Here is a 1,064,113-nt window from a genome sequence, read left to right on the forward strand (position 1 = left end):
GGTTTTTGCAGTGAGTATGAGGGCTTCACACAGGCAAGCAGTGCTCTACCACTGAGCTACATCACTATCTTGGGAGACTAAAGTTTTTTAAGAAAACCCAAATGACAAAGAACTTGATAATATTTTTTTTTGCTTTTTGGGTCACACCCAGCGATGCTCAGGGGTCACTCCTGGCTCTGAACTCAGGAATTACCACTGGCCATGCTCGGGGGACCATATGGGATGCTGGGAATCGAACCCGGGTCGGCCACATGCAAGGCAAACTCCCTACCCGCTGTGCTATCACTCCAGCCCCAGAACTTGATAATATTTAACATTTTAGAGTACTTAGAAATGTGTATCTACATATTGATGGTATGAACTCATACAATGAAGTCCTAGAGAACAAGTTCTCTGTATATTTGAAGTATAGAGACAAGATTCTTGAAACTTCATAAGAAACCAGTAAGAACCCAATACTTAATGTATGAAAGGTTCCTAAAGCCCAGGATAATGTTTCTTGAGAGAACAAAACAATCAATCTTCTTATCTAATTCTCATTTTTAAATTTCACATGAATGATTGTGGCTGCAGGTACAGACACATGAATATCAATATTGTGTTTCTCTAGATAGACCCTCTTAGGCAGGAAACCGACCTACTGTTGCTTAAAAGCATCTTGCAAAACTCAGCATTTTGCATACACATGTCATTCAGATCCTGAATGAAAACTCTCAGAAGGAACACTTGTTATTTTTCAGAGATTTTGTTTAGTTATGATCTAACCAGACTTTCTCACACTCTGCTATGGAAGGGCATTTGTTTCTCACATCTATGAGTAAGGTGGCTACAGAATTAATAAAACAGGGTAGTTGAACCATTTTTAATAAAAAGAAAGAGAAGAAAAAGTCATTTCAGTTCACTAATTATAGGTCGTTTTGCTTAATTCAGCTACAGCTACAGGGAAATCCTAATTCATGAAAAAATAATTCTGTCTTCACAATTCCATAATCCAGGGGTGGGTGTGGTAACTTGAGCTCTCCTTTTTTGAAAGGAGAAAATCAGCACTCAAATCTTACTAAGTACATTCCTCTCGGTATTACTGAAATGTACATTAGTAACCACATTTGATTGCAATGTAATCCAGCTCAGCCCCCCCTGCTGTGCTCTTACAGACCATTGTTAATGCGGACCCCTTCAGGGGCTGTAATTTGGTATTCAATTTGCCATAAAATTGTCCTAAGTGTCACCTTAGTAATCGGAGATCATGTGACCCATGAAATATATTGAACTAAAAGATGGCACCTCTTAGAAATTAATGTCAAATTGCCCCAAATAGTAAAAAGGCTTTAGTCATTGTATTTGAAGTAAATTTTTCTGTGTCTCAGAGACAGTGTGGTGCTCAGAGGGGTGCTCCACACCTACTCCTGGAGCTGAACCTACAGGAACTCAGAGCACAGACTTCTCCATAAATAAGCAGAGACTCCAACAAAGATGGTCAAGCATCCCTCTGAGGGTTGATCTGATGGCACCTTCTATTTAACTGAAATTCCATATAGGCTAGAGCAAAGGGTTTGGAGGGGTAGGGGTGGAAAGGGGCACCACACCTAAAGGTGTTTCTTCAGGGCCTATTCCTGGCTCTGTGTTCAGGAGTGACCTTTGGTGGTGTCTATGGGACAGTAGTGGTGCCAAAGAGGATTCAATCAGGATCTGGATAGGACAGATAACTCAATATATATTCAGTGGGTAAATGGGTTCAATCATCATATAATAGAGAATCTGAAAGGGGCTTCAGCACTTCTATATATACAAATGTTTAGATGTCATTTGGCTAAACAAAAAAGCAGTTTAACTAATCATTAGGATGAAGCAAATTAAGACCAAATGAGACATTGCTTTGCCAACATTAGGACTGTTATAAAAACAAGCAAAAAATAGCTACACAAACAAAACAAAACAAAAACTAAAATATGTGGGAAAGAATATAGACAATATGGAACTCTTGTGCATCGCAGGTTGGATAAAATAGTGCAGCTCCTATGACAGTCTTTCCAAAAGTAAGCACAGAACCCATATGATCCATCAATTCTACCTCTGGATATAAACACATGCTCATAGCAACATAACTCACAACCTTGGAGTAACAAAGCTAAGTGAAATAAATCAGTTACAAAAAGACAAATATTGGGACTGGAGTAATATATATATATACTATATATATTACTATATATAGTATATATATTACTATATATATTACCATATATATTACCATATATATAGTAATATTCTACATGCAATACGTAGAATAGTCAAATTCATGGTCAGACAGAAAAAAAAATGTTCCATGTGTGGCTAGTAGAGGGAGAATTTGGGAGTTGTTTTAAATTTTCATTTATTTATTTATTTTTATTTTAGGCCCACATTCAGCAGTGCTCAGAGGTTATTCTTGGCTCTATTCTCAGGAATTACTCCTGAGACCCCCCTCTTTCTCTCCTCTCCACCCCTTTCAATTCCCAGCACTATATAGCCCCATTCTCAGTATTACTGAATTTTGTCTTAGAGACCTCTGAACCCCCAAACCCCAATCTTCAGGGTGACCTGGTGTTCTCCAGCACTTCAGGGCTGGACAGTTCTGCTCCTCAGCCCTCACATTACATTGCCAGCCCAGTTGGCCACGTATCATTACGAGTGGTTCTAGCCATTCCCAACACTGGGAGGCTTCCTCACTCCTCCAAACTAAGTGTCCTAAGGATTCTATCACCACATTTGTTTATTCCATGGTCTTTATGAGAAAGTTCAGCCAAATCAGTCACTTTCTAGCATTATTCTACAGTAGGTGTTTTTGCTGTCCTTGTAATGGTGACTTTTGTTCTGAATTTAGTCAACCTAAGCGAGAGGGTCTGTACAGGGGTCTTCAGTCTGTTGCCTCCAATATTTTTTTATGTCTTTCCTTTTTATATTTTATTTTAATTTTATTTCTTCTTTCTTTTTTAAAAAATTTATTAGTGCATCACCGTGGGGGTACCATTACAGACTTACAGACTTGAGTGCTTGCGATTTAGTCATAATCTCCATAGAATTAGGTGATGGAAATGAAGATGTGATTTCCGAGTGCCAGGAAAAGGGAAAATAACTGCCACGTTGAGCGGCCATCAGCTTCAAAATAGGTCACACCCACTACCGCATGTGGGTGGGGTGCCAGGTGAGGGGGCAGAAACCTGGGAGAGGGAGAAAACCGGTAGCAAAGCTGGAGGGTGGCTCAGGGGTGGATGGGATGGTGCTCGGGGAGGTGGGGTGGCTCAGGGTCTGAGGAGACACCTGAGACGTGGGTGTGGGGAGAAGTGGAGTCCTGGGTTCAATTACTGACCTGGGAAAGGGAGAAAAGCAGGAGCAGCACTGGAGGGTGGCTCAGGGGCAGATGGGATGGTGCTAGGGGCTTCTTTCTTTTGTTTCATTTCTTTATTTTCACTTTTTTTTTTGGTCGTTGGGCCACACCCAGCTATGGTAAGGACTCACTCCTGGTTCCATGCTCAGGAATCACTCATGGTGGTGCTTGAGGGACCATATGTGGTGCTATGGATGAACCCAGTCAACTGCACAAAAGACAAGTACCCTACCTGTTAAACTATTTCTCAGCACACATCCCTGTTTTAATGAACAGATAGCAGCATTCCTTTCATTGTTCTATAGTTGAGATCAGAACCAATATGACTCTTGTAATGAAACTCACAAGTCACTAGTACACAGAAACACTTAGATTATTTTTCCTAAAATAGCGTTCCTATGACATATCTGGTGACTTGGTAGTAACTGGTACAGAATGATCCTGACACCATGGAGAATGTGTGTGTAATCCCGGATAAATTGGGTTTTTAAAAAATTGTTTTAATTGAATCACTGTGAGATACATAGTTACAAACATAGTTACATGATTGGATTTTAGTTATATAATGTTCCAACATCCATCCCTTTACCAGTGTACATTTCCCACACCATTGTCCCCAGTTTCCTTCCCACCACTCCTAATCTGTCTCTGTGGCAGAAACTTTTCTTCTCTATGTCTCTGTCTCTCTCTGTATCTATACCTATCTCTCCCTCCCTTTTTCTCTCTTTTCTTTTGGGCATAAATTGTTTTGCAATAAAGCAAAATGTTCCTGACAAGTCAAAACCAAGTCACCATTCCTTAGCATTTTAGTGAAGACATATTGGACTGATAACATTGAATCACCTCTATTTCAAAAGAGAGCACTTTTGACAACTTCATGGAGCTTCAGGAGAAAAATACAAATTTAGATTTCAACAATGGGTGTGTGATTATAACCCTCTAACTTAGGGATTGGGATAAATTCCTGTTAACTAAAACTCCATTATGAGTCATCTCAGTTTTTGAAGATGATCCATAAAAAATATATACATACACATATACACATATATACATACACATATACATACATATATATATATGCACATGCATACACACAGATATATCCCCTCTAGAGGATAACTTTTTCTTATATCTTAATTATTTATATTGCTTTGAATATATAATTCTCAATGCCAAATATTAAAAATTACAATTACAAAATGATGAGACAAAATGAAGAAAAGTATTTTTAAAAATATTTTTAATGAATGACTGTGAGATACAGGTACAGACTTACAAACTTTTGTGATTACGTTTCAGTAATACAATGATTGAGTACCCATCCCTGCACCAGTGCCCATTCTCTACCACCAATGTTCCCAGCATCCTTCCTGCCACCCCTACCCCATCCCCCACCTGCCGCTGTGGCAGGAACATTCCATCTTATTCTCTCTCTCAATGAGCGTGGTCACCATGTGGATATGGTCTATCATGCTGAATCCTTTTCAGAAGCCGGCTTGCTCACATGGTTGTCCTTTGTCTAGTGTTCTGCCAATCCTATTCAGGATGACTCGAGTAAATAACTTGTAGACGACAGACAACAGGCAGATTGGACAATAGTTGCCAATGTCATGCATGTATCCTTTCAAAGTTCAAGGGTCAGTTTTATCTTATCCCAGTAAGGACAAATTTCTTTCCTTTTTATAATGAAAAAGTATCCAATATACAATTTAATATCCATAGTGTTAGTAGATCTCACTAGAACTGACAGACTTTGGAGGTCTGCGGTTAGTAAATTGGGCATTCTGTAGCCACAGTAACCAGGTCATCTTTGGTGAGAAGAATTTCATGTTATTAAACCCATAAATATGGCCCTGCCTACCCCATAGCAATTCATACATAAGTTTTTTTAAAATAACATTTTCCCTGAGGTACTTTCAATACTGTTAATTATACTTTTCATGGATACATCATTCCAACATCACACCCACCACCAGAGAGCCCATTTCCCTCTACTCTCACTCACAAAGGACCCTCTCATTCACACCTCTCCGTGTAAGCCCAGTTCTATAAACAAAATTTTCAGTTCTTATGACCTTGATAACTGTTTACCTTTCTCTGTTTTTTCAATCTCATATTTGGAATAAATCTCTCCTTTTTTAAAAATTGTGGAGGTGGTGAAGTGAGGCAATCTGAAATTCTACAAAACTATAAATCAGCGATAGATTAATAAATTAAATTTTTTCTAAAACTATATTTTTATATAATACATAATTTTACAAACTAATATCATGAATAATTCTATGCCAACACATTTTAAGAGATATGTGAAATAGATAAATTCTGTATCACTGTATCACTGTCATCCTGTTGCTCATTGATTTGCTCGAGCGGGCACCAGTAATGTCTCCATGTAAGACTTGCTGTTACTGTTTTTGGTATATCGAACATGCCACAGGTAGCTTGCCAGGTTCTGCCATGCGGACAAGATACTCTCGGTAGCTTGCCAGGCTCTCGGAGAGGGGCGGGGGAATCGATCCCAGGTTGGCTGCATGCAAGGCAAATGCTCTACTCACTGTGCTATCACTCCAGCCAAGATAAATTCTACAAATATAAAATTTATTAGCACTGAGGAGAATTTTAAAAATTTCAAGGAGGGGGGCTGGAAAGATAGAATAGTGGGTAAGGTGCTTGCCTTGAATGTTGTTGACCTGGGTTCAATCCTTGGAACCCCATAGGGTGGCCCAAGTCCACCAGAAATGATACCTAAATTCAGAGCCCTGAGCACAGGTAGTTAGGGCCCAAAATCAAAGAAAAAGAAATTAAGGAGAGTTTTTGTATAGACCCACAAAAGTACAAAAATGTGATTTATTCTAAGAAAGGGAATATTAGCTTTTTGTTAGAAAATATTACATTACAGATATTGCTTAAGTTTCTGCATTAATATGGGAAGAATTTTAATAAAAATATTTATGATATAAAAAGCCTGATCAGATATATAATATTCAATATAAAAAAGAATGTTAATTTATTATTGCAAATGTATAAAATCCTTTAGCAGGACAAGAGTAAACAACAAACATTTTTTAATCTAGTAGAGAATAATCATAAGAGCCATGAGTAAGTTCTAGAATCTGTGCCAACTGCTGAAGAGAAGAAATGAACAGAAACTTCCTCAAAGAAAAAATGCAAATGGCCAAAATGCACATGAAAAAATGTTCTACATCACTAATCATTGGGGAGATGCAAATCAAAACAACAATGAGATATCATCTCACACCACAGAGACTGGCACACATCCACGAGAAAAAGAACAACCAGTGCTGGCACAGGTAAGGGGAGAAAGGGACTCTCAATCACTGCTAGTGGGAATGCCGACTGGTCCAGTCCTTTTAGAAAAGAATATGAGTATTCCTCAGAAAAACTAGAAATTGAGCTTCCATATGACTCAGTAATACCACTTCTGGGAATATATGTAGGGACCCAAAAATAAATTGCAGAAAAGCCATATGCACTTCTATGTTCATTGCAGCACTATTCACAATAACCAGAATCTGGAAACAACCTGAGTGTGACTGAGAACAACTGAATGGTTAAAGAAACTATGGCACATCTACACAACAGAATACTACACAGTCACAAGAAAATATGGAGTCATGAAGTTTGCTTATAAAGGCATGGAAATTGAGAGTATCGTGCTGAGTGAAATGAGTCAGAAGAAGAGGGACAGATATAGAATTATTGCACTCATTTGTGGGATGTAAAAAATAAACACAGTAGGAGACTAATGCCCAAGGAGAGTAAAAACAAAGGCCAAGGGACTGGCCTATGGTGGAAGCTTGCTACAAGTGGTGGATGAGGGAAGGGCAGTTAGGATAGAGAAGTCCACTATGACAGTGATAGCTAGAAATGATCTCTCAGGACAGGAATTGAGTACTGAAAGTAGGTAAAGGAGTAAACACTATAACCTTTCAGTAACTGTGTTGCAAACCATAATACCCCAAAGGAAAGAGAATGAAAGAGCCAGAGCCAGAGTGTGTGTATGTGTGTGTGTGTGTGTGTGTGTATGTATGTGTGTGTGTTAGAGAGAGAAAGAGAGAGAGAGAGAGAGAGAGAGAGAGAGAGATAGAAAGAGAGGAAGAAATGTGCCTACCATAGAGCTGGAGGCTGGAGAGGAGGAGGGTGGGAGGGAAACTGGGGACATTAGTGGTGGGAAATGTACACTGGTGAAAGAGTGTTGGAACATTGTATACTGAATTGTATGACTGAAACAACTTTGTAACTATGTATCTCACAGTGTCCTCTTTCCAAACAGAGGAACCCAGGTATGCAGGACCAGTGGCTGAGATCTCCAAGCCTGCTCGGGTTAGGACTGGGCCTCCTCCACCCAGGTCCCTCGTTTTCCACTATCTTGGCAGTCGCATCCACAAACTCACCCCAGCGCCATGTAATATCATCAATGGTCAGGATCCAGAAACTATAAAACAAAGCTCCCGGAAGAGAGCGATACAGAATCTTCTGCCCCCGCATCAGGCTGTCTTCACTGGGGCCCCCTCGGAAAGAGGCGGCTTGAGTTTCCCTCCCTGACCCAAGCAGAGGTCGGCAACTGAAAACCTCCAAAACCCAACCATACCCATGCTCAAGGCCACTTTCCACACACTCGGATGAGCCTCACCAAAGAGAGCCATGAAATTTTTTCTGGAACACATGGTTTCATTTGTGGCCATGCCATCTCTTTATTTTTATTTTTTTACTTAAAAATTTTTTTTTCCCTGCACTGCAGAGCTTGGCAAGCTACCGTGAGGTATTTGATATGCTCAAAGCAGTAACAACAACATGCTCTTCGTGTTCCTGGAGCGAGCAGATGCCATTGGGCCACACTAGCATGTGACAAGGACAAATAAAGATGTTACTGGCACCCACTCAAGCAAATGGATGAACAATGGGATGACAGTGATACAGTGATCTCACAGTGATTCAATAAATACATAAATAAATAAATAAATAATGAATGAAGCTCCTTTAATGTTTCTTCCAAAACTTTTTTCAAGGCTAGGAATTCCTTTGTTACCTGTCCCTGAAGCTCTCTATCTTCAAATCTGAATGATTATTTAGCTGGATAGAATTGTCTTGGTGATATGTAATTTTCATTGAGTTATGGCATAATATTCTTTCATTCTCTTTTGGGCCAGTAGAGTATCATTGATGGATCTGTTGTGAATCTTTTGGGCTTTCCTTTGTGTGTAAGTTCCTTTTTGGTGATCTTTCTGCTGTCAATATTCTCTTGAGATTTTTGTCATTTTGAGTATAATGTTTCTTGGAATTTTCCTGTTTGAGTCCATTTTCACCAGTCTCTTTGGGCCCCTTAGATCTTGGTGCTTCTATTCTTCAATTCTGGGAAGTTTTAACTATGATTTTTAAAAACTATTATTTCTTCCTTGAACATTTCTTCCTGTTCATCACTTCCTGTTCTTCAGGGACTCCTGTGATTCTTATATTGTTCCTCTTGAACTCATTCTATAGTTCTCTGATATGCTGTTTATTTTTTTTTCATATTTTCCACCCCACTTTCAGTTGTTTTCTAGTGGTTTCCTCTACCTCATCTTGGAGTTCCACTATTTTTTCCTCAACTGCTGTCATTCTTCTGCTTAGAGCTTCTATTGAGGTTTTTCTTTAATATAACTTACCATCACTGTATCACTATATCACTGTCATCTTCTTGCTCGTTGATTTGCTTAAGCGGGTGCCAGTAACATCTCTATTTGTCCCTGTTGCGTTCAGGGTCAGGGGAATGAGGCCCATTATTGTTACTGTTTTTGGCATATTCAATACACCACGGGTAGCTTGCCAGGCTCTGTCTTGCGAGATTCAGCATCACTCTCTTTGGGAGCTTTGTTTTATAGTCTCTGGATCTTGGCTGTTAATGAGATTACATGGCATGGGGGCAGTTTGTGGGTGTGACTGCTAAGCTTCTGCAAAATGGGGGATCTGGTACCACCTCACATCACAGAGGCTAGCACACATCCAAAAGAACAAAAGCAACCACTGTTGGAGAGGATGAGGGGAGAAAGGGACCCTTCTACACTGCTGGTGGTAATGTCGGCTAGTTCAGCCCTTTTGGAAAACAATATGGACGATTCTCAAAAAACTAGAGGTTGAGCTCCCATTTGACCCAGCAATACCACTGCTGGGAATATATCCCAGAAAAGCCAAAAAGTATAGTCGAAATGACATCTGCACTTATATGTTCATCGCAACACTGTTTACAATAGCCAGAATCTGGAAAAAACCCGAGTGCCCTAGAACAGATGACTGGTTGAAGAAACTCTGGTACATCTATACAATAGAATACTATGAAGCTGTTAGAAAGAATGAGGTCATGACGTTTGCATATAAGTGGATCAGCATGGAAAGTATTATGCTAAGTGAAATGAGTCAGAAAGAGAGAGACAGACATAGAAAGATTGCACTCATCTGTGGAATATAGAATAATAGACTATAAGACTAACACCCAAGAATAGTAGAAATAAGTACCAGGAGGTTGTCTCCATGGCTTGGAGGCTGGTCTCTCATTCTGGGCAACTCAGAGAAGGGAACACCAAGTAAAATGTGGTTGGAGGTCATGTGGGGGAAAGATGTTGCGGGCCGAATATAGACTAGAGACTGAACACAATGGCCACTCAACACCTTTATTGCAAACCACAACACCTAATCAGAAAGAGAGAACAAAAGGGAATACCCTGCCATAGTGGCAGTGTGGGGTGGGGGGAGATGGGACTGGGGAGCGGGGGAGGGATGTTGGGTTTACTGGTGGTGGAGAATGGGCACTGGTGAAGGGATGGGTTATCAAACTTTGTAAGGGAGAAACATGAGCACAAAAATGTATAAATCTGTAACTGTACCCTCACGTTGACTCACTAATTAAAAATAAACTATTAATTTAAAAAAATGGGGGATCTGGGTGGAGGAGGCCCAGTCCCGATCCAAGCAGGCTTGGAGATCTCAGCCATGGGTCCTGCATACCTGGGTTCCTCTGTCGGTACCTTCATGCGTGAGGCTCGTTCAAATGTGTGGAGAGGGGCCTTGAGCATGGCTGAGCTGGATTCTGGAGGTTTTCTGCTGTCAGGGCTCTGCTTGTGTGGGGAGGGAAACTCAACCCATCCCCCTCCGAGGGGGCCCGGTGAATACAGCCTAGTGCAGAGGCAGGAGAGGCAAACTGGGGGTTGGGGTGGGAGTGAAAGGAGGGAAACTGGGGGCATTAGTAGTGGGAAATATACATTTGTGAAGGGATGGGTGTTGGGACATTTTATTACCAAAACCCAATCACAATCAACTTTGAAACTGTGTACCTCATGATGATTTGATAAAAATAAATAAATAAACAAACAAACATGTAAATAAGTCATTGTAAGGATTACTGAGCTGGTTGGTGCTGATTGAGGTTTCTGTGTTATTGTTTTGTCTCATTTATCTTCTATGTGTCTTCCCTATAGTGACTGCTAAATTTATTGAATATATGCCAGGATGAGTGATAAAAGTTATGGTATTTATTTATGGTATTTGTTCTCAAGTAAATAATTTTGCCACCTGATTATTGAGAACCAGCTTTGTAATATATGTCTTTTTCACAGCATTCTCATATAGAACATCTATCTCTATATTCCTTCCATTTCTAGAGGTAGATTTAGGGTTTGGATATAGCCTAGCAGTATATAAATACATATATCTTCCCTATTATTCTGTATGACTGTAAAAAATTCACAAGGGTGGTGCACGCGCGGGAGGGGGAGATGATATGATGTGTTACAGTGTCGTTCTGTTGTCCACGGGCACTCGGGGCAGTTCTCTCTTGCTCGCGTTTCCTGTTCTCGAGCCTCTGTGTATGGACCGGACCAGGACGGCTCCTCCTTGTGCTCTGCTGCTGTGTGTGCCATTGTGCTCTCTTCTCTCTGTCTCTCTGTCTCTGTCTCTGTAGTCTCTTCTCTGGTCTCTTCCAACCTCTCTCTGTCTCTGCTTCTGTGTCTTCTTCTGTCTGTGTTGTCTCCTTCGCTTCTGTGTCTTCCCGTGTGTCTTCTTCTCTGTCTCTTCTGTCTTCTTCTTTTGTCTCCTCTCAGTGCCCCCTTCTTCTCCTTCAGTCTCAGTTTATATAGGAAATTACAGAGGGTGGTGACACAAAGGTGGGTTGAACATTAAATCAACAAAGAAGGGTAAGACCATTTCTTGAGATTAACAAAATCTCACTAAGGAGATTACTAGGAGATCCACTCAAGGGTGGGATCCAAACAGGGGTGTGTCAGGGTGTGAGCTAGTAATCTGCTTAGATAGTTATAGTAAATTTACTTCTAATATTTCTAGCAATGTCATTTTGTATGAGCACAATACGAGATATAAGCTTGAAGTTTGGTTCTTCCTGAGGACATTCACTATATATTCCAGACCACAGTCCTCAGGCCAGGCTAGTCTTCCTAACCCCAGCAGGGTCCTAGTCTCGTCTTTACTTTTAGATCATGACAGCATTTGTCTATGACCATGCTCTCAACTTATAGTTGAGTATTGGCCTGGCCCATTTTGATGCCAGGGTAGCTCACAGCTTGCCCTGGGTTCATTCTGTCCCTCGTCGGGATCCTGCTTTTGGGGTGCTAGGAACTAAGGGCAACTGAGTTGAGAAAGCAGATGCCCGGGAGTAAATATTATTGGAGTCAATCAGCTCCCAAGTTACAAAGCATATTATTAACTGTCTTCCTGTGTCCATACAGAAAGGACATTGCTTTAAAGTAAACTAAGTTCCCTGCGGCAAGGCTGAAAGAACAAACCCCATGTTATCCTACATATGACTAATAAAATAATTTAATATTTCTTATCTAGCACCTTAATATTATCCATTTCCATGTGTAAATGCAGACATGTATTTGAAGATATGTACTTTTATCTGAGTGAAACTGAAAAAATATTTTTAGTTCATGTATAATTAATGCAGTTCTAACCATTGGGAGAGGATTTACTTCTATTGTCTTTTACTTACACTCTCACTGCTATAAAACTATGTTAGTGTCCTTCTAAGGCTAGCATATTATGAACAATCTCTAAATCAGGCCCATTTTTTCTTCATCTGTCAACTGACTGTAAAGTATCTCTGTATACTTGGTTCAAAATGATGACCTAAAGGGCAGGAGCCACAGCACAGCAGGTAGGGCATTTGCCTTGCACGGGGCCAACCCAGGTTCAATTCCCGGCATCCCATATAGTTCCCCGATCACTGCCAGGAGTAATTCCTGTGTGCAGAGCCAGAAGTGACCCCTGAGCATCGCTGGCTATCACCCCAAAAGCAAAAAAAAAATAAATGACCTAAGACAATCCTCAAACCCACCTTCTTCTATGCACTCAAAGAATCTATAGCTACATATGGAATGATTTTCTATGAAAAAAGGATGAAACTAGTGAAGCAACTCACACCTTTGCTTCACAAAGCAAATGAGGAAAAACCACATCTAAGGAGGTAGGACTAATAGACAATTTCCTCATAACCCAGCTCCTGTTATGACTCATCATCAGGGTCAGAAGAAAGCTTCAAACTCAGAGCTTCTCTTGAAGGAGCATATCAGGAACCCTATACAGTCCCCAAGAGTCACTTTTGAGTACAGAGCCAGGAAATAGTCCCTGAGCACTGCTTGGTATGCCTGTCTCAAATACAAAAAGTTAAAGGTAAAGATGTTCACTGAAGTTGGAAGAATAATAGATGAACAGAGCAAGAACTACAACATAAATAGATCACATAGATAGAAAACATAATATTCTAAATGTAAGTCACAGAATTGGAAAGTTAACAACTGAATTGTCAAATACACTAAAAGACTTCAAAAATAGGGTCGATGAAACAGAACAAAGTATCAGTAAGCAGGGGCTGGAGCAATAGCACAGCGGATAGGGCGTTTGCCTTGCACGCGGCCGACCCGGGTTCTAATCCCGCCGACCCGGGTTCTAATCCCAGCATCCCATATGGTCCCCTGAGCACCGCCAGGAGTAATTCCTGAGTGAAGAGTCAGGAGAAACCCCTGTGCATTTCTGGGTGTGACCCAAAACCAAAAGCAAAGCAAACAAAGTATCAGTAAGCTTGAAGTTAGGATAGTGAACTTCACCCAATCAGAGCAACAATGAGAAAAGATAAATATACATTTAAGAATTACCTTAAGGGACAAAATTAAATTGACTGATATTTGTATTGTGAAGGAGGAGAAATAAGAAAAAAGGGGCATAAATTTCATTTGAAAAAATAATGTTTGAAAACTTCTCCTAACTTTAGGAAAAAAATAGATCTCCAGATACAGAAAACCTAGAATGCCCCCAAAAGTTGAATCCAAAGAGTACCATCCAAAGCACATTATAATGAAAATAGCAAAATTTTAAGATAAGGAGATTATCTTAGAAGAGAAAAGGCACTGTTAAAACCCTTGGGTTTCTACTGCCACCTGTGCACATCAGTGACTTCACATTTTGCTTATCTTATGATCACAGGTTTTGATGCCTTACACCCATAAGCCACGTGCTCTACTGTTAATTCCAGAAATAAATAAATATTTAAGTAAAATTATTGAGATATCATGGTTAACAATAATACTATTATTTAATGCTTGCAATGCTATTGTAGCGTGTCCACAACCAAAGTACAAATATTCTTCCACCATTGTCTCCAAGTCCCTTCCTCCTCCTTCCTCCCTTAGCTGCCCTTGTTCTTGGTTCTGTGGGCAGTTTCTTAGGGTTTGTTTCCAATGACTACTGGCCATTGTCTATTCTCTTCCTGTATTTCTTTATATTCTACATACAAACTAGATTGTCTGGTGTTTTGTCTTTCTTCTTCTAACACTTCACTTACTCTCCAATCCAATGCAAGTTGAAGCAGAATGCAAGATTCCATCTTTTCTCATATGAGTGGCAATCCATGGGGTATTAATTCCATGTACCCTGATTTTCCAGCTTTGTTGGGCACTCGAGTTTTTTTTATCTTGGCTACTATAAGTAGTACTCCAGTGAATGTAGGCAATCATTTATTGTTATAGATAGATGCTTTTGTATTCTTTGGATAAATAGAAGTGATTGATATATCATCTGGATTTATTTTTAATTTTTTTTGTGTGAAATCTCCCTACTGTTCTCTATAAGGTTCAACCATATGACAATTCTACCAAAAATGATGAAACCTTCCTTGTTTTTCACCCTTTACATTCCAATACTTTTGGATATAAGTTATTCTCACTGGTGTGAAATGATCCATGAGCACTTTTTAATATTGGGAGTACTGGGAGAAAGCAGGGAAAAGGAATTTGTACTAAGTACATTTTTTTGTTGTTTTTGAAGTGCCTGAGATTAAATCCAGGGCCTCACATATGTAAAGTAAGTGCTCTACTGCTGAGCTACATCCTTGAACCATAAAATGAAACTCTCATACAACTGTAAGTAGAATTTTCAGCATAAACCTTGAGGGCAAAAAGGAAATGGTATAATTATTTAAATCACAGAAAGAAAATAATTTCTAGCCAAGCATACTCAACAGAGTTTTCATTCAGAATTGAAGAAAGATAAAGTTTCCCAGAGAAGCAAAACCTAAGTTCATCACTGCTAAACTAACATTACAAGAAATGGTAAAGAAACTTCTTTAAACTTAAATCAAAGGTTACTAATTTGCAGCAAAAAGTATATAAAAGTATAAATACCTACTGGTTAAGATAAAATATTTGCACTGTAGCACTGCACTGTCATCGATCACTGTTCATCGATTTGCTGGAGCAAGCACCAGTAACATCTCCATTATGAGACTTATTACTGTTTTTGGCATATTGGATACGCCACGGGTAGTTTGCCAGGCTCTGCCTTGGAGATAAAATATTTACCAACAGTAAAGATGACTAACTTAAACAACTAGCATAATGATAAAAAGAGCACAGTAGTGTAACAGTAACAGTAACAATAGCTTAAGTAAAGGATAGTAGCACTGTAGCACTATGGTCTTGTTGTTCATCAATTTGCTCGAGTGGGCACCAGTAATGTCTCCATTGTGAGACTTGTTGTTACTGTTTTGGGCATATCGAATATGTCACGGGTAGCTTGCCAGGCTCTGTTGTGTGAGCAGGAAACTCTTGGTAGCTTGCCGGGCTCTCTGAGAGGGACAGAGGAATTGAACCCGGGTAAGCCGTGTGCAAGGTAAAAGCCCTACCTGCAGTGCTATCGCTCTAGTCCAAGTAAAATATACACAATATAAAAAGATGCAAAATGGAATATTAAAAATATAAAATGTGGTTACCCTTAAACTCTAACACAGAATTTCAACTACCACTGTGGGGGAGGGGGCTGGAGCGATAGCACAGCAGTTGGGCGTTCGCCTTTCACTCGGCAGACACGTGTTCAATTCTTCCACCCCTCTCGGAGAGCTCAGCAAGCTACTGAGAGTATGGAGCCCCACAGCAGAGCCTGGCAAGCTACCCGTGCGTATTGGTTGGATATGTCAAAAACAGTAACAATAAGTCTCTCAATGGAGACATTACTGGTGCCCGCTCGAGCAAATCAATGAGCAACAGGATGACAGTGACAGTGACTGTGGGGGAGAAAAATGGCTGAGAGAGTGAAGGGAATTCATCATCGTAGAGATACTGGCACTTTGGTGGTGGAAATGCGGTAGTGATATTGCACCTCTAACATAATGTTAATTTTCAGGGGTAGGTTCAACACTCAGAGGTGCTGTGTAAGCATTTGAGTTTGACCTTCAGCATCTCATGGTCCCCTGAGACTGCTGAATATATCCCTGGGGTCCTCCAAGCACCATCGCAGTGGCCCTGTAACCCTACACACCACTGAGCCTGAGTACCTTGCTGGACCACATTGACTCATATAGCGCGCATCCCCATAGCTCTTCCTGCAGCCCCTACACCAAAAATGTTTAGTCTTAAAATGACAGTATCTCAATAAGATGTCAATAAATGAGGTATAGGCACCTCCATCTTCACTGCATTATTGTTTCAATAACCAACAAATAGAAATAGTCCAATTATTGACCAATGATGCAGAATATATAAGTATTAATTAATATTCATATATGTTTGATATGTTAAGGTGCAAGTGGGTAGGGCATTTGCCTTGCATGCAGTCGGCTCTGGTTCGATTCCTCTATCCTTCTCAGAGAGCCTGGAAAGCTACCAAGAGTATTTGCCCACACGGCAGAGCTTGGCAAGCTACCTGTGGTGTATTCGATATGCCAAAAACAGTAACAAGGTTCACAATGAAGATGTTACTGGTGCCTGCTCAAGCAAATTGATGAGTAAGGGGATGACAGTGCCACAGTTAAGGCAAAAAAAATAAGATGTTACTATTTTCAATACCATAGATTAATCTTGAGATATTTATACTAAATGAATTAAGTCAGACAGAGCAAGGCAAACACCAAACAATCCCACTTACATGTGGAATCTATAAAACATACCACCATAAAAGTATTGAATACAGAGAGCAGAAAGGTGATTGTCAGAGGCAGTGGATAGGAGTGAGTAGGGAAAGTGGGTGAAATAGGACAAAAGGTATAAATTTCAAATTATAAAATAAATAAGTCACATGGCTGTAGTGTATCACAGGGTGACTGTATTGCATTCTGTAAGTTGCTAAAACAGTAAATCTTTAAAGATAAATACAGGGCAAAATATAGTATTATGTTGATAGATTTTAAACTACACTGTGATACTTTGAAAATATATAGATATTGAATCATGTTATACATTTTTTTTATTTTATTGAATCACCATGTGGAAAGTTACAAAGTTCTCAGGCTTATGTCTCAGTTATACAATACTCAAACATCCATCCCTTCACCCGTGCCCCTATTCCACCACCAAAGACACCAGTATACCTCCCAACCCCCGCCCCCTCCATCCCCGCCTGCTTAATTGATAAATTTCACTTCATTTTCTCTTTACCTTGATTACATTCCATATTTCAAGACAAAATTCACTATTGTTGGAGTTTTCCCCCAAGAAAGACAGCCCTACTGCCAATGAAGCATTTGATAATTAGTTTTCCATTGCTGAGACTGAAGAGATATGAAGCCTCGCTGTTTCAAGTACATAGAATTTTTTTCTCTCCTTCCCATGCCACCAAGTTCATGCCTGCTTTATAAATAGTTCTCATTTATTTGAACTATAAATAAATAGTATGTCTGTCATGGGAACATGAACTGTCTATTCACAAAATTTTCCTAGGCTTTTGTGAGTTACTTGAACCTGACATCTGCAAATACTATTTTCACCTGGTGACGAATTGAATCATTTAAACCAATCCTGACATCTAGAAGAATCGGGTAAAATCCAGTTCATGTCTAACTTGTTCTATTGCAAGCCAGATACTAATTAGTAAAAGAAGAATAAGTAGCTTGCTCCTAAATCTGAAGCTCTTTATGGCAATTTCCCTGCTAGTAAATGCCAAAACTTCATGAAATATGTTTAATTTTTACTGACATGGAAAATACCCAGGTGATAGAGTAGTTTAAACTGCATATTGGGTCTGCTTCACTTTAAAATGACAGTACTGGGACCAGTACTTCACTTGCCTTGCATGCTGCCAACCTGGGCTTAATCCCTGGCACCCCCTTTGGTTCCCAGAGCCACACTGGGACTGATCCCTGATCCTGGAGGCAGGAGTAAATTCAATCTACGTTATTTGGTTGATGGATCAAAGTAAAAGAGTCAAATGTTGACCACCTAAACAATCTCAAATCAATAAAGTTCTGCACCACTCTGTTAGTAGGGTTACATAAAATGCAATGACTCAAGTCTCACTTTGAAGGGGATAATCCAAAACATTCTACATTATTACAATTCAGAAACTCCACTTTTGTGCTGAATTCCTAAATGTTTATGGGACTTACTTCTCACTCTCTGTCATGGCAGCAAAGATACTTTGAACTGAACCAAAGTGATTGTCTGTGATGTCAAAATGACGAAGGTCTGTAAGGACTATATTTTGGCATGAAATTGTCATAGTCCTGACCAAAAATAAAGGTGAGTGTCTACTAATCACTGCACCAGGAGAAAGAAAACTTATCTGGTGGTCCTTGAAAACCAGTATGGGAAAAATTACTTGCTGAAGTTAGAACATTCTGATTGCTACATAATTCTGGTAACTTAACTCATTATAGCTATAGCTCTCACCTCATCTCCGAAGGTTATGTTTTTCCACTCTAGGATATCATTATTCTCGATGAAACCAGAGATCCCATTTCACTGTTGTTATCATGATGCTTGTGTCTTTTGAAGCAACTTTTCATGGATGTTTATGATCCTTATTTTATTTATTTATTTATTTATTTATTTATTTATTTATTTATTTATTTATTTTTTGCTTTTTTGGGTCACACCTGGCGATGTACAGGAATTACCCCTGGCGGTGCTCAGGGGACCATATGGGATGCTGGGATTTGAACCCGGGTCAGCCGCGTGCAAGGCAAACGCCCTACCCGCTGTGCTATCTCTCCAGCCCTGTTTATGATCCTTATGCCCTGATCCTTATGAAGGGCATATCTCAGAGATATAGATCCTGGATTGTATCTATATGAAATAACTAAAAACTCCCAACATTTTTATTTTATAATTTTATGATAGTTTCTTTTCATCAAATCATTGAAATTTTGACATTACAAACATATCAGATGAGACCATTTGAATCTAGCCTTCAGTAAACTAACCAAGAAAATTTTTACAGTCACTTTCAGCTCCCATAGACCATTTAAATCTAGGTTTCAGTAAACTAACCAAGAAAATTTTTACAGCCACTTTCAGCTCCCATATTAACACATTGAATCCCCATCTCTGCTTTGTGCGTTCATATCAGTAAAATCAGCTTCATTCAGCATTACATTCCACTTTCCTTATTCTAAAGTCTTAATATGATATAATATAACATAACATAATATAATGTAATATAATATAATATAATATAATATAATATAATATAATATAATATAATATAATATAATAATATATAGCCATAGTTTGCAGCATAGATAAGCTATTTCTTCTTACCTGAGAGCTCCAATGGAAGGTAGAGCCCCTTCGCAGCAGCCTCCACACCCAACCTGTGTCATATCAAGGGCCCACACCACAGCTCCTTCCTTACCTTCGGCTTTTGCTCCATCATCCCAAGTTAGGCTTGCCTCTGGCTGATATCACTGGGCCTGTTCTGAATGAGAGGCAGAGCTCCAATAGGAAGCCAACCCACCCCGTCCATACTTGACAATGTTCATTCTTCCAATAAACAGACATGGAATATTTTTCTTAAGGTCCTATTTTCCTAAGTTCCTTTCTTTTTGTTTCTTCAGTGATTTGTAGTTCTCCAGGTAAAGGTTGTTTACCTCTTGTTAAGTTGATACCTAGATACGTGATACTATTTTGAATGAGGTATATTTCTTTGGATTCTTTCTCTTCTAATTCATCATTTGCATGTAGAAATGCAATAGATTTTGGAATATTGATTTTGTATGGAGTGATAGCACAGGGCATTTGCCTTGCATGCGGCCGACCTGGGTTTGATTCTTCAGTCCCTCTCAAAGAGCCTAGCAAGCTATCGAGAGTATCCCACCCACACGGCAAAACCTGGCAAGCTACCCGTGGTGTATTTATTCAATATGCCAAAAACAGTAACAACAAGTCTCACAATGGAGATGTTACTGGTGCCTGCTTGAGCAAATTGATGAACAACAGGACGACAGTGCTACAGTGCTACAGATTTTGTATACTGCTGCTTTACTGTGCTGATTTATTGTTTTGAAAAGTGTTTTAATGGAATTCTTAAGGTCCTCTATGTATATAATCATGTCTTATGCAAATAGTGATGATTTGACCTCTTCTCTAAATTTGATCCCTTTGATTTCTTTTTCTTGCCGAATTGTCAGAGCTAGGATTTCCAGTAGTATACTGATTAATAGTGAAGAAAATGTACACCGTAACCTTGTGCCTTATCCCAAAGGAAAGGATTTCAGTTTTTTGACACTAAATATAATGCTGGCTATGGGTTTGTTATAAATGGCTGCTACTATCTTGAAGAAGTTTCTTTCTATCCCCATTTTCCTGAGAGGTTTTATTAGAGATGTGTGTTGTATATTTTTTCCTTTTCTTTATATGGTATATTACATTAATTGGCTTGCATATGTTGAACCATCCTTGCATGCCTGATATGAATACCACTTGATTGTGGTATATGTTTTTTTGCAATGTAGTTAGATTCAATTTGCTAAAATATTTTAAAGGATTTTTGCACTGATGTTCATCTGTCTAAGCTGATTTTTAAAAGGTCACTCCATTTTAATCCATTCACTTTATCCTTATTGCTGAAAGATACATTTTTCCAGGTAAATTCTAAAGTTGCAAGCATTTTTCTTTCTTCAAATGAGATCACCATCCTATAACTTACGACTTATAGTGATGCTGATGAGAAATCACCTGTGACTCTCACATCCTTTTTCAGGTAATTGCTTTTTCACTCTGATGGCTTTTAAGAGTTTCTCTTTTCTTTCAGTTTCCTAAAATTCACAATGATGTATCTGCTGTGGTTATCTTTTATTCATTATGCTTCAGATTCATTGGAACTTTATGTAGATTAGTGTCTTTAACAATTTTGAAATTTTTCAAGCATTTTGTGTTCAAATCTGGTCAGCATATTCTCAATCCTTTTAGATCTTAGTATAATAGACATTATCAGTAAAGTAGGCATTATATTTGTGTAATAGACATTATAGTACAATAGATATCATCACTGTTTCTTTTCCATCTATTAACTTATTTACTGTATTTTCCATTTTTTGTCTATGTGCTTTTTATGGATAGTTTTTGAGCTATATATTTCAAACTAATTTTTTCATATTTTTTCTTAAGTGCTTTTTAATAAATTTCTTTTGATTTTAAATTTTTTAATTTCTTCTGACCTATAAAACATAGGTCATGCTTGAAACTAATTTTCTCTTCTGCTATGAACAATATGCTACCAAATATATCCCCTGCCATCTTTTCACTTTAATATTGTTTTCATTTCTAAATTCATGTAATTCTTTTCAAGTAATGGCATAAGTATTTTGGTTTGGCAGCCATACCTGGCAATGATCAGGGCTTACTCCTGGCTCTGTGCTCATGTATCACTTCTGTGGGGCTCAGGACGTCATGTGGGCTTCCAGGGATCAGTCCCGGGTGACTGTGTGCAAGGCAGATGCCTGCCCACAATCCGATCTTTGAGGCCTCTTGAATAGGGCATTTTTATGACTGTTAATTCTCCTTAGTTAAAAAGCATATAATTTATTTAAATAAAATTACTTATTTTAATTTATATTTATCAATTATGCATATACATCCATATATATGTATGTATATACATATGTGTTATATACATATGTATATATAATGTATAGTATTTCTCGTATTTAGATTTGAGTAAATTTTTGGTGCTATGTTTTTATGATAATCAACTAAGAAAGCTTTTATTCTTTAATTTCTAGTTACTGTCAATCCATTTATGTTGAAAAAGTAACATGGGTGCTATCACAGAGATCTAGAGTAAAAGTTTTTTCTCTGGTAGTTTTTTTTTTTTTTTTTTTTTTTTGCTTTTTGGGTCACACCTGGCGATGCACAGTGGTTACTCCTGGCTCTGCACTCAGGAATTACCCCTGGCCGTGCTCAGGGGACCATATGGGATGCTGGGATTTGAACCCGGGTCGGCCGCGTGCAAGGCAAACGCCCTACCCGCTGTGCTATCTCTCCAGCCCCTTCTCTGGTAGTTTTACATTGGTTTCTACCAGAGATTTGGGGGAACTGCAAGTTGATAACTATCTTGTCAGTTTATGACATGAAATACCTTGGTCAATCTGGCTTCACCTATTTGAATTGTAAATCTAGATAAGGTTTGGCTTTTACACATTACTGCAATAGGACCTTATATTTGCCTTGTCTTTCCTTTAATTTCTTTTCTGCTTTTTATTATTATCAAGTCCATCCTTAAGCCTATTTATTTTTATCACTTGTATCACTTGTCATCTTGTTGATCTTCGATTTGCTGGACTGGGCGCCAGTAATGTCTCCATTCGTCCCTGTCACATGCTAGTGTAGACCAAAGGAATCTGCTTGCTCCAGGAACACGAAGAGCCTCAAACTGTTCATTCGTTCAGGGTTTTGACGAAGAAGTCTGACCACCTCGTAGGTGGGTGGCCACTCAGTCTTTTGACATCCTGTGGAATCTGGTCAGTAACAGCTCTAGTCCAGTGGCCGTCTCTAAATTGCATTATGTGTCTTGCCCATCTGATTTTAGATGCCGTGGCAAACAAGACAGCGTCCCTGATTCTTGATTGTTGACAGAGGTCAGAACTCCAGATTCCTTCTCTCACTTGAGTGAAATGTGATATTCCAAACATAGCTCTTTCGATTCCTCTTTGGGAGACCCGAATAGCATTCTCATCCTGTTTTAGTAGGGCCCAGGTCTCTGAGGCGTATGTTAGTCGGCCAGCATTTGTGCCACTTGGCTAATGTTTGGTGTTATTAGAAGGATGTCATCAGCAAAGCAGAGGTGGTGTAGTTGCCAACCGTCTTCCCAGTTCTTCCCATTCCAGTCATCACATGATGTTCTCGAGGGTGGCACTAAAGAGTTTCGGTGAAATGGTGTCACCCTGCTGTACCCTTCTCTTTACATAGATGATGAGTTCCTTGTAGAATGGTGAGATCCTGGTGGTAAGTCCGTAAAACAGCTCAAGAAGGATCCTGATGTACTGAGTTTGAATGCCCTGTTTGGCTAGGGCTTCAGTCTCAACAGACTCAAAGGTCTTCTTTAAATTGATGAATGTTAGACAGAGCAGCATCTTGAACTCTCACAAAACGTCAATGAGCTTGGTCACTGTGTGGATATGGTCTATCACGCTGAATCCTTTTCGGAACCTGGCTTGCTCACATGGTTGTCCTTCGTCTAGAGTTCTGCCTATTCTATTCAGGATGACTTGAGTGAACAACTTGTAGACAATGGACAACAGGTAGATTGGGTGATAGTTGCCGATGTTGTGAATGTCTCCCTTTTTGTACAACAAAACGGTCCTGCTGGTTTTCCATTGGCACAGAACCTTGCATACAGACAGGTAGCGTGTGAAGAGCCGAGCCAGTGTATTGATGAGTATTGGCAGCAGATTCTTCAGGTGCTCGGGTCTGACCTTGGCTGGACTGGGTGCTCTACATGTCATTACTGGTGTGTTGGATTTTGGAAGGGAGAAGAACATTGGGAACAACATATCCATCCTGAGGAATTTGGTATTGTAGACAGGTGGACGTTGCTATTGAAGAGATCCGAGTAGAAGTCATGAGTAACCCTCTCCATTGCCCTTCTGGAAGATGTGACAGACCTGTCAGGACATCAGAGAGCAGTCATCTTGGTCTTGTAGTTGGCGAAGGACAGGTGAGCATTACGAATACATTTCCCGGCCTCTGCTGCACTGGCCAACACTGCTGCTCTTCTCTCTTTGAGGTCTTCCTCGCTTCTCTGCACAGCTTTGCGAGCTCGAACATTAGCTTGTGATTGCCTGAGGCTCATGCCAAACCAAGGTGGTGAATGAGCTCGACAGTTTCCGAAGACAGGCATCTGTTTGTGGCTTTCCCACTCTCGGCATTCCTCGAACAGTTATGGAGGTGCTGAACCAGTTAATTGTATTCTTTGTCAATGTTGTCAACGACGGAATCTTCCCATGACACAATAGTGCCAAAGAGATCCCAGTTGGTGGTCATTCTGGGAGTTCTCTTCTTAAACTTAAACTTTGCTGTCCTTTATCCTGGTTCTTTATCTTTATAATAACTATTTATCTCTTATAAAGTTATTATCTTTATAATAACCATTTATCCTTTTGAGGTCCAAATCTAATTTGGACAGAATTTGTGGGTGTTTGCTTTTGGGCCACACCCAGTAATGCTCATGGGTTACTCTTGTCTCTGTACTTAGGAATTATTCTCGTAAGTGCTTTAGGAACACTATAGAGTGCTGGGGATCAAACCCTGGTTTGACAGTATATAAGGCAAGTGCACTATTAGCTGCATTATCTATACAGCCCTGGACAGAATTTCTTTTAAAGCCACTGCCTTAGAAACTGAATGGAAAGAAAGAGACAGACATAGAAAGATCGCACTCATATGTGGAATATAAAGTAGCTGAGAGGTACAAGCTTACAATGTTGCGATTCCTGGCAGACATTTCTCTGGACTTAATTACTAGATACTAAAATACAGAAATCCAAAACTAAAAAAAAAAAAAGAAACTGAATGAGTCTAAGCCCTTTTGCATTTTTCCCTATGAAAACTTTTAAGTTCAAGTATGTGGCACTGATAAAAGTATCTAGTGGACAATGCAGTTTTGGTTCTGCTATCTAGTAGTTCGTAAAACTTCCTGTTGCAGACTTTTAACCAACAGTTGTACTGAAAGTTCATGTGTTCGTAATGTTTTTAAAACCTATTCTTGGATTTATTTATAAATCAACTTCAATATTTTTTAAATATAAATTTAAACTACATAAATATATTATTTCTTACACATCAACTTAGCAAAAAAGTTGAAGGGATGTCTCAGCTGGGGGTGATGCTATAGGTCCTTCTCAACCATCTTGATCTCTCACAAATCTCGCACCAAAAGACAGCTTCAGTATTTTCCTGAAGCTTCTGCCAATGATTGTTTGTCATAGGATTTTATGACGCTCCACAGACAATGCCAGTCTTCGCCCCGTGCAATCCCAGCAAATGTAACATCACTCCGCTGTGAGCCAGAAGAGAATTTTCAAGACATAACTCAGGGGAGGGTTCAAATGTGAGGAATTTCTCTTCCATTCCTGCAGTGAAGCTTGACCAGCGGGCCTCTGTGGTTTGAGGCTGTCTGGCTTCATCAAGGTCCATGTCTACCCTCTGCCTGCCCCTCCAGCTTGTCTACAGGAAGCCTGTCCTGAGATCCTAGAAGGAGCAGGCTTTCAGGGCAGTCTTCCTCCCCCACACTCTTGGCATTCATATGGCATGGCTATAAATTATGCCCAGCATGTTCATTTTCAGTTTAAATGTGTTCTCATCCCAGAGGAGCAACTAATGGCGTCAAGTTACTGATGTGAAAAAAAGCCTGCCGCTACAATGACTATGGATTAATGAAATCGCAGTCATGGAGGCTGGGGCAGCAATAAATCGTTAGCCACCAATGACATGGATTTTAAATTATGTTCTCCGTTTCTTTTTCCCTGCTCCAAACTTACTTTACCATAAAGTTGTTTGGTAAACATTGATGGTTGCTTAAATGTTTGCTTTCTATTAAAAGTTGATGCAGGAAGGGCCCTTGCTCTTAAGGGTTCTTTCCTCAGAAAATGAGAAAGACAGCTGAAAGGGATTTAAAAGTCTATCATGCTTTTCTCTAGGAGGCATGAAGGTAAATCTCTTAATCCAGGATCATCACTGACTGATAAATTTCATTCAGAAAATTGGCAAACAGGGTTCTATCTGTGAGTTCTGCTCATTTGGCATGTAAGCGTCTACTCTCAACTTCTGTTATAGATTTTCTCCCCCACCCACCTAATGAATTAAAAATGAGGAACCAATACCATTCACACCAGTGCTTTTGAAAGGTAGCAAGTATACTTTCCTTTAGATGAAGGACCCAGGGAATCCATTGACCATGGGAAGTTCAAGAATCACTAGTCATGAAAGTCAACTGTTCATATCTAGGGTTTAGTTTTTTTTCCCTAGAAAGAAGATCTATGGACATCATAAGATTCACTAAGTATAACACTAAAAATAGCTAAGGGACTGCTATGGTGGATTGCATAAATGGCTACAAATTTCTTTCCCTCCAATATATCCATGTCCTTGGAGTTAAATCTCATAGTTCTATTGATTGAGAGGAGCACTTATCCACCCTAAATTCTTGCTGGCCTTGTATTTGACTTTAGCCGGTGGGATATGAGTTCATTTGAAAAGAGTATGGACACTGGGGCTTACCAACTTACTGTTGCTGCACCTCTGCCACCACGCGAAGAAGGGTGGAGTGACCAGTGAGCTTCATGTCTTAACATCCTCTTTCCCAGCTGACCCACTAGCAACTGCAGGCAATGAGTGTGCCCAGGCCAGAAAAGCCAAGCTTGGGTCAACTAGGAATTGTCCAGCCCAAACTGCTGGTTTGGTTTGGACAAACCATGAAAATAAAATAAATGCTATTTTGATAGGCACTAAAAACTGAAATAAGCTCAAGGCAATGTTTATTTGGAGCATCAGGCATTTGTCTTATGTAGTCTTTGTATTTTGTTTGCCTGAAATCACAGTTACCATTTAATATCTACTTGTTGAATAGCATAGTACTGTTCTCCCAAGCCTGAGACTCAGCTGCTTTCTCAAGTAAATAAAGGGATAGTCCCAGATCATTCGATTTCAAGCCTAGGTTTTCTTATAAAATGGGCTTCAAAAATACCTATCCGTGCTATCGTGCCTCTGAGAGATACTGTTTGCTATAAATAGGTGCTTGATCCATAAGCAGAAACAACTACAGAAAAGGTGGCAGAACTCATTAGCATACAGGTGATGATGCAGGTTTCAATGATCAAAGTGATCACCAGATTGGTTCAGCAAGTAGACTCCAATTTCCAAGTCATCAATTTTCTCAACTGCAAATGAGGTTGGTTATTTGGGCTGGCTGAGATGTCCAAGGATCATTTTGGCAGTGTCCAATGCCACTGGAGACCTTGCCACTTGCAGGAGTCAGGCAGGCTCCTGAATAGGAACTGAGGGCACATGAGTTGCTGCTCTGGATGCTGCCATCACCCCTATATTTCATTTCTTGCTTGTGAAATAAGGTGTGGGTGCGGGGAGGGTCTTTGAGAATCCTTTCAGCTGCAGGGATCCAGGGGCTTTACGGACTACTAGAGTCTTGTCTAAGCATCAGGGACTAAACTGCTCTCAGGATTATTGAGCCATAAAAGATTTTAAGTTTTGTGGGGGGCTGAGGGAGGAGAAGGGAGGGTGAAGGAAAAGAAAAGTTTTTCTGAATTTGGCTAAAGGATAAAGCTGGAAAAGTAGGTCAGAGAATTGAGGAGTAATAGGAAAAAGAAAAGACAGCATGCCTGATTTGAGCGGAATGTTAGAACCCTGCTTCCTCCGAGAAGTAGCTTCATTCTCTGCACATGGCTCATTCAAACCACCCAGGGAATTGTAGGGAAAAGCAAGACTGACACAAAGGGTCATGCAATACTCGGAGGGAGAGTTACACAGAGAGCAGAGAGTTCTGGGAGAAATAGTCTGCATTAAGATTTCCAATCCTTTTCTACTAGACCTGAAGGGACTTCTTTCTAGGACTCTGGATAGAACTCAGTGGATTGCAAATGTAATTGGAAGTGAATATTGGACACATGTATTATTCACCACAAACAGTAAAGACAGCATTTGAAAATTCAGCATTCCCTGCCCCCCAAATGAACACAAGGTTTTTCTCAGAAAGAAAATATGAAAGTAGATATGATTTTTATTCAGCTATCCCTATGTTTATGTTTATTCAAGGACAGAGTTATAACTTAATCTGTCATGCTTTAAATAGGATTTTCTATCCTTAGCATTGACATCTCAAATATTAAACCTATCAAAGAATAAGCAAACACAACAGTTTCTAGGTGGCATTTTCAACCTTTTTTGTATTTATTACAATCATGCTTCTCTACAGCTAATTATTCCTCTGGCTTGCAACCATATGTCTGCCCTTATTTACCTACATAAACACAGAATAGCATTTCCACCAGGGGAGGTTCCCATAGCAAACAGCATAGCGTGTGGCCTCAGTAAGGCATCCAATAAAGGGATGAGCCATCCCTCTGACTGAGTTCTCTCAAGTTGCTCTTATGTTGGCATCACATTCTTCTAAGAGTAGAATTAAGTCTTCAATCAGGCTGTGCTCTCTTCCGTGTGTCACTCTCATAATATCAAAAGCCTAAATGGAAAAGAAGATAGATTAGATTCCAGGTCTACACTGTGCGGTTCCCCCACAGAGACTATAAAGTGATAAAGATGATTTTCACTGTGGCACTTGGACAGGCAGCTTACTCCTCTGGTAATGCAGGGGCCTGCTGTCCAATCATTGGGAGGGGTTGTTTGTGCATGCATTTAGAGGATAGAGACAGAAGTTTAAGGAAAGGTACAAAAATGATTTAGCAATGTTGAGGGTGAAATATTATGCTGAGATCACTTTAAAATCAACCTTCATTTTTGTGTCCTAAGTTCAGTTCTCAGCCATATGCACTGCGATTATTACATATATTTTTGTATTCTCTTTATGTCATGACATTAAAGCAAGGGTATTTTTATAATCTCTTCCATTTTAAAATTTCAGTCTATCACAAAATCTTACCAATCCTACCTCCAAAATATTTCTGAAATCTGGATGAGTTGGTGACTATTTCAATAATAGAGATTAAAGGAAGTGGTGCCGGTGACTTCCAAGGCAAGATTAGAATGGCCAAACCAGACTGTCCTTTCATGAGGCTGTTTGCTAGAGGGGCCCAGGGACTGCCATTTGCAAGTAGAGAGTCTGAGAGTCTAAGCTGAACCCACCTTTCAAGCCAGTCTGCCTACACACCAGAAATTTACCTTAATATGCTTCTAGATGTTTCCAGTCACCAGTCAGGAAGATTCCAATCTGCCCAATGAAAATCCCAGATATTGTGGAATGTGGGCAAGTCATTCCTATTGTTATCAATTTGAATTCCTGACCCAAAGCATTTGTCAGTATAATCACAAGGTGGCTACTTTACCCCAAATTTTGAAATGGTTCTTTATTAAGAAACACATAAATATATTGTCCAACAGGGCCTGAGAAATAGTACAGAGAGTAGGGCCTTGAATGTGGCCTTGAATGTGGGTTTGATCCCAGCATGGCATATGGCCCTCCAAGCCCAACAGGAAGTGATTCCTGAGTGGAGAGCCAAGAGTAACCCCTGAGCACTGCTGGGCAAGACTCCCAAAACAAAACAAATACACACACACACACACACACAAATCCCAAATAACTGTAATGGTCTCAAAAGTATTTTTGTAATAGATAAACATAAAAATAGAAATAAAAGTATCTGTATTGTCTAAATGGGTGGCTTGGGGGTGTGGGTGATGTAATAAGGGTGCATACCACACTACACCCCTTGCATTCCATGTGAATGTGCCATCAGGAGATTGGAAAAGCATTGGTAGCAGAACCTTAGCCTTGGCTGTATAAGAATATCCACCAAAAGCACCAAGGCTGAGACCCCACACAGGATTAACTGAAACTTGCCCTCTGTGGGTGAGCCATAAGCTCTGGATATTCTAACAAGCCCTCCGGGGTGAGAATTTATATAGTGATTTTTCACAAATGACAGCCACTATTTATTATTCCATTTTAATTTATAGCCAGCATAATTACCATTTTAATGGTCCTGTACAATTAATTCCATCATGTTTACAGACTATAACTCACTAAGCTACTCTTGGAAATTGAGACTACTTGCAAATTGTTTTTGTTATGATATGTAGACCGTCCAATACTTGACCTTTTTTTCCTTGGTGTCTAGGTCGTAACAGGCTATACCCTGCAGTACTCCGTGGCAACTCCTGGCTTGGTGTTGTTCCCAGTCATGCTCAGGGCACTGGAACTGAATCAGGGCAAGCAAAGCCTGTGCTCCAACCCTTTGAGCCTTCTCCCTGAGGGGCACTTTGCTGAATGTTTAGCCAACACTGCACTTTGTGTTAAGTCACATTTAAGTGTGACCCACCAGTGGTGCATGCAGGCTTCAACGTGTTAAGTAAAATTCTTAGAAAGTAGAGGCACTTTTCTACATCACTAATCGTCAGAGAGATGCAGATCAAAACAACCATGAGATACCACCTCACACCACAGAGATTAGCACACATCCAAAAGAACAAAAGCAACCGCTGTTGGAGAGGATGTGGGGAGAAAGGGACCCTTCTACACTGCTGGTGGGAATGCCGGCTAGCTCAGCCCTTTTGGAAAACAGTATGGACGATTCTCAAAAAACTAGAGGTTGAGCTCCCATTTGACCCAGCAATACCACTGCTGGGAATATATCCCAGAAAAGCCAAAAAGTATAGTCGAAGTGACATATGCACTTATATGTTCACCGCAGCACTGTTTACAATAGCCAGAATCTGGAAAAAACCCGAGTGCCCTAGAACAGATGACTGGTTGAAGAAACTCTGGTACATCTATACAATGGAATACTATGCAGCTGTTATAAAAAATGAGGTCATGACGTTTGCATATAAGTGGATCAGCATGGAAAGTATCATGCTAAGTGAAATGAGTCAGAAAGAGAGAGACAGACATAGAAAGATTGCACTCATCTGTGGAATATAGAATAATAGACTATAAGACTAATGCCCAAGAATAGTAGAAATAAGTACCAGGAGGTTGTCTCCATGGCTTGGAGGCTGGTCTCTCATTCTGGGTAACTCAGGGAAGGGACCACCAAGTAAAATGTGGTTGGAGGTCATGTGGGGGAAGGGTGATGCGGGCCGAATACAGACTAGAGACTGAACACAATGGCCACTCAACACCTTTATTGCAAACCACAACACCTAATCAGAGAGAGAACAAAAGGGAATTCCCTGCCATAGTGGCAGGGTGGGGTGGGGGGAGACGGGACTGGGGATGGGGGGAGGGATGTTGGGTTTACTGGTGGTGGAAAATGGGCACTGGTGAAGGGATGGGTTATTGAACTTTGTATGGGGGAAACATGAGCACAAAGATGTATGGATCTGTAACTGTACCCTCACGATGACTCTCTAATTAAAAATAAACTAATAAAAAAAAAAAAAGAAAAACACGGAAGAGAAAAAAAAAAGAAAGTAGAGGCACTTTGGGGAACAAATTTTCAGGTACCCACATATTTAAGAGGAGGGAGCCATAAGTAAGAATTCAGGCCTATGATTCTGACATTTTTTTTCTTTAAAAAATAGTGCTTTGGGGCTGGTATAGCGAGAGAAAGATACCCCACTCCCAACTTTTTCTCTCCACCTGGAAGTGTGCCCAGCTCACACAGTTGTAATCTCCCGAGATTCTTTCTGAGCTAAGAGAGTTCTTGATTTTCACTAGAGTTATCTGCCATGTTGCGGTCTGCAGCAAAATCCCAGGGCTGAGAGAAGGGGTACCGGGGAGGGGAGGAGCGAGAAGCAGTCCTCCACCATGCAGGTCTCCAAGCTCTGAACAGATCAAATGCAAATGGTGGATGACTGACATTTGGGGAACCAAGGTTCATGCTTTAGTGCCCTGCTCCTCACCCCGTCCTCCAGTCTTGCTCTTGGTCCTCCATCATTCTACATCAGGTCCAAGCAAACTATGGAATGAGAGCATGATTTTAAAAGGGTTTTAAAGCAAAGATATGCTTCAGGTCCTTGCTGGGAAATTCTCTCAGTTAAAAGCAGTCTTCGATGTTTTCTTCCCTTCTATTCAACAAAGGGCTAGGTAGACCGTGATCTAGCAAAGAATTCGAATGTCTGAAAGAGGAAACACCCCTCTACTGAGCCCATTTGTAGTAGTCTCGGAAAAGGCCAGGCCTGGCCTACCAGGGCTCACATCCCTCCCTACATTTATGATGCACCCTGCCCAGTGAGGGCCCAGCAGCTTCTCAGGTGCAGACTTACACCAGTTTCTCACCCTTTTGGGTATATATTTTACCACTTCCTCACACAGAGTATCATCTGTGTGCCTCTGTTTAGACTTTCAGACTAAATGACCAGATCAGGTTGACCCACGTGTTTTCACATTCATTAGAGGCTCCAATCTCCCTCCGCTCTTATATTTCCCTTTCTCCCCACTCCCAGCTCTCAGAATAAGCACTACCCGTCCAGAACGAAAGTGAATGGGGCTGATCCTGTTCACCAGAGGGGCAGATCTGCTGGTCCCATTAGAAGCAATTGCCTGAGCACCAGCAGGAGGCATCCAGCCCTACAGCCAATCTGGTATTGTAGAGCCCACCCAGGAAGGGCAAGGTGGCTGGCCTTCCTCTGGTCCCCTTCTCCACCTCCCAGCCTGTTTCTTCATGGAAGGGTCACGAGCATAAGCTAGTCCAATTAACCCGTGTTTATCCTATTAGGCCTGAGATGAAGTCCCAAGATGAGCATATGGCTGTCAGGATTCAACCTACCATTTATTCCATGTCTGCAAAAATAAACCTGGGGACAGTCTGCAGGGACTGAGGAGAAGAATTGGAGGGTGCCACAGCCATATTTTCTGAGGCTTATTGAGAGGTCACAAAGTCCCCCAGGTAGCTAGTGATGTCTAGTGTTTCCTTACTTGGTGATAAATGCAATATGGGAAGGAGGGGCGTGGCCAGCTCCTGAACACAGATGCATGTGCAAGATTTAGATACTGAATCTTACTCACAGGGCTGGTTAGAATCAGCAAAGAGTTGGGTTTAGCAGAGTTCAGAAGATCAACCTGAAAGCTACTGAAAGAGGCTAGAATCATTTAGGGAGAAGAAACTAAATACAGATAAGATGAAACAGTCAACAACCAGTTTTCTCAAAGAAGGAAGCAGGAAGAATGTGAAAAAAAACTTTCGGGCTATCTTCTGCATGTGCATGAGTGGTCTGCCATGCTTGGGTGGACAGGAAGCTGAGGCTCAGACCACAAGTGCCTTGTACTGGACATCACTGGGGACTGACAGAGAGATAAGCAGGAGCAACAGGTCTCAGTAACATGACAAGAGGGCCCAAGGGGTCTTAGGCCCCAGCTGTTTTCTGTGACTGTCTCAGTCTACTGGGAAGATGAGGTTGTCCCCAACCGCAGTAAAGACAAACCAACAACATGAAGTTATGTTAAATCTTTGACAATCCAGACCAATTGTTTCCTGTAACTGTCTCCCTTCTCTCAGCTCCTCCTAACTTCACCACATGTTCACGTCAGCCAGACCAATCTTATTTTAATTTCCTGCTGCAGTATATAAAACAGATTAAGGAAATATAAAATTGTTGCTGGCTTGTGCTGGGAAAAGCTTATCTCTTTCCATTAAATTTTATTTTTTTAATGGTAGCATTTAAAAAGAGCCTGCACATAATCTTCCACAGAGGACTCATTTGAAACCTCCAAGGGGGTTACCGCACCCGTGTACTGACGCTAAATGTCATACGAGAAATGGCAGCACAAATTGTCTGCCATGTGACAGGCTTGGTTCCCTCAGGAACAAAGATGGGGTCCCCAGAACTGATTTCAATCTCATTACATCTTATTATTTTTTTTAGTAATTTTAGAATTGAGGTTATATATTAACTAAAATGAATTCAATCAAATTACAATTTAAAGTTGCAAACAATATAGCTTTCTTATTAATTTTTAATATAAATATATTAAGCTTATCAAAGATCTCATATACTCTCTACCATGAGCCTGAGGGAATCCAATAAATGACTTCTCCAAGCATGATTTAAATATGGATATAAAAATTGGAGATAAAAGAAAGGTATGCATGATAAGAACCTCTGAATCAATCACAACAGGGGAAGAAGTCAAGTTTTTTCCTTCTGCCTGTCTGGGGATGAAAGTATAACGGGGAGGGGAGAGGAACCACAGAAGAGGGATGGGGAATTCAGAGTTGGAAAGGTAAGAAGCAAGAGTTCCACTCATTAAATAGCTCCAGAGCTGAAGAAAAATTCAAAGCTTTTGTGACCTGTCTGTGCTCCTGCTGACTTTTTTATACTCTGAGTAACTAAATGGAGCTGCTAGAAGGATCTGTCCTCCTGGGAGACAAAATTTTCTTACGGAAAACAGCTATTCACCCTGTCACTAAATATTTTCTAGGCAGTTGCAATGAACATTGCTTGCTCTGAGGAAAGGAAAGTGGGAATCCAGCCCTGGTAGTCAGAGAAACAATTCTAGCAGGGCAAGGAGTTATAGGGGGAGATAAAAAGGCAATGAGGTGCTCAGAGGAGGGAAGAACCAGCATGACCAGAGAGACCCAGCAGGGGTTACAGGCAGAGAGAAATAGGGTAGTGCCTCTCAGTGATAGTAGCTACTCCATAAAGGGAGTCAATATTGTGTTTATATCTTTCAGTCAGTGACTATCAAGCAGCTGAGAATCAGAAAAATCATGTTCCTAAATGAGCCTGTTTCTTTAACTGAATGGAACTGGACTAGATCAATTACAGAAACCAACCTGTTGTTTACTGCATACAAGTAGGATTGCTATGTCCTCTTGGTAAATAAAACTATTTAAAAAGTTATTATGTAAGGTCCCTTTGCATCTCTAGTAAAATTTCTTTGTTCTGAATTCAACTTTAATAATAGAGTCACCCCGATTTCTATCCATTAATCATGTTTTCATGGTATATTATCCATTCTTTTACTTTCAGTCTGCCTTATATACTTATATTTAATGTGGGTTTTGTACAGAAATCTTTAAAGTACATTTTAAAACCATGAAGGATAAGTATGAATATATGAATTTTCTGAAACTTTTCTTCATTTTCAAGAGTATTTTGATTCTTGAGGTCCCTTGGTGTTTAATCTAAATTTTAAGATAGGGTTTTAATTTCTGGAAAAAAACAACAACCTAGGGAATATGAAGGATTTCTTATGTAGTAATAATATTTTAATAATATTAAAATCAAAAGAAGTTGAGAGCTGGATTCAGTATTAAAACTGTAAACCTAGTCTGAGCAGGAATGGCTGAAAATGTTGACAATGTCCCTTTTACCTTGTCCTAAAGAGTAAAAGAACAATAACCATAATCAAAAATCTTTGCAGTTACACGAGGGAATTTATTGATTCACCCTGGGCTCTCATCAACCTACCCTTCCTGCAAATGCATTTCCTCATTCTCTTTTTCTATAAAAATTGCTTCCTGTGACCATGCAGAAATGTTTTTGGGCGACATGAGTCTGCTGTTTTCTCAAGGCCACTGACCCTGAATAAACATGTTTTTCTAGCATCAACTCTTATCTTTCGAAAATTGACATTCAAAAGTCGAACATTTGAACTTGAGCTCAGTAACAATATTAAGACTTTCAATCACAGACACTGGGGCAATAAAATAGCAGGTAGGGCACTTGCCTTGCACGTGATCCCTGGTACTTCAGATGCTCTCCTGAGTCTGCCATGAGTGATCCCAGAGTGCAGAGCCAGGAGTAAAACGTGAAGACAGCCAATGCTCAAAACAACAACAAAAGTCTTCTGCCTTAATTATTATCTCAAGTTTACGCTTAATTTCTAAGTATTTTTTTTGTTACATGCTACTGTAAATGAAACTGTTCTCTTAAATTCTTTTTTGAATGCTTCAATGTCAGTGTTTGGAAGTGCAACAGACTTTATATTAACCTTATCTGATTTGTATATAATTTATATACTTACATGTAATGTATGCATTTATATATGGTATATAATTCATAGGATCGATAGCATAGTGGGTAGGGCATTTGCCTTGCATGCAGCCGACCCGGGTTCAATTCCTCTGTCCCTCTTGAGAGCCCGGCAAGCTATCGAGAGCATCCTGCCTGCACGGCGGAGCCTGGCAAACTACCTGTGGCATATTCGATATGCCAAAAACAGTTACACCAAGTCTCACAATGGAGATGTTACTGGTGCCCACTCGAGCACATCAATGAACAACGAGATGACAGTGCTACAGTGCTATATAATTCATAGAAATTTATTAACTTTATATCCTGCTACTTAACATTTTATTTACTATCATTATTTTTGAGGTCTATCTGATATAATATTAGTTTTAGGTGTTCAGAAACTTTGGGGTCAGAGAGATAGTACAGTGAGTAAAGTGTTTCCCTTACATACTTGGGTTTGATTCATGGCACCCCATCTGGTCACCTAATCTTGTCACCCCATCTGCTAACCAGAGTTTGCCAGAAGTGATCTCTAAACATAGAATCAGCAGTAAGCCCTCAGGACCACTAGGTATGGTTCACTATCCTCACCAAATATGCTAAATGTTGAGTGTATATACATGTTTCTCTGGTGTTTCAGTAGTTCTCATCATGTTCCTAAATAGGTAAAAGACAGAGGCTGGAGACACCGTACAGGAGTTATGATGCTGTAAGGTGCTTGCCTTGCCTGCAGCCAGGCTTGGGTAGGTCCCAGGCACCACACGATTATCTGAGAACTGCTAGGGAAGATCCCTAAGCGCAGAGCCAGTAGTAGACCAGAGGATCAGGGGGTTTGACCTCCTATTCCCTCCCCCAAAAGAAAATGACCAAAGTTAAGAATCACTGCAGTCTTAACTTTGTAAGATTTTATCACTATAATTAATGGGAATAATCGCATTGCATAACCTCAATTCGTCACTTTTGGGGTTCTAAATGCCAGGCAGACAGAGAGAGTTGGGAGTGCTGCCCTGGAAGTGAGAGGAGCAAAGTCTGCATGTGAGGCTGTGTTCCTCACACAGGCACGGCAAAGGAGAAGCTACAAAGAGCCTCCAAACTCAACTGTTTCAAGGAAAAAACAGGAGAGGTTTACAGTGAATTCAGTGTAAGGTGTACATTTAATTTACATTTAAATAAAGAATGGGGATGCAGGCTGGTGGAGAGGCTATTTTTTGGGGGGGCTTTTTGGTTTTGGTTTTTGTTTTCATAGCCTGACCTTAGGGAAAAAAAAGAAGTCACTAGCCATGCACTGGCCAGGGTACTGTGTAGAGTTTAGAGAGAGAAGAGGCTCACTGTTAAAACAGTCCAGATGAAGATGGTTGCCATTGAGGTCCAAGATGTCAAATTTGTGACTAGCACAATCTTTATAAGAAATAAATGGAGGGGCTGGAACGATAGTACAGTGGGTAGGGTGTTTGTCTTATTCATGGGTGACCCGGGTTCAGTTCCAACATCCCATATGGTCCCCCGAGCACCGCCAGGAGTATTCCCTGAGTGCATGAGCCAGGAGTAACCTCTGAGCATCGCCAGGTGTGACCCAAAAAGAAAAAAAAAACAAAAAAAACAGCAAAAGAAATAAATGGAATAGAATGAAAGTGTCTTAGACAGGAAAATGCAGGAGGAAAGCCCTAAGAAGGGGTCCCCATTTGCGAAGACCTTGCTGTCGGGTGGGGTGGCCACAGTGCATGTGTTTCAGCTATATCCAGTGGAGACCAAAGGTTAAACCAAATCAGTGCTGAGCTAAGTGGATTCTTTTCCTGAGGAGGTGAATACCTAACTGAATCTGTAACAAGTTTCTGCTTATGAATCCTTTCTAATTTCTCTTCCAAACTCAGCCTTTGAAACCTTCATTGAAGATATTTTATCCTATTATTTACAAAGTCTCAAAGACAAGATAGAATACTGAGATCAGAGGTGTTCAAACTAATTAGGCCAACTTCCCCCCTTTCATAAAGAAAAGGAAAAAAACCCCACAAAACTGCTTGGAAAACCCCTTGCAAATCTTCCTTCTTTAAGTTAATAAAGAGAAAGTGCCCCACAACACCCTAACACCCCACCCCCATGTGCTGGGGTGGTAACACCCACTTTGGGGAACACTGACTTAGAATTAAAATCTATAGGAACATTCATTTCAAAGGCAAATTGTGCCTTTCCAGTCCTTTTCCAGGTTATACAAGCCCAGAGAAGGTTCTGGAAAAGAGTCTCTGCAGGATAAAATTGACCACATAAACATGTGAAGAGAAGGACAAGTTTGGGTTGTTCCTCTGTTAGCAAATGGTCAGCAATGGTTGAGAAGATCAGATCTATCAGTCAATGCAAGATAAAGGACAGGGTCAGACAGGGTCTTTAAACCCTGCTTGTTTCAAACTTAACTGCACACAGGAATCACCTAAACAGGCTCAAAATATTGACACCTGATTTTACCCTCAGACATGATTCTCATGTCACTGTTAGGATTGTGGACTGCCCCTCAACTTTGTTTGCAGGGATATAAGGAAGATCTCAAAGCTCTGCAGGTGATTAAGATAAGGAAAGCTTTAAAAACTGCTTGTCATTAAAAACATCCATTCATTCAAATATTTGACAGAACTTACTGTGTTTAAGCATGTGTGACTATGTTAGGTGACACAAAGAGCCACAGAAAGTACATAAAAAAGAGTCTCTTGAGAATGTCTCTTTTCCTTTGAGGAAGAGAACAGAGGGGCTTATAAAATCATTCAACAGTGGACCCACCATCTAACCTCAACTACAAATACCAGTGTTGAGGGAACTGGGCGAACAATCAGAATAAGGGACTCCTATAACAAAATAATCCTCCATAGTCTTGAAATACCCAGTACTTGGCAAAACATACTCTCAAATATTATATTTTTTACTTTCTTAACACTCCAGGAAAATAATATCCAGAAGGATTAGGAAACTTGCCTCATTCTGCAAAACCAGTGATTGTGGGACTTGAACCAGAACCTACTGAATCTACATGAGTGCTTACTCTATTGGTAACCAGCTTTGCCTGTGGTGTACATTTGAATTTTGATCATTAATCAGAACTCAGCAAGAGATGACTTGACTTTCTTCGAGTCAAATAGGAAGTCTGCAGTAAGGCTATGACAAACGTTGCATGATAAACATTCTGTTGCTTTTCTAAGACTCTTTCATTCTGCAGCTACCTGGGTCTATGCTTGGTACCTTGAGAAAAAAGATTCTAAAACAGTGACCAACAGAAGTTTCTGGAGGAAGTAGGGTAGCATCCCATGAGAACATAAATAAGACAGAATGGAACTGGGCATGAGAGGTATAAATAGGCAATAAGAATGCAGTTAGAGCTGGTGATGGTGAGTACATGTAACACAGTCCATGCCATTCCACAAATTCTAATCTGTACATCAGTCTGCATTTGTTCAAACTTGTCTTTCTAGCCAAGGATGTTAGTTCTGTGTGCAGTGGCAACAGTATATCCTCACGTAAAGAACAGAAGAAATCCAAATCTCTGCTTTCCTCTCCACTTTCTCCTCTGAGTTCCATAAGGGACTCAGTGGATCCAAAGGAGTTTCTACACACTGAGATTTCCTAGAGAGCCTTATATATTTAATTGGGCCAGTCTTGAGGTAAAGAACAGAACCTTGAATTGCAGCCTGGATTTAATGGCTTGTTCATGTCTGTGTCTTCCACTGAATTATAAGGACAACACTAGCTCCTACTCAGAATAGAAGCATTTAACCAAAAAACATTGAATTAAACTGAATAAACTAGATCTAACTCCATCTGTGTTTGCCTATGGCATAGCTGTTGCATATCTCTAAACTTTAGCTCCTTCAACTTTCAAGCAAGAATGAAAAACCTGTTCACCTCATGTGGTAATTGTCTATAACAAGGACCCTGTATATCTGTGCAGTATCAATATCTTTAGTCATTTAGAAACATAAAGAATTAACTTAATCCTTATAAAACAGTTATATGCAGGCAAATTTATGGGAATTTGCCCATAAATACTTGAGCAAATTCCTCTATTGTATTTTTCTATCGAAAACCTCATAGGGTAGATCTTCTTTTTTTTTTTTCTGCATCATTTGAGTGCCTGAAAACTCTTAGCAAGACCAGAAAGCAAAGCTTTCCCTGTGACCACTAGACATTCTTACATCAGTCTGGGCAAGAATGCTAGGTCAGCTAAAAACAGGAATTTTGTGTCTTCAGGAAGCACAAAAATTCTTGTTGGCCATTGGATGATTTCAGTTAGAGGAGAAAAAAGGGAGCATGGTCAGCACACAAGAAAAAAGAATATAGGGGTTCCCAAATTTCCTATTTTCTCATGTTGAGGGAAATAACTGCATTTCTGCCTGGGAGGAGGAGTGGTGCTAGTGATATTAATCTTCACCTACAACCTCTCAAAAGGATGCTCCAGCGCCTTGCAAGAGAAAATGGCTTCTCACTAGATACTTGCTAAGCACATTTACTTATTTAACAAATGGACGCTCCCGGAATTCCCCACCTAGATACATCATCTTGTTGGGAGCACCCTGGCTATGCTCTGGGAATACTCCCAGCATGGAGTTGCTGAGCCCTGGTCGCCTCTTGAGAGAGCCCAGTCCAGATGTGAATCTCTTCACTGAGGCTTCTCTGCAGACACGGATACATGGTGCCAGCAGTATCGGGTACAGTCCCTCACATGCAGCTTTACACAACCGCTGGTGCCAGGGATGGCACAGGAATTTTCCTTTCAGAAGTCATTGCATGGATGAGAGGGGTCTCTGCTGGAAAACCAGGAAAGCAGAGCATACTGGGATTCTAGGACCAGAGAAGACTCACTGAGGGGAGGAAGGAAGCAGGTCTCTTCAACAGTGTGTCCCAACCAGGACCTGGCTCTCCCATTATTGCTAGCATCATACTAACATCCCTCTTTTGTCCTACCTCCCCCTATTAATGCTTCAAAAGTTCCATGTTGCTTGGATGGTGCTGCATGACTACAATGATAACCACAAAGAATTGTGATCTTCTGGTATGGGAGAAGGGTATCATATCTTCCTCCTACTGACAAGTGCATTATTAGTAAGAGGGCAGGGAACTGTAGATTGACAGGGGCCAGAGTGATAGTACTAGGTAATAAGGTACTTGCCTTGCACATGGCTGGGTTCAACCTTCAGCACTCTGTGTGCATTGACAAGAGTGATCCATGAGCCTATGCTAGGAGTAAACCCTGAGCACCATTTGGTGTGGCCCAAACACCAAACCAACAAACAAAAGAGGAATTGTAGGAATATTTGAGTTGGGCCTTAAAGGATCCATAGTTCTGCCTAGCCCAGGAGAAGGTGGGGAGAGGCCTTTAAATTAGAGGCAACTGTTTCAAGTAGACCTAAGTGTGAACAAAGTGTGTACCGGGCAACTGTGAGTGGTGCACTATACCCTGATTGTGGGGAGAGGGCAGGAGGGCTGGAAGGGGGTGGGCTGCAGACATGGTCAAAGAGCTGGAACATGTGTTGCTTCCTCTGGGCAATGTATGGGAGGCCTAGGGAAAGGTTCAGTCTGAGATAGGCACAGATGGGATGGTAGTGTTCTAAGGTTGGCCTGCCCAGTATGTGAGGTCAGATTGTTTTAATTTTCATGATTTGGTGAATTATTTGATTACACATTGGTAATAAGCAAACCCTGGTGGGCATGTTTATACATGGGCTGCTCATACACAGAGCTAAGCTAACTAGTCCAATCAGACTTTCTCAGAGCTGGCTGGTAAATATCTATGGGCAAGTAGGTGCGTGCATATGTGTGTGTGTGTGTGTGTGTGTGTGTGTGTGTGTGTGTGTGATGCATGTGGGTTCTGAGTTGATAAGAATCACAAGACAAAGCCAACTAAAAGCCAGAAAAAGGATTCTTGGCAGAACTGTTTGAGGTCTTGACACACTCACCAATTTCAGATTCTTCATCGCTTGGGGAAACATGCCTTGATGTAACTGCAGTTTGCCAACTTTCATTACTTGCACACCTCTGACAGGATGGCTGCCTGGGAAAAAGATCCTGGAAGAAACCAAATGGCAAGCAGTGTCAGTAGTGCCCACACACAGGCAATGAGCATTTTATCAGGAGATGAAAAACTTCGAAGCAACACTAGCAGTGAGTGTTCTGTTAGTGTTAAGAGCTACAGAGAAGAAGCTGGCTCTGCAATCCAGGAGGACTAAATACTTGGAGGGAGGCGAGCAGCAAGCATATTTTCAGTCTTCTGTTCCCAAGAATGCTTTTTGCATTAAGAAAGAACAAAAAAACAAAACAAAACAGAAACAAAACGGGACTGGAATGCTTCTGGAATAAGCATTAGACACAGCTTTGTATCTCTGCATTTCTGTTTGGGAGGAGGAGTGGGAATACAGGTGTTAATCTTCCCCTACAACCTCTCAATAAAAAGCTCCAGCACCTTAGAAGAGAAAGTGGCCTCTCATTAGATACTTGATAAGTAAGTGAACGGATGCTCTCAGAATACCCCTCCCAGATACATCCTCTTGTTGGGAGCACATGGGGCTACACTTAGGGATACTCCCAGCATGGTGCATGTGGAATCATGCAGTGAGGAGAATCAAACCCAGAGTCTCATCTATACAAAGCTCGTGTTCTACCACTGGGCCACATCCCCTCCATCCTCTCCTTTAACTCTAAACCTCTCTGAATCTCGTCCCTCACAGTCTTCCTGTCTCACAGGACCATTGTCATTTATTTCACCAGCTCGCTGGATGAGAGTGCTCTTTATTCAGGAGCCTGGCCAGCTGAGGAATGTGATACAGATGTGATCTTTTTCACACATAACAGGATAGAACAGGGGGCTGCAAAAATAAACCAAGGTATGAAAACTCTGGGCTGTTTCAGACTCCATGTTATTTCAATTTCAATCAACAACTTATATTTGATTTTTAAAAAGGTATATAGTTTTATGCACAATTTTATGCACAATTCTCCCCCCCCCCCACACACACACCCTACCCCCTCTCCTGTCAATATTTCTTTATTCTTAAGTCTGTGGAGCTGCTGTTATATGCTAGAGCCATCCCTGGAGTTAGGGAAAATAGTACCATGTATGTACACAAGCTTTTCCCTCAAGGCCCAATAATACCATTAGACACAAAATGTTCATACAACAGTCAGACACCTACTACATGACAGGGAAGTGTTTAGTGGTCAGATGAGGAGACGTCTATTTAAGTAATGCTCAGTTCAAGACTGTTGACTTGAACTGAGAAAATGATAACTGGGTTATGACTGAGAGTTAAACATGGAATGATGTCCTGGAGAAGACAAATAGGTCAACTTAAACTGTCTTTCAAAGGTTGGGGAGAGAGAGGGAGACTTAGCTACGCGAGGCAAAGTAAAGCACATCCTGTTAGGACAAGCAAGTACACATTCCCCATGGTGCTTGTCCAGTGATCAGAACTACCTGTTATAAAACCAGTAAGATCATTCTAAGAGTCAGGTCTTATAGGGCTTGCCATGTGTCACAGTCCTAATTTCACTGCATTTGTAAACTCGTGGGACCTGTGGTCACTGCTACTGTGTCACAGAGATGATGCTGGAGAATCAATCCTATGTTCTCTGATCTGCGAACACATACCTGCTAGCCAGTCACCTTTCCTGCACCTCACTGCTACCCGGGAAATGTGATATAGGCTCCCCCCTCCAATTCATGTTCTTAAAAAAAAGTGTAAAGCAGTACCAAAGAGGGAGGTATTTAAATCTACAGAATGCTAACCATGATTCTTGCAAAGAATGAAAGAAGGAGGAGGGGAAACAAAGGACACACCTGGGTCCTGGATATTTCTTCACTCTGAAGTACAACAAGAGATCAGTCACCCTACCTCTCACTCTGTACAAAATGAACATCATTATCTACTTGTGTGGAAAAGATGTTAAGACACCAGACAAAAGGCTTAAGTCCAGGCCACCATTCTCAGAAGGTAATTGCTCTGGACATTTTCCTTGAATAGCACACCTGGATTTGGGATTTGATTTTTATTGCTCTGAATGTGGCATTATTAAATTTAAAGGCTCCAAAGTAATTTTATACTAATAATCATCCCACTAAGTGGATATCTGTCATGTCATTCAGGAGGAGGAAAGTAAAGCTTTGGTTCTCTGATGGCAGAGAAAGTGGTACCTAATTAAGCTGTGATGGGTACCTGTTCTGGTCACTTGAAGACACTGAAAAACAAGTTGGGGTTGCAAAGGGGAGGGTAAGGAGGACGTGTCTAAGAGGACGGCTTGCACATAAAAATTGGCCAAGGCTCTCGCCATACATCAAAAGTATCCTGATAGGGACCAGTGCTGGCATGGATGGGTATAGAAGGAACTCTCAACCACTACTGATGAGAATTTTGACCAGTTCAGTCCTTTCAAAACCAATATGGACACTTTACGAAGAACTATGAACTGAGCTTCCATATAACCCAGAAATTCTGATTCTTGGTATCTTTCCCAAAATCCCAAAAACTATTTTTATTTTATTGAATCACTGTGAGATAGTTACAAGCCTTCATGTTTGGGTTACAATCACACAATGATCAAACACCCATCCCTCCACCAGTGCACATTCCTCACCACCAATATCCCCGGTAAACACCCCCGTCCTCCTTAACCACACCCCCCAGCCCCCATGGCAGACAATATTCCCCATACTCTCTCTCCACTTTTGGGCATTATGGCTTGCAACACAGACACTGAGAGGTCATCATGCTTGGTCCATTATCTACTTTTGGCATGCATCTCCCATCCTGACTGATTCCTCCAGCCATCATTTTCTTAGTGATCCCTTCTCTATTCCATCTGCCTTCTCCCCTTTGCTCATGAAGCAGTCTTCCAGCTATGGGGCAATCCTCCTGGCCCTTGTATCTACTGTCCTTAAGTGTCAGCCTCATGTGATGTTATTCTATATGCCACAAATGAGTGTAGTCTTTCTATGTCTGTCCTTCTCTGTCTGACTCATTTCACTTAGCATGATACTATCGTGTCTATCCATTTATAAGCAAATTTCATGACTTCATCTCTCCTAACAGCTGCATAGTATTCCATTGTGTAGATGTACAAAAGTTTCTTTAACCAGCCATCTGTTCTAGAGCACTTGGGTTGTATCTAGATTTTGGCTATTGTGAACAGTGCTGCAATGAACAAATAGGTACAGATATCATTTATACTGTGCTTTTTTTGCATCCTCAGGATATATTCCCAGAAGTAGTATTGCAGGGTCATATGGAAGCTCAATGTCTAGTGTTTGAAGGACTGTTCATATTGTTTTCCAGAAAGGCTGGACCAGTCAGCATTCCCACCAGCAGTGAAAGAGTGTCTCCTTTTCCCCACATCCATGCCAGCACTGGTTGCTTTTGTTCTTTTGAATGTGTGCCAGTCTCTGTGGTGTGAGATAATATCATTGTTGTCTTGATTTGCATCTCCCTGATGACTATCGATATGGAGCATTTTTCCATGTGCCTTTTGGCCATTTGTATTTCTTTTTTGAAAAAGCTACTGTTCATTTTTTTCTCCCCATTTTTTGATGGGGTTAGAGGTCTTTTTCTTGTGCAATTCTACTAATGTCTTGTATATCCTGGATATTCATCCCTTATCAGATGGATATTGGGTAAATATTCTTTCCCATTCTGTGGGCTCTTTCTGTATTTTGGTCACTGCTTCTTTTGAAGTGCAGAAGTGTCTTAGTTTGATGTAGTCCCATTTGTTTATGTTTGCTTCCACTTGCATGGTCAGTGCTGTTTCATCCTTAAAGATGCTTTTAGCTTCAATGTCATGGAGAGTTCTGCCTACATTTTCCTCCATGTATCTTATGGTTTCTTGTCTGATACTGAGATCTTTAATCCAGTTTGATCTGACTTTTGTGCCTGGTGTTAGAGAGAGGTCAGAGTTCATTTTTTTTGCAGGTAGCTGTCCAGTTTCCCCTGCACCACTTGTTGAAGAGGCTTTCCCTGTTCCATTTACATTTCTTGCTCCTTTATCAAAGATTAAGTGATCGTATATTTAAGAGTCTGTGACAGAATATTCAACTATGTTCCATTGGTCTGCGGGTCTGTTTCTAGCCCAATACCATGATGTTTTAATTACTACTGCTTTTTAGTACAGTTTGAAGTTGGGTAAGGTGATGCCACCCACTTTCTTTTCCCCAAGGATTGCTTTAGCTATTCGTGGGGGTTTATTGTTCCATATGAAATTCAGCAGTGTTTTGTCTATGTATTTGAAAAATGTCCTGGGTATCCTGATAGGGACCACATTAAATCTGTATAGTGCTTTGGAGAGTATTGCCATTTTGATAATGTTAATTCTCCCTATCCTTGAGCAGGGCATGTGTCTCCATTTCCTAGTGTCTTCTTAAAAGAAGACACTTTCTTGAAGTAGTGTTTTATAATTTTCCTTGTATAGGTCCTTTACCTCTTTAGTTAAGCTGATTCCAAGGTACTTGATTTTCTGAGGTACTACTGTGAATGGGATTGATTTTTTAATATTTCTTCTCTTTCATTATTTGTATATAAGAAAGTCCTGGACTTTTGGGTGTTGGTTTTGTAGCCTGCTACTTTACTATATCGACCTATTGTTTCTAGGAGCTTTTCGGTAGAGTCTTTAGGGTTTTCTAAGTATGGTATCATATCATCTGCAAATAGTGATAACTTAAACTCTTTCTTTCCTATCTATATGCCCTTGAAATCTTTTTCTTGTATAACTGCCATGGCCAAGACTTCCAGTACTATAGTGAATAGGAGTGGCAAAAGCGGGCAACCTTGTCTTGTGCCCAATCTTAAGAGAAGGCTTTTAGTTTTTCCCCATTGAGAATACTTGCCATGGACTTGTGATAGATGGCTTTGACTATACTAAGGAAAGTTCCTTAGATGCCCATTTTGCTGAGAATTTTCATCATAAATGGGTGCTGGATCTTGTCAAATGCTTTTTCTGCATCTATTGATATGATCATATGGTTTTTATTATTTCTTTTATTGATATGATGAATTATGTTGATTGACTTGTGAATGTTAAGCCATCCTTGCATCCCTGGGATGAATCCTACTTGGTCATGGTGTATAATCTTTTTTTTAAAATTTATTTATTTTTAATTAGTGAATCACCGTGAGGGCACATTTACAGATTTATACACTTTTGTGCTTATGCTTCCCTCATACAAAGTTCGGGAACCCATCCCTTCACCAGTGCCCATTCTCCACCACCAGTAAACCCAGCATCCCTCCCACCCTCCCCAATCCCATCTCCCCCCACCCCACCCTGCCACTGTGGCAGGGCATTCCCTTCTGTTCTCTCTCTCTAATTAGCTGTTATGGTTTGCAATAAAGGTGTTGAGTGTCCACTGTGCTCAGTCTCTAGCCCTCATTCAGCCCGCAACTCCCTTCCCCCACATGGCCTTCGACTACATTATAGTTGGTGATCCCTTCTCTGAGTTGCCCTTTCCCCAGAATGTGAGGCCAGCCTCCAAGCCATGGAGTCAACCTCCTAGTACTTATTTCTACAATTCTTGGGTGTTAGTCTCCCACTCTGTTATTCTATATACCCTAGATGAGTGCAATCTTTCTATGTCTGTCTCTCTCTTTCTGACTCATTTCACTCAGCATGAAACTTTTCATGCCGATCCACTTAAATACAAAATTCATGACCTCCTTTTTTTCTGACAGCTGCATAGTATTCCATTGTATAGATGTACCAAAGTTTCCTCAACCAGTCATCCGTTCTAGGGCATTCGGGTTTTTTCCAGATTCTGGCTATTGTAAACAGTGCTGCGATGAACATAGATGTGCAGATGTTGTTTCGATTATACTTTTTTGCCTCTCTGGGATATATTCCCAGCAGTGGTATTGCTGGGTCAAATGGGAGCTCCACCTCTAATTTTTTGAGAATCGTCCATATTGTTTTCCAGAAGGGCTGAACCAATCGGCATTCCCACCAGCAGTGTAGAAGGGTCCCTTTCTCCCCACATCCTCTCCAACAGCGGTTGCTTTTGTTCTTTTGGATGTGTGCTAGTCTCTGTGGTGTGAGGTGGTATCTCGTGGTTGTTTTGATCTGCATCTCTCTGATGATTAGTGATGTAGAGCACTTTTTCATGTGCCTTTTGGCCATTCGTATTTCTTCCTTGGTAAAGTTTCTGTTCATTTATTCGCCCCATTTTTTGATGGGGTTGGATGTTTTCTTCTTGTAGAGTTCAACCAGTGCTTTATATACCATTGATATCAACCCCTTATCTGATGGGTATAATCTTTTTGATGAGTTGTTGGATTCTAGTTGCTAATATTTTGTTGAGGATCTTTGTGTCTGTGTTCATCAGGGATATTGGTCTGTAATTCTCTTTCTTTGTGGTATCTCTGTATGAAAAGCCCAAAATCTTTAGAAAAGACATCCATCTGCATTGCTCTATTTATTGCAGCACTATTTGTGAAAGCCAAAATCTGGAACCACCAGGAGTTCAATAACAGATGACTGGATAAAGAAATCATGGTGTGTATACACACACAATGGAATACCACTGGGCAATAAGAAAAGATAAAAATCAAGCAATCTGCTGTCACATGGATGGAACTGGAGAGTGTCATGCCAAATGAAGTCAGCCAGAAAGAGAAGGACAGATACAGAACGATCTCTCTCATCTGAGGGATATAAAGAGACATGGGAGAAATAAGAAATAGCCAGAGGCCAAACGGAACCTGAGAACTCATTCTACAGAACTGAGTTTGGGGAACAGGGGATAGAATGAGGAGAGGGAAATGTATACTCTGATGGGGGGGTGTTGGATCATTGTACCCATAAAACCCTGCCAATAGAAATACTGTAAGACACTTAAAATTAAAAAAACAACCAACCAACCAAACCCAAAAAATCCATTTACAGAGCAGTCTGAGAGCTTGTGCAGGGGACAATGCCAGAATCTCAATCTCTGCTGGAGGACACAGAGGTGGCACATGGAAAAAGGACCAAGATTACTTGCTGGAAGAGCACCCCAAGGAAAGTAGTTGAAGCTCATCTGTGCATAAAATTTCTCCACCCTGCATACCAGTTCCCATCCACTTGCAGATGGGGCTGAAATGAGGCAAGGAGAGCCTGTAAGTAGCTTTCACTCACAGGACCAGCCAACCTCAAGGCCAGGCTGAGGGCCTAAACCAGAGAAGCATCAGATACCTGAAGACTCAATAGGACCTTTGTGAGAAGTTGGGGAAAATGGGTACCTGCAAGAAACCATCTCTGAGCTGACAGTTGTAAAACAGGACTTGTGCAGCTTTTCTATTCACAGTCTCTTTAGCCTGAGACATACAATCCAGAGAAGCATTGCCAGAAAGTCTCTTGGATTTCATGCATGTGGTTGCTTTTGAATTAATTTCTGGTTATCGTGCATTCAAGCAAGCTTCCCCTATTGCCAATACATTTTTTTTGGCAAGCCCCATATTCAAGTTATGAGGTTCCCTAGGGGTCCCCACTCACACTTTCAGAAGCTAAAAGGGAGGTGGAGTTCATGCTGAGTTCTGGTGGTGAACATTCAGCACAGGAGCAGAAAGGAGGCCTGTGAAATCAGGACACAAGGAGGCATGTGAACGCTGCCACGCTCTGGTCCTGAGGCTAGTCCGAAGAGTGATGAAAGCAAGATGGGGAGGTTTCCTGGTGGCAAGCTGGAGTGGGCTAAAACTCGGGTCCTGGACTATGAAGGCGGTATTTAAGCATCTGCACAGATGCAGCAACTCAAAGCCAGGCAGTCTGAACCTGTGGCTGTACGCAGCTGAAGGGAGGATGAGAGAACCTTGTCTAAATCAGAAAGAAAGAAAATTGGGAAAGAGAATTTCGAGATGCTCAAGGAAGGATAATAGTAATGAAAACCTAAAGGAAAGATAGATTTAGTTCTTGACACACACACACACACACACACACACACACATACACACACATACACACACAAATGCACCATGCACGACCAACGCTATGAGGTGAACTAACAGGACCTGGGGACTTGCTAGGGCACAGGGGACTGTGTGCTGACCCCAAGACACAGAAATAAAACCATCAGCATATAAAACACCAGCACAAAGTCATTCAACAAGGCATGCTCCTGGTTTGGGAGTTAGAAATGTTCTCTTCTCTGGTACAAAGGGAGCAGTCATGTGCTTCATGATGCTGGGCCTAGAATGGAAACACTGCCTTTGGGATTTCTGTGGTGAATAAATTTGTAGTAAGGAATGAGTTCCAGCAAGCAGAATGCACACACATGAGCTTTCACTCAGACCATAAGCACCAAAACAGTGCTCTACAGTTTGCAAGGAGGCTTAACGTAGGGAGCTAGTCGGATGTGTCATATTAAAGGACAGAGAGAAGATACCCTCTGTTACTCGTCTTGCTCAGACTTACTACAGAGCACAATGGCCAGTTCCCCTGTCACATCAGAGACAGTGCTTCTGGCATTTACAAGGCAGGAAAACTATTCATTGTTCAGGACAATTTATTTTAGAATAGATATAAAGCACATTACTGAATTTAAGAGGTGAGTTTAATTTGCCTATATAAATTGTATTTCAGAGTAGTAGCCAAACAGCTCTGGTATATAAATTTTACTTGATAAATGTAAAATGGTGATGGAGTTAGAAAAGTCATCATTTTTCAAGTACTGAAGAAAAAAACTGTCTCTCTGAAGAACAAAATAATCATCTACTTGTTGAAACGAGTAGATGGAAGAATTACAGAGAGTTTTATAATGGATGGATTGGGTTGTTTTCATCCGAATCCTCTGATCAATCTTAGTAGGCACTTAGCTGTGATGCCATTGGAATAATTTTTGCACTACCCACAAAGCATTCCTGAGCTCTTCAACAAAAAAAGAAGAAATGGAATAAATCAAGCTCAAATGATAAAATCCATTTTATAGGAAAACCAAATAATAGTGTAACAAATAAAACAACTGGTTAAATCTGAGAGCAAGGGAATCCTACAGAACCATGATGAAGGATCTCTAACAGGCTAATGACATGAAAGGGAAAAAATGGCAGAGGCAGAAAACACTAAAAATGAACAGAAACTCTGGAGACACAACTGGCCAGAGATGAAGCTTAAGTGGTAGAGCAATTTTCTTGCATGTCTGAGGCTTTGGGTTCAATCCAGCACCATACACACACACACACACACACACAAATTTAAAAGACAAAAATAGACACAACAACTCAAGGTGATGTATAGACCTTATGCACTCAAAAGAAAACAATACAATACAAAATATTATGTTTGAGCTTTGAATTGGTGAGGTTTGGGCACATCTGGTGATGCTCAGGGATGACTTCTGGCTCTGTGCTCAGGGACGACTTCTGGTGTTGCTTAGAGGATCACATGCCGTGTGCCGGGATCACCTGGGGTTGAGTATGTGCAAGGCAAGAGCTTTACTCCTATACTACTCTCTAGCTCTCAAAAGATATTTAAAAAAAAATGAGGGCTGGAGTGATAGCACAGCGGGTAAGGCGTTTGCCTTGCACGCAGCCAACCCGGGTTCGATTCCCAGCATCCCATATGGTCCCCTGAGCAACGTCAGGAGTAATTCCTGAGTGCATGAGCCAGGAAAAACCCCTGTGCATCGCTGGGTGTGACCAAACAAACAAACAAACAAAACAAATGAACATAAAGTGCATTATAGTTATGCAAGAAATTGCCCACATATTTCAGAGAAACAAAATGAAATATACATGAAAAAGTTATATGATATCTGAAATTTTATTGTATTTCTGCTGAAGAATGTATCCTCCAAGCAATGGCCGAGGAGCATGTTTCAGCCCAGACCCTTGCTAAGGACATTTTGATCAATCTGAGGTATTACAGAGGCTTGGAGGCAGTGGAGTCTTGATGAGTCAACACTGCACGAAAAATACTGCTCAGGAAGGTGATCCTTATATTCACTATTACTTTTCCCTTTTCTAATTTGAAAGTAGAAACAAAGATTAAAACAGCAGAGCATGACTTTGACATAGTTTCTTAGACACAAAATTGGAGTTCAAGGATAAATAAGAATGAAAAAAAGTTCTAGTGTATATATATGCATATATATAAAAAGTTCTAGTATATATATATAATATAATATATATATATACCCCTGGATTTCATTTGTAATCCCAAAGTGAAAGAGAACAAGTACTGCATCTGGCCTCTAGAAGGGCCCTTGTATCACTCAGAGAATGGTATTACTCAGAGAGTGGTAAAGCAAATACCACTCAATATCCGCAAACTCTTTAGGGAAACTAATCAGGTCCCTACACCTATTAAGACAGAGCATTGCTAGCCCAGGTGCTTCTATAGCAGCTCATGTTACCATGTTATCTGCTGTTCCTTAGTTTCTATAAAGCAGACAGTATGGAAATAATACAGAACTTTGTGGTGGAGTGGCTTGATAGACTTTTTCTTTTTCGGGCAGGGGGCCAAACCCAGTGCTTTGCATTCAGGAATTATTCCTGATGGTGCTCAAGGGACCATATTGAATGCTGGGAATCAAACCTGGGTCAACTGCGTGCTAAACAAGTGCCCTACCATCTGCGCTATCTCTCAGACCCCTTTGATAGACTTTTGTTGATGGTCCTTTAGTAGAAATTTTGTGTTTTGTTATTGAGGGCCATATCTAGTGGTGCTTGGGGACTGCTCCTGGCTCTGTGTTCATGAGGACTGCTCCTGCTTGCTCTATGTGGCAAGGAGGCTCTTGGGAGATGAGAAGCATGTGGTACTGGGAATCAAACCCAGGTTCCCCACATGTAAAGTATATGCTCTGCCTGTTGACTTCTCTCTTTGAGCATCAATAGTTTTAAAAGAAAAGATGCTAACATCAGGAAACATAATGAATGAAAGTTAAGACAGACCATATGTACTGTCCAAGAAACCACTTCAGAGCAAGAGGAAGTGTTTCCCCACCCCCATGATCTCAATTCATACAGTTAATCTGGAAAGTTGCAAGTCCCCAAGAAAAAGGGTGAAGCTTTAGTTCTCCATTATCTCTTGGCTTGCCTTTGTTGGTGACAGATAGAACAAAGTAATGAATTCTCGTTTGTTTCCTAAAGATACAGATCCATTGATTCCAACCTAAATTGAAGTCTTAATTCTTGTATCATCCAAAAAATGGGCTACTGGCCTCACATTATTGAAAAGATGTACCCCTTTTTCATCTCTTAATATCTAAGTATGATAAAGTAAAGGTCACAGTGCCTTAGAATTTCACTTCTAAATCTTAGAAGGTTACAAGATTTATTTTATTCTTTAAAATATGTAACCAAAGATTACCTCTTTACAAAGATATTATCTTTCTGGTTATACGCTTAATTTCTAGCAAAAAGGTTCTTCACTCAAAAGGCAGGGCTTTCGCACTTTTGGAAGTGGGAAAATTATTTGTACATTATCCAAAGACTCTCAAATCAGGTAAAGAACAAAGGAGAGAATGGGCAAATTTCCAGGGCCAGTGAACATATGGTAATTAGTTGCAATGCAATGTTGTTGAGGTACACCATGGGAAAAAATCACCAAAGTGTTTGTTTTTCTTAAATGTATACAACAGCATCAAGATAGTTCTTTTCCAACAGCCAGAACACCCACTTGGATCATTTGTTCTTTTCCAAGTGCAAGCTGAATGCACAGCAACCCAAGAGAATCCTGGGACTGGATTAGCTGAGTAGATACTGGATGAGTGGCCAGGAACTGCCTAGTTAGGAAAGACTTGAGTTGCAGATGGTATAAATATTCAGTTTTGAAACAAACAAACAAAACATGGGGTATCATCTTTCTCTTTAAAAATAAATCGAGGAACCATCGCCCACATCGCATTTGTAACTTTCAGATTTCAGGTGTTTAATGATTTCATTAAATGTTTGACTTTGTGCCCCAGTTTCCTTGCCCCTTTGCCAGCCAGATTTCATAAACTGGTAATTCAGCAGCAGCAGGAAACCAACCACGGGCCTGCCTTGGCAGCTGGCCCACACACAGCGCAGTACTAAGAACTGTCGGACTCTTCCAGGCATGCAGAACATTCCATTACATCAAATCATTTTTCTTTTAAATGCCCAAGAATGGTGACAGTGCTGTCCTATATCTGGCTTGTCCTATTTCATTCTTAGGACATGGTTTATAGGGTGAGAAAGACCACATAATATTTTGAAATATTTCAAAATGGCTGTCATTGTTTCTCAATTATAGTATAATTGTAACTTAGTTATTAAATCCTTCAAAAAAAACAATATATTTCTTACTAGGAAAGTTGCACAATTCCTGTTTAAAATTTATCTTTGCAAATGGGTAAAAGAAGACACCATTGAAGTTCTTTATGTATACTCTAAAGTTAATAAATTTCTGAATACATAGATGGTCATACCATTCTAAGATAACTTATCAAGCAGTAACATGTGAATGGAATTTTATAAGTTATATTCATAAGTGGTTTTTCTTATTATAACCTGTAAATTGTATGTGAAATTTTTCCTTATAATGTAGCAGGATTGGTAAATGTACTGATTCTTTCACTTAACATAAGTGAAGTGCTAGATCAATTACTTTTATAGTAATAAAATTCTGATGAAATAGAAAACTTCAGATCAAAATCTGAGTGAAAGAAGATTCCTTATCAAGTAGAATCAATATGCTGATGTGTTGCAGACTTTGACAGTCTGATATTTGGAGTTTGGGGGACAAAATAGGGTTCAATATCTACCCATTATTGCAAAGATTAATAGGGAGTCCTCCCTCTATACAATTATAATAAACATCATAATCAAAAGAGTCACAGGAAAGCTAACAGTAGAATCTGGAATCAATAGAATATATCTTCAAGGAACTTAGGAAACTAAATTCCTACTCTACAATGACATATCCCCACTAAAAATTCCTTCCTCCCTCCCTCCCTCCCTCCCTCCCTCCCTCCCTCCCTCCCTCCCTTCCTCCCTCCCTCCCTTCCTTCCTTCCTTCCTTCCTTCCTTCCTTCCTTCCTTCCTTCCTTCCTTCCTTCCTTCCTTCCTTCCTTCCTTCCTTCCTTCCTTCCTTCCTTCCTTCCTTCCTTCCTTCCCTCTCCTTCCTTCCCTCCTTCCTCCCTCCTTCTTCCCTCCCTCCCTTCCTCCTTCTTTCTCTCCCTCCCTTCCTTCCTTGTCTGGGGGTGGAATCTGGGTCAGCAGTGAGCAAGGCAAGCACCTTGTCTGTTGTATTATCTCTCTGGGCACCCCCAAAAAGAAAGAAAAACAACTACCAATTTTTAAGACTGAAGATGAACATCTGAACGTTTGGAGTTACTTTTTCAGAGGATGAAGATATTCTAAAATTTACTCTGGCATTGGCTGAACACATCTTTGAATAGTACAGCAACTAAATGATATCCACTAAATAAGTATATATATTACATGTGATATAAATCATTGCTGAAAGGATGCAAAATGATATAGCTATGGTGGAAAATGTTTGGATGGTTTCTTAGTAAAAACACTAAAGAAACTATACCAGGTCATTTCCCTTTTTATTTATTCAAAAAAGTTTGAAATTTTACATCCATAGGAAAACCTACACAGATATTTATATCATAGCACTTTTAGTCATATTGTCAAAACTCAGAAGCAAGCAACATGACTTTTAGTAGGTGAATGGGAAAATAAATTGTGGTACATTCAATTAAAATTCTTTTAGTGCTTAAAAAATTTATCTATCAAGCCACTGAAACACATAAAGTAAATCTGAATACTACTAAGTTAAAGAAGCTAATAAAAAAAAAAGGTTACATTCCAGGGCAGCGAGATAGTACAGTGGTAGGACTCTTGCCTTGCATGCAACCAACTGGGGCTTGATCCCTAGCATCCCAAATAAGCACCTGAGCATGACAGAAGTGATCCCTGAGTGCAGAGTCAGGAGTAACTCCTGAGAACCACCAGGTTTGTCCCCCACACAAACAGAAGGCTATATTCTAACTATATTACATTATGAAAAATGAAAATTTATGGAGATGATAAACAGATTCTGAGTTTTTAGGATTTAGGGTTGAAAGTTAGTGCATAAGTAGAACTCGAGATTTTTTAGGATAGTGAAAACACATTATATGATACTATAATAACAGATATATAATTATATTTTTAAAATATCTACAGAATATACAAAAGTGAGTATGAACTATAACAATGTAAACGTGGATTTTGGATGATTATGACCTGTCAGTGTAGGTCAATTTATCGATTATAACAAATCTACCAATGTGATAGGGACTGTTGATAAGAGGGGAGACAAATTGTGGGTAGGTAATATATGGAAAATCTCTGCACCTGCCACTTAATTTTGCTGTAAATCTACCATAAAAAGTGCTTTTATTGTATTTTTTTGTTTCTTGTCAGAATAAAAAAATATTTTATTGATTGAGGCACAGTGCTTTACTATATTGTTAATAATGATTTTATGTGCACATAATTCTATCACTATACCTGTCACTGGTGTACCCATCTCTCTCTCCCCTAAGGTCCCCAATGCCCTCCCTTCCAGCCCTGCAACTCAGTTCTATGGATCAATTTCCAACTGTGTTGCCTTTGGCCCTTTGATACTTTCTTACTGTGTATGTTTAAGTCCCTCATATGAGAGAGATCATTCTGAACCTATTCCTTTTCTTCTGACTTTACTCAGTATGATATCCTCTAGTTCCACCCATGTTGAAGCAAACCGCATGATTTTGTTCCTTTTTTAAAAGTTGCCAGTGAGAATGACATACAAAACATCTTAAAAGTAATTATAATAAAAACAGTAAAAGATACTTCTGGACAAAAAAAATATTAGAGTTTATCATCAGCAGATCTCAAGAAAAGTAATCTCTAAAGGATGCATTTCTGGTAAAATGAAAGCTATTCATCATCATGGGTCTAAGGCACAAGAAGGAATAACAAAGTAAACAGGCAAATCTAATATGGAAAAATCTATGAATACCAACAAATAAAATAACAATTTTTATGGTAAAAATAAAGTCAAAATTAAAATATAAATTAGTCACATAATATATATACACACACATATTTATATCAGTAGCAAATAGGACTCAAGTGCTTTAATGTGATTTTTGGGAAGAACAATAAAGTGATATAATGTTACTTACTTAATAATTTATTAATTTATGATTTACATGCTCTCTAAAATGCATGATATATTTAATAATAATTTTTTAAAAACTGACTTAATTTTTTGTTTAATTTAAAGGTTATAAAGGCAGTATGTAAAAGACACATAAACATAAGATTTAACAGTATCTAAGGACTTAAATCACTGAGAATAATTCACTGCGATTTTAAAAATGCACAACCATCTCCATTATTTAGGATAAACTGAGGTAGATAAAAATTTAAATAAAAAGATGCATAAAATAAAAATATGCATAATCTAGTTTTAAATAGAAGGTAAAATATAGTTTACCATCAATAAGATTACCAAGTTAATGCGTCTTCATCTACAATAGAGTACGTCTGTATCTAATGACACTAGTGCATTATTGCTGGCATATATTCTGGAAGTAACTATTATTTTAATTGAAATCAACTGATACAGATGCCAAGTACTCAAATGCTCATTTTCACACAGGTGTTGGGAGGTGCTGGAATGTGGTGCTGAGAAGCTCAAAGTGTTTCTTTGGTGATTTTCACTCAAAGAGCACGTTGGGAAAAGCAGTGGACAGTTTTTGGATGTAGAATCATGAGAAAACAAATCTGGAGTTGGAAAAATATAGCATAAGGCCAAATCCCACCTGCAGTGTGTTTGCATAAACAATATTTTATTGGCATATTGCCACACCTACTGTCTATGCTGCTTTCCTGTTATAACAGCAGAATTTAGTAGTTACTCTATAACTTGCATGATACCGTATGGCTTGCAAGATACAATATGTTTACTATCTGGGCCTTAACAGGAAAAGTTTGCTTACTTTGTCTCTAATAAAACTACAGGGTGAGGGTGATGCTCACAGGTCAGGAGTGTACGCTTTGTATCCTCAGGGACCCATGTTTGATGCTTAGCACTGAACAGCCTCCTGAGCACCACTGGGGGTTCCCTGGTTGCCCTTAAGCAAATAGGGGGTCAAGTGCTGCACTGCCAAGTCAGAGCTCTGACCCAGCTGCCTTGGTCTGCCAAGTGTTATATGAAAAGTTCCAACCTGAAACACATTTTCTTTGTGTTTCCTTTTTTTGGTTATTGAGTCAGACCCAGTGGTGTTCAGGGCTTACTCCTGACTCTGCATTCAGGGATCACTCCTGGCAGGCAGCAGGGAATATGTGGTGCCAGGTATCAAATCAAATTGGCTGCATACAAGGTTAGCACCCTACCTACTGTACTATTACTTTGGCTCTGAATACACATTCCCATATATGTTTTTATACCACATGTATAATATACCCTGAATATATACACATATGCCTATCAAGAGATTAGCAAATGGCTAATAAGCACACAAAGAAAAGCTCCTACCAGTAATCATTAGGTCAAAACAAAGCATAAACACAATGAATTTATACTTCAAACAATTGATTGTAATGAATAAGACAGATAACAGAAAATGTTGGTGATGATGTGGAGAAAGTGAAAGTCTTGCCCATTGTTGGCTGAAATATAAAAGAATGTAGTCAGTTTGGAAAATACTTTGGTAGATGTCATATATTATGTGATTCCATTTACTGAAATTTACAAAATTGGGAAATACACAAAGACAAAAAGATTAACAAATTTCAGAATAATGGGAGGGGGGAAATGGAAGAATTAGGGGTGACAGATAAAGAGTTTCTTTCTGGAGATAAGTTTCTGAAATTTGAGAGTGGGGAGACTACTAGAATGTTGGGAATATATGAACGCTGAGTTAAACACTTTGGGCACATATGGTATTTGACTTATATCTCAAGTGTCACATAGAAGGTAAAAACTATGCCATATGTCTTTGATCTGTGTCTTCGTTTACTCCTTATATTAATATAATGAAATTCTAGAATTTCTGGCCTTTCGAAGGAGCTTAGAATTAATGAGAGTAGAACTTCAATGAACAGGAGTAGCGTTTTTACAGAAACACTTTCCTAATGTAAAGACACAATGAAACTATATTCATATATCATATTATACACAAAAGTTAACTAAAGATTTAAAAAAATTTTATTGACTCGCTGTGAGATAGTTACAAGCTTTCATGTTTGGGTTACAATCTCACAGTGATCAAACACCCATCTCTCCACCAGTGCACATTCCCCACCACTGATATCCAGGGTATACACCCCCTTTCCCACCCTCCGCCTGCCTCCATGGCAGACAATGTTCCCCATACTCTCTATTTTTGGGCATTATGATTTGCAACACAGACACTGAGAGGCCATCATGTTTGGTCCATTATCTACGTTCAGCACACATATCCCATCCCAATTGATTCCTCCAGCCATCATTTTCTTAGTGATCCCTTCTCTTTTCCAGCTGCTTTCTCCCCTTAGCTCATGAAGCAGTCTTCTAGCTATGGGACAATCCTCCTGGCCCTTGTCTCTATTGTCCTTGGGTGTCAGCCTCATGTGATGTTATTCTATACTCTACAAATGGGTGCAGTCCTTCTATGTCTGTCCCTCTCTTTCTGACTCATTTCACTTAGCATGATACTCTCCATGTCTATCCATTTATAAGCAAATTTCATGACTTCATCTCTCCTAACAGCTGCATAGTATTCCATCGTGTAGATGTACCAATGTTTCTTTAACCAGTCTCTGTTTTAGGGCACTCAGGTTGAATTAACTAAAGATTACAGCAGAATTAAGATTGGAACAATAATAGAGTGGATAAAGAGATTGACTTGAATATGGCTGGTCCAGGTTCAATTTCCAGCACTGCATATGGTCCCCAAGCCTGACAGGAGTGATCCCTAAGCACAGAGCTAGGAGTAAGCCTTGAGTACCACTGGATGTGCCCCCACCCCCCACACAAATAAGATTACAATAGAATCCATGAACACACTGAGGAAAATATAAGACCTCTTCTAAATATGAGCTTTACAGGTATCTTCAGTGATTTGAATCTATTGTCAAAGATAGGTAAAATGAAAGTAAATGAACAGTTTTACATTGAATTCTAAGGACTTTGCATGGCAAGAGAGAATTAAATTAAAATAAAGGTACCCCACTGAATTTGAAAAAATACTTGCACACCATACAAAAAACAAGGGCTAACATCCAAGATATATAAAGCACTCAGAGGTTCAATAACAACCAAAAGAAAAAAAAACAATAACTTATCAAAAAATGAAGAAAAGAGATGAACACACCTCCTTGATGAGGACATATGGATGGCCAGTGGGCTTATGAAACAGTGTTCATCATAGCTTATTATCAGGGAAATTCAAAGTAAAACAACAAATTACCTGACACTAATGAGAATAGCAGATACCATAAAGATCCAAAACCACCAGTGTTGAAGAGAAACCCTCATTCACTTTTGGTGGGACTGTTATTTGGTTCAGCCTCCAAAGAAAACAGTAAGAAAACAGTAAGAAACTTATCCAAAAATTAAGAATAGAGCTTTCATAAACTATTGATTTCATTTCTTTGTATTTATCCCAAAACGCAAACACACACACACACACAAATACATATTTGTGTTCATTACAGTGGTAAGTACAATATTCCAGAATATGGAAACAACCCAAATATACCATGACTGGTATGTAAAGAAATTATATATGCATATATGTGTGTATATATGTATCTTTGTGTGTATATATACATATGTATATATATATATACATATATATCCTTGGGTTGCAAAACTGAGATTAGCATAGGGGCAGAGGGGAGAGGTGAAGGGGTGACAGGAATATAAGGAAGAGGTAGACCAGAAGCAACTTGAAGACAATGGTAAAGGATCTTGGGTACTTTACAAATGGTGAAAATCCAGTAAATTTGTACATCAAATCCATAACCAGTAACACTACTATACCATGCTATCCAAAATATAATAAAAATAAAAGCTTTTTAAAATATAAATGAATTGTGGAGCTGATAAAGAATGGTAGAAATTTCTGAAATTAAACTGCAACACATAAAAAGATTGTTACAGTATGTAAAACTGATTTTCAATAAAGTTATAAAAATAGCTATTTTATCAGGCACATAAAATAATTAATATTACACTAACATAGAAACTGGGCACAGGTATTAAGAAGTTGCTAAAAAGTTAGAAAGCTGTTTAACTGATCCAATACAAATATTTATAGTTATTAAGCACAAGTCAAACCCAGTATCATTTGCTCATCAAGAAAATACAGTGTTGGTCACAAAGAGAAAGTTCTGCCTCCTCCCCTCAGACAGGTATTTTATAATATGAAAAAATGTATCCCAGATAACCTTTACACCTGACCCTAGGCCAGAATCCCTTGTATCATTATCTCTAATTTAGACAACAACTTGCAGCTTGTAAATTTAAAAACTGGGGCAGAAAAATAAGCTTAAATAATTTAAAATTACAAAGCAAGTATATAATTTGGGTGGAATCAAAACCAGTGGCTGACTTCAAAACCTTTGTATGATATCCCAATTTCAATTTCTCTCTCTCTCTCTCTCTCTCTCTCTCTCTCTCTCTCTCTCTCTGTCTGTCTCTCTCTCTGTGTTTCTCTCTTTCTTTGTTCAGGTATTCCAAATTTTGGCTCAGCCTTGGGAGGTTACAAGTAGGAATCAGGAATTTATCCATTTCTTCAAGTTTCCCTCGTTTCGTGGCATAAAGATTCTCAAAGTAATCCCTGGTGATCCTTTTAATTTCTGTGGTTTCTGTCCCCTCTTTTATTTCTGATTAAGTTTATTTGGGTTCTCTCTCTCCTTCCTTGTGAGTCTTGCTAGTTGTTTATCATTCTTGCTTATTTTTTCAAAGAACCAACTTTTGGTTTTATTGATCATTTGGATTTTTTTAATTACAGCTCATTAATTTCTGTAATAAAGATTTTTTAAAGCATGTTATTTCCTTATAGGATAACAAAAACTTCCTTTTCTATAAATTAGATGACCAACAAAATAAAATTGTTTACATGCATTTTAATGGATTGCCTAAATGTTGCCATGTAAAAGAGGAAATACTTCTCTTTGATACCCAAGTTTGTGAGCTTTCTTTGCTAACAGAGCTTCCTTTCACACTGACATTCTCTTCTATTGCCTCTGACTCAAATATATAGCTCTCTCCTTCTAGGTAATGGGAATACATATGCATTTTCTACACCTATTTATATAATTAAATCTACTTAGAAGTCATATTGTGCTAGCTTCTTTCATCTTATTTTCATGAAAGTTACCCACATCCATGACTAATCTTTTTTCAAGCTTATCAATTTGCATGATTTTGACAGTTTTCAGTAATGCAGACATTATACACAGACATAAAAACTTCACACGCAGCATTATTTTTTTCCAATGGAAGAAGAAATGCAAAGATGATTAGGGAAAAGTATATGTTAACAAAAACAAGGGTTCCCTCTTCTTTAGAGACCAATTTACTTGGTCATTTTCAAAGGGGAAGTCAATCAAAACTTCAAACACAATATAGAAGTAGGGACATTTGGATTTAACTTGATGGCCTCAAGAAGCCTCTAGCAATGTTTTTTTCTGAGAGAATAATTAACAGTCTGTTTGCTATTCTGTTCATTTAAAGTAGGTAATGGGTGACAAAATCAGTATTAGGTCAGTATATTCATAGTTAAAATGGCATCTCATATGTTACTTCTGATACCACAATCCCCATTTATTATAAAGATACCTACTTAACATAAAAGTGAAAGTTAAATATTAACACTACAGTGAAAAACATAGACTAATAATCAATCTAATGTCAGACCTTCTTAGTCACAACTTTGCTGAGTGCAATGTATAGTGAACCATTATTTGGGTAAACTTGTCCTTGTTGAGTGCAATGCATAGTGGACCATTATCTGAGTAAACGTGTCCTCTTGAAAGTAATGGGAAAGAGTCTTCCTACTGTCTGTATCATGGACCTTAAGTGTAAACTTGTGCATTTCAGGAACCTGTACAATTATCTATGTATTGTGTGACCAGTTTCTGCAGTTATTCCATCGCTCTGTCTCCTCAAACAATTTAGATCTTAAGTGTGTAGATAGACTGAAATTCCTGGGGGAAAAAAAGCAGGATAGAGAACAAAACTTAGTAGGTGAAACACCAAATAGTGACAAAAGAAAAAATGTACCCTAAATCAGCATTCTTCAATCTTTTTACACCTGTGAGCTAGCACTGATCTATGGGTTTGTGGTTAAAGGGTACTGCCCTAAATAAAATGTTGAAATGGAGACTGAAACATGAGCAGCTTTGATAGTGGGGTAACTGGTGCACTGTGTGGTAACTGTTTCTCAATTAACTTTATCTATTTTCTATCTCAGAGATCCAGGATAAGTGAAAACGGTATTTTAATCCAAGTTTTCAACTGATGGTAATCCACTAGATTTTGAGAATTGGCTGAAGCCAAGCACATCAATCTAGTGCCCAGTTATTTATAAGATGAGGAGATTCAAAGAGCACTTGATCAAGGGCACTTTATAATACATGCTCTGTCCACTGGCAAATACTAACAGTGACTGCTTCTCACCAAAATTGGGAGAAAGGGAAATGTGTCCTGTGTGGTTTTCTTATTCAATACAGTATTGTAAAATACTAGGCAGTGCATTAAGGAAAGAAAAGACAAAAGAAAATCATACAAATTTCAAAGGAAGAAATAGACTGTCCTATTTCCAGATCACATAATTACCTATGTATGTAGAAGATACTACAAAATTTACAAAATCACTTTTAGAATTAATAAATAAATTTATTCTAGTCTAAGGACACAAATTCAACTCACAAAAATTAAAATCACATATCTAAACCCTAACTTTGAACATATGAAAATCAAAAATAAAGCTATAATACCAACTAAAATCAATACGAAAAATGGAACACTCAAACATTAACCTAAAAATACCTAAATATACATCTATATAAATATATGTATAATATATATGTGCTTAAAAATTTGTAACACTAATAAACAAAAAATATGAATAAATGTAGAGACACAGTATGATTTTGAATTTAAAACAACTTTTGTTGTTTTAAATGTTATAAGATTAATTGTAAGATTAATTGTAAAATTAAACAGAATAAGTTTAAAAAAATCACAGCAAAGAACAATTTCAGGATATACAAAATCATTGTAAAATCTATATGAAACATTAATGGAACTGGAATAGCTAACACAATTTTGCAAAAGAATAATAAAAAAGGTAAGAACTTGTACTATCTAATTTAAGGTAATTCTAAATAAGTGTAATAATCGAGATCCAAGGTAGCAAACTGAGTTCTCTTCAGAGCTCTTGCCACAGTCATTTACTATATTAACTTGTTTTCCCCCTGGTGTCCACTATGCTGTGGAAATAATAGAGGAACAGCATGTTAAATAACCAAAAATGGCAAATGTTGTTCCAAAATATGTTTCTTTGTATAAAACAACAACCATTTTCTTATGAATGCTTCTTTTCTGCATTAGAAATTAAGAAAGGGGAGGTGTGAGGCCGCCAGCAGGGTGAGTGCATCAACAGCCTGATGGTGCTTTCAGGCTTCCTGATATCCCAAAATTACTGCTATGCCTCTGGCTGGACCCCAACAATTTGAGAACAAGTCTCCTGAGAAATTAAATACCAAAGTTAGGTATGTGGGAAACCATGCCCACAAATACCTCTGGTTCAGCTATACAAGCTCATTTGTCAGCCTTCCTTCAGAGACCTATAAATAAATCTCGAAAGAGATCAAAAACCTCAGTTAATCTCAGACCTGCACATGACTGAACAGAGCAGGGTAAATCAGAGGGTGATGGGTCAGCCTGGTGCCTGCCCAAGCAGAGCTCCTGGCAATTGCTTGCTTCCACAATTCAAAATCAACACCATCCCTGCCACTCCCCCTCTGGACTCCACGGTTTCAGGACGGATATATAATCTACTGAGATATAATCTACTGAAAATTCAGGTATGTAGTTTTGTGACTGAAATCTACAGGCTTTCTTGGTTTCGGGATAGGCTATCTCCATTCAACTCTGTGTACTTCCAGAAACCTCAGCAGTCATGTCCACACCCCAAAGCTGCCACCCAGTTAGAAAGGCTACACCAGACTGACCTTCCCAATAAAAATATTGAATTCCCTGAACAAACACGATGATGACCTCTTAGTACCTGCACTGAAAACCATAATACACAAAAAGAGAGAGAGAGTAAGAAGAAAAGTGCCTGCCATAGAGATAGGCTTGGGGGAGAGGGGGGCTGGGGGATGGTGGGAAGGAAATGGGGTACATTGGTGATGGGAAATGTACACTGGTGGAGGGATGGGTGTTGGGTCATTGTATGACTGAAACCCAATCATGAACAGCTTTGTAATAGTCTATATCACAGATATTCAATTAAAAATTAAACAAAAAAGAAATTAAGAAAGAGTGCATTGTAGACATCTCTTTTCTATAATATGTGGGACCTTAACTGGAATGACTTGGACAGCAGAGGTGTTTCAGAATTGCTGGAGGCTGGTATAACTGGGACTGAAATGCTGCCTGATGGTACCAAGACACTAAGACGTTATCTCAATTTTTTATTCTGGAGTTGAGTTGGGCTAACTGAAGAATTAATCCAAGCAGAGACAGAACTTGTGTGATCTCTTCATGTAGTATCTCAGCACATACATATCTGCCAGGTTGTAAAGAGAATCCCAAGCACAAGCATCTAGAGGAGCATTCCAAGGAATCAAGGCCCATCCTATACTTACAGAGAATAAAACTCTGTAAGAATAAACATTGTGTTGAGATTGGAGGCAGTGATAGGGTCAATGGTGGCAAGAGGGAATAGAGTCTATTAAAAAGGCTATGAAACAGAGAAAGACACCAAAGCAATAAAGATTATACTAACAAGTGCTTATACACAGCAAAACAATCTTGTATTCATCATTTCACTAATTATATTTGTGATGACTAATTATAACTGCAGCTTATTACCTTGATGATCTCTATAATATATATGGATATTGAGGATATTTAATTTGAAGAAAGCAGAACTCAGCATTTGCTTCCTTAATCTAGCCTCTTTCTAGAATTTTTTTAGCTCAGGGTTTACTGAACTTAACCAATCTAATAACTTTGCCTTTGATGATTTCTGGGCACTAAATTATTGCTAATTTCTTTTATTTGTTTTTGTTGATGGGCCACCCCCAGTGGGACACAGGGCTTGTTTCTGGCTCTCTCAGGAGACCATATAATGTGCTGGGGATCGAACCCGAGTGAAGCATGTGCAAGGAAAACTATCACTCTGACCTGCAACTTCTTAACTTCTTATAGTGCAAGTAAACTATTATAATAAATGCCAGTATCTCCTTATATACAACTGTGATTTTATTGACAATAGACAATGACTCTCACCACAGGAACCTATAGACGGAAACAGATTCTTCACTTAGTGGGAAAAAAAGTGCTAAAAAATGTGAAACCAATAAATGTACCAATGTGGTTGTTTTACATACACAACCTGGAATCCAGCATTTAAATAAATAACAGAATACTGCGTCTGCCAGCTATGTTCCACTTAACGTGCCATTTGTGAAAAATATCTTACATTTCCCTGTGCAAAATCAAATTCAATGTAGAAACACAGAATTATACTGTCTTCAAAAATCCCATCATCAAATAACTTAGTTCTCATATGGTATTCTCTGAAGACCTTACTGATGTTCTACCAAGTTGAGTAAGTAATATAATTTACTAGCAGAAAAAAAGGGGGGGAGAAAGCAAATAGAATTATGTTCATTACAGCAGTATATTTATAATGTCTTATTCCATTTTCATTACTTTTCAAGATCACGCACTATACAAATACTTTCACCCTGCCACATCCTAGATATTCTAGTATTTTTACTGTTGGAAATAGATGGTAAACACTTGTGCAAATTTCAGCTATTGTTGGAAAAGGCTCCTTTACGTCATCGGAGGAAAGAACAAACCAAAGTTCCATGTTGCCTTGGCTTGTGTACATCTGCCATTCCTTTTTGATTATTAAGTTCCTTTGGAGACAATGTCTTCCCCCAATCAGTTCAGTTAGCCCAGTCCTCGTGGTTGGCTGGACAATAAAGTTTTGGAATGAGTACGCTTTCTCTTAACTCTTCATCTCTCTAATTTTCTAGCAACTTTTTCTTTCTTCTAGGCAAAAGAAATCACTTATGTCTTCTGGATAAGTGCATCAAAAATGTTGTCTTCCCCCCAAATAGCTCTTTACCCACTCAAATATCCCTATCTTTCATTACAAAAGTTATGCTGAGGGTCAAAGAGATGGATCAAAGTCCCCAGGTTTAATTCTAGTACCACATGATTGCCCCAGCACTGCTGAGAGCATCCCCAAGCACTAAGCAGGAAGTAGTCTTCCCTCCCCAGCTACCACTGGTGTGACTCCCCAAAACCCAAACCAAAAACAAAGATAAAAATCTGTTTTAATCAAGGTGTTAAAGTAATATTACTAGATTAATCACAGTTGCTAGTGACTAATAATTTAACAGAGGCATTTGCATTTTCAAAGAGAAACTCTTATTAGTTCAAAAGGATATTAATGAAGAAAATTCGAAATAATGTAACTAAAGTGATGACTTTTCATTAGTGAGGTGAAAATATGGTTAGGGGCATAGCACTTTCATGAATTTTTACAAAAATGAAATAAAAAATAATGAACTGTGAAAAGTTAAAGTCCATAGGAGTAGTAGATGATAATCAAGCATAGCAGTCGATTTCCAAGGTAGAGCAAGCAAAGTCCTCAATGTTGCTATTGAAATGACCATTAAATGACTTAATTCTATGGGGCTGGTGCAAAAAACAAGGGAGGGTTTAAAAATAATGCATCAGAAACCACCATCGTGAGTAGGAGGAAGGGAAGAGTACCTGGGAGAAGTTGGGATATTTCTTCAACTTTTTAAAGTTTTAGTACTTGGAAAACATCACACTCTGAGCTTTGTTATCAGCACAGCTCTCTATTCTAATCAATCTACTTCATTGAGATGATCAGATAATATTTTTGGTACATGTCTAGAGTAAAGAGAAGGAAAGGACTTTGTTTACAAAAGTTAAAATAAATAATGAATTATTTAGGACCAGAAGGATATAAAGATTCTTTAGCCCCTCAATGTAAAGATGAAATGATAGCCTAGAAAAGTTGCTCTAGGTCCACTAACTTATTCTAACTCATGGAACAATGTCTCAGCTCCTTGAACACACTCTTCCCATAGATATCTCAAAGTTCTACATACACACACACACACACACACACACACACACACAAAGTGTTTACTAAACTAATGGTTGGAGTCCTGATATTCTGACTCCTGGTTTTTTCTCTATTTTCACTATAACATTGCCTTTCCCAACTCCTACGCCAAATATACATACACATGTACTTCTTACTTTTACTCTCTAGTGGGAATAAGCCACAGCTAGGTCTGGCTCCAAAGAAACAATGAAAATAATTAAGAGAATTTCATGGATATTCATTTTACTTATGTTCACCCCTTCCAACTCCACTCAAGAGTGATAGCTCTTCATTGTTCTCAGGACATTGCTGACACAAGAATTTTCTATGGGTCAACAAATTCCTATGCTCTGGGGATGGAGAGATAGTATGGTGGGTAGGGCACTTGCCTTGTATGTAGCCTACCTGAGTTTGATCCCTGGCATCCATATGGTCCCTCAAGCACCACCAGGAGTAATTCCTGAATGCAGATCCAGGAGTAACCCTTGAGCATCGCTGGGTTGATCCCCAAACCAAAACCAAACAAAACCAAAAAACAACAAAAAAATTCCTTGCTCAGGACTTTGGACTTTCTAGTTGGAAAGCATAACTTTTTAGATAGTCTGAATCAAAGGAAAATAGCCTCCATTTTGGTGTGGCAAAAACCTTTTGGAGTGAAGCACCAGGAGAACTCACTAATTTTTTCACTAGTTCATTAATTAATTCATTCATTCATTCATTTATCCATCCGTTCATTTATCCATGCCTTCATTCAGTGACATAAATATTCAACACTTACTGAGCACCCATTATGTGCCAGGTTTAAGAGATCTAGTGGGAAATAAATCAGACAAAACTTCTGTCTTCAAGAAGCTCAAGCCCCCGTGGAAGAGTCAGCTGTTGAAGAGTACTGACAAGTCAGATGATTAAGCATCTGCAAATCTATAGCAGGAGGTCAGTAGGTAGGTCAACTACTGAAACTTGTAGGTCAGGAAAAACTCCCCAGAAGAAGAAACCTTTTAGCTGTCTGAAAACACATGAATTCCAATTAGATTGACAAGAAGAACAATCCGGGAAGAAGGAATAGAATTGTTTTTCTCTCTGAGCATAATAACGACACAAGGACATGGTCACAACACTAAGAATTCAAGGCACTGATAATGAGTGGAGAGTCCCGAGTATGGAATAAGGCTCCATAGATAGTTTTACTCTGCAGAGAGAAAAGGCCAAGTCTGCCAGATTAGTTGAACTAACCCTGATGATAGGTGGAACAACTGAAGGCAGAGTCTCCCCTATGGGCTTATCAGGTGCAAGCAAGGAGGAACTGTCAGAGTGGGGGTCAGAAAACTCAAACAGCAGAGGCCTACTAGTTGAAGGAGGCTGTATTCCCCCCCTTTCCCTTCCCTCTCTTCCCTTCCTCCTCCTCCCCTCCCTTCCATTCCTTTCCCTTCATTGTGTCACACCTGGCTTAAAGGCTACTTCTGGCCCTGTGCTCAGTAGTGACCCCTAGTGGTGCTCAGAGGGCCATATTGGTGCCAGATGGAACCAGGGCTGGCTGCATTGCAAAGTAAGTACTTTAAACTCTGTCCAATCTCCCAAGATCCCGAGGCTGTACCTTTTATATCCACCTGCAAACCAGGATGGCTCATAATAAATGTGAATACTTTCAAACCAGAGAGACACATACACTTAATGGAAGGAAGTCCCTTTGGAAAAGCAGTAAAGTTTTGAAGCAGGAACTCACAGACAAGCCCCACTGGAAGTTTTGAAGGCACTAAATAAGTCTTTGGCACATTCACCTGACTCCTGTGCAAGAAGGCTGGGAACCCTTACGGAGCAACCACAAACCGAAACTTAGTCACAAGGCTGAACTTGAACCAAAGGCTCCAGATTGCACTCTATTCTACCAGGACCCGGAGTTCCAATGGGGAATAAATCATAAACTGGTTCATTTGCTCTAGGTTCTTGACTAAACTCTAATTTTCAATTGAAGAAGTATCACATCTACCTCAAAATTCCAGGGGGAAATAGAGGCTGGCATTACTAAGGACCCTTTTCTGTAATTATGGGTGTGGGTTTGGTCTTGGTTAAAAGAGATGAAGTTAGGGGGATGGGAAGAAAGCAAGGGGTCTGTCAGGGAGCTCATCAACCAGGCTCTTTCTGTAGAAAAATGTGCCTTTAAAAAGCAACACCCCCCCAGAGAAGCAATTTCTCCCCCGGCAAGGTAAAATTCGGCCATTTACTCAAACGGGCCACTTTCTTCCTCCTCCACAAGGAATGCCTTTACAAAACTGCTTCCAGGCACGTCATGGAGAATGAAATTGGTTGGGAAAAAGAGAAACTGTGATTTTACCTAGTCAAAGAGGTCTGGCAAGCACAATAAGAGTCTTTCCAAGTCCCTCTCAGGTCCCAAAGCACTGCTCAAAAATACTTATTAATGCAGTAGATTGGCTGATGCGGCTCAGCCTGTGATGCTGTGAAATGGCATATGGAAGCAGCAGGAGTCCCAAACTCAGGGCATCGTGACACTGGGTCTCTGTCGGCAGCCAAGGTTTATGTACTTTGCTGTCTGTGTTTTTCTTGAGTAACGCTGTGAAGCAGGGCTCCGCCAGACAGATGATCATTTTTCTATGGTTAACGAGTTTATCCATCTCTTAAAGAAAAAATGGGAAGAGGAAAAGGTTGAGAGGAGGGGAAGAGTCACAAAGTGCGACCACTGGGTACTGAGGGAGATTTGTTTTTGCAGAGATTCCATTTGTTAAACAGAAATTCTGATCTTTTTGTCTTCAGCAATATTGCCCAGTGTTCACATGCGTGCGAAAATCAAAGCAGCTCCCCAAGGGCACTTTCTGAAGAACAGCCCGCCTTGTCCCTTTCGCAGTAACCCTCCCCTGCATCCTCTGTTCCTCACTCCTAACTCCATGACCATGTGCTTCTCTTGTTTCCCTCTACTTGAGTCCTTCCATGCTCCCATCATCAGACCTTCATTTGGATGACGTTTTATTGACAGGCCCTACAACACAGAACTCCATTCAATCAACAAAACGAGAGAGAGAGAGAGAGAGAGAGAGAGAGAGAGAGAGAGAGAGAGAGAGAGCAAGGGAGGGAGAGGGAGAGGGGAGAGAGAGGGAAAGAGAGGAGGAGAGAGAAGAGAGAGAAGAGAAAGAGGAGGAGAGAGAGAGAGAGGGAGAGGGAGGAGGAGAGAGGGAGAGAGAGGCAGGTATACACACACATATAGACAGATACATTGTGTGTATATTAGTGGCATGAGTACATTCCTCTTAAAAAGTTATTTTATCTCTTGGTTTATACTCACATCTGAATGAGAGATTACTATGGACATTGCCATGACTTGTTTGCTTATGAATGGGGATGAGAGTGAGGGATGTGTTTTTTGATGGGGGGGGGCCTGGGGGGAGAGGTTTCCTGAGGCAGCGGCAGAGGGAAGCAGACACTCTGGTGCAGTATTGGAATGTTGTAGTCATGAAACCCAATCATGAGAAATACTGTACATTACAGTGCCTAAAATTTTTTAAAAGTAGATAAATAATGATAACAAGAAATAGACCTGCAAATAGCCCCACACTATTTTCAGTCAATTGAAGTGTGGGGAACATATTTCTCCATTAGTGTTGCTTCAGTTAGAACTTAACAACTATGTGGAGTAAACATGATTATTCCCATTTCACAGATAAGAATACTGCTGCTTACAGAGATTAAATAGCACTGTCATCCCGCTGTTCATTGATTTGCTCGAGAGGACACCAGTAACGTCTCCATTGTGAGACTTGTTGTTACTGTTTTTGGCATATCAAATATGCCACGGGTGGCTTGCCAGGCTCTGCCATGCGGGATACTCTCGGTAGCTTGCTGGGCTCTCCAAGAGGGACAGAGGAATCAGAGGAATCGAACCCAGGTCAGCCGCGTGCAAGGCAAATGCCCTACCCAGTGTGCTATCGCTCCAGTCTACAGAGATTAAATAACTAGTTTAAATTACCTACTAAGTACCATGCAATATATTTGGCTGAAACTCATGATCTTTTCCTTTTCATTTGCTTTTTGGGTCACACCCGGCAATGCTCAGGGGTTACTCCTGGCTCTGTGCTCAGGAATTACTCCTGGCGGTACTCAGGGAACCACTCATGATCTTTTCATGACATCATAAACTACTAGAAAACAGGAAAAATCTTTGTGATCAGATGTAAATTAGCACAACTAATTCTTTTGCGTCCCAGTACACCAACCCCCACCCTCACCAATTAAATTGTTAATGATGACAACCAACAGGCAAGACCCTAATCTCTTTGGGAATAAGTTGAGAGGATGGATTTCTTTCTCCCATTACTTCTCAGTAAACATGAAATTCTGATATTCCATGTGTTCTTCCTTTGAGGAGCAGCAAGGTGAATGGGGAGCACAGTTTATCAAAATGATCTGAAGACCAAGACTTTGTTAGTATCTAAAAACCCGTCTATAGTTTCTACACGCTTTACAAACAGGGATCCAGATAAGAGTTCAGGGTGCAGGGGCAATCTGCAGAGTTACTGGAGTAATGGCAGGGAAGGTCACAGAGGAGAGGGGATGGGGAAGGGCCAGAGGTCAGAATTCAAAACAATAAAATTGCATCAGGTGCCCATGCAGCTCAGCTCATTCACCTCAGTGGCTGCTGGAAACCTGAACCCTAATGATGACAAAACACACTCCCTGTATTTATACAACAATCTGTTAAAAGGCAACATTCTCCGATAAAGGCTTGAGTTTCAGCAGTGCTGACTCCTGTCCTTGGCTGTGTTTCTAGTTGGACGCCTCCTTCACCCAAGTCTCCTGATTCATCTTCCAGGTGTGGGTGCCGGATTCAGCTGGCAACACTTTCAGAACAAACTCATGCCTACCCTTCTCTCTTCCAATCATACAGAATTCCACCCGTACCTATGCTACTTTGCCCAAAACTCTTAATTAATAATGATATTGTTATCTTAGCTTCCTTCTGGTTACTGTTGTCTTGATAGAGCTGTTTCCATCTTATTATTTATAACCATTTGGCAGTGTTTTCTCCTTCAGCAACATGTAAGTGGGACTTAAAACAAACAAATAAAGCACATAGTAAAACCAGGGTGGGAGAGCTAGTACTTGCCTTGGACACAGCTGCCCCTGTTTGCATCCCTGGAACTGCATATGGTCATTCAAGCACTGCCAGAAGTGAACCCTAAGCATAAAGCCAGGAGTAAGCCCTGAGCACTATGAGGTGTGGCCAATAAAAGAGAAAAAAAAGAAAAAAGAAATTTAGAGCCAGAGAGATAGTATGAGGGTTAAAGCCCCTGTCTTGCGTATGTCTGGCCCCAGTTTAATTCAGGCATCATATATGGTCCTTATGCACTGCCAGGAAGCACCCCTGACACAGAGCCAGTAGTAATCCTTGAGTACTTCCAGATTAGGCCTATAATCCCTTCCTGTCCCCCCAAAATAACCAAAAACCAAATTTTATAATTATGCAATCTAGTCTATATGTTTAGTTTTAATTCATTTATGCTTATAGTAACATATGTGAATTTATACCCTCATTCTTTTATGTAATTTAATTTCACCCTATGATTTAGGATTAGTTTTCTTATAGAAATATAGATTATTTAACAGTTCTTTTTAGCAAAAGTCTTTGCAAAACATTTAGTTTATTTCTACTCTTCTTTTCTTTTTAATTTTATTGAATCACTGTGAAATAGTTACAAGCTTTCATGTTTGGGTTACAATCACACTATGATGAAACACCCATCCCTCCACCAGTGCACAGTCCTCACCACCAATATCCCCGGTATACCCCCCCTTTCCCACCCTCCCCTTGCCTCCATGGCAGACAATGTTCCCCATAGTCTCTCTCTATTTTTGGGCATTATGGCTTGCAACATATACACTGAGAGGTCCATTATCTACTTTCGGCACACATATCCCATCCAGACTAATTCCTCCAGCCATCATTTTCTTAGTGATCCCTTCTCTAGTCCATCTGCCTTCTCCCCTCTGCTCATGAAGCAGGCTTCCAGCTATGGGGCAATCCTCCTGGCCCTTGTATCTACTGTTCTTGGGTGTCAGCCTCATGTGATGTTATTCTATACTCCACAAATGAGTGCAGTCCTTCCATGTCTGTCTCTTCCTTCTGAATCATTTCACTTAGCATCATACTTTCCATGTCTATCCACTTATAAACAAATTTCATGACTTTATCTGTCCTAACAGCTGCATAGGATAGCTACCTGCAAAAAAATGAACTCTGACCTCTGTCTAATACCAGGCACAAAAGTCAGATCAAAGTGGATTAAAGATCTCAATATTATAGACATGAATCTATAAGGTACATGGAGGAAAATGTAGGCAGAACTCTCCATGACATTGAAGCTAAAAGCATTTTTAAGGATGAAATAGCACTGACCATGCAAGTGAAAGCAAACATAAACAAATGGGACTACATCAAACTAAGAAGTTTCTGCACTTCAAAAGAAAACAGTGACCAAAATACAGAAAGTGCCCACAGAATGGGAAAGAATATTTACTCAATACCCATCTGATAAGGGATTAATATCCAGTATATACAAGACACTAGTAGAATTGTACAAGAAAAAAACTTCCAACCCCATCAAAAATTGGGGAGAAGAAATAAACAGAAGTTTCCTAAAAAAAGAAATACAAATAGCCAAAAGGCACATGAAAAAATGCTCCACATCGCCAGTCATCAGGGAGATGCAAATCAAAACAACAGTGAGATATCATCTCACACCACAGAGACTGGCACACATTCAAAAGAACAAAAGCAACCAGTGCTGGCGTGGATGTGGGGAAAAAGGGATGCTCTTTCACTGTTGGTGGGAATGCCGACTGGTCCAGCCTTTCTGGAAAACAATACAGTCAGTCCTTCAAAACCTAGACATTGAGCTTCCTTATGTCCCCGCAAGACCACTTCTGGGAATATATCTGGAGGATGCAAAAAAAGCACAGTAGAAATGACATCTGTACCTGTTTGTTGCAGCACTGTTCACAATAGCCAAAATTTGGAAAACCTGAGTGCCTTAGAACAGATGACTGGTTCAAAAAACTTTGGTACATCTACACAATAGAATTTTTTCTACTCAGAGATTGTTTAGCTGCTAACATAAATTCTTCCTGGAAAATTATTTTTCAGCACACTGAACAATCAGAGAAATTCAATGTGTTGCGGCTTCAGTGACTGTTGATGAACGATGTTCTGTCAACCTAAGAGAGATCAGACTTTCAGCTCCTTTGTCTTTGATGATTTGAATTTTCACTACAGTGTGTCCAACTTTGGATTTCTTTTATTGATCTCAGTATTTCAGAAGATGCATTAAATTTGAGGATTCATTTCCTCTAAAAATATAATATAATACAAAGAGAATAAAAGAAGGAGAGCAATATCTTGGAATATAAACTCTTAGGATTTACTTTTAACAGATTTCTTGCATATATTATTGCACATACCACAGTGTTAACTATTGTCTTTATGCTTACATTATATCCCTTCTAATCATTTATTTTATAACTCTAAGTTTGTACCTATTAACTATCTTCCTATATTTACCTTCCCCAACTTCTGATAACTATAAATTTTATATTTCTGTCTATGTATTTTTTGGGGGGTTGGTATGTTTAGTTCAGTACTAAATATTTTTAGTTCAATACTGGGCTATATCAATAGCACAGCGGGTAGGGCGTTTGCTTTGCACGTGGCCAACTCGGGTTCGATTCCTCTGTCCCTCTTAGAGAGCCTGGCAAGCTACCTAGAGTATCCCGACCACATGGCAGAGCCTGGCAAGCTACCCAGGGCATATTTTTTTTTGAGGTTTTTATTATTTATTTCCTGTCAAGATATTTATTACAATATACTGGTTAAGAAACTCATGTTCCTGGTCTGTGACAATTGATAGGAATATCTTCTGCCTAAGAAGCTATGTTTTCTGGACAATGTGAAGTTTTCTGGTGAAAAATACACATTTTTCACAATGAATTATCATGAGGAAATTAGAATTCAAAAAAAAATTTCCTTGAACATCTGATTTCATTTTAGTATTCCAATAGCTTGTTAATCAATTCATGATGACTTTATTCACATACTGTGACTAATCAGAAAAGCATATTTATCTTTTTTGTTTTTTTTTATTTTTATTTTTTTTTATAATTTATTTATTTTTAATTAGAGAATCACCGTGAGGGTACAGTTACAGATTTATACACTTTTGCGCTTATACTTCCCTCATACAAAGTTCGGGAACCCATCCCTTCACCAGTGCCCATTCTCCACCACCCGTAAACCCGGCGTCCCTCCCACCCTCCCCAATCCCATCTCCCCCCCACCCCACCCTGCCACTGTGGCAGGGCATTCCCTTCTGTTCTCTCTCTCTAATTAGCTGTTGTGGTTTGAAATAAAGGTGTTCAGTGGCCGCTGTGCTCAGTCTCTAGCCCTCATTCAGCCCGCAACTCCCTTCCCCCACATGGCCTTCGACTACAATGTAGTTGGTGATCGCTTCTCTGAGTTGACCTTTCCCCGGAACGTGAGGCCAGCCGCGAAGCCATGGGGTCAACCTCCTGGTACTTATTTCTACAGTTCTTGGGTATTAGTCTCCCACTCTGATATTCTATATACCATAGATGAGTGCAGTCTTTCTATGTCTCTCTCTCTCTTTCTGACTCATTTCACTCAGCATGAAACTTTTCATGCCCATCCACTTAACTACAAAATTCTTGACCTCCTTTTTTCTAACAGCTGCATAGTATTCCATTGTATAGATGTACCAAAGTTTCCTCAACCAGTCATCCGTTTTGGGGCATTCGGGTTTTTTCCAGATTCTGGCTATTGTAAACAGTGCTGCGATGAACATACATGTGCAGATGTTGTTTCGATTGTACTTTTTTGCCTCTCTACCCAGGGCATATTTGATATGCCAAAAACAGTAACAACAAGCCTTCCAATGGAGACGTTACTGGTACCCGCTGGAACAAATAGATGAGCAACAGGATGGCAGTGACACCATGAGTTTTAGTTCAATAGATGAGCTTCTACAATATCTAATGACTTGATTCACTTACCATAATGTGTCTTCAAGGTCCAACCACATTGCCGTGAATAGTAGGGTTTTCTTGTTTATGTTTTAAGTGAGTAATATTCCTGTGCACGTGTGTCTGTGTGTGTTTCTAAGTTTGTGTGTATAACCTCTTACTCTATTCATATACTAACAGTTCTTAATTTTGCTATTGTAATAATGAGCCATTGAATATGGGGCGTTGATATCGTTTCATTTTTTTGATATCTTTATTTCCAAGAAATGGAATAGCTGAATCATGCTTTATTTATTTGTTTACTTTTTGGGTCACACCGGGCGATGCACAGGGGTCACTCCTGGCTCTGCACTCAGGAATTATCCCTGGCGGTGCTCAAGGGACCATATGGGATGCTGGGATTCGAACCCGGGTTGGCCGCGTGCATGGCAGACGCCCTACCCGCTGTGCTATCACTCCAGCCCCTCATGCTTTATTTTTCTCTTATTACTTTACAACTTTTCAAGAGTCCTCTATTCTATTTTGCATGATGGTGGTGCCAACTTTAAATCTTATGATGGGGCATAAGGGTTTCCTTTTATCCATATCCTTGCCAGATTTTGTTACCCTCTGTTTTTTGGGTGGTGGGCATCCTAATAGTCAGGAGGTGCTATTTCATTGTGATTTGAATTTGCACATTTGTAATAGTTGTTGATGTTGAGTATCTTTTCATGAACCTAATGAGCCTTTTGTACATCTTTCTTGAAAACAATTTTCAATGGTCATTTAGTCATTTGTGTTTTTGGTGTTTTGTTTTTGTTGCGGTAGGGATGCATACTCAACAGTACTCTGAGGTTACAGGTGCTTTGATGGGCCAAATCTGGGACCTTGCCCGTACAGCCATGAGCTACACAATAAAAGTCACATCCCTGACTTGACTTGGTGGTTTTTTTCTTATTGTTGTTGAGTCTCTTCACTTTTGAAATGCAACAGCTCTTAATATAGTTTTGGATAGCAACTCTATCAGATAATGATTTGAAAATACTTCCCCCCATTCTATAGATTATCTTTTCTCTTTGTTAATTATGTCTTTTGTTTCAGAGAGATGAACCTGGCCTCCTCAGCCAGAGATGGTCAGCCAGGAGTTAGCTCAGCACTGCTCAACAGCAAACAAAAAAATTGCTTAGTCAATGTCTTCAAGTTCAATGTTGTGTATTTATTTATTTTGGTGCTTTAAATGTCATACTTAAAATATCATTACCAACACCATGTCAAGGAATTTTATCCCTAAGTTTTTTTCCCTACAAATTTCATAGTCTCACATCTTATATTTATATGTCTTTTTAATATGTCCCAAGGTAATTTTAGTGAGTGGAATAAGACAGGGATTCAGTTTCATTCTTTTACCTGTAAAAATACCAATATATCTTGATTTTTCATTTCAGTGACTACAGTTTTATTTCCTATGATTTCAAAGTAGCTCTGATCTTACTCTTTTATTCCTCTTGCATTAAGGGTTTTCCTTCACCACAGCAGATATTATATGTCTATTGAAGTTCAAAAATTATACATATTTTATAATTATCTTTCCACATAGAATGAAGTTCTGACTGTGGGTTAAAAAATTTTCATTTGCTTGAGAATTTTCATTTCATTTGAAAACCTACTATAAGATAAACAGATATGTTACAGGTAAAGAGTCAGATATTTCATCAGGTTTCTTTAGAAAGCATTTGAGGAGGTGATACTAGTTTACCTGAGTGTAAAGGTTTATGTTTTAGGGATACACAGTGCTCACACCACATCTATCCAATATCCTTCCACTGTACTGCACAGAACAATGGTTCTCATTCTTGATTTTCAATGTGTTTGACAGTTTTCATTTCTGTTTTTGGTAGTGGGGAAACTGAACCCCAGGACCTCATGCCTGCAAAGCACACATGCTAAAACTGAATTATATATTTAGTCCCTGATGTTTAGGAATTTTGATGTGAAAATTCATTTTCAGTGGAACATTCTCTCTCATGTTGTTTCTATCTTTATTTGTACTCCTCTTCACCACTTCCTGGTTTCCTGTCCTAAAAAGCATTTTAAATGATAGTTTAGGGATCATCTCCTAAGGCCACAAAGAGACGGCAAGTCCAGTCATGGACTCAGAAGGTGTCAGTATTGGCCCTGGTCAGGATCCTATCTGGGATCTTCACTTCCACAAACACACAGGTTTTACAGAAGTCATCAGTCCAGATACTGGCCAGCATCACTCTTGTAAGTCTGTGGTCATTGGTGCCTTCTCTCACTTATAATGAGTTTTGGTTCCAAGCAATGCATCTCACTCCACTTCCTGTTTTGGCGAATTACCAGCATTCGGCCTGCTTTATTCAGACTGGGACAGTTAGTGACTTGAACTATGTTGCTACTTTGCATTTCTTTTTTAGTTTTCTGACACACAAAGATGTACATCTTGCTTTAAGCCTGGTGGTCTTTTAGTTTCCTTTGTTGCAGATGCAGACACACTCCAGGAGAGGAATACCTGAGCCTGAAATATTGGTATTCCTCTTTTGCCACAATCAGCTTTGATGATTCACATTGAATATATCTGCTGAGATATCCCTTATTGACCATTCTATACTAGCAGCCAACCGTCCCCCCAGCCCCAAGTATTTTTTATGATAGACAGTGAGTTTTCTTCAGCACAAAGTTGCAAACAGCAATGAAAGCATCAAGGAATCAATAGGTACACTTGACTTTTGTATGCCAAACTTACCTACACAGCATATACTGAAAGTGTGCTCTCTACAAATTTAAATGCCAGGAGTATAAATAGAAATGCCCTCATTTGGTGAAGGAAGCAAATTTTAGAGCTGTGAAGTCTGATTTTTTTTCAAAACTTGGATGATAGAATAATTTGTAAGTTGGTATTATGTCTAATTAGCAAAAAGTCTTCAGTTTCAATAGTTTATCACAAAGAAAAATGCAGTAAAACTTTGTTAGGACTAATTGGTATAGTAAAACATCTTATTTAATGGAAGTATAAAAATCTGGATTCTTTTAGTAAAATAGAAATTTATTTTTATTAGCCTGTAAAATAAGAGAACATAATGACTTTATAGAGACTGCCAAATAGGCTCTACTGAGACTTACTCTAACAAACAGTGAAAAATTATCTATGATCAACTGTGTTTATTTGAGCTAGGTTACTGTAAAAAGAAGCATGAACGGGTTACATACTCGCCCTATAATTTCCCAAATAGTCATCATTTGCTTAGGAAATTGTTTTTATTTCCTTCCAAGGATTCTGGAAATCAGCCCAAGCCCTCTATAAACTACCACATATGAAAAGTCAGTGAGGCCAGATAGATAGAATTTGCTATACACAAACTTTTGGCCATTTTGATTTGAATCAAAAGGAAACTAAATATAGCTCCAATCCAATCCCCAGCCATAGTCTCTTCACATGCAGAAGCTCTGACTGTGACTCTGTCATTACCCCATTCTATCTGCTCCAAACATGCAGCAAAAAAATCTAGTCAAGTGAGTTGTCTGCTTCTCACTCTGTCTACAGAAGCTCTCATTCTTCTGATGAATTCACCAGAAATGAAAAGCCATGATTTAAAGTTAAAAGTCCATAAGGAATGATGACAATTCCAAAAGGAAAAGGATATGTATGTATCTGTACCAGCTAGTGTGTTCAGGAATCAGATGGTAGAGAAAATTGGGGCACGGGGGGAGTATTTGTTTTTGTAATATGAGTGAAGGTTTTTAAAACAGTTACTATAGGGAATTTTCTACCCAAGAGCCACATTACAGGATCCAGAATTTGAGTTCATTTGGCACAGGTCTTCCTTTGAACAGGCTTTAAGGCAAATGGTTGCTGGCATCCCTAGAATTGACCGATGCTAGAGATTCCAAATTCAATGCAAACCCCCTCTACTGGCAGGTTTTCAAAACTCAGCCAACATTTGTCCCTTCAATTCCTTCTAGGCTGCAAAAGAGATCTAGAGAAAGAGATTGTCAAGGTTCATTTCCCAGGGTCTGTTGACTGTGTGTTTTAGGAAATTCCATTCTCAAAAGATGTAAGGTTTTTCCTGATATGGGTTCAAAGAGGTATAGTATCTATGTTTAGTATCTAGGGGCACAGAAACCAGATTTTAAAATCCTTTTTTGTTTCATTAGGCAGAAATGCCAATGCTTTCCAAGGGAGATGAATCAAAAAGCTAGAGTAGAAACATTCCTATTATATACCGACACACACACACACACACACACACACACACGCACATACACACACACTTTGACTATTAAATTCCAGAAAACCAGAAAGCATTCTTACATCACGTTGCTGCAGATGAGTATTATAAACCCCAGTTCCCTATCTTCCCTATCCTTAGATCCTTTTTCCCCAAATTCAGATCACACACACACACACACACACACACACCATTTTTCACACTTAAAATCCACTCAATTTCTGGGTTAGCCCACTCCAAAGCACTGTAGCACTGTCGTCCCGTTGTTCATCAGTTTGCTCGGGCGGGCACCAGTAACGTCTCCATTGTGAAACTTGCTGTTACTGTTTTTGGCATATTGACTATGCCATGCGTAGCTTGCCAGGCTCTGCCTTGTGGGCGGGATACTCTCGGTAGCTTGCCGGGCTCTCCGAAAGGGATGGAGGAATCGAACCTGGGTCAGCTGTGTGCAAGGCAAATGTCCTACCCACTCTGCCATTGCTCTAGTTATTTCTTCAGGCAGGGCTTATGCCGTAGGGGCTGACCCAGAGCAAGTACTTGCCCATACACTCCCGTGGCTGGATTTCCCCACATCTCAGAATCCTCAAAGCTCCATTCCTGACTCAGTGTTTAAATCTCACTGGGTGACCAATTCTGCCTTTATTGTCTAGCTCCTTCCCTTTTTGAATACTCTCTATTCACCCCAAGAGTACAGATAGCTCTTAGTACAACTGTTCTATCACAAATCTTAAACACTCTGTGTCCTTGTGTCCCACCACTCTGTTTCAGGCTTCCCTCACTATGTCTAATGATGTTTTTCTGATGATGTTCTTCTTGCTTTCCCCTCTGGTTTCTCATAGTTATCGGTGACATGGAGTACTAGCAAGGTCTAAGAGGTACAGCCCAATGACTGACAAATACAACAAACTATTTTCCAAAATAACCTTAAAAAAATCTATCAGCTTATATCCTGAACCAAAAAAAAAAAAAGAAGTCTGTTTCTCCCATCTGATGAGAAATTTTAGAACCTACTCTCTTAGAAGGTTTTAATTACATAAAACAATGTTAACTATAGTTATTATATTGTATGTTTCAATCTCCCGTACTTATCTTATTACTGGATGTCTGGACATGTTGACCACCTGCATCTAATTCCCCCAGTCAATGCCTCTGATAAACACCCACCACATATCAGATATATTTTTTCTACAAGATATATATATACATATATATATATTCCACACATAAGGTTGTATTATATTTGTCTTTCTCTGACTTAGTTCACTTGGACCAATTCCCTCCATGCTGTATCAATGGCAGAATCTCCTTCTTGAATGGTATTTTGTTATAGATGGACATCCCACATATTCTTGATCTGTTAATGGATACTTAGACTGCTTCCCTGGTTAGTTACTGCTACTTTTTCGCAACACAACTGTCCATTATTCGACGTGCATCTTTTCCTCTTCCATCTCTTCTGGCATCTTCCTTACTCTTTATAGAACAGTTCCCAGCTCTTTCCATAATGGGAGAAGTTACTCAACTAAGAAATAGCAAGCAGTACTAGGGGCCATGGGACACTAGGGCTGTCTGTAAAAGCTTCCCACTCAGGTCCAGGATACAGTGTCCAACAGGAGTATTGAACAGCTAGCAGTCTGAGTTCAGCAAGGAGGCCAGTAACACTGAGATGGAGGGACCATGATGAAGGGGAAGAACTACGAGGGCTGAGCAGAATGATCTGCAGTGTCCCGATATATCTCAAGATTCTTTTCTGTCAGTTCTGACTCCTGCACTCAGACCCACCCTCACCTCTTTAGGATCACTGAAACAAGTGTCTTGTCTATGAAGAAGTTACTAATTGTAGGCAGCAGCCACCATTTTCTGCACTAAAAGCCTCCCTCTCTTTTCCTTTCCGGCTAAATAAAAAGAACTTTAGAGATTCAGCTCGGCATATAATCAAGAAGTTGATTTATTTGCCTTAAACTATGTCAGTGAGTTTATGCAAGTGAGCATTTGCAGTCCGCAGAGCATAAATAATGGCAGTACCGGGAGCGAACTGTGCGAGTGTCACTGTTTTTGCCATTTCTGGCTGTGGTGCTGACAGAGGAGGCATCTGTGCAGGTCGGGATTAAGTTCTCTGTGATGTCTGTTAATGAATCAGTGAGCCAGAGAGGATTCCTGTGGCACCTCCCACCCCACACTGCACCTGCCCACCTGCCCACCTTGTGCTGTAGTGCCGGAATTCACGGTGTCCCTGAAAGCAGTTGGCAGCAGTTCTCAGGAACCCCAAGGTGGTGTCTGACTTAACAATGAAAACCTTGAGAAGCATAGCATGGAGCATTGGCCCAAGGCTCATGCCCCCACTCTCTGCTTTCAGCCTTATCTGAGCCAGGCCCAGACCCAGGGTCTCTCCCCTACTCCCTATTGTCCACTTCTGAATATGCAAATCTCATCCCTGCTGAGGGCTGTGAGAGTTGCTTCTGGCCTTACCCAGCCCTGCTGCTAAGTCAATATACTTGTCAAAAGGAAATCCCTTCCTACCCATTTTCCTTCCTACACCTGGACCCTGGCAAGCCCTTCCATCCTACATTCTCATAAAATAGTGTGACTTTCTTTCATAACGATGAACACAGTCCACAATTGATTTTACATTTTGGATGTGGTGGCTCCTCCCAAGCCGTTTTCAGGGATCCAGGAAATACTCAGCAAAATTGATTGGATAGTTCAATGCTGGAGACTGAAAAGGTGAAGGGCTGGAGTGATAGTACAGTGGGTAGGGTGTTTGCCTTGCATGAAGCCAACCCGAGTTCAATCCCCGGCACCCCATATGGTCCCCCAAGCATTGCCAGGAGTTATTCCTGAGTGCAGAGGCAGGAGTAACCACTGATCATTGCCGGGTGTGACCCAAAAAAGAAAAGAAAAGGAAAAAAGAAAAGGTTGAGCTGCTCGGGCCCTATAGCACTGGAGATCACCAGGGTGACACAGAAGGACTCAGGGAGTCACGTGGGGGTGGGCAGCAAACCATGGTGCTGTACTTACAAAGAATGCATGCATGCATGCATGGATACATGCATCTCTTGGCCCCTCTAGGCTCTATTTTTGTCATTATATCTTTACTGCCTGTCCCTCATGCTTCAGTGCGAGCAGTCTGGTGACAGGGTTCATTATGCTCAGGTACTTTTCCAATTCAAGTCTGCATATGATTCTGCGTAGTTAAATACCTTTTGATTTCATAGTGCTAGGCACATAGGAGAGACTCACTATGTAAGTTCTAGAAAGGCTAATGGATGAATAGTGTAAGAATACAGCTACAGTGATCTCTGGGGAGATGGACAGCACTTCCATTTGGGTGGATGCACCTGTGTAAATTAAGAAGGAGCTTTTAGAGAACACACTGGCTTCGAACACAGAATCTATTGATATCAAAGGATGAAAACTTTGTTCTTAAAGACCATATTTTGCACAAAGACTAGAATTTTTGTTGATGTTGTCCTAAATTAGTAATAAGGGCCCTAAAATAACCCAGCCCCACTCTGAGAAGAATGAGTCAGTTCAGGGATGCGAGAAGGATTCAGGTTGGCTGATCATAAAGGTTCTTTTCTTCAACAAAATGTCTACAGATTAGTATTACCTTCTCCCCAGAAGAGAAGAAATAGACACTAATATAGCAGGGCATATTGTGGTTAACTTAATATAATGGTGCAGAATAAGTTTTATACAGTCCTCCTTAGAGAACATGGGTTTTAGTGATTCTCCACCAATTCTTTGTTTATCACATAAAATCCTGAGTTGAAGAAGCCCTGTAGGTATTATTATGTAAAGATGCCAGAACTCCCTGGGTCCGATTTGGCTTTGAAAGTTTCTGGCATGCAAACCAAATAAACAGCCCCACTTAGAGAATTTGATCTTAGAGAAGTTTATTTTTGTCTGGGTGTGCTACATATTATAACAGAACCAATTACAAATGTTTAAAATAGCTAAACTTTAAAAAATGTGTTTGGTGCTTTTATATGTAAAAGCATTTTCAAAAACAATAATAATGTCAATAAACAGAGTATCGGATTTGACAAGGTGGCTTACTAAGTGGTTGAAAAACTATTCCCAAAGGATGCTGATTAACCGGCCTGGAGGGTCCTGGAAGTGGGCCATACTTGGTCTGGATTTATACAATAGTTTTAGCTAAGATCTGGATGAAGATATTTGAGACGTGTTTATCAAACCTGCAGCTGCTATGAAGCTGAGAGGAAGAGATAATTACCCCATAATCTTAGCCATGTTATTGAATCCCCTGGACTGTCCATCTCCTCCCTGTAAAATGAAGGTAGCTATTGCTATCTCAGAGGCATATGAGAAAGAACAAGCAATGGTATGTGAAATAAAGTCAGTAAAGTTAGATCATTTTTATTCACAGAGTGATGGAATAAGAAATAAGAAATGGTCTGGACTTGAAAAATAGTGAACTGAAAGGAACACTTGGGTCTAGAACAATAAAAGGAGAATCCTGCACTTAGTTAAAGCAGTGTCTGGGGCCTAGGGAGTTAGTTTAACGGGGTGGAGCACATGCTTTGCATGCTGACAGCCTGGGTTTGTGTGATCCCCAATACTGCAAGGTCCCCAAGCACTGCAAAGAGTGAATTCCTGGGCACATTGCTGGTGTTTGCACCCAAGTTCTACTTGGTAGGCCCAATCTATTGCCCTCTCCCCGAAAATCCCCAAGAAGACTCTAACAGAAAACATATACAGGGGCTGGAGCAATAGCACAGCGGGTAGGTGGTAGGGTGTTCGCCTTGCACACGGCCGATCCAAATTCGATTCCCAGCATCCCATATGGTCCCCTGAGCACCGCCAGGAGTGATTCCTGAGTGCAGATCCAGGAGTAACCCCTGTGCATCACCAGATGTGACCCAAAAAAGAAAAAAAAACATACAGAAACAAACAATACCTGAAGAAAACAAATGAGGCAAAGAAACAAACCAATCATAGACAAATTTAGACTGTTACCAAATCATATTCTTCTAAAATATAACAAAATCAGTTATACTTAATTCAAGTTTTGCTCAGTCTTCATTAAAGCTTTGCTTTACTACTCAATGGGAACTGGTTAAAGGTAGGGTTTATGTTTATGTTTATGTTTCATAACTCTGGTGGACAGATGTCAAGAAAGCTACAAATATATTTCACTGTTTGATTTTATTATCCTCTCCATTTAAAAAGTAATTTGAGTTACATTAAGTATGACACAAAATTTACCCAGAATTTATAGATTTGGAGAGATAGGTTTTGATGATATTTCTCAGGTGGAGTTCTAGATGCTTCACTGGAAACAGCTCAGTGGGTTCAAACTGATACAATGGGCATTGCAGGCCTAAGCCAGCATCAGCCAAATATTAATTCCCCGATTCACCCCAACCCAATTCACCCCAAACATGATACTCTTTCTCTTACTCTTAGTTACAAAAATAGTTACTTGATGTGAACATTAAAAACTGATTTCATTTTTACTTTATCTCTTGCAAAATGATTAGCTGCTGTTTTAAAGATCTTGTCTGGTTTGGTTTCAACTTCTCGTTTTTCTACCCCAGCAGGATTGCTACATTATGGAAGGAATTCAAATTATCCTTCAGCTGTGCCTGTTGTTTGCTTCAGCCTGTGGAATAAGGCCTAGTTCTGGACTTGGAGGATTCTGCCATTTAAAGTGGTTTCAGGGGCTGGAGAGATAGCACAGCGGGGAGGGCGTTTGCCTTGCACTCGGCCAACCAGGGTTCGATTCCCAACACCAATATGGTTCCCTGAGCACCGCCAAGAGTAATTCCTGAGTGCAGAGCCAGGAGTAACCCCTGTGCACTGCCGGGTGTGACCTTAAAAATAAATAATTAGATAAAGTGGTTTCAGTTTCCATGTTTCCCTCACATGTTCTGTATCTTTTTAAACTCCAAAAGTTATGAAGTAGTATGGAAGAAGCCTTACTCTCACTCAGGAGGGGCCACATTGCTCTCGGAAATGATAGAATAAGAGGAAGAAGACAGGACTGGGAGACAGAAGCCATTAGTTCTGTCCTATGCTGACCAATCTCTTCCCTCCCTCCCCTCCCTCCCTCCCTCCCTCCCTCCCTCCCTCCCTTCCTCCCTCCCTCCCTCCCTTCCTTCCTTCCTTCCTTCCTTCCTTCCTCTCTTCCTTTCTCCCTCCCTCTCTCCCCCCTCCCCTCTTTCACAGGCGGTGATACTCAGCAGCTATCCCCAGGTGACTCAGGGGTCACTCCTGATGGTATTTGTGGCTTATGGAGTGAGTGCTAGGGATCAGAACACAGGATGCCAGCATACAAGTATATGCCTCTGTTCTCCTTGGCACCTGGGAAATTTTATTGAGTTTTTGTCCTTAAACCTTGATATTTTCTTCTGTAAAGGGAGAGGCTACCACTAGATCATCTTTCAAACCCTCTCTAACTGTGAAATTCTATAATCTATTAACTGCCCTGACATAATGTTTACGTGCCTTTATGGACACTCTCCTTTCCCCTAAGCCCTCCACCAACAGTGACATCCTTGAGTTTAAAAGCGCGAACATCTAAGGTTCACAGGGATGGCAGAGTAGGACTATGGCTACTAAAACAGTTTTCTCTATTTCTTCATTATATGACTCACAGAACCTAATTTAATGGTGAGATTCCTGAATGGTGTGCCAAGACCTCCAACTGTGACATGAAAGATGGTCATCTCGGGCGTGGGGTTCAGTTATGAATGACTTGCCATATGCTCCTGCTCTCTGTCATTTGCTTCCAGCTGTTTATGCACCACAAGAAGGCACAGGAGAGGGACTAGTAACAAACTAACAACAGCAAAATTTGCACAAGATTTTTCAGGCATACTTGCTGCTGATGCTGCAAAACATCTATCACTCCAAACCTGATGTTTCTGGTTGCACTGTATGAATTTGCCAATTTCACAGAGAAAGAAGATGGTTGACTACTAATGCAGCCGCATACACACTAAGATCCCTGGTAGTCAGGGAATATCAAATTCTAATGGTCTTCCTCAGAGTGTAGTAATAATAAATAAAAGAGATGACAACCTAAATGCAAATCTTGGACTGGGTGGTTAAAAGATTCCTGTTAACGGAAGGACACCCTCTGGCGATAGCAGAGTTAGACAAGGATTCTTAGAAGAAAGAACATATGCATCATATCTAGATTTAAAATTAATTGAAAAAATTACAAAGTCACACAAGCCTATCACTCAAAAAATCTCTTAAGAAACAAATCTGGGAGATAGCACCAAGTGCTAGGGTACATAGATACAGTCCCAAGTTGATCCCCTGCAGAGATGGTCCCTGAGCACTGCTTGATGGCCCAGCACCAGATGGTCTGAGTGGCAGCACATTACTTGAATGGAACATCCAATCATCAGGTGGAAAAAAATAGGCTGTATATCACATGGAAGGGCTTCAGGTCCCTGAGCAAGCAAGTGAGGTCCCCTCCATAAAAAAAGAAAAGTTAAAAGAGTTTTTGATGTCTCTTATTATGAAAGCAACATCAGAGGAAACAAAATAGAAATGAAGACACTATCTAACTGCATCCTTTTGAGTCCTGAATCCAGCCATGCCTGAAACTATAAGCTCCTCAACTTTGCAGTTATAGAAGCAAACATGTTTTTTCCTATTAAAAAAATAATCGCATGTACCCACACAATGACAATTATGTCATTCTATCTTTTGTTATATTTATGTTTATACATAAAAGGTTGTGATACTAAATGTATTGCCTAAATGTATTAAACTAATGAATGATATGTAATACCATTTCATATAAAAATTCAAAATGCTTAGACTTCTAGTATAATTCACAAACTGAAGGGGTAAAGCTGACAACCTATATAAATAAACTGCTAATTTAAGATACTGGGTCGAAGAAAGAAATACACGTTTTTGTCAAAATGGGAGAAACTTTTCCCTGCGTACAGATTTAGCCAGTATGTTAGTTCTTAATGCAGAACAAAGGAGTGAAGAATCAGGCTATTTCAAATTCAAATCTTCAGAACATAAGATGGAAACAAGCATTTTATGTTCTCTCAAAAAGGTTGTCAAGCTGAAGATTAAGTGAATTGTGCGCAACTGCACAGGCCAGGAGCTAACACTGGATTTAAAATGTCAAATTGTTATTAGTATAAAATGATTGGGGTATTTACACATTATTCCAATGATAAAAAAATTATACTAGTCCTCACTGTTGCAAATCAGTTTTGTTTCTGTTACATGAGCTGCTTCAACCTTTGCAGATGTGCACACACAATACATAAAGTGGAAGCCATCTGCTCATTTTCAGCCCAACTCTACTTGTCTACTCTCTGTTCTCATCATTTATCCATTTCAAGCAAATCAAGATTGATTTTTTTTTTGCTTTTTGGGTCATACTTGGCAATGCACAGGGGTTACTCCTGGCTCTGCACTCAGGAATCACTCCTGGGGTGCTCAGGGAACCACATGGGATGCTGGGAATTGAACCCGGTCGGCCGTGTGCAAGGCAAACGCCCTATCCACTGTGCTATCGCTCCAGCCCCTCAAGATTGATTTTTAACTTACAGCTCAAATCATGGCATGGACAAAGGATAAGTGGAACCAAAACACATTTTGCTAGTCACCATTCACAAATTAATACTCAGCATTCACCTCATCTGCAGCTCCAAAGCAAAACTGTGAACTGTTCCCAATTCAGACCATGATGCATCTTGCCATTATCCTGTGAGATAGTTTGAGATTTAGTAGCTGCTCTCTCACCTGACAAATGTGCCTTCAGAATCCAGTCTTGGGCACATTACTTGAGAATCTGCATCTAGGACTTTACCATAATTTACACTTCTGAATTCCTCACTATGGCTTCTCAGTATGCAGAAGAGAGAGAAGGATAAAGAAGTGATAAGCGTTCTCTTCTTCCCCATTCCATAATCTAGCAGGTTTGGGGCATTCCATTCTTTCCATCCCTGTAACATTCTATATGTAGTGAGTGCCTACTATATGCCCTGGATGGAACAACTTCGCTTCTGGGAAAACAATAATGAATCAGAATCTTCCAAGTGGTTCAGCTTCTTGCTAGTTACAGGGATGATCAAAAGAAGAGAAACAGAAGAATTTTAGTCTGCAATGGTATGAAGAACTATTCATTCTCAAATTATTCTGAAGTCAGGATGTAGAATTAAAATCTACCAAAAGGAGGGGGTCAGAGAGATAGTAAGGGGTTAAAGCACGTCCCATGCATGTGACCGACTTGGCAAGGTCTTTAAAAATGATGCCGGGATGGAGGGGGGTGGGGGTGTCACTCTGTGTATAGAACCAGGAATAACCACTGAGAATTGTTAGGTATGACCCCAAAGCAAAAATAAATTAATTTAATTAAAAATAAAATCTACCAAAAAGAATGTTGATGCTCTGACCCACAGGTCAACTATTAGTTCTAATATTCCTTGTGGGTTTCCTTTGTGTCATGCATTTTTCTGTTTGTTGAGTCCTTATTTCAACCCTATGAGGCTGGTAAGGCTAATAAACTGACATGAGAGATGGGGGAAAAACAAAGGCTCTGGGACATTAAATCCCTCACCTGTAACAGAAGTCTCAAAGAAACTGAGGTGCAGCACAGAACTTTTTGACTCTCCACACTCACTGATAGAACATTCACTGTTCTATCATACTGGACAGACTTACCTTTATAGTTATACCCTGATAATTTTGGAAGATGTGATATTTCAAGGATAAATGCTCCAAAGAGGAAAAAAATAGAAGTGAACACTAACTTGACATTGAGAAGGCAGAATGAAGCTGAACTGTGGCTAGGTCTGAAGGTGTGGTGGTGGGTAAGCTGCTGCCCCCCACTCACATCCCCGTTCCCTCCCCCAGTACCTCTGCCTGACACAGAAAGGCTGGAAGAGGCAGGGCTCTAGCAGAAGTAGGAAATCCTTGCCTCTGCTTCTGGGCTAGCTGGGCAGGGTTGTACTCCTCAGCGGAGAGACCCAGGAGCTACTGACTGGGCTCTGTGGGGCTTTACTGGCCTGAGATCAAAAGTCAAGGAATTAAAAAGTCAAGAAATGACTTGTTGGGGGCTGGAGTGATAGCACAGGGGTAGGGCATTTGCCTTGCATGTGGCCAAACTGGGTTCGATTCCCAGCATCCCATATGGTGCCCTGAGCATCGTCAGGAGTAATTCCTGAGTGCAGAACCAGGAGTAACCCCTGCGCATCGCCGGGTGTGACTCAAAAGGCAATAAATAAATAAATAAATAAATAAATAAATAAATAAATAAATAAATAAAAACTTGAATGTGAAAAAAAAAGAAATGACTTGTTTCTTATTATAACTGTCACTGTCACTGTCATCATGCTGCTCATTGATTTGCTCATGCAGACACCAGTAACATCTCTATTGTGAGACTTATTGTTACTGTTTTTGGCATATTGAATTCGCCACAGGTAGCTTGCCAGGCTCTGCCGTGCGGGTGAGATACTCTAGGTAGCTTGCCAGGCTCTCCGAGAGGGGCGGAGGAATTGAAACCATTTCAGCCACATGCAAGGCAAACGCCCTATCCGCTGTGCTATCACTCCAGCTCTTATTATAACTCTGCATTGAAAAGACATTTTTATCAACAATATTTTAAAGAGGTAGAGTAATGGAAAGAGAGGAAGAGAGAAAGGGAAAGAGCAGAGAGAGTGAGAGAGAGAGAGAAGAGGAGAGAAGGAGGAAGAGAGGAAGCAAGAAGGAATGAAAAGGAGAGAGAGCAAGGGAGAGAGAGAGGCAAAGAGAAAATTTTGGCCAGGCCTAGAAAGAGTGAACCAATTAAGGCTCCAAACTTTTGGCTGAGCGGTAGAGCCATGCTCACTGGTGATCACCAGAATATTCCCCGAATTGCACAGAGCTACTTGAGGAGAGCAAGTCTGGCAATAGAGACAGAATTACTGGCACGTTAGGCAAGAGTCTCACTAGCCAACTCCAAATGGCCTTTCATTCATCGTCTCGTAGCTATTTTTCTTGCCTCCAAGAAACCAACTAAAATTTAAATTCACCATTAGTAACAAAACAATACTCGACTGCCCCTTTTCCCATTTAGAAACCCATCAGTGACAGCATCTGATCAGAACTGAATTATTAAATATTAAATATCTATAGACTAATCCCGTAAATTGCAAGGGCCAGGAATTTGTAATTTTCCTGGAAAAAAAAATAAAGTCGTAATCTACACTGTGAAAAATTTAATTGTACTTTAATTACCAGTTAAGCTGAATAGCAGGAGATATGGGTGCTTCAATTTTTTAATAGTCGTTATGAGTCTAAGAGAATTTTGAAGGGAAATAATTGAATCTATTGGGAGTATTCTTCTGCCACTGCCAAAATCAAAATGAGAAGAGAAAAAAATGAAAAGGGTGATTCAAATTCTTCCAGATCATAACCCAGGACAGCCCCCAGCAGTAATAAACTGGCCATTCACAGGCAGCTGCACTGCACATTTTCATGATATGCTAATATGGAAACGGGTTTCCCGCAGTTGAGTTCTGGTACATTAAACAGATAAAGGCTTTTGGCTGGGGAGTTTCTTTTCTTTTTTAAAATCATATCCTAAATTCCATATTCATTCCTTTGCGTCTTAGAGTTAGGCACCCTATAAGCATGCATTCCTTCCCCCCCACTCCAGCCCTGCCCCAACCCCCCACACTACCTGTTTTCCACAAGGTCTTAAAAACTTTGTTTTGAAAGAAAAAAAGGAGGGGGCAGAGGAGGTGATTCAAAGGCTGAGTCCAAGGGGTTTGGTCTCAGTTCATTCAAGCCCCATACGGCAAGTGGCTCTTTGAAAAGAGAGAGAGAGAGAGAGAGAGAGAGAGAGAGAGAGAGAGAGAGAGAGAGAGAGAGAGAGAGAGAGAGAGAGAAACAAATATGTGCGTATATTGTGTACATACGTATATGTATATACATAAGACATGTATATATTTTTAAAGGAAAAAGAGAAGAAGAGAACTTAATCAAAGCCATGCGTGTTTCCATCAAAAAAAAAAAAAACCAACTCTTTGTTATCTCGGTGACAAAGTAGGGAGCAAGGTGAGCCCTCAAACGCTTTCCTTTCCTCAGAGATCCAATGGACTCAGGAAAGAGCAGTCTCCCCAGAGCTGGGACAGAAGAGTGGGAATGGATGAAGGGGAAATGGAAGGATTCTCTTCCTTCCTCTAGCACACATCGGGTATTGCATGTGAGTGAGGGTGTGTTCATGTATTTGCCATATGAGTGTACATGAGCGTGTGTATCAGTGTTCAAGACTGCCATGTGCTTTAGCTAATTCTTGGAGATGCTGTCTCACCACAAAGACTTATTATATGGAAATAAATTAGACAGTGCTTTTTAAAAGCCAAGTGGGACCAAAGTAAGATTTTTCATGAGATTTCTAAACAACTTAGAGTTCTGTGTAGCCACTGGAGGCAGCTGCTCATTACCTTGAGTGTGGACCTGGAATCAGTGATGACTTGGTAACTATATTACAATTTCACCTGCCAGGTAAATAAGAGAAGGAAAATAGCCCAACAACAACTGTGCAGAACCATCTGCCACTTCCCTGCAATTGTGTTCCTAGCTTTTATTTCCAACCCTTCGTATCAAATTTGTCCTAAACATACGGTAGTATTGGGCTTTGGTGGTAGTGCTGGGTAAGGAGTTGCATGGGCTTTTGTCAGGTAGCCAATAGCTGGGTTGAGCTGCTTTCATTCCAGGCACCTGGGACCCAATCTACAAAGGAAGCATCACAGGTGCCTTTTTAGAACCTAAGTGCTCAAAAAGAGGAAGGAGGGCAGGGGAGACAGCTCAGAAGGCTGGAGGATAGGCTTTGCCTCCAAGAAGCCTGTGTTTGATTTCTAGCACTGTATCCCCTGCCTCCTCACCCATACCAGAGGTGAGCATTCTAGAGGCATGGCCATCAAACAAAGCAGAACAAAACCAACCAAAGGAAGAAGCTGAATTCTAACTGTGCCTATCAGTCCTGCTCTTGACTTGCTTAGGGCTGGCTATAAGAGTCACAAACACACACACACACACACAAAAGAGTACTTGAGAGCACAGAGAACAAGAGCAGAAACATTAGGAAGTGATTCTTCAGAGTGTCAAGTAAATACAGAATAGCAGATAGGGACGCAAAAATAAGTCCGGGCATTCCATTGATGGGACAACTGGGGTGTTGAGAAGAACAGTTAAATGAATGACAGCAACACTTTTAAGCCAGCACTGTCTTTCTTGCTGGTTACCAAAATGAGATCTCTCACCTGACAGGCCAGGAGATGCTTTGACTTGGGTCCAAAGACAAGAGTCAGAATCTAGAACTGATTCTGGAGTCCCTCAAGAGTGGGTCATGCTCATTGCACAGCTACTTGTCCTGATGAACCCTCATGTGGGGAAATCACAGCTATGACCGTGGAGCATACAACTCAGTCTCCCTCAAACCTCCCAGAAGTAGAAAGGTAAAACTACAGGCAAGATGGGGACTGACATGACTACGCCCTGTGCCTGGAGGTCAACTTCTACTGAAGCTGTGGTCTTCACTTCAGTCTGTCCTTCCGGAGTGCCTGGGCTGACTCTTGCCCTCTGAGCTGTGCTTCTGACTGCTGATTCTTTCCAGGAGACTTGACATGTTGATGGATTTGAGCAAGCAGCTAGAGGGTTGTTTGAGAAGATCAGAAAAGGAAAGACCATTCAAGATGTGTGTCTAGCCTGTACCAGTCCTGAGACTAGCGTCAAAATGCTGACACCGCAATGACTGAACTGATCAGAGAAACGTGGAGAAACAGTTTCTAGAGTGGTTCTCAAAGGAAAACGGAACTACAGTGGCAGCAAAGCCAGGTGTCTTGGGAGTCGGGAAATGTAGGTCCCATGGTGAGAAAGATGGTGGAAAAACAAAACAAACTGGGGCAGATTTTCTGGTGAATCTGTCCCAAAGGCTCGTTATTTCCTCACCTCCCTTAGTGCTCACTGGTGCATCTTCTAATTGAACAGGCCCTCTTATTTCTGCAAAGAGAATTCTCAGGGAATTGGCAAATGTGAAGGCTGAGCTTCAGCTGTCACATCCGGGCATGTCACTGATGCACACTCCTCTGGTCTTCCCAGTTTCCTGGTGTGATGCAAATGAACACTGAGGCAGGTAAACAGAGCGCTAAAGTGCAAAGTACAACTCTTATTTATAGATCAAACACCTGCCATCAATTTAAACAGTAGTTAGCTAACTTGAAAGTTGAGCAAGAGACTGAATGCCCCCTTGAAGCAAGTAATTTTGCAGCAGCAGTTCACGTATACAGATGTGTTTAAAGCCTACTTCAGGATGCTATAATTATCATCAAAAAGGCAGATTCCATTAAATATCTGTTATGCTTTTAGTATCTTACTCCCAGACAGATTTGATATGTTGAAAGTCTTGGGTTTCTTAACACTATACTTTTAACATTATTGCTTTAAAAGCCTGGCTTAGGATCTTCAGAATTTGGAAAAACATCTGATCTGGGGTTTTGGGAACAGCTAATAATACAATTTGGCTATTCCTGTCATTTTACCTTTTCAACCACACTTGTACTCTCGCCCTGTGCACCATCAGATATGTAACAAACATGGTATTGGGAGAAAGTTATCTTTGTAAATACAAATCAGTGAAGAGTGAACGCATCTTTAATCACAAGTGACAAATAACTGTCACTTTCTGAATCTTAAAAATGAGGGGATGTGAAGCAGAATCAGTGCTCATTTGATATTTTTCCACTAGTACATCTTATGCACCCTCAAAGGTAGGTAGCCTCTTCATTTTACAAAGTATGAGAAGAGAGGAATTATTAGAGACTAAGGACACTGCCTGAGATCACCTCAAGTTAAAGGGCAGAGTGTGAACAAGAACGTTTGCCTTGGGGCTGGAGCGATAGCACAGCGGGTAGGGTGTTTGCCTTGCATGCAGCTGACCCGGGTTCGATTCCCAGCATCCGATATAGTCCCAGAGCACTGCGAGGGGTGATTCCTGAGAGCAGAGCCAAGAGTAACCCTTGTGCATCGCCAGATGTGACCCAAAAAGAAAAAAAAAAGAACATTTGCCTGGTTCTAAAGCCCCATTCTACCTACATACCACATATTCTACCTATATATTTTGCTATCTATATGCCATACTTGCTTTGAAAATGTCCTCTCTTTCTTGCATATGCTGGATCAACACATAGTTCGCATTTACTATGCGGAAGGTTGTTTTGGAAGCAGACAACGACTTTTTTCCAGTGGCTTGAGAATGGCTTCATCACTAGGACATGAGTCAGCTAGGGACAGGGCTTGGCTGCAGGTGACATCTGCCAGTCATGTGGAGATACCATCTGCCACCATGGGTCTTTCGTCTCCCCTCCCCAAATCCTGAGAATGCAGTAGAGAACATTGCTCTGTTCCTTTTCATTTGAAAAATCCAAACAGGAGTCCCTGCCTGCTTCACTCCCCACAGCAAGGGGGACAGCCTTGTATTCAGAGGAGCCTGTTCCCTAATTAACCTGCAGGAGCATGCGGTGAGGATGGCGAGGGTGGCCTTCCTTCCCAGGGCCTCAGATTCTGTTTGAGGAATGGCTGAGGAGATTCGAGAACAGGCGTGCACACACACTGCGCGCTCTGTGACAGGATATGCTGAGTCATCCCTGTCCTCTAGGTTCACTTCTCGGTGAGCAACGTAACAACTGCATGTTCCCAACAGCCCTGCTTGTGGGAGAGGCACTTTCTGGGCAAACACGCTGGGGGCAGGTTGAGAGATGCTGCTCCATGTTGAAGCAATCCTGGAACATTCCTGGGCATTTCACGTCAAGGAGACATTGACCCAGAAGCAGAAACAACTAAAAGAAAGAGTGCTCACTAGAAAGGTGTGGTGAGGAAGAAACTCTTGCTCATTATATAATATAAGCAATTTTTAATGCTGTCCTTATAATAATAAAAAGAATATAATAAAGTCCTTTTTATTTAAATATTATTATTATTATTATTTGGTAAACACTACTCTGAGTGAACCTTATCCCGCAGGTATAACAGGAGCATTTCATTACAGAAGAATGGAGATGCAGGAAAGCTGCTGGAAAATGAAGGTTGCAGAGGAGGGGCAGTGAAGACGGCTACTTTCATCTGAAAAGGTTCTCTGAGAAAATCTACATGAGCTCACTCCTGACCTGAAGTGCAAAACTCCCTCCCTCCCCACCAGGGGCAAGCTCAGCTGCTGGTAGGTGTCAAGATACAAGTAAAAGGAATCCAACCTCTTGGATGGGGGAAGTTGTCCAGGCAGAAGAATCATGCTTTATTGAAGACAAGAAGGAAAGCCATTCCTAACTGAAGGACATGTGTACCTGTAAGGACAAGTACAGGGATAGCAATGATCTCAAAAGAGAAAATCATCTAGGATTTAGAAGGGCAAGCCCCAGTCCAACAAATCTACTTGACTTTTACAGCAAACTTGTTGACTTTTGTGGCCCTGTCAGAGAATTTTACTGAGGTTTCTAGAAGCTCTACAGAATCTCCTAAGATCTGGAAGTAGGGGGAGACTCTGGAAGCCAGAATAAACTGGGACTAGTGGAGATAACCTCACTTAGAGTTCAGAAATCACCAGAGTATTAAGCACCTCAATTACTCCTTCATTTGAATTACTTCATAGAGCTTGTCTCTATGTATTTGACTTGTGGGCTATGAACCAAAATATTACTTATAGTTGCTTTCTGGTAATGGAATTGTTTGTGGATTTAAAAAAATAATTGCTTCACCTTTCGAACTCCCTAGCACTGCTCAGAACACCCTCGTGGTCTTTAGAAGCATCAAACCATCAGGCAGAGCACAGAACTGTCTGCTGGCATGGGTAGGCCGGGTACTATCAAGAATGGCCTCCAGATGCCCCTGAGCACTGCTTGGGAACCCTCTCACCCCACCCCACTCGAAAGGAACATAAGTCAACACCAACACAATTACTGTTTAGCAAAGTAGTGCAAGCAGACAAGGGAACGGATTCTTAAATTTGGTTGAGCTGCAGTCTGAGGAAGAACACTCCCAATGCTGGTATCCTTCTTGTTTTAAGCTGAAACAATTTAATAATATCCTATACAGCGATGTCCAATTATCCAAGCCATTGTCTCCACAGAAACAGCAGAAAGGAGAAAAAAAATGTGTGATGCAGCAGCAAGTCTATAGTTCTTTCCTGGTCTTTGCATTTAATTGGGGGCTGTTTCACCTCATCCTTGTTTTAAAGTCTTGTCCTAGCCCAGGGGAGCTGTGAAGCAGAAGGTGCGGCAGGATTTTATTTAGTCTGCGTGTCTGATCTGTGCTGTGGGACTGGCACGGCTGAGGAACTGCTCTTTCTGAAGAATCCCCTGGCACCAGCTCTGCTGGCTCTGCCAGGGGCTGCACTGAGGCAGAGGCTGCCGGATCTTCCTGATAGGATGCTGCACTTCCTGGCAGGGCTGCCTTCCCCAGCTTCCAGATCTCCAGGAATAACCTTACACTCTTATACTGTAGGTTCTACCTGCCTGCCATCCCATTACAACTCTTTTCTGTCTCCTAAGAGTCTATTGACCACCACCCCATAAGGCGTCAGGTAAGGGAAGAGCGAATGAAGCTCACAGATGAGGGGAGGTCAGAGCAGGACCAGCTTTGATTCTCCAAGACAAATAAGTATCGGGGAAGCCACGCAGTTCTGCTACCAACAGAGGGATCTGCAGTGTAAGGAAGGATGCTCTGACCTCTCTGACCGCATGGAGAATGGGGCCAGACAAGTGAAAAAAAAATCAGAAGTAGTTAAAGGAAGGACATGAAGAAGGCCTAGGTCATTCCTTCTTTTTGTCCCATCTTTCAGACAACTTTAAAACCCCAACTGCATTTCTTTGTCTCTCTCTTTCCCACTTTGTCCCTTCCTAAGCTTTTATATGTGCCCCCCACCTCTCTCTCTCTCTCTCTCTCTCACACACACACACACACATACACACACACACACACACACACACACACACACACACACACACACACACACCCCTTTTTCTAAGTCTCGGGTATCTGTGCTAAGAGAAATACACTTTAGAAAACAATGGAGTTAGGGAAAATAAGCACTGGTACCTTCAAAACTTTGAGAGCAATTTCCCGGGCCAGCTGCTTTGTCCAGGCAAAGCTCCCACTCACGTCAAACAGAGCCAGCAGATCCAATTCGGCCATATGGACAGTTTTCTGTGATGCCCATTCAAGGAGCTCTCAGTGCTCCCACTCGCACCTTCCTGATTCATCTTTCCCCCAACTCAGTCATTCACTTCTTGGGGCAGTGCCTCCGAGAAGCCTGGAAGAAGGATTTCTGCTCTCATGCCAAAAAGAGAGGACATACAAGGTAGCAAGAATGCCAAAGAGAAAAGTGGAAAACACTCCTCCATTCAGCATCCAGCTTGCCAAATCAGGATAAAATGGACTTTTCCCAGAGATTCTGATGGGGTACCAGAGACCACGAGGCAACAAGGTTCCCAGATCTGCTTCTCCTGGCTGATAGCAGAGGGAGAACACGCTGCCAGGGAAGCCAAGAACGGCTTCAACTCTTCAAATCCAGGGACCCAAAGGCATGGGATCATGTAATTTTTCCCATATGAGCTTCCTCTCCTGTTTATAAATATTCTCCTTTGTCACATTAATTTGTGGGCAGTATCAGGAGAAGCCAGCGCCCCAGACACTTCACAGTGCTCCCTGAGGTGGGTGCAGAGGAACACAGCTGCCTCGCTCAGGCCCAGCAGTAAGGCGTTTCCTCAGTCAGGGTGTTTCCTCCCAGTCCCAACCGCACTTCCCAGAGGTAGCGGCTGACCCAGATCTCAGTGAGCATTCAGACGACTGGAATGAGAAGTGCTGCACAGCAGAGAATCTTTTCCACACGGGCACCCACCACAGGTTTGCTGTACAAATGATTGTGCAGAAGAACAGGTGAAAGGACCAATTCTCTCTCGAGCGTGAGTGTTCATTTGCGTGAATATGGACAGCAAAGACTCACTGGATCTACAAGGTCAGCAGGGCCCTGGATAGCTCATCCTTTGAGGAGACCCCTGAAAAGCTATCCAGATACCTGAGGATAACAAGAATTTCATTTTGCCTTACGACCAGACAGACACTAAAGGAAGAAATTCTGTCCCCGCTCCCAAGTCTTCTGAGCCAGGACCTGTTAGCAACACTGCCCTTAAGAAGCTTTTCTGTTTCCCAGCTTTCTCCTGGCTATGTGCTCAGGGATCACTCCAAGCAGTATTCAGGGGACCATATGTGGTGCCAGGGATCAAACCAGGTCAATCTCAACAAGTGTTCTAACCCCCAGCTCTAAGTGTCTCACCAGCCCTTCCTCAGGTCTCCCAATGCCTGCTTCATCTAACCGCTTCCACAGAAGCTCCTCCTTTAATTCGTTCCACCGAGAGAAAAGCTTTACTCTATGACAGCCACCACTGCCATCTGCTGAGCACTGACAGTGTGGTATCCTTCTCACAGTCCTCACAGCTCCCGTGAAGAGCACGTGACCTGCGGGGCAGAAAGTGAAGGCCAAGGGAGATGGAAAACACATCAAGGTGAGGCAGCTTCAAAGGACAGCAATCTAGGTCTCGGATGTCCTTCCAGATCCTTCTCACTTGACCTTCCACTACTCACCATTAGTCTTTTACTTCCTCCCCCTGGGTTAATACCAAACAGGGGCATGGAGGACCAAGAACATGAGGTGATAGTGTTAGAGCGCGGAGTCCACCACCCCTCAAGTACAGAGAACAGAGCCAATAATGCAAATCACATAGCGAGGCTTATTGTTCCAGCTACCTGGGGTCCAAGTATCCGCCCGATGCAGGGGTCTTCAACAAGGACCCCGAGCACTAGGTTCAGTAAGTTCTTATACTTTCATTTTGGCAAGTCAGCATTATTCAGCAAATTTCTATTACCTACAGAGTACACATACATTTTTGTTGTTGTTGTTTTGGCCCGCAACATCCAGCCCACCTCCCTGACAGTTACATTCCGGAGACCTAATCTTATTCCGGATATGTAATTGTTGATAAAAGTGTCTGGTTTTTCTGCTTTTCTTGTTCTTGGAAGAAGCCTAGATCGCTCAGAAGGCCACAAAGCTTGTCATGGCGGTTCTCTGGCTAAGTGGGTCCTAAATGCAAGGGAAACACACTGCTGGGTCACTGCACAGAAGGGGTAGCGCCTAAACTCATGGCTCTGGGCTCCGGAAATTCCCCCGCAGGCAATTTCCATCTGAGCAAACAGTGTCTGTAACTCCAAAGCCCATCCTCTCCTTGAAGTCCAGATCCAGACTTGCCTAAATGAGTGAAGTATTCCCACTCTTTGCTTCTCCTTCGCTGCATGGCTGAATTCAGTGGGGGGCACATACTGAATGCTGGTGTTAAATCTTACAGGAAGGGATGAGTGCTTCTTTTCCCACCACACCACCTAACACAGTGGGAGATGGCACTGGCATCTGACAAGTCTTTTTTGACTAGATGCACCCCCCTTCGCCCCCATGGGAATATATAATTTAAGTGCTGGATAGTCCTGTATGAGGTATGTGGCTTAGCAATCACATTTTCCAGGTGACGAGCTGGGACCCACAATGATAAAAGTGACTTGTCTGGTTAGAGTCAAGAATGCTTGGTTCTCCATGTCAGTCTCGCCCCCTACTTTGTCCTCTCTCACTGGCCCAGCTACTGGGCTCCAGCAACCCGTGGTTCTTTAGAACTTTACTTCATCTGAAGTGTCCTCATTCATGCCTTTGGTGGGCAGACACAAAGACAGAGAGGGCAAATCCCACACTCAGTTATTTTGAGGGAATATAAAAGGACTTTAAAAAATGTAGGGGAGGGGGGAGATGAAAGGGAGACTGAACAGAAAGCAATGAATAAAGAATTGTGCCAATTCCCAGTTGTTATGCAGATATTAAAGGACTGAAGGACAAGACGGCATCCCTTGGTCCTTTTCCTTTCATTCCCTCCCATCCCAACATTACTTGCTCTCAAGCAAGGCCAGGGAGAAGGCAATACTCCCCAGGGTAAAGTGTGAAAAGCTAGAGAGCAGCATTAACATTTTATGACCTCAAAATTCTTTAATAAATTAACTTTATTAAAGGATCGCTGGTTCTTTAGTACCTCAAATATAAAATTACACATTCTAAAAATCTACATTCACTTCATCTGCATTGTTATAACTATCCACATTCTTTTCCATGACAAAGAAAGTCACACCTCTATATTTATTAATATAATGTGCTGTATTTCTGTAACACACTGTGGCTTACAAAATACCCAATATGTTTTTTTTAATTTTTAAAATTTATTTTAATGTAGAAGTACTGCTATTTACTCAGCCATTGATTAAGCTGATTGAATACCCAATATGTTTTGAAATAACTACCATTATGAGAATCCCAGTGTGGTATGTAATAATTGGGAGATTAATAATTCAATCAATAAATAATTATTGAGAGTTACTTTGTGCTGGGCACTATCCAGGTCTGAGGTATAGAAGACTGAACAAAGTACAACCAATTATTTTTCTCCTGGAGTTTATATTCCAGTGAGTTACCCTGTCATGAATATGAAAACTGAGCCTTAGGGAGAGGTTTAGAGATTTGACCAAGGCTTCCTGTTTAGTGAGTAAGAGTGCCAAAGCTTGAACCAGGCTTAAAATGCTAGTGCTTCAGGCTCAGCATACTCTGCTTTACGTGAAGTATTATTTGCTCTGAAGTCAACTTTAAGTTGCCCTGACTCTTATCTGTTTACTTGGGATGTAACCAGCAGAGTAGCTGGTCCCTAATACAATACAGAGTAATCACCTAGAAAGAATCTTTTTATTTTTCCTCTTAAGAGATTTCTCTTATAAGAACCAGATAGTGACATAGTTGGACCTCAGCCTCTTCTCATATAAAAAGAATTGAAATGTAAAAATTTATGCTTCAGGTCGGACCGATAGCACAGCGGTAGGGCGTTTGTCTTGCATGTGGCCGACCTGGGTTCGATTCCTCCGTCCCTCTTGGAGAGCCTGGCAACCTACCATGAGTATCCTGCCCGTGTGGCAGAGCCTGGCAAGCTACCCGTGGCCAAAAACAGTAACAACAGTAAAAACAGTCTCACAATGGAGACGTTACTGGTGCCCCTCGAGCAAATCGATAAACAACGAGATGACAGTGCTACAGTATGCTTCAGGCGGAGCGATAGCAGTGAATGGGGCATTTGCCTTGCATGCGGGCGACCTGGGTTCGATCCCTGGCATCCCATATGGTTCCCTGAGCACCGCCAGGAGTAATTCCTGAGCACAGAGCCAGGAGTAAACCCTGAGCATCGCTAGGTATGACCCCAAAAACAAAATAAATAAATAAATAAATAAATAAATAAAATGTATGCTTCAAGAACAAGTGAAAAGATAACCCCTAGACTGGGAGAAAATATCTGCTAAGCACATCCATGTTGGAGGAGCTATCTCTAGACCTTATAAAGAGCTATTCAATAATGTAAGATCAGCCCTGGTGAAATATGGATAATGTATCTGAATACATGACTCTCTAAAGAAGAATACACATGTCCAAGAAGGAATATAAAAGCCACAGTGATATACCATTATACACACACTGGGCTGGCTAGAAACAAAAGACAGATAACAGCAAGCTGTGGTGAGGAGATGAAGAAACACTCAGAGTACTGGTGGGAATGTAAAGTCATATACCCACTTTTTAAAATGTTTAACAGCTCCCATATTGTGTATAAATGTCACCATGTGTACAAATGTTCACAGAAGTATTATTTTCAGCAGCCCAAGCATGGAAAGTACCCAAATATCTATTAACTAATGTATGGACAAATGAACACGATATGGGGCCAGAGAGATAGAAGCGGGGTGAGAGGTGCAAACTTTGTATGTATTCGACCTAGGTTTGATTACTGGCACTGCCTTTTCTCTGGAGCAATACTTGGGTCACTCTAGAGATTCTTGGCACTGAAGGTGAGCCATAAGAAGTGGTTCTTAAACCCCTGAACACTGCTTACAACCCTCCCCCCCCCCGCAGTGTAATATCTCCTAAATTTGAAATATTATTGTTGGTGAAAAGAAAAAAGCCACTAATATATGCTATAACAATGATAAATCATAGAAATAAACCCAGTAAAGCAAGTAAAGATACCAATCACAACAGATATGAGTAATGAAAATGTTCTAAAACACGTACATTTAAAAATGGAGAGACAATTATATAGATATGCTAAAGGTCAAAGAGCTGTAGGCTATAAATGGGTGAATCATTAAGGTTTATGAGTTAATCTCAACAAAACTGTCTCAACTTTAAATATAAAAATGAAATTAGACAATGAAAACAAAAATGGCTTTCAAAATGAGATTATACACAAATTACTATAAAGATAAGTTGAGGCAGTGACTTCATAACTATGTGTGAAGAGAGCAGAAAATTGGCCTGGATAGGACTTGATTTTATCTTCATCAAACCTATATAGAATATTTGTCTGGGGTTCTTTCAAGACCAAAATTTTGGTGAAGTTTTGGAAGGAAGTAATAGGCAAATGTTGACTTGACTACCAAAGAAAATAGAAGGTTCAGAGATGACTGATATTTCCTGGCATCAACCAGTCCCTGAGAAGATTTATAATTCACCAGAGTGGCACAGGCTATATGCAGATGCCCTAATCTCACATTTGAGATAGAAAATGCTTTATTTTTTCTTTTTCTTTTTTTGTCTTTGGGCCCTGTGCTAAGGCCTCCTCCTGGCTTCGTGTTCAGGGATCACTTCTGGAAATCCTCGGGGGACCACACCTCTAGCCGAGGAAGGAACCCAAGTCAGCTGCGTACAAAGCAAGTGCACTACCCACTCTACTATCTCTTCAGCCCCAAGAAAGGCACACTTTAAACCATAAGAAAGAGATGTTTCTTTACTTCTCCAAATGTCATCCCATAGTTCCACAAAGCCTGTAGTGAATTCCAGATTTAGTATTTAGTGTAAGATGTAGATTCTTAGTGGAGGGACTCTTAGCACATGCTCCTGCCCCATGTCCAACACTGCATCACAGGTAGTTCCCTGGTTTCTCTCACTTAAAAGATCAACAGCCTCATCCAAATTCTATACTCCTCTTAACCAAATTTGAGTTATCCCAAGGAAACAGTACCTGAACTTAAAAATCTAGGTCCAGTCCTTGTATATGTAAATGATCCTCTTCTCAATATTTGAGTAAGAACTGACTGTTTTCCTCCTAGCATGATAGGTCTCTCCCTTATGGAAAGAACATGAAATGATTTTCCTTCTCAAGAGGCCTGTATACACAGAAACTCCAATGATGAGCTGGCTAAAATGTAGCTGCTCTCAGACGCAGCCCATGACTATTTGGAGGTAACATACATGTCAGTAACTTCCTCTCTCATTTGCTGGCTCACAGCAGGGGCCATCTGTGCCCTTACAGCCTGATCCCAGAAGACCTATTAACAACTTGGAGTTTCCATCAGCTTGAGACACACCTGTCATGCAGCCCGCTTTCTCGCATCACTCACACAAAGGTTGCCAACGTCTGGACGGAGTACGATAAAGTATTTTTCATTTAGTTTAAGTTGTTTTCCGTGTTTTCTTGTTTCCCAGTGATTCGAGGTCAAGTTTGGGTCAGGAGATTGTATTAATAAAGGCCCGATGAAGGAAGTTGCTTAGATGACACTTTAACCCATCACTGACCAGAGAGCAGAAAACACTGCCAAGCAAAAAGGCTTTATTGACAAGCAACCTCCTATTCCTCCTTGATGATAAAATGAAGCTGATTTTGGAAATGGTTAAGGTGTGTGTGTGTGTGTGTGTGTGTGTGTGTGTGTGTGTGTGCCTGCGTGAGCACACACGCATGTGTTTAGGAGGATGGCTGTGCTTACAATTTTTCAGGAAAACTTAGTCATGAACCAAGTCAGTGTTAAAGGAGTGAGTCTCAATGATGGGTGTAAGTTTCCTATAATAAGAAACTGCCTTACTTGGTACACAAAAGCAAGGCCTTGCCAACTTGCATACCTCCATGCTTTCTAGTGTTACTCTCTAACGAATGCGCAGGTATGGGCATCCTTATCACATTCAACAAATAGGAAAAAGATCTATATGTCTCAGCTAACCTAACACCTGGCTAAATAATCATTCAAGAAATAGCGTCTCATTCTTAAGGGCTCATTTCTGTGAAGAATATATCTGGGCTGGAAATTGCTCAATGAAATATGTCTGTATAGCACACTCATTCCAAACTTACTAGCTAAGTTCTTGCAACCTTCAGGCTGAAAATTGATTCTAAATATATGGCCAGACAGTAAAGGATAGAGAGAACTTCTACCCAAGTGTGTTTCACAGAACCCCAGGGTTCCACAGGTAAGTTTGAAAAACGTTCAATCCCTACCTTATTCTAGGATTCTAAGATCACATCAGTTGTGAAATCCTCATTTAATAACATTTTTGGGGAGATGGGGAGCAACACTGATTTTGCATATACAATTTTGTTTATAAATTATAAAAGTCTACAATTACAGTACTTAAAAATTTCTTCCTCATTATCTGTTACAGTTAATATATAATCATTTCTGCCTTCATACTCTAAATATTTTCTGTCACTTTTTACTTTTATAAATTATGTTAAATATTATAGTTGCCTTTTAAAAACTTTTCATAATATTGGTCTATTTTAATTTTTAGGATTAACAACAGTATGATGAGTGCTATCAAGGAATATTTGAACTTGACTTGCCTTTTCTTTTTGACAAGTTTATAATTTACCTCTTCATTATTTAAATAACACATCACAGGATGGTCCAAAAAGTACTAAAAAGTTTGTGATAGATGCTTGGATACAGGGTGAAAGATCTTCATAATAAAGAATCATCTTTATACATAATGTTGAATCCAATCAAAAAATATCCATTATTTAAAAAAACAATTGCACCATCCTCTCTCTAAGTGTCCACAATTCATTCCCAGAAATGTGGCGACATCTATCAACCCTAACTGTATTGCCTGGATTTGGCAGTAAATTAATTTTTTCCATGGCTGCTGTGCCATAATCTTTTAAAAAAAAGTCTTGAGATAATCCTAGTTTTATAGAAAGTCTTCAAAAATATTACAGAGAAGTTCCTTAAGCTCCCTAGTTTCTCCTATTGTTAAGGTCACCATTACTGGGGCTGGAGAGACAGAACCAGGTCAGGAGCTTGCCTTGCACAAGTTCAGTCCCCAGCACCATGTATCAGCCCTCAGTCCCCAGGCCACTAGGAGTGATCCCTGAGCACAGAGCCAGGAACAGGCCAGGAGTCCAGTCAGATGTTCACACCAACCCCCCCAAACAAAACAAAAACAAACAAAAACATGAAAGATTCCCAAGGAACATTTGTCAAAACTAAGAAAAAAATCTGCATCTTACTCTTACTAAGATTTTATTTGGCTTCGACCAGTTTCCACTAATATGTGCTCTTTCTGTTCTAGAATCCAATTTAGGGAAAACAATGCATTAAGTTCTCAGGTTTCCCCAGTCTCTCTCTGCTGGGTGATAGCAGTTTCTCAATCTTTCCTTGAAAGTCCTAACAGGCACTGACCACAAACTGTGCATGACATATTCTGAACTGTACTTTCCTTTGGTATTTTTCCATAACTAATGAAGTGGAAGTTATAATAACTTGTAAAACATATCAGAGGGGATATGACAGACCCATGACATCATCAAGGAAGGAAGCCTGACTCCTTGTTTCAGGAGGTATTTTCCAGTTTTTTCCCGTGCAGTAGACATTTATTTTAAAACATAACCATCGTTGCCAAGATATCAAAGAAGCTATGAGAAGATGTAAGTTAAAATTTAACCTTAGTAGGATCTCTATCTTAAGAACTCACCTCCAGGGCCATAAAATGAATAGGCATCCATGAAGATGACTAAGGTCCCTTTGTCCTGAGCAGAATGGAATGATTAGGTGCACCCTGACCAGGACTGGGGGAAGGTAAGGTAAGGGAGACTGCAGACACTCTTTCAAGGTCATATTTGGATGACTGGAGGAGTGAACTTCTCCCTAAATCCTCCATCCTTCTCCTGCATCACTTCAACAGCATGCCACTACCAACACCGATCAACGACCAATTCCAATGTCAGAAATGGTAGAATTCAATCCTTAGTCCAGTGGAAGTGTGCTGTGAAGGTGTTGTGACTTCTCATGGTGCCTTCTATAGTTCACTATTTCTCAAATTAATTTGATAGCAGAGCTTTTTCTTCTTCCCTCTCCCTGAACTAATATTACTTTTTGGGGAAACAAAGACAGAGGGAAAGGCAGTAAACTAGAACCAGCCATTCAGGTTCTGGACCTGAATCAGTTGCTAGTCCCAGCTGCCCCAAAACAGTCAAGTTTACTCATAGAGAAATGCTCTTCCAAGCACCTGACATTCTCAGCCATGATTCTGATGCATTTAAATGGATTTCCTTGACCTTTCACCTGCCACATGGCAGGGAAGGCTGGGCTTGCATTTCTGTAAGCTGTGGATGGATGTGCTGACAGTCCTCAGGGAGGGGCTGACCCCTGCCACTGCATCTGGGAGTAAAAGTGGTCCCAGTGGGCAGCCAAGCACGCCAACTATGACTCCACTGGAATCAGAACTGCTCATCACACCACAGTGAAAACACATGCCAGCCACATTCCTGTGCCCCAGCCCCTTCTAAGCCTCCTGCCCTTTAACTGCCAAGAATCATACAGGGCGTTAATGGAATGAACTTCACTTCTCTGACACAGGAACCATAATGTCCTCCAAAGAATACTGTGCTGGCAGACTGAGAATTTAGGAAGCAAATTAGGAAAGACATCCTTGCCAACCTCATTTCCCAGTTTCGAGTGCTCCCCATGGAGAAATATTTCACTGCGAAAGATGGCGGCCACATAGCAAGTAATGACCATTTCAAACCATAAGCAGGAGACCAAAACGGGAGAGCCTGATGGTATGGAGAGCCAGGCTCTGTCTTGGCTACCGAGAAAGTCTTTTAGAACACTAGATTATATGTTTTTCTCAGTTATGGTGGTGGGTAGCCTGCATACACAGGTGGAGAGGGGCCATCTATCAAATGCAAGACACCGGATGAGTCTCTGGGGGACAATCCCATGTTATGGGAATGAGAGTATTTTTAACCATATGAGAAGGTGAGCTTCAAGATCAATGAGGGCACATATTAATTTTATTAAATCTGTCATCTTTTAAGAAAGCTCATATGAGGGAGAAGGAACAGTGGGATAGTGGTGGAGGATTATTGACTCTTATGATGGGGCTAGTGAAATAGCCTGGAAAGTATAAAAGAAGAGTCTGGAAACTGTTGTAAACATCATCTCAGTATAAACGGGAAGCAGGGATAGATCTCTACTGTTAGAATTTATATTCTAAAACTAAAAAAAGTACAAATTCTTTTTGTTAGCATATGTAAATGTTGATTTATAGTATGCATAAGTGAAACTTCTGTAGTATTGTAATGTGAGTGCAACAAAATATTAAAAATAATTTAAATCCATCTAATTTTTATTATTGACTTACTTATTTAAAAGGCAGAAAATCACTGTCGATCCCAGGATCACTGCACCCAGGATCTGGCTAAGCTCCAGGTTTCTAAGTTAGGACCCTGAAAGGCAACAGCTAAAAGATAGGGGTGTGGGGAGAGGGGACTAGAGAGTGTACCAGACACAGGGTGCACTGAGAGAAGTGACAGGGACTGAAGACATCAAAGCAATGGCCAAATTTCTTCATCTGATTTGTGTTTCACTATAGCATTAATTTCAAAAGCACCCTTCCAACTTTATCCCTGGGAAGCCACAAAATAACTCTTAACAAACTCCAAAAATACATGATAGGGCAGTCTGAAAAGCTGATCCAAATGATAATTAAGTGCAAAGTCAAAGCCTGATTTGAATTTCAGGCCAGAAATAGATTAAGGCGACAAAATTTATAAGCAAGCTTCACTTAAAAAAAAAAAGGAACATTTTACCGACATCAATAATTACATTGTTGGGGACTGGAGAGTAAATACAGGGTTAAGGAGTATGTCTTGCTTATGGTCAGTCCAAATTTCATCCCTGGTAATAACTCTGGTTCAGAAGATACCCTCCCCCTCCAGCACAGAGCCAGAAATAGCCCCTGTGTAGCCCAAAGACCACCCCTTCTCCTCCAAAATAATATACTGTGGTTATCATGTATCACTAACATGTGGAGATCAGGTAAAGGATATATGAAACATTTCTTATATTTTCCCCTCCATTTTGAAATTAAAAGATGCTTAAATTAAAAATAACTCTCTAGGAAGTATACAGTTAAAGTTATTTTCCCTTTATCAAAATTATCATATGGTAATACTACCTCCCACCCATTTCTGGAAAAATGGCATTACCAGTGAGTTCTGCTTTCCATCACCAAACCCTTTTGTACTCATCTGTACTCCAAATTTCCTTAGTAGTAAATATTACCACTTTTAAATTACCAATATTAAATATTACCAATTAATAGTACAAATACAAGCAACACATTTGTAAATAAAAACACAAGTTGTAACAGGACAGGACACTTCAAAGGGCTGGTGAGCAAGCCTTTTATACTGACAGACTGATAACATTGGGGGCAAGGGGAGGGCAAGAACCAAGGGATGGATGTGCCAGCCTCCCATCCATTCATCCATTGACCGATGTCTGAGTGTACTTAGATCAATACCAGCTCACGTTTTGGAGCAGTTTCTTAGCTAATCAGAGAAGCTGGACGTTGCTTTTACTGTATCAACTGTTTTGTTGTTTTGGATATCTTTTAAAAGTTGGGGGGCAGGGAAGAAGGGGTTTTTAATAGTCTTTAGGATGCAGAGCTAAAATTTCCTCCTTTACACTCTCAAGATAATCTGCTTTTCAGGGCCAGAGCAATAGCACAGTGGGGAAGGCACTTGCCTTGCACGTGGTCGTCCTGGATTCTGTCCCTGGCACCCCATATGTAGCGCATCCCTGAGCCCAGTAGTAGTGATCACTATATAGAGCAGGAGTATGCCCTGAACACAGTTGGATGTAGCCCAGAAAACAGAAAGATAATCTACATTTCCTTTATGTTTAAAGAAAGCTGTTCAAAACTATTTTTCATAGTATTCATTCTGAGGTAGAGTCTCTTGCCCCCACGCCATGCTGTCTTCACTGGGGCCCTTGGAGGGGGTGGGTTGAGTTTCTCTCCCCGCTCCAAGCAGAGCCCCAGCAGCCAAAGACCTCTGGAACCCAGCCACAGGCATGCTCAAGGCCCCTCTCCACACATTTGGACGAGCCTCACGCATGGAGGAACCGGCAGAGGAACCCAGGTGTGTGGGACCCGGGGCTGAGATCTCCAAGTCTGCTCGGATCGCAGCCACAAAATATCTTATAGTCCAGTTCTCCCTCTTGGAGAACCTGGCAAGCCATAGAGAGTTTACTGTCCTCATGGGAGAGCCTGGCATGCTCCCCGTGGCGTGTTCATATGCCAAAACCAGTAACAATGATGGGTCTCATTTCCCTGACCCTGAAAGAGCCTCCAATGCAGCACCATTGAGAAGGACGAGTAAAGAGAGGCTTCTAAAATCTCAGGGCTAGGACAAACGGAGATGTTACTGAGACTGCTCAAGAAAATCGACAATCAACGGGATGATGATGATTATGATGATGACGATGATTTATTTATTTAAATTTGGGGACCACACACAGGGGTGCTTAGGATTACTTTTGGTTCTGTAGGAAGTGATCACTCCTAGCAGTGTTCAGGGGACTGATCATATGTGGTGCTGGGGACCGAGTCCAGGTTGGCCACATGTAAGGTAATTGCCTGAGCAACTATTATCTATTATTAAAAGAAGAGTCACAGGGTAGAAAATGCATACAGCTCAGACTGGATAGTCCACAGAGTTCAATATTAAGAGAGGAAAACAAATTATTTTACTTCTTTGAGCTTCAGGGTTTTTTTACACGTAAGGAGAGGATCATAAAATGTATTCATAAGAATACTTTAAGAATCAAGTGAGATTATCTGTCTAAAGCTTTTTACCCAGTGCCTGGCACAAAGAAGATGACTAATGGATGTGCAAATACTTTTCTCTAAAAACTTTCTATAAATTGTTAATTGCTTCATGACTAATTTGATAAGTTTGGTACCTTAATTCTTCAGTATTGGAAAAGCCTAATGAACAGTTGAGAGAGGCAGGGGTCATTAAAAGTAGCCAGTGGATTATATGGCATCATCAAGAAAAAACACGGAGTACTGGAGCAATCCAGACATCTCACATCGAAGGCAATGGAGTCTTACTGTGTCCTTTGATGTGATCAGAGAGATCTTTATCTTTCTTTCTCTTACACTCTTTCTGCTCACATGGCTTGTCGATGAAGAGGAATCATGGATAGGAATCAAAAAGGCAGCTATAATTTGCTTTGCCATTGTAGTCATTTCCATGAGAAAGTTTGAGAGGCAAGAGAGGTGAAAACCCAGTTGGTTTTAATAATATGTAGGAAGATTAACATGCAGACCCAAGATGGTTCTACATATCAGGGCTTTGGTTGGGGCCTAAGAACCAAACTTTGTTTTTTAGAACTCTACTAATTTTTATCTCAGGGTATTGATTCCTGTTGAAATATATTGGCCCTAGACCAGGGAGATGTCCCAGACAAGGGCTTTGATTCCTGTTAATGTCTAGATGCCTCAGACCAACCCTGACACCACATGGTGTGTCCCACTTCCTAACACTAGTATCGCTGGGTAGAGCCCTAGAGGCCCCTGAGAACCACCTGGCTGGCACCACAGAGACTGGGCACAGCTCCTCTTCCTTGGACTCTAGCAAGCAATGAATCTTCCTGCATGGTTGGCCAAATATTGCCAAAAATTGCACTTGAGGGCACCCTGGGACTAAGAAGGAGAAGGGAAAAAAAACAAATAGAAGTTTCTAGGAAATCCACATTACAGCTGCTTGCCAGTTAAGCAAGAAACTCAGTTGGTAAGAAGGATCTGAGAATGGGTTTATAGAGTTATGTGAAGATAAGAGTGAGGCCTTGAACCCCCAAGGAAAGTCAAGAGTCACCACTGGCAGGAGTAGGAAAGGGTTCAAAAGAAAGAGCACCCTATTAAATTGAGGAGGCCACAGACCAAGTTTGTTCCAGGTTCACCCAGCACCAGAATCAAGGAAACAGACTCATAAACAGCCTTTAGGGGATGTGACTGAAAACAATTCTATTCCATTCTTCATGGTCTTTGATCATATGTTCTGGGTGAGTTTGTAATAGGCATCCATAACACTCTATTTTCAATGGTTTGAATCTACCACAGTTCATCCAAAAGATTCTTTTTTAGGTTCCCCTGCTCCTGCTGAACACCAGCCTCTTCCCTACACCCCAGGGCCTGGCTCTCAATGGAGTCTGGGAAACCACTAAGAAAAGATCTTTGGTAAAAACAAATTCTGGCCAGTTCTGTTCATTTGAAATACTGCTGTTGCCAGGAGACAAAGATGACACTGTTTGGATTAGACATAAACAAAGTGGGAGATTTGAGGATGAGATGGAATGAAGCCCAAAGTAGGATTCAGTTCATTATTGCCTGGATTAAGCTAGCCCAGAGAGAAAGCGAGGAAGGGAGGGGCCCAGGGAGGCTGGATCTGTATATGCTGTGTTTCCGCCTTCAGCCACTCCACTTTCACCCTTTGCACAAACTAGCCCTGGCGAAGCACACATACAGGCATTTGAAATTAGCCATGATGAACGCTCTTGTAGTACCTCTTAAAATGGCCTGTGTTTATGAAGGTTAATTCTAGCCTCATCTAGAGGACATCTGAGACTCAGTGCTCCAAACGAGTTGGGTTTTACATGTTCCATCTGATGCTGACCCCTTTGCTGTGTGTGCATTTCCAGCTAGTGGACATGCTAAATATTTTAAGCTGTTGACAGATGAAAGCTGGCCTCACTTGTGTCATACATTCTTGGGTTCACACACATGCTCTTATAAGGAAATAGAATTTTGAGTGCACACACTTGCTCACTCACAGCCAGGGGGATAGTACTATGTTTTCAAGGACACCCTGACTTTGACTCAATGATGGCTCCAGTGCCTCACTATCTTTACTAAAGATGAGTCCTAGGTCACTCAGAGCCAAAAGCAAACAGGCTTGAGAGAAGCTCTGAGAATTCAACATTTTTAAAAGAGAAATGAGATAGATATCAGGGATATACCCAATATTGCTCAGAGTTTACTCTTGTTTCTCTATTCAGGGGCCACTTCTGGAAATGCTTGGTGGACCCTATGAGGTGTCAGGGATTGAAGAAGGGTTGGCCACGTACAAGGCAAGCACCTTAACTCCTGTACTCCCTCTAGCCCAAGAACTCACTCTTTTAAATAAAGTTTTGCTTCTAATTTGGCAGGAAACAAAGGCATTACAGAAGCCCATTTTGCAGTTCATTTTGATATTCACAAGTGATAAGACTTGGTTTTTCAAAATAAGAATTAACCAGAAATGATGCTTAGTCTCCATACAAAGAAAGCAGGGCTTCAGATATTTCCCAGGGTGCATCCACCTTCCTTGGTGCCTATAGTGTGGGAGAGTTTCAGGAGAACAGCTTGAGGCAGTAACTTGGGCAGTAGCTATTAACCAACAAGGAGAGGGAAAGTGTCCTAAACCTTCAGCAAACAGTAGTCAGCTCCAGGGCAGGTCATCCTCATTGCTGTTGGTTGTTTTCAACAAGTACCTCACCGGAATGTGAGGACTTGAGCATGGAGGGGAGAAATCACAGAAACATAGAAACAAGCGCAGAAGAAAAGATGCCGGTGTCACCCATACTTTACGGAATAAAAAGAAGAATTAATAATAGCAAAAGTTTCCCCCAAGTCTCAAGTTCCATATCCCCCTGGCGGTTGGCACAATGTCACAGGCTCTGAAACAAAATGTGGGGAGATCTCTGGTCTACTTTAGAGAATGGTTCAATCCTCCAGTCTGAGACCCTCTCCTCCAGGCACCGCCAGCTCAAATTTCTACTCCAAACACATACACTTGTGTCTGGGGAAAGGCAAGCATGAAATACATTTCATTGAAAAGTTGAAAAGCATGGAGGGTGAGTTAATTTTCAAAGAAGAAAGTCAGCAGCACAACACAATGGAATGCATGATTCACCTCCGCAGCGTAGACAGTGATTTTCCCACCTGGGAGAATCACCAAATTAGTTGACAGTTAAAAATATGATCTTAGACTTTTTTTCTTCATTCCCCTTAGATCTTACATTTTATTTTAAGACCATGAAACAATATAAGATTAAAAGTCTCATTCGGAAACAGACGTGGCAAGTAGGATTCAGTACTTCTCTTTGTTTGAGAAAATACTTTCAGAGATATATCATAGCAAAAGTTTTAATGTGTGTGTGTGGAGGGGAGTGTGGGGAAAGTGGCTTTCCTTGCTTGGTCTGCGTTGAGCAGAGAAATACCATGTGAGTCTAGAGGGAAACAGAAACTCAGTGCTGGCTGAAGGATGGCTTCAGAAAACCCCAAAACACTGTTTTTCATAACTGGATGCAAATGAAACAGATAAATGGAAAAACAAGTGATATGTGTACATGATGGAATACTGCTCAGTTTAGGGGGGAAATATGAAAATTTCCATCTTTCCCCCCATAATCTTGAGGAGATTATACTAAGTGAAGTAAACCAGAAAAAACTCATGTATGGAAGACAGAAAAATACAGCAAGTGAACAAACAAAACCAAAGTGACTCAGATTGACAACAGAATAGTGGTTTACAAAGGGGAAGAGAGTGGTGTAGGTAAAATGGATAAAGGGGTTAATTGCATGGTGGTGAGTGGAAAATGGAAATTTGGTGGTGGTGATAATAATGTAGCATATACAGATATCAAAGAATGTGCTATATGCTTGAAATATATATTTGTGTGTATTTCTACATCTATATCTATATATCTATCTATAAAATGTTATAACCGCATGTTACCAAGAGAAAAACCCAAGATACTGGAGACAAGATTTTGATATCTGATATCAAGACTTTCAGAATGAGTAACAGAGAAAATAATCAAAGTTTAAAAAGAAGGGAAAAAAATAAAAGTTTTCCTAGCCATTTAAGTACACAATAGCCATGACCCAGACTCACAAATAAATTTTGGAAGAGAACAACATGCTGCAGCAATGCCTTCGAACCCCCAAATCACCATCCAGTTAAAAAAACTTAACTACAGTTCTAGCACCCTATAAAAAGATTTTAGACTTCCAAGAGTGCTCAGCCATGAAAATAGCCATGTCACATCTCATACAATTATGCCACTAATATATCAAGAGTAGCACACCACATATGATGGAGTGTAAGGTAGAAGATAACTAATATTGATTAAAAATATATATATACATACATATATATTAACTCACAAGACTCAAACTCTAATAGCATATTAAAACAATCTTTAATACAGGGGCTCAATGGCTCCAAGATGAGACAAAACAATTTTCACACATTTTCCGCTAAGGAAAACTTTTTGGATCGTTTTTAGTCAATTATTTATAACAAGCAATACAAAATAAATTATTCATCGTCTGCCTTTGGGGAAGGCTTGGGTGGTGGTGGTAAAATTCAAAATAATGGTGGTGGGAAGGTGTTATGGTGGTGGGATTGGTGTTGAAATATTGAATGTAATCAATTACTGTGAACACACTTTTTGAAAATAGAATTTAATTTTTTTAAAAAAAATTTGAATGGGTATGCCTGGGTTCCTCTGCCGGTATCTTCATGCGTGAGGCTTGTCTGAATGTGTGGAGAGGGGCCTTGACCATGGCTGTGGCTAAGGCTCCAGAGGTCTTTGGCCTCAGGAGCTCTACTCGGGGTGGGGAGGGAAGCTGGAGCCCATCCCCTCCTAGGGGCCCAAGGGAAGACAGCCAGGCACTTGGGCCAGACACTCTCTGTGTCGCTCTCTTCCAGGATCTTGCTTTTAAGTCTCTGGATGTTGGCCATTGATGGGATTACAGGGTACCAGGGGGTAGTCCCTGGGTGTGACCGCCTAGCTACTGGAAAATGGGAAATCTGGGTGGAAGAGGCCCAGTCCGGATCCAAGCAGGCTTGGAGGTCACCCTGGGTCCCACACACCTGTGTTCCTCAACCATGCTCAAGGACCCTCACCACACGTTTGGACAAGCCTCACGCATGAAGGTACCGGAAGAGGAACCCAGGTGTGTGGGACCTGGGGCTGAGACCTCCAAGCCTGCTCAAATCTGGACTGGGCCTCTTCTGCCCAGATTTCCCACTTCCCAGTAGCTAGGCGGTCACACCCAGGGACTGCCCCCAGCACCCTGTAATCCCATCAAGGGCCAACATCCAGAGACTTAAAAGCAAGCTCCCGGAAGCATAACTCCCTCTGGGAGAACCAGCAAGCTACCAAGAGTTTCCTACCCTCATGGGAGAGCCTTGCAAACTCCCCGTGGCATATTCATATGCCAAAACCAGTAACAACGCTGGGCCTCATTCCCCTGACCCTGAAAGAGCCTCCAATGCAGCATCGTTGGAAAGGACAAGTAAGGAGAAGCTTCTAAAATCTCAGGGCTAGGACGAATGGAGACGTTAATGAGACCGCTAGAGAAATTCGACGACCAATGGGATGATGATGATGATGATGAATGGGTATAGTACAAAGGAAAAAAGACCTCTGCCTAGACACATCACTGTGAATTTTAAGAATGTTAAAGGGAAAAGACCAAAAACTTAAAGGTAAAATGGATGATGTACAAAAGAATCCAAATTGAGCTAACAGAAAAAACAGCTCTTAGAATAGTATAATATCTTTCAAAAATTTCATTGAAAATTATTTTGAATTGAGAATGTTATATTCAAATTCTCCATCAAGAATGAAAGTACTAAATTTCCATATAATAAATAGAATCAAAATACACTCCCTTTGATGCCAAAATCTGGCAGAACAAGAAACAGGAACTTCAATATATTGCTTGCCGTGTCACAGTAAACCTTTATAGGATTAATTAATACATTTAAATTATGATTATTATCAGTTTCGGTAAAATAGCTACAATACTGTTAACATTATGATTTTCATGTAAACAGTTATTGCACCTCACCACCATCAATGTGTCCAATATCCTCTACCACTATCCTTTTGTTAGTTATATTCTACCTCCTCATTACCTCCCAGTCCCCTTCTCTACTGCTTAGTAATCTCAGTTTTGTAGTTTTAAGGCCAATGGTTTGTCATTGTTCCATATTGTCTATCCCCCTATCTTCTATATAACACGAATAAGTGAGATAGTTGTCCTTCTGATACTTGTACATCTGATATTTGTCCTTCCTCTGATTTATTCTGCTTAACACAATATCCTCCAGTTCCATCAGAGTTTCAGCAAACTGTCAGGTTTCTAACAATTGCATAGACATATACATTTCACTATGTATACACACCAAGTAAATCTACCATTGCGTGTTTGGGTTGTGCCATATCCTGGCTATTGTATTTATTGATGCAATGTCCATAGATTTTATATATTGTTTCAAATTAATGTTTTTGTGTTTGGATGACGATGCCAAGAAGTGGATCTACTGGGTCATATGGAAGTTCAATTCTTGCTTTTTTGAAGAAAAAGTGAATTTTTGACAGACCGAAGGAGACTTTAACCATTTCATAATCCAATTTTGTGAGCTCTTTCCAAAACTCTCTGAAAACTTTGCATTTTGGTTCTTGAAGAAGATCAGAGGAGCTGCATGTATTAGTGTCAAGTATCAGAAAACCAGAGCCTAGATTTAGAGCTCTAAAAGCTGTGGCTCTGAGAGTTGAGTGCCTTGTCCAAGGTCACACTGCCCGTTAGAGACAACTAACTGGCTTTTCAACTTCAGTAACTTCTGCTAATTGTCTTCTTTCCCATGGCTAATGTCAGAGGTGTGTTGAAGTCTTCATACTATTTTTCATATAAACTGAACCAAACTACATTCCCATTAACAGTGAATAAGGATTCTATTTTCAACACATCCCCACCAACACTGGCTATTTCCAGTATTTTAGATACATGATACCATTCTCATTGGTGCAAGAGTGTGTGAAATGTCTTGTTCTAAAAGTCTCATTTGGAGATTTGAAACCAACAATATTTTACTAAACATGCTTAGAGAGATCCTGCATTGAAGAAACGAGTTTAACTTCACTTGAAAATGCAGGTCAACTCACTGAAGGATTAATCTGATGAATTATTTGATGATTTTAATCAACTTATCAACTTTTTTTCAGGATTAACTGTTTATAATAAAATATTTTACAAAGATTTCACAAGAATATGCCAAGTGGCAAATAATAGTAAAAAGTTAGCAGCCGTGCAACATCTTATAGCCTAGTCCTCCCTTTAGGAGAACCTGGCAAGCTACAGAGTTTCCTGCCTGCATGGGAGAGCCTGGCAAACTCCCCGTGGCATATTCATATGCCAAAACCAGTAACAATGCTGGGTCTCATTCCCCTGATCCTGAAAGAGCCTCCAATGTGGCACCATTGGGAAGGACAAGTAACGAGAGGTTTCTAAAATCTCAGGGCTAGGACAATGGAGACATTACTGAGACCTCTTGAGAAAATCGATGATCAAAGGCATGATGATGATGATGATGATGATGATGATTCTTTTACAAAGTATTTTTGATAATTCTTTTAGTCATTTTTCTTGTAACAAGCAATATAGAACATATTATTGTGTGTTTGCCAAATGAGACCTGCTTGGGGGGTAATTGGGAAAATGGGAGCAATGGTGGAGGGAAGGTGGTGGAATTGGTGTTGGAACATCAAAAGCCCATAACAACTGTATTATGCACAACTTTGTAAATGGTGATGTTTAAATAAAGAAAAAAATTCAAAGAAAAAAGGATGAAGAACAGTAAATTTGTGATTGACTGAGGTCACCTGTATCTCTATCAACTAAATGTTCAAATCAAATGTAAATTTGGAAGTATTACAAAGATTTCAATATTTTAAATTAATTTAAATCTAATTTAAATTCTAAATTGATAGAAATGCACAGTTAAGGCCAATAGGTGTTTAGAACTTGGTAAAAAAAAGAACATAATTGAATTTTACAATTCCTCTTATATTTTTTAAAAATGACATTTCAAAGGCATAAAAAGAAATCAAGTATCATTGAAAAATTTGCATGTCTATGAAATGCCAAATCTTCAGAAAAAAAAACTATTTCAGGGGCCTGGAAAATAGTAGAGAAGATGGGGCATTTGCCTTGTACGTGGCCAACTTCAGTTTGATCCCTGGAACCCCATATGGTCCCCTGAGCACCACCAGGAGTGATCCCTGAGCTCAGAGCCAGAAGTAAGCCCTAAGTACTGCTTGGGCGTAGCCCAAAAACAAAAAATTTTAAATGAAGAAAGAAAGACCAAAAAAAAAAACCAAACATATTTGAAATAGGAACTGTTTATATAACAATTATGTTTCACCAGTCCTATCAGGAATTTTTAAGATTCTGTTAAATCATATCTCAGGAAGCATCTCATTATCAAGTTAATTAATATGCAGAAAAGTATCTTAAGTTTTATTAATCCATGTCTGAACATTTCTGGAAAAGTTGCTAAACTGTCATTGGGAAATTTGGTGTATTTTACAAGCAGGTCTTTAATGTATTTGGTTTCTGGTGAACTGGATTTTGATGAATTGGCTAATAGCAATTGATTTTCAGCAAACTGACCTGAAGCCATTTGTACCTAATCTAGCTTCTCCTGAACTCATTTGACCAGGATCCTTTTTCATATCTCATCCATGGAACAATTTCCTCAGGGGACATAATTTGGAAAACAGTATCTAACTGGAGATACCCTGGAGAAAATGAGACCCAGATCAGATTAATCAGAAACTGGTAGCAAGGGGATTGATGAGAAAAGCTACCTAGCTTTCATCTGAAGGTGTTACTTTGGAAAATCTGACTCTGTTACAATGAGTAACTCTATACTTATATCTATCTTTAAAAATTGAAACATTAGATTTTCATAGAGAATTCAGGAGTAAAACTGAATTGTTTCCTTTCTTCCTCTCCTTTTCTGCTCTTTGGGTTTGAGAAGCAGAATGCCTCCACAGAGTAATCCTCTCTCCTCACTACCCCTCAACAGTGTTAAAGGGTAACTGCCAGCAAAGTGTCAGTAGGGAAAGAACAACACTGTTAAGGGACACTGCTGAGTTTAGGAGGTTTGGTAGAGTGTGGAGACCCTGACAAATGGACCACAAACTCTAGTTTTAAAAGGCTACTGCTCCCTAGTCTGAACATTGATACCTCAGGAATGTGGACCCATAAGCACCAAGACTTCTAATTTCCCAAGCCGAGCTAGAAATCTGGACTCTTTTAAAGTATAAATATTTCCTACTCTCTGGAAATGAATGATTGTTTTTTTATTTAAGAAAAACAATGCAAATAATTAGCAATGTATTCTTTCCAAATACATGGATGAATATGTGTGTATTTATATACAATATTGCTGTGATATTGCTCATACATATCTTATTTTATTATAATACCTACTAAGTTTAGAGAAAATTGCATCCTACCAAATCTGTTCTTAGTTACTAAAATATTCTCTTTAAGTTAGGCAGAGGAAGGAAAGGTGTATAGCATCCATAATCAAATTATAACAAGTAAAAATAGTTAGACGAGTTTATTTTTTGAGTCTTATTTGTAAGATCAAATAAATTTAGCATGATTGTGGAAGCTCAGAATCTCAGTGATTAACTGTACATTCATCTGAGTGTTTATCTCTTGGCTCTCAATTGTACTCTATGGGTCTGATTTTATTTCGATACCATGCAATTTTGATTACTTTAGCTTTGTAGCATATTTTAAAGTTTGAGAATGTAATGCTTCCCATCTCCTTTCTCGGCATTGCTATGATTATTTTGGTAGTTCCAAATATATATATGTACATATATATAATAAGTGTTTGTTCTACATTTTTAAAGAATTCTGTAAGAATTTAGATGGGGATTGCAATGAATCTGTAAAGTGCTTTGCATAGAATGGTCATTTAAATGACATTTCTTCTTTCAATCCATTAATCGGAACATCTTGGTATGAAACAGGCTTCATCTAATTCCATACTATATTCCTATTTCTTTTCCTATAGTAATGAGTAAAAGACTACTCCTTTCCTACAATACAACCTTTAAAGACATGAAAACTTATAACCAGTTTTCTTTTCCATCTCTACTTCTTTTTAGCCATTTCTCATACAATAGCTATATATTCCCATACTGATCACTCACATAAATTAGACAGTGTAATATAGACATGCACTGCAATAACAGTGTCACTGGTGCTATTATTATACTTGTAATAATGGAGCATCATGCTATATTAGCTTGCTTGGGTACTGCTTTACACCAGTCTGTCCTGGCTCACCTCCATAGAGATCAGTTAGAATGATGTCCTGGTGGTGCTGATGCTGGAGACTGAACTCAGTCCTCTACACAGACAAGGTATGTGCTCTACCAAAGAGCCACACCGCTGCCCCTGATTAGGAATATTTATCTTGTACGAATCAAGAAATCCCATTTAAACTGATTTACAAAAAATAAAATTTATCAACCTAATTTATCAACCTTGTGTAATGTGACAGTGCAGGGATAAGTTTGGTTTCTGGCAAAGCTTGTATAATGTGACCATTAAGGAGTTTTCTCTCTATTTTTCATCTTTGCCTCCTGGTTTTGGTCTCCATTCTCTCTCTCTCTCTCTCTCTCTCTCTCTCTCTCTCTCTCTCTCTCTCTTAGTGTGTGTGTGTGTGTGTGTGTGTGTGTGTGTGTAGTTCCAAGGGATTAAAGAACCTATATCTCTTACTGCCACATGTCTCCTTAATCATGAATAATAGGATAATAGGAAAAGACAGTCTGGTTTTTAATATGTCAAATAAAATCCCAGAATGGAGCATAATTAGCTTTAACTATTCTGACTTGTTATAGGTAGCCAGAGAAATGTGATTCTCTAGCTTAAGCTAATCATGGGCCACGCTGCGGACAATCACATACAAACCACAGGGAAAAATTATTGGAGTACTATTTAGAAACAGAATGTAAAAATCATTGTTACTAGAATAATAAAAAATAGTGCTAAAATTTTTCTTAAAAAATTCATGACTATATTGTTGAACTTTTAGTAACATAGGAAGACTTTCCTGTTGCTCTTAAATATTATTTTTCCCTTTTCTTTCCTTTAAAATGATTTAGAGAGCATAACATGAGGCTCTCATAGCCATGCCACCAGACTGCGTGCCCGGCTGCTTCACTCAGGGTGCCCCAGAGGGGAGTGAGTGGGTGAGAGCCCTCCCCATCCCAAAAGACCCAGCCCTGGCAGCCAACCTCCACAACTCAACTGCTGCCATGATCAGAGCTGCTCCCCACAATGCTCGGGCCGAGCCTCACATATGAGTGAACATATTCCCAGACCGCACAGCTGTGACACATCATAAGACACTCCCTATCCATTCTCCATAATTACCACACCATAACTGTTGGGATTCAGACATTAGGCAACAAATCATAGAGGGAAATATATATATATGTATATATATATATATTTTCAGATATATATACCAAAGTTCACATCACTCAAGCTTTAACAACATGTAAGTAATATCCTATAGAATGTCTTAATGGCTCCTGCCAAAATAGAACAATCTTCACAGTGTTCACACCTATATGAACAATTTTTTGTAAGCATGTCGAGAAGTTCTTCATAACAAACAATACAAAAATATATTCTTTCTGTTTTGTTTTGGAACAGGGCTTGGGGCTTGGGATGGAAACATCCTGAGTTTGGTGGTGGTATTGGTATTTGAATATTAAATGTAATCAAATATTGTGAACTAACTTATAAAATAAAATATTTTAAAAAATAAATAAAATGATTTACAATGGTGTTGGTGGTAGAATTTTAAGCATACAGTGTTCTAACTCCCATCTACCACCACTATCTGTATCCCTCCATTAGTGCCAAGGTTCCATCCTACCCCCTAACCCGACTCCTTGACAGACACATTTTAAAGTTTAATTATACTTGCAATATTGCTGGCTCAAGTCATTTAGATATACCCTGACACACAGCCTCAACACCACAGATGAGCCCAAGGCCCCTAACCCTTTACCCTATGTTACTATCTGACTGCCTCCTCCTTCTCTCCCTCTCCAGCTCTCTGCTTCCCCAGAATTGCTGTAATTTAGAGCCAATTGTTTATCCACCTTAAATACCACCCATCCCCTATACATATTATTCTATATGCGACAGATGAGGAAGAACATCCAGTATTTGTCTTTGTCTTAACCAAATATTTTTAATTAAGGAGATATTAAAAATTTTGGTTTAATTTCCTAAGTACTATTTTTCTCAACTCACAGTCCTTTATAAATATATGTATATATTTAAAACACACATGTATATATATCTAATTTTCATCGTGTGGATATGGTCAATCGTGCTGAATCCTTTTCGGAACCCGGCTTGCTCACATGGTTGTCCTTGCCTATTCTAATCAGGATGACACAAGTGAACAACTTGTAGATGACAGACAGCAGGCAGATTGGGCGATAGTTGCCGATGTTGTGGATGTCTGCCTTCTTGTACAACAGAACGGTCCTGCTCGTTTTCCACTGGGATGGAACCTTGCATTCACACCGGTAGCGTGTGAAGAGTCGAGCCAGTGTATTGAGGAGTACTGGCGGCAGATTCTTCAGGTGTTCAGGTCTGACCTTATCCGGACCAGGTGCTATACGGGTGTTTTTACCGACAAAATGGCATGTTGGATTTCGGAAGGAAGGACATTGGGAATGACATATCCATCCTGTGGAATTTGGTATGTGGGCAGGTGGACATGGCTGTCAAAGAGATCTGAGTAGAAGTCGTGAATAATTCTCTCCATTGACTTTCTGGAAGATGTGATAGATCCATTAGGATGTTGGAGGGCAGTCATCTTGGTCTTGTAGTTGGCGAAGAACAGGCAAGCATTGCGAATACTTTTCCTGGCTTCTGCCGCATGGGCCAACACTGCTGCTCTTCTCTCTTTGAAGTCTTCCTTTATAGCTTCTCTGCACAGCTTTGCGAGCTCAGACGTTAGCTTGTGGTTGCCTGAAACTCGCACCAAACTACGTTGACAAATAAGCTCGAGTTTCCAAAGACAGGCATCTGTTTGTGACTTTCTCACTCTCGGCATTCTTTGCACAGTCATGGATGTGCTGAACCAGTGGATTGTATTTCTTGTCGATGTTGTCAAGAACGGCATCTTCCCATGTTGCTGCAATAGTGCCAAAGAGCTCCCAGTTGGTGCTCATTCTGGGAGTTACCTTCTTAAACTTAACTTTTCAGACCTTTCTCCCTGCTCTGTGAAGTAGAATTTTGCACAAAGGAGACGGTGGTCCGATCCCATTTGGAACTTTGGGACAACAGTGACATCGGTCAGGCAAAACCTTCGATTGAATATAATGTGGTCAATTTCATTGTGGAGCTGTCCACCGGGAGACTCCCATGTCCAGCATTTAGATTTGGCCTTCTGGAACTGTGAGTTACCATGGATGGTCTTGGTCGACATGATGAACTCAGATAGTCTCTCACCCTGATCATTCCATTCTAGGCCATGGGTCCCAATGGGGAGTTCTTTGGGCGACCTTCTCGGTCCTATCTTGGCATTAAAATCACCAACAATGATCTTGTAAAAGATGTGGTCTTATTTATAGAACCTCTCCATTTCCATGTAGAACTTCTCAATTTCTTCTTCATCGTAGTTGGATGTTGGTGCGTAGACGACGAAGATAAAAACTACTGGCAGTGAGCCATATCTATTCAAGCATAATCATCTAATTCGGGTTGTTAGGCATTCGAATGAATCAATACTCATGGCCAAGTTCGTGTTGACAAGGACACCAACGCCACCGATGCCTCTGTTGTTGCATGTTCCAAGAAACAATTCTTCTCCAGTGTCAAAAATGGTGTGATGTGATTGATGTCTTCTTGTTTTGGTCAGACCGATGACGTCATACTTGATCTTCTCCGCTTGCACCATCAAGTCCTCAATAGATGCTTCCGATACCAGTATACGTGCGTTGAAAGTACAGACAGTCATTTTAGTCTTTCTTCATTTTGGCAGTCTAGTTTGTCTCTGAGATTTTTTTTTACCGACTGGATCCCATGGGACGTCAAAAGACTGCATGGCCACCTACCAACGAGATGGTCAGACTTCTTCGTCAAAACCCTGAATGAATGGTTTGAAGCACTTCCTGTCTCTGGAGCGAGCAGATATCATTGGGTTACACTAGCACATGACAGGGACAAATGGAGATGTTACTGTCACCCACTCAAGCAAATCGAAGATCAACGGGAAGATAAGTGACAATGCTATCTAATTATCAAGCTTATATATGTATACATATGCATAATGTCTGTGTAACTATATATGTATTAGATCTTTAAAAAAATCTTGACTTTGCACAAAAAAAATTTTAAAGGGGGTAGGGTGAAGCTTTGAGGTATACTATCATACAGCTACCCAAAGGGATCTAAACAATCTCTGAAATAGCTATTTAAAACATGTATGTAAGCCTCATTAGGTCATATTTCCCATCTATAGAAAAGGTATGAGGAAACATTGCTAAATACCTTCTGAAATCAAGATGCACTTTTTCTGTTGGATAGCCACAGTCAGAAACAGGTTGTGGATGCTGGGTCTGCAAAACCCTCCGAGAGTGTGTCACACTGGGCCATCAGGTACAGCAACAACTTACACAATTTTTCTGCCTCAGGTGAGGTTCACCTAACTTCCTGATCCATCTTTTCCTCTTAAAGTTAGCACTTTTTTTTTTTTTTTTGCCTTTTGGGTCACACCCGGCGATACACAGGGGTTACTCCAGGCTCTACACTCAGGAATTACCCCTGGCGGTGCTCAGGGGACCATATGGGATGCTGGGAATCAAACCCATGTCGACCCTGTGCAAGGCAAATGCCCTACCCACTGTGCTATCACTCCAGCCCCTAAAGTTAGCACTTCTACACAAGCGGTTTGTTTCTATTCTTCTGGTCCGAGTGGGTTTAGATAAGTTGCTTTCAACAGCTCTGGGACTTGCTCTTGCAAAGAGCCTACTGTCACCACAACTCAAAACTCCAAGGGTGCCTAGCTGCTACCCTGCTGTGCTACCTCCTTCTAATATACCACCAAAAATCATTTGCTGTGGACAGACCTTCGGATTTTCTTGTCCACCTTTGAATATATTTCTTTCTTCAACGTCTACCAAATGATTTTTGAGTTTAAAAAAGACCATGGGTTGGGGAGGTGGGGTGGCGGTCAAGGCAGGGGCTGGAGCAATGGTTCTGCAAACAGGGGTCTTGCCTGGAAAGCAGCCACCCCAGGTTTGATCCCTGGCATCACCATATGTTCCCCTGAGTCCACCGGGAGTGATCCCCAAAGTGCAGAACTAAGACAAAGCCCTGTGCACCAGTGGGTGTGATGTAGGCAGGCAGGCAGATAGGGAAGGCCCCCTCCCAAGGCAATGGTTGCAAAACTCCTGGGAAATAATAATGTCTGATAGTCCTGAAGTTGCAAAAGCCAACTGAGGCTTCACCTGGCTTACCTGGCACCCAGTAACAGACCCAGAGAAGGCCGGACTCCTACAGGGTTGGCAGACTTCAGTGGAGACAAGAACTACAATCCAAAGACTAGAAGGATTCACCAGAAATGTCAAAGTTGTCCCTTTGTGAGGATATCCGATCAAACCCTCTCCAGCAGAAAACTCCAGACCAAGGCAACACCGAGAATATGCATATAAAAACCGTCCTTCAAGGCCATTCAAAGCTTCTCAGTCTTTGGGTAAACCCACACTCTCCCTTGAGTGCTCTCTCTCTCCCCCTTTCTCTCTCTCTCTGCTCTCCTCTCTCTGTCTCTGTCTCTCTCTTTCTCTCTGTCTCTCTCTCTCCTCCCTTTCAAAACCTCCAAATAAAATGTTTTACTTCACTGCTTATCTACTCCTGAAATTCTTTTCTGCAAGGCGAGATAAGAATCCTGAAAACCTTGGGTAAGGCCTGGGGCTGGCCTTCCTTTCCTGCAAAGAGCAAATTCTCACTCCAACCTGAGTCCGTGGCTCCCCAAGAAATTGGCTGGTGGGGATCAGCTCCCGTGCCTACAAGACCAAGCGCATTTCAGGTGTGGCTGACGGCCACCTGGTGGGGCTGGCAGGGCTCAGGCCCATGCAGAGCAGGGGATCATCGCAGACTTTACCAGCCCTAGTGTTCCCAATGGGAGCCAGGTGGTGGAGGCGGATGGGGAGAAAGTGACCGTCTTTCTCCTCCCTGCTTCACATAAGTCATGAGTGGGACCCACCGACATCAGGTGTGCCCTGATCCCCCAAATATATATATATATGTATATACATATATATACATATATATATAGTGAGAGAGAGAGAGAGAGAGAGAGAGAGAGAGAGAGAGAGAGAGAGAAAGAGAGAGCGCACTGGCATCTCATTGTTTATCGATTTGCTCGAAGGGACACCAGTTAGACTTGTTACTGTTTTGGCATACTGGATACACCACGGGCAGCTTGCCAGGTTCTGCCATGCGGGTGGGATACTCTCAGTAGTTTTTTGGGCTCTCCTAGAGAGATGGAGGAATTGAACCCAGGTCAACCACATGCAAGGCAAATGCCCTACCCGCTGTGCTATTGCTCCAGCCTATATATATATATATATATATATATATATATATATATATATATATATATATATATACTCCCTGGGTTTCTAGTCTCTAGTCTTGTGTGTTCACCATTGCCCCATCCTCCAAGGTTTGAATAACTTCATCCTGGTCCAATCCCAAGGACTTGTCATGTGGCAAGCATGTCATCAATGTTACCATCTCTGGTTGTTCAGGCAGCAGGCAGACAGGAGACTGTAGAGACCAACAAAGCTCATCCAAAAGACATTTTAAAGCATGGCCTAAAGGCAACAGAACTTCTTTTGTGGTAGAGTTAGAAGAATGCAGGCTAGGGACTGCCAAAAGGGAGGACTAATTGGAGAAGAATAATCTGGACAAAGCAGAAGAATGAATGCAGCAAGAGAAAGGGGGGCAGGGAAAAATGGCAAAATGAGAATTTTTATGGTTGGGTGTTTTATTTTGTGTGTGCGTGCATGCATGTATGTGCATGTGCGTGTGTGTGTGGTGTGTATGTGTGTGGTGGTTTTTGTTTCTTTTTTTGCCTTTTTATTTTTATTTTTTGGTGCTCAGGCAGTGTTAGGTTCTGTCACTTGAAATGAAAAAGGATCCTAATGGATTCACATAGCAGGAAGGGAGAGTGGTAGCGATGGATGAGGCACTCAGTCCTCCGAAGCTTCTTAACAGCCCAGATATTTATAGCAAGAAAAATTAGGTGCAAGCCATTCAAATGCATTTTGTTTTTGGTAAAATCTCACTCAAATTAAATATATGATGCGAAGGCCAGAGTTTGAATCCTAGCTCTGCTGCAGCTCAGGCAAATCCCACAAGTCTTATGATGCACAGCCCCCTCGAATGAACGGCAGAACGGGCTAACTTCATTACAACAGACCCAGAAAGATGAGCAAGTTACTTGCTCCATTCTGGGCTCTTAATTAATAATAGCAATTACTTTTCCATTGAAGACAGTTGAAAGGTAGAGGAGAGTTCATAAAGTCCTTTCACCTAGTCCTCTGCAGGGATGACGCTAACAGATAGCTGGCAGATGCATTTACGATTGTGGATCCCAATTTATCTTACTTTGGGAGGATATTACCGTGATATTTCCCATTATAAGTGAGAGCAGATTTGTTCCTCTTTCATTCTGAAGGGCAGTAGGATGGTGTGATGGGTGTCCTTTGTGCAGGAAAAGCCATTATTATCACCTCTTGGCTCCTCGGAGTGTGGCCACTGTCTCTACTGCCCTTCACTTCCCCCAGGTCCCCTACCCTCTGCCCTATTTGGAAGCCACAGGCCAAGGCTCTCTTGCTCCTCCATTTACTATCAGGCTGGCCCACATCCCTTCAACAGACCCAAGAGTAAGAACACTACATGTCCCCTACCCACCATGTCCCCATGTCTCCACAGCCAGCACTTTCTTGTGAGCTCAAGAGCTTTGCATTATTCAACCCAAAGAATACTTTTTTTGTGTGTGCACAAAATAACTTTGGCTCTCTTAGAAAACTGGGCACTATCATTTAGGGAACCATTTAATCTCCATCTTTCATTTCTTTCAAGGACCTCTTACTGTTCTTTACAAACACTATCACTATTCTCTGTAAGTGATCAAATTTATGAGGTTTGACAAATCAGTTTTATTTGTGCAATTTAATTGAACATTCATTCATCTATCCTTGGAGAATTTCTGAAAGCTCAGTATGGACCTCACATATGCAGAGAAATAGCATGCGAGTATGCCAATTACATCTTTTAAAACTCACAAAACATGTACTTCATATAACATTGTTTTAATAAATTCTTCTTCAGACTTTCAAAGCTATATCTATCACTTATCATTTCTCTGTTGGTCCCTATTGGGGAAAATGGATTTCTTTCTTATTTTCTTTTCCAAGAACTAAAAAACAGGAAAAAGAGATAGCAGCTATGTCGTTGCAGGGGCAGCCAAGCAAGAGATTGATTCAACAGGAGAGATGCAATGCATCCCAAAAGATTCCCTAGGATTTGATATCCTGCTGCTTAGGGTACTATTTGTTGTAATAAGAAACTGAAGATTTTCTGCCTTGAAGGTCAACGTGTGCAGTGATGGCTCATGAAAGTCAAAGGAAAAAAAAAAGAAAAGAAAAAGTGAGCCACAATAAAAAATGCTTTTATCCTAGAAATTTTTTTCATAATTGAGAAGATTAAAAATTATTTCTCAGATTTTCTATGTTCTCCGTACCTACTGGTAAACACAGAAGACAAAATGTTTTCCTCTGCAGGTGACCTAGCTCCAGTGATGAAATGTGACTTTCATTGAGCTCCACAGGGAGGAGAATCTAATGCGAATCAGACAAATGCAGCAAAGCGGGAGGAAAAAACAAATTTCTTATGTCCTGTCCTGGAGCTGCAAGAGTCCAGGTAGATGCAGGTGTGGAAACATCTGTGATTGGTTCATAGCTGGGAGACCTGGAGGTAAAGGAGAATTCATTCTTGCCCCATGTCAGGATGGGAATCAAGGCTAGCCTTGGGAAGAATGTGCTGAGCCAGAATGAAAGATGTCTTCGGGAGGACAGGCACAGACAGGAAAGTGACGGGATCTGAAAAGACGGAACCTGGAGGCTGGATGAAGCGTCAGAGTGAGCAAAAGGAGTCTTGGAGCAACAGCAGACTGGGAGAAAGTCATAGCAGGGAACTTTAGATCTCCCAGAACATTGCCACAGAGGGAGGGATAGGATGTTTTTTTTCCCCCCTTCAGATTTTCTTAAAGATATAAGTGAGGGAGTTACCTAAGCTGGGAAGCAGTTTTGAGAGATGCTTTTCCAGGCCTGAATTTTTCCTGAAGCCAATGTGACAGAATGAGTGTCCCAAACTCTTAGCCTAAGGGCTGCTGAGGGGATTTGGAGGTTGACAAGGAGCAGGATTTGGTGATAGATAAAAGAAGAAAAGCAAACTTAGATAAATATTCTACACATTAATGTAGAATGAAGGTTGAGGACAATCAATTACCCTTGGAGGGGTGCAGATGTCAGTAATATGTTCAGATCAGAGGCTAAATCAAATATCAGGGGCCACTCAGGTAATTACCCCACAACACTTTGCTGATAAAGAAACTTCTTTTCTTCTTTTTGGTTCTGGGGTTAGAGCCAGCAATGCACAGGGTTTACTCTGGGCTCAGTGTTTAGGGGGCACTCGTGGCATTCCTTGAAGTACCATATTGTGGTGCAGGAACTGAACCAGGGTGAGGTACATGCAAAGCAAGCACCCTACCCACTGTACTATCTCTCTGGCTCCAAGATAAGGGACTTCTTACTGAAATTTGGACTTCTACTTACCCACATACTTCCTACTAATGTGTGCACATAAATCTGGGATAGCTTTAACCATGCTGTCAAAACAAACAAACAAAAACCAAGGACGTATCCAAAACAGCAGCTGGGGGCTAAGCAGTCCATGGAAGTGGAACATAGTTTTTTGTCCAATGAACTGAATGGAAGTGGCACATGCAGGGATGCCATTTAAAGATGCCATCACTTCAAGGAAAGGCCATTTATGGGCAACATATGGAGGTCTGGTCCAGTTCTTATTTTAGGTTCAAGTTCAGTGGAAGGTGGCAACAATGTAGGATTTGTCTTGATTTGACAGAGAAAAGGTATGTGTTCCCTGGGTCCTGACCTGGGGGCTGAAAGAGCTGAGAAGGCTGTGGAATGGCTGACACTGAGCCATGATTATGGGATTTGGGGGCAACGAGGAGCAGGTATCCTTGCCAGAGGTGAAAATGAATCTGAAATTAAAGTGAAATGATGTCCCAGTTACTTCACATCACAGGCTTTATTAGCACCTCCTGACCCCACAGAAATATCACTTCATGTAAGACTGACTATTGTTTTGATTTTTGGGTCATGACCGACAGTGGTCAGGGGCCACTCTGGACTCAGCCCTCGGGAGTCACTCCCAGTGGTCATCTGGATCAAATATAAGAGTCTTGCCTACAGAGTGTGTGCTCCAGCCCTTTCAACTATCTCCATGGCCCTAAATGTGACATTTTATTCTAAACTAGTCCACTGGGTCAGTGTAGGTGGTTCTGGAGAAAACGAAAGAATTCTAGGCAGATTATCTCACAAGGAAGAAACCACTGTTCTGTACATTATTTTATAACAAAAGTAACTGAAACTTAAATACTTTATTTAATCCTGTAATCAAAAGTTTCCCCCCTAAAATGCAAAACATCACATTCCCCAATCGTTATCCTCTGGAATATGGTTTCTGGAAAGCTATTCTTTAGTGACCAACTAGTACCTACTAGTACTAATAACTAGCATGATCCTGGTTCTAATGAGAGTTTTCCTAATCAACCCCAATTAACCCTAATCAAACCTTAATCAATCTGAGCATGTTAGCATTTGGCTGGTTAGCATCTTAGATGTCCCAACCTCAAGTAGAAGGGCTGAAAACAAGGAGTCAATTAACTTCTGAAAGTTTCAAATTTATGCAAAACAAGCACTGTAGCACTGTTGTCCCGTTGTTCATCAATTTGCTTGAGTGGACACCAGTAATTTCTCCATTGTGAGACTTGTTACTGTTTTTTGGCATATTGAATACGCCATGGGTAGCTTACCAGGCTCTGCTGTGTAGGCTAGATATTCTGGGTAGCTTGCTGGGCTCTCCAAGAGGGATGGAGGAATCTAACCCGGGTCTGCAAGGAAAATAAACCCCTGGACCAATACTTTAGAGGAATCGAGAAGAAGGAGATATGGTTGGGCTCGATAAATCTAGCATTAGATGCTACAGCATCCTACCAAATCCACATGTTCAAGTCTTGCTACTATGGCATCATTAATAGATCCATTTCTGGATAAGATAGGAGTGTTACAGATCTCTGGTTTCCTAATGGTTCCTACTGGTGTGAGATGGTATCTCATTGTAATTTAGATTTTCTCTAATGATAAGTGATGCTGAGCATTTTTTTTTATGTTCTTACTGGTCATCAACCTGTCTTCCTCTAAGAAGTACCTTCATGTTCTACAGATTAATAGATGCTGAAGATCACACACACACACACACACACACACACACACACACACACACATGCGTCACACAATACACTGGAATACTACAAAGCTGAAAAGAAAATTGAAATCATACAATTTGGTGCAACCTGGTTGGAACTAGAAAATGTCATGTTCTGTGACAGAAGAAGAAAGACAAACATAAGATGATCTCACTTATCTGTGATATATAGAATAACTGGATAAAGAAATGTAATGTAGTAAAGGGGGAGAATTCCTAGATAACCCCTGACCCTAGAATTTAGGGAGAAGAACAGAGAAGAAAAGAAATCAAAGGGGGAAGGAAGAAGAAGAAAAAGGGAAGTAATGGTGAACGGGAGTGGAGGCTTCAGTTATACTGGTGATGTGGGAGAGTGATTAACCAAGCTTTGGAAGCTAACTGAATCCTTGTTCTCAGTTCTTCTACTTGAGGTTGGGAGATCTAAGGTGCTAATAGGCCAAATGCTAACATGTTCAAGTCTCTGGGATTGATTAGGATAAATCCCAATACTCTCATTAGAACCAGGAGCGCACCAGTTATTAGTACTAGTGGGTACTAATTGGTCGCTAAAGGATAACTTTTTCTAGAAGCCATATTCCAGAGGATAATGATTAGGAAATGTGATAACTGTATATCCAAACAGACTCAATAACACTGAAAACATGAGACCTATCTGTAATGACTAGAACTTTGTAATGTACCTGTCAAGGTGACGGGGTGAGAGGGGGTGTGTGGGAGTGGGAAGGGAGCATGGAAACATTGGTGGAGGGAAGTTGACACTGGTGGTAGGATTAGTGATGAAATATTGTATGCCTAAACTCAACTATCAATAACTTTACAATCACAGTTCTCTAATTAAATAAATAAATATTTTAAAAATCAAAGGTCTTATACATGTCCTGTCACATGCAGATGCTGGGGGTGAGTCTCCATCCCCAACAAGGCCTGTACATTTCTCAGCAGTGTCCAATCATTCTGTGTCTCTCTAAAGTTAGAAGAGAAATATCCAAACTGAACCTGCTTGTTGAATTTTGTCCATGAAGTTACCAGCCTATCTGCTGGTACCCTGAGCTCTGTGAGATTTTGGAGCATTGGTTCAAATGCCAGGAGCCTAAGAAGCAACAAAGGACAAAAGATTGTAAAGATACATATCTACCTGTGTCTTCTTTCTCTGAGAGTCAGTGTTGTGCCAGTACTATATAGACATTCTTTGATTTTTCTTCTGGAACTGTGACCACAAAACTGGGTCTCTCTTATGCAACAAGTGAATTGAAGCTAGCACCACCCAGCGCATCAACAAACAAGCAAACATATAGGCAGCTACCTTATAGCAAGGCATCTAGGGGCAAGGAAGTCAGCACCCTTTAAGAGAAATGGATTAATGAAAGAGGCGTATTTCATTTCTCTGCCTTCTCAAAGTGCAGTGAGAGTAATTGATCATAATGCTCTTTCCTGGTCCCTTCCAAAGCCTCCAGATTATCCAAAACCACAAGTAATTAGGTTTGAACTGAAGTCAAAATTTTGATGAGGAAGTAAGCATTTGAACCATAATTACTATAATTTTATCCTCTCCTCCTTCTTCATCCCCCTCCCCTTCTCCTTCTACTTCCATTTTTCTCTTTCACCTTCAGTATTTTATTTTGTTGAATTTCTAGATTCTCAATGGAGAACCCTGTAGAATGAAAGTAAAAGAACTGTCATCAAGAAGGTTATATTTGGGGCTGGAGCGATAGATAGAACAGCGGGTAGGGCATTCGCCTTGCACATGGCTGACCTGGGTTCGATTCCCAGCATCCCATATGGTCACCCTGAGCACCACCAGGAGTGATTCCTGAGTGCAAAACCAGGAGTAACCCCTGTGCATTGCCGGGTGTGACCCCAAAAAAAGCAAAAAAAAGAAGGTTATATTAAAAGTGAGTGGTCATCTGTGGAATATAGAATAATAGACTATAAGACGAACACCCAAGAATAGTAGAAATAAGTACCAGGAGGTTGTCACCATGGCTTGGAGGCTGTTCTCTCATTCTGGGCAACTCAGAGAAGGGAACAGCAAGTAAAATGTGGTTGTTGGTCATGTGGGGGAAAGATGATGCGGGCCAAATATAGACTAGAGACTGAACACAATGGCCACTCAACACCTTTATTGCAAACCACAACACCTAATCAGAGAGAGAGAACAAAAGGGAATACCCTGCCATAGTGGCAGTGTGGGGTGGGGGGAGACGGGACTGGGATGGGGGGGTGGGATGTTGGGTTTACTGGTGGTGGAGAATGGGCACTGGTGAAGGGATGGGTTATCAAACTTTGTAAGGGAGAAACATGAGCACAAAAATGTATAAATCTGTAACTGTACCCTCACGTTGACTCACTAATTAAAAATAAACTATAAAAATAAAAAAAAATAAAATAAAAGTGAGTGGAACTTTTCAATCTCATGGTGATTCAATAAAATTTTTTAAAAAATAAATTAAAAAAAATGAGTGGAACTTGATGGACTCTTTATTCCCTTCCCATGCATGCAACTCGGCTCCAGTATTAGGGGAAGTGGCGGGCTACTGCTAAGAAATCAATTGTAGAGAATTATCAACAAAGAAAAAGAGGCTCTGGTAAGATGGATCAGATAAGTCAATATTTTACACAAACACACACGAAGCTCAAAAATCATGTATAGGTGTTTGGCGACCAAAGACACTTTAATTGAAATTTACAGGGTGGAAAAAAACTATTAAGTGGCTAAGGATTACTCTCCATCTCAGTAAGCAGAGAATAAAACATTTGTTTATTCACTGGGTGAAATAATCCTGTAAAGCCTCATCATAGAAGATAGATGACAAACAAGGCAAATCAGCGGAACACTGGATGAAGGACAGAAACATCATCACCTACCCCCTTCCGGAGCACCCCAGTGGGGACAGAGAACTGACTCTGATTTATTCTCTAGATCCTTACTTTTTTATTCTGAGTGTGGCCCAGGAAGGTGCTACATGTGATGCAATACCAGAGCCTCCAGGAGTGAGCATCAGTGACAGGTGGACTCATACCTTCATGGAGAACGATCCAACAACATCTGTGCAAAGCAGAGCGAATGACTGCTCAGGTAAGTGTGGGTGACTGCTCATTATGCTCCAAGATATCCCCGTGGTGATATGTACCCCAAGCTCTGCTTGCTCTGGGATTAGAATAGTCTCATGATTGACGGCAGTTACCCACAAAGAGCAATTGTATGTCTTCAAAAGCAGAGCCAGCTTGAAAACAGTACTGGAAGGGACAGCTGGGAGGAAAACTAACATTTTACCAACTTACCTGCCAACACTTCTGAGAAAAATGTTAAAAAAATTACTGGCAAATGAAAATAGCTGTGCCTGCTATGTAATTACTGGCAAGCTCTGAGTTAAAAACACCTGGGTGTAAACATGTCATGTACACAAACTACAGCTGCATTTTACCTGCACTCTTTCTACCACTTTATACTGACATCAAAGCTTGGAAACCTATCTGGGCTGATAACTCTTTCCCACTTTCCTCTCTGAACATGGCATCTCAGATCTTTTCACTCTGATTGAGCATGGCCCCATCATATCTGCCCTTGTGCTTGTTCAAGCCTTCTTCATTCTTACCCTTCTGTTGCTCTCCCAGGTAACTCACAAAGAAGACTTTCCCAGCGTCCCCCAAAAGATTTGCTTCCACTGGACAACAGAATTAATGCAAGCAAATCTCACTCTGTAAGAGCAGACATTGATCATAAAAATTAGAACAGATTTTTTATATTTCAGAACAAGTTGAGATCAGGTAACATAAAAACATATCATCTGGTCTCAACTGCTTTGAGTTAAAAAGAGTGACATTTTGATGGACATGATTTGGTGACAGTTATTCACACTTAAAATAAATGTCACCTTTGATACAGCAAGTTGGCATATAAAAATCTGTCATATAGATTTACCCTGTAGTTTGACTCACATCAGGACACCAGGACATGTGTACATGTATGTTAATGTTTAGTACACTAAAACTAAATGGGGAAAGTGGGGGACAGGGGTCAACAAATAATGGTATATTTACAAGATTAAAATATTATGCATTTGTTAAAAAGAAAGAGGTAAATATGCAGGAGCTTATGTGCACAGAGTCTATACTTTGTTAAAAGGCAGAGAAAGCCAGTTACAGTATAGAGACACAGTATAGAAAGTGATATATATTTTTTCTCTTAGTCTGCTACTGGGAATTCTTGGTTTTTCCATTTTTGCTCTTTCGCAGTCCACTTACAACCTTACTAGGCACATTGAACAAATCAAGACTGGGACTAAGTATCTTCAAGAAAAGGAAGAGAGAGAGAGTGGGAGGAGGGATGGAGAAGAGAAAAAGAAAAAACTTGTATGAAGTTTGAAGAGGAAAAGAGTCGAGACTAAAGTAAACATACTTGAGGATGGCAGAATAGCTGAAAAATATTAAAAGGGAAGCTTAAAAATATGGTAGACATGTGCAGCTCCGGGAGAGGTAGGGTCGCTGTCCCTTGGCCTTTTCCCCCCTGGATAGCATGGTGACCGCCACCATTCAGAACCAATTGGGCAGAGAGGGAGGAGTTTGCAGTGATGGGACGGGATGCATGGGGAATCTTGCGATGGGGGAGGCAGATGGCCCTGCCTCCTGCCCAAATGAAACCCCGAGCAGTCGCCCATGTACAGCTCCTCCGCTCCTGAACAGCCACGATCCCAGCGCCACAGAAACCAACCTCGGAATGCAGCGGCTGCTGGCAGAAATACCTCTGGATTTAATACCAGAATTCCAAATCTGGGTGGCCACTTTCGCGACCGTGCAACATCATATGATCTTTGTTACCAACAATAGAAAACATACAATCTAAAAAAAAATATGGTAGATAATTGAAACCCCTTTCAAAAGTACCCCCCTTGAAAGCCAAAAAGACAGGCAGGTGTGGCATCAGGGGATGGCTTTAGAACCAGGAGGACCATTCTCCTCGACAGGTTCCAGTGAATCCTACCCATGAAGAGCACAATAGCTCCACTTTGCTCCACAGGGATGCGTTTTTTCACCTTGCCATAACTCACCATAAACATACAAAGACATCCTAACATAGGTTTCTAATCACACAAAAAACACATAAAAAACAACCAAACTACAAAGGTCTTAGTGGTAAAGCAACATAGAAACCCACCAGGCTTAGTGAGTGAAGACACTATCCCAGTTGACCCAGACAGTAAAAATGAGCTGTATAACCTCTCTGGTAAGGAATTTAGAATGGAACTTTTAAGGATGCAAAAGGAACTCAAAACAGCAACAACAATGAAAGCAATGGAATACACTGCCAATAAAATACAAGAGAAAATGAGAGTAGACATGAGGGAAATACAAGCAGAAATGACAGATCTGAAAAACATGGTAGGTGAAATGAAAAACTCACTGGTAGGCCTCATCAGCAGAGTAACAGCTGCTGAGAATAGAATCAGTGAGCTCCAACATGAGGTACATAAAATCACCCTCCAGACAACAGCAGAAGATGCAAAAGAGCCTCAAAATAAACCAACAGATATCAAAAGAACATCAAGATGAAGAGGAACAACATAAAAATAATTGGGGAGGGACAGGAAGAAAACCCTGATGAAGAAGCAGCTGTCAAAGCCATAATTGCTGAGAAGTTCCCAGAGCTGAAGAGTGCCTGCTCCCAGATTCAGGAGGCCTAAAGGGTACCAGCCAAAATAAATCAAAATAAAAGTACCACAAGACACATCCTACTCAGACTGAGTAAAATCATAGATAGAGATAGAATACTGAAAGTAAGAACAAAGAAGGAAATTGCTTATAAAGGAGCATCCTTAAGATTCATGGCAGACTTATCATATGAAACTCTCTGGGACTAAAGAGAGTGGGGGGATATAGTAGAAAAAAATCACTGAAATGAACACATCACCAAGAATACATTACCCAGCCAGACTCTCATTCATATTTGAAGGAACAATACACTGTTTCACAGATAAACACTCAGGAACTTCATAGACTCAAAACTAGGGTTACAAGAAGAACTAAATGGGCTACTTTAATATAAGACAAGTCGTACAATGATACCAAATTCCTACAGAAAGATAGCACAAAAACACATCACAATAATCTCTCTCAATGTCAGTGGATTAAATGAACCAATCAAGAGGCAGGATGCATTAGGAAATTGAATCCAAAACTCTACTGCCTTCAAGAAACACATTTGAACAGTCAAAGCAAACATGGACACAAAGTCAAAGGCTGGAAAATGATTCTTCAAGAAAACAACCCCCTCAAAAAAGCAGGGATGGCCATATTAGTATCAGACAACATAGACTGAAGGCTGAAGAAGGTTGTAAGAGACAAGTGAATATTATTAATGATCAAGGATCTGTACATGAGGAAGAACTCACACATCTAAATGTATATGTACTAAATGAGGAACCAGGAAAATACTTAAAACAGATGCTAATATACTTGAAGAAAGACATTGATAGCAAGAAAACAGTTGGAAAATTCAACACTGCTTTGTCACCTCTCAGTAGATCAACTAGACTAAAACTCAGCAAGGAAATACTTATTTAAGAAAATAAATGGGTTACCTAGGGGACATCACCACACTTTGCAATATTCTCTTCAATATGAAAATGTTTTCTTGCGGCTGCAGAGAATTCCATTTTGTATATATACCGCATTTTCATAAACTATTCATCTATCATTGGACAACTAGGTATTTCCATATTTTAGCTATTATACTGAGTGCAACAATGAATAATGGTTTACAACGTCCTTTTGAGAGAGTGTTTTTATGTCCTGGAGGTAGATGGGAACTAGAAGATATTATGTTGAGTGAAATAACCCAGAAGAAGAAAGACAAACACAGGATGATTTCACTTATCTGTGGTATATAGAATACTGGATGAGAAAATGTACTGTAGTAAAAGGGTGATGCCTCAATCAACCCTAACCCCAGTATTTAGAGAGGAGAAAGAGAAGGAAAGAAATCTTGGAGGGAAGAAAAGAATGGGATGCAGTGGAGGGAACAAAAGAATGGGATTCTGCCATGAATCCTTGATGAAAAGTCATCAAGGATTCATTTATACTGGTGACATAGGTGAGTGGCATCGCCATATATCCCAAAACAGAGTCAACAAAAACTGAGATCTAAGCTGAAATCATTGACACTTGGTAATGCGCCTGTCAAGTTGACAGGCAGGGATAGGGCGGGTGGTGGGGTGGGGAGGGAATATGGGAACATTGGTGAAGGGAAGTTGACAATGATGGTGGGATTGGTATTGAAATATTATATGCCTAAAACTCAACTATCAATAACTTTGTAAATCACAGTTCTTTAATTAAAAATAGAAAAATAGCAAAATTCTTTCTAAGTTCTAAACTATCACATGGCATACTTACTAGTTTTTGGAGCCTGATTCATCATACAGTTAAGATTTGCCTAAATTTGTTTTGGTTTTGTTTTGGGGTTATACTGGGCAGTGCTCAGGACTTACTCCTGGCTCTGTGCTCAGGAGTCACTACTGGTGATGTTTGGAGGCCATAATTGGTGCCCGGATGAAATCTGGATCAGCCACATGCCCTGACACCCTGTACTACCTCTCTGGCCCAAAATTAAAATTTTGAATAAACTTTAAAAAATATATTTCTATTACTTTCATTCTGTGTAGTGTTTATTATGCTAAGCGACAGATGCCAATACATATATAATTTCTGATACACAGACCCTCATAGAGACATGACCAGATGCTAAAGATTATATATTTTCTTGTACATGAAATAATTCAACCTGTTTGATGAAACAGAAATCACTTGACATTATGTTGTGTCACAGAAAGAATTTTCATTGAGTATAAAAAAGAATTTTCATTGAGTATATGACCGTGGAGCAACAAGGGAATTTAGGCAAATGTAATGATTTGGATGAAAATGGAATATGGACATTTTATTCTGTGGGGTCAGCAGGTAAAATTAAGCCAAGGTCAGAAATGACAAAATCATGACTGGAAAGTTGGCCTACATCTAGTTACTACAAATGTTGTTAAACTGCCATAGCAGATGGCTGGGTAAGTCATCTCCCAGAATGTCATGCCCAGCCACCTAACTTCCAGTGTCCTTGGTGAAATGAGAGCAAAAATCCCACTCAGAGCATTTGCAGAGATGAATAGATGGGACAGTTCAGACAGCTAGGTTACAGTGTGAGTTGAAAACCTGAGTACACTGAAGAAGAGAAAATCACCGCCACCTCCTCACTGTAGAAGAGAAAACCACCTCCACTTCCACTTAGGTTCCTGCTCCCTCCAAACTCACTTATTCCATATTTTCATTTTTGACTGAGTGAAAGGGTATTTTTGTTTGCGTGTGTGTGTGTGTGTGTCTTTTTGACAAAGTTTGCCAACACCCAATCTCTTTTTGTTTCTTTGTTTGTTTGGGGGGTCGGTCACACCTGCAGGGCCAGGGGGACCTAGCTATGGGACGCTGAGGATCAAACCTAGATCAGCCATATGCACAGAAAATACCCTACCAGCATCCATTCCTCGTTTGTCTGAATTTTGTGGGGTTTGGGTTATTTAAAGAGCTTCCCTCTACTACCCCTTTGAAAGTCAAAGGTTTGGAGTTCATTTAATGGCTTGCTGCAGATGGAGTTTCTTGAATATATGAATTGCACAGGCAGAGAAACCAAAGGAGTCTTGGATTTTGTCACCCAGAACAAAAACAGAATGTACATTTATGAGAGACTGTGTCCTGCCAACCACCAGCAAAGTAAAACCCAGTGCACTCCAAACAATGTGATGGACTAGGTATCGCAGGCAACAAAGGCCTCATTGTTGATCTCAAGTTTAAGTCAATGAGACTGAAGTTAATTGTATGGTAAGAACATGTGTCTTTTTTAGAGAGGTTTTGGGAAATAATGAGGTATAGGGGTAAGGCTCAAACATACATGCAGAATAAGCACACCAAGATTGTGTGGTCTTCATGATGAAGTGGAGAAACCAAGCAAAATCTCTGGGCACAGAATGGCCAAGAGGGCCACCTGAATACCAACAGGAAAGGGAGGACCAGGCAGGAGGGGTCAGTGCCTGGCCAGGGGCAATGAGCAGCCTGGGGTCCTGGGGAAGAACAGTTTCAGTCTGCATCTCCCCGCTGGCTTCTTTTCATTTATCCAAAAGTCTGTGGGCTGCCTTCCCGAGCCCAGGAATCCAGAGGGGTTACACCAATCATCCCTGAACTGCCTTGCATTGCGCCACGGGATTCTCAAGAGAATGAAGCTTTATCTCTTTGTATTCCATTCATATTTTCTGAGAACCCACAAGACTTATCATATCGAACAGACACTTCATGCTCTGGGAAAGTCTAGCGTCTCAGCCCTCAAGGCAATCTCTCCTAAGTTTGATTAAAGCTGACTCACAGTCTGGACTGCAAAGCTGTTCAACCACAAGACAGTGGAAGAATCAAGTACCGAAGTTCTGCAAACGTCCTCTGGGTCACTCTGGTGCCATGGTTGGCAGATGGGCCTCAGCCATCCCTGGGCCGAGGCGATGCCTATTCCTCTCTGCCTGTACCACTCTCCTGGGTGTTGGCCTCTCTTCCTGACACAGGGTTAACTCAGGCACCTGAACTGATCCTTGATCCCAGACCTGTTGACTTGCTTCTGCTTCACCATGTTGATCCTAGGACTTGGTTCTCTCGTCTCTTTGAGGCTTTCACCGAGAGTACAGGTGGGGGACAGGTTAGTAGCCTCAGCTCTGCTTCCCTCTGCTCCCTGGCACAGAACCACTCCCTTGCCTCTTGTCCCGTGTGGTACAGGTCTAGACTTGGATTCCTCCTCTGCCTAGCTGCAGGGGTTTAGGGGGAGAAGGAAGCTAGATCAGGTTTACAAAATTTTCCGAGCTAGAAAACTTAGTTTCTGCCCAGAATAGTGCTCTGATCTTTTAGGGGCCTTCCTTGGGGGAACCTTCCCAGTAGTGAAAGACCTTGCTCCACACTGGAGACAGATCTTTCAACCTCAAATGACAGAGAGTGCCTTGGACCCAAGTGTGTCAACTCCCATAGTTCTTAGCTCACTGCACCAAACTCCCAGCCCGACTTCAACGCTGTCCTCCTTCGCAAAGCTCCTCTGAGGTTATATGAATATCTGGGGGGTAAAACGTCCTGTGGTCTCAGGTTGCTCCAGTCACAAAAGAAATAATTACCAATAATTCCTTGGCCTAACTCCACAGCATGTCGAAGCAGGTCTGTTATCTCTGAGTGCCTGCCTGGGTCACTTGGAGGTTCTGAGGGCACATTATTCAAGTAAAGGTACCTTGCAATGCTAAAGCCCTCATTCCCTCCTGCCAGACTGTGTCCCACAGCCTCCTCACCAAAATCAGAAATGGGTTCAATGCCTCAGTTTCCCTTTTTGGCACGAGCCTGTCCCTCCTCCTCCTCTCCTGCCCCCCGCAGGACTCTACACTGGCCTCAAGAAAGGCAGCACTGTTCTCACTGGCCAGGTGGGCAGGGAGGCATTTGCAGACTCTACAAATGATGACGGACATTTACAAATGACAGCTGAATGCAAAAACGAAGGAGGCAAGGCATAAGTCAAACAAGGTTGGGTGTGATACACCGATTAAGAAGCACTATTGGGGGCTGGAGTGACAGTACAGTGGGTAGGGCGTTTGTCTTACACGCGGCTGACCCGGGTTCGATTCCCCTGAGCACCACCAGGAGTAATTCCTGAGTGAAAAGCCAGGAGTAACCCCATGTGCATCGCCTGGTGTGAACCAAAAGGCAAAAAACAAACAAACAAACAAACAAACAAACAAAAAAACCAACTCTAATGTTCAATATAAAGCAGGATTCAGGTTCCATTTCCAGGCCAAGGAAAAGCCAGCCTTCCTTTTGGGCCCTCTGCAGGACTCACCTGTATGGCTCCATAGTTCGAACACCATAGGACAGGGCCTCTTCCAGCATGCCCAGGTTGATGCATGCATCCATGGCACAGTCGAGCACCTTCAGCTGGTAGATGTTGGTATCAGGAAGCCTCTCCGAGTTGCTGCTTATGATCTCCTGGCACATCGCCAGAACTTGGTCCCACTCTGTTATTAACCTTAGTTAAGGACTCATTGTTTTCATCAAGAAAAAACAAAAGTAAAATGAGATTCTTTAAAAGGCTGGAGAGTTCCCCAAGCACAGGAGGGAAGGAGGCGCCTATTATTTTGCACAGATGAGCTGCCTGAAAACACACTTGAGAAACAAAAACATGTAAGTGGTATCACGCAGTGAATTCTGTTTCCATCAACAAGGCTGTGTTTTGAGGATTAAGATATCCGGAGAGCCATTCTTTTTCTTCGCACTCCTCTCTGCACTCTTTCAGTCTAGTCTCAGAGTGAATGTGGCTGCTTCTTCACCGAAATCTTAGCTAGGCTTGGTTTCATGTTATTTACTCTGCTAACTTCTGTCTTAGATATGATCTGATCTGAAATTAAGCTGCAGACAGATTTCTTTTTGAAAAGGAGGTCCCCAGTCCTGCTTCTGGGTCATGCTCTTAGGCATGTAGGATGGAATTCACAGGCAGATATAAAGAAAATAAATCCATTTCCACAAGACCTCAAACTTCAGTGTTGTTTTCAATACAAATTATTATAAAGCAAAAGTTATTCAAGCTTACACTAAGCCAAATAAAATTATTTATTATGCCAAGTAAAATAAATTTTATTTAACTCTTCCTTCCAATAGAATATTAAGAGTACATTTTATGCCATAAGCTGCAGGTTGGGGGAAATGATATTTTGGAAAGAAGCCGGGAGATACCCCAGATCCCCTTTGGGTGGTATTGACTTTCTGATGAACTGGACCCACTATCTATTTTCATGACGTTTTGTGCCACTGAGGTTTGTGTGTGTGCTTGTTCTGCTTTGTTTTGGAGGCACATCCAGCAGTGCTCAAGGTTTACTCCTGGCTCTGTAGTCAGAGATCACTCTTGGCGGGGCTCAGGGAAAATTATATGTGATAATATGGTATCAAGGATTGAACCCAGGTCAGCCGCGTGCAAAGCAAGTGCTCTACCAGCTGTACTACTGCTCCAGCCCCATGTCACTGAGTCTCTTAACTGCCATACCCGGTGAGAAGACTAAGCACTAGATGTGTGGAGTTTGGAATATGCCTGGAACTCCTATGACAAGAATTACCTGGAAGCACCAGCTGAAGGTGAGTGTACAGACGCCAGGGGTCTTGAGCCCCTCACTCCTTCCACTTCCACCCTGTGATGCTGATGAGGAGGTAGAGGCCAAGAAGAATGCTGGTCCCTGTGTTAGCACTCCCACCTGTAATTCAGTCAGAGCAGCGTCATGTTCATCTGCTTTCAAATGGGGATGGGGGACTTTGGATACAGCAGACACTGGCACTGCCTTTGACTATGGGATTGGATTTAAACGAATTCTATCATTTGTCAGATATTTGAAGTCTGAGGCAGTCCTCTGAGCACTTTAAGGTCAACAGGTTGGGCGGGTGGGTGTGGAGGGGGTAGGGGAGACTTAAAGTCACTGCAAGAATTAAATGATAATGAATGTAAAACTTCAAAAATTCTTCATTTAGGGCTGGAGAGATAGTACAGTGGGCAGGGCACCCACCTTGCATGCTGATAACCTGGTTTAGTGCCAGGCACCACATAGGTTCCTCTGAACACCTCCGGCAACGATCCCTGAACGCTGCAGGGTGTGATATGGGGGAAAAAAACAAAAACAAAAACAAAAAGTTCTTTATGTGTTCCTTCATAAGCCTTAAAGAGTTCTGAATGTCAGGGACACCATGGGAAATGTAGTGCATTCTCAAACCACACGTTATACTAATATCAGTGCTCTCCTTCCCCAACCTGCCCTGCCCTCTGGGTATGACTAGGCTTAAGACAAATGAGTGGGTTGAGTCTGATGAAGCTTGTTCCCCTCCACCTACATTTCCTCACACTCTCCCACAGTCTGGAGCTCCCAGCTCCTTCGCCCTGTGCCTTCAAACCCCACACAAAGCCCTCCTTATCGGTCCTAAGAGCACGCCCTGCCCTAAACAGTGAGTCCTCCATGCATTCCTTTGCTCCTTTAGCCTTGCCTCATCCCTCCATCCACACAGCTGACCTCCTCTAGCCTCCATAACTCTCAGGGCACTGCTTTCCAAAACATTACGAAACACAGATATGAAACCAATCAAACTATTTGTGAGTAGGGACTAATACCGTTACTAAGCTTCATGGGACATTTTTTTACTTTTCATGGTAATAATGCCTTATCCCAAAGTCATGGCTTCCTTGTTTAGAATTTTAAGCCCTGTAAGGCAGAGCTGAAGGCCTTTCTGAACATTTCCTGTCCACCACACTCTGTAATTTTAGGATGAGCCCTGTCTCAGAGGAAGTGACTCTGATCCTACGTTTATTGAAAGAAAGTGAGTTGGTGTTTTCTTTTGTATTCATCTGACATGGACGTTTAAAGTTTGCTGCATGTATCCCCCTGAGGTTGGGGGAAGCAGTATCTGTGGCAATGCACTGATTTTCTAGCAGATTGCTAGGCTAGCCTCTGTGACTTTTCATTCCTGGATTAGATATTTGATGAACTGTCAAGAGGAATGACTGTCTTTTACACAGTGCAATACAGTGCAGTGGCAAGCTTTTGCACCTCATTTTAACATCATGTTGCCTGGCCTCTTTATTTATTTGCCTCTTTATTTCTATAGGCTCCACCTCATTGGAAAGAGGTTTGAGGTGACAGGCCTTAAAAATAAAAACCAAATGTGCTACTCTGCAGGCAAGGAAAGGAATACAGCTACTTTTTCCGCCAGCAAGCTGGAAAGGAACTGCGTGCCAACTTTCCTTTGCAACACTGGCAACCAACTCCTGGCAAACAAGGCAAACCTTTTCTGTAAAACATCCCAGTGAGAAAAGAAAAAAGTGAAATAATTTTAACTGGGAGGCTTTCCCCACAGCTAATGAGGATATGTATTTGCTCACAATTTTAGTTGCTGGCATTTGCTCTGTGTTTATGAAAGTCATTTTGTTCCAATGGAGGCATTGCACTCTAGGGCAAAGTAGGAAAAGAGCCCACCCAAAGAGAAAAGGAGTTGATGGACTGAACAGACACCTTACCCTGAGGACTTAGTATTTAAAATCAATATATAATATTGTGTCATAATGTAATGCTATATATATTTATTTATAATGTAATAAAATACTAATCTAAAAAGAGCTAGGGAGAAAGAGAAGAGAAGCCAGGAAATCTACTTGAGAACTAATCAACTTGCAACTCAAGGATGTAGGGACCACAGGGCATTTCTCAACTAACCATATTACTCTACTGTTTCAGTTCATTCATACAATGTCTAACCCCCAGGCATGGCATTTAGGGTATTGCTAGGTCCCTTCCTCTCCTGATTGACAACTGGGAATGACCAACAGTGTGCTGCTCTCAGCTTGGGCTCCCCGCTTTATGGTGTAAATTCCTAGTGAACTCATCCAAACCCTCCCCTACAGGACACAGTTGTCAGCTCCTTGTGAAGCTTTTACACTTCCCATGTTGGTTGACATCATGCACCTCCAAAAACCTATCTTACCAAGAGAGTTATCACATATGCTGCCCATGCCCACTGTGTCTGAGAGTTATAAACACAGGATTATATATGAAATATTCCATTGTGGGGGCCAGCAAATGACACAGTGGTTAGGGCACATGTCTAGAATGTGCCTGACCTGGGTTTGATTCCTGGCATCACATAATCACTGGGTGCAGCCCTGGAGGGCCCTAGCACTGCTGGGTGTGAGCCAAGAACCCCCAGCATCACATCCTTGGGCCCTTGCAATTGAACCACCAATCAAATTGGCCAGAAGTTACCAGTGGGGTTCCCCAGGCATCCTGAGCATCAAAAAAAAAAACAAAAAAAAAACCAAAAAACACTTTGACTCTGTTTCCACGCCTTCAATCTGTTTAAATGTTTCTACATCCCTTTTAATAGGTTTTGCTCTCCAACCTGGATGTTAAAATTCAGATAGGATCATACAAATTCCATCACCTTTCTTGTGTTATGTTTTCTTTTTATTCACGCAGCCTCAGATCAGGTTGAGTCATAGTTCTCCTGGGAAGGTGGGTGAGTCTGTACATCCCAGGGACTGGACTGAGCTGGGTGTAGAGTACTCAGAGGGACAGCACGAGCATCACTGGGCACTGCTTTCTCAGGAAAATTGATCCAGAGCTGTGGGCACCTGGCATATAGCTCTGGCCCCTGTATGAAATCCCCTTATGAACCTTGAAAAAGCACTTTGCCCAACAGGGCCATGATTCTGCATTCTTATGTTCTAAGTAAACATCGCGATGAGAGCAGGTTTCTTTTCACTCCTTTGGTTATCAATTCTAGAGTCTTTACCAAACTACCTAAAAATTTAAAAAAAAAAGCAGAGAAAATAAAATCCTCGCTGGGCAACAGATTTCAGAAATGGAAGTTCATCTTTGAAAACAGGAGCATTTGGTGGCTTGCTGCTCCGCCCCCACTCTGACCCCGCCCTGATGGCCACAGGTCAACCTGGCCAGGCTGCGCATAACCAGGAACAGAATCAGGGTCTCTCACACCATGCGAGGTGAACCCTATTTAAAAAAAGAAAGAAAAATGAACACTGGGGGTGTAGATAATTGAATACGGACAACCTATATTCAGTTCTTCCCAATCAGATCTACACCAAAATATGGATTAATCTACATAGAAATCAACCTAAAACCTTGGGTCACAGAGCTCTCACAGCAAGGGACAATTACAACACCCCAAAAGACAGAAAATAGAACATGGCTTTGCCAAGAAAGAACCCCACCAAGGGGCAAGAAGATGCAATCCAAAAAGCATGTCTGAGGGACAGAACTGCACTCCTGTGGCCACTGCAGCACTGTACACAATAGCCCAGAATCTGGAAACAACCCAAGTGCTTGAGAACAGATGAGTGTATAATGAAACTATGGGACATCTATACAATGGAACACTAAAAGTGAAGCCATGAAATATGCTTACACATGCATGGACATGGAGAATATCTTGCCGAGTAAAATCAGTTGAGGGAGAGCAAGAAACAGAATGTAGCACTCATTTGCATGATATTAAAAAAAAGATACGTGACTAGTACATAAAAAGAGTAGAAACAAGAACCAAGAAGACTTGTCCATGGTAAGAAGCTTGCTACAAAATAGGAGGAGGACAGTTAGGACAGAAAAGGGACCACTATGACAATGATAGTTGGAAATAATCATTCTGGACAAAACCTGAGTGCTAAAAGGAGGTAAAGTATCATGAGATGCATGATACCTTTTCAGTAAAACTATCACAAACCACAGTGCCTAAAAGGAAAATTAAAGAGAGAGAAAAAGAGTACTGTCATAGAGGCAGACTTTGGAGAAGTGGGGGCTGGGGTAAGGGTGGGGGAGTGGACTGGAGGGAAACTGAGGACACTGGTGGTGGGAAATGTGCACTGGTGAAGGGATGGGTATGGAAAGATTGTTTGACTGAAACTCAACCATTAACAACTTTGTAAATGTCTATCTCATGATGATTCAGTTAAAATAAAACAAAGAAATTAAAAAATTAAAGAAAAAAATTTACCTATGGGGACTTTACTAGGGACAGTGCTCAAGGTTTCATGCATGGCTTGAGTGTTTCTGAAGTCACCTAACAATCTTCCATGCATTTTCTCACTAGGTCTCCGGATCAGCAGAGTCGGAGACGTCAGGATCACTTCAGTGCCTGAGGGAGGCACCAGGGTTTGCACCTGCAGCCTTGTGCTTGCCAGGCAGGTACTTGAAGTCCAAACATCTTTGCACCCCTCGAAGCACCCTAATCTTACAACCCTGTGCTGATTTATAAAACTGGAACTGGAAGCAAGGGACTGGAGGTAGAGCTTCTGGCAGGCAGCATGTTGATGACCTCTCAGAGCTGTTCTGATAAGAGAGGGCACAAGGACCTATCTAGTTCTCCATGGTATTTAAATCACCTGAGGGCAAGTCCCTGAGGAGTGCTTCTCTCCCCCTAGCAAATAGCAGGGCTTGCTAGGAGAGGCATCTACCAAGGCTGCCTTCTCCTGGGAGACAAATAAGTCTAATCCTTGACTGATAGCAAGCACTCAAGCCACAGATTTTCAGGCAACAAACAAATGGACTGTTCTAAAGCACAACAAAGAGGCCTACCCTACCACCTGCTGTGCTTTCTTGTTGGCCCACAGCTGGCCAGACTCTGCCCCATGCTGGCCCCGGGCGTGTGTTCTGCCAACATCTGGGGCTGAGGGTCCAATTGCCTTTCAGACCTGAGCCGGTATGGGTTCCGCAGGGGCTGACCTCCTGACTCAGCACCAAAACAGGGGCCAACCACTGTGGAGACCATGAACCCCCATTTTACTGGCCCCTCAAATCCTCTTGGACTGAGAATCACTATTTGTCCTAGTCACTCGTGACCACATCCCCTAGTCACTGCCTATGCTTTCATTTGGCTCCAGGCTGGTACAAGGCACTTGACATCTCAGTCTTTTTGGATGTCACCCAGGGACCCACTGGGACTATGTAGAGACTAAGGAGTTTTGTTCCTGCATATTCCCATGCAAAAGTCTAATAGATCTTAGTTGCTGGTCAAGGCACTCTGGGTCATGAAAAGCCCACCTGGAGCACCAGACCAAGGCTAAATTAGAAGGAAACAAAAGGCCTAAGTAGACCAATTCCTAGGAAGGAAATGACAACTAATCAAGAGTCTCTGAGAAACAAAAGTCAGGACCACGTGATTTCATTAGTGACTTCTACCAAACTTTCAAAGATGTCCTATTACTCTCTTACGTACCCTTAAACTCTTGGTTTGTTTTTGTTTTGGGTCACAACTGGCAGTACTCAGGGTTCACTCCTGGCTCTATGCTCTCTATGCTCAGGGATCACACCTGCAGTGCTCAAGGGACCATGTGAGGTGCATGGATTGAACCTGAGTCAGCTGTGTGCAACACAAAAGCCCAATCTGCTGTAGTATATCTCTGAACCTATCCTTAAACTCTTACAAAAAGTTGAAAAGAACTCTTTCAAATACATTTTATAAGGCCAACAACACTCTGATACCAAAAGCAGAAATACTACAAAATAAGAAAAATATAGACCCAAATCCCTACAGATTGAATATAGATGCAAAGATACTCAACAAAATCTAAGCAAACCAAATAAAAAATACATTTAAATAAGCATTCATCAAGACCAAGAGGAGTTCTTTCCATGGATGCAAGGATGATCCATAATATGTATACACCACATCAACAATAGGAAAGATAAAAAGATAAAATGATAAAATCATGATTATATCAACAGATACCATCATTTGGCAAGATTCAAAAACCATTTATAATAAAAAGTCTCAGCAGTATGAGGATATAAAAAACATACCCCACCATAACAAAGGCCATATATAATAAATCCCCAGAGAAGATCATACTCAATAGTGAAAAAAGGGAAGTTTTTCCTGTACACAAGACAAGAACATTCATTCTTACCAGCGTTATTCAACATAGTGTTGAAATTCTTAGTCAAATAAATTAAACTAGGAGAGGAAATTAAAAAGGGTTCTAAGACAAAGTGAAACTATCACTGTTTGTAGATGACATGAAAAATACTCATTAAAAACTCTAAAGAATCTTCTAAAATCATTAAAAACAATAAACATAATAAAGGACACGTTACCAAATGATTATACAGAAATATGTTGCAGCAATAAACTAGAAGAGAAAAAAACATTTATTTCATCACGATTAATAATACTGTTAATGATAAAAAGTTTCAAGCACACAATATTCTAGCACCACACTCTCCACCGATGTTTTAAGGAAGCAAGAGTTTTTAAATCCCATTTAAAGTGTCCAGGAATAAATTTTTTAAAAAGACTTGTACACTAAATATTGAAAGTCACTGGTTAAACTAATAGAAGAGGATATAAGGAAATGCAAAGATATTAGGAGTTGGAAAACAATACTGCTTCAATGACCACTATAACCCAAGGCTGTATACAGTCTCTTTAATGTACAGACTACATTAATGCAGTCTCTTTAAAAGTACCAATGGCACTCTTCAAAAAACAGAACAAATATTCTAAAATTCATATGGAGCCAGAAAAGACCGCAAAGAGCCAAGGCAATCTTGAGACAGGAGAAGTGTGGAGGTATCATACTCCCTTACTTCAATTTATAACTACAGGTTATAAAAATCAAGACCATGTGGTATTGGAATAAAAAGACATACAGCAAATGGACCAACCTGATAGCCCAGAAATATATCCTCATCTATCCAGACAGTTAATGTACACCAAAGGGGCTATGAGCATAAAATGAAGAAATGAAAGTCTCTTCAATAAATTATGTGAGGGGAAACTGGACAGATAGTGATCTGAATGCAAAAGAATAAAACTGGATCACTATCTCACACTTAGGAAGAAAAGTTAACTCAAAATGGACTGAGGACTTGGATATCAGAACCATACATATAAAATACATTGAAGTAAAGGTAGGAAAATCACTCCCAGACACTGACTTCACTGATGTCCTTGGGAATACACCTCCAACGGCGAAAAAAACTAAAGCCAAAATGAGCAAGTGGAATTATATACAACAAAATCATCTGAATAGTGAAAAACAATGTGAGTTAAATTAAAAAAAATCCTACTGAATTAAAGAAAATATTTGGACATCCTAAATCTGACAAGGGGCTAATTTTGAGGTATATAAAGCACTCACAAATTTAAAATAAGAAAATAACCCATCCCTAAATGGGGAGGAGGGCTGCCAAAAACCTCTGGAACTCAATAGCCACCATGCTCAAGGCCACTTTCTACAGGATGAAACTCATCCATGAGTGAATCTGCAGAAAAACCCAGGTATACAGGACATGTGACTGAAATCTCCAGGTTCACACAGAGTGAGAATAAGCAACCTCCCCCACCATTTCCTTAGTTTACCAGTAGCTTGGCAGTCATGCCCACAAAACGTCCCTGGTGCCATGATTAATGGCATGATGGCCATTAATGGCCATGATCCAGAGACTCACAAATAGAGCTCCCAGAAGAGAGTAGCACAGCACACTTGCTGGGGTTTAAAGTAGGAGGCCATACAACAATCTACACAAAATTGATTATTTCAGTTCTGCCTTTGGGGCACAGCTTGGGATTTGGGGTGAAAACATCCAAAATATGGTGGTGGAAAGGTTCAATGGTGATGAGATTGATGTTTAAATATTAAATATAATGAATTATTGTGAACAACTTTATACAAACAAAATATTTAAAAATTATACACGTAAGTACATAATGCAAACCTTTGTAACAATGGACATGTCTTGATGTATTGCCTTATCCCTATCAAGATTAAAACAATCATTATTACAAATACAAAAAAAAAATAATGGTGAGAAGAGCTGAACAGAACAGACAATTCACCAAAGAACACATACCAATGTCCAGAAGAAACAACAAAAAAATCCACAAAAACACACAAAAAAACGAACCCTCTAGTTATCACTGATTATCAGAAAAATGAAAATAAAAATAATCATAACAAGATATAATCTCACACCTTTAAGTGTGGCCAATATCATAAAGGTCAGAAACAACAAGTGCTGGAGGGATATGAAGAAAAAAAGAACTCTCATGTACCGGGAATGTACTTGGGAATGTAAATTAGTTCAGCCTCAGAATGTAAATTGCTTCATTTTCATGGTGTGGAGATTTCTCAGAATATTAAAAATAGATATATTGTATGATACAGAAATCTATTCCCAGGTAGCTACCTGAAGAATACAAAAACACTAATTCAAGAAGACATATGCACATCGATGTTTGTTCACTGTAGTGTCATTTACAATAACCAAGATATGGAAATAACCATGTGCCAAATGACAGATGAGTGGATTTAAAAAAGTATGTAATTTATATACACAATGAAAAACTACTTAGCTATAAGAAAATATGAGGGCTTGAGGATGTGGCTCAGAAGTACAATGCTTGTCTTTTATTCATGGGCTCTGGCTTCTATCCTTGGCACCATACATACATACATACATACACAAAAGATGGAAAAAGACCAATAGGGGCCACTGTTAGCAATGCTTGGGAAACTGGGGCTTGCTCCTTGCAAAGTTTAGGCCCAATGGTACAGTAAGAGCAGCCTAGGCTATACCTGATGTGTTCTGAGTGTCATTCTGACCCTAGTTTGTTCACTGGCAACACACATGGTCTCCTTGGCCTGCAAGAAGTGATCTCTGAGCACAAAACCAGGAGTAAGCACTGAGCCCTGCCAATGTGGTCCAACAACAAAACAGAAAAATCTTAACCTTGCTTCATTAATCCCGGACTCTAGTGAAGAAGGAAGCAATCTCACCAGCATCACCAGGTCAAAGGATACGGCAATGTGTCTTTAGTTCTTCAATTTTTTTCAAGGAATCTTGAACTTCTTCCCATACTTTCTCATTACCAGTTAGCATTTCAGCATCCTGCATAAGCCAAATTAAAAGAACATAAAGTAAAACAAATTATTTAATTAAAAAATCGGAAAATGATCTGAACAGACATTTCTTCAAAGAAGATAAACAACTGGTCAATAAGTATACAAGAAAGATTTTTAATGTGACTGGTCATCAAAGAAATATAAATGAAAACTACAACTACAACCAGAAATCATTTACTATTCAGTATGGAATATGAAATATCTCATATTATCTTATTACTGCAATATGGCTATAATAACAAAGCAGAAATAAGTGTTAGTGAAGATGTAGAGAAACTGGACTGTCATACATTATCACTGTTGGGAATGTAAAATGGCTTAGTCTCCTTGGAAAATACTGGCAGTTTCTCAAAAGGTTAAACATAGAGCTACCACATTATCTAATCATTTTATTCCTTAGATATAAATCATTCCTTATGTATCCTTCAGATATATTCCTTAAATATAAAAATGAGAAATATATTCATAGAAGAATCAAGTGTTGGGGGTGGGGAGATAATACAGCAGGCAGGCTACATGCTTTGCATGTGGCTGACCTGGGTTCAATTCCTGGCACCCTACAAGGTCCTCTGAGTATTCTAGGAGTGATCTCTGAGTGCAGAAAAGTAATCCCTGAGCACTGCCAAGTGTGACCCCAAAACAACAACAACAAAAATGTAATTAAAAAATATTTTTAAAAAGAATGTATGCATGCTTATAGCAGTATTATTCATTCTTTTTTTTTTCTTTTTTGGGTCACACCTGGCAATGTACAGGGGTTACTCCTGGCTCTGCACTCAGGAATTACTCCTGGCGGTGCTCAGGGGACCATATGGGATGCTGGGATTTGAACCTGGGTTGGCTGCATGCAAGGCAAACGCCCTACCCACTGTGCTATCGCTCCAGCCCCTATAGCAGTATTATTCATCATGTAAAATAAATGAAATAAATCTACTGTAGACTGCCTACAATCTACTATAGAGAGTAGCTGTAGATCAATTCACTCTCTCACTCATGTCTTTTGACTCTCCCTACTCTATACTGTGGTTTCTCCTGTAACTGTCACTATAGTGGGGGGTCTAGGCTTTCTCTCCCTTACAGGAAAAGAACATTCAGCTCTATGTGTGTGTATGTGTATATATGTACATATTTATATATGTATTTATACACATGTATGCATGCATGTATACTGTATATTTATATATACATATAAATATTCAGTTGTTTGTATGTATGTACATATGTATACATATATGTGTACATGTACTCGTGTCCCCGTGTCCCATATGCTATACATCTTTGGTCAAGCTTTTCTTTTCTTGGCCCTCAGTTTCTTCATCTGTAAAATGCAGTTAGTCTAGACAACTATGGATATTCTTTCCACTTTGCCATTTTAGAAGTCGACGTGGCACAAAAACAGATTAGTCCAATCCTTATGTGAGCATGCACACAAACACACACTCACACACACACACACACACACCACCACCACCACCACCACCACCACCACCACCACCACCACCATGTCCTATTGCAGACTTCCCAAAGATTGAGTCATTTCTCTAAATTCCTGGCAACTTTTCATTCAATTCTACTTTTTCTTTTCAGAGGCCTAGCCTGAATCTGACCCATACTGTTGCTCTACATATTCTTTAGTAGGAACCCTCTTACATTTGAATTCTAAGAGGACTTGGATCTCCATTTCCTGCTCTTGCCTCAGGTTACTACTGCTATTCATTTCTTCAACTTTCTCGCCTTTAACACTCAGACCCCAATATACCCAAATATCAGGAAACTTCTAATTCTGACTCTTGAGTTAACATAGGCCTGTTGAGCTTCCATCACTGCTCCATGTAAATCTCTCTTAGCACCAACTTTAAATTCTCTTTTTTGGGTGTTTGAGGCCCAGCAGTGCTAAGGGCCACTGGGACTACACCTGACAGTGCTTGGGGATAAGAAAGATTATGTGGCGAAATGAATTCAAATCTTTCCCAGACTACGCATGTGCTGTTCCTCTTAGAGTCATATCTCCAGCCACTATTTTTCATTTTTCCCTTCCCTTCCCTTTGTTGTCACTGTGATGACCTTAGGCGATATACACGCTTGGTTGTGCACGTGTGCACTTGGCTGTGGTGAACCAGAAATTGTACACTTTGTTGTGTTGCCAAGGGTTCCACATAGCACAGCTGCTGGAACCCTGCTCAGCACATACTGGATTCACCAGAAATTAAATTTACAGCCTAATGCATGCAAGGCAGGCACTTTTGCCCCTGAGTCATTATAAGTCCCCCTGAACAAATCTCTTTTGAGGTTTCTTATACACTGCCTAGCTTACCATCTTGCCTCACAACTCTGATGGACTATGACCAAATATTATCTCTACTTCCAATGCCAGCATAATAAGTTATTCAGTAAATATCGGTGACAGAGTGAATTAATGAGAAGATTGATCTGTAATCCAGTGGTAACAATATTCTAAGACTGTATCAGTGTAATCCCGTTGCTCATCAATTTGCTCGAGCGGGCACCAGTGACATCTCTATTGTGAGACTTGTTACTGTTTTTGGCATATCAAATATGCCACAGGTAGCTTGCCAGGCTCTGCGAGAGGGGAGGAGGAATCAAACCCTGGTCGGCAGCATGAAAGGCAGACGGCCTACCCGCTGTGCTATCACTCCAGCCCTATTCTAAGACTAAATTACCTTTAATTTTAACAATAAGGAGAATTTCAACCACATAAATATAAGGCTGCTTCCTCACACCATACTTCTATTTTGATGTTTCTACTATTACTACATCAGAATTATGTTGAAAAGGTATATTTATATTGCAGCTACTGTTTTCCTTCAAAGGTCAAGAAAAGAGTCTAGAACCTAAATATGACCTCATCTTGTGGCCCCAGCATAAGAAATAGCACACTAGCTTAGGATCAGTGCTCTCCGGAGACAGAATCAATCAAATTTGAATGTGGTTCCACTGACTCTCCTTATTCTTTCCCACAATCAAGTTGCTGACTTGGCACAGAACTCCATCTCTGCCAACTCGTGGATGGATCAATGAGGATATCTAGTTTCCTCATCTCATTCACTTAACTCTAGAACAGAGTTGCCAGGTGATGTGGGGGAATCTTACCATTACATAAAAGCAGTACAATCACCTACAATTGGCCCAAGAGCCCCTTTGAGTCTCAGAGTAAGAAGCATATGATTCAGATGCCATGATTATTATGCCTCAGAGGGCAAAAAATATATAATCAATAGGCCAGGACTGGAATTTCACCAGCTTGTTGAAGCATACCCTTGGGAAAGTGACCACTGGCTCTATCAGACTCAAACATCAGATGCAGCCAGATCCACTGAGCATCTGGAACATTCAAGTAAACAGATGTGTTCATTTGACTCAAATATGTTTGATGTTGAAAATCCTGCGCTGGGCTAATTTCAGATGGCTCACATTAAAAGAAAAATGAGTTAGGCAATTTTCTTACCAGGACTTCCTGTTATCCAGTCCTCATGCAAACTTTAGATTGGGTTGGGGAGACATGAGTATAGAATGGGAAATAAAAATTGCTGAACATTTGGAAACTTTTCCAGTAATTCAATGATTCTCATGTCTTAAAAGAAGGAAAGGTGTGTGTCTTTGAGTTTTTAAGTTCTTTTGTTTGGAGGCAAGAATAAAGTTCAAACAGTGTGCACTCAGGAACAGGATTGAGAAGTTTGAGTTTCCTCAAAATCATGAATGAAATAAATTTTAATTTACAGTGCTTCTCACTAAGGTCCTTTGGTTCATGGATAATATACTGGGACTAATAGATTAATACGCAGCATCATTCAAGACCTTTATGATTCACAGGAAATATCTTTGCTGGAACCAATTTGCATGTTTTTTGGCAGAAACAACTGAAAGCAGTTCAGATTTAACTTGAGGTTGAAAAGTGGTCTTAAATAAAGTGGAAAAATAGTGGTTAAAATGGACTACTTCCTATCAACCTCACACCAGTCAACAGGCTTTATGGGCTAGGGAAGAAGGAAAAAGAAAATGTTCTCAACTTGAAGATGTTCAAATGGTAGACTGTTGTAATTAGCAATTAAGGAGCAGTGTATACAGTAATTAGAATGCACGTGAAAAGAACAATGGATTTAGAATTATAAAATATGAACTTGAATCCCTCCTTCATACTTGTGTGGACTTGGAAAGGTATTTAACCTCAATGAAGTTAAGTTTCTTTGGTGGTATTTATTCTAGGAGCAGGTGAACATTTTCTTTCCTTTGCATTATCTATAATCCTCATGTCACAAAAGGCACAGAGAGCAGTTTTAAGTGCCCCACTATATCCCAGAGAGGACAGAGAGCCAAAAAAGGGCTGACTAGACCCTGTTCTTCTTAGGAAAGAAAAAATTGGGTTTGTCCTAATGAAGGAGGGAGCAAAAAGGTACCTATGCCAGACCCTCACATCTCTGAATATCCCTTCCTCTCTCTTTAGAAGGCTCCTCTTTCTTAGCTCAAATCTTTCAAATAAATCCTTTCATCTACCAACAATGATCTGAAATGCCTTTGACTTCCATAGGCCCATCCATGATGCTTAGAGCAGCAGTATAACTGATGGAGATGTAAAGGATATCATCCAGGTCATCAACTCACAAATTAAATAAAATTTTCCTGCAAATATGACTTTTGTTTGACTTTTTGGGCCACAGCCAGATGTTTTCAGGGTTTACTCCCATCTGTGTACTCAGGGATCATTCCCAGAGGTGCTCGGAGGACCATATGCATTGCTGAAGATCAAAGCAGGATCAGTCATATACAAGGCAAGTTCCTTGCCTGAGGAACTAGCTTTCTGGCCTCAAAGATGATTTTTCAATCTACTTGATGATAATGATGATGGTGCTGCTGCTGCTGCTGCTGCTGCTGCTGATGATGATGATGATGATGTTATGATGACAACGACAATGATTTTGGTTTGGGGTCCACACCTAATTGGGCTCAGGGATCACTGCTGGGAGTGCTGGAGGACCTGGGAACAGTAACCAGGATTAAGCCAGAGTCAGTGGCTTGCAAAGCATGTGCCTAACCTCCTGTATTCACTGTCTGGCTATCTACTTAATAAAATGGAGGGATCACTAAGCCCACAAGTGGGATACCTGAAGACACTGAACTTTGTGACCTGTCACATGCCCAGCATCACTTCCATTTCCCTCTCTCTTGATCTTGAGTTGGGAAATGTCAGAACTGATGTCCTTTTCTCAGGTTGAAAAGTTCTGCCTAGCCAAGAGGACTTAGGTCCCACTGCGGAGCATTTTGGCAATGAGGAGCACAAAAGCCCAGAACAAACACATTGCTGATGTGAATGAGGACTCAGGAAGCCACTGGAACCTCTTGTAGCACTGTTATGTGTGATGACATGTTCCAACCACAGCTGGGAGCATTTACCAATGTCCACTAAACTTCCTTTATAAGAGAGAAAAAGGACTCGACTACATGTGCATATTTTGCCAAGGCTATACACAATGGAAGCAAATGCAGGTTTACTATTAATTTTCCAAGTGTACAGAATTTCCAGAAGGAAAAGCAATGTTCTCTGTTCATAGCATGTAGGACACAAACACCAGCCTCGAGTGTGTGCAGATAGATTCTCTAGAACTACCCAATGTTTTTTCCCATCTACAACCACCAATATTTTCCCCTCTTCGGGCTATGTAATCTTGTCTCATTGACTGAAACTACTTTTCAGGGGAATAAGCTTGTTTGCTTAGAGAAAATCAGGTAAGTCAAGAGGGAATAAAAATACTTTGTCATTCACAGATACTCAGCATAGAAGGAGAGCTGACCCACATCAGAGCTGTTTGCTGAAGCTAACAGAAATGTCACATTTTGTGGAAAAATAACATGAATGGTTGACATAAACAATACATGAAGATTTTTAAGAAAGAGACTCTTCAGGACAAGAGAGATAGTACAGCAGGTAAAGTGGTTGGCTTGCACCCAAGGATGGCCCAGGTTCGATCTTCAGCACCACATATGGTGCCCTGAGTGCCACTAAGAGAGATCTCAGAGCTCAGAGTCAGGAGTAAGTGTTCATGCATGTAGGACACAAACACAGTTGAGTGTGGCCCAACTGAGCACAGTTGGATGTGGCCCAAAAAACAAAGACAGAGAGAGACATAGAGAGATAGAGATAGACAGAGATAGACACACACACAAACAGAGATTGAGATTGATTCTTCTTGCACCTTCATCCCACACAGAGAAAACATGTTCATAAGAACACGCAATGGGGATCAGATAAAGTAGAAGGCTACTGGCACCACTAGCAGAAGTGCCTTCACATAAGTCTTCAAGTCTTGTCTCATTTTTACATAGACTATCAAATGAATAGTATTTATGGCTGTGAATGTGTATTCATCACTCCCGAAGAGTTCTGGCAATCTCCTTGCATAAACAACACAAAGTGGGAAAGTTTGAGATTGGAAAAAGATTGTTACAAGAAAATTGTTCTAATGGCAACAGTTATTAAAATCAAGTATACCATCCAAACTGCAAGGCTGATCTTTTGTTTCTCATGGACACCTAAATGATTAGTCTCCTCCAATCTGTCACCGTCCTTGTATATATGCTTTAGAAACAGCTAATTTTAAACAGCAGCAGGATGGATTCAAATCAGGTATATGGAGCAGTGTTCTGAGAGAATAGACTATGATAACCTAGACATGGTTTCTCAAGAACCTCTGAAAAGAGCGAGAAAACCAGGATGATTTGGATTCTGTGCTCCTGGCATATGGGCAGGAATACACATGTGAAAATGTGTATACATGTGTCAGGCAGGAGTACACATGTGGAAATCTGGAGGCTGAACCCCCAATCATAATTCTGCTGGCCAGCTGTGAGGCCCAGAGGCTAACAGTGCCTCCTGGCTTCACTTCCTCAGGTAAGAACTTGACTCAGGTTACCATGGAAATGGAAACTAATCATTCCACTCCATTAGCCACCTATGTATACAGTGTCTGTTGTGCATGAAGAGAGACCTGAAATTGTGATTGGAGAGAACTTGGAATCTGTGCTTGAGCAACAAATTGCAAACCAAACCTCTTATTCTATTTTTATCCCGTCATTTTACTTTAAGCTGAGTTTTCTCACATTGCAAATACCACTGAAAATGAGGACAGAGGCAGATGAAGAGGCCAGATAAACACTGCACCAAAATCAGTACTACAGTCTGCAAACAAGGAATTGAATAATGATGATTGAGTTCACACTAATATCCTCTCACCCTCTGATGACTGTAGCACTGCACTTGTAGCACTGTTGTCCCATTGTTCATCGATTTGCTCGAGCAGACACTAGTAACGTCTCCATTGTGAGACTTGTTGTTATTGTTTTTGACATATCAAATGTACCACAGGTATCTTGCCAGGCTCTGCTGTGGGGGCGGGATACTTTAGGTAGCTTTCTGGGCTCTCCTAGAGGGAAGGTGGAATTGAGCCCGGGTTGGCCGCATGCAAGGCAAACACCATACCCGCTCCAGTCCACCCTAATGACTACAGTGGGAAAAATTCTAAAATTAGAGAAGAAAGGGGCATATTTACTTTTTGGCTAAAGCAAGCATACATGATTATTTAATCTGTGGTCCCAAACCAAGGAAATAGCTCTGGAGGGGTCCACATTTACAATTTTTTAAGAAAGTATTGGTGGTGGAACATTGTACGCCTGAAACTCAATCACAAATATCTTTGTAACTTCCTAATGCATGGTGATACAATGATAAAAAAAAAAAGAGGAAGAAGAAGAAGAAGAAGAAAAAGAAAGAAAATGAGTAGTGGGATGGAAGCCTAAACAGGCTTATTTTTAGGAAGTAATCATAACAGCAACCACAGTAAATTGTTCAATATGATTTTAGAACCTGTCCCTTAATACTGGCTGATGCAGCTTCTAAAAACATTCCTCTGTGCTACCTTTTCAGAGGTGAACTGCAGAAGTTTACCATTCTCACTAGCACCTTTAAGGCAGCACTAAAATCCTGACTCTGGGTCAAATGGGCAAAAAAAAAAAAAAAAAAATTCAAAAGGAGTATGTCCTTGTCTGAGGGGGAGGGATTATCTTTAATATCTCAGACATTTTTAAAAAAAGAAAGTGCTCAGAATTGCATTTTTGTCTCTCAGTGGAAAATTGCCAGCCTGTCTCCAATTATTCAAAAACAATACTATAGTCAGTGAACACTCCAGAAGGAGCCTGGTTCCTGGAAACTGGGGGGTGGGGCAGTCTAGAAGGCCACCATTCAAGGGCACAGGTTCTGGCAGGAGCTCTAATAAAGGAGAAAAGGGGGGGTGCTAAACGTCTGTAGCAGTGCTTTTGGGGACCCCACCTCATTTCCCTGAGGCACACGGCACAAAAATCCCCAAGACTCATGCTCTTTCAGACCGCTCTGCATCCTGTGTAGGGCAGGCTGCAGACACCCCACCCCCAGCGCCCCACCTCCAGAAAGCACGTCTGCACTTCATATTCCAGTAAACTCCAACCTGGCTCTCTGCCAGGGGCCCTCTCTCTAATGCCAAAGATAAAAGCACAGGCCATGTTTGGCACCCTGCCCCCACCTCCATTCTCGTGGAACCATCTCATAAACCAGGCGCGCATTATTGTTTGCAGAACTAGTCAGACCAAGGTCTGCTGGAGCTTCCTAAACATTACCAGATGATGATCAGAGGTGTCCCCACATCACAGGAAGAAAGAGATCATGTCTGGGGGGGAGCAGGGGGAGCAAGGGCTTTCGTTGGGGACATGCTGGAAACCAGGAGGAGAACTGGAATGAGCCTTCCATTATCCATGACCCTTAAGAGCTACCCCTGAACCAACTGCATCCTGGCTTCTCCGTGAGGCCTCCATGCTGGCAACGTGCAACCTCAACTCTGCCCTGATGGTACAGGCATAGATAGGATCTGTGCTCTGCTGTCTGATAAAGTTCTTATCACCCTGAGGATGTCCCAAAAGGCCTCGTGGGTGTACAAGATGGTATTATTCTTTCCCACACCCCTGGGGAATGCATGATGCCAACCACATGAAATCATTCCCTCTTGACAAGTTTTTATTTTCTTTTTGAGTCTACACATCATGTAGCTTAAAAATACATAGCTCTAAAAGTTTTCTTCTAACATTTCTTTTTTTTTTTTGCTTTTTTTGGGTCACACCCGGCAATGCTCCGGGGTTACTCCTGGCTCTGCACTCAGGAATTACTCCTGGCGGTGCTCGGGGGACCATATGGGATGCTGGGAATCGAATCCGGGTCGGCCACATGCAAGGCAAACGCCCTACCCGATGTGCTATCTCTCCAGCCCCTCTTCTAACATTTCTGCCTTACTCTCTTTTTAACTTTAGCGATTAGTGGGAAGAAATATTCTAATATTATAAATGTTCATCATCAACTAGAAAAAATGGAAGTTGTTTTTCCCCTGGAATTAAGCAAATCTGTAATATACTTCTTGATCTCCGCAACAACTAGAATATAAGAAATTTTTTTTGGAGTGATGGAGGATGTTTGGGTCATACCCAGTGATGCTCAGGAGCTATTTTTGGTTCTGGAGTGGTCAGGAGTGACCCTTGGTGGTGCAGGGGGACCATATGCAGTGCTGAGGACAGAATCTGGGTCAACCACAGCAAGGCAATGCCTTACATCTTGCTCTAACTCTCTGGCCCCAAGAAATAAGATTTCAATTAGAGGGTTGAAAATATAAGAAAACCTCAATTTTTCATCACTCACATGAGCTCGACAGCAGAGGCTTTTATTCATTTTAGGAGGCTGCAGAATAATGAATTTTCTCCTACTTTCTCAATAATGCATAAACCTATAGCTTCCCCAGACAAGCCCACCCACACACATGCAAGAAATGTAGTTTAGGGGATACACCAGAGGCCTCTAGCTTTTTTTTTTTTCAAATTCAGATCTATTGTTCTCCTAGTTTCTCTGCTGTCAAGGTCTAATGCTGTAGACCTAATTTACTAAGAATTACCTGGTGGGCTTTAAGAAAACAGACCCAAGTCACATCTCGACAAATAGAATCTCTCCAGGACAAAAAGCACATTTGTATTTCTATTAGCTCCCTAGATGATTCTAATGAGCAGTCAGGAACAAGGACCACCAGTTTGTCTTTGCTGCCTCAGTCATCATTTTTAGTCCCTGCGATCATACTGTCACTTTTGTGCCAATGCCATTAAGGTTTGTTTGCAAGAGCTTAATGGTTTATGCTTTATTTTTTCTTGTCTACTTAATCTACAATCACATTTCTGATGTTTTCTGCTTCTATATAAACGGGTTTATTTGTATAGAGATAAAAAGTGACCAAGGCCAAGGTACTATGAGTAATGTAATGTGGTACTCTTCAGAATGCCTTTAATTCAAATTTGTTAACATCTCCCAAAGGAACACAAGGGCCAGGCAATGGAACTGCAAAGACAAATGTGAGACATGGTGTGAGTTTTAAGAGGCTGATGTGTGCTTGGAACAGTTGTTGGGTGGGAGAGAGAAACAAAAGAAATAGAGGGGAGAAAGAGAGAGAGAAAGACAAGGAGAGAGAGAAGGAGAGAGAGAGAAGGAGAGAGGGGGGAGGGAGGGAGGCTTGATTATTAAAGCTATAAAGCAAGAGGCAGGGTCATGATATTTAGAGAAAGTGTCCTAGAGAAGATAAAGCCTAAATTCAATCTTGAAGGCTATGAAAGTCTTTGCCAAGAGTAGAAAAGAAGGAGAAAACAGAGGCCAGAGTGACAGTACAATGGTAGAGTGCTTGCCTTGCATGCTGCTGACCCAGGATTGATCCTCAGTGTTTCATATGGTCCCTCGAGCTCTCTCCTGAGCTCAAAGACAGAAATAACCTCTGAGCATCAACGGGTATGCCCATGCCCTCATTTAAAAAATGGAGAAAAAACATGAAAAAATAGAGAAACAGGACAGCACATAGGAATGGAAGGAGATCAAGTTATTGGGTACTCAGAGTTCATGTGGACAGTAGGAGTGGAGATGGGGAAAGAGAGTAGCAATAGTGACCCTCACGTCCTATTGCCTGGTAGCAACTTGCTGCTCAGAGATGATTCCTCATACTTAGAGACGGGGTGGGGACACCATCTAACCTAGGAAACTATTTCATGACATGTCCAGATGCAGAAATTTTCAGGCTGGATTAAATTATTAATGGAGAGAAAGGGAAGGAAGTAAAGTTTAAAGGGTAAAGAGTAGGGCAGTGCCAGATATGATAAATCTGATCCTACACCTACAGCACAGAGAATTTAAGCAAATCACCACATTGTTCAAACATGGAAGAACTGAATACAGGAAGGCAAGTGAGGTGATGAAATGGCATAACCCCACCTAAGACAGGACCACACATGCAATGGGGGAGAAGAGGGGGCGGGGAGAGAGAGAGAGAGAGAGAGAGAGAGAGAGAGAGAGAGAGAGAGAGGGAGGGAGGGAGAGGGAGAGAGAGAGAACAACTTAGAGAATTTAAGGTGATGACTTGGCAGTGAATGGATGGTGGAGGACACCAGAATAACTGCGAAGCCCCTGGCTATGTGACTGATTGCATGACGGAGTCAGTCAGGTATGATCAGAAATGCAAAGAGGTGTTTGGGAAAAACAAGATCACTTTTGGACATCTGGAATATGAGACGCTGGCAGAGAATCACTCCATTGTGAGTTGGAAATATGAAAACAATTGCCCCGAAGACAAAGAAAGGTGAGAGGATAGATTTGGAAACCATTGTCCTAGCGTGGGAACCTGAAGATATGGATGCAAGTCCAGTTCAGGAAAATCCCAACATTTTAGGAGCAATGAGGAAGAAATGGAGGAGAGTATGAAATGTCAGAGAAAAATATTTCTAGAAGGATGAAAGGGAAAGACCAGTAGTGTGGGATGTATCACAGTAGTCAACTGGAAGAGACTTAAAGTAAGGCACCAGATTTGAATCAGGGGTTCACTAAGGGAGAGGGGGAGAGAGGAGGTAGAAGCACACATAAAGAATGGGAGAGAGGAGGAAAAAAGGAGGGGGCTAGGGTGAGAGAGAGAGAGAGAGAGAGAGAGAGAATCAAGGGTGCCAATGCTGAAAATCCCTGGGTAAGAGTTAAGAGGAGAAAATAATGAATAATGAAACAGGATTAAGTGTAGAGATGACTCCTTCAAGATGTCTTACAAAAATTGAAGAGAAGACAAACGGTGGTTAGAGGCAAACGTCAAGTAGAAGAAAGAGGCTTTTTTGTTTTGGTTTGTTTTAAATAATGGGAAAGTCTCAAGCAAAGCTTGTTTATGCCACAGGGAAGAGTCAGAGGAAAGGGAGAGGCAACCACAAGAGAAGAGGAGTGGCTGGAAGAGCCAGACTCAGAAGGGGCGGGGTGAGGTCAGGAGCTCAGGTAGTGATCCTGTCTGTAGCACTGAATGTGGTAATGATTTCATGAGTGCATTCTTGTCTCCAACTGCATCAAGCTGTATGCTTTAAATAAACACCGATTTTTAATACAATTCATACCTTAATTAAAAAAAAACAAGAATGAACTCTACTACGGACAAAAATGCAAGTTGAGATTCCTAGTTACTTAATCAACCATATTTTAATGTTCAATGATACCAACACTGAAGCATTCCCACTCCGTAGTAGGACACATTTCCCTTACATACAGATGAGCCTAAATTTTAGAGTTGAAACTGCAGATCAAGACACAGTAAAAACAGCAATGACAACATTATTTACTGAGGGTTCATTGTACTCTTTCTGTGCTTCAGATCATTTAATCATCTCATTAAGGTCAAACTACCTCAGTCTCTTCATTTTTCATAAGTAGACTGCAGCTGAAAAAGATAAAGTAACTTTTCCACATTCAAATGGCTGGAAAGCAATCAGGATGAGATTGAGCTCTGATCAGTAAACAGAAAGTTCTGGTGCTCATCTGTCTCAATAATCAAGTTCTTGAAGACTGGTAAGTGGGATAAAGAATCTATTTACTTTCCATGGTGGAACGAAGATACTGGTGTTGGTGAAAGAGGCTGTTGTTCAGCTTATGGGATAAGTCACTTTACTATCACAGTTGTCAGGATCCACTCACGGAGGCTGCTGAGAGAGCTCTAAGGGTGTCTGCATGGAGCTGGGCCAGACAATGCACCAGCCAGGGCTATAGTAGTAGAACTTGCAGCCATGGTGGTTGCATCTTCTAAGGTCCCTCTCTATCCTGGGCTTCTCGCCCCTATGAAATGACCCTCTCACACTTTAGGATTGTCAACTATACACAGATCTCAGAAAGGATAGTAGATATAATATTTCTGTTCTGGATCAGATGATAAAATTCACATATCTCACTCGACTGCCAGCTCCATATTAATAAAATGTGGTTTCATGAGTGCTGGAAATAGGTGCTTTCTTAAAGGAGCGAAGAATGCCAGTCTGATGGAGTGCTACTTAAATATAAAGCACTAATAGCAATGATATTGTAAACTGTGACAACTCAATAAAAATAAGTGATAAATACAGACTCCCAATTTTAAAAGCCTGTAAAGGGACATTTCTCTCTCTCTCTCTCTGTCTCTGTCTCTCTGTCTCTGTCTCTCTGTCTCTGTCTCTCTCACTCTCTCTTTGGACCACACCAAAAAATAAGTACTCAGGGCCTACTCCTCTCTCTGTGCTTAAGGATAAATCCTGGCAGGACTTGGGAGACCATATATGGTGCTAGGGATGGAACCCCGGTCAGCCCCGTGTAAGGCAAGCACCCTACCAGCTGCACTATCACTCAGGCATGAGAATGGTCATTTCTTAATGATCAAGGAAACCAATGAATCAAGACGAACTCACAGTCTCGAACATACATGCACCTACTGGTGGACCAAAATCTTTGAAGCAACTGCTAACAGACCTGAAGGCAGATTTGAAAAGAGCACAATAATAATACGGGACTTGAATATTCCTCTATCTCCACTGGATAGATCAACTAGGCAAAACTCAAGAAGAAAGAAAGTTCTGGCCTTAAAGGAAGATATGGAAGAAATGGACCTAGCAGACATAGATAGGGTCCTTCACCACCCAAAAGTTGAGGACACACTCTTTTCCTGTGCACACAGGACATTCTTCAAGAGAGATCACATGTTGGGTGACAAAACATACTTACATTAATTCAAGAAAACAGAAATCAAATTAAACTATCATGTGAAAATAGAAATTAATTACAAACAATAATTAGTGGGAAACCACAAATACTTGGAACTTAAAAAAATAATATGAAAGAGCAAAATAAAGAAAGAAGAAAAGTTCCTGCTTTAGGCAGGCAGAGTGGTGCAGGGTCAGGGGTGTTGGCAGGAGGAAAATTTGGGACACTGGTGGTGGAAAATGTACACTGGTAAAGAGATGGGTGTTGAAATATTGTATGACTGATACCCAGTCATCAATAACTTTGTAATTGTGTATCTCACAGTGATTCAACAAAATAGCAGTAATAATAATGAATAAAAATTGAAGAATAATAATATCGGGGCCATAAATTGTATGAAAAGGAATCTTCCAAGGTTTCCATCTAGAACCTTAACCTCTGACTGAGTGCAGAGCTAGGAGTAACCCCTGAGCATCACCTGTGTGGCCCTCTGCACACCCTACCCCACCCCCCCAAAAAAAAGAATTGTGTTATAATGGGTACAAAGAAGGCAAAGAAAACCAAAGAGAGAGACAGAGAGACAGAGAGACAGAGAGAGACCTGGTTTTAATTGGGCAGTCAAGAAAAGTCTCTGATGAGGTAGATGCTAAGAATTTTAAAAAGGGTAAAAAGAGGGAGGCTAAAGGCAAAGGCCCTGGCACAGTGAAGAGCTGAGCATAATTCCAGTCTAGAGATTGAGCTAAAATAGGAAGGGTGAGTAGAAAGCAGGCACCCTGCGGCCATTTTCTGGATCTCCCCTTACAACATGTAAGAACTGTGTTTCAGCTCCAGAGTGATGGTACAGCAGGTAGGGCATTCGCCCTGCATGTGGCCCACTTGGGTTTAATCTCTGGCATCCCATATGGTCCCCTGAGCACTGTCAGGAGTGATTCCTGAGTGTAGAGCCAGGAGTAACCTCTGAGCCCAAGTGAGTGGGAAGTAACCAAAGAGGTACCCATTGAAAATATCCCTATGGTTGCTGAGTAAAATCCAAATTCACTCATACCAAGGAGTGCCCAGGTACAGTTAAACCAGTTAGGACACCTGTGAGAAAGGAGAGAAGAGAGCTAAGGAAAAACTCGGGGAATTATAGTTGTTACTGAAATGGGAGAAAGGTGTCAGTCAGGAGATGGGAACCTCATTCTGTCATGCTGGTTGGCAAATATGCAGCTTTGGCTTATAAATCCAGGTCTCTGTTTCCCCAAAGAACTAAATCTTCTGCAGGTCTTCAACACAAAATTCCTGGTTTATCTTATGTATTCTCAATTCTTTCCATCAACAAACCTGTCTTTCATCTGAAAGCATTAAAGAGTTAAAGTTATGACAATAAACTGAAACTGAATTTGTATCTTTGAGTGATGGTTCTTAACCTATTTTAATCGTGGGTGGAGGAAAAGGCTATGTGGAGATGACAAGAGAACAAAGTTTGGAAAACTTGCAATGAGGTGTCTGTGTCAACAGTTTAATGACTTAAAAGAAATAAATATGTGAACTAAAGTACCCTTGGGTCCTAGTTCTTATTCAGTCACACATCTGTTTTGCAAAGAATGAGGCAGTTAATTACTTTTCTATGACATGTATGTATTTTGTGAGACACCACATTGCACCAGTTAATAATGATCTACCTTCTGTTGACACAAAATGTTTAAATTAATAAAAAATCAAAATGATACATCTCATAACAAAGCATATTAAATTGAAAGGCTGGATGGCAGGAGTAGCAATTTTCCTGGGTAACAATTACTGAGATAAGTTTATGGTAGCTCAATCAATATAGAACTTACATTGGCAAGCATTTTTCAAGAGTACATGCTTTCTAGAAAGGGTAAATTGTGCTTCTCCAATCCCTAATATAGCAATATTGGATGGTTAAAGAAAGAAATGGAAAGATGTACTAATTGCCCACAACCGACAATAATAGTAATTTTTACATTTTAGATGTAAAAAAATTTAAATTTGTCTGCCTATTCTATCTTGAGTGGCTGATGTAACACATCTATAAGAAATTCTTTAATCCTTGCTACTAATATTAAAAGTTCATATGCTTATAAGTGAATATACCTTGGTAAGCAAATTTTAAGTCAATCATACTATGAAAACCAGTATATTTTTTCCAAACTGTAGAGTGCTATTTGATTACCCTGGGGGTGGGAACCCCAAATGTCTAGATAGCTAACACTAACACCAAGGGAAACACAGTAAATGAAGTTGACAGGAGTGTCTTCTTAATGCTCAGAAACCCTACAAAGAAAAGCCTGAAACCCAAGGAACTCTAGGATGATTTTATTTTCTACTTATCTGGGGACAATGTATAAAATGGTCTACTACTTTTCTTTCATGTTTTGTGCTTCTCTCAAAATGATTTTCTTTGTTGATATGCCTTACTTTAAAACACTAAAACAAAAATAAATTTGGTGTGGGATAGTACAGTGAGTAGGGCACTTGCCATGCATGAGGCCGAACTGGCTTCGATCCAGGGAACTCTCATATGGTCCCTCAGGACTGCCAAGAGTGATTCCTGAGTGCAGAGTCAGAAGTAACCCCTGAGCACTTCCAGGGGTGGTCCTTATACCCCCCAATAAAATAAAACAAACAAAATAGAACAGAATATAGAAAAGTTACAAACCATAAAAACAAACATTGAGGCTGAAAACAGGAAGTAAATTATATTTCTTATGTTATAATTTGGCTATTTTGGAGGGTACAAAGGACATGGAGAGTATTACTTCCATGTGATTGGTCAATACTTATGGTCTTAACAGTTATTCACCATTAAAGCAGTCTTTGTGCATAGACATCAATAGAATAAATATCACTATGTGTGTCTGGCTCCATAACTTGGACTAAACTTGAGCTGTTTCTAATTTTTGCCCTTTGGGGGGCTTGTTTACGTCAAGGTTCTTTACTTAACAGGGTCTTCTTTGGGCATTTTGAAGATGTGATTAGTACCCAGAAGTATTTGCTATCTAGGGCCCGATGGATGGTACAGTGGTGGACAGCTGACTAATGTTCAATCTTTGACATCCCATATGGTTCCCTGAGCACCACTGGGAATAACTCCTGAGTGCACAGCCAGGAGAAATTGCTGAACATTGCCTGGTGTGGCCCAAAAAACAAAAACAGAAAACCTTGCTGCTGCTGGGAGCTGGAGCGATAGCACAGTGGGTAGGGCGTTTGCCTTGCACGCGGCCGACCCGAGTTCTAATCCCAGCATCCCATATGGTCCCCTGAGCACCGCCAGGGGTAATTCCTGAATTCAGAGCCAGGAGTAACCCCTGTGCATCGCAACCCCCCCCCAAAAAAAAGAAAACCTTGCTGCTTCAGGAATCAGTATAAAACTGTGACATTGGTCAAGCCCAGAGTGAATGATTTGAAAAAATGTGTGTGTATATCTATATATATAGATATATAAATATATACAAATATATACATATATATGGTTTTCATGTTTATAGGCAGAAAGTCTGATATTTTTATAAATTTATTTTATAAATTTATTTTATAAATCTCTCCAAATCTAGCTTATCCTTCAGAAAGGATTTCTGAATGTGAAAACTGGGAAGTTCGATCCACAGATCAAATACCACCAAATCTTTGAAAAGAAGGTCTGGAAAGTCAGTATCTGTAATCCAAAAGCAATTTGATGTCTTTCCTCAAGCCTATGGAAGAAGAAAGTTGAATCCCCTGCCTGGACACCAGGCATTCTCCTTGCCTGCAGGCTTGGGACTCTCTGTTCACTTTATCTTTCCTTGGGAGCCTTACTTTCCTAAGGTACTTCTTTGAGTCCATAAGAGTTTTCCTTACCCCTTTAAAAGTTATTGGACCATTGGCTGCTTTAAAAGAGAAAACAAAAACAAATCTCAAGGAGAACTTGGCTCTGGGTCTTTTGATGAGCTGCAAAAAAGGATATGCAGTTAAGAAGACTGGCCTTAACAATTTTTACAATGACTCAAGTTGACCTTATGCATAACACAAAGCCATGGTTAAAAGTAAATATTCATTAATATGATATCAAATTCAGGCAAATTTACTCATTTTTGGAGGCTTGCTAGCTTGATTGAGGAACTCTCCCATGTCAAATGCGGTCTAATTGTTTAGAAATAATTAACATGTTTTTATTTCAGTTGTTGGAAACATAATTTATTAAGTGACTGTGATTTTATGTGTTCGGTTTTAAGAGGCACATTAAATAAAGAAATTAGCATAAGAAGGCATTGAAAAAATGCCAAGATTGACTAAATTCTGAGAAAAACAAGATGCTTCCAAATGAAAGAGGAGTAAATTTATCACAGAGAGAGTTTTTATGACAAATGTGGAGACAACTGTTTTTATGGGTTTTTGGCTGCAGATCTCAAATTTTAATTTTATAGACAGAAAAGCATTATCAATGCCTTAATAATCCCAGATTCCAATTTACATAATCAAATGAAAGAGAATGGGAGAGAAAGCTCACATCATGCTCTAATTAGTAGAGTGATCAGGGCCTAAAAGTGACTTGGTTGAAAGAATCAAGGTGGAAAGAAAGGAAAGCAGAATACACGTTGATGTCTGCATGGGAAGAAAAACAATATTCTAATTATCAAGACATGCAGTTGGTTTGGAGCACACACCCTCTCCTCGGCAGTGACTACTCAGTATAACTAGTAAACATCCTGATCTTTTACTGAAGCACCCAGAAACAGCCTGTAAGCAGATGAGTATTTGAAACAAACCATTTACCATACCCCTGAGTATTAACTGGATCCAATAACATCTCATTCTTAGGGGTGGGATGGAAGATGCCAACCTAGACAGGCAAAAGCAGCTTTCATAAAACCCTTCTGCGTGTAATGGTGTGAAGATCATGCCCAAAATAATTTTTAAAAACCTGTAATACTAAAGTTTTCATTTTCCTTGCCAGTAAACAATAGTTTTGGCCTGTTTCTAAGAAGGTTAAAGTAGGGGGTTACACCCGACAGTGCTCAGGGGGCTTGTGCCAGGGATCAAACCAGGAGCTCCTTAATATGAAGCTCACAGCCCAGTCCTTTGAGCCATCTTCCTGAACCGAAGTTTCTGTCTCTACACCATTTGTTACATTTTAATGGCTGATCAAAGGCCAATGCTCAACTCTTTAGTAGCATTTCATCACTCCACCATCCAATTCGGCCCCGGGATTAGGAGACCTGGATTTTCTGGTCCTGACTCAGAAGCGAGAAGTGAGTGGCTCTAGTCACTTCCCTGTAAAATGAAGATTTTAAATCAGATGTGAATGTGTTGCCTAATGCCTCATTTATGTGTGTTCGGGTGGGGGTCGGGGGGTATTACTATAGGTTTACAATACTATGCTTCTAGGACAAACTCCAGCTTCATACCTTAATGCACATATACACCACCAAAAGCTGGGCTACCAGTCAATACTATACAGCTGATCCCTCTGCCAGTTCCTCTCCATCTATGTTCTCTGACCTCTGGTAACCATTCATTTGTTGACAGAGTCTAAACGTCTGATTTTATTTTGCTTTGTTTTGTCTTCCATATATGTGCTCAGTATGGCCCACCCCCCCACCCCAGCCCAAAATAATAAATGATGTTGCAATTAATAGAATTGTGTATATTTTTTTCAAATGAATGATTTCTTTTGGTGGTGGGTGGGTCACACTCGGCTGTGCTCAGGGCTTATTTCTATGCTCAGGGATCATTCCTGGTGAGGCTCAGGGAACAATACATGGTGCTGGGGATCTAACCTGGGTCAGCCACATGCTAAGGTAGGTGACCTACCCACTGTACTACCTCTCTGGTCTGCAAATAAATATTTTCATCTTTTTCAGATCTATACCAAGATGTGGAGTTAATGAATCATATGATACTTCTGGACTGGAGTGATAGCACAGCAAATAGGGCATTTGCCTTGCACATGGCCAACCCTGGTTTGATTCTTCCATCCCTCTCGGAGAGCCTGGCAAGTTATCGAGATTATCTTGCCCGCAAGGCAGAGCCTGGCAAGCTACCTGTGGCATATCCAATATGCCAAAAACAGTAACAACAAGTCTCACAATGGAGACATTACTGGTGCTTGCTTGAGCAAATTGATGAACAACGAGATGACCGTGCTACAGTGCTACACGATACTTCTAGTCTAATTTCTTGAGAAACCTACCAAAGCTTCTGTAACTTTTCCTCTTCCCCTCCCCTCCCTGAATAGACTGAGGCCTGGCATTTGAAGGATGCAACAATCTCTGTCTAAGAGAAGCCACCTTATTACATTATTTTGGCTCTGATCTGGGCCAAGACAGAACTTCAAGCGATAGCACAGCGGGTACGGCGTTTGCCTTGCACGCGGCCGACCCGGGTTCGATCCCCGGCATCCCATATGGTCCCCCAAGCACCGCCAGGAGTAATTCCTGAGTGCAGAGCCAGGAGTAACCCCTGAGCATCGCTGGGTGTGACCCAAAAAGAAAAAAAAAAAAGAACACTTTTGCACTCATAAGAATCTCAGGCCCCTGACCAGACGGTACCAGTTTTTGAGTTAGCATTAAAAAGGATGAGACCTTGTTTTCAACTATAACATATATTGAACTTAAAGGGTGTATGTCAAGTGAAGTAAGTCTGGAGAAAGACAAATACTTGATGATTTTATTCATAGGTGAGTATAAATAAACAACACAAATGACTAAACATTGTGCACTGTAAACAAACAGACTCAGACAACAGAACTGAGATTGCCAAATGAGGATGTGCCAAATTTACACCTAAGGCATAAACACTTACACTATGATAAGCATACTGCCTCAATAAAATCAAAATTAGGGCATTTTTACTTATTGCAATTTGGGTTCTTTATTTGGTGTACAAACCTTTATTTATTTAAGTATTTGGGGCTGTACCCAGTGGTGCTTAGGTGCATTGTTTTCTTTTACATATCACTTTTTGATGCCATATCTAAGAAATCTTTGTCTAATCCTAGTGAATGAAGATTTTTCTCTTTTGTTATCTCATAGAAGTTTTATAGTTTATGTTTTACAGTTAAGGTTTTGGATACATCTTAAGGAAATGTCTGTATATGGTGTGAGGTTTTTTTTTCTTTTTGCGTAAGTATATCCACTAATTCGGTCCCATTTGTTGAATCAATATTTGAAATCAGGAAGTAGGATGTTATAGAAAGAGTGCATAATTAGAGGGAAGTTGGACTCTAATCTTGGAGCATCTACTTGTAATTGGGGCACAAGCCAGAGGATCAAGTCTGAGTGATGGAAAATACAGTGGCTGATATGTGGAAAGAACATATTCTCTGTAGTCAAATAGGACTGGGTTCTGCTACTTACTAAGCACTTAATATTGGCAAGTTTCCCTATTTCCTTCTCAGTTTTCTCCTGATAATGAAAATAATCCATACCTGGCAAAGCTGCTTTGTGAATTCAATTAGATAATGTGTGTGTAGCGTGTGGCAATGATGTAGCCTTTATTGTTATCAAGCAATCTGGGGAAGTTGTCTGTTTGGAAAGTTTCCGGAATCAAAGCATTCTCAGCTGCCATCACTTGCTACTAAGTGTTCCTGAATTGCTTCCACAATGTTCTTCATAGCTTTCATGTCCTTCATTGAGTTGATTGCAAGGTACTAGATTTTGGGGGACACTAATGTAAATGAGATCAATTTTTTTCTTTCTCTTCTAATTTATTGTTTGCATATAAAGGTGCAACAGTTTTTTGTATATTGATGTTTGTAGCCTACCATTTTACTGAAATAGGTTTATTATTTCTAAAGGTTTTTTTTTTTTAAAAAAAAACACTCTTTAGGAATTTATATGTATATTAACATGTTAGGTGCAAATAATAATATTTACCTCTTTTTCAATTTGAATCCCTTTATTTTTCTTGCCCAACTTCTGTATTTAGAACTTTCAACACTATATTGATTGATAATTGGAAATGTTCACTCTGGACAACAACTGTGCACTGAAAGAAGGTAAAGTGATATACATGCTAACCTTTCCAGTAACAGTATTGCAGACCACAGTGTCTAAAAGGAGAGAGAGAGAAAGAGAGAGAGAGAGAGAGAGAGAGAGAGAGAGAGAGAGAGAGAGAGAGAGAGAGAAGAAAAGTGTGTAGTATCTGCCATAAAGGCAGGCTGGTGGGGGGGGTAGGTTTGCTGGCAGAAGAAAAATTGGTAGCAGGGAATATACACTGGTGAAGGGACTGGTGCTGGAACATTGTACGATTGAAACACAATTGTGAACAACTTTGTAATCATGTATCTCATGATTATTCAATTAAAAATATTATGTTGATTAATAGTTGTAAACTAGATTTTCTTGGTAAACTAGATCTTAGAGAAAATGTTTTCATTCTTTGGCTGCTAAGTATGATGTTACTTAATTGTTGGCTATATGTGGCCTTTATATGAGGATAGGTCAGGATTCATTTTGTTGGGTTTTATTTATCATAAATAAATTTTATTTATTATTACACTGAAGCTCATGATCATAATATTTTTTTATTTTATTTTTTTTTTATTTTATTAGTTCACCATGTGGAAAGTTACAAAGCTTTCAGGTTTAAGTCTCAGTTATACAATGCTCAAACACCCGTCCCTTCACCAGTGCACATATTCCACCACCAAGAATCATAATATACCTCCCCCCTTCCCCCCACCTCCCCAGCCCCCCACCCCGCATGTGTAACTGGTAAATTTCACTTTACTTTCACTTTACTTTGATTACATTCAATATTTCAATAAAAAAATTTCACTATTATTGATTTGGAGTTTCTCCCCCCTAAAGTCGATCTGCTGAAAAGAAATCATAATATTTTTACCTTTGCTTTTGTTGAGGTGGTGCTTTACATTAGTAATTTGCGTTTATAGAATCAACTTTAGACTCCTGGAATAAATCCTATCTGGTTATGTATACTATCTTTTGTGATGGGTGGAATTGTCAAATTAATTTTGCTAAATTTGACAATGTATTGTCAGATTTATTCTCAGCCACTTGGCCAACAGATCAATAAGTGGGCTCAAGGATGCAATACTGCCTGGGCCCTGTGATGCTGAGGATTATCCGATCCCACCCCCAATCCCTTCATGGTGCTTGAGGCCTCCAGGGCCACACCCTGCAATGCTCAGGGAAACCCAGATCAATGTCCTACAATGCTTAGAGGACTACTGGTGACCATGCAGTGCTTCGGATCAAACCAGGGTGGACCATATGCCAGGCTTATGCCTTAACCCTTGTACTGTCATTCTGATCCTCTATATTCTTTATCCCTTAAAAAATACAAAAACAAAAAACAGTATTTAGCTTCTTTGCTCTTTTCTATCTTTAATTTTCCATATTATTTATTTCAAATCAATTTTTTTTATTGTTTCTTTCCTTCTAGCTACTTTGAGTTTAATTTAGTATTCTTTTCCTAGGTCCTTATGAAGTGAGGTCAAGTTAGTTGTCTGAATCTTTTTGTGTTTTCTGGTGTAATTTTGCATCGCTTTGAATTTCCTTCTCACTATTTCTTTTCCTCTGCCCTGTTCTCATAGCTCATAATTTAATTCTCATTTGTTTCAAGGAATGTTTTATTTCTCTATAACTTCCTCCTTGACACAATGGTTAAGCAACAGCATATTCTTTTGGTTTCCAAATGCTGTAATATTCCCCAGGTCTCTTTATGCATCAGTATGTTTTTAAGTCTCCAAATTCTGGAATTTTCACCAGATTTCTTTCTAATTAGTTCCTATCTTTAGAGCAATTTTATCTGAAATTAACAGATATTACTTCTATCTTCATAACTCTGTGAATACTTGCTTTGTCTTTCATCATGTCTATCCTGAAGAATGCTCCATGTGCATAAGAAAAGAATACATAATCAGTTCTGGTGATGGTGGTGGGGCAGGCAGGGAGGGATGGGTGGGCACAGAGTTCAGTAATTGTCTTTTAAGCCTGCTCGGTGAAACTTTTCACTTAAAATCTGTCATAATTACCTTATGCTTTTCTGTCTGGTTGATCTGTCCACTGGTGAGAGTGTAATGTTAAAGTCTCTTACTACTATTGTTTTGCTATTGGTATTCTCTCAGGGTCATTAGTAACTGCTTCAAGAAATTTTCTGCCTCTTCATTTGGCGCATATATTTGATAAGAGTTAAATTTTCTTGATGCAGTTTTCTTGATCAGTCTGTAATGTCTATTATTTTTTAAGTTTGTACTTCATTTTGTCTGATACACTATGACTACTGTATTTTTTCCTAACCTTTTACTTGGAGTCATTGTTACCATGAAAGTTTAAATGTGTCTCCCAGAAGCAGCAGAAGGTTGTATTACCTCTCCTGATCCACCCACTCACTTTGTGCCTTTTGATTGGGTAGTCAAATCCATTGACATTTAGAGAAATTACTGACATAAAGGAATTTGTTGAAATTGTTCTGCATGGATTTTGGTTGTTTTGCCATTTGTCTTTACTTATTTGGCCTTCCTTTATTTCCTCTACTTGTACTTTGATATTGCCTTTTATGTAATTATTAGCTTCCATTTGCTTCTTATTTTTTTCTTCTAAGAATTTTTGTTTTGAGGTTACAATTTAGTTTATATTTGAAGTTTTAAGCTAATTATCCCTTTAAATTTAAAGCAAGTGAGTCGAGTTCATTTCTGAGATATTCTGTCAATATTTTCCCTTCTTTCCTCTATTTTATGTTTTTCATATGTCTTCCAAATGGGCTTCCCTGTCTTTTACAGAAGTTATTTAGTATTTCCATGGAACTGATTTAGAGGTAATGAATGTCTTTAGATGCAAACATCTAATCTTAAAGATAAGCAAAAATGTAAACAAATATATCTCCATGTAAGATAAATAGCTGGTAAATAAGGATGCAGAAAAACATTTCATTTAATTGAGAAAATGCAAATTCAAATCAAATGTGTTGTCACTACATAGCTATTGTAATGACAGAAAACAGAAGTAAACTTGTCAAAATCAGGTGTTGTTAAGAATGTGGAGCAGCAAAAAAAAAAAAAAAAGAATGTGGAGTAGCTACTCATTTACTGTAAGTAGGAATTCAAAATGTACAAAAGCTACTTGAAAAAGGTTATCAGCTTCTTATCTTTTTAAATATATACGCACCATATACTATAGCAATGCCACTTACAAGATTCACAGAAGTTAAGTGAAAATTTGTATTTACACAAGAATCTGTGAGTGAATGTTATAGTGGCTTTATTGATAACCACCTAAAACTGAAAAAGAACCCAAACACAAAAACAAACTTTGTGATAGCCTAGTAATAGAAATACTATTCAATGATAAAAAAAAAAAAGAACCAAATACTGAGTCTAAATCTTTATATGTGTATACAAAAATACAAGAAACAAATATTGAGTACACGATGCTAAGTTAAGGAAGACTGAATCCAGGGGCCAGAACATATACAGCTTAGTGGTTAAGCTCATGCCCTGCATATATGAGGCTCTGAGTTTAAATCACTGTTATTGTGAAAACAAAACAATAAACAATAAAGAAGATAGAATTAAACCGCTATTGGGATCAATTTGTAACATTCAGGAAAAGGTAAAGTTATCCTTACTGAAAGTGTATCAGAAGTTAGAAGGCCAAAAAGTGGGGTGTAGGGATAAACTTCAAAGAGGTATGCTGGCACTGAGGGTAGTAGTGATAGGATTGTTATCTATGATGGTAGTGATGATTTCACAAAACTAATAGAATTGTACACTAGAAAAAGTAAATCTTACAAAATTCAAATTGTACTTCAATATTCAAAAAGTAAGAAAAAGTTTGTCATTCATAATGTTACAGTCAGTAGGGATGAATTGGTTAAGAGTATGTACCCCTCACCACCCGTTGAGCAAAGGAATAGTACAGTGGGTAGCCCACCAGGAATTATTTCTGAATGTAGAGCCAGCAGTAAGCCCTGAATGTGCTCCCAAAACAAAATAAAACAAAACAATACAAAATTAGCATGGCCCTCAAAGTTAAAAGCCCTAGCTATTTCATCTACAAAAATATGGGATCAGGAGCAAGCGCCACTTTCACAAACTGTGATCAAACAAGATGCATTGTTCAAAGCACCCCACTGAGTTCCTAGGACAATGAAAATGCCCCACAACTTTAGCAGGCATTCGAAAAGATAATTATTATCAGAGGAACATCAGGAAAATGAGATTCATCCTACAACATATTTCTGTGCCAACTCAATACCATCATTGGATCTGTTCCCTGACCTGGAGCTTCTTTTCTTTTATTGACTGATTGTATTTTAGGTAATGTGGTTACAGTAGTGATAACGTTAATGGAAGCTGGAGCTTCTTGAGGTACAAAAGACACCAAGAACTTCCATATAAGAATTGGAAAAGTTATGAGGTACAGTTCACATCATCATGCGTTTTATGACTTTCTTAATTGAGAGTAGACTTTGGGGCAAGCAGGAGAATATGAAGCAGCCTGGAGAGCAGAACTGCCTGTTTTCCAGATTGAAGCACCAAGTCCTGTGAGAAGTGAACAAGTTGCCAGGCAGACACAATAGCTACGTTGTTTATTTCCCTGTGCTCTTCAAAGCCCATTGTGCCAAGCAAAGAAGCCTCTCCCAGAATTTCATGGCAACACTGCAGATAGGATTATGTGGTTATGAAGTCAATAAACTTTCCTCACTTAACATTAATGACAGCACTGTATTCATTCCAGGAAAACCCATTCCTCTGGTTGTTTGGCATAGGTGACACCTGTATTAGGTTTGTGCCACTTAAAATTCATCTTAACGTAAACACACACAGACACATACATACAAACTCATCCCAGTATAAAAACACATACATATCACACACACACACACACACACACACACACACACACACACACGGTTTCAACTCCCTGTCAAAGCATCCTAATCTTCAAGAAGATATTGTAATTCCATTATGATGAAACCTTCAGAAACAGGAAGCACATTCTGTTGAGATTGCTAAAAGTTGAAATACAAAAATAATTTGGAATGGTACATCACCCAATGTTAATAATCATTTGTCAATTAATGATTAATCACCACACATTAGTTGTAAGTGGTTTTTGCTTACAATTAATTTATCAAACTGGAGTTTGGCAGCAGAAAAGAAAATATACCAATGACCTTTACATAATTTTTTAACACTAATATTCCAGGATCTTTTCTGTAATGGTGGTTACTCCCTCTGGTGCATCCCTGCCTCCCTCTCCCTGGTTCTTCCCATTCTGTGATAATGTCCACCTGAGGTGCAATACATTTGTGGGATGCAGCACTAAATCACAACTGCAGAAAGGACCAAAGAAAGTAATTCCAAATTATAGAAAATTTCTGCAAAGAAGAAAAACTAATCATCAATTAGTTTTCTTACCAAAACGTAACATTGTTTATTTCTATCAAAGAAAATGAGAGGAAATGGATTCTGCTCTGTAATATCAAGGAATGAAAAGTTTTTAGGGCATTTCCTCCTCCAAATCCACTTATGAAACTGCCTTCAGGATAAACAGATTTTCAAAATGACTCTACTTAACTCTGTTCATAGAAGGCCCTGCCATAAAAGAGAATAAATAGAACCTGTTCTAAAGATTGCTGAATGGAGTTCAGTAGAGGAACCATGTAGGAAATGATGATAGAATAAAAAGACATTCCACAGGCTGGGAGAGAATATTTGCTTACCTCTTATCTGATAAGGGGCTGGAGTGATAGCACAGTGGGTAGGGTATATGCCTTGTACGTGACTGACCAGGGTTCGATTCTTCACCCCTCTTGGAGAGCCCGGCAAGCTACCGAGAGTATGGAGCCCGCAGGGCAGAGCCTGGCAAGTTAGAGCTTGGCAAGTTATCCATGGCGTATTCAATATGCCAAATACAGTAACAACAAGTCTCACAATGGAGACGTTACTGGTGCCCACTTGAGCAAATCAATGAGCAACGGGATAACAGTGATACAGTGATATCTGATAAAGTACTGATATCTAAGATATATAAAGCACTGCTAGAACTTTACAGAAAAAAAAGACAAATGACCAAAAGGTATATGAAAAATGCTCTCCACCACTTATCATCAGGGAAATGCAAATCAAAACAACAATAAAATATCTCTCACCAGTGAGACTGGCATATATATCACAAAGAATAAGAACAACCAATGTTGGGCTGGAGCGATAGCACAGTGGGTTGGGTATTTGCCTTGCACGTGGCCAAGCTGGGTTCGATTCCCAGCATCCCATATGGTTCCCTGAGCACCGCCAGGAGTAATTCCAGAGTGTATGAGCCAGCAGTAACCCCTGTGCAATGCCAGGTGTGACCCAAAAAGAGAATAAAAAAACAACCAATGTTGATATGGATGTGAGTGACAAGAGACCTGCTGAGAGAATGTTGACTGGTGCAGCCTTTTTGGAAAACAACATGTAGACTTCTAAAAGAAAACTAGGAATTGAGTTCCCATGAAATCCAGCAACTCCACTTCTTGGCATCTATTCCAAGAACCCAAAGATGAAATTCAGAAGACATTTGCACTCCTATGTTCATTGCTGCACTATTCATAATAGCCAAAATCTCGAAGCAGCCTAATTCTTCACAGACAGATGCCTGGATACAGAAACTAAACTACATATGAAATACTATTTAGCTATAAGAAATGATGAAATCACACAATTTACTGCTATGCTGATGGATCTGAAGAGTATGATGTGAGTGAAGTTAGAAGGAGGTAAACAGACATGGAATAATCTTTCACATGTGGGGCAAAAAGAAACTTAGTAAGGTAGTAATAAATTCCCAAAGGCAACAGAAACTGAGAACTGTTCTTCAGTAGGAAGTTTGGGTGATGGGGAAAGTGGGGAGAGATGACAACACTGGGTGGAGGGAATTGAACACTGGTGGAGGGTGTGGTGCTGGGATTTTTTTTTAATGCACAAGACCATACTAGTAACAGTTTTACAAACCATAGTTGCTAAAATGGCCTGGAGCGATAGCACAGTGGGCAGGGCATTTGCCTTGCACACGGACGACCTGGGTTCAATTCCTCAGTCTGTCTTGGAAAGCCCAGCAAGCTACCAAGAGCACCCCGCCCACACGGCAGAGCCTGGCAAGCTACCCGTGGCATATTTGATATGCCAAAAACAGTAACAACAAGTCTCACAAAGGAGATGTTACTGGTGCCTGCTCGAGCAAATCAATGAACAATGGGACCACAGTGCTACAGTTCCTAAAATAAAAATTAATATTAATAATTTTTAGCCAGAACAATAGTACAGAACACAGGATTCTTGCTTCGCACACCTCTGACCATGTAGATTGCCAACATTTTTTTATTGTTCCTGCAGCATCACCACATGTGAACCCTGAGTGCAGTCAGGTGTAAGCTTGCTGGATGTGGCCCACCCCTTAGATAATAATTTTTAATACACCTTCTGTAGAGGGAGAAATGTAATGTAATGTGAACAAAATGATCATTTGTGTTATGGTTTATACAGAACAGAACAGTTTCTATGGGGGGAAGATGTGGAAAATGCTAATGTTTAAGTGAATTCTTATTTAAGTCTTTGTCTGCGATGCTTATTAAAGAATTTCCAAAACAAAACCAAGATTTATCAATTAAAGAAAATAAGAAGGAGGAGGAGGAGGAGGAGAGCAGGAGGAGAATAATATGGGGACACATAATTGGATCTTTTTGGGTCATACCTGGCGATGCACTGGGGTTACTCCTGGCTCTTCACTCAGGAATTACTCTTGGTGGTGCTCAGGGGACCATGTGGGATGCTGGGATTCGAACTCAGGTTGGCTACATGCAAGGCAAACGCCCTCCACGCTGTGCTATCGCTCCAGCTCCTGAGAGATCATTTTTAGTGAAAATGACCCATATCTGATCCTCTCTTGGGAGGGTGGGGGCCTAGGCCCATATGGGCAGATTTTTTAAAAAGGGAAATTTATTTACATGCCTAACATGACCTACAGCTTCACCCCAACAGTGCACAGGACTGGGAACTATGGAACCATTTACATCACTTCTGTCAGTCAAAGAAGAAACCCACCTGAGAACCTCACCCCTGTTCAATATCTTTGCACATGGTCCGAGGAGCACTGCCAAGTGATCCCTGAGCACAGTCAGGAGTAAATCCTGAGCCAAAGGCCACCAAAAAAAAAAAAAACCAAAAAAATAAGCTTTATACTCTAAATGGTTACCAGAAGAAAAAATGGGGTGGATAAACTGCGTCAAAGTAAAATATTGCCAATTCTACGGGTGGAAACTGGAGTTTTGGTGGTAAACAGATATTGATTTATAAGGCTATATCATTGAAATCAATATAATTCAATGTTATTTCAATTAAAAATTGTGCTAAAAAGAGAAAGGAGGGCCAGAGCAACAGTACAGTGGAGGAGGAAGTTTGCCTTACACCTGTTGGCCCCGGTTCTAGCCCTGCCATCCCCTACGGTCCTCTGAGCACTACCAGGAGGGATTCCTGAATGCAGAACGGCAGTAAGTCCTGAGTACTGCCAGGTAGGCCCCCCACCTCACAAAAACATTGAGAAAGGGAGAGAAAGGAATACAAAGTTATGAAAAGAATTGGTGGAAATAAACCCAAGGATATAGGGGAGGAAGAAAGTAAATTTGAAATCTTGAAAAAAGTCATTAAAACTACCCAAGAGCAAAAGAGATGCTCTAAGACTTGTCTTAAAGCAGCTTTAGCTTTAAGAAACATGGCATGAAAAATATGCCAGAAGTTGAAAGGGTTTATCTCTGGTAAGCAGGACTCGGGCATGGGCAGGAGATGAAAAGCACAGTAATGTTTCAACTGCAACTCTATTCTGACTGTTCAAACAACATACAAACATCACTTACAAATTTAAGTTAAAAATTTAAATAGTTTTTGTAATAAATAAGTTTAGTGAAGGAATGTATAAGGCCCCAAGTTTAATCTGTCATTGTTCACCCCCCAAAACATTAATGATTTCCTAAAGCATATGCAGTCTTGCTTTTCTCCATGTAGTCTACATATTATTCTCATAATGAGGCAAATCATTAGTCATTTACCCACATATTTTCATCCACTCATGACTTTTATTTTGTTATAATGTGAAACTATGTCAATCAATCCTACAGAAGACTATCATAAAAATCAGCTATTTCCCACATGGATTTCCTTTTGGCTTTATCCCCCAGTGTGTATTCTAAGGCATGACTCTTTTTTCTTTCCCAGTCTTTAAAATTTGTTATTTTCCATCTCTTTTACAAATTATCCTCCATGCCTTATTTTTTTCCCCCCTTATATTTATTTTCTGAGGGAAAAAGAAAAAGCGAAGCCACAGGCCTGGAATCTCTGACGGGTTGGAATGTGTGAAGTCTGTCTCCTTAGGGTAGTTCCATTTGTTCCTCTATCCTTGGTATTTCCTGCATATTGGCAGCCAGGTCCACAGACAGTTTGGCAAAGCCCTAGATATTGTATTCTTCAATCAAGAGACAGATGTTTAGTTTCTACTTCTTCTGGTTGTAAGGAGTCCCTAATTCAGTGCCTGGATCTATTATTTCATCAGCAACTTACAAACCAGTTATTTCAACATCACCGTGGCAGTCCAGTAACAATGCTGGCTCTTCAATCTCACTGAAGAGGACCTTAGGCCTCTGCTACAAGTACATTTTGGTGAAGGAACATGGCGTGTTCAACCTTACAGTTTCTGGATGATTAAAATTAATCTTTAAGTTTTAGCTACTGAGAAATTTAAAACCAATCTGTGACTTACTTGTCATTATGTAGGATCGTGTGGAGTATTTTTTGAGTACTAGCTTGTTCTCAACTCATTTGTTTTCATTTTTATCTCCCAAATAAAACCTGGGGCTATTGTTTTATATATGCATGAATAAAATTATACATATTTGTGCCTATCTGTGTGCTTCTGAGACACTTCAGAATCTTTTGGGAAGAGAAAAGGATATAACTAGAGAAAAACAAGCTGACAAACAGGAGAAGACGAAAAAGGAAAAGTGGGATGTGGGGCATGGAGAACAAAGAAAGAAACAAGAAGGGCTTGATCTAGCTATGAATTTGAAGTTTATCCTAAAGACTAAAGATAATGCTATACAATTTTTAAAATTCTGAAATAAAGCAGGACTGGATAGATCATAAAGCTCGTAGAGCTCTTGCCTTGCATAAGGCCAACCTGGGTTCAATCCCCCAGCACCCCATATAGTACCCTGAGATCTGGACATACCCAGGAGTAAGCCCACAGCATCACTAGGTGTGGCCCAAAAACAAAACATCCCAAAACAAAACTTTGAAGCAAAGCAATGGCATGCTGGTATTTAAGAAAAGCTACTCTAAAACAGATTATAAGTTCTCAAGGGGAAGAAATTGAGGGGCCAGAGAAACAGTACAAAGGATAAAGTGCTTTGCTTGTATTCAGGGGACATGGGTTGGATCCCCACATTCCAGATGGTTCCCTGAGCACTGCCAAGAGTGATCCCTGAGCACAGAGCCAGGAGTAAATCTTGAGCACTGCTGCGTATGGGCTAAAAACAAACAAGATAAGTTAATATGTTATTTTTTTTAAAAAAGGGAAGAAATATTGATCAATTGGCTAGGTGATCAATTAGAAACTCAAGAATCAAAAAGTAAAGCAATAGGGTTGGAAATTAATAGACATTCTAGTTTTAAAAGAAGTCTCAAATGTAGACATCTTTAAGAAAGTAAAAATAGCATGACAAATAAACATTTTTTTAACAAAGCATACACCCCACAGACTTATGGAAACAATCAATTCCATTTGGTCTATCTGCTTCTCTTGCCTTGAATTTTGACCTGGAAAAACACAGGGGAAGCTAAATCATTCCATAAACTCCTTTAAAAGGTAAGTGTTATTTATTCCAGTAATTAAGCTGCTGCTGATTACAAAGGACAACTAGCTGCACACATACAAAGTATGTCCATCATTAAAAACTCTTTTCCCTTCCTGAAACATGAAGCCATGAAAGTCTAAGAAGATGCAGGGACACACACTAGTAAATATTGCTTGATGCAGAAACCTGTCAAGATGAATTTTCTAGAAACTGAGAAAAGCAGAAAAGTAAGCTTGAAAACTTCATATCTTAGAAATGAAGTACATTTAATTTGGACTCAAGTAATTTTGAATTTATGGTCCTTGGGAATGCACTAAACTGAATCTAGCTCTGTATTTTTTTTTTCAAAGAAAATTCAGAGTATAGAGATTTCAGAAGGGATGTATTTATATTACTAAAGAGAAAAGAAAAGTCCCAGTTAAAGGGGCAGTTGGAAATACAATGAACTCATGCAAATATGGCTTTTATTTTCATCTAAATACCTATCCCACTCACTTTCACTCAGAAATGCTTCAGAGAAACATGGATAGTTGAGCGGGTAGGGGTCTTAGGATCTCCTAGCCTGGGTAAGAGAGATAACACTGTGGTTAAGGCACTTGGCTTGCACACAACTGACCCCAATCCAATCCCTGGTGTTACACATGGTCCCCTGAGCATTGCCAAAAAATAATCTCTGAGCACAAATCCAGGAGTAAGCCCTGAGCCCTGCCAGGTATGGTGTGGCCCCAAAACAAAACAAAAATATATTCTAGTTTAAATTCCTAGTACAAATCAGTGAGATTGAAAGAATTCCTCCAAACTGTTGAGTCTGTCAGATGAGTACCCGAATTATTTTTTTGATTTTATCATGTGGTTTATCTGTAGCACAGTGTTTATAATAGTTAATATTATGTGTCAACTTGACTAGTCCACAAGATGCCCAGATACTTGGACAAATATAATTCTGAATATTTTTTTTGTGAGGGTGTTGTTTTGGACTGTGCAAGCATAATGCAATTATCAACATTGGTGGGTCATCACCCAATCAGTTGAAGATGTGACTATACTTAAAAGATTGGCCCTCCCAGAAGTAAGAGGATTTCTGCTTTTAAGTGGGACTTTGATGTTGGTTTTCTTTTTTCCTGTCTTCAGACTTAAATGAAAGCACTGGTTCTTTGAGGTCTCAAGGTGCCAGCTTTAGGAACACATCTAGTACTATCAGCTCTCCTAGGTCCCCACTTGCCGACTATGTAATCACACAAGCCAAATTCTTATAATAGATCTCTAGACACATGCACGCACACACACACACACACACACACACACACATATCCTACAGGTCTTCTTTCTCAGAAGAGTCTTACTACATTGTTGAGTAAAATTTTCACTCAGAAAAGGAAAAAGAACTGTTTTAATCAATGTGTGTAGTTCCTGTGGCTTGACTAACACAAAGTCATTCATAGTGCCTTCTCCCTTACCATTCTCTGGGGTAAAAATCTAAAATGCCAAAATGATGATTTTTATGATATTTCTCTTTTACAACTAAAAGCGATCACGTGACATAGTTCTGACAAATACGGTATAAGTAGACATCCTGGTGGAGAGATGGGTGTTGGATCATTGTATGACTAAAACCCGGTCATGAACAGCTTCGTAACTACATATCTCATGGTGACTCAATTTAAAAAATTAAATAAAAACTAAAAAAAAACTTTTAGAAAAAAGTAGATTGAGAGGCAAAGTGGATCTAATAGCTACTAATAGCCCACCAGGTCCAATACATTTCAGTGTAAGCCTTTTGTCATTCACAAGCACACCAGGCATCTACTTTGGATATCTCTCAGACTGCAGACTGAATCTGGAATGACAGGCAATGAGCTAGCCTTCCACCTGGATTGGGAATGCTTTGGGAAAGCATCTCTGCTTGTCATCTCAATAGCAGACCCCCAAAGTTGGGTTTTTTTTTTTTTGCTTTTTGGGTCACACCCAGTGATGCACAGGGATTACTCCTGGCTCATGCACTCAGGAATTACTCCTGGTGGTGCTCGGGGGACCATATGGGATGTTGGGAATCAAACTTTTTTTTTTTTTAATTTTTATTAAATCACCATGTGGAAAGTTACAAAGTTCTCAGGTTTATATGTCAGTTATACAATATTCAAACACCCATCCCTTCACCAGTGCCCATATTCCACCACCAGAAACCCCAGTATACCCCCCGCACCCACCCCCTACCCCCTACTGTTTAACTAATGAATTTCACTTCATTTTTTCTTTACCTTGATTACATTCCATAATTCAACACAAAACTCACTATAGTTGTTGGAGTTTCCAACAAGAGAGACAGACCTACTACATTTGATAATTAGTTTTTCATTGCTGGAAATGAAGAGATATGTAGCCCCATTGCTACAAGTACATAACTCTCTCTCTCTCTTTTTTTTCCTTTTTCCTTTTCCCTTTTTTTTTTTTTCTTTTTCCCCCTCATCCCCCTTCCTGCTCCTCATAGTATGGTGTACGCCACGCAGCATCGGCCAGCGTGGGGCTTTTGCTTAGTTCACAGTCCAGAGGTGGCTGCTACATTAAAAACCTTCAATATTTCAACAAAAACTTACTGTTATTATTTGGAGTTTCCCCCCCAAGTCAGACCTGTTCAAATGGAACCGTTTCACATTGCTGACAATTACAAATGTTAAGTCGCGTCCGCACGGTTTTGGATTTCTGTATAAAGTCCAGGGAAAATTCTGCCAGAAATTACATAGCCCAGCTCACAGTCCCAGTGCATTGCTGTAAGAAGTCTCTGAATTCAAAGTCCTTAGGCGCAGAGGGTCCGATTCGCGCTCAGCGGCTCCGGATTTATCTGGGCCGAGGGCGTGCCGGTTACGCCCCCTTCCCATGAGTTCCTGGGAGCCCCAAAAGTAAAAACCGAATACCTGTGGGTTTGCAGTCACAGAAGATGGCGCCTGCCACATGGGTGCCGCCAGCCCGCCGCTTTCCGTGCAGGAAGACAGGGTGGGGAGGAAAAAAAATCCACCCCCGGCAGCACAGAGTTGTAGCCCAGTTCGGTGTCCCAGTGCATCGCTATCGGATGCTGCGCTGGATGCCCGAATGTGTTACATCTTTGGAATCAAAGTATTTAGGCCGGGGAATCAAACTTGGGTCGGCCTCCTGAAAGGCAAATGCCCTACCCACTGTGCTATCACTCCAGCCCCTGGTTTTTTTTTTTTTCAAAGAAAAAATTCTCAGGCACCTATATTATGAGAACACAATGAAAGTCAATGACCTTTCTTCACCAGTGTTCGTACCAGAAGTCAAAGTGATGATGGAGAAGAACTAGGTACAGTCTAAAGATCTGGTTCTTGGGGCTGCAGCAAAAGCACAGTGGTTAGGGTGCTTGCCTTGCATGCAGCTGATTTGGGTTCAATTCCTGGTGTCCCACACAGTCCACCAAGTCCTGCCAGGTGTAAGTAAGCCTTGAGAACTACTGGGCATGTTTCCCCAAACAAAACAAAACATTCTGGTTCTGCCGCTTTTTCCTTAATCCTCTCCTAGAGGTTTATAGCCCAACCATTCTGAATTCTGCTTCTTAATTTATTATTATTGAGTTCAAGTAAGATAAAGATTATAAAAAAGCATTCCACCAAATGTAAAACACTTCATAAAAGCAAGATTTCGCCAGATACTTCAATAATGTATACACTAAGAATAGAGAAGTTCCCTGTGAGGAAACTAGATTATGAAGATAGTCCATTCATTATCTTTACGGCATTTATTCTTTCTTTCTCAGAGTAATAGATGCTAGATAAGTGATCTCCATTGATTAAGTTTTATGGTGGTAAGCATTATAAACCAAATTTTTTATAAGTAAGAAATGCTTAATATAATTTGATATGTTCTTTACTGACTAATAGCTGTTATCAATCATAATATAACTTAAATTTCCTGTTATATGCTCTAATAACATTCTGGTCTTCAATATCCTTTTAATTACATGTTTATGCCTCCATTCCCTCTAGGCCTTAGGCTTCATGAATCCCACTGCTTGGTGGGTGACAAGTTCTAGGAAACAAAATACAAGCACAACAACACATGAATTATTACCTGCTACTGACGATGCACTGAAGGGCATTATCATTTAGATAAATGAGACAGAAGCAAGTCTTCTGAAAGAGCCTTGAGACTCAGCTCTCAAGACTGGTGGCCTACAACATACCTTGTCCTTGGTTTGGCAACGGAAACAGTCACAATCAAAGCAGTATTGGTCCCTCAGCTGCTTCCGGCGCTCCTCACTGGTCATCAGCATGTCCAGGTAGCAGATGGTGAGCTGGAGAGGCCAGAAAGAGGCAAGATCATGTTTTCTTTTATGACATGGTTGTCACAGACATTCCTTTTTAAAATAAATATTGTAATATTGCTAATTACACACATATTATATATATACATATATATATATACATATATATATATATATATATATATATATATATATATGTTTTGGGGACGCACACCCAATGGTACTCAGGGATTCTCCTGACTCTGTGCTCAGGGATCATTCCTGGTGGGGCACAGGGAGACCATATGTGGTGCTGGGGATAGAACCTGAGTCAGCTACAAGCAAACCAAGTAACTTTACTGGTTGTACTGTCTCTCTAGTTCCATTAATGCTAGTTATTAAAGTGACATATGTTTCTACTGAACACCAAAAAAAGTGTGAAGACACTACTTACAGTATGCAACAATAAAATGTAAATTTTGGTTTTTTTTTTTTTTTTGGGCTACACCCAGGGCTTACTCCTGGCTCTGTGCTAAGTAATCACTTCCTGGTGGGTCTTGGGAGAACTCATGGGGTACTGGGGATCACACCTGAGTCCGCTGCATGCAACACATCTTAACCTTTGTACTATGTCTCCAGTTCCTTGAATGTACAATTTTTAATGTTTATCTTTTAGTCTTTGTAATATGGTGAATATATGTATATCATATATTCATTTTAAAGAACTGGAATCTTACCTTTTATTTATTAAATATTAAAATATCAAGAGGTGTTATATGTTTAGTATAGTTTGGTAATAAACCATAGGCAATCAGCCATAGACTATCAGAGAAGCCAAATTAATCCTGGCAATCAAATGAGTGGCAGATGATGTAGCCAGATTGCCTTTAAACCCTAATCAATTTCATAGCTGCCTCATGGAATTTAGGGTCAACCAGAATTAGTATTGCAGAAATCAGGAGACAGTTCTTTTACTTGCAATTAAAATTTTTAAGGTGGACTCATTTCCGAATAGGGTGATTTTAATGCCAGAATGCAACCATTGACAGAGGTTCTTAAAGTGACTTCCTTGAATCTTTTTAAATATAGTAACTATGGACTTCCTTGGATGGTCGTAGGTCATACGTGGGAGAACACAACTCACAGATTCCGCACTTTTCTCTCTAATCCTCAGATTCCACTTCAAGACATAGGTCTCCAAGTAACTGTATGATATGTGTTTATTTCTCATTTAACTGAATCTCTGTCTCTGTCTCTCCAGCTGTGCTTACTCTTGGCTCTATGCTTAGGGATCACTCCTGGCAGTGCTCAGGGGATCATATATAGCACTGTGGATTAAAATAAAGGTCAGCTGAGTGCAAGGCAGCCACCTTAACCTGGATACTATCTGAAGTTACTGAAAATCACTTTAAAACATATGGCCTGGACTACCTGATCCCTCCATTTTAATCTGCTCCATCTCAGGAAGAATTTTACCAATCATAGCTGACAGCACTTTGCCTTTTGTGCTGTCCAAAGTAAAACTTCAAAGTGATCTTTGAGTTCTTTTTTCTTTTATTTCTCCAACTAATACACCCAGACATCCTATAGGGCCAATGTTAAAAACATACATACCCAGAACTAGCTTCTTTCCACCTTTTCTGTGACTCTCAACCTAGTCTGCACCAGCACCTCCTACCTATCTAAAGCAAGTCTAGCAAAAACCGATCTCCTGATTCCTGCCTGGGACCCCTACACTCTGTGCTCTGGAATCACTCATAAGTGCTAGGAAATGAAAACAGGGTTGACTATGTGAAGACAAATTCCTCACCCACTGTCCTATTTCTCCAGCCCAAAATGTTTCCAAAGAGTTTTTTTTTGGGGGGTGTACAGTAGGTAGTATTCAGGGTTTACTTCTGGCTCTATACTCAGTGATTGCTCTTGTCAGGGATCTCTCTTGGCAGTGCTCAGTGAACAATATGTGGAGCCGGGGAATAAACTAGGGTCAGCAGCATGCAAAGAAAGTTCCTTAAGACTAGTACTATCTCTCTAACTTACAACTACAACTCCTGACTAAAGCCTGAGGAGTGATAGAACAGCTGTACGACGTTTGCCTTGCACATGGCTGACCCGAATTTGATTCCTTCACCCCTCTAGGAGAGCCTGGCAAGCTACCTAAAGTATCTTGCCCGCAAGGAAGAGCCTGGCAAGCTACCTGTGGCATGTTCAATATGCCAAAAACAGGAACAACAGGTCTCACAATGGAGACGTTATAGGTGCCCACTCGAGCAAATCGATGAGGAATGGGATGAGAGTGACAGTGACAGTGATTCTTTCTATAATTATAAAACTGTTTCTGAGTCCCTTAGGAAAGATCCTCTTCAGGGATTGTTGCAACACCATCAAAATGGAAGTACTCAGGCTCATGCTAGGCAATATTTTACGACAACTGGGCTCCTTCCAGTGAGACCAGAATCAGTTTTAAATGTTATAAATCTTTTGCCTCATGACCTTGAAGCTGCACTGCTGCAGAGGTATGATGGGTTATCAAACCAGGCAAGAGCATTTCCAAATTCCAAATAACTAATTGCAAAACAACTTTTAAACATGTGCTGGGAAGATACATAAGCTCAGAGGGCTAATGTACATGCAGAACAAATAAGAGTCTTAGGTCCCCAGGGTCTCCGAAGTACCTAGCCAGGAATAGCCCCTAAGTATTATAGGTGTGACCCACAAATCAATCAACCAATCAATCAATAAAAACAGCCTCTTCATAAATTTGGGGAGAAAATACGCATTCATCTTATATAGACTCCTGGGGTCCCAGTTTTCATAGATGAGGTAAAATTTGAGGTTGACTCTAGGACCCTAATTTTCTTTTTTTATTATTTTTTTAAAAAATTATTGATTCACCATGAGATATAGTTACAAGCTTTTCTGTTTGAATTACAATCACACAATGAGCAAACACCCATCCCTCCACCAGTGCACATTCCCCACCACCAATATCCCCAGCATATCCCCACTTTTCCCACCCTCCCACTGCCTCCATGGCAGACAATATTCCCCATATTCTCTCTCTACTATTGGGCATTATGGTTTGCAATGCAAATACTGAGAGAATATCATGTTTGGTAGGACCCTAATTTTCAATCCAATACCCAATGGCTTTTGGTCATTCACTCAAGCTATCAGATCAGATCAATACGCAGTAGTTAGTAGTCACTGCTAGGTGATCATGATGTGCCCATGAGAAGCCAATGAATCCAGAACTAACTGAGAAACAAGCTTAACTCATCCAAGACTTGATTACAAGGGGCCAAAACTCATGAGTAATCATGCCAGACAGTGAATGGGCAACAGGAGACTAGTTGTTTCATTTAACCCCAATAAATGGATTCTTATTGCCTCTCTCAGAATCCTGTAACTGCCTGGAACCATTACCTGGACTAAGCAATGGCTTTCTAACTAGCCTCCCTGCTGTCTTCAGCTACCTTTCATGTTCTAAACTACTTTTAGGGAAATCTTCTTCAGACACATAGCTGATGGTGTCATTTTTCTATATGAAAGTTTCTACTGATAGTTTCTCACTACCTAAGGGATAAAGAAACAAAGGCAGGGGGAGAGAGTGAGGGATGGAGTGGGGGAGACAGAGAGAAAGAGAGAGAAAAAAAGAGAGAGAGGGAGGGAGGAAGAGAGAGAGAAAGAGTGTTAAGGCACTTCCCTTGCATGCAATCAACACCAGGTCCATTCCAACACTGCATGGTTCCCCAAACACCACTGAAAGTGACCCCCCACCCCAGTTTGAGTTGAGAGTTTGGAGCAGCCCCTGATACTGTCTGTTGTGGATAAAAACAAGTAAATAGGGGGCTGGAGCGATAGCACAGCGGGTAGGGCGTTTGCCTTGCACGCAGCCGACCCGGGTTCGAATCCCAGCATCCCATATGGTCCCCTGAGCACCACCAGGAGTGATTCCTGAGTGTAGAACCAGGAGTAACCCCAGTGCATCGCCGGGTGTGACCCAAAAAGCAAAAAAAAAAAAAAAAAAAAAAAAAACAAGTAAATAAAACTCCTCAAACAGATCTGTTAAGGCCAGGGATGTGGTGAAGCAGTGTAGCATGTACCTTGCATGTGTGAAGCCCTATATTTGATCCCTAGTATTGCACAAACAAAAGAAATAAGCAAAGTAAAAAAACCACTAATTTTTCTACCTGTGTGTTTAGCCTCAATTTCTCCCCCTGCATCCTTCAGTATGTAACAGTGATCAACACTGGTGATCCTCAAAAACTATGCAGCCCTGCAGATGTACAAAGCATGGTGCATTCACTAGCCAACATGCTATTGTCACACTAGCTTACACAAACTCACATCCTTTAAGTATGGCTCAACGATGCTTCTTCCTATGAAGACTATCCTCATCCCCTTTGAGAGTCTTTCATGCTTTTGAAGATTGCAAAGTACAAGATTTCAAGGGCAAAAACATTTTACTCATAGTTTTAGAGAAAAAGGCATAGCCAGATTACGACTTGGAAACAATATCCAAATCATTATAAAAGTCAAAGATTTTAAAAAAACCTTTATTAAAGACTCACTGATTCACTAGTTTTAATGCAGACTGTGTTCACTAAATGTAAGGCTCATTTAGTGGGAAAATATATATGTAATGTGGCCATTGATCAGTAGATGGTTTAATGGCATAAAACAAAACTGTATTAAAATATTAATGCCACTGACCAATGTCTTGCTATTTTAGTGAGGCACTTACAGGAAAAATAACCAATCATTTCCAACATTAATTTCACGTAAGAAATTTGCTGGGTATAGATAATACAGCCTACTTGAAATTTTCAAGGCGAAATGAACCCCTTTTCCCATCAAGCACATCTTTTCATTATGTACAAATGAGCAGATAAATTAGAGTTCTTTGCATCTCTGGGATTACAGGATCTGACTTTTATTTCATTTTCTACTAAAACTGGTTGTGAACCTTACAAAGTTGGAAAGATCCTGCTTTCTTTTTTGGGGGAAACCTACCAAGTAGTGCTCAAGGGGGAAGTGGAGATCACTCTAGATTCTCTTCCAAGTGGGCCAGGGGTTAAGTGTGAAGGCTCAAGACTGCATGGCTGCTTGGTCATGTCCTTCAGTGTTGGATGTTTACCACAGTGGTGCCATGCTTTGGGGACCAGGTGGAGCTGGGAATCAAACCATAATTGCCACATACAAGGCTTGAACCTGAACCCCAATAATGTCTCTCCAGCCAAATATCTCACTTCTCTATCAAAAGTATATCTGTTTCTCTCTGCCAAAATCTCATTGCCAGTTTTCAAATTCTGCTAATTTTGGTTTCAAAATATTATATATTATATTCCAAAATTTCCATCACAATCCATCACCTCAATTCTCCCTGACTTTAGATTGTCATTGTTACCTCTTCCATGGACTATTACATCATACTGATTCTATTTTTCCCAAACATGCTTGCATATGCACAACAATCTTATACAGATCCTTTAACTGAGAATGATGCTCATTATTCCCTCCTGCTCCCAAGTTTTCACTGTTTTCTGTAAACAAGCCATGGTTATAGGCCCTTTAAATGAACTGAGTTCCGGAGGGCACTAGCGATAGGCATTGTTCTAGACTCTAAGTGGGACTTCATTGGCTGCTTACATCTCAATTCTTCAACCTATTGCAGTGAACTGTTTCTGCTTCTTGAACAGTCTCTGCCCCTTCTCCTATCTTAACCAGTTTTAACCTATGGGTTATTTAAAGTCTTTGGAAACTATAATAGATCCCCCATCCCTGATCCTTACTGCCACATGTGTGTCCATGCTCTGAATATTTGAGGGGTGGGGGCTGGAAATCTGGACCATACCAGGAATCATGCCATAGTCAGGAATCATTCCTGGTGGTGCTCAAGGGACCATATGCAGTAGTGGAGATTGAATGAGGGTTGGCTGCATGCAAGCAAAGAACCCTACCCAACCACACTATCTCTCAGACCCAGTGCTTTGAACTTCTATAAATGGTGCTGGTGAAGAGTGGCCAGGGTTGGCTCTGTGAGAGAGTAACAAAGGTAAGAAGTTTCCAGGGTGGGGCAGAGGCTATCTTTCTATAACTTCCTTCCTGGGACCTATGGAACAAACCTGAAGATTGGTGTTAATTTCAAAATTGCTTGAAGATTATATTCTTTCACTGGTTTAGTCTCTAGCAAGTCTCACTCAATCACTCAACAAACAGATTAAGGATCTTCTGTGATTACTAGAACTTGCAATCTGCATTCGGAGGGTTCATATCTCAAGCAAGCAAGCCAAAACTGTGTCTTATAAATGCCCTCTGGACAATCCAAGCCGAAGGACAAAGCTGATGTTATGAAGTTACCAATTTCTAAATTTACTTCCCTATCAGGACTGGAGCGATGGCACAGGGACCCGCACAGCAGAGCGTGGCAAGCTGCCTATGACGTATTTGATATGCCAAAAACAATGACAAGTCTCACAATGAAGACATTACTGGTGCCCGCTCAAGCAAATTGATGAACAATGGGATTGACAGTGCTACAGACAGTGCTATTTCCCTATCCAGATTAACTAAAACAACTCTTTTCACAACAAACAGTAATTATACTTCTTGACCTCAAAATGTCTTTTCTCTTGGTTTTCCCTCTTCCTTATTTCTGCTTCCAAAGAGCAGGTTTTAAAGGAGCAGGGTAACTTTTAGGAGTGGGTTTTTCAGAGCCACTGACTGAGCAGGGACTCAAGCAGTCTTCTTCAGTGATGCAACACTCTTACACAATGGACAACTGTTTTATCCAACTGTTAATAGTGTTCCCTGGTTAGAACCCCATGCTGGTCTTTTATAACACATTCAACTTAAAAAAAAAAGAATTAACATCCAAATGCAGAGCAAGGTCCTAGACACAAAAGAAGATATAAAAATCAGACAAAATTACCTGTCCTCATGAAGCTTGCAGCTAACCAGAGCAATCAACAAATCAGTCTGAATAAATACTACAAATACTATAGAAACATTAATACCCACTGTAAGGGAGATCTCTGAGAAAACAATTTTTTAATTTTGGAAATAAGAAAAAGCTTCATAGAAGAAATACTATATTTGAGAGGTAACGTGAGATGGGCAGAAATGGTAGATCAAGGGTGTGGCTCAATGGTAGAGCCTTTTATGTAATGTTATGGGTTCTATTCCAAGAATGATAAAAAATAGAAGAAAAAGAAAAATGGTTGTCAGATAGAGGATAACAGCAGTGACAATGTCCTGCAACAAGACAATTACATGGTTATTATTTTCCAAACAAGACGGCATGAGGAGTAAATCTTCTTTTGTTGAGAATCTACTCTGATAAGCACCATAAGAGAATATATCTGAGTCTGCAGGGCTTGATGCTGAGCATAACTATTTTGTACAAGGCACTGGAAGAACATCCTTATTGTTACAGAGGTGGGAAAAGAAGGAAGTAATAGAGTAAAGAAAGTAAAACCACCATGAGGGAGATGTTGTTTTCCTCCCTCAAATAAATGAAAACCAACCAAAAATAGTAACTGGCTGCCAAGTCTAGAAAACAGGTACAAGAAAATTACTTTTATGTTTCTAAAAAATCCCAAGCATTTCTTAATAGCTTCAGTAGTTGCTTATCATATTTATCCTGGTTTATAATGTTTTGTAAAACATCATGATTTTGATCGTCAGTAGCACACCATCATCATCAACAACAACAACAACAACAACCGTCATTTCTCAGTTCCCAAGTATTGTTCAAAACAAACATGGGTTTCCTTCCTTACCAGCCTTGAAGTCATATAGGACCCCAGAAAAAAAAAAAATCTAAATTCTTATATTTTGAGCTATATCCTAGTGTACTTAGGACAATGGTCCTAAGAACTGGAAATTTAATAAATGGCTACATAAGAGACAGTTTATTCAGTTGAAAACCAGTTTGGAGCAAGTTTTATCAAAGCCAAATCCCTGTCTATATAAAATATGGTACCTTCGAGTTTAGCTTGTTATTGGCTGAGTGCTGCATAAATGTTATAAAAGCTTATGATACTCTGTTTTCCTTGCAATAAATATCCACTTTAGCAAATTGGAAAGCAGAAGAAACTGAGTTCTTAAAAGCATAAATATCTATAACCCAGAACTCAGCAAGGATATAACTGTAAAACCTTGCCCAGGTTGAAGTTTTGCAGCCTTGGAGTGTCCCATCAAAAGCTGCTCAGCTTTCTGAGAAGGTTTCCAATGAAGAAGCTGGCTTGGAAGTCTGAAATACTGAAAGGGTCAAAGCCAGTTCACCATTGAAGGTTGCATCCCTTGTCCTCTATTCCCTAAGCATTTCTTGCTTGAACAGTCATCCAGAAATGTTGATAGGTTTGTAAAGGCTCAGTGCTGGCCTGTTTGCTGTCTTACAACCAGAAAATAAAAGTCACCTTCAAAACGTGATGAGCTGCCAGAAGAGTGAGCCAACCCCAGGGACTTCACTCACCAGCTGGGCTGCCTGCCCTGAGCAAGGAAGGACACGCGTCGTGATAGGTGAAGGCTACTGAGCTATCAAGTGCACATGGCCCATGCCCTGTGTCCTCTCTCCCATAGATATTACGGGGACTTGCCATCATTCAGGGAAAGAGTGGTTTTAAAAAGAAATCAGCCTTTCTGTGTATTGGGGGGTTGCTCACCTTCAAGTGGTACCCAGAGGCCTGCAGAACAACTAGGCCACACATTTGGGTGGTTGGGCCAGTGATGCGGTGTTTTTTCTTCCAGAAGTGGACCTTTTTTGGAGGTCCATGGGATATTGTGGTTCCAACTTGGGGTATCACAGGATTTGGGGGCTTCAACTTGGGTCTTGGCACATGCTAGGCATACACCTCAGACTGCTGAGTTAACTTGCCAGTCCCCAGCCCATTTTTAATTTGGGAGAAAGAATGACAGGTGAGTTGAGAAAAAGGCATTCGGGATCCTTTTCCTTAGTAGAAAGACAATGATGAGCTATTCCTCAGGCACAGCTGGTTTTAGGGAAGGGCCATGTGGGAAGGTCAGACAGACAGAGGGAAACACAGGTCTCTTACCTCCTCTCCGGCCTGGATATCGCGGACTGCACGCAGTAAGAGGTGGGGTCCATTGAACACAATTGAACAGTTGGGGTCACAGCTGTGATTGAGCAAAGACATACTAGAGGGAAAAAAGAACGGGGGGAGATTAGCATGACTCAGTAGTCAAACCTATATAGTTAATAAGTGCGGTGGGCAAAAGACACTTTAATTTGGGGGAGGGGGACAGGTAAGTTGGCAGAGCTCCGGAGGCTGTCACAGCATTGTCAAGAGCTCATTTCATATAAAGCCAAATACTCCCCAGTGGCAGCTAAGAACAGCAGTCTGTTAATAAGAGCATTTTCTAAGTCTTACTTGTGGGGGTTGGGAGGTGGTGGGGGGAGACAGCAGCCCATGAGGCCGGCCAAAAACTGCCTCACAGTTGGCTTTTTTTTTTTTTTTAAATAATCTCTTACACAAAAGGATGCAGCAGTAATCACTGCAGCCAAGATCCTTCTGACCTTTCCCACACAGGATCTCATTTGTTGAGCTCCTTTGCAGGAATTGCCACCTTTGTTAGAACATGTTACAGCTACAAGAAGAATAATTAGGTGTACTTCCTCTAAAAGAGAAAGCTGAGGTTATCTTGCTAACTAGGTCCTGACGCATTCTGGGCCAAGGCCCAATCATTTCATTTCCTTGGAAGCACTTAAAAAAAAATAACCATCTGTGGAAGGGAAAGAATTTAAGCTGCCACCATATTTGTAATAATAAATACAAACACTGCAAGCATTTATATGTATTTAAAGCACTGTCTTAGCACTTGAACATGCTTATCCAATTTAATCACCATGTTAATTTTATGACAAACATTTAGAGATGAAAACGCTGATACATGAAGTGAAGTTACTTGCCCATTGACACGCAAGTAAGTAGTAAGTGAATTTGACTCAGAAAGTCTGAAGTCAGCACTCCTTAATCTGAACTATTCTACGTGACTACTTATTTTCTTTATGAAGGACCTCCCTAGCGGTGGTCAGGGGCTACTGGCGTATAGCCACAGTGCTCAGGGGTGTCATGCAATGCTGCAGACCAAACTCAGGACCTTGAGCATATAAAGCATGCACTATATGGCTTCTCTTAGTTATATCTCCCCAGTGATATAATTCTTTTAGTTATATTTCCCCAGTGCCTATGCTACCATTTTTTCAGAACCAATACCAATAGCTCTGGGTTTATAACATATGCTTTAATAACACAAGGTGAGTCCTTAGAGTCACAATATAAAAATGGATATTTGCATTTGGACCCTAAAAGAGCAAAAACAAAATGAGACTAGGAGCATCTCCGGGGTTCAGGTGAACTAAAGTTCAGTGATAAAGGTCACATCAGTGATCATCAGAGAGAGCACTTCAGAGGGCTAAACCTCCACAGTTTCTTGCTTCCCAAAGAAACTGGGTTTTAAACACACTAAGTCACAGACAAAATGAGCCCATTGGTTCAGTGCTGTGAGTCTGGTGAAATAATCATGTGATTTGGCTTTGGAGGTTGGAAAATCAGATCAACGAAGAGGTGGGGGAATAATCAAATCTCAGTCTGATGATTTACTTAAACCCACAATCCTCAACTTCTTCCCCAAAGTTCCTGTGAACAAGAATTTAGGTCTGAGGTCTGCCCCTTTGCTAATATCATGATATATAATGTGGGGTTGTAAAATCACTTTCTTTAAACTTAACATTTTCCATTTTCTTTAATCTAACTTTGTGTTTCAATCTTGGTGCTTGAATCAACTGTTGCAGTAGATTTTCTAACTAATTCCAAAAGTTGAAGGATCTAGGTGGGAAATAATGTTGTTTCTTCCAGTAAATGAAACACTGTCCATTGTACCTCGGATACAGGCCAACCCCGACTTCCTGCATCTCTGCATTACAGATGGAGAAAGAATTGCAGATCACCTGTAAAAACAAGGAGAGAAAACAGGGATCACCAGAGTCACCTAAGAAACTGCATAAGCAAAAGAACACACATGTTCCAAATCAAATCCAGAAGTCTTTTAGCAGTTCCTGTAAAAAAGACATAGGTGAAACACGGATACATTTTCATTTGCCAAAAAACATATCTGGGACACATTTTTCTTAATGTTAAATAGTTAAGTGCAGAAATACATATAATGTGTTACACACTCATACAAAAACATAATACAGAAACACCTAGGTCTTATAAGTTCATTCAATTCTCTCCCCCAAAGTTACAGTTGGGTGAAATGTCATTTCTTTTAAGATACAGGAAATTTATGTTGATAACTAGATTATAATTCATCATATACTATGATGTTCTGATACTGCGAGAGTGGAAGGGTGGAGTGTCAGGTGAATTAGTTTGTTGGTCACTTAAATCTTGGAGGCTGGAGTGATAGCATAGTAGGTAGGGCATTTCACCGGAACTCGGTCAAACCTGGTTCGATTCCCAGCATCTCATATGGTCCCCCGAACACTGCTAGGAGTAATTCCTGAGTGCAGAGCCAGGAGTAACCCCTGAGCATTGCTGGGTGTGGCCCAAAAAAGAAGAATAAATCTTGCCCAAGGGAAAGGTATCTAATCAAAATAGATATTGGGGAAGCTAAGGGTTGGATATAGCAGATAAAAGAAAATCCCTAACCAATCTCTCTGTCTGTCCCTCCCTCCCTCCCTCCCTCCCTCCCTCCCTCCCTCCCTCTCCTTTTCCCTCTCTCCTCCCCTTACCTATGCCCAGACAGACAACAGCACCAGGGCCATGTAGGACTCCTACACTCAGATGGTAAGACAGCAAGATATCAACCATGCTCACATGGCCATGGTGGAGACAGGAAAGCCAAGGGGACAGGAAGCCACTGGTCCTAGAGAGACCCAGTGATGCTACAGAGAAGCAAACCCCTCCACCAAAGGGACAGAGATAACAGGTTTTAGACGTAGCTGCAGATTTCAGACTAGGAAAGTGTACACTGAATAGAGAACAGTATAAGGACAACAGTATTCTACACCAAAGATGAGCAGACCGTGAGGGAGAGGAATGAGGATGCCATATATGAAACTGAACATCAAGAAACAGGATGAGTGATATCAGACGCTGGTAAAAGAGAGGCCTGGGCATTAGGGAGGGACCTGGACCCATTCACTTGAACTGTACAATAAACTAACTTCTTAAGTTCCTGAGTTTTGTATGCCAATCTTTCATGTAATTTTCAAGAACCCTGATATTGTAACAATTTCATAACAATAATACTGTAATAGAACAGATCGTATCAGTAATATACTATATATCAGTGATATACTATGATAGACTAGAACTTATCAGCATTTTTTATGCAAGCTGCCTGTAATTTCCAGTACTTCAGTGTAGGGTAGTACACCATCAGCAGCTTGTCTTTTATTCCTAGGAACAGTGAAATTGATTCAAGCTGGTGAAAACCACAGGACTCAAGAACAGAACCTCTAAGTCTTGGCCACATATCAGTACCTCCAGCAGGTAGTGGGATAGAGCAGCTAAGGAAAAACAAAACAAAACATGTTTCTTCCTTCATGGAGCTTAAGTTATGGTGGAGAAAGACAGAAAATAACTCGGAAAAAGTCACACATGTATAAATACAAAGAAAGAAATAAGATAAAGGAATAGAGGAAAAAATGCTTAGAAAGCTTTAGGACAAGGAGCAAGAGGAGAAAATGGAGAAGGAGGAGAAGAAGAAGAGGAAGAGGAAGGGAAGGGGAAGAGGAAGCAGGAAAAAAGGAAGAGGAAGGGAAAGGGAAGAGGAAGACGAAGCAGGAAGAAAAGGAAAAGGAAGAGGAAGGAGGAGGAAGAGAAGAAGAAGAAAAGAAAAAAGGAAAAAAGAATTATGACCATCATCAGGTGTGCAAGTGCCCATGTACATTTCCAAATGATGGGATTTTACTTCATGATTCAATGTGTAAAAACCCTGGGTTAGGAATGTTCTTGGGTATAAATAACAGAAAAAGGTTGGTATGGTAAAAAAGTCAACAGAAGAAGAGGGGTATGATATGAGATCAGAGAAGTATTTAGATCACATAGGGGCTTAAAATCAAGATCAGATACTACTGTTCATGTTAAAGAATGTCACTGGCTAGATTCTGTGCCAACGAGTGAATGGATGTGATTGCTGTTTTGAAAGATTTACTCTGGCTGATCTGGAAAGAGTGGGGTAAAGAGAGGCAACAGTGGAAGTATAGGAAACATTAGGAGGCCAATACCATAGACTAAGGGAGCAGGATAGTGGTTTAGATGTTGGTAATGGAAGTGGAGAGAAATAGGTGGCTAAGCCAACAGGATTTACTCATGAACTGCTTTGGGCAATAAAAAGAGTCAAGGGTAACACTTGAATTCTTTGCCTGGACAAGCAGATGATAGTTGCTATTTGTGAGTATGAAAGGAATACGCTTGGTTGCAAGGAGCTGGTAGGAGTTCAGTGGTTCTGTTTAGGTTCTTTCATGTTTGAAATGGCCTATTGAATGAGCAACTGAAATTCTGAGGAGCAGTTAGGGGGGACAAAAACGAACAAAGTCAAGGAAGAAAACAGAAGAGGCTACTACAGACTTGAGATGAGCCTCTTTCAACAAATGGATGCTGACTTGCTCTTACAGTTTTTGTAAAGGAAAAAGCAGCAACAATGAATTTCTCTAAATCAGGTTTATATGAAAGAACGTCAAGTATGAAAAAGCATTCAGTCCTTGGAGACACTTCCACTGCTGCAAACAGCTCTTCTATGAAATCTAGTACAACCTATCATGATTTGGCTTTTTCTTTTTTCCTCTAAAAGTCTGACAAAACCTGTTTCAAATGAGAAAGTAAATTGATGTAGTTATATTTTAAACACACACTGGTTAAATTGCTTTAAGGATACATGTTTCATATTAAGCTGCAACAGCCTCTACATATTTATGTGTAGAATGGATGGTAAAAAGACAGGACAAAGATCCTGTGTTTTCTTTTTGAAACTTAAAACATTATAAAATTATTTGAGAGTTGTAGGATAACATAGTCTCAGGTAGTTTAGGTTTATTGGGTTACTCCCATTACAGTGCTCCCATTCCTCTTTTCCTCTTTGTTTATTTGTTGCTTCTTTCTTAGTGTTCTGTTGACTTGTAAATACTGTTTTTCTCTTCTCCTTGAGTCCTTTGCATAGTTTATTCAGAGCAATGTCCTCTTTGTATGGACACAGGAAGACTTAGCAAATGCTTTTATAACCTGGGAGTCATTTTTGACTCTACATGATATTTTCCTCCTGGGCATCTGTTCTCTCGACCTAAGCCTCAGCTGCCCTTGCTTCCTGGCACCCCCAGGGACAGGGTCCCGACGAGGGACGACATGGGCCCAGGGCAAGTGGTGAGTTGTGTGCTAGCCTGGCATCGAAATGGGCCTGGCCAAAGTGCCTAATGCTTAACTGTAAGTTGAGAGCTTGATCATGGACAAATGTTGTCATGAACCAAACAGTGATAACTAGATTTGGACCCTGCTGGGGTAAGGAATGATTGATCTGGCCTGAGTGCTGTGGTCTGAGTCTGTGGCAAGATGTTGCCAGGAGAGCTGCCTTGCAAGCCTCAATGTATCTCTTTCTATGTCCATACAAAAATAACTAGTATTAAGATGTTAAGTGTTTGGACTAAGGAAAGGAAAAAAAAAACTTAAGAGTCAGGAAGGGCTTTGGAATGCCCTGCCCTCAGGAAGGGCTTTCTTATGTTGATTTTGCTATCTGGCTGGGTGTAGCCTCCAGGGCAAGGTGGGAGAGAGAAGAGGAGGAGAGAATAGAGAAGGAGAGAGGCTGGAGTTGATGCAGAGAGAGGCCAGACCAGGGAGTGCGGCAGATGAGAAAGATGGAAGACTGAATAAATGGTAACTAATCAGCAACCAGCTTGGTCCTCGTTCTTCCTTTGCCTGTCCTTGGCCAACGGCTGTCCCGATCCAGCCCATACATAGCGGTTCCAGAGCACTGAACGTGGAAGGTGAGACACAGCCGCCCGGAGAGCCTGCAGTGCACACGCCCGTTGGTGTGCTTTAGTTTTTTACAGCGAATGAAAGACATTTCACACATTAAAAAAATTGCACATCAAGGGGATAGCCATGGGGTAAGGTGCTTGTTTTGCATGCAGTCAACTCCAGTTTGATCCCTGATACCATAGATGGTCCGCCAAGCACCACCAGGTGTGAACCCGGAGCACAGACACTTGTTGCCCCAATTAAAACAAAAACAAACAAACCTCCCCAGATAACCAAAGAAATCCTGAGAAAAAAAGATAGAAGGTATTGTATTCCCTGACTTTAAACTATGCCACAAAGCTATGTAGTAAGCAAAACATTGTGGGACTTTATAAAAGCAGACACTCAAACCAATGGAATAGAGTTGCAAGCCCAGAAGCAAATATTTTTACATATAAAAAATTATTTAACAACAAAAGAGCTAGATGCAATAAGTGGGGAAAGGGAAGGAAATTCTCTTTAACAGATGTTTTTGAAAAAACAGCCACATGCAAAAAAAGCTGTAACTTCTACTATATAAATAATTAACCAAAATGGATTAAAGACTTTATTTTAGACCCAAATCTATAAAATGCAAGGAAAACATATATAGAACTATTATCTCCACTTCAAAGATTCAACTTAATTGGCAAATAAAAGCAAATATAAATAAATACAACTACATCGAACAAAAAGTTTCTGCACTATTAAATAAACTATAGTGAAAATAAAAAGATATACCACAGTTAGGAAAGAAAATTTTCACATCATACTTCTGCATAGAGCTAATAGTCAGATATATTAAGCGTCACAAAATTCAACAACTAGAAACAATCTTATCACAAAGTAGAAATAGCGTGGGGACAAAGTGGTGCACAGGATAGAGTGGTGGGCAGGGTATTTGCGTTGCATGCAGCTGACCTGGTTCACTCCTTGGCATTCCATATGATCTCTGGAGCCCATGAGGCATGATCCCTGAGTGTCAAAGCCAGGAATAAGTCCTGAGCTTAGGCAGGTGTGATCACCAAAAGAAAATGAAAGAAATAACAGCTGAACAAATACTTCCTGAAGACATACAGATGGCCACCAGGCATATGAAAAAAAGTGCTCCTTATTACTGATTATCAGGAAAATGAACATCAGAATGACACTGTGGTGTTATTTTACACCAGTAAGAATAGGCTATATTAAGAAGCCTGGAAACAATCAGTGATGGCAAGAAAGTGAAAAAGGAACCTCTAATCACTGTTGGTGGGAATAAAATCTAGTTCAGTCTGCATGGAAAAAAGTGAGATTTCTCAAATAGATGGAAATATATAGAACTACCTTATAATACAGTAATTCCACTCCTAGCATCTATCCCAAGAATATAGAATCACTAATTTGAAAACATATTTGAACTTCAATGTTCCTTTGAAAGCTATTTAAGATAGTCAATATCTGGAAACAGCCCAAGTTCTCAACAAAAGATAAATGGATAAATTATGGTATATGAACACAATGGAATATTACTCAGCTATAACACAAGACAAAACCTTGTCTTTTGCTGTGGCTTAGATGGAGCTAGAAGACATCATCACTGTAGCACTGTAGTCCCATTGTTCATTGATTTGCTCGAGTGGCACCAGTAACATCTCCATTGTGAGACTTGCTGTTACTGTTTTTGGCATATCAAAGAAGACATCATAAGCAAAAAAAGCCAGAAGGAGAAAACCAAATATCAGGTAATCACATTCAAATGTGTAACACAGAGAACAAAACAAGGGAATACACAATGGCCCATTATGAAACAAGCCCTGGGGCCAGAGCACTAGGACAATGGGTAGAGCACTTGCCTTGCACACAGTTGACCTAGATTTGATCCCTGGCATGTCATATGTCCACCTGAATGAGTCAGGAATGATCCCTGAGCACCTCCAGGAGTGGCCAAAAAACAAAACATAAAAACAAACAAACAAACAACAACAACAACAACAAAAGCAGCCAAACCCTAAGGCACTACCTAGGTAATTGAGTTTACCCAAGATTGGGAAGGCAGGTTGAGGGTGATCTGGCTGCAACACTTGTCACCCCACTGATCGCCAAGGTTGATTCGGCTGATCTGGCTGGTTAGGTGGGTGTTCTCTTCCTTTCTCACTGTCCCATGTGCATTTCTCCCGAAGCTGCGGGCTCTGTTCCTGTTGGTCTTTCTTTCCAGAACAGAGAGAGACCACTATGAGCAGCTGGGTGCCTGGCTAGAACCTCCAAATAAGTTCTCAAGAATTGGGAAGTCAGAGAGGGTGTTATGGGCAAGAAAAAATCTAGGGAAAGTGGCCGAGAGGATAATGGCATTGTGGTGGCAGGTGAAATGCAATTCAAAACACAAATATTAATACTACTGTCAGCCTTGATAACCGCAATTAAAAAAAAAAACAGGAGTGAGATCCCTAACATAAACACGTCCAAACAAGTAACGTTAAAGAAATGTGCATTCCCTGGGAACACCATGGCTGAGTGAGGGAGAGCTCCAACTGCAAGCTGAGCTGAGGGCCACACCCACAACCCTGGGGTCACTGCAACAACAGGAGCAACAAATCACAGGGAAGGAAGAGCAGGAGGAAGGCAGAAGGCTTTTCTCCGGAGCATATTCTTCCTCTTTCACATAAACTGATGTTTCATTAAACTTTTTTTCATAATTTGCTTACCTCCTGGGGCCCTCCTATATACTTAGTTGATATTTTTCCATGTATGTGATGGGCTGGAGCAATAGCACAGTGGGTAGGGCATTTGCCTTACACACGGCCAACCCAGGTTCGATTCTTCCACCCCTCTCGGAGAGCCCGGCAAGTTACCGAAAGTATCTCGCCCATATGACAGAGCCTGGCAAGCTGCCCATGGAGTATTTGATATGCCAAAACAGTAACAACAAATCTCACAATGGAGATGTTACTGGTGCCCGCTCAAACAAACAGATGAGCAATGGGATGACAGTGGTGGAGTGATATGTGATGGACTAGAGCGATAGCACAGCAAGTAGGGCGTTTGCCTTGCACGAAGCCAATCGGGGTTCGATTCCTCCACCCCACTCAGAAAGCCTGGCAAGCCACCGAGACTATCTCGCCCGCAAGGCGGAGGCTGGCAAGCTCCCCATGGTGTATTTGATATGCCAGGAACAGTAACAAGTCTCACAATGGAGATGTTACTGGTGCCCGCTAGAGCAAATTGATGAGCAATGTGATGACAGTGATATGTGATGAGTCAACTTGTCTTTCTTGATATTTTGTCCCCTCCATTGATCCTTTCTTTACTTTTTTCTGCTTTTGCTTTTTGTTAGTCCAGAAGAATGGCAAACCAGAACAATGGGAGCAGACTTGGAGGGAGGATTAATTTACAAGTGAAGAGGCAGAGTTTCTTAAATGACAAAAGCACAAACCCTGGGAGAACCACAAACCCTGGGCTTCAGGAGTGTTTGAGAAGGTTTACAATAGTAAAGATGGTTATGGCATCTGCTTTCATTTCATTTTTTAAACAATAAATGAAAGAGTTACTACCATCTATTTTTCCTTCATCAGGTAGCAGCTGCAGAGCTGTTTGACCAGTGAGCAGCCTTGAGGGTGGAAGAAAGGATTCTGCTCATGATTGGGACAACAAGAGGTCTCATTGCTCCATGGCTGGTCCTGTGGCCTTCTGAGAATAATTTTCCACTATTTCTCTCTCATGTCATACTCTTAGCAAAGCTAGTGGGCCACCAGTAGCAAATATGTTGGGAGACAAGTGAAGAAGGAACATAAAAATGATAACTGTATCAATTTGACCTAAGTGCCTCCATGTAATAACTTTTATGTGGTTGAAATTCTTATAAAGCACCTCAAGATGTCTCTAGTATTTAAAAAATGGCAGCAAGCGAACATATAATGAATATATAATCTCCCTTTTAGCAGATGGCATGAAGACTATTAAAGTCTCTAGCGTGTTATTTGAAAGGTACTTGCACCCAGCCACCTAAAACATTCTCTCTTATCTCGTCATTTAGAAACAGAATGCTAAAAATTTAAAATCTAATCTAGTTGGTTTCTTAATGCTAAGCATCAAGTCATGAAAGCATAATATAAAGCCCAAGTCAAAAATATTCATTTAGGAGCTGGAGAGATAGTATAGCTAGTAAGGCATTTGCTTTGAACATGCCCAAACCGGGTTCAATTTCTGGCACCCTATATGGGTCCCCCAAGCACCACCAGGAATAATTCTTGAGTGAAGAGCCCGTAGTAATCCCTAAGCATTGCCAAGTGTTACATATATACGTATTTATTAATACATATATAATAATACATATATATGTGCTAATATTGAAGAAACCCTATTGGATGGGAGAAAATATTCACACACCACACATGTGACACACACTGCTGTCCACTCCTAGCAACTCATGCCACAAAAGAAAAAGAAGATAAAAAACAACCAGTACTGAGAAAGATATTGAAAAAAAAAAAACTCATTCACTGATGGTGGGAATACCATCTGGTTCCACCTCAATAGAAAATAGTATGGTGATAGGTTATTTCTTTTAAAAGATGAAGATAAAATTTCCATATGACCCAGCTATTCCACTCCTTGATATCTAATCCCAGGAAAACAAAACTATTAAGTTAATAATGTTTTATGTATATGTGTCAATAATATATAACACAGCTATGTTTATTGTGGTTCTACTTATTACTGCCAAAGATTTGGAAATAACACAAGCACACAACAACAGATGAGTGGATATGTGGCATATAATACATATTCAGATGTAAAATATATAAATATATGACTCAACTATGAGAAAAGATGAAGTCTTGCCTTTGAGATTACTTGCGTGGAACTAGAAAGTATCTGGTTAAGAGAGTCACAAATTAGATAACATGCTTACTTGTAGATGGACGTGAAGCAAGGGATAGAACAGACAAAGATGCAGAACAAAGAAATAGAATAGATAATTTCCAGTGCAAACAGACCCTGATATTCTTCCAGCAGAACTGAGTCTGCCAAGCCAGAGAGGTGAGGTGGAGAGCAAAGGAACTAAGGACACTGGTGGAGGGAGATGGTATTCTAGGGAGTGGGTGTGTGCAGTGTGCCTAAAATATTAATATTGTACTATTGTAAAGTATGGTAACTCATTTTACAAACATTTACAAATATAGTGATGCACATTCATTTTGTATGACTAAGAACATATTAAGCCATGCACACCACTGTTAAATGGAAAAAATAAAATTTATCTGTAAAATAGTAAAAATATTAAAGATTTTATAAAGGCATTTTATAAGCCAAGTAAAATAAAAACTAATTTTACTTGGCAAAATTTCTTCACCTCATCCACTACAATCATATACATGAAAATGTATCTTTCCAGACCCTGGAAAATTCAAAATGTCCTACTTCCACAGCTATTCTGGTGTCACATTATTTCTGTGGTTTCAAGTGGTGCATGTTAGACATACAAAATAGTAATGACTTACTAAGGCTAAATCATTATTCAGGCCAGTATCATAAGTATGAAAGCCGCAATAATAAAACTTTACTTCCTATTTTATATCTCCTCCAAGGTCAAATTAGCACAGTTAACAAATGAAAATTCACAGAATGAGGTTCTTTATGATGATGTGTTTACTTTCTTAAATCCAACCACATTTTAATTTTTCTAAGGGTCCTACTCATAGAAGTTGTTACACCTTAAACAATTGTCCTTGGTAATAAAAATCATGCACGAATGTGTTCATAGTTCTTTCTGCAAGGATGCCACCTGGCATTTTACCTACTTAAAAATCATCAGAAGAAAGAGCACTTACTATGGATGTCTGTCAAATACATATAAAAGTATAAAACTCTATAACATGATTTCCATTGTTTAATTTTCCTCCCACATCCTGCAGCTCAGAACTACTATGATGGTCTTAAATAATTTATTACAGAATAGAGTTGGTTTCCATAGTGCTGCTATGAGCTTTTCAGTTTTTTTCCACTTAAGGATTTCATTTAGCCATGCTCCTATCCAAAAAGTTTGTATCACAATGAGTTCAACTTTCTCTCGTAGATTACACACACTTAGGGATTCTTTTGTTCAACATGAATTTCCATAAATGTTCTCTTACATGATCATCTAGTTTCATTATTCTCTTTCCATGCAATTGAAACAAAAATCCACCCCAGGCAATGCCAGTGTTCTGCACTATAATTTGTCTTAGTTCCAGCACTAAATTCCTAAGTGAAGTATGCTAGGTGCTACGTATCACCTGACTGAGGCTGAATTGGATATAGCAGAGTGTGGCTCAAATCATCTGTGTTTTTCCATCAAGCTAATGGAGAAAAGAAAACTACAGAAAAACATGCATATGAAAGACAAAACTGAACACTAACCAACTGCCTCACGTAATCCCCAAATGAAAGATAAATTCAAGTGTGAGCAGAGGCTGCTCTATGTAGAAATTAAGGTAACTATTCTCTCCAGGAGAAATTAAGGCAGCTAAGGGTATGTCATACTGATTGTACTTGACATCTCGGGGAACAAAACCCCAGAAGCATATATTTTCGCAATCTAGCCCATGAGGTGTGCGTGACTCATCCATAAGCTGCATGGGCCTGCAGAAGGGTGTCAGCGGGACAAAGCTTCTGGCAGGCAGTGGCAAAAAGTGAAGAAGCATGTCAAGGGTCAGGGGTCAGCCCTTTGGCACTTCTCGTGTGTCCCAGGTCCCGAGACACTACATGATGAGCCAGGTGGGCAGGAGTTCAAGAGGAAAGGACACCACAGACAAGAGAGCGGATACTTGAATTATTCAATCCAGTCTGCACGAGTTGGTTCCAGGTTCACACTCAAATTGAGCTCTGCTGCATTCAGAAATTTCAAAAGAAGTGAAGGATAAAAAGGATTCACAGCTTCACCACTTCTTCCCTTGATACCCCACTTATTTTCTAGAGGCAGCTCATAAAAAAAAGTTCTTTCTCCTTTCCTCTAATCACTGTTACAGAGCCAGAAACACAAAAGAGACTGGAAGGATTTCATAGCAATGACATGATTTGATCATTTGTCTTTACTTCTGGTGCCATTTGACATTTAAGAATCACAGGGAGGACATACCACGGTCCATGGCCACTGCTCTGTAAGCTCATCTACAGCCTTGATCTGGAGATTCATAAATAAATCTTGAAAGAGGTCAACCAGCCACAAAAAATTCTCAGATACCAGTCCCTATCTGAAACGTCAGGGCGAGCTTGGGATGGGGGTGGGCCAGATCCTGTCCTACCAAATCCAAGACAGCTGCTCCCACACCCCAAAGCTGCCATGCCTCCAGCCAGACTGCCTAGTAAACTATTCTGGATTTTCTGGAGTGACATAACCAACACTGACATCCCAGTAGTAACACACCAGATTGGATGAGATGTACAGTAGAAAACAGTCAATCTCCACACACACAAAATAAAATAATGCAGAAGGTTTAACTTGCAACAGTTTAGCAAAACCTCAGACAAGGACAGTGTATCACTTGTATCACTTGTCATCCCATTGATCTTCGATTTGCTTGAGTGGGCACCAGTAACGTCTCCATATGTCCCTGTCGCGTGCTAGTGTAGCCCAATGATATCTGCTCACTCCAGGGACAGGAAGAGCCTCAAATCATTCATTCAGGGTTTTGACAAAGTAGTCTGACCATTTCATTGGTGGGTGGCCACTCGGTCTTTTGATGTCCCATGGAATGCAGTCGGTAACAGCTCTAGTTCAGCGGTCATCTCTGAATCGCATTACATGTCCGGCCCATCTGATTTTTGATGTCTTGGCAAATGAGACAGCGTCTCTGATTCTTGACCATCGACGGAGGTCGGAACTCCGGATTCTTTCTCTCACCTGAGTGAGACGTGATACTCCTAGCATAGCTCTTTCAATTCCTCTTTGGGATACCCAAATAGCGTTCTCATCCTGTTTGCGTAGAGCCCAGGTCTCTGAGGTCATTAGGGCAGGAAGAATCGTGGAATTGAAAAGATGTGCCTGGAGTCGGAGGTTCTTTGTCCTCTTAACCACTTCTTCGATGCTCTTGAAGGTATTCCACACTGCTCTCTTCCTCCAGCGCAGTCTTGGCGCCAAGTCGTTCCTCATATTGAATTCTTGACCCAAGTACACACAGTTCCTGCATTCGGAGATGTTTGTTCCATTGAGAGCAAATGGAACGTCAGGGGCTAGTTTGTTTTTCATGAGCATCGTCTTGTTGAGGTTCAGCTGCAGTCTGACCTTTCCACACTCGCGGTTGAAGTCGGCCAGCATTTGTGCCGCTTGGCTAATGTTTGGCGTTATGAGAACAATGTCATCAGCGAAGTGGAGGTGGTGTAGTTCCCATGGTGAGGTTCCACAATTTTCCCCCAAAAAAATTTTTGGCTTTTTGGGCTACATCCAGTGATGCTCAGGGGTAACTCCTAGCTCTGCACTCAGGAATTACTGCTGGTGGTGCTGAGGGGGCCATATGGGATGCTGGGGATCAAACCTGGGTCTGCTGTGTACAAGGCAAATGCCCTACCTGCTGTACTATCGCTCCGGGCCTTCACAAATATTTTTTCTACAGAAATATATATTTTTAATATTCCATTCACCATTTACTGGTAACTTGGCTACCTCTATTAGTGGTAATAAGGAATATAAAATAAATTATTGTGGGCCTGCTAATGGGCGCAGGCTTAAGGGGTGGTTGGTAAAATAATGACAATGGTGGAGGGAAGGTGACAGTGGTGGTGGGATTGGTGTTGGAATACTGAATGTAACCAATCATCATGAACAACTTTGAAAATTGCATGGTGTTTAAATAAATGGAGGAAAACAAACAAAAGAGATCATAAGTAATACAGAGGGGTGACCCAGGGTGGGGGGTGTGGGTGATCTGGTGATGGGAGGTAAGGTGACTGTGAGTAGCAAGACCATAAATGTCAACACCATTGTAATCACATTATCTTAACTAGAAGAAATTTAAAAAAATTAAATAGAAAAAAGAACCACTGCATAAACAAATCAATGGTATTAATACTAGTCTCTGTCCTGACAGTTTTCTTGAACTGGGAACCGATATTTAGTATCTGCACCACTCAATGGGTACTTAGTATAAAGTCTAAACTTCTTTCATTTACAGAAAAGATAGTGGCTTGCTCTTCTAGCCCATGTTCTCCTTTGAATACCTTTGAATATGTATCTCACTGTCTCTGCTTCTTTACTTGCTTATTTCTACTCTGGAGAACCCTGTGCTCTCTTTGAACACATTTACCCTCTTTGTCTCCTCACATCTTTCTAAGCAAGTTTTGTTTAATAAAATCGACCTTGCTTGGGGGGTATGGTACTGCCAGCAGATCAACCTGTACCTCTGGGTAAGTGCTTCAGTAGCCTGATGGTACCTTTAGGCTTCCTGAAGCCCCAAAATTGCTTCTGTGCTTCTGGCCAGACCCCAACAACTTGGGACCAAATTTCCCAAAATATTAAATGTCCAAAGTTAGGTATGTGGGAGCCACACCCACAAATCACCTCTGGCTCAGCTATATAAGCTCATTTATCAGTCTTGCTCCAGAGACCCATAAATAAATCTCAAAAAAAGATCAAAAGCCACAGTCAATCTTGGACCCATGCAAGGCAAAAGAGACCAGGGTAAACCGAAGGGGGGTGGGTCAGCCTGGTGCCCACCCAAGCAGAGTCCTTTGCAGGTGCTTTCTTCCACAATCCAAAAGCACCGCCATGCCTCTGGTGGAGCGCCAATGTCTCAGGATGGACCTCACTAAGATGTAATCTACTGAAAATTCAGGTATGGGGTTTTGTGACTGAAATTTCCAGGATTTCTCAGGGTTGGGATGGGCTACCTTCCCCCTTCTCCCTGTACTTCTGGAAGCCTTGGCGGCCATGTCTATAACCTTAAGCTGCTTCCCAGTTTAAAAAGCTACTCCAGCCTTACCTTCCCAATAAAAATACAGAACACCCTGAACAAACATGATGACCTCTTAGTACCTGTATTGAAAACTATAATGCACAAAAAGAAAGAGAGAAAGAAGAAAAGTGCCTACCATTTCACAGAGAGAATGTAGATTTAAAAAAAAATTTTTTTTTTAATTGAATCACTGTGAGATACACAGTTACAAAGTTGTTCATGACTGGGTTTCAGTCATACAATGTTCCAACACCTATCCATTCACCAGTTTATAATTCCCACCACCAACGTTCCCCGTTTTCCTCCTGCCACTCCCAACCCCCTATCCTGGCCTACTTTGATGTCAGGCACTTTCTTTTTTCTCTCTCTTGTTCTCTTTCTCTCCAAAGAATAGATTTTTCTTCCCTTTCTCCTTCCTCCCCAGCTCAGACTGGTCTGATGGACTAAGTGTGCTCAAAAATGTTTGCCAAATTAATAAATATGACTTGAGTTCATTGAATAAGGAACATGACTTTGCTAAATTTTGTGACTTCTGTGTAGAATCATTGATAAAGCAAAGCTATCACTATTTTGCAAAAAAATTAAGTTTTCTATAGGCTCCTTCCTTTGTCCTTCTCCCCTGCTCCATCCCTTTCACAATAAACAGTCAGCAACCTGCACAGGTTCTGTTACGAAGTTATAAGAAGGTATAAGGAAATAACTCAGCCATGTATGACTCTTAGAAGTAAAGGAAAGCCAGAAAACCTTCCAATAAGTCATAAATAAAGCCATCACCACAGGTGAAGACGCAGCTGAAGAGAGCATGCCAAAGAAGCTATTTGGGACCTGGAAGCGTGAGTATAACTCAAACTCCTTATTCTTTATGTGCTCAGAGTGAGGAAATATCAACTTTGTTAGGTATTCTAAAAATCCTATCTTTAGATTGAATAAAAATAGCATTCACATCATGCCTTTATGAAGCACTCTGATCTCCCAAAGTCGAGGGAGGCAACATCTGATAATGCCTGACATAAAAGGAAACACTGAGATGAAAAGGAATAAGTACTTAGGGGTTTGCCACAGTAAGTGGCACAAAATACCCAAAATACCCACCTCATTTCTTTAGTCCAAAAAATACTTAGTAACCCTCTAGAATGTAGCCTATTCTCATTCCTGTCACTGAAAGTGGAGAGGAGAAAAAAAAAAGCAAAGCAATATTAAAGGTGGTACTGCCTAAAGTGCCACGACTTAACTATTGTTTCTGAAGCAACAGGAAGATATAAGAAAGGTGGAATAAAGTAAATCTAAAGAGGATAAGTGTCCCTCCAGAAGGGATGGTTTTGGGTGCGCTGTAAACCCACATGCAAACTGTGTGTTTGAAAGAATTGAAAATTGCATGCCCAAGCCCAGTCTTTTCCAACACAGCCAAGGTATCACCCAAAGCCAAAGTCTTGCGTGACATCTGACATCTCTAGGGTGCTACACTTTTAAGGAATCTATATTCATTATATCTTGTTCTCCAGCCGCTCCTAAGGGAGCAAATCATACAGCATTGCCATTTGAAATATGAGGAATGGCTACACTATTCCAGCTCTGTGTATTCCCCTGCTCTTTCAACAGCAAAATTCAGTTTTCCAATAGAATTTCAGCATAAACTCAAGAACAGAAGAATTCTACAGAAGGCAGATTAGTGCAGAGGGTGAAAATCAAAGACTCAGTGTTGTGTCTTGGGGCTCATAGGAATAGAGATCAGGGACCACAGAGATAGTTCTAGGCTTAAAGCCTTGCAGAAGGTGAATCTGGGTTCTATACCCGGCACAACATATGGTCCCCCAGGCACCGCCAGTTGTGATTCTTGAGCACACAGGCAGGAATAGTCTTGAGCACTGCCAGGAAGGGAGGAAAGAAGAGAGGGAGGAACGAAAGGAGGGAGGAAGGAAAGGAGGGAGGGAGGGAGGGAGGGAGGGAGGGAGGGAGGGAGAAAGGAAGGAAGGAAGGAAGGAAAGGAGGAAGGAAGGAAGGAAGGAAGGAAGGAAGGAAGGAAGGAAGGAAGGAAGGAAGGAAGGAAGGAAGGAAAGAAGGAAGGAAGGAGAAAGGAAGGAAGGAAGAAAGGAAGGAAGGAAGGAAGGAAGGAAGGAAGGAAGGAAGGAAGGAAGGAAGGAAGGAAGGAAGGAAGGAAGGAAGGAAGGAGAAAGGAAGGAAGGAAGGAAGGAAGGAAAAAGGAAGGAAGGAAGGAAGGAAAGAAGGAAGGAAGGAAGGAAGGAAGGAAGGAAGGAAGGAAGGAAGGAAGGAAGGAAGGAAGGAAGGAAGGAAGGAAGGAAGGGAGAAGCTGTCCACCCATTTATTAAAAATTATTCATGGTGCTAGGTACTATGGAGGAAGGCAAAATAATGACCTGCTTTTCACTATTGAACTGGTTACCATTTGCACTGAGTGATCCAAGGAAATATCAATGTAAAAATGTCATGTTATTCTCTAATTCTGACAAATTTCAGCCTTTCTCAGTCAAAGATTATTTTCCTGACTATTGACCATATTTCTTGGTAAGTCACTCTGTCAAAGTACAAGTTGCAATAATGCAGGGCAGCACTCTAATCTGTCAGATCAATTTAGAAACGCATGATTCTGCTGCTCCTCCACACCCTGGGAGACGTGCTGGCCTCTCTCCACTCTGATCAGCCACACGAAGGATTGCTGAGGATTACTGGAGACCACCTGGGAGACAAAAAGTAGTATGGATGGCCTTTGAATTTTCCATTCTCCCACTGTCTAAATGCAGCCAGTCACCACTACCAAATTAGTACCACACAAAAGGAATTTTCTCTCTTGAATGGCGGCTGGAAAGATAAATCAGCTAGAAAAGAGCAGGGGCTAAAGGAAGAAAGAGAATGCCTTGGTACTTTGTCATGTGAATGTCACAATATTTGCAGTCATTCATACATGGAAAGATCAGAGATAGATTGTAAAGACACCTCCCCTCCCATATCCACCAACCCCAAATAAACCTGATTGTCTCCTTTCATTTCCTTGGTTCCTTGTTTCTTCCCAACTGATTATATTTTTTAAAATAATGTGTAAATAGCATTTGTATTGGGGAAATGTGTTAAATTATGCATGTGCCTGCATTTCTGCACTGTTGACCAATTTGTTTTAATTAGGGAGAGCTCAGAAAATAAATCTATAAGCCAAAGGAGTTGTGAGGATTAAGTGAGATAATATGTAGAGGTCTAGCTATAAAACCAAGCTCCCGGAAGCATGTGGTCGTGATGTGGCTGTGCTATATTTAATAGCCTAGTTCTCCCTCTTGGAGAACCTGAGAAGCTACTGAGAATCTATTACCTGCTTGGGAGAGCCTGGAAAGCTCCCTGTGGCATATTCATATCCTAAATACAGTAGCAGATATATACATACCTCTTGGAGAGCCTGGCAAGCTACCCGTGGCATATTCGATATGCCAAAAACAGTAACGATAGCTCTCATTCTCCTGACCCTGAAAGAGCCTCCAATCATTGGGAAAGACGAGTAAGGAGAGGCTGCTAAAATCTCAGAGCTGAGTGTAATAGAGACATTACTGGTGCACGCTCGAGTATATAGATGAACAACGGGATGACAGTGATACAGTGATACAGTGAATATGTATAGGTATCAAAATGACTCCTAGCACATTGGAAGCTTAGGTGGTGGATAATTAACATGATCTCAGGACACAATAATGGTAAGATGCACCATTAGATAATGTACCACTAGCAAAATATATTAAGGAATAAACTATGCCAGATTATCAGTTAAAAAACAGATTCCAATTTCAGATATACAAATATGTGAAAATATATGCATCTTGGAATTAACAAAATACGTGTCCCCCAGGTTCTTGAAAGAATATTGGTCAAGATCCATATAACTGATATCTGTGTAGAACACCTTACTGCATTATAGTTATCTTTGGGCCCTGGGTTTCTTACCAACTCTCTGTCACTGCACAGATCTGATTGTTCCCCTTGAGTCACAGCATCTCCCAAAGGTAGGCAGTTCTTTGTTTTCTCTATCCTCTGGTCAGTTTTCAGTTAACAGACTAACATATGTCACTCAAAATCTAAAATACGACCTTGCTATAAAGTTACGCTGCTTGTACTCTGAAGGCAACAAAATACAGATGTTCTCAACATAGTCTTTCAACACTGAGTTAAGTAAGAGAATTTCTTTTGGAACAGAATTTAAATTAGTTTACTTTAAAACCCAAGTTCTTATTTTCCCTCACCTACCACAGAGCCTCTCAAAGTAAAAGCACTTATGAGGCTCGTCTGGGCAGAGAAGTTGAAGGTAGATGTCAAAATCATTCCTCTTTTACCTGACAAGTCATACTTGATTTTTCTAACTATGTGTCGAACTTTATGGACTCTCGGTTGGCAGTGGACCTTAAAACAACCTATTAGGAAACTGAAGAAAGATACACAGGGACATATCCTAGAAATTAAGTAGGAGCTGAGGAAAAATCAGGACCCACTGTTAATGCATATCACCAATGCAGAACCAGCCAGACTCTTTGGTGGCCAAGAGCTCACTAATTTCCTTGGTTATACAAAGATCCGAGTGAATTTTGCACTCTCAGGTGATTTTGCCATGATACTCATATACCTGTCAGAAATCTTTATACAAATATTTTTCATAACTAGATAATTCCTAATATTAAAAATCAGGTTATGCTGTTTGATTAAAATTAGATTTGATGAAAACCAAATTGTGCTGCTTTGATTATGTGGTCTGTTCCCCCATCTACTTTTCCCCACAATGCTGTTTTTCTTCTGCATTCACTGTCACTGTATCACTGTCATCCCATTGCTCATTGATTTGCTCGAGCGGGCACCAGTAACATCTCCATTGTGACACTCGTTACTGTTTTTGGCATATCAAATACGCCACGAGTAGCTTTCCAGGTTCTGCCCTTCGGGTGAGATACTCTCCAAGAGGAGCGGGGGGGAATCTAACTCGAGTCAGCCATGTGCAAGGCAAATGCCCTACCCACTGTGCTATCGCTCCAGCCCCATCGTTTTTAATCACCATTGTTCCTGTATCACTGCCACAAAGAAGAAACATCTGATTGTCCTAACTTGTAGGACTCCATAGTCACTCTACAGCCGAAGATCACAAATGTATAAGGCAAGTTCTTCTTTTCTTGGGTTACATACATGTATAATGTGCTATTTTCAGAAAAGTAAAATTCAACATGATTTTTCCCCTGCCCCTCTACTCTTATTTTACAAATACTCTGTTCTCCTTTCCCCCCTCAGCATCTAAATACAAATCAGAACACATTCACTAAAGGAATCAGAATTTGATAACCACAGCAAGCATAAATGAATATGCATATGTGAAGTTTCTAATGTTAAATTCAGAGAAAATGAATAACAACAATCCAAATGAAAATTTACTGAAGGGGAGAAATCAATGAAAGCATTACCAATGAAAGCTAATTCTAAACAACTGAAATGCAAGGATCACTTTGGGAAATGGAGCGAAAACAAAAGAGAAGGACATGGGGCATGAAAAGAAGAGAATTAGAAAATGGAATTGAGGACCAAAAAAGTTTTACAGATGCAAAGGAAGAAGTATTAGAATTGCAATCACATATTGCTTTGTCATAAAGAAAAATAACAGGTTGACAATAGAGAAAAATTCACAATGAATTTACATGGCTGTTGGTGTAGTTCAGTTTGATAAATCAGACTTGATCTTCAGAAGCAATTGAATGAATTGGCAACTTATACATAAGCCTGAGTATAGGTGACAGGCACCATTGTTACCTTTGTTCTGAGCAAAGTGAGAAAAGTGTGAGGCTAGCTCCTCAGATATTCCTGTTGATGAGTAATGAAAGGAAACCCGCTGCTATGTCTTGTTGACCTTCATGCTCTCCTCGCGCCCCCCCACCACCAAAAATATGAAAGTCAACATGGATGGACAATGTGCTCTTACAGTTCAGTGGTTAGAGACCAGGTTTTCACGCAGTTATTGACAAACATAGCACTGGCTACCCACCATGATGGAGAATGTAAAACTTTTCATAAAATGATGAGTCTGGACTCCCTTATATACAGCATCCCATTTCAACAAAAGCACCTGAACAGATTCAAATGCTTCTTATTATGCCATGGTGGGTACATACCTTGATGCTGTATCAAGATAAAGACTAAGTATCTTGAACTTCAGAAGGTGCTAGATTCCTAACAGAAAGGTAGTTATCAGTGTAGGTAGCAATTAGAGGCTGTGCAGGAGGCTGCAAAAACTGAAACAAAGGAACAGTAGGCATGTAATCATGAAATCCCCCAAACACCTCTGAAAGTGAAAAAAATAAACACCTTTGAGTAAAGTGCTACTTCCCCAAAGAGGAATTCCAGATAGGCTTCTTCAGTCATAAACTGTGATCAGAGTCTCAGGAGAAAGAAACAAGGTTAGCGGGAACATTTTTTTCCTTCTAGATTTAAAGTTAGTACACTGGGAACTTTGCCGACACATTCATATACAGAACTCCAAAATCCTTATATTAACCAAAAGTATTTTCATGATACTACTCTGAAGAAAGTCAAGTAAGTAAATCTCAAAAAATATAGCCTATAAGGTAGGCTTGGTTTAAACAAAAGCTCTGTTCATGCTTTCCAAAAATTCTGTCTTGCGATCATTTAAACACACTACTATGAGGTCAAGAATTTCCACACCTTGTAAGATTAAAATGTGTTTGGTAAACTGTATCTACTAAAGCACAACAGAACTCAGAAAGGTGTTTAAGAATAATGGAAAATCTTTTATTTCAGCATTTATTTTTTAACTTTTTGTGTCATACCTGGCAGTGCTCAGGTGTTACTCCCAGGTCTACACTCAGGAATTATTCCTGGAGATGCTTGGGGAACCAAATGGGATGCTGTGGATCGAACCTGAGTCAGCCGTGTGCAAGGCAAACATCCTACCCACTGTACCATCACTCCAGCCCCCTCGTTTCAGCATTTAAAATAAAAACTAAACAAAACATTCCCACCCCCTACCCACAGTTGTCACTCTCCATCTATCTTTTCTATAATCCATTCATTAAACTCCCGTTACATACATTCATTTTCAGAACAATGTGATTTTGTAGGAAGAAAAATATGGAGTCAAGGAGATGGCTCAAAGGGCCGCAGCACATGCATGAGGGAACCTGGGTTTGGTATGCTAGACTGACTGCATGGTGCCAGAGTGCTTTTGGAAGTGGACTCCAGAGAGTGGGGAGAAGACTCCAGGTAATGGGATGGAAGGAGGAAGGGAGGGAGGGAGGGAGGAAGGAAGGAAGGAAGGAAGGAAGGAAGGAAGGAAGGAAGGAAGGAAGGAAGGAAGGAAGGAAGGAAGGAAGGAAGGAAGGAAGGAAGGAAGGAAGGGTGTCTAGTTTAAGAGATTTCAAAATAAATTTTTCTTCATATAGACTCAGGAGGTCTGGGTGTGACTCATAGTGATTCTCTGCCAACTATGCCTGTGGGTCACTGCTAGGGCCCAGTGCTTGCAGTGTTGTTTGTACCCTGCAATGCCAGGGACCACCTGGACCACCCCAGGGGAGTTTAGAGGTCTTGAGGGCTATACTCAGTGGTACTTGGAAGGCCATGTGATGCCAGGAACTAGAACTGGGTTGAGTGCATGTAAGGGATGTGTGCTGACCTTTGTACTATCTCCCCAGGCCAAGATATTCTTCAGCATGATATTCAGCTAGCCATAAATTGTCCTCACCCTACTTTTCCACTGTACCCAATACACTGTTTTAGCAATGCTAGCTTCTTTGTCCTTCCTCAGTCATGTAGCTTTATACTGCTGTTCATAGGGTTTCTTCTTTTAAAAGATACCTTAATTGCTATGTTGTTCGTAATTTCATTCATCTTTCAAAACCCAGGAAGAAGCTTTCTTATGTCCTATTAGTTTTATTTCCCTTTAATCTTGTAGCATTTTATTCATTTATTAACTACAGCATTTACAACAGTTCACTTTCAATTGAAGCTAATTATGCTAAGTCCATCTCTACAACTAGATTCTTTTTTTTTTAACCTTGCTGTTCTATAAATTCACAAATTTTATTCCACAGAGATTATATCTTTCTCACCAAGATTTCTTTTTTACATTTTTTTAATAATTTATTTATTTTTAATTAGAGAATCACCGTGAGGGTACAGTTACAGATTTATACACTTTTGTGCTTATACTTCCCTCATACAAAGTTCGGAAACCCATTCCTTCACCAGTGCCCATTCTCCACCACCCGTAAACCCAGCGTCCCTCCCACCCTCCCCAATCCCATCTCCCCCCCAACCCACCCTGCCACTGTGGCAGGGCATTCCCTTCTGTTCTCTCTCTCTAATTAGCTGTTGTGGTTTGCAATAAAGGTGTTGAGTGGCCGCTGTGCTCAGTCTCTAGCCCTCATTCAGCCCGCAACTCCCTTCCCCCACATGGCCTTGACTACAATGTAGTTGGTGATCGCTTCTCTGAGTTGCCCTTTCCCCGGAACGTGAGGCCAGCCTCGAAGCCATGGGGTCAACCTCCTGGTACTTATTTCTACAGTTCTTGGGTATTAGTCTCCCACTCTGATATTCTATATACCATAGATGAGTGCAGTCTTTCTATGTCTGTCTCTCTCTTTCTGACTCATTTCACTCAGCATGAAACTTTTCATGCCCATCCACTTAATGGTATATAAAGCACTGGTTGAACTCTACAAGAAGAAAACATCCAACCCCATCAAAAAATGGGGCGAAGAAATGAACAGAAACTTTACCAAGGAAGAAATACGAATGGCCAAAAGGCACATGAAAAAGTGCTCTGCATCACTAATCATCAGAGAGATGCAGATCAAAACAACCATGAGATACCACCTCACACCACAGAGATTAGCACACATCCAAAAGAACAAAAGCAACTGCTGTTGGAGAGGATGTGGGGAGAAAGGGACCCTTCTTCACTGCTGGTGGGAATGCCGACTGGTTCAGCCCTTCTGGAAAACAATTTGGACGATTCTCAAAAAATTAGATATTGAATTCCCATTTGACCCAGCAATACCACTGCTGGGAATATATCCCAGAGAGGCAAAAAAGTACAATCGAAACAACATCTGCACATGTATTTTCATTGCAGCACTGTTTACAATAGCCAGAATCTGGAAAAAACCCGAATGCCCCAAAACGGATGACTGGTTGAGGAAACTTTGGTACATCTATACAATGGAATACTATGCAGCTGTTAGAAAAAAGGAAGTCAAGAATTTTCTACAACTAGATTCTAAGCAACTGAATTATGATTTATAACCCTATCTCTTTTAAAAATTATTTTAAGAGATTAAAATATATCTTAATATAAGTACAACAATGTAAGTGCTATAAATGAATATATAGATGTGCAGATTACATTTATAATGAATTCTAGATTTTATTTATCTTGGAACTCACCCAGAGAAACTGCCATACCTTGAATATTGATAAAACAAAGTAATATCCTCTGTGCTCCTTCCCATTTACTTTCTCCTATCCTAGAAGTAATCACTATTTTAATTTTGTGATTCTTATTCCTTTGTTTTATAATAATCTTATCCCATATGCACACATGCCTGAACAACATATTGTTTAGTTTTGCATGCTCCTAGTTTCTTACAGATGAAGTTATACTGTTTGTTATTTTTTAACTTGCTTGGTTTTGTTTTCTCAACATTATGCTTCTAAGATTCACATATGTTGATAGTAATAGCAATAACTCACTCATTTTCACTACCTAAGAGAACCTCTTGCAAATGAGCTCTGAAAGATTCATACTAGTCTCTCTCATAACAGGCGCTCCAATAAATATAATTTTGAATAGATAAGATATGTGAACTTGAAGGGAAAAAGGTATCTGGTTCATCATGACTTTTCCCTCCAAGTCCAGGTTTTTATGATGCTCAATAAATATCTCAGACAATCATCCATAAAACCAAGTTAGTCAAGGCTGGAGCAATAGCACAGCGGGTACGGCGTTTGCCTTGCACGTGGTCGGCCCAGGTTCGATTCCCAGCATCCCATACGGTCCTCTAAGCACCATCAAGGGTAATTCCTGAGTGCAGAGCTGGTAGTAATCCCTGTGCATTACCGAGTGTGACCCAAAAAGCAAAAAAAAAAAAAAAAAAAAGGTCCTTCTGGCTAGCTATGGACAAATAATCAAATCATCTTAGTTGTGACAAGTATTGAAAAAATAGGAACTATGGGATGAGAGTGCCTACCATAGGGCAGGCAGAGGATAATTATTATTAAGGCTCGGTGTGGGCAGTTGGGGGTGCACTCAGCAGTGTTCAGTTGGAGCATGAGGTGTCAGGGATGAAACCTGGGTCAGTTGCATGGAAAGTTAATCTCTTAACCTCTGTATTTTCTATTTCATTTCACTTTATATTTATCATAAAAAATGATTGGGAACTGCAATTTACAGTACTGGTAATGATAGGGTTTCATGTGTTCAATGTTCCAACACCACACTCTCCACAAGAGGACCTTCACTGTCTCAGAGTCTCCTCCCACCTACTTCCCCCCACTCCCACTCTTGGTAAATTTAGCTCTGTAAACCAGTTTTCAGGTTCTGTTGTCTTTGACTATTTTTTATTCCCATACTGTATTTCTTTATATCCCACATATGAGAGGGGTCTTCAGTCAGCATGATGCACTCCAGTTCCACCCTTTCAATGGCAAACTGCATGACTTTGCTTATTCTTTTTTTTTATTCATTTTTTTTAATTGAATCACCATGTGGAAAATTACAATGCTTTCAGGCTTAAGTCTCAGTTATACAATGCTGGAACAACCATCCCTTCACCAGCGCACATATTCCACCACCAAGAATCACAATGTACCTCCCATCCCCCCACCCACCCACCCCCACCTGTGTAACTGATAAATTTCACTTTAGCTTCTCTTTACTTTGGTTACATTCAATATTTCAACAAAAAACTTACTATTATTGTTAGGAGTTCCCCACTAGAGTCAGACTTGTTGTGAAGAGATATGAGATGCGGCCGTGCAGTTTTGGATTTCTGTATTTTAGCAACTAAGTCCAGGGAAATTTCTTCCAGAAATTGGATCATTGCAAGCTTGTAACTCTCATTAGTGGTCCTCATAATATGGCGGTCGCCACGCCCTTCCCCCCTCCCCCACCACAAGGAAAAGGTGAGAGAGAAAAACCTTTCCCCTCCCTTCCTGCCTTGGCAGGCATGGTACCGCAGCTTAGTTCTCAGTCTAGAGACATTTCTGCAAGGAGCTGCTGATACCAAAAGTAGTTTAGCCGGCCTCTGGAATCATGCTTGTGCAGCTGCGGTGAGGCCACACGCGTGCGGCCGCCAGGATCACATCTCGGCAGAGAGTGGGGCAGTACTGCCCACCTTCCCGAGAGCCGACTTTGCTTATTCTTATAGCCAAGTAATATTCAATTGTATATACATATATGCATATACATATACATATATACAAACATGCACATAAAAGAATAAAGAAACATATGTATATACACATATATATATAAACACATATGTGTATATACATATATGTTTCTTTACTCAGTCATCTGTTCTTGGACACTTGGGTTGTTTCCAGATCTCGGTTATTGTGAATAATGCTATAACCCCTGTACTCTTTACCTCATTTCTCTGGACCAGGGTGTTATTTTTTTTTGAGGGTGCTGCTACTTCAACCTGCTTGCTATGGAGTCCCTACAGAGCACTGGTCCAAGCATTCCTTTTCTTTCCCGAAACCCTGTCCCTTCTGCTTCCTACTTTTCTTCTTTGTAACTCCTCTACCCTGGATATTTGTCTGCTTGGGAACACCTGGGAAGGTTTTAGGGAAGGTGGCAAAAACTGACACTTTGATTTCCGTTCTCTCCATCTCAAGCTTAAGTTAATCCAGTGATAATTACATTCTGTTGGGCAATGATTTGTCTCTCACTATGTCACCATTTGAAGACTTTAAGGCAGCTTGAGTTATATTGCTTATTACCTTTTAAACATATTTGATGTCAGTTCTTCAGCAGAAATAACCCCCTGGAAAAACGATCGCCATCATGGCATGCTATTAGTCTATTTCCCATTTTACTGAAATATAAACTAATCCTCAAGATAACACTGCCTGTGAAGATGCAGGGAAGACAAATTAGAGTAAACTAAATGAGTATGCATTTATCTGAAACAGCAGTCAATTGCTTTCAAGAGAATGATAGAGAAAATAACAAAAATGAGTTAAACCCAAAGGTAAAGAGTAGACTGTCAACTACAGACAATTTTTCCCATATCATTGAGTATTATTTAGAGAAGTGCATCTAACTTGACTTCATCAGTAACCATGGTCAAAAAGGCAGCTGAGATAGAGAAGGGACCACTATGACAAAGATAGTTGGAAATAATCACTCTGGATAAGAACTGCGTGCTCAAAGTAGGTGAAGGAACAAATAGAACAAATATGATAAGCTTTCAGTATATTTATTGCAAACCATAATGTCCAAGGAGGGAGAGAGAGAGAGAGAGAGAGAGAGAGAGAGAGAGAGAGAGAGAGAGAGAGAGAAGGAAAGTGCCAAGTGCCTGCCAAAGAGACTGGGGGTGGAGAGCTTGGGGTTGGCAGCAGGAGGGAAAAGGTAACATTGGTGGTGGGAAGTGTGCACTGGTGTACTGGTGGAGGGATGGGTGTTTGAACATTGTATGAGTGAAACCTGATCGTACACAGCCTTGTAACTGTGTATCTCATGGTGATTCAATGAAAAACAAAACAAAAACAAAAACAACAAAAACCCCTAGAAGGGAAAAAGAAATGACAGAAAAGGGAAGGAAGGATAAGAGCATCCATTATTTTGACATAACAAATACACGTAAAAACTACATATTAAATGCCCTAATTTTTATGCGTCCTTATTTGCTTTTCTCTTCAACTAGATCTATTTCTGTTTCCCATTTCTCCTCTCACTCTTGGTGAATATCCTCGGAAATAACTAAAAAGTAGTTAGTTCTCACTTTTCTACTTTTCTTTTAACACACCTTGTCCTTTCTAATTTGGGCTACGATTTCACTGCAAAATAATTCAACTATTCCCTTTACATTCAGTATCATTCCTAAGTTTGTTCTGTATTCCTTACATGTGCTTTAGTGAAAGCAAAGCCTCTATTCCAGATATATTGCTTCTCTATTTGAGTAGACTCAAAATCCTTCATCAAACAAAATATATCTGTCATATCAATACTGACTCCCCAGAATACAATCAAATGTAATAGCTTCTCTGACATTTTTGTTTATTTATTTATCTACAAAGTGTCTTCATCCCCTAACTCTCCTAGCCCTGAGAAAAAGCAGGTTATCTGAAAAAGTCCTAACTTAGCTTCCAAATGGCCATCTCAAACTTCAGGAAGTAATGAGGTAATTAATTTCAGAACAAAATGTAGAATTTTGAGACTAGCTACAAATGACTGGACCCTTGCATGAAAATGCCAGTCTAATGTTAGCATTTACAACAAATAAGGAGAGGTTACAGGTGTAATTACTATAGAGATTTTAGGAAAATAAGGGAAATTGCATTTGTAAAATTAAGCTACAGGAGCCAGAACTCTAGAAATTACTATTATACATTTAAAAAAAAATTCTGCAAGATGGGAGGTGGTACTAGCCCAACTCATTTTACAAATGAGGCAAGAAAGGTGCCCAAAGGCCTCACAGTAGTATGAGGATTGAATCTAGGTTCTCTGGTCCTCATGTTGATGAGAAGGGTAAGAATAATGGAGGCCATAGACAGCATTTTGAATATTCAGCCATACATGAGGCAGACTGCTTATCCACAGGGCATTTCACAATCTGGTTCGCTCATCCTTTCCTTTATATTTTAATGGATTTTGGGTCACACCTGATAGTAGTAAGGGCTGACTTGGCTGTGCACTCAGGGGCCACTCCAATAGGGCTCAGGTGGAGCCAGGGATCAAACCCCAGTCAGCTGCATGTAGGGCAAATGGCCCAGCCTGATGAAGTATGTCTCCAGCCCCTCATTTTTTCCTAACCCTGCTTCCTTTACAAGCCATCCATGCCCCTTCCTGGTCATGCAGAACATATTATTCTTTACCTTTCCACTGGCTCTTTGCTTTGTTCTAAATGCCTTCCCCAACCCCTTGTTTCATTGATCTGTTCCCTATTGTAGAGTTCAACTGGAGCGCATGCTAGGTAAACAGGAGGACTGCAGGGCCCCTCAAAGACCACCAAGTGTGGGTCAAAAGACAAAAACAAAAGGAAACATAGAATGGTTACAAAGCAAAAACAAACTGAAAATAAAACAACAACAACAAAAAGGCTAGAGAGAGCAAAATAGACTGGAGTACAGGTTTGTATGGAATCAATCCCCCACAGTACCTGGGCCCCCAAACCCTGCCAGGAATGAACACAGACACAGGTGTAGCACCAGATCTACCTACTGCTGGACATGAAAATCCCCACCACAGCCCCGAAAAGGGAAAAAAGTTTAATTTTATTTACCTTAAAAAAAATTAGTTTTGGACCATACCTGGTGATGCTCAGGGCTTATTCTAGCTCTGTGCTCTGGGATCACTTCTGGTGAGGCTCATGGGGCCAACAAAGTTCTATTAAAATCCTTATCCCTCTGACCTGTGATTGTTCATTTACTTGTCTTTTCCTCTACTATACTACATCCAATTTCACTTTGTATCTCTACAAAGTGGAAAGGAGAACCAACATCCAATTTCACTTTCTATCTCTGGAATATAGCATATAGACAGATACATCACAGGATCTTAAGAGTGCCAAAGAAGAGAACTGGAAAAAATGGGCAGAAATAATAGGGAGTGCCATAGAAAAAGTCTTAAAAACTAAGTGTTCTAGCTCATAAACCAGGCCCCATCATAATTTATCAGACGTGATGAAGAAGTTCTAGGGGACTGGTGCTAAGTGAGCTAAAACATTCATTACGGCTCTGAAGTTTTATAGTCCTGACCAGTCCTGACCACTTTTCTGTGCAAGCTGAGCCAACATCTCCAAAGTTTGTGGGATGCAATAACAAACGAAAGCATTGACAGAGGGGTCAGAAAACCTGGGCTCTATTCCTGACTCTGCTGTGTGAATTTGGGGAAATAAATCATTTCATCTAAATTTCCCCATTTATAGATTAAGAAGTGAAAGAACAGTTGGTTAAAGGTGACCAAATAGATGTCCAACTACTAAGAAAGGATTTCTGTTTGTTTTTCCATCATTTGCTGTGTTCTTGTCACATAACAATGCATAAAGAGGCCTCTGCCAGTCTACCTCCTACCAATTCTACCTTTGCTTTCTCATGGCTCCTTTCTCTAAATAAAATACAACATGCATAGAAAAAATGAGTCATAATTAGAATTAAGAGCATAGCTCAAATGGTATAGCATATGCTTAGTATGTGCAATCTAAGTTCAATACCGACACTGCACGGCCCCACTTCCCAGCCCTACTGGGTGACCCCCAAGTACCAGGTGTAGCCCCAGTGTCTGCGCACTGTCATGTGTGGCCCTTACAATAGCACTGTAGCACTGTCGTCCTGTTGTTTATCAATTTGCTTGAGCGGGCACCAGCAATGTCTTCATTGTGAGACTTTGTTGTTACTGTTTTTGGCATATCGAATACTCCACGGGGAGCTTGCCAGGCTCTGCCATGCGGGCAGGATACTCTTGGTAGCTTGCCAGGCTCAACAAGAGGGACAGAGGAATCGAACCCAGATTTGCCCTTACAATAATAATTAAAAGGCGCAAACATCCACGTTGTTTCATTAGCAATATATAAATTCTACATATTCCCAATTAATTAACAGTTAATTGGTTAGAAGAACTTTTGGCGAGGGGTGGGGGTTGATAAAACAAAAATAATGCAGGAGAAATCCAAGTTCAAAGGAAAAATTAGTACTGGTTTACAAAATGTAATCAGCCTCACTAGACAGGACACCACATTCATAAATTTAACACTTGCATGTTTGGACTATTCTTATTGCTGAGGGTCATGACATGGAACCATTTGTAATTTTATTGAGAAATATATTTGAATCTTCTTTGTTGTAAGGATAATGCCCACAGGGGAAAAAAACTGTTCACTAATGACAATGATTCATGGGATCTCTCTACTTAGCTCTTTGTTATGATAGCAGAAGCTTGGTAAAGTGGCAAAAGTCATTTTTCTACCTGAAATGAACCTGATGTGAAAACCAGTTGACAGTGTTGGTGACAGAAGTGAATGAGCCAAAAGAAGAGCTCAAATACTTTTATGCATTATTCTTGGCGCACTATTGTAATCCTGAATTCAAAAAACAAGTGCATACTTGGACCATTTAATGTTTTCAAAATTTCCTATTTTTAGGAGAAATGGAGAATTATGTTATATGACATTTTATACTTAGAAATTAATCACTGTCACTGTCATCCCGTTGCTCATCGATTTGCTCGAGCGGGCACCAGTAATGTCTCCATTGTGAGACTTGTTGTTACTGTTTTTGGCATATCGAATACGCCACCTCCTTATAGTTTTTATCATTTTATCTCCTTAAAGAGGCAATATTACATATGTATGTAAAACACCTTTATATATATGTACATATGTATACATATATATAAACCCTGTCCCCAAATAAACTCATTCTGTTGAAATTCTGTCAGCTACTTTTAAAATCACTGAAGGAAGGTAGGATTAAGTAATATTTAAGCATTTGTTGCTATCTGAAAGTAATTTAAGCTAAATTTTTTAAAATAGGAATCATTATCTATTCCTCTTAATTCCCTCTTAGAGAATACAACAAAATTGTTTATCTTGTTTTCCATCATCCTTCTTAGAAACCTGATATAAACTGAATCAAGCTTGATTTTTCATTCATAATTATCAACCAAATCACTTTCTGGAACTTTCCACTGGATTCACATCAGTTTGCTAAGAAAAGATAACTGGGATAAAATACAATTTCTCCGAGGAAGTGAGTTTTCAGAGAATCCATTTTGTTTTGTCAACAGTAAGGATCAACTTTCCTTCTCGCCCTTTGGTTCTAAAGGATCAGCCTGCAAAAAGTGCAAAGGAAGACATGGCTACAAATATTCAAGATGACTGTGGCCAGAAAATCAGAAAGTCACTAAAAAGTTCTCCAAAATGGATGTCCAAACACAGAAATCTCCTCCACCTCTACTTGATATTTCTGGACGAGTTTATGTCAGTAACAAACATTTTAAACTTCTCATAAAACTGCAACTTTCCCTGTCTCTAGCTCTGAAGGATAGCCTGGGTGTTAAGATGTATGGACCACTGCAGGGGTTTTCGTGCTATGGTCACAGGAATCCTTGAAGCCATGGAGGATAAGAGGGTCACAGTGTAAGCATAACCATATCTCTGACATGCCTTTCAGTATAATTAACAATGATTATGAGGATTTAAACACCGTAGGAGCAAGTATTTCTGCCAGTTTTGTTCACTGAAATTACTTTATGCTTAAAATAGGGAATGACTGTGGTGGGTGCTCTATACAACACTTTTATTTATTTTTATTTTTTTATTTCTTTTGTGTCACACCTGGTGATGCTCAGGGGTCACTCCTGGCTCTGCACTCAGGAATTAGTCCTGGCGGTGCTCAGGGCACTATATGGGATGCTGGGATTCGAACCCGGGCTGGCTGTGTGCAAGGCAAATGCCCTACCCACTGTGCTATCGTTCCAGCCCCTATATACATGACTTTTAAATGAGCAATTAAAAGAAGAGATAAAGGATGTTTACTGTGGATGAAAACTCTGAGTTGATCATCAAAGCAACCCTTGCGAGCAAAGTACAATTGTTACCCTCACTTTACAGGTGAGAAAACTATATTTCAGGGTACCCAGGCAGCCAGACTTCAGAGTCTTCCCTCTAAATTTTCTACCATACTACACAGCTTCTCACAAGACCCAATGGCTTTTAATTCAATTTATGTGTAATGTTTCCCAACATTGAACTGAAGAAAGAGTTAGTGTTTGAAGGACAGAAAGTATTTGAAACTACAGACTTCATGGTATATTCCAAAGGCTGTAAGTAACAAACTTCAGTTGCTGCTTTGTGGAACCATTATGCTTATTATATTCAGTAAGTGTCATGATTTCTTAGAGCTTCAAGTTCCTTCAGTTATCTTGCAAGTTTTCCTCTCCGTAAAATAATGTGCGGACCTTGATATTGCCAGAAATACAATTATGCTAATGTTGATTCCAGGACTGTGATACAAGGGACAGGCTAGCTAAGCATTATACACGTAGAGTTCAATGGAAGACCTTGTACAGGGCTGTCCACATGGTTATTTTAGTTCTGAAAATCCGTTGCAACTGAACAAGCCATATGGTGTTCCATTCAGTTGCCAGGCAGCCTGGCCAAATTCCTATCAATGTGTCAGCCAGATGAGGTGGAAGGGAAGGAGAAACAGAACCTTCCACGCTGCTCATGTGAGCACTTAAAAAAAAAAAAAAGCAGGGCCACAGAATCATGTACCAAGGCTTGACCTCAACAGCTGCAAAACCAATCATGTCTGCATTTCACTATGCTTCTAGAAACATCCATGGAGGAAAACTAACAGTAGCACAGAACAGATAATAAGGCCTCTCTTGGGTTTACTCCTAGCATATTTTAATACAAAACAGAAAACAAAAGTCTATGACATGAAGTCCCTCTTTATAAATTCATATAAAACCAGAAACCACTGGATTTCCATGCAATTTCTGATGCTGGCTTTATGTTCAGGAAAATGAAAATGCTCACAACCCTGCACTACAAATAGGATGAGACTTCTGGTTTCTAGTCAAGCATGGGAGGAACTTAGAAATCACCACTCCATTCTAGAATAAAATAAAAAACTGAACAAATTTTTTAAAAAATAGATTCTTTTAAAATCTTCCGTTGGACAGTCTGATGCCCAAACTGAAGACTCACAATTTAGAGGACTAGGAACCCAAGAGCAGAAGCTTCTCTAAGGAGCAGTGCCAGGGAGAGGAACCCTAAACTATTATTACTGAATTAGTGGAGATTCAGTGGAGCAATTGGAGAGATTGAAACTTTTAGGGGTTGAGCTGGAGGCTCCTTACTTTTGTGACTTTTATCTCCTAGAACTCTACCCAGCCCCACAGTGAATAGTGGAGAACACGTTCTTCATATTTCTAATAATGAAAGGCGGAAAGGAACCTTTCTGAAGAAGAGAGAATTATATTCTACTTAACAAGGTCTTCTCTCTGAAGAAACCACTCTACTACAACTTAACCCGAGGGGAGGGATGTGCCCACCTCCCTCCCACTCTTGTCATCTGGTTGAACATAAAGAGAAAGAGACAGACATAGAAAAATTGCACTGATCTGTGGAATATAAAGTAGCAGAATGGGAGACTAACAATTAAGAGTAGTAGAGATAAGAACCAGTAAATCTGCCCCACAGTTTAGAAACTGGCCTCACATGCTGGGAGAGGGGGGGAAGAAGCAGCTGAGATAGAAAAGGGAACACCTAGTAGAGAATGTTGGGAGGACCCACTCGGGTTGAAAGCTGCGTGCTGAAAGTAGACTATAGACCGAACATGATGGCCACTCAATACCTCTATTGCAAACTACAACATCCAAGATGAGAGAGAACAAAAGGGAATGCCCTGCTGCAGAGGCAGGGTGGGGTGGTGGGGGTTGGGGTGGGGGTGGGGGGAGGGATACTGGGAACATTGGGGAGGACAATGGGCACTGGTGTAGGGATGTAAACGAAATGCAAACATGAAAGTGCATAAGTTTGTAACTGTACTTCACAGTGGTTCACTAATAAAAATTAAAAAAAAAAGAGCAGGATAACTGGGAAAGTTCCCAGTGCAGGGACACAGGCTGGCAGCAGACTAGACTGACCCACTTCAGGAGAGAGCCCTGCCCTGTTCAACCTCATTCCTTTATATCACTAAAGACCCAGTTACCAAAGTTCCTTCTATTTACTACACATGGTGTTCACCTTTCAATAAAATAAAAAGCAAAATAAAGTTTGAAGTGACTGAACAAACACCAGAAACAGAGTCAGAGATGGCAGGAATGTCTGAACGACCAAGCCAGGAATTTTCAAATACTCATTAGTATGCTAAGGGCCTTTAATGGCAAAAGTTCACAAGGAAGAACAGAAAAAGTATCAGGAGAAATGGAATCCCTAAAACAAAATTAAAAAGACATGCTAGCAATGACAAACAATGCAACAAAAAATGAAGAATGCCTTTGACAAAACAACCCAAGTGCCCATCAACAGATGACAGAATAAGGAAATTTTGTTATAAATACTCAGATACAACAAAAGACAAAATTTTGCATTTTGCTACAACTTGCACACAAGAAACTATGAGGGTTTCAGGTTAAGCAAGGTAAGTGAAAAAGAGGACAAATACCACATGATCTCTCTCATATGTGGAGTACAAAGAAATAAAACAAGGGAATAGAATAATAAAAATAAATAGACAATTGAAACAAACCCTGCAATACTGGCAAAAGAGAAAGGACCTGGGAACAAAGATGGAAGGATATTGACACTTAAAAGGTGGGTATGTAACACTGTTTGGCTAAAACATTAATATTGATAGTATTATAAATAATGATACTTAGATAATAAAAATCATAAAAATTTTAATGTTTAATAGTAACTCTAAATAAACTGCTTTTCTCTTTTTTTATTTTTAATTTTTTATTGTGGAAAGTTACAAAGTTACAAAGTTTTCAGGTTTAAATCTCAGTTATACAATGCTCAAATACCCATCCCTTCACCAGTGCTCATATTCCACCACCAAGAATCCCAGTATAGCTCCACCCCGCCCCCTCACCCCCCCATCCCCCCACGCCCCTAGCCCCCCCACCCTAAGCCCCCCCCCGCCTGTGTAACTAATAAATTTCACTTTACTTTCACTTTGATTGCATACAATATTTCAACAAAACTCACTATTATTGTTTGGAGAGTCTCTCCCCTAAAGTCAGACCTGCTGAAAAGGAAGCATTAGATAATTTGTTTTCCATTGCTGAGGATGAAGAAGTATGAGGTCGAGTGACCACACTTAGCGGCCTCTCAGTTTTGGGTTTCTGTAATTTAGTATTTTAGTAACTAAGTCCAGAGAGATATCTGCCAGAAGTTGCATCGTTGCCAACTTGTACTTCTCAGTTACATTATATTCCACATATGAGTGCAATCTTTCTATGTCTGTCTCTTTCTTTCTGACTCATTTCACTCAACATGATACTTTCCATGTTGATCCACTTGTATGCAAATTTCATAACTTCATGTTTCCTGACAGCTACATAGTATTCCATTGTGTAAATATACCAGAGTTTCTTTAGCCAATCATCTGTTTTCGGGCACTCTGGTTTTTTCCATATTGTGGCTATTGTGAACAGAGCGGCAATGAACATGGAAATGCAGATGTCATCTCTACTATACCTTTTTGCCTCTCCGGGATATATTCCCAGGAGTGGTATTGCTGGGTCAAATGGGAGCTCAATTTCTAACTTTTTGAGAATCGTCCATATTGTTTTCCAAAAGGGCTGAACCAGTCGGCATTCCCACCAGCAGTGAAGGAGAGTCCCTTTCTCCCCACATCCACGCCAACACCGGTTGCTTTTGTTTTTGGGGATGTGGGCCAGTCTCTGTGGTGTGAGATGATATCTCATTGTTGTTTTGATCTGCATCTCCCTGATGATTAGTGATGTTGAACATTTTCTCATGTGCCTCTTAGCCATTCGGATTTCTTCTTTGGAAAAGTTTCTGTTCATTTCATCAGCCCATTTTTTGATCGGGTTGGCAGTTTTCTTCTTGTGGAGTTCAACCAGTGCATTGTATATCCTTGTTATCAACCCTTTATCGGATGGGTACTGCATAAATATCCTTTCCCATTCTGTAGACTGTCTTTGTATTTTGGTCACTGTTTCTTTTGAGTTGCAGAAGCTTCTTAGTTTGAGATAGTCCCATTTATTTATCTTTGTTTTCACTAGCTTAGCCAGTGGCGTGTCAGCTTTGAAGATACCTTTGGCTTCAATGTCGTGGAGGGTTTTGCCGACCTTATCTTCAATGTACCTTAGGGATTCTGATCTGATGTTGAGGTCTTTAATCCAGTTTGATCTGATTTTTGTACATGGTGATAGATGGAGGTCTAAGCCCATTTTTTTGCACGTATCCGTCCAGTTTTGCCAGCACAATTTGTTAAACGTGCTTTCCTTGCTCCACTTCACATTTCTTGCTCCCTTATCAAAGATTAGATGATCATATATTTGGGGGTGTATGTCAGAGTATTCAACCCTGTTCCATTGGTCTGCTGCTCTGCCTTTGTTCCAGTACCATGCTGTTTTAATGACTACCGCTTTGTAGTAGAGTTGGAAGTTGGGGAGGTTGATTCCTCCCATTTTCTTTTTCCCAAGGATTGCTTTAGCTATTCGTGGGGGCTTATTGTTCCATATGAATTTCAGGAGCGCTTGCTCCATTTCTTTGAAGAATGTCAAGGGTATCCCTATAGGGATCGCATTGAATTTGTACAATGCTTTGGGGAGAATTGCCATTTTGACAATATTAATTCTTCCAATCCATGAGCAGGGGATGTCTTTCCATTTCCTCGTGTCCTCTTTTATTTCCTGAAGTAGTGTTTTATAGTTTTCATTATACAAGTCCTTTACCTCCTTTGTTAAGCTGATTCCGAGGTATTTGATTTTTTGAGGCGCAATTGTGAATGGGATTGCTTTTCTCAGGTCACTTTCTTCTCTCTCATTATTTGCATATAGGAAAGCCATGGACTTTTGGGTATTGATTCTATAGCCTGCAACTTTACTGTACGAGTCTATTGTTTCTAGGAGTTTCTTGGTAGAGGTTTTAGGGTTCTCTAAGTATAGTATCATATCATCTGCGAATAGTGAGAGCTTGATTTCTTCCTTTCCTACCTGAATGCCCTTACTGTCTTTTTCTTGCCTAATCGCTATTGCAAGTACTTCCAGTACTATATTGAACAGAAGTGGAGAGAGTGGGCATCCTTGTCTCGTCCCTGTTCTCAGAGGGAAGGCTCTTAGTTTTTCCCCATTGAGGACAATGCTTGCCATAGGCTTGTGATAAATGGCTTTGACTATATTGAGGAAGGTCCCTTCTATACCCATTTTGGCTAGTGTTTTCATCATAAACAGATGCTGGATCTTGTCAAATGCTTTCTCTGCATCTATTGATATGATTATATGATTTTTATCTTTTCTTTTGTTGATATGGTGGATTATGTTGATTGATTTCCGGATGTTAAACCATCCTTGCATCCCCGGGATGAATCCCACTTGGTCGTGGTGTATGATCTTTTTGATGAGTTGTTGAATTCTATTTGCTAATATTTTGTTGAGAACTTTTGCATCTGTGTTCATCAGGGATATTGGCCTGTAGTTTTCTTTTTTTGTGGTGTCTTTGTTTGCTTTTGGTATTAGGGAGATATGAGCCTCATAGAAACTGTTAGGGAGGGTTTCTGTTTCTTCAATTTCCTGGAAGAGCTTGAGAAGGACTGGCAAAAGGTCCTCTTTAAATGTTTGGAAGAACTCACTAGTGAATCCGTCTGGACCTGGGCTTTTGTTTTTGGGGAGACTTTTGATTACCATTTCAATTTCCTTGATGTTAATTGGACTATTCAGGTACTCCAGGTCTTCTTGGTTCAGCCTTGGGAGATTATAGGAGTCGAGGAATTTATCCATTTCTTCTAGGCTCTCTTGTTTCGTGGCATAGAGATTTTCAAAGTAGTCTCTGATGATCTTTTGAATTTCATTGGTTTCTGTTGTGATGTCCCCCTTTTCATTTCTGATTCGGCTTATAAGGGTTCTCTCTCTCTCTTTCTTTGTGAGTCTTGCTAGTGGTTTATCAATCTTGTTTATTTTCTCGAAGAACCAGCTCTTGGTTTCATTGATCTTCCGGATTGTCTTTTGGGTTTCCATGTCATTAATTTCTGCTCTAAGTTTTATTATCTCTTTCCTTCTGCCTGGTTTTGGCTCCTTTTGTTGGTCCTTTTCTAAGGTCTTGAGCTGTGAAGTCAAGTTATTTATGTGGGCCCTTTCTTCCTTCCTGAGATATGCTTGCAGAGCTATAAATTTTCCCCTTAAAATGGCTTTAGCTGCGTCCCACAGGTTCTGGTAGCTCGTGTCTTCATTCTCATTTGTTTCTAGGTACCTTTTGATTTCTTCCTTGATTTCCTTCCTGATCCACTCATTGTTCAATATCGAGCTATTTAATTTCCAGGTGTTTGATTTGGTTTTCTGCATCTGTCCACAGTTAAGTTTTATCTTCAGTGCATCATGGTCTGAAAAGATAGCTGGTACAATGTCTATCTTGTTGATTCTGTTGAGGTATGTTGTGTGGCCCAGCGCATGGTCTATTCTGGAAAATGTTCCATGTGCACTGGAAAAGAATGTGTATTCCTTTTTTTGGGGATATAAAGCCCTGTATAGATCTATTAGCCCTCTCTCTTCTATTTCTTCCTTCAAAGCCAGTATTTCATTGGTGAGTTTTAATCTTCTAGATCTGTCCAGAGGAGACAGTGCGGTGTTGAAGTCTCCAACTACTATTGTGTTGCTCGAGATGTCCTTCTCGAGGTCTCTTAGCAGCTGTTGTAGGTATTTAGCTGGTCCCTCATTGGGTGCGTAGACATTTAGGAGTGTGATTTCTTCCTGATGTACACATCCCTTGATTAATAAAAAGTGGCCTTCACTATCCCTTCTAATCTTTTTCAACCTGAAGTCTATGTTGTCCGATACTAGTAAAGCCACCCCGGCTTTCTTGAGGGAGTTGTTTGCTTGCAGGATTGTTTTCCATCCTTTGACTTTGAGTCTGTGTTTGTTCTGGCTATTCAGATGTGTTTCTTGCAGGCAACAGAATGTTGGGTTGAGTCTCTGAATCCATTTTGCCAGTCTGTGTCTCTTAATTGGTGAATTCAGACCATTGACATTAAGGGAGATTATTGTTATGGGATTTTGTGCCATCTTTGTGCAAGGGTTTGTTGTGCTTGTAGGGGTTGTTCTTGTCTTACAATAGCCCCTTTAGTGCTTCTTTTAGGTTTGGTTTTGAGTCTATGAAGTTCCTGAGCTGTTGTTTATCCCCAAAGTAGTGTATGATTCCTTCTAGTTTGAATTAGAGTTTAGCCGGATAAAGTATTCTTGGTGAAGCGTTGATTTCATTGAGTTTTTTCACTATATCCCACCATTGCCTTCGAGCTTGGAGGGTTTCCTCTGATAGATCTGCTGTGAGCCTAAGGGGTGCTCCTTTGTATGCGATTTCCTTCTTGGACCTTGCTGCTTGGAGTATTGTGTCTCTCTGGAAGATGTCCATCATTGTAACTATGATATGTCTTGGGGTTTTTCTGTTAGGATCTCTTTTAGCTGGCACTCTTCGGGCGCCTTGAATCTGGATGCCCGCATTGTCCAGCTGTGGGAAGTTTTCCGCAATGATTTGTTTGACTGTGTCTTTTTCGTTGGGGTTGGTTCCCTGTGGTTCTGGTAGTCCAATGATTCTAATGTTGTTCCTCTTGAATTCATCCCCTAGGACTCTGATTCTGGCTAGAGCTATTTTGAGGTCTCTTGCCATGGTTTGATGTTGCCTGTAGGCCTCTTGCAGCTCATCTTCAAGCATACTGATTCTGTCTTCGGCTGCAGTCATCCTATTGTTGAGGGAAGCCAGAGAGTTTTTGATTTCATGTACGGAATCCTTCATTTCTTTTTGAAGGTTTTTTATTTCTGCTCTCATTTCTTCCCGTATTTTGTCGGCTGTCTGTTGTATTGTTTCCGCCAGGTCTTCCTTGAAGTTGTCCATCTTTGCATTGAGTTGATTGAACATGTTGAGGATTTCAAGTCTGAATTCTTTCTCAGAGAGGTCAAGTTTGTAGGAAGCGCCCATTGAGGTTTCCGGACTCCTTTGATCGTCCTCTGGTTGCAATGGGGATTTTCGCTGTTTCTTCATGTTGTTTGTGGTGATATGAAAGAGGGCCCTTGATGATGAGTGTCCCTGTTTCCTTTTGTTGCGAAAAAGGATTGTGGATAGGCTCAGTTAATAGTGGTTGGCTTTTTACTTGCTGGTTGTAGAACCTGGTCTCCTACTGAGATGTTTCCTTCAGTTCTTATGTGAAGTCTTGTGTTTTATTGTCCTACTGCTTGCGAATAGCTAGGATGTTAGTCTTGGATAGGATGTTGAGGAAAGTACTTGCCGCTGCGTGAGCTTTGGCTGCCGGCAATGAGGCCACGCCCACTTTTCTTAGGCCACGCCCCTGGTGGTTAGGCCACGCCCCTTTCCCACAACCCGACAGCGGTCAACGTGCTGGGGGTGGCGTGCTGGCCACTCGGCCGGCAGTCCGGAGGGGAGGGAAGCCCGGGGTGCTCAGGGCCGCGGAGCAGGCTGGGTCCGGAAGGGCGGGTCGAGGGAGCGTCACAGACCTTTGCCGGAAGACAGGACTGCGGCGGCGCTTGGGGTCGGCGTGCCGGCCACTCGGCCGGCAGTCCGGAGGGGAGGGAAGCCCGGGGTGCTCTGCTTTTCTTTTTTAATTTAACTTTTTAATTGAATCACCATGATCAGGTTTCAGTCATACAATGTTCCAACACCTATCCCTCCACCAGTGAACATGTCCTACCACCAAACCTGTAACCCTGTATCCCTCTTGCCTCCCCAACCCACCACCCACCCCCAACTCTGAATCTATGCCAGTTACTTTTCTTCTTTGTTTCCCCCTTCCTATCTCTCCTCCCCCATTTTGGGCATTATGGTTTGCAATACAGATACTGAGAGGCCAGTATGTTTGGTCCTTTATCCACTGTAAATACACATCTTGCATCTAGAGTGATCCCTTACAACCATCATTGTAATAATGGTCACTTCTATATCCCAACTGCTCTCTCCCCCAGCTCTTGAGGCAGGCTTCCATCCATGGACCATTCATCCTGGCTCTTGTTTCTATTGTCCTTGAGTGTTAGTCTCATAATATTTTTTTTTAATTTTATATCTCACAAATGACTGTAGTCATTCTATGTCTGTCCTTCTCCTTCTGACTTATTTCACTCAGCATGATACTCTCCATACCCATCCATTTATAAGCAAATTTTATGACTTCATTTTTTTCTAACAGCTTATAGTATTCCATTGTGTAGATTTTCAAAACTGTTTTTCTATCAGGAAAAATGAAGAGTATATTTGATAGGTTCACGAGTTGCCTAGTTAAAGCTGAGATCCAGGATAGACAATAGAAATTACCAAAACAGAAAAGAGGCAAACAGCAAAAAACAACAGAATGTCTAAGAATGATCGGACAACTAAAAGAGGTATAACATGCAATCATAACACACACTCATACACACAAATAGGAACAGATGAAATAATGGACACAATGATGATTCTGAATTTCCCCCTAATTAATGTGAGACACCAAATCACAAATAGAAAAAACTCAAAAAACATCAGCCAGGGTAAATGTCAGAAAAACTACACCTAGAAACTTCAGGAGTGGCTGCGTTAAATGAAACCAAAGAGGGAAGTGCATATGGAGGGAGAATAAGAATTACATCCAACTTTTCAGAAAACATGCAAGCAAAAATAGTCTGCTGTAAAATTTCCGAAGTGTTCTGAGAAAAAGAATCACCAACCTGGAACTCTATACAGTGTGAAACTATCTTCCAAAGTGAAATAGAAATAGACCTTTTTAGAGAAATAATCAAAGAGAGAACTTTATAGACCTATTTTCCAAAAAATATTAAAATAAGTCCTTCAGAGAAAATGAAAGTTAAATAGCTCAGAAACTTGCATGTGCATAAAAGAACATCAGAGAGACTGTAGAGCTAGTGCAGAGGGTAAGACATTCGCCTTGCACTTGGCAAACCTAGACTTAATCCTTGGTACTCCATATTGTCCCCTGAGCACCACCAGGTGTAGAGGAGGAGAATAAGGAGGAGGAGACAGACAGAAGGAAGAGTATAGCAAGGAAGGAAGGCAGGAAGGAAGGCAGGAAGGAAGGCAGGAAGGAAGGAAGGCAGGCAGGCAGGAAGGAAGGAAGGAAGGAAGGAAGGCAGGCAGGCAGGCAGGAACGAAGGAAGGAAGGAAGGAAGGAAGGAAGGAAGGAAGGAAGGAAGGAAGGAAGGAAGGAAGGAAGGAAGGAAGGAAGGAAGGAAGGAAGGAAGGGAGGGAGGAGGGAGGAAGGGAGGAAGGGAGGGGGGAAGTTAAACTTTATAGATTATGCCTGGCATTCATAAGTAAACTTAATATTGGTATATCTGTGTTTTGCATGGTGGAGAGATGAATGATTTTTGAGAGGAGAGGGGAGAGGCTGAGAAGATTTTTCTGTGACTTGATTTTTTCTTTATTTGCTTTGGTGACACACCCAGCAGCATTCAGGGCTTGCTCCTGGCTTTGTGTTAGGAACCAGTCCTGGCAGTGCTGAGGGACCATATGTGGGATCAAACTGGGGTTGACCACATTCAAGACAAGTTCCTTAACCCCTTAAGTTTCTCTTTAACCCCCTTCCCATATAAATCTTGTTCTTACATGGTGTTCTAGTTCTTTAATAATAATAATAAAGCTAACATTATATTTACTATCATAATTTTTATATGTCTAGTAGGAATTAAACTGATTCAAACATGGTTATATGAACATCTCTGGATTTCCCTATGTCCCATTTTTCTTTGCTTTAAATAACTAAATGTTTTTATGAACGACTAAATACAACTAAACTGGAAACATTAATTTCATATGTGGCATTTTCTCCAGCAACACCTAAGATGATTCCAAGAACAATTAGTGACCACTACTTGTTGAGTGATTAGGAATAAGCCAGCTGGAAATGTTAGTAGCCAAAGGACATTTATGGAAGCCTGGGGTTGTCCCTGAAAGTGAGTTGTTTGTGAGAATCTTTTTTAGAATGGAAAGCAAGAAAGACTGATATATGACCGCTTCTGTACCTAGTGGGGTATGTGTTGGATCTTTTAAAAATGAAGCATACTTTGTTCATTTGGAGAACTTAAAACTGGAGGGTTTCTGTGTGACAAGACTTTCTGGGGCCCTTAGATCAAGGGCATAACTAAAAAATTTCTTCTTAATTCAAGCAACATAGATCAAAGATCTAAATAGAGAGCATCAGCAGAGCATTAAATGCAAAAAAAAAGTGTATCATTTGCAGAATAATTCCATTTGTGACACAAATAGCCATATGAAAAATCAGGTTTCAATATAATGGTTGAAATAAGGCACCAGAGACAAGAGATGGGCAGGAATTAATGTTTTCTTAGCTCACTATTTCCAGGGAATATTTTATTTTGGAGCATACCATCTCTGAGTTTATACCTTGGTTGACGGTGTTCCTTAACTTCCCCCAATCTTGCATTTTGGATCAGTATAGTTCAGTGTTTGCTCAAAGCTTTGGGAATATCTGTGAAAAAGTTAATAGATTCTAAACCAAATAAAGAAAAATCCAAATTTCTCAATCCCTCAAACAACTTATATAGAAAAATGCTACTCATGCCGCAGTTTATCTTCATGCTAATTGTCAGAAAAACTTTAGAACACAGCTCTAGATGCTTTAATCATCCCTTCATAAATGATCTTCTCTGCTTACCACTTCCAGATCTCAATTTTCACAGTCTTGTCTTGACATAACTCTCAACCTATTGTTGATTTGTTTTGAGGAGGCCAAACCTGGTGGTGCTCAGGGCTACTCCTGGCTCTATTCTCTGGGATCACTCCTGGTGATGCTCAAGGGACCATATGCAGTGTTATAGACTAAATCCAGGCCAGTCAATGTGCAAGGCAAGCACTTTGTCACTTGTACTATATCTCTGGCTTAATCCTTACCTACTGATACACTAATATTTCACCAGATTGAATTTCTGGGTTCATTATGCCCTAAATTTTAGTTTGCTTGGAGGCCACACCTGGCAGTATTCAGGGTTTACTCCTAGGTATGCACTCAGGAATTAACCTATGTTTACCACAAGCAAGGCAAGTGCCTCACGACTGTACTCTCTGTCTTGTCCCATCATGCCCTGATAAACAGTATCTTTCTCACCTCTGAGCCTCTGCCTGAAGTGGGTCTTCCTTCTGAAATGCCCTCTGTCAATTCATTCTTAAAGGCCCAGACTCCCTTTTTAAGGAAGGAAAAGATAGAACTTATGTCTTAAGAAAACGACTCAGAATTTTTACTACATTAAAAAAGGACACTACCCAAAGTAGAGGGTAAATTAAATCCAAGGGCAAAATAATTTTGTTAGCAATGCAAGCAATATATCCCACTGTGAGGCAAAGCAGAGAAGAAGGACTTTGAAATCATTCACATGTGGATTTATGTCCTAGCTCTGAGACCTTTCAGTCTTGTGACCTTATTCAAGTATTTTACTTTTCTGAAACTTAGTTTTCTCCCCTGTAAAATGCACATAATAATATTGACATCTCACGTGCAACTGGCAGTTATGAAATACACATGTGCCATATTTCATTGATAAAATTTGAGCTGCTTGTGTCATTGGTATCTTATAATGTCGACCTCTTATCTGTCTCTTTTTTTCCTGCTATTCACCAATGAACACTTAATTTCAAATGTTGGCAGAGGATGAACCGAGAGCCGCAGCACGAGAAGCAGAGCCTCCCGCCTACTGACTGTGATCCTGAGGTCTCCTAACCCATTTTGGCACCAGAGCGGATGCTTGAGCCATGCATTTTGACTGTGAACTGAGCTACAACCTCGTGCAGCCTGGGGAGGGATTTTTTTCCCTCTCCACCCCATCTTTCTGAGCGAAAATGGCGGCAGCGGCAGCAGCCACGCGGTGAGAGCCACCCTCTAAGACCCCTCCACCAGGAGGTAGGACTTTCTTTAGTGACGTAGCCTGTAGGTGGTCCTGGGAGGGGGGGCGTACCCGGCGCGCCTTCCGCCCAGAGATGAACCGAGAGCCGCGGCAGGAGAAGCAGAGCCTCCGCGGCTATTGACTGTGATCCTGAGGTCTCCTAACCCATTTTGGCACCAGAGTGGATTCTTGCAGCCATCCATTTTGACTGTGAACTGAGCTAAAATATTAGAAACCCAAAACCGCGCGGCCGCAATAGCCGGACTCAAAGTGTTCACTCTTACCAATGAAGAGAAATTATTAGATGATGCCTATTCAGCAGGCCTGATTGTTGGGGAAAATTTCCAATCAATAATAGTGAGTTCTGTATGGAAATATGAAATGTACTCAATATATATAGAGAATAATGGGAATATCATTAGCTACTTAGATGGGGGGTGGGGTGGGAGGGGGGTGTATTGGGGTTCTTGGTGGTGGAACGGGTGCACTGGTGAAGGGATGGTGGTTTAATCAGTATTTGACTGTGACTTAAACCTGAAAGCTTTGTATTTTTTTTCTTGTTTTCACGGTGGTTCAATAAAATATTTCTTAAAAAAAAATGTTGGCAGAAAACATTTTCAAGTTTTTCAACATTTTGCAGATAACTATTTTGTCCATGCATGAGCATATTGGGAAAGCTGATTAAATTCTGCATCCTGGGCTGGAGAGGTAGTGCAGCAGGTAGAGCGTTTGCCTTGCATGTGGCCAACATGGGTTTGTTGGCATCCCATATGGTTCTGCGAGTACCACCAGGAATAATTCCTGAGTCCAGAGCCAGGAGTACACCCTGAACATTGCTGAGTGTGGCCCAAAAACAAAAATAAAAAATAAATTCTGCATCCAAAACTGTTTAAATTTTCAAACTTCAGGGACTATTATGATGTCCTATAAGAATATTTTGTCTAAAGTGACTCATTCTGACATTTCCCAGCTATTAATGTGCTGTTCTCATTACTACTATTTAAACTGGTCTTCCTATTTTCTCAAAAGTAGGTATTTGTGAATTCTTTTTTATTAACTCAGAAGGAGAAGCAAAATAAAATTAAAATTGCTACATTTCTTAAACTAAGAAATTAAGTGCACCCTATGAATTGAAATTAGCATAAAGTCATTGTGAGAATAACTGACAATAATTAATAACTTGTGAATGGCAACAAAGCATTGGTAAAACAAATGCAGATTAATACAATCATAATTTTCAATATAACAACTCCAACACTTCTTTCCACAATAATATTGCAGACAGACTTTGGAGCTTGCAGTAAGTACTCTCCATTATAGGCGAGAAAACCTCCATGCAGATCTTGTATGAATCTGCTGAGCCTCACAGCCAGGGTATTTGTCTGACCTTGTTTTCCACAATGACTTTGCCATCCCCTTGTAAATCAATCAGCAGGAATCCAGAAAGATACTCTGTTCATTTACTTAAAAGCACACAACCCTTCAAAGGGCAAAGGGGGTTGAGGAAATCCAAACTAACTGAGGGAAAAAGGCCAGAAGCAAGGATTCCTCTGCTGGAGATAAATGGGAGCTATCAGATGTGCACACAAATCCCAGGACACATACCTGCAGCTATCCTGCATGTTTGAGAATTCAGATCACTGTAAGAGTAAAGTGACTTACTTTTTGTCACACTACCAAGTCTTCACACTCTGTCAGAATGCTATTAGCATTAATAGGGAATTTTTATGACCTCTCAAAGCATGTATAAAAGCCAAGTGCCTCTAAAAAGCATTATTTTGTTGACATTTATCATCAGACTATTAAAACCAGGTATAAAAGTGTCAATGTTATTTGAATACCTAGTTGCACCCAAACTGGCTATTGTGCAATTTTAGCTTATACAACCTCATAACAGAACACACACTCTGGTCTGATCAGGCTGCATTATCCTTTCTATAGGAAAACCTGATGCTTTGTGGGAGGTCTGTTGGCCCCACAATCACTGGTACTTAAAATAATTCCCTAAAAAGACATATTTGAGCAGAGAATATGTACTCACCTCTCATCTGACAAAGGATTAACATCCAAGATATATAAAGCACTGATAAAATTTCACAAGAAAAAAATAATAACTTCAATTAAAATGGGAGAAAAATATGAGTAGAAACTTCCCCCAGAGAAGTCACACAGATGGCCAAAAATCATCATCATCATCATCATCATCATCATCATCATCATCATCATCATAATCATCATCATCCTGTTGATCATCGATTTTCTCGAGCGGTCTCAGTAACATATCCATTCGTCCTAGCCCTGAGATTTTAGAAGCCTCTCATTACTTGTCCTTCCCAACAGTGCCGCATTGGAGACTCTTTCAAGGTCAGGGAAGTGAGACCCATCATTGTTACTGTTTTTGGCAAATGAATACGTCATGGGGAGCTTGCCAGGCTCCCATGTGGGCGGGAAACTCTCGGTAGCTTGCCAGGTCCTCCTAGAGGGAGAATTAGGCTATAAGATGTCCAGGAGCTTGGTTTTATAGTCTCTGGATGTTGGCTGTTGATGGGATTATATGGCGGGACCAGGGGCAGTTTCTGAGTGTGACCACCTAGCTACTGGAAAATGGGGGATCTGGGTGGAAGAGGCCCAGTCCTGATCTGAACAGGCTTGGAGATCTCAGCCCCGGGTCCTGAAAAAAAGTGTAAGAAACAGAAAATCTTCCTTCCTTCCTTCCTTCCTTCCTTCCTTCCTTCCTTCCTTCCTTCCTTCCTTCCTTCCTTCCTTCCTTCCTTCCTTCCTTCCTTCCTTCCTTCCTTTCCTTCCTTCCTTCCTTCCTTCCTTCCTTCCTTCCTTCCTTCCTTCCTTCCTTCCTTCCTTCCCTCTTCCTTCCTTTCTTCCTTTCTTTTTCTTTTTTTTTCTTTTTGAGTCACTTCTAGCAGTGCACAGGAGTTACTCCTGGCTCTGCACTCAGGATTTACTCCTGACAGTGCTCAGGGGACCATATGGGATGCTGGGAATCGGACCTTGGTTGGCCGTGTGCAATGCAAATGACCTACCTGCTGTGCTATTGCTCCAGTCCCCAAATCATCGTTTTATGGCCAAAAATATATATTAAAATGCAGTTTCACTTATCATCAGGGAAGTTTAATCAAAACAATGAGATATCACCCCACACCAGTGAGACCAGTACATCTTACAAACAACAAAAACATCCAGTGTTGAGGAAGTGGAGGAAAAGAAGCTTTATCCCCCTCATCCACTCAGGAATATCCAATCAGGAATGTAAACTGGTTCAACCTTTCTGACAACAATATGGACACTTCTTTAAAAACTAGAAAATAGGGGCTAGAGAGAGATGATACAGCTGGCAAGGCACTTGCATTGTATGCAGTCAAATCGGGTTCTATCCCTGGCATCCGATATGGTCACCGAAGCTCTACCAGAAGTGATCCCTGAGCACAAAGCCAAGAATAATCTCTGAGCACTAGCAGGTGTGCCTCCTGGCTCCCCTCCCCCCAAAAACACAATAAAACAACTAGGAATGTGTTATCATAATGATCTAATAATTCCAATTCTTGGCATTTACCCCAAGGGTCAAAAACTTCTACTCAGAAGAGACATTTTCACTTTATGTTCATGGCAGCACCATTGACAATAGCCAGAATCTGGAAACAACCCAAATGTCCAAGGACAGATGACTGGATAAACTCTGGTACATATATACTATGGAATACCACTTGGTTTTAAAGAAGGACAAAAATTCTGTAATTTGCTGCTACTTGGGATGCATCTGGAGAGTATCGCACTGAATACAATTAGTCAGAAATAAAGGGGCAGGTACAGAATGATTTCTTTTATAAATAGAATATAAAAAAAAAGCACTGTAGCACTGTCGTCCCATTGTTCATCAATTTACTTGAGTGGGCACCAGTAATGTCTCCATTGTGAGACTTGTTGTTACTGTTTTTGACATATTGAATATCCTATGGGTAGCTGGCCAGGCTCTGCCATGCGGGTGGGATACTCTCGGTGGCTTGCAGGGTTCTCTGAGAGGGACGGAGGAATCAAACCCGGGCCGGCCGCATGCAAAGCAAATACCCTATCCTCTGTGCTATCACTCCAGTCCATAAAAAAAAAAAAGAATAGAAAGGAAAAAAAATACCCAAAGGCAACAGAAACTAAAAACTGGTCTTTTGTAAGAAGCATATCATAGTCCTGTAAGAGGGATGGAGTGGGGGTTAAGATGGCTGTGTGGGAGGTGGGTTGGAGAGAAGCTGAAATTCTGCTGGAGGGTGTGGTAATGGAATATTTTATGCGCAAAACCTTGTCATTATCAAAAATATAAATCAGAGTGCCTAAAATAGAATTTCTAAAGAAAATGCTGTAAAATAGATTAAGTAGCCCCACTTTACAGACGGGAAATTTCAAGCTTAGGAAGATGAGCAAATCTGTCCCAGGCTACACAGCTGACAATAACAAAGAAGATTCAAACTTCGGGTGGGGATGTCGTCTGGAGCTACACGGCTGAGTTGGGCAAAGCGGGTTTCCAGGCCCAGATCTCCGAGGGATGGGAAGCCAGGTGGGCCGCATCACTAGCAGTCAACTTTCACGGACTCGCTTAATCTCCCCCTATCCAGGTACAGGCCTGGTGGGAGCGGCCTCTAGAGCCGTAGCCACATTCTCCCCCTCTATATCCCATAGGAACCATAAATTATCCTCTTTGGTAGAACCTTCACTAGGGCAGCCTGATTACGAAAAACACATTAGGCCAATAATTTATTAGACCCACCTCAATTAACATTACACCAAAAACATAACAGTAACAGTGTGCATGAAACTCTGAACCGCACGGTCATAATGGTAAAGCAATGCAGAAGCCCACCAAGCTTAGTTAGTGAAGAAACTAGATGAGATGACCCAACCAGTAATTAAGCTAGACAACCTCTCTGACAAGGAATTTAGAAGGGAACTACTGAGGATGCATAGGGAGCTAAAAGAAACAATGGAACGAAACGCACCACCAATAAAATACAAGAGGATTTGAGAACAGAAATGTGGAAAATGCAAATAAAATTACAAACAGAAATCACAGATCTGAAAACCTTGTTGGTGAATTGAAAAACTCAATAGCAGGCCTCAGCAGTGGAGTAGCAGCTACTGAGTACAGTATCAGTGAGCTCCAAGATAAAGTGCAGAGAATCTCCAGACAACAGCAGAAAATGGAAAAGAGCCTCAAAATGAACCAACAGATGTCAAGAGAAAATCAAGATGACACCAAGAGGAATAAAATAAGAATCACTGGACTCCCAAAGGGACAGGAAGAAAACCTTGATGAAGAAGAAACTGTCAAAGACATTCTTGAGGAATGTCTTTGACAGTTTTGCTGAGGAGAACATGCAACCATATTCAGGAGGCCCGAAGGGTACCAGCTCGAAGAATCTAAATGAAAATACTCCAAGATACATCCTGATCAGAATGATGAAAACCATAGACAGATACAAAATTCTGAAAGCAGCAAGGCCAAGAAAGAAACTGCCTATAAAGGAGCATCCTTAAGATTAACAGCTGATTTATCTGAGGAAACTCTTAGAGCCTGAAGACATTGGTGGGATATAGTGAAAAAACTCACTGAAATAAATGCCTCACCAAAAATACTTTACCCATATAGACTCCCATTCATATCAGAAGGAACAACACACAGTTTCACAGACCAACAAGTCAGGAACTTCATAGACTAAAAACCATGGTTACAAGAACAACTAAACTGGATACTTTAAGACAAGACAAGCCCCTCAAATACACCAAACTTTGGCAGAAAGATGGAACAAAACCCCATAACAACAATCTCTCTCAATGTCAATGGGCTAATGCACCAATTAAAAGACAGAGTGGCAGGATGGATCAGAAAATTGAACCCTACAGTCTGCTGCCTGCAAGAAACACAGAGCAAACACAGACTCAAAGTCAAAGGCTGGAAAAAATTCTATAGGAAAACGACTCCCTCAAAAAATCTGGGGTGGCCATTATGGTATCAGATCACATTTTTTATTTCAGACTGAAGAAGGTCACAAGAGACAGTGAAGTTCATTTCTTATTGATCAAGGGATCTGTGCATCAGGAAGAACTTACACTCCTAAATGTATATGCATCTAATGAGGGAGCAGCAAAATACTTAAAAAAACTACTCATAGAATTGAAGAAAGACATCGATAGCAACACAACACTAGTGAGAGATTTCAACACTGCTTTATCACCTCTCGATAGATCAACCAGACTCAAGCTTAGCAAGGACATACTTTATCTGAGAAATGAAAGAAAGGGGCTTAGTAGGTATATAAAGAACATTTCATTCTCAAAAAGCTGAATACACATTCAGCTTTTTGAGTGTGCATGGGACATTCTCAAAGATAGACCACATGCTGGGTCACAAAACAAGCCTCCATATAATTAAGAAGATTGTTGATACATGCATTTAAAATAGAAGTGAATCACACGCAAAAACAGAAAATTAAATCAAACACCTAGAAATTAAACAGCTCACTACTGAAAAAAATGAGTGGCTTAGAAAGGAAATCAAAGAGGAGATCAAAAGATTCATGGAGATGAATGAAAATGAAGGCATGAATTACCAGAACTTATGGGACATAGCAAAAGCTGTGTTAAGAGGAAAATTTATAGCTCTACAAGCATTCCTCAGGAAGGAAGAGTGAGCCCACATAAGTAACCTAACCTCACAGCTTAAAAACTTACAGAATGACCAACAAAAGGAGCCCAACCCAGGCAGGAGGAAGCAAATAATAAACCTTAGTGCAGAAATTCACAAGATGGAAGCCGAAAAAATAATCCAAAAAATCAATGAAACCAAGAGCTGGTTCTTTGAGAAAATAAAGCAGATCTATAAACCTCTAACAAGACTCACAAAGAAAGGGAGAGAAGAAACCCTAATAAGCCAAATCAGAAACAAAGAGGGGGATATCACAACAGAAACTACATAAATTCAAAGGATCTTCAGAGATTACTCTGAGAAACTTTATGCCACGAAACAAGAAAGCCTTTAGGAAATGGATAAATTTCTGCACTTCTATAGCCTCCCAAGACTGACCCAAGAAAAACTGGAGTACCTGAACAGACCTATTACTATCAAGGAAATTGAAATGATAATAAAAATTCTCTCCAAACACAAAAGTCCTGGCCCAGATGGATTCACTAGTGTATTCTTCCAAATCTTTAAAGAGGACTTACTCCCAATCCTTTTTAAGTTTTTCCAGGAAATTGATGAATTAGAAACACTTCCAAAGAGTTTCTATGAAGCAAGTATCACCCTGATACCAAAAACAGACAAAGATACCACAAAGAAAGAGAATTACAGGCCGACATCCCTGATGAACACAGATGCAAAGATCCTCAAAAAAATCCTAGCAAACAGAATCCAACAACTCATCAAAAAGATCATACACCATGACCAAGTTGGACTCATTCCAGGGATGGAAGGATGGTTTAACATTTACAAGTCAATCAACATAATCCATCACATTTATAAAAGAAAATATAAAAACCGTATGATCATATCAATAGATGCAAAGAAAGCATTCGACAAGATCCAGCACCCATTTATGATGAAAACTCTCAGCAAAATGGGCACTGAAGGAACTTTCCTCAATATAGTCAAATCCATCTACCATAAACCCACAACAAGCATCATTATCAATGGGAAGAAAATAAAAGCTTTCCCTCTAAGATTGGGGACAAGACAAGGTTGCCCGCTCTGCCACTCCTATTCAATATAGTACTGCAAGTTCTGGCCATAGCAGTTAGGCAAGAAAAAGATATCAAGGAAAAGCATATAGGAAAGGAAGAGGTCAAGCTATCACAATTTACAAATGGTACAATACTATACTTAGAAAATCCTAAAGACGTTACAAAAAAGCTCCTAGAAAAACAATAGGTTTGTAGAGTAAGGTGACAACCTACAAAATCAACACCCAAAAGTTCATAGCTTTCCTATATACAAATAATGAAAGAGAATAAAGAGATATTAAAAAGAACAATCCTATTCACAATAGTACCTCAGAAAATCAAGTACCTCAGAATTAGCTTGACTAAAGAGGTGAAGGACCTATACAAAGAAAATTACAAAACACTACTTCAAGAAATAAAAGCATATACTAGGAAATGGAGACATCCCCTGCTTATGGATAAGGAAGATTATCCATTATCGATGGATAACATTATCACTATGGTAATACTCCCCAAAGCACTATACAGATTTAATGTGCTCCCTATCAGGATATGCAGGACATTTTTCAAAGAAATAGACAAAACTCTCCTGAAATTCATATGGAACAATAAACCCCCACAAATAGCTAAAGCAATCCTTGGGAAAAAGAAGATGGGTGGCATCACCTTTCCAAACTTCAAACGGTACTATAAAGCAGTAGTCAATAAAACAGCATAATATTATATTAGAAACAGACCTGCAGACTAATGGAACAGAGTTGAGTATTCTTTCACAAACTCTCAAATATACACTCACTAAATCTTTGATAAAGGAGCAAGAAATGTGATTTGGAGCAAAGAAAGCCTCTTCAACCAGTGGTGCTGGGAAAACTGGACAGCTGCCTGCAAAAAAAGTGAATCTCTGACCTCTGTCTAACACCAGGCACAAAACTCAGATCAAAGAAGATTAAAGATCTCAATACCAGACCTGAATCCATAAGGTACATGGAGGAAAATATAGGCAGAATCCTTCATGACATTGAAGCTAAAAACATCTTTAAGGATGAAACACCACTGACCAAGAAAGTGGAAACAAACATAAACAAATGGGACTACATTAAACTAAGAAGCTTCTGCACTTCAAAAGAAACAGTGCCCAAAATATAGAAAGAGCTCACAGAATGGGAAAGAATATTCACCCAATATCTATCTTATAAGGGGTTAATATCCAGGATATACAAGACACGAGTATAATTGTACAAGAAAAAAATCTCCAGCCCCATCAAAAAATTGGGAGAAGAAAGGAACAGAAGTTTCCTCAAAAAGAAATATAAGTGGCCAAAGGCACATGAAAAAATGTTCCACATTGCTAATCATCAGGGAGATGCAAATCAAAACCAAACAAGATATCATCTCATACCACAGAGACTGGCACACATCAAAAAAGAAAACGAAGAGCCAGTGCTAGTGCAGATGTGGGGAGAAAGGAACGCTCCTTCACATTTGGTGGGAATGCCAACCATTCCAGCCTTTTTGGAAAACAACATGGAAATTCCTTCAAAAATTAGAAATTGGGCTTCCACAGGACCCCAAAATACCACTTCTGGGAATATATCCCGAGGGTGCAAAAAAACCACAGTAGAAATGACATCTGCACCAGCATGTTCATTACAGCATGGTTCACAACAGTCAGAATCTGGAAACAACCGGAGATCCTGAGAACAGACGACTGGTTAAAGAAACTTCAGTACATCTACACAATAGAATACTATGCAGCTGTTAGGAAAGATGAAGTCATGAAATTTGCTTTTAAGTGGATAGTCATGGAGAGTATCATGCTAAGTGAAATGAGTCAGAAAGAGAGGGACGAATACAGAATTACTGCACTTATTTGTGGAATATAAAATAACTTAATGTAAGACTGACACCCAAGGACAGTACAGACAAAGGTCAGGAATACTGCTCCATAGTTGGAAGCCTGTCTCATGAGCTGTCTGCGAAGGCAGCTGGAATGGAAAATGGATCACTAAGTCAATGATGGTTGGAGGAATTTTTCGCAATGAGAGATGTGTGTTGAAAGTAGATAAAGGACCAAAACGTGATAGCCTCTCAGTATCTATATTGCAAACCATAAGCCCCCAAAGTAGAGAGAGAGTATGGGGGAAATTATCTGCCATAGGGGAAGGGGGAGGGTTAAGAGGGGGGCAAGATACTGGGACATTGGTGATGGAAAATGTGCACTGGTAGAAGAAGGGTTTTCGATCATTGTATGACTGAAACTCAAACATGAAAGCTTTGTAACTGTATCTCAAGGTGATTCAATAAAAAAAAAAAGATTCAAACTTCAAAGCCGGTGAGAGGAAGTTTGAAGCAAAAGCTGTGCCAGTCCTGCAGTGGTGACCTGGAAATGCCTCAGGGTACCACTGACCCTCACTTTAATTGTACGAAGTGGCCAAAAGACACAGCATGAATCACTTCTGACCCTAGGTCATATCCTTTAAAGTTTTAGAAAGCACCTATACCAAACTGATGGCTGGGCCTCACCTTCATCTCCTGGAAGCAGGAAAGAAGTCTGATTCAGCTTTAATAGGGTTGCACTACGGTCCCTTCCAACACTAGGTCATAACACTCAGCTTAGTCAAGGAAGTTCAGTGGCTGGAGGCATGCTTCTGAAGCATACACAGAGTTCCACTGGAAACTCCAAAAGGTTCTATGACAATGACAAAAAAACAGTAACAGTAACATAGTAGTGAAAAAGAGAACCAATTTTGGAGTCAAACACAAGGTTGAATATATGTCCTCTCACTTATAATCCTTTGGGGAAAGCAGCAGACCCAGGCAAATCAGGCAATCTAAGGCAAATCAAGGTACATAGCTTCTCAAAGTAGGAGTCAGAGTGATAGTCTAGAGATTGGAGCTCTTCTCTATCAAAGCAACTGGATTTGATCCCTAGGCACCACATATGTTCCCTGAGCCACAACAGGTGTAATCCCTGAGCGAGGAGTCAGGAGTAAATGATGAGCAGAGCTAGAGCTTCTGCCCTCCCCCAATTAAAAGGAAATCAAAGTTTAACCTTCTTCCCTGCAGAATGCACAGAACAGTGTCTACAAGATGGAATGGGGATGAATTGGAGGTTGCTCTTTGTTCACTGAAATCCATCTTCCTGCTTCCATGGATCAGGAGTGAACTACATCTGCAGATACTTCCCCTTCTTCTGGATCAGACATTAACTCACATTAAATTCCCTCTGAAGGACCGTACATGAAAGCCATGAAGCTGTTGGCTAGTCCCTCATGTTCTCCATGTGCTTCTCATCAATGGAGCCGATGTTGACGAGATGGATGGTGGAGGTGGAGAAATTCCACTGGAACAACCTTGGGCCCTGAATAAATGTCTTAAGCAGAGTCATATGTCTACCCAAAACCCTCACATTAGACTATGAGTGAGAAAGACACAGCTATCCTGGATCTATTTGTTTCTTCTCATCTACTATTCCAAACTCCTAGCTACTGCATTATCACCTAGCTCCTATAATGGCCTTTTGCTCAGTGTATATTCTTGACCATTTTCTACATAGTATCAGTGCTATCTTTAAAAAAATATAGGAATTAGGAGCCAGAGAACTAGTATAGCAAGTAGGATGTTTGCTTTGCAAACGGCTGACCCAGGCTTGATTCCTGGCACTCTGTATACCCCTCTGAACCCATCAGGAGTGATCCCTGTGTGCAGAGCGGGAGTAAGTCCTGACCACCACTGCGTGTGGCATGAAACCAAAAATTAAATTAAAAAAAAACATGAATTAGATTCATCCACGTTTCTAGTTTCAATCCTCCTGCCACTTCCCACTGCTTTGGAATAAAATCTCAACTTCCTTAAATGGCCTGAGTTTGCTTGGTTCAATCACTGTCTGCTACCCAACACTCATCCCTCTCTTCCTTTCCTTCTCTGGATCCTCTCCCGCACTACACCTGAAAGAGTGCATTCTAGAGCCCCCCTTCTGGCCACAAAATCTGGAAAAAATAATTCTTTTCTCCACTGAAAGATCATCTTTTTCTTCATTTACCCAATGAACGTACCAAAACTTGTAATGATTTCTTTATAGATTTGTTGACTTATTAATAATATCTGTGATAAGTTCCAGAAGGCAGGGGTAATAAAACTTTCATATAATGATTCCCCCCACTTCTCTCTTCCTTACTCTCTCCCACATATACACTCAGGTACTTTATCAAGCAAAACCTTGTAGGTCATTTGAGAAGATCTTGGATGAAAGAGAAAGAAGGCTTTAAGGTCTCTGAAATCTAAAAATAAGTGAAGAAATAAAATCTCTCTGATTTTTCTATCTCAGTATTTGGTTGGTTAGACAGGAATGAGTGCATGAGCTTAATAAACAATGTCTCAGCTGATCAAATGCTAAGTCTGAACACACCTTCCTTTCTATGTTGCATAACCTACTTCTATTACAATCTCTTATATAGGTTGGTATATATTTTCACTTCCTTACCTAATTTATAAGCTTTTCACAAAAAAGAATTTTGTTTTACTCATCTTCATGTCTTTTGTAATATCCAACATGATGCTAGATACTCAAAAAAGTTTGCCTATGGTGTGAAGGCATTTAGAATTTCATAAATTACCAGAATTACAATAAACTAAAATTCACCTATGTGTTCCCTAAAATAATAAGTTCAAAAATACTTATTTATCCTTTCAGTCACTGACAGAGTTCATTTGATCCTAGTAATATTCTCTGTATTTCCACAATTAAGAAGCCAGTTCATGGAATGGGGTTGCTTACTCCTTAAGCGGGTAAAGAATCATCTTTGCTGGAAAGAAAAAAATGTAAAGAGAAAAGCGTGAGCTATTTGAAGGCTTTTCTATCCTAACCAAAGTGGATAGACCATGTCCAGCCCAGCACATCAGAGCACGCTTATTTCACTTTTTAAAAAAAAAATTAAAAAATTTTATTGAATCACCGTGAGATAGTTACAAGCTTTCATGTTTGGGTTACAATCTCACAATGATCACTTTGTAGGAAAGTCAGGATGACTTGCTCTCTTGAGACTCTTGCTTTTTTTTTTTTTTTTTCAAATCAGCACTGCCCCATGCGCCATCCCTCTGCATGGCTTCCTAGCTTCCTCTCCCATTGTTTCCTTTCTGGCATCTCCAACTGTAGCTAAAACAAATTATGGTCCTCAGTCCTTTTCACTATATTAACAAATAATTTCTTTCTAGAGAAATTCTCAGGAAATGGACTAACATTTCAGGGCAGTATAACCTAATCTGAAGTATCATCCTTTACAAGTTTGTGGCAACTCTAATAAACTAGAAAGCCCTTTTATAGAATGTGGTTTTCTGCTCTATGAGTGTATATAAATCATCTTTAGTGAAAAAAAATAAACTCTGTTTCTTATTGAAGGAAATCTAGGTGACTAGAGATATGTCATTCAAACTTATTCTTTCACCACTACCATCTTTGAAATATTCTGAAGGCAGGAGCAATCGACTCAAATACCCTAAGAGTCCAGCAGGAACAGAGATTTGTTCTACAGCAAAGTAATGGGATTGAGCATGACAGTGAAGAAGGAAATTCTATCCTATATATTAAAGGTATCCATTGTGGGTTGAATTAATGTTCTTCTAAAGAAAATGCTAACCCCCAATGTAGCAAAATGTGATTTCATCTGTCTGTCGATACAGATCATTAGTAAAGAGGAGATGAAGGTGGGATAGCGTTGGCCCCTGATCCAATATTCCTGGCAGTTTTTATGAAAGGGAGTTGCAACCACGGGGGTGGGCCAGGTATCCTGAGCACTGCAGGGTCCCGGCACCATCCATTCTCAGGCTCTTACACGGATCCAGTGTGGACCTAGTGGACGAGAATCACCAGTGGGAGCCCCAGACCTCTGAAACACCCTTGTGCCCCACCCCCAAGGAGGATATATTTGCCAAAAGACACAAGGAAAATGTTGTAAAGCTGGAGGCAGAGGTTAGGGTGACTTCTCTACACCAAAGTTTGCCAGCTGTTTCACGAGCAAGAGCAGGGCATGGAACAGACCCTTAGACCTCTCAGAAGCAGCGTGAGCTGCTGATTCCCGGCTTCTAGTCTCCAAAACTGTAGACAAGAGAATTGATTTCTGTTGATTTGAGACACAGAGAGTGTCACTGAATGGCAAACTAATACAATATCCAAATTCAGATTTCTTAAAAGCATAAAACCAAAATTCCTGGATTAGTCACAAAATGTGTGTGGGAGTTGCCTCTAATTTCAGCGCTCACACTACAGAGGGCAATGATATAATTTTTGAAAAGCAAGTATGCTGTGGCATTTATTTGTGTGTTCTTTTTTTCAGGGGAAATGGAGTAAGAGCACAATCTCCTGGCTAGTCCACAGCAGCATACATACTTAGGACGCGCAGAGTTTCTTCCTGATCCCGAGATGAAAAGTGCAGATGCTTCCCCCAGACTACCTACTTCATGAGTCTGCCAAATATAGGCTGTGAGGTTTACACACTCCCTGCCTCGGCTTCCAGAATTGAGAATGATAATATAATCTGCCTTATAGGTGAACACATGTGGCACACCGGCAGGCCTTGTGCCTTACACAAATACTGGAGAACCCAGAAATCCTCTCAGGTTCTCTCACCTGTTTGTATTTTATCAAGCAGTTTTCTGTTTGCTTTATCGGGAAGGCATCATTGACTCTTGGTAATACTCCTTTCCTTCCTTGCAAATGTGTGATGGGAACGCAAACACAGCTGGAAGAGGCAAGCAAGGATTCACTTCATCTCTTGGACTCCAGTGACTGACAACTCCCCAGGAACAAAACCTGAGTCCTGCATTCCTCACAACCAGGAGGTCAGCTACCAACCTCTGAGAAGGGCAAATGCAAGTCTTTTCTGCCAGAGGGATGTCTGTGGAGGTGCTCCTCTACATTACCAAGCTGGAATGGAAAAACAGGAAATAAATGCTTCATTCTTGGTTCAGGGTTTGAACATGGGTTCACCCATTTTCTTTCTGCTTATCACATGCACATGACATGTAGAAAGAATCAGAGTGCAACTTCTTTACTGAGGAGTCTGGGAAAATCTATTAAACCCAGGGCAGAGAAAACAATTCCAAGGACATGACAAATGCAGCAGTCAGTAATTTTGCAATCAGTAGCAAGTGCTGAGAAATGCACTTCTCTATGGCTGCCTGATGCTGACTCGAGAGATGCCTTATGGTCTGGGTAACAAAACCCTGGTCTGGGCTGTATGATATAGATGCCACCCCACGAGATTGTTCACAGTCTTTGGTCCAAGTATGGACAAACTAAAACTATCTATTTTCTAAATAAGGTTTTATTGACACACTCCCTCCCCATCCCCCCACTATCCCCCTGCCATCCATTCACTTACATATTGGTCTATTGTTGTTTTTCTGTGGCAGGACAGAAAAACAGTTTTTTCTTAGTTTTTGTTTTGGGGCCACACCTGGTTGTGCACAAGGCTTTCTCCTGGCCCTGTGTTCAGGGATTATCCCTGGCAGAACTTGGGGGAGTATATGGGATGCCTGGAATCAAACCCAGGTCAGCTGCATACAAGGCAAGTGAGGCAAGTGCGCTGCCTGCTGTACTATCTGTCTGGCCCTATAAGAACATAGTTTTACACAAAGATTCAGAAAGCCCAGAAAATCTGGAATGTGTATTGTCCTTTTCATAATTATAGCAACATCAGCCAAACCCAAATACCACTGTGAATATACAAGAAAAAAACTAAGATCTTAGAGGAAAGAAAACTTATCTCTCTAGTTCAGATCAACATCGCTGATGTCTAGATGAGCACATGGTGTACAGCAGGTGCTCAGTATAAACTTTTGATAGCATGGACACAAGACCAAATATAAGGTGAGGCTATGACAGGAAGTATCCAGCACACAAATTTCTAGCGAGATGCCAGTGAGCCAGGCCAGTATCTAGAATCTCTGTTTATTGCCTCCCAGCTTGCAGAGGACAAAATATATGTCTTGATGCTAATGCCATTGGCTGTCCCTTGCCTTACCAACTACCTGTGAACTGTCTGTGAGCACCAGGCTGGACAAACAAGCAGGATGTAATAATTACAAAAATTCAATAATGCTGAACTGTCAGGCTAGATCAAACCGAACTAAGAAGAAGCTTTCAAAATCCTTTTACTATATATATACATTTACATTAGAAATGTTTTAAGGGAATAAACACTTGCTACGCAGTTCGAATTTAAGGATTCCCTTATACAGTTGAACCAGAAACAGCTGTCAAAAGCTAAACATTTCTAAACACAAATGCCCAAGGTACTGAGGGGTGGGAGGAGTGGGGGACAGTTTAAAGAGCTGAAAGAAAAAGTCCAATCGACCCTGCCATAACAAAAGCAAAGGAAGAAACAGAAAGTCAGACCTTTCTGAGAAAGAGCCTTTAGTGTTAATATTAAAAGCACGTGCTGGTCCTGGCTTCAATAACATTGTTTAGGGTTAGATTTAAAACCAGAAAGGATCTCTCTTGGAAAATGATCACATAAAAGTTGTTGTATAGAAGAAAATGTTCGGTACTATTTTTCTCTTTTATTTCTTCCTCTCAGTCTCAGAACCACTGCTTCACAGACGCCTTCAGTCTGGTCTGAGTCCCAGCCATGGTCACTGGGATTCTCACTGCCAATGTGTCACCTCTTGGGGAGGTTTGAGAAGCTCAGACTATATAATCCAGGTGTATTTCCCATTAATTTTTTTTGAATACTAAATTTCCCTCCTTAAAAACTGTATGACTTTTAATTATGCCTTTATGATAAGATTGGACTCTGCACCAGGCTGTTTTCACCCAAGGCACCGCAGAGGGGAGCAGTTGAGAACCCTCCCTGCCCCAAGGGACCGAGCCCTGGCAGTCGACCTCCACTACCCAACTTCTGCCATGCTCCAGGCCACTGGCCGCGCGATACATCCTACCCATTTTCCATAATGAACACCATATTTGATGGAGTTCAGACAGTAGGCAGCAAATCATCGAGAGTATCCCGCCCGCATGGGCAGAGCCTGGCCAGCTACCCATGGCATATTTGATATGCCAAAAACATTTACAATAATAGGTCTCACTCCCCTGTCCTTGGGAAAGATGAAGAAGGAGAGGCTGCTAAAATCTCAGGACTGGGAGAAATAGAGACATTACTGGTGTCTGCTCAAGTACATTGATGAACAATGGGATGACAGTGATACAGTGATACAGTGATGATAAAATTACATTTAATTTTAATTAAATGCCACGTGTTGCCTCCATTTCTGATGAAACAATCAGTCTATAGATAGACCTATGTAATAGTAATTTGTAAAATAAAAACTGTGTCAAATAAATCTCATTAGAACAAAGTTGGGTTTTTTGCTTTGGGACCTCACCAGAGGTGCTCAGGGCTTATCCAGGTTCTGTGCTTCTGGCTTACTCCTGGCCAGGTTTGAGAAATGCTATTGGCTTCTGGGATTCAAATTAGGCGAGGCAAGCACCTTACTATCTCTCCAGCCCAAAACACAGCTTTGGGGAGTGGTGGAACAGTTAAGCAATTCTTGGGGATCCACAGCTGCTGGGGGACCATGGGGTGTTGGGGATTAACTCAAGTCTGCACATGCAAGGCCTTGGAATTTTTGAGTTACCTCTCGGCCCAACAAAGGTTTTTTTCCACTGAAGTAATTTCATCCTAACCCCACTTCATTCACAGCTCTCATAACAAAATCTAAGTGCTAAAGAAAAATGAACAGAATCCATAGCAAATTTTTATAGTATTAAGAAAATGTACTGATTCAACATAATGAATAATAAAAAAAAGACAGATGAGGTCAGATCCATTAGATTTGCTAAGAGTGTTAAATTATATTTAGAAGTTGAATTTCCCTCTTTCTTCTGTAGTAACACTATGAGAGACATGACCACGCTTCTCTTATGAGAATCTTTAAAATGCAGGGTCTCTCCATCTTAGACTTGTCCTCCATGACCTTGCACGCTGCTGAACAGAAAGAACAGCTGATACTGAACGGATGCCAGTTCCCCTCTTTCCTTGCCTTATTTTGCTGCTGACTTCAAGACACTGCTTTCAGTTATAACTTTTCAGACTCTTATATCATTACAGGGTTGTGTGCATATAATGAACTAATATAAATGCATTTCATCAAAAGGGAAAATAGGAAAAAAGAAAATTAATGACTAATTACAGTAGGTTTATTATTTCTGCATATCAACCATCCATGCCAAAATACTAAGTGCTGCCTCTTTGCCAAAGTCCTTCACAATACTGAAATCATAAGAAGAAGTGACAGCCACCTTTTCCTCATGACACATCTGAGGGGATCGTAAGTCTAGTACGACCAGCGTAGATTTTTTAATCATTTGACTTTTCTTCTTAAAACGTACACTTCTGTTTTTGTTATTCATTTCACACCTTCTGTGTGGGAGTTTTAATAAAAAATCTAATAGCTAAAGAGCTTTCATACTGGTACAAAGGATCCTTGATGAAAGTTTCTTCTTTAGTCCTGAATGATGTGATCCTGGCATTTCCTGAAATTATCTAACGATTAAGACAAATATTTAAATGTCTGAATAAAATCACAGAAAACTCCAAACACTGGTAAACAAGAGAAAAGAGAGGGTAGGAGAAGTAGAATAAATGTTGGTTTTTGGTGAGAAAAGGCCAGGAGAAAGAACGTAATGTGAGAGAACAAAGGACATATTTCAGCTTAAAACTAGTTGTATTTGGGGGCTGGGTAAATAGCTCAAAGGGCTAAAGAACCTGTGTTGCATGTGGGAGTCCTGGGTTTAATCTCTAGCCCTGCTTCGTCCCATGAGTATTATGCCAGGAACAGCAGGCCCTTGAGTACTGCCGGGTATCTAAAGGTGATGAGGGAGACACAGGGAAGATGAAACCAAAACAAAGCCAATAGCCAATCCTATTCGAGGTCAACTACAAGGCAACAATTTCAAAACTTAAATGTACATCACATGTGATTGCGCTCTATTAACCATAAACATCCCAGAATCATCCAGTAAACAAAACGGCTTCCTATTTCTAGTAGAAAAACCATGCAATCAGAAAGAACCCCCATTAACTGCACACCCATCCACCCAGAATCTATTTGCAACTGTAGCCTGCAGTGACTCTCCTCCAGGGCAAGGCATATGTGCCCATTCTGGTACCCACCTCCTTTGCCCCTTAGATAAGCTCTCAAATTCCTCATGCATCTAAATAATCTGGTGGACTCGCTAAAAACAAGCTGCTGGGGCCCACACTCAGATTTTCTGATTCACTGCAGCTAAGATGGTTGACAGTTTACTTTTCAATCTAACAAACTTCCGGATGATTTTAAACTACGTGTCGCAGAGGACACTTTGATGATTCTAGGGTTGCTCCCCTCACTGCCTCCTCTGAGTATTTCCCACTATAGTGTTTCCTTCCCTTTCCCTAAGCATATGATATGCTCTAATTTCTATTATCTTAAAATAAAGACAAATCTCCCCTAAGCCCACCAGGAATGGGTGCAGTATACTTCTCTCTCCTTCCTTACACATCCAAATTCTTATGAGAATGTTCTCTACACTTGGTTTTTAACTTCCCACTCAGTCCCCATTGCTCTGCAATCTGACATCAGTCCTCCCAATTATGTGCCTGTTGTCTACACGAGCTTGCTTCCCAGCCTTCATTTCTGTTTTTCTCTTTTTCGTTTTATGTGGCCAGTTCACCTGCCTCAAATGACACTTTTCTTCCCTAGGTATTTGTAACCTCTCTATCCTGGTCCTCAACCCACCTATATCATTGTCCGTTTTTAGTCTCTGCATTATCTCCTTAAGTTTCGAGAACAATTTGAGTACTATTATTGGGACTTTTCTCATTTTACACATTTCATTCTCATCTAGGCCTATCTTTCTGGTATTATCAATGTTCTGATGACTCTCTAGTCTAAACTTCTCTTCTAAACTTCAAATATAGATTGGTAGAAATGCATACAACTCACAAACTAAACAATTCTATTTATCCAACAGACACTTCCAAGACTTCAATGCATTAAAATGCATCAGTTACCAGCTACCTCATTTCTGTTGCTCTTCCTCTAATCTACTAACAAATGGCTTACCAAATACTCAGTCATGCAGAACTTAATTCTCTTTAAAAATCTGCTCTTATCTCTTCAATTTAATCATATCCCAAGTCTATTCGAGCTCTCTGCGAAGACTCCTTAAAACCTGTACCTCTGTTCACATATCCACGAGTTCTGGCCTCAGATCATCATCCTCTCACTGGACTGAAAAGTTTCCAGTTCTTTTGCTTTAAGTTCAGAGCTTTAAATATTTCAATATTTGGCTCTTCCCTATCTTACTTATCTCCTCATATCATCATCCTCAGCTGGTATTTTTGCTTTGCTTGTGAAACATGCCTGGTCATGCTCAGGGCTTTCACCTGGGTTGTGCTCAGGGGTCACTCCTGGTGGCACTTGAGTGGCCATATGAGGTGCTGGAGATTAGTCCTGGGTTGGCTGCATATGACTAAATACCTTATCTAGGCTCTAGTAACACCTAACTACTTAAATTTTTGAATATATATATAATGTTCACTCACATCCAAAAACCTAGCAATGTATCTTAATATCTCTGCACAAATATTGTCTTTTTCCAAACCTTTCCCCAGTCCTGGCTTTAGTTTCCTTTTCTGCTTCCATTCTACTTGGAACCAGTCTCATTAAAGAAAGTAGCTCTTCTCAAGCCCAACACTATACTAGACTGTAAGGTTCACAAAAATCACTGTATCTCTGTATCACTGTCATCCCATTGATCATTGATTTGCTCAAGTGGGCTCCAGTAACGTCTCCATTCATACTAGCCCTGAGATTTTAACAGCCTCTCTTTACTAGTTCTTCCCAGCGGTGCTGCATTAAAGGCTCTTTCAGGGTAAGAGGAATGGGACCTATCATTGTTACTGTATTTGGCATATCGAGTATGCCACGGAGAGCTTGCCAGGCTTTACCATGGGAGGAGGATGCTCTCGGTACCTTGCCAGGTTCTCCCAGGAAGAACTAAGCTATAAGAGGTTGTGTGGCCGCATTTGCGGCTGTGTGCTTCTGGGAACTTTGTTTTATAGTCTCTGAATCTTGGCCGCTGATGGGATTACATGGCATGGGATGGGGGCAGTTTGTGGCTGCCACGCTAGTGGAAAATGGGGGATCTGGGTGGAGGAGGCCCATCCCTGATCCTAGGAGGTTTGGCGCAGCCCCGGGTCCCGCACACCTGGGTTCCTCTGCCTGTTCCTTTATGCCTGAGGTTGTCCAAATGTGTGGAGAGGGGCCTTGAACATGGGTTCTGGATGTCTTCGGCTGCAAAGGCTCTGCTCAAGGTGGGGAGGGAAACTTAACCTGCCCCCCTCCGAGGGGCCCTGGTGAAGACAGCCAGGCTTGGGGGCAAGAGACTCTGGCATATTCTCTCACAGAAATAAGTCCTTGAATCTCTAATATTGAGAATATCTGGCCCATAGTATGAGTCCTACTAAAGATGACTTTTAAATAATATCTTAGTGACCTTGAACAACTGAACACACTCCTCTGGCATCAAATATACTAAACTTTATTTATTGAGTTTTGGGCTCACATCTGAAAGCACTTGGGGATGGGTTCCAAGGGTGCTTGGGGGACCAGTAAGGATTGAATCAGGGTCAACTACATGCAAGGCAAGGGCTTTCAGCTCACTACTATTTCTCCAGCTCTAAACTGTAAATAGTCAATGCCATATGTTTAATTCAATATGAAATTGACTATCTCTTCTTCTTCACTTCCTTCCTATAAGGAATAGTGGAAAGAGATATTAAATCTGGATGATGGAATGAATAAAAATCTGCAAAAGAACTTTTTCAAAGGGATTTCCTTTTTTCATAGTTTTCTTCTCTAGTTAATAAAATAAGGAGTATTGAGAGAAGCTGATATTTGGATTTTTCCCCCATTTTCTGTAAGTACTGGATGTTGCTTTTGTTTTATCTAAGTATCTCTTTGTTTCTGACGTTTTACCAACTATAGTCAACTGAAAATACACTTCTGCCCCATGAAATTATGCTATTGTTCCATGGCTGGGCCAACTTTTGTAGACTACCTATTCATAGTCCCTTACTGGGCCCAACTGCTTTTATTAAATTATAAGACTGTAGCAATGTCGTCTTGTTGCTCATCGATTTGCTTGAGCGGGCACCGATAACATCTCCATTGTGAGACTTGTTGTTACTGTTTTTGGCATATTGAATACACCACAGGTAACTTGCTAGGCTCTGCTGTGCAGGTGGGATACTCTCGATAGACTGCCGGGCTCTCTGAGAGGGACGGAAGAATCAAATTATAAGACTATAAACAAAATATTTAAAAACATAAGATCAGCAGTAAATGGATCAATTAAATAATGAAGGAGTAGCTTTGGACATTTTTATTTTCAATGAAAGTTTTACTGCCCCTGAACATGCTACCTACCCTCTATGCCATCAAAGAAAAATAGAAAGTCTGTATCTTTATATCCTTGGTTCTTCCTATCAAGACCCAATGACACTACCAATAAGACTGGCACTCAAGCATCTGCACTAAAGAGAACATGCTCAGGGCTTTGCAACATGCTGTATGCTGCCTTCACCCATCAAGCCACGTAGGTCTTACCTTACAGTCAGTTTACATTCAGATGGACCCAGCAAAGAAACAAGTATCTGGGGATCCAGAAACAAAAATAAGTCAAACTAAAGAAATACACGGGCATTTTATGCAACTGTCCACATACATGTTTCGAGGCAAGTTGACTCTGCTGGAGAATACACCTCACTTCAAATTAGTCACCACCTGAAGCTGAATAGAAGGCTGGCAGATCTATACTAGATTAAACTGATCACAGCAATCTTGGAAACAACCCACTTTTGTGATGAAACCAACTCGCATATTCATGCCTCTAAACATAGCTTAGGCCAGAAACTAAGTTGAAGAAAGTCCAAAACATCTTGAAGAATCCAGATGTTCTTGTAATCATCCACTGATAAGTTTCCCAAGAGAAAAGAACTTAACTAAGGATGGGAAATTCCAAGATGTTTATTATGCAGAGAATAGTTGCATGCAGAGAAACCTCACACTCAGACCACAGGAAGTTGCAGTCTTTTTGCTGATGTGATTTGCCATGGAGTGTTCTGTGCTATCTTTCCTTACCCCAAAACCACCCTTTTACAAAGTAGAAAGAAATCACACTTTCATAGGAAAAAAAAAAGTACATGAAAAGTTAGAGATGAAAGACAAGGGTCTAGGAAAACATTACCAAAAAGAGTTGAAGGCACCAGAAAAGTTTAACCATTTATTAATAGTCAGTAATATCCACTGAACCTTTTCCTGGCCAGTCATCATGCTAAGAACTTCATGTTTTCTTAACTTATTCCTCACAATAACTTAAAAAATATAGAGTATTGTATTATTTACATTATTATAATGTAATATTAGTAAAATTATTATTCCCACTTTATAAATGCAAAAAATAGCAATATTTAGAAATTTGTCCAACAGAGAGAGTAAGAGGGATTGTGCCTGCCACAGAGGCAAGGGGTGGGAAGGGCTGGGGGCTAGGGGGGGACACTGGGAACATTGTGTGTGGGGAATGGGCACTGGTGGAGGGATGGGAACCTGAACATTGTTTGAAACACAATCATAAAAGTCTGTAAGTCTGTAAATGTATTTCACGATGATTCGTTACAATAAATTTTTTTAAAAAAATTGTCCAATGAATACGACTTTGAATAATGGAAAAGAGATATGAATTCATGCTCTATTGATTTGGAAGTGCCAGTTCTTAAGACTCCATAAGAATCTGAAGAAACAAATGACAAAGGGAGATGTAAGATCAACTTAAATATTTGAACACTAGAAATGCGGAATAGATTGGTTGTATTCTAAAGAAGGGATTCCTAAGCTCTTTGATGTTAGAGAGTCATCTCTTGAACTCTGAAAAAGAAATGGCTTCCAAGTCTTACTAACAGATTCAGATTCAGATGAGCTGGCATATTATAATCAGGAAATTGTACTTTCACAAAGCTCTCCCAGAGGACTCAAATGTTCTGATGTGTCTCAGAACCACTGCTCCACACCTCAGAACTACAAAGACTGCAAAAGAATTACCAGGAGATGGGTTTGGCTTTATATTACTAAGTGAATCAAACAAATGCCCTTCCATGCTCACATTCACACCAGCCCTACAATAGAGTTCTTCAAATATGGCAGCTACCTTCTGAGCTTAGGGCACCATAACAAACAAACAGAGGTTTAGGCTGGAGAGATAGTACAGAGGTTAAGGTACAGAGGTTAAGGCAGACATGCACATGGCAGACATCAGTTCTATCTTTGGCATCACATATGGTCCTCTGAGCACTGCTAACTGAGCAAAGAGGCAGAAGCAAGAACTGAGAACTTCCAGGTGCAGCCCAAACCAACCCTCCTATTGACCCCCAAAACACATACACACATATGTATATATAGTGAGTGTATATAAAATGAAATAAAGTCTGCTGGTTTCACTTCTGATTTAGTCATTATTTTAATTGTCTTTTTTTTTTTTGCTTTTTGGGTCACACCCGGTGATACACAGGGGTTACTCCTGGCTCTACACTCAGGAATTACTCCTGGCGGTGCTCAGGGACCATATGGGATGCTGGGAATCAAATTCGGGTTGGCCTTGTGCAAGGCAAATGCCCTACCTGCTATGCTATCACTCCAGCCCCAATTGTCTATTTTTTAAGCAGAAGAAAAAAACTACTAGGAATTAACTGATACTAAAAACCAAGAATTTACAAATTTATGTGAGACTATTAGGGAAAATTTCAAGCAGGAGCTCTGTCATAGCTTAGACTCTAATAGGTCACACCTGGCTGTGTTTAGGGATCATTCCTGGTGGTGGTTGGGAACAATATGTAGTGTGGGGACCACGGGTAAGCTTAAACCAAAGTTGACTGAATGCAAGCAAGCACTTTAACCCCTGTACTATCTCTCTGGTTCCTGAACCCTACATACTTTTTGAGATTTTTTTCTGTCTTAAAGTTCCCTTTATTTTACCACTTAATTTGGTTTGCAGTTGTCCCACTACTAAGGCTGAAAACATTCTAACTTATCCAGAATTTCCTTCACAGTAGTATTACTACTGAGATTATTTCTAACTTGATAATCCCAAGACTTCATAGAATATTTACATATCTAGCACCTGCCTGCCTTCAAATTCATAATATTTAAAAATTAGGATTAAAAAATTAAAGCTGTTTTCTCCAATCTTAGAGAAGAGGAATCCTCCTCTTCTTTAACATGGCCACCTTTTAGGAATCAACTTGAACGCTACCATGTTGCTGGACTTCTTGAGAGGAACCAGTTTATCAATATCTCTCTGCAGTCCCACAAGTACTTCACTGTTTCTCTTGCATCCCTGCTTTTCACTGTGAATGTTTCTCATGCCTACTTCTTTCTAAATGTAGGTTGTGAGCACCTTGAGGACATCTTCTTCACCCCAAGGCATTATTTGCTTACAGGCAAACTGTGAAGCAAATAGCACAAATCTAGATTATTGTGCATGTCCAATGCCTAATATGGGGCCAGACATGCAGCAGGCATGCAATAAACTTCTCCTGATTCATTAAATGCAAGATGACTAGTTAGCTGGATACACAGGAGGCAAATAACACATCAAAGGTTTCTGCCTTCATCTCCTAGATGTCTTACCTTGTGCCTAGAAGGAATCAAAGAACAATACATTCTCCCTCTTGCACCACTGGTTACCAATTAAAAGTGCTGTGTGTTCCCCTCCCCCAGAAGTTTAGAGGGAAATTCAGGTATGATGGGGTTGTGCTTATAGAAGTGACGATGGTACTGTCCAACCTTTTTAAACTTACTCCAAGTTTAACACATAAAGATAGAAAACTCAAGTATTATGAACACCCTGTTATAAAAAAATAGGAAAATATTATGCATGTCAAATAAAACATATCCACCAAAGACAAGTATAAGGAAATCATCACACCTGTGTCAAACATCACACCTCAAAACTGTAAAATCTTCGTACATGACCTATGTTGAGAGGTAAGTAATTCTTTTACATCTCACCATTTTTGTATATAGTTTGTGTGCAGTGTTCCCTTTTTTATTCTTGTCTGTTTGATTTTTTGTGGGGTGGTATGGGGGTTGTGGATGTTGGGCCACACTTGGTGGTGCTTAGAATTGACTTACTCCTTGCTTTGTGCTCAGATATCATTCCTTGTGGTGCTCAGGGGACAGTATATGGTGCCAGAGATTAAAACTTGGTCAGCTTCATGCAAGGTAAGCACCTCACTCCCTTTGCTATTTCTTTGGCTCCTATTTTTGTTTTTAATATGAGAGAAATGGCAGTGTGCATTCTTCCCTTGCCCTAATTGCATTTGGTCATCCAGTCACCTGGATAATAAAGGAAATTTATGGCTCTTAGATGGTTTAAAATGATGCAATGGGGGGAGGGGCACCAACGTTCAGCAGGTAGAGTGCTTGCCTTGCATGCAGCCAAATTGGATTCTATCTCCAGCACCACATATAGTCCCCTGAGCACTGACAAGAGTGATACCTGAGCACAGGGTAAGAAGTAAGCCCTGAGCACTTCCAGGTATGTCTCAACTGGCCCCCACTGGCCCCCCACCATGGCTGAAATTAAGACAGAAATATCAATATAAATTGGGAGTAGATCTGTCATTCCCATTCCATGACACATTATTACCTCCTAAGTAACAAGGATATTTCTAACAACTCAAACTCCCTGAAGAATGAAACCGAAAGTCTTTCTTCTAAACCTAATTTACTTTTTTCCCTGCTTTTTGGGTCACACCCAGCGATGCTCAGGGGTTACTCCTGGCTTTGCACTCAGGAATTGCTCCTGGCAGTGCTCGGGGAACCACATGGGATGCCTGGGATCGAACCCAGGTCGGCCACGTGCAAGGCAAACACCCTACCCAATGTGCTATCACTCCGGCCCCTAATTTACTTATTTTTATTGTAGTTTAGATAATCTGGTCACAGTACTGTTAATGTTTATGGCTTTGGTGCACTACGTCTTTGTACCCTCACCACCACTAAAGAGTCCCAATCCTTCCACCACTGTCCTCATGCCACTTCTAGTCCACCTCTTACCCTGTTCCCATGCCCCACTGTTCCGTAACCTGAGTTTTATTTATTTTTATTTTTTTATTGTAAAACATTTTATTGGATAATCTCAATACAGTGAGGTTTGTGATGAAATAATAGGTTTATAGTGAAAGTTCAAAAGTTTGTAGTTCAATCACTCAATACTTGTTTTTTCTCTTATTCTGTCTATACCACAGATGAATGAGATCACTATTTAACTTTATTTTGCTTAACCCGATGCTTTCCAGTTCCATCCAAGTTGCAGCAAACTGCAAGATTTCTTCTGATACCTGCATAACATTCTGTTGTGTATATATACCGCAACTTCTTTATCCAGTCATCTGTCGTTGGACATTTGGGTTCATTCCATATCTTAGCTATTGTACTTAGTGTTGCAATGAGCATAGGTGTTAATGTTTTTGTGTTCTTGGGATAGGTGCCAAGAAGCAATGTTGTTGGCCAAAAGTCTCTAGAAGCCAGAAAAGAAAAGCAAGCATATTTTACTTGAGAGTCTCCAGAAAGGAATGCAGTTCTGCCAGAAAACTTGATTTTTAACCCAATGTTAGAGTGAAACCCCAAAATATTTTGTGGGATTTTTTGCTTGTTTGTTTGTTTGCTTCCGTCTTTGTGCCATACCCTCCAGTGCTCAGGGATTACTCTGGTCTCTGTGTTTAGAGATCACTTTTGGTGAGGTTTGGGGTACCCAAGTTTGGACACCAAACCTGACTTGGCCACATACATGGTAAATACTATCTCTCTGGCTCCTATTTTATGATTTTTTAAAATTCACTGATTTTTGTGGTAATTTATTATGAAAGTAGAAAAACATGCTGATATTCACATACTGGAAATAATAATTGTAGATACATATCAGAATCCCTTTTCAAATTATGTGGGGCAACTAAGAGAAAGTGTTAAGTGTATCACACATAAAACATGACAAGGCATGATCATAAGTCAAGTTGGGATAAAGAAAATACTACTAACACTTAGAAAAAAAATGGAGAAAAATATAGAGTCAGATATGAGATTCAAACACTCGGACCAGGATCTGAATAAGTAGTTACTTTAATTTCCATGATGTCTTTTCTTTATATAGGTAGAAGGTCTTTATTCAATAATTCAACATACAGTGCACAGAGCCCCTTCTGTGGGTTAGATGCTGTTAAAAATCCTGAGAACACCCAATTTTCCAGACTTTTTACAAGCTACATGAGCAAAGGTAGTCACAGATATAAATGTTTTGCTCTTTAGTTCATCAAAGTTGAAAGAGAAAATAGGAGCAGAATCATTGCTAGAAAGTTACATCATTATTGCCAGATGTGTTGATTAAGAGCTAAGCCATATCCATTGTTTGGCTGCCACACATTAAGGTAGCAGCTTAAAGCACCAAACATTATTTCACATAGTTTTGAGGCACAGAAATCTGGAAACAGATGCATGATTCTGGCTCAGGATATCTCATAAGGCTTTAGTCAAGTTATCAGCAGTTGACTATCAATTCAAAAACTAAGACTGGGTGATCCATTCCCGAACTCTCTCATGTGGTAGCTGGGCCACGTCCTTCCCTAACTTTCAGAAGCTTCAGCTCATGCCACGTAGACGTCTCCAGACACTGCTACAAGGCATGTGGTGACTGCCAGGGTGAGTGACTCCCGAAAGAGAACAACAAAAAGAGATGCCGTTAGCTTCTAACACCAATCTACCCTCAAATGTGGTAATCTGTGGTAATCCAACCTCACACATGGCATACCTTCATTTTGTTATGTTGGTCACACAATGGTCACAAGGACTCAAGCTGGTTCAATAAAAGAGGCAACTCTAAAGGGATGTGAAAATCAGAATTTACAGTGAGGGGAGGCGTGTAGGAGCTGCAATAATAGCATGTCATTCCAAAGAATTTCAACAAATTTCAACAAGGGCAGATGGAGGATCAAATGAACATATACCCATAGAAAGAATAGAAATAGTTAAAGTAAATAAACAGTACTAGCTATAGTGAAAAATTTTAAAGAAACTGCACTTAACAGTGTAGTTCAAGTATAATTCAATTCCACTTAAATAAAAGACATAAAGTATATATTAGTCAAACTGACAAAGGCAGAAAGATGGTTGTCAGGGATTGGCAGATGAGAGGGCAGTGGAGAGAGGAGAAGTTATTGGTTAATAGCTACACAGCGTCAATATGGGAAGACAAAAAGATTGCTGAGAGGGTGGTGCTGAAAAGGTTGCAGAAATAGTAGGATGGTTATATAACTTTGAGATTATACAAACTTGCACAAAACCGTATGCTTGAAAAATGTTATTTTTTACCTTATGTACACGCACAAACACACACACACACACACACACACACACACACACACACACACACACACCAGAATCTGATGTTTTCTCCCGAGTCCTTCAAAATGAAAATTCTCAGATTTAACTGCTTTAGATGTTTAGAAAAGACTTTTGTCAAAAGCATAGAAAGGAACCCAAAAGGATAGATTTGATTTATCATCTATCTCTCAAGCTTCTGATGTGCTTTCTCTTACTCCCCCACCACACACAAAAAAAAGTTTAAGCATAGTTTCCTTCATGTTTATATCTCCCAAGTCACATAAGTAGCAATTTTAAAGTGGAAATTGCAGTCCAGTCCTTAACCCAGGGAAAATCTGCCTGCACTGCTAAGTGCTTCAGAGCCTATACTTTAGGAACTACTCTGTGATTATCATTATTTACACCATTCCCCAGATGGCTCCTGCATGTTTCAAAAGTCACAGATTGGCCCAACAAATTGATAGCAGCCGAGTCAGCGGTGAGGGAGTGGGGGCCTGGGGGCAAAGGTGCACAACAACGATGGTGCAGCTGCCAGTAGGGGAGCTCAGGAAAGGACTATTGTGGATGTGTTAACTGATTAGGGGGGAGAGAGGAAGGGGCCCCCTTCTCAAGGTCAGCCTTTGGGTTAATGTTCCCATCCCTCCGCATGCTCTGGAATATACACTTTCTCCCAGTGCACCTTGGCTCATAGTTCAGGCCTTCAGCTACTTCCTTATCCTAATGATTCTTCTCCATATTTGGGTTCAGCATAACACGAGGCTCTGCGCCCTCAGTTTTAAACACACTTCCTGCCTCCATTTACTATCCCCATCTCTAGACACGTCACCACCCTAGTGGTGTGGAGTGAGAGAAAATGAAAGATGTGGAAACCATTTAAAAAATGCAAATAAATAACGAATAACCATATACCTGGATGTTTCTAACACCCACTTACTAAGCTGTCATGCAGGGTGCAACGGCTCCAGAAGCCTCTGAACAATCTCAGTGGAACTAGGAGGCAGAAGCACAGTACAAAGGCATGAAACAAGGGCTGACTCTGCACCCACCAGCATTCATGCAGTGCCTGTATCAGTTCCACCCCTATGCCACGTATTCAACCCAAGCCGGTTCATGCATCTGAAAAATGAAAACTGTAGCAAACTCTTAATTGCTATGAGGATAAAATAATTCATAAAAAATGCCTACATGTTTGGTAAATATTTTTTTTTGGGTGGAGGTTTGGGACCACAGCCAGCAGTGGTCAGGGCTTACTCCTAGCTCTGTGCTCAGAGATCACTCCCAGCAGTGCTCAAGACTATATGCCGTGTTGGGGATTAAACGCAGGGAAGCAAGGCAAGTGCCTAACTCACTGATCTAGCTCTCTGACCCCATGTTTGGTAAATCTTTACAGATTATGTAACTGTGGGCTGCTGGATGGCCAGCGGAGACACTAGTCTACACCTCCTCTGGGTGCTGCCTCTCCCTGCCCCCACACCCCCTCATGTAGAACAAGGCTCAGTGACTTGGGGAGACAGAGCTGGAGGGAGAACAGTGAGTGAAGTCTGGGGTGCTGAAGAACAGGAGTCTGAGCCCCGATTCCTGTAGGAATCCCGTAGCTTTGACGGCTTAACTTTCCCAGTAGGGAAAAAAGGGCATAAACTGAGCCACACACAACTTCCCAGAACCTCCTGAATTATCTGGGTGGTCAGGAAGTAGATGAGAGGGATCGGAGAAACCCAATCCCCCCACAGTGGGGGCCTGGAGATCAGCCCTGAGTCCCGAGAGGGAGGGCAGGTTCTTCTTCACACCAGCAAAAGGTGAATCAGTTAGAAATAGAACCATTTTATGGAAAAGATTTTCAATGCTATTTCTTACATATTTCGTTTGGAACTGAGATTCACATCCACTACAACGTCTAATTTTCTAACACCTAATATCTTTCTGACAGTTACCAGTGGCCAGTATATGTAATACATGTTTAATACATTTTCCTATTTTAACTGTATAAACGTGTACGCATTCACCCTCTGAAAAGAACACACACCTTGTGCTTCTTCTAATGAAGGGAGCACTGGCAGGACATAAATTGCAAAGTGACATTCTATATGCTGTGAGGCACACAGGGAACTCAGAGAACACCTGTTGATTGGTGCCAACCTGGTGACAGCAGGACCAACTTCCCAGCCTCTTACAACCAAAGGCTCGCAGCTGCCACCAGTTGGCGGAGGTCAGGGCTAGTGTGTCATGATGAATGAATTTTTTTCCCTCATACAATGCTAACAGGTTTATAGAGGATTGAATTCATGAAATGGACATGATTTAGACACTGTGATCTAAGTATCAGAGAATGAGCTACACAAGAGATCTACACAACAGACATCATCTGTCTAGGATAGCATTCTCAGAGCCCAGGAAGGGTCAGGCACAGCCTTAGGAGAAATTCAAAAAATTGCTGACAAATGTTGCCAGTCGGAGACCCAGCCCTTCACTTCCGAGTTCACAGAGGAGTAACTTCAGCATGCAGAGAATCGAAGAGCACAACCAAATCAGGAGCAGCATGTAGACAGGCGCTAGCTGAATCCCCGCTGTCCCCATCCAAACTGGGGACATCTCCAGAGACACAAGAGCTCCAAGCCTGTGGAGGGGACCGGCTGGGGACGTGGGGACTGAGCTGTTTATCCAGCTCAGGTCTGAGACGCAGGTCACGCCTTCCTATCGTCTATCAAGTAGCCCTTGTGCTCTGAGCAAAGGAATCTGCTCAAGATTCGGAACTTCTACACAATCCACACCCTGAGTGGCTGTGATCTCTGACCTGGCACGGAAACAGCATCAGCTGGTGTGGAATGGTACAGCGTCTGTTTCTGGGGCAGTGCATATGGCGTGTTTTTCCACGGCTTCATCACAGTCTGGCGCTCACGGGGCTCTGAAGTCGGCTCAAAGCATGGACTTCCATTAGAGAAACGGCACGCTGGCCCGGAGCCAGGAGACACGTAACGAATGTCTCTAACTGTGCTGGATGCAGACAGAACTCTTGAAATGGAGACGCTAAAGACACAGAACAGCTAAGAAAAACTGGTTTCTTCAAAGACAGCTAAGAGGATCTGAGTCAAAGGCACAACAAGGGGATGTCCATTTGGCGGGTGGACCCCTGAGAACCTACTTCACTGTGAAATCAAGAGCATGAGGATCTCCCCTCACCCTGTCCCCCTACAACCGCTGAAATCCAGAACACTCCCTTTTTAAAAGAAGCTTTTATCAGTACGATACTAGTATCCAAGGCCAGCGAAAACGGGCCAGGAGGACTCATCAATGGTGTGGGAGATAGGCAGTAGTTAAGATAGAGGAGGGTCCATTATGTCAACACTGGTTGGAAATGATCACTCTGGACAAGAACTAAGTCTTGAAAGCAGGTAAAAGGATACATATGCTAACCTTTCAGCAACCGTATCGCAAACCATAATGCCTAAAATGAGAGACAGAAAGGAAGAAAGAGAGAGAAAGACAGAGACAGAGACAGACAGACAGAGACAGACAGAGAGACAGAGAGACAGAGAGAAGAGAGGTGCCTGTCCCAGAGGCAGGCTGGGGTGGAGGGTGGCTTGCAAGGGTGGGAGGGAAACTGGGGACACTGGTGCTGGGAAATTACACTGGTGGAGAAATGGGTGTTGGAACATTGTGTGACTGAAATGCAATCATGAACAATTTTGTAATACTCTACCTCATGGTGATTCAATTAAAAAAAACTTGAGAAAGGAATATAAAATAAAAAAATGAAACATCTATTACTAAAAAGAAGCTATTAGTAGAGAGCAACTAGCATTCTAGTAAGCCACGCACTTTTGCCTTGTGACCCCATTCCACTTTTGCTTTAAGTCAGTCTCCCTAGAGATGATTTCCCTGAGAAAACAATCCAGATGTGGGAGAGGGGCAGAGCAATCAGTGTGTGGGGACTTTCTTTAGGCCACTTAACCAGGCAAACAGCACATTGAGAGAGCAAGGGCTGCAGCCCCAGGCAAGGTTCCCAGCCTCACCCCAGAACCACAGCACCAGGGACTCGAGAATCAAACCCCAGGCAGAGGGAGTATGTGAGGACTCAGGAGGAAGGAAGCGTAGGGGTGCGGGCTGAGGACAGACCTTCCTGTCAGGAGTGAGCCAGCCCTGCAGGGACAGGGCAGCCCCTCCCAGGTGGCTCTCCCAGCCCCAAACTGCCCTGAAGAGATGCCAGCGTTTCCCTGGCAGGCTTCACAGACAAGAGGTCATGTGTAGGCACTCTTTTTGGCAATGCCCAGGCAAACCAACCTCTCTCTGATCCTAGCTGAAAGGTTCGACAATAACACAGTCTGCAGACAAGGAAATCCAGAGCGTGGCATTCCTCCAGGGAAAATGTTGTGCTGGGCAGGGGCCAGGACTGACAACACCTGTGTGAGCGAGCGAGCTCGGAGACGCAGTCTCGGGTCTGCAGCTGGGCTAGTGCTAGGCTCACAGCGCTTAGCTCAAGAGAAAGGAGGATGAGGGGTAGCTTCGCTCACAGCCCCTCAGAGAGCCTCCCTCATGTCTCTTCCCTGCCTTTTGCAATGGTGTGGGCACCATTCACCAGAGCTAAAAATATATGTGGCGCTTCATTCTCAGAGCTCTGAGGAGATGACCTGCGATCTCTTTGACAGTGGACAAGATCATCTGTAACCTCTTTCAGGGGTTCTGAAAGCAGAGAGGACCAAGACACAATTCTTGCTGACTTAAAAATTCTATGTCACAACCAAACTAGGGATTCCCGTGGAAAGTAGAGTTTGAGGTGTTCAAGTTTGATTAACTAAATAAATGTGCCTCATTTTACTGAGTAGCTGTATTTCTTGTGAAGGATTATCCTATATTAGTCTTTTAAATAAACAAATCATATCATACACAGCCTAATGTGATTACAAAAAAAAAGAAAAATAACAAATGCTGACAAGGATGTGGAAAAACCTGAACCTTGGCACACTGTTGATACTAGGAACAAAAAAAATTGTAGCTGCTGTGGAAAGCAATTTGGCAGTTCCTCGAGAAGTAAACGTTGGCCAGGAAGATGACTCAAAGTACATCCTTTGCGTGTGGGAGTCCCAAGTTCCATCAGCAACACCTCATGGTCCCCCAGTAACACTGGGAGTGACCCCCAAATACAAGGCAAAAGTAACTCCTAAGTAGTACAGGTGTGGTCCCTGAACAATGAAAAAAATACTTAAACATAAAATTACCATGTAGCACTGTTTCACTGTCACTCAGTTGTTCATCGATTTGCTCGAACGGGCACCAGTAAGGTCTCCATTGTGAGACTTTTTACTGTTTTGGTATAGCGAATATACCATGAGTAGCTTGCCAGGTTCTGTCATGGGGGCAGGATACTCTCAGTAGCTTGCCGGGCTTTCCAAGAGGGACGAAGAAATCGAACCCGGGTCGGCTGCTTGCAAAGCAAACGCCCTACCCACTGTGCTACCGATCATCAATTCGACTTCTAGTTACATAGCTAACGGAATTTTTAAAAATTAAAAACAGTTATTACAACAGGTGCTTCTATGCCAACTTTTCAGGACTAATGGCCAATAAACAGAAATAACCCAGATGTCCACAGACATCATTCCTAGATGAGCAAATAAAGAAAACATGATATACTCAGCCAAAAAAGAGATAACAAGTTCTCATGTATGTTACAATATACACAAACCTTGAAGATTATGCTGTAGTCACACACAAAAAAATAAATAGCATATGGTTTTACTTTTTTTTTTTTTTTTTTTTTTTTTTTTTTATTATAGTTTATTTTTAATTAGTGAGTCAACGTGAGGGTACAGTTACAGATTTATACATTTTTGTGCTCATGTTTCTCCCTTACAAAGTTTGATAACCCATCCCTTCACCAGTGCCCATTCTCCACCACCAGTAAACCCAACATCCCACCCCCCCTTCCCAGTCCCGTCTCCCCCCACCCCACACTGCCACTATGGCAGGGTATTCCCTTTTGTTCTTTCTCTCTGATTAGGTGTTGTGGTTTGCAATAAAGGTGTTGAGTGGCCATTGCGTTCAGTCTCTAGTCTATATTTGGCCCGCATCATCTTTCCCCCACATGACCAACAACCACATTTTACTTGCTGTTCCCTTCTCTGAGTTGCCCAGGATGAGAGATCAGCCTCCAAGTTGAAGAAACTCTGGTACATATATACAATGGAATACTATGCAGCTGTTAGAAAAAATGAGGTCATGACGTTTGCATATAAGTGGATCTACATGGAAAGTATCATGCTAAGTGAAATGAGTCAGAAAGAGAGAGACAGACATAGAAAGATTGCACTCATCTGTGGAATATAGAATAATAGACTATAAGACGAACACCCAAGAATAGTAGAAATAAGTACCATATGGTTTTACTTATGTGAGGTATGTAAATATCAGATTATTGGTGTAGAATGTAGATTATGTTAGCCGGGAGTGAGAGGAGAAGGAATGGGGCAATTTTGCTTAAGGAGGTATAGGTTCTGTTTCAGGTGATGAAGTTTGAAAATAATTAGTGGGAATGGTTGTACAATGTTCGAATGTCATTAACACTAGAGAACTGTACATTTTAAAATGGCAAAATTGGTAAATCTTTTTTTTTTTTTTGCTTTTTTTGGGTCACACTCAGCGATGCTCAGGGGTTACTCCTGGCTCATGCACTCAGGAATCACTCCTGGCGGTGCTCAGGAAAACATATGGAATGCTGGGAATCAACCCGGGTCTGCCTCCTGCAAGGCAAATGCCCCACCTGATGTGCTATTGCTCCAGCCCCCAAAATTGGTAAATCTTGTGACATATGTTTTACCACAATTAAAATGGGGTGGAAAGATAGTACAGGAGATAAAGCACTTGCCCTTGCATGTAGCTGAGCCAGGTGAATCTTCAACACCTCAAATAATCCTCCAAACACCCTTAGGAGTGATCCCTGAGCACACATGGGAGTAAACCCCGGGCATAGCTGAGTACGGCACCCTACCCACCCCCCAAACCTGAAGGTAACAAAACATAAAACCAAACTTTAAGAGAACAAAAGTGTGGAAATTTCAAAACTAATGAAATAAGCAGCTTTCTCTAGAAATTTTTGAAGACTTAGATTTTGTTTAAAAAAGAGACATGAATTTTTTGTTCTCATAAACTCTATTTCCAATGGTAGTACTGTAGCACTGTCATCCCATTGTTCATCAATTTGCTCAAGCGGGCACCAGTAACATCTCCATTGTGAGACTTATTGTTGTTATTGTTTTTTGGCATATCGAATATGCCACAGGTAGCTTGCCAGGCTCTGTCATGCGGGAAGGATACTCTCGGTAGCTTGCCGGGCTCTCCAAGAGGGACAGAGGAATCAAACCTGGGTTGGCCACGTGCAAGTCAAATGCTCTACCCACTGTGCTATTACTCCAGTCCATTTCCAATGGTAGGAAAAAGATACAGAAATAAATTAAATCAGTTACATTAGGTAAATTTGCATAATATTTAGCCTGCACCAGGAATTATTTTAAGTGATTTTCATAACTTGCCTCATATAATCCTCACAAAATAACATCTTTGTAAAGGTTCCATTATCATTCTGGTTTTAAAGCTAATGATTCAGACACACTAATAAGCTAAATAACTTGCACAAGGTCACCTAGCTAGTAAGTGGTGTAGCATGGTTTTAAATGTTGGAACTCTGAGCACAGAATCTACATTTCCTTTCAATAACTAAGCCACTTGTAAATTTATAAGATGTAAGGGTGAGTCCACAGCAAAGGGATGTGAAGAATAAGAATCCATCAATAATTATAGACTAAAGTAAGAGACAGATAAAAGCTAGCAAGGTAGACACCTTTTTCACTTTTCCCAATCTAGTATCAGTTGTTGGATAAACAGCATGGGCAGGGGGGCACCTCTGACCGTTGAAAGTCACCTGAGCCCTTCCAGGAAGATGAACAAGAGCAGAAATGAGCTGGCTTTGAGTTCATCACTCAACGTGGTTATGGCGCCTGGCTCCTCCGTTACTTTACATACTAATTCATTTAGCAAGCACTTTTTGGATTATTTGCTAGGCACCCGGTACTGTATGGGTTAGTTTACTTCTGTTTTGAATGCCAGTCCCTCAGCTATAATGGAAATAATTATACCTGCCTCACAAGGTTCTTAAATGAGCTAAGTTGAGACTGTTCCTGACTCCCAAGTACACCCTATAAAGATGGATTGAAGACATTTTCTCTTGCATAATTCTTTAGAATCAAGATTCTTGATAACAATCAGATATATAAATCTCGGTGCATGTTTTTTCAATGAAGGCTTTGAGCCTGCTGGGCTGGAGACCAAGCTACACAAACAGCTCCCTTGTTCCTTCTGCCCCTCCCTGTTTCCTTCCCTCCAGCCAGCCAGCTGGTGACACGGGGCAGGACACGGAAAGCATCAGTTCTCTCCTCTTCTTCCCAGGAGAGGTGGCGAGATGGGAGGAAAGAATGGAGAAAGTAGGAGAGAAGAAGAGAAGAACACAGAAAAAGAAGAGGATGTGAAGAGAGACATGATTAGGGTTTTCCCTCCCTTCCTTCCTTCCTTCCTTCCTTCCTTCCTTCCTTCCTTCCTTCCTTCCTTCCTTCCTTCCTTCCTTCCTTCCTTCCTTCCTTCCTCTCTCTCTCTCTCTCTCTCTCTCTCTCTCTCTCTCTCTCATGATTGGGAGATGGAACCTCCACCTCCAGCATGAAAACTCTATACTTCAGCCCTCTCAGGCCTCCATCAGCCCAAAGATTTTATTTCTTGGTCTTCCCTTCCTGGAAACAGTATCCTTAGAGTATCTCCTAGGATCAAACACTCCCATAAACTGAAGATGAAGAAAACTTCTCCAGATCCTCAAGGGACTCCTCCCTCCCCATCTCCTGGTCACCACAACCATCTCCACCTCAACCTCCCCTCTCCAAAGCACATATTGATAATAATAATCTAGTTTGCTACAAGTCCTAAACAGCCATTAGGAAACCTCAATTCTAGAGTACTCACTAATCAAGAGAACAGAGAACTCAGGGCTTTCCACTGATTAACTGTGCACTAAATTCATCTTCTGGGGTAAGCTATAGGATTTTAGACAGGAGAAAACATGAAACTGTAACCTCAGCAAGTATTTGTTAGGTTCACATACACTGTTGGAAAAAAATTGCATTGAAAAAGTTCAACAAAGACGAAATGTCTCAATAACTTAGAGACTGAACTGATTTCATCAGAGTCAGATTTTACTTAATGTTTGAGTCCCATGGAGGCAAGAGAAGGCCCGCCAAGAAACACCATATCTAGGTGACTTCACCAGTATGTTGTGAAATGGAGCTGCTATTCTGCATCTCGGTCAGGAAGGAGCAAGGTTAATGGAATGTCACTCTTGAGGTTAGCCGACTGAACCGTATTTTGAATCATATTAGGCCAGTTCCAACACTGCCTTCCAACCTATTCACCTGAGCCTCGTTGCAATTTGTTAGTGTGAATTAAATGGTATCTTGGAAAGTGATGCTTCTCACTGGCAAGTTTTGCTTCAAGAGAAGATAAATTGCATCAAAGAGAAAAATATGCCGGGCCAGTCCAAACATCTCTGCCCACCTTCAAGTTCGATTCCCAGAGCCCCTCCTTTTCTTGCCAACCCATCTTCGACCTTATCGCGTGTAGATATTTTGAAAGTTTCCTCTTGCTGTAGGTACAAGGAAGAAACCCGTATCTAGCTTTCGTCTAGATACCAAAGGAATTCATCATGTTTGGACATTAGCCACCTTTGCCAATAGCTAAGAAGCATGGCTGTTCCTCATCATGTGATCCCTGGCTTTGCAAACTTGTGGTTTCAAGAAGGAAACGATAACCACTGCCATTCATTCTCAATGACAAGCACCTTATGGGGAAGACTGACAATATCTCAGATGCTTTTCCTGATCCTGTTTTGAACAAGAGAAGACAGGAGAGGTCAGTTCTCTGAACAGGTCATCCTCAAAGCTGAAAACCTTCCCTCAAATAACCTGAACCACAGATGGTTCTTTTCTTTGCATGGAGGGAGCAGGAAGCAACTTGAGAATAGAGCACTGCAGTGGCTGGGACGTGACCTGGGAGTCTCTTGGTCTGCCTTTCCTCACTTCACAATGAGGGACTTATACAGAAGCTCTGTCATCTCCCTTTCAGCTCTGGTTTCTGGATGATGTCCATGAAGGACAAAATACTAAACACACTCCCACATTCTATATCGTGCCTTGTCTTTTCATGAGTGTAATTGTGAAAACCAAATCCCCCACTTTTGAGAAAGAAACAAATCAGTGGTGGGGTAAAACCTCCACCTGAGCATCTGAGAAAAGCATGTAAACTTGAGGAAAGCCTCCCCTGAAAAGGTAAGCTGGTCATCTCTTACCCCCAACCTTCACCTCTTCAGAGCTGATTCCATACCGTGGCCTGGCTCATGGAGAAACACCTCAGTTTAATACGACACAATGTGTGTTGCATACTCATAAAAAATAAAAGAGTTGTGTAGAGTTAGGGAGGAAAGAGTGAAAGTTATAGGTGAAGAAAATCGGAAGACAGACCTCAGATGAGCTGGAATAGAGATAAAAAAAATTAAGGGGGTGAAAAAAAAAACCAAGTGAAGATGTGGTGATACAGTAGAAGAATGGAAAACAGTTCAGAAATGTAAAAGAAAAAGAAAAAGAGGTTATACTGTAGGGTTTTTACTGATATTCTGTGAAGCTTTGAGCATCCCATAGAACATAAACTTACCTGGTTCTTAAACCCAGTGGGGGGCATCAGGCATATCTGTGCTACCACAGCGCCATCTAGTGGGGTGGCGAGATTTGTAATGCCCTCAACCATAACTGTCTAGTCCATATTGAAAATATTCCAGGCAATAAATACAAATGACAAGATGTATTATTAAGTAATATATACAACCTAAGGTCACTAAGTTTATGTATATTCTTTCAAATAATGTGGAGAATAATTTTACTTTCCACATTCTGAAGATCAACCCCCATGACCATTTAAAAAATCTTTTGAGCTATTAATAAAAATTTAAATAAGAAACATTTTAAGTCAAGTTACTTTTCTAGTAACATAGAATTCCATCATCTATTTGTTTATTTGTTGGGTCACACCTAGAAGTTCTCAGAGCTTACTCCTGGCTCTGCTCAGGGATTGCTCCTGGGCCTCAAGAGACCATATGGGGTGGTGGGGAATGAACCCAGGTTGGTTGCTTGCAACTGTCCTAGCTGCTACACCATCACTCTGGCCCATACCACCTATTTTTGAAGCAGGAAGTCAGCTCAATGGGTTTGCATGCAGGAGACCCAGGTTTGATGTCCAATATCACATGGTCCACCAAGAGTGGGATGTATCACCTCGATGCACTGCCAGGAGCGACTGTGCATGGCTCCTCTTAAAATTATATATATGTTAAGAATCACGTCTACTATATATAATGTCTATCTCACATATAAAGTCATTTCATGAGAACATAATTAACTTTTGTTGCTTTCATTTCTTCACTATTCTCCCATAAGATTTCTTTGAGAACAGTTACAATGGCGACAGTTTCACTGATTTGCTATGTAACTATACAAGGGATATAAGGACCCAGGTCATGGAGCTCCAGTGGGACTGATTTTGCTGTGGGCTTTTTTGTGATTTTTCTGTAGATAACTTCTAAGACACAACACAATGGGGACAAGCAGATGCTTTGTTTCTGGTTTCAGGCCAGACTCACTGTGTAACCTTGGACTTGCTCTTTCAATTGTCTCGGGCCTGTGTCACTCATAACTATACAATGGGGACATGAGTAGCGACTTTGGAGGACTATCGGGAGGAGTTCATGTAAGGTGGTATGGCAAAAGGCGACCCCAGAGCTGACATTCAGTAAATGCTAGATGTATATCCTTTTTCTGCTTTCCCTTCCTAAAAAGATTCGACAGGGAAGTCGCGCTGCTAGTCTATCCATTCTAAACAGTCTTCTTGTCTCTGATTTGTTTGGTAAAAGTGCAAAGAACAGAGAAAAGCAAAAGCCATCCAAGATTCTGACATCCTCCACACCACCCCAGTCTTCAGTTGAAAGTCAACCAATTAATGAGCACTGGGGTGCAGATGGAGTTGTGCCAGCCACAGTACCTGGGAGAGTTCATAACACACTTGACTTTAATTCATGTGTACTATAATCCTGCGGGTTAAAGGACTGTAAATGTTGTTCTGGTTTTTCTTATACTTCAAAGGAAGCAATTTAATGGCTATGAATTACAGTCTCCCGATTACACTATAACTATGAAACACAACTCTTCTGGTATGATGTCCAGTCTGGCTCCTCCACCAAAGGAACTTCAAGGAAAGAATTTAAACAAAAATCACCTTTCTAGGCTTTCATCCAGCTTTCTCATGCAAGAGACTTTATCCTCTCAGGAGCCCAAGAATCCACATGCACGCAAGGGGTCTTGTGGGGTTTGGGACTAGAAACGGGTAGACCCAAAGTTGAACTGGGGTGGAGACAACCCATAAAAAGGGAACAAGCAAATACTGTTCCCTGGATAGAATGACATAATGAGACATTATCAGAAACAAATCTTTGGGATAATAATGAAAACAGTTTCATGAGACAGGGCGGGCTGCACTTGAGTGGCACCACATCCTCACCCCTGCATTGAACCAATGGCTGAGTTGGCCAAGAATCACTGGTGGGGGCCCCTGGACTTGCTGAGCACTGCTACTTTGGGGGGAGTCCCCTCAAAAGAGTATGAAAAGAGGAAAAGGAAGAGACCGCATAAATATGGACTGTTCTCATCTTTTTATCTTATCTTAATTAGCCTTATAGGACTGGAGCCATAGCACAGTGGATAGAGCGTTTGCCTTGCACGCAGCTGATCTGGGTTCGATTCCTCCACCCCTCTTGGAGAGCCTGGCAAGCTACCGAGAGTATCTCGCCCGCAAGGAAGAGCCTGGCAAGCTACCTGTGGTGTATTTGATATGCCAAAAACAGTAACAACAAGTCTCACAATGGAGACGTAACTAGTGCCTGCTCGAGAAACTCGATGAGCAATGAGATGATAGTGATAACAGTGATACAGTAATACAGGGTAGACCTAGAATGTCCCTGTTACCCTGGGACTTGGGATACAGAATATAATTCTTGTCCCAGTAGCAAAGCAAATTCCCCTAGCTGGAGGTCAGTCATATAAAGAGTGGAGAACACTACCTGAGGAACTGGACCTAAATTTTGGTCTTTCAACTGACCGGCTATTTGTAACTTTGGTCAACTTCCCTCAAGACTCTGTTGCTCTCCTCAGTGGGATGAGCTCCTATTTCAGTGAGTGGCTGCTGTGGAGCTAAAATAAGAGGATGTGAGATCAAGGATGGGTGTGATTCCTTGTCTCCCCTGGAAGGAGGCTGATGCCAAAGGTCCAGTTTTCTATAACTAATTCAAAAGATACCTTTAAACTAGCATTTTAAAACTCAGACATAAGTATCTGTTTACTCTGGATGCTCTCACGAATGGAATTCTTACGAAAACTTTGAAGCAAGGAGGGAAGGGACAGGTGAAGTCCTTCAGACCTCCAGTCATCATTCCTGATGTCCTCACTGACTTTGTGTCAGTCAGAACCAGCAGGAAGATGCAGCCATCTTAGAGGCTGGCGTGTGCATCTCAGGTTATTGGAAGCATCACTTCAGCTTGCCTTTATTCCAAGCTGGCCTCCATACACAGAGCATTGGAGAACCTCACAGCTCCCGGGTTCTGTGAATAAAGTTCATGAACTCTAAAGAATAGGTGATAATTTGACTGTGTGGGAAAGGAAGATGGGAGATCTGACTTACCTTTATGAATTACTTTTTAAGTACTGGTTTTCAAATGTGCTTTAGATGTTTGTTGTTGAAGGTTGTTGAAATAAGACATATTTTACAGGAAGCGCAAACCCTGACATCTCTACTTTACAAGTGATGACAAAGCAGAAGGGACGGTGGGGAGAGAATAGAGTGTTGGTGTGAGTGTTGGGTTGGGCAGTGTCTTGGCAAGGTTGGAGAAGAAAAGGGAGATTGCCAAGTGTACACAGGGACAGTTCGGAAATGTTCAGGCTCGATCCACCTATGGCCCCTTCTTTGTAAGGCAGCAGAAGCCTGCTCCCCGCCCTCTCCATGGAACTCTCTGCTGATGAGGTGAGAAGATCTTGCCTCATCTATGCCTTTCCCCAAACTTGTAGAAAATGCCTGTAGGGAAGCTGAGATGTGATAAAATCAATGCTGACTTAGTCTGAGAGGATTTCCTAGGAGTAGAGAAAAAAAATGAAGGGGATGAGAACTCGTGTTTCTGTTGTTTTCGGGGTTTACACAAGTTTGATCATTGTCCAAAGTACATTATTGATTATTGATGAAGTCTGCTTTTTAAGTTGTTTTGTTATTTAAAACACACACACAAACACACATATACACACACCTCCCGGTAAACTAAATTAGCTGTAGCTTTCCCAGATCAATAGACTCTTTAAAAACAGGTGCCAAACACTAATCTGCTTCCCACCACAAACTGCCCCTCTCAGGGCTGGAGGGAAAGCCCAGTGGGTAAGGCTTGCACGCGGCCAATCCGGGTTCGATTCCTAGCCCTATATGGTGCCCTGAGCGCTGCCAGGAGTGATTTCTGAGTGCAGAGCCAGGAGTAACTTCTCTGCATCGCTGGGTGTGACCCAAAAAGAAAAAAAAATTAACGACCCCTCTTCTGCCACCCACCCAGAACACAAGGGCTGACACAGCAGACTGAGGCGCGTGTTACGGTGAAGCCTTCTCCCCACACTGTAGAACTGCATCCCCATCCAAAGCAAGAGGGACACACAATGTCTGGCTACGACTTGACAATCAACAAGGAGTTTGGAATCTCTGGAACATAAAAGCAATAAACACCGTGAAATGAAAAAAGAGAAACTTCCAGAACTCCAGGGAAGGGAAATGTTACTCCTTCTGGATCCAGAACACATAACTATGCCTTTCCGAGAGGGGCTGGCACAGGACCATTTGAGCGGAGGGCTCAAAGTTCAGAAGAGAGCACTTAACTCCCCTCAATCTGGAGAGACTGTGGGAGAAGCTGCCGGCAATGCCGCTGGACATTCTCCCAGGGTCACGGAGCAGATCTCTGCTATCCACCTGTCCTTCCCAGCCTAGGCAAGGAAACAGCACAGCACAGGCTACATTTCTGTGGACTAGTGCAAAATTTGTCCACGGGACAGGGAATGGAGAGGGCAGGGTAAAGGGCAGAGGGAACTCTATTTTGCAGAAGTGACTGATCTGCGGAGCTAATATCTTGGTGTCAGCTCCTCGCTCTCATGTTTACTCAGGCAACCAGTTTTTGTCTTTTGTCTTTTTTGTCTTTTGGTTTGGGTTCAGTTAATGGTGCCAGGGAGCACACTGAGGCCCTCAGACCTTTAGCTTTTTGATAGAGAAAGAGATGGAAGACTTTGGGAAAGGAAATAATCAAAGAATGACAGATGATATGTCAGAGTGAGTATTTTTCAAAAAACAGCCCTGATATCAGGATCTTGAAGAAATATTAGCACTCCTGCAATCACTGTGGTACTATCGCAATCGCCAAGGTGCCAATGTTTGCCCACTGGAGGATGAATACCTTATCATCTTGTTATAATGGGATATGATTCAGTCTTTCAAGAAAAGGAAATTGAACATGAATGCAAGAGCATGCAGAAGCATAAGAACATTATCATCAGTAAAATAAGGCAGTCACAAAAAGACCAACCTATACAAGGCCTCTATGGAAGGTATCTAAAATAGTTAAATTCAAAGAAGCAGCTAAATGCTGAGAAAATGCCAGGGATCAGTGGGAAGGGGAGAAGGGCAGTGACCAACTAATAAAGACAAAATTTCAGTTAAGCAAGATGGAAAAAAATATTCTAGAACATTGTGGCTGTAGCTAAGTTCAAATTCCACTAAGAGGGTCTGAGAAGAAAGCTCAAGAGGCTGGGGTGAGTGTTTTACATGCTGAAGCCCTGGGTTTGATCCCCAATACCAAATGGCCTGCCAAACAAAGCCTGGAGTAGGCACAGGGAACTGCCAAGGACAACTCCCAAAATAAATAAAGAAAAATCCATTTTGAGGCCATGGTAAGTGTTCTTTCCACAATTAAAAAAAAAAGGCAAAGGATAAGAAAAGGAACATATTGCAGGGCAACTTACACTCAGAAGTGAGAGACAGGATAGAATTCATTAGATAAAAATAAAAATAATGTCTGTCCACATTTAAGCAGGGGTCTGTCTGTGGGCACTGCCTAAAGAAGCGTCCCCGAAAGACCGCTGCTCTCGACTCTTCACAGCAGCAGAGACCGTCCCTTCTCTTGGCCTTTCCTGGCTTAAATGGGGCAAGAGAGGAAGGTGGAGTTAGGAGTTTTCCACAACCTGAAGGTAATGAAGAACCAGGTTCTGCTTGTCCTGGGTAGCCCTAGAGGAACTGGAAATCATGATGTGACATTTAAGGGCTCTGCATGCTTTCTATCACTTGTCATCCTGTTGCTCATTGATTTGCTCGAGCAGGCACCAGTAGCGTCTCTGTCATGTGCTAGTGTAGCCCAATGGCATCTGCTCTCTCCAGGAACACGAAGAGAACACAATTCATAGAACACAATTTCTATAATTTAGAAATAGAGGGGCTAGGATAATAACACAGCGGCAGGCAGTTTGCCTTGCATGTGGCTGAGCCAGGTTCGATCCCCAGCATTCCATATGGTCTCCTGAGCTCCCCCCTCTGCCCCCCCCCCAGGAGCCATTCCTGTGCGAAGAGCCAAGAGTGAGTCCTGAGCACAGTTGGGTACGGCCCAAAAAGAGAAGAAGAAAAAGTAATAGAGGGGGCCTCAGTGAAAGTCAATGATTCTCTGAACTGAGGGTTCTGGGGACTTGCTGACCGTTCTCCACCCCCAGTCCCTATTTCACTATTTGGACATCTACCAGGGTGTACGGCTGTCTAAATGCACCCACTATGTTTAAAATTTTGAAAAGTAAATATGAAAAACTGGAAAAATCTAGCAACAATAGTGCTTCAGGAGGAGCAGGGCCTTCTTTTTTTAAAATTTATTTTTATTTTATTGAACTACCATGACATATAGTTATAAGCTTTCATGTTTGAGTTACAGTCACACAATGATCAAACTCCATCAGTGCACATTCCCCACCACCAATATCCCTGGTATAACCCCCTTTCTCACCCTCCCCCGCCTGCATGGCAGACAATATTCCCCATACTCTTTACTTTTGGGCATTATGGTTTGAAATGCAGATACTGAGAGGTCATCATACTTGCTCCTTTATCTACTTTCGACACGCATCTCCCATTCTGACTGATTCCTCCAACCATCATTTTCTTAGTGATCCCTTCTCTATTCCAGCTTAGTTTCTTTTTCTATTTTTTCTTTGTCTTTTTTTTTTCTTTTTGGGTCACACCTGGCAATGCACAGGGGTTACTCCTGGCTCTGCACTCAGGAATTACTCCTGGCAGTGAAGCAGGGCCTTCTTAAGTTTTTCTTGCTTTTTTGCAGCAACACTCAGAAAGAACTATGATGAGGAGCCACATTTCCTTAAGGTGCCAGTATGCACACAGAAAACAAGGTGCTGGCACCCCTCTAGGTTCTGTTTGGTTCCTACAATCATTTGTTTGGAAAATAAGAGCCTCTGCTTTGCTCGCAGCATCCCCGTGAAGAAATGAAAGCATGGAACTGACTGTGTTCAGGTCTGTTCCTTGGGACGAGCTATAACCTTGGTCCCTTCCCCACAGAGACAGCAGCTTCTCAAAAGTTCAGGCACTGTGGTCAGAGAGTCAATTCAATCTCCTGAGCAGCCGGCTGTAAGGGAGCAAGTCGGTAAATCTCCATTTCCTCCATTAGCGAAAAACCAGTGAAAACAAGACGGCTGAGAGATGTCCAGTCCCACACAGTCACCACTCAACAGCTGTTAACTGTACAAAACTAACGAAAAATTGACAAGAACGTGTACCCTTGGCGGCATTGGGCTATTCCACGCCAGAACTCTTAACATGCACTGTCACATGTTTACAAGGCTTCGGACTTTAGAACCAAGTTGAACGTCCTCTGGATCCCTGAATTGGAGTAAACCACCTCCTAGAGGAGTTTAGGTCAACTGTGCACTTTGTTTCTCTCTGCTTTGTTTATGCAGAACAGTCTGATGCTAGAAGAATGAATAAACTTGCGCCTAAGTGTCCTTTCCATTTCTGGGAAGATATCACAATCACATGAATGCATTCTCATCTAAACTAGAAGTTTTCATAGTTTTTGAGATGACAAAATATGAATGAACACTTATTTTCAATTGAAGCCTTGGTGTATGTAATAACACAAAACACAAAGTTTTATTAACTTTTCTCTTTGGGGACTGGAGCAATAATATACAGATAGGTGCTTGCCTAGCACGTAGCATACCGGGGTTTGATCTCACAAAGTCTCCTGAATCCCGCCAGAAGTCATCCTTGAAGAACAAAATTTTCTATTTGGAGCAGTGATTTGCTGCAGTAAAAGGAGAAGAAAATGGGTAAAACAGAAACTTAAAATTGACCTTGGGAGCCTCAAGATAGTATGGAAGATAAAGCACTGACCTCACATGTGGCCAAGTCTGCTTTGTTTGACCCCCAGCACAGCACATGATTCCTGGAGCACCACCAGGAGTTATCCCTGAGTGCAGAGCCAGGAGTAAGGCCTGAGTCCCTGTGTGTGACAACAGAACAAAACATTTAAAAAAAGGTACCTCTACCTTTGTTTCTTCCTCACCTTCACTGATTTGCCACCAGACTTCAGACCATTAAGGAAGTTTCTTCATACAGGAAAGCAAGGACTCACATCTCCCAGCTAAACAATTCACCAATAAGATGTACCTAGTGTTTGCCCCTGGAGAAAAATGTCTACTAAAGCAAACAACAGATCAACATGCATGCAGAGACTAAACACAAGGCTACAGACTCCCTCTCTCTTCATCTCCTACTCTTTTGTCTACTTAAAAATGAATTCTGGGGCAAGAGAGATAGTACAGTAGGTAGGGTATTTGCCTTGCACATGATGACCCTCAATTGCTGGTATCCCATATGTCCCCTGAGCACCATCAGAAATGATCTATGAGCACAGAGCCAGGAATAAGTAAGTACAAAGTACTGCTGAGTGACCCAACCCTTCCCCCTCCACAAAAATAAGTTCTGGGGGCTGGAGATGTAGTTCAGGGGTAAAACCCATGCTTTGCTTGCATAAGTCCTGGCTTTGATCCCTAACATCACAAAACAAACACATAACATACTAAGCTTCAACTCCTTCCTCCCCTCAGCCCCTGGGAAATTATGAACAAGAATGACAGTTCTTGCTGGAGAAATCTGAATGACCTGGCAAGCAGTTAACAGTTATCTTTGCCTATTCATATAATAAATAGTTATGATGGAAAAAATCCAAATAGGAAAGAGAACAGGAGGTGGGAAAATTAAATTTCCTCATCTTTAAATATTTCATCAAAAATGCCTTTTTAGATTAAAAAAATCATATAAGGACTGGAGAGATAATACAGCGGGTAAGGCATGCATCTGACTCAAGTTCAGACCTGTGCTCAGGGCACCACATAAGGTCCCCCAAGCACTGCGCGGGGGAGTGATCCCTGAGAACAGAGCCAGCAGTATGTCCTGAGCACAGCAAGGTTTGGCCAAAACTTTCTGACAACAACAAAACCTTATTCATGCCAAAGGTTTGGAGATCAACAACAACAGTTTTAAAACATAGTTCTTTGAAGGCATCAGACGGTAATTATGGCATGTTATCTATTGAAACAAAATTCTGAGACATTTATTTGGAAATCAGATGCTGAAGATCAAAACCACAAAGCTTAAAAATACAAATGGAAGATGATATTCTCCCAAAGGCAAGTTATACTTCTCCTAGTTTATCTGTGAGTGCAGGAAGGAAACTTTGGAGAATTACTATTTTAGAGAGATTATAACTTGCTTGTTGAATCACAGTCCAGAGAGGTCTGGAGACGTCACCTTGTCACTAGGTGATCCAGAAGGAGGAAAGTCTAGCAGATTTTAAACAAGAAATTTGTATTTAATAGGATTGTAAATTTTGAGACCTAAAAGCATATTAATAAGATAAAGTCCAAATACATTCACATAATTATAGGTAGAATTTTCTGAACTTGATCTGATCTGACTACCTTTCTCATTCTATAGATTATTAACAGTGATAAAGAAGAGAAATTCCTATTTAGTTTGGCCACAGATAGTCTAGGGGGTAAGATACTTGCCTTGCACATGGCCTATCCAGGTTTTATCCTCAGTATCTCCAGGAGTGATTTCTTTTCTTTTTTTCTTTCTTTTTTTTTCTTTTTCTTTTTGGGTCACACCCAGCAATGCTCAGGGGTTACTCCTGGCTCTGCACTCAGGAATCATTCCTGGCAGTGCTCAGGACACCATATGGGATGCTGGAAATCAAACTCAGGTCGGCTGTGTGCAAGGCAAATGCCCTACCCACTGTGCTATCACTCCACCCCCCAGGAGTGATTTCTGAGCACAGTGCCAGGAGTAGTCTGTGAGCACTACCAGGTGAGGCCCAAATCCCGTACTTCCACAAAAACAAAAACAAATTCCTCTTTTGTTTTGTTCATAGGAAGACACATTAAAAAAATGGAGACCCAGATAAGATCCGGAGCTGCTGCTCGAGAAACAGACCCTCTGCTCCTAAAGACTATGATCCAAAAGGTCTTCTAACCCATTTTGGTACCCAGAGTGGCTTCTTAAAGCAATGCATCTAGACTGTGAACTGAACTAAAATATCAGAAATCCAAAATTCAAAAAAGAAAAAAAAATCTTCATTCTCAGCAATGAAAAGAAATTCTTAAATGATGCCTTTTCAGGAGGCCTGATTGTTGGGGGAAAATCCAAACAATAATTGTGAGTTCCCTATTGAAATATTGAATGTATTCAAAGTATAGAGAATAAAATGAAGATCATTAGCTACTTGATCTTGTGGGAGGGCGATATATGGAGGTCCTTGGTGGTGGAACATGTGCACAGGTGAAGGGATGGGGTTTCAATCATTATATGACTGAGACTTATACCTGAAAACTTTGTATTTTTTTTCACAGTGATTCAACATAATAAAATGAAATAAAAATAAAAAATGGAGAACCTCCCTCCCCCTCACACCAGGTGCCCTCTGTGTAAGCAAGTGTTGAAAATCACACACATTGTACACAAGGGCCTAATGGGTATTTCCCATTGAAATGCTCAACCTCTCTCCAGTGGAAACTCATGCGTGACATCCACTTCAGAACATATTACATATATGGAGCTGGAGTTTCCCCATGAGGAGAGAAGTAAGAAGTTTGCCAAGTATTTACTCGGAAAATTGTTGCCCTGGATTTGGGCAACAGAAAGGGGAGCTATTCTCTGGGCTAAACAACAGGTGGCACTGCCATTTCTACATTTTTCCTGGCAAGAAACCTTTGCAGTTTGTGGTGCCACCTTCCAGGAGACTTTGACAGTTTGGGTAATCACCTCTACCAATAACATGCACATATGGTTCCATGTGGCAAACGCAAACATGTGTAGGAAAACACTGGATTGGTGTAAATGCATGTTTACCAATTGCCACCCCTGTCACTCTCAGAAGTCTCCCCCCACACACACACACACTCATCTATACCAAACGTTTTCTTCAGGAAAACACCACTGCAGAGAAAACAGCAAAAGGGACATCAATTCTGTCATCTTCTTCTGTTCTTTCATGACTCTATCACCACTCACCCAGCCCCAGGTACCCAGAGAATGGCGACTTCACAAGGTTCTGGGTGCATGAGAGACAAATGAATGAAAACTACAGGAGCTGTGAATTCTGCTATTGTTTAAATTCACATCAAGAAAAACCAGTCAACCATCATTTTTCACAAATACTGTCTTTTCCATACCAAAAGAACTTGCATGATATTTGGAAAGAATGAATAAGTATAGAAATTGCAATTCTACAAGGAAAACAGAGAATCCAAGGCTTCCAAAAGGTGCCAAGAAGACAGATTATAGTTCACAGGCATTTTGTGTGTGTTTTAAATATGAGAAAATTGCTATGTCAAGAATCTCTCATTCAACATAACCAGCTTATTTTTTATTCACGTTGCATAATTTCACTACACAGCAATGCTTTCACATGCTTGTTAGACTATAATATAACAGTTATTGGCTTGATCTATTAAGTTTATTTAATTTTGTATTTGTTGGGTTGAATTTTTTTATTAAGACAATTTATCAATGAAAATCTTGCCAAAGCATCAAGGCTCGGATCGAAAAAATGACTGATGAAGAAGTCACAAGCCTACAGAGATGTGTTAGGTATGAGACAGTTTAGCTATAGAAGTATTCAAAAATATATGTGTAAAAGTGAGTGAGTGGGTATAGAGAAAATTACACTGAAAACACATACGTAAGTCACAGAACAGAGAGATGATGTGCTTTTATTGTATCTGGCCTATTATATAGCATCAAACTTGTATACTCTTGGTTTCTGAAAAAAGAAGTCTGAAAAATTCTACCAAAATGGGATTTTTGATAGAAAGTTTGTACTCTACTACTAATATTACTTTATAAATGAAACACAGAGAGAAGAAAAGAAGAGGGTAAAAAAAATGCATTCACCTCCCATCCAGACTGATTCCTCTAGTCATCATTTTTTACCAGGGATATTGGTGGTGAGGAATGTGCACTGGTGGAGGGATGGGTGTTTAATCATTGTGTGATTGTAACCCAAACATGAAAGCTTGTAACTATCTCACAGTGATTCAAATAAAATTGAAAAAAACAAAAAAGCTAGGAGAAACCCTGAGCATCACCAGGAGTGACCCAAAAAGCAAGATAAATATATAAATAAATTTTAAAAACTAAGAAATTTTAAAATAAAAAAATACATTCACTTAGAATATAAAGCATTGAGTAAATTGGTTTTAGTTAACAGAACCATCTTCAAGAAAATCTACAAGTCCTAAGTAACAGATTGTAAACATAGCTTATATGATACCCTGGCAATCAAATAACATTACATTCATACTTTCTGGAGAAATTGTGGTTTCGTGAGACTGTATGAATTTTGAAACAAGAGTTTTCAAACAAGAATTTGAAACATGGGTTTCATCTTGACTCCACCACCTACCAGCTGGTTAGTCATATTATGCACCTCTTTGACCCTCACAATTCTAACATGGTAAATCAGGATGCCTTGAACATTTTTTTTTGGCTTTTAGGATCTTTGGATCACCCCCGGAGATGCATAGAGGTTACTCCTGGCTCATGCACTCAGGAATTACTGCTGGTGGTGCTTAGGGGACCACATGGGATGCTGGGAATAGAACTGGGTCAGCTGCGTGCAAGGCAAACACCCTACCCGCTGTGCTATCGATCCAACCCCTGCGTTTAACTGTCACCATTTGCAACTCTTACCCCTTTTAGTCTAAGAAATGCAACATGGGCAAAAGCTGCCAGAAACAGCTCAGATTCATTGTTTGAATTAATCCGTTCCACATTCAGAACTCTTTTGCTGTTGCCAAATTTTGTACAATCCCACATTCATTTATACAACTCTATAGGGTTTAAGAAGCCAGAGGTTAAATGATAATATATTTGTAAAACTATTGTAATTTCTTTAAAGGCTTATTTGTAGTAGAGATTTAAGTTCGTCATTTTCAATAGATATCTTTACATTTCCCATTAAACATTAATAAATATGTACAGAATACAGCTATTGCACTATTAAAGGTACAAGATGATTCCATAGTGTGGGCCTGGAAAGAAAGAACAGTGGGTGCAAGTATGCCGCTTGCTTTGCAAGCCGTTAGCCTGAATTCAAGCATATATAATTCCCTAAGTGATCCCTCAGTGTAGAGCTAGGAGTAGGACCTGACCACAGTCCAGTGATCCCAAACCAAATAACAACAAAAGATGATCCCATATTGAACAGTTTCAAGTTTCCTGTAAGTGCAGCAGTGATGAATGAGAGTTTTAGCTCTAACAAGACTAGCATTCTGAGATCCAAGACCCAGAAGTCCAAGAATCAACTATACTAATATGAAAGTGGGTATCCGAGTGCCCATGGCCAGGCACACTGCATCCAGGCATAGTACATGGGAAAGGGAACATGAGGCTGAAGTCACAGATCAACGTTATATTTGAAAATGCTTTCAAGCAAGAAACAAAAGAAATTTTGTTGCTGAAAGGGGAGAGCTTCGGTGGAAGGACAGCCTGAGAGTGAGATGGAGGTAAAAGAGGGGAGAGAAGAGGGCTGGAGAGGAGAGAAAAGGAGGATAGTGAAGGTGGATCGGAGGAGGAGGAGGAGAAGGAAGGAAGGGAGGGAGGGAGGGGAATAGAAAGGAAGGAAGGAGGGAGGTGCAAAGAGTGGTGGGAGGAGTGCAATCTTCTAATGATATTTCTGGACATGGTACAGAAACCACTATATAGAGTTTATTTCTTAATATGTTTTCCACTGGAATGTAGCGACAGCATAGTGGATGGGTTCGATTCTTCTGTCCCTCTCAGAGAGCCCAGCAAACTACCCAGAGTATCCCACCCTCAAGGCAGAGCCTAGCAAGCTACCCATGGTATATTCGATATGCCAAAAACAGTAACAAGTCTCACAATGGAGAAGTTACTGGTGGAACAAGGAGGACAGTGCTACAGTGCTACTTTAACACTGTATCTTTCCAAGGTTTTCCCCCTTCCCTTACTTAGAATTGAATACCAAATGTCAGTCAAGATAGGAACACTGTTAAGGCTGTTGATACATATTGTTAATCTTCTCTCCATTGGCCAATCCCCACTAATTCCCATTATTAATTTGTGTTTAAAGAATCTCAAATTTAGAGGGAAGCTGTAAGAACAGTATAATTTGGCTGTTCTCTAAACCATTTGTTAGCTGACTCATCACTTCCATACCATAACAGAATCACAAAAACTACGAAGTTAACACATTACTGTCCTCAAAATAAACTTGAGACTCTACTTAAGGCTTGCCATTCATTACATGAAGAATTTTAAGGCTAAAATATCTAGTTCAGTTTGTGTTTTCCTTAATTTTCATGACTTTTGAAGATTGGAGGTTAATAAAAATTAGATTATTGCTTCAAAAAAATTATAGTCGGGGCCGGAGCAATAGCACAGCGGGTGAGGCATTTGCCTTGCACTCGGCCGACCCGGGTTCGCCAACCCGGGTTCGATCCCCGGCATCCCATATGGTCCCCCAAGCATCACCAGGAGTCATTCCTGAGTGCAAAGTCAGGAGTAACCCCTGAGCATCGCTGGGTGTGACCCAAAAAAGCAAAAAAAAAAAAAAATTATAGTCAAGGTAATGCGTTGACAATGGTTTTGACATATCTAGTTTTGGTAAACACAGCTACCTCATCTCATAACCACTGAGGTCACTTATTTTGTACTCATCTCATAATCACTGAGGTCACTTATTTTGTATATATCCCCTTAATTTCTTGACTCTTCTTCACCATTACGCTCAGATTATACATCTTTGACAGGAATATCACAGTAGTGAAGCTGTGGTATTCTTATGATACCTTATCATTTGGTACGTAATTTCAATCAGTCTTATTAAACATTCTATTTAGTTGATTACGTCTTAGAGGTGCCTGGCAGGTTTTTCCTAGCAGCATGAAATTACTCATTTTCATTCTGTAATTAATGAACATTTAGGAATGGGGGGTTACTTTAAGATGATGCAAATATCCCATTATTCATCAAACTTTGATTCTTAACATTTATTTACAAAGATAAATATGGAAGCATAAATTCCTATTTTGTTCAGTGGGGCATAATAATAATGCACTACTCACTATTTTGATACTCAAATCACCCCAGATGTCTTTAAGCCAGCTTCTTAGCACTTTTTCTTTTTCAAACTTACTTATTTTAGTATTGAAAGCTACAGTGCCTAAAAAGGAAAAAAGGAGAGTGAGGGGAGGGAGGGGGGCGGCAGGAAACTGGGCCCATTTGTGGTGGGAAATGTACACCAGTGAAGGGTAGGTACTGGAACATTGCATGACTGAAATCTAATCATGAACAACTTTGTAACTGTGAATCTCATGGTAATTCAATAAAAAAAAAATAAGTTCACACACAAATTTACAGAACAAGATTAGATGCTCATCTCCCACATTCCTGCCCAACCCTAGAATCAGCCTTTTCTCCAAGGAGCACTTTTAGATGGAAATAGGATAGGAAAAATCATGGTCTAGAACTAGGCATAGAGTGCGTATTTTTGTCTCCAGGATTTATTGCAAATACTAGCCAGTGAACCTTTTACAACCCAAAGTCACTGTAAAAATAAAGTTGTCATTATTATTTCAAAAACAATTTAACCGTAGTCTTCATATAAAAGACACTTATACCATAAAGTCTTGAATCTGTTTGTTGCCAAGAATTCCTGTCTAGATAGTAGGGTACATATTCTCTGTCTAAATACCCGCAATAAAAAGTTAATTAATATTTTATTTTTAAAAATCTTATAATAACAGGCACCATAGGCCTTAATATTAAAAATATAAATAAATATATTTTTCAACTTGAAAAATAGAATCATTGATTTCTAGGATTCAGGTCTTCAGAAAAACATCTTTGTAGAAAAATAACATGAAAATGCATAACAAATCAATTATACCTCAGTAAAGCTAGGGAGAAAAAGAAATTCAATAAAATATATTTAAAGGGAGATTTAATTTTTTTTCTCTCCATACACGTAGCATGTATCTTCTTGCTTACAGAATTATTACTGACCTGTCAGAATAGTTTACTATCATTTCACAAGTATTCAATTTCACAATCCAAGGGATTTCACTGGCTCCTGTACCCAATCAGGGCAATGCCTTTGTGCTAGATCCATCTGAACATAATCCTAGCCTACTGACAGATTTGACAACTACTTTCTACAACCACTGCACATGAATATAGCAGAGGGCTGAATCCAATAAGACTTATCTGAAGGCTAACAGCCAAACAAAAATCTATACTGGTTCACCTTCCTCAGGAAAAAAAAAAAGCCTTTTAAAAATGTAACTAAGGGAAACAGTCTTCTGAGAAACTGAAAAACAAATTCAGGAGACTTCTTATTATCTCAATTTTTTTATGAGTCTGTGAAGTTAGAAAATAAAGAGATAACTACTCTTGACTTACTTAGATTTTAAAAGCTACAAATTCTGCAAGTTCTGTTTCCTTTTCTATTAGCCCTAAATTTAGCTTTTTTGCTCAAATTTTTAACTACTCTAACTACTCTATTTTAAATACTTTAGTATCTTTCCTAACTTGTAATGAGAACAGGCTATTAGACTGACAAAATAATATATTCAATGACATAATATCAAAATAATAACAATCATAGTAATAGGTAACATTTCTTGAACAAAGCTTACTACGATCACAATTGTATTCTAAATGAACATGTATGACAATTTACAGAGTAGACTATAATTATCCGTCCCATTTATAACAGGCTATCATTTAGCTATTATTATTTATAGATAAGGAAACCGAAGCCCAGTGGGGGTTAAATAACTTTTTCTAGGTCAGAACCAGCATTTGAATCAGGAAGTTTGATGATAAAATTCATAGGTGTAACCATGATTCTGCCTCTCTGATTTCCACCCTCCTCAACGCATTGAGGTTTCTCTTTCAGGTTCATTAGTTATATCTAAAAGAACTGTCAATTTTGGTAGGGGTAGGGAAAGGCTGGGAATTTTATACAGGGTTTCATACATGTGAGATATTATGCTCTGACTTATGTGTCCTCCAGACCCTGTGTTACCTTTTAAATATAAAAAATACTTCCTTGGGGGCTGGAGCAATAGCACAGCGGGTAGGGCGTTTGCCTTGCATGCGGCAGACCCGGATTAGATTCCCAGCATCCCATATGGTCCCCCGAGCACCGCCAGGAGCAATTCCTGAATGCATGAGCCAGAAGTGACCCCTGTGCATCGCCGAGTGTGACCCAAAAACCAAAGTAAATAAATAAATAAATAAATAAATTCCTCCCTGTTAAAAAAAATACTTCCTTCAAATTTTATATTTGGTTGCATCTGACTATCCATACTGCACAAAGCCCATAGTTCACAAGGCCTAGCAACATGAAGATGTGACCTACACACGTGTATATAATGTGAAAGTACATATGTTGATAGGTTTATCTTGGTCAATGGAAGAGATGAATACAAAAATGACAGCGAAAGAGAACATCTGCTTTGTTCAGAGGGTGGGCTACTATTTTTAATGTCAATCATATAGACATGTGACTATTGTAAAGTGGTCACCAAATTAGCACAGAGGAAAAAAAATAAAAAACAGATGATTATCTCTCCAATCTCAAACACAAGGTCCTGTCCACTTTTGTCACTCTGAGTAAAGCACAGAAAGACACTTCTGCTACCTGAGCAGTGGAGGGAAAATAGAAGCTGTGAACTGTCATGGCAGAGACACAACACTCCACTCTACTATTACAAAGTGTAAGTTTACCACCGTGAGAAACAATTTTCCGAGGCAGGGATTTCTGGGAGTGTGACCTAGGTGTGGATTCCCACAAACACAAAAACATATGCCTGGCCAACTAGCCATCTCATGGCATATAAGTATCTGCCAAGTGGATATGGGGACAGAAAGAGGGTTAGGAGATTCTATTTGGGCAGCAAGAAATTCATTTATTGATCATTATATTATCGTTATATTATTTGTTTGGTATAAAACAAAAACCAAAACTTTTTGTTTTGGTTTTGGGGTCACACCTGGTAGTGCTCACAGTCACTCCTGGGGAGACCCAGGGGATTATATGGGTCTGCCATGTGCAAGGCAAGTGCTCTACTCATGGTAATATTTCTCTAGACCTCTTTTCACACTCTTTGAAGTAGTAATTAAGCACTCTATTAAGGAAAAAAGCACCATACATTTACAATTCTGTTGCCTTCTCAGCAATACAGGCAAAAATTTCACAGATGAAGTGTTTCATTTGGATATTTTTTTTTCAGTTTTTAGCAAATCAAAACTCACTCAAATGGAAAATGAAAAGATGAAACTGAATGTTTCAGTGTAATATTGAGATAAGACATCAGCACCTCACTTGTAAGGAACACATTACTTCAATGTAGTCTACCCTCCTTGAAGGTTAGACTTCTGAGGAGTACTCCAAATTATTACATAATTAGAGTTTCCTCCCCTAAGCATTGAATGACATTTATTGCTGAAAACCTGGATTCTAGTATCAATTGACTCCAACCAAAGAGGCAGGTTGTATTAAATAGTAGTCAAATGAAATGATAAAAATCATTTTAATTTGTTATTATTATCAAGATGCTATACTACTATGTACATAGCACCAGTCCCTCTGAGGCAGTCTATAATCTTTGCATAAGTCAATATAGGCTGAAATTATTTATAAAATATAGGTAGAGTCTCTTGCCCCCATGCCTCGATGTCTTCAAGGGGGCCCCTCAGAGGGGGTGAGTTGAGTTTCCGTCCCTGCCCTGAGCAGAGCCCCGGCAGCCAAAGACCTCCAGACCTCAGCCACAGCCATGCTCAAGGCCCCTCTCCACACCTTTGGATGAGCCTCACGTATGAAGAAACCAGCAGAGGAACCCAGGGGTGCGGGACCCTGAGCTGAGATCTCCAAGCCTGCTCAGATCGGGACTGGGCCTCTTCTGCCCAGATTCCCCATTTTCCAGTAGCTAGGCAGTCACACCCAGAAACTGCCTCCTGTGCCATGTAATCCCATCAATGGCCAACATCTAGAGACTATAAAACCAAGCTCCGGTATGCAATCTAGGCAACATCTTATAGCCTAGTTGTCCCTCTTGGAGAACCTGGCAAGCTACTGAAAGGTTCCTGTCCGCATGGGAGAGCCTAGCAAGCTCCCCGTGGTGTGCTCATATCCAAAACCAATAACAATGATGGGTTTCATTCCCCTGACCCTGAAAAAGCCTCCAATGCGGCACCGTTGGGAAAGATGAGTAAAGCGAGGCTTCTAAAATCTCAGGGCTAGGACGAATGGAGACGTTACTGAGACCGCTCGAGAAAATCAATGATCAATGGGATGATGATGATGATAATGAGGCTGGCTCCTTGGGTTTGATTTCTGGCACCACTAAGCATTACCAGGAGTTTCTCCTAAGCTCCAAGTTAGAAACTATCCAGTACATAGTTCCAGGTGTACCTTTCTACCCCCAAAGGGAAAACAATAAAAATAGTTTGACTCTTAAATATAACAAGGTACATTTTCAGCAGCATATTTGTACAAAAATGATTATTATAGAAATACATAATATGGGAAAACCTGGGGACAGTGTCTGATATTAGGAAATTAGTTACATTAATGGCAGTTCAGACATGAGTTCTGGTACCAGTAGCCTTGGTTTAAGTCCTGGTTTTGTCACATAATTGCTTAGTGACCCTGAGCAAGCTAGTTAATCTCTCTGAATGTTGATTTCCCCAGTTGTATATAAAGGGCTTAGTACAATGTCTAACAGAAGAGCTTAGTATATGCTACCAATTATTATGACACTTTACAATTAGGTTATGCCATTTTACAAGTAGGTAATGTATCTGACCAGTAAGAAATGCTGAGCAACATATGTGTCTACTAACATGAAAAGATCACTATGAGTTATTGTTGAGTATACATCACATACATGGCAGCAATGTTAAGTACATTGCTGAGTACACATTGAATGATGGGAGTCATAGTTGAATACACATGCTGAACACATATTACAAGCTGTCAATGGGTGGATGCCACATAACTATGCATAAATCCATACCTGTATGTGTGTCTGTGTACGCACGTGAAAAATGATACATAAAGAAACACTAAATCAGTCTAGGGGTTTCCTTGGAAAATGAGGTTGACCGTGGACAGGCGGCTTTCATTTTTATACTCTGCATGATACCATTGCTGTTCCCACATTACAGTCATAAATAGCAATGGTAACACTTTTAACTATAATTTTTTTCTGTTCTGGGGTCGCCCCTGGAATTGCTTGGGTCCTACTCCCAGCTCAATGCTTGGGGGACCATGCAGTGCCAAAGACTGAGCCCCTAGCTCCCGCATGCTTAGCAAGAGTTCCAGCTGGTTGAGTCAACTCCCTGGCCCCAACAGCTGGACTCTTAATTTTTCTCATCTAAATTTTAATTCCATAAAGAATATTTTTGTTTCCCTTTTTCATATCAAGATAGAAGACACAATTGCATAAGAGCAACAACTGAGTATCCCACTCAGCTTCACTACCAACCAATCTTGCAAATGTTTCAACCAGGTTGCCTCTCCATGAAAGGGATACAAAAGCTTTTTGTTCCTCTCAAACTCACTGAATAATTGTCCCAAACTGAGCAACCATATGAATGAAAACAGTTAAGAGGCACAAGTGCTCGGAATTAAAGCATCTACTTAGAGAGCAAACTCTTGCTAATCAGTGAGAAGAATCTCAAAGAAATGATATGCAATGACAGAAAACTTTGTGAAAAATGTGTCTCTGCACAAATGTGTTCCTTTGAAATTAGCAATTAGAAAACAGAAGATTAGATAATACAGCAAGAACTAGCTGATGAATCAAATGTGTCTTGTTACTAGATTAAGAAATTTAAAGATATGACAGAGAAAATTGAGTGTTTGGAAATGACGCAGTGAGCTGCTTGAATCGTTTAATTTCCTTTTTTTCCCTAGGTTTTCTTTCAAACGGGTCATTCTTTGTCATTTTCCAAAGTTATTACTATTTTAGGATTGTCAAGAAGAAAAAAGATACAGGTCTTGCACTTTTTTTCAGCATAGGCTAAAACTCAGTACAAAACACTCTGCTTCAGGTCCTAGTATTGTTTGCAAAATGAAGCTGTAGCTTTCAACACTGAGACAAAGCGGCAGATAACATAAAAGAAAAAAGAGAAGACACCCAGGAGCTAAAAATGCATCAGTTCAAATTATGCCTCTCCTCTTTTTTATCTATATATGTCCGTCAAGTTATTTAACCTCTCTGCCACTAAATTTGTCATCAGTTAATTGAGGAGACTACTAGAATTCTCTTCAAAGGACCATTCTAAGGATCATGTGAATTAAAACATTTCAGTTCTTAAAACGATGACTTTTAAAAATACATCATTAAGTTATTAGCTATTGTTTCAGAGAGATACATTTGTGGAGGGTAAATACTACCTGCTTAGTGAAAATAGAGAATAACACTAAATGAACTCCTCCAATTGTTATATGACTACCAGTACAGGACAGGAATGAATAAAATTGTAACTATAGTGATCATTAAATGTATAGACTGTCAAATCTCATGCCAGGTCATTGAGAGTGAATTTGAAATTTAAATCAAACCTCAAATCACTTTCCAGTAATGTTTCACCCATACTGCATCAGATTTTGCTTTCTGCAACAAGATATGGAAGAGATAAACACAGGAATTGAGGAATAGCACACATACACACACAATATCATGTATGCTTCATCTTCCAGAAAGAAACCTCAGTAATCTTTCTGAAAGATTGAAGGTGAAAGACTATATTGGTGGACAATATCAAGAAGAAAAGTCATAATATATCTGGTCCTGGAGAATAACAAAAATTGAAGTAAACAGATTGTCCTGAACATAAGTATATATGCATCTGTCCTCTCTATTCCAACTAGGTACCGAACACACAAAGCTGCATAATGTCCGTTTAAACACAAAACAAAGGAGTGAGTGACAGAGATCAGTTCTTTGGTATTAACAGGTTAACTCATGTAAAGAATAATGATTCTTTATTTTTTAAAGAATAATGTTTAAATGCTTATAACAAGAAAAAATGCTTTAGAGGTCTTAACATTGTCTTGCCAGACCATAAAGAAGACACAGACTAAGATGCAAAGTATTCAAAAAATGAGGAAACTGGGCATTAGCTATGTCAGGCCATCATGATAAAGACAGTGAGCATAATGTCATCTGAGTTGTGATTAAATTAGAGAAGTGGAAGAGGTGAGCTGGGGGATGGGGAGTAAGAAAGACAATAGGTGGAGAGAGAGAGGAGAGGGAGGAAAATAGACATGGAGATATTACTTCAGGGAGCAATACAATTTTCAATGACCTAAGGAGTTGAATGCTAAAATCCATTTTGTTCTAGAAGGAGCCCTATAGCATGAAAAAGGTTACCTTTTCTTTAAAAAACAGAACAAAACAAGAAAAAAAAATTACATCCTTCTAATCTTGTCTAAGCCCTGAAAAGAGATTGAGAGTAATTTTTTGAGGAACTAGGAATATGGTCAGTGGTAAAATACATGCTTTGCATGTGTGAAGCCAGTGTCCTATCCTATCCCCAGTCTCTCTCTCTCTCTCTCTCTCTCTCTCTCTCTCTCTCTCTCTCTCTGTCTCTCTCTCTCTCTCACACACACACACAAACACACACACACACACACACATACAAAAGCACAAACTAACACCCCTAGGACCAAACACTCATATTTAAACCAGTACCTTATAAGTAGGGATGGAATGATAGCACAGCAGTAGGGCATTCACCTTTCATGTGGCCGACCCGTGTTCGATTCCTCTGACCCTCTTGGAGAGCCAGGCAAGCTACCGAGAGTATCGTGCCGCATGGCAGAGCCTAGCAAGCTACCCATGGCGTATTGGATATGCCAAAAACAGTAACAAGTCATCTCACAATGAGAGATGTTACTGGTGCCCGCTCGAACAAATCGATGAGCAATGGGATGACAGTGACAGTGACTTTATAAGTAATTACTTGTTCATTTGTAGTATGAACAATTTGATCACATAACCCTGAAGCACTGTTGCTGTGAAATTATACTTTCTCTGACTGATTCTGGGGGCAGGTGAATTTTTTAAAGTACACCTACATCACTTATATAAATAAAATTCTTATAGAACATGAAACACGAAGCAGATACTTATAACTCTCTACATGAGTGTTCTTCAATCTTTTTATACCTGTGGACTGACACCCATCCTGCATACCAGCCCATGAACTGGCAGTTAGAATCAAAGCTGTAGACTGATGTAGACTGATGGTTTTTCATCTTTCTTCACTTGTACATCAGTATTGATCCATCAACTGGTGGTTAAGGATCACTCCTCTACCTTGCATTCTAGTTAAGCAATACCTTAAACAGTCTACAAGAAATACTTCCCCATATTGATTGCGGCATTGTTCACAATAGCTAAGATATAGTATCAACCTAAGTGTCCACAGAATAAACAAAAGGTGGTAGGTGTGTGTGTGTATATATATATATATATATATATACATATACATATATATGTACCTATGTATATATGTGACATATAAAATATATAAGATATAGTATGTATACACAGTGGAATGTTGTTCTGTCCTAAAAAATGAATAAAAAGTAAATAAACAGGCCAGGAAGATGGCTGGCATGCACAGTGTTTGATCCCCAGCATCACATGGGCTCCTGAGCACCAATGGGTAAGCCCTACTGGTCCCAGCACTGCCAGGGAGGTGTGACCTCCAAAATGAATGAAATTTTGTCAGTTGTGACAAAATTAATTGTCCTTAGGGGAATTATGCAAAGTGAAATAAGTCAGACAGAGATAAAATACCATTTATGTGCAAAAATCTTTTATAACAACATCATCAGGCTCATTGATAATCACAATACATTGGTGGCTGCCAGAAGCAGAGTGGAGGCAAGAAAATGGGATGATGGAAATCAAAAGGTACAATTTTTCAGTTATATAATAAATAAAAATGTCTTGGTAGTGAAATATACAGCATGGTAACTATAATTAATAATACTGTATTGCAGAGTTGAAAGTTGCTTAGGGAGTAAATAATTTTTATTGGCGAGGGGTGGTAGGGCCACATCTGACTGTGTGCAGGGTTCACTTCTCTGTGCTCTAAGATCATTCCTGGCTTAGAATCAAACCTGTAGCATGCAAGGCAAGCGTCTGTGCTATATCCCCATGTTTCAAAGTTCTTATCTCAGGGTGAAAAAAAATGAAGATTTGTATGGTGACTGATGTCAACTACAAGTAGAGTGGTGATTGTCTCACAAATTTATATAAATATTGAATCATTATTTTGTATACCTAAATAAATATGCTACATGTAAATTATAACTGAAATTGAATTTTTAAAAATTTTATAAAATAATTTTTTTTCTCAATTTCACTGCAGCCAAACTTTCCACATAGAAGATCATAAATACATATCAGCAAACACATAATTATAGATCCCTAAGAAGACATTAAAAAAATCTTGACTATATTTTCCCAAGTTTTCTGGAGTGTAGCCTTAACAACAACAAACATACAGAATATCCAAACAACAGTCATGTGCTATGATGAAAGAAGCATGTGTTTTTAGACAGCTGCAGAAGCACGTGTTCATGGAGAAAAGACGGGAGTACACCCCAGAACAGTGAAGAACACTGATGTAATATAACCTTTCCATTCCCCAAACTAAATAGGGAATCAGTTGCCATCAGGAATTTCCTGGTGGTAGCTCAAAAGGCTTGAGCTACCATTTCTTTCCTCTATGTTTCTAATATTAATACTTTAAGACTACATTCTTTAGGGTCCTAACAGGAAATCATGCGAACAAAGAAAAAAAATCACTGACATGTTAGTCATTACAAAAGATGATACTAAACAAACCTGGTAGCAAATTATATGTCAAGGAAAGGAATAAGTGCTTAATCATACCAATTCTGGAATCATACTAGTGTATTTATTGCATATTAAATATTGAGATCAGAAACCACATGAGGTATTAACTGGAAAAACCCATTATTATGATAAAAATCACACTGACCTCTAAAAATAAAAATTATTTCACATTAAAAAGATGTTAAGTTGAAGAAGCTTATCTCAAAAAGCTTTACTGCTATAAACATAAATTAGGTAGTTTTCATCCTAGCTTCATTGTCATCTGCAGGGACAAAACCAAAATCAGCCATTTTAATTTAGATGCAATATTTAGGCTGCAGGAAACAGTGATAACCACCCTGCCTTTGTTTAAAATCTCTGTAACAGAAGGGATATTTCTTATAACAGAATAAATTACACAGGCTTTAAAGTTATATGGGAAAAAGCCTTTCATTTTTGCAGCAATGTGCAATTTTCTGGCTGCAATTTTCTCAAACTGCTTAATAAAACCTTCTTTATACATCAGAAAAAAATAAGCAAGAAACCAATATCCCTATAAGACATCCAGGTAACATCACTCTACTTACTGGGTATAAAGTATTAATAATTAACTGTTGGTCAGGCACACTGAGTGAACATTCTTCTCCCAAAATACAGTTTCTTGTCAAGATGTCACCCAGGAAAAAACCCCATTGGATTACAGAAAGAGGCTGCAATTCCCATGGTGCATCTAATAACCATAAATACTAACAGAGTTTCAGTACTTGCCATGATCATATCATCAAATACCTGGGGATTATCTTACCCTCTTCCTCTCCTACCCTCTATATTATAAACACAAAAAACAACTGATGGTTTCTGACTTTCCTGGGCTAGCCACTCCCCAGCTATCTGCATCAATGATGAAGGCTATCCAAGTTGGAGATGATGGCGACCAGAGAGATGGAAATCTTACAATCATCCAAGTCCTGGCTATGACCTTAATTTTCTGAGCTAACATTTCAAGTTCTTAAACCTCTCAGCAAAAATGGGATCAAAATACTTTCAACACTTTTAAAGAAATTCTAGGACTGATAATTTTATTATGAACTCTGGTGCCATTTATACTGATATTTATTTTCATCTCCTTGAAATAAAAAGATATTTAATTATGACCATGAAATAATCTCCCCAATTTTAGTAATTCAAGACTGAATAACTCCATCATAAACACTGGTACTTGTAAAAGGCAATGCACTGTTAGTCACTGGAAAAGATATAAGATTTGGAGGGTCAGACTGAGTTCAGCTTGAATCTTTACTTGTTAGGGGCTATGTAATCTTGGAACAGTCATCTAACTACTCTGAGCTTTGGGTTTTCTCCCTGTAAAAACTAATAATAAAGATAACACATTCTTTAGAGGATTACTGTGAGTTGAATGCTAAACATACGGTGTCTATGTTTATACAACATAGCAATTGCACTCCTCGATATTTATCTTGAAGAAGCTTTCATGGCATTGTATATAGAGGTATCTTCAATGTTCAGTGATTCGATGCAACTGGCTAAGCAAACAGGTGAAATAAACAAACAAACAAACAAAATCAAACTACATCAAATTAAGAGCTTTCTGCCCTAGGGAAAAAAAACAAAAAGATGAATGGAACAAAAAGAAACTGAACAACGGGGAGAAAATAGCAGCCCATGATTCATAAGACAAAAGTTTATTATCCAATATCTATAAAGCATTAGTAATACTTAACAAGAAAAATATAAAAAATCTCATTAAAAAATGGGGAGAAGAGATAAACAGAAACTTCCTCAGAGAAGACACAAACATGAAAAAAACAATGTTTTGTGTCACTAAGCAGCAGATAAATGCAAATCAAAACAACAATGAGTTATAATGTCACAACAGTGAGAGTGACACACATCACAAAAAACAATAACAACCAGTGTTGATGTGATGCGGAGAAAGAGGAACCTGCTGGTGGTAACGTTGAATGGTTCAACCAGTTTGCAAAACAATATGGACACTCATCAAATATTAAAAAACTGAGTTTCCATGTGACCCAGCAATTCCATTATTTGGCATTTATACTAGGGGTCCCAAAACTACTTAGAAAAGACATTTGAGCTCCTATGTTCATTGCAACACTATTCACAAAAGCAAAATCTTTATTCCAAGAGTCCAAGAACAGATGACTGGATAAGGAAATTATTACACACTCACACACACCACACACACATACGTACACACAAACCACACAAACACACACACAATGGAATACTACTCGGCTACAAGAAAAGATGAAATCATAAAATTTACCACTGTATAGATGGAACAAGAAGGTATCATACATACTAAGTGAAATCATCCAAAAGAAGAGCGACATTTACAGAATGAGTTCTCTCATATTGGGATATAAAGAAGTATAATAGCGGAATAATAGATGTCCAAAGGCAGCAGAACCTGAAAGCTGGCTTACAGAATTGAGCTTACCATGGAAGAGAGATAGAGGAGATGGTTTGAAGGGTTAAGGGGGACACTGAGAAAATGGCGAAGGTGAAACCCTATCATTAACAGTATTGCAGATCATAATGATTAAAATTTAAAAAACAAAAAACTAAGGTCCTATGAAACCTCACATGTATATACATAGAAACTTTTTAATAATCCCACATTGGAATTAACTCAGATGTAGTTCAATAAGTGAAGGTTGAACTAAAACTACTTAGTATTAATTAAGGAGTAAGAAAAGTAACTAATAAGCAAAACAACTTGGATAAATTGAAATAAGTGGGGGGAAAGAGTCAATTAAGAGTTTACAATAGGCTATGTTTCTGTTTGTACAACAGTATTGAAATGAAAAATTATATAAATAATCAGTGGCCATCTGTGTTAAAGAGAGATAGGATTAAAAGTAAGTAAATGTATCTACAAAAGACCAACATAGGAATTCTTGTGGTAATGGAAATGCTGTTTCTTGATGTGTTAATATCAATACTGTTTTTCAAAGATGCTGCTGTTGGAGAAAATAGGAAAAAGGATAGAGATTTCACAATAATATCCATAATATCCAAAACTTCATAGGAATCTATGGTTACCTCAAAATAAAAGAAGTGATTAAAATATATAGTGAATTATTTTTTAATAGTACTGTTAAGGATTAAATGTTAAATTGTTGTCAATTTAATTTCTTCAACTAATTTCTAAACAATATACAGAAATCATCTAACACAATCCTTCATAATAACAGAGATCTCTAAATACTCATTTGTCTCACCAGGAAATTTCAGGTAAATAAAATATGTTCTGGTCAATTTTTGTTTGTGAATCAAATGAGAATGCATCTCCATGAGTAGGGTCTTATTATAACATAAAGCATTACTGGCCCACTTAGGGGTTTTTTTCCCCATAACTCCACACTTTGGAAGATATTTGTGTTATTCCATACTAAACAGCACCAAACCAGTTCCCATGGTAAAGCTGCAATTCAGATACCACCAATTTCCGCTACAATGATGTAAGTAGTGAATATAACTGGATTGAGCTCAAATTTTGTTGGACAAGAGCCATAGCCCAAAGAGAAAAACCATGGCCAAAAAATAATTAGTATGCTTTGTTATGGCCACTAAAGAAAAAAATGCAACAAATATAACCTGATTTTATGTCCTCAAGCATTCACACCTAGTTACAAAATGAAAGTCTCATTTAGAAAGAGTCAGAGAACAAGCACACTTGTGCAAAACAGATCATCATTGCAGAAATCTGCAATGGGAGAGAAGAGCACTGGCTAGTGGGGACAAATGACTGGGGCTGAGGGCTGGTGAGGGACATGTAGAAACAGGACGCTTACTCCACATAGTACCACCTCTGTTGCAGTTTGCATGACCTTCTGAAAGAAGGCAGCAATCCGTTGTACTAACAGATTGCTGCCGTTAGTTGTACTAATGGAATTATTGTACTAACGGAATAATTTAAAGTAATTCCATCATTCCGAGAGACCTCTTTCTGCATATATGTCTGTATGAAACTCCTATTTATAGTACTTAGCAAAGAAAAAAAATAGACACACACACAAATAAAGAAATACATGCACAGAGGACAAAGCATCACAGTGTTCTGGCCTCAAAAATGAAATACAGGGCAAAAACTTTGGCAGCATAAATAACACAACCGCCTTTCTTCCAGGTTACTGCCTTGGGATACATAAAAACCAGGGACCCTTGTTGAAACTTTTTGACTCCAAATTAGGTCCTGAGTGGTCTGCATGCTTCTCAAATACTTTCCATGACAAAATTAAGATGATGAATGTATCTTTATTTTAGTAATTAAAATCTGGAAATTCGCTATGTTAAGCCCCTTCTCATAGTCATGTATTCAAGATGCAAAGGCTTTCAGAAGGGCATTTATTAGTATAAAAGACGCCTTGTTACAAACCTTCCAGCTAGGGGAGTTTCCTGTAAGCTGCTATTCCTGGGTTGAGGTAAATAGAAGGAAATGAGGGTCACATCCCATACCAAAGTTCCTGGGATGATTTCTGTGTCACTCACAAAAATGAGCCTTTGAATGAGTCTAGTATCAGGACAGTATTGTCATTTCATGAAGCTCTGGCAAGGCAGATGTATGGGAATCATGTTAATTGGAACCTCTTGTCACAGGATAGCAGCATTTCAATTTCTCTGTGGATGCTTGTGTGCTACACATGGTTTCTGGCAGGTGTAAGAATCTCATCTCTGATTGCCTATATTCCCAATCTACTTTCTTTGCTTATTTTCATATTGCAGGGCAATTATGGTTGAAAATCATTCTGCAACATGCGCTCATCCATATTCAGTTCTTTCCATTTTGGGCAAATATTTCTCAGAAAAAATGAAAGGGGAGATAGTTGAGAAATCCAGATTTGTTCCTATATTTTGATTCTGTTTGTCCAAATGTTTACTTGATGATGATCCACAATTTGTTTCATATCAAAATAAGTATTAAAAAGACAGTTCCAAATAACTCAACTTCTATGTCTGTGTATGTATGCATGCATATATGTATGTAGAGGAAGGATGACACAGATACAGAAGAAATTCAATAAATCAGACTAACAGATGGGAGCTGGCAGAATTAGCTGAAAATCTAAATAATAGGGATAATTAAAAATATATACATGTTTCAAACAAACAGCTTCTGGTTTCACTTAATCTTTGGGATTGTATTCTTGATTTCTATATCATTGACTTGTGCATTTATTGATTTATTTATTTGGCCAGGCTAGCAGGACTCAAAGCATACTGCCAACTTTGTACTCAGGGATCACTCCTATGGATCAGCTACATGGAAGTCAAGTGCCTTAACTACTCTCCTACCTCTTCGGCCTCATCATTTTTTTTTTAATTTCCTTCTACTTACATTGGGTTTTCATTTATTGATATTTTTTAAAAGTTTCTCAACATGTGAGGTTAGGTTATTTCTTTTAACTTTTATTTCTTCCTGATGTAAACCTATTTTGCAAAAAGCTTTCCTCTTATTACTGCTCTTACTGTATTTTGTGGCTTCTGATAGTTTGTACCTAATTCATTTCTCTTTTATTTTGAAGAATCTTTAAATTTTTTTAAAAATTTCTTCTTTGACTTAGTGCTCCTGAACAGTAAATTGCATTGTTGAAAAATTAGCTAGATTCATGAGTTGAAAATAATAAAAAACACTAATTGATCAGATTAGAAATAAAAGTACAGATGTTTCATAACATAAAATTACAAAATATCCGAAGTAGTTACTTAGGACAACTTTATGCCCAAAGCTGTAGAACTTAGATAAAATGGACAAAGGTTTGAAATATTAAAACCTGCCAAGACTTAATTAGGAAGTAGTAGAAAATAAAGTCAAACCAACTGGAGTGAGCCCTGGCAGGAGCGATCCCTGAGCACAACGGTAGGAGTAAGCCTTGAGCACCACCGGGGTGACCCCATAACAAAAGCAAACAAAAATAGCATGGAAATTAAACAATAATTTAAAAATATTCTCCCAAAACAAAATATTAGGTCCATGGGTTTTCTACTGAGTTTGACCAAATTTTCAAGACAAATGTGTGCCTATCATTCTCAAGTTCTTCTGCTTAGCTGAAGAAACAGGAAATCTTCCTAACAGTTTCCATGAAGCCAGCATTATCTTAATGCCATAATGAGACAGAGATATTACTATAAAAGAAATTTACAGATAAACATAGTTGTCAAGATCTTCAACAAAAATTTAGCAGAACAAATTCAACAACAAATCAAAAGGATTATTTCGATTCCACTTTAGTCATTGGAACTGATTCCAGGAAAACAAGGATGGTTTAATAAATGTAACAATTAGAGTGATATACTATATAAACAAAAGGAAAGCTAAGAATCTTATGATCAGATCAATAGACAGTCTTTTATGACATGATTCTATACCAATTCAAGATAAAAATTCTCAACAAAATAGGAACAGGAAGAACTTAGCATAATATAATAATGGCAATCTAAAACAAATCCACCGTTGACATCACACTTAATAGTAAAAAAAAAAAAAATTAAAAGCTCTCCTTCAAAGATTAGACACAAGGCAAGGATGTCCACTTCCAGTACTATTCAACATAGAACTAGATGTCCTGACTATGGAAAATATTCATGACAAAAAAATCAAAAGCATTCTAGCTGGGAAAATAACATTACATATATATATGTGTATGTATATGTATATGTATATACACACATATATATATATGTGTGTGTATATACATATACATACACATATATATATATTGAACACCCTGAAGACCCTTACAAAAATCTTTAGAAACAACAAATAAGTACAGGGAAGTATCAGGCTACAAAATAAATATTAAAGAAAGTCTGCTGCATTTCTATATAACAGCCAACTAGAATTTATTTTAAAAAATAATTGCACTTAAAATTGTGTTAAAAATAATTAAGAATCTAGGAAGCAATTTTACAAAAGAAGGTGAAAGACTTATACACTAAAAACTCTAAGTCATTAGTAAATAAAAGAGGATGCAAAGGATTGGAAAACTATCCCATGTTCATTGTTAAAATGACCATACTAAAGTAACACAAAATAAATTATTTAGGGCCTGCCATTGGGGCAGGCTTGAGTGGTAGTTGGGAAAATTCAAAATAAAGGTGGTGGGAAGGTGTAATGGTAGTGGTGTTGGTGTTAGAATACTGAACGCAATAAATCATTATGAACAACTTTATAAAAATGAAATAAAATAAAATAATTTTTTAAATGACCATACTATCCAAAACATTATTCAAATACACTGAAATTCTTATAAAAATTCCAGTGGCATTTTCGAGGACATAGAGTAATATTACTATAATTTATATGAAATCATAAAACTCCCTGAATAGCCAAAGCAATTCTGAGAAGAAAAGAAAAAAGTTGGGCTGCATCACATTCTGTGCTTTCAAACTATAATATAAAGCCATATCAATCAAATGTCATGCTGGAATAAAAGTAGTTTCTCAAACCAATGAATAGTATTGAGAGCTCCTTATTTAACCTATATAAAGAGTTAATTACAAACAAGCTGTATATATTAAATGGAGACAAGAAAGCCTCTACACACACATACACACACACACACACAGAGAGAAAGAGAGAGAGAGAGAGAGAGAGCAGAATTGAACAGCCACATGCAAAAAGTAAATAAATAAACTGGATACCTACCTCACTGTACACAAAAGTTAATTCAAAATGAATTAAAGACCTCAGTATTAATACAGATAACAAATACGTAAGCATAGTAGCAATGTCATCCAGTTGTTCATGAATTTGCTTGAGCAGGCACCAGTAACGTCTCCATTGTGAGACTTGTTGTTACTGTTTTTGGCATATTGAATGTGCCACGGGTAGTTGCCAGGCTCTGCCATGTGGGCGGGATACAATCGGTAGCTTGCTGGACTTTCCGAGAGGGATGGAGGAATCGAACCTGGGTTGGCCACGTGCAAGGCAAACGCCCTACCTGCTATCATTCTAGTCACTTAAGCATAAACTCTCCATAATGCTGACTTTAGAGTTATCACCAATGATTCAATTCCATTGGCAGAGGAAATAAAAGTGAAAATGAACAAGACACTTTGGCTCATATAATATGAATCTGTACTTAATGGGAAATTTTCTCTTCATGCCATGCATCTTACAAATGGCTAATACTTGGGATAGCCAGGGATGTGGCTCAGTTGTAAACTATATACCTTGTATACAGAAAACCTGGGTTCCATTCCTGGCATCACAAAAAAATGAAACAGCAATAACAACAAGACAGATTACACAGAGTACACATATATTACATGATAATATGTGTAGTGTTGAATAGTAATCCTAAGTATTTTAGGTTTCATCAGTGAATTCTACTTTTTCTCCCCACAGAGAAGCTTACAGTACTCTTGCTTACAGTTCAAACACCCCAACACACACACACCCCAGTTTATCTTTAACCTTTCCTTTTTATTTTACCTCTCATTGTCACAATAGCCAAAGTTAGTCTTGGTTACTTATGCGCCAAAACTTCTGGTGATCCTGGACTTTGTTTTGAAGTGTATTACTTGCTTTTTTTATTTCCCCTATCTTATTGACTTTTTGTATTTTACCATAATGCTCTTTGCTTAAACACAGAAAGACCATTAATACTATACTCCTAATATCTGTGAGTCAACTGATTCTGAAATATATCTATTCAGGCTTCAGTTGTCATGGTTCCTAACACCCCACAAAGGGAGATCCCGCCATAGGACTGGGATGGACATGGGGTAAGCAATGAAGCTACCCCAGCATTGAAATAGGAGAGTTTAGAAAGCATAAAATCAGTCTTGAGGCAAACCATTATGACGTAAAAGATAGGACTCCCGTGAGGAGGGACAAACTAAACTGGCCTGAGGACTTAGTCTGGGATTTCCAGTAAAAGCCTTGCTTGCCCTCGGAGCCCAGAGAACTAAGTTTTGGAATCTTTATCTCTTACTGTGCTTATCCAAATAACTGCAAGTATCTAAAAAGTAAACTTAGGGGCTGGAGAGATAGCACAGTGGGTAGGGTGTTTGCCTTGCACGCGGCCGACCCGGGTTCAAATCCCAGCATCCCATATGGTCCCCTGAGCACGGCCAGGGGTAATTCCTGAGTGCAGAGCCAGGAGTAACCCCTGTGCATCGCCAGGTGTGACCCAAAAAGCAAAAAATAAATAAATAAAAAGTAAACTGAATTGATTAATATGTACAACTAAAGGGAAAGTGAAAGGCAATATAGATGTCCCTGGGGGATAGAGTATTTTCTTGAGTTAATCCCCATAAGAGAACTGCTTCCAGTGAAATGCTTTACATTTCAGTGATCAATCTGCTTTTATTTAGTATAGGCAACACACTAATATGAACCACAATTTTTTTTTCTTTTTGGGTCACACCTGGCGATGCACAGGGGTTACTCCTAGCTCATGCACTTAGGAATTACTCCTTGCGGTGCTCGGTGGGCCATATGGGATACTGCAAATCGAACCCGGGTCGGCCGTGTACAAAGCAAACGCCCTCCCTGCTGTGCTATCGCTCCAGGCCCTATGAACCATAATTTTAAAGGGTCAAATAGATGGAAAAGTTTCCCTGTTCCCCAACTGCTATCTCAGAGACAACCAACTTTGTTTTACAAGTTTTCTATTTTCTATTTCTACAGAAAAAATGTTACATATTTTTCTTCCTATTTATGTAAACAGAACTAAACTATATACACACCCTATTTCTATTTTTCTCTGACTATACAACAGAGTCAGCTTCATGAGGGCATAATTTTTTTTTGCTATTTTTTATTATTTCATAATATTCCACTGAATGGCTACATACAAATAATGCTTATAATCAATTCTCTAGAGGCAGGAGAGATAGTGCAATGGACAGGATGCTTGCTTGGGCACTACTAAGTGCGGCCACCAAAAAAATTGCCAATCCTCCTCTATCAATGGACACCTAGGTTAGTTCCATTCATTTCATCACTGTATAGTATCACAGTCATCCCATTGCTCATCGATATGCTCGAGCGGGTACCAGTAACATCTCCATTGTGAGACTTGTTATTACTGTTTTTGGTATATTGAATATGCCACGGGTAGCTTGCCAGGCTCTGCCATGTGGGCGGGATACTCTTGGTAGCTTGCCAGGCTCTCTGAGAGGGGCAGAGGAATCAAACCTGGGTTGGCCGCGTGCATATATATATTTATGTATATATGTATATATATACATATGTATTTATATAATGTACTTACCTTGTACATGCAAACCTTGGTTTGATTCCTGGAATCACACATGGCACCCCAAGTACTGCCAGGAGTGATACCTGAGCATAGAAGTGGGAGGAAGCCCAGAGTACAGCCAGTGTGGTCTCTCTCCTCAAAAGAAAAATCTATAAAGTGCAATTCTTTAGAGGCCAGAGAGATAGGGCAGCTTATAAGATGCTTACCTTGTACATGGGTTCAAACCCCAGCACGCTAAGTGATCCTCTGACCGCCCCCCACCCCCGCCGGAAAGATCCCTGAGTGCAGGCCAGGAGTAAACCCTGAGCACTTACAGATATGTTTCCATTCCACCCAAATATGAAGATAACATATTCTTTAACATAAAATTCTATACTTGGTGAAGAGGACTGGAAATCAGATCACTTGATGCACGTTTCTCTGAAGCGATAGTACAACAGGTAGGCCGTTTGCCTTGCACGCGGCCGATGTGGGTTCGATTTCTCGGTCCCTCTCAGAGAGCCCAACAAGCTACCAAGAGTATCCTGCCTGCATTGCGAAGCATGGCAAACTACCGTAGTGTATTTGATTAGCCAAAAACAGTAACAAGTCTCACAATGGAGACGTTACTGGTGCCCACTCAAGCAAATATACATATATATATATATATACATACATATATATATGCGCTGTACAAGCCTAATTCTCTACTCCCATGCTATTTAAATGTCCTTCTCTTTGTCAATCTGGTTGTTAAAAGGTGACATTTCAGTATAGTTTTCATTTACATTGCTCCTATTTAAAAATGAGTGTTTTTCCATCTGTGTCCAAGGAAGCTGATCCCTGAGGACAGTAGTACTTGGGCTCCCTCACATCAAGCTAGGTCAGTAACTGGGAGGCATTATCAGGAGATTAACAGGAGGGAGGAGAGAGGCATCACTATATTTTCTGTTTCTTCTTTCAATGTTATATTTCTCACTGTCCTCCCTTCCGAAATCTGACACACCATTTCGTCGGTAAAGACGCGTACAGCACACAGTCCAGACAAGGTCAGACCTGAACACCTGAAGAATCTGCTGCCAGTACTCATTAATACACTGGCTCAGTTCTTCACATGCTACCTGTCTGAATGCAAGGTTCTGTCTCACTGGAAAACCAGTAGGACCGTTCTGTTGTACAGAAGGGAGACATCCACAACATCAGCAACTATCGCCCAATCTGACCTTCTGTCTGTCATCTACAAGTTGTTCACTCGAGTCTTGAATAGAATAGGCAGGACACTAGATGCTGGACAACCATGTGAGCTAGCTTGGTTCTGAAAAGTATTCAGCACAATCGACCAAATCCACACAGTGACTAAACTCATTGAAGTTTCTCGAGAGTCAAGATACCGCTCTGTCATTGATTTAAAGAAGGCCTTTGATTCTGTTGAGACTGAAGCAGTCATCGAAGCCCTAGCCAAACAGGGCGTTCAAACTCAATACAACAAGATCCTCCTCGAGCTGTATTATGGATTCACCACCAGGATCTCACCATTCTACAAGGAAGTGATCATTGACGTAAAGAGAGGGATTCGGCAGGGCGATACCATTTCACCGAAAGTCTTCAGTGCCACACTCATGACTGGAATGGGAAGGAATGGGAGTGAAGATAGATGGTTGGCAACCACATCACCTCCGCTTCGCTAATGACATTGTTCTCATAATGCCAAACATTAGCCAAGCGGCACAAATGCTGGCCGACTTCGACCGTGAGTGTGGAAAGGTCGGACTGCAGCTGAACCTCAACAAGATGATGTTCATGAAAAATGAACCAGTCCCTGACGTTCCATTTGCTCTTAATGGAACGAATATCTCCAAATGCAGCAGCTATGTGTACCTGGGTTGAGAACTCAACATGAGGAATGACTTGGCACCAGAACTGCACAAGAGGAAGAGAGCAGTGTGGGACGCCTTCAAGAGCATCGAAGAAATGGTTAAGAGGATGAAGAATCTCCGGCTCTGGGCACATCTTTTTGATTCCACCATTCTTCCTGCACTAACATACACCTCAGAGACCTGGGCCCTCTGCAAACAGGATGAGAACGCTATTCAGGTATCCCAAAGAGGAATCAAAAGAGCTGTGCTACGAGTATCACGTCTTTCTCAAGTGAGAGAAGGAATTCGGAGTTCCAACCTCTATCGACGGTCAAGAATCAGGGATGCTGTCTCGTTTGTCAAGACATTAAAAATCAGATGGGCCGGACACGTAATGCGATTCAGAGATGACCGCTGGACTAGAGCTGTACCGACTGGATTCCACAGGACATCAAAAGACCGCATGGCCGCCCACCAACGAGATGGTCAGACTTCTTCATAAAAACCCTGAATGGATGGTTTGAGGCACTTCCTGTCCCTTGAATGAGCAGATATCATTGGGCTACACTAGCACGCAACAGGGACAAATGGAGACGTTACTGGTGCCCGGTTGAGAAAATTGAAGATCAACGGGAAGACAAGTGACAAGTGAGTTCTCATTGTGCCTACATCCTGCCATGATTACAACTCCCTTTGGACAATCTCTCTTCCCCACTTTAATAACACTATTTTTTTCTCTGTGCTCTAGTCTTGGAGTAATGACTGGAATTACAATGACTTCTAGTTCTTGCTGGTCTCTGAATGTCTTATCATCCCTGGTCCATCCCTTTAATTCTGCCCTTTGTTTATATCTCTTCACTTGAACCATTTGGGAAAATTCTGTTTGCTCTTGTTTTACTTCGTTCTCATAGAGACCCTTTGCTTACTTAGGTTGTTTTCTTACACTGATTTGTAGTTTAGTGACTCATTATTCATTTGAAGAAGAGTTGACAAACTTCTTCTGCAAAGGACCAAAGTGTAACTATTTCCAGCTCTGTGGCACATATGGTTTTTGTTGTAACTATCAACTCTCTCACCATAAGCTGACAGCAGCCACAAACAAGATGCAAACAAATGAGTGTGGCTGTATCCTAATAAAAGTTGATTTTCAAAAAAAAAAAAATGGCATTAGGACAGCTTTGGTCCCAGAGCTAGATTGGGGAAAGGATATCTTTTCTGTGATGTGGATGGGCTGCAAATTGTTTTCTCTCAGTTTGGCTTTCTTTTCTTTTGTTGGTTCTTACCACACAAAATTTAAATAAAAAAAAAATTCTAGAGGCCAGAGTCATAGTACACTGCGTATGGCACTTGCTTTGCACATGGCAAAACTGGGTTCGAGTTGATATCCAGCAACACAAAAACCACCAAATGCTGACTGGAGTGATCCCTGGGAGTGGAGCCAGGAATAAACCTAATCACTGCCTGGTGTGGACCAAAAGCAAAACAAAACAAAATTAACATAGTGGAATTCATTTGCTCTTGATGGCTATAGGCGGTTGCATTGCTCTTAGAATGCTCAGCAAAAACAAAAGAGCAAAAGGCAAAAGAGAATGTACCTAAAGCACAAGTGCCTTCCACCAGGAGAATTTAATTCATGAGATCATTACTCAGCCTTCTCAGACCAGTGGTTTTCAAAAATGTCTTAATTAAATGAACTTATTTTTAAATAAATTCTTCCAATAGAAGGGTGCAACATAACAGAGCAAGAATCCTGGCTGACACTTAAACTCAAATGTCTCCAAGTTCACTGGATTCTAGACGTTAAGTCATTTTTACTAAGGATTCTGGAAATCAAAAGACTCTGCTATATCATAAATACAAAGTAAAAATTCCAAGAATTTTCTATTCTTTGAGTGCAGGGTCAGGCTGATTTGCCCTCCCTGGCATCTGCATCCACCCCACCCCACATGTGCTTCAGCTCTAATCATTGAGGCTTTCTCAGTCTCTGCTGCCAATTTAGGCTTTCTCTTCTAGATACTTCTATTCCAGGATATAAAAGATTTCAGCCTTAGTTTGTAGCGAATTTTCTTTCTGCCTTTCATAAATTAAGAAACAAGTATCTTTAGGGAAATATTGTAAGGAGAAACAGAGGAAAAGCAAAACATTGCCAATTTAAAAACTGTTATTTGCATAAACTAGGCTGCATTTTTCTCTTAGCAAAAAACATTGGACATTTAAGTCACTACTGGGAGTTAATATTTTAAAGCTAAAATCCGTTCTGTTTCCTTTATCCTGCCAGATAGAAGCAAACACACTCATAGGTGAAAGAACAAAGCAAAGATCATGAAAATTTGGATCTTTCAACATGGATCTGCATCTTAAATAATATTTGCAATGAGTAATAGCAATTTGAAATGTCTAAGATGAGTTACCGAATTAATCTTTGAAATTGTAATTTATTGCTCTGTTTACGGCAGAAAAAACATATTCCTACTTAGATATCTTTTCCTACATAGATACATATACACATGAATATTTTATGCATGTGTTCACCCAGATGTAAACATAGATTCATGCAAATATTACAAAATCCATCCCATTTCATTATATTCTTCATAAAATATATATTAGAAAATGTTTATTTATGAAGGCCAACATATGAAACCAAAGCAAGTAAAGAATATAGACTTTGGGGAGCATGAAAGACAGAGCTCAATATGCGTATAATACCTATGATGATCTGAGGCAGCTGCTTTGAAATGTAACTGCAATATTGCTATATTCCTCAATGGAATGGCGGATAGAAACTGGTTGGAAACCTTATTTACTAATTGACTCAATAAATTTTACTAAATGCCTACCATGTAAGAATAGTATGTGGAATTTAAAGATCAGGAGTAATTGGTGACAGTTGAGTCACAAGACGACAAATATCAGATAGGTATTTGAGAAATCGATAGATGAAGAAAAAAGTTGCATATGGGAGTTTCCACAATTGATCCGGTCATGTTGGCAGCAAGGGCACAAGGTCAGTACTCTCATTACCTTTTATTGTGTTTCAAAGACACAGACCAGGCGTGAGGGTTCTCAACATCCCAGCACAAAATCAAGAGAGTTTAGGGAAGGAAACAAAAGGCTGAGCCCAGATTCATTCCAAACAAGTACCAGAAAAGTAAATTGCATTTATTCATGGTGGATCAGTACCATTGTCTTACTCTAAATGAGGGAATTATATTTAATGTCTAATGTAATCGGTGGCTATGTAAATCAAGTAAGACATTTCTCCTGAGTATTGTTAAACTGAATTTATTCAACCAACCTTAAAAGGTCCTATAATGAAACAGAAAAATCATTTACCATTCAAATGAGTATATTTAATGTTCTGGTTTACAATTACTGTATGGCTGTTTGGGATAGCATCATATATACAGTGTGAATATTAGTAGCATGCAGATATGAAAATGAAGAGGATTAATTTAGTTATAAGATGAGAAGTTAAAGAAATAGTAAAACCACCAGGATTAAAATTCTTGGCATTGACACCGACCGTCGGGTTATTCATAGGTCACACGTGCTTCTTATCAGAGTTAAGAAACGCTATTGCATTTCTTTTCTCTTACATAAATATGAACTTGAGATTGGAATGGCTTTGGTATTATGTGCTTCTTGCTGGTGAAATATTCCAATAAAACTGATGCTGCCTCTGAACATTATTCCTGAACTGACAGGAATTTGCATAATTCAAAATGCAGAAGGTAAAGGTAGAATGACCTGAGTTTAGCTCTTCTATGACAAACCCCTCTGAGTGTCAAAGGTCTCAGCTGGAAGCTTATATAATACCAGGAAGTACCAAATTCTGTGTCCCAGAACTTCCCAGGATTTTAAATACTAAGTGGGAGGCAATTAAAGAACAGCCCCCAGTTCGTGAGGCTTCCATTCCCTTATGGTTCAGGGGGCTCGTCTAACCTCTTTTATTTGAAAATCACTGTCACTGTCATCCATTGCTCATTGATTTGCTCAAGCGGGCACCAATAACATGAGACTTGTTACTGTTTTTGGCATATCGAATACATCATGGGTAGTTTGCCAGGCTCTGCCATGTGGGCGAGATACTCTTAGTAGCTTGCAAGCCTCTCCAAGAGGGGCGGAGGAATCAAACCCAGGTCAGCCGAGTGCAAGGCAAATGCCCTATCCGCTGTGCTATTGCTCCAGCCCCATTTGAAAATAGGATCTAAAATATTTTGGCAACTTTTATACTATCTGATTCCTAAACTCCTACAATGCTCTAACATTTTGTAGTCTATACCCTTCACTGATTCTACTGCATCTTAATATTTGCTGCTTAGAATTTGCTTAAAATTATGCTATAGCAAAAGTGGCAAATTAATGGAAGACAGATGGTGGTGCTTTTTCCATCTTTGACATATAACTGTGAAGCACTACATGCTCTGAACTACCTCCTAATTAAGATATGCTTCGCATCCTGAGAATGGAAAGAAAACCTTTCTTTAGTTCCCAAGCAGGGGCAGAAAAAATAAAAAAAGCACCCAGCTGTTCTTCATGTTCTCCCTGCAACATGAATTTCAAAATAAAAACAATGCTAAACATCAGATGGCAATGGCATGGGCTAAAATTAACAACGTCTTTTTAGCATAGCTATTAAGAAATTTCTGTTTAACATATTCAGAGTTCAACTTTTTTTTTTCTGTAAAGGAAAGTATATACAAGTGTGTGTGCCAGCACATAAAACCAGATGTTGCTGGGGGGTCTAAGCATATTAGAACACATTGGAAATCTCCCTAATGGGAGCAATGACTCTAGAGGAAAGCAATCAGAAAGGCAAAGAGAGCAAAACATTCATAGTTTAAACCACTGGGTTTTATATACTGGGAACATTAGAAAAATTGTAATTTCTGCTTCTGAAAGACAATCAGAGGGATGATAACCTCTATCTCAGAGGATCCAGATACAGTCATACCTAATCAATCTAGATGGTGAGAAATCTGGATTTGAAAAGTAAAGGTATAGCAAAATACATATACTTTAATAATAATTTGAATTCCTAGATGAAACTATCAATAAGACTAGCTACTTATTTTGAGGTCAAAGGATATACTTGTAATAATTTCTCTGATAAAATTCCCATGTTAATTTTAGTATGCAATCACTTCTTGATTGAGGAAATCGAATATCAAAAAGATTAAGGAATTTGTCTTAGGTTAAATGATAGATAAGCACTATTTTGCAGATGTGAGCCTTCCTAATTCCAGTACCTATAGTAGATAATTCCAACTACAGTAGGCTGCTAAGATAAATTATCATCATGTTCTGATATCTGAATAGAGTTTAAAATGATCTTGAAGGGGCCGGAGCGATAGCACAGTGGGTAGGGCGTTTGCCTTGCACACGGCCGACCCGGGTTCGATCCCCGGCATCCCATATGGTCCCCCAAGCACTGCCAGGAGTAATTCCTGAGTGCAAAGCCAGGAGTAACCCCTGAGCATCGCTGGGTGTGACCCAAAAAGCAAAAAAAAAATAATAATCTTGAATAGCCAACTATTCCCCTCGAATTCTTTTTTAATATAGACCATACTTTGAATTTCTGTTATTATTTAATGCTAATTAATACTTTAGGATGTTCCTCTGGATTCACAGATGTACATATTATAGAGTAGAACAATTAAGATCAGTGGACTGCAGTGATAGCACAGTGGGTAAGGCGTTTGTCCTGCAAATCTGGGTTCAATTCCCAGCATCCCATTTGGCCCCCAAGCACTGCCAGGAGTAATTCCTGAGTGCAGAGCCAGGAGTAAACCTGTGCATCGCCAGATGTGATCAAAAAAGCAAAATAAAAAAAATTGAGAAACAATATGATAAGAAAAACTGGGTGGGAGTGTAAGGAAATTCATGGGGAATCAAGAGGAACATAATCATAATTAAAAAACCAAATATCAAATAAAATATTAGACTGCCTATAAGATCCTAATTGCAAACTAAGCAATAAGGAGCAAAACAGCTTCAAGTAATGCACATTACAAACTACTGAACACTTGATGATAACTATTTGGTTCCTTTTAGCATTACTCAATTATCTACCCAAACAAAAGGATTTCACATTATTGAAAACCAATTCTAAAACAGGCACATAGTTACTGTCTTAAGTTCACAACTTTCTTCTCTATTTTGTAAGATGAAATTAAAGCCGTATTTATCATTCATCTGCTATTTCCTTTGCATAGAGCCCAATACTTCATGGCATTTTTTCCTTTCTCAATCTTTTAAATTCATTTGTAGACTCCTAAAACCGAGACACACCATTTAAAAGTCTTTCTGAAGTTCATTCTACTTAGGAAGACTTGTCTTGTTCCCAAATTCAGGAAATCTTTATAAACATTAATTAAAATCTTGACCACATATTTCTCTTCCATGTCTTCTACTAGCTTATGCCCTTTAAAGCTCCAGGGTGCTATAAAGTGCCTACTCTTAGCAGAAGCTTCATACTGTATCCTAAGGCTACATGAAAAATAATATGGCCTGAATGACTAGAAACAATTTCCAGAACACAGTGGGGAACTTTTTAATTGCCATTATCACTACTTATCCTCAGTTTTACCAATGTGTTAATATATAAATGCCACATATGGTCATAAATACACACAGACACATACCGCCTTCTCCTCATCTATTGAGTCTTTTCCATGGACCAACATTTTCTCACTCACTATTGTTCGTAGTAAAGGAACAATAGGAAATAAAGGAATAAAATAAAATAAAATAAATAAAAGGAAATAAAGAAATCTAATTATTTTTGATAATACATTAAAATAGTGTATTCAAAATTGCACATTCAATTAAACAAATATTCCTTGAACACATGCTACCAAACAAATTACTAAAGGCAGATCACCTAAGGCATTTATCCTGAGTGGTACAGCTATATGTCAAAAGCACAGATTCAACAACACAGAAAAAATGAGATCTAAACTGCATCCACTGAACTTTGAAATGTATTTGTCAATGCAGCATGGGAACACTGGGGACGGAAAGCTGACACTGCTGGTAGGCTTAGTGTTGGAATATTGTATGCCTAAGACTCAACTACCAATAATTTTGCAAATCAAGGTACTTTATTAAATTGTTTAAAATTTTAAGAAGACATATATTCTGAACATAAAATTCTCAAACATCATCACAGACATTCTAGAGAGACTCAGAAAAGCAAAATTAATTGCTATACACAATAAAAAATATATATTGGATACAACTAACATTATCAAAACAAGACATCTGAATATAGGCCATGGCCTTGAAACACAGAGACTAATTCAATGGGATGTGGGTGTGACTCTCAGTTTTCCAACGATAATAGGACCAAAATGAAACCATATGTTCTCCTGCAGGGCATAGGTTTGTGGTAAAGTATCAGTGCTACACAGAGTGGGAGAGTGGATGATAATTTGATCAACGTAAAGTGTTTACCTTTAAAATGTGATTAAATAGCATTTATAATGAACATGCTTAAAAATGATGAATAATGTATCATATGTGCAGTGAAGGATAATATAAAATAATTGTCTGAGGGGATAGTTTTTCCTTGGCAGCACTCCAAAGCTATTAGAGTGTATTTTTCTCTTTCTGAGAAACACTGGGAGTTAGAGCTCTGCCAGAGGCAAAAATTCTGAACACAGAGACTGAATAATGATTCTTAACCAATCGTTTCTGGGATCTTCAGGTAGAGGAGAACCTGTTAGAACACTAGATTTTGAAATATTCCAGGTTAATTGTTACTGCTTCCATGTCCTTTAAGTGGTTTCTAGTGAGAAAAAGTGGACTCAGTGTGTTTATTTTCTCTTAGATCTTGACAGTCTTTTTGTAGCCTCTCTCATCCCAGACTTGTACTTTAAAAATGGGAAAAAATCATTCCACAAAATAATATATACTCCAATTTTCTTCTAATTCAATAGTTTCATAAATAATTAAACACAGATCTAACTTGAACTGATTCACAGTATATTTTTCTAAATTAGGGGGAGTTCATTGTGCAATAAAAATTCATTACTTGGGTTCAGTTCTTAGGGCAGATTATAATGATTCATGGTTCAATTTATAGGAAATAGCTAAATAAATCTGTGTCCACACACACCAAAATAACATGTTCTGGATGAACACATAGATATCCTTACTACAGTAAAAATTAGAGCTATGTAAATCAAAGACATTACATCATGTTCATTTTACCTTCAGGGGAACGTGCATAAACCCGTTAATGATTATGACAGCATAAAGAATCTCATAAAAAATGGATAGTTTAGGGGTAAACTGTTTAGGGACATAAAAATATAACTAATTTACAGATGATGCAGGCTCTGTCTCATGTTAGCCAGAAACAGAGGTCTCGGGACACTGAGAAACATGCACTGTAGCATTGCAGCACTATCGTAGCACTGTTGTCCCATTGTTCATCGATTTGCACAAGTGGGCACCAGTAACGTCTCCATTGTGAGACTTGCTATTACTGTTTTTGGTATATAGAATACACTATGGGTGGCTTGCCAGGAGTTGCTGTGCGAGCGGGATACTCTTGGTAACGTACTGGGCTCTCCAAGAGGGATGGGGGAATCGAACCCCGGGTTGGCGAGTACAAGGCAAACGCCCTACCAGCTGTGCTATCACTTCAGAGAAATGTACATCAAGTAAGCTGATTTCCAGTCCTCTTCACCAAGCATAGAATTTTATGATAAAAAATACATTTTCTTGGGGCCGGAGCGATAGGCACAGTGGGTAGGGCATTTGCCTTGCACGAGGCCAACCCAGGTTCGATACCCGGCATCCCATATGGTCCCCCAAGCACTGCCAGGAGTAATTCCTGAGTGCAAAGCCAGGAGTAACCCCTGTGCATCGCTGGGTGTGACCCAAAAAGCAAAAAAAAAAAAAAAAAAAAAGAAAGAAAGGAGCCAAACAAATCAATGATCTAAATAAAACAAAAGCAAATTTTAAAAAAAATACATTTTCTACATTTTTGGGTGGAATGGAAACATATCTTTAAGTGCTCAGGGTTTACTCCTGGCCTGCACTCAGGGATCTTTATTCGGAGGGTCGGAGAATCATTTAGGGTGCTGGGGCTTGAACCCATGTACAAGGTAAGCATCCTATAAACTGCCCTATCTCTCTGGCCCCTGAAGAATGCTTTTCATAAATAATATCACAGAATAGGAGATGTGGGGCCCTTAGGGACAACAGTAAACATATAACAAATTAGGTCAGTATCTATGATCAAAATACTTAAACAGAAAAGATAACAAATATGATCAGGATAGCCACAAAATTAATAAACGATACTAAATGGTGAAATGATTGTTTTTATTAAAGTGAGACACTTGAGAGTGATAACTGTCAATTAACATTTTAAAATACTGTCCTGAAAGTTTGGCTGATGCAAGAAGACTATGTATAAAGTGGTAAATAGTCTATTTGTTGATAATAAAATTTCATTCACTGAGAAACCAATTCTAACTAAAAAAAGAAAATTTTTTTTAAAAAATTAACTTTTTCGGGGCTGGAGTGATAGTACAGCGGGTAGGGCATTTGCCTTGCACGCGGCCAACCCAGGTTCAATTCCCAGCATCCCATATGGTCCCCTGAGCACCAGCTTGAGTAATTCCTGAGTGCAAAGCCAGGAGTGACCCCTGTGCATCGCTAGGTGTGACCCCAAGCCCCCCCCCAATTAACTTTTGCTATACATAATAAAGGACTGGATATTTAATTTCAAGTATTCTGGGGTCAGAGAGATAGTACAGGAGTAATGTACTTGCCTTGTACATGCAAATCTTGGTTTGATTCCTGGAATTGCACATGGTACCTCAAGTACTGCCAGGAGTGATACCTGAGCATAGAAGTGGGAGGAAGCGCAGAGTACAGCCAGTGTGGTCTCTCTCCTCAAAATAAAAATCTATGAAGTGCAGTAAAATATACCCTATATGCGTAGGATATAAAGAACACAAACTAATGTTACACAGCAAGTAGTGACTATCGTAATACAACCATTGGAAAGCCGTTCACAAAATGCCTGGAGATTTAGAGTCATAAAATGTAAACCAACATTCTTTTCACTTCAAAAGGAAGTATCAGAGATTTTCCAATTTCCTTCATTTCATGAGACCTATATTCATGTCTAGAACTTTTATCTTTCTCGAATTAAGAGGATCCTTATGGGGGCTGGAGAGATAGCACAGCGGGTAGGGCGTTTGCCTTGCACTCGGCCAACCCGGGTTCAAATCCCAGCATCCCATATGGTCCCCTGAGCATGGCCAGGAGTAATTCCTGAGTGCAGAGCCAGGAGTAACCCCTGTGCATCATCAGGTGTGACCCAAAAAGCAAAAAAAAAAAATAATAAAATAGAGGATCTTTATAAAGCTCTAACTCTGAGATTCCAAAACATGTTCGGTCTCTTGCACACCACCTTTTCAGAAACAAAATTAGTTAGTGCCACCTCCTGGAAGTCTAGTTTCCTTAAGTGAATAAAAAGAAAGCACCCCTAATTGTACCCGAGGCTACTTTTGTCCCAACTCTTTCCAGAACACCCCCCCCGCCCGCCAGCGGTATTGTCCACTTTGGTTAACACAGTCCTAGCTCTATGACTCTAGTGACAATGTAGAATATATCTGCTGAGAGAGATACAATATCAGATAAGGGCTTTGTGCACAAGAGACCAGCAAAAGAGGACAATCTCAAGTTCAGACAGGATTTGACATACTATCCATCTAGAATAATTAAAAGTAATTTACTGAGAGAAACAATCTCAGTCACTGTTAAGGAAAGGAGGAAAGCATAAAATGAAGAAGTTCTGAGTATCAGGTTTATTGTACAAGAAGAGTTCACAAAAAATTTCCAGGAAGATCAGGAGTGGGTGGATAGAGGAAAAGGAAGTTGGCTTTGGTACCTGACTGATGCACCTAGTGTGGGTAATTAGTTTTGAAGAACTGAGAAATTGTACGCCTAAAACACATATGACCTTGCCAACTGATTTATTTAAGTCAAATAGAAAAATAAATTGGATTTTTCTGTAAGAAGTTTAGAATTAAATTTGTAAAAACTGAGTGGTTATTGGAGGCTGCTTTTAAATTTCCCCATTTGCACAGCATATCTACATAGTAATGCAGGTCTACATATAACAAAATTGGGAGAGATTTAAAAATTCAGATTTTTTTGGCTTTAAGGAGGTGGGCAAGTTCAATGTTCCAACTGCATATTAGTGCTCAAGTGTTATTTTATGAATTTTTATTTATGAGGAGGTAAGAATGTATTTGAATGTTGTCCCTTACTGATTAACAATTCAGGATTGCTTGTTAAACTGATTGAATAAATTATCCAAGTGGGAAAGCTGTAAATGTCACCAGGATCATGTGATCACACTATTAAAAAACAAAAGATGAGCAAAATTAAAGTTGCAAACATATCCTGAGTCAGGAAATAGAACATTATCAGGAATGATGAGATGGCTCAAGGGATGAATGGAGGACATGCTTTGCATGTAGGAGACTCATATTCAATCCCTGGTGCTTCCTGAGCCCCAGGCACTCCTGAGAGCAAGAGCAAACAAAAGCACTATTTGCTTAACATATGCAAATATAAGTATACAGAATTTTTGGTCCACCTCAAGTAAAAGCCTAAATTATATCATATATAACATCTATATATAATCTTATCCTCAAGAGTAATTCCTGAGCACTGCCAGTGTATCCCCAAATAAACAAACAAAACTTCAGAAAATATACTGAAAATATAAGTGTGTCAAGAAGACAACCCAATTACAATTAATTGGAAAGATGAGGCCTTAGTTAAACAGAGCTTAATATTATTTTTTAATATGACAAATGAGGAAATCATATAGAAATTATTCATTATATTAAAACTAATGAATGTAGAAATCAAAATATTCTCAAATCTTTATATAAAATTAAGCAAGTAAGACTAGCATGAGCCACTTTTCCTTTTCAAATCAAGTTCTAGCTTAAATACTTATCCCTGACTCTGGAAAACTTTAACAACTGAATTGAACGCCATAGAACTAATTTCTTCTACAATATGAAACCACAGCAAGCAAAATGTAATTTCATTTCTCTTTGACCTATTTATTTCAGTTTTCTTATTTCCCATATGTGCCACAATAATCAAATGATGTACATGTAGGCCTCTAAGAAGACTATGCTGTATTTCAAAATGGCACTCTCTCTGAAGTAACAAAGTTCTCTTATTAATCATTCTGAAAACTGTATTCTCACAACAAATGAGTAAACTGGAAGCACAAAGTTTCTAAAAATAAATAACCAAACTAAATTGGAGAGGCAGAATAAAATTTTTATTCAATCAGGCACTGCTGGCACAATCACAAAATTGAAAAGACCCAGATGATTCTGTATAAATCGAACTCATCATCTTTTTTATAAAAAGTCCAGCTCTAATGAAGTCCATAATGACCTGGATTTAAAAAAAAATAATTAGATTATAAACTACAACATAAAACAGCTGCACACTGCCTTTCAACATTTTCCTCTCTGAAGATCAGAGGATTGTAAGGGGTTATAAAACAGCCCATTCATTTTTCTTGTTTTTTAAGAGCAGGAAGGAAGACCCATTAGGCGCTACTAAAGTTCCAGACAACTTGTAACAAGTGAAATGCAAGTTTGCCATGTTTTAAGACATCATGTGAGGGTAGGAAGTGGTGTCAAGTAACCAATATATCAGTGGGATAGCATGCAACCAGACAACTTCAGAGTTCTAATGACTTTCAATGACATACGGAGAGTACAAGATGTATTTTCTGCTCACTAGTGTCTAGATGAGAAAGATAAGAGAGACAAAAATTCAAACTAATTACAATGCATTTCAGAGATAATCCTGACATGACTTAAATAACAAGCAAGACCACAAAGAGTATGAGACAATGGATTAAAGACCTACCTATCCTGCCATGAACATATCCGTCCACTCAAGTCATTTATTTATTTTTGGTTGGGGAAAATAAGAGATGGGGAAAAGGAATGCTAGAATTATAAAGAATTAATTTAACTTAACTATCTGTAGTCTCCAGACTTAGTGTCTTGACTATTAATGACCAAAAACAGACCCTGAAGTCACAGACATCTTCTGAATCCCAGCTCCAATACACGTTAGCTCTATGATTCTGCACATATGACTTAACATTTCTTAGTTTTAAGTTGCCCTGCTGAACATGATGAGAACAATGCATGCTTTATAGGGGAATTATGGAAAATTAAATGTAAAACACTTTGGGTTTTGCCTGGCCTGGAGTAGGTGTTCAGTAAATTAAATCACAATTTAAGGGTAATAAGAGTAATGTAAACTAAAGACCACTAAGTAAACAAATAGTGATGTCATTTTCATAAAGTGAAGAATTCAATAGTAAGATGTTAAATCTTACCTCAAGAAATCTGTATTCAGTTTGATTTTCACCAAAATATAGGCTTAAAAAGATCTAACAAGCTACTTCTGAATATACCTGATTTAAGACGTATTGAAAACCCCACTAATCAAAACAGCATGGAATTGTAAAAAGGATAGATAGAATAGAAAACACAAACACACACACACACCCTACCACCACCACCACCAAATTCCAGCAAAGAACACAAGATAATTAAATGGGGAAGGAAAATCTCTTCAACAAATGGCTATATGAAAAGTGAACATCATTCTATGTCTGACTTTATATGTAAAAAACTACAAATGGATTATAAATCTAAATTTAAAAAATTCTAGAAGAAAATCTTTGTTATTTTCCATAAGTCAAGATGTCCTAAATATTTTACACACAAAAGCAAAAGAAAAAATTATAAACTGAAGCTTTATAAATTAAAAAAAAATCTACAAAAAATATCATTAAGAAAAAGAAAAGGTTGGGGCTGGAGAGACAGTACAGCAGGTTAGGCATTTGCTTTTCATGAGGCTGATCCAGATTCAATCCCTGGTACCACATACCATCCTCTGACTCCCACCAGGAGTGATCCCTGAGCATAGAGCCAAAAACAATCTCTGAGTACCACCAGGGATAGCTGAACCACACCCCTTTAACAGCTTCAAAAAAGGCAAACAAAAAATTGCAGTACATATCTGACAAAGGATTTTTATCCTTTTCAACTTTGTTGGGGGGGACAAAAGGGGGGACAAGAGAGGACTCCCTAGTGGTGTTCAGGAAACCCAAGGGCCATTTCCAGTGATGTTCAGCAAAATTGACCAGCAGTTCAAAGCCAGCCTCCTAAGATGCTACAGTGCTTGAGCTCTCTGGTGCTGGGGATCACCAAGGCCACTCTGCCTGGCTCCGGGACCTCCTGAGCCATTCTCAGGAAGAGAGTTCGGGGCCTCCAGGACTGCATGTGATGAGGCTTAGAGGACTGTGATATGGGGGTTGAACACATAAGGGTCGGCCTCATGAAAAGCATGTGCCCTAAGCTCTGAACTAGCTTTCCAGCTCTTATATTCTTAAGCCCGAGAAATACATATGACAGTAGGAGGCTGAGAAAGCAGGAAAGGGAGCCATTTCTGAGGCACCAAAACAAAGAACACAAGAAAACGGAATGAAACACAAAATCCCACGTGGATTCCAGCTGAGAATATCCACTGGAGAACTCAACCACCCGACAGCCAGGAGAATTACTGCTGTGGAACCAGGCTCTGGGACGACTTGAAAGCTATGGCACACAACCCAAGGGAGAAGGGAGGCGCGTCACAGAAACAGTGAAGGCACAAATGTGGGTTTGACTCCCAACATTAGCCCTGAAAAACCGGCTGTGTGAGGTGCCAAACAGCAAGCTCAGACCTAAAGCTCCACTTCTACAAAACTAGACTCAGAGGCAAGATATTTAGGGTCATCTTGCAATTTCCTGAGTGCTGAGTCCCTTCAGAGTACTAAATAAGCCAAGGGCAAATTCTGCCACTTCAAGGTGATGGTGAAGCAGCTGTGGGTGGAGTGATAACCACCTTCATTAAGCCAGAAGGACTGACTGGCAATTGCAGGCAATGGAATGGAAGAACAAAGTCAAATGCAGACTTTCTGCATAATAGACTAAAGAAAGCTGGTAATGAACCTGTCTTTTTCTGCTGGGTGCTGATTCACATTATATTTGAAGAAATTAATATTTGTTTGGAACCCAGGCCTGCCTGGTAAAACTTAGAGTAGAACTATAGGGCCTAGGTAAAGATTGCCGGGCACCTGCAAACACAAATGCTCTAATCAATACTAAGGCTGTGTGGAGTTGTAGGTGCCACTGAGCACGAGTCAGCAAGTTTTGCCACTGTGAGGCGCAAGCATCCGTGAGTTCTGTGATACAGCACTGGTTGGCCCAGTCTTAGGGAGAAACCTGAAGTGGTAATTTTATGATGGCAATTCCCAGCAGTCACTATAGCTGCTAAAGGTCACCTGTAATCACAAATCCCCAGCAGGCATTTAGGACCATACAATCACACAGTCATTAATGCAATGTGGCATGATTGTTGCCCAGGTCGGCTGGTGCTCCAATCTCCACTCCTAACTCTCATGCAGTATCAGGCTTAATAAAAGAATACAAGGAAGTCTGCCAGAATGATGAAGGCAAAAGTCTGGGAAGATCTCCACCCCACCACCTCAGAAGATTTCAAGCAACAATCAATCCTATTGATGTTCAATAAGCTGTAGATATCAGTGAAAGAGGCCATCAGTAAGCTCTGAAAAAGTAGGGAAAAGCTCTAAATGTAAATGAAAAGCTAAATAGTACAGTAGCTGAGCTAAACACACTAACAGAGAGGATGAAAGTGAAATTTAAATCACTGACTTTCAAGACAAAGTAGATTACCGCATCAATTAAAAAAAAAGAAGTTAAAACAAGAAAACATAAATTTATGGCACAGTATCACAAGAAACAACACCTATATCATAGAAGATTCAGAAAGAGAGAAAAGGAGAGTAAATGATTGACAATGGAAGAAATAACAGTCAAGAATTTCTCTTAGGGGTTAGAGTGATAGCACAGCTGGTAGGGCGTTTGCCTTGCATACAGTCAACTCAGGTTCAATTCCCAGCATCCCATATGGTCCCCCGAGCACCGCCAGGAGTGATTCCTGAGTGCAGAGCCAGGAGTAACCCCTGAGCATCGAAGGGTGTGACCCAAAAAGAAAAAAAAAGAAAAAAAAAGAATTTATTCTAGGGCTGGTAAGATAGTTCAGCAAGCTTGTTTCATAAGCAGAAAACATGGGTTTGATTCCCAGCATTACAAATGGTTCCCTGAGCACCACCAGGAGTGGCCTCTGAGCACCAGGCTAAGAATAGACCCTGAGCACTGCCAAGTGTGGCTCAAAAAACAAGTTTCCCTCAGTCTGAGGAGGGAAACATACTCTCTGACCCAGGAAGTTCCAAACAATTGGACACCAAATTCCAAACAAAAAAGCACCCAGATAGATAGTAATCAGAAAGACAATTCTAAAAACAGAGAAAAGCAAAAATTCACGTAGGAACAAACTTACATAAGATGTCAGACAGATTTCTCAAATGAAATTCTATTGATCAGAAGGGAATAGTATATCTATAGTATTGAATGAAAAGAACTTCTCACCAACATTTCTTCAACCTTCCATGTTATTATCACTCAGATTTGAACGGGTTATGAAGACACTTTCAAATAAAAAAGAGGTCCCCTTTGGATCCGGCTGCGGAGCGAGCATGATGGAAGAGCCCAAGGGAGTGCCCTTGGACTCCAGGCAGCCCACTGAACTAATTCCGGCATGGGACCAGAGACCCCACAGTGCGCTGAAACAGTGAGACCCGGGCATCCCCCAATTCTTTTAACCTGTCTCTCTCTCTCAACTCCTCCCTCCTGAGCACAGCGCAGGATCCGCGGTTTTCCTGAGCGCAAAATGGAGCCGGCGATCCAGCCGAAACAGGATGCTTTCGCGCGCTTGCGGGAGACCCCAGGGGGCGGGGGCGGCGACCCCCGCCCACAGCAGATAGATATTTAAACCCACCTCCCCCACGTGTGCTTCCCTTTGGATCCGGCTGCGGAGCGAGCATGATGGAAGAGCCCAAGGGAGCGCCCTTGGACTCCAGGCAGCCCACTGAACTAATTCCGGCATGGGACCAGAGACCCCACGGTGCGCTGAAACAGTGGGACCCGGGCATCCCCCAATTCTTTTAACCTGTCTCTCTCTCTCAACTCCTCCCTCCTGAACACAGCGCAGGACTTCTCCATCTTATGAGCACCATAAAAGGGTAAAAGTTTGTAGTGATGTTATTTCTGGTTGTACTTTCCCTGGACTTTATACAGAAACCCAAAACCTAATGTCATCTTAGCATCAGCAATATGTGATGGTTCGCTTTTAATGGGTCGGACTTTTGTGGGAGATCCTAACAAGAATAGTAAGTCTGTTGCTGAAATATTGAAGGCAATCAAAACGGTAGCCATCTCTCTAGACTAAACTAAGCTATATCCCCACGCCAGCTGAGAAGAAATTTTCTTCTTTCTCGGGAAGAAACGCGGCGTGTCGTCAACTACAGTGTGATGTCCATTAAGCAAACAGACCTGGTGGCGTGGGAATGGGATATAAGGGGAAAAATTATGTACATGGAACAGTGGGACGCTGGTGGAGTCTCGAGCCGGAGCCGATACCAGCGCAAGACCTTCGGTTCCAGAAACTGCTTCCAGACACTCTACTAGTCTATCAACTAAGCCAGAGCCCCACGTCTGCTGATGACGGGAAATAACCATCCTTTTCGTTTTTCTTTTTTCCCTTGTCAGGCAGCGTGGCGATTACTAAACAGGCATGAACTCGGTGGCGCGGGGCAAGGGGGAAAAAGAAAAGTTATGTAACAAACAGCGGGACTTAATATCTCTATATTCTTAGCAGTGGAGAACTATCAAATGCCTCCTTGGCAATAGGACTGCTTTTCTTTTTTTGGGGAAACCCCAACAACGGTAGTGAGTTGTGTGTTGAAACATGGAATGTAATCGAGATAAGGCATAAAGGAAGTGAAACTTATCAAGTACAAGGGTGGGGACTGGGGAGGTGGGAGGGGGCGGCAGGTATACTGGGGGGGTTGGTGATGGAGGATGGGCACTGGTGAAGGGAAGGGTGTTTGAGAATTGTATAACCGACATAATCCTGAGAACTATGTAACCCTCCACATGGTGATTCAATAAAATTAAAAAAAATTAAAAAAAAACAAATAAAAAAGAGGTAGAGGCATCTAAACCAGACCTCTAAACCAGCTCTGTAAGAAGTACTAAACGGACTACAAAAGGCAAGGAAATCTTATTCAGACTTAGAAAAACATAGAAATAGAAAATAGAAAATCATTAGAGAATGAACTTGAGATTCACCCTAAATTTGTTAATCAAGTTATTTATTTAATGGGAGCTTGGTGGACCATGCCTAGATGTGCAGAGGGGACCATATATGATTGTTGGTGATTCAAACTGGAATCAGTGTGATAAAAGGTGATAGCCTTAACCATTGTACTATCTCTCCTTACTTGCCTTAAGGGAAAATAAGCTTAGAACTGCATATGTAAACTACATGGTCACATCAAAGCAAAACTATTTAGAAGAAACAGACAAGAAGGGGCAAATGGAAGCTAACCACTATGCAAAAGGATGATATCAAAATGTAAGCAGAAAAAATAAGGGAAAGACAGCCAAATGGCAAAACCACTCAAAATCCTTATAGAAAAGTGGAAATAAATTCTTCCATATCAGTAATTATGTTGATATATTTAAGCCTGCAATCAAAAGGTACCAAGCAGCTGGATAGATGAGGAAACAAAACAATATGAAAATACTACTATGACCATGTTATCTTAGTAACAATAAAACACCTTTAAAAAAAAACAAAAACAGGTCACCCAGAGAGAGCAGGGACAGCCATAGTTATATCAGCAAAAGAGTTCCAAAGTTGGAACTGCAAATTAACTTAATGGGCTGAGGACATGCTCTGCTATGGAAGGCAGAGTTCGAGCTCCAACACTTCACGATCACTCAAGCATCACCAGAAGCAAAGAAAAAAGTGGTACACAATGAATACTTCCAGAATAATGGAAATGTTTTGTATTTTGAGTGTGACTGTGGTTTCATGAATTATTAAAATGCCAGACTCCATCCATTTAAATTGATTTATTTATTGTGGGAAATTATTGTATAATAAAATGGATAAGGAAAAAAAGACAGCAACAAATGAATAAGAATATAATCTACACCTTTCTTCCCTGCCTTTTCCTATTTCATCCTGCTATGTCTACTAGTAATCCACACCTGCAACCCACCCTAAGAAGCAGGAGGAAAGGGAAAAAAAAAAGAGGAGAAAATTAATTCACTCAACAAATACTTTGGGAGAATCAATTTCATCTGTTACTCCAATAGCACTGAATGTTTCAGGTTTGGAAATGGGAATATTAAAACTTGGCACACAGTAAAGTAACTTTTCTAGGTCACACTGAGCGGAGACCGTCAGATTTAATTTGCACACAGACTGTCATTACAAGCTTTGTAGATGTGTACTGAAAATTTTTCTGTGATCTAAAAAGGCCAACCCGCATGGGTAAAAAGATACATGGTAGCATCCTTCATAGGATGGGATTAAGATGTGAAGTCATGGGAGCTGGAGAGACCGTATATATCGGGTAAAGTGCTTGTTTTGTAGAAGGCTGAACCGGGTTCCATTACGACACCCCATAAGGTTCCCTGAGCTCTGCCAAGAGTAATTTCTGAGCAGAAAGCAAGAAACAAGGTCTGAACACTGTGTAGTGCATGCCCCCACCCCTAAATTCAGAATATACCTCTCAGGCCCACCAAAAACCAAAAAAAGATGTGAAGTCACGGCAATTTCTGTAGTATACATACTGTATGGGAAAAGATAGTTCCTTCTATTCATATTTAAGGACCATTTTTAAAGAGTTCAAAACCTATGTTGTTGGCAATTTCTCCTTATTAGGTCAAGAGATGAGCATAGAGGGGTAAAAACATGAGGTCCAATGTCTTATTTCCCAAATCTCAACTATGGTTACTGACCTGAATGGGATCTCTTCAAACCTCAATCTCCTCAACTGCAAGAAGGAGAATAAATTAATATCTACTTCAAAGGGAGCTCATGATTGTTAAAGAAAATAGTAGGCATAATGTATTTAACATATTACTTCATTTATATTCTGGAGTTGGAGCGAGTACAGAGGTTAAAGTGCCTGCCTTGCCCACAGTCAACCCTGGTTTAATCCTTGGATATGCAAATGGTCTCCCCAAAACTCCCAGGAAATGATCACTGAGCATATCGTCAGGAGCAAGCCCGAAGCACCACTGGAGTGACCCAAAGTTCTTCCCCCAAACAGCATAGCTAGGAGTAACCCCTGAGCACCGCCAAGTGTGGCCTCAAAACACCCCCTCCAAAAAAAGAAATGTGGATTTGAGTAGGTGACTGAGTATTTCTGTCAATTCTAAGGAGTATTATCTGTATTGTTATATCTGTAACATAATATTATTTGTATTTACTGCAAGCACATTTTTATACTATATGATTTTGAAAATTTCCAACAATTGTTATGGTCTCCTCAATACAAAAAATCGTTTTACTTTGGTGAGTTACTACAATTTAAGTTCTATAGAAAAGCAAAATGTTTTTATATTGCCCTTCAGACTGCCAGCTGTTATACTTGGCTATAAAAAGATTTCCTAAAGCTCCCTCAGACTGGTTTTCCAAAAAGTAATCTTCCAAGTTTTGGAGAGTGTGCATTTTTATTTCCCTAGAAAGAGAAAGGCGGGAGAAACATCCAATTCCGCCAAAGAGAAATGAATCATTCATTTTCTCATAAGATAACATGCTACTTTATGTTACTGACTGGGGCTTGCTACTATCTTTCATATTTCCCTTCTATCATTCAAATGCACCATTCTTCTAAAAAGTTCTTACTTAAGAAGCGACTTTTACTTATTTATTTTTGCATAGAATTTTATTCTTTTTTCTACCTGGCTATTATGGGCTGGAGCGATAGCACAGTGGTTGGGCTTTCGCTTTTCATGGGGCCGACCCATGTTCGATTCCTCCGCCCCTCTCAGAGAGCCCGGCAAGCTACTGAGCGTATCGAGCCCGCACAGCAGAGCCTGGCAAGCTACCCGTTCGTATTGGATATGCCAAAAACAGTAACAATAAGTCTCTCAATGAGAGACGTCACTGGTGCCCGCTCGAACAAATCGATGAGCAACGGGATGACAGTGACAGTGACCTGGCTATTATAATTGAAGTGTAGGGGAAGAAGGCTATATGTATATTCAGATGTTAGTATGTATCATAACTGAATTCTTTTTTTTTTTTTCAGGGAAAGCAGGGATCACACTCAGTAGTTTTCAGGGACTATCTATGGTTGTGCTCACTCATTGGTGGTACTGAGAGAACCATATGAAGAGCCAGAGATTAAACTGAGGTTAGGGGCCTGCAAGGCAAAACAAGTGCTTTACACAATGCACCATCTCTCTGGCCCACATTATAGAATCTTCAACTTAGAAGTAGCTACATTCTGCTTCATGAGAGAAGGAGAGAAGGCAGATGGAATAGAACAGGGATCACTAAGAAAATGATGGCTGGAGGAATCAGTCGGGATGGGAGATGTGTGCCAAAAGTAGATAATGGACCAAACATGATGACCTCTAAGTGTCTGTGAATCTTCAACTTAGAAGTAGCTACATTCTGCTTCATGAGAGAAGGAGAGAAGGCAGATGGAATAGAGAAGGGATCACTAAGAAAATGACGGCTGGAGGAATCAGTCGGGATGGGAGATGTGTGCCAAAAGTAGATAATGGACCAAACATGATAACCTTTAAGTGTCTGTGCTGCAAGCCATAATGCCCAAAAGTAGAGAGAGAGTATGGGGAATATTGTCTGCCATGGAGGCAGGGAGAGGGTGGGAAAGGGGTGTATACTGGGGATATTGGTCGTGGGGAATGTGCAATGGTGGAGAGATGGATGTTGATCATTGTGTGATTGTAACCCAAACATGAAATCTAGTAACTATCTCACGGTGATTCAATAAAATTAAAAAAAATGTAGCTACATTCATTGTTCTTAAAATTGGACAGATTTTAATCAAAATTAATCAGCAGAAACTGTTCCACTGCAGTTACATCACTGATATTATGATCCCTCTACTCATACCTGAGTAGCAGGTGTGTTGAGTTTAACTCTGTCAAATCAGAAGGATGTCAACTTGAGAACCACAAGTATAAGCACTTGGAAGTGGTGAGAAGCCATTTTAGACTGCAGCATCGAGTAGATGAACTTAAGAAAATTGTTCCTGTCCTTTTTAAAGGACTTTAAAAATCCCTAAACTTTTATAAGACTCTGGAAAAAAAGAAAATAGGACAATTACTCTGTGGCATAATAATATTTCATTTTCTGAAACTCAATGAGGAGAACTAATGAAGAAGAAATGTGTTTCTTGCTTGAAAAGCCTGCTTAAACTGGTAAGAGCCTAATTACTAACAATATTTGTTAAGCAAAATCCATTTATGTTGGAACAGAAGGCACTTATGGATTAACACTAAAGGGAAAATAGACAAATAAGAAATACTTAAGTTATAATTTCAAATTTGGCAGGGTTAATGAGGTTACTCTAAAGATTATTAAATATATTGATATTTTAAGGTTTTTCGAGTACCAAAGATCTGGAAATGATGACCAAATATAAAATTTGAACAGAAGATGAAATAAATATCTAATTTTAACAGAAGATTTAGGAATTCACATATCATCACATTCTACTCTAGTCTAATCATATCTGAACTCCATACATTTTAATTTAATGAGACATGACAGGAGAGTGGGGAAAGGTGATTCAAGTGGCTGAACACACATCAAGTTTGATCTTGGGTACCACCCTCCGACTCAGAACTGCTAAGTGTGACTTCTATAAAACAAAGAAAGAAAATGGCATGTCTTTCCCAAAGAAGCATAGTACCTTGATTTCTGAATATAAACAAAAATATTTAAAAATTTTAAATAGTAAAAGCAGGGGCTAGAGAGATAGTACAGCAGGTAGGGTGCTGGTTGATTATAAGTAAGGCATGCCTTACTTATAATCAACCCAGTATCTATTCCCCAAACCCCATATGGTCCTTGGAACCCCACAAGGCATAAGTCCTGAGCACTGCTGGGTGTAACCCTCCCCCGAAGAAATAAAAGAAAAAGCAGAAAAGAACTGTTCTTTTTTTCAGTTTTATGAATTTTTTGTGGTTTGTCAGTCATTTCTAGGTCTACGCACATGAAAATTTCTCCTTCAGGCATCATCTCTATGGATGAAACTGAGACTGTTGTTTCCATGTGCACTATAAGTCCTAGATCTGATTCCTAAATAAGCACTCACTCAATTCTACATCTCAAGCCCACCCGTTGCAATCTCTTAGATCCACCACCCTCTGTCTCCTGACCATGGCCTAACAGAGCCTCTTCTCGTGTGCCCAAGGTATCTGTCTCTTTCTCAACACACTCTTCCCTCTGAACTCTCCCTGGCATACTGAATTATTACATATGACTCAGCAGACATCATGGTCCCTTGGGTTTTGCTATTGGCCACTTCCGAGCACAGAGCCATGATGTGTCCCCTAAAAGCACACCAAACCCCTAGAAAAAAGAAATCTAGTTTTCAACTGAAGTTCTTTATGGAACAAGGGAGACTACAAATAAATATGCATATAGTGCCAGAGATATAAAAGCATGATGTTATTCTTCTCTAAAGAAGGTGAACTCTCAATATTTCTCATAATTAGTTCTTGGCTGAATCCAAAGGATCATAAACATAGATTACAAAGTGAAATATTTTTCCTTCTGGTCAGTCCTTTGACTCATCTTCATGCATTTAAGTCACTATCAATGACACTGTTGTCCAACTGCTTCCCGTGGGCGCCAGTAACATCTTCATTCGTCCCTGTCACGTTCAAGGTCAGGGAAATGAGGCCCTTTATTGTTACTGTTTTTGGTATATCGAATACACCATGGATAGCTTGCAAGGCTCTGCATGCAAGATTCTGCATCGCTCTCTTCCAGAGCTTTGTTTTATAGTCTCTGGATGTTGGCCGTTGATGAGATTACATGGCGCCGGGGCAGTTTGTGGGTGTTTGACTGGAAAACTGGAGATCTCAGGCACGAGTCCTGCACACCTGGGTTGCTCTGTTGGTTCCTTCGTGTGTGAGGTTCAGCCGAGCATGTGGAGAATGGCTGTGGCTGGGTTCTAGAGATTTCGGCTGCTGGTGCTTTGCTTGGGCCGGGGAGAAAAACTCAACCCGTCCCCCTCTGAGGGGGGCCGGGTGAAGACAGCCTGGCGCAGGGGCAGGAGATTCTGCCTTTAAGTCACCTACTTACAGTGACAGTAATAAAATACAAAACAAAACAAAAAACAAAGGATGTGGGGGGTTCTGGGAGAGCTCGAAGGGCTGGGCAGACTCCTGTCATGCCCAGAGCCTTGGAATTTTTCTTCAGCATTTCTTAGCCTCTCAAGCATGCTAGGTATAGCTCTGGTGGACCTCAGCAGGAGAATCTTGTATCACTTGTATCACTTGTTATCCCTTTAATCTTCGATTTGCTGGAGCCAGCGCCAGTAAAGTTTATATTTGTCCCCGTTGCATGCTATGTAGCCCAATGATATCTGCTAGCTCCAAGAACAGGAAGAACCTCAAAACATTCATTCAGTGTTTTGATGAAGAAGTCTGACCATTTCGTATGTGGGCGGCCACATGGTCTTTTGACGTCATGTGGAATCCAGTTGGTAACAGCTCTAGTCCAGTGGTCATCTCTGAATTGCATTAAGTGTCTGGCCCATCTTATTTTCGATGCCTTGGCAAATGAGACAGTGTCCCTGATTCTTGATTGTTGACGGAGGTTTAAACTCCGGATTCCTTCTCTCACTTGAGTGAAATATGATACTCCAAGCATAACTTTTCCAATTCCTCTTTGGGATACCCGAATAATAGGTTCTCATCCTGTTTTCGTAGAGCCCAGGTCTCTGAAGCATATGTTGGTGCAAGAAGAATGGTGGAGTCGAAAAGATGTCCCCGGAGCTGAAGGTTCTTCATCCTCTTAACCACTTCTTCGATGCTCTTGAAGGCATTCCACACTGCTCTCTTCCTCCTGCGCAGTTCTGGTGCCAAGTCATTCCTCATGTTGAGTTCCTGACCCAGGTACACATAGCTGCTGCATTTGGAGTTGTTCGTTCTGTTGAGAGCAAACGGAACATTTTCATGAACATTGTTTTGGTGAGATTCAGCTGCAGTCCGACCTTTCCACACTTGCAGTCCAAGTCGGCCATCATTTGTGCCACTTGGCTAATGTTTGGTGTTAATAGAACGATGTCATGTCATCAGCAAAGTGGAGGTGGTGTAGTTGCTGACCGTCTATCTTCACTCCCATTCCTTCCCATTTCAGTTGTTGCATGACATTCTCAAGGGTGGCACTGAAGAGTTTCAGTGAAATGGTATTAACCTGCCGAATCCCTCTCTTTACATCAATGATCATTTCCTTGTAGAATGGTGAGATCCTGGTGGTGATCCCTAATACAGCTCGAGGAGGATCTTAATGTACTGAGTTTAAATGCCCTGTTTGGCTAGGGCTTCGATGACTGCTTCAGTTGCAACAGAATCAGAGGCCTTCTTTAAATCGATAAACATTAGACAGAGTGGCAATTTGAACTCTGAAAACTTTGATAAGCTTGGTCACTGTGTGGATATGGTTGATCTCAGTGAATTCTTTTCGGAACCTGGCTTGCTCGCATGGTTGTCCTTTGTCTAGTGTTCTGCCTGTTCTATTCAGGATGACTCGAGTGAACCACTTGTAGATGACGGACAAGAGGCAGATTGGGCGATAGTTGCTGATGTCGTGGATGTCTCCCTTCTTGTACAACAGAACAGTCCTGCTGGTTTTCCATTGGGACAGAACCTTGCATTCAGACAGGTAGTGTTTGAAGAGCTGAGCCAGTGTATTGAGGAATACTGGCGGCAGATTCTTCAGGTGTTCGGGTCTGACCTTGTCTGGACCGGGTGCTCTACGTTTCTTTACCGATAAATTGGCATGTCAGATTTTGGAAGGGAGGACGTTGGGAATAATATATCCATACTGCGGAATTTGGTATGTGGGCAGGTAGACAGGGCTGTCACAGAGATCCGAGTAGAAGTCATGAATAATCCTCTCCATTGCCCTTCTGGTAGATGTGATAGATCCATCAGGACGTCAGAGGGCAGTTATCTTGGTCTTGTAGTTGGCGAAGGACAGGCGAGCGTTGCGAATACTTTTTCAGGCTTCTGCCACATCAGCCAGCACTGCTGCTCTTCTCACTTTGAGGTCTTCCTTTATCACTTCTCTTCATAGCTTTGTGAGCTCGGACGTTAGCTTGTGGTTGCCTGAGGCTTGTGCCAAACCACATTGTCGAATGAGCTCAAGAGTTTCCTGAGTTTCAGCTAAGGAGTCTGTTTGTGGCTTTCCCACTCTTGGCTTAAAAAAATTTTTTTTAACCCCATAAATTATAAAAAAAACAACAACAATCAAAACACATTTTCCTTATAGTTTTTAGAAACAAAGTTCAAATAAGTGAGTTCAAATGTATGTTTTATTCAATGTGCTACTTGCTAAAAAGCTATGTGTAAAATGTGTTGGTAAACAGAATCAGAATTAACTTTCCTTGGGATACATTTTACAAGAAGGTTTAAACAAATCAAAGAAGTAATTTTGGAATGAAGAGAATAGTCCAAAATTTTAACTACTTTGTAACCCCAGATTTATATACTGATGCTATGTAGTGATAGCACAGCGGGTAGGGCATTTGCCTTGCACGCAGCTGATTCAGGTTCGGTTCCTCTTTCCCTTTCCCTCTAAGACTGCCCGGCAAGCTACCAAGAGTATCCCGCCCACACAGCAGAGCCTGGCAAGCTATCCATGGCATATTCGATATGCCAAAAACAGTAACAATTCTCACAATGGAGACATTACTGGTGCCCGCTTGAGCAAATCGATGAACAACGGGCGACAGTGCTACAGTGCTATGTAAAGGCATAGTCTTATCAAATTCTATTTGAATTTTGTTATGTACGAACACAAAATTTTCTTCATTTGTTTCCTCGATAACTGCAACTCAAGTTCAAAACCAGCAAGAGATGTCAAACACTGTTATTACCAAATTCATACCAGAAATTATTAGCACCTCATATGTGAGTGTGTTCTCAAAGCCCTGTTAATTTCCAGTCCCCTCCTTTTAACAAGCATTCCTTGATGGCATTCTAAGTAAAACACTGTGCTAGGTGTCCAACAAGAATCAATGTAATTAAGGGAAATTCCCTTAAGAAATTTACTGCCTACTTATTGAGTAAACTTATTCTTTTCCTTTCCCCATTTTTTTTCATTTGTATAAGAGCATTACTGACATCAAACATTTCCCTCAGAGTTTTACACTTTTTTTCCCTTTGTGTTTGCTTTTGTTTTATAAACTCTCAGGCAGGAGATAATTTTTATTAATTTACTTTATAAAATTCCTAACAAATAACTACAAAGAGGAGAGAGGGAGGACAGTACATCTGGAGTCGGAAAACAGCCCTGAAGAGAATTCAAAGCTTGTCAACATATAAATGTCTAAATTTAATGCTAATTCTTACTACTGAATTACTGGATGAAAACTCTGAATTAATTAGAGATTTGAATTTTTAAAGCAATTCAATTTATCTTAAGGACAAAGACAGTTCAAACTGGGCTAATCAACTGTAGTTTCGTGGACTAGTTTTATTTTTATTAATAAAACAAGCAGTTTTAATTTTAAAGGCATAATAGACTTTAAATTTATTTCTTAACAATTTGGATATAAACAAGACATTTTAGAAATATCGGAAAACTACTTTATTTAAATAGGTTAAGAATCTTCATGGTAATCTGTTTATAGATGGATGGACACGGAGAGTATCATGGTGAGTGAAATGAGTCAGAGGGAGAGGGACAGACAGGATGATCTCATTTGCAGGATATTAAAAAAAAAAAACCACCCAAACTATAGTGTAAGAATAATAACCAAAGACAGTATAAATGAGGGCCAGGAGCACTGGTCCATGGTAGAAACCACAGTTGGGGGTGGGGGTTGGGGGAGTTCAGTCAGGACAAAGAAGTTATAACAATGCTAGTTGGATATGATCACTCTGGACAAGAACTGGGTGGGGAAAGGAGGTAAAACGATATGTATAATAACCCTTCAGTGGACTGCCCTCATTTGTGGAGTGTAGAATAACATCACACGAGGCTGACCCCAAGGACAGTAGATACAAGGGCCAGGGGGATTACCCCATAGCTGGAAGCCTGCCTGCTTCATGAACGGAGGAGAGAAAGTAGATGAATAGAGAAGGGATCACTAAGAAAATGATGGCTGGAGGAACCGGTTGGGATGGGAGATACATGCCAAAAGTAGATAATGGACCAAACATGATGACCTCTCAGTGTCTGTGTTGCAAGGCGTAATGCCCAAAAGCAGAGAGAGAGTATGGGGTATATTGTCTGCCATAGAGGCAAGGGGAGGGTGGGAAAGGGTGTGTATACCTGGGATATTGGTGGTGGAGAATGTGCACTGGTGGAAGGATGGGTGTTTGATCATTGTGAGATTGTAACCCAAACATGAAAGCTTGTAACTATCTCCCGGTGATTCAATAAAATTTAAAAAATAATAGTTAAAAAAATAAATTAAAAATATAATAATAACCCTTCAGTAACACTATTACAATGCCTCAAAGAAAAAAGGAGAGGAGAGGAGAGGAGAGGAGAGGAGAGGAGAGGAGAGGAGAGGAGAGGAGAGGAGAGGAGAGGAGAGGAGAGGGGAGGGGAGGGGAGGGGAGGGGAGGGGAGGAGAGGGGAGGGGAGCAGAGGGGAGGGGAGGGGAGGGGAGGAGAGGGGAGGGGAGCAGAAGGGAGGGGAGGGGAGGGGAGAAGGAGAGGAGGGAGTAGACATTCTTCTAATGTCTCTTTTTTCTTCATTTTTTTTAACAATCAGCAGGCAAATTTTAGCTACTTTATGTCTAGTATTCACAACTCCTTAACAACAAAAGGGAAAAGAAGAATATTGCCATTTGAGCTATTCTGTAAAACTGGAGCCTGACTCTAAATTTACAAGCAAATATTTCCTAGAATATCTAGCAGATCAAAGTTTTAAAGTCCTTGTTAATTGTTTCTAGTTTTCCCTCATTTGTTAGCTGCCACATCTTGTGTACTTAACCTACTCACAGGCATTTATGCTAATTCATTAGCTCCTCCTGGGTGGGAAGGGCAGACTTTATCTTCTCCACACTGATGGAGGGCTCCCTGGGTCAGGTAGAAAGAAATTTTTTTGTATAATTGCATGTTGTTTTATGTGCTGCTGTCTCCCTGCTGGGGAAAAAAAACATTAAAATATTTAAGGTTTACTATCTGTGTAATAGTGGTTTTATAATTAAATCTGGGGTGGGAGGAGAGAATGAAAGAATTTATTACTTTGTATTTCATAGGAATAATCTTCCTTTGAAGTAGTAAAACTTCTGGGGAGAAAAAATCAATAAAAATTAGAGTTGTGGTGAATAAGAGCTGGTAGACTGAGCTTCTGAAGTCACTAAAACAGACAGTTGGAGGCACTATAGTTCGATTAAGATAGTTAGAAGAACAGGGATGCCTATGAAGGTCAAAAAGATCATTACCATGATCATAGACAAATTAAGCTAAACCTTATCATCACAGTGTCCCGTCCTATAATACAGTAGGTGCTAATACAATAACAAATTTTACCAATCTTCGTATCAGTCTATAGATTAAACAGACATTGGGGAAAATTCATTTTGCTATTTTGTGAAACAAGATAGCTTTTATTGAACAAAATTTTCTGAGAAAGATGTGAGGACAGACAAGGAAGGGAATACATACATTTCCAAGAAAGAACAAGAGCTTGAAAGAGTAAGCAAGCAAGAGTAAGCAAGCAGAACCATACATGTTCAAGAGAGGACACGGGTTGAAAGAGCAAGGCGGGGGAGGGCAGGAACGCTTTTTCTTAACTAGCACACACTCTTTTCAGTCGAACTATCTGAGTAAGAAAGTGACGTATTTCCTCATCACCCCTCATACTCCCTCTAGCATTCTTCCCTGGATGAAGAGAGAAAAATTCAGTCAGTGGGAAGAGTTAGGGTGTAGAGGTGTGGGAGGGTGAGAACATCTGGGTTCTATCACTCCGTTTGTCAGGATGTGCAAAGTTTTTTTCAAATTCTAAATCTTCATTTTTCTCCGCAGACTTGCATTTCCTGGTACAAATAGATATGCCTCCACTCAGGAACGCCCTCCCTTGGCCCACAGCCTGGGCTCTCCAAGGAATGGGGAGCTCAATTTTATAACTAAGGACAATTTTCTTTGGCACATGAATCTAGCAAATGACATTTTCATTACATACATAATTATGTTAAGAAAAAAAAACCCTTGATTTAAATGTACTCTGTTATTTTGTCTGAAGGAAAAGTATATGCTGAACAACAGCCTGGAAGAGAAATGACCTTTCGATGTAAGGCATGCTGCTGTTCCAGCACCAGATGCGGGAGAGGTTGGGCTCCATCAGTATCCTGTAGAAGGGAAACTGCAAATATTTCTAAAGTCTGCATACTCCAGTAACTCCTGATTGGAAGAGACCCACTTTGGAATGACAGGGAGGGAGGGAGGGACAAAGGGAGGAATGCCAAGAGACTGTGGTGATTCTATGAAAATGAATTTATGGTTCTCAACTAGTTAATTCTCTCAACAGTGGACTTAAACATGGGCAAATATTTAGAAAAGTCACTGAAGACAGCCCAAACTTTCTTGATTCATTAAGCGATTTCCATCTGGAGGTGTGGTTGGGGAAGGAGCCTCCTGGAACTCGAATCAGTAAGTGTTAAGTATGAAAAAATCAGTTCCAGATGACTTTGTTTTTATGTTTTGTATTTAAATCCAGACTATTAAGTCTAGACACTGGAAATTAAACTATGGGTCAGCAAAAAGAGAGAGAGAGAGAAAGAGAAAGAGAGGGAGAGAGAGAAGAGATAGGAAAAGAGAGAGAGAGAGGGAGAGAGAGAGGGGATAAAGGAGAAAAAGAGAGAGAAAAAACACCCCTAATGGTAAAAACCTATCATATCTTTATTAAAGGGGCACAATGTACAAATTTATGTCTTTTAAATCCCCTTTTTGGAGTAAAATCTCTTTTGACATTACAACAAGTAGATAAAAAGGGATAGAATGATGAAGTACAGAGGCAGCAAAAAAAAAAAAAAAAAAAAACCCTGCCATAAGAATCACAAAGGCCATGCGGCCAAATCGGGTTCGAATCCCAACATCCCACATGGTCCCTTGAGCACTGCCAGGAGTAATTCCTGAGTGCAAAGCCAGGAATAACCCGTGTGCATTGCCGGGTGGGCCCAAAAAGCAAGAATCACAAAGGCTGGAGAGAGTCCAGGGGCCACTGACTTGCATGCAGTTAACCCTGGTTCAGTCCCTGAGCACAGTCAAGAAAAAGCCCTGAGTATACCTGTGCATGGCTCAAAAATGAAACAGAGAATGAGGGAAAGAGGGAAGGCAGGCGGGTAAGGGGCTAGCTCATAAGATTCAAGAAAGAAAGGCATGCTATCTCAAGCCAGGCAATTATGAAGTGCCCAATTTTCTGATAAGGAGGAGTCTTTAAAAATACAATTCCACCAGATACTGGAGCATAGGAAGAGAAGAGAACCGTGATCTTAATTTCACACTTCCCCTTATGAAGTCCAAAATACATATAAAGTCACATGCCACTTAGCTCCACAATGCGATATCAATGATAGATGGGATGTAACTTGAACACCACCCTAATCGGGCTACTCATGATGAGACCCTTTTGCATTTATGTTTCCTTAATTATCTCACAAGTTAAAAACCCTTCCCCAAAGACAGAGTATTCACTTGACCTTGATTGCGTTCACCTGCATGTGCTGCATGTGTATTATCTCCCATCAGTAAATCCTTCTCCTTTTATCTGCATTCTGTCTTGTCCTTGAATTCTTTCTCCACCACAATTCTGAAGATACACGAACCTGGCATTCAGGAGGGGAGCCACTCTTAAATCTCCAAACTGTTCAATTTCTTCCTCATTGAAGACTTGGGATGGCGGGGGCTAACCCCCAGGTCTAGCAAATCAGGCAGAGTCATGACCCCATGGCCACTTTGTGGGACTGTAAGGAAATTAATGAGGCCAAATAGGAACTCATCATATCCACCTTATACCTGTGGCCTCTCCATACCAGAAATACTAAACAACAGTCAATGCTTCACTTAATATGTTTTTGCTGATCTTGGTAATGCTTGTGTAGAAGACACAATTGGGAAGAAAGCTGAAAGAATGTGGAAGAACAGGAGCAGAAGAGACAGAATCTTTTGTCAATAACATGATACCTGAGGTGCTTTTAGCCAGTCAAATCCCAAACCAGAGTTTCCTCATCTCTATTGAAATTAAACACACACACACACACACACACACACACACACACATATACACATATACATATATTGTCACTGTCACTGTATCACTGTCATCCCGTTGATCGTCGATTTGCTCAAGTGGGCCCAGTAATGTCTCCATTCGTCCTAGCCCTGAAATTTTAGCAGCCTCTCTTTACTTGTCCTTCCCAATGGTGGTGCATTAGAGGCTCTTCAGGATCAGGGGAATGAGACCCATCATTGTTACTGTTTTTAGCATATGAATATGCCACAGGGAGCTTGCCAGGCTCTCCTGTGCGGGTGGTAAACTCTTGGTAGTTTGCCAGGTTCTCCGAGAGGGAGAACTAGGCTATAAATGGTCTCACGACTGCATTTGCTTCCAGGAGCTTGGTTTTATAGTCTCCGGATGTTGGCCATTGATGAGATTACACAGCGCAGAGGGCAGTTTCTGGGTGTGACTGCCTAGCTACTAGAAAATGGAGGATCTGAGTGGAAGAGGCCCAGTCCCTATCCAAGCAGGCTTGAAGATCTCAGCCCTGGCTCCTGCACACCTGGGTTCCTCTGCCGATTCCTTCATACGTGAAGCTCATCTGAGTGTGTGGAGAGGGGCCTTGAGCATGGCTGTTTCTGAGTTCTGGAGCTATTCGGCTGCCAGGGCTCTGTTTGGGGAGGGGAGCGAAACTCAACCCGTCCCCTTTGAGGGGCCCTGGTGAAAACAGCCAGGCATGGGGGTAGGAGTCTCTTACCCCCGGGCAGAGTCTCAGATTATCAGCAATAGGACCCCAAAATAGAAATTCTCAAAAAGGAGCAAATAAGGCAAAAGCTTCTCCCAAAAATTAGGTACAACAATAAAATAGTAAACTATGGCTTAAGAAGTAACACAAGGGGCTGGAGCGATAGTACAGTGGGGCGGGTGTTTGCCTTGCATGCATCCTATCCGGGTTCAATTTCCAGCATCCCATATGGTTCCCTGACCACCACAAGGAATAATTCCTGAATGCAAAGCCAGGAGTAATCCCTGTGCATCTCTGGATGTGACCCAAAAAGCAAAAAAAAAAAAAAAAAAAAAAAAAAAAAAAAAAAAAGAAAAAAAAAGAAGTTACACAACTGGGGTGCTGGAGCAATAGCACACCTGGTGTAGGATAACATAGCCTCAGGTAGTTTAGGTTTATTGGGTTATTCCCATTACAGTGCTCCCATCCCTCTGTGTTTATTTGCAACTTCTTTCTTTCTGTTCTGTTGACTTGTAACTATTGTTTTTCTCTTCTCCTTGAGTCCTTTGCATAGTTTATTCAGAGCCATGTCCTTTTGTATGGACACAGGAAGACTGTAGTAAATGCTATACTTTTGTAACCTGGGAGTCATTTGACTCAACAGGACTACATTTTCCTCCTGGGCATCTCAATTGCCCTTACTTCCTAGCACCCCCAAAAGCAGGGTCCCAATGGGACCCAGGGAAGCAGTGAGTTGTGTGCTACCCTGGCAGAGAGATGGGTCTGGCCAAAGCGCCTAATGCTTAACTATAAGTTAAGAGCTTGGTCATGGACAAATGCTGTCATGATCCAAAAAGTAATAACTAGATTCGGATCCTGCTAGGGTTAGGAATGATTAATCTGGCCTGGGTGCTGTAGTCTGAGTCTGTGGCAAGATGTTGCCAGGAGAGCTGCCTTGCAAGCCTCAATGTATCTCTTGCTATGTCCATACAAAAATAACTAGTATTAAGATGTGAATAAGTTCTTGAACTGGGGAAAGGAGAAAAACCTAAAGAAGTATTTTGCCTGCTGGCAGTCAGGAAGAGCTTTGGAATGCCCGGCCCTCAGAAAGGGCTTTCTTATGTTGATTTTGCTAGTGAACTGTGTGTAGCCTAGAGGGCAAGTTGGGGAAGAGAAGTACTGGGGAGAGACTAGTGAAGGAGGATCCAGGGATAGATCCAGAGAGGACAGATCTAGGAGTGCGGGAGATGAGAAAGATGAAAGATTGAATAAATGGTAACTAACCAGCAACCAGCTTGGTCCTTGTTCTTCCTACACCTGTCCTTGGCTAATAGCCATCCCGATCCAGCCCATACACAGCGGTTTCAGAGCACCAAACATGGGCTGTGAGACAAGAGCTGCCTGGAGAGCCCTCCAGTGCACATGCCCTTTGACGCGCATAGTATTTTACAACGGGTAGGGCATTTGCCTTGCAGGTGGTACATATATATATATATATATATATATATATAGAATATATATATATTCAAGAGTAGCAAACTACAAAGGTCATGGCCACTGTTAAACTAATAAAGGCCAAAATAATGTCTAACAGTCTGAACAGTACCCAAAAATACTCCTTCATCTGGAATCAGAGTTGTGATAGTGGGATATTTTTTCCAACTGTACAAAGGCAAAATCAGCTATCCAGAATTGCCATAAACAACGACTGCAGGGAAGAGGAAAATGTCTGACATGCAGGGATGTACCCACAGTCTCTGCCTGAAAAGAAAAGAAAAAATGATGATCTTCCTCATAAAAATAAATCCAACACAGAAGATCACTGATGAGGATCCATCTGAACAGGAAACAAGGAAACTCCCAGAACAAAATGCTGCTGCCAGCTACTCACAGCCCCATTTAAGTTATAATTCTGGTATTTCAGGTACCACAAGGGATGCACAGGTATCAGTCTGTCCAAAGTTACAGTCAGGCTCAGTCTGGCTCTGGAACTATAAAGAATTGATTCTCAGTCAGGAAAGATAGTACAGCAGGTAACGCATTCTGCCAAACCTGGTCTGATGTCCAGACTGCATAGAGTCCCCTAAGCACTGCCAGCAGTGATCCCTGAGCACAGATCCAGGAGTAAGCCTGGTACCCCCTGTTCCACCCCAAAAACTGCATTCTCAATTATAACCTTATGGTTACTTGATCTTGTTCTTTAGGACAAGAAAAACAGAAATTCAAAACAGAAAATTCTAAATGAAAACTGTTTAAATTTGTAATAAAAGAAGATAGAATTTGTAAAAGGTGTGGAAAATTCCATCTGTATGGAAAGCTTCACGCCAGATACCCTCAGCTCAACATTGATATCCAGCACCTTTCACATAAAACAAACTGACATGGTAATTATGTTCTTCAATTATATCCAAACCTTGAAAATAGATCTATCTGCAGGATTTAGTGCTAACCTAGGACAATTCTCTATATTTGTGTTTTATTTCTTTGCAAATAAACCGTGTAAGGTGTTATAAAGACAAATGTATTGCTAGAAACTACACATGAGCTCTTAAGTATGTGTACTTTTTATATGATGTTTGAATGTCAATGCACCAAATAGAAAACACAATCTCAAATTAAAAAACCATACCAACATAGGAGAGAAGGGGCATCTTCTTAATCCCAAAATGATATCTCCTCAAATTTCCATCATGATATTTTCAAGCATCTCTGTACAGTAACAAAAAATATAAGGAGCTCCTTTATTGCCTCTTCTGAACAGTGTCCACAGGTCAGTTCCAGAGGCCAAGGTGCTTGCTTCTATCTCACCAAGTCAGTCATGGTGATACCCATGCCCACCCCCACCCAACCCCACTGGCCCTCCTATGCAGTCAACCAGCACAGGGCAGGGCTCCCCAGGGAAGTTTAGACAGACAGAGGGCGGTGGAGCTTCTCCCAATATCAACCTCCCTCTACATCCTCACAGTCTGAAGCCTCCATGGTAAGAAGCGAATCCCATTCCCCAGCTGTCCTCTCCCTCCATGAAATATATATATATATATATATATATATATATATATATATACACTTAAGATGCAGTGAAGCCCGCGGATACAGCAGCTACTTCTCAGGCTCGAATCTGTGTCAGGGGGGCCAACTCATGAGCTGAGGGATGGTCACTCTCCCCTTCCCAATCTCTCTTTAAGGTTGCAAGGCAATGGGGTTATAGAGTCACTTGAAGATAATAACAAAAGAGGCACAGACCACTTGCAAGGTAGGAAGGAGTGATTCCTACATCCATGGTAACAGCTCTTCTCCCAGCCAGGCTCTACCCCAGGGGCTACACTCATATACCCACCTCACATCTTCCTGCAGGATGAGAAATGATGCCAGTAGCGTTTTAAAAGGAGAGAAATATATATTGACCCCATCAGTATCAGTTAGTATTGAGCCAGAAACAAATCTGAGCGTTTCTGCAGTAATCTGAAACACTTAGAAAAAGACTTTAGAAATTAAAAAAAAACTTTTTCAATTATTAATTTAAAACAATTAAAATTTTTTTTCAGTTATTAATTTGAATGAACCTTTATTCATTCCCATCCTATCTTTGGAAAGTGACACCAAAATGACAAAATGTTTCAGGCTACTACAGCAGTGAAGAGAACGCCCCCCAACTCCCTGTACCCTCCCTGCATCAGCAACAGAGGGAGCACTCCTCACCAAAAGATAAAATCCTCTTCTGCAGAGCCCTTAGAACCCCAATCAAGAAGCAAAAGAACCAAATAGAGTGGTGGAATAAAGTGGGAATAATCATTGTGTTAAAATTCACAGAAGCAGAATTCTAATTAGTGATAAATCTGACTGTGGAATTATTTTAAAGGTATGCACCTTTTATTGCTTTCAAATGCACAGAAATAAAGCAGAACAAGCTATTACTTTGTTAGAAAATAGATAAAAATTTATGTGTAATTGGTAAATTCTAACTAGTGTTTAAAAGCTATTTATTTCTTAGTTAGGAAAAATATTATCTCAAGTCATTAAGTGGGAACCATAAATTTTAATTCTATTCTTGGCCTAATTATTACAAATTTCAAGTAAATAGGCTCTAAAACTATAAGGCTTTATGAGATGAATTAAGAATACAAGTGAAGGGCTTCCTAAGGAGCTTATAAGAAGATAAATGAACTCTATCTCTAGGAATAGTGAAGTACAGAATATCAATGGAGTTGATCTGCATGTAGTAAACAGAAAGACAGCAAAGACATTAGCAAGTGAAAATATGGATGTTCATTAACATACATAGAATATGATGCAACTTATCATAGCAAAAAAAAAAGATTAGCAATTGTCCGAGAGAGCGCGCGTGCGCGCGCGTGTGTGTGTGTGTGTGCGTGTGTGTGTGTGTGTGTGTGTGTGTGTGTACAAGCAACACATGTATGTGATGCTGGGGGTCACATGCTGAAATCCAGGCAGTGATTTTCTCTAGGATCATGAGTCGGAAAGATAAGAGAAAAGGAAATAGGGACTAAGGCCACGTCAAAGGTGATATTAACTTTGTGGAGCTTTTTTTCCCAGAAAGTGATTGAGGTAATGTATTATTTTTGTAATTAATATTAATTTATGGGCTAGAGAGACATTACAGGATATGGCAATTTCTTTGAATGCAGCCAGACTAGGTTTGATCCCCAGAAATGCATAAGGTCCCAGAGTAACACCAGGAGTGACTCCTGAGCAAAGGGCCAGGAGTACGCCATGAGCACCACCAGATGTGGCCCAACCTTCCCCCACATATTTCTTAATGTCATATTGGTATAACTGACTGTAATAACCTAATAACAACTTGCGATTTGCTAAGAATTGTAGAGGCCTATTACCAAGGGATGCTAAGCTAGATCCAGTTGAAGTTCTTAAAATGTATGATCCCATTTGTGCTCAGTTTTAGGAGACCCAAGTCTCAGGCACAATATCCACCCAAAAAGAAATCAACTGCAATGACCAGTGAATTAGTCATGGCCTTGGTCATTAATAGCCGATATCCAGATAGCATCTCCCACTAAAAGTGGCCTAAAGCATTTACCTTGATATTTTTGAGACATGCTAATTCTGTAAAAAAACACTTTTAAATAAAAGAGAAAGAGAAAAATAGTCTTCCATTATCACTAGCTTGCCAAAGAGACTATAAATATTTATGGTACTTGATTTGCACATGGCCCACCTGGGTTCAATGCCCAGCACTATATATTCCTCTGAGCCCCACCAGAAGTGATCTCTGAGCACAAAGCCAGAGCACTAATAGCTTCCAGATAAAAAAATTAAGTTATACTCTATAAATAATAGTTGTTATAAGTTATAACAAGACTACTAGTAAAGTAATTCTTATCATCAGAACCTCCCATAACCAATATTTTTGAACTACTAAATAAAAACAATCATCTGAAGGACCTCAAGAGTGATGGTAAATAAGCAGAAACTGGAAAACAGATAACACTTGAAATAAATGAACAATATGAATGTCTTGTTTTTAAGACATCTTGGCTAAAGGAAAGTTTGTGCTAACTAAAACAACTAAAACAAAACAGAATCTTACATTTTTCTGGCTTAAAGATACAAAAGAAAGTGAGAATAACAGGTCAGAAAGGGACCACCCTAAATTTGACAGCATCAGCTCAACCTGAATCTGATTCCTAAAATTCATATAAATATCAGTTGTGGATGACAAGCAGTCCAGCTCAGTATAAAATAACTAAACAACAATTTTGGTTGCTACTCTTCACAGGACAACAAAGATTGGAGCATATATTGACCAAATTAACAGCTTGCTGAAACAAATACGATTCAATGCACTTCAGAAAAATTGAACAGAATCCAGAATCCTTAGTGTATTTAATATACCTTAAATGAAAACCAAAATTATTAGCTATGGGAAGAAAAATGAAAAGGTGATCTAATCGCAAGAAAAATACAGGGTCTAGAGAAAGAGTATAGGGGTTATGGCTCGTGCCTTCATGCAGCTGACCCCAGTAGAATTCTAGGTACCATCATCCCCCAAGGATGACTTGGATAACCTCCCAGAACTGCAGCACGGCATCTTCAGGCCTTTAGATCAAACCGTTGGGCCAATTAGCCAAGAAATGCCAGGAGAACCCTCCAGGGCCCTTGAGCACTACTTGGAAGTGCCATGCCCTTCCCTGCAAAAGAAAAAATATACACTCAATAAAGACCAATCTGAGATGATCCAGATGTAGTGATAATCAGAAAACGATGTGTTCAGTCAGCTTTCACAATTACGCTTAAGGAAAGAAAGGAAACTATGCTTTCAGTGAATTGATCTACTGTTTAGGGAATACTTCAAGAAGTATTTCTAAAAATCAAACAGGAATCTGACATTGCTTGGTCCTGACAATAAGAATAGGAGTAAAAAAAAAAGCCAGAAAGCTTTCAAAGGTGAAGAAGCACGAAAATAGATTCTAGCTAGAAAGTCCAGAAGTAACATAATTCTTTGAGCACCTGGATTGCAAACTTCTAGGCTCAATTTTGGACTTTTGACTTTCAGAATTTTAAGATTTAAAAAAGTGTATTGTTTTACACCACTAAATTTGCAGTAGTTTGAGACTGCAGCACTAGAAATCCAAAATGTTGCCAAAGGGGAGTTTAAAAAAAAAGAAAAAAGGAATCTTTTAGCCTCAAATTCTACAGTCAGCAAAAATATTTTTTGAGAATGAAAGCAAAATAGAGCAAAACAAAATGAGTTCTTTTAGACTTAGCTGGCTTGCCTGATGTTTAGCTCTTGCTTGTGATTGATTTCAGGGATCAGGCCTTCATAGTCAAAGTATGAACACAATAAGAAGTGCTAAAGGACATTCTTCAGGCTGAAGGAAAATGTGACCGGGTGGAAACTTAGAATTTGAGAAAATAACGAGAAACACTGGAAATGATAAACGTGTGCATAAACATAAAGATTCTTAAATTTCCCCTGAATTGCTTCAAAGTAAATGGCTGTTTAAGCAAGAAAATTATATCCTGAGGCTTTTAAAATATACAAATGTTATACATATGACATCTATAAAGATGGTATATAGGGACATTCTATATTTTACATTAAATGGTAAAATATTAACTGTAAGAAAACTGTGACAATGTAAGAATGTATTTTGCAATCCTAGAGAAACCACTATAAAAGAATATAAAATGTTGAACCCCAGAACCGAAAGATAAAATACAATAACTTTCTTTTCAATTAACCAAAAGAAGGCAAGAAAGAAAAAGTGGGTAACAAAAACCAGATGTGACAAAGAGAAAATAGAAAAAAATGTATAAGTTATAATAATCATAGTAAAATAAAGCACCATTTCCCCAAATACATTGCTATGTACTAAATGCTTCCATCTCTGAAACATTCTCTCTCTTCAACAGTGCCAGTCTCCAAAGCAATGCTATCTGGAGTGCTGTGTTCAAGAATTCATTAGGTCATGTGGATGGGTGGAGCCTTTCTACAAGACCTGAGGAAAATGAGCTATTTTTCTATCACCAAAACATAGCAAGAAGATAGGTATACACAATCCAGGTCATCACCAGACACTGAATTTATCAGCACCTAGATTTTATATGTGTGTGTGTGCTTAATTTTTTTTTCACTTGACGTACAGTGATTTATAATACTGCTAGTGATGGTTTCATGTGTAGATAATTTCAACACATCTATCAATGGAATACTCACCTCCCTCCCATGGGGTCCCCAAGGTAGATTCTCAAAAGATTAGAAACTGAGTTCCCATTTGACTGAGCAACACCACTTCTGGGTATATATCCAGGAGATGCAAAAAAGTATAGTAGAAATGACATCTGCATTTGTATGTTCATTGCAGCACTGTTTACAATAGCCAGAATCTGGAAAAAAACCAACTGCATGAGAACAAATGACTGGCTAAAGAAACTCTGGTACATCTACACAATGGACTACTATGCAGCTGTTAGGAGAGATGAAGTCATGAAATTTGCTTAAATAAATGGATAGACATGGAGAGTATCATGCTAAGTGAAATGAATCAGAAAGAGAGGGACAGACATAGAAGGACTGCACTCATTTGTGGAATATAAATAACAGAATGGGAGACTAACACCCAAGATTATTAAAGTTAAGTACTTGGAGAATTGCTCCACAGCTTAGAAGCCGGCCTCATGCAGTAGGGGAAAGGCAGATAAGTTAGAGAAGGGATCACCAACTAAATGGTGCTAGGATCCACTCGGGATGGGAGACGCACCCTGCAAGCAGACTATAGACTGAACCTTATGACCACTTAGTACCTCTATTGCAAACCACAACACCCAAAAGGAGAGAGAGAGCAAAAGGGAATGCCACAGAGGTGGAGTGGGTGGATGGGGCAATGGTGTAGGGATGGTGAGAAGCATGGTGGGACCATTGGTGGAATGTGGGTACTGGTGGAGGGATGGATACTTGACCATTGTATGACTGAAATGCAAGCACGAGAGTTTGTAAGCTGAGAGCAACGAGGTCCAATGCTCACTGGAACCTAAGACGTGTTACGGAGGGCCAAGGGACCATAGATGACTTCACTATATATTCACTCTAATATTTTTGCCATGTAAATATCACATCAACTCATACCATGATAGCTTTCAATTGCTATGGCAACCCCTGGAATGATCAAATTTGGGGATAATCTGAGAAAAAACTTGATTCAGAAAAGTCACCACCCAAAACACTTCCTGAATATTTTGCCCCTTATTTATCTCATTGTAATATCTATATAGCTAGGAATAAGTATAGAAATGGCCCCATGCTTTCTGATGCCTGCACACCGATGTTCTGAGTGTGTACTGTAGGATAACATGGGGTTTGTCTTTGTAGCCTTGCCTTAGGGAACATAGTTTACCTTAAAGCAATGTCCTTTCTGTATGGACACAGGAAGACAATATTGTGCTTGTAATTTGGGAGTTGATTGACTCCAATAATATTTACTCCTGGGCATCTGCTTTCTTAACTCAGTTGCCCTCAGTTCCTAGCACCCCAAAAGCAGAATCCCGACAAGGGACAGGACGGATCCAGTGCAAGCGGTGAGTTATGTGCTACCCTGGCATCGAGATAGGCCATGTCAAAGCGCCACAATACTCAACTATAAGTTGAGGGCATGATCATGGACAATGCTATCATGATCCAAAGGTAACGACGAGACTAGGAACCCTGCTGGGGTTAGGAAGATTAACCTAGCCTGAGAACTGTATAGTGAGATGTCCTCAGGAAGAACCAAACTTTATATCTCTTACTGTGCTCATACAGAATGACATTGCGAGAAATATTAGAAATATCAGAAGTAGATTTACTGTAACTATTTAAGCAGCCTACTAGCTCACACCTTGACACACCCTTGTTTGGAATCACGCCCTTGAGCGGATCTCCTTAGATGAGATTTCTTTAGATGAGATTTTGTTAATCTCCTCAAGAAATGGTCTTACCCTTCTTTGTTGATTTGTTGATGTTAAACCCACCTTTGTGCTACCGCCCTATGTAATTTGCTATATAAACTAAGACTGTGGGGCAGAGAGGGGAACAGAAGAAGAAGAGAGGGGAGAGAGAAGGAGATAGAAGAAGATCCAGAGAAATCCCAGGCTCAGAAGAAGCAGAGAGAGAGAACGAAATAAACTGATCGAGTAATCAGTTTGGCCTTCTTCCTTCCATCGCCTGCCCTTGACCGACAGCACACACAGCGGTTCCGGAGCACCAAACTCGGGAGGTGAGACAGCCACCCAGAGAGCCCGCGAGTACACATGCTCCTCGGCGTGCCTTAGTTTTTTACATGTACTACTACTTTCAGTGAACTTGAAAGAATGCTACTTATACTTTGAATATACAGCTCTCTGCTTTCTTTCCTTCTTTCCTTCCTTCCTCCCTCCCTCCTTCCCTCCTTCCTCCCCTTCCTCCCTCCCTTCTTCCTTCCTCCCTCCCTTCCTTCCTTCCTTCCTTCCTTCCTTCCTTCCTTCCTTCCTTCCTTCCTTCCTTCCTTCCTTCCTTCCTTCCTCCCTCCCTCCCTCCCTCCCTCCCTTCCTTCCTTCCTTCCTTCCTTCTTTCCTTCCTTTCTTCCTTCCTGCTTTTTGGGTAACACTCACGATACTCAGGGGTTACTCCTGGCTCTGCACTCAGGAATTACTCCTGGTGGTGAATGGAAGACCATATGGACTGCTGCTGATCAAGCCAGAGTCAGCCAAGTGCAAGGCATGTGCCCTATCCACTGCACTATCACTCTGGCCCCAGCATTCTGCTTCTTAAGAGTATACTACTACAACAAAACTTCTACCTGTTCTTTATTCTCTGACTTGTGAATAAATTCTTTCCTATGTGGGTCAAACAAGCCTATTCCCTATATTGGAGCTTAATAAGTTTAACCATGACTTGGTTCTTCTTACAGAACTTTCATATGGAATGGAGGTTTCAAATGTTTTAAAGGAGATACTTTCAGCCTATTTTCCTATACAATGATCTGAGTTCTACTTACAGGTCCAATCAAATTAATAACAACAGCAGCATAGAAAACATAAAAATTTGGTATCTAAAAATCATGTAAATCAATATAGATTAAAGCCAAAAAAACAAAAGTCTTTTTAGAAAATATATGAAAAACTTGGAAGTCAAGAGGATAATTTTTATGACCTTTAAATGTACTTAAAGTACTATTACTTTACTTATATTACTATTTAACATTATCCCTCTGCCCCCCGCCCGCCCAAAAGAAATTAGTTAACAATTAAGCAAAGTGTGCTGTATTTATTTGTTTTTGGTTTTGGTTTTTTTTGCTTTTTGGGTCACACCTGGCGATGCACAGGGGTTACTCCTGGCTCATGCACTCAGGAATCACTCCTGGCAGTGCTCAGGGGACCATATGGGATGCTGGGATTCGAACCCGGGTTGGCCGTGTGCAAGGCAAACGCCCTACCCTCTGTGCTATCGCTCCAGCCCCAAAGTGTGCTGTATTTAACTTACTATTACTATTGGAGAGGCAGAAAAAGTCTTCCCTCCCTTTTGGTTCTTCACCTGGACTAACAGTTAAAACGGCATAAAACAGATTAACAAGAAAAAAACAAATTTCATTATGCACATAAGACCCAGAAGATATGAGTCCCATAGAGGTGATCAAAGCCAGTATTTTTAATACCTTTTAAACAACAAACCAATAAATTTGTGAAAAATTGACAAGACAAAGACATTTGGGTTTAAAGTAACCTATTAGTAAGGAAGATACAGTCTTGCTCATACAGCTTTTAAAGTTTCAAATTCACTATCTCCAGTAATAAGGATGTCCCTCTTCCTCCTAGCGCAGAGAGAGTACCTTTCACATGATTTATTTCCTGCTTTCAGGGGGACAAAGAAGGGGCATATTGTCCCTCTTGCATTGGCTGTTTCTTAAGTGACTTTAATTCAAAAATCAATCAATATGCCAGTGTGGCCTATTGTAGGGCAGCCCATTTTGCTCTACTTCATTATTATCTGTCAGGGTCCAGATTATTAAGTTTCTTAGTGATTTGTAGATTTCTGTCCATGCAGATGCAAATGATTTTTGTGACAGAAAGATTACAGTTTTCTTATCCTTTAAGATAATAATCAATTCACTAATCACAAAACTTTATTCCAGTGTTGTATAATTATGCATATATTTATACACACATATATATGTATATATGTATATATATGTATGTACACAAACATATATATTTGGAGGATGTGGAGGGAACAATCAGCTTTACTATACTGTTAATCTCCACACACATGTTAAATAAAAGCTTCACTTGGATTAGTTTTATATTTCTATGAGTAATTATATATATTTAAAAATATAGTTTGATATCTGAAAGCTTTTGAATCTCTTCTAAGATGTCTATGTAATATAAGAGAGGTAAACTGTTCTATCACTGGCAACAAAAAAATGGAAATTGATTATATTATACATTATTCAGTGGTCTGATTATTGATCCTACAGTTCTACTATTGAATTATTTACTTTTAAAACCCTACTAAACAATCATAATTTATCAGTCTGGTACATATTCTTAAGGCACAATATTTTGCCCCTCAAGATTCTCATTAACATTTTATTGTTAGAGTAACTGGAAAATTCATAAAAGCACAAATTTTAACTAAATGCTGCATCTATGTATGTTGATCTCTCATTGCAGCTTTTCTACCTTTACTAAATATTGCCTTTTTTCTTAAAAATTACTGGATTTTATCCTCTAGCAAAGACTCACACACACACAGTATGATGATCTTCAACACAGAATTATTACAATGCGAGGTACACATTTTACTTTTTCAATATAAATCCTAATGGCAGAATTAATATCCAAGTACCCCAATGAGAATTAATTACAGAATTTAATTTTTTGACATGCTCCAATCCTCTGTCACAAAATCAAAAATAAGCACAAAAATATCTCAAATACTTTACTTCTCATCAAACTTAAAGAATTTATTAATTTGTATTAAGGATGATAGAAAAGTTTTTCATAACTGGAACAATAGGTTAATGTAATCACTGTCACTGTCATCACTATCATCCCGTTGCTCATTGATTTGCTCAAGCGGGCACCAGTAACATCTCCATTGTGGAACTTGTTACTGTTTTTTTTGCATATTGAAAACGCCTTGGGTAGCCTGCCAGGCTCTGCCGTGTGGGCATGATGCTCTCCGAAGCTTGCTGGGCTCTCTGAGAGGGACAGAGCAATCGAACCCGGGTCGGCCACGTGCAAGGCAAATGCCCTACCCGCTGTGCTATCGCTCCAGCCCATATCTGCATATATAAATATATAATTAATGTACGTAGGCAGGTGAAAATAGTATGAAAGTACCTTTGCTTACATAAACAAGGTATAAGAATCCAGCATGCCCAATGACTAGGATAACCATAGATTCCAATTTGTCTAATACAGCCCCAGTTTATGCCACTTGACCCAGAACAACAAAAAGTACTCCTTCATTCGCAAAAGTATTTTGGTTTAGACAATAAATTATACAGACATCTACAAAATCCTTCTTAAGGACCTCTTTTGTTTAAAGGTATAATGGATACTATGGATTTTTGTCAGCCAGCTGTAATCAAGTAAGTTGAATTCTAAAGCTAAGATACTGTCACACCTGCTCCCAGTAAATGGTTTGCTATGAGATGTTTATTGAATATCAGAGTAAATAATAAGGCTCCAGTTGGTTATTCATTTTTTTACAATGTTGAGGATCAAACCCAGGGCACTATGCATATAAGGCAAGTGCTCTACCATTGGTAACTAGTTGTGTAATAGGTTTTGAGCTTGTGTGATTAAAAAAAAGGTTTGATTTTATACATGATTCAGCCTAAGACTTTCTTATTATTACATACTGCCTGGAATTACTCTTGTGGGTGAGAAAACATTCGATTCTCACTTACCTCTACTTAATGCAAGTTATAGATATATTTCCAAATAATCAGTAAGAAAACAAATTAGGTCTGTTTGTAACAGATGCACACCTTGAGGGCATCATAAAGTGTGTCACTATGTCCATACACACAAAGAATGAGGGACTGCATGAATAATTATGGAATGAGCAGAAGAGCAAAGATAGCAAGAAGAGGGGACTGCAGATTTAATAAGCCTAGTGAGAAAGGCAGTGAGATGCTTCAGCATCAAGACAACAAAATTCTAAGAACAGAGTGATGAATTGGTAACGTGCTTGCCTTGGCATGTGGCCAAACTGGGTTCACTCAATCCCTGGCACAGCATATAGTACCTGAGCAATGCCAAGGGTAATTCCTAAGCACAGAGACAGGAATAAGCCCTGAGCACCACCAGATGTAGCCTCCAAACAAAAATACTCCCATTATCCGAAGAATAAACAAAATGAATAAAATATCTTAAAATTTCCAGCTCTGGGAGTCCAATTGAACTTTCAGCTTGAAATCTTGTTATGAGCTCGATAATAGAAACCCAAGTTAGCACAAATGGAATACAGCAGAATTACCAAGAATGTTTTAAAAGCTCTTTAAACTAAATGTGATTTCCCCATGACCCCCAAGGGCACTGAGCAAGATTTTCTCCCTTTCCATTTTTCATGACTGAAAATAATGACAATAAAAGGGTCTCCGGCACCATTTGCTCACCTTTTCTTTCTGTTGTTATATATTAATATGAGGTAGTATGCATGGTTGTTTTGTATTTTTAATTTTGAAGCACCATGATTTACAATACTACTAATGATAGAGTTTCATGTATACTACGTTTCAACACTACATCCTCCATGTATGGTATGTTAACAAAGCAAAGGTAATTATGTCTTTGTGTATGTTTGAAGTAATACATAGAGAAGCAAGATACAACCAATAATTCCTCAATTTCAACAACCTGTAATCATATTTGCTATGGCAACCATATTTTGTCTTGAAGTAAAGTCTAACTTTCCATTAATTGATGTACATGTATATTTGTACAAAATCAAGGTCAGGAAAGCTAGTGCAGCAGTCAGGTTGCTTGCTTTGCAAATGGCTGAGCCAGGTTCAGTCCTCAGCATCCCATATGCTCCCCTGAGCACTGCTTCGACTGAACCCAAAACAGATTCAGGAGTAAATCATGAGAACCACCAATGTGGCCCCTTCCAAAAAACTCAGTAAGAATGCTGTAAAATGTAAAGGGATAAATAATATTAATGTAACTTACCATGTATATTAATATATATACATATGTATCAGGTATGTAGCTCAATGATAAAGCACATGAATAAGACCTGGGCACTGTAAAAGAAAAAAACCTATAGAACTTGACTAAGGGCCAATATCACTGGTTTTTTTAAATAAATATCAAACTTCAAACAAATATAACTTAGAATTCATCTTAATAGGCTGATCTCTAGAGTTGAACTTTGCTTTAGCTTATGATTGGCTGAGTTAACAGTAACAGGTTTTACAAGCTTTGACAAATTTTTCTGCTCAAGAACCTCAAAGCAAATTTCTTCAGTAGTTTGCAAGTCCTGTCCGTCCATCTGGGATCAGCAAGCCTGGCACTGAGGTTCTGTGCATCCAGACAAAATAAACCAATTGGAATAAAGCCTAAAGGTCAACGGGGTTAGGGCATGTTTAAGACCTTCAATGACAAAACATTTCCTATGAATTTTCATATTTTAAAGTCGAACATTTCAAATCACTTAGGAACACTTACTCAGCACAGAATAGCACAACTTAATCTAACATAGCTCACGGTAGAATGTGAAAAGAACCAAGAAGTCTACAATACATTAGAGGAGGAAAGAGATCATGAAAAATGAGGCAAAGAAGGAAAAATTGATTGAGCAAGTATTCTTAAGCATCGTTTAAATATTTTCTTCTTTATTCTCCTTTCAAATTATTATCTAACACTCTCAAATATTATTTCCAGCTCCCAAGGAAAGAATCATCAGTCAATATCCAAACAAATGGCCATATTTTCCAGAATGAAATATAATGATGGACTGAAAATAGAGGCAGCCTCACCCTCAGCCACTCTTATATGACTAAGAGCAAGCACTTCTCAGATTACCTGTCTTGTCCCAGATCACTAGTTAAATTATAGAAAAAACACATCACTGACAAGCTCATGCGCCACACTTATGAAAACCCTTCAGCTACCTGAACATTTTGCTTTGAAATTCTGCCCTCTATGACTATCCCAAGTCCAGGCAGTCTCCAGTTTAAATTCCCTAGTAAGCTTGCAATTCCCACTAGATGACTGTTATTACCATATCTCAAAGTAAACAGGGTTTCTGGCCAGAAGTGAACACATACTCCTGTCTTCCAATATAGAAATGCACCTGAACTCAATTGCCGCCATGCTCGCAGATGCTCTGCACATGCTCAGGCCAAGCCCACAAGTGAATCCCCAGAAAACCCAGGTATGCAAGACTTTGTGACTGAGAACTCTGGGTTCAACGGAACCGCGAACAGAGATCCTCTGTTTCCTCTGTATCCCCCTGTCTCCGAAACTCAGCAGTCACACCCATAAGCCATCTCTGGCTGGTACCAAATAATCTCGTCATCAGCCACCATCCAGATTGCATGTCCTCTCCCGGAAGGGAGTATAACATGACCCTTGCATGACCATGCCACTGGACCCCACGCCAGGTTGTTTCACTCGAGGTGCCCTGCAGGGGGACAGGTGAGAACCCTCCCCATCCCAAGGGACCAAGCCCAGGCAGCTGAAAGCCTCCAGAACACCACCACCACCATGCTCACAGCTGCTCTCCACAGTGCTAGGGTGAGCCTCACCCAAGAGTGAACCCATTTCTGCACTGCACGGCTGCATTTGCAGCCATGCGACACTTCATATCCCACACCTACCCATACTCCAAGAGTACTGCACCACATTTGATGGAGTTCAAAGTAGGAGACAACCAATCTTAGAGGGAAATGTGTATATATATATATATATATATATATATATATATATATACACAAGGCTAAACATTTAACAACATGTTAGTGATCTCTTATAGAAGGTCTTAATGGCCCCTGGGTGAAATACAATAATTTTTACCGTCTTTCCTCTAAGGATACTTTTTGTACCATTTTCAGCAGTTTTTCCTAACAAACAATACAAAATATATTACTTTGGTTCTACTTTGGGGCAGGGATTGGGGTTTAGGATGGAAACATCCAAAATATGGTGGTGGGAAGGTGCTATGGTGGTGGGATTGGTGTTTTAATATTAAATGTCATCAAATATTGTGAACTGCTTTATAAAATTTAAAAAATCCATCCTTCCACTCTTGTTACAAAAAAAAATATGACTTTTGGGTTCCTTTAGTAGTAGTCCAAAATCTTCCTCTCAATGCTAAACTCCAGAAGTCAGGAACATTATCTTTCTTAATCATCATTATATCCTTGGGTTCAAACACACTAGTCATATACTAATCAATAAGTGTTTGTTGAATTCTTAAACAAAAAAGATTTCTTGTTTTTTTTGGGACTCCAAATAGCTTCCTTTTCCTTTATCAAACAGCGAGGAAAGTAAGGGAATGAAAAAAATCTGAGGAGTAAAAGCTCTGATTATTCAAAAGCTGCAGGAGAAGATGCAGTTATTTTAAATAGTTTTTTCCATAATACCCATTACTACTTTTCTTTACATAATAATGTTTTCTATTTGAAATGAACATGGCAACTATATGACAAATATGGAGTAACTGCAAGAGCATGTAATCCTGGATTTTAACATGTCAATAAAAATCTCTACCTGTATTTGGAAAATTGTAATTCCAACAGTGCTGTAGTTACATTAGAAAAAGGTACCAGAGGGGGCCAGTGCAAAATGAACTGAGTACATGCTCTTCGTACAAGAGGATTTAATCCCCAGTGTTGTTCGGTTCTCCCATCAGGAGTGACATTTTAAGTACAAAACCAGCAGTAGTTCTTGGCCTCTGGACCAAGTGATCCTTCCCTCCAAAAAATTAAATATTTAAAAGAAATAAAGAAAAAGTACCAATGATAAGATTCAAACAGGGTTCAATATTTTTAGCTACAAAAGTTTTGAATTCTTTGACTGTCATGAAGGTCATCAATTGACCCCATTATCTGCAATTTTAGAGCGTAAAAATTACATTACCTAGTACATTATTTCTTCAACAACTAAACAATAGACATTGTAATCAAATTCTGTGTCCATAAATATTCAATTTATACTACTTTTCTTAATACATACTTCAGTTATAAGTTTGGAATCCAGATAATTATTTTGTTTAGAAAGACTGTATATAACTAGCCTCTATATTTCTAGCTAGAACCACTTAAACTGTCTGAATCCACTTAAACCTTGCCATGGAGATCACCAGGAAAGAACACTTCACATTTTCACAAAAATTTCACAAGTGCTTATTAAATTTTCATCTTCTAAAAACATTTCATTAGTTCACCAAATCACGATTTTCATCTAAATTATCTTTGACACACCCATGAAAACAGAGTACATCAAATAAATTCTTTGTAGAAAGCTGCCCCTTTACTTTAGAGTGGTGTGTAAACATTTATTCCTATTCCAAATGCAAGGCACCCATCTACATACCATTATATTCCACTGTCCTAGCCTCAAAACTTCCTGGTTTCATGATTTGGAATTAGCACTTTATTGGGAGATATTGAGGAAAATATGGACAGGGAGAGCTCAAAAAGCTGTGCAGAGAAGCGATAAAGGAAGACCTCAAAGAGAGAGAAGAGCAGCAGTGTTTGGCTGATGCAGCAGAAGCCGGGAAAAGTATTCGCAATGCTCGCCTTTCCTTCGCCAACTACAAGACCAAGATCACTGCCCTCCGACGTCCTGATAGATCTATCACATCTTCCAGAAGGGCAATGGAGAGGATTATTCACGACTTCTACTCAGATCTCTTCGACAGCCATGTCTACCTGCCCACATACCAAATTCCGCAGGACAGATATGTCTTTCCCAACATCCTCCCTTCCGAAATCCAACACAACATTTCGTCGGTAAACAGGTACGCATAAAGTACCTGTTTCAGACAAGGTCAGACCTGAACACCTGAAGAATCTGCCACCAGTACTCATCAATACACTGGCTCGGCTCTCCACACACTACCTGTCCATATGCAAGGTTCCGTCCCGATGAAAAACTAGCAGGACCATAATATTGTACAAGAAGGGAGACATCCACACATCGGCAACTATCGCCCAAACTGCCTGTTGTCCATTGCCTACCAGTTGTTCACTCGAGTCATCCTGAATAGAATAGGCAGAACACTAGACAAGGAGAACCATACAAGCAAGCCGGGTTCCGAAAAGGATTCAGCACAATCGACCATATCCACACAGTGACCAAGCTCATTGAAGTTTCTCGAGAGCTCAAGTTGCCACTCTGTCTAACGTTCATCTATTTAAAGAAGGCCTTTGATTCTGTTGAGACTGAAGCAGTCATCAAAGCCCTAGCCAAACAGGGTGTTCAAACTCAGTACATCACGATCCTCCTCGAGCTGTATTATGGATTCACCACCAGGATCTCACCATTCTACAAGGAAGTGATCACTGACATAAAGAGAGGGGATTGGCAGGGCGATGCACCCTCGAGAATGTCATGCGATGACTGGAATGGGAAGAAATGGGAGTGAAGACAGACGGTCAGCAAGTGCACCACCTCTGCTAAGCTGATGACACCGTTCTCATAACACCAAACATTAGCCAAGCAGCACAAATGCTGGCCGACTTCAACTACAAGTGTGGAAAGGTCGGACTGCAGCTGAATCTCACCAAAACAATGTTCATGAAAAATGAACTAGTCCCTGATGTTCCATTTGCTCTCAACAGAACGAACATCTCCAAATGCAGCAGCTATGTGTACCTGGGTCGAGAACTCAACATGAGGAACGATTTGGAGCCAGAACAGCACAAAAGGAAGAGAGCAGCATGAAACACTGTCAAGAGCGTGGAAGAAGTGGTTAAGAGGATGAAAAACTTCCAGCTCCGGGCACATCTTTTCGACTCCACCGTTCTTCCTGCACTAACATATGCCTCAGAGACCTGGGCCCTACGAAAATAGGATGAGAATGCTATTCAGGTATCTCAAAGAGGAATCGAAAGAGCTATGCTTGGAGTATCACATCTCACTCAAGTGAGAGAAGGAATCTGAAGTTCAGACCTCCATCAACGATCAAGAATCAGGGATGCTATCTCGTTTGCTAAGTTATCAAAAATCAGATGAGCCGGACATGTAATGCGATTTAGAGAGGACTGCTGGACTAGAGCTATTAGAGACTGGATTCCACAGTACGTCAAAAGACCTCATGGTCGCCCACCTACAAGATGGTCAGACTTCTTCGTCAAAACCCTGAATGAACGGTTTGAGGCTCTTCATGTTCCTGGAGCTAGCAGATACCATTGGGCTACACTAGCCCGAGACAGTGATGAATGGAGACGTTACTGGCACCTGCTCACGTAAATCGAAGATCAATGGAATGACAAATGATACAAGTGATGGACAGGAAGAAAATTTCTTTCTAATGCCCTGTGGCTACAACTAAGAAAATCTAGTTTTTTCCCCTTGCTCTTGCTCTGCCTCAGTTCTATAGGAGATACTCTCACAGAGAACGTTTTTCATTCTACTATCATTAGGTAAGAGATCATCTTTTCCATCAAAGAATTAGGTAAAACTGCTTCAAATCTTGGTGAAAATAACAGACTGACAGTTTAAAAAATCAATGTAAAAAATATGGCAAAAGACACAAAGACGTCCATGAAAGGCAAAAGTGACCAACATACATACATAAGCATGAATATTTAATATGTTCTAAAATGGAGAGAAACTTGTTCTGGGCGGGGGTGGGGGAATGGGGAACATTCCTATATCACATGTAAAAGCTCCTCTCATCCACCTCCTCGTTGACAGTTAAATGCTGATTATTAAATGGGCATTGAGGGGAAAAAAGGATAAGCATTTTCTTTCTGAATAAAACCGTAATGCTAGCCAAGACCTGAAATCAATTCTGGACTCAAAAGGGGAATGTGTTTTAAATATAGCTGTGGTTGCTCTCCAATGGTCAAGGAGAATATGTTATTGATTTGTGCTCTAGCATTTCCAGTGCACACTGACAGGCAGATCTTTTCAAGTACATACTGGAATTGTTCAGACCAAATCCTATGTATGAGCGTACCTTCACTAGAAATACTAATGATTCTTGGGAAAGTATATGCTCATTGAGCTAAATAGTGTCAATGAACATGAATAATTAGCTGGGTTCTAAGTTGGCATCTAGAATACCAATTCTGTTTCAAATGCCACTTTTATCTTTTATCTCAAAGAATATTAATATAGGCATTAATCTTCATAAGGCCTATGCCCATTTGCTTGGGCACAAACAGCGAAAGAAACAAGAAAACAAAAAAACTTAGTGGATTATCTGCTGCCTGCATCACCTCTCTCTCTCCCTCTCTTTCTCTCACACACTTTCTCTCTACTTATAGTTTTTGAAAACAAACTATTTTACTTCTATAACATCAATAACAAAAAGTCTTAGCCAAGTTAACATTAGTCATCACTAGCACTGTTGGTATATCACAAAAATAGAGAAATATGGGCCCTTTCTCAAATCACTTAACTTTTTTTTCTTTGAAGTATATGTGGAGCTGCAGACATAATACAGGCGTTACAATGCATACCTCGTACACAGCTGATCCTGGTTCTATCCCAAGCACCATGTGGAGCTCCGAGCATCACTAGTGCACCTCTGGAAGCTACTGAAAATAGCCAGGTGTGGCTCCAGAATCCCTGAGTACCGTACAAATGGCATGGGTGGTCCCCAGTACCACAGGGCCTAAGCAACGCATCCTTAGTCACTCAAATTGAATTGCAGGCACAGTTAGCCAAGAATCACTAGAAGGGGCCTGCAGGCTTTCTGAGCACCCATTGGGAGACCACAAATAAAATAAAAACATATGTAGCTCTTATTTATTTATATAAGATTCTGTTTTAACTATGCATGTTATGTACTTAAATGTTACTTCATGCTTAAAAAGTCAATTTAAAGATGACATGTTGCCTTTACTTATGGTATAATAGTTTATTTTGATAAAATAAGATTATTTAAAATGCATAACTATAGAATTAACCTGACTTTGGGGGGGTTGAAGTCATTTGAAGTGTTTATATTTTCCAAAAGAGAAAATGCTGAAAAGTTTTCAAAATTCTTATATGGAGCATTAAATACTTAAATTATAGTTTAAAATTACCCAAGGCATATCAGATAAGAGGAAACCACTGGAGAATCCTGAATAATATATTTCCATTTCTTGAAAAACAATCTTATTCATTAAAAACTTGAGGTTTCCAATACCAGGAAATAGTATCTTGAACACTAATTTTCAAGTACCCTTAAAAGTCCAACAGAAATCATATTCTCATGATCACATAATTCTAAAATAGTATCAAAAGACCCCAAGTTTATTTGAATATATTTAACATGCAATAACTTTCTATGTACTGAAACTCCCCCCTCTGTAGGTTAACATTGTCATAGGTAGCTTAGGTTTACTTGGGTTACTCCTATCACAGTGCTCCCATTCCTCTGTGTTTATTTATTTGTAACTTCTTTCTTTGTGCTCTGTTGACTTGTAAATATTGTTTTCCTCTTCTTCTTGAGTCCTTTGCATAGTTTATTCAGAGCAACATTCTTTTTGTATGGGCATAGGTAGACAGTAGTAAATGCTATGCTTTTGTAACCTGGGAGTCATTTGACTCTAAATGATATTTTCCTTCTGGGCATCTGTTCTCTCAACCTAAGCCTCAGCTGCCCTTACTTCCTAGCATTCCTAAGGCAGGGTCCCGATGAGGGATGAGATGGACCCAGGGCAAGCAGTGATGTGCTATCCTGGCATCGAGATGGGCCTGGCCAAATTGCCTAACACTTAACTATAAATTAAGTCGTGGACAAATGCTGTCATGATCTAAAAGTAATAACTATATTCGGACCCTGCTAGGGTGAGGAATGATTAATCTGGCCTGAGCACTGTAGTCTAAACCTGGCAAGATGTTCCCAGGAGAGCTGCCCCACAATGTGCTTCAATGTATCTCTTACAATGCCCATACAAAAATAACTAGTACTAAGATGTAGATTGAGTCATTGGATTAAGGAAAAGAGAAAAAACCTTAAGAGGAATTTTGCCCATGGCAGTCAATAAGGGCTTTGGAACACCTCTAGGTAGAGTTTCCTCCCTTGAACCTGGTGGCCCCCAGGGAAGGGCTTTCTTATGTTGATTTTGCTACCAGATGGGGTGTAGTGTGGGACCAGAGGGCTAGATGGAGCTCAGAGAGATGAGTGGGAGAGACAGGAGGAGACGGGAATGAGGGGCAGTGTGGGACTAGAATGAGGAGCTCAGAGAGATTAGAACAGGTGCGTGGAGAGAATGAAATAAAGAGCAACTGATCAATCAACCGGCTTGGCCATCGTTTCCTCTTCTGTCTGCCCCATGGCCTGGGCCGCCCTGGCTGGGCGAGCAGGACCACCCCCGAAACCAGGCACTGACGGGAAAAGCTGCCGGGGCTTTCCCCCCCACGCCCACCGCCCTGGGAGGTTTTTTAACACCCCTCTTTGCCCCAGAAAAGCAATTTAAAGAAGAAACAGAAATTTTTATCAATTTATGGATGATTTGAAGTTGCTGCAGTGTATTATCTACTGTCCCACACACATCCCCCACCAGCATGCAGGCAGGACTGCATCAAAAAGTCAAAACCCATCTGACCACCAGGGGAGGGGGCCGGCAGCACATAAGAGGCAAGAGCTATTCTCTCCGTGTAGACACTTCTCCAGACCTCCAGCCCCTCTCACCAGGGTGACTGCCTGGAAGGGACCCCTAAAGTTACGCACTGTTTACCAGTCTGTTATTTCCAGCCACAAGAAATACTAGCATGAGTCTGGTGATAATTTCTTATCGCAACCGAAAGAGAAAGGAACCTGGCGAGTCAGGACCTGACCCAGCAAGGATTTTTAGAATCCTGAATCTTTCACCCATCCCAGTTCTAATCTGTCCAAAATAATCTTCAGGGGGTTAAGTAACTTTCCTAGACTCAACACTAAGAAATGACACAGTGGGGAATAGAACACAGGTCTGTCCTTGGGATTCTGCCCATTCTACTCCAACACTAATATATATTCTTCATAATTATGATTTAGAACGTGTCTAGGCACTTGGGACTTCCCCAGAGGGGAAGTTTTCCTCCCTCCTACAGTCTGTAACTTTTTATGCTTTCAATGGTATTTGGGTTTTATGAGTTCAAAAAGCATCATCCCCCTTTAAGGCCCAGACAGATATAAAAGTACAGAATAATTTTTTTTGTTCATTTTTCAAAGTAGTACTTTAAAGGCTATTTTTGACTATCTCAAGGTCTTAAAGTCATACATCGCATGAGTCAGTTCAAGTTGCCCTCCAAAAATATCAGAAATTTGTATCATAACAAACAACACATAATGATTTCCATTTTCCTATCTAATCAGCGCAGAAAAAATATCTGCTGCTTATGTCTTAGACTCTTCAGTCAGCCGCTCCCTAACACCGTCATTACCTTTGCCTTGCTAGATCTTCCTCTTTGATCTGGGCCACATGGAGGAAGTGCCATTCTGGTATCTCCATTAAACTCTCCAGTCTTCCCATCAATGGCTTCTCCATACTATATCAATGATTCTCTTCCATTTAGGCACCATATCTTGCAATTAGCTCCTTCTGATTCCTCTGCCTGGACTAAGCACTTATTCTAAAATCTACTGCACACATTTGCCCATCACTAATGCCTCGTATTCTACTTTGTTCTTTGTCTTTCTTTATATTATAGACTTTATTTAACAGCAAGAAATAAACTGAAATCATGTTTAGGGTATGAATGGAGAAAGAAAGGAAGGGGAAGGTCTCTATAGTCACTTAGTAGCTCAGTCTTTCTTAAGCTGTAGCTATTTAACAGTTCAGTTAACAAATCCTAAATTTACAATATTTGCTAGATAGGCAATTAGCACTAGAACAGATATGATTATGATAATGGCATCCAGTATGTTAGAAGAATCTGATTGAAAATGTAATTATAAAATGATGATGTTAGCACTGTTTCTTTAAGAATAAAGACTGGAAATAAAAATCTGCCTATAGACGTGGAGAATACTGCACAAAAGTTCAGGTGCCTGAGCTAGCAATTGTCCTGTTATAAAGAATTTAACAGTAAGAGTCAAAAGTGAAGGGTAGCCCAAGTCACCAAATTCAACACTGAAATCAATCATATCAATAACAGAGCCAGATAACCCAGATCTGGAAAAGATACTATCTGAAATATCAACTTAAATCCCACTATTATTCTCATGTCAGTGCCATTATTAAATGTCCTTTTAAATCAGCTACTATCAAGATATTTTTTATCAGACCATGATTATAGCAATACCTTCTCAGTACATTTTATTGTATAAAATATTTGTCAATATGATTAAGTATAAGACAATTCCTTGAGGAAGAAGAAAAACTTACAATAATAGAGAAGTCGAAATATTTTATATAAATGATAAGTAGAAACATCTCTTGTTTAACAAACAAAAAAATGTTAAGAAAGAATGTAAAATAGTTTGTTACTGAGTACATACAGGCACACACACGTGCACATATATACACAGACACACCAATGCTTATTCCTATTAGCTTGGCTATCTAGAAATGTGATTTTCAGGTCTACAGAGTAGATACTTCACAGGTGTTAAATGGTTGCAAATTATTGGTCTACCAAACTATTTTTAACTGCAGATCTAAAATGGTAGGTAATTAGAGTTGGAGAGAGAGTATAGTGGGTAGAGTATTTTCCTTGCAAATGGTTAACCCTGATTCAACCCAAAACACCCCATATGAATTATCCCCTGAGTTTCCCAAGAGTAATCCTGAGCACAGAGCTGGGAGTAACCTGGAGCATCACTGGGTGTGACCCCCCCCACCTCACCCCCCCGCAACCTAAAAAAATAAATTAGTTAAAAGATAAATAATCACTAGTCTGGGTCTCAATATCTTTGATGAACTAACTCAGAGCAAATAGACTGGACAATTTGAAATGCTAAATTCTTAACTCACCTTGTCAGAAGCCAGCGTGGGCTTAACTGAAGTTCTAGGTACAGTCCCTTACATTCACTGTCTAGGCCTCTTTGCTGGCAACAAAACGAAAAAGTAAAACCAAATAAACAGAAACAAGATCTACAATACCTCGGGAGTCAAAACATTATGACAGTGGGAAGAACAAATATTTAATATCTATATCCTTTTAATTTTTAAAAAATTGGATATCATGTTTATCATACTATTAATAGTAGGAGTTTGTATATAACATATTCCAGCATCCTTCCCCAGAGTGTCAACTTCCTTCCACCACTGTCTCAGTGTTGTCACATCCCCACCCCCACCCACATAGAAAGCTTCCTACTAAAGACCGGTTCTCAGTTTCTGTTGCCTTTAGGCATATGGAATTTATCATTCCCATACAATGATTCTTTATATACCACATATGAGAGTGATCATTCTGTGTCTCTTCCTCTTCTGATTACTAACTTCACTCAGCATGATACTCTCCAGATCCATCCATATAGCAGCAAATTACGTGATTTCATCTTTTTTTGTAGCCTATGTCCTTTAAACAGCATTAATCTTTGCTCCCCATAAGAAATCCACATAAGGAATACAATAAACTAAGTCTACTGCATTTACGGGTCTTATTCTTAGATGTTCTGATTAGTGAGAGTCCTCTTACACAGGGCCACAAAGACTCAAAAAAGAATATGTGCAAGCGTAAGCTAGTTTTCCAATGTGTTAGTAATACTGATCTAAAAAGAAATGTACATGAAAGATACCAGGATAGTTTTTGTTGAACAAAACGATTCATAGACCTTGTTTATCATCTTAACTCAACTTCAAATTATATGACAACATATACAGTTTATGAAAAGAGACACTTATAACTGCCAAATGATCTGCCCATCTTAACAAAGGCAAGAAAATGTACTCTGTGAGTGCATGAACATTTTTATTCAAGTATTTGATTTATATGTGTTTGATCCATTTTCTCATATATTATTCAGGAATCTAATGAGTTTCATAAGTTTTACACATAGATATCCAATTTAAAGTTGCCCCACAGGGCCTGTTAAATGTTCTTCCATTACAAAATATTTATTTCATGTGTTCTTAAATATTTGGGAAAAGCATGAAACATATGAAAAAGAATTTTCTTTCGAAAAACCATCAGACTGTTTTTTCTCTAGGAAGAGAATTTGCTTCAAGCCTTAATCCATTTAAATTTATTGTTTTCCAAATTTGTGTAAAGCAACGAGCAGAGAAGTAGGGAGGGAAACATAAATTTTGTTCAAAGTACAGAGAGTAACATAAATTCTGGTGATTCCCTATTGTACAGCTCATTCTGGGTTATCTTAATTCTTAAAAAAAAAAAAAAAAGGCAAATCAGATCAAACAGTAGAGTACACAGAAAGCACCAGAATGCCTATACCTCTCTCCAAGCCCCCATACTCAGCCCCAGTAGGAAGAGTTTTTTCAGGAGAGATAGCACAGAGGGTAGGGCATTCACCTTGCACTCGGCTGACCTGGGTTCGGTTCCTCCGCCCCTCTTGGAGAGCCCAGCAAGTTACTGAGAGTATCTCGCCCGCAAGGTAGAACCTGGCAAGCTGCCTGTGGCATATTCGATATGCCAAAAACAGTAACAACAAGTCTCACAATGGAGACATTACTGGTGCCCGCTCGAGAAAATCGATGAGCAATGGGATGACAGTGATACAGTGATAGTGATCCCACCCTAGGGTTCTTGCTACATAATAATGGCCCATCCTAATTGTCAGCATATTTGTGCAAACTCTATGGACCTAATTAGAATCTCCAAAGTTCTCAAATAGCTACATTCCAAAATCCATATTTCTTTGTTCCAACTTGTAATTTTAATTCCCTACAAAGACATCTACTCCATCCCAGTTCCCCACTAGCACTTCTCACTGGGAGGGCTGTACCATTCCCTGGGAAGTGCTCTGTAGTTCCTAATTCATGCCTAACCATATTCATTGATAAGAAGAAAGAGTTGGTATCTTAGACTAGGTTATTTGACCCATTGAAGCACTGACATTCCAAATAATGAAACTAAGTCTACTTAGTTTCCTTCAAGAACTTATTTCTCTTTCAAATATGCCTGTGCAATTATAGAGTCAGAAGTTCAGTTTCTGATTACACTTTATAGTGAGCATTAATTAAATATTGACTTTGTCTAATGTTTCTTTTTGCCTGAAATTCTGCTTCACTTTCCTGTGCCTACTTCTATAAAATTGCCATTGAACTGCCATTGTTTTAACATTTTATTTAAATTAAAAATATGGACAAACAAAGATACATACTCTCAAAAATAATAATAAACTGGGGGAAAACACACAACTAAGCAGAAATTATAATGTAGAACAAAGGTATAAATCAATTAACAGAACAGAGACGGGGCTTCAGTTTCAGTACCCAGCATCACAAGTCCTGTGAGTGTGGCATAAATTAGACAAACAAAAGGAGTCCAGTATAATTCTTGTATATGTAGCCATCCAGTTTCCCAATACTATTTTCTGAAAAGTCTTTTACATTCCTTTCTCCACTTAAATGGAGAAAGGTCTGAAATCATAAAATTCTTCCAGACACTTTTAAAACATTAAAAAGTAAATATTTCAAAACACATTTGAGCCTAGCACAACCCTGTATTAAAATCAGATGACATCTGATGGTAGACCAATTTTTGGTCTACAACCATTTTTTATAGAGGACAATGAATTGTAAACCAAATATATCTGATAACATTGAAACAATTCTCAAAATAATATTGGCAAATTGAGTTCAACAATATATTAAAATGATCAGAGACTATGACCAAGTGAAATTTATTCCAGAGACAAAAGAAAGTTCAAAAATTCAAATATATTAATGTAGAACTTTACAGCAACAAGAATCAGGGAAGACAAAAATCATATGACCATTCCAATAACTGCTTAGAAGGCAGAAAATCTCAAGATAATAAAATCATATATAACAAACCCAAAGTAACAACATGCTTGGTTGTGAAAAGCTTAAAAATTTTTCTTTAAGATCAGAAACAAGGAAATATTGTCCCATTTCACAATTTTTTATTTTATTTAGCACTAGAAGTTTTAGCTAAAACACTTGGACAACAACAAAAAATATATATAACTCAGACAGAGAAAAGGAAATGAATCTATCATTATTCATAGATGCTATGATAAAATATATAGAAAACCACAAAGAATCCACTAAAAATCTATTAGAAGCATTAAGTATGTAAAGTATACATAGTAAAGTATACATACATATTAAGTATGTAGAGTAAAGTATACATAGTAAAGCAGAGAGTCTCTTGCCCCCAAGCCTGGCTGTCTTCACCGGACCCCTCAGAGGGGGTGGGTTTCAGTTTCCCTCCCCGAACCAAGCAGAGCCCCTGCAGCCGAAGACCTCTGGAACCCAGCCACAGCCATGCTCAAGGCCTCTTTCCACTGTTCAGACAAGCTTCATGCATAAAGGAACCGGCAGAGGAACCCAGGGCTGAGATCTCCAAGCCTGCTTGGATGGAGACTCGGCCTCTTCGGCCCAGATCTCCCATTTTCCAGTAGCTAGGCAGTCACACCCAGGGACTGCTCCCCGGCGCCATGTAATCCCACCAATGGCCAACATTCCAGAGACTATAAAACCAGGCTCTCTGAAGCGCCACATCTTATAGCCTAGTTCTCCCTCTAGAAGAATCTGCAAGGTACCGAGAGTTTCCTGGTCACATGGGAGAGCCTCGCAAACTCCCCGTGGCATATTCATATGCCAAAACCAGTAACAATGATGGGTCTCATTCCCCTGACCCTGAAAGAGCCTCCAATGCAGCACCATTGGAAAGGATGAGTAGAGAGGCTTCTAAAATCTCAGAGCTAGAATGAATGAAGACGTTACTGAGACTGCTCGAGAAATTCAACGATCAATGGGATGATTGATGATGATGATGATGATGATGATGAGTAAAGTATTGGGTAACAAAAGAAATATACAATAATCTCTTGCATTCCCCTAAGCAAAGAAAAGGACAGAAAATTAAGAGCAATCTTATTTGCAATAGCATAAAATGATTAAATACCTAAATTTAACAAAGAATGAAGAAAATCTGTACAAAGAGAACTCTATAACACCGATAAAACACAAACAGCAAGTCTTAAAGTGATAAAAATATTTAATATTCATAAATGGAAAAGTTTCATAAATTCAAAATGCCCACCTTATTAAAAGCAATACAAAGATTCAGTAATCCCTATCATATGTCAATGAAATGTTTTCTTTAATTTCTTTTTGTTTTGAACCACACCCCATAGTGCTCAGGGACTGTTCCCAGAATAGTGCTTTGGGGTCACTCCCAGAAGTGCCGGGGGCACTCTACAGAGCAAAGAATTGAACTTGAGGCTTCTATATGAAAATATGTGCTCTAGTCCATTAAGCCATCTCCAGTGATTTTTTTTAATGGGGAAAAATACCAAAATTTAAATGAAACTACAATGAATCTTGTGGGGGAGGAAGTAATGAGAAACAAGAAACAAGTAATCTCATTTTAAATGCTATTACAAAGTGACAGTAGTTAAAACAATCTGCCATTGGAATGAAAAGACACATAAATAAGTGAATAGAAGAGCCCAAAAATAAACACACACACATACTGACACTCAATCTATGACAAACGAACCAAATGTAAAAACTTTTAGTGCCAGGAATGCAGCTCAGTGATACAGTAAAAAACACTTATGCATAAAGGCCTAGGTTCTGTGCCTGAGACCACAAGAGACAAATAACAAGACACATTCACTACCCATTTCTTCCTCTACACAACTCTGGCAATAAAAACAGCAACAGCAATAATAATGCTTCTGCGCAAAAAAGATACTTTCAACTACAACCAAAATAAGTTTAATGAATGTGAAAAGCTACATGCACATCACACACTCTATCAGGAACTAATATCTAAGAGATATAAAGAACTCATACAACTTGATAACAAAAAGTCAACAGCCCAGTCAAACATTGAGTGATAGGCATAGTATTAAAATTATGTACATAGGAAACCACCAATAACATTATTGTAAATCACAGAATCGCAATTTTTTAAACGAGCAGAAGATCTGAATGAACATCCAAGTGGTCTACTGACACATTAAAAAAAAAACAACATTGTTAAAATACCCATACTACATACTAATAACAGTGGTAAGCTGGAAAAACAATTCTGATATTTTTTATATGATTGCAAAAGCAAGGCAATAAACCAAAAATAAAGAAGACTAAGAGCTACATCAAACTGAAAAGTTTTTTTAAAGGAACTTACAGGAAGGAAGGAAGGAAGGAAGGAAGGAAGGAAGGAAGGAAGGAAGGAAGGAAGGAAGGAAGGAAGGAAGGAAGGAAGGAGAGGAAGGAGGGAGGCAGGAGTTAACTTACAAAATGGAAGGAAATTATGCATCTAACTAAGGGTCAGTTTTCAAAATACAAGAATTCATACTACTGCACAATATAAGATCTGATTAAAGTGTTCACAGAAGATGTATGTCAATATTTTTCCAAAAAGTAAAAAATGTCCAACAGGTACATTTCATTGAGGAAATTAAAACCCAGATCACAGTGAGGTATCATTTCACACCTAGTAGAACGACTAATATTTTTATTTATTTATTTATTTATTTGTTTATTTTGGGGTCACACCCGGCGATGCTCATGGGTTACTCCTGGCTTTTCACTCAAGAATTATTCCAGGCAGTGCTCGGGGGACCATATAGGATGCTGGGAATCGAACCCGGGTTAGCCGCATGCAAGGCAAACGCCCTACCCACTGTGCTATTGCTCCAGCCCCATGATTAATATTTTTAAAAGACAAGAAATAACAAGTGAAGAAAGGGATGTGGTAAAAGGAAATCCTTGAGCAATACTAAAGAAGATGCAAATTGCTTTGTCCATCATAAAAGGTAATACAGGATTCCTCAGAAATTAAAACTAAAAACTAAATTCAGCAATTCCACTTCTGGTATTTATCAGAAGAAAATAAAGTCCTACTGAAATATATGCATGCATCCCATATTCATTGCAGCATTATTTGCAATACCCAAAACATAGAAAATAACAATCTTATTATTGAACAGACAATGAACATGTAACATATAAACTTATGAATATACAATAGACAAGTATATAGAAAAACAAAAGAAGAAAATTTTGCCTTTTGTGACAGCATTGATGTCCTTGAGGACATTATGATTAAGTGATACAAGTCTAAGAAAAACATCATATGATCTCTCTTATATGTGGAAACTAGGAAACAAAAAGTCAGCTCACAGATATAGAAAAAAAATTAGTGGTTGCCAGAGTCGGAAGGTGGGGATGAGAAAAAAATGAGAGAAAAGGGTAAAAGTATATGAATATATAAACTTAATAGATAAACACATATTACCATATTGGAAAAAACTAAATAAGAATTCAGTCTGGAATGCATGCCTATGGAAATTCTGATAAGATACTTTTCTAACTCTATGCTGACTTGAAAAACAGTCCTCATTTACTATTCATCAGCTGGGAAAGTGTCCTGGAAAAAAACTGACAAAGCCCTAAACATCAATCTAAATCCAAAAAGGTATTTGACTTCCCACACATATTTGTCTTCATAATTAATATCCTTCACTTAGTAAACAAGATATTTTCTTCGACTATTCCATTTGACATTTATTTGGACACAAACAATTCCTTTGTCCTCTGGCATGCTATGAAATAAACAACTTTCCTTAAATCATTAGTATAGGAACAGAAAAATTCAACCATGTCTCCCACCCACTTGCTTCTCTAGCAACAAAATGACTTACCAACATTCACCACATAATTGTAGCCAATGCATAAACACCACACCAGGTTTTAAAGTAATACCAGGATGATTTCTAAAAATCTCACTTAATGGTTACTCCCCACTTTTTTGCATAAAATAAATCCGCATAAAATCTATGACAATTCTGTGGCGAAATGGTCTATGTGTAACACAGGATTTCAGCAATGCTGCCTGTTGAGAAGAAACAGAATATGCTATTTTCCAGAGGAGATGAAAAAATGCTGTTGCACCTTCCATGCAGAGACCAGAGTAATCTCTGACACCACATGATCCCCTGAGCACTACTGGATACAGCCCCAGCAGCCCCCCATAACACCTCAAGCATTGCTGGACCTGTACACTTTAGACCCGCACTGCTGTACCAAGCATCACTGACTCCCTGAGTGTTACTGAGACAAAGGGGCTAAAAATCACCACTAATAACCAAAAAAACACAGTTCTAACCCTTAAAAGATAAAAAGAAGTCTAAAATGGATTCATGATTCAGCTCCAGTCAAGCTAAGAAAAACTGTCTATTAAACATGGATTCAATGACAATTGGAGGGAAAAACATAAATTCCAACAGTTATGATGTTAATAACAATTTTATCTGTAGCAGCCTTTGGAAAGTTGATTAGATGATCCTAATGGGTGATTTAAAGTGAAAGAAAAAAACACCCTTAGCATAATTTAATAAGATCTTCAGAACGAAGCATATTCAAGGGTTTCAGAAAAGACCTTCTCATGGCCTTTTAATAGCTCTTTCCAATTCCAATTAACTTGTTAAATGCCAATTCTCATTACTTCATCAGAAATCTAACACCAGCCATTCTGATTAAATCATTAAATAACCGTTAACAGTACAAAGCCTAGTAACTTTTTATGGGTAGTCCAGCACAGATAGGCAGCTTGCAACAGAAGAGAAAACTGAAGTAAGCAATTAAAAATAATAATAAATCCAATTCAACTTTGGGGTGCATTAGGTTACATTTACCTAACACATCACCCTCCCTAATTATTTAACTGGGGTTAATATTTAGATTAGCATAACCTTTTTGTAGACCCTCAATAGACAGTGCAGAAATGTTGATTAAGAGAGAGTTCATTTACATAAAAATGCCAGGATGGTACTGAAGAAATCGGAAACACATGTCAACTATAAGTTGCCCCTGTCTCCCAGTGTGATGAATTAAACCACCCTACTCAGAGCAACATTTGCTTCTATTAATTCCATACTAACACTCACTGTCTCCGCAGGTCTACCTGCAATTTCAGATTCCTCGCCCACCAGACCTCTGGGTGCCTCTGAGCCCTAGGATAGGACAATTTTGACTCAGAGACCAACAAGCACTGCCAGGGATCAGATTCAAAGTTCAAGGTTATTTGCATCTTTCCAGGACAAAGGCTGTCCACTACTGAGCCAGTTTTGCCATGTCCTCTTTCTTTGGACTTTTATTTACTTCCACCATCCTCTTTTCTCTGGTGATGGTGTGACTTCAATGACTAGGATGGACGCACACACACACACACACACACACACACACACACATTGGACTATGACACATTTAGTGGTGCTATTCAATGTGGATGAGGTTTTGGTACTTTTCCACATGGCCACAGTGCTCCCCGGGCTGCACACCCGTAGCTGCAGTGCTTATGCACATCCTGGTTGCAATGCTCATCATGTGTCACACACACACTTCGGTTGTGGTGCTCACGCATGTACTCACAGGCATATTGCATTCCCGACCAGGGTGCTCACACATTGTTTCACTGCAGGGTTCACTGAGTTCATGCCTTTTGGCAGTGGTGCACACACCAGACGCTAGAAATTGTTTGCTGGTCTAGATATCACAAACAACAGAACCACAAGGTCGATTAGCAGAGAGCCATGATGGCACTTGGTGCATGTGGAAAGCACTGGGCTTGAACTCAGGGCCACAGGCTTGCAAGGCAAGTACTTTAGTCACCGAGCATCTTCTGTATCCATGCACTTCTATTTCTTGCACTCACGTATGTTCTTGGATTAGGAACCTCTGGGAAAGTGAATGTGAATCCTCAATTGAACATCCACCACATAATCCACATGTATAATTTCCTTTCCTTAGATTGTTAGATTAATATTCCCATGAATACTTCTACTCTGTATACATTTTTTAGAAATGCAGTCTTCCATTATAGTCACAGAAACAAGGGGCAAACAGGCATTGAATACAGGAAAAGAAATAAAAAGGTCAACAGAAACACCCTAAGTCATGGTGCTAGCACCAAAGAACTAAGATTCATGCTCTCCAAAAAATCAGATATAAATTCATTATAAATATTAAATTCATTTCATTAACTATTTTTAAAGTAATATGCTGATATTTTTATAGGAATGATAACATGTGATCTTCTCAACCATTCTTCTGAGACATGAGGAATGATTGTTTAGAATTCTCGCCGAGGGCAACCAAGTATAATATTTAACTGGGAGATAAAAAATAATTGCAGGGATGTGACTCAAGTGACAGACCACATGCCTCAAATGTGGGAAGCCCTTAGCTTAATCCTCAGCACATTGTGGCCCTGGAATATTATTACCAGTGAGATTCTGTGGTCCCTGAGCACCAACACAACAACAAAATTGCAGTGCTGATACAATAGCTTCCAATTTAGAACTGGATGCAGTAAATGGAACAACATCACTTTCATGCCAGTGGTTTAGAGAAAATAGGGAATTATCTTTAGGAACACATCCAGAGGAACAAACCCAAAGCCTCTTGACCAGTGTCATTCCTCACTGCTTGAACCATAAAGAGATGACTTCATTGGCTGGGCTCCTGTGTGTCTGCCACAGAAACAAATCCCGGAATCTCTAACAATATGCAGAAAATGGAAAAATTACTACCATATTGGGTCTGAAGCAATAGGACATCAGGTAGAGCATTTGCCTTACTCAATGCCAACCCAGGTTCGAGCCCCAGCATCCCATATGGTCCACCAAGCACAGCCAAAAGTAATTCCTGAGCACAGTGGCAGGAGTAAGCCCTGAGCATGCAAAGTGTGACCCAAAAACAAAGTAACAAAATTTACTACCACATCAGTCACCCAAATCTCTAGTTCCTGGGACACGGTGAAAGTGGTATGTCTCCTCTCTTCTAAAACAAAGACTAGAAGAGGAAAGTATTTGGGTGGGTAATTCTTCAAGCATAATGACTCTCGCTTTGAACATTATTGACTTGAAACGTTGGCTTGTTCTTGAATTTTAGTCTGATAACTCTTCAATTCATTAGTCTTCGGAAAGATCTGCATGTTGGGATGAAGATACACACTGTACCTTTTGGGGTATCTCTGAGTCCACAGAGTGGTTTAAAACAGATGGAAATATTTTGTGTTTTACCTGCCTGAAATCTTACAAGCTGCTTGAAATAACTTTTCCTGGGGCTAAGAAAGAGGGTGCTAGTCAGCAGTGTTGATGTTCCAAAGGTCACTCCCAACATTATTTGATTTAACTGGGGATTTGAAGACCATGCCTAGCCCTGCTCAAAGCCCACTCTGGCTCTGTGCTCAGGGAACACTCCTGGTGGAGCTTAGGAGGACACATGTGGTGCCACCAGGCATTGAACCAGAGTCACCCGCATGCAAGCATCTAAGCCCCTGATGGTTTTTGGTGCTCTGTCTGGGCTCAGTAATGAGGTGGTGCTGTAAGGGCCCAGTGAAGCTGAGGCCGGGGGCCACCCTGCTGGTGGGGATGGAGCAAGAGGCAGGAGGAGGCAAGGTTCACAGAGTCAGGAATCAAACTCAGGCCCTGTGCCCAGTCCTTTGAACGCTCTCCAGCCTCAGGGTTTTTTTTTTTAATTTTAAATTATGTCTATGATAAAACAATTTGGCCAAACTGAAAATGGATACTGAAAACTGAATAAGAGGCTCCCCTGCCCACAAACACAGTTTACTCCTCTAAGCTAAATTAACTTAAATATGATTTATAAATGATGTTTATTTCCTTTATAAAATTCACTTGGAAAAGAAAAACTTTCCACTTCCTAAACCAGAAATACAACTCTAGAGACAATCAAATTACCTTTACTACCTCAAAGTTTCACATTTCAGGTTCTATCTGATCTGGGCTATCTCTCTTTGAAATACATGTTTCAAGGAGAAACTTGAAAGAAAAAATAGGGGGGGGGGGCAAAAAAGATTTTTGCTTTTAAAAGCAGTGGTTATAGACATTGATGCCCAGGCAAGCATTGTGACTCTTAAGAATGCCAGAGGCCATTTTCTTATGTTTGGTGTAAATGAACCTAAGTTGGCAGGAAGCTCCTTTACTTAGACAGTGGCACACTGTCTCCCAGGGATTGTTTATTTGAAGCATCCAGGAGCTATAAGGTCTCTATTCATAGCTATATGTCATACATGTCTATGATACTTGTACCTCTGTATAGTATTACCAAAATATATAAAAGTGACTATAAAAATGGTTTTAAAACTAAAAAAAATAGCAACGAATTCAAATGTTTAAAGTAACGTGATCTAGGATCATTTTTGGTACAATAAAAAGCTGGCTTAAATTTTATGGTTTATTTTAAAATAGACATGTCCAGAATTATCAGCATTAAGTATACATATATAAGTATACTATATAAATATATATGTATATCACTGTCATCCCGTTGTTCATCAATTTGCTCGAGCGGGCACTAGTAACATCTCCATTCATCCTAGCCCTGAGATTTTAGCAGCCACTCTTTACTAGTCCTTCCCAACGGTGCTGCATTGGAGACTCTTTCAGGGTCAGGAGAATGAGATCCTTAACTGTTACTGTTTTTGGCATATCGAATATGCCACGGGGAGCTTGCCAGTCTCTGCTGTGCAGGCAGGATACTCTCTGTAACTTGCCGGGTTCTCCGAGAGGGAGAACTAGACAATAAGAGGTCTTCCGGGAGCTTTGTTTTATAGTCTCTGGATCTTGGCTGTTGACGGGATTACACAGCTGCCAGGGACAGTTTGTGGGTGTGACCGCCTAGCTACTGGAAAATGGGGGATCAGGGCGGAGGCCTAGTCTCAATCCGAGCAGATCGTGGAGATCTCAGTCCCAGGTCCCACACACCTACCTTCCTCTGCCGGTTCCTTCATGCGTGAGGCTTGTTTGAGCATGTGGAGAGTGGCCTTGATCATGGTTGTGGCTGGGTCCGGAGGTCTTCGGCTGCGGGGCTCTGCTCAGGGATGGGAGGGAAACTCAACCCGCCCCCCTCCGAGGGGTCCTGGTGAAGACAGCCAGGCACGGGTGCAGGATAGAATATAAGTCTATCTGTTTCTTAAAGTACTTTCATGTTCTCTAACAAGAAAAGTAACTTACAATAAATGCAAATATTATCTCATAAAGTTTCAACTAGCATATAGACAACAGGTTTAGGACACATCACCACTTCACCAAAAGAGATTCAATTTAATTGCAGCTCACAGTGGAAATGTTACTGGTGCCCACTTGAGCAAATTGATGAGCAATGGGATGACTGTGATATTATACTGTGATACTATACTTCCTTCTTGGGACATAATTTAATTGCATTCAATTTAATTGCCTCTTACTCCCTTCTTTCTATGTATAGGAAACAAAATAGTTTGTTTAGAGAAATAAGGGAAACACAGGAGAGACAGAAGGAAAAATATATGTGTTCAAGAAAAAAAAAAGGGGGGTATTTTTTGAGAGGAGAACAATCTGAGAGCACACTTCTCGGGTCAAGAAGTGGGCAAATCTCCAAGATGGATATAACCTAGAAACAATCTTAATCTGTCAGCCTGGAGTTTCCCAGCCAAATAAACCTGATGAACAACAATTATAATAGGTGTCTTACCCCAAACACATTGTACTGGGTAAAGTATTTACAGGTTAACACTCTAGTAATACCAAGTTTGAACTATTTTTTGTTTTGTGAAGTTTAAATAACTAAAATTTGCTGAATATTTAAATCATTTATAAACAAGAAATTCTGAAATACTGGTTACCAAATAGGTTTCTTTTGTTTCTTATTACAAAGAGTGGCAAGTTACTTGGATTGGATGATAAACAATAAGTGGAGAATTACTTGGATGGCTTTTGCAACTGAGAAATTATATGATGAAGAAGCATGTTTCTAGGATTTATGAAATGTATGTAGAAATTTTACAGTTTAAAAAATGTTATTGTGAAAGGAAGCTCATGCACTTTTATATCATGATTTTTCTTAAAAAGTGAGGGTTTTTCCCCCAAACAATTTTATTAAAAGGATGGAAAACTTGAATGGATGCTTCTGGCCAGTCAGCATATGAAAAAGTGGTCACCATTAGTGATGATCAGAGAATTGTATATGAAAACAAGGAGATATCACCTCATATCCACTCAAATGGCCTTTTTATAAAAGGATTAAACAACCAGTGCCAGCAACGATGTGAAGAAAAGGAAACTTCATATTCACTGTTGGTAAGAAAGGAAACTATTTAACTCCAGTGGAAATGAGTACAGAGATTTCTCGAGGTAAAAAGAGAACTACCATATCAACCAGCAAGTCTACTCCTAAGTATTTAAGCCTATGATTAAATAACATTTACTTGGGGCTGGAGTGAAAGCACTGTGGGCAGGGCGTTTGCCTTGCACGCAGCTGACCCAGGTTCGATTTCCAGCATCCCATATGGTCCCCCGAGCACCACCAGGAGTAATTCCTGAGTGCAGAGTCAGGAGTAACCCCATGCATCACTAGGTGTGACCCAACAAACAAAAACAAACAAACAAATAAATAAAATAACATTAACTCAAAAGATAAGAGATATGTGCACATATATGTTCACTGCAAATATTCAAAGTCCTTTTCAGTTGGCAATGCCCTACCAAAGGACTTTAAAGCATGTAGGAAGCTATGAAGCTGGAACAATTTGAGGAAAAGACAAAAAAAACAATATTGCAAAAATAGGCTGGTCACACTCCATTTCGGGGGGTAGTTATATGAGATGCACAATTCATTTCATTTACATCTCAGACTCCCCTCTTTTCTCTCTTATATTTCCTAAATAAAAGTACTTTGTCTTCTCCTAAAATTCTCTTCTGCAAAAATAGGCAATGAACCTGGGAGACCTGGGACATAGTCAGGACTGACTTCTCTTTCTGTAAAGAGCAAAACCTCTCTCCAATTGGAGAATCAAAGCTTCCCTGAACAGTCTGGCAGTAGGGACCAGTTCCCATAACAGACACATCAAGTGGGTTTCAGATCTTTGCCTTCGTGGGGCTGGTAAAACTTCAGTGTTCAAAGCATGCAGGAACTTGCGCAGACTTGGACCAATCCTGACTTCTCCAGAAAGGATAGCGTGGGCCAAGCAAGGGGACAGTTGGCACTTTCTTTTTTTTTTTTTTTAAATCTTTATTTGTTTATTTTTATTGGATCATCATGATATAGAGCATTACAAAGCTGTACATGATTATGTTTCAGTCATACAATGTTTCCAACACCCATCCCTCCACCAGTGTAATTTCCCAGCACCAATGTCCCCAGTTTCCCTCTCACCTACCAATCCCCCTTCAGCCTACGTCTATGGTGGTCATCTCTCTTCTCTCTCTCTCTCTCTCTCTCTCTCTGTTTTGAAGTGTCTTTTTGTTTATGTGTGAATTAGTAGCACTGTGGCTCTGTCGTTGCCTTGTTTATTGATTTGTTCAAGCGGGCACCAGTAACATGTCCATTGTGAGACTTGTTACTGTTTTTGGCATATTGAATATGCCACGGGCAGCTTGCCAGGCTCTGCTGTACAGGAGGGATACTCTCGGTAGCTTGCCGGGCTCTCTGAGAGGGATGCAGGAATCAAACGTGGGTCGGCTGCATGCAAGGCAAACACCCTACCTGCTGTGCTATTGCTCCAGTCCATGTGTGAATTAAAATAGTTTTATTCAAGGAATATATTAATTCTAAGGTTATTGTCCTACTAGTTCCACAACTCTGTGGCTTTCGCCTAGTTCCAACCAGCAACGTCTATTGTTACGATTTCTGTAGCATTTTGTTTCCCCAGTATTTAATACTTGGTAAGCACACAAAATATTGGTTCATTCTTCAAAGAAAATGAAAACTCACTGAACAAGACTATGGATTACATATCTTTGATTACTCACTGCCAAAATAAAGTATAAGTGAAACAAGCGCTCAAAAATTAGTGTTGAATTTAGTTGTCTTATTGCACAAGTCCTCAAAGGCAGCAACAATACCTAATTCACCTCTGTATTTTTAGGAGTTCTTAGAACACATACAAAATAGAGACAAATTTGTGGAATAAAAGAACAAGCCATTTTGGAGAAAACCACATAGAATATATAAATGAGCTCATGTGAACTATTTTGAAAAATAAATGCTTCAGAAAGGTATATGTGGCATAGAAACACTACAGCAGGGCTATTCAGAGTATGTCGCTGATGAGGAACACAGGAGTCTACTTAGAGAAAGAACTAAAATAAAGAATGATGTCTCTCATATGTCACTTAAAGGGACACAGCAAGGTAGCAACAAAGGGTCAAGGGCATCACAATGGGAGAACTAATCTACACAACAGAGTTAGGAAGTGTTGGGAGGAAGGTGTGTTAAGGTCCTTGGAAGAAGAAAGAGTTACACTGGTGATGGGTGTGGTGTTGGAATTATGTGCAGGAAAAAACATTATTAATATCATGGCAAACAACAGAATCTCAATTAAAATATTTTTTAAATTAAAAGAATGTGCCATCTGTGGACATACCACCCTGAAGCATCCCATATTTTCAAAAATAAAGAGGGACTTTCTAAAATTTTATAGGAACATGTCACAGATGAGACCACCAAATGTACCAGAAACAGGCCTGTCTCAATAAAAAGACTACTTTGGGTCTGGAACTTATGTGCTAAGTTGCACATGGGCAAGAGCTACAACCTAGTCACACTCAGTTGGTTTTGTATTGCTCCATTAAGATGGGAAATGGGAAGGAAAGAATAATATATTGCATTAGAGACAGGAACTAGGGAATACAACCAACTCCTGTGTAGTACAATGAAACTCTTCATCTTGACCTTCCATATTTGCTTGAGATCTTTTTCCCCTGATGGTATAAAACATTACAGATACAGTTATAGCTGCCTCTATGTCCTTCTCCAATATTTGTGTTCTCCTTCCCTCTCTAAAGACAACTTCAAATATAACATTTTAAAAAGGTTTGTATTAGTGTGAAATATTCAGGCTGAGGTTAATCGTGATACTTTCTTTTACCAAAATACACTAAAACTTAAGTGATAAATGCATTTCAAAGATTCCTATCTAGTATGTATTATATTTAAACCACCTATCTGTGATCTTTCAGCCTAGGCAGACAACCCTGAACTCCAGGTAAAGAAATATCTTCTACCTCAATCTTTCAAGAGTGAAAGACCTGAAAATGCCAACAACTTGAAAAGAAAGATTAAAGAACATGCTTCAAGGCTGTAGAAAAAAAAAAGATTACTTCTGATCTCCAGGAATAAAATAGGCCTTCTAAAAAGGCTAGAGTTAACTATAAAAAGATGTTAATTTCAATGTTAGAGGTTAGCTTGGAGAAGATACAAGAGAGGTAAGAAATGTGTGGAATGACAGGTGGGGAAATAACCAGCTTCCCACGGTAAATCTAATAGGCTTTGCACTGCCAATATGCCCCTGAAATCCAAACCTTCTATTTTTGCATTACTGCCAACTCATTTCCAAAACATCCACTGCTAATAAAACTTATTTGGCTGCCTTCTTATCAAAACTTTACAAAACTTTAATTTCAGCCTCATGAGCCCTGCAGCTGTAAATTAATTGAATAAAATTTACAAGCATTATGCAGTGAGAAAAAGCACTCTCAAAATCTTTTCCCTATTCAGTTGACTTAGCTGCCTGGCATGCCAGTTTTGCTTGACATGAGTTCAGAGCCCCTGGAAAGCTTCCTAATCCTACTCTCTAGGCCTCGTGCCTATTCATGGGACCATGTTCACCCATATCTGGAAAATTAATAAATCTCAGATGGGTTTAAGCACTTAAATACTCTAATACTTCTTGCCATTCATTATATTTAGACATCCTCTGCAATAGGAGAACCCTTCTCAAAAGACCACAGGAGCAGCAGACAAAATCCCCGAGGTTATTAGCATGTGAAAAAAATCACATTTACAATTTCTGTGGTCTAAAGCAGAACCTCGGAATAAAAAATTTACTGAAGGTAAAATCACTTATGCTTTGGTTTTTTCCAAAATTACCATTGATTTTTCAAAACCTAATTTCTGTACTTGTATATTTCACAATGACAGTGCACAAAATTAGCACAACTTTGTTTGCTTTTGTTCAGAGGCAACCCCCAGCAGGGCTCAGGAGACTATGTGGTACCAAAGATCAAGCGAGGGATCTCAAACACGAAGCTTCAATTCCACACTTTCCGGCCATCTCTCCACCATAAAATCTCAACATGGAGATGCTAAATGCATTTATGATTTCCATGGTTACCAAGAAAGGATTAAAATAGCCCCCTCTGATTTTTCAATGGGGCTGCATAATAGAATGTGGGAATTACAAAATATACAGCAACAGCAAAATGTTTCTGAATACTCACTGGTCAAAAATTAATTCATGATCAACTATAATGAACCCAAAGTGATGCTGGTGTTGTTTGCCCATGCTGCATTTCTCAGGCAAAGAAGGGTCAAGTAGACAGTGTTTAAGAATCCTGATCCATTTACTCCAGAGCTACCAGGCAGACACTTCTGATATGTCTTTGGCCTTTGAAACCACCACTAGTAATACCTGCTAGGGCAATCTGGTAAATTTTTTTTTTAACATTGTGAGCAAGGATTTAGAAGAAAATCCCCACCCTCTACTCTGGCCTATCCTCTAGGTTCTAATGAACCTAGATAACAAATTAACATCAGGTCAATAGGAGAGAAAAGACCCAGTGAGATAATGTACCTATGAAGAGTTTACCTGGGTACACATTCTATAGTAAATGAGGCAGAATCAAGCAAAAGGGGTTTTCTTAGGGTAAGAAGGGGATGACCTCCTATGACAAATCTTACCTCTAGATGTTTGCCCTTTGCATAGCTAAATTTCTTTTATGCAAAGGTTGTTTCTGGAGAAAAAGCCCTAAATTTAACCAATCATCATCTTCTCAGTAGTAACAGTTTCTCCCAAGGCCTGTAGGGCTTAATTGGCTTTGATTCCGTATACTATACAAAAGTGAAAGGCATTGGGAAAGGTCTAATCTAGACACCTCAGAAATAGGCCATCTGAAACCTGTTTCGGGAAACTGATCCTATATTTTTTGAAGACTCCTATCTAGTCTGTATTATATTTAAAAATATCCTACCTGTAATCTTTCAGCCAATCATACAATCCTACAAGATCTGGGCACGGAGTAGCTTCTGAATGCAAACATGAGATATAAATATAGGTGACTTATGAACAACAAGGGTTTGAAATACACAGGTCCAGTTCTAATTATATTGTTGTCACTTTTTCCTCAATGTGAACACAAAGGCAATAAAGATGAAAACCTCTATGAGGACAGATTTATGATTAAACTAATAAAATGTTCTTTCCCATAGATTTTATCATTAGAATAGAGTATGTAGTGTATGAATTAATCCTCCATTTATGTTATGTAAAGTAAAGTAAAAACTTTACAGGTAAAGTTTTTGGGTCCAACAAACTGTTACATTTGGGAAGAGTCAAAAGTTATACAAGGGGATTGGCATATAGCTCAGTGAGTTAGAGCAGTTGCCTTTCAAGTGCAAAGTTAGGCGTTCAATCCTCAGTGCCATCACATGTGGTGAGAATAATGCAGAGAGCTCTGCTATTTGTGATCCCTAGCACCAGTTTTGTGTGTGTATGTGCATCACTGCTAAAGGGTACTCTATCTGGTGAGCATCACAATAAAAATAAGTATAACATCAAAAATGCCCTAGAGTATGAACCCCAAGTGAGCACATGTGTGGATACCATATTCCTGAGCATTACAACCAGAATATATGCAAGCAACAGAAGAAAGGAGTTGCATCTGGCCCCCTAACTAGGAGCATGTGTATAAGCTGCAAGTAAAGGAATGAGCACTAGCAAATACCACATCCAGGTATGTGAGCACCACAACCAAAAAATGTGTAAGCACCATAGCCAGGTATATGTGTGAGGTCTCCAGTCATCACAACAACAACAAAAAGAAGAGGGAAATATAACACATAAAATTTGATTTTTTTAAATATTTGAAAGTTATACATGGAATTTTAATTATGCATGTTTATAGTTGGCATCCTTAAACCTACACTGTTCAAACATTCACACACACAATATACACACACAGATATACACGTATATATCCCTTTCTTTAGAAAATAAACAAAAAGTGGTGGTGCAAGAAGATGGAGTGCATGCTTTGAATGAAGACCATGTTTAAACTCCAGTACCACAGGACTCCCAAGAACCAGCAGGTAGATCCCCAAAGTCCCTCCCCAAAAGAGAACTAACATATCTTGATGCGAACTATTGGTTTAAATGTATGGTCTTATACCAGAAGCAAGCAAGTTCATAGATTCTCATAATTTAATCACAGAAAAGACAAGACTAGTGGGCATTTAAAAGGCTCTAACAATTATCTTTTCCACACTGACGCCACTTTAGAGTCTTGCCAAGTAAGGAACTCATAGAGTGAGTCTTTGCAATAAGTCTGCAATAATAAACAAAGCCCATTAAATAACTAAACTTCCACCCTTGTCTTTTTAGACAAAAATCAAGTGGAAATTATACAAAAGATTGCTAATGCCTTGATCAACTAATAATTTTTCTAAATGCCATTTATGAAAGAACTCACAAGACCTGTAGCTCTGACGACGCCATGGGAACCTCCACTACAATGATTAAGTGATTAAGCGTATTTAACTCAAGATCAGCACATTAACCAGATAGTTTTTAAAAAAACTCTCCCAAATAAATAAATTAGGAAAGGAATTTCTGTGTATTTCACAGAACCACAGGTTCAAATTTCCAAGATTAAAGGGAAAAATATATGTGTACATGTTTATATATCCATTTCATCATGCAATCTGTAAACATTAAGAACTTTAATGAGTTCTCACTAAAGAAACAGTAAATCTAAGTTTCTGGAAAACAGAAGCCCAGAGAAACTTGTGAGTACAATTAAATGATAACCTACTTTAGAGCTAGAAAAGCCTGCTTCCAGGGCACAGGAAGAATTCGGAAAAGCAATTCTTCTTTAGACAGCGAACATACTCCGACAAACATCCATTATTTACTAAATACCGAGTAATACCAAAAACCATAGGATAACAAACACCTACAATGTGGACCTTGTCCCTGACAGTTTATAATTCAATAAAGCAACTAACTATTACAATATAAAAGCATAGGAACTACACATGAAAAGGACAAGGTAAGCGCAGAGCAACAGGTACACCGTGAAAAATCTTAGTTACTAACTTAATGCTCAAAACATTTGCCCTCCAATGATTAATGCATAAACCATCACTAGTCTCTGTAATTTACCCTCCAAAATCCTTGTGTCAGTCCTGACAGGGGAGGGATATTGGTACTCTAAATGAGGGTGTAATGCAGTAACACTGCATGCCTGAAATACCATTACAAATAATACTTCTATTAAATAAATAAATAATGTTATAAAATTCTTGCTTGATTGAGTTTCATTCCTACCTATAATATATGATCCCCCAAAATTCTGATATCACAGTCATTGCTTAACACTCACTGTAAACTTTGTATAAAAAAATGTGCCCACATGCATCATTATTTTCTACTTATCTACCAAAATATTTTTTACATAATCTCTGATTTTACGACTTTTCTTAAAAACCCTGATAGAGGGGCTGGAGGGATAGCACAGCGGGTAGGGCGTTTGCCTTGCACGCGGCCGACCCGGGTTCTAATCCCAGCATCCCATATGGTCCCCTGAGCACCGCCAGGGGTAATTCCTGAGTGAAGAGCCAGGAGTAACCCCTGTGCATCGCCGGGTGTGACCCAAAAACCAAAAAAAAAAAAAAAAAAAAAAAAAAAAAACCCTGATAGAACAACAGATAGTATGGCAGGTAAGATGCTTGTCTTGCATGTGGCTGACCCAGGTTTATCACTAGCCATGAATGTAGCCTCTAACAATCCCAGGAGTGACCCAGGAGCACAGATCCAGGAGTAAGCCACAGGTTCAAATTCCCAAGATTAAAGGGAAAAACATACATGTGCCAGGTGTTTTGTTTGTTCCTCCCAAACAAAACAAGCAATAAAACGAAAATATTTTGACGATTCCTCTTGGGGAACAGATGAAATTCAAACTACTCAGGACAGCTCAGTTTAAATAGCAAAGCAAAAACTAGCTTTATTTCTCCTCGAAGCAAGCTAAGACAAAAACTGAAACATTCTAAGCTCTCTCTCAAATCCTCACCGATTTCTGTACGCTATTCCCTCTCCTAACAAGGCCTCACTTGGGTCAATTTTCTCTTTCCTTTAATGTATTATCTTCTGAGTAGTATTCTTTGGATCCAGACAGATTTACATCTGGGCCCTGTGCAGTTATAACACTCTGCCATAAATCTATACTCAGTATATTGGTATATTATCATTTGTCTTTTCTAGTCAAGAAAAATATCTTAATCATTTCCCAGAGCCTAACATAATGTGTGACACAAAAAATATGTTTGACAAAAATCTTATGAATTAACTAGGAAAGTAACTAATACATCCTAAATAAAAACATAATAAAGAAAAGCACTTCTATTTAGTTAATACTGCAGTAGGTTACAAAGGTAATATTATTTTGAGCTTAATAAAGAAATACTGTTACAGTTCTGGAAACAGACTGAAAAGAAGTATTTTTAAAACGGATTTCTTTCCATTCAAACATTGCAGGCTACTAAGCTGGAAGAAGCCTAATGGCAGTGACTTTACTGTCAAGAGTTAATAGAAGATTCATCCGTGAGCTCAAGGGAATGAAAAACTGGTATTGGTCATACTTTTAAGCTTAATGTGAAACTTTACTAGAAAAGGGAATAAAAGGGGTGGGGGCAGAGAAATAGCACATCAGGCAGGGCATTTGCCTTGCTTGCAGCTAACCTGAGTTCTATCCCCAGCATCCCATCTGGTTCCCAGAGTAAAATCAGGAGTGATTTCTGAGTGCAGTCAGGAGTAAACCCTGAACATTGCAGGAAGGAAGGAAGGAAAGAAGGAAGGAAGGAAGGAAGGAAGGAAGGAAGGAAGGAAGGAAGGAAGGAAGGAAGGAAGGAAGGAAGGAAGGAAGGAAGGAAGGAAGGGAGGGAGGGAGGGAGGGAGGAAGACCAGTTATGGATCTGTCATTCTTATTTATTCTTTTAAAAAGCCAGCACCTGATTTTATTAAACTTCTTTATTATTTTCTTGATTTGTGCCCAAATTTTATTTTCTTCCTTCTACTTCATTGAGGATTCCTTCATTGTTCCTTTAATAGTTTATCAAGCTGTGATGTTAAGTTGTTTGTTCTAGCTGTTTCTTGCTTCCTGAGGTAAGCCTGTACTGCTGTACATTTCCTCACAGCTACTTTTGCTATGTTTCATTGGTTCTGATAGTTTGTGTCATCATTCTCACTCATTTTAAGAAATTTTTTTGTTTCTTGGTTGATTTCCTTTTTGTCTTGGTGTTTTGTTTTTTATGAACAAAATGCTGCATGATTTTCAAATTTCAGGGTTTTCCCTAAGTTTCCTTTTGGATGAACTTCTATCTTTATGGTTTTGTGATATGATAAAGTACTTCATATTACTTCCACTTTTGTGACTTTATGGGCACTCAAATTGTGCCCCAGAATGTGTTCAATACTAGAGAATGCTCTATATGCACTAGAAAAATACATATTTAGAGTTTGAGGAATGCAATGTTCCTATATATTTCTATTAATTCCAAATATCCCAATTTCTCACTTATGACACTTGTTTCTGAATTGATGTTCCATCTGGTTGACCCATCCAATGAGCAGAGTGGAATATTGCATCACTCTTAGGTCTACTTAATTACTGTCCTCTTATTTTGTTTTTGCCTTCACATTTTCCTTCCATATTTCTTTGCGCAACACTGTGTGCCTTCCATAGAAGCTCCTCTACACCAGGTCTGTCACTACCATTTTTATACAATTCATGACCAATTTTTAAAATCTTTTCTTCCAGGCTCCTCTTGACAGTGTGCTGAACCTGCACCATCAACAGTGAAAATTCACATCTCTAATATTCTCTTTATTTACACAAAACAACAATTAGAGGCATTTATCTCTAGTATACCAGTAACAGTACTTTTACCATGTTAGTTTACAACCTACAGCAAGAACAGTATAGTTAGCAATAATAGGTCTTCTTATTTTATGAATATTATAGACCCTGCTCATGCTAGAACTTCTAGTGTTATTGCCAGTTAATGTATACCGAGTCCAGAAAAATAGCTTTGGAGGAATATTACTTGTGTTGCTCTATAGAAAGAAATTTCCTGTATTCAGTTGAGATCTGTCAACTCCTTCTAATGTTTAAATTGCTAAATGCTAAATGATTGCAGAGTTAGAATATACATATAACATTTATAAACATCCCCAAATAAGTAAGATAAAATTCAAGGAGGAAGAGGAATCAATCCCTACTCTTTTACTGTTGCAAACTTTTGAGCTGTTTTTACTAGGATTTCTATCAGCCTTTGTGAAAATTCAGTATTTATTAATTCAGAAGAAACTTCAAACTAGCCAAGTATCCTCATAAATCTATGTTAAAATCTTGGTTCTATCACACTTAAATCATTTGATTTCCACACTCCCTCCCCCACCCCATTTTACAAAAGAGGCAACAGGCACTAAAGGGAGTGGCAAGTGTGCTAAGCTTTCAACTCACCAAACTGGGGCTTCATACCGAACTTAAATGCATTTCCAGTTTCTCTTTGGCATAATTTTTAACCAGGAAATCTGAAATAACCAGGTTTTTACTAGTAAGGATGTTTCATAGGAAGATCTTGCTTCAATCTTTTTCTTTGCCTTATCCCATACCCCTTACGCCTAAAAAAACAAAAACAAATTTTCATTTTGTATAGCTCTTTGGAACTCCTCTGTTTTGTTTTGTTTTGGGACCACATCTAGCCGAGCTTACGCAGGGATCACTCTTGGTGAGTTCCATGGACCATATGGAATGAGAGGTCTGTCACTTGCAAGGGGGGCGCCCTAACCTCTGCACTATCCTGCCAGCCCTGGAGCTCCTTTCAACTTGCTAGGTAAGAAGCTGATTGATTTCTCAATTAAAAAAGTCAATTAGATTATTTTAATTTAGTCTAATTTTGTGGCTCTTATCTAATACCCTCAAACCAATTTTTTACTAGGCCCTCCTAAATCAGACTACTAATTAGGGTTAATTATTTGACTTAATAATTCTCTTCTTTAAGGAAAAAAAAGCATGTCATAGAGGCAGGTTGGTAGATGGGAAGTAAAGCCGTGGACACTGGTGGAGAGAAACAAACATGTGAAGGGATGGGTATTGGGACAATGTGTGCCTGAAACCCAATCATGAATAACATTGTAATCCACAGTGACTAAATATAATTGTTTTAAAAGAGAAGGCAATGATCATGCACATAAATTGCTACCAAAAAACGGGAACAGAGCTATATGGATCCAACTCTTATTCTCTCACATAAAATAAAATTCACTGTATCACTGTCAGCCTATTGTTCATGGATTTATTCAAGCAGGCACCAGTAATGTCTCCATTCGTCCCAGTCCCGAGATTTTAGCAGCCTCTCCTTACTCATCTTTCCCAACAATTGGAGGCTCTTTCAGGGTCAGGGAATGAGACCTGTTATTGTTACTGTTTTGGGCATATCAGATATGCCATGGGGAGCTTGCTAGGCTCTGGCCGTGCAGGTGGGATACTCATGATAGCTTGGCGAGAGAGTAGCCTGTCATGGTTAATAGACATCAGCAACAGGGGTAGGAGATCGGGCTAACCAGGTGGGAGCTTCACATGCAGGAGGCTGGGGTCTGAGGACCAGCTGAGCAGGGTGGGGTGTGCACAATAAGATAAAATTATTGAAAAAAATATATTGTAATTTTTTAATCATTCCATTAGCCATTTAAGCAGTATGAAAAAAATTATGGGTCTGACACAGGGGCAGGCTTAAGGGGTGGTTGGAAAACTGGAGACAATGGTGAAGGGAGGGAAGGTGACCGAGGTGGAGGTATTGGTGTTGGAATATTGAAAACTTGGAACAAATCATCCTGAACAACTTTGTAAACCGTGGTGTTTAAATTAAGTCTGTGGGGGGAGGAGGGAATTATATTGTGAAATATATTCTTTGAAACACAGATTTTGAGAAATAACATGTTTGTTTGTTTTGGTAATCAAAGCCAAAACAAAGAAAATGTATATAACTAGAGAACTTTTTCAAATACACCTGATGGGGTTACTATTTGATTTAATTCTATCTTACAGAACAGTAGTACTTCACTGATACACTCTTACAGAAATGTTTCTGTTTCCTAAGCATAGGTAAAAAATAGCAATGAAAACCAAACATATTCACAATTATTTTGTGAAAAGCAGAACAAATTTAAGAGAGACAAGACCCTAGAATTTTCTACTAGAATTGGTGCCAAAGAGCAATACAAGTATTAAGGCTTCAAATTACTCTTCAAACAAAATAAAACCAATCATCATTTTAAAAAATTATAGATAAACAGTAAGGTATATCTATGCCTCCACAGATGTGGTAAGTTAACAAAAAGTGTCACTTGGAGACAAAGTCTGTCCCAGTAACAAGAGATATTAAAAACACTCTTGTTCTTTGATAGTTTGTTGATAGGTAAAATTTTATTCACCAAGAAATCTGAGGTACAGAAAAGTGTCAGAACAGCATTGTTCTGCTTTTGTTAAATGATGGTACAAAATGCTATAGAGAATAACTGGCTCCTCAAAATCTTCAAAAAGAAACGTCTCCCTTGTCGAGTTGGATTCTAATTTTCTATTTGTGTATTTGTTTCTCTCACAGACACTGAGGTCATGGGCAGATTCACTGTTGCTCGTTCATTCTGTCACAGCCATAACTTGTCTGGTCATGATTTGTACAGAAATTCTGAAAGTATGACAATTTACAATTTCCTACGCAAACCTTTTAAAAAGAGGACATGGGAAATATAAACAGATTTGCTTAGAAAAAATAATCCCGCTTATTCTGCTCTTCTTCGGTCTGTCTGCTCTGCATTGAGTCATTAGCAAGAGGCACAGATGAGATTCCAAGGGGATGCTTTGCAGATTTGCATGGCGTGGCCCACAACTAAAGCTGACACCACCAGCAGAACGGTAGTAACAGAAGGAAGAAAAAGCTGTAAGTTCAAATAGGCTCTGACAGGGGACAGTCCAAGTAATTTAGAGTAAATTTAGCTCTCAGTCAAGATGGGATAATAGGACTTGGACTTACCCAATCACATAGAACTCTAAAAAAAAAAATCCTGGAAAAACTGTATTTAAACATTAATATTTCATGACACTGAACAACAAAGAAGTGAAATAACTGAGAGATGAGAAATGAACAAAAAGCTTGTCCCATGTTACTGTTTAAGAGTTTCCAAATCATGGCGGAAGAGCAGAACTTTGGGTGAATACTGATGGATGCCCTGGGTTGAGGAAACGAAGAGGCTACTGTGAGACTTACAGTTCACATGTACGAATACAGAGAGAATCTACTAACGGTCACTACTAAGTAGTCAACAGAATACAATCACACACGCACACAGGACACTGCTAACTCAGCAACAGAGCCAATGAGAGGATTAGAGCTAACAAAGCTAGATTCTTAGAAAAGGTCAAGAATACTATGCATGAGAAACCATTATCAATAGCATTATAAACCACAGAATTTCAGTTAAAATAGTTTTAAATAATAGTGTCTGTTCCCACCCGTGAGCATAGAAAACCTCAATTCATAAAGCATGGACTCCAAGGTTTGCAGTCGTCATGTGTGTCTCAGATTCCACTCAACAAATCTTAAGAGCAAGACTGTTCTTCAGATCCAAATCAACCTGCTTCCAAATAACTTAACAGCATTCCAGAAAAAAAAGCTCAAGAATAATTTTAAGAAGTACATAAGCACCCAGCACTCTCTATAGTAAAACAACAATGTACTTCATTTAGTTAACAACTATTAGACATTCATAGAAATAGGAAAATACAATCCATAATAAACAGAAAAATCAATCTGAATGAACAGAGGGGACAGGGGATAGAGCTTAGGAGTGGAGTATATAATTGAGCCGTGGGCTCAATTTCTAGCAGCACCAAAACAGCAAAATTGACTCAAAGTTGATATGGATACTATAGTGAACATATAAGGTATTAGCCATTGTAATTGCATGCCACATGTTCAGAAAGTTCATTAATGACATGGAATAACCAATAAAACTTTTAGAGATGAATGTCTGAGATAAGAAATGTCTTGGATGGATTAAATGTGATGAGTGGTAAGTATACTGGCTCTGAAGAATAAGAAAAAAATAATAATAAACTTCAGGCATAATAAGTGGGAAATATCCAACATAAAACTCAACTAGGTATTTTTGAGTAATTACAATTATTGTTTTAATTATAATAATTCAATTAATTATTTTAATTATTTTAAGATAATTTTTAAAGAAAAAGAACATCAGTGAGTTAAAAGAACACAGGTGAACTGTATGCTATAAGAATGTGGCTGGTCGCTATTGTAGCCACACGACCTCATATCTCTTCATTCTCAGCAATGGACAACAAATTATCAAATGCTTCCTTTCCAGCAGGTCTGACTTTGCGGGGGGCGCTCCAAACAATAATAGTGAGTTTTTGTTGAAATATTGAATGTAATCAAAGTAAAGAGAAAGTAAAGTGAAATTTATCAGTTACACAGGTGGGGTGGGGGCTGGGGAAAATAGGGGGTTGGGGAGAGGGTTACTGTGGTTCTTGGTGGTGGAATATGGGCACTGGTGAAGGGATGGGTGTTTGAGCATTGTGTAGCTGAAACTTAAGCCTGAAAGCTTTGAAACTTTCCACATGGTGGTTCAATAAAAAATTTTAAAAATTAAAAAAAAAAAGAATGTGGCTGGAGGAATCAGTCGGGATGGGAGATGCATGCCGAAAGTAGATAATGGACCAAACAAGATGACCTCTCAGTGTCTGTGTTGCAAGCCATAATGCCCAAAAGTAGAGAGAGAGTATGAGAAATATTGTCTGCCATGGAGGCAGGGGGAGGGTGGGAACGAGGGAGTATACCGGGGATATTGGTGCTGGGGAATGTGCACTGGTGGAGGGTGGGTGTTTGATCATTGTGTGACTGTAATCCAAACATGAAAACTTGTAACTATCTCATGGTGATTCAATAAAATTTTTTAAAAATGTGGTTACACTTTCAGTAATAATATTGTAAACCACATGGCCTAAAAGGAAAGAGAGAGAGAGAGAAAGAGAGAGATAGAGAGAGAGATGGAGAGAGAGAGCAACTACCTGGTAGGGGTAGGGTGTATAGTATGGGGAGCAAGACAGAAACTCTGGACAATGATTGCAGGAGAGATTTGTAAGAAAATGTGTGTTGGAACATTGTATGACTGAAATCCAATGATGAACAATTTTGTGATCACAACTTTTAGGGATAAATGTGAGTAAAAATGATTCTGATTCAATTTGAAAAAAAAAGAATGTGGTTATATGTGCTGGAGTAATAGTACAACAAATAGATGAGCACTTGCCTTGCATGAGGAGGACCTGAGTTCAATCCTGGCACCAAATACAGTCCCTGAGCCCACGAGGAGTGATCCTGAATGCAGTCAGGAGTAAGTAAGGCCAGGAGTAAGGCCAGAAAGCTAAAAAGCCACAGTCAGGTGAGGCCCAAACACACACACACACACACACACACACACACACACACAGACACGTGCGCACGCATGCATGCACACATGCATGCATGCATGCACGCACGTGGTGATAAATGACAGTAAAACTATGCATGTCTTGAGGAGATTATATCCATTATATGGTACAAGTAGCACATACAAAATAACACCAACCACAAAGAGAGAGCATAGAATGACTAAGAACAAGAGGAAATGAACTAGATGATTCATTAAGCACTTTCTGTAAGAAGAAACTATAATAAACTATAATCTGTGTTGTAAAGAATCAAAAGATTATAACAAATACAATCCACTAAAACACAAGGCCATATTAGAAACACACATAGCGTAAACATAACCTTAGTAAATTCTCAGTCTGTAAATCACAGTGAGATAGTTTATTTCACTGGCTGCCTTATATAAAAGGCTATAACAAAAAAATCAATAGGTTAAATTCAACACAATATGAAAGTACATAATGGACTTAGAAGAGAACTATAACTTTATCTTCATTGGTTCCACTACAAAAAAAATACCATATAACTTTATAATTCCTATTTTTTACTTATAAATTAGTGGTGACAAAGGTGGAGGGGTGGGGAATCCAAATTAACTGTTAAGAACTAAAGGTTGCTTTTCATTTCATACAACAAATATCTTGAAATATCACATCCAATCATGTTTTTCTCTCTGGCCTTCAGAGTGATACACTTAGCTATGCTGTGTTACCATTCTTAATAATAAAGAAAAAAATGTATGATATTAATGAGAACCAGAAAGACTTCATAGAGAAAAAAACTAGTGAGCTTCATCAACATGATTTAAAAGATCCTTTATGGCAAAATAGTATTGCTTTAATTAATTAACACATTTTCAAAAGTCAAGGATGTGAAAATAATCATCTGGCTTTATACTTCATTCTCCTCAAAAATTAGGTTGGAAAATTACACAATAAACATTTTTTTTAAATAGGACATTAAAAAATTAGATCACTAACTGACTCCAAAACCAAAATTCAGTCAAAACACATTAGGTTCCTTTTGTTTTGGTAAGAAATAAAATGATTTTCCTTAGAAACTCTAACTCCAATGAGTAAACATATTAGAAGAAACCACAAAAACTCATCAGAGCATCTGCTTTTCTATAAACATCAGGGTATCTTGTGGAAAATAAGCTCCCTCAAAAACAACAGCATTAAGTAATCCACTTATGTTTGTTTGCTAGATTTTAAAACAATAAAACCCACAAATAATATCCATATAACAACAACTGTACAACCAAGCTAAAACTAAAAAGCAGACCTCTAAGCCATTTTCTTTTTACCTTTCCTAATAATTTTTAGTTTTAAATAAGTAAAATATATTGTATTTTCACTTCAATTTTTGTCTCCTTTAAGTATATTTATATTACACAACCACTTCTATTAGAGGAAAGCAAATCAGGACACTGTTTTTCTAATTGGATTCTCTGCTGCCACCTTCTGCTTACACTGGACATGGGAAGCAAGTTTTCTCAATGGTAAAAATACCTGGAAAACAGGTTAACAAGAACTCTAAACGCAGACTGCCACAGATGCTTGATTATATCATGTTAAAAAAATAATTTTCTCATTTTGCAATAGGAATAATTTTATATGCATCCTAAAATCTACCCCCAAAGTCAGTCTATACAAACCCATTGGTCACACGGCAAGACTCTCCCTCAAACACTTATTTGGCTAAGTAGGAAGCAGCTTTGGAATACATTGTATCATGTATGCTGCTAGCAACTTCATATTTACAGTGAAAATATCACTACTTTCAACTCTAGGCTTCTTTATTTCTGAATAAAACAATGGAATGATTTCTCACCATGGATCAAATGATCATATCTCTCTGACATTCTTTCTGACTTGAAGGAATTTATAGCTAATAACTATAATCTTGATTACTGATATATCTATCTCATGATCATAAAAATATAGCACAAACAGTAATATGTTCTCAGAAACAACAATAATTAATTTTGGTTACGGTTTGGGGGCTACACTCAGGCCTGGTGGTTGGGGGTGATTACTGTCAGTGATCTGGGATTATTGGTACTGTGCATTGAACCTGGCTTCCCTGTGTGAAAGCATGTGCTCCAGCCAATTAAGCTTTCTCTCTGTCTCTGCTAATAAGCTTTCTGGGAGTGAGGGGAGCCGGGGCCATACCCAGTGGTGTCAATGGTTACAACTGACTCTGTGCAGAGGGATCACAGCAGGTGATTCTCAGGGAACTCTATGGTGCCAGAACATCAAACCAGGGCCAACATATGCAAGTCAAATGCCTTCTGAGTGCAGGGTGTGGCAGGGAAACCTTGGATTATCTCTTTGACTCTCTGAAAATGAAAATGAAATTTTAAAGGAAAGTGATTACAAAAACAATAAGTGGTTCTAACATACTTGTAGATTATACCTGACTATTATAGTAGTCAACTCTATCAACCAAAAGCACTATAACGTTTTACAGGCAATTACTTTAAGTATGCAATAGAGTAGAGATTAATGGGAAAATGTTTGAACTCAACTCTGTCTTCTGTTTCTTCAAAATTCAAGTGTTAATTTATTGAAAGAAGAGAGACATGGCACTAAAGAGACAAAACAGGGTTTGAATCTTTCCTTGCAGCTGATGCCAGTTGGGTCCCCAGTCCCACACAGGGCCCCTGATTATTTCCAGGAGAGATCCCTGAATTATGAGCTAGGAGAAGGCCCTGAGCAGCCTCAAGTGTAGCCTAACCTCCTCTCTGCAACCCCAAAAATAGGAGAGAGGGGGATGTGGAGAGAGAAAGAGAAAGCAAGAGCAAGAGATCGAAAAGATAGAAGCATAAGACAGCATGAATGTACCCTTGAAGGACATTTAAAGGACATTATCTCCCCTTTTTGGCGGAGGGTAGGGGATGTCAAGCAATGTTCAGGGCATGTAAGAGTGAGGCTTATGGCTAATCAGACCTACAGTTCAATGTAAAACCCCCAAATCCCCGCGGCACCCCACCAGTGCTTAGAGGCCTCCAGTGTGATACCCAGTGATGCTCAGGGAATCCTGGTTAGAAGGGTCAACTGCCTGTAAAGTATACACCTTAACCCCTATGCTATCTATCTGATAACCCTTCACACAAATATTTTTAAAACAAGTGAAGAATTTTTTTTCAAGTGGAGGGTCAACAAAAAAGTACAATCATGGGAGACATGTGGAGTAACTCATATCAACTAAAACTCTGTAAGTCAAGTGCCCTGGAGATGCAGAGCCCAAAAATGGCCTCCATTGACATCATACCCACAGCTGACAGGAACCCTAACACTCCTAATCATCGTTTCTCACGGAGAATACTCAGGATTTTTTTTTAATGTGTGCTTTTTTTAATGTGAGGGAAATAGTTGTAAAATTATTATTAAACTTCAGGGGGGTTGCGCCCTCTTCAACATTTCTCTCTTGACTTCTCAACATGGCGGTAACCATGCCAACAACAGCCAGCGCAAACCTTGCCAAGCTTTCCAGATGCAAGGCAGGTGTGGCACTGCCAAATTCTGCCTACCCAGACCTCTAAGGATGCTTGAAAGCTGCCAGCCCAGCCTCGGATGCCTTTAAAGGAAAATAGGAATTTCTCTACAGTGAAGTTCTGGTCTCTGTTTCTTGTACCAAATACCATTCTTCACTAACACACTCACTTAGCATGGTTTTCCATCATCCATCACATGCCCCAAATGCTGCCTTTCCAGCTCCCACTCCTGCCAGCTGCTGTACCGTTTCCCTGAGCATGCTACCCCTACAAGCCCGGATTTTCACAGATCACATTCCTCAGCCTCCAAGTAGGATCCAAATGCCAGCCCTTCCCTGTGCTCTGCCCACACAATTAACTGTCTAAATTCCAAGCCTCCCACTATAAACTCAAGGGCCTTGCCTCTGTTTTTCTGATTCTCGTCCCCAAACCAGGTGAGACTCAGAGACTCGAAGACACTCCTGTTAAATCTCTACTTCCACCACCACCATCCCAGTCACAGAACTGCTTGTTAATCATGTGGAAGTATTTGTGTGTGTATGTGTGTTCTATTCCTGAGAGAAAGGACTATGACATGTTTATCTCCACCTCCTTAACATCTGTCATAGTACCTGGCTCATGGACCGAACTGGATGGCCAACACTTTGATCTATAAATAATAGGGCAGAGATGAAACAAGCTTGAATGTGACTTTTTCTGTGAAGTTATTATCCTCCAACCCAACCTCTCCCATCTCTGTGTGTCCAGAACATTCTGTACATCCAAATGAATACACTGCAGGGTGAACTATTTACACAGTCTCTCCTGCTGTGCTGAGACCCAGAAGGGCAGGGCCCATGTATTATACAAGGTGATGCCCCAACACTGAGCACTGAGTCTGATTTATAATCCCTGCTCAGTAAATATTTATTCAGTGTTGACAAAAATATGACTAAAGGAAGAATGGCTTTCGTTAATCTCACATGCATCGAACAGAGCTGCAGTGAGGCTACAAAGTGACTAAGATCTAGAGTCTTCTCTTTGAAAAGGCCACCACTAATAATAATTAGAAAACAGGAGTATAGCTTTGAAGACAGATCATGCTGTGTGTGTAATCTCTATCCTGTATTATGGATTAGTCTTTAAATACTTTGTAATACTAAAGGCAGAAAAGTGATCTTGTACTAAGAGGCAATTTAATACATGATATCTCTTGTACTGGCTTTAGAAAAAAAATTCTCCTTGTTTAATTTTATTCAGCTATTTAGTCACTCATTTTTGGCTTGTAGGCCAAACCCACTGGTGCTGGGGGAATCGAAATCGGGACTCCAGCATGCATTCTAGTCCTTTGAGCCACCCACCAAGTTGCTCATAAGTTTAAAGGTGTGAAAACACCATGACACAGCCTACCACTGTTCCTCATCAGATCTGCTTCTTTTGTTTATTTGTTTTCCTTGTTGGTGACCCTGAAATGCAGGATGCTCAGGATGGAATCCTTATGCACAAGGCACCAGAGTGTGAACTCATCTGAACTTGCTTTAAATCACTGAGCCACCCAACTTCTGGGCTCTTTCTTACAGGGGATCATGGAATGAGATTGTTGAGATTTGTGACACTGGCACATAGGATGGCACTGGAGTCAGAACCCACACCTTGCACCTGCCAGGCAAGGACTTTAAACCATGCAGCCGCCTTCCATACCCATGTGTGTTTGCATTACTTTACTTTCCAGTAACTACGAACTTCAAAGTCCCTCTTATGTCAACAACAAAACTGTTCTCCTAATTATTATTGATTTCAATGGCAAACTTTAAAAAAAAATAAAAATCACAGAATGCATGTATGTACTGTAAAGTATATGGAGGATAGCTTGAGATACAAGGTGGTTTTGGTCAAGATATTTTATTTTCAGTGTATCCCCAAGAAATAGTATTATTGATTATATATTTATATTATATATTATTTCATGTCCTAAAATTGACAGTAGCTAATACAGATAAATATTCATTGGCCAGGGGCTGGAAAATGTTGTAGAAAATAGGAAGAACTTATTCTGAAATGAATGAAAATGAGCAGCTAATTATGTCATTTTGGGATAAAGAATGCACGCTGCACTGACGGCATAGTACAGGGGTTATGGGGTTTGCCTCAAAATGAGCAATACTGGTTTTATTGCTGGGCACTACATGGTTCCTTGAGCAATGCTCAGAGCAACGAACAGAGCTGGAAGTAGACATTCAGCACTCCCCAAACCCCCGTCCAAAAATAAAAATAAAAAATGCAGGATTAGTCATGACATCTGAGGGTATTACCCCTGACAGGAGCATCACAGCACAGCAAAAGTATCCATTAGAAAATCCCTAATAAGGGTTAGGAAATGAGCACAGGAGATAAGGCACTTTCCTTGCATGTTGCAAATCTCAGTGAAATCACCAGCACCATATATGGTGCTACAAGTACTGCCAAGGTGACTCTTGAGCACAGAGCCAGGAAGAGTCCCTGAGCACTGTTGGATGATTCACAACACTTCCCTCCCAATATCACAAGCTAATTAAAAATTTCCTGTTGAGAATAAAGCTCCAGTTAATAACACACTATCTATATATCTTACTTTATAGAAATATATACTACCTCTAGTGAGTTGGAGAAGTATTCAAAATAATTTTTATTTTCAATAGAAAATTTGTTCTTTTCTCTATTAAAATAGGTTGATGCCATAGAGAACAAAAATTAATAATTTCAATATTTTATGAAATCGACTTAAAACTATAATATCAAGATTATATATGCATATTTTCATTTAAACCACACACATTTAATATATCCTTATGAATGTGTGTCATCTATCATGATACTGAGAATTCTAAAAACTACTCCTTGTTGCCAAATGATAACTTGCTATGGCTCCAAACATCTGTCATGTATTTCAAAAATAATTCACAAAATATTAATCCTATTACATGTTAATGAAATATCCCCAGTTGTCAAGAAATTTTCAAAAATTTGCCACTCATTTAAAATAAATTCACATACTTGACTAAAGGATATGTTTCATTTAACTCTTACCTGGACCTATCACTGAATTCTAGGAACATTTGAATTCACTGAATTCTGGTAAGATCAAGTTTTTGATAGAGTGGAGCTCAATAACCAAATAATGATATGTTAGAATATGAGGTGACCCAGGCAAACTCAACTGATGTCTTAACTAAGGAAACCAAGCAAATAAGCACCTCACTTTGATCTAGGCTGTACTGAAACACAGAGAGGATATAGTCGTTTTTCATTTCAGAACAAATCCTATGAATCCCAAAGGAGACAATTATCTTTCTCTGGATCCTGGAATTTATTTTGAAGGAGTTCTGTCAAGAGATAAGAGGCTTTTGAGTTTTTTTTTAACACCATCTGAATACTCAGTGAAATACAGTTAAAGAGAAAGACTAAAAGAGAGATGAAACTATCTTTTATTCTGAATTCTTCTCTTTCCTTACTCCATTTTCTCACCAAAAATGAAATAACTCCAGTGAAAGAGGTAGTACAAAATAACAATCTTCATATACTTTCCTCTAAGGAAAAATTTTTGGATCATTTTTAGCAGATTACTCTTAACAAGCAATTAGGATCTGTCTTTGGAGCAGGCTTGGGTGGGGTGGGAAAATTCAAAATAACGGTGGTGGTAAGGTGCAATGGTGGTGCGTTTGGTGTTAGGATCACTGTATCTCTATCATCCCGTTACTCATTGATTTGCTCGAGCAAGCATCAGTAATATCTTCACTGTGAGATTTGTTGTTACTGTTTTTGGCATATTGAATATGCCACGGGTAGCTTGCCTGGCTCTGCCATGAGGGCGAGATACTCTAGGTAGCTTGTCGGAGAGGGGTTAAGGAATCAAACCCAGGTCAGTCACGTGCAAGCGAACGCCCTACCTGCTGCACTTTTATTGCACTATTATTTTATTAACAAATGAAATAATAGTTAATAATTAATTAATTAAAAATAAATTCACCATTTTGAAGTTATAGTGCACCTCTCAGATGATAATTGGAGCTGATGTGTTCAAAGAAAAATTAAATAGAAAACCAGGATGTAGAAATATAAGGCTTTGAAGAGTCATCTGATGATATCTCCTAAATCATTTGATGATTTAGAATTATACCTTTTGCTGGCAAAACTGGACAGCTATATGCAAAACAATGGCCTAGACCTCTATCTAATACCATTCAAAAAGGTCGGTAAAAATGGAATAAAGACCTCAACATCAGACCAGAATCCATAAGGGACAATGAAGAAAAGGTCAGCAAAACTCTCCACGAAATTAAAGCTAAAGGTATCTTCAAAGATAAAATGCCACTGACCAAGCAAGCAGAAGCAAAGATAAACAAATGGGACTATCTTAAACTAAGAAGGTTCTGCACCTCAAAAGAAGCAGTGAGGGGGCTGGAGCGATAGCACAGTGGGTAGGTCGTTTGCCTTGCACGCAGCCGACCCGGGTTCGATTCCCAGCATCCCATATGGTCCCCTGAGCACCGCCAGGGATAATTCGTGAGTGCAGAGCCAGGAGTAACCCTTGTGCATTGCCGGGTGTGACGCAAAAAAAAAAAAAAAAAAAAAAAAAAAGAAGCAGTGACCAGAATACAAATACAGCCTACAGAATGAGAAAGAATATTTACCCAACACCCTTCTGATAAGAGGTTAGCATCAAAGATATACAAGGCTCTGGTTGAACTCTACAAGAAAAAATATCCAATCCCATCAGAAAATGGGGCAATGAAATAAACAGAAACTTTCTCAAAAAAGAAATTCAAATGGCCAACAGACACATGAAAAAATGCTCTTCTTCACTAATCATCAGAGAGATGCAAATTAAAACAATAATGAGATATCATCTCATATACCACAGAGACTGGCCCACATCCAAAACTACAAGAGCATCTAGTACTGACATGGATGTGAGGAGAAAGGGACTCTCCTTCATTGTTGGTGAGAATGCTGACTATTCCAGTCTTTTTGGAAAACAATATGTATGTTTCTCAAAAAACTAGAAATTGAGCTCCCATTTGACCCATCAATACCACTCCTGGGAATAAACCCTCGGGGTCTAAAAACAAACAGCAGAAACACCATCTGCCCCTCTGTGTTTATTGCAGCACTATTCACCATAGCCAGAATTTAGAAACAACCTGAGTGCCCAAGAACAGACAAAAGAATAAAAAAAAAAAAAAACTATGATGTATCTACACAATGGAATACTATGCAGCTGTTAGGAAAAATGAAATCATGAAATTTACCTATAAATGGATGGACATGGAGAGTATCATGCTGAGTGAAACGAGTCAAAGGAGAGGGACAGATATACAATGACTGCATTAATTTATGGTATATAAAAATAATATATGGTAGAAAACTAAGATCCATGACCAGGGAAAAACCAGGGTTAGGAGGGCTGGTCAATGGTTGGAACTCATCACAAGTGTGGGGGGGTGCTGAGGATAGATAAGATAGAGAAGAGACCAGTATGACAATAGCAGAAAATGATCACACCAGACAAGACCTGAGTGTTAAAAGTAGGTAAAGGGATATTCTTTGATAACCTTTCAGTGTCAATATTGCAAACCACAATGCCCAAAAGGGGGAGGGGAGAAGAGAGAGGAGAAAGGAGAGAGGAGAGAGAAAGAGAGAGAGAGAGAGAGAGAGAGAGAGAGAGAGAGAGAGAGGAGGAAGAGGAGGAGGAGAAGAAGGAAGACAAACCCCCATAAAGGCAGGCAGGGGGTGACGGGTGTGAGGTGAAGGAGGGAACCTGGGGACATTACATTGGTGCTGAGAAATGTACACTGGTGGAGGGATGGGTGTTAGAATATTGTGTGACTGAAATCTAATCATGAACGGCTTTGTAAGGGTCTATCTCACAGTGATTCCATAAAAAAGTAAAATAAATAAATAAATAAATAAATAAATAAATAAATAAATAAGATTATACCTTTCTTATTGGAGGCATTCCTTGGTTTGCATCTTTATATATTGCTTCCTAATGAAACTGAAACTGAAACTATTCAAGTTGTGCTAACTGCTTATATTATCTTACAAAGGCCCAAAAGATCTAATTAAATCATCACATTGATATGCGTGCTCTAAAACTGTCCTTTTTTTTTAAAGATATATCCTAAGAAAATGTGTGACTTTTAAAAGAACTATTGCAACAGCAACAGTCCTGACAGGAGATCTGGGAATCAGCTCTCCCTCTGCTTTGTCACCATTTTTCTTTTCCATGCCTTTCTTTAAACAATTATTGAATCGCCTTGAACCATTAGGTTATTGATGATTAAGTTCCAGGCGTACAATGTTCCAACACCAACCCCTTCACCAGTATCTACTTCCCTTTACCACTGTTCCCGGTATTCCTCACCACAGCCTGACTCTAGGGCAGCATTTTTTTCTTCTTTTTTTCTTTTAGGCACTATTTTGCAATACTGTTATCCTAATGACAGGGCAGTAATGTTACCCTTTCTCTTATTGATGCTTCCTAGGTGGTCTTGGCCATTCTGTCACTGTTATGTTACTCTGCCTATCTATAACATACATCCATAAACTTAACTGGCTTTCTGCACCCTTCTCAGGAAAAAAAAAAGTCATTCAGTATCCTCCCCCAATGCCACAATGGCCTTCTTTAGGCAAACAGAAAGGGTCCCAACTGCACCTGAGGTTACACCATTGCCTTCCTGGGATCGTTCCACCATCCTCCTGGGGATAGTATAACCCACTTTGGACAAGGCTTGGTGATGACTATTTATTTTACATTAGTTTTTTAAAAAAATTCTCCATTTTTAGAATAAAATACATATTTTTCTTTATGCATACTTTGCCTCTAATGGCTAATGCTTTACATAGGGCATAACAAATAGTATTATATGGCTATTGAATTAATAATGACTCACCAAATATCACTGCAAACCTTTTTCTAAAGAAAACTAGGAAAGACTTTTATTTTCCTTAAAAAACTTTGGAGAAGACCCAAAAGATAGTACAGCAGGTAAGGAGCTTGCCTTGTACATGCACAACCCAGGTTGAATCCCTAGCATCACATATGGTCCCCTGAACATTTCTAGGAGTAATCTCTGAGGACAGAGCTAGGAGTAAGCCCTGAGTGCTGCCAGGTATGCCTCCAAAACAAAAAGAAAAAAAAGAGAAAACTTTTTTTTTTACAGTTAGTTGTCAGGGTTAAAGCAATAACCACAGCCAGTGGTGCTTTGGAGGCACCAGAAATCTACGAGAAAGTTCTGGGGATCAAACTTAAGGCTTCACACATGCATGGACTGCGTACTACTACTCGAGTCACATCCCTCATCCTCTTTAAATGTTTAAATTTTACTTTATAGCTTCATGCCTCTCCGTCTCTCAATGTTCCAGTGTTATTCCACCAGTACTCAGTTATTCAAAATAAGTACACAGAAATACATAACACTATCCCTAGAGATTTCACTCTAATGAGGAAATAAGAGACATGAAGGACTGTAATATATATCAGATGATATAAACACAGAGAGAGGGAGGTGAGTGGAGGAAGGAGAGAGGGAGGGGGGACATATTTTTGCATAATTTAAAAAAAAAGAATAGAACCAGAGAAAGCTCAGATTCAAACCCCTGAGAACTGCTGAAATTACACGTACCACTGCAAGTTTTCCCTCCCAACACACACACACACACACACACACACACACACACACACACACACACCCCACTGGAAGTCAAAGAGAAACAAGATATGATATTTCAGGCTCAATTCTGTCTTTGGTGTGACATAGAGAACTGGACAGGTCTCACTCCAAGCCATGCACAATAACGGCAATGGAACAGTGATCTACTTAAAACAAAACTTATTATATTTCCTTTACAGGCTTCTGAAGTGTCAACACTATGGATTTTTACTCTAACTGGTAAAGATGTTGATAGCAACATTATTAAAACATTCATAGCTTTCCCTCCCAACTACTCCACATATCTAAGTAAAATCTATATTCAATGCCTCCCCCTCCCAATTCTCCTAATGACTAAAAGCTGTCACTAAAAAATAAACTTTCATTATTTAATTCTTATCCTGATTATTTTCTCACTCAATATTGTCTCTCATATCAAATGAAAGACCAGGTCTCACTGTTTATATGAAGTAAATGCAATAACAGACAATATATACTAAGTTTCTGTGACAAAGACAATAGTGTTTTCCTGATTTTAGTTGTTCAGCCACCTCTTGTCTCTGGTACTGACAGGCCAAAGGAATATTTAAAAACACTCTGTGTGTGAATTAATATTAAAGAAGGGGTCACTGAAACTAAGACTTAAAAGGGACTGTCCATCTTCTTCTGGAAAATAAAGAAGGTCATCAAATTCATCAGTTCCATTATTAATAAAATTTTTGCTCATTGGGGTTCTCTACAAAACAATCAAGATGGAAAATAATATCTTGGTGTAGTTCAATTTTTTACCACTCAATTCTGGGTTCATGAAAATTTTAATAGAGAATTATTGACTTAACACCTTTAAAACAAAGAAAATACTTGCACCTGAACACTCTGTAAGACAAAAGGAAATTATTATTCATCCAATGCAGTAAAATGAAAACCTAGACTAGAGTAGAATAACAGTTGATCTCAACTTCCAAGATACCAATTTATGTTTTCTCATTTGGTCAAAACTATCTTCGAGGGAGTAACCTTTTGACATTCAGTGCTATTTCCTTTCGACTCACACCATCTTCTGCTGCATGTTCACTATTCAAACTAGACCAAAGGGAACAATGACAGTCTGCAGCTATTATTTTGCCATTTAATCAAACCTGAATAAAGTGCTTGTGCACATAAGGAAAGGAAAATGTGTCAAGGGACTCTCTCGAGGTTTCCAAAGAGGCTGCGGGAAAGGGACTCATCTGTTCACAAAAGATGAGTAATTTCTCCATCAGGGTTGACGACGTTCTAAACACATCTCTCTCTCTCTCTCTCTCTCTCTCTACTCTCTCTCTCTCACTCACTTTCTCTCTCTCTCTCTCTACTCTCTCTCTCTCACTCACTTTCTCTCTCTCTCTCTCTCCCATCTCTCTGTTTCTCTTAAGACCAGAAATGAAAATTAAAATTTCACAGCACTTGTAAGTTGATAAGGTAGAGACCATACTAACAAAATTCTGGACATTTACTCATAAACCCATAGCAGAAAATATTTCATAAGCATATTTTTATGAATTATTTACTGAATTATTTCAAGTACTTTTTAAACTTAATTTTGTAGTAAGTGAAATATACAACTATGACCAGGAATATTATTGTTTACAGGTAGAGAAAACAGAAAACTAGAGCATTTGGTAATGCTTTAATTTCAACATGAGTTGAAAGTGCAAAAAATACAGAGAGATGGATCGTCAGGAAAGTCTTTCCAGAGCAGCTGAGTACAGCAAGCTGACCACAACAGAAAGGTGTGACGCTTTCTAGCATCAGAGGTGGGGAAACCAGTAATAAATAAGCAATTCTCCTCACTTGGGCAGCTGCAATTTAGGATCAAAGCCTTAGCACTTAATGGATGGATAAAACTATTACCAAAAGCACTTCAGAACTAGTCTGACCTTTTATATCTACATTCTCTCTCTACAAGATAACTACCAGAACTAGATATTTTCAGTATTATCAAGAGAGGTCTAATGTTCTTTAATTGCAATCCTGTTCTCCGAGCACTATTTTGCCACTTGAAAGCCCAAATTTTTAAAATATAAAACAAATCATTTTGAGCGATTGATTACCTCTTATTGGAAGATAATTTAGGCAAAAGTGCTGATTCTTAGGGAGTGAATGCCCTTTAAAAATTCAAAACTGCATCATTCACTGAAAATTACAACCTATATTTTTTTTAATTTAAAAAGAGGCTAGTAAACTTAACTGGAAACAGTGCATTTTTTTCATCAAAAATCCAATTTTTACTCTCCATATAATAGAATTTTAATCTCTAATCACAAGAAAAATAGGCTGTTTGGATAAAAGCAGCAGAAAATGTGTCACTCACTATACTGCAGATGGTACTGACCTTTTTGAAAGAGACCAATTTTTCATTTCCATTTCTCCTGTCTGAGCTACTGCAAAGACTGATAGCTGGATTCCTCTGTAGTCCTTTGACTTTTTAATACTCTTTGTTACTATTACCAGAATTATCTTTCTAAATCATCATAATTATGTTATTCCCCTGCTTAGAAGCTTTCAAAAACTCCCGTTTACAATAGAATAAATCCAAACTTTATTCCGGAAGTTCAAGAAGTCCCATAAGCAAGGAATATAAACTGGTACAGTCAATACGGAAAATGGTATTATTTTTTCAGATATCCCTTTAAAAACTAATGATAGAAATATCAAATGCTCCATCTAAACTACTTCTGGATATCCATCTTGAAGAATAGGAAAACACTGATTCAGAAAACTAAGTACAACATTATATTCATTACAGCATGAGCCACAGGAGCAAGAGGGTGAATAATCTAAGTGTTCATCAATAGTAAGTTGTATGGAAGTAATGGGGTATATACTGAAAACAAAACACTATTATGATATTTAAAAATGAGAGAGACTGGAACGACAGTACAGTGAATAATGTTGTTTGCTTTGCACCTGACCAGTTCGGATTCCATCCCCAGCACCCCATATGGTCCCCCAAGCCTGGCAGGAGTGATTTCTGATTGCACAGCCAGGAGTTACCCCTGAGCACCATTCAATGTGGCCCCAAAAAACAAAACAAATAAATAAAACCACCCCCAAAAAGAACCACTGAGTCTTAAATAAAATACAAAAGTTGAACTCTATCATTTGAAATAGTAGTTCAGACTAGCAAGTATTAGTGAAATAAGTCAGATGAAGAAATATACTTTGATTTTCCTCCTGTGTAGTAGATAAAAAAAACAAACTTATAGTTTTTCAAAGCTATAAAAAACAAAATAGTGGTTACCAAGATGAAGAGGATTGGACATAAATCAGATGAGTTAATTATGTGGTGATAGATGGAGACAAAAATTCTGATAGTGAACAATGTAGTATATGCAGATGCTGACTGATAAGGTCACACATCTGCAGCCTACAGAATGTCAGAATCAATGTTTTTAAAACATTTTTCAAAAATAGAAAGAAAATATAAATACAGACTGAGAACATTCAAATGGGAAAATTACATACTAAGTAAATGTTACTATTATTTTTAAAACAAAAGGAAAAAGGAAAAATAAAATCCAAAATCAGACCTCATTATCTCATCTCTTCAGTCCCCTATGACACAACAAATTCCAACATATTCCGGAATTGAAGGACCGAGGTGCATTCAGTCAAGTTCTTCCATGAGTTCCATCCAGTCCATTTCCCTCAAGTAGCTTTTCAGTAATTCCACCTTATTACCACTAAAACTGAAAATCAACTGCATTCCACACTTGCTAATAAATTATTATTATCATTCTATTTCTTCCCTTTTTTGTTTTTACTTTTGGTCCACACTGTGTTGTGTTCGGGGCTTACTTCTGGCTCTGTGCTCAGGGATTACTCCTGGTATCCTTGGGCAAACTGTAAGTCACACTGGGTCAAATCAGAGTCAGTCACATGCAAGGCAAGTGCAGTAACCCCTGTACTACCCTCCAGTTCCACATCCTTTATTATTATTACTATTTTTTTTTTGCTTTTTGGGTCACACCTGGCGATGCACAGGGGTTACTCCTGGCTCTGCACTCAGGAATTACTCCTGGCGGTGCTCAGGGGACCATATGGGATACTGGGAATTGAACCCGGGTCGGCCGTGTGCAAGGCAAATGCCCTACCCGCTGTGCTATTGCTCCAGCCCCCACATCCTTTATTTTTCCATGAAGATCTTCCTAATTCCCTTATTCATGATTACTTGTTCTTTTCTTTTCACCCCTGCCATATCCCACACAGTTTTTTACTACAATGATGCTTATTTCATCATAGTTCATCTTATAAGTAGTTGCATGAAATGCCCTCTTTTCCACTACTATATTAGACTAATTATTTTTTCTTATTTAATTTGAGATTACTAGAAGTAAGCACAGTACTGGGAAAAATGGACAGCAAATACAAAACAAAAAACCCTCAAGAACAATGATTACTAATACCATACACAAAATTAAACTCAACAAAGATACATTATATATAATTAGATATCATACTTACACCATAGAGAAAATATAAGTGATAAACTACAGGACAATGTCCTCATATATGTTCAAAGATTTAACTCTAATGGCAAGGGGAACAAAGGCAAAAACAAATAAAACATCATCAAATGCAAAAGGCGTCTATAAAGTTGGGGGGCCAGAGTGATAAAGTATAGCAGGTTGAGTGGTTGCCTTGGATGTGCTCAACCCAAGTTTGATCCCCTGGCACCACATGTAATGCTCTGAATACCACCAGTAATGATTCATGAGTACAGAGTCAGGAATAAGCTCTGAATGCTGTCTCCTGTCGCTAAAAACAAAACAAAACAAAGCAAAAAATAACTTACACAGTCCAACTACTACAAACACAAAACAAAAAGGCAACCTCAAAAGGAAGAGAAGGACATCATACATGTGACAAGGGCTAACATCCAAAAGGATATCCACATACATAAGTTTGTAACAGCATTATTTACAATAGCCAAAATAAGAACTAAGACATATGCCCAACAGCAGATTACTGGATAAAGAAGCTGTGATTACATATACTCAATGGAATATTACCCTGCCATTGAAAAAATGGGAGAAAATGAGCAGAATAGGAGGTGATGATGCTAAGTGAAAAAGGTAAAGAAGTGAAATATGATTATTAGATGGTCTTCTTCATAAGTGAAATATGAATTACTAAAGACAACGGGCTAGAAGGAAAAACTCCTAAACTTAATCAAAACTACAGCGTTAACCAGAGAGAAAGGGAGAAGACAATGGGAGGAAGGAGTAGATGGGTCTTCGTGGGGGTGAGACTGATGTGCTTTGGTGGAGTGAAGACTACTACAGAGCTTTGAAAAAGAAAAAAAATAATTAGATCGTAAATAGTTTAATTTTTGATTTATTTTTGTTTTGTCAGTATTCTTTTCCCCCAAATTTTTACATAGGCACTGTGACTTACAATACTATTAGTTAAAGACGTTCAGGCATATCACGTGTCAACTCCAAACTAAGCATCAGTATCAGGGTCTCTCCACCAATGCCCCAAGGTCCCCTCCTAGCTCCCACCATTTATTTTTTTTAAATTCTATTTGGGTCACATGCTTATAATAGTGTTGATGCTTATGGTTTACCATTTTAATAACAGTCAGAGTCTAAGTTAGCAACTGACACTTCAGTGGTGTGACTATTACTAAGTTACACCTTAAATTAATTTCCAATTTTTCCTTCATAATTAATCACTTTCCAGTTATGAGTTAAAACTACCTGAAAGGGTAATATATTATTATTATGATCAACTATTTAAAAATGCATGATATTTGGAGCAGAAGAACCCATTTCCATACATAGGTAAAGACAGCCTGAGGAAATGACTTGTGAACCTTCAGATAGAATGACATTTCAATTTTCCTTTACAAACCACATCCCCTACCCAGCTTCAAAAGCATGTCAGCTCACTTTGTCACTTGCTATATTACATTAAAAATGTTTTTATTTCCTTCCCTTCCCTTACAGAAGTGGCATATGACTGACATTTTCAGAGGAATAACTTAACTTGGAAACATTTTCTTTTAAAAATAATGCACGAAAAGTACATTCCAACCTGAACTCTATTACAACATTTAAATTGGGGCTTTTCATATAAAGCATGAGATAACCATATGTGTTTAGGGCAGCTCAATCATCTATATATTTTTAATAATTTAGAAAATGTTACGGGCAAAAATTTTAAATATATTATTAACATAATTTTAAAAAGACAACAAAAAGTTATTGATATGCTCCAAACAAATCCAATAATGTGATTCTGAACTTAAGAACACTTGAAATTATATGCAAATTTTATATGTCCATGAGTTTAGTTTTTAACAGTAGCTTGAAATAATCCATGAACAAACAAGCCAAAAAAAAAGTTAACAACTACTAGTTTGGGACAGAGAAATAACAAAACAAGCAAACATGTGCTTTGCATGCATAATATCCACATGTGCTCCTCCAAACACAATCTGGAGTGAGCCCCAATAGCAAAGCCAGAAGTAGCCCCTGAACAGCACCAGGTGTTAACCCAAAACTTCAACAAACACAACTACTGGTTTATTCCAAAGTGGCCATTATAAGATTTAATTCTAAGTGTAGCATCTCTGAAATGGAGATATAACCACCTCTGACTTCTAGAAAGATTTAGTAACCACAGAGAAGTTTCCATTTACTTCTAGACCTATATGCAATCAAAATAGGTTTACAAAATTTTCCTTTCACCCCCCTCTTAATGACTAAATTTCCAGTCAAGCATTACAAAGGATGGATTGTTTACATATTAAGTCAAGCAAAAAATTACATTCTAGAAACTGTTCAGAGTTAAACCACAAAGAAAATTGGGCACATATGCTGGAGGAGCTACTGGCCAGTCCTTTGGTTAGTGTTAAAGAGGGCAGTATAAGAGTCACAAAAGCTTTTCTCACTTAAAACTATAACATGCAAGTGAATAAATTACTATTCCTCTAGATTTTTTTAAAGTTTGCTTTTTGTTTTCTTTTTTTTTTACTCATTCATTCTTCTGTACTTAGTGTTAGATACAGTACCTGTAAATACACGGCAATTCAAAAAGATTTTTTTATTAATACCATATGGTATAATGAAATTCCATATACTTTATTTGAACTTTAGAAGTTATTCCAATTTGGAGCTTAAGCTTCCTCTAAAATGATGATAGGTCATAAACGAAATAAGCTGATGTGTCAAATTCCTCCACAGAAATATCACTTGCAGCAATTTCCCTCGAATCACTTCATGACATATCCATGCTAATAAGCAGAAATAACTGGGGGAGGGGGGAGAATACATACTTATTTAAAATCTAAAACCACAGACACAATAAATGATTCGAATGTCAATCACTCTAAATCTTAATTCAAATCAATATGGCATTGCTACCAAATAAGAGAAATAGAATACAAGCACACAGTTCAAATTCTTTTCATAGTTAAGTCAAAAATAAAATTGTTTTGTTTGGTTTTAAGGGCCACACTCAGTGGTATTCAGGCTTACTCTTGAATCTGCACTCAAGGAACCATATCTGGTTCTGGAGATTGAACCTCAGTTAGCCACAATCAAAGCAAGAGCCTTACTCACATACAATTGATCTGGCCCCATATATTTTAAATAAAATAAAAATATTAGCAATCATACAAATGAAGAAAGTACTAGGAGTTACTTAGTCCAAACACAAATCTGGACATTTAATATTCTAAGTAAGATATTTTTTTAAAAAATTTTTTATTGAGTCACCATGTGGAAAGTTACAAAGTTTTTAGGTTTAAGTCTCAGTTATACAATGCTCGAACACCCATCCCTTCACCAGTGCACATATTCCACCACCAAGAATCACAGTATAGCTCCATCCCGTCCCCCCACACCCCTAGCCCCCCCCACACCTAGACCCCACCACCACCCCTACCCCCCCTTGCCTGTGTAACTGATAAATTTCACTTTACTTTCACTTTGATTGCATTCAATATTTCAACAAAACTCACTATTATTGTTTGGAGAGTCTCCCCCCTAAAGTCAGACCTGCTGAAAAGGAAGCATTTGACAATTTGTTTTCCATTGCTGAGAATGAAGAGGTATGAGGTCGAGTGACTGCACCTAGTGGCCTCACGGTTTTGGGTTTCTGTATTTTAGTATTTTAGTAACTAAATATTCTAAGTAAGATCTTGTCCTCTTTTTAAAAAGATGTTAAAACTACTTGATGATTAACTGCAAAGCCTCCCCCAAGCTATCTTTTTTCTTTTATGCAAACAGAAACAGAATTGGTTAGAAAAGGAAACACTCAAATCTGAGTTTCCATTGGCAATAGCAATGGGGACTGTTACCTAAGAGTAACTTGTTTCTCTATCATTCATGTCCTGAAATCCTCTCAAATATATTAGCAGTTATTATATGGTCCCAAATTAGCATCCCAGCATAGTCCGAATAGATGAGAGTTAATCACATATAGTATACTAAAGTAAAAGCTTAGTCCAATTCTAATAAACATACTGAAAGAAGGCTGAAAGAAAGAAGAGTACATGGGCTGGAGAGATAGCACAGCGGGTAGGGTGTTTGCCTTGCACGCAGCAAACCCGGATTCGATTCCCAGAATCCCATATAGTCCCCTGAGCACCACCAGGAGTAGTTCCTAGTGTATGAGCCAGGAGTAACCCCTGTGCATTGCCTGGTGTGACCCAAAAAAGAAAAAAAAAAGTAGAGTACAGGGTCTGTGATTAGACAGAATAAATATACCAACCCACAGGACAATTTAAGACAATGCATAGTTTATTGGATGAATGAGTAAGTAAATGAATGAATGACCCAACAAAGAAACCAGTAAACAAAGAAAAGTAGTGAGTAAGTGGGCGTATTAAATGAGGTTGGAACGAAAACACAGATATTTCTGTTGCAAGTGACTTATGTGATGGGGAGAAAGAAGAATCTACCACTTCCCTTTCTACCTACCTGGACCACCCAGGAAGTAGCTGAGGAAATCTAGGACAGATAAAAGCCTGTGATGAGTCTCTGCATGGTACACACCTCATGTCTCTCCATCTCACAAGGCAGCTGTCAAGCTGCACCTGAAGTCCACTTGTCCTGCATAGAGTGGGAGATATTTCTGCCACCTGATTTCTCAGGGAGCCATAGATTCAGGCTGGACATAGGAATTCCTCTGTGCAAGAAAGGAAAGTCAGTCCTATTGGCACTGGCACTGTCACTGTCATCTCGTTCATCGATTTGTGTGAGCGGGCACCAGTAACGTCTCCATTGTGAGACTTGTTACTGTTTTTTTGGCATATCAAATATGCCACAGGTAGCTTGTCAGGCTCTGCCGTGCGGGTGAGATTCTCTTGATAGCTTTCAGAGCTCTCTGAGAGGGATGGAGGAATCAAACCCGGGTCGACTGCGTGCAAGGCAAACACTCTAACCGCTGTGCTATTGCTCCAGTCCTAAATCTTACCCAGACTATTTGAGTGCACAGCCGCCGTTCCCTCACAGAAAAGAATTTCAGAAGAAGACAAATAGTGAAGTAAAAACAGAGAGAGAAAGAGAGAGAGAGAGAGAGAGAGAGAGAGAGAGAGAAAACATATCACATATCTCAGGGAGAGTTGCAGGCCAGTCCCCAGAATAGAGAAGACACTACTTGCCTTTGCAAACTTAGTTTTTACAGGTTTTCTCCCAAGTTGTCCCTGCAATGGGCTTTCTACCTAGCTAAGATTGCTTAGCATAGACAGCTATGGCATTGTGAAGAAGAGCCTGAAACTTTTGTGCTCCCTTTTCATGTCCTTATCACAACCCCTTGTGCCTGCTGGAACTGGAGGGGACCAACCTTTTCTGGTCCCGTGCGGGTGCCAGTTAGAGATTCATCAGAACTCAGTTCTTGTGTCCACTAAGTGGGTTCGGCAATTATGCTTTTAGTTCCTATCTGGCTAGTGACAGAGATTTACAGAGATTCTTTAAATCACATATTGGTTTTATTACAACCCAAGAACTCATTGCCAGAGAGCCCTCCCTATCTACCTGCCTCCTTCATTTCTAAATACCAAGCAATGTGTTTGAACATATGCTAAGTGACAGGAGAAAGACCACCCTTAGGACGGTGCATCTATGCAGGCTGCCCAACTGTATGAGAAAGTTTGCCTAAAACATTGAGAGCTCTTTGAAAGTTTTTATTACTTACTCAGAAGTATGCGATTAAGGGAGATTAATCAAGTTAAGTAAAAAATAAAATTAGAGACAGATACAAGTACAAACCCAAGAGCAAAGCAACTGTTTTTGAAAACACATGATAGCTAGAATATTTAAATTAATTAACTTATTTAAAAGTTGACATATGACAAATAATTACCTCCCATAAAATGCAAGTTTTGATAATATATAATTAAGTGGGTTTTCACAAGTGTGTAGGCATCAGTATGATTTAATATCAGAATATTTTTATTACTTTGAAAAGAAACCCTATATCTATTAGCAGACACTTCCCATTCACCCTCCAGCCCATGAAATTAAGATACTTTACTCAATAATTATCTTCTTTTAAAAATATACTCTCAACATGCATGAATGGAAATTTGTGTACTGCAGTCTCACTAGAAGAAAACAGTGAATATAAGAGTAGGAAACGTTTACTACCAGAATTCAGTAAGTCTAAGAAGACAATTTATTTTCTACCTACCTGATGAAGCATTTTTATTTTCACTTGGTAAGCAGCAATTTTCAAGGTTCATTAGGTTTTTTAAAAGTATCACTAGGTTTCCAAATTGCAAAAGTTTGAGTATTTTTTTCTTTACCTTGGATATCATAACAGTTTCAATATAGTGGCCCGATCAAAAGACAGTTAAAGTAGGTGATGCACAACTAATCATGTCCTTCAGCAACCACAGCCTTAGATCATGATTGGTTTTTCTTCCAAGCAACAAAAGTAAACTTAAATTCTGTCAAATAACAACAGGCACTTCTTGATAAATCCTGAATTATACATTTAGTTGATTTTGTTCTTTTCTATTTAAAGATCAACTAAGAATATACCTCCATTAAATTCTTGTATAAAATTCCACCATTGGGTTTTGGGGTTTTTCTTTTACATTTGGCAACATATTTGAAAATAAGCAAATCTTACTTTAGTTCCAAGAATTATTATTACCCTGAGTTTTTTTTTTAATCCCATTTGGCTTTATATACCCTATCCCCCCCCCACCCCTGCCATATGTAAACATTTGTTTTCCCTCTGTATACATGAAAAAAACTGTAAACTACATTTATTTTTGAAAAAAACATTCTTGAGAATCCTGCTTAGGAGGTCCCATATCATCCCATGTGAAGATTCCTGCCTTTCCCCTCTTCTTTCTATTATTCTCTTAAATAAAATTCTGTCTTAACGCATAGTGAAAAAAATTCTTCAAGTTAACAAAATATGGCTGAATAAAAATAACATTATTTTTATTTTACCCATTACATAGCTGCAGTCCAAGAGATGGAATTTATAACGAGGGCAGATGTTGTATCCAGTTCTCATCTGCCCCATCCCTTCTCTGACCCCACATGCTGTACTCCGGACACTATTTCATATTAGCCTACAATTGTCGGAGGCATTGTCAAAAGTACAAACAATTGCTTTAATAATATTCACCTTTGGGGGCTAAAAATAAATACCACATTAAAGAATATAAAAATATGTGGGTAAGTTCATCTTTTCCTTTCAAGAATTTAATGTTTAAATCTCCTTTCTTTTTGAAGTGTTTAAACACTTTACACAATGCCTAAATCCCTTTCAACTGCCACCTGCAGACAAGTACAGATGAAAAATCATTTCTAAAGTATTCGGGTGGCTCAGTGTGTTGGGAAATATCAAGTGCCTATTGCATCTTCTCCCAGCAACCCAGGACTCTGCAGGGCTGCCAGGAGAGTCAAGACAACAGGGACCAGAGGAAGTGGCCTTTGGAGCACAGCAGCCACCAAGCCCCTGGCCAGATCCACTCCGAGGAAAAGGTTTTCTCTTCTCTCTTCATAATGCCTGAATACCCTGAGGAGATTTTTCATCAATAATTCATGAGCAGCAAAAAAGATCACACTCTAATCAATAAGGAGTAATGGCCAAGCACACAGCAGGTTCAAAAGGACTGATTGGATGTTATATTGATATCTGATTAAACTTTCTGGGAAAATTTAATTTTTCACAGACCAAAGACCTGAAATTAACCTTTTAACTTTATATTTATAAAGGATTTTCCCCAAGGGAATGAAAAATATTTAATATATATATTTAATGAAAGTAAAAAACGAAAATGAGTATTTCAATAAACTAGAAGATCAAGATTGTATTAAAGAAAGAATTAGAAATTAATTTACTTCACACTTACCTAAAACAGGTGAAATTAGATTATTTTTGTACCCTTACTGATTATTTTCAACTGTGTATTATGAAAGCTTAAACACACTCTCATTTTTCAATTCTATACACTCACAAAGAGAAATATATTGAACTCCACACCTTATCCCTACTTTTCAAGTAATAGTCTCTCATCCATTAGAAGCAAAACAAATCTCAAGTCATAAGAACATGAATAGTTAAATTTGAACGTTTTTAAACAAAAATAATAAATTCTGATTTTGTCACTACTTATATATGCATTAAAATTCAAAATTCTTGTTATATAAAATATTGTGCAGAAAATCCAAAATGGTTAACAATGGTCGATTAGGAGAGACCTTTGGCTAATCTTCAGTTTTGTTCCCTTTAAGTGGATATTCAAAAGGATTTAAAGGAGACTGATCTAGGATCTTGCTGGAAAGTAAAGGGTATCAAGCTTTATGCTTTTAAAAAGGCCATGGGTGGTCTCCACAAAATTATGCAAGAATATACAACGTTCATTACTCAGCAAAGGAGCTGTCCCTTCCATGGAGCCCTAATATTTACTGTTTATTGGCTGATCATAGATAAGCAACCTGTAAGATCTGAATGGTAAAACCAAGGCTGGAGAGATAGGTCAATGGGCTGAGTACATGCTCTGCAATGAATGTGTGAGTTCAATTCCTGGCACATGGTCTTCTGACCACCTAAAAATAGCTCCCAAGCACTACTCGGTATGAAAGACCCCCCTACATCCAAGAAAAAGAAGAACAGATGAATCGCTCTTCAATTATATAAGAATGATATCTAAAACCAAGCTCTCTACTAAAGTGGTTGAATGGGGCAGGAACTGCTGGATGTAGTACCAAATCAAAAATGGACAAGTAAAATGGATTAATAAATAATAATGGAGATACGAACACTTATTAATGAGGGCCAAATGCCAAAACCTTTCAAAGCCAAAGTTTACTATGGCTTTAGTGAGGTGGAGTGGGGGGGTGGGAGTAGTGGCATGAGGGAGGGGGTATCGTGAGAAAGTGGTGGAGGGAAAGGACACTCAGTGAGGTGGGGGGATATTGGAATGCTATATTTATGAAACCCTATCATTGATAGTACTGTAAAATTGTAAATCATGGTGGCTAAAATAAGAACATTTTAAAAGGAATCTCATTTAAATATACTGAATGATCCATTTTTGTGACTCAATGTCAAATCATTCAACATTTACATTTATACTTAGTAAACATATCTATTAGATTCAAAAAACAAGATACTAGAACTAGCATTTGTTTAAATGCTTAAATTCTAGATTTGATGGAGGCATTATTTAGATGGAAGCAGTAAAGCTATTATTGATTAATAAAGCAATTAAACTATTTCTCTGGTAGAGACATATATATTTTACGTATAAGTAAACAGGTAAAGCAGAACTTTGTGACCTTGGACTCCAGGCTCGACGAGACCCGGAAACAAGATTCTCTGTCTGCCTCCTCCAAAATCCAGCGCCCCAGGGATCAAACCCATATGACCCACCCTACCTGAACCAGATAAATGCCTCATTGGCTGCACCTACCTGCACCAGATAAATACCTCATCCACTACCACCACTACCCAGCCACCATCACACTCGAGGTCGTTTTCCAACAACCATAAGACACTTAATACCCATTTTCCATAATTTCTGCACCATATTTGATGGGGTTCAAATATGGTGTGAACCATGGGAACACCTGTAAGGGCAATTGGAGGCTGCCCTAAAAGCCTCCATTCCTCAGAGAGCCAGGCAAGCTGCCAAGAGTAGCCCACCCGCAGGGCAGAGCCTGGCCAGCTACCCATGGTGTATTTGATATGCCAAAAACAGTAACAACAATGGGCCTCATTTGCCTGACACTGAAAGAGCCCCCAATAAGGCAGTGTTAAGAAGGAAGAGCAAAGAGAGGCTGATAAAATCTCAGGGACAAACTAGACTGCCAAAACGAAGGACTAAAATGACTGTACTTTCAAAGCACATACGCTAGCATCAGAAGCATCCTTCGAGGACCTGATGATGCAAGTACAGAAGATCAAGTATGACATCGGCAACTATTTCCCAATCTGCCTGTTGTCCATTATCTACAAGTGATTTACTCAAGTCATCATGAATAGAATGGGCAGAACACTAGATGAAGGACAACCATGTGAGCAATCCAGGTTCCAAAAAGGATTCAGCACAATCAACCATATCCACAGTGACCAAGCCCATTGAAGTTTCGAGAGAGTTCAAGATGCCACTATGTCTAATGTTCATCAATTTAAAGAAGGCCTTTGATTCTGTTAAGACTGAAGTGGTCATCAAAGCCCTAGCCAAACAGGGCATTCAAACTCAATACATCAAGATCCACCTCGAGGTGTATTACGGATTCACCACCAGGATCTCACCATTCTACAAGAAAGTGATCATTGACGTAAAGAGACGGGTTTGGCAGGATAATACCATTTTACAGAAACTCTTCAGTGCCACCCTCAAGAACATCATGCAATGACTGGAATAGGAAGGAATGTGAGTAAAGATAGACAGTCAGCAACTACACTATCTCTGCTTCGCTGATGACATCTTTCTCATGACACCAAACATTAGCCAAGCGGCAAAAATGCTGGCCGACTTGAACTTCAAGTGTGGAAAGATCGGACTGCAGCTGAATCTCAGCAAAACAATTGAGCTTCCATATGACCTCACAATATCACTTCTGGGAATATATCCTGAGGATGCAAAAGAGCACAGAAGAAATGACATCTGTACCTATATATTCATTGCAGCACTGTTCACAATATCCAAAATATGGAAACAACCTAAGTGCCCTAAAACAGATGACAGATTAAAGAAACTTTGGTACATCTACACAATGGAATACTATGCAGCTGTTAGGAGAGATGAAGTCATGAAATTTGCTTATAAGTGGATAAACATAGAGAGTATGATGCTAAGTGAAATGAGTCAGAAAGAGAGGGACAGACATAGAGGGACTGCACTTATTTGTGGAGTGTAGGGTGGCATCACGTGAGGCTGACACCCAAGGACGATAGATAAAAGGATTGTCCCATAGCTGGAAGACTGCTTCATGAGCAGAGGGGAGGAGGCAGATGGAATAGAGAAGGGAGCACTAAGAAAATAATGGCTGGAGGAACCAGTTGGGATGGGAGATGCATGCTGAAAGTAGATAATGGACCAAACATGATGACCTCTCAGTGTCTGTGTTGCAAACTATAATGCCCAAAAGTAGAGAGAGAGTATGGGGAATATTGTCTGCCATAGAGGCAGGGGGAAGGTGGGAAAGGGGAGTTATACCCCGGGTATTGGTGGTGGGGAATGTATACTGGTGGAGGGATGGGTGTTTGATCATTGTGAGATTGTAAGCCAAACATGAAAGCTTGTAACTATCTCATGGTGATTCAACAAGATTTTAAAAATTCATGAATCATGAATCCCGTTGATCATCGATTTCTCGAGTGGGCTCAGTAACCTCTCCATTTGTCTTATCCCTGAGATTCTAGAAGCCTCTCTCCACTCGGCCTTCCCAACGATGCCGCATTGGAGGTGCTTTCAGGGTCAAGGCAATGAGATCCAACTTGTTACTGGCTTTAGCACATGAATAAACCATGGGAAGCTCGCAAGACTGTCCATGTGGGCAGGAAACTCAGTAGCTTGCTAGTTTCTCCAGAGGGAGAAGTGGGCTATAAGATATCTGGGAGCTTGCTTTTAAGTCTCTGGATGTTGGCCGTTGATGGGATTACATACACCTGGGTTCCTCTGCCGGTACCTTAATGTGTCCAAACGTGTGGAGAGGGGCCTTGAGCATGGCTGTGGCTAGGTTATGGTGGTCTTTGGCCGCCGGGAGCTCTGCTCGGGGCGGGGAGCGAAGCTGGAGCCCATCCTCTCTGACGGGCCCCGGAGAAGACAGCCAGGCATGTGGGCAAGAGACTCTGCCTAATTTTTAAAAATTTAATTTAAAAAATTTTTTAAAAAAAGAAAAAAAAACAAACTAATCCCTGATGTTCCATTTGCTCTCAACAGAACAAACATCTTCGAATGCAGCAGCTATGTGTACCTGGGTCGAGAAGTCGACATGAAGAACAACTTGGCGCCAGACAGCACAGGAAGAGGAGAGCAGCGTGGAACGCCTTCAAGAGCACAGAAGAAGTGGTTAAGAGGACGAAGAACCTCAGGCTCTGGGCACATCTTTTTTGACTACACCATTCTTCCTACACTAACATACGCCTCAGAGACCTGGGTCCTATGAAAACAGGATGAGAACGCTATTTGGGTATCCCTAAGAGGAATCAAAAGAGCTATGCTTGGAGTATCTGGTTTCACTCAAATGAGAGAAGGAATCTGGAATTCTGACCTCCTTTAACAATCAAGAATCAGGAACGTGTGTGATTGTAACCCAAAGATAAAAGCTTGTAACTACCTCACAGTAATTCAATAAAATTTTTAAAAATTAAAAAAAAAATCAGGGATGCTGTCTCATTTGCCAAAGTGTCAAAAATGAGATGGGCTGGACACATAATGCGATTTAGAGACAACCGCTGGACTAGAGCTGTTACCGACTGGATTCCATGGGACGTCAATAGACCGAGTGGCTGCACACCTATGAGATGGTCAGACTTCTTCGACAAAACCCTGAACGAATGGTTTGAGGTTCGAGGTTCTTCGTGTTCCTAGAGCATGCAGATACCATTGGGCTACACTAGCATGTTACTGGCGCCAACTCGAGCAGATCGAAGATCAATGGGATGACTAGTGATACAAGTGATACAAGTATAAATATATTTTTTTCATGTTACTTTTTTCATGTTACTTTCTTCTCTCTTATTATTTGCATATAGGAAAGCCAAGGACTTTTACATATTGATTTTATAGCCTGCAACTTTGCTATATAAGTCTATTGTTTATAGGAGTTTCTTGGTAGAGGCATTAGGGTTCTCTAAATATAATATTATATCATCTGCGAATAGTGAGAGCTTTATTATTTCTTCCTTTCCAACCTGAATGCTCTTAATATCTTTTCCTTGCCTAATTGTTACTGCAAGTACTTCCAATACTATGTTGAACAGAAGAGGTGAGAGTAGGCATCCTTGTTATGTCCCTGATCTTAGTGGGAAGGCTCTTAGTTTTTCCCCATTGAGGATGAAGCTTGTCATAGGCTTGTGGTAGATGGCTTTGACTATGTTGAGGAAAGTTTCTTTGATACCCATTTTGGCGAGAGTTTTCAACATAAATGGATGCTGAATCTTGTCAAATGCTTTCTCTGCATCTACTGATATAATTATATGGTTTTGATCTTTTCTTTTATTGATATGATGGATTATGTTGATTAATTTCTGGATGTTAAACCATCCTTGCATCCCCGGGATGAATCCCACTTGGTCGCCATGTGTGATCTTTTTGAGGAGTTATTGAATTCTATTTGCTAATATTTTGTTGAGAATCTTTGCATCTGTGTTCATCAGGAATATCAGCCTGGAGTTTTCTTTTTTTGTGGGGTCTTTTTTTGGTTTTGGTATTAGGGAGATATGAGCCTCATAGAAACTGTTTGGCAGAGTTTCCTTTTCTTTCAATTTCCTGAAAAAGCTTGAGTATCGCTGGCAATAGGTCCTCTTTAAATGTTTGAAAAAATTCGCTAGTGAATTCATCTGGTCCCGGGATTTTATTTTTGAGAAGACTTTTGATCACAGTTTAAATTTCCTTGATATTAATGGATCTATTCAGATATTTCAGAACTTCTTGATTCAGTCTTGGGAGATTACAGAAATCCAGGAATTTATCCATTTCTTTTAGGTTCTCTTGATTTGTGGCATATAGACTTTCAAAGTAGTCTCTGATGATGTTTTGAATTTCTTTGGTTTCTGTTGTGATGTCCCTCTTTTCACTTCTGATTCTGTTTATTGGGGTTCTCTCTCTTTCTTTGTGAGTCTTGCTCGTGGTTTACCAATCTTGTTTATTTTATCAAAGAACTAGCTCTTGGTTTCATTGATTCTTCAAAGAAGTGGATCAAACACTCCTGAAATTCATATGGAACAACAAACCCCCACAAATAGTGAAAGCAATTCTGGGAACAAAGAAGATAGGAGGCATAACCTTCCCCAACCTCAAACCCTACTACAAATCTGTAGTAACTAAAACAGCATGGTACTGGAACAAAGACAGACCCAAAGACAATTGGAACAGGGTTGAATATCCTATACACACCCTCAAATATATGATAGACTAATCTTTGATGAGAGAGCAAGAAACATGAAGTGGAGCAAGTAAAGCCTCTTTAAACAAATGGTGCTGGCAAAACTGGACAGCTACTTGCAAAAAAATGGGCTCAGATCTCTACCTAACACCATGTACGAAAATCAGATCAAAATGGATTAAAGACCTCAACATCAGACCAGAATCCATAAAATACACTGAAGACAAGGTTGGTAAAACCCTCCAAAACATTGAAGCTAAAGGTATTTTCAAAGATGACACGCCATTGGCCAAGCAAGTGAAAATAGAGATTAACAAATGGGACTATCTTAAACTAAGAAGCTTCTGCACCTCAAAAGAAACAGTGACCAAAATACAAAGACAGTCAACAGAATGGGAAAGGATATTTACCCAATACCAATCGGATAAGGGGTTGATAGCAAGGATTCACAAGGCACTAGTTGAACTTACAGATCAAAACAATGAGACACCATCTTACACCACAAAGACTGGCCCACATCCAAAAGAACAAAAGCAACTGGTGTTGGTGAGGATGTGAGGAGAAAGGGACTCTCCTTCACTGCTGGTGGGGATGCTGACTGGTTCAGCCCTTTTGGAAAACAGTATGGGTTATTCTCAAAAAATTAGAAATTGAGCTCCCATTTGACCCAGCTATGCCACTTTTGGGAATATATCCTGGAGAGGCAAGAGTATAATATAAATCACATCTGCACTTCTTTGTTCATTGCTGCACTGTTTATAACAGCCCAAATCTGGAAAACACCCGAGTGCCCAAGGACATATGACTGGTTAAAGAAACTTTGGTACATCTACACAATGAAATACTATGCAGCTGTTAGAAAATATGAAGTAATGAAATTTGCACATAAATAGATCAACATGGAAAGTATCATGTTAAGTGAAATGAGTCAGAAAGAGAGGGAGAGACATAGAAAGATTGCACTAACCTGTGGAATATAAAGTAATAGAATGGGAGACTAATACCCAAGAATAGTAGAGATAAGACCAGGAGGTTTACTCCAAGGCTTGGAAGCTGGCTGGAGGAAAGGGTAGCTCAGATAGAGAAGGGAATACAAAATAAAGCGTATTTGGAGGACCAGCTCAAATTGGTAGATGCAAACCAAATGTAGACTATAGATCGAACACAATGGCCACTCAATGCCTCTAGTGCAAACTACAACACACAAAAGGAAAGAGAGAACAGAGGTGGGGTGGGTAGGGTGCTGGGAGAGATACTGGGACCATTGGTGGTGGAAAATGGGCACTGGTGGAGGGATGTGTACTTGATCATTGTATGACTGAAACGCAAGCATGAAAGTTTGTAAATCTGTAATGGTATCTCATGGTGATTCACTAATAGAAGAGAAGAGAAGAGAAGAGAAGAGAAGAGAAGAGAAGAGAAGAGAAGAGAAGAGAAGAGAAGAGAAGAGAAGAGAAGAGAAGAGAAGAGAAGAGAAGAGAAGAGAAGAGACAGGGGAGGGGAGGGGAGGAGAGGAGGGGAGGGGAGGGGAGGGGAGGGGAGGGGAAAGGAGAGGAGGGGAAAGGAGAGGAGGGGAGGGGAGGGGAAAGGAGAGGAGGGGAAAGGAGAGGAGGGGAGGGGAGGGGAGGGGAGAGGAGGGGAGGGGAGGGGAGAGGAGAGGAGGGGAGGGGAGGGGAGGGGAGAGGAGAGGAGGGGAGGGGAGGGGAGAGGAGAGGAGAGGAGAGGAGAGGAGAGGAGAGGAGAGGAGAGGAGAGGAGAGGAGAGGAGAGGAGAGGAGAGGAGAGGAGAGGAGAGGAGAGGAGAGGAGAGGAGAGGAGAGGAGAGGAGAGGAGAGGAATAACTATCATCCTCAAAACGCTGCTAAAGTTTGCTAATGTGTGTCAGACAACAAAAAGCCTGGATTAAGTATACTTTCTATGGGAAACACAGTTGTAGTACATAAAACACATACATATCCTTAAATTTGAGTAAAAGTATAGAATGACTCAGAACCTGCTGAAAGAACTATTTATAAGTCATGTATTATAGCAAAAACTACTTCTTTCCAAAAATAATTGTCTTTCTTAGTGGGTCTGCATGGCTTCCTTGTAGTCTTGGGACTTTGGCAGTACTCCAAGCAATATCCTTTTATAATTTTGATTTTTTTAAAGAAAAAAGGGCAATGCAGCCCTCTGGGAATCAACATATATGTCAAATCAGTAGTCTGGGGTGTCAAATTTTTCTATTTTTATTAGGGCCCTTTAAGAACTTCCCCTAACTATTATGTTACTCAAAAAAAGTTGACTTGATCCCTTCATCTGAGGAGACATCTACCTACATCAGTTAGCCACGTGTCTGTCTAGACAAAGAACCCCTGAGCAAAGCACTGGATCAAGATATTGAAATGGTTATTTAATATAAAAAAGCTAACTTTCCAAAGCTTTGTACCCTCTGGTCAGGCTTTTTCTGTACAAAATAGCAGCACAACTAACAAACTATTTCCAGAAGCTCCTATAAGAATTAATAACTTGAGTTGAGAGAAAAGTGGGATATTTTCCTTTCCATTCCCAGACTTTGCTTCTAAGCTGCTTACTGCATCAAGACTCTTCCTGCTGGGATTGACAGCCCCTCTGTCCAGCTGAAAGGGGAGATGATATTAGTGAAGATGGGGCACGCATATGTCCTGGGCATGCTTTCCTGAGAGTCTATGACCTATCATGCTTCTCTCCAGATGCAGCAAACTTTCGCAAAAGAATTGGCAATAAAACTTTAACCGCACCCCTTCTCAATTCAATTTTTTCTTTGGGCAACATTGGAGAAGCAATATGTTTTTAGTATTTGAGGCTCGTTTTTATGTTTCCAACAGTGTCAGCTTGACTGACCCATTATTATTAAACTACAGTTCTTAATGAAACTCCATTGCAGCATAACATCTGAAATACTGCAGTTGAAATTGATTAATTATACCCTAAAAGAAAGTAATAACAGACTTTCTCATTTCAAATACATAATGGGAAGCTGTTTTATTCTTCTAATTATATAAGAATGGACAGAGTAATATATCCGCCCTCTTAACAAATGTGAAGAATCTGCTTTTATCTTTCTCTTTCTTTCAGAGTTGTTAATGACAAAAGTATACCATAATTTATTTAGCTGACACTGACTGGCAATCTCTCCACTTGTTTTTAATTGGAACTATCTCATAGAACTATCCATAATGACAGACTTTGCATAACTAATATCCCTCAAAGATAAAACCTTACAATAATTTATCGAAAGATAGAAACTATTTGGACACATCACTACTTTCCCACTTCACTGAACAATGGGACACAACTTTTTCCTAGAAGGTACCTAGAAGGTTTCAGGTATTCTCAATGCCTGAAACAGGTGTTTAGGGGTTGGTGAGATAATACAGAGAGTAAGTCTTGTACACAGCAGACCCCAGTTTGATTCCCAGATCAGCATATGGTTAACTGAGCCCCACTAGGGGTGATGCCTGAGCAAAGAGTCCAGACCAAGTCTAAAGCACAGCTGCATGTGCTGGGAGTAGGGGAGGAAGAAGGGAGGGAAGGCAGGCGGGCAGGCGTATATTAAGGGTGTAAAGGAAAGGAGTACCCTAAGCAACATAAAACTTCCCCCCAAATTTACTTGCCCACCACTTCACATAACCAGCACTGAATAATAACTAATGACTCAGAGGTGCTTCTGTGAGGTGCTGTGGAAAGTATTTCAGAAGGCTGAACCTTTCACCAACTTGTCAAGTCCAATGAAAGAGAAAGTCACAATTTCTCAGTAACATGACTGGAAAAGGGGTTATAGCCATGTGTCATTTCACAGTGGGGAGCTAAAATATTACTTAATCTGCCTGTAAATAGTTTGGAGTTATTCTCTCAGCACAACTATTATTTAGGAAAGCATGTTGTATAGATTCCTGCAAATTGAACAAGGATACTCTTTAAAGAAACAAAACCTTTGTTTTTGAAAAACAACACACTTTTAGGTGAGCTCACTTCTTTGATAAAAGGGCAGGCTCCTTGGAAGTAGAGGTTTTACATAGAAATATGAAAAAGTCATTTAAGATATGAGTTCACTTTCAATTCACAACTTTATCAGTGCAAAGCTTTTATGGAAGTGAAGCAAGTCAAACTGTGGGTATCCTGAACAAATGATGCTTTTTAGTTGGCTGATCATTTTCCCCTCAACCCCTCCATTTGTTGCTGTTGTTGCAGTGACCAGGAGTTGCACACACTTGATTGAAGTGCTCAGTGGGGTTATTGTGCTGTTCACACATGCTTGCAGAGGGATGTACTCCTGCATATAGAGTTGCATATCCTTTCATTTGTTTGGGGGCCACACCCAGAGGTGCTCAGGGCTTCCTCCTGGCTCTGCCCCAGGGATCACTCCCGGTGGTGCTCAGGGACCATGTGCAGTGTCAGAGGTTGAACTGGGTTGGCCATATGCAAATCAAGTACCTTTTCCCCTACCCTATCTCTTTGCCCCCTGACATATCTTTAGTTATTGTTTCTGATGGGGCTCCAACACTTGAGCAGTGGTGCTCTCACACACTTGGATATGAACAGGAGTCCACACAGATCACACACACTGCTTCAGCACTGAGGATCTCAGACAGCAGAGTGGCAGGAACCACACCAAGCACCTGCAAACTCACGGGAGACACAGGGTCAAAATCCAGGGCTCACACTTACAAGGCAGGTGCCTTTAGCCATTAAGCATGCCTGGGGCCCCAGCGCCTTCCTTTGGCTTTAGACCCAATATTGTGGTAGTGTCATTGAGAAAGCAGCACATGCTAACAACTGGTATCTCTGGTCTTAGGCCTATTTTTGTTACTTGTGGATGGTAGAGAAAATGGTCACTGTCCATTAGTTTCTCCAAACTGTGGAATTTCATTTGTAAAATGAAGGCATAGTTATAACACCTAATTTGTGAGGTGGTCATGAAAATCATTTGTAAGTGTGTAAAATGCTTTGCAGTGAGTAGTTACTCAATAAACATCAACTCTAATTCTCACAGTGATTATACATTAATTTTTAGTTAATAATACTGGGTTGTTGGGATCAAATTAAATAATTTTGTTTAAGTGCTCAGATAATTAAAAAGCACTGCAGGCATCTCAGCTGCATTGAATTGAAACAACTATTTAAATGCAGCTTCTGTCTTCCATCTGATTTGATGATCATATATACTGAATAACCGCTATCTTCACACCAATGTTCCTCCTTCAAGGAACCTGCAAACTGACAAGCACAAGTTCTTGAATCAAATGGCTATGGGCAAACATCATGTGAGTCCATTTCTTAGTTGTGTAATCTTGAGCTTCTTTTTTGTTTTGTTTTGATGCTCAGAAGTTACTTTTAGTTCTGGGTTCAAACCTGGGTTGGCCACATGCAAGGCTAGCACGCTACTGCTATACAGTCTTTGAACTTCTCATCTAGGAAAGGAAGTTGTGAGTACCCAACTCACATAAAAGTTAAATAAAATAATCAAAAGTTAATGAAACAATCTATGTAATAACCAAAAGAGTAAATAAATAATTCATGTGACCTTCTTAGCAAACTGTCTGCAAAAATTATTTGCTCAGTAAGCATATGTTAGTCATATTAGACATGTAATATACACTCAGGTAAGGAAAGGCTAGCTGTCATTACATGCTTAGTGATTATACATTATCATATTTCCACAAATGAAAAACTGACATTTAGAAAGGTTAAAGATTCTTTCTGCTACTAAGGAGTAGAGGTAGAAATTTTTTCACACATCAGTCTAACTTCAAAATTCATATTCAACTCATGCAATAAAATTACAGATAATCTTCAATTTATAATGGTTCAGTTTTATGATGTATGCAAGTTAAAAGCTGTCACTATTTGAAACTACTTTAACCTTTTATTTGTTTATGTGTCACACCATGAAGTGTTCAGGGCTTATTCCTGGCTCTAAGCTCAAGGAGCACTCCCCATGGGGCTCAGAGAACATATGTAGTAACAGGGATTGAACCTGGTCAGCCATATTCAAGGCAAATGTCTTGCTTGCTGTACTATCACTTTAGCCCCTATTTTGACTTTATAATTCATGTACTTAGTTTTTCATTACAGTACATGGATAGATTACATAAAATATCCAACTATTGTAAACCAGGTCTTGCATTAGATGATTTGTAGGTGAATGAAAATATAATGACTTTCAGATAGGCTTCAGATTTGCTAGGTTAAATGATGATTGTGGAAGGTTAGGTGTACGGAAGACATCCTCTCCTTGTTATGGCAGAATGCTGGTATAAATGTGGGAAACTTACTTAGAAGGGGAAGGAACCAGAAAACTTTGCCTCTCGTGGGCAAATATTTCCTTGTAAAGACATTGCAAAATTCGACAATTACAATATTTCTTAATTCCCTCCAGAAAATACCTTTGTCCTTATCCAAGGATTAGTAATTATCATACACAGTTCTTTAACGTGTCAATATCACACGTCCTCCCACCTTCAATTAATCCTCATTTTCATCTATAGCTCTCTTACATAAGCATATGCAGTGCTTGGGAAATTAATGTTTTTGCCAAAGGAACGATATGTGATAGATACAGAACACCTCCAAAGATAAGAGGAATGAGGTCTGAGACTCATTTGAATCTAAGACCCATCAGAGTTGAAAAATCCAACAGGGAACACTAAGTGACTATAGGTGACTTTCAGCTTCATTATGCATGCATGAAAAATCAATTGCACATAAATGCAAATCACACTGTAGAAATCATACTCACCCATCCTATGACAGTTTACAATTGCCATGGTGACCTCAGGAAGTGGCCACATATGGTTATCAACTGGGTATCCCTTCTATGACCAGAAATCACTCCCCCAAATTTTACCTTCTTCTCTAAAATATTATGAGCACTCTGCCCCTTTTTACTGTTTACTCCATTTCCATACCTGTATAAATGGTGTGGAAAAGCTCTACTCTATGGTGAATACCTGCCCTCTGACTATGAAGCGTGCATTACTGCTATTAGCAAACTGTCTTGAAGCAATGATACTTTCTCTTCAACTGTGCTGCACTCAGATTCTCAAGTCTATACTGTTCCTTACTAAACCTCTTCTATACTAAATATCTGTGCCTTATACTTGTATTCTTTCCTGTCTAGGTCAAATGACCTGGTCTCTGGATGAGGCCCTAGCCTAACCAGACATTTTCTATAACATTGTAATATTTTTAACTGAGGTAGATTTATGGTGATGCAAGCCCACCATTAGATGGGAAATATCTAAGCTCTTAAACCAGGCTCAATCATTAATCAATGAGGATTTGTGTTTATTTACAATATGTTAATCAAAGTGCTACTTGCTTGGGATATAACAAAGAAGGGAGAGGGTGTTCTTCTCAGGGAGCTTCACATATCTGGGTGATGCAGAGAAGAAACAGCATGCTACAAGATACAAACCTTAGGCATGTCCAGGGAAAATACAGTCAGCAAACGTAACATTTCCAAAGACAAGGATAACAAAATTGCTTACACCATCTCAAACTTGGACCTCTGCAAACAAACACAATTTCCAGAGAGATTCAGCAGTTCAAGACATTTTAGAATCACAGACATGAGCACTAAGAGTGTAAATGCACTAAGAAGAAGGAAGTGGATTTGAGGTGTTTTCAACATCAAGGGATTGAGAAATAAGGCTCCATATTCCCCATTAAGTGCCAATCCTTTTAAACCATTTCCTTCAACATCTAAGAAAGAGACTTGAAACCCAAATGGTTTTTTCTGGTGGCAGCTCATAGATCTAATGTACAGAAAGTTGCAAGTGGCTGGCAGGATACCTTTTCCAAGAGTGAGTTTGAGGACAGAATGAAAGGAAGTGGGCAGAAAGCTTGGGTATAAAGAACTGGACTGGAAAGCAGAAGGAAAACTGCTGAGATTTCTAAATCATGGAACAGACATACAGACCCCCTACTGTTCATCCACATATAATGAACCTAGAATTAGCAAGACTGAAAAATTTATGGAGAGAAGAGAGGAGTTGAGAATAGGAGAAAAGACGGAATGCAGCAACTTAATATTTCAAGCATTCCTCCCACCCCCTAAATTATTCCTAATCTAGTGCAAGTTGAAATGATGTCCATATTCTCACCAGAGCAAACTGACAAAGAGCCCCAGACAGTGCTCTATGGATTTTGAGTTAGACTCAAGCCAAATTTCTTGTTAATCTGAACACAAGCATGATAGTGTAGGCAGAGGACAATCTGTTCAAGAATAATTAGATTCCCCCTCATTTCTTGCTTTAGTGACAGAAACACCTAATGTATTTACAATATCTCATTTTGATTCCATCTACATCCATATGTTCACCAATCAGGTTAAAGCTGGGGCTGTCTGGCACATTTTTCACTATAAACAAACTTTGCCTTTGTAAACCCTAAGGGAAAGGAGGGTATCTTGCTCACTTAATTTCCCAGGCCAGGAAAGGCTCGCCTTCAGGAACAGCAGCAGCATCCATGATTTATTGCTGAGGAAAGGCCATACCTCAGAGGATTCTTGTCGGGAGCTGCAGGTACAGCCAGGGGAGCGGCCCTCATTTACTGTGAGACAGCAGAGAAAAGGTGGGCAACAGCCCCAATGAAAAATATGCCTATATTACATGCCGAAAGCAATGTACATCAGAACGTGCTCTGTGCTTATAATTCTATGCTAGGAGTCTGAGGCCAAGACTAGAGGGGAGAGGAAAGATGGAAGGAGGATGGTAAAGAAATATCTTTTGGGAGCAGAGGCTCTGGTCTTCAGGAAGTCTGGCACCAGGCACTTTCTGGTCATCTCAAAGAAAAGGTTACTTAGTAACAGCTAAAATTAAAACACCAATAAGTCACATGGATCAGCACTCTACTTGTGTCATAGGCTGAGTGATCACATGTCTGTCACCCCTCTCTCATCAGGATGAAGGGATGGCAGAATTCCTCCAACAATGAACCAGTCAAGGGCAAGTGATAGCTTCCTGAAGGGAGCTGGGAAACTCCATATCTCAGGGCAAGTCATGAGATAAGTGTAGTGGGCTTTAGAGTCAATCGGGTTACCTTGATAGGAAGTCTGAGCAGAATGGTAGGGATGAGCAGGTAAAGGAGTGAGTATGAGAAACAATGGGGAGTTAAGAAACGGAAGCAGGGAGTGAAGCTACTCCTTAAGAAGTATTTCTATAAAGGAAATTAGAGAAATGGGCAGGAGCTGGACAGAAACTGTATAGAAACTTTGCTTTTAGTGTATAATATATCTTCTGTTGGATTTATATTCCATCAAAAAAAAACAGAAAAAATATCTGATCTGATCTAAATTCTAAATCAAAGTTTTTATTTCCCATAAGAAATAATGATTCACAGGTTAGGAGACTTGTGAAAATACAGAGCAGAAAGAAGTCAGTGCTCAGGGATCCCATCACCATTTACTGGGCGGGGCTGACAACCATCAGGCCAGGCCAGGCTACCAGGCCAGGCCACGCCCACCGAGTCAGGCCACACCCACCAGGTCAGCTCACGCCCATCATACAAATGGCCACTGATAAGAGGACAGAATTTTAATTTTTCCCCAGGACGTTTCAAAGGAACTTTGAGAGGAAATATATGTAGTTTTTTTTCCCTTTCAGAAGGTAAATTCTAACAGCCTTCATCACCAAAGGGATTAAGTCAGCTCGGTGACAGAACTGCATTAAAAATAATGAGGCAGATAAAGAAAAGCTTTTATTATTTTAATGAATTCGAATGTTTGAAGCTTGATTGAGATGAGTAATGTGCTCATTGCCTAATCTAATGTAATCACGTTTAAAAATTTATTCTATTTAGAAATTTTTCTCCCACATCAGACAAAATCCAAAATATGCCAAGTAGACAGAATATTAAAACTAACTTCAAATCCTCAGAGCCTTCAAAATGGAGGTCAATATTTTAAAGACCGTTTTTGAAAGTAGCACTTTCCTAATATGCAGAGATGACTGACCTTGTCTATAATTTAACCCAAAGATGAATCTGTCATCTAACCCATAACCTAAGAAATGTAAGATTCTATTAATTTTTTAAACAAATCATTTACTTTTGAATTCATAGCTATCAAGAAAGAAATTTTATTTCTGACTCATTTTACTCAAGTTTTCCTTCTCTTTCTTTGTTTTGTCAGTGCCAATAGTCGATCGGGTTCTTTCTAAAGAAGAAAACGCTTTACTAATTTCAAGCTCGATCACAAATTTGCTGTAGAAAAGGCCTCAGTCTTTTTTAGTGCGGGGCGGAGGGAAGGAAAGAAAATGAGGAAAAGTAAGGATGATGACCCAAGGGGTGCTCATTTGGGCAAAGGGCTCCGCCTGGTAATTCTTGGTCTCATGTCTCACAGTGTTAGCCAAACAGGCTGGTGAGTCACTGCAAAGATCCAAGGATGTCACTTTGCTTGGGTGACTCCAGAGATGATTGGGAGCCTTGAGGGCCATATCTGGAGGTGCTAGAAGTTTCCAGGCTGCACTGAGAGGCCATTTGCTGCCAGGATTGGAACCCAAGTCAGATGCATTCGAGGCAAGGCAAGCACCTTAACTTTTCTACGTTCCTCTCTGTCCCCTGCTTTAATCTTTTGAGTTTTAAAAAAGTATCCTTTTTTTTTCATTCCCAAACTTGAATTTCTCCCAAAACAAATCCCCCCAAAAGAAGCAAAACATATGAAGCAATTATGTTCCCATCTATCTAATTAATCTAGACACAGCAATCACAAATATGCAGGTAGCTGGATAGGCAAATGTTACTTTGATGAAGTGAAGTTAACCGCATTTCACTTGTAATGAGATTTAGTTGCTGCTAGGTTTTTTATTTAAAAAAATATGTCTCACTGGACACATTTTTCAACAAAAAAGTAAGCTACCGCACCAATCTCGTATTTGACTTTAATTTCAGTAAGAAAACAGTAGTAGTTATAATCAAACTTGGAAGAAGAGTTCAGTTCATGTTCCTACAGATTTGTAATTAAAGCTATTCATTCAAATTCTTGCCCCAGCTATCATAAAATGACAATGCCATATTCAACAACCCCCAGAACCTCACTAAAACTTTGGCATGGAATATAAAATATCAATCAGGAAAATCACTATGCCCAAAAGTTTTAACAGAATAAGACATAAATTTCTAATTTAATGTGAATATTATGTAAAATGAATGGTAGTTGTCCCTTTTGTAACTAGGAATTGACGAGCTGGTTCATCAATTCTAAGATCCTTCCAGATCACCCTACTGCCTACAGTCTGCTATAAAACAATTTTTTCTGAATTCTGAATAGAGGAAACAGAGTAATAAGTTTTTTTTTTAAGTTTTCACTCACTTTACTTAAATACTATGGTTGACAAAAGTTGTTCATGATGACTTGTTCTGGGTATTCAATATTTCAACCCCGATCCCACCACCACTGTCACCTTTCCTCTGCCACTGTCCCCATTTTTCCAGCCATTCCTCAAGTCTGCCCCTGTAACAGGCCCACAGTAATTTATTTTATATTGCATGTTATCACTAAATGATTAATGGAATTATCAAAAAATGCTTCAGCAAAAGAAAATTTGTGAAAATTGTTATATCTATCCATGGTGACATTAAGTTCTTATCTGAGGGTTGACTAAGATCTTGTTGCTAGTTAATTCTTCTGTGTTAATATTTTTGGGGTTTTTTTTTGTTGTTGTTGTTATTTTTGTTTTGGGGGCTGGAGCAATAGCTCAGAAGATAGGGCATTTGCCTTGCACGTGGCCAACCTGGGTTTGATTCCTCCGTCCCTCTCAAAGAGCCTGGCAAGCTACCGTGAGTATCCTGCCTGCATGGCAGAGCCTGGCAAGCTCCCCGTGGCATATTCGATATGCCAAAAAACAGTAACAAGTCTCACAATGGAAACGTTACTGGTGCCCACTCTAGCAAATCCATGAACAACGGGAAGACAGTGCTACAATGCAGTGCTAATATTTTTGTTGGTCGAGCTTAGTTGGCTTCTACATTACATTCACATCCAATCTGGTACATTCCTACTGGGATGTTAGTTCTGCAAAGTTTGGAGATATTGTGGAGCAATATATACAGCCAATTACTACCAAAAAAAAAGAAAAAATCCACCAGAATATTTAACTGGGCAATGGGCTTACATGGTGGCAGTGGTGGAATATAGGTGTGGCTGCTGGGGCATCCAGAGGCACTGGAGGTGGGAAGATGTTACCCCGAGAAGACCTGGAGTTTTCAGGAAAAAAAAAAAAAACCTGCTGTGCCTGAAATTTTCAGCAGGTTGGCATCTCTGTGGAGCTCAGTCATGTGGTAGTGGAGTCCAGCCTGAGACACAGCAGCTGCTGGGATGTGAACGTGGCTGCTAGGGCTTTGGTACAGCGGGAGCTTGGCTTGCCCCTCCTGAGTTTGCCCTGAGGTCTCAGCCAGGACTGGTGCATCTGAGAAGTTTTTGCGGCTAGCTGATCTCTTTGACAATTTAATTGTGGATCTTAAGAACAGGGCTGATAGATGAGCTTAGCTGGTGGCAAGTGGGTGTGGCTGCCCAGACTTCCAGAAGTACAGCAACCCCATCTCTTAAATCAACATGATCATAAGGCCTGATGAATTCTTTGAGGGGTTAAAATAGGCCATAATGTCTCTCTTTTCACATGCCATTGTGTCCTTTTAAATGTGGGATTCATGTCAAGTTTCTACTATTTAGTGACTCTTCCTGATATTACAAGAAAAGTAAGGAGTGTGAAGCAAGCAGCTTCAAATCCTGGGATATTAACTTTTGGACTTCCATTTTTCAATTTGTGAAATGGAGATGATAAACCTTGAAAAACTATAGGAGACACAAAAAAATAAGACTTAGAAATAATCTCACCAAAGGTCTAGAATTGAACAGACACAATAAATAATTATTCATCTTTTCCTGATAATCATCAATCAAGCAGAGTAGCTCAAATATCAATATCAATAAAATATATAGAGAAAGAATTAGCCAGCTCAAAAAATGAGCTTAAGGTGCTTTCAGTCCTGAAGTATATTCAGTATTCTATGCAAGTATTATAACAGCCTATTATATGCATACACCCCAAAATAAACCTCAGAACAGAGCTATAGCTAAGCATATTTGACATTCTATAGGATTATGCTCTGATGACCTTCCTATACAATGATCTTCCTATAAAAGTGTTTCATAGCTTTCCACCAAGAGCCAGTGAAAAACTAAGCAGCACTTTTTGAAAAGTGGGAGAGCACTGTTTACTCCACTGGCAGACCCAGCTCGACTCATGTTCGAGAACTGGGCTCGGAACAAAGGCGAGAGCACCTATTATAGAGTTTTGGGTGGGGGTTGATCACTGCAGGCAGAGGGTAGGAGAGTACAGAAGCAGAATTTTCCAAGCACGTTATTCCCTGGACCACCTCAAGGGACTCGAGCTCATTCTGAGGTCACAGGCAAGAGGATTATCTTAAGGACACTGAAGCTCATCTCAGACTCCAGGTGCAGCAGGCTATCTTTGGCAGCTCTGATTTCCCTGCTCTTCCACTGCTCGTGATAGGGACAGAAAAACAGGGGTCCATTTCCCTCATCACTGGGACTACAGTGATGAGGGAAACCACTTTACATGAGGAGTTAAGAATCAATTAAAGGAAGTAATCATCTTAAGGGCACTAATACTTACAAAATTGGTCAAGTTTTTGGTAAACAATTGGGAAATTTCAAAGAGACCACCCTGATCATCAGATCTATAATCAATATCCTGGGTGGGAGTGGGGAAAGGAACAAAAAATTAAATTTAAAAACTGCTTCACAAAAATCACTGTTTCTGGAAACGTAGAAAAATACTACCTCCTTTCTAAGAAGACAATGTAGTTCACTTAAAGTTCAGTCTACTGTCTGTCTGATCAGGAAAAAGAATTAGTAGAGAGATGGGGCTATCGAGGGGGTGGGGTGGGAGAAGGGAGGCTCTCAGAAGGCACCTACATCTTGAACAGAGAAAAAGCAGCTAGGAATACTGTGCATCTGGGTGATGATGAGGATGCTGATGATGCTGATGATGATGCTAGGGAAGTAGAAGGAAGAGAGTGTGAGCATATTCTCAAGTCACTGGTGAGACTGCATTAGGGGACACATAAGAACTTTCAGAACTGATGGGGGGAGTAGTGTCAATGTCAATGCATGGGGAATACCATTTGTTCCTCTTTCCATCCTAAATTAGTGTAAATGTGGTAAAGCAGGAGCTAAGTGTCTTTATTCTTGACCAAAGATGGCTAAACTTATTTGGTCCCTTTTTTTTTTGGTGGGGGGAACCGTCTAGTAATAAAAACACCCCACAACCTTAAAAGCAAATAAACAGACAACCTCCTCCTCAAATGTGTCTGAAGCTATTACAGCTCCCCCTGATTCCTTCCAGTCATATTGCCCACTCTGGAAAATAATGCTTCAGACTAATGTCATCTCAGACCAGATGCTTATTAAAAGGGAAGAGAAACCCAGGTATGTGGATTTTTACGACCCCAGTCAAAAAAAAAAAAAAGCACAAGGACCCATCTCCTTGTGCTTCCGGGTCCCTGACAGTCATGCCCATGAACTGCCTCTGGGCACCATATTAGTTCATTAACAGCCATGATCCAGAGACACACAAATAAATCTCGGAAGAAAGCAACACGCCGCAGAGATGCCTGTGGACCCTAAAATCAACATCTAGCTAAAAATCCAGCTCTAGCACCATATTTAAAATTTTAGAATTCCCGGAGCATGCAGTCATAACATCTCATATTTTATGCCACTGATATACCAAGAGTAGCACACCGTACTTGAGGTAGAAGGCGAAGGTAGAAGGCAACCAATCTTGAATATATATATATATATATGTATATAATCAATACAGCACACAATGCTCAACCTGTAATAACATGTTAGTAATCTCTTACACAGGGGTGTAATGGCTCCAAGGTGAAATATAATAATTTTCACACACTTTCCTCTAAGGAAAGATTTTGGATCATTTTTAGTCTATTATTCATAACAAGTAATACAAAATAAATTATTTAGCATTTGCCTTAGGGGTAGGCTTGGGTTGTGGTGAGAAAACTCAAATAATGGTGGTGGGAAGGTGCAATGGTGGTGGGATTGGTGTCAAAATATTGAATGTAATAAATTATGGTGAACAGCTTTATAAAAATAAAATTTGGGCATAAAAATTTTTTAAATAAAAGAAAAGAGTAAGGTAAATGATACTTTCTAGACACTATGTTTTAGGTTGCGAATGGGGCTTTTTCTCCCATTAAGTTCAACATGATTTATTCAAAAGAACAGATAACATTTTATTTCATTAGATAAATTCCTCAATAAAGAATTTTCAATGAAAGCACTTAATTCTGATGAACACAATATATTGAGTGGATAACCAAAGAAATATATTATCCTAAAATTCGCATCAAGTATTTTTATTGATTATTTGAGAAAAGATCACTATTATTTATATCAGCAGTTCTCGAAGCAGTTCTCAAAGACCCTTTTGAGAATTTGAGGTCAAAACAATTTTCATGCTAATGTTATGATTTTTCACCTTACTAACGCTCATCAATTTATGAGTAGACAGAGAAGTTGCCCAGAGGTCATATATCATGAGATATCACAAGAAACTTAATGCATAATTATATTAAGAACTAAGATGTTGGGCTGCAGAGAAAGTTCAAAGGTATAGTGCACTGGGAGGCATGGGTTTGATCCCCAGCACCATATTTTCTCCTGACAACTGTGAGGAATGATGATTCCCAAGCAATGATCCAGGAAGAGCAGCCCCCCAAAAACTGCAAAAAATTACTCCCTCTCCACCAAGAAGTAATGCAGTTGGCTGGTCTAGAAAAATAACACAGTGGTTTAGAGCATCTGTCTTGCAAACATATGGTCATGAGTTCAAATCCTTAATGTCTCACATGCACTTGTCACAATCCTAGCATCTGCACCACACTCGGTCTATATAAGCCCCATGAAAAGGAGTTAAAGCCTTGAAGAACATCATAACTAAAGAGATGTACATGTGCCAAGACTAGAAAGTGTGATGCCAGGCAAGCACCTGTGTGAACACTGAAAGAAGTCCCCTGGCACAAAGTACAACCTCAACTAAGAGAGGGACCCGAAGCAAGCACATGTGCAAACACCTCAACTATACTAGTGCAAATCTCACTGTGCAGGGGTATAGTGTTCCAGCTCAACAGTCTGAGGTGTGATCCCTGAAGAAAAGCAGAGTCAGGCATGCATACTATGTGCTGTCATCACATCAACAAACATCAACAAACTAACATCAACAATTAGGGGAAGGGTGAGGGAACAGGGAGTAGAAAAAGAAAAATTTACAGGAGAGAGAGAGAGGGGGAAAGAGAGAGAACTCAGATGTTGTGTATTACGCCTGAGCAAAAGGTTTGCTAACTGAAAACAATGCTGCTTTTCTCATCAATTTTGTTTGTGAAAGTTATTTTCATTCAAGTATTCACATGAGCACTTAATAGACACAATTTTCAATCAATTTCTAAATGTCTTAAAAGTCCTCAGCATTATTTTTGGCCTTGTTAGGTACCCCAGCGCATAGCACCGTCAGGATCAGCAACATGCACTGGGAATTCAGCCCTTGGCTACACTCTTGCCCTGGGCAATTCCTAAGTCACTCAGCCTCTTCTGGACTCTCGAATACCTGCCTTAATTTCTAACATCTTAAAAAGTAAACTGGCAGATACAACCCATGTCAAATTATATCATGGGGTACTCAATAATTTTGAAGAGTAGAAGTGCTTCTGAGATCCATACACCTGAGAATCACCAGAATGCAACTGATTTTGTTTCTGTTCTCCCAGTCCTAGCTACAGGATAGCAAAAACGGTGTCACCCAACCTCAATATTTGCTGACCTTGCTCATGGTGATTTGAAAATGAATTTTCAACTAAATCAAGAAACACATACCTTCTCTTCTTTTGCTTTTTCAGCCAAAAGACTTTTCAGAGCTACCTAGAAAGCTTATCTTTTATATTAACAAGTCACTAAATTGAGGGAGCACATAATTTTATTATTAATTTCTGTGGTGAAGCTATTAATGATTCTAATTTTTTCTTTTTAAAATTTTCACTCTTTTCGGCCACACCTGGTAGTACTCAGGGGCACCCCTAGGGCATCACTTGGGAGTCACTTGTTCAGATTTTCACTGGGTATAATGCGCAAACAATTTTTATAGTGCTTGTAAGCTCATATAAAAGAACTAATAAATGCTTAAATGCTCCTTATTCAAACTTCTCTTGTACCATAGATGCAACAATCCCTTGAAGCTTGCTGAGAACACTAATGAAACTAGTTTTAGAGTTTTCTTCTGTTTCTTCAATTGCTTTGAAGTGAATCCTTGACTCTGAAGACTGCCAAGTTTCTTCCTAGGTAGAGTGATTATTTTTTAAAAAATAATTTGGCCCTGATTCTTTCGTGTTGATATGTCCTCACAACTCACATGAGTCACTGATCTATTGTTGTAGCCTAAACCCTGTATAGAACAGGTGGATGAAGAAGTCAATGTATTCTACCCTGGAGGCTCTAAAACCAAAATGTTCTTAATAAACTCATCACACAGTTCTCTGTGCAATAGACCACATGAAGCAGTGTTATTGATTCCAGTTTGTATTCCCAACAGAATGGTGTACATGCCAGTACATCTCTTCACTAATACTTATATTTGCTGTTCCTTGTCCTTTGACTGAATGCAACTGAAAATATCTATGCATTAGGAGCTTCTTCTATAGATAATAAAGCATGTACTGATACACTAGCTAGAAATAATATCTCAAAGAACACTTATTCTGTTTTTTTTTAAAAAAAAGAGAAACAAACTTCCAGATGTGTAATTTGGATTAAAAACTGTATCTGACCTTCAGCCTCACAGTGAAGTTCCTCCTATTTTATAATAATCTTTTCACTCTTTGAATATTCTGTTCTCCAAAGAAAACGCTAATCATTGCCCCCACCCCACTACTACTCCCTTTCCTACTCACCAGGACCCCAAATAGTGTCATGCCAACCTCTCTATTATTAGCACAATCAACTTTTATGCTTTTGATATTTGCATCTCATCTGCTCTACTCAGCACAATCCATCACAAACTAGACAATTATGCCTTTTTTTTTCCCTCTGCAGTGACCCAGGAAAGCACAAGTCACTTCTGCCATCACTTGGACACATGAACAGTTAGTTGGTAGAGTATTCAACCTTTCAGTCACATTTCTAAAATGGGTGGTAAATGATAGAAACAAACAGTATTGTTGTAAGGATGGAGTGAGTTGCTACATGTAAGGCACAGGACACAAAATTAGCATTCAATATTTTTTACTTGATATAACACTAGGTGCTGAGCTCCAAGGGAAAACTTATGGAACTTTGTATACTCAAAATGAACCACACATATTATGAGGAGTTTGAAAGAAAGAGAAATAACTTAGAAATTAATTTGGAATGAATTAAAAAAATGTTTGAACACTGTATTTTTTTTTTACAAAAAAATACTATTCTTGGGGGCTGGAGCCATAGCACAGTGGGTAGGGTGTTTGCCTTGAACATGAATGACCCGGGTTCGATTCCCAGTGTCCCATATGGTCCCCTGAGCACCGCCAGGGGTAATTCCTGGGTGCAGAGCCAGGAACCCCTGTGACCCCCCCAAAAATACTATTCATTGAGGACACAAAATAGAAAGCAAATTATTCTCATCCCCTTCTCCACATCACTTTATATTTAAAACAACAAACTAGGGGCCAGAGAGAGAATACACTGGGCAGGGAGATTTCCTTGCATGTAGTTGGTTCAGGCTCGAAGGCCAGCACCTGATACAACCCAGGAGTGATCCCTGAATGCAGAGCCAAGAGGAAGCCCTGAGCACCACTGGGTGTAGCTCAAAGACAAAAAAAAAAAAAAAAGAACCTAGAAGGAATAGTCCAGATTATTTCTTTTTTTGATCAAATAAAAATATAAAATTCTGAGTCCATGAATCAACTCTTCTCTATTGTAAATAAATCTGTTGTTAGGAAGAAAATTTGAAAAATAGAGAAGATCAATGATAAGCAAGGGAAAATGAAACAGTAACAAAGGTCTCCCTTAAAAAAAAAAAAGCTCAAAAGTGGAGCCGGAGCAATAGCACAGCGGGTAGGGCGTTCGCCTTGCACTAGGCCAAGATGGTCTTGATCCCGGCATCCCATATGGTTTCCTGACCCCACAAGGAGTGATCCCTGAGCACATAGCCGGGAGTAAGACCTGAGCACTGCCAGGTTTGCCCCTCACCCAGGATGGGGATAAAGCCCAAGATGAGAAAATTTACTCGACAGTTCCACAAAACCTTCAAAGATGATGTAATATAAAATCTATCCTCCTCAAACTCCTTTCAAATAATTGAAAAAGAAGCTGCTTTCAAAGGAGATTTTAGGAAGTCACACTACTCTGGTACTAAATATAAACAGAGATCACCCCCAAAATTTCTCTTTCTTAATCATACCAAGTGAGCAATAAAAGAAACATACCTAAATATATTTTCTTAAAGGCTTCTTGAGACAAACTCCAATCATTATACTCAAAGGCAACAGACTGAAATCTTTTCCTTTAAGATCAAGTACAGGGAAGTTGTGGACATATATTGCAGTTAGGCAAGAAAATTACATAGCAGTTAGCCTATATCAAGGGCATACATATAGGAAAGGAAGAGGTCAAGCTATCATGATTTGCAGATGACATGACACTATACTTAGAAAATCCTAAAGATGCTACATAAAAGATCCTAGACACAATAGGTTTGTTTAATAAAGTGGCAGGCTGCAAAATCAACACCCAAAAGTCTATGACTTTCCTATGTAGAAATAATGAAAGAGAAAAAAGAGACATTCAAAAAATAATTCCGTTCACAATAGTACCTCAGAAAATCAAGTACCTTGGAATCAGCTTAACTAAAGAAGTGAAGGACCTATACAAGGAAAATTATAAAACACTACTTCAAGAAATAAAAGAAGACACTAGGAAATGGAAACACATCCCCAGCTCATGGATACAGAGGATTAACATTATCAAAATGGCAATATTGCTCAATGCACTATACAGATTTAATATGGTTCCTATCAGAATGCCCAGGACATTTTTCAAATACATAGACAAAATACTGCTGAAATTCATAGGGAACAATAAACCCCCACAAATAGCGAAAGCAATCCTTGGGAAAAAGAAGACGGGTGGCAACACCTTCCCCAACTTCAAACTGTACTACAAAGCAGTAGTAATTAAAACATCATAGTATTGGGCTAGAAACAGACCCGCAGGCCAATGGAACATAGTTGAATATTCTGTCACAGGCTCTCAAATATATGATCACTTAATCTTTGATAAAGGAGCAAGAAATGTAAATGGAACAGGGAAAGCCTCTTCAACAAGTGATGCTGGGAAAACTGGAGAGCCAACTGCAAAAAATGAACTCTGACCTCTGTCTAACACCACACAAAAGTCAGATCAAACTGGATTAAAGACTTCAATATCAGACAGGAATCCATAAGGTACATGGAGGAAAATGTAGCTATGACATTGAAGCTAAAAGCATCTTTAAGGATGAAACACCATTGACCAAGCAAGTGAAAACAAACATCAAACTAAGAAGTTTCTGCACCTTAAAAGAAACAGTGACCAAAATACAGAGAGAGCCCACAGAATGAGAAAGAATATCCAGTACCCATCTGATAAGGGATGAATATGCAGGATATACAAGACACTAGTAGAATTGTACAAGAAAAAGACCTCCAACTCCATCAAAAAATGGGGAGAAAAAATGAACAGAAGCTTCCTAAAAAAAGAAATGCAATTGGCCAAAAGGTACATGAAAAAATGTTCAACATCGCTAATCATCAGAGAGATGCAAATCAAAACAATGAGATATCATTTCACATCAGAGACTGGCACATATCCAAAAGAACAAAAGCAACCAATGCTGGTGTGTATGTGGGGGAAAAGGGATGCTCTTTCACTGTTGGGAATGCCAACTGGTCCAGCCTTTTTGGAAAACAATATGGACATTCCTCAAAAAACTAAAAATTGAGCTTCCATATGACCCCGTAAAACCACTTCTGGGAATATATTCCAAGGATGCAAAAAAGCACAGTAGAAATGACATCTGCACCTATATGTTCATTGCAGCACTGTTCATAATATATCCAAATATATGAAGTACTCACAAAATTCAATAACAAAAAAAAAACAAGCAACACCATCAAAAAATTAGAAAAAAGACTGAACAGATACTTTCCCAAAGAAAACATACAGATGGCTAATGGGGCACAGGTAAAATCACTCATCACCACTGGTTATAAGGCAGGTGTCAAATGAAAACTATAGTGAGAGTGAGATAATCACCTCATACAATAATGAGTTATCACTGACACTGATATCATAGCCAAGATAAGGAAACATCTGAAATTCCCAACTACATATTAACGGGTCAAGAAGTCATGGTACATGCTGCCAGACCCCATGCTAGTCTGTTTCACTCAACGGATCCTGGAGGGGGACAGGTAAGACACCCTCCCCGTCCTAAGGGACCCAGCCCCAGCAGCCAAAAACCTCCAGAACTCAACCACCACCATGCTCTGGCTGCTCTCCAAACACTTGGGCTGAGCCTCACTCACAAGTGAACTCTTTCCTGGACCACGTGGCTGCATTTGCAGATGTGCAGCACTTCATACCACACACCCGACCCATACTTCAAGAGTACCACACTGCATTTGATGGAGTTCAAAATAGGAGGCAACCAATCTTAGAGGGAATTTTTTTTTTTTGCAGATGTGTGTGTGTGTGTGTGTGTGTGTGTGTGTGTGTGTGCCTGTGGCTGATATCTCCAAGGCTGCTCAGATCGGGACTGGGCCTCTTCCACCCAGATCCCCATTTTTCCAGTAGTTTGGCAGTTATACCCACAAACTGCCCCTGACGCCATGTAATCTCATCAACGGCCAAGATCCAGAGACTATAAAACAAAGCTCCCAGAAGAGAGCGATGCAGAATCTCACACGACAGAGCCTGGCAGCCTGGCAAGCTACTCGTGGCATATTCGATATGCCAAAAACAGTATGGGTGTCATTCCCCTGGCCCTGAATGTGACAGGGACAAATGGAGACGTTACTGGCACCCACTCGAGCAAATTGATGAGCAATGGGATGACAGTGATACAATGATACAGTGTGTGTCTATCATACACATCTAATAACATGTTAGTCATCTCTTATAGTAGGGTTTACTGGCCCTTGGGAGAAATACAGCAATCTTCATCCTCCTTCCTCTAAGGATACTTTTTTTGCAGCATTTTCAGCGGATTTTCATAACAAACAATACAAAATACATTATTTCAGTTCTGCTTTGGGACAAGGATTGGAGTTTCAGATGGAAACATCTGAAATATGTTGGTGTGAAGATGTAATGGTTGTGAAATAGTTGTTTAAATATTAAATGCAATAAAATACTGTGAACTACTTTATAAAATAAAAAAATATTTTAAAAAAAGAAGTCTATTTACATCGCTGTATCACTGTCATCCCATTATTCATCGATTTGCTCGAGCAGGCGCCAGTAATGTCTCCATTCATCCTAGTCCTGAGATTTTAGCAGCCTCTCTTTACTCGTCCTTCACAATGGTGCTGCAATAGAGATTATTTCAGGGTCAGGGGAATGAGACCCATCATTGTTACTGTTTTTGGCATGTTGAATATGACACCGGGAGCTTGCCAAGCTCTGCCGTGCAGGCAGGATACTCTCGGTAGCTTGCCAGGTTCTCCAAGAGGGAGAACTAGACAATAAGAGGTTGTGCAACCACAAATGAGGCCGCGAGCTTCTGGAAGCTTTGTTTTACATGTATATACATATATAAAATATATATACATATAATATATGTAATTTATATATACATAAAATATTCTAGCAGTTGTATGAAAGGACAAAAATCATACAATCTAATGCAACATGGATGGAACTAGAATATATCATGCTGAATAAAGTGAGACAGAAGGAAAGGGACAGACAGAGAATAATCTCTCATATGTGGGATTTAAAGATAAACAGAAAGAGAGGGGCTGGAACGACAGCACAGTGGGTAGGGCATTTGCCTTGCACGTGGCTGACCTGAGTTCTATTCCTAGCATCCCATATGGTCCCCTGAGCACTGCCAGGAGTAATTCCTGAGTTCAGAGCCAGAAGTAACCCCTGTGAGTCTTCAGGTGTGACTCAAAAAGCAAAAAAAAATAAAAACAAACAAACAAACAAACAAACAAAACCAGAAAGAGGGCAACAAATGGTCAAAGGTCAGCAGAACTGGAAAGTAGGGCGATAGAACTGAACTTATTGTGGGGTCAGGGGGTGGTGGGTTCCAGTGGAAAGGGTTTGGGGGGCCTTGGTGGAGGGAAATGGGTATTCTGGTGGTGGCAGGAGTGGTGTTGGAATTATGTACACCTGAAAGTTTAAACAGTATTGTAAGTCGCAGTACCTCAATAAAGATGTTATCTTTAAAATGACCCATAACAACTAACCAGAAACACAGTACAGCAGGGATACAGAGAAAAAAAAGCCTTCACTTATTGTTAGTGGGATTTGCTTTCTATAGAAAACAGTCTAGAAACATTTCACAACTTGAATAGAGAACTATCATAATTGTCCTGTAATTTCATTCCTTGTCATCTATTCCACAAACACAAGAGTATTATTTCAAAAAGAGGTATGCACATCTATGTTTCCAGCAGCATGTACAATAGCTACAATCTAAAATATTCTAAATCCCAACAACAGATGAATGGATGAAGAAATTGTGGTATATATACACAATGGAATTCTACAGAGCTATAAGCAAAAGATGAAATTTTGCCATTTGCTACAACATCGATGAAACTACAGGGTGTGGGGCTGGAATGTTAGTAGAGCGAATAGGGCATTTATCTTGCACGCGGCCAACTTGGGTTCAATCCCTGGCATTCTGTATGGTCCCCCAAGCACTGCCAAGAGTAATTCCTGAGTGCAGAGCCAGGAGTAAACCCTCAGCATCTCTGGATATGACCCAAAAAGACAAGAATTTTTTTTTTAAAAAAAATAAACTACAGTGTGTTATGTACTATAAAATAAATGAGATGGAGAAAGACAATAGTGGATGATCTCACTGATATTTGGTGCATCAACAAAGAATGATTGGACTAGGCAATGTCTAAGGAAACAAGTCCTTAGACTCTGAGAATAGAACTGAAATTACCAAGGGAAAGAAGAACTGAAATGCGGAGGGAGAAATAGAGCAAGAAGAGATCCAGGGAGAATGGTGGGGGAATGTTGACACTCTGGTGGTGGGTGTGGTACAACAGTGCTATATGCCTGAAGCATAAATATTAACATCACTGCTAGCCATGCTACCTAAATAAAACTAAAAATAATAAATGGGGTCAGTCAAATAACTGTGAAAGAGTCATAGAAGGCTTCCTCTTAAGAAATTATGTTTGAGTCGAATTTAAAGGTTGACTAGGAATTAGCCACACTAAAAGAGGTAGAGGGTTAAAAGGCAAAGCAAAGCAGACTTGTTGACTGATTGGATGATGAAGGTGAATAGCACAAAGACTTCTAGAATGACTCACGTGTCTGCTTTGAGCAGTTAATTCAATGTAGGTACCACTCATGAAGAAAGGAATCATGGAAGTGATGAGGGCAAAGATGAAAAGTTCACATACACACCATGCAAAACTGAAACCTGTGTTTGGAAGAGCACAGGGCTTCTATTTAGGGCTTAGATTAACAAATATGAGGAGTCAGTGGTATGAGATAAAAGGTGAGAGCTCTCCAGGTACCGCTGCTGAAAAGTGCACAGATTGCCTGTTTGACTCTTCACCCTTGCAACAGGGTCCTTTTTTTCCGCTATTCTCCCTCTGTTTTTATATTCTGGCTTATATTTTGGCTTTGTCAGCAAAGCGTGCTCTCCAGAAACTCTGGCTACTTACTGAGCAAGATGAGGAAGCTGAGAGAGAAAAGTTAGTAAATAACTTTCCCAACAGCAGACAATATTCCATTGCCTCGTTGAGTCCAGGGTCTGTGCTCTTTAACACGTATTGCCTGATTAAGAAACAACAGTAATTTCTTTTTTTTCAGACCAGAGATCTTTCTGTTTTATTTAAAAGTCTTCCCTTTGCTTCTGCTGCTGCTGCTGCTGCTGTATATGCGAGTGTCATATACTTGCTCACAGCACTTTCACACACTTTGCTTGGTGCCCCGAAGACACATGGTGTGTTGCCAGGGATTACAATGGCACACTGGATAATGAATGACAGGCAGAGCCATTCTGCCTTGGCTTCACACAGTAAGGCGGGCACTGAGGCACAACTGTAGCTCAAGAACAATTTACCTAATGCTTTCTGCAGACTGACTCTCAATCATTAAGACATCAAGTGTTGGGCTGGAGTGAGTGAAGGTGCTTGGCTCTCACATAACCAATCCCAAATTGATCCCCGGCATCCTCTCATCCCCAAGCACCACCAGGAGTGATGCTTGAGCACAGAGCCAAGAGTATGCCTTGAGCAGGATAGGTGGAGCCCCAAAACAAAACAATCAAACCAAAAAAGACATCATGTATAGTAAAAGGAAACAGATGTTAAAAGGCAATACAAGTTGCTTCTTTTAATCACATTCTATGTTACATGGAAGAGGCCTACAATTAAAATAAGCTATTATTGATTTTGCAGTACCTTTTCTGGAGGACAGTTTCACACCTCAATATACATATATGCAGCACCCCACCTTGCACCAAAGTTCTAATTCTATTCCCACTAGTAAATTTATACTTTCTACCCTTTCTTCCTTCCTCCTTTCCCCTTGAATAACTATTTTTTAAAAATAAATTATTATTTATTTGGTTGTGTCTTGTTAGTCTATTTGCAAAACATCTATTTTAACATGAGGAATTTTCTTAGCTATTATAGGATGGGCTGAGCATACCTCCATCCTAAAGATATTAGTATGTTCAAGTCCTTTTCCCCCATATATTTTGCTTTATTTTCTTCTCTTTTCCCTCCTTCCTTTTCATTCTTCCTTCTTCCAGCCCTCCCTTCCTTCTATTACAATTAGTTGTAGAGGTTAATTATGCAAGAAACTAGTACAATTATATCCAACCTTTGTAGAATCTGTAAAGCAGGTCATATACTATGGGGTTTCTTAGTTTTCAAGTGTCAGAAAACCATATTTCTGAGAACAGCATTAAGTATCCAGATCTCTAGTTCAGATGGAAGATGAGTTTTAGAAAAGAGATATATTGCTTGTGAGATGTCAATAGGTTAAAGATTGCAGGAAGCTGAGATAATATTGTAAGTTATTCTATTTAATGGGCTTACTTGCCAATTGTTATGTATAGCAGATTGAATGACAAGCTTCAGGTGCAAACTGAGAAGTAAATATACCTCTAAATAAAAAAGATGCAGGGAGCACTAGCCAGGGAAGTAGAGATTTCAAAATGAATTACTAAATCCTGCACTGGTCTGCGTTGAGCTTATAACCAATTTTAAGTGAAGACATCTTATCCTGAATGCTGCAACAGTAAGGCAAAAATAGATTCATTATTCCCGTGATTCTTCCTCTATCAATGGTGAAAATGAAATAGCTCTGTTGGTCTGTAATTGATGTGTCTGAGACCAAAATTTCATTCTATGTACTGCCATCCTTTGAAATGCACAGTAAGGGAAGAAGATTGTCTTGACATACAAAATAGCACATTTTGACATGATGCCACTGAGATCTATGTGAAAGAGCTTTTTCCATTGGAACAGAATTCAGTTCTATTTGAAAATTTACCACACATTTCAAACTTAATTTAAGCAAACACTTTAGCATAAACAAATATACAATGGTTTAAAAAGGGGAGTTTACTTTCTCTCTATCTGAGTGTGTGAATAAGATAGATTTTATTAAAACTTGCTTAGAAAGATGTGAGGGGAGAGAGAGACAAGAAGTATATATATATATTTTTTATTTTATTGAATCAATGTGAGATAGTTACAAGCTTTCATGTTTGGGTTACAATCACACAATGATCAAACACCCATCCCTACACCAGTGCACATTCCTTACCACCAATATCCCTTTCACATGATGACCTCTCAGTGTCTGTGTTGCAAGCCATAATGCCCAAAAGTAGAGAGAGAGTATGGGGAATATTGTCTGCCATGGAGCAGAAGTATATATTTAAAAGAGAACATGAGCTTCTCCAGAGTGGAAAAAACAAGCAAAGAAATAAACAAGCAAGATTACATGTTTATGGGAGAATAAGGGCCTGAAGAGCAAGCCTACTTTACTTTCTCTTTTAAAAGATATCCAGTAAACAAGGTATAGATTTTGTATATATTTATATTTAATAAGTATTTTTTTAAAAACTCGACATTTTCCGTCTACGGCCATACCACCCTGAACACGCCCGATCTCGTCTGATCTCAGAAGCTAAGCAGGGTCGGGCCTGGTTAGTACTTGGATGGAAGACCACCTGGGAATAAATACCGGGTGCTGCAGACCTTTATTCTGGAGCAATAGCACAGCTGTTGGGCGTTCGCCTTTCACGCAGCCGACCTGAGTTTGATTCCTCTGCCCCTCTCGGAGAGCCTGGCAAGCTACCGAGAGTATCAATCCCATGAGGCAGATCCTGGCAAGCATACCCATATTGGATATGCCAGAAACAGTAACAATAAGTCTCTCAATGAGAGACGTTACTGGTGTCTACTTGAACAAATCGATGAGCAATGGGATGACAGTGATACAGTGATATTTTATATTAGACAGTTATGCTTGCAGATAAATCAATGGACAGGAAATACACTAGGTTCTTATTCTAATGTTGCTGATATGTAAATGAATAAACAAGATCACTTCAGATAATGCTAATGATAGGATGACCATGAACCTGGGAATAACAGGAGTAAGGAAGAAAGAGCTGCTTTAGATGGGATGACCAGGGAAGACCTCTTTATGGCGGTCATTTTCAGCTGAATCCTGAATGATAGGCAGAACCTGCCACACAAATCATTTTAAACATAAAAAGTGCTGAGAGAAGAACAATGATGAGAGTAAAAAGCAGCTGCCTACTGTGGAAACCCAAATACTATGGCTGACTCAAACATTAGAGCAGTCAGGATGGTCAGGTGTGGGCAGATGGGAAGTTTCTTGGAATCAGAGGGGATCCCACAAGGACTGCTGGGAATGCAGACAGTGAGGGAAAATGCAAGAAACGAAGCACCTTGAGGAGCTGGATGAAGTCTAACAATGTCCAAGCTCAAAAAACTCCCTGCCTCAACTGCCCCACCCAGAGAACAGAGGAAGGCCAGCATCGATTCTAGTTCTATTAATCTCACCAACGGTGCAGTTTGACCTGTAGACCACAGTGCTTCTCCTCAGAGTTTCCTGACGCAGACAGGAGTTAGGAGTTCCCAAGTCGGAGGTTGGGGCTAGGAACACCAAAGAGGAAGAACAAGGAAGACATGTTCAAACAAAAGCCCGAGGTATGGGACTGGCATGATCCCATCAGGGACAGCCTATGCCGGCAAGATGGAGTGATTTTCTCTCCAAGGCACATGTAAGGCCCCTGGAAGATTCTCAAGAAGGACTAAAACTTAGACATGGTTTAAAGAACTTACCCTGTCACTAGCCCCAAAGTAGCTGCCTACACCCCCTTCTCGCCCCCAAAACAAAAGAATCATTAAGGCTGGACAACTTTTATGAACACAGGACTGAGGAGAACTGGTCCTACTGCAGGCCTAAGAAGACTGGACACTCTCAGGAAAGAAGCTTCAGCATGAACGCAAGGCTGTTAAAAGGACAAGAAAGGAGACCATTAAAAATCCCAGCATTCTTCCTCTGCGACACGCTCTATTTAACTCTTATGTGAACAGAAAACTCCAGGTGAAGGGAATTTGGAGACTATGCACATATAACTGTATCCCAAAAGCTACTCAGGGCTCTCTCCCTTCTGGAGAAGTCTGCATCTTTTCCATTTCTCTTTTTCTCTGTCTCTGTCTAACTTTTTCTCTGTCTTTCTCTGCATGTCAGTCTCGCCATAACCACTAAATTAAACCACTTTACTTCTCTATTCATCTTCTGAGAGAGAGGACACGATGGATCTAGCAACCTGGGTAGAGACCTGGACTTATTTCACTTCTCCTGCAAAGAGCAATTTCCATGAGTCCCCTGGGACTCAATTGGTGGAGACCAGTGTCCACATTGTGCAAATTAAGTGGACGCCCAGTGCTTTCTGACTGCTACATGTGGTGCAGAGGCTCCTGGCAATAGTCAGCAGTTTAACTCCCACTACCCAAACCCAAAGTCAAGGTATCTCCGAGGAAGACCAACCAAGAGGCTGAATAGAAAATGGGTGGCAACACTATTTCCACCAGGTAATAAAGGCTATTTATTACCTCCCTTGCTCCCCACTTCTCTTACTAACATCACTTCCACCTTTTTCTGAATGTCTCTACAGCATACCATTTCTTTCCTTTCTCAATAAAATTTCTGTCCCTATCCTACTGGTGCATTTCTTGAATTCCCAGTTGGGGAACAAGAACTGAGAATCAAGACATTGATGGATAATGCCTTCACCTTCCCATGGTAATGCTGTGGGTTTCCTGCAACACTGAGAAAAGATTTTTACTTCCCATAGATCCACAAAGCCATTGGAGGCTCATCTATCACTCCTGGTGTGATGCTTCCTTCTCCCCCTGCCCCCATTTCCATCCAATGGGTCATTCCACCACGGAAGGGCTGCAAGTCAGCATTTTGGTGAAGATGAATGGGAAGGGCACAAGGCCAAAGGAGCTGAGTTCCTTCACATCAGAAAATAGAACTTTTTGAGAAGCCTTGCCACAACATCACGGCCAGGTATTCCACAACTACTTAAAACAGCTCAGAGAGTTACATGCTTTTTGCCAGCATGGGTCAGCTCCAACACCGGAAGCCTGCTTTTAGGAAGAAAGCAAAAATGAGCATCTATAAGAATGCATAACTATTGACAAGAGGTGTCTGCTAAAGCACTCCAGGCTGAGTCAGCTGCAAGCAGAAAGTCTAACTATGAAAAGAGGTTGGATGGTGGTAAGAACAGAAGAGAGCAGTGACAGTACAGCAGACAGGGCATTTGCCTAGCATGTAGCCAACGCAGGTGCACTCTCCAGCACTGCATATGCTCCCCGATACCCACCAGGAGTGATCTGTGAGGACAGAGACAGGGGTAAGCCCACAGCACCACTGGGTGTGGTAAAAAAAAACAAAAAATAAGATAAAATAAATATCAGAAAAGAAGCATGTATGAGAGAGAGATGCAAAGCCTGGAAATAGTGAAATGAGAACCAAGGGCATGTACATTTTTTACTATATATGTATAAATGTATCTATAATGAATTACCGTGAGATATAGTTACAAAGCTTTCATGATTGAGTTTCAGTCATACAATGACCAAACGCCCATTCCTCCACCAGCATATATTTTCCACTACCAATATCCCCAGTATTCCTCCCACCACCCCTACCCCACCCCATCCTCACCTCTATGGCAGAAAATTTCTTTCTTACTCTCTCCCTACTTATATGTAGTATGGTTTGCAATACAGACATTGAGAGGCCATCATGTCTGGTCCTTTATCTACTTTCAGCACACATCTCCCATCTGGAGAGATCCTTCCAACCATCATTTACCTAGTGATCTAAGGACATGTATGGATGATGCCCATGGTCCTCAATAAAGGGTGCTTAAATAGAGTTTTACATACATGACCTCATAGAAATCTTGGTGGGTGTCATCTTTACTTAAACAAACCAGGAAGCAAACTCTAAGGCATTTACCAAGTTAGGAAGGAGGTAACACAAGGATAACCAAGTTACATCTGACTCGCAAATTCCAGCTCCTGCCCACTGTCCCTCTACTATTTCCCTTCCTAGCTTTCACAATATACCTCCAAATACTGAGCTGGCAGAATTATTCTTTCAGACCCATGCTGGAATAGGACAATAGACCTATTGTTCAATTCATTCACATGTATGAAAGGGCTTCATTATTGTTTCTGTTGTTTTCACTGACTTGGGAGTTCCAGATAGAGGGATTCCCTATAATCCTTTATCTTTCTCATGCATCTGGGAAGGGCTAAAACAATCTTCAAATTGAAGCTGACTGTATCTCCTGCTGACAGGGAAATCTGGGAGTGTGAAACCCCTATTTGTTGAAAAATATATTGTGAGACTGTTCCTTTTCACTCCAAAATACCAGGGGAGAGAGTCAAGAAAAGAGGGAAATTGCAAAGCTCTTGCCAGTTCCTCAGTGCTGTGAAAAATTAATGAGACTCTAGATTTGCAAAGGCGAGCCCTGAGTCTAAGGATGTTTGAGAGTTAAATTGCTCGGCATAATGAAGTAAAGGTAATTGAGTTTTCGAGGAATCACAGGCTGCCAAGGGCTAGAAAAAGGGGAAAAGCAGGGAGCTCTGGAGTTGCTGTTTCTTTCCTTTTCTTTCTTAATGTTCGATTTCATTAAAGCACTGTGGTGTACAAAAGAGTTGAGTTTAAGGCATACAATGGTCCAGCACCAATCCCACCACCAGTGTCAACTTCCCTCCACCACTGTCCAATGTCACATCAGACTCACTGGATTCCGGTTTGTTTCAAGTGTCGCCTATAGGATAATCCCCGTGACCAGGGCATAGGGAAATACCCCCACATCCCCTCCCCAGAACAAGCCAATGTTTACCTGGGGAGATTCGGAGGATGGGGAAGGAGAAAGAGGCCCAAGAAGCCTGGGCTCCACTGATGCTCTCCAGGGCGGAGGCTGGGGGGAATCTGAGGCTTATCCACTTCCTCCTTTCGCCCTGATCTTAAGTGCCGAGAACACAAGGCAAAAGTGGGAGAGCAGCTCCAAGGTCTAGCAGTTGCTGCTGGTGAGCCTCGTTCCTCCCTGTGCTCCTCCTGGGGGCCTCCACGCTCTCCCCCCACCCCCCAAGCAGAGTCATCATAGGCAAATGCAAATGCAGCTGGCAAGGCACACCTGGTGCAGTTCAACTGCAAGCTGCCAAGCATGACAGATTGTTTTCACGGTCATTAAAAAGGTCTGTTTTCCTCAGGAGGCCTCTTCTCCAGGGTCCAGCCTGCATTTCAGTGGAAACTTCAAAGTCATTTAGGTGTGTGCTAAAGTGTTTCTGAGTGGCCCAGCCTATACTCCAGAATTACCATCTGCCACCCCCAGCATGCCCCCTGAGTGTCAATGAGATGAAGCTTCCAGTTTCTTCTCTGTATCTCTCCATTCTCCCTGTCTCTGCCCATGTTCTCTCCACTTCACCGTCCGCTCTTCCAGGCTGCATCTGCTTTCATAAATCTATCTTCTGTGAGGCCTTTGAAAACGAATCCATGTAGCCTCGCCTCCTGAAAGCCTCCCCCAGTTTCCCATCAGATTCATTTGGAGCCCTCGCTGTGGTCCCATCACCCTGCAAATACACCAGGCAGGTACCGCATGCTCGACTACACTCATTGATTTTCTTCATGATTTCCCCAATAGATTCACCCGCAGAACTTAGCACTCTGCCTACAAAACAGTGGTTGTTCAATCAGTCTTGACAATTTAGGCTGTAACCTAAATTTTCTCCTTCAAAAATCTGAGAGGATAATCAAATACAGATTTACCCCAGAAGAGAATATTTCAAACAACTGTCAGGCAGAAGTACATTTTTTCAGTTCCGATTTTTCCTTCATCTCATTGTGACAACTGGGCTGGCCACTCTCCAGGCCCTCATATTACTCTTCCCTCATTAACAACAGCCTTCAAATATAAAATATGAACGTCCATTGGGAAAAGCTCATATTCCTTCATTCCATAAACACACACCATGGGCCCCGCACACGAGGCGTGGTGCAGTAGTGCAGAATACAGTAACCCTGGTGGAATCCAACTAACAGAATGAACATATAAAAATACTACAATTGTGATAAGTATTTTGCTATGTAAAATCATAGAGTATCATGAATGAGTAATAGTCTGCGGGGGGGCGGGGAACTAGTCTTCGAGGAGGCATAGATTTGTCACTGTCAGTGTCTGTAGATAGCGGCAGTGTACCTTTCAAAGTAGACGCTTGTCAGCTATAAGTTGTGCACACGAGTATGCATGCAATTGTGTATTCTGCTAAGGTGTGTGTGGATATTTGGGGGAAAGGGAAGGAGAGGAGGGCTGGGAAGTAGAGGGGAGAAGAGGGAAGAGGAGGGAGAAAAGGGGAGAGGTGGAGAGAAGAAGAGGGGAGCATGGGATTATGAGCTCCTATTACAAGCTAGGAGATCCCAATGCCCAATGGCTGCAGGGAGGGTTGACCAGAAAAAAAAAAACAGAATTTGTTCGCCAGTTCTGCCCCTCTCATACCTCTGGGTACTTTTTATCTTCAGAGCTGCAGATTTTCAATGGCATTTTGTCTCTCTTTCCTCGGTTCCCTGTTTTTTGCTTTTGTAATTTTTTTTCTATATGTGGGACCCATGGCTGAGATCTCCAAGGCTGCTCAGATCGAGACTGGGCCTACTCTACCCAGATCCCCAGTTTTCCAGTAGCTTGGCAGTCACACCCACAAACTGCCCTGGCACCATGTAATCTCATCAATGGCCACGATCCAGAGACTATAAAACAACACTCCCAGAAGAGAGCGATGCAGAATCTCACACAGCAGAACCTGGCGAGCTACCCGTGGCATATTCGATTGCCAAAAACAGTAACAATAATGGACCTCATTCTCCTGACCTTGAACACAACAGGGATGAATGGAGACATTACTGGCACCCGCTCAAGCAAATCTATGAGCAACAAGAGGACAGTGGTACAATAGAAGCTAGCAAATGAGTTTCAACAAAGCTGAAGTGTATCTGGTTGGACAAATGAGTAAATCAGTTTCTTCCTTCTTGAATCTCTCAGAAGAGAAATAACCACTTGAGTTACATCTGTTATAAATGTAACTCTCACATTTCAGAAATGTGAGAGACATTTCTGAAAAGAAAAATGCTTTATAATGACATAATATCAGATAGAGGGGAAATGACCACCAAGTAGAGAAAGATTCTCCAAAGGGTAACTGAAAGGGAGAATCTTGTCTCAGTTACTACAAAAGAACATCTGGGACTATAAGCATATGACAGTGTGCAGCTAGAAAAAGCAGTGGCCAGAGCCTGGCATAAAGACGGCTGGACTCTGCTTTAGAGACACCTGAGATGAGGTCATAAAACCATGAATGATTCATTTATTTTTTAATTATTATTTTAAGTGTCATGCTTGTAATACAGTTACTAGCAGAGCTGGAAGTGGCTACAACCTTCCAGCATCACACCCTCCACCACTTTCCTCCTCTGCCATGGCTCCAATTCCATCCCCTCATCCAACCTCACCAATACCTCCCAGCTCTGCTCTGCACAGTTCTGATTCTGTTGCCTTTGGGAATTTATTATTTTCTTACTAGTTCTCCTGGCATTCTACAATGAAAGACATTGTTCTGTGTCTGTCCCTGTCCTTCTTAGTCATGAATGTTTGAGTGTCTAAGCAAACGAGTTGAACATTGTCAGTGTAAAGAAAGCCCAGGGTGAGTGACAGTGCCTAGTGTGTGTTATCAAGTGCCTCATGGAACTTGTATGTTATCAGTGAGTACTGGGGGCTTCTGGACAGGCTTGAGCTCCTGATACCCAGTGAATAGGTCAGAGGAGCATCTATGGGAGAACAGTTTGAAGGAATCATGTAGGGTGGGACCACTATATCTCCCACAGGGCTGAGTTATCAGGCACCAGAGCAGAAACTAATGGAGATGTTCAAACTGTAGTCATCCCCTTCAGCTCCCTCACCCTTCATCCCTGTTCCATCTAAGCTTATAAGGACAAGGCAACAAACCGAGATCCACATCACAGTCTGGAGTCAGACCCGAACCTAGACCCAGAACCACGCAGTTATAAAATTCCATTTCAGGAAACATCTTAGGAAACTATAGTTGCTACACTCGAAGTCCAGGTTCCCCCATTCCAGTGCTCCTTCTTGCCGTGGAGAAACGAACTGGCTTTTGTGCACTCTTGCCATGTCTCATGATTCTTCTCCTGCTGACAGATAGGAGTCCATGAGCAGTCGGGAATTCCCAGTCACGAGTCCACTGCCTCTGAAGGCTCATTCATTCTTGCTAAACAAATAGATGTGTCCGCTACGAGGTTATTTTAAAATTCTTATCTCCTATCTCTAAGGAAATGGAATTTGTGCTTGTATTACCCTTGAGTCTAAACTCACAAAACACTGAGGAAGCCCATGATTTTCATGCATCATCACAAAATAAGTAACAGTTGGTGGCAGCAAAATAAAAAAAAAACCTTAAGATTAGATTTCTCAGTTATGATGCCTTAATAAAAATCACTTCAAACTCTCAAGCATGACAAAGTCTGAGGGTCATTTCAGAGTACAGATAATACTGGTGTGTCTGGAACTCCATAAAAGTATATGAACTGTTCAATCTACCCACATAATTAAGAACACAGACATAATATTCAAGTTATCAATATAAAGTATATAAAAGATTTTATGTGACTAGATGCTTGCTTTATGCATGGAAACTTATTTCAGTTGAAATGGTATGGTACAAGCAGCTAACTTAATATCTTCTAAGTGACTGAGGGGCTAAATACCTAATTCCCAAGGCTATTTGCCTGAGCTACAGTTATCTTATTGTACTTTCCTTTTACATAGTTAATCAAGTTCATTTGTATTGTTAACCTGATGCTTTAAATATTCATAGTCCCAGAACACATCAATTATATTTTGCCATTTTCTCATTTGAAAAAAAAATCCTGAAACATTAATGGATACCATTTTCCTACTGTTACAAATTATTATGACTTTTATACTCAATGATGGGTTTTACCTAGGAAACTCAAAACCACAACTATATGTGACAATAAAATGACAATGAAAACAAGGTTTCACTCAATCCTAGTAGAATGCTTGACATTTTACAGCTTGCTTTGATTTTATCAAAAGAAATGACCTTGAAAATAATTATGCAGATCAAGTGGTAAGGCTGCAACCCACTGAAATATGACAATATGTTCATGTCTTTATTATGCCACTAAAAATTCATGAAATAGACATTTTCTTTCTCTTTAACCATTTTGGGCTTCTATTTTCTAGATTAGGCATATTTACTACAAGGCCATTCTAATCTTTGTTTACCTATATCCTTGTGAATTGGAAAATAAAGACAATTGGGGGTCAGACTAGAATATATCAGATTTTGCAAGAGGCAGAAGTGGTTGGTTTTTTTCTCAGCCTGTGTTTTAATTAAAGTGTTCTCAGTAAGAGACAAATTGAGATCCTCTTTCTTGGTGCACTGTTTATTAACGGAAACGCTCTTTAGAAGGGAACATGTAAGCATCTTGATAAATTTAACTGCTGCCACTTCACTTAAAAAAAAACTTAAAAAAAGAAAAACACTATATGATTACAAGAAAATGATTGTGAGACCTGGATCCTTGTGTTCCATGGCACTGGTGTGCCCTCCCGGCAGTGCTGCAGAGAGATCAGGGATGTCAAAGTCTCACACCCAGAACCTCAGGTAAGAAGAGCAGAGAGGAGAGGAAAACCCTCATCTTCATGAACTAAAGAAAAAATAATCTGAGGTCTAAAACAGAAATCTTCCGACTACTAAAAATGCCAAGGAAAAAAGGGATGGTTAGAGTCTAGTTCTGGCTGAGTTTTCATCCACTTTCATCCTAGCAGAGTTAATTTATATCATAAATACACAGCGCTGAACTGGTTTCTCCCAATGGGCATCTCAAAAAAGGACATGAAAGAGAACTTTAAAATATAGTACAGTGGTGCTTGCCTTACATGTAGCCAACTTGGTTTGATCCCCGGCGTCCAATATGGTTCCCTGAGCCTGCCAGGAGTGATCCTTGAGCACATAGCCAGAAGTAAGCTCTGGGCACCATCAGGTATTCTCCCAGCCCCCTCCACCAAAAAAAAAAAAAAATCTGCCGATGGGGCCAGAAAGATAGATAGTACACAAGTTAAGGCACTTAGTTGCCTTGTATGTGGCTGGCCTTGGTTCCATCATTGGCACTATGTGGTCCACCGGTACAAACAGGTGTGACCCTGGAGACCCCTGAGCATGCTGGTGACATTGGCAAAGACTCGATGGAAGGGGCCCTGAGTTCCTGAACACTGTGTGGGAGCGCCCCCCCATACCCGTCAAAGGCTGCTGAGGTAAAAGAATTACCTCAGAGCTCTAACATTTACAAATTCCACCCAATCCAATGGCAATAAATCTAAACAATGCACCCAAAGTTTATATTTTTCATCTTCTTTGCCAAAAATGACAGCAGAGGAGAAAGGAAAGGATGAGAAGAGGGAGGAAAAGAGGATAGGAGGGAAGGCAGGAAGGAGGGAGAGAGGGAATGAAGACTTCTTAGAAGTGTTTCTAGTTCTGCATCTAACATAGTCAGGTACAGTTCTGGTGGGGCTAGAGAGAAAATTAGTTCAACCACCACGGATTCTAGTCATATCAGAGCCACTTCCATGAGAGGTGCACACAGATGAGAGGGAAAGTCAAGGAAACCAGGCACCTACACAGGAGCTTTGATCTCATCCACAGAGAAAGCACGAGGATCCTCTCCAGACACCCGTGGGTTCATCTGCTTAGATGGAACGAGAATCTGTTGGGCACAGTCACTGTTCTAGCAGAGAACACATCTAACAGCATCCCTACTCACAAGAGGTTTATGCTCTTTATAGGGTGAATAAGAACACTAACAATATTAGTAAAACGTCTCTGGGAATGGGTGAGGTGCTATGAGGACACATCAATCTCCCGGTCCATTCATGCACTCACAAAAAACCATCTGCTCTGCACCCGTTTCTCAGCTTGCTACCGGCATATATAGTTGTAATTAAAACACATGTGTTTTAACACATCTGTATGCTAAAATGTGGGCACATAGGTCACTGTCACTGTCATCCCGTTGCTCATCGATTTGTTTGAGCGGGCACTAGTAACGTCTCTCATTGAGAAACTTATTGTTACTGTTTTTGGCATATCCAATACACACGGGTAGCTTGCCAGGCTCTGCCGTGTGGGCTCGATACTCTCGGTAGCTTGCCGGGCTCTCCAAGAGGGGCGGAGGAATAAAACTCGGGTCGGCCGAGTGAAAGGCAAAAGCCTAACCACAATGCTATCGCTAGTGAAAAAATATACAGGAACCAATGAAGTTATTCAGAGAAATGCAGAGCAAAGGAAGAAAGGAAAGAGGCCCATAAATAGGATGGTATGACTTAGGGATACCTTACTTTCCCACACCGACACTGCAGAGGGGAAGGGGGGAAGGGTGTCACTAAAGTTAGGGAAAGTGTTTCAAGAAGGGAGTCCTTCAAGAATACAATACCATGAAATTAAATGCAAAAAAGGTCCACAGGATTTGGCAACAACTTCAATGGCATCCTGGACCTGAGCGTAAGGGCAGGGGGCAGTGAGTCACTGAGCACAGCTTTGATCGTGAAGAAATAGACCGATTCAAAGGTAAGAAGAGGTGGGCCAGAGGAGTTTTTCAGTTCCCTCACGACCCCCTTTCCTTCCCACCTCTCCTCCTCCCTTCCTAAGATAGAGGAAACTTAACCACATTTAAAGTCCAAAAAGATTCAAGAATAGAGAAACCAAGCGGTGGAATAAAGTCCTGGAAAGAATGGTTAAGAGTGGGATCTAGGGGCTGGAGCGATAGCACAGCGGGTAGAGCATTTGCCTTCCACACGGCTGACCCGGGTTCGATTCCCAGCATCCCATATGGTCCCCTGAGCACCGCAAGGAGTAATTCCTGAGTGCAGAGCCAGGAGTAACTCCTGTGCATTGCCAGGTGTGACCCAAAGAGCAAAAAAAAAAAAGAGTGGGATCTAGAGACCAGGGATAGCGTGGGGATAAGGGTGAATGCTATGCAGACCCTCAGTGTGAGTCTCACCACCACACGACTGGCCCCCCACCCTTCCCTAAGCATTGAAGAGAGTAGCCTTGGGGACTCCCAGCACCACAGGGCCCAAGCAGCAAACGTAACCTCAGATCTTTGTATTGAATTGTTGGCCCTTTGGGCTAAGTATTGCAAGAGTGGCCCATGGACACCCTGAGCACCACCTGGGGGCACCCCATTCCAAAAATATGGAATTTAGAAAGCAAGAGATGATATCCTTTCCACTGGGTACTGAGACAGAGAGAGAGAAAACATGATGATTAGGGTAGTGGAAAGGTGAGAAGTGCAAGGTTTGAAAGATCTTCTACATAAAAGGCCTCAGGCCAGGTAAATTCCCAGGCAAGATTCTGCGCTAATTGAAGAGTGCCCAGAAAGAGAAACACACACACACACACAGAGAGAGAGAGAGAGAGAGAGAGAGAGAGAGAGAGAGAGAGAGAGAGAGAGAGAGAGAGAGAGATTAGTTAAAAACTGGTAAAAGGGAGGTTAGGGACAGAAGTGCCTTAAAAGCAATGGCTACGTTTACTTAAAAAGGGGGATATATCAAATTTGTCCAACAAAGTAATAAATACTTGGGTTATACCACAAATCTCATTTTTAAATGAACTTTTATTAACTTTATTTGGAGTAATAAATTAATGACCTAAAATCTGGTGGAAAAGCTGGAAAACATAGAGACAGCTGAATTAAGAAGAAATCCAGTCATCTGCAGGTACTCTTTATAAGTAAATGTACTATCTATTAGCATCTGGATTGTAGAGGTAAGGAATTGAGGATCCATCTCTCTCTCCCACACCCAATTACACGGTCTCACTTCACTGTGCCCTGACTTCCATTTAAAAAAGCAGAGCACTATTTCTTTGCTTTGAACTTTTCAGATATATTGTAGAAATGAAGGCAATGTATAGTGAAAGCTTTTTTGCTACTTAGAAAAGAACCTAAGAACATCAAAAGCCCACAGTGAACTAGAAATCTGGGCCAAACTGCACAGGACCACACACTGGTATGTTCCCTTCTCACTCACAAAGTAAAAAAAAGGTTCAGGTTTGCATAGGGTTCGCTCTTTCACCAGCATGTCACTCACCTGAGTCATCCGTCCCAGTATGCATGACTGAGACCTACCCTAATTAGAAGAAACATAACGTCTCGCTGCCTGGACATGTGTGCAAGTCTGGTAACTCCCTTCGTACTACTCACCATGTGAAAAGACGTTTTATCGCCTTGCAACTCCAAATGCAGGCCTTTCATTTACTGGCTGTCTGCTCTATCAACACAGAGCCTTCCTATTTTGTCTAGTCCTGTTAATTCTTAGACATGGCAGGTTCCGAGATTCTGGAACTCAACACAATGTTTACTGAAGATGGTGCCTGCCTAATGCATTGTCTGCCACTGAACCACAAGTATGTGCCCCCTAAAAGCTGCTACCGAAACAATAACTAGAAGGCTGGGAGGATATTTTAGTCACCTTTTTTGTGGGGTGGGGGAGAGCGCACCTATCTGTGCCCAGGGCTTTCTCTTCATTCTGTGCTCAAGGTTCACTCCTGGCTGTGCTCAGAGGACCATATGTATTGCCTGGCATTGGACCCCAGGTGGTGGTGTGCAAGGCAAGCACCCTAACCACTGTACTATCTCTCCAGCACCATCTTTTTTTTTTTTGAGAGGAAATCCAAATAAGAAAAAAAATTAACCATTCAAAAATGAATAATTTGCAACATGTATTTACAATGTGTGTTTCCACTACCTGTATGTAATTCTAAAACATTTTTCTTATCCTAGAAGGAAAATCCTGTGTCCATTAAGCAAGTTTCTCATCCCACGTCTCACAACCTCTGCATCACCAATCTGCATTCTCTGTGGAATTTTCCATTATGAAAAATACATCTAAAATTGATCCACACAATATGATTATATAGTATTATGTTTCTGATTTATTTCCTTTGGCTTGTTTTTGATGGCCATCCATGGGGTGACATGTATAACACTTCATTCCTTCATGATGAGCATCTCTCTTCAAGGGTTTGTTGAACACTTGTATATCCTCTACAAGAAATTTCTATCCATCTCTCTTGCCCATTTCCCCTCTTGCTTCAATTATTCTTTTAGCAAGTCATTCATCTTTAAGAGAGCCTACCACACCTCTATAAATCGTGTTGCAAGGAGACAAAAGGCAAAGGACCACATTAGCAGTGGAATTGTTCTGAAAGAAGACTGCCTGTATTCCAGCTGCACCTCACTAGTGTATGATCTTGACAAAGTTATCTTTCTAAGCTGAAAGATTCTCACCTAAAAATGGTGAAATTAAGAGCACACATAAATAATAATAAAGTGTTAAGCAATAAGTATTAAGCAATGTATTAATACAACGTGCTTGTTAAAATGTATGCTACAATGCAGAAGCTATACAATAATTCAAAAATCAGAAACTGGAGTTATGACTCAAAGTCTGGAACAGTCTGGCCTGGAATTCAGTCCAAGGCCTGGAATTCAATCCTCAGAACTGTATGGTCCTCCAAAAACTGCCAGGGTGGCAGCAGTGGCCCCCAGTTCTGCTAAGCTCTGAGTACCACAATGCTTGGCCTGAATAATGAAGTGTCAGGCCATGGTACTACGCCAAGTATCACTGGTAGTGGCCCCAAGGTCCCTAGGACACTGATGGATAAGGTCTCTATAAAAATATATAAGGGGGGGCAAGAGAGAGACGTAGGTGTTTATAAGAGAGAGAGGTAGGTGTTCAGTTCTCAGCACTCCATATGGTCCCCCAAGGCTGCAGTAAGGCCTTAGCACTGACCTGTGTGGTTCAAAACCAAAATACATACAAATATATGTATGCATATATACATATATATACACACATATATACATATATATTTGGGGGCAAAGAAATAGTTCAGAGGGCTAAGCTTATGCAGGGCATATTTTGCATGTGGGGGGCCAAGGTTTACTCCCTGACACTGCATGGTGCCCTACATCAATGAGAGCAACCCTAGAGCAATGCCAGGTATATGATAAATCACAATAAAATATGTATTTTTAAAATTTTTCAAAAATCAATAATATTTGCATAGAAAGTCATAGGGAAGTCTTATTTTGTCTCTGTAATAACTGAATAATGGTCTCAAAAGAATAGATAATATGACATAAAATATTGTTCTTTACACCTTTTTTAGCAACACAGAGAAAATACCCTATAATACCCTATAATAACATACCCTATATGTTATTATAACATAATAAAATAATAACCCTATAACATAATAAAATACCCTATAATAACACAGAAGGCAAAATGCCATATGCGAAGAAACTTTGGTGATAAACAGGGATGAAATTAAAGATCACACACTCCTGAGAATGAAAATGTATGGAGAAAGTTTGCAAGTTCCAATCTTTCATAATTGTGATCTCTGGGATGCCTTTCTATTGCTATAAGGACAATAAACGACAGTGTCTGACTGATAAGTATGAAGAGTCCTTTCTGTATACCAAAATTTTCATTGCACCCAGAGGAAACATGTCAAGCAATTCACTGTTCAGGGTCTAAAAGTCATACAGATCATTCTGCCAAGTTGTATTCTGCTGCCATAATACCTCACACAATCTGGAGACAAGAGTGTTCAGTATAACCTATGACACCAATCCAAAGGCAAAGTACAAAGAACTCTGTGCACCAATTCTATCTTAAACTTGATAGAAAATGGCTTTCCCAAGGAAGGGGTTCCATATCACATCCTACATAATCTGATCCAATAAAAATTTTGGTTTGTAATATGCAATTTCATACCTGTAATTCTTTCTGTCGTTTTGCATTACTCTAATAAGAAATGAACTCTTCTCTGCTTGCAGTCCTTAGGGAACTAGAAATTTATATGTCCTTTCTAGCATCCCTCCACCCACCAAATACAGACCTTGACATGCAAATTAGCTTGGCTAGCAATCTCTGATATCTAAACAAACAAACAAACAAACGAACAAAGAACTGGGCTCATATTGTCATGTGTGGGTAAGTTCATGCTTATTCTCAATAGTGGAACAAATGGATCAGATAGAAAATATGGTCAAAAATTATGACATCAAAAGGAAAAATGTCAATATTAATTCACCAAGCACTGTAGCACTGTAGCACTGTCATCCCGTTATTCATCGATTTGCTCGAGTGGGCAACAGTAGAATCCCCATTGTAAGACTTGTTACTGTTTTTGGCATATCGAATACACCACAGGTAGCTTGCCAGGCTCTGCCATGCGGGCGAGATACTCTCGGTAGCTTGCCAGGCTCTCCGAGAGGAACGGAGGATTCTAACCCGGATGGGCCACGCGCAAGGCAAATACCCTACCCGCTGTGCTAGTAATTCACCAAATAGAAGGGAAAAAGTGAAAGTTTTGTTAACGAGCAAAAACCATTCTTTCTCTGAAAAATCCTCTAATATTATATACAAAATGGGCATGATTTTTATAAATAAAGGTAAGTTGTGAATTACTCATCAGAGTGCTTGTGCTTTTCCAGAGCATAGTTAAACAATTAAGAAGCAGATGTAGCACAGTGAGTAAAGCACTTTCCTTGCACGTATGGACAGACCCAGGTTCAGTCCTTGACACCACATATGGTCCAAAGAGCAATGACACAGTGATCTCTGAAGACACAACCAAGAATATCCCCTGAGCACCACTAGGTATGCCTCCTTCCAATGAAAGCTAAGTTTCAAGATGATTTTTAATGTTATAGTTGCAATTTCTTACTGATATGAAATAAAATAAAACTTGTCCCTGAGAAAAGTTTAGCAACAAGGTAAGTAATCATTTTGCTCTTTGAGATTTAGAATAACAACTGCCATACATTAAACAAACAAAATTTGAGTTTTTCTCGAAGGATCCCTTTCTATAAAAGTATCCTAAACTTTAAAATTCCTTCACTACTTAGGGATTAAAACTGTTAAAATTTCATATATATTATTTAAATTGAACCACTTCCCATCAAAGATCTAAATGTGCTTTTAGAAACAGGCAACAAGAGAGACATTCCAAGGAGAGCGTTCACTCTCTCTTGTAGAAATAAATTTGTAGAAATAAAGGATCCTTAGTTTCTTAGAATTTTGCTGAATAACATTTGTTCAGTGAACTTTAAAACATTTATTGGAATACTACTGGAAAATAGATGGCAATTTACTGGCTTGTGTGATTGTCAAGTGGGAGAATATGTCAATCACCTAATTACCAACTATTCATTCAGAAGGGCTCTTAAATACATTGTAAATGAAACATGTGTAAATTAGTCATGAATTCCAAGTATATTATATGACACAGAATGCAGAATAAATATCTTTTTTCTAAATGTTATTTATTCAGAGGGATTTCCTATCTTAAATACATTATCCATGAAAAGCAATTTATATTTACCCACGTTGCCACACCTTCCACAATCCTTTCCAAATAGATATTTATTGAAAAAGAACAAGATAATTGGTTACTCAGTTTCTAATCTAAGCTAACGTGACAAAAATTCACTAAGAAAATGATTTTTTATAATATCATTCCAATGGCCTCTTATGCCTTTCATTGCCTTCTCTGGGACCTAACAGAATCCTCCTCACTAATGATCACAAATCATCCAAATTCTTTCATGTGACATTTTGTCTCAGAGACCAAGAGTAAGTTGCAACACTGGAGATTAGTAAATAAAAGAAGCCTCATTAGTGAGACTGCTGAGGACTCTACACAAAGGTCAATTTGACTTCTTCCCATTGCTGTTTAGATCCAACAATATTTCAAAGCAATGAGAAAAATACTTTCAAACAATGATGAGAAATGCCGGTTTTCACCTTGGTGGTGAGAAGCTAACCATACTTGAGCTAAAATAATACAGGCAAATACACTGACGGGCTCTCTAAGCTATACACCTTCACCTAAAATAAAGAAAATATATTTCTATTTAAGTATAAAGTGGAACTGGGTAAACAGCTCTGACACCCCATATTCCCTGAAAATAGCACTGCAGAAAGTATCCCTGGAGTCTGCCAGCACCAGTGGGGAATCACAGACTCAAAATCAAGAGACCACAGAGAAGTAGAGCATTTCCATGGCAGAAGAGCCTTAAATGGGCAGGGAAGATCATAAACTTATTGAAATGCAGGATTTTAAAAGGTGCAGGAAGTGGTTCCAGCAGCAGGTGTAGTGCTGGAATAATATGTGCATGAAACCATTTGTGAACAGTCCTGTGACCTACAGTATCTAAATAAAGACTGAAAAATAAAATAAACAAAAAAGTAAAAACTAATAATAAAAAATGGGTTGTAGAATTGCTTTCCCAGTAAAGTTTAGTTCACAAAACATCAAGTGACCAGAGTGGTGTCCTTTCTACTTGAAATATGAAAGAAAAGACATGAAAAATATAGGAATCCAGAGAGATAGTACAGTGGGAAGGATATTAGTCTTGTATGCCATCAGGCATGATCCCTGAGCACTGCCAGGAGTTCCCCCCCAAAAAAAAGTACGGATACAGGAAAAAGCAAATGATGACAAATACATTTAATTGAAGCTATTTCTGGGCCAGAGAGATAGAACAAGGCCTAAGGCACTTGTCTTGCATGTGACTAACCCATTTCCATCCCCAGATTCATATATAATTAATTCCCCAAACTCTGCTATAAGTGAACTCTGAGTGCAGAGCCAGGTGTAAGCTTTGAGTACCACTGAGCATGGCCCCCAACAAAACAAAACAAGATGCTATTTCTAAGGATTTAGGATAACAGGAGTACAATTCAAAAATCATCATCTCCACAAAAAAAGTATAGTAGAAATGACATCTGCACTTATATGTTTATTGCAGCACTGTTTACAATAGCCAGAATCTGGAAAAAACCCAAATGCCTGAGAACAGATGACTGGTTAAATAATAATATTTTTTTCAAATCGTCATCTCCAATAACATCAGTGGCATCTGATGTTATTGAATTTCTAAACTTTCAACTAAGCAACTCTTCCAAACCATCTTTATTCCAGGCGTCAGAGAGGAAGCGCTCTCTTGCTTGCTGCTTTCAAATGGGGTGCTATCTCCACTTAGTGATGTTTATAAAAATGGCAGCCGTTTCCTATTTGAATGTTAATTACTGTTATGACACACAAGATAATTTAACTTGCTTCAGTAATTTATTCTTCCTTGTAATTAGATGTAGTAATTGGAAAATCTTGCAGAGTGTAACAACAGTTCCGAAGGTGAAATGGCAGGTGGGGGGAGCATTCCCATAGGATCTCAACTATAAATTTGGAGCTGAAGTTCATTTGGCAGCCACTAGGTTGAACCATGCTGAGGATCAGGAAAGGTCCTTCTGGAATCAAGTAGGTGTGGCGCCTACGACTTTTAAGAGCTGGATGAGTCAAGAGGAAGTCAAAGCCCCAGTAGCTGGTTAGTGCTAAGCTGAGGAGAATATTAAAGACTAACCTTCAATGAATCAGAAATAAGAACATACGGTGACATTTTAAACTCCCCAGCCTGAAAACTGGTCACATGCAGTTTGGAGACTCTAAAAATGGAACAGAAGGTCAAAAACAGCAGACAAATGATGGGTACCACTACAGTGTTACTTGATTTACGGAAAGTGCTTGCCACACTATGTGTATTCAATAAATATTTAATGGGAAGAAAATCAAATGAATATTCTCATACGTAAATAAATGTATGATAGCACAGCGGGTAGGGCATATGCCTTGCACATGGCCGACCCAGGTTCGATTCCTCTGCCCCTCTTGGAGAGCCTGGCAAGCTACCCATGGTGTATTCAATATGCCAAAAAATAGTAACAAGTTCTCACATGGAGATGTTACTGGTACCCGCTCGAGCAAATTGATGGGCAACGGGATGACAGTATCACTGTATCACTGTCATCCCGTTGCCCATCAATTTGCTACAGTGATACAGTGATGGAAATACCTATAGCTAAGATATATTCAAAAGATAGGCTCTACCTTTTGGAAAACAGTATGGACAATTCTCAAAAAACTTGAGGTTGAGCTCCCATTTGACCCAGCAATACCACTGCTGGGAATATATCCCAGAAAAGCCAAAAAGTATAGTCGAAGTGACATATGCACTTATATGTTCACCGCAGCACTGTTTACAATAGGCAGAATCTGGAAAAAACCCGAGTGCCCTAGAACAGATGACTGGTTGAAGAAACTCTGGTACATATATACAATGGAATACTATGCAGCTGTTAGAAAAAATGAGGTCATGACGTTTGCATATAAGTGGATCTACATGGAAAGTATCATGCTAAGTGAAATGAGTCAGAAAGAGAGAGACAGACATAGAAAGATTGCACTCATCTGTGGAATATAGAATAATAGACTATAAGACGAACACCCAAGAATAGTAGAAATAAGTACCAGGAGGTTGTCACCATGGCTTGGAGGCTGTTCTCTCATCCTGGGCAACTCAGAGAAGGGAACAGCAAGTAAAATGTGGTTGTTGGTCATGTGGGGGAAAGATGATGCGGGCCAAATATAGACTAGAGACTGAACGCAATGGCCACTCAACACCTTTATTGCAAACCACAACACCTAATCAGAGAGAGAGAACAAAAGGGAATACCCTGCCATAGTGGCAGTGTGGGGTGGGGGGAGACGGGACTGGGAAGGGGGGGTGGGATGTTGGGTTTACTGGTGGTGGAGAATGGGCACTGGTGAAGGGATGGGTTATCAAACTTTGTAAGGGAGAAACATGAGCACAAAAATGTATAAATCTGTAACTGTACCCTCACGTTGACTCACTAATTAAAAATAAACTATAAAAAAAAAAATAAAAAATAAAGAGAATTTAGGACTGGTAAAAAAAAAAAAAAAAAAAAAAAAAAAAAGATAGGCTCTATCATGATGTGCTGAACACTCTATATCCCCTTTCTCTCATTTTTTCATTATACCCAAAGTCTACTTCACATTTTTATCTAAAATTACCTTTATTGTTCTATGATAGATTATTCCAAACAGACACAAAAACAAGACCTCTTATGTTACACAGACCAAAGCAGAGTATCTGAAAGTATCCTGCCAGTTTCACTAATGATAAACAATCTTTCTTATTTCTATTGTTTTGAAAATAAATACCAAATACCAAATCCTTTTTTGTCAATATTCACTTGGGTTTATTCTTATTAAACTTCAGTGTTATGACTCCTTAAATAAAGAAAATATTTGAAACAAAAAATCCTTTGTTATTAAAATATTTAAGTAAGTGTACCTTGCTCTCATACATATCATACATTTTAATAGTTTATATAACTGGGTATTCAAACAACAGACAGATATTAGGCTCAGTTAATGTATCCTTTTATTCTGTAAATTATCTGCTCAGTCTTCTTTATTTTTCTGTTGCATTTGGGGAGGGGAAACAGTTGCATTTTTCAAATGTAACTAAGTTATTTTTCCTGTAAAGTAGCTCATTTTATATTTTTTAAAGTGTACCTCCATGATGTTTAATTCACTTTGTTCCCTTATCCTCTCTACTTCTCACTAATTGGTAGTCAGATAAAAAGGCCAGATCAGATTAGAATTTGCAATTTTGGAGGCTATTTCCCAGACTGTGTTCTTCATCAGGAGACATACGATCTTGATTGTCTCTTTGTGTGATGTCAGCAGCTAATGATGCTCCCACTTGGACCCATTAACTCATGCAAGCTACAAAATAATGAATTTTGACCTTCTGAATCTTTCCTCATTTGTTATCCAGACTATTTCTCTAAAGCAGTCTCCCTCTCATCCATTATTTGGGTAAAACCAGGTGCATTTTGTAAAGGAAAGAGAGTTAGATATTTTATACTTACCCTCTCTCAGTATTCTTTAAAAAATGAGCTATTCAGCTAATAACATTTTAAAATGACCAGTAAAAGTTTCAACTCTGAAATTTCCTTGTAGAAAACATCCCCCTAGTGTATCAAAACCCCAAAATGGACCTGGGTTAAATGGTAGAGTAATGCTTTGCATGTACAAGGTCTGAGTTTGATCCTGAGCATGTCGAGGACCCAAGAGCACTACTGGGTATAACCCAACTTGCTGAACGTAGTGTTCGTGGGTCTCAAGCATTGCTAGGGTTGCCCTGTATCCTGCCAGCAAAAAATATATAAATATAAGCAGTTTAGATACATTCTCTTTCATTGCAATACATTAAAAAAGCAGATTTTTTTTTGCTTTTTGGGTCACACATGGCGATGCACAGGGGTTACTCGTGGCTTTGCACTCAGGAATCACTCCTGGCAGTGCTCAGGGGACCATATAGGATGCTGGGAATTGAACCCGGGTTGGCCGAGTGCAAGGCAAATAACCTACCCACTGTGCTATCGCTCCAGCCCCCAAAAAACAGATTTTTGTTTTAATTTGAAAATTTGTAAGAAAGTTTTACTAAACACACATTTTATTTCTTTATTTAGTAATATTAAATATCTAACACATTCCTCTAAAAGCAATGGTGCAGATGTTTGCGACCTTATTTTAGAATCTAGAGAGGAATACAGGAAAATGTAGTAATCGTAAGAAGTGGTTTCCAGCAAGAGATACCACCTTTTGCAAAATACTCCCCAGAACTGACATAAACCTAGTATGAGCTGCAGGAAACATAAAGAAATGTGATAGGCTTTAAATGAAACCAAATACCATGCAAGGAACATATTGTACCATCGTATGTACATCATATGAGTTCTGTTTTTTCCCTAGAGATGAAGTGATCACTTAAGGTAAGAAAATTACTATCATCCATCTCTCCACATGCACTCCCATCCTTGAAAAGTGCAGGAAATATGGGACGACATGGCACGCAAGCAAATGCCTAGCAGAGAACTAGTTCTTAAAGGTTTCATTTTACTGCAATGGCTAGTCACAAGTATCAAAACAGAGCAAGACAGATAAATGTCTCACCTGTAAGTGACCATAATGGTGAAAAAGGTTTTCCTGTATTTTCTTTATCCACGAGTCTCTAATTTAATAGAAAGCAGGGGGGTTCTTGAAATTGCGTGCAAGTGTGATGAAAGAAATCTATTTATAAAATGAATGAAAAGTATTTTCAACTATCAACTGACATCATTTCTATCACCTAAGGCAGGACTATTCAAAAATAATAGTGCATCTGACATTTTATTTACCGCATACAAGATTTAGGAACATCAAGGATGGTAATATGAATTCTCTCTATCATGGATGACATTCTGGGCAACCAAAAAACTCCTCTGCACACAAAGATGAAAATCTCAGATTCCTGGTGCCCCTGAGTACAGATATTGTCTTATATACCTTTACTTGCAAAAGACAGAATTCATGCTACTGAATTAGGTCTGGTCTATACTGTTCCCAGTATGAGTTTCAAAGGATGGAGGATACCTATCTCTGAGGTAGACTCTTTTTTTTTTTTTTTTATTTTGCTCTTTGGGTCACACTGCGGCGATGCACAGGGGTTACTCCTGGCTCTGCACTCAGGAATTACTCCTGGCGGTGCTCGGGGCACCATATAAGATGATGGGATTTGAACGCGGGTTGGCCGGGTGAAAGGCAAACACCCTACCTGCTATGCTATCGCTGCAGCCCCTCTGAAGTAAACTCTTAAGTCTATTCCCTAGATACAAAACACCAGAGGTCTAAAAATATATATCCTCCAAACACAATATGAAAGCAAGGGCCACTAACTGTAAACTTAAGAAAAAGAAAAGCTGAATTCTATTACTAGCTTCGTGATTTCTTTTCTTGATTTTTCTTTGCTCTGGGGACAAACCCAGTATTGCGCAAGCAGGGATCACTTCAGTGCTGCTCGGGGAACCAGGCAGTGCCAGGTACTGAGCCTGAGAATACTGCATGCAAAGCCCTCCTGGCCAGTCCACTGAGACATCTCCCAGGCTGCATACTGATTTATGAATCAGCTGCACAACTACCTCATACCCCATTTTCTCCATTCAATATACACAAAGCCTTTGCTTATTTTTGAAAAATTTTGAATAGCAAAAATGATCTGTAAAAATCCGAAAAGAAAAGGCACCATTTTAATCTAATTATTAAGAGAAAATAGTCACTTGAGCAAACTATTGCAAACCCCGTCAATTAAGCCAATTTAGGAGAAGGGGAAGAGAGGTGAAAAAAAAGGAGGGGAGAGGGAGAAGGATGGAGGGAAAAAGAGAAGAGGGAGAACACACATCCACATCCACAGAGAGAGACAGAGACAGAGACAAAGGGATCAAAATCTCTCTCAGGCTGAGAAATATCAGTGGCTACAAGACTGTTGTGGGCAGAAGCAATAGTACAGCAGGTAGGGCGCTTACCTTGCATGTGACCAACCCAAGTTCGATCCCTGTGCACTGCCAGGAACATCACCAGGTATGGCCCAAACTCAAAATAGAAACAGACTGTCCTAATCAGTTCTTCATGGAAATTAAATCAGACCCTCATTCTTTCTCCAGCTGCCTCTCCATCCTGTGCTTATCACTCATTCCAAAGTCTTACCCCTGACTCTATCTCTTATGTTATCAATTTTAGCTCCTCTCTATAGCTGCTTTCCATTGTCACCAGAGAACAGAGCTGAAGACTCCAAGAGTCTAACAAAGCTCATGCACAAGAGCACTGTAGCACAATCGTCCCATTGTTCATTGATTTGCTCCAGCGGGCACCAATAACGTCTCCACTTTGAAACTTGTTGTCACTGTTTTTGATATATCAATTACGCCATGGGTAGTTTACCAGGCTCTGCCGTGTGGGCGGGATACTCTCAGTAACTTGCTGGGCTCTCTGAGGGGGACAGAAGAGTCAAACCTAGGTCAGCCGCATGCAAGGCAAATGCCCTACCTGCACAGGACTGTGTCATGCACAGTATAAGTAAAAAAAAAAAAAAAAGTGATGTAATAATAAACCTCAGATCAAATGTCAGCCTTTATTGTCATCCAATTCTTGACTCCCAGATCAGTATTCTCTCCAATGTTCCCACTTCCTTCTGTCTGGGAGGATTTATTACTCTTACCCCCAAAACTATACCTGAGAAAATCACTGATACATCTCATACTTATACTTCTCCTACCACATGAAGTATTTCACAGAACTAGAAAAAGAAGATTAAAAACTGACCATAGAAAATAGGTTAGAATCCTATACCTGGAAGATACCTTCAAAGTTCAACTTTTTTACATGTCTAATCCAAGGAGTAAGATTCGAGAGGCTTATTTTTTTCATATAGAACAACTTTTGAAGCAAGAAACAACCAAGAGCTAAGGAAAAGGCATTCAAATGAGTCTTAAATAAATTTTAAAACAAAAATTTTAAAAACCACACCATTAGATAGCATTTAATTTGGTAGCTCTAGCCATTAGTAAATATAAGATCGGTCTAGGAGTTAACTTAGAAGGGTAGCCCACCATAACACGGTCCCAGAAGACCACTAGAATTGACCCCCAAACACGGAGCTGGGAATATATCTGAGTCTTGGGGCTGTAGCCCAAATTATCCCTCTCAAAAACAGCCATAATGTCCAAGTTAAATATTTTTACTGTTAGTAAAACAAAGTGAAAAGTAAAGTGAAAGAAGTAGGGGAAATGCAAATGGTTAACTTAATGTTTTTATAAAGTAAAAGAAAATTAAACTTAAATCCTGACATAAGAGCATGTAAAAATGATAGGCCTAAGTGCAAATAGCAGAGAAGTAAGATATTTGCTCAACAGCAAATGAAAATTGAGCTTCACAAACTGAATTTGTAAAGGATGCAGGTAAAAAGAAAGGTCAGTTCATCATAAATGAACAGGAAATTTCTATTTGGCTGGCTGTTTTAAATGAATATCCGGGATGATTAACAGGTCAAAGAGCCCTATAAAAATGACACACAGTGAGAAGCAAGCAGGGTAGAAACAACCATGTTTACTTACACCTTAGTAATAGAAGGTATTACTAGAAGGATTTACAAGGTACTAACATGACATCTGTCAATGTCAAAAAGGCTACCTTTAATAATGATGACAAAAGGCATTGAGCATGGAAGTTAAGCCAGAGACTTGAAATAACTGCATCTAAGCACATTCTGGATTCTTTCAAACCAAGTAAATCACCCCTAAAAAATAAATCATGCTTTTAAATTCCCCAGGAATTAGCATTCCATGGCATCAGACTTATAAGGGCAGTTATGTGGAAAAACTGAGAGTGGGAAAATTATGAAATACTTGTTCCTTATGGCCATGGAGATAGTAGACGGGTAAAGGTGTTTGTCTTGAATGCTGCAGATCCCAGTTTGATCTCTGAACACAGAGCCAGGAATAAGCCCAGAGGACTGTAGGTTTGGCCCAACCATCCTGCCCTATTTAAAACAAATAAAGTACGTGTCCTTTCTGGAATACATGCTAAAACCATCTAAAGATATACTCTGAACTAAAGGCATCCCAGTCTTCAAATCTAGAGAGAAAGAGGAGCCAATGCATTGCACTTTTTTTTCTCTTTAGTTCACACCTGGTGATGCTCAGCACTAGCTCCAGCACCGCATTGCACATTTCTAAAAATGGGAAATCCTGGCAAGTTAGCAGTTGCAAAATTAGAACAGATGAGCAATAATGGGTCATTTAACTAACTTCTTCCAAGTCAGTGCATACTATGGCAGTATCAAATTCATCGGGACTTGGCTGATGTCCTCAGCACTGATCTGGTCTCCTCTAGGGAGAGTATTTCTGTCATTTAATGTACACCCACATCTATACATTAGATATGTGATTTATGCTTCTAAAAACATATTTATTGAGAGATGGAATGGCTGTACAACTGTTGAAGTCCTAACTCCCGAGCTGTCTACGTTTAGCAACAGCCTCTAAGACAACTCAAAGAACCGCTGTGCATGTTTGGCACACTACAGGCCCCAAATCAATCCAAGGCAACAAATGGACCCTGAGCACCATTGATGACCACTCCCCCACACCCAATGGCTACACCACTACGTACTGCCCTATTTGCCCTCGTACCCATGAGCACTGAGTCATGCCTGCAGAGAGCCATGAGTGAGCCCTGCTTAGAAGCAGCCTCCAAGAACAAAAATTATAAGAAAACCCTCTTCTGTCATTTAAATCACCTTACCACTTGAATTATAAAGCAATGATTTCAAACTATGTGTTAATAATAGTAGACTAATAAAAACCTACTTGTATCAGTGTTTAATAATGGCTCTCCATATAGCAGTAACGAGAAATTTTTGGAGGGGATTGGGGGAATGCTTCAGAAATCTGCCTGTCATCCTCATGTATGGGCATGCTGATCTCTGTTTCCTTCCAATTTCAGTATCTGTGCTGCTGGAGCAAGCACAGAAAGGAGAATTTTAATGTATTTCTTATATTTATTAATTCAATGCTCATTTAGGCTGGGTTCTTCATAAGTACTTTCTTGCCAAAAATAATGCTTTAAAAATATCACTGACTACAGGGCTGGAATGATAGTACAACGGGTAGGGTGCTTGCCTTGCACATGGCTAACTGGGATTCAATCCTCAGAATCTTAACTGGTCCCCTCAGCACTAGCAGGAGTGATCCCTGAGCACAGATCCCACAGTAACCTCTGAGAACCACTGGGTGTGGCCCTCCCCACCAAAAAAAAAAACAAAAAAACACTGGCTATAATAGCATCCATAATTTTTGTAAGCATTTAAAGTATTACAAGCAAATACAACATTTTAACAAAATTTTCTCTGTATTAAAATTAGAATAAAACATTCACTCTTCCCCTATGACTAGAAACTAACATTATCAATTCTAGCATATACTTCTTTTTCAGAAACGCAAATGTCAAAATAACATTGACTTCTGTACATAGACACTAAAAGCACTAAAAAAATATTTCTGCTGCAACTTTTATAGAAGACATTTCAGCTCCTTGATTCTAAGCCAAGACACCTAGAGATTAAAAACTAAGACCAATATACTTTGGACTTACTAGCTATTAAATCATAAGAGTCAAAGAACCACAGAATCCCAAGGTCAACAGTTCAAGAGTCAGGATCATTTAGGTCAATCTCACCTTTCTTTACAACAAGGAAATCGTAGCTTCATAATACAATTTCCTTACTCAAGGTGATATAAAAAAAAAATCTCTTAAGTCCCCAACACATGTTCTAATCTTTTGAACCATCAGACTTAGTTGATCAAGTGATACCAGCGCCCGCCCCCACCATTACATGGGAACTCCCTCCCCCCAAAATACAGTAGGTCTGAAGACAAGCAATAGCCTGCACCAGTGTAGGAGACATCCAGGGCCACATTAGTGGTGCTAGGTGAGTGGGGTAGCACTAGTGAACCAAGGTTAAAACTTTGTCCCAGTAAATGCAAAGCACATGTTCCTGACAGGTGAGCAGACCCCAGGCACCTTCATTGTGTTTCTAAGGGAAAAAAATTGTGCTATAAGGAATAACTTATTAAAAATCCCGAAACTAAGAATAAAACCCAAGGAATTAACTCATTAATTTGAGAACCAGTAACATGTTACAACTTAAAAGGAGAATGCTAAGAGCAAGCAAGCATATAAGTATTAGCAAAGCTAGGAAGAGGCATATTGACAAATTGGTCAATATACATGCAGTAACAATCTATTGCACTTGTGGCAATTAGCTTTTCATAGAAACAACATTTTCACTACCATTTGATTTCTACAGCATACATGATTCATCATCTTTGAATTGTTTCTGTAAAGGCAGAGAAAAATGAGTTGGTTGTGACAGACTGAATGTTCAAAACTTTTAAAAAATATTATAATATTTTACACCTTTTTCTCATAATTTCTTACCATATATAAAGGTAGGGGCCCCAGGAACAATATTCAGAATTCTGGTTTAACTGTTTAAGCAAAAAAAAAAAGTCCAAGTAAATTTTACATCAATACAAAAACTTAAAACAGGGACTCGAGTGATAGCACAGTGGGTAGGGTGTCTGCCTTGCACGCGGCCGACCCGGGTTTGATTCCCAGCATCCCATATGGTCCCCCGAGCACCGCCAGGAGTAATTCCTGAGTGTATGAGCTAGGAGTAACCCCTGTGCATTTCTGGGTGTGACCCAAAAAGCTAAAAACAAAACAAAAGCAAAACAAAAAACTTAGAACAACAAAAATAAGAATCCTGTTGATTCAGCAATGGAAAGAAGTATCGAGAACACCCGAGTCCAGCTGTAACCCTTCAGTTCTGACTTAACACATGTCAGTTTACTCAGAATGAAAAGATAATAATGAATGAAATGCTCAGAGTCATCTTCTGACCACATGTTATTTCCCAGCACAGGAGGCCAAGTTACAGCCTGAACCTTGTTTTGTCTGGTGCCCATCAAGAGCAGTATGTTCTGTAGCCACAGTGTCAGGTAATAACAGGACACTCATTCACTCTGCAGGCTCTACTAGCGAACAGGAAACGGCAGATTCCTGGCCTTGAGGAATCTGCAACCTCTGGCAAATGACTGCAGAAATAAAGAGTTTGTGTGACTTGGTTTCTTAGGTCTAAAGAAATGCATAAAGGAACATTGTGAGCAGTCACTTCATTGACTTTGATTTCTTTCTTTTTTTTTCATTTGCTATATTAAAAAAAATCCCAGTTTAATTGTTTTTAGTATGCGATTCAGTGTCATTCAATTCAAATGTCATATAACTGGGGCTGGAGCAATAGCACAGCGGGTAGGGCGTTTGCCTTGCACGCAGCCGACCCAGGTTTGATCCCCAGCATCCCATATGATCCCCTGAGCACTGCCAGGAGTAATTCCTGAGTGCAGAGCCAGGAGTAACCCCTGTGCATTGCCAAGTATGACCCCCCCAAAAAAAGCAAAAAAAAAAAAATCAAATGTCATACAAGTATGGCCACTGTATCACTGTATCACTGTCATCCCATTGTTCATCAATTTGCTCGAACAGGCACCAGTAACATCTCCATTGGGAGACTTGTTGTTACTGTTTCTGGCATATCTAATACGAATACGCCACAGGTAGCTTCTCAGGCTCTGCTATGCGGGCAAGATACTCTCGGTAGCTTGTCGGGCTCTGCAAGAGGGGCAGAAGAATCAAACCCAGGTTGATCGAGTGCAAGGCAAACACCCTACCCCCTGTGCTATGACTCCAGCCCACTATAGCCACAATTTCCAATTTTTTTTTCTTTTTTCCTTTTTGTTTCTTTTTTCCTCTTTGGTTATTTTTATTTCTAAATATAAAGTATGTAATAATTAGTGTTTTTAAATCGTCACAGGTTAGTTAACATATTCTTTTGAAAGCAACCTATTTTATCAGTCAGATTATAAACCTGCTTATAATCTATTCCTTTGTCTTTCATGCTACCTTATTGTGTTCTGATTTTATAATTGTTTCCCATAAACAAACTTTCTTCCTCAGAAGAGTCACTTCATTGTCAGGTCTTCATCACTGCATACAAGTATTTTCTTGTGTTATTTCTTCCAATGTCTTTTTTACAGATAAGAAAACCTCCTCTCAAAGCAATTTTTTTAGAATTTTGTTTGGCTTTGGTGTAGTTTTTGATAGCATTCACTAATACCATAACCTAAATATTATATAAAAGTATAATATCAAAATACATGTTCATAGAACTATCATATAATCCAACAACTCCACTCTTAGATATCTATCAAAAACCACAAAAATATGGAGCAAAAAAAGGATATGCAAGCCTATGTTCATTGCAGTACTATTTTCACTTGTCAAAATTTGAAAACAACCCAAATGCCCAATGACAGATGAGTGGATAATGAAGGTGTGGTATACATACGCAGTGGAATCCTACACAGCTATAAGAAAAGATGGATGGATGGAACTGAAGAGTATTGTGTTAAGCCAAGTAAGTTAGAAGGAAAAAGACAAATAGTGGGCAATCTCATTTGTACATCCTATACAAAGAAACAAAGCACGATGAACAAATACTGTCTAATGAAAACAAATCTTTAGACTCTGATAACAGAACTGAGGTTGCCAAGGAGAATGAGTGGGCTGAAAGTTTCCAGTGGACTGTGGTGGAAGGCATCAGCACTTGAATGGTGGGCATGGTTTGTTACCACTCTGGCCCTAAAACATATTAACATTTGCATGCTTGTAACTTAATGCTATCTCAATAAAAATACATTTTAATTAAAAAAATTTTTTTCACACTCCTGCTGTAGCCAGAGAAAACGGCCCCGCTTCACGACTGATCTGGGAGAGAAGCCAGGAGCTGATCGTCTCAGCTCCAAAGCTCCTATCACATACGGCAATCCAAACTTCACAGGCTGACAGCCCAGTGGGAGCACAGAAAATTAAATGGGAAAGTTGCACGGAGGCCCACCAAGCTCAGTGAGTGGAAACAGTACCACAGAAGGCTCAATGAACATCTAACAACTCAGTACATTCTAAGCCGATCACTTTAGTAACACCATTACAAGGTATATGTTGTAACAAGCATTATGAAGTAAATTATGTTGTGCCTGCTAAGGGAGCAAGCCTGCGGGGCGGGTGGGAAACCGGGGACGTTGGTAGAAGGAAGGCAGCAGGACTGGTGTGGAACACTGAAGACCTCAAACAACTTTATTGTGAACAACTTTGTAAATCACAGTGTTTAAATAAGGTTTCACGCACAAAACATTACTTTTCACATAATGAGACAGGAAAAAATAGAAAAGATGTACTTTTTTTAAAAAGACTTTTTTTTTTAAAGGCAATGAGTGACTTAAAGGAATGTGCTTTGGGAGATATTCTCAACTGCCTCCCTACAAATGGGGCACTTACAGGCTGGCTGCATCTCTCTAAAGCTGTCAGACATTTCAGGGGCAAAATAAAGAGCCTGACGCACACCCTGTAGTTTACTGTTGTTAGTATCATGGCAGCATTCTGGGGTTTTAAGACAAATTGAAACGCTGTCACATGCTTCTGTTAAGGACCAAATGACTAGTAGAATTAAAACTCCCAGGCAGAGCAAAGATAAGATACTGTCAGTTGTGTGTGCTTAGGTGATGCCTGTGTGTATGAAAGCAACATAATTCTTTCCTTCTCCTTAAAATATTTTACTGATTATTCCTTTATTTATTTATTTCTTTATTTATTTTATTTTTAGATAGGGGCCTCTCCTGGCAGTGCTCATAGACCTAGAACATGGGCTAGGCATTTGCTCTACTGTTTCAACAATCTTCCAATCCCCTGTAAAAAAAAAACCTTTTTTTGGGGGGGTTGGGGCAGTCTTTGGGATCACACCTGATATTGCTCAGGGTCAACTCCTGGCTCTATGCTCAGGGGTCATTCCTGACTGTGCTTGGGATGAAACCAGAGTTAGTCACATTCTAGACAAGTGCCCCAACCCCTATACTATTTTGTATGCCAAGAAAAACTATTTTTAATTGTGAAGATAGTTTTTATTGAAACTTACTTAGAAATATGTGAGGGGAGTGAAAGAAGTACATGTGCAAGAGAGAGCATTGTCTTGTCCAGAGCGGAAAAAGAAAAACAACAAAGAGAAAAATCAGGGAGGTGTGAATTAAAAGGAGAGTACAGGCTTGAAGAACAAGCCGAGAAAAACATTTTTTGAAATTGATTTAATTTATTTTATTAAAGTACCATGAATTACAAAGTTATTCATAACCGAGCTTTAGACACAGCGTTTCTGCACTAATGCTACCACCGCTGTCAAATACCCTCCACCAGTATTCGCAGGTTCCCCTCACCCTGCCCCTGTTTGCCATTGTTTAAGTTTGGTTGTTAGTTTGGATATCATATTTCAGTATTTTTGATTCTGTGGTTTGGATATTTAGCCATACCACTCCTTTACACCACCAATGTACCTGAATCCCCTTGACTCCTGCCCTGAAGAGGATCCTGAAGAGAATCATGAAGAGGTGGTCTATACACACAATAGAATAACACGCAGCTGTAAGGAACAATGAAACCGTGCAATTCACTGCAACATGGATGGAACTGGGAGATATCTTGTTAAATGAAGTAAGACAGAAGAAGTAGGACAAAACACAGGATATTGTTTACAAGTGGCATTTAGAATAACTGAACAAGGGAACGCAATATTTTTCAAAGGGAATGCCTCCATCAGCCTTGGCCCCAGAATACTGGAAGAAGAACAAGAAAGCAATCAGCGGGGTGGGAGATGGGGTGGAAAGAGACGTAAGGGGGGGAAACTAGTTTTTGCTTTTCACTTTTAATTTTTGGCCACACCTGGAAGTGATTAGGCATATTCCTGGCTTTCCACTCAGGGATCAATCCTGGTGGTGCTCAAGGAGCTGTATGGGTGCCGGGGATAGAACCTAGGTCATCCCATATGCTCTACATTCTATATTTTATGGCCTTGGAAAAACATTTTTAAGGAACTGCTAAGATGATGCATAAGGAAAAAATAATAATTAAACAAAGTCAGGATTTTGTTTTTGTCTTTATAAGAGCACCTAGTTTATTAAATACAATTCCCATCTGAGTAATGATTTCAAAAGGGAAGTAATACAGACTAAACTGGGGGGAGAACAGGATGAAGGTGGTTCGAGGAAGATGCTGGGACCATTGGTGGTGAAAAATGGGCACTGGTGGAGGGATGGGCACTCAACCACTGTATAACTGAAATGCAAGCACGAAAGTTTGTAAGTCTGTAACTCTACCTCACGGTGATTCACTAATAAAAAATTTAAATATATATACATAAATGGTTCTAAAAAATTTTTAATCAAATACTTTAAATAACAGACTTTTTTGAGAATTGAATTCTTGTCCTGAGCAGGGAAAAAAACAAAAAGGTTTTAATGAGATCTAGTCTCTGCTCAATGAGTAACTCATTATGTTCCTTAGGAAATCATGGAATTTCTTAGGCTGCATTTTCCTCCTATATATAATTAGCCTAAAATCATACTGGTTTCATATATATAATAGAAACATTCCTGTATGTGGTCCCAGTTCAGAAGTGTCAAACATTGGGAATATTTCAAAATGCAAATCTGAGTCCCTCTCTCATTCTTCTAGGTCAAAAAGTATAACCATCTCCTGTTCTAATGACTCCTAGAGCTTGAGAGCCTTTCAGGAAAAATTTGAAAACAAGCTGATAAACCTTAAACACCATGATGTTGTTATTATTAAAAATAAGAATGTTGGGGCCAGGGAGATAGATCAAGGGGTGGAGCACATTGCTTAAGAGCAGCCTAGGTTTAATTCTTATACTGCCTCATCCCCTGAGCATCTTTAGGAAACATCCATGAGCACCAAGGTAGGAGTAGCCCCAGAGCATTGATGGGTGTGGCCCCTACACAACAAAATTTAAAATTCTGCATTTGAGTACTTTACGAACTTTCATTTACACATAGACAGAGGCTGTGTGTGCATGCTTGAGAGACAGTTTTACATTTCACTGGTTTCTTAAATAAATGTACCTATAGTAAAAATGAAGTTTCGAATTAAGGCACCCATGGAAATTTAAAATGTACTATCATTTAATAATATCTTCAATAGGGTTGTGAGAAAATAAATCAGATGAAAAATCACTAAGGATTCTTCAAAAGAGTAAATATTCAAAAGAGTAAATATTATACTAAAGTGACAAACATATATTAATAAATTAAAGAATGGGTTTAAGATTATTTCTTTTTGTGGGAAAGGAGAAAAATATATCTTACTGGAATCTGTACATTTTCTGAACAAAAATAACACATTCATTGCTTTTGAAAAGGTATAATGTGAAGTCAAAATAAAAAGTACATTATTACAAAGGATTCATTTCAACTTACAACAGAAGCTTTCAGTTGTAATAACTATAGGAAGTCTGTGAGTTCTAATAAATAGAATCAAGTTAAGAATAATAATATGCTAAGAAAATTGTGAGGTGGTACTAAGATTATTTTTCTATTTTACATCCTAGGTCACCGTCACTGTCATACTGTTGTTCATCGATTTACTCAAGCGGGCACCAGTAACATCTCTATTACACTCAGCCCTGAGATATTAGCAGCCTTTCCTTACTTGTTTTTCCCAATGATTGGAGGCTCTTTCAGGGTCAGGGAAATAAGACCTATCGTTACTGTTTTTGGCATATCGAATATGCCATGGATGGCTTACCAGGCTCTGCCGTGCGGGATACTCTCGGTAGCTTGCCGGGCAGGATACTGTCGGTAGATTGCTGGGCACTCCGAGAGGTATGTATATATCTTTTACTGTATTTGGAATATGAATACGCCATGGGGAGCTTGCAAGGTTCTCCCATGCGGGCAATAGACCCTGCAGTGGCTGACCATGCACTGCCGAGCTAGTTACATGGGGATGTCCCACTCTGTCTCTGCCAGACTCTCTCTGAGACTTGACCCGGGCATGGATGATGCCTCTCCTCAGATGCATCTTGCGCTCTAGCTGCCAACATAGGGCATGGGACATCTGTTCATCTCTTCTATGACAGATAGCAGGTCCATGTAGGTGTTCTGGTTGCACTGGGTGACTTCATTACCTGCATACAGCCCTTGGAAGGTGACCCCAAATCTTTAAACAACGGCCTGAAATGAGCTACAGCTCCCAGCACTGAGCCCTACAGCCATGGGCCACTTCTGGCTGTAGGGAACAGGGTACCATGCCCAAGGGTGCTGAGCGCAGGGTGATGCTAGGAGTAGGAAGCAATGTGTTAGTAGGATAGCCCCAAATCCTGGGTATGGCAGACACCAGCCTCAGCTCCTCTGGGGTTGGCTGTCTGGGAGCTCAGCTTTGCTCTAATTTCCATTAAAAATAATTGTAAAATAGAAAAGACACAAAGCTGCTGAAATGTCCCAGGGAGACTGGTCTCCAGGCTGAGCACATTCCCTTGACTACCCTCCATGCCAAAGACCCAGCTGCCCACACCCATGCCCAGCATCCTCTGGTACAGAACCGGCCCAGCTCCACAACTAAACCTCATCAAGCCACCAAACCACCAAATCATTGTAACTCTACAGTTCCTGACACCTTCAAATTTCATAGTAATGACAGCCCTAGCATGAACAGAGCAAATCTGATGCAAAAGTTGTATACAAGCCCACCATATTCAGTGAGTGAAAACAATAACACAGAAGGCTAAATTCAACCAACCAGCTCAGAAGATTCTCAATGACTATGAGATTTAACAATTCTCACAAATTTTCCTTTATTGATATGTATCACTATCATCCTGATCGAGCTCATCAATTTTCTCGAGCAGGCACCAGTAACGTCTCCATTGTGAGACTTGTTACTGTTTGGGGCATGTTTTTTGAAAATTCCATTTGTGATTTTGTTGTAATAAGCAATGTAAATTAAATGTTTGTACCTGATAAGGGAGCAGGCTTGGAGGATAGGTGGGTAATTAGAGCATTCATGGAGTGAAGGTGAGTGAAGGTCACACTGGAGGTGGGACTGGTGATGGAACACTGAATGTCTGAAACAATTATATTATGAACAACCTCATAAATCACAGCGTTTACATTTTAAAAGTTTTTAAGAAAAAAATGAATGAGAGAAATGTGTACTAGTGGTTGCTTATGGGGTGGATTAAGTGGCAGGGGAGGAGGTGGGAAGAAGAGTAACTTTTTACTCTGTTCCTTTTCTATGCCTTGAATATGTTGCCTATAAAAATGCTAGCCAAAATTTATATTAATAATTAATTTGTCTGGCAGATGTCTCTCTGGACTTAGTTACTAAAATACTAAATTACAGAAACCCAAAACTGAGAGGCCGCTAAGTGTGGTCACTCGACCTCATACCTCTTCATCCTCAGCAATGGAAAACAAATTATCTAATGCTTCCTTTTCAGCAGGTCTGACTTTAGGGGAGAGACTCTCCAAACAATAATAGTGAGTTTTGTTGAAATATTGTATGCAATCAAAATGAAAGTAAAGTGAAATTTATTAGTTACACAGGCGGGGGGGGCTTAGGGTGGGGGGGCTAGGGGCGTGGGGGGGGTTGGGGTGTGAGGGGGCGGGGTGGAGCTATACTGGGATTCTTGGTGGTGGAATATGAGCACTGGTGAAGGGATGGGTATTCGAGCATTGTATAACTGAGATTTAAACCTGAAAACTTTGTAACTTTCCATATGGTGACTCAATAAAAAATTAAAAAAAATAATTTGGATAAAAATGGATAAAACAAAGGAATTCATGGACAAAGCAAAAACTTCTTTCTTTATAACTATTCCCTAGGTGATTGTCAAAGAGGTGGTTTTATTTGTAAGCTGTAATAGGAAGAATGTTCATTAACTAGCAATCTTAGAGATGAGGAAGAAAATAGGGTTTTACAAAAAGATCAGGGAGCCATTATAGAAGGATGGGGTGGTAATTCTATTGTGTGAGAATAAAGTAATCTTTTATGGTTAGCCAGTTATTTGGGGTAACAAAAAACAGTGGGGTTAGTTGTGTTTTTTCTTTTTTAACAGAATCTCCTATTGAAGGAATATTAGTTTAAAACGTTATATAGGTTTCAGGAACACAGTATTATAAATCAACATCTTTTCATACTTCATTATGCATGCATCAGAATTCTAGTTTTCATCTGTCACCATACAATTGACCCTTTTTATCTGATTTTAAAAGGATAGGATTTTATTTATTCATTTGGATTTAACAGTTTATTATGATTTATAACCATCATTTAAAAAATCAGCCCATTAAGTCATGTGAAATAAGCATGCAAAAAGTGTGCAAAAGAAAACACTCAACATGTCTACATAGATAAATTATCTCAAATAGGTGATTTTTAAATGCATTCTTGTCTTCAGGAAAATCAAGCTTTACAAGATATCTCACCCAGTCCCATGGCTTTAAATATCACCTGTACTGTGAGTTAAGAAAAATTTCCCCTTGGCCCCAACAGAGCCAGCCCCAGCAGCCAAAAGCTTCCAGAACTCAACTGCCACCATGCTCATGGCTGCTCTCCACATGCTCGGATGGGCATCATCCATGAGAGAATCTATTCCTGGGCATCTCCTACTTTACACCACCAATATACCAAGAGCAATGCACCACATGTGATTGGGATTAAAGTAGAAGGCAACCAATCTTAGGGGGAAATATATTTATACAGATATAGATATAAGCACACCAGACTCAACCTTTAACAACATATTACTAATTTCTTATAAGAGGATTTGATGGCTCCTTGGTGAAATACAACAACTTCACACACTAAGAAACCATTTTTGTCTCATTTTTACTGGATTATTCATAACAAGCAATACAAAATAAATTATTTCAGTTCTGCTTTGGGGGCAGGGCTTGGGATTTGAGATGAAAATATGGTGGTCGAAAGGTGTAATGGTGGTGGGATGGGTGTTCAAATATTAAATGTAACCAAATATTGTGAGCAACTTTATAAAAATAAAAGAAAAAAAGAAAAATTGTCCCAAAATAAAAAGTGAAATGAAATTATGGCCTTTTAGTACCATAATTTCTTAGGTTCACTCAAGACTGTAAACACTATACATAGTTTGATTTTTCCATTTATTGTTTAATTATATCCCAAACACTGAAGTCACACCACTGGATACATTTGCCTGATGGAAAAAAAATTATTCCAGAGATGAGAATTCTGCTTGAGATACCCCTCCCTTTATGAGAAGTTTCTTCCCTATTCCCCCTTTCTCTGTCCTTCATTTAGTTTCCCTTCGGTGCTGGGGAACCCACCAAAGTTAACTATACGGAAGTATATGTCCTGCCCACAGTACTATCTCTCCAACTCCAAGTTATAGTTTATTACCCTTCAGTTTTATACCTAACAATATAAATGGAATAAAATATTTGACAGATCCTTATTTTTTATTTGCATAAGTTAGGGTTTTTTTAATTTTTTTTTTATTAAAAAGAGTCTCTTGCCCACACGCCTGGCTGTCTTCCCCGAGGCCCCTTGGAGGGGATGGGTTCCAGCTTCCCTTCCCACCCCGAGCAGAGCTCCCGGCGGCCAAAGACCACCGAAACCTAGCTACAGCCATGCTTGAGGCCCCTCTCCACACGTTCGGACAGGCCTCATGCATGAAGGTACCGCAGAGGAACCCAGGTGTGTGTAATTCCATCAATGGTTAGCACCCAGAGACTTAAAGGCAAGCTCCTAGAAGCGCTCGGCCTCAAAGCAGCTGCGCAATATCTTGTAGCCTACTTCTCCTTCTGGGAGAAACTGGCAAGCTTCTGAGAGTTTCCTGCCCACATGGGACAGCCTCGCAAGCTTCCCATGGTGTATCCATATGCTAAAGCCAGTAACAAGCTGGATCTCATTCCCCTGACACTGAAAAAACCTCCACTGTAACATCATTGGGAGGGCCGAGCCTAGAGAGACTTCTAAGATCTCAGGGAAAGAACGAATAGAGAAGTTACTGAGCCCGCTTGAGGAATCGACGATTAACAGGTATTTTGTGATTCATGATTTTTTTTTATTGAATCACCATATGGAAAGTTACAAAGCTTTCAAGCTTAAGTCTCAGGTACACAATACTTGAACACCCATCCCTTCACCAGTGCACATATTCCACCACCAAGAACCACAGTAAACTTCGCCCCCCCCCCGCCCTCTCACCCCCGCAACCCCCCACGCTGCCTGTATAGCTGATAAATTTCACTTTACTTTCTCTCTACTTTGATTACATTCAAACAAAAAACTCACTATTATTGTTTGGAGTTCCCCCGCCCCAGAGTCAGACCTGCTGGAAAGGAAGCATTTGATAATTTGTTTTCCATTGCTGAGAATGAAGAGATATGAGGTCATGTGGCCACAATAGTAGCCACGAGGTTTTGGATTTCTGTATTTTAGTATTTTAGTAACTAAGTCCAGAGGAATTTCTGCCAGAAGTTGCATCATCGTATCTCTCTGCTACTTTATATTCCACATATGAGTGCAATCTTTAGATGTCTGTCTCTTTCTTTCTGACTCATTTCACTCAACATGATACTTTCCATGTTGATTCACTTATATGCAAATTTCATGACTTCATCTTTTCTAACAGCTGCATAGTATTCCATTGCGTAGATGTACCAAAGTTTCTTTAACCAGTCATCTGTTTTTGGGCACTCCGGTTTTTTCCAGATTGTGGCTATTGTAAACAGTGCTACAATGAACATACAAATGCAGATGTCATCTCTACTATACCTTTTCGCCTCTCCGGGGTATATTCCCAGGAGTGTTACTGCTTGGTCAAATGGGAGCTCAATTTCTAATTTTTTGAGAATCGTCCATATTGTTATCCAAAAAGGCTGAACAAGTCGGCATTCCCACCAGCAGATAAGGCATAAGTTAGGTTTAATTTTTTAAAACTATACTTGCTAAAGCTTTTGCCTAGCATGCGGCTGACCTCGCTTCTATCCTAGTGGTCCCACAGCCCCACCACGTGTGATCCCTGAGCATAAAGCCAGGAGTAAGCCCTGAGAATCACTGGATGCCCCCCACATCCCCTCAGAAATAAACCTCACACTGACACAGTACTATAGGTCCCACCCCACTGCTTGGTGAGCTCACCTGAAGAAGTTCATAGACCACTGAAATTGCCTCCTGGGTGGCTTCAACACACGGATGTGCTGCCTCACTACAGGGCGATTCTCAGGGCTAAGATACTTTATCTCTGCCAAGCGTGAATTTTCCTTTTTGGTATTCTGTACTTGTACCTATTTTCACTTCTGACAGTTCAGGTTTGGCATTTTATATGACAAATAAATTATTGCCATGGGTGGCAGCAGTGATTGAGAATCTGATTTTCCAGTCTGATCACTTGATAGTGTATGTTGGGTGGAGGAGGGGACAAACTACCTTTTTTGCTTGAGTGTGCTGCTTCTTACTACAAATCTGATCACAGTCCTGTGATGCTCCATGCTGACTTGTAGATTTTTGTCCAGTAGAAAATAATGACTGCAAAGGCTATGATTTTATCGCCGTAACAAAAGCCGTTAACCACTTTCGTATTCTAAAAATCTTATTCTAACCTTACTTGGCTTTTAAGATATATTTTCTGATAGCCTATATAAATCCTGTGGCTCTTAAGAGCCAGCTCAATTGATCTCCTTGTTAATTCCTGAGTTTAGTACAAAGTGGCACATGTTTATTTGAAAAAAAAATTGAAATGACAAGAGTCATAACACCGAGAATACATGTCTGAAATAAATGAGGTGGCCAAGTGAGGAAGAATCAATATGAAGAATAAATTAACATTTACAATAAATAACTCAAGGAAAGATTTTTTTAAAGAGCTGTATTAGGGTCAGGGGTGTGGAATAGTGCTAGAAAACAGATAAGGCCTTGGGTTCTATCCTCTTAGTGATCTAGCACCACACACACACACACACACACACACACACACACACACACACACACCTCACTCTCCCAGCTAGCCAGCTAGTAAGGATTTGTATTTTTATATTGGACTTTCTTGAATTAAAAACATTCAGAAAAAACTTGTAAGGTAGTCATTATTATATCCTTTGGGTAAAATATAGAACTATAAAACATACTGGGTTAGGTGCCCAGACAAAGAAAAAAGACGAGCTCTCCAGTCACTGAATTTCTCTGTTACCCAGAGACCACAATGCTACCCCATCACAATCAATTGCCACACTGCTCTCCACACTTCTCTCCTGTGCCCTTCTCTTTTGGCAGTTCTCAGAGACCACTCCCAGCTCTGCTCTGTGGGTGCTTAGGGAACAATGTGGTACTGGGGATCGAACCCAGACCTCCTGCATGCCATGCACCCAGTGCCTCTCCCAACTTCTTTCCACAAGATGAACCAGATCCAAGGCAACCACTCATCCTAGTCAATGACAATAACAGAATAGGGAGGACTTTCAGTAAACACATCCTCAGTGACCTTCTCTGCCTTTCTCAGAGCCAGTAGCACGGCAGCCAGATCCACAATCAGTTCTTCCAAATAAGTTCTGCAAATTGGTACCGTGGAAGGTACTTTTAGTTCTGCAAATATTTATCTTCCTACCCTCTTTCTTTCTTAGTGTCTTCTTTCCTTTCCTTCCTACCTCTGCATTCCTCTTTCAAATTTTCACTTTAATTCAAAGAAGGAAAATAAAAATATTCAAAGTAGTGAAGTTCTCTAAATCATGATCATTAGCCCCATAATGAGGAATGAACCAGATACAGATTTATTATCTGTGCTCTTTTTCCATTGGGTGACACATATAGTTAAGAAAAATGGGGGAGGGGGGTCTGGAGCAATAGTACAGTGGGTAGGGCATTTACCTTGCACACGGCCAACCCGGGTTCGATTCCCAGCATCCCAAATGGTCCCCTGAGCACCGCCAGGGGTGATTCCTGAGTGTAGAGCCAGGAGTAACCCTTGTGCATCGCCAGGTGTGACCCAAAAAGCAAAAAAAAAAAAAAAAGTATTGTTTCATGAGCCATTGTTCCATAGCTCCAAGGGCTCTTGACTCCATCTTTAAATTGAAGAGACAAGTGGGCAATGATGCACTAACAGGAAAGTTACAATGAAAGATTTGCTCACTTCTGAAAGTTATTTAAAGGAAATATCATGTGGATCTATATGTTTCTTTTCCTAAAGCAACATTTTTTGTGCTTTTACTATGTCACTGTTTGGAATTATATCACAAATAAACATATCTATCCAAAAGGAAGAAAGTAGTGCCAGTAGTTATTTCCATTTAAAATACAATTAGGGGCTGGAACAATAGCACAGTGGTAGGGCATTTGCCTTGCACGCAGCTAAGCCAGGTTCAATTCCCAGATTCCCAGCTTTTCATATCATCCTCCAGCACCTCCAGGAGTAACTCCTGAGTGCAGAGGCAGGAGTAACCTGTGCATCGATGGGTGTGACCCAAAAAGAAAAAAATTAAAATAAACTTGACTTTCTCAGTCACTGCACATATGGCCAATGGTATTGTACCACATAGACTGATGGAAAGCATCTCTGTTACCATGGAAATTCTACTGGACAGTATTATTGTCCTTTCTCCACACTAAACACTTTCCAAAAAAAATAGCTGTACAATTATGCTTGGTCCCTCTGGCATCATAACAATTAATAATCATAGGAAAGCTCTTAGAAGAACTTTGCCTGGGGCTGGAAAGATCACGGTAGGTGGGGTGTTTGCCAATCCAGGTTCAATCCCTAGCATCCCATATAGTTTTGAATCCACCAAGAGTGATTTCTGAGTGCAGAGCCAGGAGCAACCCCCGAGCACAGCCAAGTGTGACCCCCCCCAAAAAAAACAAAGGACTTTGCCTGTAGCCTCTTGCATGAGTCTCTTGTAGCTCCCTAGTTTTATGCCATTATAGGTTTTCTGTTGTACCTGACCTAGTGCCAGCTTGAGCCATCTCCTCTGATTACTGCCTAAATGTCTGTCCTAACATTACTGTCCTACATGTTGACTGAGCTAACATTTGAGTCACAGAGAAAAACATGAAAGGGCTGAAGATTTGGCTCAAAGCACAGGACTACATGTTTACATGAGGGAGCCCTGGGTTCAGTTCTGGGTTCAAGCCCTGGCACCAGGTGGCTCTCTGGAGCACCACTGGGTGTGCCCATCTGCCCCCAAGTGACAGAAAATCATTGTACCTCTGAAATAATATGCAGTTTCCTGGAAATTCAATGACATGAAAAGTATGACTCTCAGGTTAGTGGCTAAACTAAAGTATATGCTGCAGAACTTTCCTTCTGCCCTGGATTGGGTAGCACTGAAGGACTCTGGAGTAAATAGCACTGTAGCACTGTCATCCCATTGTTCATCAATTTGCTTGAACAGGCACCAGTAACGTCTCCATTGTGAGACTTGTTGTTACTGTTTTTGGCATATTGAATACTCCAAGGGTAGCTGGCCAGGCTCTGCCATGTGGGTGAGATACTCTTAGTAGCTTACTAGGCTCTCCGAGAGAGACGGAAGAATCAAACTTGGGTAGGCCACGTGCAAGGCAAACGCCCAACCTTCTCTGCTAGTCCCAGAAAACTTAATATTTTTAAAAAATGAATGTAAAAAATGCTCTTAATGATTGTGATGTCATCAAACAAAGCCAAATCATGCTTGAGGCAAGGTTCTATTTTCATTATATACCCGTTAGAGTCTGGTGCCAGTTCTGCGGTGTGCATATGGTAAAAGGTGGCACTGGGCCACTTCAACTACAGGAAAATTTTCCTCTGTGCTTACATGCATCTGGACTCTACTTAAGTGACCCACACAGCAATAAATAATTTTTTAGTGCACAATTGTATCCTTCAAAACCAAAACTCACTATGGAATTCCTAGATCTGTAATGTACTGACCCAGAAAAAAAACACATGTGTAGACAATGAATTAATATTATTGCAGTTCACCTTCTAAATTCCACCTTCTGAAGGTGATTTAGACTTTGCCCAAGAAAGAATACTTCGCACTAAGTCATTACGTTGCAGGTCACTGGAATATATCACCACCTGCCGGAATTATTATCATGTGTGAAGGGTCCAAAGCAGGTTGGGAAACTCTTTGCAAACTTTGATAATGTTGAATTGTAGCCAGAGGATTTGGACTATGCAGAGATTGGTTGCCTATGAAGCTATGATGCATTTTACCTTGAAAAGAATGAAATTTTTTGAAATGCAATATACTGTCATAAAGAGGACAACAGCATCTTTATTAACATTAAAATTTGTATACAGGGCTAACAGTAAAAATACATTGGCAGCATCAAGCATAGAAATCAGGACCTGTTGTAGAAATGCCTTGTTCCAGGGCTAATGCAGAAAAATTTACAAAACAAACGTGGAAAACTCTGTAGTCCAGAAAGCAAGTAAAGTGCTAGAAACAAACTTCACAAACTTCACAACAGTGGGGATAACTGAAAGGTACAAAGGAATTAACTGAAAGAGCTTCCAATGGTCACAACTGGAACATTCTGAACAACACAAGAAAGCAGTAATGAATCATAACCAAATGTACAAGAACAGAGTTGATGAGTGGAGGGAGGAAGGGAGAGAGGGAGAAATGAAGGGAGGGAAGGGAGGGAGAGAAGGAGGAAAGAAGGAAGGAAGGAAGGAAGGAAGGAAGGAAGGAAGGAAGGAAGGAAGGAAGGAAGGAAGGAAAGAAGGAAGGAAGGAAGGAAGGAAGGAAGGAAGGAAGGAAGGAAGGAAGGAAGGAAGGAAGGAAGGAAGGAAGGAAGGAAGGAAGGAAGGAAGGAAGGAAGGAAGGATGGGAAGGAGGGAGGGAGAGAGGGAGGGAGGGAAGACCTCCTATGCAGATTTATGTAAATACTACTTGGGCTAGCGCGATAGTACAGTGGTAGGACAGTAGGGCATTTGCCATGCACGTGGCTAACCCAGGTTCAATTCTTCCCTCCCTCTCGGAGAGCCCTGCAAGCTACCTACAGTATCCCACCCGCACAGCAGACCCTAGCAAGCTACCCGTGGCGTATTCAATATGCCAAAAACAGTAACAACAAGTCTCACAATGGAGACGTTACTGGTGCCCACTTGAGCAAATCGATGAACAACGGGATGATAGTCCTACAGTGCTACAGTGCACTACTTTAAGCAGGTAGTTATAATTCCTCACTCCATAAGTATGACTACACATAGCAACTTCCTTTTAAAGAGGGCCATGTGAAAGGGGAAACCGCAGTGGAAAGTCATTAGGTCACCAAGGTCAACATTAATATTAAGTTATGTTAATAGTGCATTAATAGTGCATATCCTTTGAAAAGATGTGATGAAATTGGTCATTTACCTTTGTCATCTTCCTCCAACAAACCCAAAACTTTAATCATCAGAAAATATTATATCAAACTTACATTCCATCCACAAAAGAGATATTCTATAAAACATATGATGAGACTACCTGGATCATTAAAAAGGGGGAGAAAGAGGCCAGAGAGATAGTACAACAGTGTAAGTCCCTTGTCTTGCATGTAGCCAACTTGGTTTGATCCCTGGCAATGCATATGTTCCCCCTGAGCTCTGCCAGGAGTGACCCTTGAGCACAGAGCCAGGAGTAAGCCCTGAGCACAGCTGGGTATTGCCCGCCCCCCTCAAAAGAAAAAAACAAATAAAAGGAAAGAAAAACTCAAAGAAGAACCTAAGAACATACTATCTGATGTGGGACACTGACCATTAAGTCAATTGAAATATGAATTAACAGATGAGTATTGCTTCCCTTATTATAAAAACTATAGCCAACTAAAGTGATCATATAGGGGAAAGTGAGCAGGAGATATTTAGGGGAACGCTACTAGCTTCACCATCTTCACACTTAATGTCGTAAACCCAAACTACTCTCAAATTAAAAGTTTATCTAAAAAATGTACACAGTATAACACTGAATCATATTGCATACCATTTTTGGTTTGCTTTTGACATATCTGAATTATAATTATGGTAAAGAGTTTGGGCTGCGATTTAAGAGCTTACATATTGTCTAAAGAGATTTTCAGTTTAAATAGACTTTTCCTAGGTATGTGCCATTCAGAACATAGATCGAGCCCTCTGCTTTCTCAGCAAGGGAACAAAATGAGGTCCGGTCTGCCCTAAGTGTCTGATCCGAACACAGCTGTTTCTAGTAAAGATGAGGGATGTGGAGCTCTGAGTACAGTGGGAATAACTCTTTGGCAACCCAGTTCCCATTCACAGTCAAGGCAGGTTTCCTTTCCCAAGAACAAATGTAACCAGCAGTGTGATTAATGCCTAGGAGCAGAGAGCAGGACAGATTCTGAGAGCTGTCCGTAATTTCACATGATATGAACGCTACCTGTTTACTCCTAATATTCAGATAAGGCTAATGAAATCATATTTTCTTCCTTATAATAAGGAAAGCTTATTATAAGAAAACAATTTGATGAAAATATATGGAGGCACATTTAAAAAATGACCAGGCCTTTCAGTGCTATTTGTATTTTTTAAAAAGTTGTAAGATTTACAACTTCTTCCCTACAAATGAATGCTTTTTAAATGAATATTCATGCAGCAATTGCAGTGTTTTTTACCACCTAAGACAGTCATTAAAGGCTTGTCATCTTAGTCCAACAATGCCTCTGGCACATCAAAATTATTAGGTCTTCTACTACAGCTTTGAATGCTATAAAACAGAGAAATAAATTATCAGTATGCTAATCAAAGGTCACAATCTTAAGCAAGAGCTCAGAATTTTCTAGTGGCACCTATTTTTTTATTTAGAATCGTTAAGACTTTTTCAGATTGGGCTGAATAAATAAAAAGATAAAATTAAGCAAAACAAATGAAAAGACAGAAAGTAACAGTCCTAAAAGGCAGGATAATTAACTAAGAGGCATTAGAGGTATTCTTAAACTTAAAATTTCTTTTTTTATTGAATCACAATGAGATACAAAGTTACAAAGTTGTTCATGAATGGGTTTTTTGTCATATAATGTTCCAATATAATGTTCCCTTCACCAATGTACATTTCCCGTGACCAATGTCCCTAGTTTCCCTATACTACCAATCCCCGATCCCAGTCCCCATACTCCTGCTAAACCCTTATAAATTTAAAACTTCTTAATGAACTTTTCTTGTTAGATTAACTGCTGCCATTCCCAGCAGCACAATTAATCTGGGATTAATTACCCCATAACATTACCCCACTGGTGGTGAGAATGCTGACTGGTCTAGCTTTTCTGGAAAATAATACGGACATTCCTTCAAAAATTAGAAATTGAGCTTCCATATGACCCCACAATACCACTTATAGGAATATATCCCGAGGGTGCAAAAAAGCACAGTAGGAATGACATCTGCACCTGTATGCTTATTCCAGCACTATTCACAATAGCCAGAATCTGGAAACAACCCTAGTGCCCAAGAATAGACAACAGGTTAAAGAAACTTTGGTACATCTACACAATGGAATACTATGCAGCATTAAGAGAAAAAAAGTCATGAAATTTGCTTATAAGTGGATAGACATGAAGAGTATCATGCTAAGTGAAGTGAGTCAGAAAAAGAGGAACAGATATAGAAGGACTATTCTCATTTGTGGAATATAAAATAACATGAGACTGAAACCCAAGGACAGTAGAAACAAGGGCCAAGAATATTGCCCCACAGTTGGAAGCCTGTCTCATGAGCTGGGGGAAAAGGAAGCTGGAATAGAGAAGGGATCACTAAGACAATGATAGTTGGAGGAACTGTTTGAAATAGGAGATGTGTGCTGAAAGTAGGCAATGGACCAAACATGATAACCTCTCAGTATCTGTACTGCAAACCATAATGCCCCAAAGTAGAGAGAGAGTATGTGGGAAATTGTCTGCCATGGAGGCAAGGGGAGGGTTGGAAAGCAGGGGTATACTGGAGACAGTGCTGGAGAATGTGCACTGGTAGAGAGATGGGTGTTTGATCATTGTATGATTTAAACTCAAAAAGAAAAACTTATAACTGTATCTCATGGTGATTCAGTCATCATCATCATCATCATCATCATCATCATCATCATCATTATCATCATCATCACTGTCATCACTGTCATCCCATTGCTCATCGATTTGCACAAGCGGGCACCAATAACGTCTCCATTATGAGACTTGTTACTGTTTTTGGCATATCGGATACACCACGGATGGCTTGTCAGGCTCTGCCATATAGGCGAGATACTCTCAGTAACTTGCAGGGCTCTGCGAGAGGGGTGGAGGAATCAAACCCGGGTCGACAGTGTGTAAGGCAAACACCCTACCCACTGTGCTATGGCTCCAGCACAATAATAATAATAATAATAATAATAAATCTGGGATTACCCCTCAGGCCTGCTGTGTGTACTTGGGACCGCAACACCCTTTGAGTTCACGGAATTGAGAATGCAAAGAGGAGCAGGAGACCCACATATTTCACTTATGTGAAGGCATTCCTATATCTCCCACTAGACAGATCAGGAAGAAGGCAATCAGGAAATCAATGAACATGTCTTCTGTTGAAGTTATTACTAATCAAGGGTAGCAGTCAGGGGTCTTTGAGAGTAAACAATACAAACAACCTAGCTAATTTGTGTGGGGTGGTTTTGCTGGGTGCTATTATGAGGACACTGAAAAGTTCTAAATAATGGGACCTACTTCATCTTCCCTTTTGCAGAATCACATCGCAAGTCTTAAGACTCAGAAATGCAAACCTCATTGGCTGGCTCGGGTTGTATGTTTGCCAAAGAAATCTTAATTGACATGGCCAAGTCCTCATCCAAAGTTATACAAAACAAAAGTGGAGTACTATTCCTGAAGAGGGGAGGTATAGAAATTGGACAGGCAAGAACACAATGCCCCGTGCAATGCAGAGACAGCAGCTAGGAATAACCATCTCCAGGAGCTAAAGGCATTTGGTTTTCACAGATTTGAATTCTCCAAACAACACTGTGAGGTAGATATTATTAGAGCCTTTTTTCTAGAGATGAAACTGAACTCACAGCATTTAAGTTACTCAGCTAACTTAAATAAAATAGCTTACTTAAGTAGAATCAAACTTCACACTTCCTAGTCTATTTTACATAATGAAAATGGAAGTTCCTTTTCAAAATGTCAGTATTAACCCTTAAGTCCACACATAGTCTCAGAAAAGCCAGGCTTTTGGGAAAACAACAAAAATCCTTGCTTTAATATTATTCAGAGTTTATCACTTATATATATACATATATATAATTATTTTCAGTCAATAAAAAATGTTATTTACTTATACATAAACCTTCAATTTCCATGACTAATGACAAGAGTACATGAATATTAAGACAATGATAATTTTTAGAACAATTTCATAAATTGGATTATCTCTATGAATTCAGAATGCCCCTCTAATTAATTCCATCACACCAAATATATGGTAACAGGAGATACTAGAGGAGAATATGAATACATAAGCTAAAACCATTTATCCCTAATGGCAAATAGCCTTATTAATAGGGGGTCATAAACAGAGCATTTCAAACCAATGCAAGCCCAGCGTTTTCCCACTACGTGGGAAATGTGTGTTCATCCCCAGACCAGCTTAAGCACACACATGCAATTCAGTATATTATTTGGGTCACCATATCTGTAACCTAAGCAGATGGTATATGCATTTTATGTGAAAGATTTAATTAGGCCATCAAGAATGTGGCAGGACCAGCTGTCATGGCCTGCTGACCTTGGTAAAGAAGAAGATATCAGGAAAATGATGACAACGTTCAAATGAAACCCAGAAATGGAGCCTGTTTATGAAAATATCAGCTGTTCTGACTCTGCCCTACTGCAAACCAAGAAATATCAGTATAAGCACAGTAATCATGCTCACAACACTCACTTCAGGCCGAGTTTATTAAAAACTACCTGAAAACTACTTGTGCTGATACACAGGAAAGACTGAAAATAAGCTCTTCAAAATATTGCCATTTCTGAACGGTAAGCTTATGGACAAGGTTTATTTTAACTTACCGATATTTTCTACAATGGGCTTTTATAATATGAAATATTTCAACTGGAAAAAGAATAACATATTTACACATGATTCCTTTTATATAACTATTAAGTTCTAAAAACACTACCCCGTAAATCCAACATATAGTACACGGTAGCACTGTAGTACTGTCATCCCGTTGTTCATTGATTTGCTCAAGCGGGCACCAGTAACATCTCCATTGTGAGACTTGTTACTGTTTTTGGTATATCGAGTACACTATATATGCAAATATATTTATATATGTAGGGCATCTGCCTTGCACACGGCTGACCTGGGTTTGATTCCTCCATCCCTCTCGGAGAGCCGGGCAAGCTATCGAGAGTGTCCTGCCTGCACGGCAGTGCCTGGCAAGCTACTGTGGCATATTTGATATGCCACGGGATGACAGGGACATGTTAGTGACAGTGATACATATATACATATATGTTTAGATAAATTTGGGTAAGGTATAGAATTGGAGAAATTCCCCCAGCAGTGCTGAGGGATTCTGGGATCACTGACAGTTCATACTCAGCCAAACTGGTTCTATGGTTCAATGATAGGGCCCACTGATTTGATGCTACTCGGCTCCAGCAACGCTACCAATTCAGGGATGCTCAGGAGTCTCTAAAGCAATAGTGAGTGGTGCTGATGGGGCCATCCAATGTTGGGAAACAAACTCAGGGCTTTGTGCATGCAAGATACGCACCTCTGACTCTATCGCTATCTATTTTCCTGACCCCTCCTATTTTTCTTATGAATTAAAATCTCCATCCTTTTTCATTCATATTTAAGTGGTTTTCAGATCTTATACGTGTCTTCTCCTGTTGACCTAAAAGCTGTCTTATAGGTTAATGCTAATGTCTTCCAGTTTGGCCCAATGACACCTATCACTTCAAAATTCAGGCAAATCCTCAACTCTGCTTGCAAGAGCTCTGTTAGCATAGAGACAACCCCTCCCCTTTTCCACAGAGGTGTGTTCAGAGAGTCCCCTTTTCCTCAGTTCTCCTTAGAATGACTACCTCTTTTCAATCAACTCATCAAGACAGAAGACACTGAAAACCCACACACTCTCAGAAATACAAGCCTTCCTTAGAACTTACCATTCTGGATTCCAGGGACTTCTGGCCTCATTTATCTAACAAATATCACCAAAATTCTTTCTCTTTTAGTAAATAAAGGAGTGATACTTGCTCATTAACACACCCGAGATCTCATGACTAATCACAGAATATGTTGATACCAATGTAACAAATCTAATGTAATTGCTCCCCAACCTCTGCAGGCGGAAAATAAAAGAAATCAGGAACTCCACATTTTTCTTCCTTTTCTGACAGCAAATTCTTCTGAGCCCAAAGGCTTTGCATAGCTCTTACAGGTCATTCAATCCAATTAATTCAGTAAACGCTCACTGCACTTGAGCCAAACGTGCAGAGCTCTGAGCCAGTCTCCACTATCCTCTTCTTGAGTCCCTCCCAGGCACCGCTACCCCCATCAATCACCTCAGACCGCCACAACAAAGGGCCACAGACTATGCGGTTATTTCTCTGGGAGATGGAGGCTAGAAATGTGAGCTCACAAAGTATGCAGGCTCTTTCTCTGGGGCCCCTCTGCTTCACTTGAAGGATGTCTTCCCTCTGGACAGATTCCTGGGGGCTTTTCCTCTCTAAAGTAAATAGTCGGTGGGACTGGAGTGATAGTACAGCAGATAGGGCGTTTGCCTTGCACGCGGGCGACCAGGGTTTGATTCCTCCATCTCTCTCGGAGAGCCCGGCAAACTACCGAGAGTATCTCGCCCACACGGCAGAGCTTGGCAAGCTACCCGTGGTGTATTCGATATGCCAAAAACAATAACAAGTCCCACAGTAGGGAAGAGAATTCATTTCATTATTTTACCAATATTCCAGCCAATCATGTCACATATATACGTCTACATGGTACCGGCGTTTAAATCAAGAGGCAGAGCATACATGCCCAGTGTGGGCAAGTCTGGGTTTGATCACTGACACCACCCAAACACCCAAATACCACTAGCTGTAGTTTTGGTGGCCCCGGCAGTAACATTTTTTCCACTGTAGATAAAGGAGATTAAATCCCCACTTTTCTTCAAAATGGCAAACCTTGACTTTTTATTTACTTTTTGTATACAAATATCTTTATTTTTTTTAATTTATTTTATTGAATCACCATGTGGAAAGTTACAAAGTTCTCAGGTTTATGTCTCAGTTATACAATGCTCAAACACCTGTCCCTTCACCGGTGCCCATATTCCAGCACCAATAAAACAACAACAACAACAACAACAAAACCCAGTATACATCCCACCCCTCACTCCCCCAACCCCCCTCCCGGGTAACTGATAAATTTCACTTCCTTTTCTCTTACCTTGATTACATTCCATATTTCAACACAAAACTCACTATTGTTGTTGGAGCTTCAACACAGACTCACTACTTTTGTTGGAATTTACCCCCCAAGAATACAGCCCTATTGACAAGGAAATATTTGATAATTAGTTTTCCACTGATGAGAATGAAGAGATTACAATTTCTGTATTTTAGTAATTAAGTCCAGGGAGATTTAAGTTGGAAATTGAATCATTTCCCTTCCTGAAGCAGCATGGAGCAAAAGCTTAGTTCACAGTCTGGATACATGGTTGCAAGCATTCGCTGGAATTCCAAGTCATATAGCTGGCTCTAGCTCCTGCTCGTTCCACAGCCACTCGGCTGTGCAAAGGCATGGCCACCCAGGTCGAATCTCGGCCGGAGCCTGAGCTCCAGTCCTGGCCCGAGACTGCCCAGGCGTCCCGCTGTTTCAAGTTCAAAGCACTTTTTTTTTTCCGTGCCACAAAGTTCATACCTACTCAAAGGACCCATAAAATGTCGGACACCACGCCTCCTCCTCCGGGAGGGAAGAGAGACCAAGGAAGAAGGATATTCCCTCCGTTAGCTGGTGTGGGGCAAAAGCTTAGTTCACAGTCTGGATACATGGTTGCAAGCACTCGCTGGAACCCCAAGTCATATAGCTGACTCTGGCTCCTGCTCGTTCCGCAGCCACTCGGCTGTGCAAAGGCATGGCCACCCAGGTAGAATCTAGGCCGGAGCCCAAGCTCCGGCCCCAGCCCCAAACCTTGACTTTTTAAATTTTGTTTGTTTCTTAGTATGGGCCACATCTGACTATAGTAAGAACTTACTCAAAGTCTGCACTCAGGGATCACTACTGAATCACTCAGGGGATCATGTGGGGTGCAGGGATAGAACCGGGGTCAGCCACATGCAAGGTAAGCATCCTGCCCACTGGACTACCTCTCCAGCCCCAAATCTTGACTCCTTAAAAGAGATATTCTATTATAATTCTCACTTACTCAAAAATCATTTGTGAGCTCGTGTTTAAATCATGCAAAAGGTCATACATCGTACAAAGCACTAGGAGTTGAAAATATATATTTCATATACTTCACTCATAAGCACCCCACAGAGCTTAATTAATAACTTTGAATTTTTAGACATGATTTTACTTGACTAAACAATTTTATAAAACACCAACCTGAAAACCAGACAACTCCTGAGATACCATTTTGTAATTCCATGTCTTTGGACTCCTGTATGTACTGTATGTGCTGAATTCACCATGTCTCCCTCCCTCCGTTCCTCCCTCCAAGGCTTCTTTCCTCTTTTCCTCTTTGTCTCTTTCTTTCTAAGACACACAATGCTCAGAGCTTGCTACCACCTCTTTACTCAAGAATCACTCCTGGTGGGACTCAAGGAAGCAGTGCTAGAGATCAAACCTGGATTAGCCGCATGTAAGGCAAGTTCCATACCCACTGTAGTATCTCTCCAACTCCCTTTCCACTGCTCTGTGAATAGTCTTAGCACCTGACATGACTGGGGAATCTATGAAGGTGAAGAAAAAGAAACTTTTGTACTAGAAGGAGGTAGTGACATAAGTGGACATCAAGTACACTGATGTCCAGTCTAAGCACATCTCTCTACAGGAAAGGGGAGTGTGAGTGATAGAAAGGATACACTTGTACACAATTGGTTTTATCCAATTCCCACACAGCAGGAATCAGACAAAAGTGGCTTCAAATAACCTCAACTCACCTACTATGCTAAAGTACTTAGCTTTCTGAAGGCTGCATTCTCTCAACTATAAAATGAGATCACATCATTAAATCAAAACCTAATCGATTGTGGGAGAGAAGAGTCAGCTCAAAAGGCTGGACTGTACGCATGAGGCCCAGCCCTACCCAAACACCCCCAGAACCTTCAGGTGTGGCCCTTAGCTGTGTCTGAGCACTGAGCTGTCAGGATCCTACAGCCATTCAGAGACCACCAAGAATGGTCTTCAGACCACTTAGGCAGTGCTTGGAAGCCCCCATCTAAAAAGTAAAACAGTGTCGGGCTGGAGCAATAGCACAGTGGGTAGGGCGTTTGCTTTGCACGCGGCCGACCCGAGTTCGATTCCCAGCATCCCATATGGTCCCCTGAGCACCGCCAGTAGTAATTCCTGAGTGCAGAGCCAGGAGTAACCCCTGTACATAGCCAGGTGTAACCCAAAAAGCAAAATAAATAAATAAATAAAAAGTAAAACAGTGTATGTTGAAAAACTAATTGATTAAAGTAATATGATGAGCTATTGACCATCCTACCTTACTCTAATTTCAAAAGGAAATAATGTTTCCCACTTATTACTGGAATTACCATTTTAGTCAAGTTCTCCATGTCAGACTTGGAACTTCGCCTAATTAATTCCTGATGTGGGATTTATGGTAAGAAGCTGATTTTTCTTTGTTTTAATTTTTTAAATTTAATTAAAGAGCTGTGATTTACGTTTACAATAGCCAGAATCTGGAAAAAACCTGAGTGCCCTAGAACAGATGACTGGTTGAAGAAACTTTGGTACATCTATACAATGGAATACTATGCAGCTGTTAGAAAAAATGAGGTCATGAAGTTTGCATATAAGTGGATCAGCATCGAAAGTATCATGCTAAGTGAAATGAGTCAGAAAGAGAGAGACAGACATAGAAAGATTGCACACATCTGTGGAATATAGAATAATAGACTAGGAGACTAACACCCAAGAATAGTAGAAATAAGTACCAGGAGGTTGACTCCATGGCTTGGAGGCTGGTCTCTTACTCTCTGCAACTCAGAGAAGGGAACACCAAGTAAAATGTGGTTGGAGGTCATGCGGGGGAAGGGTGATACGTGCCGAATGTAGACTAGAGACTGAACACAATGGCCACTCAACACCTTTATTGCAAACCACAACACCTATTCAGAGAGAGAGAACAAAAGGGAATACCCTGCCATAGTGGCAGTGTGGGGTGGGGGAGGAGACGGGACTGGGGAGGGTGGGAGAGATTCTGGGTTTACTGGTGGTAGAGATTGGGCACTGGTGAAGGGATGGGTTCTCGAACTTTGTATGGGGGAAACATGAGCACAATAATGTATAATTCATTTCAATTCTTAATGCAATTTTATTAGATCAATAAAGTCCAGATGACAAAAAAAAAAGAGCTGTGATTTACAAATGATAGATGAGTCTTAGGCATATAATATTCCAACACCAACTCCACCAGTATCAAATTCCCCCCACCAGTCTTCCCCTGGTCCCTCCCTCATCTGGGGGGATGGTGTTAAACCTTGACAGGAACATTTTAAAGTTCTGTGGCTGTAGTTTAGATCTCATGATTTCAGCACTGTTAAGTCTCTGCTTTGGATATACAGTTATACCACCCTCCCCATATCATCAGTGTACCCAAGGCATCTCACTCCTGTTCTCCGATTATTTCCCTTTCTCGTCTCCCTTCCCACTCTAATTCTTTCCTTCTCTGTTCTCTTCTCTGTACTTCAGGGTCTAGGGTTACCTAGGCATCCCCCTTTACTACATTACATTTCTTCATCGAGTTAAGAAATCTGATTTTTCATTGAAAATCTTTCATAAAATAATATTCTTTATTCTTGGAAGAATTTCAGTTAGGTGCAGAAATAACAATACTAGAATACTCTTAAAATGTATTTTTAATTAAATATAAATTGTATCACTTGTATCACTTGTCATCCTGTTGGTCTTTGATTTGCTCGAGCGGGAGCCAGTAACGTCTCCATTCGTCCCTGTCGAGTGCTAGTGTAGCCCAATGGTATCTGCTCGCTCCAGGAACAGGAAGAGCCTCAACCCATTCATTCAGGGGTTTGACAAAGAAGTCTGACCATCTCTCCACTACCCAGCCACTACCACACTCCAGGCCACTTTCCGGACCATAAGACACTTAATATCCATTTTCCATAATTTCTGCACCATATTTGATGGGGTTCAAATATGGTGTGAACCATGGGAACACCTCCAAGGCAATTGGAGGCTGCCCAAAAAGCCTCCATCTCTCCTTGAGAGCCTGGCAAGCTACCGAGAGTACCCCGCCTGCACGGCAGAGCCTGGCAAGCTACCCATGGCATATTCAATATGCCAAAACCAGTAACAACAATGGGCCTCATTTGCCTGACACCAAAAGAGCCCCAATATAGTTGCGTTAAGAAAGCAAGGAGCAAGGAGAGGCTGATAAAAAATATAAACTAAATTTATAAAATGTTATAAAATGGCAAAAATGCCTATCCAATTTTGCCTTTTAATTTTTATTTGGGGGGGTCACACCTGGTGTTCAGGGTTTAATTCTGGCTCTGTGCTCAGGAATCACTCCTGGTGGGCTCAGGGGACTTTCTGAGGTGACATTAATCAAACCCAAGTTGGCCTTGAGGAAGGCTAGTGCCCTACTCATTGTGCTATAGTTCCAGCCCCATCTTTTTAAAAAAAATATATTGGGCCCTTCAAGAAATCTAAATTCTGTGTTCCCCAATATTTAAATATTCTCTAAAACATTGGAAAACTACTGTTATTCCAAAATAACTATAAAATTAGTATCACAAACTAAAATACAATAAATCCGAGATTAAATGTTATTTAAAATAGGGTGGTCTACATTGAAGTTAATACTCCACCATATGATAAAACAAAAAAAAGTGTATGGAAAAGATAAAAAGGGGCTGGAGTGACTGTACAGCAGTAGGGCACTTGCCTTGCACTTGACCAACCTGGGTTCAATCCCCAGCATCCCATATGGTTCCCAACCTCCACCAGGAGTGATTCCTGAGTGCAGAGTCAGAGTCAGGTGTAACACCTGATCATTGTCTCCTCCCCTAAAAAAAATGAAGAAGGAGGAGGAGGGGAGGAAGAGGAGGAGGAGAAAGAGGAGGAAGAGGAGGACGAGGAAGAGGAGGAGAATGAGGAGAATGAGGAGGATGAGGAGGAGAAGGAGGAGGAAGAGGAGGAGGAGGAGATGGAAGAGGAAGAGGAAGAGGAGGAGGAAGAAGAAGAAGAAGAAGAAGAAGAAGAAGAAGAAGAAGAAGAAGAAGAAGAAGAAGAAGAAGAAGAAGAAGAAGAAGAAGAGGAGGAGGAGGAGGAGGAGGAGGAGGAAGAAGAAGAAGAGGAAGAAGAAGAGGAAGAAGAAGAAGAGGAAGAAGAAAAGGAAGAAGAAGAAGAAGAAGAAGAAGAAGAAGAAGAAGAAGAAGAAGAAGAAGAAGAAGAAGAAGAAGAAGAAGAAGAAGAAGAAGAAGAAGGAGAAGGAGAAGGAGAAGGAGAAGGAGAAGGAGGAGAAGGAGAAGGAGAAGGAGAAGAAGAAGAAGAAGAAGGAGAAGAAGAAGAAGAAGAGAAAAAGAAGCTTTAAAATATCTTTTCAGTAAGAGCAATTTGAATTCTGCAGAGTAAATGAAGTAAATAAATTAAACAAGTATTTAGGCATGCTAAAAGCATACACAAAAAGTAAATTGAGTTAGCATTAAAGGGAATGTTCTAGTGGTACAAAAAAGCCACAGAAAACCAACAGAGGAAAACTGCACAAACCTTGTACGCTTGAAAGAAAAATTGCAAGTATTAGTTTTCTCTTGCTACAAATGCAAAACAAGCAAAATCAATAACCAATTTTATTTCTAGATTTTTATCCACTGTGGTGCATAAATGTAATTTGGGCACTGTCTGAATAGAACCTCTAACTCAGCATCTTCTCAGACAAGTAAATTTGTCATTCTGACCAATACATAACTAATCATAGAGTAGCAAAGAGACCACTTGAATTTAATGCTTTAATAAAACTCAGCAAAGGTTGGAAAAACTTAAAACCTTTGCCTTAGAATGAATATATTACATTTTAATTTAGTTTTAGAAACTATATCAAATTAACCAATTTAACAAGTATAGAGAGCCAAATTCATAGTAATGCAATCCACATTAATTTTTCAATTTGCTTTTAGAAACAGTGATTTGATGAAAATACAGACTCAGATACTTTCTAAAAAGAAAAAAAGAAAACATTTCTCAAACATTTCACTACCAGACATTAACAAAAATGACATTTTATGTTGTAGCACATAATGCCGTATTAGAATTCAAATTGCCTAAAATTGGCATAATAAGAGGTCACAGCTATACAACTAATGGATACTGAACCTAAAATTAGATTTGAATTATTTGCCCATTCCCAGGCTATATGAATGAATATACAACAAATGAAACATCACCAAATGTAAATGCTGAGTGTAAATCATTCATAAGTTTATGTCTTTTCAAAAAATTACTCTTCATCAACTTATTGTCTGTACCTAAATTTGCCTTTATGAAAAGATATATAAAATAGGAAGTAACATAACTATGTAAAAATTGCTTCAGAATAAGGGCACAGTCTTCTAGAGAAATATAAGATATAAAAAATGACTTACTATGGTATTTTAAGAAGACTCTAATCTGTATCCCAAACAAACACAAAAATCAAGCACTGTAGCACTATTGTCCCGTTGTTCATTGATTTGCTCAAGTGGGCACCAGTAACGTTTCCATTGTGAGAATTGTTACTGTTTTTGGCATATAGAATACGTCACTGGGAGCTTGCCAGGCTCTGCCATGCAGGTGGGATACTCTCAGTAGCTTGCTGGGCTCTCTGAGAAGGACGGAGGAATCGAACCCGGGTTGGCAGCATGCAAGGCAAATGCCCTACCAGCTGCGCTAAGGCTCCAATCAGAACTCAAAAGAAAAAAAAAAAGAGAGAGAGCATGAGCAGAGAAAAGTCAATCGGCTGCAACGTAAAGCCAGATGTCTAAGTAAAAAGGACTAAATAAAATTTTTAAATTCACATTCAAGGCAATAAAATTTAAAAATTAACAATTACAAAAATTCATTCTAAAGAGTAGAAAACAAATCCAAGAATTCTCCAAGAATTTAAAACAGGACCCAGAGGGTCAGCTAAATAGCTCAGCTGAACCAGCTCCTGTTTTGCATGCAGAAGACTTCGATTCAAAGTCCCATGACTGACATTGCATAGTCCCCCAGGCAATGCTGAGTCAGGCCTTAGGACAAAGCTTCTATCTGTGGTTCAAGAACAATTTTTTTTAGAGAAAATCAATAAATAACAGAAATTATCAATTAAAAACTTTTCTTTAAGGGCAGGAAAGCTCAATGAGCTGAATACATGCCTGCATGCTAGAGGCCTGGCTTCTATCCCTGGTTTCACATGGTTTTTTTGAGTACCACTGAGAGTGGCCCTCAAGAATCACTTAGTTGTGACTTTAAAAGCAATATTAATTAATTAATTAATTAACTGAAACAAACTGGGGCCAGTGGGGTGAGGAGGGACTGGAGTGTGCTCAAACCACATGTTCAACCCTGACAATCCACAAGGCCCGAGAATCACTGCTGTGTGTAGCCCTGGTCGCTAAAGCACTCCTGCCTCTAAACACCTGTCAGGCTGGCTTCCTGGAACCAAGATTCCAAAGCACAGCTGGGGAGGCAAACACACACACACATATATATAAGCATACACACATACATGCAAGCATGCATACAAGTAGGTGTGAATATACTTGTATGCATGTATGCATACAAGTAGGTATATTCACACCTATTTGTGAATGCATACATGTATGCATACAAGTAGGTATATTTGTATGCAAAAATATATGCAAACATACAATTTTTTAAAATTTGAAAATTAGGGCTCAAGACACTATTGAATCTGAAAACCAAAGTGACCTGCTACCTATTATTTAATATGTAGGCTAAGAATGGCTTTTGTAGAGCACTGTAATCAATTAGTGATATGGAACTTTGAATTCAAATTAAGCAAAAAATAATTTCTTCCCAAAGAACTACATTCTTCTCATTAGACTAGAGCGATAGCACAGTGGGTAGAGTGTTTGCCTTGCATGCGGCTGACCTGGGTTTGATTTCTCCATCCCTCTCAGAAAGCCTGGTAAGGTACCAAGAAGTATTCTGCCTGCATGGCAGAGCCCAGCAAGCTACCCGTGGCGTATTCGATATGCCAAAAAATAGTATCAAGTCTCACAATGGAGACATTACTGGTGCCCACTTGAGCAAATCGATGAATGACGGGATGACAGTGCTACAGTGCATTGGCAAATCAAATCTGTATTCAATAATAAATCATATTTTGGATTCTAACAATAAAAAATTTGGAGAAACTTATTTTTGCCCATTATCAAAGCATGAATATTTACAATTTAATTTTTACAGAAAGCATTTCCTGACCATTGAGGAAAGAGAGAAAAAGATCTACATCCTAGGAGGAGATAATGGTTCTGCCGTGAGGAAGAAGCAGTACAGGCCCGAACGGGTGTTTCCAAAGAAATGCCTAAGTCAAATGAATCAATAACAATGACAGAATTCAAGAACTTGTTCTGATCTAAAGGACTCAGTAGGAAATTTTAGAACTCTAGGAAAAATTAATTTGAAGTGACTCACACCTGGACAAAACTTAGGAAAGTTTTTAATGAAATGGAATGTAATTCAAGAAAAAATAAAACTCTAAGAACACATAGAACAAATTGGATTGAGGAAAAGAATAAAGTTGGTTATGAAAAAATATCTCTTAGGGATCAGAGAGATAGTACAGTAGGTAAGCCACCTACTTTGCATGCAGCTGACCAGGGTTCAATCCCCAGCACTCAATTCTCCCAAGCTTCTCCAGGAATGATCCCTGACCACAAAGCCAGGAGTAAGCCCTGAGTACCACCAGCCCAAGCACCAAAAAGAAAAAGGAAATTAATAAAGAGAGATGGAAAAAGCATTCTGTCATTCCCATTCCAGTATAAAATAATAGTGTATCAGAAATAGTTTACATCTCTACAAAAAAATTTTGAGTGAAAACAACCACAATGAATCAATTTATGTTTTCTGCTTAATGGTCATAAAGCTTTTTTTCAGAGAAGCAAAGGTTCAGAAATTTTATCACCCATCTCAAAATCTAATAAATATGTACTACACATTTTTTTCAGCCAACAGTTATACAGTATTGTATTATTGTTGATGTTATTATAAATATTTTAAATATTACTGAGAGATGTGAACTTATCCAGTAAACCGATAAACAAATTATTTCAGCCCTCAGCACCTACATTTAATCATCTATACAGCATAAATATTAATCGAATCTACCTCACAGCAAGATGGAGAATAAATACACATTAGTTGACTAATATAAAGCACTAATGGCACTTTGTTAATTCTTAACAAATGGTGGCAGCTATTGTTCTAATATCCTACTGTCAGATAAAAGAAATAAAACAAGAAAAATTAGAAAAAAATCATAGCATGAATGATCAACAATTTCAATTGAAAAGTCAAGTCTAAATAATTTAGTCAGCTATAGTCAAGTTAAATAATGATTGTAAATGTAATAAAGTCAAAAACCTTAAGGAAAAAATGCATAACTAAAACTTAAAACAGACCAACAATATAATTTTAAAAGCAGAAATTTTAGCAACTGATTAGAAAAATCATAATTAATTATATACTTAAACATATTGAGTGCAGAGTCAAGAGTAATTATCAAAAAATTAGATTAATCAAAAAATTAAATTTAACATCCAAAGGAGAACATAAAGGAAACAAAACAAAGTTAATGGTACAAAACAGCAAGAAAGCTCTGAATACAGGCAACACCTATCAGTTACTAAAATAAATGTAAATTATTTTGACTGTGTTGGCCAGGACAAGGAACTGAGTCAAGAAATGAAAAAGAAAAGAAAAAGAAAATACGTCAAACATAAAAAGCAGAATTTACAAATTAAAATTAAACAGAAAAACTTGAGACAAAATTAAAGAACTCAGGTTAGTTTATATTGATACCAGCCCTAAAATGAAAAAGTTGTGAACATTTTAACATTTAGAAATGTAACATCAAGCCCTTTGGATCCGGCTGCGGAGCGAACATGATGGAAGAGCCCAAGGGAGCGCCCTTGGACTCCAGGCAGCCCACTGAACTAATTCCGGCATGGGACCAGAGACCCCACGGTGCGCTCAAACAGTGGGACCCGGGCATCCCCCAATTCTTTTAACCTCTCTCTCTCTCCACTCCTCCCTCCTGAGCACAGCGCAGGACTTCTCCATCTTATGAGCACCATAAAAGGGTAAAAGTTTGTAGTGATGTTATTTCTGGTTGTACTTTCCCTGGACTTTATACAGAAGCCCAAAACCGCGCGGCCGCGGCAGCGGCCGCGCGACCTAATGTCATCTTAGCATCAGCAATATGTAATGGTTCGCTTTTAATGGGTCGGACTTTTGTGGGAGATCCTAACAAGAATAGTAAGTCTGTTGCTGAAATATTGAAGGCAATCAAAACGGTAGCCATCTCTCTAGACTAAACTAAGCTATATCCCCACGCCAGCTGAGAAGAAATTTTCTTCTTTCTCGGGAAGAAACGCGGCGTGTCGTCAACTACAGTGTGATGTCCATTAAGCAAACAGACCTGGTGGCGTGGGAATGGGATATAAGGGGAAAAATTATGTACATGGAACAGTGGGACGCTGGTGGAATCTCGAGCCGGAGCCGATACCAGCGCAAGACCTTCGGTTCCAGAAACTGCTTCCAGACACTCTACTAGTCTATCAACTAAGCCAGAGCCCCACGTCTGCTGATGACGGGAAATAACCATCCTTTTCGTTTTTTTTGTTTTTTTTTTTTCCCTTGTCAGGCAGCGTGGCGATTACTAAACAGGCGTGAACTCGGTGGCGCGGGGCAAGGGAGAAAAAGAAAAGTTATGTAACAAACAGCGGGACTTAATATCTCTATATTCTTAGCAGTGGAGAACTATCAAATGCCTCCTTGGCAATAGGACTGCTTTTCTTTTTTGGGGGAAACCCCAACAACGGTAGTGAGTTGTGTGTTGAAACATGGAATGTAATCGAGATAAGGCATAAATGAAGTGAAACTTATCAAGTACAAGGGTGGGGACTGGGGAGGTGGGAGGGGGCGGCAGGTATACTGGGGGGGTTGGTGATGGAGGATGGGCACTGGTGAAGGGAAGGGTGTTTGAGAATTGTATAACCGACATAATCCTGAGAACTATGTAACCCTCCACATGGTGATTCAATAAAATTAAAAAAAAAAGAAAGAAATGTAACATCAAAATACGAAAATCAAAACTGTTAAAAATAATTAAGATAAAGACTGAGAACACCGAAACAACTGACAGAGCTGTGAAAAATCTCATTCTTGGGGTTGAATTACTAAGTCAATTTACATACTTCAAGTCGTACTTTTGAAAAAGAAATGTCCAGGAAAGAACAACTGTTCATCCTTAAGGGGCTAGAGAAATAGTAAAAGGATTAAGGTGCTTGCCTTGAGCACAGTTGACCCTGGTTCAATTCATAGCATCACATATAATCCCCCAAGCTCTACCAGAGTAATTCCTGAACACAAAACAAGAAGTAAATCCTGAGTATTGGGACTGGAGCAAGGGTTCGATCCTGTGGTGCTCCTAGCACCACAGCGCTGCCAGGAGTGACCCCTGAGTGCAGTCGAGTAATCCTTGAACACCAACAAGTGTGGTCCAAAAGCAAAACAGCAACAATTTTATAGTATAGGTTTCAATCACACTGTGCTTATAAGAAAAATCTTTACTCTTATCCACTGCTGATAGGAATGTTCAACTAGTTTTGGATGTTTTCCTGTGGAAAACAGCATGGTGAATTCTTAGTAAACTTAGAATTGAGCTGCCCTATGACCCAGCAAATTCCACTTTGGGATATCTACCCCTGGGACATAAAAACACTTTCAAAAGGACATATGCACACCATTATTCATTGCTGCCTTCAGTACAATAGCTAAGATATGGAATCAACCTAGGTGTCCAGTGAGAGATGAATGGGTTATGAAGTATATATATATACACAATGGACTACTGTACAAGGAACGATGAAATCATGTGTTACTGAAACCTGGTTAGAAATGGAAGATATCATGTTGAGTGAAGTAAGCCAGAAGAAAAAAGACAAACAGAATGATCTCACTTATCATATAGAATATTGGATGAGAAATGTATTGGAGTAAAAGGGGGGTACTTAGAACATTATTGATCCCAGTGTTTAGAGAGGAGACACAGAAGGAAAGAAATCAACGGGGAGCGATAGCACAGTGGGTAGGGTGTTTGCCTTGCATACAGCCAACCTGGGTTCGATTCCCAGTATCCCATATGGTCCCCTGAGCACCACCAGGGGTAGTTCTTGAGTGCAGAGCCAGGAGTAACCCCTGTGCATCGACGGGTGTGACCCAAAAAGAAAAAAAAAGAGAGAGAGAGAGAGAAAGAGAAGTAATGGGTTAACAGGAACCAAAGCTTCAGTTATACCAGTGATATGAGTGAGGAGTATGTATAGCCATGTACCCAAAGCACAGATTCAACAGAACTGAAAACATGAGACCTAAGCATCAACCATGAAACTTTGTAATGTGTCTGTCAAGTTGACAGGCAGGGGTGAAGTGAGGGTTGGGACGGGAGAGAATCCTGGGACACTGGTGGAGAGAAGTTGACATTGGTGGAGGAATTGGTGTTGAATTATATAGGCCTAAAACTCAACTATCAGTAACTTGGTAACAAAATGTTAAGGATAATATGAGTAAGGGGGAAAGAAAGTATATATTAAATATACTTTGGGCTAGGCATCTCTCTGGGCTAGAGAGAAGGTGGCTCAGGGCTAAAGGGCACATGCTTTCCATGTGCAAGGATCTGAGTTCAATTCCCAGTACCAAGAGTGCCCCTAAACATCAATGGGGGCCCCTGGTCACCTTCAGTCTACTGGGCAGGAGCAGCATCACAGCACTGGGCTGAATACTACTAGCCAAGTTTGGTTAGGAGTAGACCCAGGAGCCCTGAGCACGTCTGGGAGCCTCCAAATATTAATAATAAATTATACTATTAAATCCACTACTAGAATTAATTTTATTGACAATTAATTATTAATTTGATATTGCTCATGTTTATAATGAGATAATTATTACAAATAATATTACTGTTATATAGAAAGATTTATGATATTAGTATTATCATTATAAATATATTATAATTATTATTATTACGCAGAAACTTTTTGCTTCATGGTACTCATATTAGCAAGAACTCAGGTAAACCTAAACAAGAGCACTATATGTATGTTAGCCTGTCTTTACAATAATCTTTTTCTATTAAACAATTCATAAGATGTTAACAAATAAGACAAAATCCTTAATATAGTAAATGAAAAGTAGCAAATGAATTTTATATCCAATAAACTGTGTAATAACAACAACAAAAAACCTGATATAAGTGTTTAAAAAAAACTGTGGCTATCCCTAAACATGAACCTATTATTTTTCCATTGTTTTATACTTGCCCAATTTGGGGGGTGCATTACTTTTATTATCAAGGAGAAAACAATAACATTTGTAAACAGATTAACTACCAAGTACTGGAACGCAGCTCTCACTTTTCCTAACAACTCCATTCAAATTCACATTTCTGTTTGAAGTGTAGGCATTAAAGAATGTTTATTCATGCAGGGAAATTTTATGGTATTAAAATTATAAATAAACAAAGAATTAAAATTGATGTTGAACTTGTATCATTCACAGAACAGGAAACACTAAATTTTTAACTGTTCTGAGACAAGATCAATAATCATCCTGCACCTACTTGTTAAATCAGTGCTACATTTCAAATCAGCCTTCTCGCTTAAACCCAGTGAAACTCGGACAATCCTCTGTGGCTAGCTGAATGAGACCCATCTCTCTGCTTGTATTTTTTGGTTCTGCAATAGATCTGCAGCAAAAGCCACTGAAATGTCTGCAGCTGAAGCAAGGGGCGTTTGAGAGCCCTGGGTATTGTGAATGAGACAGAAACTACCCCACTAACTTCATGACACGAGCTGCATTACCAGGAAGCTAATACGACTGTGACATTTACAGAGACACTATTAAGCCAAAATGAATCTAAACATGCAGCTAATTCCTTTCTCACTAACACTTCATTGAGAATAGAGTGAAATATTCTGCGTAGTTCATTTCTCAGGGATGAACTGCTCCTGCAGTACTCAAAGTCATTTGTCTTTCAACTTATTTGAAAGGTTCAATAATAACCCCTCAATGTTCGTTGCCTGTCACATTCTAAATACTGAATTCTTGAATGCAAATAGGCAGCCCCTATTAGGGCTAATGGAAGTCATATATTTGCACCAAGTGAAGAACATATATCGAGAAACCTGTTCTTTGCTGCTTATAGGCAATCATGTTGCATTTTCTCTTGTGGACAAAATAAAAATGCATTGCTATTTCTGTGGACCCATTCAGGTGTTACAGGCACTTCAATAACATCCAAGAATGCATTAGCCAAAACCAACTGAAGTCATTTTTTGTCTCATCATCATTCAAGCTGAATTAATAATATTAAACAGCATGTGGGATGAGGGAAAACACGGTGCAGAGCAACATTAAAATCCCTCTCCACTCAAGCATAATTCATTTTGATCTTTACTACTTGATTCAGCTAAAGGTCAAACCATCTAAGATGGTTTAGATTCTGAAAATATATTATTTTACTGTCGAGTATGGCCTGAAAGGAAGGCAAGTAATTTAAAAATGGAAGTAATTTGGAAAATATAAATGTAATGAAAAATGTCTCCATTATAAAGTATGTAAATTAAGTTCTACTATTGATTACAGTGAACATATTAAACTTCCCCACTTATTCTTGTGATCCCTTTAGTGAAACTTAATTTTCTTCCTATTGTGTCATATACATTCAACGCAAAGCATTCTGGTGAGGGACCAAGAACAAGGTCAGAAATGTTAGCAATGATAAATTACAGGCCTTAATAAGTTCTGAAGTTTTAAATGTACAAATCATCTGTAAGTCATTTATCTGGATAGATGAATGGTTAACGAGCTATATAAACTAATAAGAACCATGTGTTCATCCCAACTACTATGTGGCATAAAACTACGCTCTCAAACATGGCCTAATTAGGAGCAAAATTGGGATTTGGAGCCCATAAAAGTGGAGAAAGAAGAAAAAAGAAAATGATCTTAGTGAAAGATGGTAGAATAAAAATTACTCACTAACTCAGACAAGTGATTTAGAGACATATAAGACTCTACGAACAGTCTGGCCAGATTTGCCATTAAAATGTTACCAGCTTCATGGTGGGATTGGTGTGGGAACACTGAATTCTTGAAACAACTGTATTATAAATAACAGCAAATCTCAATATTTAAATAAATATTTTTTAAAAAAAACTTCAGGGTTAAGGAAAGAAAAAAATCGTAAACAATTGGCTCTGGTCTTCATTTGTTATTTGCTTTCAATTAAAAAGGCAACTTGAAAACTCAGCATTGCAGACAATTTGCATCAAAACTTATATACTTTTACACGAGTACTCCTATTTCCTGGTCTTGAATGAGTCACGTACAGTAATGGGAAGCTACCCACCTACATTCTCCTGAGGAAGTTCCACAGGGCATATACTGAAAAGAATCCAAACTAGTCAAACCCAATGGAATCAAAAGCACCTGTAAAATGAATAGACTTAAAAACTGAGCTTGAAGAAGCACAGATAGAACAAATAAAATCACAGCAATCACTTTCCTGTGACAAAATTAAGACTGACTAGCGACATCTTGCCTAGAAATAATTAATGAAATCTTCCAGAATGGTTTTGTATTTCTCAAGAATAAGTTCTATCATTAGCATCAGAAACACACAGGGAGTTTGTTTTTAAAAATTAGTATTCCTAAATTCCTTCAACCTCTAATAATATAGCCTCACCAGGACTGAGGCTGAGTAATCCTTTAACAAACTGCCTAAGAGATTCTATGTACCCTGAAGCTTGTGAACCTTGGTCCAAGAAAAAAGGAAGGCCCAAAAGGCTCTTCATTACACAGCATCTGTCAGCTGAGATAACTTCCCTCAAATCTTAGTATCACACCTACGAGGCATATGCCAGCAACAGTAGATATTTTCAGAGTATCACAATGCCTTAACTATTGGTGAAATTTAGACTGTGTGAACAAGGCTATGAACAGATGAATTCATGAATGAGGAAATTAATAGTCATTTCTGAGGTGAAATAAGGATCCATTCCCACTACCAATCCATTCATGACTCTCGAGAAAATTCTTCAAATGCTCCAAATTTTTCAGTCTCTGCATCTGGTACTCTGGTCCTAACGTCTCAATTATTGAGGCAAGAAAGAATAGAGCTCTGCTTCTGATTTCATGAGTGTTGTGGTTTTGCATTTCTTTCTAGGCTGCTCAGTGTGCTAGCAGAAAACACCACTGTCCCATGCACATCTGCAGGGAAAGCCGTTGCTTAGCAACAGCAATCAATGCGGTAGCTCCTTGTACACTATTTTCCTCAAGATTGAGATACTGCTCCAAGGTATCATTTTCAAATACCTTCTGTTTCATTGACCAACTATGTTTTTAAAATTCTCTACTATGTTAAAAAAAAATCATGAGCCAAGTCAGAATGAGAATACAAGGAAGGAGTGAGAGGTCAGTATAACACAGCGTGCTGGGGGTCTTGTCTGATGAAGAAAGTCTTTGACAGATCATTGACTTTATTTGCTCTATCCTTTCATTCTGCCATTTTAGAATTGATTTCGCTACCACATGGGAGATGAAAGCCATTAGCATGAATTATCATTCTGAATGCAGAGCCACAAGGTACTGCCATAAAACACAAAAAGCAAATGACTTTCAGAAACGGATGTAATACACATCTCACATCTCTGTTAAAGCTCATGTCTTGGTTACTTTCTTACTGCTAGCATTATTTTCCAATATCTCTCCACTGATCTCATAATACTTCATATGGGCGATGCTGCCAAGTAAAATTTCTTGGAGCTTCAGATATATAATATATACAGTTAAATTATATAGCCATAATACTAATGTTGACTTTATTTTTATAAGTACAAAAGGTGTGGACTGGAGTGATAGCACAGCAGGTAGGGCGCTTGCCTTGCATGCGGCTGACCTGGGTTCGATTCCTCCGTCCCTCTTAGAGAGCCTGGCAAGCTACCAAGAGTATCCTGTCCACACGGCAGAGCCTGGTAAGCTACCTGTGATGTATTCGATATGCCAAAAACAATAACAAGAAGTCTCACAATGGAGATTTTGCTGGTGCCCGCTCAAGCAAATTGATGAACAATGGGACAACAGTGCTACAGTCCTACAAAAGGTGCAGGGGAAAACAGTCAAATAAATGGGGAGAGGGGAAATAATTGTTATTTTAAACACACCAGTATGCTCTTCCATGAGTATATTTTTCATAGAAAACCAAAGATACAAGATTTAGGAACTTTATATAAAATGTCTTATAATAAAGTGTTAATAACTGCTAAAAGCATATGCACAAATAACTGTTGGATAACATTGGTGAGTCCTTTCTCTCACTCCTTTCTCCTCCACTGCAAGGAGTTTAGGTTTATTGAGTAAGGCCCATCACAATGCTCCTGAAGCACTCTCATTTCCTTGGTATTTAACTTCTCCTTTGTGCTCTGCTTCCCCTGTCTGGTAATCACTTATTTCCCCTAGTCAGATTCTGTGACTTACAAAGTCCGATTCTTCAGAGGATTCTGGATATTTTATTTGTAAGTGAAATATTGCTTTTCTCTTTCCTTTATGTCCTTTACAGTTTACTTTAGAACAATGTCCTTTTTGTATAGACACAGGAAGACAGTTGATGCTATACTCTTGTTACTTGAGAATTAATTAACTCTGAATTATATTTGCTCCTGGGCATCTATCATATTTACTTGACTTAAACCTCAGTTGTGCTTAGTTCTTAGCACCCCAAAAGAAGGGTTCCAGCAAGGGACTTGGATGGACCCAGGGCAAGCCATTAGGTACCCTGGCATCGAAAAGGGACAGGCTAAGTGCCATAAAACTTACAATAAGTTAAGAGCACAGTCATGGACAAACCCTGTCATGACCCAAAAAAAAAGTAATTGAATAAGGACTCTACTGGGGTTGGCAGGGACTAACCTGGCCTGAAGACTATAGTCTAGGACATAGAGTGAGATGTCCCCAGGAAGAGCCACCCTTTAAGACTGGTAAATCTCTTACTGTGTTCATACAAAATGACTAGAAATATTATTAAGAAGTAAATTTAAGATGGCTGTTTAAATGAATTTTGGCTATGGAAAGGGGGAAGTACACACCTTAGATGGAATTTTGCTCTTGGGCAGATCTCCTAGCAGGATGAGATTTTGTCCTAGAAGCTTCCAGTATCATATGTGGGACATGTGGGGCACTGGGGATTTGAACCCATGAGTTGACTGGCAGTCACTGTGAGCCACTATTCTTCTAGAACTTTACTCTCTTTTTCAATAGAACATATTTTCTTTGTAAATTCTGTAAATCTATAAGCCTATGTGTTTATGCATGGGATGAATTTTTATGATAAGGAGTTCCGTGGAACTTTTTGCAGTAACTGCACAAAGTGAGCATTTATAAGAACCCACAGTTCTATATGACATGTTTAGCATCCGGTATACAACTAAAAGATAATAATGATTATCACCGAAAAAAATCACATAATTAAATAATTAATTTAAAACTGTGTACTTAGATCATTGGCAGAGTCTCTTGCCCCACGCCTGGCTGTCTTCACCAGAGCCCCTCAGAGTGGGGCGGGTTGACTTTCCCTCCCCGCACCAAGCAGAGACCCGGCACCTGAAGATCTCCAGAACCCAGCCACAGCCATGCTCAAGGCCACTCTCCACATGCTCGGATGAGCCTCACGAATCAAGGAACTGGTAGAGGAACCCAAGTGTGCGGGATCGGGGCTGAAATCTCCAAGCCTGCTCAGATCAAAACTGGTTCTCCTCCACCCAGATCCCCCCTTTTCCAGTAGTTAGGCATTCACACTCACAAACTGCTCTCTGCACCGTGTAATCCCATCCATGACCAAGATCCAGAGACTAAAACAAAGCTCCCGGAAGCTTTCCCGACCTCTTATTGTCTAGTTTTCCCTCTTGGAGAACCCAGTAAGCTACCGAGAGTATCCTGCCCACACGGCAGAGCCTGGCAAGCTCCCCATGTTGTATCTGATATGCCAAAAACAGTAACAATGATGGGTCTCATTCCCCTCACCCTGAAAGAGCCTCCAATGTGACACCATTGGGAAGGACAAGTAAAGAGAGGCTGCTAAAATCTCAGAGCTAGGATGAATGGAGATGTTACTGGTGCCTGCTCGAGGAAATCGATGAACAATGGGATGACAGTAATAGCGTGATACAGTAATACTTAGATCATTAATCTTCCAACTTAACACTCAAAAATTACTAGGAAGATGCTAAAATCTTTCAAATTCCCGAAATATATCAAATACATTTGAAAATGTTAAAATCAATCTTGAATAAGGATTATCATATAATGTCATGTTAAAAACAAAATAAGCAATGACAAGTATCGGTGCTATTCAATGAAATGACTCCCTTTCTACTCTATATTAGTGTAACAGCAGCTAACATGCAGTAATCAATGCCAAATCAAGTGTGCTGCACTGTGTACTTAGGAATTTCAAAATTACTATGGCAGTGAAATAAAGCTTAGACATTCATGCCACCTGCTTATGTTAACATCTCTGACAGAATAACATCAGGACATAAGAGAACCTCTTAAGCCACTGTGCTCAATAACATTCTTTTTAATTAGTGAATCCTCATGAGGTAGAGTTACAGACTTACAAACTTTCGTGCTTGCGTTTCAGTCATACAATGGTCGGGTACTCATTCCTCTACCAGTGCCCATTTTCTACCACCAATGGTCCCAGCATCCCTCACACTAACATTTTTGCGATACACAGGAAGGTACAAAGGTACAAAGAAGCAGTACAACAGTGACTCAGGTGTAAACCAAGGTTTAAACCCATCTTGGCTTCTCATAGAAAGGGAGGTTCTTATACAAAGTAGGAAGGGTCCTTTTCAGAAAATTCAAATCTTTAAACAATGGTTGGTTTTAGGCACCACGCCTCTGTACATATCAGAAAGAATCTTGGGGTGGATTCAACGCTGCCTCATCTTAGCTGGGATCCACTGACAGACTTCTCCCTCTGCATCATCCCCCTACCTAAGTCAGAAGGAGCCCTGAATTAAAATAGCTCACTAGAACCCTCGAACACCAGACTTCTACTTAGACTATTGTGAACTTGTAGCTTCACACTTAGCTTCCACAACAGATCAGGATCATGAAATAAAAAGGAAGAATTCAGCCAGAATAACAGACGGGGCCAGAAGAGCAGAAAAGTCAGAGCTCAGGGAGTACTCCTGGCTGGGCATAGGGTGGCCGTGTATCAAATCCAGGTTAGCCATGTACAAGTCAATTAATCTACCAACAGTACTATCTCTGAAGTCATGGGGAAATATTTTTTTTAATTTTTTGGTAAAAACAAGCAAGATGAACTGAGAAGAAGAGATGAGTAGCCCTGGAGGCCCCTAGCAGCATCACATCATTAGGCCCTTGGACGGAACTAATGGCCCAGGTGTCCAAAGATCAGCAGTGGGGCTCTGGAGCTCCTGAATGCTGCTTGAAAATTGCCCCAATGCAATGTCCAAAAAAAGGAAGAATAGAGTATTTCAGGGAAGAAGAGGGGGAGGGGAACCAGACAGATTCTTCAATTAACTGAATTAGAGATAAGAAAGAAAGAAAGAAAGAAAGAAAGAAAGAAAGAAAGAAAGAAAGAAAGAAAGAAAGAAAGAAAGAAAGAAAGAAAGAAAGAAAGAAAGAAAGAAAGAAAGAAAGAAAGAAAGGAAGGAAGGAAGGAAAAAAGAAGAGGGAAGGAGGGAAGGAAGGAAGGAAGGAAGGAAGGAAGGAAGGAAGGAAGGAAGGAAGGAAGGAAGGAAGGAAGGAAGGAAGGAAGGAAGGAAGGAAGGAAGGGAAAAGAAAGGGAAAGGACAATAGATGAGTTTTGTTTGGCTTTTGGTCATACCTGGCGATGCTCCAGGGTTACTCTTAGCTCTGCACTCAGAAATTACTCCTAGAAGTGCTTAACATCAGATGGGATACTGGGGATTGAACCCGGTGGGCTGCATGTAAGACAAGCGATCTACCTGCTGTATTATCGTCCAGGGCCCAAGGAGATGAGTTTTAAAACCAACTTGTATAGAATGAATAAAATACTGAAATACAATAAAGGAGTTAATTAGCTAAAAAAACAAACAAAAAAGTTTTTGAAAATTTAGCATGCTGAAATAACTTTATACAATAAATACCTGACAGGAGGGCAAAGAGAAACTGTTTTAGACCATCAACTCCTACCATGGAATAGGATGTTACATTTCCATAAGGTTACTGGAAATATTTTTTAAATCTTTAAATAATAGTTAATGGAATATTTAGATGCATATGTAAAACTTAAAAAAATACTCTTATGACTGAAAAATAATTAAAAACACAAAAACACAAAGATAGGTAGAAAAAAAAGATATTTGCAGATAAACTAGTGGACATTCCCAAACTTTTATTTTTGAAAAGTTTTATATAAATTTATATAAAAATTGTCCAAGTTTATGTACTTTTTAGGCATCTATAAGCATCTATTATCAAGTCATTTTCTTACTACATCTAGTAAGCTAAAACTCATGGATATACCTCATTTTCTCTCTTTTTCTCCATAATTTTTACCTAAGAAATGCTTCTGCTAAGCTCTCTATTTTTCATTCATTCAAATTAAAATGCAATGATTCACCATTACCACAATAGCCATACACATGTTGAAGAGAAGCTCATGATTATAATCTGCACAATTATGGACAGCTAGATAACATGCCTAAACAGTATTTGAAAAGGCAGCTTCATTTCTGATGGAGATCAGAACAGTAATAAAACAGTTCCACAATCTCTTCACTAAATACATCTTTGTTTGCATGGTCTGTGCATATTGTCATGGGGCAGGTGCAGGAAAATATAAAATATAAATATTTAAAATCCTACTGAGCTGCTATGAAGTCAATGACAAAGAAAAATCCCAACATGGGGGTTTCAAGCATGTAGTGAAATACATAAATAACATTGAGATCATCTAAAAGACGAAGCACAACCACATTTCTTGGTGTTTATTATTCAACAGTGATATATTGTTAAATATCTAAACTCTCTTAAAAATATGTCAGGGAACACTAAACTCATCAACTCTTAAGACATAAAGAAAAGATCCAGTAAGGAGCAGCAAAATTAGATTAGCTATGTAAGTAAGGAAAAAAATCTTTATCTTCTGCATTCTCCCCATAAAGTAACTTGGATCACCCTTAGCTGTCATCATTCTTTCCTTGTCTTCATATAGCTGGGTTGACCAGCAATAGGACACAAAAGCACTAAACAGAATCCAGCTGTCCAAAGTAAAGTCCATGGATAAACTGGTTCCACTTTGTAAAGCCAAATGTCTTTTTAAAAAGAACATACCCAGCCGGATACAGAATTATGTCAAGATTAGCCCCCTTTCCAGACAGAATTAAAACTCTAACTAGTTGGATGAAAGACAATAAGTTACTTCCATTTAGGAGGTGCAAATCCTTAAAAAAGAATATAAAAATCTTCTTTCACCTAACTTCTAGTACTTTAACTAGACATGAACAACTCACAAGGAAAGTGATTAAGGATCATTCTGGCTACTTCGAGAAAAAGAAAAAATCCAAAAGCAAACCTAAGAAAGACTAAGTTAAAAAGCATATTTCTCTATCTGAAAGTATGGTGGACCAAATAACTAAAATAGCCTAGACAACTGGTTTTTTAAATCCAGGGTGACACGGCCCTTTGGGGAATGCTGAAAATATGGGGTGGGGGTAGGAGCAGCCTCAAGCACAACTGAGGGTCACTATCTCTCCTTATAGAAGGTGGATTTCCAGAGGGCAGGAGACCAAATTAATCTGGGAACCTCTGGTTGGCATGACTGACCCCTCATTTAAGGGGAGGAGGAACTTTACAAAAATATTTAAATATATTTAAATATTTTAAAATATCTCTTTAAAAATATTTAAAGAAAATGAAATCTTTTTATTTCCCTTTTTTTGGGGGTCACACCCAGAGATTCACAGGGGTTACTCCTGGCTCTTCATTCAAGAATTACTCTTGGCAGTGCTCGGGGGACCATATGGGATGCTGGGAATCAAACCTGGGTCGGCCGCATGCAAGGCAAATGCCTTACCAGCTGTGCTATTGCTCCAGCCCCCCAAAACTGAAATCTTTTCATATGGACTAGAAAGAAGATGACATATTAGGGAAGCCATATTCTTTAAGTCATGATAAGACATTGCATTATAAAGGAGAGTGTCATTAGTTTAATTTTATTTATTTATTTTTGCTTTGGGGACCACACCTGGCTGTGCTCAGGGCTCCCTCCTGGCTCTGTGCTCAGGGATCACTCTTGGTGAAGCTTGGGGGACCATATGGGTAATGAGAACTGAACCCTGGTCAGTCCTGTGCAGGCAAGTGCCCTACCTAATATACAACTCAGTGACCCCCGAAATTATCTTAAATTTTGGTGGATGATGCACAGAAAAATATCCACAAAAGAACCTGGGATATGACTCAGAAACTCCCCTGTAAGCAATTCTCATGTATAAATTCAATCCTTGGTACCATACATCTGTATGATCTTGGCTCTCTGTAATTCCCAGCACTGCAAGTTATGTCCAGTTGCACTGTCATCAGACCGAAACAGTACAACTGAGGATCACACTGTCTTTCCTTACAGAAGGTGGACTTCCAGGGGCAGGAGACCAAATTAATCTGGGAACTGCTGGTTTGCATAACCCCTCATTTAAGGGGGAGGAGGAAGTTTACAAAAATATTTAGAGATAACTGAAATTATCTCTGAAAAAGAGGACCACAATTAGCTAGATGGGCAATTAGCACATGAGTAGTAGCATAGCACTGTCATCCCATTGTTCATCGATTTGCTTGAGTGGGCACCAGTAATGTCTCCATTGTGAGGTTTGTTGTTACTGTTTTTGGTATATCGAATATGCCATGGGTAACTTGCCAGGCTCTGCCGTGCAGGAAGGATACTCTTGATAGCTTGCCGGGCTCTCTGTGAGGCACAGAGGAATCGAACCCTGGGTTGGCTGCATGCAAGGCAAATGCCCTACCTGCTGTGCTATCCCTCCCACAAACTGTTGAGTACAACTCATGACGGGCATATGTGCAAGCACTGCAACTAAAGGAATGTTGGTGGGCACTGGAGCCAAGTGTCAGAGTAGTGCAACCTGACACACAATCCCCAGCTGAAAACCTCCACCAAGTGATCATGCATCACTGTCTTTGAAACAACCAAAAGGAGGGGTGAGGGGAAGAGACAAATATTAAATATTTTGTCTTTCTCTATTAAAAAAAGTTTAACTTCACATTATTATTATCATTATCATTAATATCATTATTATCATTATTATTTTTGATGTTTTGTTTGTGGGTCACACCCAGCTGTGCTCAGGACTTACGCCTGGCTCTCCTGGCAGGGCTTTGTGCTTAGGGAACCATGTAGGGTCAAACCTGGTATTAAACCCAAGTTGGCCTTGGGCAAGGTAAGCATCCTGCCCACTGTACTATCACTCCAGCTTCATAAACATTTTTTTACAGACTTACAAACTTTCATGATTACATTTCAGTCATACAATGATTGAGCACCCAGACAACCACCAATGTTCCCAGTAACTCTCCCACTACCCCCACCCCTTCCCACTGCCTGCCTCTGTGGCAGGCACATTCTCTCTTTCTCTCTCTCTCCTTTTGGATGTTATGGATTGCAATACAGGTACTTAGAGGCCATCATGTTTGGTCCATAGTCTACTTTCAGCACACATCTCCCATCCTGAGCAAGTCCTCTAACCTTCATTTACTTACTAGTCCCTTCTCCATCTCTCATCTCTGCCTTTTCCCCCAGCACATGAGGCCAGTTTCCAAACCATGGTGCCACCCTCCTGGTCCTTATCTCTACTGTCCTTAGGTGTTAGTCTCCTATTATATTACTTTATATTCCACAAATGAGTGCAGTCATTCTATGTCTGTCCCACTCTTTCTGACTCAGTTCACTAAGCATGATACTTTCCATGTCCATCCACTTATATACAAATTTCATGATTTCATCTTTTCTAACAACTGCATAGTATTCCACTGCGTAGATGTATCAAAGTTTCTTTAACCAGTCATCTGTTCTCGGGTACTTGGGTTTTTTCCAGATTCTGGATATTGTAAATACTGCTACTATAAACATACAAGTCATTTCTACTGCACTTTTTGCTCATAAACTTTTTTTTAACTACAATGAAGCACCATGTGACTCCCAAAGGTTCAGAAAATACATACAAACATAAAAATAAAATGGTAAAATGGTAATAATCAGTGTATCTATGCAATATATTTTCTAATCTAGACTTTTTATCTTTTCTGAATGACTGAAAGTTTTTATTTTTTTAAAAAAAGTGAAAGATGAGGGGATGGAGAGATAGTACTGCAGGAACATGCTAATGTTACACATAGTTAACTTGGGTTCAATCCCTGGCACTGCATATGGTCCTCTGAGCTCTCCCAGAAATGATCCCTAAGCAAAGACAAGGAGTAAGCTCTACCCACCACTGCACCCCCAACAAAACAAATAAATTAAAAATGAGAGATAAAGAAAAATTAAAATATAAAAATGTCCTGGGGCTGGAGCAATAGTATAGCAGGTAGGGCGTTTGCCTTGCATGCGGCAGACCCAGGTTCGATTCTCAACATCCCTTATGGTCCCCTGAGCACTGCCAAGAGTGATTCCTGAGTGTAGAGCCAGGAGTCAGCCTGGCATTTTATATATGTATATATATATATATATATATATATACTATTAAAAAATGAGAGAAAATTTCTGGAAGAATAGTGCAGTGGCACATAGCGGTGCCCAATAAAGTATGAGGTCATGAGTTCAAATCCCCCCTGCTTCACATGTCCCACACATGATACCGGAAGTTCTGCTGTGTAAGCCTGGTAACTCTGCTGGCTGTGAACTCCAGCATCAGAAGTGATAGCTGGGGCCAGCACAGTCAGGTGTGACAGCACTATAAAAAGGGGTACAACCCTGGCAAGCAGCACACCTATATTTAGTGTGCATTAACTAAGAGTGCCAGCCTGACGAACATAGGTGCAAGCACTATGACCCCAGTCTGTAAATGACAGGGAGCACAAGAGTCCTCCGGGTAATAGTGAGGTTAGCACAGAAGCAAATTTTAATAAATAAAACAGAAATAATTAGCTTTTTATTCAGATAAAAAGAAAAAATAACCTTAGATGACTTTATTGAAGTAGAAGAGGCAACTGGAAGAAGTTAACAGACTCTCAAGCTATCTTTCTTACTCAAGATATTTAAGATCAATGATGCTAAACTTCCATCCAATTGGCAGCTGCCTATTCATGAAGCACTGCAATTACTGCCTAGGCAAGCCCAAAGAGAGAAAAGAAAAACAGCTCTGGAACAGACCTGGATTCCAAGGGTCCGTTAGAATAGAATTGGGATCAACAATCCACAGAAGAACAATAAAAAAGCAGCATGTCTAGAACTAGGTCAAGGGAGATCATTTTCCCCAAGAACTCAGACATAACTCCTAGACATAACTAATAGACAGTGACCAAATATGTAGCCTACATTCACATTATTTTTGTAGCCTAAGAAACCTTAAGCATAGAAATATAACTTTAGATAGATCCGGGTGTTAATTGCCCCAGTCAGTCACCAGATGGAAAAGCAAATCCTCTGGATAAGAATGCTTTCAATTGTCAGACCTCAGAAAGTTTTTTAAAAAGCATAAATTTGTAGTTTAAAAATATCACAAATCAAGAAACAAAGACTAGTGAGCAAAACTCAACAGAAATTCCAAAAAGCCAACTTAAAATCACAAAACTCTTTTAACTATTTGTCAGAATGTCAAGTAAATGTTTCACATGCTTAAAGAAATGAGATTGAAAATATGAAAAATGGTGAAATATTTTAAATTTCATAAATGCAAAACAATGTGATTTAAAATGCTCATTTAAAAATTAGAAACAATCTTTAAATTATACAATGTCAAATGTTTTTCCAAAACAAGTATTTGGAACAACAGGAACTCTGATACACAGACGGTTCATACAAATCTAAAGTAATCTTAGAAAGTAATCTTGACATTTTCTAGTGAGGCTTAGTTAAGCATAGTCATAGTTCAACAATTGAATCACAAGTTATGTACAATAGAAAACCTCCTGTACCCTAAAAAACTCCCATATATGATTAGCAGAACCCTTCAATGTGCATAGCAATTAAAGTGTAGAACAAAATTAAAGTGTAGAACAAAAAACATGTGACTGTAGGAAATTTAATAGGAAAAAGTACAACACTGAAACTGAATGATACATATCATCATGGGTAAATTTCAGATTAATAAGTCAAAAAAAAGGAAGTAGAAGAGAGAAAACCCTAATTTCATTTCAAAAGTTAAAGATTCTAAAAAATACATTAGTGAGAGTAATATATATGTAAAACTATTTTAAAAAATGGTAGTGAAGGATAACATAGGAGTCAAGATAATAGATACTCCTTAGGATGGAGACAAGTAAGATAGAAGAGAGGCACACAGAGCTTCAATGTACACTAGTGGAGACAGGTTATTTGAGTACCTGTTTACTATTATTGATGCTCTACACTTACAAATGATTTTATGTATTCAGAGATAAAGGTTATTTAAATCTAATCAAAGTCATAAAGTTATAAGATCCTGCATATAGAAACTTAACTTAGAAAAAGAGAAAAACTAGTAATATTGAGTTTGACCCCAGCAAAGACCTATATACTTCGAGAATATATACAGGGTGCTAGAGAGATAGTACAGCAGGTAGGGTGCTCATCTTTTATGTGGTCAACCAGGGTTCAATATCCAGCACCACAAATAGTCCCCTGGACAATGTCAATCCCTAGCGACGTCCATACAACCAAACCATCATTCTGACTTAAATGCCTAGATGTTTTGTAGCCTATCTGCAGGGGAAGCTCGAGATAACTGGTGATTTTTTTTCCTCTCGCTGTTTCCTCTTACTATTTCACTATATCAGTTCCAATTCCAATGATATATGTGAGTATAATTTTTGTAATTTATTATATTCTTCTAAACCCAGTCTTTGTATGATGAAAATCTTAAATTTTCCCAAATAGATACTAGCTCTTTCTCTATCTGTTGACAGGCTATGACTTATATTCTCTGAAACACTATCTTATCATGATTTATGTTAGAGCTGAATCTGCTATTTTGACTGCGGTGTTTTGGCTAGCAACTGAACAGATGGCTAGTTTTACTCTCATATGAATATTTGCCAACAATTGCAAGGGTGTAAAATTCATTCTCGAAGCAACCCAAACAGAATCACAAGGAGCCTAACAAATAATTCAAATATCTACTATTGCAGATCAAAGTCTTCACAGAGTTAAAATGTATATTCATTAAATTTTGGTATAAAATGACAGTGAATTTAAAAGAACACTATGGACAACGAACTATTGCCACACCTGTGCATGGCCGATATCTACGGATGGGAATAGCTCACTGGTAACATACCTGCCCTGCAAGCATGAGGTCACAGGTTTGCAAACACTGTCCCAAGTGCTGCATGCAATCCTGGTAGTGGCAGAGACAACTGGATCCCCATCAACACATGTGTGTGATCTCTAGCATGCAGTCACTATAAGAAAATATGCAAAGATGGCAACCAACTGCTCAAGCCCTGTAAATCACTGCAACCATGTGCTAATGCCAATAGCCCCACAAAAGGAAGGGAGAAGACAAAAAGACCTCCAGTCAGAAAAGGCCAGAAACAACAAATATTGGCAGGGACCTGGAGGAAAGGAGCCCTCATAACTGTTGGTGGCAATGTAAACTGGCTCAGCCTTTATGTTTCTCAAATTCTAGGAACAGAACTCCCATCTGATCCAGGAATCCACTCATAGATATCTACCTAAAGAATGGGGGAAAATGAATTCCAAAGACACAATGTTAGGTCCGGTGTCCAAAGGACCACACAAAGCATTGAGCTCTGTGGTATAAGATTTTATTTGGCACAAGTCAAGAGAAGCATGGAGTTTAGAAAGCTGACTGGTCAGGCTGTCCGCTCTAGTAGGAGAGCAACCCCTCTCTTGTTTCCAGGGTCCTTTAATACTCTAAGAATGCAAGGGGCTTTCCTGATCATCTCATACAACACCCCAGTGACCTTTTCCTTAAAAACGGTTCAGTAGTTATCTCTACTGACTTCATGCAGAGGTAATTCTGCTTTTTTGGCTGATTTCCATATATGGGTGAGGGCTAGTTTGCCTTTTTGACTAATTCCCATAAATGGGTGTCTGGTACAACTCATGGTTTGGCAAAGTGTTGCAGGTTCAACTGAGGGTCACTGTAAGAGCTGCTCTTTTCCGAAATGGCTGTGCTAATGCTAAGCAAAGCTAAGTATTGCAAGAGGGGAATGGGTCAGAACTGGAGTAATAGCACAGTGGGTAGGGTGCTTGCCTTGCACATGCCCGACCTGGGTTCAATCCCCTGCAACCCGTATGGTTCCCCGAGCACCACCAGGAATAATTCCTGAGTGCAGAGCCAGGAGTAATCCCTGAGTATCACTGGTTGTGACCAAAAAAACAAAAAATAAATAAAGTATAAAATCACAATCACGAGATCCCGTTAATCACCGATTTCTTGGGCGGGCTCAGTAACCTCTCATTTTGTCCTTTCCCTGAGATCTTAGAAGTCTATCTTAACTCAGCCCTCCTAAGGATGTCACACTGGGGGCTCTTTCAGGGTCAGGGGAATGAGATCCAGCTTATTACTGAATTTAGCATATGAATACACCATGGGAAGCTTGCAAGGCTGTCCCATGTGGGCAGGAAACTCTCAGAAGATTGCCAGTTTCTCCCAGGGAGAAGTAGGCTACAAGATATCACGCGGCCACTTTGTGGCTTCTGAGAGCTTGCTTTTAAGTCTCTCTCTGGATGTTGGCCGTTGATGGGATTACACACACCTTGGGTTCCTCTGCCAGTGCCTTCATGCATGAGGTCTGTCCGAATGTGTGGAGAGGGGCCTCGAGCATGGCTGTAGCTAGGTTCCGGAGGTCTTCAGCTGCCAGGAGCTCTGCTCAGGGTGGGGAGTATAAAATATTTTTTTAAACAGAGGGGAATGGGTCTCCACAACAAGTGTACCCATATACATGTAGTACTATGTACAATAGCCAAGATCTGGAAACAGGTGAGCAGGTAAAGAAGGCGTGGCAGATATGCACAATGGAGTGCTGCTCAGCTGTAAGAAAAGATGAAGTCATGCTTTTTCAGGAAACTTCAATCCACCTTCGGTGGAACTGTCATCTGATTCAGCATAAACAGAAGCTGTACAAAAACTTCTCAGAAAATTAAGAATTGAATTTCTATATGACTCAGCAATTCCAGCTCTTGAAATTTGCCCCCTAAGAACCAAAAACATTCTTTAGAAATGACATTTGCATTCCTGTGTCCATTACTGTATCGCTGTCATCCTTTTGTTCATTGATTTGCTCGAGCAGGCACCAGTAACGTCTCCATTATGAGACTTGTTGTTACTGTTTTTGGCATATCGAATATGCTACAGATAGCTTGCCAAGCTCTGGTGTGCGGGCGAGATACTCTCGGTAGCTTGCTGGGTTCTCCAAGAGGGGCAGAGGAATCGAACACAGGTCAGCCACGTGCAAGGAAATGCCCTAACCTATGTCCATTACTGTGCTATTCACAATAGCCAAGGTCTGGGGTGGGGGTTGGGGAGGTGGGGGTGGAGGGAGTGTCCAACAACATATGGACAGAAAAAAAACTTATGTATATATACACAATGGACTACTATTTGGCTACAGGAAAGGACGAAACATGCAATTTGCTATTACAAGGAAGGAACTACAGGGTGTCATGCTAAGAGAAGCCAGAGAGAAAAGGGCAAATACAGAATGGTCTTTCTCATATGTGGGATATAAAGAAGTATATTAAGAGAGTAACAATTGGCCAATGGCAACAGAACCTGAAAGTCTGCCTAGAGAACCGCTTCTGTCAAGGCAGTGGGGCGAGACCGGGACAGGACAGCAACACTCTGGAGGTGAGTGTGGTAGTGGAAGAGAGCCATCCCCTCTGGTAGGAGAGTGACCCTCCCCTTGGGATGCCTGAAACTACTCTTAACGGGACAGTAAATCTTGGTGCCTACACAAAAACTGGAAGAAAAACTAATATTGCTTTTACTACGACATAGTTGAAACTGGAAAGCAAAATAAGGGACAAATTTTAGATTATATCACTCATATGAATGCCCAAAGACCCTAGCAGCTCTGCTGTTTGAAATCCTCAGTGCCACAAGATATTCTAACTGTGGACACACAAACAAACCTTGGCCACGAGCAACTTGCTGCAGAGATGGCCCTGGACATTGCAATAGGCTGTTTCCGCTGAGCAGTTCCAGACGGGGGCAGGTGCCGTCCCTTCACTTGCCCTCTAGGAACTCCAGTGGTCGTCATTTTCTAGAAGCCAGGGATAAACTCCAGGTACGAGTGACAGTGGCGCCAAATGCCAGGCCTCATTGGACAGGGGAGGAGCAGGCACTCCTCCTTCACGCCACCCCAATGGGACTCTGAGATGAAGCCACACCCGGCCACTGTCTACTTAAGCTCCCACACAGCCAGGATCCAGAGACACACAAACGAACCTCAGACCTGAGCAACTTACTGCAGTGATTTCTCCAGACCCTAATTATTAAAATTTTAGAATTCCTAGAGCACACAGCTGCTCTTGTGGCTGCATGACATTATATTGTATGCATAATAAGCAATACAAAACACATTGTCTAGCATTGTCTTTTTGGCAGGTGTGAATGGTGGTGGGTCTGGTCTCGAAATATTGAAGATAACTAAAGTAGAAATAGAAAGTATTGGCAAATTGTCTGCCACACAGGCAGGGAAAGGTCTGGAATGGGGGAAGAGGGGAATACTGGGGATTTTGGTAGTGAAAATGTGCACTGGTGAAGAAATCGGTGTTTGATGACTGTATGATCGAAACTCAAACATGAAAGCTTTGTCACTGTACCTCACGGTGAATCAATTAAAAAAAAGAGAGAGAGATTTCTAACTGCAATGTACCCAGATTCGAGCAAGCGCCACTTACTGAAAGGTTGCAACTCATGCAGTACAGATGACTAAAACTTGCTTAGCTTTTTATATACAAAATATTTTAATATTTTTACAAATACTTTTTATTATTTTTGTTACTCTATTTTGCTATTTTTTGTTATTTTTGTTGTACAAAAAATACTTGATTCAAAAAGGTAATGGATCCCTGTGCTCCCTGCAGCATTATTTATAATAGTCATAACTAGAAGTGATTTAATTTTCCATCAATGGATGAATGGATAAAACATGTGATAAATAGAAGAATAGTATCCAGTCATAAAAGGAAATACTGTCAATTGTAACATCCTAGATAAATCTAGACAGCATTTTTCTAAGCAAAATAATCCAAAGACAAAGACAAATACCACATAATCTCATTTATATGTAGAATCTAAAAATAAATATATGAGCTCACAAATACAGAAAAGGGTGGCAGTTAGGATAAGGGAGTACATACAAAGAGATATGTACATGCAATAGGCCAAAATGCACAAATTTTCAGTTATAAAAGAAATTATTAGCAATAAGGCTGTAGTGTACAGAAAGTTGAATTTTATTAATAGTGAAATCATCACTGTATTAAATATTTGAAAGGTACTAAGAGACTGTCTGAAAAGTTCTTATTTAAAGAAAAAAGTTGTGCTTATTATAGGGGACAGATGTTATTGTATTATTTTGCAATATATAAATACCAAGTTCTTGTATACCTGAAAGTAATATAATATCCAATGTTGTATACTTATAGAAGAACTTATTGGGAGTAGTCAGTGATGTGGAAAATTTTTGCAAAAAATAAAATCGCAGGAAAAAGATAAGATACTTGACAATATTGAAGGTCTTTGGTCACCATCAGAAAGGGTTAATGAGAAAATGGAAGGCAAGGAAGAGGTGAAAAGGAAGAAAATGGAAGGCAAGGAAGAGGTGAAAAGGAAGAGAGAGTAACTATATAAAAATCTTTTTAAAAGTGTTTTTCAATGTAGGAACAACAGAACTGCAAAACACATAAGCCAGAAAAATGTGTGTACATATATGCATACATTTAATATAGACAACAAAGTAAGTTGCTGGAAGAAACGCAGCATGAGTTCTCTTGTCCTTTTGTATTCCTATTCAACTCAACCTGTGAAAATCTAATTCTGAAAATCCCTCTGTGGGCTAGGGATAGTTGGGTGGATAAGCACAAGCCGTGCAGTGAGTAGCCACTTTGGTATCCCCAGCAGCACTTGGCACGCGCCAGGCTCTGCTCTGGCAACCTGATCAGGCACATTACTGTCTGGAGCAAAGTGCGCAGTCTTTGGCACAACACAACCAACTGTGGACTGCAAGTAGTGTGAGGCCCCACTAAGCTCCGCATCCAAGTGTGCGGGGGCACCTCAATCAGAGTGCAGCGCCCAGCCAGCACACATGCGTGTGCCAGAACTGAGAGCATGAGTCGGCCTAGGGTGTGGTCAGTTTACTCACAGTGAAAAATAAAGGATTAAGTAACTCTGAAAGTCCCGTGAGTTGCCCCATGCTGATGCTGAGCTCTTGGAGGTGGAGGTGGTAGGAGGGATACTAGGAACATTGGTGGAGGAGAATGGGCACTGGTGGAGGGATATAAACAAAATGCAAACATGAAAGTTCATAAGTTTGTAACTGTACCTTATGGTGATTCACTAATAAAAATTAAAAAAAAAACACCACTGCTATAATGATATCAAACAGATCTTTGACTAAATAACAGGAAAAAATACGTCCAAAAGACAACAAACTTACAGGCACATCTCTTTTTGCTGTTTTGTCTCACTGAGACTTCACAGATAATGCAACTATTGAGGAAGGAGTGCACTCCTAACAGTGCTCAGGGGTTACTCTTGGCTCTGTACTCAGAGACTATCCTGGAAGTGCTTGGGGAACCACATGGAGTAATAAGGATTGAACCCAGGACAGCGGCTTGCAAGGCAAGCACCTAACCCACTGCACTATCTTGCCAGCCCAGATGATATTAAATTTATGATTTGTGATAATCTGGTTTCCAGGATTCTTTTGGAACTCACCTCATGTCTCCGTGTCACATTTTGGTAACTTTTGCTGTATTTTGACCTTTTCCATAATCAGAGTATTGGTCATAGTAATCTACTCTCAGTGATCTTTGATGTTCTTATTGACATTTTTTGTACCATAAATCATGCCCACAAGATACATGTCTTCTACCAGTACGATGACTTCTCTGATTTTATGAGAAAAACTAAAAGCCTATCATCTAGACTCAGTACTTCTTCTAAAAGAAGTAAGGCCTCTTCAATAGCACATCAGGAATGGCATTTGCTTTGCACACGGCCAACCCGGGTTCGATTCCCAGCACTCCATATGGTCTTCTGAGCAGCACCAGGGGTAACATTGCTGGGTGTAACCCAAAAAGAAAAAAAAAAAGTTAGGCCTCTTTTTCTATGTTTATTACTTGTATATTTCCACTGATTTTAGAAGTTTCCATTATTTGTGGTTACAATATAATAAAACCAATAATTCAATAAATAATTCATTGAACTTTAAAGACAACTTGCAAAGAATATTGATAAATTTGGAGATTAAACTAGTATCATTTACACTACAGAAGTTGTGTTCTGAAATAATTTCCACCCCCAAACTGCAATATTTTACATTCATTAATGATGAGCACTCAAAATCTTATATTAATAGCTTGTTAATTTGAAAGATAAGTTTATTATAGAAATAAGTTATGTTAGAACATCTAAAAATCACATTTGTTTATGTGCCAAAATTCTATAGTATTTTTCTCTTGAGAAATTCTACTTGGTTTTTATGTTCTTATCATGGCTAAATTCTTTGCAAGCCATTTATCTTACTAATTAAAAGTAAAAGACATTAGTGTCATTTGAATGAAATAATTAGTGATGGCTTATTGAATAATGATATTTTGGCAATAGCTGTAACACTGTTGAAGTATCTGACATAGGGCTGAAAAGATAATTCAAGAGGATGCTTCACATGCAGGAGGCCTGGATTTGATTTTCAAGACCCCATGGTCTCTAAGCATCTCTAGAAGCAAACCCCCAGCACAAAGCAGGGAGATGCCTTTAACTACCACCTGATCTGTCCTAAAAATACCACAACGGAGGTCAGAGGGGTAGTACAGTGGGTAGGGTGCTTGCCTTGCACACATCTCACCCAGGTTCAATCCCCAGCATCATATATGGTCCCCAGAGCATTCCCCTTACTTCCCCCAGGGAGTGATACCTCAGCACAGAGCTAGGGGTAAGCCCTTGCACCATTGAGTATGGCCCCATTTTTTTTTTAATTTCAACATTAGAATACCACTGGTTTACTTCATCCAAAGAAAAACAGAATTCTTGTAGGGTTACAAGATAGTATAGCAATCAGAGGAAATGCCTAGCATGTACTGACCTGGGTTAAATTTCCAGCACCGCATGGTCTCCCACGCATCAATGAGTGTAACTCTAGAGGTGCCAAGCATAAGCAGGGAGCCCTGGTACCCTTTTGCACTACAGAACCTGTGCAGCTTTGCATCCTCTGGCCCACTGGACTGGATGCAGCTGGGCTGGGACTCATTAGCGGGGGCCCCAGGTATTCTGAGCATTGCTTGGAAGCCCCTCTCAGATATATATCTATACCCACATTCATAAGGTGTATAAAATATATGTATATTAAATTCCTCTCTAAAATTCTCTTTTTAAAACAATAATGATTATAATAGGCTCTCTCCTCCCCAGAGATGCTCTAAAGTTAAAAATATACCTTTCAAAGCTTTTCTACAGCTTTACAGAAAATGATGCAACAATGGCACTAACTCAATATCTACAGATAATTTCTAAAAATATACATATTTTCACCCAAAAAATTCCAGTCTTACAGGTTTTCAAACAAGCCTATCCAGTCTAAAATGAAATACTAATTCCTAAATAATAGTACATAAATGTAAAATGATCATTTTAATTATCATGTTATGCTGTTTAAATACTAATTTGAATATGTCTGAGGATCTTTAAAATTTTTAATTCACCCAAGCATTTAAACTTTTCCCTATATGGCATGCCTTATCCCAATGTCCATGCTACTCTAGTAGAATCATCGATGAATTAGCATTTCCCTAAGTGGGTGAAAACCCTCTCTGCAACATGGATGGATCCAGAGAGTATCACACTGAATGAAATGAGTCAGAGGGAGAGAGGCAGACACAGAATAATCTCACTCATATGTGGAATATAAAGAAACACAGCAGAATAACTAATGCCATAAGATAATAGAAAGCCAGGAGAACTGTTCAAAGAGAACTGCAGGAAGCTTGCTCTGTGTGTGTGTGTGTGTGTGTGTGTGTGTGTGTGTCTGTGGTGTATGTGGGGGGGGGGGAGGGTGTTGACAGATCAGGGAAGAGATTGCTATGACAATGATAGACAAAAGTGGTCACTTTGGATGAGGACCAGATGCTGTAAGGAAGTAAAGTGACATGCACAATACCCAATACAGTGATGGTACTGTAAACTAGTGCCCCAAAGTGGGAAGAAAGTGCTTGCCATAGAGGCAGGCTGGAAGATGGGAGGGAAACTGGGGACACTGGTGGAGGGAAGTGGACACTGGTGAAAGGATGGGTACTAGTACCCTATTATAAATAACTTTGTAACATTGTAATTCACAATTATTCAATTTTTTAAAATGTCTTTTGCTATGGTATTTGATAGTATCATAATGCATACACTTATGTAAAATTTCTAACTAATGATGATAACATTACCATTTACTCCACTTTCTTTTATTTTAATTTTTTTAATTTTATTGAATCACCATGAGATAGTTACAAGCTTTCATGTTTGGGTTACAATCTCACAATGATCAAACACCTATCCCTCCACCAGTGCACATTCCCCACCACCAATATCCCCGGTATACCCCCCCCCTTTCCCACCCTTACCTGCCTCCATGGCAGACAATATTCCCCATACTCTCTCTCTACTTTTGGGCATTATAGCTTGCAACACAGACATTGAGAGGTCATCATGTTTGGTCCATTATGTACTTTCGGCATGCATCTCCCGTCCCAGCTGGTTCCTCCAGCCATCATTTTCTTAGTGATCCCTTCTCTATTCCATCTGCCTTCTCTCCCCTGCTCATGAAGCAGGCTTCCAGCTATTGGGCAATCCCCCTGGCCTTTGTATCTACCGTCCTTGGATGTCAGCCTCATGTGATGCTACCCTACACTCCACAAATGAGTGCAGTCCCTCTATGTCTGTCCCTCTCTTTCTGACTCATTTCACTTAGCATGATACTCTCTATATTTATCCATTTATAAGCAAATTTCATGACTTCATCTCTCCTAACAGTTGCATAGTATTCCACTGTGTAGATGTACCAAAGTTTCTTTAACCTGTTGTCTATTCTTGGACACTTGGGTTGTTTCCATATTTTGGCTATTGTGAACAGTGCTGCAATGAATATATAGGTACAGATGTCATTTCTACTGTGTTCTTTTGCATCCTCAGGATATATTCCCAGAAGTGGTATTTTAGAGTCATATGGAAGCTCAATTTCTAGTTTTTGAAGGACTGTCCATATTGTTTTCCAGAAAGGCTGGACCAGTCGGCATTCCCACCAACAGTGAAGGTTACTCCACTTTCTAACTGAGACAAAACTCAAAACTATTTTTCATTTGAGGTATATTTTCAGCTAAATACTTTATTCACATTTCTAACAAATGCATTTTATTTGAGAGAACTTTTCCAACTGTTGACTCAGTATTTTCTTGTACTGTACTTCCTACGTTGTTACTAAGCACAGTATTTGACATGCTCAGATTCTGGTCGTCATCCATTTTGCAAAGTATAGTCTTTCTTCTCTTAAATTATTCAACATTCTCACCCTTTTCACTCCAGCTGACAAGCCACTTTCTAAGAGGTTGTTTTGTTTTCTGCCCTTTTTAGAGACACATGCAGAGAGCAGTATGGTTCTTGTCCAGAAAGCAGATTCTATAGTCACTAGGCAGTTGACAGAAACATCAACAATGAAATTTAATAAAATAAGTAAGTGTACATCACCTCTACAGAAAATAGTGTAACGCACAAATGCAGCTGAAACATTTTATAGTCCTCTGACAAGCATCAACCTAAGAATTCTAAATTGCACATTATGAACTGATTCTTGGTAGCTGCTAAAGTACACACACACACACACACACACACACACACACGCACACACACACATATACTCTGACAAAAACGCATGGCTTTAAATAACAAGGGGGGAAAAATCAAACAAGATCACAAGACATTTCATAACCTCCTAGAGATAATAATATCCCTTACATTTTGAAAACCGCCTTCATCATATGTGATGCCAGTTGTTCATCAGATTTAGCACTTGACACCCAAAGGCATGGTATGAATCACAATTACTGTTTGGGGTACAAATCTGCACAGATCACAAGCAGGATTCAATATCAGTCAACCTCCCATAGTAAATCAATTTTTCAAAATGAAGAGTATACTCAGTGTTATTATATGTTAAGGATGGGAAATCCATGAAAGATGAAGGAGTGACATTAAAATTCTATGTCCAGTACAATTTTTTGTTAGGAGCAAGAAGCAGATGTCATTAAATTTAGCCTAATTTTGCTATGGCAACTGTGGTGCCACTGGAGATCATATTCCAGGAAACACACAGTATTTACTCTGACACTTTTATCTTCTCCGAGTTTGACTTGGAAGCCACAGTTTTTAATCATCCATGAGAGTATCTCCATAGAGAAATTTAAGTATGATCAGAACATTTACATTTATAATAAATCCAATATATACGTCTTCCTTTGGATGCTCTTTTGTGACATGCCAGTCAGCGCTTAGAGGGTTAATAAATGAAATGGATCACTGGACTGAAAATAAAAATCACTATTTAAAAAAATGTGACGCCAAGAGAATTAGGCACTACATAATACTGTAACCATGAGAATTCTCAACAGTAAAATAAAGCCTTGTAGTCCCAGCATTTTCATTAGTTCTCCAGTAGCGCTGGATGCAGTGTGAATTACAATGAGCAAGAGAGCAATGGCTGCCCCTTCAAGCACATGCACGTTACAGAGGGAACGCGCTCCTTCCGCTCACACTGAGCGAGTCACTGGCCTTCACACGGCTAAGATTTTTAAATTTCAGCAACTTAAAATACCTCATGGAACAATCCTGCATTTAACTTGCAAAACAATAAATGCTAGATAGCTAGCACTATAGCTATTTAATGAAGTGAAGCACTGTATTAAAAAAAAATTCTATAAATTTGGTAAAACAGGAACAAGAAATTTTTTAACTTTCCCATCTGGAGTCCAGTTGTGTATAAACTGGATCTTTTTAAACAGGGGCAATGCTGAATTCATAGAGTGACTAAGACTCATGCAAAGGCAAAAAAAATCGAATTATTAGGTATGAGACAGTTTTCATTCCAAAAGAGATAAGTGAGAGGGGCGTGGTGATGCAGAGTACTGACTGAGAAGTGAGAACCATATTCTATCTGATCTTACAACACAGAGTTTTATTTGACTGTGCTCTAGGTGCCTATTAACACAGTTCCAGAGGCTAGTAGGGCTTTTGAACTTCTAATGTTGGGGGGTAAAGAGTGGGTGATGTCAAACATCCCATTAATGACTTGCTCTTCAGGGTAAGGCTATGCAGAAACTGCATAATCACAGAAGAGAAAAAAAGAAAACCACAAGAACATGAATTAACTGTTTTGTCTGTTTAAACTGGATAGTGAAAGAAACTACTAATTTCTGTTCTAGCGATTTATATTTCCTCCCTTCCAGTTCACCAGACTCTACATGAATTTCTCCTCTAGGAAAAATTCCAAGCCTCTGTGCAAGGCAACGCAGAGGAAAGAGTGCCTAGACTCACCACAAATGGGTCACAAACCCCTCCAATGGGGCAGCTATGATTCCCAATGAAGCCATATATATATTTTTTCTTTTTGGGTCACACAGCAATGCTCAGGGCTTATTCCTAGCTCTGCACTCAGGAGTTACTCCTGGTGTGCTTGGGGACCATATGGGATGCCAGGCATTGGACCTGGGTCGGTCACGTGCAAAGCAAATGCCCTGTCTGCTGTACTATCACGCTGGCCCCATGGAGCCACATAATTTTTATAAAATTAATTTTGAGCTGGAGAAAGAGTACAGCAAGTAGGTCATGTGCCTTTTATATGGCCTATCCAGGTCGATCCCCAGCACCCCACATGGTCCCCCAAGTCTCACGAGGAGTTATTCCTGAGCATAAAATCAGAAGTAATCCCTGAGTACTGCACAATATAGCCCCACAAAATTTTTATTTTGAAATATATGTTTGACTTGTATCCCAAATTTGTTTAGCTAGTTGCCTAGGGTCATGTAAAATTTTTTCTTGGTCAAAAGAAATGGCAAGTATTAAAAGTTTAAGATCATCTAGTATAGAGAAACTGAAACATGATAGAAGAACTATGGAATTAAATATGGCGTTTATTTAATTTAATGAACTTAATATGCGATAGCACAGTGCATAGGGCATTTGCCTTGCACGCAGCCAACCCGGGTTCGATTCCTTTGTCCACTCAAGCAAATTGATGAACAATAGGACAACAGTGCAACACTGGTACAATATCAAACAGTTATATATGTTTTGATTTTGATTTGTTGGGAGCAATACACAGAAAGCTTGATTGGACATACCTGATCTATAAGCTAGATATTTGCACTAATTGAATATATATGTTCCTGAAAAAAAATCATTGTTAGTTAAATTTTGAGCTTTACAATATTGGGAAGCAAAATACCTAAAATCAATTCAACACCATATCCAAAGTTCTTTTGAAATTTCAATTAAAATACTAGCACCCTTGATTATTAATAAATACCATAAATACTACAGTGCTTTATTGTATGACTGATAAAGCACTTGCCTTGCACAGGCAGCCAACCTGGGTTTGATCCCCAGCACCATATACAGTATCCTGAGCACTGCCAGGAGTGATCCCTGAATACAGAACCAAGAGTAAGCCCTGAGCACTGCAAAGTGTGTCAAAAACCACCTCCCCTCTTCCACTGAAATAAAGAGATACTACAGTAAACATATAACAAAACTTTAAAGGTGAAGATAGCTTAGTAAAGGCTGCAATAAAGGTTTCTAAATTATAGAAATATACAATATTGGGTCAGACAGTGAGCAAATGGAACAAAAAATAATATCTGGGGGGGGGCACTCTCAGATTCACATGAGTTCTTCCATGTTTCTTGTTGAGCTGTGGGCTACCTAGAATTTGGGTTCAGCTGCTAGTACTGGGGAACATGAGCCATTAACATGACAATAAAAAATTACCTGTAAATCTGAGAGATTGCTATTTTAGTTAACTATCATTTTCAAGGTTCTAGAATCAATTATTGAGATAGAAACACAAATCACAATAGAAAAGACTACATTTGTCACATAAATTCTTCCTGGGTGCCCATATGCACTACCTGAGCCAAGAATTCTGGCCACAACCCCATTCCCATCTTGATGGGTCAAAAACAACACCCACCACTCATGGTCTTCCTCAACTGTTCCCTCACTGTAAAGCACTTCCTCACCGTCCCATTCCCCAGATGTCAGGAATACAGACTTAAAGCTTTAGTCACATTTTCCATAAAACTTAACACATATTTCTACTAGTATGACTGGTTTTGATATAAATATTATTAGAGGTGGCTTAGTATTATTGCTTTTGGTACAATTATTAGGGGTGGCTTAGGGTGGCTGCTAGAAATCTGAAGATGAGAGGGTAGGGTGCTTGCCTTGCATGTAGTTGACCTGGGTTCAATCCTCAGCATCCCCTGTGGTCATCTGAGTGCTGCCAGGAGTGAAACTTGAGCAGAGCCAGGAATACATTATAAGCGGCTCCAGATGTGGGTGCCCTCCTGCAGCCCCCAAAAAAGCAACCAACCAACCAAAAGAAGAAGAATGCCATAGCAACATCACACTGATCCAATTTTAGTCCTGACTGCCTCTGGCTTTCTGGCTGACATGGGTAGGACATCTAGCTTCAAACAATCTTATTTTTAATTTAAAAAAATAAAGTGTATCAGGCAACACAGATTTGAGAGAGCACTGTGACAAATTTTGCCTATCCCTGTTGTTAAGGACAATAATTACAGGGGAAAAATCAAATATATATATATGTATATATATATATTAAGAGTTCTGTTAAATAAGTGGACATGTTAAAAAAGAAAAAAAAAACAACACTGCATTTAAGTTCATTATCATCTCTTACGGACTGGATTGATAGCACAGTGGATAGGGTGTTTGCTTTGCACTCGGCCGAATCAGGTTTGATTCCTCCGCCCCTCTCAGAGAGCCCGGCAAGCTACAAAAGTATTCCCCTTCACACGTCAGGACCTGGAAAGCTATCTGTGGTGTATTTGATATGCCAAAACCAGCAACAGCAAGTCTCACAATGGAGACATTACTGGTGCGAGCAAATCGATGAACAAAGGGACGGCAGTGCTAAGTGCTACAGTGCATCATCTCTTACACATGGGAAAGAACATAAACCACATTACCTTCTTTAGCTAGACTCTAAAAAGTGGGTGTGGGAATTTGCTCACAGTGGTTTGGGGCAGGAGTGGGGGGAGGTGATGACCATAAAATGCAAGGGATCACTGAACCATGTTTGGCCACATGAAAGGCACCTTAACTCCACTACTATTTGGAGTTTAAAATGCATTTCTTGAGTCTCGGGCCAGGGCCGGGGCCGGCTCCAGCTCCGCCGAGATTCAACCCGGGTGGCCATGCCTTTGCACAGCCGCTCAAAATGGATTAAAGACCTCAACATCAGACCAGAATCCCTAAGGTACATTGAAGACAAGGTCGGCAAAACCCTCCACGACATTGAAGACACTGGTATCTTCAAAGCTGACACGCCACTGGCCAAGCAAGTGAAAACAGAGATAAATAAATAGGACTATCTCAAACTAAGAAGCTTCTGCACCTCAAGAGAAACAGTCACCAAAGTACAAAGACAATCTACAGAATGGGAAAGGATATTTACGCAGTACCCATCCAATAAAGGGTTGATATCAAGGATATACAATGCACTGGTTGAACTCCACAAGAAGAAAACTGCCAACCCGATCAAATGGGGTGATGAAATGAACAGAAACTTTCCCAAAGAAGAAATCCGAATGGCTCAGAGGCACATGAGAAAATGTTCAACATCACTAATCATCAGGGAGATGCAGATCAAAACAACAATGAGATATCATCTCACACCACAGAGACTGGCCCACATCCCCAAAAACAAAAACAACTGGTGTTGGCATGGATGTGGGGAGAAAGGAACTCTTCTTCACTGCTGGTGGGAATGCCGACTGGTTCAGCCATTTTGGAAAACAATATAGACGATTCTCAAAAAATTAGAAATTGAGCTTCCATTTGACCCAGCAATACCACTCCTAGGAATATATCCCGGAGACGCAAAACGGTATAGTAGAGATGGCATATGTATTTCTATGTTCATTGCAGCACTGTTTACAATAGCCAAAATCTGGAAAAAACCAGAGTGCCCCAAAACAGATGACTGGTTAAAGAAACTCTGGTACATCTACACAATGGAATACTATGTAGCTGTCAGAAAACATGAAGTCATGAAATTTGCATATAAATGGATCAACATGGAAAGTATCATGTTGAGTGAAATGAATCAGAAAGAAAGAGACAGACATAGAAAGATTGCACTCATATGTGGAATATAATATAACTGAGAAGTACAAGTTTGCAGTGATGCAATTTCTGGCAGATATTTCTCTGGACTTAGTTACTAAAATACTAAAATACAGAAACCCAAAACCATGAGGCCGCTAAGTGCAGTCACTCAACCTCATACCTCTTAATTCTCAGCAATGAAAAACAAATTATCAAATGCTTCCTTTTCAGCAGGTCTGACTTTAGGGGGGAGACTCTCCAAACAATAATAGTGAGTTGTGTTGAAATATTGAATGCAATCAAAGTGAAAGTAAAGTGAAATTTATCAGTTACACAAGGGGGGGCCTAGGGGCGTGGGGGGGCTAGGGGTGTGGGGGGATGGGGTGGAGCTATACTGTGATTCTAGGTGGTGGAATATGTGCACTGGTGAAGGGATGGGTGTTTGAGCATTGTATAACTGAGACTTAAACCTAAAAGCTTTGTAACTTTCCACATGGTGAATCAATAATTTTTTTAAATAAAAATAAAATAAAATGTATTTCTTTTTATTGGGGCCACAGCTGGCAGTGCTCAGGGCTTACTCCTGGCTCTGTGCTCAGGGATGACACTCCTGGCAGTGATCCACCAACCAAATATGTTGCTAGAAATAAAATCGGGGTCAGCTATGTTCAAGGTAAGTGCCTTATCCATTGTACTATCTTTCTGGCTTCCCAAATATATCTTGAAACTGTTTATATATTAAAGCTTTTAATTCTGAAAGGTTGACTCACCTCAAAGAATGAAGCTCTCACTTGTGAATGAGAAAGAACACCTGATTTTCTGGATGATTTTCCACCATCCACTTTGGGCAGATTTTAACTCAGAAATAGAATTAAATTCATGTAAGACAGTAAGCCAAAAGCATGAGTAGCATATACTGCAACCATTTATGTTTTTCATTTAAATGCCTTATTATTAATGACAAAATAGCTTTAAAGCCATCAATGATATGTATCAGAAAGAACTCAACTTGACAATGAAAGATGCTTTGCTAGCCCATACTGACAAATACGAAACTACACTAGTTATTTTGCATATATAATGAAAATTATTTTATGCTGTTATTTTAACTGCCAGAAAAAGGGACAGAAAGCACTACTAAAACTGCTTTTACAGAATTTTTCTAATGTTTTCTGCTGTCAAGTGTAAACACTTCAATACATCTTCCTAAATTGTCTAATCACAATAGATTTCTATACTGTAAAAAATTACAGTTTTAATGAGAATTGGGCTAATATGGACTCCATATAAATAGTATTCATGAAACATTCTGAAGACACACAAAAATGATATCTCAATGATCTTTAAAGTGCTGAGGTCTGAAGTTTCTATAATTCTGCAACCGGGGCAGGCAATGTACTGATCTCTACGAGGCAGCCTGCCTTTCAGGCATCATTAATGTTTTAGTTTTTCATAAATTCTGCTGTGGCCAAACAGACCAAGAACCTGGACTCTGAAAAGCTGCAAAAGGAATTCAGCAGCTACTAAAAAGCTTTTGTTTTAGGTTTTATGTTTTAGTTTAATCTTCAAAAATGGAGTTTACAAATAAGAATAAAAACTTCTGGGAATGTGCTAGAATGACACAGACTATACGATATTAAGAAAAGAGAAGGCCAAGGATGTGGTTCAGTGGTAGGACACTTGCCTTGTGGTATCAGGCCCTGGGTTGATTCCTTGTACCTCGTGGCTCCCTGAATACTGCTGTGTGTGGGGGGGGGGAGGGTAAGGGAGAGGAAGATACCATCCTAACACCAAACTGGGCATAGCGCCCAGCACAAACAGGTGTGATTAAAAAAAACAAGCAAATTTAATTTAATTGAACCTTTTTACTTCTTGGAAATTGCTTACCCATGGTCCCTTCTGAGTTACTATGACCCAATGACTAATGCCTAACCCAAACTGGCCCCATTCTAGGCTAAAAAAAATGTGAAACAAAGACTCTCGGGAATGGGAAATCAGTAGGATAATTCTATCAGGGCTAACATTCTAGAAAATAGGATCAGCTACTCTGGCCTGAATACCAAAGAATTCCTTTGATTTTACAAAATAGCTAGTCCAGAAATGTAATCCTCCTTTTGCTTAGGTTAGGCAAATTGGTTTCTTTTACTCTTACCATAAAAGCTCAATTTAGGTTTTGTCTTTGCTTGTTTGGGGGACATATCGGTGATGGGTGTTCAGGGCTTACTCCTGGCTCTGTGCTCAGGAATCACTGCTGGCAGGGGTACAGGGGACCACATGGGGTTCTTGGGATCAGACCCTGGCCTGGTTGGCTACATGCAAGCCAAGCACCCTACCTGCTGTACTATTTGTCCAGAATGAAACAAAGGCTCTTAATTAACAAGCTATGCTGGGAAGATGTTGTTGGCTGGTTAGGAAGGAACGCGAAATCATGTGGGAGGGATAGGTTGAGGATCCAGGAACTAGAGTGAGCTATTTACAGTGAAAGGGATAGAAATCAGCTTGATCTACACTGGATCCTTGAATACAAAGGCTTTTCATTTCACTATATCCCCCTGGAGAAAGTTACCTTGACTACAAAAAGAATACTGGATGGTCATTTAGACCACAGATCTAACAAAAGAGAAGGAACATTCTGTAGGTTAGACAGATCTATTATTTCTTTTTTTTTTTATTGAATCACCAAGTGGAGGGTTACAAAGTTCTCAGGATTATGTCAGTTATACAATATTCAAACACCCTTCCCTTCACCAGTGCCCATCTTCCATCACCAACCCCCCCAGTATATCTGCCGCCCCCTCCCACCTCCCTAGTCCCCACCCTTGTACGTGATAAGTTTCACTTCATTTACGCTTATCTCGATTACATTCCATGTTTCAACACACAACTCACTACCGTTGCTGGGGTTTCCCCCCAAAAAGAAAAAGACAGTCCTATTGCCAATGAGGCATTTGATAGTTCTCCATTGCTAAGAATATAGAGATATTAAGTCCTGCTGTTTGTTACATAACTTTTCTTTTTCCCCCTTGCCCCGCGCCACCGAGTTCACGCCTGTTTAGTAATCGCCACGCTGTCTGACAAAGGGAAAAAAACCGAAGAGGATGATTATTTCCCGTCATCAGCCGGCGTGGGGCTCTGGCTTAGTTGATAGTCTAGTAGAGTGTCTGCAAGCAGTTTCTGGAACCAAAGGTCTTGCGCTGATATCGGCTCCGAGATCTATTATTTCTTAAACTAAAATTAATCTGCACCAGGTTAGAGCAGCCCAATGCCAGGATGACCCCAAACATACAGTACTGTGGAGTGCTCAAACTTCTCATTCAGACTCAGGGTGCCAGCATTCAAAGCACATGGACCTGCCACTTTAAGCTATATCCCCTGCTCCTAGTATAGCTATCTTTCTAGGTCTTATGGAGGGTGGTGTGGGGGCAGGATTGGGAAACTGCACTCAGTGGTATTCTGGAGCTTACTCATATTTCTGTGCTGAGGATCAAATCCTAGTGGTCTCAGAGGATCATGTAGTGTCAGGGACCAAACCAGAACAGGCACCATGCAAGGCAAGCAACTTAACCCCTAGACTACCTCCCTGGTGCCTAGTATGACTTTAATTCACCTGTAGCATGAGTACTGGTGAGATATTCTGACCAAAGAGATGTGATACACAATAAAGGAATTAATTTTTTCAATAACTTGAAATTAGTAAATAATTTCTTAGTAAATAAGAAACAAGAAGACAATAGAAGGAGCTTGTGGCACTCATTTGCATCTGGATAGGGACCACAGCAAATAATAAGTGGTTTATATTTTTTATTTGTTTATTATTTATTAGTTGTCTTGAGTTGGGGCCACACCCAGCATGCTCGGGGCTTACTTATTCCTGGCTCTGTATTCAGGGATCATTCCTGGCAGTACTCAGGAGACCATATGGGTGCTGAAGATTGAACCATGCTTGGTAGCAGTCATCTCTCTCTCTCTCTCTCTCTCTCTCTCTCTCTCTCTCTCTCTCTCTCTCTCTCTCTCTCTCTCTCTCTCCTCTCTCTCTCTATTTCTCTCTCTCTCTCTCCCTTCCTCACCCCCCATCTCTAATTTTATTCTTGATTTGGGAGACCATGGCTGGTACCAGGCTGACAGTTCTGCACCCAAAATAAATATGCCAAAAACCAAGGACTCAACAGCAAAGAAGAGACCAAAACCAACCTCCAGTTATCCAGGAATTATAGAACATGGAGTGTCAGTGATTTAGTGAAAAAAAGTCTTATTCTTTGATAACTTCGGCATTTAGTCTAAAAACTTACACGGTGAGCTCACAAGTCTCAGCCTATGATCACAACTTAATAACCAGTCCTAAAAAATACTAAGATATTTAAATGATTACAGTGGATGAATAAAATATAGTAAATTTATTATATAATATTTCTTGTTCAATAGGATTCCTTATACTGAAGAAAGTTTATTAATATACAAAGTCACTGTCACTGTTATACAGAGTAGACATAGAAATCTGCTTATATTGAATTGGACCTTGCTCTAATTATTCAAGGAAAATTCTGTTGGACTACAAATATATCTTTTCTAGTGGACAATCCCATAAAATCTATGGTTCCATCAATCAAAATAAAGTGAGATCTCTAAAGAGGAATCAAGATCACAAATAGAGAAGTTCAATCAATGCCTTGTATTATTTCAGTGTCAGCATAACTTAAATAGAGTGAAGGGGAACAAAACAGGTTACCTCCAAAATGTCACTTTGGCATATTGATTAATTTCAATTAAATTTAGAAACTTACAGGACCAGAAAAATAGTACAGTAGGTAGGGTGCTTGCCTTGCACATGGGGGGCCCAGGTTAATCCCATATGGTCCTCAAGCACCATCAGGAGTAATTCCTGAGGGCACAGTCAGGAGTAACCCCTGAGCATTGCCAGATGTGGCCCCAAAACAAAAAACAAAAATTTAAGAACTTAAGAATACTCTGGACTTCCTGTAAGTGCTTGAAAACAGAAGATAAATTTCCCATGTGAAAGGTACCCTCACTGAAAGGAAAGAGGGCATCCTTGACTGCAAATAAGAAATTTTCACCCAGGAAAGTTGTATAAAGCAAAATTACTTGCTTATTTACAAACACTAACCCCTGAGTCTCACCAATTCTTTGTTTAATAGGTAGAAAAGTTACCTGCTTTAGTCACTTCTTTGGAATTTTATGTCTTCCCATATACACAAAATTAAATTTTGCTTCTTTTCCCTATTATTCTGTTTCCTATTGTAACAAGTTTTTGTGTTAACTAAGAATCTAGAAGAGCAGAGGGAAAATGATTCTTGCCAAGTGAATTGCCCATGTTATATGCTATAATTATATTCTTTATGATCAAGGAAACTTAAAGCTTTATATTTATAAATTATTAAAACTGCAGTAAGAATACTACCTATGAGGCATATTACAGTGCACACTAATAGCATATTTCTGGGGAGAGAGAGAAAAGTGCCTGCGGTAGAGACAGACTTAGGGGGTTGAGGGTGGTAGCAGGAGAGAAACTGGAGATATTGGTGGTGGGAAATGTACACTGGTTGATACAGAAGTAGCAGAAGTGTGGAACACCAGGTCATGTTAAGCTTCAGTCATAGAACAGGGAGCCCATCAGAATAGATAATGGGGGAGCTGGGGCTGGGACCAGCGCAGATAAAAGGAAGCCTCCAGCCAGACCCTCTCTTGGCTCTCTCCTCCCGCTCTCTTCCTCTCCTCTCACTTTTCCCATGGGCCCAGATGGACTACAAAATCAGCAGATGGCTGAGTACAGGCAGGCCTCAGAGGTTGGGACAGGGGCAGAATACAGGCAGGGCTCAGACGCCCAAGTAGTGATGAGACTCTCACCCACAAGCACGTGGCCACGTTCTGAGGCTGGGAAAGTCGGGGTAACTGGGATTGCTGGAATAGAGTCAAGAGGCCCAGAGACAGGCTCAGAACACAGGGATCTCGTCCACGCACGCGAGGCCATGGCCAGAGACTAAGAAAAGCTGAAACTTTTCTTAGGCAAGGGTATAATCCAAGAGAGGCCCAGCAAATTGATTTCAGATGTCAAACACTGGACCGGACAACAAGAGACAAAGCAACATTGTATATAGGTAAAGGAGAGACATGGCCATTTGGGAGGGACCGGGGCCCAACTACTTAAACTGTACAATGAACTCAAGCTGCTTAACCTTCCAAGTTCTGTATGCAAATCCTTCACACAATTCTCAAGAACCCACCAGCGCAGGAAAATCCACTTTCATTCAACACCCCCAGCACTATATACTACAAATGGTTGCCTAAGCACCACCAGTAGTGATTCCTGAGCACAGTTCTATAGAGTCAGAAGCAAAGCCCTGAGCACTCCTGGGGCTGCCCCCACACACAGCAAAAATATATTTCTTATTTCATGTAATCCCCACAATGCCTTCATGAAACAGCTATTTGCTAGCATTCTCACTCTATAGTCTCAGAAACCACGGCAGAGAAAAATGCCCACAAGACAGAGTTTCTGCCGAACATCAAGCCCAATCTGCCTACCTCCAACACTGATACTGCGGGATGGGATTACTGTAATACCTCAAGATCGGAGAAAAGACACCTAAATTCTTATATTTTTCGTTAAACAAATTCAATGCTTTTAATTAAAATGTTTTCACAGTGAAAGCAACATTCAGTCTATTTCCTGCTCTGCTCGGCTACTCATGTTAAAATGCCAAGTTTATACATCAAACTACTAAAGGGATTCAAAGAACAAATGCTATTTTGTAAACAGCTTCCTCATTAGGCCTGAAGGTTACAGTTGTAAACTCACTTGGGGGCTGATCTGAATTCAGGCTGCTGCTGTTGTGTCAGTTGTGCTGTATGACTTTACACTGAGCCCCAGAGGAAACGCACAGGAAAAATTAGCTGTTCAGTGTAACAAATCAACGGAGGCTGGACTCCAGCAGGTAATGACTGGCATTTCAAAGTACTAACACAGTTTGAGAGGAAATAATCTCAGGCCCCAGATCTTGAACTTTAGGTGTTACAAGCAAAATGTTAAAGACTCAAGTTTCAATTCTCTTGGTTACATTCATGGCCTTTTGTTTAGCAAAATGCTTCTTAAGGAAAACAAAAATTATAGGAACATACTACTTTCTAGCTAATGGTCTCCTATTTTCCTCACATACACACAAAAATTCTTCTAGTGGGTTACAACTGTTTCAGGCAGATGGGGGAGGCGGGAAGTAATATGTTTCTGGGAAATAATGAAATTTAAGAAGAGAAAACCCAGCTCTGAAGTAGTCCAAAGTCATGAAGACCACATCCCTTCAAGATGCTGATCCTGACCATTTTGGAGAGAAAAAATATGAGGCACCCCAGATGCAGAAATCTAAGACCCAGTCAAAGAAGGGTGGACCCCTCAGAAAAGAAGACGCTACAGAAGAATCTAAAGGTCATGATAGGATTATGAAAATGCCATGTGCTGTGCAAATCTTCCCTGTGACAATGCTCAGAGTAACTTCTATGTATGCAGAGAACACAGGAGAAACCATTTGGAAGAACTGTATATAAATTTCTCCAGAAGCCATTGGGCTTGCGTCTCAAGCTCTGTTCTCTCTTGAACACTATCATAGCTGGCTTGCTCCTTCAAGCCTGTGTGCTACCTATATATGTTGAACACATATGCTCTCTTTTTCTATGTGCTCTCTCTCTCTGCTTTTTCCACTCCTAAGAACCCCATATCGTCTCTTAAAACACATCCTCTCCTCTCTCTGTTCATGTCTTTCTTTTAAAATTTTTTGAAAATTTATTATATTAATAATTTTATTAAAATAATGGGGCTGGAGCGATAGTGCAGTGGGGTAGGGCTTTTACCTTGCACACAGCAGACCCGGGTTTGATTCCTCTGCCCTTCTTGGAGACAAGCTACCCATAGCGTATTTGATATGCCAAAAACAGTAACAACAAGTCTCGTGATGGAGACATTACTAGTGCCCGCTCGAGCAAATCGATGAGCAACGGGATGACAGTGACAGTGACATTAAAATAGTGATTTAATAATTTATGTTATTCACTTTAATTTTAAAATAATTTTATTTTTTAAAAACTTTATAACTTTCAAGTTACAAAGTTGAAAGTTAGCCAAATTACTAAGATTAGATATCTCATCTCCTAAATCAAAGTTTTTCCTAGCATCTTCGGACTTAAGTGCTCCCTTTCCATGATTTATTTGCAGTCAGCTTCAAAAACCCCTGGGCAAATCTTAGAATTCCAATTGTCTCAACAACAGAAAAAAAAATGAGGAATCCATCTTCCTGATCCACGGAGCTGTTCTGAATATCACTAATTAAATCTAAATTGTAAACTTCAATAAAAATATGAGACGTGGGGCCGGAGCGATAGCACAGCGGGTAGGGCGTTTGCCTTGCACTCGGCCGACCCGGGTTCGATCCCCGGCATCCCATATGGTCCCCCAAGCACCGCCAGGAGTAATTCCTGAGTGCAAAGCCAGGAGTAACTCCTGAGCATTGCTGGGTGTGACCCAAAAAGCAAAAAAAAAAAAAAAAGAATACGAGACGTGCAGCTGAGAAGATAGCTCAGGTGGCAGAGTCCATGGATAACATGTGTGAAGCTGTGCTGATCACCGTCACATGTCCCCCAAGCTTCACAAATACGGCCCAGCACTGCCAGTGTGAACCTGAGAACTGAAATCTCAGGATGAACTGCATGAAATACAACTCTGAGTCAGGAATCACAGAGTGGACCCTGAATATTTTCCTACTTAATGTAGCTCTAATTTTAAAATGTTAAGGTGATATAGAAAAGATATAAAATTAAAAGAAAATTATTAAATAACTTTTACAGGCGTCAATGCATTAAAAATGCCAAGAATGAAGCCCTACTAAGATTCTTTTTTTTAATTTCCTCGATGCACTGGAGAAACATTTTTTAACAGAGAAAAACTCATACTGGTGCTTAACTCGTGTATCAGTGAAGAAATGAAAGAAACTAAGAAAGTTCTGGAAACAAACAAGAAACAACCACAAGCTATTCCAACATGTAGAAACAGCTAAAGCAGTACCAAGAGGGAAGTTCATAATGATACAGACTTGCATCAGGAAACAAATACAATCTCAAGCAATCTAACCTCACATCTAAGAACTGGAAAAATTGGAATAAATGAAATTGAACATTGTTGCGTGAACGTTCCTGCAATCGGAGGCGCTGAGATAGGAACGCGGAAGAAATCCATTGACTGGAGGACTAAGGCTCGCTCTGGCTCTTAGCAAAGGCAGAGGGCCTCGTGGACCTCCTTTTATTGATCATGGTACCTCTAAAGGGGGCAATATAGTGACGTCACCAAAGGCATCAAAAAATGTTACAGGGAGAACATTGAGAAAATGGAAACATTGTTTCCTTGTATGGGTAGGCCTATAGCCTCGGGAAAAGAATACAGAACTCAGAAGGGAAAGATACAAAACCGAAACTGAAACCTTCTACAGGCACGTGGATTTACTTCCCAAAGACAAAGCTGGGCCTGCACCTGAAATCTACAATTTACAATATCAAAGGTCAGGCCTGGCTAACGCCATCTGCATGTCAAAGACCAGCCAGGCTTCTGTGAGAGAAGGAAAAACTGCTCTTTTCAGTATTCTGAAATTATTTTTCTGAAGGCAGCTTGAAAGGGGGAAAATGTTCAGCTTCATCCAAACCAGTCAGGACACACGAGAAATCTCGCCCATTTTCATGGGTCCCTATGTTCCTGTCCGTAGTACGGTACAGTATACATGGGCTTGCCCTGATAGCTCAGTCCAGCCCCAACAGAACATCAGCAAAAAGAAATAAACAAGTTAGGGGAAATAAATAAAGAATTAAAAAGACAATATAGAAGATCAATGAAATCAAGACCTCGTACTGAAACAAGAAGACCAAAAATCACTTAACAGGCTGAAGCAATAGTATGAAAGATGAGATACTTGCCTTGAATGTGCTCTTGACAGTGGCTTTGTTTGTTTACCTAACATCACATATTGTCTCCTGAGCATCAGTGGGGGTCTCTCCTGAGCACAGTCAGGAACAGCCCCTTAAGACTGCCAGGAAGGGTCCAAAAAACATCAAACACAAAAAGACAAGATAAATAAAAGAACACTTAGCTAGACTCATGAAGTTTTAAAAAACCAAAATAAATAGACTCAAAAATTAAAGAAGAACAGTTATAACAGATATAACAGAAATAAAATTAAAAGGGCAAGAGATTACTTTGAACAACTTTGTGCCATTAATTGGAGAACATAGAAAAATACACAAATATTTAGAATCATGTGACCTTACAAGACTGAGTAGTGAGGAAATAGATAAGCTGATAAAGGAATTGCAAGAAAAAAATTTTTTTCTGGTTTGTTTTTTTTTTGTGGACCACATCTGGTATTCTCAGGGCTTCTTCCTGAGTCTGCACTGAGGGATCATTCCTGGAAGTGCTCAGGGAACCACAGGAGGTACCAGGTACTCAGGGGACCAGAGGAGGTACTCAGGAACACAGGTCTAATTCTACCTTCTGTAGGAATTTTCATCTTATGTAGGCTGATAATGATAATTAAAGTAATATTTATGAAGTAATTGCTAACTGCCAGGCACAATTCCTGGTTTACTGTAGCAGTTAAGAGCCAGGGAACTAGAGGGGAATGGGAGGGGCAAAAGAAGAGAAGAGAGAGGGAGAGGGAGAGAGAGAAGAAAAGTACCTGCCACAGAGGAGATGGGCACGAAAGGAGAGAAACTGGGGACACTAGTGGTAGCATGCACGAAGTGATGAGTGTTGGAACAGTATGACTGAAATCCAGTCATGAAAAACTTTGCAACTGCATATCTCATGGTGATTCAATAATTATAAAAATAATGATGATGATGATGATGATGAAAAGAGCCAGGGAAATAGCTCAAAAGACTGGGGTGCATGCTTTGCATTGACAGGCCCTCCAGGCAAAGCATGGTGTTCCCCCCCCATGCTCAGCATCACTTGGTGCATCCCCTATGATCCACTAAAACAGTGTGTCTGAACATCGAATTGTTTAGTCTACAGAGTTGGAGTGAACATTGCTGGGAGTCATCTCAGGGCCTTGGAGTAGGAAGCATTATCCCCCAAATAAAACTATTATTATACACAAATGGAAGCACAGAAAAAATCGGAACTTGACCAGGGTCACACAGTAATAGTTTGAGAGAGTCGTAAGTTTGCTCCAAGTCTAAAACAAAATGAAACAATGTGATTCACTATGAAAGATTTCCATGAAATTCTACTTTCACAGTAATACATTCTATTGTTATAGATTAAATTCTTTTACTCAAAGCAGATTGCTTTGCAGATTCACTTATAGCAAGATTGTACTACACAGATTAAAGTTAACTATGGGTGAAAATGTCACCTGGCTCCAACAAGGCCTATGCTGGTCACTGTAGGAATTTAGTTCATAAAGTCACTGTATGATAAATACTTATTTCACAAAATAAACAGAACTATTCCCCATAAGTTATACAATTTGTGTATTCCAGTTATAGACTGGGTTGGAAATAGGCATATACATACCTGACTTATAAACCACATTTACGTATACACTAGCAGAACATAGATTACTTCGTAGTAAATAAACACAAAGTTCTATTACAACACATAGAAGTCATCAGCTGACAATATTTTTTCATTAAACACTGAATCATTGTGACCTACCAGCAGCACAAAATAAATTACTGTTTAATATTTAATACTGAATGATGGCAACATTGAACCAAATGTGTATTTTAAATTTTGTTACTTGACATTTCAATTTTCACTCAAAATTATTTCTGAAACCATTCAAAATGTATGCCTAAAAGCAGTAGATTAAACTCAATAAATATTTCAAGCTTTTTTAAGTCATAGCATTTATTCTTTAATTATGATTTAAATACAGCACTTTTAGCACTAAAGATAATACCTTCTTCAAACAAAGACATTCAAAATGTGAAGAAAGTCTTCAGCAAGACCTGTGAGATTTAAACAACTACACTTAAAATAACCATTTTGGAAATCTAATTTTTTAATTGTCAATTCTAAAAATAAGCAAGACACAAAGCACCTTGTTAAAATATAAACTGGTCTTACTAACAAGTAAAATTATACCTATTCATCTAGTATAGTTCACACTAGCTCTTTTACACAAACACAGTAACCAGGACTAAAACAAATCATTGTTGTCTGGAAGGAAAATCAGAATCTTTCTCTTCTTGGGAAAGGATAAAGGTCTTTTAAATGAGTGGCTTTCTATACAGATGGGCACAAACAGCAGCCTGTGTTAACACATCCCTTTGGTATCGTTCAGCTTTATTTCTGTCGATTTTCAATTAGGAGAGAAAAATGCAATAAATCTTTTATAAGAACCACGCAGTACATAGAAGTGAATGGGGGGAGGGGGAAGCTCTTGGAATTTCAATACCTATGCATCTCTTTTTGTAATAAAGTTTTATTCAATAATATAATTCTGCCAGTTCTGCTTATAGCCTTTGTTTATTAAAGAGGCCACCTAAACATCTGATGTTATTAATGACTTTGTGAAGATTTTCTTCTCATAGAACAAAAGAAGAGGAATTAAATAAGAGAGCAGAAGTAGGCATAAAGCAGTGTGTTTATGTATATATATATATTTATTTCTTAAGAGTTCAGAAACCTTTTGGAGGATTGGTGAAGTTCAAATTTTTTTTTAAATTTATGATTACTGAGGTAACAAAGTTCATGTTACTGCTATTAGTGTACAAAGTTACTGCACCTCCACCCCTGTTCTGTCACTCCTAGTCAATCCTAGCACTACCACACCCATGTGCCCGGTAACCTCAGTTCTGCATTATTCAGACTCCAAGAATTTGTTTTTGTTAGATACTGTCAATTCCCTTACTTTGTTTCTCGATATATATAGAACTGAGATCAGCTAGTGTTTCTCCCTCCCAACCATTAACATGACCCTCTCTAGTTCTCTAGTTTTATCAAAATTAGAGCAGCAAAAGGAAAGATTTTTCTCTGCTAGCTGAGTAGTATTCCATGGTGTGTATATCTCAGAAATTCTTTATCCATTTATCTGACGTTCAGCACCCGGGTTGTTTTTGCAACCTGGCAATTGTAAACAGCACTATAATAAGCATAGCTGTGTGTGCATGTTTTCTAATTAGTGGTTTTGTGATCCAGGGATAGATGTCAAGGAGTGGGATTGGTGGGTCCTAGAAAGTTCTACTTTAAATTCCATGAGAAGGCTCCATACTGGATTGCATGGAAGCTGAAGGAGAGGACAGTCCTGCCAACAGTGAATAAGGGGTCTTTTCTCACCACATCCCTAACAGTACTGGTTGTTTCTGATTTTTTTCTGATAATGGCTATTCTAACTGGTAGGAGGAGACAGCACTCATCATTTTTTTCTAATTTTGTATTGAAATACCATGTGGTACAGTTGTATACTTAAAAACTTTAGTGCTTGCATTTCTGTTTTAGAATGATCAAGTACCCATCCCTCTTCCAGTGCCCATTCTCCACCACCAATGATCCTAGTATCCCTTCCACCACCCCCACCCCATCCACCCACCAACCCTGCCTCTGTAGCAGGGCATTCCCTTTTGCTCTCTCACTCCTTTTGTGTGTTGCGGTTTGCAATCGAGGTATTGAGCATTCATCATTTTGATTTGTATTTCCCTGATAACCAGTGATGTGCCTGTTGACCATCTATCAGACAGAAGGGTTTTTCCTTTCCTTTCTCATTATCTTTTAGGGATCTTGACTTGCAAAGCATTTAATAACATTCTGACATTAACATTCTCTCTGGCTTTGCACTCAGAATTACTAATGGCAATGCTTGGGGGACCATATAGGTGTTGAGGTTTGAACCTGGGTTGGCCACATGCAAGGCAATTCCCCTAACTACTGTACTATTGCTCCATCATTGAATATTTTTACCTAAGCTTCTATTATTATTAAACATTTTCCTAAAATGTTTAAGTGAAAGGGAAAATCATTTTACTGATTAAAAGGATCCCAAAATATCCTGCGACTTTACTGTACAATAGACTTGTACAAGTCTATTGTTTCTTGGTAGAGGATTCTCTAGATATAGTATCATATCATCTGTGAATAGTGAGAGCTTGATTTCTTCCTTTCCTACCTGGATGCCCTTAATGTCTTTTTCTTGCCTAACCGCTATTGCAAGTACTTCCAGTACTACCATATTGAACAGAAATGGTGAGAGTGGGCATCCTTGTCTTGTCCCTGATTTTTTTTTAAATAAAAATTTTACTTTATTGAATCACCATGTGGAAAATTACAATGCTTTCAGGTTTAAGTCTCAGTTATACAATGCTGAAACAACCATCCCTTCACCAGTGCCCATATTCCACCACAAAAAAAAAAAAAAAACCAGTAAACCTCCCATCCCAGCATCCCCCACCTCCACTCCCACTCCCGTAACTGATAAATTTCACTTTACTTTCTCTTTATTTTGGTTACATTCAATATTTCAACAAAAACCTCACTATTATTGTTAGGAGTTCCCCGCTAGAGTCAGACCTGTTGTGAAGAGTTATGAGGTCGCACTGCCGCTACTGCGCTACTTCGGCCACGCGGTTTTGGATTTCTGTACTTTAGCAATTAAGTCCAGGGAGATTTCGTCCAGATATTGGATCATTGCAAGCTTGTAACTCTCATCGGTGGTCGTCATAATATGGCGGTCGCCATACCCTTCATCCCCGGCAAGGAAGAGGCGAGAGAGAGAAATACCTTTCCCCTCCTGGGCAGGCATGGGGCCACAGCTTAGTTCTCAGTCTGGAGACATTCTGCAAGGAACTGCCCATGCCAAAAGTGGTTTAGCTGACCTAAACCACTCATGTCCGTGCAGCTGCGGAGAGGCCGCACACGTGCAGCCCCCGGGATCACATCTCGGCGGCAGGCTTTTCCCTGATCTTAGAGAAAAGGCCCTTAGTTTTTCTCCATTGAGAATAATGCTTGCCATGGGTTTGTGGTAGATGGATTTGACTATCTTGAGAAAAGTTCCTTCAAAACCCATTTTGGTGAGAGTTTTCATCATAAATGAGTGTTGGATCTTGTCAAATGTTTTCTCTGCATCTATTGATATGATCATATGGTTTTTATCTTAACTTTTGTTGATATGATGGATTATGTTGCTTGATTTCCAAATGTTAAAGCGACTGTTTCAGCCCTTTTGGACAACAATATGGACACTTCTCAAAAATTAGAAATCGAGCTCCCATTTGACCCAGCAATACCACTTCCGGGATTATATCCCAAAGAGGCAAAAAAGTATAATCTAAATGACATCTGCACTTGTATGGCCATTGCAACACTGTTTACAATAGCCAGAATCTGGAAAAAATCCGAGTGCCCGAGAACAAATGACTGATTAAAGAAACTTTGGTACATCTACACAATGGAATACTATGCAGCTGTTAGAAAAGTTGGAGTCATGAACTTTGCATATAAGTGGATCCACATGGAAAGTATCATGCTAAGTGAAATGAGTCAGACAGAGTGGGACAGACATAGAGTGACTGCACTCATCTGTGGAATATAAAATAACAGAATGGGATACTAACACCCAAGAATAGAAGAGATAAGTACCAGGAGGTTTGCTCCACGGCTTGAAAGCCAGCCTCACATGATCGAGGGAGAAGGCAGCTCAGACAGAGAAGAGACCACCAAGTAAAGTGTGGTTGGAGGACCCGCTTGGGATGGGAGATGCATGCTGAAAGTAAAATATAGATTGAACACGATGGCCATTCATTACCTCTATTGCAAACCACAACACCCAAAAGGAGAGAGAGAACAAAATGGAATGTCCTGCCACAGAGGCATCATGGGGTGGGAGGGATAGAGTGGGGGGACGGGGAGGACACTGGGATCATCAGTGGTAAAGAATGGGCACTGGTGGAAGGATGGGTACTCGAGCATTATATGACAAAAACACAAGCATGAAAATATGTAAATCTATAACTGTATCCTCACGGTGATTCACTAAAAAAAAAAAAATTTCAGAAATTTTTTTAAAATAAAATAAAATGGGAATTAATCTTCCCTCCCCCCAAAAAAGGATCCAAAAATATGTGTCAAATGCATGAACTTCAAACTAATACAACCTCAGAGATAAAGGACAGTACAGTATGAACATACTGCCTCAGCCTGGTATGCAAATAAGCATCTCACTTTATCTCATGCTTTCAAGTGTGTGGAGTGATTTGTATATACAATGTAGTTACTGCAATCACATGGACATGATCTTCTTGATATACCTGAGGATAATGTATAGTGTTAGTAAAAATGTAACATATAGAAGCCATGTAAGTGTTTTGTAGCACTGTAGCACTGTCTTCCTGTTGTTCATGGATTTGCTCCAGCAGGCATCAGTAATGTCTCCATCGTGAGACTTGTTGTTACTGTTTTTGGCATACTGAACACGCCATAGGTAGCTTGCCAGGTTTTCTGCTGTGTGGGCTGGATACACCTGGTAGCTTGCCGGGCTTTCTGAGAGGGACGGAGGAATCGAACCCTGGTCAGCCGCGTGCAAGGTAAACGCCCTACCCACTGTGCTATCACTCCAGTCCATGTAAATGTTAACGCATGAAATAATTCAGATATTCATAAGCTTGAACTCTACCTCTGCCATTAACAATTCCCTCATCATGGGCAAGTTACTTTGCTTTTCCGTGACTAGGTTTTTATATTATAAATAAAGGTGATGATTACAGCTCCTAGTCAACACTTCAAAGATGACTGAACCAAGTAAACAACATGTCATATTTAAAATATTTAGCACATGCCCAGTTTGGAGTGAGCGCTCATTAAACATTAGCTTCATACTAGAATAGAAATTAAGGAGTCTGGAAAGTAAAATTTCTGGCAGGCCTGAAACAGACAGACACTGAGCACATTATTTCTATTTTCTAGGCTTTAAAGTGTCTAACTTTGTGGGGAAAATGCCTGCCCTTGAATCAGCTGATCTTCATAATGTGGGGCTCCAGAAAAAATGACCTCATTAATTTTTAACAATATTCTGCTTCTAACATATAATATAGACACATACTTTTTCATACTATAATTCAAATGATATTAACTGGAAAAGGAGGGATACAAGACTACTTTCCTTCTGTGTGATTTGATATTCCCTCAACAAATTATGCCAATTGATTCTACAAATAATCAAATCCTTCCAAAGGCATGATCAAATCCAAGGAGTGGTGATAAATATGAACAGTTAAAAAATAAACCTCAGAAAAAGAAATTATATTATACTTATTCACATCTTAAGTGAAAAATGTGTAACACTGTAACTGGCTTAAATAATTATATTCCTCATTAGGTGATACACAATTAATCTTTTATCTCCAAATCACATTAGGCCAAGCTAATTACTTATATGTAAGATGCTTATAAAACCAACAGATCTGTCAAGCTTTTAATTTGAGTCTTAGCCAAATGACCATATTGCCCCAGCAGAACAGAAATTAATTGTTTGGGGCCGGGGAGTAGCTCAAAGGGCTAGTGCGCATGCTTGGCCTGTGGGAAGCCCGGGACTGATGTGCAGCACATGATTCTGTGAGCACCACTGGGAACAGCTCCCAAGCGCCAGGAACAGCCCCAGAATGCCGCAGGGTATGGCCAAACACCAAACCAAAAAAAGAGAAAAAAAGTTTTGTACTTTCCCTTTTCAACATACAAATAAGAATACACAATGCCAGTTCTGGATTTAAGCTTTTGAAGGGAGACAAAACCAAACCAAAAAAAGGAAAAAAGAAAAGTTTTGTACTTTCCCTTTTAAACATTCAAATAAGAATAAGAAACCCCAGTTTGGAATTAAAGCTTTTGAAAGGAGACAAACAGAAGTATGTGTGTGTGTGTGTGTGTGTGTGTGTGTGTGTGTGTGTGTGTGTGTGTGTGTTTCCCCTTTTCAAAAGAAACATCTAGTGTATTAAAACTGACAAAACCTTTCTTATTACCTGGATATTTATCTGACTTTTAGTTAGTTTATCAATTGCTCTGGTTATAATAAGTCAACAAAGTCATCTTCTCAAGGTGCATCTGTTTCTTAGGGGAGCAAGGGATGGGGTGATGCAGGGGATTGAACCTAGGAGGCCTTATCCATGCTAAACTCTCAGTACTGAGCTACTGAGGAAGAAAAGTGCCTGCAGCAGAGGCAGACTGAGTGGGTGGGAGGTGTGTGGGAGGGAAACTGGGAACATTGGTGGTGGGAAATATATATTGGTGGAGGATGGGTATTGTCACATTGTATGACTGAAAAGCTTTTTTTTAAAATTTATTTTATTCTTTAATTAGTGAATCACCATGAGGGTACAGATACAGATTCACACATTTTAGAACTTGTTTTTCCCTCATACAATGTTCACCAACACATCCCTCCACCAGTGCCCATTCTCCACCACCAATAAACCCAGTATCCCTCCACCCCCCACACCCCCCCCCCCGCAACCCATCTCCCCCCCTCACCCTGCCTCTGTGGGAGGGTATTCCCTTTTGATCTCTCTCTCTCTCCAATTGGGTGTTGTGGTTTGCAATAGGGGTATTGAGTGGCCATTGTGTTCAGTCTCTAGTCTACTTTCAGCATGCATCTCCCTTCCCAGGTGGGATCTCCAATCACATTTTACTTGGTGTTCCCTTCTATCTGAGCTGCCTTTTTCTCCAACATGTGAGAAGCTTTTTAACTATGTATTTCATGGTGATTCAATAAAAATAAATACAAAATAAAATAAATAAATAATTACCTAAGGAGGAAAGAAAAAAATGTGAGAAAATTTTACTGGTAAGTCACTGTCACTGTCATCCCCTTGCTCATTGATTTGCTCGAGCAGGCACCAGTAATGTCTCTCTTGTGAGACTTGTTGTTACTGTTTTTGGCATATTGAATAAGCCACGAGTAGCTTGCCAGGCTCTGCCATGCGGGCGAGATACTCTCGGTACCTTGCTGGGCTAGAATTGAAAATGGTTATCCTGATACATGGGTTCCACTTGTCTGGTCATAGAGAGTAACATTCAAATCAGACACTAGTCTACACCTGCCAAAACTTTCAGAACTTTCCCAAACACACTAGCCATTTCAACCAATATGAATGGTCCCCCAAGCACCAGCACTAAGCCAGGAGGGGTCTATCAACCCAGAGCAAAAAGTAGTAACTTGAAGCTACTTGTTCAGCTCTAAGATGTTCAATAAAATTTTTTTTTAATTCTCCCACCCCCACAGGGCTGGAACAATAGCGCAGTGGATAGGGCATTTGCCTTGCACTTGGCCAACCCAGGTTCGATTCCCAGCATCCCATATGGCCCCCTGAGCACCACCAGGAGTAATTCCTGAGTGCAGAGCCAGGAATAACCCCTGTGCATTGCCAGGTGTGACCCAAAAAGCAAATAAATAAATAAATAAATAAATAAATAAATAAATAAATAAATCACCCATCCCTTTGTGTCTGGAATCAACAAATTTTTAAACCAATAGCATGTTATTTGAGCTTAATTGATAGCACTTTATTTTTGCAGCATCAAATATTTTATTCTTAAATATATTCTCAGTGCTATCTTAAAATAAATGCCTTTGTAGGTTCGATGAAATCTGACAAATACTTCTCCATCTATACTCACAAAGAGAAGCAAAGAGTCTAGAAAAAGAAGGGAAGAGGAAAATTCTTATGAGGAAGTCTTGGGACGTTGGCGACACTTGTATATCTTACTGGGGTGCCAGCTGCTACCCTGTGTCAGTTTCACAGTTCTCTGCTGTACCTTCTAGGGACTGCTGTGATAACTTTTCTGTATGTTTTAATATGATTTTATTCAATCTCAGCAATATTTGAAGACCATGTTTTATTCAAACTTGTGCTTCACTACACAACCTCTAACAAAATGCACTGCCTAATAACCACTCTGAGGATTGCATGCACTGTCTTCAAAAACTGACAGCATTTTCTCACGGTGATTCACTAATAAAAAATTTTTTTTAAAAACTGACAGCATTTGTAGAATAAGTTCTATGTCAAGACTATCGCTTTCTGTCCAAAACCTTGAAGGGATTCTTAGATTCCTGATATACAAAATCTAGCTGTTACTAACAACTACTGTTTCGTTAATGACTGCTTTTTTGAAAAAGTGAAAGTAGGTCTCCACAAAGCATATGTGGATGGTGGTGGACAGAAGAGTAGTGGCAACAATTCTATGATGTATTTGCTATCGGCAATCTTATTACCAGGTGAAGTCAGTCCCAACAGATCATTTTGAAAAAATAAATCCCCAGAAGAGTGATTTTAAGTCAAAGGTGCACTGATGTGAAATTCAATTCAACATGAATTAATTTCCCTTGCATCATTTTTCACTGACAATGAATCAGAATGGGGCTTCTGTACAGCATATATTTAATTATTCTTTTTTTTTAAATTAACTCTCTATCAAGGGTGTTATATGCAAGAAGCCCTACCTTAAAGGTATTGTAAATCACAGTGCTTTAAAAAAGACTAAGAAAATAAACTATCTTCAAAAATATTAGTCAGCAGAAAAGAGACAAGAGAGAAACTCCAGAGAATCTGAAGTTCTCATTCTCAAAGATTGCACCTTTCAGAAATAATAGTCCTTAGAATATTTTTTGTGTTGGTATGTCTCAACATAAATATGAAACAAAGATAAAAAGCAAGCAAATCAGCAGGAAGAATAAATATGTTCAAAACATGGGAATTCAGTGGCCATCACATACCATAATAAATAAGCTCAATGTGCAGCATTTATCGGTGGGGGTGTAGAATCAACACCAAATACTCCCCTAGTACTTACTTAAAAAAAAAAAAGAATTGTATGAAAAGTTGAGATTTACTCCCTTCCATTGATATACTTCCAGTTAGAAAACAAACCTCCACACTGTCTCCCCTGCTCACCGCCTCCCACCCCACACCCCCGGAAAAGAAGCTTCTTTTTTTGCATCAGCAAATCCTTCATGAATATTTTTAGCACTTATATTCACATATTTGCTACTGTTAAAAGAGCATATGTGAGCTAGGGCTGTAAGACCCCTGCAGGTTTGAGCCCTGAAATTGATCCCTGGTACTGCAAATATATATATATGGATATATATATATATATATATATATATAAAGGAATCTACTTAGAATTTTGAGGTTGTAATCATCTGTCACTTGAGATAATAATAACTTTCAGCTCTTTCACATACTGAAAACCTGACTTCAAGTGGGAACCACACAAATCACCTTTAACATATATCAAAGATTATGACTCTAAAATGGTCAATTTCTTGAGTTTTTGGGTTCTGTTTCATTTTGTTTTGGTCGATTTTAAGGACAGGGAAATAAAGCTATCAGAAATGCCAGACTTTCCCTTTCTACAAACCCATCTTTTTCCTATGGATGAATGTTCTTCCTCAAATGCTATTTCCAAATGAACCTAAGAGAACTAACATTCCCATTCTCTCTATTCCCAAAATATTTTGGTCACACTGTTAAAGTACCAAAATTATTTGACATGGGATAGTTATTTAATCATTGAATAACTTTACTAGTGTGTCTCAAAATCCTTAGCAATAATTTTATTTCATTTTTGCAAAATATTGTTATACTTTAAAACTAATGGGAAATAAAAATATCTATTTAAGTAAAAACTGAAACTGGTGTATAATTCCAATAACAAATAAAAATTTCATAAAATAATAATTTCCTTTTCCATTTTCCATGGCTTCTTAGTTCTTTTGCATTAAACATCTCTTGGGGCAATTTTACTTATGAATAGTTATATCAGTTTTACAAATCTAACAAATGTTTTGCCCCAAAGTTACAGAATATATATTTAGTACTAAATAACACAAATGAATTTTGCAACTTTTTATCATAATATTTGCCTTCCTTTTAAAGATGGTATAGACCAATATCAAAATTAACTTGCATAATTTGAATAGAATTCAGCCTAGAGAGTGCTAGGTATATGCTTGGCCAAGGGGAGAAGATGGACCACAATTATAATTTTAGTTAGGCATCAAACAAACAGGAGTTTGGTAATACAAATCCCCAATATAAAACTTTCTTAATGCTTATATAGCTTTCCACTCTCCCCAAGCTTAACTACTAATAGCCTGCTATGGACCAGTGCCTTACTAATAACAGAAACAGTCAATTAACACACATTTTGTATATGTGCTTGATACTATATTCTTTCTTGGGGGAGAGGAGGGATTTTGAAAGCACATTCAGCAATGTCCAGGAGATCAGGGAACTATATGGGATTCCAGGGATCAAATTAGGGTCGGCTGCATATGAGGCAAGTGCCTTACCTGCTATAATACTGGCCCTAATACTATATCCTTACAATAAAGCAAGCTGAGGGGAAAAAAATCATAAGACAATCCTAAGGAAAAATAATTTATAGTATTGTACTATATTCATTGATACTATAAGCATTCTCCCTGGTGGTCTAGTGGCTAGGATTCGGTGCTTTCATTGATACTATAAATTTACATCATTTTACAAGATAACATGAGTATCTATAGACCCACACAGATTAAAATCTTATTCAAGTATCAACTTTAGAACTTAGATAATCTACGAAGCTAAAATCATGTATTAATACATGAATTGAAAGTGATGAGCTGACATTTCATTAGTTGATACTACACTATAAAATTCATAAAAATCTATATTCTACTTCTATAAACAGAAAAAAAGAAGATGTATGCTGTTGGGTAATATTGGGTTGTCCTTCCTCCACAGGGAGCTTAGGTTTATTGAGTTACTCCCACAACAGTGCTCCTGAGGCACACCCAATTTCATCAGGCATTCCTAATCCTATATTACTTTTCTCTTTCCTTTATGTCCTTTTACGATTTAGCAATGTCCCTTTTGCACAGACACAGGAAAACAGTTCATGCTGTGCTTCTATAACATAGGAGTTAATTGACTCCAAATAATATTTACTCCTGGGCATTCATCATATTTACCTGACTTAAGCCTCAGTTGCCTTTGTTTCCTAACACCCCCAAGAGGAGGGTCCCAGCAAGGGACAAGGATGGACCCAGGGCAAGCTGTAAGCTACACTGGCATCGAAAGAAGTATAAGTTAAGAGCATGGTCATAGGACAAATTCATAGGACCCAAAAAGAAGTAAGGGAGTTAGGAAAGACTAACCTGGCCTGAGGACTATGGTCTGGGATATATAGCGAGATGTCCCCAGGAAGCACCAACCTTTAACCTTAATATATCTCTTACTGTGTTCATAGAAAATAACTATAAATATTAGTAAGAAGTAAATTTGCTATTATTTTTTAAATGGATTACTAGCAAGGGAAAGGAGTAAGCAAGAATGGAATCCCACCCTTGGGCAGATCTCCTAGTAATCTAGAGTGCCAGCTCTTAGAGGAAATTTTTTCCTTAAGTAAATCCCCTAAAAGAACTTCCCTTGAAGGAAAGGTTTTACATCTATTCATTGTTATGATAACGTTTAACCACACCTATGTGCAATAGCTACCCCCAACCCTTCATGATTTCTATATAACTAACACTGTGAGGCCTGAATAAACAGCCACTGATTACCAACCAGTCAGGTTACCCCCATTTCTTTATTTGTTGGTTGCTATCAGCTGGCTGGGGAACGGAAACCTAAATGTACCAAGGGGACCCTTGGATTACTGAAGGACAGTGAGCCCCCGGAATAACAACAGATGGCTTAACCTGTAACAACATTTTAGTAATGTTGTTACATAAGGACTTAATGGCTCCAAGGTGAAATACAGCAATCTTCACTAAATTTCTTCTAAGGAACCATTTTTCGATCATTCTGTTAGCAAATGATTGAGGCGAGCAATAAAAAATAAATTGTTGAGGGCCTGCTATGAAGGCAGGCTTAAGGGGTGGTTGGGAAAATTGGAGACAATGGCGGAGGGAAGGTAACAGTGGTGGTGGGATTGGTGTTGGAATTTTGAATTACTGCAACAAATCATCATGTACAATTTTGTAAACCACAGTGTTTATATAAAGCATAAGAGAGAAGGAAGGAAGGAAGGAAGGAAGGAAGGAAGGAAGGAAGGAAGGAAGGAAGGAAGGAAGGAAGGAAGGAAGGAAGGAAGGAAGGAAGGAAGGAAGGAAGGAAGGAAGGAAGACAGGAGGGAGAAAGGGAAGGAGGGAGGGAGGGAGGGAACAATGACAGGAATAATTATTGAGTACAGAGCAATGAGTAACCCCTGAGCATCACTGGGTGTGCCCCCCACAAAAAAAGGGAAAAAAAAACCTGGGTTGAAGGCTGATGTACTCATGTCAGTGTTTTTATTTGATGACTATGTTCTGTCTAGAAAAAAAGCTCAGATGAGCAACAAAGAAAAGTAAAACCAAAAGGAGAACACATCCAAAGTTTTCAAATTTTAAATTATAAGGGCGTAATTAAATATTGAAGTCATGAAAACTATAAGATAAAACAAATGTTTTGCTTTAAGCCACTAAGTTTGTGGTAATTTATCACAATAGAAAAATAATATTTTTTATTGAATCACCATGGATTACAAAATTATCAAGTTATTCATGGTAGAGTTTCAGGCATACAGTGTTTCAGCATCAATCCCATTAGCAGCGTCAACTTCCCTCCACCAAGATCCCCGGTTTCTCTCCTGCCTCTATAGCTGGCATTCTTTTCTTCTTTTTTTATTTTAACCTTCCCTTTAGGCACTAAGGCTTACAATACTATTCCTGACACACATCACTTTACCTCTTTCTACAACAGAAAATTATCTTAATGGAGAAGGAAATCTTAAATAGATAAAAAGCAAAGAATATAAAGCACCCAACAGAGCCGACTTCAGAACTCAGCCTGGGCAGAGCAACCAGCCTGTGGTTCAGATCATACGGTCATTTATCAGCTGTGTGTTCACTCTTGGTGTCACTGCAGCACCACATTAGTCCTGCATTCCCCTAACACCCTAAAGTGGTGGCCACGCCTTGATCACAGGCCCCAAAGCAGTGCCCAAAGATTATTAAAGAAAGTACTGTCCTTCCCAGACTGTGCCCTTTTTCCTTAAAGAGCAACAGCGTCAGAACCAGAGAGATAATATGGCATGGAAAGCACTTGCCTTGCATGCCATGTTAAATCCCCAGACCCTGCCAGGAGTAATCCCCGAGCACAGAGCAAGGAGTAAACTAAGTACAGCTGGGTGCGGCCCCCAAAACTAAAGCTCTAGGCTCTCAGTGGCTCCAGGGACCAGGACTCCCAGACAAATACACTAGGCTAGTCCAGTCCCAAAAGTAGGCTGCCTTAAGCAACACATTAAACTATAATATGTAAATGAAAAACAGGCAGTATGAATTGAGATTTTTAAAAAGTGTGATATCACAAAAATAAAGGGAAAAGGGAAGAAATCAAATGTGCTCTGACAGCAACAGCTATGTTCAAACTATATCACACAGCTTCCTATAAAACAAGGGCATATAACCCTGAGAGTCAGAATAAACCTTTAATATAAGTATCATCAGTTCAACAATTAAAGTAATAAATTAACAGCTGAGGGGAAAGTAAGCTAAAGCATCAAGAAAACAATTACTCTATCTGCTAAGAGTACTTATAACTAACTATATATGTGGCTTATAAATAATTAAAATAAGCACACAAGACTCCAAGATTTAGCACACATTGTATTCTTAGTATATGGAATCATTGTCTATGTCAGTCCTATAGATTTAGGTTGAAACAAAAGACCACTCAAATTCTCTATGATGACCTTTAGTTATAAATATATAAATGTTTTAACAACATAAGTAATTTCTTATCTCCTTTCTTAATGTAAATATAACTGAAATATATACATTTTAAGTGCAAAATAATTATTAGTAAAAATTTATCTTTTAGCCAGCAATCAGAAATATATGTATTCAAATATTATGCTATAACACCTAAGAAAAAACTAAGATCTACAAACCGCATATTGTATTTTCTGGTGTCTTCTACTCTGTGTCTATACAGTCGGTGAAGAAAAGTTTAGCTGGAAGTAGTGTTCTGCCACGGGAGAGGAAAGAAAGGTCAACTAACCTACTTTAATCTTCTGTAACTGCCCTAACCAGTCATTAAATAAGGTTAAAGATTTCTACCATAAATGTTGACAATTATCTATTATATCAAAAAATTATAGGCTTATATTTGAATTGCACTATTCTATCTCTATACTTACTACACATTAGAGAAAAAATTTTAAAGTGTATTTGCAACTTAAGCTGGTACTGACCCCTGCTGGCCTTATCTTTTCTGTTTCTGCATTTATCACATACTAAAATATCTGATCAGATCCCATAGTTGAACCTGCATTTGATCAGACCACTATCAAAATCTTGACACAGGAAAATCACACATAATCCCACCACTGAAAGTGGAAGCATGCATTCTTTCCTCAAAATTTTAGCTATTTAATTTGCGAGACCCAGCTATTAGAAATCATATTAGAAGGCCAGAAAGATAGTGCAGGGTTAAAGCACTCGCCATGCATGTAGCTGACCCTATCTTGATACCCAGCATCACCTATGTTCCTGGAGCACTACCTGACACTAAGTCACTCCTGAGCAAAGAGCCAGAAATACTGTTAAGCAAGGTCAGGTGTGGCCTGCAATACTCCCTACCCCCAAATCACACTAGGAATCCACCAAAATGATTCTTAGAAACTATTAATTTATTCCACAAAGGCACCAATTCAACATTTATTTCTGAAAGATCAAAGAGAAGCAAAGATGTTTAGAATTACAGCACCTGCCCTCCAGGTACTCACAGGCGCTTACAAGACATTGAAAAGATACATTTCAGAGTTATATTCTAACATATAATTAAATACCAAAGATGAGAGAAAAACAGGGCAACTATAAAGTTGACATAAATGGCCCCATGAGCCCCAGAACACTTCTGAGATTCTGTACCAAATCAGGCCAGGAGAACTTTATTGCTTGCACGTGAGCACACTATACTGTATGAATAATAAGAGCTGCACTTTCCTGATGAATTATTATGGACGAGAGACTTGGTGTTTTGCACACTCTTTATTTTCTTGCGGAAAGGGAACAGGAATCCAGTGTAGGGATTCACACAAGCAAGGCAAGCATTCTACCACTGAGCTGGCCCCCTGGCCCCATGGTGCTTTCAAAACCTATCATTTAAACCAGCATGAGCTTTGTCAGGTATTGCTTTGGTGACCACAGTTTCTTCTCACCTTCATAGCTTTGTATTTCCAGAACATAGCACAAACCCTCACACACAGTAAGTTCTTGAAACGGTCCACAGAATATATACATGCAGATATGATGGGTTCCCACTTCCAAAGAAACTGTTGTCTACAATGGTGATAAGAAACAGTTTTTATTTTTTAACTTTTACTTTATTATTATTTGGAGGTGAGGGGTTAGAGCACACCTGGACATGCTCAGAGCTTACTTCTGGCTCTGCGGAGCTCAGGAATCACTCCTGGCAGGGCTCAGGGAACCATGTGGAGTGCCAGGGATCAAACCCAGGTTGGCCCTGTGCAAGGTAAGTGCCTTACCAACTGTGCTATTGCTCCAGCCCCTAAGAAGCAGTTTTTAAACTGAGAGAGAGAGAGAGAGAGAGAGAGAGAGAGAGAGAGAGAAGAGGAAAGCATGTGTATTTCTCAGTGAAGCAAGATAGATTTTTTGAATGAAACTTTGTTAGAAAGACACAAGAAGAGAGAAAGAGGGGGGAAAAAGTGTTCAAGGGAACACAGGCTTCTCCAGAGTGGAAAAAAGCAGAGATCTGGGGCTGGAGCAATAGCACAGCAGGTAGGACATTTGCCCTGTATGCGGCTGACCCAGGTTTAATTCCCACAATCCCATATGGTCCCCTGAGTACTGCCAAGGATGATTCCTGAGTGCAGAGCCAGGAGTAATCCATGAGCATCACCAGGTGTGACCCAAAATGAAAAATAAAAGCAGAGATCTAGATAAAAGCAAGTGAGAGAGGTGTTCAAGGGAGAACTTGAGCTCGAAGAGCAAATTGGGAAGCACAATTTTTAAAAGGATGGGTTACAAGCTGATGGTCTCATAATGTTTGAGAAATTCTTCTTGGTCTGGATATCTGGGTCTTACTCCATTGCCCTGCAAATTTCAACAAAGCTTTCTGTGTACACAGTGGAATACTATGCTGCTGTTAGAAGTGATGAAGTCATGAAATTTGCATATAAGTGGATCAACATGGAAAGTATCATGTTAAGTGAAATGAGTGTGAAAGAGAGAGACAGACAGAGAAAGATCGCGCTCATCTGTGGAATACAAAGTAACAGAGTGGGAAACTAACACCCAAGAGTAGTAGAGATAAGGACCAGGAGGTCTGCCCCACAGCTTAGAAACTGGCCTCACATGCTCGGGGAAAAGGCAGCTGAGATAGAGAAGGGAACACCAAGTAGAGGATGTTGGGAGGACCCGTTCGTAGACCCCAGAATCATACTGCCCAAACAACATGTATCCTTTGGGCCCTTGCATCCAAGCATCCTGGTTGACCAGAGTTGCCAGGAATGACATCCTGAGAATCTCTAGGAAGATTAGAAAAACAGTAAAAGGAATCGAAAAAGAACTCTAACAGAGAATAACACAGGTACTGGCTTCATTGATATCTAATGCCAATTAAGCAGGAAAAAAAGGAAAAAGAAAACAGAATGAGGAAAATCATGAAGAAATAAATAATCATTGTAAACAGAATACAATGCAGATATCCAATCATTTTGCTGTGTTCCCCAAAAGCCAATATACTTTTCTTTTCCTTACTGCTCCCTATTTTTCAGCCCTCCCTTCCTCCCTCCCTCCTTCCCTCTCTCTCCCTCCCACCCCCATCTCTCTCTCCTCTCTCTGTCTCTGTCTCTGTCTCTCTCACCCCTCCCCCCTTCAGACAGATGAAGATAAATGAAGTACAATAGTTAAAAGTCTTTGTTTGGATACAAATGATCTTTTGTATCAACATTATTGTTATGTAAGCATTTTTAATATTGCTTCTAGCAGATGAAACTTCTGCTACAACATATGTTCCAGAAAAAATGGTAAAAATATATTCATGACTAAAATAACTAAACAGTTAACAAAACTGCCTAGTATAATAAGTGAGTGGCACTTGTTCTGTTTGTTCACTAAAGTAAAAATGAAGAGTAAACTCTTTCTCTAAACAGGAAAGAATCAACTACAGATTCTCAAGATTTTCAATATACAACCTACCCTACACCAAAACACCAAGATCACTCCTTCAGGGAGACTGAATTTTAATCTCTTCCTTCACTTCTGGTATAGTAAAAGCATAAAACAGAAAAACTAGCATTTTTTTTTTCTGCTCAACAACTGTCACCTTAAACATCTAAAATTCAGATCAAGAAAAGATAGGGACTACATTGAGGAAAAGAAATAAGTAACTTAAGGACATTGCTGGAGGGTCCCAGGCACTTTGCTGGTGATGCAGTAAGGTAACTCCGTACATAAAGCCACATGTTAACTCTATTGTAAACATGTGACCTAAACTATAAAAATTTTTCAATTAAAAAAATCTACAATTTGGGGCTGGGGACATGGCTCAATGGGCAAGGGCAAGTACACATGCTTTCAGTGTGGGGACCCCATGTTCAATCTACCAGATCCCCCAACCACGTCCGGGTGTGGTGTCCAAGCGCTGAGCTGGCAGTGGCTCCTGGGCACTATCAGGTGTGGCACCAAACCAACAGAAAATAAAATAAAAGGAAAATTTACTTAGGTATTGTGCAGGCACCATATAAAATAGAGCACAGTCAAGCTTTGGTCTCTGAACTCAAACCTCCTGAGTTCAGATCATAGTTCTATCACTACAGTCTTCGTCAAATCACCTACCTTTCTAAATTAAATACAGTAATATTAGGTTATGAAGTTGAGCTCTCACAACAGACTTAGCACATTCACCTAGAACATGAGTACTTAATAAGCATGAACTCCTACCATTATTATTAAGACATCTCTTCAAAAGATTGCCCTCCAACTTTGAATCAGACCAAAGAGGGAAAACTTTAGAATTCGGGGCCAGAGTCATAGTACAGTGGGAAGGGCATTTGCCTTGCAGTCCCCTGCATCCCATATTGTGCCCCAAGCACTGCCAGGAGTAATTCCTGAGTGCAGAGGCATATGTAACCCTCTGAGCATCATCAGGTGAGACCCAAAAAGCAAAAAAACAAAAAAAAGTGAAAGAAAGAAAAGAAAAAAGAAAAGATATTTAAAAATTTAGAATTCTCACTTTAGCTAAAATGGGCTTTCAATGCATTAAATGGGTCACAGGAAAGCTTACTTTTGTTCAACATAAGCAAAGCTTCCGCTCCTGTGTATGTCTATTACAGTAACTAGGAGGTCTAGGCCTCAAATATTCTGTTCCAAAGGCCCTTTGTGACACTTATTTCTATAAGATCATAAAATAAATCATTACCAAGTCTGTAACACTGAAAGTCCAAGATCACTTGAGCACAGAACTGACAGCACTCACAGAAATCTATGAGTATCCCTGTTTGCCAAACCTTTACAATTTATATGTCCCACTTTTCACACTAGCCAGCCATAAACAAAGACAGCAGAACATTTCAGATTTCAGACCCCTTGACAACTGTGACCTACATACAACCTCGGCTACACCGTTCCTAACAATATAGCTTCCAAAGGCTAGTTTAAAAAGAGCAAAAGATGGTTAAATCAGACGAATGATAAGTATTTAAATTTAAAACATCAATATCAGAGTAAAATAACCAAAAGGATAGACAAATTCAGTATAAAATTGAGCTTAAATTTTAATTAAGTTTTTTATTAACTTTTTTAAATTTAATAATAGTTTTAGAAATAAACCTCACGAGAGAAGTGCATTCCAAGTCACCTCCAGCCCAAAGTGCTTCCTCTGGGCCAGAGCGAGACCGCTGGGGAGGTGCTACAGATAGTCCTAGCAGATGCCGCCAAACGGCACTACCTTAGCTGTTAGATGCAGATTTCCCAACAGGCCAGCGTGCAGGACTTGTGCATCCATCTAGCATCTGGCATTGTGCTGCAAATGCAAAACAAAGAAAGCAAGCATCTCAAGCATCTCAGACGCCTTTCAGTTTTCCTCAGACCATCTGCAACTCCTCAACACTATCTTCCAAGGTTTTCCTGGTTCACAAGGTGAATTCCTCCACAATCCACCTTGAAATTCTCCCTGAATTCACCATGAAACTTAGCAAACCTTTGAGATTTCTGACTCCAAAGATAATAATAAAACCTTGCTAGCACTTTCTTGAATTGACCTATCCCCGTCAATGATTTTTTTAAAAAAAGAAAATCTGGGGCTAGAAAGATAGAAAGCAAGTAGGGTGCTTGCCTTGTGCATGGCCAACCCAGGTTTGATCCCAAGCATCCCATATTGTCCCTTGTTGGATAAAACAGGGTTGTCCTTGCATCCCTCACATTCAAACATTCAAACATTCAATATGGGTGCTTTTTTTTAAAAGTACATATCAATTCTCCACCATTTGATAATCAGATTTTGCTTGTTTGTTTTGGGGAGTCACACTCAGCAGTGCTTATTTTGTTATTTTGTTATTTGTTATTTTTGGTTTTGGTTTTGCTACCAAACTGAGCAGTGCTCAGAAACACATGTGTTAACTCATGTGGTGCTGGACTGAACCCAGGCCGCCCTCATACAAAACATTCACTCCAGCCAGCAAAGCCATCCCTTTATTCCTAGAAATATTCTTCTTTCTTTGAGGGATGGTGGGGCGTACCCACTCAATGGAACTCAGGGGTTGAACGAGGAAGCCTCAATTTACCCTTCCCAGTGCTGTGAGCAGTCCTAGTTTCAGGTGCTCCATCCCACATTGTAGACTTTCTGAGAGTTCCTGGGCTCTTTCTGACGAACAGGGAGTTAACAATTGTCTACATAAAATTCTGCCCCAGTGCTTTGGCTCACAGGGAGACAAAGATATGGACAATGTCTGAGGCAAATGGTCAGAAAGACTCAAACCAGCTAGACCTTTTTTGGGGGTGGCGTATGAGGGGGTTGTCACATCTGGAGATGCTTAGGGGTTACTCCTGGCTCTGCACTCAGAAATTACTCCTGGTGGTGCATGGGTGGACAATATGGAATGCCAGAGATATCAAACCCAGGTCAGACATGCGCAAAGCAAACGCCCTACCCATTGTGCTATCACTCTGCCCCCCCCAGATGACACTTTAACTTCCTGCATTCTATGTAACTCAAACACCTAGTTTTCCTTAAAAAAAAAGGGGGGGGGCACAGTTAACTTAGTCCTATGCTAAGTTCCTCTCCATGGGAGGAGCTCCTTTACCTTTTTCTTTGAGTTTCCGATATATTTTTCTACTTTCCAACTCTCAGTCTGGGCATCTTTATTACTCAATATTTTCATTCTTGAAAATTTTTAAGAACCTGGGAATTGCAAACAGTGACCAGCCACTGCTGCTCCAGCAACATCTACATCAGGTCACTCATATCAGTGTTAAAGAATTATGTAACTAGAGCTGGGCACATACACTTTAACTCTCGTGCTATCTATCCTGCTCCCTATTCTTGAAATGTATTCATTAAATTTACATTTTTTCTGTTTCCATAGAGCTGACCCTGCCTTTAATTTTTTCAGAGCTATCTATTTGCTTAGGGGCATTGAAGCTAGTTGACAGTCGTGTTTTGTTGTTGTTTTTAAATCTCAATGCTCTGTGTTAACACAGAGAAATTCTTTTTTTTTTTTAATTTTTTATTAGTGAATCATTCTGAGGTACAGTTACAAACTTATGAACTTTCGTGTTTGCATTTCAGTCATACAGTGATCGTTTACCCATCCTTCCAGCAGTGCTCATTCTCCTCTACCAATGTTCCCAGTAACCCTCTCACCACCCCCACCTCATCCCCCACCACCCCACCCTGCCTCTGCAGCAGACCATTCCCTTTTGTTCCCTCTCCTTTTGGGTATTGTAGTTTGCAATAGAGGTATTGAGTGGCCAATATGTTCGGTCTATAGTCTACTTTTAGCACACATCTTTCAACCCAAATGGGTTATCCCAACATCCTCTACCTGGTGCTCCCTTCTCTATCTCAGCTGCCTTTTCCCCTAGCGTGTGAGGCCAGCTTCCAAGCTTTTGTTTTGTTTTGTTTTGTTTTGTTTTGTTTTTTCAAAGGTCATACCCAGCGATGCTCAGGGCTTACTCCTGGCTCTGCATTCAGGAATTACTCCTGGCGGTGCTCAGGGGACCCTATGAAATGCCGGGAATCAAACCTGGGTCATCCGGTCATCCGTGTGCAAAGCAAACACCCTCCCTGCTGTACTATTCCTCTGGTCCCAACACAGAGAAATTCTTACTTTATGCAAAAGCAAGGCAGCATTCTTGAAAGTCAAGCCCTAGTAGAAGATAATGCCTAAGTTAAACCACTAAATCATTGTTTTGAAGAGTTAGAAATGAGGAAAGCAAGAGAATTTCAACACTGGTAGTAATCTGTGTCCCTAGCACAGATGCAGGTTAAAATCACTCTGTAAGCTCTGGAACATTCTAATGCCTGGCGCCTGTTCCTAGATATTTTTGTTGCTTTTGTAACTGTAGAGAATGTCTGGTCCAAAGCCATCAAGACCTGTGATCTGGTCTTTCTGGTGCATGACGGGACACATATGTATGTATGTACATGTGTGTATTTATGTATTGACTATAGCCTAGCTGATTAAATCGTATGGTCTGCTATTGATGTTATAAATACTCAAATGGCCATTGGCAAAAAAAATGAAGATTCTCCACCCCTGATAAGATGAGATACTCAGGTATTAGCAATTTTCTTAAAATACAATCAGGGGGATTCTAATTTAGATGACCTTTCTAAGAGAAGTCTCCCAAGAGCTTTTTTTTAAAAAAAAAAAAAAAGAAAGGACAAGAGAGGAGAGGAGAGGGGATGAGAAGGGAAGCAGAAAATGCCCAGAGACAATAGAAATTGAGAACTTATTTTCAATAGGAAGCGCACCACAGAGAGGGGAGAAGGGAGGGATGCTGGGATGATGGTAAGGGAAGATGACATTCTGGTGGTGTGATGCTGTAATGTTTCATGTATGGAATTCTACTAATACCAGTTCCTAATCCCTGGTGCCAAAATTAAGTTAAATTTAAATTTAATCAAGAAAGACATGGATTCAAGTCATATGAACGATTTACTCCAGAAAAAAAAAACAATATAGTCAATGTAACTTTGAGCAGAGTGGAAATGATACAAGGAAGAAAGAATAAGCCTTCAAGAGAGTATGGTTAATTTCTTATATTACAAACAACCTAAGATGATTTCTCCTACGAAACTTTCCTAAGAATTGAAATAACCCTGTAAAAACATTCACTTTCCCAAATTAAAACCAGGCTTACAAACTTCAACACACTGTCAAAGCTATAGCCATTTGGTGATCCTTCATTCCACTGCTTTTCTTCCAAGTGTCTGGAGTTCTGTTTCCCTAGTGTCAATAAACCGCACATGACTGGCAAGATAAAGGGTGGAGAGCACATAAACCTGCCTCATAAACTGATGAAGAAAAAAACAAATTCCATTCTTTTTTCCTTTACTACATCTCTGTCTGCCCTTGCCCAGACTGGGAGAAATCTAGTTTTATTCTGAAATAAAGATACATAAGTAGGCACATGCAATTTTCATAATGTACCACACTGACATCACCATCACTCTCAAATCCAATGCAAGGCACCTCAGAAAAAAGGAGAAAGAAGCAGTTTCTGAAGTTGCATACTTCTTTGGAAACAAGCAATTTTCAGGCTGGAGTGATAGTAGAGTGAATAGGGCACTTGTCGTGCATGTGGTTGACTTGGGTTCGATTCCTGTTACCACATATGGTCCACTGAGCCCTGCCAGGGGTGATTCCTGAGCAGAGAACCAGGAGTAGTCCCTGAACATGGCCAGCTGTGAATCAAAAACCAACAAATCAATACACACATAAATAAATAAATTAATGAAGCAGACAACTTCCTAGGGCAGGAGATGACTTAAAGGATTGTCTGAGGTGTATGTTTTGCATATGGGAGCACCAGGTTACAACCCCAGCACCTCAGGTAAGCCAAGCATAGCCAGGATCAACCTCTAAGTATCCCTCCAGGCAACAGGTATAATCCAAGGGAAAAAAGTTTTGAAAATTAGGTGCTTTTCTATGCACTGTAGCACCGTTGTCCCGTTGTTCATCGATTTGCTCGAGCGGGCACTAGTAACGTCTCCATTGTGAGACTTGTTGTTACCGTTTTTTGGCATATCGAATATGCCACAGGTAGCTTTCCAGGCTATGCCGTGTGGGCGGGATATTCTCAGTAGCTTGCGGGGCTCTCCGAGAGGGACGGAGGTATCAAACCCAGTTCGGCCGCATGCAAGGCAAACACCCTAACCACTGTGCTATCGCTCCAGTATATAATAAAATAATAAATTGTTTCCCCTATTTAAAAAATTAGTCCAGGTGCTGAGAGAAAACCTTCTTTAGGGCAGTGAGCAACAGTGGCATCTGTCACTCAGCTGAATACAGAGGGGGAAGACAGACAGGACAGGACAGGACAGGACAGAAAAAAGTAAAACTGAAGCTGGATATGTAGCTTAGTACTAGAGCACTGCCTTGTACGTGTGAGACCCTGGGTTCAGTTCCAGGAACGGCAGAGTCCCCTGACAACTACCAGAGACAAGCCCTGAGCACTTTCAGTTTAGGGCCAAGACAAAAAGAAAAAAACATGTTTTAAATATAAGAATACTGTACCCTCTGTTTGGAGAGATAGTAAAGGGGAAAGGTGTTTGCTTTGCAATCAGTCAAACTTGGTTCCAATCCTGGCACCGTAAAGGGTCCCCTGAGATCACCAGAAATAATCCGCTAGCATAGAACCAGTAATAGCTTCTGAGCACCACAGGGTGTGGTCCCAAACAACCCACCCACACACCCACCCACCCACCCCCTCCACACACACAAAGAAGAAAATAAAAGATATTGCCATCTTGTAGTGATCAAATTAAGCAAGCTTTACTTTCAGTATAATAGAAAATACATTGATTAATAAAATAATTTCAATTAAAAAAGAAAGAAAATAATGGTGTTTCTGTATCCACAAAATACTGATGACTATATGGTCAGGATGAGCACTGGTTATAAATTATGTGTACAGTTTGCTAACAAATTAGGAAAATGTTCCCTTTTGGTTTCTTTCCTGATTCTTAGAAAATAGTATTCATAGACAAATTTGCAATTCAAATTTGATGTCTTCGGCGTGCCTTTTGCGAATCATGAGCTGAAAAGGGAAAGAGTAAGCTAAGAGTCGCATGGAAAGTATAATTTGCTGCTGGCTTTTAGCCAGATACACTAGACCAAATGTTTAGAGACCATAAGGCATCTAAGCAAGCCCAGTACATCTGGACTTCTCAATACAACTTGTTAATCTTTATATGAAGACCTCTAAATAAAGGACCAAACAAATTCAGAAATCCATGCAATTTAAAATGTATCTATTTAATTTATAGGAGAAAGAAAATAAAGCAATTTGACGGTCCTTTGAGAATATTTATATTAGTGCTGACAAGAAGTCCCAGTGATTTAAACAACACTAATAACCATATGCCTGGACCAATGTGGAGCTGTAATTTACACACTAAGTATAAGCTTTTATTTTCATACTTGAGAAAACATGCCAAGTATTCAGTATTTATTATCATAGTTAACTTGCAGAATGAGAAAACTAATTATAATAGAAAGAAGAAAATATTGGTCTGGGGAAAAAATGAATTTCATTATCACACAGGTAGATAGACTTATTTCTGGCTCCACAACCAATGGGATATAACTACACTTAACTTTACTAGAATAGTCATGTATTAAAGACAATATGATCACTATATATTACAAATAAAAATCTGCTATAGCATGTAACTATGTGACTATGTGACTCCAGCACAACCCAATATAACTTTTGTAGGAGTATGTTAAAGTAAATTGGTAACGCAGTCAAAAGCATGATATATTCATGTTTTCCTTTAAAAAAATACCATGAGCAAGTACTTCCAATCTATTGAGAGGAATCAAAGGCAAAATGTCATAGAAGTCTTTGCAGCAGAAAGCAACTAATGACTATATATATTATGTCCAGGGTATAGGAAATGTTGAAAGACCACATGGAAAGAAATCAAAATACCATCATTTTTGTTTGTTTTTCATTTGGAGGCCACACCCAACTGTGCTAGGGGGTTGCTTCTAACAGTATTCTGGGGATGTCAGGAATCAAAACCAGGACCTCACATGCAAGGTAAGTGCTCTCCCACCTAACCTCACTCATTTGAAGTGCTAATAAAAACTGAAACAAAATTTGAGGAAACAGATGGATGAACCAAAGGAGGGTCCCAAAGAAGAATCAGAATCCACCATAATTGCATGTCTGACTCCATCAGTACCAGAAAATATGTAGACTAAAAATAACCAGAATAAATACATCATATATGATACAATTCTACACGTGGTGAGATGGTGTGAGATCAGTTTGGAGTTCTCCATCAGAAGAGCTTATAAAATCCTCACTATACCATGACCAAACCACAAAGTTACAGGGTTACACCCTAGTCTACAAAATTATCAATACTGAGGAACCACTAGAGCAGTGTATTGAATCTGCTATCATACAATATTCACTTTCCTACTCAGCAAAATATATTATGTACTTCAGTGGTGTTCTGATACCCAAGAGCCCCTACAGTTTCCAGAAAATTTTTTTAATGTGGTCACTGTACACTTTTTATTAAACTATGATTTAAAGTTCTTTAAGAGGTAGATTAAAAATATGTGTGACACACAGCAACCAGTCTGGGAGTGCACCACTGCACCACAGCACCAGAGATCCCTCTGGGCCCCATACCAAGCCAATTTCGCCAGGGTACCTCAGATGGAGCAGTTGCAGTCTCCCTGCCTACTCCAGATGGAATCCCAGCGTTCAAGAGCCTCCACAAGCAAGACCCAGGTATGCGGATACCAGGCTAAATCTCTAGGCCTAATGACAGCAGAGGCACCAGGCAGTCCATCCCCAGCTCTATGCCCGCTCTGCAGCCTTGCTATTACGCCCACAAACTTCCGCTGGGCACCATCTTGACGCACCAACAACCCTGGTCCAGAGACTGCTAATTGAATCCCAAAATGGATTAGTGCCCTACAGAAATGTCTCTGGAACCCAGTCATCTACAATCTAGGTTCCCAGAAGCTTGTGGCTGCTTTGCGGCTGCGTGAACTGTCATAATCTTCAACATGAGCAATGGAAAATAAATTATCTAGTGTCTGCCCCTGACAGGCAGGCTTAAATGGTGGTGAGAAAATTCAGGCAAAATATAATGCCCAAAAGTAAAGAGGGAGTATTGGGAAATTGTCTGCCATAGAGGGAAGATGAGAATTGGGATGGGGGTGGGGGGTGGTAAATACTGGGGACGTTAGTGGTGGAAATGTGCACTGGTGGAGGAATGGGTGTTCGATCATTGTATGGCTAAATCTCAAACATGAAAGCTTTGTAACTGTATCTCATGGTGATTCAATAAAAAAAAATTTTAAGTAAGAAAAGGAAAAAAATATATGAAAAAAATATATCGGTGGCAATGATTTCAGAATAGTTTGGCACACACATTGGCAAATACATGTGTGCTTTAACTTCTGAGAACCTAGGACACAGATGTCCTACTGCTGAAAGAACAAAACTGCAGGAAATTTTGTAGCCTGCACAGTTGAGTACCATTTGAAGGAAATTGTCTGTGTCTCAGGAGTTAAAGCTAACTCCTTCACACCTTCATAAAATGTGACTCACAGAAGTCACATTTTATCATTAATAATCCTCTCCCACCTATGTTTAAATTTGCATCCTACTGGTTCACATTTTAACTTGAGTGAATGGAAAATGCAAATCCCATCAGAAGCATTTCTTAGGTAAAAGAAAGAAAATAGGGTATATGCTTGAATTTTAGCTTACTAGATATAATAGGATAATGGTTTTAATAATAGAATATATAGCAAGACATGCAAAAAAAGTACATAAATATGGCAGATCTTTTTATATAATTTATATAAATACCCCAAAAAAATAAAAATTGGGGAAATTCAGGTAGTTCTGCTACAACTTAGTTTTTGTACTCATCTTAGATTTTTTTGTTTGGGCTCTGCTTTCGCTTTTATGTGTGTGTGTGTGGGGGGGGGTGCACCCAGAAGTGCTGAGGGCTTACTCCTGGCTCTGTACTTATGGATCTCTCCTAACAGGCTCAGGGGACCACATGGGATGTCAGAGATCGAATCCAGGTCAATCATATGCAAGGAAAACTTCCTGCCCTCTGTACTATTGCTCCAGCCTTTTAGTTTGGTTTTTAATAAATAAATTAGTAATAAGAATATTCTTTTACAATTTTAAATATTTTGGGCACAACCAAACCACTCCCCCCAAAAAAAATACTCAGTATTTTGCTTCTAAGTGCCATACAACTCCTCTCCTTTATTTTTAACCAAATTTGCATTTAAAATCCAATATTCACTATACTTAAAGGTGTCCTAGCAAATTCTTATTAAAATTAGAGAACACTGTTCCATTCTCATCTTAATTGGTTTCTCTATAGCACTAAAATAATTAACTTCCTTCATTTAAAAACATTTTTTGTGGGGGTAGGTGCACACCCAAACAGTGCTATGGGGTAGTGATCCCTACTAGATACTCCAACCCTTTGACCTATGACTTCAGATTTCCTCTGACTTCTCTTAACCCCTTTGCTGGCCTCTTATTACCTTGCCTCTTAAATAGTGCTCTTCTACAAGCTCCTATTCATATTCCAACTGACTTCTTCATTTACACCCTCAAAGTATTTCTACCTCCATAGTTTTAGCCATCACTGATACAAAAATAATACATTTTCAGTCTCAATTTCCTATATCCAAACCTGTCTTCAGATTCGATTTCATAAATCTAGGTCCTTTCTAAGTAAACCCACTCAGAGGTTCCACAAGTATCTTATGTTCTACGTGTTCAAAATAGAATTCATGGTGTACACATGGGACTCTCCCTCTTTCCTTCTTCTCTAATCAGATCCTCTTACTGAATTTGTGTCTTTCTGAAGGGCTCTACATTCACTCTTGAAGTTTTTTCCAGTTAGAAATATGAGTGTCTTCTGAGGTTTCTTTCCACTATCTTTATAATAATGGGCAGCAGCCAAGCACTAGCAATTCCACTTTAAAAATTTTCTCATTCTAGTTTTATTCCCTTTCCAATAATTCACACTCACCCACTGCCGTAATAGAGGACCACATCACTCCTTGCCTTGATTACCCTAGCTGTCTCCTCCCACTCATCCTCCAAAGGTCAAATATGCACAACTCCTCCTCCAAATCCTACACCTCTTGTCAAATTAAAAATCTGTTGAGCCAGAGAGTACAGAGATTAAGGAGTTTGCCTTGAACATAGCTATCCCTGGTTCAATTTCTGGCACCTAGTATGATCCTCTGAGCACTGCCAGGACTGACACCCGAGCACAAAGCCAGGACTAAGCCATGATCAGGTGTGCCTAAAAAACAAACAAAAAATAAAAATGATGTTTGGTCCTTTATCTACTCTCAGCACACATCTCCTATCACAGAGATCCCTCCAACCATCACTGACTTAGTGATCCCTCTCAGTATCTGTATAGCAAACCATAATGCTCAAAAGTAGAAAGAGAGTATTAAGAAAAGTGTCTGCCATAGGGGCAGGGGGAGGAGTGCAGGGAGGGTGGATACTGAGAACATTGGTGGTGATTAAAAAACAAATAAATATATAAATAAATAAATAAACATAGTTCTCCATAAAAATAAGGTCCACATGGATGGATGGAAGATAGATCAATCAGCAGAGCACTGCTGCTAAGCCATATGTGAGACCATGGTGCCATATGAGCCCAGAAACTGCCAAGAGTGGTGTCAAATAATGATTATCAAACATTAACAAAAAATAGACATCAAGATAAAATCCAACTCCCTGGCCTCTACCTATCCTTAACCTCATTTCTTTTTTCTTTTATTTCGTTCCTTCCAGAACCCAGCTACAGCCATGCTCAAGGGCACTCTCCACACACTCGGACAAGCCTCAAGCATGAAGGAACCAGCAGAGGAACCCAGGAATGTAGGAACCGGGGCTGAGATCTTCAAGCCTGCTCAAATCAGGATTGGGTCTCCTTCACCCAGACCCCCCATTTTCCAGTAGTTTGGCAGTCACAACCTGAAACTGCCCCCGGTGACATGTAATCCCACTAACTGCCAAGATCAAGAGACTATATAAAACAAAGCTCCTGGAAGTGTGTGGCCACAATGTGGCCATGAGACCTCTTATAATCTAGCCCACTGATGTTTCTAAAGCAGCACACATGTTTGATTTTGTTGGAATATATGCTTACTTGTATTCTCTGATATACTTTCTCTGTCCCTCTAGGAGGACGGAGCAAGCTACCGAGAGTATCTCGCCCGCATGAAAGAGTCTGGCAAGCTCCCTGTAGCATATTCGATATGCCAAATACAGTAACAATAACAGGTCTCATTCCCTTGACCCTGAAAAACCTCCAATTGTTGGGAAAGATGAGTAAGAGGAGGCTGCTAAAATCTCAGGGCTGGGATGAATAGAGACGTTACTGGTGCCTGCTCGAGCAAATCGATGAACAACGGGATGACACTGACAGTGACAGTGATTTTTTGTGTGTGTGACGCAAGACAGTTTTTATTGAAACTTATTTAGAAAGATGTGAAGGGAGAGAAAGAGAGATGTGTATGTTCAAAAGAGAACAGAGGTTTCTCCAGAATGGAAATAGGCAAGTAAAGAAACACAGAGACAAGCAAGCAAGACACGAGATGAAGGGAGAACACGGGCTTGAATAACAAGTCTAACTTCATTTCTAAACCATTTCCTGCCTCCTATCAAAATCAAGCTGTTTTCTAACATCTCTATACCTGTGCTTTGGCAAAGTTTGCCTTATCTGCCTGACACCTTTCTCCCTATTTCATCTTGCTGGGAAACTTTAAGACTGGATGAGTTCCTGGCCTTCCCACAGTCTTCCTCAGACACCCAGAGTTGGCATAAAAAACCTTTACGATGTGGTCTAAGTGCAAAACCCTCTATGAATAGCAGCAGATGGTGATGGTCACATTGGAGGAAATGAACCATCATTAATAATCTTCATACTAAGATTGCGACCAAGTATGTGCCAACACAAGGACTCCTTCACTGGCTTTCAAAAAATATGATGATAAAAGGTAATCTGACTTGAAGACTGCATTTACTATAATGCCAGTATCACCTAATATACTTATGACAATCTATGCTTATTCAAAAGAGAGTGACTAATAAAAGGTCAAAAAAATGGAATAGCCTCTAAGCCTTAAAAAGAAGTTTTTTGGATTATGAAGTAAAGGTTTGGGATTATATTACAGGGGAGATAGCACAGCAGTTAAGGTACATACCAAGCATGCACCCAGTCCAGAATTGGATTCCAAACACCACATGATCACCCAACATTTCTGGGTGCAACCCTGGAGGTCCCCAAGTATGAGCTGATGTGACCCCAGACATCAGCACTGCTGGAGTGGCCCAGCACCAAGGATGTGGTGATGCTGCACTAAATCAACAGCCCCATTAGCAGAAAATTGCCAATCAATACTAGCAATAATGGCACCCCTGAGCACCACAAGATGCCTTCCAAAATAAAAATCTTTTAAAAATATTATGTATACTCAAATGTTTTATTTACCTTCCAATGTGCCTCACTACCCAAACTGCCAGTCCGTCCATAGGCTAAAGAAAATGTCTTACTTATCTCTGCCTCTGGAGTCCCTGGCTCATGGATCCATGTGGATTTATTCATGGTCTAAAGAAAGTCTGGTGAGCAGTTCAGAAACAATAATATGCTATTGCAGCATTAGTATTCTGGTTTCTTGGCTGATGCAAATGATAGTTTGACTATAAAGGATCAGTTTTACTTAAGGGGAGGTTATTAATTCCAGGAAGTATTCAGCTCGGAATTCATTTATTCAACAAGGATCTCATGTCTACTATATATCAACTACCATGGTAGTTATAAAATTAGAAGAGAAAGCAAGGAAAATAGACACCGATACATTTAAAAGTCATGTAATCTAGGCAGACCAATAGAGTTCACTGCCTGTGAACATATTCTTATATCAATTATAAATAATATATAAGAGAAGGTTATATAAAAGAAAGTTATACATAAGCTACAGAAGGTTATATACTAAGGGTTAAATTAGATAATATGTAAATCCAATGTGCTCCACGCATATTATTTCTGTGATCCACTATGAATTAAAAGCAGTAATAAATATTTAATGCTGTATTACTTAAGCAAGCCCATGAGACAATTAAGACATGGATTAATTCTCCCACATGTAATTTTTTAAAAACCAGTTCCAGGGAACCAGAACCTAATCTATTTTTCTGAGAATACTCATGCAGTTAGTATGTGTCAAAGTTCTGTGGTGCAAGAAATATAACAATAATTCCTCTCTCCTCTCTCTCTGTCTCTCTCCTTTCATTTCTCTCTGTCTCTGTCTCTGTCTGTTTCTTTCTCTCTCTCTCTTTCTCTGTCTCTCTCTCTGTCTCTCTCTGTCTCTCTCTGTCTCTCTCTCTGTCTCTCTCTGTCTCTCTGTCTCTGTCTCTGTCTCTGTCTCTGTCTCTGTCTCTCTCTCTCTCTCTCTCTCTCTCTCTCTCTCTCACTCTCTTTCCCCCCTCCCCCTGACGCCCCTCCCCCACGGTGTTGATCATGGGCTACTCCCAGTGATACTCAGGGAACCATGCAGTACCAGGGATTGAATCTGGGCTTCCTACGTTCAATGAATGCACTCCAGCCCTTTGAACAATTTCCTGCCTTTCCGACTCCCTCAGCCCCCCAAATAACGTGATTCTTTTTTATTTAGTGTGTCTTCTTACTTACAGTTATCACTGGTGCAGAAGTGTAAAATAACCCACACCAAATAGAGGTGCGATAGTTGAGAAATCATAGGTCTTCTAATAGTTAATGAGAAAAAGCACTGAAATTAATTGTTTTCTGAGTAAAGAATAATAGAGTTTTCTTATTGGGCACAAGATAATACCAACTATAAAAGACACTACAAAGTTTTCTCAGTCAGGATAAGGTCCCCAATGTCATAAGTTTTGCTTTAACAAGAAAATTCTAATATTAAAAACTGTCTGGTTGCCATGGTAACAATCTATTTGCAATCATGATGCTGGTGGTACTCTTATATTTCTCAGAAGGGAAAGTAAACTAGATGTAGCCAAGGAATTTAATAAAAGTATCTGCTGGGCCAAACGCCAAGAGATGACTGTTTTAAGCAATATGATAGGATTTAAATATACAGCAAGAGACCCTCAGGTTACAATAGCAGTTCCCTCAATAAAATTAAAAGATTTTGACCTTGACACTAATACAAGGTATAGATATATGATCTGGAAAACTCAATTCTCTGAGCAAGGAAAATAAATCGTTAAACAACTAAGATGACAGCCATGAACAAAGAAGTCAGTATGCATCAAAAGGGGAGCAAAATCCATCTTCAAAGGAAGAATGAATGATAAAAACCAAATTTTTCATAGAAAGTTCAAAGGTCTTAGTTCACCATTTCAATGAGTTGCTTGGGGTACACGTGCACATATTTGTATGTGTTGGGGCTTAGGGAATTGTAATTCTAGAACAATGGGTGATTATACTTTCTTCTGTTACCTAGAAAAATGTCAGAAGGGCATACTGAAAATAAATTAATTCCAAACAAAAAAAGGAAGTATTGTTATGAAACAGGTCACCTGAAGTCTGAACATACAGACTATTTACGCAGACAGGGATAACTTCTACACAATCAGCAAAACTGCACTCGTGACTCTGAAAAGTATACAGATTTCCTCTCCTTTTCATTTTCTCTGTTAAGCTTCCCCTTGTTTCTACAACTACTCAAGAAACATTTTCCCCACAATTGTAGTTCCAAGAAAAACAGTTCCTTCCTATTTATAATGACTTTACCGAATAACATATACGTGCTCATGTTCATAAAGGCAACCAGGAAAAAAATTATTATTACCTCTACTTCACCAACAAGCAGGCTTTGTAAGAAAATATCTACACCCGTGATAGAACAAACTTTTGTTTCACTGGCCAACTCTTTCCTTCACCATAAAAATAATTAACGTACGGACTGGGAGATAGTATAGGGGAATGCACCCAACCTGGGTCTGAGTCCTGGCACCACATGGTCCCCAGAGAATCATCATGTGTGGCTGTGGAAGTGCCCAGCACCACTGGGGTGCCCTGGGTGATCCCTGACACTGCAGGGTCTGAGTTGCAGGAGCTCCCAGACCTCTTGAGTATGACTAGAAGGGCTCCCTTGATTAGTTTTCAAAACTAGCTTCATTTTTATATTATTTTTATGTCTTGTACAATTTTTTTTAAATATGTATTTATACATAAAATGATTAATGTGTTTTCTAAAATGCAATATTGAAAGCCATGTGATCAAGTTGTTTGTATATTTTTCTTCTATTTTCAATATACATTGATACATAACTGTCCTCCACTCCCCTGAAAAGAACTAGCTTCTAAATTTTTCTTTTTCAAGTCATAGTTAAGAGTATAGCAAACCTCATCAAATCAAATATCTTAAATTTTATTAAGTTCTATTCCTAGGGGACAAAGTTTAGTGTGCCAGTCCCCATAGTTCCTGGTTGATTCCCAGAATCACATGACTCTCTGAGCATTGCCTGGGACCTGCTTACCCTCACTCCCAACTGGCCCAGAGCACTTTACGTGTGACCTAAGAGGCCCCAAGCACTACTGCATGGCCTTGGTGGTCCCTAGCACTGCAGAACCCAGCAGCACTTCACCTTTGGGCCATACCACTGAACGACTGGCCAGATTGGCTGAATATTGCCAAGGTGTCACCAAGATTCCTGAGCACCAACTGGAAAGCAACTCCTCAAAGTCAGAACTCAATTGAGAAGTCCATAGGCGAAAATGTGTGAAATTCACACAAGATAGTAGCATTTTAAATAAGATCTAAACTAGTGAAGGCAACATATTTTTTGCTGTTTTGAGTCATGGAGACCAGTGAAAACAAACCCTTGCGAGACAGGGAAGTTAGTATGCACAACTCAAAAGAAGAAAGGCCTTGAGAAAAGAGAAATCCCCAGAGATCTCCCAGTAGTCTTGCAGTTCCCAACTTCATGACAGAGAGGACTGAAAACCAGTTCCAGCCAGACATTGGAGCATGCACAGGGAACACAACCCCGACCTTAGCTACCCACTGCGTAGTTTTAGCATCACCCAATTCATGCTATTCTTATCTGGGTATTTTCCTTCCTCTGAAATAAATCATCCTATAAAAACACCTTCCCTCAAACCTGAGGTGCGACTATCCTGAAGAGGGCAAGCACCCACCTCTCAAGTTTCTGCTGTCACATAAATAAAACCTCACCACCTATGTTGACCAATTCAAAGAGAAAGAAGGTGGAAATTATCTGCCACACAGGCAGGGGGAAGAGTGGGATGGGGATTCTTGGTGGTGGAAAATGTGCAGTGGTGAAGGGATGGGTGTTTGATCATTGTATGACTGAGACTTAAACTGGAAAGCTTTGTAACTGTTCTTACGGTAATTTAAAAAAAAAAAAAAACAGGGGCTGGAGTGATAGCACAGCGGGTAGGGCGTTTGCCTTGCACGCGGCCGACCCAGGTTCGAATCCCAGCATCCCATATGGTCCCCTGAGCACCGCCAGGGGTGATTCCTGAGTGCATGAGCCAGGAGTGACCCCTGTGCATCGCCGGGTGTGACCCAAAAAGCAAAAAAAAAAAAAAAAACAATGTGGGGGAAAAAAAGGAAAAGTGAAGTCTTCCCTAAAGAAGACTAACACTTACAGATCAACTATGTACAAGATAATATTGCTGGGAGGAGGATTTCAAGAAGGAGCAGTCAACAATACATGGTTCAGAGTTCAAACAGGGGCCAGGGAGATATGGCAGAGGGCTGGAATGCAGGCCTTGCACTTGGAGGCCCGAATTTTTTCGCTGGAAGCCCGTCTTCCCACCCCCAGTATCATTGGTATAAACATCTGGCCCTCAAGGTCCAAGCAGCCCTGAATCACCCACCCAAGCACTGAATCCTCCACACAAGAGTTGACCCCCCCAGTTCCCCTGAGTAAGCTTGGGAGCCTGCATGCACCCTGCGAAAGGAGCAGACACAGGCCATGAAAATGAAACCTGAAATCTGCATTTACGGTGTAGATTTATTGGTGAATTATTTTCAATATAGTGGTGTGAGTAGACTAGTTTACAGAGTAAATAGTGAAAACTATGTCCTATATTCAATACTCAAGTTGAGAATAATCCACAAATAAGAATCAGTGTTCCTGGAGTACATAATAGTCTTTTCTATATGAAAAAAACAGTATTTGTTCTGTTATTAAAGTCGAGAACTTAAAATTTCCAACTTGTCCAAGAAATCAGAAAGTCACACCATTTTATTTTGTTGGTTTTTTTTTAAAGTCTCAGTAGTACAAATACATTTCTTGGCAAAAATAATATCTTTCCAGGCATCAACTATCAAATTTTCATTTCTTTTCTGATGTTGTAAAGAGCAAATATCCAATGCATTAGAGGATATGAATGTAGAACTTTTTGATTTAATTGAAATATTTTTTCCTTCCAAGATTTCCATTTCATTTACAAATATGTTCTATTTCCCTATACCCTTGTCTTGGAAGAGTGATATCCATATTTTAGAGGCAGACAGTTTTTATTCCTTGGTTCCTGTTAACAGGACATCTTGGATTTAATTGCTAGTATTATTTACAGATGACAACTGTGGGAGTAGTTTTCCAGTGTGATAAATATTCTTTCATCCTTAATTCTTAAGAGATGTTTAATATGATGAAGGACAGGAGAGTATAGATTCTCTTTTCCTTCTTGTCATCCTATTCTGGAAAGATAATAAGCAACATGCTTTATTCCATTTCTCTTTTAACCCTATAGATTCAAAGACAGAGTCAGTAGTTCAAAAGAAGTAAGAAAAAGAGAAAGCCTTCTTTTAAGAGAAAGCCCTGAGCACAGTTTGGGTAGCCCCAAAATAAAAAAAAATAAGTTAAATTAAAACAAAGGTGTATAAAAGCTATCATTATGTGTTAGTGATGATAACTGAGCCAGAAAAAGACATATTATAGCCCTTTACATCCAGTGTATATTACATAAAGGAGAAAAGAAATGGAAAAAAAAAGGGCAGAGGTATGACTCAAAGTGGTAGAAATGTCTAGTATGTGCAAGGCCCTAAGTTTGATCCCCATTAATGTATGCTGGCCCTGACCCACCCCCCCAGTCTCAACACGATCAGGTGTAGACCCAGTAGTCAAGGATTAAAGGATTACACTAAGCACTAAGCAATAAACCATACTACCACCTAGCTGTGAATCACTGGGATTGGCCCCTCCCATATCCAGCACTTCTGGGTATGGTTATCTTTAAAAACTAGGGACAGAAGGGACAGGACCCTTCTGGAGCGATAGCTCAGTGGGTAGGGCGTTTGCCTTGCACGCACCGACCTGGGTTCGATTCCTCCGTCCCTCTCAGAGAGCCCAGCAAGCTACCAAGAGTATACCACCCGCATGGCAGAGACTGGCAAGCTACCCGTGGTGTATTCAATATGCCAAAAACAGTAACAGGAAGTCTCACAATGGAGACGTTACTGGTGCCCGCTCAAGCAAATTGATGAGCAATGGTATGACAGTGACAGTGATAGGGGCAGAGAAGGGCAAATACAGAATGATTTCACTGTATCTGTGGCATACAGAATAATTGGATAAAGAAATGTAACATAGTGAGTAGGAGGATGACTAGACAGCTCTTGACTCCAAAGAAGTCAAGGATAACTACTTCTCCAAGGAGGACAGAGAAGCAAAGAAATTCAGGGGAAAAGGAAGATGAGAAAGGGAAGTAATGGAGGGACATAAGGGTTAGGGGCCTCAATTATACTAATTATGTGGGAGAGTGGCATAGCAATATATCCAAAGCACAGACTCAACAACACTGAAAACTTCAGGTCTAGACTACAACCACCAAACTTTGAAATGCGCCTATCAAGGTGGGGGTCAGGGAGCAGGCTGGAGGCAGAAGGGAGCATGGGAACACTTGATGAAGGAAAGGTGACACTGATGGTGAGATTGGTGTTGGAATACTGTATGCTTATTGATAGGTGTTAAGACTCAACTATCAATAACTTTGCAAATCACAGTTCTTCAATTTAAAAAAATTTTTAATGTGGGGGCAAAGAGATATTACAGGGCTTGAGGGACTTTGCCTTGTGTGTGGCAGCCCCTGGTTCAATAGCCAGGACCACATATGATTCCCTAAGTACCACTTGGTGTGATCCCTGAGCAAGAGGCAGAAAAAGCCCTGAGGACCATCAGGAAAAGAAGTGCAGCACGGCGGGGAGGGAGGAGTGCTGCTGAGGAGGGCAGAACAAACAAATAAGTAAATAAAAGGCAAAGGAAAACACATGAAATATTGGTTTCCTAGGAATTGGTTGAAGACTCATTCCAGCCAATGTTTAAAGAATGAAAATACTTTCCAATTCCTTTGGGGGAATGAATGGAAAGGCATCAACCCGAGATTTTAATACCACACTGCTTCCCAGAGCCATGTGCTCTGGCATCAGACATTCCTAAAGACGGGCGTCCGTTCTGCCACTACCTACCGCAGTAACCCTGAGAAGTTTCCTTCATCTTTCCAGGTTTGTTTCCAGCTTATCTTTCAGGTCATCTCCAGCAACGTGAGGATAATAATAGAACCTAACCCATAGGATGGTTGTAAAGATTGTTAAGATCATATATGCCAGGCAGGAGGCTTGGCATCGCTCCAATACTTGGATCTCATCCCTCTCCAGGCATACCAGATATGTTTCTTTTCCTTCCATTAGCTAGTACAAAGACCTCTGAAAACCAACTGCAAAAATAAATTTTACTGCAAACAAAACATAAACAAGGGATAATAGCTTCATATTGGAAAGCCAAAACATACCCAGCTTGTCAGCAGAGTTCATTTTCTTTTATAATAATGTTACCCACCCTCAGGATAGTTTGTTTTCTAGAGATCTAAGTCCTCTGATTATCAGTAACAACCCTGACTTTGTGACAGATATTCAAATAATGCCAGTTTTCAAAATGTACACAGAGAAACCTGAATGAAGCACAAATACAAATACGTCAAGTGTGAATGAGAAATTGAGGAAAATCTGAAGTCTTACAAATAAAGTATAAAGACAAAGTGAAAAAAGAGCTGAAATTGTTCCCCGCCATCAAAGCACATATATTTCCACCTGTGAACAGACTCAAACCAGCAAATATGTATGAAGTACTTCCAAGTCCTCAGGAATATGCAGTTTTACCCCAAGAGCCAAAATAACTCAACAAGTAACTGTGACACAAGATAAAACAAAGGTGAGTGCTGGAAGGATTATAAAACTGCAGAGAAGCCTGGCAAAGAATGGTCCCCGCCCCAGAGCGGCAAAGGGGAAGAGTGCCAGCAAAGTGGGGATGCCACTCAGGCGTGAGTGCAAAACTGAGATTTGAGCAAGTTGGAAAAATGAACCCATATTTTAATAGCCTGCATATATAAATTATATGATATTAACAATCTACCTGTGGGAAATACTATATTCCATATCATAAGGAAACACAGGTTTTCTAATATCTATTAAGATTTAAAAATTCAGGTAGGAAGTAAATCAAACATATTGTGAATTCCCTAAAGGCAACTGACAAATCTTCTCTGTTTTTTTAATCTTTGCATTTTATCTCTTTGCATGTTTATTTAGTAACAAATAAACAAGTAGCAAATGAGCAAATGAAAAATGACTATAATAAAAAGCAGAATATTGTACATGCCATTGATAATCAGTGTTTAAGAAGTTTTAACAGAGGAACACAGAATTTCCAATCGGGTAACAAGCAAGAAAGATGACAGTATGTATCATTTTTGATATCTGACATTCATTCTCTGTATTTCTCCACTAATCATTTCTTCCCTGTTATCTGTCTCCTAGAGGAAGAACTTGTCTAAGAAAGGAGCAACTTGGGGCTAGAGAGATAGTACAGCAGGTAAGCTACTTTCATTGTATGCAGCTGACCGGGTTCGATCCCTAGCCCTCCATATGGTCCTCTGTAGCATGGCAAGAGCACAGAGCCAGGAGTTATCCCTGAGTACTTGAGCACTGTTGATTGCACCCTGCCCATCCCACTAAATCTAGGCGAGAGCTTGAAAGCTAGTCTGAGCAAATCAAAATGCTGCATGCCCTGAGCTACAATATCTGATTCAAAAATACATATTTGACCCAACCCTTGCCAATTATAAATAATTACAGCTAATTTTGCAAAATATATCCCTAGCCCTCCATATGGAACCCTGTGCATGGCAAGGAATGATTCTGAGCACAGAACCAGGGGTAATCCCTGAGCACTCGAGCACAGCTGACAGCACCCTGCCCATACTACTACCCCCCCCAAAAAAAAAACTAAAACAAAAAAAACAAGAATGAAGGCAACTCAGAGAGCTGGAGTCAAGCAACGGAGGTAGACCAGAACCCAAAGACATTGCTCAAGTACCAAGTTTAGCACTGCAAAAAGAAGGCATTTAAAATTTAAGTAGAAAGAATGGGTTGGGGTTACCTGAGTGTGTGAGTAACAGCAAAATGGACAGCTCAGATCTCACTAAATGGAATAGTTGGGGATCATCTTAAACAGTATTTTGCTATGGTAACAAACCAAATTCAGATGCTTCCCACATTCTTCAGTCTAAAAGCCCGTACCAGACTTTTTAAGTGTTGGCAAAATATATATCATTTAAAGTAATGAATTGACAACAATGTCAAAACAGGTCTCTGGCCAGGAACTAGCAGATGAGTTTGTGATTGACAGGCTACATAAAGGGCAAAAAGAAAATATCCTAAATTCAAATCCATAGAAAAGTTTTGTTGATCCAAGTGAAGGTTTTCTAAGCAACACAGGAATATGCCTGTTCCAAGGGGGACTTCTGATAAAAGAACAGAGAATTGTGGATATACAGAGGGTGTCTGAAACAACGCTCAAAACACAGAGATCATTGTTGAAAAGGTGACAATGATTAGAGGCTATGCTTCCACGTCAGGTGACAAGATTTGCTTTCCAGGCCTTCCTACATCCTACCTCTGTGGATCAAATGGTCTTGTCTGTAAAATATTAGTAAAAAAAAATAGTGTCTATTTTCGGGTTCTCATTACTGTATCACTGTCATCCCGTTGCTCATCAATTTGCTCCAGGAGACACCAGTAACGTCTCCATTGTGAGACTTGTTGTTACTGTTTCTGGCATATCAAATACGCTATGGGTAGCTTGCCAGGCTCTGCCATGCGGGTGAGATACTCTCGGAAGCTTGCTGGGCTCTCCGAGAAAGGAAGAGGAATTGAACCCGGGTCGGCAAACTCCCTGCCCCTGTGCTATTGCTCCAGCCCCCCTCGGGTTCTCATATTGAGTAAATAAGTTGATACTTCTGGGACTGGCAAAATTCTAAGGAAGCGCCCAAGATTCCTGCCCCACTACTATATAAAATTCAGTATAATAAATGGGTTGTTTTAATTAATAAGTCCTTAATAATTTATTATATAGCAAAAGAAAGTACATTTATAAAGTACTTGATACACAGGTAGTCCTTAATAAATATTAGCTATTATTGTTACAGGGTTACATTAAACTGTATGTTCTACTGATGCACTTAAAATGGGATTTTGATTACAACAATTCTGTTTTTCATATCTCATTTGCTGGCATAGAAATACAGACAGGAAAAGAAGATGTACAGTTATTTATATATATATACATATACATGTACAATATATATGAGTATATAAAAATATCTATTCCAAAACTCATAGTAGATTGGATAAAGAAGATCATTTTTACCAGTGCAGGTGACAATATCTAGTGCTCTCAGGAAATCAACAGAATACAAAAGACGGGTAAATTTGATGTCTTGGTTTCTGTTAATTCATCTATCATCTCCTATGTCAGATACCTGCGCTCACGGTTCTCAAGTCTCTACACTTAGATAGGACTTACATCAAATTTAGCTCCATTATCTTTCAAGTCTTCATATTCATACTTCATACTCATACTTTATATGTATTCATACTCATACTTCATATATCATTTTAATTGCTTTTTATAATGTTTTCATTGGAGTGATTATAAAGGTTTTCTTGTAGATAGAAACTGATTATAACGTTCACTTACTATAAACTGAAATCTAATTGGAAGTAAAAGTTTAGGCTATGCAATGACAGTTTACTACCTAAAGATAAAAAAATTGCAGTCATTTTCTGACAAACTCTGACAAAATAAACTCAGTTTATTTTCAAAAGCATATTGGACTTGGGCTGGAGAGAGAGTACAGCAAGTAGGGCATTTACCTTGCATGTAACCACCCCTGGAGAGATCCCTGCCATCCCATATGGTTCCCTGAGCACTGCCAGGAATAATTCCTGACTGTAGAGCTGAAGTCACCCCTGAACACCACTGTGTGTGGCCAACACCAAAAAAACCAACAAACAGAAACGCAAAGCATACTAGATCTACAAATATTTAGCATGAAACTATAATTATCTTATTGGTAAGTGAAATCCTATCTCACACAGACAGTAATAATGATGCTACATTTCACATTAGTAACTAAAAATACTTAATAAAAACCATATTTGAATGAATTCCTATAGCATACACATGCAAAACAAAAACAATAGTAAAAATCTTAACAAAAGTACAAAAAAGAGCATAATAAATTTGAAAATAAATTTTAAAACCTTATGGAGGTGGTCATAATACATATGCAAATAAATTAAAAGCAATCTAGTAAAGGCCAGAGAGAGTACAGTCAGTAGGTGCTTGCCTTGCACACGACCAACCAGGGTTTGATATCCAGCACCGCATAGGATCACTTCTGGTGGGTTTAGGGGTGTCAGAGATCAAACTTCATAATTATCCTCAATAAAAGCATTACAAAAAGTACTTGTAAAAATGATCTGGGGGAAGGAGCCATAATACAGTGGGTACAGCGCTGACCTTGCTCGAAGCCAATCCATGTTCCCATTTGGTCTCCCAAGCACTACTAGGAGTAAATTCTGAGTGCAGAGTCAGGAGTAACCCCTGGGCATAGCCAAATGTCACCAAAAAGAGGCCAATAAATAAATAAAAACTGAAGACCTGTTAAAAAAAAGATTCAGTATTGGTTTGGTACTTTTAAAAAAAATGATCAGTTCCTAGTCTTTTGTATAGTTGGCTTATCTATCAGTCAGAGTTTGTCAGAAAACAAGGTATTGAATTCACTCTGAGCTTTATTGGAGATCTGTAGGGTGCTTGCCTTTGGCTTTGATCCCTGAGTGAAGAGTCTGGAGTAAGCCCAGAGCACAGCAGGGTGTGTGGCCCCAAAACAAAACAAAAACAATTCAATGAATATGTGAGCAAGAAGAAATTAGGATTAAAACAAACATCAAACTTTTTTTACTTAACCCTCCAAAACCTAATAAACTTCTGCCCAAAACTTACAGGTCCACACGCTAATACTGCTGGAATAGAGAATATTTTCATTATCTTTAGCTTGTATCACATTAGTCTAACACAATCCCTGCAAATATCTATGATATTAAGCAATGAACTTAATATTCAATCAATGCCTAATGATGTTTCTAAACCATATGCTACAATTAAAAAATTCATATCTGAAATAGCGGAAGAATAATGTGCAAATTTCTGTGGGTGGAAAAGTGATTATTAATTTGCTTTAAAATTCCCAATGAAATATGAAACTCTCGGCATGGCAGAAAATTGCTATATTCCTGAACCCTGCGCTAAGAGCAGTCTTGCTACAGTAGCTCAATGTCAGAACTGTGTGTCTAATATATATCTGTTTGGCTTTGAATTCATACAACAGGCAGATAAGATATGGGACAACTTTGGACACAGTTATTGGGGATTGAGATGTTGTGTAAGTTTACAGAACTCATCTATTGCTTTATATAATAATTCCCTTCTCTTTTTTTTCTTTTTGGGTCACATCTAGCGATGCAGAAGGATTACTCCTGGCTCTGCACTCAGGAATCACCCCTGGCAGTGCTCAGGGAACCATATGGGATGCTGGGAATCGAACTGGGTCAGCCGCATGCAAAGCAAATGCCCTACCTGCTGTGCTATTGCTTCAGCCCCAATAATTCCCTTCTCTTAAGTTTGCTTCAAATTTATACGAGGTGGCCTAAATTCCTCACAATAATAGCAGAGTTCATAGGATTCAGAGTTGGCATTTTGAAGAGCACAGATTTCATTAGTAAAATAATGGGCAAAGATTCTATTTTACATTTGACTCCAAAATCTTGTAAGATTATAAAACTGCTTCTAGAAAAATATTAAATTCAAACAATTTAACTGAATTATAGAAAGCCTCATTTCAGCACAAGCTTTAGTGTGCTGAACTAAAGACCACAACCATAAGACCTTCTTTGTTATCTTCAATATAACACAAATTATTCTTTTAACATAAAATATTAAAAGTCATAGCAATTTTACAGCTTTATTACATTAAAAAGTTAATGATAAAATCATAGTGCTTATATTTTATACCATGTAGATAAAGGCTACTTTCTTTAAATATGTTAAAAAATGAATATTAAAGACAGATGAAGGAATTAAAACCATTTTTAAAACATAATCTGATATTACAATCAGCTTTCACAGTCATATTTGTTAAGAAGATTCTAATCAGTTTGACTTATAAGTTATCACACAATTTAAGTTAGAATATTTAATAGGAAAAATAATTAATAATTTATGGGTTCCTTATTTTAAAAATGTACAAAGTTAGATTGTCCTACAATTTTTTAATTTAAATTTATTTACTTTTTAATTAGTCACAGTGATTGTCCTATAATTTTTAAGTATTACTTTGTCTTAATAAATCAATGTGATACATAACAGTCCAATTCTCCTTAATTATACTCCTTACATCAAAAGGAAGCATTCAATCATGACAAAACCAAATTCCTAAATATATCCTTCCTCTCAAAATTATAAAGACTTATTAGGTAAGTCAAGAACTCATGCTACTGATCTGGGAAAATCTTCAGCATCATCACAAAATGTATTTCTGTTACTGTCTTCATTTCAAATAAAAACTTCTATAAGTTTCTGAGCTACAAACATTTTATTTTAGTTTGAAATTAATGGAATTAATTTCAGAAATTCTTATAATTATAAAAATGCTCTTATGTTTTAATATCCCTGAACCATAATCCTATTTACAAATATGAACATCTCCTGCCAATCAAGGTCCTCTCTACTCAAAATAATAGAATTTTATTCACATTTTCTATGTCACCAGCTAGTGAGTGAATACTTGAAAATTATGATGAAGCCTACATAATGACTTTTAGTTGTTGTTAGTTTGTTTTTAAGTCACACTGTCGGTACTCAAGGCTTACTCTTGGCTCTGTGCTCAGTGATCACTCCTGACAATGCTCAGGGCACAATATAGGGTTCTGGGGATTTAACCCTGGTGAGCCACTTGCAAGACAAGTCCCCTGCTTACTGTTCTATTTCTCTGGTCCCTAAGTACAACTTTTCAGTAGATAATAACTCAGGTAATTAGTGCATTAGTACAATATTTAAGAGGTAGCACTGTAGCACTGTTGTCCCATTGTTCATCAATTTGCTCAAGCAGGCACCAGTAACGTCTCCATTGTGAGACTTGTTACTGTTTTTGGCATATCAACTACAACACGGGTAGTTTGCCAGGCTCTGCTGTGCAAGCTCTACTCTGCTCAGTAGCTTGTGGGGCTCTCCGAGAGGGGCGGAGGAATCGAACCCGGGTCGGCTGCGTGCAAGGCAAACACCCTACCCACTGTGCTATCGCTCCAGTCCATTTAAGAGCTAAGTTAACAAATAAGAAAGTAAACCTACATTCCTAATTTACTAAGGTATATGTAATACCAAATTTTAATTGTTTACAACTTTTAAGTTTAATACTGTAAAATGCTTTAAAAAGGACTACAGGGGCCAGAGCAATAGTACAGCAGGTAGGGCATTTGTCTTGCACATGTTCGACTTGGGTTTGATCCCCAGCATCACATACGGTCCCTGAGCACCACCAGGAGTGAGTCTTGAGCACAGAGCCAGGAGTGACCACTGAGCATCACCCATTGTGGCACCCCTAAAAAATCAAAACAAAAAACAGAAAATGGACTACAGTAGCAAATGTCTGACTAGATAAGATAATTTTAATATTGCATTTTTTTCACTCAAAATTTCATCATAGATTACATTTCACTTTATTGTGGACAGCAAATAGCAAGTTTGCTATATTCTAAGTCACTGTGACTTTTCTGAGCTACTCATAAAATACTTCAAATCATACTGGTTAATTTTCCAGCCAATGAATTAACAGAGCGATTCAGGTACAAGTAATTTCGTTGTAAATTGGGACTGAGGTTTCCTAAGAATGAAAAAGAAGTAAGCTCTCTTCAAGAGCAACTGATAATCCTGTAGCACTATAGCACTGTCATCTCTTTGTTCATCTATTTGCTCGGGCGGGCACCAGTAATGTCTCCATTATAAGACTTGTTACTGTTTTTGGCATATTGAATACACCACAGGTAACTTGCCTATAAAAACACCAAAAGTCTACTCACCCAATGTCTATTCTAAAAATTAAAAAATAAATTTTCACAAGTTCAGCCCATATCACAAGCAAGACTAGCATAGACAAATCTCTTTCCTTTTGCTATTTTGGTTTGGTTTTGGTTTTGGATTTTCAGCCATGCCTAGCAATGCTCAGGGATCACTCTAGGTGGCGCTCGGAGACCTAAGCAGGATGGGAAATTGACCCCCCCCCCAAGTTGTCATGTCCACCCCCACGTCTACCCCTCCCTGTCCCTCCGCCCCCGGTGCAAGGCCCACATTCAGCCTATTAAACTGTCTTTCCAGGCCCAGCAACAGCACATTTCAAATTGCCAGATTCCACACTGAATTTACTCTCTAACATCTTTGAACCTTTAGATATGGGTCTTCCCCTCTTTGAAAGTCTCATTTCATGGGTCCCGAACAACTGAAGCCCTTGATTCTCCAGATATGTAAGATATATTTCTCTTATGTCCCTTTAAAAGCACTCCATTCATTTTGAAAAACAGATTAAGAGGCCTATAGCTAAATTCCCCACATGAAAGTGTTGCTATTGTGAATGAGAAGATTTCCTTTAGGATCAAGAAAAGTGAAATAGGGCCAGAGCAATAGCAAAGCAGGTAGGGTGTTTCACTTGCACATGGATAACCAGCTTCAATCCCCAGTACTCCATAAGGGGCCTCTAAGATGGCCAGGAGTGATCCTTGAGAGCAGAGCCTGAAGTAAGCTCTGAACACGGATGGGTGCAACCAAAAAACAAACCAAAAAAGGGAAGAAAGGAAGGAATGGAGGGAGGGAGGGAGGGACGGAGGGAGGGAGGGAAGGAGGGAGGGAGAGAGGGAGGGAGAAAGGCCAACAACAAAGAAAGAAAGAAAGAAAGAAAGAGAGAGAGAGAGAGAAAAAGAAAGAAAGAAAGAAAGAAAGAAAGAAAGAAAGAAAGAAAGAAAGAAAGAAAGAAAGAAAGAAAGAAAGAAAGAAAGAAAGAAAGAGAAAGAAAGAAAGAAAGAGAGAAAGAGAAAGAAAGAGAGAAAGAGAGAGAGAAAGAGAGAGAGAAAGAAAGAGAGAGAAAGAGAGAAAGGAAGAAAGAAAGAAAGAAAGAAAGAAAGAAAGAAAGAAAGAAAGAAAGAAAGAAAGAAAGAAAGAAAGAAAGAAAGAAAGAAAGAAAGAAAGAAAGAAAGAAAGAAAGAAAGAGGGGGAAGAAAAGAAAACAACGGCATGTGAAGATCTCACACAAGAAAAGTGGGGTACATTGAGAAAGTTTATGGATAAGTTTCCAGTAAAAAACTAAGTCAATTGAGTCAACTGCTCATAACCCAAAACAGTGACATACAGGACCTATCAATCCTTAGATTGCTTACTCCTTTACATTCTGAGTCATACAGTCTACTTCTTAGCCCTAGAGTAGAAACTACGTTTCAACATTATCATTCCTTTTCCTAAACAATGCATAACAGTACAAATTTGTTGAGCTGAAATTTATGAAGTAGATTCTCCACATCCTGCTCCCTCTTACTGGGACCTCCCAAGAAGTGCTCAGGGGCCCCACAGCCATTCTTGGTAACACTTGGCCGACCAAGTCAGAGAGTCCTATGCCTGAGAAATCATTGTTGTTTGGGTCTAGCTGTGCTGGATCATCAGGTCATGCCTGACAATGCTTGAGAAACTCCAGAGCCCGTGCTCAGGGGACAGTGCAATGCCAGGGATCTGATTCCTGTGCCATCACACCAGCCTCTAGTGTGACTCCTTCTGACCCAAAATAACCAACTAAGAAACCTCCTGCTTTGTATCAATCCTATTGCTCCACTTCTCCTTGAAATAAGGGGAGTAAGGAATGACAAGTCAAACCAATTTTCATTCAATTCTTCACTGTGAATACATAATACTAAATACACAGTGACATACTAGGCTAATGAAAAAGTTCAGTGCCAGAAAAATGCCCCTGGCTAGCTACAATAGCAATCTCTAGAAAAACCTACCAAACTGACAAATTTAAAACAATAATAGCACATAATACTTTAGAGGAAGAATGGTTCGCATTTAAAATTTATGATAGCACAAAGGCACTCTAGAATTTTATGTTCAATGTACTGAAGAGAAGGCAGCTGTTAGGCAGAAAACAATTAAATGACTTCAATGTGAAAGAATTAATTACATTTTCTTAAACTTGATATTTGCTGTCATCTGAAAATAAAGATTAAAAGAGCAATCACGTCCGCATTCTTGAAAAAACATCAAAATAAATACCCACAAACAAGAAAAATATAAAATTACTTGTCTAAGATTTTAAAATCTCAATTACACAAAAGTTTTCTTGCATTCATTTTACATTAATAGAGTTAACAGAGCATCAGATAATTCTAATATTGAAATATGATTAAGTTGCTCAAAAGAATTAATGTTGACAAATATAGTGACCCACAATCTCCTCACAGACTTTCCATTTTACTGAATAAGTTCAGGTTCTAGTAAAACCATGCATTTATCAAAATATGTCATCACATTATGGCATGATGAAAAAGGGTACAGGAAAAAAGGGCCCTGGAGAGTCAGAGAGATAGTAGGAAGCTTAAGGCTTTTGCCTAGAATGCAGCTACAGCCCGACCCTGGGTCAAATCCCAGAACCACATATAGTCCCTGAGTACCACCAGTGTAGCCCCTAAGCACAGACTCAGGTGTGACCCATATGTCACAAAGGGAAATAATCTAGCCTAAAGGTTCAGTGTGTCAAATATATCAGAAGTGAATTGAATAGCTGCCTGAAGACAAATGGCAGTGTAAATACCACCTTTATTTCCTCTATTTTCAAGGCATAAGGTTTTAATATTTAATTTCATCTCCTAGGTTCTGTATCTACTGGGTAAATCAAAGAACATGCTAAAGTAAGATTTTGAAATTCTGTTTAGAATTTCTGTTTAGAAAAGAGCAAGCCAGCCTGCATAAGAGTTACTTTCTGTTGTTAAAATAATAATAATAATAATAATAATAATAATAATCCCAATGATCCTATTTAGATTTCGCAAAGGAAGAAATCATTTGTTGAGTAGTTTCAAGACCAAGAGACTTCAAGAGTAAATTCTACAGCATTCTTTCTATATAATTAAGCATGGCAGATCCCACCTAATTCCAGAAATACAAGTGCAAATATATCCACAAATTAGATAAAGCACATTAAATAATTTCTACCAAAAAGAGGCGCATCTAACCATCACAAACATATTCTTCTTTAGAACAAAACAGACACGACATGAAGAAATCCAGGTTTTTAAAGCAGGGACATGGCTGAACAGAACAGCAGATCCTCACGTGTGAGAGTCCCTGAGCTCAGAATGACAAACAGCAATCGAGAAGGAGCTTACCAAAGTCTGTCTTCCTCCATAAAATGGGTCCCTGCTAATCTCCAATTTTTCCTGTCTACACAAATTGACATACTACTTGCATAAATTAAATTTACAAACAAGATTTTCCCAGGGGTGGAGAGCTGTTCAATGTATCATCCAATACTTAGGTTGAGCATTTTGCTATAAAGGTTAGTAATTTGACAACTCTTTCACACCCACTCTTTCAAAAACCACAAATCCTTGGGGTTTTTATAGAAAAGTTAGAGACAAAACTACCTAAAAATAGAGAAAGACATAAGGAATTGGGAAGGAATATGTCCACAATGTCTACATGTGAGACAACTGTCATCCTTAGCAGCAGCCCATTCAATCCTGATGAGTGACAACTTTGGGCTACTTCCTTTTGTGATAAATTGGCCAACAAATGATACCAGTACCTAGTTGGAGGCATAAAAGAAGGGCCTTCTCAACCAATCTCGATTAAGACAATTATAACACACAAGGCCTAACCTGTAACAACATGTTAGTAATCTCTTATCACTGTATCACTGTCATCCCGTTGATCATCAATTTACTCAAGTGGGTGCCAGTAACATCTCCATTTGTCCTAACCATGAGATTTTAGCAGCCTCTCTTTACTTGTTCTTCCCAGTGGTGCTGCATTGGAGGCTCTTTCACAGTAAGGGGAATGAGACCCATCATTGTTACTGTATTTGGCATATCAAATATGCCAGGGAGAGCTTGCTAGGCTCTGCCGTGTGGCGTAATCTCTTATACAAGAGCTTAATGACTCCAGGTTAAAAGATACAACAATCTTCACACACTTTCTCTTAAGAAAATCTTTTTTGATCCTTTCTAGCAAATTAGTCATACCAAGCAAGAAAAAATAATTCATTTAGGGCCTGCTATTGGGACAGGCATAGGCAGTGGTTGGGAAAATAGAAAATAATGGTGGTGGGAAGATGTAATGGTGAAGGGATTGGTGTTGGAATATTGAAAGTAACAAATTACTGTGAACAATTTCATAAAAATAAAATAAAATTTAAAGAAAATAAAAGAAGTGCTTTCTATTCATTTTTTAATCTGTTTATATTTCTATCTTCCATATTCCCATTCTTGCCATAAGGGGTATGTCTAAGAGAATTGAGAAAGACTCACAGAAAAGGAGACATTTTGAAAGTAAAGAATGAAAAATAATTTGCCAGGAAGAAAAGCGATGATACATAAAAAGGTTGGAAGAGAATAGAATTCTGACTGTTAGAGGAAATAACAAATGGTAAGGTTTTACAGTACTTAAAATTCCTAGTCAACTAAGTGCTGGTAAGTACAAGTAATCAAGTGAGTGATCAAACTCATTTAAACACTATATTACTTTGTAATTGAAAATACAAAGTTGTTTCAGAAATAACTTTTTAAATACCAAAATCATCCAAGTCTAAGTACTCCACGTCATGTGGAAAATACTCTTCTACTTCACTGAGCTAAAAAGAAAATAATTTTTAACTGCAGAGCATAATTCCTTGTCTCCACAAAATGCAAAAACCAGCAAGATTTTCCTTGCTGACTTTGGAGAGCAAAATGACAAAAGATCATTCGATCTTCAATGATATACACACACATAAAAATCAATGCTCTAAAGCATAGCCTCTTAAACAACATTTTTAGTGTTTTAAAATAATTTATGATTTAATATCTGTCAGAAAATTTCTTGGGAGCTGAAGAGATTGTAAAAAGGGTAAGGTGCTTGGCTTGCATGCAGCCAACACAAATTTGAGCACCTCCCACAAGCTCTGCCAGGAATGATCCTTGAGCACAGGCAGGTGTAAGACAAAATCAAACATAAAACAAAACAAAAATTCTTGAACAAAAAGGGGGCACATGTAGAAAAAGACCCAAATAGATAAACTTCAAGACATATTTTATTCAGAATGACAAAAGCCAGAGACAGAATATTGACAGTAGCAAGATCAAAAACAGAATTAACATACAATGGAAAGACTTTAAGATTCATAGAATATCTATCAAAAGAGATTCTAAGGGTCAGAGGAGAATCGTGGGATATAGTGAAAAAACTTTTTTAAAAAAACAGGGCTGGAGGTACAGCAGGTAAGGCGTTTGCCTTGCACGCGGTCGACCCAGGTTCGATTCCCAGCATCCCATATGGCCGCCTGAGCACTGCCAGGAGTAATTCCTGAGTGCAGAGCCAGGAGTAATGCCTGTGCATCACCGGGTGTGACCCAAAAAGTAAAAAAAAAATAATAATAACCCAACCACAGGGCTGGAGACATTGTTGCACAGCAATAGGGCACTTGACTTGTAAGCAGCAGACTTACATTCAATCTCTAGCACCCCATAAGGTCCCCGAAGCCTGCCAGGCTCTGAGTATCTCCAGAAGTAAGCCCTGAGCACACCAGGTGTAGCTCGAAAACAAAACAAACAACAACAAAATCAAAGAAATGAACACCTCACCAAGAATACTCTATTCAGATAAATCATTGAGATTTGAAGGAACCACACTGAACTCCACAGGGAAGTAACAGCTTGGGGAACTCATACCCTTGAAACCAGTTTTACAAGAAGAATTAAAGGAGTTTCTTCAAAAGACAAGACGAAACTTCTCAATACTTTGGCAGTGATTGTAGCATCCACTCATAACACTTATGATTGCCTTCTACAAAATTTTAAAAGAAAAATCTCTTTGTTCCTAATTACTTAAGGATTTTATACTCCACTGAATTAAAATGAAAATAAATGACAAAGACCATTTAAAATCAAAACAGGATTTTATACTGTTTAAATAATAAATTAATGTTTTATTTATTTTGAATGTTCTTTCTAAGTCTATTGAAATGATTTTTATACAGATCAGTTTTTCTTTTACTTATTAATGTACATACTTTAAACATTATCTATAATTTTTTCTTATATAATGCTAACATACCTTTTTAGGATAAAACACACCTTCATATTTTTATAGGCCTTTTCACACTTTCCTTTAAATTTTTTACCTGTTCTTACCTTGCTTTTACTAAATTGCATATTTATAGGATTTATCCATTTCATGTAAATCTTAAATGTATTAGCACAGAATCATTCATACTAATTTTTAATTTGTATAACTATAAAAATATCACTGTATCACTTGCTCATCAATTTACTCGGGCAGGCACCAGTAATGTCTAATTTGTTCCTGTTGCGTGCAGGGTCAGGGGAATGAGGCCCATTATTGTTACTGTTTTGGGCATATCAAATATGCCATGGGTAGCTTGCCAGGCTCTGCCGTGCGAGATTCTGCCTTCATTAAGCAGTGAAACAGATACCTAGGATCTCAAGCTTTCTCAAAAGTTCTCAAAATAATTATTTCCAAATATCAAAAGCTATTCAGCTGGGGAAGTTAACATTATTGTTTTATTTATTTATTTATTTATTTATTTATTTATTTATTTATTTATTTATTTTGCTTTTTGGGTCACACCTGGCGATGCACAGGGGTTACTCCTGGCTCTGCACTCAGGAACCACCCCTGGCCGTGCTCAGGGGACCATATGGGATGCTGGGATTTGAACCCGGGTCGGCCGCGTGCAAGGCAAACGCCCTACCCGCTGTGCTATTGCTCCAGCCCCTTATTTTTATTTTTGTGCCACACTCTGCAGTACTCTGGGCTGGCTCTTCACTCAGGGATCACTCCTGGTGGTGCTTAGGGAACTACATGGCATGCCAGAGATCAAACCAGGTTGGCTGCTGCATGCAAGGTACATTCTACCTACTGTATGTTTTTCCAGTCCTGGAAAGGTAAAATCTTTTGTTGACCATATTTAGATGCTAACCCTGTGATATTCTTTCCCCAATTCTTGCCATTTTTGTTCCCTCAAATTCTTACTTACACCTGCATAGTTGTTTAGTTTTTGAAAAAAATTATTAACTTATCATTGATTTACAATTTTGTGACATTTTAGTAATTTAGCTTTATTCATCTATATGTGTGTAGATTTCATCAACTCCAATCAAATAAAAATCCCCTTCATATGTGGAATATAAAGAAACATAGTAAGGGAACAACAAATGGTCAAAGACATTAGAACTAGAAATTTTTACTAAAGAACTAAGCTTACCTGGCAAGGTGGGTGGATGGGAGAGGTTGTTGGGACACTGATGAAGGAAAGCAGGCACCCTGGAGGTGGGTGTAGTATTGAAACATAAATGTTTACTGAATAATGAACAGAATTGAAAATTATGCTACCTCAATAAAAATGGAAAAGGAAAATATCGGCTCAAACAGACCTTTTGTTTTCGATAGCAAAAATAATTCCCTATCTAGAAAATATATATAACTTACCTGCATTTATTGGCTATTGTCATAGCAACAGTGTTTTAGAGATTACCAAGTTATTCAGTAGTTTAAAAACAAAATATGCTAAGTTTTAAAGGCGCAATGCAGAGTGACAATGCAACACATAGACTGAGCCCTGAAACTCAATAGTCACAAGTGCTAGGAAAATATTTACAAGCTTCCAGTAAAGTATGCAATCATCTAGCTCTAAAAATGTAGCATGTGATGAGGCTAATAAAGTGTCCTAATTTCATATTTTAAAAACTTAATTTTATACAATAGGAAGCAGACCATCAAGAGACACTTTAAAGCATTCTAACCAATGCTAAAATTCAAATTGGACTCAGATTGAAATCCAATGTAAACCATACACACTCGCATAGATTATATAAAAATGGGTTGATAATCAAGTGTACCATATTATCCTTGGGAAGGCAAAAAGATAAGAGGCACTTAGCAAGTTAAAAAAAAGGGGGGTCCTGAATTAAGTCAGAGGAAAATAGTATATTAAAATAGCAGAATCAAGAGATTTCAAAAGCAACAAGTAAGAAATATAAAAGGGAAAGGAGATGGAAGAATCATAAAATTTCTGGGATGGTTGAGTCAGAAGACTGAAAATCAAAGGAAAAAAAAAGAGAGACAGAGAAAGTGAAAGAGCAACATGATTTATTGTGGGAAAGATAATTTAAACAATGCTCCTGGTGAATCTGAAGTTTAATCATCATGAGAAAAAAAATTTAGTAAGTAGAAAATATAGAGTTGGAGATAAGGAAAAATGACAACTGGGATAAAATAAACGGATCCAGGCTTTGTATGCAGGAGTTTTTAATTTTATCACTAATTTATAATTTGGTGGAATATTGGTAGTTTAGCTTTATTCATCTTTCTTTTATAAATTTTGCCACTTCCTTAATCAGTGGTCCCTTGAGCATCTCCTACTTGACCCTCCCATAACCAAGCCACGAATAGTCCCTGAACAGTGCCAGATTTGGCCAAAAATACATGAAAAAGAAATGACAAAACAAGAAATGAAGTTTTGCACACAAGCAGGCAATTCATACTATAGCTTTAAAACACTATTCGGTTGGGTCTTTGGTTTTTTTTGGGGGGGGGCTATTAGGGAGGGGGAGCACATCAAGGATTACTCCTGGTTCTGTACTGAGGAATTGCTTCTGGCAATGCTTGAGGGACCATATTGGATGCCAGACATTAGGTATCAAACCAGGGTTGGCCATGCAAGGGTGGGCCTACTTGCAGCATTATCTCTCTGGCCCAAACAATACTACTGCTAACAGGTAAATAAAAGCCATAGATGACAATTCTTTAAACAAAATGAATAAGAAAGTTAGAAAGAAAAGCATTGGCAGCTTGTGCCACTGACATAGGCTTTCTAAAGGCTGGACCTAACACTCATAAGGATCTATAATTTGCAGTTTAAGTGGGTTCTGCTCTGTAGAATTTTAGAAATAAAAAACAGAAAAACTCATGGTTAATTTCTAATACAAAAGACTAATGAGGCACCAAAATGAAAGGCCTAGAGTCCACTAAAAACCATGAAGAGTAGATTCTAGTCACATGATCCTATTCAGATGTTAAACTGGATTTATTTCCTACATAGTGACGACCTGATAATTTTTTCTTGTAAGCATCAAAATTTAAACAAATTGTTATCTAAAACTTGAAATAGGGCCCACATTGATTAAGACTGGGAATATGTTGTTCCAATGCTTTTCTTTACTTGAAAAGTATTTACTCACAGACGTATTTTCCTATACTATTTTCCTATACTATTCATCTCATGGATAATACAAATTGCCCTAAAAAAAAAAAACAGGTATCAATATGGAAAGGAAGGTTTTCTTCTATAGCGCATATACATATTTAATGGCATCATAAAATGTTTTAATATACAAATGCAAACATTTATAGAATCACAAAGAAAAAAACACACTTGATAATGTCTTAAAACAAAAAGATCCAAGGTGAAAAATCCTGAATAATTAATGTTGTAATATTTAGTACCCTGAGGTTGTAGAATCTAGATTTCAAAAGGTAGCTTCACTCCATGAAAATTTCACTCCAATTACTTTTATTTTCACACAGAGCTGTGGCAGTGTCAACTCAGAAACATTTGATATGAACACCCCATCCTCCACCCACCCATCTGATTTTCACTTGTTTAAATTTGTACACAAAAGAGACAGGTGTATAAGCCATGATATGAAAACAGCAGAATCCTAATTAAATAAAACTTTGCCTACAGCAATACTTTAGTATGAGAAATCTTATCAAAAGTTCTCATTCCTCTAAATCCTGCTCTTGTGCATAAAATAGTTCATAATTATAGCTCTAACACAAAATTATAACACAGAATTCAGTATTGTAAAATGGAAAAAAGATGAAATCAAGAGAGCCGATTGAAAGCTCTAACTCCTTTATTTAAAGGTATTGAGTTTTTCCTTGAGATGCTTTAAAAAGAAAAAGTTTAGAAAGGAGATGTCTGCTGACTGACAGGTGTGTGCCTAGTAAATGAGAGAAAACCAACCTAAAATACAAATGAACAGAATTTCCACGGAAAAGGATATAAGGAGAATGCCTAGGGCTGGAGAGCTAGTTCAACAAGCCGGAGTACATGCTTTACATGCAGGAGGCCTCAGGTTCTGTCCTCAGCACCACATGATTGCCCCCAAAACCAGCAGGAGTGAGAAAGAACCAAAAGTAGGCCCTGAGTATATCCAGATGTGACTCAAAAAGAAGTCAAAAACAGATAATCCATAAGGAAACAGCCCTAAGTAAGTAGCCAACCTCAAAAGGGTTGGCTACTTATTTTCAGGCCTTTCCACGCCAAAATAAAATAAAATAAATATACATTTTTCTCCAAGGCACATGGACATACACACGTTTTTCAAATGCACATGGAAATAAATCTGAGCTTAAAATTTAATAGAAGATGGAAGATATATAATACAATAAACACCCTCCTATAATATTACATGACTACTACAAATCCAAACTCCTTTGCATATAATCCATCCCTACTTTCAAACACATGATTTAAATGCAAATGAAACATTTAAAAAAAAAAAAACTCCAGAGAGATGACTGCCTGATGTGACAGGGCAGCCCCTGTACACCATTGGACCATTCTAAAAGTGTAGATCTTCCAGGTACCAAGTTATAATCTATTTGCCTAACGTGATTCACTTTCCTACCCTTCCTTCCTCATGCCTTATAAATAAACACTTATCTGAATCTCTTTAAATATGTGCTATTTGGAACTGAAAATGAAAAATTAAATGAAAGCTGACTGAGCTGTGCCTATTTCCTAAAAGCAGACCTTTAAAGCATTAATTTTTGCCCCACTGCCATGAGGTCCTTCTTGTGCATAATAGTCATAGTCAAAATGCATAATAGAAATACAATATGGCTGAGGAGGTAGTATGACAGGTAAAAAGCTTGCCTTGTATGCAACAAACCGAGTGTCAATACCCGACACCGCATATGATCCCCTGAGCACTATCAGGAGTGCTCCTTGACACAGAGCCAGGAGTAACCCCTGAGCACTGCTGGTGTGTCTCCCCACACCAAAAAAATAAATAAATTAAATAAATAAATAAATAAATAAGGTTTTTTACTTCCTTAATGTCTTATACACTTAAAACTCTTTCCAAGGAAATATCCTTCTTCCTTAGTTTTTCTTGCCTCCGGAAGAAAGAGGTGTGGTGTCCGCCATTTTATGGGACTTTTAAGCAGGTATGAACTTGGTGGCACAGGGAAAAAAAATGTGCTTTGAACTAGAAACAGCGGGATGCCTGGGCAGTCTCGGGCCGGGGCCAGTGCCGGCTCGAGATCCGCCGAGATTCGACCCGGGTGGCCATGCCTTTGCACAGCCGCTTTGCTGCTGAATGAGCAGGATCCAGAGCCAGCTACATGACTTGGGGTTCCAGCGAGTGCTTGCAGCCATGTCTCCAGACTGTGAACTAAGCTTTTGCTCCATGCTGCCCCAGGAAGGGAAATGACTCAATTTCCAACTGAAATCTCCCCGGACTTAATTACTAAAACACAGAAATCCTAAAACCACGTGGCTGCTACCCCGGCCGTGCAACTTTATATCTCTTGATTCTCATCATTTGAAAACTAATTATCAAATATTTCCCTGTCTATAGGGCCGTATTCTTGAGGGATAAATTCCAACAAGAATAGTGAGTTCTGTGTTGAAACTCCAACAACAATAGTGAGTATTGTGTTGAAATATGGAATGTAATCAAGGTAAAGAGAAAAGGAAGTGAAATTTTTCAGTTATGCAGGGGGGTGGTTGGGGGGTGGGGCATGGGATGTATACTGGGTTTTTTTTTTTCTTTTTGGTGGTGGAATATGGGCACTGGTGAAAGGACGGGTGTTTGAGCATGTATAACTGAGACATAAGCCTGAGAACTTTGTAACTTTCCACATGGTGTTTCAATAAAATAAATTTTTAAAAAAACTCTTTCCAAAAAACACTCTCACACAGCTTTCTTTTTTTATTTTATTATTTTTTAAAAATATTTATTGAGGGGCTGGAGAGATAGCACAGCGGGTAGGGCGTTTGCCTTGCACGCGGCCGACCTGGGTTCAAATCCCAGCATCCCATATGGTCCCCTGAGCACGGCCAGGGGTAATTCCTGAGTGCAGAGCCAGGAGTAACCCCTGTGCATCGCCAGGTGTGACCCAAAAAAGCAAAAAATATATATATATATTTATTGAATCACCGTGAGATAGTTATTACAAGCTTTCATGTTTGGATTACAATCGCACAATGATTAAACACCCATCCTTCCACCAGTGCACATTCCCCACCACCAATATCCCCTGTATACCCCCCCCCTTTCTCACCCTTACCTGCCTCCATGGCAGACAATATTCCCCATACTCTCTCTCTACTTTGGGACATTATGGCTTGCAACACAGACACTGAGAGGTCATCATGTTTGGTCTATTATCTACTTTCTGCACATATCTCCCATCTCGAATGATTCATCCAGCCATCATTTTCTTAGTGATCCCTTCTCTATTCCATCTGCCTACTCCCCTCCACTCATAAAGCAGGCTTCCAGCTATGAGGCAATCCTCCTGGCCTTTGTATCTACTGTCCTTGGGTGTCAGCCTCATGTGATGTTATTCTACACTCCACAAATGACTGCAGTCCTTCTATGTCTATCCCTCTCTTTCTGACTCATTTCACTTAGCATGATACTCTCAATGTCTGTCCATTTATAAGCAAATTACATGACTTCATCTCTCCTAACAGCTGCATAGTATTCCATTGTGTAGATGTACCAAAGTTTCTTTAACCAGTCATCTGTTCTCAGGCACTTGGGTTGTTTCCAGATTTTGGCTATTGTGAACAGTGCTGAAATGAACATATAGGTACAGATGTCAGTTCTACTGTGCTTTTTTACACCCTTGGAATATATTCCCAGAAGTGGTATTGTGGGGTCATATGAAAGCTCAATTTCTAATTTTTGAAGGACTGTCCATATTGTTTTCCAGAAAGACTGGACCAGTCGGCATCCCCACCAAGGGTGAAAGAACGTCCCTTTTTCCCCACATCCACACCAGCACTGGTTGCTTTTGTTCTTTTGAATGTGTGCCAGTCTCTGTGGTGTGAGATGATATCTCATTGTTGTTTTGATTTGCATCTCCCTGATGACTAGCGATGTGGAGCATTTTTTCATGTGCCTTTTGGTCATTTGTATTTCTTTTTTGAGGAAACTTCTGTTCATTTCTTCTCCCCATTTTTTGATGGGGTTGGAGGTTTTTTGTTTTTTATTTTTGGGTCACACTCCGCGACGCACAGGAGTTATTCCTGGCTCTCCACTCAGGAATTACTCCTGGCGGTGCTCAGGGGACCATATGGGATACTGGGATTCAAACCCAGGTCAGTCACGTGCAAGGCAAACGCCCTACCAGCTGTGCTATCACTCCAGCCCAGGGCTTGGAGGTTTTTTACTTGTACAATTCTACTAGTGTCTTGTATAACCTGGATATTCATTCCTTATCAGATGAATATTGGGTAAATATTCTTTCCCATTCTGTGGGCTCTTTCTGTATTTTGGTCATTGTTTCTTTTGAAGTGCAGAAGCTTCTTAGTTTGATGTCTAAGATCGGGCACAAGACAAGGTTGCCCACGTTCGCCACTCCTATTCAATATAGTATTGGAAGTCCTGGCTATAACAGTCAGACAAGAAAAATATATCAAGGGTATACAGATAAGAAAGGAAGAGGTCAAGCTATCACTATTTGCAGATGATACATAGAAAACCCTAAAGACTCTACAGAAAAGCTCCTAGAAACAATAGGTCGATATAGTAAAGTGGCCGACTACAAAACCAACACTCAAAAGTCCATGGATTTCTTATATACAAATAATGAAAGAGAAGAAAGAGACATTTAAAAAAAATACCGTTCACAATAGTACCTTAGAAAATCAAGTACCTTGGAATCTGCTTAACCAAAGAGGTAAAGGACCTATACAAAGAAAATTACAAAACACTACTTCAAGTAATAAAAGAGGACTCTAGGAAATGCAGTCACATCCCCTGCTCATGGATAGGCAGAATTAACATTATCAAAATGGCAATACTGCCCAAAGCACTATATAAATTTAATGCGGTCCCTATCAGGATACCCATGACATTTTTCAAAGAAATAGACAAAATACTCCTGAAATTCATATGGAAAAATAAACCCCCACGAATAGCTAAAGCAATCCTTGGGGAAAAGTAGATGGGTGGCATCACTTCCCCAACTTCAAACTCTACTACAAAGCAGTAGTAAGTAAAACAACATGATATGGGGCTAGAAACAGTCCTGCAGACCAATGGAACAGAGTTGACTATTCTGTCACAGACCCCCAAATATATGGCCACTTAATCTTTGACAAAGGAGCAAGAAATGTGAAGTGGAACAAAGAAAGCCTCGTCAACAAGTAGTGCTGGAAAAACTGGATAGCTACCTGTGAAAAAAATTAACTCCGACCTCCGTCTAATGCCAGGCACATAAGTCAGATCAAAGTGGATTAAAGACCTCAATATCAGACATGAATCTATAAGGTACATAGAGGAAAATGTAGGCAGAACTCTCCATGACATTGAAGCTAAAAGCATCTTTAAGAATGAAACAGCACTGACCATGCAAGTGGAAGCAAACATAAACAAATGGGACTACATCAGACTAAGAAGCTTCTGCATTTCAAAAGAAACTGACCAAAATACAGAAAAAGTCCACAGAATGGGAAAGATATTTTACAGCTTTCTAATTAAATATATATATATATATAACTGTATAAAGTATAACTGTCATCCATTGATCATTGATTTGTTCGAGCAGGCACCAGTAATGTCTCTCATTGAGAGACTTATTGTTACTGTTTTCGGCATATCCAATATGCCACGGGTAGCTTGCCAGTCTCTGCCATGCGGGCGCAATACTCTCAGTCTCTCGGTAGCTTGCCGGGCTCTCCGAGAGGAGCAGAGGAATCAAACATGGGTCGGCCGCATGAAAGGCAAATGTCCTACTGCTGTGCTATCACTCCAGCCCACACACATACACACACACACACACACACACACACACACACACACACACACACACACACACACACCTTTTGTTGGCAGAGTCTCTTGCCTTCGCGCTTGGCTGTCTTTACCGGGGGCCTCTCAAGACGGGGCAGGTTGAGTTTCCCTCCTCGGCCCGAGCACAGTCCCAGCAGCCGAAGAGCTCCAGAACCCAGCCACGGCCATGCTCAAGGCCCCTCTCCTCACGTTTAGACGAGCCTCACACATGAAGGAACCAGCAGAGGAACCCAGGTGTGCAGACCCGGGCTGAGATCCACGTCTGCTCAGATCAGGACTGGGCCTCCTCCACCCAGACCCTCCATTTTCCAGTAGCTTGGTAACCACACCCACAAACTGCCCCTGGCGCTGTGTAATCCCAACAATGGCCAAGATCCAGGTACTATAAAACAACGGAGCCGCCAAGATGTGATCCCGGGGGCCACACGTGTGTGCGGCCTCTCCGCAGCTGCACGAGCATGACTCCAGACACCAGCTAAAGTTTTTGGCATAGGCAGCTCCTCGCAGAATGTCTCCAGACTGAGAACTAAGCCTCGGCCCCATGCCCGCCCAGGAGGGGAAAGGTATTTCTCTCTCTCGCCTCTTCCTTGCCAGGGGTGAAGGGCATGGTGACCACCATATTATGACGACCACAGATGGCGTTTACAAGCTTGCAATGACCCAATATCTGGAAGAAATCTCCCTGGACTTAGTTGCTAAAGTACAGAAATCCAAAACCGCGCAGCCGCAATAGCAATAATTGACCTCATATCTCTTCACAACAGGTCTGACTCTAGTGGGGTACTCCTAAAAATAATAGTGAGGTTTGTGTTGAAATATTGAATGTAACCAAAGTAAATAGAAAGTAAAGCGAAATTTATCAGTTACAAGGTGGGGGGGGGGTGCAGAGAGCAGGATGGGAGGTGTACTGTGGTTTTTTTTTTTTGGTGGTGGGATATGGGCACTGGTGAAGGGATGGTTGTTTCAGCATTGTATAACTGAGACTTAAGCCAGAAAGCATTGTAATTTTACACATGGTGATTCAATAAAATAAAATTCTTAAAAGAAAGAGAGAAAGAGAGAAAGAAAGAAAGAAAGAAAGAAAGAAAGAAAGAAAGAAAGAAAGAAAGAAAGAAAGGAAGGAAGGAAGGAAGGAAGGAAGGAAGGAAGGAAGGAAGGAAGGAAGGAAGGAAGGAAGGAAGAAAGAAAGAAAGAAAGAAAGAAAGAAAGAAAGAAAGAAAGAAAGAAAGAAAGAAAGAAAGAAAGAAAGAAAGATGATTTTCAGTTGTAGTAGAAGAATGTTTATGTTTTAAGTGATTTAAATTTATATGTGTGAAATCTTAATTGTTGGGTCCTGGGTTTTTTCATTGCTTGCCACTTGCAATTGTGAACAGTGCGAAGTTTGGTGCCAAACTATGAGGGCTACTCCACATTTGTTCTTCCTTCCTCGGTCTAGTTATTTCAAAATTTAAATGTCTTTCTACACATGGCATTAGAATAAATAAAAATTACTTTTATGTCAAAAAAAAAACAATGGTCCAGAAGCATGTGGCCTCGACCTCTTATAGCCTAGTTCTCCCTCTCAGAGAACGAGGAAGGTAACAAGAGCATACTGCCCGCACGGCAGAATCTGGCAAGGTCTCCGTGGCGTATTTGATATGCCAAATACAGTAACAATGATGGGTCTCATTTCCCTTACCCTGAAAGAGCCTCCAATGCAGCACTGCTGGGAAGAACAAGTAAAGAGAGGCTGCGAAAATCTCAGGGCTAGAACATTACTGGCACCCGCTGGAGAAAATCAATGATCATCGGGATGACAGTGATATATTTTGTTATTATACTTTGAAATGGATTGGAGCGATAGCACAGTGAGTAGGGCATTTGCCTTGCACACGGCCAACCTGGATTCAATTCCTCTGTCCCTCTCCGAGAGCCCGGCAAGCTACTGAGAATATCCCACCTGCATGGCAGAGCGTGGCAAGCTACTCATGGCATATTTGATATGCCAAAAACAGCAACAACAAGTCTCACAATGGAGACGTTACTGGTGCCCACTTGAGCAAATTGATGCACAATGGGATGACAGTGCTACAGTGCTACTTTGAAATGAAACATAAAAGTTTAATTTTCTAATGAATATTTTGCAGATATGACTCCAGTTCAGAAAGTTTTTGGTTTGTTCTTCAGACCTATTTCTTAAATTATAAATACGATCCTCTGATTTTACCTTGCACTACATTCATTCAGTCATCAAACACCTACTGACTGTAAAGTATTTTTTTTTAAATGTAATTCCTGGCTCAAAAGAGTCACACTCTACAGTGATGACAATTCTCTAATAAGGATTTTCCTCTAAAACAAAGGAAGTTACTAAACCTCTCCCATTTCACAGTGTGATATTATCACTCACCTTTAAAATATTACCTCTCAGGCCAGAATGACAGCACATTCAGGAAGGCACTTGCCTTGCATGTAGTCATCCAAGCACCCCATATGGTCCCCCAATCCCAACAAGAGAGATTCCTGAGCACAGAATCGGGACTAAGCCCTCTGTACTACCAGTTGTGGCCCAGAAACCAAATATTAAATTAATTAAATAAAACATTACCTTTATAAGTTAATGGCACATTATACAAATAGACAAAACAACAAGGCTTGGCAAACAAGTTTTTCAATCAATAGTCCCAATCAAATTATGGGCCTCACATAAGCAATTAATCCTGACCAACCCTCAGTGCTGATTAGGAATTTACTAATCATCTTTCCCACCTTCAGTATTTAACTGGCATCTTTAAGTATACAAAACATAAAGTAATTCATATTAGGTTATTCACACATAAATGAAGAGAAATGTTAACTGAATTGCTAAAAATGAAGAACATTATAAATAAATATTATCATTAATAACCTGACATGCTTTGTTTTGAAAGCCCAAGAGTACTACAAATGTCGCTTTACTTGGAAGAATACTTCTGAGAATAATTGTCTCCTGAATTTACTCAGAGATCCAATCTATTATAATAAAGAGAAACATATAAATCATAAGTGCACGAGAATTTCATAATTAGATGCCAGAATCTGCATGCAGTTAAAGCTGTTGGCTGTTTGCCTGCTTTACTTAAAACCAGTAGAGAGGTATAATTTCATAGTACGTCTTCTAGCATCTGTTCTGAACAGACAAGAGAGATGCCTCATGTAGCAGCTACCTACAAGTGTATGTACACATGCTTGGAGGTTAGCAATCCTGGTGCGTCTGCTAGCATTTAGTATTAAATATTTAATGGCATGTTTTTCCTTAATGGAACTCAGGCATATCTGATCAGTCACTGAGATCATTTAGTAATGCAGTCAAAGTTATCATATTGCTATTTCACATGAGCTTTGTAATGAGATAATTCATCACTTTATTAATTCAAAAGATTGCTTTCTTTACTACTCTACAATATGCTGCAGTAGAGAAACCCAACTGAGCTGATCAACAAAAGAGCTCCAATGTTTGGTCCTATCTATATGTGTGTTTTGCCACTTAAGAACTCGAAACCCTCAAGAGGCAAAGCACACACAATACACTCCTGACCTCTCAAGACAACAGAGGCGATATTCTTCCCACAAAATCATCCTGCCATTTACACTGAAGTAACAAAGCACCAGATATCCCAATTTAAAGCCTGGCAACAGAATACTTAAAATTCAAACATTAATAAATCATGAATAATATTGTTCTTATTTTTATATTGAAACAGTTGTTACTGAGAAAATTTTTTGCAAATAAAAAGAAAAGGAAATTTAATAACTTTTCTTCCATGTTGATTTGTGCCCAGCTGAGACGGAGAGCAGAACAGAATATCACGTAGTTATGGATACTCTAAGACCACCAGCACAAAACTGGTAAATACAGGTATGAAATCTTAAGTAGATCATGTTGATATCTTGTCATATCTAACAATAAAAATTCACTATTTCTTTACATATCATGGTTTAACATTATGAAGAAAAAAACCTTAAAATTTCTCATTTCCAAATACATCCTATCACAGTATACACTGCAAAAGCTGCTGCAATTAGTAGTATCACAAATTAGAATTTGGAAAAGCTATGGAGGTCACAGACATGCCTACCGAATTAAAAAGAAAAAACTTATTTTGCTTAAATTAAAAGGGAGAAAACATCTCTCAAACAGATGTAAAATTTCGAATCAAAAAGTTCTGTGCAATTATGCAGAATATTATAAAGTTTCTAAGTGTTTTATAATATTGGAAACTAACAATAACATGTTTTGTGGTCAGAAAGATCACTTTGTTCTTGTTGCCTTCAGTTCATTGTCAGTTCATTAGTTTCAAGTTTATTTTTCATTATTCATATTTTCCCACTTTAAATCCATTTTTAGAAAATGAAGCTCCCCAAACTACTTTTTCCCCCTAGAAGCCGGTGCAATACTCTCCAAAATTCTGTATATACAAAATAAGCTCAATAACATACCTACTGTCTTTAAGTTTAGGCTATTATAATCATTGCAAATAATTATCAATAAATGTGTATTACGAGGGAGAGAATAGCAAAATACATGCCATGCTACTTCAGTAAATTTTTATAACATGATAACTAAAGGACTCTTCTAAATGAACTTATCCACTAAACGTGCATTTGTAAGGAACATTTTGTTCATCCCAAGAAGTTTACTATTATATTTAGACATGAACCCCAAAGGAACTACTCTAAGACCACAGGAGACAATAAGAATGCAGGAAATAATGAAACATTTGTATAGCTATGGGGTGAAAACAAAAGTTACAGGAGGAAGGTATAATTTTCTTCTTGAAAACCATCTTCTCAACAAGACAGGCAATTCGCAGCTTGTCAAGAGAAACCTGCTCAGGGCACGACTGTGGGTAACCATCTGACTCTAGTCTATAATCAAGCACAGACGGATATCTGGGCATATGAAGAAATGGCAGATGAAACACTGACATTCTGTGGTCAAATGCAACATAAAGCTGGGAGAGGGTGGCATCAGCCAGATAAATTAATATATGCTTGACACTCCAAAATTCTTCATAGCTAATCCTTACTCTTATCTATGAAATAAATTTTAGCATCCCCATTTAAGATGAGGTATTTCCACTCTGGAGAAGCTCATGTTCTCTCCCAAACAAGAATCTTGCTCTCTTTCTCTCCCTGTTGGAATATAGCTCTAAATATTTTAGGCCTGACTTTGGTTTGTCCTTTCTCCCTTGCTATAAAGACTTTAGCTTTATCTGGTAATAATCTCTAAACTATTCTAGACTACATTGGTATGTCCTATTCCCCTTGCCACTAGAAGCTTAGGTATATCAGTCACGACCATCAAGGTGCTTCCTGAGTCACTCCCATTCCTTTGTTTATCTGTAATCACTTCTATGCTCCCTTCCCCAACTAGTCATTCAGCTTTTCCCCTAATCAGACTCTGTTAATTTGTAAGGTCAGACCTTGCTAGGACAGTGAACTTGTATTGTAAGTTAATATTGCCTTTTCTCCTCTCCTTGTGTCTTTTGAATAGTTTACTTTAAAGCAATATCCTTTTTGTATGGACAAAGAAAGACAATTGTTAATATGCTTTAGTAATATGGTATTTAATTGACTTCAAATATTATTCACTCCCGGGCATCTGCTTTCTCGACTTAAGCCTCAGCTGCCCTTACTTCCTAGCACCCCCAAAAGCAGGGTCCCGACAAGGGACGGGACGGACCCAGGGCAAGCGGTGAGTTATGTGCTACCCTGACATACAGATGGGCCTGGCCAAAGTGCCTAATGCTTAACTATATGTTAAGAGCTTGGTCATGGACATGTCATGTCATGATCCAAAAGCAACGACGAGACTAGGACCCTGCTAGGGATAGGAAAGACTAATCTGGCCTGAGCACTGTAGTCTGAGATCAAGATGACCCCAGGAGAGCAATTCTATAAGCTTAAATTCATCTCTTGCTATGTCCATACAAAATGATTAATAATATGAATACTTATATGTTAGTTGGACAAGGAGAGGAGAAACACACCCATGGGATTCCGCTCTTGGGCAGGTGTCCTGCTGAAGAGTATCTGTCCTAGAAGAAGCATCCCCTAAGGGATAGAACTTTACCCCCTATTGATTGTAACCACACCTATGTGTAAGCCCTGTCCCCTGATTCGGGGGTGGGGGGGAGATTTAAGGTGGCTGTATGAGGGGGTTCGGGGAAGAAGCAGAAAGAGAGACCGGGAGTGTATAGAGAGGAGATTGGAATAAACTGCAATTGAGACCAACCAGCTTGGCTCCGTTCCTTCCTTCGCCTGCCTCATCATCGCCATCAATCTCCCCAGAGTGGGGGAAGCGGCTGGAGACTACTGAACGCAGGAGGCGGGAGAGACAGCGCCCGTTGCCCTGTACCCTGTGCCCGGTGCGGTGAGGTCCCCCTCACCTGTTTCTTTCTTTTTTGTGTTTTTACACATCTCCCCTCACATTTCTCTACATTTCTTTAAATAAAAGTATTTTATTTCATGGGGGAGGGTAGGAAATTGAGGAGAATTTCACTTTTTTGAGGAGGTGACTTAACCATGAGTTAAAACATGTCCTCTTTCTAATTGTACTTGTCTCATATTTTAACTATTATATTTATTAGTAATAGTATGCACATTGGATATATTTGTAGCAAACGCTGAGTTAGAACTCAATCAGAAGCGGGGCTGAACAGCATAGCACCTTGGGACTTTGTAATGGAAGTTTCACTGAAATTATTTGTTGAGAAGAGAATATAGATGCACCCTTCCTAATATATTTATGAAAATGGACACCAAAGTCATGCTTGAGCAGACCTATTGGTCAGGTGTGATCCCCTCAATACCCCCTGAAAACTGCTTAGGAATCTCCACACAAGAACAAACAAAACAAAAAACTTAATCAGAGCTAGAGATACAGAACAAAATTTAAGGCACTTGTCCTGCATGTGGCCCCCAAGGTTCTATCCCCGGCCTCCCATATGGCCCCCTTAGTACCACCAGGTTGATCCCTGAGCTCACAGCCAGGAGTGAGCCAAGTGACCCGAAAACCAAACCAAAACAAACAAACAAAAACTCAATCAGTAACCATACCAGTTAATGTTCCAAGATAAATTTATTTCAAAACCTATGCAAAAAATTTGAGTATCAATATGCTTATAACCACAGGTGATCACTGTCACTGTCTGATTTGTTCGAGCGGGCACCAGTAACGTCTCTCATTGTGAGACTTATTGTTACTGTGTTTGGCATATCCAATATGCCACAGTTAGCTTGCCAGGCTCTGCCGTGCAGGCACAATACTCTCGGTAGCTTGCCAGGCTCTCTGAGAGGGGCGGAGCCATAGCACAGCGGTAGGGCGATCGCCTTTCACTAGGCCAACCCTTGTTGGATTCCTCCGCCCCTCTCAGAGAATCACAGGTGATACTCATACAAAAAGTATGAGCTTGAAGGAGAGGAACTTGCAAAGCTAGAATATACAGCTCTTCTAAGAATACTGACAAAGAGCCAGCAAGCATGCCTTTGTTGTCCATTTTCACAAATATATTAGCAAGGGCCCATCTATATTCATTCTCACTAACAAATATCTTCAGTGAAACAGATATCTTCATTGACTGCCTTCATCCCTATCAGTGACAATCACTTCTCTCCCATTCAGCATCAGGGAAACAGATGATCTGTTTTATGAAAACAAACAAAACTGCTTAGTAGACAATGGTAACATAACTAAAATGATCTAAGGAAAAGAGGAAGTGGCAGACAGACTGGGGCAAAAGGGGAGATCACAAGGTATCCTTATTAATTTCTGTAGTAATGTTTTACTTTACCACAAAATAAAACATTTTGAGCATCAAGACTGTATTCAAACTTTTATCGTTCAGCATTTAAGTTCAGCATCATAATGTTCAACACAAATATTCAAAGATAAGAAAAGGACAACTAGAGAGAGAACACATTTTCCTTTCTTATATGGAGGTGTCCGAATTTATGATAGTACTGATACTGCTGTAGTTACACAGTATCAAAGCACCACAATCCGCACAGATTCCAAGTGTCCTCCTCACTGGCCCCAGTCCCTTATCTGCTTCCCATCTCGCTCCATTGGAAGACTCAGGTCAGTAGACAGAATTTTAAGATTTCTTTTCCTTGATCATTATCGATTCCCTTACTGTTTCCTTTTTCTTTATTATTTTTCTTTTCTTTCACCATACTCACCACTAACTTTCAGTGCCGTTCCATCACCAACATGCAACTCTACACTTCCCCTACCACCTAATCATCTTTTCCTCCAGTAACTGCAGAGTTTTCATTGAGTATATGAGTTAGTTTCATGGCTTTTAGCCAGTTCCCTTGCTTTAGTTATTGATATATCACATGAGTTAAAAGTCACTGCCTCTCATTTCATTACTATTTCACTTAGTATAATCATCTCAAGTTCCATGTATCCTGTCTAAAATGGCATAATTGGGGGGGGGGGGGTTGTAGAGGGCATACCCAGTGATGCTCAGGACTTATTGCTGGCTTTGCACTCAGTGATCACTCAGGGTGCCATATGATATGATAGGGATCAAACCTGGGTCAGCCTATTGCCCTTTTGCCTGGTCCCATAATTTTGCTTAATTAATGGCAGTACATATGCCACAGCCTCTTTATTTTCCCTGGCAGTAAACTCCATCTAGAAGTTGCCCACACCCCCCTACTTGGGTATGCAATGTCTGTCCTTGACGTTATATGATTTTCATCTCTCTGAAGAAGCTTGAGATTTCTCTTGAACACACTTTTGGTACGCTTTTTAATTTAGGCTCCATGATTTGTATCAGTGACAATATTAATGTTTTAGGAATAAATTTTATTGTTTATTCATAAAGAAATAAGATTTAGGAATAAAAGACTGCACTTTAGTCCATAGGAGAGTTTTGATATTCTTCCACCATTCTCTGTCCCTTCTCATCTCCCCCTCTGTGTACTTAGGAAAGTCAGTTTTGTAGGCAAATAATCAGGATCTGCTATCATTGGCTTTTTTTGTTTTTAATTCTCTTTCTCTGTTTCTTCACAATTCATATGAGTGAGATCTTCTGGTATTTGTCCTTCATCAACTCTCTTGCTTGACATGGCATTCCCCAGTATTATTCAAGTTCATATGAAATCCAAAATTTCCATTTTTCCTATAATTGAGCAATATCCCATTGTGTGTATGTACCACAATTACTTTATTCACTCCCATCCCAATGGAAAACCAGCAGGACCATTATGTTGTAAAAGGAAGGGAGACATCCACAACATCGGCAACTATTGCCCAATCTGCCTGTTGTCCGTCGTCGTCTACAAGTTGTTCACTCGAGTCATCCTGAATAGAATAGGCAGAACATTAGATGAAGGACAGCCATGTGAGCAAGCCGGATTCCGAAAAGGGTTCAGCACAATCGACCATATTCACATGGTGACCAAGCTCATTGAAGTTTGGTGAGAGTTCAAGATGACACTCTGAAGAAGAGAAGGCAGATGGAATAAAGAAGGAATCACTAAGAAAATTATGGTTTGAGGAATCAGTCGGGATGGGAGATGGATGCCGAAAGTAGATAATGGACCAAACATGATGACCTCTCAGTGTCTGTGTTGCAAGCCATAATGCCCAAAAGTAGAGAGAGAGTATAGGGAATATTGTCAGCCATGGAGGCAGGGGGAGAGTGGGAAAGGGGGGGTATACCGGGGATATTGGTGGTGGGGAATGTGCACTTGTAGAAGGATGGGTGTTTGATCATTGTGTGATTGTAACCCAAACATGAAATTTTGTAACTATCTCACAGTGATTCAATAAAAATTTTTTTATAAAAAAGATGCCGCTCTGTCTAACGTTCATCAATTTAAAGAAGGCCTTTGATTCTGTTGAGACTGAAGCAGTCATCAAAGCCCTAGCGAAACAGGGTGTTCAAACTCAGTACATCAGGATCCTCTGCAAGCTGTATTACGGATTCACCACCAGAATCTCACCATTCCACAAGGAAGTGATCATCAACGTAAAAAGAGGGGTTCAGCAGGGTGACATCATTTCACCGAAACTCTTCAGTGCCACCCTCAAGAACATCATGCAACAACAAAAGGAATGAAAGTGAAGAGAGATGGTCGGCAACTACACCACCTCTGCTTCGCTGAAGACATCGTTCTCATAACACCAAACATTAACCAAGAGGCAAAAATGCTGGCCGACTTCAACTGCAAGTGCGGAAGTCGGACTGCAGCTGAATCTCAGCAAAATAATGTTCATGAAAAATGAATTAATCCCTGATGTTCCATTTGCTTTCAATGGAATGAACATCTCTGAATGCAGCAGCTATGTGTACCTGGGTCAAGAACTCAACATGAGGAACGACTTGGCACCAGAATAGCACAAGAGAAGAGCAGCGTGGAATGCCTTCTAGAGCATAGAAGAAGTGCTTAAGAGGACAAAGAACCTCTGGCTCCAGGCACATCTTTTCAACTCCACCGTTCTTCCTGCACTAACATACGCCTCAGAGACCTGGGCCCTACGAAAACAGGACAAGAACGCTATTCAGGCATCCCAAAGAGTAATCCAAAGAACTATGCTTGGAATATCACATTTCACTTAAGTGAGAGAAGGAATCCGGAGTTCTGATCTACATCCACAATCAACAATCAGGGATGCTGTCTTGTATGCCAAGGCGTCGAAAATCAGATGGGCCGGATACATAATGAGATTTAGAGATAACTGCTGGACTAGAGCTGTTACTGACTGGGTTCCACAGGACATCAAAAGACCACGTGACAACCCACCTAATAGATGGTCAGACTTCGTCAAAACCCTGATTTGAGGCTCTTCGTGTTCCTGGAGCAAGCAGATACCATCAGGCTACACTAGCATGCAACAGGGATGAATGGAGATGTTACTGGCACCTGCTCGAGCAAATCAAAGATCAACAGGATGACAAGTGAAAAATGACTTTATTCACTTATCCACATATGAGTTGTCTCCATATATTAGCTATTACAAACAGCACTTCAATGAAGACTGGTGTTTTAATTCTCTACGAATTAATTTACTTTATGTTCTTATCACTGGTTATAGCAAAGGTCTAATTTTAATTTTTCATGATATTTCCATATTGTTTTCTGAAGAGAATGAACCAGCCAACAGTCACACCAACTATGAGTGAGGGTTTCTATTCACCACATCCCTGCCAATACTGATTGTAACTAGACTGTTTGAAAGAGGCTAATCTCAGTGATGTGAGGTGGTTCTTCAGTCATCTTGATTTTCACTTTCCAGATAAGAAGTGATGATGCATACTTTTTTATATGCTTGCTGCCCATATTTCATTATATATACACACATATATATACATATATGGCTATAACACCTAACATGAATCTATGAGAGCCTGGGCTTTTGTTCTGGGGCAGACTTCTGTTACTATTTTGTGCTCTGTGCTGGTAAGTAGTTGGCTCAAGTTTTCTACCGTCTCCTGATTCAATCGTCAAAGGAAGTAAGACGTTAAAAACTTACCTTAATCTTTTAGGTTTAGTAGCATAAAGTTGTTCAGAATCATTTTATCAGTTTTGGTACTAGCTGATCTTACTCTCCTTTCACTGCTGATTCAACATATTAGTTTTCTCCTTTTTCTTTGTGATTCTAGCTAAGATTTATTGATCTAGCTCAGGTTTTCCCAAAGTGTGATACTGTCCCTCTGCAGGGACTGAAATAGTGTGTGTGGTGAGGGAGGCGGGGATGGTTGGAAAGGGGGTGGCAACAGTGGCCTTGGGTGCAATTTGGAAGTGCTCTCTGCTATGCACTTAACATGACTGTGTTGCACTTTATGTAAATTAAACCACACTCAAGTGTAAGCCACGGGCTGTGTGTACCAGCTTCAACAGTTTTAAAGAAAGTATAATGAGAAGGAAGGGGTTCCCGAGTAATTTTCTTTTTCTGAAAAGGGTATAGTAGACCAAGTAAGTTTAGGAATCTCTGACTTAGTTTACTCATTTAAAATACCAGCTCTTGGCTTCTATGATTTTGCATTTCCTTCTTTCTTTTGCAAGCACATCCTTACTTTCCACTCTAATTTTTATTATTTCCTTTTTTCTACTTATTTTTGGACTCCTTGTTCTTTTCCCAGTTTCTTAAGAGGTAAGAATAGGTTATTTATTTGGGCGTTTTCTTATATGCTATTGAATGCCTGTATTGCTGTATGAGTTTCCCTTTTAGTAAAACTTTAGCTGAGTTCCAAATATTCTGGTAGCTCATTTCTTCATTTCCAAGAGCTGTTTTTTTTTTATTTCTCTGATTTAATCTATAGCCTATTAGTCATTCAATAGCACATTGTTTAGTTTCCAAGTGTTTGACCTTTTCTCAGCTTTCTGTCTGTGGTTTATTTGCACAGGCATTGTCAGGCTGAATAGATTGTTGTTATGACTCTTAGCTTCTTGATTTTTATGGACACTTGTTTTGAGTACCGGCATGTGGTCAATGCTGGGGGATATTCCATATGTACTAGGGAAGAATGTGCACTGATCATTTGGGTGGTGGATGTCCCAATACATGCCTAATAAGCCCCAGTTCTTCTATTTCTTCCTTTAAGTCTAATACATCCTTATTGATTTGCTGTCATGTTGGTCAAATGGTGAGAGGAGGATCAGTGATAAAATCTCCTACTAATACTGTGTTGCTGTTGGTATCGTCCTTTAGACCTATTAGCCATTGCTTTATATATTCTGATGCTTCTTTATTTGATGCATAATGAGTCAATATTAAAGATTGTTATATGGAATTTTTATTAATTATGTAATGGTCCCTCCCTGCCTCTAATTTTTTTTCTTTTGGTCTGGTACAAATAAGACTATCCTGGCCTTTTTGTTTGTTTATTTTGGAGCCACCCCTAGCTGTGCTCAGGGCTTACTCCTGGCACTGAGCTCAGGGATCACTCCTGGAGGAGTTCAGGGATCCATACGGGGTGCCTGGGATCAAACCTGAGTTAGGCACATGCAAGGCAAGCTCCTTGTCCACTGTATTATCTCTCTTACCTCTGAAATTCTGGACTTATAACCCCTAACAAAGCTAGTAAGTCCCAAGTTCATTGTGTTAGATCCAGTTACTACTCTCTTTCTTTCTTCATTTTCTGTTTTTAGTGTGTTACTAATTCCAAATAGGATTTTTATGGCCTTTTCTAGAAGACCATTTGGTGCTTCTCACAGAGCAGGTTTAGTAGACATGATTGAGCTGTTGTTTTTCTCTAAAGCTCTGTGTCAGTTTGTCCAATCTGAGTAATAATCAAGCTGGATTGAGTTCTCTTGTTTAGGATGTTTATTTCAGTCGATGTGATGGCTATAGACTTTTACATGGTCTCATTTGACAGATCTACTGTAACTTTTGGGGGGCGTCCCTCATATTGGGAGTTTTTGCTTTAATTTTGCTCTCATAATTTAATCACTATCTTTGACTTTTGTGATTTTAATTAAGGTGTATTTTGGTGTTCTACTCTCTTGAGTTTATTTTGCTTAGAACTCACTGAGATTCTTGTTTGTTTTGTTTTGTTTTCGTTTAAGGGACACACCTGGCAATGCTCAGGGCTTCCTCCTGATCTTAGCACGTGTATGACTCCCAGTGCAGGCATGGGGGCTGGTTCCAGGGATAAATTCAAATTGGTCACATACAAGGCAAGTCCCTACCCACTGTTTATCTCTCCAGCCCCTTTTAGAGGTACTAGACTTTTCAGTGGCTCAATCCTGTAATTTCATCAACCATTAACTATTTCCCATTCTCTTTCTCTCTTTCCAGAATCCTGAAGATACTAATAATGTTCTTCTTTATGCCATATCATAAATCTCTTAGGTTTTATTCTTTGTCTTGATTTTTCTCTTTTCTATTCTTTTTTGATGATTTCAACTACCTTATCCTCAAAACAACTAAATCCTCAACTCTCTGTAATTCTACTGCTGAGACCCTCAATTTTGTTCTTAAGTTTGTGATAAGACTTTGTTCTTGAGTTCAGTGATATCTGATTGAAGTTTTCACCTACTTTCTCTTTCATTGATAGTACTTTCTTCTAAGACTATCCTCAGTTCAATGAACATCCTACCATTATCACTTTAAAAGTTTTTTATCAGGAAGTTTAGAGTGCTTTTTTGTGCTTGGGATCCTTTCCAGGTTTTTGTCTTCAACTATTAAAACAGATAAATTCCTCTGTTCCTTCATTGTAGCTGGAGTACAATGAGGGCTAGCAGAGATCGTCCAGTTTTGTGCAGGCCTGGATACAATTATCCCCAGAAACTACAGTGCTGACTGAGCTTACACTGCACAGCTGTATGGCTAAGGACTGACAGATAAGTGCTGCATTCCAGAGGTCACAGCTATAGGGCCTGACCATTGCTATTGTGTCAATCTCCTACCACTCTGAGCAGCAAAATGGGGACCATGTTGAGGAGTGCCTGATAGTACTATTTTCCCGAGTCTCTGCAAAATGTCTGCTTTCTGTCTCTAGGGAATATCTACAATTAATCTGACATGATTAGGAAGAGGCTGCTTTAGTTTCATCTGGGACAAGCATGTCACTCAGCCCAGCGTAGAAAGGAACAAATTGCCCACGAGCAGGCTTCTGCTTCTGAGATACATTACAGCTCCCTGATGGCTTACAGGAAGCCATCACTGTATGCCTGCTATAACCTAACCACAGGTCCTGCATATTTCGCCTGACCTAGCTCTTGTTTCCAGACCAGATTTGGTGAGGGTAGAGTTCTTAAGGCTATGGTGCATATTTTGAGCTTGCATCTTCCTTTACCCAAGGCAAAATTCTATACTTTAAGCCATCTTTGCTTTATCCTAGTATTGTGTTCCAAAGTGGACAATCTCCCAGAAATAAATATTGAACACTCTCAGCAGGATTCTCTGTTTCATGCTATTTAGTGAAGTTCTTGTTTGGAGTCCTGGGAGCACTCTCAAATTGCTCCCCTTTCTTTATTCTTGACCCGCCTTCAAATAACTACCTTTTTGATCTTCATCAGGGGAGGTCAATGTAGCTTTCTTAACATCTGGAGGTTATAGTTACTAATCGCCCATCTGCATTTCTAGACCACTGTATAGAACATTACCCAAGACCTTCCTTTCCAAATTAGTGCCATTAATTTCTACATCCTTAGTGAAGTCCTCTTTTACACCTTCCCCTACAAAAGTTCCCCAATGTCTCATGCTACTTATTTCTGGTTTTGTCACTATAGTTGTAAGGGCATCACTTGGTAGTTTTCAAAGACCATGCTGTGTTGAAGATCAAACCTAGGACCTGGACCAAGGAAAGCACATGCTGTACCACTTGAATCACACCTCCAGTCCATCACACTACTTCATTTTTAAAGTCAGGAAGCACATCAAAAAATGGACAGGATATATTTATACAATAGACTCTACAATTTCAATCCAACCATAAATTACTATTTATATGTTCATGAGGATGGTTGAAGTAGGAGATTAATATTGTCAAAAAGGAAGTAGAGAACAAAGAGAAAAAACTTGGAAATATAACTGAAAAGTGATTATACAATAGTATCTCAAAGGTAATGAAGGGCAAGTTTTTCAAGCACATCAAAGTCTTAAGCAGCAGAAACACATTTGGGGCTGAGAAATCTAGTCCAACAGGAGATACATAATTTCAACAGTAAACCCAAAGTACTTGATATAAACTATCTATTTTTGATGAATTAACCAGGCTTTCCATTAGGAAAAAAAAAAACATAATATGCTCTCAAAATGAAGAACTCTCTCAACCACCAAAAATCTCTATAAAAAACCTTTTTTTTCCAAGCAAATTTTTTATTAATTTTTTTTAAAGCAAGACAGTTGTTTTGGGGTCACATCCAGCAGTGCTCAGGGGTTACTTCTGGCTCTAGGGTTCAGGGAATCACTCCTAAAAGTGCTCAGGAGACCCCTTGAGAGAAGTCTCCGCAAGATAGTTTTTAATGAAAGAAGACTTATTTAGAAAAATGCTAGAGGGATGAGGTTGGAGAGATCATACAGTGAGTAGAGCATTTGCCTTGCATGTGGCCGACATGGTTTTGATCCTGGCAACACATATGATTCCCTGAGCACTGCCAGCAGTGATTCCTAAGTGCAGAGTAAGCTCTAAGCATGGCAGGGTGTGGCCCCAAAACAAACATTCAATAGTATACAAAGAAAGAAAATATGTGTTCAAGAGAGAACACAGGAAAAAGCAAGCCAAGATATACTGACACAAGAAATCGAGATATGTGTTTATGAGAGAAAAAGGGTCTGAAGAAAAAATCAAATTGAGGTTTTTTTTTTTGGTGTTGTTTTGGTTTGGTCTTGGACACACCCAGAGTGATACCCCGTGTTTAGGGATCAAACCTGGGTCAGCTGCATTACTTGCTATACTATCTCAGCAGTGACAGCACAGCATGGCACATGGCCAACCCAGGTTTGATTCCTCCATCTCTCTCGGAGAGTCAAGCTACCAAGAGTATCCTGCCTGTATAGCAGAGACTGGCAAGCTACCCGTGGCATATTCAATATGCCAAAAACAGTAGCAACAAGTCTCACAATAGAGACGTTACTGGTGCCCATTCAAGCAAACCGGTGAACAATGGGGCAACAGTGCAGTGCTACTATCTCAGCAGAACAGAAATTAATTCCATTAATTTCTGATAGTTTGTAGTAACTGTTAACAGTTTACTCATTTCTGCTCTCTGATTAATTCCATAGCAGTAAGAAAGAAGGGAAGTAAACAGGGATTAGATTCTCTCCCCCGAATTCTCCACCCACTTCAAATGCATCTATCATAATATGCAGTATTACTCAATTGCAAAGTTAGGAGCTCAGTAGTTCAGTTCTGAGATTTTTCAAGGTATAAAAGAATTAAAAACTATTTCGTTCTTAAAAAGTAAAAAGGAACAAAGAGAAGGAACAGAGTAATTTCTTTCCAGGACAAATATGTAAACAAGAGACTACAATATATAAAATATTAACAAAATTTTTACAAGGAGGTAAGGTGTAATAAATTAAGGGACTTTCTTTTGATTTATTAATCAACCTTTTAAGGCAAAAATCACACATCTGAGTTCAATTCCCAAAAAAAATCTCAAAGATGTCTACTTTCTAGCATAATAAATGCAAATATGTGGCGAGAAAGTTAGCATATTACTAAAAACTTTGTCCATTTAGTCATAATGACAGATTTTTCCCCCTATAAAACAGAAAGAATTACATTGTAAAACTAATGAGATTGGAATTATTTAACAGGAAACAAAAGAAGTAAGATAGTAATGTTAAAAATAAATTCAGTGGCAGTTCATTTTCAAGACAAAGCATTTAACCCTAAATGGAGAATTACTGGCACTGTGCCTAATTCACCAACTGAGTATCTGAACAAACAGGATATTAGGAGGGGAGTCAAAGTCAAAAGCGTCCACATGCTACAAAGCATATATGCCAGGAGAGCCTTCTGGTCACAAAAGAGCAAAGAAGGTAGAGACAACCAAAACCTGCTCCTAAAAACCCAACCCAAGCAGTGCATGCATTCAAATTATTCAATGAAATTTAGGCCATGGATGGTGTGGAAGACACTGTACTCCACAGTACTCAGCCAATTAGGAAGTGGAAGAAGGCCTTGCACACTCTGGTATATGATGCTTGTTCGGACCACTTTGAGTGTGCCTGCCTCCCAGACACCTGGCCTTGTGAAACCATCAATAAACACATCATTGACACTGTGCTTCATGCTGCCATGTACAACTCTGAATTTGTGGATTGACGGGTGTGTTTCTAAGACAGTAATTCACATTTCCTATGAGAAAGCATTTTATGTATTTTTTTCATGAATACTAGTAACACCAGGAACACTGTGCTTTTTCCAAAACTAGAAACAATTCTCACAGAAGAGCTACAAACTTACACTAGAATGACTATTACTTACAGTCACCATAAAGTATATCTTTATCTTCCAGTAGGTATGATTTTGCATAGTTTTTAACATCAAAAAAATTGTGTACATGGAATATATTATGCTACTGAAGGTTATAAATTTTTAGTCATGTGAAATAAATATATCAGAGGCTACTCTTAAGGGTAGTTATCAGTAAACATCATATTTTGAAACAAATTCCCAATGACAGACAAGCAAAATTTAGTGCTTATGTATTACCAGAAATCATTTTTAAAAATACCTTAATAAATAAATATACACCTTGTAAAATCAAGAATAAATATCTAGCATTTGTATCAGTCCCATTTAAATTCTTCAAAACTAAGCAAACTATAAAATATGCCCTTAAAATACGCGTGAAAAAAGTCTCATTAGATCTGCACTTAGAAACTGTAACATAAATGGCACAACCACCCTCAAAATGGAAAAGGCTCACTTGCTATTAAAATACAATCAATATTTAAAAAAAAACAAAAGACAACCTGCAAAACACACACACAGAGAGACACTGCAGTGATGGGGAAGACACCTTCTCTGTTTTACCCATTCTGGAATAGACAATAAGAATCACTGCCTTCTTTGTCCTTGGACAAGGTTGAAACCAGAAGTCACCAACAATAAACCACAAATAAAATACTGAAATAAACCTGTCTGAAGTTGGGGACAAACACCTTGCCTACACAAGGCCTGAGCTCAATCCCTGGCAACAGACCTCCCCCAGACCCCAGCACCACTGAGTGCCAGCAGAGAGGGCTGCATCACCAAGCCCTAGCACTGAAGAGGTGAAGTTCTACCAACTTACACCAGAATGGCTGGACTGAACAGAGCCACAGACTTACCCCACTGAGTCTGAGCAGTGCTGCATGACCAAATCCTAGCATTGAATCATCATTTCCAGGTAACCGAGTATTCTTTGAGTGACTCCAGGATTCTCTGGGAGCCCCCCTCAAAAACAACTACCCAGAATAAAATAGCCCCTTTTCTATACCTCATATATTATTTTAGTGATGTGGAACATGCAGTGTATGGAAAAACAATTTGGGTGTTTATTTTATCTACTTATTTATTTATTTATTTTGGTTTGAGGGTCACATCTGGCAGTGCTCAGGGGCTACTTGAGCTGAGTGTTTAGGGATCACTCTCAGTGGTACTCAGGGGGCCCCGGTGTGCCAGGGATTGAACTCAGGCTTTCCACACGCAAAGCACATAATCCAACCTTTTGAATTATCACCAAGCCCAACAATTATTTCTAAATTGGAAAGTTGTATTTTCGTATTACTTAAAAATTATTTTAATCGAGAAGTAGATTACAATAGATTTTTCACTCCTAAAGACCAGCTCCATTGCTGAATCATGCACCACAAAGCAGATAAATGCACAAAAACCCTTAAAATCTATTAGTAAGAACAAAGACTCTTCTATTGAGAAAACAAAGTAGAATAAACTTTGAGTGCTAACAACTAATGTGGACCATTAATAAGAATACTCAAAACAGAAGAAAACAAATACCCTTTTTCAATACAAACAAAGTAATTCTCTAATCTACTCAGCAAAGTACGAGAATGATGAAAGGCATAACGACCTGAATTTTCACACATCAACAAAAAGGACTGATATATGACTAACAAAGGTACTAAATGAAGTACTTACTTTGGCAAAGGCTTCAAAAATGTCAAAGGAAGATGGCAGCTGAGAAGCATCTTGTATTTCTTCTCTCATGAAATGCTGAAATGTCATTGCAAGTTGCCTGAGGCCCTCTTTCTTATCTTCAGTCAGTTTGTTAATGTCTTTTTTAAAGAAGAAATAAACAACACAAGCACAAAGTGAACTTTTAATGGGCAATTTTCAGGTGTTCAATGATAGCTGTTAATTCCATTCTAATCTCAGATTCCATTCTGAGAGCAAATATATATCTTTAGTTGATGATTATAAATTGTGATACATACAATATCAATTCAATTCTATCACACTTTATCTATGAGATCAAATAACCATCAAAACAAAATGTACAAACAGATCAAAAGCATTAAAGCCAAAATAAGGTAAGAAGTGAGTTACCAGACACACTACATTATGCTGTATGCATATTTCGACCACCATAAATTCTTATTAAATAAGTGGATTTAAATAAGAGTTTTCCGTGAAAGAATTTACAGCTAGACCATGACTAACAAATAAATAGTAGCATCTCCAAGTCACAAAACAGAGAGTACAAAAGAGTTCAGCTCAAGTTCAAATAGATGAAATCCATCATATAGAAAGTATATCAAGAAGAAAACATAGATCAACAAAAGAAATCTTAACTTCATGTTGTTTCTAGGATCAATAAACAAAACGTGGTGCTTCACAAACAAAGCTTCAGAGCAAATGTTAACCCTTCACAAAGGAAGTTTCAAAGTCAAAATTTAACCCTTTAAAAACTCTCTCCTTTCCTCCCTCTTTCCCTCCTTCCCTCCCTCCCTCTCTGTCTCTGTCTCTGTCTGTCTCTGTCTCTGTCTCTCTGTCTGTCTGTCTGTTTCTCTCTCTGTCCCCCCCTTTGGTTTTTAGGCCACACCCAATGGTGCTCAGGGCTTACTCATGACTCAGTGATCAGAGATGTACTTGGCAGGGCTTGGGGACCATACATGATGTCAGGGATGAAAGCCAGGTTGGCCACACACAAGGCAAACTCCATCCTCACTATACTATCTCTCTGGCCCCTAAAATTTCACTTTCATTTAGATCACAAAAGGATCCTAAAAGGCGAAGGGCTCACCGTTTAATTAATAACACTGGAGCAGCGGCATATATGACACTGCCACCAGGCAGGGCCAATGTTAACACTAAACTCACCAGCAAGGGTGTTAATTACCCAGCAGTAATACAGTGAGACCAAATGACAACTTCTCTTTTAAAACTCAAAAAGACTCTCAGGTTGAACTGTAGCATAACTCTGATTCTCATGTCAGCTCTACATATTTTCTTTAAATTACTTGCTCAATGCAGCAATTAGCCATGATTTCTTAAATAATTCACTTCCACTGGCACTTAGGATACGATGACCATAAATCTGTACAGTGTCATCTTTTTTGTCTCCAGATATATTAAACTGCATCATATTTTCTATATAAGCTCTGACTAGATGGAGGTTGAAATAATTTACCACCTCAATGAAGAGGAACTCTGTCAACGGGAAAGAAAATAAGCCCTGCATGGAATTAATGCTCACTGAAATCCTATCAGTCACCACAAGCAGCCAGGCCACAGCCACGGTGACTCAGGAGCACTGCTGTCAGAGAGCCCAAGTCTGTACTTTCTTATCCCCTTACTATTTAAAAGACTGGAAGGCCCAGAGAGATAGTACAGAGGAGAGGGTGCTTGTCTTGCGAGCAGCTGACCAGGATTCAATCCTTCTCATCCCATGTGGTCCCCCATGCACTGCCTAGATTCATTTCTGAGCCTCACTAGATGTGGCCCAAAAAACAAACAAAAATATGTAAAGAACCAGAGAATATAAATATTTGCTTTACTGATACTGAATACTGATACCCCACCCCTACCCAACATTGCCATTACATCACTTCTTTGACATTTAAAAAAAAGGGGGGGAGAGAAAATAAGGGAATGGGGTCATAAAATAAAGAATTATTTTGTCAACTAGACTAGGTTACTATTTCTACACTACTCTCCCTGCCTGTCTTGCACAAGTTTATGGCACTTTACAAATTCCATATGACAAAGCTACCCTGGAATTTATCGAACATACATATCAGCCATATATAAAAACATGAAAAGTTTCATTAGATTTGCATCACATAACAAAGTGACAGAAAATCAAAGTTAAAATAAAGCAAATCTCCTCTCAGAATGAATTAACTCCCAACAGAGATGTCTTCGGACCCCAGTCATTTACAATTTTAGAATTCCAGGAGGGCACAGCTGCAACCACTCATGATATTCATAATAAGCAACAGAAAATAATTTATCTAGCATCTGCTGGTGGCAGGCAAGCTTGAATGGTGGTGGGAAAATTCAAAATAATGGTGGTGGGACGGTGTAATGGTGGTGGGATTGGCATTGAAATATTGAATGTAATCAATTAATATAAACAACCCTATGAAAATATTTTTAAAAATTTAAATAAATACTAAAAATAGCTCTTGTATCTTAAAAAAAAAGCAATTCTCCAATTCGCCAATAAATTTTTTTTATGCTGAAACATAATTACTTACTTGACTCCAGGTCATAAAAGGTGTAGAGTGTCTCCGATTCAGAGGGTGTTTCTTCCATCTACAGTGTAAAAGAGAGAGACAGCAAAAAGAACTTATTGGGCTCCAATAAATAAGTCAATTCCTTTAATGTCTTTAGATATTTAAATGAAAGTTCCATAAGAAAGACAATTTTCTGTGTATTTCCATTCATCACTTTTAGAATTTTGTATTTTAATTATAGAAATTATAAAACGAAATCTAAGTTGTGACTTGCCCTGACAGTTTAATTTCCAAATGAAAACCATATACAAGAAGCTTTAATATAGATTAAACTTGCGCCTGTACAGAGATAGATGCCTAAAAATAAGAATTTGTCACAACTGTACAACCTTGGGCAAGTTTCTTAACCTTGAGTCAAGACAAATCAAATCCCTCTTCTGAAACATGAGAGAAATAACAGTATCTGATTCATTGGGTTGTAAATCAATTAGCACAAGGCCTAGAAATAAAGTATTCAGCAGAAGGTAGTATTATCATTCCTCTGTATTAGTGTCTAACTTAGTTAGCTCCAAAGTAAAGATTAAGCAATATTCTCAGTATTAGTATCATTTCAGATTCTGACAAAATTCACTTCAGCCTTAGCAGAGATTTGCCATCTTTCTAATATTAACAAATAAAAAGTATAGTTCAACCTATAACAGTGACTATAATTTTAATATCCAGTGAGAAATAAAATATATAATAATAAGGTTGCTCTGAGTTTATTAATATTTTAAATAAATTTGTATTTCTAGTTCACCAGAATAGCAATACATATATGTGATAAATGCCACATATTCAATCCAAAGACAATATCTATTTGGTATCCTGTAAAGAACTAAAGCACACCGTGGGGTGTGTGCACTCGCGGGCTCTCCGGGTGGCTGTGTCTCAACGCCCGCTTTCGGTGCTCTGGAACCGCTGTGTATGGGCTGGATCGGGACGGCCGTTGGCCAAGGACAGGCGAAGGAAGAACGAGGACCAAGCTGGTTGCTGATTAGTTACAGTTCATTCAATCTTCCATCTTTCCCATCTCCCGCACTCCCAGCTCTGGCCTCTCTCTGGATCTACTGCAGCCTCTCTCCGATCTCTCTCCTCCCTTTTTCCTCTCTCACCCTTGCCCCTAGGTTACACACTGCCAGGTAGCAAAATCAACATAAGAAAGCCCTTCCTGAGGGCAGGGCATTCCAAAGCCCTTCCTAACTCTTAAGGTATTTTGTTCCTTTCCTTAGTCCAAAGACTCATTAACATCTTAATATTGGTTATTTTTGTATGGACATAGCAAGAGATACATTGAGGCTTGCAAGGCAGCTCTCCTGGCAACATCTTGCCACAGACTCAGACCACAACACTCAGGGCAGATTAATCATTCCTCACCCTAGCAGGGTCCAAATCTAGTTATCACTGTTTGGATCATGACAACACTTGTCCATGATCAAGCTCTTAACTTATAGTTAAGCATTAGTCACTTTGGCCAGGCCCATCTCGATGCCAGGGTAGCACACAACTCACCGCTTGCCCTGGGTCCGTCTAGTCCCTCATGGGGACCCTGCTTTTGGGGGTGCTAGGAAGTAAGGGCAGCTGAGGCTTAGGTCGAGAGAACAGATGCCCAGGAGGAAAATATCATGTAGAGTCAAATGACTCCCAGGTTACAAAAGCATAACATTTGCTAAGTCTTCCTGTGTCCATACAAAAAGGACATTGCTCTGAATAAACTATACAAAGGACTCAAGGAGAAGAGAAAAACAACATTTACAAGTCAACAGAATACTAAGAAAGAAGTTACAAATAAACAAAGAGGAATGGGAGCACTGTAACGGGAGTAACTCAATAAACCTAAACTACCTGAGGCTGTGTTATCCTACAGTATCCCAAAGCCATTTTTCAAACCAAAGATGCAAATGATAATAGAGATGCCTCCAGACCCACTCCACGGTGAGTCTCATCCGGGGCTCCCCAAAAAGGGGTGGGTGAGCCCTCCACCTGCCCAAATAAGAGCGCAGGCAGCTGAAAACTCCACACTCCAATCACTGCCATACTCATGGCCACACTCGGAATGAGCCTCATCTGAGAATGAATCTGTTGAAAAACTCACATATGCAGGTTTTGAGACTGGCTCTCACAGAGTCGTGGTTAGGCAACCTACCCCCATCCCCCTATTTTTCCGGATACCTTACAGTCATGCCCACCCATGAACTGCCTCTGGCAGGTCATAGTTTCCACCAATGATATACCAGGAGTAGCACACCACATTTGACAGGATGTAAAGTAGAAGGCAACTAATCTAGAGTAAAGCAATAAACACAAAAGGCTCAACCTGTAACAACATGTTAGTAATCTCATATACAAAGGCTTAATAGCTCCAGGATGAGATACAAACATTGCCACACACTTTCTTCTAAGGAAATCTTTTTTGATCATTTTTAGTGAATTATTCATAACAAGCAATACAAAATAAACTATTTAGGGCCTGCTGTTGGGGCAGGGTGGTGGTTGGAAAAATTGGAAATAATGGTGGTAGGAAGGTGTAATGGTGGAGGGATTGGTGTTGGAGTATTATATGTAATAAATCATCGTGAACAACTTAATAAAAATAAAATAATTGTTTTAAAATTGTTCCAAAAATCTGGAAAGTATAACCAGAGAGATTTTAAACTGTCACTATCATCACTGTCATCCCATTGCTCATCGATTTGCTCGAGCGGGCACCAGTAACATCTCCATTGTGAAACTTGTTTGTTTTTAAAGAACAAATTATTTTGGTAGAAGCAAAAAGGACTAAAGAAACAATTTCAACGACTCCTTATTATTTTGTATATATATAACATATATATATGGATAAGCATTCTTTAATGTAAGATTGTTACCTATTCAAAACCTCACCTGAGAATTCCTTCAAGAACAAGTATTCTTGCCCTGTACATAACTTTACAATAGAAAACTAACACGGGCCATGTAACAGCCATAATTAATATCACATGCCCCAATTATGGGTCTTTACATCTTGATTCCCAAGAACTTACAAGACCTCTCTTTGAAGAGGGGCTATGAACTTTATCACTGCATTGATGCTGTACTTTAGAGTAAAAAATCTTTGTCTTAAAATACTCCCTGGAGTATAGTCCATCTTCTACCTTAGCTCAGGTCTAAATTCATCCTTAAATATGAATAATACATGCACCTGCAAAGTCTTTTGTTAAATTACAACTCAAACATATTTCACAAGTTTTATACTCACAAGTCTGAAAACAACTCTGCCAAGAAGTCGGACAGAGTCTGGAGGATATCTGGGCTTGCAGCTTTTTAGGCATTTGCATTCCCGCTTATGGTCCTGCCAAGCTTTTTTCTGTGAAGACAAAAAAGGGAAGAGCATGAGATATAAAAATGTAACTTTCATCTATACTGATTTTGAATGCTGAAAAATCATTAGCATTCTGTTAATTAAGTAGCCTACATCTACCAGCAAACTAGAAAGAGAAAGCAACATTCTAATACTCTCAATGACCTATGATGCAATCTTTGTCAACTTGGCGATTACCAGGCACAAACATTTAGAGCCACTGTTTTACCTCTGTCCTTTAATTTGCCCCCTGGTGATTAACTGGCTACTGGAGTCCAAAGAAAGAATTATTATGGAATACTTAATAATTTATAAGATAGATCTTTACCTGACTAAACAGGATTCAATAAGAGAACGTGATTTTGAATACAAAAAGAAACTCGCTCAAAATTAGATAATAAAACACATGGCTCAGGAGTATCAAACTCGACCATATAACCTTCGTAATGACAGTGCCATTATAATAGGTATAGCACTCTCAGGAGAGTGAACATACTGGGGAGGAAAAATACAAAATCTTTTTGTTTCAGAAGATACCCTATAGAATGGAGGTTTTAGCTAAAATAACTATATATTTTTCAGCTAAAATGACCAACTATCTAATTTGTCCATAACTGCCGTGGTTTACTTGTTTTCCTAATTAGGAATGTCCCCTGTTGCTCTGAAAAATATCTGGCTAAGATAAATGATCCATTAACCTGACAGTGATGCTAGCCTCATGCTACATTGGTTCAAAAGAGAATCAGCCGTTCCAACACTAGCGAAAGGACAAAAGGAAAGGATATAGAGGTCTGAGAGATAGTAAAGATGGGTAGCCTCTGGCTTGCATGCTAGAGACCAGGTTTGATCTGCACTGGATACGCTTTCCTAGGACCTGCCAAGAGAGATGCTTGCAAGAAGTAATCCCTAGGCACAAAGCAGGAGTAAGCCCTGCATACAACCAGGTCTAGTCTCAAGACAATAAATAAGTGGAAAAGGCATTATATCTTATATCTTGAGTTAAAATAATCACAATCCTCTTTACATGTGATTAGTTCTATATGAAATAAAACTGCTCATCATAATGTTAAAACTCATAAAACCTGCTTCCCACCTTGTGGCCTTTTAAAAATCCCTGCAAGAGAACCCCTCTTTTTGCCACTGACAGCATAAATATGCAGCATAACCAAACATTTCAAAAGGACAGGAGCTGCTTTGACTCGTGACTCAGGTACAAGTTGAAGACAACATTTTGTTCTAAAAGACTGTCCAGGTTAAGCTGGCACCTAAAGACTTGGTCTCTTTGAAACTATTTCCTAGGAACCCAATTTTTTGGCAGACAATGTTTATCAGGGGTAGTCACTTCTAATTATTCCTTTGCATCCACTGTAGCAACTGTCTTCATGTAATAGTTATCATGTTCTTAGTACTTATACTTCCTTACCTTCTAATCACAACTGAATTATTTCAAAGAAAAGATGTCTGTGGAATAAGGTTGTAAAACTAGAAACAGAAAAATGTCATAATAAGGGGAAAATTCCTCTAGCATTTATACAGTCCTGTAATGTGTACCAGGTATATGAGTAATCAAGTTGCAAAATATTTTTCATTTGATTTTCACAGTAATGGGAATGGTTGATATCATTTAACATCAAAGATGAGCAAAGTAAGACTCAAGAGCTGGGCTCTAACTACCAAAAAAAAAAACCCTAAATACAAAAGGGAACAGTAAAAATTCTTAGTTTGCTAAACATGAGAACTAAGCAATTACCATGTATTATATTTATTTGAGTTGCCTTACAGGCAAGGCAAGAAAGACAGCATAATGGTTTATATAATTCTCATTTGACAGAAAAGAAAAACACATAGCTTTACCAAGTAGTAAATCACATGAGGAATTCATTACAAGAATGCTAATCAACATACTGGACCTTCCACAATAGTTTACAAGCATAATGGCATTTCATTCAGCCATTTTTAATGTCAATGCTCACTTAGAGCTATATTACCAAAATATAAATGTGAAAGAAAATGTTTCTATTGTTCAGAAGATGAGTCTCAAACTAGCAAGGAACAATTATTGACAAATGTGTAAGACGCCTAGAAATTATACATAGCTCCATGCTGGGCCCTAAGCACCACGGGCTCTCATCCTTTCCCCCCACATGCATAGAATACATATGACTCCACTGCCATGTGTCTGATATACACTACCTAGTGTAAAGGCTGCTTAGAAATCCAAAATATGTTTAGTTTACTATAAGTTCTAAACAGTTCTTCATCAAGGAAACTTGTATAAATTATTTAAAACAGAAATTCCTCTAATTGTTATTGCCATTCTTTGGGGAATTCAGTTGTTATACACTGACTCAGATATTTCTATACATTTTCTTTCCTTCATCTGGTCTGTGAATAAAGGTGGGCTAAGAACACAAATTCACCATCACTAGTATATAAATGACATAAATTAGAGTGCTAATGTTCTTGATGACTGATTAATGAGAAAGCCATAATTTTGGTGGAATATTTTTCATTTGGCATTAAATGTTGAGAAGTCTGACAGATGCTCTCAGTGTGTGGGGAAGAATAAGCCACACAGTGTCAATGTGCCTCTGAGAAAGCACCTTTTGGCCCTGTTCAGATCCTTAGTAAGAATCCAGATGCAAAACAGATTGCACCCAGTCAAATAAAAAACCAAAATCTATTCCTTCCTTCCTTCCTTCCTTCCTTCCTTCCTTCCTTCCTTCCTTCCTTCCTTCCTTCCTTCCTTCCTTCCTTCCTTCCTTCCTTCCTTCCTTCCTCCCTCCCTACTTCCCTCCCTCCTTGCCTTTTGGCTCTGTTCAGATCCTTAGTAAGAATCCAGATGCAAAACAGATTGCACCCAGTCAAATAAAAAACCAAAATCTCTTCCTTCCTTCCTTCCTTCCTTCCTTCCTTCCTTCCTTCCTTCCTTCCTTCCTTCCTTCCTTCCTTCCTTCCTTCCTTCCTTCCTTCCTTCCTTCCTTCCTTCCTTCCTTCCTCCCTCCCTCCTTCCCTCCCTCCTTCCCTTTTGGCTCTGTTCAGATCCTTAGTAAGAATCCAGATGCAAAACAGATTGCACCCAGTCAAATAAAAAACCAAAATCTCTTCCTTCCTTCCTTCCTTCCTTCCTTCCTTCCTTCCTTCCTTCCTTCCTTCCTTCCTTCCTTCCTTCCTTCCTTCCTTCCTTCCTTCCTTCCTTCCTTCCTTCCTCCCTCCCTCCTTCCCTCCCTCCTTCCCTTTTGGCTCTGTTCAGATCCTTAGTAAGAATCCAGATGCAAAACAGATTGCACCCAGTCAAATAAAAAACCAAAATCTCTTCCTTCCTTCCTTCCTTCCTTCCTTCCTTCCTTCCTTCCTTCCTTCCTTCCTTCCTTCCTTCCTTCCTTCCTTCCTTCCTTCCTTCCCTCCTTCCTTCCTTCCTTCCTTACTCCTTCCTTCCCTCCTTCCCTTCCTTCCCTGTTTGTTTTGTTTGGGGACTGCACCCAAAGGGACTTAGTCCTGGCTCTGTACTCAGGGATCACTTCTGGTGGTGTTCCAGGGAACATACATGGTACCAAGGGATTGAACCAGGGTCAGCCATGTGCAAGGCAAGTGCCCTGTCTACTCTACTTTTTTTAACTTCGGCCATTGGGACCAAAACTCTTAAGAGAAAATTTCAATCAATGCTTCACTGCAGGAAATAATTCATAATTCCTTTGTCCAAAACTTTCAATTATCAGCAGCTCAGTCCCCTGGAAGCTCACCAGAGCGAGGTAAGAATAAAATGTGGTCCAAGGGAATGAACCAATTGATCCATTCAATGACATTATTTAGAACTAAACATCCAAATTTTGGAGAATTCCTATTAAAACTACTCTAGTGCTTAAAATAATTAATATTGGGCTCTATTTCTCAATAGTAACTAGGAACCAGAGAAGTGTTTCTCAAGGCTATTCCTAGATCATTATAAGAAAAGATTATACAACATATTATATTTTCCCGTTCACTTCTGTAAAAAGTATGTTCATTCTTTCCATTTAAAAACTAAATCAGGGTCCAGAAAGATGGTTGAATGAACTGAGCACATGATTTATATGTAGAGTCCTGGGTTTGAACCCCTGCACCGCATGGTCCCCTAAATACTGCTGGAAGCAATCCCAAGCACTTCTAGATATGGCCCAAAACCCAAAAAAATTTAATTAAAATAATTAATAGATGCCAAATAATTTTATTTAGTACAAATAAAACTAATAGAACCCAGCCACAGCCATGCTCAAGGCCACTCTCCACATGTTCAGATGAGCCTCACACATGAAGGAACCGGCAGAAGAACCCAGGTGTGCAGGACCCAGGGCTGAGATCTTCAAGGCTGCTCGGGTCAGGACTGGGCCTCTTCCACCCAGATTCCCCATTTTCCAGTAGCTAGGCAGTCACACCCAGAAATTGCCCCGAGTGCCGTGTAATCCCATCAACAGCCAACATTCAGGGACTATAAAATCAAGCTCCCAGAAGTGCATGGGAATCTGATAGCTTAGTTCTTCCTCCTGGAGAACCTGGCAAGCTAGTGAGTTTATTACCCACACAGGAAAGCCTGGCAAGCTCCTGTGGCATATTCATATGCCAAATACAGTAACAATGATAGGTCTCATTCCCCTGAGCCTGAAGAGCCCCAGTGTGGTACCATTGGGAAGGAAGAGTGAAAACAGGCTGCTAAAATCTCAGGGCTACGATGAATGGAGACGTTACTGGACCCGCATGAGCAAATAGTTGATCAATGGGATGACAGTGACAGTGACAGTTACAAATATAGAAAACTATCATATCAGTTGAACTGTTCTGTAAATAATACCAATGTTACAACAGTCTATCTTACTATGATATTAGAAGCAATGTTTTTAAAATGTGAAATGTTAAGACATTTCTTAGATTCACTCTCCACATTTTACCATATAGCTTACTGCAGTAAGCTTACTAGCAATGAGTTCTTAAACAACCACACTGGATTTGAAGTAAAACCTCACAATCACACAATTACACTAGGTATTATCTTCACTCTATGACTTTAACCTTGGTATAGACTTCAAGGGCACATGGTCAATCTGCCAGTTTCTCAAAGACAACCTTCTTGATTTACTTTTCCCTATTTTCTTCTACTACTGCAAATAAAGGATATAATTAAGATTTTGTTCATAATACCGGCTGCAATGTTTTCTGTTCTCACAGTAGAAAATCAACAACAATGTATAATAACCACAAATTAGCATGGGAGACAAAGGAAATTAAAACATTACATTAGGAAAAAAAGATAACGGGTGACAAGACTTTTAGAGAGGAAAAAAACAGACAAAGAGAAGATGCTTATGTCTCAGTTCTATGTGTTAGGACATGAATGACTCAAAATCAACTTGAGTCTATACATTTCCATAGGGTTTATGAAATATAAACCAATAAAAACTGATTCTCAGTGGGGTTAATCTAAATCCTGAGGGTTATCCAGCAATATTTTGTTTGTGACAATGCCTGGGAGACATTACTGGCATATAGTTCTCAAGAAAAAGATACCAAACATCCTATTTTCCATACAATAAAAATTGTTCCAAATCCAATACAACTATCAAATGGCCTAGCAGTTTATGAAAGGTGACAAGCTTATTTATAGTTCTCTTAGTGTAGAATTAAACTTCCTTTTTTGGACAGTAGGGGACATCCCAAATAGTGCTCAGGGGCTCTTTGGATGCCAAATCGCAACCCCCAGGTCTCATGCATACCAGGTATGTGCTCCAGTACTTTGCCCTATCTCCAGCCCCCCCCAGCCTCTCTTGATTTATAAAACAAAGAGTTTGCTTCTTCATAATCTTAATAACACTGAATGTGTAGATTTTAAAAGGAAAGAATAGAGATTGGAGAAATAGTACAGTGGGTAAGGCTCTTGCCCTATGAAACCTTTAGCTAAAATTATTCAAAATATTTCATAAAAGGGTCAGAGGTAAGGGTTCAATAAGTCTAACACATTCTTTGCATATAGAAGTCCAAGGTTTGATTCCAGTACTACATGATCACTGAGCACCAAACCAGACATAACCCCTGAACACTGTTGGGGATGCCCTCCCTAAAAAATAAAAATAAATAAAAATGTTTAAAAAACTAAGATCTTTAAACATAAAATCTTTTCACTACAAGTTATATCGCTTATAGTATGAGTTACCAATGTAACACATCCCTGGATCTCTCCTTTGTATTTCACGTATCAAAGCAACTCTGTCAGTTGGTATATGCACATATATGACTTGTTCATTATGTCTTTTACTTACACCTGACCATGTACACAGTAAAATACACATAGCTTTAATGTTATTCTCCTTTATATTCCAGTTATGACTTAATAATAATAGTAATTTTGAAAATATGTAAGTGGAGAAATTTTATTACCTATGAAACTTTAAGATAGTAAGGGAACAACAAATATATATATATATATTTACATATATTTATTTATATATCATATATGTGTGTGTATAGGAAGAGGGAGGTGGAAACTCTAGATGTAGAATAATATCATGCAGTTATATATGTATATGTAAATATATATGACTATATATGTATATTTCAAATACAAAGACTGGGATACACCCCAGAGATTCTGACACTGGAAATTAGACATAATTAGGTGTCTAGAATTGTTTTTAATCACTGTAGGAGAATTCCATGTTTAGTTAGGGCTGAAAAACTATGCGGTTAGACAAAATTATAAACAAAGTAATTATACGTATAACAAGAAAAACAAATATACTACATATTCCTATAGAAATGAACATTTTATAATATTCAGGGAGGGCAAGTGCTTTTAACAATACAGAAAATCCATAAACCCTTAAGAAAATTATGTGAATATTAAATACACAAAAATAAATAACTTTTAATATCTGGGAGAGAAAAATCTAATACCACAAATAAGGCAGAAACACAAAGCATGAAGAAAACAAAATACTTTTGTGTAGACAATTATTTCAATACCAAAAATAGAGGGGTTAAGCACAAAGAGAAAATTATGCCACAAAAGAAAACTAAAACAAAAAATACAAATTGGAGCGATAGCACAGCGGGTAGGGTGTTTGCCTTGTACACGGCCGACCCAGGTTCGATTCCTCTGTCCCTCTTGGAGAGCCCAGCAAGCTACCGAGACTATCCCACCCGAATGGCAAAGCCTGGGAAGCTACTCGTGGCGTATTTGATATGCCAACAACAGTAACAAGAAGTCTCACAATGAAGATGTTACTGGTGCCCGCTCAAGCAAATAGATGAACAATCGGATGACAGTGCAACAGTGCTACCTCAGGTTAAAGAAAGGCTAACAGAAGGAACACAACATAGGTGACCCATTAGTTTTTCTGCTTATTTGTTTATTTTTCTTTTTGGGTCACACCCGGCGATGCACAGGAGTTATCCCTGACTCTGCACTCAGGAATTACTCCTGGCAGTGCTCGGGGGAACCTTTTGAGATGCTGGGAATTGAACCCGGGTAGGCTGCATGCAAGGAAAAGGTCCTACCCGCTGTGCTATCACTCCAGTCCCCGAACTCTCAGTTTTGCAAAGATAAATGAAATGTCACTATTTAAAATGTCTAAGCAGGGGCTGGAGAAATAGCACAGCAGGTAGAGAGTTTGCCTTGCATGCGGCCAACCCGGGTTTGATTCCCAGCATCCCATATGGTCCCCCGAGCACCGCCAAGAATAATTCCTGAGTGCAGAGCCAGGAGTAACCCCTGTGTATCGCCGGGTGTGACCCAAAAAGCAAAATAAAGTAAAATAAAATAAAATATCTAGGCAGAGGGAATGGGCACTCTCTAGCCTTGCATTATAAAATGATGCTTCTTATATTTCAAGGGCTGGAGCAATAGCGCAGCGGGTAGGGCGTTCACCTTGCATGCAGCTGAGCCAGGTTCGATTCCTCCACCCCTCTCGGAGAGCCCAGCAAGCTACCGAGAGTATCTCGCCCACAAGGCAGAGCCTGGCAAGCTATCCATGGCATTTTCGATATGCCAAAAACAGTAACAACAAGTCTCACAATGGAGACGTTACTGGTGCCCGCTCAAGCAAATCGATGAGCAAAGGGATGACAGTGATGACAGTGATGACTTATCTTTCAAATTGGCATTTGGTTGTAACAAAACTTTAATGTGCATATTGTTGGCACAAAAGTACATGATAATGTAATCAGTTATAATAAATTTATAAAAGGAAAATTGAGAAAACTCATCTTCGATGGTCCTGGAGTGTGGCTCAGTGATACGGTATTTGCCTGTCAGACATGAGATCACAAGCTGGTCTCTAGGCACTGCCCCACACTGTCAAGCAGTCACAGAAACTGTCCTTATCGTCTCCAGCAGAATGACGCATGCAAACTCCTGCAACCAAGTATGCAACTCCCAGCAAACCCCACAACACATGTATAACCCCTAAATATCACAACCACATAAGAAGAACACTCATTGTATGCCTGGGGAGATAGTACAAGAGTTGAGTCACTTGCCTTAATCCCTGGTATCACATACAATTTCCTGGGCACAGAGCCAGGAGTAGGCCATGAGCAATGCTAAGGTGGGGGGGAGGGAGAAAGAGATGGATGGTTGTTGGGCCACAGCACATTGCTCACCAAAAATTTTTTAAATGAGGAAAAAAATAATTGGAAATGTACTTAAAATACTGAAAATCTGTGAATTATTCATCCAAATTTGCTAGAAAATTATTTTATTTATAAAACAAATATAACTCTTACATCTGTTAACTGGTATTCAGGCATCTCTTCATGAATATAAAACCAAAATTAGATGATTAACTTTTTGTTCGGCTTTGGTGTCCACACTCATCAGTGCTCAAGGACTACTCATGGCTCAGGACTCAAAAATTGCTCCCAGTGGCTCAGAGGACCACTGTAGCACTGAGAATCAAATATGGCTGTCCTCATGCCAAGCCCGGACCCCAGCCTCGGGTTAGTTCTTTCAAGTCCAATACAGGCCTGTTCATGTTAAATTTGAAAAGTTTGGTTCTAACTCAATAATCTTCAGGTTATACAAAAGATGGTTGACTTTTTTGCACTACTAAAATCTTTCTTTTTTTTTTTTTTTTTGCTTTATGGGTCACACCCAGCAATGCAGAGGGGTTACTCCTGGCTCTGCACTCAGGAATCACCCCTGGCGGTGCTCAGAGGACCATATGGGATGCTGGGAATCAAACCCGGGTCAGCCTCGTGCAAGGCAAACGCCCTACACGCTGTGCTATCGCTCCAGCCCCATACTACTAAAATCTTATATAATACAGTCTCAATCATTTACTGTTCCAGTTTTACTTTATTATTCTAGATTTTACAGGTCAGTATACAGCAATGAAGAACATCTCACATGTAAAACATTTGTTTAGGGGCTGGAGCTATAGCACAGCAGGTAGAGCATTTGCCTTGCATGCGGCCAACCCGGGTTTAATTCTCAGCATCCCATATGGTCCCCTGAACACCGCCAGGAGTAATTCCTGAGTGCAGATTCAGGAATAACCCCTGTAGATCGCTGGGTGTGACCAAAAAAAGCAAAAAAAAAAAAAAAAAAAAAAAAAAAAGAGAAAGAAACCCAAAAAACAAACAAACAAAAAAAAAACATTTGTTTAATAAATATGACACTTTAAAGCAAGTATCATTTAGAAGCTCTAATTTAGAACAGATTTATCATTCGTTATTTAAATGTAACACTATCCAAAGAGAAAAATTCTAGAGTAAATCCGCAACAACTTTCACTACCCTGAGATCGTCCCGATTGCAAAATTCTGAAAACTGAGAATTTGATGAGATACTGCAATTAAAAGGAAAACCAAATTCTTTTTCTTACATAAAATAGCCTCAATATTATTAACATTCTCCCCTGTTCCCTGGACTCCAAATCTCTACAGTTCAATAACCATTTAAATACTAATAAACACTGAGATTTCATTAGAGTAAATATCATTTTAAAGCACTTTAGTGTCAGGAGAGATGAAATATGGAAAGGGTCAATACACATTGAGTCTGATTTTGGGTAAAACCTATTTAATTCATGAGGTGGATTCACAAGATACTCAATCTACAGGGTCAGAGCAAAGTCCAGCATGTAGGGGGATAATCTTGCAGCGCTGACCTGGGTTCAATCCCCAACACTCCATATGGTTCCCTGAGCCTGTCAGAAGCGATCCATAAGTGCAGAACCAGTAGTAAGTCCTGAGCACTTCTGGATGTGACCCAAAAACATAATAAAACAAAACACAACAAAAAGGACTTTCAATCCATATAAAAGACTGAATCTGAAGATCTCTAAGGTAGTCTTTCAATGACATTTATGATTCTGTGATATTCATTCCTGACACATGATTAGTGCCAAAATAGACATTCTTTTTGATATGTGCCAGTTTCTGTGGTTTAAGATGAGTGCCTTCCCATGAGCCTTAATCAAATCAGACAGGGCTAAATAATAATATGGAATGAGAAAAGAAGGCAGATACAAGATAGGAAGTTGATAAAATAAATCAATTTATAAATAAAACTTATAAATAAAAGATAAATGATTAAATGATAAAAAGATCACTTCTTGGGAAAATAGGAATTACAGTCTCCTGGTTAACTAAGGAACCATAAAACCTGGGTAAAAATAACACTAGTGCCCCAAAGTAAGTCAATCATTATCTAGTGCAGAGTTTAGGTCAAATCCATCCTACAAACTTTTTATACTCTGGAGAATCCCATGCTGTCTCCTGAACACGTATTTCTCTCCTCTCATATTTTACATTTCTCTAGTAAGCTTATTTAAATAAAACTAGTTTGCTTCACAAAAAAAAAATGGTGCCATCTGTTTTTGCTTGGGAGGGAGGTTGGGCCACACTCACAGTGCTCAGGGCTTATTCCTGCCTCTGTGTTCAGGAATTATTCCTGGTGGGCTAAGGGGACCATGCCAGGAATCTAACCCAGGTCAGCTGAGTGCAAGGCAACTACCCTACCTGCTATACTATCACTCTGGCCTTATTTTTGCTTTTTTTAAAAAAATGTCAAATCCATTAATTTATATTCATTTATTTTATATTACATCCACATAATTGACTCATTAAGTTTAAAAAAATCATAGCTCAAAAGCCTAAAATGTTTATTATCCAGAGGCCAGGGAGATATTTCAAGTGACATTGTGTGACAGTAGAGCACATGCCTTACAACATACATGCAAGGCTGAGGTTGTTCCTGAAGGAACATGCTAATCTGAACAAAGCCTAAAAATTATGTATTCAAATGCAGAAACAGACAATAAGGCCAAAAATGAAAATAATAAAATTTCTGTAGCAATAATAATAGAGAAACTTGTTCTCCAAGGTTTAGAAAAGGAGAGTAACAATCTGAGTTTTAAATAATAGTTTTTTAAAAATTGATATATAAGGGGTAATAGAATAAAAGTCCCAGAAATCACAATTGGGCAAATAAGAATTTGTCTTCTTGATTGTTTTATTCGGTGATCAGGATGGCTTGGGCAGTCTTGGGGGGAGAAGATCAGGTGGTGGTCTGGGAGGTCAAACCCAGGACTAATGCATGTAAGGCATGTGAAAGGAAGAATGTGAAATTCCTCCAGTAGGCAAATTGATTGAGGTTTTGAAGCTGGTGAGGGCAGATCATGTTTTGTGTTGTAGAATAAAACAATCATTCTGTTTCCTATGTAGAAAACAGACAAGAAACTAGCAAGACTGCAGAGAGTTCAGTTGCTCTAGAAGAGATTTTAATCATTTGTACAACAGTAGTGTCAGAAAATTGAGAAAGAAATGTATGAACTTAGATCTCTGGATAGCAAAATCAGCAGATTTTGTGGGATTCACTGAATGTGGGGCTAGCAAGGATGTGAAAGAGAGATAGTAGTCTGGTACTGACGGAGCCTAGACTGCTGGGTCCTGTGTGAAATTTATCAGTTTTTTTTTTTAAGCAGGCAGGGAGAAGATAATATATTCAGCTTTGGATAATGCCTTTGATACACCTGTGCAACAACAAAGTAGAGGTATGAGTAAGGCAAGGGTCTGGTGGCTCTGAGAAAAGGAGGAAGGGAAAAATGGAATTTCAAGAAGAATTAAGATACAGATTACACTTGTATTTGTGGGAATAGGTGGGATGGATGGAAATAGATGGGACTACTCAGCAGATGAATGTAAACTTAAAATAGAAAAACCTCAGGGGCCAGAAAGATAGTACAGTGGATAAGGCACTTGCCTTGCACATGGCTCTCCAGGACCGGCATCCTGGGCTTTGCCAAGAGTGATCTGAGACCAGAGCCAGCAGTAAGCCCTGAGCAACAGAGCCCAGTAACCCTCCCAACACCCACCCACCCTCCCAAAAAAGTCAAAGCCAGATAGAAGTAAAAAATAAAATGTGGTCAAAATGTTTAAGCCTCAAACACTATTTTTCTTATAATCAGATAAGAAGCATAGAGGCAGGAGGAGGGGTTAGGATGTGGGAAGGGATACTGGAGATTTGGGTGGCGGAAAATGTACATTGGTGGAGGGAATGGGTGTTCAATCACTGTATGACTGAAATTCAAACATAAGCTTTGTAACTGAATCTCACGGTGATTCACTATATCACTGTATCACACAGTCATCCCATTGTTCTTCGATTTACTCGAGCAGGCACCAGTAATGTCTCTATTACACTCAGCCCTGAGATTTTAGCAGCCTCTCCTTACTCATCTTTCCCAACGATTGGAGGCTCTTTCAGGGTCAGGGGAATGAGACCTATTGTTACTGTTTTTGGCATATCAAATACACCATGGGTAGCTTGCCAGGCTCTGCCGTGTGGGCGAGATACTCTCAGTAGTTTGGCGGGCTCTCCGAGAGATGTGTATATATTTGTTACTGTATTTTGGATATAAATACTCCACGGGGAGCTTGCCAGGCTCTCCCAAGTGGGCAATAGACTCTCGGTAGCTTGTCAGATTCTCCAAGAGGGAGAACTAGGCTATTAGGTTGGGGAGGGAAACACAACCTGTCCCCTCTGAGGGGCCCTGATGATGACAGCCAGGTGTGGGGGCAAGAGACTGCGTCGCTCTCTTCCGGGAGCTCGGTTTCATAGTCTCTGGATCTTGGCCGTTGATGGGATTACACAACGCCATATAAATCATCATTACACAATGATTCAATTTAAAAGAAAAAGAAAAACATTTTTAATAAAATGAAAAAAATTTAAAACCTACTTGTCTACACAGTAGTGCAGGTCCTACTTATGTCCAGCATAGAGTTCTTTATAAAATAATAGAATCCTCAGTTTCTTTATTATCAACATTCTAGGTATGATATTCTAAGAACAAACTTATCCAACCACACTGTCAATAGCTTTTTAGGTAAATCAAATCATTCTACTATTAAGCATAAAATATAAACCAAAAAATATGCTTCACATTTTAAAGAGGTCTACAATTATCAATAAAATAAAGCTTTTTTCAATTGATACAGCACTTTGTAAAATTACCTAAATATAAATATCACTGAATACAGAACTCAGGTGTTTATTTGTTCAGCAATTAACTAGAAATGTACATATTATGACTCAAATTAAATCTAAGTGAAATAAATAGTTAGTTTGCTTAAAGTCTGTTTTCTTGCTGCCATTTTAGAGGATTGCTTTTGTATAAGGAAACAGCCTACTCCTGTTCTTTGATCACATTTATAATGTTCTAAATATGACCATATAAGCTCCCACTTATAACACCTCTCTGTATGATATGACACCTTGACACCTTGTAACAAGGCATATATGGAGTACATGATGAGAAAGCATTTTGATCCATATCACAGACAGTTACACTTACTACATCAAGTCTAAACTAAATGGTAACCTCTAGTCACAAAATAGATAAAATACACGGTGCAGCTTAACTCTAAGTTTAGTTAGAATAAACGATCAATTAACTCTAGAAAACAGAAGCATGAGTGTAAGAAGGGAACTAAAGATCGACTGTTATTTATATTATTCTCTTTTGTGTAAACTTTGATCATGCAATGCATCCTTACACTGCTTACATTTAAAAATAAAATGTGCAAAGCAATGGCACTGATACAAGCCTTTCGGCACAAGGGAAGCATTACACCCTACAACTCCCCAGTAGCCATTCACAGACAACTCACTGATGCCACGGCCCAACACATCAAATGCTAAGCTCATGAACCAACATTATATGCCCCTAGGGTGCACATATTATAGATTTTATGCTACAAATTCACATCCTCAATATCAATTTTCATTCCAAGTGCTTTTACCTCCTGTTCATTATTGTTCATAGTTCAGTTTGTCAGTTTAATTTTGTGATGCTTGGTAGCAATTTACAATAATTACAACGTGCACTGCTATACCTGAGGTTGAGCTTAACAGAGCAGTTTAAATGCATATGTTCTGTCCAAGCTATGGCTCACACCTCACCTCTGCACATACATCAAACCCCCACACATATCCAAGCACATGCACAAGTCGGTGGTACACCTGATACCTTTCATCTTATTGGCCTATTTTCTATTACCTTCAACAGTATATCTCACCATGACATTATTATTGATGTTACAGTAAACAGCTAATAAATGTGGTAAAAATATATGCACTATAATGAATCAAAATGACACATCTACCCACAAAACTCCCTCTACTCATTCTAATCAGATAATGCTTTGTTTGTTTTTCCCTGAGTACTATAACAGGAGGAAGCAGCATTTGGAAGTAGGGGTGGGGGTGTGAAGGAAAATCATTTTTTAAAAAATGAAAAAAAAAAGAACTCATTGCTTATGTCCCTGAGATTATAAAAGCAGTTCATCCACAGTATTTTGGTTAAGCTACAAAGTAATTTGCTTTGTAAATAGCTTTATATATATCTTCTCTTTTTCTTCTCTTTTTTTGGCCATATCAGTGGCACCTCTAATTTTTGCTTTTCTTTTTTAATTTTTATTGTATCGACTAACAGTGAGATACATAGTTACAAAGAATTGTTAATGATTGGGTTTCAGTCATGTAATGTTCCAACACCCATCCCTTCACCAGTTTACATTTCCCACCACCGATTGTATATACCTTTTTAACTTGAAGTTCCATAAAACATATTTTTATTTTCTTATTTTTATTCCTTGAGGATTGGAATACATCCTTGTAAAAAATAAAATTTTAAAGTTAGAAATCCAGGGCACCAAGTGATGATACAGGGGTTAAGGGGCTTTCCCTGCAAACAGCCAATCCCGGTTCAATTTCTGGCACCGCATGGTCCCCTGAGCATCACTGGATATAACCCTGAAAGTTGCTAACACTACTGGAGTGGTCTGAAAAATTCTCAGCACCACAGTGTCCAAGCTGCACTACAATCCCAGGCCCTTGCACTGAGTTAAGGTTGGCTGACAATTGTCAAAAGAGTCCCTGGTCCTCCTGAGCACCATTTGGGAAGCCAAAAATATATATATTTTTAAAGGTAAGAACAAAATAATAGGGGCTGGAGTGATAACACAGCAAGTAGGGCGTTTGCCTTGCACGCGGCTGACTCAGGTTTGAAACCCAGCAACCCATATGGTCCCCTGAGCACCGCCAGTAGTAATTCCTAAATACTCCTGCATGAGCCAGGAGTAACCTCTGTGAAACTCCGGGTGTGACCCAAAAACGAAAAAAAAAAAACAAGAACAAAATAATAAAGATGCAGTGCACTATAGCATTGTCATCCCGTTGTTCATGTTGTTCATCAATTTGCTCAAGCAGGCACCAGTAACATCTCTGTTGTGAGACTTGTTGTTACTGTTTCTGGCATATCAAATACGCCACGGGTAGCTTGCCAGGCTCTGCCATGTGGATGGAATACTCTTGGTAGCTTGCCGGGCTCTCCGAGAGGGACGGAGGAATTGAACCTGGGTTAGCCGCATACAAGGCAAACGCCCTACCTTGTGTGCTATCGCTCCAGTCCAGAACAAAATAATAAAAATCAATAACAAAAACTATACCTAATGAGAATATTAGAATAGTAATAAAATTTAAGATTAGAAGATGAAATAAACATCTACTACTAAACTACCAGCAATAGGAAGTTTTGACAGATACTACCCATCCTGTACTTCCATTTTCTTATTAGTAAAATGAACACAGAATGATAAGCAATTCTTTCAAGATTCTTGCAAGTCTAAAGAGAATAACACAGTAGCTGGCAGACAATAGATACCTCACAAATAGTAATTTGTATACATAAGAAAACTGAGGTTCGTGGAGTTTAAGTACTATCTCTGGGATAACTGAACTCTCTTATGACAAATTCTCTTTATTACCCAGTCCTCTGATTTTGTAGCACATTTATGGTTTCTATTTAATACAATGACTATATATGTAGTGTAGAGAAACTGCATGCAGAGAAGAATCTGAGATAGCAGAAAATTCTCCAGATAAATGTGACTAAGATTTAAAGAAATAAAGGAAGAAATATAGGGTTTTTTCTCCTTTACACACATTTACACGCCAAAATAAGAAACAAATAGATACTGCTCTACTCATTTGTTGGGTGGCAAATGGCAGAGACACAAAACTTCCAATTAGTCTTTTTATTGTGATGCCATTCATTAGAGAACAATTAAATTTCTTATTAAATTACTACTCTATCATTAGAAGAAAAGGTCATGTTGAATATTAATTAAACATATCATTAAAGACATTCAGAGATGTAAAGAGCAGTACTCTCCTTGACTGTCAGTTATTGTTAATTAATTCAAATTCTTGGAAGCAAGTTGATAATATCTTTAACAATCCAAAGTGCAAGAGCTGGGGAGATAGATCAAAGGCTAGCATGACTGCCTGGTAAATTCAATCCCTAACACCACAAGCACTGCCCACGTGTGGCTCAAACAGTACCACACCAACATGTCTAAGCATAGAAACATCTTAGCCGGTAACATTTATTCAGGTCGAGTATTCCCAGGATGGTTCCCTGGCTCACTGAACAGTGCTTGGGAAGCCAACCTGCCTCCCACAAAGCTCAAAATGCATATATCCCTTTGCTAATTGATGAAAGGAGGAAGATTTTATCCTATACTAATTTGCAAAGCATCCTAAAATGCACTTAAAAGTAAGCCTTATGCATGCTGGCAATATCAAATATTGGGGGAAAGTTTTAAGTATTAATTTCATTAATGGGGAATTTCGAAGGTGGGGGTGCCATATCTGGCGAAGCTCAGGGCTTACTCATGGCTCTATGCTCAGGAATCACTCCTGGCAGAGCTTGGGGGACCACATGAAGTATCAGGGTTGAACCAGGATCAGTCAAGTGCAAGGCAAGCACTCTACCTGCGGTACTATCTCTCCAGTTTAGGAAATTATTTTTATAAGGCACACAAATCTGTTTGGGTTTAACATACACACTTGTAGTCTCTTATACACGGGCTTAAATGGTTCCAGGATAAAATACAATCTTCACACGCTTTCCTCTTATGGTAGTGGTGTTTGAATATTATCTGTAATAAACTATTGTGAACAACATTATAAAAGTAAAATAAAAATTTTTAAAAAAGAAGAAGAAGGGGGGCTGGAGCAATAGCACAGCGGGTAGGGCGTTTGCCTTGAACGCGGCCAACCCAGGTTCGAATCCCAGCATCCCATATGGTCCCCTGAGCACCGCAAGGAGTAATTCCTGAGTGTAGAACCAGGAGTAACCCCTGTGCATTGCTGGGTGTGACACAAAAAGCAAAAAAAAAAAGAAAGAAGAAGAAGAAGAAGCAAAAGTAGGGGCCAGAGTGATAGCACAGTGGGCAGAGTATTTGCCTTGCATGCAGACTACCCAGGTTCAATCCCTGGCATCTCTTATGGTCCCACGAGCACGTCCAAGAATAATTCCTATGTGCAGAGCCAGAAGTAAACCCTGAGCACTTCTGGGTGTGGCCCAAAAATCAAAACCACAAAACAACAACAAAAAGAAATAACAATTGCTAATTTTCTAATATCTATTTGTTTTAAACAATATATTTAGTAAATAGATCACTGTCATCCCATTGCTCATCAATTTGCTAGAGCAAGTGCCAGATACATCTCCATTTGTCCCTGTCGCTAGTGTAGCCCGATGGCATATTGGGGGCTCTTTCAGGGTCAGGGGAATGAGGACAGCTGTTGTTACTGTTTTGGGCATATCGAGTACGCCACAGGTAGCTTGTCAGGCTCGCCATGCAGGTAGTAAATAGATAGTAAAAATAAAATTTTACTCCAGATTAATAAAAATTTGAACTGCATTATCTCAGACTCTTTATTACTTAAGAAAAATAAAAAAGTAATAACATCCCTTAAAACAAAGAAGGGTTGCTGAAAAAAAAAATAGTATAGGAGTTAATGCATGTGCCCTGCATCTGATGACCCTGTTCAATCCCCAGTATTGCATATGGTCAGTTCCTTGAGTACCACCAGGGGTACAGAGTACAGAGTCAGGAGTAATCCTGAGCATCAAAAGATATGGCCTTACTTGATTCCAGAGTCACATGGCAGAGCAAACACCAAATTGAAATGAGATTACAAATTAAACAAAATAAAAAGATTGTGATCAATAAAAAAAAAGGTATGGCCTTAATACCAAAAATAACTAAACAAAGTAAAATTAAATAAATATATAAATTCTCATGTTCATCTACTTCTTATCACGTTTTCTGATGAAATAACATGATATAGCAGGGTTCAAACTTGTAATGGATGTTTTCCAACTTCCTTTCAGAAAAAAAACTTATTAGCACTTGACTAGTAAATTATCAATATAGCTGTTTTTTATATTTTATTAAAATAAAACTATTAAAAACCTTTATTAAACCACAGTGAGATAAATATTTACAGTTTTTTATGACTGGGCTTCAATCATACAATGTTCTAACACCCATCCCTTCACCAGTGTACATTTCCAACCACCAATGTTTATAGTTTCCCTCCTTCCACCCCCAACCCTCAGTCTTCCCATATGGAAGGCACTTTTCTTTTCTCTCTGTCTCTCTCCATCTCTCCCTCTTCCTCCCACTCTCTCTCCCTCTCTCTCCCTACCCCACTTTCCTCTCCCCTCCCTCTTACCTCTCTTTCTCTCCCCTCTACCCTTCCCCTCACTCTCCCTCTCTCTTTTCTTTTCTTTGGGGCATAATGGTTTGCAGTAAAAAACCTGTTAAATTTATACTTTTTAGATTAATAGAATATACTTAAATTATAATCATGCAACTCTTAATCTGATTTAAGAGCATAAGTATATATATGCATTTCTAATATGAAAGCACATATGAATTATGTGGTATTATGATTAAGGCAATTTATTTTAAATAAATTATTTATAAGTTCAGTAGTTATATGTACATGTCTCACAATTTCAAAGACAAATAAGAAATAGGCTACTTAGATTGATAAAACATATTTTATATACCTTTGAGAGGTTGTGATGAATTCCATTTTAAAATGTGACAGGTGAGGGTCAGAGTGATAGCATAATAGGCAGGGCATTTACCTTGCATGTGACAGACCTGGGTTGAATGTCTGGCACCCTATGTGTTTCCCTAAGCAGTGCTGGCTGTGGTCCCAACACAAACAACAATATGACAGGTTGGGAGAGGAAAAATAAAATGCTGCTAACACATAACTTAATTATTCATATCTCTGTGAATGGAATTGAGGTCACAAGAACAAGAAAACTTTTCCATATATTATTTTGTAATTAAAGAAAAACAACAAGTTAAGTTCAATCAAAGATTGTTTTAAAAAGAAACAGCTTTCACAACTGGACAACCACATGCAAAAAAATGGGTTTAGACCTTGACCTGACACCATGCACAAAAGTCAGATCAAAATGGATTAAAGACCTCAACATTAGACCACAAACCATAAGGTACATTGAAGACAAGGTCGGCGAAACCCTCCACGATATTGAAGATAAAGGTATCTTCAAAGGTGGCACGGAACTAAGCAATCTAGTAAAAACAGAGATCAACAAATGGGACTACATTAAACTAAAAAGCTTCTGCACCGCAAGAGATACATTGACCAGAATCCAAAGACTATCCACAGAATGGGAAAGGATATTTACACAATACCCATCAGATAAGGGGTTGATATCAATGGTATATAAAGCACTGGTTGAACTCTACAAGAAGAAAACATCCAACCCCATCAAAAAATGGGGCGAAGAAATGAACAGAAACTTTACCAAGGAAGAAATACGAATGGCCAAAAGGCACATGAAAAAGTGCTCTGCATCACTAATCATCAGAGAGATGCAGATCAAAACAACCATGAGATACCACCTCACACCACAGAGACTAGCACACATCCAAAAGAACAAAAGCAACCGCTGTTGGAGAGGATGTGGGGAGAAAGGGACCCTTCTTCACTGCTGGTGGGAATGCCGACTGGTTCAGCCCTTCTGGAAAACAATTTGGACGATTCTCAAAAAATTAGATATTGAATTCCCATTTGACCCAGCAATACCACTGCTGGGAATATATCCCAGAGAGGCAAAAAAGTACAATCGAAACAACATCTGCACATGTATGTTCATCGCAGCACTGTTTACAATAGCCAGAATCTGGAAAAAACCCGAATGCCCCAGAACGGATGACTGGTTGAGGAAACTTTGGTACATCTATACAATGGAATACTATGCAGCTGTTAGAAAAAAGGAGGTCAAGAATTTTGTAGTTAAGTGGATGGGCATGAAAAGTTTCATGCTGAGTGAAATGAGTCAGAAAGAGAGAGACAGACATAGAAAGATTGCACTCATCTATGGTATATAGAATAACAGAGTGGGAGACTATCACCCAAGAACTGTAGAAATAAGTACCAGGAGGTTGACTCCATGGCTTCGAGGCTGGCCTCACGTTCCGGGGAAAGGTCAACTCAGAGAAGCGATCACCAACTACATTGTAGTCGAAGGCCATGTGGGGGAAGGGAGTTGCGGGCTGAATGAGGGCTAGAGACTGAGCACAGCGGCCACTCAACACCTTTATTGCAAACCACAACAGCTAATTAGAGAGAGAGAACAGAAGGGAATGCCCTGCCACAGTGGCAGGGTGGGGTGGGGGGGAGATGGGATTGGGGAGGGTGGGAGGGACGCTGGGTTTACGGGTGGTGGAGAATGGGCACTGGTGAAGGGATGGGTTCCCGAACTTTGTATGAGGGAAGTATAAGCACAAAAGTGTATAAATCTGTAACTGTACCCTCACGGTGATTCTCTAATTAAAAATAAATAAATTTAAAAAAAAAAAAAAAAAAAAAAAAAGAATAGTAGAAATAAGTACCAGGAGGTTGTCTCCATGGCTTGGAGGCTGGTCTCTCATTCTGGGTAACTCAGGGAAGGGACCACCAAGTAAAATGTGGTCGGAGGTCATGTGGGGGAAGGGTGATGCGGGCCGAATACAGACTAGAGACTGAACACAATGGCCACTCAACACCTTTATTGCAAACCACAACACCTAATCAGAGAGAGAGAACAAAAGGGAATACCCTGCCATAGTGGCAGGGTGGGGTGGGGGGAGATGGGACTGAGGAGGCGGGGAGGGATGTTGGGTTTACTGATGGTGGAGAATGGGCACTGGTGAAGGGATGGGTTATCGAACTTTGTATGGGGGAAACATGAGCACAAAGATGTATGGATCTGCAACTGTACCCTCACGATGACTCTCTAATTTAAAAAAAACTAAAAAAAAAAAAAAAAAAAAAAAAAAAAAAAAGAAACAGCTTTGCAATTGCCCGTTTCCACTGGGCTGCTCCAGACCCAGGCAGGTGCCATCCCTCCACCTGCCCTCTAGGAGCTGCCATTTTCTAGAAGTCAGCGAGAAGTTCCAGGTACAAGTGGCGGTGGCAGCAAATCCCAAGCCTCATAAGACAGGGGAGAAGGTGGCCCTTCTCCTTCCCCCCACCCCTATGGGAATCAGAGATGATGCCACATCTGGCCACAGTCTACTTAAGCTCCCACACGGCCACGATCCAGAGACACACAAACAAATCTTGGACCCAAGCAACTTGCTGCAGTGATCTCTTCAGATCCTAATTATTAAAAGTTTAGAATTCCTAGAGCACACAGCAGTTATCTCGGCCACGCAACATTATATTGTATCCATAACAAGCAATACAAAACACATTGTCTAGCATTGCATTTTCGGCAGGTATGAGGAGTAGTGGGACTGGTCTCAAAATATCTAAGATAACTGAAGTAGAGAAAGAGTATTGTGCAAATTCTCTGCCACACAGGCAGGGGGAGGTGTGGAATTAAGGGGGGGGGCCGGGTACTGGGGATTTTGATGGTAGAAAATGGGCACTGGTGAAGGGATGGGTGTTTCATGACTGTGATCAAAGCTCAAACATGAAAGTTTTATTACTGTACCTCATGGTGAATCAATAAAAAAAAAAAGAACTAGCTCAATGGATATAATGAAGGAAAAACAGAAGTAGAGAGAGGAGTCAAAGGTTTCATTCACATAGGTATAGCAGCTTCTTCTCACCTGACACTTGGCACTGCAGTATTTGGCAATTTGGCATTGAGAGCATCGCATCAGCTTCTCCTTCCTGTTAGAAAACAATAATTTTAGATTAGAAAATGAGTACAAATTATATACAGTTGAGGAAGGAAAGCATCTATGAACATATTGACAACAATTCAATTCAGCAACCCCCTCTATATGGTCCCTTAATAGTTAACTTTCAAAGTGATGAACATCTTTAATTTACCTCAGTGTGAGACATACAGACTATAATTTTCATTTTTAAATTGTGTGGTAAAGTAACTGTCACTGTCATCCCATTGCTCAACAATTTGCTCAAGCGGGCATCAGTAACATCTCCAAGTGTGACTTGTTGTTACTGTTTCTGGCATATCGAGTATGCCACGGGTAGCTTGCCAGGCTCTGCCGAGCAGGCAAGATACTCTTGGTACCTTGCTGGGCTCTCAGAGGGGCAGAGGAATCGAACCCGGATTGGCCGAGTGCAAGGCAAATGCCCTACCTGAAGCGCTATCGCTCCAGCCCGTGATGGTAAAATATACATAAAATTAACTATAAAAACTATTTTTGTCGGGGGCTGGAGCAATAGCACAGTGGGTAGGGTTTTTGCCTTGTACGCAGCCGACCCAGGTTTGATTCCCAGCATCCCATATGGTCCCCCAAGCACCACCAGGAGTAGTTCCTGAGTGTCAAGCCAGGAGTAACCCCTGTGCATCGCCAGGTGTGACCTAAAAAGCAAACAAAAACAAAAACAAACAAAAAAAAAAACACCTATTTTTGTCTTTGCTTTTTGAAGTACACCCAATGATGTTCAGGGTTTATTCCTGACTCTGCACTCAGGATCACTCTGCAGCACAGACGAGGTCCAGAGATTGAAGTCAGGTCAGACTTATGCAAGCAAACACCTTACCAACTGTACTATTACTCCAGCCCTTAAAATGTTTTAAAGTGTTCTTTCCACTGGCACTAAGTACATCCAGATTATTATGAAACTATACCACCATTAATGTTCCTTTTATCATACATTTAATTAAAATACAAACTCCCATTTAGAAAAAATATCTACTCAATATAGGTTTTAATCTTTCTATCTGAAATTCAAAGCCTAGTCCAACAATTAACTAAAAGTATATCCTACCCATCAAATGTTTTTTTTTTGTTTTTTGTTTTTTTTTGCTTTTTGGGTCACACCCAGCAATGTACAGGGGTCACTCCTGGCTCTGCACTCAGGACTCACCCCTGGCAGTGCTCAGGGGACCATATGGGATGTTGGGATTCGAACCTGGGTCGGCCACGTGCAAGGCAAACGCCCTACCCGCTGTGCTATCACTCCAGCCCTCAAATGTTTTTTTTTTATGTGTTTTAAAACAAACGTTTTAAGTGTTATTTATACTCTTAGGTACACACAATTTTCTCTTCAGATACATTTTTTTTTTCAAATAATGTTCATGATCTTAGCTTTTGCAAAAATAGATGAAAATTTTCCATCTATTTTGTTGTACCTTATTAGTTTAATAATGATTATTAAGAAATTATGTTCCCTTTCAAGGAAATTGTGTTCAAATTTTATTCGATTCAATCACTACTACAATAGACATGGGGAATTGAGACATTCTTCATTTATATCCCACCAAATCACCTGAAGGCAGTGGAATGAAGAAAAGTTTGTATTGGGGCTGGAGAGATAGCACAGCGGGTAGGGCGTTTGCCTTGCACGCGGCCGACCCGGGTTCAAATCCCAGCATCCCATATGGTCCCCTGAGCACGGCCAGGGGTAATTCCTGAGTGCAAAGCCAGGAGTAACCCCTGTGCATCGCCAGGTGTGACCCAAAAAGCAAAAAAAAAAAAAAAAAAAAGTTTGTATTATAAAATAAAAGTATATATTCAGTAATAAAAATTTATAGTGACAAATAACAGACAAGACAGTACTGTCGATGTGGCCAAGAACCCTAAAATTCACATATAGTGGACCAAAGTAGAATGCACATAGTACATGGGTTTTATTACCAGTAAAACACAGAGAGAGAAAAAGACAGTAAAGCAATACATTAATGTAAGTGGCAAAACAAGAACAAGTGTTTTAAGTATTTTATGATATGCCAATTACTGTTCAAAATTCTTTCCATTCATTTACTCACACTTACACTCAAGTCTTACAAAGTTTAACAAAAGCCCACCTTAGAGATACTTCGATGCATGTCAAATGAAAAATAGGTTATGAAGTACAGAAAACTGACTAAGGAAACAGCTTCTAGTAAAGAATTTTCATCCTCCCTTCTGTATACCAGTGCCAATTCTCAAAAATTTCCCCCCAGTCAGCAAAAGTTATTATCATTTGGATCATGTTGCATTACAATCATAAATATTGCTATATAACTAACATTACCATTATAAGTAATGGTTTTTATTACTGCTTGAGAGATCTGCAGAATATTTATGCTATTTTTACTGGCCTAGAGGCACACAGAGGTTGGGAAAATTGCTGATATAGTAAATATGGTAAAGGATAGTAAAGGGGTAAGAATAAGAATCAACAAAGAATCATAAAGTGAAAACAGCAGGTACATTGCCCCTGAGAGCATGGTTGAGACATGGGACATAGAACACAGAAAGAGGTTAGGTCTCTTACCCAGTCAAATCATACCTAACCTCCAAAGACAAAACAACTCATGCCACAAACCAAGCTCAAGAGATACAGATCTAAAATACTTGTTGTTAACCACTACCCCATGCTACCACTCTTGGATAAAATTGAACAAAAACAGAACGTACCAAGAGGTTGTTTATGAGACACATTCCAAATAAAATGATATATCAAGGAAGAAGGGAAAGAAGACAAGAAAATATTGATGAGTGAAAAGGTCTGTTTAACTATCTCAAGATCCCACAAAAGAGAAACTTAAAAGACAAAAGTAATTATTAGAGACAGAAGGGGTCACCACACAGTGATAAAAGATTTTACACCCAAATTAGGCATCTATAAAAATGCACCCAGTCTCATAGTGCACAAGTAACAGATCCATAAGGGAAAATGAAAATTACACAATAAATTATTATGTGTGAAATCCTTAAGAATGGTGCCTGGAAAACATTAAGTACCATGTGAGTGTTTAGTATTACTTGAAAAAGATAGAGTCCTTTTCAGAAATTCATAGGTCAAGCAGATAAATAACAAAAGCTCTGTAATCTTCTTGGTCTCATGCAATACACAGACCCTGCATCTATCATATAAATGTGTATTTCTTACTCTTTTCAAGTACCTGCTGCCCATTTACAAAAACGTGACCACATACTAAATGACAAAGCCTCAAAATCCTTAAAAATCAATATCATATAAATTATTTTCTACAACCACAAGGAACTTAATTTTAAATCAATAACAAAAAGAAACCAAGTAAAATCTTACATTTTGGAATCTGTAAGCATATTTCTAGGTAATTCAAGTATGAAGAATCACAGTGAAAAGTAGAAAATATATTTAATAAATTTTAACTACATCAAAATTTGTGATATGAGGCTAAATACTGAAACATTTATGGCTTTAAATATTTTAATATGTGAAATGGCTCATATAAAATGAAAAAAATAAATAATGAGCTATATGTGCAAGTAAGAAATTTCTATATGAAATTATATAAATCCAGGCTAGAAATACAACACAGAAGTTAAAGCACTCACCCTGCATGTAGTCAACCCTGGTTCAATCCCCTAGCATCACTTGGTCCCCCCAAACCACTGAGATTCACCCCCACCCTTCCAGTACAGTGCATGAAATAGTGAGCATCACTGGGTCTACTCAAATCCTTCCCCAAAAAATAGAAAACCAAGTTAAGTAATAGGTAGGAAATTATAACATCAAGTCAAATGTGTGAAATGAAATACAGCACAAATATTTATAGAGAAGATAGAGCCATAAAGATAAATGTTATCAATAAACCTCTATAAGATTATTTAAGAAATAAAAGAGAACATAGTTTAGGGATAAAATAGACTCAGGATTGAGGCTCCGCTTAAAAACAAAGGAGAATTCTGGGGAAATGACAGAATAATGTGATCCACTTGAGTTTTCACATAAAAAAAAAAAAAGACAAAACAATGAGGGTAGCAAAACCTAACCATCATTCCCCACTCTGGAAAGCATCGTAACAAAGTATGACAATCTTGAAGGAGTAGAGATGTCATAAACACAATTTCTTTAAATTTCAGAAGTATCCTATATGCAAATCTCTCTATAACTCAAGTTTGTCCAGACCTAGAAAGTCAATCTAAAGAAAAAGGTCCAGAATATGACAACAGAAGAGGTGCAGTAAATTAATCTACTTTCCAACTCAATTTGGAGAAAACTGCAGCACCCTACCTCCATATTGAAGAAGATAATAAAGTTAAAATCATTTGCTATTAAAATTATAGCAAAATAAGTGTGATCCTTAGTTCTTCCTTCTAGAAAACCAAAATGAATTCCCCAATAGTTGTCATACAATCTCCATATGCTACAGAACATAATGTCCAATCAAAGAAAACTCCCAGTGCCTGCAGATACAGCTGTTCATGGAGCATATACACTTTAAATTTTCTCTTCCAAGGCTAAGCCATAATCAATTTCTCCAACAGCCTATACAACTTAAATGGGAGAGAAAACAAGAACTAGAGCAAAATTAAACTAAAGATACATATGGATATAAGAAAAGAAAAATTACCCCACCACTTGGGAACTCTATCCCCAAACAATCAATCCAGTTACCCGATTTAGGGGAGAAAAAAGTTCCTGGGAAGGATTATTTGAAAATGAACAAATTCTAGTGACTCTCAGATTTCCAATCTAAGCTCCAGTAGAATCCATTTTAAACTTTCTCTAGGGAAAAATTAAATGTATCTACAACACACGAATATGTAGTAGACTAATTACACAAACTCTTTCTTACTTGATCCCCTAGAAGTTTCCTAGCACAGTAGCAGATGAATTGATCATTCTTTCAACAGCCATCCCAGTGGAAGGAAACCAGCTCACTAGTGAGGCGCAGGCAGAAGCTCAGAGAGCACAGAGAAGGCAGGCGACCTGCCCTATTCTGAAGCTCACCCACAGGAGGGCGGAACCACCCAATCACCAACACTCTGGAGGGCCCAGTGTGTCTCCACAGTCTCCTCCTTCAAGCTCAAGGAAGAATGCTCAGCACTCTTTTACACCCTGAACAGTTCAAGAACCACGATTTAATTTTTTGAGTACTTGTTTATGGAATATCTGATTTAGGACCCTGTGCCTTAATACAAGTTACAAGCAAAATCTCTGAATAGAATTCCTGTGAAAGTGTTTTGTTTTTTTTTTTCCTGGACGGAGAAAGATACCTAAGGGCTGAGGAATGCTTTGCATGCAGAAGGCTACACCACACGGTCCCTACCAGGAGCATCTCCCAGCAACTCTAGGGGCGACCCCTAAGCACAGAGTCGGGACTAGCCCCAAGTGACTCCCTGTGAAGCCCAAAGAAACAAAATGAGAAAAGGAAAAAAGAAAATGTTATTTTCACACAAGACATCAGGTACCCTGTGTGCTGGCTGTGCTCAGGGCTTACACCTGGTTCTGTGTTCAAGGATCATTCCTGGTGGCTTGGTCGACCAGGTGCAGTGCTGAGGATTAGACTGGAGTCTAGGTAATGTAAAGCCAAGCACTCTCTCTGTACTCTCTCTGGCGACAGTACAACAGGTAAGGTGCTTGCCCTGCATGTAACAGATCTGGTTCAGTTCCCAGCACTGCTTATGGTCCTCCAAGTCCAGTCGAGAGACACTCCTGAACAGAGACAAATGTAAGCTCTGAGCACCACCAGGTGAGGCCCAAGTGCCTCCCACACACACAAGATTTTAAAGTAAGCAAATTTTAAACAAAAAGACAACAGATACCATGTTTCTTCACAGAAATTTGATGTTTATAAATATCCTAAAGATCTCAGAATCCTGATTGGATATAAATAATAATGTCATGTAATCAAGCACTTGACTTTTCCCCTGGAAAAAACTTTGAAGCAAATGAAATTCCACATTATTAAAAAGAGATTATCTCAAATAAAACCATGCAATTCTCTGACCAAATAAAGCACAGTAAAAACTGCTGGATATCTTTTGGCATGAATATTCATGGGACCTTCCATTTTTGTTCTGATAAAGTAATTGTGTTGGTTTGAGCCTAAAGGCCTTTTTTATATTAAAGAGATTCACATTCACCATCCACCTAACTACTAATGTTTTTTAACACAAAGTAGCACATGCAGTCAAAATAATGCAGATTCTTAACACGGGAATTGCATTGGCATTATTTTTTCTGTTTCCTTTTTCTCTATTTTATATCTCCAACATTTAAGGTGCTAAACAAAATTTCAGAGAAGATGAATCTATGATTCACACACACCTTCCTTTCCTCAGAGAAATACAAGTAATTTAAATACACAGTACTTAAAAGAAAAATACAGCAAAACACTTGAGCCATGTCAGCCATGAAGGGCAGATCTTATTGGGTTTCTTCCCTTTCCACTCTCCTCTGTCTTCTAAGGTAAAGCTGATGTCTCCTGAAGACTGTCTTAGTAAAGTAGAGGGAGAAGAGAAAGGGAAGCAGAAGTTGAAAGTGCCAGGTAATGTAGTAAATAAAACTGGCAATTTATTTTATTTTTTTAATATTGGGTCATACCAGTGGAACTCAAGGGCTATTCCAGGCTCTGCTCAGGAGTGACCCCTAGAGGAATTAGGGGCCATACGCGGTCCTGGGGATTCAAACCAGGGCCATTGCTGATATAGTTGCATGCAAAGCAAATATAGTAACTTGTAAGTTCAAAATGCAGATACACAACGTGTTTGTTGTGCCTCCCCAGGCCTCCCCAGCAGAGGAGCCAAGAGACAAGGGACCACAGACTGATGGTCAAAATGGCCAATTTAATGCAGACTTGTTAGCATACTTAAGGAACATGTGAGGAGGTTCAAGGTCTAGGACTGCACATAGGTGTGATCTATCATTTACAGAGGTAAAGTATTTCAACGGAGGCAATTCTCTTGTGGGGGATTAATACAAGAAGACACTCTGTTTCCCAGGTTTCCTAGGAACATCTATATTGCTTTCCTCTTTCCCTGCACTATAGCACTGTCGTCCCGTTTTTCATCGATTTGCTCGAGCAGGCACCAGTAACATCTTCACTGTGAGACTTGTTGTTACTGTTTTTGACATATCGAATACACCACAGGTAGCTTTCCAGGCTCTGCTGTATTCTTTCCCAAGCTACTAGTAAATATTAAATAAGTATGTTTACTGAACTTTTTAATGCATGCAGTTATTTGGATAAACACAGTAAGAGATATAGATTCTAAAACTTAGTTCTCTGGACTCTGAAGACAAGCAACACTTTTACCATAAATTAGATTAAGTCCTCAGGCCATTTCAGCTTTTCCTTCTCCGTGGGGGTGCTGTCTCCTAAGTCATAACAGCTTACATCAAGACTGTGCTTTTATGCTTTCTAGACTGTTCCATTTCAACGCCAGAGTAGCTTCATTGCTCACCCAGGTCCACCACAGTCCCACGGCAGAACCTCCCTTTGTGGGGTGTCAAGAATTATGGCAACCGAAGCCCCAGTCAAATAATTATGATGGATGCCCAGGAGTCAATATATTTTTGAGTGAATCAACTCCCATATATTAGGAGCATAGCATTAACGGACTTTCTGTGTTTAAGCAAAGAACATTGCTCTATAGTAAAATCTGAAAAGTTATAGAGGAAACAGAAAAGCAAGTAATACACTACAAATGGGCTGGAGCGATAGCACAGGGATCGTCAGCAAGATAGATAATGGAATGGCTAAGGAGCAGAGAAAAACCTATAAAAGGGAATACCAATTAGGCAACTACCTTTTTGCCCCCTCATCTGTTCCAGTCTGAGAGAAGGAAAGCAGCAATTCTCATCCTTATGGCCTGAGAACAAAGGCAACACAAAGAGACAAAGAGTCACTACTGACTCTCAGAGGCAGACCACAGAGGTCCAATGATAGACTATGGAGCATAGGAGGCAGACCAGGACAGCAGTGGACTTCAATAGACAGAACCAGAGAGAGAATAGCATGGACTTCAAAGGATAGAACAGTGAGATATAGCGTGAACCACAGACAACATGCAAGGAACCAGCAAAGAGCCAGAATGAGTCCTGGTAGCAGAACATTGGAGAATCTGAAACATTTTCTTTCAGCTGACAACTGGTCTTTAATAGGAAGTATATCACTGTAAGAAGGAGATGGGAGATTGGATGGGGGGGTCTGAGGGAGCAAACCCTGGAACACGGTGAAGGGAAGCTGACACTCTGGTAGAGGAGGCACCGTTAGAATGGTTTTTGCATGAAACACTTCCATTATCAATATTATAAGCCACAATGCCAAACATCTTTAAATAGGTCAACATTATTTTTATTATAATACCATAACTTACAAAGTTCTTCATAATAGAGATGTTTCAGGCATACAGTCAAAACTACACTTTTAAAGCTATTAATTAAATATCTATAACTTCATAAGTCTCCGAGTTTGGGGTGCTAATTTTACATACAGAATTCAGGGCCCCACAGAGCAGCTCAATCAGTTTCATGCTAACAGGACCACCTGCCATCCAACACAAATTTCAGTTGTTAAATTGACAAGTGGCCATTGTGTGGTCATCATCATGCAATTCCTGAATGAACCAACTGTGGTGATGAACTCAAAGTAAAGGACAGAGCAACACATACCAATGAGCCACAATTCTAAACCATGCCTTGAGAAGTAGCATGGACCATAGGACTACATTTCACTATAAGGAAAAATCACTTTCCGCTAAAACGTGAATAGAAGGGTGCGGGGGGTGGGGGGAGGCAGGATTTCTTCCTCTCCAAAGTAGAAATTCCTAAAACGGTTGGTTGAGTGAAATGAGTTGATTTAGAAAGTACCTCAACAACACAGTGCCAAAGCACCTAGACTGTAGTTAAAACTGAGGCTGTTATTATCTTGGGCTGGAGTGATAGTGCAGCAGGTAGGGTGTTCGCCTTGCACACAGCCGATTTGGGTTCAATTCCTCTGCCCCTCTCGGAAAGCCCGGCAAGTGACCGAGAGTATCTCGCCTGCACGACTGAGCCTGGCAAGCTACCCGTGGCATATTCGATATGCCAAAAACAGTAACAACAAGTCTCACAATGGAGAAGTTACTGGTGCCCGCTCAAGCAAATCGATGAGCAACAGATGACAGTGACAATTATTATTTAGTCTATTTCTATGTCACCTGTAAAAAAAGCAAAGATGTCAGGTGCCACAGCTATGGTCACTCACATGCGGGTATAACACTACCAGAAATGTTAGTAGATAATTCACTAACACTGTTTCTTATTTGTTTTGGGGGGGATCACACCCAGCCTGCTCAGGCCTTACTCCTGGCTCTGCACTCAGGGATCTCTCCTAGCAGGAACTGGGAGTCCACAAGTGATGCCAGGGATGGACCCTGGACAACGGCATGCAAGGCAAGCACCCTACCTGCTATATTATCACTGTGGCCCCACTAACACCACTTTTGAAAGGCACATGTGAAGCAGGAGTTAGAAAATCAGGAGTTGTTAACAGGTAGGTCTCCAAAGGGTACCCTTGAAAGTGATGAGGCCAGAGGAAGAGGAAAAGCAAATGTTCCACTCCCAGACAACTCACCGATACCACTTTTTGATGCTTTTTTCACATGTTCTCATAATAGCTCTACTTACAAATTTTGCCTAGTATCATGTATTTTGATGCTAAATCTACAGCCACTGAAGTGTCTATTTTTAATGAGAAGAGGAAACTTATAGGCATGGAAACACCTTGAGAATGATGCCTACCAGCACAGACTGGAGAGCAGCTTTGAATAGAGCGGGAGTATGGGTACAGTGGACTTGCTTTTTGGGGATCAGACCCAGCAGAGCTCAGGGCTTACCCCTGGCTCTGTGCTCAGGGTTTACTACTTTGCAGTGATTGGGGTGGAGGAGATTAAACCCAGATCATCAACATGCAAAGCAAGAATCCTACCCTCAGTACTATTGCTCCAGCCTGTAGGGGTCTGGTAATATGCTCAGCGCAGTGAGTGACATAACTGCTTATACATATTCTACTAGTTTTTTTAGGAGCTCATACATATTCATAGAGAGAAGGGTAAGTGTGCACAATCTTCTTACAAAAAAGGGCTTGAGACTGTGGAAAACCATCCTCCTTCCGGCAATGCTTTAGGGCAGTAAAAAGAAGGGCAGTCTCTGCTGTCTCCACCTACACCTCCCCCCCCGCCCCCCGAAGTGCTGTCCAGTCAGGGGCCTAGAGTCTTTATCAGTGCAAAATCATTTTGACTTAATTTAGGCACCGTGCTCTACAATACTGCTACCACTAATGTTTCAGGAACTAGTGCAGTCGCATCACACACACCGCAGGTGTTTGTCTCCCCACGGTCCGAGGTTCCCCGAATCCCTTGCCCCCCCAACCCTTCACTTAGTCAACTCCATTCTATAGGCATTCTCAGACCTATGACTTTCAATTTGATCAGTAAAAAGCTGATCTCCAACTGGTCTAATTCAAGAAACTAATGTTTTATACACGTCTCGTTTGTGGGAATTAAAACCAGAGAAGAGAGTCCTATATTCAGTAATGTTAAAAAGTAATTATGACTCCAAACTCACACGGCTTTATGCAAGTTGGTGTCTATTAAAGTTGGAGATAAAAATTAACATTTTTACAAAAGCACAGCTTCAAATATTTCTCATTATATCATATTTCTCTACAAAACTGAACATTATGTTGTAGGCCACTCTAACACGGAGTAATTGAAAACTGGTATCTTCGAAGTGTTTCTGAGGCAGAGCACACATAAGTAGAATGAAGCAAGCTGTGAACAAAATGAATCACTGAAGAGGGATTTGTTCTACTGATAACATCTGTGTTTCTAAAGAGGAAACCACTTCAGCCTAGTCTAGTCCTAAAAACTTCAGTAAGTATTCAATTTCCCAAAGTCTTCTTCAAACCTAAATTTTTTTTAAAAAGACAAGAAAATGTATTGTGTTGCACTGAGGAACCAGATACCCTTTGACTATCTAAGGGTTGACAGCATAAATATATAGTAGCACTGTCATCCCGTTGTTCATCAATTTGCTCAAGCGGGCACCAGTAACATCTCCATTGTGAGACTTGTTACTGTTTTTGGCATATCGAATATGCCAGGGGTAGCTTGCCAGGTTTTATATATAGTAGCACTGTCCTCCCGTTGTTCATCGATTTGCTCCAGCAGGCACCAGTAACGTCTCCATTGTGAGACTGTTACTGTTTTTGGCATATCAAATATGCCACGGGTAGCTTACCAGGCTCTGCCATGTGGGCAGGATACTCTCGGTAGCTTGCCGGGCTCTCCGAGAGGGACAGAGGAATTGAACCTGGGTGGGCCGTGTACAAGGCAAACGCCCTACCCGCTGTGCTATCACTCCAGCCCAACTTTTGCATAACTAAAGAAATTTTTAGATTGGAAAATTATGAAATATCTTTATAATTATTATATTATATATTATAATTATTTATTACTATATATAGTACACATATAGAAATAAAAGAGTGATCAGTAAAATCCAAAGAAGGTATAAGAATTGAAGAGCAGCTGTTTTTCTTTGTTGAAGCGTTTTAGGGCTTCCACAGGAAAGGTTTGGGGTTGTCTTTTCTGTGATTCTCTGTTGGCAGTTCAGTGCTAAGGCCAAAGAATGCTGTGCTGATTGAGCTCTGTGGATCCGGGGATTACCTGGATCACCCTGCCACTGGGTGGGGGCTTCCAAGGACCTAAGAATGCTCAGGTACCAGGGGGTGCCAGGAACTGAATCTGTGCATGAGTGTGGATTAACCCTATATAATCTCTATGACTCCTAGAGCTTTTTCTTTTAATCATAACCCTAACCTTTGCCTTCCAAATTGCAAAAAATATATTCACCTTGATTTTAGCTCCAATAAATATGCTGTCCCTATGGACGAATTATATACACTATTACATTTGCCTCATTGGAACATCAAAGTCATCAGCACCATATTTCTATTTTGGAATTAACAGTGAGGAAATCAAAAGCCAAATTCAACTACTTTGATCTGTTCATTTCAAAAGCTTGAAAGAATCTTCCACCAGCCTTAAAAATTTGCTCCTTTATTTTATAATTAAGTATATTACTGTGTTTAACTTTTACTATAAATTGACTCAAGTTCACTTGGGACGGAAGCAATCGTGAAATCTTAAATAACTTAGTCTCAATTTTGAAAAATAGAAAGACATTTCAAGTTTATAAAGGAAGTGGAATATACTGACCTTGTCAAAGAACTTTAACATGGTATGCATATCAATGCATTGAACTAATTGTAAATTGCAAAATGCATTATACTGTACAAAGAGAATGATCGTCAGGTGATGGTCACTGAATCAGAACAAACTGGAGTTGGTTCCAAGGTTTACATACCTTTTTATCGTTCCTATACTCTATGACCTACAGTAAGCAGGTGGAATAGTCATTAGAATGCTCTGTGATGGCCTCAAAAATATCAACACCCCTGCATATTCTACTTATCAAATATTCATCTGAGTTTCAGACTATTTTGTGAAAAAATATGGGCATCAAACCAAAAGCCCTACAACTACGAATCATTTACAACTTAATTAAAATCCCTTTAATCAGATAATCATATTGCTTTTCTCTCAAAATTTAGATGAGTGACTTTTTTTTTTGGAGGGGGTAGTGGGGTGGGGTGGTTTAGGGCCACACCCAGTGGTGCTCAGGGCTTGCTTACTCCTGTCTCTCCATTCAGGAGTTACTTCTGGCCATTCTCTGGGGAACATATAGGATCCCAAGGATCAAACCCAGGTCAGCAGGTGCAAGGCAAACACCCTACCCATTGGGGTATCTCTCTGGACCCCCAAATTTAGTTGAGATTTTAAAAGAGAGATAACTACCAGGGTGTTGGAAGTTAAAAAACCTTGGGAGAAAAGAAAGAAGAGACTATTACAACCTACCTTAAATGAACGTTAGCTATGTACAGGAAGATTTTTCCATTTGTGCTGGAATCTGGACTTCAGCTCAAGTAGGGAACAGAGATGGTAAACTAAGTCGGAAACTCCTGAAAGATCTTTCCTTGAATCATGGCTGCTTTACTTATCACTCTGCAAATATAGATAATACATGTACTTCTCTGTCCCTGAAGCTGCTCTAATCTATAAATTTTAAATAATAACAGTGACTATCTAAATGTTTAAAATATTTCTTGTAATACTTATTTTTGTAAAATTGCTTCTTAAAGGACTGGAGTGATAGCACAGCGGGTAGGGCGTTTGCCTTGCACATGCCTGACCCGAGTTCAATTCCTCCTCCCCTCTCGGAAAGCCTGGCAAGCTACTGAGAGTATGTCGCCCACATGGCAGAGCCTGGCAAGCTACCCGTGGCATATTCGATATGCCAAAAACAGTAACAAGTCTCACAATGAAGACATTACTGGTGCCCTCTCGAGCAAATCGATAAAAATGGGATGACAGTGACAGTGACAGTTTCTTAAAGTGTGAGAAAGGCTAAAAAGAAGACAAAAATGTGAACATTTTTTCTTTGCTACAAGTTGAAATCCTCTTTGTTTAAATCAAATTTTACAAAACATGATTATTTTTGCTTGCATAACCAAATAAGCATAAACTTTACTGAAGTATATTAGCATACATGAAATATGTATTATTAAATAGCTTTCCAATTTTTTTGATCTTATACAAGAGACAAAGAAAAAAAAGACATGAAGGTCAACTTTAATTACAATTTCTCCCTCTCTTTAATAGTAAACTCAAAGATATACTTTGTCAAAACATATTTTAAACAAAATTATGCTTTAATCATTGAATTTTTATCTGGCATTTGTGAAATAATCCTTACATTTGATAAAAATATTCACTGCATCACTGTCATCTCATTGTTCATCAATTTACTCGAGTGGGTGCCAGTAGCATCTCCATTCATCCCGGCCCTGAGATGTTAGCAGCCTCTCTTTCCCAACAATTGGAGGCTTCTCTCAGGGTCAGAGAAATGAAACCTGTTATTATTATTGTTTATGGCATATCGAATACACCACGGGGAGCTTGCCAAGCTCTGCCGTGTGGGCAGGATACTCTCGGTAGCTTGTCAGGCTCTCCGGGAGGCATATATACAAAAATATTATAACAATTTAAGTTAATAAAATCAAGACCTTCATATATAGATTAATTACTACCATTTCTAGATTCATTAACTTCCAATACATAATAAAGCAATCACTTCAGGAAAGAAACAGGAAGTAAATAAAAACATCCAAAATATAGTGGTGGGAAGGTATAATGGTGGTGGGACTGGTGTTCGAATATTAAATGTAATCAAATATTATGAATTACTTTATAAAAATAAAAACAATTAAACAAACAAAAAAGAAATATCGGGCAAATTCTCCAAAGGAGAAACAGTTAGGAATATTGATGGTATGGGATTGGTGAGTTACGAGCAAACTGAAAATGTTCATTATGTGATAAGGTAGGTAGATTCTGATATGTTAAGTCAGATTCCATAGTTCTTTACATTATAAAGTATATGTATATTAATTGAGCGTGCCAGCTCAATGGTGAAGTAAACTCATATTTCTTTTTAAAAAATTTAATTTAAGGGGCTGGAGCAATAGCACAGCGGGTAGGGCGTTTGCCTTGCACGCAGCCGACCCGGGTTCTAATCCCAGCATCCCATATGGTCCCCTGAGCACCGCCAGGGGTAATTCCTGAGTGAAAAGCCAGGAGTCACCCCTGTGCATCGCCGGGTGTGACCCAAAAACCAAAAAAAAAATTTAATTTAAAAATAATTTAATTTCAAATTTTGGTACAACTACACAATGGAATACTATGCAGCTGTTAGGAGAGATGAAGTCATGAAATTTGCTTATAAATGGATAGACATGGAGAGTATCATGCTAAGTAAAATGAGTCAGAAAGAGAGGAACAGACATAGAAGGATTGCACTCATTTATGGAGTATAAAATAACATGACATGAGGCTGACACCCAAGGATAGTAGATACAATCTTCCTGGGAAGATTGCTCCATAGCTGGAAGCCTGCCTCATGGGTGGAGGTGAGAAGGCATCTGTGGAATAGAGAAGAGATCACTAAGAATATGATGGCTGGAAGAATCGGTCGGGATGGGAGATGTGTGCTGAATGTAGATAATGGACCAAACATGATAACCTGTCAGTATCTGTATTCCAAACCACAATGCCCTAAAGTAGAGAGAGAGTATGGGGAATATTGTCTGCCATGGAGGCAGGGGGAGGGTGGGAAAGGGGGGATATACTGGGGAGATTGGTGGTGGGGAATGTGCACAGGTGGAGGGATGGGTGTTTGATCATTGTGTGATTGTAACCCAAACATGAAAGCTTGTAACTATCTCACAGTGATTCAATAAAAAAAAAATTAAGTAAGTAAATAACATCTTATAGCCTAGTTCTCCCTCTTGGAGAACCTGGCAAGCTACCGAGAGTTTCCTGCCCACATGGGAGAGACTGGCAAGCTCCCTGTGGCATATTTATATGCCCAAACCAGTAACAATGATGGGTCTCATTCACCTGACCATGAAAGAGCCTCCAATGCGGCACCATTGGGAAGGACGAGTAAAGAGAGGTTTCCAAAATCTCAGGGCTAGGACAAATGGAGATGTTACTGAGACCGCTCGAGAAAATCAAGTAAATAAAAATAATTTAATTTGGTTCTAGTGTATAGGGAGGAGGACAGAGAAGGAAAAAAGGGAGAAGTAAGAAGAAACAGGAAGCAACAAGGGGCTGGGTCAAGGGGGTGTGAGTATGAGGTGGTGTAAAGGGGTGGCATGGCTAAATATCCAAACCACAGAGTCAACACTGGAAGCCGAAGATCCAACCTTCAACAGCCAAACTTAAAAATGTCACAGTGGAAGGGTGGGGGGGATGGGAGGGAGGGCACCTGGGAACACTGGAAGGGAAGTTGGCCCTGGTGGTGGGATTGGTACTGGAACACTGTATGTCTAAAAATCAATTATCAATACTTTGTAAAATATGGTGCTCTAATTAAAATAATCACTGTGGCCAGAGGCTAACAGGAACCTAAGCCTATGCTTCCCCTAGGAGCAGTAGTAGTTTGGCAATGGATAATTCGGTGCCTGTAGTGACTTTATAAGCATAACTACCACTAATAGTATTTCAAATCAGAAGGGTTTTGCCCAAATTATGCAGTTTGCAGTGACATAGGTGGAACTAGAGGATAAGCTGAGTGAAGTCAGTCAGAAGAAAAGGGACAGATACAGAATGATCTCTCTTGCATGTGGGAATTGAAGATACACAGCAAGGTGGCAGCAACAAAAAGCCAAAGGCAACACAATGGGAGAACTGACCCACACATGCAGTTGGGGCAGAGGAGGGTTTTTTTTTTTTTTTTTTGGTTTTTGGGTCACACCTGGCGATGCACAGGGGTTACTCCTGGCTCTGCACTCAGGAATTACTCCTGGTGGTGCTCAGGGGACCATATGGGATGCTGGGATTTGAACCCGGGTCGGCCGCATGCAAGGCAAACGCCCTACCCGCTATGCTATCACTCCAGCCCCGTTTTTTTTTGTTTTTTTTTTATGCCCAATGCTTTATTTTCTCTTCCTTTCTTATTATTTTTTTAAATTTTTTATTGAATCACCATGTGAAAAGTTACAAAGTTCTCAAGTTTATGTCTCAGTTATACAATACTCAAACACCCATCCCTTCACCCGTGCCCATATTCCACCACCAAAGACCCCAGTATACCTCCCACCCCCCGCCCCCATCCCTGCCTGCTTAGTTGATAAATTTCACTTCATTTTCACTTTACCTTGATTACATTCCATATTTCAACACAACATTCAGTATTGTTGGAGTTTTCCCCCAAGAAAGACAGCCCTACTGCCAATGCAGCATTTGATAATTAGTTTTCCATTGCTGAGACTGGAAAGATATGAAGTCCCGTTGTTTCAAGTACATAGAATTTTTCCCCCCTCCTTCTCGTGCCACCAAGTTCGTGCCTGCTTAATGAATAGTCCTCATATTATGGCTGACACCACACCGCCCGACGAGAAAAAAGGATATTTCCAGTCTTCGGCCGGCATGGGGCTATGGCTTAGTTCAGTCTAGAGACATGGTTGCAAGTAGTTTCTGGAACCGGAAGTAGTCTAGTTAGACTCCGGATTCTGGTTGATCAGCAGCATCTCGGCCACACAAACATGTGGCCACCCGGGTCGAGTCTCGGCGGAGCATGCGCTGGTATCGGCCCGAGACTTCCCAAGTGTCCCGCTCTTCCAAGTATATAGTTGTTGTTTTTTTCCCCCCTCCCATTCTCACGCCTCTAAGTTCGTGCCTGCTTAATAGACTTCATAATATGGTGGACACCACACCGCGTTTCTCCCAGAAAAGGGAAAAGAACCGAGAAAGAAGGATATTTCCTCACCTCGGCCGGTGTGGGGCTTTGGCTTAGTTCACAGTCTAAAGAAATAGCTGCTACTTTGATTACCTTCAATATTTCAACAAAAAACTCAGTACTATTGTTTGGAGTTTCCCCCCCCCACAGTAAGACCTGCTAAAAAGGAACCTTTTCACATTTCTGACAATTAAGAGATATTAGGTCATGCGGCTGCTGTTGCAGCCGCGAGGTTTTGGATTTCTATATGAAGTCCAGGGAATATTCTTTTGGTAATTGCATCACTGCAATCTTTTACTTCCCTTTTGTGGTGCTCACATGATGGAGGAGCCTAGAGAGAAGAACCGTGCCCCGCTGGCGGCGCTTGGGCCAGTAGCTCTGATCACACAGTTTGGAGGCATTTTGGGGGCGCTGCTTGTGTCCAAAGTAGTTCAGTTGCCTCTGGGGTCGAGCTCGCGCGGCGGCAGAAAGGAGCGTACCCACATGGCGCTGTGCTTAAATATCAGCACAGGGCAGATCCGGAAGTCCCGTGGAGCAGAGGAGGTTTAAATGGAGTGGGGTCAGGGTCTTGGGGGAGGGAGGTGGCTAGATTAGTAATAGGTATGCATGAGAAACCATCATTAACACTATTGCAAATCACAGAATTCAATCAAAAAAAAAGTTTAACCAAAAAATTAAATTAGATTGCAAACCACGACACTCAAAAGGAGGCAGAGAGCAAAAGGGAATGCCCTGACACAGAGGTGGGGTGGGGGGAGGAGGGACAGGGTGGGGATGGTGGGAGGGATGCTGGGACCATTGGTAGTGGAAAATGGGCACTGGTAGAGGGAAGGATACTTGACCATTGTGTGACTGAAATGCAAGCACGGAAGTTTGTAAGTCTGGACTGTACCTCGTGGTGATTCACTAATAAAAAAATAAATTAATATAAAAGAGAGAGAAGGCGTTTTTCCATTTCAACGCTATCATCCTAAAAGAAAGCATGATACTAAATGCCACCTGGCAGAATGGCCCTGAAAATGCTCAGCAATCAGCAGCTATCAAGTTCCAATTTAAGCAAAACGAAAATAAGTTCCTATTTGTTGAATTCACTACAGCAGAGGTATATATAGAAAGAAGTATATACACAAAATGATCTCCTCCTTTGCTATACAGAGTAAGTGCTCCTGAACAAATACGTGAGGCACAGTCGATCCAAGAATACCAAATACTGTGCATGACACTGATCGTACATTCTAGTCAAAGAAACTATAATACTTCTATTTCTGCCTTTTAAAATTACAGTTAACAAATCTGCAATAACATGAATTGATAGCAATTCTTAATATATAGTGTACTTTTAAACAAAAAATATGCTTAATTTCAAAATATTTTCTCTGATACAAGTTAAGGAATATTGGACTAATACATAGTGATACAATTATAATTAATATAAAAATGCATATAATACTAACATTTTATCTTTCAATTACTGATTGAATTCACTTCATATTTGTGTTATGGATATTTGAGTTGATTGCAATGTCTTATTATAAACATTACTATAATGAATACTTACATGTGCATAATACAATGATTTTCAAAATAATCTGATAGTACAAAGGTTAAGATACTTGCCTAGCATGGAGCTGTGGCCACTGTAACCCCAGGTTCAAATTCTGGCATCACATAGAGTCCCCAAAAGGAGAGAAACCTGAGCACAGTCCAGTGTGGCCCAAAAAGAAAAATGGCTTGATCTCAATCTGAACTTAAAAATATAAGACTTTTGTATTTGTTTTTCAGGCCACATTGGTAATGTTCAGGGGGACTCCTGGTTCTGCACTCAGGAATCATTCCTGGCAGTGCTCAGAAGTACCAGATGTAATGCCGGGGATTGGACCCAGTTCAGCCACATGCAAGGAAAGAGCCCTACCCACTGTACTATCTATCTAACCCCCCCGGGAAGGGGTGGTAAACATACACATATACATATATATAAATATATATATGATATTCTTACAGACAGGCTAGGGAGACAGCACAAACATTAAAACATACCTTACATTCAGAAACTCTCAGTTCGATCCCCAACACTCCCCAGTCCCCCAAGAACTGCTGTGTGTAAGTCTGGAGGCCTCAGAGTACCACCAGGGATGGTCCTGGTGACCAGCAGTACTTAGCCTGACCCAAGCCCAAACACTGAACCTTCAAGCCCACACAGGTGAGATGAGAATCACCCGGAGAGACTCTAAGATCACCCCCTCCCCTCACACACACACACGCACACACACATGCACGCACACAAACTGGACAACATGTGGGTTATGTCTATTAGTATTTATCATATTAGAGACTAAAATATACATTTAAAAAATACTTATCCACAATATAATTACAAGCTGACAGAAATAAAAGTTTTAATAAAAATGAGATCTGCCCCCCTTTTCACTGATTCTCACTGCTTGACAACATTAACAGAATTTCAGGGGTCTAACAACATGTTTCTATGTGTCTAGAGATTACTTCAATCATCACCAAAGTATCAAACTGCTGGACTCAGAGCAGACTCTTGGGACACAACAGTCAAGTACTATCCTCATCTTCTCGGAACACCAGGACAGTTCAGTGACGGAAAGCGGGGAGACTTCAGGGAAACAGGACTGAGCCATTGGTCAGGCCAGGCTGCCCAGGATGGCCCTTAGGGTGCTAGTTTTGATTTCCTTGGGTGGAAGATTTATTCAAGGGGCTTGGAGGGGGACTTGCCCTGGGAAGCTCAACACCTTTACCCTGAAATTGGGTCTCCATCCCTTTCCTTTATGACCAACTTTCCTTGTGGCTCTTAAGGAGGAGCAGGTTAGTGGACAGTCTCGGGTGTAAAGACAAAGGGAGCTGAGGCTATCAGCACTGTCTCTGGTTACTAATGTTGTGGTGGATAAGGACTGGAGGCCACCAGCACAGCAGGAGATGGGGCACTTTCTCTCGGCAGTCCTGTGGGTTAGTTAGTTTTTGTGCAGAGGCTAGAGGAGAGGTTGGCACCTCTATCTGAGGGAATGCTTGCTGTCTTTTCTGGCAAGAATTCTCTGCCCAGAAGCTCACTCCCCTTCCCTTCTTCCCTCCCTCTCTTCCATCCTTTTTTTTCCTTGTTCCTCCCTCCCTCTCTCCTTTCTCTCCTTTCCTTCTCTCCTTCACTTCATTTCTTTATTTTTCAGGTATTTTGGAAACATTTGCCTTTATTGTTGTTCTGTTTTATTGGTTTTTTTTCCAAATCATTCACATCGTTGTAATAGTGTTAGCACTTATGGCATTAGCATACGAGGTCATTTTACCCCACCACCAAAACGCAAGGAGGCATTTTCTGACCCTGTTAATCCCATCACCAGAAAGACCCCTTTACCCATTCCTGCCATTCCTTCCAGTAACATCACAGTGTTCACAAAGTCCAAAATAAAACCAAAAAGACTTTCCAAAACAAAGTAACTTACTGGGGAGGGTGGCACCAGTTTACAATTTTGTATATTTAACATCAACCTAACAGACAACAGCTGGATTTTCATTTATGTTTCTGAATTCAGTCTGTTGGAAAATCGGGTGTCATGTGATTTCTGACAAACTCCACTATAAAGAACAGGAATAGTAAATCACTTCAGTATGATGATAGAAAGTCTTCACCTTGATAGGATCCCCCTGGGAATTCCAGAGGGCTCAATACCCCACTACTACTTTAGAGAAGATCCTAGAAGTGGAATTACTGAGCTATAGGAATGTGCATCTTGAACAGTCATGCATAATGACAACAACTCTCCAAAGTGGCTGGAGAAATTTAGCTCCCACACAGGATAAAATAAAATTCTCTTTATATCCATGTCTTCTCAACCTTGACACTGTCAGGACACTTTACTTTCTGTCACACTGTTGGGTACAAAATGTTACTCACTGTGCATTTACAGGGGATGTTCCTAAAACACAGTCCAGACTTTGAGGCTCTGTATAAGATCGTTTATCATGTATGACCTGTTCATGACACCTGCCTCTTTTCTTTTTGTCTTCTTTCCTTCCTTCCTTCCTTCCTTCCTTCCTTCCTTCCTTCCTTCCTTCCTTCCTTCCTTCCTTCCTTCCTCCCTCCCTCCCTCCCTCCCTTCCTTCCTTTACTCTTGTTGGGTCACACCCAGTGATGCTCAGGGATTACTCCAGGGATTACTAATTACTCCTGGCAGTCCTCAGAGTACCATATGGAATGCCAAAGATCGAACCCAGGACAGCCACATGCAAGGCAAACACTCTACCTGCTGTACTATTGCTCTGGTCCCATTTTTGCCCATTTTCTACTGGACATGTATTATAAATTAGTATCTTACAGAGTGTACATTCACTCCTCAGGATGGAATTTTGATAAGAATATAAAATAGCAGCTAAATCACTGTTGCTGGAGGTGCTGGCCAGGAATTTCATTCTAATTTATCACTCGCATCTGTGTGATTCAAAATAATTTAATGTCTCTATGGGGCTGGAGTGATAGCACAGCGGGTAGGGCGTTTGCCTTGCACGCGGCCAACCCGGGTTCGAATCCCAGCATCCCATATGGTCCCCTGAGCACCGCCAGGGGTAATTCCTGAGTGCAGAGCCAGGAGTAACCCCTGTGCATCGCCAGGTGTGACCCAAAAAAAAAAGCAAAAAAAAATAAAAAAAAAAAATAAAAAAAAATAAAAATAATTTAATGTCTCTAAACTACCAAAGTAAAGTGAGAATTATACCAATGCCACTTAGGAGGAATGGAAACTAAATAAAAATGCGTAAAATACAACAAACATACTTTTTGGTTCATAGAAAGTACTCTATGAATATTGCTCATATTATCATTCAATTTAATTATCCCTCTAAGAACTTTTTAAGCGTAAACTCTCAAAATAAATTTCTGAATATTACTGGACATACTTTAGATATTGGTAGAAATGAACAACATATTAAGAAGTTTAACCATTCTAAAAATTCAGAATCTTATAAATCCTTGACTGTAAGTTCTTGGAAATAACTTTTTTCAGTTATTTTTAAAGCTTTATCTATCCATCTACAAAAAACTACTGAACAAAAGTATTATAACAGTACAAATTATTTACTAAAACATTTACAGCGATAATTAAATGGCAATTACTTGAGTTTAAAAGCACCCAAACATGAATACAAGAACAATGAAAGTAATGGTTTTGAAAACTTCCTATTATTTTTAATGGTTTAAAAAGCTAATGCCACCACCCAAATAAATAGAAAACGTTTGTACACTTTTGTCACTAACAAAAAAAAATCAAAATTCTTTTCAAAGATTCAGAAAATCATAACACATCAATTTCCCCCTCCAATTCATAAGGCTGGTATTAGTAAATCTTTCAACACAGAAAAGAAAAGATAATTAACTCTTTTCAGGTAAGCTAACCATCTTACTAAAACATAATCTGTCTGTTTATATCTCATTTACAATAATCCTTAGAAGATGGAAATTCATAATTCATCAACCTTGACTAAACTAAAAGAATCCCATGACAAATTAAAACATCTATTTTGCCCCAGAGAAAATCAGAAAGAAAACAATTTTGAAATGTCATTACTCAGTTTGTTTTTAACTGTAATGCTTTACAGGCAAATTTTAATTATTTTTCTAATATAAATGAATGGGCTTGCTCTTCAAGTTCATGTTCTCCTTTCAACACATATCACACTTTCTTGTCTCTATGTCTCTTTGAATTTTCCATTCTTGAGAAGCACATAATCTCTCTTGTATATATTCTTCCTCTCTTTCTCTCCCCCCCTCACATCTTTCTAAGCAAGTTTCAGTAAAAACTATCTTGCTTTACACAGACACAAACAAAAAGGGGGGAAATACATATATATATATATGTATATATATAGATATATAGATGCCCTATATTTCCTATTGGGCTGGAGCGATAGCACAGTGGTAGGGCAATTGCCTTGCATGCGGCTGACCCGGGTTTGATTCCTCCACCCCTCTCGGAGAGCCCGGCAAGCTACCGAGAGTACCTCGCCCGCACGGCAGAGCCTGGCAAGCTACCCATGGTGTATTTGATATGTCAAAACAGTAACAAGTCTCAAAATGGAGATGTTACTGGTGCCTGCTTGAGCAAATCGATGAGCAACGGGATGACAGTGACAGTGACAGTGATATTTCCTATTGCTGCTCTTTATTTTATTGGGTCCACAATTATCACTTAGGACCTTTTTGTACTAGGGACTAAGAGATTCTGTAGAAACAAGAATCAGTGAGATACAATTGTTGTTTCCAATGATAAAGATAAAAGGAACTACATTGGGTATGTCTCCACAGTGCCTTGCACACTAGACTCAGTGAAGAAATGTTTATAAGTGAATTTATAAATGTGAATAAGTTTTTTTATACCTAGAACTTTCAACTATACACTTAAAAACCAATAATTAATGGAACAAATAATTGATGAACAAAGTTTTCCAAGATGGTTTTCCTGAAAGTTGCAACAATTTTACACAAAATAATCTACTTTTAGCTCATTGTGCTTCTCAACTCTGTACTTTCTCAGACCTACTGAATCAGAATCTGCACCTCATTAAGAACTATAGGATATTGATATTGCATTAAAGAGAAATGCACTGATCTAGGAATAAGGGAGATAGTAGAGAGGGGCGTAAGGCTCTGTTGCACAGAGTCAACCTAAGTTTGATCCCCAGCATCACATATGGTCCCCCAAGTCCTGCCAGGAGTGATCCCTGAACACTGAGTCAGGAGTAAGCTCTGAGCACCAGGTGTGGCCCCAAATCCTCCCTCCCTCTGAAAACTAAAAAGAGAAAGAAATCTTGCCATTCACAGCATCATGAATGGAAGTGGAGGGAATATGATAAACTAAGTCAGAGAAGAGAAACGCCATATGATTTCATTCTATGTGGAAGATGAAGAAGCAAAGGAAAAAATTTAAAAATAAAAACCCATAGATTCTGACAACAAAATGTGTGGACCTGAGGGAAAGAGGACTGAGAAGTGAGTGGAATCGACAGAGCAGGCCAACAGGGAGGTGGGAGATGAAAACAACCCCTCTAGAAGTGATCGCAGTGGACTTGACATAGATTTTAAGGTGTGAAGCTGTACGCCCCAAACTTACACAATGTTGTAAGTCAGTCTTACTCAAACAAAACCTAAAAGGGAGGTTCTAGTTATGTATGCAAACAGGATAAAAATTACTACTGAAAGGCTAAAACACTACTCAGAAGTGATGGCATTAAAAATAACCAGGCTGAAAGAAGTAAAGTACAAAAGTACTGGCAGGTACAGAAGATTCATCATCAACGGAAAAGGCAAGTAAGAATGAAAATATAAAGTCAGAGACACAGTCCAACAGGTAAGTCTCTTGCCTTGCACACAATCAGTTCAGTCTCCGACACTGCATATGTTCCCCCAAGCATCACCACAAGTGATCCCTTACACAGACCTAAAAGTAAGCCCTGGGCTTACTTTAGTGTGTCTTTCAAAAGAACCCTGCTCGAGGCCAGAGCGATAGTACAGCGGGTAGGGTGTTTGCCTTGCATGCGGCCAACCCAGGTTCGGTCCCTGGCATCCCATATGGTTTCCCCAGTACCACCAGGAGTAATTCCTGAATGCAGAGCCAGGAATAACCTCTGAGCATCGCTGGGTGTGACCCAAAAACAAAACAAAACAAAACAAAAAAAAGAACCCTACTCCCCCTAAAAGAATAAAAGCAAAAGTGAATCATGAAGTTATGAAACTAGTGCAAAAGTATGCCCAGGACCACAGGCAACATACTGTTTTCTTAGGAACTTGTTAGTCCTAAAAACTTAGCGTTGATTTTGAAAGCCACATTTCCCCCTCAATTTTGAAATGAAAGTGGCATATAAAAATAGAAAAGGCTTTTAAAACGTTTCTTACAGTGAATTTTCCAATGTACATCTGTCTTTTCTAAGACACGGCTGCCATAAAGTCTGGCATGCCTGAATATTTAAACTTATAGGATAAACTAAAGTAAGTAAAAATGGAATACTCCACTCACTGTGGGCTATTTAATGGAGTTATATTTAGAGGTTTACTCTTGCATTCTTTACTTCTTCCCTTCCATATCTTTATTCATCAGCATCTGGTGCAGGGCCAAGCACATAACAGACACTCAATAAATATTTAGTGAATGAATGAATTCAGATAGCTTACTCTAAATTAACATTTATATGAAAAATCATATAGCTTTGTTCACAGGGGAACACCCTGCCACCTCAACAATCAACTTTCATTCTATACAGAGCACCTCGCATTTATCTCTAGGCATCAGGGGGAAATGGCCTCTAAAAGTAGCAAAATTTGAAGCTTAAGATTATTATCTTAATACATAAAAGAGCACTATCAAAATGCATTTGGTTTTCTCAAAAGACGAATCATTCCAGTGGAAGAGTATCATTGTCCACTATAAGCCAAGAAGGAGCCGTGGACACGCATGCCAGCTCCTGGTCCACGCTTCTTGGAGAAGCATCTCATTTCTCTCAGCTTTTTTCCTGTCCCTCTGTTCCTACTTCATTAATCTACCAGAACAACTCCTTCCACAAATACTGTTTCTTTTCTTAGATCAAGCAGAAAAACCTAACACATGGCTAATTTCCAGCGCCCTATAATACACAAATTGACTTTGGTTTTGGTTTTCAGCCACACCCAACGTCTCTGCATTCAGAAAGTACTCCTGGCGGGCTCTGGGGACCATATGAAGTGCTGGGCATTAAACCTGGGCCCAGGCACATGCAAGCCAAGTGCCATGCCCACTGTACAATCTCTTCAGCCCCAAAGAAATCACTTTTTGTTCTTGTTGTTTTTGTTTAGTTTGGGGGTTACACCTGGCTGAGCTCAAGGCTTATTCCTGGCTTCGTGCTCAGGGATCATTCCTAGCAGGGCTCAGGGTACCATATGGGGTGCTGGGGATTGAATCCAGGCAAGGCAAGTGCAAAGCATGTACCTTACCCTCTGTACTATCACTCCAGCCCCACAGGTTACTTGTAATATTCTCTTGGCATCTATAATACACAAAGAGGAATGTAGAGGGGAGGGGAGGATAATAACTAATGTCCTTAAAATGCTTTGGTTTGGGAAAGGAATTATAATAAAAAATATACTTCAACAACTCAATAACAGAAGAGTAAGGTAGCTAATTAATATTCCTATTTACTAGCTTCCAAAAGATATATATTATTTGCAAAAGCTGAATGATTATCTCTCTACATTAGAAATATAGCACCCTTACAACATTATTTATTGTTGCCCATGACTTGCAGGAGTGATAAAAACCTTGCCATATTTCTAATATTTAAAATTTTTTAAAAACACTTTCTTAAACATACACAAAAAAATTAAAATATTAGAAAATAAATTATGGAGCTGGAGCGATAGTACAGCAGGGAGGGCGTTTGCCTTGCATGCAGTCGATCTGGGTTCAATCCCCGGCATCTTATATGGTCCCCCGAACACTGCCAGGAGTAATTCCTGAGTGCAGAGCCAGGAGTAACCACTGAGCATTACTGCGTGTGACCCAAAGAACAAAAAACAAACAAACAAACAAAAAAAGGAAACTAAATTGTTTAAGAACCTAGAGAGCAAGCCTTAAATATTTTCTTTTTTCAGTTTAAAGTCTTCTCCAAGCTCAGTGCTTGGGGGTCACTCCTGGCTGTGCTTAGAGCATCAGGCAGTGTTAAGGCTCAAACCCAGGCCTCTCATATGCAAAGCATGTCCTCCAACCCTTTAAGCTACCTCCCAGGTCTTATTTCTGTGTCTTAAGAGTGTCATGGGAATTTTGATAGGGATTGCTTTGAATCTATACCATGTAAGATGATTATTTTAACTATGTGAATTCTTCCACATGAGAACAGAGTGTGTTTATATTTCCTGCGTGTTCTATTTATTTCAATAGTGATTTATAGTTTTAATAAATGAGCTTTCATTTCTTTTGTTAAGTTGATTCACAGGTAGATGATATTTTGGGACATAACTGTAAATAGGATTTAAAAAAAATCTCTTCAACATCATTGTTTGCATTTAAAGATGCAACATATTTCTGTTTATTGATTTTGTGGACTAGCATTTTACCACATAAGTTTATTGTTTCTCAATGACCAGAATATAAAGATAGCCCATAGACTGGGAGAAATTATTTTCCCACCACTGATCTGATACGGGGTTAATATCCAAAATATATAAAGCACTGGTAGAACCTTACAAAAAAAAATCCAACTCCATAAAAAATTATTTTTAAATGGGGAGAAGAGATGAACAAAAACTTCCCTAAAGAAGATACATGAATGGCCAAAAGCCATATGAAAAAAAATGCCTTATATCACTGAGCAACAGGGGCTGGAGCACAGAGGAGAACTAAAAAAAAAAAAAAAAAAAAAAAAAAAAAAAAAAAAAAACTGACAGAGAGCATAAAGAGCAGAATGACAGAAGCAGAAGGCAAACCACTGTGCTCAAAGACAACATGCATCAAAACATGCAAAAAGAACAAAAAAGAAAAAAAAGAGAAATTTTTAAAATAAAAACATCAGAGATCTATGGGACAGCCTATAGCCTAAGAGAAAAAACATCCAAATTACAGGGCCCCTTGAAGGAAAATGAAAGAGAGACTGGGGGAGAAGTTTTGGTGAGGAAAATTAAAGTCAAAAACTCCTCAATCTAAATATCAACTCAGATACTCAAACCCAGGGAGCTCTGAGCTCAAAACGGAATTAATCCAAAAAGAAAAACACCAAGACACATTGCAATTAAAGTGACAAGATCCAAAGATAGACATACAATTCTAAGAACAGTAAAGACAAAGCAAAAAAAATTAACTCTTAGGGAGTTCTCAAAGACTCATAGCAGATATTGCAAATGGAATCCTTAGGGCTAAAAGGGAGAGTACAATGTATGCAATATACTGAACGAAATAGGCATGCAAACAAAAAGACTTCATCCAGCTAGATAACCATTCAATCATTCTACCCGATGTGCTGTCTCTCCAGTCCAATCTCATGTAAAAGGTAAAAGAAACAAAGACTATAGAAACACCTTGAACTCATGAAAGATGGAATTAAATTTATTTCAATAACACCATTTAATGGACTGGAGAAATAGCACAGCAGGTAGCAGGTAGGGCGTTTGCCTTGCATATGGCCGACCCAGATTCGATTTCTCCATCCCTCTCAGAGAGCCCGGCAAGCTACCGAGAGTATCCCACCCACACATCAGAACCTGGCAAGCTACCCGTGGCGTATTCGATATGTCAAAAACAGTAACAAGTCTCACAATGGAGACGTTCCTGGTGCCCACTCAAGCAAATAGATGAACAATGGGGCACAGTGCTGATGCTGCTACTTTCACCCTTGTATAATTAACCAGAAAGAGAATCAACAAGAAAAGAGCAGTCTTAAAGAGACAAATAGGGGCTGAAGCAATAGCACAGCGGATAGGGCATTTGCCTTGCACATGGCCGACCTGGGTTCGATTCCCAGCATCCCATATGGTTCTCCAAGCACCGCCAGGAGTAATTCCTGGGTGCATGAGCCAGGAGTAACCCCTGTGCAATGCCAGGTGTGACCCAAAAAAAAAGAGAGAGAGACAAATAGAAGAGATGGAAACCATAGATATTTATAGGGTTGGAAATCATAGATATTTATAGGGCTTTCCATCCCCAAATGCTGAGTATGCATCCCTCTGCAATGCACACGGATCATTCTCAGGATAGACCACATACCATGAAATAAATCTCCATAAAACTAAGAAAATCACATCAAGTGGCATCTCATATCATAATACTTTGAAGATGAAAATAACCCACAAGACAAAAACTGGTAAAAATCACTTGAAGTTGAACAACACAGACGGAATAATAATCATAATGTAATAGAGGGATTCATAGAAGAAATAAAACAATTTTCAAATAATATAAGAATGAAGGCATGAGTTGCCAGAATGTATGGATGGGATACAACAAATGCCTTTCTGAAATGGGAAGCTTATAGAACAAAAGGTGCTCATCAGGAAGCAAGAAGAGGTTCAAATAAACAACATATATTTGCATCTTAAGAAACTAGAAAAAAATAATAGGGTAACTAAAACAAGTTGAAGAAATATTTTAAAAATTCAAGCAGAAATCAAAAATACAGAAATCAAACACAATACAAAATGAAATGAAAACAAATTTTTTTCAAAACAAAGAATAAGACTGACAAACCCTCACCTATACTCACAAAGGAAAAGAGAAACTGATAAATTGGAGAAAAAGTTAAAGGAGAAAATTACAGCCTCAGAAACTAAAATATTCAACTTTCCTGGATTATGTTCATTAGACATACAGATCTGGATATATTAAAAGAAGAAATCACCAATATAAGGTAATCAAATCTAAGTCCTATTGTTATAAAGAGGTTTATCAAGAAACTATACAAATTAACTTAAAATTTGTGGGCTCAAGAGACAGTAAATGGTGTAGAGCACCTGCCTTACATGTGGAATACTCGGTACCCTCCCACCCCCAAAAAATTTATTTTAACTGCTATATTATGTAAGATTGCAATGTGATCACAAGTTGAGTATTAAATACCATCTGGGAAAACCAATCACAACTCTAATAATAGTATAAAACTCTCATCACTAGAGACTAACACCCAAGAGTAGTAGAGATAAGGACCAGGAGGTCTGCCCCACATCTTGGAAACTGGCCTCACATGCTGGGGGGGAAGGCAGCTCAGACAGAGAAGGGAACACCAAGTAGAGGATGTTGGGAGGACCCATTCGGGTTGGAAGATGCGAACTGAAAGTAGACTATAGACCAAACTTGATGGCCACTCAATACCTCTACTGCAAACTATAACACCCAAAACACCTGTCCCAGAGGCAGGGAGCAGTGATGGGGGATGGGGTGGGGGTGGTGAGAGGAATACTGGGATCATTGGTGGAGGTGAATGGGCACTGGTGGAGGGATGGGTAAACGATCACTGTATGAGTAAAATGCAAACACAAAAGTTCATAAGTTTGTAACTATACATCGCAGTGATTCTCTAATAAAAATTTTTTTAAAAAATTAAAAAAACAACAACAACAAAAAACCTCTCACCACTAAAAAACATTAGACTTAATTTCTACCCCCTATCTCCAAGTGAGCAATCTAAACCAAAGAGCATGAATTTTAAAATGAAATGTTTTGAATACAATTTTGAATGCACATAAGAAATAAATCCACTCATTTTCAAAATACATACACAGAAATATGTTATTTGATTCATCCCCAAAATGTTCAACACAAGCCCAACAACAACCTCATACTATCACTTATGCAGTCCTCTGAGGAATGTTTTTCTATGCTCTTCAAAATGTCCTTTAAGATCCAGAGACATAGATCAAAGGGACTGAATGCTTGCTTTTCCGGCTGGAGGTCCAATTCAATCCCCAGCACTGCAAGGTCCCCCAATACTGCCCAGAGCAACCCTGAAGCACAGAGCCGGGAATAGACCCCAAAAGGAAACAAAATAAAAAGCATTTGAATTGCCGGGGGGGGGGTGTAATTCTAAAAGTAGACAATGCCAAATCACTAGCTGTGACCAAGTCTGAAAAGTTTTCACAAATGGATTATGTGTATGGCTTCTTCATGGGGATCACCAATGCAAAACAAAAGAAGGGGACCCTAATTGCAGATCTGGTTCTTTGTCACCAACTGAAGAAATAAGCAAGAAAATCACATGTCAAAATCTTGCAGATGTCAACATTTATGTAGATAAAGGGGTAGAATTAGCTTTTGAACCTAATTTTAAACATGCCAGGCAAAAACATGTAAAGCTTGCAGAGCAAGTAAAAGCTTGCTAAAGAGTCATCTGGGCACTGAGTCATCAATACCTGAGATACATCATGTAGAGGGTCCTGGGAACATTCCCCAGGATACTGGAGACCTTTTGAAAAAATACCATTTAATTTAAGATTTGGATGAGGGGCTGGAGCAATAGCACAGCGGGTAGGGCGTTTGCTTTGCACACGCTGACCCGGGTTCAATTCCCAGCATCCCATATGGTCCCCCGAGCACCGCCAGGAGTGATTCCTGAGTGCATGAGCCAGGAGTAACCCCTGTGCATCGCTGGGTGTGACCCAGAAACAAACAAACAAAAAAAAAAGATCTGGATGAAAGTGGAAGTTACTTAAAAATAGCTACTTGGTAGACCTATTGACACACACAACTTTACAGGCATTTTTCATATGTATATTATGAATAAAATAGTCTCCATTTTTCTTTACCCTGCACTTTCCAGGAATTTAGCTGTTAGTGTTTTTTGGGCCACACCCGGCAAAGATCTATGGGAAGCCAGGGATCAAACCTGGCTCAGCCACATGCAAAGCAAGTACCTTACCCACTGTATTAATTCTCTGGCCCCATGTTTCAGGAATTCCTTCTGATCTGGGCTGGAGCGATAGCACAGTGGGTAGGGCGTTTGCCTTGCATGCGACCAGCCCGGGTTGATTCTTCCACCCCTCTCAGAGAGCTCAGCAAGATACCGAGAGTATCTCGCCCACACGGCAGGGCCTGGCAAGATACCTGCAGCATATATGATATGCCAAAAACAGTAACAAGTCTCACAATGGAGACATTACTGGTGTCCACTCAAGCAAATCTATGAACAGTGTGACAGTGACAGTTAGCTTCTGATTTATCTTAGTATTAAAATTACAGACAATGACCTTGTAGAAGGTGTGGTCTTCTTTATAGAACTTCTCCAGCTCTATGTAGAGCTTCTCATTTTCATCTTCATCAAAGTTGGATGTTGGTGCAGAGACAACGAAGACAGAAACTGCTGGCAATGAGCCACATCTATTCAAACATAAGCATCTGATTCGGGTTGTGAGGCATTCAAACAAATTGATGCTTATGGCCAAGTTTGTGTTGAGGATGACACAAACACTACTGACACCTCTACTGTTGCATGTTCCAAGGAACAATTCTTCTCCAGTGTTGAAAACAGCATGATGTGATCCATGCCCTCTCGTCTTGGTCAGTTCAATGACATCCTACTTGATCTTCTGCGCTTGCACCATCAGATCCTCAATGGATGCTTCTGATGCCAGCACATGCATTGAAAGTACAGTCACTATAGTCCTTCTCTGTTTTGGCAGTCTAGTTTGGCCCTGAGATTTTATCAGCCTATCCTTGCTCATCCTTCCCAACACTGCTATACTGAGGGATCTTTCAGGGTCAGGAGAATGAGACCCATTATTGTTACTGTTTCTGGCATATACAACAAGGGTAGCTTGCCAGGCTCTGCCGTGTGGGCGGGATACTCTCAGTAGCATGCCAGGCTCTCCGAGAGGGACAGAGGCTTTTAAGGCGGCCTCTAATTGCCCTTACAGGTGCTCCCAGTCTACCGAATAGAAGCTACTGGCATGTCTGCACACTGACAAACACGCACCTGCCTGCACTCTGCCTGCTGTCTCTGGGCAGCATCTGTTGGTTCACTCTTCACAGGTTAGCACTGCTGCCACTCCCTGCCTCAGTGAACCATCGAGGGGTGCCAACATAGGACAAAGAAGGTCGCCCAAAGAATTCCACATTGGGACCCACAACCTAGAATGGTACAAACAGGGTGAGAGACTGTCTGAGTTCATCATGTCAACCAAGACCATCTATGGTAACTCGCAGTTCTATGATAACCTAATCTAAACGTTTAGGTCTTAGGATATGGGAGTCTCCCGGTGGACAGTTCCACCACGAAATTGACCACATCATATTCAATCGACGGTTTTGCCTGACTGATGTCGCTGTTGTCCCAAAATTCCAAACGGGATCAGACCACCATCTCCTTCATGTAAAATTCTACTTCACAGAGCAGGGAGAAAGGGCTGCAAAGTTTAAGAAAAGATCTCCCATAACGACCACCAACTGAGCTCTTTGGCACTATTACAGCAATATGGGAAGATGCCATCATTGACATCAATGAGGAATACAATCAACTGGTTCAGCATCTCCACGACTGTGTAAGGAATGCCAAGAGTGAGAAAGCCACAAAAAGACTCCTGTCTCAGAAACTCTCGAACTCAAACACCAACATGGTTTGGCATGAGCCTTAGGCAGTCAAAAGCTAAAGTCCGAGCTCAAAAAGCTGTGCAGAGAAGCGATAAAGGGAGACCTCAAAGAGAAAAGAGCAGCAGTATTGGCTAATGCGGCAGAAGCCAGAAAAGTATTTGCCTGTCCTTCGCCAACTACAACCCGAACCCAGGTCGGCCGAATGCAAGGCAAATGCTCTACCTGCTGTACTGTAACTCCAGCCCCCAAGGAAGTATTCTTAAGATAATCACATATTCTTCTCTTGGAAAATCAACTTTTTAATTTTTTATTAGTGAATACCATGGGGCACAGTTACAGATTTACAAACTTTCGTGCTTGTGTTTCAGTCACACAATGATCAAGTACCCATCCCTCTACCAATGCCCATTCTCTACCACCAATGATCCCAGTATCCCTCCCATCACCTCCACCCTCCCACCCTAACCCGCCTCTGTGGCAGGGTATTCCCTTTTGTTCTCTGTTTCCTTTTGGGTATTGTAGTTTGCATTAGAGGCATTGAGTGGCCATTGTGTTTGATCTATAGTCTACATTCGGTTCATATCTCTCAACCCGAGCTGGTCCTCCAAATACCCTTTACTTGGTGTTCCCTTCTCTATCTGAGCTGCCTTTTCCCCCAGCATCTGAGGCCGGCTTCCAAGCCATGGAGGAAACCTCCTGGTCCTTATCTCTACTAGTCTTCGGTGTTATTCTCCCATTCTGTTACTTTATATTCCACAGATGAGTGCAATCTTTCTATGTCTCTCCCTCTCCTTCTTACTCATTTCACTTAACATATTTTCCATGTTGATCCATTTATATGCAAATTTCATGACTTCATCGTTTCTAACAGCTGCATAGTATTCCATAGTGTAGATGTACCAAAGTTTCTTTAACCAGTCATCTGTTCTTGGGAACTGGGTTTTTTCCAGGGAAAATCAACTTTTAACTTACTTCAAATTGCTACGGAAAAATTGTACCATGAAAGAGAAACAAAGATGGGAAAAATACACACCTCCTTTAAGGATGTTATAGCCTATCAGACTATAAAGTCACTAATGGATTTATAGCGATATATTATCCTAGAAACTGCAATTATTAAGGAGACAATATTTAAGAAATTTCATATCCTTCACTATATACCCTGTCAGTAATAACAACACAGCAAACCATAGGACCTAAAAGGAATGAGAGAGAGAGAGAGAGAGAGAGAGAGAGAGAGAGAGAGAGAGAGGGAAAGAAGGAGAGAGGGAGGGGGGAGAGAGAGAGAAAAGCAAAGTGTCTGCCACAGAGACAGGTTTGGAGAGTGGGAAGGAGGGCAACTGGAGACATTGATAGTGAGAAATATACTTTAATGAAGGGATGTGTGTTGGAACATTGTATGAAACTCAATCATGAACAACTTTGTTACTGTTTATCAATTTTTAAATTCAATCTTTAAAACAGAAAAGCAATTTGACATGCATAAATAAGATTCACTAACATCAATTTCAAAAAGAAAAACAAAAAAAAACACCCCATCAATTTCAAATATATGTAAGCCAACATAAAAGTTAAGCATTGGCTGGAGAGACAGTACAGCAAGCAAGGAACTTGCATTGCAAGCAGCAGACCTGAGCTCAATCCCAGGCACCGCATAAGGTCCCCTAAGAACTGCCAGGAATGATCCCTGAGTACAGAGCCAGGAGTAAACCCTGAGCAATGCAGGGTGTGGTCCACAAAAAAAAAAAAATACACTTCATTATGAGCTCAATGGTGATCTCATGGTACGCAGATATTCAAAACTCTGACATTAAGAGGTCACATCAGATTCTGGAAGGCAGTTCAATGGTAGAGCTGCGCAGGGCAGACACTAAGACTGAGAATGTGAATTTGGTCGCCATCACCACCCCACATACTGGTGTGACTGGGGGAACTGTTGCTTGTGATCTTCACTGGCCTGGAGTCCCAAGCATGCAACCAACATGCAGCACCTGGTGAGTTCTGCAACCAATAAAAAGAGTCCCAGCACCACACTACAATGGGCAAATACTGAGGAAGAACACAAATGAGTGTGCAAGCACCATAACAATTGTGTGTGACCGCTGGTCATCATAACAACAAAAGGAAAGGAAATAAATGGATACATTTCCTGAAAGGGACAAGAATTATTCTTTGGCAATAGTTAGGAAAACAAGCTGTCATCAAAATACTATAAGTTATAACTAAGATTACAGTCGTATTTTGGTGAACCAGCAGTGACCAGTGGTGCTTTTGGGATCATGCAAAGCCTGAAATCAAATCTGAGAAAAAACATACATAAATGTGTGCCCCAGCCCTTTGACCCATTTCTCCAGCTTTACAGTCATATAGTTAAGCTATAATTTTCATCTCTTTATTCCTTAGGCATTTTTACCAAAGAAATAAAAGGCAAAGTCTATCTCAATGAGAAACATAATCCTAAAATAAAATGGTCAATAACAGGTGACCAATTTTCAGATGTCACCAGTTTAAGAATTCATTCACTTTTTTATCTAACAATTACTATTCATCTAGATATTATGATAAGCAGCAAGGAAAAGTCAGAGAACAAGCCATAAAGAGAACTTGCCTTCTAAATGTTTATTAGTCAAGCAGAAAAAGAATTTAATAAAGTACTAAAACATAACATATTTAATGCACTTTTATAAATAACTTCAAAGTTATACCAGCAACCACTTGCATTTTAACATTTTATTACACATACATTTTTAAAAGCACTCAATGTATTTAAACAACTAGCGATTATAGTCCTATTTTATAACCATTAATATCTTGATATAGTATCATTTCCTAAATATTTTCAAAAGAATAATTCTTATCCCTTTTAGGAAACTGTAGTTGAGATGGGAAACTTCAGATACTTTTTAAAACAAAATATTAGAAAACAATATTGACTATGGTAAAAGTCAATACTGTCAATACACTTTTATTTTATTTTATAACGTTATCTTAGGAATAAAATGGACTGCGAGTTCCATAATGCCCAGGTATGCATTCTTTCGAAAACACTGGAAAACAAAAGCATTGTATAGAGAAAAATTACTTTATTTCTACCATTTTTTCAAAAGTACTTAAAATTCATAAATTTCACAAAACCTAAAATTTATTTATCAAAAGAAGCTGATGTACTCATGAATACAATATTAACTTAAAAAACCTAGGGCACTAGTACATCATTAGAGTGTCTTAACACTCATATTTTCTTAGATTAATTTAATACCCATTTTCAACACAAAAGATTTTTTTTGAAAGCTAACAGAATGTTTTAAAGTAACCAAGGAAAATCACCAAAAGGGAAAACAGTAATTGTAAACTCTAAAAATAAGGTATGTGATAATCTTTTAAAACACTGCAATAACAATGATTTTAAAGGTCAGTAACTGAAATGCTATTTTAAGAACATTATTAAAATACATTCTAGTCTAGAATAAGAATAGCCTCTCTAAATATTACATCCTTTCTTCATACTTTCTTTTTTCCAACAAAATGGCAAAAAAGAAACTGCAATATTGTAGTTTGACTGTAATTATAGGAACACCAAATCAACACACAAGGTTGACATTTCACATACAAACTAAATACTAACACATAGATATTTATTCAACCTAAACAGTAAATTAAACATAACATTTAGAAATTAGCTCTTCCCCAAGTTTTCTAAACACCCAAGTAAAAATAAAGAAAAAAATTATTTGAAAATAGTTCAGAAACTGATCTGCTAAAGTTATTAACAATGCTATCTTAAAGATAATTCCTCATCTGAGCATGTGTTTACCTCTGTGATTTCAGGGCACAAATCCCTCTATCCATCAAACTAAATGGAAGGGTTAGAGAGGTTAATAGAGACAGAGTATTTGTAATAGACTTCTGCATTTCATTCCCCACTCAATATACTCCAATGAACATTGAGCTGTTTATAATGTTCTTATGAATCAATGTTCCCTTCACATTCAAGAGAAAGGCTAGTAGGCACTGTGTGAAGCAATAAAGCTTACCTTTGCAAATCCTCATCAAGTTGATCTGATGATTAAATCTATATGAGCCTTCATAAACAATTGAAGTGCAGCACAACTTTAATTAGAAACTCAAATGGCACTGCTAAACACCTAAATAAAACATGAGCAAGTACAATAGCTACCTACAGAAAGCAATGCCAATTTCCAGCCTCTGTTTACAAAAAAAAAAAAAAAAAAAGCACTATTCAAGTTGTACATTCAGTTGGGCTAAAAAAAAAAAAAAGGCCCTGGGCTAGCAGCAAAAAATCAATAATAGAATAATAATAGAAAAGATTTTACTATGTATTTATGGTCTATTAAGAATAATATTAGCAGCACTCAAAATATACTACTAGGGGAAAAAAAGGCTCTCATTTGTTACATAAAATAGCATCTCATACTATCCTAATTCTCTGTAAGGAATCCACACTTAAAAAAAAAGCCTGATAAGGCAGATTGCTGATAAATCAGGGTCAAGTGATTCTATTCGTAGCTAATTAAGGGTGATCCTGGGACAACATACTGATAAAAGGAAAATTAGTGGAAGAATAAGAACTACAGAGCTAGATGTATAAATCACAGCCAGGTTGCAATGATACCAGAAATGTAGGAGTTGTAAGTGAATCCTAAAAGTTAGGTGCTGAAAGGCAACCAGACTTATTGTGTGATCCTTTTGCAATGTATGTAAATAATGAATCATTGTGTTGTATGCATACTAGAAACCAGCATGATGTTTATATGTCAATTATGCCTCAGTTAAAATATTCTGAGGAATTATATAGACTGGAGTGATAGCACAGCAGGTAAGCCGTTTGCCTGGCACACAACTGAACCGGGTTCGATTCCTTTGTCCCTCTCGGAGAGCCCGACAAGCTACCGAGAGTATCCCACCCACAAAGCAGAGCCTGGCAAGCTACCCATGCCGTATTTGATATGACAAAAACAGTAACAACTCTCACAATGGAGACGTTACTGGTGCCTGCTCGAGCAAATCAATATGCTATGTGTTGGAGAGCAGTATACAGAAGACTAGCACAAAATTTCATTGTTCTTTCTTCATTTGCCTAGCTTGAATTACAAAGGTCTCTAGTGCCTTTTGTTGTTTTAAGTGACAAAACCTAACTGTAACCTCTTTCCATTTATATTGTCTCCCTTCAAGGTCAAATAAATCTGACCTCAAAGTCAGTCCCTTATTTAGAAGACAAAGGACTTGACACAGCCTCCAAAACATAAGCATTTACTGATCTTGAATTCAAAGTCTGATAGTGACTACAAGTGGATTATTTTGCTTTTTTTTATTATAAACTCTTTCCGAATGCCTCGTCAACCATAGCTGTGGAGGTCAGCAGCATCACGGCAGCAGGGACCGGTGAGCAATTTGGTTCTTTCGTGTCGAGGCCTCAGCTCTAGGTCCCATCTGTGCTGACTTCAGGCTGAAGGGAATGTATTTTCTCTAGTCTGAAAACTGAAACATATGCTGTAATAATTCAAGTTCCTGCGAGCTAGGTCAGCAGTCTGGGGGATACTGAAGCTGACGACCTGTGAACTCACCAGCTGGCTTCACCTGAGGCACCCACCGCTAACCATGGAACTCTGGATTCAAAGAGGCAGGAGCAAGTCCCATTGCTCTTAGGTATTATGTCTATACCTTATCACACACCCTGCTCCTCTCAAGGACAAGTGAAGATTCTGCAAGTCTGGAGACAGATAAGACAGCAGAACTGTGGCATTGAGAATGCCCTGTAAGTAGCCGGGTGTGACTCGTCCCTCCCCGCCAAAAAAAAAAAAGAACACCCTGTAAGCATTTTCTTTTTTGCTTTTCCTTTATTCATCAAGATCTGCACTGTCCAATACCAGCCACGTGTGGCCATTTATATTTAAAGTAATTGAAATGCAATAAAAGTTTAAATTAACTGCCTCAATTACACTAGTCACTTTGGAAATCTCAATAGCAACATGTGGCTAGTTATCATGCTGGATGAAAGAAATATATAATTCTATATCACAGAACTGGACAATGTGGATCACCCTGAACTAGACACCAACCCACTTTTAGAATAAAACCAAAATGGGGGCCGGCAAGATAGCACAGCAGCTAAAACATTTGCCCTGCAAGTGGCTGACCCAGGTTCAATCTCTAGCACCCCATATGGTCCCCCAAGCACCCCAGGAGTGATCCCTAAGCACAGGACAGGAGTAAATCCGGAGTGCCGCCATGTGTAGCCCCCACACTCCCAAACAAAAACAAAATAATAAAGTAAAGCCCAAATCTCTATGTGCTAGACATTAGCATACCAAGGTCGACCAAAAAGGTCAAGGATTAAGTCATCTGGGCACAATTAATCTGAGATTGATTATAGGCTTGGATGACTGAGATTTCTCTCCAGGACTGTCTTCATTTGTGCTTTTCGTTATTGAGTGTTGTCCAGTGATTCAAATGGACTCTGGACTTAGATGATTTGACTCAAACTCTTGAGGCTATGACACAATGAATCAGTGATTCAATCTCTCTTATTTCCCTCTGTGCAAAGATGGAGACAATAATAGTAACAACCCCTGGGTTTGGTTAGAATTTAAATGACACTTTATAAATCTCTAAGTACTATGCTTGGCTCATGTTAAGAGTGCTATAATTGTTAACTGCTAACCATTATTATCCTTGCCAAAGAGGATCAAAAGAGAAGAATGATAATTTATTATATACATTAAAATTTATTTAGAGTGCTAGTAAAGATTGCCCATGTGAGAAAAATCTAAATAAATGAATTTGATTTAGATTCAGGTTTAGAGAAAAAAAATTCTAACATAAAATTGATCATTTTTAGTTTAAAAACTTTTTAATTTTCTGCACTCTATTTTAATTTTAATAACTTTCTCACTTTGAAAAAGCCTGTCCTTCAAACTCTTAACTTTTAAATGGAAAACGATGATTATAAAGCAGTGCAGAGAAAGGGGAGACTGAAGGTGACAGAGAAAGTGGCAGAAGGTCTTGGGCACTTTGGTGGTGGTGAGGGTGCAGAAATCTTGGTCATTAAAACCATGCAGGCAGAGAGTCTCTTGCCCCCACACCTGGCTGTCTTCACTGGGGCCCCTCGGAGAGGGTGGGCTTCAGTTTCCCTCCCCGCCCCAAGCAGAGCCCCTGCAGCTGAAGACTTCCGGAGCCCAACCACAACCATGCTCAAGGCCCCTCTCCACACGTCTCACAGATGAAGGAACCAGCAGAGGAACCCAGGTGTGTGGGACCCGGGGCTCAGATCTCCAAGCCTGCTCAGATCGGGACTGGGCCTCTTCAGCCCAGATCCCCCATTTTCCAGTAGCTAGGTGGTCTCACCCAGGAACTGCCCCTGGCGCCGTGTAATCCCACCAACGGCCAACATCCAGAGACTATAAAACCAAGCTCTCGGAAGACATCTTATAGCCTAGTTCTCCCTCTGGAAGAACCTGGCAAGCTACTGAGAGTTTCCTGCCCACATGGGAGAGCCTCGCCAACTCCCCATGGCATATTCATATGCCAAAACCAGTAACAATGATGGGTCTCAGTCCCCTGACCCTAAAAGAGCCTCCAATGCGGCACCATTGGAAAGGACAAGTAAAGAGAAGCTTGTAAAATTTCAGGGCTAGGACGAATGGAGACGTTACTGAGACCATTCAAGAAATTCGACTATCAACGAGATGATGATGATGATGAAAATCATGCAAATACTCATCAGTGGAATATATTTAAAAGCATAATATGAGACTAATACCCACAAACAGTAAAAACAAGGGCCAGGAGGACTGGTTCATGGATGTAAGCTTGCCACAAGTGGAAGGGTGGGTGGGGGGCAGTTAGGATACAGAAGGGCCTAGTATGACAATAATAGTTAGAAATGATCACTCTGGACAAGAACCGAGTCCCGAAAGTAGGCAAAAGAAATGTACATGATAACCTCTCAGTACCCATAGCACAGAGAATAGGGCATTTGCCTTTCATGCAGTTGACCCGGGTTCGATTCCTCCATTCCTCTTGGAGAGCCTGGCAAGCTACTGAGAGTGTCCCACCCGAACGGCAGAGCCTGGCAAGCTAACTGTGGTGTATTCGATATGCAAAAAAAAAAAAAACAGTAACAAGTCTCACAATGTAAACGTTACTGGTGCCCACTTGAGCAAATTGATGAACAACGAGATGACAGTGTTACAGCGCTACCCATATTGCAAACCATAATGCTCAGAAGGAAAGAGAGAGAGAAAGAGAGAGAGAGAGAGAGAGAGAGAGAGAGAGAGAGAGAGAGACCCTGCCATAGGGGCAGGAGTTGGAGGTAGGGGTGTGGTGGGAGAGAAACTGGAGACATTGGTGGTGGTGGGAAATGTATACTAGTGAAGGAATGGGTGTCAGAACTTTATGTGACTGAAACCCAATCATAAACAACCTTATAACTGTGTATCTCTTGGTGATTCAATTAAAAAATTAATTTTTGGTAGAATAGGCACGCACACAGACACACACAGATGCATGCACACACACACACACACACACACACAAGTGAACACAATGGCAACCATTTTACCTAAAGTACAATGAAAGACAAAGTACAAAAAGCAAAGAGACAATACAAAGTTAAGGTACTTGCCTAGTTGCAACCCAGACCCTGGTTCAAAGTCCAGCACTGCATATGGTCCCCCGAAAGCCACCAAGTGTGGCTCTTGAGCACTACTAGATGTGATGTTCAAAAATAATTTAAAGGGGAAAAAAATGATTTTTGTCACTTCCTCATCCTCCTCCCATACCCATCTTCCAAAAAGAAAAAGCTTGCTCTTGACTATTCACTATTATTGTATCCCTCTTTCAAGCACTCTGGGTACTGTGCTAGATGTCAGGAACTATTTGAAGCACATGACACAAAGCAGCTTATTAAAGCTGACAGCACACAAACAAGGTAGGTACTCAATATCCCAATCCACTTGCAGATGAGATTCTGAGAGATTACCGAACTCAAGCTCAGTCACCAGCTTGTAAATGGCAGTTATTGGCTGGGACACAGGCCTGCATTTTGGGTCTAAATTCCTGCTCAATTTCATTTTGTAATATTGCCTCTAAATACTGACTGACATCTCTCTTACAAAACAGAACAAGCTAATTGTTAGGTGATATTATTAGCAGTTTATCGATGTCATCCATGACATTAAAAAAAAAAGCCTCTCTAAAAAACCTGGTGGTCCACAAAATGAATTCATCTGATACCACCCTGTTGTATTCTATCATTACATTTACCATACGCTCAAGAAAATCAGAGCTTCATAGGCCCCACACCAGCTTTCTTTCTGCCTTGAAGTATTGATAAATAGAGGAAGAAAATGAAACTTTTAAATACTTCTTAACGTCTAGGGCCAGAGAGATAGTTGCATGCAGCAAACCCATTTGACCTGGCATTGCATATGGTCCCCCAAGACTGTCATCATTCTGAGTACCAGGAGGATTGCTCCACAGCTTGGAAGCCGGCCTCAGATGCTGGGGGAAAAGGCAGCTCAGATAGAGAAGGGACCACAGAGTAAAAGATGCTTGGAGGGCCCGCTCAGAATGGGAGACTCGAGCTGAAAGTAGACTATAGACCGAATGATGGCCACTCAATACCTCTAATGCAAACCACAACACCCAAAAGGAGAGAGAGTGAGAGAAAGAGAGAGAGAGGGAGAGAGAGAGAGAGAGAGAGAGCAAAAGGGAATGCCCTGCCACAGAGGTGGGGTGGGGTGGAGGCGTTGGGGTGGGGGTGGTGGGAGGGATACTGGGATCATTGGTGGTGGAGAATGGGCACTGGTGGAAGGATAGGTACTCGACCATTGTATGACTGAAACGTAAGCACGAAAGTGTATAAGTCTGTAACTGTACCTCACGGTGATTCATTAAAAAAATAATTAATAAATAAATAAAATTTAAAGACTGTCATCATTCCTCTTTCTAGTATCACTGCACTAAGATGGTCAACATGTCTTGAGTTAACTCTCATTCTCAGCTCCTTCCTAAGAGACTATAGAAAAAGCCAAGTATCTTAGATTGGTCACCATCAAATCATCCCAAACATCTCAAAATCTTTATCAACCCAATAAGAATGACTTTCAGTCTTTTGGATAGTTCCTACAAACCTCTCTCAGGCTGAATATAGTTTTCTAACTCTGCTTACGTTTCCATCGGCAAGTCAAAGACAGAACACAGAACAGAATACAGAACTCCTCTCTCATTTCCTGGAACCTGGTCCTTATCTTTAGCTTCTTCATTTTCTTACCTCACAGCTTGTAAATGAAAATAGTGCAGTGACTATTCTTTCGCTTTCTAATTATTCTTTGAAAACAAAACCTTAAAGACCTTTAATAATTGGTCTCTTTTCAATGCTTCCCTTTGTTTTCTGTGTTAGTCAAAAAAACAAAGCAGGCATTGAAATCACAGATTCTAATAACAATGAAATATATTAAATCTCAACAACTTAACATGTACTATAAAGAACACTAGGGGCCCTAGGTACAGTACAACAGGTAGGGTGCTTGCCTCACTTGTGGTCAACCTGGGTTGGATCCCTGATGAGCACCACCAGGAGTGATCCCAAAGTGCAGAGCCAGGAGTAAGCCCTGAGCACTGCCAGGTATGGTCCCAAAATAAAACAAAACTAAATCCAAATAAAAGAACACTTAGATGGGCCAGCTGTGTGCCCACATGCCTTGCAAATGACAAACCCCAGGCTCAATCCCTATCAGGTGATCAAATAGCCTATGCAGCAACAATGATCACACACACATACATACACACACATACACATACATACATACATACACACACATACACACACACAATAAAATAACGACAATTTTTAAATGTTGCTATGGGACAGATCTTCTAATTACCCACAACTGAAGCCAAGAAATCAGTTCACCCAAGATCTATACAGAAATTTTGACACTCACCGTTGTGATATGATTATAAATCATATTTGTCTTGGGGCCAGAGAGATAGTCAACAAGCTGGGACACATGTTTTAGACATGCAAGAGGCTCGGGTTCAATCCCTAGCAATACAGGTCCTCTGACTCCCCAACCACAGAGTGCAGTCTCCAAAAAACCAAACAAAAAAAAAAAAAAAAAAAACCATGTCATGCTTATCTAATTCTAGTATATGTATTTCTTACCAACAATAGTTTTTGTAACTAATAGTAACTACAGATCAGGAGCTGTGCGACATAAATCTGTAATCTTCATAATAACCCAATGAGATATGTGAAAATTTAGCCCCATTAACTGCACTGGTAGCACTGTTGTCTCATTGTTCATCAATTTGCTCGAGGGGGCACCAGTAACGTCTCCAATGTGAGACTTGTTACTATTTTTGGCATATCGAATATGTCACAGGTAGCTTGCCAGGCTCTCTGAGACGGACGAAGGAATCAAACCCGGGTCAGGTACATGCAAGGCAAACGCCCTACCCACTGTGCTATCACTCCAGTCCAGCCCCATTTACTAATGAGAAAAATGAGGGTTAAAAAAAAAAGTAAGTCTGGCCCCAGTCACAAAGTAAATAATGTAGCTTATGTTCAAAAACCAGACTGATCAAATCCAACAGGCAAAATTTGAATAAATAGCCATTTTTCAGCCATTCCATTCCCAAAAGAATAGCTTGTTTAACAGTAGCTAACTTCATGATGATATATTGGCAAATCAAAGTGGGATTTTGTTTCCCATTCACAAATGATTAAAATACAAACCATTAACCTTAAGAATTAAATATCCTCTTCTTATGCGCTTGTGTAAATACTGAATTTAAAGTGATTAAAGATTAATTCCCTATAATTGCTATTTCTGCGTGGAAATGGAGGAGGAAATATTTAATGGTACAATACTGACACTTCTCCTTCTATCTGCCCATTGGAAATCTATTTTCCTCCTTGGATATCAGGCCCTTGCTCTTCCCAAAGAAGTCAGAGAGAAATAACAACCAAATGCAAAAACTATGTAGTCTTTAGAGAGAGAACAACAGACCTGCGATGCCAACACACTGATATTTAAAATTAAAGCCAGCAGTGAGCAATGTGGCAGATATATTAATACACTAGAGGAAAGCAAAACATTCTAAATAAATTCATTTTTAAATGACATTTATTGACCGATCTCAGATAGTATGTAAGGAAAAACTAAAAGACATTAAATAATAAGTCTAAGTCTTAAAGCAAGAATCAAATATCCCAATTTGGCGATGTGGGACACATAGGAGAATCCAGGCAGGGAAAAAAACTTTCTCTAAGATTTAGTGTATGTTTGCGAGCAGAACCAAGAGATTCACAATGTGTGATATCAAATTCTCATTTTCATCATTCTGAAGAGCTTTTTTTTTTTTTTTGCTTTTTGGGTCATACCCGGCGATGCACAGGAGTCACTCCTGGCTCTGCACTCAGGAATGACCCCTGGCGCTGCTCAGGGGACCATATGGGATGCTGGGAATCGAACCCGGGTTGGCCGTGTGCAAGGCAAACGCCCTACCCGCTATGCTATCACTCCAGCCCCTCTGAAGGGCTTTCTTTTAGATATCTCATCTGCATGATGTATGTGTAGACAGAACATGTGCAGATATACACATATTTAAATAAAGTTATGTGTCTTAAGTAAACCACACCTGAATCTTGGAATCAGATTTCTGCTATCCACACTGAAGGTGCCTGGTGAGTAGCCCTGGTTAAAAGTATGCGGTGCTGGGGTTGGAGTGGTAGCATAGTGGGTAGGGCATTTGCCTTGCACGTGGCCGATCCGAAATCGAACCGGGTCGATTCCCAGCATCCCACATTATCCCCCGCCCAGCACCGCCAGGAGTTATTTCTGAGTGCAGAGCCTGAGCATCATCAGGTGTGACCCCCCCCAAAAAAAAAGTATGCTGTGCTGGGGCTGGAGCGATAGTACAGCGGGCAGGGCGTTTGCCTTGCACACGGCCGACCTGGGTTCCATCTCCAGCATCCCAGATAGTCCCCTCGAGCATCACCAGGAGTAATTTCTGAGCGCAAAGCAGGGAGTAAACCCTGAGCATCACTGAGTGTGACCCAAAAAGAAAAAAAAAAAAAAAGTATGCTGTGCTCATTTAAGGCTGACTTTGGGTTAAATTTATTTCATATTACTCCAAGGAAAGCAATGTCCAAAATAAAATATAAAACTAATAAATCCTTGCAACTATTAATACATACATACATATTCTTTATAATTATAATTTTAGCCAAAACATTATATTCCAGCTTAAGTGATCTTTCCTTCTCCAATCTCAATCTTTCCTCTCCTTTTTCCCTCTTCTCTCTCTCTCTCCCCCTCTCCCTCTGTCTCTCTTCCTCTCTCTCCCTCTCCCTTCCTCCCTCCCATAAAGGTTTAGTTTAAAATTTCATTTTCTCTAGCCCATATAGTTTATCTAGCTATTATTATTCATCCTTTGATTATCATTTTATGATAAACTTGATATACTTTACTTCTGTGTTGTGTAACATTATGCACGTTTGTTGTAAATACACATATGTCTTGACCTGCATTCACTCCCGAGTAAACTTGCCCACAGATAATTTACCTTTGCAAATATAAAGTTTGTAAAGAACTTATATTTCTTTGTATCACTTATTGGCACCCAGAGTAATGCCTTCACACATAAATTTTTCAACAAAATTAATTTAATTTAACAAACTGAATAAATATTTTGCTGTTGTTGAGAAGAAAAACAATTTTAATTTGGTGTAAAATGCCATACTGATAATAATGAATCCTGAGAAGGCGCTAAGAGTACAGTTCTCCACCACTTAACCCCAAGAAAGTCGGATACCTAACCAATTCATAGGACGGAATGAGAAAAATGTCTTAAGCTACAAAACTAGTAAAGCACATTCCCTGCAGAGGACCCACTAATATGACTTGTGTATTCTAATTAAACTTTCATTGAAATTTAGCATTCAAATCTGCATTCTTACTTGATTAATATTCATCACCACTATTTTTATGCAGATCACATGAAAAATGAAGCCTATATGCCAGAATAACTTGCAAGAAATTACTATTCATCAGCATGAATCAACAAGCCTACAGTTACGACGAAATCCACTGGGGAAAGTGAAAAAAGAAAAAGAGAAAAAGCTGTGACTAAGGTCATATACTATGAAAGAAATAGGAGGAAAATGAAATTTTCATTTTTGCATTGAAAATAATACAAATGTTTTTAAGACAAATTAAGGTGATTATGTAAGATCAAATATTTTTAAAAAGGAAGTTGTGACAGATATTAAACATGGGGGCAAAGGAGATATTAGGGGAATGAGACTTGTCTTGTATGTGATCTCCCCCAGTTCAATCCCCAGCACCGCAAATGGTCCCCCAGGCACTGCCAGGAGTGAGTGATTTCTGAGGACAAAGTAAGGAGTAAACCCTTAGCACTACCAGGTATTGACCAAGAACCAAATAAATAGATATTAAAACATGGGAAATTGAGGTGAATTTTTTCCCCTATGGAAAGGTTAGTCTGGAGGTGGGGGAGATTAATTTGTTTAGGTGTCATAAAAAAATATGGTATAATTTCACTTATAAAAAGTACCTGAGCAAGCAAATTCAAATAGAAAAAAAAATAGATTTGAGAGAACCAGGGTCTGAAAGGAGGAAATAGAAACTTGGAATCATATGGAATGATTTATTTTATTTTTTTTTTATTGAATCACCATGTGGAAAGTTACAAAGCTTTCAGGCTTAAGTCTCAGTTATGCAATGCTCAAACACTCATCCCTTCACCAGTGCACATATTCCAGCTCCAAGAATCACAGTATACCGCCCCCTCACCCCCCACCTCCCATCCCACCTATGTAGCTAATAAATTTCACTTTACTTTTTTCTCTTTACTTTGATTACATTCAATATTTCAACAAAAAACTCACTAAGCATATGGGATGATTTCTAGAGAACTGGAAAGCAATGATAGTGATTACGTAGCATGTAAATGTGTAATTAGGACACTTACAAATAGTTAAAATGGAAAATTCTGTCTTAAAGATTCTACCACAATAAACATAACAAAATACTCAGAAAATATGCACCCTTTATTCAATGTTTTGTGAGAAATAAATAAAATCCCTATTTGGATCAGAGAGATAGTGCTGAGGTTAAGGCACTTATACCTAACATGCAGCCAACCTGGGTTCTATACCTGGCAGCACATATACAGTCTCCTGAGCAGCACCAGGAGTGATCCCTGAGCACTGCTGAGTGTGGCCAAAAATAAAACAAATTAACTTTAAAAATCCATAGTTCAATGACATCAGCAGGTTAGAAAGACAGTGCACAGTGCCCACCTGTGTGTAACTAACAGAGGGTAATACCCCGCAAGGTATTACCTTGCATCTCCGACAAGGAATGTCTTTACTTCCATAACCCCCACATAAAGAAGGTCCTTGAAGATTACTGAGCGGACTGAAAAGCTTTGATTCAACCATGGACTTAAGCCTTGCCATGAGATGTACTTCACGATCTGTTCCTTTTCAGTGGTTTATGAATAAACCCATTTTGTTGTTGGGAGATACAGATGCTTCTCTTTGAGGTTAATAACTTGTATTGAGAAAAAAAAATAAAGGGACACAAGTATTGCCCGGGATGCCAGAGCACATATCACCTCTTGGGATATATACCTTCATACCTCCATACTTTAATACTGGGATGTATACTGGGGCTCCCTCTCCACTCTGGAGAAGTCTTCATCATTCATTCATTCTCATTCTCATTCTCTCTCTCTCTCTCTCTCTCTCTCTCTCTCTCTCTCTCTCTCTCTCTCACCCATTCCCTAACAACCCTCCCAACTTCAAACTGAAAGCTGTTTTTCCTTCAAAAACAAAAAGTCAGAAACATTGCAATCAAGAGACCCTAGCTTTAACAGTAAACTTAGAAAGATGCCTGTCAAGAGGACAGGCTGTGTGTGTGTTTGGGGGGTGGGGGAGGGGGGAGAGAAGGGGCAGGTATCCAGGTATGGGAAGAAACCTAGGAACATTGGTGGAAGGAAGTTGAAACTAGTGATGGTATTGGTGCTGCAATATAGTATGTCTAAAACTCAACTATGAATAACTTTGTAAATCACAGTGCTTTAATTTTTAAAAACTGAATAACAAAAGAAAGAAAAAAAATGACTGGTGGACCAGAGTGAATTAAGGCACTTACTAAGCATGCAGTTGGCCCCATTCAATCCCTGGCTTTAATGTCACAAAGGCCCTATCTGCTGAAGACAATAAGGTAGACCATTCACGAATCCGTCCACTAGTCTCTCCCCGATTTACAAACCACCACTTTTGCTTACTTTAGGAGTCAATGGAATGCTCCCAAAGCTATGCCCCCAATAAACTACATCTGGGGAAATTGTTTTGACTTCTTTAAAAGGTCTATTTCCTGAGAGCCGAAGAACCTGTAGTTTTCTGCAACAAAACTACTTACTGAATATTTCCCTTTGGGTTAAATTAAAAACTACTCTCAAAATTTAAGATTTTCCCAGTATACCACAGAGGTAGTTTTTCCATTGCAAATAACCAAAAACTCAATGGAACTTGCATGAAAAAAAATTTTTAAAAGCCCAGAAGGAAGGCTAGTGTGAGAGTTGGTCAGTACCAACAACAGTGATGCCAAGTATTGCTCAGTCCATTTTTCATATATTAAATTATTTCATTCTCACCGCAAGACTCTTGAATTTTCATCCCATTTGACAGACAAAAATAGAGAGGTTCAGAGAGACTGTATGACTAGATTTGCTGATAGAGACACAGTCAATAAGTGCAGAGCTGGCTCTCAAGGCCATGCGTCACAACTCAGAGTCATAACAAACTGCTCATCCTCTGCCTCCCCTTCAGATTTCAGTCTTCAGTTCCTTCACCATTATTTTGACCCTGCTCAAGAAGTATCCTTCCTCAACCTTTCAATCAAAATCAAATATGATACCAAAGAAAAAAATTTCCCTCAGAAGATTTGACATGTAAAAAAGGAGCCCAGAAAAACGAAAGAAAAAAATCATCATTCGAGGAAAGAACAGAACTGGAAGTCACAAAAACTAAGAACAACAATCAAAAGTAGAAAGAAAATCAGTAGAAATGGAAAATAGTGGGGGATTTTAGTGGGTTTTAAGGGCCACACCAGCAGCGCTCAGAGATTCTTCCCTGTGGCCAGGAATGACCCCTAGCAGTGCTCAGGGGACCCATATGTGGTGTCAGGGATCAGAACCCCAATCACAGCAAATTCAGTCATATGCAAGACAACTGCCTTACCTCCAGTACTATCTCTCCAGCCCCTGGCAAACAATGTATAAGAAAAAGAGAAGTCAATACTGAAAAATATATAAAGATGAAATATGGTAAAGATCCAAAACATCCCCAGTGGGTTAGGTTGTCGGTGACTCAGCAGAAAGCAGAAGCAAGCAGACTATAGACCAAACACGATGGCCACCCAATACCTCCATTTCTAACCACAACATCTAAAGGAGAGAAAGAACAAAAGGGAATGCCCTGTCACAGAGGCGGGGTGTGGGGGATGGGGCGGGGGGTGGGTGGGAGGGATGATGGGGTCATCAGGGGAGAACGGGGCACTGGTGGAGGGATGGATACTCAAGCTGTGTATGACTGAAATACAAGCACGAGAATATGTTAAAAAAAAAAGTAGGTAAAGGGATATTCCTGATAATCTTTCAGTACCTATACTGCAAATCACAAGGCCAAAAAGGGAGAGAGAGAGAGAGAGAGAGAGAGAGAGAGAGAGAGAGAGAGAGAGAGAAGTGCATAAAGGCATTGGGGTTGGGGTGGGGTTGATGGGAGGGAAACTGGGAGCACCAGTAGTGAGAAATGTGCACTGGTGGAGGGATGTGTGTTGGAACACTGTTTGACTGAAACCTAATAGTGAACAGCTTTGTAAAGGTCTATCTCACAGTGATTCAATAAATTTGAATTTTACCAGTCCTAGATTTTTATTAAAAAAAAAAATGGTGTTGCACAGACATGGAGGGAGGTCGGGAAAGACTGCCCTTGAGCTGAGCTGGGGTTAGCCAGAGGAACAAAGTCATCAGATGGGACTGCACAAAAATAGAATCTGCAAAGAACTGAACAGACCTGCTTATCCTAAACAAAAAATACAGGCAAAGCACACAAAACATGAATTTTTACAATTCAAAAACTTGGTCTTTTCCATTGTTGTTGTTGTTGTTGTTGTTTTGGGGGGAGACAGGGGTCTTGAGCCACACCCAGTGATGCACAGGGCTATTCCTGGATCAGTGCTTGGGAGTCGTTCCTTGTGGTGTTTGGGGGAACCATGCAACACTGGGGATTAAATCCAGAACTCCCACATACAAAGCACACACCCAGACCACTGAGACATATAATTGTGCTCATCACCTTGTTGTTTAAAGCCAATCAATCTTTTATTTTAATTGCAATGTTAACTTTTTTATAAAAACAAAAAGCACCGAAAATTCTGCCAAATGCTCTGTTCAGGAGAAAATTCATGTGTATGTTAAATAAACTACCCACCAATTATGCCATTGTTTTAACTAACTCTAGGCAAACAATTTTCAATCTCAGTCTTTACTCAGTTATTCTTTTTTTAAAAAAATTTTTATTTCTTAATTAGTGAATCACCATGAGGGTACAGCACAGATTTGAACATTTTTGTAGTTGTGTTTCCCTCATACAATGTTCGAGCACCCATCCCTCCACCAGTGTCCATTCTCCACCACCAGTGAACCCAGTATCCCTCCCACCTCCCAATCCCATCCCCCCTCCCCACCTCCCCACCCCCCACCTCTGTGGCAGGGCATATTCCCTTTTGTTCTCTCTCTCCTTTTGGCTATCGTGGTCTGTAATAGGGGTATTGAGTGGCCATCGCGTTCAATCTATAGTCTACTTTCAGCACGCATCTCCCCTCCCGAGCAGGTCCTCCAACCACAGTTTATTTGATGTCCCCTTCTCTATCTGAACTGCCTTTTCCCCAGCATGTGAGGCCAGCTTCCAAAGCATGGAGCCAACCTCCTGGTACTTATTTCTACTATTCTTGGGTGTTAGGTTCCTACTCTGTTATTTTATATTCCACAGATGAGCTCAACGTATGTCTGTCTCTCTCTTTCTGACTCATTTCACTTAGCATGATACTTTCCATGTTGGTCCACTTATATGCAAAATTAATGACTTCATCTTTTCTAACAGCTGCATAGTATTCCATTGTATAGATGTACCAAAGTTTCTTTAACTAGCCATCTGTTCTCGGGCACTCGGGTTTTTTCCAGGTTCTGGCTATTGTAAACAGTGCTGCAATGAACATTTAAGTGCAGATGTCATTTTGACTATACTTTTTTGCTTCTCTGGGATATATTCCCAGAAGTGGTATTGCTGGGTCAAATGGGAGCTCAATTTCTAATTTCCTGAGGAGCATCCATATTGTTTTCCAGAAGGGCTGAACAAGTCGGCATTCCCACCAACAGTGTAGAAGGGTCCCTTTCTCCCCACATGCCCTCCAACAGCGGTTGCTTTTGTTCTTTTGGATGTGTGCCATTCTCTGTGGTGTGAGGTGGTATCTCATAGTTGTTTTGATCTGCATCTCCTTGATGATTAGTTTACTCAGTTATTCTTTTTTAAAGAAAGGGTTTAGTCTTTAATAAGAGAAGAAATTCTATTAATAATTCAAAACTTCCTTTACTGATCAGAAGTGAGAAAATCAGTCAGTTCATAAAACCCATATTTCTGGGTTTTACTATAGCCACATAGTATATGTGGATGTATGTGGAATAAAGGGCAGGTAGCTCATATACGTATGTTTTTCAACCTCAATGCAAAATAGCTGATAGAACACAAGAGTAATATGAAATTTCTACAAAATTCATCCTGAACCGTAAGTGAGAAAGTAAAACCTCTGGTAGCACTTTCTCCAAGGAAGTTGCCAAAACCATTTATTATCAACTGCATGTATATAGTGGAACTATCAGTTAAGTGACACCATATAAAAAGACAGACACAATTTCTAATTACATCCATTCTCTAGTTTTAATTACTCTGGAGAGTGATTACATATTTAACTTGGCTATCTTTAAAAAAATTAAGATGCCTTAATGAAAGTACCTTTGACAGCTATGACACCATGCACCAATTAGAAAGTTAATCATTCCTCTTGTTCTTACAAAAAGATTTTCAAGAAGGTCAGAAGGTGGGAGTCTTTGGTGCTTTTTAAAGAAGTAATGAGAAGGACACCCAGGAAGAGAGATCACACAGGAAATAAAGTTTATCAAAAACTCAAAATACGTAATCTGCACTGGGTGAGGAAACGGCAAGCAATTTCCTTTAATGAGTTTACTCACACTGACTTGGAAAAATAAAAAAATTGAAAGCTGGATATCAGGTTTAGTTTTCAGTATGTTGTGAGACTTCACTATGGAATAGAATGGCAAGATTTTTTTCTAGACTTTTTTCTTTTAATATTTTTTCTTCATATTTCTCAGAGGCAAAAGCTATCATTGTATCACTGTCATCCCATTGTTCATCAATTTACTCGAGCGGGCACCAATAATGTCTCTACTCCTCCCAGCCCTGAGATTTCAGCAGCGTCTCCTTACTCCTCTTTCCCAATGATTGGAGACTTTTTCAGGGTTAGGGGAATGATACCTATCATGAATGTTTTTGGCATAACGAATACGCCACAGGCAAGAGACTCTTGGCCAACATCCAGAGAGACTTAAAATCAAGCTCTCAGAAGAGAGTGATGCAGAGAGTCTCTTGCCCACATGCCTGGCCGTCTTGCCTGGGGCCCCTCGGAGGGGATGGGCTCCAGCTTCCCTCCCCACCCCAAGCAGAGCTCCCAGCGGCCGAAGACCACCAGAACCTAGCTGTAGCCATGCTGGAGGCCCCTCCACATGTTCCAACAGGCCTCATGCATGAAGGTACCGGCAGAGGAACCCAGGTGTCTGTAATCCCATCAGCGGCCAACATCCAGAGACTTAAAAGCAAGCTCTCAGAAGCGATATCTTTGGCCTACTTCTCCCTCTGGGAGAAACTGGCAATCCTCTGAGAGTTTCCTGCCCACATGGGACAGACTTGCAAACTTCCCATGGTGTATTCATATGCAGAATCCAGTAATAAGCTGGATCTCATTCCCCTGACCCTGAAGAGCCCCCAGTGCAACATCGTTAGGAGGGCCGAGTCGAGAGAGACTTCTAAGATCTCAGGGAAAGGACGAAATGAGATGTTATTGAGCCCGCCCGAGAAATCGGTGATAAACGGGATATCGTATCGTATATCGTATCGTATATATTGCTCTCTATGATTGGTTGCCTACTGTGAATTCCATCAAATATGGAAATATGCTGTGGTAATTACGAAAAATGGGTGGGAAGTGTTTTATAATGCAAATGGCCGTGCAGTCCGGAAAGCGGCTTGGAGCGTGGTGGTGGTTGGGTAGTGGAGGTCAACTGCTGGGGCTGGGTCCCTTGGGGCGGGGAGGGCTCTCACCCGTCCCCCTCTAGGGTGCCCCAAGTGATAACAGCGTGGTGCAGAGTCCCAACAAAAGGTAAACAAAATCAAAATCTATAAACTAATGAAGTTCACATTTAATTCAAAGGTGTTCTAAATTAACTTTATAAATAAGGATAATTTCATAGAACAGAATCCAAAATATTACCAACCAGCAAGTCAATCAGGTATTACGACATGCAAAATATAGTACTTTACTTCTATAGGTGAGTATTCCACTTTAAAATGTAAGCGCATTATGGCTGTGTGTAGGCAAGTTATTCTGCATTTAGTATTAGAAGTGACTTCTAAAGCATAAAGTATTGGAAGTGGCTTTTAAAGGTGTATGCTTTAAAAGAAATAAATAACAGACGTTAAGGCATTTACTAGCCTTGCACATGGTCAACCCTGGTTTGAACTTCCAGCACCATATATGACCTCCAAACTACCACCTGGGGTTATTCCTGAGCACAGAGCCAGGAAAAGCCCCTGAGCAGCACGGGGACTAGCGAAAACTCCACCCCACCCCTCATCTCTCACCGCTCCCCCTGCCCCCTACAAAAATACATAAAACTTGAACTTCCATAGTTTTACTGGCCTTCCAATGCTTCCCCCCGACCTTTGGTTTTGGCCACACCCAGCAATTCTCAAGACTTATTCCTGACTCTGCGCTCAGGAATCACTCCTGGTGGGATGCTGGGGATCAAACCCCAACAGACCAATGCAAAACAAGTACCCTTCCTGATGTACTATCTCTCCAGCTTCCCATGCCATGATGTTTATACAAATTGTATGCCATTCTTCCACAAAATTTCACCATCCCATTAAAAAATTCTTAAAATACCAATTGCAGTTCTCCACACTGTATTGCAATATTTCTTTCAAAGCTGCACTTAATCAAAGAAGACATATGAATGTGGATTTTGCACAAAGTCAATCACATAGCAAGCACTTGAAACCTGAATACAGCACAACCCCTCTGTCATCAAAACATTAAGACTAGAAGGTTCACATTTAAAATCAAATTAGACCAACAATGTAGCAACAGCATACGGGTAAACAACACGTTAGCGATAAAGAGTAAGAAACAAATAAAAGAAAAAAAACGCTTTATTGCCTCACTGCATAAATACCAGTAAGTCATAGAGTAACATAAAAAGAAGATTCCTTGCTTCTTGAACTGAAGGAAGATGAAAAGGACGCTCACTTGTTTGGTCTTGACTGCCAGGTTTATAGCAGCTTCTACATTACAATGATCTTGCAATATACCTTCACAGTTGTCATTACATCCCAGAGTCTTTTTTTTTCTTTAAAAAACTTTACTGGGGACTGAGGAGACAGTACAAAGGTTAAGGTGCTTGCGTTGCATGTGGCTGTGCCCCCAAACCTGCCTCGAATTCCCAATCCACATAATATTCCCCTGAGCACTGCCAAGCATGGCCCCTGTGCACAGAACCGGGAATTTCTTGGGTATGGCCCCCCAAAATAAATAAATAGCTTTTACTCTTTCAGTTATCAGATTTGTCCTTCCACGATTATTTACAAATGTAATAAGAACCAAATCAAGCAAATTAAGCTGCTACTTCACTCTTGCCCTCCAAATGGTTCTTTTCCTGGGGTCAATGAATAAGCACCAGTGAGCACTGAGTTTCAGAAATCACTGCAAAGGTGTATCACATACATTTCCTATGCCAAGAATCTACAGCATTCGTGTTATTTTCTCATTCTATGAGTAGACATCTGATATAAGTGAATCGGTATAAATAAGGCTAGGAAGAGGAACTTTGTTTGTTTTATATTTGCTTCATTTTATGATTCTGTTTATTTTCTGATGCCCGGGAGTGAAGCCAGGACTCATTCATGAGAGACATTCTTTCTAATACAGAGCTACACCCCATCTCAGCAGCTGTCAAATTTTAAATGGAGGTATTTTATTTGCACTCCAACTTTCTTTGGTAAGAGTAGAATGTTAAGTTAGGTTTCCTAAGTAACATGCTAGAGAATATGTAGTTAGGATAATAGCTACCACTCCTCTTTAAATTAAGAAAGCCACCCAAGAATTCCAAAGTGGCTTGAAGAAAGAAGAAAACAAGGAAAAGTAAGTGTTGGGATTTTACACTCTAGCAATACACCGGAAGGAGCAAGGAAACTGGAAGACACACAACCCGCAATATTGATGTTGATTATTGTATGCCTGAAACTTATTAATGAATAACTTTATAATTCTGTAATTCAAGGTAGCACTGTAGCACTGTTGTCCCATTGTTCATCGATTTGCTCAACTGGGCATCATTAACGTCTCCATTGTGAGACTTGTTGTTACTGTTTTTGGCATATCGAATATGCCACGAAGTAGTTTGCCAGGCTCTGCCGTGCGGGCGGGATACTCTCGGTAGCTTGCCAGGCTTTCCAAGAGGGACAAAGAAATCGAACCCGGGTTGGCCGTGTGCAAGGCAAGCACCCTACCCACTATGCTTTTTTAAATTTTTAATTATTAAAACAGTCTTCTACAGTTCATCTGCATTCACTAAAGAGCACCAATAATGCAAAGAAGAGTTTGGGAAACAGAAATCTGTGTTGCAAGGAAGAGGGTGTGCGAGGAGGTGGAGGTTAAGCCACACCTGGCAGTGCTCAAAGGCTACTCCTGGCTCTGTGCTCAGAAGTAATCCCTGGTGGTGCTCAGGGGACCATATGCGGTGTCAAACACATTAACTCCAGTACTATCTCTCCTGCTCCTGGTGTGATTTTTTTTTATGTGTAACTGAAAGCTTATCCTCAGAACACTCTGTTGTCTTTCACACCCACTTGAGAGATAAAGTATCAAAGATCCTGAAAATATTTCAGGAGAAAATTTATTTATAAAACACTTTTCCCTTTTCCTTCTTTTATAAAACTAGATAACAATAGCTGGGGACTTAAAAGGAATTTAATCTTCTTGAGAGAAATGAAAATTAATAGACTCGAACTTCCAGGAATTGAACATAACAGTTTTCCTTTCAGTGATCACCTGCGACGTCAGGCAGCCCTTTTTTAGAAGTTTGAACTTTTCTCTCTTTTGATTTTTAAAAATAATTTTAACAAAGCACCAAAAGGCAATAGAAAGGAAGAGCAGGAGAACTGCACTCCACTGGGAAGCTTGCCACTAGGGCTGGGGGGGGGGGGGCGGGGTACGGTGGCGGAGTGGGGTGGAGCTGGGAAAGGGAAGGGGGGGCAGGGAGGAGAAAGTGCCTGCCACAGAAGCAGGCTGGGGGGTGGGATGAAAACGTGACAGTGGTGGAGGGAAGTGGACACTGGTAAAGGGATTGGTGTTGATTATTATATGCCTGAAATTTATTAACGAATAACTTTATAATTCTGTAATTCAAGGTAATTTTTTTAATTTTAATTATAAAAAAATTTAATGTACAGAAAAACTTACAGGACAGTTGTTGAAGTGGCACGATGAATTTCTGTAATTACTGAAAGCAAGAAACAAAACAGTGATATACTGCCATCCACTAAACCCACATACACTTACCTCAGATTTCATCCTGTAAATATTTCCACTAACATCCTACTGTGTTTCAGGAGTCTATAGTGTCCTGATTCCTTAGTCTTGTCCAATCTGTGACAATCCTACATCCATCTTTTTTTGGTACTTCTGAAGAGTAATGATCAGATACTGGTCTCATGATCAGACTGTGGTTATGCATGGGGGGGAAAGGGGAGAGGAGGGAGGAAACCCCACAAAGGCGAATTGCTCCTCTCATGGTTATGTGGTATCTGCCAGGTTTCTCCCCCCACAAAGTGCCTCTTGGGTCCTTGTAATCAATCTTGAAAGATGTGCTTAGAGATTCTGCAGATGCCCTGTTTCTTCTTAATTTTTTATCCACTAATTTTGACAAAGCATCATTGGATCTTGCCTGTAACAGTATTATGGTGGTTATGCCTATAACATTATTATTGTGGTGTTTTCGGTTTTTTTTTTTTATCTTGGGCCACACGCAGCAGTGCTCAGGGTTTATTCCTGACTTTGCAGTCAGGAATCACTCTTGGCGGTGCTCAGCGGATCAAATGGGGTGCTGAAGATCAAGCCTGGATGACTGTGTGCAAGGCAAATGTCCCACCCATTGTACTATTGCTCTGACTCGTCTTGGGAGAATTCCCTAATTCCTTTATTTCTGCTATATTTCTAATCCAAATTCTTCTGTATGCTATCCACCACCAAATTCTTTTACAGTTATCCAACAAATACAACAACTGATGTGCATTCATTAATTTGCTTTTTAAACATTGTGAAATGGGAAAAGTACAGATTGAGGAAACAGGTTTTTGTCTGGGGGGATTTTTTGTTTGCTTGGGGCCACACCTGGCAGTGCTCAAGGCCTACTCAGAGCTCTGTACTTGGGGGCCATCAGTGCTTGGGGAATCATGTTTTATGCCTAGATATAAGCATGTCTTTTCCTTTGCCAGGCTTTTTTTTTTTTTTGCTTTTGCTTTTGTTTTTTGGGTCACACCGGGCAATGCTCAGGGATTACTCCTGGCTCATGCACTCAGGAATTACTCCTGGCGGTGTTCGGGGGACCATATGGAATGCTGGGTATCGAACCCGGGTCAGCCGCATGCAAGGCAAACACCCTACCGTAGTGCTATTGCTCCAGCCCCTTTTTGAGTAGAACTCACTCTTAGTCCGAATTCAAGTTGGTTTTGAGATTAATTGTGGCTCTAATTACCCTCGGTTGGTGTCTTCAGATTCCTGTAATGGTAACTGGTGGGGAAAGTGGAAACTGGTTTGCTGGAGTTTCTCTCAGTGTCTGCTAAACCCCGGCTTTAGATATTCTCTTCCTTCTATATCTCAGAGAGGATATTCTGGATGCTCTCCTGGCAACCACTGTTACTTATTACCTGATGCTTACCAACCTGATGACCGGCCATGGGAACTGGATTTTCTCGTGACCTGACTCAGCACCATTTTAGGCAATCACTGTATCCCTGAGTCTCAGAGACACGACCCAGAGCTTCAGCCCCTTCCCTCACCTTGTGATGAACCCAACACACTATCCAAGGAAGGTTTTAGTCTATTTCCTTCCACAAGAACAATAGGTCTTTCTGGTGCTCTAAAGGCAAGCAATTTTTTTTCTGCCTTTGGTCCTCTACACTGTTTTTATTCCATAGAGGAGAAAGGGAAGAACCGTCCAGACAGAATTTCTTGCTCCTTCTGTGGCAATTGGTCTTCTCTCAAGAACATGCATCAACAAAAAACACTTCCTCAAAAAACTTGCCCATCTTTTTTGAGAAACCCTGCTAGACATTGGAGAAAGGACCTGCAAGAGGACACAAACTCTCCCTATAGGTGGGGCTCTCAGGGACTTCACATTCTCTTGTCAGGCAGTTTTTGGTAGCCGACAGTTTCATCACTTACTGCAGTGGATTTCTCACCAGTGTCCAGCAGTGCCCGCCCTAGGAAAGGGAGTGCTTACAGCCTCTCTGCTTCTCCTTCTCCTGAAACCTCCAACCCACTAACTTCCTTGCAAATCAACTCTCCTAATTAGGTTTTAAAAACGTCATAAAGGGGCTGGGGAGGTAGTACAAGGGAGAGGGCACTTGCCTCGCACAGGGCTGACCCCAGTTCTCGCACCAAGCAGAAGTGATCTCTCAGCACAGAGCCAGTGGTAAACCCTGAGCACGGCTGGGCGTGACCCCAAGACCCAAAAACTAAAGTCTTGAGGTTCTTGTCCCGCTTTTAAAAATGCTCTTGTCATTGTTTTAGGGATAGAACTAATGCTCTTTCTGCCGTTTGCTCGGTAATAGATCACTGTTTCACAGAAGTAATGTCATTCCGTTGCTCATCGATTTGCTCAAGCAGGCACCAGTAACGTCTCCATTGTGAGACTTGTTACTGTTTTCTGCATATCTAATACGCCACAGGTAGCTTGCCAGGCTCTGCCGTGCGAGCAAGATACTTTTGGTGGCTTGCCAGGCTCTCCGAGAGGGGCAGAAGAATTGAACCTGGGCCACGTGCAAGGCTAACGCCCTACTTGCTGTGCTATGGCTCCAGCCCCAGTGGCAGATAAGTTTATAAAAGAAATATTATAGCACAAGGGGTAGGACGTTAGCCTTGCATGCAGCCGACCCAGGTTCAATTCCTGCGCCCTTCTCGGAGAGCCCGACAAGCTACCGAGAGTATCTTGCCCACAGGCACAGCCTGGCAAGCTACTAGTGGCATAGCCGATATGCCAAAAACAGTAACAACAAGTCTCACAATGGAGACGTTACTGGTGCCTGCTCGAGCAAATCAAAGAGCAACAGGATGACAGTGACAGTGACTGATTTTTTTTTTCAATTAAGGTAAAATTCCATTGCTTCAAAGCTTCAGATATGCATCACTAAAACCAAAATGTGCAGCAAGAGCACTCAACTCATTGCTAAATTCTAATCTGTCCTTTACCACTGAGCTTTATCCCATTATACCCATTCCTCTTCCCCCTTCCCTTCTAGAAAACACCAGACATAAGTACAAAAGTTTATTTTTATATTATTTAATTCAGCATTTCTTTGACTCTAAGTACCACCACCTGAGTAAAATAACACAGTATTTGTCTTTCTCTGACTTATATCCCTAAGCATAATAACCAGCTCTGAGTTTCAAAGAAAGCACGTGGGGACACATAGGACTCGAGTGTTCGGTGCCTGAGAACCTTCCACTGGCCAGCCCATGGCAAAAGATGGACGAAGGACCGGGCATTTCCATTTTCCGGAATGGAAAGACAGGGCCCCAGACTGATCGGAAGTCAGTTTATTTCTCTGTCATCCCCAGCGCAGTCTGATCTCTCCCCTTACAGCACAATCGTAGTCCTAGTTTTGGTCGTAGTTCCAACCATCATAGTTGTCTCATCCTAGTCTCCTCGTAGACCTCAAAATCCTCTTCTCGTCCTTATCTTTTTTGTCCTCTCTTTCCCCTTACAGCACAGTTATACAGAAATCGTGAAGGGTTGGAGTTCATATAGGTGGGGTTGAACATTGTCATAATGACAAAGAGATGTAAAGCCCCTCCTTCAGGGGAAGTTCTAGGAGATTAACTCAAGGGCAAAATCTCACCTGAGGGTTCAGCACTCCAGATTACTAGGAGATCCACTCAAGATCGGGATTCCATCTAGGGGGTATTGCTTTCTCCTTTCCTCAGCGAGTAATCCATTTAAATAATCATAGTAAATTTACTTCTTATAGTATTTCTAGTCATTTTGTATGAACATAGTAAAAGATATATTAAGCGTAAAGGTTGGGTCCTCCTGGGGACATCTAGCTATATATCCCAGACTACAGTCTTCAGTCTTTTCTAACCCCAGCAGGGTCCATATTCAATTACTTCTTTCTGGGTTATGACAGAGTTTGTCCCATAACCATGCTCTTAATACTTATGGTGCTTAGCTTGTACCCTTTTGATGCCAGGGTAGCTTACAGCTTGCCCTGAGTCCATCCAGTTCCTTCTTCAGGACCCTCTTTTGGGGGAGTATTAAAAAGAAAGGGCAACTGAGGCTTACGTCAGGTAAATATGATGGATGCCCAGGAGTAAATAATATTTCGGAGTCAATTAATTCCCATGTTACAAAAGCATAGCATGAACTATCTTCCTGTGTCTATACAAAAAAGGACTTTGCTAAACCGTGAAAATGACATAAAGGAAAGAGAAAAGCAATATAGGATTATCTGTGCTGATGGAATTGGGTATGCCTCTGGGGTAGTGTTGTGGGAGTAACTCAATAAATCTATGCTCCCTGCAGGAGGAGCAAGGACAACCCAGTGTCATCCATGTTGCAAATGACAGAGTTTCACTTTTCTTTAGAGTGGATTAGTAGTCCCTTGTATATTTCTACCTTATCTCCATCTGCAGAGGATCCCAGACAATGGACCTGCTGAGGGACTGAGCTCATAGCTTCATGCTTGCCCTGGGCACATTTTTAGTCACCAAGTCATCTTCTGACCCTTTCTCAGGGATCCCAAATAGCACAGCTCTAAGAATCACTTCAGTATGTACAGGAACCACTGGGGTTTGAACTCACTGCCTTATGTTTGTTGTAAGCACTTTTAGCCACTGAGCCATCTTCTGGGCCCCTGTATCACATCATTATCCACTCACCCCTCTTAAGATGATGAATACTTAGGCTATTTAAATAAATACTTAGGTTATTTCCAATACTTGGCTGTTGTAAATATTGCTGTAATGAACTTGGGGTTACAGAGATTTCTTCAAATTATTATTTTTCAGTTTCTGACAAACTATCCAGAAGTGGGATAACTGGATAATATGTAAATTCTTATTTTTTCAATAATCTCCATGCCACTTTCTGTAACCCCTATACTAATTAATAGTCTTACCAACTCTAAAAAGGATTCCCTTTCCCCATATCCTCTCCAGCACATTTTGGTTCTTGTCTTCTAAATAATAGTTATCCTCAAGAGTGTGGTATCACTGTTGTTGCAAACTGCATTTCCCAAATAATGAAATAAGACGGACATCATTTCATGTACCTGTTTAGCTATCAGAACTTCTGCTTTGAATAAGTGTCTATTCAGATTCTCTGCCGATTTTAAAACTAAACTGTTTTTGCTTTCATAATTTCTTCATGTATTTTGATGTCAGATGTAGAATGTACAAGAAAGTTCTCCCACTTGGACTAATGTCTTTTTCTCTTTTTGGAGAGGATGTTGTCTCCCAGTGTCCAGAGTGGGTTGGGGCCACTCTTGGCAAACCTCAGCCCAGAACTGCTCAAGCTCAGCAATACTGGGGCGACCAGGGATACTTCAGAGGTGTCCAGGAGATAATGGAGTGACGACAAACCTGAAGCCACTGCATGACAGGCTTCCTTTCCAGCCTCTGAACGATCTTTCCTGCCCATTCTTACTATTTTTACCCAAGCTTACTTCACTGAGAAAGACATGTAAGTCTGATAAAGTTCCATGTGTTTGTTCTGGTTTCTCTTGATGGCAGAATGACATTCTCACATGTATGCATGACTAATATCAATGAATATATGTCTATGTCTTTTATGTTAGCTCTCACATTCATTTATTTAATCCAGTTTGAATTTTTTTTTTATTGTGGTGTTAAGTAATGATCTAGTTTCATTCTTTTGGCTGTCCTATTTCCCCAGCACCATCTATGGAAGGCCTGCAAGCTTTTGGATTTTCTATCATAAATTAGTTATCTAAATATGTTTTAATTCTGGGTTCTCAGTTATAATGAAACCAAATTTAAATTTAATTTTGACTTATTAAAAGTCAAGTTAGAGCAACGTTAGAAATTAAAATATTCAAACAAAATTTTCAGCGTTCATGCCTAATTAGAGAATTTTGGCTTTTTGCAGATGTGATTTTTTTCCCACTTATCAGGAAAAGCCTCATTACTTCCCTAACAATAAAATAAATTCAAAATTAAATTGCAATAATGCATTTGGACAGAAACCATGCTGAGAATCCTGCCTAATAAAAAACACATAACTCACAATGATTTCTTAAAGCATTCACCATACATCTGACAGAAAGCTTTAAGAAAACAATTACATATTCATAGCTCTCATAATTCTGTTTCACAAAATATTTTTTTAAATCTCTTGGGAGCTTACTACAGGGTTAAAAGCTATGTTATGATCAAAATCAAATGGAGTAAAAAAACGTATTTCTCTATAGCAGCTCATTGATCTTCCCCATCTGCTATGCAAAAAAGGAGATGTACATTAAGTTTGAAAGAAAAAGAAAATCTTTTTAACTAGAAATGCTAGTAAACCAATTCTGGCAAGCGTTCACAGGGAATTTTTCTATGAGGTCTACTCCCCTTTGCCAAAATATAAATGATATCAACAACAGGAAAATAAATTTGTGTAAGCAAAGTACGGTCTCTTATTTATATCTTTCTTCCTGCAAATATATCACATGATCAGATTTCTATTATAAAACCACACATAGTAAATGAATTTTCAGTCATTAGAAGGACTTTATAAACACAAGTTATGGATGAGTTATGAGGCAGCTGGAACAAGACACTGAAAAATGCACTTAATTCAGGACCAGATAAATTATCTTCCTGATATGTCAACAAGGCTTGGGTTTCTATGGACTTTCACACACACACACACACACACACACACACACACACACACAGCCTAGAGGCCATGTTCTATATCTTCACCTTGAAAACAATCAAGTAATTCCCAGAAGAAAAACAGTAAAGCCTATTTATTAGAATAGAAGAAGCACTTTCGTCTCCTGTGACAGAGCTGCTAAATTCGCCTATTTTTATGTCCTTTGGTAGACATCAAAGCACTCCCAAACAGGGTCTAGTTCCTTGTTTTGTATACCCTCTCTACTCTCACAACCATTTAAAAGTTGACATAGGAGCATTCTTTTCATAACAATTAAATAATATTTTAATCAAGTTGTTTAAGAAAAAGAGTTGAGACATCCATAAAACATAAAGGAACGGAAGTGCCACTGAAAGATCCCCTTCAAATAGAACCATTCTCTTTGCTTGACTACCTTTCATACAACTCATATCATTTACTTCTTCTTTTTTTTTAATTTTATTGAATCACCGTGAGGTCATTTACTTCCAAAGCAGCATTTCTCACCCTTTTTTCCCCACTGTGGTCTCATTTCAACCTTATTTTCTTCCTGTGCCCCAATCCCTACTCCCATCCTATCCATTGCCCTCCCATTTGTATGATTTCCACCATTGGCCCCTTGGGTTACCCTGGAGGTCCATATGTATTTCCCATTGAGAAATACTGCCTAAAGAATGTCTGATCCAAAACAGCAGCCACCAGGCCGATAGCCGGAGTCCACAGCCTCATGCCTGACTTCAGAGAGATGCCAAACTACTGAAAATTCCAAGTATACTGAGGGTTTTTTTGGCTGAAAACTCCGGGCCTTCTCAGAGGCGGATGTGGTTAACGTTCCCCCACTTCCCTGTACTTCTGGAAGCACCAAAAACCACACCCACACTCCACCACCACAGCCATGTAAACTCTCTGCCTAGTTAAATATTCTGGATTTTCCAGAGTGTGTAGCTGGACTTGCAGCTATGTGACATCTCTAAACTCTACAATACTAACATCCCAGTAGGAGCACACCAGATTGTATGGGAATATAACATAGAAGCCAACTAAGCTCAATTAACAAAAACATTAACACAGAAGGCTCAAGGAGCAACAACAGCTGAGTAAACCCTCAGGCAAGGATTAAATATCCCCATGGTAAGATACAACAATTTTCACTTATATTTTTTTTACTGAAGTATTTTTTTTGTATCATTCTATTAGTCATTTAGTAGTAACAAGCGATATAAAATGAATTATATTGAGCTTGCTATGCAGGCAGATTTGGGGGTGGTTGGGGAAATGAGGACAATGGTGGAGAGAAGGTCACAATAATGGTGGGATTGGTGTTAGAATATTGAATGCCTGTAAAAGAAAATTATCATGAACAACTTTGTAAACAACGATATTTAAGTGAAGTGGGGTAAAATTTAACATTTTTTAAATAAAATAGAAAGTAGAGAAGAAGTGGAGGAATAGCTCCTAGGACTGACGTGAATACTTTGTTTGTGGGAGACTCAGGTTTTTCTGATGGGGTTGGATATTTTCTTCTTGTAGAGTTCACTCAGTGCCTTGTATAATATCAACCCCTTATCAGATGGATATTGGGTAAATATTCTTTCCCATTCTGTAGACTGTCTTTGTATTTTGGTCACTGTTTCTTTTGAGGTGCAGAAGCTTCTTAGTTTAAGATAGTCCCACTTAAATATCTGTTTTCACTTACTTGGCCAGTGGCGTGTCATCTTTGAAAATACCTTTAGCTTCAATGTCGTGGAGGGTTTTGCCAATCTTGTCTTCCATGTACCTTATGGACTCTGGTCTGATGTTGAGATATTTAATCAACTCTGACCTGACTTTTGTACATGGTGTTAGGTAGAGATCTAAACTTTGGTACATCTACACAATGGAATACTATGCAGCTGTTAGAAAAGATGAAGTCAGGAAATTTGCATATAAGTGGATCAACATGGAAAGTATCATGTAAAGTGAAATGAGTCAAAAAGAGAGAAACAGGGGCTGGAGCAATAGCACAGCAGGTAGGGCGTTAGCCTTGCACGCGGCCGACCCGGGTTTGATTCCCAGCATCCCATATGGTCCCCCGAGCACCACCAGGGGTAATTTCTGAGTGCATGAGCCAGGAGTAACCACTGTGCATCACCAGGTGTGACCCAAAAAGCAAAAAAAAAACAAAAATAATAAATAAAAGCCTTTATATATATAAAAAAAAAGAGAGAGAGACAGACATAGAAAGATTGCACTCATTTGTGGAATATAAAGTAACAGTATAGGAGACTAACACCCAAGAGTAGTAGAGATAGGGATCAGGAGGTCTGCCCCACAGCTTGGAAACTGGCCTCACATGCTGGGGGAAAAGGCAGCTGAGATAGAGAAGGGAACACCAAGTAGAGGATGCTGGGAGGACCCATTCGGGTTGAAAGATGTGTGCTGAAAGACTATAAACTGAACATGATAGTCACTCAATACCTCTATTGCAAACTACAACACCCAAAAGGATAGGGAACCAAGGGGAATGCCCTTCCGCAGAAGCAGGGTGGGGTGTGGGGTAGGGGTGGTGGGAGGAATACTGGGAACATTGGTGGAGAAGAATGGGCACTGGTGGAGGGATGGGTAAACGATCACTGTATGACTGAAATGCAAACACAAAAGTTCATAAGTTTGTAACTGTACCTCATGGTGATTCACTTATAAAAAAATTTTTTTAAAAAGAACCTTGTCTTACAAGAATCAAACCACAAGTTTGATTCCCAGTGCTCCGCATGCAGTCCTTGGTGCTGCAGCAAATTCTAGCCACCCCACAGGCAGATGTGTGAGTCCCACCCACAACAAAAGGGTGCACACTACAGCTCAAACATGTGAGAGCACCACATCGACCCTTTGCTTACACCACACCAGAATGTGTGTAAACACCATTCCCAGCAAGCACATGAGCAAGCACCATCACTAAATGCATGCGACACTCAGCAAGCACCACAATCAAGCATGCAAGCACTGCAACGGGATATGCAAACCCTCGTGAGCACCAGAACCAACCATCCCAATCATCACAAAAAGGAGATTCAAGGGAGAGAAGGAGGAGAATAAGTATATACAGACATAAAAACACAGGTGCAATTGTTTTTAAAATTGCATAAAAAAAAACCTTTGTTTAAAAAATGTTATTGTGCCAGGAAGATGGCTCAAAGAGCTAGAGCACTTGCTTTGTATATTGCAGCCAAAGGTTCAATATCCAGCAACATGTGGCTTCTCAAGCTCCACCAGATGTGATTAATAATTTTTTATAAAGAGCTACTGTATGTGTAGTACATCCACTTTTAGAAATAATTATTTGTCAGAGGTTATAGAAACAATACAGGGGACAAGGTGCTTGTCTTGCACATGGCTGTCGCCAAATCGATTCCAATCTTAGTGCTGGGCTGGTTCATAGTTGGATTATCTAACACCCAACAATGAATAACTTCACAAATCACAGCGCTTTTTTTTCCCCCTAAAATCACTGTGAGATGCACAGTAACAAAGTTGTTCATGATTGGGTTTCAGTCATACAATGTTCCAATACCAGTCCCTTCACCACTGTACATTTCCCGCCACCAATGTCCCCAGTTTCCCTCCTGTGCGGCCCCCGCCCCCACCCAGTCTATCTCTATAGCAGGCACTTTTCCTCTCTTTCTCTCTCCTTTCTCTCTCCCTCTCCCCCTCTCATACCATCCCTCTCCCTCTCTCCCTCTTTTCTCTCTCTCTTTCTCTCTCTCTCTCTCTCTCTCTCTCTCTCTCTCTCTCTCTCTCTCTCTCTCGTGCTCGCTCACTCGCTCACTCTCTTGCTCTCTCTTGCATTCCCTATTTCCTTTTGGGCATCAGTTTGCAATACAGGTACTGGTAAATCACAGTGCTTCAATAAAATAAAATTCAGGGGTAAAAAAAGAAATAAGTCACAAAAGAACATATATTATATATCCAAATTACAGAAAATATTCAAAATAGGTAAATCCAGAAAATGTCCGAAATAGATAAATCCCTAAAACTAGGGGTCCCGGAGAAAGGGGAAAGTATAGGGTTTCTTTTGAAAGCAACAGAAATGTTCTAGAATTAGATTGCTGTGATACTTGCAACAGTACATAAGCTAAAACAAACACATAAACTTAAAATGGTCAAAATGGTGAATTGTATGCTGTGGAACTTTTTAATCTAAATAAAAACCAAACTGAACAATAAATGGCGGGGATGCTATTCAGGATGTGAACTCTCCCTGAGCAAAAATGCTCTTACCATAGGTTTTCAGTTTTCACTGGGATCATAATAAACACTTGATCACAAAGGTCAGGCAATTCTACAACATCAAAGAGTGGGAGTTTGTGCATTTACTATGTAGAGCCAGATCAGGAAAATCCCAGGTGTAGTTGGGAAGGGCAGATTCCCTGACTGAGCTGCTGATGAGCTCTGCCTTTTTCAGGCTTAAAACAGGATTTCTCATACCAATTGCCAACACATTAGTCGGTATCAGTATTTTAAAGTTTTTAAGTGAATTAAACAAAGAATTAAAGATGATTGGAAAACATATATTCCAGGTCACCTAGTAAAGTGTAATTTACTTATTTCAGTTTTATATGTATTTATACTAAGATATAAAATACATATTTTTATTTTACTTGCTGGGGGGAGGCCACACCTGGCGATGTTCAGTGCTTGCGCCTTACTCTGCACTCAGGGATCATTCCTGGTGAGAAATCAAATGAGTACCAGGGATGGAACCCAGGTCTGCTGTGTGCAAGGCAAGTGCCCTGCCCACTGTCTTAGCTCTCCAGCCCCCCAAATATATATATATATATTTTTTTAATTTTTTTGAAAATAAATGTGAACTAGCCTGCAACTGCCAGGAAAAAGCCTCTGCTACAAAGCTGCAAAGAATAAATAATACCTAGATATAAAACAATCTATTAAATTCCTCAGTAAGTAGGATAAAAATTTACATATTTATAAGCCCATATAAATGCAAGCAGCTCTATCCAAAGATATTATGTGGAATACCTATAAAATGCTTAAATTAAAAATGTTCATGTGATTATTATTTTCCTTCTTTTTTATTTTTTGGAGTTATAAAAAAATCTAGAAATCAAATCATTTCAATATTTGGACTATACTATCATCGAAGCCAAAAATGTTGCTTTACAATAAGAAAAAACATCTATTTTAGTATTGCCCCTTTTAAGGCAATTTTAATCACTCTAGTGAGTTATATTTAGTCCAGAAATATTAACCATCACCCTAAATCTGAAGATCATTTTGTAGATTTTCCTTCTTCCATGTACATAAAATATAGCAAGTCACAAATGAATCCGGAGGTGCAGAGGGAGCTGCCAGCGCCCCCTGAGTGTGATCCTGAAGCCCTGCTGACCCCCAACATTCAAGGAAGTTTTTCTTTCTCAAACATTCATGAATAGGGTTTTTGCTGCCTCTTATATTCTTCTCAGAAATCAAAAAGTGAAAAGCTCCATTTTATAATTCTTCTATTATGTATATTTCAACTGCAAATTTTACTTTTAGATAGGGAGTTGTGGACATGTTGGAGGAGCAGTAACTTGGTACCTGTATCTTAACCCTGTTGTAACCATGTTACCAAAGCTATAGTTTTAAAAAAGAAAAGAAAAAATGTCTTATTCGGGCTGGGGATGTGGCCTCAGGGCTACAGAAGTGTGTGCCTTGCATACATAAAGCCCTAGGGCCCATAACCAGCACTGCAAATTTTTTTCATGTTTATTATAATTCAACAGCAGAGCCTGGCAAGCTCCCTGTAGCGTACTCATATGCCAAAAACGGTAACAACAAGTCTCACAATGGAGACGGTACTGGTGCCCCACTCAAGCAAATCAATGAACAATGGGACAACAGTGCTACAGTACTACTATTATAATTCATAAGTTGAAGATCATAAAATTTCACTTTTATTTCATTAACTGAATTACTTTGGTGATATACTATTTAGGTCACTAAATATTCAGAACTGAAAACAGCACTGGAGCAATAGTATCGAGGGTACAGTATTTGCCTTACATGCAAACGACCCAGGTTCAATTGCTAGCCCTGAGCACTGCTGGGAATAATTCCTGAATGCAGAGCCAGAGGTAGCCCTAGAGCAGTGCTGTGTGTGGCTTCAAACAAATTAATTAATTAAATAAAAATAAATTTTTAAAAAGAAGAACTGAATGCATATTAATAAACAAGCTCTGGGGCCGGAGTGATAGCACAGCGGGTAGGGCGTTTGCCTTGCATGCGGCCGACCCGGGTTTGATCCCCGGCATCCCATATGGTCCCCCAAGCACTGCCAGGAGTAATTCCTGAGTGCAAAGCCAGGAGTAACCCCTGAGCATCGCTGCGTGTGACCCAAAAAGCAAAAAAAAGTAAAAAATAAAAAATAAACAAGCTCTACAATGCTTTAAACATGTGAGGGAAGGTACTAGGGACACTTAAATATGCGGTTTTGAAAAATGTAATACTTAACTTCTACACTTATGTAACCACTGGATGAGGTACTGGTAGTCCCCAACAATCACCAAGCAAGCACCCCAAGCACTACTTAGATGATCCCTACCTGGCAACAAAGGGAACCAATGGATCCTCAGGCCCTAGCACTAAACCACCAGCACAGTTGGCAGATAATCATGTGACGTGGTCCCTGGACCCCTGAGAACTACTCAGATCTCCCCCACCAAAGAAAAAAAACTACAATAAATAATTCCACAAATTTGATCTAAATAATTAAAAAATCTAGAGAAAGCACTGGAAAAAAATTTCTCATAAATTATGCAGACAAGCTGTGATATAAATTTTTTAAGCCATCTTTCACATGGGGAATTAATTGATAGTTAAAGTCTGAATATGTTAAGGCTGTAAATCACTGCATCTAAAAAGGCATTTATGTAGTAAAAATTTCAGAATGATAAAATAGTCACATGGAATCAGAGTTGAGAAACATTTGTCTAAATCAGTATTTACCAAACTGTTTTAAGAAACAGCATGGTGTAAGAAATTAGAAATGTGATTCCCCCCAAAAAAAGTGCTCATTAGTAAGAAAAACTAGACTAAACAAAGATAAAATTAAATTAAAATTTCCCTTTTTATGGGGAAGTTTTACACATCCTTCAAGAATCTAATGTTTATTGTAAATTCCCAAGGAGACTGTAGAAGTTTTATAAAACCTATCTGAAATAATCATGGAAAATAAATGTTTAATATATTTTTCTAAAATTTTTCTAATATAAGAATCTCCTAGGGAAGGAGAATGTGCCTCAGTGGTAGAGTAGTTGTCATGCATGTGTGATGTTCTGGGTTCAATTCCCAGCACTGACGGGAAAATGAAAGAAACACTTGAGGTTCTATTAAATATACAGATTTCCAGGTCTGCAGATTATTATTCAGAAGGTGTAGGGAAAAGAATCTCACTCCAGATAAAGCTTACAGTCAGCAAGTTTCAGAAACAGTGGTTTAACCTTTCAGGGCATGAAAGAAAAGTCTTAAACAATATATACATAAAGCAACATACATACATACATGCAACCAGAGTGCATGTCACACACGTGTTGACAAGGCAAGAAACAAGAGTAATTGAAAAATCTCATGCACTGCTGGTGGGAATGCAAATTGGGGTAGTCACTGTGGAAAACAATATCAGGATTCCTGAAAAAATTAAGACTAGAGGCAACATCTGATCCAGCAACTTCTATTTCTGGATATATTTGCAAAACAATTTAAAAGCAGAGTTTCAAGCAAATATCTGCATCCCCATGTCCATAACTGCACTATAGATAATAGCCAAAAAATAAAAGCAACCCAGGTCGACAGTTGATCCTTGAGGGCTTGTGCTAAGTGAAATAAGTTAATCACAAAAGAACAAATGCTGTCTAACTCCAGGTATTTATGGAATAGCTGCAATGGTCAAATTCATAGAGAAGGGGAGAGGGAGAGGATGTTAATAGGGGGCAGAAGAACCTGTTACCAGTAAAAAGCTTCAGATTAATAAAATTAAAAGAATTCTGGAAATGGATGGGGGTGATAACTGCACAAGAACATAAATGTACTAGATGCCACTAAACTAAAAAATTCTGGAAATGGATGAGGGTAATAACTGCACAAGGGTGTAATGTACCTAATGCCACTAAACTAACTATATGCTTAAAAGTGGTTAAAGTGATCAATATGATGTGTTACTGTAACTTTTTTTAAAGAGACATAATGATATCATAGGAATTACCTGGTTACACAACTGGGGCTAGTTTTAGAGACTGTACAGATCTTCCCAAGTGTCAGGAACCTGCCCTTACCATCTTACCCTGGTCAAATAAAGTCAGAGATCCACCCTATCTAAGTCTAAATTGATTTCATTTTCCCCAGTTCTACTACTGAGGAATTACCACCCAAGGGAGAACTTCAAATCACATAGATTATCTTATGATAAGAAAAGTATTTACCGAAAAAAAAAAGAAAAGTATTTACTGATATGAAAAGGATATGCATGTACATAATCTACTTAAGAACTCAAAGTTGAGTGCTCCCAACACACTCATTAAACATTCAGAAAAATAAGAGGAGCGTTTCCCCCAGGACTTTGAAAGAACTCACTATAAGCCTACAGGAAGAACTTTGAAGCGCTCTCCTTGTAAGTAGAATTCATTTTAAGTTGATTCTTCTGGTGATCTCATTCATGGGAGTTTACTCAGCAAATATCAAAATCCCTTTGTGTCAAGCTCACTTCATCTATGGGGCATAGTCATGGTATGTAGCAATGAAGCATTAGTGAATTATAGTGGCTTCAAGTTATCACAAAAGAAATTGACCCTCACAAGAATACAGTGAAATAAAGTAGCATCAGTCCCTTATAATGATGAGCAGAGCTAATTTTAATTAAGGAAGCTGATGTTGTTAGAGATGATCTTTGTTGAAGAATTTGACCAGGTAGGATTGGAGCGATAGTACACAAGTAAGGCTCTTGCCTTGTACCCTGTCAACACAGGTTCAATCCCCAGCATCTCATATAGTCCCCCAAGTACCGTCAGGATCAATCTCTGAAATGGGTGTGGCCCATAAACTGAAAAAAAAAAACACTAGGCCACTCCTGTTTTATGTATCAGTGGAACTTTCAAAAACTCAAGAAATTAGATTCAATCATGCAAAGTACAAAAAAAAAAAAGACTTCTCATTCTCTAGATGAACAACAGTGGCATCTCAGGATCTGGATAACTTTTATACCTCATATGGAACATATTTCCCTAAAGCCTTCTCATCTAAACATGGCAAACAAAAGTAGCCAGAGTTCTGATATTCACAACATTTAACTGTATGAGCTATAAGTGGGGCTGGAGCGATAGCACAGCGGTAGGGCATTCGCCTTTCACGGGGCCGACCCGTGTTCGATTCCTCCACTCCTCTCGGAGAGCCCGGCAAGCTACCACGAGTATCTAGCCCGTAAGGCAAAGCCTGGCAAACTCCCCGTGGCATACGCCACACACAGTAACAATAAGTCTCACAATGAGAGACGTTACTGGTGCCCGCTCGAACAAATCGATGAGCAACAGTGATGACAGTGACAGTGACAGCTATAAGTGTAAATGCAGGTAATATGACAAACCTGTCAAACTTAATATCAAGAAAAAATACATTTAACATACCTGATGTCCCACATATCATAGTTTAACCTAATCTAACTTTTTTTTTTTTTTTTGCCTTTTTTGGGTCATACCCAGCAATGCTCAGGGGTCATTCCTGACTCTGCATTCAGGAATTACTCCTGACAGTGCTTGGGAATGCTGAGGATTGAACATGGGTCAGCTGCATGCAAGGCAAATGCCCTACCCTCTGTACTATGGCTCCAGCCGCAACCTATCTTAAATGTGCTAGAAACACATTAGTTACAATTGGGCAAAACCATCTAACACAAAAGCTAGTATACAATACAGTAGTGACTCTCAAGAAATGTATCGACTATATAATGATATGGTGGGGAAACACAAGCTACTGGAACATTGAATGCCTGAAACAACTGTATTATGAACAACTTTGTCAACCATGGTGTTAAATAAAGTTTTTAAAAGAATGTATGATAGGACTGATAAATGATAAAATATACAAGCTTAGCTTCTATTTTCTGTTTTGTTTTGTTGTTTTTTTTCCAAATTCAGGGCTTCGAATGTTGGAAGCATATACTCTGCTACTGGGCTACATTCACATGGAAAGTATCCTGTTAACTGAAATGAGTCAGAAAGAGAGGGACAGATACAGAAAGAATGCACTCATTTGTGGAATATAAAGTAACAGAATGGGAGACTAACACCCAAGAATAGTAGAGATAAGCACCAGGAGGATTGCTCCACAGCTTGGAAGCCAGCTTCACATGCTGGGTGAAAAGGCAGCTCAGATAGAGAAGGGACCACTAAGTAAAGGGTGCTTGGAGGGCCCACTCAGGATGAGAGATGCATTCTGAAAATAGACTATAGACCAAATGCAATGACCACCCAATACCTCTATTGCAAACCACAACACCCAAAAGGAGAGAGAGAGCAAAAGGGTATGCCCTGCCACAAAAGTGGAGCGGGGTAGGGGGGGATGAGGTAGGGGTGGGGTAAGGCACACTGGGATCATTGGTAGTGGAGAATAGGCACTGGTTGAGGCATGGGTGCTGAGCATTGTATGACTGAAACTAACCACGAAAGTTTGTAAGTCTATAATTGCACTTCACGGGGACCTATTTCAAAAAATTGCAAAATAAAGACGAAAAATAAAAAGTTTCAAAAAAAAAAAAAGAATGAATAGGGTTAAAGAGATACTACAGGAGGTCAGGCCCTTGCCTTGCATATCGCCACCCCTGATTGAAATCCCCAGCACCACATATGGTCCACAAGCAGTCAGAAATGACTACTAAAGAACTGTTGGGTGTGCCCCAAAAGTAAATTTTTTAATGGGGGATAATAAATTCAATATGAATTTCTAACCCATTCTTACTTGTCTTCAGTCTGTGAAGTAATATTTGAGAAATTATTTGGGGAGAGGTTACAAAGTTCTAAGTTAGTACATACAAAGCACTAATAGTGGCACATAAGCACATTACAAATGTGGTGCAGTCGCCCGGGTAACCCCTGGAATGAAAGGATCCTCATATCACTGCATTCTTGGACCCTCTCCTGAGCCCCCCACTCAGAAGAAAAGATGAAATAGGAAAAGGATGTGAGTGTAGGTAATTTTTACTCAACTTCCTCTTGCTAATCAATTCTACTGTATGCATGCATCAGATTAAGATATAATAAACATTACACTTTTTATTAATACCTTTGAGTTTGACCCTCAAATTGGACATTTCCCCATCTTCTATGAGGCCAACAAAATATTCACTAACTTCTTTAAAAGATCTCAATAAACAGCTTGACATCAGTAAAAGTTAGCTGAGTCCAAATCTAATGAGGAAGCTCTAAAATATAACTGTTTATATGGCATTAGTTACCTGTAAAATGTAGGATTAAGCATGTAGGGCTAGAAAGACAGTATGGAGGCTAAGACACTTGTCTGGCATGTGCTGACCCCAATTAAATCCCCAACACCAAATCGCTCGCTGGGAGCAATACCATGCAAAGTCCAAGCACCTACCTATAAGAGGGCAGGTATGATGGTGACCTAATACCAATATGATCCTTACTTTTGAACTGCTAGTATAGCTCAGTCACTTGCAAGAAGGAGTATGGCATACTAATGCCATGAGTTCAGTCCTCAGAACTGTCCCACATGCATTGAAAGCCATTCTGATGGCAATGCTAACTGGGATCCCCAATGCCACAAAAACTGTTTAACTTCCACACTCTACAATCAAGTGTGTTCAAGTACCACAACTTAAGTGTGTGTTTTATTTTTCCAGCTTTATTGAGGATCATAAACAAATGAAAATTACACAGCCAGAGTATACAACATAATAATTTAATATACACTGTGAAATGATGACCACACTCAAGCTAATGAACACATCCATCACCTCCCACAGTTGTCTTCCTTTTCTGTGGTGAGAGCAGTTAGGATCTACTCTCATAAAATTTCCATTATACAAGACAACATGATTAACTATAGTCCACAACATTGTATGTCACCTCCCCAGAGCTCATTCACCTTTTAACTGAATGTATGTACCTTCTGAACACCATCTTACCATTTCTCCCATTCCTCAGCACTTAGGAACTTAGAAACCAGCATTCTACTTTCTGGCTCTATGACTCCAACCTTTCCAGATTTCACACATAAGCCATATCACATAATATTTGTCTTCCTGTATCTATTTCCAAATATTCCAAAACACCACATCAAAGAGACCTCCAAGCAATTAAAAAAAAACACCCTTTTTTTTTTTTATTTTTACCTCTTGGGGATAATGGAGACCATCTGAAGGCTTATTCCGGAGGGCTTGAAGATATGTGACATCAATTCCCTTATTTGCTGGTATTCCCAATCCCCTCAGCTGATACCAGTTCCTAAGATAGCAAAGTGATTCATCACCTAGAGAAAAATTGTTGACTCTACTTGGAATCTATTTTTCCTCAATACCTATCAAAGGAGTGGAGCAATAGCACAGCGGGTAGGGTATTTGCCTTGCACTCGGCCGACCCAGGTTTGATTCCTCCATCCCTCTCAAAAATCCCAGCAGCTACGGAGAGTATCCCTCCTGCACGGCAGAGCCTGGCAAGCTCCCTGTGGCGTATTTCATATGCCAAAAACAGTAACAACAAGTCTCACAATGAAGACATTACTGGTGCCTGCTCAAGCAAATGATGAACAATGGACACAGTGCAACAGTATCTATTTTATGTACCATGATGCCATCCAAGTCAATCCATATTGTTTTAGAGCCGATCAGTACCTTTATATGCATATAATGAAATTTTTAGACTTTCTATATAGTGCTACAGTATCTATTACTGCTGCAAATCTGGAAGCTGCAGCTTTCACTTACTTTGAAATGTGTCCACCAAACAATATAATTACTAAGTCTATCTTCACTGTGAAATCAAACTTACTTTGGGGAAGGGTGGGAGTTTAGGGCCACACCCAGAGGCACTCAGGGCTGACTTCTGGCTTTGTGCTTAGGGATCTCTCCTGGTGGTGCTCAAGGGATCAAACTGGGGTCAGACACCCGTAAGGCAACTGCTTTTAACCCCTGTATTATCTCTCCTGCCCCCCAAATTACTTCTTGTCAGTAAAATCTGACTTCATTTTCCAATTTCAATGAATGTATTCATCCTCCCTCACTGAAAACCTCCCTACCCTGCCACCCCACCCCCATCCTACATCTACCCCCTTGTTTCTAGAAACAATAAATCAGTCAATCCAATGTGTTCATTACCAGAAGACAAGGTTCTGCCATTGGTGGGGGAGGGGAAAGGGGATTGGGCCAGAACACACCTGAAGTGCTCAGGGTCTACTCCTGGCTCTGCACTCCTGGCAGGATCGAACCCAGGTCAGCCGTGTACAAGGCAAGCACCTTACCTGCTGTACTACTACTCCAGCCCTAAAAGTCCATCTTTGATACTAACCAAATCTCCCTTTATTTTACTACTTAGAAATTCTCACGCAAGAACAATAAACTTTTGTTGTTGTTGTTGTTATTTGTTTCGGAGTTTGGGGACAACATCCCACAGTGCTTGGCTCTCAATAGTGCTGGGGAATCATGCTGTGCTGGAAATCAAACCCACGGTATCACACATGCTAGGTGAGTGCTCTACCAATGAGCTACATTCTGAGACCCAGAAGCTATGAATTTTTTATTGATCTCTTTATTGGTTGAATCAGAGGTACTTACTTCCAGGGACAACCAATTATTGAAAGTTCTTCGCTGGGTGAAAAGTCTGACTGACTATCTTTGTCAGGTGCGAGTTTCAAAAATCCGTGGGTTCGAGGGACCCGACCATTCAGTGGCCGAGAACCATTCCCCTAGCCAGCCCACGGCAACAGATGCACAAAGGACCAGGGGAATGGAGAAACAGGGGAACTGGGCCCCGGGTAGACAGTTTATTTCTCTCTCCTTCCCAACGTAGTTCAATCTCTCCCTTTACAGCATCATAATTTCTCTTCCTTTCTCCCCAGAGTAGTTCAATCTCTTCCCTTACAGCATAATGATTTCTCCTCTTTTCCCCATCGTTGTCCCATCTCTCCCCTTATAGCATAGTTATATAGAAATCATGAAGGGAGGGGGTACACGTAGGTGGCATTGAATGTTGTCATAACAATAAAGAGACGTAAAGTCACTCCTTTGGGGGAAGTTCTAGATTAATTTAAGGACGAAATCTCATCTCAGCACTCTAGATTACTAGGAGATCCGCTCAAGAGCGGGATTCTGGCACTCAGCAGTGAAGAATCCAGGCCAGCGGGCACCACACATCAGAGAATGCTCTGGATCCCGAACCAGGCCAATAACACCAGGGTGTCCCAAATGGAGAAGGTGCAGTCTCCCTGCTTTCTCCAGATGGAATCCCGGTGACACTGAGCTTCTACTAACATGGCTCCAGTATGTGGGGACCAGAACTATTTCTTCAAGCCACGCAGCCCCGAGACCTTCCTGATATACAAAAAAACTGCTTAGGAACGACTCCTCCACCCCTGAACGGCCATGATCCCAGAGACACACAAACCAATCTCGAACACAGTGGCTGCTGGCAGAAATGCTCCTGGACTGTGAACTATGGACCCGTGCAGCCCCGGGAGGGGAAGAGTTTTTGTCCCTCGACCTTTTCCTCTTCGTGGCAGCATGGTGACCAACACCTTTCAGAGCCAATTGAACAGAGAAGTAGGAGCTTTCAGTGTGGGGCGCATGGGAAATCTCACCATGGGAGGGGGGCACGGAACCAGCCCTGCTCCCCTTCCAAACGGGACCCCAAGCAGCCGCCCAGGAATGGCTCCTCCACTCCTGAACAGCCATGATCCCAGAGGCACACAAACCAATCTTGGGAATGCAGCAGCTGCTGGCAGAAATACCTCTGGACTTAATTACTAAAATACCAGAATTTCAATACTGTTTGGCCGCTACCGCGGTCGTGCGACATCATTTGCTCTTCATTATCACCAATAAAAACAAATAATTTAATGATGATTTTTCAGCAGGTCTGATTGTTGGGGGAATATTTCAAATAATAATAGTGGGTTTTCTGTCGAAAATTGAATGTAAACAAAGTAAAAAGAGAGTAAAGTGAAAAATCATCTGCCACACAGGCAGGGTGGGGGTGGGTATACTGGGGTTCTTGGTGGTGGAACATGTGCACTGGTGAAGGGATGGGTGTTTGATTATTGTATTACTGACACTTAAACCTGAAACCTTTGTAACTGTTCTCCTGGTGATTCAAAAAAAAAAAAAAAGCGGGATTTCATCTAGGGAGTATTGCTTTCTCCTGTCCTCAGCTAGTAATCCATTTAAACATTCATAATACATTTACTTCTTATAATATTTCTAATCATTTTGTATGAACACAGTAAGAGATGTATTAAACTTAAAGGCTGACTCTTCCTGAGGACATCTCGCTATATATCACACCTCAGTCCTCAGGCCAGGTTAGTCTTTCCTAACTCCAGCAGGGTTATTATTCAGTTACTTCTTTCTGAATCATGACAGAGTTTGTTCATGACCATACTCTTAACTAATTATACTTCTTATGCCATTTAGCTTGTCTCTTTCTGAAGCCAGGGTCCATCCTTACAGCTTGCCCTGGGTCCAACTTTGTCCCTCGCTGGGACTGCCCTTTTGGGAGTGTTAGGAAATAAAAGCAACTGAGGTTTAAGTCAGGCAAATATGACAGATGTCCAGGGATCTTATTTCAGAGTCAATTAACTCCCATGTTACAAAAGCATAGCATGACTATGTCTTCCTGTGTCTATACAAAAAGGACATTACTAAACCGTGAAAATGACATAAAGGAAAGAGAAAAGCAATATCAAATTATTAGTGCTGATGGAATTGGGTATGCCTCAGGGCCACTGTTGTGGGAGTAGCTCAATAAACCTAAGCTCCCTGCAGGAGGAGCAAGAACAAACCAATGTTATCCAAGAGTCAGGTAAGCAGATGCCAGAAGCGCAATTTATGAGAGAGGGGTGGTGGAAAAAGCAGAGAGGGCCGGTCAGAGATATTGTTAGGTAAGCAATCTTAGGAAAGTAAATCTATTCACTGAATGTCTAAATACTATTGGTGGAGGGACTGGTGTTGAATTATTGTATGCCTAAAACTCAACTATCAGTGACTCTGTAAATCATGGCTATTGAATTTATATTTTTTAAAGTATCTTTGCATTACCTGTCATTAAGAAGACTTTTAAAGAAATTCAGAAATATTTTGGAGTTTACCTGAAATAGGTAAGGCCTACTTATGCAAATTTCCTCCTACATTTTATTTGTTTAAACATTATGGTTTGCAAATTTGTTCATGATGATTTGTTGTAGGCATTCAATATTCCAACACCTATTCTCACCTTCTCTTCACCATTGTCTCTAATTTACCCAACCACCCCTCGAACCTGCCTCAATAACATGCCCACAAAATTTACTTTATATGGCCTATTACCAATAAATTGCTAACAGAATGATAAAAATAATTCCCTAGAAGGAAATTAGTGTAAGTTGTTGTATCTCATCATGGAGACATTCATTCCTTGTATGAGGGATTGCTAAAATGTTGTTGCAGGCTAAGACTCCTGTGTTACTGTTTGGCTGCATGTATATTTCATCCCATCCAATCTGTTGTGCTACTACTGGATTATCACTGTTGTAGAATTTGAATGGGGCTGGAGAGATAGCACAGCTGGTAGGGCGTTTGCCTTGCACACAGCTGACCAGGGTTCGGTTCCTCCACCCCTCTCATAGAGCCCAGCAAGCTTCCGAGAGTATCTTGCCTGCACGGCAGAGCCTGGCAAGCTACCCATGGTGTATTCGATACGCCAAAAACAATAATAAAAAGTCTCACAATGGAGACATTACTGGTGCCCACTCGAGCAAATCGATGAGCAACAAGATGACAGTGATACAGTGATATAGTGACAGTGATCTTTGCATGAAAAAACTAGGAAAGTCTCCATGAAGCAGCAGATATTCTGATACCTGCCTTTTGAAACTGACTAATATATATATATATAAAAAAAAAAAAAACAGCTCCAAAGCTGAAGTTAAACTGAAAGCCAAGCAATAGACTACTGAAGCTGGAGGGCCAGAGCGTTAGTACAGGTTGGCCTTGCACACAGCCAAGCCAAGTTCTATCTTTGCATCTCACATGCACCCCCCCCCCCCGGCACTGTCAGGATGATTCCTAAATGCAGAGCAAGAAATAAGGCCTGAGCATTGCTAGCCTGGGCCATGAACAAAAGCAAAAACAAATAACTACTAAAACTGTCCATTGTAATGTCCTAAGCACAGAGGCAAAATTAAGATTAGGGCACAAGGTGAAGACTCAAGGCTAGGTAAGTTCAACATAGGGGAAGAATTTGGATTCTGAAATCATCAAGCCAGAGTTTAAATTGCAGAGTATAATTTCAATGCCATTTAGAAGTCAGGTGACTGAATTTCTTTATCTCCTTTCTTTACAGTTTTAGGGAAATAAAACTGACATATAATGTTGGATAAGATTAAAATATAAACAATAATTTGATATATGCTCATATTGTGAAATGATTATATTACAATAATATTCATTATTCATCAGCCCACATAGATAGTATTTGTGTAATGAGAACTTTTAAGAGCCACTCTCTGAGAAACTTTCAAATACAGAATACAATAATGTGAACAAAAACCCTCATGTTCCACATCAGAACCCTACAAACTATCTTTTAACTATAAGTTTGTACCCATCAATCACCTTCACTTATCTTCCCTCCTCTACCATGGACAGTTACAATTATCCTCTAAGAGTTTGGTATTTTAGATTCCACATGTAATGGGTATCATACAGCATTTGTCTTTTCTCTGTCTTACTTCTTTTTAATATAATGTCCTTCAGCTCTATTCATGTTTTGGCAAATGTGAAAATCCTTCTTTTATTTAACTAAATAATGAGAGCCTGGCAAGCTACCGAGAGTATGGAGCCCGCATGGCAGAGCCTGGTAAGCCACCCATGCATACTGGATATGCCAAAAACAGTAACAATAAGTTTAATGAGAGACATTACTGGTGCCCGCTCGAACAAATCAATGAGCAATGGGATGACAGTGACAGTAAAATAATAGTCCAAAACATATAGTTTGTGCACATATATGTACGTATAGATACAACTATATATACACAAGCCACATTTTCTATATTGATTTGTCAATGGCAGACAAATAGGTTGCTTCATGTCTATTATGAACAAAGCTACAATGAACTTGGAAGGACAGATATTTCGTTGAGACAGTCATACAGTCATTTCATTTTCTTTGGATACATACCTAGTACACACATACACACACACACACACACACACACACACACACACACACATACTGTTTTCCATAGAGTTGAGCCAAATTACATTCCCACCAATCTGTGCCAAGGGTCTTTCCCCCCACATCTTTGTGAGCACTTGCCTCTTGTCTCTTTGGTCACACACACTCTCTGGTAATGATTTACATTTCCCTGATGAATAGTGTTGTTGTTTTATATGCTAATATAAATGGAATTGTTTTCTTTATTTATTTCAGCTAATTCATTAGAAAGACAGGAAGCTTTTGAAGGCAATTTTTATATTGTGCAACTTTATCGAATCTACTTGTTAGTTTTTTCTAATAGTTTTTTGGTGGTATCTTTAGGATTTTCTATACAGAAGAACATGTCACCCACAAAGAGACAATTTTACTTTTCCCCTTTTCATTTAAATGTCTTACATTTCTCTTCCTATTACTCTGGCAAAAATTTGCAAATATTTTGCTGAAAGGGAGTAGTCCAGTGGGAACTTAGCTTGCTCTTTAAGCCTATGTTCTCCCTTGAACACATATCTTGCTTGCTTATTTCTGTTTTTGTTTTTGTTTTGTGTCCATACCTAGAGATGTTTAGGGATTACTCCTAGCTCTGCACTCAAAAATTACTCCTGGGAGTGCTCAATGAGGTGTCAGGAATCAAATCCTGGTTCGGTGCATGTAAGGCAAGTGACTTAGCTGCTATACTACCACCCCAGCCCTTATTTTTATGTTCCTTTGCTTGCCTATTTCCATTCTGGAGAAGCCTGTATTCTCTCTTAAATACATACTTCTCTTTCTCTCCCCTCCCATCTTTCAAGTAAGATTCAGAGTGGGAACTCGAGTCTTGTTCAGGAAAAAGAGAAAAAACTTCCACTCTTTCATATTTGAAACTCAATATGTCCATATAAATAAACGTGATACATCAAATTAATAGAATGATAAAAATCAAATGATCATCAACAGATAAAAACATCTGACAAAATCAAACATCTGTTTATGATAAAAATGCAACAAACTGAGTATACCAGGAGCCTATCTTGACATAATAACAGCTTTGTGACAAGTATTTTATCTCTTTTAGGCTTAGATGTCTCATCTGTAAAAAGGAGTGATGGCAATGGTGATGATGATGATGATGATGAGATAATTAAGTTAGAAGAAACTTTGCTTTTCTGGATTGTAAGAATTAGATGAGATAACATAAAACACAGCAGAAAATATAGTACAAAGGGCCTGAGATAGAGCTCAACAACCCGAGCACATGCATTGCACATGGAAGGCCTGGATGCAACCCCTAGCACCACACAGTCCCCAAGTAGTGCAGTAACCCCCAAGCACAGAACTGAGGGCAGACCACAAGCAATGCCAGGTATGGCCCATAAATAAGCAAAAGGGCCTAACATTAGCTAACACGAATAGTAGTTTAGAAGTATAAACAGCATTAAGTCAGACAAAAATGAAGACTTATTATTTTCAAATAATTATAAATGTCTTAAATCATCCTCCATAAATCTAGCCCAAATCAGAGCACAGTTTAGAGAGCATTAAAAATTTCCCCTCTTTGGGGCTGGAGCAATAGCACAGCAGGTAGAGCATTTGCCTTGCACGTGGCTGTCCCAGGTTCGATTCCCAGCATCCAATATGGTCCCCTGAGGACCGCCAGGAGTAATTCCTGAGTGTAAAGCCAGGAGTAATCCCTGTGCATCGCTGGGTGTGACCCAAAAAGGAAAAAAAAATTTCCCCTCTTATTACTGACCTAAGGAATTAAACAGCAATAGGATTCTGTGTTTTTTTAAGCTATTCTGAGATATTTATCTAAATTTCAAAGTTTATTTAAAATGCCCAGTTTTAATAGCATATGACACAGTTAAAAAGGACAAAAATAAATTCAAGAAAGCTGAGTTAGAAAATCCCTACTAGAAAGTCTGTTGAGACACAGTCTTTTGCAAATCAAGAGATTAGGGATTTAAATTGTATTAAGTATAGAGGGGACTTCCAGTCATTTGTCTGTGACGGCTTAGTGCAGATAAAAACTTAATTTGCCTGAATGACCTACATTTAGTTCTATTCTTTTCTCTGCAATGGGTTTAGAGCTTTGCCTTTGAGCGGACTATTTTTTTAAAAATTAACTTAATAACTCTTAAAATGTAAGGCATTATTAGACATCTGTTAGACTGAACATGTAGCAATGAAGTAGCAACAGATGAGGTTCATTCAAGAACATAAGCAGCTAACTCCACATTAGACCTTAAAAACTAGGAATGATTACTAGGAATTACTAGGAATGATTCATTTTGGTTTATTCGGCTTGGTTTGGTTTTTATAATACACCCAGCTGCTCTCAGGGCTAACTCCTGACTCTGTGCTCAGGGGACCATCTCAGTGTCAGGAACCAACCCACGGTCGGCCACATGCAAGGCAAGCCCTTACCCACTATACAATCTCTCTGGCCCCAGGAATGATTTGATTTTTAATCTTTACCTTCTGATTTACTAAGGCTAAACAGAAGACCCAGAATGTGTTTCTATCAATAGACTCTAAAAATGAAGACCAAACATTAAACAGTGAAGAAAATATGCATAATCTCCCAGTGCTTTTGTGAGAAAAGTTTAAAGAGCATCAGAAAACCCCATGATTTATTTTACTACTAAACAAACATAAGCAGAGTATATTACCACATGTAGCAAAGAACAAATATACAAGGAATCAAGGCATATAATACTACACCCATAAGATAACGTTACCTCGTTTTTCCTAAAGATGACACTAAAAATAGTCCTCTTTGTTAGCAAAAATATATAACAATTTACTATATATAAGCAACATAATCCATCAAATGAGGGCAACAATTTCATAAAAGATGTACCATCCAGTGAATTCTATGTCCTAGGAGGGAAAGAGTACTAATCTTTTAGTATGTTTCACATCAGAGATAATACCTAGGTGGTGATGATTTTTCTAAACCTGTTCAAGTTACCTCTCCAATCTTGCATCAGGACCTCAGCATGGGTGCATTTTCTTTTCTAAAAATTCAATTAAAAGTTATCTGATTTAGATTGGTAACATATGAGGATAAAATGTATAAATCTCTCTAAGTTGACGCATCTTATAACAGTACACTATTAAAAGGAATTTTCTATTACTGCAGCAACATAGTAATTTTAGAAATAGCATCCTTGCTAATTTTATCACACCATAACTTAGAGCAAGTTTTATAGTCTGAGCTATATAGTTTCCAAGAAGCAATACCAAATCCTATAAGTGCAATTTTTATTAAAGTGCTAAGAACATTATTATCACTATAACATTCCATTTGGAAACTGGATTTAATCTGCAGGTAATCTGATTTTTGCCTTTTCTAAAACTGAGTGGCTGATTACATCAGAGTATGCACTATCTTTGTACCATTAAATTCCTTAGAGTTGAATAGGAACTTCAACATTAAAAAATAATTTTTACATCAGTATCAAAACACAAATAATTGCTTAAAAACAGAAAAACTGATTATTTCTATAAAAGCCAGAGGAAACTTCCAAGTTTATGAAAATAAAAAAAAGTATTTGCTATTCGAAAACAAACCGAAATCCCATAGTTGAGAGAGACTCACAGGCCACATACCTGAAGTTGTTTCACCTGTCTTTGAAGATTGATTCTCTCAATACAAGGATGATTGTCTTTCCAATATTTCTTTCTCAACCTTATAGTCTGCAGAAGTACCCACATAAGAAGTACTAGAAGGCTACACACACATCATAAATCACAGTGGACAGGTCAGCTTCATGCTTAGTCAGTTCTTCATCCAACATCCTTTTCCAATTCACGGCAGCTTCATCTGCCCCGGGGAATTAATTGCCATGTAATCATCATTTGGATTGTTGAGCTCTGCTCTATCAAGTACAGCTTTAAGAAGACGGTTATTTTCCTCCCACTTTTTTGAAACAGAAAAGTTAAGGAGAAAAGCAATCACTACTAATATACCTATGAACCAATTCAACATTTGTTCATAATCGTTCATGTCTGCTGCATCTCTCACATATACATAAATGTGTATGCATGTCCATTTTCTTTCTCATTCATTTGAGAAACTGTAACGCTCAAATGGTAATTTTCTCTTTAATGTACTTAGTCTACAAAATTATCGTTCTACCTGAGTCTCTGTGTATGTGTGTGTCAGTATTCACCCCCTCAACTACAATCCCCCCCACACACACACAGTTTTGTAACAGTGACTTTTTTTAAGTCCAGAATACCGAGTTATTAAATATCATATATCCTAGAGTTTGGAGAAATAGTGCACTATAGATAAGGCACTTCACTTGCAAGAGGTGGACCCAGGTTTGATCTCTGGCACTGCATATGGTCCCCAGAACCCCACCAGGAGTCAGTCCTGAGAACCACTGGGTGTACCTCGCAAAAAATAATTGTAAAGAAAGGCTAAAATGTGGATTGGAAAAAAAAGAACAGCAGGTAAAGTATTTGCCTTACACACAGCCAACTCAATCCCCAGCACCACATAGAGTCCCCGAACACTGCAGAGTGACCCTGAGTACAGAACAGGGGTCTGTACTGTTAATAAGTAAGCCCTGAGCGGTGCTGAGCACTGCAAAAATGATCTCTGAGCACAGAATGAGGAGTAAGCCCCAAGCACTGCCAGGTGTGGGCAGGGGAGTGGGAGGGAAGGGAAGGGGAAGAACAATGGTCTAAAATAGCTAAAACACTTTTAACAAAGAACAAAGTTAAGAAGACAGTGGCCGGGAATGTGGCTCAGTATTAGATTGCATGACCTTGAGTTCAGTTCACAACACCTTAAACGAAAAGAAGAGGGTTCACCATGAAACTAAAATGAGACATTACTGAGCCAGCAAAAGATCAATATGCAGGCCAGTAGAATGGAAAGTGTTCAGAAATAGACTCACAGTTAATAGATTTTCTACCAAAGTTCTGTAATGGGTCCTACAGAGTGCCCTCAATTTCATGTTTACCCAGAGCCTCAAAATTTGGCCCTATTTGGACCAGGGGCTTTGCAGAAGTCATAAGCTGATATCATACTGCTGAGCATGAATTAGCTGAGCCTGAGCCTTAAATCCCATGACTGGTATCAATACAGGAAAGAGGACACCGAGAAACAGTCACACAAGAAGAAAAACCAAGTGACAGGCTGAGGCTGAGTCATAAAGCTACAGAAAAAACCAAGAAGGGCTGAGGACAGCAGACGCTTAGAAGAGTCAAGGAAAGACGCTCCCTCACAATCTTTAGAGAAACTCCTGCCAACACCTTTCAAACTTCTGTCCCCCAAAACTGCAAGAACAGCTGTTTAAAGTCATCAAATTTGAAGTTTTCATTAAGGCCCCAATACCCTCGTATTTTTGTTTGTTTGGGTTCTACTGAAGTAAAATTTGTATTGTGTTAGGTTCACCCAAGCATGGGTTTTATAGTTGAGCTGATCTAAGTTTGAATCCCTCCTCTATCATTTCCTTTACTCACTTTTCTTTTACGAAGCACGATGCCAATCTGAAACTCCAACTTATCTCCACAACAGGGGTAAAATCTGAACCTGCTTTGTCCGTTATCTGGATGCCCTTGGTATAAAGCAGTAGTTCTCCATCTAAACACAAATGAGTCACCTATCACTGTCACTGTCATCCCCTTGCTCATCGATTTGCTCAAGCAGGCACCAGTAATGTCTCCATTGTGAGACTTGTTGTTACTGTTTTGGGCATATCGAATATGCCACGGGTAGCTTGCCAGGCTCTGCCGTGCATGCGAGATACTCTTGATAGCTTGCTTGCCAGACTTTCTGAGAGGGGCGGAGGAATCGAACACGGGTCTGCTGCATGAAACACCCTACCGCTGTGCTATCGCTCCAGCCCTATGGTCTGTAAAAACATCAACTGATGGGTCCAAACAGAATACCAGTTCAGTGCATCTCAGAGAGGCTTGACTACCTGCACTGCCCAAAAGACCACATCGTTGTACTGCGGCTTCTCAGGCCACACTAGAGAACCAATGCAGAGAATGAGATCAACGCTCCCATCTTCCTCCCTTTCCAAAAGTCAAACTCCATAGTCAACTGACTGTTCTCATTTGAGTGGTTTTTCGTTATTTCTACAACAAAGATAAAGTGAGATAAAAATCTTCATTTTAATTTTTGCTTGATTCAAACTTAAAACTTTCATCTGATGAGAAGTTTGGTAGGGCTGGAGCAATAGTACAGAGGATAGGGTGCTTGCCTTGCATGCAGCACACCTGGGTTCATTTCCTGGCATCACTAAGCCCTGAGCATCAGGCCTGGGTTCATTCCACCGCATCAGAAAGCCCTGAGCACCACAGGGTAAGATCGAAAGACCCCAAATCTAAAAACAATAATAATACATTTTTTAAAAGTTAAAAATCTGGGGGCTGGAGCGATAGCACAGCGGGTAGGGCATTTGCCTTGCACGCGGCCGACCCGGGTTCGATTCCCAGCATCCCATATGGTCCCCTGAGCACCGCCAGAAGTAATTCCTGAGTGCAGAGCCAGGAGTGACCCCTGTGCATTGCCGGGTGTGACCCAAAAAGAAAAAAAAAAAGTTGAAAATCTGAGACAAGGGCAATAGTACAGCGGGTAAGATGTTTTTCTTGCACACAACTGACCCAGGTTGAATCCCTGGCATCCCATATGGTCCCCCAAGCCTGCCGGGAATGACCCCTGAGTGCTGAGCCAGGAGTAAGCCCTGAGCACAGTCGGGTATGGCCCAAAATCAAGAAAATAAAAAATATTAAAAAATTCACAATTCATCTCCTCTAGTTATGATCTTCTCCAAGTAATATAATCTCTTCAAACATCAAGCTACTCACTGATGTTCCTAAAGGAAGGAACAATAGTAAAATACTGCTTAGTATTTCCCTAAAAAGAGATGATGAACACGAAAAGAAGCTAGGCCAGGGAGAGTGTAAGTGCTCAATGAAGTGAGCTCCTTTGATTAAGCTACAGTTTTGTCAGCACAAAGACATTTAATCCTGTGAATCAATAACCAGTTGTGGTTCGGTTTGGCAGTTATTCTTCATTTTGTCAGTCTTTAGGCTCTGTTACAAGGAGCGTGGAACCAAGTCCCTCCAATTAGAAAGTAAAGGATGAGCATTCTAGCATGGGAAATCTGTTTGTACTACAAGTGACAGAAAAACCACCAAAACCAGCTCATACAATACCTCACTGACAGAAACAGAGTACACTCAGGACTGAGTTCATACTGGCAAATAATGTCCTAGGAGAGCAAGCTCTTCTCACAGAGAATGCGTGGTTTGATGATCTCCACCATGTGCAAGGCCCCATATTGGATGTCCAACACTGCATGCCTCTGCCCGCTTGTGTACCTCTCTCTGAGAGTAGCCCTGGTGGCCCCCGACACCACTGGGCAGGATCAGCCTTCACTGGACTCTAACATTGGACTGTCTGCCCATATGGTTGAACATCACCAGGAGTTGCCCTAAACCCCTTAAGCATTTCTTAGAAGACCCCACCCCCAAAATTAGCCACCCAGAAACCAGGAGATGACTTAGAGCCAAAATACCTGCCCCGCCAGCACGAGGCTAGAAGGGAGTTAGCTTCCAGAGCCACAATGTCCCCTGCGCCGATCCTGGAAGGTCTGCTGTCAGAGACCTGCAGTCAGGTGTGTCTGAGAGCACCACAATGCAGGGTGTGACCCAAGCAAGCTAAAAAATAATGTGGAAGCACTGTCATCAGGATGCCCAGGTAAGCTCATAAAGGAGTCCCACAAGTAAAGGGTCCGACACCTCCATGAGCAGTGCAGTTGAGCAGTCGAACACATCACAGGCATGGAGACACCAGTGATCTCGGTATCAGCAAAGGGAAGAAAATGGGGGGAAACAGCCATCCCCAGAAGATGAAAGCCTAACTTAAAGGGATCCGGCTACACAGGTAATGGTGCACTTGTCATAATTCATCTCAAGGTACATTTCACAATAAACTGTAGCATGTTTATTCAACTCTGAATCCTCACCACCACACAAGTACAAAATCTCAAAAAATGTTTCCTTAAACCAAGATAGACAAACTTAAAAACTGGAGAAATTTTACATATGATGAGTTATTCTGAACCATGTGCTATAAAGTATCATTTCATTCTACTGGATTAATATAAACATTTAAATTTAACTTATTACAAAGAGAACTATATTTATAAGCATGCAATTAGTGATTTAATTATAGTGCAAACTCTTTTGGATATATTACTCTACCACCACCTAGTGGAAAGAAATGCATATGAGCACATTTAGAAATTCCTTACCCTAATGGCCAGATAGATTGATGGGGAAATGAGCTGATACATTCCACCCACAATTATTTATCAGGCACCTGATCAGTTCTAAATATTATGGCAATTCCCTCAGTAAAGTGAAATTTCAGGTCTGTTTTTACCGGAGTCAAGGAGAGTGATAAAGGACTTTGCTGGCATTCTATAAATAGTATTAGCTCACACTTTAGATTCTGGGATTAAAAGAAGATTAAGAGAATCTACAAGAAAGACATTCAGTGAGCCAAAATCAATAGAACCATATACAGACAATGGAAAATTATCCATCACTGGGGAAAAAACATACAAAATATCATACAATTCCTACCAAAAAGAGGAAACTTCAATTCATTAAGTAGAAAGATACACTGAACATTCATTTATGCATTCAATGCAAGAAGCGATATGTAAAAGAAGCTACTGTATGAGTCCAACCAAATGACAGTGTAGGAAAGTCAAAACTACAGAGGTGGTGAAAAAATCAGTTGTCAGGGGTTGGGAAGAAAAGGATAAACAGACAGAGAAGAAAATATAAAGAGCAGTGAACCTATTCTAGGTCCTGGCTTCTTCAACTGTGGGTTGAGTGTGGACACTGCAAAATATCAGGCAAGAGTAAAGTTCTCTGGAATGTGCAATGAGCAAAAACTAATTCCAAGTCAACCTCGCCATGAGTCTAAGGTCTCCCTGGCAGTGCTTGTCTGGGTTGCAGAGCACAATGTCACTTACACCAAGGTTCTGAGCACACAGGCACACCTGCCCCTGCATGTGTCGCCACACCACACAACCCCCACCCTCACCTCGGATTCAAGACAATATTGTGATCCGCAGTGGTATCACCGTATATATACAGTTTGCTGTCCTAACAGAAATAAGCTAATCTAATCACAGGGAACACTTCTGGTTGTGTGGGAGCCAGGCCCACAGGTGCTCAGGGACTGTGGTGTTCAGGAACACACAGTGCTGGGGTCTGAACTCGGGGATCCAGCAAACAAAGCATGAGCTCCAAGCTTCTGAATTCTCTCCTTAGCCAACAAAACTAAGACTTTGAATATGTCAGCATATGTCGACTCAGTGTATCTCTGGAATGTATCTCTGGGATGAATGTATTATGCTTGAATGTTTGGGTTTTTACTTGCTGTTATCGCTTTCTTTTACAGAAACGTAAATATTTAATAACAGCCAGCAAATACACAAGTCATTTACTATTTCTCCACCAAGAACATTGGATGTGTGCAAACAACAATTATTTATATTTTTAATTATATTTTAGGTTGTTACAAATAGTGTTTAAAAGTTCACGGTACTGGACTGGAGTGATAGCACAGTGGGGAGGGCGTTTGCCTTGCACGCGGCCGACCCGGGTTCGAATCCCAGCATCCCATATGGTCCCCTGAGCACCGCCAGGGGTAATTCCTGAGTGCATGAGCCAGGAATGACCCCTGTGCATTGCCGGGTGTGACCCAAAAAGCAAAAAAAAAAAAAGTTCACGGTACTAAGCAAGTGGAAACAAATATAAACAAATGGGACTATATTAAACTAAGAAACTTCTGCACCTCAAAAGAAACAGTGACTGGGGCTGGAACAATAGCACAGCGGGTAGGGCGTTTGCCTTGCGTGCAGCCGACCCAGGTACGATTCCCAGCATCCCATATGGTTCCCCGAGCACTGCCAGGAGTAATTCCTGAGATGCAGAGCCAGGAGTAACCCCTGAGCATCGCAGGGTGTGACCCCAAAAGCAAAAAAACAAACAAACAAAAAAAGCAGTGACTAAAATACAGAAAGAGCCCACAGAATAGGAAAAAATATTTAACCAATAACCATCAGATAGGGGTTTAACTTCCAGGATATACAAGACACTGGTAGAACTTTACAAGAAAAAACCTCCAACCCCATCCAAAAATGGGGAGAAGAAATGAACATAAACTTCCTCAAAGAAGAAATTTAAATGGCCAAAAGACATAAGGGAAAATGCTCTACAGTACTAATCAACAATAAGTGTAACAATAATCTTACACCACAGAAACTGGCACATATCAATAAGAACAAGAATAATCAGTGTTGGTGTGGAAGCAGGGAGAAAAGAACTCTCATTCATTGTTGGTGGGAATGCCCACTGGTCCAGCCTTTCTGGAAAACAATATGGACAGTCCTCCAAAAACTAGAATTTGAGCTCTCACATAACCCATGGAGGTGGAAAAAAAACACAGTAGAAATGACATCTGCACTTGTATGTTTATTGCAACACTGTTCACAATAGCCAGAATCTGGAAAAAAAAAAACCCGAGTGCCCAAGAACTGATGACCGATTAAAGAAATTTTAATACATCTACACAATGGAATACTAGGCAGATGTTAGAAGAGATGAAATCATGAACTTTGCATATAAGTGGATGGACATGGAGAGTATCATGCTAAGTGAAATGAGTCAGAAAGAGAGGGACAGACAAAGAATGACTGCACTCCTTTGTGGAATATAAAATAACATAATACGTGACTAACACCTAAGGACAGTAGAGATAAGGGCCAGGAGGATCGATCACTCCACGGTTTGGAAAACTGCCTCATATGCTGGGGGAAAAGGCAGTTGGGATGGAGAAGGGACCACTAAGCCAATGATGGTTAGAGGGATCTCCTGGGATGGAAGATGTGTGCTGAAAGTAGACTAAGGACCAAAATGATGGCCTCTTAGTATCTGTATTGCAAATCATAATGCCCAAAAGTAGAAAGAGGAAGAAGGAATGTACCTGCCACAGAGGCAGGGGGTGGGATGGGACGGGAGTGGCAGGAGGGACACTGGGAACAATGGGAGTAGAAAAGGTCCGTTGGTGTAGAGATAAGTGCTCAATCATTGTATGACTGAAATGTAATCATAAAAGTTTGTAACCGTATCTTATGGTGATCCAATAAAATTTATTGTTAAAAAAAAAAGTTCATGGTACTGATGTACAAAATTACTGCACATCACCACCATAATGTGGTTATGACCTTCCTTCAGTGTTCCTACGTCACCTCAGCTTGATCTTTTACCCCCACCTACCCTCCCACTATGTGTTTATAAACTTTGAACTTCAAGGCCAAGGATTTGTCATTGTTCCATACTGCTTTCTTTTGTCTCTCTATTCCACAGATGAGGGAAACCACCTGGTACTTGTTCTTTTTCCTCAGACTGACCTTGCTTGATGCCCACACTGCTGCAAATGGTCTAATTTCATCTTTTCTTAGAGCTAAACAGTATCCCCCGTGTACATGGACCGAAACTTCTTGATGTATTTACTCACTATTGATGGACATTTGGGTTGTTTCCATATGCAGGCGATAGTACTAACTGATGCAATGAATATAGCTGTGCCCTTGTCTTTTCCAAATAATACTTTTGTGTTTGGGGGGTATATTCGGATTACTGGGTCATATGAGAGTTCATCTTACTTTTCTGAGAAGTCTCCATACTGCCTTCCATAGCAGCTGAATCATCCAGCATCCCCACCAACAATGAATGAGGGTTCCTTTATAACCACATCCCAGCCAGTAAGGGTCATTTCCAGCATTTTTGTGTGTGTGCTATTCTCTCAGGTGTGCGATGATACCTCACCATCTTTTGATTTGCATTTCCCTAGTAATAAGTGATAAGGAGCACTTTTCCATAAGCCTACTAAGCATCCATGTCTTCTTTGAAGAGATGTCTATTCATCTCTCCCCAATTTTTGATGGTATTATTGACATTTTTGTTAATAAATTCTGTGTATGCTTTTTATCTCTGGGACTTTAGTTTTTTGTTTTTGTTTTTGTTTTTTTGCTTTTTGGGTTACACCCAGCGATGCTCAGGGGTTACTCCTGGCTTTGCACTCAGGAATTGTTCCTGGCAGTGCTTGGGGGACCATATGGGATGCCGGGGATCGAACCCAGGTCGGCCGCATGCAAGGCAAACGCCCTACCCGCTGTGCTATCGCTCCGGCCCCCAACTGGGACTTTAGTTTTATATATGAAATACTGTATGCAAATATTTTCTCCATTTAATAAGGTACATTCTTATTCTAGTTTCTTTTGCCATGCAAAAACTCTTTCATTCGATGTAGTCCCATTTGTTTATGTTTGTTATTATTATTTTTAATTCTGGAGTCCAATCATTGACAACACCTTTGAAGTTCATATTCTGAGTTTTGCCTATGTTTTCTCTCAATATATTTTATGAATTCTGGTCGAAAGTGAATCTTTAGTCCACTGTGAGTTAACATCTGTGTGATGGGGTTGGAGAGACAGTAAAGTGGGTAAGGCCTTGACCCAGGTTTAATAGCCCAGCATCCCATGAGGTTTCACAAGATCACCAGGAGTAAATCCTTAGGGCAGAGCTAGGAATAATCCCTGAGTATTGCCATATGTGACCAAAAATCAATAATAAAAACATAAAAAAGATCTACATGAAATGTGGCTCCAGTTTTTGGCTTTTGAGATTTTTTTTTTTTTATGTGGCTGGCTATCTGGTTTTCCCAGAACCAACTGTTGAAAAGACATTCCTTATTCCACAATTCAGGTACCCAGATTCTCTGTCATAGAGTACCTGTCCACAAATCAAAGTTTAATCTCTAGATTCACAATTCTGTTCCATTGGTCTGAGTGTCTATCTTTATTTCAGTACCAGAAAGTTTTGATTACTCTAGCTTTTATCATGCAATTTAAAATTAGGACATGCAATTCCACCAATCTTGCTTTTTCTCAAAATTGCTTTGGTTGTTTAGGAGGCTTTCTGATTCCATACTAACTTTAGTAGTTTTGAATAGTTTTTAATTACAAAGTTCACACACTAAGTCTAGAATTTGAGAAATTATTACGATATTCAGTTATATTTTAGGATAAAAAATGTTTTGGTAAGTAGTAAAATCAAGTAAGAGAGGTAAAAATACTGATGACAAAATGTGGCAGTTTTTGCCACTAGCCTATAGCACACTTAAGCTGACAAGGAAAAGGAAACGTTGAATAATTTTTCAAATGGATTTATAATAATACACAATACTAAATGTCATAATAGTGTGGTGTGGCTTTAAACGCACGTCTGCCATTTTTACTTAATGTTATATACAAAGCAGGTGAGGTTCTTAGCAGTGATGATTCTAAAATGAAAATATTGGTCTACTCAGTAAGATGTTGAAGATATTTTACATCCTGTATTATTATTCAGCTAAGTTTTCATTTTTTTTATTTCAATTTTTCTATTTATTTTCTTTGCTATTTACTTCTACTATAGTATGGTTACAGTACTGTTATGTTATGGTTGTGATATACATTTGCTGCATCTTTGCCACCAACAAAGTGTCCAAAATTCTTTATGTTAAATAAACAGGCATGGGACCAGAGAGATAGTACAGTGGGTAGGGTGTTGCCTTGCATGTGTCTGACCCAAGTTCAATCCCCAACATCCCATATGGTCCCTCAAGCCCTACCAGGAGCAATTCCTGAGTGCAGAACCAGGAGTAACTCCTAAGCATAGTTGGATGTGACCCAAAAAAGCAAAAGAAACAAACAAACAAAAAGGCACATTCACTTCATTAGTATGCACACTTCCTTTCATTTTTAAAAAATGGCTGAATTATGTGTATACCAAAGTTTTTGTTTTTTGCTTTTGGACCACACCCAGTGGTGTTCAGGTCTTACTCCTGGCTCTGTGCTCAGGGATCACTGCTGGCAATTAGGGAACAATAGGAGGTGCTGCTAATTGAACAGGTGCCCTATCCCCTGTACTATCTCTTTAGTGCCCAAAAATTATTTTAAAATAAATGTTTTAAAATAGCAAGCTTCTGACTCCATGGTAACCAGGAGCTTGAATTTCTTTGTGGTACCATGATATGAATGGATTTTGAGGATATCTTGCTGAATGAATGTGGGGGTGGGAGTGGAGGCAGGAGGGTACATTGGTAATAGGGGTGATGTTGGAATTATGTACACAGGAAACCATCATCAATAATATTTTAAATCACAGTGATCAATCAATTAAAAATAAAACTGACCAAAGCATTAAGAAAGAATAAAAGTAAAATAAAGTTCCTTATGCTGATGACAGTAATTGTTAAATTTATACATATACTTAATTATATACAGACTTATGTATATGAGTCTTGTAGGAGTTTTCTCAGTCAAACAGCAGCTGCAAGTAGAAAAAATTTAAGCAGCCCTGCTCTGTGAGATATTGTAACGGTGGATATATGTCATTTTACATTTGTCAAAACCCACAGGACATATAGTATAAACTCTGGGTGATAATGAGGTGACAATATAGGCTCAGTTGTAACAAATGTCCCAGTCTGGTGGAGAAGCCAACACTGGGAGTGGCTGTGCATGTGGGAGGGGCCTCGGGGACAGGAGAAATCTCTGTACTTTCTGTTTAATTTGGCTGTACACATAAAATTAAGTTCATTTTAGAGGTTAATTTAACAGATTTAATAGATTGTTCTGGTCTGTTTTTGTCATCAGTAGATATTTTTTACTCTTGACTTTAGACACCCCACATGCACGTCTGATGAGCACTCAAAGCCTGATACTGTTTCTAAATACCAAAGTAAAATGCTCAGTAAATGTTATTTCATCACCTTCTGGCAAAACACCACCCCTCGCCCTATCACAGCTGCCATTAAATAGCTATTAACAGATCTCAGGTCCCTCATCTATAAAACAGGGAGAGCTAGAGTAATCCAGTTCCATTCATAATTTGAAATTCTTTTCCTTTAGAAGAAATTATACCATTGAAACTTGCAGAGGGTACAAAGAAAGGAGAAAATTTTTCCAGTCTTCACCGAATTCATCTGAGATTAAAAGTTGACAAAGAACACATTAAAAGTTACTTCCAGATCTTATTTATGAATATTAACACAAAAATCCTTCAAAGCAGGGGCTGCAAAGACTCAGGGGCCCAGGACATATGCTTTGCAGACTGAGCCCTGGTACCACACCCCACCATCAACAACACTGCAGGGGTGACCTGGGAATTCCCCTCAACACGGACCTGAGAGGCATTGCCACACCCTAGATTTATAGCAGCAAGATCACTTGTTTATTTTTTTGTTTGGGGGCCACACCTGTGCTCAGGCCTTACTCCTGGCTCTGCACTCAGGGACCACTCCTGGTGGCCTCAGGTGACTATATGAAGTGCTGGGGATCAAAGAACCTGGGTTGGCCACATGCATGGCAAAATGCCCTACCAACTCAATGTGATAAAAATGTATTTCTCACTTGGGTCCAAGATACATTTTTTAATTAACATCAAAAATAACTCAGAGTGCCCTAAATTAAAGATAAGGTACAAATACAAGGATGAAATCTTTCTTCCTTGGGCTGGGAGACAGCTAAAATCTAGAGAACATGCTTTAAATGAGGGAGCCCCTGGTTCAATCTCCCTCCACAGCATCACAGGGAGTAGCCCCCAAACGCCCCCAGGATGTCGTCACACAAACACACAAAAAAAATCTAGTCCTGGAAGAGTACAGCAGTTAGGGTGTGTGAAAGGCATGCAACCTGACCTTGGCTCAATTGCCAATACCACAAGATCCCCTGAGCATCTCTGGGTGTGGCCGTGGAAGGCCCTAGCACCTCCAGTGTGGACCCAGGTATCCCCAGCACTGGAAGGCCCAAACAGTATCACATCCTCAGGCCCTTGCAGTGACTCAATGGCCAGATTGGCTAAGAATGACTAATGACCAGCCCCAACCTCCTAAGCAACACTTGGCAGTGCTCAGGGCTAACTCCTGGCTCTATGCTCAGAGATCCCTGACAGGCTCAGGGGACTATACGGGGTGCCTGGGGTCAAACCCAGGTCAATCATATGCAAGGCTCCATGGGCTATCTCTAGCCCCTCCTGAGTATAAGCTGGGAGGCACCCTCAAAAAATAAAATATCCGTTCCAGTTATGAAAGAATAGCTAAACACTAAAAGATCTTTTCGAATTTATTCCTAAATTCATTCTAGCCCATTAAACTACCTTCTTTGCCAAAGAGTTCTTATCTGGCTTAAAAAAATATATAACTATACAAATTTATTAGCAAACATGAACTCCAATTTTACAGCATGTAAGATATTGCTATATCTTAAGGCTTTCTCCAAATATGGAAGTGAAATACCAAAATAGGGAAGAAGCCAACTCGCAAAAGGGCCCCTGTTTCCCCACCTATTTGGTGTGGTCGGCACAAGAGGCCATAACCACTGATCTGGTGATGCCCAGTCTCTTAGGCAAAACATCCACAAATATAATCCCTTGGGGCTGGAGCAATAGTACAGCGGATAGGGCGTTTGCCTGGCACGCAGCCGACCCAGGTTCGATTCCCAGCGTCCCATATGGTCCTCTGAGCACCGCCAGGGATGATTCCTGAGTACAGAGCCAGGAGTAACCGCTCTGCATTGCCAGGTGTGACCCATAAAGCCAATAATAATAATAATAATCCCATGTATTACCAACCAAACACATGAACACAATATTTCCGCAAAGTATCAGTAAGTCTCAACTATGTCTACACAAGAGCCCATATGTTTTCTATCAAATAAACATCAGCTCTGCAAACATTGGGAAAAAGAGGGAAATCTTACAGAATAAATGGATCTCCTCTCAAAATTCTGTCAAACAGTTAATAGAAAATCAAATGCATCAGACCAGCTGAATTACCCTGAATCATACTGAGGAAATCATTCACAGTTTTAAAAATTCTGAATGAATTACACATAACTATTTATTTTTCCTAAAAAGTAAGGTTCATCAACAAAATGAGTTAACAAGTGAAACTGGAATTCTCACTAGGAAAATATTTTTATAAGACAGAAATGCATTCATAAACTCATATGCACTGATATAGGAGTAAATGCTTTCAACTGTCAAAGTCAGCCCTATAGCTAATCACTCAACCAAGCAACCAATACACTTTATGGCATTCCTACTATGCGCAGAGCTCCACAGCAGTAATAATAAAGTATAAGGGAAGATTCCACTCAGAGAAATAATTGTTATATGGCTTAGGAGATAAGCACGCGAAGGGAACACAAATCACAAGAAATGTACAAGACAAACCAATAGTAGAATTTCTCTCTGCTTTCCCATATATACCTTAGCAATAAAAAAAAAGTACAAGAAACAGTCAATCAGAAAGGAATTTTATTCCCTCCATGTGTTAGAAGCAGAAATATACTATACTCTCAAAAGCATTTCAGTAATGTTTTCAATCCTCCATTACTAAGGCATATCCACTAATTATTTACCTGTGGCTAAACTATACGTAAGTCACCGTGGTAGCCATCAAAATGGGGGCCAGAGAGAAAGTACACCACGTAGTACGCATGCCTTGCACAGATCTGAACCAGGTTAGATTCCAGGCACCCCATGTGGTCCTCTGAGCCCTGCTAGAAGTACTGAGCACTGTCAGATGTTACAATAAGAAGAGGAGAAGGAGGAAGGGATGAGGGCCAAAATAAACCATAAAAAATAAAGCAGCAGGATTGGGAACCAGCTCCAGCGGTAACTGGTTTTTTGTTTGCCGCCCTTCTTCCCCGTGCTGTGGTTTTGGCAGTGACTGAGCGCGCGCGCACACACACACACACACACACACACACACACACACACACACACAATGTGCTGTTCTTAACAAACATCCTGTCCAAGCTAACAGATTTTAGTTGTAATGCTTGCACACCTGGCCACTTTGCACACACTTCATTTTAGTTACAAAGCTCACCAGGGGTTGTGCACTTTGAAATGTTCGTGCTCTGGCAGCAGTGGTGCGCCAGTTTGCACACTGCTGCAATGCCAGGAGTCCAAAGAATAGAGGTTCAGAACCAAGCTCGTGGGCAGCACTGGGGGTCAAACTCAGGCTTGCAAAATAGGGACTTTTGCCACTGGGCATCCAGAACTTCCTAAGGTAATAACTCTTCTAACAACAAAAGAACAGGAACTGAAAGTCTTCAGTTTCAACAGAAAAGAAGCAGAGTTTCACTGCGCAGTCACCTCCTTGCAGGGCTAAGATGAAAGTCACATATGTGGTTAAATCAATGTCCTCCCATCCCTAATGTAAGCCACTTCACAATATCATGAATTTATTATTTAGGGAGTGGGGGTGATAGTCCACACTCATTCAATTCAATGTATACTTCCTAAGTTACGACACCTATGATCAGCAGCTGAAATACAAAGTCAAGTAAGATGGGGTTATCATTTGTTTTTGTGGCTGTTTTGAAATAAAAAACAGTCAAATGTAAATCCAGTATCTGAAAAATCTCATGCTGTAAGTTCCTCTCTTTGGGAGGCAGGGAAGAAGGCAAGGGAGAGATCTACTTAAAAAGTAAAGTTATCTATCCTGATAACTTCCTATTTGGGAGCAGCTTCTTCCTACAGACCAGTGAATGGCCTCGGGAGTTTAAAGTATTGTTGGCTTGCAAGTACAAAACCCACAATCTGTCTGGAGGGTGGATGATTCCAGGGAAAAGTGGAGACTCTACTTCCACTCAATTCCTATCTGGCGTTAGAGATCTGAAGAAGAGCAAAAAGCACATAAGAAAATCCAACTCAGCTCAGAGTTAAAGAACAGTGAGTTGGGCATTTGCCTTGCACACTGCTTGCCTGGATTTGATGGCCAGTAATCTATATCGTCCCTTAAGCCCCATCAGGAATGATTTCTGAGCACAGATCCAGGAGTAAGTCCACCAGGTATGCCCTGCCCACCCCCAAATCCAACTCTTGGAAGATATCAAGAGGAATTTGTAAGTCCACAATCTGGCTGTTCAAATTGGCCTACAATTATTTCAACCTTTATATATAAAAAGGCTTCTTAGACCGCAATAAATAAATAAATAGTCAATGTGATGGGCAGGCAGGGCGCTTGCCTTCTACATAGCCAACCTGGGTTCAATCCCAGGCATTCCATGGGCATCCCCAAGCACTGCCAGAAGTAATTTCTAAATGCAGGAGCCAGGAGTAACTCATGAGCATCACTGGGTGTGGGAGGGAAAAAGGAAATGTCAAACCCTAGTGTGTATAAATCTTCTGGGCATGCTATGCCTGGAATACATGACCACAAACCTGAGTTTCTTTGAATTTGTACTAATTCGTGAGAGCAAGCAGGGAGAAACTCACCTTTTTTTAAGATACACATTATAAACGACAATCATAGGGGCCAGAGTTGTGATTAAAAGGCTTGAAGCCCATGCTCTGCATGCAGGAGCCCGGGGTTCAATCCTGCAAGAGCCGAGGTCTACGGAGTACCATTCCAGGAGTAGCCCCAAGCACCACCAGGTGGGGGGTGGGCATGGGGGCTCAAAACCAACAAGGGAAAGAAAGAATAAAGAAAACCCTATTTCTGATAGGAAGGTGGTTTTGAGTGCAGAGATGCTCCCATTTCGCAGGTGTCTACCAGCAGCCAAGTGGAAGGAGCCCAGCAAGCATGCAGGAGTGTGACAGGGATAGCACTATGGATAAAGGAGTTTGTCTTGCATATGGGCAACCTAGGTTCCATCTCCAACACCACATATGGTTCTCCTAACCTTCAGGAGTAATCCCTGGGCACAGAACAAGGAGAGCCCTGAGCACTGCCAAATATGGCCCCCAACCATTCCCCCACCAAAAAAAAAAAAAAGTACAGGAGCTAGAAATGTGGTAAGGCTCGCTGGGCTAATCTACTTATCTAGAATTGGGGGAAGGAGGCTTGCTTTGTTTAAGATGAGGAAAGTTTTCTTTAAATCAATTTTTATTTTTGTATTAAGACACCATGATTTGCAAAGTTATTCATAGTTGAGTTTTAGGCATATTGTTCCAACTTCAGTCCACCACCAGTGTCAACTTTACTTTATCAGTGTCCCCAGGTCCCTCCACTCCATGAGGACAGATATTAACACTGAAATTCTAAAATGGAGACTTGTTTGAGAGCTTCATTTCCTGCAGGAGGTGTAAAGGCTGAGAGTTTATATGTCAGTTACTTTCTCAATTGGGTTACAGAAAACATGACTGATTTTACAAGGTTTAAGAATTACACTTCTTTTGCCAGAAAGATAGCACAGGGCTTAAGGCACTTGTCTTGCATGTGACCACTTCAGTCCAATCCCTGGTATTGCATATGATCCCCTGAATACCAGTAGAAATGACCCCTGTGCAGAGAACCATAAGTACCTCCTGAGCATTTCCAAGTGTGGCACTTTTCTTGCTCAAGTTCAAATCCCCAGAACCACATTTGGTCCACTGAGCACCAACAGGAGTGACCCTTGAGCATAGAGCCAGCTGTAGCCCCTGAGCACTGCTAGGCAAGATCCAAAGGATTTACCAAAACACTTTTAGGGAGGGCCAGAGAGAGAGTACAGGAAGTAAAGTTCTGGCCTTGCATGCAGCTGACCCTGGTTCAAATCCCTGGCATCACATATGAATCCCCTAAGTACCACCTAAGCATCCCTAAGCACAGAGCCAGAAAAAAACCCAGAGCTCTGCCAGGTATGGACCATCCTCCCCCTAAAATAAAAATAAAAATAAAAATAACAATGGTAAGCCTGCTTGAATGTTCACTGCTGGATCACATGTCTGTGTGGCAGAGAACAACAAACACACCTAAACTTTGCACAGAAGCTTTACAACACCTCTATTTTACCCAAATAAATTGAATTATCCCTTCTACCAATCATAGGTAGAGAATCTATTGCCCGCACGCCTGCCTGTCTTCCCAGGAGCCCCTTGGAGGAGATGGGCTCCAGCCTCCCTCCCCACCCCGAGCAGAGCTCCCGGTGGCCAAAGACCACCGGAACCTAGCCACAGCCATGCTCGAGGCCCCTCTCCACACATTCGGACAGGCCTCATGCATGAAGGTACCGGCAGAGGAACCCAGGTGTGTGTAATTCCATCAACAGCCAACATCCAGAGACTTAAAAGCAAGCTCCCAGAATCTTAGAACCTACTTCTCCCTCTGGGAGAAACTAGCAAGCTACTGAGTTTCCTGCCCACATGGGACAGCCTCGAAGGCTTCCCATGGTGTATCCATATGCTAAAGCCAGTAACAAGCTGGATCTCATTCCCCTGACCCTGAAAGAGCCTCCAATGAGGCACTGTTAGGAAGGCCGAATGGAGAGAGCTTCTAAAATCTCAGGGATAGGACAAATGGAGAAGTTACTGCACCTGCTCGAGAAATCAGTGAACAAGGGGATTTCGTGATCGTGATCGTGACCAATCATAGGTGATCATTGAGGTGACAGACTGATATTTTGTTGAGATATTTTCTTTTAAAGTCTTTAATGTCCACAATGCCATTTTTATCTTTATTATTCCTTTCACTACTGTTGTACGGATTGCATCTGGACCACAATTATTTCGAGACCACCTGTTATAGGTACTACAAAGCATACCAACTGAGTTTAAGGGGAAGGAGAGCAGAAAATTTGAGATCCTGAGAATCTACAGTATGCGAATTTTCCTTGTTAGCCCATGTTCCATTATAACCAAAATTTCCTTGAAAACTTACTAGGTAGAGGTCCCTACCTTGAAACCATATTTTATCAATGTCTAACCAAACGTTTTTGTGAGAACTCATAATCTGGAATACATTTAATTTCTAAAGTAAATGTTAGGGGCCTGAGTAATAGTACACTGGGTAGAGCGTTTGCCTTGCCCACGGCCGACCTGGGTTCGATCCTCAGCATCCTATATGGTCCCCTAAGCACCGCCAGGAGTAATTCATGAGTGCAGAGCCAGGAGTAACCCCTGAGTATCGCTGGATATGACCCAAAAAGAAAAAAAGAGGTTTAAGAAAAAAACCTTTGTTGAATTAAAAAAAATATTGGATTAAAAAAAGAAGAAAATAAGACGAACACCCAAGAATAGTAGAAATAAGTACCAGGAGGTTGTCACCATGGCTTGGAGGCTGTTCTCTCATTCTGGGCAACTCAGAGAAGGGAACAGCAAGTAAAATGTGGTTGTTGGTCATGTGGGGGAAAGATGATGCGGGCCAAATATAGACTAGAGACTGAACGCAATGGCCACTCAACACCTTTATTGCAAACCACAACACCTAACCAGAGAGAGAGAACAAAAGGGAATTCCCTGCCATAGTGGCAGGGTGGGGTGGGGGGAGACGGGACTGGGAAGGGGGGGTGGGATGTTGGGTTTACTGGTGGTGGAGAATGGGCACTGGTGAAGGGATGGGTTATCAAACTTTGTAAGGGAGAAACATGAGCACAAAAATGTATAAATCTGTAACTGTACCCTCACGTTGACTCACTAATTAAAAATAAACTATTAATAAAAAACTTAAAAAAAAAAAAAAAAAAGAAGAAAATAAAAATTTATGTTTCACACCAAGTGTTTCACACACTAATCAAATGTGGTCGGAGGTCATGCGGGGGAGGGGTGACGCGTGCCAAATGTAGACTAGAGACTAAACACAATGGCCGCTCAACACCTTTACTGCAAACCACAACACCTAATCAGAGAGAGAGAACGAAAGGGAATACCCTGCCATAGTGGCAGTTTGGGATAGGGGGAGACGGGACTGGGGAGGGTGGGAGGGATGCTGGGTTTACTGGTGGTAGAGAATGGGCACTGGTGAAGGGATGGGTTCTCGAACTTTGTATGGGGGAAACATGAGCACAAAAATATATAAATTTGTAACTGTACCCTCATGGTGATTCACTAATTAAAAATTTTTTAAAAATTTATGTTTCATACCAAGTCCACATCAGCCCAAACATTTCCAAGAATGACTTTCAAGCCCCTTGAGCATCACTGGGTAAAGAAACTATGGTACATATCCACAACAAAACATTGCTTGCTGTAAGAAAATTAAAAACCGTGCAGTCTGCTGCTATGAGGATGGATCTGGAGAATATCATGGTGAGTGACGGTAGCTAGAGGGAGAAGGACAGACACAGAATGACCTCCCTCATATGCAGGATATAAAGAAATACAGTAGGGGAACAACAAATGCCCCAAAGAAACAGAAACTGAGAACAGGTCTTCAGTAGGAGGTTACCACAGGGGAGGGAAGGAGGGGATGGCCCGAGGAGGGGACACTGGGACAACAGAAGAGGGGCAGTGGTCACTCTAGTGGAGGGTGTGGTGCTGGACGTGTATTATTCATGAAACTTTGTCAGGAACAGTATTGTAAACCACTGTGCCTAAAAGAAGATACTCTTAAAGAGCAAAAGTCCAGGGGAGAAGGACAGGGCTCAAGTGATGGGCACCATCGCCCACACACTGATAGTACCCCCAGCAGTAACCCCAAAACGGAAGGTTACTTGAAACTTCTTTTCATCCGACCATTAAGACCTAATCAAGCGGCTTAGAGAGCTGAACGAAAACGGGGGAAAAAAATTATACTTTACTTTTAAGAAGTGAGAGGAATCTGAATTGGAAGTCAAAATTAATATCTCTAAAACAATCATGGCATACTCCTCCAGCATGAAACTGCGATGTCTTCATAGTCAATTTTACTTACACAAAAATCCATTACACAAAGCAAGCTAGAACCAGCTAATATTTCACTGAGTTATTACCTCATGCAAAGGGGTTTCCGAGTAAGAACTGTGCTGTCTCATTAAAAGCTTTAGGGACAACTGAGCCTCTGAATCCCGTGGAGGAAAGGCACATACTGCCCTGAGGACAAAATGCTCAGGAAGTGATAGAATGCCGTCTTTACAATTTGCAGCTCAGTTATTACCCATGATAAATTGATAACCATTCATTAACTTTGAGAGCAACAGACAACTGGCAGGCTATTTCATGCCTCAAAGAATTTATGGCAAAAATGACAGGTGACTTTGAATTCAGAAAATAAAATGGATTCTTGGAAACTGTTATTTTCATACATTCTTCTTTTAAATAAACTTGGAGGCAGGTACAGATATTTGCTGATAAGAATTAAAGGTCATGATTTGCGAGATCAATGACAAAATAATTGATAAAATGCCTAAAGTGGTAAACATCAACTATATCAATCTATCAATCAACTATATACAGTGTATCCTGATACACACTCTGGGTCATGGGAGAGGAATTGATGCAAATTATACATTAATCACTTAAATTAAAACAGGGTACAATTAAGACATGGATTGTATCTGGTTCTCCTTGGCTAGTTCCCCTTGAGGCCTACAATGCTGTAGTAACTGAATGAGGGCTTTTTAGGTCTAGCTCTATTTTCTTCTAATTCTCCCAATTTCCAAACTAATCCATACTTCACACTTCAGCTATCATTTCGACTCCACTCTCTCCAAGGAAACTTTTACCCTCAATTAAGTAACAGTCAACTGAGCTGCACATTGCCGTCACCTCAGTCACTTTCAAAATTACTAAACCAGGTCTCTATCCCAGAATAGTTAAAAATAAATCTCTGTGAACAGCACTGGGGCATGGTTCTGTTGTTAGTCTCATTAATGGACAACCAAGGTCTAGCCCAGAGATACCCAAATTTATTTAGCCTACTTCTCCTTTTCAGAAAAAAAAATATATTATAATTATATATGCGTATATAAAATATATACATATATCTATATGTATATATATAATTTAGTGGCCCCCTAGAAATCTATAAACAGAAAGCAACCCCCAATTGCAAATGAGTCTACCTTCCCCCAGGATCATTTCAGCATCCCCTGCAGAAGGGCAGCATCACCCACTCTGGGAAACACTGGCTTATACCAACTGCTCTTCTAGATGCATCACTCAACCCCTTTCTAGTAGTTTCCACTTAGATATTCCACTGACTTCAAACATACCCATCTACCAGCATCAATAGAGCATTTTCACCCCCTCTTCTTTACCTTATGTGAGGGTATTAGTCCCTCCTTCCTAGCCTCCAAGAAAACACTTATGGCCACTTATTCTAATGATTGTGTATATGTCTATACCTTCTGTGAGACTATACAAATATTTTCCATCTGAGTATGCAAAGCTTCCACAAACAGTGGATGGCTCCAAAGGGTAAGTGGCAGCCAAAGGCCAAAGAGACTAACCAATTTCTGAAATCAGATCTAAGAACGAAGTGAAGAGTGAGAAATCCAATCAAGGCCCAGGAGGACTGATTAACCAGAAGACAGAGGTTATAGTCATGAAGGGAAGCTCATGAGATGGGGAGGGTGGGCCCCAGTCTCCACCTTATTAGCCTCAACCGCAGATCAACGAAAGCAGCAGATTGATCCAACTGGTGTCTACCCTGGAGCAAACAATTCAAAAGTCTATCCCCCCAAAGTATATTGAACTCAAGTCCTTTTCACCCTTTCTGTTAGAGCCTAAAGCAGGCATTCATCAACCTTTGCCCAAACTTCTAAAACCATCTCAACTCATGTTCATAACTGCCCATCTTTTGCACATCAGGCTAAAACTGACTACAGAGCACTATGAAAGAATAAATCTGGGCTAGGGAGATAGGTCAATGGGCTGCAGCATCAAGTTCAACCCCCACTGGTGGATGGTCCGCACCACTGGGAGTGACCCCTGAGTACTGAGCCAGAAGTCCCCAAAGACCTTGAGGTATGGCCCCAAAGGCTCAAAAAAGAAAGTAACTGGAAAAACTGAAATGAATAAGGGAACAAATTGTTAATTTGTTAAAGGGAACAAATTAACAAATTGGAAAGATTGTTAAAATGGCAGGAGCTGCTCAGGGCCCAGAGTCTGATCCTTGGCCCTGCATGTCCTCCCCTCTTCTACTCCAGCATCACCAGGTGGTCCTGGGTACCAGCACTTAACCATCACTGCCTGGCCAAGTATCACTTTCAAGTATCTCTGAAAGAATGAAGACCAAATTCTCTACCATGATCTTTCTCAATTTGACTCTAACCAATCTCTCTAGCCAATATGGGGGAAATTGTCTGCCATGGAGGCAGAGGGAGGGTTGGAAAGGGGGGGTATACTGGGAACATTGATGGTGGAGAATGTGCACTGGTCGAAGGATGGGTGTTTGATCACTTTATGATTGAAACTCAAACATGAAAGCTTGTAACTGTATCTCATTGTGATTCAGTAATAAAAAATTTTTTTTTAAAGCCAGCTCAATTACCCTCTTCAGTAACACTGTAATGGATAAACACCACCCTTCACTTACTGGTTCTTTCAGAGGTTTTCTGTAAGCCATACAATGTAACAGGCATTGGCATAAACATTCCTGTAGCACTTCGTTCAGATCTACAATGTTTTATAAACATTAGTGATTTTTATCTTCTTCATTATTCTTGACAATTCTTGAAAAATTTTACTTTTGAGCAGAAGAGACAGTATGGGGGCTAAGGCTCCTGCCTTGCATGTGGCTGAGCCAGGTTCAGTCCCTAGCACCATATATGGTCCAATGAGCATCACTGAAACTGACTTCTTAGCACAGAGCCAGGAGTAAACCCTGAACACCTCCAGGCGGTCCCACCCCAACACACTCCAAAAAACAAGCTCTCTCTTATTTTTCTAATGGGTATCAGAAAGGCCCAGAATCCAGTTTATGTGCAATTAAAAATTTCTGTGGGAAGCTAGTTCACGGTTGTGTGTGTGTGGGGGGGGGGGGGGTGGGGGGAGTCTGAGCCCACAGGAAGAATACAAATAGAGAACTAAGGGGAAAATGATGTATGGGGGCCAGAGAGAATATAGTGGGGAAGGCACTTGACCTGTATCCCAGGGATCCCAGAACCAATCCCAAGACCACTTTTGGTTCCCCCAGCCTCTTCCCTGGGCCACTCCCGAGCACAGAGTAATTACCCCTGAGCACTGCCAGGTTTAACCTAAACCACCCCCATCCCTAAAAAGAGATAGAAAACATTTTCATCCCAATGGAGAAAGAGATGAAAGTGATAAATGGGGCAAGGGTTAAGCTGAAGTGTAAAAGAACTGACAGCTAATGTTGAACTAACACTATGACAACAACTCGTCTGTGTGCAACACTTCACTGGAACAGGGTCACAACCTTCAAGAGGCAAAGCCATTCTAAATGCACTGCAGTTATCGCTGTAACTATCCTCCAGCCTAACCTACTACTAGGAATGGGTGCTGCAAAGGGATGCTGAATTAACATTTTTGCAAAATATGTTTTTATATACACACCTATATGTGCAATGTGCATCCACATGACCCAAAAGATAAAGTCATTAAAAACACTAAATTTTAGAGCAGAATATGAGATCTAATCTATAACTAGTTACTTGAGGTAACTAACACCCAGGATGTAATATGTAGTAAAAGACTATAATTTATTTTATCATACCTAAGCCACATGCAACTCCAATGACTAGACTGAAATATAAAATCAGGAGCTTTGGACATAAATTGTCTGTCATGTGGACTGACATCAAAGGATATCACTCTGTAGCAAAATAAAAACAAAGCAGCCAAGCAGAAAGAAATAGAAATGAAAAATGCAGCATAACATAAGTAGATTCTCAAAGTCTTTCTAGTCCCTAGTTTCAGTCCCTTCCCAAATTACAAGATATACTACCTTTCAATGTACAAGACACCCTGAATACTTTTAAAATATTCTCTGCTTGCACAAGCTCACATTGGTTTCTGAAAATAAGAGATCTTATAGCTAACATATAATACCAGAAAAAGCATTACTTCTTTGTTACATCCAAAAGTATCATTACAAAAACACCTACTTGGGCAAAAGAGATAGTATAACGGGTAGAGTGTTTGCCCAGTACATGGCCGACCAAGGTTTGATACTCAGCCCCCCATACAGTCCCCCAAGCATGCCAGAAGTGAACCCTGAGCATAGTGCCGGGAATAAGTCCTGAGCACAGCTGGATGTGGCCCAAAACAAATAAACAAAACAATTTACTCCTTTTATAATTCCTTTACAACTACCAATTTATTTCATTAGCTTCATACCAGTCATTTCTAGGACCTGGCCAGAGAAAAACAGTAAAACCATGGTCCAACCATGACAAGATAGTTGGAAAAGATCACTGTGGACAAGAACTGCATGCTGAAGACAGGTAAATGAACAAACATATATACCTCTCAGTACCTTATTGCAAACCATAATGTCCCAAAGGGGTGGAGAGAAACAGAGAGAGATAGAGAGACAGAAAGAGAGAGATAACAAATACAGAAGCAGACAAACAGAGACAGAAAGAAGGAAAATTGCCTGCCATAGAGGGTGGCAGGAAAAAAACTGGGAACATTGGTGGTGAGAAATGTACACTGATGGAGGGGATGGGTGTTCCTTGTATGACTGAAACTGGACCATGATCAGCTTTGTAACTCTGTATCTCACAGTGACTCAATTTAAAAAAAAAAAAAGAAAGAAAAAAAAGGAAGAAAGAAAGAAAAGGAAAGGAAAACAAAAGAATGATGATCTGAGTACTCAAGTTCATTTTAACTGAAATATGAAATGGAGTCGCACTTTTTTCAAAATGTGGGTCCTCGCATAGCTGAGATATCCAGGACACCCCATACATGAGACCCTAAAATCTATCCCCCATACCACCAAATGTCCAGCATCTCTGGGAGTAGCCCCGATAAAAATAAAATAAAATTTTAATATGAGAATAAAAAGAATGCACCAGTTACAAGAAGTAAAAAGAAATACTGGGCTGGAAAGACAGCAGAGAAGCTGCAGTCCTTGCCTTGCGTGGAACCCAGCCTCAAGTCCCCAGCACCACATTCGGTCACTCCACTGAGCTCTCCAATGGGTCACTTCGGAGCACAGAGCCAGGAGTAACCCCTGAGAACTGCTGGGTTTGCCCCTCCAAACAAAATATTGTTGCCTAATAACTTTCATTTGAACAGCAATATAATATAGATTTTTTTTTACTCTGAGTCAGAAAGAGTCTGAAAAATATCAGTAGGTCTCTATTTCCTAATAATTTCAACAAACACCAAAAAAGAAGAGCATCAAAGGAGTACCAAGAGGCTGGACAAACCACCAGTGTTAAAAAGGAATGTGATGAAAAAGGAACCCTCATTCACTGTTACTAGTAATACATATGGTTTGAAGCCTATGGAAATTCCTCGAAAAAGTAAGAACAGTGTTCCCATATGGCCCAGTAATTTCACTTATTAGCAACTGCCCCCCAAACAATAATCCATTATCTCATAAAAACATTAATTCAAGGAACCAGAGCAATAGTACAGCAGGTAGGGCAACTGCCTTGCACACCAACCTAGGTTCGATCCGCAACACCAAATATGGTCCCCAAGTCTGCCAGGAGTGATCCCTGAGCGCAGAGGCAGGAGTAAGCCCTGTGCACTACCAGGTATTACCCAAAAACAAACAACAACAACAACAACAAAAATATTCATTTGAAAATACATGTGCATATCTGTGTTCATTGCCGGATTTAGTACATAGAATAAGGAGACAAACCAAATGTCCAAAGATAGATTAATGGATATAGTTGTGATGAAACTGCAAAATATAATGTTAAGCAAAATAAGCCAGAGGGAGAGAAAAAAATACTAGACAATCTTACTCATTTGTGAATAGACAGAGGCAAAATAAGGGAACAGACTGCATCAAATGATGACAAACTCTTGGCCTTAGATTATAGAATTTAGATTACCAAATTGGTGGGGGAGGGTGGAGAAGGGGCAGGATGCTGAGGGGAATAAAGAAGTATACTAGGGGCTGGAGCAATTGCACAGCGGGTAGGGCATTTGCCTTGCACGTGGCCGACCCGGGTTCGATTCCCAGCATCGCATATGGTCCCCTGAGCACCGCCGGGGGTAATTCCTGAGTGTAGAGCCAGGAGTGACCCCTGTGCATCGCCGGGTGTGACCCAAAAAGCAAAAAAAAAAAAAAAAAAGAAGAAGTATACTAAAGATGCATCTCTACAGAGGCAGTGGTGGAGGGATTTGGGCACTGGAGGTTATGAGGTATAGTAAATACCATAACCACTAGTGTAACTGTAACCATGTAACAGAAATCTATTACTTAAAAAAAATTTAAGTGCTGGTTTTGGCAGCACAGACACTAAAATTGGAACAATACAGAGAAGATTAGCATGCTCCCTGCACAAGTCGACACACAAATTCATGAAGCATTCCATAATTTTTTTAAATTTTTAATTAAAAAATTATAGAAGAGTGCCTGGAGAATCAATTTGGGTTTAAATTAATAGAAATTAATTTTAATTGGCATGACCTCTGTTTATGCTAATATTACAAATACTTGAAAACAGTGACAACTTTCCTTTGTCTTTGGTTTTAATTAGCTAAACATTGTTTTTTTCTTTGTCTTCCAAAGTACAGAGAAAGTTCAAACCAGTATGTCAGAATTATTATAAATTCTTAATTAGCTACATGTAAACTTAGAGAGTTTATACTATACTTATAATAATGAAAACTGGTAAAAATCCAATGGTCTTCAAGGTAACATCAAGCTCCAAGAGATGATAATCAGCATGGAGAAAAAAAAAAGAAGCAGAAGATAGCTCTACTCAAATATTATTATAAGCATACAGTGACTCTAAATTGTTTTAGGTAATGTCTAAAAAAGATGTTAATTGAAGACAATGTAAGACTAATACCTTGAATAAGCATTAGACACATTCTGGTATAACTTGTATTTTCAACTTATTGTCATAAGTCTAAGACCTGATTTCATTGCATGGAAAATGAATTCAAAGTATTTATTTTCTAATGTAAAGACTGCAAATATTTGGGGCTGGAGCAATAGCACAGCGGGTAGGGCGTTTGTCTTGCACGAGGCCGACCCGGGTTCCATTCCCAGCATCCCATATGGTCCCCTGAGCACCGCCAGGGATAATTCCTGAGTGCAAAGCCAGAAGTAGCCCCTGTGCATCGCCGTTGTGACCCAAAAAGCAAAAAAAAAAAAAGACTGCAAATATTTATCAGTAGTGAAAATTATGATTGATACTCTAGCAATAAGGTTTACTGAAAAGTATACACTGCCCTAGGAATAGGAAAAACACAAAAAAAATAATGTGGAATAAATGTCATGAGATGCTGATTTGTTAATTTTTTTCATTAAAAGGACAATAGTGGCAGGAAAATAAGTGTGTAACAAGAATGTTTCTACAGAAGAAACAAAAACCTATCATATAAAGGCACGGAAGCCTATTTTCATGATTTTTCTTTTTTCAGAAATATTTATGTGCTAATTATTCATGCATTATGAAGAAGTATGTCAGTAAAAGATAAGAAAAGTATACTTGAAAAATTATATTATAAAAATGTACTCACAAAGATACATTTTTTCTTTTCTGACACAGCAGTAGTGGCATCAGCTTATTTTCACACATGCATGTTCACGCGTTCATTATCACTTAGCCTCAGTGAACTGCATGCTAGACCAATTCAAGGGAAATGCAGATGAAAGCACTCACACAGAAAAGGAGTAAACACGTAGGTTTAACTGCAATATAACTTGGAAGCAAAGCATAGAGAATGCTACCTACTGGCCATGTGGTTAAGAAGGAGGATTGAGAGATATCTAAGAAATGATTCTTAGATACGCAAATGGAGAAATAACACAGCAAGTAGACACTTGCCCTGCATATGGCCAACCCAGGTTAAAACCCCAGCACTCCATTTGTTCCCCAAAGTCCCAGCACAAGTATCTCCTGAGCAGAAAGCCAGGAGTAAGCCCTTCGTACCCATGGGTAAGGCCCCAAAATGAAAGAAGACGGGATGAAAGGATGGAAGGGAAGAGGGATGAAAGGAGGGAGGGAGGGAGGGATGGAGGGAGGGAGAGAGGGAGGGAGGGGGGAGGTGATTCTAAAACAGAAGTGGAGGTACCCTGTGAGGTGGTAGTGTGGAGATGAAGGAACTCTGGTATGAGCATACAGCCATGCAAAGAAGACTCAACTCGCTGGAAATGATGGTGGGCAGGACATTGCACATTTAGGCAATTGCGTGTAGCTCAACCAATAGTGAGCCTAGAGTTAAGTCTGAGTCCAAACTGCAGAGATTTGCAAAAATAAGGATACAGAAAAACCTATTTTCTCCCATTAAGTAGGATGTATTTTTATTTTTTAACATACAAATATAAAACTTTATTATTAGTTTTTGACATTTCTCTCTTAAATAATCATTAGTCACTTATGGCATGAATATATTTAGCAAAGTTTGAACACATTAGCATCTGAGGGATTGTGGAGGGATGGTGTGTCCTATAGAATTACTCTGGGCTATGTCCAAGAGAGATGTTGCTAAACATATACAGGCATGCTTGCTACTTACAATTTGGTTTTGTTTTGGTTTGTTTTTAATTTTTAATTAGTGAAACACCATAAGGTACAGTTACAAACTTATGAACTTTCATATTTGTATTTCAGTCATACAGTGATTGTTTACCCATCCCTCTACCAGTGCCTATTCTCCTCCACCAATGTTCCCAGTATCCCTCCCACCAATGGGAGGAATCACCCTCCTCAACCCTCAATCTCTACTACAAAGCGGTAATAATTAAAAACAGCATGGTACTGGAACAAAGGCAGAGCAGCAGACCAATAGAACAGGGTTGAATATCCTGACACACACCCTCAAATATATGATCATCTAATTTTTCATAAGAGAGCAAGAAATGTGAAGTGGAGCAAGGAAAGCCTCTTCAACAAATGGTGCTGGCAAAACTAGATAGCTACATGCAAAAAAATGGGCTCAGATCTCTACCTAACACCATGTACAAAAGTCAAAGTGGAGTAAAGATCTCAACATCAGACCAGAATCCATAAGGTACATGGAAGACAAGGTTGGCAAAACCCTCCACGACATTGATGCTAAAGGTATTTTCAAAGACGACACGCCATTTGCCAAGCAAGTGAAAAGAAATAAACAAATGGGACTATCTTAAACCATGAAGCTTCTGCACCTCAAAAGAAACAGTGACCAAAATACAAAGACAGTCTACAGAATGAGAAAGGATATCCACCCAATAGCCATCTGATAAGGGGTTGATATCAAGGATATACAAGGCATATCTACAAGAAGTTGAACTCTACAAGAAGAAAACATCCAACCCCATCAAAAAATGGCTAAAAAGCACATGAAAAAATGCTCTCCATCACTAATCATCAGAGAGATGCAGATTAAAACAACAATGAGATATCATTTCACACCACAGAGACTTGCTCACATCCAAAAGAACAAAAGCAACCGGTGTTGGCGTGGATGCGGGGAGAAAGGGACTCTCCTTTACTGCTGGTGGGAATACCGACTGGTTCAGCCCTTTTGGAAAACAATATGGACAATTCTCAAAAAATTAGAAATTGAGCTCCCATTTGACCCAGCAATACCACTCCTGGGAATATATCCTGGAAAGGCAAAAAAGTATAGTAGAAATGACATCTGCATTTGTATGTTCATTGCTGCACTGTTTACAATAGCCAAAATCTGGAAAAAACGAGTGTCCCCAAACAGATGGCTGGTTAAAGAAACTTTGGTACATCTATATGATGGAATACTATGCAGTTGTTAGAAAAGATGAAGTCATGAAATTTGCATATAAGTGGATCAACATGGAAAGTATCGTGTGAAGTGAAATGAGTCAGAAAGAGAGAGACAGATATAGAAAGATCGCACTCACCTGTGGAATATAAAGTAACAGAGTGGGAGACTAACACCCAAGAGTAGTAGAGATAAGGACCAGGAGGTCTGCCCCACAGCGTGCTTTTTTGTTTTGATGACAATTTTTTTAACTGTGCAGAAAGTTTTTAGTTTGATGCCATTCCATTCATTTCTTTATTTTTTTTTTGCTTTTGTTATAATTGCTTTAGAATCAAATCCTGAGAGACATCACTGAACGAAATATCATGTGATACACTTTTGAAGGGCGATAGCTGGAATTATTTCCAGATGTGATTATGAGGACTATGAACTATGACCTAGTTAGTAACAAGCATTGAATTCAAGAAAAATTTAGCAACACAGAGTCAAATTAGAAGGAACTGCTGACTTACTGGGATGAGAGGAAAACAAAAGATCAAGATGTTGAAGTAGGGAGGGACAAGCAAGCAAAGTGAAGAACTTATTTATTTATTTATTTATACTGAGGAATATTTCATTGCTAAAATCAATAAGATCCACTATTTATCAGGTTGATGGGAGAGAAAAAGGGAAAGAAACCAAGTATACTTCCCAGACTTATTGCAGGGCCCAATTTCTCATCAGTGAAATAATCTCTGAAATAAAGTGAAGATGAATCAATCAGACTTCAGAAGAAAGACTGAAAATACTGTGCTGGGACTAGAAAGACAGTACAGAGGGTAAAGTAACATGACTTGTATGCAGCCAAGCCAGGTATGATCCACGGCTCTACCAACAGTCTCAAAGCTCCACCAACAATGATCTCTGAACACAGAGCAAGAGTAAGCCTGAGTACTGCTGGATACAGCTACACACACACACACACACACACACACACACACACACACACACACACACACACACACACACCATACAGACAAGAGAATATATAGTGTTTCAAATATGCTGAATTTCAAATATCTCTGAGGTATCCAAAGAGAAATATCAATTAGGTCATTGAATATAAAAGTATGAAATACAAAGACAAGGTCTCTTTATACTGAAAATAAAACTGAGGAGTCACTAGCATATAATTGCAACTATACAAGAGATCAGCACAGGAAAAGAAATTCTGAGTTAAAAATATCTCTGTATCACTGTCTTCCTGTTGTTCATCTATTTGCTTGAGCGGGCACCAGTAAATGTCTTCATTCGTCCCAGCCCTGAAATTTTAGCAGCCTCCCCTTACTCATCTTTCCCAACAATTGGAGGCTCTTTCAGGGTCAAGGGAATGAGACCTGTTATTGTTACTGTATTTAGCATATCGAATACGCCACAGGGAGCTTGGCAGTCTCTTTCATGCGGGTGACTTGCCTGGCTCTTCGAGGGGACAGAGGCTTTTGGGGGCGGCCTCTAATCACCTTTACAGGTGTTTATACAATATCCTCTAGAATCTCATTTGGGTTAAGGATAATGCAAATTTACTAAATTAATAGTAACTGAGGAGCAAATTGTTATGACTGATTTCTTTTTCAGGGATCTGCAAATGTACTGCCTTACTTGACCCTACATGTTAAAGCAAAAAAGGAAAGACAATGGCTTTGTTACTTTTTTCCTTTCCTTTACTGAAGGGAATGACATTGTTATCTTCTTGCTTTAAGAAATAAGTTTCTCAAAACTGCAAAGTTCAAAATAAGGGAATAACAAAAACCTCTCAGCCAAATTTCTTGTTTCCTTCAAGTCTGCAATGAGGAAAAGATTAAAGCTACACTTAAAATAAAATGTAATTATGGAAAATATTGACCTTACCATGCAAACATTTTCCAGAATACCTGTGTTCCAAATCATTACACTGGACAACACAAATTTACCCAATGCTGTATGTCAGTTTATATCCCAACAAGGCTGGAGGGAAGAGGGATGCCAATCAGTGGATTCTGGTAAAATCTTTTCTATGAGATTTAATGAAGAGAGGATAGAAGAGAGGATATTCTACCAAATAAGCTGTATTCTCTAATTACCTGAACGGTGACTGGAGCACATACTAAGTCACAAACCTAATACTAAATACCTGGTGAAGAAACTATAAACTGCATCACTCTGTAGGTGACCAAAACACACCAGTATTTACTTCTAAAAATGTGCCAAATCTACTGGAACTATCTCTACCCACCACACAGGGAATCAATGCAGAAAATCAAGCAAACTGTGAATGAATTTAAGAGTTTGAAAGTATTGAAAGAAGATCAGTCACTAAAACAATGGGAGGGTAGTTTCATTTTATATGAACAAGAAGAAAGCTACAACATTTGACCTGAATTTCCTATCTGTAGGATGGCTCCTCTTTATCAAAGTTACCTAACTAGGGGTTTTTGTGTCGCTCCTTGGGGTGCTTAGGGGCCACTCCCAGCAAGGGGCTCATTCCCAGCAGGGCTGGAGAAGCTGTGTGGTATCAGGAACCAAACTAGGCATGAAAAAAACACAAGTCCTCTGAGCTATATCCCCACCCCCAAAATGCCTTTTAATTTAGATTCAGCTGATTTGTTAAATTTACTCTTTTGATCATAATTCTACTATTTTTTTTATCGCTCTCCAAATTCCCTTACAGTATTCCTACTCAGTTAACTCCTCTCTGTACCCCCTCCCCCTACCAAATGACCTTTCCAGACACTGGACTAATTAACCACAGTATGGGGGTCACTACTGGCCAGAGTCAACAGCCATCATCCATTTGTCTTTGGCCATTACCTCTTTAGCTTTTCATCTTTTTTTAAAAAATATTATTTACTTAATACTTTATTAATTTTTTTCACTGAATTTTTTTCCTTTTTTTTCTTTTGCAGCACACCTGGCAGTGCTCAGGGATTAGTCCTGGCTCAGCTCTCAGGAATTGCTCCTGGTGGTGCTCAGGGTACCATATGGAATGCTGGGGATCGAACCCAGGTCGGCAATATGCAAGGAAAATGCCCTATCTGCTGTGCTATCGCTCCAACCCTTTTTTTTTTATAACATTTTATTTTTATTAAACCACTGTGAGATACACAGTTAAAGTTGTTCATTCATGATTGGGTTTTGATCATATAATGTTCTAATGCCCATCCCTTCACCAGTGTACATTTCCCACCATCAGTGGCCCCAGTTTCCCTCCTTCCACCTCCCCACCCGTCTCTCTCTCCCTCTCTCTCTCTCTCTCTCTCTCTCTCTCTCTCTCTCTCTCTCTCTCTCTCTCTCTCTCTCTCTCTCTCTCTCTCTCTCTCACACACACACACACACCCTCTTCCTCCCTCCCCATTCCCTCTTCCTCTCCCTCCCCCCCCTCCCTCAGGTGCTATGGTTTTCAGGACTGGTACTGAAAGGTTATCGTGTATATCATGTATATATCCCTTTACCTACTTTCAGCATTCAGCATCTTCATCTTAACCTAGCTCACTACTAACTTGTTGGTCATTCAGTGGAATTTCTAGAATCCCAGCCTGATCAGTGCATGTCAAAAATAAGAATACTGCCATATTTAGCTAAGTTCCTTGATGCTTGGAGAGTTCTACCCTGCTGTCCATTTGCTCTCCTGCAATACTTAATAGATCTCCAGAAAGAACACTCCTATCAACTAGATTACTTATTAACAGTCTCCTATTCTGAGTCTTTTTTCTCTTTCAAAAATTCCCAGTGGTTGGGAAAAGCCCTTAAACTACTGTAAATTTCACTAGTGGACCAGGTTTGGATATTAATATATCAATAAAAGCAAAAGGAATTTTTAAAAATGACTGGTTTCAGGCGAGGGAAGAAAGAGTCAAGATAAACTTGCTGCGGTTTACTGAGTCAGACAAGCAAGCATTATAAAAAATCATGGAGGCAGAACAAAGGATACAGCAGTCAGCATGAAGATCTCCCTTCATAGATGGGCCAAATCTACAATGTATAACAATTTCAGCATCAATGTAAATTATTCTAACCCACTGAGAAAAATCATTTTTAGAGACCAGGGAGAGAGCTCCAATAGCATGTTGAGGCCTGAGTTTAATCCCAGAATCATATGACACCGCCACTCCCCTCACACTAGTATTTCCAGAGAACTGCCAGGTGTGGCCCCTAGTTTAAAAATAATTCAGTTTATTTGGAGGCCACATCTGGCTGTGCTCAGGGCTTACTCCTGGCTCTGTGTTCAGGAATTATTCCTAATGGTGTTCAGGGGACCATACAGGATGCTGGGGTCTACCCCAGTGGCTTATGCAAGGCAAACACTCTACCTGCTGTGCTCTCTTGAGGCCCTAAAATTAGTTATTTAAGGACCAGAGAGACAGTTCTGAGGTAAACCATTTGATCCCAGTCATCCTGGAGCTCCACCAGGAGTAAGCCCTGAGTCCGGCTGGGTGTGACCCAAAAACAAATAAAAAACAATAACTAATTTTTGTAAGCCTATTATATTATATTTGGATTTGGTAAAAATCAAGACTAAAAGAAAAGGACAGGAGAGGGAAGGACAGGAAGGAATGAGCAAAGTAGGAAAAAATGAAAGGACATTTCCTTCAGAGAAAATAAAGTCATAACATCTGCACTCATATGTTCATTGCAGCACTGTTTACAATAGCCAGAATCTGGAAAAAATCTGAGTGCCCGAGAACAGATGACTGGTTAAAGAAACTTTGGTACATCTACACAATGGAATACTGTGCTGCTATTAGAAAAGATGAAGTCATGAACTTTGCATATGAGTGGATCAACATGGAAAGTATCATGCTAAGTTAAATGAATCAGAAAGAGAGACAGACATAGAAAGATTGCACTCATCTGTGGAATATAAAGTAACAGAATGGGAGACTAACACCCAAGAATCATTTATATCACTGTCATCCCGCTGATCCTCGATTTGCTCGAGCGGGCACCAGTAACCTCTCCATTTGTTCCTGTCACATGCTAGTGTAGCCCAATGATATCTGCTCGCTCCAGGAACAGGAAGAGCCTCAAATCATTCATTCAGGGTTTTGACAAAGAAGTCTGACCATCTGGCTACACCCAAGAATAGTAGAGGTAAGTACCAGGAGGTTTGCTCCATGGCGTGGAAGCCGGCCTCAGATGCTGGGGGAAAAGGCAGCTCAGATAGAGAAGGGACCACCAAGTAAAGGGTGTTTGGAGGACCCACTCAGGATGGGAGATGCATGCTGAAAGTAGGCTATAGATCGAACATGATGGCCACTCAATACCTCTCTATTGCAAAACACAACACCCGAAAGGAGAGAGAGGACAAAAGGGAATGCTCTGCCACAGAGGCGGAGTGGAGTGGGAAGGGATGGAGTGGGGAGGTGGGAGGGATACTGGGATCATTGGTGATGGAGAGTGGGCACTGGTGGAGGGATGGGTACTCGATCATTGTATGACTGAAACACAAGCACAAAAGTTTGTAAGTCTGTAACTGTACGGTGATTCACTAATAAAAATTTTTTTTAAAAAAAGAAAGTCATAAATGTGGAGGGAGGGATAGTTATAAATTTTTTATTTTACAACCAGCCTAGTAATTATTCATTCCGGCAAGAACAAATCACAAACAAATCATACATGCTAAATCTATGCAGGGGAAAAAAATATAAGGAACAGATATTTGCATAGTCCTCTTAGTGTCTTCCTGCAGACTTACTGTAGTGACAAGCAGAAAAACAACATAGCTGACCAGGTGGCCAAAATGTACTGATGGGGGCCAGATGGTCACTGACATGCCTCCTCTCCTGTGAGGACTGAGAAAGGCACCGCATTGTTTACATAGTGTGGTGGCGGCACACAAGTAACCTAAACCCACAATGAGGAAACATCAAAGACAAATTTGGGAGCTTCATATAAAATAATTTGTTTCTTTCTCCAAAATGTTATCGTAGAAGCAGTAATGTCCGGGCCAGAAGCTGACGCCAACCCCAGCTCCATCCCCACTATCACATATGGCTCTTTGAGCACTGCCAGGAGTGATATCCTGAGCACAGAGCCAGGAGGAAGCCCTGAACACTGGTGGAGGTGGCACAGAAACTGAAAAAGAAAATAAAACCCAAAAAATGAGTAAAATCATAAAAGTGTAAGAAAGGCTAAGGAACTATTCTAGAGAAAGGGAAACTAAAAGATCATGGCAGCCCCATGCAAACCCATGATCCTAGAAATGAATATTAGCAGGAAAGAAAAAGAAAAATCAAGAAAGAATATTACTGAAACAATCAACAAAATTGGAAATATAAAATATAAGTAGTGTGTATTAAATAGTCAATTTCAAGCTGAAAGGATTGTAGAACATGGAGGACACTTGCTTTGCACAAAGTAGCCCCAGTCCAATCCCCCGCTCTCCCCAACCAGGAATACTTCCTGAGGGCAGAACCAGGATTAAGCCTTGAACACTTACTCCTGATAATAATAATAATAATAATAATAATAATAATAATAATAATAAAGAAATGTAAGGGAAAAATATGTTTTCAGATACACACTATAGAGTATTAAGAGGCACTGTTGATGCAATCTACTCGCAAGTGGCTTAGAAAAAATAATGTGTGGATGTGTGCAGATAAAAAATATGATAAAAGTAATATGGCAAAATGTTCTTCAATTATTCCTTCAAATTTTCTGAAATTTTGAAAATGCAGAAAACAAACCTTTCAAGCTGGTCTGACAAATTCTAAAACATTAAAAATATTAATGTGGGACCAGATATTACAGGAGGTGAGGCATTTATTTGCCCTGTGTGCAACTGAGGCAGCCACAACCCTGGTTCAAATCATGAGCACTAGAGATTGTCACGCCCACACCCCCACCCCCACCCCCGGCACTGCCTGAGATGCAGAAACAGGACATGAGAACTGCACGGTATGGCTCCCAAAGCAAACAAAAGAATGCATTCACACTATATCTTTCACTTCAACCATAATTAGGATGCTAACAAAACATACCTTCTGATAGAAAAGATCTGAAAATCAATGTGATACAAAGCACAGATAAATATTTTATGAGAGGATTAAAGCTTCATCTAGCACAGCAATTATGCACTGGTGCTCAGCTTATTGTTCCACTTGGATTTCATTCTGGGCTCATCAGGGATCCCCTGGGTAAGATTAAAACACTTTATCTCTTATCTATAAATAGATCGTTACACTTGAATCCAAAGAAGTTCTATAAAAATAAAGGAAGATTGCTCCTTAAGTTAACTAGGTATAGAACTGCACAGGTACCAAACTTGGCTCCTACTCTTATTAGTCTTTAATGCTAATTAACAGGACAAATAAAATATGGAAAGTAAAGAACTCTGAACCAATTTTGGGAAATAAATTAAAATTATAAATGATTCTATCCAAAAATAGATCAAGCATTCCATCACAATTGTCAATTTTCAGTTTCCCAAATATTCCTGATGTTCATTAAGTAATAAAAATATGGAAATGATATAAACCATGGCCTAATTACCCAGAAAAAGACGCAAGAGATCTCTGAAAAACATGCTTTTTACAAACCCACTCACCTGCAGTATACATATAAGAAAATAGGTGCCATATGTAATCACATTAGTCAGACTTTTCTTTTTTTTTTTTTAAAGTGAACCTCCCAAGCAGTGTTCAAGGGGTCCACAGCCCATCCCAGCAACCCTTGGTCACCCAGGAGGGCCCAAGAGATTATCCAGACCACCCTAGCAGTGCTTGGGACCTCCAGGCCACACCCGATGGTGTTCAAGAACCTCCACAGATGTACTCAATGATGCCTGAAGGATCATGGGGTGCTGGCGATAGAATCAATGTTGAAAGTCTTTCACCTTCACCCCAGGCCTCCACAATAACCAGGGGCTTTCAACAAAAGAACCCAGGAAAGTGACAGGCAGCCCCTTCTGCAATGTAACGAGTGAATATTCTTACACCATAAATTGAGGCTCTTCTTGTAACTGTAATCACTATAATACATAGAAGATGGTTTAAAATGTCAAGGAGTACAAAAGGGCTCCTTTGTCCTACTCCCTAAAGTCAATCCCATTTCGTTTTGGGATCTTCCAGCAGTTACTCTCTATTCCATACAGTCCACTTTAACCACTATTCATTTATCACCTTTGGTTCTCTCTCAGACATTACTAGGTAAGACATAATGATTTAGGCCGCTTACACTTCCCATCACCAGCCTTTTACTGTCCTCTCAATATTTATCAATAATTTCAGGACTTTTGTTGGCCAATTTTACTTTTTCGTACAAGGCTAGGGACGGAACAAAGGTCAGCCTTATATAAGGCATGCGCCCTAACCCCTATACCATCTCAGTGGCCCCCCCAAATTAATATGTTTTATGGGGAAAAACTATGGTTAATTTTTCCTATGTGGAAAAGCAATAATTATATACTCTGGGCAAGATAAAAGATGCTTGGGCTTTAGAGACGAGACTAGCTGGCAGTTAGCTGGAGCACACGTGCAGTCCCGTGTTCAGTCAGAGGCACGGCCCCAGGCTGCTGTGTATGTGCTACAAGTTCCACCCCCAATGCCACATCACTCCTAAAAAATTTCTACCTGAAGGCGTTAAAGAGCAGCCCAAACCAAAGACATGTGTAAATATCAGAGCTGTGGGGGATCATACTTGGAAAAACAGAATGACACTGCGTGAACGTCCAGTTTGGTTGTTTTTAAATTACTTATACTCTGAAGGCAGGTTCCAATCTCTGCTATGTGGGACAGCTGAAACTAGGATAAAAATGCATGCTCTTACTGGTTTGAAGATCCATAATCTGGACGAACATAGTAGTTAGAAAGTAAAGAGAAGGAGCCCTCACTTGTAGGAGAATTAGGTTTCACATTCTACTCTATAATCAGTTGATAACGGTAAGCTTGAAAGAGAAATGTATTGAGGAAGATTAAGTAGCTAATTCCAAAATATCATAGAAAATGAAGTTTGCTCAGAGAAAAAGGAGTAGTCTAACATTTCTAACCTAAAGTTCAAAAGCATGACTCTCCACTCCATGTAAGCTAATACAGAACCCTAGAGACATCGGTTTCACTCTTCCTTGATATTACATCCACTGTATGTGTTTTAATGCGCCCTGCTTTCTGCTCCAAGAAAAATACCAAAGTCTGAAACTGTATAAAAATACATCAGTTGAGGTTTCCCCCCCAAAAAAAAACATTATATATGCAGTTTTGTTGAATCATTTCATCTCTGAAAACACACTTCTGTGTAAGAGACAGATGTATGCAGGGCCAGAGAGCTAGTACGGGAGGTAAGGCACAGCCTTGCATGTGCTTCTGGTGGATACAATCCTGGTTTGAATCTCAAGAATGGCTCACATATGGCCCCTGAGGACCACCAAGAGTCACTCCTGAGCACAGAGCTAGAACAGCTCCTGGGCACTGCTGGGTGTGGCCCAATTTACCCACTCCCCATCTTCCCACAAAAAGCCATATATGCATACAAACACGTGTGTGTGTGCGTGTGTGCGTGTGTGCGTGTGTGTGTGTGTGTGTGTGTGTGTGTGTGTGTGTGTTTAAGCATGCTCCTGAGTCTGCATATCTGGATGAGCTCAGCTGCACAGAAAAAAAAAGTGCAATTTCAAATTGTGTCTAAGCAAGAATGGATGAAACCTGATGTTTAATTGAAAGAAGAGAGTGTCACGGTTCCCTTTCAATTTTTTTCTATGCTTTCTACAGCTGGATTATTATGCAGATTCCTAAGACTTTCTGATTGATCTGTTCTCTGATGAATGATGAATGTTTTTCATTCCTTTATTTGGTATGTATCTTAATTATTCATCACCTGTGGCTTAAGTTCTAGCAATAAGAAAGCCTCTGAATAAGTTGACCTTAGTGCCGGATATAGTTCAGCAGTAGGGCACTTGACTCTAGATATGATGTCCTGGATTTAATGCCTGTCACTATTTAAAAAAAAAAAAGTCTGATTTGTTTCACACCGTAGAGATAAATACTTTAGAAGCCCAAGTTCAGAATATATTTTGAGTAAATCTGATGTACTACGGCATTATTTATTTTATTACATTTTTAACTGGGAGAAGTGTCATTGCTCCTTATTACTTTTGCTGATGGGTATTCTGTTCATTTCAGAGAAGTCTTTTATGACTAACTCTAAATTACCACTCCAGGCTTATTTCAAAACCATTTTTCTAAAAACACTGTTTTACAAGTTTCAGTTGCTTCTAGCTAGGAATATGAAATACTACTGATTTTCTTATAAGCCTTACAGGGTTCAAAAAACATTTTGTATGTCCCAAAATTGCCCCTCACCATAGCAGACAGACACTAGGCATTAGGAATCCAAAAACCAATTACAAATTATCTGATGGTGAGTCTGTGAAGCCCTACACACATACTTCATTCCCTTTAGAGTTCTTTTCAGGAGCAACTTCCAGTAGACAATTCCTCAGTATCCTGAGTTTTAGGAAGCTGGGCTCTCCTTAGGGGAAAGCCAATGGTCCAGCATTGAGAAAAGTCTGACGTTTGCCTCTGTTGTCTAATTCTGTGGAAGCAATACACCAAAACCTTGCTTCCCCAATGCTCTATCACTAATAAAGATGAAATTTTGATCTTTAAAACAAAACAAACCTGTAGAACCACTCAAACTCGGAATACCTTAAACCTAAGAAATGTTACCCATAACTTGTTTTCAACCTAATCCAACATATGCCTGACTGTAGTATGAAATATTCTATTTCTGTATTAGCATTACTTTCAGCTTCTCCTTAAACTTTATAGTCTCTAGCTTACCCCATAAATAAGAAACACATTAGTTCTTCACAGTTCTCATAGAAATTCAAAATAGGGGCTAGAGCATTAATATAGCAGGTAGGGAGCTGCCTTGCATGACGTGGGATTGATTTCTAGTACCAAGTGCGGTCCCCCGAGCCCTACTTGGAGTGACCCCTAAGCACAAATCCAGGAGTCAGGCCGGAGCATTTCCGGGTGCTCTAATAGAGCAGCGGAGAGTGCAAAACCTCTAGTAGAGAGAGATGATTCCAATATTCAAGACAGCAGAAACTCTGAGCTTGAAGGTGAAAGAAGAGACTGAAGAAGTACCAAACAGTGCTGTCATGCAGGTTTGCCTCCATTATCCTTTCCACACCCCTTTCTCAGACATGCCTAGTGTATGAAACAATTCAGTACAATACCTAAGCAGAAGTCTCGGAAACATAGGACCAAGTAGGTTGGTCCTTTCTGTGCTATCGATATAACAAAGCTGCTGCCTTTGATACTCTTGCAAAGATGGCCAAATCTTCAACTACAATCTTCCAGTGATAAAAGGCTTTGCTTTGAAAAAAAAAAAAGTGTTGGTTTTACTTTACTTTGATGCAATCACTTTGATTTCCTTTCTGACTCCATGAGAATATAGAAATATAGAAGATGTGACTACTTTATCACATCTTTTTAACACAAGAGACAGTGTTTTGAAACTGTACCAACAAGGGACTAAAGATACCATACACGGAAAAAACTTACTTGTCTTGCATGCAGCTGACCCCAGTATGATCCCTGGCACTAATATGGTCCCAAACTCAGAGTAAATCCCAACCACAGAGTCAGGAGTAGCCCCTAAGCACCACCAAGGTGCAAAACCAAACCCAAAACCTGGGGCTCAGGGTGATGAATATGGGAATCGTGTTCTGCAACTGTATCTCTTTTATAAACTGTGTACCCTAGAATTTTAAAATAGCTAATACTAATTTCTAATAAAGCACATACTATAAAGTACACACCCCAAACACTGCTCATACACTCTTATTATCCCTGCTTTACAGAAGAGGCAACCTCAGAGGTTTAATAACTAACTTGCCAGATATCACTAAGAAAACACTATATCCAGTATATCATGACGCTGATTCTGATTTAGATTAAACCCAGGTAGTCTGGTTCCATGGTTCACGCTTAACCAGTGCTTCTCAAGCTTAATATGCACTGTTTGCCAGAAGCGTTAATTAAAATGCAGACTGATTAAATGGGTCTAGGCAAAGTCGGAGATTTTCCATTTCCAAAAAATTCCTACTTAAAACCATTCTGCTGACTCCCAGTTTTAGAAATGAGAAAATCCATTGTCTTGCTGACGAACAAAGCATTAAGAAAAAAGATACCAAACTTAGTGCCTAGTAATCCAAGTACAAAGGTATTCATATCCTAATTTCAAATTCTGAGTTTCAAGCACTGTAAAGAGTTTCCATTAAATTGATGTTCAGGGAGCTAGAGAGATAGTACAGGGGCTACGGTGCAAGGACCCACATGTGCCCAATCCCAGTGAGATCCCTGACACCACATGAACTTCCAGTACAGGCATCCAAGCATGGCCACGTGTAGCGCTGATGTGCTAGAGGTCGCAAGCACCAGAGAGGTAGTCCCACCGGTCCCCTGCACTTCAAGGTCTGAACACATCCTCAGGTCCTCACATTGAATTCTGGCCAATAACAAAATATCTGAGGGAGTGATCCCCAGAGTCCTTAAACACCGCTTGGGAGGTTTCCAAAACAAAATGAAAGTTCAAAACCCATCTAAAATACAGTTGCTTTGTGTGATTTCTTTTTTCCCCCTTTTTAGGAAAAAAAAAAAAAAAAGATGTTTCCCTATTCCCATGCAGAAGAAATTTGTTGTTGTTGTTTAGGGTGGGAATGGCAGGGAGGGCAGACAAGCTTTCAACTGGGCATACAACTGAACGTTACAGGTAGAAACAAACATTCACTAAGACACCCAGCACTTGAATATTCAATTCCCAACTATGACACCAAAATAAATGCAAAAGACAGGTTGTCTCTGGATTACTCTGGCTCAGCAACTTTGTAAAGGAGGGATTACAGAAAGACATTGTTCCAACTAGTCGGGATTCACTATTAAAAATAACATGCTTTATTTAGACTCTCACATTTAAAAACATCTTGAACATGAATTAAAATCAATTTGCAGGGCTGGAGCGATAGCACATCGGGTAGGGCATTTGCCTTGCAAGCGGCCAACCCAGGTTCGAATCCCAGCATTCCATAGGGTCCCCTGAGCACCGCCAATAGTAATTCCTGAGTGAAGAGCCAGGAGTAACCCCTGTGTATTGCTGGGTGTGACCCCCCCCAAAAAAAATCAATTAGCTTGTTTAATTTCCTAGACCAATGTTAAAATATGGTTGGTTTCTAATTTACTTATTTCTTATTACTTATTCTTATTCTTATTACTTTTACTTTAACTTATTTCTCTTTCTCAAATTCAAACTGTTTTTTTGAAAATCATTTTACAAAGTCTCTTTTAAGGACTATTCAGTTTGTTTATGCCTTTTATCTCTCATTATATCCTTTAATTCCTCCGCTTTTCCCTGTGATACTTGAATAAATGTAATCAGAAAATTTATTAAAATTTGAAATCAAAACTTGGTCTTATTTATAATCAATGAACTCTAATATTTTTCTCCATACTTTTTTTTATCTCTGCATTCTAGAATCACTTTTTTACTGTGATTATACTCTAAAACTGGTTTTAAAGCCTAAACAAATTATTTGAAGGGCCAAAGGAAGAGCTCACTGATACTGGTAAACCTATCAGAAAGTTGGTGCAAACTTGGCAACTGAGCAAACCTGGTCTTACATTCCCCGTGGTAACTGTGGCATATGGACAGATTTATCTGAAGTTACTGTGTCACAGTTCTTCGCTTTGTACACTCACACAATTTTCATTGTCACAGATATTACAGAACCCTTTAACATAAAGGAGGAAAATTTTGTGGGCTAGACAGACAGGCTGGAGAGATAGCACAGCGGTAGCACAGCACCACCTTGCAAGCAGCCGACCCGGATTCGATTCCTGCGCCCCTCTCGGAGAGCCCGGCAAGCTACCAAGAGTATTTGCCCGCACGGCAGAGCCTGGCAAGCTACCCGTGGTGTATTCAATGCTCTCTTCCCAGCTTCTTCACTTTTAAATAAGAGAAACTCCTGTAACTCCGTGTCAGAGTCTCTGTTACACATTTATGTGACATTTAAGTAGTTTTACCGAGGTGTTTGTGGGGTTTTTTTTTTTACCCCAATTCCCTCTTTATGCTTTGGGTCTCTCCATGGGACTCTTTTTTTGCAGTTACTGAGGAGTCTGTATAGAACATCTCACAACTAAAACAGGTATTTTTCTTCTTATCTTCATTTGTTTGTACATGTTCAGTCCTTTTAGTCTTTCCCTTTAATGCTTTAGTTGTCAAAAATATTCCTTTATATACTGTGAAGTTTGGCAAATTAAAATATCTCTATTTTTTAAGTGCTTCTTTCCCTTTTAGCTTTTATCCCTAACAGTTTTTAATGCTATAAAACTTTTTCATAACCTGTTTTGAATAGAACTACAACTTTCTTTCTTTCCAACATTTTAAATCATTTTATGTTTATTGTGGATTCTAATTCATAGTCTTAGATCAACAGATATATTTGAAAGTTCACTTTCCACACTTTATATTTCCAAAAATTTGACATGTAAAATTTCTGGACAAAGAACTATAAGGTTAAAGCACTTTTAAGAAATGAATTCAGGGGCTGGAGTGATAGCACAGCGGGTAGGGCATTTGCCTTGCACGCGGCCGACCCGGGTTCAAATCCCAGCATCCCATATGGTCCCCTGAGCACCGCCAGGGGTAATTCCTGAGTGCAGAGCCAGGAGTGACCCCTGTGCATCGCCAGGTGTGACCCAAAAAGCAAAAAAAAAGAAATGAATTCATGGGCTGGAGCAATAGCACAGCGGGTAAGGAGTTTGCCTTGCACGCCGCCAACCCGGGTTCGATTCCCAGCATCCCATATGGTCCTCTGACCACCGCCAGGAGTGATTCCTGAGTGCGTGAGCCAGGAGCCAGGAGCCTGTGCGTTGCCGGGTGTGACCCAAAAAGAAAAAAAATGATGAGAATTCTAATCCATGCTTTCTAGGGGTGTGGGGGGGCTAGAGGTGTGGGGGGAGCTATAATGTGATTCTTGGTGGTGGAATATGTGCACTGGTGAAGGGATGGGTGTTTGATCATTGTATAACTGAGACTTAAACCTGAAAACTTTGTAACTTTCCACATGGTGACTCAATAAAAAAAATTAAAAAAAAAAAGAAATGAATTCATGAAAACTCATAGCTTACTTAAGATATATTATTTTAAGGTATAGCTCTTATTTAAGGTATACTAGAACAATTTCATGGGATGAAAATTGGAATTTGATAGTGTTTTAGAGACATTTCTGTTTATTTCAGTTAGTTCTTTTGTTATCTTTATTATGCATTTGATCAAGACATTTCCAAATTTTTATCATCACTGTCATCCCATTGTTCGTCGATTTACTTGAGCGGGCAACAGTAACGTCTCTATTTCTCCTAGCCCTGAGATTTTAGCAGCCTCTCCTTACTCGTCTTTCCCAGCCTAGAGCGTGGCAGCGGTTGGTAATGGAGGTCAGCTGCCGAGGCTGGGTCCCTTGGGACGGGGAGTGGTCTCGCCCGTCCCCCTCTGGGGTGCCCTGAGTGAAAACAGCCTGGTGCGGATTACAGTGGCATGACTATGGGGGACTCATTTTATACTCCCATCTGGGAGGAGCAGTCATTGAGACCTGAAGGGTGGCCAATGAGAAGATTATCTTCTTTCTTTTTATTTTTTTTTCTTCTTTCTTTTTACAGCCAAAAGAAAATCCATACTTGGATGAAAATGTTGATAATAAGGATAGCCAACATCTTTTGAGCACCTACTTAATTTTGGTATTAGGCAACTAATTACATCTCCCTCCCATGCCTATGAGTAATCAGCATTCTCAACATTTAATTTCATTTTTATTATTTTATTACTTTAATTTTTGAGCCATACTAACAAGTCTCACAATGGAGACATTACTGGTGCCCGCTCGAGCAAATCGATGAACAACAGGACAACATTGCTACAGTGTTACTTGGCATAGAACTAAACTTTCTATATCCATTTACTTCCTTTGTTAACATTTTGGAGGTTTTTTTGGAGGGTGGGGTGAGGCTACACCCAGTGTGCTAAGAGTTTATTCCGGGCTCAAGGATCACTCCCGGTGAGGTACAGGGACCACATGTGGTGCTAGGGATCGAACCCGCATTGGCTGTGTGCAAGGCAAGCCCCTTACCAGCTATACTCTCTCTGGCTCGTTACCTTACTTAAAGCTTGGTGTCCTTCTGTCTTTTTATTTCAGTTAGTAGAGAATCTTTCACCATTTCCAGGAAGGCAGATCTCGTAGAGGTGAACTTCAATATTTGTGCAGGAAAACATTTTTTTGCGATTGTTTTTGGTTTAGGCTCATAACCAGCAGCGCTTTGAGGCTATTCCCAGTGTGTCCTCGGGGTACTGCTCCCAGAGGGGCTTGGACGACCATGTGCTATTGGGAGCTCAACCTGGTCAAAAAGCACAAAAAGCATGTGCTCAGCCCATCTCCCTAGTCCCTGGTGAAGTCTTTATCTCTCCTTCTTATTGAAAGATAAAGTATGCTGGAGACAGTATTTCTGGGTGATAGTTTTGATCTTTCAGTATTTTGAATATCCCCATCCCCCCATTCCTCCTGGATCCTGGCAGTCACACCCATGAAACGCCTCAGGCACCATAGAAGCTCATTAACCGGCTGTGATACAGAGACTCATAAATAAATCTCAAAAGAGAATCGCAAGCTGCAGAAATGCTTCTGGAACCCAAAGTCAGCATCCAGTTAAAAATTTAACTCCAGCTGTATCACCCAGTTAAAAATTCTGGAATTCCTGAAATGACATCTTCAAATTCCACAATAGTGATATAGTAGTACAACAGATTGGATGGGATGAAACATGCATGCAACCAAACAGTAACACAGGAGTCTTAGCCTGCAACAACATTTTAGCAACCCCTCATACAAGGAATGAATGTCTCCATGATGAGATACAATAACTTACACTCATTTTCTTCTAGGGAAATATTTTTATCATTCTGTTAGCAATTTACTGATAATAATCCCATTGCTCATCAATTTGGTTGAGCGGGCGCCAGTAACATCTCCATTGTGAGACTTGTTGTTACTGTTTTTGGCATATCGAATACACCACAGGTAGCTTGCCAGGCTCTGCTGTGAGGGTGGGATACTCTCAGTAGCTTTCAGGGCACTCAGAGAGGGGCAGAGGAATCGAACCCAGGCCAGCTCCATACAAGGCCTTACCGCTGTGCTATCGCTCCAGCCCAATAATAATCCATGTAAAATAAATTTTGTAGGCATGTTATGGAGGCAGGCTTGAGGGGTCATTGGTAAATTAGAGACAATGGTGAAGGGAAGGTGAGAATAGGTGTTGGAATATTGAATGCCTACAACAAATCATAGTGAACAAATTTGCAAACCGTAATGTTTATATAAAATGTAGGGGGAAATTTACATAAGTAGGCCTTACCTATTTCCGGTAAACTCCAAAATATTTCTGAATTTCTTTAAAAGTTTTGGGGCTGGAGTGATAGCATAGCGGGTAGGGCGTTTGCCTTGCACGCGGCCGACCCGGGTTCAAATCACAGCATCCCATATGATCCCCTGAGCATCGCCAGGAGTAATTCCTGAGTGCAGAGCCAGGAGTAACCCCTGTGCATCGCCAGGTGTGACCCAAAAACCAAAAATAAATAAATAAATAAATAAAAGTTTTATTAATGACAGGTAAGGTGTGATTATTACCATAATGAAATCCAAATATAAAATAAATAATTATATATAAAATAAATAATTCGCTGTATCACTGTCACCCTATTGCTCATTGATTTGCTCAAGTGGGCAACAGTAATGTCTCATTGTGAGACTTGTCACTGTTTTTTGGCATATCGAATACGCCACAGGTAGCTTGCCAGGCTCTGCCATGTTGGTGGGATACTCTTGGTAGCTTGCCAGGCTCTCGGAGAGGGGCGGAGGAATCGAACCCAGGTCGGCCATGTGCAAGGCAAATGCCCTAGCTGCTAGGCTATCGCTCCGGACCAAAATAAATAATTATATAATATAACTGTGATTAATAATATATTTATATTTTATAATAGCGTAATTTAATTATATATTATTTATATTATAAATAATTATTTATTTTAGATTTAGATTTCATTACCTCTCCAGTCCCATCTCTTTCGAATTCCCTATCCACTGAGTGAAAATTTTTTATATCTTAAGTTTAGATCCTAAAAAATTGTCATCTCTCTTTACTATGCTACCTTCGTTTTTCACGTTACCTGGTGCCTTTTTCTGCACATTTGGCATATCTAACACTTCCTTTTCCTTTGTGTTTTATTTTGCTTCGGAGGCCACACTCAGTGGTACTTCTGGGTTACTCCCAATACTGTGCTCAGGGGACCATGCAGTGTCAGGGATCAAACCTGGATTTCTGTAAGGCAAAGCAGATGCAATAAGTCTTTGAGTTACCTTTCTCGGTTCAGCTTTAATATTTGCAATATTGTTTCCTCTAATTCTGATTCTACAGCTCAGTAAATGGATGACTTTCTTTTATTCTAGTAGGTGGTACTATGGCTTAGGTTTTGATTGCTATCTGTGTCCCAGAGGTGAATGCTATGTCACGTGGTCGATGCAAGGAGTTATGGAGGCCTGACTGCAGTGTGGCCCCACTACAAGCACTTCTCTGTAAGGCTCCAATCCCTATGTGTGACCTCCCTTACTGACCTCCGACTCAAGGCCCCCAGTTCACCCAAGTGCTGATTTCATGTTGGGCCAAAGCAGTAGAGGGGGAGGAGGAGCTGCAGTTACATACTGTTGTTGCTGCCCTCCTCACCGGGGTTGCAGTTACATACTGTTGTTGCAGTCTCTGTCCCACACTCACAGGAGCCACAGTCAGGGTTGGTGATGCTGCCAAACTGCTTGCTGGCTGCCCCCTCCATCCAGCCATCCTATCCAAAAACTGTCAAGCACAGAGGCACAGGTCTCCCCAAAAATCTTGGTGAGGTGAACTGAAGATCCCTCACTAAATTACAGATGACTTATTATTTGTAAATAAAAGGGGAGAAACAGGGGAGAAACAAAGGAAACAAATTAAGCTGTCAAACTGCAATGTTACTTCCTCAACTACACATATTTAAAGATCCTTTCATTGAACATCTCATACAATAAAGCAATAATAAAAACACAAAATTAATGTGCTCATCACTGATTTTCAATAACTACCAACACATTTTACTTATTAAAATATTTCAAAAACCAGGGCTAAAGTGATAGCACAGCGGGTAGGGCATTTGCCTTGCACACAGCTGAAAGCAAGGCCTGAGGAACGGTTGAAGCACAGACCAAATTAACTACTACAGACATACCTAGAGCTATATCAATTTCCCTCTCCCCTAATGCATTTGGAAAACAGCTTTAAAATATGGCTGTTTATCCTACAACCACGTGGCTGACTGGGGGCTGCCGTTTGATGCCACTATCCAGAATCACAAGACTATCATGTCACATATTGCTAGCCCACGAAATGCTCAAAATTCAAATTGTAAAATACAGTTTCTACAGAGTGCATATTATTTTCATGTGGTCATTAAATCAAAACAGAAAATCATTAGGTGGAAGGGTTATGTGTTTGGAACTATCTGTCATCTATCCTCCTCTAACCTCTTATACTGTTATTTCTGATAAAATAAAAATGAATATCATGTAATACAGTAGCTATTTTTTTCAAAATACATATTTACAACTCTGATTTTTTGGGTCACACCCGGCAATGCACAGGTGTTACTCCTGGCTCTGCACTCAGAAATTACTCCTGGCGGTGCTCAAGGGACCATATGGGATGCTGGGAATCGAACCCGGGTCGGCCGCGTGCAAGGCAAATGCCCTACCCGCTGTGCTATCGCTCCAGCCCCAGCTCTGATCTTTTAATAATCAACGGGGAACGAGGGCTATACACCAATTCGAGATCTAAGATGTCTTCTCCAAATTACTTTCAAGCCAACATGCCATCTTTTCCTTTTTTCTTTTTTCTTAATTGTGGGGGTTACACCCAGTAGTGCCAGGATGGTGGGGTATGAGATGCCAGGGATTCAACCCAGGATGCCAATACACAGCTCTATCACCCAATCAATATCCCAAACATTCCAACTCAACAGGCCATTATTTTTTCCTAAGAACCTCAAACAACTTCCATCATTCTATCAGAGAAATGAATCAGCTTAATATGAACCCTGACAAGTCATTCTGAAACAAGCGAGGGCATATAACTGTTAAAATAGTCTCCTTCAAGGCCGTTGTGTGTAGAGTCATAGAAAGTCACAGCAGTCCTCTCCTCACTAACATGATCCTCAAAGTTACGGGGCATTGTAGCACTTACTGCTTCATAAATTCATTCATCACGTGACTATCACACACATACGTATCCATGTCATACAAGCTGGTACTTTAAATCCCAGATTTTTGACAAGAACAATGGTTCCTAGAAGCCCCTCCATTCCCTCACTTGGCCAAGTTTATGTCTTCTCCCTCACCTCAGATGACCAGCTGAAGTGAGGGTCTCCAGAAGGCAGGTGCTCATCCTCTCACCACAGGAAATAAAAAAACACCATTTAAGTATGGCACCTTTTTCTAAAGATGCTGCCAACCAACAGACACATAACTTTGGGCAGTAAAAGGAGAATATGTTCCATGTGTTTTATAAACATGGTAATTTAGGATATGGTGAGAAACAAGTATTTCTTTAATTTCAGATACAGGGAAATCAGTCACACACCTCCCAGGAAAGGAAATGTCCAATAAGATGAATGAAGAAACACCATTTGGGGATAAAGACAAGAAAATCATTGCTCACAAGCAAGGAGCGACCAAGAACCTTTAAGAGACCCAAGAGTCTATGGTAATAAATCTACTTCCTAGGGGATAAAACTAGTTGCCCCAAACCAGGTTTCTTCTGACTTGAACCATATGTTCTTATACCAACAGGTTGGTCTCATTGCCCCTCTCTTGAACCCAAACAAAAACCCAGTTGTACACTTAGAAAGGATTTACTGTTCACAGCGAAAAGACTGATTTTGTTGTACCCAGACGACTTCTTTTTTAATATTCTATTTGAAGTAACCGAAGTTAATGTAACCAAAGGAGGGTTTTCCCTGTGAAGATATGTGTGCCTTGTTGATAATGTATGCCTTGGAAAATGTGTTTTAACATTAAACTAAAAATTAAGCTGCTGCTAAGTCCTTGAGACTTGATATTCTCATAAAACATTCACATCAATTCAAGCACAACATTAAAGCATATTACATAATGAGTCATAAAATGTCAGTGAAAAGAACAACCATTACGATAACCAAAGCCTCAGTGTACCATAAGTTATCCTTTCACAGAACAAAAATAAATATATTTTAAGACTAATATACAAAAGCTAACCTGAGGGCCCCAAGAAGCTGGCTCCAAGGGTTAGAGCACATATACTGCATGCAGGAGCTAAAGGTTCAATCACTGAACACTACATGGGCCCCAGAACACCACCAGCAGTGGCTCCTTAGCAGTGCTGCAGAGCATGACCCCAAAGAACCACTGAGTTCCCACACCTGTCCCTTCGCCAGTGCACACCACCCTCCATCACTGTCCCCAGTTTCTCTCCCAGGCCCCGCCAAAAGAAAAACTAATCTGAGGTCCCAAGTATACATTTATTGTGCATTCTTCCCCTTTAAATTCACATCTAATGAAGCAGTGTCATATACAAATACAAAAATTCTTTCTCCAACAGTAGAACTGGGCCAGGGATATGGCTCATGGTACAGTGCAAGCTGAGCACTGTGAAGTCGTGAGTTTGGACTCCTTAGGCACCACACGTGTCCTACCCTACCTACCCTCACTACTACTAGTAGTACTGGATGTGGCCCTAATGGCCTCAAACATCACAATGAGTGTCCCCAGAGGGGAGGGGAAGGGAATACAGGAGGGAGGGAAGAGAGGGAAATTAAAGAACCTCCTTGGCAGACAGGACACCAAGTCATATGTACTTCTTTCCTAAAGACTAGGATATGGGGCTAAAGCAATAGTACAGCGGGTAGGGCGTTTGCCTTGCATGAGGCTGACCCGGGTTCGATCTCCCGCATCCCATATGGTCCCCCAAGCACCGCCAGGAGTAATTCCTGAGTCAGAAGTAACCCCTGAGCATCGCTGGGTGTGACCCAAAAAGAAAAAAAAAAAGACTAAAGGATAATTTATGGGAAAGGGTAAAAGGAGGGTATAATTACATAATTATATTTTCTCATAATCATGATTTTCACATCAACATTCTGGGCCAACCAAATGGTAGCTCAGTGCAGGGGTCCAAGGATCCAGTGATGTTCAGGGTCTTATGATGCCGGGGATTACCAGGGCCATCCCAGTAGTGCTTACGACCACTTAGGCCATACCCTGCAGTGCTCAGTGACCTCCAGGGCTATATCCGGTGATTCTCAGGGGCAAGATGGTACTGGGGATCAATGGTCAGCCATGTGAAAGGTATGCCTTATCCTATACTGCCTCACCAGTCCCTCATTATCAACTTTCTAAGCGTCGAGAGCAATTTAGATGGCACAACACAGCAAAAACAAAAAAATAATAATAACCAGCCATGAGCATGCACAGAAAACACAGTAATTGAAACCTCTGTTTCTTTCATACACTATGCTATTTGGAGCCTTCCTGATAAAAGGAAAAAGCAAATCACCGTGGACTTCAAGTAATTTTATGGTGATTCCATTAATAATGTTTTATACTAGTAAGATTATCATGTTTTCCTCAATTTTAACAAAACCAAAAAAAACCTAACTGTCACAAAAAGACTTCTATGGTGCGGGATATAAAAAAACCTCATAGGAGGATTTCAAATGCCTACTGTTGGCAACAGAAAGGGTAAGCAGGAGAACTGGTCTTCAGTAGGAAGCTTGCAATGGGGCAGGGTGGGGGATAAGTGAGGGAAAGAACACTAGGACGAGGGGGGAAGGGCAACGTGCCTGCCACAGAGGCAGGCTGGGGCCTGGGAGAGAAACTGGGGACAGTGATGGAGGGTGGTGTGCACCGGCGAAGGGACAGGTGTGGGAACAATATACACCTGAAACTCAATCATAAACATCTTTTTAACTTTGTAATTCAGTGATTCAATTTTTAAAAAAAGATTTATATGGAAAAATAATATATGTCATTTCAACCCAAAACTATAAATTATCAGAGTAGCTACACACTACCAGAGTATTTTGCATAGTAAATCTTACCTGTACATTTTTTCTAATAAAAAAATACTATTTTTATTATCAACTTAATTATATCACAGAAAGCATAATTACCACTGACAGCTGACAAGTTTCTAGCAGGAATAAAAAGTTTAATTAGTAATAAAGATAATGGGTTCTAAATTCAAGCAGAATTCACAGGCAAGTTCTGACCTACCTAAACTTATTCTTATCTACAAAATGGGAATTATGAGTACCTGTAAAGACCTCATGAGACTTTACATGATTAAATGAGATAATGCACAGTAAAGCCTTTGGCATTATTCCTGACACACAGCAACTATTCCATGAGCAATTATCATAATCTTCTGCTATTATCCTTATTCCTTACAATATAACTAATTCCATGAGTGATTACCATTACCATTACTACTTACTTATCAATAACAACAATATCCCAGGCACTACACTGGAGACTAGACAATCAACACCAATTGTCTTCAATCACTGGCTATGGACCACTGACAGTCTACAAGCATAGAAAGTTTGATAAATACTGGTTTACTTGGTTATGGCAGTGATCTGTGGACAAGTATGCCGGACAGATGCTGGTCCACAGGAATAAAAAAGTGGAGTGTGAGAGATCAAAAACCCGACCCTCATCCCCTAGGTCTGCATAGTCCCCTGGGCAAAACAGCATAGGTCTTAGAATATAAACATGTGGCAAATATGGAAAGAATAGAGTAGACTACAGGACAAGCAAAACTGTGCCCAGAGAAGAATAGATTATGGGGCCAGAGCGCCAGTACTGTGGAGAAAGCACTTGCCTTGCACTCTTGAGAGCCAGGTTCAATCCCCAACACCCCATATGATCCCCTGATCCCTGCCAGGAGTGATCCCTGAGCATACAGCCAGGAGAAAGTCCTGAACACAGCTGGGTTTGTCCCAAAAATGTAAGGAAAACAAGAATCAAATAAAATTAAGCTGCAGTCTTCTAGATGTAGAGAGTAACACAGGCAAAAACAGAATAGGAAACTCATGGTTTCACTCACTCTCTGCTTTAAGGGTGCCTGCTGACTGGCTTTGTGAAATCTGCCAGTCTCTGCTCTTCATGTAGCCACTGAATTCTGAAGTGTTTACAAACTGTTTTTAATGTCTCTGGCAACTTCAACAGTAGCTCATGTGTTGGGAACCACAGTTGGCGAACAATGTTGCATTGAACATGTGGCCAGCCCATGCAGTCACTTCTGGCTATCCAGACCACCAGAAAGCTTGGACAGAGCACGTGTGTCTGTTTGTGTCCTTCCATGTTTATCTCATCTTCTGCGACAGAAACCTGCCAGACAGAAGTCAAAGGTGCCAGCCTGAGCGGCTTTTGACAGTAGACGGATGCTACTGTACATTGTATCCTATGTTCTCTCATTCCTTTCCGCACCCTACAACTTACAGTTGCTGTTGTGGTAACAGAGGTGATTAACTACATTTTATCAATGAGGAAACCAAGGGTCAGCTAGTGAATTTCCAGACTCATATAATTAGCAACTGCCATAATCAAAATATATCTGACAATAAAGCTCCTTAAGAAAGATGATGTATTAACAGGTTTAAGTTCCTCTAGAATGGGTAAAAGCAGATTCCTTACCTAATAGACTGGATACATAATATTGATCAGTAAGAAGAATGTTTCAGCCAAAAGAATAAAAACAAAAACCCAGTTCCAACCCTTGATTTATTAACTGACCCTTCATTTCTAAAAACTTTTTAGGAGTGAAAGTAATGTTCTAACACCTCATATTTATATGAAGCTTTGTTCTATTAACTCATTTTATCCTCACAAAATAACCCAAAGACATAGGTAAAAAATATACCCCCAGCTACTGAATATTACCCAATCCTCCCACCTTCAAAAAATAAAACATACTGTTTGTTGTCACAGCAATACAGTGCTTTTTTATTTAATTGTTTATTTATTTTTTATTAATTAGTGAGTCACCATGAGGGTACAGTAACAGATTTACACATTTTCATACTTGAGTTTCCCTCATACAATGTTCGAGCACCCCTTCCTCCACCAGTATCCATACTCCACCACAGTGAACCCAGTATCCCTCCCACCTCCCAATCCCATTCCGCCCTCCCTGCTGCTTCCGTGGCAGGGCTTTCCCTTTTGTTCTCTCTCTCTCTCCTTTTGGGTGTCGTGGCCCACAATAGGGGTATTGAGTGGCCATCGTGTTCAATCTATAGTCTACTTTCAGCACTCATCTCCCCTCCCGAGCGGGTCCTCCAACCAGAGCTTACTTTATGTTCCTTTCTCTATCTGAGCTGCCTTTCCCCCAGCATGTGAGGCCAGCTTCCAAGCCATGGAGCCAACCTCCTGGTACTTATTTCTACTATTCTTGGGTGTTAGTCTCCTACTCTGTTATTTTATATTCCACAGATGAGCGCAATCTTTCTATGTCTGTCTCTCTCTTTCTGACTCATTTTGCTTAGCATGATACTTTCCATGTTGATCCACTTATATGCAAAATTCATTACTTCATCTTTTCTAACAGCTGCATAGTATTCCACTGTGTAAATGTACCAAAGTTTCTTTAACCAGTCATCTGTTCTCGGGCACTCGGGTTTTTTCCAGGTTCTGGCTATTGTGAAATACACAAACTTTTATATATATATAAAAATATAATTCAGAACTATACAGAAATAATGCATTTACAAAAGGAAAAAAGTTTTATACTAATGCAGACAGTTCCTGCATATAGAACTTCTGAGAAAGACAGAAAATTCATAATATTGGTTCCAATAACTAAAATACAATATAGAGCTCAAAGTGTATGGGCTGGAGAGAAAATACAACACATAAGGCACTTGCCTTGCACATGCACGACAAGGATTAGATCCCAGTACTACATACAGTCCCCTGAGCACCACCAGGAGGGATCCCTGAGCACAGAGCCAGGAGTAAGTCCTGAGCACAGCAGTCATGGCTCAAACCAAAAAGTCCATCAAAGAGCGAAAAACATTTCAAACAGGAGGTAACTGAGTAATTTACTCAGGTAGGGGGCAAACAACAACAACAACAATGAAAAAGTAGATGTCCCCAAAGAGAAGCAAAGCTCCCCACCCCAAGGGACCCAACTCCAGCAGCTGACCTCCACAACCCAACCACTGCCACACTCCAGGCCGCTCTCCACACACTCGGGCTGATCCTCACATATGAGTGAACATATTCCTGGACGGCGCAGCCACAAAAGCAGCCATGTAACACATCGTAAGACACTCCCTACCCATTCTCCATAATTACCATACCATATTTGATGGGGTTCAGACAGTAGGCAACAAATCATAGTAGGAAATACATATATACATATTTTCATATATACACCAAAGCTCACATCACCAAATTTCAACAACATGTTAGTGATATCCTATAGAATGTCTTAATGGTTCCTGCCAAAATAGAACAATCTTCACACTGTTTCCTATATGAACACTTTTTTGTGAGCATGTTCAGCAGTTCTTCATAACAGACAATACAAAATATATTCTTTCGGTTCTGTTTTGGGACAGGGGTTGGGGCTTGGGATGGAGACATCCCAAATTTGGTGGTGGGAAGGTATAATGGTGGTGGGATTGATGTTTGAATATTAAAAGTAATCAAATATTGTGAACTAACTTATAAAATAAAAAATAATTATAAAAAAAGCACTGCACTGTAGCACTGTCGTCCCATTGTTTATCAATTTCCTTGAGTAGGGACCAGTAACATCTCCATTGTGAGACTTCTTGTTACTGTTTTTGGCATATCAAATACACCACGGGTAGCTTGCCAGGCTCTGCCATGCGGGCGGGATACTCTCGGTAGCTTGTCAGGCTCTCCGAGAGGGACGGAAGAATCGAAACTAGGTGAGCCGTGTGCAAGGCAAACGCCCTACTGCTGTGCTAAGAAAAAAAGAAAAAAGAAAGAAAAGAAAGAGGAGCAAAGCAATGCCTGGGACAAGTCAGTCTGTGTGGGACACATGGCTCAGTTTCCAGCGCAGGGACTACTTCCTCTTCCAGGCGGCCCTCTAGTCATCCCTGCTACATGAATCACTTGAGCTTGAGCTCCGGATAACTCGCTTAACCTCCCATGGTGTGCCGTCCATTAAACCCAGCTCACTAAGGGACGGGCTCCAAATGACAAATCAATTCATTTGATCTGTGACTAATTAACGATTAAAGGTAGCTGTTACATGGATGATTACATTCAAAATAAATCTGGACATTTTAATATAAACTTCCCTGAATCACCTGCCAGCTTGAGGTGTTTGTTTTTGTTGTTTTTTTGTTTGGTTGGTTGGTTTTAGGCCACACCTGGCTATCCTCAGGGCTTGCTCCTGGCAATGCAATCCTGGTGGGGCTTGGGAGACCATATGTGGGCCTGAAGGCTGAAAAAGCATGGCAAGAAGGTAGATAATGGACCAAACATGATGACCTCTCAGTGTCTGTGCTGCAAGCCATAATTTCCAAAAGCAGAGCGTCTGGGGAATATTGTCTGCCATGGAGGCAGGGGGAAGGTGAGAAAGGGGGGTATACTGGGGATATTGATGGTGGAGTATGTGCACTGGTGGAGGGATGGGTGTTTGATCATTGTGAGATTGTAATCCAAACATGAAAGTTTGTAACTATCTCACAGTGATTCAATAAAATTAAAAAAAAAAAAAAAGGAAAGCAAATGCACGGCAAGGGGGCAAGGGTCAAAGCAATAGTACAGCACGTAGGGTGTTTGCCTTGCATGCGGCCAACCTGGTTTGATCCCCAGCATCCCATATGGTCCCCCAAGCACCACCAGGAGTAATTCCTGACTGCAGAGCCAGGAGTAACCCCTGAGCATTGCTGGGTGTAACCTCAAAAGAAGAAAAAAAAAAAGAAAGAAAGAAAATGCATAGCAAGTGCCCTATGTGCTGGAGTATCTCTCAGGCCCTTAAGCTGTATATCTTGACTGAAATAACCAGAGAAATGTTTTACTATACAGCTCTGATACAAAAAGAAAATTCAGTCAAGAAACAAAATTAAAGGGTAAAGTTTGCTAAGAAATTCTAAGAAGCTCAAAACAAAACTAGTAAAACCACTTTTAAGTGCCATGCACATCTTTTAATATTTTTAATTTCTTGAGGCAATGAGTATAAATGGATGAGCATTGGGGATACTAAGTGACCACATCATGCCCACCACCAAAGTGCCATATTCTTCTTTTTTTTTTTTTTTTTTTTTTTTTTTTGCTTTTTGGGTCACACCCGGCAATGCACAGGGGTTACTCCTGGCTCTGCACTCAGGAATTACTCCTGGCGGTGCTCAGGGGACCATATGGGATGCTGGGATTCCAACCCGGGTCGGCCGCGTGCAAGGCAAACGCCCTACCCGCTGTACTATCACGCCAGCCCCAGTGCCATATTCTTCTACCATCATCCACTGAAACCATCCTTTCAACCCAACCACACTTGATAACCTCAGCTCTGTCATCTGAGCTCAAGGGTTTTTACTGAACACTGACAACTCCTCTGTGTCATGTCTTAACATGCATACCACCACTGAGTGTGAGCATTCTTATTTTTCTTTCTCCTCTTTCTTATTTTATCAGAAGAAAGACTTTAATCAAGCTACTCACAAAGACTCACTGCAAATAAGACATCCATGGGGTTCTCAAATTTTAATGCTGTAAAGACAAAGTAAACAAAAGGCAGATACTGAAATAAATCTGCCCTCTGTAAGCAGACCTCAAAATTTGGTACTTTGTGATCTATACTGTGAAGGATCACCAAAGTAGTTTTAATAAGAATATAGATTCCTATGCTTTAAATAGTCAATATTCTGAAAAGAGGCAGAGGAAAAGAGATCTAGAATAAGCCTGGGTCCTAGCTAATTCTGAAAGAGATGAATGGAGGACCATGCTTTTAGAAGCGATGCAGGACTAGGATGTGATTCAGTGGTACAGTGAATGCTCTGCAAGTGTGAGGCACTGGGTTTGATCCCAAGCAACACACACACACACACATACACACATGCATGCACACACACAGACATGCATGCACATGCACACAAGTCAATATTCCAGAACCATACTAGGTATTCTCTTTTTTTTTTTTTTTTTGCTTTTTGGGTCACACCCAGCAATGCACAGGGGTTACTCCTGGCTCTGCACTCAGGAATCACCGCTGGCGGTGCTCAGGGGACCACATGGGATGCTGGGAATCGAACTCAGGTCGGCCGAGTGCAAGGCAAACGCCCTCCCCTCTGTACTATTGCTCCAGCTCCCTAGGTATTTTCATGTGTGTTCTTTCATTTACTCTCAAGAAATCAAGAGGATTACATGCGCTAGTCATTATTCTTATTTTATTTTATTTTATTTTACGGAAACAAGAGTACACAGACTAAGATGCCTGATATTAAACAACTAAAGAGAAAGCAAAAGAAGAAAGGGGGAAATTGCTTTATTCCATAGTCCAAGAAGCTGATATTCTAAAGAACATTTAAAGAGTGAAATATGGTGGCTCAGAGAGCTGCAGTGTCCTATGTCACATGACACAGAGAGGTGAATGACCAATACCAAAAGTTAAAAGAAACCATTAAAATGGCAACTCAGGGTTGAGGATGCAGCTCAGCAGTAGAACACTTACTTTATATTCAGTTTGATAAAAACTTTTTGGTGACTACACAGAATTAAGAGTCTTGACATTAAAAAGTCAGGAGTCAGAGAGACAACACTGGGCATAAAGCACGGGTCTACATATGGCCAACCCTGGTCCAATACCCAGTACCACAGGGCCACTGAGCATTGCCTGGTGCAGTCCCAGAGGCCCAAAGCACTAGAAGGATGATCCCAGTAATCTCCAGCACCACAAGGCTCAGGCACTCACACTGAACTGCCAGAATCACCAGGAGAAACTCTGGCACTGCCCCCACCTCCTCCAAAGAATTCACCCTATGGGGCTGAAAAAAGGCTTGAAGTATTTGTGGGATGTAAATTCAAGCCATGGTACCACCTGTGGAGATCTTGAGAGTCATTCCCAGTAACAAAGATGGCTCAGTGGCTTAAAGCACTTTGCCTGATCCTGTCTGCAGGGGGTGATCTGGACACTCTCAGTCCAGTGAGGGGTCTTTAGGCTTCCACCAAAGGGTGCCGGGAGTATTCAGTCTGTGACCCATATTTCACTAGCTCTCCTAATCAGTGTTATCATCTAAGACAAGTGAATTAAAGGAAGAACATTTCTCAAGTGTCAGGAATATGTCCCAGATGTTATCTGTAACCCTGTGAATTTCAGTCACTGACACACTTATCACGCATCTGTGTGTGCTCAACATTAAGAGGGGCTTTGGAAAGAAACATTAAACATTATTTTCCTGGAGGAGGTTAAACAAGAAAGGAAAATAACAAAAAAAAAAAAAAACTAGTAATAAGCCAAAAAAGAGCTAAATTATATAGTACTATCTAATGTTACCAATCACTAAAGGAAATCAATGAACACTAAGAGAAAGTAAAAAACACTCATTGAGCAGATTATATATCAAATACTTTCATGCTATTTCATGCTATCATTTTTTCAAATTAACCATAAGAGGCAGAGTTCGAGGTAAGAAAACAAAGTTCAGAGGCTGGGCGATAGCACAGCAGGTAGGGCATTTGCCTTGCACGCGATCGACCCAGGTGTGATTCCCAGCATTCCATATGGTCCACTGAGTACCACCAAGAGTAATTCCTGAGTGCATAAAAAAAAAAGTTCAGAGTAGTTAGGTATCATGCCCCAACTTACATGTAACAAAGAAATAGGAAGCAAAAGTATAATGCGAATACAAGCCATGGAGAAAATCAATCTTAAAAGAAAGTAGAGAATATAATGATAAATCAGGTTGATCAGAGCTGTGTCATTTTATAAAGGAACACTACTTATGTCTGACAAGATAAGAATAGGTCATTAAAATATTTATGGGAGACTAAGATGCAAAAACTCCAGAGAATAGAGAGAGGCATGAAGGATGTAAGAAGATATAATCAGCTAGGAAGCAGCTGTAGAAAGAAATGGCCCCTAAATGCCAAAGCAGGCCTGGAATAATAGCTAAACTCTGGAGTTGCTATGAATTGGCTAACACAGGGAGAGTGTGGCATTCTCCTGCTGAATGTAAAAAAAAAAAAAATTGTCACTAAGGTCACTGAGGTAAGACAATACAAGACCTGCCCAGTACACACGAATACTGTCCAAGCCACAAAGAGGATCCCACAGCTCACCTTCCCACTCATCATGGAGTCTCCCGGGTGACCAATCAGAGCCTCAGGGACCTCCTCCCTCATCTAGCTAAGATGAATTAAGTCAGTCAAAAGAACGATTCCATTTTTCCACTGCAACCAATCCGGAGCAAAGTCCTACTTTCTTGAATCTGTCCCAAATCACCCAACATAAGCTAAATCCTAAACCTCTAATAAATGTCTTCCAATCTCCTCTGAGTCACCCCAGTTCCTCCAGGTGTATGAGTGTTCTCATTGCTCTGAGCTAAGAAATCCAAGTTGGTTCAACCATTAGTGTATGCTCCTGATCATCTTTGGCTGGAAGCATCAACAGCCATGAGTTTTAAGGAGGCCAGCACAGAGGAAAGAGACATTTCCAGTTAAGAATGAAAAGAATTAGTAACAAAGAAGAAGAAACAGAAATAAGGTTACCAAGGTAGGAGTGACGGGGTAGCGGGGGTTAAGGGGGAGACAGTCTTAAAGAGTGCAACAGACTGAGGGGCTGGAGCGATAGCACAGCGGGTAGGGCGTTTCCCTTGCACGAGGCCAACCCGGGTTCAATTCCCAGCATCCCATATGGTCCCCTGAGCACGGCCAGGGGTAATTCCTGAGTGCAGAGCCAGGAGTAACCCCTGTGCATTGCCAGGTGTGACCCAAAAAGCAACAGACTGAGATGGAGGGATGCTAGCCCCTTCGTGGTGAATGGGGATGGCATGGCGTGGCATGGCGGCATAGTACCCTAAAACACACCAACATTTATCCTCCTGAAAACCAATGTTGTCTCAATGAAATAAAATTTGAGAGCAAGACTCATACCACTTAGGAGAGTGGACAAGAACACAGTACTGTGACTTTTGAGTGGATCTACCTAAATTGTTTTACTTTTTATAGACTACACAAAAGACAAAGGAAGATTAAAGTACTTAATTGGCAAGGGCAAGATTTAAAAATTAATCTCTGAGGCTAGAGAGATAGTCTAGGGGTTAACTAAGCATATGCAGTTTACCCCAAATTGGAATTGGCACTACATACGGTTCCCTGAGAACTGCCAAGGGTAACTTCTGAGCACAGAATCAGAAATAGTCCCTAAACACCACCAGGTATGGCCCCAAACAAACAAAACTATTTTGACAAAGATTCAGATTTAATAGATCCTGTGAGAAGCCTGGCTATTCAGGGTTGTGTTTTGTTTATTATTATTATTATTATTATTATTATTGCTTTCCAGGGTTTTTTTTTTTTAACTCCCCAAGTGATTCTAGTATGGATCCAAAGTCGAGAATTGCTCTCTTAGAAAATGGCTGTGGCACATGGCTAGGAGAAAAAAAGCAAAAGCAATGAAAGGGCAGAGAGATTCAAAGAACTACTAAAGCAAAAAGCTAAAGTGGGAAAAAATTGTGTGAAGACTGAAAAGGATTCCCAGATCTAGTGATGGTAATGAAATGAAGAGGGCACTGCTAAGGACAGAGAGAAATCAACCAGGGATGATAAGACAGATTTGAGATGACTGGGGAGCATAAGTCTGGCATTCGAAAAATCTTCACGAAGGAGACTTTCAGTCCTTTGAGACTACCTGCATAACAGCTACACCTATTACAACGAATAGATGTAATTGTGTGCCGCCTGTTGTAATTGTGTACAGAGAGGCGGATGCAGCCAGCCACTTTTCCTTCCTGGTGTTCCCACACTGCCATCTAGTGGGCTAAATGGCAAGGAGCCCGTGTGAACTGGAACTGACTCCGAATTTGTGGATTCTTTTGCCTTGCAAAGCAGGTGATAAAGAATCTAGGGTTTGACAGTTTACTACCTGTATTGCAAACCATAACACCCAAAAGGAGAGAGAGAGAGAGAGAGAGAGAGAGAGAGAGAGAGAGAGAGAGAGAGAGAGAGAGAGAGAGAGAGAGTATGCTTGCCACAGAAGCGGGGGTGAGAAGATGGAAGGGGGGTGGTGGGAGAGATACTGGGAACATTGGTAGTGGAACCATTGGGCACTGGTAGAGGGATGGGAACTCAATCATTGTATGACTGAAACGTAATCACGAAAGTTTGTAAGTCTGTAACTGTACCTCACGGTGGTTCATTTAAAAATATTTTTTAAATAAATTAATTAAAATAAGAATAAATTTTTAAAAAGAAGAATCTAGGGTTTGATCCCCACATTTTCCTCTGTTTACAGTAGGAGACAGGCTTAAAGAACAGGGTCCCTAGGGCCAGAGAGACAGTGCAACAGGCTGGAGCACCGTACTTCGCATGCAGACCGACCTGGTTTGATCCCTGCAAGATCTCCTGAGCACCACTAGGTGTGACCCAAAAACAAACAAAAAATTTATCTACAGAGTTTGTTTAGGGTGTGGAGAAGTGCCCCAAAATTGACTGTCGTGATATCTGTATAACATTTGAGAGTATATAGTACACCTGAACTGTGCACTTAAAAAATGGATAATGGGGGAGGGGGGTAATTGTACAGCTAGTAGGGGGCTTGTCTTGAAGAAACTGAAACCAGATTCCATCCTCAGAATTCCATATAGTCACCTGAGCCCCACCAGAAGAGATCACTCCCCTCACTCACACTCACCCTTCAAAAAAAAAAAAAGAAAGAAAGAAAGAAAAGAAAAAAGAATTCCCTTTCCAAATCCAGGGATGTGACTTGGGGGTAAAATTCATGCTTTGCGTGTGTGAGGTCCTGGGTTCAAATCCTATTAGAGGAAAGATAAAAGAGAAAGGAGAGAGAGAGAGAGAGAGAATAAAGATACCACAATTGGGGGCCTGAAAGATTGTATGGCTGGTAAGGCACTTGCCTTGCATGCACCCAATTCTATCCCTGTTCCCCTAAGCACCTCCGGGAATAATTACTGAGTGCAGAGCCAGGAATAACGCCAGAGCATCATCAGTTGTGACCCAAAAACAAATGATAAAGAGGGGGAGGAGGAGAAGAAAGAGAAGAGAGGAAAAGGGGAGAAGGGAAGAGAAGAAGGGAGAAGGGAGAAGAGAGAAAGAGGAGAAAAAGGAGGAGGAGTAGAAGGAGGAAGAGGAGGAGTAGAAGGAGGAAGAGGAGGAGGACTAGGATGAGGAGGAGGACGAGGGCGAGGAGGAGGAGGAGGAAGAGACCCCACAAATACAGAAATAATCTCAATAACTATATAAAGCAGTAAATGGAGATGAGTAATTATTCTACCCTTTTTATTTTGTTTTGGAGTCACAGGGCTCTTACTCCTGGCTCTGTACTTAGGTCAGTCCTGGCAGTGTTCAGGACTGGGTGGAACCTGGATTGGCTACAATTTACAATTTTATTTCTTTTTGGGTCACACCTGATGATGCTCAGGGGTTACTCCTGGCTCTGCACTCAGGAATTACTCCTGGTGGTTCTTGGGGGACCATAAGGGATGCTGGGATCAAAGCTGGGTCAGCCTCACAAAGCAAATGCCCTACCTACTGTAGTATCACTCCAGCCCCACAATTTACAATTTTACCCGTCTTTGGTTCTTGACTTTTCTATTAAATGATGGCTTTTCTGTCATGTAAATATTTCACTTTTATGAAGTCAAATCCATTGACCTATCATTCTACTTTTTCACCCTTTTCCCGCATTTTACTTCTAAGGCTAACAGCAACAGAAAAAAAAAAAAGCATAGCAACAACAACAACAAATCAAGGGACATGCTGAGACTCAAAGCAATAAAATTTAAAAATAAATCTAAGGGCCAGAGAGAGAAGACAGGAGTCAAGGCACACTCTCTGCCCAGGGTCTACCCAACTTCATCCCCACCACTGTCACTAACCCTACCCACCCTGGAACTATATATGGCCCCCAGAGTTCTGCCAGGAGTGATCCCTGAGCACAAAGTCAGGAGTATGTCCTGAACACAAACGAATATAGTCCAAAACCCCAAAAATAAATAAGTCTATGGCTGGAGCGATAGCGCAGCAAGCAGGGCGTTCGCCTTGCACGCGGCCGACCTGGGTTGGATTCCTCCGTCCCTCTCAGAGAGCCCAGCAAGGTACCAAGAGTATCCCTCTCGTACCGCAGAGCCTGGCAAGCTATGTGTGGCGTATCTGGTATGACAAAAACAGTAACAAGTCTCACAATGGAGACGTTACTGGTGCCCACTCGAGCAAATCAATGAGCAAGAGGATGACAGTGACAGTAACAATAATGTAAACCTAGAGCTTTACATATATCATGTGCTTAATATCATACTTGAATAAACCATGTATAAAATAGTACACTGGAAACAAGTTCACTTTTTTTTCCAGTGTTGATTTCTTTACTTTTTAAATTTTTTTTTATTGAATTGCTGTACGATAAACAGTTACAAGGTTGTTCATGATTGGGTTTCAGTTAAATAAAATTCCAACACCCATCCAGTGTACATTTCCTACCACCAATGTCCCAGTTTGCCTCTTGCATCCCCCCCCCCCCCCACTGCCTCTGTGCAGAGTGCTCTCGCTCGCTCTCTCGCTCTCTCTCTCTCCCTCTCTCTCTCCCTCTCTTTCTCCCTCTCTCTCTCTCCCATACTCCCCCTCCCTCCCTCCCTTCCCACTTCTGCCCCCCCACTCTTTTTAGGCATAATGGTTTGCAATACAGACACTGAAAGGCTATCATGTATGTCCCTTTACCTACTTTCAACTCAGTTCTTACCCACAATGATCATTTCTAACTATTATTAGCATACTGGTCCCTTCTCTATCCTAATTGCCCTTTGCCCCTTACACTTGTGGCAAGCTTCCAAGCACTGACCAGTCCTCCTGGCCCCTGTTTTATTAGGCTGTGGATATTAGTCTCATACTATTTTTTTATATCCTACAAATGAGTGCAGTCATTCAATATCTGTTCTTCTCCTTCTGACTCACTTCACTCAGCATGATATTCTCCATGTCCATCCATTTACAAGCAAACTTCATGACTTCATTTTTTCTTAACAGCTGCATAGAATTCCACTGTGTAGATGTACCACAGTTTGTTCATCCAATCATCTGCTCTTGGAGACTCAGGTTGCTTCCAGATTCTGACTATTGTGAACAGTGCAGCAATGCACATAGGAGTGCAGATGGTGTTTCCACTGTGTGTTTTTGGGCCCCCATGATATATTCCCAGAAGCAGTATTGCTGGGTCAAATGGGAGTTCAATTTCTAGTTTTCTGAAGAACGTCCAAGAAGGCTGGAGTAGTCAACACTCCCACCAACAATGAATGAGAGTGCCTTTCTCCCCCAAATCTGTGCCAACACTGGCTGTTCTTATTCTTTTGGATGTGTGCCAGTTTCTGTGGTGTGAAATGATATCTCACTGTTGTTTTTATTTACATCTCCCTGATGATTAGTGATGTAGAACATTTTTCATGAGCCTTTTCGCCATTTGAATTTCTTCTTTAAGGAAGTTTCTATTTATTTATTCTCCTGATTTTTTGATGGGGTTGAATGGAAAACAAGTTAACTTTGAAAAGAATACTTTCTTTTAAAAAAAAAAAAAAGAAAAGGAGGGCTGGAGCGATAGCACAGTGGGTAGGGCATTTGCCTTGCACTCGGGCGACCCAGGTTCAATTCCCAGCATATCATATGGTCCCCTGAGCACCTCCAAAAGTAATTCCTGAGTGCAGAGCCAGGAGTAACCCCTGTGCATCGCCAGGTGTGACCTAAAAAGCAAAAAAAATCAAAAAAAGATACCATGTATATTGTTTCTGAATAGGTAAAATTATGGCCTTGGTACTCAATTTCTACTTTTTAAATTTAAATATCTAAAGTATTTGGCTGGGGAGATGACACAACACTATAGCATGTATCACATATGTGGCAGCCCCAACATCTGATCCCTGGAAAAATTAATAGCAATAATAATAATGTTTAAAATTATTTTATGAGGACCCTCTGCGCCTAAAGACTTTGATTCCAGAGATCTAACACTTTCGGGCATCCAGCGCAGCATCTAATAGCAATGCACTGGGACTGCGAACTGGGCTACAACTCTGTGCTGCCAGGGGGTGGATTTTTTCCTCCCCACCCTGTCTTCCTGCGTGGGTTGGCGGCACCCACGTGGCAGGCGCCATCTTCTAAGACTCCAAACCCAGAGGTGTTCGGTTTTTACTCTTGGGGCTCCCAGGAACTCATGGGAAGGGGGTGTAACCGGCACGCCCTCGGCCCAGATAAATCCGGAGCCGCTGAGCGTGAAGCGGACCCTCTGCGCCTAAAGACTTAACATTTATAATTGTCAGCAATGTGAAATGGTTCCTTTTGAACAGGTCTGACTTGGGGGGGAAAACTCCAAATAATAACAGTAAGTTTTTGTTGAAATATTGAAGGCTATTAATGTAGCAGCCACCTCTCTGGACTGTGAACTAAGCAAAAGCCCCACGCTGGCCAACGCGGCGTGGCGTACACCATACTATGAGGCTCGGGAAGGGGGGTGGGGGGGGGGAAAAAAGGGGAAAGGAAAAAGGAAAAAAAAGAGTTATGAACTTGTAGCAGTGGGGATACATATCTCTTCATTTCCAGCAATGGAAAACTAATTATCAAATGCTTCCTTGGTAGTAGGTCTGTCTCTCTTGGGTGGAAACTCCAACAACTATAGTGAGTTTTGTGTTGAATTATGGAATGTAATCAAGGTAAAGAGAAAATGAAGTGAAATTCATTAGTTATACAGTAGGGAGTAGGGGGTGGGGGCGGGGGGTATACTGGGGTTTTTGGTGGTGGAATATGGGCACTGGTGAAGGGATGGGTGTTTGAATATTGTATAACTGAGACATAAACCTGAGAACTTTGTAACTTTCCACATGGTGATTCAATAAAAAGTTAAAAAAAATAAAATAAAATAAAATTATTTTATGAATGAATGATATGCCTTTTCAAGAAACAATCAGGAATACAGGAGCCAGAGAGATGATACAGAAGTAAGGCATTTGCCTTGCCTGCAACCAACCTCATTTTAATCCTCAGCACTGCATATGGTCCCACCAACACCGCCTGAGCAAAGAGTCAGGAATAGGCCCTGGGCTCGGGCCAGTGTCACTCAACCCTTTCTACAAACTAAAAATGAAGTTCATAAATAACCCTGTTCCACGGAAAGAAACCTTTGATTCTAAGATTGAAATGAGATATAAAAAATATTTTAATACCATAATTATAACGATTATTTAATCAAATGCTGGAGGAGAATCACACACAATCTTTTGTAGTGAAAAATCCCATTGTAAGCAAATGAACATGCAGCATTCTCCCCATAAATGTCACAAATTCAAATTTGACTACCAATTCTGACCATATTAATTCTTAATGTGAATAACACAGTCCTGGTTAATAAGCCAATTTCTCTAATGTTCTTCGTTATCATAACTTGTATATTTACAAGATATATTTACAACAATACTTGGCTAGTCTGCCTTTTATGATCAAATTCAAAACACAGTTTATGATATATGTCAGAGGCTGAGGACAGCTTGGAAAGCAGGTTCATGAAGGAAGTTTTCATGGTTGAAAACCATCTTACTGTTCTGAAAATGTGCCTTTCAAGCCATTGCCCACCAGAGGGAGCATAACCTCCATTAACACAGAGAACTCCCAGATAGAAAAGAAATCACCTAAAACTTGATCTGTCGACGATTTATATAATATATCTAGATTAAATGTAAAAATAAAATTATAAGGTGCCCCAAATATTTAACAAATAACTTGGTTTCCAAGAATTTTTAAATAACTACAAATTATACATATGTATTTTTTATAATATTTTAAATCATTTTTTATTGAATCACAATTAGATACAAGGTTACAAAGTTGTTCATGATTGGGTTTCAATCACATAATGTTCCAACATCCGTCCCTTCACCAGTGTATATTTCTGCACCACCAGAATATATCTATCTTGAAATAACATATAAAAATGTATACTATGGAGACAAATGGAGATGTGACTCCAAGTGGCTGACAAGCGTGTGCTTATGCTTTGCATGAATCAATGCACAAAGCACAAAGGTGCTGGTTCAATCCCCAGCATTACATGGTCCCGAGCAATATCAGGAGCTGCACTGGTAGCCCGCATAACAATTTATTTTTAATTGTATTCTGATTCAGAAAGTCTACTGTGCATGAGCTTGTCTGCAATGCAGTTTAATCCCACACTCAAATTCATAGACCACACTTAACAGTCCTGAAAACAGAACAATGATATGCACTTCCAAACTCACATGTTTAGAGTTTAAACTCTTGCATAAAATTAGAGACTAACTTAATTTAGTCTCTAAATTAAAGGAGTAGGACCCTAGTTTTTGGATACAAACATTTGAGCACCCACACTGTGAAACAACATGCCATGTGGTAAATTGAGATTATTATTATTACTAATATCTGCTAAATAGCCCTTACTGGTAAAAGCAGCCTGGAGAGACTGGTCTCTCTTTGCCTGCAATAGCCTGCCCTAAAAGTGCCTTGTGAAGTACTGATTGTCCTCAACAACCACCCTTAACATTTCTAGACTTATGACCAAATGAAGTCCTAGAGGTTCAAACTAAAAGTACAACCCACTGAAAAGTACATTACATACTAAGAGAATTACAGGATTTTGCTTATCTGTACTAACAAAAACTTGAGTAATACATGTAAAAGGTTCTAAGATTGTGGAAGTATTGGATTAGGATAGAAGACTGAGTTTAAATGAATTTATTGATATGGGTGCACTATAGCACTGTTGTCCCGTTGTTCATCAATTTGCTCCAGCAGGCACCAGTAACGTCTCCATTGGGAGACTTGTTATTACTGTTTTTGGCACATCGAATACACCATGGGTAGCTTGCCAGGCTCTGCCGTGCAGGCGGGATACTCTCGGTAGCTTGCCGGGCTCTCCGAGAGGGATGGAGGATGGGTGCAACTAAAAAGAAAAAAAGAAAAAAAAAGATAGAATCAAGAGGTTGGTTCAAGAAAAGTTCTGAAATTGTACCTGATTGGTTAATTTAAAGTTGTACCCAAAGGCAATACACACTAAAAGATGAAAAATTTTGGTTATTTTGTTTTTGGATCACACCCAGTGGTGCTCAGGGACTTCTGGCTCGGCACTCAGGGCTTACTCTTGGCTCTGTGCTCAGGAATCACTCCTGGCAGGCATTTGGGGACCATATGGGATGCCAGGGATCAAACCCAGGTTGGCAGTGTGCTAGGAAAGTGTTCTACCTGCCACATTACTACTCCGACCCGAGAATTTCTTTGATATGCCAAAAAAGAGGTTATCTAACGGTTTAAATCAATCAGTAGGCCGAGTGGATTTATCCCGAAAGATCTGCTCACCCCTTAATTGTGTCCGACAAGGATCCTACTGAATAATCACTCAACAACCTATGACCTTCAGGGCCAGAGTGAGAGCTCAACAGGAGGACGCACATGCTTTCATGCTTTCGTGCAGGAGACCCAGGTTCAATCTCTGGCTCCGAGTGGTCACCCAAGCCCCAATGGAGTGATTCCCCAAGTCCTGAGCCAGAAACAGCACTGGCTCAAAAACAATGAAAAAAAAAAAAAACAGCAAAAACCCTTTCAGAGAGAAGCCCTCCCGACTTTCTTTAATATCCCTCTGTAGAAGCTATTGTTCAAAGATCAGAAGAAAAATAAAATTCGTGCCATCAAACTGAGCTCCCTGAATTTAGTTGACAAATGGATGCCATGGTGGCAGGGACAAAGTAATAGCAGCACTTAATTAACAAAGACAAAGTGGAAATAAACCCATATCAAGAGTCAAAAAGTAGGGGCTACAGTGACGTGACACTCGGTGCTTCACGGGACAGAGGGTGGAACCAGCCCCTCTCCCCATCCCAACGAGGCCCTGAGTTGCCCACAAACGGCTCCTGGCTCCTGAACATCCATGATCCCAGATGCACACAAAACAATCTCGGAACCCACAGGCTTTGGGCAGAAATCCCTCCAGCCTTATTACTAAAATAGCAGAAATCAAAAATGCTCTTCATATGAGCAATAGAAAACGAATTATCTAATGATGTCTTTTCAGCAGGTCTGAATGTTGGGGAAAATTCCAAATAATAATGGTGGATCTTTTGTCGAAATATTGAATGTGATCAAAGAGGAGAGAGAGCAAGGTTGAAATCATCTCCCACATAGGCAGGGAGAGGGGTGGGATGGGGGTATACTGGGGTTCTTGGTGGTGGAGGGTGTGCACTAGGAGGGGATAGGTGTTTGATCATTGTATGACCAAGACTTAGACTGGAAAGCTTTGTAACTGTACTCACAGTGATTCAATTAAAAAAAAAAAATAAGTAGGGGCTAGAGCAATAGTACAGTGAGTAGGTGTTTGCCTTACACGTGGCCAACCCAGATTCGATCCCCAGCATCCCTGGTCCCCCAGCACCACCAGAAGTAACTCCTGAGTGCAGAGCCAGGAGTAACCCCTGAGCATTGCCAGGTGTGACCCAAACCTCCTCTCCACCAAAAAAAAAATAATAATAATAATAAAGTATAGGGTTTGGAGTGATAGTACAGCACACACGGCCAACTCAGGCTCAATCCCCAGCACTCCATATGGTCCCCCAAGCCCGGCAGGAGCAATTCCTGAGCGAAGAGCCAAAAGTAAGCCCTGAACATCCTCGGGTGAGGACCCCAACCCAAAAAAGTATAAAGTGTATGTAGGGGGGAAAGAAGACAAAAGAATGTATTAATAGCTGAGTTCATTCAATCAGCTTACTCAATGGCTGAACAAATAGCAGTACTCCTACATTATTTTTTTTTAAAAAAAGAATGTATTAATAGATTTACCTGGGTGATGTCTTTATAAACTTTTTTGTTTCTTAATTTTTCAACTTTTCTGTAAACTTCCAATTATTTCTAAATAAAATTTGCAAATATTTTTAATTGCAGCAGTAAGAAATTATTTTTCCCACAAAAGAAACTAGTGAGTCATAGAACTATTTTAAATACCGAAATGATGGCAAATCTAAAGGGTAAATATCCCAAACTATCTTAAAAATAACTATAGGGACAGAGCGATAGCTCGATGAGCTGAGCTCATGCTTTGGATGCGCAAGCTTGGCTTCAATCCCCAGCATCACAGATTGAACCCTCCTGGTCTCCTGAGCTATGCCAGGAAAAATTTCCAACAGAGACCTTCTAGAGCATCCCATAAGAACTGCTGCATGTGGCCCCAAAATAAATATACAGGGGCTGGAGTGATAGCACAGCGGGTAGGGCGTTTGCCTTGCACGCGGCCGACCCGGGTTTGATTCCCAGCATCCCATATGGTCCCCTGAGCACAGCCAGGGGTAATTCCTGAGTGCAGAGCCAGGAGTGACCCCTGAGCATCGCTGGGTGTGACCCAAAAATAAATAAATAAATAAATATACAAAAATTACTTCAGGATAAGGGACCTGTCAAAGGCCAGGAACACATGCTCTGCATGTGAAAGCTGGGGTTTGGTCTCTGGCAACATATGATTTCCCAAGGACCAGTCAGGTGTGGCCCAAATACAAAAATTTTTAAATGTAACTTCAAGTTATAATACACATAATACTAAAACTAATTCTGTAAAAGCAGTTAAACATTTAAGAATAATCTAAACATTTCATTATATATGCACAGCCCCAAATTCCTCTCCACTGTATTGTGTGCCTTATTGGGATGCATTATAAGCCATCTGGATTTTAATTTTTCTTGTTTAATGATGTTCATTCAAATCATCACCCCCATCTTTTTTAATCTTTGTAGCACTGTTGTCCCGTTGTTCATCAATTTGCTTGATCGGGCACCAGTAACATCTCCATCGTGAGACTTGTTGTTACTGTTTTTGGCATATTGACTATGCCACGGGTAGCTTGCCAGGCTCTGCTGTAGAGGTGGAATACTCTCAGAAGTTTGCTGGGCTCTCCGAGAGGGAAGGAGGAATTGAACCCGGGTCAGCCACGTGCAAGGCAAACACCCAGCCTGCTGTGCTATCGTTCCAGTCTTCATTATAACCCATCTGATAACTGCTTACTTTCAGTGAGGTATGTGTAATTTCATTTAACCCTTTAAAGTATTTGCTACTTCGATTCAACAGAGAAGAATCCGGGCATTCTGGTAAGCGGCGCAGAAGGCCAGAGACTGCTCCAGACCCCAAATCGGGCCAGCACACTGGGGAGCCAGACGGAGGAGGCACAGCCGGTACGCCTTCTCCAGATGGAGTCCCCGGAGACAATGAGCAAGGACTAACACGGCTCCGGGATGCGGGACTGGGACAACTCCGAACCGCGCGGCCGTGCAACCTTTTCTAAAGAATGAAAACATATAATCTAGTGATGCCATCCAGCATGTCCTACTGGTGGAGGAAAACCTCCAAATAATGATAGTGAGATTCTTGTTGAAAATTGAACATAATCAAAATAAGGAAAGAGTGAAGTGAAAAATGTCTGCCACACAGGCAGAAGGGGAGTGGGAGGGGGGTATGCGGGGCTTGGTGGTGGATCAAATATGAAAACTTTGTAACTGTATCTCACAGTGATTCAATAAAAAATAAAATTTAAAATTAAAAAACTAAAAAAATTAAGTATTTGCTACTTCCATGTACTGCGTAGGCTAGCAGCTAAAGCCTCACCTAGGAACTTCAGAGAAATGCAGAACCTCATACCCAATCCTGCCGTTACAGAATCAGAAGTCACCTAAACAAGACCTTCAGATGATTTGTATGCATATTTAAAGTACAAAAAAGAGTTAACCCACTAGAGGTTTCTTTTCAGCTCCCACTAAATCCAATGCACATAGAATGAATCTCCAGAACAGCTCTCTCCATACCATGATTCATGCTGCCTGTCATTCTCTACCCACTTCCCCCACAGCCAACCCGGCAAGTAGGAGATGAGGGAAGATAGCACAGGACATCTTTGGATAGAAAGCATGTCAGCTGTGAAATTCTATATTCCACTTGGCAAAACTAAGTCTGGCAGACCCAAGTCAACTACAAAAAGAGTCATTTTCTATGCACATGAAGAAAATACTACTAGATCCTATGGTAGCTCAGAGATAACGGGGAAAATTCAAATAATCAGGTACATGCAAGTTCAAAGCAAGAATATCCGAAGTTCTACCTCTCTGGGTTCAAACTGTATAGCCAATGACCAGCCATTGAATAGCCCCACCCACCTCCAGTACGAGGTTCGCTCTTTACCAAATCAGATCAGTTAATTTCTTTTTTTAATGGAATAAGAGGGCATTAGGGAACAAATATTTCAGACATCTATATCACAAGAAGCAAACCTTTTTTTATATAATTCCAAAAGAAACAGAGGTTAAAAAAATATTTTTTTCAAAATTTATTTAAATTTCTAGTAACAACAAAAAAATGATACAACTTTGAGAGAAAATACAAAATAGTATATTGTATACAAAATACAAAAAAAGTACAAAGCGACAGCGCCCCCTCCATGTCCCACTCTTCAAAGTAATTTATTTTAGAATTCTGAGATGTTCTTTCAGGTCTTTTCTATATATAAAAGTACATTAAAAATGTATACAAAAATATTACTTTAAATACATATATTGATCTACAATTTTATTTACCTGACAATGTGTCATGGGCATTCAATACACATCATACAAATAGATCGGTACAATGTAACAGCAAGAATATACTATATAGTACTGCCGCACCAAAATTTCACCAATCCCCCTAAAACATTAAAGTTCTCTCTCCTTTTTAATTCTAAAACTGCGACATTAAGTATCCTCATACAACCATTATTTGCATTTTTGTCAAAATTTCCAAAGCAGAGTCAGTAAAACATAAATGATTAATTTTGATAAATATTACCAAATCATGCTCCAAAGGAGAAGTACCAATTTATACTCCTATATGTGCATGAATTTCCTCTGGTATATGCTGTACTTAAAGGAATAAAAAAGGTATCTGTATGGGGCTAGAGAGATAGTACAGCAGGGAGGGTGCTTGCCTTGCACACAGCTGACACAGGTTTGATGCCTAGTATACTATTTGGTTCCCCAAGCACTATCAGGAGTAATTCCTGAGCACACAGTACTCCTGGAGGAATTACTCAGGAGTAATCCCTGAGCATCACTGGCTGTGACCCAAAAAAAAACCCACACACACAAACATTTGTATAGGGTGAATCAAGCACATAAAACTACACTAGACATTGCTCAGACTAATATATATTATCTACTGAGTAACACTTAATAGTCGAATACTGTAAGTAAAAAGTGGTTCTCTTTCTTTGGTTAATAATCAAGGTTAATCCCTGATTTGGCCCTATCTTATTCAGCGGAACATCTCTCCCTTAAGTCTGAAACAATCAGAATTAGTGTGGAAATAAAAAGCAAAAATTAAGTGAGTCATCCTAACCCTGAGGCAACAACTTCATAAACTGGTTCCTGATCTGCATATCATGGCAGGTTATGAAAAAAACAGAATCAAATATTCACTGTTTTACAGCATGTAAGAAAACTAAGCCGTGATCTCCAAGTGATACAAATGACATGTCCAGTGGTTTTTAACAGTGATTTTTAAAGTATAGTCCAGAGACCCTTGAAAATACCTGAAATTTTTTCAGGAGGCCAATGAGGTAAAAAATATTTTCATAGTAGTACTAGGACAAGTTTGCCTTTTTAAAAAATCTCATTTTGAATAGACAAGTTCTCTAGAAGCTACATGATAGGTGATTTTGCAATACACTGAATGCAGAAGCAACTAAAAAGCCAGATTGCAGTGTGTCGAGCAAAAAATGTAAGGCAAGCAACTTCTAAGCTGTTTCTTTAAATATAGTCTGTTTCATTAAATTTGTCAAATGCAGCAATTTGAGTTTTAACACATCTTTTAGATATCAATTTTAATTTTTAAGCAACAAAATTTATACAACCACATATAACATCTTCAAGGTCTTAAACAACTTCTTTTAAAACTCTTCCTATGAAATTCTGTTTAAAGGGGTCCTGAGACTTTGACCTGTTAAATTAGCTATCTCCTATACCTACCCATATAAGAAACAGTCAAAATCACAGGCTTAAATCATCTTTCTGTAAAGGTTAAAACAAGCTCATGAAGAATACCATGGCTTTACAGATTTTTTCAGAAGGTTTCAAAGATGTTCATTCGGTAGTGAAGACAAATTCAAAGTCAGAAAACAAGATGAGGTTCCAACAAGAACAAACCAGTGACTCCATGACAGAGGATGTAAAATAAAAATCTGCCACATTAGACATGTTCGTAACAAAGGCGTTTCAACATTTGGTAAACTCAGAACCCCTTACTACTGTTAGCAAACGGACACTGGGTACCAGTTGGCCATGGTGAGGTGATGTCTGTACTGCCGAGTTCCAGGCACCAGCCTCCATCCCTGTCCCCACAGTAGTCGCTCTGGTCTTGGGCCCTCGGAACAAGGCTCTGGTCTTGGGCCCTCGGAACAAGCACCAGGCTGTCTGAAGAAGGAGAACGTATACTGCTATCCACAAAGCAGGTCATTCTGTCTGATTCAAAACATCCTCTGCTGTGGCATTCACATGGGCAAATCTTTGCAGGCTCAGGACTCAGTCATATGGCCCTTTCCCAAACCTCCTTGCAGAAGAAAAAGAAGCAAAAGAAAAAGAAATTACAACTCCCACATAGAAAGAAAAATGGAAGTCACATCCAGACCCATATCCATATCCAAGAGTCCTTCCCCAGCCCATACTATCAGTCCTTTCACCTTATTTTGTTATAAGCCCTTTACCCAATAGCCACTAGGGATCAACTAGAAATACGCATATCAGCCGTCAAACCACCTCTCAAAACACAACTCCGTGGGAACTCTGCAAGTCCATTGAAGTCCAATACCCACCTCCTTCCCATCCCAAGGAGTCTGCAACACTGCAGCAGTCACCTTTCCTGGCATGCGGGGCTGACAAATTTCATGAAATCAGTTGTAAACCCACAAAATGCCTTTTGTCCATTAACTGAATATTGGCAAGGACTTTCACTTGGCTCATTTTGTTTTGATAGCCCTTAAATCTTACACAATAAGTCAACATAAATGAAATGAGTCAGAAAGAGAGGGATAAACATAGAAAGATTGCACTCATTTGTGGAATGTAAAGTAACAGAATGGGAGATTAACACCCAAGAACAAGTAGAGATAAGTACCAGGAGGATTACTCCACAGTTTAGAAGCCAGCCTCGCATGCTGGGGGAAAAGGCAGCTCAGATAGAGAAGGGACCACCAAGTAAAGGGTGCTAAGAGGGCCTGTTCAGGATGGGAGATGCGTGCTGAAAGTAGACTACAGACCGAACATGATGGCCACTTAATACCTCTACTGCAAACCACAACACCCAAAATGAGAGAGAGAGAGCAAAGGCGGAGTGTTGTGGGAGGAGGACGGGGTGGGGGTGGGGGGAGGGATGCTGGGACCATTGGTGGTGGAAAATGGGCACTGGTGAAGGGATAGATACCATTGTATGACTGAAACGCAAGCACGAAAGTTTGTAAGTCTGTAACTGTACCTCATGGTGATTCACTAACAAAATTTTTTTTTAAAAAAGTCAACATGAGAATTCTGCATTTGTTAAAATTATTTTCCAATGCCTAACATTCTTGGTAACTTCTCTTACTTAGGAAATAAACATAACAAACACCTCAGCCTCTCAGATTCCTGACGACTTATGCAGGACAGCCTCACTCCCTACTGCACCCCTTTCTACCGTACCGTAAACCTGATCATACCAACATATACACTATTTCTAAAGCATAGGTATGTCAATTCATCCCATTCTCTGCCCCCTGCATCCTTTCTTTGACCACATCAGCTCCTCTAACCCACTGATTTTGCCACATTTCAGTCCATCAAACAACTCCTCGCCTCAATCACTAGCTTAAAAGCCAAGGTCCAGAGGGTGGCAGAAGCAGCAGTACAGCAGGTCGGGCACTTGCCTTGCATGTGGCTGACCCAGATCCAATCCCCAGCACTTTATATGGTTCCAAATCCCCCCCAGGGCACAGCGTTGGGAATAAGGCCTGAGCACCACCTGTGTGGCCCCCAAACAGCAACAACAACAAAAAATCATGGTTCAAGGACAAAGAAATGGCTCAAAGGAGCGCATGCAGGAGGCCTGTGTTCAAGCCCAAGCATAACATGATCCGCCAAGCAACGAGCCGGCAGTCAGACCCAGCTCCCACCAAACCAGCACAAAGCTAAGTTCTCGTAGTTAAGCAGCTGACTACCAGGAGTGAAAAAGCACCAGCCCTTTAAATGAATTAAAATTAAATTTAAATTAATTTAAATTAAAAAGCTCTCCCTTTAATGAATACACTGTATTTGTGTGATGCTGGGAAGTGGGAGGGAGATGTTGGGCCACACCTGCCAGTACTCAGAAGCTACTCTTGGCTCTGCATTTAGGGATCACTCCAGGGAATGCAAAGAAAGCATATGTAGTACCAGGGATGGAACCTGGTCCAAACATATGCAAGGCAAGTGCCTTAATCCCGGTATTATCTCTCCAACCTGGAACACGAGCTTTAAAGGGACATTCAGTGCTTTCCACCAGCAATTCTACTACATTTCACTAGAATATGCTATTAATATTTACTCTGCTAGAAGAATACTACATCATGCAGTTACTAGTTTCAATCACTACTACTGCCTTTTTAATTTTTTTTTAATTTGAAGTACCAAAATGTAGAATACTGTTAGTGGTAGGATTTGCGCATACAACACTCCAATACCACACCCTCTACCAGAGTCTCTCTTCCCTCCACCAAAGCTACTTCATCTTTTCCCAGTATAACAACATGGTCCGTCCTACCTCCAGCCCAGGCTCAGTCCTTGATCAAATGGATGATATAATCTCACCAAACACAATGCCCCTAGAGCCTGGTTCATGCTACTCATAATGTAATAAATGTAGCTGTTCTCTTTTCTGCAATCAGTCTGTCTTATAAACAATGGCTGCTTTTCTAATAATAATCTAATCATGCAGAGAGATAGTACAGTGGGTAAAGCACTTGCCTTTCGAGCTGCTGACTTGGGCTTGATTCCAGCACCACCAGGAGTCGGCCCATCCCACCCCACAAGTCTAGTCCTTCCTCATCAACACTTGCACTAGTAAAGGGCCAAAAACTTTATTTGGGGGGCTGGAGTGATAGCACAGCAGGTAGGGTGCTTGCCTTGCACGTGGTCGACCCGGGTTCAATTCCCAGCATCCCATATGGTCCCCCGAGCACTGCCAGGAGTAATTCCTGAGTGCAGAGCCAGGGATAACCCCTGAGCATCACCGGATATGACTCAAAAAGCAAATATATATATATATATATATATATATATATATAATTAAATTAAATAAAACTTTGGGGCCACAACAAGCTGTACTCAGGACTTACTCCTAGACTGTGTTCAGGGATCCCCTCTGGCAGTGCTGAAGGATAATATGCAGTGCTAGGGAAAAAGACAGGGTTAGCTACATGCAAGACCAGTCTTCCCTCCACCCCCAGGAGCCAAAAACTTTAAACATATTCAATATCTGTCTCTTTCTATTACTATTCAGACATTTCTAAATAAAACTCCTTACCAACAGTTAATTGGTTATTTTCCACCAAATTATTCACCAAAGGGGACTAAGAGATATCCTTGTGTTAGCAATATCTTAGATCCTTAGGCTAGTAATACCTTAGGACTCTCACTCGTGCCTATTGCCTGGAGGTGACCAACCACCATCTCATCTTCGGGGATGTCACTGGTTCCCATCTCAGGTATCCATGACCCCAATCTTGAGTCACATCATCCTTGGTCGTGATCGCTGGACCACCAGGAATCTAAGCTCCTTCTCGTTCCTCACAGTGGCATGAGTCTACCACAGACTCATCAAGCCAGTCACGTAAGGAGTGCAGTGCTTCCATCCACTGATACTGGCGAAGCACCAACCAACACAAATGGCTCAAGAGTCCAAAGAAGGAACTAAGCCAGAGGCCTTCTGTTTTTGAGGGTTTTTTAATTGTCCTTTCAACCCATCATAAGACCTTCACCCCAATCCCAGAATTCTGGCCAGGCAGGGGAAGACAGAACCTGTGTCTCATATTTCTTTTTCCTACCTCTGTCCCCTTCAATCTACCAGAAATGAAAAAGATGGACTTTCTTCTTCCAATTCATCCCCCTTCCTCTTGGGTGGAACTAAGCCTCAGGTCGGACCTTAGCGATGGAAGAGAATCCACAATACCTTACAGAAGACACTATCGTTAGCATTTACCAAAGGTGGCTCTTGATATGGAAACTACAGGCAAATTAGAACCTTAGAAAATAAAAACCAGGGGCCGGAGCGATAGCACAGCGGGTAGGGCGTTTGCCTTGCACGCAGCCGACCCGGGTTCGATCCCCGGCATCCCATATGGTCCCCCAAGCACTGCCAGGAGCAATTCCTGAGTGCAAAGCCAGGAGTAACCCCTGAACATCGCTGGGTGTGACCCAAAAAGCAAAAAAAAAAAAAAAAAAAAAAAAGAAAATAAAAACCAGCTCATACTCAATAAATAAAATCTAAATAAATTGAAAACCAAAATCAAACATACAGTGAATTAAAACCTCCCCGAATAGTGTCCCTTTCCAACTTCAACACTTAGCATTTCCTATGTTAGACTGCAGAAACATTAGGAGCCTTAAATTGCCAAGTCTCCTAAGCTAGATTTAAGGTCTGGATGTGGAAGATCTATATAACAGAATGTTATAGGCTACACTTACCAAAGCGAACAGAAACACAAATAATCTCTGTCAATCTTTCATAACTCACCAAGTTAAAAACTGAATGCAACAACAGAGAAAGAATAATATAAATTATTTCAGGTCATTGTCAGTTCATTTTTTCCCAATTTACTGTAGCACTGTAGTCCTGTTGTTCATTGATTTGCTCGAGCGGGCACCAGTAACGTCTCCATTGAGAGACTTGTTACTGTTTTTGGCATATCGAATACGCCACGGGGAGCTTGCCAGGCTCTGCCATGCGGGTGGGATACTCTCGGTAGCTTGCCAGGCTCTCTGAGAGGGACGGAGGAATTGAACCTGGGTCAGCCGTATGCAAGGCAAACACCCTACCTGCAAACACCCTACCTGCTGTGTTATTGCTCCAGGCCATTGTCAGTTTACATTGTCAATTTACATACTTCTTTTTTCTCTCCACTCACAACATGGAAAAAAAAACAAACATACAACATAAGACAATCTTTAATGGGGCTGGTATGGGTAGGAAACCTCAAGATTCTCTGTAAATAAAAACAAATACACAGGGTGAGGGAGATTAACTCACAAGGCTGGCACACATGCCTTGCAAGTTCAAGGCCTGAGTTCAGTCCCTGGCCCAGCATGCTCCCACCCCAGCACCAATGACAGTGTGTGTCCCTGGGCCCAAACAGCCCTGGCCCAGTGACCCACTGATTCACTGTCACTACAAATTGCCCCAGGCCCTGAGTATTGGGAGCCCGGCCCCAATATAGAATAAAGTAAGCAGAACTAAAGCACTAAGCAAAGCACTCTAAGTTTAAAAAAAAAAAAAATGTCATGGCAAATGCCATTCTATAGTCACCTGCGCCCCAACTCACATGATCTCCCCTCACAGCACTCTCCTGGGCTCCCTGTGTCCTCCGTCAGGGGTCGACTTTCTCTGACTTGTGTTGTGACCTTTCTTCACTCTGGCTCCTTCTCTCTCTCTCTAAAAAATCCCACATTCTCCATAGAATTAGTAAACTCCCTCAACAAAACTATCTCACTTTACTAAAAAGGAAAATAAATAAATGTATCAGGCAGAATCTTCCTACAATAAGTCAGCTGGAGACTAATGAAGCATCACTGTCACTGTCACTGTCATCCCGTTGCTCATCGGTTTGTTCCAGTGGGCACCAGTAACGTCTCTCATTGTGAGACTTATTGTTACTATTTTTGGCATACCCAATAAGCATAACATCTTTTACTGTGTATTATTATAGTATTTCACCCACCATACAATTGGTGTCAATTGTTACAGACTATTAGCTCACTGTTTCTTTTGTTTCAGTGTTTCTTTTTCTGCTTGCTTTGTTTTGCTTTGGGAGGTGGGGGGAGGATGTTCTGGGTCATTCCCGCAGTGTTCAGGGATCACTCCTGGCAAGCTCCTCAAGAGCCCATATGGGGTGCTGGGAATTGAATTTGGGTCAGCTGTGTGCTAGGCAAATGCCTTACCTGCTGTATTATCACTCTGGCCCCACATTCTCAGTTTTTAAAATTTTAAAATGTTTTAATACCTTAACAGCATATTAGTAATCTCTTATAGAAGGGTTTAATGGCCCCTCGGTGAAATACAACAATCTTCAAGTAAAGTTTTTTGGAGCATTATCAGCGGTTTATTTATAACAAACACTACAAAATAAATTATATCGGTTCTACTTTGGGGAAGGGTTGGGGTTCGGAATGGAAACATCCAAAATATGGTGGCAGGAAGGTGTCATGGTGGTGGGATTGGTGTTCAAATATTAAGCACAGCAGGAAGGGCATTTGCCTTGCACGAGGCCGACCCGGGTTCAATTCCTCCATTCCTCTTGGAGAACCCGGCAAGCTACCGAGAGTATTCCACCCGCACGGCAGAGCCTGGCAAGCTCCCCATGGCATATTCAATATGCCAAAAATAATAACAAGTCTCACAACGGAGATGTTACTGGTGCCCACTCGAGCAAATCGATGAGCAACGGGATGACAGTGACAGTGACAGTGACTCAAGTATTACGGAAAAATATTAAAATTTAAAAATCTTTTAATTTTAGACACCATGACTGACACTACTATCAATAATAGGGTTTCACGCATGCAATGTCTCAGCACCAAATCTCCCCATCAGAGTGTCCACCACCTCAATCTCCACTTCCATCCCTCTCCCTGGTAAGCTCGGTTCTGTAAGACCAGTTTCCAGACTCACTGCCTCTGGCAATTTGTTATTCCCTTACTATGCTTCTTTTTTCCCCACATATGTAATCATATGTGTCTGTCCTTCTCCTGACTAACTTCACTCAGCATGGTACTCTCCTGAAGTTTTCACATAGGAAACTACATCATTTCATCTTTTCTTATATCCCAGTGTTACTTCATTGGTATATATACCACGGTTTCTTTATCTAGTTATCTGTTCTTTTTTTTTTTTTTTTTTTTTTTTGCTTTTTGGGTCACACCTGGCGATGCACAGGGGTTACTCCTGGCTCTGCACTCAGGAATCACTCCTGGCGGTGCACAGGGGACCATATGGGATGCTGGGAATCGAACCCGGGTCAACTGCATGCAAGGAAATGCCCTACCCGCTGTGCTATCGCTCCAGCTCCTAGTTATCTGTTCTTAATTCAAGTGGAATACAAAGTAAAGGCAGACCAGCTAGAAGAAAAATCTTACAGAAGTTCATACTATCAACTATAAGCTTACTTTGTTGTCAGGCTTACGGCTACAAAAATCTAAAAATGTAATGCCTGCTCTCAAGGAATTCACAATTCACGGATAAAGAAATAAATTTTACTTATAGGTTCTAAGAAACACAGAAACTGTTATCTTCTGATAATTATTCAAAAGAAAACTACATGAAATAATACACCAAAATTTGTCTTCTCTAACGCAATTTCAGAGTGCAGGAAGGTTCAACTCAACACTTTTAAAACAACTACAAGAAGTTGTCAACAGGGGCTGGAGCGATAGTACATCGGGTAAGGCGTTTGCCTGCATGCAGCCAGCCCGGGTTCGGTCCCCAGCATCCCTGAGCACCACCAGGAGTAATGTCCCCTGAGCACCACCAGGAGTAATTCCTGAGTGCAAAGCTAGGAGTAACCCTTATGCATCACCAGGTGTGACCCAAAAAAAAAAAAAAAAGTTTTCAACAACGCACTTAGCAACTACACCTAGCAATCTGAAGTCAGTGCGACTATATTTGTGTGTATAGTACTAATAAAAAGTGTCTATGAAAAATCCATTTGTTTCTTTTAGTTGTTTGAAGGCTAGGGGTTTACTCATAATCTTTTTCCAATGTTTATATTTACTGTTCTCCCCACCTTGAGTAAATATAGGAAGGAGAACTTGATTTCTTTCTTAAAATTCAAAACAGGATTCAGTTCCACCCAAAACCAGCGGTCCCTTCCCCAGTCTCCAAGACAGGGGGCCTTCCTAACCTTGGCCCAGGACCTCCCTCCATGGATTCACTGGCCTGATGCTATCTCTGACCTCACACGATCTCTGACCTCTTTTTAAAAAACTATTTATCGAACCACCATGAATTATAAAGTTACAAAGTTATTTATGACTGAATTTCAATGTTCAAGCACCAATCCCTTCACCAGTGTCCACGTCCATGGACAAGCGTCCTCAGTCTCCTTCTCGCCCCCCAGGCTGCCTCTATGGCAGGGACTTTTTCACTTTTCTTTTTTCTTTTTATGATCCATGGTTTGCAATTATTGTCACTGTCATCCCGTTGCTCATCAATTTGTTCGAGCGGGCACAGTAACGTCTCTCATTGTGAGACTTATTGCTACTGTTTTTGGCATATCCAATACACCACGGGTAGCTTGCCAGGCTCTGCCGTGCAGGTGCGATACTCTCGGTAGCTTGCCGGGCTCTCCGAGACGGGCAGAGGAATGGAACACGGGCTGGGCTGGGCATGGTTTGCAATAATTACTAAAAATGAATTATGCGTATCATTTTATCTCCTTTCATCACCCAGTTCTCATCCAGTGACCACTTCCTCCTACAACTGCTATAGTGGTCTCTTCCCTGTCTTAAACTCCCTGGCCCCACTGTGGCAAGCTTTCTTCTAAGGACCTGTTCTTTTTTTTTGCTTTTTTTTTTTGGATCACACCTGGCGATGCACAGGGGTTACTCCTGGCTCTGCACTCAGGAATTACCCCTGGCGGTGCTCAGGGTACCATATGGGACCCTGGGAATCGAACCCGGGTCGGCCGCGTGCAAGGCAAACGCCCTACCCGCTGTGCTATTGCTCCAGCCCCACTAAGGACCTGTTCTCACGCCCTTCCAATTGTCTGTCACCTCATTCAGCTGTGTTGGGAGGTTTTGAACTCCGCCCACTGGGTTCACCCACCATAAACTTCATCTAAGCCAAGTTTCCAGGAGTCCCAGAGGCCACTCTGATACCCAAAATCCTGCGGACGCATTAGTGCAACAACTCTACTCCTTCAACCTCATTATCTCATGGGGCTTGTGGGTTTTGCTCAAATACTACCATAATAACCCTGATATGCAAACAGGAGTAATTAGACCTTCACTTGCCTGAGCTCTGAAATACTATCTCGATATATTCACATTCAACTTATCAAAGGTTGATATCTAGGATATATGAAATAGTCATGAAGAACAACAAAAACCCAAAAGCCTAAACAAAAAATGGGGAGCAAAAATGAAGTGACTCCACAGAGGAAGACAGGTAGATGGCGAATAGGCATACGGAAAAATGCTTATCATCACTTAACGTTAGGGAAATCCAAATTAAGATGACAAAAAGATGCCATCTTACACCAGTAAGAATGGCACATTATCAAAAGTACTAGGAATAATCTGTGTTGGCAAGATATGGTGAAAAAAAAAACTCAAATTCAACTCTGATAATTCAGTTCATAATCTGTCATCATGTATGCATTTCAACACCTTTCCTTTTCAAATACAATAACTTGGCAATGAGATTTAATTTAGACGACAATATGTCTTCAATCTTGTCAAGTTCTCAGAAATTAGATCTTTAGGGTGAAAATATACAAAAAGAAAGCAAGGGGTCAGAAATATAGTGCAGCGGGTGGGGTACTTGCCTAGTAAGTGGCCAACAATGACTCAATATCATTGTTGCAAAGGTGTAGCCTGTGGTCACAGGTCACGATCACGATCATGAAATCCTGTTAATCATCGATTTCTCGAGTAGGCTCAGTAACCTCTCATTCATCCTTTCCCTGAGATCTTAGGAGTCTCTCTGGACTGGGCCCTCCCAATGATGTTGCACTGGAAGCTCTTTCAGGGCCAGGGGACTGGGATCCAGCTTGTTACTGGATTTAGCATATGAATACACCGTGGGAAGCTTGCAAGGCTGTCCCATGTGGGCAGGAAACTCTCAGAAGCTTGCCAGTTTCTCCTAGAGGGAGAAGTAGGCTACAAGATATCTTCTGGGAGCTTGCTTTTAAGTCTCTGGATGTTGGCCGTTGATGGGATTACACACACCTGGGTTCCTCTGCAGGTACCTTCATGCGTGAGGCCCGTCCGAATGTGTGGAGAGGGGCCTCCAGCATGGCTGTGGCTAGGTTCCAGTGTTCTTCGACCGCCGGGCAGGGAAGGAAGCTGGAGCCCATCCCCTCCGAGGGGCCCCAGGGAAGACAGCCAGGCGTTCGGACAAGAGACTCTCCAGTCACAGGTGTGCCCCCAAATCAGATGTGGCTCAAAAATCAACCAACAAAGAAAAGCAGGTCCTCCAACAACACTCATTCAACGTTCACTGTGATTGATTTTTGGTTTTCGTTTTTGTTTTTTCTGCTAACAAGTCTCACATTGGAAACATTACTGGTGCCTGCTTGAGCAAATCGATGAACAATGGGACAACAGTGCTACAGTACTACAGTGCCTTCTTTTCTGCAAGGTGATAACCAAAGGAAGATGAAGGAAACCACCCTCTGGGAAGAACCAGAGTGCATTCAAACTCGAGACACACCTCTACAGGAATTAACTGGATAAAGGGCTCAGCTCTCTCTAATTTGTTCAAATGAGAACCAAAGGCCAATGATTTTCAAAGTCCAAAGCTTCAGCAAAATTTCCAGTCTTGGAAGGAATAAACTTTTTACAAAAACATGCTCTCCCTCCTCAACAGATGGCTGCTCTTAAGGCAACAAATACCATTATTATCCAGTAACTCTAAAGTAGTACTGCAGCACTGTAGCACTGTCATCCCATTGTTCATCGATTTCCTCCAGCGGGCACCAGTAACGTCTCCATGGTGAGACTTGTTACTGTTTTTGGCATATGAATACGCCACGGGTAGCTTGCCACGCTCTGCCGAGCAGGCAGGATACTATCAGTAGCTTGCCGGGCTTTCCCAGAGGGACGGAGGAATCGAACCCGGGTCAGTCGAGTGCAAGGCAAACGCCCTACCCGCTGTGCTGATCCTGCCCGCACGGGAGAGCCTGGCAAGCTACCCGTGGCATATTCATATGCCAAAAACAGTAACAAGTCTCACCATGGAGACATTACTGGTGCCCGAGCAAATCCATGAACAACAGGACGACAGTGACAGTGATTAGATTAATGATGATGGTTATTTTAGAAGGCAAGCTATATGGAAATTTAAAACTCTAAAGTACACAGTAAAATTAATTTCTCAATTATAAACCTGACAGGACACATTAAGGCATTAATGTTCATAGGGGCAGACCAATAGTACAGCAGGTAGAGAGTTTACCTTGCAAGGGGACTGACCCAGGTTCGACCCCTGGCAACCCATTTGATGTCCCACTCATAGTCCCAGGCCTCCAGGAGTAATTTCTGAATGCTGAGCCAGAAGTAAGCCCTGAGCACCACAGGGTAGGGCCTCCCCACGCAAGAAGAAAAACTAGAACCAAGAGCCGCGGCACGAGAAGCAGAGCCTCCCGCCTACTGACTGTGATCCTGAGGTCTCCTAACCCATTTTGGCACCAGAGCAGATTCTTGCAGCCATGCATTTTGACTGCGAACTGAACTACAACCTCGTGCAGCCCGGGGAGGGATTTTTTTCCCTCTCCACCCCATTTTTCTGAGCGAAAATGGCGGCAGCGGCAGCAGCCACGCGGTGAGAGCCACCCTCTAAGACCCCTACACCAGGAGGTAGGACTTTCTTTAGTGACGTAGCCTGTAGGTGATCCTGGGAGGGGAGGTGTTCCCGGCGCGCCTTCCGCCCAGAGATGAACCAAGAGCCGCGGCAGGAGAAGCAGAGCCTCCCGCCTACTGACTGTGATCCTGAGGTCTCCTAACCCATTTTGGCACCAGAGCAGATTCTTGCAGCCATCCATTTTGACTGTGAACTGAGCTAAAGTATTAGAAACCCAAAACCGCGCGGCCGCAATAGCGGCCGCGCGGACTCAAAGTCTTCACTTTTACCAAGGAAGAGAAATTATTAGATGATGCTTATTCAGCAGGCCTGATTGTTGGGGAAAATTTCCAATCAACAATAGTGAGTTCTGTATGGAAATATGAAATGTACTCAATATATAGAGAGAATAATGGGAATATCATCACTACTTAGATGGGGGTGGGGTGGGAGGGGGGTGTATTGGGGTTCTTGGTGGTGGAACGGGTGCACTGGTGAAGGGATGGTGGTTTAATCAGTATTTGACTGTGACTTAAACCTGAAAGCTTTGTATTTTTTTTGTTTTCACGGTGGTTCAATAAAATATTTCTTTAAAAAAAAAAAAAGAAGAAGAAAAACTAACAGAGAAAAGAGTGATTTTTCAATGTAACTCCATACTTCCACTCACCCCAAAACTAGGCTAGTAAGTCCAGTGGAACGATCCAGGGGGGAAAAAAATTCATGAGTCCTATCTGAGCTCTTTTCTTTGAAAACACGTCCCTTTTTTATGCCTACATATTACAAATTTTTAATATGTAGGCATATTACACGTGCATAATACATATAAATAGATGTCACATCACACTTTCCATTGGCTCCGGGCTTCCAGGCTTAAAAAAACACTTCCTCATGAATTCTTGATCCCAGGTAGCGGGTTAAGAATCAGACTTACCGGGACGGTCATTAAATGCAAAGCACACCATGGACCCTCAGATGTTCCCACGGTACAACTCTGCATCTCTACTTCAGTCTCCCTAGACATTCCCATTATCTCGCGTTATCTGTTCCTGAAGTTGGAGGGGGGTACTGTTTGTTTTGTTTGGGGGTGGGGGCACACCCTGGTCTGGGTGCTCCCAGACCATGCGGTGCCAGGGATGGAGCCCCAGCCTCCCGCACGCCCACCGTGCGCTGCAGCCCTCTATGCCAGTTCTCCGACCTTCAGTCTTCTCAAAGCTGGCCCCTTCCAGTTCCTGACCCCAAAGCCCCACGGAGCCACGACGGTCCCGCCCGCAGCTACTGCCAGCCTCATCTCCACTCGCCTCCCGCGCCAAGCGCACCAACGCTGACGCTTCCCGCCGCCTCCGGGTCCCCGAGCACCTGCCGCCCGTCGCTGCCCCGCAGGGACCGGCGCCGCCCCGCGGGGGCGCAGGGCAGAGCCGGGCTGTACCCCCCGGGCCAGGCCGCCGGACCCCGCGCCCTCCGGGACGTACCTGAGCAGGCACTGATCGCAGACCACGCCACGGCTCCCCTTGCACACCGTGTAAGCCAGCGGATCCGAGCGGAAAAGCAGCTCCCCGGGCCGCAGCGACGCCGCGGCGCGCAGCCCGTTCCCGCGCTCGGCCGTGCGGAACTTTTCCACCTTAAGAGGCTCCATGCTCCGGCAGCCGCCACTCCTCGGACACCAGCCGGGGAACGCGCGCCGGCACCCAGCGCGCACGCGCAGGCCCGAGGGGCGGGGCGGGCACGGACTGGGCTCTGCGCAGGCCCAGACCGGGGCCTCGTGGCCGGGGCGCCCCACGACCCGTGCCCCCTGGAGCCTAAGCAACCATGCTTTCCTGGCCTGTTGCAGGTGCCCAGGGCAGCACCGCGAGAAGAGGCCCCTGACTTTTCCTTTTCGTCGTGATCGTTTGGGGGCACACGGAAGGCTGAGGACACAATGCTGCTACAACACGTCTGCACTCTCCACCTGGGTCAATTCTTAGCACGGTGCCATTTCTGTCCATTGTCTTTACCCGTGTCTATTTAGTATGCTGCTATGTAGCTATGTTGAAAGCAAGTTGGGGAGGGGGGACGGAGAGGTAGTACTGGTGTGAAGGCACTTACTTTGCATCCCACCAGCCCCCTTTGAGTCCCTGACACCGCATATGATTACCCCTGAGCACCTGATTATAGAGCTAGGCACAGCCCCTGAGCACCGCGGGATGTAGTCGCAACCCACACCCGCAAAAAAAAAAAAGTTGCAGGGGAAGAAGGATTGTTTGGGGGAATGATGGAGGAATATTCACTCACTAGTATTGGGATTGTGTACTGGCACTGGAAGTATAAAGCAATATTAATTTATTGTAAACCATAATTCTTCAATAAAAATAGCCACCAAAAAGGAGCAAGTAGTGTTCTTTTCCTCCAAAAAGAATATCGTATAAATTACAATATCATCTCACCAATGAAAGTCCTTCTCGGAAAGATGTGACTCAACTGTTTGAGCACATGTCATGCATATTCAGACACTAGGTTCCAAACTTCCTGTCTGCCCCTGCACCCCAGTTCCCCAGCACTGCCTGCAGGGGCCTTAACCACAGAACTCAGCAAGGTTAGGCCTCTACCACAATAGTAACAACTGGGGAAGAACAGTAAAATTATTCTTTTGTTGGGGAGAGACATATCCAGTGGTGCTCAGGGCTTACTCCTGCCTCTGCACTGGTAGAGTGCAATGATCACTCTTGGTATTGCCTGAACTTCGATGGGCCACATGCAAGGCAAGTTCCCTAACCCCTAGACTATTGCTTCCACCTCAACAAGATAATCTTTTACTTCTTCTTGTTGTTGTTGTTCGTGTGTATATGTGTGTGTGTGTGTGTGTGAGAAGCAAGGCATTTTTTTTTAATTTTTTAAATTTTATTGAATCACCATGAGATAGTTACAAGCTTTCATGTTTGGGTTACAATCATGCAATGATCAAACACCCATCCCTCCACCAGTGCACATTCCCCTCCACCAATATCCCAGGTATACCCTCCCTTTCCCACCCTCCCCCTGCCTCCATGAAAATATTCCCCCACTATTGCCATTCTTGAGATAATCATATTGCCTCTTGCCCCATAACCAAATTTGTCTCCCTAGAATCCAAAGAATTCCCTTTGGATCTGTTACAAATCACTCTACAAATCATTTGACTGACCATCCGACTCACCCTCAACAACCATTACCACCCCAATAGAGAACAAGGAGGATACCCTAAAATAACCCAACAGACCTAGCTTTTAAAAGATAGACCTTGGGGCCGGAGCGATAGCACAGCGGGGAGGTTGTTTGCCTTGCACGCGGCCGACCCGGGTTCGATCCCCGGCATCCCATATGGTCCCCCAAGCACTGCCAGGAGCAATTCCTGAGTGCAAAGCCAGGAGTAACCCCTGAGCATCGCTGGGTGTGACCCAAAAAGCAAAAAAAAAAAAAAAAAAAGATAGACCTTTACCACATATTCCTAAAAGTACTTAGGGCATCCAGTCCTAAAGAGTGGGGATGTGGAGCTGAAGAGAAAGTACAGTGGGTAGGGCACTTGCCTTACATGTGGCCAATCCGGGTTCAATCCCTCAGCATCCCATAGGGTCCCCCTAGCCTACCAGGCGTAATTCCTGAGTGCAGAGCCAGGAGTAACCCCAGAGCATTTCCCAGTGTGACCCAAAACCAAACTTTTTTTTAAAAAGAGGGGGAATATCACAGAGGAAATAATGAGTGAGGGGTCATATCATTAAAACCTGTGGTTTTTCCCTTATCTGCATATGATATCTGATTAGTCATTTTACTAAACCTTGATTTTAAAGGACATGACCAAACAGATAGCAGAAACAGGTGAGGGTGAGGGGCAATGGCTACATAGTAGTATATAAATGCAGGTCAGTGCATAGAAGATCATATCAACAGATGATGCAGATGGTGAAGAGAAGACAATGAAGGACACCAACAATGCAGAAGATACAGACAGATGGTGAACACAATGCTCAGTCAGAGCGACACAGAAGTGCCTATTTCTTTGGGTGCTGCTGCTTGCAAAGCTACACCTACATCAACTGTAAAATAAAGCGTTGTTAAATAAAAGATCTGTGTACTTATTCTACTGTTCACAAGAATCTTTCTACAGTGGAAGCTAGGTAGGATCCACTGTAATACAATATAAACACACAGCGCCACTACTAAAGTTCCAGTATTCCTAAACCACAGGCTGTTGGACTTTTGTCACACTTTTCACCCACCCACCCTTCTTTGGTAACCTCAGTTCTGCAGCTAGAGCCTAAGGCTTTTATTTTTGCAGTTTCTACTCCCTTACGGTTTCTTTATGTACCAAATATGAGTGAGGTCAGTCAGTTTTTCTCCTTCTGATTTATTTTGATTAGCATGTTCCCCTCCAGTTGTAGCAAAAGGCAAGATTTTATCCTGCAATAGCTTAGTAGTATTCTGTCCCATGTATTTGTATACATCTTTATTCACTCACTGTCATCAAGTACAAGAGTTGCATTCAAATATTGGAGATTGCAAATAGTGCTGCAAGGAGCATAGCTACACACAAATTTTCCACTTAGTGTTTTGTGTTCTTTGAATAGATACCTAGGAATGAAATTGCTGGATTATATAGTATATCCGTCTTAAACCTTTTTATAAATTTTCACACTGTAAAAAAGGCAGTTCATGCTTCCCGAGTAGTCTAAAATTACTGAGGTATAATGAAAAAAGCCGTGGACAGGATTTCAAAGCCCTGGATTTGAGTCCCAGTTCTGCTATATGACCTCAGATAACTTTTTAAATCGCTATTCATTTTACGATAAAGACAATAATACCTTACAGAGTGATAATGACAAGTTCTATGAAAAAATAGATAATGTAAGGAATTATTATTCCGAGTCAAAACTTAAATCTTTAAGTGTTGGATACATGCCTGCCTGCACTAGAGCATTCCACCAGCATTACCAGTAGAATCATCTGAAGTCAGTGCTTAGCATTAAGCTTGATATATAAAAAGTAAAAAAATGTTAGCATACAGTAGAGTTCCGTAGTTGAATTTGAAAAGATAGTACAGCAGGTAAAGGCACTTACCTTGCACGTGTTCAACCTGTGTTTGATCCCTGGCATCCTATATGGTCCCCTGAGCACCACCAGTTAATTCTGGAGTATCTATTTATAAGTGAATGGGAGGGACAGAGAGAAAGTACAGTGGTTAAGGTACTTGCCTTACATGCAACTGACCTGGTTCAAATCCTTGGCATCACAACAAGGTCTCTCAAGCACCATAAAGGTAACACAAGGATAGAAACAAGAATAATCCTTGACCATAGCCAAATGTGGCCCTAAAACAACATGGGCAATTTTTTTGTTTTCCTTGGTTTGGGGGCTACACCTGGTGGTGCTCAGGGGTTACTAGTGGTTTTGTGCTCAGGAACTACTCTGGAAGGGATTCAGGGCATCAGAAGGGATGCCAGAGATTGAACCCATGTTCAGGACAAGTGCCCTACCCTCTGTGTTCCAGCCCCCAAATTGATCACTTTTTAAGTTAAATAATAATGTAAAGGCATTTCGCAGGAAAACATTCAACTGAACTTTATTTTAGAAGATAGGATCCTGCAGTCCCGCACAGTCTGGGATATAGTTCCAATCACAAAGACATGATCCATTTTCACTAATATTTGCTTTGTTCCTCCTTCTGTGACCCAGAAAGCCAACTTCCCCAAATATGAGATGAATGTACCATTACTTCTGTCTAATTTTCTCCTACTCTGTGCTTATGTTTCTTATTTCCCATTAGCTAAAGTTCGAATGCCATTTGTCACTCTGAGGGAAAATAGCAATACTCTAGAAAGTAGAGGAATAAAAATGAGAAAGCCCTATATCCTGGGATTATTCACCTTGTTGGGAAGTTACATGAGAAAAATATCTCTTTTAAATCACCCCATTTTGGGCTGGGGAAGTGGGGGGAAGGTGGGAGGTATACTGTGATTCTTGGTGGTGGAATATGTGCACTGGCGAAGGGATGGGTGTTGGAGCATTGTATAACTGAGACTTAAACCTGAAAGCTTTGTAACTTTCCACATGGTAATTCAATAAAAGAATAAATTAATAAAAAATAAATAAATAAATTACCCCATTTAAAAAATTCTGTGTTTAAGAATATCACCATCTCCCAGCCCCTTCTGCAGCTAAGGTACAAATACAAGATCTGTGTTCTGAGCATCTACCCTACCCAATACAAAATTGTAAATACTCTGAGGAGCTCTGGCAGGTCCAGTTGCTAACAACTATTTTGAAATGCGTCAAAAATAAGATTCATGAGCAGAAGTGGGTAGTATATTTGCCTTGCATGCAGCAGATCAGGGTCCAATCCCTGGCATCCCATATGGTTCCACAAGAACCACCAGTAGTAATTCTGGACCACAGAGCTAGGAGTAACCCCTGACCACCACTGGGTTGTGCCACCCATACTTGTCACTTGTCACCCCATTGATCTTCGATTTGCTCGAGCGGGTGCCAGTAACGTCTCCATTCGTTCCCGTCGTGTGCTAGTGTAGCCCAGTGGTATCTGCTCACTCCAGGAACACGAAGAGCCTCAAACCATTCATTCAGGTTTTTGACAAAGAAGTCTGACCATCTCATAGGTGGTGACCACGCGGTCTTTTGATGTCTCGGTAACAGCTCTAGTCCAATGGTCATCTCTAAATCATATTACATGTCCGGCGCATATGATTTTTGATGCCTTGGCAAATGAGACGGCATCCCAGATTCTTGATCTTGAGATCGGAACTTCAGATTCCTTCTCTCACTTGAGTGAAACATGATATTCCAAGCATAGCTCTTTCGATTCCTCTTTGGGATACCCGAGTACCGTTCTCATCCTGTTTTCATAGGGCCCAGGTTTCTGAAGCATATGTTAGTGCAGGAAGAACGGTGGAGTCGAGGATCAACTGGATGACAAGTGATACAAGTGATACAAATATTCCGATGTTCGTTGCAGCATTATTCACAATAACCCAAATCTAGAAACAAGCCAAGAGGCCAGTAACAGATGACTGCATAAAGAAACTGTGATACATATACATACTGGACTAATACTCAGCTATAAGAAGCAACGAAGTCATGGAATTGCTGCTATGTAGATGGATGTGGAGAGTATCATGCAGAGTAAAGTTAGTGAGAGAGAGAGGGACAAAAGACTGGAGAGATAGTACAGTCAGTAGGGCATTTGTCTTGCATTTGGCCCACTCAGGTTTGATCTGGGGAATCTCATATGAACCTCTGAGCCCAGTTAGGAGTAATTCCTGAATGCAGAGCCAGGAGCAACCCCTGAACATTGCTGGGTGTAGCAAAACAAAACAAAAAGGAGCAGGACAAATAAAGATACATAGCAAAAAATGAAAACAAAAACCAAAAAAATAAAACAACAAAGGCAACGGAAGGATATTCCTTTGAGAAAATCTGTTACAAATGAGAACTGATCTTTAGTAGGATGTGTATCACTATAGGAGAGAACCGATAGAAGATGATGGGGGATGCAGGGATGCAGTGGAATAACACTGGGGCAACGGTAGAGGGAAATACGCTTTGGTGAAGGGTGTGCTCTTGAGTTGTTTCGTGCATGAAACCCTGATATTATCAGTATTGTAAATCACAGTACCTAATTTTTGTTTTTTTGGAGGTCACATTCGGTGTGCTCAAAGGTTACTTCTGGGCCTGCACTCAAGAATGACTCCTGGAGGAGCTCTGGGGACTATATGGGATGCCAGGGATCAAACCCAGGTCAGCTTCATGCAAGGCATGCACACTCCCTACCTGATTTACTATCTCTCTGCCCATTTCTTTTTTAAACACAAAAAAAAGTAATTCAAGTTTAATTTATACATGTCATTTAGTAACTCTCTCTGTATAAGGAGAAACTACCAACTTTTCCTTCCTATATAGGAAAAATATCCATGCCTTCCTTGCATGTCTTTTTTCCCCATGAGTCTCTTTTACTATTAACACAAGGTTTACTTCTGACACTTGTGCTTACCCAATACTTGGAATTTTTCTCCCATAATACAACAATTCTTTCAAACATGAGTTGGATGTCCTGCAATTTAAATTCTGCCATTACCAGACACAGTACCAGACCCCATTGTCCTTGCCACAGACAGACTGACCTGCTCTCCATAGAACTCACACAACTTCAGTTGTCAGCGGCAAGCCATGACCTGCTTCAATAGCAGAATCCAGTGACTCTGCTCGCTGGTTTCGACTAATTTGCTAGAGCAACTCCAAGAACACTAAACTTATGTTTACTTGTTTATTAAAGAAACTAGTAAAGGCTACAGACAAACATCCAGATGGAAGAGATATCTGTTGGGAACTAGATAGATTAAAGGAGACAGACTGGATGGGTAGTTTATGGGATCTTTTAATCCAGAATGCTAGCGCTGAAGGTGGAATGCTGCCCCTTTATCTGCTGTTTCTGCTTCCTCTGCTGGAAGGATATCCCCTTGAGAAAGCCCACTACAAAGATGTTTGTTCCAATAAACTAAGGCCCTCAGAAGTGTAAAAGTCTAGCCCTGGATAAGTTTAGATCAGTTAAGGTAGTGTATATAGAAAAGTCTAGATTGATTAAGGTAGTTAAGCATTTGCCCAATAGATATTGCTCTTCTCTTCATCATTACTGATTCAAGCAATAAATACTGTACACGGAGGACAGTCAGGCTCAGTCTCTGTGGTTATGAGCCCCTTGGCCCTGTGCTTTTTGTCTCTTATTTCTGTCTCTTCTCTTAATTCTAGTGGTGTTCCTATTTCAGGCCTGCTCACCCAGGACTGGTCCTTGGCAGATATCCCCCAAGTGTTACTGGAAGTGGCCCCCAGCACCTGCTGGATATGGTTCAAAGGGGGGAAAACCCCACCTAATTTCTGATGGAAGAAAAGCAAAAGACAGGGCACATAGGAAGGGCAAGAACTTTCCATCCTGTCCTAGTATATTTTGGACACCCCTCTTCAAACACCCCTGACCCTGAAGCCCTGCAAAAGCTGTCTTTTGGGGATTTTATGGATATTACTTACACCTGACTAATCATTAACTCCATTTTTAACTTTCCTTCCTTCTCAAGACAATTGGAGGGGCGGTGGGCGGGGGGGCGGGGGGGGAGACTGTGAAGATGACCAAGCCTGAAAAGTCCAAATTTCTATGTATAGTCTAGGCATTCTGGCGATCAGCCCCATTGAGGATCCCAATGAGACCCCTATGAGGAGCTCTTGAGTTCCAGGCATCCACCCACAGCTGCCTCATTCCAACAAAGACCCTCTGTTATCCAGGGTAGTATAAGGGTTTTAGGAGCCCCGAAACAGGCACGTGTCAAAGACTAAATATTAGAAAGATGCTTCTAGTGCATCTTAAATTATGAGACATCACTCAGAAAGTCATAAAATGGATTAGGAAGACAGCACAGGAATTAGAACTCATGTCTTTTATGTGGCTGAGTCAGGTTTGATTCCAAAACCACAAGACACCTCTCCAAGCACAGGAGGTTGCCCAAGATCACCAGGGTGGCTCCAGGAGTCCTGGTTACTGTACAGCTAGAGCAGCCCTAAGGCCCTGGCAATTAAATGTCTAACCCAGCTGGCCAACTATCCCTGGAATGTCCCCTAAACTCCCTGAGCACTACTTGGGAGGCCCCCAAAATAATGTGTAAGAGTTTTAGAAACTTTCGGAGCTGAAGAGACAGTACAGCAGGCAGGGCACTTGCCTTGCATACAGTCAAAGCAGGTTCAATCCTCAATGTCCCATATGGTCCCCTGATACTGCCAGATGTGATCCTGAGTGCAGAACCAGGAGTAAACCCTGAGTATTGCTGGGTGTGGCCCATGAAAGAAAATTAAAAAAAAAAAGTTTTAGAAGTTCTATCAGAAAACAAGAGTAGATGGTAGAGATATAGCTATAGATGATACAGATATGGAGATAGAAATTATATAAACTTAGATGACTAGACAAACAGATATAGATATAGATATTCTATAGATTAGATATCAAGTTGATATATATATGGGTGATATATAGATATAGAGAAATAGAAATGACAATATAGGCATGGAGATGACATAAAAATGCATTACATAACTATGAATTGTAGCACTGTCATAGCACTGTCGTCCTCTTGTTCATCGATTTGCTCTTCTGAGCACCAGTAACGTCTCCATTGTGAGACTTGTTGTTACTGTTTTTGGCATATGAATACGCCACAGGTAGCTTGCCAGGCTCTGCCATGTGGGCAGGATCTCTCAGTAATTTGCCGGGTTCTCCGAGAGAGACAGAGAAATCAAACCCAGGTCAGCAGCGTGCAAGGCAAACGCCCTACCTGCTGTGCTATCACTCCAACGATAGCACATAATTATGGATATAGATTTTATCTCATATAATATTTTTAATATTGTATGATAATAAAAATTTAATCTTTAAGCTTTTCACTAATTACTTAGCCTTCAGTTTGAAGAGGCTGTGTGCCTTATTGCCCAATCGTCCTTAGGTGTCTGTAATTCATGATGGTCCTCATGTTTGTGGGATCTGGAACATGGGACTAAGGCAAATAATAGATTGCTGGGCCTGGTGTCCACTTTGTTCTACATATATCTATATGGTCCTCCAACCCCACCAAAAGACTGTACATGCAAGTCAAATAAAGCAGATTTGGTGTTCCTGTGGTTCCCCAACTTCCCAGACCCAGACAAATAAAACAGACCAGGTGCCCAACAAACACCACATTTCATTCTCCCTTTTCCCTTTCTTTGTTGCTGTTGTTGCTTCTGATGACATGGCTGGCGGTTGCACACTGCTGCTATGGTGCCTGAACATACCTGGCTGTGCACACTAGAGAGCCCACCCTTTGGTGCTGGGGATCAGACCCTGAGGAGAGCCTTAGTCCCATATTCCAGATCCCACAAGCTGGTATCGACAGACATGGAAGGCAGTTTCAGGTATACAGACACCCATCTTCATGTAGGGTTACATTCATTGGTCCTAATTGCCATGTGGAAAGTTGACAGTTGAATGCATAGCATAGTTTCATACACTGCTCTCTCAGGAGCCTGAGTGTGTGCTGTGTTTCTATGAGCAGGGCGTCGGCCACAGAAGGGGTTGAGGCATAGAATGAAGGTGGAATTTCAGGTGTTGAGATGCTTGTGAAGTGAAGATAACTTCTGGTACATAGAAGTTAAGTCATAGAAGTTAAGATACATTCAGGTAAGAAGTTAAGGTGCATAGAAGTTAAGTCCAGAATAACTTAAGTATTTCTTTGGGTCCTGAGTCCTGAGCCTTGAACTGGTGGTCTTGGACCCCAAATACTAACAATAAAATTTTTGATCTGGCATGTTAGAAAATTGAACTATCTTTTCATTCAATATATCGAAACTGGCATGATAAAATTACTGTCTTATGCATTTCACTAGACTTAGTTACTAAAATACAGAAATCCAAAACTATGCTGCTGCTAGTGCGGCCTCCTGACCTCATATCTCTTCATTCTCAGCAATGGAAAACAAATTACCAAATGCTTTCTTTTCAGCAGATCGACTTTAGGGGGGAGAAACTCCAAATCAATAATAGTGAATTTTTTTATTGAAATATTGAATGTAATCAAAGTAGAGTGAAAGTAAAGTGAAATTTACCAGTTACACATGCGGGGTGGGGGGCTGGGGAGGTGGGGGGAAGGGGGTAGGTATATTATGATTCTTGGTGGTGGAATATGTGCACTGGTGAAGGGACGGGTGTTTGAGCATTGTATAACTGAGACTTAAACCTGAAAGCTTTGTAACTTTCCACATGGTGAATTAATAAAAGAAAAATTTTAAAAGAGCTATAAAAAATGAAATGTGGGATAAAAGTATTATAGGAATTTATAATATAAGATATATATTTTGATATATTATTTTCTGTGTTTTGTGATGGTTGTGGGAATTATTGACCTAAAATAGTGTAATTTGTGGTATTCTCATTCCAAATATTTCCTCATGTATTTAAATTTGTATTTATTTTGTATCCTTCTCAGTATCCAGTCCTCCAATTTCCAAATCATTGAAATTAGAGATTTTCAAAGATACTTTTACCTCAATGTTCATCACAGCATTATTCACAATAGCCAAAATGTGGAAATCATTCAAATGTGCATAGAGATAGATGAGTGTATAAACAGAATGTATGTTCAAAGAACAGAATACCATTCCTTTTTAGATAAAGAAAATCTCGGGCCAATGAAAGAGTTCAGTGGACTGAGTTCATGACTTACAGGAAGTCTGAATTTGAGTCCCATTATACATAGGCCCCAAACACTACCAGGACTGAAGCCCAAGGACCAAGTAAGGAGCAGCCCCTAAGTATCACGTGTGCCTCCTCCCCAAAGGAAAATTCAAATATAATCCAATGTGAATGATCACTGAAGACTTATGCTAAGTGAGATAAACCAGACAAAATATCAAATCTATAATTCCACTTAGATGATGTACCTGGAATAAACAAATTCATAGAGACAAAAAATTGAATAGCAGTTACTAGGAAGTACAATTAGTATTTCTGGGCATAGGTTTATTTAGAATGGTAAAAAAAAAAAAAACAACTGGAAATACAAGTAAATGTTATCCCTCAGCTCAAAGTGCAGAATTAATTGCTTTCCCCCAACCTGTCAGTTGGCTACAGCGCCAAGAGTGGACATCTAAACTGGTTCTAAGTATTCACTTATAGTTCTATGAACAGTCATTTGGAGAGAATAACAATTGTTAACAGCTGTTAAATTCTTGTTCCATAATGGAATTAATACCCCATCCAGAGAATATTTCATCTAAGCCAGAATACTCTGCAAAAGAGGAACAATAGGCCTTGGAACAAGGTTTTCAAAAAGAAATTGATGGTTAAAGGGTTACATGAAGCTTCCAACATGGGAAGAGATTGCTTTAATAACACTAGTGCAAACCACCTTCCATGGGAAGGGACTGAATAGGAAAGTAAAACAATTTCTCAGAACTGTGCTTTCTGTGGCATTAATGAACCTAGTAGAAATCTTGGGCCTCATTTCCTAACACTTTTTCAGCATCAAGGAACTTACCCAGGAGAGGATTGGCAGCTTGACCTCATGCAAATAATCAAATGCTCAAATGTTCATAGTATAAGTATCTATTGGTTCTTATTGATAGCTTCAGTGGTTGGGCAGAAGCTTTTCAAATTTGTTCTGAGAAAGCCAGAGAGGTGGGTTGGTGTCTGTGTCCATTAGAATCTGGACATAGGAAGTCATTTTCTATCAACCATGGGTGAGGCAGTTATTCCTTTCCATTATTTTTATGATAGAAATGGCTATTTTTGGGGGGGCTGGAGTGATACCACAGCGGGTAGGGCGTTTGCCTTGCATGCGGCCGACCCGGGTTCGATTCCCAGCATCCCATATGGTCCCCTGAGCACCGCCAGGAGTAACTCCTGAGTGCAGAGCCAGGAGTAACCCCTGTGCATCGCAAGGTGTGACCCTCCAAAAAATGCAAAAAAAAAAAAAGGCTATTTTTATGATAGAAATGGGTATGGCATTATGTTGCTTTGGTTTCTGCTGCTTTAACTCATGTTTTCAAAGACAGCAAACTATCCTGTCCTTACTGGGTCAGAAAGGACCTTCTACTCATCCAGGGTCTAATAATTTCAAAGTGACATCATTCAGTCTATTTGATTTGATCTTTTCTTTCAGATAACTTCAGGAACACAACCGATTCATTGCCTGGGGCCCACTAAAACTAAGGTAGCATGAGATTTCACCACTTGTGAAGGTAGGGTCAGCGCCCTTTTGTCAGCATGAAGCAACTCCAGAAGACTGGACCTTCAACCATTCTCCCTTAAAGATTTAAGGGAGTGCAATCTTTAGGGGGAGATGTGATGTAGGCAGGTAGGTAGAGAAAGGTCCTTGGCAATAAAACTTAGGTCAACAGAACTTCTGGGAGGAAAATCCAAAGACTGATCCACCCTGTGGATACAGAAAACAGAAAACAGACCTGATAAGAGCTTCAGCAGACCCTGAGGAGGTCAGACCCCTCCCCATGAAGTTCCTCAAACCCTCAGATCTCTCCCTTAATCTGATTAAAATGTGACCCAGCCCTGAGAAGACTCCAGAACTTCTGGATCAAGACAACCTGAGAAGAGCCTATGAAAGACACCTTGAACAAAGGAAGGGCGCGCATATGCTGCCCGAGCCCATGTGCTGATTGTGCCCTCATGGCCGAGCACATATAGCACCTGAACACATGTGTCACCTGCATCTCCCCTCTTGAGATGTGTACTTTCATGCTTTCGTGTCTAATGCTAGGATGTATGTAGGGGCTCCCTCCACCCTTGGAGAAGCCCGTGTTCTCTCTTGAGTGTGTTACTCTCTCTCTTTCTCTCACTCACTCTCTCCCCCTCCACACCTTGAAAAACCTCCAAATAAAATCTATTTACTAAAAAAAAGTAAATGTTATCATAAACATATCAATATCCAACATAATTTTATATATTATATATTACATAATACTATATTATTATATTATATATTTAAAATATATTATAAACACTATATATTATATAATATATAATATTATAATTATTTTATAATAATGTTGGATATTGTATAGACGTCTATAGAACAGCGGTTAGGGCATTCACCTTGTACACGGCCAACCTAGTTTCAATTCCTCCGTCCCTCTTGGAGAGCCCAGCAAGCTACCGAGAGTATCCCGCCTGCACAGCAGAGCCTGGCAAGCTACCCGTGGTGTATTTGATATGCCAAAAACAGTAACAACAAGTCTCACAATGGAGATGTTACTGGTGCCCGCTTGAACAAATCTATGAGCAACAGAATGACAGTGACAGTCTATATATCAAATATGTGTATGTACATAGACACACCTCAGTTGGATTGAGTTTTAAATTTAGTTCACAATTTTTACTCTTTTTTTTTTTTTTGTGGAGGGCATACATAGCAGTGCTCAGGACTTATTTCTGGCTCTGTTCTCAGGGGTCATTGCTGGCAGGACTGAAGAGACCACATATGGTGCCGGGGACCAAACCTGGGTAAGCCACGTGCAAGTCAAATGCCATACCTGCTGTACTATTTATTGCTCCAGCCCCTAGCTCACAATTTTAAAAGAGATTCCTAAAGTCATATAAATCTTAGAAGATTGGGTCTATCAATACCAATGCAACAAGTAAATCCCATGAAAACACAATACCCATAATATCTTATAATGAGGATTGGACATTCAGTAAAAAAAAGCACTAAGTTTTATTTCTTAACTTTAAAAAAAAGGAAATTTGGGATGAAGAAATAGCTCAATAGATCAGGGGATGTTTTGTATGAAGGAGATTTGTGTTTATCTCCAACTCTTCAAGGTCTACTGAGCACCCTGGGCACTGAGCCTGTAGTAACTCCTGACTACCACGAGGGCAGGTCCAAAATCCAGGAAAAAAAACCTTTTGTAAAGATAATTCATTTAAGTATTATAAAATATTTAGCGCTGTTTTACAGAACGTTATTTTTAAACCATACCCAGTAGTCCGCAGAGTACATTCCCAGCTCTGGACTCTGGGGTTGCTTCTGGTAGTGCTTGGGAAACCATTTGGCTCCAGGTATCAAACCCATGCCTCCTACATGTGAAGCATTTACTCAGCTCATTGAGCTATCTCTCTGGGCCCTCCAGAATTGAGGCTGTCTCTGAAGCAGTGCTCATGAGGACTAGGGCCTCTCTTTGCAATTCTTGGTCAATAAGGCTGTATGTTCAAAGCATGGGACAGAGGATGCAGTGCTCTTCTAGTCCTGTGGTGCTGGGAATTCCCTGAGCCTCCCTGGTGGTCCATGGGCACCTCCAGGGGTGTACCCAGCAATGTTCAGGGAACCATGTAGCTCCAGGATAGAACCAGGGTCAGTCACATGCAAGGCACGCATCTTTTTTTTTAAATTTTAATTTATTTATTTTTAATTAGTGAATCACTGTGAGGGTACAGTTACAGATTTATACATTTTTGTGCTCATGTTTCCCTCATACAAAGTTCGAGAACCCATCCTTTCAGCAGTGCCCATTCTCCACCACCAGTAAACCCAGCATCCCTCATACCCTCCCCAATCCCATCTCCCCCCACCCCACCCTGCCACTGTGGCAGGGTATTCCCTTCTGTTCTCTCTCTCTCTAATTAGGTGTTGTGCTTTGCAATAAAGGTGTTGAGTGGCCATTGTGTTCAGACTCTAATCTACATTCAGCATGAATTACCCTTCCCCCCCTTCCCGCATGGCCTCCAACCACATTTTACTTGGTGTTCCCTTCTCTATCTGAGCTGTCCTCTCCCCAGAATGTGAGGCCAGCTTCCAAGCCATGGAGTCAACCTCCTGGTACTTATTTCTACTATTCAGGTGTTAGTCTCCTACTCTGTTACTCTATATTCTACAGATGAGTGCAATCTTTCTATGTCTGTCTCTCTCTTTCTGACTCATTTCACTTAGCATGATACTTTCCATGCTGATCCACTTATATGCAAAATTCATGATCTCCTTTTTTCTAACAGCTGCATAGTATTCCATTGTATAGATGTACCAAAGTTTCTTCAACCAGTCATCTGTTCTAGGGCATTCGGTTTTTTTCCAGATTCTGGCTATTGTAAACAGTGCTAAGGCACGCATCTTAATCCCTGTACAATCTCTCTAGGTAGCCTCTTCAGAATTTGTAAAAGAGAAATCACAAGTATCAGACTTCAAATTTTATTGTTGCTTTATTTTAGGGCCATATTCAGCAATGCTCAGGGCTTACCCCTGGCTCTGTGCTCTGGGTTCAGTCCTGTTGATACTTGGAGATCATGTGTGGTGTCAGGGATCAAACCGGGTCAAGTGTGTGCTAAGTAAACTATCTCTCCAACCCAGATGCCAAAATTTAAATCAATGACTACTGTAAAAGTGGGCTGGAGCGATAGCACAGCAGTAGGGCGTTCACCTTTCACGAGGCTGACCCTTGTTTGATTCCTCCGCCCCTCTCAGAGAGCCGGGCAAGCTACTGAGAGTATCGCGCCCGCATGACAGAGCCTGGCAAGCTACCCCTGGCATATTCGATATGCCAAAAACAGTAACAAATAAGTCTCACACTGAGAGACGTTATTGGTACCCACTCAAACAAATTGATGAGCAATGGGATGACAATGACTGTGACAGTGACTGTAAAGATGATTGACTAGTTTTAATACTGCCTGGAAGGAAGAGTGTTATGGGTTAGATGCATTATATAAACAGAAACTCGGAATACAGAGGCCAATTCTGCACTGAACAAATTCTTGCAGAGTTATCCTTTATATGAGCTGTGAAATAATACATTTTAAAGGAAAATAAAAGATGTTATGGGAGATTCATGGTACATGAGGTTTTCATGCCATCATGAAAATGACTATCTGTCTCAAAGTCTTCAAGAATATTTGAAGCTTCTAATAAAGATCCACACTTTCATAGTTGGCTTTCACCAGAAATCAAAATCTATTATTTTAAAATACATACACACAAATAAATCAATGTTTTCTCATCCTACTTCTTGCACAGTTTTTATATCCTCACTTTCAATGAGCAGAGAAATACTAAAAGAACTGGAATGCTGTGTCTCAATTCCCCCATAAATGCTAATTGAAAGTTTAATACACTCTCTTATTAAAGAGGGGTAAATTAAGTGGTAACTATAAATGTCTAATACGGAATTACCCAGCAGTTTTAGTACTAAGCTGAATCAATATTTAACCAGGAATTACTGGATTATTTTTTAAAGCCTATTACGTGTCTCATCAAGTAACTAGGACTCCTCTTTCAAGTTGTAGTGATGTATGCAATACACCCACAGGGCATGGAACTGAAAAACTTTTTCATTCTCTATTAATCCAAAGAACCAGGCTTATGATTTGGGAATTACCAACCATATTAGTAACATTTTAGAAGTGAGTATACTGAGTTTTAGTATTAAGACTCAAAGTTCCTGTAGGTAGGTAAGAACAGTATACTACTGGTTAAGGCTATTAAGATAGTACTTCTATTATGACTTTTAGTCGAAAGTCTTTGAAAGAGATAGAATTTTATGCCAAACTAGCTTTCAGATGTTTGCTTGCCTTGGGCAAATATACACCTTCAATTTTGGCTAGAGTCAGGGATACAAATAGTATCAGAATAATATATTCCTATTTTCAGGTGTCCATTCTACTTCTTTATTCTCTAGATTTCTTGTATGTGATAGAAAAAAATTTTTTTCTTTCCTATAGGTGATATAGTGTTGATAGCATATTGTTAGCTAACTGTAGAATAACAGCTAAGAAGACCCACATAATTAATTACTTTTCATTTTGCACACTCAAAACCAAGGCACGGGTGACCTGTTAAATTCCACTCTACAATTTAGTGCTAAGGGAACAAAGGGTAACATAAAATAACAGGAGAAAATTTGTTTTACCCAACTAATATACAGCATGCCTCTTTTGGTCCCAACCATCTTCTGAATTTACACATTGTTCTTAAATAGCTTAGAATAATAGAACATTGGTTTTGTTTAGTTCTTTTTTTTTTTTTTGGCTTTAGGTCACATCTGAAGCTTACTCCTGGATCTGCACTCAGGAATTACTCAGGGGACCATATGGGATGCTGGGGACTAAACCCTGATAGGCTGGTCACTTGCAAGGCAAGCACCCTACCTGCTGTATTATCTCTCCGGCCCCAAAGAACACCTATTTTGTAGTTGGAAAGTTATCAGCATTTCAGAAAACATACAAGAATATTCTTCTGTTGTAATAATTCTAGCTCTTAGCTCTTAGCTCTCCTGGTCATTTCTAATCATCACATTCTTATCTAGAGCTAAGTGTACGGGAATTTATTTTACTCATCTAGTTAAAATATGTTTTTCAGAGATATCAGTCAGTTTCCTAATATTGCATTTGTACATTTTACTAATCAGATTTTTGAGGATTCAAAGGGACCAGTCACCCATTATCCTGAGATAACAGCAAAAATAAAAAGGTTTTGTGTCAAATTGTCTTTGTAAGTATAAATTATTTGCTATTGGGCCTTGTCATCACAGGGAATTCTTCATCTTTGGTATTTAAAAAATGTATTTTCATAAAATTGTTCACATTCATTTAATACATTCAATATTCCAACAACAATCCCACCACCATTTCACCTTCCCACCACTAGTATTTCTGATTTTCCCAACCACCACCCAGGCCTGCCCCCAAAACAGACTCTAAATGACTTCTTTTATATTGCTTGTTATGATTAATTTACTAAAAATGATCAAAACAGATTTCCTGAAAAGAAAGTATAAAGATTATTGTACCTCAACCTGGAGCCATTAATCTCTTGTAATAAAGATTACTAACATGTTGTTTACAGGTTAAGTCTTGTGGTTGACTTTACATCCCACCCAATGTGGTGTGATATAACTGGTACATCAGAGTGGAGTATTAGATGTCCAGGGATTCTAAAATTTGGTGGGGTGATACAACTGGGGTTAAATTATTATTATTATTTTATTGAATCACTGTGAGATAGTCACAAAGCTTTTATGTTTGAGTTTCAGTCATACAATTATAGAACACCCATGCCTCCACCAGTACACATCTTCCACCATGAGTTTCCCCAGTATCTCCCCTCCATGGCACCCCTCCCCCTGCCTCTATGGGAGACAATCTCCCCCATACTCTCTTTTGTATTGCTTGTTATGGAAAGTATAAGATGTCTCTGGAATTCTAAAATTTTAGATAATTAGGGTCTGGAGAAATCTCTGCAGCCAGCTGCTTGGTTCCAAGATTCTTTTATGTGTCTCTGGATCATGGCTGTTAAGAAGCTTAAACAGGAGCCAGAGGCAGTTTGTGGGCCTGACCTCCAGGGTCCCATAGAGACGAGGAGATGACAAGGGCCAGCTCATCTCCACCCCCTTGAGTCCTGGAGTTTGCCATCACTGAACCCTCGTGCCTGCACTTCTCATTGGGTTCTGAAAGTTGGTGGCTTCAGGATTCTTAGGGGGCAGGTGGAGGGACGATGCCTGCCCCCGTCTGAGGTACCCCAGTGAAATTGCCCTGGTTTAAAGTCCGGAGGCATCTCTGCAGTGAGCTGCTCGGTTCTGAGATTCTTTTGTGTGAGGGTTGAATTACTAACTAGTGACTTTGGACTCTGGAAGCATTTCTGCAGCTCGCTGGTCTCTTTTGAGATTTATTTATGAGTCTCTGCAGAGGTCATGGCTGGTTAGTGAGCTTATTTGGCGCTCGCTGATGGCAGTTCATGGCGTGATCGGCAGGTTGCTAGAATAGGGAATGAGGCTTCCTCAACTCCGTGGAAGCCTGGGGATTTTGGTCACAAAATCCACATAGCTGAGTTTTCAACAAATGCATTCATGGAAGAGGCTTGCCTGTGCCTGAGGGATTGGGCTGTGAGCATGGCAGCAATTGGGTTCTGGAGGTTTTCAGCTGCCAGGGCTCTGCTGGGGGCTAGTGTGGGGACTCACCTGCTCCCCTCTGGGTACCCTGGATGTGAAATTCTGCCTGGAACTGAGTTTTGGAGGCATCTTTTGCAGTTCAGAGTTCTGAAAGCTGCCACTATTCCACCCATCCTGGCCCCTACATCTGTGCTGCTGCCCATCTTTGGCATTTTATTTTATTTTGGTGTTTTGGCCACACTGGTCATGCTCAGGACTTACTACTGGCTCTGCTCAGTGGTCACTCCTAGAGGGCTCAGGGGCCCATATGGGATTCCAAGGATTGAACGCAGGTAGGCTTCATGCAGGGCAAATGCCTATCTGCTGTATTATCATTCTGGCCCCTCCACCTTTGGTATTTTAGTATCAGAATTTAGAAGACTTTGGAGGGAGGAGTGGAGGAGAGGACTAAGGTATTGTACACCAAGCAGTGCTCAGGCCTTACACTCAGGGATCACTGCTGGTGTGCTTGCAGGACCAAATGGGGTGCTGGGGATTGAACCTGGGTCAGCTATATGCTAGGCAAACGCCCTACTGCTGTATCATTTCTCTGACCCAGAATTTAGATGATTTTCAACCAACTTTTTAGTACATACTCGATTATCTTAACATTTTCTTCCTGTTACCTACACATCCAGTCTAGTCCTGGTTAGACGGGGTCTGCAGAGAAGTAGGAGCTAATATTAGAAAGGGCTAAAGGTAGAGAAACAAAAGGCAGGATGCAATTTAGTGCAAATGAGGGCCTGACTGTACAGAAGAGAGATTACAGGGAAATCTCAGACCATAACTGAATTTCCAAAAAGGTTAGCTAGACTAACAGCAAGTGCTTGACCCTACATCGACAACTGTTCTCTGCATCACCAGAAGGGGTCTGCAACTCAATCATAGGCCCGTAAGGCTCCCTAGTCCTTGTCAGATTCAGGGGGGAGGAAGAAGCTTGGGACATGAGCCACTGTGATCCCACTACAGTACAGGCCACACCACTACCACTGTCTATGGCCGAATCTCTCATAAAAATATCCATCACATGTCAGAACAACTTCTCTGTAGTGGAAATTGCTCATACGCACAGCCCTAAATGCTAATGTACTTAATACACAACTTTTTGTCTTTACTTATCTAACAATCCTTATTCACCATTGCTCCAATCCTGAAATAAAAACAATAGCATAAAACAGAATACCACTAAATGCTTGTTTTCCATACTTAGCTAGAATCTCAGTATCATGTAAGTCCTTTTCTGTTTGACCAAGGCATTAAAATCTGTCATAGTTGGGGGGGCTGGAGGGAAATGTTATACTTGGGGCCAGACTGACTCACGGGTGAGGCCCGTCCGAGTGTGTGGAGAGCGGCCCTGAGCGTGGTGATTGAGTTTGGAGGTTTTCAGCTGCTGGGGCTGGCTCAATTACGGCGGGGAGGGGCCTCACCCACTCCTGAGGGGTCTTGTGGTAGAGGACTGGAACTTTGATGATAGGTGTGGGCTCATACAGATGGAGTTTAAAGCTTTATCTGATATTCTAGTTTGACCAACAGGTAAATCAATAATAGTGTATATCTATAATGACAGTGATATTGACCGATAACTCAGTTAAAAAAAAAACAACAAAATCCCCTCTGGATTGGGTCCAAGCACAATGGGCTAGAATGCATGCACTGCCTGCGGTCCTGACTTCCATATCAGCACTGCATGGTGCTCCCCTTCTGCTGGGAGCAATCGCTGAGCACTGAGCGGTGAGTAGCCTGTGAGCACCACTAAGTGTGGTCCCAAATCTCCCAAATACACTTTTTTTTAAAATTCAGGGGTCAGCCACATCAAGGCAAGCTCCTTAATGCCTGTACTATCTCGCCAAACCATTTTAGTTAACTTAGTTGACCTCTCTATAAGTTTTGTAGACCACTCTGGGTTTTTATTATGAAACAAGAAGGCTAACTTTAATTCCAAACTCTTGCAGTAGTTTGTTGCTACCATGAACTATCTCCATTTATTAAGACTGATAAATTAGGGACCAGAGGGATAGTACAGGTGTTAAGGTTCTTGCCTTACAGTTGGCCGACCCTGGTTTGATCCCTAGCAGAGAAAATAGTCCCTTGAGTACAGGGCTAGGAGTAGCCCATATACACTGTCATGTTTGATCTTAACTGCACTCCCCAGAATCCTTTTAACTTTTGATCTGATAAACTTTTTAGAATCTGTATTGCATGTTCTTCCTGCACTAACATATACCTCAGAGACCTGGGCCCTACGAAAACAGGACAAAAACGCTATTCGGGTATCCCAAAGAGGAACTGAAAGAGCTATGTTTGGAATATCACGTTTCACTCAAGTGAGAGAAGGAATCCAGAGTTCCAGCCTCCGTGGATGATCAAGAATCAGGGATGCTGTCTGTTTGCAGGCGTCAAAAACCAGATGGGCCGGACATGTAATCCAATTTAGAGATGACCGCTGGACTAGAGCTGTTACCAAGTGGATTCCACAGGACGTCAAAAGAATGCATGGCCACCCACCTACGAGATGAAAACCCTGAGCAAATGGTTTGAGGCTCTTCATGTTCCTGGAGCGAGCAGATACCATTGGGCTACACTAGCATGTGACAGGGACAAATGGAGACACTATTGGCACCCGCTCGAGCAAATTGAACAACAGGATGACAAGTGATACAAGTGATCTGTATTGCAAATCATAGTGCCCCAAAGGAGGGGGGTGGGGGTGAGAGAGCGTGGAAGAGAAAGAGGGGGAGGGAAGGGATGGAAAGAGGGAGGGAGGGAGGAAGGGAGAGGTGCCTGCCATAGAGGTGGGGGCAGGCAGAGGGGTGGGGGATATGAGGGAGGAGAGTGGCGGAAGGGACATTCGGGCTGAACCTCACGCATGAGTGAAGCCCCACAGAACCAGGTAAAGCAGTACTTTGTGACCTTGGACTCTAGGCTCAACGAGACCCGGAAACAAGATCCTCTGTCTGCCTCCTCCAATTAAAAAAATTAATTTAACTTTTGTTTTTTGTTTGGGGGCCACCTCTGGCAGTGCCAAAAGGCTTCTCTTGACTCTGCCCAATCCCAGGGGTACTCAGGAGACCAGAAAGTCCTGCAGGTGAAGTATAGATAGTTAAGAAGCTCAAGTTAGGCTTCAGGTACAGGATTAGGAAGGAAAGCAGAAGGAAAATGGCATCATGAAGATTCAACAGACTAAATGAAAGGACAGGAACTGCAAGAAAGAAGGATTCAGAATGTCTAGTCAGACTGTCCAGCTAACCACAGTAGTAGGAATGTTGGGAAGCAATAGTTTGCTAAGTGTTACAAAGGTACTTACTAATAATGTACCTTGGGTATTATAAACAAATTTAACTGAGTAGATATGTCTGTCTCGGCTAAAATACAGTAAATTCTTCACAGATCTAATATTCTTAATTCAAATTAGGTTTATTTAAAGTCTAACTTCAGATAAACATTCATGATCAAACAAAACTGGAAGCTTTTCAATAAGTCAAATTTACTTACCTAAAGTACATGATCTTACATAAAGCAAAATTTTAAAGTTTAGACAAAAAAGAACACAAAATATTGTTCAAGTATTTTAATTTCTAGAAAAATAGAAATTCCTAGAAACTTCTTTAAAATGTCAAAATTAAATAATCCATTGCATAGTACTTCATATTACAATAAACTGAAAAGTAAAATAAACCACATTAGTTTAATTTACTTTCTAAGCTTAATAATATACAAACTCTTTTGCCTTCTCCCCAAGAAGAATGCAAAAACCAAGTAAAAGTGAAATATTTAGATTAATACAATGTAAGACGTTTGGCTCAAAGAATTTAAAAAACTAAACTTCAGCTGTACTACCCTACAACTAGATTTACAGTAGATTGAAACCTAAACCAACGTTTTCATTGTATTCTGCTGTGAATACTGTGAATAAATAGAAACCATTGTTTTATCCAATATTCTCATGGTTACTAACTTCAGAAGAAATGATCCATGTGATCTCTGTAAAACATAAGCAGATCTTCTGATCTTTTTAAGTAACTTCTAATTTTCAGATAAATAGTTGCAGCTCTTAGAAGTGCATTTTGTTACAAGATGATCTCTTCCATGAAGTCATCATACAGCCATTTGTAAGTATAATCTTTGGAACATTCTATAGCTTCAAAAAGTTGTTTAAAGTCTTGAGGGTACATATTTGTTATTTTTGACTTCTCGGAAACATTTACATGCTTCATTATATCTGCTGCATCGATCGGACTTAAGGAACTGTAAAAGAAATACAAACTGTATTTGCTCATTTTTTACAGTAGCTTGACAGAGATGGCTTTTAAGTTCAATTGAAAAGGCCTGGGGTTGGAGAGATAGTACAGTGGGGAGTATCTGTTTGCCTTGCATACGGCAGACCTAGGTTTGATACCTAGCAACCAATATGGTCTCGTAAATACTGCCAGAAGTCCTGAGTGCAGAAGCAGAAGTAACCTGAGCATTGCAGGGTGTGCTCCCCCTAAGGTCTTACTTGTTATATAAACTTAATCTTGTTCAGTTTAAGACCTTAAGTATAATGTATAGATTTAATTATGTTTATTTCTCAAGTTCCACAGCACACTTGTACTGAGAGGATTTGGGGGGAGAGGGACCCATATTCAGAGGGCTCCTCGGCTCACTGCTTTCCCCTAGTTCTGCACTCAGGGATCACTCATGGCTCTATTCCCAGACACCACTTCTGTCACATGCAGAGCTAGGATTCAAACCACCATCGTGACCAAAGACACATGCAAGACAAGTGTACATCTGTGTACCATCTCTGGCCCAACACTTGCATCATTTTTTACATAGGCATTGTCCAATCAATAGTTCACTTGGCCTGGGGAGATAACTTGGAGGACAGGAGCAGACACTCTGCACCCAGGAACCCCAGGTTCAATCCCCAGCAGCACACAGCCTCCAGAGAGTGGGAGAAACTCCCGAGCAGCAGGCTGGAATTAGTCCCTGAGCACCATGAGCTGTGGCCCCCAAACCAAACAGCTCATTCATAGCTAGGTACTAAATGAGTACATTCATTAAAGTGAATCTTTGAATATTTTAACCACGCTTTGACAGTATTATGAATGACTATGGACTGAGGATTATAAAGTTTAACGTGTAACTTATAGAATTATATGGTCAGTCTTAGCATTAAAAAATTATTCGTATGAAAGCAGACACAGCTAATTTCTGTAAATTATCTAAAATAATTTGCAACAATTAACATTATTTGAAAATATCTCAAAAATTCTATTTAGAATTTTAGGGAGCAATACTTTGGTCTTTGGAGGGAGCGAAAGTAAAGAGAGTAGGGCTGCTCTTGCCATGCGCAAGGCTGACCCAGTTTTAATCCCAGCACCCCGTATGACCCCCCCTGGCACCACTGAGAGTAATCCCTGAGCACAAGAGTAAATCTTGAGCACTAGTGGGTGTAGCCCAAAATCCAAAAAATAAAATAATTATCCCCTGGCAGAGTGACTGGGTGGTAGGATAAGCTGTGCTTACTTAGCTGGAAGCAGAAGCACCACCGGAAGCTGGAAAGCAGCCCAGGGCCAGTGGCTATTCTACCACTAATGCTGACTTTCTCTGTACACAGAAAGGGAACACAGGCCTTGTAGCTAAGGCTTGATCACTTTTTTCTAAGGGAGAAAAATGTAAGCTTAGGAAATTAATTCTGAGGAAAATAGAATGTTTTTCTTAAACTATGTACCAGGGATAAGAAAGTATTTTGAGGAAATGGATGAATGAAAACATGACACCTCAGTCTATTAATGAAGATAAACAAGATTTAGGGGCTAGAGCAGTATCAATGGGCTGAACACAGAGGCCTGCCTGTGTTTGATTTCTGAAACCACATGGTCCCCCAGCAGTGCTGAAAACAGTCCAAAAAAAAAAAAAAAGGATAAAGAAAATAAAAGGGATCTAACATGAAATAATTATCACAATAAACTAAAACTTTTTATACTTGCTTATATTAATATCTTTGCCAGATCAGGCATTGAACCCAGATACCCTCACACTGGCAAGAAACTTAGTGTTCTACCACTGAATGATATTCCCGGTGCCTACGCCTACACTTCTTCCTTTACTTACGGTAAATGGTCTTCTAGCGTGGCATTGCGCTTTACAAAACACTGCTTTACCATGTGAAAAAATATGTCATAGTTAATAGGTGTTAAGCTTTCTGTAAATAATTCTTTACGGGGAGTCATTCGAATAAAACACATCCTTTGTTCTTTCTTTAATGATTCCTAGAAAGAAGGGAAAATAAAATTGTGTTAGTCATGAAATATTGCCAGAGCAAAATACTGTTTACTCACTCATCAAGACAGCTGTGGGAAGGGGCAGTCACCAGACCTAGAGTATCTCTGGCCTGGTGACAGGTGTGCCAAGAATGCAAGGCCCTAACCACTCTTTACCTGGGCTATTTCTGAGGGTGGTTAGCAGTGAGTCAACTTGAGGGATGCCAACACTTCCCTCCAGGATAAAAAGAGGGCTTGCTTAATGTTTGCTATAAAAGAGGCGGACATCCCCAGCTGTGTTCCTCAGTTGCAGGGTAAACTCAAGGCATCAATAATGCATAGTATCCATTTGAGCCATATCAAATCCACCAAGGACTTTGAGGACCAGGTGAGGTGGGGGTGGGGAGAAGGGAAAATAAAATCCTTCTTCTGACCCAGGATCTTGTGGCTTTGGCTAGCAATGATGAAAGAGTAACAGCTTATTAACATAATAAGTAGGTGACACATTAACCTCTAAGCATGATACTAACATACACTAAGTCCCTTCTATATTTGAGACAGAGTCTAAGGATAAAAACAACTGATTTAAAAATATGTACACAGGCTAGCAAACTATGGTTATGGCCTATTTTCATACAGTCTATTTTATATATTATTATATAGTAAAAACAAAAAATAGCTTTTAAACTTGAGAAGGATTACTATTTTTTTGGTGAGGGGTAGAGGGCTGGGCCACACTTGACAGTGGCTCAGGAATTACTCCTGGCAGTGTTCAAGGGGACCATGAGATGCCAGGGATCAAATCCAGGTCAGCTGCATATAAAGCAAATGCTCTTAGCCACTGTACTATCTCTCTGGGACCTAAATTTGGGAAGGATTATTAAAAACAGAAAAGTAGGAGCTATAGAAATGTCTCAATGGGTTGGAAAACATGATTTGAAAAACCTTCTATCCCGCCACATAAACCAAACAGGCAAAAAAGGAAGAATGCATGAGAGACTGTATATGGCATGCAAAGCACAAACTATTTGCTGTCTGGACCTATTTAGAAAAATAATTGCCAAACTACTCTACTAAGCAGTATAATGGGATTAAAGAAAAATCTGCACAGATAAAATGACAAAATAAAAACAAATACATAACAAATCTTGTTTATTAATGAGGCACACAATTTTGTTTAATAAAATTGGATGAGTCGCAAATTATATTTTCCAAATTTGAAATATATCTGTTTCAAAGGAGATATAAACAAGTGCCAGAGTCTGTATTTAACTAAATTACCATTGTCTATGTAGTGAAAAATACAAATCTCTTTAAAATAAATGAAATTTATAAAAAAAATTAAAATAATCAGAGAGTAGCAGAACATTTTGAGAATACAAATGGCTGCTGGAGAGAGGGCACAGGGGTTAAGTCAGCCTTGCACATGCTGACTCTGGCTTGCATTGCATATGGTTCCCCCGAGCACCTCCAGAAGTGATCCTTGAGCACAGAGCCAGAAGTAAACTTTGAGCACAGCTGGGCGTATGTCAAACACCAAAAACACAAAACCTAAACAGATAATCTTTTGCATGTAGGACAAAAAGAGAAAGGGATTTATTCTTACTGTATGCTTTGACTTTTCCAGTAGTCCCCTTTGCGTGCATACATCAAATGAAGAGCAAGGTTCCTTAAAGGACAATAAATTAAAAAATTTCTTTTAGTTCTTTGGTCAAAGTACCAAAATTATTAATGCTTTTAAGAAAAAGTGTCTTGTATAGGGCCAGAGAGATAATATAGTGGACAGTGGATTGGGCACTTGTCTTGCATGTAGCTCAACAGAGTTTGATCCCCAGCAGTATATAGTCATCTGAGCACAGCCAGTTATGGCTCAAAACGAAAAAACAAACAAAAGTGTCTTGCCTAAATAAGCACGATGAATTAAACAACACAATAAAAAAAAACCCACAATAAATAAATAACAATTAATTAAATCCAACTCATCAGTCTAAATGCATTTAAGAAAAAATGTGGTAGTTACATTATAACACATGTGGTAGTTAAGTTATAATACATCTGTCTTCTATTTCATTTTCCTTTCATTTTGGGGCCATACTCTGCAGTGCTCAGAGACTTGGGATTGTTTCAGGCAATGCTGGAGAATCATCATGCATTGTGGGGGATGGAATCTAGGTCTTATGAACGCAAGAGCCATCTCTCTGGCTCTCGTTTTGGATTTTTCAGAGAAGAATCAAAGATCTATCTCAATATTAGCAATTCTAGTACTCATCTAGATAAAGAGGTATCCCTCACAATAGATTTGGAACAACAGATTTTTGTGCCATGCTCAGTTGTACTCACAGCTCTCCTGGCACATAAGAATATATGTATGTGTATGTATATACACGTATAAATACACACACACTCCCTAGCTGCCGGATATATACTTTATATATGTGTATGTTTATATATACTTTGTTCTACAAATAGGCAAATTATGTTATGAAAGAAAAAGCATTATCTTTTTTCTTTCGTTCTAGTTCTCTGCTTTTAAATTTGGCAGTCAGAGTCACACTGAACACTTCTAGTCTGAAATGAGATACATAAGATATACAGTGAATTTCAAAGGCCTAGTATGTGTGTATATGTACGCACAGACAAACATAAACTATGTAATAATGATTACACATAGAAGTGGCTACCTAATTAGTCTTTTATGTATTGATGACTAATATTTGCAACAGAACCCAGGGCCTCACACTTGGAAGCATGTGTTTTACCATGTGCTCTCTGCCTGGCACAATACTTTTTGTTTCTGGGCCACCCCCATTGGTGCTCAGAGCTTGCTCACTCCTTGCAATGTTCTAGAGACCAAATTCGATGCCAGGGACTGAACCAGGGTTAGCCAGGTGCAAGGCAAGCTCCTTAACCCCTGCACCAAGATGTCTGTGAGATGGCAAAATATTTGCAATACTTCTTTTCTTTGTATAATGTGATCATTACAACATTTAAATTATATCTATGGAAATAAACTGAAAAGGAGGATGACAAACTATTAGACAGCAATTAAAAATTGAAGAAAAATGTTCAGTGACAATGGAAAAATTATTTTTATCACAAGTTTATGAAAGAAGTATCTGTTAAGTGAAAGAAATAACATACAAAATAACCTTTACTATGCAAAGAGAAAAGAAGCAGAGGAACAATGAGTGATAATTTAAACAAAATCGGGAGTTGGAAAGATTAAGAACAGTGGGCAAGGCACTTGCTTTGTATAAAAATGACCAAGGTTCTATCTCCAGCACTCTAAATGGTCCCCAAGTCTACCAGGAGTAATACCTGAGCATCACCAAGTGTGGCCCCAAACAAGAACAAAGACAAAAAAAAAAAAAAAAGGAGACCGTATCTCTTGCTAGGGGGCAAGAGGAGAAATGGTGGGACATGGTCACTCTATACACTTAGGGGTCGGATAGCTTGGAGGGATAGGCAGGCCGTGCTGTTGACTGACCTCAGATCTTACGCAAGGTAAGAAGGACACCCTATCACCTGACCTACCTCTCTAACACCCCACAGTGATATCAAAAAATATTATTTTGAAATAATTATTTAAAATGTCTCTCCTTTAACCTCTTTAACACATCTCCTATTTTCCCCTAAGCATCAATATTTTTATGATTAGAGAAAATGTGATAGTTTTGGGACTTTCTATCTCCCCATACAATATATTTCCACAGTTACTATTTCTCTGTCACTTTCAAGAATTGGAAAAAAAATAAAATAATTTTTTTCTTCATTTACTGGTCAGAAAAACGTAGCCTTTTTGGAGACGAAATTTTCTGCTGAAATTTAGAAGGATTTTACTCACTGCATGCAGAAACTTAATGTCACAAGCAACTTGCCACAGCACACTCAGTGGTTGATAGAAGCGCACAGATTTGGGATTTGCCACTAGTTTCTATTAAAAGGAAAACTAAAGTTACACGATATATAAAACTACAATCAAAACAAAATGTTTAACCATTAATACTGATATTTAAACAGCACCTGAAAATGAAAGAAATTTAGAACTAAATGCAAAATATAAACCATTTCAAAGATAAAAGTTCTTTTAATAGAAGTTTTCATTGAAATAATGTCACCTTGTAAATGCAAAACAATGTACTTGAGATCAACTTATTATAAACGTATCCCTATCAGGGAAAAATCTCATTTAAGGACCCCCAAAAAACAAAACAAAACAAAAAACCCACCCAATAAACCCATGTAATTTTGGAGGAGAGAATGAGGTCAGAAACAGCATTAGGAAACTATTAAATCAAGAATTATTCAGAGTGACACTTGCAGGATGAGAGATTCTCTCACTAATCAGGAGGCACTAGTGGGAGGAAATCACATGTAAAAAGGTCCAAAGTAAAAGGAACCTTAAAATGTTTTCCTGGGAGCAAGATGATGCCTGAGGAAGCACTTCCCATTTTCTGTCTCATTCATTCTCCCATGTACACGCATTACATAGAGATGAAAAATTTGAGTCTTGCTTCCCCCTTCCGCTTATCCCCCCTGCACCCTCCGGAGAGTCACCATTAACTTCCTAGCTGGGTCTTCGCCAACATATCATCCCTTCCTTCCCTGCCGACCCCATGTGCTCTTATACACAGAAAGGCACTTCCTGTTATAGCATGTTAAAAGACCAACCGGTATTCTGGAAAAACTAACCCCCAAACGAAGCCTTGCATAGTGATGTGAAGGACTTCAGGAAAGCATTTATTTTCACAGATCTTAGAATAGAACAGTCTAAAATCCTAAAGATCCTGGAGGCTAGGGAGGTAGTATAGTGGGTAAGGTGCTTGCCTTGCATGTGGCAGACTGGGTTTGATGCCTGGCATCCCATATGATTGCCTGAGCATCACCTGGAGTTAATTTCTGAGTGCAGAGACAGGAGTAACTCCTAAGCATTGCCCAAATATATCCATTGTATTTTTATATATTAACAATGAACCTGAAAAAAATTCAAAAACATTGTATTTATATGAAGGAGATGAGACTTGCACATTGAAAGCTCTAAAACATTGCTGAAAGAAATTAGTGGGGCTGGAGCACAGTACTGCTGACGAGGGTTTGATCTTCAGTACTCCACAGGGTTCCTTGAAGCCCACCAGGAATGATCCCTGAATGCAGAGCCAGGAGTAAGCCCTGAACACCACCAGGTGTGACCCAAAAAACCAAAACCAAAACCAAGATAAATTACAGTGGGGGCCAAAGAGACAGCTTGGGGCGTGTGGGGGGACCGGGTTCAATCCCCAGCACCACATATAGTCAGTCCCCTGAGTACCACCGGGAGCACAGAGCTGGGGGCAGTTACTGAGCACTGCTGGATGTGCTCAACAATAACAAAAGAGAGAGAGAAATTAAAAAAATAAAGACATCCTGCACTCAAAGATTGAAAGTTGTTTTTTTTTTAATTATAGTAAAGATTGAACAGGGCACATAAGCACAGCAAGTATTCTACTGCTGAGTTATATCTGTGGCAAAGAACACTGAACATTGCTTAGACTTCAATAATCTAGGGTTAACACAATCCTTATCAAAACTCCAATGATTTCTTTCCCAGCAGAAATAGAAATATTTACCCTAAATTTCATATGGGATCTCACCATATACCAAATAGTCTGAACAAATTTTTTTTAATTCATTTTTGTTTTGGGGTCATAATCGGAGCTGCTAAGGGCTTAGTCCTCGCTCTGCACTCAGAATTCTCTAGAGTTCTTAGTTAATGGACTTGACTGGCATTTCCTGTCCTGCCAGGCATCCTGGACACAGAACTCTTCTTCTACAAGTTTTCCTCCTTTGTCCAGAAAATAAATCACTTTCCCCACTCCTCCCATCACTGCCTCCTCCACATCTATCACTTCTCCCCTCCCCCACACAAAACAAAACAAAACAAAAAACTCTCACAATCAGGTACCTATTAACAACCTACCTGGTATTCCTGTTCACTAATGAATACATTAAGTTCTATTCGTCCATATTTAAATACAGAAGTACAGGAATACAGGTCATGTAACAGCTTCCAAAGCACTTTCTTCTCATTTCGAACTGGAAACATTCCAAAGACTCTTAAAGGGATACCTGTGAAAGATACAAGAAAAAATATTTGAATAAATTCAACACTTTCACCTAGGACTGTATTTTACTGAATTACACTAAGTTAAGCTACATTAAGTCAATTTTATTTCAATTAATACTCAGCCTCTGCTTCTTTCCCTGACTTGGCCTCCACGGAACTGTTCTAATAATTTCTGTCAAAATGACCCCTGAGCACAGAGCCAGAAGCCGCAATCACAGCAAGGTGTGCAACCTCTTTAGCACCTACCAAAGATGTTGAGTGGAGGGCTTTATGTTCAAGATAATAATAATCAAAATAGGTCCAAGAGAATATTCCTTGAAAAAAAAAAGTTATTTTTCAACTTCAAAGCATCTGTCCATAAGCCTTATAGTATAAATGACACATAATCTCTCCAATGAAATAGAGATGTTATACTGCTGAAATTTTTTTTTTTTTTTTTTTTTTTTTTGCTTTTTGGGTCACACCTGGCAATGCACAGGGGTTACTTCTGGCTCTGCACTCAGGAATTACCCCTGGCCATGCTCAGGGGACCATATGGGATGCTGGGATTTGAACCCGGGTCGGCCACGTGCAAGGCAAACGCCCTACCCGCTGTGCTATCTCTCCAGCCCCACTGCTGAAAAATTTTAAGGTATTTTTCTTTATTTAATAATCAAAATTACCTTCTGTCCAAGGAACTGGTTCTATTCCCAAATCTGTAAAAAGTGACTGTGAAATCATAATGGGGGGTTTAACTATTCCACCGTTTTTTGGATCCAGTTTAAAGAAGTCACAATGAACCACTCGTAGATTTTCATCCTGATTTTTCTGTAGGGACTAGAGACCAAAAGAGGGGTATGTATCAATCATATTAAGAACCTTTAGCATTGTGCGATTTTTTGAGTTAAAAGATAAAAGTTTTGATAAAAACAGATTATACCTCATTGAAGATATACAATACTAACACAACCTCAAGCTTAACAGTTTATAGAAATCAGTGCCTTAAAGTAATGAAAGCATAATAATAATTTTAAGAAAGAACTCCCCAAACTAAAAAGCCTCCATCAAATTCATATTAAATCTCTTTACTTTTGTATCTCAATGACTTCAATTGTTCTTAAAGCTTCTAGTTGCTTAGTAGCCACGGCCAACAAAGATACCAAGACTACGTCTGGGGTCAGACAAAAAGCTGCAATCCACTTGCTACTCAGGGGAGGATGTTTCATAAGAAAGAAAATTAATTAGAATGTTAAAGTGGGGCAGTGGGGCAGGAGTGATAGTATAGACAGTGAGGCACTTGCCCAGCACATGGAAGCCCCTAGGCCGAGTGACCCCTGAGCACAGAGCCAGAAGCCCTGAGCACAGCTGGGTGTACAACCTCTTTAGCACCTACCAAAAATGCTGAGTGGAGGGCTTTATATTCAAGATAATAATAATCAAAATAGGTCCAAGAGAATATTCCTTGGTTTCCAAGAAGAGGTTGGTCCTTTACCAGATTCACTTAGCCAATGTTCATTCTCCCCTGTTATCTTGTTGCTCATCAATTTGCTCGAGCGGGCACCAGTAATGTCTCCATTGTGAGACTTGGTGTTACTGGTTTTGGCATATCAAATACGCCACGAGTAGCTTGCCAGGCTCTGCCGTATGGGTGAGATACTGTCGGTAGCTTGCTGGGCTCTTCAAGAAGGGCGGAGGAATCAAACCCGGGTCGGCCATGTGCAAGGCGAACACTATCGCTCCAGCCCCATTCTCCCCTTAAATTTATTTTTTGGTTTTTGGGTCACACCTGGTGATGCACAGGGGTCACTCCTGGCTCTGCACTCAGGAATCACTCCTGGTAGTGCTCAGGGGACCATATGGGATGCTGGGATTTGAACCCGGGTCGGCCGCGTGCAAGACAAACGCCCTACCCGCTATGCTATCACTCCAGCCCCTCTCCCCTTAAATTTTTATTTTCTTTTTTAAAGACGGAGGCAAGTGCAGAAGGGAAAGTTCCTCGTCTGCTAGCAGAGGCCTATCTTTCACTTGTCCCGATTCCCTCGCCCTGCAGTATTGTGCTAGAGGACTTGGTAGTGAGAGGCAACATGACCCAGACTCCATAAACTTTGAAGTTATTCCTATGTAAACATATCAATTGCTGGGGCCAGACACATTGTTCAATGGGCTGAGCATGGACTTTGATCCCACAAGCACAGAGCCAGAACCCATCACCGGGGGTAGCCCCCAAGTCAAAAATATGACAAGCCAGGGAGATATTCTGCATGTACTTGGCCCTCTGAACACTGCAGGGTGTAGCTCTGGAGGCCGCTGAAGCAGTCCAAGCAGGACTGCAGCCTTGGGCAACAGCACTGAACCCCTGGCCTGGTTGGCTGAGTGTCACTGGAGAGGCCCCAAGTTCCCTAAGTGTGACTCTGGAGGTTCATGCCCTACCCCTACCTTCCCTGCCACCAAAATGAATGACAAGAAATACTGAAGCCCCTTTACTGTCCCTCTATTCATTAGATACACTGATTTGAGGCGGGCTTGGCAGTGCTCAGGGCTTACTCTTGGCAATGCTTGGGGCGACTATATAGTATGCCAGGGATCAAACCCTGGTCAGCACGTGCAAGGCAAGTGTCTACCCACTGTATTATCACTCCAGTCCAAATACACTAATTTTAAATTAAGACTAGCATTTCAGAGATCTTACAGAAAAACAATTATTGTGCTACACTTGACAAGTGTAAAGAAATAGTCATTTTAATAACATTGTGTAAACCTGTGGTAGCCTGTCATCTTTTCTTTCTCTTGCTTTTTTGGGGAGGACCGTACCCAGGGCTGCCTGGGGGCTTCTCCCGAGGCAGAGCTCTGAGACCAAGACGAACTGGAGCGCCAACCAAAGGTTCCTGCATGCAAAATGTGAGCTCTTGTCCTTTGAGCTATCTCCCTGACCCAACACGGCCTAACTTTCCAAAGCAGACCTTTCAACAACTATCAAGACAAAACCTATGTTGTTTTTAATTTACAAGCTGAAATCACAGTGTTTACCAAACCATACTTTTATGATTTAAAAATGTTTGAACATTTTGTGTGTGTGGGTGGCAGGGTTGTGAGGGTCCCTGTTTGATTCTCTGCCAATTGGGTCAGCAGTTCAGTGTAAGGGCCAAGGATGTCCTGTTGCTCGGTGTCAGCACCTGGGACCACCCAGGTCATGCTTACAAGTGCTTGGATGAAAGGAGTTGTTCTGGGATGCACTCAGTGATGCTTAGGGTCCCGTGGGGTTCTAGGTATCTAAAACTGGGTGGCTGCAAGCAAGGCACGTGCCTAACCCCTGAACTATCTCTCTGGCTCTTAACACTTTAATGTATTCTTTCTCATCATTTTTGGAACCCCAGCAGATAGAGCACTAATCCCCAGCACTCCATGGTTTCCCTGAGCCATGACATGACCCATGAGCACCACGAGTGTGGCTCAAAATCCAAAACCAAATAACAAACAGCTGAACAGACATTTTCACAATTACTTATTGCCACCCTATACTTTTTGAACACAACATTTTACATAGTTTAGGTTTCCCTTTTTTGGTGGGAAGGGGGTTTTGGGCCACACCTAACAGTGCTCAGGGCTTTCTCCTTGCTCTGTGCTCAAGGAGCACTCCTTGTGGAACTCAGGGGACCATATGGGGTGCCAGGGATGGAGCCCGGGTCAGTTGTGTGCAAAACAAACACCATACCCTTGGTGCTATCACTCTGGTCCCAAAATGAGTCTACTTTGCCTTTTTTTTTCATAAGGCTTGGGATAGATCTCAGACCCTCATATGCGTCAAGCAGTGAATCTAGCATTTTAAAGAAGAAATATTTTCATTAACTTTTTTGGTTTGGGGGCCATTCCCAGGGAAGCTTGGAGGCTCTTTCTGGCTCTGTGTTCAGGAGTAATCCCTGGTGGTGCTTGGAGGCCATATGCAATGCTGGGGATTCATTTATGGACTCAGGCAAGCATTCTCTCTGGCCCCTATTTTTTTGATGTATTTTTTGCCACACCAGAGAGTGCCCAGGGAACCATGTGAAACCAAGAATTGCAATCATGTCTCTGAGTGCAAAACAAATGCTCCAATCCACTGAGCCATCTTGCTGGCCCTCTAGCACTTCTTCACCACAAACCTCTCCACTATGTGAAGAAGCGGGATTTGCTGATAAATCCATTTGGATGTCTTCATTCCATGAAATTCTATCAAACTCGATACAACCTTTTTTGAAATCTTAAGTATTATAAAAAGTTTATGGTGCAATGCCCCAAAGGGGCAGGGAGAAGGAGAGGAAGAGAGAAGGAGAGGGAGAGGGAGAGAGAGGGGGTGGGGAGGGAGGAGAAGACAGAAGGAGGGAGGGAGGGAGGGAGGGAGGGAGGGAGGGAGGGAGGGAGGGAGGGAGAGGAAAAGTGCCTGTCATAGAGGCAGGCAGGGAGTGGGGGGTGATGGGAGGGAACCTGGGAACACTGGTGCTGGGAAATGTACACTGGTGGAGGGATGGGTGATGGAATACTGTATGGCTGAAATCCAATCATCAACAGCTTTGTAAAAAATAAATCAGGGGCTGGAGCAATAGCACAGCGGGTAGGGCATTTGCCTTGCACACAGCAGGCCCAGGTTTGATTCCCAGCATCCCATATGGTCCTCCAGCACTGCCAGGAGTAATTCCTGAGTGCAGAGCCAGGAGTAACCCTTGTGCACTGCTGGGTGTGATCCAAAAAGAATAAATAAATAAATAAATAAATAAATAAATAAATAAATAAAAGTCTGTGTTCAATATAAACAAAAGTTTATATGGTGGTGTTAACTACTTAGCACCATATTACATTTTAGGTTCACAGGAAGCGGGAGCACAGAATAGCACACTAGATTAAGAAACAAGTCTAGAGAAGCCATTTACATATTTTGTCCAATCACACAACTAGTTTAGAGCAGAGTGAGAATCAGGAGATCCCAGAACTCCCAATGTTTTAATCCTTCAACCCGTACTGATACTGGGTTCACGTCACAGGGGATGCAATAACAGGATATTTAAGGCTTGACCCTTACATATGATCTACTTGAAAACAACTGTGTACTTAATCTTCCTTCCCCAGACCACTCAAAGATAGCCAAAAGAACAATAAATTACTTTTAGAAATGAAATCTGTACCTTCAAACGTGGAATAAAAGTGCTATCACTTTCAAGGGCAATCACCTGATGATCACTTTCAAGCAGTGCTTTAGTCAGGAATCCTGGACCTGGGATCATAACAGCATCAATGATTTATTTTGAAAAGAAATAACATCAATGCTTTCAACAAACTTTCATTAGGCACAGATTTTCTCTTTATTTTCTATTTTTGTATTTTGGGTGCCAAACTCAGGACCTCACACATAAGTATACATTCTACCACTGAGCTGCAACTCCGTATGAATCATTCAATTTTAATGTCCCTAAAGCAGCCATTAACCTCCTTATTTAAAAAAAAAAAAAAAAAAAAAAGTAAGACTGGAGAATTGCTTCACTCCAACATTCCAACCATTAAGTGATACTGTTTGCTTTGAATCTTTGCTGTCAGTGACTGCAGAACCCGCACCTTTTATTTTCCTCTGGAGGGTCTGGGGGAGGAGGTGGGTGACAAAGAGGGTTCTCAAGTGAGGCTCAGGAGGTCTAGAACCCCCCCTTCTCCTACCATCCCCACGACCACCTTCCATGATTCTTGGTGAACCTGCTGGAGGTTCAATAAAAGGGCCTGAGAATGTTCTGTTCAGGCTCTGAAGCGCCGACCATCTGGTAGGAGGCTGGGGGTCTCCAGAGCTGCACTGGGATGCTCCGGGACCCTTATGGAACCGGGTACTGAATCCGGGTCATGTGCCTGCTAGACATGCACCCTAACTGCTGCACCATCTCTCCAGATCTGCACTGCCCATCACAATGTTTTGCTACCACTTCTCAAGAAAAACAAAAACAAGCGTGCAGAAAGGGGGTTGCCTCCTGGCACTTACTCAGAAACTATCCTGGCGACTAATTGCATTGTCAAATCTATTCGTTACATTTTTTAGAAAAACTGTCCCGTTTTCCCCCTTTCGTTGTGCAGTGCATTGAGCAGCGGTCACACACTCGGTCGCAGGGTACCAAGAGCAGCACCAGCCGTGGTCAGGCCTGCAAGGCAGGTGCTCTACATTGGCCATTCCGGACCCCAGATCTAAAGTGAATTCCTCATAATAAGAAATGGTGCTTTCTGGCGTTATTCCTCAAAAGGTCTCTAACTCTCGTGCTCTCTGTATCCTGCTACGGAGTACGGTATGGGTGAGATAAAAGCCCTAAGAGGAGAGGAGTTTGCACTCATTTATTTAAATGGGGGTGGCTTAGGGTGAACGCGAGGGACGTGAAAGTTACTATGCAAAGAGAAAACAGCCACAGAAATCGCGAGTGGTGTCAGGACTCACACATTCCATGTGAGAGGCCTGTGGGATGTTGCACGCGGGATGCCCCGCGTAAAGGAAAGGGTCCTAAACAGCACCCCGCGGGAGGATGAGTGAGTTCGCAGCCGCGACCGACTCACCTGGATTGCACTCCAGTACCAGTTGGGAAGGTTTCTGTGGCTTTTTCATTAATTTCGCCAAGGCCTTCGCCAAATTCGGGCAGGTTATGTAACGCTTAGAATCGAAGCGGTGCTTGGACGTCTCTCTGAAATCAGGACTTGGCTTCTGACGCGAATGGGCACCGCGGACGGTGCCCGCCGGCACGTCTTTCCGCCTAGCCGCTCCGGATCCCAACCTGCAAAGGCGGCCGGGTCCGGTCACGCCTGCCAGCGTCAGCCGCGGAGGCAGCCCCGACAACGGGCCCCACATCCTCGCCCTTTACAGGCCCGTCTCCGAAGTACTTGCTTCTAGGGCTAACTCCTTGCAGGGCAGCCCGCGTGCAACATCCCGCCGCCCCGTACCTGAAGCGGCGCGGAGCCGGGACCACGACCTGCGCATGCGAGCGACCGGCTCCTTCTGGCTCCTCCCTCACTTCCGCTTCCGGCTCGGCCCAGACACCTAAAGACTGGGAGTGAACGGCTGCAAAGAGAGACGGACCTTCCGGGCTGCGTCCGGACACGTACTCTATGGTTGTCCGCCCCCCTGCGCTTCCTCTCTAGCCGCCTGCGCTCTATGCTCCGCGGTCGCGGGCCGCCAGCGGGCCAGCAGGGAGGGGTTCGCCGCGGGAGGCGGGGCGGGGAGGCTAGAGGTGTCTCCTCCACCCGCGCCACGGGAGACCCGGGTGAGCTCGGTGACAGCTCGTCGGCCGCCATGTCAGCGAGTGGGGCTGGAAACAGAGCCGGCGACCAGCCGTAGCCCTCCTTGCGCCTCCGATTCCCAGGTGAGAAGAGGAAGAGCGGGATGCCGGGGACCCGCCTGCTGGCGGCCGGGGTGCCAAAGCCTTCTGGACCCCCCTGCCCCCTGCTCCTCCCGGGGAGGGGTCGCTCGTTTCTCTCACCTCCGCCCCCTCTCTGCTCTCCGCTTTTCCTCTTTTTCTCCAGCCTCCGGGGGCAGCTCCCGAGCATCGCGCGGGTATCTTTCTCCCTCGGGGACCGGCGCCCCAAGTCGCTCCCCGCCCGGCTCGCGGGGGAACTGGCGGCGTCTCCTCTCCCTCTTCCCTCCCGTCCTGCAGCCCCCAGCCCCGTCTGCCCACCCTGCTGGGTGCCTCGTGTTTTCCTTCCTACCTGGGTTCCCCCACACTGCCCCGCTTGTCAAAGAGCCGCCTGGTGTCTCCCTCCCGTTTCCTCCCGCTGGGCCAGTATTTGCCTTGATTTTTTTTTTAAGATTTAATTTGCGTGCCTGAAAGATCTCAAGTTAAGATTTAGAAAAAAGACCCCTTCTTCTCCCCTTCCGGATTTATAAGCTTCAAATACCCTTCTATGCTTAACCAGACTAAGACCTTGGGATGCTTATTTAGTTCCCGGTATGAAATTGGTCAAGCACATTGTACTGTGGAATGCGATTTAAAAGACTTACTTCCAAAGACTCTAAAAATAGGGTGCTCTAATGGAAAATTTGGCAGTCTTTTTACCTATTGGGCAATGTTAGAAGACTTGACTCCGTGAGAGTGGCTTCAGTGTTAAAGGATTATGCTCAGAAAGAGCTTTTTACCCATTACCCCCTTCTACCCAGGCAGGAAACTATCCAATCAGCTTTATTTTAAAATATGTGCAAGTCTTTCTGCTTACTCTACTGGGAGCGTAATTGAGGTTGGCATTTAAATGCACAAGGAAAAGATTTCTAAGCAGTGTATCACCTAACAAATAGAAGCCCGGAGATTGTATTCAGGTGATGCATCTCAGATGGATAAAGAATTGACAGCCGTGTAAGCCTCTTATTTCTTTCTCTCTTTTAAAAAGAATTTGGGCCATATCTGATGGTGCTCAGTGCTTACTCCTGTGGGGTTCAGGGACCATATGGGGTGCCAGGGATTGAACTGGGTTGGCTGTGTTTAGAGCAAGTGCCCTCCATATTAAGCCTTTTTTTTGACGATAAATTTGTTAGGATACCATACGAAGTCCTAAGCATTGGAAATGTCCTGGGCGCTCGCTATCTTAATTTCTTTAAATTCTTATTTAATGTAATTTTCCTGTTGACAGTATTCTAAAAGTGACTTTTGCATCCTAGGAATATCTGGAAAGATTCCCCCCCCTTAGGAGGAGGGGTGTTGGGCTGTCTCCTCATCTTTCCTTAATTTTTTTTTTCATAGATTCAGAATATACTGGATTTTTCACCCCAGATCCCTGGAGACCCAAATATTTTAAAATCAAAGTGGATTGATGTCTTCTTAGGGTCAGAGAAATATTGTTTCGTTTGTATAGATGTTGAATTTCTCATGTAAGAAATATACTTCAAAAATTGAGGGTAAAATTATTTAGAGTGTTTTCTTCATTATGGTGAGCTAAAGGTAATTTACTTAATCTGGGGAAACTAATTTTTGTTTTGTGATTGTGGAAGTGTTAATTTCTTTTGGATTTGGAAAACAGAATTATAAAATATGTTTCTCTTTTATAGTGTTAATGGCTGGTTTGTAGTTTAAGGTGCTATAATTGGGAAATGTGAATAATAATTATTTGTTGTCAGAATTAAGTCTACAGGGCCAGGAGATGGCTCAAAGGACAGGAGTGAATGTTTGCATGCAGAAGCCCAGGTACTATGGTCTCTTCAATGCCACCACACAAAGGGAACTCCACAATACTGCCAGGTGTGACTGAAAAAAAAAAAAAAAAGGAATTAAACGTATATGTTTGTTGCATTATTATTCAGTAGAATAAAATAGGAACTGTACATTCAATTTAAATTTTTTTAGTCATATTATCAGTTAAAAAAGAGCAGGAGTGTTGGGCCCAGAACGATAGTACGTGAGTAAGGTACTTGCCTTGCATGTAACCTACCTGGGCTCCATCCCCAGCATCTCATATAGTTCTCTGAGTCCTACCAGAAGTGATCCTTAAGTGTAGACCCAGGAATATGTCCTGAAAACCACCGGGTGTGGCCCCAAAATTAAAAAAAAAATAGGTGAAATTTTAATAGGATATTTAATTTAATTTTAACATGTAATCAAATAAAAAAGTTAATGAGCTCCTTTGCATTCTCTTTTTTTTATGATTTATTTAATTTATTTATTTATTTGGGTTTTTGGGCCACACCTGGTGAGGTTAAGGGTTACTCCTGGCTCTGCACTTAGCAGTCACCTGGTGGTCTTCAAGGGACCATATGGGATGCCAGGTACCAAACCTAGGTCGACCACTTGCAAAGCAAGTGCCTTACTCACTGTACTATCTTAGGCTGCATGAAAAGCAAGTGCCTTACCCTATTTTTATTTATTTAAATTTAAAGCAATTTTCTTTGGTTTTTGATCCAGATCTGGCGGTGCTGTGGATTTACTCCTGTCTCTGCACTCAGGGATCACTCCTGGAGGGCCCGGGGTACTCTGTGAGATGCTGGGGATCAATCCCAGATTGGCCAGGTGCAAGGCAAACGCTCTACCCACTGTACTATTGCTCCAGTCCTTCCTTTACTTTCTCTTGTACTAAGTCTGCAGTCTGGTGTGTCTTTCATTCTTGCAGTACATCTGAATTTAGACTATTCATATGCAATTTATACTAGTTGCTCAGCAACTACAGGTAGCGAGCTGATGGCGAGGACCTTATTTGGAACTTATATCTGTAGCATTGCTGTATGATTTTTTGCAGGGAGTGGGATTGGGTCACACCTTGTGATACTAAGGCCTTACTCATAGCTCTGTGTTCAGGGATCACTCCTGGTGGTGCTCAGGGGACTATATGTGGTACTGGGAACTGAGCATGGGCCAGTTGTTTGTAAGTGCCTTACCCATTATACTATCTCTCCAGCCGCAACTCTGATTTTCAAAAAACACAATAGATGGAAGATGGAACTTACATCTGGGTTGTATCTCCAAACACTATCTTTTGCTTTTGATTAAAAAAAAAGGGCGAGGAGGGGAGGGAACCCAGGCCTAGGGCCTCACTGGTAGTGCTGAAGATCAGACTCCAGGCCATACACATGCTAGATGTGTACTCTGCCACTTGAGCCATACCTTCTGCCCCATCTCTGTGACTCTTTTGGGGAGCCATACCAAGGGAACCATTTGGTGCCAGAGATTGAATATGGAGTTCCCACATGCAAAGCATGCACTCCAACCCCTGGAATCACATCCCAACCCCCTGTGCTTTTTTTGTTTGTTTGGATTGTTCTTGAGCCAACTCGAGGCTATACTTGGGAGACCATGCAGTGCCAGGGATGAACCCGGCGTGCAAAGTGTACGTTCTAGCCCTTTGGGTTATCTTACTAACCTCTGGCTGTGTGATTTCTTCTTTTCCTCCTCTCCTCCTTCTACATGGCTTTCCACCTGCAAGACACATCCTCTACTGCTGACCCACATCCTTGGCCACCTGATTCCTAACATGTCTTCCTACCTTGAGGGTCTGGAGTAAATTCTGCGGATTGGGTGTTATTTTATTCTACTTTATTTTAGGCCAGATGTGGCCTTGCTCAGTGGCTACTGTCAGCTCTGGCTCAGGAGGCCGTGTAGTGCCAAGATCACACCTGGGCCTCCTGCATGCAAAGCATGTACTCAGCTGATTGAGCTCGCTCTCTTCCCTCTGGAGTAGATTTTAAAGTCCTAAGGTACTGTGATACTCAGTGTCAGAAGTTTCTCTTCTTTCCTCTTTTGTCTGGGTATTGGACCATACCAAGTGGTGATCAGGGCTTACTTTTGACTCTACAGTCAGGGATACACAGTGGTACTGGACGTCGGTCCAGGGTCAGACGGGCAAGACAAGCCCCTTAACTGCTGTACTATCTATCTGACCCCTGGAGGCAGAATTTTCTAAGCAATAAGAAAGTTCCATGAAGTCTTTCCAGTTAGCTCTGACTGTGTTGACACTGAGAAAGACAAACATGTGCCATTGCTTATTTAGTGATGATCAGAAGATGAATCTGGCCTCAGTCATTTCCTGGGTGTCTTTGTTACATTGTTTACATCTGCATGTCAACAGAGTGTCAAAACTGTGAGTCTTCGCTGCTGGATCTCCTGCCAGCATGTAGGGAGAACTGGAGGACCTATGAGAAAATTCAACTTTGTAGTGCCCATGTCAGATCCTTTTTGGTATGGCTAAGCTTATCTACATGACGGCGTTAATTTATCAAAGGAGAGATAAAAAAGAAATGGCCTAAAACCCAAATTTAGAAGAGATTATTTTTATTATTATGACTTTGAAACCTTAGAACCCCGAATAGTAGTAGCAAAAAATTAAATCTGTCGTGATAAAATTAATAAGAGATATAGCAGTTTTATAGAAAGCTATTGGCCTAAGTGTGTGACTTGATTTTTATTTTTGTAATAGGGGTTATGCTATGCATGGAACCATATCTTGTTGGCAATTGTTATAGATAACCCTCCCTGTTAATTGACCTTCACAGGCATCAGTCTGATCTTGACCTCTGTGCTCTAGTAAACATCCTTTTAATAATATGACTTTAACTGGATTTTGTTATATCTACATGTAACGTCAAAATTTGGTATCTGAATGTGTCCGAAAGCTGAGTTAATGTATCATTTAGTGTATCATTTTGTACATAAACATATCCCAAGATTTTTTTATACCTATCTATGACCTGTAGAGGTAGGAAGAAATTGGATTACCAACTCAATAAACAAATTTCCTTCTGCATAACTTAATCCATATATTGCAGTATTAGCAGTATATGGAATATTATAGGATCCAAAGCATAACTGGGGAGTGGGAATTTTTGGATGTTGCTTCTGTCATGAATGATAAATGCACTCATTTGAAAAATAATTGCTTTCGTTTGTATTTAAAACTAGTTCAATGGGGCCAAACCAAAATACAGTGGGTAAAGTGCTTGCCTTGCATATGGCCAACCTGGGTACTATCCCTGGCATCCTCTGGTCCTGCATTGCCAGTAACCTCAGAGCATTGCTGGTGTGGCCCCAGCTGCCCCTCCCCCTCAAAAAAATTAGTTCAGTATTCATTGTTACTATTTTAGTTGCATAGGACTGGAGCGATAGCACAGCGGGGTAGCGCGTTTGCCTTGCACAAGGCCAACCCGGATTCGATTCCTCCGTCCCTCTCTGAGAGCCCGACAAGCTACCGAGAGTATCCCGCCTGCACAGCAGAGCCTGGCAGCTATCCATGGCGTATTTGATATGCCAAAAACAGGAACAAGTCTCACAATGGAGAGACTTGTTACTTGTTACAGGCACACAAGTAACATTACTGTGCCTGCTCAAGCAAATTGATGAACTACAGTGCTACAGTGCAGAAATGAAAATATATTGTTTCAGTCTGCAGTTAAGTTTCAGCACATTTTAAAAAGTTGTTGGAGGGTCACAATGATAATATAGAGGCTAAAGCACTGCTTTTGTGTGTGTTAACCCAAACACAAAGTTAGGAATAGCCTCTAAGCACTAACCGGTGTGGTCTACTCTCCTCCCAACACACACAAATACACACCACACACACACATAGAGCTATTTGTGATAGATAGAGTAATTGATCATCTCAACAATTTAAAATTTGGTTTTGGTGCTGGGGATTAACTCAGGTCCTCATACATGTGTAACACATAACTACTACCATCCCAATCTCCAGTTTTCAAGGGAAGAAGAAAACTCATACACGATTTGAGTAACCTCTATAAGGATTATGTTCTTATCGAGAAATTCTCTGCCTTGATTCCATTAGGGATCATTCTCTCCAGATTCATTTACTTTTTTTAATGTTCTTGATATACACAGTTAATCTCGCTCCGTTGCCACTAAAGTGCCCCACACTCGCCACTCGTCTTGCTTCCTATCTAAGGTACTGGTAATGTCAAGAGGGGCATTGCTTTGGGAAAAGGGGTGCCCCTTTGTTATAGATATCAATTGATGGGCCGGGGAAAGAGAGACGATGGCAGGTAAGGTGCTTGCTATGCATGTGGCCAACCCTGGTTAAATTCCCAGAACCACAACTGATTCCCCAGGCACTGCTAGGAGTGACCCCTGAGCACAGAGCCAGGAGTAGCGGCTGAACACTCAACAGCTATGGCCCAACCTACACTTGACCTGTGACCCAACCTTCACTGGTGGGAGAAGGGAGGGGAGGAAGAAAGCTTTCCCCACTTTATTTAAGGTCTTGGGGATCCACGTGAATACAAGCTTGTCTTTATCTTGGAATCATTCCTTTGGGAGAAATTATATTTCCTTTTCACCGGGGAATATTTTTGTTTCCAAGCATTTGAAAAAGATCATTTGTAATATTTTAAGATTATGTCATTAAAAAATACTGACTTATAGTAGCTTGATATTTCTTAATAGTTATAGTTTTTAGATTCTGCCTTATAATAAGTTTGGAATAGAGATTGAATTTATGCCATTGTAACTCTCCTCCCTACCTACTATCCCGTAGGATTTTTCATCATCATCAGCCACCAGGCTAAAAAAAGATAGTGTGTATCAGTGAAACACTGACAAAGGCAGATTGTTTTTCCCTTTGACTCTAGGAAAAATTCTGAAATAGTTAAGTGGTACATATTGACATTTGGGCACATGACATTTTAATCAATAGAATCTAACGAGATTTCAGAATTAACAGTACTCTTTACTTGTCATAGCTATTAGATTCTCTTTTGAGACAACTTAGTCTAATTATTCCTGGAAAACTGCCCTGCTAAACAGTTACATTTTCCTCTCCTTTCTTAACAGTGATTTGAAAACCCCAGTAAATTAGGTAACCATGGTTTTCTGATTTAAATGAAAGCCAAGTAGACATTTTATTAAATTTTTAGGCCAAATTCATAAGAGAATAAAAAGAAGGGGAATGTGACAGGAAGCCTCCCATGGCTTGAGAGAGGATCACCTAACCAGAATTCTTGGAAATATTTTTTAAAAAATTCTTTTAAATTGTTGTACGTTTTGAAATACATTTAAAAAATGTGAGCTTTATAATAAGATAAGTAATGTTCTTATTTCAAGTCTGTGAAAGCATTTCACTTATACTTTGATTTATGCATACATTGTTCTTTTTTATTAATTTTCTCTTCAGGTTATTCTGTATTGATCAATCTAAGGAAGAATTTCTAGATGAATTAAAAATTTGCTTTGAGTTTTCAATGAGGACTTATTTTTATAAAAATGTATTTTATTTATTTAATATATTTGCTGGGCTCTCCAAGAGGGGCCGAGGAATCGCCCGCACGGCAGAGCCTGGCAAGCTACCCATGGCATATTGGATATGCCAAAAACAGTAACAAATAAGTCTCACAAAGAGAGACGTTACTGGTGCCTGCTCGAACAAATCGATGAGCAACGAATATATTTGAAATTTTGTAGTATTTTTTATTTTTGGGCCACACCCAGTAGTGCTCAGGGCTTACTCCTAGCTCTGCTCAGGGATTACTCTTGGTGGTGCTTGGGGGATCATATGGGGTGCTGGGATCAGAACTGGGTTGGCCATCTGCGAGGCAAGCACTATACCCACTGTACTATCACTCCGTGGTAGTGGTATTTTTAAAAATCAGATGAAGCACCAAAGAGTAGATTTTTTTTTTCACTTGTGCAGTGAAAAAGAGATGTATGAAACCAGGTCTTAAAAGGATTTATACAAAGTAATTGACTTGATTTTATCTCTTGAGTTAAGTTCAAATGAACAAAAGAGTAGAAATTTGTAGAAACTGCATTGGTTAGAAAATTATGAAAAGTGATTTCTGAAAAAGGCTTTGTAATTTCCATTTGTGATTTCTTAATTCAGATTGTCATGAGGCTTATTTTTTTCAATAATTTATAAAGTAATCACTGTTGCTTTTTCTCCAGCAGTTTTTTTTTAACTTTGTTGTGCAATTCTTTGTCATGTCAATTAAAATTACACCTATAGCATTGGGTAAGCATGTAAAGATCCAAAATTAGAAGTAATGTCATATGACTTCCTTATTTTGCTCATAAAAATGCTTTGTGACTAAGGAGAGAGAAGATGGCTTGTTTTGATAAGTACTATATATAAACTCAAATATTAAGTTAATATATCAGGTCATTATGTCCTTCAAAGCTAATAGTTTCATTAGCCAGGAATATTAAAGAAAAATAATTTAGGAGATTCATTTTTAGTATGTATCTGACTTCCTGGTATAATTATACTTTTGTGGCTTTTGATACCAGTAGGCTTTTATGTCCCTTTTCAACTGTGTTTCTGGGAAACACCTAGAGATTCTCTAGTCAACCCTTCCCAATGGACTTTAAAATAAGAGTTTAAATGTTTGTTTCAGAGGTACAATGTATCCGCAGTAGACCCACCAGTAAAGTGCCAATGTCCTTCTACAGCTTTCCCGTGGACCCTCCTCGTAGCTCTGAGCACCTTGTTTGAACAGGTTCCCATTAGGACTTTTTTTTTTTTTCTTTTTGGGTCACACCCGGCGATGCACAGGGGTTACTCCTAGCTCTGCACTCAGGAATTACTCCTCTCGGTGCTCAGGGGACCATATGGGATGCTGGGAATCGAACCCCAGTCGGCTGCATGCAAGCAAACACCCTACCCACTGTGCTATTGCTCCAGCCCCCGAGTTAGGACTTTGATGTTTGTGTATTGTGTCTTCCCTGACATCCTCACAAAATAGACTGGTGTGTGCAGTAAACTTAAGAACAAAATGTTTCCCTCAGAAATATATGTATTAGGTGTATATTTTTTTAGTGAAGCAAGATAGTTTTTATTGAACAAAGCTTAGAAAGCTGTGAGAGGAGAAATGCATTCAAGAGAGAACACAGACAGCAGAGAGACAGAGACAGGCAAGTGGAATCCATGTTCAAGGGAGAACATGGGCGTGAAGAGCAAGCCTGCCCAGAAATACTGACCTAAGCTGAATAAATGGATCGTCTAAAAAAGTCTGACTTACAACAAAACTTTCCAGGATCTTTTCTATAAAGCCAAACATCCTGTATAGTCTGTTGGCGTTTCCAGGTCACAAACTATGAGAAACAAAATGGAAAACCTTTCTAGCTCATCGTGTCTTTGTTTTCTTTTCCCTTTTTGTGATGCTCAGTAGCACACCCAGAGCCTCACCCATGCAAGGCATGTGCTGTACCTGGAGTCTGCCTCATCTTTTTGGTTTGTTTTTGTTTATGGTATTGGGAGTCCAGCCCTCTTACGCAGGCGTCTCATATGCAGGCAAGCGTTCTGCAGCTGAGCCGTCTCCCTGGCCTAGGTTTTTCCGTTTTGTCTTCCAGAGAAGGCTCAATTGTTGCAACAAATTTATTAGAAATTTGAAGTGGGCGGAGAAGAAAAAAATACTCTTTTCCTTTTCTCACAAGAGTTATAGTGTTCCATAGAGGAAAGATAATAACTGAAGGGAAACAAGGTTATTTGAAATGGGTAATTTAAAAGTTAAGACTTTTTTTTTATTGGTGTCACTGTTAAACCCAGGGCTTGTACCTGAAAAAAAAAAAAATAAAGTCTCTACCACTGAGCTGCATCCTGAACCTGCTTTAAAAAAAATTTTGTCAATCGTGAACATTGAATGGAAATGTTAGTTTGGTGAGCAGAGGTATTGATCTCACTCATCATACTTACAGTGTCTTATGAATTTACCAAAAAGAAACTGAGTACCATTGAACATGGGTTCTCAACTAGATGTACCAACATGAAGAAGAGGGTGAGAAACCAACTACAGATAGAAAAGTGATCTTTAAGGAGCAGAGAGAGACTTGGTTCAGATGAGATAAGAAATAGGAAATATTGGTTATCAACTGACATGTGTTCTGTATTTATGTGTGTTCAAGGAAAGGTGGTTTGCTGAGCTAGGAAAGAAGCAGGAGGCAGGTGGTGAAAGTTGGGTATAGCTTTGGAGGATGTGATCTTAGCTCTATGAAGATGCCAGGCTAGCACTAAAGCTGCAGCTGATGTTGGGTTGATACTGCTTGTACCAATCTGATTTCTTTTAGCAGTAGATAGATAGAAGCTTCAGTATAAGAGTAGAGAAAGTAATTAGGCTAATCAGGCCCAGGAGGGTTTTTTTTTTTTTAATTTTAATCTGATGGTGTTCAGACGTGGCTCTGGGCTTAGTGCTCAGAGTTGTCCTTTATAGTGCTCAGTGATCCTGGTCTTCATGTGCTTTACCCTGGGAGTCTTATGGGGCAATTGCAGTAGAAATAGCAGGACTCAGGGAAGTAGGTAGAGATGAAACAGGGATTCATTGCTAGAAGACTAATGTAAAATAAGGGGTAGTAAAAGTCTGGAATTACTGATGTGGTTGAATTTAGTGAGGGGAGAGGAGTTTAGAGCCACATCACTTACCAGATAAATCATTTTACCTACTCAAGTGGTAATAGAGTAAAGGAATAGAATGTCAAGAGTAGGCAAAGTTTCTCCACAACACAGCCCTCAATGCTGATGTTAGCTCTGCTATTTTTTAGTGATTTCAAAAAATCAACATACTGTTCAATGATTTTTTGGGTGAGAGAGGTAGCTCAATGAGCTAAGAGTATGTTTTGCATATGGGAGGCCCAACATCCATCCCAGGTCCACATCATCCCCTGAGCCCCTCCAGGAGGGAACACTGAGCACAGAGCCAGGAGTATTACCATTTGTTTCCCCAAAACCTAAAGGGTTTCTTTCTGAACGTAAAAATAATGCAGGCCAGAGAGATAGCACAATGCTTAAAGCAGTTGTCTTGATGACCTGAGTTCAATCCCCTGCACCCCAAATGTTCCCCTTGCACAGAACCAGAAATAAACCCTGAGTACCACTGGGTGTGGCTCCAAAACAAAATAAAAATGCAATTTACAACTTATAACTCAATCAATAAAAAGACAGATAACCCAATTAAAAATTAAGCAAAGAGGCTGGAGCATATTACAGTGGGTAGGGCTCTTGTCTTGTACATGGCTGACCAGGGCTCAATCCCCTGTATCCCATATGGTTCCCTGAGCACTTCCAGGAGTAATTCTTGAGTGCAGAGCAAGGAGTAACCAACTCCTGAACATTGTCGGGTATGGCCCTCAAATAAAACAAAACAAAAACAGCAGCAGGGCTGGAATGGTAATACAGCAGGCAGGACCTTTGCCTTACACGTGGCCAACCTGGGTTCTATCCCTGGCACCCCAGATAGTCCTTGAACACTGTCAAAAGTGATCCCTGGCCAGGGGTAAGTTAGTGCTGGATGTAACTTGCCCAGCCCTCCCCCTACCCATCCTCCAAACAAACCCCACAGATATCTGAATAGGGTTTGTTTTATTTGGCTTTTGTTTGTTTGGGGTCCACACCCAACAGTACTTAGGAGTTAGTCTTGGCAGTGCTCAGGGGACCATATGGGATGCTGGGGATCGATCCCTGGTCTGCCTTGTGCAAGGCAAGTGTCATAGCTACTGTACTTTCTCTCTGGCCCTTAATTGACGTTTCTTCAGGGAAGAAATACTAGTGGCCAATAAATGCATGATGAAATGATTGTTGATTTCATTAGCTATCAGAGAATGCAAATCAAAACCACAAGGAAGTATTTCTGAAGATAGGGAAATTGGGACACTTGCATGTTGCTGGTGGGAATATAAAAGGTACGAACAACCACTGCAGAACACAGTGTAGTGGTTTTATTGAGGGGGCCGCATCCAATAGTACCTGAGCAAGCTAATTCTGGCTCAGTGCTTAAGGGTCACTCCCACCAGTGCTTGGGGAACCGTGGGGTGCTGAGGACTGATTCAGGCTCCCTCATGCAAAGCATCCACTCCAGCCTTTTGAACTATCTCCCTGCCCCCCGTCTGGTGAGTTCTTAATATAGCATATGATTTAGCAATTCCACTCCATGGCATATACCAAAAAGAATTGGGAAAGAGGTATTCAAACAAACTTGTACAATTATGTCTAGATAGTACCTTTACTCACTGTGGCCAAAAAGTATAAAGAATGCAGGTTCATAATACATGGTCAAAGGGCAGTATACGTATATTAGAATATTATTTGAAAGTAAAGTAAATTAGTTTTAGGATATGCTGCAACAATGATGACACCTTAAAAAAAAACCCACTGTGTTAAGGGGGGTTTGTGTGCGTGGGGAATGGAGACCTGACACAGTGGTGGAGGGAAGCCGACACTGATGGCGTGGGAGGAGAGCGCTGCATCACGGGACCCCGCCATCAGCAGTATTGGAAATCACGATGCTTCAAATGAAATCGAAAAACATTTAATGAAAAACAAAATCAGTATGTTGAATGAGAGAAGCCAGACATAAAAGACCACTGTGGCACTGTAACAGTGTCGTCCCCCGTTGTTCATCGATTTGCTCAAGCGGGTACCAGTAACATCTCCATTGTGAGACTTGTTACTGTCTTTGGCATATGAAATACACCACGGGTAGCCTGCCAGGCTCTGCTGTGCGGGCGGGATACTCTCGGTAGCTTGCCGGGCTCTCCGAGAGGGACGAAGGAATCGAACCCGGGTTGGCCACATGCAAGGCAAACCCCCTACCCGCTGTGCTCCAGTCCAAAAGACCACATAATGAACAATTTATATGATATGTCTGAAATAGGCAAGTCCATAGAAACAGAAAAGTAGATTGACAGCTCATTGGTGGCTGTGACTGGGGGCTGGTGGGAAGAGGCAATGCTGAGAAAATTAAGAGGGATAATGGTGTTGAAATGGAGGGAGAGAGGGGATGGGCAGTTACTTTGGCGGTGTTGAAGTATTCTAAAATTCTGAACTAGTTGCACAACTTTGATTGTACTGTTGAATTGTACATTTTTCAGTTCCTGAATTGTTTGATATTGTGAATTTTACACATATCAAATGCTGTCATTTAAAAAAACTTTAATTAGAAAACTCATACTGATAAAACACAGAGAAGTCTTTAAAATAAAAAGCAAAAGTCATTTATTATGATTTTTAATGATCTGGAATTTTAAAATTGCATTTCATTTCAATGATAAGCTAAAAGAAAATAATGTAAATTTGTTTAGAGAATCATGATCCCAAAACAGCATTCTGATATAGAATTTCAGGTCCATATTTACATTTCTGGTTCTAATCTTGGGAATGAAATGAACAAATTCTGCCTTTAGAGGCATAACTTGTAAAACATATTTTGAAAACAAAGGTTTCTTGAGAGAGTGAAAATGATGGGAGAGTTCAGAGCCCAGGTGCCTGTTGGTGGTGAGAAAAGTCTGAGTCATCACAGTTGGTACCATATTCGAATTATGAAGAGAAATTTAAGTTTTATGGAGCTGAATCATAAATCATTAAATTAACGTTTTTAAATTTTATTAGTGTTTTTATTGCTTGTAATTAAAAATTTAGTGTAATAGTTGTCTAAGAGTTGTATCATATAAAACTCTTAGCATCTTTAAGCAAGATTATAAGTAAAAATAATGTCACTTATCATATTAATTATTTATTTTAGTAAAATGACTTAGGAGAAATAGTGGTATGACTAATTGGAATTAAAAGAGCAAGTAAAGATACCTAATTCCATGATTTTATTGCTGAAGAAATGAAGACTTGGACAAGTGTCTTGATCAGGCATTTTCAAGCATTTTTAACAAAGCTTGAATTGGAATGCAGATTTCAGTATTTGCTTTCAATTTTGCGTTCTTCCACGTTTTATCAGTTGTTATTAATAACTTATTTTTTTTTTGAACTGGAGTTTTCTTTTCCTTTTTGGGAGCCATGCCCTGTGGTGTTTCGATGTTACTCTCAGCGTGGTGCTCACGGGTCCTCATTTCTGGCAGTCCTCAGGGAACCATCAGTGCTGGCGCTCACACTGGGGGCCTCTTCTAGCTCATTGACCTCTCCAACCCCTCCTGTAGTTTTTTGTATACATGCTTTGTCTGGAGTAAGAGTACTCTTAGACTACACCTCTTAATTCTTTTGTCCTGTTTCCCTTAATCCTCCACCTTCCACCCTCATACAGTGCGCTGTGCCTATTAATCTGTACTGGGTAAGTGTTCAGTAAATGTTAATAAAGGTCATTGACTCTGCCGTTAGGGAGCTGTGGAAACTTGGCCTTCAAGACTGATAGAACTGCCAGCGTGGAAACATTTGAGAATCTTGTTCTAACAGAGAACAAGTAAAGTAACATGTTTACTTTAAGTTTCAAATAGTGATTTCAGTTTTTAGCTTTTTAGAAATGATATTGCCCTCTGATTCTACTTTGCCACCTTATAGCTTTTCTAAGATTGCCAAAGTGACCATCTTTCTTGGAGCGAACCCAGGTCTCCTGTGTGGGCAGCAAGACCTTCAGCGCTCGGAGCTCTCCCCCTGGTCCTCATCACTCAAATTCTTAAAGTGTGTCAGTGTTTTCACTTAGACCTCTAGGGTCAATGTTGTCTTGGTCTTTTACCTTTAAAATACCAGGGAATACTGTTAGTAAAATACTTTGTTTCAGTAAGGGAGATCATAATTCTTATTGGAATCGGTCTATTATTTTTATAATTTAAAAAAATTGGGGTGGTTGGGGCCATACCTGGCTGTGCTCAGGGCTAACTAATCCTTATTTATTTTATTTTTATTTAAAATTTTTGTTTTAGGGCTGGAGTGATAGCACAGCGGGTAGGGCGTTTGCCTTGCATGCGGCCGACCCGAGTCCGAATCCCAGCATCCCATATGGTCCCCTGAGCACCGCCAGGAGTAATTCCTGAGTGCAAAGCCAGGAGTAGCCCCTGTGCATCTCTGGGTGTGACCCAAAAAGCAAAAATAAATAAACAAAAATAAAAAAATTTTGTTTTAACTGAATCACCGTGGGATATAGTTATAAAGCTTTCATGTTTGAGTTTCGGTCTTATAATGATCAAACACCCATCCCTCCACCAGTGCACATTTTTCACCATCAATATCACCCATCCCTCCACCAGTGTACATTTTCCACTACCAATATCCCCAAGTATCACCCCGCCCCATCCCAATCCTCTCCCTGCCTCTGTGGCAGGCAATTTCCCCCATACTCTCTCTACTTTTGGACATTATGGTTTGCAATATAGATACTGAGAGGCCATCATGTTTGGTCCTTTATCTACTTTCAGCACACATCTCCAATCCCAAATGATCTATCCAACCATCATTGACTTAGTGATCCCTTCTCTATTCTAGCTGCCTTCTCCCCCAGCTCATGAGGCAAGGTTTCCAACTGTGGAGCAATATTCCTCGCCCTTGTGTCTACTGTCCTTCTGTATCAGTCTCATATTATGTTATTTTACTCCACAAATGAGTGCAGTCCTTCTATGTCTGTCTCTCTGAGACTCATTTCACTTAGCATGATACTCTCCATGACCATCCACTTCCAAGCAAATTTCATGACTTCATCTTTCCTAATAGCTGCATGGTATTCCATTGTGTAGATGTACCAAAGTTTCTTGAACCAATCATCTGTTCTTGGGCACTCGGGTTGTTTCCACATTCTGGCTATTGTGAACAGTGCTGCAATGAGCATACAAGTACTGATGTCATTTCTGCTGTGCTTTTTTGCACCTTCGGGATATATTCCCAGAAGAAATCCTTATTTATTTATTTATTTATTTATTTATTTATTTATTTATTTATTTATTTATTTATTTATTTTTATTGAATCACCATGAGATACATAGTTACAAAGATGTTCATGATTGGGTTTCATTCATACGATGTTCCATCACTTGTACCAGTGTATATTTCCTTCTGCTATTATCCCCAGTTTCCCTCCTTCTCCCTTCCCCATAGCCTACCTCTGGTGGCAGGCACTTTGCTTCTCTCTTTCTCTCTCTCTCTCCCCTTCTCTCTCTCTCTCTTCCTCTCTCTCTCTATCTTTTCTCTCTCTCTCTCACACACACTCCTCCTTTGGGCATTATGGCTTGCAATACAAGTACTGAAAGGTTATATGTTTGTCACTTTATCTACTTTTAGCACTCAGTTCTTGTCCAGAGTGATCATTTCCAGCTATCTTTGTCATAGTACTTTGTCATAGTAATCCCTTCTCTATCCTAGCTGCCCTCCCCCCCCTCACCACCACTTGTGGCAAGCTTCCAACTGTGGGCCTTGTTTCCACTGTCTTGAGTATTAGTCTTATACTATGGGGTGGTTTTTTTTTTAATATTCCACAAATAAGTGCAATTATTGTGTCTGTCCTTCTACCTCTGACTCATTTCACTCAGCACTATAGTCTCCATATCCATCCATTTATACACGAATTTCATGACATCATTTTTCTTGGTGGCTGCCTAAGGGCTAACTAATTCTTGACTCTGCACTCAGTCATCACTCCTGGCCAGGATCAAACCTTGGTCAGTCAGGGGTAAGGCAAAAACCTTACCCATTGTACTGTACTCTCTGGTCCCCAAAACTACTTTCATATTTGTTTTATAGATCTTCATTTTGCTATCTTTGGGGGAAGCAGAGGTTTGCTTGGGGCCACAGCTGCTCGAGTTTAGGGGCCACTCCCATATCTGTGCTCAGGGGTCACTCCACTGGCCTCGTGAGAGGCAAGCATATTAGCACCTGTGCTATCTTACTGACCCTCATTTTATCCCTGAAGCAATTTATTTCTCACATCTTCACACAGATTTATCTTTCGTATTTTTCTTCACATGGAGATTCAGTCAAGAATATGAGCGGATCCTCGGGAGAGAGAGCTCAGTCAATAGCCTTAGCACATGGAGACAAGGGGGGCTGCACTGCTGGCAGCAACCCCCGAGCACAGAGAAAGGAGTAGCCCCTAAGAACCACTGAGAGTGACCAGAAAAACCCAAGAAATTAGAAAAGAACAAACGAGAAGGTTAAAAACAGAAAAACATGAATGTGGAAGGTGCATCTTTCAAGAAAAATTGTAGTTGAAGAAAACAAGTGGAAAGCCTGCACTAAAATAAAGTTGACCTTGGTCTAATTCCAGTTGTCTTGTCCATATTTGTGGAACAGATGACTTAAAATAGTTATTTTCTCGAATATTAAAACTTTATCCTGTAATTTGCCTGGCACAGAGAATTTATAATGATAGACGTAACATTTTTTTTGGATCAGAAAGTAAAGTTGACCCATTAACTTCCTTTGCATTAAAAAAAAGCTCATGCTTCCTATTAAAGAATCTGCTGACTTGTCTTTATCTTAGAATGACAAAAATACCCTCTATTTTGGAGTTTCCTCTGTTTCTGTTTCCGACAAGATAATATTTCTGGGCTTTCTGTTGTTAAATTAAGCTTTCAACTTCATTTAAAGTCATGTAGTCTTTTTGTTTGTTTTTGGCTACACCTGGTCATGCTGCTGGGGCCTCTTGCCTCTGTGCTGAAGGATCATTCTGGGTTCCAGAGACCACATGGGGTGTTGGGATTGAACCTGGGTCAACACCATGCAAGGGAACCACTTTACCTGCTGTACTCTTTCTCCAGCCTTTTTTTTTTTCCCTCTAAATCTCTTTACCTGCATAAGAGATAGTAAAAGAGAAAATTAATCATTTAGTTCATTGAACAAGCAGTAAGTGCCTTATTTGTGACCAGGAGGTCTGCTCCACGGCTTGAAAACCAGCCTCACATGTTGAGGGAAAAGGCAGCTCAGATCGAGAAGGGAACACCAAGTAAAGGATATTGGGAGGACCCGTTTGGGTTGAAAGATGTGTGCTGAAAGTAGACTATATACTGAACACTTAATACCTCTATTGCAAACCCACAACACCCCAAAGGAGAGAGAACAAAAGGGAATGTCTTGCCACAGAGGTGGGCGGGGAGGGGATGGGATGGGGGTAGTGGAAGGGATACTGGGAACATTGGTGGAGGAGAATGGGCACTGGTGCAAGGAATGGTACTCGATCATTGTATGACTAAAATGCAAACACGAAAATTTGTATGTTTGTAACTGTACCTCATGGTGATTCACTAATTTAAAAAATAATAAAATAAATTTTAAAAATGCAGAGGAATTTCCCACTTTTTTTTAAAAAAAGTGCATCATTTGTGCATAGGGCTATGTTCTGGTATGGTTAAGTCACACACACAAAAAAGTAACACAGTACTTTGTTTTAAGTACTAACTTCTACTCGGAAAATAATACATATGTATGAAATAACTTGTAAATAAACCAAAATAATAAGCAGTCAAAATCCAGGCTGTATCCACTAGATTCATTGAAGATTACAGTGCTGACTTCATTTTATAAAGTGTGAACTATTTTAATGTGGTTATATAAATCCTTCCTGCTATATTATAAATCAGAGGACAAAGTTTAATGTGGATTGGCGGTTACCTCAGATTATGAGTGAACTTTTCTAGAGCCAAATACTGAAGATCCTTACGGTATCTTTCCTTGCTTCCAACTTGTCCAAAGTCTTCCTTTTCGTTATCAAGCTCAAATTCCACTTTGCATGGAATAGCCATTAGAGGCAATGTAAACTCTGGAGGCAGTTAACCTAGTTGAAACTCAAGTTCAAGAGCTATTTCGTCTTGAGTGAATTGTGTAACCTGTTAGTGCCTCGGTTATGTTTGTCCATAAAAAGAAGTTCTAATAATAACTACCTAATAAGATTGTGTGAAAGTGAGTTAATATATCCTCGGCCTGGAGTAAGCACTGTTTAAGAACTATTCTCAGGCTCTTTTATTATAATTATTCATTTACATATTAATTTTGGTTTGGGTGCCACACACACACAGTGCTCAGGGCTTACTACTGGTTCTGAGTTTAGGGATTATATGTGGTGGGGCTCGGAGGACCGTATGGGTTACTGAGGAGCAAACCCGGTCATTTGTGTGTAAGGCAAGTGCCCTGCTTGCTTTGCCACCTCTCCAGCCCCCAACTATAAAATGAAACATTCTATGATAGCATCTCTTTAAACCTAAATATTTTTTTAATTTCAAATTTTTAATATTTCACTTTATAACATAAAACATCTGTTTTTAATACAATTTGTGTCTGCCTTCTCCCTCAGATTTTGAAGTAAATTGATGTTACCAGGAAATGTGGATCCCAGTATTTTCCAGATCCTGATCAGTTTGTACTCTTTCCACTTTGTTATATTTTTGTAGGGTGGGGAGAGTCTCCCAGACAGTGCCTAGTGGGTCCCAGGTCCACTTCCAATGATACTTGGCTTGATGATTTAATGCTGGGGCCAAGGGAATGTTGCTGCTTAGTGCGACTCAGACCTTGTGGTGCTCAGGGACCACTAGGACCATTTCTAGCAGTGTGTGGGTCCAGGCCTGCCCAGGTGATGCTTTGGGGGCATGTGTTACCAGGATTCTAACCGGAGTCCTGCAACTATAAAGCAAATTCCTCTAACCCCTGTGCTATCTGCAGACCCACACTCTTTCTGTAATACTTATTCATTATAACTACTAGGCTTTGTTTGTTTGTTTTGAAGTTATACCTGGCAGTGCTCAGGGGTTATGCTTGGTTCTACATAGCCGTGTCAGGTGACCGTATGGGATGCTGGGGATTGAATCCGGGTCAGCCACATGCAAGGCAAGCATCTTACCAGCTGCATTATGGCCTCAGCCCTAATTATAAATACTAGATTTTATGTGCCTCCTTTCTCTAACATAACTTCTTTTCCAGCAGAAATTAGATTCTATCTTCATGATGACAGCAAAGACAAATAGAACAGTTTTGGATACCAAGTATTATGTGTCTCAGGTTTCCCATAACAGACTTGTAGAAGGAAATGAATCTGAAGGCTTCTTACTTGATCTCAGGGTTTAATTTCCATAGTCTTTCTTCTTTCCCTGAATGAGGGACTCGTCGCTTCATTGCATCTATCGGATTCATTCGCATAAAGCACAGTTTTGACACACTGGTCCCTTGTTTAGGAGCTTTTAATGGTTTCTCAATCTCAGTCACAGAGAGTCTAACTCAAAGTGTGATCCTTTGTCCTCAACCCACCATACTGTTTTCTCTCTGCAGTGAAATTATTACAGATTGAGTGTTCAGAATATTCCTGAGGCTTTCAACACCATTATATAGCCCACCTCAACAGTATTGATAAATACCATCACTACTTTCCTTAACTATTTACCCCCAATTTCAGAGTACAAATGTTTTCAATTTTTAACACATCCTAGAGCCAGAGAGAATAGTATAGTAGTTATGATGTTTTCAGCTGACCCCAGTTCAATCCCTGCCACCATATATGGTCCCCTGAGCACTGCCAGGAGTGATCCCTGAGCACAGAACTAGGAGTAATCCATGAGTACTGTTGAGCATGGCCCCTAAACTAAACAACAACATCCAATTTTTTCACATTTTTATGTTTCTCATCTTTCTCTTGACATTTATTCTTCACACACTTAGAATGGGGTGTAATTCGAAGAGTCACATTACCTGAAAGCTAGGCTACCTAATGCTTGTGGGTTCTGACTTCTGTTGTGGTTACATTCTAGCAGAAGGTGAGTTCCTGTGTTGAGCAAGGTAGCAGATGCTCGGAGTCAGCACCCGCTCGCCCTGTCAGAAGTGCAAGGATAAGCACGGCTGGTTGTTGCTGGTGCTGCATGTCTGTCAGGGAGTGAGATGAGCATCTGTGTATTTCATCTGTGATTCTTGCAAAGAGTATGTAGGTCTAGAAATGGCACCTCAAATGGGTGGCCAGTTTATTAACTTATGAAGGTCACTACCATAAATACTTGGTGTCTTCTATATGGTGTCGTGAATACTGGGTGTTCTTTTCTACTTTCATTCTAAGTTTTTCCTTTCAGTTACTTTTTCCTTCCCCTTGTCAAGCAGCTGAATTCTCTTCTTAGTTTCATTTCTCTTCCTTATTTTTTTCCTATTTTCTATAATAAAGTAAGGTATTCTAAAAATTACTTCTTTCCCACAAATGTGATTTTTTCCTTCCACTGAATTGTCAGAGAATAATAAATGCAATTTGGTACATTCTTTGTAGCAAAGGTTTTGGGGAGAGCAAAAAGGTTAGGACAGGGTTTGTACCCATTTTCTATTAAAGTTAAACTCTTAAGAGCTGGTCTTTCCATCTATCTCTCCCTCACTGTGACTGCTATCTTAAAAAAAATTTTTTTTAACGGAATTGCTGCGAATCACAGTTACAAAGTTGTTCACGATATTGAGTTTGAGACATACAATGTACCATCACCACTCTGTTCGCCAGTGTCCACTTCCCTCCATCAATGCCTCTAGTTTTCCTCTTGCCCTACTAAGTATTTCTTACTTGTAACAGTGAAGGTTGATGACATTAATGGCAGGCTGACTCATTTAAATCAGAACACTTCTGAGGTCATAGTTTAGTGTCACCGTGAGGATTTATTTGCTCTCTTTTCTTTTCTCATGCTGAACTTTAAGGCTGCCAAGTGTGTGCTTTTGGTTACAAAGGACACTGGATAAAAATCAAAGCAATTAGCTCCTGTATTGTGTGAATAGTTTAAAACTAGCATTCTCCTGTATGTGGGGCAGGAGCTCAAATTTCCACCCTAAGGGCAACCTTATATCATTGTCTTTAAAGATAAGAAAGTAGAGGATAAAGGTGATAAAGAAAAGTGTGTTTGCCTGTAGATGTACTTTTAAAGTGTTTGCTGCGTGTAGAATGAAACATGATCAGGACTCCTAAAACAGGCTTTAGGTTCTATTTTTTTCCCCTTTCCCTTCCCTTTGTTGCTGATGTCACAAAGATTGGTGATGTCGCACATGCCTGGTTGTGTGACTTTTGTGGGTAGCACACATTAGCTGTGCTTGTACACATACTTACTGGGGTTCATGCTCATTCAGTTGTGGTCTTAGTGGACATTGTTGTAGTGCTTGCTGGTGGTGCCTATGATGCTGACACATGTGTCTGCTGGTAGCACCCTCCTGCCCACCGCACGGTATCACTTGTTAGTTTTGTTCACACACACATGGTTGTGTGCTGAAGAGGTGATACTTTTATCTGGTATTAGGGGTTCCAGAGATTGTAGGGTCCACAGCTGGGATATGTGGGTGGCACCAAGGATCATACTATGGCCTTATGCCTTCCTCTCGGTCAGAGATTTCCAAACTTATTTGGCTAACCACTCTCTTATTTTTTTTTTTTTTAAACCAGGACAGTGTGATTTACAAAGTTGCTCATAATAGAGTTTCAGGCATGCAATGTTCTTTTTTTAATTTTAATTTTATTTTTTTTTTGGATCACACCTGGTAGTGCACAGGGGTTACTCCTGGCTCATGCACTCAGGAATTACTCCTTCTCGGGGTACCATGTGGGATGCTGGGAATTGAACCCAGGTCGGCCATGTGCAAGGCAAACGCTCTACCTGCTGTGCTATCACTCTAACCCCCAGGCATACAATGTTCTAACACTATCAACCCCACAACCAATGTTTCCAGGTTCTCTCCCACCCCCAGCCTGCTTTGCTGGCAGACATATTTTAAAGTTTGGTTGTTGTAGTTTGGGCCAGTTTTTTGAGTCAAACTTACAGTATTGTTGGCTCTGTGGTTTATTTATGTTCACACGTGCCATACCTTTACCCACTCATGTGCCCAAGGTCCCTGCCCCCCTACCCTGTTACCTTACCTTCCATTTGCCTCTTACTTCCCCCTTCAATTTCATTCCTTCCCTGTCTTCATTTCTGTAAACTGGGGTGAAGGGTAGTCTGAATATCCCCGCTTTGATACTTTGCATTCCCTTGCCTTGATACTCCATATAGTGCAGATAAGGGATATCATTAGCTACCCTTCACCGTATTTCATTTAGCACAACTTGTTCCAGTTCCATCCAAGTTGTAGCGAACCTCATGATTTCACCATTCCTTGCAAACTGCATGGTATTCCATTCATCTGTCCTTGGACATCTGGCTTGATTCCATATGCTAACTTTTGCTAACTGCTGCAATGAATAACAATGTGCATATATCCTTCTAAATAAGTGTTTTTGTGTTTTGGGAAGTAAATATCAAAAATAGGGACGCTGTGGGTTGTATGGCAACTCTGTACTTTTCTAAGAAATTTCCCTCTGTGTTCCAAAGAGGTTGTACCAGACTGTGTTCCCACCAATTGTGGATGAGAGTTCCTTTTTCATTACTACAGCCTCACCAATGCAGATAATATCCAGCTTTTTTGTTATATGCTCTTCTCACTGGTATGAGCTGATACCTCATTGTCATCTTGATTTGCACTTCCCTACTTGATAAGTGATAGTGAGCACCTTTCCTTTGCTTTTGGTCATCTGTCTGTTTTCATCAGTCCCCTTTTTAGAAAAAAAAATACTCAATGTCCCCTGGAACTCTTTCTTAAGCAAGCAGAGATGCCCCCACTTGTTTCCAAAGCTGCTACCATCTCCCTAAATAGTAGGATTTGTTGACTCTGTTCTCAGTTAAAACTAAATTTAGAATTATCAGATATTAAAATTAGGAAGAATTTTAGAGGAAACAAACTATTGGAAATGAGATATCAAATTGTAAGTTTTCTTATTCTCTTGCATTCTCTGACTATTTTTCTTTTTTTATGTAGGAGCGCAAACATAGCCTCGTATCTTTATAAGAAAAGTTTCAAAATGCTAAGAAAAAGAATTGAAGCTATAGTAAAAGAAGTGGCAGTTTAATACTACCATATCTCTAAACTATGCAAAACAGAAAGGTTTAATGAGATTTAAATGACATTAAAATTAGGTGCTAATTCTTAAATTCTCATATATGTTTGAGTACAATTCATATATAGGTCTGGATTATAAGTTCATTTTCTTTAAATGAAATAAACCAGAGGCAAAGATTTTAAAGCCGCATTCAGTTTTCCACTTTAAGAAGAAACTAAGCGCTGTGCAGAAAAAAGAACAAAGTGTTGAGATAAGATTTAAGAAGTCTCTTCCCAGCACAAGCAAATTCCAGCATTTTTGCAGATACTTTGTTCTCATATAGGAGGTGAAATGGAAAGAATCTCCCCTTGCTGTTATTTTGTGCTTCATTCCTTCAGTGAAAGCAGTACAGTAGATTAGAGTCTGTGACTCTACGACAGCAGAAGACAATAGATGAATCTGTGAGTGTGTAGTGGACTAATTTCCATGCCCTGAGTGGCCGCAGTGCTGTCTTTCCCGCACTGTCTTAAACCTGATTCCCAAGCCCTTCCTCCCAGCTTCCCCGCCACCCATCCCTGCTGCCCTGAGAAGACCCATTCACTTTATCCCTGGCACTCCAGAGCGGCACTGAGCGCTATGCCTCAACAGCAAGCCATCAGGCCTCTGCTGTCAGCGCGATGTCCCTAGGAATCGCCCAGTCCCCCATCTGTTTAAAAATAAAGGGAAGAAGGATGGAAGGGAGGAAGGAAGGGAGGGAAGGTGAACTCCTATTGATAGTGAAACAAATATACGGGTTCTAGTAGGTTGGTGTGTGTATGTAAAAGTCAGCATGTGATTATTATCTTACATTCATATTAATTTGGGATGCTGGATAGACAGTATAGTGGGTAAAGCACTTACCTTGCATGTGGCTGATTTGGGTTCAATCTCTGGCACCCTGTATAATCCCCCGAGCCCTGAGTACAGAGCCAGGCATAAGCTCTGAGCACAGCTGGGTGTGGCCCCCAAACAAAATAAATTTTTCCAAAATTCACATTAGTTTAGTTGTCATTTAAAAGTTTGGGAATGTGTTCTCATCAGGTCTACCATTTATTACAAAACTACGACCACGGGGGGGGGGGGGGGCGGGGAAACAACTTATAAGTGAGTCTAAGATTAAAAAATTAAAAGCATATTGTAAGGGCTAGAGAGATAGTACAATGGGTAGGGTGCTTGCCTTGCATGCAACCAATCCCTGGTACCACATAGGATTCCCTGAGCATAACCAGGTGTGGCCCCAAAGTCAACAATAGCAAAACCAGATATGTGAGTAAAGATTTGTTTATGATAGTAGCATGTGCTTAGTCAGACTTAGTGCATAACAGTGATTGGATTTTTAAAATAGCAAATAGAGTTTAGAAAAGTTATGCTCTTTCTTTTTATTCTCTCCCCTCCCTTCTTTTCTCTTTTTTCGTACCAGAAATGGAACCCAGGGCCTCACATATACAAGGCACGCTCTACCGCTCTACCATGAAGCTACATTTCCATTCGGCACTTTTTATTTTACTTCTTAGCAACTCATTTAAGTAAAGTTTGCTTGATTGATCAAAAAGTTACCATTTGGAATAACTTCTTAAATACACCTCTCTTTGTTCTAAAGTCCTTGAGGAATTAATGTTTCTTTGAGTTTCATATCTGTAGTAGTTTCAGTTTCAGTAAATGCAATTTTTAGGTCTAGAATATCCATTTGAATTTAAAAAAACCATTATTTTAAAACAAACATAGTGATTTGGTTGAAAAGTGAGATAAATGTGTTAAACTATTTGCTTTTGTCACCATAGTATCAGTTCTTGTGCTCTTCTGAAAGTATTTCTCCTTGCCTAATAATGAGTTAAAGTTCCTTTAAGGCCAAAGTATGTACCCTGTACCTTCTAGGAATTGTTTTTTAACTTCTTTACCACCCCCACCTTCCATTTCACCTGCTTATTTGGGATTGTATACTGGAAATTATAGGTGAGAATTTAAGAGGATAATTTGAGGCTTTATTGGATTTCTTTATCTCGAGAGATTTGATTTATGGTGTTGACCAGGAACCAAGTTAGGACAGGTTACCTTACCCGGGGAGTAAGATGATTGTACTGGGCTTTAGCTTCCCCGTGAGCTGCTCTTTTTCAGGTTCCCCTTTTCTTTGAGGAAGTAGCCCTTTTTAGGCCCCCTAAAGCCTTCTGCTTCCTTTTTTTTTTTTCTTGCTTTTTGGGTCACACCTGGCGATACACAGGGGTTACTCCTGCCTCTGCACTCAGGAATTACCCCTGGTGGTGCTCAGGGGACCATATGGGATGCTGGGATTCAAACCCGGGTTGGCCGAGTGCAAGGCAAACACCCTACCCACTGTGCTATCGCTCCAGCCCCTGCTTCCTTTTTATTAGTCCCTTATCTCCCTTTGCCGTGTACTCCGGGCTCTGGCTAGCAGGTCTGCTCAGATCTTTGGGCCTTCAGATGGGCGCTCTCGGTCCACTAGTTCTAATTGTTATCATCAGGAGTGTTTGAAAGAATAAGTCTGCTTTTGCCAGAAACAGAACTCTTTTATCTTTGATGCTTTTGCATATGTTTAAAACTTAAAAAAAAATACAATTTTTAGTATATACATGTTTATTAAGTGAACATATACACACATATATGAGTAGATGTGTAGATGGGTCATCAGTTGCTTGACTCATTAGATGTGTAGATGGGTCATCAGTTGCTTGACTTAATGTCAGCATTCGTAAGCATGTGCACTTTTTGTTTTTCGTTTCTGATTTGGGCCCCTTTGGGTAGTGCTCAGGGGCTACTCCTGACTCTGTAGTGTGGAGGCTGCTCCTGGCGGTGCTCAGCAGACCACGGGGAAGGAACCTGGCCCTCCTGCATGCAAAGTGTACACGCTGCCCATTGAGCTATCTCAGCCCCCTGAGCAGTGAATATCCATGATCTGCCAAGTATTAATTGTGTATGTGCAAAAGGGCACATGTAAGATTTTCTTACCATGATTTCTAGCAGCAGTGTTACATGGATTTATGCATAAAGTGACAGAAATTAGTTTATAGAATGGGGAATATACAGTGCAGAGCATAGTGAGGCCCTGGTCTTGATTTGCCCCCCAGAGTAAGAAGCAACAACTGTGCACTTTGTAACATTTAAAGAGTACACATAATGGTTTTATTGATGGCTTTTATTTTATTTTGCCTCAAGCTATTTTTTTGAACTATGTCTCTGTGGGGCCTGCATAGCAGTTAGGATGCCTGCACCATGCGGTGGCCTGGATATCCCCAGTAGCACATCCTTAGGCCCTTGCATTGAACCACTGGTCTGGTTGGCTGAGAATTTCCAGTGGGGATGCCTAAGTCTTCTGAGCATTCCTTGGGAGACCCAAAAATAAATAAAATGAAAATCAATGAATAACAAGATAAACAATTAAAATGTTCTCATGTTTCTGAAAACATTTTATGACATTAGAGATTGTTTAGCACTATTGCACTGTCCCTCTTGGAGAACCCGGCAAGCTACCGAGAGTATCTTGCCCGTACGGCAGAGCCTGGCAAGCTACCCGTGGCATATTCGATATGCCAAAAACAGTAACAACAAGTCTCACAATGGAGATGTTACTGGTGCCCGCTCGAGCAAATCGATGAACAATGGGAGGACAGTGCGACAGTGCAGAGATTTGTTGTTTGTGTTGTTGTCTCCTTAAAGGTAGAAGTTTGCTGCTCACAAAATATACATCTGAGGCAGTTGAGTTTTAAAATTAATGTATAAATGATTATAGTGGTTGAGAATACAGGTTCTGGAGTCAGGTTATTTAAATCTTAACTTTGCCAAGTACTATGTAACCTTGACCTCTAATCTTTCTTTGTTACTATTTCCTTGTATGTGATATGCATGTAATTATAGAACTACTTTGTAGAACCTATGTGTATATTAAATGTATACCAATGTATACCATTGTGACTGAGAGTTCTTCCTAATACTTAGTAAATAATAATAGTTGGTTGCTCTTAATATTTATCCTTTCGTTCAGATAATGCTATTTGACGAGCCTCTAAGGGAAGGTTCTAATGAACTCTTTAGTTTTCCCTCTATGTACGAATTATTGTTTCAATGCAAAATATATAGTATATTTGTGTATGCTTTATGGTTAAAATATAAATAGTTCAGGGTTAAGGCCAATTCCTTGCATGCTGCCAATGCTGTCTTTCTCTATCCTCTACCTCTTGCCCCTTCAGCCCCCATTCAATCCATTCAGGTTGCCCCTCAACACTGTTGAAGTGACCTCAAAAAGTCATAAAACATAGATCGCGTTATATTACTCAGCTGTATCACTGTCATCACTGTTATGCCGTTGTTCATAAATTTACTCGAGCGGACACCAGAAACGTCTCCATTTGTTCCAGCCCTGTATAACTGCTAAAAATTTTGAAATTGGTAAAGGAATTTCCATGAAGATATACAGTAGATATGCAGCAGAGAGTTTAATTTTTGTTTTAAATGGGATGAAAATATCTTGTATTCTGTTGGTTATGTCTTCAAAGTATGGTTGCACCATATTTTGTAAGAAAGAACAAATTAAAGCAAATGAACATAGCTGCATATGGACATAGAGAATCAACACCTTTGTCTAAACTGTGATTCTCTGTGTGTGATAATAACTGCTGAACTCAATAACTTCGAGGCAAAACAAAACAAAAAATGCTTGTATTGTTGCTACCGGTAATTCCATATGCTATGTTACCCAGTCCTTCAAGTACTATCAAAGTCATTGATGTCTAGAAAAATTTTGAATCATGATTTCAGTTACCATGAAATAGGCGAAAGTTTGACTAATGACTTATATGAAACAACTGTTAGATGCTGATCTGGCTGGGAGGAGCTGGTGATCTCAAAGGTGGTTTTCACAGGGCAAAGCTCATTTGTTGTACTTCGGATATGTTGTCCCTTGAAATTCCTCAAACTGGGCAAGTTTGACTGTGTAATTTGTGGTTGTAGGGGATTGCCCTTTTTCCCATAAGAGAAGAAAAATACAGGGAAGAGAAAAGTTGTGAGAAGTTACTGCTAAACTGTGCGTTTCTGGGTGCCCGAGAATGTTTCAGACCTTCGCTTCTCTTTGGCTTAAGTATATGTCTTCTGTGAAAGACAAAGAGATGAGAGATGACTCCATCTTGCGCTGGGCAGCTTAACCACAATAAGGCTTTTGGCCTGTCACTTTTAAGTAATGGGTTTTTAACTCAAAGGCTTTGTAGATGTGTAATTTATCCTGAACTGAACCAAGTTACTAAAGGGAGGACTGAGAACTTGAAGCAAATTGTACTTCCTTTGTTTAATTTATCTGCCCCAAGGTTATTTTTAGGCTTATGAGTCACAATGTTTCAGTTAGTTCCTTTATATACAATATATATTGTATGTGAAAAAAACTTATTATTTATTTATTTTTTGGTGGGAGGGGGCAACACCCATCAGTGCTCAGGGCTACTCCTGGCTCCTACTGTTATTCTCAGGGACCAGATGCAGTGCTGGAGATGGGAACAGGTCAGCCTTGTGCAAGGCAAGGACCTTAGCCCCCAGCTCTAATTTTTTAATGCTTTGAAAGTGCTTTCTCAGTGAATATCTAGGATTACTGCTTTCTCCTTTACAATCATTCCTTTGATATTTTCCTATAACTGATCGTTTATATGTATTTAAAGTTTTTCTGTTCTTGTACTTTTATTACATTAGTCACTTTTTGTGATTTTTATGGGGGTGGGCACACCTGGCAAGGCTCAGGAATTGCTCCCAGCTCAGTGCTCAGGGGACCATGCGATTGAAACTGGGCTTTCCACTTGCCAGCATAGGTTCCAGCCCATTGAGCTATCTCTCCGTCCCTCTTTGTCACGTTTTTTAATTGCTTAACTCATGGCATGTTTTCTGTTCTGTTTCCTTTTTCCTCTATTAAAATAAATTATTATAAAAAAATAAAAGCTTTGTTTTCTTCAACAAAAAAATAAAATAAATTATTATGAAATGTATTTATTATTAAATACACATAAGTGTTAAACACTGTAACTTTTGTACTATACTATTATCTAGAAATCAAAATATTTTAAAAAGATTATTTAATAGCACAGCAGGTAGGGCATTTGCCTTACATGTGGCTGACCCGGGTTCGATTCCCTTCTGTCCCTCTCAGAGAGCCCAGCAAGCTACTGAGAGTATCCTGCCCGAACAGCAGAGCCTGACAAGCTACCCGTGTTGTATTCTATATGCCAAAGAACGTAACAACAAGTCTCACAATGGAGACATTACTGGTGTCCACTCGAGCAAATTGATGAACAATGGGACGACAGTGCTACAGTGCTATTTATTATTAACTACATATAAGTATTAAACATTCTAACTTTTGTACTATACTATTATCTAGAAATTAAAATATTTTTAAAAGATTATTGTAATAGCACAGCGGGTAGGGCGTTTGCCTTACACATGGCAGATCCGGGTTTGATTCCTCCTCCCCACTCAGAGAGCCCGGTAAGCTACCGAGAGTTTCTTGCCCGCACGGCAGAACCTGGCAAGCTACCTGTGGCGTATTCGATATGCCAAGAACAGTAACAACAAGTCTCACAATGGAGACATTACTGGTGCCCTCCCGAGGACGTCAGTGAGCAATAGTATGACAGTGATACAGTGATTGTCAGGCTGTTTTACCAATCATAATTACTATTTAAGGTTATGGAGTAACAAGAAATATTTTTGGCAAAACACCAAAAATAGAGGGGCAGAAGGATCCTGGGATTTAAATTTAGATCCTGAAAACAGAATATAGCCAGGTTATAAGAATTAATTTTAAGAGCAGGTAATGTCTGTATCCTTAAATAAGTCTTTATCTTGTTTAATTTAGTAATTATAATGTCTGTTGCCAGAAAATGCCTATAGCATCATTTGTGTTAGCAAGAAAGACTCTAGGATGAAGTGATTTACCCTGAACCAGACTTTGGCTACTATGATACTGCCGAGGATATTGCTGAGGCAACATCATTAGAGCACTGCTGCTTAATCAAAATATACTGTAAGCTATATGTGGTGTTTCCCTCTAGTAACTATGTTAAAAATACTATAACAGGTGAGTTCAATTTAATATTTTTGTTTACTGGGCTACATACTCGTCTGAGCTCAGGACTTTTTCCTGGCTCTATGCTCAGGGATTACTTCTTGCTCCAGGAAACCATTTGGAGGTGCTTGGGATCGAACCTGGGTTGACTCCATATAAGACAAGAACCTTACCAGCTGTATATCTCTCTGGCCCCTTCAGAGGTGAAATTAATTTCAATAATAGGATTGATTAAATCAAGTAGGGCAAAATATCATTTTAACATGATATTTTAAGTATTTTAAGTTAATAAACTTGTACATTTTTTATTCATAATCTTGAAAATCTGGTACATATATTACAAATGCAGCTTATCATAGTTTGGACACACATTGTTTTCTTTGGGTTGGGAAAATTAGATCCACTCCGGGTGGTGCTGAGGACCTATTCCTGGCTCTGCACTCAGAGAATACTCCTAGCAAGCTCGGGTTATAGTATGGGGTCCAGGGAGCAAGCCCCTGTAAGTGCCCTGGCCACTGTACTATCTCTCCAGCCCCATGGGTTTTCAAGTTTTGTTTAAGTTTACTTCCATATGTTTGCTTGAAATTCTTCAACTGCACAAAGTCAACATGTCAAATAACTTTTATACAGTGTACATATTTGGAATGCTATTTTGCCACAAGAGTCTTGAAACTTGGGCAGCCCCATCATGCTTTTAAAAGGCAAAATATGCCAGAGTCAGGCTGTGCAGTGATCTCAGTGGCCCTAATTCTTTTGTAAGAGTTGGTATAGACAACAAAGAGGAATTGTAGAGAATGGACATGTAATTTAGGTCAAGCAATTCCCTTTAAAAGCCATTTTAACTGTATTTGTAACCTTCCAGTTTCACACAAGTTAGCACACATTTAAATATACTGTGTATCGATGGAGTCTCTTTCTTCTTGTGATTTTCCTGCCCAGATGCTTTCATATGATAAGATCCAGGAATACAAAAAAAGATCAACTTTTTAAAAATGTTATTGGTGTAGTATTGAAGAAGAAGAAACAAAAGTAAGTTACTTATATTTGTTCTCCAAAGCAGTAGAACTACACTGATTAGCAAGCACATTAAGAAAGTCATCCTATGGCAGGTTGGAGACCTAGTGCAGGAAGTGAGACACTTACTTTGTGTGTAACGGACTCAAGTTCAGTCCTCAGCACTATGGAGTCCTGTGAGCACTACCAGAGTGAGCCCTGAGCACAGATTCAGGATTAAGTGCTGAGCACCACATAGGTATGGTCCAAACACTTTCTCTGACCACCTCCCCCCACACAAAAAAAAGAGCAAAGAAATTCATCCTATCATTTGAAATATTGCAGTTGAAGTATGTTACAAATGTAGGTAGAAGTCATATATATATATATATTTCTGTAATAGTTCTCTCTGTATTTCAGGATAGGGGCAGGGATGTGGAGGAAAATCCATGTGGTTCACTTTCTTTTTTTACAGAGAAAACTGTAGAAAAATGGTTTGTTTACCTCTTTTTAATCAAGTAAGTACAAGGCCGAAGATTAGACATCGTAAAGAGTCAAAATATGTATGGCTGGGTTATGAGTATTGAAATGGCATATTATGTACTATATGTTATGTATGTGTATATATATGTGTGTGTATATATATATACATATATGTGTGTGTGTGTGTGTGTGTGTATACACACACACACACCCTTTTCTTGTTCTTTTAGTTTGGGACTATACCCAACAGTGCTGAGGCTTACTCCTGGCTCGTGCACTCAGAGACCACTTTTGGTGGGGCTTGAGGGAACCATATGAGGTGCCAGGGATTGACCCTGGATTGGCAGCATGTGAGGAAAGCACCCTACTTACCATATAGTTGCTTTGGCCCTGTATGTGTCTTTTGGAATAGAAAAGTCATGAAAGGCAAATTGGAGTTACTTTTAACCAAACTTTGAAGAATTTTGTAGGTGTCTTAAGAATATTTACAAGAGTAACTAGAGCGATAGTACAGCAGCAAATAGTGTGTTTGCCTTGCATGTGGTTGACCCAGATTCAATTCCCAGCATCCCATATGGTCCTCTAAGCAATGCCAGACTAATTCCTGAGTGCAGAGCCAGGAGTAACTCCTGAGCATTGCCAGTGTGACCTAAAAAAAAAAAAAATCATAAAAGTAGTGCTAGAAGGTAGTTCACAAAGTTAGATTTAGAGAATTAAACTGTTGATTTAATCACGAAATAGTAGGAGATGAAAATGCTTTATGTCCCATACTGTCTCTCAAATTCCTAAGCACCAGGTGTCTTTTGCAGATAAAACTACAACTTCTAGGGACTAGGGACAGGGTACAAACAGCTAGATGGATACTTTTTCTTTCTCTTTAAAAAAATGGGTGAGGGTCTCCTAAGTCATAATTAGAGGGTTGGAGGGGTATTCCCAGTGATACTTGGTCTGTCTTACTAGATGTTCAGTGCTAGGGCCAGAGGATGTGTTGCTGGGTGATGTGTGTGGGAGGAGGAGGGGCTCGAGGGGGGGATGACACCACCTCCAGGATGGTGCAGGCCATTACTCGGCCATTTCCAGGGCTTTACCTAGTGAAGCTACTGAGGCCAAGAATTACCTTATTCTGTCTCTCTGACTCCCGGAGTATGTGCTCTGCATGCAGGAGCCCTGGTTTCTACACCTGGCATTACATGGTTCCCATGAACAAACCCGGAGCAAAATAGGCTGGAAACATATACAATGTAGAGTTAATGCTTTGTTACTTTTCATGTTTTTATAGACTTGTACTTCATATGTTTCTTATAAGTAAGCATTTCTATTAATTTTAAGAAATAAAATCTTGTGGTAGAACATTTTTGTATTTCAGAATCACTGGAATATTATATTGGATTCAAATTCAAGTACTTGGAAGGGATAAGCAAGCATTTCTAAATTTTGATGATATTACTTTCTTAATGTACTTTTGGTGATAAAACATGATAGATAAAAGGCTTAGAATTTATTTTGAGATTTTGTTTTAGGGTCTCACCTGTTCAGGGATCACTCATGGTGGTACTCAGAGGACCATAGGGGGAACAGAGGATTGACCAAGCCCAAGACAGAGATTCCACCCACTGTGCTATATCTTCAGACCCTATTCTGATGTCTTAAGAGTGTTAGTAGGAGCTTGGGAGCAGATTTAAATTCTTCCATGTCTAAATTAGATGACCTAGATTTAATAATGTTCTTTTATCAGCTTAAAAATTGTATAAAAGGAATTTGACGATAATTTCTAGGGTTTCTGTAAGGCCAGTTTTCCAGAAGTAAAAGATGTAAGAACATATAATTTAAATATATGCTACTTGAATTCTACCACACATACACTTTTTATAAAATTTATTAAATTTTCTCTTTAAATGTTTTCACTTGCAAATAGTGCTGTTGTTTGGATGGACAAAGATTTATAATAACCTTAAGTTCTCTGGTAAGTATACAGTAATAGCAAATGATTAACTTTAGCATATAATCTTTTCATTATTATTTTGGTTTTTGGGCCACACCCAGCAGTGCTTATGGGTTACTCCTGGATTTGCATTCAGGCATCACTCCTGGCGGTGCTTAGGGAACCATATGGTATGCCGGAGATCAAACCTAGATTGGCTACATGCAAGTCAAACGCCTTACCTGTTGTAATATCACTCCAGCTCACCTCTTTTTTTTTTAATTTTTATTGAATCACCATGTGGAAAGTTACAAAGTTCTCAGGCTTATGTCTCAGTTATACAATATTCAAACACCCATCCCTTCATCAGTGCCCATATTCCACCACCAAAAACCCCAGTATACCCCCTGCTCCCCCACCCTCAACTGTATAACTGATGAATTTCACACCATTTTCTCTTTACCTTGATTACGTTCCATATTTCAACACAAAACTCACTATTGTTGTTGGAGTTTCCCCCCAAGAAAGACAGCCCTACTACCAAGGAAGCATTTGATAATTAGTTTTCCATTGCTGAGAATGAAGAGATATGTAGCCCCACTGCTCAAGTACATAACTCTTTTTTTTTCCTTTTTCCTTTTCCCTTTTTTTTCCCCCCTCATCCCTCTTCAGGTACCTCATTGTATGGTGGACACCATGCTGCGTTTCTCCCTGAAAATGGGAAACAACCGGGAAAGAGGGATATTTCCTCTTCTTGGCTGGCGTGGGGCTGTTGCTTAGTTCACAGTCCAGAGAAATGGCTGCTACTTTAATAACCTTCAATATTTCAACAAAAACTCACTGCTATTATTTGGAGTTTCCCCCCCCAAGTCAGACCAGTTAAAAAGGAACCGTTTCACATTGCTGACAATTAAGAGATGTTAAGTTTTTGGATATCTGTATAATGTCCAGGGAAAATTCTGCCAGAAATTGCATAGCCCAGCTCACAGTCCCAGTGCATTGCTGTAAGAAGCTGCGCTGGATGCCCAAATGTGTTAGGTCTCTGGAATCAAAGTCTTTAGGCGCAGAGGGTCCTTTTCACTCTCAGCAGCTCCGAATTTATCTGGGCCGAGGGCATGCCAGTTACACCCACTTCCCATGATTCCCTAGGAGCCCCAAGTGTAAAAACCGTATACCTCTGGGTTAGGAGTCTTAGAAGATGGCTCCTGCCATGTGGATGTTGCTGCCGCCGCCATTTTCCGTGCAGGAAGACAGGGTGGGGAGGAAAGATCCATCCCCAGGCAGCACGGAGTTGTAGCCCAGCTCACAGTCCCAGTGCATTGCTGTAAGAAGCTGCGCTGGATGCCCCAATGTCTTAGGTCTCTGGAATCAAAGTCTTTAGGCACAGAGGGTCCCAACTCACCTCTTTTAACCAATATTTTTTTTTTAATTGAATGTTAGGCCCAACATGAAGCAAATGAGAATCACATAGAGAGCTTTTCAAGATATGTCAGTACTAAGACTGGATCTATCTATCTTTCTATCTATTTAGATCAGTACCTGGGTGCAATAGTCAGAGATTTTAAAGAACGAGTTTCACAAGTAATACACTGGAAGCCAGGGTATCAAATCACTGTATTCAAGCAGGAGCCAGCTGAGATTTAGGTGGGGCTGCAAGTGGGGGTACTAACAATAAGCTTTAGTCCTTGTTTTCTTTTCCCTATTTAAAACCACCCAAGAGTAGAGAGAAATAAGCATGTTGAAAATTCAGAGTCTAGAAAAAGTTAGAATTTAAAATACATATTTTTGTCATTACAGACATGGAAGGACTTTAAGAAAATTTAAATGGTTCAACAAAAGATGCTCTAATGGATGACAGTGCAACTCCTACATACAATCTGCAGATAGAACCAAAAGATGGCTGCCATCCTGGAGACTGTGTGGAAAGTATAGTAACCCGCTTGCCTTCTGCATCTGATGAGAATGAAAATCAGCTTGATGGGGATGGCTGTGAGCATCTGACAAGCAGTGAGAGTGCAATGGGCAAACCTGAAGTTTTGGAGCAGGACAGTCTCAACAATAATGAAAGCTGCATCGCAGGCTGTGAGGTGGCTACCAGTGAGAACTCCGAGAGCACTTACTGGGAGGGTGCCAGAGATGGACAGGCTTTCTTGGAAAAGGACAAAAAAATACCTGGAAAAAGAAGCTCAAGAAGCAAAAGAAGCACTGCTAGGAAGATAATGCCGCAAGGTATGTCTTCTGTTATCATTTATGCTCTTTGAAAACAAACTATCTTCCCAACCTGGAAGGTGTTTGCTGTCCCACATCTCGCTTTTCTTCTCTGATCCAGTAGTTAATTCTGTAATACCACACAAAGTCCTATAGTGTGGTAGATTCTGAAGTGGCATGTTTCCACAGTATTCCCTGTTATTTGGTTGGTTTTAATTTGGGGGCCACATCCAGTGGTGCTTAGGGGCTACACCTAGCTCCAAGCTCAGGGGCCATTCTCTGTAGTGCTCGCAAGACCACAGAGTGCTGGGGATTGAACCCAAGTGTCCAGCAATACAAAGTCTGCACTTAACTTATTGCACTCTTTCTCCAGCCCTCACAGTGCTCCATTATATCAGCTGACTATGAGGTGTTTACTTAGTTATGGCTCATCACGGTACTTTGCTATTTATAGAGTACTGAAATTAACATTCCGTGTACAAGTTCCCAACACTATGTGATTTAAGTATGTATGGTCTCCTTTCCTTATGATATATAAGATCATTTTCTACCAGTATCAGTCTTTTTTTTTTTTTTTTCCTTTTTGGGCCATGCCCAGTGATGCTCAGGGATTACTCCTGGCTCTGCACTCAGGAATAACTGTTCGTGGTGCTCAGGGGACCAGATGGCATGCCAGGGGTGGAGCCCTAGTCGGCCACATGCAAGGCAAATGCCCTACCTGCTGTGCTATCACCTGGCCCCTCTGCCAGTATCAGTCTTAAAGCACTGTTGCCACTGTTACTTAGATCTCGAACCTGTGAGCTTATGAGGTAATAGGATCTTACTTAACCGCTTTATAAGTTTTTTCTTTTGGACTCAGTAGTTGAATATGTATATTAACATATAAACGTAGATTGTCTTAAACAATATTATATAAGACACTCAGTTCTAATTATGTGACTTTGGTTTAAAAAGTATTGTAAACCACTTGAAAGTATTTAGAGTATTTCTCATTTGGTATACAGTTTGGCATTTAGCGTTTGAAGCTCTGAACTTTTTTTTTTAATTATTTTTTGCCATGCATTGTAGAAAAAGACAGCCTCTGATTATTTCTTAGCAAAAGCCAGTTGGATAGGAGAGTTTAATAGTAGAATAGCTTCTCAGATGTGAAAGGAGATTAAATGTGTAGAATTAAATTTTATAGGAATAAGTACGTTTACAAATAGGAATGCAACGCTTTGAAAATAAAATTTGAGTAAATTTTATTCACTTGGTCAATCCATTTCCTAGTTTAATTAGTAAATTTAAAGAGCCCATAAACTAGTCCTGGAAAAAATGACAAAGCAGTAGTGGAGATGTGCCATTATTTATTGGCTTTTAGAGGCATCATTTCTATAGACCTGAACTTCAGGTTCCAGATAGTCTGGTTGTCTTACATTACAGCCTATATTTTTCCATAACAGAAATGAATTCCCCTGACATAGCCAACTAACATTGGTTTTAAGTTGCATTACATCAATCGTTTGCTGTTTTTAAACTGATGCGGTTTTATGTAAATATACTAAGATAAATATATAACAGATGAAAGTGGTCCCACAAATCTTGTATATTTATAAAGATACAATTCATGTATTATTCACTTTGTCATTAAAAATTCATGACTTGATTTTTTTTTCATTTCCTCACAAAGCTGTGCAACCATCATCATTCAATCTTAGAATGTGTTGGTTACAGAAAAAAGAACCCCTTACTTCTTAAGTAGCCACTCCCCTTTCTTCCTGAGTCCTCCTAGCACAATGCAACATCTTTGTATTCTTTCTCTGTAGTCTTGCCTGTGCTGCACATTTCATGTGAAAGGAATCACAGGATATGTGGTCTTTACTGACTAACTTCTTTCACTCATTATGATTTATCAAGATTTACTCATGTTGTAGCATGTATCAACACTGCATTCTTTGTTATGTAATTAAATTATATTCCATTGTATGGACATACCACATTTTATTGATTTGTCCACTCATGGACGATTTTGTTAATTCTACCTTTTGGCTAGCTTCTATGAACATTTCCTTACAAGAAGACACATGTTTTCTTTTGGAGGTATAACTTTTTGATGTCTGCCTGTTTTCCAAAAGGGGTGAACCATTTTATATTCCTACCAGTAATGTGTCCTAGGACTACCATTTTTTTCATATTACTTCCAACACTTGTGAACATCCGATTTGTTAATTTTTATCCATAACTTTAAGAATTGAGATTAATATATATGTCATGTAAATTTGCCTGTACTTATATTCCAGAAACTCACGTGCATAAAATGTACAACTTAGTGGTGTTAGTATATTCACTAAGTTGTAAAGCCAACACCAAGTATCTTAATTCTGTAATATTTTATCTCCCTCCAAAGAAACCCTATACCCATTAGTAGTCACTCCCTTTTTTCTCCCCTCAGCCCCTGCAAACACTAGCTTATAAATTTGTATAGATATTATAGACAAATTCAGATTAGCTTTCTGATAATTACCATAACAACATACTTTCTTAATTTACTTGGTCACCATAGTGTCTAAGTATTTGACAAAAACAGTTCAGCAGTGGCAGGAAGCCAAAGACAGTACATGGAAAATGAGAAAGGAAGACACTTTGAAACTGGCTTGCCACTTTTACTGCCCTGACTTGTTTCGCTGGAGGCCTTCACAGTCCGCCAGCCCGGGAGGCAGTGAGGAGGGCCTTGAAGCAAGAGGGAAAACAAGCATTGACAATGGATCCGTGTTCTGGAGTCAGTTTTATATAGGGAGAAGAGCACAGACTGGGAACTTGAGTGTTGACTTTGCCTATTCCCACCGGAGCAACCTGAAAAAACTGACAGCCTCATTCCTGTGCCGCGTGGGAGGGCTGGTTCTGCTACCAGTTTGGTAGCACTTCCCAACAATTGTGAACAAAAGGGTGAACGGTGTGAATTATATATTTAGAAAGACTATTCAATCTTCAGTGGGGAGAATGGGTTCAAAATGCAGAATTAGAGCCATGACTCAAAAGCCCCTTGAAAGCTATGACTTCTGCATTGAGGAGTAGTTTTAGGGCTGGGAAGAAGTAGTTGGGTTCTGAGGCCGGAGAGATAATACAATGGGTAGGGCACTTGCCTTGCACATGGTTGACTTCGGTTAGATGCCCGGTAACCCATGTCGTACCCGGCACACTGCCAGGAGGGATTCCTGAGTACAGAGTGAGGGGTAATGCCTGAGCAGAGAGAGCCAGGTGTGTCACTGTCACTGTCATCCCGTTGCTCATCGATTTGCTCGAGCGGGCACCAGTAACGTCTCCATCATGAGACTAGTTGTTACTGTTTTTGGTATATCAAATATGCCACGGGTAGCTAGCCAGGCTCTGCCGTGTGGGTAAGATACTCTCGGTAGCTTGCTGGCCTCTCCGAGAGGGGCGGAGGAATAGAACCCGGGTCGGCTGCGTGCAAGGCAATGCTCTACCCGCTGTGCTATCACTCCAGCCCGTAGCCAGGTGTGACCCAAAACAAACAAAATAGTAGGTGGGTTAAGAGTCACTAAAGAGGTGAAATCAACAGGTCTGGTACAGAGATTAGGTATTTAAAAAAAAATTATTGAGGATCATTCCCATTGCCTGACTCTGGCAGTAGATGCATGGTAATGCGATTTACTGAGGGTGGGAGTCCAAAGATACAGGGAGAAAGTCTGGGAAGAAGAGGCAGTTTGGTGATGTGGATGGAATCCTTTACGCAACTGAGAGGCATATGGAATAGATCTCAGACTTTAATCTGAACTGAAGATACAGATTTGGGAAACCTCAGACTGGGACTATAGCTGAGAGGTCAGAGCCAAATACCTTATACTAGTAGGGGCCAGTTCAGAGGTTAAGACACATGTTTTGTATGCAGTCCACCCTAGTGGATATTTGGAGCCACACTTGGCAGTGCTCAACATTTACTCCTGGCTTTGCTCTCCGGATTTAATCCTGTCTCTGCACTCAGAGGACCATATGTAGTGCTGGGGAGCAAACACCCTTGTCAGCCAGGTACATGGCAAATGTCCTACCCACTGTACTGTCTCTCTGACCCAAATGGATATTTTTAAGTTTTGAATTTTAGTATTTAAAAATTTTGAATTATATATTTTAGATATAATTTTCTTATGTTTGTTAAACTATATATACAAATACATGTGTGCACATATATGTACACAGACTTACAAGAACTTATGCTTTTCATAAAGCAGCATAAAATGGAATCATTTTATTCATCTTCATCCTAGATAACTGAGGAATATTTTATACATAATTAATGGACTCGTAAGGAGCTAGAAATACCATAAAATTTAGTCATTTTGATATTAGCAAAAGTCAGTTTCCAGTTGGAAAAAAAGTATTAATTGCCTTTAACTTTGGCGCTTGAATTCTCTGTGAATTTGCCTGAGAAGTGTAAAAATGAGCATAATATGTTTCGGGAAACCCTTTGGATCTTTAAGTTTTTAATAAGATGTAAATTGTAAAATGTCTGACAAACTTCTAACAGGAAATTTATGGAATCTATACAATGGTGCTAGTTGACACTTTGTGCATCATGTAGAATCGAAATCTCAGCAGTATTTGTGGGTACTAATTATGTCTTGAACATGAGTTGGAGACAACCTGGAGCGCTTCCAGAAAGGGATGAAACTTGAGGGACCAGCTCAGTGGACTCCGAGCTGCTCCCTTTCGTAGCCTCCCAGGGGCATTCTATGTTAAATTCCTTTTGAACTTTATGAGATTCATTTCTAGAAGTTCTAGAAGTGCTTTTTTAGAGCCACACTGTATCTGTAAGATCTAAATATTGGGTGTAGGCCACTAAGACCAGGGTGTATCCTAATTATATGAATCTCCCATATTAAAGAGAAAACAAATAATGGTCTTTGTGGTCAAATCAGCCTGAGTGGAAGTAGAGGTGCTTAAGTACTATGGTAGGCTTTTAGATCTAGACAGGGGTATGTTGTGGCTCATTAAAATGTCTAGTGAGTAAGTACAGTTCAGCAAGGCAAACAAGCTTAAAGAACGGCGAGTTGTTCCTTCCACTCAAGAAAAGTGCCCTTTGTGACTTCTACCTGAGAGTCTGGTAGGATGGCACATTCCTACTGAAGCACTTAAATCACACACATGACTTAATTCATGAAGAGGGCTCTCTTCACTGAGTATCGTCTCTTCAAATAGACCAAACTGTCAATACTAGATTTCAAGATCCCACCTCAAGGATAGTTTTTTATGTCTTTCCATCCCTATGTTGAAATCATTCAGCACTCAACTGAGAAAGATCAGTGCAACCTTCTTGAGTGCCTGATGAGTGTTTGGGGAACTTTAAATGCCATTTTTATTTATTTATTTGTTTGTTTATTTATTTATTTATTTGTGTTTGGAGGGTCACACCCAGCAGTCTCAGGGATCACTCCTGGAGGGAGTCAAAGGACATTATGGGGTGCCAGGGATTGAACTTGGGTCCTTTTTCTTGTTTTGGCGGGCTACACACAATGATGTTCAGGGCTTATCCCTGGCTCTGCATTCAGGAGTACCCTGAATCCCTTCACCTGGTCTCTTAGGTCACTTTGTTACCTTGGGTCACTGGGCAGCTAGACTGCAGCCTGAACTCCTTATCCACTGCCCTGTGCTGCTCCCTCTGTAGGTAGAGGCTGTCACCTGAGGGCACTGGAAAAGAATGTGCCACGTGGAGCTAATGGCATAATTATGCCATTGCCATAATTACATAATGCATCCTTTTGACCCCAGGTCAGGTAGGAGGAAGTTGGCTGATTTTTAGATTTATCTCACTTGAGATACTAGCATGGAATGTTGAGGAATAGAAAATGATTTTTCCCCCTTTTTACCACTTATGTGTTGTTCAGTCAGTGACTGAAGATATTTAAATTGTGATGACACTCCTCACATTTTTTTTTTTTTTGCTTTGCTTTTTGGGTCACACCCGGCAATGCACAGGGGTTACTCTTGGCTCATACACTCAGGATTTACTCCTGGCAGTGCTCAGGGGACCATATGGGATGCTAGGAATCAAACCCAGGTCGGTCACATGCAAGGCAAATGCCCTACCCACTGTGCTATCGATCCAACCCATTCCTCACAATTTTTGAGGGACAGGCCAGAACCTTAAAGTGAGGGAAGATGGGAAGGGAAAGGAGTACAGTCCATAAACCATGCACGGCAGCTTGCTTTTCATCCACCTTCTAAAATTATGGTCCAGGTAAGGTGAGTTTGAGAAATAATTATGCAGTGGCCCAAAAAATCATAACAGGAAAGCACAGAATTTATGGGATTTTTTCTTTTATTTTTTTATTGCAGTAAACAATATATAACAAATTTTCCATTTCAATTGTGCCAATAGATGTTATTAATTACAGCTCAATATATTGTATAACCATCACCATTTTCTATTTCCAAATTAGTATTACCCCAGAGACTGAAAGCATAAACCAGTACTTCCTCTTCTTTCCTCTACGTAACCTTGGTTCTAGTCTGTTCTACTTTGTATGATTTTGCCTGTTCTAGGTACTTCATTTAAGTAACCATACAGTATTTGCCCTTTCATGATTTATTTCTTTCACTTAACATTAATGTTTTCAGGATTTTCTATGTTGCAGCATATATCCCAATGCATGTGTTTACAATACTTTATGTATTTTATATCTTTATATATACCACATATTTTATTTATCTGTTAATTAGTAATCAGGTTGTGTCCACTTTTTGACTAGTAATATTACAACAATTCTGTTTACATAGGATTATATTTAGAGGGACTTATCCAATATACATTGAATTGGATTGGTGTATATCTGTTTGAATGTCTGTATACCTATATATATGTGTGTATATATTGTGTGTGTTTGTCTAGAAATAGAATTGTTATGTCTAGAAGTGGAATTGTTAGATCATATGGTAATTAAGTATTTAACTTTTTTTTTTTTTGCTTTTTGGGTCACACCTGGCGATGCACAGGGGTCACTTCTGGCTCTGCACTCAGGAATTACCCCTGGCGGTGCTCAGGGGACCATATGGGATGCTGGGAATCAAACCTGGGTTGGCCGAGTGCAAGGCAAACGCCCTACCCGCTGTGCTATCACTCCAGCCCCAAGTACTTAACTTTTTGAGAAACAGCAACTCAATTCCATTTTCTCTGTATCATCACCACAACATATTTTTTCTTTTTCTGTTAATAGCCATCTTCATGGGTATAAACTGGTGTATCATTGTGGGTATGATTTGCATTTCTTGAGTGGCTAGTGATAGTAAGTTGGTGCTCATTGGCCATTATACATCTTCTTTAGAGAGAGGCCTACCCAAGTATACTTGACTTATTGTTTAATTTTTCTGTTGTTTAGTTGTACGAGTTGCATATTTTGAGTTTTGTTTGTTTGTTTTGATATTTTGGGCTACACCTGGCGGAGTTCAGGGCTCACTTACGACTCTGTGCTCAGGATCACTCCAGGTGGTGCTCAGGGAGTCAAACCCAGGTGAACCACATGCAAGGCAAGTGCCTTATCCACTGTACTCTTTCTCCAGTCCCAAGCATATTCTGGATATTAATCACTTGGAAGATATTTGATTTGCAAATATTTGATTTTCCATTCTGTGGGTTGTCTTCACTCATTTGGTAGTGTACTATGATGCAAAATGTTTTATTTAGAAGTCCATTTTATCTACTTTTTCTTTTATTGGCTGTGCTTTTGTTGACAAATCAGTGGCAAATTCAATATCAGGAAAACTTTTCCCAATTTTAAAATAAGGGGGGTTTATAGATTTTCTTGGGATGGAAGAGGTATTTCCATTGGTACTTGGGGACCATGGGACTCCTTTTATTTTTTCCTTCCCTGAATGGGTAATGTCAAATAACCTTTCTTCAAGTTTGTAGATTTTTTTCTTTCACTTGATTGCATATGCTTTTAAAGTTTGCTATTGAATTCAGTCAATGCATTTATCAGCTCTAGGTTTCTATTTACGTATTTCCCATTGGTTTCTTTTTCCTTATAGAATTTCTTTATAATATTGTATTACCTTCCTAGTTTCGTTTGTCTCTATGTTTTAGTACAGTTCACTGGATATCTGTAAGATGATTACTCTGAACTCCCTGTCATATAGTACATAGATCTCCATTTCTTTATGGCCAGTTATTTAGGCATTGTTAGTTTTCTTTGATGAAGCTTTGTTTCCTTGATTCTTAATGATCCTGTTGCCCTCTTGGAGTCTGCGCATTTAATGGAAGGTGCCTCTTTCAGTCTTTAACCCATACAGAGATTCTTGGTGGGGCCATCTGGTGGTGTCCAGAAGGAGGTGTCTTGTGCCAGGCTCGGTCTGTCAAGAATGATGTGATAGGCTGAAAATGCACCAGGTCACTTACATGGACCTCCAAAGTCAGTCTTGTAGCGGGCCCAGTCCATATGGTTCTTACTATGTTCCTGAGATTTACAACAGCGCTAGGTGGAAATGACTGTGGCTGGTGATTTCTACCCGCATTCCTACATCGGACACAAGGCAAGTTTGGACACGAGCTTGAGTTTCAGCCAGATGAAAAACTCAGATACGTCAACAACAGCAATTATGAAAATGACATCATGATCAGACAAGAGACTTATGCACACAAAAATGTCATGGTAGAACTGAAGAGAATTACTGATGATAGGGAAATTACAAAAGAAGGTGATGCTTTGTGGGCTCCCCCAGTAGGGTTGGCTAGCAAGACCTTGGAAGTGTATTGGAGATGGACACATTTCTTTCTCATATAAAAAATAGGTTCCCTTATTGATATATATCAGTAAATATCCTAAAGGCAAGTCTTCTGCTATTTGCTACAGAAGCTGTAATGTTTAGTTTTTAGTTTTATTGGAGTATGTATATTAAGACTAAACCAATCTAAATTGTATTTTTTGAAGTATTTTTATTTCATTTAGGGATGAGTAAGGGAAGTGTTTTTCAACCTTTTTCTGACTGTGGCTCTCTTCCAACCTTGTTTTCTTCCTGTGGCTCCACTCTTTGCCGGTTGACCCCCTCTTTTCATATCATGGCCCCCCATTTATGCATTTTTCATTTGTGCCCCCTTGGAATATTTTCGGGGCCCACAGATGGAACCTTCTGGCCCCCAGTTGAGAAACACTGACTTAGAGTATTAGAATTTTCAGGAATGTGATGCAAACCTTTTTTTTTTTTTTCTGCAAACTGTAAGTAAAACACATAAGTGGAATTATTGATTATCTTGATTTGGGTTCACTTGGGATAAAGAGTCCCCATACATATTAAATTCTGTAAATAAAAATTGAATTATGGAAATATGGCATATCAGTTCCTGGAAGAGGGAGGTGGACAGGGGAGAGTCACTTCAGCAGAAACCATTAGGGAACTTTGGAAGGAAAAAACCAAAACAAAACAAACAGGACCTTACAGGTCCTGGTATGCACCATGCCTGGAAGAACATGTCCTGGAAGATAGCACAGGTCTTGGACGGTAGAACAGGTCTTGGAAGGTATGGCCCACATGGTATGGTCACAGTAGGAGAGAGAGTGTGGATAGGATCACGTGTGTGCTGGGAAACCGAGAAACAGAGACTATGTTTTATCTTTATTGGGGGGGAGAAAGTGGGTTGTTTAGGGTTTCTCGGTTTAAATTGGCAAATTGGAAACATGAGGGTGGCATCCAAAGCATGGGAAAAAAAGTGGTCTATTGCAAACCACAACACCTAATCAGAGAGAGAACAAAAGGGAATACCCTACCATAGTGGCAGTGTGGGGTGGGGGGAGATGGGACTGGGGAGGCGGGGAGGGATGTTGGGTTTACTGGTGGTGGAGAATGGGCACTGGTGAAGGGATGGATTATCAAACTTTGTAAGGGAGAAACATGAGCACAAAAATGTATAAATCTGTAGCTGTACCCTCACGTTGACTCACTAATTAAAAATAAACTATTAATTAAAAAAAATAAAAAAATAAAAGTCACCCAAAAAAAAAAGAAAAAAGAAGTGGTCAAGTGGTTAGTTCTCTCAGTGGACCAGACCTTTCAAAAAAAAGGAAAGTTCCTTATTAGGCAGCAACTGTCTAGTTGGTAGCTGACACCTTCCTTCTTACTCTCTCTCTACCTTTGGGCATCATGGTTTGCAATACAGATACTGAGAGGCCATGATGTTTTGTTCTTAGTCTACTTTCAGCACGCATCTCCCATCCTGAGTGATCCCTCCAACCATCATTGACTTAGTGGTTGGCATGGACAGAATTTGTTGTCCTTAGGAGCTAGTTTGGGACTTGGCTGTCTAGGAAACCTGGGGCTGGGTAAGCCTGAGGCCATGAGTGCTAGTGTAGAGGCTGAGTTGGCAGGGATCAGCATGGCTCTGGAGGAGTGGGTCCTTGGGAGCTGTGACTCCTACACTTCTTACATGTCATGTAGCCTGGCTATACTTCTTACATAAAAGATGGTGTTTTGATTGGAAACTGACATCTTAACTAATGAGCCCCTTAGTTTTAAAGGAAACTACAAATCGTGACAGCTGAAGTATTTTGCTGAATTGAAGTTCCATTACTCTTTGATTTGCACTTATTTATCTCAGCAAGAAATGTTATTTCAAGAGTTTAGGTGATTTTGTAATTAAATCATTGCCCAAACTAATAAATATGATTTTTGTGGTGTGGATATTGTCATTTCTTAATCTACCCAAAATGACCATCTGAGACCAGAGAGATAGTACAGGGATTAAGGTGTTCGCTGTGCATGCTGCTGACCTTGGTTTGATCCCTGGCAGTGTATCGTCCCCCAACCACCACCAGGTGTCATCCTTGAGCATAGAGCCAGGAAAAAACGTTGAGCACCACCAGGTTGGCCTAAAAATAAATAAATACACAAACAAAATGACCTTCTGTGCTTAGTTCATCTTTTTCATCCTCTGCCTTCCCTTGCTGACTCAAGTACTGTATTCTAATTCTTTCTGAACCTTCTCTGGCACTTAGAATCATTAGGATTCTCTACACATTGGGAACTTCTTTTTGTCATATTTGATGATGATGATGATTCTTTCTGCCAGGATTTCTTTGGTCAGCTGTTCAATTTTTATATGAATCCTTTGTTTATATATTGTTCATATCCATACATTATTAAAAATAATTTAGAAAATGGATCTGATGAGAACCATGACATTTGTGAATCTACACTGGCCAAATAACAGAGAGACACAATGCATATTTTTTTCCAGTTCCAGAATTAAAAAAAAAATCTTTTGGAAAAGAGATCTACAAATTCTTGTTTCCCTTGACTTTGAGACTATTGTTCCTATTTGATAATACTCTTTAAGGGTTTTATTAAACTTTGTTTTACTGAAGATCAAGCATTATAAAATTTTCTTTTTTTTCAAAGAAAAAAACATTGAGTAATATTTGGTAACTATGTGGGAAGACTTTAAATGTAGAATTTAGGTGACTAGTCCTATTTCTGTCTGTATGAGATTAAATGTCTTCAGCATTTGGCTGGGGAGAAGGGGGGAAAGGAATTCTTGGTAAGTGTATTATAGAAAACCAGTAATAATTCAATAGAATTTTAATTTTTAAATATCAGTTCTTAGTTCCCTTGTAGTTCTCCATGGAAAGTTTCTGTCCCCACATTGGCAGTACTGCCACTGTGGTTAGAAAAGCTAAGATTTCATCCCCCATGTTTTCATATATACTGTTCCTACAGAATGTTTTTCATTCCTTGGGCTTTGCATTTCCAGCACCAAATGACATAAAATTCATAGAAAATAAATTTCTAAGATATAAGGAATCACCCGGCCTATCTCCACAGGCTCAGATGAGTCTCATCCATGGGTGAATCTGCTGAAAAACCCACGTATGCAGGACTTGTGGCTGAAATCTCCAAACATGGAGTTGGGAATGGGCGCACTTTCCCCATCTCCCTGTGCTTCCGGTAGCCTGGTTGCATTGCCCAGGAACTTCCTCTGGTGTGAAATAAGCTTATTAATGGCTATGATCCAGAGACTCCCAAATAAAAGACTCAACTTTTAACAACATGTTAGTAATCTCTTATACAGGGGCTCAATGACTCCAGGGTGAAATACAACAATCTTCACATACTTTCCTCTAAGGAAAATTTTTGGGATAATTTTCAGTGGATTATTCATAGCAAGCAATACAAAATCAATTATTTAGGTCCTGCTTTGGGGGCAGGATTTGGGGATCAGAGTGAAAATATTCAAAATATGGTGGTAATGGTGGTGGGATTGGTGTTGGAATATTAATGTATAATGTAACAAATTATTGTGAACAACTTCATAAAAATAAAATTAAACTTAAAAAAGATATAAGAAATCACTGTAGTTATAATTATTATTATTCTTTAATAAAAGCATAGCAGCATAGCACTTGGAACCTTAATACTGAAAACTCTGCCAGATATAAATGTGGTACCATGCTATATAAGTTAATCCTTGTGCTGTAGGAATTAATACCTAATAAAAGTGAGAATGTTTGCTAATTTCTGTCATGCTGCCCTGTATAACAGAGCACTGCATACAGGGTTCGGGAAAATATTTTCTTCAAATCCATGAGATAAGAAAATACATAAAATTTGTTAGAGTAGAACATAAAAAGTATAAATATGTAAGGAAAATATTCTAACTGGTAAAATCTGTAATTGCTCAGAAGGGCAAAGAATACTTCACTATTCTTTGGTAAAGAATTGACCAGTTTAGGGCTGGAGCGATAGCACAGCAAATAGCAGAGCATTTGCCTTGCACGCGGCCAACCCGGGTTCGATCCCGGGCATCCCATATGGTCCCCCAAGCACCGCCAGGAGTAATTCCTGAGTGCAGAGCCAGGAGTAACCCCTGAGCATCGCTGGGTGTGACCCAAAAAGAAAAAAAAAAAGAATTGACCAGTTTAGTCAGAGTAGTGGATTTATTGAGCAAACAGTTGAAGGCATGAGTTAGATCAGAGGTTCTCAGGCTTATTTGGCCTACTGTTCCCTTTTTAGAAAAAAATGTACTCAGTGCCCCCCCCCCCACCAAAAAAAATCTACCTTCTTTAAGTGAAAAGATTGGTAGTACCCTCTTTCCTCCGGTTGCACCAGAGGCTGCTCCCACCCTGCCCCTCTCCCCACATCATTTCAGCATTGTACTCCCCCTACCCCAGTATTATTGCATGCTTTAGGAAACTGCTCTAGCGCTTAGCTTCCTAAACTGTGGGTTGGCTGTTGGGGGTTGTGAAAAGTTTGACAGCTTAAAAAATTTCTATGTACATAACAACCAAAAGTGAATCAAAAAATGAAATGTGTAAAGAATCTGAGGTATTTCTTTTTTTTTTTTTTTAATTTATTTATTTTTAATTAGAGAATCACCGTGAGGGTACAGTTACAGATTTATACACTTTTGTGCTTATACTTCCCTCATACAAAGTTTGGAACCCATCCCTTCACCAGTGCCCATTCTCCACCACCCGTAAACCCAGTGTCCCTCCCACCCTCCCCAATCCCATCTCCCCCCCACCCCACCTTGCCACTGTGGCAAGGCATTCCCTTCTGTTTTCTCTCTCTAATTAGCTGTTGTGGTTTGCAATAAAGGTGTTGAGTGGCCGCTGTGCTCAGTCTCTAGCCCTCATTCAGCCCGCAACTCCCTTCCCCCACATGGCCTTCGACTACAATGTAGTTGGTGATCCCTTCTCTGAGTTGACCTTTCCCCGGAACGTGAGGCCAGCCTCGAAGCCATGGAGTCAACCTCCTGGTACTTATTTCTACAGTTCTTGGGTGTTAGTCTCCCACTCTGTTATTCTATATACCATAGATGAGTGCAATCTTTGTATGTCTGTCTCTCTCTTTCTGACTCATTTCACTCAGCATGAAACTTTTCATGCCCATCCACTTGACTACAAAATTCTTGACCTCCTTTTTTCTAACAGCTGCATAGTATTCCATTGTATAGATGTACCAAAGTTTCCTCAACCAGTCATCCGTTCTGGGGCATTCGGGTTTTTTCCAGATTCTGGCTATTGTAAACAGTGCTGCGATGAACATACATGTGCAGATGTTGTTTCGATTGTACTTTTTTGCCTCTCTGGGATATATTCCCAGCAGTGGTATTGCTGGGTCAAATGGGAATTCAATATCTAATTTTTTGAGAGTCGTCCATATTGTTTTCCAGAAGGGCTGAACCAGTCGGCATTCCCACCAGCAGTGAAGAAGGGTCCCTTTCTCCCCACATCCTCTCCAACAGCGGTTGCTTTTGTTCTTTTGGATGTGTGCTAGTCTCTGTGGTGTGAGGTGGTATCTCAAAGTTGTTTTGATCTGCATCTCTCTGATGATTAGTGATGCAGAGCACTTTTTCATGTGCCTTTTGGCCATTCGTATTTCTTCCTTGGTAAAGTTTTTGTTCATTTCTTCGCCCCATTTTTTGATGGGGTTGGATGTTTTCTTCTTGTAGAGTTCAACCAGTGCTTTATATACCATTGAATCTGAGGTATTTCTGACAGTATTCAATTATGGTACTTTTCTTGATGAAAGAGGTCATGAGTGGAAAAGTTTCCGAAGCTGTACTTGAGAGAGCAGGGGACGATACTGTCAGCCATGGTGCCAACATTTGTTAAGTTTCTGAAAAAGAGTCTTTTTTTAGTGACACCCTGACATATGTATAGATGCAGTAGGACTCTAGAAAGTGGAACTGATAAAAGATTTCAATGAAGAATGAGGTTATCATGCATCAGGATCAAGTTTTTAAAAATTGGTACATCATTTCAGAGGCTGTGACCCAAACTTTTATTCACTGCTGTTTTGTTTTTTTTTAGTTTGTGCTGTTTAATGTCTGAAATAATTAGGAAATTATTTTAAAATGTATTTCTGTGCTCATTAGCTATGGTATTTGAATTTATTATGCTCTCCCAGGATCCCACTGTGGGAAATAAAGTTTTTAGCCTGTAACTTAAAACAGAATTATTCAACTTTTTTAGCCATATCATCAATAAATGTGTCTATTTTCTGTTCAAGAAATGATTGTGAAGGAATGGTCGTGATCGTGATTTTCTGTTCAGTTTTATTTCATTTTAGCAAATTATATTTTCAGAATATAATGACTCTTTATTTTGGGGAGAGTTGTTTTTATTTGACTGGCTTTATTTTGTTCTATTTATTTATTTATTTTTAATTTTTTTATTTTAATTTTTATTTATTTATTTTTTTATTTTTATTAAATCACCATGTGGAAAGTTACAAAGTTCTCAGGTTTATATGTCAGTTATACAATATTCAAACACCCATCCCTTCACCAGTGCCCATATTCCACCACCAGAAACCCCAGTATACCCCCCACCCCCACCCCCTACCCCCTACTGTATAACTAATGAATTTCACTTCATTTTTTCTTTACCTTGATTACATTCCATAATTCAACACAAAACTCACTATAGTTGACATAACTCTCTCTCTCTCTTTTTTTTTCTTTTTCCTTTTCCCTTTTTTTTTTTTTTTCCTTTTTCCCCCTCATCCCCCTTCCTGCACCTCATAGTATGGTGTACGCCACGCCGCGTCGGCCAGCGTGGGGCTTTTGCTTAGTTCACAGTCCAGAGGTGGCTGCTACATTAAAAACCTTCAATATTTCAACAAAAACTTACTGTTATTATTTGGAGTTTCCCCCCCAAGTCAGACCTGTTCAAATGGAACCATTTCACATTGCTGACAATTATAAATGTTAAGTTGTGCGGACTCTGCGGCATCCTCGCGGTTTTGGATTTCTGTATAAAGTCCAGGGAAAATTCTGCCAGAAATTACATAGCCCAGCTCACAGTCCCAGTGCATTGCTGTAAGAAGTCTCTGAATTCAAAGTCTTTAGGCGAGAGGGTCCGATTCGCGCTCAGCGGCTCCGGATTTATCTGGGCCGAGGGCGTGCCGGTTACGCCCCCTTCCCATGAGTTCCTGGGAACCCCCAAAGTAAAGTCCGAATACCTGTGGGTCTGGAGTCACAGAAGTTGGCGCCTGCCACATGGGTGCCGCCAGCCCGCCGCTTTCCGTGCAGGAAGACAGGGTGGGGAGGAAAAAAAAATCCACCCCCGGCAGCACCGAGTTGTAGCCCAGTTTGGTGTCCCAGTGCATCGTTATCGGATGTTGTGCTGGATGCCCGAATGTGTTACATCTTTGGAATCAAAGTCTTTAGGCGAGAGGGTCCGATTCGCGCTCAGCGGCTCCGGATTTATCTATTTATTTATTTATTTAGTCATGCTTAGGATTGAATCTAGGGCCTCACACAATACAAGGCATATACAATGCCACTAAGCTACATCCCTGTGGCTGTGTTATTGAATGTAATAACAAACTACGGATTATATTTGTTTGTGCTAATAGAAGCATTCAGACTATAGAATTTTTGTTTTGTTTTGTATTTTGGCCATACCTAGTGATTCTCAGGACTTATGTGGACTCTGCTGGGGAATCACTCCTGGTGGGCTTGGAGGACCATATAGGTATTGGGGATCAAACGCGGATTGACCACCTGCATGGCGAGTGCCCTACCCATGATACTCTGGACTCCAGGCACAACCTGAATTTAATGAAGATATTAACATATTAACTTATATAATCTCTGTGTTTCAGAGGCCTTTTTATTTAAATAATGTTATTTGAAAATTCTATGATTAGTAGTAGTTATTTCAAGTTGTTTTGCCATAATGAAAGTTTATCCTAACCATCGTTTTGTACACTTCTTTAAGGACTTTCTTCAGGAGATGCCACTCATTTAATGCAAGAAAATGCACTAAGTGCAAGCACACTTGCTCTTTCTGAAGAGTCTGCTGAAGTCAATGCTAATGATCAGCCCGAAGCTCCAAAGCCAGCTCTGCAAACTCTGTTCTCACTTATAAGAGGTGAAGTTGAGCAGCTGGATTCAAGAGCACTTCCCCTTTGCCTTCACCAGGTACTGCATTAAGCTGCGCACTCTTAGCCTCACCAAAATTATGGTACCGGAATTAATAATATTCTAAAACAGAATTCTGTGTGTTTGATCCTACTACACCTGTCATGGGTTAGCTCAGAAAACCTGGATCACTGACTGACGGGAAATTTGGTATATTACTGACTGGTGGTCATGCATAGAGTTTGGATAATCTTTCTGTAGTTTAAATAACAACTAGTGAATAAATTTTATACAACTAAGGGTCGATGTAGTAAGCACCAACTAGGTGCCCCAAACTATGCTAGATACTGTGGAAACAAAGACTGTCTTAACTATGTCCTTAAGACGGCCTATCTGGGCTAGGAGAAGCAGTTTTGTAAATAATTATAGAATTCTGTGTGAAGTGTTTGAGTAGGTATACATTTAAGGTTTGGCAAAAATACAAAAACTTATGTTTAGCTTTATTCTGTTGGCATTAGGGACAAAAATATAATGACCATTGAGCTGGGTTTTATAAGAGATGAGATATATAGGTATTCCTGAGATCAGAGGTTTCCAAAATTATTTCAGTGAATACTCCTTTTCAGGGAAAAAAAAATTGCTCAACATCTCTTACCTCCTGGAAATCTACCTTCTTTTTTTTTGGCGGGGGGGGCGGGTCACACCTGTCGATGCTCTTGAGTTATTCCTGGCTCTGCACTCAGGAATCACTCCTGGCAGTGCTTGGGGAACCATGTGGGATGCTGGGAATCAAACCTGGGTCGGCTGCATGCAGGGCAAACGCCCTAACCGCTGTGCTATTTCTCCAGCCCAAAATCTATGTTCTTTAAGCAAATAAAAATTTCCCCACAGTTGTACTGTCACATTCCCCGTGTATGATTCAATCCCTCTGCCCCTTTTAGGGGAGTAGAGTAGTGTGGCCCACTTTGGGAAGCTTGGCAGTAGGTGAACAAAGTGCACTGGTCCGAGAAGAGAGATCTACCTGCACAAAGGCATCTCTGGCCTATTGTTGGAGGGTTAAATGGAAGAAAGACGATGGAAACTAATATTAAAGGGCTGATGACATGAAGGTCTTACTTTTAGGGACTGGAAAGTTTTAATGCTGGGTGCAGCAGAATCAAATTTGAGTTTTAGAAAAATAACTCTTCTGATGATTGGGGGGATGAATTAGAAGATGGGGAACTTGGAGAGCGACTGGGAAGTCTTGAGGACAGAGATGAGAAAGCATTTTTACACAGACCTAATTTCTAAAATGCGTTGAACTTTGTTTTATTTTTTCTTAAATGAAAATAATTATTTTAACTTGCAATGAACAGTAATTTAAAAATAATAAATATTAGAGGCTGGAGAGATAGTGAAGAGTGTAAGGCACTTGTCTTGCATGTTGCTGACCTGGGTTCAATCCCTGAGACCCCATGTGGTCCCCTGAGCCCTACTTGGAATGATCCCTGAGCACAGAGTCCTTAGCACTGCTGGACATGGCCCCAATACCCTCCCTCCCCAATATTTTTAGTAAAATAGTTTTTATCCCAAGGGGAGGAATGTTGATTTTTTTTTTTGGAAATTGATATTATAATTATTTTTTAAATGGGCTTCAAGTATGCCTTTGAGAAAATGTATACTGCTTTTTGACCACGAAAGTGTCACTAACATGTCACTGTTTAGAAACACTAACACCAAGGAATCTTTCAGCCTTTCTGGCATTTGTATAGTGAAGTGAGTTTGCAAGGGGTATTAACATTTTGTTAATTTCATCCTCCAAAATAAGCTAGAGAGGTATTATCATTATCTGTTAATACCTAACATATCACTATCTGATAATACCTGTTAACAGGTACTATCATATCTGTTAATAAAAATGAGACTCCTTCACCAAAAAAAGCAAATTTCATGTACTGGAGAGATTGAAAAAAAGAAAGCAGATTAGACACTTGCCTTACCTGAGGCTGACCCAGGTTCCACACATGATCCCCAAGTACTGCCAGGAGTGATCCCTGAGCGATCCAGGAGTAAGCCCTGAGCACTCTTGGGTGTGACTCCAAAATCAAAAATAAATAAATGAATAAATAAAATTTAAAAAGCAAATTACTTATTATCCTGGGGATAGACTGTGTTCATTCCATTCAGTGTATCTGCTTTTGGAACAGGTTGGGAGAAATTTAGGTAAGGGTAGCATGTAAAATTTTATTTTTCAATCTATTTATAATTTTTGAGGTTGATTTTATAAATTGTTGATGTTTCATGTCAGTAGAATAGTAGATTATACAGGAAAGTGCTTTCATTCTCGGAAGACACATACACATACATTTAGAGATGATACTCCATTCCCATTCTCCAGGAACATTTTTGCTGAAACCTCTAGGTTTTACTTTTTTAAAAATTCAGCAAAATGTTGTCCCCTAGGAAGAGGAACTCAAAAAATATAGTGGTAGTTTAAAAGGATGGATTTTTAGCTTATGAGTTTAAATTTCTTCAGCAAAGTTAGAGAAAAATAATTGAAATAATGGGCTTGCGAGCACTCAATATAGGACTTGCTATAAAGTAAAAGTCGAATATTAAGCAATTAAGCATTTTGTTTTATTTTGGGTTCACAACCAATGGTGAGCAGGGCTTTCTCCTAGCTCTGTGCTTAGGGAACTGGCTTGTTTTGGTGCCTTAACTTTTATACTGTCTCTTTAGCTAAATATTAGGCACTTTAATATATATTCACTGTCACTATTTGAAGATTCCTTGCTAGGAATCAGCAGAGATGCCAAAGCGGGCAGCAAGCTGAGGCATCAGGACAAGAGAGTCCATTAATAGCCACCATCCTCAGCCCACAAATAGAAATAACCTGCCCGTCCCAGGGAGACAGAATTCAGAGAGAGAAGTGACCGTACTTGCCAGCGCCTCACACTGTGCCTTTCACTTGAATTCACCAGTTATTGAAATTTGCCACAGTCTTGCTTTCTCTACCACACACATATTTTTTACGGAAACATTTCAAAGTAATTTGGGGGCTTTAGGGGCCAGATAAATAGTACACTTGCCTTGCATGTAACTGACCTCGGTTTGATCTCTGGCACAGAATATGGCCCCCTGAGAACCACAAGGATTGAGCCATGAGCACAGAATCAGGAGTCAGCCATGGAAATAGTCAGGTATGGCCCCAAAACCAAACAAACAGAAAATTCGTTTTTAGGCTTTATATCACATCACCACATCACTTAGGCCAATATTTTCTAAGAACTAGGAAATTCTTCTGTACAACTTATAGTGCAATATCAGTCTCAGTAAGTTTAGGCATTAATATAATAATATTTTTTCACTTGCAATCTATATTTTATTTCTCTCAAGCTTTTTTTATCTGTTTTATTAGGGTTATTTTTTTGTCATTGGATTACTGTGAGATACACAGTTACAAAGTTATCCATGATTGGGTTTCAGTCATACAGTGTTTCAATACCCATCCATTCACCAGTGTACATTTCCCATCACTAATGTCCCCATTTTCCTCCCTCTGCACCCACCCCTACCATCGCCTACCTCCATAGTAGGCACTTTTCTTCTTTTTCTCTCTCTTTCCTTCTGGACATTATAGTTTGCAATATAGGTACCGAGAGTTGTCGTGTATATCCATTTACCTACTCTTAGTACTCCATTCTCATCCAGAATGATCATTTCCAACTATCATGGTCACAGTGGGCTACTTCTCTATCCTAACTGCCCTCCCCATGCCTTTCCACTTGTGACAATCTTTTATTCAAGGACCAGTCCTCTCGGCCTTTGTTTCTAATGTCCAAGGGTATTAGTCTCATATGTTTTTTAAATCCCGCAGATGAGTGCAATCATCCCATGTCTGTCTCTCTCCTTTTGTCTCATTTCACTCAGTATCATGGATGGATATGATACTCTCCACGTCCATCCATGTATAAGCAAATTTTATGACTTCATTTTTCTTAACAGCTGCATAGTATTCCATTGTGTAGATATATCAGTTTCTTTATCCAGTCATCTGTTCTCAGGCACTCAGGTTGTTTCCAAGTTCTGGCTATTGTGAATAGTGCTGCAGTGAACATAAATGTGCAGTTGACATTTCTGCTATGTTTTTGGGCCCCCAAGGTATATTCCCAGAAGTGGTATTGCTGGGTCATACGGGAGTTCAATTTCTATTTCTTGAGGAATACCCATACTGTTTTCCAAAAAAGTTAGACCAGTTGACATTCCCACTGACAATGAATGAGGGTTCCTTTTCTCCCTGCATCCATGCCAGCACTGATTGTTTTTGTTCTTTTCATTGTGTGCCCACTCTGTAGTGTGTGATGATCTCTTACTGTTGTTTTGATTTGTATCTCCCTGATGATTAGTGAGAGAAGTTTTTATGTGCCTTTTGGCCATTGGTACTTCTTCTTTGAGGAAGTTTCTGTTCACTTCCTCTTTCCTTTTTTTTTTTTTTTTTTACTGGGGTAGGATGTCTTTTTACACTTCTACCAGTGCCTTATATATTTTTACATTAACCCCTTATCAGATGAGTATTGGGTAAATAAATTTTCCCATTTCATGGGCTATTTCTGTATGTTGGTCACCTTGTCTTTTGAGGTGCAAAAGCTTCTTAATTTAGTAGTCCCATTTGTTATATTTGCTTTGTCAGTGGTGTTTCCTCTTTGAAGATGCCTTTAGCTTCCGTATCACAGATGGTTCTGCCTGCATTTTCCTCCATGTACTCCATGGTTTTAGGTCTGATATTGAGGTCTTTAATCCATTTTGATCCGACTTTTGTGCCTGGCGTTAGAGATCTAAGGTTTTTTTTTTTTGGGGGGGGGCATGTAGCTTTCCAGTTTTCCCAGTACCATTTTGTTGAAAAGACATTCCTTGCTCCACTTCATATTTCTTACTCCTTTATCAAAGATTAAGTGATCACATATTTGAGGGTCTCTATCAGGATATTCAATTCTATTTCATTAGTCTGCAGGTCTGCCTTTATTCCCATGCCATGCTGTTTTAATTATTAGAGTATTACAGTTTGAAGTTGGTGGTGTCTTCCTTCTTCTTTATCCCAATAATTCCTTTAGCTAATCATGGGGGTTTATTGTTCCAAATGAATTTCAAGAGTCTTTGATCTATTTCTTTAAAAAATGTCATGTATATCCGTGTAGGCACTGCATTGAATCTGTATAATGCTTTGGGGAGTATTGCCAATTTGACGGTATTAATCCTCCCAATCCTCCATTTCCTTGTGTCTTCCTTTTATTTTTTTTATTTTTATTCTTTGGCTTTATGGGTCACACCTGGTGATGCACCAGGGTTACTCCTGGCTCTGCACTCAGGAATTACTCCTGGCGGTGCTCAGGAGACCATACAGGATGCTGGGAATTGAACCCGGCTCGGCCATGTGCAAAGCAAATGCCCTACCTGCTGTGCTATCGCTCCAGCTCCCTCTTTTATTTCTTTTTTTTTTTTAAGTTATATTAAAAACAATTTAATTTTTTAAAATTTATTTATTTTTAATTAGTGAATCACCGTGAGGGTACAGTTACAGATTTATACACTTTTGTGCTTATACTTCCCTCATACAAAGTTCAGGAACCCATCCCTTCACCAGTGCCTTTCTCCACCACCAGTAAACCCAGCATCCCTCCCACCCTCCCCAATCCCATCTCCCCCCCACCCCACCCTGCCACTGTGGCAGGGCATTCCCTTATGTTCTCTCTCTCTATTTAGCTGCTACGGCCCACAATAAAGGTGTTGAGTGGCCACTGTGCTCAGTCTCTAGCCCTCATTCAGGCCGCAACTCCCTTCCCCCGTGTGGCCTTCGACTACAATATAGTTGGTGGTCCCTTCTCTGAGTTGCCCTTTCCCCAGAATGTGAGGCCAGCCTCCAAGCCATGGAGTCAACCTCCTGGTATTTATTTCTATAGTTCTTGGGTGTTAGTCTCCCACTCTGTTATTCTATATACCATAGTCTGTCTCTCTCTTTCTGACTCATTTCACTCAGCATGAAACTTTTCATGCCGATCCACTTAACTACAAAATTCATGACCTCCTTTTTTTCTAACAGCTGCATAGTATTCCATTGTATAGATGTACCAAAGTTTCCTCAACCAGTCATCCGTTCTGGGGCATTTGGGTTTTTTCCAGATTCTGGCTATTGTAAACAGTGCTGCGATGAACATACATGTGCAGATGTCATTTCGATTATACATTTTTGCCTCTCTGGGATATATTCCCAGCAGTGGTATTGCTGGGTCAAATGGGAGTTCAATATCTAATTTTTTGAGAATCGTCCATATTGTTTTCCAGAAGGGCTGAACCAGTCGGCATTCCCACCAGCAGTGTAAAAGGGTCCCTTTCTCCCCACATCCTCTCTAACAGCGGTTGCTTTTGTTCTTTTGGATGTGTGCTAGCCTCTGTGGTGTGAGGTGGTATCTCGTGGTTGTTTTGATCTGCATCTCTCTGATGATTAGTGATGCAGAGCACTTTTTCATGTGCCTTTTGGCCATTCGTATTTCTTCCTTGGTAAAGTTTCTGTTCATTTCTTCGCCCCATTTTTTGATGGGTTGGATGTTTTCTTCTCGTAGAGTTCAACCAGTGCTTTATATACCATTGATATCAACTCCTTATCTGATGGGTATTGTGTAAATATCCTTTCCCATTCTGTGGATAGTCTTTGTATTCTGGTCACTGTATCTTTTGCAGTGCAGAAGCTTTTTAGTTTAATGTAGTCCCATTTGTTGATCTCTGTTTTTACTAGATTGCTTAGTTCCGTGTCACCTTTGAAGATATCTTTATCTTCAATATCGTGGAGGGTTTTGCCGACCTTGTCTTCAATGTACCTTATGGTTTGTGGTCTAATGTTGAGGTCTTTAATCCATTTTGATCTGACTTTTGTGCATGGTGTCAGGTCAAGGTCTAAACCCATTTTTTTGCATGTGGTTGTCCAGTTATGCCAGCACCATTTGTTAAAGAGGCTTTCCTTGCTCCACTTCACATCTCTTGCTCCCTTATCAAAGATTAGATGATCATACATTTGGGGTTGTGTGTAGGGATATTCCACCCTGTTCCATTGGTCTACAGCTCTGCCTTTGTTCCAGTACCATGCTGTTTTAATTGTTACTGCTTTGTAATAAAGTTTGAGGTTGGGGAGGGTGATGCCTCCCATTGTCTTTTTCCCAAGAATTGTTTTAGCTATCCTTGGACGTTTGTTGTTCCATATGAATTTTAGGATTGCTTGATCCATTTCTTTGAAGAATGTCATGGGTATCCTTATAGGGATCGCGTTGAATCTGTATAATGCTTTGGGGAGTATTACCATTTTGACAACATTGATTCTCCCTATCCACGAGCAGGGTATATGTTTCCATTTCCTCATGTCCTCTTTGATTTCATGGAGTAGCGTTTTGTAGTTTTCTTTGTAGAGGTCTTTTACTTCCTTGGTTAAGCTGATTCCGAGGTACTTGATTTTCTGGGGCACGATTGTGAATGGGATTGCTTTTTTCATGTCCCTTTCCTCTGCCTCATTGTTTGCATATATGAAGGCCATGGATTTTTGGGTATTGATTTTGTAGCCTGCAACTTTACTGTATAAGTCTATTGTTTCTAAGAGTTTCTTAGTAGAGGCTTTAGGCTTCTCTAGATATAGTATCATGTCGTCTGCAAATAGTGAGAGTTTGATTTCTTCCTTTCCTATCTGGATGCCCTTAATCTCTTTTTCTTGTCTAATAGCTATCGCAAGTACTTCCAGTACTATATTGAAGAGGAGTGGTGAGGGTGGGCATCCTTGTCTTGTGCCTGATCTCAGAGGAAAGGCCCTTAGTTTTTCCCCGTTGAAGATAATGCTTGCCGTAGGCTTGTGATAGATGGCTTCGACTATCTTGAGGAAAGTTCCTCCAAACCCCATTTTGGCGAGGGTTTTCATCATGAAAGGATGTTGGATCTTGTCAAATGCTTTCTCTGCATCTATTGATATGATCATATGGTTTTTATCTTTACTTTTGTTGATATGCTGGATTATGTTGATTGATTTCCGAATGTTAAACCATCCTTGCATCCCCGGGATGAATCCCACTTGGTTGTGATGTATGATCTTTTTGATGAGTTGTTGGATCCTATTTGCTAGTATTTTGTTGAGGATCTTCGCATCGGTGTTCATCAGGGATATTGGTCTGTAATTTTCTTTCTTAGTGGTGTCTTTGTTTGCTTTTGGTATTAGGGAGATGTGTGCTTCATAGAAACTGTTTGGGAGAGTTCCTGTTTTTTCAATTTCCTGGAAAAGTTTGAGGAAAACAGGCAACAGGTCTTCTTTAAATGTTTGGAAGAATTCGCCAGTGAAACCATCTGGGCCTGGGCTTTTGTTTTTGGGGAGGTTTTTGATTACAGTTTCAATTTCCTTAACATTGATGGGTCTATTCAGGTATTCCAGGTCTTCTTTCTTCAGTCTTGGGAGATTGTAGGAATCGAGGAATCCATCCATTTCTTTTAGGTTCTCCTTTTTTGTGGCGTAAAGACCTTCAAAGTAGTCTCTAATGATCTTTTGAATCTCACTGGTTTCTGTTATGATGTCCCCCTTTTCATTTCTGATTCGATTTATTAGAGTTTTCTCTCTTTCTTTCTTTGTGAGTCTTGCTAGCGGTTTATCAATCTTATTTATTTTCTCAAAGAACCAGCTCTTTGAGTCTATGTTTACTCTGTTTGTTCAGGTGTGTTTCTTTTTTTTTGTTTGTTTATTTAATTTTTTTTAATTTTTTAATTTTTTTTTACAGTTACAGATTTATACATTTTTGTGCTCGTGTTTCTCCCTTACAAAGTTTGATAACCCATCCCTTCACCAGTGCCCATTCTCCACCACCAGCAAACCCAACATCCCTACCCCCCTCCCCAGTCCCGTCTCCCCCCACCCAACACTGCCACTATGGCAGGGTATTCCCCTTTGTTCTCTCTCTCTGATTAGGTGTTGTGGTTTGCAATAAAGGTGTTGAGTGGCCATTGTGTTCAGTCTCTAGTCTATATTCGGCCCGCATCATCTTTCCCCCACATGACCTCCAACCACATTTTACTTGGTGTTTCCTTCTCTGAGTTGCCCAGAATGAGAGACCAGCCTCCAAGCCATGGAGACAACCTCCTGGTACTTATTTCTACTATTCTTGGGTGTTAGTCTTATAGTCTATTATTCTATAGTCCACAGATGAGTGCAATCTTTCTATGTTTGTCTCTCTCTTTCTGTCTCATTTCACTTAGCATAATACTTTCCATGCTGATCCACTTATATGCAAACGTCATGACCTCATTCGTTCTAACAGCTGCATAGTATTCCATTGTATAGATGTACCAGAGTTTCTTCAACCAGTCATCTATTCTAGGGCACTCGGGTTTTTTCCAGATTCTGGCTATTGTAAACAGTGCTGCGATGAACATATAAGTGCAGATGTCATTTCGACTATACTTTTTGGCTTTTCTGGGATATATTCCCAGCAGTGGTATTGCTGGGTCAAATGGGAGCTCAACCTGTAGTTTTTTGAGAATTGTCCATATTGTTTTCCAAAAGGGCTGAACTAGCCGACATTCCCACCAGCAGTGTAGAAGGGTCCCTTTCTCCCCACATCCTCTCCAACAGCGGTTGCTTTTGTTCTTTTGGATGTGTGCTAGCCTCTGTGGTGTGAGGTGGTATCTCATGGTTGTTTTGATCTGCATCTCTCTGATGATTAGTGATGTAGAGCACTTTTTCATGTGCCATCTACGTGCGCAGTTACAAAGCCGGTTCGGGAGACGGGGTGCACGGGGCGCGCGGGGAGCAGCTTCAGAAACTCGGGGGACGCAGACGGCGGCGGGAAGCGGGGGACCCCTCTTTTATTTCTTGAAGTCGTATTTTATGGTTTATTTTGTATTGCTCCTTTACCTCTTTAGTTAAGCTGATTCTAAGGTACTAGATTTTCTGAGGCACAACTGTAAACAGAATTGTTTTTCTAATATCTCTTTCTTCTCATTCAGTATTTGCATATAAGAAAGCCATGGAATTTTGGGGTATCGATTTTATAACTTGCCCCTTTACTATACAAACCTAATGTTCTAAGAGCTTTTTGGTAGAGGCTTTAGGATTTTCTAAGTGTAGTGTCATGTCATCTGCAAATAGTAATAGCTTGACTTCATCCATTCTTACCTGGATGCCATTATTATCTTTTTCTTCCCTAACTGCTATAGTAAGGCAGTGTTAACCTCCAGTACTATATTGAATAGAAGTGGTGAGAGTGGGCATTCTTGTCTTATGCCTGATCATAGAGGGAAGGCTTTTTAATTTTTCCCCATTGAGGATAATACTTACTGTGGGCTTGTGGTAGATGGCTTTGACTATATTGAGGTAAGTTTCTTCAACTCCCATTTTGTTGAGAGTTTGAATCATGAGTTGAGAGTTTGAATCATGAGCTGGATCTTGTTAAATGCTTTATCTGCATCTATTGATATGATTGTATGGTTTTTATTTTTCTTTTGTTGATATGGTAGTATGTTGACTGCCTTGCAAATGTTAAACCATCCTTGCATTCCTGGGTTGAATCGTACTTGGTCATGGTGTATGATTTTTTTGACGAATTGTTGGCATCTATTTGCTAGTATTTTATTGAAGATCTTTGCATCTATGTCTATCAGGGCTGTTGGTCTATAATATCACTTTTCTCTGTGGTATTTCTGCTTTTGGTATTAGGATGATGTTTCCCTCAAAGAAACTGTTTGGGAGTCTTTCTGTTTTTTAAGTTTCCTGAAAAAGCCTGAAAAGGATTGGCATATTAGGTACTCTTTAAAGGTTTGAAAGAATTCACTATTGAATCTCTGTGGGCCTGGGCTTTTGCTTTTTGTGAAAACTTTGGATTTATCATTTCAATTTCCTCTATAGTTAAAGGTTTGCTCAGGTATTCCAAATGTTAGTTCAACCTTCTTAGGGTATAGAAATCTAGGAATTTATCCATTTCTTTTGGGTTCTTTTGTTTCATGGCATATAGATTCTCAAAGCAATCTCTATCTCTGATGATCTTTTGAATTTCTATGGCGATGTGTCCCCTTTCATTTCTGGTTCAGTCTGCTAGGGTTCTTTCTCTCTCTCTCTCTCTCTCTCTCTCTCTCTCTCTCTCTCTCCCTCTCTCTCCTCTCTCTCTTTCTGAGTCTTGCCTGTGGTTTAACATTCTTCTTTATTTTTTCAAAGAACCAGCTCTTGGTTTCATTGATCTTTTGGATTATTTCTGGGATTCCAGCTCAATTATTTATGCTCTAAGTTTTATCATTTCCTTTCTGCTGCCTGGTTTTGGGTTCTTTTGTTGTTAATTTTCCAAGCTCTTAAGCTGTGAAGTCAAGTTACTTATGTGGGCCCTTTCTTTCTTCCCTATAAACTCTTGCAGATAAATTTCACTTTACTTTGATTACATTCAATATTTCAACAAAAAACTCACTATATATATAAATTTATCAGTTACTCAGGCGGGGTGGGGGGTTGGGGAGGTGGGGGAGGGGGGAGGTATACTGTGATTCTTGGTGGTAGAATATGTGCACTGGTGAAGGGATGGGTGTTCGAGCATTGTATGACTGAGACTTAAACCTGAAAGCTTTGTAACTTTCCACATGGTGATTCAATAAAAGAATAAATTAATAAAATAAATAAATAAATAAACTCTTGCAGATCTATAAACTTTCCTCTAACACTGCCTTTGTCCTTTGTTGTGTCCCACAAGTTCTAGTAACTCATGTCCTCATTTTTGGGAATTAATCAAGGTTGGAACAGGGCCAAAAGCAGAATTTTGAACAACATTGATCTAGGCTACTCAGGTTTTGGGATGATAGACTATTAACAGAAACCTGAAATTAAAAAAGAGAAGCGTTTTATGTTTTGTTTTGTTTTTGTTGGGGGGGCACACCTGGTGATGCTTAGGGCTTATTCCTGACTGCATTCAGGAATCTCTCCTGGTATGCTCACGGATCCATATGGGATTCCAGGGACAGAATCCAAGTTGGCTGGGTGCAAGGCAAGCATCCTACCCACTATATTATCTCTCTAGCCCTAATTTTTTAAGGCCCTTTGAAGAGCCCTTTTTAAAGACTTATTTCTGTCTCTGCTCTCAGGAATTACTCCTGGCAGGCTCAGGGAACATATGGGATGCTGAGGATTGAACCCGGATTGCCCACGTTCAAGCCAAACATCCTGCCCACTTGTATTATTGATCTGGCCCCAAGACAAGAGTTAATGTTGATGCAGTAACTTTTTTGTTTGTGTTGCCAGGGCCAAACCCAAGGGTTTCAACTGCTGAATGACACCCCAAGTCCTGTGCTTATTTATTTGTTTATAAAGTTAGTGTTTGGACTACACTATGCAGTGCTGAGAGGGAGGTGGGCTGGGAAAGCAAGCCCAGGACTCCTGCAAGCAAAGCTTGGCTCTAGCCCTTTGAGCTGTCTCCCTGATTTCTCCTGCAAGGTTATTTTTAAAGTGGTGCTATAATCATAAATATGTGCTAAAGGCCATTGGAAATAAGGTGACAATATTCTTAGATATATGCTTGTATATTTGAATCATAGAACTCTTAAAGATAAAAATTCTTGATCTTGGGTGTGTGTGAGTAATTTTTCATATGGTGACTTAATTAGATTATTGGTTAGCTTCAATTGCATAACTGAAGTCATAAACCTGGAAGCTATTTTTGTAAAAGCCAGAGGTACCAAGTGCTGTCCTCTATGTTTAGTGAGCTTTACTGAAACTAAAGTAAGACCCAGACAGGAAATAGATCCACTGGGATGCATGAAGTTTTGCATAATTTCCTCCTTTTTTTTCCCCCTTCCCAGTAAAAGAAGCTTTAAATCAAGGAAACTTTAATTTGAATGCACTTACAAAGTAACTTTTGAATTTCTTTTTTTATATGATTCTACTTTCATCTTGATTTCTGGCTTAGGCTCAGGCTCAGATTCAAAAACTATTTTGAGCGCTTACCTGACACTGTGCTAGATACATATCCTCTCACTTAATCCTTCAGCAGCCTTGACTGTGTGTATCTAACAGATTTTTTTTAAAAAGCTGGGGCTTAAGAGATGAAATAATATACGCAGCATCACACAGCTGGTAGTGGTAGAATGGGAACTAAAACACTGACAGACCATTCACCTGAAACCCCCATGTTCCTTTTTTTGTGTGGGAAGCACACCCGATGGGGTTACTTCTAGAGGTGCTTGGGAGACCCTCTGGGATGCTAGGGATTAGACCAAACTAAAGCTAGACCAGACTAAAGCTCGCCGAGGGGCGAGTGCACTCGCAGGCTCTCCGGGCGGCTCTGTCTCCCGGAACCGCTGTGTGTGCTGTAGGTCGAGGGCAGGCAACGGGAGGAAGAAGGATGACTGGTTGCTCGATCAGTTTATTTCATTCTCTCTCTGCTTCTCTCCCGCTCTCGTGGATCTCTCAGGATCTGTGGATCTGGCCCTGTGGATCTGGCCCCCCAACCCACTCCTACAGCCTAGTTAAATCTCCATAGCATGAGGGGGTTGGGGCGTACACATAGGTGTGGTCACCATCAATAGGGTAAGGTTCCTTTCCCTTAGGGGATGCTTCTCCTAGGACTTAATTCTCTTTCAGCAGGAGGATCCACCCAAGGGCGGAGTCCCATGAATGTGTTTCTCTTCTCCTCAGCCAGCAAACATATAAGAATTCATAATATTAATTATTTTGTATGGACACAATAAGAGATGCATTAAAGCTTATAGAATTGCTCTCCTGGGGCCATCTCAATCTCAGACTACAGTGCTCAGGCCAGATCAGTCTTTCCTATCCCTGGCAGGGTCCCAGTCTCATAATTACTATTGGATCATGACAGCATTTGTCTATGATCAAGCTCTTAACTTATAGTTAAGAATTAGGCACTTTGGCCAGGCCCATCTCGATTCCAGGGTAGCACATAACTCACCGCTTTCCCTGGATCCTTCCCGTCCCACGTCGGGGACCCTGCTTTGGGGTGCTAGGAACTGAGGGCAACTGAGGCTTAAGTGGAGAAAGCAGATGCCCGGGTGGGAATAATATTCGAGGCCAATTAATTCCCAAGTTATAAAAAACATAATATTGTCTTCTTGTGTCTATACAAAACAGACATAGCTTTAAAGTAAATTATTCAAAAGGCACAGGAAGAGGAGAAAGGCAATATTAACTTATATAATATAAATTCAGTATCCTAGGAAGTTCTGACCTTACAAATTAGCAGAGTCAGATTAAGGGAAAGCCGCGGATTAACTCTTTTGGGGAAGAGAGCATGGAGAAGTGATTATAGCTAAACAGAGGGATGGGAGAGATTCGGGAACACCTTGATGGGTGTGACTGGGGTAAGCCTAAACTCCAGGGAAAACCGGGACAAGCTACTTGTGGCAAGGAGGGAAAGGACAAAGTAATGTCATCCTACACCTTTTTTTGTGTGGGAAGCACACCCGATGGGGTTACTTCTGGAGGTGCTCGGGAGACCCTCTGGGATGCTAGGGATTAGACCAAACCCAGGTCAGCCACCTGCAAGGCAAACATACTACCCGTTGTGCTATAGCTCTGGCCCAGAAACTCTACTGCACCTGCCCAATGTAGACATATGAAACTTAGACATCAAAAAAAATCACATCTTTTCTAACCAGTCTAGCTTGCCAAGGGTAGGAAAGTATATATGGTATAAGGTATATAGAGGGTATAAAATATGAAATAAAATATAAAGGATATAGAATGCTGGGCAGAAATATACCGACTGATTCAAGTTGCCTTCTCAGCTGGTAATGACTTTAACTTTTGAGGCATGGAGTTTCATGATTGCTTTTTATGGTTGCTTATTTCTGGTTGTTTTTTATAGTATTATAACTGTTGTGGAAACCTGAAAAATGAATGGAAATTTATGCTCTTGTCATGCAAAAACATAATTCATGATAGGTATGGGCCCCATCAAAATGTCTTAAATGAAAGTACTAGGAGGAACTGTGTACAGTGATGTACAATTGCAAAAAAAGGCAAGATGAATGACTTTGAAGAACGATACTTTTCAGCTTCACAAAGAACCTCAAACATTAACTCATGCCATGCAGAGTAGGAAGCCCTGTGCTATGTCATAAACTTTACTGGAAGTTTATAGACAAAATGATATCACTGATTCTAGCAAGTGTGGTAGGCAGTGTGCTGGCTACTAGGATTAGCTCATGAACTCAGTGACTGTCATTCTTTCTTTTTTATCATCTCCCAGATGTAAAATTTTTTTAATTAATTAATTTTTTAATAGTGGATCACTGTGAGGTACAGTTACATCCTTACAAACTTTTGTATTTGCGTTTCAGTCATATAGTGATCGAGTACCCATCCCTCCACCAGTGCCCATTCTCCACTACCAATGATCCCATTATCCCTCCCACCACCCTTACCTTATCCTCCACCCACCCACCCCACCTCTGTGGCAGGGCATTCCCTTTTGTTCTCTCTCTCCTTTTGGGTATTGTGGTTTGCAATAGAGGCATTGAGTGGCCATTGTATTCGATCTATAGTCTACATTCCGCACTCATCTCCCAACCTGAGTGGGTCCTCCCAACACCCTTTACTTGGTATTCCCTTCTCTGTCTGAACTGTCTTTTCCCCCAGTGTGTGAGGCTGGCTTCCAAGCCGTGGGACAAACCTCGTGGTCGTTATTTCTATTATTCTTGGGTGTTAGTCTCCTATTCTGTTACTTTATATTTCACAGATGAGTGCAGTCTTTCTACATCTATCCCTCTCTTTCTGACCCATTTCACTTAACATGATACTTTCCATGTTAATCCACTTTATATGCAAAGTTTATTACTTCATCTTTCCTAACAGCTGCATAGTATTCCATTGTGTAGATGTACCAAAGTTTCTTTAATCAGTCATCTGTTCTTGGGTACTCGGGTTTTTTCCAGATTTTGGCTATTGTAAACAGTGCAGCAATGAACATACAAGTGCAGATGTCATTTCTACTATACTTTTTTGCCTCTCCAGGATATAATCCCAGATGTGGTATTGCTGGGTCAAATGGGAGCTCAGTTTCTAATTTTTAGAGAATCGCCCATACTGTTTTCCAAAAGGGCTGAACCAGTCAGCATTCCCACCAGCAGTGAAGGAGAGTCCCTTTCTCCTCACATCTGAGCCAACACGGTTGCTTTTGTTCTGGAGCGATAGCACAGCGGATAGGGCATTTGCCTTGCACACAGCGGGCCCAGGTTCTATTCCTCTGCCCCTCTTGGAGAGCCTGGCAAGCTACCAAGAGTATCCCGCCTGCATGGCAAAGCCTGGCAAGCTACCTGTGGCATATTCAATATGCCAAAAACAGTAATAACAAGCCTTACAATGGAGACGTTTCTGGTGCCTGCTCGAGCAAATCGATGAACAATGGGATGACAGTGACAATGATACAGTGATGAACTATCCTCTTGGATGTGGGCCAGTCACTGTGGTGTGAGATGATATCTCATTGTTTTGATCTGCATCTCCTTGATGATTAGTGACAAAGAGCATTTTTTCATGTGCCTTTTGGCCTTTCGGATATCTTCTTTGAGAAAGTTTCTGTTCATTTCATCACCCCATTTTCTGATAGGCTTGGATGTTTTCTTCTTGTAGAGTTCAACCAGTGCCTTGTATATCCTTGATATCAGCCCCTTATCAGATGGGTATTGGGTGAATATCCTTTCCCATTCTGTACATTGTCTTTGTATTTTAGTCCTTGTTTCTTTTGAGGTGCAGAAACTTCTTAGTTTAAGATAGCACCATTTGTTTAGCTCTGTTTCCACTTGCTTGGCCAGTGGTGTGTCATCTTTGAAGATACCTTTAGCTTCAGTGTCATGGAGGGTTTTGCCAACTTTGAATGACTGTCATTCTAAAGGCTTGAGATGGACCTGAAAGGGGTGTTTACTCTAAACATGAGCAAACACTGTAAGTCAACATGCTCTCCAACATTCTAGAGCTGATTATTGAACATTTATCAGCATACTGCAGTATATGCAATTCTCATCTTGTAGATAAAAAGTATAATTGACAATTCAGTTTTATTGAGGCAAGTACTGTTATGTCATACTACTAAAGCAACAAACTATAAACAATATACAGAATCTTAGAAATCAAATTATGCAAAGTCCTTTATGAAAACTTCCAATTAAGTATTTACAGAAAGGGGTCAGTGATAGATAGTACAAGGGTTAAGTGCATGGCTTGCATGCAGTCAGCCCTGGTTCCTTCCCTAGAAACACAGAGTTTCCCCAAGCAGACTTCTGGGCCCCTCTGGGAGTTGCATGGGTAATCCCTGGCACTGTAGGGCCCAAGTAGCACTGTAGTCTCAGACCCTGGCATTGATCCCCTAACCCTGTTGACTGAAAACTGCCAGAAGTTGTCTCTAGGCCCCCTGAACACTGCTTGGGAGGACTTCCAGTAAATTTTTACAGAGACGATTTGCAAATCATCTTATTTTTACTTAATCATCTTATTAACTTATGTTTTATCATTTAGATAAAAGTAATCTCTTGTACTTGAAAAAAAAATCAGATCTACAGAATGCATTTTAAATGGGCAAATACACAAAAAGAATCTCTCATAGGCCTTGAGAAAAACCATTCCTTTTTATTGCTAATTTGTAAGGTTGACAGGTACTTTATTGCTTTTTGCCTTGACATCTATCTTGGATAACAGAGAAAGTGATCTACAGATGGAATATCGTTTTTGGTTGGTTTACAGACTCTTAGAATCAATAAAACTTAAAGCTGCGAAGTATTTATTTACAAAATCCAAAATATGCAAATACTTGTTTTACTGGTCTCTTCAGAATGTTGTATCAAAATGAAGATTTCAATGTTTTTAGAATTAAAGACTTTAAAAAAAACCACTAAAAGGTGCTCTGAGTGAATGTGGAGAGTGACAGGCTTCTGCTGGAGCTCAGTCCTGAGCCCCCATCTGACGCCCTTTATATTCTACAGTGTTTTGCAGATTAAACATCATGGCATAACTGGCAGCAGTTTGTCTGACCTTTTCTGAAATATCAAAACCAAACCAAAAGTCAGTATCCCATGAGGTAGTTTGTGAAATAAAATTAAATACCACGATGGGTTTTTCTGTGGGATGGTGTGGCAGGGCTGGGGGATGCAGAGGGACACACCTTCTGCGGTGCTCAGGGGCTGCTCCTGGCTTTGTGCTCAGTGTTTGCTTCGAGCAGTGCTCAGGCAACCATGTAGCTTCAGAGACCTCTCACATGCAAAGCATGTACTCACCCACTGAGTTGCCTCTTCAGCCCATAAATGGGATTTTAAAGTCTCTTGTGATGTGATATATTTCAGCTTTCCACTTTACAATAAGCAAAGTCATTCTTTCCCTGTTAATACCTTATAAGTCTCTGGAGCACTTTTTATTATTCTTTAGAGTTCTTGTTTCCAAACCCTAAGAATTGGTTAAGTTTGCTTTGACTTAACTTAGAATAGCAAGAATGAGATTGTATAAAAACTGAAAATGTCTGTCTGTTCTCAAACATTTACTTTGTTTGAGAAGATGACTTCAGAAGTGTGTTCTATGCCAAAAATCATTTCTTCTGGACTGGTGAATGTAGGTAAATAAGAACTTTCTTAGTTTTATGTCTGAGACTTTCAGTATTTGAAGATTCTGATTTCTTCTACATTTTTCTTTTCATTGAAGATTTAATTTTCTTTGCTTTTATTTTTTACAGATAGCGGAGTCGTATTTCCAGGAGGAGGACTGTATCCTTTTCTTAATTTCTGGAAGAAATGATAGAACTCTTAGAGAACTTCCTGTTTTAAAAAACTTAGGTGTATTTTACGTATAATATATATGTACATTCATATATAAATGTCAACTAAAATAGGTCTTAACAATTGAATACTCCTGTGTAACCACCTCAGAAACCAAGATATAAAGAATTTCAGTCACTCTAGAAAACACTCCTAGAACTATCAAAATTTTATTTTTTATAAATAAGATCTTCTTAATTTAGGAGTACTTTGTGTCGTACCAGATTGCTCAGATATCACTCCTAGTGCTCAAAGAACAATAGGCAATTTCAAGGATCAAATTGGATTGGCTACATGCAAAGCAAACACCTTAACCCAGTGTCTCTTTGGTCAATGTCTGCTAATATTAGGGTTTTTTAAAAGGAGAGAGATTAGAAAAAGTTACAACTCAAGCATTTATTGCATTTTCTTTCTTTGAATTAAATAAGTATGCAAATCAAGGAATATTTATTTGGTAGAGTCTGTCAAATATTTTATATATAGTAAACTTCTTGATTTTCATATTGCAGCTATATCTCTACAAAGGGAGGTTGAAATATTTTTCTGGTAATAATAAATATTTTCAAGTGAGCTCTCATGTTCACTTATACAAAATAAATTTCTGTCCTAATTTTTCCACTTCCCTCTTTTAAAATTGCTTTTCCTTTTATGAGGAGTGACCCGATATACTGTAGAAAGAGTATGTCATGACCTTCTTTTTTCACATTTGTCATCTCTTTCCTTTCTCTAGCTGACTTTCTCGTCTCTGAGCAGACTGAGGGATGAACAGTTACTGTACTGAAGCCTATCAAGCAAGCTGTGGTAACAGAACTAGCCCATTCTTGTAAAATATATAGAAAAACCTAATTCTGGTGGAAATGAAGTGTAGGACTCTTTTTCTAAACAAATAATTATTATGCAATGTAGAGTGCAAACCAGCATGAGTATCACTGCAAGCCTTTTATTTATCTTTTTATTTTTAAAAAATTGTAAATTAAAGAACTGTGATTTGCAAAGTTATTGATAGTTGCATTTTAGGCATACAATATTTCAACACCAATCCCACCTCCAGTGTCAACTTCCCTCCCTCAGTGTTTCTTTTTTTATTATTATTAAATTTATTTCTTTTCAATTAGTGAATCACCGTGAGGGTACAGTTACAGATTTACCCATTTTCGTGCTTGTATTTCCCTCATACAATGTTCAAGCACCCATCCCTCCACCAGTGTTCATTCTCCATCACCAATGAACCCAGTATTTCTCCCACCCCCCACTTTCATCCCCCCTCCCCGCCCCACCCCACCTCTATGGCAGGGCATTCCCTTTTGTTTTCTCTCTCCTTTTGGGTGTGTGGTTCACAACAGGGGTACTCAGTGGCCATTGTGTTCAATCTATAGTCTATCCTATAGTCTATTCAGCACGCATCTCCCTTCCATAGCGGGTTCTCTAACCACATTTTACTTGGTGTTCCCTTCTCTATCTCAACTGCCTTTTCCCCCAGCATGTGAGGCCAGCTTCCAAGCCATGGAGCCAACCTCCTGGTATTTATTTCTACTATTCTTGGGTGTTAGTCTCCTACTCTGTTATTTTATATTCCACAGATGAGCGCAATCTTTCTATGTCTCTCTTTCTCTCTTTCTGACTCATTTCACTTAGCATGATACTTTCTATGTTGATCCACTTATAGCAAAGTTCATGACTTCATCTTTTCTAACAGCTGCATAGTATTCCATTGTATAGATGTACCAAAGTTTCTTTAACCAGTCATCTATTCTCAGGCACTCAGGTTTTTTACAGGTTCTGCCTATTGTAAACAGTGCTGCGATGAACATATAAGTGCAGATGTCATTTTGACTGTACTTTTTTGTTTCTCCAGAATATATTCCCAGAAGTGGTATTGCTGGGTCAATTGGGAGCTCAATTTCAAATTTTTTGAGAAGCGTCCATATTGTTTTCCAAAAGGGCTGAACTAGTCGACATTCCCACCAACAGTGTAGAAGAGTCCCTTTCTCCCCACATCCTCTCCAACAGTGGTTGCTTTTGTTCATTCAGTGTTTCTATATTCCCTCCCAACCGCAATCCCTACCCCATCTCCAACTGTCACCTTGATAGGCACATCACAGAGTTCCAGTGGTTGCAGCTTAGATCTCATGTTTTCAGTGTTGTTGAGTCTGTGTGTTGGATATCTGGCTCTACCCTTCATCCTTATCACCAGTATAACTCAAGCTCTGACACCTGTTCACCCATTACTTCCTGTTCTGTTCCTCCCTGCTCAGTTTTTTTCCTTTTCTTTCCTTCTCTCTAAACCCTAGGGTCAAGGATGATCTAAGCATCCCCCTTTTATACAATATATTTCCTCATCCTTGCTGGAAGCCTTTTTTAAATGCAAACTCCCAGACTTCAGAATATGTTTCTGTTGTCAGATTCATTAAACAAGTTATTCATTTAACAAGTGTTTCAGATAGTTTTTGTTATTATATATTTTTTATTTTCTAAAGCAAGGAGGACTTAATTAATGCCCCTCCTTTTAAACTTTTTTTAGTTTTTTGTGCCACACCTGGTGGTGCTCTGGGACCATATGTGGTGCCAGGATTTGAATCCAGCTCAACTGCATGCAAGACAGCCCTACCCACTGTACTATCTCGGCAGCCCTCCTCCCAGTTTTTGTTGAAGTACCATGTGTTATGATACTGTTAATGATACAGTTTCATTTTATGTTCTATAAAGTTTTGTTATATAAAGAAACATGGGGGAATTCATGGAGAGAGACAAATGAAACCGCCCCGCTTCTCCCTAGTCTACTTTATGGTTCCTTGTGTCTCTAAGGTAACTAGTACAAGAAAGAACTGAACTCTGATGATGGCAGGGACAAAAAACTAAACAGTGACTTTGCCCGTCTTCTTTTTGTATCAACTTTTAGAACATCGCCCAAAGAAAGGCAGATAGTTGGATAGCTTATCACAACCAGAATATGATGCTAAATGTATGATGTAGATGAAAAGGCAGAAGTTTGTGAGAAAATGTGCATGAGAGAGGTATCAGATAATTATCTGGTAATTATAAATCACTGTGGCAGTTGACTGAATGATCCCCAAAGATCCATGTGTTTGCTCTGTGCTCATTTAGATTTGTATTCCTTTGGTCTTGTAGTGGGAAAGTATTCATTAAGAAATATGTAATGGATCAAGGTGAAGTCAGGGACCCCTGATTAGAGGGTTAACACAGTTGCTTGCATAAAGTCATTTAAAGAGGCGGGGGAAGAGGAAGCCCTTAGGTTCAGAATTCCAGGTGACTCTTATTCCAAATAAATAACATCCAATTTGAAGTAGTGTAGCAAAATCCCCCTATAGTCTAGCAAAATCCCTCTAATAAGATGCCGTGTTTCAATCCCATAGGCTTGACAGGCTGAGTCTGTCGTGCTAGCACCATTAGCTGTGCTCACTAGAGGCATCTCTTTGATCAGTTTCCAGAATGGGCTACACACCTGCTTCCTCACTTCCAAGGATGAACTAATTGATAGAAAATAGGAATTTAGTGTCTAAGCAGCCCAGAAGCACCAATAAGAGACTCCCCAAAACTCTGCTCAGTGGGTCTGTCTGTCTCTGCAGTGTCAGTCTGTCAGACTCTCGGTAAACCTAGCTTTGCTCTGCCTAACCCATTTATTTATCACCCATGGCTTGGTCCCAGCAGGTCTTGGGTTTGATCACCTCTTTTTCACTCCTTACTAACTGGCTGCTTCGGAAGATAGTCAGCAAGCTTCCTTGAAACATTAAGACCTTTAGTTTCTGCAGTTTTCTTAGAAAGTGAACCCAAGTACCTGCTGAGAATATGCCGCATTAAAATTCAATACTTCAAAACCAAGATACCTCACCTAAGCGTATGTTTGAATTTAAAAATATCTAAAGGCCTCTCATTAATTGTTGTTTTAAATTTCTCAACTCAAGACTTTCTTTTCAACTATTGGGCTGAAAATAGTTTGGATTTCTGTTTTCCTCAAATTTTCTGTTCAGATGAGAAAGCAATGAAATTCATTCAGCTTGAACGACTGTATCATGAACAATTGCTTGCAAATCTTTCTGCCATTCAAGAACAATGGGGTGAGTACATACTAGCAGAATGTGGAATTACCAGTAATCTCACAAGTTGTTATCTAGGAAATTAATGTATTTGACCTGGTTTTATAGTCATAAGATAGATATTTCTGTAGTTTGTATTGCAAAGAAAGTAGCATTTTTGGTTTATTTTTGAATCACACCCTATGGTGCTGGGGGCTGCTGTCCATCTGCTCAGGGGACTATGAACTACCTAGGGTGGAATCCAGGGCTCTAATTATTATGAGAAAATTTTTTATCTTTATATTTGGCCTTCATATCAATCTGAAGAAAAGAATACTTGGAACTATGTTTTCCTTCTGATTCCTTTGCAGTCTCTACTAAATAATATAGCTGTTAGGATATGATTCACATATACTGGAAAGCAGTCACTTAGCTATTTCTAACTGTATTAACTTTGGATTGTTTGAGGAGATAATTTTGCATAAGATATTTAATGGCAGGGTCAGCTGTGTATGTTTTTATTTCCAAATATCTTTCTTGATATCTAGTGACTAAGAAATATTTTAAATTTAGAAACAAAATGGAAAACTGTACAACCACATACAGTTACATCTCTAAAGAATTCAGAAAAAGGATTTAATGGTGAAGACTTTGAACGGCTTACTAAATTTTGCACAACACATCAAGAGTAAGTATATCAGTATTTGGTTAGAATGAGTTGTAATGGAATATTGATAAAGTATTATAGGGTTGCATATTTGGATTCCACAGTCTCTATTGGTTTTTTCAGTGTTTTCAACTGAAATCAAAATGGTTATAAATTAATTAGGTTCCTTTCTCAGCATTTGTCAGTTTGATGGTTGTTTTGTTTTGTTTTGTTTTGTTTTTTACTTTTTTTGGGGTCACACCCGGCTATGCTCAGGGCTGACTCCTGGCTCTGCACTCAGGAATCACTTCTGGTGGTGCTCGGGTGTGTAAAAACACAAAAATAAAAGAAACTGGAGCGGGAGGCACCTCACCGCACCGAGCCAGGCACAGGGCGAATGAAGGAACGGAGCCAGGCTGGTTGGTCTCAATCGCAGTTTATTCCATTCCCATCTCCATTCTCCTCTGATTCTCCTCCTGCTTCTTCCTCTCCCATCCTACTTCATTCTCCTTCCCTGGATCTCGATCTTGATCTAGCTTCTCCAGATCTGGCCCTGATACTGGCCCTGGAATTCTACAGCACTCGCCCCCAGCCCCCTCTCACAGCCACCTTAGGGCTTATGCATAGGTGTGGTTACAATCAATAGGGGGTAAAGTTCTATCCCTTAGGGGATGCTTTCACTAGGACAGAATCTCTCTCAGCAGGACATCCGCCCAAGAGCGGAATCCCATGGGTGTGTTTCTCCTCTCTTTGTCCAACTAACATATTATTCATATTATGAATATTATGAATCATTTTGTATGGACATAGCAAGAGACGCATTAAGCTTATAGAATTGCTCTCCCCGGGTCACCTCGATCTCAGACTACAGCGCTCAGGCCAGATTAGTCTTCCCTAGCCCTAGCAGGGCCCTAGTCTCGTCATTGCTTTTGGATCATGACATGACATGCCCATAACCAAGCTCTTAACATATAGTTAAGCATTAGGCGCTTTGGCCAGGCCCATCTCGATGCCAGGGTAGCACATAACTCACCGCTTGCCCTGGGTTCGTCCCAACCCTCATTGGGACCCTGCTTTTGGGGGTGCTTGGAAGCAAGGGCAGCTGAGGCTTAAGTCCAGAAAGCAGATGCCCGGGAGTGAATAATATTTGAAGCCAATTAAATCCCATGTTACCAAAGCATATTAATAAATGTCTTTCTTTGTCCATACAAAAAGGATATTGGTTTTTTTTTTTTTTTTTTTTGCTCTTTGGGTCACACCCGGCAATGCACAGGGGTCACTCCTGGCTCTGCACTCAGGAATTACCCCTGGCAATGCTCAGGGGACCATATGGGATGCTGGGAATCGAACCCGGGTCGGCCGCATGCAAGGCAAACGCCCTACCTGCTGTGCTATCACTCCAGCTCCAAAAAAAGGATATTGTTTTAAAGTAAACTATTAAAAAGACATAAGCGAGGAGAAAGACAATATTAATTTACAATAGAAGCTCACTGTCCTAGCAAGGTCTGACCTTACAAATTAATAGAGTTTGATTAGAGGAAGAACAGATAAACTGGTAGAAGTGGTTACAGATAAACAAAGGAATGGGAGTGACTCGGGAGCACTTTGATGGGTGTGACTGATAAACCTAAGCTCCTAGTGGCAAGGGGAGCAGGACAAATAAATGATATCTAACACCCGGGGGACCATATGGGATGCTGGGAATTAAACCCGGGTCAGCTGCATGCAAGGCAAACGCCCTACCTGCTGCACTATCACTCCAGCCCCCATTTATCACAGTTTTTATCCTAAACTCAGTGAGCTGTAAAAAAATATAACTTCTGGGGCTGGAGTGACAGCACAGCGGGTAGGGCATTTGCCTTGCATGCGGCCAACCCGGGTTTGATTCCCAGCATCCCATATGGTCCCCTGAGCATGGCCAGGGGTAATTCCTGAGTGCAGAGCTAGGAGTGACCCCTGAGCATCGCTGGGTATGACCCAAAAAGAAATAAAAAAATATATATATATAACTTCTAATTTTGATCTCTTTAGCTTAGCTGATTCTACTGGTCAAAATTGTTCATTTGAATGTTCTTATTGTAGTTGTTTGCTAGTGCTTGTATGTTATAATAAAAAGTATATTTAAAGAGTAGCATAATGGGAGGTTAAATGCACTATAATATTTAACCAGAATACATGTGAAAGGAAAGCTACATTTACCAGATAATTTTTAATTTCTTGATTTATGTTAAATAACTGGATTTTAAAAACTAAATTATACTACTAATAGATAACAATAATAGTAATAGAGAACAATAATACTAATAGATAAATTATACTACTAATAGATAACAATAGGTCATTTACAAAATTGTTTGTAATACAGTTGTTTCAGACTTGACGGTGTTCCAACACCAATCCCACTCCGGTGTGACCTTCCTTCCACCAGTGTCCCCAGTTTCCCTCCTGCCCCCTTAGCAGGCACATAACAAATTTACTTCACATGCTTGCTACAACAAAATGGCAAGTGGAACTATCAGAAAATAAATCAGTAAAAGTCAGTTTGATGATCGTTACATTACATCTCACAATGGCATTCTCAAAGTCATTGTCAAGGATTTACTGCAGCCGGCTGGTGCTGGACAGGCTGCTGTGCAACTTCCCCCATCAAATTTGTTCTGCTTCTTATAGCTATAAGGACTGTGAAATTTGTGGGAGGTGTCATGCGGCTGCATATGCAGCTGTGTGCTTCAAGAGCTGTGGAACTGGGCCAGTTTATAGGGTGGAGGAGGTTGAGTGTGACAGCTGCTGGGCCTAACCAGACTCAGGGGGATATTGCTGGCCCCCTGTGAAAAGGCCACAGGGTTTTCAGCCCAGAGATCAGAGATCAGTGATCTACCCAGAGTGGTTCTATAGTTTGACAGCTTGTTAAGGTCAAAGCAAATATAAGGTAGACAGATATAAAACATGGTTCCTTAGTACAGAGTCTTAAAAGACTCCATTATTCTATGTTTTTCTTCTCCTCCCTCAAAATTATGAGAATAAATGTAAAGTTCTATACATTTATCTAGAAATAAACTCAGGTGATTTTACTTAGCTCATGCAGCATAGAGAATTGTTTTTTAATCTGGTTGTTTTGGAGACCTGCCTTTTATTTATTTATTTATTTATTTATTTATTTTAATTGAATCACCATGTGGAAAATTACAATGCTTTCAGGCTTAAGTCTCAATTATACAATGCTGAAACAACCACCCCTTCACCAGTGCCCATATTCCACCACCAAAAAAAAAACCAACAACAGTATACCTCCCATCCCTCCCATCCCACCCCCTTCCTCTCCCCCCACCTGGGTAACTGATAAATTTCACTTTACTTTCCTTTACTTGGGTTACATTCAACATTTCAACAAAAACTCACTATTATTGTTAGGAGTTCCCCACTAGAGTCAGACCTGTGAAGAAGAGATATGAGGTCGCGCGGCCACGATAGTGATAGCGATAGCGGCCACACAGTTTTGGATTTCTGTATTTTAGCAAATAAGTACAGGGAAATTTCTTCCAGAAATTGGGTCATTGTAAGCTTGTATCTCTCATTAGTGGTCCTCATAGTATGGTGGTCACCATGCCCTTCCCTCCCCTCCCCCCAGGAGCTGCCGGTACCAAAAGTAGTTTAGCTGGCCTCTGGAGTCTTGCTCAGGCAGCTGTGGATCACATCTCGGCGGCCGAGACCTGCCCTTTAAGAACGATTCGGAAGTGACAGCCAACTCTTGTAATACCGATTTTCTTGCGTTGGTCAGTGTAGAACTTTAAACAGTTTTCAAGAGATTCAGATTATAAGCTGATTTCTTAGCATGCTAAACAGGTTAACTTTCAACTACATAAAATTTTTATTTTGTGCTCCTTTTAGGAACATATATACTAAAATTTTATTTATTTCATTTTGGGGGAGGGTGGTCTGGGACCATACCCAGCAGTCCTCAGGGCTTATTCCTAATGGAGCTTGGGACACTGTATGTGCCTTACCCGCTATACTTTCTCCAGCACCCTACATACAATTTTAAAATAAAATTTCAAAATCTTTTGGAATAGATGAAGGAAGGTCAAAGACATAGTCCAGGAAGTGAGTCACTTGGTTGCCTGTGGCCAACCCCGGTTGAATCCCTGCACAGCATATGGTCCCCCAAGCACTGCCATGGGTTGCTCCTGAGCAGAGAGCCAGGAATAGCCCCTGAGAATCGTGGAGTGTGGCCCAATTCTCCATCCCACTCCACTTCCACCTTTCAAAAAATTAAGGAGAAAAATTTCTTACTTTAAAATATTCCTTAGGGCTGTGTACGTGTGGCCAGTGACAGAGTACATTCCTACCATTTGTGAGGCCCTGGGTTTCATCCCCAGTGCTACAAAGTAAATAAAAGTAAATATTCGGGGCTGGCGTGATAACACAGCGGGTAGGGCGTTTGCCTTGCACGCGGCCGACCCGGGTTTGAATCCCAGCATCCCATATGGTCCCCTGAGCACCGCCAGGAGTAATTCCTGAGTGCAGAGCCAGGAATAACCCCTGTGCATCGCCGGGTGTGACCCAAAAAGAAAAAAAAAAGTAAATATTCGATATAAAAGCTTTCTTGGTCTTCAGGAGATAAACTGGGGAAATTGGTGGTGGGAAATGTACACTGGTGAAAGGATGTGTGCTGGGACAGTGAAACCCAATCACGAACAATTTTGTAACAGTATATCTCGTGGTGATTCAATAAAAAAAGAAAAGAAAGGAAAGAAAGAATAAATACTACATAATTTGAAGGAAAAACAACAACAACAACAACTTACTTGTCTTTCCCAGGGAGTTAACAAATTTTTGATGTGCTGCAATTGTTTATTTAAAAGCAGATATCTACTGAACACAATATGAGCATGTCTTTATGCTTTAAATTTGTATTTTTTGCCCATATTATAATTCTTAAATTTTAAAATTTTAATTTAATTTGAGGAGAGGCTCCCAAGCACCACTCAAAGGCCCCAAAGGCCTTGCCCAGTAACATTTGACCTGGCAATGCAAGCAGCGTGGGTCAGTGGCAGGGGCCAGTGATGTGCCGCTCAGCTTCCAGGGTGGTGGGGACACTGGGGACACATGGGGATGGGGGGAGGGGAGTATTCGGTGCTGGGGATGAGATTCAGGCTTGTGCAGGCTTGTGCTTGTAGCCCTCTGAGTACTCTTCTCATTTTTTATTTTAAAAATATTTTTGAATTACTTATAAAGTATGGAAGCCTGATGAATTTTTACATATACGAGCATGTTTATGAACTTACCTGCTGCCAAAATGAAGAACAGTGTAACTTGTCAGAAAGTTAGCTAGTGCATGAGTCAAGTCAGTATTCACGCCCAACATTACTGTTATCACAGAGAAGGTAGGCTTTGGTATCTAGCTGCTTTGAACCTTCATCATCTCTGTTTCACATATATTTGAATCTCATGGTAATTTGCTGTTTCATTCTCCTGTGGGTTCATGATTGTATGGTTATGTAGTAATTTATTTGTCCTTTCTGTTATCAATTATCATTTTAGTTCTTTTGTTGTTGTTTTGTGGTTTTCTGTTTGTTTCTTGTGCCACACCCAGCTTTACTCATGACTCACTCCTGGCTCTGTACTCAGGAATCACTTCTGGTGGGCCCAGCGAACCATATGGGGTGCTGGGGATTGAACGTGGGTTGGGTCCCTGCAAGGCAAGTTCCCTACCTGCTGTACTATTTCTCTGGCCTCTCTTTCTGATTGTTTAATATTATGAATAAAATGATGGCTATGATCATTTTTGTGCATGCTTTCTGGTAGGTATATGCAGTCTTGATGATGACTATCATCTTGACTGTACCCTAAAATATATTTTAAATTAATTTTTTCTTAACTGTTACCATGTGTAATGTTAAATCTATCTTCTCCCAGCAAAACTATCTTCCACCATAGTCTGTTTTAATTTTTTTTTTTATTTAAAATGTGTATTAAGACCCTTTAAGTACATTACTAGCAAAAATTTAACATTTTGTTTTTCCTGGATTGCAACATTTGTCACTTTCAGAGGGGGCTCAGAGTAATTGCCATCTGAGGAGTGCAGACATGCACACAGGATGCAGCTGCAGTTTGAGTTGTGGGAGCAGTGGAGGAGCTTCAGCAGTGGAAATGTCCTGTGTTAGTATTAGAAGTTGGGGAAGCTATATCTCTTATGGTTATTTCAGTGACATTTGTTTGGAAGCATCTTGCTGCTATAATGTTTTTAATTCTTCTCTCTCTTTTTCTACAGTCCACTTTTATCTAAACAAAAGGTAAGAGATTGTTTTGAATTTATTTATAGAAAAATCATAGTGTATCTATTATCTGAAACTGTTTTGGAAAATAAAATCTTTCTCAAACTACTTTCAGTTTTTGAACTTAAGGCAACAATTTGCCCCTCTCTTCTTTTTCTCTGACCTTTTCAGATCTCAGCTGTAGAGAAGACCCTGGACAGGAAAAGCATTACAGAGTTAGATGCAGTGTCTGAAGAGCCAAAGGGCAGAGAAGCTATAGCCAAAGATCCAGGTATGTTTTTAAACTGAGTCAGAGGGAAAGGCAAAAGAAGCCTGCCAGTTATTGTTTTACAAGTTTTATACCTGAGATGCTTGCAGGAATTTTTTTGTATATACCTCTTCTCACTGTCACTGTCACTGTCATCCCGTTGCTCATCGATTTTGCTCGAGCAGGCACCAGTAATGTCTCCATTTTTGAGACTTGTTGTTACTGTTTTTTGTCATATCGAATATGCCATGGGTATCTTGCCAGGCTCTGCTGTGTGGGCAAGATACTCTCAGTAGCTTGGCGGGCTCTCCCAAGAGGGGCATGGGAATTGAACCCGGGTTGGCCACATGCAAGACAAATGCCCTACCGCTGTGCGCCCTACCGCTGTGCTATCGCTCCAGCCATATACCTCTCCTAGAAAGTGGAAATGTAATATTTTTTAATATTGTATGACTTCACTTTTAGATAACTGTAGCAGGTTATAAAATAGAAATTATTTTAATACATATATATGTTTTTTAGTGGGTGGGCTATATTTATCTAATAGATTGTAACAACGATGTGTAAAAATTCTCTGAAGAAGACTGGGTTTGGTGTGTTTAAATTCTTGTTCTGTTTAAAAACTCAACAGAATGGACTGTAACAGAAATCCATTCTGTACGCTTTGAATTCTATTTTGACCACTTACGTTACCTGAAGCAAATTGTTTTAACTTCAATAGGCTTTCCTTTCTTTGATTCTGAAGTGTGTGTGCTAAGGACCAGGAACCTAACTTAGTGATGGAGCGTTTGCCTTGCAAGTGTAAGATCCTGGGTTTGATTCCTGGAACCACAAAAAGATAATTAATGTGCATGCTAGCAGTATTTACCGTATGGGATTTTTGTAGGGATTAAATTATTAATTTCATGTTTAAAATGTAGAACAGGAACTGAAGAGCCAGTGCAGCATGTAAAAGGTGGCTTACCTTCTATGTGGCCAACCCAGTTCAGACCCAGGAAACCTTATGTGGTTTCCTGAGCACCACCAGGTGTGGCCCCCAAAACCAGAAACAAAAAAGTAGAACAGTACCTGGCAAAAGAACTCAGCATAGTCACGAACTGCCGTTATTCCTCTTCCTCCTCCCGTGCTGTCACTGCTCCCCACTGCTGGTGTCTTAGCAGTGTCTCTACTCATTGTCACTTTCCTGTCTTCTGAAAATCTTAAGGTAATTTTACAATTTTACAAAATAGTATTTGCAAGGTGTTTTCCTCTATATGATTTCATTTGTTTCTTTTAACATCTGAGATAAGGAAGGTAGAATCATTTTAAGAAACTAAAATGATTAATCTGTTAGGAGCCTAACAGACTTTTTTCAGGGAGCGCTAACTAGAACTTAAAGTCCTATCGCAGGTGTCTGACCTTGCATTTCTGCCTTTTTATTCTTTAACTTGTTCATATTTTATTAAATTAAGATGAAAACAATAAAAATGTCTTATTTTAGTGACAGCATTCATATATATTTGAGAACGCATCTAAAGTGATTAAAAGTGTCTTCCCCTTGAGAGCAGAGATGGAATGGAGGGAGGGAGGGAGGGAGGGAGGAAACGATCTTTAAAGATAATGTAGTTTGTCCCCAAAATTATAATTTGACACAATGAAAGTACAACATAGTATACAAAATAGTTCGACTTAGGGTGACTGAACACGAATTAAGAATATAACAGATTTTCCATGACATTATCTATTACTGGACTCCTTTCATGATCTAGTTTGCATCTTTGCATCTTAAATTACAATTTTTCTTCATCTCTAAGTTAGGTTCCTGTCCCTGAGCACACACTTTAGAGTCAAAGAAAGGAAGGCATATTGAAGTTAAACAATTTGCTGCAGGTAATATCACTGTATCATGGTCATCCTGTTGTTCATCGATTTGCTTGAGCAGGTGCCAGTAACATCTCCACTCGTCCCTGTTGCGTGCTAGTGTAGCCTGATGGCGTATTGGGAGCTCTTTCAGCATCAGAGGAATGAGGATCGTCATTGTTAGTGTTTTTGGCATATTGAGTACGCCATGGGTAGCTTGCCAGGCTCTACTGTGCGGGCGGGATACTCTCGGTAGCTTGCCAGGCTCTATGAGAGGGACGAAGGCTTTTGGGGTGGCCTCTAATCGCCTTTACAGCTGTTCCCAGTCTACCGAATATAAGCTTCTGGTCGACTGGCATGTTGTACGATCTGCACACTGACAAACATGCACCCACCTGCATCTCTGGACAGCACCTAGGACATCTGTGGCTTCAGGTTGATCTCCCTGAGGTTGATGGAGTGCGTGCAGAGATTGTTGAGCAGATGGCAGAACAGGACCCTATTGCGGAGGGTCTGTGCCGGGTCGAACACCTGCACCGAGTCCCAGGTCACCCGATGGTTGGCTGACAGCACCCCACAGTGGATAAGCCACTGTGCACACTGATGCCACATCTCTATGTCAAACAGCACTGCAACTCGGCCCATTTGGGGCAGGCGGCAATGCTGCAGCCGCCGCTTTGGTTTCTTCGTGCCCCACCGACGCTATTCTGTCCGAATCTTGCAAAACAGCTTGCGGTGTCCATCAGGAATCACGCATAGAGTTCTATGCCTGGCGAGCTGAGCCACACATTTTTTTTTTTTTAATTTTATTGAATCACCATGTGGAGGGTTACATAGTTCTCAGGATTATGTCGGTTATACAATTCTCAAACACCCTTCCCTTCACCAGTGCCCATCCTCCATCACCAACCCCCCAGTATACCTGCCGCCCCCTCCCACCTCCCCAGTCCCCACCCTTGTACTTGATAAGTTTCACTTCATTTATGCCTTATCTCGATTACATTCCATGTTTCAACACACAACTCACTACCGTTGTTGGGGTTTCCCCCAAAAAAGAAAAGCAGTCCTATTGCCAAGGAGGCATTTGATAGTTCTCCACTGCTAAGAATATAGAGATATTAAGTCCCGCTGTTTGTTACATAACTTTTCTTTTTCCCCCTTGCCCCGCGCCACCGAGTTCACGCCTGTTTAGTAATCGCCACGCTGTCTGACAAAGGGAAAAAAACCGAAGAGGATGGTTATTTCCCGTCATCAGCCGGCGTGGGGCTCTGGCTTAGTTGATAGTCTAGTAGAGTGTCTGCAAGCAGTTTCTGGAACCGAAGGTCTTGCGCTGGTATCGGCTCCGGCTCGAGATTCCACCAGCGTCCCACTGTTCCATGTACATAATTTTTCCCCTTATATCCCATTCCCACGCCACCAGGTCTGTTTGCTTAATGGACATCACACTGTAGTTGACGACACGCCGCGTTTCTTCCCGAGAAAGAAGAAAATTTCTTCTCAGCTGGCGTGGGGATATAGCTTAGTTTAGTCTAGAGAGATGGCTACCGTTTTGATTGCCTTCAATATTTCAGCAACAGACTTACTATTCTTGTTAGGATCTCCCACAAAAGTCCGACCCATTAAAAGCGAACCATTACATATTGCTGATGCTAAGATGACATTAGGTCGCGCGGCTTTCTGTATAAAGTCCAGGGAAAGTACAACCAGAAATAACATCACTACAAACTTTTACCCTTTTATGGTGCTCATAAGATGGAGAAGTCCTGCGCTGTGTTCAGGAGGGAGGAGTTGAGAGAGAGAGACAGGTTAAAAGAATTGGGGGATGCCCGGGTCCCACTGTTTCAGTGCACCGTGGGGTCTCTGGTCCCATGCCAGAATTAGTTCAGTGGGCTGCCTGGAGTCCAAGGGCGCTCCCTTGGGCTCTTCCATCCTGTTCGCTCCGCAGCCGGATCCAAAGGGAGGCACACGTGGGGGAGGTGGGTTTAAATATCTATCTGCTGTGGGCGGGGGTCGCCGCCCCCGCCCCCTGGGGTCTCCCGCAAGCGCGCGAAAGCGTCCTGTTTCAGCTGGATCGCCGTGAGCCACACATTTTCTAAGGAGAGATGGTGAGCCGGGTTCGGGAGAACACGAGGGGTTCAGGCAGCGTCAGTGCCATCTGTCAGGTAACATAAGGGGTCAAAATAGAATTCAAAGCATACAGAATGGATTGCTGTTGCAGTCCATCCTGTTGAGTTTTTAAACAGAACAAGAATTTAAATACACCAAAACCAGTCTGCTTCAGAGCATTTTTACACAGCGTTGTTATGATCTATTAGGTAAATACGGCCACCCACTAATAATATTTTGTACTGTTTCTGCCTGACCTCCCATTGTTCATCGATTTGCTCGAGCAGGCACCAGTAACATCTCCATTGTGAGACTTGCTACTGTTTTTGGCATATCAAATATGCCACAGGGAGCTTACCAGGCTCTGCCGTGCAGGCGGGATACTCTCGGTAGCTTGTGGGGCTCTCCGAAAGGGATGGAGGAATTGAACCCAGGTCGGCCGCATGCAAGGAAAATGCCCTTCCCGCTGTACTATCGCTCCAGCCCTGTACTGTTTCTAAATAATAAAATAAAATAATCATTTTGAGACTGATACCTTATAAATGATATTATACCTATGGTTAGCTTTTATTGCCATTTAATTGATAATACAGATAATTAGAAAAATTCTTGAAATGTATCTTTTATTTTTATTTTGGGGACTACACCTGGTGATGACGGGGGCTTCACCAGGTTTGGAACTCTGAGGTCCCTTTCTGGTAGTGCTCAGGAGACTATGGTGCTGGAGCAAACCTGGGCCCCAAGCATGCAAATGTTTCATCAGCCCAAACGATTTTATTTTATCTAGTTGTAACCAGCCAACTCACATTGTACTCATATAATGGTCACTTATAGCTAACTATCAGTCTTATCTTAATGCTTTAGGATTCAGTCCTATTAAATTCTAAAATCACACTTTGGTTTTATTTTATTCAAACCTCTGCTTTGTCCTTCTGGGACTGGGAGCTTGGTCTGCTCTAAGCTGGAACTTGTCCGAATTAGTCTGTAGGGGTGAATCCAGGTTGCTCTGTGGAGATATGTGATGGCTCCAGCAGGACCCACTGAGAAGCTAACTCGAAAGTCACTGTGCTAGACAACTCAGCGTAGCATGTCACATTCCTCTCTGCCTTATGTGTTCAGATACGGTGGGCTGAGGTGCTCAGCCTCATTAACTCCCAGGATCCTATGAGAACGCTTTGAGGGTTATTTTCTAAACCTTAGGAGACTGGGTCCTTGGGCTTCAGTTCTTAATTGGTCCTCTTTCCAACTTTTTAAAAAAATGTTATTTTAATGTAGACAAAAGCCACAACTGTTGATACAATTCTAAAGTTGTGATTGATTAGAGTACAGAGTTTCAATATTAAAATCAATGAGTGTAAAAAAATCAATCTTTGTGCACAAATTGTTATATCTGTTCACGGGGTTGTTAAGTCCTTATCTAAGAATTTATTAACATGTTTGTTGCTTGTTGAACCTTCTGTGTTATTGTTTCTTCAGTACTGAAATTCCAGTAGGAGCATACCAAGTTAGATTGGAAAGTAACATAAAAGCCAATGACACTCAACAAACAAAAACAATAATCCAACTTTATTTTAACCTTCACCATCTTAACAAATTGGCAGCTGACAAGCTTAGTAGCATGGAAGCCAGTGGAAATAAAAAAAGACCTGTGCTTTGTCTTCATTTTTCTTCTTCCTTCCTTCCTTCCTTCCTTCCTTCCTTCCTTCCTTCCTTCCTTCCTTCCTTCCTTCCTTCCTTCCTTCCTTCCTTCCTTCCATTCTTTCTTTCCTTCCTTCCTTTCTTTCTTTCTTTCTTTCTTTCTTTCTTTCTTTCTTTCTTTCTTTCTTTCTTTCTTTCTTTCTTTCTCTCTCTTTCTTTCCTCCCTTCCTTCCATTCTTTTTCTTTTTCTTCTTTCTTTCTCTTCTTTTTCTTTCTTATTTTCTTTCTTTCCTTTCTTTCTCTTCCTTTCTGTAATTTCTTAAACTTGAAGTGATTCTTTGATATTTGGCAGGATTAGTAAAACAAAATCCAAGTGAGTAAATTATAAAATTCTCACAGGCTATTTATTCAGTAGCTCATGAATCAGACAACATCTTATCTAGCAGTTAGAATGGAGCTCTGAGTAGTGATACAGAATGAAAGACTTTATAACAGTAAGCTATAATTAAGCAGTGAGCTGGAATTTATCTGCAAGTGAGAACAGAGCTTTTATTTGTGATTTTCTTGCAAAAGATTACAGAGTGGGAAATTCCACTCAGACAAGACCATCTAAGTACTCCAATGTGATGAAAGTGATACAGGATTTCTGTAGATAGATTTGCTTCCTATGAGTAGATTAACAAAATCCTTTAAAGGGAGAAGGGAAATGTTGTAACAGGGAAGGATGCTTATGTGTCAGAGCAGTGATAGATGGTCCTCTTTGAAGCCAGGATTTGAGAGCACACTTCTCAGTGAGGAGGCTGTGCTCGCCTCCCTAAATTCTCTCTGGTTTGGATGTCAGGATACTACGTTACTGGGAGTGGCATAAGTGGGTATAAGCCCATCTCCCAAGTGGTCACATATGCTAGATACACATGGGTTGTAGTCTCCTAGTGATCCTCTGACTCCATTCTGGGCTTTTTTTGGATCAATACCCTGTAGTGCTCAGGGTTTTTCTAGACTCAGTGCTCAGGAGTAGCCCTGGACATGCTTAGGGTACTATGTGTATTGCAAGGGGTTAAAGTTGGGGTCGATCATTTGCTAGGCAGGTGCCTTATCCCCAAACCCCCAAATCCTTTTTTTTCCTTTTTTGTCAGGCCGTGCAGTTTTGGACGCAGCTCCCAATTCTGTGCCCAGGAACCTTACATACTGGGGATCATACCTGGGTTGGCCACATGGAAAATAAGCATCTTAGTCCAGTGGTACTTAGAAACTATTCCTGACAATGCTCAGGAGTTGCTCCTGGCAGTTCTTGGGGGTTCACCCAGTGTCATAGATCAAAGCTGGGACTCCAACTTGCAAAGCATGATTTCCAGTCACTTGACTTTTCTCCCCAGCCCAAGGATATTATGCTTAAGTAAGTCTGAACAGAATAGACTGACCTACATCTTTGTTTTTTTGGTTTTTTTTTGCTTTTTGGGTCACACCCAGCGATGCTCAGGGGTCACTCCTGGCTCTGCACTCAGGAATTACCCCTGGCCATGCTCAGGGGACCATATGGGATGCTGGGAATTGAACCTGGATTGGCCTCGTGCAAGGCAAATGCCCTACCAGCTGTGCTATCACTCCAGCCCCTGACTTACATCTTAATAGATAAGCACCTATATTGATTTTTTTATATATATTTGGCATTTTGGAGCCACACCCCACGATGCTTAGGGGTTACTCCTGTCTCTGCATTCAGGAATTACTCCTGAAGGTGCTTGGGGACCATTTGGGATGCTGGGGATTGAACCCTGGTCGATCACATGCAAGGCAAATGCCCTCCCTGCTCTAATATCACTCCAACCATATATATATATATATATATATACATATATATATACACACATATATACATATATATACACACCTATATGTGTATATATATATATGTGTGTGTGTGTGTGTGACTTTTGGGTCACACCCAAAAGCATTGCACAGGGCTTACTCCTAGCTCGTGCACTCAGGAATTACTCCTGGCAGTGCTTGGGGAACCATATGGGATGCTGGGAATTGAACCCGGCAAACACCGTACCAGCTGTGCTATTGCTCCAGCCCCTTTAAATATGTAAATACATTGCTAACATCATGCAAAAATATTTACTTAATATGCATGTCTTAAATACATGGAAAATTTTTTTCCATATTTTAAAATGTTCATTTATAACATAGAAATATTTATTATATAAGGTCTATAATGAAATTCAGAAGAATATCTTTTAAACCTCTGAGAAATCATTTTTTCAATGACAGTACTGTATTTTTAACGTGTTCCATTCTTTGTTTTTTTCTGGGACCTCCCAAGCTGTGCTCGGAACCTGGGGCCACTTACTCAGACAGCCAGGCCAGACAGCTCAATGTGGGCCCCAGGACCAGGCTGCCTGCCTTTATGGCACTCGAGGAGGCCGTGGTGTCCTTGGGATAAAACCTGGGCCTCTGTGCTCTCACCCTGGCCTCACTTAACATTTTAAAAATAATCTCTTTTTATACATGAAAAGTTATTTACTCTCTCAGGTATTTCCTAACTAGCTAAAACCATTCAACAGAATTTCCAATCGAAAGGATCAGAATACACATTTTCTGTTAGGTCCTATGCAAAATACTGCTTTGACTCTTAAAATAGACTATTTTGGTTTTGTTTTGTTTTGTTTTCAGAGAGTAGCACTTGCCTTGGAGAGGAGCCAGGGAGAGAACGGCCGCATAAAGAGCCCCTGGAGAGCCTTCCCTGCTGTAATCAGCCGGGCGGGCAGGCGGATCCCCTGAGCCCTCCGGTAGCTGCAGGGAAGGCCCACGAGGAGGAGCCCCTGGGCAGCGCCCAGGACACCCTGGAGCTCCCCGCCCAGCCCGGGGCCGGGCCACACTGCGCCGAGGATGCCGGTGAGGCCGACGGCTTGCCGCTGGCTCAGACAGATGGCTGCCCAGGGGCGGCCGGAGTAGAGGCCGCCGCTGAAGCTCCGAAGTTGATGCTTTCCCGCGAGTCAATGATAGAACCTTTGATTCTGCCCGGCTCTGACCATATACCTCCTGCGCTGGTTTCCGAGGGTCAGTGTTCACAGACTCAGAGAAAGGAACTTCACTTGGCGCTGGGAGATGCTCCTGAGGCGGTGCCCACGAGCCAACCTGAGAACAATGAGCTGAACGAACCCAGGCAACCTGATCTCACTGGCAGGGATGGAAAATCACCCCTGGGGCCGCCTGACTCACCCGAGTCTGAGCGGGTACTTTGTGAAAATGGGAACGCATCTGACTTAAGTGCAGCGCTTCCAGAGCGGTCTATGGCCCCAGAGGGAAAGGAAGAGCAGGATGACCTAGTCAATAAAGAAACCGAAGACTATTTGAACAGCCTTTTAGAGGGATGCCTGAAGGATGCGGAAGACTCCTTTTCCTACGAAGATAACCAAGAGGAAGACTCTGACCTCCTTCAGGATCTTTCTCCTGAAGAAGCATCTTACAGTCTACAGGAAAATCTGCCTCCCGATGACAGCTGTCTTTCTCTCGATGATCTTGCGAAAAGGATAGAGATCGCAGAGGTAAAAATTGAGATTTAATTTAAGTATAATGAAAGATGATATTTTTAAAGTACATTATGCTAAATGCAGCCTGATTTTTTTTCAATTATCTCTGATCTCAAATGGGAAATTTTGGTTAAAATGTTCAATAATTAGTAGCTTTTTTTTTTATATGTGCTGACTAAAATGACTTTTAAGCAGGATGTTCATAGTTCAAGAAATAATATCACACATCTCCAGGTACATTAAATGTTTTGATGCCATTTTTGTGTTCCTTTGATGTTTATTTGGCAGTCCCACAATTTATGATCAGGATTAGTCATATTCTTGTAAGGAAATATTTTTCTCTTATATATCCAGATGATAATACATATATACCACTATTTCTTCCCCTTTGGGGGTGATGGTGGACCACACCAGGCCAAGCTGGAGGCTTCCAGCTCTGCTCAGGGGTCGCACCTGGTATTATTTTGGAAACAACATATTAGGGATTTACCTGGGGTTGGCCCCATACAGGGCAAGTGCCTTAATCTTTATCCTATCTCTCCAGGCAGTTTCTTCCTCTTATATGCATATTTTAGATTCTTAAACACTGTAGCACAATGAAGGAAACAAAATAAGTAGAAAATATGAGATGGATTTTTTCAGGTTTGGGTTTTTTTTTTTTTACTTTTTGGGTCACACCCCACGATGCCCAGGGGTTACTCCTGGCTCTGCACTCAGGAATTACTCCTGGCAGTTCTCAGGGGACCAAATGGGATGTCAGGGATCTAACCCAGGCCTACCGAGTGCAAGGTAAACGCCCTACCACTCTACTACCACTCTGGCCCCTGGATGGATATTTTTAAGTCATTAAGTTGTATATAATGAGTTTTTTCTTTCATATAGTATTTATTCTTAAACCTTAAGTGTGAACAGATTTAATACTCACTACTTGACTAAGTCAAATATTACAAATTATTCAAAGTTTTAAAGTTTCTCTGAATATCAGTGAGCTTAATCAAAACCAAGAAGGATGGGGGGGGGGGCAGAAAAGAATTAAGATAGTTATTCATGGGGCCAGGGTGACAGTACAGTGGTAGGCTGTTTGCCTTGAGCGCGGTCAGCCTGGGCTTGATCCCTGGCATCCCGTACAATCCCCCAGCACCTCCAAGAGTAGTTCCTACGTGTAGAGTCAGGAGTAACCCTTGAACATTGCTGGATGTGACCCAAAAACAAAGACAAAAGACAACAAAGATAAAAGATCATTCTCCTATGTTTGATAAGATTATTATTATTATTATTTTTAAGTTTAGGATTAAAAAAAAAAAAAACAAGCCAGAGAGCTAGCACAAGGGTTTGGGCATTTGCCACACACCTAATCAACTGCAGTTTGATCCCCTCTACCACATAAGGCCCCCCAAGCACCAGCAGGAATGTTCCTCAGCCCAGAGCCAGGAGTAAGCCCTAGCACTGCTGGGTATGGCCAAAAAGCAAGAAGGAACAAAAAAAGATAAAAGCCACAATAAAATGAGAACCTTAGAGGGAAGGCAGCCTTGAATGGTGGAGAGAGCAGAGAAATAGTCTTCAATTCAGATGCTAACTCTGTCAGTTATCAGGTACTTGTGATCTAAGTCTCAGTTTCCTCCTTTGAAATTAGAATAGTTGCTACCTCCTCTCTTTCAGTAAGCTTTTTTGTTTTTTAAAGATGAACTCTTAAATCCTATTTAGACACTTTTTTTCCTCCCTAACTTTAAAATTTAAAACAAGTAACTTAAGAGAGGAAATAGAAAAATAAAGCCAAGCAAAACAACATGACTTACTTGAAGGCAGGACCTGTGAAAAGTTTTCTGTTCTGTTCTGAAAAGTTTCTGTTCTGTGATTTTTACTGTCATTTCTTGTCAATTCTGCGCAATGAGTTTTCTTTTTAGTTTCTTCTTGACAAATTAGAACAGCATATTCTAACCCAGTGTTCATCAGTGTTCATCCTTTTTACTTTAATCAGACCTCTTCATTGTTTTCCATAATCTATGATTTTTCCCTTTACCTTTTTCTCAAAATTATATAATATTGCCCAGAGAGTACAGAATTTCGATTTGTAAATTTTGTAAGATGAAAATTTTAGAAATGAATATTGGGGTGTTGTGGTGCAACATCATATATAAGCAAAGTTAATACCACTTAATTATACATATAAAAGTGGTTAAGGTAGCAATTTTATGTTTGTGCATATGTATAATTTTAACTACATTTTAAAAAATATTAATAAAAATCATGGTTCCTAAGTTTTTCTTGCTTATGTGAGAAAAAAAATAGGGCAAATAAAACATTATACCCAGTATTTCTTTTCTTCTTTACTTTCACGAAGCCTCTTTACAGACAATTACTAAATCATACAGAAATACCAAAAGATTACCTTTTCATGCCAATAATCAATATGTCCTCATGAGAAAAAGTTAAGGACTAGTTTTTCCTTTATGGATGTAAGATGTCAAGAAGGATCAGAGTCTCTCTCATAGTCTGCCTTAAAGAATTATATGATGGGGGAATTACTTTGAGTTTATGTTATACTACAGTCTAATGGAGTAATCCTTTCTCAAATGAAGGTAGCATCTATTTTCCAGTGGGATACCATGAGCAGGAGAAACCATATGTACTTACCTTTAAAGTCGTCTTTTCTCTGATGTTTATTTTGTTGTTATAATTTGATTTTGCAGTATTGGGGTTCAAACTCAGGATCTCAGAACCTCCCTCACTTCTAAGGGAAGTGTTCTATAGAGCACGTTCCTGATCCTGTGAAGTTATTTTTTAAATGATCCCCTTTCCTAAAATTCTGTTAGTCAATTAAGTTGCGTTGTTTCTTGTTTGTTTGGGGGGCTATGAGGAACAGTCACAGGGACCCTCTGGACATTCTCCACTGAGAGACCAGTAGTTCAGTTCAAGGGCACAAGGATGCAATGCTGTGTGGGCCCTGCAGTGTCATGGGTCAGCAGGCCCACTTGGAAGGCCTCCACAGGTACATTGGGCAGTGTTTGGGGATCTCTAGGGCTGCACCCAGTGATGCTCAGGGGACCATGGAATGTCTGGGATCAAAGTTGGATCAGTCTATGCACTTCAACCTCCGCACTATTTCTCCCCCTTCAGTTGTCCTTAAGTTTCAAGGGGACTAAAGTTTCAAGAATGCTTGCCTTGCACTTACCCAGATTTGTTCCCTGGTACCACATACATTTCCCTGTGCCCCACCAGAGTGATCCCTGAGAACAGAAGTAAGCTCTGAACACTGCCGAGTATGGCCCAATGACAACAAAAGTTAAATGAAACTTATTTACTTAAGAGTTTTCTGTGCCATCGCACCAATTAAAAATCTTGACATTGTTTTGTAAAAACTAATTTGCAGTGCTATAACAATGCTAAACATACTGTTTCTGAGTACCGCCTTCTCTTTTAGAAAAATATGCTTTAATATAATCTACACAATTTCTTTTTTTTTTTCTTTTTGGGTCACACCCGGCAATGCACAGGGGTTACTCCTGGTTCTGTACTCAGGAATCACCCCTGGCGGTGCTCAGGGGACCATATGGGATGTTGGGATTCGAACCTGGGTCGGCCGCGTGCAAGGCAAATGCCCTACCCGCTGTGCTATTCCTCCAGCCCCAGTCTACACAACTTTTATCAGGAAGAGTGTTTAGAATTTTAAAGCTCAGAGGTCAAGCACATGTTTCGTATATCTATGAAGCCTTGGTTAGACTCCCCTCCCCCCACCCCAACACACGCACAGCCCCTAAAACAACAAAATTTCAAGGTTAGGGAGATAATTCAAAAGACTGCAATACATACTTGATATTCAGGAGCCATAGATTTAATCCGTAGGATCATATAGTCCCTTAGCATTATCAAGTATAGTCCCCAAACCAAAAATGAATTAATAAATATATACCTTTAAAACTAGACTTTGCTAATGCTTACTATTTCCTTAACACCTTAAAATGAGGTTTTTAGACTAAGTAAAATGTTTAGGTCTTAATAGATTTGCTTTTAAATGAAAACATTTTGGCGGGGGTCGGTGGAATTGGGGCCACACCTGGACCAGGTACTCAGAGCTTACTCCTGATTCAGCTCAGGGATGACTTCTGGTGAGACTTGAGGACCACATGAGATGCCAGGATTAAACCTGGGTCAGCTGCGTGTAAGGCAAACTCCCTACCTGCTGTGCTATCTCTCTGGTCCTCTTAAGGGCAAACTTTTAAGAATTAGAACAGTCCTGTGCTTTCTGTAACACCATCGTGAGGATCTTCTGTATGTCAGGCTTGAATGCAGCAAGGAATCCTGAGGCTCTTCTGCCTTTGGGATGCTCCCTGCTGCCACACGTGGCTGGTTTTCCTGGAATTGTTTTTGAAGTACTTTTTAGACTTCTCTTTTGTGAAAAGAGAACAGAGCATGATTTCTTAATTATTAAATAATGCTCTAAGAAGTGTTTTCGTGCCCTCGGAAACCCTGAGGAGGTGAGCCTGCTATTCCTTCTCCCGAGTCTTCTCTGTTTTTCTTCCCAAGTCAGTCATTTCTCCCACCCGTGACAGCTTCCCACCCGTTTCTTTGCAGCTTCTCACTCTTTCTGCTGTGGTGTTTATGATGCAATGTAATGAACGGTATGTTCTTTCATGGCAGAGTCTCGGGTTTTTCCCCCTCATTTTCTCTTCTCTGCTTTCCCCCCCCACTTGTGCAGATGCTCAGCATTGGTGCCAGTGTAATGTGACTTTGCTAGCCTGGTCAGCCTAGTTAGTGGAAGCGTTTTTTCCCCTCCTCTTTGTGTGGGCACTTTTTTATTGTGTTGGTATTTTTTAATTTTTAGACCAAAAGACTCAACACATAATATTCACAAAATCTCATTGAGATACCATAATATCTATGCTATTGATTGTAATTCATTACTATAGAGATATATGAGCACCAAACTTCCAAGATTAGGGAACTTTTTCAAGTTTTCTAATTCATTCTTCCCTTCTCATCCTATACCTGCCTGCTTTTCTTTTCTATATTATCACTTTTACTTTTATTGGGGGGTTTCGGGTCCCACTCAGTGATACTCAGGCACTGTTCATGAGCTTGATGCCCAGGGATTATGGCTGGTTGTGCCTTGGGGCTCTACGGTGCCAAGGCTGGAATCCAGGGTTCTCACTTGCAAAGCATATGCAGTAATCCCTTGAGTTCTCTCCTCAGCCCCCATTTTAATCGCTTTTGATCTACATCTTCATTGCCTCTTCCTGGACTTGTGCAGTAGCTACTTAAAATGGTTCCCAATCTCTCATATCATCTTTTCTCCCTTCAAGTGACCTTACAATTAGCTCTGTATAAACTTAGAGTGCAAACTAATTCCCAAAGGGGCAGATCAACTTATTAAGGTCAGAACAAGAAATAAACTATGCTAAGTTTCATCACAGCATCTTTAGCAATCGTGGCAGCTTAGAAGGCTGATTGTCCATCCTTTACCCCAGTGGGAGCCTGAGCAGGTTTTGGGTACTGGAGGAAGTCATGTGCTTCTACTGTTGCCACTTTGGGAAGCTCTGATGGGAATTCAAATTACACCTCTGTTACTTAAAGCCAAACATTTAAAGGCAGTAGTTCTGGGGCTGGAGCGATAGCACAGTGGGTAGGGCGTTTGCCTTGCACGTGGCCAACCCGGGTTCAATTCCCAGCATCCCATATGGTCCCTGAGCACCGCCAGGGGTGATTCCTGAGTGAAGAGCCAGGAGTAACCCCTGTGCATTGCCGGGTGTGACCCAAAAAGCAAAAACAAAAAAACAAAAAACAAAAAAAATAAAGGCAGTAGTTCTGCTGGCCATTAAAACACAGGGTCAGTTTGCTTTTAAAGTGGGAGGAGGGCAGAGAGATAACAGGAGTTAAGCCATTTGCCTTGCTCGTAGAAGACCCTAGTTTGAGTCCTAGTGTAGCATATTGTTCCCCAAAAGATGCCAGAAGCACAGAGCCAGGGGTAGCCCTAGAGCACTAACAGATGTGCCCCGCCCCAATAAAAATAATAATGCAGGAATCTCAAATAAAACATGAAAATATGCTATTACTTAAAAATCAGAGAAAAGAGGACAGAGTGTTAGTATAGCAGATAGGGCATTTGGCCTTTGCACAAAACCAACCTGGGTTTGACTCCCAGCATCTCATATGGTCCCTGAGCCATATCAGGGGTGATCTCTGAGCAAAGAGCCAGTAGCAAGCCCGCTGAGCACAGCTGGATGTGGCCCAAAAAACAAAACAGAAAGTCAGAGAAATACTTTCAATGGTTTGTTTGGATTCTGTTTTAAAGTGTTAAAACATGAATTTGTTGTTTAGATATTTTGTTAATGATTACTTCCATGCTTGAACTCTAACAAAGAAAACTTCTAAATGAATGCTTAATATTAATGTTAAAGCTTGATATGTAAATTTTTGCCCCTTCCTCATAAAAATGAAAGGACTTAGTTATAGAGTGATAAGGAGTTCTCCTGCTCTATTACAGAAATATTCAGCTTTTTGAAACAGCCAGACAAAACCAAAAGCAAACACTGTCAGGGTCTGGCTCTAATATAATGACTATTAAACTATTAATTTTATTTGCCTGTAAAAATATTTTGCCTGTCAGTCTTCCCCTTACCTCCCTAGGGCTCCAGGCTAGACTAACTGTGCCCTCAGGCTTGGTGTTCGTGGTGGCCTGGTTCATTCTGCTGGCTTTTCCCGCATCTTCTCCTACTGTCTCTTTGTTCTCAGTCAGTGCAATAGCTCTACTCCTAGATCCACCTTGTCCCCTCTGATCTTTGTCGTTTTCTTTAGGTTTTTATAGTTACGCTCCGTTTTTATTTCCTTTCCCCTTTCCTTCATGTTCTTGTTACTTCAGTGACTGGGGGCAGTGACTGGGGGCCACAACAACTCTTTGCTTACCAAAAGGCCACATACTTTAGTAGTTGTGCACATGGTGGTGGTGGGGGGGAGTAGGGGGTCACACACTAGGTCATGGTGCTCAGACATCCTTAGGGGCTTCCTGGGGGTTGAACTCTTTAGTTGTGGTGCTCACCTGAGCTCGGTGTGCGAGGGAGCGCACACTCTGTTGTTCCAGCGATCCCAATGGGAAGAGCTGCTGATACTGTACTTGGTGTGTGTGGGCAGCAACGGGGATTAAACTCAGCCTTATGCTTGCAAGTCAGGCAGTTTTGCTACTTGCCACCCCGGGCTGGCCACTCTGATCTTTATCTCTGTGTTAGTCTGCTCCTTTTACCCTATTTATTTCTTCCTAGCACTCATCTAGGTCCTGCGGTTTTATCATGTAGTCTGAGACTACTTTGGTCCTCAGTCTTAAATGCTACTAGTATACCTTGGTCGCTAAAGCCTGTTGCATTTTTTCTCTCCAAAGTATTCCTTTAAACTTCAAATAAGGCAGGGAAGTTGCCATTATTTCTCCTATTTTGCTAAAATCCTGTACAGGGTACACGGTCTCTTCTTCTGCATTTAATTATAAACTCCTTAAGGATAGGAACCCTCTGGAATATCTCTATATTCCCTGCAGTCTGGTGTAAATCACAGCTACCTATACAGGAAAGCTTTTTTCCCCCAGCCTGGTTTAGTTTTAAGAGAGAAATTATGTTGTTCAGATAATCACAGACCAGAGGCTATATCCACGTGGACCTCTTCTGTGTCCTCATTTATTCTTTGGTGTATTATCTACTCTAGAAGCAGGGAGCTGTCTGTAAATACAGATTCAAGCTCTCTACTCTTGCAAAGCTTGCTCTTCTAAAAAATAAAACCAAAAATAACATAAAACTAAACAGTATAGGGACCAGAGCAGTAATATAGCTGATCTTGAACTTAACTGACCAGAGTTTGATCCCTGGCACCCGCCAGGAGTGATCCCTGAGTGCAGAGCCAGGAGTAAACCCTGAGCACTTCGAGGAGTGGCCCAAAAATTATATAAATAAATAAACAGTATAGGGGCTAGAAAGAGAGTGCAGGATTTAAGGTGCTTGCCCTGCACACAGCCGATTGTGGATTGGTGCCCCAAGCACCGCCAGGACTGGTCCCTAAACAGAGCTAGGATTGAGCCCTAAATACTGCCAGACGTGGCCTCAAAATAAAGAAATGTTAAAAAGGAATGACCAGTATAGTGTCAGATGTTGTGTATAGAAACCTCCCAGGGAGAGCGGAAGCAGGGACTGAGTGACAGCAGGTGGAGGGGTTGATTCTTTTTACCTGGCAATGGAAGACCAGCAGAATGGAACTCAGTGAAGACGGGGTAAGTATAGGAGGTTCAGGTGGAAGAGGGAGCTGGAGCTGGTTTCCGGAGGTGTAGACAAGGGTCATGAAATGGAATGAGAAGCAAATGGTGATGCAGAGCCGTGGCTGTGAGCAGTATAGTGGCAGGGCTAGTGGGCCTGGTGACTGCTGCTTCCTGCTCTGTGGGGAGAACAGTAGGAATGCAAGACCAAAGAGCTGGTGGAGTAACTTTGGCTTTGCAACAGTTCAGTGATATTTTTTGTTTACATGCTCATCCTTAAAATGCTGTTTTAAATGGTTGTTAATATTTCTAGGGGAGTATACAATTGCTTATTTGGAAGTATAAAAGATTAGGCCAGATAAATATTTAGTTGTTGTCTTAATTTTGCACTTGTTTATAGATTAAATTACCACCAGTAACTTCTTTTTACCTTTTCTTGGGGGAACTCAGGGGTTACTCCTCGCTCTGTGCTCAGGAATTAGACCTGGCAGTGCTTAGGAATAGTTATGGGATGCCAAGGATTGATCTTGGGTCAGCTGCATGTAAAGCAAATATGCTGCCTGCTGTACTATCCCTCCAGTCCCAATAACAATAACTTTAGTTACAGCTAGATATTTGTTTTGCTCCAAGGGGAAGAATTTAGTATATTTGACTGTATAGGGAAGGAATTTAATTAAAATAGTAATCAATTTAGTTTCTATTAAAGCTTGAATTTTTTTAATGTAATCATTCTTAATATTTATTTTGGCGTGGGGTGGGGTCTCAGCCATGGTGCTCAGAGCTGCTCTGGTCTCTGTGTTCAGGGGTCACCCCTGTGCTAGATATAAAGGGGAACTATGTGATGCTATGGATCAAATCCAGGCCTCCTTGACACAAAGTCCTTCAAACTATTTCTCCAGCCCAAGATTTAAGAACGATGAAGTTATTTTTTAAAAAATGCTAAAATTCTTAGAGTACTTTAGAGAAGACACATTTCTGCATACCCATAATCAGCTTCCAATTTAATTAGAAACATTGATAGGGGGCTGGAGCAGTAGCACAGCGGGGAGGGCCTTGCACACGACTGACCCGGGTTCAATTCCCAGCATCTCATATGAATCCCTGAACACCACCAGGAGTAATAACTGAGTGCATGAGCCAGGAGTAACCCCTGTGCATCGCCGGGTGTGACCCAAAAAGCCAAAAAAAAAAAAAAAAAGAACCTTCTACTAAAAAATTAAGGTGAGTTCTCCCAGAGTCAGTTATTAAACACTTTATTTTTGGGTGCCTTAATATGATGAGCAGGCACTTGGATGCTCTAGGTATGATCACATACCTGTGCCCAGAAGTCTTGTTAAAACAAAAAGGAACATATATACACAATAGAATACTACTCAGCTATAAGAAAAGATGAAATTGGGGCTGGAGCGATAGCACAGCGGGTAGGGCGTTTGCCTTGCACGCGGCCGACCCGGGTTCGATCCCCAGCATCCCATATGGTCCCCTGAGTACCGCCAGGAGTAATTCCTGAGTGCAGAGCCAGGAGTAACCCCTGTGCATCGCTGGCTGTGACCCAAAAAGAAAAAAAAAAAAGAAAAGATGAAATCATGCAGTTTGCTGCTATATAGATGGAACTATAGGGCATCAAACTGAGTGAAGGCAGCCAGAGCAATTTTGTTTTTCATCTGAGAGATATAAAGAATAACAAATAGCCAGCGATGGCAGAACCTGAGAGATGGCCCGTTGGACTGAGCTTGCCAAGGATGGGAGGGGACCTTGGGACATTGATGTAGAGAAACTGACACTCTGGTGGTGGGAGTGGGTTTAGTACACTGTATGCATGAAACTATTGTTAACAATATTGCAGATCACGGTGCCTCTGTAAAAATTGTGGGGGACAAAACAAAAACAGAAATGAACAGTTTCTCTTGTCTAAAAATTTCGCCCAAGTGATAGTACAGTGGGTAGGGTCCTTGCCTCACACAGGGCCGACCCAGATTCCATCCCCAGCAACACGTATGGTCTCACGAGCATATGTAAGCCCTTAGCACTGCTGGTTATAGCCCCAAAAATGAACAAACAAAAAATGTCCTCGAGCTTCCATTCCATATGCCTGATCCCACATCCCTTGTTCTCCATTTATAGACTGTAGATAGGGCCAGAGGGAAATGAAAAAGGAGCAAATAGTACAAGAGTCAAGCACTTGCCTTGCCTATGCCTTTCTCAGTTCACTCAGTTCAATCTCCGGCACCACTTTTTTTTTTTTTTTTTTTTTTGCTTTTTCAGTCACACCTGGCAATGCACAGGGGTTCCTCCTGGCTCTGCACTCAGGAATTACCCTTGGCGGTGCTCAGAGGACTATATGGGATGCTGGGAATCGAACCTGGGTCGGCCACGTGTAAGGCAAATGCCCTACCCGCTGTGCTATCGCTCCAGCCCCCAACCACTTAGATTCTTTGAGTACAGAACCAGGAATAGCCCCTGAGCACCACTGAGTGTGACCCAGTTTCCCCCCCCTCCAATCTCTCATCCCACCCCCCCAGAAAAGGGGGACTGAAACCTGAAGAATATCTCTGAGAACTGAGCCGTGGAAAAGAGGACACTCTCACTTTCAAACTCTGGGGCAGGCTGAAACAAAGGATTGTTGGTGAAAGAGAAAAGGGAAGAATATGGTAGGTGACTAGATTAGGTGAAGGTCAATGTCAAAACAAAATGTTGATGCAATTTCTCATACTCCTTCCACCTTTCAAAACGTGGCCAAAGTTCATTGCCACTCTTAGTCAACAGTGTGGGCCACTTGTAAAAGCTCATCTCGCTTAACCACGTGGCTTCCAGAGTCAGACTCCGCAGAGGAAGCCAAAGCAGGAGCCAAGGCCAAGATCTGCCCACGGCTGCCCCGTCACTAGCTGCTGAGTTTTGGAAGCAGATTCTTTCCAGATGGTTTTCAGAATTCCTTAGTCTTCCAAAATCCATTGATTTGTATTTATATATTCTTTTGATGTTTGATGTTATTGCGTCTTGCATTTACAGATTCACATTTAATGTCACAGGTGCATGTTACTAGAAATGCCACCCTGGGGCTCATTGTCAGAACTATTTTGGTTATTATTACTAAATACTTATTAGTATATTAATCTTATTAATAAAAAATAGTAAATTAATTTTATACTTAATGCTAAAACTATAATATTAGTAAATTAATGTTATTGGTAAATTCTAGTTTTATAATTAAATTCTTTTTTATTTTATTAATAATAAAAATTATTTTTATTAGGGTTACATGCATGTTCCATGTATACTGCAGTATAATTTGAAGTTTGTATTATCATGATCTCCCGGCCAAAAATCTAGCTTCAATCCATCACAGTACAATTGACCCCCTTTATCCTTTTCACTCACCATCCCCAGCCCTCTGTAACCACCAGGCTGTTTTTCTTTATTGTCTGCAAGGGCTCTTTAATGTTGTTGCTTTCTCAGGAAACATTTGAAAGACTACTCCTTTGCATTTTTGTACTTTCCATTTTAATGTCATGAAAGTAGTTTTCTCAGGAGGACATTATCTAAAATATATATTTCCTATAAAAAGAATAAATAGCCAACTTATTGATTTTCTTCTTGAGATAATGGTTTCCATAGATCCATGTCAGAGAAGTCCAGTAGAAGACTATATTGAATTATTTGGCCCTAAAAGCCCTGAGTTATAAAAAGAACTAATAGATTTGTAATATTTATGCATAGCACATTAACTGGTCCTAGAAATCCTATTAAGTGTTTGTAGCATGGACCAGATAAATGACATTGCAGTGCTCACCATGCAGTGATCAGCTAACCAGCAAAGCCACTGACATCCACAGTGTTCGGCCCATAATGCCCACCTATGTCATCACCTACAGCTTGGAGCAAGCAGGACACACAGCTTAGTTTCTGCGAATCAGCCCCCTGTGTAGGGGGCCTTTGGTAAGGCCTCCTGCTCCCCAGCCTGGCTGTAGCAACTGATCCTCCGCTGTCTCCACTTCAGAGTCTTTAAATCCAAAATGGCAAGAGTCTTCGTTTTTGTCTTCCCTCCTGTCTCAGGGTTAGGTCTTGGGTGGGAAAGGGGTAGTAGTGGTGGGACTAAAGAGATGTAGATAGCACACTTCTTTCTGTGAGACTCAATTCTAAGGATTATAAACTTGGTGGTATCTTGTATGTATTCAATTTTGCCATAGTAACTCCAAAGTAGCTACATGACAGGTATATGAGTGGACTTCACTATGTTCCAGGTAGGATTTTTCACAAAGGCAGGTCTTTGACCTATGCTACACAGTAGTGTCTCACCAGAAGGCTGACTCTGAAGTGGGGAAGAGAAGTTCTTAACACATTGTGAGCAGTATGGCACTATTTTGCAAATGTATCGTTTCTTAGAAGAGATGACTCTAACTTTCAATATTTGTTAAAAAAAAAAATTGGCACCAAATAAGTTTGTCTCACATGTTCATTTTTTTAAGGATTGCAGCTGATTGGTGCTCTGAGAATTCGGACCTGTAGTGTGGGGTGGGAAGATGCAGGATGTTAACTTTTTTTTTTTCTTTTGGGGTCACACCTGGCAAAGCACAGGGGTCACTCCTGGCTCATGCACTAAGGAATTTCCACTGGTGGTGCTCAGGGGACCATATGGGATGCTGGGAATCGAACCCGGGTCGGCCGCGTGCAAGGCAAATGCCCTACCTGCTGTGCTATCGCTCAAGCCCGAATGTTAACATTTTTATAGTCATCCATAGCAAAACTATTTCCTGCATTTACAGTTGTTTTTCTATTGGGAACAAAATCAATGGCAGAATATACTCAGCATAAAGATATTGCAGATAAAAATCTTATTAGTCTCTGTTATAAATCAAAACCCAACACTAATGACAAAGTAAGGAGGGGCCATCAGCAGTCGTTTTGCGGGTGACCTTGGAGGCCAGTGGACCTGCAGTAGGCCTGGGGTCCAGTGTGCTGCTCTCTACCTGGCCTTATGGTCCGATTTCTAACTTGGATGGTTGTCAGTCAACTGCGTAGCATGGAGCTATATTGCATTATATTTTGATGCATCTGATGTTTTATCTATAGGCACTGGATAATACCCATTAAAGTGAACTGATCTTTTGGGGTAGAGAGATCATTGGGGGTAAAGGAGCATGTCTACTTGTAAGCAGCCAACCCCTGTTCGGTCACTGGCACCATATGGTACCCAAGCATCACAGATGCAGCCCTGTAGGTCCCCAATCATGACTCAGAAAACCTGGATAATTCAGGAAGACACCCCCCACCCCAAATGATGTAAATTTACCTTTTAATTATTAAGTGTAAAATATCCTTGATGTGTCCCAATCTCTGACAGGTTGTTCCTGCTGAAGGGCTGGTCTCTATATTGAAGAAGAGGAATGACACTGTAGGTGATCATCCTGCCCAGATGCAACAGAAACCATCTAAGCGAAGAGTGAGATTCCAGGAAATAGATGATAACTTAGATCAAGGTAAACTGTTCAGTGCCATCTAGTGCAGAGCTGACTCTGTGTTTGCTCAGTTGACTCATGTCTGATATCTGGTACTAGGATTTATTAAGGAACAGCTGGATTTCTACAGAGAATCAAACTATCTTCAATTCTTACTTTCGTTTGCTTAAGTGAACCAATTATAAAATTCAACTCATGACCTTGATTCCACAGTCCTCAGGGTGCAGAATTTATTTTAATTCCTTTGTTTAGTTCTTCCCTTTTTTAGTAAGCCTGCTGTTTTTGTCTTTTACTCAGTAGCAGTTACTATTCTTCCTTTATTAGGATAGGCTATTTATTCTTTTTGTTTGGAGGGTAGGGGCACACCCACCTCAGAGGTTGAGGCCAGTGCTTGGGCTATCATTCCGGCCATCCTTGAGGGGACTGTGCATTGCTGGGGACCAATCCCAGTCTTCTGCATGAAAAAAATGCCATCCAACCTCTGAATGGTCTCCCTGGCCTTAGTGTGGTATAGGGGATGACCTGGGCCATTCTGGTGCTGCTTGGTGCATGTAAGACAAGTGCCTTAATGCCCGTACTGCCACTCTGCCTCCCTCTCTCCCTCCCTCCCTCCATTTGCTTCCTTCCTTCCTTGTGCCAGGGATCAAACTCAGGGTCTATGTATGCATGGCATATGCTCTACCACTAAGCAACAGTCCTGGCTCTAGTATATGTATTTTTCAGTTTGATCCGTTCAGTACTTCTATATATTTCTTTCATTTTTAGAATTGGCATGATTCCCTTCCACCATGTTCTGTTATTACGTTAATAATAGTTTATTTAGCTTTTTTTATTCAGTTTTTTGTTTGTTTGTTTTGGGGCCACACCTGGTGGTGCTCAAGTTACTCTTGGCTCTGTACTCAGATCACTCCTGGCAGGCTCAAGGGACCATAAAGGATGCTAGGGATTGAACCTGGATCAGACGTGTGTAAGGCAAGCACTTTATCCTCTGAACTATCTCTCTCTGGTCCTCTTTCCATATGTTTCATCAGATATTTATGGACCATTTATTTAAATATTTGTTTTCCTGGTGCCAGGGGCTGAACCCAAGTGCTCTACCTCTGAGCCACATCCTTGGTCTTACAGTTTATTAAAATCATCTATTTTGCTTTACTAACATTCACTGATCCTATCAAAAAGTGGCCCATACAACATGGAAGACACAAGTCATGGTTGCTTACTAAGCACACATTAAGGGACTTGTCTAAGATGAGATGGTTAGTAAGAGTCTTTCAACACAGATTCTCCAAAGCAACAATACAGCACAAACTGAACTGCACAAATAACAAATTGAGCACTTTACTTGGAAAATGAGAAATATTATTTCCAAGAACACTCCAGTTTATAACCGTAAAGCTTTAGCAGTCTCTGCTTCTCAAGGCTAGAGAGATAGTACAGTGGGAAGGGAGCTTGCCTGGCTCACATCAGACCCAAGTTGGATCCCCAACTGCCCATACAGTCCCCTGAGCACTGTCAACAGTCATTCCTGAGCATCACCAGATATGGCACAAAAAAAAAACACAAGACAAAAAAGAAATCTATCACTTCGTGTCCTGTGTAGAATGCTCATCTTCATGTTGCACACTATAGAATAACAGTGTCATCTTTTATAAACATGAGCGGCATCTTTTATGAATTGGCATCTTGACTATACTTCCCATCACCCTTATCCTTATTTAGTAGGCTTTAGGGAAACCTAGCGAGCCCCTTAAATATAAACCCAGGAGGAAAGAGTAGGAGTAGCAGCAACATTAAATTGTTGCTTTTATACTGTTAAAGTGGCCTGGTATTTCCCAGCACTGCAGGGCCCAAGCAGTTAAGCCCCTGAGGCCCTGAGTACACTTGGGAAGCATCCCCCTCCAAAAAAAATTTGTTATTCTTAAAAGACACCATTTTCCTCCTAGAGTCAAAAAGAAATCATTAAAGGGAATATATTTACAATCCATAAATATTTTCCACACTAGGGTGATGCCAGGATTCAAGCCAGTGTTGTAGCCACAACCAAATGCCAGTCAGGTGCCTTACCCTTTATGCTTACCATCTCTGTGGCCTCCAGTCTTAACTTTTAATATGTGGTGCTGCACAGTATATTATAAGATTTTTTTAATTTTCTCCAAATATTTTTAAATTTACCCTTAATTAGGAATGACAATATTTCAGCCACGGACAAAGAGACGGCAGTGGAGCCTATGCCTTGGTCACAGGTGTCCTGCTTTAGGCACTGGCACTGCATGACCCCCAGAGCGCTGCCAGGATTGACCCGTAACCACTGAGTCAGGAGCAGCCTCTGAGCACTACTGAGTGTGTATCCCCAAAATCCAAAAACATATTTAAAAAAAAAAACTTTCAACCAAAAAAAAATTATTTTCCTCAACATAGACTGATGTTGGCATTTTTATTCAAAGCGAATCTGCCTTGAGCCTGAGGACTGGCACGGTGGGCTCAGCACATGCTTTCCATGCAGAGGCCCAGGGTCGCCAGGCCCTGTGTTCTGGGAAGCAGGGGCGCATGGTGCCAGGAACGGAACTAACTCCTTTGCCACCCCTTGAGCTATCTTCCCAGCCCCTAAGTGAGCTAGGTTTTATTACAGTCCCCCCCCCCCAAGTACTTCTCTTTGGGGTAATTATGAGGTAGACCCTTATAGAGCCCCTGGAGCAGACTTTTATTGACTCTCCCTCAAAGACTGGTCCTTAAAATGTTTAGTTATTGTCACTCGTGAGCAGTGACAGAAGATGTTGAATTTCCGCTCTGTGTCCATTTACCCTTACCTTGTTCTCATGTTTGCAGATGAAGTTGGAGGTGGCTCCTGTATTTTGCTAATCTTGCTGTGCATAGCAACGGTTTTCCTGAGTGTTGGAGGAACTGCATTGTATTGCTCTTTCGGGGACATGGAATCACCTGTATGTACGGACTTTGCAGACAACATGGACTTCTATTACGAGAAATTACTGCAGGGAATGGCAGAACTCAAACACTGGATCTACCTCTCCTAGCAGCATTCAAAAGTGACAGACATGCTAGCAATGAGAATCAAAGAGTGAAACTTCCTAAACCTTTTTTCTTTCAGGAGATCTGTAATGTGCGTCCCTTCCCTGCACTGAGGAGCCCTGGATGTCAGAAATAGCAAATTTAAATGGAAATCCAAAGGAACCCTTGGCACCCTGCAGTGTGAGGCTGATATATATGTATCTGAGCATTGTGGGTGGAAGGAGTGCTCTTTGTATGTCCATAGCCTCCTCGCTGCTCCTCGCTGCTTCCTAGTGTAACAAGCTGCACTGAGCAGAATTAGACAGAATAGTGTGGGGGCCACGCCATCCTCCACCTACACCTTGTCACACTAATGGTTAAGGACACGTGGTTTACACTTGTTGGTCCAAAGGCATTGCTTCCAGTTGTCACGCAATAAGTTTGTGTATAAGCAAAGACATTTCCTTATGGTTTCAATGTCTTTTTTTTTTTTTAGTTAATAATGGGAGCTACGTAATTCAGGCTTTGTATATTATTTCCAAATTACTCCGTTTGTGAAATGATTGTGTCTGGATGTGTATGTGTGCGTGCACATACAGTTGTGTGCATTTCAGATTGTTCTCATAAGCAAATTCCCAACATAAAATAACAGATAATTTTTATTCTTTTAACTTAAAGTAGAAGTGCAGGCACAAATATTTGAAGAAGGCCTAACTGTGGATGAGATGAGTCATAGGAATCCTAACCCTGAAATGAGGAACTATGGCAATTAATCTGATTTGTCAAAAAATTAATTACAGGATTAGAGGTAAAGTGAATAAACTCCCTCTGAGTCTCGGGCAGCCCGTTTTATCATGGATTCAATGTTATCAGAAATAGTATAAATTCTGGACTCAATTCAGCAAATACATATTAAGCACTTGTCATGTTCTGAGAATCTAAGAACCAGAATACAAAAATAATAAGATATTAGTTCCCTCTGTGGATGTTTTAATTTGGGCTTATGTGAAATAAACTCAAACTTTTGGCAATGAAATTAAATCTCCCCATGTAATTCAATATTTACAGATTATGCATTCAGATGTTTGAACATCATTCCAATCATGAACTTACTTTAGGCCTAATAAAAGGTCATTAAGCGAAAAATCAATCATAAATAGGCAAATTTGTTTCATTTTGTTTCTTTCAGGTGGCATTTCCTTTTCTAAGAGAGTGGTCTAACATTTAAGAAGCTTTCTTTGGCTTTTTATATTAGCATTTTAAAAAAAAAAACACATCAATTATAGATTTTTAGCAAGTGATTATTATTTCATGTTTTTCTGCCATGATTTGAACAAAAAGAGGAGAAATTACTTCCTAGTTGTTACTGGCTGGTACAGTACCTCCCTTTATGTTTCTGCTTATTTATTTAGATGATGCGACTACAAAAGGGCTTTTTCCCTAAGTTGAAAGCATGTTGTCAGGCATGCATTCAGTTACCCCAATGCTAGGTATTTAATTACTGTGTAGAGCTTTGATTTTCTATCATTTCAGTTTAATGTCTTTTTTGGCTTGTTTATTTTTAAATTGATACTTTACCTTCACTGATAAGACTGTTTGACTTGTATCTGTCACCATAAACTGTAATATTTTCAAGGATTATAGATCAAAGATATTTATTTAGAAGTATACAAGATGCTGAAATTTAGATTCCTTATACCTGAGGCTGACTTTATTAGAGGATTATTTTAATGTTCTATTATAAATTTTAAGAATTTGTATTCAGATTGTATGTACAATATGTAAAGTGTTGATGGTACTATAAACACACATCCGCAAAGCCTCCTTTGAGAGGCCTCCCCATCAGAGACCGACGTTTTCTGTTTTACCCTCATGATTTTTAGTTGCAGGACTTTAATGCAAGTTTTATGTCAAGATAAGTTAAAATTTCCCTCACAGTCACCTCCTTTGGGAAACTATCAAAGTCTTAAATAAAAATTTTTCCTCTCTCCCATCAGAGCACAACTCTCTGACAGTGGAGATTTCCTGGGACCCTTCACCCTTAGGTGAAAGGACTGAAATCAGACTTTGATACTCAGGGGCTTGGTGTGTCTCAGAAACACCTTCTGTGTCCTCACCACTTCCCAGGGGTGGCGAAGAGCACTCTGAAAAATACTGATTTAAGTCTTGACTTAAAATAGGCATGTAATTTCAACTAGGAAATCTATTTTTTTTTAATTTTTTTTAATAGTCACCTATTGCATGAATTGGAGTAATCCCATCTGGTAATGAAATAATTGTTCTCACACTCATGAAAAATGTCTTGAGTTTTACTATTCTGTAACTTTTCTGGTCATTTGAAAAGTACTGACAACAATTTGTAACTAATCTCTCCTAAAAACTGTATTTGAGGGTAACAGATCAGTTTGTGATTTAAAATCTACACCAACAAAATGTCTTAGAAATGTTTCTTTGAACCTTTGGGTACTGAGAAAAGCTGCTTTAAAGAGAAGGCAGAGCAGCTTTGGACGTTGGTGTGGTACACCACTGTTTTTAGAAGGCTCGTAGGTCCCTACATAGAAAACTCTTCTGAAGCACCTCTTCCTTTCTAACACAGTAACTGAAACTTGCTCCAAAAAGTCACTCTTTCTTTCTAATAAACAAAATCCTCTGAGGGGCCAAAGTAATAGTATAGCAAATACAGCACTTGCCTTGCACACAGCTGAACTGGGTTTGATTCCTGGCACCTCTGTTTCCCCGAGTCCTACCAGGAGTAAGTCCTGAGCACCCTGGATGTGGCTCAGAAGACAAAAACCAAAAAAATTCCTCTGGGAGGTTTGCTTTAGTAAGCTGTGAATTTGTGTTATGCTGGGAGGGTCTGAGTTTAAAGCTGGGCCATATTTGTGTGGGAGGGGTGGGCTTGGCCCACCCTCGGCTGTGCTCAGGGGTCGCTCCTGAGTGAGCTCAGGGATATGTGGTGCTGGGGATTGAGCTTGGGTTGGCTACATGCAAGGTAAACGCCTTCCCCAATGTGCTGTCACTCCAGCCCCCTGAGAGCCCATACTTGGAAAGGAAAGAGGTGAAGTTTGAGTTGGGACTAAGTTGAATGGCAGGGACTAGCTTGCGGAGATATGGAAAAGGAAAAGGGCCAGTACTGGTGAAACAAAAGGAGAGAAGTGTAGGTTGGGGCAACTGTGATCCTGTGTGATTGGATACGGTCTTTACTCCAATCCCAAATAGAAACTAAGTTTTTGTCTTCCCACCGATATGACCTGTGTAAATCTGTTTCCATGGACTCACTATTAACGCACCACAAATACCTTACTATGTAATATACATAGGATTTCATATTTAATCATTTGATGCTTGCTTAGACCAGTGAACACAGTCTTCACCTCCAATTCCATGCCTCAGGACAGTAAGATAACTAAAGGCCACTGTCACTTATGAACTTAGACACAGATACCCTTATCATTACCTTTGGATCTATTCCTAGATCCAAACTATATGAAGGCTAATAAACAATGTTAGTTTAATGTTTTAAAAATCACTCAGTATGATTCACCATTTTTATTAAAAAAGAAACCGCCAATACAGTTATATTAATATACCATTCATGGTTTTAAAAAAAATTAGCAAATATCAAATACTTAATATCACAAGAGTCTAAAAGGTGCAGAATTAAGGAGTTAGTGTTTCTGCCTGGGCTCATGAAGAGCTTTGGAAATAGATAATGTGGCCATAGTCATGTAATCCTGTAAGTGTATTTAACAAAACAGCTGGGCCCTATAAAAGGGGTTAAAATGGCAGCATTTATGTTCTGCGCATTCTACCACACAGTGCATTACCACCAATTGTTGCTGGGGCTGTGGACGATGACAGTATCATAAAGTTAAATAACACATCAACTGTGTCACCCAACCATCCCATACCTTATCTCGGGTTCTTACATAAGAGATACAAACTTGAACACAAGAAAATGTTGGCATAAGTGTTCATAGCTGCTTTTTCCAGCATAGACAAAACATCGGAACACTCTAGTGCCTGTCGCTTTCAGTATAGAATACTACACAGAATGAGAAGGAACATGCATGACATACGAACATGCGTGACATGGGTGAATCTCAAAATAATAGTTCTGAAGGAATGAAGCCAGAACAAAAGGGAGTGCGTGTTGCCCTCATTCCACTCAGGAGCCGGGGAGCAATAGGCGCCAACAGTGTTGTGTTGTGCTGCCCGGGCCCAGCCCTGCTGCTCAGCCTCCATGCATGGGGCTGTAAGGGTTACATCTGGCAGGGCGGAGGGGTCATGGGGTGCTGGGGATTGACTTGCATCCAGGGCCTTCCAAAAGCTGTGCTCCAGCTCTTTGACCTGTCCACTTCCATTGTTATGAATGTTGGGATGTCTGACACATTTATGATGATAGGAACAGATTGATGGTTACCAGGGTGATGGACCAAAAATCACAGGGCAATTTGGGGGACTAATGAAATGCTTCATATCTTGAATATGGTCATTATTACATTTTCCCAAAAGTGTGGGGTTATGCAACTTACATGGATGAAGTTATAAAATTATTCCTCAAGCAAAGTCATTTTTAAAATCTGGTCTATAATTTCATGGCATATTCAGATATTGTGAGGGGGAGGAGAACCCCAGCTATTTCTAAGCATGCTGTTTCCTTTTGCTGGAGTTGGCTTAGGTAAATGTTTGTTGATTTCCGAGTGTTACTCCCCAGTACAAGACTTACCCACTCAACTGGCTACTTACCAAGCCTTCTGATAAGTTCAATCATTCAAAATTGCCTTCATTCCACTCCAAATTCTATTTGGATCTCTCTGCTTCCGTCCAAAGGACTGGGATAATTATTAAAACTGTGCTCTCTTCTATTCAATGAAGTCATCCAAGTTCTGAATTCAATCTAATTATAGATATTCTGTAAGAACAACCCAATCTCCCTCTGGCCGGAATGCATTGATCAAAAGTGAGGTTTTGTGATTTTATTGCTTTTCCTAATTGCCTTAGATCAAGGGTCAGGAAGGAGGTAGGCACTTAGGAAGCAGAGAAGGCTCTCATTATCCATCACAATGACGACAGTCCATAAATGGTTCTTATTTTTCAAGCACAAGATTGAGGGTTGGCAAGAACCGCACAAACTAAACAAAAGAAAACATCCTTGCCAGAGCTTCTAGTCTGGTTAGGAACTTGGCTTAAAAGAATCTGAACATAAGCAATCTGTTTTTCCCTGAAGCCCCACCTTCATATCCTTTTATCTTTATTGGAAAAATGCAAACTACTGGGATAGTAATAGTATTATCTCAGTCGATCCTGGAGTACAGACTCGGACGGATATAGGAGAGTTGATGGTAGGTAAAAGACAATGAGGGAGGCAGTCCTTGAGCTGAGAAATCTCAGTTAAGCATCAGGTCACAATAACTTGTTGTTCAGTCTCCTCTCTAGACTTCGGTTTCCTCATGTACGTGGCAACAGACTTTAAAATCCCTCTGGCCTCGGGACTGGAGCAATAGCACAGCAGGTAGGGCATTTGCCTTGCATGCATCCAACCCGGGTTTAATTCCCAGCATCCCATGTGGTTCCCTGAGCACTGCCAGGAGTAATTCCTGAGTGCAAAGCCAGGAGTAACCCCTGTGCATTGCCAGGTGTGACCCAAAAAGCAGAAAAAAAAAATCCCTCTGGCCTCTTTAATACCCCCAAAATATTCTAAATTTCATCACTGAGACAAGATAGACCACTTGGCAGTCTGTATTTGCTGAGTGAATGTAATAGTTCGGTAAGGGCCAGAGACATAGAGGAAGCAGGGTCTTGCATGCAGCCAACCTGGATTCAATCCCCAGCACCATATATGGTCCCTCAATCCCCTTCAGGAGTGATCCCTGAGCACCACCAGGTGTGACCCCCATCACTAACTAGTAACAACAAAAATAAGAAGTTGAATTAGATTCATGGAGTTACTTTGAAACTATACATGGCCTGGAGGTTAAAGGTGGGATTTACTAATTTGGACCCATAAACTTTGAAACACCCATATTGCCTAAAGTCCCTTCTGAGAAAAAGACAATTGCTGATTCCTTCAAAAAAAAACTTGTGCTGTGTGTTTTCTTCCCTGCCACGCTGACCACAGTTGATTGAATTGGGGGGTTGGAGCCCGAGCGTGACGTATTTTGATTTCCCATCCTACATGGAGCAGGAGCAGAAGTCTTACGGAGTCCGGGACACAGTCCCAGCAGATGGCCCACAGGGAGCAGAGGTGAGAGTTGGAAAGTAGCCTGTACGCATCATCACCATCATATCACCCTGACCACAATCAGGTTCCAGACAGCCTGGCGCTGGGAGTTTAGTTCTTATTAGAATCATAAAAGATGAATGGGAAAGGTCCTATTCCTTGATATTCCGTAAAGGGCTCACAATGGATATGGTGAAAACCTTGCCTGGCTGTATAAAATCAAGTTATCTTAGAATCATTAGGCAGCATGAAAAGAGTCAAATTTTGTGATGTAAAGCCCAACTCAGAGTGAGTCCTTGAGTGACCATAAGTAAAATTAGTCTACAAAAGTTCAGCTGGGGGCTGGAGTGATAGCACAGTGGGTAGAGCGTTTGCCTTGCACGCGGCCAACCTGGGTTCAATTCCCAGCATCCCATATGGTCCCCCGAGCGCCACCAGGGGTAATTCCTGAGTGCAGAGCCAGGAGTAACCCCTGTGCATCGCTGGGTGTGACCCAAAAAGAAAAAAAAAGTCCAGCTATTTCTGAAGTCATTGTTACTAATTTTAAATTTATTTACTTTTTTTTTAAGAAAGTGGTTTGGGGTTCCCCAAGGTTCTATATCCAGGTCTCAGGCTGCTTTCTCACTGGTTTTGCCCTGTGATGGTCACATGTACATCATCCTTGGACCAAGCTGGTGACTGGTTCTGTCTTTCCAAGTCCTCCACTATCCTCATGGTCTGTCCCCTGATGTACTGCAATGTCCTATGTCCTCTGCTGTTCCCCTGGTCTGAGGTCTGTCACAGGCATTCTGAGGCTGCCTCTCAAAGCCCAGTGCCCCAGGATGCTTTGTCCCTTTGACTTTTTCAGCCCTGTGTGAAAAACCCGTGCTTTTCCTGCAGTGTGCCTGGCATAGGAGAGGGGCCAGAGGGGTAAAGAGGTCTCCTCACCTGTGTCTCCTTTTACGTGTGTGTCTCACTGCCCCATAAGCTATCTCCATTCTCTACTGACTCATGCAGGTGAGATTGAAAATGATCAATGGTATTGAACTTGATTACCTAGTACCTTTCCACTTCTACCCTAACAGTAGCAGCAATAAAGCTGTGCAAGAAGTTTCAAGGATTTCAAGGTCAAGCTGAATAGAGCTCATGAAAGATGTCACTTCTAAATGAGAAACGGAGACATCAAGAGCACTTTTCCCCTGGGGTTGCCACTACTGCTTCCTCCCACAACTCTTTTCTCTTTTTGTTTTTTGGGTCACCCTGGGAGGTGCTCAGGGATCACTCCTGGTGGGGCTTGGGGAACCATATGTGATGCCGGGATCAAACCCAGGTTAGCCATGTGCAGGGCAAATGTCCTATCTCTCTGGCCCCTACCACTGTTTTCTTAACTAAGCTGCTGTGAGCTCCCCACCATGGTTTCTGAGTCTTATTCAAGGGAAAGCCAGCAGAGGCATCTCTGTCTGCAAGTGCCCGTGGGTGTGTAACCATCCTGGATCCTGGGCTTGTTTGTATTAGGGGCACTGAGAAATACTGGTGGGAAAACAAAGGACTTCCCTGACATCATCTACATGCACATGCAGTACCAAGGGACCCCGACATAAAGGACAGGATGCTGTCATTATCTGAAATATATTTATACTAAAACATTTTAAACTTCACCCTTGAGAGAGCAGAGGAGATTCAATGCACGGAGCTCGGGAGGTGCGAGTGGTGGCTGCAGCTTTCAACTCCCCTTTCTGGATTTCCTAAGCATCTGCAGTGTCTAAGGAGTTGTCGATAAGGCCGTCCGCAGTGCAGAGTCATTGTATCTGCCATGGAGGAGAATATGATCAAAATTCAAAATTCACTGACATCAATGTTTTCGACTCAAAGTCTGTAGACTTGAACTGTTTGCAGTTTTCCCAACTGTAAGCATTTAATGAGATCCTAGCATACAATGCAGAAACCTGCTGCTTTACCCAAAGTGAAAACTTCCCTGAGTATGTCCTGGTGCCCTTTGTTCTATGGTACCCATCACCAGATTCAGACTCCAGAACTGAGTTTTGCTCCTTGTTTTCTGAGGATGCCAGCTAATAACCCAGTATGAGAGATGGCTCATCAGAACTATTCTTGATTTAGTTTTCTGGTCTCCTTATCTAATTCAAGCCTTGTTCCAGGACTAGCTTCCTGGCTCTTCCTGACTGACACTAACACACTCACATACTTATTTCCTCCTCTCTAGGTTTAGCTTTTTAGGGGCTGGAGTGAAAGCACAGCACATAGGGCATTTGCCTTGCACGCGGTCAACCCGAGTTTGATTCCCAGCATCCCATATGGTCCCCTGAACACCACCAGAGGTTAATTCCTGAGTGCAGAGCCATGAATGACCCCAGTGCATCGCCGGGTGTGACCGAAAAAATGAAAATAATAATAATAATAAAATAATTTAGATTTAGCTTTTTAGACGAAGTTGGTTTTTGGGGTTTTTTTTGTGTGTGTGTGTCATTGCTTTCATCAACAATTATCAGTTCTTCTGTCTTTCCTTTTCATTCAGGAACTTAGTTCTTCCGATGACTGACTGGTCTTCTCTGACCTCCTTCAGGACAGCAAGACCCATTTTCTGTTCCAAATGATTCCTCATATAAAGGAGTGCATTAGTATTAGCTGTGGCACAAATCCATCTGGTCTCTTCCCTTCGGCGCCAAGTGATAAATGAGCAAAAGGGCAGGAGAGAAGGGTGAGGAGCAGCGGGTGGGGGCCCGCAGAGCGGCAGGCTGTGCGCCCGGCTGCAGGCTCCATCTGCTGCTCTGAGCGTCTGGGTCCCCGAAGCTCCTTGGCCACCACAAACTCTACTGCAGGCCTCGGGAAATGCCATGATTGCTCGCACGTCTCCAGAGCAGCCTGGGCTTGTCCAAGAGAGAAAGCAAATAATGACAGAAGGAAAAGCGAAGAAAGGTAATAGAAGTTTAGAAAGCTCACATACTGATGAGCGTGTGTCCATTCTCTCCCATCTAGCTAGTTATTACTCAGACTAGCAAGGCATAAATCATTTATGGATTGATCATTTAAGTAACAATAAATGGTCATGGAAAACATCAGAACTGCCCAAGAACAAAATTCGCTGAAAGCAAGCGTGGGACAGGGCAGGTTGTGTGGGGTCTGAGGCATATCTGCCGGCAACAGTCCCTGCAGCGCTTGCAAAAGCAACAGACATTTGCCCAGCATCTGCCTCTCTTCCCTTCCTGGCACCCCGCTAGTTCTCTCTGGGGAACCCTCCTCTGCAAGTTGTATGTGGTCTCACCTACTGGTTGACATAGCTAAAGTGGGCAAAATGCACTGAGGCCTGGAAATGCATCGTCCTCCCCGCCTTAAGGACTATTTAACCTATTACTTTCCCCTACAAATCTGCCCTTTTGGGGGGAAAGGGGATGTATTTTAGGGACACTCCCAGTGATGCTCAGGATTACTCATGACTCTCGGCTCAGGGATCATTCCTGATGGTTCTCAGGAAACAAATGTGGGCCAGGGATCAAACTGGGTCAGCCACATCAAAGTGTCTTAGCCCATGTGTGATCTCTCTGCCCCCTATCTCCCCTACGGTTTTTCTAATAGAATGTGTTACTTCTGTGTGATGTTAGGTAAAAATGAAAAGGAAGAGGGGCTGGAGCGAAAGCACAGCGAGTAGGGCATTTGCCTTGCACTCGGATGACCCGAGTTCGATTTCCAGCATCCCATATGGTCCCTCGAGCACCGCCAGGAGTAATTGCTGAGTACAGAGGCAGGAGTAACCCCTGTGCATCTCCGGGCATGACCCAAAAAGCAAAAAAAAAGAAAAAGAAAAGGAAGAATCATGAACTGGGACATGTCAGATCTCAACAAAAGAGAATCTCTGGAGCCAGACAGCTTACCAGACTGGAATGCAAACTTTGCATACATGAGGCTCAGGTTCATTTCTCAATGCTGATTACCCAAGCACTGCAGAAGCAGCCCCTGAACCCTGAACCAGGAGTATCCCCCAAGTACCACCAGGAGTGGCCCAAAAGCCAGAGGGAAGCGGGGAAGGGAGGGAGGGAGAGAAGCCTCAGTTTTAAATTTTTAGCTGTCTTCTGAGACCAGCTCTTGCCTCACACAAATGACAAGGAAAACAGTTGGAGCACACCAACCCACCAAGCCAAGCTAAGGGGCTGTGGCTCCAGACATGAAGCTCACCCTCAACTCTTGTTGAATTTTCTGAAAATGATGAGTCTTCTGTCTTCCTGCATCACACTTCTGAAATCTCCAGATAGTGATGAGGGAGTGACGCACGTAGCTTTTTCATGTTTTCTTATCCACTGCCAACAGTAGTATCTGACAAGCCATTTTAATGCCTATTCTGAAGTCACTGAGCAGCCTCGGGTGGCGGCAACTGATCTTTGAAAATGGGGCCGGTGCTCATGGGCCTGCCTTGTATTAACCAACACTATGGAGGTTGATACCATGGCCGCTTCCCAAAGTCGGGATGAAGTGGGGTGGTGAATGGAGAGTTGGAGACCAAGACAATAACACTTCTCACTCAGAATCCGGAAGATGTCCTGGTAGCTTGAAGTGTCTGCCCAGCAAGCATAAGGCAAGGCAGCAAACCATAAGGCCAATCCTGACAACTGTCTGGCTTTCCCTGTGAAATAGACCCCTCCCCACCCTGCTCCCAAAACATGAATCAGTGGCTTAAATCACCTCAGGAACCATGTGGTCATAAGCTTAAAAGCCGGTGCCAGCACAGAGGTAAATCTGGCTGCAGTACTTGTAGCCAAATAGAGCCAGACATCCCTCTCCTTCCACCAGTCAGGACTTGCACACTGCAACACCCGCCCCCCCCCACCCCCCCGACTTTCCTCTTAGGCTCACACACCAATCAGAATCAAGCTTCCCACTCCAGCCCACCAATCCTGGTGACAAGGAGCAACTGTGTCATAAAAGCCTCCAGGGATTAACCACATTTCTAGCTGACTTGGTGAGTGTCTGTTGGGCCTTCGGGCTTTTGTTGCTATAGTTTCCAAGAGAGAGAAGAAACAGAACAAAGAGGGGTGAAGGCAAGACACGCCTGGAGTGGGAGATGGAAGAGAGAGACAGGTGGGAACCACGATCCCCCTCAGCAGATGATCTCAAACTTGAAGATCTCCCAAGCCTCCAGCTTCCCCCTGCCAGGATGGTCTGTGCTTTGGGTCACATGCCGAATGTCAAATCCCTTTCATTTCCTTCTTCAGGGCCTTTGCTTTGATGTTTTTGAAGCAGGCAGGTAGGTTAAAGGGAGTGAGGGGTGACGACAATGAGTCTTGGTATATAATGAAACCAAGATGGCATTTGAAGAAGTTACTCCATCACTAACCCTAAAGCAGCAAAAATCATTATTGCCAGGCCCACTTTGTGGACTCAGGAACTGCAGTTGATAAGACTCATAACTGGCAGGAGCCGGAGCAGTAGTATAGAGAATAAGGTGCTCACCTTGTATGCGGGGTTGACCCAGGTTCAATCCCCAGTATCCCACGTGGTCCCCAAGCACTGCCAGGAGTGATTTCTGAGTGCAGAGCCAGGAGTCAGCTCTGAGCATCGCTGGGTGTGCCTGCTTCCACTCCACCAAAGACAACTGACCCCAGTACGGTCCCAAAGAAGGTGGGACCCGCTCCAGCAGAAACAAAGGGTCATAATAAGGACAGAAGGTGCACCACAAAAGGTTCAAGCCCAATCTCCTTGACAGCACCTTAACAATAAACTTATCTAGGTAGAAAGTCCCATGTGGGGTGAGTTTGCAAAAGAACCATAAAACCAGATCTGCAAAGGCAACCACGTACCTCCCATTCTCGGGGTGGCTCGCATCTCCACGTGAGACGTGCACTGTTAGCTCTCTCTTCCTCTGGAGAAGCCCAGATTCTCTCTCTCTCTCTCTCTCTCTCTCTCTCTCTCTCTCTCTCTCTCTCTCTCTCTCTCCTCTCCTCTCCTTCTCTCAAATGCATTTCTGTTTTTCTCTCTCCCTCCCTCCCTCTTCTTCTTCTTCACTCTCCTTCTCTTCTCACTGTCCCCCCCCCAACCACCATTACTAATTTTATTCTCTCTGAATAAAACTGTTTTACTTACTATTCATCCTCCTGAAATTCTTTTATGTGAGGAATGGCAACAGGCCCCAAGAGCCTGGGTAAGATTTGGAACTGACTTTCCCTTCCTGCAAAGAGCAATTTCTCGCTCTAGCCTGAGTGCTCGGCTCCCCAAGAAACAGGGTAGCAGGGATCAACTCCCATGCCGTGCAGGACAAGTGGATTTCAGGGGCAGCTTGACCTCTGCTTCAGGTGCTGGTGAGACATGAGGTCTGCACCATGCAGGGCTCGTCACAGGATTTTATCAATCTTAAACTTCCCCAGTCACTTCGCAGATGACTGAGGTGGCTAGAAAGGGAAGTGGCGGCTACTCCCTCCTCAAGGCTTCCATGTCTCCTCCCCACTTCACATAAGTCACCTGCAACATTTGGAAGAGTTTGGTTTGGCTCAAATCCTATTTCAGTCAGGAAGAACTGTCCTTCACAGTCCCCTTTGCTCTTATAAAGCTGATTGATGCAGGTCCTCCAGATAGCTGACCCCTGCCTAGGTCGGAGTATAGCACATCACAGGAACATCTCAGGTCATCCAGGACATTTTCACCTGACATTGCAGGTGAAAAAAAAATCCTAATCCCATTCAGTGAGTGAACTTTATTTCCCTTTGAAATAAAATATTTCAGTAAAAAAAAAAAAAAAAAACCCTTAATATAGTTCCTCACTCATTGCCTGACAATATTTTACAAAAACTCATGCAAGTGGAGTTTTGTTTTAGGGTAGCTTAAGGAGAATAAGAAGCGAACTATGCCTAGGTTACAAATGGTTTTTATAAATGAGTTTGTATTCTAAGTCAATCGGTCTTACAGCAACTTTGGCATTCATGGCCTCGGTCCAGGCAAAGACCTGCACATAAAGAAAGGAATTAAGTAGATGGACGTCAAAGCCGAGGTTGGCAAGAGATTGCAAGGACTGTGAGATGATAGGATGTGACGGTAAACATTAAGTAAGTAAATGAAAGGTTGCCTGGAAGACGTGTCCCTGTGCTGCCCGGATGAGCTTGGAAGAAAGATCTGTGGTTCCTGGCGCATTGACTCTGGGCACAAGACTTGGAGACTTAATTCCAGTTCCCTTTGGACTAGAATGATTCTTGGTTGCTCAAGATAGCTCTGTCAGGTTTTTCTTCTAACCAGAAACCCCAAGGACTAGGCCAAGGATCGTGCTCTTCTGCATGCTGGTTCTCACAGTCACGTCTGCTTCCGAGCTTGCAAGACCACACCCCTCCCAATGGCGAATCAAAGGCAGGGTGCTCAGGACTGGCTATCTCAGTTCAAATCAAGAAAACTGCAAAACAGCTTGGCTCAATCCAGAGTTCCCTGAGAGCTGGACAAGGATACTGCTGTATCCTTGAACCTATGCATGCTACAACCCTCTCCCTTCAATTCTCTTCCCCAGGGGCTGGTCTTGAGGTTATAAACCATTCTGCATGCTGAAAATTCACCTCAGAGCTCCCCAGGGACCCAGCTTGTGATGGAATCATACTCATTCTCTGCTATGGGCTAGTTAAATAGCATTTGGAAAACTTATTTCAGAATGTGGATATATATTTTGTTCAGTCTCCTAAACTAGCACCCAAAGCTTTCTGAAATAAAATAAACCATCCATTGGAGGTGAGGACATTTTCAAAGAGGTAGTAAGTTATGGAAAGTATTACATCTGTTTTACTTAATCTATTACCATGCAACTAGCTAGCGTGGCCAGAGAACATTATACTAATGTGAACATTATACTAATGTTCATACACAAGCATAAACTGTTCCAAGAGATGGAGGAGTCTGGAGAATAATTGGATTTTCTGGGATTAGTATCTGAGTACAGAAACAAAACGGCTTCAGCTCTTGTAGCACTGTAGCACTGTTGTCCCATTGTTCATCGATTTGTTCGATCGGGCACCAGTAACGTCTCCAATGTGAGACTTGTTACTGATTTTGGCATATCAAATATGCCATGGGTAGCTTGCCAGATTCTGCGGTGTGGGTGGGATACTTCCGGTAGCTTGCCGGGCTCTCCAAGAAGGATAAAGGAATCAAACCCGGCTCAGCCATGTGCAAGGCAAATGTTCTACCCACTGTGCTATTGATCCAGTCCTCAGCTCTTGCAGTTGCTCAAAATTTACTTATTCATTTATCCAAACAAAATCTATTGTATTCCAATTATATGGAAAACATTGTTCTAATTAATGGTAGGGGCTTCTAAAAATTGAAGTTCCAGTACAGAATAACCCCTGAGCACTGCTGGGGTGAACCCAAAAACAAATATATACATTTTTTTTTCATGTTCAGGGGTGGGGAGATGGCTTAAAGGACTGGAGTACATGTTTTGTCTGTAGGACCCCAACTTGATCCTTAGTCCCTGACCACCAGTCTGGTAGTAACCTAAGAACCCTGAGTGTGATCCAAACATTTTTTAATTTAATTTTTATTAACTCCTTAGGCACCATGATTTATATAGCGATTCATAGTTGAGTTTCAGGCATAGAATATTCCAATACGATTCCCACCGCTACTTCTCCCCCCCTCCCCCAGTGCCCTCAGGCCTCTCCCTCCCTGCAGCTGCCTCCTTGGCAGGCATATATTTTTTAATTTAATTTTTTATTTATTTATTTTTTTAATTTTTTATTAGTGAATCACCGTGAGGTACCGTTACAGACTTACAAACTTTCATGATTGCGTTTCAGTCATACAATGGTCGAGTACCCATCACGGCAGGCATATTTTTAAGTTTGGTTGCTGTAGTTAGTTGGACCTGAGGCTTCCAGTATTGTCGGTTCTGTGGTTTAGATATATACCTGTACCTCAGCTCTACATCATCAATGTGCTGAGGCACTTAATATAATAAAATTAAAATTTCATCTTAAAAAAGAAAAATCAGGGGGCTGGAGTGATAGCACAGCAGGTAGGGCATTTGCCTTGCACGAGGCTGACCCGGGTTTGATTCCCAGCATCCCATATGGTCCCCCGAGCACTGCCAGGAGTAATTCCTGAGTGCATGAGCCAGGAGTAACCCCTGTGCATTGCCAGATATGACCAAAAAGAAAAAAAGAAAAGAAAAATCAGAGTCACATCCCAGAGATGGGGAAGGTTACACAGAGATGTTATTTTATTTATTTATTTATTTATTTATTTATTTATTTATTTTTAACACAGAGATGTTAGAATGTGGGAAAACCTGGGCTGTGTCTTCACCTGGATTGGACCCAGCTCCATTCTGGGTCAGTGGTGTGATCTTGAGAAAGTCACTCAACCTTTCTCTGCATTGGCTTCCTCACTGGCCTAATGAGAATAAATAAGAGCACTTCTTCCACACCCAGATTTGAATGTGGTCCCAAAAACGAAGCAAAAAACCACACCTGCCTTGCAAACATGAAGCCATGAGTTCAATCCCTGGAGCCACCACCCACAGACATCTGAGCATCTCTGTTTTGGGCATCCTGTGTCCCAACAGTGAGATCTCTATCTACTGCACAGACATGTGTGGGTGCATGAAAGTAGGCAACTACATGTATGACTCCCAGCAAGCACCTGCGTGAGCGTCGGTGATGCCTCATGAGCAATATAAGACTGTGTGAAAGCGCAACAATTAAAAAAGATGCACCCACCTCCCGCAAGGAACACAGTGCAAAGGGACCATATGAGGTGCCGGGGATCAAACCCAAGAAAATGTCCTATCTTCTGTGCTGTTTCTCTGGCCCCTAAGGTTCTGGATCCTTGCATCACACACCACATCCTTTGACAATGCTGTGTCAGTTTATGTGGTACTGAGCAGGGTTCTTGAGATGAAGGGGGTGGGCATTGTGGTGACTTGTTCATTCCAGCATCATGGGACTTGCACAAAATGCCCTAGTCATGTCTAATGTTGTGGCCAAAAAAGATAGTCCAGAGAGTAAGATTTGAACACAGCCAGGCTCAATCCTGGCACTGCATTTGCTGTCCTAAGCAGCACCAGCCAAACCAAAGAGTGAGCCCTGAGCATAGATAACTGTGGCCCTAACAATCAATAATGATAATAATAATACTAGAAATAATAATAATGCCTTGTGCTTATTGGATATTATATGGAAAAGCCTGTTACATGCATAGTAGTACTGTAATTTTTGTTTGGGGTCACACCTGGCTATGCTCAGGGCTTCTGTCTCTGTACTTAGGGATCACTCCTGGTGGGGTTCAGAGGATCATATGGGGTCCCAGTCATGGAACCTGGGTTGGCTGCATGCAAGGCAAGTTCTCTACCTGTTGTACACTCACTCCAGCCCCTGTGGTTTATAGATTTTTTTAAAGTGTGTTTCTCCATACTCTTCTTTTTCTTGCTCTTGTTGCAGTGACCAGGGGCTGCATGCTTGGTTGTGGCACCAGAGATCTCAAGTGGCAGTGCTGCCACAGTTATGCTCAGTATTCGTGAGGGGTGCTGGGGATCAAAGTCTTGGCCTTACAGCTACAACACAGAATGTCTCCCACTGAGCTCTGGCCAGGCCCTGCCAAGATTTCTCTGCAGGAGAGGCCTCAGGGCTGCAGCCCTTAGGGAATGGGCAAGTGCCAAGTAAATGTGTTGTTTCCACTTTGGTTTTCATATTTGTGCAGGGGATTGGGGGGGTGCGAGTGGGGGTGGGGGTGGAACATGTGGGCATGGGACACAGCCAGTGATGTTCTAGGGCTATTCCTGATTCTGTTCAGAGGTTGTATGTGGCAGTGCTTGGGGTACGATGAGCCATCAGGGATCAACCCTCATTATCCATGCAAAGAAAATGCCTTAACCCCTATATCCTGTCTCCAACTCGATTTTCATATTTACTCCAGGTTTTGTAGGGTACTGAGGGCAGTTTGGAAGATGGGGGCAGAAGCTTCCCCACTTACCCCTTGGAGATACTGACATAAGTGTTTTCACTTTTGCCTCCTCCCTCCCCCTTGTTGTTGGGGTCACACACACTAGGGGGTACCTATCTGGCAGCACACCTCTGACAGTGGGGAAGAGGGTAGCAAGAGACTTAGCTTTTTTTTTTTTTTTTTCTCTCACTGAGAGACTTATTGTTACTGTTTTTGGCATATCCAATACGCACAGGTAGCTTGCCAGGCTCTGCCACGCGGGTTTGATACTCTCAATAGCTTGCCGGGCTCTCCGAGAGGGGTGGAGGAATCGAACTCCGGTCGGCCGTGTGAAAGGCAAACGCCCAACCACTGTGCTATCGCTCCAGCCCTACATTTAAAAGATAAATTGTTTTTAAATTGGCAAAGAAAAAGAAAGTAGCAAGAGACTTAGCTTTTTTTTTTTTTTTTTTTTTTTTTTTTTTTGTGTCACACCCGGCGATGCACAGAAGTTCCTCCTGGCTCTGCACTCAGGAATTATCCCTAGCGGTGCTCAGGGACCATATGGGATTCTGGGAATCGAACCTGGGTCGGCCAAGTGCAAGGCAAATGCCCTACCCACTGTGCTATTGCTCCAGCCCCGAGACTTAGCTTTAAAAATGGAAATTTAGGGACTGGACTGAGAGTCCAGGGCTTAAGGTACTTGCTTTACTTGAAGCTGATCGTGGTTGAAATCCCTTGCACTATGTATGCTCATATTTCTACAAGGTGTGAAGGGCAGACGTGGAGCCCTGCTTGTTCCAGTTCATGACAGTTTCTGTTTGCAAAAGCCTCATACCAGAGCGACTTCAGGGTTTCTTCTCCAAACTGCAAAGGACATACTTACTTTATACCCTGGCTCCCCTGAGCAATGGTGGCCAGGACAAAGGACAGGAAACCTAAGATTTTAGCTTTCCTTGGGGGATTTTCAAAGAACTTGTTTAGTTCACTCTATGCCTGGCTCTTTTGTCTTCAGCATCCCCACCCCACCCCAGTGTTGGGGATGAATGGACAAGAGCCTTCTCATAACATCCTCGTTAGAATTATGGCAAGATGACGGGACGAGCGTGCTCAGCCACACAAGATTCCTGCTGCTGGTTTGCTTCATGAGACACCATGTGTCTAGTGCATGCTGCTTTTTTTCTTTTCCATTTCTAAAAAAAAAAAACAAAACAGGAACTGTGCTTTACAGAGTTGTTCATGGTGCAGTTTCAAGCATACAATGTTCCAACACCAATCCCATCATACGTGTCACCTTTCCTCCAACGACTCCAGTCTACCTTCCCACCCCAAACCTGTCTCCTTGGCAGGCACATTTTTAAGTTTGTATGTCCTACATGCGGTGGTGTTGGTGCCTGGTTTAGACAGACACATACCCTCCACCTCTGTACCATCAATCTGCACTGCACTCCGGGCCGTGCCCTTGCTACAGCCCATCTCTCTACTCCCCTTCCCTGATTTCTTTCTTTCCCATTTCTATAATATATCAGCAAAAGTAACCTAGGCATCCCCCCTTTGATACCTGGTATTCCCTTGTCCTGTTATTCTATAGATCGCAGGTAAGTGAGATTATTATCTAGTATTTGTCCTTACTTCTGACTTAACAGGACACCCTCCAGTTTATCCAAGTTGCAGCAAATTGCATGATTTCATCACATTTTTCAGCTGCGTGGTATACTGCTGTGTAGACATAACCTATCGTTGTCAGCCCCTCATCTACTGCTGGACACCTACCTGGCTTGATGTCATATCCTAGCTGGTATGCTAAGCGCTGCAATAAACAATGGCATGCATATGTCCTTTCCTGCAAGCCAGGTGCTGCAGCAAGCTGGTTGCTTGCTCTGGGGCTCGCAGTATGGACTTCAGGGGCAGGGCAGAGGACACAGAGATCGTTGTCTCTTAGGAACAGCAAGTTTTCCTCAGATCCTCCTGTGTCCTTCCGCTGGCTCCCCACCTTCCTGTGGGCTCCCTGGAAGACCCCAGGGAATGCTTGTGTTTGCTGATGACATTGTTGCAGGAGGCACCGCAAGCTTGGATAAGGGACAGCAAAGTCCCCTTCTTAAGGCTTCCTCTAGATACGTAGCTAGAAAACTACAGCTTTCGCAGGGCTGGAGCTGTGCCCTGGGAGAGCAGGGTAATGCTTATGCACCCCTGTGTGCCCCCTGGTTTAATGTGAGTATTCAAGAGTGTGGTGTTGCTCAGGGCCTATGGCACCAGAGATTACCTGGACCACCCCACTGGTGCTCAGGGCCTCCGTACACCCAGTGATGCTGAGAGGACTATGGGGTGCCAGGGATCAAGCCAGGGTCAGCCTAATACAAGGCATGTTCCACACTTACCTCTATCCTGTCCCTGCAACCCCTATCATTCTTTTTGTTTGCTTTATTTTTGTTTATTGGGTGGGCCACACCTGGAAGTGCTCAGGGCCTATTCCTAGCTCTGTACTCAGAGGTCACTCCTGGCAGGGCTTGGTAGACCATAGATGGCACCAAGAATCAAACTCAGGTCATGTGCAAGGCAAGAGCCCTAGCTGCGGTACTGTCTCCCCTGCCTTGTCTTTTTTTTTTTAAGTTAATTTAATTTTTGGTTTGGGAGTCACACCCAAGCAATGCTCAGGGGTTACTCCTGCATCTACAATCAAGATCTACTACTGGCGGTGCTCGGGGGACTATATGGGGCACCAGGGATTGAACCGAGGTGGGCCATGTGCAAAGCAAATGCCTTCCCTGGAGTGCTATTGCTTCAGGTCCCCTGTAAGTCCTGACTGAAGGAAAAGAGTCTTCTTCTCATTAGTATGAACTGTGTGCCAGGCCCTTGCATTACACGCGAGGTGCAGACTTTTATAGAAGAGGCAGGACCAAGAGCTCTCATAGTGGAAAGATTTGCCCTTAAACCCACTGTCCTTAAATACACAGCTGGTGAAGCTGTGTGAACCTCCACCTGGCACTGCCCTTCCTGAACTTCAACCTGTACAACAGGAATACTAACAAGTGGCTCCATAAGGTTGCTGTGAGGATGAACTAGGTTCTTGTGTATCCATTGTAAGGTGGAGGGGCAGGACACAGTTCAATGGCTAAAACACTTATCTTGCAGGATTGACAGCACAAGTTTGATCCTCTGTGCCATCTGTAATACATGGACAAGATGCTGCCAGCTCTGTGGCCGGTGATCCAGGCCACAGACAATTTCTGCCACACCGAAGCCAGGTGTGTGTAAACACAGCAACCAGAGGGCACCAACCCCAGTGAGTGCTACTAGAATGAGCACCACAGCCAAAGGAGTGCCTCCTCAGTGGACGAGCACCCCAACCCAGTGTGGGAACCCCAGTGAGCCCCACAAAAGGAATGGGGAAAGTGAGCCAAGTGCTGGCCAGACAGACAGTGTAGTAGGGAAGGTGCTTGCCTTGCTTGTGGCTGACCTCAGTTCAATTCCCAGCATCACATATGGTCCCTGAGCACTGCCAGGAGTGATCCCTAAGCACAGAGCCAGGAGAAAGCCCTAGCCTTGTGTGACCAGAACTCCCTCTCCTCCAGATAATAAAAGTTTGTTGTTTAATACTGAGGAGACACTAAAGGTGGACTATTTCATTTTTGCTTGTGTGGGGGGCCATCCCCAGCTGTATTCAGGGTCACTTCTAACTCTGTGCTCAGGAGTAATCCCTGGAAGTGCTCAGCAGACCACGTAGGATAGTAGAGATAGCACAAATGTTGGCAGGATGCGAGGGAAGTGGCTTAGCCCCAGGACACTGTCCAGGCAGGAAGTGGCTTAGCCTCAGGATCTCTCCAGCGTGGAAGTGACTGTTTTCATTGCTGTTGATGTCACTAGCAGCAGAGACAGCAGCAGACTCTAGAATTCTGAGCACCTGATATGCTAGAGAGGTGTGGAGAGAGCTTCATGGGTTAGTGCTCACACTTTGCATGCTGGAGGCCCTCAGTGCAGTTCCCAGAAGTAGCCCCTGAGCAGCACCAGGTATGGCCCCAAGACTAAATCAAAACACAACCCCGATGTAAAGAAAGTTTGTCCGGGGACTGGGGCAATAGTACAGCAGGTTGGGTGCTTGCCTTGCACACAGTCAATCCTGGCTCAATCCTTGGCATCCCATTTGGCACCGAAGCCTGCCACCACTGAGTGTGGCCCCCAAACAAACAAACAATAACAGTGAAAAAAAAAGTTTGGGAGCTGGAGCAATAGCACAGCGGGTGGGGCATTTGTCTTGCACGCAGCTGACCCGGGTTCGATTCCCAGCATCCCATATGATCTCCTGAGCAGCCCAGGGGTAATTCCTGAGTGCAGAGCCAGGAGTAACCCCTGTGCATCGCCGGGTGTGACCTAAAAATGAAAAAAAAAAAAAAAAGTTTGTCCTGAGAAGAAAAAGTCCCAGAATATAGAAATCTGAATATTGTAACTCCTCAAATATTGGCTGGATTGACCAAAATGCCAGAATCAGAGTGTTCCTGTGCTGGTACTTGGCTCCGAAAGTTGTTTATCCTCTGCTTACTGTGTGCTGGGCATGGCGCTAGGCAACGCGAGCCATGACCTTAGGAAGCTTAAGATTCTTGTTATGGAGACAAGACTGACAACACGATTGTGAGCAATTCAAGACAGGCTATATTGCTAAACTGGTTTTCTGACAGCAAAGACAGTGAATTAAGAGAAGAAACAGGACTTGAGCGCCCAGTGTGTCAGAAGTTCTGGTGGATTCCATGAGGTAGATTTTGATCCCCCTATTAGATGAAGAAACCAATTCAGTGAGCTCCAGTGACTTCCCAAGGACACGCAAGTCATGAGTCAGAGCTGGAGCCCAGGCCTCCAGACAAGCTTTGTGACTTGACCAAGGTCACCAAAATGACATTAGACTGAGCTGGATATAAGAGCAGGTCTGTCCATCTCTTCCCATTCTTTAAGTTGGCCTGAGTGCCTCTCCTTGTGGCCAAAGAGACAAACACATGTGCAATACCTGAACTCCTTGGTGAAGAATGTGCTGGTCTACATGAGAGGCTCCTATTGGGCTTCCTGAAGAGAGCTAGCTTCTCACTCCACTCCACAGGAGATGAGAATGTCAAATCCCAGCTAAGCCTGGGTCATTCTCCACACTGTCAACTCTGTCTGTTGAGAACCAGTCCTTAGTCAACAGGGTTGAAATAGGGTTACTGTAGAGGATTAAGAAAAATGAGACAGGGAGGCTGGAGTGATATTATAGTGGGTAGGGCATTTGTGTTGCATGTGGCCAACCTAGGTTTGATCCCCAGAATCCCATATGGTTCCCTGGACACCTCCAGGAGTAATTTCTGAGCCAGAAGTAACCCCTGAGCACAGGAGGGTATAACTCCCCTCCACAAAGAAAGAAAATGAGATGGACTGGAGAAATAGTACAGCAGGCAGGGTGTTTACCTTGCATATGACCCGTCTGGGTTTGATCCCTCGCATCCCTTATGACCTGACAGGAGTGATCCCTGAGTGTAGAGTAAGGAGTAAGCCCTGAGCACTGCCAGGTGTGGTCCAAAACCAAAAAGAAAGAAGAAAGAAGAGAAAGAAAGGAAGGAAGAAAAGAAAGGAAGAAAGGAAGGAAGGGAGGAACATGGGAGGAAAGAGAAAGGAAGGAAGAAAGGAGAGGGGTAAAAGTGGGGCCTACTTCTTGGAGCATGTGGGTGCCACAACTTGAACCAAGGGCCTTCTACATGCAAAGCCTGAGCACTAGCCCATGAAGCTCTCTCCAGGCGTCTGTAGTAGTGTTGCAACATATTAGGTGCTCAGAAGTACAAAGTGAGTCTGTGCTGCTGTCTCTACTGCTACTACTCGGGTCACGGGGTAACAGTTCGGTGACTGAAAGCCCTGGCTACACTTTATGTTCAGTATTTATTTAATAGAACAAGGAGTCATTACAGGCAAATGCAGGGGGGTAGATATGCTAATCTAACTATCCAAGGGTCTGTGCTGTGGGACAAATATTTTATGGACTTATCTCATGGGTGTTTCCTCTGGAAGCAGGAGGAGAGACAAAGCCGTCATAGGACACCCACCTCACAGTGACTTTCCACATTTCAGAGCCCTATTTTTGCCCATTCTATCTTCTCATTTTGTCTGTCATACCGTCATAACCCTTTGTTCATAACATTTATCCTTGTGCCTTGGATGAAACACCCTCACCTACACCCCCACCTGCTTATAGAGACTTCCTCAAGGGCAGGAGATATAGAACAAAGGTTAAGGTGCTTACATTGGCCACGATTAGCCCCGGTTCAAATCCCTGGCACCTGAGTACCTCCAGGAATGAACCTTGAGCACAGAGTCAGGAATAAGCTCTAAGCACTGCCAGGTGAGCCCTTCCATCCCCAAAAAAGCTTCTTGGTGGGGTTGAGGGCTGGAGGGGAGTGGAGAGATGGCTCAACAGGGCGAGTACATGCAGGTGGTCCAGGTTTGACTCGTGGCTCCTGGTCCCCCAGCACCCAGTCCCCTAGCACCACGAGGAGTGATTCATGAGCACTGCCAGCTCCAAAAAAGAAAAATAAAGTTGACCTTTTCCCTCTGCCAACCCATTTTCAGTTGATTCAGTTGTTGCTTTAGTCCAAGAAGATCCCGGAGGGGTGGGGGGATTCCACCCTGTACCCCAACACTTGCACATTTCCCCCATCTACTTTATGTAGATGCAAGCCTTCTCGAAAACTCTCAAGAAAATAACACCCAAGAGTAAACAAAACAGCTATTCCTGCGCCTGCCAAAAAGATGGAACCTCCTGTGAGCTCTCGGAGGAGCAGGTGTTGTCACTAGAGAAACAAGTGATACCCCAGAAGCTGGTTTCATTAGCTGATGGAGTAAGACTGAAACAAAACCTCCATATGTGTCATCTGAGATGATGTGAGGTGATGTGGCCAAACACAGGCACAACACAGGTGCCCCCGCCATGAACCAGCTGCCTGAGCAGCTTCTCTTCCTCAGGAACAGAACAGGCAAGGCCTCACCTGCTCCTCTACCTCAGGAGCAGAACCAACCAGGCCTCACCTGCTCCTCTACCTCAGGAGCAGAACCAACCAGGTCTCACCTGCTCTTCTACCTCAGGAGCAGAACCAGTTGGGCCTCACCTGCTCTTCTACCTCAGGAGCAGAACCAAGCAGGCCTCACCTTTTCCTCTATCTCAGGAACAGAACCAACCGAGTCTCACCTGCTCCTCTACCTCAGGAACAGAACCAGTTGGGCCTTACCTGCTCTTCTACCTCAGGAACAGAACCAACCGAGTCTCACCTGCTCCTCTACCTCAGGAACAGAACCAGTTGGGCCTTACCTGCTCTTCTACCTCAGGAACAGAACCAACCGAGTCTCACCTGCTCCTCTACCTCAGGAACAGAACCAGTTGGGCCTTACCTGCTCTTCTACCTCAGGAACAGAACCAACCGAGTCTCACCTGCTCCTCTACCTCAGGAACAGAATCAGTTGGGCCTTACCTGCTCTTCTACCTCAGGAACAGAACCAGTTGGGCCTCACCTGCTCCTCTACCTCAGGAGCAGAACCAACCAGGCCTCAGCTGCTCCTTCCTCAGATACAGAACCAGTTGGGCCTCATTGTTCCTCTGCTCCAGAAACAGAACCAGCCAGGCTTCACTGCTCCTCTTCCTTCAAAATAGAAAGGAGGAGGCCAGCCCTGGGGCAGCTGGCAGGGCTCAAGGCAGAACCTAGGCCTACAATCCTGATAAGGACACACTTGGTAGACGCAGTCACCTTCCAGCATGAACACAGACCCCAGGACAGCTCAGTGGTGGAGCCCCATCCTTACTAGCCTATGGCATGGCCAGGGATAGCATAAATTTGATCCCTGGCTCTGCCCCACATTTTTTTCTTTTCTTGCTTCTTGGATCACACCAGCGATGCACAGGAGTCACTCCTGGCTCTGCACTCAGGAATTACCTCTGGTGGTGCTTAGGGGACCATATGGAATACTGGGAATCGAACCTGGGTCAGCCGTGTGCAAGGCAAACGCCCTACCCGCTGTGCAATCACTCCAGCCCACTGCCCCACATTCTTACATAAAAAGTTTTGTGTTTTATTGCGGAGATCATCTGAAACAGTGCTAATGAGAGAGACAAAGAGTGGAACAGGAAGGGCAGATGAAACTAGGGTACTAAACGAAGGAATCACCTTCGAAAGTATGAAAGTTCACAAGGGAGACTGTGAAAGATGGTGCCTGAGAACTTGGACGACCACGGCCCTATTAGATCCTGACGCCAGAAGAGAATCATGTCAGCATCCTCTCCCCTGTTTTAATGGCCCACATTCTTAGAGCATAATACAGAAAGGCTCATCTGCCTGTGTTTAAAAAGTAGAAAAGGGGAAGGGTTTCAGCCTTTCTCGGGAATCCTGCTTTAGAAGCTCCTTCCATAATCTGGAACTTTCCTGCCTCCCTTTCCTCTCCTTTGCCCGTCTCTAAAGTTTTTTACTGCATTCGGCTATTTTCCCTCCTGTCCCTTGCTTTCAGTGTGACTGTTTGAGGACAGGAACCTAAATGTCTGAGCCCGCTACAACACTCAGGGACATCACGCCTGGCGATTCTCAGCCAGTTGGGAGAGAAGTTCAGTGGGAAGCCTGTGGATGCGGTGAGCTCAGGCCTGGCGGTGCCACGGATTACCCAGGTTACCCAGACCACCCCCAGCAGTGCTCAGGGGCTTCTGGTCTGCACCCAGTGGTGCTCATGGGTCCACTTGGTGTTGGGCATTGAACTGCATGCAAGGCACGTGCCTTAAGTGCTGTTCTATCTTTTTGCCCCTGACCCACATTCTGAAGTAAGATCCTGGCAGCTCAGGACCTTGTGGTCCCTGCACCGAAGCAGAGTGTATGACTTGGGCATTGCAGAAACAAGGCTCACCACTGACTTTGCTAAGTGGGTGGGAGAGAATCTAAAGACATTGGTGGAGGAACTCGGGCACTGTGGTGGTGGAGGGGTGAGGCATTGAAATATTATATGCCTGAAAAAATTATTTTGTCATACTGTATCATGAATTTTGTATTATGATTGTACTATTTTTGTATGATCATGGCACTAAAATTTGTGTTTTACTGTTAGTATTGCATTATATTCCAAGTATTGTAGAACCATGGTGTCTAAATTTAAAATGGAAGCAAGTACAGTAAATAAATTTTAAAAAGCTATTTATTCACGACCTTTTGGACCCAGCCTCAAAGTTAGTCCCTCTGTATTCTTCACTGCGTTCACTGTATTCTTCAGCTCCAGGATTTTGGAGGTGAAGGGTTATTTGGTTTGTGATGATTCTTATTTTGCCAATGCATTATTTCCCTGCTTTTATTTGCTTGCCTGTTTTCACGTGATTTGCTTAATATCTTCTTCTATTTGGGGGTGCTTGGGGGTGACCACACCTAGGCACTCAGGTCTTACTCCTGGCCTGGTGGTGCTCAGGGGGACCTGGAAATGCCAAGGATCAAGACAGAGATGGCCGTGTGCAAGGCCAGAGCCTTAACCGCTGCACACTCTCTGGCCCTCCTTAAGACGGAGATTCTGAATTCTTCGCTAGACAGTTCCTAGATCTCTGTTTTTCAGGCCTTGTTCCTGGCGCATAATGGGTTTCCTTCAGGGGTGTCAGGCTTATGAGATTCTTCATGACCACGCATCCTGGAGCTGGCATCTGTGCGGTGGAGTAGAACTCCTCTGCCCAACTTCGCAGTTATTTCTACAACTAGAGACCTTCATGGGTGCACTTGGGTTGGAGCATGGCCAGGTGGACTGGTAGCGCGGGGGCCAGGCAGGTTTGCTCTCTGTCTGGGCACAGCTGTTCTCTGTGATAGCTGGGGGACGCTGCTGTCTGGGCTTCATGGTCACAAGGAGCCATGCTGCCCTCGCTCCTCATTCCCCTACCGGTCGCCCGTAGTGTTGCACGCCCGTAGAGTGTTCCCTGTTGAGACAGGCTTCGCTCCACACTTGCACTAGTTGGTTGGCTGGTTGGGGGTGTCAGACTGCGGCTCCTCCCACCAAACGGTGCTGCTGGCAGGACCCTGGTGGAAGGAACCCCAGGATTTGCGCTGCCAGCAGGTGGGGCTGTTGGCTGGGTTGGTGAGCAGGTCACTGGCTGCTGTGTGGCCGGGCTCTGGGGCACAGGGCCTCTGGCTGAGTCCTGCTGACAGAAGGACTGGGGTCAGGTGGGTCCTTGTTCTGGCTCCCTGGCGAGGCATGGCTGGCTACCCACAGGGTTCCCTGCTGGGGTGGGATATAGAATGTGCCCAGAAACTACTGGATGTTTGTGGCCAAGCTTCCTCTGGGGGGGTAAAACAAAACAAAACAAAACAAAACAAGAGAGAGCACTGCTGGGTTCAGTCTCTGGCACCCTATATGGTCCCCTGAGCCCCTCCAGGAGGGATCTCTGGGTGCAGAGCCAGCAGTAAGTCCTGAGCACAATCAGTTGTGGCATCCCCTCCCCCCAAGTCCCCCAGGGGGAAACAAACCCTTGGTGGGGACCAGAGATATGGTACAGGGGTAAGACACTTGCTTTGAAGGCAGCTGACCCCCGATTTGATTTCTCTGCCCTGCCTCTGATCTCCCCCAGCACCACCAGGAGTGAGCTCAGAGCCAGCAGGAAGTCCTGAGCTGGGGCGCTGGGCTGTTGGGTGAGCTGTGGTTTTGCTTCTCATGCAGATGGTGCCTTGGGGTGTGTGCCCCAGCCAGTTGGCCCCTTTGCTGGGCACACAGTCGGACTCCCTGCCTGGACTTCCGCCCTGATCCCCCAAGGTCAGAGTCCTGGTTACGGGAAGCTCCTCCCCTCCCTCATCTCCACTTGCTCCCCAGCGATAGGCTCTTCAAATTTTTCCAGCGAACCCCAAGACATGAGACCTAAGTGGATCTCCAGGCGAGTTCTAGGGGGCTGATGTCTACCTTGGACTCTTGGCAAAGAAAGCACAGGAAAAAGGAGCTGGGAAGTGACAAGGGAAGAGATTCTCTCACTCCTCTGTGTGATGCTTGGTAGCGCGCGCGCGCGCGCGCGCACACACACACACACACGGCACACGGAGGGGGGTGAATCTTGGCAGTTGTGTCCTGTCTGTGGAGGCATGTTGCTTGGTGCTTGGTTTTCCTGATATTGGGCTTATGTCTGTATCTTGATCTTTTGCTTATTGGGGGGGGGGGGGCACATCTAGCTGTGCTTAGGGTTTACTCCTAGCTCTGTGCTCAGGGATTATTCCTGGCAGGACTCAGGGGACTGTATGGGATGCCAAGGATCAAACCTGGGTCAACCCAAGCGCCTTAACTTGTATGGGTCCAGCCATGCACGTTTATTATCCTTCCCTTTCTTCATCTAAACAAGGACTCAGAGGTTTTCGGTCCAATTAGAACAATGTGGCTCACAAAATAGTTTGCTAATAAATGTGTTTGAGATTTGGTGGCACATGAGATGTCGCTGCCCTCTCTCATTCTCTGCCTTAAACAGAATTTGCAGAAACAGTTTGAGCTGAATCTGTCAGCCTGGGGCAAGGCAGTCCTGTCCTTATGATTGTTTTCTGGTGGGTTCCCAGCAAGGGACAAGAGACTCTTTGTTTTGCTTTTAGACCACACCCAGTGTTGCACAGGGCTACTCCCTGCATGCTGATGGGGGTCACTTTGGATGGTACCCCAGGGAAACATGTGGTTCCAGGGATAGAGCCCAGGCCTCCTGCATGAGCTGTCCCTCTGACCCTCAGGATTCATTCTGATCCTTTGATAAGGACACTCAAAGGGCTAAAGGATGGAGGAAATATTTCTCAACTGTCCCCATCTGGCAGTGTTGCCCCCTGTGTTCTCACCATGTTGGAAAAGTACTTCTGCCTCCTGGGGCTGGAGCAATAGCACAGCGGGTAGGGCATTTGCTTTGCACGCGCCAACCTGGGTTTGATTCCCAGCATCCCACATGGTTCCCTGAGTACTGCCAGGGTAATTCCTGAGTGCAGAGCCAGGAGTAACCCCTGTGCATCGCCAGGTGTGACCCAAAAAGCAAAAGTTAAAAACAAAAACAAAAATAGTACTTCTGCCTCCTTTCTCACCCCTCCAGCCTCATTCCTACTTCCTGTTGTATCCCAGTCACTCCACTGGACAAGGCCTGGCCCAGTCTTGGGAGCTGAAGGGAGGAGCACCAGGGACACAAGCAGCCTCTTTCATGTTAATATTATTAGGTAAAAAGATGTGTTTCAGGGGTTGGAGCAATAGTGCAGCAGGTAGGGAGCCTGCCTTGCACATGGCCTACCCAGATTTGTTCCTTGGCATTCCATATGGTCCCCCCGCCCTCCAGGCCACTGCAGTGCGGAGCCAAAAATGAGCTCTGAGCACCACCAGATGTGACCCCCAAATAAAACAACAACAAAAAACAAGAAATATTTTACAATTGTTGACAGAGTGGGGAAACGCCCCCCTCCACCTATTTCTGGACAATCCCTTCCGCTGGGCTGAGAAGAGGGAGGCCCCCGATGCACACGATGCACATGTGGAATGATGGATGGATAAGCAAGGCGAGAGCAACTGGAACCAAAGTGGCCGCAGGACTCTCAGTGCTCACAGTGTATGACTTTGTTCCACAAATGACCTTCACACACTAGCACTCTTGTAAACAAGGGAAAGGCTAGTGAGAACTCTGTATTTGGTCAAAGTTCTGGCGGGTCTAGAAATGTTTATTTCTATGTTTATGAGAATGATCTCATACGAGAAGGGAAGGAAGAAAATGAAACACAGATTTGATTTGTCTCCCAAGTAGCTCCCATAGGATTCGAGTCTCTATTTATAACCACCACGGGGAGAAGAATTATTATGAGAATACCCAGTGGAATGTACCCAGTCAATGTGCCCAGTGGAACATTGACTCAAGCTATGGGCCAATCAAAGCACGCTGAACTGGGGCAAGAGGAACCAAGGAGCGCCATCTAGCGACTCCCATAAGTTCTTTCAGGGAGCAGACTTGGTGAGAGGCAGAAAGAGACCTAGGAAGTAAAAGGCAAAGAAAAGAAAAGGCAAAGTGCTCAAGAACACTGTATGGGGCCCAAGACAAGTATGGAAATGGGAGTCAGCGGATCCATCCCACTAGCTTCTTTGATAAGTAATTATTTCCTTTTTATGCGGGAGGCTTTGTTTTCATAAAGCAGGAATGACAACAAAATAATCTCCATTAATTTAGGAATTTGAGTTCTAAACAACATATTCATCATTTTGTTTTATATTTTCTTACGTAAATATAGAATGTTGACCATTTGTTATGCTTCAGTTTTCAATAATTGTGCTTTTTAATTGTGCTTGTTAGAATTGAGAAGAGATCTCATACACAGCAGTATTATTGGCTCCAGGGAAAATGCAAAAAACAAATAAATAAATAAATAAATAAAAGAGAAAACTATTGGAAAACAAAATTTACATCTATTCATGTGTGAATACCTGTGTGTATGTGTGAGAAAGAGAGAGAGAGGTCCAGGACCCTGGGGTCAGACGTTGCTTGCGTTGCACATGACTGACTCCAGTTTGATCACCAGCACCACAAATAGTCCCTCAATCCCCACTAGGAGTGAGCCCTGACCATAGAGCCAAGAGTAAGCCCTGAGCACATCTGGGTGTGGCCCTCCCCCCCAAAGTAAAGAAGAAAGACGGACTGGAGAAATAGTATTGAGGGTAGGACACTTGCCTTGCACGCAGCAAACCCTGGTTTGATCCCCACCTCCTCATACAGTTCCCCAAATATCACCAGGTATGATTCTTGAGTGCTAATCCAGGAGTAAGCCCTGAGTACCTCTGGTGTGGCTTGGAAAGAAAAGAGAGAAAGAGAAAAGGAAAGGAGAGAGGAAAGAAGGAAAGAAAGGAGGCTGAGTGATAGTACAGCAGGTAGGGTGTTTGCCTTGCACTTGGCTGAGCTGGGTTCTATTCCCGGCATTCCATATGGTCTCCTGAGCACCACCAGGAGTAATTCCTGAATGCAGAGCCAGGAGTAACCCCTGAGCATTTCCAGGTGTGGCCCAAAAACCAAAGGAAAATGAAGGGAAGGAAGGAAGGAAGGAAGGAAGGAAGGAAGGAAGGAAGGAAGGAAGGAAGGAAGGAAGGAAGGAAGGAAAAAAGGAAGGAAGGAAGGAAGGAAGGAAGGAAGGAAGGAAGGAAGGAAGGAAGGAAAAAAGGAAGGAAGGAAGGAAGGAAGGAAGGAAAAAAGGAAGGAAGGAAGGAAGGAAGGAAGGAAGGAAGGAAAAAAGGAAGGAAGGAAGGAAGGAAGGAAGGAAGGAAGGAAGGAAGGAAAAAAGGAAGGAAGGAAGGAAGAAAGGAAGGAAGGAAGGAAGGAAGGAAGGAAGGAAGGAAGGAAGGAAGGAAGGAAGGAAGGAAGGGAGGGAGGGAGGGAGGGAGGGAGGGAGGAGGGGGAAGGGAGGATGAAAGGTAGGGAGGGTGGGCATACCCTAGAGATGCAAGAAACAGGATAAAGCAAGTCCAATTCGTAAAAGTTAGACATTCTAAAGGTATGTCCATGGAACAATGGCAAGTCTGGGTTGGGATGGTCCCTAAACTGGATTCCTGGTGTCTGCTTATATTCTTAGATGATATATTCTTAGATGACAGAGACTTACCAGCAAGTAGCCCAGACACAGCCGCCCTGATGATGCTGAGTCACTTCCTGTAGAGAAATGGGTGACCCACTTATGCAGGCAACAGATGGCACCAGCAGAGTGTGTCTGCCAGTGAGGTGTGGGTGTGTAATTAGCTGGCACCAATACAAGAGTAAATAAGTATGTGTTGTTGAATGTAACTTATTAATTTTCCTTCCTTATTTTGGTAATATTTTTAATTTTCTTAACACATTTATTCAGATTATGAGGAACATTTGTCAGAAGGAAATCTGTTTTTTCTTAAATTAGGTTTTTGGGTCACACCCAGCAATGCTCAGGGCTTACTCCTAGCTCTGTGCTCAGGGATCACTTGTGAAGGCCTTGGTTGATCATACAGAATACAGCAATCTAACCCCAATTGGCTGCAGGCAAGGGAAGCACCCTACCCACTGTACTACCTTTCTAACCCTGAAAGATAAGCATTTTTTAAAATTAGCCATGATACCATTATCACACCTAAGAAAATTAACATTATACTTTAATGTCACAGAGGCTAAAAATATACAGCAAACTATGGAAAAGTCCTGAAAGTGCATTTTCACATTAAAATTAACACATATAAGCAATCTACCAAACAATGTACTCATGATTTTATTTCTGATTTCAAAGATTAAATGTAACTATTAATAGAAAGATGGCTGGATGGATTGGTGAAAGATAATAGCTGGAAAGATAGCTTAGATAGATGACATAGATAAGATCAATAGATACATGGGTAATGCCTGTTTAATCCAGTTAAAAGTTTGGAAAAATTAGTACCAACTTTGTTTTTGGTGGGGGGGGACACACCCAGTTATGCTGGACTTTCGCCTCTCTCTGTGCTCCAGGATCACTCCTAGTTATCTTGAGAGTTTGTATGTGGTGCCGGGGATTGAACCTGGGTCAGTCATGCACACGGCAGGCGCATTACTTGCTGTGCTATCTCTTTAGCCAGAATACCAAATTCTTTTTTTTTTAATTTTTTAAATTTTATTGAATCACCGTGAGATAGTTACAAGCTTTCATGTTTGGGTTATAATCTCACAATGATCAAACACCCATCCCTCCACCAGTGCACATACCCCACCATCAATATTCCGGGTATACCCCCCCTTTCCCACCCTCCCCCTGACTCTCAGGCAGACAATATTCCCCATACTCTCTCTCTACTTTTGGGGCATTATAGCTTGCAACACTGACACTGAGAGGTCATCATGTTTGGTCCATTATCTACTTTCGGCATGCATCCCATCCCAACTGGTTCCTCCAGCCATCATTTTCTTAGTGATCCCTTCTCTATTCCATCTGCCTTCTCCCCTCTGCTCATGAAGCAGTCTTCCAGCTATGGGGCAATCCCCCTGGCCCTTGTCTCTACTGTCCTTAGGTGTCAGCCTCATGTGATGTTATTTTATACTCCACAAATGAGTGCAGTACTTCTATGTCTGTCCATCTCTTTCTGACTCATTTCACTTAGCTTGATAGTCTCCATGTTTATCCACTTATAAGCAAATTTCATGACTTCAACTCTCCTAACAGCTGCATAGTATTCCATTGTGTAGATGTACCAAAGTTTCTTTAACCAGTCATCTGTTTTAGGGCACTCGGGTTGTTTCCAGATTTTGGCTATTGTAAACAGTTCTGCGATGAATATATAGGTACAGATGTCATTTCTACTGTGCCTTTTTGCATCCTCAGGATATATTCCCAGAAGTGGTATTGCAGGGTCATATGGAAGCTCAATTTCTAGTTTTTGAAGGACTGTCCATATTATTTTCCAGAAAGGCTGGACCAGTCAGCATTCCCACCAACAGTGAAAGAGTGTCCCTTTTTCCCCAAACACATAAGCACTGGTTGCTTTTGTTCTTTTCAATGTGTGCCAGTCTCTCTGGTGTGAGATGATATCTCATTGTTGTTTTGATTTTCATCTCTCTGATGACTAGCAATGTGGAGCATTTTGTCATATGCCTTTTGGCCATTTGTATTTCTTTTTTGAGGAAACTTCTGTTCATTTCTTCTCCCCATTTTTTGATGGGTTTGGAGGTTTTTTTCTTATACAATTCTACTAGTGTCTTGTCTATCCTGGATAAAAACTGTAATTCATTTCCTTCTTTCTTCCTTTCTCTGTCTCTCTGTCTCTGTCTCTCCCCCCCCCAAGGAGGTAACAAATATTTTATTAAAAATTTTAATTTGTAATTCTCTGTATCATTCTGATTTTAGTATATGTGCTGCCGAGCGAACATTAATGCAAGGTGTTTAGTTAGGTCAGAATTACACATAGATAATGCTATCATTTTTCACAAGGAAGACTCTTCTGACCAATAAGAATTGGGAAGATCCCAATTAACATAGTCTTGACATTTTCCTTTTCCTTTTTTTATTTATTTTTTATTTTTATTATTATTTTTTTCTTTTTGGGTCACACCCGGCGATGCACAGGGGTTACTCCTAGCTCTGCACTCAGGAATTACTCCTGGCGATGCTCAGGGGACCATATGGGATGCTGGGATTCGAACCTGGGTCGGCCGCGTGCAAGGCAAACGCCCTACCCGCTGTGCTATCGCTCCAGCCCCTATTTTCCTTTTTTTAAATCTTTGTTTTGATATAGAAAAAAACCACAACTGTTGATACAATTCTAGAATTAAAATTGATTAGATAACAAAGCTGCAATATTAAAATCAATAGTCATAGAAAGTCAATCTATGTGAAAATTGTTACAACTGATAGCAGGATCAAGTTCTTGTCTAAGACTCTACTTAGCTGTGTGTTGCTTTAGGGGGTGTTGCACAGCTGCATAGATTCAGAGATTTCATCATCTATGGTCAAGGCCAATGAATCAACATGGTAATGGTAATGGCTGTTGGAGGTGGGCGTGGCTGCTGGGGCTTTCTGAAGAATGGGGGAGGCTACCCCTCCCCCAACTCCAAAAATTACTTCTTTCTCAGCCTGGCACCAGGTACCTGAAATTATTCGCAGGTTGGCATCTCTGCAGAGAGTTTTCGTGAAGTGGTGAAGCTGAGCACTTGGTGTGGCTGTAGTAGTGGGGGTGTGAGTGCCGCTGTTAGAGCTTCGACTGGGCAGGTGTTTGGCCTGCCTCCTGTGGGTCCTCCTGAGTTTTCAGCTGTGGGGACCAGTGATTCCATCAATCATTCTTTCCTTCTTTCCTTCCTTCCTTCCTTCCACCCTCCCTCCCTCCTTCCTTCCTTCCTTCCTTCCTTCCTTCCTTCCTTCCTTCCTTCCTTCCTTCCTTCCTTCCTTCCTTCCTTCCTTCCTTCCTTCCTTCCTTCCTTCCTCCCTCCCTCCCTCCCTCCCTCCCTCCCTCCCTCCCTCCCTCCCTCCCTCCCTCCCTTCCTTCCTTCCTTCCTTCCTTCCTTCCTTCCTTCCTTCCTTCCTTCCTTCCTTCCTTCCTTCCCTCTCTTTTTCTCTTTTTGTCTTTCTCTCCTTCATTCCTTCCCCCTCTCCCCCTTCCTCGCTTCCTCTCTCCCTTTCTTTTTCAGTTTTTGGCGACATCTGGTGGTGCTCAGGGTTTACTCTTGGCTCTGTGCTCATGGATCACTCTTGGTGGTGCTCAGAAAACTACATGTGGTGCTGAAGTTAAAACCAGGTTGGTCGTGTACTCTGCCTTAACCCCAATAATTTCACTTTCTTTTAATGGCAGAGTAGTTTTCCACTGAGTGTATATGTGTGGCTTCTTTATCCAACCATCTGTTGATGGACTGGTTCTATATTTTGATTAATTACATATGTGGCTATTGTAAATGAAGCTGAAAAAAATAGCTCTTTCTACAGTGAGACAGCACTGGGAGCAAGATTGGCCAGTTGTGCCATTTTATTTTATTTTATTTTTTTTCTTTTATTGAATCACCATGTGGAAAGTTACAAAGGTTTCAGGTTTAAGTCTCAGTTATACAATGCTCGAACACTCATTCCTTCACCAGTGCACATATTCCACCACCAAGAATCACAGTATAGTTTCACCCGCCCCCCCACATCCCCAGCCCCCCACCCCACCTGTGTAACTGATAAATTTCACTTTACTTTCTCTTTACTTTGATTACATTCAATATTTCAACACAAAACTCACTATTATTGTTTGGAGTTTCTCCCCCTTAAAGTCGGACCTGCTGAAAGGAAGCATTTGATAATCTGTTTTCCATTGCTGAGAATGAAGCGATATGAGGTTGAGTGGCCGCACTAGCGGCCGAGTTGTGAAATTTTAAGCAATGCTTAAATGTCTTGTGGGAATTCTCTCTGTCATACAAAACATGAATCAGAATCTATTTTCTGCTTAGGAAGGCTGAATAGCCAATTGGTCACTATTACAAAGCTCTCTGCAAAGCAAGACTCTCCTTCACCTGTGATCAAAACATGGTCTTGAGAAATTCTAGAGTCTGTACTCTCCACAAGATTTTGCCTTGACAGAGTAGTAGCTTTTCAGTAGCTTCTGTAAAGATTGTTTCAGTTTATGTAGTATTAATAAGGGCAAAATAACTCAAACCACACCATTTAAGCACTTTCAATAAACACAGCAGAGTTAGAAGAGATATCCAGAGCTTTCAATATAGTAATCTCAAGTCTGGAAATTTACCTTAATAAAAGTAGTCAAGAGAAGAACCCAGTTTTATTTGTACAGATGTGTAAAGTGGTATTATTTATTAAAACAACAAATTTAACATGACCTACGTGCATATTTATGGAGAAGTATTCAAATTATGTCTTTTGGTAGTATGTGAAAAAATTTTCATGCATTGCAATATAATTTGAAAAATTTTAAATGCTCATTGCCAATGTTAAGGGAAAAACTGTAGAATTCAACATTTATTCGACATACATCAAATATAAAAAGGTGAGGAGAAAGAATCAAAGGGGCCAAAAACAATTATTGTAAATGTTTATGGGATTTGACTCATAATTATTCTAATTAAAATTTTTTACTATCACTCATCCCTTCTCTGGGATAGAAACTAATGAGTTCATAATTCTGTCTAACTTGTTTATATTTGTGTTGAAAGAAGGAAGATGGGGGCCTCTTATAATGGCTTTTGGGGAAAAACTGTGTCTGTAACCTGACATAGCCTAAATCCATGGAGGTCTTTGAGAAAAAGGACTCATCTTGGGAGCCTGGAAAGCCACTGAGATGCAGAATTCCAGGCCCACGCAAGGTTTCTTGAGAGAGAGAGAAGGGCTGGCTGGATCCTGTGTGAGATGTGGCTTCATCTCTAGAATAAAGCCAGGCAAAGGAGAGGAGAGGAAGACCATCACCTGTTCCAGTTCTCCCTAGCAGCCACCCTAGGATTGGACTGGTGGTGGGAAAGGGCATTTTGGGAAAAGTATAGAAAGTAACTTGGGCAAAAGAAGCTTCGGCATCCTCTGTTGCTACTAGGTGCATGTGTTTAAAGAGCACATGCTGCCTGCATCTCCCCTCTTGAGATAGTACTTTCATACTTTCCCATCTGATGCTGAAATGTGTACTTTTATATTTTCATGCTGGGATGTGTATGGGAGCACTTCACTCTGGAGAAGACTGTGTTTTCTCTCTCTTTCCCTCTCTCTCTTCCTCTCTCTCTCTCTCCCTCTCTCCACCCCCCACTCTGACTTACTTTCACTTGCAAGGAGGAAGGCTCACAGCAGACTCTTACCAGTCCTAGATTTCCCCCAGGAGATTGCATGAATTTCACAACCACCAGGATAATGTATTGATAAAGTTATAATAGCCATAATTTTGATTATGTAAAAGAGATAACTTTATAACTTATTTTACACACTCTCCCAAAAGAACATATGCACACCATTATTTATTGCAGCACTCAGTACAATAGCTAAGATATGGAATCACTTAGGTTTCCAATGACTGATGAATAGATTATGAAGATATAGTATATATACACAATGGAATACTATTCAGCTGCAAGGAACAATGAAATCATGCAATTTGCTGTAACCTGGTTGGAACTAGAAGATACCATGTTGAGTGATGTAAGAAGAAGAAAGACAAACACAGTATGATCTCACTTATCTGTCACATATAGAATACTGAATGAGAAAAGATACTGTAGTAAGAAGGGGCTGCCTAGAACACCCTTGACCCTAATGTTTAGGGAAAGAAAGACTGATAGGGAAGGAAAGAAATCAAGGGTGGTTGGGTAAGAAGAGAAAAGGATGGGTGAACAGAAATCAGGGTTTCAGTTATACAGGTATGGATGAATCAGTTATACAGGTATGCACTGTATCACTGTCGTCCCCGTTGTTCATCAATTTGCTCGAGCGGGCACTGGTAAGGTCTTTATTGTGAGACTTGTTACTGTTTTTGGCATATCGAATACGCCATGGGTAGCTTGCCAGGCTCTGCCATGCGGGTGAGATACTCTTGGTAGCTTGCCAGAGGAATCAAACCCAGGTCAGCCGTGTGCAAGACAAACACCCTACCTGCTGTGCTATCGCTCCAGTGCATGGGTGAGTGGTATAGCCCTATACATCCCAAACAGTTACTCAACAAAATTGAACAGGATACCTAACCTGCAACCACTGAAACTTTGCCATGTGCCTGTCAAACTGACAGATATGGATGGTGTGGGGAGGGAACATGAGAACACTGGTGGATGGAAGCTGACACTGGTGGTGGGACACAATATTGGTGTTGAGATATTATATGCCTAAAACTCAACTATCATTAACTTTGTAAGTCAAAGCTCTTTAATTAAAAAAATAGAGAAAAAAAGTACTTTAATGTTAATACAATGGCTTCCCACTATAATAGCCCAAATCTTCCATACCCTTCCTGCCCTCCTTACCTTCCTTCTGGCTCTCCTGCTGCCAGTGCACTGGAGGCTTCTCTGTTGTTCAAACATCATCAGTGTCTCCGGATGAATGCCCCACGCTCAGCATTCTCCCATTTTTTTTCAGACTGTCTTCAGCACAGGGCAAATATATCTGATCCTCACTCATCAGAGAGCTACCCGGGCCTTTGCTCCTTTAAAGCAATCAGTCCCCACTCCTCTGTCTCTTGCACCCACTTTACTTCCCCCCTTGGCTTTACCCATCTGACACGAGGATGTTTACTAGTGTATTGTCTGCTCCCCCAGTCCCGGCACTCCTGTCATCCTTCTATCAAGTAGGGAGATAACTTAATGGACTAGAGCACATGCTTTGTATGCAGGAGGTCAATTAACTCCACCCCCTCGGCCCCCCTACCCCCCCACCACCTCAGGGGCCAGGAATGATCCCTGAGTACAGAGCAGGCTGCAAAAACAAAACCAGCAAACAAAAAGAAAAGTGCAAAAACAAAACCAGCAAACAAAAAGAAAAGTACCAAAATCTCATAAGGATGCCGGCTGTTGTTTTCCTCTGTTTTGTTCCCAGTACCTAAAGCAATGTTTGACTCGATCATTCCAAACATGTTTGAGACAATAACCCACACCTAAACACAGCAAAGTATATCAAGAAATAAACATTAAAGTGTATACTTAAGTACATTATAGATATAAATATGTAAATGGAAAATTTTTCAAAAATTTAAAATAGTTCTTTGGCATATGGTAGGTATTCAATATTTTTTGCTGCATAAAGGGCACCGAAATGACGCAACTGAAGCCCTGGGTGAGATTAATAAATGCATCTGGAGGAAACCAGTAAATACCTTTCTCTTCCCAGCCCAGCCCCGTTAGAGATCAGCCGGAGGAGGTTGACAGAGTTCCCCGCGGAAGCTTGAGTGCGTGGTTCCCAACCTTTCCCAGGGCGCCCTCTGACGTCCACGGATGAGCCTGAACTGCGCTGGTCCGGGTCAAAAGCAGAGTAGGCGAGGAAACACGGTGTTCCTTCCGGACCCAGGACCCTGCCAGGTCCGCTTTCGCTGTCTGCTGGACGAGGAGAGGGAGAGGGACAGGTGTCTGTTCTTTAGAATCTGGAATCACAGAAAAGAGTCCTTCCCTAAGGGCAGGAGAAAGGGGAATCCGAGAGATCTAGGGCACTGTGCATCCCGACCAGGTGGAGGCTGGAAACTTGAATTAAGTTTGGAGGGGGCATTCACTGAGGAAGGGGAGCTAGCTAGAAGGAACCTTCTGCTCAGAAAGAATCTCCACATAATCATGAAGGTGCGAAACAACACAGCGAGGGTTGGCAGTGGGGAGGGGGACCTTGAGGATGTTAATGCTCTTCGCTTATCAAGGGTGATGGAGCCTGAGCTGGTGTTGGTGGAGCTAGAGGTGGGGTACAACCGCTGGGGACCTCGGAACAACCCAGATTTCCCTGTTAAGTGAGTTGGGGAATGGAGAAGGCAAGGGAATTGATGTCCTTAGTTGATGTTCTTACTCAGTCCCTAGCTTGGTGCTTGTTCCTAGCAGATGCTGAGAAAATGATCGTTGAGAGCTTTCAATGGTTTAACTCATTATTACTTGATTAAATAATTGTTTAGATAGAAGAGCATTTTCAAGTGAGGAATTCTAGTGAGTGCTAAATGTATTCCCCAGATGTAACAGTTTCATATCCTTGTTCTCTCTCTGGCTTTTCTCTTGGAGCAGTTTTCCGGAGCCAGAGTTCTTGAAGTGTCATCTTGGGCCAGCAGCATTGGCATTTGCTGGAAGTTGTGGAAAATGCAAGTTCTCAGGCCCTACTTCAAGCTTCAAATAAGAATGTCTGGAGATGGGATCCAGCAACTGTGTGTCTATGAAACCTCCTCTTGAGGACCAGAGAGATAGGAAAGGGGTTATTAAGGTGCTTGCTTTGCGCATAGCAGATTCCAAATAGATTCCTATCACAGTATATGGTTTCCCAGCACTGCCAGGAGTAACCCCTAGGTATAGAATCAGCAGTAAACCCTAAAGACTGCTGCTTTGGCCCTAAATCCAACCAAACACCTCCAGTTAATGCTGGTACCTGCTAAACTTTGAGAATCACAAGTCTGTATAAACGCCTACTTAAGGGACGGAGAGAAAGTACAGTGGGTAGGGTGCTTGCCTTGCATGCAGCTGACCCAGGTTCAATCTCCAGAACCCCATATTGTTCCCCGAGCACCACCTGGAAAGATTTCTGGGTACAGAGGCAGGAGTAAGTCCTGAACCTCACCAAGTGTGACCCAAAAGACAAAACAAGACAAAATTTCCCTCAGTAGCACTACATATGACCATCTTGAGTTCTTTAACTATGATCTGTGCCACTATTTCCCAGACTTCTTCTAACATGGCCCCTTTCTGACCTTATTGCTTTCCTGGTGTTCCCCTGTCCTAAAGGTTGGTTCCCTAAGAAATTACAGGTTGGTTCTTTTGTGGGGCCCTCCATTTATGCTATTTTCACCTGTGGCTCCCTTGGAAAATCCTGGGGTAAAATCCTGGGGTTGCACAGACAGTCTAATGGTCATGGTTGAAAAAATGCTGATCTATATAATTGCCTATTAATACTCATTTGGCCTGTAGGCATCAATAAGAAAATTATCCTGAGATTTTTAAATAGTATTCTACCTGATGGCTGCTAAAGATGACATTTCCAGATTAGCTTTCCTGTTGACTCATGCATCAACCCTTGTAAAATTCTCTTTGCTAATCCTTCCTGGGGGCTTCCAAATGTCTTCAGTTAAAATTTTATATAACTTTTATTTCCCTGTCATGACTTACACACCTGTTTGAACTTTATAGGTCTCCATATTGCAAAATAGCTCCCCTAGTCAATTCTATGACATCACGAGGGTACTAATCGGTATCTAAAGGATGTGTCTTAGGAAATCTAATTGAGTTAACTCAAATGTCTCTCATTTATGTGAAACCAAACATATTAGTCAAGGCTCCAGAGAAATAGAGACAATAGTGTGTGTGTGTGTAGACAGAGAGGGAAAGAGACAGAGACAGAGAGAACGAGAGACAACATACTCAGGCATTGTGGGACTAATGAGTTCAAAATATGGGGAGTAGGCCACCATACTGGGGTCCAAGTTAAGAGCTTATGTTGTACTCTTACATGCCAACATGATCTAGAGAAGAATTCTTTTTCCTCAGGCACTTTGTTTAATACCTTCAATGGCCCAGCCTCACAGGGCACATAAACTGATTTATTCAAAGTCTACTGATATAAATGTTAATTTCATCAAAAAAATTTTCAGCAGAGGTAACACTACTTCCACATTTAACATTTCTGGTTATTTTCTCTTTATTTACCTCAAGTTGTGGTGCCTTTTTAAAAATAATCAAAACAACAAAAGTCAGAGTTTTAAAGGCAGAAAAAGAACAGAGGGTTGACCCCACTTATTTTCAAGATTGTATTGTTCAAAGCTTAATAGCTACTGGAAATGATTTAGGAACAGTAGCAGGATTTCTTGATGCTTCTGGAGGAAAACTTGATTACCTTCATAGGATGAAACATTGACATTCTGTGTCTGGTGACATGCTGGTCAGGTGGGACACCAGAAGGTGACAGGCTATGTGCAAATGTCTGTTGGTATCTCCAGAAGTGATCACCACAAAAAGACCTAGACACTACGCAAACATTTTCTCAGGCATTTAATGAGTTAGTCAGGTACTACAAATGCCTGGGGAAAGGTATTGACAATGAAACCAAAAAGTTGCTGTTGGCTTTTAGGGATTGAGAGGGACAGCAAGAAGTGTTCCCTTGGGATACTTCCACCTAGTGGAATGTTCAGTGCATCCCTTATTTTTTTGTTTGCTTTGGAGCCACACCAGGCAGTGCTCGTGGATCATTCCTGACTCTGCGCTCAGGGATCACTCTTGTGGTGCTCAATGGACCATACATAGAGCCAGGATCAAAGAGGGGCCAGTTATGTGCTAACCAAGAGTCTTACTCTTTGTACAATCTCTCCAGGCCAATTCATCCTACTTAACAGTCCTCATAATGAGAATATGAGTAAAGAAAACAATTCCGCAGTTTTTGTGGTAAAGCTTTTTATATCATGGAGAATGAAAGGTTATCTATCAATGAGACTGCCCGTATTCAAAAAGTCTGTGTGCATAACAGACCGACAAAACCTTTCCCTGCCAGTAAACAAAGTGTTGAACCCTTTACAAACTATTTTACCCAGGCAGACTTAAAAGAGCTCTCACAATATGTTTTGAATCAGCAAACTGAAAGAATTTCAAGTGCATGCCTTCTGTGGTGATTGCTGTAAGGACATAATTTTTTATGCCAAAGAACAGAGTAACAAATGCACAAACAGAAACACCCTGAGCCCATTGTCACCGCACAGGCTGGCCCACTCTGTGCAGCGGAACAGAGAAGAGCAGGAGGCCATGAGCCCCTGAAGCAATGTAGCCTTGCACTCCAGGTCAGTTCCAGGTGACTGCTCTCTGAGGGGCAGGTGTTGCTGGTCACAAGACCTTTTCAAAAAATTCTGGGGGCTTCTTTTGGTAGTAAAACTATTTTTATTTTGGAAAAAAAGGAGAGAGAGAGAGAGAGAGAGAGAGAGAGAGAGAGTTGCAATAAGTACACATCCCAAGTACACATCACTGCAGTAAGGAAGTAGATCTGCAGTGAATTCCTAAGCTGGAGAATACATGCCTCGGAGTAAGAAAATATACATCTTAGATGTGTTACAGGAATCTGACCCCTCCCCAAAAAAACCCTCCAAAAACCAGATTGGCACTTGGAGAGATAAGAAGGAAAACTCCTAGTTTATTCACACATGCAACAAAGATGGCTCATCCAGAGCTTTTGCACGCTAATTACAGTTCTGTCACTCTAGGGGGAAACATCTTTCATTTAATATACACAATGGTTACTAACAAGGTTGCTAACATATCACTGTATCACTGTCGGTTGTTCATTGATTTGCTTGGGCAGGCGCCAGTAACGTCTCCATTCGTTCCTGTCGAGTTCAGGGTCAAGGGAATGAGGCCCGTTATTGTTACTGTTTTTGGCATATCAAATCGCCATGGGTAGCTTGCCAGGCTCTGCCATGCGAGATTCTGTATCACTCTCTTCCAGGAGTTTGTACTATAGTCTCTGGATCTTGACTGTTGATGAGATTACATGGCATGGAGTGGGGCAGTTTGTGGTTGTGACTGCCAAACTACTGGAAAACTGGGGATCTGGGTGGAGGAGGTCCAATCCAGATTCAATCATGCTTAGAGTTTTCAGCCTCGGGTCCTGCATACCTGGGTTCCTCTGCCAGTTCCTTCATGGGTGAGGCTTGTCTGAGTGTGTGTTGAGTGGCCTTGAGCATGGCTGCGGCTGGGTTCTGGAGGTTTTCGGCTGCCAGGACTCTGCTTGGGGTGGGGAGGGAGACTCAACCCGCCCCCCTCTGAGGGGGGCCCCCAGTGAAAACAGCCTGGCCCAGGGGCAGAAGATTCTGCTGCTAACATATACAATCAATTATTGGTACAATTTCTTTTAAGTTCCATGCAGACATCTGCTAATTGTTTCTTTGATCTCCTTCCTGTTCAAGCAACCTGATCATACTTGCTCCATTGCTCTGTTCTTGATGTAACAATGTGATTTATGACCTATTCATCTCTAACCAACTCCTCAGAGGAGTGACTCCTCTGAGTCACCCAAAGGTCCTGCCTCTAATTTTCCTGTTCAGGGGTAGTTATGAGCCATTTACCCAGAAATGGGAAATGTACCCCAAAGTAAGAAAGTACACATCACAGAGACATGGGTAAAAGCAGCATGGGTAAGAAAATACACATCTGAGGGATAGATGTGGCCAAAAGTATCATAAGGTGAAAGGAGGAAATGAACTTCTTAGGGGCAGATATAAGCATAGGGACCTAGTGATGTTTTCTTATAAACCTGAGGCACTGCATGAATTGGCATAAAGATGCACTTGCAATGCCAGCCCCCATAGCCCAAGATATTCCTGGGACTCCCCCTCTCCGCCCTTCCGCAGTTGTTTGTTTGTTTGGTTGGTTGGTTTTAGTTTGGGGGCCATACTGACTGTCTCAGGGCTCTGTGCTTATGAATCACTCTTGGTAGGGCTCAGGGACCATATGGGATGCTGTAGACCCAACTAGGGTCAGCCACATGCAAGTACTTTAATCCCTATCTCTCTGATTCCTAAGATGGTTTTTAGATATCAGACTTTTGGCTTATAAGAATGGCCCCTTTTGGTGGTATGGTGCTGCCCAGCAGGTCAACATGTACCTGCAGGGTGAGTGTATCAGCAGCCTAATGGTGCCTTCAGGCTTCCTGATACCCCCAAATTGCCTCTGTGTCTCTAGCCGGACCCCTTGGGACCAAGTTTCCCCAGAACTTAAACAGCCCAAAGTTAGGTTTGTGAGTGTCATGTGGGGATGGTTGTGGGGAGATTTAAAGTAGTGGTGGTGGGAAGGTGCAATGGTGGTGAGATTGGTCTTGAAATATTGAATATAAATAATTATTGTGAACAAATTTATGAAAATTAAAAAAAAAGAAATTTCAGGTGCTACCAGCTCCCCCTAAGAGCAGGGATGGAATCCAAATAAGTTTAAGACAAATTGATGTAATAGTCAGCATGCCTGTGCAACCTCAGAGAGCCAGCATACCAATTGTAACCTCAGAAAGCCAGCACCTGTGCAACCTCAGAGAGTAAGCACCTGTGTAACCTCAGAGAGCCAGCACCTTTGTGACCGGAGAGCTAGCACCTGTGTGACCTCAGAGAACCAGCACCTGTGAAACTTCAGAGAACCAAAAACCTGTGTAGTAACCTCAGAGAGTCAGCATCTGTGTAACCTCAGAGAGCCAGTGGAGGGACGTCACACTGATGATGGGATTGGTGTTGGAACATTGAATGCCTGAAACAGCTGTATTATGAACAACTTTGTAAATCATGGTGTTTAAATAAAGAAAAAAAAGCCCGTTCAAAGGGGCACCATTCAGTCTCTGGTGGCTTTATGCAAAGTTGATTTCTTTCACCAATCAAAAATGCTTTCAAGAGGCTGAAGAGAGAGTACATTGGGTAGTATGTTTGCCTTGCATGTGGCCAACCCGGGTTCAATCCCTGGCACCCCATATTGTCTCCTGAGCCTTGCCAAGAGTGATCCCTGAACACTGGGAGGTATGGCCCCCAAACAAAACAAAACAAAAAATACTTTGAAAATGTTCCCTTTAACATAAGGTCTTCCTAGAAGATCTAAAAGACCTTCCTAGAACTAAAAGGTATGTGATAATTTGCTATGCCCAAAGTCCATCCCTTCAGTGAAATATACATATACAGCCATGGAATTCATTTAATATAAATTTCAGCATTACTTTCATGTCAATTTTTTGGCCTGTATTTTTTAATAAATTTCATTGGGTCACTGTGAGATGCAGTGAGATGCAGGTACAAACTTTGTACCTGCATCTGTACAAAGTTTGTACCTGCACTGTGAGATGCAGGTACAAACTTTCATGATTACGTTTCACTCATACAATGATCGAGTACCTATCCCCTCCGCCGGTGCACATTTTCTGCTATCATTGTTTCCAGTGTCCCTCTTTCTACCCTCACCCCTTTCCACCCCCTGCCTCTGTGGAAGGCAGCCTTCCTTCTTACTCCCTCTCTAATTTGGGGCATTATGATTTGCAATACAGTTACTAAGAGATCATCATATTTGGTCCTTGGTCTACTTTCAGCACATATCTCCCATCCCAGACAATCCCTCCAATCATCATTTACTTAGTGGTCCCTTTTCCATCCCAACTGCCTTTTCCCCCCAGCACATGGAGCCATCTTCCAAACCTTGGTGTGATTCTCCTGGCCCTAATCTCTAATGTCCTTAGGTGTTAGTCTCATATTATGCTACTTTATATTCCACAAATGAGTGCAGTCATTCTATGTCTGTCCCTCTCTTTCTGACTCATTTCACTTAGCACGATACTCTCCATGTCCATCCACTTATATGCAAATTTCATGATTTCATCTCTTCTAACAGTTGCCTAGTATTACATTGTGTAGATGTACCAAAGTTTCTTTAGCCAGTCATCTGTTCTTAGGCACTTGGGTGTTTTCCAGATTCTGGTTATTGTAAATAGTGCTACAATGAACATACTGTGTTTCTTTTGCATCTCTAGGAAGATATTTCCAAGAATGGCATTGCTGGTTCATGTGGGAGCTCAATTTCTAGTTTTTGGAGGAATGTCTATATTGTTTTCCAAAAAAGTTGGACCAGTCAGCATTCATTTTTGGCCTATTTAATCCCATATATAGCACATAGTTCCTGTTGGCTTAGAGTATTTGTTGTAAAGAATAAGTGTTGGATATTAACCCTAAGTGTTTTAGGCTTCATCAGTGAATTGCCCCCCCCTTTCTTTTTTTCTTGTGTCATACCCGGTGATGCTCAGGGGTTACTCCTGGATCTGCCCTCAGGAACCACTCCTGGCGGTGCTCGGGGGACCATATGGGATGCTGGGAATTGAAACCGGGTTGGCCACGTGCAAGGCAAATGCCCTACCAGCTCCAGCCCCGAATTTCCCCTTTTCCTCCTCCCAGCAAAGCTTACAGTACTGTTGTGAGCATCTCTAGTCCCCTGAATTTATCTTTAACCTTTCCTTTGTATTTTACACCTCATTGTCACAGTTCCCCAAGTCAAACTTATAAGCCAAAACTTTCTGGTAATTCTGGATTTTGTATTGAATTATTTGCTTTTCTATTTCCTCTATAGCCTTTTCATATTTTACTATAGAACAATGTTCTTTGCTTAAATGCAGAAAGACCTTAATTCTATGCTCCTAATATTTGGGAGTTGATTGATTCTGAAATATATCTACTCCTGGGCATAATTACTTGGGCATAATTACTTGACTTAGGTCTCAGTTGCTATAGTTCCCAACAACCCAAAAGAGAGCTCCCACTGTGGGACTGGGATGAACCCGGGGCCAGTGGCAAAACTACCCTGGCATCGAAATGGGACATTCTAGAAAGCATAAATGCATGATCTTGATGCAAGCTGTTATGACTTAAGAGACAGGACCCCCATGGGGAAGGAGAAGCTGAACAGCCCTGAGGACTTAGTCTGGGATTTACGGTAAAAGCTTGCTTGCTCTCAGAGCCCAGAGAACTAAGTTTTGGGATCTTTATCTCTTACTATGTTTACCAAATGACTGCAAGTATTGGTAAGAAGTAGAGTTAATTATTTGACTGAGTTAATTGTTTGATATATGCGACTATAAAGGAAAGAGAAAAGCCATATAGATATCCCTGGCAGAATGAGCATCTCCCTGAGTTTATCTCCCCCAGAGAACTGCCTCTGCTGGAATATTTTACCTCTGTAAATCACATGGATATGCAATCCCATACCTCTAACCCCTTCTGATGTCCTGTAAGTATGCTAGCAGCTCTGCATTAAATGGGCCCTTTTCACAATCAGGCTGTGGTCCCCGTCTTTCTGTCTTTCTGCTAGAGGGTCTGGGGAGGATGGGAGGTGGCTCTCGGCCACCGAATGCACACGCATCATTGCAGCACCTGCACACTGCTTTATGAACTCACAAATAAGGATAGCGATAGTGAGACATTTCTGTTTGCTTGTTTAATAGCTTCTTTTCAATTTCCATGTTATCGCACTGCTACTCATCTGTAGGTAGCATCATAAAAAATGTAATTGTACTTTGGCTTCTAATGAAAGAATAGTGTTAGCAAAGAGTTAATCAAGAGAGAAAGGGAAAAGGAGGTTCTCAGAGAGTAGCTCTGAGGAGACCCCAGAGAATGGCTTCCGGGGCCACAGCACAGAGAGAAGAGGGGAGCTTCTGCTTAACAAATAGAGGTTTTGAAAAAGGTCTTCTCACCTCTTAGAAAAGTATAAAAGGGGAGGAGGCCAGTGTTCCCTTGCACTCTCTCTCTCTCTCTCTCTCTCTCTCTCTCTCTCTCTCTCTCTCTCTCTCAGGCTATTTTTCTATTTCCTATTTTTTGCTTGTTCTTAGCTTCAATAAAAACCTTCTTTTGTGCTTGACCAATTTGTCTCAGACTCTGGGAACAGGTTACAAGAACCCGTCGACAGTAACATTAGGAAGGCTTGCTTCTTTGTCACTGTTCTGAGTGTCACTGGCCCCCGGTGACCCTAGGGTCCCTGGGTGAGTTTGGGGCTGATCACCATTCCCCCAAACAGCCGATGGATGGACAAATGAAGTAACAGGGGCCACCAGTCTGATTGGTAATCAGTGAACATTCATTCAAGTCTCACAGCGTTAGTTATAGAGAAATCGTGAAGCGTTGGGGGTAGCAATTACCCATAGGTATGATTGAACATTATAGCACTGTAGCACTGTCGTCCCATTGTTCAGCGATTTGCTCGAGCAGGCACCAGTAATGTCTCATTGTGAGATGTGTTGTCACTGTTTTTGGCATATCGAAAACACCATGGGTAGCTTGCCAGGCTCTGCCGTGTGGGCGGGATAAGCAGATATAAAGCCCTTCCTTCAGGGGAAGTTGTTCTAGGAGATCGACCTAAGGACAAAACCTCATCTAGGGCCTCAGCACTCTAGATCCCTACTAGGAAGTCTGCCCAAGGGTGGAATTCCATCTAAGGGCATATTGCTATTTCCTTTCATTAGCTGTAATCTATTTAAACAGTCATGTTAAATTTACTTCTTAAAATAATATTTCTAGTCATTTTGCATGAATATAGGAAGGGGTATATGAAACTTAAAGGATGACTCTTCCTGGGGACATCTCGCTATATATCCCAGACTACAGTCCTCAGGCCAGGTTAATCTTTCTTAACCCCAGCAGGGTCCTTATTCAGTCACTTCTTTTTGTGTCATACCAGAGTTTGTTCCATGACCATGCTCTTAACCTACTATGCCTCTTATGTATGTCAGGATATACATAAGATTTATGGGTAGCTTATGGCTTGCCCTGGGTTCATCCAAGTCCCTTGTTGGGGACCCCCCTTTCAGGGTGTTAGGAACTAAGAACAACTGAGGCTTAAGTCAAGTAAATATGACAGATGCCTGGGAGTAAATATTTGGAGTCAATTAACTCCTAAGTTACAAAAGCATAGCATTAACTCTCTTTCTGTGTCTATACAAAAAGGACATTGCTCTAAACTATGCAAAGGATATAAAGAAAAGAGAAAAGCAATATTTCGTTTACATATGCAAAATCTATAGCCCTCAGAAGATTTGACCTTCAGGTTACAGGGTCTGATTTAGGGATACATGTGATTAACCAGGGGAAGAAGAGCACAAAGGAGAAGTTAAAGATAAACACAGAGGATTGGGACTGCTGGATGGAATTGGGAGCACTGTGATGGGCGTAACTCCATAAACCTAAGCTCCCTGCAGGGGTGAGGGTGGGGGAGAAAGGACAACCTAAAGTTAAATCTAAAATGACTAGAACTACAATCCAACACTTCTTGGCAATCTTATTCAATCAAATGATTTCACACACCATCTGTATACCAACAACCCTGTATGTATAGCTCTAGCCAGCTGTAAGACATGCAGGTTTACTGTTTTCTCCCAGAAGCAAACCAGTGGCAGCTGGCTGGTGGAGAAAATCCATGTTGTCGGGCAAAGTAGGCTACATGCTATACCAAAGGCAACCCAGGAGACAGCTGTGCACGCATAGCCTTGAGAAACAGAAAAGGCACGAACATGCTGCCCCAGGCATAACAGTTTGGGAAAACACTTCTATAGATACAGTTGATTCCTCTGTTATTACTCTGCCCAAAAAGCAGCAGAGAGGTTTGAATGTCCTTCACTTTCCTTTCCCCTCAGCACTCCAGTTAATGATTCCAAAGCTGTATATGTGTATATGTATTATATATACTTATATATATTGTACATATAGCATACATATATATACTTATATACATACACACATATTTAATTAATGTATCTTGGGTTTACATCAATGAATGCTTCAAGAGTTTTTTTTTCACATTTCTTTAGAAGTAAATTATACCAAAGTGCCCACATACCTTCACCTCCATCTATTGAACCCCATTCATCACTTGTACCCACCCCAGCCTTTCCTCTGCCAACCTCAGATTCTTTTTGCAGGGTGATTTCCCTCCCTTTTTTTTCCTTACTCCCCCTTCTCTTTAGTCCTTCCTTCCTCTCTTCCTTTCTCCTTTCGTCCTTCTCTTCCTCCCTCTCTTCCTTTCTCTCTTCCTTTCTTCCTCCTCCACTCTGTTCCCCTTCCAGGAATCATCCCCTGAGTACAATCAGGGTACAGTCAGGCACGGCTCCCCAAACATAAAAAATAATAATTTGATAATCTTATAACCTTTTAATTTATTTGGTGGTGGGGTGGTCATACCCATGTGTGTTCAGCTACTCCTGGTTCCATGCCTAGGGATCACTCCCGGAGGGGCTCACAGAACTATAAATGGTGCTGAGGACTGAATTTGGGGCCAGTCGCATACAAAGCAAGTTCCTTAACCCTCTGCTATCTCTCTGCTCTTTAACCTCCTTTAAATTGAAAAAAAGTTAATCTCAAACTTATTCCCAGTTGCAAATATTGCTACTTTCCTTTCATTTTATGTGTTTGATGACTTGCTTCTTCTAGATACGTTTCCTTCTCCTCCTACAAGGTTCCTTTAGTATTCCTTGCATGACTGCTTTGGTGGAAATTGATTTCCTTTCCTTTTATTTGTAGAAGTCTTTATCATTTCTTTAAATATGAGAGATACCTTGTTAGAGTATTCTTGGTTGTATTACGATTTTCAGAGAGAATTTTAAGTATATTAAGCCAATCCATTCTGGCCTGTCAGCTAACAGTAAGATTTCCTTAAATAAGACTCTTTGTGATTTTTCTCATTTTATCTACCAATTTATTTTGATTGGGGGAGGAGGGTTACACCCGGCTGTGCTGAGAGGTCATTCCTGGCAGAGGCACTATGCCTTACAGCAACGACAGAGAGAACTGGTCATTCTGGACCAGAACTAAGTGCTTAAGGGAGATAAAGTGACATGCATGAAATCCCGTCAGTAATAGTAGGGTAAATCACAGTGCCTAAAAGTTAGGAACAAAAGAAACAGGCTGGGGGACAGGAGGGAAAGTGGGGACATTGATAGAAGAAAGCAGATACTTTTTTGTTTGTTTGTTTTTGGTCTTTGGGTCACACCCGGCGATGCACAGGGGTTACTCCTGGCTCCTCACCCAGGAACTACCCCTGGCGGTGCTCAGGGGACCATATGGGATGCTGGGATTAGAACCCAGGTCGGCCGCGTGCAAGGCAAACGCCCTACCCACTGTGCTATGGCTCCAGCCCCCGATAGAAGAAAGCAGATACTGGTGAAGAGATTGGTGTTAGAACATTGTATGCCTGAAACTCAGTCATGAATTTTGTAATTCATAATTCAGTTGAAAAAAAATTTCCCCCAAGAAGTAAAAAACACTACCTGACCTAAATACTCCTGGGAGTGGCCCCTGGGGTTCCTTAGCACTGCTTAGGGTGCCCACCTTACTTACTCATATATGTATATATAATATACATATAAAACTTAATTATTTATATATTGTTTATATGGGCTGGAGTGATAGCACAGCAGTAGGGCATTCGCCTTTCATGCAGCTGACCCGTGTTCGATCCCTCCGTCCCTCTTGGAGAGCCCAGCAAGATACCGAGAGTATTGCGCCCGCACGGCAGATCCTGGCAAGCTACCCATGGCGTATTGGATATGCCAAAAACAGTAACAATGAATCTCACAACGAGAGACATTACTGGTGCCCGCTCAAATCGATGAGCAATGGGATGACAGTGACAGTGACTATATATTATATATATAAAATCTTATAAATCAATGTTACCTCTATTTAAAAATAAAACAGAGGGGCTGGAGCAATAGCACAGCAGGTAGGGCGTTTGCCTTGCACGCGGCTGACTGGGGTTCAATTCCCAGCATCCCATATGGTCCCCTGAGCACCACCAGGGGTGATTCCTGAGTGCAGAGCCAGGAGTAACCCCTGTGCATCGCCAGGTATGACTCAAAAAGCAAAAAATAAATAAATAAAAAAATAAAAATAAAAATAAAACATAAAGCTGTCACTGCCACTGTC

General features: G+C 40.4%; 3 protein-coding genes, 2 non-coding genes and 1 pseudogene across 7 annotated transcripts; 3 read left to right on the forward strand and 3 right to left on the reverse strand.

Moving 5' to 3' along the window:
• Nucleotides 1-27,871: 27,871 nt before the first annotated feature.
• Nucleotides 27,872-864,099, reverse strand: SMYD3 (SET and MYND domain containing 3). Of its 2 annotated transcripts, XM_004605437.3 has the most exons (12): nucleotides 863,895-864,099; nucleotides 687,087-687,150; nucleotides 664,513-664,620; nucleotides 661,257-661,314; nucleotides 658,696-658,832; nucleotides 203,578-203,645; nucleotides 201,730-201,832; nucleotides 192,614-192,724; nucleotides 155,400-155,487; nucleotides 144,897-145,071; nucleotides 41,658-41,766; nucleotides 27,872-28,327 (listed from the first exon to the last, which is right to left on the reverse strand). In XM_004605437.3, the coding sequence occupies exons 1-12, from the start codon at nucleotides 864,056-864,058 to the stop codon at nucleotides 28,226-28,228; spliced, it is 1,287 nt and encodes a 428-aa protein (XP_004605494.2). In that variant the 5' UTR covers nucleotides 864,059-864,099; the 3' UTR covers nucleotides 27,872-28,225. The 2 variants fall into 2 exon arrangements, with proteins under 2 accessions (XP_004605494.2, XP_055003631.1); XM_055147656.1 differs by lacking the exons at nucleotides 658,696-658,832; nucleotides 661,257-661,314; nucleotides 664,513-664,620; nucleotides 687,087-687,150; nucleotides 863,895-864,099 and adding an exon at nucleotides 390,920-391,032.
• Nucleotides 469,988-470,110, forward strand: LOC129398911 (5S ribosomal RNA; annotated as a pseudogene).
• On the reverse strand, nucleotides 496,752-496,854 carry LOC129398998 (U6 spliceosomal RNA). The gene has a single exon (XR_008626849.1). It is a non-coding gene; the product is annotated as a U6 spliceosomal RNA (small nuclear RNA).
• On the forward strand, nucleotides 800,790-800,895 carry LOC129398973 (U6 spliceosomal RNA). Its single transcript, XR_008626832.1, has one exon. It is a non-coding gene; the product is annotated as a U6 spliceosomal RNA (small nuclear RNA).
• A 22,173-nt stretch (nucleotides 864,100-886,272) lies between the features above and the next one.
• Nucleotides 886,273-902,218, reverse strand: TFB2M (transcription factor B2, mitochondrial). 2 transcript variants are annotated; one of them, XM_004605528.2, is made up of 8 exons: nucleotides 901,762-902,218; nucleotides 900,366-900,454; nucleotides 895,893-896,046; nucleotides 895,084-895,232; nucleotides 892,972-893,061; nucleotides 890,734-890,796; nucleotides 888,979-889,136; nucleotides 886,273-887,127 (listed from the first exon to the last, which is right to left on the reverse strand). In XM_004605528.2, the coding sequence occupies exons 1-8, from the start codon at nucleotides 902,048-902,050 to the stop codon at nucleotides 886,950-886,952; spliced, it is 1,170 nt and encodes a 389-aa protein (XP_004605585.1). In that variant the 5' UTR covers nucleotides 902,051-902,218; the 3' UTR covers nucleotides 886,273-886,949. The 2 variants fall into 2 exon arrangements, with proteins under 2 accessions (XP_004605585.1, XP_055002722.1); XM_055146747.1 differs by lacking the exon at nucleotides 890,734-890,796 and having other exon boundaries at nucleotides 901,762-902,217.
• Nucleotides 902,219-902,312: 94 nt separating this feature from the next.
• On the forward strand, nucleotides 902,313-1,018,640 carry CNST (consortin, connexin sorting protein). Its single transcript, XM_055146746.1, has 11 exons — nucleotides 902,313-902,561; nucleotides 938,449-938,880; nucleotides 955,566-955,768; nucleotides 974,416-974,446; nucleotides 978,487-978,573; nucleotides 979,105-979,219; nucleotides 985,449-985,470; nucleotides 985,624-985,723; nucleotides 993,959-994,833; nucleotides 1,008,387-1,008,522; nucleotides 1,011,328-1,018,640. Exons 2-11 carry the CDS (start codon nucleotides 938,499-938,501, stop codon nucleotides 1,011,531-1,011,533), a joined length of 2,157 nt encoding a protein of 718 aa, XP_055002721.1. The 5' UTR covers nucleotides 902,313-902,561; nucleotides 938,449-938,498; the 3' UTR covers nucleotides 1,011,534-1,018,640.
• Nucleotides 1,018,641-1,064,113: the final 45,473 nt, after the last annotated feature.

This window comes from Sorex araneus, chromosome 9 (genome assembly GCF_027595985.1).
Source record: "Sorex araneus isolate mSorAra2 chromosome 9, mSorAra2.pri, whole genome shotgun sequence".
Lineage (NCBI taxonomy): Eukaryota > Metazoa > Chordata > Mammalia > Eulipotyphla > Soricidae > Sorex > Sorex araneus.

Excerpts from the sequence above, each read along its gene's own strand:
- TFB2M (XM_004605528.2), bottom strand. The coding sequence starts at position 902,050 with ATGTGGGGCCCGTTGTCGGGGCTGCCTCCGCGGCTGACGCTGGCAGGC. Across the intron at positions 896,047-900,365 it reads CTTTTATTCCACGTTTGAAG|TCCCTACAGAAAAATCAGGA; the intron begins GTACAGATTTCA and ends TTTGGTCTCTAG. Across the intron at positions 890,797-892,971 it reads ACATTAAGTTTCTGCATGCA|GAACCTTGCTCTTCATTTGA; the intron begins GTGAGTAAAATC and ends TTGTCCTTTAAG.
- CNST (XM_055146746.1), top strand. The coding sequence starts at position 938,499 with ATGGATGACAGTGCAACTCCTACATACAATCTGCAGATAGAACCAAAA. Across the intron at positions 955,769-974,415 it reads TTCCCCTTTGCCTTCACCAG|ATAGCGGAGTCGTATTTCCA; the intron begins GTACTGCATTAA and ends TATTTTTTACAG. Across the intron at positions 979,220-985,448 it reads TTTTGCACAACACATCAAGA|TCCACTTTTATCTAAACAAA; the intron begins GTAAGTATATCA and ends CTTTTTCTACAG.
- SMYD3 (XM_004605437.3), bottom strand. The coding sequence starts at position 864,058 with ATGGAGCCTCTTAAGGTGGAAAAGTTCCGCACGGCCGAGCGCGGGAAC. Across the intron at positions 661,315-664,512 it reads GCAGAGTTGTTTTCAGACTT|ATGGAAGAAACACCCTCTGA; the intron begins GTGAGTATAAAA and ends TTTACACTGTAG. Across the intron at positions 203,646-658,695 it reads TTTTTGAAGCCTTTGCCAAA|GTGATCTGCAATTCTTTCTC; the intron begins GTAAGTACTTCA and ends TTGTTTTTACAG.